The sequence below is a fragment of the Python bivittatus genome, unplaced genomic scaffold (assembly GCF_059951505.1).
Source record: "Python bivittatus isolate LINGU-HERP-01145 unplaced genomic scaffold, Pbiv_v1 ctg000080_np1212, whole genome shotgun sequence".
Classification (NCBI taxonomy): Eukaryota; Metazoa; Chordata; class Lepidosauria; order Squamata; family Pythonidae; genus Python; species Python bivittatus.
Window position 1 is genome coordinate 19,239,808 of NW_028277035.1, and position 1,153,433 is coordinate 20,393,240.

Consider the following 1,153,433-nt stretch of genomic DNA (forward strand, 5'->3'; position numbering starts at 1 on the left):
ACAGAAATATTTGTTTTGGAAATCAGATTTTTTTTTTTTTTAGTTCTGTCCAGCCTGTATGATCAGGCTGATTTGGCATATTCCAGATTCCTTTCAATAAGCAGTGTCACCTGATGAGACCTAGGAAGCATGACTTCTCTGTTGTAGCACCTCTGTAATAATCTCACCTGAGACTGCAGATGTGGGCTTATGTGCTCTAGCCAACATTCTGTATAGATTTTTTTTTTTTAATAAAACTTTTCCCTACAATTTAAGCCCATGCACTGGAGTGACAGAGGCTGCTATCAACAGGTCTGTTTGACTTGTGTTTTGGATTCCCATAAAAAGTAGCATGTAGCTGAGATATATCTTGCTGTAACAGAAAAGAAGCAGTTTAGTCTGGTGGTAGTAAGACTAACTTGCAGCAACTACCAGAATCCAGTGATCTCTATACTCCCTCTGCTGGTTTGCTTAGTTCACATATTCCCATGTCTCTATTCTATCTCTCTTCCTTCCCATGTTTTTTTCTGTGGTGGAACTCACGGTGGGTCAGGTAGAGTCCCCAAGAAATTTGTCATCTAGGCAACAAACTGAGCTTATCCTGATTAGCTTAGTGATGGGCTTCACCATTTATTGTCAGAGACCAAGGGTTGCCTTGAAGACATGGTAAATGCTCAGAGATATCACACCTGCAAGCACCTCGCTGGTGGCTCTCCAACTCCCTATCCCACCTCACTTAGCTTTTAAAAGATTCCTGTCATTAAAAGAAATGTATTGGAAGCTGATACATACAGAGCAAAGCCCTAGCATCTAGCATCTTTATCTGAAATCATTATTTCGTCATTGGTGGTAGTGGGGATGATGAAACGAGCATTGCCCATTGTGATGCAAGGCGTGCCGCTTCTGTATGTGGGTCATGAGATCACACATATGTATGTTAGGGGCACAGCTTGCATCATGATATTGCAACGTTTATTTAGTCATTTCAGCAACATTGTTGGATTCTGCAGATGTCTCTGCTTCTGTGCTCCACATGGTTCCCATAGGCATACTTAGAAAATAAATGTAGTAGGTAGCTGTTTGGAAGTAACCCGGCCAGGAGAAAAAGCAAAAGTAAGGAGAAGTGGTTGAAAACGCTGGAAAGTCAAGGAGGTGGAGCACCTTTATCAATTTGCCATCTGATAAATACAACTGGCTATGGTGCTATGACAGCCATATTGCTAATAGGTAAGTTTCTACTCATGATTATCAAGAAAAGGGGGTAGAAAGTAATTTCCTATTAATAAGATGAGGTGGCCAAGAGTAAAAAACAGAGGAAAGCATCCAGATGACACATGTCTGGACCTCTGTAGATCAGGACAGATGTACAGTCTGATTATCTTGATTGCCTCCCATAATGTAGAGGAGAAATTCCCTGGGTTGAAGCAGAGCAATATGAATTTCGTTTTTTTTCTTTTTTTCCCAGCAATCTGAGCAGGAGACTTACATTAGAAGGCTTCCAGTCACAGGTAAATGAGCATTGTCCTAAAAGCTCAGAAATTTTGAATTCAGCAGAGCGAAAATTACCTTCTCCAAATGTCTGTCATTATTCATTTATGTTATACTGTGCACATTTAAGTGAAAAACAAACATATGTTATAATAGAGCATCTTTATAAAGCTACATGTGTTTTCAGTTAGTAAGGAAAATACTACAAAGAACCAGAATGTGTATGAGACATGAGCAGGACCAATTTACAGATAGAAGTTGCTTCTATTATGTTACCTAGAGCAGTTTACTAACAGTTTTAGCAAACTGTTTGGTTTAAATGTCAGATTCTTTCAAAAACGTCCTTTGTAAGGACACAAGGACAAGGGGAAGCTATTTTTAATTTTGGGAATCTCTTTATATTACCATTATAAAACACCAGTAGGATGCATACTAATGAGCGACATCGTTTTTCTAAGTATGGTAGCAAACATAGGTGCTGCTTACTTAAATTTTATGTTGCAACTCTATTTTCATTAACTCCCATACAGTTCACTTTGAAACCAGTGGGACTTCTTTCTAAGAATGTTTGCATGAGAATAGAAAGCGCATTTGTTTAATTATCAGTGGCAGCATTAAAACTCTGCAGCATCTCTTCCACCAAGGTGTTGCTAGGAGGTGGGAGATCCAGCCCTCACTCCCTGCTTTGCAGGGTGCCACAGGGCTCAGCTCGGTGTCCACTCCTTTGTAATATCTACGTGAACTGCTGGGCAAGGTTATCCACCGTTTCCATCAGTATGCTGATGGTAATTAGTTTGACAGCTCTGTCCTGGGCCACCCAGGTGATGCTGTCAAGATGCTTCCTCAGACTGAGTGGCTGTGGGTTTTAGGGTTCCCTGTATCTACTATAATTGGCTCTGAATAGGGTAATTGTGCCGAATTAATGCCCAATCTGGGGGTTCTTCTGGCCTCGCGGCTCATGTTTGAGAAGCAGATGACAAGCATGGCCAGAAGGACCTTTGCATGATTACATGTTTTTTTCCTTTTTTTAAAAAAATATTTATCTTAGCAAGTTTTACAGAAAGGAAGGGGAAAAAAAAGAAAAAAAGAAAATAGAATACACCAACCCGCCAAAAAAAGAAAAAAAAAAAAAAAGGTATGAAAAACTATGCAGATGGCTTGGCCACTGGAAACGTGAGAGAATATCTCCCCCTGCAAGAGTCCCACTGCCTACTAAATCATTAAGAAAGTTATACCAGAATAAAGATACAAAAAAAAAAAGAAAGAAAGAAAGAAAAGAAAGAAAAGAAAAGAAGAAGAAGAAGAAAAGAAAAGAAAAAAGAAAAAGAAAAAGAAAAAGAAAAAGAAAACGAAAAAGAAAAAGAAAAAGAAAAAGAAAAAGAAAAAGAAAAAGAAAAAGAAAAAGAAAAAAATACCATTAAAGCAATCTAAGAAAATACAAGATCGGGAGACCAAAGTTGGAGAATACTCAGCAATGGCAAAATTAACAGTATAAATCCATAACAGAAGTCTAACCATATTTAAGCAGGAATGGCTCCCTCATATACTTACATTCATCACAAAGCAACAAGTTTTATTTCCCTCATCACTAAAATAAGCCCCTTCTTTTGCAACTACCTTATCTCCATTGTCTTTCTCATGATGCCCCCCCCCCACTTTTTTTTCTTTTCTTTTTGGTTCCTTTGAGCCAGCATTGACTCCTGGCGGCAGCCTGGACCGGTCCCTGCAGTTTTCTTGGCAAGGTTTTTCGGAAGTGGTTTGCCCTTGCCTCCTTCCCAGGGCTGAGACAAAGAGGGACTGGCCCAAGGTCACCCAGCCTGGACTCACCATCTCCTGGCTTCTAGCCTGGTGCCTTAAGCACTACACCAAGCTGGCTCTCTATGATGCCCTATTCATATTCAGAAGCAATACAGGAAAATTTGAGAATTTCCCTGTTCAATGAGAGTTTCACTTAACAAATCTAACCCACGTGTGCTCTTCTTTGATTTAGAATCCATGCCCATTGAGCTAATTTTACATTGCTTTCATCTCAGGCAAGATACATTTAAAAAGAAAATGATCAGTCTAAAAAAAATATTTGCCATTCCAATACAGTATATGCTGTTAAAGCATTTCTTGCAGCTAGGCACTCTTTTTCCCAGTTTGCTTTATCTTTTTTTTTCCAGATTCAGACCTCATTCTACTATCAGAAACCCCGCCGGGGGCGGGGGGGGGAGGTTCTATTTCACTGACTAGTAAAGCAATACTATACACCCAAAGCATCCTTACTGTAACTAGGTCTGATATCAAACATTGGCGTTAGATCAGGTTATTGCAATGCAGGGGTTTTACAATTGATGTCAGTGGCTATAAGCTGGTTCTTGAGATTCCCCATTCTTCCTGCTAGCATATTTTCTGCTAGAATTGTTTGCTTGCTTGAGAGAAATGTGGATTATTTTTGTGGACTGAGTATAAATGGGGTGAGAAAGGAACCTCCTTCCAATTATGTTCTTAATTTTTTCAGATGAGCAAAGGCCCTTATCTTTGCCTGTTGCTTTCTCTTTTTATCCTCTCCTTTTTCCCACGTTCCATCTTTGGGACACCAGGTCCTTCCTGCATCTTTTGCTTTTCCTCCATCTTGCTCCATATGGAGGGCAAAATTAAGGTGACCAAGAGGAGTTGAAAACCACAAACCCTTCTTCACTTTTAAATATATTCATACCAGTAAACGAGCCTGCATAATTCTGTGTCAGTCAAAATCTGTGCCATAATTTATATGGTTTTTGTGCCATACAAAATAGTCACTGTTATTCTTTCCCTTAGGATCTTTCCAATAATACAAAAGGGGGGGAAACCCCTCCCCTTCACTTCTATTGGCTCTTCAGGCAAGAGGAAGAAAGAAAATATGTGTCTGTGCATGATGGACTTTCAGATATTTCTTCTGATCTCACCTCTCCCTGTGCAAAGCATACATTTCTTCTTTCAGCATCTCTGCTCACAGTAACCTTGTGAATATCTTTCTCCTGGCAGTTTTCTGCTTCCCTGCAGTGTCATTTTGCCGACTGGGGATGGGCAGGGAGTGGGAAACACTTGACTATGCAGATGACATTTGGTGGCTCTCACTTTGCACATTTCTAATTGTGGTAATAACAAAGCCATCTCTCCCACTGGACTTTCCTGACAGGACCTTTCAAAGGTTGGCAACTTGTCCTCATCAAATAGGTCCGCGTGCCAGTCGTAAACAACTCCAACCTGCTTGGTATCCGAGCCCTGGAATCCTTGATAGGAAATGGCATTTGCACAGCTGCTGTCCTCCATTCTTCCCAGTCCAGGGGATCAGAATAGCATGTCCCCCCAGCTGTAGCTATCCAGGTAAAATGACCTCATTCAGTTGTTGGTTCAGCACAGAGAAATTTCAGTGCCTCCAATAACTTCAAGAGCACTCTGTTACTCTGTGAGCTAATCCAGTTTCTGTGAAATCTTGGATGATTCTTGTATGTTGTTAATAGGATATGGGTCAAGGGGTACTTCCCCAAGCCCCTTCCCCAGAATTTTCTTCGACGCCGATCCATCCCTTTAAGGACAAAGCAGGAACAGTTTTTCCCTACTAGATGGATTTCATCAAGGGGCCTCACAAAGCCACTTACTCCCCCTTATTACCTTTTTCTTCCCATTTTGTTTTCACTAGCCAGATAGTGGTGGACAGCATCTTTTCTTTGTCCTGATCATTGTAATGCTAGGAAGCAATCAGGTTTTTTGCAGCAGACTTGACTGCTGTCTAGCTGTGATTAACTCGTCTTGCAAATCTTTCACCTTTGACAGAGCTGCTGGAGCCATTCATATGCATTCCTGAATGCCTTGAGAAGCACTCACCCAATGGCCTTGACAGCTTTCCAGACTTCAGAGAACTTCCAACCTCCTGAGCATCTTACAAACTTCATTCTTACTTCACAGCATCACGGTATTCTTCAAACTCTTGCTCCATTTCTTTTAAGCTAAGGACATAATGGTTTCTCAGATTGAGACTGCAAGGCACACACCTTTTTTTCCCCCCACTCTAAGACATTCATACTAGAAGCATTTATTGGCTGTGTCCCGGAGTCTTTCCCACACTCTTTGGAGTGTTTCCTAATTGCTGCAGAGGTTTACCCAGTTCCCATTCCCATAATTTTCTCACTTCTTAGCTTGTTTTAGTGCCTCATCTTGGATCCTGCTGATTTCACCAAGGCCCAGAAAACACCTGCAATGCTACTTGTTCTTTTTTATCCAGAGACTCAGACACATTGAAACAAACACAGGTTTGCAATTTTTTTTATTGTTCACTTTCCTATTTTTTTTTTTTAAGACCCTCCATTCATACATATTCATCCACCATGTATACCTTCCCAACTTAAAGTCTAGCTGACCAGGCTAGATTTGAGTTTCAGGAAAATTGAGGCAGAATGCCTACACAGAATGCTTGTTCTGTGTAAAGGTTCCCAAAGCCTACAGTTCCTCTACATTAATATACTTTCCAACAAGGTTTGACAGTCCATCAAAGCTTAGCCTGACCACCTTGGTACTTTTATTATATCCCTTCCAGTTCCCAAACATTTTTCTACTTTTCAGCAATTTTCATCAATCTTTCCACTGAGGGTTATGGTGCAAGAAGAGAGAGAGAGAGAGAAAAGGATCTTAGAAATCAACAATTAATTACATAGTTGTTGCCAAAAAGTGTCTGGATTCTTTGCAACCTTCACAAAGGCTCCTGGAAAGAGATGGGCTACATCTTACAAAGTTTGGGAAGGACATGTTTGGTAGGTGTTTCTCTGGAGGGTATTAAATTAGCACAGAAATTGTGGTACTTTTCCATATGATCATAGGCTGAAATCTATTTCAGCAAATAATTTTGCCTTTTTCCCTTGTTTTGGATTGGTCTCTTTCGTACATGTCCATTCACACAAATGCATGGCAAGAAACCACACGTTATTTCAATCCCATGGCATTACGATACATTGTTCATTATTTAATATGGCTATACATGGTTAGCATATTCTAAGAGAAGAACGATAAAATAAAATAATTCTTTCTGTGCTTGAAAGTTTAAAGGATATATAAGATTGGGTTTGTAAATGGGTTTGCTTGGAGATGATAATACCGTATCTGTCCACCATCTACTTGAATATGTCCAGTAAATGGAAGCATGCTACCCTCTGAACAATTGGTAAGGTCTGTGAGATGAGTCATTTTGAAGAAGGTTTGAATGAAGCACTCTCTTGTGAAGCAATGTGACCACCTTAATTCTAAGAACAAAGCAATCATATTGCTTCATCCGGCTCTGCTTCACAGCTTCTCTGGCAGCACTCTCAAAGATTTGGCAAGTACTGCCAGAGGAATCAATGTTTAGTCTTCCACAAAAGTTTTGGTAAGGACAATGGAAAAAGCTTTGCTTGCCAAAGCTTTTGGTGAGTGTGGCAGAAAAGGCAGGCAGTGAGCTACTAGTGTTGAGTAGCACAGAGGTACAGAATAGTGTCTCTTCTTCCTCTGCACTCTCTAAAACTTTTCTGTTATTTGAAAAATCTCACCAACATTAAGAAAAATGATGATGAGTATAGGACCCATGTCAACCTTGTCGTATCCCATTCAGTGCCCCATTCATGAAGAACCATGAATGAAGACTGTTTTAATACAGTTCTTAAGCCATCTATTTATCAATTTAATTGTCATGGCATCCAGCCCATACCTAACTAGCTTGCTAAGCAAAATGCCATTGGGTATTTGCTCAAATGTTTTGCTGAAGTTAAGATATAATATATCCAATATACTTAGGAAGTTATCCAATCAAAAAATGAGGTATGTTTTGTCTGGCAAGACTTCTTAAGAAATCCATGCTGACCTGTGGTAATTGCATCTTTCTCAAGATGGTTAGAGATTGCTTTGTAGTCTCCAACACAATCTTCCTAGGAACTGATGTCAGACTGACAAGTCTATAGACCCTTGGATTCTCTCCACCTCACCACCACTTTTTTGAAGATAAAGATAATATTTGTGTTCCTTCTGTCATCTAGTACTTTACCAGTTCTCCAGGATTTCTCAGAGATAATGCATATCGAGTTGCCCACCCCATCAGTGAGTTCCTTCAGTATCCTAGGATGTAGTTCATCTAATTCCCTGATCATGTTCCTATTACAGGCTTCAATCCTATCATGTCATCTTCTCTTCCCAAGTGCCTAATGGAGCACGTAGGTGCTCTTCAAGAGAATGAGCCAAGATAAGAATTGTGTGTAATTATTTTTCTGTTAATTTTGCTACCTATTAGTATTCTGCTATCTGTACTTTGCAGCAAGTTGTGTGGGTGCTAATAAATATGAACCACTGCTTTTGTTAGTTTCTCCCACTTATTTTTATGCATATATTCTCTTCAGGATTGCCAAGTTTATTCACTTGGGCTCTTGATAAGATCTAGACTAGCTTCACTTTAAAAATAATTCTACTGAGTGAAAAGTGATATAGTCCTCATAACATATGACATTACTAGAATGCCACCACATCAGTATGGAATGAGCCCTAAGTGCAAAGTGAAAACTTAATGTTATGTTGCTAGATTTGTAGCAACATACTGTCTTTCTGGAATGCATGATGTTTCATCTCCTATTTTATTACCCTACGTTCAACTAAAAGCACTGTGAAATGAAATCCTTTTCTATTGATTAGGCTGCTAATTGCTTTGATAACTCACTTCTGCTTAACCCATTGACCAATATTTGAATCATGAAAGATTCCAGAAGAATGTTTGCAGTTTTGCAACTGGTTCTTGAGAGGATAATGTGTTCTTCCCAGGTAATGTGCTGAATGAGATTTTACGGAAGGCGCTTAACTGCCTAAGGGATAAAATAAGTATGATAGAACCCTCTGAAAAGTAAAAGTGGTTAATAAGCAGTCCTTCCTGGGAGTAAAATGAAGGTAATGATGATGAGAAGAATTACAGTGGTAACTATTCTTTTACTAAAAAAAGAAAGAACAAAGAAAAAAAGGGGGGTGGGATTCATTCTTCCTAATGAAAGGGGGAATCTGAGATGTAGTCTCCCATTTTATGCCATTTTGTTCCTTTACTGCAAGTAACTTTGTTTTGGTCTTGCTGACTTCTACTATTGAGACAACCTGATACAAAAGGAATTTGTGGCAATTGATTACACAGAGAGAAGGCAGAGAATAGAAGGGTCATTTTCCCATATACTATTTTGTGTTGGAATTGTTTATTTTCCACCTACCACCAGATGTGTGAATTGATGAAATAACTAACATGACTGCCCTGAGTAAACAAGAAAGCTTTCTTTATTCTGGACTGTCAGAAGGTCTCATAATTGCTTTAGTTCATAAGAGGGGTCTCAAATCTTTTTGTCCAGATATAAGGACCATAAGTTGGCTAAATAAAATAAAATAAATGTGAGCATGGGGTTGGCAATAATAATAGTGGAGGCTGATGTGAAATAATTAAATTTAAATCATTAGAAAAATATAGTAACATAAGCCAATCTTAAGTTTAATGCATTTTAATGCTGACATAATTTTCAGAAAGATGTTTGCATAAGTTTTCTACAATTATTTAAAGATTGTGTTTCAGGGATAGCAAATGTAAATACATGTGATTGTGTTGGCTGTATGTTTGTGAAAAAGTGTGATATCTGGACGTCCTATTTAAATCTTTTGTAGTATACTCTGGGCTCTTTTAAGGAGAAGAGTGGTATACAGAAAAAATCATTATCCTGACTGGGGCAAAATAATAAAAGTTACAATATATAGCTATCCTTGGTAGAGAGGAACCTTTATTTGTACATCAGAGCTAATTGCATATGCCTACTGTTGGTCTTCTTTTGTAGTCCACCTTTTCTTAACTATAACCATTACAGGACCATTCTCTTCAGTTTGCAGTTATACCCAATCTGTATAACATCCATTCATATTTCAAAAAGTTCAGATGACATCAGTCGAAAGAGGAAGAAAATCACCCAAGTCCCACAGTTCCAGCACACAGAGGGACAGTTTTGCATATATCCATCTTCTCATGCTTGTTTGTTAAAGACAAAATCCACATGACCTAAGATAGGCATACTTAGGTTAATGTTTAACCTATATGCATCTTTTGAACTTGTTCCTTTTGACCAAAAAAAAAAAAAAAAAGTAGTTTCTTATGGTTTATTGAAAATAGTAACTTAAAACATCCATCTCTATACCTTGGGCCAGATGTCCACATTTGCCTTAAATCTAACATGATTTTCATTTACAGCCCAATTACACTGAAATGGTATATAAATTTTATAAATAAATAAACCTTGTAAATACATTAAAAGCGATCAATTAAAAATATATTAAAGATTTTCTTCTGCTCAGTGTTTTAATAGCTCAGATTGTTTCCACTTGTGGTTCACCTGCATGAGATCAGAAATTAACTAACTATATAAAAGTCTCCTGTCAGTTGACAGAGTAATCAGTTTTTAGGGGTCATTGCACCTCTTAAATTATACACGTTCTCCTGTGTGGCCCTAGCCCAAGAGATGGCTAACAGGTTCAAGAATGTCTGGAATGTGTTCTTAGTCAATCAAAGCACGTGGATATGTGCCCAACTGACAGAAAAATAGCAACACAGGACAAGGTACAATTATCCGTAACCCAACAATTTACTTAAATTTATTACATCACAATAGGACAATCCGGTAAAATACACAAAATTCATACTAATCCACAACAACAATTTTCTTTATATTAATTTTAAAAAGTAGGCTACTGCATTCCACGTACAATAGCTGAAACGCACTGTCATTTTGACAGCTTAGAGAGATCTAATTAACACTTTTTAAACTAACTTCATAGATCTTTTGGCACTTAAAAAAAACAGAGACCAAGAAATTAGATTCCGTATCATCAATTGAAACACAATACAGCATGAACTATCTAATGGCGGCAAGCAAATAAAGTGTCTATTCTTCTAAGTCTTCTAATCCAAATATATATCGATGGAAGGCAGCGAGTTTTACTCCACTGTGGTTGATTCTTGTTCAGCTTGGAAGTTCTGTATACATTTTTGGGATTATTTCACAAGATGCTGATGGCTTTTTTTTTTTTTTTTGAACTTATCAAAGATGTCATTTTGCTAAAAGAAGACAATGAATTGTATAGACTGTACCTTCTTTGTTACTATCTTAATACAGAATTTTTTCGTTTCCTTTTTAGGAGTATACATTCTTTAGTAGCATTTCAACTCTAAGATCTGCCTATTTTGGCTGAATTATCATACTCTGCAACAGGGGCAGTAGCTTTTCGGGTAACAGATGCCGTGCAAAAGAAGAAAGCATTAGGGAAAGGGTGCCTTGTGTCGAAGTCTTATTCACACAAAAGAACGTTGCTGCATTTGTTTTTGCAAACTTTTGGTCTCTGCAGACAGTGGTGCATTTCTGTGTTATAAATTCCAGCTGCTTCCAGATCACATATTGTGCTCAAAATAACAAATCCCACTCTCCACTGCAACCCTTTTCTCCCCTGCCAGCTCCTGAACTGTATTATTTCAATCACTATTTGGCAAAGTAACTAGTGATTGTTTTACGTTACACTGATTGCAGGCTCCATGTATTACCATTTATTCTGAAAGGCAACCATTGTATCAGTTATTTCCCTCCTGCCTAAAATTATCCTGAGAATCCATAAGGAAATCTGAACAAACTATTGTGGCTTTCAAAAGACTGTAATAGAATAAAGACTCTTAAATGTTTTCAGACTTCTGAAATGTGAATGCATGAAGTGTGATAAGAAAACGAAAATCTGTTCTTAGTAGAATAGACACCAAGAGCATTCATTCTCTTGGCTGTTTCAAAGGCAAATGTATTAGACTGTTGCTCCTGATGAATGTGGCTATGGCCTATTGGTCCCAAACTGAGGAATTCTGCTACAATTGCAGGGCGTTATTGGGACGTGGGGAGCTCTGTTTCCCATTCTCCCTTTTTCCAGCCCTTCTGAAAATTATCTCACCCTCATCCATGGCTCCTTGGAAAGGGAGGCTTTCCCATTACTACTACAATGCCAAGCAAAAGGAAAGCAATCTGAGAAAAGAAGCCAGACGCAGTTGTGCAAAATGCGAAGGGCATTTACGGTGCTGAAGAAGTACAGCTTTCTTAGATGTCTCCTTCTGTTAACATTCCCCTTTCCAAAGCTCTTTTTTTAAGACGCGATGATAGAATGCTGAGGGCTAAGTGAAACAGCTTTGGTAACATGGCTCTCTCATGTGGAAAGCGTAACATGCGCTATATTGCTATCACTTAAGAACTCCCCATGTCATAGCTAGCAGTCCAGCCACAGGTGGAGACAAGGCTGATGGGAAGACTTATACATGCTGGGAGTCAGAAACTATTTCAGGTAATTGCCATATGTGGCTTCAACCCATATCTGGAGGGGGTGAAAAAAAAAACACACCTCTTACAACTTGCAAAATCATAGCCACCTCAACATATGCAGTGGTCATTTGCAAAGAGCTGATATTTAGGTAATAATTACACAAACCACACCCTTGGATTAAGTAAAATATATCTCTGTAAATACTTTTTAAATGGATTGTCATGATCAGGTAAGGCAGTGTTTCAGTGCATTCTTTACCATTCTGCCTTGTAACTAGAAGCCCAAAAAACTAAATCACATGGAATGGCAAATGAGAAGCTCACCACCACAGGAAATTATCTTCTCACCCTTTCTTTGCTTGTGGATGCATGCAAGACGCTCTGCCTATGCAGATACAGGGGGTCAGCAAGAGAGGGCTAGTTCACAGGCTGGAAGGACAAGGAACTATGTGCCAGGTAACTGGATAATTCCCTCTGGTATTCATTATGAGTTTCACAAAACTTTCAGTTTGTTACTCTAAAAAATCATAAAGAATACATTTTCAAAATTTACTATGTATGAGTGATTGTGCTAGGTCCCCAACATATGATAAATGTAATTGTGTGAGAATCAATCATATACAGAAGACAAAATACATTACTATTACCATTGCATTAATGTGTGGATAACAACATCTATGCATAAGGCCCAAGCTACGGCAGTGTTGTAACAGTGTGTGTGTGTGCGTGCGTGCGCGCGCTCAGCAATGGTATCAAGCAAATCACAACAGTGACAAATATAACTAGCACTCTCATTTTCAAGAGAGAGGGATATTAACTGAGTATTCCTGGACAAAAATGATGACAGAATGCTATAGCTCTTACTGTGTATCTATCCAGACCATTTCAACTCCTGTTTCATTAATTCTGTGGCAAACAGTTTGAATTCCTTTCACATCTGGCCACTGTGCAAAGCTTATCAACTATACTCTTTTTTTTAATCCCTGTGTTTAGGTTTGGAATATTTTTCCCATTTTTTTTACCAACTGTAAAAAAAAAAAAATCCATAGTAAAAATAACTCATATATGATACATATACCCAGAATGGTCAGATTTTATATAATAAAAGATGAAAATAGTCACTTTTTATAATAAAAATAACTTTTTTTGCTTATTTTACAATATACTTAATATTCTCTTCTTCACTTAAAAGTAAATAGGTCCTGTTTTTGAAAGCAGATTTGATACAAAGGGCAAAGAGGCCGATCGTATGCTTATAAACACTTTGCACAGCCACACTCCACGTGTCTCTCTAGCTCTTCTGTAAAGGAGGAGCCATCCACACACTGGAAGCTGTATTTCCGCCTTTTGCTGCGGAGGACGACACAACACTGATTGTTCCCACACGTGCCATGACATTCCACACGCGGTATCTTTACCATGGAGACACAAGAGATGGAGCCTTGCTGCTTCCGAATGAATTCACGAATAATCTCTGCTTGACACACATTTTCTGTTAAAACAAAAGCATGACTCAAGAAGGTGATCTTTTTGATCAAAAGTCTGAAGATCAAGAACATAGCTACATTGCAATCAATCAGTAAATAATATCAATTAGACTTTGTGGACAACCCTTTAATAAGATGCCACATGACTTAAACTACTTACAGAAAAGACTACTATAAATGATCTTTTTCCTGGATATTTTCATGATGTTAGTACTAGGGAGCTACAATATAATATCAGTGAAGCCACAATAATGCTTTCTAAGTTGGTAAAATTGCAACATCACACCTATTTTTGGGGGTGACCAGGAGGCATTCCTATCTATCTATCTATCTATCTATCTATCTATCTATCTATCTATCTATCTATCTATCTATCTATCTATCTATCTATCTATCCATCCATCCATCCATCCATCCATCCATCCATCCATCCATCCATCCAGTCAGTTTCAAGGCCATCTGACTCCTTAGTGGCTCTGGGTGGCTTAGAAATAAAAAAGAAAAGCAGTGCTTATAAAAAGATCATAGCCAACCAGAAGAATGAAAAAGCCAACTATAAAACTGAACTTGACTAATGAGGGCTCCAAAACCACCCTACCCCAAGGCCTGGGATGACAACCATTCTTTAGTGATTTCATGAATGTTATTAGGGTGGGAGCTGTATTGGAGGGATGTTATTCCAGAGGACAGATGCTGAAAGAGAAAAGGCGTAATTCCTGGGTCCTGTAAGATGACACTGTTTAATTGACAGGACCTGGAGCACATCCATCTTGATTAACTGTACCAGACAGACAAAAACAATTAGAGATAGGTGTCTCAGATGGCCAGGCCCTATTCTATGAAGGGTTTTAAAGATGATAGCAAGAATAGTACTTGGCTACATTGTAAACAGTCAGTGAATAATATCAATTAGAGTTTGTGGACAACCCTTTAATGTTATGATTGTCAATGTTGATGCTCCAATCACCGATGCAGAAGAAGAGAAGTTGATGAGTATTATGAACACATTGAATTTGAAATTGACAGAACATGCAAGCAAGATGTGCTGCTTTTGTTGGAGACTGGAACACCAAAGTTGGAAATATTAAAGAGTAAAATGCAGTTGGACTGCATGGCTTAGGAAAACAAAATTAAGCAGAACAACTTATCAATTTCTGCCACTCCAATGATTTTTTTCATCACTGTTAGACTTCAAACAACCAAAACAAAACTTATATGCATGGACATCACCAGATGGAGTACAGAAACATCAAACTGACAATGCTATTGTAGAAGGAGGTGGAAGAGTTCAATTATAACAGCAAAGACATGGCCAGGGGCTGACTGTGGAATAAGTCACAAATTGCTCATGTGCAACTTCTACATTAAGCTAAAGTGGAAGAAAGCCAAGCAGCTTCCACAATATGATCTTGAGCATATACCCACTATTTTCAAGGAGAACCTCAGGAATTGCTTTGAAGTCCTGAATCTCATTAATCAGCAATCAGAGGATCTGTGGAATGAACTTAAAGAAATTGTTAGGGATGAATGTGAAAAGAGACTGCCAAAGATCAAGGAACAGAAGAAAGCAAATTGTATGTGAGAACAAATCATGGAAATTGACATGAACAGAAGCCAAAGCCCAGAAAGGCAATAATCTCAGGAAGGAACTTAACGAAGAGTTTCAGAGAGCTGTTAGAAGAGACAAGAAGCAATACTACAGCAACATCTGTAAAGACATTGGAGATGGAAACAGACATGGAAAAACAAGGAAAGTCTTCCAAAAGATCTCTGAACTCAGAAAGAGGCTCCAACCTCAAATTGTTATGTCAAAGGACTCCAATGAACAGGTAGTAACTGATTCAAAGGAGATCAAAAAAGGCAGAAGGAATATACTGACATTCTGTACACTAGATATGTCGACATCCAAGATATCTTAGAAGATAATCCCTACTTACAGTAACTTCTAGCACTAGAAGATGAACTTAGAGCAGCAGTCTGGTCATTACCAAGTCAGAAGGCTACAGGAATTGATGTCTACAGAAATATGGCAAGCAACAGAAGAAGAGTCAGTAAAGATTCTAACCAAGCTATGCCAGTAAAATTGGAGAATGATTCAATGGCCAATAGATTGGAAGAGGTCAATCTACATACCAATACCAAAGAAAGTAGACTTAACAGATTATACAAACTATTGTACAGTATCCTTAATTTCACATGCTAGCAAAATAATCCAACACAGACTAGAGCCCTACATGGAAAGAGAGATATCAGATGTTCAAACTGGATTTAGAAAAGGCTGAGGAACACAAAACATTATTGCTGATGCATACTGGATAATTGACAAAGTCAAAGAACAGCAAAAAGAGATGTGCTTCATTGATTATAGAAAGGTCTTTGACGGTGTTGATCATGTTAAGCTCTGCAATGTATTTAAAAAATGGGAATATCAGAACATTTTATTGTTCTCATGCAAAACCTATACACAGGTGAGGAAGCCACAGTACAGACAGAACATGGAGAAACAGACTGACTTCAGGTTAGCAAAGGAGCATGTAATGGTATGTGGAAATGAGCTTGGGAGACAGGTGGAAGAGCCTCAGTAGACAACAGTCAGAGAAGAGGCAGCTGAAGGAATGTGGACATAGCAAACATCTCAGAATGGACCCTTCTTAGTTTCTTGGATTGTAAAGATGAGGTGGGGGGAGAGATGTACTTTCAGACTTGCAAGATTCTGTTAATATAACCTTACAGTAAAGTTAGAGCTAATACTTCTGGGTGTGCTTCTTATATGAACTACCTCACAAGGCTGAAAGAGTGAGACAAGGTTGTATACTCTCCCTTTATTTATTCAACCTCTATGTGAAAAATATATTGAGGGAAGCTAGATTGGAAGAAGATGAGCGTGGTTTTAAAACTGGAGGAAACATCAATAACCTGTGTTATGCTGATATCACTACTGTAATAGCTGAAAATCTAAATGATCTGCACACTCCAGTAATGAAAGTCAAGGAGCACGTTGAAGAAAATGGGACTAAGTTGAAATATAAGGAAGACCAAGCTAATGACAACCTCCCTTAGAATTAACAGTGAAGATATTGAAATGAGGATAGCTTGTGCCTTTTAGGATAAACAATCAATAGTAAAGGAACCAGCAATCAAGGAATATTCTGCAGGTAGAGTAGCCATTAAGGCTTTGGAAAAAGATATTTATATGCTGGGATGTGTCTATATCTACAAAGATCAGAATTAGAATTATGAGGCAATGGTTCTTTCCATGACACTATATGGAAGTGAACGTTGGACTATGAAGAAGCAGGATAGGAAGAGTATTGATGCTTTTAAATTCTGGTGTTGGAGAAGACTCCTGAGAATACCATGGATAGCTAAGAAAACAAACAAATGGATCATCAAACAAATCAACCCAGCATTCTCACTTAAGGCAGAAATTACCAGGCTCAAATGATCATACTTTGGACACATGATGTGATTAACTAGCTCTCTGGGAATCTGGGAAAAAGTGGAAGGAAAGAGAAGAATAGGATGACTAGCAGCAATGTGGACCTGATGGACCAAGTTAGGGACAAATCCTGCTGGAGAAAATCTGTCTATATAATCATTAAGAATTAACACTGACTTGATGGCACATACAGTAATTAATCAATCAATCAAATGGCTACTGATAATGGCATTTGCTCATGGCACTATGATTTCTTTTACTCTGGAGGATTTGTTTTGGTGTCTTTTACTAAAAAGTTGCTTTTCCTTGGTATGCATAATGTGGCTGGTGACAGAACCCACTAGCGAGCTCTGTGCTATGAAGCCTCCACTGGCGTTGAAGATAGGCACCATCAAATACTGATAAAAGACCGTGAGTGGCATCACAGAATAACACCCACAGTTACTACAACAATGGACTTCCAGTTCCCCCCATTGCGCTAGACTCTGCTCTTCCAGACTGGGACTGCAGAACCACCTCCATGTCCACAGATGAACTACACAACAGCATGTCTTCTTCGAACCCAAAGGACTACCATATATAATGGAATATGATGACATCATCTGGTTACCTGCTGTCACTGTGTATTGATTGGTTCCTCTGTGAAAAGTTATTCTTATGTCAATGCCCACATACAGTACTCTATATTCTGGATAATGGTAGCGCTGTCATTGGTATAGGTTACAGCCTACTTTGCTAAGTGTATTTCAAATGTATTGTGCTAATATTTCACTGGGGCTAATGGCAACTACCATAATGTGACCAATTTACTTACATAATTATTGTATGCTCATTTCAGAGAAAGCATATTTAAATAATACCAGGATTTAGGGGAAGTTGCTCAGTTAATTACAAACTGAACAATCTGTGTATATTGGCAACAGTAGGACTTATCTGACTGGTTGCTTAGAGCAGAAGGACTATAAGATTATTTACTGATCTCTAGATACAAAGGTGCTGCTTACTGGAACGTGATGTCTGTGTCTGGCTTTATTTCCCAGTCCAAGTAATGTCCTTTAGTATAATCAGTATCAAGTTGTAACACTGGGAAAATTTCCTGACTTAATTTTGCTGATAAACTGTGAGAAAATAATTGATTATAGGGCTATAATCCTGTTAAAAATGCATCCCATTAATATTAACATGCATCTCCTTTTTGTTAATAGAGGTTAACTAAAACACCGATTGAAATATTAACACAATTTTAACATGAAAGTTATTTTTAAAAAAAGGACCAAAGGCACAGCATAACATTCTTTTTCAAAAGATTCATCCTCTGCAGTGTATAGTTTGGTGGAGATGATATCTTACTGATATGACATTTCATTTGGACATTTATTTTCTGCACAAAAAATTATTTTCCATATATTCAGTTTGTAGAATTTCCAGGTAGGACTGGGAAAAGTCACTTCTAAAGCCCTGATGAGGTGTTGCTAGTGAGAGTACACAATACCTAGTTAGACAGTCTAAGGTATAAGGAGGTTTGCAGATCCCAGCTGATAGGGAGAAAAAAGAGAAATTCTTCATGCTGTTGGCATCTGTTGAGGTTCTTCAGATATGGGAAATAAGTAGATATGTTTTTGTGCCACATGGAGCATAGAACCCCAATTCTCAGGTAAAAGGAAGATGGGCCATATCTTTTCTAAAAGCATCTGTAAATGTATGGTACACAAATAGAAATTTTCTTTGAAATGGAAACACATCAGCAGAGCTTTTGCACTGTATTTGCATTGTAAATGGGTAAAAGTGACAGAGCAGAGTGTATATTGCATATTATAATTACACCAACCTCTATCACAACGCTCTCCACTGTAGCTTGGATCACATTCGCAGTAGGGTTCCCCTTGTGCAGAGATCTTACACTGCCCATGGTTACACTTTAGAAGTCTGCAGGAGTTGGAGGAATCATTCTTTCGATCACAGTTCATACCTGTGTAACCTTCTGTACACTTACATGTGTAAGCAGAGTTGGTGGGGATGCATTTTCCATGAAGGCATCTTATAGAAAAAAAGAGAGAGAAAGAGAAAACATTGTCTGCTGGATTTCAGATTGTTTCATCCTACATTTGTCACACATTCATTTCATTTGTAAGGAAACGTACGGTGAAGGAAACTTACTTGTTACCAAGGCAGGGATCGTTAACTTCTTGATCACATAGTGAACCTGTCCAGCCTGGATGGCACTCACAGACCACACTTGTCTTTTCAAGAGAGCGGCAAATTCCATGCTTACAGATGTTACAGGATTTGCAACCAGGAAGGACTCCTACTGACTGATGTGGTAGTTCTTTGAAATCCTGGAGCTCATTATTAATTCGGACATCATGAATGCACCCATGAAAACCACTTGGTGTCCTCTCTGTACCCTGCCGTAGTGAAGACAGCCCTGTAGATGTGGGAATTCCTGCAAAGAAAGTCACAAAATGCTTTATGTAATATTTTAGCAACTCCATGACATTTCACTTGAAAGTAATGACATGGTGGCAAAAGATTAGATAAGCAGATAGCAGCAGTTTATCAATGCACAATATGCTCAGGGAATGTTTCTCTTCCATGCCATCATTTACTACATCCTAGTTTTTCATCTTATTCCCTGGCCCATAGCACTTCAAAAATGTTTGCCAAAACAAAAGCAGTAATTTGCACCAGATTTCTAAACCCACACAAAGATATAAGTCTAAAAAATAATAACATCAACTCACTATTTTGCTGTGGGATAGCATCACCTTTCAGGCAAAAGGGTTGGAATCTTCTTTTGCAATTATCTCACCCCTCATCTAACCGTCTTCTATTGCACAGATGTAGAGGTCTTGAGATTATTATCTAGTCTGACCCTCAGTTGAAATTCTGTAGAAAGCAGAACTCACCTCCAATGTAGAGTGGAGTGTCCTGACCAACCACGGGCTGTTTCTGAAGTTTGCCAAGGCTTTTGGGAGTGCCTTTATCTACTACTAAGTTCAAGGTCTGGTTCATCATTACCAGCTCCACACTGTGAAACTGTCCATCGTTTACTGTTTCCACACTTTCAGAAAAAACAAAAGAAGGGTATTAGAACCTATGATAAACAGCTTTTGCAATTATCTGATCTCAACATAATTGCCATAAGAAAAATAGAAATGTAAGAGTTAATATACGCAGTTAGAATAAAAGAATTAGAAAAATAGCAGTAAAGAAGAATAAACTGTCCTCTCCTATGCCAAACTCAATCCAATTTTAACACCAAAATACAAATTCACAAATTGTTTATTACTTGCAATTGTACCCCTAGTTATAAGTGCTCATGGAAACCATGTTTTTCATGTTCTGCTTTATAACCATTAGGATTAGAAAACTAATTTTTACTTGACATATCCTTAAATGGTCTTCTCCGACTAAGTGCCCTTATCATGTTTTGTAACACAACTCTCAGAATTCCCAGCCAGACTTGGAACTAGGGGCAGAAATTATAACCCTCATGGCTTTAAATATCCAGGGCAATTTGAATCCTTCTGTCTTACTCCCCCCTTATTTTTGTTAACTTCTGCCTGAAGAAGCATTCTGGAGAATTTGAAAGCTTACATCCACTTCTATCTTAATTTGAATGGTCCTAACAGAGGTAGCATCTAGCTAATTGTGTATAGATTTTATGCATTGTTCCCCTATTACCAGTTCAGCTATGATTACTTTATACTTAGTTTAGAATCATATTTGTCTCCCACTGCCCCTTTGGAATTGGAATAGATTTCTTGGGTGGAGAGAAGGATAAAGTCTGAGAATATTTTAGTGGGATTGTAGCAATACATATAAAAATGAATTGAAGAATTTGCTGTGTTACGCAGTATATGGTTGCAAACTGTTGTGGGAAAGGCTGAAACAAACTGACTTCTTTTAACTAAGGGCATTCTGCTTTATGCTTGGCTACGTAGATACTCACTGACTGCCAAATGTACTGGCTACACACACACTACCATCTCCAGAGCATTTAAGATTTCTAGAGAGGAACCTGTAAGAACAGCTGCTTCCTTAGGGGTGATTTTAACACAGCTACCTAAACCTGAAATGGAAATTGCACTTTCTTGAAGTGAAGAAAGCAATATGAGTGACCTCTGAAGTATGAGTAAAATCAGTTCTGAAACCAAAACAATCTCCCTGTACTTCTCCTCTTATCTAAAGAACTCCCATCCATAGTCATTTGTCAGAAGATAACACCGGCATTCAGCAGTTGTTGTTTTTTTTTCAGGCAAAAGCAAATAAGCATAAATCATCAGTTCTCTACCTAATATGGCATTTTCAGATCAATGTTTAAATGTTCTGATTTTAGCAGAAGATTTGTATGCCTTGACAAAATAGGTAAACAAGCAGAACTAAATCTCCCATATTTTTAAGATCTTTGAGAAAGCCTACACATTTGTTAACATTAAAATTGACAATCGTTAGATTTCTTTTTTAGGGGAAAAAAAAGAATTCCAATAAAACTGATTTTTCTAACTTTTAGGAACAAAAAGTCCTTTTTCCTTCCTTCCTGTTTAACTCAATACCTTTCATCTTTAATTAGAATGCAAATTGGAAGACAGAACCAGGCTTATTCTTTTTTTTAAAAAAAGCTTTGACTAATTGCTACACAGTTTACTGAGTTTATTAAATTCTGAAGATCAAACTGGTTTGCCTGTCCAACAAAGGACTTGCTGAAAAGGCCCTAGCTCAAATTTCTGTACAGAGGCCCTCGTCTGAATCAAGGAAAGGTGCTGCCTTTAAGGAAGGCTATTGTCAATTATTTCTGTCCAGAATGACAGGAGGACATCTTTTGAAGGGCATTTACTTAATAAAAGATCTTAAGGGCATACTCCAACTAAGGGACAGTATCTCAGGAAGTTAAACACTGATTCTGATATGAATCAGGAAGTTAAACACATGCTTATAACTCTGTCATTTTCAACAAATGGGACACATAACTGGAACATTGGCTGGCTTGTGCATCAGTACTGTCAGGGTGCTAATGCTTCAAGAGAAGCCTGGAAATCTGCGTTTTGTCCAATCAGCAACTGCTGTCCCCTTGAAAAGACAACACTGGATTCAAAGAAAGCATTTCCTTTCAAGAAGATAAATGCTTATGTGTTTCTTTCTAGAGGTTCTGGTTTGATGATGCTGCAGGAGAATCTACAATAATCAGAGACAGTCAGAGACAGTGGCTTGGCGAGAGATTAATGGAAGAAAGCCACAGACACTGAACAGTGCACCACAGCTGAGTCAGCAGCACACAGAGGCTGTGATTTTGGGAGAGAAAAAGGCTATTCCCTACAACAAGAAGGTTGTGTTAAACTTGGAGCTGATCTAGGAATCAGGTGTCCTCAAACTGATCCTTCAAATACAGTGCCACAGATGAAAACATCCAGTTCACCATCAAGACTTAATTACAAAAGATTACAGTCAACTAGATATGCACATTACTTAAAACACAGGACAGCAATTTCTTAGAGTTCCTACACCAGTGGCAATATGATTATAGATAACACTTTCAGTAGTAGTTACAGATAGTTATAACTTTATATATAAGAGACAAGTACATGAGCTTGTGAAGTACAGCTAGAGTACTTAGGTGCAATCTGACACTTCATTTCTAGATGGCAGTAGAGCATCACAAAAATATAATTTTAGACTGAAAAAGCAAAACAAAACTGTACTGCTTGCATATTACCCAATGAACTACACAATTACTTCAAATCGGAATGTAAACAGCATGCCAGAAGAACTGAAGTTAGGGCAGGATGAACTACCACCCAAATTAAAGCTTTCTAAGAAGGGAGAAGAATGAGGCTGATCCCGACAATTGACAAAGTAACATCTGATCAATTGTAAATGGTTTAGGATTGCAAACATACCTAGCACTCCTTCAAAAGTTATTTTGGTAAGAAATTAAGTAAGAAATAGCAATATGAGGATGTGCGTGTGAGAGAAAAAGAGAGAAAAATTAAAATGGGAATTGGATTGGTTCCAATTTTTGTGTTTGGATTCATAAAGCCAAAGCTTGTCTTAACAACTGTTTGCCAACCAATTAGAGACAGTGCTCTAGTTTTCACTTTGGGCTAAATTCCAACAAACCTATTAAAATGCTGTACGCTAAGTAGAATCGGCCTTGTTTAGAATCATTCTTCTGGAATTCACAATATATACTTTTTAAAACTTATTGAAATATAAACACTTTTCAAGATAGCCAGCTGTATTTTATTTGACATTTCCAAGAAAATAAAATAGCCTTTATTCCATCTATATTCAAAGGGAGGAAAAACACCCATAAAAACCAAATGACAATATATGGAAAATAGCTGTCAGCAGCACTTACCAAAGAGAGGACTAGAGAATACAATATAGGTCCTATACTAAGCCACTTTGATAACTCTCACCAAGTTCTCAGAGAGAAATCAAATTAAATGACAGATTATAATTATGACTCATGACAGTGTTGTTGAGAGAACAGAACTGACTATCCAGGAAGATAATAGAAGAATAATAAGATTATTTATCATTGTATTACCATTATGGCTTTATTCACTCGTATGCTTATTCACAAATTGTTCTTGCATTTGTGTACCATGGGCTTATTCTCCTAATAAACTCATAATAATACATTCTCACAATAGTAGTGTTATTCTTATTAAAATACATTCTAAAAGACATATAGTAAAAAGATTGTTCCTAAGAGCAAAAACTGGAAATATTGATTGGCTAATATTGGTCATTCATAATATTTGCTTTCAACAACCACAAATCTTTATTATGGCCTTTAGGCCTGAAAACAGTACACAGAAGTATATAAAACTAAAATTATTAATAAGACTAAAAAGGGGGTATTAATGTAATAAAATTACAAAACAATAAAATTAGTATAATAGTAATATTAAAAAGCAAAAAAAAAAAAAAAAAGCAGAGACATCACCTTGCCGACAAAGATCCGCATAGTCAAAGCTATGGTTTTTCCAGTAGTAATGTATGGCTGTGAGAGCTGGACCATAAAGAAGGCTGAGCGCCGAAGAATTGATGCCTTTGAACTGTGGTGCTGGAGAAGACTCTTAAGAGTCCCCTGGACTGCTAGGAGGTCAAACCAGTCAATCTTAAAGGAAATCAACCCTGATTGCTCATTGGAAGGACTGATAATGAAGCTCAAGCTCAGATACTTTGGTCACCTAATGCGAAGAGAGGAGTCTTTGGAAAAGACCCTGATGCTGGGAAAGATTGAAGGCAAAAGGAGAAGAGGACGGCAGAGGATGAGATGGTTAGATAGCATCACTGAAGCAATGACCATGAAACTGAGCAAACTCAGGGAGGCAGTGAAGGACAGGAAGGCCTGGCGCAATATGGTTCATGGGGTCATGAAGAGTCGGACACGACTTAACGACTGAACAACAACAACAATACAAATGCAAATAATGTAAGCGACAGTCTCCAAGATGAGTGCTAATCTTGTCATAGGTAAGACATATGGAACAAACAGAGGATGTAAATTGGGCAACCTGAAAAGATACCTCAGAGTCCTGATTGGACAGAAGAAGTGGCAGATGAGCACTGTGCTCTCTCCCAGGGTATTTTTTAACATGGGATAGGATTGGCTTTCTTGATTTTCTTTACAGACCCTGCTCATTTCACCACTTTTCTTTATGAATATATCAGATTCAGCAAAATAGGTGTTACCCAGTTTCAAGGTTAATAGTTTAGACTGAATGAGCTGGATTATCACAGCATTTAACCTATTTGCATCTACCTACTTTTTTTCTCCTTAGATATGTAATTCATAATCCTTCTGTGTGATTAGGAGAATGCATACATCTTCCAAACATGGTCTTGAGTGAATGAACTCCCAGTTCCTAGATCAGCACAAATATTAGTTTCAGTCTGCTTTTCTCAGAAGATATTCTCTTGACCTTAATCCACGTTAATGTTTTATAGGTCCCAGCCAGATGGCAGCATTAAATACTATCCACCTGTCCTCAAACTAACAGAAAAATATGCTAACATAACATTTGCTGCTTTGATTGCCAAGCGTTATTCTGCCACAGTAACAAGGCTAGCGATTGGCACTGTCCTTATGGTTCTAATGCTGGGCAAGTGAAGAAAAGTGATTAATAGATTCTCCTGTCTTCATTTCTTCTCCCACCAAGTATGGTCTGCTGGCAGGAAAATACCCACCAGTCACCTTCCCTAATATGAGGTAGGATAGGTTAGGTAAATGCAGGCAAAATAGTACTGTAATTCCTAAGTAATAAAAGTAGTACACAAAGTACAGCTATAAGAAATCCATCTTTGGAAGAAGCAATGGAAAACCAGTAATATATCCAATGGCGAAAGAACTAGCCCCAAACAAATGGCAGAACCAGGCTTGCTTTCCCTCTTTAAATGGACTTAAAGACTGACATTAAATACAGATCTAGTACTCTTTCAAAAGAATTCTAAACTCACGTGTAAGAACCAGTCTAGATCTAAACCAGTGTTTATAAGGAGTCTACATAAGACCTGAGAACTACTTCAGAAGGCCAGCTCAAATATTAGGCCGACTGATGCCTCTAAAAATGCCAAGTATCCAGTCTCTCCTGCACTCCAAGCCAAAATGGTTGTGGAGGGCATTTCCCAGTGACTGGAAATGAGGAATTATGCCCAAAGCAACCTACAGGAAGCCAAAAGGAGCTGTGTAGATCCCACTCCTGACTGTGTCAGTAATGACACTGTTGATGATGCATCCTAAATTGTATCCACAGCAAAAATTGCATTGGGAGAAGAGAGAAAATATTGCTTTAAACTTGGGACAGCTAAAGGCAATTTTAAGCTGCCTCAGCTGAACATAAGGTAATGGTTAATTGGAAGGCTGGAAGAATGAGAATCAGAAAGTCTCTGTTGGAATGTAGATGGGGATCTAATGCTTTTGAACAGAAATTCGTACAGTTGTTGACACTCTGGTACCTCCATCCTCATCTCAGTCAATCTTGCCAAAGAGAATTCTATGAAAATCATGCTGGGGGAAGGGGGAAATGACAGTTTAGGTTTAGACAACTGCCAAAGAGTGTGAAAGGCTTCATCCAAGCATTGTTATATTAAAGTAACAGGAATGAGGAGAGACTTTGTACCAGCCAAAATGGCAGGGTGATGCGATGAAGATGCTGTAAGTCACAAGTAGGATGGAGTCCTAAAGTTACAAATAGCCATGGGTAATGTTTACCGTACTTAACTGTGTCCTTCAATAACAAACTGACTAAAAATAACTGTTATTTATTATGTATAATCAGATATTCATATATTCCTAATCCCCAAAGGCTAAAAAAGAGCCTTCCTATAAGAAGCAAATACACTAGTATCACCCATACCTATAATTTGTATAAAAATCATGATAGCACACATACACACACACATCCTTTGATGTGAGCTGAACTTCTGGTTTCATGGACATGTCCATACAGTTGTCTTGGCAACAGCACAGAAATGGTTTGCCATTGCCTTCTTCCTAGATTTTTTTTGGGGGGGGGGGGACTAGTTTATATAGTCTTTGAATTTTTTGCAGGTGTCCTACCAAGTAATAACCAGATCCAACTCAGCTTAGCTTTATTTGAGATCTGCTAGTGCTGCCCTTAATTCTCCATATGTATGTGTGTACAGATTAACATATCTGACATTTAAGAGGTTTCAGTAAGCATATTGATTTTATGGTAGAACAATAATGAGGTCTTACTCATCAACCTGTTACAAACTTTTTAAAATGCTCTATAGAAACAACCCTGGCTCAGCAGCTACAGGCCAAAATAATTTTAATTTTATTTGAGTCACACAGGAGACTTCACTGAACTTTGCACTCAGTGCATATCAGGCTAACATTTCAGAAGAGAATCAGAAGTAGAACTAAAGCCAAATCATTGGTGGATGGTCAATTATGAGGGGTTTCTGAAAATCTGATGACATTAAGCCCTATGTGGACAAAGACAAGTTAATGAGTAATAATATATAATGAAGAAATGAATAATGAGTACTGGGGAAGTCACAACCAATAGATCTAATCCATCAAGCTACAACAGAGGAGATGCGCAACTTAGCATTCCACAAAGGGGAAAAGTGTGTTCTGTTTCTGATTTCTGAAGCCCAAGAATCCCTGGAGAGTTTGGAATTTAGAAGAGAGCTGACAGCGGTGTTGTATTCCATTGGATCCAGTCTTAGATTTTTTTAAAAAAAAATAAGCATCACTAGAATAGTGCTACTTACGTGCTACTTTTATAAAGTAGCAATACATACTTTTTCTGTGCTTTATCTAATGGTTTTGTCTTGTCTACTAAAAAAGACGTTTCATTTCATTTTATTTAAAGCTGGGCTTCTACTATCCTGTATAAAAGGAAAGAGGGCCACACAGATGTGATTTCAAACAACAGAACTTATGGGATGGTGATTTGGATGGCTGTCCTGAACAAGCAAAATCAGGCTTATCTTTCCCCAAATATCTCTCCTACATTAACTCTTGATTTGAATACCTGATTAAGACTGCAGGTTCACTCAGCTGCTTTCCATTAAATACCACAAAACCGAAAAAAGCACCAGGGTTCTTTTGTTTCCAAACAATCTTACATAAAATGTGTAAGATTTTTCTAAATTTTACATTCAGGATCGAAACTAAGTACGGAGCAGCAATACTAGGTCCTGTGTTTACGTTATACTGATTAGAAATAATGGTTGGAAAGCGCATATTCAAAAGGATGTGGTTGATTCAGAAATGGTATGTATCACCTTTATTCCTCTGAAAAGATTTGCAATGGTTTCAATTTGCTTGCAGTTGCTCTACTGACAGTGCCTAGAGTGGAAGGTAATTAAAAATGTTCCCAGCTTGTGTAGAAGACAAAAAATAAAGCTATATAGCTGAAACTGAAAGCTGAACACTCTGAAAAATACACACACACACACACACACACACACACACACACACACATATATATCCTGCTGTCTCTTTAGAAACCAGATAGCTAACCAGGAAATTAAATTGCTTCCACTTTATTAGTTGGGTTGCAACATGTACTCATAAATTCAAAATTTCTAGTGCAACTATAAGAAACCAGGGAAAATAAAAAGATTGTCTACTTGTCTGGAGATTTAGAGGGCAAAGTATGCCACAGAATAATAGCAATAATGATAACTACCAGTACTACTATTACTAGGCAGGTACACTCAACACTCTGGTTTTAGAAATAATGAAACCTGCTTAAGCATTCTTTAAACAAGTGGAAAAACACTAAGCAAAATAGTATGATTTAACCTTCCCAAAATATTTCCAAATCCAAGCTATGATGTGTATTTCCACAGGAAAATGGGGCAGAAATGAATTTATTAAACCATATTTGCAGTCCTACCCAAGATTAGAACTTCATCAATTATCCTCCCAGACTTCAAGATAGGTAATAATGATCTTAAGTTAAAGAACCATAGTTTTTGTTTAAATAGTAAGAAATCTGTCCTAGCACTAACAGCAGTTATGACCATGTGCACATGACATGGCCAATACAGTCATTCCCATCCCCAGGCAATTGAATCACCTCAATGTGCCAGTAGCATACAATCTGGGATAATAAGGCCAGTCATTTCATGTCCATTTTTCAGCCCTCCTAGTCACTGCAAAAGTGGTTGGAGAATGTCACTGTCTTTTTGGGTCAAAACAATTAAAAAAATTATGTGGTAGTTTGAAGGCAATTGGTACTTTTGGGAACAAAAATAGGAGAAGGCTTTCTGTACCTTTTTACCCCATGTGGCTACAAGGTGGGGCAGGGGAGAAAATAAAAAGCTAGCAGACAAGGTGCCTTCAGAGGAACCCTTTAGGACTTTCTCTGTCTTGAAAGGTAGCAATCAACCTTCTGTCTGTCATCTGGATGACATGGCTAGTGGGGTAAGTTAATTTAGACCCAACCAATTCTGGGCTATTTGGAGATAAAGCTAATTCCTTCTGGGCTATTTGTTTGGGTTAGCATTTTGTACAACATGTGATTCCTTCCATGTCTCAGTTAAGTGCATTACACAAAAAGGGCTTTTGACAGTTTCCCTAGAGAAACTGTGAAATCCCCAGCATTGGATATGTTCAAAAAGAGGCTGCCAGGATCAGATAATCTGAATTCTTGACTTTAAACATCAGTTGTGTGGGAATGATAACTTTATTAACTTGCTTTTCATCTTGTTTTAACTACGTAACATTCAGTTAAGGTTTTAAGTATTGCAGGAAATACAATTCTAAAAATTTCAGAACTTGCACTCAAGCTTGCTAATACTGATGATAGACAAGGTCTCCAGGGAAATGGCAAATGGTACCATTAATTGGCCAAATTACATTATTTTAAATTGACAATGGATATTTTTTAGAGAATGGAGGGCTTTTCTAAAGTAACATTTAAAATGTTTAACATTCCAATAACAGTGAAGAACAAAACTATCCAGTGGGGAAAAGAAGTCCTTTCCTGCAAATGTCAGATATAATGAGAACTGTTATCCTTACTTTTCTTACAAAGCAGAAACTAGAGTGCTAAAAATGAACTCTTCAAACATGAATAGTTAACAGAGATTAAAAATGAAGTAGGAAAAGTTCTGCTGTACCTGAAAGTTTTACATATAAACTGAGAAAATATTAACGCAGAGACATAAGTACTGATGTTCTAAAGTTTCCAGTTTTAAAATTCCCATCAACTACCCCATATCTATAGCAAAAAAAAAAAAAAAAAAAATTCTGATGAGACAGTCCTGATTTGATTAAAGGCTTTTCTAGAGCTATTTTCCCACTTTTGAAGTCAGTGATAGACAGTACTTTTCATAATCTGACAAAAATATTAACTGACTTCCACCTGACATACCTAAATACTCAGGAAAACATTAATGCAAACTTTGATCTTTCTATTCTAGGGCACAAGGCTGAAGAAATCTGATTAAACCTGGGAAAAAAGCCTCAGATTCATTTATAAATTCAGTAGAGATTTCAACAAAAATAAAAGAATATGAACCTGGGAGGGATTCTTTTTCATTTTAGATACTGTATCATATAACTGGAATATATATTCTGCCCTATAATGGAGGGCAGAATATCAAATGCAATGGCAGTGAAGAAATCCAAGACTGGCCACTTTAGGACATTTTGAGTTTCTATGTAAGATACAAGAATAAACTAAGTAAGAATTACGAGACAAAATGGGGATTTTTATTATTGGAAATGGGGCTGAGATTAGAGCAACAGATATTAAGGGAGATTTGGAAGCTCATCTACATGGCTTGCTTTTTGTTCCTTATATCATAGAAAGAAAGAAAGAAAGAAAGAAAGAAAGAAAGAAAGAAAGAAAGAAAGAAAGAAAGGAAGGAAGGAAGGAAGGAAGGAAGGAAGGAAGGAAGAGGAAGAGAGAGAGAGAGAGAGAGAGAGAGAAAGAGAGAAAGAGAGAAAGAGAGAAAGAGAGAAAGAGAGAGAGAAAGAAAGAAAGAAAGAAAGAAAGAAAGAAAGAAAGAAAGAAAGAAAGAAAGAAAAAGAAGAAAAGAGGGAGGGAGGGAGGGAGTGAGTCTGCAGTCATTTGCCAGCCTCTAGTATTATAGTCTAAATTGTATAAATATATTTTCTAGAATTTCTGGAACTTGTTAATGACTTGGCAAAATTTCTGAATATATTTGTTTCAGATGTAGCTTTTCCTGCTTTTTGCTATGTGCAGTTTTAATCTGTATTAGGTTAATAATAAGTGTATATGTTAATGCTTAGTGCACAGGACTCAAGATAGTGCTACACCTTAGATCTGGGGTAAAAAACCAAGGGTCTTCCACATGTTTTGGACTGCAACTCCCATCAGCCCTAACTAGCATAGTTAGTTAGTTGACTTATTTATTTATTCACTTAAATGCTGCCTGACTTCAATTACCCCTGGATGGCTCACAGATAAAAAACAAAACAGCAAACATGCAATCAAAAGAATAAAACATATAACTACAAGCAACATGATGAATCCCATCAGCAATAAACATAGGCACCCAACAAGGGGCTTCAACACTCCTAGCCCAAAGTCTGGAAGAAGAGCCAGGTCTTTAAAGCCCTTCCGAATCTCATTCCAGAGGGCAGGTGCTATCCCAGAGAAGGCATGTTTCTGGGGTCCCATACATGGCACTGTTTAACTAAAGAATCTGGAGTGTGCCAACTCTGTCGGATCAGACCATCCAGGTTAATTCTATAGGAGATAGACCATCCCTCAAGTTATCAGGCTCTTTGCCATGTAGGGCTTTATAGGTCATAACCACACCTTGAATCGTACCTGGAAGCAAATTGGCAGCCCTTGCAGCTCATGAAGCAGGGGTGTCACATGGGCATACTGTAGCATGTCCATCACTGTTGCTGCATTCTGGACCAGTTGAAGCTTCTGAGTGATCTTCAAGGGTAGCTCCACGTAGAATGCATTATAATAATTGAGCCATGAGTTGACTAGGACATGAGAGACCATCTAGATCTAGGAAACAGTGCAACTGGCATACCAGATGAAGCTCTGCAAAGGCCATCCTGTCCATATCTGCCATTTGCTCATCAAGCATGAGCTGTGAGCCTTGGAAGACCCATAGATTGCACACTACTCTTGAATGGGGAAGTGCTATCTCATCCAAGTTAGAGATGGAATATCCCCAGATCTAGATGGTCCAACAGTCACAACCAACTGGTCTTGGTAGGATTAAGTCACAGATAGTTTCTCCCAATCCAGACCCACATAGCCTCCAGGCATGGGACAGGACTTGGACAATCTCATTTGGCTGGCCTGGGGTCAAAAAATGTGATTGGGTATTACCAGCATACTGATGATACCAGACCTCAAATGGTGAATGATTTCATCCAGCAGTTTCATGTAGATGTTCAATGGGGGTGGGGTGGGGTGGGGTGGGGGGAGAGTCAAGGCCTGCAGTACCCAGCAAAAGAACGGTCTAGGGAGTAAGGCATTATGGAAATTATAGTCAAAAAATATCAAGAGACACCAGCTTATCTAGTGTTACCTTAGATGAATTCGTACTTTCTGGCCAGTGCCTCCTAACATGTCAGTCTGCTTCCAATAGTGGGAGTAGCTCAGCAGAAGTGGGATTTTTTAACTTACTTTGGAAAGGTGCATTAAAAGTCTTATGCCAGCTGCCAATCTACAGTTCTCTGTGTCCTAACAGCACAATTATGACCCATATCATTTAATACTACTTTAGAGATACTGCTAAGAAAAAGAAATGTTGATTTACCAAATAGAAAGGAAAAGGAATTGCATTCCCATTCTGAATCTCAGTCACTAAATAGATCTAATCCACTTAAGGAGCTCCCTGTCTCCGATCTGCCGACATTATTTGGCTGCAGTTTTTCTCCCTGAGCACAATCTTTTCCTTTTGAGGTTGATGCTAATCCTCATTCTGCTATAGTCCTTAAACTAATAAAAGATTAGAGTGACATTTCCAAAAGGGCATCACATTAGCAGCAGCTTTCACCATCTCAACAGATCACATGGTGCAACAGACCATTAGTGAGCAAGCCATTAATCTTATGGTAATGAAGGGTACAGGAATAATGAGGACACTGATTCTTAGTGCCACAGGTAACTTTGCCAGGCAGGAGAGGCTGAATATAACGCTGTGATATCAGAAACAGCCCCTTGTCACTACAGCATTCTTCAAGCAACAATAGAGAACAGGCACCTACTCTGATCTGTCACCGTATGTGTTGTCTGCAACTAATGAGCCTTCTCCTATGTTCTAATTAGTGGCATAAAACTGCTTTAACTACTCTGCCTATGCTATAACGTGGAATCAATTAGGATTAGCTGCAAAATAAAGAGTCTGTTTTCATGGCTTTCCCACTAGGCTATAATCACTGGTGAAAGTAACCAACAAAAACCCTTATGATGGTTAGACATACTTGCTCAGATCTAATGACAGCCCTTTCAGTTATACTACAGAGTTTGCTGAAGCCAATGTACTGCCTAATTAGTCAATACACCATCTAGCATTGAAAGAAGCTTCCTGAATTTGATTCTATTCTCTTGCATATCATGCAGCTCTAAAAGAAACAGATGGCAGCGCCAAACTGAGCTAATTACCCATCCTTCCTGATTTCTTGTGTATTAATACTTTTCACATGAAAATCTGAGACTCTATAAGCAGTTTCCTGTTTCTCCCTACTTAAACCACGATCCTTTTAAATATTATGATGTAGGGCAGGGGGTTCCCTTTTGAAAAGAAGGTGCTTTTGTAAGTTTCTATAGGGCACCATATATTGCCAGAACCTTGGGTACTGAAAAAGAAGGCCCACTGGATCAGTTTCTTAACTTTCAGAGTGTCTTCACTGATATTATGGGGTGCTTTCAAATAAGACTATTATTGTGCAGTGTCCTGCTACATTCATGAAATGTTATGGGAAAACTCCACTGTCATCTTCTATTTGTAGCCCAGAAAGGTCTTCTTGCACTTTCAGACTTTCTTCTTAGCATTTTTAAAACTATGTTAAAGAGGGAAAGTCAGAATAGCTGCAAAAGACCTCTGGATTAGGCAGTGCTAGGAACCATTCATTAAAATGTATTCACTGTGTTGCTGAGAGTTTGCCACAGGTACACAGTTAAGCTCCCCAGAGAAACAATTGTAAACAGTTGGATATGACATAGAGTTTTATTATTTGCTTTTCACTGCTGATTCCTTCTCTCCTTGGATGACTGCTATGCAATGTATTCTATATTTTTTTGTGGAGTGAGCCACTCTGGGCTTCTTTGAGAACACAGATGGCACATTGTGCATTTGTACCAGAAGAGTGGGATAAACTTGTTTCAAATGAAAACAGAAATGAAACAAACCACACACCAGCCTGAATTGAGCTTTTCTCCATGAACATAATACACAGAAGTTTGAGAATGTGCATAACTCAGTCACGTGTGTGTAAGGAAGCAATCAATTTGTTTTGGTGAGTAGGACTGATATGAAAAGTGCTTGTTTGTAGGATCTGATGACCACCAAGTGCTTCAAGAAAAACAGTTTTTTAATTGCACCAAGTAATAGCTTTGTTGCTTTTTAAAAGGCATTCACTCTGGATGTGGCTTGGCTTCCTTGTGAAGTCATTTACTACAATTTGCTCTACGGTCATCTTCTGCAGTGCACATGCTGTTTACGACAGTAGCAGCGGGCAATCTGGGGAAGAAGCCAGGTGGTGAATTCAGGATTTATCAACTGTCTCTTGGCCCCAAAGGAAAGACAATTCAGACTCCCAATAATAATAATAAAAAAACCTAGACAATGTGGTGTACAATTAAATGTGTCATATCTTCTCCAGTTTCAAACATGACCTACATGAACTGATCTACTTCTCCACAGGAAAGTAGATTTGGATTAGCTATTCAGAAGAATTTCTTATAAGAACTGTCAATTGAGGGGTATAGGCTGCCTCATGGTGTTATCTTTTCCTTTGCTGTAGGCTGTCAAACAAATGCTGGAGAGCCATCTGTCCAAAGTGCTTTAGCAGATCATGTATCAAGTGGTGAGCTGGGTTAGATGACTTCTGAGGTCTTTCCAACTGTATGATTCTTGGAGTCTTTGAATTCAACTGAAAACAATTAGTTTCTAACACTTTCTTTGAAAATGATGAAGAAGAAAGAATCAAAATGTACCCTTAGGACAGAATTGAGCTTTTACAGTAGTATGATATTGGCAAAATAATGAAATGAAGGTCTTTTATTTATTTTTCCCCTTGATTAGTGAGGGTGAGGATTGCTTCCCTTGCTAATTTTTCCACTGCCTCTTGTTCTAGAACCTGGTAAGGAAAGTGACATCCAAAGCAGAAAACATATAGTCTAAAAATGGTAAGTAATATTATTATTAAGATGGTGCTACTTTCTGACTAATTCAGACTTACCTGTATATAGTTGTGGGTGGAGCATTCAATGTGTCATAGATAAGCCTCACGTGACCTTGATACAATTCTAAAGCCAGGGGATCATTGTCCCCTTTGTATAATAAGATGCCATTGTCTTTATCTGTTGCGACCTTTGAATGTCAAAGGAAAGAAGATTAATAGTGATAGAAAAACAGGCAAAGATGTATATTCCGGTACTGTAATGTTAACTATGCATAATTTTAAAAAAAGAGATAACCAAGGATTTCTCCCAAATTCACTACATTGTCATTCAGTAAGGAAAATGGGTCTATGACACCCATAGAAATTCCAATAGGAACTTCTGTGTACAATGAATTTATTTATTTATTTATTTATTTATTTATTTATTTATTTATAACATTTATATAGCCACCCATCTTATATAAAATTCTGGGCAGCTCCCAGTATTAGGATGTATGTAGGTTACGCTACTGTGATATAAATCATAACTTTCTCCATAGAGCTTTCCTTGTACAAGTGCTCACATTTAATAAATGGAATAGTGACATTATTAGTCATATCAGAAAGATAGCTGGTATACTGGATTATGGGAGTGACTGTCTGTGTCAGAGAGATACCCCTCAAGTCAGTTTTGAAGAGAGAAGGTTGTGACCATATGGAGCTTGTCATGTTGAATGACTGCAGTGCGTCCAAGGCTAAGCTGGAAATTCTGAACGTGTTTGTTCTTAGTTTTATAGTCCACCTTCTTGCTTAAAAAGCTCACATGCTAGCTATCAGAAGTGTTTTAAAGATATAACTCAAACATATTTTTCAAAAATATATCCCATAACTTTTATAAATCCTCAGTGTTACTTAAGAACTTTCTTCCCCAGCTACAAGTGATTTAGATGTAACATAATACTTTTCTAGAAACTTTATTGAAACATGGACTCCTTATAAACACAGCAGCCTTCAAGTGAAAGAATTTAGTAATTTTACAGTTTTTATAATCTGCCCAAATGGAAAGACTTAGGTGTGCGAGTGTGATGAGTTACAACACATTAAAACGTATATAAAATAACAATAATAAAGCAACCCTCCACCAAGATAGGTTTTTTTGTGTATGTGCTTTCAAGTCAGTCTTGACTCCTGGTGACTACCTGGACAAGTCCCCACAGTTTTCTTAACAAGATTTTGGAAGTGATTTGCTCTTGCCTGCTTCCTAGGGCTGAGAGAGTGACTGGCCCAAGATCACACAGCTGGTGAGTCTAGAATTCAGTTTTCTGGTTTCTAGCCTGGTGCTGTAACCATTACACCAAACTGGCTCTAAGACAGACATTAGTAATATTTAAATAGGGTTGAGGGCTCAGTGAAAGAAAGCTACTTTCAGAGGCCTTTTACAGTAAATGCCATGAGTTTGGGGCTTTAAGATCCTCTGGGTTAGGGTTAGTAATCAGAATTCCTTGTGATTCCTGAACTTGGGAGAATTATTGTCCATTCAAACTATGCTTTATCGTTTGTTCTCAAGCCATATTTGATGCACTATTTTTTAAAATTGTTTTATATATATTCTCTCATTCTCTCTCTCTCTCTCCATATATATATGTATATATATATATAAAACTAAGCACCATTTTGCTGATGTAGTAGAAAACTTTAGCTAGTTTAAGAACAGAAGCCAAAGTTTCAAGTCACATCCACTGTATTTCTACTAAGAAAGAAACACTAGGAATAGTAACATCTGACCCGGAAGTTGTATTAAGCATGCTAAATCAGGACTTCCTATTTTTCACTTTGGAGAAACGAAGCAGTTGGTGAGGCCTAAATGGCCATCCTTCAGAAATTATCCCTCATTCAGCTGACTTTGGCCCTCAGAGATGCTATTTGTTGCAAATAGTCCCAATAAAGGCAAGAAGCTGAGGGAGGATGTAATTTCTGATATGGAAACTGCCAGATTGGGGTTCTGTGTAGTCTGTTTTCCTTCAATATAAAATAAGCTTTATTACTCAAACTACATTATTAGACCTAATAGCTGTATACAGACAGTGGCATATCTGCAGGGCTGAAAGAGACTGAAGGACATAGATGTGGACTAGCGCTGTGCATGTTTTGAAAATGATTCATAAGAAATGGTTTGGACATTGTAGGAACACAGAACCTCTCTGCTATTTTTTAAAGCAGCCTTTTTTGAAATCTTCTGGGTGAGGCTAAGCACAGATGCTTCTACTTTAAGGAATCAACTTATTAAAGTTAATGTGGCTTTTAAAATAACCTTTTTTTTTTCTTTAAGGGCCTGAAAAAAGAGTCCCTTTAATGAAAAGTGGAGGGATGCTAAGATGCTCTTTATGCTCATATGAGGTTCAAACTACTTTATACAAATCATTTTCAAAGCCTGTACACTCTTTTGGTGGACATCTGTTCTGTTTGCTACATCTTCAGGGATCTGATGGGAGATTGAGCACTTTCACCCAGGCTTAGATTCATCTTCTTTGAGACCTTCCCACTAATGTGCAAAGATAATTTCAGTGCCTTGGTATTCAATGAAGGCAAGGAATCTCTGAATCCATTTTAGATGTAAGGCAGGAGTACCCAACCTCCATCAGCTTAAGGACAGCCTTCTCCCCAAGCTTTGTGTGGCAAAGCAAAGGCCATGCTCACAAAGTGAGTAAAGCCAGGACTTATTTTTTGTGGGGACTCTGGAGTTTTAAATCATGAATTAAACCATCCTGTTAAGCATCTGCAAAACAGAAGGCTGCCATTTTGGCCCTTAATAACCCCAAAATTCCAGAAAAAACATGGGCTGGGTTTTTTGATTCCACACAATATGGAGGCCCTCTGGGAGGTCAAAAGGATGCTGGCATGCTGCACATGGCTCTGGGCCACACTTTCTCCATCCTTGTCCTAAGAGTACAAGTGACCAATGAAGTCTCACACACACACAGTACTTGTGACTAATTAAGTTAAACACACATACTTAAGGATCTGCATAATCTCTTTTAAGCTTTTTGTACAACCCCCTTACAAGCTTATATCTAATTACACCCACTTGCTTTTGAAGAAAGGTCCTGAAATTAGACCCAATAGTTCTACCAACAATAAATACTAGTTCCAATTATATCTGTCCTCTATATACTATGGCTGTTTTAAAACTGCAAAATAAATAATACTATATATACTGTATGTTATAAAAAATCATATTTTAAAAAAAAGTTTTTCCAGGCTTGTAAACTGCAAGTAACTTTTTATTTGTCAGATTTCCTTTCATTAGGAAAGATTTCTGAATCCTGTTTCAAGAGATGCTTACTTAAAACTAATTTTTTTTACATGAGTGGCAATTAACTAGCAGATGGAGAAGCAATGTTTTATCTGGAAAATAAGCTTTGAGAACACCATCTGTGTGAAATTCATGTAGTAAACAAGTCTGGCTTTCATATTATCATCCAAAATGCATTTTTATCATAATCCTTTTCTGAAATAAGCCTAAAATGTGACCTATGTAAACTGTGCCCTGAGCTCATAACTCATGTGACATATTTTACTATTTTATACATGCAGAACCAAAGAAAAATGCAGAGAAAGGGCTTTAAAAAAGCAAAATAAAATATTTTGTCTACTTTTTGTATTTCGGAGGATTGTGTGAAGAGACAAATCATAGATCTTTTACACTAAGAGTTGTATACACTGCATTGTAAAATGGAGCAGATTTATTTAATAAGCTGCTAAAAAGATCAGGTATTGCAGGTGATTTCTCAAATGAGTTTTTTTTCAGCAAAGTGATGTATGTAATTGTCCTTTAATCAGGGACTGCATGTGGCTTTGAATGGCATACCAGAGGCTGTACTTCCAACAGTAGAACAATAAATAATTTTATACAGTTAATATAGTTATTTCCAACATATTTAATAATGTTACCTTTTGGTTATGTTAAAAGATACAATCACAGACAATTTGAGAACAGGATTTGGGGGACTGCATGAAACCCTGGGGCTTTAGGTTGTGCACATCTTCTAACACAATCTATTTGGGTAGCACACTAGCGGTGAATGTAATGCTTTCATTGACATTTGCTTAAGTTCTTTGCAATAACCAGGTTGAGAAAAGTTTATAATATTATCTGCATAACTTACTTGAAGCGAGATGTTTGCTTGAGGGCGGATTTTGGCTGGTGGAAGCTCAACGTAGGAATCCTTCCCAACAAAATTGACGGTAATGAGTTTCTCACACTTCTGGCCAGCAAAACCTGCCAGGCAACGGCAGACTGGTTCCTGCTGCACGACAATGCACTGCGCTCCATTTTGGCATTCATAATAATCACAAGGACTGGTCTGGAGGAGAACCATGGGTGGTGGATTTTCACAGAAGAGTCCACTTTAAAAATAGAAAATGGTCAATGCCAATTTGAAACTCAAAAGCATTAGGCAGGAGTTTAACGATATGTGGTTCATATGGATCTCTTTAGCTGTTGTAGGATACTTAAAGGTGACAAATATTGGTCCAAATGTGAACATTTCCAATGTTCATATCAGTGCTTTAAGGGATTCCAAGAGGATATACATATGGAACAGCTATATCACAATGGACACCACCTGATTTTGAAGAAAAGATTTCACATTGATGAAGAAATGTTCTAAGGAAAATTGTGTGGCTAACACATTCATTTTATATGAAAGCAATAATAAAAATCATAACAACGTATAAGGAAATGTTACATATTAATAATTTCTTATATACTAACAGCCCTCTAATTCTCCTGTTTTCCTTGCAGTGGAAAACTTTCCATTCAGTTACATGACTTGACCAAACCAGTAAAGATAAAAAATAGTTCTTTAAAATAATAGTTACATCAAAAGATGCATCTTGATTATTTGACTGTGAAACATTCAGTTAAGATACAGCAGCTTCCTACTCCTTGTTGTTTCCAGATATATTGGGACTGTAACTCTTTAGACCATACAAATTGCCCATTATTCCCACTGTATCTGGAAGGCACCAGTTTAGAGAAGGTTTGAATGAATGTGATCTTTATAAGAAAAACAAAGGCAAAATTAAACTAATATTTCAAAATTAAACTAATTTTCAAAACTAAACTATGTATTTCAAATAGTTTCTTTAAAAATAAGGTAGTCCTGAAATAAAGTAAAATAAAATCCTATTTGGAATATTTTAAGTTTTCAATGGTTTCAAGTTTTCACTGTTAAGAAAGCATACAGCTCTTTCTTAACAGTGTTTCTTAAGCATGGGCTTTGCCATTACCACTCTTGTGTAGTTTAAAAATGCAACTTAATTTTTTATTTCTCTTTCCTGTAGCCATATTTTGCTTTTACTCTGATCAAAAACTGAAACCAGTGTCAAACATGAATTCGAGTCTTATTTTTTTCAGTGACATTTGCACTTTTTTTTTTAGGTGAGTACCAAACCAGATTTGCCATGTACCTTGTGCTGACAATGTTGATATTTAAGAATAAATGGCTAGAGCAAGAGGTCTGAGTTAGGTCAGAAATGTTGCATGGGATGAGAGGGCCTTAAGCTGTTGGTGTTGCCACCAATCCAAAGGGATTCCCTAGATTATAACTGCAAGAGAAGGAAAGTTCTAATTTTAACCTTCAAGAAAAGGTATGATATATGTATGCCCCCACTGTGTTTGTGTGTGTGTTGGAAGAATTCCAGTGGAGACCACAGAGAGGTCATAGACTTTAAGCCCTTTCCCTTACTTCACCTTCCTGATCTGTCTTGTCTCCCTCATTTGTATTTTTTAAAAATTAACAATTCAATGGCAGCAGCAAACTATGGGTTAATGCCTCTACCTGCATTGTTGAATTAAGGTGTCATTTACCCATTACTGAGTTGGCAGAAAAGTACAACAGTGTAAAACTTGCTGCTACCTTGTCTTTTCCCTCTCCTGCCTCAATTTTCTTTGTTCCAAGTCACCATCAAATAGTGCTTCCTAATTATTCATGCATAGCACATGATAAACAAAGCAAGTAATTGAGTCCTCTGGCTTTGCTTTCTCTCTCTTTAGCATGTCATCAGCTGGCAGGGAAACAATCCACCAGTCATGGCACCAGAGCGGGAATGGACGGATCTACTTGAACTACTTTTCCCACCATCTCTAGGCTTGTACTTGTACTTCTTCAATGCCAAAGAATCTAGCACTATTACACAAATCTGGTAGACCACTGGCATAGCACTGCTGTATCTAGCTCTTTAGGGACACAGCAACCAAATGGGGACTGTCATGGCCAGCTTAGATTCAGAGGATTCTTACACTGAGGAGCCTACTCTGGATGTACAACATGAGTGTCAGCCTCAGGAACAAGTACACAATTTAGCACCTGAGGCTCACCTCATCAGCAATCATCAAGAACAGCTGCACCTCAGTCAGATGACTAGGCTCAGGATCCGAGGCAACTGCCCAGCCTTGGGCATGCCGTGCTCTGCACTGGGCAGAACAAAGGTGCTTTATGTGCCATCTTGCCAGGAAGGACTTTCACCTGGTGGAGGCTCTACTTATGAGCTGCCATTAGCTGACAAGACTCCGCTGAGAGCAACTGTTCTATCTGGATTTCATGAGCTCAAGCCTTGAATGTCTTGCATCCTGAAATTCTGTTTCTCTGAACCCGGACAGGCTGATGGTTTACCCACAACACATAGAACTTTGGACCATGATCTGTCAGTTCTTTCATTTGCTGCTTTTGACTCATCTTGCTTTGAACTTGTTTGCAGGCAAGTTCTTGTGTGGTAACATTGGGACTTTGCTGAGATGTGCATATGTTTGCACACATGCTGTGCTTACTGCTGCCTGTACTTGCTTTATCAGAGGTAAAGCTGTAGCAACCTAACTTCTCTGTGTGTGTGTGTGCATGTAATTGGCCTGGAACAGGACAGGGCAAGACCAAGAACCAGGGAGGAAAGTTTTTGTGTGGTAACACTGGGACTTTGTTGAGATGTGACATTCTTCTCTTATGGCAGAACTACCTTGTTCATCTCATCATGTACAAAATAACTTTGGTGCTGCTGTTTATCACTAATATTGAGATAGATTTTGCAGTTTTTGCTGCTTCGTGGAATTGAGCAACATAGCAAGACAATTGCTATATGGCACATTGCCTTCAAACTCTAACTGAATGCTTTAACTAATGGATCCATTAACAAGAATGAGTCAAAGGCTTGATCTCCACATGATACTAAGCCAAGTTTGTTTAACTGCAGTTCAGTAAAGCAAAATTGGATGGATTCACACTAAGTCATAATACAAAGCTCTCCACATTTTGAACTAGTGGTCACAATAACACATTAGGGTTGTTCTTGCAAAATGTCTGCCGTGAAAAAAACACAGTTACAGAAACTTACTTGTCACTCTTCTTTAACTGCCCCAACTTCATGACACTCTCTGTTACCCTTGTTTACCTTTGCTCTTTTCCTAGACAGATGGGCACAATTCTAAACAGCACTGGACTGAAACCATCCATAGTTTTAATTTTTTTGACAAAGCTTCTTGGACCTGTTTAGTTCAATGAGAATTTTTGGAAATAAAGGTGCTATTGGAAGCTAGCACACCTCTTTGAAGCATTTCAACTTCCTATTTGTAAAATGTGGTAAATCCAGGTCTAGCAAGAAACGTGGAGGGAACTAAGGGGAATCTCTGTAGGCAAAGTGATGTGTCCTAGGTGCCATACTTAGAATGCATATCATCAGCCAGGATTCACAAAGTAAAATGGCTGAGGTCATCCAATATACTATATGAAAATAAAAAACAAAAAACAAAACAAAGATCACATTATGGCTTAATGCAGTATGTCACTCTAAGAAGAATGTGATAATGTACTACTAGAGGAGACTTTGGAATAATATTGACACTGTTTCATTCTCCTTTGCCTTAATGCTGTCACTTCTCTGAATTGCTTTCCCAGGCAGTTTTCCAGGCACTGATAGGCCAGTGGTGAACACTTCAATTAAAAAATGCACAATTACTAGATGAAATAAGTGCAAAGAACAACTGTGATCTTTTACAAAGAGGTTACTTGATTGTTCTTACTGTAAAATAATATTCTGAGCTGCTATGCTGATCCAATTTTTAAATCCTCCAACTGGGGCACATTAAACAGACAGTGGTGAAGTTGAGAAGAGAAGGACATTTATTTTTTCCCCTCCTTTTGTAGAGAAATCTATTAGTACACGTGGTCTTTGTTCCTAAATTCCTTTTTACAAAAACGTTCCAAAATTAGCAAATCAATTTGCATAGCATAATGAGCATTTCATTAACATATTCTGATCATTTAGAGCCATTACAATTTGGGAATGATTAATGCAATGAAAGTCACACCATTTCACTTGAAAGGTATAACACATATGTGTTTGCCAGTGATTCTATTATTTGTTGTAGTAAAGCCCCTTTTGACAAATTTGAAGCAATGTATGTGAATTTCAGTTGAGAATAGAAAATGTTTATGAAGGTTATCCAGGAAACCACTTTAAATTAAAAGGCAACACAAAATCAGGAGGAAACCTCTTCATATTCTGCAGAATTTATTTCCAGAACACTTAGAAATTCCTAAAGATTCCTGAACAGAATTCAGGAACACAGCCTAAATTATCTAGTCTATGGTTACTCAGATTTAGAAGAAACAATTGTCTGCTATGCCAGTGTGCCATATAAAAGAAAATAAAATGCATAGATGTCAGCCTAGAGAGATGCATTTTATTGCAAAAAGAAAATATAAACTAACTACCGGCAGCTGGGAGTAGGTACTCATGAGGCAACAAGTCATGGATAATTATAGCCAGATCTGAGGAGCACAAATTTTATCAGCCTATAATCTTTAATATTCTCTCCATACAATATTGTGAAACTGCACAGTATTGCTAATGCCAAAATGCAAAAAATAATCAGAACTACCAACCCTCAATAGCTGAAGGGCTTTGGTCCGAGACCATACTTTCCTGCGATCCACTGCAAACATATATCAAATGAATAAAGGACTCCTCTATCTGTATCAAATACATTCTGTATCAAAAGCCAGGCCTTTTAACAGTACAGGCAAAGGTGGATAGAGACAAGCTGAAATAAATCCCAAGATTCCCCATACCAATTTTAGTATGTTTAATGCTGTCATGGATTGATCTACCATTCTCTTCAAAGCCTATGTAAAATAAAAATTCAAAACTGTTTTTCAACATTCCTTACCCTTTGAAACCCAGCTATCTTCTCTTCTTGTATAAAACACATTTTAACACTTTTTGAAATGTATTAGCAACATTTTTTCATCTATGTCATGTTAGCCTGCCTGCATTGGATAGACTTGCTCCATCTGTCTACAGAAAAGCTGCTTGAGACAGTTTACAGCAAGGAGTTCCAACATAAAGTGCAACTAATGCTAATTGGGGCCTATTCCTGCCCAGGTTTTGGATAGCCTGTTTTTCAAAGCTTTGTTTACTGCCAGCTTTTCAATCCTGTCAGATTCCCTGAGTGGATACAATTAACAGTTTTCAATAGCACAACTCCAAGTGCATGTAGAAAGACAATGGGGCTTCAAGAGTTTGCATTTAAACTACTGATTAAGCATTAGTCAATCTATAAAGAACATTCTGAAAAGTGAGGGCAATCTGACTGCTGATTCCAAAACTTAATACCAATAGTGAAAATAATTTTTAACAGTGACCTAAAAGGTAATGCAACCTTCTCCAACTTGGTAACTTCTGGATATCTTGGACTTCAACTCCTCGAATCATGGGAAGTCATCAAGTTGGGAAAAGCTGAGATGTGAAATGTGAGAAAATTCTTCTTCCCAGTTTTTGATGTGGGTGGTTGTGTAGCTTGTTATATCTGCTGGATTTTGTGGTGGGCAATATGGACTTTGTGGAGGGCAAACATGGTAGGATTCTTGTTAGCTAGCAGAGTTCTTGGTATCAGGAGTATTCTTGCAGGAAGCAGCAGCAAAGATTAGGTTTAAGCTATCTATTCTGTTTATTTGATTTTGTTTTTAATATACCATTAAATCATTGACTTTAAATCTTATTACATTTATTTATTTATTTATTTATTTAATTCCATTTCTATAGCCGCCCATCTCAGACAAGTGACTCTGGACGGGGAACAATCATAAAAACAGTTAAAACCAACACAAACATAATTGTATCTTCGTCTCCATCTCTACCTGAAATATAACAATAAACTTGTTATCTGGTTTGTCCACCCAGGAAACATCATTCACTACCAATCAATAGACTTACAGTTTATTTACTATTATAGTACATGCTGCTTTGAGTGCTTTTCTTTTCTTTTCTTTTTTTTCAGGCCAAAAAGGAAGGCTTTAAATTTCCCAAATGAATAGATACTTGTTTGTAACAGCCCAATCCTGGACATGTAAATAAATGAATAAATAAATTGCTGATTTCAATGTGACCTGCTCCTTAGAAATATATATAGAATTGTGATTCACACATTTACAGAGCAACCCAAAGAAACTGCTACAGTAAATATGGGCCCAGTTACAGATTGCTATAGTTCCAGCAAGCCCACATCCCCCCCCCTCCCTCCAAGTCCTGTTGTGCTGCCCTATCATAATGGGGAGGAGGTGTTCCTGTGAGGGATGAGTGAAGAATGTTGGGAGTGTATGCCAGGAGTATATATTCCCAGCAGGGTCACCCAAAGCATGAAGGTCATTCCAGCTGCCCAGCTAAAGCAAACAGGCACCTATATTGTGCAGCAGCAATATAGGAAGATGCTTGGAGGCAGCTGATCACTTTAGTGACAATGGCAAATGCATCAGTTCATATTAAGTGAGAAAGGAAATGGTAAACCACTCCTGTATTTTTACTAAGAAAACTACATGGTCAGAAAATATAAAATGACTGATAACATAGTGCCGGATGATGGGCCCCACAGGTCGAATGGCACTCAACATGCTACTGAGGACGAGCTGAGGATCTTTCAGAGTACTGATGGTGTTTATAACATGGCTAGATTAAAGTCTTTGGTATGTGTAATTGTTGATGTTAACATACAAGAAAAGAAAATCCGAAGCTGCAAAGACAGAATTACAGTGGGAACATTGACAGTAAGAGGCATGAACACAGGAAAGCTTGACATGGTGAAAGACGAAATAACTACAAATTTACATCTTAGGCATCAGTGAATTGAAATGTACTGGGATTGGACAGTTTCACTCTGAAGACCACACTGTTTATTATTCAGGACATGAAAAGCAAAAAAGGAGCAATATTGATTTTATAGTTAGGAAGGGTATAGCAAGAATAGCACTTGGCTACAGTGCAATCAATGACTGAATAATATCAATTAGACTTTGTGGACAACCTTTTAATATCATCCACATTTACAATCATCCAAGTTTATGCTCCAACCATTGATGTAGAAGAGAAGAGGTTGATGAGAAATGAAGTGGGAGGACAACTTATTAAATTCTACCACTCCAAGTATTCCTTCATAACTAACACTGTCTTCAAGTAACCAAAAGGATGCCTGTATGCATGGACATTACTAGATGGAGTACATAGAAATCAAATTTACTATATTATTGCTTAAAAGAGGTGGACAGCTCAGTTATGGCATCAAGGACATAGCCAGGTGCTGACGGTGGAAAAGTTCACAAACTACTCATGTGCAAGTTCCAGGTTAAGCTAAAGAAGAAGAAAGCCAACCAGTTTCCATGATATGATCTTGAGCATATACCTATCAGTTTCAGGGAGAACATCAGGAATCGCTTTGAAGTCCTAAACCTCATTGATAGAGAACTAGAGGAACTATGGAATGAACTTAAAGAAGTTGTGAAGAATGCATGTGAAAAGAGACTGTCAGAGAAAGCAAACTGGATGTCACAATAAACTGTGGAAATTACCAAGAAGAGAAGACAAGCCAAACCGAAGAAACCGAAGAAATACAAAAATCTCAGGAAGGAACTTAATAAAGAGTTTCAGAAGAGAGAAGTAGTAGTATTACAACAACATCTGTAAAGACATTGAAGATGGAAACAGACATGGAAAAACAAGAAAAGTTTTTCAAAAGATCTCTGAACTCAGGAGGTTCCAGTCTTGAATTGGTATGCTAAAGGATGCCAATGGACAGATTCAAAGGTAACTGATTCAAGGTAGATCAAATAGACGGAAGGAATATACTGAAATATTGTGCCAACATCCAAGATATTTTAGAAGATATTCCCAAGTTACAATAATCTGTAATACTAGAAATTGAACTTAGATCAGCACTCCAGTCATTACTGCACTACATTAGTAAATTGGAAGGCTACAAGAACTGATGGAATACCCAGAGAAATATGGCAAACGACAGAAGAAGAGTCAGTAAGGGTTCTAACCAAGCTGTGCCAGCAAATCTGGACAAGGACACAGTGGCCAACAGATTGGAAAAGGTCAATCTAAATTCCAATACCCGCCCCCCCCCAAAGAGGACTTAACAGAGTGTGCAAAAAATTGTATTATATCCTTAATTTTGCAAACTAGCAAAGGATCATCCAGACTAATGCCCTACATGGAATAGAATTGCCAGCTGGTTTTAGAAAAAGCTGAGGAGCACAAGATATTATCATTAATGCACACTGGATAATTGAGAAAGCCAAAGAATACCAAAATGAAGTAAGTATGTGTTTCACTGATTATAGAAAGGCCTTTGATTATGTTGATCATATCAAGCTATGGAATGTGCTTAGAAATATGGGAATCCCAGAACATCTCATTGTCCACATAAGAAACCTATATACAGGTCAGGAAGCCCCAGTCCAGACAGAATATGGAGAAACAGATTGTATCCAGTTTGGCAAAGGAATGAGGCAATGGTATATATTTTCCCTTTATTTGTTCAATCTATATGAATGTAGGTTCTGCTGAATGCTGAATATATATTAACATATTAAGGAAACAGGATTGGAAGAAGTTGAGCATGGTTTAAAATTGGAGGAAGAAATCTCAATAACCTGCACTATACTGACAAAACTATTCTGATAGCTGAAAATGCAAAGGATCTGCAAGTGCTAGTAAAAAAAAGTCAAGAGCACAGTGAAAAAAATGGGACTAAAATTAAATATAAAGAAGACCAAATTAATGGCAACAGGTACAACAATCAGCCTTAGAATTGACAATTAAGATATTGAAGTGATAGATACCTTCTGCCTTTTAGGATTAACCACTAACAGTAAAGGAACAAGCAGTCAAGAAAAATGCTACAGACAAGAAAAATGCTACAGACCAGTACTCGGAACAGCAGCCATTAAGGCCTTGGAAAAGATATTCAGATACCGGGATGTATCTAAACCTATAAAAATCATAATAGTGCAAGCCATGGTATTCCCTGTGACACTCTATGAAAGTGAAAATTGGACTAAGAAACAGGATAGGAAGAATATTAATACTTGTAAACATTGGTGCTGGAGAAGACTTCTGAAAATACCATGGATAGCCAAGAAAACAAACAAATGGATCATCAAACAAATTAATCCAGAATTTTCACTTGAGCCACAAATGACCAGGCTCAAATTTTCCTACTAATGGGCATAGTATGCAAAGACCTAGCTCTGTAGAAAAAGCTCTTATGATGGGAAAGGCAGAAAGAAAGAGAATAGGATAACCTGCAGCAAGAACTCAGTTACAGTAGTGATAGCAATGAGTGCACCAGTGGAAGATCTGAAAGACCAGGTTAGGGACAAATCATCATGGAGCAAATCTATCTATGTGGTCACTAAGAGTTGACACATAGTCAATCAGTCAACTCCACATGATGATGATGGTATTGTTAATCTCACCCAATGAGAAGGCTGGCTTTACAGATGTAGCTGTTCATTTACACGCATCACAAAAATTTGTCAGAGACATTTTTTGTACTTCACACAAGAGGAATTTCAATCTGACATCTGTTGCCAGCTTGACTGGAATGCTTATAGCTGCAAGTTTGAGTTATATAGTGTGGAATGTTCTGTGTTTACTTAAATGATTGCTGCTGAGATTCCTTGTTTGCTGCTCAATATCACAATGGGGGAACTTTTGAAATAGCTACACAAGAAAGAAATAAAACAAAATATCATGAGAGTTCAGCATTTATAATGTATGATTTTTGCCGGTGACATCTATCACCAAAAACAGTGGATTGCTAAAGAAAAAGGCATGGTTCCCAGGGGTTCCTGAATTTCAGAGAGTTCATTTAACACACACACACCCACACTAAGAGAGAGAGAGAATAAATGTTTGGAAGGGAGAGAACAAAGATAATAATTATCTGAAAAAGTGTCTAGACTAATAAAATAAGTTATCCCTAAGTTGTCTGCGCAGTAGCTATCAATAACAAATGAATGTACTACTGCTCTATGGAGCATAAACTGAGATCTACTAAAGTGTGATTTAAGTGAAAATATAGTAATATTTTTGTGTGACAGTTCTATAAACCTAGCTCTCAATTCCTTAATCTTCACTTTTCTTTAAGGCCAGGAAATTTCCATACTGAGGATGATCCAAATTAGAAGGAACATTAGACAGAATTCTATTTTCCCCCCCTTCTTCTGAGGATTGCAGCAAGAGAAAAAAAGTTCAAAGTAATTCTGATAATTATAAATTCTTCTAACTGATGCTGTATGCAAAAATATGCAACATATAGTTTTCCAGATGCTGCTGAGACCAGCTCCTAGCTAGCAAGGGATTCTGGGCAGTTCAGCATATCTGGAAGTATGTTGTAGGGAGTCATGGATATGACCTTGGAGCAACTGTGCAGAAACTGCTAACACAAGTACATTAGGATGCTTTGAACCCAGGGCAAAGGAAATGTATTAGAAAGAGACTCAGACTAGCTCCCCCCTGATTCCCTGAGGTATAAGAGAGTGGGAAGAGAAAATGTGGTCAGACTTGCACGATTCTGTTACTGTAGCCTTTCTTAATAAAGTATGGTTCTAGGCTTCTTATGGAATCTGTTTCCTGATCTGGACAACCTTGTAGGGCTGACAGATGTATACTGGGCAATATACATACATCCCTGCTATATGACTTGGGTGGGAGAGGGGGGAAAACCAGGTTAAACATGATGAATTTAATGTCAAACTTAGTTTGGTCCACAGCTGTAGAAGGACTCACGATAGACCTATAAGTGTACGCCTAGCCCCTATGACAAAATGTGTGGCATAATTACTGTACAAGATCCAGCCTTTTAGACACAATGACTCATACAAGTATGTAATGGTGTGAGTTTGCATCATACCACAACACACTAGCTCTCTGTCCCTGCGGATGCCTATGTCTATAAGTGTTGCTGAGGTTAGGAGAAGCAATGAAGGTTTTAAGGCCACATCTCCCTTCCTTTAAAGTGGCACAAATAACTACAGTATTCTGGCCTGAATCTGAAGTAGTTTGTTGAAGGTACAAAAGATTCACTGTCATCAGTTTAGAAGCAATTGTTAGGCGTGACCAATAGGCAAGAAGCTGTCTTATTACTCATTGCCCCCAAACTCTATTTTTTTAAAGTAGGTTAGTATAAATGCAGTCTACACTTCTGAATATGGCACTAGTTTTTCACTCTCAGAGTGACTGCTGTAGTATATAAAAAATATGGAAACAGCATTGGGGAAGTTAAAAACATTAAGAATTAAAAACATACATGCGGTAACATGTGAGCAAACCAGACCTGGCTATTTCTTACTAGAAATACAGTATAGAAGTAGGCCAGCACTGATTACTCTGTAGTTCTTTAGACTTTAGCTAAACGTACTGCCATTGATTTCAAATTATAAATCATTTCAGTTTCCATTCCCATGCCAACCAATCCCTCTCTTTCACTGACATTTAGACTTTCAAATAGTGCCCAAGGTACCATATCACCACCATATCACCACAGCCTTTTACAAATGACTTACAATTGATTTTATATGTACAGATGCCATTGAACTCAACTCTGTGCTACAAGAGGTGACAATCTGCCAATAAAATATAGAAGGCCAACTTTATAAAAAGCATAGTAAGTGGAAGCATTGTATTAGTAGGATTTTAATCTTTGGTTCAAACATCTATTCCTAAGGAGTAATTAATTGCTCACTGCTATAGCTCACATACTATCTATCACTTTCCCAAGAAACTCATAACTGCATAACCAAGTTTATCCTATGTTATGCTCAACATAGCTTTTCCCTGAGCTACATGAAGCTGAAACACTACATTTTGTCTAAGGTACCAGGTATATGAATCTAGGTCTTTCCCCATGCATGTCTTCACATATTAACTTCTGTTCTTATGAGAATCTGTCTGTCTGTCTGTCTATCAATCGATTGATCAATCGATCGCAATGGCAGAAACATTCTAGGTGAATTTGGAGTCAAAGAACAGTGTACAAATAGGAAGCAGGCAATTTCAAACCTCACTGCATACAAAATAATAAGTATGCAGGCTGGGGGAGCATATAAAAATTAAAGCTATTAAGCATTATTTTTTACAATGCCATATTTGTGTTATATATCAATTCTGTAGATTAAATCTAAACCATACTGTTACGTTGCTTTTGTTTCCGATGTATTTTGGGAGGATCATATTTCATTTCTGCATTTCTAACTCAAGGATGGCTGCAGACAATCCTAAAAACAAATGTTTACCATGCCAGAGTGCCTGTTTTTGATATATATTATGCTCCCACTACTGTACAAGGAAACTTTGTTCTTAAAACATCTGTTACTGGCAGATTATTTTTAAGAATGACACATTTTCCAGGAACAAAACAATATGCCACCAACAAACAGGAATTTTTAGGAACACTGGCAAGTCACACAAATATATATATATATATATATATATATATATATATATATGTATGTATGTATGTATGTATGTATGTATTTTTTTTCTGTGCAATCAGTATAAATTTGAGAGAAGATAGGAGAAAGCAGAATAGGCAGGACAGACAAAAAGTCTAGTTCCTTTCTTATATTTTGTAATAATCAAACCTTTAAAATCAAGCCTTATATCACTGTAAGGATCAATATTTGTTCTTCAAAATGCTAAATGCACTAACTGTAATAGAAGTATACCATAAGAACAAATGAACAGAAAAGAAGAAAAAAATCTGAGGAAACAATAAATTACTATGGATTCAATGCTTAAGACAAAGATCCCAAATGCTTCTATGCTTTTTCGGGATCTTTTTTTCTTTCTTTCCCTGAGATGCTATTGCCCTCTTGCTGTGTGAGCCTGCCCTGAGTACAGAAAATATCTTCCTAAAAAAAAAAAAAAAAGCAACAACTAACTCCTGAAGCAGTGATTAATGAATCCATTTGGCAGAATAGCTTATCTTTGACATTCAATGAGATTTTCCACATAGTGGGTCGATTGGCAGCTGTCAGAGTTAAGCTTCAGAGTATTAAGTAGCACCAAGAAATTGCATATATCAAAAGCAAAACATCATTATGACAATCAGAATCTCATCCAGGATACTGAGTGAGGCAAAATCTCTCATATTCCTTATAAATTCAGTTTAAGGGGTGGAAATTTTTTTAAAGGTAGTTAGTATGGGAGACACAACGACTGTTTGGAAATAACAATGTATATTTGAATGGTGATTTTGCTGGAGGAGTATCCGCATCAGGTGCTGAGCTACTGTATCACTGAATCTTCTTCCATACACAGAATATCTGACAGGTATACTTCTGTCCTGCAGCAGAAGAGGCTGAGCATACACAGCCCTGATTAGCAATCCTGTGGTAATTATATAGTTCCTCTTTCCCCCTCTTTAAGTTAAAAACATTGAATAAAGTAACAGCACAAAAATGTTTAACTATAGGGGCTTCTGGGGGAGGTATGGTGAACTGAAGACGGCTGTGTGAAAGTGGAGCTGACAACCACGGCAAGACCAAAGAACTAGTGAGTAGACCAGTTCCTTGGAACATCTCTGGATAAGGAGAGGATGGGAGATTACCCACATGTGCTTTGGATGGCTGCTCTTCATGAAGAGACAGCAGTTTCCTGTGGGTTTGAGTGCCAGGAGACAATGGGATTAGCCACCTTGCTTGCAACCATGGCAGAGATTTTAAAGGACACTAAGTTCACAAACCTCACTTTCTAATCACTTTTGGAAATTGCTTATTAACTATTCTAAAGCTATAAGAGACCTTTTGAATGACAGGTTTGAAAAGTCTTCATTGGGTGAGTTATCTTCAACTGTGAACAAAGGAAAAATTAATTACAAGCTTAAGAACTTAAGAATTTGAAATAAACAGCAAAAGTTAAATAAGATTTTGACCTAAGAAAGTTATAAATGGATTAAGGGTCCAGATAAATTTGGAATATTGACTTTTCCTATAAGATTTTGGAATTAACTATAAAAAATTGACAGCTTCTCATGGGAAACAGACTTATTTTGGTTATCCTGGCAATTGCAAGTCATAACAAAAGATAAGTGAAGGTTTTAGAGGGGACTAAAGATTTTAAGCAGAAGAAAAAAGAATACAAGCCTGATGTCAATTAATACTGGGACTTACAGAATGATACAAATGTTAGAACATTGGAAATATTAAAGGAGATTTTTGAAGAATGGAACCAGAAGTTAATAACTACAATATCAACACTGTCAGTAATGATGTCTGCTTCTAGGTAGACTATGTCTAAAATATGTTAATGAAAGAATGACAGGTGTGGAACAAATTTTATCTGATAATATAAAGTTTAGAATGTGGAACTACAAATGACAGGCCAAGAGAATGATTTTGAAAAGGATGCTTTACTGGATATACAAAAGAAACTGGGTGAAGTTTTAAAAATTAAAAGGGAAATACAAATGACTTGAAAAATGATCTCCAAAAGAGGCTTGTTAAAGCCTTGATGAAATCTGTGTGATGCAATAAAGAAGAACTGAAGAGAAATCAAATCCTACAACAATATTTGACTGAATAAAGATTAAGACCTAACAGTCTTAACAATCTTAAAGGAAAGAATGTAAGGTTGGTTTATTTGATCAAGATTAAAATAAGACTTTTTTGCAATGTTCTGGCAACAGTTTATAGACTTTTTGCTGACACCACAATTGAAAAGTGAATGTACAGAGAGAGAGAGAGAGGGAGAGATGGGGGGGGGGGGAGAGGGAGAGAGAGAGGTTTAAAACTTTTGACCTTGTCCCTTCTGTGTCAGTGATGGCTTCCTACAGCTCTTCAACAGGTCAGGAAGATGATAGCCCCCAACCTTTTAGAAGCTGTCTACCTCTGATGAAGTACTATGGATGTAGGGAGCATCTTCAAAAAATGAGAATGTAAGTCTGTCTCCCAGGGCAAGGGAGAAAAAAGGAGAAAGGAAATGGGGGAAGAGGTAGAGAATGGAAGAATATACAACTTCAGTAATATCTACAAATTCTTTACCATATTCTATTTCTATGCCCATTCCTAGATCATAGGGACATATGGTCACTTATGCCCTGGTCACCTCCCAGTTAGATTAGTGCTATGCACTTTCCATGGGGCCGTCCCTGGAGAGTATCTGGAAGCTTCAGCTGGTGCAAAATGCAGCGACGCAGGCAGTTATATGTGTTTTTTTTACTAGAACACATGTTACACCTCTGCTTCGCAAGCTGCATTGGTTAACAGTTTGTTTCTGGGTCCAGTTCAAGGTGCTGGTGTTGACCTTTAAAGCCCTTCATGGCATGGGGCCGTGCTATCTCAGGACCACCTCTCCCCAGTTTCATCTGCCTATCTTACCAGATCCAGCAGAGAGGACGTGTTGCGGGTTCCATCACCTAGGGAAATACATTTGGCAGAAATACAGTGCAGGCCCCAGGCAGTGGGCCTTTTCTGCTGTGGCGCCTGCACTGTGGAATCTTCTCCCCTGAGGTGAAGCTGGCCTCATCATTGTTGAGCTTCCAGGGGTCCCTTAAGACTTGGTTATACCAGCAGGCCTGGGGACTCCAGGGGATGAGGGAATTAGTGAGGTGGCTCCCTTATTTTTAACTTCCTTTTATTCCCTGTTTTATTTTGTTTTATATATATTTAATGTATTTTACTGTTTTTAGCTTTTTTGTATGCCGCCCAGTGTCACCTGTGGTGAGATGGGTGGCTATATACATTGATTAAATAAATAAATATTAATTGGTATAGTGCTCCTCGATTGTGTTATAGGAACTCAATCATTGTCTTGGCTTAAGAAACTTAACTTAAATTGTAACTCTTATGAGACTACTGAATAACTCCATAATTCTAGTTTAAAGTCTTCAGCACAAGGCTGCACGTATTCATCAAGCAGACCACATTCTGCCTTTTGGAATGTGCTTTAAGGCTTCCATTTATACGAATGACATCTTTCTCTTGGCATCCAAATACATCAGAAGACAGGCAGGCACGACTCTGCCTTCTTTAGAGCTATAATTAAGCCTGCCAACAATTAAGGTGCCTTCAATTGTTTAATTACTTATTTTGTGCCTGCCTTACCAAAAGTCATAAAAGAATACATAAAAGAACATTCCTGCAAAAATGACCATCTCAGTCAATGGTGATTAGACGCTGTCAAAAGGGCTGCTGAATGATGAAAAGTATCCCCTTCATCCTGAAGTCGCATGCTGTGGTTTCAGAGATCATAAATACTTCAGAGTAGACCAAGACATTATTCTTACCTAAATCCTTGAGGACAAATGCAGGTGTATCCGTTTACAGCATCTACACACATCGCACCATGGCGGCATTTGTGTCCCACACAGTCATCATCATCTGTTTCACACTGCTTTCCACTGTAGCCGGGTAAGCATTCACACCTGCAACAAGACCATCAATGACTCCATCAGTGCAAAGCTGCATGCTAGATTATATCTCCAAAATGTGTTTATGATGTGTGTGCATATGAAACAGTTATCAGTTATACAACCCAAAACAAAATGGCACTCCAAGTCTTACAAATGAGACATGAATTGCATTAATTAGTATTTCTTTTGTTCTTTCTAACAAGAGGAAAAAGGGTTTCTAGTTTATTTCCACATGTGCATAACTTTGAAAGATGGCTGATAAAGCATAGAGGCTGGGTCATTATCTGACCCACTGAGAACCAGCTGGAAATCTTGTCCCTCTCCAGTCTCTTCAGACCAAATCATTTTATGTGCAGAGAGAGGGGCTGGAGTTTACAGAGTATCTGTAGTTTATTTTTACATGCTGCTTCCAAGGTTAAGGGTAAGCATTCCCTTGAACTGAGCACGATTCCTGTGACTATATGGGTATGTCCTTACCAAAGTCTTGGAAACAATATTGAAACTGATTGCTACTGTCTCCTTGCATGATTTTTTTTAAACTTCCTGTCTAGCCTACAGACTTGGGATTTCCTGCACCTCTCTCTTTCAAATGTTTTAAAAATATAGCTCAAATATTTTAATGACAATTTAAAGATTGATTAAAAATAGGATCACAAGGAAATATCCATATCCCAATTGGATTACTGCAACGTGCTGTATGTGGGACTGCCCTAGAACAGTATTCAGAAGGCTGGTGTGGGTCTTCCGGGCTGTGTGGCCGTGTTCTTGAAGTTTTATTTCCTAACGTTTCGCCAGCACCTGTGACCGGCATCTTCAGAGTGCAGGAGCACAGACAGGAGCAGTTCTCTCTGTGCCCAGGGTGATGTGACCCTTGAAGCCATTGAGATTCACTAACACCAGCACAGTTTCAACAAAAAAGAGGAGAGTCTAAAAATCAACAAAACCTGGCTACCAATCCTGAAAAATACAGCCTGCAAAAGGTCAACGAACTCAGCTCAACCACCAGGACATGTGAACAGTTCACACAATGAACTTGCTAATTGCCCCCAGCAGCCCCTTGTTAACAATTCAATAGAAGAAAAAACCCTGCCTAATCCCCAGGAAGATACACACAGATGCTGACACCAAAACAAGCAGCCACTCAGTAACCCAACCCCCCCTTCCCCCCCCCCCAGATCTCTATAAATACCCACAAAAGGGTCACATCACCCTGGGCACAGAGAGAACTGCTCCTGTCTGTGCTCCTGTACTCTGAAGATGCCGGTCACAGGTGCTGGCGAAACGTTAGGAAACAAAACTTCAAGAACATGGCCACCCAGCCCGGAAGACCCACACCAGCCATCGTATGGCGGCTGTGAAAGCCTTCGACAATACACAGTATTCAGAAGCTTCAGCTGGTGCAACATGTGATGGCGCAGGCAGTTATGGGTGCCAGTCATTCAGTATATGAGACTACTGCACTGGTTACTGGTATGCTGCATTGGTTATCAGTATGCTCCCAGGTACAATTCAAGGTGCTGGTGGTCACCTTTAAAGACCTTCATGGCTTGGGCCTAGGTTACTTATGGGACTGTGTCTCTCCAGTGGTATCTACCCATCCTGTTAGATCTGGCAGGAGAGGCATGCCCTGGGTCCTATCCGCAGGACAGTGCCATCTGGTGGACCAAGGAGGAGGAGGAGGGCCTTTTCTACCATAGTGCCTGCCATTTCGAACATCATCCTCCACCCGCCCCCTGAGATCAGACTTGCCCTGACCCTGCTGGCCTTTCACAAGGCATTAAAAATTTGGTTCTGCCATGAAGCCAAGGGCCCTGATAAGGTGGGTGAGCCCGGTTCCTGATTATATTAATTGTGGGATATTGTGATTGTTCTCAGCTGCTGTTTTATGTTATTTATGTTTTTCATTATTGGTTGTATTTTTAATCTGGTTTTATTTTAATTATTATCTGCCCAGAGTCATGTATATCACATGGGTGGTTATAAAAAATTATTAAATAAATAAATACAAAACCCAAGGACTAATACATGTGTGTGATTGTGATTAGTTTACTTTTCTACTACATTGTTGTTCGTGCAAAATTCTATTCTTTAAGAAAAATGGGCTACTCAAACAATATTACACTTTCCCATTCAGGGCTAGTGTACAACTTGAGGTTCCTCCTGAACTGGCAAGAGCAGGCGACAGCTGTGGACAGGAGGGCCTTTGCACAGGTTCATCTTGTGCATCAGTTGCAACCTCTCCTCAACGGGGAGGCCCTTCAGGTGGTCACTCACACCCTGGTCACCTCACCATTGGACTATTGCAATGTGCTGTACATGGGGCTGCCTTTGAAGACCATCCAGAAGCTACAGTGGTACAAATGCAGTGGTGCAAACAGTAATGGACACTTCTTAGTATGCTCAAGTGTCACCTCTGCTCCACAAGCTGCATTCTGGGTGCAATTCAAGGTGCTGGTCATCATCTTTAAAGCCCTTATAGCTTAGGGTCTGGTTATCTGGGAGACTGCCTATCTCCAATTCTCTCTCCTGCCTGGTATGTTTGCCCGGAGTGGGTATGCTCCAGGTCCCCTCTATGAAATGTTGCCATCTGGATCACTGAGGAACAGTGCCTTCTCTGCTGCTGCCGCTGGCCTCTGGAACAGCATCCCCCCAGAGATATGAATGGCAACCACTCAGCTGAACTTCCAGAAAGCTCTTAAAAGCTGGTTGTATTCCCAGGCCTGGGGTTAATGTATTTATTGATGTATTTGTGGAGGCCCTGTGGTATGGTTTATTTTTTCAGTTGTTTTAGTCTGGGCTCCATGTTTATGTGTGTTTAACTGTTTTTATTATTGTTGGTTGCACAGTCAGCCAGATGTTTAGACTGGATTTGGCAATTTTATCCACCTTATTATTGTTGTTGTTGTTGTTGTTGTTGTTGCCAATTTGGTGTAGTGGTTTAAGTCATCAGGTTAGAAATTGGGAAACTGTGAGTGCTAGTCCTGCCTTAGGCATAAAGCCAGCTGGGTGACCTTAGCCCTAGGAATCAGGCAATGGCAAACCACTTTTGAAATCTTGCCAAGAAATTCCAGGAAGGTCTAGGAAGTCACCAGGAGTCAAGGCTGATTTGAAGGCGATAGATAGATAGATAGATAGATAGATAGATAGATAGATAGATAGATAGATAATTATTAATCTGTTTTGAATAGACAACTTCAATTTTAATGAAAAAATTACTTTCTTTTTTTCCCCTTTTTTAAAAAATTTAAAACAAAGGTATATTTAATTGAAGGTATACAATTAAAGCTCAATATAACATTAGTGAAAGATACCAAGCAGAGTGCACGGAGTTGTTTTCATGACATAAAAAAGAAGTATAAATTTTTTAGCTTAACCTCCACTATATTATTATTTATAAATGTTAAAAAAAAGAAAAATACCCCTAAATATAATATTGTATAGGTAAATATTTAGTTTCTGATTTCTCCCTTCTTTGTACTCCAACTGATTTGCAGTACCTATTGGCATAAATTTTAGAAACCATGCTCTGTGTTTGTATTTACTTGCTGCATAATATATATGGAAGCCATTATTGCTTAAATTTAATTAAACTGCTATATAGTCAGTTAGTTAGTTTTTGCAATTGCTGCAAGTTTAAGTTCCTAATCAGATGTTGTTGGAGCTATGTACTTTTTCCACTGTTGTGCAAAGTCTGTCCTCACGGATGTCAGCATGTATCTTAATAAATTATGGTATTTTTTTTAATTAATATGAACTACAATTATAGTATAGTTTATTAGAACTAGTAAAAAAAAAGTGGTTTCATTTTGAATTTAATCACCAAAATTTTATGAATGATGCTGTGTATATCTTTCCAATACTTTTGTTGTTGTTTTTTCATATGTCTACCATATATGGTGGAATGTTCCTTCTGTCTCATAAAAAAAAAAAAAAAAAAGATTGACTTTCTGTGGTTGAAGAATGGGAGGAAGAAACACAGTGAAAATGAAGAAGAACAATAATGAGATGATGCAGAAGTATCCAGAGACATTGTTTAGAATAACTAGTTCTAAGGCTGCCAAGTAGAGAACACTGTATAATGCTATACAAAGTATTCAAAGTACTTTAGACTCTCCTGATAAGTGGATCGAATGAATCAAAAGCATAGATATCTGAAAATGGTTTCTTATCATTCAAAGCAGTCTCCCAGATGGGGAAAACTTACAGATAAAAGACCTTTAATAATTCCTTCAAGGTATGTTCTTGTGGAATGATTTTATGGGGACAGGATCACTTCTATTTTGTTAATACAGCTGCTTTTAGATGGCAACTATTATAAAAAGAAACTAATCAGTTTACTAGACATTAAGATGTAAAAAATAATGGGATGATCCATTTTCCAACATTTAGAATAACAGCTAATTTCCAGAATATGAACTGGAGAAATCCAAATGACAGCAAACACTGGTTATAATACTTTTATATTGCCATTCTTACGTTAGATGTATTAAGATTGCATCAGCATTTCTCTTATAAACACTATTTTCAGTGGTTTATTACTGGACTATAAAAAATGTGCTCTTGGCTGAAACTTGGCATTCAAAGTCACAGGCCAGAGAAAGCAGATCTCTCTGGAAAACTGGGCAGTCTCTCAAATCTTCAACATGTTTTGGAGTGGCCTGAATGTATAAACCACATTTCAAATTTCCCTGGATATTACTCCTCAGCTGGAAAATAATGAACATACTGTATCATTCAGACCAGAGCAAAAGTAGTACAGCTCCTAGATTAAAGTTTTACATATTTGGGAAAGGTGCTTTGATATACCTTTGGATTGTAGTTGTTAACAGCTTACTTCATTCTAATTTTTAGCCTACTTGCTTAGCATGAAAGACTGGAATAGAAAATGTGTGTGCAAGACAGAAGCGTATCAAAGTCAAGAGGTAGAAATAAGTAGTAGAGATTATCACTTAAGGTCACTTTATTCTCCAGCAGAGATGCAAACTGATTATGTTTCATGGACCTGAGCGCATTACGTAAGTAGAAAAAGACTTCTAGGACCTGTTCAAGCATTACCAAAATATGGATGGCTAGAAGTGTGTATGTGTGTGAATGCAGCCGTAGTAATAGAAATTTTATTTAGTGTATATCCCTAACTAATTACAGTAAAGGTAAATCAAAACCTATAACTAATATCACAATAAAACACTGTAATAATCAGTGCAAGGCATTTTCTAATATACTATAATAATATAAACATTTCCTCATACTAGCACAAGCTTAGTATAACTCTGTAGTGAATAATGGAAAGCTTTTTTCTGACTCTATAAAATCTTGTAAAAAAAGGACATTTTTAAAGGACATTTTTAAACTTTAAGAGATCAAACACCATACATAATTCAAAGGGGAGTCAATTCCAGAGAGCAGGAACTATATGAGAAAAAGCTCTAAAATGTGAAGAGGCCATTTTAACACACGGAAAAGCTAATTGACCTTGATTGTACAATTTAGCTGAGCTCACCGGAACATTAATTGTAATCTAGTTATTCAAATAACCAAGAATTTAAATGGATAATGTTCCAGAAGACTCAACCATTGTAAGGATTGGCAGAAAGCAGAGATTTATTATATTAGGAGAGATCTAGGGCCTCCCAACTTGCACTACTGTAGATATGAACAAGTGGTGGAGAGCAGAGTCAGGAAGATCTGCCAACAAACTATAAATCCAGGCAGGACATCACCAAGGCATGCACTAAGCCCTTTCTGAAGTTTGATATGAACAAATGCTCCAGATATTTATAAAGTAAAAATTACAAGTTTTGTGGTTTTATAAGGAAAGTCTTGACAGTAACTTTCTCATTAATAAGAACTCCCAGATTACATGCCACTGAAGATGCCTGCAGCTGACAATCCGGAGGAGCAAAAGAAACAAGATAAGATGCGAGAGAGAGAGATGTCTTATTTAAATTTAAGACAGTAAGAATTCATCCAACTTGAAATCCAAGTCAGGCTGTTATAGAAGGAAAACTTCACCATATTATCCAGGACTAAGGCAGAAGAATAAACTTAGCCATTGTTGGCATAGATATGATGGTAAAAATGAAAGGAGGAAGTCAAAAAACCTTACAACAGTATATACAATGTAAACAAGAGTGGACCTAAGCCTGAACCCTGAGGAATCTCCAGAAATAACTGAAAGCAGAGACTCTGCCACCTACCCAAAAATGTGTGATGAGACATATATAACTGAAACCACTGAGAAACTTTATCATAATACCTAATAAACTCAGAGGAAAACAGAATTTTATTATCAAAGGTGAATGCCGCAGACAAATCTAATGTGCTGATTGGTGACTTGTCTTAGCCACAAGCAAATCTATGACAATCTGAACCAATGCCAATTCAGTAGAATGATCCATACAAAACCTTGAATGAAACAGGTCAATAAAGTTGTTTGCTGACAAATAAGTGACTAGATTAGAACAATTTGTTCAATAATCTTGGACAAAAAATTAAAGAAAAGACACTGGGCAAAGCCTAGAAACAAGCTGAAGCCTCCAATTATTTATTGGGAAGAGATCAAGAGAAGCACTTTGGGGGGGGGGTCTGAAAAAAATATCTGCCATAAAGAAACAATTAACCAACCTTGTCAACAACATCACCAAAAAAAAAAAAAAAAGGAAGAATAGATGCATAGAAGGTCTGAAGGGTATGTTGTACAGGAAGCTTTTGAGTCTATTTTAGCTACCACTTATTTAGTAAATAGAGAAAATGAAAAATTAGAAGAATTCAGACTAATGAAAATGGTATTCAAGCCCTAAGTAGGAAAAGAAGCCTGGAATATATCAATTTTGGCCAAGAGATATCTTTTAAAATGTTCAGAAAAACATAACTTTCAACAGCAATCTGTGGCAAAGATGGAGGTAAGAGAGATTGGAACACAGCCAAAAGCTGTCTTAGGGCTTTGCCTGAACAGAAATTAAATCAGGAAAATAGTACTACTATCAGGGCTTTATGAAAAGTATCTCTGTTGTTGTCAGATGAAATCTTTCTGTACTTCCATTCTAGTTGATGGACATAAATACAAACCTTCTATAGGTCCAGAGTCAACCATGGACAATAGTTCCTTTTTAAAACCTTTGGAAACTCAACTTCAAATGAGGTCAACTGAGAGAAAAGGAGGACCAAGGCTATATCAGAGAATGAACCAGTAGGCACAGAATTGTATTGGTCTAGTCAGGACTTTTTGTTGAGTTAGAACTGGAGGGGCATACTTAGAGAAAGAGAGATAGAGAAGGAAGGAGGGAAAGATACATTGGATCTGTTGGGTTTCTTTAAATAAATCACTAAATATGGATTTCAAATTCTTAGTCCAAATTAAACTGAAGGTTTTACTGTAAGAATGAACATATATTAAACCTATTCTTATTTCCCTGTTAATTACTCTACATGATCTAAGCCCAGTTAGTTTTGAAGCAATTCAGTTGAATATGCATTCAGGCCCTTGTCAGATTTTGGTGCTAAACACATTGGGGAGATCAAGCTTTGGCTTGCCTCTCAATCTAACAATGTCATGCTCTCTGATGAGAACATTCATGGTTGGTCACCCCTCTTCTGGAATTCATCCACACTGAATTTCTTGCCCAAGCTACAAATGGATCATCTCAGTTTGCATGAAATCTACTCACGCTGAATTTCTGAATAGTTGCTTCTAAGTATCAACTGATATTATGATAGTTGCTGTTATTTTGTACAACACCTCAAATCAGATGCAGTTATTCCTCTATACTTTTGAATTGAAAAATGGGAGATTGCCTCTTATTAAGTTCAGAGATTACTCTTTTTCAGACTTTTGAAAAGGCATAGCACTGATTCTAGCAACGCTTCAGGCATACTCGCAAGCAAATGGTATTCATCATAATCTGCTGTGGGAGGAAATGGCAGCATTTAATCCTGTTGCTTTATTGATCCCTGTTGTCCTAAATAAAGTGATGTAATAACAAATGATGCACAGATCCTTATTCAAAGCTGCCATGGATCACATTTTTGACATATATTGGCTATTGCAGTAATGACAGAACCACTACTTTTCTTGGAAGGCAGCATTAAATCAGTGCTTTAACTTTTGTCAGTAATTCCATGCTACAGAATAATAAAGTTTATTTATAACTGTGCTCTAACACACTGGGCAATTGGAACAATAGCTTCCTTTCCTGGAGAGATACATTAAATTTATGTATATATCTCACTGGAAGATTTCATGAAGAATTGTATGGAAATAAGTTAGCTACATAATTGAGACTCTTAAATGTTAGAGCAACAGGGAATTGTGCTAAATATTGCCTCTGTTGAAGGATCACAGACCTGAGGCCAAAACCAATTTAAGTGGTTTGAAATGAAGGTAACCAGAAAATAGTGTTACTGCAATCAAATACTTTAAATTCTTTCACTTACATTTTCTTCTCTTTTTGAATTTGTCATCCCTGTATTTATGTGCTCCCTCCTCCCCCAAAGCATTGGTGATCATGAATTTCAGACTCCCTACACCCCTGGAAGTGAAAAATCACAGGGCATTTGGTAGCATCTTTTCCAAAGGCACAAGCATTTGTGAGCTGCAGCTGACTTCATGACATACATAGACAGATATAAGATTTAAACTGGAAGCTCCATTTGGCTTCTATCAATGCCTTACTGCTTAATTGAGATGGAAGTTTTTATTAATGCTGTAATTCTAGTTCTAACAGCTGCTGTATGAAATCCCCAAATTTGTTACCATGGGGCACCCTTTGGATCTAACCCAAATATCTAAGCCAAAGAAATTAAAGGCACAAGATAAAAAAAGAAAATACAGTTAAATCTAATTTATATCAGCACCTTTTACTATACCTCTTTATAGTTTTATATCCTTGCAAACCATCCTTGCTTCCACTATTTCCATATACCAATTCATACAAGGTCTTTTGTTCTTAATTCTTCTCAACACTTTGTTCCTAAGGCACTCCTTAACACCATCCAACCACAACTTTCTTGGTCTTTCTTTTTTGTTCTTCATTCCTACATTTGTTTTGTGGTTTAATCCACATTTGTTCTCTCTATATGACCAGATCACATCAACATGCTTTCTTCATAATTGGTCAGTCACTTATTCAGTACATACTCATTCAACACTCATTCATTCTTGATCCTATCTCTTCTTGTTTCACTGTACAAACTTCTTAAGTTACCCATTTACACAGCAGCCTGTATGTTTCTCCTGACGTATTCTACTTTCATTTCCTTACTATATAACAGAAACACATGCTTCAATGTATATTTTGCTCTCTTGACTAACATTCATTCCTTGCAAGAGACCACATACTAACTTTCTACCAGCATTATATATAACAATACTAAGCACGTTATAAGGGATTGTAAGCATTCTTTATACAGTTACCCCAAAATAAATTAAATGCCCAAGGGGACAATATATGTCTTGTCTTATTCCCTGCTGAAAGTTGAATCTTTTACTAAACATTTCATTTGCTGTCAGAGATGCTTTTCATCAATCATATATTATTACATTCAGCAGCAAACTTTCTACTGTATATATGTCACATATATATATATATATATATATATATATATATATACATACATACATACATACACACACACACACACACATACACACTGTATATAAAATGACACCAAGGCAGTATGGAATTATGTATATTGCAGTGGGTTGGCAAATGTTGTGGGACTGAGAAAGACTTAAAGGACCATCACTTGCCTTTTCAAGTGCAGGTTGATGTTGTGGGACTTTGCAGCAGTGGCAGGAGATGAGGTGTGTAGTAGTTGGAGCATTCTCTTGTTGAATCCAAAGCACTAGGGAAAAGGATGGACTAGAAAGTTGACTGTAGGAGTCCAGATACCATCTAGAGGTTTGATGGCAGAGCTGTGGGGCTACCACCAATCAACCGATCAGCAGCAGTTGGTGGTGGGCTAGAGATGCTGCCAGACAGCTGCTGAAGATCAGGAGGCATGACAGTGTTGATGGAGCCAACAACAACTTTTAGAAGCAGAGGCATTCTTTTTGCCAGATGTATCCCAGCTTGGAGGAGACAGAGCTGTCCACCAGGTGATGCCTATATCCAATGTTTTGGAATATCCAGGCACCTAGATGTTAATGGTGAGTGGCAGTGGGAGCAGACTCAGAGTAGTGGATGTGTTGGAGAACAGGCCTGAATCTGGTGGCTGCTACAGGATCCATCCTGCAGTGCAAAGGCCATCATGTATCCTTTGTGTGGAAGTAGGGTTCAGTGAGTTAAGAGCATGTACCATCTGTTCCTCTTTTGGCACTTCAGTTTTGCCATTTTCCATCCATGGCTTCTGAAGGACTTGACTGAGAAAGGGAAAGTGCTTTCCATCTATGGATTTGAAGGGAGGCTGATATGGTGGATGGTGATGTCAGACGTAATGGTGCCTGTTTCCTCTCTGGGTGAGAGGCAAGAGGGGGAGGAAGGGCACTCCTCTCACTGCTTTAATTCAAAGGTTAGGTGTGTTTTTACACCCTGGTTATACTAGTAGGAGTAGTGAGAACCAAAGTAGTGGTGTGTGAGGGGACTGACAAGCCGGGTGACAGGATCACTGAGTGCTTTGCAGAAATGGCCCCAAGAACCAGTTTGATCAGCTATTAGGTGGATGTGCCATGTGTGTGAGATCCGGTGGAGGAATCTCATGGGTTGCAGAATGTTGGCACGGTGGAAGGGAGGTAGGCCATAACATGTTCGTGGTAACTGGCAGATAGTGGGAGAAAGGGGAGGGCTGTTCTTGGGGAATATGGTCTCAGTTGTTTTATATTGATTCCATGTTCCAACCCATGGCTTTACATTAATGCCTGATCATTAGAACCTCAGTGGCCTGGGTTTTTGGCTATTGCTGCTGAATGCCAGGTCATCTTGTAATAAAGATCCTATCCAGGAGATAATACTGAACAGAGAGCTGTCCTGCTATATATTATGGAGACCTGGATGGGTTTACGAGGGGAGTTTCCCCTCTCATAAATATGCCCATCTGTATTTGGGTGTGGCATCAGCTGCAAACCTTGGGCACAAGTGATTATCATCATCTAGGAGACCCTGGTGGCTTTTAGAGGTGCCGCCTTGTAGATAACTGGATGTAAGATCCTGTTTGTGAAACTGAGCTCAGGGGATCAGATGGGATTGCTGCTACTATAGCAGCCTCCCAGCTGCAGAGCAACTTCCCTGCCTGGATTCCTTGAAGCTGTGGTTGGGCTGGCGGTGGAACACCCTAGACTTATATTCTTGGGAGATTTCAACCTGTCTTTTCTTGGCTCAGAGTCAGAGGTAGCTCATAAGTTTATGGCAGCCCATGGACCTGAACCAAGTCAACTGAGGGCCTTACACACAAAAGAGGTCATGGGTTAGATCTAATTTTTGTCTCAAAGTTTTGGCAATGTAATCTGGGTATGGGGGATGTTAAAATTAGTCCCTTGCCACGGTCCAATTACTGACTGGTTGTCTTGAAGTTTTTTGTAGCTGCCCCTTGCTGCAGAAAGGTTGGACATGTTTAATTGGTCTCTTTCAGGCACCTGATGGTCCCTACTGGGATTCAGGGGGAGTTGAGGATTATTCCTGATACTCCTGAGACCTTAGTTGTACTTGGAATAAGGGGGTGACTATGGCCTTAATGTGGCTATGTAGCCCCTCCCTGTACACAGATCCTGGAGTGCCCCCTGGTTTTCAGAGGAACTCTAGGAGATGAAGTGGGAGAAGAGGTGCCAGGGACACTGCTGGGAGAAAACAAGGAGTGAATCAGAGTGACAAAGGTAAGAACCTCTATTAGGAACTGCCTTGTGGCAATAAAAGTGGCAAAATGTAATTATTTTCCCACTTGTATTGCATCTGCACATAGCTAGTTGGTGACCCTGTTTAGGGTGACCTGGACCTCTTGGGGAGGGACCACCCCGAGAACCACTTGCACGGTTGCTGTGAGGAGTATTTTAGGTATCTGATGGATAAAGCCACTCAGATGTGGTCTGAGTTAGATTCTAGCTGTGCAGATCCTATGGAGTTGGCTGAGGCAGGATCTGTATGTACTATCTGGGTAGAGTTTGAGCTTGTTGGTTCTAACCAAGTGGATAAAGTCCTCAGAGTTGTGAGCTTGGCCATTTCCATATTAGGTCTATATCCCTCCTGTCTGGTCAGTGTTATCCAGGAGGTGACATGTGGCTGGGTCCAGGCCATGGTTAATGCATGAGGGGGTGGTTCTGCCTGCAAGAGGTAATGGTTGTCTCCTCCTCAATAAACCACAGTTGCAACTGGTGGTACTAGACAATTTTCATGCAGTTGACAACTTTATATTTTGGGAGAAGGTTGTGGAGAAGATAGTTGGGCTGCAGCTTCAAAGGGCTATAGAGAACACAGATCATATGGACCCTTTTCTGTCAGGATTCAGCCTGGGCATAGTACTTCAGCATTGCCAGTACTGTATTTGTGGATGAGCTCTGGAGGGCTCTGGCTGGTGGTAAGGCATCCATCCTGATCTCCCTGATCTCTCAGCAGGTTTTGATACCATCTATCATGGTATCCTTCTGCACTGGCTTAGGGGGATGGAGTGGGGGGCACAGTGTTGCAATAGTTCTTCTTTCTCTGAGGTTGGTTCCAGTTGGTGTTGATAGGGGGAAAGCAATCAAGACCTAGGCCTGTGCTCTGTGGAGTCCCTCTCCTCACTCCTGTGTAACATATACATGAAACCTCTGGGTGAGGTCATCCACTGGCATAGGGTAACATATCATCAGTGAAACTCAGTTATACATCTCTGCTTCTGGTCAATCAAATGATGCCTTCAAGGTTTTGTTTCGGTGTATGTAGGTTGTGGGGGACTGGATGGGAAGGAATAGGCTTCAGTTCAACCCTAGAAACACCAAGGGGCTCTAGGTTATAGGTTCCTCCAGTGCTGGGGATTTTCTATCTTTAGTTCTAAATGGGGTGACATTCCCCCAGGTAGAATGGGTAAATAATTTGGGGTTCTGCTAGACTTTTGGCTGCTGTTTTTGGTTACTCCACTGTCTTGTAAGCTGCACTGGTTTCTGTATGTTTCCATATGTAATTCAAAGTGCTGGGTATTATCTATAAAGCTCTTCAGGGCACAAGGCTGGGTTATTTGCATGACTGCCTGTTTCCCATTAGTTCTGCTCATCCCACCATGCTCTGTCAATGCAATGCTATCTGATGGAATCAGGAAGTGCACCTTCTCTGTCATGGCAATTGCCACGTGAGATTGGGATGGTCCTGATCTTATTGGCCTCTTGTAAGGTTCTAAAAGGCTCCGGCTTTTCTCACAGGCATTGGGCCAGAATGTTGAGTAAATTCATCTCTAGGGAGCGTATTGACTGATAACCTCAGTTGCTCATTTGTTTATCTTTGATATGCACTGTTTTTATGACAGTTTTTGTGATGGAATGTATCTACGAAGGGGAGGGTGATGTGCTGGATTGCAGCAGAGAGCAAGGCTATCAGGAAGGTGGGGCTGCATTCCAGGAAGGGAAAGGAGACAAAAGACAACACAGTCCAGAGGTGGAGTGTGGGAAGCATAAGAGGTTTAGGGTAGCCACTCCCTAAAATCTCCCAGGGTATAACCACTAGTTGCAGTAGTATAGATTTAATCTGGCAAGATTTTGTCTATAAGGTGTAAGCAAATAAAGGAACTGAACTCAGCTGGACTGTTTCACCATCGTTCTTGGGATGGGCCTGACAGTTTTTATTTGTTTGTAAGTGGTCCAGAGTCTTTAGTGAGTTGGGCAGCTGTACAAATTGAATCAATTTGCTCAAAATATTGAATAATTCAAGTCTATTCACTTTATCATACACTTTCCAAAATGAACAAATGTACAATAATCTTTCTCACATTCATAGATTTCTCAATTACTGGCTGAAGAGCAACAATTTGGTCTGCATATCTCTTGCTCAGCCTAAAGCTACACTGCATTTTCCCAACTTTGCTCATTGACACTTTTCCTATCCTTGCAGTCAGAATTCTGCCAAATACCTTTCCAGGCACACTCACACTAATCCCTCTGTAGATTTTGCACGCATTCTTCTTCTGCCCCTTTGTATAAGTAAGCAATAAAATAATTCTTCCCATTCTCAGGCACAGATACCACCCTTGCATATAATTTAAACCAGTTGCACAGCCATTCCACTGGCAAACTATATCCAGATTTTAACATTTTCCCAGTTATACCATCTATGCCTGCCACTTTATCGCTTTTCAACATGGTCACAGCATCTTTGAATTCCTTTTTATAATTTCTTTTCCTGGATACATTTATAGCACTAGTTTCACTTTTACTTTTCAACATATCCCAATAATTATCACACAAATCTCTAATGTTCATCCTAATGTTACCTCATTTCTGTTTCATCCCAAATCAATTTAACACTTTTATTTTTTATTCAAACCACTCTGCTGGTGGGTTCTTGTTTAGCCCTCTTCACCCACTTTCCATCAAATCACTGCATTTTGTTTGCCTCTTTTAATGTTAACTATTTCTTGTTTCCTTTGGTTGCGTTTCTTAGAAGTAACTTTTTCTCTATATGCAATATCGTTTTCTCATTCTGATTTTGCAGTGACCATTCCCCCGTATGCCTTTTTCATTATTCATTCTGGAATTTTCTTTTGCAATGAATTAATTAAAAGAGAGACCCTGAAGAAATGTCAGAGACTAAACAAGAGTCAGGGTTTGTTTCTGTTCCTCCTCAGAAAAGATCATTTCCAGCATTCAGTTAAATAATTCAACTGTTTTGTTTCACCTTAAGAATAAAGTGTGGCTTCATCCTATTTCTTTTGGTTGGCAGCAAATCTGAGTCATTATATATGCATTTTGGTTTCAGTAGGAAAGAATGACTATAAATTGGCATAAAGGGAACAATCCTTTTCACTCTTTGTAAATTGCATTAAACTGAAAGATGAGGAATCCAAAACTATTATTTGAACAACAAATTCAGAAATGTCCACTTGCAAATAAAATGGCTATATTTGAACAATCACTATTAATGAGTGGGTGTGCGTAGTATTTTACTTTCTCCCCGGGCTTGCTTAAAATACAGTGTGCAGTGGGGAGAAATAATATGCTTGTTAGCTTAGTCTGGAATGAGAACACAGCTTACCTACTGGACTATCCAATCAGTTAACTATAGTTGCAGTGGTATGATACCTGGAGAACTTCTTAGAGATCATAAGAGATCTTGTATTTTCCTCTTTAAAGACATTTTTTTTTTCTCAGAAAGAAATCCAGTATTAGCATTTCTCTTTCCATTCTCAGTGAACCTCTGAAGCTAGTTCTTTCTAATGTTAAAGAAAGGGAGGTATGTTGATTGAAAAGCATGCTGAAAAAGGAATGATTCCCTGGAACAATTCCTTCCTAATTTCCCAGCATGTCCCCAAATTGATGTTCAGTAACATCAACCTAGCATTTGTGCAAGTTCATTCCTTCTCCTTGGTTTCAATGGCAGTATATTAATTTTTTAAGAGTCCAGAGAAAGGGAATGTATGTCTCTGTGTATAAACCAAACATTCATCCTCATTCCACTTTGTCAGAAAGACCATATCAAGATCTTGAATCTGTAGGAGGTTTTCAGCACAGAATTCTCCATAACAATAAGTAGAACTGCTCTGCTGGGAAGTAAATGGAAGTAAAGTTTCTTTTCTTCTTCCACAGCCTTCTATGCCTGCTGAAAGGCCACAGAATCTCCTACAGCGGGGCACATTATTCAAAATTGGGCAAATGACAGGAAACCTTCCTTCAATAGACCTCCTTAGATTAACTTACCTTTGGAATCATGATAAAGTCCAATATAAAATCAATTCTGTTTGAAAAGAGATCTCAAAGAATTTTCCAAATCATTAAAAAAAATGTTAACTTTTATTAGAAAAGGATACTGTGTAGGAGCTTATTTGTTTATGCTACCCTATAAAGTGGTGTCTATATCAGGCTATGCCATTTCTATTATGCTTAGAAGACCATACTTCATGATGGAATTGGATTAAATCATTCTGTCAGTTTTTTTCCCTACTATCCAAGACTTTTTCATTTCCTCCCTATATCTTATCATCTCTCTGTATTATTCTCTCCTTTGTTTCTGACTATTCTCTTGTCCTTTTGGGGTTAAGAAGATAAGAAAACATAACATACGAGATTTAGTACCCACATGCTTGGCTTTATTTTCTTTATGTTACACACTTTTGTTTTAGGGTAATAGCATAAATAGGACAGATGTCCCATTTCCAGTTCAAAGAATGGGGGTTTCTGGGTGAATAAAGATGAGGAAGACAAGAGAAAATTGTTGAGTGAGAATTTAAAAATACAGGGTGGAAAGTGCTGGACTAAACAAGAGATTCCTTTTTTTAAACTTCAGCTTCATGAAATGTCATTAAAATTTCTTTAAAATGATACCACACATAGAAAGATACTGAAATGTGGAAACTAGTTAATAAAGTAACTCATTAGGCTTATGGCTTAACATACAGTATTTCAACATATCAATATGTGCTTACTTACCTGTATCCTCTATCAAGAGAAATACATTTGGATTCATGCTTGCAAGGGTTCAGTTCAGGCACACAATGGTTGATTACTTCATCACAGAGTTCTCCTGAAATAAGAAAAATTAGGAGAGCTTTTAATATAAATTTATTATGGGAAATTTATTGAGTTGTCTGAATTATGTCAGACATAAGACTAAGGAATAAAGAGTGCTTAAGAAGAAGCTATTAAGGGCAATAATATACAGTAAAACCCCCCTTTTTAAAAAAATTAATGGCCCACACATACATAAAACTTTTATTGTGGTCTAAGACTAGTCAATGCAACAAAGAGAAATAAAGAGACAATATCCAAACAATGTACAGTATATAAAACATGTTATAACACTAGAAGATGTGAGGTCTTTATGAATGATATGAAATATATCACCTAGCCGAAGCCTGAAGTCAAATTGTTAATGTTGTCATAAAACAAAACAAAATAAATTTTAAAAAACCTAATATTCCTTATCATCAGGAACACATTTAGAGATGCCTACATAACCCCAAATGAATAAACTTATCTTTGGCTGTTACAAAGACCGCAAGAACAGGAAATTTGACAGCCTAGAGATGTTATAAATTGGGTAAGCAGCAATGTGTCAGACGATAACTGAGAGTGAATTTTGTAGCTGCTGAGCAAAATTTGGCTACAGAGTGGGTAACAGAGGTCCAGAGGTGTAACAAAAGAAATGACAATGTGTACCCCATCTTCTCTATCTGGTAGATCCTTTAGGAGATGAGAGAAAGTAGGGTGGCACATAGGTATCTATAAAAATTATAGTATACTGAAACACAGCTCATGTCCACAATTGCCTGGATCCACAGGGGCACAGATGTTCCAGATACAGGATTTTGCAACATTTGTTATCAGTAACGGCCAAGAGAAGGGCCTCTAGGTGGGGACAGCACATCAGAAATTGGTAGTAATTGGCTGGGTTGGTACTATTGCACAGGGAAGTCACAAGTTTAGGTCGCCTATGGTAAAGGCTGGTTGTAGGTGCCACATTGTACCCAGAATACTATGTTTTATAGTCTTGTTAGTTTGATCGTAACTCAGTGACTACAGAGCTTCCAAGAAAACCCTTTAAGGCCAGTTTATCTCTAATGTTTGACTTCCAGTGAACAAAAGCCATCTCTAATTATTACAGAAACCAGCCCAGTTGGGCTGTACATCAGTTTCAACCAGTATCTGAGAATAACAATCCAGATCTTGACCTCCCTGCTAGTGACTCCCAGTGAGGTCTTATGTAAGCACTGGAGATATAGTTAGGAATCTGCAGAATTTATCTTAAGCACTGGGATTTATCCTCTCCATCAGCACAGTTGATACAGGGACCCCATTACACATTTATTGTCAACCACACTTTTATGGGCAAGCTGAGTCTGATGATGTGGAAACTGGCTATAAAATATATGCCAGTTTTTAAAGTACCAGAAAACTATTGTTTTTGTTTCAAACAACTATTATTACCATCCTCTGGAATTTAGAACACTGCATCATCTCAGCACAGCAACACCAATTTCACAGGAGAATAAAATAATATCACATGGACACACATTCACACTTCTAGCTTGTGTGCAATCTTATCACTGGTGCAAAGAGAGCAACTCATTTATTATTATGCTGAGTAACACTGATGGTATAAAAAGTTTTGAAATATATAGTGATTTTTTCCCCCCCACAATAATATAATAATGTGATTCAAAACCTTAATGTTAAACAGATTTAACACCAAATGAAACACCCACTTAAAGAGCAAATAATTGTCTAGACCCAAAAGATATGCTGTATTCTCAAATAAAACGGTCTCAAGTATAAGGAACCCTGCAGCTGATTTTAGTTATTACCTATTCAAGAGCTTGTTTTGTATTTCTAGTTTCTAATAATGAACAAATTCATAATAATCAAAGCCCGCAATCTTCTGAGTACTATTGCTATTATGATGAAGTTGAACTCCCTTTCTTGTAAGTAATATCCAAACCTTTTCCCTAATCTGATTATAACATCTCCTGAGCAGTGTCAGCTGCACTGAAGTTTCATATCATATGATTTCTGCACAGGGAGTCCAATATGCATTTTGTTTACAATCTTGCACATATGGACACACACATGCAGATACACACACTAATAGCACAACTCTTAACGGCCAAAATTAAACAGTACAATATGTTCTCAGAGTAGAGTCAGGTAGTAGTAGTAGTAGTAGTAATGATAATGATGATGATGATAATGATATTGATGATAATACTCATTTACAGATTCCTAGTAACAAAATCAAGTAATAAGACCTTGCATTATTGCCAGATTGCCATGATCACTGCAGTTCCAAAGTCGGGCTAAGTATTAGCTGTAAAAGATTTCCCCAAGAACTTTACAAAGTCAGAAATACATGGAGCTTCTCTACTAAATTACTTATGGCTCTCATCGTCCTAGTACAGAGGCAGCATTAACAAATGGCCCAGTGAGTATTCAGAAAACACAGAGCTGTGTGTTACTACAATATGACCCTCAGCGACTTTCAGTTTGGTTCATAGCTTGTTGCCCATTTGCTGAAGGCATCCCAAAGTGTTATAGGTCTATCATATACCAACCTGGGACTTTCTTATAAAACAAAGAAAAATCCATCTGAGCAGTCCTGAAACCGTTATAAATCCAGCTGATGCCTGTTCCGTTTATGCCAACAATGCAAAGCCAGAGTTTGATTATTATCTTTTTTAATTAGAGACTCAGTCAAAATGGAATGCCATGGAGTTAAGCCTTAGTAATTGTTAAGTATTTCTGCTAACTGACAGAAAATAAAAGCTGGCATTTTAGATATTATCAGCAACGTATACAAATACTAGTACACATTTTTGGAGATTACAGCGTACCCTATAAGGTATAATCTGTAAAAACCTAATGCAAATTGCACAATAATGGTCTTAAAATTATGCATCGGAATTTTTTTTTAATATCCACAATTTACTTTAAACACACACACACACACACACACACTACATATTGTGTGTGTGGGGGTGTGTGTGCATGAGTTTGCTTGTTCTTTAAAATGAAGCTAAAGTAACACAATGAGGAATTCAGATTTGCAAACATCATGGCAATCCTTTTCATGGAGGACATAGACAAAGTGTATATTATATATACCTAAAGTCAGATAATAGGATGGAACTGGGATTTTTGTTTTTTGAGCAATTGCAATTTAAATGTCATCTTCCAAAAAACACACAGTGGCAATATATGCGGCTATTCTGATGTTTAGATATGGGCCCTACAGCCATAAGTGCCATCACCCCCGCTCTAGCATTTAAAGGTATAATACTTTCTTTACAATATAATGCATGACCACAGTAAGAACTGTAAAATTCGTTGTTAAGCGGGGCAGCTGTTAAGCCAATCGCACCCGATTTTATGACCTTCTTCGCAGCGGTCATTAAGCGAATCACTGCAGCCGTTAAGTGAATCACATGGTTGTTAAGCAAATCATGCAGCTCCCTATTGATTTTGCTTGCTGGAAGCTGGCTGGGAAAGTCACAAATGGTGATTATGTGACCGTAGGACGCCACAACCGTCATAAGTGCAAGCTGGTTGCCAAGCACCCGGATCATGATCATGTGACTGCGGGGATGCTGCAACAGTTGTAAGTGCAAGGATCAGTTGTAAATCCCTTTGTTCAGCACTGAACAACTCTGAGTAACTCTGAATGGTCACTAAACTAATGGTTGTTAAGTGAGGACTACCTGTAAGCATATAATAGCTGAATGAACTAAATTAGATGTTTAAGAGTATAGGAAAGTAAAGAATAAAGAATCAGAATGTCTGATACATTATCATCAACAGAAGTCACTGTGGCATCATGTAACTTTCCTATACATTTAAAATTAATTCTACAAAAAGTAGTATTTTACATGTATTGGACACCTAAGTGTGTCTTCAGGAAGAAACTGATGGGTTCAGCTAATTGTCTGGAGATGTACTGCTTAACATTAACATGGTTTCATATGATATAGTCGTATGCTATAATGGCTATTATTTTACATATTCATTTTGTTGAGAAGATTCAGTTTATTTTTTGCAAGCTCATATTCTCTTGAATTATATGCTAATGGTTTGAATTCGACAAGAGGGAAATGGAAATAGATACTGTATGCTCTTATGATAGAAAAATAAAGATATTAAAAGGATGGATCTCTATTAATTATACAATGATGTGAAGAACCTACTACATACAAATATTTCTTATAAATATTTTAATGCCAAGATCCCCAACTAGAAGACTAATTAGAAATTTGGACTATGTATATGAGTTTATATGTTTCATTTTTCATGTTTTCATATTGTTCATAAACTGACTTAAATATTAATTTTAAGGATAATATATGTTCAAAGCAAGGCTAGTTTTGACTACTGTATGATCATTTTCTTGCACGTAAATTGAGATACTTTTTCTTTCTGAAATTAAATATATTTTATATCGGCCAAACGTATATTGCTTATTATGAGTTATACTCGTAAATAGGCTTCCTCAACCCATTACCATTGAGATGCAAAAATGGATGACTTTGGGCCACTTGCTCTTTCTCAGTCCAAGGAAGAAGGCAAAGGCAAATCATTTCTTAAAATTTTGTAATTTGTTCTAGTCTAATTTATTGCATTTTGCCATTTTTATGTTGTTCTTTATTCTGTGAGCTGCCCAGAACAATAACTGGGAAGAGAAGAAGAGGAAAAGAAGAGGTAGAACAATCTGTTATATCATCCCAGTGAGGTGGATAAGTAAAACAGAGCTTCTTTTTTAATAATGAAGGAAAAGAGGAAGAAGAGAATAATGAGCCTGGTAGAAGGACCACAGATTCAATCCAGCCTTCCCCAAACTGGCATTCATTCAATCAATCTATCAATCAAGCTGCAAAGAAAACTTCATGGACTCGTTCAACAATTGCCAGGAGTCGAAACTGACTTGAAGGCACAAAAGAGAGAGAAAGAGAAAGTAGGGAAAAAAGGAAGATGATGCATGATGATCCAGTTCCTCATTGGGGGCTTGTGTGCTTCTTTGTAAGGAACAAATCATGGGAAGGACCTGTATGATGGCATAACTAATTTAATATGTTGTTTGATCTAAAGTAATCCTTCTTTTGTTTTCTATTTGTTTAAAACTTAATGGCAGTTCCTTGTTCTTCCCATTATTTTCCTTACTTATTGAATAAGGATAAGAGAAATATTAAATCTGATTGAAATCCTTCTAATAAACTCTCCTGGCTACCAGCTCTCCTTCTCTTGCTCGCTTGCTCACTTTGTGTCCCTTAATTATATCCTGATTTATTTTTTTTCCCCAGATTGAAATTCAGAAAGGCAAGGCAGAAAATTCCAAGTTGTTATACAGCTACACTTGGTAAGGAAATCAGGTTTCAAAGTAGTATTGTTTCATATAAAATAGGTAATTTGTTTAAAATTTAAAGAAAAGACAGCATCATAATATAGAGAAGGCACTGAACAGTCATGAGTGGGATTGTACAAAAAAGGCTATACAGTAAATTCTTGATTTAAGCCCCCCCCCCCCCCCCATTTAGCAGAATTCAGATTTAACAGACAAAACCGCTGAACAGGGATGCTGAGTTGAGACATCAGCAGTAGAAGAAGCAGTGGCAAAGGAAGGATGGGAGGGAAGGTACTTGGAAGATTGTGGAGTCCTTGGTGCTCTCTGAGCTTGGCTGTTTGCTTGGAGATGTTTCATTACCCAATTAGGTAACATCATCAGTGATGTTACCTAGTCAGGTAATGAAACATCTCCAAGCAAACAACCAAGCTCAGAGAGCACCAAGGACTCCACAGTTCAGCCCTGAGCTACACAGATTCTCTTCTGTGGAACTTGGAAGATTGCTGGGTGGGATGCTTGGGCCAGTGGGATATGCCACTTGGGCATCTGCTGAGGGGAGCAAAGTTGAGAGGGAGCAACATGCACTGGACTTGCCATATCTTGTTGACAGGATTAAGAACTCCTTAATTTAAGAGACATTTCACTTTGTTAACAGACCCAGTTGTCCTATGAATCTATTAAACTGAAGTTCTACTTTTAATAAAATACTAGACAACCTGTGACCCATTGGGTCATCGTTTCAGAGATATTTCCTAAGCAGAATGACCAAGGGCAAAAAAGCAGTGGGCGTGGGAGTGGGAGTGACTTGCGACTTGCTGCCAGCTTCCCCATTGACTTTGCTTGTGGGAAGCTGGCAGGGAGTGTAAGAAATCATCTTCCCTCCCTCCTCCTTCCCTCCCAGGACAGCTATTGGTATGGAACCATAGACTGAGAATAGCCAAATTCCTGCTGATGTCTATTAGGTAATCAGGTCACCAGACTTAACCTTGCCATATATCTCAATCAAATTACTGCATCAAAATTTCAAAGAGCTCTGCCACCTGCACTCTGCAATGCCTTGCAAACTGTTGTTTTGGAAGGGAAATTCCAGAAAATCCTATACAACGAAGGCCTTTGTTACTGTAAATCAAGAGCAACTGAAGCAACACCCCACCTACTTATTATCAATTTTACCATGAACTTTGACATGAAGTTATTGGGCCTTTATTATCTCAATATTCATGTTGCATTGACTTCTTTTACCTCAATTATCTTTTAGCTAATCAGAGTGGTATACCCTCTAACAATGTTGCTAAATTTTGATAAATAGCTGGCAAAATTTGTCAGGACCTTACTAGGGACAGTTTGAAGTGACTACATGGTTATATTTAGCTCATTTTCCTTTTTAACACTATTTTCTTTTATCAGTCTTCTTTAATTAATGTTATTCTGTTATGTTATTCAAGACTTCTCACTGACTGAAATAAAGTACTTTGGGTTTGCAGCCATGGTGAATGTGGCTACTCAAAAAACAACCATTGGCCAATTGGTGAAGATGCTGTCTTCCCCTTCCCAGAACACCTCATGCCATATAACATTCAGCTTACCTTTTTCTTTTTTTCAAGTATGGAGCACATTTTAGAACAGGGTGGTGTGTTGTAATAGTTATATTTACAAGTACATGTCCCATCTATATGGGCCTCAGAAACATTTCTGTAAATACAAATAATACTAGAGGCCGATTCTTTGGCAGAATAGCAGCCTCCATTTTTTAAATTAAGAAATATTCATTAGAAGAATCATTTAAACATTAAAAGAATCAAACGAAATTGATGTCAGGTGGGGCACAGGACTTTGCAGGTAACAAGAGAGAGATCCATAGGATATACTGTTGCTTGCACTCACCAGAGTACCTACCTCTCAGTAGCTAAATCCTTCTGACCTTAACAAAATGAAGAAGAAACAATATTTTGGGTTTATATACTAGAAGTCATAACTGGTATGTATTCTGTTATGATGATTCCATGTGGAAAACATAATAATTAAATGAAGCCAAATGCATGCAAATACTTTCTAGTCTGTTGGCTGGCTTTTGTTTTGTAGTCATTAGAGGCCATAATGAGTCAGGATTAACATATGTTTCTAGCAGTTAATCCTAAATGGGTTAAAGGCCTGGAGGCAGTATCTATCTCCAGGTTCCAATGTCTCATTTGTGCAAGAACAGTGCATTTCCCACTAAGGAAAATTTCCTTTCTAAAACTGTCTTCTGCCAAAAACATGTCCAGCCATATAAGTTATTTCAGGAATCAAACAGAGACACAATGAAAAGAACATGCACACATCTATCACAGATTAAAGATTAATGCTGGTACAACTACTCACTTAGGTTAAAAAACAAACAAACAAACCCTACTGAATTCTGTGGAATTCATTTCTGAGTAGCCATGCTTACAATTGTACTATAAGTAGCAAAAGTCCTACTTGTGTCAAAACCACTTCTTGATATTTTAACAGGTTTCTATTTAATAGCTAGGATAAACTTTTGACAATTTCCAAAACATGGTATTTTCCTCCAATGAAATTTTATATATAATTTTTATTAAAGACATTTTTAAAAGAATAAAAGCAAAACAACTTTTGAAAGAGAAAAGTGAGGAAAGTAAAGCAAAGTAATAAGTAAGTGAAAAAAAAGTACAAAGAAAGAAATAGAGAAAGGGAAGGGAAGGGAAGGGGAAGTTATAAAGAAGTGGCTTCTGGTTTTCTTAACAGCAGTTACAAATACATTTACCTTTTACCCTCGCTCTCTAGGGTTACTCCTCCAGTGAAATTTTAGATAAATTTTAGTATCTGTCTATCAAACATATATACTGCAGGAGAAATGAATAAACACCCAAGCCATTCTTACATTTTAGTCATGAGAGACCACTCATATTTGATCCTTGCAATGATCACACAATTCTCTGGGAACAGAAATAAAATTTCTTCTTCCTAGCTGGCAATATTACAGTTACTACAAATAGGAGTGGTTAGAGTCTTCTACTTTAATATTTTGAACTAGATAAAAGCAGAACTTGGCATTTTTTTTTAGAGCAAGACAACTATCTGCAAGGGGGGGAAATCCTCCCTAGAACTTGTACAGATTTAATCTACATTCTACTTCAAAACAATGTAGATCTGTATTTCATTAGACTATACTTTCTTTGGCATTTCTGTTTTGTAAGCTTAATTATTTAATTCAAAGATAGACTTCCAAGACATCTCTACAAACAGGCTTGGTACTCTTCCTGGAAAAAAATCAGTTTCAGGTGAATCCAAAACTCTTCTCAAATGTAGCTGGGGGAATGGTTCAAAGCTATACCTAACTAACAAAGCAATAAAATTAGATGTCAGCAACTTTATCAAGAAAGGCTTTCTTGAACTATAAAGCAATGATCTATGTACCATAAATGAAAATCTGAGTCCTGCAACTGAAATTTTGAAGGGAAACATTCTACATGTAAACCAACCTCACAAAGTTTGCAAGTGAGCATTGCTATGGAACTAAGAGGCAATGCTTATTATGGAACTAATAAGCAATCTTCCTTCTAGGATGTTTTTTTTTATATTAAGTCCTTTACATTTGAGCTATTCTGATCAAAGACAATACAGGTAGTCTGTAGTCTGCAGTCTTAATGACTGCAATAGGGACTGTAAAATTGGTTGTTAAGTGGGGTAGTCATTATGCGAGTCACCATGTGACTGGACCCGATTTTACTATCATTTTTATAATGGTTAAGCGAATCACTGCGGCTGTTAAGCAAATCACATGGTCATTAAGTGAATCCAGCTTCCCCAATGGACTTTTTTTTGCTGGAATTAACTTAATGACCATGTGATTCACTTAACAACATGGTGATTTGCTTCACAACCAATGTAAAAAGGTTGCAAATCGGCATTATGTGACCGCGGGGGTGGTGCAACAGTTTGCAACATTCGTTAAGTGCAAGTACAGGTTGTAAAGCACTTTTTCCAAGGCCATCATAACTTTGAACTGTTGTTAAACCAACGGTTGTTAAATGAGGACTACCTGTAATATTCACTAGAAGCCATTATCAGCACTGAAATCAAAATCCAAGCTCTGGAAAACTGCTATTGCTTTGTTCAAGGTAATCCTTGGTGAATTTGTTTGATTTAAGGCTTAAACTCCAGATGGTAGCCTGGGGCAGTGTTTCTAAACATGCTATCAGTTTTATTTCATTGCATATTTCCTCTTTTACCAAAGAAAGAAGAGTTAACAGAGTGTGCAAACTATTACACAATGTCATTAATTTCACATGCTAGCAAAATAATTCATAAGGTCATCTAATGCAGATTAAAGCCCTGTATGGAAAGGGAGATGCCAGATGTTTATGCTGGTTTTAGAAGAGGCCAAAGGGCAAAAGACATTACTGCTGATGCATATTGGATAACTGAGAAAGCCAAATAATCCAAAAAAGAAGTCAATAGATGCTTTATTGATTACAGAAAGGCTTTAGATTGTGTCAGCTATGTGGAACATGCTTAGGAAAATGGAAATCCCAGAACATCTCGTCTTCATGTGAAACCTATACAGACCAAACTAATGACAACAGGTACAGCAACCAGCCTTAGAATGAAGAGATTGGCATGGTGGATAGCTTCTTTCAGGATTGATATCAACAGTAAAGGAAAAAGCAAGAAATTTGCCACAGACCTGGTTTGATAAAAGAGCAATGGAGGCCTTTGAAGCTATATTCAGATGCTGTGATGTGTGTAACTTACAAAGATCAAAATCATGCAGGCAATGGTTTTCCCTGGGACATTCAATGGGAGTGAAAGTTGGACTTTAAGAAGGAGGATAGAAAAAATATTGATGTTTTTTTAGCTTTGGTGTTGGAGAAGACTCCTGAGAATATCATGGATAGCCAGGAAAACAAAGAAATGGACCATTGAACAAATGAACCCAGAGTTCTCACTTGAGGCACAAATGATCAGGCTCAAATTATTATACTCTGGATATATTATGTGAAGACTGAGCTCTCTGGAAAAGTCCAGAATCCCGGGAAAGGTGGAAGGAAGGAGAAAAAAAGAATGACCAGCAACAAGGTGGATGGACTTGTTACAGCAGCGATGGCTTCCCCATTGGAAGACCTAAAAGACCAGGTTGGAGACAGATCATCCTGGAGAAAATCTATGTGGTTGTTAAGAATCAACACAAATCTGATGGCACATAATCAATACACAAAAGGTTCTATTTGCATGTTTTTTCTCCACACAAATGTGATTAATGGTCATCCCACTTACATTTCCAACCCCAGTGTAATATGAAGTTAGGGTTTCTCAGTCTGAAATGACACAAAAATGGAAGAAAGCTACACACACACGCATACATATACATACATACTTGGGGTTAGTAAACACATAATCTTTCATATTTCACTAGTTGTACAGCTTGAACAACGTAGGCTTTATAGCCTCAGTGTATTTATTTTTATACTAGCTGTACATTTTCAATTTTAGTAAATGAAAAGTAAGAAGTCATTATTTTAATCTCTTAGAAAACAGTGCCACCCAGGAAGGTTCTTCTCTGATTTAAGTGATTTTAAAAGGTGATGACCCGACGTCTACTAAATGATCAAACTGGGATACACATTGGAAAGAGAGTTGAAGTAGTTTTAAAGAATTGTAAAAATCTTCTCTTTTTCATTCTGAATTTCACTTTTTAGTTCCTTTTCCCTTCCACAATCTCATTTTTCTGGATTCTTTATAGCTGGAGACACTAGAACTGAACCTTCAAAGGGCAGAGTATATGGCCTACTAAAAAGCTTTTTTTTTTTTTTTCCCCCAAACAGGAGGCCCTTTTCATTCCAGTTCTTGGAATGGAGGGGGAATGTTAGGTAACTCCAAATCTCCAAATCTTAATCTACCACTCTCTGAATAAGCAGGCAATGATTCTCTAAATTACTGACATGGCTGAACAATCAGATTGTTGCCAGGTTGCTGCTATGGTTGGACACATTCTGGGTCTTTCATTAGAGTGAAATTGTGCCCAATTTGAGCACGAGCACATGTTTTCTCAAACCACATTTCAACAGATACAACCTCTTCTATTCCATGGCTGCCTTCTTTTTCACCACTATGGGAATAAAAATAATTTAGTCACTGCTGATTTAGGGAAGTTTGCTTTTATTGACAATACATTCTGTGTCTTATGTCTCGCCTTCTAAACAATAGTGCCTCGTGTGGTTTACAACACAATCAGAACCTATAAAGCAAGATTAAACAAATTACGGGCAAAAGAGAAAAAAAGGCACTGAGGTCAGAAATAGAGAATACTAATATGAGTCATTTGCTCCTGCCATGTTCCAGTCATAAATCAGAGCAACACAGAATTGGAAAGAAGATGTAATCTAGATCAGTTAAGCTCAAGTAGTTCCTGAGGATATTCTGACCCATATTGGAGAGAAATTTGATTATAAAACATGGTTAGGACTACTGTGATGCTTAAAATATACAAAGGTGATAAGGAAAGAGTGTTCAAGGCTGCCATACTTGTATGAATACAAGGCCTAATCTGAAAGATTGTTTTGCTAAAATGATAACTTTTGGAATAAGGATCATTTCTACAAGATGTAGGCCTGGCTCTAGCCCCTGATACTTAAGCACTATTTTGTAAGAGAAACAATTTATATTCAGTTTTGTAGCCTGATTATTACATAAAAGGCTATTTATTAAGGGAAACTATTTGTATGCTGCTTATAGTTATGATGTGGTCTGTAATATTTTATTTGGAGATCTGCTTGTTTCATTTGCTTTATTTTCCTAAGAAACATATGTTTGTTTAATATAAGATAGATAAACTATTGAAAATCCAGCATTAAATAGTACTTTATGTCTTATGCTTATTTAGCTTTAACTGTTTCTTTTAGGATAATCCTTTTCTATAATTTAGAATTTTTGGCATCATTAAGATAGTATGTGTAATAAAATATGTTCTGTTTACAGACAAATAATTGATACAGTGAAAGAAAGAAAAAAGAAATGGAAGAAAACATGTATTTATTTATTCATTGAAATAAGCCTGTACTTTATTTTTATCTGTTAAGAAAGAGATGTAACAAAGCTGCAAAATAAATGAATGATTAATATATAGAGATTACACTGTGAGAACCATTGGCTCAAAGTCTTAGTTTCTAAATTCTCTTCTTGGGCCAGATTCAACCATTATAAACATTTCTGGCAGAAATATGGTTAAGTGCAGCAGTTAGTTTTCATTCAGGATGAAGGGTTTTCTAAGCCAACTATTTACATAAGCATCCCAAAAGGGCCCAACAAAACATTTAAGTTTGAGAAATTTTAGATTTTCTTACCAAGTCATTCAAACGTGACACTGATTGAATCCCATGTTATGCAATACTCTTTAGCTTACAAGGGGCCTTTCGCTAATTGTCTAAAGCTCAGAGAGTAACAAGGCCAGTTCACATTTTCACATTTTAAAAGAACATAGAACTTTCTTCATTACTGTACTGTGGATGTAGCAGCTTATCATTTGGTGGCTTATATTCTTAAATTGTTGGACTAATGCAATTCCTGTTCCTAAAATCAGGGAACAAGGTTGCAGAGGTGGGTGGAGGAATAAAAATGAGGAGACATCTTCAAAGTTTGGTGCTTATGCCTTGGGTGAATCAGGCCATGACTGTTAAAAATACCACGTGTCAGAGTAAAGGTGAAAACTAAGCAGTTTTCACTTAAGCATAGGCATACACTTTACCATTTATTGTTCTTTGTTTTCTTATGAACATTTGAACAAAATGCTTTAATGTTCCCTGTAGTTTTCAAACGGGTATGGATGTTAATGTGAAGGCATAAAATGAATAAATGTAGAGTTGCTTGCTGAGATAATTGGCATGACCAATGCTTCTCTGTTCTTGAACGGGAACCACTTTCCCAGTATTATTATGTGTGAAATAGGAACTTCTTTTTTCTCCAAACCTTAGAATAAACTGACATTACATTAAGGTACAAATTTAGAACATAAAAGCTGGGGAAAAAAGCCCCAATGGATAAGACTAAAGGCCCATCAAATCCTGTATAAATACATAAAATACATTCTTTATTACGATCAATGATCCATACAAATCCTGTATCCTGTTCTCCGAGTGGACTTAGCCGCACCCCAAAACAGAGGAAAAAGTTACAATTATATACCCCTACTGTTGTTTTGCAGTATCTGCCCATATTGGTAGTGCTGAATTAATGTAGTTACAGCTGACTTATTTGTGCAAGACAGAGAGAGATAAATGCCGTTATGGAAAGAGCACAATTTACAAAAATAGCTCTAGGAATGTGTGTGTGTGTGTGTGTGTGTGTGCACGCGTGTGTGTGTGGATGAAGTCCCATGCTTTTTATTACTCAGCGGTCCCAGAATGCTGAGATTGAGAGGAAGGACAGAAAATGGATGAATCTCTCAGAAGTTTGTAATGATGGCAGAAACCCTAAGCCAAAGGAGCCACACTGTAATGTTTTGTAGCGGGGAGCATAGCTCTTAAGTAATAACCACTGAAAGAGTGATCCTCTATGAGCATGCTCCGAACTCTACATCATCGAATAGCAATCAATGCAGAATAAAAATGCTTGAGCAGGGCAACTAAGCGTTTCCAGCACTGCACTGGATGGTGTGCAGGGCACAAAGCTATGCCCAGTTCTTTAACTGCCATTAGCATTATAGTTTATTGTGCTGAGCTTTATATATAGCTCAATATTTAATCATGATTTATTTTCTATGATGCCATAAGGGAATGTGCATCTTTGTAAGTTCAGCATCCCTTTTCCATACCACAAGTTCTCCTCTGGCATTCGACTGAGGAAAAGAGAGACACTGCTGCCCATGAGTGGGCGCAAATGGACTAACGTTTGACACCCGTCCGTGAAGCTTGATGGGCAGTGGGGATGCTGACACAATCCAGACTTGAAATATGCCAGAAATAGAAAGTGGGAAGAACATGTAAGCAGATACCTCCAGATGACACATACAGGATAGCAAGCTATCTGTTAAATAAATGTAATGCAAACATTCCTTATACTGTATGTATGTATCATGTAGAAGATGATGTTCTCTTTCTAAGCACCACCCAAGTTATAAAGGATGACCCAAAATCTGGCAGTGAATGTATGACATATGTAGTAAAGCAATGCCTCTCATCACACGCAAAGTGTCTTTCTCTTGCGATGAAAAATCAAAGCTGCATCTCATACTTAGCATATACAGATATGATTGTATAACACCCACTTAGAGTTAATATCCCCTAATTCTTCAGACATTAGGCCAATTCATTCTCCAAATGGTCATCAAGCTAAAATCAGAGAATATTACACACTTTTCCCGGCCATAAAACCATTCATTTCTTTGCTTTTTCTCTTCCAGGACCTTTTCACAAGAACAGGTAGTCCCTGGGTTAAGAACGCCCAGTTTAAGGATGACCCATAGTTAAGAATGGAGCCTACTGTAGCAAAACTTGAGTTAAATACACAATGGTTCGAGTTCATTACACAAAATCACTTATACAGTATTATACAATGTACTGTTCTGGCTTACATACAAATTCGACTTAAGGACAGACCTTGGGAATGGAACTCGTTCTTAAACTGGGGACTACCTATACTGACTTTTTTTGTTTGTTTTCTACAAATCATAACCTTGTTTAAATTACAAACCATTGGCAACTTCAGACATGGAAAATCATAGTTTTCTGCTGCATGAACAAGACTGCATGATCTTTGGGCTTGGATGGTCTCCCTCCTTTCTTCAAGGAGATCAAAAGCTTTGATTCCCCTTTTAATCTTCTTTAGAATTTAAACAATGATTGGATTTTGATTTACTAAAACCATGCTCTTGGGTTTGGGTGTAATGGGGAATTATGGAATATTAAAAGCCAAAGGGAAAACTTTCAATCTCTTCTTTGTTACCATCCAGGGAAAGGAGGGGGTAGAAGGATTTGGAAGCCTGAATTTTGTTCACAGATTAGTTAACCCTGGTGTACTGTTATGTCTGAAACAGTAATGGGAGCCAAGATGTCACCAGGACTCAGCTTGGAGCTCTGTTTTTAACATCATGATGGAACCTTGAAATGTGGGAAGTACCTCTAAGCATGCACAGAGTGCCTTTCCCCCCACATTGAATAACTGAAGTCTCTTACCTCCTCATCCATTTTAGAATTCAGAACAGTAGCTTGGAGTGTCTCTTACATGACTTAGATCAAACAATAGTATCAACGTTTTAGATACACAAATACATACACATATAAACCGAACTTTCCTGGGTACTTTATTTTGATACCTGTATTACAGGTGGTGGTATGTATAGCACTAAGAAAAGAAATTGCTCTGCAAATACCATAAATACATGCCTGATGATCTGAAACCAACTGTTTTTAAAAAGCATAACCTCCACTTCCTTTGCTAGGCTCTGAGACAGGTAGAATCCTTTCTTTTCCATGCCACAGATGTCCAGTCCATTTTTTCTAGATCACCACTGATGGAAAATATTCCTAACTCGCTTCCCCTTCCAATGTATTATTCACATCAATTGCTGCAGTTGTTCAGCTTGGGGACCACATTCCCAAAACTGAAATTGCTCTACCTAAAGTAAAATTAAACTATGTGAATTAACATAATTATTCCCCTTGCATTTTGCTGCCTTTCCTGTGGGTAGATGCAGGCAGTTCAGACTGTGGCATTCCTATAAGAGTCTGCCCCACCCCAGCAGCAGTCACAGAAGTCCTCCTGGTGTGAAAAAAATCAATTAAGCTACATCAGACTTCACATGTCATCTGGAGGCTTCAAATGGAAACTTTCAGGAGGCGTTTCTAAAATCTCTGAGAATGATATGCTAACCTGTATAGTTGGGAAGACAAAGGCAGGCATAATTGTTTATCCCATCCATACAAGTTGAGTTGTTCTCACAATCGTTATCTTCACAGTCATCTGGATTCAGTTCACATTTCTTCCCTTCAAATCCAATAGAGCAGGAACAACTTTTAACAAAGGAATAAAGGAGAGATGGGCATTAATTGACATTTCAGGCAGAAATGAGTTAGAAATAGGAACTGCATATACAAACACACACACAAACATGGGGGGGGGGGAGGTGTTGCCCTCTGAAGATCGAGGGATACTAAATTAGAAAGTTAATACAGATTCCAACTTCAGCACATAGCCAAAGTATCTCAGGCTGTGGTAATATTTCACAATTTAACATTTACATTTTGTCACAGAAATTAGATATACATCTCAGTAGCAAAAAAGCAATAAGACATCATTAAAGGAGAATAGTGTACCATTTAATTAAGACACATAGCTATATCCTGGGATTGCTTAGATCTTTTCAATTCTGCCATATGATACAGTTTTGCAATTCAATGGCCAGATGACAGATCTGGATGCATACAGATGGCAGATCAGCTTCAGTGAGATTTGTAGTTTGTTCCAGATTCATGCTTCGCAATTCTGGCAATGCACATATTTGCAGATATATCCAATTGTTTTTCTGGATACCCAATAAGAGGGCCAGTTAATGCCTTAGCAGTAAATCTTTTCCTGGATTATGTAATCTTAGGCATCAAGGGTACATGTGTGTGCTTCTATTGCATTTTTCATGTAACAGAATTTACATACAAACGTACACACACACACACACACACACACAGAGCCATAGAGTTTAGAAGTAAACATTATGTATGCAACAGAAATAGCAGGAATACTTTTTTTCTAGGTCAAAACTAAATGGGAGAATGCAGCTAAGGGATGATAAGACCACTTCACCAAAGCTATATTCATAAATCTTAACAATCTAGCATGACTTATGTAATAATGGCAGTAGTGCTGAACATTACAGATGAACTTAAAGGTCCTAGTTATCCTCTGATGATAACTATTTTTGGAAACACCAATCTCCCTTTTATTATTTTATTTTGAAAACATGTATACCGCAGAATGAAGAAGAAATATAATACCACAAATGTAATCATAAAACATTGTAAGGCCTGAGTGAAAAACTACGTTTTAGTTCATCCTATACCATAACAAGGAGGGAATTTGCTTCAGCTTCGGTGGCCATTTCTTCCATAATATGGGACCATCACAGAAAAAAGAAATTAGCTATTAAGATGATGGACCAGGGGGATAGCTCAGCAAATGAGGATGAATCTATCACAATGAATGATCCCTGTTACCAGTCTTTGCCAAAGACCCTGCAGTAGATGTTGAAACTGCAACAGCTGCAGCCTTCCAACTCAGTTTCCTTTCCTCAAAATATGGGAATCTGACCAAATTTACTGTCTTCTTCACTCAATGTGAACTATACTTCTTCCTGAGATCAAATGATTTCCTCACCAGCTGAACCACCATGGGATTTATAATTAGCCTAACGACTGAAGAACCTATAAAATGAAAAACCCAGACTAGCTCAGTTTTAGCTGGTGCAACTGTGAAAATTTCATGGGACACCTGAGAGCTACCTTTAAAGACCCTGTCAAGCAAGTGACTTGAGACTGTGAAAACCAGTACCTATGACAGATGAAGCATTTAGGGAGGACATATGCTGATGCGTTGTAGCTATTAGTTCAGGATATGAGCTAGAATGAAAGAGATTGAACTGACCAGTTCATTGAGAGACTATCAGATGAAATAGAGGACAAAGTCATTCATCAAGGCACATGATTAACTTTGACAGTATTAATCCAGGTCTACTTGAACATCAACAGAAGACTCAAGGAATTGCAGCAGGTTATGGGAATGGGAAGGGTAGACACCATTATTCTCTTTCACTCCCTGGACCTCCACATCAGACACTTCAGAAATTGAACCCATGCAGCTAGGAACACACAAAGCCTAAGCTTAGCAGGATACTCATAGATCAAATGGCCAGGTTGTTAGGAATAAAAGCCTCCCCCTTGCCAATTAGTAATGGACTAGCTACAGACTCACAATGTATATATTCATTGGTATCACAATGACATCATGGTTAATTTTCCAGGATTCTGCTGGTCCTTAAATCTCCACCACTCACCCCCAACACATATGCAACCCTATATGCATTCTATGAGTACCACCCCCAGAACTCTGTAACCATTAGATATCACTACTCTCCTTCATTTATTAACTCTTAGAATGGTTGTGGAAGGCATGCATTTTTACCAAACTGGATCTCAGAGAGCTTTATAGTCTATTTTGCATGAAAGAGGAACATTAATATTTAACTGCCTTTGACTCTTACTATGGGAATTCAGAATATAAGATAATGTTGTTCAGATTGGTGTGCAGCCTCTTGGTCTTTCAGAGATTTATGAATAATATTTTCCATGATCTTTGAACAAGTTTTTGACTGCTTATTTAGATGAGTTGCTGATTTATTCTGCCAGTGTGCCCACACCTTTACGGTTAAGTCACTTTTGTAATTTAGCCTCATGTTAAGATAGAGAAAAGTTTCCTTGATCTGTCTTCATTAGACTATTGGGGTTATATCAATTAAGGTAGGATTCATCATCTCTTGGAGTAATGCCCCAACTGTATAGCATTTTGCCAATATTCACCATAAATTAATTCCTAATCTTACTGCAATTTTTACACCCTTAACTCATTTCGCTGAAACTGGGATTCCACTTAAGAGGGATTTTGAAGCCCCCAAAGCCTTTCTTCAACTTGAATGTGTGTTCACTTTTCAGCCCAACCTTTATCCTCCATATCCTGCCCTTTTATTATACAGACTGCTTCCGATTTTTGCCTGGGAGCAGTGCTTCTACAATCCATACCAGAATTTGAGAACAGCATACTTCTCTGTGTGTTCCTTTCCAGGCAACTCCTGGAACTGAAGGGATAAAACAAGTACCTGAATAATTACCAAACCATGGTCTTCGAACGACCAAGGCCCCTGAACTCAAGTAAGCCTCCCTAATAGCTTGCTTAGCTGACTCATGCCACCTCTGCTTTACTGTGTATTCTCACTGTAAGAAGAAAATCTAATCCATTTATCAGAAATAAGATGATTGACATTTGACATCATTACTGATCAGTATTTGTTATACAAGTATGTAAAGGTTGTCTGTATGCTCCTTAAGTGGGCAGAACCTTGTTTTCTGTCCCCAGTGCTGTTAAGATAAACTTGGCTCAAGTAGGTTGCGTGGTCTCTACTTGTTTCTACTCATCCATTGGGTAATGGGGAATTTTCCCCTTCAGAACCAGTACCACAGACTTACAGAGAAAAAAGGGAGGAAGTTAGCCCTCTGAATAATCAATATACCAAAATAAAAAGAGCAAGCAATGTATGGAAGATGCTACTGCTGAGTCAAGCAAGTTTGATTATCTCTTATTATTGAGCTAGTAAGGCAATCCACTTTCCTCCTTAGCAAAAGGAACAAGTCACTTTTTCCCTCTTTCTTTTTTTAGGAGGATAAGTTCAAAAAGGTGGATAGCTGTCCAGCAGAACAAAGCAATATTTTACTGAAGTATTAATTTTTTTTTAAGTGCCATAAAATGATCTGAAAAGATTATACAGAAGAACTCCTTGCACTATTAATCTTATAGTGATTGCTCATAAGCCATAATATTGGAAGGAATGGGGACATAACTTTAGAAGGGATGAAGGAAAACAAACTGCTTGAATCAATTCTATTTAAAGTGCACTCCATCTGTATGAAATATTTTCTTTGCCTGTCGGCTACCTCATTAGAACCCATAAAAAAAAGTCTCCTGTCTGACCTGGTGGTGATTCAAGAGATCACAAGAGGCAGATAGAGAAGTAAAGAAGAGCTGGCACAGCATCTTTTTTGCCAAGAAAAAAAAAAGTAAGAGGATAAAAGAACTCTAATTAAATAAAGTGATCCATTTATCATGTCTTCCGTTTCCATTACAAAACCCTCTTTTTCAGGGGCTTATAACTCAGCCATAAAACTGTGCTTTAGACGACAACTTGGCATATAAGGTCTCAGTTTAGGAGGGCAGATTATTTCTTTCAGTTTAGAAGATAAATGAGGTGACCCAGCTGGTTATTTTTACTTTCTGTTTCTGTGTGCCACCTGACCGAACACAGATATGCAGATAATTAAAAGCATATCATTAAAAAGACTGGCAATCACCCCAAACCCTTGTGATGGAGTCTTTCACACAATATGTGTATGCACTGAAATTTTTTATTGCTTTGATTTTAACTACAGGTAGTCCTTAGTTAACAATGGTAACTGGGACCAGAATTTCCATCGTTATGCGATGCAGTTGTAAAGCGTGATGTCACGTGACCTCTTCACTTAGTGACAGCTATCCCAGCACTCCTGTTGTCGTCATTAAGCAAGGATATCAGGTCATTAAATGAGGACCTCCTTGCAACTTCCTGCTGGCTGCCAACAAGCAAAGTCAGTGGAGATGCCGGCAGGAAGTTGCAAGTCCCAGGTGGCTTGCAAGCAGGCCGGTGGGCAGGTAAGTGGCTGCTGCCAGGTGCGGGAGGGTGTACAAGGGACTGGTGTGGCATGGTGCAAGCATGATGAGGCTTGGGGTGGCTACTGCAGGGTGTGGGAAGGTACAGAAGGGTGAGGGAGGGGCTGGCATGGCATAATTTGGGGTGGCTGCTGCAGGGTGTGCAAGGATGCGTGAGGGGCCGGCAAGCCGTGGTGGGGCTTGGGGTGGCTGCTGCAAGGTGCAAAAGGGGCCAGCAAGGTGCAGCATGAGCACAGCAGGGCTGGGGTTGGCTGCTGCAGGGTATGGGAGACTTACCCTAGTGACTTGTGACCTTCCATGCTGGCTTCCCCACTGACTTTGCTTGTGGGAAGCCAGCAGGGAAGGTCACAAATGGCAATCATGTGACCGCAAGACACTGCAACCATTGTTGCAAGCTGGTTGCCAAGTGCCCAGTTTGCAATCACATGACCATGGGGGTGTTGGAACAGCTAGAACTTTGAGGCCCAGTCATAAGTACCATTTGTTCAGTGCTGTTGTAACTTTGGTCACTGAAGGAGTGGTCATTAACCGAGGACTACCTGTACTGATCTCAATATCACTGAGAAAGAAAGAACACCAAAGAGAATTCTCCACACAGTTTAGATACCATACATACATTTTTTGTTGATGTGATATTGGTTCAGAGGACCAATCAGCCTTGAAACGTCTTGAAGAAAAAATCTGCAAAAGTATGTGAATTCTCTCATGCATTTCCATCATGGGCATGGCATTCCATGAAATGCAAAATATATTTGCTTGTCACACCAAGGCTTTAATAAGCAAATGTGATCAACTGAAAGGTAGATTTCCAGGCATCATGATGTGACTCCAAATATGGGAAAGAAGCAATCAAGATGTCTGAGCTCTGGAGTTCTGAAGATGAAAATATCTTTGGTCATAGAGAGTCACTAAGTAAACAAGTTATGTATCTGAAGCCATAGATTTGCCAAGAAGCTAGTAAAGGTATACCCTTCCCCCCTCCACAACATACATACATACATACAGTATATATATAAACTATACAGTACTGCTACAGCATTCTTTTTTTAAAATACATTTCTGGATGTGTCTATTTGTATTATTGTAACTGGCCAATTCTGTTCTGTAGCTTCCCAACTAAACTGTGCTTCTTTGTGTTGAAGCAGTATCAATGCCATCATCAAGAAGACCATTTGGTCCTGCCTCTAAGATAACAAATACATGTTTCCTTTTCACTCAGAAACTACGCTTCAACATAAGGCCACAAATAAACTGTACAGAATGTAATGCTATTTTTAAGGACAGCTCTTTTGGTAAATTTTGAGATGGCTACATATATTGGAAGTACTTAATTATATTAGCTTACTCTGATCAAGTAATTTAGTCTTTGGATGCTGTATATGCTGGCCAGATGTATTGTGGTCTACAAATCAGCTGTTGTATTCAAATACATTTTTTCTGCAGCAAATGTTTAAGGCCCTTTGGCTAAATAACTACGCACACCTGCATATCAATTGGACAGATTCAATAGTCCATAAACACTGAACTTATCCATCAACTATGGAACATTAACGCTGTAAAAATCTATCAGCCTAGGTTTTTTCCCCCAAAGAAGTTCTTAAGTGAGTTTTGTGTTACTGAAAGTAAAAGACAGAATTTAACATCCTGCAAATTGATATGCTCCAGCTACAAAAACAAAATTGCCAGTTAACACAGGAGCTAAAAGGGCTTCTCTGCAATGGGCATGACTAAGCCAGAATGAAATATTCCTGAATTCTATTTCCTGCAACAAAAAATACTATTAAAATTTCAGCAGTAATTAAATGGTCTGAAAGTGTGATTCCCTTGCTAATCATTCTCAGTTGAGACAACTAGAAGGGATAAGCAAATACTAACATGGAGAATGCATATTTTTGCTATTATTTGCCTTAGTCTTAAACAGAAATTATATCAAAAGCTATTTTTATATCCAATTTTATTGTATTCTGTATCTCAAGATGAAAGGCGAATATCAAACTCGACTATTTTGAAAAAATATAATTACTAAAATATGCCTTAATAAATTCCGGATGTTAGCAATAGCATCCATGACGTGCTTACTCCGAGAGGATGGAAAGAGAAGCTGCAAAATGGGCACAAGTAATGTTTATTACCAACATTATTTTATGCAAAATAAAAATAAGAACAATTATGGTCACAACATTTGAGACCAAATTGTTTATCATTAAATGAATTACAGAATCATATAGTTAGAAGAGTACATTAGCCCAATGAATCCAACCTCTGGCTGAGCATAGGAATTCAAATTAAAGCCTCTTCTTAAACACATCCAGAGAAAGTGAGCTCACCATCTCTCTGGCTAATTGGTTCCAGAGCTGACTTGTTCTTATTCTGAGAACATTTTACTAACATTCAGTTAGATTCTGCCTTCCTGTTGCTTAACTCCTTTATTCCATGTCCTGAACTCTGAAATGATGGAGAACAGGTCTGAAATTTGTCTTCTTTGAGTTCCTTCCAGGTATTTGAAAGCTGCTACAGCCTTCTCTTCTCCAGGCTGAACGTTCCTCGCTTCTTTAGTCTCCTCATAAGAACTTCTAATTCCCTAATCATCACTGCTGTCTTTCTTTGAACCTGTTCCAAATTCTCTGAGCTTGTTCTACTTTTTTCTGAATTCTTCTTAAAGTATGGTGCCCAAAATTAGGTATCATATCAAGGTGTGATCTGATCATAGCAGACTATAGTAGATTTCCTGTGATTTGGAAATTATATTTCTGGTGATGCAGCCTACAACTATAATGCCCCCCCTTTTTTTTGAGGCCAACACCACAGTGCTGTCTTCTTTTCCATTTGCAATCAATTATTTTTCCAAGATATTTTGTATCCTATAGAACTAGTAGATTCGCCTGTACTAAATTTTATTATACTACTTCCAGCAAATTTCTCTAACCTATCAAAATTATTTTCAAATTTATTTCTGCCTTCCAGGACAATAGCTTTTCCACCCAATTTTGTATCATATGCAAATGTAGTCAGCATTCTTTCACCCTCTTCATATTATTATTATTATACTATTGAAGTTTATTGGCTCAGTACTGAACCTTACGGCATACTTGTCAGGTTCAGCCCAAGAATAACAACGAGACAGTCCAGAATGGTTTAGTTCCTTTATTAGCTTACACCTAATAGACAGAATCTCGCCAGACTAAATCTATACCACAACAGAGGCCCCTAGGGAGGGGCCAGTCTTATTCTCTTGGCTTTCCCACGCTCCGGCTGAGGACTGAGGAGGTGCTTCCCCTGGAACGTCTCTCCCCACTCCTGGCAATCTTGAAGCTCCATTCCAGAACCTTCCCTGCTCATGCCTTCCATCACAATACTACTTGATACCTCTCAGGGTGATTTTATCTTAATGTTCCTCCTACTTTGAATTCACCAACTAAGTCTTTTCTATTAGTTACTATCAAGTTAAGAACAGTTGATCCTCTTGTGTCTTCCTCCATCCTTTAAATAAAAATGGCATCATCAAATCAAGTTAAACATTTCCTGGAAGATTCATGCTTGTTTCCCAAATTTCCTGATCATTACTCCTTCATGCTTCTTGCAGTTTGCTTTTGGATGGCATCACCCACATGGTAGCAGGCACCAATAACAGTATTGTTTTAATTCATTCCTCCAGAGCACTGCCAAATTGATTCATTTGGATTTCTGAGTAGGAGTGGATACTTTTAACATATAGAGCAGCTCCTCCTCCCTTTTTCTTGCTTCTGCTCCTTTGAACAAATTATAACCTTCAGCTGCTCTCTTCTAATCATGAGATTCATCCCATCAAGTGTCCATTACACATATGAAATCAAATCTGCCTTCCTGTCATAAAACTTTTAGCACTTCTTGTTTGTTACCCATATTCTGAGCATTACTATATAGTCAACGAAGGCTAAGAATTTTATGAGCTAATGCTTTTTAATTTTTTTTTAATTAAGTGGCTTAATAGGCCCCATAAGTAACACTCCCATTTCTTTCTGGAGCAATCATCTTTATCTAAGGTCAAAGAAAGACATTTTGTTTAAGACTTCCACCTGATCCCATGCCCTTTACTGACACTGTTGTGGCAGCATGTTACAGCAACAAATATGAAAAGCAGAATCACCTGCTGTTTGGGCCCTTTATGCAACCTAAGCACAGCATGAACAGGAAGGGTATCAGAATGGAGTTCCAGTCAAAACAGAGTGAATTTCCTGGCTTATGTCACTACTCTACTATTATTTAGAAGATAATTTTTCTTGCCTGTGACTACAGAATCCTTCGAGTTAAATCACTTGGCATTTCATATGGAAGAATGCTTTGGCTTAAATTTATAAAAGCAAAGATTTGACAAGTTTGGCAGCTGAGCATGTGTATTAATATGTTTCACTGGGAGAGAAAAAGATATGTAGAAAATATAATTTCTTTCACAGACCATAACAACAGAACATTCCGAAGCGGGCTTCCATATAACATTTCATACACATCAATATTACTTATGGTTTATCCCCCAAGATTTTATTCATTTTGAAGCACAATGGAAAAAGAAATGAACTACATGAGAAGTAGACCACCAGCATTCCCTGTAACTGAAGGATGAGAATAAGACCACCCCTTGGGCCAGACTGATATCAAGAGAGACAGAAAGTATTCCTTCCAATCTCTATTTGCCTAGCTCATTAGCTGCTTGCTTATGTGTGAAAAACCTCTTTCTTACAGGATCAACCACAAGATTATGTACTCCTGACACAGGCATCTACCCAAGATTTGTTATCTTCCTGGGCTTGGAGCTTAAGAAGAGAGCTATCCTATGGAGTTGGTATCACTGCCAAAGGTAGTGTCCAATCAGAAGCAGCTTATGGAGACATGGGATTGAAGGCAGCACTCTTTTATTTTTGTCTACTTATATGACTTCCAGGAGAGGGCAAATGGAGAAATGGAAACTGTATTACTGCTTGGCTTGATCTTGTGTTAATTGATAACGGGCATGGAAAATAGTCTGGGAACAATGCTGAAGTAAGATGAAAATATAGTAGGAAATATGGTGGGATGGTGTAACCTGGATATTTCAGGAAAAGGAGGGCAGGCCAATTGCTAGTCTCAGTTCCTTTTGGGTTGCAGCATGACCAAAGAAATCAAACTGACAGCAATGGTGGACCTGCAATGCCAGATCAGTTGTTGGTAAAACATTGATTATTCTGGATTTAATTCTGGATGAAAGCACTGACTTGTCACATATCACAAAGACATGGCAGACAACTCTCATCTCTCCCAGCAATGTCCATGGTATGGCAGCCACTGGTTGAAGAGCCGGAAAAGTGGAGGGAATTTACCAATGTTGAGTTCATGTTGTTGCATTTGGCAGCCCAGGATAGTTTTGGGTTACTGTTAGTGTGCTGACCAACCTGCTACCAAGGAATCTGTTCTCTTGAGCTAGCTGTAGTATTACCGTAGACTCCTTGTCTTAGGGGATTATCATTTCCACACAAATTGAGTTTGCCCAGTCTGTTTTAACGATCAACTTGTCCCTATGAATATCAGGATACTATCAGACAGCAGGCCAAGTGTTGGGTTTGGTGTTCTGTTTAGGTGAAGTTGGTGATCTGAACCTGGAGAAGCTCTGTGTAATGGGCAGATCACCACCAGTGGACAAATCTCTGGAAGGGTGAAGGACTGGTTAAAGTGGCCTGAGATAGGAGCCTATTGAATCTGGATGTCTGCGGGAATCACATGTCAATAAGAGAGGCCCTTTTAAAGAAGCCCCCACTCTCACAGCCTTGTCTTTATGAGATATATTAGAGGAGCTTCTTCTGCATTACTTCTATTCATGTGAATGCACTCCTTTGTGATTTTTGAAGCATTTATGTGTGTGGGCATGTGTGTGTATGCCAACTACCATGTCATTGATTAACTACAAATTTAAAATGGAGACACTAAAAGTTTAAACAGCAATTAAAGCAAACAGGTAAAACAACTAGAATAAATAATTAAAATTAACAGTTAAAGCCCCATACAAAGTGATGCCTTTTAAAGGGCTTTTTAAAAGCTAATAAAAGAGGCCCAACCAGTTGAAGTTTCTGCACTAGATCCCAAGGTAAACTTGTACAAAATGCATTACTGTAGTCACCCTTGGAGGTTATCAGTTCATGGACCACAGTTTTAAGGTCACTATATTTAGAAAGGTTACAGTTGGCACACCAGCTGAAGCTGATAAAAGGTGTCATTTCTTCAATCTGGGAAACCAAAGAGAGATTTGTATCCAAAAGCCTTCTTCATGGAGGATTAAATCCTATTCAGAACAGCTGATCTATCATCTCCCCTGAATTATAGTCCCTTACACTAAGCTTCTTTGCCCTGTCTGGATTCAATTTCAATTTTTCTCTCATTACACTTATTACTGTTTGCAGACAGGCATTCAAAGGAGCCACATCAGTTCCTGAAAAATAGATCTTGATGTCATCAGTTTACTGATAGCACCCAGCTCCAAATCTTCTGATCCCCTTCTGTGGTTTCATGTAGGTAATTAAAGTATTGGCGACTGAATAATGGAACCATTACAAAGTGTTGCCCTTCTTCTGAGGCAATGATATTAAAAAAAAGCTGAGTGTTCAAGAAGAACCAACAGGGCTGTGCTCCTTCTGTCAATCCCCAGACAAAAATAATCCATCAAACTAATCAAGGCAATCTCAATCCTGCAGCCCAATCTGAAGTTACTTTAAAATGGTCAAAATAATCTGCTTCCTCCAGGTTGAGAGGCACCCTTCTATCAGCCACCCTGTCTAACCATGAGAGGCTATAGACTGGCTTATAATTGCCCATCTTGAGGGATCCAGGCAGGTTTCTTAAGAAGAGCCCTAACAACTGCCTCCGTTAAACAAAGATACATTCTGCTATTTCTTAGAGTGTTATTGTAATGGGCTGTAAGAGTAACCTTGAGGAACAGGAGGAAGAGCTGTAACCAAGACAATGGTCAGACAAAAGAAATTTGAATTCGAGGCAGAAATGTAGTTTGAGAAAGCATCTCAAGCTTGACCCTCCCTAGTTTTCTCAAAGATAAAAGGGAGGGGGGCACATTCAGACTTGCAAGATTCTGTTACTGTAATTTTATAATAAAAGTAGTATTAGCATTCCTAACTTTGATTTCCTAGTCTGGACTACCTCAAAGGGTTAGGGTTAGGGTTAATGATATGATGTTAACTATGGCATCTTTAATATCCTGCTGTCTAGAAGTTATGAGCCCATTTGGAAAGAGATCCAATGGTGGATCATATTGTTCCAAGAAGCCTGTCCACATTCCAAGATATCACATATTTAAATGTATCCTCTTTAATTGTGCAAGAGGAGTTAGTAAATACACCCACAGTTGACTCTTTATCAAAGGTGGCATCAAGATTGGTACCCCAGAGATATTTTCCTCAAAAAACTCACAGAAGGTGTTATAGCAAGTCTCTGAGGTTTTATAATATAATTCTGGGAGGAGGAGACAGAAGTACAAGTCAGCCTGCTTATAACCCAAAACTATTCAGCAGGCCTTGAGCTTGTTGGTGCAATACAACCAGAGGCAAAGCTGCTGTTTTGATGCACATGTTAATATAGCATAAGCCTTCACATGCACATGATGCTGTGCCTTATCAGACTCATGTCAGGTCTTTCTGTACTGAAGAAAGCCTTCTACCTTGCTGCTTCAGTTTCTGCAGTTCTTTCATGTACTATAGGACCACCTCTGAAGTGTGCTGAAAAGCCTGTTTAGAGAAATCCTGCCAACCGTCCTAGTCCAGGTATGAAACAGACACTGACAGAATCATTGGCAGAACCAGCCCAAACACTTGCAGAAGTGAGGTATAGCCATTAATCCAACCTTATTCAGATAGTGATCTGTCCATCATAATGAACAACACCTCCCTGATCAGAACCAGATACCAAATTGAGCATGTGACCTGCATCAAGTGTTGAGCTTATGACCATTATGGATAGGCTGATAGATGTTAGGGCTGTTACAAACTCCTGAGCTGCTCCAGACAAGCTGGCCACAAAGTACATATTTAAATCATCCAACATGATAAGCTTAGGTGTCTTCAATATAATTCCAAAATCAGATCTAGCAGCTAAGTCAGGGATTCTATTAGGTAGAATCCCTAATATCTTAGTTTGCAGTCCCAAGACTAAGGTATGCATAGTATGAACCAATGCTCTCACAGATTTCCTAGTAAGGGAGATATTGTTCTTATAGATCACAGCCACGCTACTTCTCTGCTCACTTCCTTTGACTTTCTATACTACAGTGTACACAGCTGGGAGAAGTTGTGCCAAAACCAACCCACTTATACAAGCCGGTTTCTTCCTCTACAATCAAATAATGGATGATCTGTTTTATCTTGGATTGACCAGAAAGGGCACAGCCCTTATATTTCTAATCCTCTGTAATAGCCTGCAAGCCAGCCAATACCAAATCTTCTATTCCCCACCACTACTGTGATTACTGCCCCAGGATCCATAGATGCAGATCCCACTCTCTCTCCCAATATTTTAATAGGTCAGTTAACTATTTAAAAAGAAATACCCTACATCTATCCATCCGTCCATCCTTCTGTCGGTCTGTCTCTATATCTATATCTATATCTATATCTATATCTATATCTATATCTATATCTATATCTATATCTATATCTATATCTATATCTATATCTATATCTATATCTATATCTATATCTATATCAAGGGAATCTCTCAACCCAGTATCAAAGTAAGGAGAACTATTAAGAACCTGTAACTCACCACCCACCAGGCAGACAAGGCATATTCCCTGAAATGGCAATGATGCATATTTTGGATACCAGTTCTCAGAACTCCCTCTCACCAGAAGATCAAGTGGGCATAAACCTCTCTCCTAACTGCTCATTGCTGTCACAAAGGAGCAGCCTTCATCACTCCACCTACACATACACACATTCATATAAAACCAATACTGTAGGAGAAATGACCTTTGCTTCATGTCACTTCCAATGGGACAATCTTCTCTAGGTTGCTGCTGCAAAGTCAGCACCTCCTAGGGAACCTGGCCTTAAATCCAACCATACCTAAGAGACTGCCAATAGCTAGGAGGGAGAGAAGGGTCCCGGGCTAGCAAGCGAAAAGACCACTACTTCAGGGCCAAGTAAGTTGCAGTCCTAGTAGTAAAGGAGCATGGAGTGGATGTAAAATCCCATACATATTCCTCTCTAATGTTTCCGACTGCATCTCCTGAATCTTGGGATGCACAATGGTAATCCCACAGTGTCTATGGGAGATGATCAGCCTAAATCTCCATGGCATGTATGATGGACGTAGTGTTCCCTCAGCACATGACTAAGGTATTTGGGGCTGGGAGTCTCCAGTGTGTAAAACAACACTTTTGCAGACATCTCTTATGCTTGTTGTCTGTCCTTGGAAGGCCTTTAAAAAAAATTACAAGGAACCAATGGATGCTTTGAACTTGGCAATTGCAGGAATTTAATAAGAGAAATGGCAGTAGATGAAGAATATATTAACAGCATAATATAGCACCTGCCTGCAAACCTTGGAAGCTGTTGCTTAGTCCTCAGAAAAGATTTGACTGCTTTTAAGAAATGTAAAGAAGTGCTACATCATGCTCCCATATGCTCCAAAGCACATCTTTAGAATCAAAATGGGATGACAGCGCACATACAGCACCCCCACCCGAAATATAATTCTCTGTTTCAGATGAAAGTCTTGGTCCAGTCAAAGTTAAATACTTTTAAGTCCTCCTGTTTTAAATAGGAAAGATGCAAGTATATCTATAGATTTCCCATTCAAAGCAATTGGGTCAATGATTAGCTTTGCCTATCTAGATCATTCAGTTTAATTTCTCTGGGATGTTTTTGTATGGAAACCTTTTATGCATCAAAGTAATGAAAACAAGTTGCTTTATCCATTGCTTTGGTTTTAATCACAGTTTGTTTTCGGTTACCTGAATCCATCTTGATTTGTGTCAGTGAGATGGCAAGTTCCCCCATTCTGGCATGGATTCTGAATGCAAGCATTAATAGGCGTGCTGCAATCTCGACCCTATCAGTAAAAGTTAAACAGGAGACATTAGTCATTTTCTATCACTGACAGTGAAGCTCACTCTGTTTTCCTAACCTTGTCTTCACAGCACAAAGAATGTATCCTTCAGAATCATATTACCTGTTCTCATTCAGTGAAGCTATTTTTTTTTTTTCCTATTAAAACACGGCTTTGAGAAGAAAATAATACATGAGTGCTTGGAACTGGATGGTGGAAGGCATTTTATCATGCAGTTTTTGAATATGTGGTCCATGCTATGTCCTTGTAAAGTATTCAATATAAGCAATAATACATGAATATGAAAAGAGACCTGCAGCAACTTACTGGGTATTTATGCTGTTGAGTTAATCAACAACCCTTCCAAAGTATACTTGTTAAAAAAAACCCTGCAGCAGTGACTTTTATTTTTATTGTAGATTTAACTCATCAGCATTCTTTTCCAAGAACAGTATTATTTCTTTCTAAAAGAGATTCTCATAATGAGCTGCTATGCTTGTGGAACATATTATCCACAGACTGATTGTTTGCATGTAATACAGGAAGAGACTCTGCTAGTTAATGCTCATACTCAGAAGTCAAATTAAGTGTGGTATGAAACTGCTATAAATGAAGGTATTAAATAAAATAAATCCATTGTATTTCAGAATATTCAAATCCATTCAGACAAACAGCGTTGGTTACTCATGTCTTTCCATATAATATAGACAAGAACTTTATTGTCAGAAGTTCTTTCTTCAAATGACTTACTGTGTATTAAAAGACAACTTTATACAAGTCTTCTTAGAAGGCTTAGTCCTCTTTAGCTGAATTGGATTTACTCCAGGATGACTGTGTATACTATAGTATATACAATATAACACTGTAGCTTGAAGTACAAGCCTATTTATATCTTTGTTATTAGATTTACTTCCTTTATGGTAAAACCATGTTAAATTATATACGCTACTTTACAATCAATAAAAGTCCATAAACAAAGGTATTGTTCTCTATGAATTCCCCAATAAGCATTGTCATTGCTAAGAACTCTGGAAGTCAACGTCCATATATGTAAAGGCATCCTGGTTAGAGAAGTCTATTGTTTGTTTGTTTATTTGTTCATCCATCCCTGCCTTTTGTTCAGGAACACAAGGCAGCAGACACAGAATCCTCTCTCCCCATTTTCCCCCACAACAAAAACCTGTTTAGGAAGGCTGGGCTAAGAAAGCGTGACTGGTCCAAAGTCACCCAGTCAGCAAGCACTGCTGAGGGCAGAGTAGGATCGGGGCCTCCCTCGTGCCAGTCCAACACTAAAATGATGGGATTCCATGCAAAGCTCCCAAATCACGAGGGCCCTGCTCACTTCTCGCCTTGCTTACCGCAAAGCAGTAAGGCAACAGATGAGGCCGCTGTTCTGCCAGACTTTCCCTTCCTCAGCAAGGTGCTCTTTATCGACGTATGCCTATCCAACCCATCCGTCACCGGCATTATTTATGTGTTTATTGAACTTATTCAATAATATAAATTGAATAAATGTAATATAATAATAAATAAGGAATATTATTTAATAACATAACATAATATACAATGTATTATTTATTTAATATATCATCATTTTTTTCCCTTTTAACATACCTGAATATGTTTTGCTATATTAGAACAAAAACAGTACAATCTACCTGTGGATTTGTTCTTATGCATATGGAGAACTTTTTAAAAAATTCCCTCCATTCCTTCAGGGGCATCGGAGGGGTTCAAAAAAGTCAAGATGGCACCTGAAACTGAGTGACCAAAGAGCTACTCTTTTTAGGTGTGTTGGGCACACAGTGCATGTAAAAAGAAGGTGGGTCTTTGATCCTGCAGTGGCAGCGGATATCTTGACTTTTTTGACCCATCCCCCCTGAAGGCACCCCTACATTTCTTATTGGAATGAGTTACAACACGTTTAAGAGAAGTTGAAGTGTTTCTGAAATGCAGCCTTTGGGAGACAGGGAAAGTAAAACAACCACATCTAATAGTACATCAACCAAGATATTTCCCTGCAAGTTTAAGATGACTAAACTTAATAAATGATTTTTATTAAAAAAGCTCAATTCTTCCCTGCCTTGTCTAGCAAAACCATCTTCAAAGTGTTTCTAGAAGTCAGTTCTTTTGCAATGCCCTGGTTGGAGAGGTTCATGGCTAAAATTGGAAAGAAGCAGTGCTAGATTGTGTGTTATACCATGTACTAACATTAAAACAAAAGAAGGAGAAGGAGAAGGGGAAGGAGAAGGAGAAGAAGGAGAAGGAGAAGGAAGAATCTGGCTAACATCATTTAGAGAGCCAGTTCGGTGTAGTAGTTAAGGCACCCAGCTAGAAACAGGGAGACCATGAGTCTAGTCCCGCCTGAGGCATGAAGCCAGCTGGGTGACCTTGGGCCAGTCCCTCTCTCTCAGCCCTAGGAAGGAGGCAATAGCAAACCACTTCCAAAACCTTGCCAAGAAAGCTGCAGGGATTAGTCCAGGCAGTCGCCAGAAGTCAAGACTGATTCAAAAGCACAAAAACAACATCATTTACAGGTGCCTATTTGGCCAATGTTATAGCATGCTTAATTTAAAACTCTTTTTCAGTTCAACAAATTATTTTTATAACTGTTTTCAATGCATATCAATATTCTCTAAGATAGATGAAAAAAGCCACATGAATAAGGAAAATTCTTCTGATCTATAATCGAAGAGTGCTCCAGGATGTACTGATAAGGAAAGGGATTGAAAGAAGAAATGGAAAGTAAAAGAAAAAGAAAAAGAAAAAGAGGTAATAGTAGAGATGTTTTAGTAGCTCTATGCACACTTTGAAAATTATTTGGAAAAAAGTAATTTGGATCTCATGCAAACATAGCACTTCTCTGCTATTCATTAAAATAGTCTGATTCTTTTCAGGCTTCAAAGTCAGCCTGGGGGGAAAAAAAAAGGTGGCTAGGGGAGAGATAGCTTTAATAATCACATTAATTTTAAGAGTGGAGTTCTTAAGAACTTCTTCCAAATATTTTTGAATCAAGCACAGCTTCCATTTTGTTGGAAGATGTTGTTTAGGTGGTCTGCTTCCTTTTTCTGCTGTTCTGGGTTACTGCAGCATGTTTGTACCTGTCTGAATAATGTTCTTACCCAGCTCCTCTTGTGGGGGGTTGGGTTGTTACTTTGGTAATGGAGCACTTGGTTAGGGTGGGTTGTTTTTCTATAGACTTGCATTTCTAATTTGCTGTCATTTCCTCTGCTGATGAGGATATCCAGGAAAGGTAGTGTGTTGTTTTCTTCTTCCCTTGTGAATTATATTCCTTTGAAAATGTTGTTGATTGTTTCATGTGTCTTCTCTAATTGTTCCTTTTTTATTATGATGAAAATGTTGTCTACATACCGGATCCTTACTTTTGGTTTTATGTGTGGGAGTGCTATAGTTTCTAGATGCTGCATTATGGTCTCTGTTATGAGTCCTGAGATTGGGGTTCCCATGGATATTTGTTGGTATATTTGTTGGTATATTTGTCCATCAAACTGAAAGTAGGTAGTGAGGCAGAGATTGATGACATCCAAGATTCTGGGTATTTCAATCTTAGTGTATTTGGCTAGGCACTAGTACTATAAAACACACCCGACCTAGCCAAATACACTAAGATCAAAATATCCTTGCTTACCCTTAAAATAGGCTTTCAGTAAGGTCACTGAGAGTTTGTTCATGTAGGTTTAATGTAGATGGATGGATAAAATATTTCTTTGTCATTACTACTGTGGTGCAGGACTTCCCATGTAAATTTGCTATGTACAACTGGCACCAGTTGGTGTTACCAGTTGGAATCCCTATTTCCAGGTTTATGACTTTATCTAGCACATCCTTCTGAATTATATCATCTCTCTAGTTTCAATCATATCAGTTTCTAGTTTCCTCTCTAGTAATACATGGGTCTGAAGACCTGCTATGATTATCAAATCATATGTTCCAGAAAAAGATAAAATGTTTGAATTGCCTTGCCACTAAGTATTCAATAAAACTCACTTGGCTTTCTTGCCCAATCATATTTAATTAAAGTTCCCACAGCCTACTGATGTAGCTGTGCACTCCTCCACAGAAAGTTTACTCCATATCTACATCAAACAAGGAATAACAATGCTGAGAGGGCAGGCTTGGGATAATTTATCAAGGTAATAGATTCCAGATGAACAGCCATGTTTGATGCTGACGGGTGAGAGGAAGAAAGGCATTGTTACCAAATTAGCATGAGACTTTAGTGGGGAACAGCTTGGTATAAAAAGAATGCTTTTTTCATAATGTTTACATCTGAACTTGTCAAAAGTCATTTTTGTTCAATAATGTGTAGCAGTCGTAGAGGTGTTTTTCAGAGGTTGAGGCAAGCTTACTTGGCTTCATACAATGTCCCTTGTATTTGTTGCTCATGGGTTTGGATACTGTTTTTTTCTCCTACTTTTTCAGCCCTCACAATCTGCAAGCATTCCACTTCTCAATCATATACTATCTTTAGGCACACATTATACAAATGCGTGAGAACTACTTGTTCTCCTGTGCAACATCTCTATACTCACTTCAGAAAAACAAGTGTTTGCAATGCAGGACTGCATCCACTATCACTGTCTGCTGTGTAGCTCGAACAAAACTCATTTCCCTTCAGTGCAATCTCCTCCTTTGTGTTGTGTTATTTAAGTAATCAACAGGCAGGTTTGGATAACATTCAGTGCTGCAGCCCAGCTGTCATTGGTTATCCTACCTTGTAGCCAAATGGGCAGGTACATCGGTAAAAATCCACTGGATCATTGTTGCAAGTCCCATTATTTTTACAGGGCCTGGATAGGCAAGGGTTACATTTGGACAAAATACTGATGTCGACAACTCCTGCAATAAAACAAGAATACATCTGAAAAAGTGTGTCGACAATTTAAAACATTTTCAAGAGGTTGCCTTGTATACAAGAATATACTTCCCACTCAGAGTCTTTGGTGTGTGGTGCTATATAAACATGTTTATATAAATACATAAAAGAAATAAGTAATTTTCTCTTGCAATTTAAAGTGCTGCTACTGTATTATGTATCAGTGACTCTGGTTAGTGCACTCCAATACAAAGGATGTATTGAAACAATGCTAACTTGCAAAAAATACTATCTGAAGATGGATTCATTTCATCATGCAATAAAAGCAAAATGAATGAAAGAACCAAATGTCAGCCCTTTGAGGTAGCCTGGGTCAAGAAACAGACCTTAATAAGAAATTCTAGAAACCCCAGTTTCCTGTTTTAGGAAAATGCTAAGAGCTAAGCTATATTTGCCACATTTTCTTCAAGGCCATCTCTGTACTATCTTTTAGAGCATTCTGTCAAAATCAAGCTGTGTCATGAGATAGTTATTTTATCTCACAATGGGGAAGTGGGAACTATGTATATCACTTTTTGCTCCTTAAATAAATAAATAAGCAAGCAAGCAAGCGATAGATGAATAAACTGAAAATCAGTCAACCAGAGAAAATAAATCCCACATATTTCAAACATGACTGTCACTGAACCTGTACGGTAAACTTTGTTCACTTTGGATATGTATATTTTTTTAATCCACAAATTTCAAAATGACAATTTTGATGTAAGTTTGATATAAATTTCAGTAAAGCTCTGAGCTGAAGATATAAGCTTGTCAACCTCTCCAACCCCCACAAATCTGCTCTTACAGATCACCTGGAACCTTAATATAATTCTCTTTGACAGGTATGTGAGTAGCTCTGTAATGATCAGTGGGGCAGAAAATGGAACACCACAAACACTGGAAAGGAAGGAGAAACCCTTAATATACAGTGAAATACTAGATTTAAAATGATTAGAGGGCAATGGAAATGCACAATTAAAAGAAAGCAGTATGTGTATATTGCAGTAATGTTTGTGGAAGCAGGGGGTTCTTAGACTGCAGAGAAATATACAGTTTCTGTTTAGCCTAGAGAATATGAGGGGAAACTAGGGCTGGAAGATGTCATGGCATGCACTCATCACCAAATTTCAGTTCTTTATCTTTACCAAATTTCAATTCTTTGTACTCAAAAGTAAAGCCATTCTCAAGCTGTGTCCAACCTGTCCATGTCCCCCCCCTCCCCCCCGGCAGTAGTAGAAAAGTTGGTTGCAATTGCTTTCTTGCAGGATTTTTTAAAATAAAAAATCCACTACTTTTCTACTACAGGCCTATCCTATAATCCTGCTATTTCCTGGTGGTCTCTTGTTCAAGTGGAAAGGACAAAGAGTTATACCTACCTTTGCATTGGAAGTGCTGAGTTGGTGTTGTTAGCAAAAGCCTATCTGTCATGTCATCTGGACTACTACACCGTGCAATGCCTGGCTCTTTGTAGCCTGCTTTTACCCACTCAGAAAGCCAGCGCAGGTTGCAGTCGCAGTGTAAAGGATTTGTACCAAGTGCCCTAAATTGGGTTAAAAGGAAAGAGAGAGAAAGACAGACATTTATCCAATTACATGATTCCTTTCTTTATGCTGGTACAATTAAAATAAAATTCCTCAATTATAAATCCAAGTTCTTGATATCAGTTGCCGGTCTCAAGAACTGCCAGCATTTATACCATGATTACATTCTTTTTCTGCCTATGGTTATGCAAGGATTTCAGTACAAATCCTCGCCTTAATGCTTGGAAAGGGTATAGAGCAGTGTTTCTCAACCTCGGCAACTTTAAGATGTGTGGACTTCAACTCCCAGAATTCCCCAGCCAGCCATGTGTGGACTTCAACTCCCAGAATTCCCCAGCCACATCTTAAAGTTGCCGAGGTTGAGAAACACTGGTATAGAGGATCAGTCATCTCCTAAAACTAAAAAGGTAACTGCAGTTGAAAGTACACAGCCACAGAAGGAGAACCAGTCCAGACATAGGGAGATAAGGTTTCTCCTAGAGTTGTTCAATCTTCATTCCTTAAGGCAGCATGGAACAAGATCTAATGTGTGGTATAGCTCCTGATCAAACAAGGTTACAGCTAATTTGAATGCAAGTAAGGTAGAATCCCCATCCACTCCTGTAACTTCAAGAACTCATCAAACTTCTCTCATAAGCTCTAGGTGACCCTGGATCAGTATCCCATTCAATTTCTGGTTGGAAGTCATTACACCTTACATAAAAAGCAAACAAATTTTCTCCCTTTGGTGAAAAGACAATTTTTTTCTGTGGTGATCTGATCATTGATTCCAAAAATGCAAGGAAGGACAATGAGAAAATCGCTACACATCAGAACACATTAATCCTTTCTCAATTTCTGCTTATTTCTCCTCTACTCCACAGTCTCTACAATCTAGCTGGTCACCCATCTCTTCATCTTAGAAAGCATTAAATTAAAATTTAATTAAAATTAAAATTAAATTAAATTAAAAAGTAATTAAATTGAATTGATTTCTTTAAAAATAATTTTTAAAGAACAGATGTTTAATATAATGAGTAGAAATAATTTTATTTACAATGCAATATTATATACTTCTACTGAGAAATAAACACTACTGAACAATGGACAGGAGAATACAGAATGAAACCAAAACATTGTATTTCTTTCACTTTTTTATTAAAGCACTTTTAATAAATAAATAAATAAATAAATAAATAAATAAATAAATAAATAAATAAATACATGAATGCAATAAGACTTCTTACCAAGTGAGTCAACCTTATCTCTATGATTTTCTTCAGATCAGTGCAATTATTCCAGCAGTTGTTGAGAACCATCATGGAGTAATGGTTAGAGTATTGAACTGGAACTGCAGAAACTCAGATTTATACCCACACTCAATCACAGAATTAACTGGGTGATTTTGGCTGGGAGAAAGTGAATAACCCACCCTAACTCATTTGTTGTTGTGAGTATAAAATGAGGGGTGACCCCTTCTTGAGATGTTTAAAGGAAAGGTGGGATATAAGTGAAAGAAATAAATACTAGGTGTTATATTGGATTGACTGGCATATTCAATATGATGGTCCCTATGTTCCCCTTTGACTTTTTAGAAAAAAATCTAATAACAGGTAATGGTTGCAAATTATTAGAGAGAAGTTGAAATGTTTAATGAATGTCCATTTCAATGGCCTTTGAACACATTTTCATATCCATCTTTCAGTAAAGATTCTGTTTTAACTTAACTGTAGGTTTATGAGTTCAGAAACCCTTGAAGTTCAAGAATAAATTTTTAGGATAATGATCTAAAGGTTAAGGACAATTATCTCAGTGGTCATAAACTGCTTTTGACATTAAGTTTTTACTTAAAGCTTAGAAATTGTTCCTGTGGAGAAGAAAATATTAGTTGGATTCAGCCCCTAGAGAGAAAGTTATAAAATTATTTACAAAAAGAATGATCAAAAGATAATTTTGGATGTTAAGTTTTTCTTTACAGATAACATAAATATATTTTAGAAATGGAGTTGATACTAAAAAATGATTTATTGAGGGGAAAAAAAGCAGATGGAATACTGATGGATAAATTTCCACTAAAGTTGTTGATATAATATCGCAGACATGACTGATTAAACAACTCTGCCCTAGACAAACTCATGCTGAGAGTTCATGAGTTGAATTACTGGCAGGAGTTCATACATTAAAATTAAATAAGTAGAAGAACAAAGTTTCCTTAAAGGGACCCAATTTATATCTTATCTGTATTTTCACACAGACTAAAATTATTTGGATCTACTATATATGAGCTAATGCTCATGTACATACAATGTTCAAGCACATACACTTAAGTTATGTCTAGTTCACAGTACCTATGTCTTTGAACAGATGTTTTGAACCAATCAAAAATCCAACTGATCAAGCAATCTGTTCCCCCAATGAATGCAATAATTTACTCTTCCCACCTCCCCAAAAACAGGGCAAAGCAACAAATAGAAAGAGGGACGTCAGTTCCACCATTTTAATCTCATGATCTTCCTCCCACAGCTAGCAGCTTTATTTTGATTTACAATGTGATTGCATTATTTGTTTGCTCTTCCACTTGTTTTAAACTTTGTGGGTTTAAATGTTATTGTAAACTGCCAAGAGAATGTCAGTTATTGGGGAGCATACAAACACTGATAATAAATTATGTTTATTTTCTCAGCTTGTCCCAAAGATGATACTGGAAATAAGGAAATAAAGACTTTTTCCAGGGTATCCTGGATTTTACATAACATAAACTTTTTAAGGTATGAAAACAATCTTAAAAATACTTGAATGAGAACAGGAAATGGAAATGAGCCAGAACACAGAAAGTAATGAAGGACAACCCATGTCTTGCTTCAACACAAAAATTCTCTTTAGCTATTGCGTGCATCTTGCCATTGTTGCAAGCTTTTTAAACAGAATTGTAAGATACCATTTAAAACATGCAAATATCATTTTCACTGGTCATTGCAAAATATCTAGAGATTGTTAATAGCTACAAGTTTACAAACACTGTCTACATCCAAAAGCTATCATCAATAGTACAAAATGACTTTGAATCCTATTTTGCAAATAAATTATCTGTATTTAGTTCAATTGGTATGCATATTTCCTAACTATATTAACTGTAATGACAGAATGTTTGAAGAAAACAATCTATAAGTTGAATTCATGTTCATCTAAATTTGTGAAACTGCACTGTAGAGTTAGAGCTTTCTACTGGCCAAGAAAATTGACTGCTATAACATACTTTGATGATAGATATGCAGTTCAACTTTTGTTTGGGTAGAATATATTAGCTATATAGCTAGGAATATATATGGAAATACAATATGAAGGGTCTCTTAAAATTAATTCAGTTTAAAGGCCAGAGATTAGGAAATTTAAAGGTAGGATGAATTTGGGTTTATTAACCATAATCAGTCTCGATCTACCCTAAAACTTAATGGTAGTGTTTTTCAAATACAACCAAACATAAATAAATACATTTGAACTGAGGACAGGTTGCCTCCATCTTGTAGGGCTCCAGTTTCTGTATTATAAATACTACATACTAAATATTACATACTACTTTTTAAAGATAAGTAGGTAGCAATGAGGTAATAATATTCAACCATAAGGAAATATAATATGTATTTTGCATATCTTCTAAATAATTCTAAATACGTACATGATTTAAGCCCTTATTTGTCACTCTATTCTGTAAACAAAATATGTGATTGCTGTTTGAAGCCAAGATAATTGGCCCAGAATTTATTATTTCAGAAGAAAATATCATAGTTTTACATTTACTGTATGCAGTGATGCAGAATTAATAAAGAAGGATGAATGACTGTCAAGTGGCTTATTAATGACTGAGGTTACAGAAACCTTGTGAAAATGGGGGGAAAAAAAATCCTGAAAGACTATTTCTCTCTGTTCCTGACTTCTCCATTGGACAACTCTTTCTTTTCTGCAGAATAGCTTCTTGGAGATCATTTATAGCTGATAACTGACATTATAATGATAATTATGATAATAATTACATAATCCCCTCACATAGAACAGGGTATTTATCCAATAGGATTTCCCCACAAAATCCTATTTATAGTAGGTCGAGATGTTACTTTTGCTGATAAGAATAAAATAAGCTGTTGAAAATCAAAGAAAAAGTAAGAAAGGCAAATTGTAGCCACAAAGGCTAGGTCTCTTCCCTGTTCTGTCCTGTCCTGTTACTTGTGTCCCTCATCTCATTTTTATCCAGTGCTGTTTCCCTTTCTTCTACCTTCCCACTGCTTCCTCTTACTATGTCTCCATCCTGGTTTTTTTCTTTTTTCTTTTTGCAGCTACTGCAAAAAGCAGGGATAAGAGTAAATGTGTGTGGCACTTTTGTGTTCCATAAGTGGTAGTTTTTTGTGTATGAGAGAGAATGGTGGATATGCAGATTGGGATAAATTAATTTTGTAAACAGGATGTCTTTTTTCACAGGCTATTACTTTTATTCATTAGTTACCAATTCAGCTGGTAGAGAGATATAGATACATAACTTAAATTCAGGATTGCCTTTATTTAAATGAATATGGTAAATTATGTTTATTTGAGTAGAATTTAAACCTGACTGGAAATAGTTTCAACTTTAACAATAGTGTTACCATGACTTTTGATAAAACATTATCATGTTGTTCATTAATATTGTGAGTACTTCACAATTCACAATGTTATTATCAATATCAATATTTTTTCAAAGTGAAACTGAACAGTTTTATTGAAAGATAGATGCTAATTGAGCAATGAACACAAGTTTAAAAAAGGTTGAAGTGTTTATAAATTTAAACATACATTTTAATTCCTTTGTTCACTACAGGGTTAAAAGTGATGTATATAGAATATACTAACAGCAATTCCTTGCTGGGCTTACAACAGTATTTGGAAAACTGCTACAGAATGCCATTCTTCCCAAAATACCCTGATCCGGCAAATGGGAAATAGAGGAATCTAAATGGGGTGTGAAGGAACTATAACATAACATGGTTCATAAAGCATAATCGTGGTGGTATCTTTCCAGCAATTGTATGTCCCCATGTGGCTTTTAACTTGTCCTTTTTTTTTTTTTTATAGCAATGTCAGTTCCATTCCCCTTCCTGGAAGGAGATAAGAAGTGGAGATCGATCCTATTTAATAAGTGAAAAATAATTTGGAAACTTATGAACCAATAGTACTACTACTGGGCAAGTTAAGAACCAATAGCCATGAAACTGGTCAATAATTTATCCAAACAGATATTTTTAACCATATAGGTCAAAATACGTTTCTCATATTTTGCTGAAAATTTGCATTTGAGTCTAACTTTGATGTAAGGACGCTTAACAAATGTAAAATATTAGTTGAACTACTTTTTCTCCAATGATTAAGGTTTCCAAAGTTATGGTTTTCTTCACATTTGCTTGGAAAATACAGTTTGTCTAAATATAATACATATAAGTGCAATTGTGGCATAAGTTAGATACACAAATCCTTCAGAGCAAATTATTGGTACAGCTTAATAATCTCTTGAGGATAACAATACTTACAGATGGGAAAGTGACACAAGATCATTAAAAGACCCTTCAGGGACACTGGATATATCGTTGCCATGAAGAGTCCTAGAAGAGGAGAAAATAACATTATATTTGACTAAAGTTAAGATACAGAAAGAGTTTAAGCTAGCTTTCAATACCTACTGGTTAAATGACTTAGGAAGCAACATATTTCATGTCCTCCATTATTTTGCCTAAGAAAGATTTTATAAGCAAGCACTGCATAAAATTAGAGTTAAAGGAAGGGGTACTATCAGAGACTATTTGATACCTTTCTTTAATAAAGAGGTTTTTTTGGGGGGGGTGCCTTTCAGTCAAGGGTTAACTCCTGGCAACTGCTTGGACTATCCCCTGCAGTTTTCTTGGTAAGGTTTTGGAAGGGGTTTGGCCTTGCCTCCTTCCTAGGGCTGAGAGAGGGACTGGCCCAAGGTCACCCAGCTGGCTTCATGCCTAAGGCAGGACTAGAACTCATGGTCTCCCAGTTTCTAGCCTGGTGCCTTAACTACTACCCCATACTGGCTCTCTTAATAAAGAGTACCAGTGACTTTTTCAAAGAAAAAAAAATGACAATACTGGAACCTGAATAAACAATTTAGAATAGAATAGAATAAAACAGAAAAAATAGAATAAACAATTCCCACCGGTCAGGGAATTTCGATTGGTGGGGTCTAGGCAGAGAGCCTTTTCTGCTGCAGCGCCCGCCCTATGGAACATCCTGCCTCCTGAGGTCCGGTGTGCCCCCTCCCTCATGGCCTTCAGGAAAGGTATTAAATCCTGGCTTTGCCAGAAGGCCTGGGGGCCAGAGGGGGGCCCGCACCTGTGGAGATGGCTGGTGGGATGATGGGTTGCCTCCCCCCAGCATCTTACAGGTTTCTATAGGGCCAAAATTAGAGGAGGTTTTTTAGGGCATTTTTAATATGTTTTTTAATTATTTATAGTTTTTAGCCATCTTGGAGAGAATTGTGTTTTTTCTTTTTTATTGTGAGCCGCCCAGAGTCACCCATGGGGGAGATGGGCGGCATACAAGCCGAATAAATAAATAAATAAATAAATAAATAAATACATAAATAAATAGTTAGACAACAAGAGAACAGTTGTCTTGGGAGTCATAATAGTGATAATATTCTGGAAAGTTATTCAGTCCTTGGATCTAGATAAGTAGGAAATATTCGTCTTTTTTGTTTTCTTTTCTTCTTTTTTTCCCTGAAACAAATGTCATAGAGAAAATCATTGGTGACACCATTTTGCCAATATCTACAACTCTTTCTGATAAATACAGTGCTGCGTAGAGCTGCCGTTACCAAATTTATTGGAACTATATTTTCCAGAATTTCCATACAGTTTTTATCATCATGCTGAATGGAACTTGCCCTAACCAATAGTCAGTGCAAATCCTGGCTTTAATATCTTTAAATGTCACTAAGAAAAGTTACAGTGAAAATTGCAATGCTTCATTGCTTTTCAACCATATCCTTTCTTGCATGCTTACATGACTTTGGATCTCTAGAGGAGATTAATTTTTAATATTTTTATTTCTTGTGTCTGCATATACTGCTGGATTCAACATAAATGGTTCCTGAGGGCTTAGAACATCATAAACAATAGAATAGTAACTTTCTTACTAATACTGTATTAACTTCCTAATTGTTGAACTACAGTCCTATTGACATTAATAGCAATATATTGATATACTGTACTGACTTCAATGGAACTAAATGCAATTAACTTAGTTGGGATTACATAATAAATGGGTAAGGCCAGTGGCAGGCCAAATGTTTCAAATTAGAATGGTGTTGAATGCAAAATGCCCTATTTTAATTTCAAAGCAGCTGGTATACAATTGAAATTAGCTGTTTTAACCATTTTGATGAAATCACCCAGTTTTGAAACTGAAACAGCTATTCTGAATTCAAAGCAAGGGGTTTCCAATTTGGAACTCTTTGAATCTGAAATATTTTACAATTGCCTATTTTACAATATGACATGAGCAAGTCAAAATCAAAGAACGGAAGCAAACTCTACACTTTCTTAGTGTAGCGTGCTGAAGTGTGCTTTGAAAGTTTTATGAAATCCTAAAGTAAATAGTAAAATCCTTGAAAAACTTGGGAAGGCCACTTGAACCACTTCCATATAGAAAGGGAATCAAAAGTTAATCTGCAAGATAACTTCACACACTGAATCATGAGTATGTATTTAATAGGGACATAGAAGTAATTTTAATATTTTTTATAATTATGTATATTTCACATGTGTTTTCTGATAGTTTTTTGTTATTCGCATACCTTTTGGTGCGTGCTTGACAAAACCTAATCTATGCTTTGAAAGATCAGCTTCAAACACGAGGTATGAAGATATGATAAGAGAAATTAAGACTTTGAGCTACTGAAACAAGGCATATGTTATGACTCTTATTATTAAGTTTGGTATCCAGAGACACATTCTGACTGATAAGATAATTTTCCTATTTAATATCAATAAGGCAAATTTCCCAGGAAAAAAAAGCAATTAGAGAAGTGGCTCATGCGTAAAAGAGATCTGTTAACTGCACATCAAACCTAGCCAGATTTCAAGCTATGCGTCCTTTCAAAAAAGAAATCCAAAAACTTGGATATGCTTTTGCTGATTATTTCTAACTGAGGTCTCTTGGGAATTCTGATAATAAATAAATGACAGTAACAGATTGCATGCTGTCGCTTGGAACCACTTCCTCCCCCAGGAGAATTGATTTTTAATAACAACGTAGATGACATGTGGCAAGGGTTGTCGCTGACACTAGAGTTTTGTAGACCATAATAAATCAAATGAAACTGGAGGCTTCCAAATACACAGAACCCAGAAAGAGAGACTCTCATTCATGCTTCATTTCACTTTTGCACAGAAATAGAAATGCCATGTTATTTTTCTCAGAGCAAACCACCTATTCCAATATACGATTAAGTAGATCATCTAAATAAACAGAGCTAGCAAATGGATTTATAAAATTGATCTTTAGCATTGCATTGATGCCCTTGGAAATATAAGTAATTTTGGTTTGCTTGCAACTTAAACAAAAAATTCATACTGATCGGTCACTAAATAAGAAAATGAATGCTTCCTAGTAGTTCTCAAACGATGGGGTAAAATTTACTGTGAAATTAACATCTGTGCATTATTTCAAATTGTATAATCAACTGGAAGATTATGGACTATGTTCAGCTACAAACAAATTGGCCTGCCACTTAACTACTCTTTTCTAAATACTCCATATAATATATATCTATAATTATGCATACAGTGGTGCTTAAAGGTTTATTAACCATTTGAACTTTCAGTATTTCTGCATAAATATGACCTAAAACTTGTTCCCCCCATAAGTCCTAAAACTAAATAAAGAGAACCCAATAAAACAAATGAGTCAAAAACATTATACTTGTTCATTTATTTATTGAGGAAAATGTTCCAAAGCTACATATTTGTGTGTGATAAAATATGTGAACTTTTCCTTTCAGTAACTGATGTGGAGCAGTAACTGCAACAAAATGTTTCAGTTTAGTTGGGCAGCAATAACTGCAACTAAACTTTCCTGGTAACTGTTGATCAGTCTTGCACATCAGCTTGGAGGAATTTTAGCTCATTCCTCCTTACAGAACAGCTTCAACTTAGGGATGTTGGTGGACTTCCTTGAATGAACTGCCTACTTCAGGTCCTTCCATAACATAACAAGGTCAGGATTTTGACTTGGCCATTCCAAAATATTAACCTTCTTCTGCTTTAACCATTCTTTGTTCGTATGACTTGTGTGTTTTGGGTTGTTGTCTTGCTGCATGACCTCCTTTCTCTTGAGCTTCAGTTCACAGGCATACAATATACCCTGACATTTTCCTTTAGGATTTGGTGGCATAGTTCAGAATTTATAGTTCCGTCAGTTATGACAAGCTGTCCTGGCCTTCCCCCTTCACTCCCTTCTGGGCTTATCAAGAGAGAGTAAAAGGAAAGGAATGTGCTGGATTTACAATTGAGTGTGCTTAGCACTGGTCATTTACTTTTCTTGGATTTGCTCAACTGATCACCATCTACATCTCTGTATTGGGGGAGGAACCTCTCTTGGGGTCTTCTGCCCAATCCTTCCCTGAATACCTGGGTTTTGCCATAGACAGCCAACACCCTCCTTCCCATCTTGGGTCTTGGGTGAAGATGTCATCTCTCTGGGACTTGACTTATCTTCCTCAAGGGAACCTATCCATGGACTTTTCTTTTCCTTCTCTGACCAGGAACTAACATTTGTGCCACACACTCACAATACTGTACTCTCCAACTTTTCTATCCAGCCATTCCATTTTACACAGTCTTTTTCTCTCCTAGCTTTTTGCCCTGATTCTCTCTCCTCTCTGCTCCTCTCCTCTCCTCTCTCTGTCTCTCTTTTATTTTTAGTCAGACTGGCAGCATGTCTCCCAGAACTGAGGAGGTGGGTGTCCTGTGAAGGTTTTAGTCCCCAACACCAATATACAAGGCTGGACCAATGGAAATGCTGTCTACCTCTCCCCAAAACAGCCCTGGCTAGCAGCCAGGTGTCAGCCTTCCCAGGTAGACCAGACAGGAAACACGACTAGATGAGCTAATTCTACTTTATTGTAAGGGTACTTTAACGATCTTGTAAGTCTGAAAGTACAAATCTCCTGCTGCCTCTTTTACAGCCTGATAAGTTAGGGAGGTTCCTTTCCCAGTTTCTTTCTCTTTCTGTTATGCAGCTGTGGGCTATGCCCCCTCTTATCCGATCATTCCCTAGGGAGCATCTCTTCTGGTCCACTCCCCCACCCATCTCCCAAGGTCATTCCTACATACCAGTACAACAGGTCAACTCATCAGCCCTTGTGACACCACAGCTGCACTTCAGGGCTAGAACTGTACTTCTTATCTCTCTTCTCTCTCCATTTGCTGACCCATGTCAGTATAACTGCAGCCATAACAGGCCACTAAAAACCATATGCCACATCCTTAAAGGGCTAATCAAGGAGATACAGTGATGAAGCAACCATGGATTTAATCCTAAGTAATGCTTACAATTTTGCACAAAAAGTAAGTATTACTGAATCACTGGAAAGAATTATCAAATATCATTACATTCAATATGCTCAGAAGGAAACATTTGGCAAAATGTCTCCTATAGTCACATTTGATTATAAAAGAACAAATGTTCATAAATGGGAAAAGTATAAAAAGGAATGGAAAAGATCAAACTTCTCCTGAATTCTTGGATATGATTAAAAACATGCAATAATAGAATCTCAATTAGAATTTTAGCTCAAATTATAGACCTTTTGCATGAAACAGAAAAAATGTGCTTATGATTTGTGGTTTTGCTAATTAGAAAAAAATGAATAATAGAAAAAAGTGAGCTTTTTTTGTAATCATAGAGTAAGATAATTTTGCAATTGTACTTATATTTTCTGCAAAAGAAATTGAAAGCGTCTTTCTATTTTTTATTTTTTTATTTTTTCTGTACTTTTTCTTTTTCTCTCTCTTCTTTCTTCTTTACTGTTTCTGCTCTTTATTAGTTTGTGTTAGTCTTTACATGCTTTGTAAAACTTTTAATAAAAACATATTAAAGAAAAAATTTAGCTCAAATTATGGAATGATCCATCAAATCCAAGAGTATGTCAGTGTGTTTAGTGAGCAAGTTCAGATCAAGAAAGCTTCCTTCAAAAATATGTCTTAGTCAAATGGGGAAGCCTATTTTTTAACAGCAGCCTATTATTATTATTTAAAAAAAAACAACAACTCCAAAATGAAAAATCATCTTTAGGCATCAAATCACTCACAAAATGTTGATCTTCATCTGAACACATACTTATAGGCTATTTTACATCTTAATACAAATGGAAAAGTGCTAATGTCTAGAAATGGTTGTGATACAGAGAATCAGAGGAAAGCACCTACTCCTTAGAAATTTTGCTGTCACCTGTTAAGATTTAACCCCAGAACAGTGAATGAGCAATACTTACAACACTCGGAGAGATTTAAGGCCATTAAATGCATGAACTGGAATACACCGTAGCCTATTGTAGCTTAGGATCCTAGGGGAATAGAAGACCACAGCTTATATTACTTTGTACTAAGTAATTGAAGCAGGAATGGAGTAGAATACATTAACACAGAAAAATGGAATACTTGCTACTTAATGGAACCAACTTTATAATAAATAGCAATTGGAGCTTATGTCAGAATCACTGGGTACTCACAGTGTTGATAGCTGTGTCATATTACTGAAGGTGTAATTGGCCAACATGCTGATGCTGTTGTTGCTCAAGTCACTGAAGAAAAATACACAAAACAAAATTAATTGATGCAATGAAAACAGAACTTTTTTCAAATTTAGGACAAAACTGAAAAGCAAAAGCAAGTTCCTTCAAAGCAAACTACCAACTAAGACGATTCTCTGGGATTGTAATTATAGATTTATTAATTACCCTAAGGCAAGTAGCTTTCAGGATAATTCATAAAAAAACACAAATAAAATCTGAAAGATTCATTTAAGAAAAAAATAAAAGGGGAGTTTAAAATACAATAAACACCAACCATTTGACAATCGAAAAATACCAAGGCATAAAACCAGAAATAACAGTGGACAAAAGTAAGAATTATGTAGAGTGGACACTTCACAAGGTTCTCCAGGGAAGGCACTAAACATTTGAGATGTTATTTCTGCTTGTAGGTAGACAATATTGGGCCACATTGTACAAGCTCCTTGTAGTTGCTGTAGACTTCTATCAATTAAGTTTGTAATATATTCCTCCTTGTATCTTGATTATATCAAGACACAAGAAGAACTATTGTGAAAAACATATGCTCCTTCACATACGATGATCCCCTAGAACTGAAAACTAAATACATGAAGGTATTTCTATATTAAAGCTGGCACACTGACTTGGGCTAGGTAGGGTAGTCTTCCAGCTATAAAATAATAAAATACCATCATATGAAACATTTTTTAATTAATGAGAGTGATACCTTAGTATTAAAATCCTATGCTTGATGAAATTAATGAAATATTTTAAGGAATTTTCTTATTTTTATAAAATTTAAGTCTAGATTGGAATTTAAGATATACCCGATAAAGGTATGACTAAACAAACTATATATATATGAATGAATGAATGAATGAATGAATGAATGAATGAATGAATGAATGAATCACAACATTGAACTCTAAAAGTAAGCAAAATCTGCCAATGATTGTTTGTGTGAAAATTGAGGTGTTATGTCTTGCTCTTACTTGTGTGTAATAAATAGAGGACTGGGCTGAAACATTGAATTGTAATCAAAGATCTCAAAGTGATAATTTACTGATGATCTCTTTTAAAAGGATATGTTTGTATGTGTGTGTATTTGTATTTCCAGAAAAAAATAAATCTCACAATATAAACAATGTTTCCACATTCCCTCAAACTGCACTGCAACACCCAATGCCTCAACATTTTTGTGTTATAGTACTGCTGCTGATAGGAAATGTTGGTATACTTACATTAATGTTAAGTGTCGGAACACAGAAAGTTCCTTTGGCACAGCAGATAAATGGTTTCCTTCCAGGTATCTGAAAATCAGTTCATATTTGATAAAACGGTTAAGAATATTCATTGGTTCTTTGCACAAATATAAAAACAATATGAAGTATTGCAGTTGGCATCAAACAATTTGGGCAGATTTAATTGCAAACTACAATATTAATTCCATCTATAAAAATGCGTAGGTGAGAAAAAATAGACTAGGTATTTAAGGGTTTGGACTAGGACTTTCAGCCATGGAACTTCACAGGGTCTCTTTGGGCCAGTCACCATCATTCTGCACAACCTATCTACAAGCCTGTTGTTGAAAAAATTGCAGTTTGATAGTGGAATAAACTATTCAAAAGATGAGAGGTTCTCAAGCCCCATGTAGCTGGGCAGGGCCAAAGGAGCAAAAATCAGACAGATTTTAGTAAATTATCTTTAATGCTTGTCTTGGAAAATAACAGGAATTTTCCAGTCTCGTTTATAGTGAGTTAATGAAGGTGGAGCCTTTTTTAAGATATTGAGATGCTTTTTCCCAGATTTCTTCCCACCTAGACTGTGTTATGATTTATCAAATTAGATCAAATCTTTATTACAATTAAAGACCAGCAAAGCTATTTATTTATGAGATAAACTGTCCACTGACTTGCCTGCTGCTATCTCTTCCATTCCCATCCCAGCCTTGCCACAACCTCTCACATAAGAGGTCCTTCACGGGATATACTGAGATAGAGGCCAGACAGCCATCTCTTGGGGATGCTTGGATTTGGAACATGGGGTTGAATTTGATCTCCCAAGTGCTTCCTTCCAACTAGATGGTTCTTCCCGTGGCCTTTTGGTGGAACTGGTGATTAAATCAATTTGTTAAAGTCTTGGCAGGGTTCCTCCCCCCCCCCCCATTTATTCTGTGAAAATATCTGGAAGCAAAATGGAGCATAAAAAAAAAATAAAAAAAAAGAAATATAGAAGTACATAAATGTACACACACACACATATATATATACACACACAGAGAGCTGAACACACAATACACCTCCTTTCCAAAGCAGGGCCTTAGACCAAATATCTTCAAGAGTTTAAGAAAAGAGACAAGACTGAAAATGCATCAACTTGAATTGACATTAATATGGTTTTGCATATGTCAGTTTGATGCCATGGTCTCCTGACCCTCCTTCTGCCTTTTTTGTAAATGTGTGGGCTCACAGGAAAATGCTGTTTTGGTCTTTTGTTATGCTCTTTGTTTCAGAGAGCAGGAGATGCATCTTTTATAAAACAACTGAAAAAGAAAAAAACCTCACTCTGGTCGTTTTCCTGGGGATCATATTAACAAAGAGACAGGGGAGGGAAAATCACACATGTCCTTGCTGTAAGGTTGTGCTTAATTAAAGCTACTAAAAAGAACTCCAAATGCTAATTGACCTCATTAGAATTATTCTTGCCCTCTGACTGCAAATTGCTCAGGCAAGCAATATTTCAATAACACATCGGAAGCTGACTCGCTCTAGCTGCACTAATCCATACAACCATTTACTTTAACTGCTTAGTGAAAACATAAAATGAATATGCAGCATCTGATATAACGGAGGCAGCATTATTTAAGATGTAAATGCTAAGTCAGAGCTTACTGAGGCTGTGTATTCATTCCACAAAATGAATTATCGCAAAAGGCTCCCGCAAAGGCATATGAAGGAAGAGACAATTTACATTTTCATGTGACCGTACACTAGATCCAACAACGCTGAATTCTGACCCTCTAAGATATTTGAGAAATGCCAAAACCGTGCACAGAACTCTTCCACTGTTGAGCTTGTTCATGCTGATCTACTGCCTCTTCAGTAACATTTTAAAATTTGAATATGGCTTCTTTTGCTCTCATGACCACAATTAGTAATTATGGAAGGGAGAAATGATGCTTGCGAGCCTCCCAGATTTGGCTCCGTGATGGTATTTCTGAGCCAATGCCCTGATTTGAAAGTTATGATCTAACTGTTAGTTATGCCAGAATGCATACTGGAAAGTACATTAATGCATATCCCATTAAGAGCACTATAATTCAGATCTGCATCCAGATATATACCTTCTAGTATCTCCTAATTTACTGCATGGAACTGAGAATGTTTCTTTAAAACACAGCGGTACAGAAAAGTAGGAAATAATGTCTTGGAAGTTTTTGGATGATGGGGTTGATTGTTGTTGTGTTTTGCTCTCTTTCATTTTTTTAATTGACTGGTATTTGCATTTCATTTTTAGAGGGCACCTGGATAAGCGTTTCACTTTTAAAGGTGTCTATAACTCTTTTAGAAAAATGAATAAACGTAGGTTACCAAGTTAAAGTAACAATGTATCTTCTTTCCCTGGTAAAACAGATGCTTTTGAAAAAACATATTTATTTACTTATTTGTAAGACTTTTATATTACTTTGGTCCAACAGGTTCCTAAGCACTGTCTAGCATTGTTTACCTTGAACGGGAATACAGGCGATCCTTGTTTAATGAGCGCTTGTTCAGAGACCGTTCGAACTTGCGATGGTGCTGAACGAGTACTACTTACAACCAGTCCTCAAACTGCTGGCTGTCACAGTGTCCTGCGGTCACGTGATTGCAATTTGTGACCTTCTTTCCTGGCTTCCTACAAGCAAAGTCAACTGGGAAGCTGGTCACACTTAACAATGGTGCGGGATATCCTATCTAAAGGACTATGTTTTGACCAGTTTTATTATTTCTGGCATGGTGGTCCTATGTTTATTAGACTGTGTAGAGTCGCTAGGATTGGCATGTGAAATAGAATTATACAGTTAAACAGTGTAAGGAACAGGTGGATGGATACCTTTTTTGAAAATGCAAAACATGTGCTTCTCCCCATATAAAGTTGACATAGAAATGATCTGGGAGATTTTCATGAAATGGATAAATAGGCTTGTTTTGAATTATTTTCTCCCCAGTTGTCCTCAGCAGAATACATATTTTATATCAAATATGGTTTTATGGACATTCAGCTTCTTTACTACCCTTCCTTTCCCTCTCACAGCATATGCTTCCTATAACCATCTGGTCAACTAGGTAGATTGAATTTTAAAAGAATTAGGAAGGGCAAACGAAGTTGGGAATTACAGAGAGAAAAGCTAGTATATCCTGTATCTGTAATCTTTTCTGTGAGACTTACTTGCAAAATTCATAGCTAAGTCTAAATCAGGAAGTTCGCCATAATTTCTACCAAATACAAACACAAACAAGAAGCAAACTCTAGAATGATCAGGGAAAAGATTCTAATTCCATTCAGTATCTAATATTCTAGTTCCAACCTTCCTTGAAGTCATTTTTTAAATGTTATTTTATTTAATGAACGGTCACTGAAAGATGAAAATTTGAACAACACAGAACAAGCTATTAGGCAGAATGAAGCAGCAAATGCCAGGGATATCTAGCAAGACACTAGTGAACAGAGCTATGTATGCCACATGAGCTGCTCTATACCACACAGTATGCATGCAATTAATTAATTAATTAATTAACTAACTAATTAAGATTTGATGTTGCCTAACTCCGAATCTTTGGGTGGCTCACAATACACCAAAAAAACAAAAACAAAAACCCAACAACTAACAACAAAATCAAATTAGGAGAAAAAAAAAAAGGGGGGGGGACATGGTGATGAACCCAGCAGACACTCAGAAGATCCCACCTAACATCTAACATCCAGTGAAGGGGGCTCCAGCCACCTTAGCCCAAGGCCTGTGAGAATAGCCAGGTCTTTATAGCCCTCTGGAAAGCCAACAGGGTGGGAACCATCTGGATCTCAGTCCCCACGGATGTGGCAGAAGATTTGACCCCATTGCCAGAATTATCTATTAGTGTCATCTTCTGTATGTGGAATAGGAAAGGGAAGATGTTCTTCTTTGTTTCAGATATCAAATAACTTGGATTCATTCAATTTCAATTCCTGCATCATATGTTACAATAGACAGCTTTCATGGTCAGTGGAGAATTATTAAATGTTCAGTAATCAACCGGTGTTCATCATTGTTTTACCTAATTATCTCTCTTTTGGAGGTGAAAGTGAAACAGCACTTTAAATAATAGGATTCGTAGACGATGTTGCAAATCTATCATAGATTATAGTTATGGTATATTATTTTTAATTAAAACATTTAAAATCCCCAATTACGTTTATTCTAATCTACTAATTGTTAACAGTGTGGCTTCAATGTCTGTATTTATAATAACTAAATAAATAGAAAAATCTCATGATGTTGAGGCTAAACAATTGTAATTCAAGGTTAAGGAGAAAAAAGTACAATGGGTTTAACTGTGGATTTGAATCTAAACATATGTTTAAATCTTTAATATTATGAAATAAAAAAATACTTGGATTACATTATAAACTGTGTCAACCTCAGTGTGATTAAAGTTAAAACATTTACTTTTAAATCAAACATATAGAGCAGCTGTAGAGAGATCCTTAAGAAAACTGGGGTTCCACTGCATATTTCAATCATAGGTGTTGCTTGTCTTTTTTTCTTGAAACCTATTAAGAATTTATTATGGAAATTATTATTTGACCCTGCTGATTATTTGATATCATTATTCTAGATGTGAGAATTATGAGGTTTTTTTCCCAATGAAAAAAAGGTATTACAAATGATATATCCTTTGAGAAAATACAGAAGTGGAAGATTTTCATCTATGGTGTGTTAAACAAAGCTGCACTTTTGTTTAAATGAATCTTGGCTTATGTGGGATTAGGTTTTCTGTTAAATCATTTGGCTCCTTTCAGTATTAAAGGGGAAATTCCCTCAATTTCAAATTACCAGGTAGCATATAAACAGTAACTGTTACCAGAGAACAGAGGTATTAAAATCTACAAGCAGTTTCTCCATTAAACATTCTACTTCATAATTACCACTTTAATCAGCAGCAATTATGGAATATAACAACAATGTCAGTCAGCATTCAATTTCGTAGTAATTTGTAAGCATTTCAATTTTCTCTTTTAAATATGCCAGATCTAACTATAAGGATCCAATAAAGATCTGAAGAACATGTTATTGCTGAATAAAAATGAAGGCAAAAATAATTGCTATCTTTTCTTTATGTGCACTGTGGCAAAATAGAGGCACTGTCTGCTTTTTCTCTTTCATTATGTGTACCAACTGAAGTGACTGGAACATCTATTTCGTTGCGGAAAAAGTTCTGAGCATGAAAGAACAAATCATCTCTCTTCTTCAGACAACAACAAGTTTTGTAATTATAATGATTCTCTGAAAATGGTCACTATACTTATCACTAATGACAAATGTATGATTTTTACAGGCACTGGTGAAGCATCATATTGTGTTACACAGGGTCTAAGTCACTTAATACCTCAAAGTCATAGAAAAGTATTTATAAATATATTTTAGTTGGGTGCCATCAAACTGGGTTAGACTTTTGATGACTACATGGACAAAGGTTTTTTCCTCTAGATCTGTCTTCAATAGTAACTTGTAGCACTTCTAAGGATATTCTCATACATTCTTTGATCCTATCCATCTATCTTATCTATAATGTATTTCTCTACTTCTAGCACATTTTTTTTCTGGTTCATCCTTTATTTGTATCACATGCCTAAATAATGTGAGTACCTTTCAGATCTTAATAATTATCAAGTGTTACTGAGAAGCTATGCTGTTCCAGCTTCATCTTGTTATTTGTAAGCACCACTGCTTCACTCTTTTTTTTATGTATATAATTTTATTAAGAATTTTGATTACAATAGTAAAACCTAATATAAACTAAACTTAAAGAAAGAAAAGAGAATAGAAATAAATAAGTGCAAGAAAAAAGAAAAAGAAAAAAAGAATATAATAAAGAAAAAGAAAAGAAATATATAAAGAAGTGTCTTCCAACTTTCATTACAAGTAGAGACAAATTTAGTAACTCTTCACCCCTTATATGGTTACAAACAGATATCTCTTCATCCTATATCCAATCCCTTATCTATAAACAAATCCATAAAACATCAACTTTTCAATCCTGGTGTCAGCAAAAAGTCTGTAAAGGGTTGCCAGAACTTTGCAAAAAATGCCTTTTTTTAACCTTTATCAAATAAACCAACATTATATTCCTTCCTTTTACTTCTAACAGTCTTAAGCTTTAGTTCACTGAAATATTGTTGTAGGATTTGATCTCTTCAATTCTTCTTTATCCCTTCACAAAGACTTCTTCAAGGGTTTAACAAGCCTCTTTTGTAGATCCAATAATAAAACATTTTCCAGGTCATTCTCTTGGTTTGCCATTTGTATTTTCTCTTTAATTTTTAAAACTTCAGCCAGTTTCTTTTGTATATCCAATAAAGTGTCCTTTTCCAAATCATTTTCTTGGCCTGTCATTTGTAGTTCCACTTTCGGTACTTTCTCTGTCTTGTCAGACAAAATTTGCTCCACATCTGTCATTCCCTCATTAACATCTTTTGGACACAGTCTATCCATAGAGTCAGACATCATTACTGACACTGTTGATATTGTAGCTACTAATTTCTGGCTCCATTCTTCAAAAATCTCCTTTAATATTTCCAATGTTATGATGTTTTGTGTCATTTTGTAAGTCCCAGTACTAATCAACACCAAAAGCAGGTTTGTAATTTTTTTTTTCCTTCTACATAGAAGGTCCCCTCTAGTGTCCAGTTTCTCAAACCATAAATTTGCTTATCCTTGTTATGACTTACAATAGCCAAGATAACCAAAATAAATCTGGTCCCCATGAGAATCTATCTATCTATCTATCTATCTATCTATCTATCTATCTATCTATCTATCTATCTATCTATCTATCCATCCATCCATCCATCCATCCATCTATTATTTTATAGTTAATTCCAAAATCTCATAGTAAAAGTCAAGATTCCAAATTTATCTGAACTCTTAATCCATTTATAACTTTCTTAGATCAAAATCTTATTTAGCTTTTTGCTGTTTATTTCAAATTCTTTAAGTTATTAAGCATATAATTAATTTTTCATTCATCCAGAATGAAAAGAGTTGAAGCTAAACCCACCCAGTGACTTTTCAAACTTCTTGTTCTGAAGGCTTCTCATAGCTTTAAGATGATTAATAGGCAATTTCTGAAAGTGATTAGAAAGTGAGGCTTGCAAAGTTAGTGTCTTCAAAAGACTCTGCCGTGTCTGCGAGTAAGATGGCTAATCCCTTTGTCGACTGGTGCTCAAAACCATATCACTGTCCTGTGGCCTCCTTGTGAGGAGCAGCCATCTGGAGCACATGTGGGTAATCTCTCATCCTCTCCTTATCCAGAGTGGTTCCAAAGAATTGGCCTTTGGAAAAGCCTCTTCAGTCTTTGCCATGGTTGTTGACTTTCGCGGAGATGTCTTCAGTTTGCCATGCCTCCCCTGGAACTATGCCACTCTTGATAAAATATATATACTATTTCTTTTCTTTAAAGTATTTTATCTTATATCTTTATTGGAAAAGGCTTTTCAGAGTGCCTTATGAAGTGCAACTTGTTCCAGCCAGGAGCAAGATTCCAAATTGTATTATTAATCCATTGGCACTAGATAGAATTAAAGCTCATAATCAATGTTTCCTTTATAGTTACTGAATTAACAAAATCTATCCTATTGTGGATATGCCAAGTATGACAACTCCAAATATATGCAAATGCTTTAAATACTAAACTAAATTTACCTGCTAGATTAAGCTACAAAAAAAGGTAACTTTAATTAATCTGAAGTATTGCTTGTATCCTATTTTTACTGCTTATCATGGGGTCCTTCCTGTCCTCTGATGAAAGTAAAGTTTGTTTAAAAAAATATTGCCTTTGTGGCCTACTTTTAAGCTTTCCAGAAATTTCTGATTAGCCACTGGTAGAGGAAGAGTGCTGCTGAGATGCGGTGCTACAAAAGCTGCAATGTGCAAAAATAGGTAAACAAACAAACAAACAAACTGATAGCTGAGAGATGATGAACAAAAGAGATATCTATGGAATTGGCAGCCAAGAGAAATAAAGGAGAGTAAATGAGAGATGAACTTTTCGGGGTTGGGGGGAGAGAGAAATGAGTGGACAATGGGAAAGCAAATGGAGAGAACTTGTAAATTCATCAAAACAAAATGGAATAATAACAGAAATGGGTTTGCAGGCAGTGAAGAAAATACATGGTGTAGGACCAAAGGAGAAAAAAAAAAAGGTAAAAACACAGAATGCCTTTTTAAAAAAGTAATGGGTTGGTGACAATTAATCAGAATGTAAAAATGAACCTCACAGTCCTTTCTACAGAGCACTGATGATCTGTTCCCAGTGTTGGGAGGTAAGCAGCTTTAATTCATAATTAAAAAAGAAATATATGAATGTGGGTAAGGATGCTTACCTTTTTGAACGAAATGAACTATATACATACCATAAATGAAATGGTATGAGATAAAGGTAAAATATCTTTGGTTCAAGATGTAAACTGAATCAATAATAGGATCAATATTTTGGGACACATTTAAAGTGCTCAAAGGAAAGGAACAAAATCACTTCCTTATCGATTAGTACAGTAATTCCAGCATATGGGCTTAATATGGTGCAGTTAAGTTCATGGTAGTCTAGACACTGTTAAGATGACAAGGAACTGATTTATCCATAGTCTTATCCCCAACTGTCACCCAGTGTTGTGGGTATGATGCATCTGGCAGTAATTACTATGGCTGGTGCTCTACAGCATCAGCTGAAGGTATAACATGCTAGTTCAGCAATTGTGACAGTGCATTGTCAACAGTTGCTAGGTCGTATCATAAGCTGAGATGCTGGATCCTGACTACGCATGGCAAAGTTGCCCAGTATATACCAGTCAAGTAATCAAAGAGTATTTGATGGGAGGAATCTGGTAAAACCTGAATCTCGAAGATGTGTTTTAGTTTCAGGTTCTCCAGGGCCAAGTACTTGAAGCCCAGCATGCAGAAAATATACAGCATGCAGAAAATATTGCTCTGTTACTTAGCTAAAGCTGAAGACCTAGATTTCCTACCTGGTTAATAAAGAACTTGCTTGTCAACTGCAAGAAGTGATGTTGCATCATGTCTCTGGGACATTACCCACAATAGCTCTATACACCAAGGCTCTCAAACTTTCCTGATTCATGGATCCCTTAGGGTCTCATTTTTCCACATTGCTCCTAGCAATTCCCAAACTGTGTGCTGTGGCGCCCTGGGGTACCACAGCAAATTCACTAACAGTTCTGTTTATCAAGTAGTAAAATATCCCATGGTGCCCTGTGAGTTCTATATGGCATACCAGGACACTGTAGCGCACAGTTTGGGATCCTTGGCTAGAGACTATATTTCAAATCATAAGTCCCTGATACTTATCTTCATGACTAATAAACTTGACCAATGACCCCAAGGAAGAAGTAAATTAACATTTTTAGAATATATAATTCAGGATACAAAACAAAGATATGATTATAGGGAATGGGTCTTCTATATTGCTTTATGGGACAGAAATTTATTTTCAGTTCACTACTACTGGAAAATTAGAAATATATTCAGCATTTCTCTATGTTGAAATTCTGCCTCCTGGGGAATGAAATTTTCCATCTGTCTGTATATCCATTTCAGTATAATGTTATTTAGGACCTGTTACAGTAAAAGATTTCCTGTTATATGGATATTTTGGAACTCTCTCAATAGTTCTAATTTACTAAATTTTTTGTTAGATGTATGGCAGGTTTTGTTTTTAATTAAAATGAAATCTATAACTGTGGATGATTATGGTTTAATAAAAAGCATTTTAACTGAACATGATTGTCACACAACGGATGTGATTTTCCCATGGCAAGTGGGAGTTTATAAATGTAAGTCTCCATAACATTAATTAGAATGCTACTAAAGAAATCCTCCCCTTTATTACTGGAACTTTATCAGAACACCAGAGTAAACAAGTTAGGGAGAAAGACTTGTAAGACGCCTAAGAAAATCTCCAGAATCTTGTCTCAGATATCAGCCTTTGAGCATCTCAACAGTTATTACGATAAATAAGAGTAGAAAAGACCAGATTAACAGTATTCTATATAAGACAGTAAATGTAGAAGTGCTATTTATGGAATGAAGCATGAACAACATGCCCAACTCTTCATCCCTCATGACAGGTGTTGCTGGCAAGATTTGGTTTGAGCATTACTAGGGAATCATAACAGTCTTTAAAACCTGTAGATAAATGAAATGTGGGTGCATTATTTTGGACAGAGGTGCCTTTAAAGCAACCTCACAGAAACATCGCTGAGAGTTGGAGCATCTTGGTGACATCGGTACCAGCATTATCTTTGGACATACTCTTTATTCATTTAAAATATCAGTATGAGAACAGGCTTGTGCTGTAAAAATAAATGCAGGAAGTAGCTATGAATTATTTCAATTTAATACTGATTTCCTTAGTGCCACTCTTTGATAACTGCAAATTCAAGCACAAAAATAGAGGCATCTGTTCTACAGAATCAAAAATATATGAAAGTCTTTTTCTGCAGTATTCATTCCTACACCATTTTGAATCTGTGTATTCAAAAATTCCAGCACTTTTTATGATTCTTAAGAGTAGGCTGTTTCCAGAAATTAACAAAAGGGCAGTTAGGTTACAAGGACATAACTGTGAGGTCATGATGATCTGCAGTGCCAAACAAAGGCTACCTGACAGCACTGAGAAAAATACTCAAAAGTCAATTTCTTAATAAATTAATCACTGTAGTCTTGAAACAGAAGTGCTCCAATGGAGAAATAAATACTGAGTGTTATGTTTGATATGCATAGATCAATGAAACAAACTGAGTACTAAAGAAAAAAGTTTAAATGTATTGGTTCTATGCACAATTCTCACCATGAAGAAAAAGAAAATATGCCTTAAATTTAGGCTTCTGATCTTTAGGCTTCATCCAAAACTACTCATGGCAAGAGGCCTTCTTGCTCATCACCATGTAACCTCAGTACCCCCAAATCTTCTCTAGGAAATTCTGCAACCACTCAATCACCAATTGCAACACTGGGGCTGCAGTGGAAGGGAGAGAGAAAAATTCATTCCAGCACTGGTTCATTTGCAAATAGACACCATCAGATACAGTCTTTATATCTGGCTGATAAAATAAATAAAGCAAGAGAATATAAATGCTAAGAGTAATAGCAACAGAAAGCCAGGCACTCAAGTTTCTTTACAAATTAAAGTTTCTACAGATGACAGATGACAAAGCAACACCAGATGTCAAAACCACCCACTCTTGGCTCTTTTAAGAACAACAGAATAGATCTGGGGAAAGTTATGGGGAGGATAAGCTCTAAGCTCATATTCTGAAGACTTTGTGATGCTTTATGAATATTTAACTGCAGTCATCTCCCTGATGTAATTCTTGAAGGATATGATAATATTGCCTCATTTTCTTAACTACATTCATTGACGTAAATGGCCTGATAGTTGTCTACATTTCGTTTCCAAAAGGAACAACAGGGAGAACAATGAACTACCCTAACAGACAATACTGGTTTTGGATTTTTGCTCATATGCACTCCAAAACAATGATCAAACCAAAACTATGATTTTCTCACTAGCGGATTCCTTTATTTTTGGAATCTGCTAGAGTAAATCAACCACATACTATATCCTGTTATCTTTGCATGTTTACGCATTCACATTTACTTAACCACTCTATACTGCTTTTCACATTTCTTTTGGCTTTTAACTTACCATTTAGATAACCAAGCCTACCATTTAGATAACCAACCACCATGGTTGCAAGCAACCTAAAATACCCAACCCTATTTACAGGAAACCATATCACAGAGATGAATGTTATTATGTAGCTGAGGAATAGGGTTCCTCTACTTCACATCTTTATAAATGAAAGGCACGGGTGGGAGTGGGAAATGCAACAGAGCTTTAGTAGGCTTTAAAAAATCCTTTAAAAAATGCACATTTTTTTGTGCACAGTTTTTTAAACAGGAAAAACATTTAATAAAATCTGTGAAGACCAGTGTTAACAAGGATTGAGACTTAAAGAGGACATAAGAAAAAAAATGAAGAAACAAATGGGCAATTATAAAGGAATTATGATTAAATTTTGCATTCTTTGTATTTAGCATTTTGGTTAATTTACCAAGGGAACTTTATTAGGTAGACTTAAAATATTATAATGAATTGGCACAAGGGCTGCCTCACTGATCTTCCATATCACTACTTTTGTGTATTATTTTTTATTGACAAAACATATTTTCTGATTGTTACAAGGCATTTTGTTCCTGCCTACCAATTAATCTAATATGGGAAATCTAATTTCTTCAGTGGAGAAAGGAATAGTGGTGTTGTTTCCTTCTTTCTCTTATTTTACTACTGAGAAGGAAAACCAGTTTGAGATGCCTGCTGTAGCTCTGACAGTCTTTGGAATGAAACTACAGAGGTGTCCTCCCCCAAAGCACAAAAATAATGTTCTATATAGACTACAGATGAAGCACCATTCAATATACACCACATTTCACGGTGAAAATCAATTAAAGTCATGTATGACGAAGATCAGAGTCATATTTTCGAACAATTTCTAATGATATATACCACATTTACATGAAGAAGCTGGATGTGATAAACTCCAACTCTTATGGCCAGTTTTCCCTAGATGAGTGTCTAGAGCTTCAGAAAGATCCAAACATATGACTACAAATTAGTGTTTGGGTAACACAGTGTTAGTGCTGTGTGGCAGACACCACTGGGCAACAAAGAGTTGGAGCTATTTGCCTCTTTGCTCCCATTAATGATTGTAGAGATTAATGCAGTTTGCATTAGTCTCCTTATTAGTCTCCTTATTAATTATTACTATCACTATTAATTACTATTATTAATGCAGCCCAGATATGCATTAGTCTCCTTATTAGTTTCCTTATATAGAAAATAACACTATAACATTAAAAGTAAATGAGAAGCCATCCTTTCCTCATGCACAGGTTCTTCACAATTTAATCTGATTAATATCTATTATTTTAGCCCTTTTAAATATGTTGTGAAAATAATCCCATGTTAGCACTGTTTTTTTTTTTCTTTTTCTTTTTAAGAATGTAAACTGATGAGGATAATTTAAGAATGTAGACTGGTGGGGATAATTAGCTTAGCTAATAATTATGCTAAGAATACATTTTCAATAGCTTATTCAGGTAGCCCACTATGAAAACACTAGCATTACAAAGCAATCAGCACTGAGTGTTAATTTGATTTCATAATTAGAATAAATAAATAAATAAATAAATATTAAAAAGCAGCCTGGAAGTCAATATAACCCCATTCTAAATACTTTACAGTTTAGTGAAGCAGATAACAAACTGTACTAAAAACACAAAAAATGAAAAAGCTATGCTCTACAGATGTTAGAAAGGCAAAATACACCCGGTTTTACTAAAATCCAATCATTAACTACTTCTGAAACTAAAAAGTGCCACTGTTTTGTATGTATATTAATCTTTGCACTCACATGGGGCTTCCTAGATTGCAACAAGATAATCCATCCTTCACAAAATGGAAGGAACTGAGAATATAAAGGCCTGGTGGACCAGATCAAAGGCTTATCTACTCCAGCTTTCTATTCCAACCAGATGCCAATGGAAAACCCACAAACAGGAGTTCATTCCCACTCATGTTCTCCAGTTGGTGATCACATATGGTGGTAAATCCACAAGTTAACTATTCACAGCATGAACAGCATCTCTGAATCTCTCAACATTAGGTTTGTTAGATGACTATATGGTTTAATGTTTTGAAAGAAAAAAAGTTTATGTCTTCTACCATGCTCTCTCCCCACAACCTTAATCTTTTTTCTAGGCCAAAGAGTCCATTTTTATCAAATGGGGATTAATCCTGCCCATTGGTCTTTTTTTTTGTCCTTTTCTGCATTTTACTGTTTTACCACACTGTGATCAGAATTATAAACAATATTTTAAACATGGTCCCACCATAGATGTTTATAAAATACTGGTGATTTTATTGTCAATGTTGTATATAATGAGAGTAATGTTCTGGGGATACTCAATCTCTTTGGTTCTCATTGGGTTTGGGGGCTGGGATATTTTTCTCCTATTTTCTTCCCCTTATTATGACTTATCTTTTGAACTATGCAAAACTTCAAAACAAAAAAAATTCCCTCAAGGTTGCTACTTCCTGCCCCTAGAGAGCAGAGGTATACAGGCAACATATCTCTGGGCTGAAATACTGAGGCAATGCCTTTTTCTCCCTCCAGGATGAAAACAGAAGCTTTGTATGTTATCCTATGCCACTGCTTCATGAACTGACTCAGTCCTGCCATTAGTTCATATTTGGTTTAGATTGGTGAACCTCAGTATTCCAATTTGTGTGTGTGTGTGTGTGGGGAATCATTAGTAGACCAGTAATATTGAAACTGACAATGTCTTACTTATAAATACAAGTTGTGAAAATATGACTTACAGTTCAGTCACATCTTTGGGGACACCTTTTGGGAGGAACCGCAACCCTTTATTACTACAGCGAACTACAGAGTCCACACAGGTACACTGGTCTGGACAACGGGGAGAGAAATGACAGCTGTTTTCAGTGTTGCCTACAAAGAAGCAGAGAAAGTGCATGAAAATAATGTTAAATACAGATGGGATAAACCTGACAGAGTTCAATTCTAACACACTAGCTCACCTCATATAAATCTATAATAACAACTATCTACAAATCACCATTATCAGGCTACATTATTAGGTTTCATTTTTTAGTTGTCATTTCAACCTCATATATTATGTTGCTAGCTTGCCCTTTGGTTTGCACTGTTTAATTCCTGTGCCAATATTGACTGTATGTATCCAGTTAGAAGAATTTTAATTTGCAGTAAACTTTGGTGGGTTTGTCTGTGTGCTTATATATTGTTTGCATGTCAAGAAGAAGGGGAGATAGACCAATGTCCTTAGGACACAAAAATTGCTTCCAGTGAGAGAAATGTATATGAAAATACAATTAATTAAATGTTCTGATCATAGGAGTACTGTTTCAGAAACCAGCAGAATCTCTTTGTATTGCTATTATTATTTATATTATTGGCAGGGATATTTTGCCTGGTTTTGCACTTATTGCGAAAGTGCGATAATCGCACTTATCGCAACAAGGTGCCCATGAGCCTCCCAAAATTGCACCCACTGAACCCCTCTGAATTTGTATTTTTTTAAAAAAATAAATATTTTTAAATTAAATAATAAAAATCTCAAAATAAAAAATCTCACCTTTTGTGTTCCTGCATGAAATCTTGTGAAGTTTGGGTCATTTCAATTTTCAGCATTTACTTACTTACTTACACCTATGAAATCATAGGCACAATTGCTGTCATCTTGTGACTGACAGCAAAATATGTGACTCTGCTGGAAAAAAATACTGCATTGAAGCTGACCAAAGGAAAAATCCATTTGTGATGGATCATTTGGTTGGTGCTGTAATACACTGATTAATATGCAGATCTGAATTATTCTGAAACATTTACCCTGTTTATCCTTTTTGTGAAAAAGAACTTGAAAAATATCCATTTGTTTCCTGACATAGTGAACAATGTATTCAACATGCCAGACTTTCAATATTAATGTGATACATTGCTTAATTTTTTAAATGATGAGTCTTGTTGTTTTTAACAAGCATAATGAGCATCAAACAACAAGATCAGTGATGCTTTCACCAAGAGCTGGAGAACCACGTGCATCTGCATAAAAATACCTAATGGTTCCAACATGGGTGTTCATTTGCACAAAACAGATTTTATAAAACAAATTAAACCTCACAGTTGGAGAGCAAGAGAGTTCCTGCTACAAACGTAAGCCTTTCAGTTAAGACTATTAAGGCATGGATTTCTCCCAAAATTAGCATGTGGGTTCACAAAGCACTAGATACAGGCAAATGGTGGTATCTAAACATATCTAGAAACATTTTGTAAAATAATTTTTAAAGGCAGCCAATTTAAAAAAAAAAAAAACAACTTAAATGTTTCACAATCCAGAGAAGCATCTACCTGCCATTTGGTGATTATTCTTAAAATCATTTTCATTGTTTCAATTGAATAGGACTTGCAATGCTGTAAGGCCACTGCTATGGCTTAAGTTTGGAACAGTGACTTCAATGCTTGACAGGGCCTAGTAAAATGAACAGACTATAGCATTTTGAAAAGTAATTAAAATAAACAACAACAAAAGTGATATTGCAGAAATCAAAGTCTGTGTTTTGTACTCTTATGTGCAGGAGTTTGGAACGTTGGTTGCAATTTTTTCATCTGGAAATTGTTAAAGCTCTTCACTAGAAGATGACGTTAAGATTAGTACTCAGATCATTACCAAGTTGGAAGGCTACAGGAATTGATGGATTCTGTACAGAAAGACAGCAAGCAAGAGAAGAAGAATCAGTGAGGTTCTAACTAAACTATGCCAGCAAATCTAGAGAACAATACAGTAGCCAACAGACTCTAAGAGGTCAGTCCTAATGCCAATTCCAAAGAAAGGAGACTTAACAGAGTGTGAAGACTATTGTACAATATCCTTAATATCAAAATAACGCTTAGGATAATCCAGTGCAGATGAGAATCCTACATGGAAAGAGCCAGATGTTCAAGGAGGTGTTAGAAGAAGCTGAAGAAACAGAGACATTATTGCTGATACACACTGGTTATCTGAGGAAACCAAAGAATACTAAAAAGAAGTCAGTTGATAATCAATGTATCAATATACATTGAAGTAATCAATGATTATACAAAGGCCTTCAATTGTGTCAACCATGTCAAGTTGTGAAATGTTCTTAGAAAAATGAAAATCCTAGAACATCTCATTATCCTCATGCAAAACCTACAGCTAGAACAGGAAGCCATAATGTGGACAGAACATGATGAAACAGATTTGCTCTAGGTTGGCAAATGAGTGAGACAAGGCTGTATACACTCTCATTCTTCATACAAACTCTATGCTGAATATATATTGAGGGAGGCTGGATTGGAAGTTGAGTGTGGCTTTAAATTGGAGAAACAAACATCAGTAATATGCACTATGCTGATGGCAACTGAAAATGTTAAAGATTTGCAAGCTCTAGCAATAAAAGTCAAGGACCACAGTGAAAAAATGGGATTAAGATTAAATCTAAAGACAATTGAAAAATGACAACAGGTGCAATAATCTGCTTTAGAACCAACAATAAAGATACTGAAGTGGAGGATAATTCTACCTTTTCAGATTGATTCAGAGCCTGTTGGAATTGGGTGACTATAATAAATTTGAATAAGTAAATAAAATAATTAATCAACAATTATCAAAGTAACCCCAGTCAAGGAATACACCACAGAGTTTCATTTGACAGCGTAGCACTGAAGGCCTTGGAAAAGAAGTTCGAATGTGGGATGTGTCTATAACTGTAAAGTTCAGAATTGTGAGGTTAATGATTTCCCCCATGACACTTTATGGAAGTGAAAGTTGGATGTTGAAGAAGCAGGCTAGAAAGGGTATTGGTGTTTTTGAATGTTAGTGTTGTAGAAGACTCCTAGGAATATCAAGGATAGCCAAGAAAACAGATGTATCCTAGAATAAATCAATCGACATTTCATGCTGGAAGCACTAATGATCAGTGACTTGAAGGCACAAAATCAATTAATCACTCATAGGCTATTCCCCAAGGGTGGGATTTGAATGCAGGCGAATGGTTAAAATCTCCCCCCAAATTTCTAGAATTCCAGATGATGTCAAGGAGAGAAATCCTCACCTAAATCCCTATTTCCTACTATCCTAGGCCATTTTTCCTTGCTGAGACCTAATGGAGGAAAGCAGTCCTTGTCTCCACGCAGAAAGAAGGAGGACACCATTTATTTCAGCCTGCATATGGAGAAAAGTTTTGTCTCTGTGTCTGTGCAGGCAGGAAGAGATCACTCACCTTCTCATATATAAAAATGGCATGCTTTTTCTCTGCCCAGAGTGAAAGAGGAACTTCTCTCAGGGCTGGGAAATGGAAAATAAAATCTTGTTTCACTCTGTAGCAGAACAGAGATACATCTTACCCTGCTACAAAAATAAGCAAAGCAGCATTTTTCAGCTTTGGGAGAAGTGCACCTCAGGCTGGGGTAGGGAAAAAGGTGATTTCCAAAGTACTGTCGATCATAGCTAATGATCTCCAGGTTAATGTGGTTTAGAGATAAGAACTTTCCTGGGACATGGGAAAAGGTTGCACCTCCTGAAGCAGCGTGATGGGTTGCATGGGCAAGCGTCATGAACTATATGCCTGCTTTTTACATTTTTCAGAGGAATGATATATCTAATTTTCAAGTTTTTTTTAATGTAATGATGAATATTACAAGCAGTGAAATCTAGCGATGCATTCATGATTTTTCTTATTTCTAGATGCTTTATTGTGCTGCCAAATAGCCAGAGAGATGAAACACTTCAGAAATTTCACAGAAGATGCTCAAAAAAGAAGATATTAGACTATGTATTACATAATAAAGGAAATTAAGGACGATTAGGGAAAATTAGGCTATGTATCAATATACCGTGGACATCCAATCAAAGAATCAGTTTGAGGGGGGGGGGACAATTTGGTAAATGTAGATGCCCAGCGTAGAAGAATTTTAAAATATATTGTGAAAGAAAAAATATTTTTGGATCCAGATGGCGCTGAACTAGTAATGCTACTTTTGAGACTGCTCATGTCTGCTATTTCAGTTTTAATAGTCATTCTATGGAAAGTTCTGATACAGGTAGTCCTCGACTTATGACAGTAATTGGGACTGGAATTTCCATCACTAAGCAATGCAGTCTTAAAGTGTAATGTTATGTAACTTCATTGCTTAGTGACAGCAATCCTGGCACTCCCTGTTGCCATCATTAACCGAATTCCACCAGTTGTTAGCTGAGGACTCACCCCATCCAAGGCATTACGGGCTTGGTTTCTCCCAGCCCCAAGTCTCAGTAAGGTAAGGGACTGCCTCCTCTTCAACTCTCCCCACCAGCCTATCTCCCCCCGCATCTCTGCCCTTTTGGCTACCCTGCACCCTGCCTCATGGCTCTGGGGCTGCTTGCCACGTTGTGGTTTAAGGGCTTCTTGACTGCCACAGCTCTGGGGCTGCAAGAAGCCCCTGAGCCACAGCACAACATAAAACTGCAGCCATCCCTGAAAGCCTCAGCCATCCCAGCTGGACCCAGCAGCACAGCGTGAAGTCACAGTGACCCAGGGAGCCCCGCAGCGCAGCACAAAGCTGCAGCCTGGGAAGCCAAGCTGCCCCTGCAGCCTGGAAGCCCCAGTCAACCTAGCCCAGACCCAGCCACAATCACCTTGCCACCTTGTACTCCGAGAACCCTGCCACCCTGCACTCCACCAGCCCAGCTGACCTTGGTCATCTTCTAGCTCCTGCTGCTGACAAGGTGTGCCTGCCCTGGCCCTTCATAAGGCAGCTGCTGGCCAGATGAGGCCATCTTCCCCAGGTCTCATGAGGAAACTGCTGTGTGTGACCTTGGGAAGAAAGCCTTGTGTGGATAGCAGCTGCCTTGCAAAGGCCAGGCTCAGCATGCTTGGTCAGCAGCAGGAGCCAGAAGGCGGCAAAGGTCAGCTGGGGTGGAAGGAGCTGCAGAGTGCTGGGGGCCAAAATGACATAGATGGGGGGAGATAGGTGGGTGGGGGAGTTGAAGCACCCCTGCAGTTGTGTCAGCAGGCTGCCAAGTGCCTGAATTTTGATCACATGACCACAGGGGTCGCTGCAATGGCTGTAACTTTGGGGACCAGTCGTAAGTCCCTTTGTTCAGAATGGTTGTAAGACGAGGACTACCTGTACGGATCTCATTATCGTGTTCTAGAAATATGCTTACCATCGCATGTGAAATCCTGTGTAGCCACATCTTGAATTGGAATCTCCTTTAAGAAGAAGGGTTTCTGGCAACGTGGATTTCCACTGACAATTCTTCTCTTCCTTAACCATTTCCCCAACCATGCCAAGTGGCAGTTACAGTTAAATGGATTAGACAGCAAATTACTAGATAAAAAATGAGAAAAAATGCAGGTATTTTCAGGTATTGAAGAAGTCAAGGTATGGATTTTTCAAAAGCTAACTGACGTTCAAGTAGGTAACTTCTGGTAATTAATTTCACAATGGAAGGTGCATGCCCAGCAGTGTTTCTTCTTTTTCTCAGAAACAAGACATAAAAAAGAAAGGACTGCCCCTGACTAAAGTTCTGCTGTCATTAGGCTTCTTATCAGGTACTTAGTCAATCTGTAATATATTTAAAAATGGCATTACTTACCTGTAGCTGAATAATGTAATCCTGTGAATGGGACTTCTTGCTTGTGTGTGTGTGTGTGTCTGTGTGTGTGTGTGTGTGTGTGATGGAATGAAATTGTGAAGGCCAAGATCAGGGAGACAAACATTTCCTTAGCTCGCCAGAACTGTGTGGGAGGAACAAGAGGATGAGACTGGCACCTCCCTGAGGAATTCACACTGTTGTGGCTGGAGGACTTTGGGAACTGGGGTTTTAGTCTGGGAAGATTCTTGCTAAAGGTTGTAGCTAATAAACATAGCTGAACTGAATTAGCATTGTCTCTTGGAGATCCTTGGGCTAGGCCTGACGGGGGGGAGTGAATGAAAAAAGAAGCAAGGTTGTTCATTTTGGACTAGTGCAGCAGAGAAGGAGTGGCTTAATTTTTACTTCCCCATTACCCCAATTTAAACTCTCCCAAAGTTACTTTTGGAATGCAATGTTGCTGCCTATTTATTCATTAATATGTATGTTACATAATTACTTCAATCGCATTAAGAAAGGATGGTGTCCTTTAGATCCTTTTTGGCTGGAACCGGGTTTTGTTGCTAAAATTGGTAATACATTTCATATATCGAAAGCTGAAGAGTAATGTATCATGAAGTAGTTTAGAGACATTTACGGGAGGAACAGACTTCCCAAGTGAAACTCCCCTTAACAGAGTCCAAGACCAGCTTATGCAGCATATTTTCAAAGACATTTTATTGCCAATGATGGCATGGAAGAAATCAAGAAACACCCATCCTAAGATGCCAGGATCTAATGGTTATGCAAAGAGAAGTCCAAATACCTTATATCAGAGCTCTCTGCAGGATCCAATGCTTTTGTCAAAATGATTAAGGCAGCATCTTACTGTAAGCTCCACCCCTTTCATACATCTGTGCAACATCACAATGCCCATATAAAGGGGGCAGAGCTTGAGTTGCATTGGTGTGACACTGCTTTCACCATCTGCCCTCCCCACAGATGCCCCTGCATCATATGAGGGGAGTATGACTGTCAGTCTCAGAAGCTTCAAAGAATACAAATTAATCTGATATCTGAATGTGAGTGCTCTGTTATTTTTATGTCCATATCATTTTAAAGATAATATTTTTAACATCTGGAGTCTGTCCTTATGACAGACAATAGTCTAGGAGGGGATGAGAACTGTGTGCCCCTTCAGGTATTACTGAATTATAATTACAAACAGTCACAAGAACATGTTCAATGGAGAGGAATGCTGGGAACTGTAATTCAGCAACCTCTGGTGAGTCATGGGCTCCTTACCTCTGGTTCAGTGTTACAAATTGTAGGTTACTCAACCAGCATTTTTTCCCCCTTTACTACCTTTGTATAATCTTTGTATTTTTTTTTTTTTAAAGACCAAGATAACCTATAACAGATGACTGTTACACACTATATGCTGGGACTTTTTTCTCAGAGACTCAGTTGTATTAAAGGGAAAGATTACTGTCAAAATTATGATCAAGGAAGGAAGAATTAAACCAGAGAGCAACAGTTTAAACTGTGTGTGTGGGAAGGGAGGTAGGGGTAGTTGCTCATAACATGTTTAAAGTAATGTGCAGTTTGGTTTGATTATTTTGAAATGTATATAGCAGTTTCTGAAATATGAACTAAAAATGGATGAGGCATACGACTTGATATATTTTAGTCAATTTAGCTCCAGAGGCTCAAATAGATAACTTCAGTTAAAATAATAGCTTAAGATGAGCTGGGAATTTGGGCTGCATATAAATAAATAGTTATTGAAGTTTATTGACATTAAGGCAAAGCTAAGCCTGTTTTCGGAGCAAGATTATTGATCTTCCTGCTACTGGAATACCTAACAGCCAAAGTGATTTAAAAGAACAGAGAATAATAAACTTTATTGTGCAAAACTCAAAGGAACGATTAGATGCAGCATTATTAAAGAATATCTTATATCTAAGCATGTAGAACAGTGACTGTGGAAATGTATACTCTTTGGATGATCAGATGTTTCTCTAATAATAGTCACAGAATTATCACATGACAGTAGAGAAATAGAGTTTTCTGAAAAGCAGCTAATTAATTGTAATTAGATTTGAGGTAACAGGAACCTTCCCCTCTCCCCCCCGCAAAAAAAAATCAGAGGTTACATATTGCAATCCAGCTGGACTACAATTCTTTGCTACAAATGGCATGCTTGCTTTCATATCTGTGGCCAAGCTCATTAAATTTGGGGAAAATAAACCTAATATGATTCAGAAGTGAAACAATATTCACACTACAATTTTCAGTGACTTTGTACTCCTTTTATGTGCAGTATAAAGCACACAGAAATAGATTTGCATATGGTTTGGCATGAAAAAAATGCCATGAACATCTCAAAACTGAGCCATCACTATCCGCTCTACTTTATTCTAACCAAACCAAGAAAAGGGGTTAAAGATGTCTACTCTTCCTTCTGCAAATGTTATTGTTAGGATTGTAATCACTTAACTGTTGTTAATGATTATGGCATAGCACACAAAGTCTGTCTAAAACCCTAGTGAAAGGAGTAACTTTAAAAGTCCAGGGAAGCAGGGAAAATAAATACATGTTCTGCCAAGTTAAAAATTGGAAAGAAATGTGAGCATTTTTAAGTGGCAATTAAAGTAAAGAATGATAAGGCATACAAAGGGAACACTTCAAAAACTCTTAATACACACAGAAAAAGTAAACCAGAACAAAAGCTGTTCGATCTGTGGTAGAGAGATTAGTGAAAGGCCTGAAGGATCTGAGTCATGAAATTAAAATTCAAATGATGCTTGTAATGGAACAGTTATACTATTGCTATGAGCCAGGAAAACTGCTTTGGCCCATAAAACAACTTTGCTCAATCATCATAGATCAGGCCTCAGTGAATCTTCTTCAGCTACACCAAAGACCAAGTGCAAAGCTCTTATAGTAGGCTTTTGCCACTAGCATAAGCACCTGCTGGATTGTAACAGTAATTCCTATTATATCTGTTAAGGGGAAAGGGGAATGTTGAACATGGTGATGACCATATACTTTTGGCCATCTTGGGGGGGGGGGAACCCTTCCCAAGCACAAATGTGGGCATTTGTTCATCCTTTCATAAACCAGGACCTTTAAGCTTAATTCCAAGAGACTATGCACCAACAGGTGTAGTAGATAATAATACCTGAATTAGGAAGTCCTTACCCTCTCATCCAGTTTGGACATTGCCTCTGCTATGATACCCTTTAAAATAGTGTTTTTCAAACTTGGCAACTTTAAGATATGTGGACTTCAACTCCCAGATTCATGCTGGCTAGGAAATACTGGGAGTTCAAGCCCACACATCTTGAAGTTGCAAGTTTGAAAAATATTGCTTTAAAAACTTCTGCTTCTCACTATTAGGCCTGATAGCTGCAACATGAGAACAAGAATACTAATCTCCCTTTAAAATCTCCTTTTATTGTGAAAATTATTAAGGCAACATGCATGAAGCTCTGGGATATTCTCCAGCATTGAATTATTATTCCAATGTGGGGTTTTTTTGGGGGGGGGGTCACATAATTTAATTAAAGCAGTGACAGTAAAGTAAATGCAATATTTTAAGTGATAAAAGATTACTTACATTGTAGATAAAGAAACAAGTGTATTGAAGGCTCCTGGGGTTATTGTAGTAATGCGATTGTCATACAGAGAGAGTAATCTTACTGAGCTCAGTCCCATGAATGTGTCATTGTTTACACAACTGATCATGTTGCTTCTGAGCATCCTGAAAGGATTCAAACCTAAAATTAGAGTTACTTAATTGAAGTAGGAGAGGGGGCAAGGAAAAACACAAAAAGGGAAGTAATATATGGAACAAGGCAATCAAAAGAAGCACGTGCTACTTAAGAGTTGGCCAGTGTATCCAGATGTCCTTGAAATGTAAAATAGGTTGGCTTGGAAATACGAGCTTCTATTTTTCACTCAAATATAAGGTGACTTTAGCCATTTCAGGAATTATTAAGTTATGAGTAAACAACACATGAATGCTTCCTTTAAGTTCCCTCACCCCAACCCACATTGCTTAAATGAGGTTGGTCTGCAGAAGAAAAGCTTTCATGTGCACTCTTTGGTATCTACCCTGACTTCCACGCAACTGACTGCTCTCATCTTTCCTTCCAATGCTGTGGAGATATGATTTCCATGCAACAGATATCCTAGCTGCTAGAAACAATTCATCAACAGATTTAAAACACCATAAATTATGTCTACATATGACCCAGCTCATATGTAAAAAAGAAAAAGAAAAGAAAAATTCATTCATGTAATTTTCTTAGCAGCAATATGGAAGTGGTCTTCCACTGATGCCTTCAGGAATGACTTCCCAGTCTAGCCTACAGCCCTGTGATTTCTGGTGATCTCTGATCCAAGTACTAACCAGATCTGACTGCTTTGCTTTCCAAGATCAGAAAGTTTAGCTAGGTACTCCCACCTAGTTCAATTCATATGTGAATATGAACTATTCTTAATATATACCTTCATGTTAAAGATGTGCTTTATTTTTTGTATTTGTTGGTTTTTACTTTTTTTTTTCTTTCTTTCTTTGTCACCAAAAATCACATTGTCTGAGTTGGGCAGCCTCAATCAATCAATCAAAGCTATTTTCTATTTAATGTACTGAACACTTGATCCAGGATGAAAAAAAAAATTCTTACTTCTGAAGAAAAGGGCACTCTGAACACAAACAGAGATAGTTTCATTTGTGCTGATAGGTGATATTCAAGATTGTCAGAAATTCAGCTCAGGAAATAATTACAGAGGATCTTTTAATAATCCATTCAAATAATCTGGAGAAGTAGATGATATGTAAAACTTCCTTCTTCATCCCCAATTATTTCCATGTCACTGCATCTGTTATTAAACACCCACAACAGGCAGTGTTCCTTCTCTTCTCTCTCCCCCACATCTAAAGAAGTAAACAGGCTTTATACATACAGTGTCTTGAGCCCTGTGAGACCTCTAAACATTCGTCCATGCACAGATTCCAGCTGATTCCCTGTCAACATCAGTTCCTGCACTCCCGCTGCCCCATCAAAAGTGCCTTCACGGATCTCTTTGATCTTGTTATTACTTAAATTGCTGAAAGAGGAAACAGATTCACAGGCAGCATTATTTAACATATGTTTTCTGTAAGATGTTTGCACTGGCAACAAAGGGGTGAACAATAGCTGAAACGAAGCTAAAAGAGTGGAACCAATTTAATTTCCAGGACTATTCTGAAATCTGAATTGCAATATTTCACTCTCCTTCCCCCAGGAAAGAGGTTTTTGTGATCTATTTTTGTTTTCTCAGGGAATTTCTTTTTTCTTTGAGAATTTCTTTTCAATTTCTCTTGGTGGTATTTTTGAGCCTCTTTTATTGACGGAAGTGGCAGGAGGTGCTACCATATTGCTGCTAGTGTTAGTTACACAACTTTCCATCACTCTGCAGCCTGCATGTCTGCCCACACCTCTTAATCTGAAAAGCCCCATGGGTGGGGTTTCCTTATAACATCTTCTTTGGGATTTAAGTGAAGGGTAGAAAACAAAGCAGTGCTATAATTTGTTGAAGAAAAGATTGTACAGGAATAAGATGAGGCATTTGAATTGTTTAGACAGAAATTTGGAAGCAGTGAGTTAAATTGTTATTACTGATACTGTGGAAGTAAAAGTCATTAAAAAAATCACATAATACTTCCACACATTCTATTTGCCTACACACAAAAATGCCATACTATGAGAATTTCTTTGAAATTTTCTTCTTTGAAAGAAATTCCAAAGTACATTTTCACTCATTAAATTAAATAAGAATTGGTAGACCAAAAAAAAAAAAAAAAAACACCCCACCAAAAAGGGTTTTTTATTTTTATTTTGGCATGGCAATAGCCTTTTCTGCTTCAAAATTGTCATTCATGCTGAATTCCTGCCACGCTTCTGAACATTTCATTTTTTGAAAATAACCACATTGCTGTCCATTCTGCCTATGATTTCTGGCATATCAGCTTCAGGACAACTGCAGTACGAGGCATCCCTGTGCCAGCAGAGCATCCAACCTGTTCTCATTTAAAAAAAATTAGGACATCTGCTTTTATTTTAAAATGCCATATAGTTGCAGTAGGATACCTGAAATTTGATTGCAGATAGGAAACCCATAAAATCCATTAACATTTAACCCCAATTTTATCTGCTATTCAGTAAATTATGCTTAGGATCCTCGTGTTGTATTTGCTTTGTTTTTGCATACCCACTACATTCTATTCCAATAGCAGGCTCCTAGTCATTCCACATTCAAAGAAATGAGCTTGTGTTACTTTATTTGTGAAGCAATCCTACTAAAGAGGACATTATATTATCATGATTAAGGGAGAGACTTCCACCGTTTAAAGATGGATTAGCTGCATCAACAACCTCCTCCTCCTCCTCCTCCTCCTCCTCCTCCTCCTCCTCCTCCTTTATTAACAAAAATAAATTCTATTATTATTTATATGTAAAACACAATTGTGTTTTAAATGTTTTATTATATTCTAGACATTTTTACTATATTTTAGCCTGTTGTGAGCCAACACAAGTCTTGAAGATTTGCCAGCCCAGAAATTTGATAAAGTAAATACATTTTGATAGCAACACTTTAAAAGATTATTTTTTATTGTTTCACAGACTGAGATAAACCAACATATACTAGAACTTATGCAACAATAAAAATACGTTAATAAAAATGCCATAAAACCATGTATCAAGGAGAGTGGTTTTAGCCTATAGAAACCAACTGGTGTCTCCCTCACAGTTCTGGCTTTGTGTCATTTTCACTAAAGCCTGGTCTTGTCTATAACATAATAAAATCATCATCAACTTTAAAATATTTCTGCCACCCCAGTGCAGCTTTAAAAAAAAATGCTATGCTAAAACAGATCTTGCCACATAACCTAAACCTTAAGAGACAGAAAAGAAAGGATGGGAATATTTCAGAAAGAAAACTGTACTAAGAAAGCTTCCTGGCAACTATGTGAGAGAAGACTCGTGACATTTAAAGTATGAGACTGCAAGCTGAAGAAAGAACCATTTGGCAGCAGGATAGCTCTGGTTTACATGCCATATAAAATCTATACACAGCAATGGTCATCACTGGGCAAAATTAATTTGGAAGACTAGGTTAGGCTTGTATGAATAACTGGTAGCCTGTTCTGTGTTTCCTGAGCAGCAGAGGCAGCTTGACTGTACAGCTTGTGACCCGTCACCTTTCTTGCCGTCTGAGTCAATAACAGAGTAAAGCAGCGGCAACAATAAAGCACAAAACCAACCACAATCATATGAGCTCTTTTAAAGTGACTTCACACATTTCATTGGTAACCATAATATAAGATTTTCCCTTTATGTTTAGTGTCAGGAACAGCTCAGGAAGAATTTCACAACAGAAGATTTTCATTTGGTGCTGAACTGTGGTCTGATGAAAAATAAAGTTAAGCATCTCTCTGAATCCTAAGATTATAAGAGTTGCTTTGGTAATTATTCTGCCTTTTTGTCTAATAATGAGCGTCCCCAAAGGCTATTCCTATCTTAGCCTTTTGAAGACATAGGCGGGTTCTCTGAATCACTTTCCAAGAACAAGATGTGTGCAAATATACAGTATGAATTGTCATATTTACTTTAAAGGAAGAAGATTCTTAATTTAAAACAACCAGTTACTACACCCATAGCAAAAAAGTAGCCAAAGGAAAAAAAAAAAACCACAAAAAAATCCTAATTGGCTTCTATTACTGTATTCTGAGGAAAAAACAAAAAAAACTTCCTTTCAGATTGATTGATTGATTGATTGATTGATTGATTTAGTGGACTTGTCCCTGCCCATCTCCCCACAATGGGGGACTCTGGGCGGCTTAAGTATACCCTGGGAAATCCATAGACTGGTGAACTTCAAAATTACTTCAAATTCATGCACCTTTGCCCATATATACTACAAGGCTATTTTCTAAACAAGCCTACAAAATTTGTTTGCCTGTAAAAACAAACAAGCAAACAAACAAACAAAAAAACAAATCCCCCCCACCAAAAAAAAAAAACCCCAAGAAAAAGAAAAAAAAACACTTTATACCAACTGGACTGAAAGCAATGTATCATTAGCAGAATAATGTATTTTTGTGAAGCTTTCCTTGGAAGCATTCAGTCTCTTGTCTGCCAATTCACTCTCTTGTGTGAATGTCATTCTGTGTACTTATCAGGTCCTGAGAAGGGCACGTGCAATGTTTTAGCCAAGAGCTTATGCAAAGAGAAGAACACTTATGTATTATATTTCTCATCCAGTAGTACTTATGTAAAAAGTTCCAAATCAATCATATAAACGTAATTGCTGCCATACCATACTGAACTCAAACTAGCTTTAGATGAACTGGAATGTCAAAAGCTAATAGCAGATTGAATCTAGCAGTAACACAAAAACAGATTAATGTATTTAATGGCTACAACAGGTTGAGATGCATAATACTGACAGCCTTCTGTTGAGTGGCTTTGATGTTGATAACTTAAGGAGAAAAATTTCCTCCAAACAGCCACAAATAGTTTTGCATCAATATACCAGTTTCAGTATGTGACAACATGCAAACTTTTAATTGGTCCTAATTGTGAGTTCTGCCAATGTTTTTTGACATGGAAGATTTTTGCCCCTAAATTCATGAAATATTTCTCATATGCTAGCAAGCACCATGGGAGTTTAGCACTGAGATATTCTTTTCTTCCTAAATATGTGCAATTCACATTCATTACAGGCAAGCATCTAATGGCTTTTCAGTATTCATGATGAGCTATCATGTAAATTTGTACCGAGGGACTTCTTAAAAGGAGACACAGTTGACCCTGAAATCAATTGTGTCAATGAATCCTTTGGTGCTGCTTAAACACACAATTTATTGACAGAACAGACAAAGGCTCTAAATGAATGCTACCTGGCAATATATACTTTTGAAGCACATATATTTTAAGGTGCTGTATTTAATTTTCACAAACACTGGTAAGTTCATATGTTGCCATAGTAAAAAAAAAAAAAAGACTAATTTTGGCTCAGGAACATCAGCACTCAAAACTGCATAGAACAGAGAAGTCCATGATGGCACACTTAATATGGTACTTCCCTCTCCAGAAAACTGCAGCTTTAGTCTTTCTCTTTGCCAGCTGTAACAAGAGCTGGTTGGCTGAGTTGGGAATGCCTCAAGCATAGCACTGTCTTCCTTAAAATGGAAAGATATGAGGTGAATAAGATTGAGGACAGTCAACCTTGTATGTGTTCTTCCTGAACTACCTGCCCTGATTATTGTCTCTCTTAATGCCATTCTGGACAAAGTTGGAAGTGCTGGTTTCATCTTGCATAAGCAGCCTTCATCCATATGGTATAAGGAGAGCAGCCAACACTTGAATGGAAGTGTTCTCTTGGGCACATGCCTTCTCCTGCAGAGAAAGGCACACAATGGATGGACCCATCCAGGAACTGTCTGCGCAGTATGGTGAGATGTAGATTGATAGCTCCCTGCCTTATCCTGCATCTGTGCTTCTATAGATGATGTCAGTCCTTCCCTTCCTTAAGCATTGCCTCCTATTATCATCTAGTCCATCCAGGCAAACAAGGAATGGAATTGGTCTCTGGACTAGGTCCAGTTCCCCACTCTTTGTCCACAGAATATTTACTTATTTACTATAGTTTTATACTGTTTTATTTCCCAAGGGTTCATGGCAGTCTTTAAAATCAGAACACATTAAAATAACTCAATAAACTGCATGATCAATTAACTAATCACATATAAAGTCATATATCAGTAATACAATTAAAATGAATATAAATAGGTATCCAATGAGCAAATGTTAACTCACCAATGCCATTCTGAAAAATTATGTTTTCAAAATATTCCTGGAGGTTAGGAGTCAAAGCATCATCCATATATCAGTGAGAGGCTGTTTCAGAAGATGGATGCTACCACAGAAAAACACTCATTTCTTACTCTCCCCTCAGACACTAGCAGGGGAGGAACACATAGCATGCCTACTCAAAAGGAGCATATAGGGTGGGTAGTATTCCTTGGAAGTAGACAGACCTGCAGCTATCTGTCCAAAATCCATGTAGGGTCTTGTAAATCAACACCAGCCCACTGAAATCTATTGGCATTCAATGCAGCATGCAACAACACAACTGTTACATGAGTAGCAGCTCTTACCCACCAATATGTGACTTGCAAATTTTAGACCAACGACAGCTTCCAAGTAGTCTTCAGAGGCTGCACCATGTAAAGTGTATTGCCACAACCTTGCTGGAAGGTGACAAAAGCATGAGTAACTCTGGCCAGGGGCTCTTTCTCCAGGGAGCACCAGAATGGATTCACCAACCAAAGCTGGACAAAGGTTTCTCTAGCCAAGACCTTCATATGGTAGCTGCAAGTCTAGGAGAACCCCCAAGTCACAGGCCTGCTCCTTTGGGGGAATGCTATCCCATCTGAGTTATCACTGGAATAGTTAGAGTGCCAGATGACTTCTGGACAAACATAATCTCAGTCTTGTTGGGATTCAACTTCAACCTGCTACACTCCAACCAGATCAGTACAGATATCGGGTCAGAACTTCCCTTGTAACACTTTCCTGGCCTAGGGTAGCAATGTTGATCTGAGAATCATTAGGGTAATGGCATTATCTCAAACTAGTGGATGACCTTACCCAATGGCTTCATGTACATCTTAAACAGCAGAGAGGAAAGAAAAGGAACCTGCAGCACCCCACACTGGAGTAGTCAATGTGTGATCCCTACTACCACTGATTGAAACTGTATACTTAGGAAGAAGCAGAAACCTTTGCCAACATCCCAAGAAGATATCACAATAAATAGTTTGAATGCTGTTGAAAAATCTAATGGGAAAACAGGAGGCACATTCCCCTCATTCATGTTGTTGATCATCCAACAGTGTGACTAATGCAGTCTGTCACATGCTCAGGCCTGAAACCTAAAGAAAAGGTATCCATATAATCTGCTTCTGTTAGGGCACTATGCAATTGAAGGCTCACCGTTCTCTTTTCAATGTTCGTCCAAAAGTAAGATTGGTGATTAAGTGGTATTTATCTAACATAGCTAAAACCAGGCTCTTCAGGAGAGAGTGCAGCACAGCCACTTTTCATATACCTAAAATAGTATATCAATATATAATAGTATATCATTTTATATAAAATATGATCATGTTCAGCATAGCATTAATAGATTTTACATAACATTTGAATTTCCGTATGGAGGTGGTTCAAATCCCAAACAGTTTGGGCCCAGTGGATGCATGAAATTTTGAGAAAAATCATGGATATTCAGGCTAGTGGCTGTCCTGGAGACGTGACCTGCCATTTCAAAAAAAGCTGCCATGATAGATGTGGCCAGGCTGAAAAAAACAAAATGGTAAGGTTGCTCTCTGCTACCCCATCAGTCTTCTAGGATGCTCCCTCCACCCAAGATTATCTTTGTCTTTTTTCCCAGGTGGTGGGGTATTTCCAAACCTAGCAACCACTTACCATTTTCATTTTGGAAGAATGTCAATGTGGCTTGTGTGACACACATGTGCTGTTTTGTAAATAAAATACATTTTTTTCAGGTTTGCTTTTGCTTTGCAGAATGCCAGCATTCCATTTACCTTGCTTCAAAATAACGTTTAACATTTATGGGATCAAAGATGTCCATGGGATGGCTGGTGTGGGTCTTCCAGGCTGTGTGGCCGTGTTCTGGAAGTTTTGTTTCCTAACGTTTCGCCAGCATCTGTGACCAGCATCTTCAGAGAGCAGGAGCACAGACAGGAGCAGTTCTCTCTGTGCCCAGGATGATGTGACCCTTTTGTGGGTATTTATAGAGATCTGAAGGGGAGGGGATTGGGGGTGTGTGGTGGGGGGGTTAGGGGGGTAGGGGGTGTGTGGGGGTGTGTGGGGTTTGGGTTAAGGAGTGGCTGCTTGTTTTGGTGTCAAAATATGTGTGTATCTTCCTGGGGATTAGGCAGGGTTTTTTCTTCTATTGAGTTGTTAACGAGTGGCTGCTGGGGGTGATTAGTATGTTCATTGTGTGAACTGTTCACACGTCCTGGTGGTTGACCTGAGTTCGTTGACCTTTTGCAGGCACCAAAACAAGCAGCCACTCATTAACCCAAACCCCACACCCCCCCTAAGCCCCACCACCACACACCTCCAATCCCCCCCCCACACTTTAGATCTCTATAAATACCCAGAAAAGGGTCACATCATCCTGGGCACAGAGAGAACTGCTCCTGTCTGTGCTCCTGCTCTCTGAAGATGCCGGTCACAGATGCTGGTGAAACATTAGGAAACAAAACTTCCAGAACACGGCCACACAGCCCGGAAGACCCACACCAGCCATCGTATTCCGGCTGTGAAAGCCTTCGACAATACAATGTCCATGGGATGTTAGTGCCCACAAGATAACTTTGGTGACTTCAATTTTAGCTACTGAATTGGAGACATTAACCTGATTTGTTCTTTTACTTCAATTATACTCTGTTTTGGTACCACTCGTATTATCACTTTTGTATGTGAAAAAGAGTCTTTCTATTATAGTATTACACTGTTAGGACTATTTCAGAATGAGAGCCCTGTGATGGCTCTATGTTGTACTGGTAACTTGTAAGACCTTTTTTTTTTTCATTTACTTCTATATTATTTATTTTTAGAGAATTCTAAACTGCTTCCAAGGGATTCCATAGCAGTATACATCCAATTATAGAAACATATACAATACAATCAGGGGGGAAAAAAACCCAACCCTGAGAGTCAAAACAATTCTTCGTATATACACACATACTTGCATATATACATGATTTCCCTTTTGGGATAAGCAACATTATGAAAAGAGCATAGAGGGAATAATAAATAATAAACCAAAACCAACAGGGATAAGTAAGAAAAGAAAGGGAAACATTTGGCTAATACCATTCCCTATACTTGCCATAGCTTTCTATCCTTGCAAACGATCCTTGCTTTTGTCATTTCTATATGCTGCTTTGTACATTGCCTTTGTTCTTTAAACTTCTCACCTATCGCTTTATAAAAATCACATTAACTGTATTCAACCACAACTTTATTAGCTGTCCCCTTTCTTCCTCTTCACCTCTTCCTTCATATATTTGTTTTGTGATTTACTTCTCATTCATTCTTTCTGTGAACAAACCACCTGAACATACTCCTTTCATACCTGCCACTCACTCTTGTATCCAGATTCATTCAGCACCCATTCATTTTTGACCCTCACTCTTCTTGTTCAGCCATGCACACTGCTTAATTTTAACCCATTCCGATTGCATCCAACTTACTCTGATGTTTCTCTTGCAATATCCAATTCAAACTTCCATAGTATGAGCAGCAGTATGTTTTTATATGTAGCCATTTTTGCTTCTTTTGACATTCACTCCTTACAACTGACCACATACTATCCTCTACTTTTCCCCCAGCTTTTGCCTGTCTGAACAATTTCTTTGTCCATTTTCTCATATTTAGTAAACATTCTACTACTAAGGCACAAAAATTAATCAACTTGCTCTAGTTTTTGACATTTATGTAAGAATTGCAATTGTTAGCTCCATTTTCTCTGGAAAACAACAATCTTGGTACTTGATACATTAATTTTCAGATCTACACTTCTCATGGTGGTATATAATTATCTAACATCTGCTGAAAATAATTTAGGTTCTCAGGCTTCAACATGGCATTCTTTGCATACAAAATTACATGTACCTTGATGTACTTATATAAGCAACCCACTTATATTGTCACCACAAGCATTTCTTCTACATTTATCCATAAATACATTAAAGAACTAAATGGACACCTGACATCCTTATTCTCTTCCCTGCTCAACATTTAATCATATTCAGCAACCAACCTTCAACTCCATGCTCTCACAAAACATTCCATAATTCAAGCCTGCCCATTTTATCTGATGCTTTCACTGAATCAACAATGTATAATGAACCTTCTTTCTTATACTCATATATTTCTTAGTGACCTGTTAAAGAGCAAAATCTGATCTATGTACCCTCTGCTCAAAATAAAGCCACAATGTACTTCCCAAATTATTCTCATGCTCATATCCTTTTCATCAGAAATCTCCAAACACTTTTGTAGGCACACTAAACAAATAAAGGCCCCTGTAATTTTTGTGTTCACACTTGCTACTATTCCTTTTGTACAGGGGAACTTTTTTTTTTTTGTTAATAATCATCAGGAACAGATGCAGTTTTTGCATATACATCAAACAGGTTGCATAGCTCCAATCCAAAAGCAAACCAGAACTGTATTTTATATTTGTCCAGTTATGCCATCTAAATCTGTGGTCTTATAATTTTTTTTAACATTCTTAACAGCATTTAACATTTCCTTTTCATCTTTTTTTTTCTACACACATGTATAGCATTTGTTTCAGTCCTACTTTTTGATATATCACTACCATTCTAATATAAATCTCCCAAATTCCTGCAATCCCTCACTTCAGTTTATCACTTTCATTTGCTTGATTTATGCACCCTACTGCAGTTTCCTTGTTTAAACCTCTTAATCTACTTCTAAAACAGTTTTTACTTCCATCAAAATTGCTCTTTATTTTCTCTGCCTTTTTAAATCTTAACCACTTCTTTGTTCTCTTTGACTACATTCTTTGCATTTATATTTTTATCTCTGAATATTATGCTTTAATTTTTATTGTCTTCTATAAATGTTATTTTATTGACAATATTGTTTGCTTATACTGTTAAGCCATTGCAAGTTTGGTTGTCTGAGAGTATGGTTATAAATTAGATAAATTAAAAACAAATATACACCTACAACAATCTAGATGATATACCATACATATACCATACTTTATGAAAGACATTTTAGCCCTTTTATTCATAAATAATCTTCCCTGCATATATCTATCAACTCCAGTTCACCAGATCAGACCACCTTCATTCAAATCTATTACATCCTTTCCCTTTGTCTTAGTTTCACAGATACACATTATATCTAATTTTCTTTCCTTCTTGCTGATCATTCATTTCACTAGTTAATTCATATTCTTTTACCATTTTCTCATCTTATATTCCAAATAGCTATCTTCCAGATGCAATTATTGTACCAGATGAGCCCACAGATGTGACTTTTGCCACCCATCATGTCTTTGATCAATTAAGACATTTACACAACACACAGTAATATAGAGAAGATGTAGATTGGACAGCAGCCTTAGTCATACCAGTACCATATGCTGCATTCCTTAGATAATGATAAGAATAGTACTTATCAGTTTTGGCACATCATAATTGGTATCCCATAAGTACAATCAGAGGCTTTTATCTCAAGCATAGTCCTGCTACTCTATGATATAGAATTTCTTGTCTATATCCCATTAACTCAGAGGAACATGCAGTGACAGAGTCAACATGCAAATAAACAAAGGATCAACTGGTATAAAGTCAATTCAGAATAGATGTAAAAGTTTACATTTTAAGTTTTAGAATTCTGGGGAAACAAAAACAAATTTAGCCTGAAGTTGAAGAGAAAGCCAAATTGACACCAATTATTTATCCCCCAGAGACCATTCTAAGGTTGGGGAGCCATCAAAGAAGAGTAAATACAAAAGTATTTCCCCCAGTGATGTCACCTGGAAAGTAAACTCATCTGGGCAAGAAAATGGAAGAGGCTTTCTTTAAGATATTTTGATTCTAAACTTTTTAGGACTTCCAATGTTCATAAGTTTTCATAGAAAAAAGGAAGTCAGTGTAATGATTTGGTGCAATATGAATCCATGTTGAGTTCCTCCAAAAGTTGCCTGCAAATTATAATTTTTAATGTGGCACAAGAAGGAACCTATGAAAACATGCAGAGTAATGAAACCTGATGACCTGTAATCAAAATAAATCATCCAGAATTCTTGAAGTTACATTCCCTACAATCAAAAACTTCCAAATATTTCCCAATTTTCCCCTATATGTATGGAGCCTTGATCACTGAAGCAGGACTATCCCTATCCAGGACAGGCTTCTCTGCAGACGTCCAATACTCAGAGTCCATTATAAAATTCAGATTATTTATAAACAAATGTTTCATTTGGTGTTAATTATTTCTTCCTCATGTCAGCGAATAAAGTTTTGTTTGCATGTGCCTTTTCATTCTATGTTCACTGTGTGCTTGAATCTTAAAATAGCTAGATTTCATTGCTTGACATGCGTTGTTGATTAATTTTATGCTATTTCTAATTTTAATGTATAAGTTTGTCTGAAAAGGAGCTAACAAATATTCCAAAATAAACAATTCAATCAATTACCAGTTGTTCTACGGTATGGATTAGAAACCTAATCACTTTTTTCAAATACATGAGAAAGCAAAGACAAATTCAGTACATACAATGATTTATTCAAAATGTGTGTTCTACTTCCTTTGGGCTTTCAATTCCATTTCATATAAAATGGGAAGAAAATGTTGCAAATATAAGACAGATTTGTTATTGTTAAGAAAATATAAGCAAGAAGCAAATCTAGCTTTAATACAACAGTACTGCGTATAGGCCAGACCTTTTACAATAGGACTAAATCGCATACAAATAAAGGAGGATAAAAATAATTTCAATTATTTCAAAACATATTCTGCTTGGATTCATCTATGACAAATCTGATTGAGACAACTTTTGTGGTCAACTGCACAACACTAATAACTCTTGCTGCTTCAGTTATTTATTTAGTATTTCAATTTATATATATGCCTGAACTGTACCTGTACTCTTACATTCTTGTCGTCTGACAAGAATAGAACAGAGTATTTACAGCTTCATAAAAGTAAAAAAAAGTAAATGAGAACATAGGAGTTGCACACTATGGTTATTGAACAATAACATTACTTTGTTCAATTATCCCTGCTCCTTAAAAATTTACATGCTGGAAAGGTACCATAACATACAGAGCTACTGAATTTTTTCCTGAAATAAATTAGTGAAATGAACCTTAATTATCAAAGATACTTCCATTATTTAAAAGAGTAAAGGTCTGTTAGATAACCTGATATATATTCTACGATGCAATTTAGTGGAATATGCAAAGTAATGGAACAACCCATAGGGGTTTGTAAATCTGCAGTTCTACATACTGTATTCTTAAATTGACAACTTACATGAGCCATGAGAACAGTTTCATTACTTTGCAGACTTCACTAAACTGTATCAGATACAATAGCTAAACTAGAGTTTAGAAGAGGGATCCAAGCTAGCCTTGGAACTCAGGCCTTCTGTAACCTGAAATTAATACTGAGTGCCAGATGTTTAGCTGTTTGTGGACATGGAAAAAGAGCAGAAGATGCATCAATACATAAACATACCAGCAATATAGTTTCCTCTACATTTAACATTTGGCAGCAGGCACAGGTAACTCAATATCAGCACACTATAAATTCATTTCAGATGTGAATGTAGCCTACCAGGTATAAGAGAAAGGGCAGACATGAACCAATTTCTTGCAGACCTAAATTTCATTTATCCTTAAAAACATCCACCAGGTTTTGTGGAGTAGTATCTCTTACAATGATACATATCTGCTAAGCTATAGCTAAGAAGCAACTGTTAAATGATTACACCAGCCATTAAATGTTTTCTTACACTGAAGTACTGTGGATATGGGAATAGGGCATATGTCACATTGCTCAGAGAGTGATTGGATGTGTCCTGAGAAAACGGAATGGGTAACTAAAAGAACAATAGATGGTTAATCAGAGACCTTCCAGAAATCTACTATCTATCCTGCTTTCACCCTGTTCCAAACCTACCCAACTTGTACAGGCCAAATCTAAAGGTTCCAGATTTACATACCAGAATCTTAAATGAGGTTGGGCCATGCAGTGTAAAGCATACTGAAACAGAAATGCAAGTTACATATGTATATTTAAATAAATAAGCAATATTTTATAGCTCATTTTTGTCTGAATCCTATGATACTTCAAAGTCCCTCTGTTGTGACTAGTGAAGCCAGATGGCTGGTTCAATGAATTTATACTATGATCTAAATATCCGTATGCCTAGTAGCCAAATCCTGGCTCAGTTCATAGATCATACTAAGCCATGGTTTGTTTAACTAAGAATTTATTAAATAAACCACAGTAGGCTGCATCCATAAAATAATCCATGCTCTATAAAACATAGTGGTTGGGCTAAAAAAAAGCAATATAAATCAAAATGTGTTTGAATGGGACTTTTTTTCAATTAAATATGCATAAGTATGCAGCCTGAATCTTTCACATTTGGGCCAGAGGATTCTATTAACAAATAAAAGAAACATGACTTACATTTTTCGTAGACTAGGGAGCTTCTTGAATATTCCAGTAGCTTCCAGAATTGAAATATCATTATCATGTAGACGACTTATGAAAAAATAAAAATAAAAGTATTAAAACATATTTGGCTCCAAATGCACCAGTACCTACATATATATTCATCACAGAAGTATTGACAAAGAGAAAGCTATATAGTGGTGATTGTATTGGACAAGATTGGAGGAACACAGGTTCAGATCCCCACAGTTATGAAGTTCCCTGGTCACTCCCTTTCTCTGTTTAACCTACCTTGAAGAGTTTTTATAAGAACAAAATGGGATGAAAATCAGATACCCTGATTCTCAAGGCAGGAGACATCATGAACACATCCATGCAGTTTTCTTGGCAACAATATTGAAGTTGTTTGCCATTGCCTTCTACCAGGATGTTTTACCAATTTCCTAATCCAGCCCACAGCTGGGGGATTTCATACTACTTTCTTAATACTTTTCCATCCGTGTACTAACCAATTCAAAATCAGTTTAGGTTTTCAATATTGGCTAGGTGCTATCACCTAGCTAGGTCCCAAAATAATTACATTAAACAGTAAATATAAACAGATGAATCTGACACATAGAAAATTGTCTAGATGGGCATTCTTGGGCATGTAAAAAGAAAACAGCCTAGCTGGGCTCCCTTTCAATACCTTATCTGGAGGTTTTATGCTTTCTTCCTAGCTTGGTGAGCCAAGCAGCATCAGGTCACTGGGCTGAGCTGTTACTTTAATATCCTACTAAAAATTGGACCTTTATCTGTCTGGTGTTGCCTGATCCTTCTCTTCATTGGGTCTGCTAACAGAGAAGGCAACTCACCAGAAAGACTTGAAAGTGGATCACCCTTATTTAAAGGAAATACTTCGTTTAGAGGAATCTTGCAATCAAATAACTGTATGGATACAGCTCTAAAATAAAATTAAGTAAATATGTTTTCATTTTACTCCAAAGATGTACAGATGACATCAGAGACAGTACAGGATTTGTATTAGAAGACTGAATATCGTCTCTTGATGTATTTGTTAACATCTGATTGTGGCCATGAAAATTAATGATTTTTATAGTGAAGAATTCTATATTCCTCCTCACAAAAATGTTACACTTACAGATCTGTGGTATATTCTGGGAGGTGGCTGGGGAGGCGAGTAAGCTTTTGGTTGGAACAGTCCACAAATGTTCCCTCACAGCGGCATTTTTCAGGACAGATGAGATCCATAAAACACTCCCCACTGAATCTACTCCTGTAGTCCTCTGAACCTGTAAAATTGAAAGATTTCTAGGTAAATAGGTGCATTGTAAAATACTACTACTAATAAAATTAATATCCCAAATTACAATTGAAGAGAACACTTCCATTTATTGTGGAAGTTCAGAAGAATGAATTGAACTTATTAACTATTCTCTGCATTATGCTCTAAAAAAATCTGAAAAGTTCACTTTAATGTGAATCTATAGGAAGGAGATCTGTCTCCTTTCCAAAAAGACCATTAGGAAAATATATATATTTTTCTTGGTATTATTAACCATCAACTGGCAAATGGCACATTAGAATGAAGGTAGATTGAAATGCAAACACAGTGTATGAGACCAGTGAGTCTGCTTTCTCAGGATAAATATTTTAACAATATAAGAACACCACAACTGAAAGTAATATGAATTTCAAGAAATTCTACTTTATTTACAATAGGCCTCTGAATAGTTAGTAAGAACTATAACTTAGCATGCTATTGTAATACATCTGTCAGATCTTTCAAATGTGCTTAATGAAATGCTTTTTCAGTTTCTTTCTCTAACATTTTCAGAAGAATTAATAAGAACTTTATTAATAAGAACTGTTATTAATAAGAACTGTAAATGGGATACTTGAGCTTATGGCTGCCAAATTATCAATTGATATGAAATCAAAGGTTTGTGGAAACAGATCCTATCAGGCAGATACTTACATAGTTACTTTATAGTTTATTAGGGGAACCACTAGATATTTTGCTGAAATCATTTATTACATCCAACCATTCTAACAAACCTTAGTATGTCCAACTTTTTCAAAAACTTTATAAATTAGTTGCAATTCCAACATCTAACTGTCAATGCCAAATCCATTTATCTAAAAAACATCTTCTGAAAAGGATTTGAAGAAAGTGAGTGAAGGGAAACTGATCAGCAAAAGGATTCTGAAAATATTTTCAATAGAAATTTGCTCAAGCTAATCTTAGCACAGACATTTTTGTACATATGTATATTTTGCATACAGAATACATTTTTGGACATACATTCCTGTATAAAAATAGCAATGCAGAAAACTTCCCATTAACAAATGCATGAAACAACAAACAAGGCTGCAAATGAAGGGCAGACGCGAAATCACTGGGAGAACCCAGTAATGGAAAGACACATATCACAGATGGATTGTAACTGAAGTATAAGCTTCAAATTCAGGTAAAGCTAAATGTTCTTATTTAAAAGTTAACTTCATGAAAATCATTAGGACTTGTTTCCAAGAAAATATATTTAGAACAAAAACATTAATAGGATATATTCTATCATTTTTCTTTAAGTATTTCATCCATAAAGTTTATCCTCACTCTATAAATACACTTTCCTGTTCTCTTCCCTCAGTGTTGTTGCATGGTCTTATTTTTTAATATTGTTTATTGTTTATTTCAGGAGGGATGCACAATGCTGAAATCCTGAAAGTATATTCATCTTTTTAAAAACATAATTAATAAAGAAGAAATTACTGTGTACTGTATGATATTGTAAGTTCAGGCCTGTTTTCTTTTACTTTTACTCTAAAGAAACAAAGGAGTAAAAAAAATAATAATCACCCAGTGAGGATATTCACCCTCAAGCTTGGTTCAGGTGAAATAGCAACAGCAGGAATAGGAAATGTTTTCTTATTAGCTACAAATATATATGTACATTAAAATTTTAACTGTGAATCATCAAGAGGACTATCGAATGTAAGGTGATAAACACACATACCATCATCAAGTACTCCAAGTTACCCATCAACCTACAAGACCGCAGCAATCAGCTGCCAACAGGAGGAAATTTACTATTTAACTTGAGCCTCGAGATCACTTGGACAGGTGGCAGTTCTGTCATGTTATTCCCATTAGGGAAAGTAATGTGAAAGTCAGCCATCTGGCTGCAGAGCCAGTTGTATGTGTCCAACCGTCTCTATATACATCACTTTATCAGACATGCTCCCCCTGGCTTTAAAAGGATATGTTGCAAGTGAAGAGGCATAACACTAAGGATGATGTACAATCATTCTTTTCCATTAAAAAAATCAAGATGGGTGTATGTGTGTCTACAGTGGAAACCTATGGAGTAGCGTGAAACCTATGGAATAATATTATCTGTAGAAATTTAAGAATGAAAACATTACATTTGCAAAGTAACTTTTTTTAAAAAAAATATTTGGATGAAAACCATAAGAACTACAAAATCAGTGTTAAAGTCCATATTGGTACATTATTTACCTCTATATTAGCTTCCATTATTATTTTACTCAAAATGTCTATTATGAAAAGAATTCATTTCACTTGAGAAAAGGCTATGTTATGCAACTCAGTAAAACTAGAGTAATACTTTTTGGGGGCAAATATTTTGTTTTTCATGAGGAAAAGCTGACAGCATGCTCAAGAAAACCAGCTTCTCTATTCACTTTTCAGATAGAAGCATTAAATATAAGAGACAAACTAAGAACTGAATTATTGATAAAAAGTCACAGCAGAATTAAACCCACTTCATGCTTTAGAACCAGAGATGAGTATAATGACTATTTACCAAATGACATACAGTATTATTATAATATAATGGGATGATTTCTCTCACCCCCTAGGACATTGATGATCTGCAACATCCTATCAAATAGTTAGAAGAATTTTGTATATTCCACCACGTGTCAGAAATCTACAGAGCAATAGAAAACATGGCCAAATTATACAGACCAGAAGATGTGAACTATGTTTCAAGGAATCCAGGGAGGGTTCAGAAGTGAAGGTTGCCTTGCAGTTCTTGCAGTCTATGTAAGATCTGAACTCAGAGAGATTGGTTGGTGGTTGGAGGTTTTCTGGATGGTATCAATTAATTGATGTCCTTGATGTGGACCAATGAAAATAGAGATTATACCATTCCCAGCAATGAATTAATCGATACCTCCCAGGAAACCTCCAATCATCAACCAACCCCCAACCCTAAGATAAAATTTAACACAGACTACAAACACCACAAATTACCCCAACTTTTGAATCACTGCAGTGAGGAAATCTCACTGGGTTGTAAGTTGAAATGTCTACAAAAACAAACAAACAAACAAACAAACAAATAAAAAATAAAAATAAAATAAAATAAAATAAAATAAAATAAAAACTTGATCTCCTGAAGATTGGAGAACAACTGCTAAGTATGTACTACCCACCTTCTAACCTTCTCCTATAATATATATCCACAGGGAAGTGTATGCATTTAGCCTATGATTTTAGTTTGTGGGTAGCAATGGCATGGTCACTGCAGTTGGTAAATGGGATGCATACCCTATGTTGTAAGTTTTAGAAAGATTTTCTATTGGCTCCATAGCAGATGCATAGGTTTCTTTGGAAGATAAGATGACAGAGACAGTGCTCTCAGAAGGCAGGTGTTATAGAGATGAATAAGACATTAGATGGTTAGATGGATATTACAGTGAATTTTGTAACAACTATTTATATTCACCAAGCACAGAGTGTGGAAGTATGTCAAAAGTGTGTCTTTATTCCAGGCCAAGAATACAGTAGTTTCTACTATTCTACTTACTTGACTGGAATTTTTTAATAATGGGAAGCATCCTGCACAGTATCATATTATTGTGCCCAGCTTACAATACAAGGTAATAAAGCTGACATCATTCATGAAACCATCACTGAAGCTGAAACAAAATTTAATATCTCTAGATACTCAATTTGTACACTTTAAAGGAATAATGCAACTTGCCTCAGTTATTTCACATGCAAGCTATTTTCAAAATCACTATCTGAACGCTTGATTGATTTGTGGGCTTATGGTGAGATCTGCTTTAAGCTATGTAGTTGTATGAAACATTATGAAACTGTAATGTTACAGTTTTCTTTACCATATGTCTCTTGTTATTCCTTTTCCTGTCACAATGAGGACATCTCTCACCTTTTGATGCTTCTGAAAACAGAAGAAGAATTCCAGCATGCCATGCTGCAGGAAAGCATGGAGCCTTCCATGGTGCTTGACAGAACCATGTTCAATTTGTATTGTTCTACCACATGGTTAGATCAAGCACAAAGGAAAATCCCATTAACAGGCAGAGTCAGTGTTAAGCAGCCGCCAAAGAGAGAAGAGTGTTGAGAGGAAGTAGCATGGAGAAGCACAAGCTGGAGATTTCATTGTGAGCTGCTGTCCACTCCTCCCATGCATAAAGGAGCTGAGGTTCAAGAAGTCAAATTTATTGCTACAAATGCAAAAATAAACTTCTATAGTACAGACAGTTAGTGTAGAAGAACAACTACCAGACACTTCTGAAGGTGTAACTATTACAAATTATATTTAAAGGCTTACCACTGACAGTTAATGCTGAAGGTTCAACAGAGTATATATAGAGAATATGTACAGATTTAAACATCATCCATACTACCATTAACCAGACTATCTTACATGTAGAGTATTCATGAAATAGTGTTATTTTTTTAAGTGAACTTTCTTTCATTTTGGTTGCCATGTTTTGAAACAACCTCCCTCTAATAAAACCAAGATTTTTAAAACAAAGGTATTATTTTATTAGGACTATTTTGATAGTCAGCATTTGGTAGTGCTTATTCCACTCCCACCCTTCAAAAGTTTCAGCTCTTTTATAGGAGCTAATATATTAGGAATACTTTTTTTGAACAGTTAAAGTATTTGCAGGTATGTACACTGCCTATTTGACTTTTAGTACTTCGTTATTTTGCCTACAAGATAGTAAAGGCTATGAGCTTGATCACAAGCTTTGTGCTCTAGATACTAGAGCAGGAATCTGAATATTCTGTTCTCCACCTTTGACAAACCACATTGTTGACAAATACAATTGCTGCTGAAAAAAACTGTTTTGCGATACGGTCTCCAAATACTGTAGTTTGCTGTGATTTACACAGTGGCATTAACACTGAGACTTCCACAGTTATACTGCACTGGAATCCAGATGACTGTATCCAGACACCATGGTGAAAAGTAACATTTATTATAGCATCACTACATCTCTCTCTGCCCCATCCCCAAGTAGGGGGAGCCTCCATCTTAAATAAGGGGGAGCCTCCATCTTAAATAAGGAATGTATTCAATTTAAAGAAATCTCTTACTAGAAGCAGTAGCAGGAAACGATAAGAACTGTTGTCTAAAGAAGGTTCCAATTACTTTATGTGAATCTGAACAGTGATGCTGTTTGCTTTTCATCTAGAGCAGTGTTGTCCAAACTTGGCCACTTTAAGATGAGTGGACTTCAACTCCCAGAATTCCCCAGCCAGCCATGAGTTGAAGTCCACTCATCTTAAAGTGGCCAAGTTTGGACAACACTGATCTAGAGTGTTCTAGATGGCAGCAGCTTTCTACCACAAGCACATACAGCAAACTAAGAATGCATGCATTTGACACAAGGGACAGGGGCCTAACAGAGAAGTATTGTAAACCCAAGTGACTACATGTGAACTGTAACTCTGAGCTAGTTTCCTCAAGTTGAAAAGTAGTAATTGCACTACAGTAATCCCAAAGTAGTAATTAAGCCACCCTATGGAAAGCTTGGTGATTGGAGCTCTAGCAATCTTTAAAAGCAATGGCAACTTAACTAATATCAAACCAATATAATTTTGCAAAATATGTGTATCCCAGATTTAAAAAATCTTGATTTCATGATGCACAGAGAAAACACTACAACATAAATTGAATGAATATTTGGAACAAAATGCTAGATGTGTATTTTTTAAAAGAAATGTATTGTTTTTATTTATGAATTAGTAGTGTTCTAAGGAGGTGAGTTTATCTTTTATTGAATTTTGCATGGTAGTTTTGGAAGTTTGAAAAGCTTGTAGGGAATCAGGAAAGCACTACTCTGTGTGTGTGTATGTGTACAGTATGTGTGTGTACACACACACACATGCGTGTATGTATATATATTGCTGCCCATCTCACATACATGACTCTGGGTGGCTAATAGTTAAAAACAGAATAAAAACATAGTTAAAAAAAACAAGTTTAAAAACAACAAAAATAACATAAAATCACATAGCACCCATGAATCTCAGTTAACACAACCAATACCAAGAAATGGGCTCACCCATACTCTCAGGGCTGCTGGCTTGATGGCAAAGCCAAGTTTTCAATGCCTTGTGAAAGGTAGAATTGTTTGTTATACTAGAGGCTTCTGAATTAAATACATCTTTTCTTATTGTCTTCTTCAATTAGGCAACAATTACACAAGAAGGTTTTATTCCATGGAGAAGGAAGTGCATAACAGCCTATGCATTTGACACCACATTGGATCTGTAGCCTAGAGTATTTGCGTAGTTATCACCACTCTGCAAAGCAATGCTCAGAATTCAAGTAGAGATGCAACATACTTTACAGACCTGCTCTTCTGTAAAAATATTGATGATAGTTGCTTACATGAAAGCGTTCCCAGATTTATATCACTGCTATCTACAACTGTTAATTATTGCAAAGTAGCATCTGACAAGAGATTACTGGCAGATGGCTCATTGTCCTCCTTCCATTGTTTGCTGCATTAGTGGTGTGCATGACAACTCTCTGACATTGGAACAGCTAAATGAATCAGTTAAATGGAACAAGAAGCAAATGCTGAAATACTAAGGAAATAGATTTAGTTATCAGAACTTCAAAGGAGAAACAAATTCTTATTGTTACAGGAGGAGAAAGGAAAGCCCCAATGACTCTGTTTCCTTTAAACATCCTTTCATTAAGCAGGAAAATCACAGAAGTGGACAGATCAATACATTGTTAGCCAAATGGGACAGAAAGAGAGGAAAAGAAAGGAAGTTCTAAGAAGTAACAGAATTCTCAGGATGGACGAAAAATGTTCATAACGTTTGTGGCATCACTGTAGAACTGGGCACCAATCAAGGAACAGTGACAATTCCAAGGCAACGCGAGGCTATCATTGGACAAGTAAATCGGCTGCTGAATTCCTTTTGATAATCCCTTAGAAAACAAAGCTGTATGGCAGTTACCTTAATGAAAAGGTACCATGCAGACAGGCCTGCTAAGGAGATAAGTCAGTGGTGAAATAGAACTGTCATGTTGCACTAAATGCTAGGCTGCTATTGGGCAAGTACAGGTGATGGAGAAGACATCCATATCCTTTTACAACGCCTACTGAAAATGGTAGAATTCTTTCTTTGACTTGAAAGCGCAGGAAAAGCCATTCATCTGAAATTCTACAGGAACGCTGTAAGTCCTATAATTGCCCAAGCATAGAGATTTAAATCCATCCTACTAAACAATAATTTGCAGATAAAGGCAAATGGGTAGCTTCAGTTTCCAACACAGTGTCAGGCAATATGATCATTTTACTTCACACTTTATCATTTGAGTACTAGATTCACTTTAAATTGAGTAATCATTAAAATGTGTAGTCTTCTTACCTCGCAACTTCTCTTACCTCACAACTTCTCCTCCCCCCCTGCTAAATATGCATAAAACAAGCCTTTGATAACATTAATTCTAAGTGTAAGTTTAATGTATTATGTGTTTAAGCATAGAGCTAACACTTTTGGAAGTTATTCATGAATGCTGAGAGAGCAACATGTACAATTTAACCTCAAAAGTAAATCTTGGCATACCAATGAATAAGAACAGTCTGCTCTCATTATCTACATTTTTTTTTTTTTTGCAACCAGTTATGTCTGTTGAGGACAAAACAACACTTTTCATCTTTGTTCAGGATCAGACTGAAACAAATCAAAGCTGAACTGTGCTCATCTAACATAAGAGAAACATATCAGAAAATGGAATTCTCATTTTCTCTTACCCAATTCACTTTTTTACTCATTCCCAACCATGAGAAGCCATGAGGAACAAGCATATAAATCCAAGTTATTTTAAAAATTAAACTCAACAGAACTTTTCTTAAAAATAATGTATGGCTTCTAAGCATGACTTTAAAAGTTTGCTCTCAGATATTACACTCATGGTTATCTAAAGAAATGGAAAGAAATCAGTATCACTAAAAGACTTCTCTTCTGCAACTTTGAACTCCAGCTGAGCTCAATACTATAATTTCTTCTCAAACCCTGGAACTAAGGGTAGCATAAGCAATTAAAATTACAGTAAATTAGCTTATTAAAATTTTTCTCAGCATACTGATTTTAGATTTAAATATATAGAAAACCATGAATGTATTCCTGTTGCTTTCTATAAATTAAGATTTTTTTTCAAAACAAAGTTTAGCAACCAACCATGCTTTTCACCAATAGAGGGAGGTATTTTTCCACTGTGGTGAGAACTATGAATTTTAATTTAGAAGTTGATTCTTGGAAACCAAAGCAAAACAAAATCCCCCAGCCACCCACCCCCTCCCCCTTATTTAGTTTCTCTAAAGTGTTCTTGGTAAATAGGTAGGAAGGCAGGATACAGTTTAAATAGTGGCAATAATGATACTAGCAACAAGTATAATATAGATTATAAAATATTTATATACAAACTGCAATTAAATACAATATTCCACCAGTGAATTTCTGTTCATGCTACAGCACTTTCATTTCCTTGCTTTCCTTACAGTTTTGTTCTTTTCCCAACTACTCCCAACTACTCAAAAAACATCAGAACAGATTTTGATGGTATGTGAGAGTTTATAGACAAAAGGAGGAATTATCTCCATTATTAGTTTGCTGCTTGAAGTCTTTCCAGTGCTATTTAAACTGAGACTGAATACTCTCAGGATACAGATCTTGAGGGTGGGTGATTTTCAGGTACAGAAACTCTGAGTTTTGCCTGCATTTCTGTACCTGAAACTCAATCTGGGTTTGTTCTCAGGTTGTACACATCAGAAACTAAAAGTATGCTGTTGGAGAACATTCCTAGCTTTATCACTCTCACTGGAGACCAAAGGGACTTCTGTGTCCAGGAGTACTGACTATCAGCTTTCAATGGTAGATCAACTATGCCCCTTTCTGAATAGAGACAGTCTAGCTCACATATGGGAACTTCATCCTTAGTTGACTGTTATGCAATCTATGTGGGATTACAGTTACACTTTATTCAGAAGCTGCAGCTGGGACAAAATGTAGTGGCTGTGTAGCTGAGTAGGTTATCTGGCCTTAGATATGTTATATCTCTCTTGAAGGAACTCTTTGGCTGCCAACTGATCAGGTTCTAGATGTTTCTTGTAATGTCTAAGGCCTTAAAACAATTCAGATCAGAGTATCTACTGTGTGTGCCAAGGGCTGCGGACTGATATATGTCAGTAATTTACTGGGAGATATTTTCCTTGGTCTGGCACACTCTCTTCTGAAAATCAAGAGGGCCCAACTATTAGCAGTTTTGCTGACATGAATGTTGGGTTAATTGATCTTTTGTTTTTATTTCCAATCCCATATTTTTGGTAATATAGTTTCATTTCCTTTTATTATTTTTATTATACCATTCTATAGTTTGTAAATCACTTAATGATGCATTTGCATAATTTAAATAACTATGTTTAGTCCAAGGGATCTTTTTTTTTTTTTAGAATAATCTTGATGTACTAACAGTCCAGATCACAGAAAATATATTAATAGTTGACATAGCTAATAGCCCATAATTAATTTGAAAAAAATCCAGGTATATTTTATTTTATTTTATTTTATTTTATTTTATTTTATTTTATTTTATTTTATTTTATTTTATTTTTTTATTTTATTTTATTTTTTTATCTTATTTTTTTATTTTATTTATATTTTTGTGAGTGCAGCAGTTTCTCAGGTCCACAACTCTTTCCATATATATTTAAGAACTGACTTAGACCTGTTAAGTTTAGCCTAGAGTTCTATACAGATACATAACCCTGAATTGATACAATGAACATATAAACAAAGCCACAGAAAAAAAATATTATTCTTTATTCCTGCATACTATAAAGTTCACTCTCATAATGCTGAGAAGAATCCTATTAAATGGCAGAACTCAGAACATAATTCCATGCATGTTTCTTCTCAGCTCATGGGAGGGATGTACAGTGATCCTCAGTTGGATCAAAGATCTTTTCATGAACAGATCACCACTAGAAACAATCCCACATGAACACTGCAACCACAATTCTAATTTCCTGACTTATAATATATTGATAAAGGGCAATTTATGAATTATTGAGGAGAGGTAGCACACAAGTAATGTTCTTTTGCATAGTGACAATTGTGTCAGGAAATTTGGTTGTCAGGAAAGCAATACATCATAGTCCCTTTTTTTAGAATGAAAAAAAGCAACTGTATTCATTTTTATATTCAACTATATCAAGATACTCCATCAACAATAGTATATTTTTTTCTACAGTCCCATTAATGAATTTCCATCATCTAAAATGCTGTCTATATTTTAAGCTTGCTTGAAATAAGTAACATATTGTATCACCACTAAAATTATAAATCACATATCTGATTGGACCTTAGAATATGAACAAGCCAAAATTTATAAGGAGGCAAGGTTGGATAAAGAAATACTTCAGCTGTAGGACTCTGGATATGATTAACAGTTTGAGTCCATATAAAATCATCACACCACACATAATATTATGGAGATACACTTCTTGTCACACAATAAAATTTCTTTGCTTCCCTCCCCTTGTATTTCTTTCACATCCTCCCACATCTACTTTGAAGAATCCCTCAACTCTTTACAGCAGATTGGTGGGGGAGCAGGGTTGTCAACAATTTTAAAAATCTGCTTTACTGTCAACTTCTAGTGGAATGACTCCAATGGATCAAACCCATAAAATTTTAAGCCCTTTGTGCATATGTGTGTGCGTGTGTGTTTTTCTCTACAGAGAAAGTATCATCTGATTCAGCTACTTTTGCAGTATTAGAACTAATAGATTAAAGTTATGGCTGATCATGCTATTTTTACTGCAGATACTTTATTCAAATTTATCATAGCATGGAATGGGATTATCAGGCAACTGATGGAAGTATTTTTTAATAACACTGCCTTCCTACACATTTAACAGTTTATGAACCTAGGTCTGCAAGGGTTGTAGTCCACTAAATCCGTATAAGCTCTACCCATTTTACTTCTGCAGATCAAAAGTAAAAAACCAGAGGTGTTATCGAAACTCAAGTGGGCTATCACCCTACCTTTAATCTGCTTTTAAAAGTTTTAAAATTTCAAAAGTTTTCTTCTTTTGAAATCATAATTTAATTTTTTTTGCCATATTTTAATTTGTTGTTGTTGGGTTTTATTTTTATTATACTATGGAAGTTGTGGGTTCCCATCCTATCTTTTTTAAACATACACTATTGCAATAAACTCCTCTGCTCTCCAAAGAGTTATATTGATTCTTGTTCCAAAGTCACCCTTTGAGTGATTGGCAGAATAGCATCCCTGACAAAGCTTTCATTTGGACAGCAAGATTAAAAGAAGAAGAAGTAAGCAAATGTCTCTGAATTTGATCAAAACATATCTGAATGATTTCACTTTTTTTTTTTTTAATGGATACCTGGGATCATTTGTATCACCTTTCTTTGAAGGCAGTGTACAAGGCTGCATTCTTTTAAAACAGAAGCCTAGTTTTTAACCAAATAGCCAAATAAACCAAAAGGAAAGCTAGAGGTTTCTCTCTCTTTTAATGCATAAGGTAAATAGATTTTCTGAAGGACTAATCCAATTTCTAAAATTTAATTTTAGAAAGATGCTACATAATATCCATTATACCAAACACTGTCCCACAGATTGGATTAGCAGACTCTCTGGACCTGCTTATTTCTGAACTAAAAGTGCAGCACAGCCTGGATAAATGAATTACCTGAGCAACGGAACTTCTTGCTCTTGATCTGGCTGATTCGTTTGTTGGCAAGACGACGCGGACTGCTGCATCGAGCTCCGCTGGTTTCTATTGGATTATCCTGCAGGTAATCAGCCAGCCACTTCAAATGGCAGTCGCACACAAATGGATTTTGAGCTAAATGCCTGCAAGAGGGATGGGATGTTTAACCAGAAATGACCTGTGACACTGTACTCCATCATTGTTTTTACAAATACAAAACCGAAGAGCAGAGTAATTGAATCAGCTTCCAATACACTGGGTCTGGCAGAAGCTGGATGGAGCTAGACCTGAATGGAGATATCCTGTGAGCCGTCTTCTTTTTTTAGCTTGTTAAGTCAGCAGCGAGCCTTCTCAAGAAGGAAACACAAATTAATAAAACAAAGTCTGTTTTTAAAGGGCGTAGACCTTCTGTCTACAAAAACTGGTCATGACACATTGCAGTCAATTCATCCTTTTAGAAGTAACAGATTTAAACTTTTTTTTTTTTTTGGCCACAAAATTAAGGCTTTCTAGAGACTGTATTGTAAACTGGTATACCTCAGACCAGTAGAAAGTATGTAGAAGAATCAAAGGTTTCTATCAACAGAGAAATTAAGTTCTAATGTATCTCATCTTTAGATTATCTAAAACTTCAACAAGTCATTATATTCCATTCATTTTTTAATTATTATTATTTCACTGTTTGGCCCAGACAAAATTTCTGAATTATTTATCAATACAGAAATGTGTTTGTGGCAATTCTAAATCTACAGTATTTTTTTTTATATAGACAAGGCTATTGTTAAGATGGATGTTAATTATTTGCAGGAACTTTGGAAGTGTTAGAAGAGCTAATACTGGCAAATTAATAATTAAGGATCTTAAAGAATACAAAGTTTCTTATAAGCTGAAAATGAGACTAATTTAATGGAAGATTATTGGACATCTTAGAGATTTTTTAAAAGTTTGACTGACAAGTTTATTACACTGAAAATGTGAATTAATGGATGGATTTACACATATGGTATTGTCAGCCCTTCAAGGTAGACTTGGTCAGGAAACAGACATCACAAGAAATAGTAGAAATCTACTTTATCTATAACAACAGAATATTGAAAGCCTGGCAACATTTCCCCTTCTCTTTCTTTTATACCACAGAGAGTTAAGGAGGGACAACCTTTAGTTTTTTCTCATGCTTTCTTGTTTTTCCAGGCTAAGCTTATGTTTCACTAATGGCCACCGCATAACTTCTCCAAGATCTTATCTGTGCTACTCTACAGGTATGAGTTTGCCCCACTATTATTCTGCTTTAGTTTAGTTTAAGTCTGGGAAGTGTCATATGGTTTAAATATGTGAAAATGATTTTGAATTATAGACCAAATATGAGGAATATATCACCATATGGAGAACTGTGGATTTACTATGCATGGGATATAACAAAACAGATTATTTGTTTAGAGTGGAAAGACATTGTTGCCCCAGATTTACAATCTTAGATTAATGACATGCTGTCTATTTATGAATTTTTTATTTATTAATGTAATGGAAAGACTAATAAATGTTACTTTGTCTAACCAAGGTTTAATGTTGTATTTCATATATATTGTTTCTCTTTTGGTTTCTGTCTTCTTTTTTTCATATGAAAGCAATATAATAAAAACAGGATATAAACACAAACACAATTGTTTCAGAAAAAAACTCTTCTGTTTGATGATAGCTATTAATCAAACAACTAGCTATAAACATTTAGCAATTATTATGTTCCTCACCTTGAACTGTGTGGCTTATTTCCATGCTGGGGTATTTAATGGAAAGATGCCACTCTATAAACCGTGAGTTATTATGGCAAGCTGGTACACATAAAATGGCTCATTGCTTAAAGCAGGCATTATTTTGAGGAAATTTCAAATGATAGCCACTGATACAACTATTTTGTGTGAAGATGTTATAAGGCTATATTGCTTTGGATACTAATTAAGAGAAGGCACAACTATATTATAAAATTTCAACAATTTAAATTGATGAGAAATAGAGTGGAAACTAACAAATAATCCTAAAGACTTAACCTAGCTAGTAATATTTTACCAAAACACTCTGATGGAGCCAAGCAGCCTAGCTTTTTTTTTTTTCATTGTTTAAAAAAATCTCAAACTCTTTCAGTGAATCCAAGAAACTGTCAAGAGGTGATGTACATAACATGTAAAAATAAAACAATTTTGATCCTCTCTTAATCCTTGCATCTTGATACTGTCCTTCAGCATAAGACATAATGAAAACAAAAATGTATCAAAATGAAAAAAAAATTAACAGATGCATAAAAAATGTATGATAATATGGTAGCATTTTTTAAAAAAAATCCATTCAGTTATGTCTGATTCTTGGAGACTGCCTGCAGCTTTCTTGGCAAGGTTTTTCAGAAGTGGTTTGCCATTGCCTGCTTCCTAGGGCTGAGAGAGAGTGACTGGCCCAAGATCACCCAGCTGGCTTTGTGCCTAAGCGGGACTAGAACTCACAGTCTCCCAGTTTCTAGCCTGGTGCCTTAACCATTACACCATACTGGCTCTCAAGTAATGGTAGCATTACTTAGGGAGAATTATTAAAATGAAATTAGATTATCTCTGAGAGACACTGTTTTTGTTAGAGAATGATTCTGAATATTTTACTTGCATAAAGCCATTGAGGGAATATTTCTAAGGAGATATATTTTAAGAGCAAGGCACAAGGAAGCTGGAAATCCACTTCTGTGATGGTATGGCTAGCAGGAGAACTGGAGCAAGGAATCAAGGAACAAAGGTTTGACAAGATGTATCTTGTCTGCATGCTCCTATTTGCTTGCTGCATACAGTTCATTTGTAGCTCATGCTACAATTCTCTGTGAAACAGGAATGTACCACACATACAGCAGTATAATCCAATTAAATCTAACTAAATTAATCTGCTGCAGGATCTACTTCTGTCAGTGGAATATGGATGGTGAATCTCCTTACTACTGAATTCTCTTTTGCCATATGACATCAACATTATCTCTAGAGACAACTGGAGAATTGAAGAGACTTGGAAAGGCACGCAGGAAGAGCAGAGAGGAAAAGGGTCTCTTCAAGTAAGTGGACTCTGCAATATTGGATTTTGCCTAAAATAGGAAGATGTTATTAGACACCCCATGCAGCTGCCTGAAATGGAACCAGACTCCACAACAGCAGCCACCACACTACCACTGATACAACATAGAAAGCTTGCTAGGTTCATCAGTATCTTAAAGCAAGATAATACAGCTAGGAAAGCCAACAGCAGCAGCAGCAGCACTACAACAATCTAATAACATGAAGAAGCAGATTTGCCATCATTAGCAACACCTGAAAGAAAAGCAAACATTCACACTTATATGATGGTGTAATTAAAAAAAAGCTAGGGAAAGCAGGGCTTCTGTCCATTCCTTTACCAGCAATAGCCACAGGAGGCATCTGTATTTTATTTTGTGTAACGATGTAAAGTGTGGCATCAATGTGGCTTGTAGTATATGTGCACTGGGAAGTCCAGGGCAGGCTGTGTAAAGTCTGCTCTGGGTTATGTGACCAGGCTGGAGGGAAAGGAGAAGTGTTCAAGAATGGAGCAGTCAGCAGCATTCCCGGTTGCCACCCGATGGCCTCTTCCATAGCATCGTTTCTTTTCAACATTCCTTTGGGTTGGAAAGAATAGCAAGGGAACTTTTTTTTTATTAGATTGTGCTTTTTGGCACCTGCCAAAACATAAATCTATAAATCTGTTCTCAAGTTCTCTGATTATCTTAAACCAGGGGTGAAAGTGGAATAGAAAATGAGATCCTTGTTTTCAAATTAAATAAAGAACATAGAACGAAATACAGATTTTAAAATAATGCCAGAAATTTTGCCATTATTCTATTTCACTCTTATCCTCTTTCTGTTATGTCATTTGCCTCGTTTTTTATTGTTCAGACTCCTATAACTCAAGTCCTTCATTTGTGGAATAAATTATTTATGTGTTTGGTTTCTGCCTCTAATACCCCAATCTACTATGTCCCAAAGTTAGCAGTCTGAGACACCATCAAGGGTTCTATAAGATGCATTGCATGGGGAACAGGGAAGAATATAGATACAATATTATTGGATACTCACAAAGTTTGAATTGACTGGAGAGGAACAAAAAGTCCTTTGCTGATAGTCTGCAGTTTATTATCATAGAGAGATAACAAATTAAGATTATGCAGATCTTGAAATGTGTTTACTCTCAGGCAGTTGATCTTATTTGCATTGAGAAGCCTGTAAACAAACAGAAGGGTTTTTTTTTTTAAAATACATACAAGCTTGAAACCAAATCAAGTAAGACTGAACTAAGACATTAGCCTCAGACAAAATGCTACCCATGGTGGGGAATTATTAAAATCCTCAGCACTATTTATTTATTAGATTATTAACTAATTGCTTTGTAGCCCAAATGTTTCCAAAATGACTTGCAAGGTAAACATATGCAACAATTTTATGAACATAATACACCACCCATAAGAATGCAATGTTATTTAAAATATACAATCATAGGCAGACTAAAGAACTTTTAATGGTCTGCTTAAAACCAAACAAAGTAGGAGCCACTTTAATGTACCTAGAAAGGAAGTACCACAGTCTAGATTCTGTCACTGAAATAGTGTTGTCTGATGTTTCCACCAATTGCCCTACTCGTGGTAGTGGAACATGGATGTGAACATGAACTTTAAATTACATGCAGAACTGTATAAAACTCAATAATACTGTTAGATATCATATTCCCAAATCACTTAGGGCGTAACAGAGAAGCACCATCATGACCAATGCCCAGAAATAATTTGGTAATAAGGGCAGCTGGTATAAGGCTAAAGTAATGTGGTAAGTAAAATACATGCTAAAAAGCCATCTGACTGCATAGTACATCTCAGGCTTAATGAGAAGCAATTAAAGCATCGATCTCTGAGTCCAGATCAAACTTTACAGATGGGTAAATTGGTACACCAGCCAAATGGGGCAAGGTCATTTCTGGCCATAGGGGCCATAATGTTCTCTGTGCACAATGCCTGATCCAGAAATCTCCCAACTTTCTGGAGGGAGTGCCATATCATCCAGAATGGTCATTACCAGATCAGTTTCTCTGTTAAGGACCTCCATAGCAGCCGCTGAAAAAGCCAGATTGAGCTACGTAACTTCAGCTTAATTTCTTACATAGGTTATGGATCAAAGTCACTACTACACCAGACTAGCTCTCAAACTTATATTAGGTTACAAAATCCCCAAAATGGAATACTCTTGCTTTTAGGACCAATTTTATTTCTGAGTACTTTAGAGTGGGGTTTTCTCCATTCTCTGGGTAGCAACTCTTTGATCAACAGAAGAGCTAGTAATCATTTTCCAGAGAATGGAGGAACTTACACTATGTTCCAAACTGTCCTCTTTTCCAGGCACTGAGAAGAACATGACAATTGAGTTAGAGCTATGTTTTAGAACAGAAGTTCATACAATTTTGGGGCATAACTTTTTATGCACTCTGGCATACTTTTAAAAACTGAACCCCTCAATGGAGGCATCATACAGTGCAGGGATTCAGCACTGCCTGATGCCTCCATTGAGGGGCTCAGTTTTTGAAAGTATTTTAAAAGAGGCAATGTCATCATGTTTCAGATAAAAGTTGCATTTTAAAATTTATTGCCTATTAGACTCCTTAAGAACCAGTTAACCATATTCTATGTAACAAAGCCACGAAGAATCTTCCTTGCACTTTCTATTAAGATAATGTTATTCAAATTGTGATCAAGAAAAAGTGGGCAAACATGGTTATCCTTTTTCCCTAGAATCTCCACAGTACAAACAAAAGCACTCTCTTATCACTTAGTGCATTAATTTGTGTAAAATGCTCAATATACTGACTTAGTTCCAGGTTAATTCAGCACTGTTTCTAAAAATCCCAGCAGCTATCAAGCACTGGTAATCCAATTTAATCTGGGAGGCTTAGAAATTTCTCAGAACTACCCAATTGGAGGGAGATTAATATTAAACAGCTGAAAGTTGTTTGATTGCATTGGGATATAAATGCAATAAATGAATAAGTGGAAGTAACCTGTAGAAAGATGAAAGTTGCAACAGACCTATACAACAAATAACTGGATGAATATTTTGCATGTGCATCTAGAAATCTTCACCTGTGTTCTAAAGGCACAATTTAAAAAGCAAAATAGAATATTTAATAATCCTCTAGGGACCTGAAATTCCAAGCAGACATGCAAGTGGATGAGTGGGGGAATGTCATATATAACTAAATTTCAGGCTCACATACTCCCCTCTCCCTCTCTTTTGTGTGCAAGAAAACTTCAGTTACATCTCAAGTTAGGCAATTCTGATTTGTTTAAAGATTAGATTGTGGTTGCTGAATCAAATATTTAAATACTGTAACTAGAATTTAAACTAATTACAGTTCTCTGAATTCAGATGTATTCCTACTAGTATAAAGCTGAAAACAGATGTACTAATTTCTACTATTGGTATATACCCAAAAAGGGAATCTATAAATCTGGGGACTATGGTTGCTCATGGATTTGGAATAAATTGAGATTTGGCAAATTAGACAAAAGATTCCTTTAAGTTAAGAGAGTGAACATTCTTGCATTCCAATATCAAGTACATTATGCTATATCCTAATGGAACCATCCCCCTTCATGGATCACTGCCTTGTCGTGGCGAAGGGGCTTGCGTAACTCAGTGAAGCCATGAGCTATACCGTGCAGGGCCACCCAAGACGGACAGGTCATGACAGAGAGTTCTGACAAAATGTGGTCCACTGGAGAAGGAAATGGCAACCCACTCCAGTATCCTTGCCAAGAAAACCCCATGGACAATGTTAAAAGGCTAAAAGATATGACGCCGGAAGATGAGCCCCTCAGGTCGGAAGGTGTCCAATATGCTACTGGGGAAGAGCGGAGGACATTTCCAAGTAGCTCCAGAAAGAGTGAAGCGGCTGGGCCAAAGCCGAAAGGACGTTCAGCTGTGGATGTATCTGGAAGCGAAAAGAAGGTCCGATGCTGTAAAGAACAATATTGTATAGGTACCTGGAATGTAAGATCTATGAACCAAGGCAAACTGGATGTGGTCAAACATGAGATGACAAGATTGAACATCAACATCTTGGGAATCAGCGAACTGAAATGGACGGGAATGGGTGAATTTAATTCGGGTGACCATTATATCTACTACTGTGGGCAAGAAACCCTTAGAAGAAATGGAGTTGCACTCATAGTGAATAAGAGAGTGGGAAAGGCAGTAATGGGGTACAACCTCAAAAACGACAGAATGATCTCAGTGCGTATCCAAGGCAAACCATTCAATATCACAGTCATCCAAGTCTATGCCCCAACCACTGATGCTGAAGAAGCTGAAGTTGACCGCTTCTATGAAGACCTACAACACCTTCTAGAACTAGCACCAAAAAAAGATGTCCTTTTCATCATAGGGGATTGGAATGCTAAAGTAGGAAGTCAAGGAGTAATCGGAATAACAGGCAAGTTTGGCCTTGGAGTACAAAATGAAGCAGGGCAAAGGCTAATAGAGTTCTGTCAAGAGAACAAGCTAGTCATAGCAAACACTCTTTTCCAACAACACAAGAGACGACTCTACACATGGACATCACCAGATGGTCAATACCGAAACCAGATTGATTATATACTTTGCAGCCAAAGATGGAGAAGCTCTATACAGACAGCAAAAACAAGACCAGGAGCTGACTGTGGCTCAGATCATGAGCTTCTTACTGCAAAATTTAGGCTTAAATTGAAGAATGTAGGGAAAACCACTAGACCACTCAGGTATGACTTAGATCATATTCCTTGTGAGTACACAGTGAAGGTGATGAATAGATTTAGAGGATTAGATTTGGTAGACAGAGTGCCTGAAGAACTATGGACGGAGGTCCGTAACATTGTACAGGAGGCAGCAACTAAAACCATCCCAAAGAAAAAGAAATGCAAGAAAGCAAAATGGCTGTCTGATGAGGCTTTACAAATAGCTGTGGAAAGAAGGAATGCGAAAAGCAAGGGTGAAAGGGAAAGATATAAGCAACTGAATGCAGATTTCCAGAGAATAGCCAGGAGAGATAAGAAGGCCTTCTTAAATGAACAATGCAAAGAAATCGAGGAAAACAATAGAATGGGGAAGACTAGAGATCTCTACAAGAAAATTGGAGATATGAAAGGAACGTTTAGTGCAAAGATGGGCATGATAAAGGACAAAAAAGGCAGGGACCTAACAGAAGCAGAAGAGATTAAGAAGAGGTGGCAAGAATACACAGAAGAACTATACAAGAAAGATCTTAATGTCCCTGATGTCCACGCTGGTGTGATCACTGACCTTGAGCCAGACATCCTAGAGAGTGAAGTCAAGTGGGCCTTAGGAAGCATTGCTAACAACAAAGCTAGTGGAGATGACAGTATTCCAGCTGAGTTATTTAAAATACTAAAAGATGATGGTGTTAAAGTGCTGCACTCAATATGCCAGCAAGTTTGGAAAACGCAACAGTGGCCACGGGATTGGAAAAGGTCAGTTTACGTTCCAATTCCAAAGAAGGGCAACGCCAAAGAATGCTCAAACTATCGCACAATTGCACTCATTTCACATGCTAGCAAGGTTATGCTCAAAATCCTACAAGCTAGGTTTCAGCAATACATGAACCGAGAACTACCGGATGTACAAGCTGGGTTTCGAAGAGGCAGAGGAACTAGAGATCAAATTGCCAACATTCGCTGGATCATGGAGAAAGCACGAGAGTTCCAGAAAAACGTCTACTTCTGCTTCATTGACTATGCAAAAGCCTCTGATTGTGTGGATCACAACAAACTGTGGCAAATTCTTAAAGAGATGGGAGTACCAGACCACCTTACCTGTCTCCTGAGAAATCTGTATGCGGGCCAAGAAGCAACAGTTAGAACTGGTCATGGAACAACCGATTGGTTCAAAATAGGGAAAGGTGTACGACAAGGCTGTATACTGTCACCCTGCTTATTTAACCTATATACAGAGTACATCATGAGAAATGCCAGGCTGGAAGAATCACAAGCCGGAATCAAGATTGCAGGGAGAATCATCAACAACCTCAGATATGCAGACGATACCACCCTAATGGCAGAAAGTGAAGAAGAACTAAAGAGCCTCTTGATGAGGGTGAAAGAGGAGAATGCGAAAGCTGGCTTGAAACTCAACTTTAAAAAAACTAAGATCATGGCATCTAGACCCATTGATTCCTGGCAAATAGAAGGGGTAGAAATGGAAGCAGTAACAGACTTCATTTATTTGGGCTCCAAGATCACCACAGACGGAGACTGCAGCCATGAAATTAAAAGACGCTTGCTCCTTGGGAGGAAAGCTATGGCAAGCCTAGATAGCATATCAAAAAGCAGAGAGGTCACCTTGCCGACAAAGATCTGCATAGTCAAAGCTATGGTTTTTCCAGTAGTAATGTATGGCTGTGAGAGCTGGACCATAAAGAAGGCTGAGCGCCGAAGAATTGATGCCTTTGAACTGTGGTGCTGGAGAAGACTCTTGAGAGTCCCCTGGACCGCTAGGAGGTCAAACCAGTCAATCTTAAAGGAAATCAACCCTGATTGCTCATTGGAAGGATCGATAATGAAGCTCAAGCTCAGATACTTTGGTCACCTAATGCAAAGAGAGATCTCTTTGGAGAAGACCCTGATGCTGGGAAAGATTGAAGGCAAAAGGAGAAGAGGACGGCAGAGGATGAGATGGTTAGATAGCATCACTGAAGCAATGAGCATGAAACTGAAGAAACTCAGGGAGGCAGTGAAGGACAGGAAGGTCTGGCGCAATATGGTTCATGGGGTCACGAAGAGTCGGACACGACTTAACGACTAAACAACAACAACAATGGAACCATCATCTCTCTGTAAAATTAAAATAATTATAAATATTATGAACCACACAAATATGCATGATAGCACTACATCACAACATTAATACATTTGTCGTTAAAAAAAAAGGTCCTGCTACAACTTTTGCAAGAAATATATTCTTCAGTTAAACCCTTTTCAAGACATGACAAAGAAATAGATGAGATAATCAGCAGCCTTTCTGCACATTATTATGTTCATGATTGATTTATTAATGTGAATATTACTTCATCTTTGCATTTCAGAAAAATGGGATAATTGAAAATATCATTAATTGATAATTAGTTCCCTAATGTGAATGATAAAAATAAGTGTTCTGAAGGACAAAGGAACTGTATTGCTATGGCATTTGCCCTCACCAACACTTCTGATCTAACATGACAAGCAAACAGTTTAAAAATAGGAGGACTACTATTAGATGGAATTACTGCCTAGCAGCCTTAGTACAAGAATAAAAATTTCAGCCATTAACGTGGAGACTACAAATCATTTTAAGGTCATTAATAATCTGAAACTATGAGAGAAAGATTAACATATTACCTATACAAAGAGATTGTTCTTTTCTCATGTCTGACGTTTCATCAGATATCATTAACATGGTAAAAAGTCTATTTTATTATATTTTGTATATATTTTGTCTCAGTGGATAGACAAATGGATTGGCGAAGGATGAGCAGAAGAATATGATAAGGAATTCAAATGATGCACTGACAGAATGTGGAGACACTCTCGGAAGTATCAGGCAATGTTTGAGATCTAGAGCTAATACCAACTCATTGAAATCATCTCAGACATTCACTTCTTGGCCATAGACTGGTCACTCAGCCTAGCCTACCTCACTGGATATTATGAAAATAAGTAAGTAAGTATATATGTTGAGTTTTTGAAAGAAAGGTGAAAAATATATAATAAAATAAACAAGCAAGGTAGCAAGATTAGGCATGAATTGAGAAAAACATGGGGGCTTTGTGTAAATGAATATTTAGAGGAAATATATTTATAGTCTATTTTCTTTTCATTACAATAGTATTTAAGCTTACTATTTTCCAACATTTGCCAATGTATTTAGATAGAAAGGCCACCATCAGGCTGAAAAATCAACCTGGTAAATGGTACTCAGTTCCTCCCTTTGTCCACATTAGAATTAGGCCAAGCTAAATTTCAAAGTCAGATATCTGAGTGCTTAATTTGGGATAAACTTGAATCAGTGGTGGAAACAAAAATATTATCACCATATACCTCATTTGTTGTGTTCAATGGGAGACGCTACAATGCATTTCTAAAAACAAAAAGCAGTAAAGGATAATTCTGGACAATCTTAGGCTAAGCAAAAATGCTTGTATACAACTAAAAGTGTACATTGGACTTAGAAAATTATATTCAATTTATCTTTACCAATGTTTACATTTCTGTTAACACTGATTCTCTCATTTGGCAGCTTGTGAAAACCCAAGCTACAATAAAATATAAAAATTAAAAGCAATATATAGTTGAAAGCACCAAAGATAATTTAAAAATTATGAAACTGTTGATGAATAGCAATGCCTCCTCCTTTTTGTTACAACTGCTTTGAGATTTTTTTAAAGGGAAATGGTATACAACGTTTTTAAATAAATAAATCCATAAATTCCGGTTTAGACATTTAAATGTCTGAACCAGGTTTGACAGTGGCTGTCACAGAGTGCATACCACCATGACTAATCCAATTTACTATCATTAAGTGCTATCATTAGCAGTAATTATAGGTATGGTGTAGAGCTCAGTGTTTTCATATTAGCAGCTAGAAGGCAGAAAAGGCTATATAGGAGAGCTTTGTGAAATAACTATTCAAACAGTGTGAATTTATTTTCAAGAATAATTTGAAAAGATTTCTGGGAATTTACTACATAATTAGAATGTATGCATATAAATTAACATTCCTGGTAATGTTCTATAATCTCTTCTACTTTTGTTTTGTAGTCACAGAACTATAATTCTTCAGTTTACTAGTTAAGAAGTATATTATTCGCTAGTCAGCACCCTATTAGTGTTCATCTCTTACAACGAGTGATATTTATACTGTACCTTTGTGATTCAAATAATTTTTATTACTTGGATCACAAATACATACTTTTGATTTATTCCATCAAGTAAAAAAAAGTTAGATATCTAAGCTTACGAAACCCCAAACAATTAAAAATTATTTCTTGAAATGATTGCTACTGAACATGTAAAAATGCATATTCTCCAGTGACATTTACAAAAGTGAATGACCATGGCACACTATCATTACTGAATTACAAGAACTATTTATAATGTTTGTATCTCAGTTAAATCAAGCAAGTATTTAAATTAGCTTATATATGCTGTTTAATATGACATTGCATAACAGATGATGCCTTCCTTACCCAGCTACAGCTTCTACTAACAGTGCTAGGATGTTTTGGTAATGCTTGTGTAGCCATTAGTACACAACTGACATCTCTTCCATCTTTTCTGCCTAATATTTAATTCCATCCTATCTTGATATCTATTAAATGGTCACAGAGAAGTTTGGAAAACCTGTCAAGTAATAATGGAAAAAAAATCACAGCTCAGATCATTAAAAGATCTTAGTTTGCAAAGAGCTATCTTGAGGGCAACCTGTGTTCAATAGAATTAAGATAAGGATCAAGGTTTAATAAATGTTTATTCCTTGGTGAAGCTAGTTAAGAATTTTCATGTTGTTTTTTAAAATAAAACCAAGAGAGGATTTAATATCAAGAAAGACATGTATGTCAATGGTTTTCATAGGTACAACTTGTAGAAAAATTTAAAGTTGATAAAAAGATATATGATTTTGAATGAAATAAAACTGTTTTTGAAACTGAATTGTGCACTAATGATGAACATCTTATTGCTAAAATATATAAGCTTTTGTTGAGATTTGAAACAAGATGAACAAGTTAAAGATTGTATGATAAAAAGGGCTAAAATTTTTGAATATAGTATACAAATGGAACAATGGGAAAATATGTGGATGAAAGGGTTAAAATTTACATTGTGTTACAATGTGAAAGAGAATTTTTATAAAATGATGTATCGATGGTATTTGTCACCAGAAAGATTATCAAAAATGTATAAAGAGACTTCAAATATACGTTGGAAATGCGAACAAGAAGGGACTTTCTATCATCTTTGGTGCACATGTAATTAAGCTAAAAAGTTTTGGACTCAAATACATACAGTATATTAATTCAGAAGATTTTGAAGGTGCTGTTACAACTGAATACTGTAATTCAAGACAACTGAAAGCAGAGACATTTCTTTTGGGACTGATGGATAAACAATTGGAAAAAGCTCATGGAGTTGTTTTTATACATGATAACCACAGCTAGACTTTTATACACTCAAAGGTGGAAAGATTCAACACTACCTACAATGGAAGAATGGAAAGAATGGAAGGTGAAGCTGATGGAGAAATTGACAGTTTTACTTAGAGAAAAAACATTGACTAACTTTAATGATAATTGGAAGCCCCTTTTGGACTTTTTGCGGCAAACAAAAAATGAAATTATGATACATGGATATGATGATTAGACAAATTAACAGACTATGCAAAACATGTATGTTGAGATGTAGTTTCAGAGTAAGAGGTTATTTTATGTTTCATTTATATCTGTTGTATAAGTAGTTGGAATCATGCTTTTTCTATTTCTGTTTTTCTTCTTTTTTTCTGTTTTCCAGTACTTTTGCTGTCTTTCTTTATCTCTGGCTTTCTTTCTATTCTCTTTTTTGATTATTAGTTTGTGTTAGTTTCATCTTTCTGCTTTTTAAAATTTAATAATTATTTTTAAAAAATCATGTTGTTTGTTGCCAGATCCTTTTTTACACATGAGAAATTATACCCTTTAAGTCCTAGGGAAAAACTTGTGAGAATTGAATATAGTGGGAGAACTCTGAAAAGAACTCTTAAAACATTTTTAACACTTATCACTTTGGTGAATAATGAACAACCCCCCCTAATAAAAGATATTTCTCAATCAGTAAGTGTACTCTTTGGTTGAAGCACGCAAGATATAGTTCAGTGGCTCTATTTATGACTGGGTAAGCAGCTACTATCCACTTTAATTAGAATGGATTTAGTTTGCTAATGCTCAGAATGTAAAAGTCTATCAAGCTCAGGAAAAAACTGCCTGCTTGCCACAATGGTCAGAAACACTCCATTTTTCCTTAATGAAGACTAGTATATATACTCAAATCACCAGAACTGTTTCTTTCAGATAGATATTTTGTGAGTTATACCTAAGTTTTATTTGTAGCCTGTTGATTGTATTGCATTTTTTTTATATTCATTTTTTTTCTTCAAAACATGTATTTTTCAAGAGAAGTCCTTATCACATTATCAAGAAAATCCTCTAGAGCCCTCTGCAATCAAATGGAATTAATTAGCCTTTGGAGATCCATCACATCTGCAGTGAGGAATAGTTATTACAAGCATAAGTTTTTTAAAAAATAGTCTGATCATTACAAAGGAATGGTAAAATCTTGAACCATCAGACTAACATCCTCCTTCCCAATAGAGGAAAAAAAATCCAAAAACTGACCAGCTACATGCAATGGTGTGATAACAAATTGGAAGAATCATGGTTGTGGCCATGAAGTCTTAGCTGCTCCACTATGATGAACTTCATGTGGATATTGTTTCACAGAACCAGCATTCTGAGAGTCTTCAAATCAAAAAGGAATCTAGACTACATAACCTAATTAATGGGTTACAGATTTTAACATGAGGAAAAGACTTTGAGATGATCTAAAACACGTAAAACATGATATGATTTAAATTTTGCTGCCTGTGTGTAGCAACAAATGCTACCAAAGGGCAAATATTTCATTTTGGGGCCAAAGGTGGAAAAATTCACATTTTTTCCTCTTCTTAATGATATAATAATAATAATAATAATAATAATAATAATAATAATAATAATAATAATAAAAAAAAAATAGCAATTGGGTGAGATACCATAAAACTCCAAATCATAATGCTTTGTATAACTACTTTCACTGTAAAGACTACCAATTAATATAAAATATTGTGGCACACAGTTTTAACATCAGTTATACTAATGTTCATATGATATGTGTGTTTGTGTGTGTGTAAGACACAGAGAGAGAGAGAGTCAGTCACATGGGCAGTGTTGACTTTTTTTGTTCTGCTTATTACTGTAAACTGCAAATGAATCCAGCAGGGAATAAGAATATAATGTCCTTCAATATGCCTGTTGCATTAACAGTAGATCTCATTATGTTCATTTTGAAACAGCACACAAGTAGATCCAAAATCATACAACAATAACAATAACAACAAAAATGTTATGTTGGACAGCTATAGCAAATTAGTATGTTATTTTTTTTCTATATAGTAGATCATATACTGTATGCTTTCTCTACATTTAGAGACAAACAACTTTATGCTCTAAGGTGAAAAATTAATTCAAAACAGTAATATATGGGTTATAACATCTGCATGCAATTATTTTATTTATTATTCAGTGAGAAAATACATTGGGATTTTTACTTGTATGTATTATATTTGGATGGAGTTTTTTTCTTTCATTTATTTTTTTGAAATAGAATTTACCATCTTTTGTAAGAAGGCAAGGTGAAGCACTCCAAAGTAGTAAAGTTCAAAAAGAGACAGGTATCATCTACCTGTAATTCCATATTAAAAGTACCACAACCATTCATGTATTGCTATGTGAATACTACATGTCATAGAATTATTTATTGATTGATTTACTGTATATTTCAAATTTGTCACCACCCATCTCACTGCATTGTCTAATCCATGCTCCTTCATGAATATTGTTTAATATTTCACAGCTACAATATACTTTGGAGTTTATTAGGGAAATTCCTGAAATAGTACTAGTTATCTTAACCAAATTTGTGGAATTAGCAACGCATAAAAGTGTTGTATATAAGTAATAACAGAAACACTACATTTTATACCTCTTTCTGAATACTGTGCTTACTTGAAAAAGCCTTAAAGGTCATGAGAAAGCTTATAAATTAAATTGGCTTCCAGTTAGACTTTTTTTATCCTTTTGTCTAGACTAATAAGAAAAAAAAAATCCAATTATACCTTATTAAGTACTAAATTAGATATAATCAGAAAAAACTTTCTTAACTGTCCAACAGTGGGTTCTTGTCATGCAAAGATCTAGCAAATAAAAAAAGTAAACACTTGCAAAACCTTAAGGACATATTAAAAGTTACACTTATACCACTGAGGTATTTAAATGCATTTTAACAACATGAACAAGTCCAATCACACTGCTTAAAAAAATAAATAACAAAGAGTAGGGATATAATCCTAACCAAAAAATTAGAATAGAAAACCTTAGCATAATGGTGGGGTAGAGAGGAGGATTTCCAGTAATAATATACAACCACCTTCCAATCCTACTCCAGAACAATTCATAAAAAAGATCAACATGCAATCAGAAATTACAAGTTATTTCATTAAAAACCTTTTACACCCAATTCAATTACATCTAATGAACAAAGCTGTACAGCCACAAGGGGCAAATCTAAGTTTGAAGGCATTTAAAAGTGCATTAATCATGTGGCTTGTAATATATCCTTGGCTCTAATTATTCTGGTATTCAGATCATGCCAATTATTGGTGTATATCCATCTCTGTATATGCATCCTAAAAGCCACTTTAATAGTATTTTATTTCTACTTTCATACTAGCCAGAACAGCACATGAGTGAAGCTTTTGTTTTGCTTCTCATTGGGAATGTCATCATGTATAATATGCATTCACAGTCTTTGAAGAAGGTTTTAGCTGCATGCTTTCTACTCAATCATTAGACAAATTCAAAGGTTTCCTAAGGTTCCATTTTTCAGATAAGTTTTATTTGAGATTCAGGATATCAAATTCTTTTAAAATAATCATTTCATAGTGGTGAGCTATCACAGATAGATCTATTTTTATGAAAGGAAGCAAAACACATCAACAGGAAGAGAAGCTATATATAATGAACTGTTCATCACTAGAATAAAATTGGAATTGTCAACTATCTTTGCAAGGTATTTGTCCATATCCTAATTCAAAAATAAATCTCTGTGACATAAATTCTATATCTCAGTCTGTAAACTTACAATAGCAGCCTATTTTGCAATGGTTTCAAAGACTGTAGCCATAATATACAATGGGAAACAAGAACACAATTACATCAGATACCAGCAAAAACAGTATACAATTTCAGAGAGTTCTTCAGCATGTCTTGAATAAAACTGAAACTGCAAATGTGATTATAGAAAATTATCAGGTATCAGAAACAATTCTTACTTAAAATTCCTTTACAAAAATTAAAATTAAGTATTACAAAGGGGTCAACCATATCTGGTTGGAGCCACACAGTATATCCGTTTCAGAGGACTTTGAATTTATTGTTTACCAAAATAGTAATCTGTTCAAGGCCAGTATCTTTTCATAACTTTGTGGATGCTCAAGATACCATGATTTAATAAGGTTCTGCAAGATTATTTCAAGCTAGACATATCCATCAACAAACTGATCTATATATTACCAAACATCAATTTTTCTTAAGACTACCTTGCCAATACAATCATGACTTTTGATATTTTGTTGGATTTATATGCCAGTCTTCTCAACTAACAATGAACACATTATTGGAGTTTCAGTGTACTTTCTGTTACAACAAAAGAAAATAGCATAATACTCACAGTAACTGCAAGGATACAAGCCCATCAAAAAGGCTCTTGGGAATCTCTGTGATCTTATTTCCATAGAGCACTCTGAAAAAAAATGAAAGGACAAAATAAACAGTATTCTCAGATCCAGTGCTTATGAAGAATCCGCTCTTTAGGCAAACTTTCCTTCTCTCCACATAAGAGGTAGTTTACTTGAACAATCTAAGCATGATTAAAATAAGACTTTCAAATAAATAAGATGTTTAAAACAGCCTTTTGGGTTCAGAAGTTGTTATGCTTCTTTTCACATATTGCATGATATTTGAAAGTTTGAATGTGATACAATTCAAAAGGGTTGAAATTTGTTATTGAATTGCCATGTGAAATTTCCAGTGATCTGAAAAAAAGACATTCACTATTACAGCCTTACAGGATTATATTTGCTCAGGATTATGGCTTATCAATTGGATTATGTGGGACTGTTAAATTCAGTTGCAAGTCTCATTTATGTATCCCATTTTACTTGTCTTCAACTATCCATCAGAGGAAATTAAGTGATGTCATGTTAGTTCATAATGAATTATAAAATGGAAGAAATGTGTGCAATGCTGAAATATCACTTACTTTGGGGTTATTTAAAAAGGCACACCCTTAAAATCTAATAGCAAATGAATGCACATACCACCTTCCCTAATTTGAGTCAGCATTGGAAGGAACATCTTTTCATAATTGCACCATTTCAAAATAAGCAGCAGCATTATGTTTCTGTTTCATGAAGTGCCAATCCTAGGTCTATTTATTCAGAAATAATCCCATTAGGTTTAGCTGGGTTTAGAATTGCACTATTTTAGAGTAAGTCACAGTTTTGCCAAAACACATATTAGGATTAAAAAGTCAAGTAGAGGATGAATACAGTTGAGAAACTTTCTTTTGACATGAAAATCCCAGAATGAGTCTTGCTGAAATAACACTTCCAAGCCAAGAAAGGATTGCTCTTCCCCTTTCAGCATTGCACATATCCACCACTGAACAACTGGCTGGCAGAGCTATATGCTCCCCAGAACATTTTTAATGCATCAGAGTTAGACAACAGTGATAATAAACACTCACCAACTACTCTACATATGTTGATGTATTTATGCATTGTACCAGTTATTCGAGCCTAAAATTCAATTTTTTTGATCCATCAGTTTTTCAAGATCCATCAGCTAACTTTATTTCATTATTTGGAGGCATTTATAAGTATCTTTAAAAGTTGATTAGTATATTCCCAAACCATCTATTCAGGCCTTTAAAGATCCATAAATGATATTCAAGGAAATGTGGAGGAAGTAGTAAAACCTTTCCAGGCATGCACATTCTGATGTAAGCAAAAGCCTGTAGGAATGTTGGATAGCAGCTTGTGGATATTAGTGAAGTCCAAGAATAAAAGTTATATTTATAGCATAAGGGGGGAAAAAAATTCAGCCAAGTCATTCAAGGTAGAAATGATGGCTGCAATAGGCTATCATTGCATTCATTCAACAGTATCATTGTTCATCATTGGCAATCCCCCAAATGATAATATTCCCTCATTCATTCAGTGATAATGTAAACGTGAATGACACACTCAATACTAAGCATTTGGAGCCAACCTAATCTAAATTTTAAAAATTGGCTAAGAGCTTGAATCAGAAGAATTATATATTTTACACAGATCTGAAATAAATTATCTCATCTTTGAATAACTAAGGTCTGGCTGAGTTACTAAGGACATCACAAACAATGATTCCAAATAGTCTGGAAAAGGTCTTCACTGACAAAAGTGAGACCCAAAAGATAATGATATGTTTGCATTTGATAAAATTGCTATAACGTATCCTGAATCTACAGTATGAGGAGGACTATAAATACAAATAAATAAGAAGCAGATGGTAATATCTTATGCAGTGCTAACTGAAGTTAAGCTAAAGACCTGTCCTGTTACCTGAAAATCTATTTCAGTTTTGTTTTCACAGGCAAGGTTACAGAGAACTGTTCTATATATGAACCTATGTTTTACCATTAAATGAATGAGCTGGAGTAAGGCAGAGTGGGGAATTGAGCTGAGAGGCTGGAATAATGGGTTTGTTGAGTGAAATTTCCACTGAAGTATCTTATTATATATAAATCATATAATAATAATAATAATAATAACAACAACAACAACAACAACAACAACAACAATAATAATAATAATATATAAATTAGAGATTGCACCAATTAGTTGACATAAGACAACTTCAAATGATTTACATTTTCTTTAATTCAGATATACATAATATAGAGAATAAAGTGTTAATTCAGAAGATATCAGAACTACCAAATTATATACATGAATAATGCTTGGACAGAAAAAAATATATAAATGGCTACTGAAATTAAAAAAAAAAAGTTGGAACGGTCACTGATTGGATTTCAGAGAAATATTCAGTATTTTGACCATTTACATCTTTAAGAACTGTACTACATTATCACTGAAGTTGGGAGGTGTCCAGTTACTGTCTTCAGTGATCACAGGATTATATACAACACATTTAATCATAAAGGCACAAAGAAATAAGCAGTTAGTTATTTTTATTTTAATGTAAATGCCCTGGGGACTTAATACCCTAGATGCATCTATCTGTACCCCACCCCCCTCCATAAGAGACCACAAAAGGTACCAATTTTCCATGGATGGTTAAAGCATCTAGACAATAGGAGGGATGGTTTGGAAATCAGCAATCCCCCGTGTGAAGGTAAATGATTTCCAGTCTATTCTACTCTGTTCCAAAGAGAAATGGGCAGCACTAACAATAAGCATTGTTGTTATAAACTATTACAGTAAGACTGACTGGAAGTTGAAAAACAAGTTATGTGCTGTGGAGAAAAAGGTCATGTATTTCCCCATCAACTTGGTTATGTAATTGTAATTCAATTTTACTGTTGCAGTTTTAAATATCAAGTAGGTTGGAGATAAAAGAAATTTTTAAATGGCTGACAACTAAAACTACACTTTACATTAAAAAAACGGAATTTATTAAGACACACACACACACACACGAAGTACTGAGTAAAAACACAAATTGAATTTGGAAGCTGAGCTTGCTAATAATTTATGTTATACTTTCTATTGTCAGTTGAGTCCCTGAAAAGTTTAACAAAAAGCTTTGGGTTTTACCATGACCCAAACATAACTTAAAAGATTGCTTTCTTACTTAATCTGTAGTCTCTGTAGCTTTCGATTCCAAATGAAATCTCAGAATATAATATTATTAGGCAACTCCTCCTATAGTGCTTTTTCATATTAGAAACTGTGGGCTGCCATGTATAAAGGAAAAAAAAAATCCTGCAACAATATAGGAAGCTCATAAACACTATTAAAAGTATTAAACAGAAATGTATCCCCCCACCCTCACTTCTTCAAATGAAGAAGGAAAAACCGTAGCTTGTTTCACAGGGAAGAAAGTTTTTGGAAAAGTGAAGGATAGATCCCAGCAGAGTATTAATTCAGATATGCACATGCAATCTGATGGCTGAGTTTAGGAATAATTTTATCACATAATTTACTGTTTGTATACATTAGCTAAAAATGAAGAGCTTAATATGGAGCCAAAGCAATATAATAGGAGTTATTGGATGCAATTCAGATGTGCTACCAGGTGCTTTTATTTACTTCTGCATGGAAGCAAGCCCCACTGCTAAATTGTAAAATTGTGCCTTAAACATTCAAAATGTAAAAATGAAAATGCTCTATTCATTAGAGAGGGACTATGAAAATGCAAATGAAAGGAAAAACATTCAGATGCAAATGTGGCAATCTCTAGCATGCATAATAGGATTTTACAACATCAAGGTCCTTATGTTGGCATTTCAGAGACAGATGCATTGGCATAAATATTTAGGATTGGAGTGCCAATGTACTGAGCTTTAGGACTGCTGCCATATTATAATTTTGTGTTTATTTACAGCAAAAGTTTTGTGGCATTTAAATTAAACATTTTTCCAAGTAACTGTACACTAAAGACTATAATCTACTTTTTTTGCTTTTACTGAAAATATAGTAACGGTTTAATGTTCAGAAGCTCTCTTACATAAACTTCCTATTGTTATTTGGCCGACTGCTGATAATAGGACAATTCCACTGTGTTGTAAGAAAGCAAATTGTATTATTTACATCATCATATTACACATTGTCTTTCAATAGCGTGTAATAACATAAAACAAAAACATAAGGATTTATAACATAAAACAGTAAAGCTAATTTTATGCAAATCCTTAAAAACCCAGCAAAATAAGATAGCAAGAATTCCATAGGATAGGGAGGGAATTTTGCATTTGTTTCCAAAAGAGGCAAGAAAAGGACGTAAATAAACTACAAGGAGGAGGAGGAGGAGGCAGAAGCAGAAGCAGCAAAAGAAGCAGAAGCAGAGGAGGAGGAGGAGGAAGAGGAAGAAAACTTTTTAACATCACTTATTACTCCTTGCAAAGAATAGATGTCCATAAAAGACAGATATAGAATAAGATCTTGTTGGATAACCTATATGTAATGATGGCCTCAGTGCTTCTTAACCAAGTTAATTCGAAACTGATTTTGAAAATATACCTAATTAACACTAATTTAAGCTCAAGAAGTATTTCTTCCAGGTTCAGTTTGTGAATGGATCTATGGCCATTCAGGAAAGGATATCCTGGTTACATTGAGTCATGCATTATGAACATCAAGTCTGAATTACTGCAATGCACTGTGTGTGGGTTTTCCCTTGCAGTAGATCTAGGAGTTGTGGCTAGTACAAAATGCTGCAGCTTGGTTTCTGAAGCAGGCAACTTCTCACAAACATATTATATCTATTCTAAAGGAGCTGCCAGTTTGTGATAGAGTTAAATTCAAGGTACTTGCTATGACACGGCTAACATGGCTTAAACTTGGATTTCTAAAGGAGTGTTTTCCTTCTTATGCATCTGCCTGTCAGATAAGACTGGCATCAGCTTAAGAACTTTCTGTTCACCCATTCATTTCTTTAAGCTGGTTCTGCTATATATTCTGAACCATTTTGATAACAACAAATCAACCAAATCTTAGTTTTTAAACTTTTTATGATTTAAGTATTTTATTATTTTAAGGTCGTTTTAATTTGAATTGTTTTAATTGTTTATAATACTTAAATTGTTTATAAGGTTCCCTGCTTTGGATTGGCTTTTTAAAACTGAAAAGTGTGTTAAAAATGACAAACAAATAACTAAATAACCAATAAATTACTTGGATTGCATTCTTTGATATTAGCTGATTAAAAGGTTATAGGATAGTTTTAAATCTTAACCATAGAGCTGTTTATTATGTGTAGATGAGCTAAAATACTGCTTTAAGATCTCATATTATCTGATGGTGCTTGCAGTGGTAGTTATTATGGAATACTGCAGCCCAATCACCTTTTTGAGAAAGTAATAATACATATAGTGGTTCCCATGAACTATGCATATCATTATCAAATTAAATCTCCATTTATTTTCTCAAAAAAAAATTAGGGTTTAGGTTTCATTCAGTAACATGCAGTAGACTGCTGTATGTTTGGTTGTCCCTAACAATATGATCTTCAATATCTAAGGAAATAAAAATACAAGTGTGCCCTGATGTTATAGTGGCCTAATAATTAACCTTCATACTGTGTTCATCTATAAAAGGAATCTAAATTTGCACAAACAATGGCACCTTCAGCTCAGATCAATTTCAATTAAATAAAGGTTAGATCTTCTTACAAGGAGACAATTACACACGGAAAATGAAAGCATAACAGACCGATACTTAATCTACTTATTTTTAAGACTTTTTAAAAATCTCCCACTCAAGGTTATTCTGTACTTACAGAGAGGTGAGTGATTTCAATCCATGAAAAGCATCTGGTGCGATATCCGATATCTGATTCTTACTGATATCACTGCAAGAAGATATAAGAGAAGATACAGATTTTTTTTTTTAAACTTACTAATGCTCCTAAGCTTCTAAAAACTATTTATCTTTAAATAACTTTGGCACCCACTTTAGCTCCATTTAAATTCTTGAATCTTATTCAAAAAATATGTTATTCACAAAGATAATGAATCGTGGAAGGTAGTTTGGGTTCACTTCAATGATGCAACAAGTCTCACTGAGGTGAAGTGAATTTCTTCAAAAATGGTTCTTTGCTTGAACTTTTGGTGATGCAAAGAATCCCTTTGAAACTTGGTGCAGCCCTAGTGAATAGAAGTAGTATACTGTAGTCACTTTCTGAAGGTAGCAACACCTTACCAAAAGCCCATATAATTATACCAAACTTTTTGTGTGGTTTTGTATTGTCATTTTATACACAAGTAATATATCTTACTGTATCAAAGCAACTGTGGTCAAGCAGTACAGCTATTTATTATCACTCAAAATACCTATGGCTATTCCAACCTGACATTTCACTCTCATATTTTTCTTCCTCTTCTAACCTAATATTTTTGTTGCGGTCTCCACTTGCACCGTACTATTGACAGAAGCCCCAGCATCTCTGATTAGTCTCAGCTTCCCCTTTGGGATTTAAATGATTGAACTTTCCTTCTGCTTTATGTAGAAGAGTTTTACAAGAAAGTGTTGCTCTGCTGAAGGCAAAAGAAAAGAAACGGCACTGGCTGCCTCGCAGGATTTAATTACTTAATGTGAACACTGAAAATGTCAAACTGATTCTCAGGGATAGGAGAAATTCTTTGAAGCTAGATGTGCACAAAATATATATTGAACTATAATATAAGAAGCAAACTCATTCTTAAACAATTGGGATTCTCCAAGTTAAAATATCACATACTGGAACTTTGGGAGTTCTGGACTGTACCAACTGAATCATGCTCTCATTCACAGACCTCACAAACCTGGCTCTTTTGAGACAACTGGCTGTGGGAATGGTGAATACATTTTTGCATAATGAAGTGGAGGCAGTGTATGCTCATTCTTGGACAATCCCTCCCTGGATCCAGAAGATTATGCCAACTACTGCTCAGTCACAAATGTCCCTTTTTGAAGCAAGATGCATAATACAATAGTTGTCCATACAACTACACCTATTCTTGGAACGCACTGATTATTTCAAACTTTTTCAGTCTGGCTTCAGTTATGGGTTTGCAATAAAATCAGCTTTCATTACCCTGATAGGTGACCTGCAGGAGACAGGTACCTGAATTCAAGATTCTGCTTGAATTCTTAGCTTTTGTTATCATCATCCACATATTCTGTTTGAGCATTTCAGTGAGGTAGGGAGTAGGGAATTCTGATTCAATGGTTCTCTCCTACTTTTTTGGACAACTTCAGAGAGTAATAATACAAGGGATAAAATAGAAGGGATAAAATAATACAAGGGATAAAACAGTAATGTTTTATCCCCAGTACTGTTCATATGAAGCCACTGGGGAAGATATAAGTAGTTTAGCAGCAATATACTGATGACACTCAGCTCTAAAGCAGACACAATATGTTCATGTTCTGAACCAGTGTATAGATGCAGTAATGGAATAGATGAGTACAAATAAATCTAGGTTAAATCTGACAAGATGGCAATTTTGAGAGTGGGTAGTTCCAAGCCATAAGAATTGGGAAGTTTGTCTGTTCTCAGTTGGGCTGCATTCCCTTAGAAAAAACAGTGACAGGAAGGAATGCCTATTACCACCTTCATCTAGTATACAACTGTACCCTTTCATGGATAGACACAGCTTTTCACTGTGGTTCATATATTTAAGTGCACTCTGTTTAGGCTACCATTGGGTTTGGTCTAGGAACTGTGACTGGTGCAGAATGCAGCAGCCAGAAAACTGAGTTTAACACCTGACTGTGCATACATTATACCAGTATTAATGCAGCTACATACATGGACCTTCTCTATGCCCTATAGAATACTCTTCATTCTGATATCCATGTAATATCCACTGAAGATGTCTTGCTTCATCATGGCCTTCCTGTATAAATGTATGGATAAATGTGCAGTCCTATGCATTTTGCCACCATGTTAACTGAGACTCATTTTCAAAGAAGTGACTATAGTATTGGCTATATTTTCTTCATTTAAAAAAGAAAGGGTACCTCTATAACTTTTTGAATATTTTTCATGACCATCAGCTATACATTTTAGCTTCCAAATCAAATATCAGCAGACCTGTAATGACACTCTTATGCTCTGCTTTTTTTTTTACTACCAACATAAATTTAGAGTAATTATACTGAAATTGTTGAGTGTTTCCAAGACCAACATTGGCATCAGCATTAAAAAGCATCCCTAGCTTACTATGTTTATTCGTGTAATAATATTTAAGAATATTATTACCACAAGTAAATTGCATTTACCTGAATTGTCTCTCCAAGTCCAAGCAACTTACTTAAGTAAATTTATTAAATGACTAGAAATAAATACCTAAATCAGTTTGTGGACAGTACATAAACAACAGAGTAGCTGTTTATGGTTATGGATAATGGTTTAATTGTCATGTATTATTAGACACATTGCCTCCATTACACTACGAAGTCCATGTTGGACTAAAGTTATGGGGTCAAATAAGAATGCATTAACTGGATTTAGTTTTTGCATGAACAGTCTTCCTTCACTTTTTGTCTCAACAGTTCTACTGTTTGATACTAGCTCATATCAAAGAGTGAACTTCTAGCAATAAAACTGACACTACCAAAAAAAGTTTGTCCTCTTCCTATATTTCCCCAAACCTGCTTCATGAGATGGAAGACACTCTGGACAGATCTGAATGCATGTGGGCATTACAGGGGATAACAGGGAAGGGTGATGATGTGTTCAGCCCATTTTTAATCACCTAGGAAATCAGCTTACCTGCAGAAAGTAAAAGCTAGAAGAATATGCACAAGAATTGGTGTCAAATTCAAGAACTACACACCCCTGCTGTTTAATCTGTACAAAAATCCCCTGTGGCTTAATCTGTACATAAATCCACTCATGACCAAAATAAATCAATTAGAACATCAGCCCCAAAACTAGCAAACAGACATATTTCAACTTTGTTATACACATGTGACATAGTACTTCTATCACAAACATTAAGTGGACGTAAACGAACTCTCAATGCTCTGGCCAATTACTGCTCTGAGGAAGCCCTTGAAATCAGCTATAGTAAAACTAAGATCCTGATCTTTGCAAAGAGACCTAAACTGCATGCCTGAAGGATTAAATGTCCACAGTACTGAACAAGTGAAATCTTTTAAATATTTGGTGTGGTTTTCCTTTGCTCCACCAAATGCAGTGCACACCAAAATTATGTCATACAAAATGCTCAAAAAACAGGGCTGCAATTCAATCTTTTCACTTCACCAGAGGAGCACAGAATATCCCAGCAGCACTGAAGGTATATTCCGCTAAGGTTTGTGTACAATTATTTTCTGGTGTCCAGCTAGGACCTTATACTTCCTTTACTTCTCTTGAAAGAGTCCAATCTAAATTCCTAAGGCCTATATCCCAGGTAGCCCCTTGAGTTCCAAATGTAATATTAAGGTGGGAGGCAGTGCTATCAAAAGTTGAAACAGGTGCATGGACCTGTATCATAGCACATTGGTTGAAGTTACTGTTCTCTCCCACAGGTTTGAGTTTTTTCTCATTGAGGACAATTGTAAATCAGTATGGCTCAGGACAATCTCACAAAACTTCAATGTCTTGGCTTTTCCAGGGAGGCATTCCTAATGATGGGTTATGAACATGCACTCAGCACATTTAAGCAACGTATCAAAGACCTAGAAGCCCGACAGGACTAGTCTGCTCTACCTAAGAAAGTTTTTCTGAGCAGTTGAGCCCTTTTTTACAAACCAGAGAGATACTTACACCACATAACTGTTTCCAAATTCCAAAGAGCACTAACTTTAGCACGATTCAGCATTCTCCCCACAGCAGTTTTGGAGGACCGATACAAAAAAGTCCCCTATGAGCAGAGACTGTACCCCTGTGGGCTGCTGAAACTACAGCTCATGACTTGCTACATTGTACCCTCTATAAGGACTCAAGGACTTACCTGGTAAAACACCCGGGAAATTCTGATATTTTTTAATGTACAGTTGTTGTTATCAGATCAGTATGATTCAGTCTCCTTGAACATAGCTAAATTTTGTTATACTGCCGGTAAAATTAGGCAGACTTTGATTATCCACTGACAAACCCACTGCTAATTGTAATACTTTATCTTATTTTTATTTTTAATGTGTTTTTGTTTGTAATTCTGGTCAGTGACCATAATAAAAAACATTCATATATTCAAGAACTACACATGTAATTTTGTATGCATGGAACTCAGGAGGCCCTTCTGGCAGAATTAGTAATTTGCCTACCTGACTGCCTCATGGGATAGCAAAATATACTGAAAATATTAAGCATCCCAGACCATTTAACATACTTACATTCTTTTAAGTTTCTTGTATTGAGAAAAGGCTCCAGGAGGAATGGCTTTGATGGAGTTCTGCTCTAAACGGCTGAAAAGAGAATCAGAAATATTAATGCCCAAATTGTAAAGGTACAGGTACAATCCTTGATATTTAATTTTAATTATTTATATAATCGCCAAGACAAAGCTTCTTTTGAAAATGATATTTAAGCAAAACACACAATCTTAGGTAAAAGTAGAGAATCACAAAAATGGATAACAGCAGAATAACAAACATTCATAAGGAGCAGCAGTAACATGTGGTAAATTGCACCATATGCTTTCTATAAATGGCAATAGTAGCGTCATAGTTTTTCTCAGCAAAATCCAAGGAAATTTTGTGACCTTCCAGAGCAGATCTAGGGGGAGCAGTGGATATATCAGAGAAACACAGGAAACGAAGGTCACGCTGCATGAAGAAATTTCCACTTGTTCAGTATTAGAGTTTAGAAGGCTAAATAGAATATTTAGATAGAATATTGGATTCTGTGATCTCAAGGTCCTTTCCAGCCCTTACATTCTATGATTCTAAGGTTATTATAAAAGTGAAAATGATAGCCTTTAATATATTCTATAACACTTTGTAAGCAACTTTAAATAGTTTTTGAGAACAGTGAATTGTGCAAGAGAGTTCTGAAAAGATATCCTTGAAAATATCTTACAGCCCTAGAGTTCTATGATCTGTTTTGGTATACTAAGAATCAGTTTTCTTTAAGCTTTGGGAGTTTTATTTTTAAGGCTTCAACAACTGTTTAGGTCAAAGGACGAGAACAATTTCCTTTACTTGCTCGAATAAAATTGAAAAGACTGCAGAGAACACACAGCAGCCTGATAAATTCAGAGATATTCTGAACATGATGTAAGAGCAAGTCCTTTTATATTCTGGCTTTATTATTATCTTTTAAATAACTTTTGCTATCCAGACCAGACTTTCAACAAAGCAGTCAAAAATAGCAAGAAAGAAAAAGGCTCTACTAAAAGTGAATCAATGATATTCTAGCAATAACAACCACAATATATCCTGTCCTACTCTGTTTCAAGGTTCAGCATTTTTTGGTACCTCTCCATGAGTACTGGAATACTACATCAAAACAATGAGACAGCATTACCTTATTCCATATAGGAATAACAGTATGGATACAGATATATTAATAAATACATGCCTGCTATAATGATATCAGAATAAGAAAATATGTTCCTTTTGATGAACTATTTCCCAGCAAAAGTCTGGCAGTTTCAGATTTTAAATACTTATTTGATTTCACAGAGTGGTCACTCATAAAGCCACCTGAGCTGATAACTGCCATATCAGTGGACACGCTGCATGAGTGAATACAAGAATGAGTGCCTATAAAGAATAAAAATTCACCACTGGAACAATCCATCTCTGATATATTGAGGAGTTTGTTGAGCAGAGATATGAAGTTACTTTTAATAAATGATTGAGGAAATCAGATATGAAATTCAAGGTATGGATAAGTCACCAATGTCCACTGATAACTTTTTCATAATTTAAAATGTTCATAGTTGTATAGAATCCCATCATTTTACAGAAGTAGTAGTTGATTTACAATGGATAATTTACATAATACTGGAATCAAGCCAGTTGAGCCTCTCCTTCTAGTTCAATGTTTATATATTCATCAAATAAGAAATAACAAGTTGCCAAGTAAATATATTTGTTAGTGGATTAATGGAAGGTGGTTAATCAGTCAACAGTTACTAAGTTGTAAAAAAGAACAGCTTATTGGTAGGCTGATGATGTGGGGGCACAGTAAATCCTTTGACTGAACAACAACTGAGCATGCTCGGTATCCATGGAATGTTGATTATTAGGCAGAAAAGAAAACATCTGGGGTGGAGTACAAAGAATGATTTATTTGAGTTCCTTTTAGCTTCTACTGCTTGACTTCTACATGCCTGACTGGCTGGCTAGAACCTTGAGCAGCATTTTCTTTTACATCTTGCTTAGACTTGAAAAGAAGCATTGGATGGGTTCATACATCATGCTAAACTGTATAAACCCAACTATTATGGTTCATAAATTACACTTTATGGCTTGGTATGATGGGTGAGCCCATGAACTGCATTTTTTCATTGCAGGCGATACTTCTTTCTTCATGTTTCCCAAAAGAATAAAAGTGTCAATTTAAGATTTTGTTAAAATTGGAATCCTAAATTTGTATTTTAATACTGTTAGTACAATCTAGCAGTCTCCCACAAAAAGGATATTTTTGAGAAAGTGACAAGTTGATTAGCATAATATTATTCAATGTTGATAAATATAAAATGCTATTCAGTGGTATTTTTGATCTTTTTTTTTTTTTACTTTTTATTTCTTGCACACTGATAGCTAATGAAGCAGAGTCAACTGGTGGCAGAGTCCAGTGCAAGTCTCTTATGGGAAGTTCCGTTTTTTCTTAGAGCAAATGTTGGTCTGATGACAACATTATCTTTCCACAGCAAGTGCATCCCAAAACACAACATTTCCACTAAGGTTTAAAGGAACTTTACTTAAATGTGTGGTATGCACTATCTATAAAACATTACTTTATAGACTAAATGCCAGTGGATCTTAAACTGTACTTACTATACTTTAGCACTTTAGTGAAAATTCTTTTCTTTTCTTTTTTAAAGCTGGTTTAGTTCCTAGTATCAGAATCCTTTCTAAAACTCATACCATTGTTATAATGAATAGTATTTTGTTTTCTTGTAATCTGTTTTACAGAAATTTAAGGCTCGAAAACAGTTTTCTACCTAATATTCTCTATATTCACTCATGTGAAATAGATACATACCATACTAAGAACCTTTCGGTAAGAACCTGTACTTACTGAGATAGGTGATGTTAAAGATATGATACTGTTTAGCTATCACCTTCAAGTAAATGAAGGTATGAAGAAGGGAAAACAGTGGTTGTGAAAATGTTACTATATGACCTGTGAAATAAATAGTAGTAATTTAAACTGCTTGTACAAAGAACAAAAAAAGTAGGCCACAGTACAAGTTATGAGTTTCAGAAACTTGGTATGGCTTCAGACTTGAGCTCAGAATCAGGAAGTTATCTGAAATGATTTTATTGTACTACTAACTGAAAAAAAAAGTGACTAAGTTTCTGAGGATTTCTGGGTGAGGAAAATGGTGAATTAGACGTCTCCAAATGAGCAGAGACAATGCCACGGTGATGACTGATGGACCAGCGGCAAGTTGGGTCCAATGGAGCTTCTCAGGACAAAGAGAAGATGAGAAATCACCCACTTGTGCTCCAGACAGCTGCTTCTCGTGAGAAGACTACAGGACAGCAGTTCTCCCACAGCTTTGAATACCAGGAGACGAGAGAAGCCATCAGACCTTTACCATTTATTCCTCTTATATTTCAGGTTGCAATTTTCTATATGCCATGATTGTTACCAGTTTGGCTGAGAGATATCGACCTTTAATAGCCAACATAGCTTTGGTCAATTGAGGTGTTCACATTGTGCTTATTAGTAAGATGGAGAAGGTGTAGACTAGATTACCAGTCTTAGTTACATCCATGCTACATGCAGCACTCTCTGCTAATAATAAGGATTTATCACTGATTTTATTCACCGGTGAGGGACTCACACATATTTATTTAACATTTTAGGGGGTCATTATTGAAAATAGCTTGAAAATTCCTTATTTAGCTGGTCACAAGAGAGATACATGAACCAGGACCTGCTTTCAACTCCACAAAGGACAAAATCAACATAACTGAATTGTTCCATTTCATTATAAAAGCATACAGCATAATAGATGAAAACAATCCAAAGAGATAGCTCTTAGTGTTCTGGAGCAAAACCTACAAATCTTTATTACTTTTAAGATAAAAAGAATAATGAGAGGCACAGAAATCCATATATTTTAAGAGATGAAACACACACACACATTATACAGATATTCCAATTAATGCTAGTTATTTTGACAGACCTGTCTCTCTCTTTTGCCTTTCTCTCAGAAAGCAGAATAATCTTGTTTGGAACAGTGTTATACTTCCCACTACAGAGATAATCAAGAAACTGAAAAACAGGCTGAAGAACTAGTATAAATTAAATATTGAATTCTTTTATCCCTAATCCAACCAAACAAAATTGAGTAAAAATACTAAAAATGCATGTGAATGCATTTTTAGTATTTAAACTACAATATTTTGCCTTTTTTTGAAAATCTCAAGGCAGTTAATAAGCAAGTAACATATAATTAGTCTCTGGATCGTACACTTTCACACAATTTTTTATCAGCTCATTAAAACTGGCAAGTGATTAAAAAACCAGTATTAAAAATCATCCAGAATTTTTAAATAATTAATGTTACCCATTTAACTAAGCAACTGCTGTGTTATTTGTACCGAAAAGCTACATTTTTAAATGGGAAAGGAGCAGATTGTTTTCCTCTTGCAACCACATTTTTGTTGCTTTTGTATGATAAAGTTTGACTGCTAGAATGTGGAAGAGAATATGTATTAGGAATTAATTAAGTTGAAAATGTCCTCTGATTCTATTGTTTTAATGTAAAATTTCAGCATAAATTCTTTATTTTTTTAAATTTCCTAAGCTTGAATTTGTGAGTCCTTACTTGACTGATTACTGTACTCTTTATAAAGATTACGGATAGATGAAAGAAGAAAAAAAATAGGAAAAAAGTTTCACTAATTGATTTGTTAAGATCTATTTTTTTTTCAAATTCATGTTGACTATATATAGTATTAAAAGTAATATTTAAAATTAAGTATAACTTCTGGGAAATTAATACTGCCTCTACCACAAAGCCTTCAAGAACATGATGTACATGAGGTTTCTGTCTTGGACTGAATTACAGCATCAGAGAAAAGGATTCAAAGGAAGGAGTTCCTAACTTTTTTTTGAGATGGTTGTTTAAGAAAATGTTATAGGATACACTTCCGGTTTGGGATGGTGCTATAACTACACATCTCTCACTTCTCTCCTGATTAAAATGTTTTCAAATTTCTGAATTATTGGACTGTGTGGACAAAGACTTTGATCATTGAGTAAATAAAACTTTTCATTACATATTACTTTCTTTTTAATGAGCTATTGGGATGGCAACTAGATCTAAATGATCAATAGCCACCTTGATTTCAACTGTACCACAATCTGCTGAGCCAGGCAAAATGGTGGAGGAGGATTCTTCCACTAATTTGTTGAAAGAGATCCTGTCTCAGGTACAAGTTTTGAAGCCAATTCAATGAGATTTGGCAGAGCTTAAAAATGATTTAAAACAAATGCAAGAGAAATTGGCTCACTATGAAGATCGGCTGACTGCCCACAAGGCTATTGCTCAAGCTAGTTATAATAATTTGGATAAACGAGTTACTTAGAGTCACAATTGATCAGGAAAAATGTACATGTGATTGGCATTGAAAACCCTCCAAGTCAATCAAATCTGGCTGAATTTATGGAAGACTTTTTTTTTTTTTTTCAGAAAGCTCCTCTCCTTGGGAATGGACTTTCCAGTCAAGATTGACCATGTCATTAAAATTCCTTTAATGAGATGGAAGACTAGAACTACTTCCAATATCATTATTGTGCAATTCCTTCATGTTACTACAAAATATGAGATTTTACGTATGTTTTGCCAGGAATCAGTGTAGTCTCCGTTAAAGTGGGATTCCAGTCAAAATAAGATATCAATTTATCGTGATTTTACTAAAGAAGTCTCTGAAAAGAGAAGGCTTTTCACAGAAGCATGAAGTTTTGCAAGGTCAGCACAACTTCAATGTTTCATGCGCTTTCCAGCTACATTCTGCATTAATTATTAAGACCAGATTCACAGATTTGATAATCCTTTCAATGCAGAGGCTTTTATTTGGAATCTGCTGATAGACAAGCCTGATTGTGTCCCACTCCATGGAATCTGTTGAGGGAGAAGTTTGAATTTGCCTAAAGATGTGCTACAAATGCCTCATTTTAAAAGGTTCTATGTTTCTGTTTTTATTTTTCTGTACTGCTCTTTGTTATGGTTAACCTCAAGATAAAAAGTCTGGGCATATTGCCAACTTTTGTGTCTATCTCTAGATACAACATATTTGCCAGAGTAATGCGTTTTAAACTTCTGTGTATTTCATCTATAATAAGAGAGATGAAACCATAATACTCTCTCATTGGGAAGCCGTGCATTTCTTTATTTTATTTTATTTATTTTATTTTTATGGTTCTTTTTAGTCTTTTTAATGTTATTTGCTTGTTGTTCTATTTTCTTGCATGTGATCACGTTTTTCTCTCTTTTTTCCAAGTATATTTACTGCATAAGAAATGCATTCTATATATATATGTAATTGAATGGTATTTAAGTGTTAATCTGAGTTTTTATGGAGGTTCTACATCTGTGAGCAATACTAGAAAAAATCATAAATATTCAAACATAGAAAAGTTAATTACTAAATATTTGTAAAAGGTACAGGTCATAAAATGAATTGCCATTGGGAGAAAATGGATAGGTAGGCCAAAATAAAATTAATGGATAAAGTTAGTCTTAATATAAAAGGGTTGTGAGAATCTAAAAAACAAAATGTAATCTTAGCATATTTAAAATAGTTAAGGGCAGACATTGCTTATCTATAGGAGATTCATTTAATGGAACAAGATAAATTTTTATTAATGAAGGATTGGATGGGACAGGTTTACCTCACAGATACAGTGGGGCAAAAAAGTATTTAGTCAGCCACCAATTGTGCAAGTTCTCCCACTTAAAAAGATGAGAGAGGCCTGTAATTTTCATCATAGGTATACCTCAACTATGAGAGACAAAATGGGGAAAAAAATCCAGAAAATCACATTGTCTGATTTTTAAAGAATTTATTTGCAAATCATGGTGGAAAATAAGTATTTGGTCAATATCAAAAGTTCATCTCAATACTTTGTTATATATCCTTTGTTGGCAATGACAGAGGTCAAACATTTTCTGTAAGTCTTCACAAGGTTTTCACACACTGTTGCTGGTATTTTGGCCCATTCCTCCATGCAGATCTCCTCTAGAGCAGTGATGTTTTGGTGCTGTCACTGGGCAACATGGACTTTCAACTCCCTCCAAAGGTTTTCCATGGGGTTGAGATCTGGAGACTGGCTAGGCCACTCCAGGACCTTGAAATGCTTCTTACGAAGCCACTCCTTCATTGCCCAGGCGGTGTGTTTGGGATCATTGTCATGCTGAAAGACCCAGCCACGCTTCATCTTCAATGCCCTTGCTGATGGAAGGAGGTGTTCACTCAAAATCTCACAATACATGGCCCCATTCATTCTTTCCTTTACACGGATCAGTCATCCTGGTCCCCAAAGCATGATGTTTCCACTCCCATGCTTCACAGTAGGTATGGTGTTCTTTGGATGCAACTCAGCATTCTCTCTCCTCCAAACACAACGAGTTGAGTTTAGACCAAAACGTTCTACTTTGGTTTCATCTGACCATATGACATTCTCCCAATCCTCTTTTGGATCATCCAAATGCTCTCTAGCAAACTTCAGATGGGCCCGGACATGTACTGGCTTAAACAGGGGGATACATCTGGCACTGCAGGATTTGAGTCCCTGGCAGCATAGTGTGCTACTGATGGTAGCCTTTGTTACTTTGGTCCCAGCTCTCTGCAGGTCGTTCACTAGGTCCCCCTGGGTGGTTCTGGGATTTTTGCTCACTGTTCTTGTGATCATTTTGACCCCACGGGGTGAGATCTTGCATGGAGCCCCAGATCAAGGGAGATTATCAGTGGTCTTGTATGTCTTCCATTTTCTAATTATTGCTCCCACAGTTGATTTCTTCACACCAAGCTGCTTGCCTATTGCAGATTCAGTCTTCCCAGCCTGGTGCAGGTCTACAATTTTGTTTCTGGTGTCCTTCAACAGCTCTTTGGTCTTGGCCACAGTGGAGTTTGGAGTGTGACTGTTTGAGGTTGTGGACAGGTGTCTTTTATACTGATAACAAGGTCAAACAGGTGCCATTACTACAGGTAACGAGTGGGGAACAGAGGAGCCTCTTAAAGAAGTAGTTACAGGTCTGTGAGAGCCAGACATCTTGCTTGTTTGTAGGTGACCAAATACTTATTTTCCACCATGATTTGCAAATAAATTCTTTAAAAATCAGACAATGTGATTTTCTGGATTTTTTCCCCATTTTGTCTCTCATAGTTGAGGTATACCTATGATGAAAATTACAGGCCTCTCTCATCTTTTTAAGTGGGAGAACTTGCACAATTGGTGGCTGACTAAATACTTCTTTGCCCCACTGTACTTCAATGCAAGCTAAAAGTGTGGCCATTCTGGTTTCAAAAGGATTTTCAATTCAGGCACAAGAAGTTATTATTGATCTAAATGGGAGATATTTAATTTATGTGCTAAAATAGAGGGGATTGTAATAGCTATAGTTAATGTTATGGACCTAATTTAGATACTCCTGTTATGTTTTACGAATGTTTTTGGCATTTGAATGAGTATATGTATAATAAAGTAGTAATAGGAGATTTTAATGAAATATTGGATCTTGAACTTGATAGAAATACACTGGTACCAAAAAAACAAAACAAAACAAAACATACAGACACACATTAGTGATGGAAACAATTAAGGGTTATATGGAAGAAATGAATGTAATAGTCCCCTGGCATTTGATGTATCCAACTAAAAGAGAATATACATTTTATTCAAATGTGCACAAAATTTTTTTTAGGCTTGATTATTTTTTAATATCATCAACCTTATATCATCAAATTCAAGAATGTAAAATTGATGTTTGTTATGTATCAGACCATAGTGCAATTACTTTGAAATGTGCATTTCACAAACTGGTCAAGATGTCAAGAAATTGGTATTTCAGTGTTTCCTTATTGAATGATAAAGAATTTGTACAACAAATATAGGTGGAAACTTTACAATATTTTGATTTGAACTCAGAGACATCAAGTGCCTGAATTAATGAATGGGAAACACATAAATCATATATTCGAGGACAAATTATTGCTTATGCATCATACAAAAATAAAATTAAAAATAAAAAGAGGAAACAATTTGAAAGATGAACTGAAACATTTATGGGCTCAGATGGCTAGATGCCCATCTACTACTCGGTACAGAGAATTACAGAAAAAGAAATAGGTAGTAAATACTATAATATCACAGCAGACAGAATTCATGCTAACATGTTTATGACAGAGATACTGGGAGAATGTGAAAGACCTGACAAGATTTTGGCTAGTTGCTTAGGAAAAAGAAAGTAAAAGAAAGATAGGGCAGTGATTCCAATTATTAGAGGTGAAAGAGATGAAATATATAAAACTTCAATGGATACAGGATTTTTAAAATTCTACTGAGAATTTTATATCAAACCAGAGAATGCATTGAATGAAGATATAGAAGCCTTTCTAAATAAAATTAACCTACCTTATTTAAATGATACACAAAAACAACTTTTATGTCCTCCACTATCTGAGGTAGAGATTAAACAAATAATCTTAAAAATGGCAGGTGGTAAAACACCAGCCATTGGATGACTTCCCTATAGGGTGGTATAAAACATTGATAGATCTTTTGGTGCCAAAACTTTGTCAATTGTATGATGAGATATTTGATAAGGACATCTTATCAGCAACATTTAATCAGGCATATATTACAGTTATACCAAAAGAAGATAAAGATCACATTCAATATGCTAATTATTGTTCAATCTCATTGATCAATGTTGATACAAAATTTTAACAGCAGTGTTAGCAAATAGATTACAGCAGGTGATATCGTTCATTATTAAGAATGACCAAGCAGGGTTTATAAAAACTAGCCAAGCAGCAGACAACATTAGATTAGTTGTAGATTTAATAGACTTGAGTAAAAACAAAGATCAATTTGTAATTTTATCATTAGATGCTGAAAAAGCCTTTGACAAAATATATAAACAGTACATGTTTGCCGTACTAAACAGGTTCAGATTTCCTTTAGAATTCATAAAATGGATTAAGATAGTATACGAGTCACCCACATCCAAAGTAAAGGTTAATGGCATGTTCTCTACTACTTTCTCACTATTTAGAGGAATTGGACAAGGATGTCCACTTTCACCTTTTCTTTTTAATATCTGTGTGGAGCCCTTGGCTTGTGCTATTAGACAACATAGGGAGATCTACGGAGTAGTACATAATTCAGTTGAATATAAATTGGTTTTATTTGCAGATAACATTCTTTTGCTTATTTTTAAACCTCAAACTACTATTCCAGTGCTGATGCAAATAATAGTTGCCTTTAGTAAAACATCAGGATACTTTATTAACTGGTCCAAATCAGAATTGATGCCAATAGGTGAAAATTTGGTTACCCATCCAGTTAAGAAATATCAATTCCATATTTTTACTGAATCCATTAAATGCCTTGGCATGTGCATACCAAAAGATATAACTCAGTATCATGCAATATAAATAAAATATATAGAGAGGTTTCTTCAGATATCGATAGATGAGAGTCATTAAACCTTACCCTTTGGGGAAAGGTGAACACTCTCAAAATGAACATTATTCCCAGATTAATTTATATTCTGAGAGGAATCCCAGTTCATATATCTGGAAAATATTTTCAGAAAAAAAAAATTGCTTTGTTTAGAAAATTTCAATGGGGTTCTTCGATTCTGAGAATATCTTTACAGAAAAGTTAAGGATGGAAGATATGGTATTCCAAATCTGGAGCTATATCTTCATGCTTACCTATTGTCAAGTATTATATACTGGAAACCAACAGTTGGTGTTAAGTTTCCAATTTGGGGAACTTTGGAATATATGTATATAGCACCTTTGGTTGAATATATAGTATAAGGATCCACATACACTACAACTGTAGTATCTCTGGCAACAATTGTGTCAGCTAGAAAGTTATGGAATATAATGTCTAATAAAAGAAGATTTGCCCCCTTTTCCCATGCCAAAAATAAAATAAAATAACAATATATTTGACTTTATGGGGAAACCCAACTTTAAAAATTGGGAAAAAGATGGTGATATGGAAAAATAGGATGGAGGTGGGGATACTAACTTTGGACCAACTAACAGATGATGAAGATAGATAAATTCTTAACATATGCTATGTTAAGAGATACATATTATCTATCAGATGTAACCCAATGGCAATATTTACACTACAACATTTATTAACAACTTTCTTTGGACCAGCAGCATTTTCGGCTCTGGAGACACCTGAGATACTAGACTTGTTAAACCCTTTAAAACTAAAAAAAACCTACTATTAGTTTTCATAGATAGTTGTTATCAATAAATCAATTTGATATTCAGATGCTAAGAAATGAGTGGAATAAAGCATTAGAGATTCCTATATTGTCTAGACAATGGGAAAGTGTCTTCTTCTATACCAAGAGTGTCAATGGACCTTAAACTATAACTTATAGAACAAAAAAATAATATTTAGAATTTATTGGACTCCACTACATTTGAATACAAAAGGTCTATCTAAGACAGCATTTTGTTGGAGATGTAACAAGGATAACGTTCTTTAAAACATGTTTTTAAAATGTCCTATACTTACTGAATTTTGGGAGAAAGTAGTGGATTATATAAATATGACTGTGTGACAAAAACTAAAATTTTCAGAGGGTAATATTTCTCTGAATTACATATCTATTACATGGAATTTGACAACTGGACAATGTAAATTGATTCCCCATGTCTTTACTATGGCCAAAAGACTGATATTGCAGCATTGGAAAGATAAATGTATGGCCCCATTCACTCAATGAACTGATGACCTAGTCTAGCTTTGTTTCTAATTGGAAACCACTCTTGGACTTTTTGTTTGACACTCAAAAAAACGCAATTTTGATTTTGGGATTTGACGATTGATATTATAGAAATATCTTGTACAAATCATATGTATTGTTGAAATAGATTGATTCTATGAATTTTTTTGAATGTTAGACTAAAAATTATTTTCTATTCTGTAAATTTTTAGATACTAGAGTAAAAGGTGAATATATTTTACATTTATACCTGTACCAAGGAAAGTCAGCTCTTTTTCTATGCCTTTTCTTTATTGATTTTCTTTTCTTTCTTTCTTTCTTTCTTTCTTTCTTTCTTTCTTTCTTTCTTTCTTTCTTTCTTTCTTTCTTTCTTTCTTTCTTTTTTGACCTTATATTTTAACCTTTTGGAAATTAAATAACATTTATTTTTAAAAAATGGATTGATGACCTGATTACACTTGCCACCTATGAACGGATTGCCTATAGACGTAGACTTTGTATGGACAAATATAATGAAATATGGAACTCATTTATACAAAATATAGTAGATTAAAGACGACTGATAGTTATACAAATAGATTAGAAGTACATATAGACGATGCTGAAGGCTGATGTTTTTCTTTGCAGCATGCCAGCTGCACATTTTTATTTTGATTGTTTTAATGGAAACAGGTCAGATTAAAAGCTGGTAGTATCTGTGGTTATTTTGGACCCCCTGAACTTTATATTGGAGGCACTAGAGTTAAGGTGATACTTACATTTCCACAATATTCTCTGGTAGGTTGGCTGGAAGTTCAGTTAAGCCCTTTCCCCGACAGTCCACAATATTATTACTACAAGTGCAAGCAGATGGGCAGCTGATGGAATTGGCATTGCAGGATGGTGGTTCAGCATGTGAACCTGAGAAGGAAAAGAAAGCATAATACAGAAGATATTTGATTAGATAATTTGGACACAAGATAAAAATGTGATATTTATATTTCATCTGGAAATGAACTAGAATCCAATGCGGCTTATACTAACTGAAGTTTACAGACTAAATACAAAGGTAGCCTCACACAGACTCACATAGACAGACTTGGAGGAACTAGCATATGCATCAGTGTCTTAGTCATTTTAAGCCATAGCTCCTGAATGAATGCTTCCACCTTTACCTGGAAATACTATTCAGAAATAGAATCTGAGGGTCATTGGGATACCGATAATATCCAGCTCCAAATTTTCTTTTAAATACAATCTGTGTTATGACTTTAGTTTCAAGTTAGAACGTTCCTGTATCCTATTTCTTAATTTATGTTTTAACATATTTAGACACTACCTAAGACAATCATATTTCTAAGTAATACATATTTATAATAAAAATACAACCACACATAAAATAAGCACACATATTAAACTTTCTTACAAGGTTTTTTTATCTACCTGTTTGTCAAAGCATTTGCTTATTGCTGGGTCACATTTTTTTTTTTCTGTATTGAGAATAAGTACTTTTGTGTATAGCATTTTAGCTTTTTAATACTAAGGCAATGCTGATTTTCATATCACATTCAGGAAATCTCTCCCCCACACAAACCTATCATTTACCCAAAATATGCATATATTAATGGAAGATATATCACTTATGTTGAAAAAATTAAAATGCATTGAAAAACAAAAGTTTGATGTATCATTAACAGGTATCACTGAATAATACTCTGAAAAAGAGCAATAATACTCTGGATCAGGAAATACATTTTGATATACATACGTGATTATGAATGCCATCAACTGAAATACAGCCTCAATTCCCTAAAGACACAAAACCTGAAATTTCTACAACCTTGCCTTATATATCAACAGTCTATTTGTCTCTTGATAAAAAGAAGAGAATTATTGGGAACTTTTTACTGTATGTTTCTGAAATGCCAAAGTTTCTACTGAGAATTCACGGTCTTGACACTTGAGATATTGTTAGCAAAAGCATGATTGAAAAAAATGGTCATCTCTTTTGATCTTTCAACATGTCTTAGAATGTATTGGAAAAGAAATGGATGCAGGCACAGAAGTATGAGCAATTCCAGTGCATCAGTTATTAAAAAGGTTTACTTAACAAAGAATGTTAAAAGGAGAGAACTGCTAGAGAGAAGTTCTGTGGTCATCAATTTTTTTTGTAGTTCCTGGAAATATCAGAATCCTGTACACTTTGTATACTTTGTACATCCTTGTGTAACATGAAATTCTTCATATCTGCATAGTAAACTAGTCCTGAACTTCAGCATGATTTCAAAAGCAGTTTAAAATAATTTAAATATCACAGCTGGTGGGTGGGGAGGATTATATTCTTCCTTCTTTCTTTTGTCACAATATGTATTCACTGTGCATTAAATTGATTATCAGAACTTTATATATATTTGTTAATTTATTCCATTTGTATGCAGGTCAGATATAAAGCTCAGAAGGCATTCTCCTGAAAAATACAATTATACTATTTGCTAATTAGCCTTTCGCATTAATATGATCTGAGTACACTTGGGGGAAAAAACAACAACAACCTAAGTATAGAATCATTAACACAGTCCAACAGTTCAGAAAGCCCAAGAACAAATCACAGTAATTTAAAATATTATTACTCTATTTAACTGGGGAGTGACTGAATTGGAATTGGCAGAGAGTGACATTTAAAAGAATCAACATTAGAGTACAGGTAGTCCCCAGGTTAAGAATGCCCAGTTTATGAACGGCCCATAGTTAAGAATGGCACCTACTGTAACAAAATTTGAGTTAAATACACAATGATTCAAGTTAAATAGGCAATGGTTTAAGTTAATTACACAATGCTACTTACACTGTCCCAGCTTATATACAAATTCATTTTAAGGTCAGACTTTGGGAATGGAACTCATTCTTAAACTTCACATGTTAATGTGAAGACCAGTACAAAATGAGAGAAGAAAGTGAAATAATAAGGTATTACCTGCACAGACATATTCTTTTTTCAGAACATCAGCTACGTTGAATCCTCTCAGATGAACAGGTGCCATGCAGAAGGTGAATTGTCCAACCGATCGCCTCTGACGCAGCCAATCCGAAAGCCAGGCCAGGTGGCAGTCACAGTATAAATAATTGGAATGAAGCCGCCTACAAAAGGATAGAGCAGGATGAAGGTCAGGCCTGCATTCCTCCTTATGAAGAAGTGAGACAATGCCATTAAGAGCTTTTAAAAAAATTAATCATGCTATGTTTTGGACTGCTTTTGTGAATCAAAAAATTGGCTATAGACCATCTGGAAAGTGTAAATATACCGTATGGCACAAAGCAAAGTTTATGTATTCCTTATGACTGAACTTTGATAACAAGGGGTTTTTTTTTTTTTTCTTCCTTGGTTAAAAAAGAAATTAATGGGTGAATCAAGGCAGCAAAAATAAGTTCTTAAAAGGTGACAAAGATGTTCTCCTTGTAGTGAAATGAGAAGTGGAGGCAAACTTTTGGATTCCCCCTTTGCCTTGCACTCTTTATCCAACCCCTGGATCTGTTCTTAGAGGCCTTGGGACCTTTTGAATCCGTATGGGAAGCGTGCAAAGGGTTGCACAGAAATTGTCCAAAATATCCTTTCCTCCTTGTCATTAACCACTGGACACCAACTAAATGCCACCCAGATTGAATAAGTCACTTCCTTTTTGTATGCAAATGAAACAGTACCAATACTGTATACTTGCCTCATAGAATTAAACAGGAACAAGGATGGCTCTTATGTTTTAACAACTCCCTACTTACAGAATATAAATGACATTTTGATATTTTAGCCCTTTTGTCTTGTAAAGTTGCACTCCTTTTGTCACATTATCTAGAAAAAAGTTCTGTCAGAAAAAACGAAGTAGCCTGAAAGTGCAAATAAACTATCAAATATTTCATCTCTTCTCTATGAGTCATGACAGGCAGGCATTAAAAGCACAGTTCCCATGACAATGCTGCCATTTCTGTTGGACAGGGTTAAACAAAGCCATCATTCTGACAGACTAACATTACATAGAACACTGACAAATATAAAGTGCTGTAAAACACAGCCTGATCCATCCACGAAATAAATTAATCATTTCAAAAATCTTTATGCTAGGCAGTTGCCATTGAGTTCAGCCGTGGTGCCTAAACTGACAGTCCCTAGATTTGTATGTTTGCTGATGGCCTGCAGGCATATTTTTTTTCTGGGAAGTTTCCAAAATTTATGTCCTTGCTAGGCTCAATAAACTTGAGTCTCCTGACTGGCAGGGCAAAGTATGCCAGTTATCTGGGCTATAAAAAAAATGAAGTTAGAATTTTCTATATCTCTTCACTGTCATCTAGTGGTTGTCCATATTACTGAAGCTCAGACATAGTACTCCCACTATAAAAAGCATACATATCTCTTTATCAAAGACTAGACAAGGTCTAGAGAGAACGGGAAAAGACTAGTCCATGACATTCCCATCAAACATAAAGTTTTAAAAAATATTTAATAGCTACTGAACCAATTAATGGTGCAAGCCTATGAATATTTATTTGCAATAAGTCTGCTTAAAATAATGGGATTTATTACTCAGACCACAGTTATTATATTTGTCAATTACAGAACACTGAACACATTTATCATAAACCTGGCACTTCTCTAGATGTCTCAAAGTAGTTCAACATTTTAAAATTTTACTATTTTTATTTTTCTGTCCTAGGTGCCCAGGCTGAATTTTGGGTTTTAAGCTATAGCTATATTATTTCTGCTGGAATTCTACAGCGTACTGAGTGAATTCAGAAATTTTCCCTTGAGAGAAGCCAGTGGAAAACAATCTCTCAGGCTTTAACCATCTTATGGAAATATAAGACTATAGCAAGCAGCAACTGGAAAAGAAGTTTCCTGTACATTGGACGTGTACTTGAATTGTTTGGGTTTCTTTTAATCATCACAAGAACACAAACAAATATCTCTGCAGACATTCATTGTTGTAAGTACAACAGGGAAGTCAATATCAAGAAAATGAGGCAAAGTGAATGCAGGTTAATAAATTCTATAAATATAGCCTTCTCATGAAACTGAAAGCAGAGCAATACACACCAATTCTTATTAGTTCTAAATGAGGATTTTTAAACAAATCCATAAAACAGAACAAAAGAAAATGAATTAGAAAAGCCATAGAATAATAGATTAATCATAGCAAGACGTATGTACAGTATTAAGTGCTACAATGTTATTGTACGGTTTTTCTTAATTTCAAGTCAGCTTGAATTTAAACAAAGTATTCAATCTTCCAGCCGTAATTATTTATTTCTTGAAACCTGAAAAGGTTGAAATTCACAGTAAAGGGTGACATTAAATGGAAATATTATTAGCCAAATGTTTTTGTTTGTTAATTTTTGTTTTGGTCTGATGACCATTGAAATCAGTAACAAAATAAATGAAACATAAAATGAAAAATCTAACCTTTTTATTATCATTCAGGTCCTACAATTTTCATTAAGAGCAAGATTGCTTAGAAGCTTCACAAATTATTGGCAGAACACATGTATTCAAAGATCCCACTTAAAACGAATGTAAGTGTATTTATAGCACACAAAAGATGAATGAATATACTTTTTAATTTTTAAAGATATACATTTAGTTACAGCCTACATTATATTTTCAGAATATTCTTTTGGGTCAGCGTTCACATTTTATAAAATGTAATTGTTAAAATTCAATATAAAAACTTTCTTTGAAATCCCATTTATGATTTCTTTCCTTGTTTTCTCCTTTAATTACAGCAAAAGGGAATGTCAATATAAGTCTCCAAGGAAATACATACAAAGCCATCTTTTAAATTAAACTAAAAGGAAAATGGCAGAAGACCTTTCAGTCAGCTTATCACATAGATTGATCGATTTGAAATAGCTAAGATACAAGCTTAGGATGTTTCCATGAAAATTCACAAAAATATAAACATCTTTTGATTAATAAAAGATCATATGGTGCCAATATCTGTCCTCCAATTTCCTGAAAGTTTTCTCCTCTGGAAAAAGAGAATTTTGTTTTTTTCCTATCTCCTTCTAAGTCTGTGTTGACATTTCTTTTTAATTTTTTTTTGGGGGGGGGTGTTGTAGAACTTAATTTATTTCTATAAGGGAGGTGGGGTGGAGTGCTATCACCTCTGCTTCTCAACCTGACAAAACCCAGTGAGAACAATTCTCTCTGGATAGCTTTCCCGTGGGATTTAATTCAAGTATGGGCATCCAGGGGCTCTGTAGATCACTGTCTCATTGTAAAATGGAAGGCAGGACATCTCTCTCTCTGCCATCTAGTATTTAGCGTAAATTCAAAAATCTCTCATCCACCTATGAGAGTTTCACTGTATTTTTTCCCTTTCGGCATAGTGCTAATTAATTCATACAACTCTAAACCCATAATCAAAGTCAGAGACTACAATTATGGAGAATAAGAGCCAATGATATCTCACATATATTACTAATACTACTATATCTACAAGAAGATTAGACCTGTACAATTTGTAATACACTAAACTGGAAAATCCATTAGCAAAAATATGCATCCTGTGTTGTAATATTTTTGCTTTTTTTGCCCTTAGGGACAGGCTACAAAAAGCAGCCCCTTATTGATCTCTTAGTGGACTGAAGTATGTGCCAACAGATCGTATTCAACGTCAGGCTTCACAAACCTGTAGTAGAAGAATTCATAGTTAAATGTGTTGGGAAGAAATAGGCTAAAACTATGGTTGCTGATAATATGTGACTGAACTACAGAGGAGATTTTCATGCTTTTAAAATTAAAGGGCACCAGTGTTTAATTCCAAATATAATTTACAAGCAATAAAAATGAAAGGCATTCAGATATGAAACATGAATGTATTCAAAGGAATAAGAAAATGGCTTTCCTCTGGAGGGAATCCTGGCCTCTTCTACTGTATGTATGTTCAAACAGTGGAGGGAACCCTCAAAGCAGCCATGCCATATCTCTGAAGGAGAAGATACTTAGAACAAAAGGTCCAAAAGTGCCTCATTTGTTTCACAAAGCACCCTTCCAAATAGTTTGTGCAGACCTAGTTATTCTCAGCTTTGTGCTCAGTATTCGTGTTGGGATAAGTTGCAGAATTAGTCTGTATGGCTAACAAGGATATCTGGAAGTTATGCATCTGGTGGGTGCCAGGTTAAGAAAGATTCAATTTTTCTGAGTACTGATAGGTCAGTATTTCTTTGTTTAGTATGAATTCTACCTGATTTTCCCAGAGAATCACATTAAGCCACAATGCGGTTTCTTTGGTTTGTGCTTAATGCTATTGGTAAAGCAGCCCACAATTCATTACACTTCAAATAAACCATGTCTTTCTGAAGTGTGGACCTAGCCAATCCAACAACAATAAGAGCAATAACAACAAATACAGATTTAAGTGTTGATTCATCTTATCTTTTCTTATCATACTTATCTATGAATTCCCCATACTCCATCATCAACATGGCAATAATATTGATCTATCTTACAGCTATTTTTGTTTATTTAGTGCCTTCAATTCAGTGTGGACTATTGCCCAGACTACTCCCTGCAGTTTTCTTGGCAAGATTTTCAGAAGGGGTTTGCCACTGTTTGCTTCATAGCGCTGAGTGTGTGTGATTGGCCCAAGGCCACCTAGCTGGTTTTCTACCTAAGGTGGGACTAGAACTCACGGTTTCCCAGTTTCTAATCAGGTGCCTTACCCATTCCAGCAAACTGGCTTCCATATTATGGCTACAGCTAGCTACATATAAAGATTGTAAAGGCGGCTGAAAATAATGCAGTGCCTGTTAGCATTGAAAACCCTGTGGCTGGGATCTCAACTTTCCTGGAAGATTAATCTTTTGAGCAGAGTTCCTCTCAGGGGATACTGCCAGCAAAAAAAGAAGGAAGGCAGAAAATTTCATCAATCCTTACCTTGCAGCCTTCTGCACTATCTGAAACTCCTCTTTGAAGGTTTGAGAGGCTCCATATCATATCTGGGCTGCAAAAATCCATGCAACCATTAGATAGTAGCAAAAAGCTAGTTTTTTCCTGTATCTCTTTGCTGTGATTTTGTGGTTGTGCAGATTTTTGAAGCCAAGATATAGTCCTACTTTCTGGAACAGTGCTGGAAGACCTGAAGGAGGAAAAGGATGCACAATAATTGCCTTTCCCCCTTCTGCTGTTTTTACAACCCTTTCACCTAATTTGTTCAGTGTGGCTTCTTCCAAACAAGAGTTCAACTGATGAAAACACTGGACTTATACAAAACAGCACATATCTATATACTGAGCCCTCTACATTCTGACATGACATCTTGGCTTCTCTGGAAAAAAGAAAATGTTGAGTGACATCTAGCTAAAATGGTAGATCCAGTTCTCTCCCATTGATCTCTCCCACCTCCAGTTAGGCTGCTTCATGCAATCTGATGCTGAAATAAAGGAGAAACAAAAGAAGGACACTTTTCTTAGAAGCGGCTGTTACACTGCCTTTGTTTTAATCAATCAATCAAGACACAAAGACTACAGTGCCCATGTATGTCAGTCGAAGCCCTGAGTGATTCACCACAGAGTACTTACAGGGTCCTGATCTTTGGCATATGGTTGAAGCTGGTGAGAGGGATGCGTGAGATGTTGTTGTTATTGAGGGTACTATAAAGAAAGGAAAACAAACACAGATGGCATCAGTATTTTGATAGTGCTATTTATGGAATCAGCCATAAACTGTTAAAAGAAAGCCACATATGAACAACTGAAGCAGATTTAGAAAGGCATTTCTCTTGTAAATAACAATAACTACATACAGATACGTGCAACAAAAAAGCTCAGAATATCTCAAGCACAACATCCAAAGACTAACCTTTGATTAAAATGAAATACTCTTCATTTGGAAGCGTGAGAGTGACTGTAATGTGTGGGATGCAAATTCAATGTACTACTACTCACAAAAATGAATTGTAAAGAAGGAAAACAGAATCAGTATATATTCTCTCTATATACTAAACTTATGACCAAAGGAGACATAATTTGAGAATTTCCCCCATCCCCACTTCTGTACTCAGTTTCTAGTTATAAGCAAATTATTTGCCTTCCTTTATTGGAGTCTGTATGTTTTGGAATATCAGTTGCTGAAGAACACAAGCAGGAGGGTTGCATTGTGCTCATGATTTGCAAGTGGACTTTTCAAAGGCATCTGGTCGACCACTGTGGACAGTATTCTGGACAAAGATCATTAGCCTGAATAAACAGCACTCTTGTTATATTCTTATGAATACTGACTACTGTAATAACAAATCAGAAAAGCCAAGTGGAGTAGGCTAGTATTTGAACAGAAACATTATAATTAAGACACAAATTATATAGTTATCCTTGTGTAAAGGCTAAAGGTGTGCTACTGTGGTTCCAATTAGGAGAAGTCTATCCTCATATAATTTGCATTGCCAACAAATGTTCAGTTTGTGGCCCTGGAACATCAATTTTCTTCCAAGAGTAACCAGCAAAACCATAAGTATGAGAAGTTTGTTCCAGTATCCAAGATATAATATTTAGGGGCAGACTACATCTGAATAGGAGATTCTGTCTGAAAGTTGGTATGAAACTAACTTTCATACCAAGTATAGTTCAACAGCATGCTGGGAGAATGTAATGTATGAGAATAATTATGTGCACTGTAATACGTAGACTTCGTATTTAGGAAAACACTATAGGAAAATAATTAAGGCCAACTATCAACTGAAGACTTGTTCTGTGCTGAACCCCAAATTAACTAATTACGATACCCTATATTAATTAACTCTAAAGTGGAAATCTCTAAAACAAGAGATTTCCACTCCAATCACATTTATTTAATAAGTTTCCTGGTAGTGGTAAGCTGAAAAGGGGGGAATTTTATCCTAAACACCATGTTTGTAAATGAGTATGAAAGTGTCAGCAAGCTGGGCAACACAGTAGAAATGTTCCTATATTAATTCAATCGCATATAGTTGATTAGTGGAAGCAGAGTCATCCACTTGACATAAATGATTTAATGTTAATAGCCACCACCAAAATGTAAGTATGATTTTCGTTAATAATCCTTATTTATGACTCATATACAAGAGTTCAATGAGGTTCCAAGTTCACCCTTTAGCATTGCCAGTTATAAGGCTTTCAGATAAGTTGGGGGGGGGGGAACATGCTTGAGATATGGCAGAACCATTGGGCTAGAGAGATCCATAGTGTTTATAATTCAGTGTAAGGAAGCTTAGTATATTAATGGTTCTTCCATTCCCTTGTCAATACAGACATCTTTATTTCACCAGACTGAAATAAATTGACAGTTGAGATTGCCAGTACTAGCAATCTCAACTGATCTCAAAATAGCTAACGAAGATTAGGCCCATTATAAAACAAATACAATAAGACTTTGAAGATTTTTTTTCTTTTTTTTTTTAAAAAAATAACAATATAAAGAAGTAAATTTGAGAAAAAAAAAATAGAAGTTTTGAGCACATAGGAAAGATGACCTATACCAGAATTACATAAAGGTTTTATGAGTGCTAAATAGAACCAAAATAACTTCTATGCAACTGTAACAGAGTATTGAATAAAACAAAGGCACCCAGCACAAGGTGAAAATCCTGTTAAATTACTACCCTCCTGGCTAATGTAATATTACTGTATCTCCATTATTAAAGATGCCCAAAGTAAACTTTAGAATAATTTTGAGTCAATAAATCAATAAATTTTTATTTTTATTTTTGATTGTATAATATGCTATTATTATAAAGTAAGTACTATAAATGCAACCAAGGAAGAAATCAATCAATATTTATTTAAAGTAGATCTTTGTAAGTTTACACATGATGAAACAGCCTATTGGCTGTCCCTTTATCTAAAAAAAAAAAAACCCCCCCCCCAAAAAAAACCCCAGATAATATTAAATCAATGAAAGTGGGAAAAGTTCCTGGTCCAGATGATTATCCCATTGTGTGGTATAAGATAGAAGTCAATATGTGAGATTTTACCCCAATATTATTGGAGATCTATAATGGTGCCCTTTAAAGTTTTTCCTATCTCTTTCCATGATACGTATATAACTGTGATTATGGAGACTGGTAACAATCCTCCTAATTTTCTTGTTTGATCCCAAAGCTTTGGCAGGACCCTTTGACTCATGCCTTAGTTGCCTCCCAATTGGAGGACTGGAATGTGCTCTACATGAAGCTGCCTTGAAGACCATTCGGAATCTGCAACTGCTCAGAATGGAGCCACATGCACAATTCTGGGTGTCCCATGGTTCGCCCAAGTTACACTGCTGTTGTGTGAACTGCAACATACCATCAAGAATATCTGCCCACTCCACTAAGTCAGATAGGATGGGCACACTCCAAATCCCTTCCTTTAAATGCTGCCACCTGATGGGACCTTGGAGGCATGCCTTCTCTGTAGCTGCCCCAGCCCTTTAGAATACCTCCCACCTGAGAGTCAAGCGGCCACCATGCCAAGTATGGTTTCCTCTACTTCTCTCAACCTTGCCAAAAGTAATAAAAATATTACATTTTGATGATAAAATTACTAATTGTGAAAGATTGAAAGACAAGTATATTTATGTATAAATGCCAGTGAAAACATCAGGGCTGATTGCCAGTGAGTGAATAAACTGCCAAGATTGCTCCACTAAAAGTAATTAAAAGGAACATGACATCTTGCATGACAATTCCATTGCTCCTAGATGGATAAGGCAACATGAACAAGGCTAAGCATCCAGGGGTAATATAGTTGAATCTTACAGCTTTCTAATTATAAACATGCTACGACATTTTACAGTCCCTGATAATTGTTCTGTATCAGCAATTAATGGTCAAGAATTATATTTTTCAGCAGTGATATGAGGGAAATTGTGATATAAAGGTAACATTATTTTCATTGCCTGTATTAAATTGTGTGACAGCTGACAATACAAGAATGATATTGTGTTGAGTGAAACAGGTTTACAATGACTTTGTGTTATCATGGAAAGATCTGTTAATAATGATCACACATTCTTCCCAAGCCACAGTTGTTATGATGCAAATAGGTCTCTTTCCTCTTGAAGAAATGATACATTCCAAGTCCCTTGAGTATAAGGGATGTCTATGCATGAATAAAATATGCAAGATGGACTTTTCTTACACTGGTTTTGAACAGAAAGATATTTTATAACTCCTTCACCTCCAAAGTGTTGTGTCAGAGTTAAAGACATTTTTGTGAACATAACATAGAATCAGATTTTCTGTTACATTTGATTTCTGACACCGATTATCCCAAACAACTAATCAAATTGACAAATGATATGGTAGATTAAATTTTTGATTAGTGGTTGTTCAGCACTAATGAGCATCTAGCATAATTACCAAAGAGCTGTTATCCATTCAAGCCCCTGGATAATAAGTACTCGGACTCTTTGTGTATATGGCATTTGGCTCTACTACAACCATCAGCAAAATTTTAATCTGTAAAGAAGTCCTGAAACCCAAGTGCTAGGCAGAACAGAGATAATACACAACCTACCGATTTTTATTTCCTTTCTAATAAGCCATTTGTAAATGTGAGAATGTGTGTGTACCCACTTATTACCTGTCATATTTAGAAATGGGTCTAATGTAAACTACTGCCATTCTTTAAGGGAAAAAAAAGTGATGGATTGTATTTGTTTTGGTTAGATGAAAGGAAACATTTCTGTACCATTTGTTAAAAGCTAACAATAATCAGTCCATTCTTTATGCTTGTGTTGATGCTGCTTTGTCTTTTGTTTAGCTTAACAGAGTGCCACATTTAACATATGTTTAAACTTAAGCAGTCAAAGGAGAACAACTTCTAACTGATTTTAATGTGATTATATTACTTGTGTGTCCACAAGTTTAAAACTTTATAACTTGCTCTGTATGCCTCTTCCCACTGACTGTGACCAAAGAAGGAACAGAATTCTTCTCTCCAATACATACTGAAAATACCTGAACACTTTTATTTGACAATTCACCCAGCTTTTATATTATAAAGGGGAATGATTTAAAATGAGTTTGACTACCTGACAGCCAATCACTGCCTTATGAGCCAAATAAATCCACAATAATAATCAGTGTAATTTTATTACATTAGAATTTAATTCCTTAAGAGGATAGGAAACAAGGGATTTCACTGCTTATAAAACTTTATTTCCTACCTACGTCACATATAGAACCTGGAGCCCCACACCGGAGTCTATATAGTTCTTCATGGAAGAGGTATGTCATGGAATTCAACCAACTCATCCAATTTTGCTAGGCCTAAATTCTAAACGTATGAGAATATGCTTCCTAAAAAATGTTTCAAAGCTGTGGAATATATTTTATCATTTATTCTTCTTTGTAATGAATCTTTAAAACAAATTGTTCTCAGTGCAATGAAACCAACGTGGCTTTGATAACTATAAAAGATTGGAATAAATCTGCTCTAGTGTAATAAATTTGAAATACAAACTGCTTCTGTATAGTTGGTAAGAAAATTTCAGAGACATATCCACGAAACTCAAAGATGTTACTTTTATCTCAATATTGTCATATTTACCTGAGAAGACGACCCTGAATTTAACTTCCCCCAAAAGAGTAAACAACAGTTATAAACAAAATATAGACAAAATCCTCACTACTGCCCAGATTTTCTATCTGTCAACCTGCAACTGAAACCAATTTCAGCTGATTTCCTCACCCACCCAGTAGATTGACTGGGATTATTTGTATGCATATATGTACATGTGCATATATTCCTTCCAGAAAAGGATTCCAAGGACAAGACAGACAGAGAGACAGAGAAAGAATGACAGAGTTATTATTATCAGCCTGAATCAATGAATGAAGGCTTCTTCACTGAATGATCATAATCTAACATGTTGATCCAGCATGGGTTGGTAGATAGTTGTTTTTCAATGTCCCAATCTAGAATTGAAAGAGAATGATCCAACTGTCTTCGGTGTCTAGGGGAGGTCTAGAACCAGGATCTCCACACACCTAGTTCAGCACCTTAACTACTACATCATGGTGGCTTTCTTACATACATACACCCACATTTTTAATATTGATTACCATTGTCTTTTTCACACACACACATACAAACCATGTAATTATACCTATGCTCCTATTCCCCTCCCTCCTTCCAACACAAGTAGGGAAAAAAACTAAGAAAAAGATATGATGGAGATTGGGTTAACTACACTGGTAAGGGGAAGGGGGGGAGGGAAGGAAACAAAAGGGGAGGGAAAGGGGATAAAAACTGGGTGAGAATGAGGGCAGGAGAAAGAGGTAACTGGACGGAGAAGGAAAAAAATGAAGAACAAAGTCCTGTTCAGATGTTACAAAAACAATTTATTTGACCAGGCTAATCTTCAAAGGTATCCAGCCTTTGCAGCATTGATATATGTAGTTAAGCATATTTGTTTCTTTTTCATTTCTTTGTTTGCAATAGCTTCTTATACTCTATCAATGAATAGAAGGCAACCTGTTCCCCCAATGATTCAGATAATAGTTTTGAGGAAAAATTTTCTTCTATCAGTACAAATTGTGATTTAAAAACTTTTTATTGTTATTATTTTTGCCAATTTATTTATTTATTTTATGCACACACAATTAACAAAACAATCTTTAATGTTAAAAAAAATAAAAATATTTTAAAATATTTTATTCCATGATTAGGCCACCTCAACTATTAGCAGAACAAGGCTGTCACCTTAGATAGCAGAATTTAAGTATTAGAAAAGGCAGCAAATTGTTGTAGACACCAACCAAAATAGTAGTGTTGAAAAAAAGTCAGGAAATCAAGACCTAACAATAGACTGGAAGATGAGCAAAGCTAAAGGTGGGAATGTGAGATGAGAAAAACCAAAACATGATATACAATTTACAAACTAGCAAAAGGCAAATGGAGAAAAAGAAAAAGAAATAGTGTATCCCAAATTTTAATGAAGTAGTAAAGTAGCAATAGCAAGATTTTTGTCTCAGTATTTGTTCAAATTGCTATATCAAGTTGACAGAATCTTAGCACTTGTCTTAAATAATATTAGTATTAAAACGTATCTAGATATATCTTAAACAAAAATAAAATAAAAGCATTAACTTGTTTTTGCTGGCAATTTAATATCTACCTTTCCTCAAGTAACAACATTTTGTTTGTAAAAGAATGTTGCCAAAATAGTAAACATTTTGTCATCCTTTTAGAATTATATGAGAAGGAAGGAAGGAAGGAAGGAAGGAAGGAAGGAAGGAAGGAAGGAAGGAAGGAAGGAAGGAAGGAAGGAAGGAAGGAAGGAAGGAAGGAAGGAGAAAAGAGAGTTGTATGATAAGCTTATATTTTTTAAAAATCATAATTTCAGTGTTTTTGAAAGTTTGAATTAAAATGCAAATGATCAAATGCCTCTGGATACCCAACTAACATTCATTACAACAACAAAATCCAAGTTTCTTCAATTAGGTCAAAATAAATCTAATTTAAATGCATTCATTTAATGATACACATTCTTCTGAAATCATGGAACAATCATTTTATGAAATATATTGCATTACGATACCAGTCATGGTAACAAAACTTTACTACCAGGTTGTATCCTTACAAACAATGTACATTTCACACATAGAGTTTGTTGAATGAATATGGTTCAAGCACAGCAATATTTTTCCCTCAAATATTTCAGTATCAGTTTTTATATATAAGAGTGTTCATTGCACTTGATGGTTAACATAGAAGCTTTCCTCTGACACATCTAATAACTAAGGATGGGAGGTTTATCGTAATCTTAGCACTGGGGAGAAAGACAGATAACACTGTCGCTCAAGTGATCCTCTCTTTTTAAATAATGCAAGTGCAAACCTATGATTCATTGAGCACATATTTTAGACCTTAGTTTACTACCATTATAACAAAATTGGACATACAATTTTCTTTCTCTATCGGGTTTTTGAGAATTAAGTACAAAAGAAATGCAAATGTACCTGCTTCTTTTAGTTGAACATTTTCAAAGCTGACATTTTCTTAGCTTGCACCAAAATATCAATTGCTTTTTGGTGATCTAAGTCCTTTGATCCTTCAAGCGCAATGGAAATTCCATTAAGAACATCCAAGCTATGTTTCCCATGCAATCTCAATGCCTTATTTTTTTGTGTGAAAATGCAATAAAGGATATAGTGAGGCATGTAGACGTTTCGTTAACTTTCCTTTTAATAAATGCAAGTAGATTGAGACATATAAAAAACAGCAATTAGAAATAATTGCTTTTATTTATTAGAAATAAAAGACTTTGAAGTCATTTGTGGTTGTCTAATAATTTTTTTTTTAGTCAGAAAACTATGTGAAATTCTGTTTACCAATATTTATCCACATCTCTTGAGAGAAACAATGCATACAATTTTACTAATTATGTAATCCTATACAAATCAGTTAAAAAATAAGCTTATAGGACTTATGGATCTCCTTAGTAGCACAGAATTAAAACCTGGAATGTATCAATTATCACTACTTGAAGAATATGTATTTATAGGCAACTTGTTAATGGAATCAAATTAGTTTAAATTAAGAACATATTCTTTAGTTCTTCAATACAACTTTTTTGCAGCTTAAGCTCAAACCAGTATAGGAAGAAGAAACTTAGATCCACTAGATATTGTTTCAAACGCAGTCAGACAGATGGGGATTGGAACTGAGTATCAGAAAAGTCTACCTGGGACTACAGAATTTAAATTACCTTAAATTAAGATGAAGTAATTCATAGAAGAAGAAAGCAAACTATCTCCTGCTTGAGAGAGCTGTCAAAGCATACTTACCTCTTACTTCTCTTAAAATAATAAGAATGGAGGGCAATGCATGGAGTTGTTGGGAACTGGACAGGGTAAAAATGTAATGAAATAAAATAAAAAAGTTATTGGGTCACCCAAATGAATAAGCTATACAAAATATATTAGTTTATATGCAGACAGTTAAAATGTATATTTTATACTTGTAGACAGATCAAAACACTCATAAAAAGATATTTTAAGTATACCGGCTTTACCTCGACCATATCATTAGTCTAATTTTGTACATTGCTGATGGAAAATTCCAGAAAGAAATTGGTTCCTGTTCACGTCTGGCAAAAGAAAACAAATGTGGTTTGAAGACCTGTTCAGTACTATTCTGACCACAGCAGTGAAAATATTAATCCCCTTCCAAGGCTGGCATTGTTCCAGCTACTGTCTTAATCAAGTGCCGCATTGCGGCATATAACCTACTCCTGATATTATCTCTACCACCTGAGTATGACCACTAGGGGTCTTGAATGGCAAAGAATGAAGTTCTAAAACGTGTGTAGTAGCTGTAGTAATAGAATGTGAAGACAGGGAAAATACCTTTCAATAGTTTCTTTTTCTTGTTACAACTACCAGAAGAGGTCCACTCCAGAGAAGTGCTGCAAGATGTCAGGAGACCAGCGCTTATTTACTCTCCCAAAGAAAGAAAGGAAATACCCACATAACCAAACATGTTAGAAATGAAGGTTACTTCTTCAAATCCTTGCCATTTGTTAGGGTATTAATCTAATAAGGAAGAAAGAGTGAACATAAACCAAACCTCAGCATTTGAAAATGTTTCCAGGTTCAGAGTAAGGAGATAAAGAATGGACATACATCTGGTAAGCCTCTGTTAAAATGCCAGTGATTTTAAGGAAAAAAAAACCACTTTGTATTGAAAAATATTTTTTAGGAGCAAACTTCCATGAGTCCTGGAATACACACACACTTCACAAGTTGCTAACTAATGGTGGTTACAATATTTCAAATATTAAAGAAGTTAACTCAAATGTATCTATATTATCAAAATTCTGTATATCACTGCTATTTATATAGTCTCAAAAAGTGACATTTAAAGAAGGAAAAAATATTTTAGTCCCCATTATTTTATCATACTTCCAGTACATGTAAAATATTGTTTTGTACCTCCAGAACAAAACATCATAAAGCTTCTTGCAAAAATTGAACCAATCAAATTAGTTGAGCTCAACATGGCATCTGAGCATGGATCCTCACATAGTCAACCTTATCCACAGCAGGTTACTTTGGGTTTGACCCTCTTAAGAACAATTTTTTTTTCATAATAGATTACTAAATCTACTAATATGTAAAAAATAACATTAAGGTCAAAATGTAGTTCAGTTCGTTTCCAAAAATACAGTTTTTAAATTTACTTTGCCTTAAGTTTTCAACTTTGGTAGAAGACTTTCCCAGATCTTTATCTGGCAATAGTTAGTCTACATTTTTAACCACTAAATAATATATCACAAAACTGAAAAATGGAAATATAAATACTGAATACTTACTGTGTTCCATTTGTGTTACGTCCCCCAAAAAAAGATGTAGAGAAAAGCATAAATAAATTAGAGTTAATTTAACAATACTTTTCCCTCTCTATTAATACTCCCAAAATATGAAAATAAGCTAAATATGATTTGTCATGAATTTGATAAACATAGCTGGTTTGGCTTTAGCATTCACACTCATTCATAATGGATACAAAATTACTAAAGGAACTCTGTCCCATAAACTCAAAACTAAAAGTGATAAGTGCCTCACCTGAGCGCTTGCAATGCCAATGCAGGAGAGGTGGCAAGAGATGGATCTTAAGATAACACAAACCCACCTGGATTACACCAAGACGCAAATAGGCAGTCTCCGGAGTTGGTGAAGAGATAAAATAAGCTCCCCTCCTCTAACCCCGCCCAGCAGGCTGGCAAACTCATTTTGGTTTGGCAGAAGCTGAGTGGTCTTCAAAGATGGTGTCATAGGGACCGCATTGCGGCAGTTCATGCACTACCGCATGGCCAAATGCAAATATGAAACTGATTAATGCAAGTACTTTACCAAAAATGATGAGAAGCAGGCCTGGTAAATAATGCCATGCATGTCCTAAGAGACTAGAAGGCAGAAACACTTCTAGTTGGGAACTCTAAGACATGGCAGGATAACCTCCTCTATGAAAGGTCTTCCATTATAGTCTTGTTTCTACTAGCTTAAATACTGAAACTATATAATTTATTTATTCACATCCCAATTCCTTTTTGAAGGCAAACAAATGATCCAGATATTTAAACCTGAATAAAATAATAGTATTAAATACTTATTACAAATCAAATTGCAGGGCAAAATATAAAATAAGCACTATGCAACCTACAGAAGCTAGTATTCTTTTGCATAAATTAACTCCAGATGTCCAGACAATGAATATGATCATGGAAATCACTAGCCATTTCTAGAAATGTGTCTATGCCCCTCTAAAAGTCCCCCCCCCCTTTTTAAGGTGGTCTTTCCCATTTTCATTGAATATAAGATCATTTCATTTCAAATAAGGAAGGAAAAGCTCATGCAGAAGGTATGGATTTCTGACAGAATAAGAAAAGAACATTTTCATCTAGGAATTTGGATACCTCTTGATAGATATCTGGTACTGCAATATACAGTTATCTAGAAGCCAAAAGATCAGCCCATAATATTTCATGCCAGCTACAGTGTGCTGCATATTTTATAAAATATAACAATAAAATAATCCTTATTATACTGAGGGCACTTTACATGACAATGTTTTCAATTCCCAGTAGGGTAAAGGATTTCACTGTATCTACCTTTCCTTGCACATTTTAAAATGAATTTTTAAAAGACCACATGGGATTTTGAAAACAAAAGCTGATATGGCTGCTGACTGAAAGTCCAACCATTAGCTCAGAAGAAGCAGACAGGCTCACTAAGGGTCTGCAAATTAAATTACTTAATTTATTATTATATTTTAACAATTGAAATATTAGATTTTTTTTCATGTATCAAAATGCACTGGCCTTTGCCTATGTTGATTCTTAAATATAATCTATAATCTAAATATAATCTATTTTTTAAAATGAATGATTAATGTTCAGTAAATGTAATGGTCATATCTAAAAATCACTATATAAAGACATTGTGATCACAATCAGTAAAACTGTTATATTTCCCATTGAGGTCACTTGATTGCCACATTTTACAATGGCAATTTAAAGTAGAGGAGAATACTCTACAGATCAGATATTGTAGGAACAAGAGATAATTCCTAATAATTTGAGGCACTTTACATAAAATATCAAAGTAAATCGAAAGAATTTTAAAGCAAAAAAGTTAAAGTACTATTATTTGTTCCATTGAAGTCAGAATTTGACATATGAATCATCACATGAATTTACCCAACTCCTTCAATAGCTTTTTTAAAGTCTTAGACTAGAAATGAAGAAAAAATGAAGGAGGTGGGTATATCTAGTCTCCAGAAAAAAAATGCTTGGGGTAGGATGCGACAAAACTTTTCAAATACCCAAAGGGATGCAATATAGAAGAAGGTCAAGACCTTCTTGTCTGTCATTCCACAATACGGGTCACAGAATAACGGATTAAAATTACAGGAAGGCTGATTCCAATTAAATGCTAGAGAACACATCCTAATAATAAGCAGAGTTGAGAGTGGAACATTTACGCCGAAGGCGGTGAAATTTCTTCACTACATATGCTTAAGCAGCCCAGGCAGGGGTTGGATTGCAAGGCCCAAATAGCCCATTCCAACTCTATGGTTCTATGAATAGTGTATTTCATCTGTTTATCTATCTATCTGTCTGTCTGTCCTATGCTAAGGAATCTAAATTCTCAATGCTTGCTGAATTCTTGTATATTGGTATCAGAGTTTTTTTCAAAAGGCTCATCAATATAATTTTGAAAGACACATAGCATACTAAATCATTTATAACATAATGATCTGCTAATCAAGAAAGTGATGGATACTCTTTTGTGGGAGGCGGGGAGCAACTACTTTTAGGGCCTTAAGGGATGTAGACATTAAGCCTAAATTAAGCCAGCCTCTCATATTTTGTTGTCATTATTGCTAGCCAATCTAAAATCTATCATCTTGATAATATCTGGCCTTTACCTTTTTGCTGTTATATTTCTAGCATATGCAATGGTCAGGAAAGAATTTCTGTAAGCCTGGACAAAACTGGATCTTACTAAATTACAATAAGACAGAGTTCCTGGATATTTATAAGGGTATGGGCACTTTTCCATCGGGTTTCTATGTATATTTAGAGCACCTCTTTCTTCTGAACTGATCTTCTGACTTTACTGTGGTTTCTCATATGTCTAATCTGATTCCGAAAAAGGAAATTGAAGCTGCTAGCTGGATGTTTTTCCAGCACATCACTCCTTTGCTACAATGATCTACAATAGGACAGGGACTGATAAGGAAAATTAGTGGGTATGTTGATGCTGATTTCTCCTGGAACATCTCCAGATTGTTAGCGAGGTAAAGGAAAAAGGAACTAGCCATCTCCCCACAAATCTCTCAGAACACGTCTTCAAAACAATCTGCCAAAAGCAGGTGTGAGTTCTGATCTGCTTCCAAGTGAAAAAATCGAGTGGGAGAAGAGGAAATCTGATTTTTCTTCATTTGTCCTGATTTTAAATGAAACAAATCACAACTGCTACTGTAATTTATTTTCACCTGAACAAGGTAAAAATTCAATATACAACAGTGAACTAATTATACATAAAATTATGCCAAATATGCATTATGTCCCAAACATACATATTCCTCACTACATTCATGCTAAATATTATTTATATCTAAACAGCAAATTAAAAAAAAAACCCTCTATGTCCAATATAAATTCTATATAAACTCTAAAGTCTTATATAAACAGAGAAGTTCTTCATTAAATATTCTGCTTACATAGTGACAGTTATGAATGCAACTCACACAATCCACATTTAATTCTAATTGCCTAAACTGATGATACTTGTTGGCAAAATAGAACAACAAATCACATCCTTTTGCCATTCACTGATATTCATTAAGCAATGACACCTCATTTATTTAGAATTATGTCATGATTTTAAACACTGCATCTAATTAGATACAAATAAATACATAACTCACAAAACAACAGGTTGTTAAGTAAAATAATTTAAGGCCCTGTTCTTGGTAATGAAGAAAATATTTTTAATTAACAAATAGAAGTAACGTATATTATGCCTGACAATTCATCTTACAGGTGCAAAAGTAATTTGAAAGGTTGCTGTGCCAGTACTATTTCTACTAATGAATGTCAAAGGTCACAAAATGAGAAGTGGTACTTCTTAAAGAGGAACAAGCAGAGGAAATATATTACCATCTATAATGCCAAGTCATTTCATTTCTTAATTTTAATTTTAGAGTAGGGGATACTTCATGCCTACCAACCAAATTTCATGTGCAGAACCTAATGTATAAAATATGCTATTCATGGGAACAGAACAATGCATATGTCCTTATGGATTTTCATAATGGTAACAAAATGCACTGATATTTATAAATATGATACTTTTATAAGATGCTAGCTAAAATACAAGCCAATTCACAGAAAGAATGAAATCACATTTTTTCCCCTTAAATAAGGGGATGGCTTTTAACATATGATAACTGCCCATATTTAATTTCACAGAAAGGATCGAGGGAAATCGTATTAAGGCATTATCTGGGACTGAAAAGCTATAATGCCATGAAACTGCCAATTCTTCATATTTTATTTCAAATGTGTTATCTTACCCCTGATTTTGATGAAGATAATCCATGGAATGCCACCCATTATGTAATTATCCCTAACTGATAGGTGCTGAGCTAATCATACACATATTCCAAATTATAACTGGACTTGTAACAGCTAGAGTTCAAAGGAGTTTAATAAACAAGAGGAATGCCTTGAGATGGGTGTGCTTGAGTGTACGAAGACATAGACAAACACAAATAGCTACATTCTGACTTGGTTATAGGAGATATTCCCCACCCCCCACCCCCTTAATAGCAGCCACCTTCCTTACATATTCTGGGTAAAGCACTATGTTCTAGGCAGTATCAAATTCCCACCATAGCAGTCTAACAAAACAGAAGGGGCTGCTGCTGAAAAGAATATTGTCCTTCTATACACATGCACCTGTGTCCTGAATAAATTATGTTTTTTTAAAAAAAATTAAAATTAAAAAATTAAAATTAAAATACGCAAGATTTGAACTATTTCCCATCTTTGGGACTACTGACTACTGACATCTGCATGTTCTACTTCTTCACCTCCCCTCAAAAATAGTTTGCATAAAATAATTCTAATAAAATTAAACATGATTTCAGTCCAATTCCATTTCTTGGAATGTTATTGAGCTTTATTTCCTGTATAAAGTGAACTTGCTGATTCCAGAAGGAAGGCACAACAATAATAATATAATCCAGAATTATCTAACATATGAAGTAGAGACAACAAATCTGAACCCAATTCATTTATGAGAACAAGGTTAATGAATAATCTAAAGTCTGAAACACTGTTCAGAAAGCTACTTAATTTTAGTCCAGTTCTTTTTCCCTGGGTCAGGCATGCTTGATAATGGCAAATAATGAACATGTTCATTGAAAAAATTGGAAATCCATATACAGATTCTATATTAATAAAAAAAATTGATGTTTGTCAACTATAAATGAATGATGTGGACTAAGATATTAATTTTTCTCAATAAATCCTAAATATTGGATGGAAACTGCTCCAGTGGTATTACAACTGTGTATTTGATAAAAGGAAAGTCTTATAACTGAAATTATAGGAAGGTAATCTATTTTACACAAAGTTGTTATGTGAATTATTCAGAGAGTTTGACAATCAGTTTCCGATCACTCTTATCAATGGACATTACTCACGTGAATATAGAACTATCACACGAATGTAGAAAATGGTTAGTAAGTACAAAGTTCATACTTTTGAACATTTTTACAGAAAGTTTAAGTGCAAGTAATTCAGACTTTTATTATTTAAGCAGAAATCAGGGTGCAAAATCTTTAAACGTATATGCAGTTAAAGTTCTTTTGTGACCACCTTCAAGTTTTCTTTTTTTGTTTTTCTGTTTTGCCTATTCTAAGACTAATGAGTGACATTCCTTTTTCCATTTTTAAACTTCTCTTTATGAAGTTTTGTAATGCATATCAATGCAGCATGCAAATCTTATTAAAACTGATGTTTATTTAATGGTATTCATTTTTATGTGTGTGTGTATATGTGTGTGTGTGTGTGTGTGTATGTGGGTGTGTATACATAAAACATGTACACATTTTATCCATATACATATTTCCAAAAACTGTATGTACTTCAAAAGCCAAAATCAAACAGTATATGGTTAGTAAATTTTATACACTAAAAAAGCTGATGCAACTGTTGGATGTCAAGAGAATTCAAAATGTTGACGGTAATGAAATATATTTGATACTTCATATCTTGCAATGCAAAAGAAAAAAATCCTAATTAAATAGCCAAAATAAATAAATAAAAATAAAGCACGAGAGCCGAACGGACCTTTCAAAAAGTGGTTAATTTCTTAACTAAATGAAAACATTAATTTTCCATGGAAACTGGCTGTTCTACCAATATCAAATGGCAAAGGATTAAACCATGGCCCTTTGGGGAGATACAACACTATGGATTAGTTTTGTTAAAAGTTGTGCCATGCCCTCCACCTCATAAAGAAATACATAAAGAAATCAGCACATCCCTAATTTAAACTCAGGTTGTCAGCAGGTGGCAGCACTTGGCTGGCCTTGTCTAGAGTCAGAAGCTTAGTAGAGTCAGGCCTAGCACGCACTTCAAGGGGAGACCTCCATGGAGTACCAGCGCATGACCTGTGCCGGGAAGGAAAGCATGCTGGAAAGTATGCCAGAAGCAGGCAGTGGCAAAGCACTTCCATATTGCTGCCAACAGAACTGCATGGTTGTGTCTATGTGGTCACCAGCAACTGAGGTCAACTTGAGAAAGTCTTGACTTTTTCTTACAGTAAATAGCAGCATGTTATACGCACTCCCTTATTCCCCCTCATTCTTTTCTTCTGTTAGATCCAAAGGCAGGAGAAAGGAAATGGGCATGACTTTCTGATAAGGGGGAGTGAAATAAATTCATCACAAACAGTTCCAGATGTTAAGGCTACTTGTTTAAATGTAAAACCAACTTGCAAGCCAATGTTACAAACATTTACCATCAACACCTATTGGTAGCCGCAACTTCCATCATGACCCTTACCTTGGTAAGGCCTAACTTCACTTACTCCCTGCGCTATTTGAAACAGAGAATGCTTTAAGAAGTAAAAAAGTTTAGAGAGCATTCACTGGCATACCTAATAAAGTTACATATCTTCCGAATATAACTGTTTGAGAGCTTAACTCAACACATCAGAAAAGGAAGGTTTTCTCCAGAACACCTTAAAACTTCTACTTTATGCCAATTACATGCAGTAGCTTTCAGCATCAAACCCTTTTGATTGTTTTAAAAATAGTTAGGAACATGTTAGTAGCAAGCCCAAACAATGTTTGCTGAAAGAGCCCATCTATGGAAAGCACCACTATCTTTTTTTTTTTTTTTAAACGGCATTATTCCCTTTGTAAAAAAGATTTTCTGAATTAGAATGTTGAAAAGCCTTCCACAAAGTAGCTCTGATTTATAACTTAGGCAAGTAACAATTTGATCCATTGCAAATAAATTTTTTGAGGATACCAAGCCTCTAACTTAAACTACAGATGTTTAAACAGAGGTATGAAGTTGCTAATGTACTCACAGTCTTCGCAATAGGATGTTCTCCTAGCTATTGTGCTGCACTTTCATGCCTTTCTCTATGTTGGGCAATTATGTTCTCTCCTAAGTCAACTGTAAAATGTCTCTAATATTATGCCAGTCAAACCTGTTAGCCATCCTTTGCCCTTTAAAATTACAGGTTCTAGCTGTTAGTACAGAAAACACCAGGTCCTGTAGAATCATTAAATCCCATCTGTTCAGCATAAAAAGCTGTGTAGCTTTCATCTCTGCTCTTTAGGACCATAAGAACCCAAATCTTCTTTTATGGTTTAATTAACAATAACCTGAAATCAGTAACAAATTTATGTTGGCTGGCTGCGCACTTTAGCCAAAAGGCACAGGGGGGGGGGGGGGGAGGCAACCCAGAGACAAAACAAAAAAATAAAAGCACTGCAACGCATGCACACACAAACATGCATGGGTGTGCGTGTGTGTGCACGTGCACATGCACACGCACATCCAGAGACAAGCAGAAAGTCAACTCACAGAATCTCCAAGTCACGCAGGGCTCGGAACGCTCCATCTTCGATGCAGCTGATCTGATTGTTGTCCAGTTGCCTGCAGGAAGGAAGGAAGGGAAAGGATGAAGAAGGCTCGCCTGGTAGCCACGCTGCCTTGGAGCACCATGTCCTCAGCTTTCCTGTCACCAAGGTGTCCCTCCACCCCTCTGCAGTCGTTGCTTGTCACCAGGCGAAAGCTTGCTGGTAGCCTGCCACGCAGCTCTGTCTCTTCTCACTGACTCTCTAACAGAGCTGCATACTACACAGCACACTGAAGCCTGTCAGGTCTCAGTAAATATTAATTGTGCTTTTCCCCCCCTCTAAGGCAGAAGGGAATAATTTCATTACATTAGGGCATCCAATCCATTATGAGCTTTTACCGTCATGTCACTGAAACAATTTCATTAAGCTAAAGGCCTGTAAATCATTGGAGGTCACCGTGCTGCCCCCCCATGACCTCCCAGAATGCTGCTTTTCTCCTTTTACTGGAAGTTGTAGTTCCCCATCCTAAGAGTACTAAATCTCAAGCCTTTATCTGCCCAGGAGGTTCCAGGGTGCACAGGGAATATACCCATTCCAAATTAGCCTTGGCTAATCTAATTGTATGGTCTTTTTATTATTCCAAGCATCAAATGTCTGTGGTGGTTCGATGGCTTGCATTGTTGCTGGCCCCATCTGGAAGGCCTCACTATTGACACATTTCTGACCAGCACAAGCAGGAGAGATCTAATCATCAAATCAAATGTCAAAGTATACACACTTGGAGCTAATCAGTTACTTTGGGCATAACGGAGTAGGCCTGTCCAAATACAAGTACGGCCAAATAACAGAAGACAGGCGAGCACTCAAATCACTTGTTTCAGAATCAGACCAGGTATTTTGGAAAAGCTATTGTACACAAAAGAAAGCAGCGGTTGGGCCTAGATTTAGACCATGCACAGCCATTTCTGATCAGAAATTTTCATTGTCCCTTGCAGAATTATTCATATTTATACTGACCTTTCATACATTGCTTCAGGATATATTTAACTGAAACAAAATCATCTTATTGAGAAATATATTTTTAAAACACTGCATTTTATTTCTATAGCTATTTTAATTCTTTAATTTGCTTATGCATATTTTGTCATCTGATTTGTGGAGTCAAAACCTGATATCCCCCCCAGGAAAAAAAAATAACTGGGAATACACTCTTCAGGTACTACTGAAGTTAAAACGGCTTAATATGCCATTTTTATAACCAGACACGCAATAAAACGTTGCAGCATGGAGTCTGCCTGCTCAGGATTCTGCAAAGCATGCAATTTCTCCATGCATAGTTTTGCTGGTTTCTGCATGGATGCTGTCATTTTGGCTATAGAAGAATCAGTGCATGTAGAAATGACTTAGTAAATATGACTACAGTGCCATTGGAATACTTTGAATACAATGGAGTCAAGAAGTTTGCTATGACTATGAAACAAACATAAAATAGATCTTATTACCAAAATTAACTATTTGATATAAATTTTTCATAAACTAAACTAGATTAGAGATGATACAGCCTAAAAAATCCAAAGTAGGTTCCTGAACAGTTTTAAGCTTTATATCAGAATACACTGAGTTTGCAAAATAATAGAATATGCTTAAACTTCATTCAAATCAGATCAACATACCTTTCTAGAATTTACAGGTGCAACTGGGGGGTCTTTGGTTTTAAGTTAGACAAAAACACTGAAGAAACCCCAAAACTGACTTTTTATACATCCTTTGGAATTCTGACAAAGTCAAACCATTGTGGAAGGAAGTTCTGAACAATATGGGGGGGGGGGGGGAGGTAGTTATAGGGATAAGTTCAGTGCCTTTATTCAGCTTTTAAAGATGCCGAAACTTCATTGTTGGTAGTAGAATTGCTAACACGTCTTTCAGTCCCTGGTCAAATCTTTATTTCCATTTCTTTTTTCTACCCTTGGTGGTTCAGTTTTTTGGGAATACAGGATCACTACTTAAATGAATATAATATGGCTCAGAGATGGTCTGTTAATTAAATATCCTTCCGTAGCCAGTAAATCCTGATTTTTAAGTTACATTTGCAATGCAGTTTTAATCTTGCCATCGCTTGAGGCCCCCTATTCACCATGCACTGCAGTTTGCTGGTAGCTCTTCTCAACCTAGTGGAGCTAAACACTTAACAACTCATGACTGATTTCACAACCCTTCTCCTACAATAACCCCAATTTAGTAATATACTTGGGAGAGTATGAGGGCTTGTGAAATAAAAGCAAAACCTTGGCACTTTAGTGCCACTTACACGTGAGCTGCTTTTGTTTTCTGTGCTGTTTTTGTTGTTTTCCTGATAAGCAATTGCTGCTTAGTGCCCATACATTTAATAATACAACATTCTTTATATTTACAATATGATCATCAGTATTGTAAATTACAAGTATAGTGCTTCAAATAGTGTTGCACATGTTATTTTGCTACTTTATGCGTTCGCACTGTGCTACTTTGTGGGAATGCAATTTTTAAAATAATAAGCTAATTCACACTTCCATAGCTTAACAGTCATAGAAAGAAAATGAAGCACCAACAGAAACAAACAAATACATCTTGCAAACTATGCCTATCATCAAATGAGAAGAAATGGATTTACGACCTTAAAATTTCACAAGTATCTTCCTGGTCACTTCCCCTCCCTGCCTCTCTGAAGACAAATGTCGCAGATCTGGTTCTACGGCATTACTTTCCCTTCAGTGCAAATTAACAATAATACCACTAGACTGGAATATACGTAATACAGTTACACAAGAAAAACCTACACAGCCACAAAAGAAACCTGGAAAAAAAAAAGAGAGAGAAATAACATCAGGAGAATAGATTAAGAAGTATAGCAGGTGCCATGCAAGTAAGCAAATCGTTGCAACGAAGAGGGGAAAATCTAGTTCAGATTCCTCCTACAGTGTCCACATGTATGAATGTACAGTAACATACCCAGATACATGCAGATACTGTACCTGCCATGCCACCCATCCACAACAAATACATCCAGGAAATTATTTTTGAAGATAGACAAAATGCTCACATTAATGTACTCTTTCAAAAATCTGTATCAAAGGAAAAAAAGATATAGGAAGTATGATTTTGTAAGAACAGAAAATAGTAGTGTTGGAGCATATATAACTGACAACAGTATTATTCTTAATCCTTGGAAACAGAGCTTTTTAATTTAGAGTTAACAAGTGAATCTTATCTTTAGAAGGTGAAGGGAAAATTGGAAGAAATGGATAGGCCTCAATTTTTTTCTCAGTATAAATACATACATACATACAAACTCTGAAGACTAAACGGCTACAAGGTGACCTTGACTTTTGACTTAACATATATATTTAACTGACCCTATATGAAAACAAAAGTTCAACCACCCAGCCCAACTTATTTATGGACACAGCCTGTGCTGGAGGATCAATATACAGTATTGTCCTAGGAGAATGCTTAACAAAATTTAAGGCATGGGACTTCAGAAATAGTGTACTTAAAACAAAAACCTACACATACATCATCTGTCTTAGGGTCAGTTAAAAAGAAAAAAGAAAGCATGGACTGTATGATGCCATACAGATTTCTTTGAGTGTTCACTTTTGAATGAAGCACATGTAGGGTCTTTATGTTATTTTGAAATCATCTCTGAAACTGTCCTTTCTTGTGATGATGGAAGAGTCAAAGAATTGTGTCAATTTATTTTGTAGTATATGTGAAGGCCCAGAAAATTTTATCTTTTTTTCTTGAAGCATAGTAGAGTTCTTGGCACTTTGTTTTCCCACTGGTAGGAATGCTTGCCTCAACATTCTTTAATATCCCTTTGCTTCACTTCCTGAAGCCTCAAGCATTGCTCTCTAGATGTTGAGATCAGTGGCCATAAAAACAATCCACTTTATGAGAGACTAGGGAGTGGAAATTGTGGTCCCCTTTAACTGTCATGAACATCAGCCCTAAAAATGGAGAGGTATGGTCCAAATTTCAGGTAGGCCTACAGACAAGCTGATCCAGTCAGAAGGTACAAAAGGTAGGTAAGAGGGCTAGGGGACTCAGAAGGCTGGAAGGAAATGGAATCACTATGGACATTTTCTCCTAGCTATCTGTACAGATCACCAAATGGAAGGGTGATATGAAAGAGAGAGATTGGAATTATATGAAAATATGGTTGGGGTGAGAGAGGGGTGAAGACGGGGAATGTTTTTAGGCTAAACATTATTTTCCTTTCCGACTTCCTCCTCCCAGAAAGCATTCCCATTTTCTCTTTGCCATGCAGGGGAAAAGTGAAAAGGGCAGATTCTCAAGGGCAGGAAACTCAGCTCAGTGTTCAGCTCTTTTTCAACACAGAGGCACAAACAACAGAGGGAAAGCATTTCCTGCATGTCCTGCTTCTAAACAGATCACCATAGACAGATTACTTTTTTCATCCAGTTCTTTTTAGCCATTCTTCATAATAGCAGCCTGACACTATGAAAAAGAAAATGCTGGACTGAATGGATCCTTAGTCTGATATAGCTGATATATTTTAACATTCTTCAGTGACAGTTGGCCTGAAGCTGAATCACAAACTGCTGGAGATGTTCTTGAGTTTTTCTCCTTTGCTCTACTTTCTTTTGTTCTCATTGACTTACCCAGGATTCATCATCCTGGAGTAGTTAAACAGTTTATCTGACCAAATAATAGGTTCCAAAGTATAGAAAGCCAGCATAAGGGGCACAAGATTGGGACAGAAGGGGGGGAAAGGAAATTCTTTCAAATCCATTTCTTTTGTTTCCTATTTTCCTTTCCAGTGCAGAACATTGGTAAAGGGTAGAAAAGAAAATCAAGTGACAGAGACAATTAGAGTTGGATAGAAAGAGGAAAAGCTGTTCTCTAGTGGTAAAATATCTGCTTTCCAGAAAGATGATGTTGGAGTCCCTGGTTTCTTGAGGTACGGGTGAGAAACTGGATAGCTGACACCAGTCAGTGGAGATAATACCAAGCTGGATGGGCCCATGTTCTGCCTACAACCCCCATGTTTTAGCAGGGAAACGATGACATCCCATTTTAATCTTGGAAATTGGAAGGAAAAATATAAATGTGTTTCCGTAACTTGAGGGAAACAGGTAGTCCTCGCTTACCAACTGTTTGTTCAGTGACTCCTCGAAATTTCAACAGTGCTGAATAAGGAGACTTGCAACTGATCCTCAAAATTGTGGCCGTCACAGCACCCCCATGGTCACGTTATTGCAATTCAGGTGCTTGGCAACTAGCATGGATTTATGATGGTCGCAGCATCCTGTAGTCATGTGATCGCCATTTATGGGTTTCACAGCCGGCTTCTGACAAGCAAAGTCAATGGGAAAACTGGCAGGAAGTCACAGGTCGCAATCACATGATGTTGTGCTTAACAACCTGTGGTGATTCGCTTACCGACCACAGCTGGAACTGATAAATTCTAAAATATACAGAGGGTTTTTAGGATATTTTTAATGTATGTTTGTATTTTAATTATTTATGGATTTTAGCCACTGTTGGAGGGATTGCTATGTTTTTTCTTTTTTATTGTGAGCCGCCCAGCATCACCCGTTGGGGGAGATGGGCGGCATACAAGTTTAATAATAAATAAATAAATAAAATAAATAAACTGCCATCATAAGTCGGGCGGTCATGTGCTTTTTCACCTTTGACTGTATCACTTAGTGACGGAGTTGCTGGTCCCAATTGTGGTTGGTAGTGAGAACTACCTGTACTACTTCATCCCCCAATATGGTATGTGCCATCATCTGTCAGCAACGCTCCACTTCTGTGGTCAGGCAGCATGCAAAGAATTCATAGACATAAATCTGACATTAGAAATAGTAATTTCCGATAAAGGGCAGGGGAGGTGCATTTTAATTCCTCCAGATTATTCTGTCACTGATCTCAAGGTGGTCATCACTGACAAAAGAAGTGCAAAGTCCAATTCCATGTTGGACTTGTTGAGCTAAAATTCACTAAGATATTTAACAGTATTTCTCAGAAATTAATCAAAGACCAAGGCTTCTTATCAATTCCAGAAAATTATTAATGCAAGAACCTTTAGATCACATGCAACTACAGTCACTCTTTCTAGTTATTTCTACCTCTCATTTTTTCATTTGCATTCCTCCTTCCTTTCTCTCCCCCAAACACAATATGTATGTGTGCATATATTACTCCTTTCTTAGCACTTTAAGGAGTGTATCTGATGCTTTTGCAATAACAAATTTGATGATTTTTAAACTGCAACAAGACTGTTTTTGTTACAACAAACTAAATATGGTTACCCCTCTAGAAAGACATTAAAGCTGATGTGTCTTATGTCATTAAGACTTTCAAAAAGAATACAACAAAATTTTGGAGCAAAATCCCTTATGTTTGGAAATATAAATATAAAAAAGAAACCTAAGCAAATAACACAATCAATCTTCTCTTAATGATTATTAATACTGTCATCTTAAAAAAAAATCTGTATGTCTTAGTAGTGCTCTTTCAGTATTTTCAAGGGTTATTGTGCATGTGTGTGTATCTGTAATTGGTACTGTACACTGAGAAGACTTTTCAGTGCTCATATAATAAATAATAATCAAATAGAAAAAACACTTAAGTACTGATATTATTAATGCCAAGTATTGACATCAACAGTTGACATGGATGGCCATAACTGAACACATGAAATAGTGAGTTACCATTGATGATAATATTGATATACTACTAGCTAACCTATAAAGAGAACTGAATAAGGTAAGCCATTCTGATTCTAATAAACATAGTGAAGGCAAAACAAAAACATCTTCTTGGCTTCCAAAATATGAAAATTACTTTATGGGAAGCTAATGTGTCCTGAATATGTGTCAGTACACTGCATGTACCTGCCAATTGATAGGGGTGCGGGCTTGCAAGATAGTTGCTAAATTAGGAATCCCATGTGCATGCTTGGAATAAAACTGAGTTTTGGTTTCATTTATGTCATACTTGCCAAAATGTGCCCAGTAATGTCCATATCTTTAGCAGGGCATGTTGCATGTTGCATGGGTACTATGAAGCATTATTGAATGCTTTGGCCTTCATTGACCAAAGCCATAATTGGTGGCAAAGGACAAAACAGATAAGCCCATCTGGTGATGACAGTGGCATTATGTGACTTGGAACATAATATAAGAAGAGTAAATTATAAAGACTATTAAATTAATTAATGAAAGGAAAGAAAAACAATGGTATGTGAAATTAAGTGAAAGGGGAAAGATCTAAGAGATCTGAATGAAGGTGGGCTGATCCAATCATAAATTGCCGAATTACAAGAGTCTCATTTGAAAAAGAGTACTTGCTCAAATTCTTCTGTTATACCTTTACCTTGCTTCTAATAAATAATATTAATCAGAATTGTTGAATTCTTGCTCCTTTTTCCAGTTGAATACCAAGGAGGGAAATTGGACAATACCAAATCTTGCTGCAGAAAACTGGATAACCACTAGAAAGCAGTGAAGAGTTAAAATTGGCTGTTATCCCTTTGCCGTCATCCACATTTTTGTAGCCTGTATATAGTAATCCTTGGTACCACTGCATATGGGTGTTCAGGTTGTTCACTACACAAGAGTTTCACATCTGACTGCAGTACCAACAAAGCTCAGGGAAACATTGGTGCCTCCCTTTCTGGGAAAAACAACAGAAAGCAACCATCTGCCAATGGAAGGAAGGATGCTTGGTTGCCTCAAGAACCAGGTATGGCCGCCTAGCCTATGAGGACATTTCTTACTTGGTGAGCAGGGTAGCAGATGCAGTGGTCCACCATTCCAGAGACACTTTTTTTTTTTTTTTTAATTTGCACAAAGGTGCCATATTAACTACTCGTGGCCCTGGTATTCCTAATACATGATGCTGTTTACCTATTCATCCATCTATCTAACAATGAACTTAAAAAAGGATTTATACATTGGCTTCCATAACAAAGTGTCCCATTAAAAAAGGCATGCATTAAAAGCAATAAAATTAAAATTAATTAGAATATTATCTTGTAGAACCACTACAAAGAATTAAAATTAAGAATAAAATTTAAAGATCTGAGAGGGAAGAAAAAGAATTTGCCTGGTGCGAAAAAGTCAACAAAGTATTATCCAAAGTATCTTTTTTTATTCCTAAATTGTATAGAATACTACTGAATAGGCATGCTTCTGAAAAGGTACTTGCCATACTTCAATATTCCTAATTGTGGATTTTTTTCCCTCAAACATTTATCTACTTTCAAGTCTAGTGAATGTGAATAAAATTTAAATTTCAGTATTTATATATTCACCAATTACAAGTTCTATCTATTGTTAAAACTGAAGTTAATTAGCTTTTCACAGAGCGTTATATTTGAACAGTATATGGAATTCCAACATGTTGTCTAGTTCTGTAATGGTATGTGGGAAGGACCGTGGGAGACTGGGCCCAGAAATGCTGCCTAGGAAATAGTCAGATAAGGGACAGCATAGCCCGTAGCTGGATAGTGGGTGGGGTAAGAGGCTCAGAAGAGACCCTTCCATACTGGTGAATGGGGAGGAAGAGTACAAGATGGAAGTGGTGCTACTCTAGATGAGAGGGAAGTGGTGCTACTCTAGATGAGAGGGAAGTGGATTGAATATTTGATACACTGGAAAGGCTACCCAGAGTTGGAAAGGTCATGGAAGGCAGCAACAGACATGCATGCCTAACAAAGCCTGTCCTCAACAACTACCAGCCTTGCAGGAGTTAGGTGCTGACCAAGATAATTAGGAGTTCTTCTATGGAGTGGAGCGTACCTTGGGGATAGCAAGAAACCAAGTAGGGGGCATGGGAAATGACCCAGCTCCTTCCACATCAGGCATACAGGACATGAGAGGGGGAGACCAACAGATTCCCGATGGAGGGGTAGCTATCACGTCTACAAGTGCAGCTGATTTATGGGACATCTCATGTGATTTTGAGGAGTTACTGGCAGAAGAGGAGAGCAACACAGCTACATTTGGTTCTCACAGCCCACAAGCTGTTTTCCCTAGGAAATTGGGAATGGGGGGAATAAGTCTCAAGGGGAGGGTGATGTAATAGTATGTGGGAAAGGCCTTGGGAGATTGGGCCCAGAGATGCTGCCTAGGTCAGATAAGAGACAGCATAGCTTGTAGTTGGATAGTGCGGCAAGAGGCTCAGAAGAGACCCTTCCTAATTTCTTGGGCTATAAAGGAGACAGGGGAGAATTGTACTTTCAGACTTGCAAGATTCTGTTAATGTAGCCTTATAATAAAGTAGAATTAGCTCATCTGGTCATGTTTCCTGTCTGGTCTACCTAGTAAAGTTGACGAGTTCAGTCTGAACCATTTCTTGCTTTCATGTCACCAAGGTGAGATTTACAAATGAGGCAGGCTGTGGTATAATAGTTAAATTATCCATGCATGTGTCATACTTCCCTACAGAACAAAGTTTTCCATGACAGCAAATTAGTTGCTAGATAAAATGAACAAGTTCAAAGATGAAAGGTAGGATATGTGTGTGTGTGTGTGTGTGTGTGTGTGTGTGTGTGTGAAGAGACAAGAAAATCCTGAAGTGCTCAGATCAGAATTTCTTAGCTAAAAACATTATGGAAGAACAATAACGAAAAAGGAAAATATCCTGGAGTTTCAGTACCAAACACCTAAATTCCACTGAGTACATGGGGATTACTTCGGAATAAATACACTGTATGTAGGGCTATAACCAGCATTTGCTCATATAACAAAATTTCCTCATCCTCTCTTCCTTTGCACTCTAACATTTATTCCAAAGATTTTCCAAAGGATGTTTATGGGTGAAACTCGGAAGAGACAGACGCTGGGGAATTCATCCCACTAGTGGATGTTCTATATCCCAGCAGACACATAGAATTCCATTTCCCTCTTAAAATAGGGGTAGGGAGATACAGTATATTGTAGTATTATGGCTGAAAGAGAGTGCTATAAATTGACACGTCCCTGGTTTGAATCTTGCCTCTGTAAAGTATTCACTAGGTAGATTTAATAAAATCATTCCCTCTCAGTACCTTCTCCCGTCTGCAGTATGGTAATGTTCTTTACAGAATGTTTGTGTGCACAAGGAAATATATCAGAAATGCTTAGAACATTCTAAAATGCAATATACATCTTAAATGTTAACTTTATTAGCAGAGGGCTCCATAATTAGTTTACCACAAAAATTCTTCAGAGTCTTTCCTATTCTTACAATCTTTGTAGTTTTTAAACCTGCAAATAAACTATTTAATTTTTAGTTATTATTCTTTTGGATTTAAAGTACTCTAGAAATAAGTATAATGCACTACTACTGTATGAATAAAACCATGTGACCTACATCCAATGCTGTTCTTGTTTCTTAAAAAACAGTCACACTTATTTCAAGAGTTATCTCTCGTCAGAATGACAAGGTAAGAATTGAGTTATTAAGAAATAAATTATATATTAAGAAATATATAAATAAGGTAAAAGCAGGGATTGCAGCATTAGCTTCACTGGCTTCAAAGAACAAATGGTTTTCCAGGCCTAATACATATATTTGAAGGAGAAAATGATCACTGGATTACATGTCTGATCAACTATTTAAGCTGTAATTTTGAATAGCCTTATAAGCTATACCAATACTGAAGTTAACCACAAATTAACTAATTATATTTCTATTATGTATTTATGAGAGCTTAAAGTGTCATATTTTGATTACCAAATGCTGACCATTTAAATAACAATGGTGTACATTTAAATAATTGTAATAGAATTTCAAATATTGAGGGGACGGGAGACACAACTTTCTAAAAACTTTTATAAAATCAGTATTCTGTAACCTTATATGTGCCTACTTAAAGTGAGTCTCAGTGAACCTAAAGGAATTGCAACTTAAACAAACAAATGAAGTTCTTCAACCAGTAGAATGTTTAAAGCGATTTGATACTGAACAAATAACAATTTTTGTAACAGTTGGTCACCACACAGGTATAGTTGAAAATTTGACTTTCCAGCACTGATACCTTATTCACGAACTGGCTTTTTTGGAAAACACAACATGGCTAGACGTTTTCCTCCTGCCCTACTAACTGAACAGGTCATTTTCGTGGTAGCCTTGTAAGGCAACTGATCTGTGTTAACATAACAATTTTCTCTAGCCTGAGGACTGCTAATTCTTGTCTTACCAGCTTTATCACTTACCCCCACTAACTCAAGAATTTTTAAGAAAGAATGCAATAGTACCATGCTAATTTCTTGTAAATTACACTTTGATGTGTAAACTAATTGGTTTATTGTTTTTCATTTTTAAGATATTAAATACTTCTAAGAAATGAAATAAGGGTATATAGCTGGACCTTTAACCTTTAAGAAATACAGTACTTCCCACAAAGCTGAGGAGTATGGATTTATGAAGCTTTATTCTGTAATCTGTATACTGTAAATCTCTTGTAGAAATCATTCTAGGGTTCAAAATGCAGTGTTTTCAAAAAAGGAAGGCTTCCATATTCTGTTGGTTGATCTGCCTCTGCTTCTTCCTGCTTTACATATTTAAGAACATTGTGATACACAGAAATTATACAGGTATCACTTTTCCCATCATGGAGATGAAACAGTAGGCTAATTGTGAAAATGTCCTGCTGAATGCAAAAGTAAAAGAAAGAAGTAACCACTGTTTTCTCCATATGGAAGAAATATATATATATATATATATATGAATTGCTGCATTTTTTTCAGGACTCACATTACTTTTAAAAGTTTTATTTCTTCTCTCTTTGCGAATAAAGGTCTGCTAACTCCAGTTGTAATCATAATATGACTCAAACTGAATAAAAAGCTAAGAAGAAAAAACTAAACTGACGACAAAAGAGATAGATAGCTAAATTACACTAGAAATGTATTTGAATAATAGTATATTATATTGAAAAGGATTCATTTTAAAAAAAAAAAGACCCTCAGAGAATTAGGATGAATAGAACCAATGCATCTTCATACCTGCCAGTTTGGCCAAGACACCCTGGTAACCTGCCCCTCTCCCCACTTCTGTCTTTTCGATCCTGGTTGGTAGCCACATATTAGCAGCAGAAGGAACAGGTGTAGTTTTCCCTGCTAAAACTGCTGCTTTAAATCCAGCGTCTTTACTTGAACAGTTTTGTGTTAATTAAAATAACAACAGGTTGTTTTAATTGTATCGTTGCTCCCCACATTTCACCCCCAGTCCTACAACTGCCGTTTTCCGTAGCACACCTTAATGGAAATAAAATGCCTGCATTAAACTGCTAGATACATAGGAGAATTGGTTCTTGCACCTTTAAAATCTATGGGGAAGAAGGGATTTCAGCAAGTATAGCTGGCTACTCTTTATATGTGGTATAGGACTCCACAAAAGTGGAAGCACGTGGAAATTGTTTTCATGGAATTTTACCCCAGATTGCAAACTCAGCAGTTATGTGACAAACTCTTTCCAAGAATACACATACTAACGTTATGTATACATTTAAATGCAAGTATGCTAACACGTGCATACATCTTTTGAGTGCAAGAGTGGTTTAGAATTTGGAAGAAACTTCTTGGGTAGAATAGTTTCATATTACTTCTGAGAAGATGAATTCAAATGTTATGATCATGTTAAATTGAAACTGTCCTTTTTCCGTTCTCCCACCCCCCACCCCCAGCTTTCAATTTCAGGATTTTTTACACTGTCCTCATTTTATTGTGCCTAATATCTAATGTAATGAACACTGCATACCAAACACATAAATGGCTATCACCATAGCAATTGGTGAAAATTTTATGTTTCCTTAGTTACTCTTGCTTTATAACCATCTGTTGTTCTCCACTTCTAGGGCGGGGAGGGAGAAAAGAAGAGGGAGTAGAAGAAAAGAGAGGAGAATTTATCTGGGGAGTATTCATCATAGCTTTTCTCAAAGTGGTGTGAAGGTGTGCCCGCATTTTTGCTTTTGAGAGACAATCCTACAAGTTATAAATCCATTGTTGTCAATCTCCCCTCTCCTGTTCTTCCTGCCTATAAACATTTAGATCCTCAGACCACTGGGACTGAGAACAGAGTCCTTACTTATAAAATGGCATTTTGGGGATCTCTCTCTCTCTCTCTCTCTCTCATACACAAACATAAACACACACAATAACAAGAGTGGTACAACATCTAACGTCAAGAAATCAAGCTCTGGGAACATTTCGCCATTGCTTATACTGTAGTAATACACACTTATAATTTGAAACATGTTCTTAAATTTGATGCTGCTGCTCCAAAATGTATATTTGTAGAGGAACTGAGTAAAAAAAATGTGTATTAGAGTAGAAACATGTAAAATCTAATTGAGTTTTTCATGCATTTTTTAAAATTAGTAGCGGACACAGATGAAATTGCCTCCGAACAGAAATACAGTACATGTAGCTCTTGTTATCTGCAGTGAAGGATCCACATTTTGCATATCCACAGTTGGTAGATACAAACCAGATCTTGTTATCTGCAATAAAGGTTTTAGCTATCTGTAATTTCTGGCATATGGTTTGGATCCATATTGTATTTTGCACATACATAAAAGTGCATATCATGCCTCACCATGCCATCTTCCCAGTCATTTGCCATGATCTTCCCATCAGTTCAGCACACTCAGTCCTGAACTTCCCACCAACCTCAGGGCTTTCCTCCCTCCTTTCCATCAGCCTATCCAGTCACAATTTTCCTGCCATACAGCTACCAATCTTTGCAGTACCCTTCTGGTCAATTTCTTAGAACATAACCAATCCCCCAGTTCCCATGGACTAATTATCCCTGGTTGTGGGCTGGAATGGAACTCCCTGTGAATAATAAGAGCCCCCAGTAATGATTTGTTTATCCATGTAAATCCTAAATTGAGTGGGAGTGGAATATCTGAATGGGTATATGGGAAGCAGTGATGTGTTACCCATTGTGAGAAATGGGTGCTGGGAAAAGAGATAAAGAGGAAAGAGGAGTCCAACAACTGTATAACTATACAAATTTGGTGTATTTTGGGGGTGGCTAGAGAGCCAATTTAGACAAGTGGCTAAAGGTGTTAGGTTAGAATCTGGGAGGTCATGAGTTGGAATCCTGTGTTAGGCACAAAGCCATCTGGGTAACCTTGGGCCAGTCAGTTTCTCTCAGCTGCAGGAAGAAGGCAATGGCAACCCAAAAATGTTTCCAAAAAAATGGCAAGACTTACTTGAAGGCAAGCGTGCACACACACATACACACAGCACTAAATCTTTAGATGGCAGTACAGAGACCTGGGGAAGGTCAAGCAACAAAACATATAGCCTTGATACAGACCAAGGAAGGTTCCCTCCCCCAAGGATACTTGAAAGCTCCACAGCAGAGGTCAATCAATCAATGGGATTAGCTCCTGGGACAGGACTTGGGCTGCCATGCAAAATCATGGAGGCCAAGGCCTACAGCCTTTTTATGTCATAGTCCTCCCTCTGCCATGCACAACCTTTTCCCTTAATAGGTGGACAGAGGCTATTGAACCCATCCCTCCAAATGAAACCATGTTCCAGTCTCACTACCGCAATCACCTGATACAACAGGGTTAACTTTGTTAACAGGAAGCTGTTTTTTTTTGTTTGTTTGTTTTAGTTTTCCAGTTGCACAATCTCTGATGTAAATTTTTCACCTATTATGGTATTACTACATAATATATTCTGTGCTGTACACTAGTCATAAATACAGATTTAACTTATTCTAAATTTGAAGTGATTTCATACCTAAGTACCAATAAAAACTGGGAAAGCAGCTCAGGTGATGCATGTGACAAGAAAAACGATAAATTTAAAATTAATGCCCTGATGACAAGTAACCTTGCTTCTGTAAGCAAAATATTTCATTATTAACTATTTTCTTTTTTTCATGAATGCCTATCTAAGGCAATGTGCCAATTAGTTAAGACTTTTCAGTTGTTCCAGATGGAATACCTTTAAGCCAATAATGGTAAATGCTTTACCATTAGCCATCTGAAAATCTCACTAATTCTATCATTTTTAGTACACCAGTACACTTCATCATTAATCCACAAGGAAGAGGAAAACCTTAGCCAGATACATGTGTAGGGGCAGAGGAAAAGTAACAATAATTGTTACACACACACACCCTATTCAAAGCAGCAAAGGTGAACTTCTGCAGGTGATTTTTTTATTAGGTGGGCTCCCAAACATACAATCCAAGAACCTGCATGGATAGAAATGGCTCCCCACTACAGAAGATAACCTTCAGGCATGACTACCAAACTTGCCCTTACAATCCCCCCAAACCTAAGTAGACATAGTGATTAACTTCTGAAGCCAATACCCAATTAAAGTTATAAATGCAACTCAAACCTTAAAAAATGTAATGAATCATATCCAACGTTGTTTCTTCTTACACTTAATCATTTCTGAACATGCTTTATGCACGCAGATGCATTTAGCCACAAGTACATCCCTACGTGGCTGGGTAACCTATGATTTTTTCACAATATTATGCACCTTGGAGAATGTTACATTAAAAACATGAGAAAAAGAAGAGAGAGATAATTGTGTGTGTCTATGTGTGTGTGTGCAGGGGGGAGGGAGCCAAGGTTTATTTAGTTACGAGTTTTAACTTCTAACAAATAAAGGCCAATTGCAAACGAAAGGAACTTCTGTAATTGGCTGTCCTGATACTACCATTTTCCTTAAAGTTTGTCCCAGGTTCCTAAACTCTCCTTAGCTTTACCCTCCATTGATTTACTGATTCAAACTGTGCCTCCCCAGTAGCTATTCACTGCAGAGGGAAAAAGCTAAGATACTTTTATTTTATCTATAAGATCTTGGTTTCATGGAGATAGACAAGCAGGAAAAAGTGTCAAAAGTCTACCATCTTACAGTAGGTATTTTTTTATCATGAGGCAAACGCTCCAGCTAACCACAAATTCAAAGCATCGGCTTTTGAGAAACAAAAAGATCCTGGCAGACTTTGTGGTGGATTGCATTACATCATATACAGTTTGGTTCTTTGACTGTCAGGTCTCAAGACAAACTACATAAGAAAAGAAGTTAAAGGCAACAGAAGTGTTCTTCTGCATCAAATCAAAGGTCATCTAGTCCTACCTTGGTGAGGAATCATATGTCCATGAGAAACTTTTAGCAGGAACTGAGCACCTGAGAATCCTCCCACATACAATGCACACAAACACACATACATACCATATCTAATCTCAATCTCCCCCTCCCTCTCTTTCTATCTCTGAGATTACTAGAAATAATATATGACTCCTGCTGTCCAGAGTTTTGATAGTTTTATCAACGCCCACTCTAAAGCCATGGAAAGGTGGAATTCTTCAGTCCAATTAAAGTAATGAATTCCATATTTTAACTATATGCTGCATGAAGAAGTACTTTTTTTCACCTGTCCTGAAATGGTTTATATCTTACAATTATATCCATCTTTCTCTAACAACTGAAGGTGGTATATGTGATTCTCCCCCTATTCCATTTTAGCCTTATAACAGCTTTGTGAAGTAGGCAAGGTTGCGAGATAGTGACTATTCCAGTGTCACCCAGTGAACTTTATGACTGAGTGACAATTGAAGCTGGGTTCCCCAGTCTTAATCCAAGCCTTTAACTTTACACTATATTTGCTCCTGTCATTACATTTCATTGGATAAGTGGGATTCACATATGAGGATACGAAGAAAAAACTCTTGTCAACTTTCTTTACTTTACACTTTACCCATGTACTTTCATCCATCATTAAGTCCCCATTTATCCATGTTTAAGAAACCATTTTGTATGATTTCAGTGAGATCTCACACATGTACCCTAAAATCTCAAAAGATTTTGAGTTCTCACATGACTGGGAGGGCAAGGACATTTCCTGGAATTAGAAGGGTACCTTGTTTCTGTGGGCACTGCTGTCTCCTGTGCTACTGATTTCTCTCTTTTAATATATGTGTCTGCTACAGTAAATCAAGCCACATAGTCTTTGAAGGTAAATTTGAAAGTAGTATTTTTCCCAGTTCAAAATAACTCTCCTCCCCCCAAGTTTAAATGGGGAGCATAGATCTGCTGTGTGCTTATCATATCCCTAATATAATATCCTTTGCTTATCATGACAGTTTTGACACATGTGCAAATGCATATCCCTGGGAACACTGAGGTGCATTCCTACATTTTTCCTGAATGTTTAGATCAGCTTTGAGTCTGGCACATATGGACCAGATGTTTTACATATTTTTCATTGCTTCAATGGGAAAAGAAAGCTGGTGTTAAATTACTATTTTTGCTGTATATTTACCAAAAATATGTCACAGGACAAAAATAAAATATTGCTAAAATAATGTAATCTCTATAGAAAACAGGATACGGAGCTAGGACCAATACTGCTTGAAAAGCCTGTCTTTGCCACTGAGTTTAAGTGAACAGTTCAAACTGGCATATTTCTGCAACATCCTGCTAAATGGTATTTACTGTTCTTCATGATTGGTTCAGTCTCTGATAAAATTATATGTGTTGTGCTGTTTTGGCCAAGACACTATGTCTTGATCCTTCCCTTGCAGTCCCCAGAGAACAGAGTAACTCAGTACAAAAGGTTTGCATTAAATGTAATGAAACAGATGACAAAATCAATAAACCAGGATCTATGAGGCTATCATAAAAATGATGTAAACCTAGAGTTCACAATGGTTATAGAGCTATTTAAAATTGTAATTAAAACCAGCACAATTTTTTTCCAGGATAAAAGCTTCTCTGACAGCCCCAAATATATGCTACAGGAAATCTTCAACAAATATATCCAAAGTTGGCATGAAGTCAGCATAAATTAGTCAAGGATAACCTCTAAATGTACACTTTCCTATTTAAAGGAAGTTAAAAGTGAAAATGTTGACTTTACATTGGATTTTTGAATTATACTGCCCTCAGTTTAACAATGTCACACAGGAAAGGATACTGAGCATCCGGCCCAACCCAAATTAAAGTCATCATTCATTCGAATCAGCTGCTATCAAGGAGCTTTTGTTTAATATCAGTGGCAATCAATTCTGCTAATGATTAATTGTTAACTGCTCAAATTTCTCAAAGCTACCAGGTCCTGAGGTAAGACTCACTACTGTGGGAAAGTTGGGGACTACTAAAATAAAATAATAAGAGAAGTATCTTCTAGTACTTAGGGGAATAGACTTTATATCCTGTCAGTGTCAGAATTTGTGACTGTATTTTCTCCTGCTGCTCCTGCTTTTTTAAAACCAGTTTTGGTGCCAAACTTGCAAGATTCTGTTAATGTAACCTTACAGTAAAGTAGAATTAGCTCATCTGGTTGTGTTTCCTGTCTGGTCTACCTCATAAGGCTGACACCAATCTTGTAAGACTCAAAGTATTTCTCTCCTGCTGTTCCCTTTACAGCCCAAAAACTGGGGAGGGACTCTTCTGAGCCTCTTGACCACATTCCTGCTGCAGTCTAAGCTGCCTGTTATCTGACTGTTCCTTTAGTTGCATCTCCTTGCCCTGTCTTCCAAAGTCATTCCCACATACCATGACAGTATACATGCAGCGGATGAAAAAGAACATTAGCATTTCCAGCTGTCCATTAGGAGAGATTACCTTTGGATGAAATGCTATTCTTACAAGTTACCTTAATAAATATATTCTAAGAGAAATATGTTTAAATTACCCTTATTCAACTTTCTCTTCAAAATTATTCACTATCAATCTCACAACTATAACTTTTCCTGACAGTTTTACATATAATATGCGTGAGAATAATCAGTATAAAAGCTCCCGGAAAAATAGTAGTGAGAAAAATGATCTCTTAGATGTGCTTCACTGGCCCAGATAGGAGATTTCTTATCTTGGAAGGCTGGACACCAAGTCACAGCAACTCCTAAGTGCATTAAGAAGACATGGATGTAGATATGAAGATGGACCTGCAAGTTTGCCAAGCCAACAAGCAGCATGGCAACACATACACCCAGTTTGGGAATAAGGAAGTGAAGGGGGCCCAACATGCATCTTTACCAGCAGGCACTGTAACTGATCAGAGGGGTGGGAGGGAGGGGGAGAGAGAGAGAGAGAGAAAGAGAGAGAGAGAGAGAGACATAAACAGAGACAGAGAAAGAAAGAGAAAAGGAGGGGGGCAGAGGAAGGGGTAAAGTACATCCATTACCAGGCAGACTCCTCAAAGCATGGTAGAGCATCACTCTTCAGCAGTGTGTTTGTTTCACTTTGAGATGCTGCACAGAAAATAAATAAATAAACAAACAAATGGAAAGATATTGACAGTGCAGATAAGGACAATGCTGGATATCCAACATAATATTCAAGAAGTCCATAAAGCAACAAGAGTAGGCAAAGTGAAGCAGCCTCCATCTTGGTGTGAGACAGGAAGTGCAAACTAAGACACAGTGGCCATTCTTGCAGCACTCTGCTTAGCAAAATAACTATTCCAATGGTCAGAACTGAGGTAATAAGTTGAAGATAGGCATTTTGGAGCAAGAGGAGTGAAATAGAGATCCTATGTAGGAAGATGCAGGTTAGTGCCCTAGGGGTTTAACAGTAGGACCACAGCACCACCTTCTGGACAGGGCCAGGCAGGAAGAAACTGAATTTCTTCAAAACGGTGGCCCTAAGATCCAGTCCTGACAGATGGTCTAATATCATTGTCAAAATAATGAATAATTATAAATAAGTCATATTGAAAGTCACTACAGGACTTTCCAGGACATACTACCCATTCATTTTCTAACATACATCGTTTAGCCAAAGCAACCCAAGCAGTCTTAGTTTCATGTCCCAGTTACAGGTCTGCCTGAAGTGGATTTTCTAGATGTAAAGTAATAGCTGTCATTTATTTGCACACTTTTAAGACCTATATGCTGAAAATAATTCCAAGGAGAAGCAATGGCAAAGGTGTTTCACTATGACCTGCCCCAGCACTGGAGTCTAACTACATAACCACAGTGCAGACTTAAGCTGTTTCTATCCTTTGCTCATGATGGCTTGACTTTAAGCTGGCTTCAGAAAAATTCTGTCCTTGACAACATCTTACAAGACATTCAGTTCAGACCGCCCTAACTACCACTGGACAATATATTAGTTACTGTACCCTCCCATCTTTCCATCCAGGAATGCAATTATCAATCACTTTCCTTCCTGTGGACACATGTACACATACACACAAAGTTAAATTAAATTTATATGTCTATGATTCCATCATCAAAATGTACATACATGCAGACATAACAACCAGCGTAAAAATAAAAATAACTTAAAAAACCCCTTTCTTACTGATCGGTTGGATTCTAATCTCTTCTATAGCCACTTTTACCATTGAAGCTACAAGAGTGAAGTGCTATAACACTTGCCTTGTGAACAGAAGGTTGCTGGTTTGAAACCTGGCAAAAATGTGTGTGTGTGTGTGTTTTAATTGCTATTTTTATTTTCCCTCAGCTTAAAAAAAAGTCCAGCAGTGTACAGTTTCCTTATTTTTCTAGTCAACTGAGTAAAGTAAAAGGTTTTTATACTCAGCAGGGTGAAATCCAGATTGGTTAAAACCTTTTACTCAAGTGACTAGTGACTGGAGAAAAGATGAAGTGATGCACCATTGGAAATATTTTAAAAATAAAAAGCCTAAGGACAAATAGGTAGCTCAGAGAAAGAAACGCCGTGATAATCATTTAGAAAATCACTCTTCTGCTGGGTTTTGAACTAGCAAGTTCAATTTTACAAGCCAGTGTTGTAACCATTATGCTATTTTAGTATTACTGGTAAACTTCTCTGTACAAGACATTACAAACCATAGTAATCATCGAATCAACTGGAGGTTGTTCCTGCCTCTGCAAAGTAGCCAATGAACTGCTGAGATTAGTTTGTAACAAGACAAAGTTCACCAGCCAGCACAGGAGCACTCAAGGCAATGAAACAGGGGAAACACTACTTTAAAACCACAGCAGGAAAACCCACCTGGAGGTCTCATTCACAGTGGGAGGGAGTGAATGCAGAGCTGTATCATCCATTCCTGCTCTCCTACAGGTTGCTAGTTCATTCTGATGACAAGGCAATTGGGCAGTGAGGATGAGCTTTCAGGTAAAGAAGATCCACTTGACTCTTTCAACAAAAAAAATATGCAAATTGCTCAGAATGAGCACCCAATATCTCATCTCCCTCCCTACTCCACAGTGCTTTAGTGAATGTTGCACAGTGTAGATGCAATAGAGGTTTGTCTATTCACTGCAGATGAAATGGAGGCAGAGAAGTAAGCTATTAATCACTGCCTCCATTGCCAGAGTATGACTCCAAATGAACCTTAATCCATGCATGATCTGATTTGTTCCAATTTCTCTCACTTGCACTTCAAATGCCATTCTGTGTGCTGCATGGTTCTCACTAAAACAGAAGGGTGATATTAGCTCTGAAAGAGGAAACAGACATCTAGAGCAAAAGTGTGCCTTTATTCCAAAGCATAAATCCATTTGGAATCTGGCTTAAACCATTTATCTGGTCTTCTACTTCCATGGAGATTTGTGTCTGCTATCCTTTCAAACTGGCCATACAATGTACAGCCTAGTCACACACAGCATTCATATCATCATATCACCAGCTCCACTAAGTGTGGAATAGTGGCTATGCAAGTACGCTACATATTGGTGGGCAACTGGGACAAGTCATGGTTGTCATGGCAGGAATGGAAACTTTGAAACACTCCCGACTGTGTAAGCCAGCATAGATGGAGACATTTCCCAGGACAAGAAACCTAGGGTAATCCAACTCCTTGCCTGGGAATGAGATTGCTAGGCAGAAGAATTCCTATAAAGTTCCAGGCATTTAAGTGGAACAACATGAACTCAAAAGTAACAGATTGTTAGGCAGAACATTTCATTTGTAAGATGGAATTTAAGTCAACCTGTGGGCTATCAGGAGACAAAATATGGAAGGATAAATAGAACCTCCTAAACCTGAGATCATCCATGTTTGAGCAAAAAGTTTGTGAACATTTTGTAAACATATTCAATGCATGGGTAGTGATCAGCTTAATGGAAAGTCATGTCAAAATGATTCATTCATTTGCAAACATGACTAGTGAAAGCAGCCATACCATAATGAACAGGAAGACAGTCCATTTCAGACCAGCACTGCTGTGTGAGAGATGGGTAGAGAACAACCAGGAGTGCATCAGAAATGAGTCCAAGTAATCAATAGCCAAATTGCCTACTCTGATGGATGGTGTTGTAAAAGACCACTATCTGAAGATAATGTTTCTGAGAACAGAATAAAACAACATGTTCCAATGTTTCCCTTCCAAAATAAGGAATAAAAACTGTAATAATGTCTAAAATTTGGCTAAATGAAAATTGTGGTTAGAGTTGAATACTTTGCTTTAATTAGTAATATAAAAAGAGAGAAAAAAAGGCCAGTTAATTTATTCTTCATTCAGCTGACTCTCCAACAGCATATCCTAGCTCCTAACATCTTCCTGTTGGCTTTTATTTTGATACTTTCACCACGGAGTAAATGGGTAACTAGTTTTATAGGCTCTGATACGTTAGTCATTTCTGAGTAGGAAAAAATAGGCAAATTATAAGTCTCTTTTTTCTTTATGAACAAATGTTGTGTAAGTAAGTAAAAGAAACTCTTATAAATTGTGTCCTGTTGGCTTCAGTGATGAACATAATGTATACATGAGTGCTGGAAAATGGGTTGGGAATCATAGTCCTTATACGATTTCAGCATAAACTGAGCATGAAGAAAAATTGAGCATGGGGGCACAAAGGCATAATTCATGCCAGAGGATCTATCACAGTTCTGTTCAGATATCAATCGTTGAGTGGTCTTATGTCCCATCCCTCCAGTGGTATATCTACTGAAGCATCATGTGGGGAGAGGGTTGAATGAATGAAGACTGGATAATTAAATAATTCTGTTCCATTTGCTATTCTGGTTTTTCTCCATTATTAACCTTTACTAAAATGAACATGCAGATTGCATAGAATGGGAGGATAATAGAACATATTTCTTGTAGCATCAGTTGATACACAGATACCTCCCTGTTCACATCAATGAGAAGACAGTGTTGACTCTATTAATACTGGAATTGTGAAGTATGCTGGAACTCTGAATCAATAAACCTAATCAAGTTTTGTTGAAAGAGACTCTGCTACCTTTGGTGGCTGGTGTTCCCACTGGAACAAAGTTCCTATATTGCTTAAGGTTAGCCAGCCAATGAAGCTTTGGCCACCCCACATCCTTACCCTCTGATTCCACTGTGCTGCACCAATGGAGAGGGCTGGGAGATTTGAACTTCTCTTCTACCAGCTCTTTGTCATATACCCAGGTCAGCTTTCATGGGACATTAAATTCTGGATAATAGATTCTTTATCCAGCAAGCTATCTGGCTTGAAAAATGAAACTTGAAATTGGAGGGTCCACTTGAACTTCAAGCACTTTAATTAGGCTCTAACTTAAAGGAAAGCTAGTACAACCAGTGGGCTATCCTTTTGCAGCATTGGTCTGATGAAATCTCCTATCTGGTTATTCCTTCAGTGCTCATCCCCAAGACATTTTCTGTTCTACAATTTCTCTGTCTTCCAGGAACATTTCTTAATACTACACCTAGTGAAACTAGCACCTCACATTGCTAACATGTAAAAAAAAAAAAAAACCCACTTCCTAAGCATACTCCTACACAATCAAGAACAGAGTGAGAAACTTCAGCATTCTAAAAGAGCAATTCATAAAATAGTTGTTATGATGAAGTGAAAAAATAGCATACGGTATATGAAAAAAAAAAAGACTTTTAAATCTTCTTGTCTTCCACCCTATTATGTGTTTTAGAATAATACTCATCATTTATAAGACCAAACTTCAATCATGGAATTGTCAGTGAAAGTTAATATAGACAGAAAATGCTATTGAAGGTATGTACCATTACAGTCTTCATCTTCTTCTCTGAATATTATCCTTTACAATGGTTTGTGGTTCGGTTTTGTTTTTGGTGCCTTCAAGTCAATGTTGACTCCTGGCAACTATCTGGACAAATCCCTGCAGTTTTTTTGGCAAGATTTCAGAAGTGGTTTGCCATTGCCTCCTTCCTAGGGCTGAGAGAGAGTGACTGGCCCAAGGCTGCTTTGTGCCTAAGGGGGACTAGAACTCACAGTCTCCTGGTTTCTAGCTTGGTGCTTTACTGAGTACACCAAACTGACTCTGGAGTCAACTAGTATTGTCTACTATATTATAATTTGCATATACATTATACACTGACCTGAAATTTTATCTGATGAAAGATATTTTACAATTCTTTTAAATAAATGAGCATTCTGCAGAGCATTAACCAGTAATTTTTGCATGGAACCTGCCAACCCCATAGCTAAAGGGCAAGCCATCAAGCTGCTCTAATGAAGGGCTCTCCATTTCACATAAAGAATGTCCTTTCACCCTTTAGCCTGGCTTGGAATTTTTAAAACTTATTTTCAACATTTTCAAACCTAACCCATCTTTAGTACAAAAGAGCCTTTGAAAACTCACACCTTCCTTATATGTAAAATCATATTGTGGGGCAATAATAACACTGCTGATCCAACCCACCATAGCTAAAGTTAAAACACAGCAGCAAACTCCAAACCATTAGGTGAAGAACAGGGTCTAAAGAAAACAAGGTGTCCACCATTATCTGGATGATATGAAGCTCTGGAGCAGATAAGTTACAATTCTAAGTTAATTAAATTAAGTTTTATTCACAACTCCCTGACTTTTGTAGCTATCTCTCTGAAATTTGGCAGGCTCTGTCCCCTCAGAGAGCTGTTATGCTTGGAAAATATAATTTGGCCAAAAAAGAAAAGAGAGAGAGAGAGAGAGAGAGAGAGAGAGAGAGAGAGAGAGAGAGAGAGAGAAGGGGGGGGAGAAAAAAGAAGAAAAATATACCATGTCAAATTTAAAACTTTGTTGAAAAAGAAAAAAGAGAAAAAAACCATCCGGCACAAATATCACATGTATTTTGCTAAAATTTGGCAGGTTATCCCCAAGCAGGGGCAATAATTCACTTGTGATCCTTTTGAAAAAAATATGTAAGTTACAGTCAGTTATTCATTTTATAGATAATAAAGAAATCATCTAAGGTTTAGAAAATCTGGTGAGGCAGGACTAGGATCTGAAGCAAGACTGACCAACTCTCTGGGATTAGGCGGTTTGAATAGAAGGGTCAAAGGGTAATTTTGTTGCTTTCATCAGCTATATCAGATAACAGGTTTGAAAGCATGTGAATTTTAGGTATGCCACAAGATTATTACCCATGATTCCTAAAACCATATGACAAAAAGCTTTCTAATTCTGAGATGGATTCTGAAAATATGTGTGGTGAGACTGATCTTGAAGTATGAATTTCTTTAAGACTACATTAATCTTTTATACTACGTTCATCAAAAGGAAGCTAAAATATGAAATGTATTGCACATATTTGCCCTCGCTGAAAAAGATGAATCAGTTGAATGTGTAATTTAGTTTTTATTAGTTCAACAATACTGCCAAATAAGGAAATACAATTTCCCATAAAAACTATGCAGTTGGGCTTCATCTTAAAAAATTATTTTGAAGTGATTGCATACTCTCCAACTATTTTGCATAAAATGAAAATGGAGCAGTTGCTGCAAACAGTCACTGTGAATGTTGTTAATGCTAGAAAAGGAAGTTGTGGGGTTAGGTGTTATCCATAACAATACTGTACTGTATTGTACTTTTTCCTGATAGCTGGAAAATTATACTGTATAATATGCATTTGACATGCCAAGTTTCTTCCTTACGTAAAATCTGAAATGCTTTATTCCATGCATATTATATACATTTTTTAACCTCTCTTGCTATGAATACTCTTTTATAGATTGTGTATCTTTACTAAACATATTGAATGTGTGGAACCGAATCTGAGCCAAAAATGTGAAAGAATTTTATTTTAAATGTGTCCTATAAGAACATGCAGAAAATTTTATGAAGAATTTTCAGTCAGGGCCCAGAAGATAATGGTTTAAGGGGGAAAATTTGTTAACTTTATGTAGCTACCAAGATTTTGTCACAGAATTAATTTTGTTAATTTTAAGGAGAAAAAAAAGTCTCATGCTGTATTCTATTCAGCCTTTGAAATTTTTTGGTCTGCTTCATTAATATATCTGAAAGAACTATTAAATCTAGTCATGCAACATTTAGTCATATGGATTATATTTACTTGTGGAAACTATTCCTCTGAACTAAAGTGACATTTTTTTGGCATGATTCCATTATAAATATTGGATTCTAGCATGAAACAAGTATAAAACATAAGATTGTCCAGTTCAAGGCTTTCCTTGAAAAAATGAATATTGCTAATAATGATATGCCAGCAAGAGTGTATGAGCTCATCAGGCTGCCCCTCCTCATTCTCCAAATATTAATCTAATATAGTGAGTAAACAAAGAATGGATTAGAGATTGCTGAAAGACATTCATCTCTTCCAGTACCCCTTCAGATATTTGATGTAGCAGCAGAACAGGTCACAAGTTAGAAGAAGTATTCTTTATAGGCATGGCTCACTTTACAATCCAGTTTATACCAAACATTTAAATGTGTATATCTGTGTATGGAATTATATTCCTCTTAGTTGTTTCACTGTATGCAATGCTATTAGAAAATATTTTTACAATGAGAAAAAGTATAAAATTACAAAAATGATTCTATTTTCTATTTTGATAGTGGACAATACCTAAGAAAGAGTTTTCTTTTAAAATCAGGCAACAAAATGAGGCACGGATTAATTATGAACCAACAAACATCTATACCATTAGCTAAGATTTTGTTTAATTTCTATTTGACCCTGATAGGATGAGAATGCTGAGAGTAATGGGGGAAGTCCTAAGGGGAAGTTCATCATTCAAGGATGGCAAGTGGGGCTTTTAAGTGATCCCTTTTGACTAGCCAAGCCTCCTCTATTGAATATTCCAATGCAATCTTTTAAGTGGACTTTTATAGATTTCACTCACTCTTGAGTAGCATAATTTTAATTACAATATAGAGGCCAAAATGCAAAGGCCAGAATTCTCGCCACTACTAGTACCGGGTATTAAAATATAAATCTAAATGAAAAGCTGTACCACCTCTCAGTAATTTAGCCCATAAATTAAAATACATAATCCAGTTCAGTCCTCTCTGGGGTGGCCCAAGCTGTATTCCACGCAGTCGCTCTAATTAGGCCAACGGAAGTGCAACATTGTTTTTTTAATTAGAAAATCACTTGGGAAATTGTCTCTAACATAAAGTGTACAAATGCGCAGGGCTCAATCCATCAATGTCAATTATTTCCTCCCTTTGCATTTTTTGCTATCAGTGCTCAGCTGCAGACAGGCCACAGGCCACAAGTGCTGAAGCCAATCTGAACTAGACAATAGGTGAAGGAGACAGATAATAGGCTGAGTCTAAGTCAGTCTGTATCTTCATCAAGAAGCTGTAATACCTTGGTAATAAGCAATGCAGCAGAGCTGGACTTGAACCAAGTTCATTAATTGGAGAGCAAAACTTCCTTATTCAGCTGTGTAACAGCTGCAAGACCATTCTTGAACCCAAGGTATTCCATTACTGTACAGTCTTCTCTTTTCCTCCCAAGCACAGACTGACAATCTCCCTGAGATGGATCTGAGATGACATGGGCAGAGCAAGTAAACTTTGGCAGCAACAGAAATGGGGAAGTGACACAGAATGTTGTGTGCAGCAGAATGCCCCAGACAATGGCAGTGGAGCCTCTCCAAATGGCCTGACCTTAGTGACATAATTTTAACAGTATATTAAATTTAGCTACCAAACCTCCACAGAAGTTAGTGATAGTCAAAAGACCACCCACTGCACATAATAGTATTAACTGTCAATTATATAAAATCATAAATGTAAAAATCTTCACAAACCCTCAGAACTGAACCCAAAGGCTTCTATCATGGAAAACAGTCCCCACAGGTGGAATTATAACAATTCACTTAACTCCTAAAATAAGGCTTTATTATCCCTGTAACTCAGGTTATATAGAATACTTGGCTAGCCTTCTCTCTGGTCTTCAGAAGAGACGCATGGAAGTCATATTCAACTCCATACATGGAGGCATGACATAATGTAACACCTGTGCCTCTCTTTTCTGAGAGCTGAAGGGAAGGTGGACTGTAAATACCATTCAGATAGTGTTTACAAATGCTGTGGAAATCTAGCTGATCTCCTGAGGAAGAAGAGTAAGATTCTGCACAAGATCTCATTCCCATGAAAAGTCTGGAGATATTTTAATAAATCAACAACCATAGCACAGTTTCATTGCAGTGAGGTCTCACCTGGGTCCTCAATAATCCTTTCAGTTCCACCCTGACTCTGCCAAACCCCCCGGAATATGGCTGCCTATGGTGCTGATGGCAAAACTAGGATTGCCTAGCTAATTGAATAGTATCACGAGAGAAGAGAAGAGAAGAGAAGAGAAGAGAAGAGAAGAGAAGAGAAGAGAAGAGAAGAGAAGAGAAGAGAAGAGAAGAGAAGAGAAGAGAAGAGAAGAGAAGAGAAGACGCAACTGTGATCAAGGAGCAAAGAGAGGAGGCCACAGGTATTCTATGCATGTGTTTGTGTGCATCGTTCATGCATGTATGCCTGTGTTAGTGTATATATGAACACACAGAGGTACAGTATGCACACAGAGACATATGTATGCATATACAGAAAGCCACCTGTGCAGGAACACATATATTCTCAGCCCTTAGTCTCATCTCAGTTTCTACTGGGCTATTGGCTTCCTATGTCTGATACACCTCATGGACCAAGTGGTATGCTTTGCACTGAGTATCTGGATGTCTATCAGCACTTAGTGAACTATCATTCATTCCTACTTTTGCTACTGCAATAATTTACTTTGGCTTTATTTGCAATTTTTGTCAACAGATACTAGTTTCTTAAGAAGCCATCAAAGTGTCTCTTTTGTACAAGAGCCAGTTTGGTGAAGCTGCTAGCCTAGAAACCAGGAGACTATGAATTCTAGGCCTCCCTTAGGCATAAAGCTAGCTGGGTGACTTTGGGCCAGTCACTCTCTCTCAGCCTGACCCACCTCACAGGTTGTTGTTGTGGGGAAAATAGGAGGCAGAAGTATTAGGTATGTTTGTCACCTTGAGTTACATATAAAAATGATAGGATAAAATGATAATAAGAATAAGAACAGTACAAAAACAACAGAATAAGGTTGCCTTCATTGAAGCTTGTTACAAAGAAACAGCTAGCACAAGTATTAAATGATGCCAATACTGTAATATCAAATAAAAGCACCAGCTCACTGTAAGAAACAACCCAACTAATGTACAGCACGGCTGCAGTTATAACTGAATACCTTGGATGCAAAATCAACAAACAAGAAAAAAAGCCAAACAGTGAACCACCAAAATGGAAGATCAGGTTGGAAAATAAGATCAGCGTGCTAAGATCAGAGGCAAGCAAGCTAGAACAGATGAAAGGAAAGAAGCTGAAGAACAAAAAGACTAAAGAATACCTAATGAAGAAATATTACCTAGAAACAAGGAAGATCAAGGAAGTACTGGAAATAATAAAGCAGCAAATAACAGCCATAGCCAAGAAGATAGCAGATACAAAGCCTGAATTGCACACTACAGGCAGAATCTCCAATTTCTGCCTAATCAGAATGTTTCTCCCAATCCATCAATGGAGAGACTGCAATGAACCAGTCAACACCTGACAAAGAAGAAACAGTGCAGTCCTGGGTGCAGCTATGGGACAACCCAAAGAAATACAACCAGAATGTAGCTTGTATAAAGGAGGTAGATAAGAATAAAAAAGAAGCTGAAATGAAAGAACTTGTAATAACAGAAATGGTGGAGAAAAGGGCAAGGAAGATCAAGAATTGGTCAGCACCAGGTGAAGATGAACTGCATGGTTTTTGGTTGAAACATCTGACTGGTCTACACCCACTCATTGCCAAGCAGTTTAACAAGATACTGCAAGGAGATGAAATTGAAGATTGGTTAACATCTGGCAAAACCTACATGATAATGAAAGATCCAACAAAAGGGGGAGCACCAGGCAACTATAGGCCAATTATCTTACCAACAACTTTCAAATTGCTGACTGGTGTTATAGCTGATGCAGTCTAACGGCACCTAGTTGAAAACAAGTTCTTTCCATCTGAGCAGAAAGGAAACTGCCCAAACAGCAGAGAGACAAAAGATCAACTCCTAATTGACAAGATGATTTTGGAAAACTGGAAGAGAAGGAAGACCAACTTGAATGTAGCTTGGATTGATTACAAGAAGGCAATCGACGCCCTGCCACATGACTGGATAATCAAGTGCCTAGAAGTAACAGGAGTCAGTAGAAATATCAGAAGCTTTGCGCAAAGATCAATGGCACAATGGAAGAACACAGTTGCTGGTCAATGGTGATAGACTGGGAGAGGTTAACATCAAGAGAGGAATCTTTCGAGGAGACTCACCACTACAGTTTGTCATTGTACTGATTCCTCTGTTAACAATACTGAACAAGTCAGTCCATGGCTATCAAACATCAGAAACATCTGCCAGGCTATCCTACCTCCTTTGCACGGGCAACCTGAAGCTGTATGGAAAAATGCCATCTGAGATGGAATTGCTGCTTAACACTGTCCAAATATACAGCCAAGATATTGCATTGGAGTTTGGACTGGACAAATGTGCCACCCTTACCATCAACAGGGGAAAAATAGTGAAAACTGAAGGAATCAAGATGCCCTATAGAAATAACGTCAAGATTCTGGATGAAGAAGATCACTACAAATACCTGGGAATCCTTCATCCTGACAACATCAAGCATACTGGTCAAGAAGAAGGTTAGTAGTGAATACATTATGAGAGTGAAGAAGATCTTAAAGTCCAAACTTGTGGAGGAAATACCATCAAGGCAATTAAGACCTGGGCAATTCCAGTTACTAGATATACTGCTAGAATAGTGGACTGGACTCAAGCTGAACTAAAAGCCCTCGATAGGAAGACCAGAAAAATAATGACAATGAATCATGCTCTTCATCCACGCAGTGAGGTTGACAGACTCTACTTACCAAGGAGCATAGGTGGGTGTGGAATGTTGCAAATATACCAGACAGTTGAAGAAGAAAAAAGGGCATTGGAAGAATATCTGGACAGTGAAGAAGGTGCACTGAAGCTAGTACACCCTGAAGGCTTACTGAATATTGAAGAGACCAAACTGGCCTACAAGAAAGATCAAATGAAGAATAGAAAAAAGACATGACAAGATAAAGTATTACATGGCCAGTACACACACATACACATACACACACACACACACAAACTAGCAGGCAAAGCAGATAACAACGAGGTTAGGTCTTCCAGATTTAAAATTATACTTTGATGCCTGTTGTCTGGTATGGATAAAAGAATGGATGACTTTACAAAACAAGAGGTTATTGGAATTAGAAGGACATGAGTTAAGATTTGAATGGCGTGGATATTTACAGTATAACAAAGTAAAAGCTAATATTGATTTTAAGAATCACTTTATCGGACGTTCTGTACTAAGAATCTGGAATAGATATAAGGCAAGATTGTCTCCAAAAGTTCCTTTGTAGTTGTCACCCCAGGAAGCTTTTTATAGAAGAGAAATGACAGTTAAGCAACCATGGCTGATGTATACAACTTTGTTATTGTTTTCTGAAGGAGAACCTAAGTTGAAGAAGAGAAAAGAATTAGAATTGGAAGGTTTTGTTTGCCAATGGTTTACATATGCACAGTTGCTGGAAAGGTATAAACTAGACAAGAAAAGCTATGAATTTACCACTGACAACACTGAGTTTGAATATGTTTTGTGTACTAATGATGAACATCTTATTGCTAAAATGTATAATTTTTTGTTAAAGATGAATTTGGAAGATGAAAATGTTAAAGATTGTATGGTTAAATGGGGAAAAAACTTTGGATATAACATAATGTTAGACCAGTGGGAAAATATGTGAAATAAAGAGTTAAAGTTTACTCTTAATTATACATCGAAAGAAAATTTCTATAAAATGATGTACTGTTGATATTTGACACCAGATAAATTGTCAAAGATGTATAAAGGAACCTCAAATGTATGTTGGAAATGTAATCAATGTGAAGGTACATTCTATCACTTATGGTGGACTTGTAAAAAGGCTAAGAAATATTGGAATATGATATGTATTTTGATTCAAAGGATTTTGAAAATAGACTTGCAATTGAAACCACAGACTTTTCTTTTAGGTATGATGGATAAACAAATGGAAAGACAACACAGACATTTATTTCTTTATATGATAACTGCGGCAAGACTCCTATATGCATAAAAATGGAAGGACTTACAAATACGTACTGCTGAAGAATGGATATTGAAATTAATGGAATTGGCGAACATGGCAAAACTCACTGCTTTCCTCAAAGACAGGGCACTGTTTGTTTCTAATTGGAAACCACTCTTAGACTTTTTGCTTGATACTCAAAAAAATCCAACTTTGATTTTGGGATATGCTGATTGATGTTATAGAAATATCTTGTACAAATTATATGTATTATCCAAATAGATTGATTTTAGGAATCTTCTTGAATCCTAGACTAAAAACTATTTTTTACTATGTAAACTTTTAGATATTACAGTAAGAGGCGAATATATTCCTGTACCAAGGAAAGTCCGAAGCTCTCTTTCTTTCTTATGCCCCCTCCTTCCCTTCCCTTCCCTTCCCCCTTTTTTTCTTTTTCTCTTTTTCCATTCCTTTTTACTGATTTTTCTGTATTTTAACTTTTTTTGAAAAGATAATAAAATTTATAATTAAACAACAAGACCTGGCAATGGCTAAGAGCTGGAAAGTTGAAGAAAGAGACAGAGGGGCTAATTCTGACTGCACAAGACCAGGCCTTAAGAACAAATGCATATCAAGACAGAATTGAGAAGACAGAAACAGAGAGCAAATGCCGCCTCTGCAAAGAAGCTGAAGAAAGAGTGGACCACCTAGTTAGTTGCTGCAAGAAGATTGCACAGACTGACTACAAAAAACGGCATGACAAAATAGCAACAATGGTGCATTGGAATATCTGCAAGAAATACCATTTGCCTGCAAGCAAGAATTGGTGGGACCACAAAACAGACAAAGTAATAGAAAATGAAGAAGCTAAAGTGCTCTGGGACTTTAGAATTCAAACAGACAAGCACCTGCCACACAACACCCCAGACTTAACAATTGTTGATAAGAAAGACACTAAAGTCTGGATAGTGGATATTGCCAATGCCTGGAGAGAGCAGAATAGAAGAAAAAGAACTGGAGAAAATCACAAAATATAAAGACCTGCAAATAGAAGTAGAATGATTGTGGCAAAAGAAAGCCAAGATAGTACCAATAGTAATAGGTGCCTTGAGTGGAATCCCAAAACATCTGGAGCACCACTTGAACACCATTGGCATTGACAAAATTACCATCAGTCAATTGCAAAAGGCAGCTTTACTTGGAACAGCTTATATCCTGTGACGATACCTCTAACACCATCAAACAACATCTGCCTATCCCAGGTCCTTGGGGAGGACTCCATAGGTGGAAAATGCCAAATCCAATCTGAACATCTGGCTGACTGTGCGACTGATGATGATGATGATGATATATAAAATAGTGATCATAATATTTAATGCTTTTGTCACTATAATGATCTTTGAACATTAGTATGAGACTAGACAAGTCTACATAGAAGCAAAAATTTGATTAAAAGTGGAATTAAAGGGGAAAAAAGTGAAACTATTCTATCCAACTGAAGATTTTTCAATTAATTCAATAGAATTACCTTGAAGTAAATTTCATCTACCATTAAATTTGATGATGTTTCTGATTCAGGCTGTACTATTCCCCCCCCCCTCTGCCCCCGTGCATTCTTTTAAACCTTTCTGTCTTCTTATGAATATTGGCTGATTTTTTTCTTAGAATGATTCTTCTTTTTCCCGCTAATCAAATATAAGAAAAAGTAGTCTTAAAATAGTTATTTAAAAATTAACCAAAGGGGTTTGGGGAGCACTATTTAAAACTAGAGTAAAAGGGCTTGATGGAAAAACCATCCAGCTCCCTCTGTAAAATGGTACTTCGGTGAGCACAGAACATTTTTTCTTATGGAAAGAAGCCTTTTTCAATACCCAACCTTCCAAAAGTACTTCCGAGCAGGTATTTCTAAGTGAAAGAAATCGTTTGCTGATTGATTCTCTTTTCCCCAGGTGAATTTTTACTCCCTCACTTCTGAAATACAGCTGAAGCTAAGCAGTAGGGTTGTGCAGTGATCTGAATTTGAAAGGTCAGATGTGATTTTGAGTGTGAATGGGCACACATATTGCACCTGTCAGGAACACTAGAAACCAAATGTTTTTCCTGACCGCACATCAGCTGCAGAAGGCAGCCAAACCAGCCCAGGAAAAGATTAGTATAAGTATTCACTTCAGGTATACAATAAATGTAAGGAAGAATATTTATTCCCTTTCTTCAACCATCCCCTATATAAGAACCACATGCATCAATTATTGCAGAGTTACAATATAAAGATGCCTTCACCAAACACCTTTTTTAAAATTAATTCCTACACTTTGTTTCATCTTGTGAAGACTGATTCAAAGACCTTTGTTCTCTTCATAACCTAATTGTATATGTTAATTATATCTTACTGCTAATGTAAAGCTGGACATCTTATGAAACAAAATTAATTAATCCAAATCATTAGAAATTAGCATGACATTCATATACATAATGCTTGCTAGCCACATAAAAAAGAAATACTACTTCAGCAAATGACTAAAGAAAAATAATTAAATGCATAGCTCCCTTTAGATATGGTAGTTTTGCAATTAAGAGCATGAGGTTGAATTCTCCAGTTGAAACTTCAGTCCAACCAATCATGGACACTGTCAGGGAAGTTTTTATTGCTCAGTTTCATATCTACTGTACTTTTAAAATAAAGAAAAATAATATTGGTGTACTGTACAGAATTCTTGAAAAACTACTGATATAATGCATCTGAACAGTTTTACAGTCTTAGGGAAAAGAAATAAATACAAATTACTCTAATACTAATAGAGCAAAATACTAATTGAACAAGATAGGATTCAACCGTGATGAATGTATAAATCCATGAAACTTCCAGTTTCCATTATAGGAGACTTAGATTTCTTCATATATCATAGCATGTGATAATCCAGTACATCTTTCTGAAGCCACAAGAAGAGACTGTACAAGACCTAATTGTTGCTTGGATAGAAAATCCCTGAAGGTGTCCCCATTGTATTATATACAGTATTTATTATTGTTAATTACAAGTATTCCTGGTTTAATGACCATTCATTCCGTGACTGTTCAAAGTTACGACGGTGCTGAATAAGTGGTACTTATAACTGATCCTCAAAGTTCTGGCCATCCCAGTACCCCCATGGTCATGTGATTGTGATCTGAGAGCTTGGCAACTGGCTTGCACTTATGATGGTTTCAGTGTCCCATGATCATGGAAGTGCCATTTGCAACCTTCCTTGATGGCTTCCCACAAGCAAAGTCAATGGAAAAGCCAGTAAGGAAGATCACAAGTTGTTCTGGTAAGTTGCTTGCAACCTCCCCCACCTAGCAAGCAGCCACCCCAGGCCCAGCTGCACCCACACTGTGCCTTATGGGACAACCCCACCCAGCAGCACCCCCACTGCATTCACACTGCATCTCGCAGTACACCTGCACACCCTTCCCCTCCCAGCAGCAATCCCTTACCTGCCTGCTGGCCTGCCTGCAAGCTACCTGCGTCTTGCTTAACAACCCACGATCTGCACTTAATGATGGCAATGGGGAGAGCCAGGATTGCCACTGCTAAATGATGCAGTCACATGACATTGGGCTTTATGACCACATTGCCTAGCAATGGAAATTTCAGACCAGTTACCATTGTTAATTGAGGACTACCCATATAGTACAAAGCTAAGTTATCAATTTGTTCCAACTAATGTATTCCAAGTTCTCTTCAACAGTCACTGAAGATTGTAAAGGGGAAAAAAGTATCTTGAAAGACTGTACTTATATTTAATCAAGATGTGAATGGATGTCAAAGGTGACCAGCTATTTCTAAGCAAGAAAACTATTTCTGTACACCACAAAGTACTCGATGCATATCTAGTCCTGAAAAACATAAAATAGCATAATACAATGAATTTAGCTTCAGCTCAGATTCTATTTACAGACAATACTTACAAATTCTTTACATCAGTAATTCCTCGAAAAGCCTTCCTTGGGATGCCTTGAATCTGGTTTTCACTTAAGTCCCTAAAAATAAGCAAACAAATAAATAAATACTATGCACTCATTGAGAATGAATTAATTAAAAAAAAAATTGGCATAAAGATGGGCTCACAACTCCAAACTCCTTTGACATGGATAGGAAGAATAATGAAAATGTTAAAATACCCTTAAGAGGTGATGAACTGAAATTACAGCTATGTAGAATTTTACATTTCCATAAACCACAAAAAATGTGTTGGACTGTTAGTAGCTACAATAGCTTCCTGCTACTATGCATTTCAAATTAAATATTGCACCAAATTGCAGGTTTTAAGTATATGTTTTAAAATCTGTGTTTTTAAACAGTCCATTTCTTCATTAGTCTATGAAACTAGGCAATAACCACTGGAAACTGAAAATAAGAGAGGGAATGAGCAACTAAAATATTGTAGGAAAGATAGAATAAGAAATAATAGTATATAGATTGTAATGCAATCCTATACAGGTTAGTTCAAAACCACTTCAGGTAGTTGTATATACTACTTGCTATAAGTGCAGACTTATTTATTAAAGGAAGGAATTTCATAATAGTTCCCATATCCCATCCCATCTTTGTTGTATGTCAAAGAAATAACTAAGCATCATAATTTTTCAATTTCTCTTTTATTTTGCTTGGTTTATTTTGTTTTATATCTATATCAACTTGTGGCTGCAAGAAGAGATTTTCACAAAAGAATTATATTCATTTCATTCTAATTTACTTCCATTTCTGAAAGTAGTTTGTCTAATTTTTGTACTTGGTTTTCTCTACCATAGACATTTTATATAAGTTCTTTTCCATAGTATAACTTTTGTATGTTTTCCAAGAATCTACACATTTTTGTAGTTACGTTTCCAGAATTCTTTCATTTGTTGAACTCCATTAGAGAATGCAAATATAATGGAAAGTTGTATTCTGATTTGGCAATTGTGAACTTTCCAATCAGATTGTGAACCTGACAAAATAGTCCCCATTCTTGATGTAATTAATATTGACTAAAGCAGAATCAATATGTTCACAAATATTTCATGGCCATGAACAGAAGAATAATAAGAATTTCAGTAAGTCCTAAATAAGATGAGCAAATGATTAAGGAATTTTTTCACATATTCTTCCATTTAAAAAAGATAATATGCTTTATATTATTTTCTCTATCCTTTGTGGACTACTATAGTCACAAGCAATAGCTTAGAAAAGCACAAAATAATTATTCAAATATATCACAAAATGAGGAAAATTGCATCACTATTATTAACAAGCATTGGAAAAGCTCAATTTTATAAAATTGCTGGATATTGCATTAATGCTAAGGACAATAGATACTATCCAAACTTAATATGCTTTTTTAGAGATATATACAATGTTCAGACTTTTCAGATAAATAACATCCATTAGAATGCACTCTGTGGAATTTCTCCCCCCTTGAAAGTGAATTCTCTATTGTACTATGAACCTCAATCAAATTGATTTTATTGAATAATAAGCATTTTGGCTCTGAATGAGAGTACCACACAGAAAACCCACATTGACATCCTAGGTCAACTGGGTCACCAAGGGCTTTCTTCTGTTTTCCATCAGGCTGATGGTCCATTCAGCCCCCACCCCAAATGTCCTTGTCAAACTAATTCAATTTATACTAGTCATCTAGTCTACACCAATTCCTCTTGGTAGCTGTAATTGTTTTCTCAGACAGAGAGACAGGCACACAAATGGCACACATAACAATGGTATATTGTTTTCAAAATGATGGTTCCAAACATATGTAAGTACTTCAGGACTTCCCGTAGTAATGAAATACTCACTAGGAAGATATTCCAACTCTGTAATCATGTTCATCACTAGTGACACTGAAATATTAAATGCTTTATGATAGGCCTTTGATCTCAGTGATTCTGATCAGTATCATGATCTACTAAAAGTAATGCAAAGGAGCAAAAAGTTAAGTATTACAAAAATAATGTCTGGAACATTAAAAGCTAATACAATCAAAATGAGCAGCAAGAGGGAAACAACTGGGCTTGAAACAGGAAGACATACATTCAAAACAAATACAAATTAAAATTAAAAGCTATCATTTAAATAAATTCCTTATTGCTTCAAGTAGAGCAGAAAGGCATTTAAAGCAATGTTTGAGAGATTCTAGCATAATAAGATACTTTATAATTATTACTATTGCTGTGTCTCTTATGGCTGCCTTCTGTTTTCCTATTTGCAAGAAAAGAATCTTTTTCAATAATAAATAAATACATCTGCTTGTAAGTTGCATTTGTTTTATCTTCTCTTGAAATACTCTTCTCAGGCTAATACCAAAGCCACTCCAAATTTCCAATATTTATTTCATACATGTTTCTCATATTCTGATAACCTGACAGCTTTAACAATGGTATTGCAGCAGTATGTGTTTATATCTGGCAGGTCGTTCAGTACAAGCACACCATTACAAAGCATGTTGATTTTTTCATGATGTTTGCAATAAAATTATAAAACACATTATTGGAAAGTCTTATAAAATAAGGTAAGGTGTAATTTGTCCATATGAACATTTTATGATGTGCCTACATCAGTGTTATCAGCTTCTCAAAGACCATCAACTTTCTCCTAGGGATTTATTCAACTATTTGAGATTAAGAAGTTGTGATGAAAGCCACTTCATACTTAAATATTCATGAACATGCAGTATTTTACAAAAACTGTTTATCAAAACCAAAAGAGAGAGAGAGAGAGAGAGAGAGAGAGAGATCAATAAGGGGTACTAAAAAGGTGTGCTAAAGGTAATTTAACCTGTTTTATTTTAGGAAGCATCTATGCATAAAGTAGAAACAGACACTAGAGAGGAAACCATATTAGCTCTGTATTGGGCACAATTCTAAAACCAACAAAGGACTTCTTTAAAGACATTAACACTCTAACCTATTGCAAGCAGATTATCCCTTTAAAAAACACCATTTCTCAGTTCTCCCTCCTTGATCTTTTCACTACAACATCATAGAATGCTGTAAAACTTGCATAAAAGCCAGCCATGGATTGGGTCCAGGTACAGTGTTCTGTTCAGTGAAGAGTCTTTGAACTAGGAGGAAGATAACTTTCCTCTGAGCCCTTTTTGTATGGGGGGAATGGGTGGTGGTGAAAAGAAGTTCAGATAAAGATAGGACTGGCAAAACATCCTTTTTCCTGTTCATGGAAATCTCTCATGGAACCTTCAGTGAATGGGAAGATGTGGGATGCTGCTTTAATCCTGAACAAAAATTGTATTAAAGACACAGATTCCAGCCATTCTTACACTGACTGACTTAGTCATTATGGCTAAATTTTCAGACCTAGGACTTCTGAATATAACATTCTCAATCTTGTTGGAGTCAGATGTAGATCTACTAAATGTATAAACATCTTCTAAATATGATTAGATTTTAGATCAGATTTAGATTTTTTTTAGATTTTTTTAAAAATTCCACCTTTATTATTTTTATAAATAACTCAAGGCAGCAAGCATACATAATATGAGTTGGGCTGAGAAAGACTGACTGGCCCAGAGTCACCCAGCCACTTTTCATGCCTAAGGTGGGAATAGAACTCACAATCTCCTGCTTTCCAGCCTGGTGCCTTAACCACTTGACCAAAGATTATAGACTTAAAAAAAAAAAAAAAAACTTTTTTCCAAAATTAAAAAAAAAATCCTATTCTTCTATCAACATCCAGACCATAACTTAATGAAGATCAACTGGGTTAGTTCACAGTGATTAGTATGATGGTCCGGGAATTGTGGTTTTCTGCATTTTTGGGGAGTGGGGTGGAAGATACTGTAAATTGAATAGAATACTATGGTACTTTTTAAAAATTTAGGAAATATAGCTGCCTTCACAAAAAATCAGAAAGTGATCTATTCCATTCCTGAACTAAACAAATCTAAAACAAAACCCTAAATTTTCAATAGAAGCCCAATATTGCAACAGAATGTTAAAATCATAATATTAATGTTCTTGAATATTTATAAACTACTCCTATTGCAAAAGGTTTTCTTCCCCCTCCCCCCACATTTTCTGTGGACTGTATAATTTTTGGCTTCTCTGTAACTTTAGCATGAACAATAATTATATAACAAAATGCACAGATCATATTACTCAATATCTCTCTGTCTTCCCTCTGTAACTGTTCTGTATAATATGAGCCAATCTACTAATATGTCAATTGCATTAATATGAGTCCATTTCTGAGTCCATTTCATAAAGTACAATTGAGAACGGAAAGTTAAACTGTTCATACATGAGAAACATTACAATTTCTCCAAAGCACAGCACTAAGATTATGAAAGCATGAAATGGAATCTCCCCTTTCCTGCCTGCCTTCCTTGTTTATATTATAACAATTTAATAACTAGTTTTATTGTCAGAAAAGCAACGTTATTTCCTTCCACTCACCATGTAGTTATCTTAATCTACAGTATTTTCTTCCACTACTTGATCTCTATAAATAGTAGTACTTCTATCATTATAAGCATGCAATGCAACAGCTAGAACAGGTTGTGGAGATTATTTATGACAACTACTCTCTTAATGCCCTGCTTTCACCCTAAAGTACACTAATTAAAATTTAGCCATATCCTCTCTGTTAGAATCTTGATACACTCTCATTCATTATCAGCAAAATGGATACTATTTAACAACTTTCTTTTTTGTGAGACAGGGGATTAACACCTGGAAATGCAAAAGATATAGCCTATTCAAACAGTGGTGAAGAAACAATGATCTACTAAAAGAAAAAAAAATGAAATACCTTACTTGATAAGAAAAAGCAAGTCTTGATGGATATTTGGCCCTACTGCATACCACAAAGATTGTATAGTGTGATTAGATTCAGAATTTTCACTTACTGGTGGACCAAAAAAAAAAAAAAAAAGTGTGGGTGTGTTCTTGCTATTTAAAAGCATTAAAGTACCTCCTGACATTTCAAGGTTTATTCGTGCAGAAGACAAGGGCAAAACTCTGATTAATCAGCAAATGTCTTGGCTCAGCGCTCCGCAAGAATATTTATTTACATAACAGCACTTCCAAAAATTAACTAGACTCTCTTCTGAGTAGCCATCAAACATGTTATTGGATTGTAGATTGACAATGTCAGCTCACCCAATCAAATTAAGTATAAAAATGAAGCTGATGGTTTGTAAGGGGAAGTGGGGAAATCAGATTAATTTTGGGCTTATATAAAAGTATTCATAAAAGTTTACATGTTTCAGTTACTGTTTACTTACTACAAATCATATATGGGAGAAAAATAGCCCCTAGAGAATTAACTGTTCTCACTTCTAGAAAGATTAAATTGTACTTCTAGGATTAATCTGTCTTAAGCCTATTCTGCATGTCAAAGACTTACTTACAAAGAATTACCCTTCTCAGGTAACATATATTTAGTGAAATCATATGCATAAAATTCTTGCTAAATAAAGAGGAAATACATTCTGGAACTTTGGAATATTAATCATAGAAGGAAGAAGGTTTCCAGCAGCCCCTTAAAGTATGTGCTATACTTAATAAATCTCAACAGAGGGCAGTGAATGGCCATCCGTGTCTGGCTTGGAAAGCAGGGAAGGTCAGGAATGGAAGCCATCAGGAGATATTGTGGCTACAGGCTAGATTAGGAAGGCAATGGCAAGCCGCTTCAGTACTGCTGCCAAGAAAACCACATGCCTGAGGCCATGAAGGTATGCTGTCTGGGTGTCAGCAGGGAGGGAGTCAAAAAGGTCAAGAAGGGATCAACCATGTGATCTCAACCCATGTAAAAAAGGGCAGGGCTTCAATAGTATGGGTGCGGCTGCCAGCTCCACATTTTTGACCCTCCCATAGAGCCCCCTGCCTGCTGCATGTTGAATCAAGCTTGGGGACTATTTGTTTTCCCCCTACTCTAAGACAACTTTCAAATGGAGGTTTACATTACAGATATCTTTATATTCATTATCATGCCATTCTGAAAAACACTCAACCCTGACCAAAACAAATAAATGAACAGTAGGAAATTTGTCATAAACTGCTGCAATGAAAATAAATTATTATTCATTCTTATTCTTCTCAGATTACAATGTACTGACAAATTTCAGTGCAAAGCATGTGTGCTTATTAATCTTCTAAAAATTTTATCCTAGAACATTGATGTAATATCTATTAATATGTTTTTAAAAGGAAGACATTTTCTGACATCTAACCAAAGACCAAGCTCACTTAGTGATAGTATTCTATCAAAACATGGCTAAGGAAAACTTCATTATGATTTATCCTCATACAACAACATGAACAGACACAGGTGGGATGTACTGTGATGTATCATTTGTGTGTGATCCTTGTGTTACCATTGTGACATCATTGTGATGTCACAATGGTATTGCAACAGACACCTATGATATGCACTCCAGAGGGCTCAGCTGACTGCTGCCAGGAGGAGCAAGAGAAGGAGAAGGAGAAAGGAGAAATACCTGGAGATGGTCCCCAGGCACAGGGAAAGCTAATTATTCCTATAGCCTCTGACTCTAAATAGAATATTCTGGGTGAGGAGGCACTACCCTGAAAACTGAAGTGGGTTCTTTTTTGCACCCACATCTGCCATTATATGTCTGGAGGCTGGAGGTTTGGACAATACAAGGCATACTAGCTAAAACAATCTAGAGTTTCAGGTTGTGGTTAATCACAGTCTTGACCATGGTCCTATCACTGATCTAATCAACTAGGATTTGCAATCAGCAGAAGACCATAATGAGAAATCAAAGTTTGAAATGATTTGTAAACTATGTTCGAGCTATCATTTGCTGTGATGTCTAAATTAACAAACCATATATACGATTTGTACAACATATTTACATATGATTAGTTTAGCCAAGGTACACTCAAATTTCTGAGCTCACACAACACAATGAACCACAAACTAATTGAATCACATTATATGTAATTGGCAAATTTGTGGTTCAATGTGTTGTACAAACCCAGTCAATAGTTCTTTTTAGGATCAGTATCATGATCTGCAGTTGTACACAGTGACTTGAGCTCATGCACTGCACTAAAAAATAATGTGGTTTGCTTGTTTTTGGCCTAGCATTATGTATAAATGCAGCCACTGTGGTATATACATTTGTGATTTATTTCTTGTTTATTCAATAAACCACAGATTAATAAACCACAGCTTAATGTGATATATGATCCAGGCCAAGAATTCTTCTCTAGGTTATTTTTTCTTTGTTAAACTTCTCTGTCAACCAGAATCCACTTTTCAACAGATGAAAGACAATTATTCCTTGCCCTGAATTTTGGGATGATAAAGAACTATGATTTCATGATGATTCCTAGCTTTTAGGAATAAAGTTGCTGAAACAGGAACCATCAGATCCTAGGCTCAAGAGACCCTTTCTATCACCACATCCCAGTAGGCTCCCTTGACCTTGAAAATAATGGCAAATTATCTGTGACTTGGAAGAATGGGAAGGAAAATAGACCAATCACTGTAAAGGCTTTAACTGCTGTATATTACAGTAGGCACTACAGGAAGTCCTAGTTTAGCAACCACCTTGTACAGAGACCATCTGTAGTTACAATGATGATGAAAAAGTAACTTTGTGGCCAATCCTTGCATTTACTACCTTTGCAGGTCTGTAAAGCAAAGCTAAGCTGAAGTAAGATCATAAGTCCTACAAGGTGCAAGGCTTGACAGCAAGATCTGCCTACCTGTATTCCCATCAGTATGGGAGAAGAGTAGATGTGTACCTAGGGATCCAGAATAACCTATGGCTACAGTGCCATTTGCAACCCTGTGAATCATTAATCAACTTAGCGTTGCTTTGTTCCAGTATCAGAACCAAGTTGCAGACTACAGTAACTGGACTAAGAAATTAAGACAATGGACCAGCTGATGGGTGAGAGAAAATCCCACAACTTGCAGTTACCATACCAATCCTGACCCAAAACCTGGTAGCCATTTTAGCAGCAGCAGCAGCAGCAGCAGCAGCAGCAGCAGCAGCAGCAGCTTCAGCTTCAGCTTCAGCTTCAGCTTCAGCTTCAGCTTCTGCTCTCCTCTGATGCTGAGTAGCCACCTCCTTGCCTGATTAAAATGACAGGAAGCCAAATACATTTGCTACCTTCCTCACTCAATGTGAACCACAGTATATATTTCCTGAAACCTGAACCTGAGTAGGGTTTATAATTGGCCTAGTGAAAGAGGGAACTGCAAAGTGGGCAACACCCCTTCCAATGTAAAACCTGGACAAGTAATTTTATGACATGTCAGAGGGCTAACTTTGATGACTAAATCAAGAAAGTGACTGCTAGCCATGAAATCTGTCACTTCCAACATAGTTAATGCCTAGTGTGGGAGTATGTTGCTGACTTTGAACTGGATCAGGATATGGGCTGGGATGAAAGAAGATAAATCAACCAGTATAAAGTTTATTAAATCTGAGTATCTGATGAAATATGAAATGAATGTTTGTTAAGAGACCTCATATAATTTATTTGCATTAAACCAAGTCTGCTTGGTTATCAAAGGAAGAATGGAGGATCCAGGGACATCTGTGGGGATGGGAGGTGGGTCAAAAAAAGTAAGATGGCAGTCACAAATGTATGATCATGCAACCTCAGTGGATATACAAAGGGATGGGCCTTTCATCACATGGTTCCAAACACTATTTTGACCTTTTTTTGATCCCTGTGCCCCACAGACCCTTCTGAGTACAGACAGGAGAAGACACCACTATTGTCTTTCATTTAATTCCCTCTCTCACACCCCATCCCACCCCACCCCCACATACACACATACTTCAGGGAGTTCACAAGTTGAATTCATACTGTTCAGAATCCTGCTATCTACCTAAGAAGTTGCAATGATGCACAAAAGTTTGCTTGTTTATTTGTACATAATGGATTCTGAGTAGGGTACACCAAAGCCTCCCCCCCCCCAAAAAAAGATGCATTAAAAACAGATATAAAAATACTGTGAAGAACTAGGCCAACCATACACTGGGACTGAAAAACTTTGTCCTCTGCTCCCAACATATAGCTGGCTTTTTGAAAACTTAAGCCAGAAGCAGGCAAGACTCCTTTCTTAGCCAATCAAATCCATATCCTTAAGAACAGTAACTATATATGTGGGTTCAGACAGATGATCTTCAGGATCTCTGTTGTCTTGTCCCACACACTTTTCTTGGGAATGAAGAAAAATATGCCACAACAACCTGTTATATATCTCTCTTTGAGAGGAAGGGCTGCAGCTCTGTCACAAGAGCTGGGTAGCTCAGCCTTTTAAAGTATCTAAAGAGACCCATCTCTTTCTCCATGACTTTCAATGGCCTGACCTTTGTCAAGCCCTATTTCTATCTATTTGCCTATCTGTCTCTATCTACCATATTTATATGCTGCCTACAAAATGTGACTCTATGCTTCTTGCCGCAAGTCTTTAACCAGCAAACTGTCAGGACTGTTGCATTCCCCTTTCCTTGCCACAGGGGCCTTGGAAAAGTGTCCTTGGACTTTATAATTGATCTATCAAAGCCTTGATGCCATTCAACTGGCGGTTGATCTCTTTTCTAAGATGGTGCATTTCATTTCCTGTCATGGGCTCTCCTCTGCCCCAAAACAGCTTGTCTGTTCATCCACCAAGTTTTCAGAAACCATCATTTGCCCAATCAACTAATTTCTGACAGAGGCCCACAATTCACAGCATGTTCTAGGGAAAATCTTTTTCAACTGTTCATTATAAATATCTACCTGATTATCTCTGCCTATCTCCCAGAGTTGGATAGGGAAACAGAGAGGGCAAATTCCACATTAAAGCAATTCCTTTATTCCTACGTAAACTATTAGCAAGCCAACTGGCTTATCTATAAATCTGTCTTAGTTTGCTTATAATGATTCAGTTCATGCTACCAATAGAAGGGAATATATGTAGCTCAGGGTTGCATAGTGGAGTCCTTCAGGTTCTCTGAGCTTGGTTAACCAAGCTCAGAGAACCCCAAGGACTCCTCAGTTCATGCTTCCAGTAAAATGTCACCATTTTAGTCCATCAAGATCTACCGCCCCTGCCTGCTTCTGAATGCATCCAGGAACTTCCCTGTGCCAGAGGGATCTAATTTTCTCCAAGAACTTCAAACTGCTCACCACCTCCTCAAGTTCAAATGGATCAGGCTAAGACTTCCTCTAAGTACTCTGTTTGCATTCCCTGTGTTTTTGTTTTCTATTATAGCTACTGATTAAACCCTTTGCTAACCAGTGCAGGCTTGCCAGAATCACATAATATATAAATTTGACAATTTATTTGTAAATAAATAAAAATAAAATTGCCTGGACCCCCTCCCCATTGTTGTTAGAACCACATTTAGCTTTCAACAGATTTTCCCCTCTACACATAATTTAAGAATCTGGTTGCCAAATTTATTAGATCATTCCATGTAATTGCACAAATCATTCCTATTGATTTTTACAAGGAGCTTCTAGATACACTGAAAGTACCTCCAGTTCCCTGTGGAGTTGTGTTTCCTCCTGGTCCTGCAATGTCTTTCTTGAACTGATGCACCTCAGTCCTACCATCACCATTTAACTCATTGAGAATTTGAGATGGAACTATGTTGGACTTTCAACATAGGAGAGGCAGACTGGATATTTGATTCTTTGAAAAAATTAACCAGACACTGAACATACATGGGGAAAAACAATAGATACTTGTGCCATGTCTTCTTCAATAGCTGAATTTGCAAAAGTTTATGAGCCCAAGCCACTAGGTGTCATGCTCATTGGCAGATGTCTTAAACCATAAGTTATTCTTTCCAAACAAGATTCTTATAGAGTCTGCTACTGGGGAAGAGCGGAGGGCATTTCCAAGTAGCTCCAGAAAGAGTGAAGCGGCTGGGCCAAAGCCGAAAGGACGTTCAGCTGTGGATGTATCTGGAAGCGAAAAGAAGGTCCGATGCTGTAAAGAACAATATTGTATAGGTACCTGGAATGTAAGATCTATGAACCAAGGCAAGCTGGATGTGGTCAAACATGAGATGACAAGATTGAACGTCGATATCTTGGGAATCAGCGAACTGAAATGGATGGGAATGGGTGAATTTAATTCGGGTGACCATTATATCTACTACTGTGGGCAAGAAACCCTTAGAAGAAATGGAGTTGCACTCATAGTGAATAAGAGAGTGGGAAAGGCAGTAATGGGGTACAACCTCAAAAACGACAGAATGATCTCAGTGCGTATCCAAGGCAAACCATTCAATATCAGAGTCATCCAAGTCTATGCCCCAAACGCTGATGCTGAAGAAGCTGAAGTTGACCGCTTCTATGAAGACCTACAACACCTTCTAGAACTAGCACCAAAAAAAGATGTCCTTTTCATCATAGGGGATTGGAATGCTAAAGTAGGAAGTCAAGGAGTAATCGGAATAACAGGCAAATTTGGCCTTGGAGTACAAAATGAAGCAGGGAAAAGGCTAATAGAGTTCTGTCAAGAGAACAAGCTAGTCATAGCAAACACTCTTTTCCAACAACACAAGAGATGACTCTACACATGGACATCACCAGATGGTCAATACCGAAACCAGACTGATTATATACTTTACAGCCAAAGATGGAGAAGCTCTATACAGACAGCAAAAACAAGACCAGGAGCTGACTGTGGCTCAGATCATGAGCTTCTTACTGCAAAATTTAGGCTTAAATTGAAGAATGTAGGGAAAACCACTCAGGTATGACTTAGATCATATTCCTTGTGAGTACACAGTGAAGGTGATGAATAGATTTAGAGGATTAGATTTGGTAGACAGAGTGCCTGAAGAACTATGGACGGAGGTCCGTAACATTGTACAGGAGGCAGCAACTAAAACCATCCCAAAGAAAAAGAAATGCAAGAAAGCAAAATGGCTGTCTGATGAGGCTTTACAAATAGCTGTGGAAAGAAGGAATGCGAAAAGCAAGGGTGAAAGGGAAAGATATAAGCAACTGAATGCAGATTTCCAGAGAATAGCAAGGAGAGATAAGAAGGCCTTCTTAAATGAACAATGCAAAGAAATTGAGGAAAACAATAGAATGGGGAAGACTAGAGATCTCTACAAGAAAATTGGAGATATGAAAGGAACGTTTAGTGCAAAGATGGGCATGATAAAGGACAAAAAAGGCAGGGACCTAACAGAAGCAGAAGAGATTAAGAAGAGGTGGCAAGAATACACAGAAGAACTATACAAGAAAGATCTTAATGTCCCTGATGTCCACACTGGTGTGATCACTGACCTTGAGCCAGACATCCTAGAGAGTGAAGTCAAGTGGGCCTTAGGAAGCATTGCTAACAACAAAGCTAGTGGAGATGACAGTATTCCAGCTGAGTTATTTAAAATACTAAAAGATGATGGTGTTAAAGTGCTGCACTCAATATGCCAGCAAGTTTGGAAAACGCAACAGTGGCCACGGGATTGGAAAAGGTCAGTTTACGTTCCAATTCCAAAGAAGGGCAACGCCAAAGAATGCTCAAACTATCGCACAATTGCACTCATTTCACATGCTAGCAAGGTTATGCTCAAAATCCTACAAGCTAGGCTTCAGCAATACATGAACCGAGAACTACCGGATGTACAAGCTGGGTTTCGAAGAGGCAGAGGAACTAGAGATCAAATCGCCAACATTCGCTGGATCATGGAGAAAGCACGAGAGTTCCAGAAAAATATCTACTTCTGCTTCATTGACTATGCAAAAGCCTTTGATTGTGTGGATCACAACAAACTGTGGCAAATTCTTAAAGAGATGGGAATACCAGACCACCTTACCTATCTCCTGAGAAATCTGTATGCGGGCCAAGAAGCAACAGTTAGAACCGGTCATGGAACAACTGATTGGTTCAAAATAGGGAAAGGTGTACGACAAGGCTGTATACTGTCACCCTGCTTATTTAACCTATATGCAGAGTACATCATGAGAAATGCCAGGCTGGAAGAATCACAAGCCGGAATTAAGATTGCAGGGAGAATCATCAACAACCTCAGATATGCGGACGATACCACCCTAATGGCAGAAAGTGAAGAAGAACTAAAGAGCCTCTTGATGAGGGTGAAAGAGGAGAGTGCAAAAGCTGGCTTGAAACTCAACATTAAAAAAACTAAGATCATGGCATCTGGACCCATCAATTCCTGGCAAATAGAAGGGGTAGAAATGGAAGCAGTAACAGACTTCATTTATTTGGGCTCCAAGATCACCGCAGACGGAGACTGCAGCCATGAAATTAAAAGACGCTTGCTCCTTGGGAGGAAAGCTATGGCAAGCCTAGATAGCATATTAAAAAGCAGAGACGTCACCTTGCCGACAAAGATCCGCATAGTCAAAGCTATGGTTTTTCCAGTAGTAATGTATGGCTGTGAGAGCTGGACCATAAAGAAGGCCGAGCGCCGAAGAATTGATGCCTTTGAACTGTGGTGCTGGAGAAGACTCTTGAGAGTCCCCTGGACTGCTAGGAGGTCAAACCAGTCAATCTTAAAGGAAATCAACCCTGATTGCTCATTGGAAGGATTGATAATGAAGCTCAAGCTCAGATATTTTGGTCACCTAATGCGAAGAGAGATCTCTTTGGAGAAGACCCTGATGCTGGGAAAGATTGAAGGCAAAAGGAGAAGAGGACGGCAGAGGATGAGATGGTTAGATAGCATCACTGAAGCAATGAGCATGAAATTGAGCAAACTCAGGGAGGCAGTGAAGAACAGGAAGGCCTGGCGCAATATGGTTCATGGGGTCACGAAGAGTCGGACACGACTTAACGACTGAACAACAACAACAATCAAGATGACATGCAAGGGCATGGAATATGAGGAACTGAATGACTTCCCATTTAGAAGTAATTTATCCCCCAATATATTGGGGTGAAAATTTTTGGGGTTTCTTTCGAACAGCCTCCCTGTGATTCAATGTCAAGAAGGATCTTTCCACTGATAATGGAAAAGCTTGTAGCTGGTTGTTTCCATAACCACCTTCTGAATTAAGTCTAGGAATTCATATTTTATCAGGTTGGCTCTGTAATCAGACATCTGCATCTGCTAGCAGTTCTGACTCTGAGGAATCTTGGCTGGAGAAGGGAGGAAGACTTTGGTCAGACTAAGGAGAGAAACAGAGACTACCTCATGTTATGATGAGAGGGGAAGCTTTAGAATAGGTGGACTTTTTGATGGAGAGGCAGAAGAGCATAGAAGTCTCCCCTTTTCTGCCATCTGGTGTTGGGAAGAGAGGGGAATAGATAGGCCTGAAGCGAGGGATATCATGTCAGCTCCAACATTAAGAGACTGAAATGGATAGTGGGAAATTATGTCCTCCAGATACATATGACTAAAAGGAGAAAAGGGCTAAATGGCTCATAGTTCTAGTCTCAGAGGGTGAGGGAAAAGAGAAAATAGGAAGATGGTACTTGAATGAAGTTGGCAAGACAGGATCCAGAAGTTCCCAGTTTGTTTGAGAGAATGATTAAGTTAATAAATCCCAACAGTCTTCCATGGTTTAAAGAGAATAGCAAATATCCACTAATTTGGAAAAATGAGGGGGAAAAGCCCAGAATTTAAACCCTAGGGCTGTATATAGACTTTAAGTGCTGCGTATCGCAAGAGGCAGATCATCTATTGCTTATAGTTTCATTCTTATTTAATCTAATTGAATCATGTCAGTGGGTCTTCTGTCAAGAAGTTAAATCCTAAATAAGATATTATGGTTCTTGAGAATCTAGACTACAACCATGCTAAGTTTCAGGGCTTAATTGGACAGGCTTTGGCCTGATATATATTAGCTAGGTTCAAGCATCATGCTAAGCTAAAATGGGTTTCATTTAGTTTTGGCCATTGTGTGAATCTAGCCATTAAGATTTATAAGCTATGGTTGATGGTTTCACATATTCTGCAAACCTAGTAAGTTTAACATAGTATGAAAACCCAAATGCTAATTTAATAAATTTCAATAAAAGAGAAATAAATGTGAATCTTTATAATTAAACTTTTGAAATGAAACTTGCAATCTGCATAAAAACTGATATCACATCACTGATGATCTAGTACTTAAACTTGATGCAATATACCCAAATTCAGGTTGCAGCTCAACAATGACAGGAATGCTAAAATTATTTATTTTTCGAAATACTAAATATTTTATTTAAGTAAAGTCAGTAGACAAATAGTAGTCTGCCATATACAGCATGTAGTGGTTAAAGTACTGAACTGGAGAGAGCCATGTTCAAACCTACCCATCTAAGCTTGTTAAGCCACTCTCTCAGCTCAACATACTTCACTTGATTGATGGATTGATTGAGTGATTGATTCAATTTGTATAGCTGCCCATCTCAAATTTGTGACTCACAGGGTTGCTGTTCGAAAAATTGGAGGAGGGACCATTATGTATCCTGCCTTGAACTCCTGAAGGACAAGCAGGATATAAATTAATCAAATAAATAATTATGGGTCTGTTTTCAACACACAAATGCTGAATCTAAATAATAGACACATATTAAACTTACGAATACACTACTGAAAATTAATTATACACACAGGACAGGGTTTTAAACAAAAATTCTAGCATTTGTGAACAAAAAAATAGTATACCTAATAAACTAGAACATGGGCCAAATTTTAGAGTTAATTGTATATTAATTTTTCTTCACCCCATGGAACATTATAGAGAAAGACACTCTTGGAAAAATGTTTATTAAGGTTCTTATAGGATAAAGAACCCCAGCATATATCTATATTAAAGACTAGGAATAAATTATATATCCTTCTATATTAAAGACTAGGAATAAATAATGAAGAAAGGTGTTAAAGGCATAGAACAGAAGACAGGTATCATTGAACAAGGAAGCACGTACATAAAAGTCTTCTGTGGTGGTGAACTCTTGCAAGACTCCCCTTAAAAACTGCAAGCATCTTTGAAACGCACGAATAAAATTTCCAAGCACATAGTTAATGTTCAAATGGCAGGATATATTGATTCACTTCTCATCTCCAAGTATCTTAAGTTTACCCAGAAGACTATTTTATTTAATTAAGTTGGTACTTTATTAATATATATATATATATATATATATATATATATATATATATATATATATTCATTCCTCTATTGATCATAAGAGAAGCTGACACATATTTGAGTCAGACATACATCAGCTCCATTTAATGGACCTCCACTTAGGAGAGTGGTTGGCTCTAAATCAAGGTAAATGAGAGCAAGTACTCCTCTGGGATGGCAGGACTTAGCCAAATCTATAACATTTTACAGTTTCTATTTTTTCTTTTTTTACTTTTAAACTAGAAAGCATATGGAAATTAGATAGGAAAATGTTCTCTCCTTGCACGTTTCAATTAAGAATGTCAATACCTTAATTAAATTGCTCAATCTAATGAGATTTATACCAATGAGTGTGTTTTATACTTATAATAGCTTTTTTGGCTACTGTTCAGAATGTCAAATAAATTGTGAGAACTGGGATTAAAAAGTAGAAATTGACATTCTGAACCAAAGCCAGTAATCCTTCAAGATTCGTTTTTCCATTTCATTCATGTGATTTTGAAGAATTAATGAACCTTGTAATAACTTTGTGTTTTTTTAAAGTAAGTTTATTCTCCAGTTCATCTACATTATCTATTTCTCCACTAAAGTAGCATTATTACTAGAAGGTATATTTATACAATAATAGGCATGTTCCTTTTTATGTCCTGTATTTTTTTTCTTTTTGAGGATTTATTTCCTAATGAACAGTAAACTTCGCTGTTCTTACCTTGCCTTTCAGAATATCACTACTCAAGCCTTAAAACAAAACTAGAATGTATTAAAGAAAAAACTACTTCAAAGCATTTTAAATAATATGCTTTATTTTCTTTATATTCTTACAGAGTTTTCAGATTTCTACAGCAATAATATACTTCCCTTACAAAGGAAGTAACAGACACAACTTGGTTTTAAAGATTCATTCTCAGTAAAGAAGAGAAAAATACATACTGTACAATACTATCTTTGTGACTTGACCATCCTGTTTCTCATTCCAATGGCTTGTACTTGCTACATTGTCAAGAACATTTTGATCAAAAGTCTGCATCAGAATACAGTTTCATATCTTAGATGCTGTTTAGCCCTTTATCATGTAAAAATAACAATGTAAAAATAACAATTTTTAAAAGAAAATTAAGAATGGCTGTATGTAGCACATTCCATTTTATAATTATCCACTTACTCCAGATTGTTATCAGTTATTATCATTTTCATTGTTTCAGACTGTATTTATATGATAAAAGGGGCTTTGTGATGCATTATCTACCATTAAAAAAGGGGGGTAGTGGGGGAAGAAAATGGAAAAGAAAGAGAGAGGCTTATTCCTTTGAAAAAGAGAGGGAGAGAGAGATTGGTGAAAAATTATTTTTCTGCCTTACATTTTTTCTTCCCTCCCCCCAAAAAAACCCTTTGATATAGACTTGGATTATTTATTTGTAATTCAGTTATTATTGAATAATTTGACTTCATTAAAGGGAAGATTCTCCATTCTAGCCTCAGGCTCAGTATTAATCCGGTGGAAGTAGAGACATGAATGGCAATGTAGGGGAATGAAAGTTGCCACAGCTGGGTGTTGAGTTACCTGTATGGCAAGCTATATTTCATTCCTGCATGGCAAGACATATTGCTTCCATTAAACAAACTGGGCTTTTTGCTTTTTGTTGCTTCACAAATGAAAAAGCAATGGGGATATCTTCTCTTAATAATGGCATTACACCACACATACTTCATAGCTGACAATACAGATGGAGAAAGTCTCCAAAAAGAATAATTCATATTCGAGACTATTTAATTTTTTTGCCATCATCCATAGATACAGAATGCTGTTGGCAATGGTACTGTGAAGCCTACACTATGATAGAGATAGAAGGTGCAGTCCTACCAATTTGTCACTAATAAGGGACCTTTCTGAAGGAGAACTGGGCACTTCATCCCTACTCTGAGCATCAGGCTGAAGGAGATGTCAAGCAGACTGAGAAGGGATCAGAAGCACGTTCGTCATGTCAGAGAGAGCAGCCCTACTATGGGATGGCTAGAGAAGGCCCTGAGGGTCAGCGGCAGTGGACAAAATTTGAATCAGGAGATGTAGGCCTAACTTACTGAGGGGAAGACAGTGATCATTGGGGGAAAGGAAGGAAATATTCCAATTCTCTTCTTCCAGGACTAACTCCTGTATTTGAAGAAAAGCTGATGGGAACTAGACAGTATGAACTGGAGAGTTAATCAATGAGATAAGTAGCAGAAGGGTTAGAGAAAACCACTGTGGAGAGGAACTTGGGGCTCTCTTTTTCTTTTTGCCATAGTTGGAACTGAGAGGAACAGGCTTCCTAGAAGGCTTTGAGTTGAGAATGCTATAATATTGTAAAATTTGGCATTTTTTGCAGCATGAATAATAGGACCTAGGATTGTTTGTACTTTACACCTCTTTCTGACCATGTTCCTGGTGATGTTTGTGTGTTGATCTATTTGTGAGGACAATAAACAGGTATCTTGCAGAAGCAGCAGTGCTGCTGCTGCTGCTGTTGTTGTTGTTGTTGTTGTTGTTGTTATTATTATTATTTTATATGCTGTCCAACTCCCAGAAACTCTGTCAGGTTTACAATTGTTATAACATTTTTTAAAAAAGAATAATACAGAAAACATAAAAATAGCACAAGGCAAAGGGACAATGATGGCAGAGGGGACAGAAAGGAAGAAAGGGGCATCAATCGTCCTCTCCAAAGGCCTGGGTGAAGAGCCAGGTCTTTAAGGCCCTTCAAAATCCCAGTAGGGTGGGAACCATTTGAATTTCAGGGGGAGCCTCATTCCAGAGGGCAGGCGTTGTTACAGAGAAGGCATGCTTCTGGGGTCCTGATAGATAGCATTATTTAATCAAAGGAACTCGGAGCATGCCAACCTTGCCAGATCGAACTGGTCAGGCAGATACTATGGGAGACAGGCAGTCCCTCAAGTAACCAGGCCATAAGCCACGTAGGGCTTTATAGGTAGTGACCAGCACCTTAAATTGCACCCAGAAGCAACCTGGCAACCAGTGCAGCTCGTGAAGCAGAGGTGTTAATGGGCATACAAAACATGCCCATTACTGCCTGTGCTGCTGCATTCTGGACCAGCTGAAGCTTCTGGGTAGTCTTCAGGGGCAGCCCCATATAGAATGTGTTGCAGTAATCAAGCTGTGAGGTGACCAGGGCATGGGTGACTGTCTGAAGGCCCTCCCTGATCTAGGAAAGGATGCTACTGGTGCACTGGATGAAGCTGAGCAAAAACCTTCCTGGACACAGCTGTCACTTGCTCATTGAGCAGGAGCTATGAGTCCAGAAAGGACCCCAAATTGCACACCATCCTTAAATGGGGAAGTGCAACCCCAGCCAAGGTCAAAGTTGGAATATCCCCATATCTCGGCAGTCCAAACACCCACAGCCACTCAGTCTTGGTAAGATTGAGTCGGAGACAGTTCCTCCCCATCCAAACCTGCCCAGCTTCCAAGCACTGGGACAGAACCTCAACAGCCTCACTGGGCCAGCCCGGAGTTGAAAGATATAATTGGGTATCATCAGTGTACTGATGATACCAAACTCCAAACCGGCAGATAAGTGCTCCCAGCAGTTTCATGTAAATGTTGAAAAGGAGGGGAGAAAGAATAGAACCCTGAAGCACCCCACAAGTGAGGGGATTAGGGGATGATCTCTTCCTACCAACCAACACCGACTGAAACCAACCCCAGAGAGAGGAAGAGAACCACTGTAAAACGGTGCCCCCAATCCCTAATCCATGGAGCTGGCTCAGAAGGATACTGTAATAATCAACCAGCTTTAACAAAATTAATATTTATGCACAATTATTTATATCACAATGATACCTACCCCACCCCAATACTCTTCAGAACCATTACAAAAAATAGTTAATGTGAAAAAATCCTCAACCATGCAGTAGCTTTTTCTAGAAAAAATAATTCTTAGCTTATAATTATTATACTGCTGAAAAATGAAAGAAAACACTACTGTATGAATGCTCCACCAAAATAAAATTTCCCATTTTTCAATATATAGATATCTCTGAATTGTGTTTCCATAAAGGACATTTAATGATCCAGTTCTGATTTACCAACAGATTATAGTTTAGCTTTATAAAAATAAGTCTGAATGCAGTTTGATATCCCTTCTCAGTCATGCATATGAAGAAGCAATGATAAGCTTCTGCTTTTGAGCTATACACTGTCCATCTTTATGTCCAAATACAGAGAACTACACTTTGCTCTAGATGCAATTAGTAAATCAGGGTGTATATATTTTGTCTCAGATTTGTTTGAACTATACATGTATGGGTTGAGGCTGGTGAGGCAAGAGCTAGCAGTTCCCAGACTAGAGATGGCCATTATATAAACATTCAACAATATTTGGTTTCCAGGCCACCAACCATTGTAAAGCATTGCTTAATTTAAAAGGGCAGGAGAAAAATGTTCAAATGTAAGAATAAATAAAGTCCCTGACATCTTTGCACTGCAGGGGGCAATCCACTGTTATATGTGGCTTCAGTCTTATCTGTAGTAAAGATTTTAATCTTCCCAAGCTGTTTCTGAGAAAAGTTTTTTGCCAAGTCAAGGTGAAAAGTTATGCCAAGCTATGAAGTGTCAGGAAAACTGTGACTCATTCCTGAGCTTATTACAGGATGGTTCACCCCTATTCCTATCAATAAGAGAGGAGACCCATCGCCTAATGATCAAGGATTAACATCATGGTCTCTGAATCTCTAGCAACTCCACTAATGTCGACCAAGTTGCCAATATCTTGCTTAGGTATTTGAACTGAGTAGCAACCTAGGTGCATCAGTCTAGAATATGAATCAACTGGGTAAGGAGATATGACAGCATGAACCATAATAGGCAAGTCTCTGACTGAGACAGCCCCTGGGTAACCATGCAACCATTGCTGTGTAATTGCATCTGCTGCAGGCATCTTATTTTGAGTATCTACTTCTCTACAAGACCATTATGAGTGTAGCTTATCTTCCTTGCTTAATGTGAACCATACATCTTCTTGAGATCAGATGGCACCCTTACCTATCAAGCCTGCATAGAATTTATAATTAACTTAATGTCTGAGAGATGTATGTTGGGTATATCATCCCCATCCACCAAACTGTTTCATTGTGCAGAATAGAGGAGGGTATCTATATATCTTATTTTCCATATCTTTCTGCTGCTGTAAGTAAATAAAAACATTAAAACTAGAATAACCAACAATGATTTGGGATTGCCAGAGTGTTATTTCCAGTGACTCTGGAAAGTTCTAGGATGGATGGATGGATGGATGGATGGACGGACGGACAGACAGACAAAGATTATTGTTACCAAGTCCTCTGCTCTTTTATCTCTTACCTTATATTCATGTTTCCATGATTTTGCCTGCCTTTTACCCATTTAGCCAATAAACTGTTTTTGACATTTGTGGATGTTTAACAAATAAACATCAAACTATATTTTTTGCTAGCTGAACTGAGTGGAGTGTGTACATATTCTGATCAGGATATAGGAATTGACTGGGAGTGTGCTAAATGCAAATTAAACTGGAAATTAACTACCAAAATTTTCTAGCACTGTAAAATGGGCAACACCCCTTCTGATTTAGAACAAACTGGATTTGAACACTTTGAATTTGATGGATATGAATAATGTTACCCTAGGCCTTTTACTATGCATCCTTTATACAGGAACGTAACATTGGGTTGTATCTTAAGTTTCTGCAAGAAAGCTCTATCCATAGAAAGGGCGCTCCCAAATCAGCTGAAAGAAGACAAAGACATTTTTATTGCATCTTTGCATGGCAAGTCTTCCCACACCATTTAGAAATGAATTCAGGATGAGGGGCTCCTGAACACAGCATGGAAAGGTAAGTCTTCCATTAGCCAAAACTTCTACTGATCGAAAGGATATTCTGTGATCCTCCAGTCCATCACTTGTTCATGTATGGATTGGATGTGCATGCTAAATACATAGTCTCAAAATGAAAAGGCAACTATAAAGTAAAGGTAATAAAGCATGGAAAATGTGTGAAAACCATATACACATTTCATGTTCCCAGGAAATCAGACTGAGACTGCATTTACTTAACAATTTTTAAACCCAAGATATGAGACAGTCTAGACAAGATGAAGATTATAAAGCATTTAATTCAGAGTACCACAAATAATAAAGACATACTATATGTGATTATACTGACACCACTGGCCATTCTTACCTAACCAAGGAATGAATAAATGTAAGCAATGCTAGCAGTAATAAAAAGTTAAACAAGTTTGGAAATGCCTTCTTTTCTGAGATATTTATTAATTAGAAAAATAAGAATTTAAATCCTGACACTGACATTGTCAGACATTGCTACATTTATAAGCCAGATTTTATTAAAAAGATTCAACATGATATCATAACCTGTGGAGTTTCACTGCATGTTCAGGTCCAGATATCCAGCCAGGACAAAAGTTCTGTTGGGACTATTTAAAAAACAGCCTGGTCTCCATTAGGATGACAGTATGGAACTTTTTCTATAAGGTCAAAAATAGAACAGATTTTTGCAAGCTTGGGCCATAATAATGTCTTTCCCCACCATCTTATGCCAATCATATTTTTCAACTGTTGAATGATATAAAATATACCGGGGCAGTTCAACAAGGTAGTTCAACTTAGGAGGGAGGTTCAGAACACAATCATTTGCACATGTCATTCTGAGGTCATGTTTTCGTATGCATCTGCAGAAAAATACTAAGGGTTCTTACTTAAACCCTACAATTTGATTCCCCCCACTCCTAAAATGAAGTCTGGTTTTCATTTCCTTCCATGATTGAATTCTCTCATAACACTCTGGCAAAGGGAAATTGTGTATGCCATTTTTCTATAGACCTAAAGCAGGGGTGATTGAATTATACACACACTCAGTATGGATTGCTCAGACTTGAAATGCATTGTATTTTAAATCTCTCTCCACAGAACACCATATTGTGTGCATTTGACTTACATGGCAGAAAATGAAATGCTGACATTCTGCAAACCAGAGCCTGCTCCATGAGGAAAGATGAAAGAGGTACTTAAAACCTCTGTGTCAAACATGATGCTTTGATAAAATTTATGCTACTTTTCAGCATTCAGGTAGGCCAACATTATATTCTCAGAAGAAAACTAAATAAAAAAATAGGATCTTGGTCTCACAGGATCTTGGCCTCTGAAGAGGAGATAAACTCCTACAAGAGAGATTGTTGAATGCATCTATTTCTAGAGAAAAATATTCACAGTTGCAGAAATCACAAGTACTAAAATATAACTGCTCTAAGGGCAGAGACCATACAATATCTGCAGAGTTGAAAGTAAAGGAACATTATTATCATAGCTAGCTTGGACAACTATTATAAAATTCTTAATGTATGTTCAGTGAGGACCAAATTAGTAAAGACAAGTTTCCCTCAAGTTGACCTTGACTACTGATCACTTCATGATTAAATCCATCTAGTTTTCTTAGTGACAGTACATTAGCGATTTGCCCTGTTCCCTCTGGGATTTTTTTTTTTTTTAAATTTCCCTACAGTCCTGGGGTTTTTCTGAACATCTCCCATTCAAGTGTTAACCAGGAGCAAGTTATGGGTTAAATTAAGAAAATGTGCATTTAAACATGTAATTAGGATATGCCACTTTTTTTTCTTTACAAAAGGAGAGTATGTGTATGTGTGGGAGGGAGGGTGGGTATTCAGAACAGGGATCATGCTATGTAGATCTGGTTATTTGTTACTGTAACTTGCTTCTTAAAAATGCTGTGTTAAAAGTATTTTGTTAATAGAGATGTGCTGACCTTTGCCTTTCACACATTCCCCAACTTGGAGTCCTGCAGGTGTATTGGGACTGGAATTTCCAAAAAGTATGGCCTTTAACTTGGAATTGGATACAGTGAAGGACTTATTGTTGGGAAAGGCTGTCTTCTATAATATTAAGATAGGCTAATATTATAGCCTATCTTAATAATATTAAGATAGGCTATAATATTAAGACAGCCTAATTTCTTTCCTTATTTTCTTTGATGAAAAACCACCAAATGTATAGTCCATTTGCCATAAAACTGTTTCTTGCATCCATTCCTGACATTTGATGGTACTCTTCTCCATCCTTTTCATGTGAGTCAAGGGGACAATGCTGTGTTTCTGATTAGATACTTGGTAAATTAACTAATATTAAAAATAAAAAGATTACAGAAGCTTCAGTATTTACTAACTAGTTAGGAGTTGCTACGATCAAGACTGGTGTTTTGTTTTCTTCACACCCGTCAATCGTTTTGCACTAAAAGTGCCGTTTCATCTCATTTTGTTGAAGCAACTGATGCAAATATTGTTCTGCACCATCCTTGCACAGCGTGGAACAGGAAATGTTCTATGATCCGGGGGTATGCATCATTTGCTGCACGCTGCGTAACAAACCTCGACTGCTGCCCTTCATTATCTCTAATGGAATTTCAAGGTCAATGGCCAGTCATAAATGTCCACTTTAAATAAAATATTAGATGTTCCCTGTTCACTGCCTTTTTATCCTGGTTTCTAGGGAGACTAGAAAAAGGATTTTTTTAAAAAAAAAAATCATCATACATTTTAGAACTGAACAAAAAAAAAAAAAAAAATCCACTAAGATTGATTTTCATTTCACATCAAGCAGTAGAATAAATTCTTGGCACAAAATTTCAAGGGCATAATACATTCACATCCCACCTAATGTAATAAAAATGTACATGCACACATGTGCGCAGCTGCGCACATACACACACCCCTAATTTGATTTTTCAAGCCTGACTTTGCCAATTCCATTTCAGCAAGCCAATTTATAGACAGACAGAATTATAGGACTGAGTGCAAGGCGACTATGGGACTATGGGCACAGACCACTTAGACGAAGACAACTTTTCATCTGGAAAACATACTTGTCCTATTACTCTCTTCCGGGCCTGCACAAACGTCAACCATACATACATCTTTTCTGATATACCCATGATGTGCAGGAAGATCATGTGGAAAAGAAGCTTTAGACTCTACCCGTTACTTACCCAACTTTCAGCAATAAGGCACATTATTACCCCCTGATAATAGCAGTGAGCATCACTGATCTTGATCAAGATCTCTGAAATGTTAACTCTGCCTCCCACTGGCAATAATCCCAAAGCATCTAAAAGTACAAGGAGGGGTGAGAAGATTAAAGCCTTCTCTGAGCTGAGAGATTGCTCTTTCTCCATTGTTCTACCAAATGGGGAAATAGCTCGTTTCCCTGCAATGAGCTATTAGCATCAAAGAAACGGCAATATCGATCAGGATTTTTTGAGAAGCAGAGGTGCTTTAACCAGATAATTCCCTAGCAAACTGCTGAAAACAGTGACTCTTCTCACAAGCCCTCTTCCCAAGCTCAACTGCAGCAACAATGTACATGGGGCTCAGGAGAGAATTGACAATACCCCACACTGGAGGCATCAGAGCATTGTGTGAAGCCTCCCTTGTCCGCATTGTTCTGGCTCTTCTAAATGCTGCTTGACTCAGATGTGTTCTGTCCTTCCAGCAGCGAAAGTTCATGGCATGCAATGAAGAAATATTCTTTGGCAGGGTGCTCAGAATCCTCTTTACTTATTTTTTTACTACGTTACTTATTTTTTTACTACTTACTTATTTTTCTACATGAAAAATAGCCCACCTATTAATTAATGACTACTGACTGAGACCCATGCCTCCCAACTATGCATGTACCACTGATCGCTTCTGAATTTGCTGTGGAAAGCAACCCCAAGGAGCTGTCGCCACGTCTTCATGCCATTTTAGCTACTTTAAGTGCAGCTGCAGATCTCACACTGGCAGTTTCCCTTCGCAGCGCAACCCTTCTCTAAATGCACTTTACAAGCATATAGGGAATTTTTTAACAAGGAAGCCTCTCCACCACTGTCACAGTCTCACAGTCTCTTTTCTTTCAGGCTGACTGCTAAGAGAACCACTGCTTAATGCTATGCTTTGGCTATCAGATCATTAGATACCCTTCAAGCCTGGCCTGATACAGAACATATTTAATAGCTAAATGAGTTTACAAGTTAAACGAGATGCCCTAAGTATTTATTTGCAGTGACACCTATATTTGGCCAAGGCCAGGACCTTTATTTCTACATCTTATTTGTATGAAAATATCACCAATGCATTCTGTGGGCTAACTATTCAGAAGCTGCCTAATTAAAGCAATTACAGTTCTTGCTCTCTTGAAAAGAACCGGGAATGATTAAGGCAAGCCTTAGCAATTCTTGATCTTTCCACCAGCAAAGTCCCTGGGAAGTGTCCTCTTAGGCCATCAGATGGTTTATTACTAGCTTTCTAGATTGTTCTACCCTATTTTCTTGTTTTCCCTCTTATTTGGATCCATATATATTTCTTCCTAATGTTACACTCTTGTGTATATTTCATTTTCTCAAAAGTGTGTTGCAATAATTAGTGGGAGAGTTTCAGTGTCCTGTAATGATAGATAAGCTGATGTCTTCAGATCTTTAGGAATTCAACTCCCATCAGCATTAGCTGGCATGGTCAAAGACAAATGGTTACAGGATTCATAATTCAACTCATTTTCAGTATGCCCGCCATTTACAGGTTATAGTGTAACACATTCTTGTGCTTTCCTTTGGAATATGTCCCCAGTGCTTATAAAAATCACTGTGAACAATAAAAAGTCATTGTTTCTTTTTATGTAAACAATAGGAAATATATTTTGATGATCCATCTAGTATATCTCACTTATTACACTACTGCTGGTAGAATGCAAATAAAAATCCTTTAGTCAACAGAGCAATAGCACATATGAGTTGTTCTCTAACTTTATCCGTATGCTCTAACACAAAGTAAATCATGCTGTATTTTTGCATGTTACTAATTGTTGTTGTTGTTTAGTCGTTAAGTCGTGTACGACTCTTCGTGACCCCATGAACCATATTGCGCCAGGCCTTCCTGTCCTTCACTGCCTCCCTGAGTTTGCTCAGTTTCATGCTCATTGCTTCAGTGATGCTATCTAACCATCTCATCCTCTGCCGTCCTCTTCTCCTTTTGCCTTCAATCTTTCCCAGCATCAGGGTCTTCTCCAAAGAGATCTGTCTTCACATTAGGTGACCAAAGTATCTGAGCTTGAGCTTCATTATCGATCCTTCCAATGAGCAATCAGGGTTGATTTCCTTTAAGATTGACTGGTTTGACCTCCTAGCAGTCCAGGGGACTCTCAAGGGTCTTCTCCAGCACCACAGTTCAAAGGCATCAATTCTTCGGCGCTCGGCCTTTTTTATGGTCCAGCTCTCACAGCCATACATTACTACTGGAAAAACCATAGCTTTGACTATGCAGATCTTTGTCGGCAAGGTGACCTCTCTGCTTTTTAATATGCTATCTAGGCTTGCCATAGCTTTCCTCCCAAGGAGCAAGCGTCTTTTAATTTCATGGCTGCAGTCTCCGTCTGTGGTGATCTTGGAGCCCAAATAAATGAAGTCTGTTACTGCTTCCATTTCTACCCCTTCTATTTGCCAGGAATTGATGGGTCCAGATGCCATGATCTTAGTTTTTTTAATGTTGAGTTTCAAGCCAGCTTTTGCACTCTCCTCTTTCACCCTCATCAAGAGGCTCTTTAGTTCTTCTTCACTTTCTGCCATTAGGGTGGTATCGTCCGCATATCTGAGGTTGTTGATGATTCTCCCTGCAATCTTAATTCCGGCTTGTGATTCTTCCAGCCTGGCATTTCTCATGATGTACTCTGCATATAGGTTAAATAAGCAGGGTGACAGTATACAGCCTTGTCGTACACCTTTCCCTATTTTGAACCAATCGGTTATTCCATGACCGGTTCTAACTGTTGCTTCTTGGCCCGCATACAGATTTCTCAGGAGACAGGTAAGGTGATCTGGTACTCCCACCTCTTTAAGAATTTGCCACAGTTTGTTGTGATCCACACAATCAAAGGCTTTTGCATAGTCAATGAAGCAGAAGTAGATATTTTTCTGGAACTCTCATGCTTTCTCCATGATCCAGCGAATGTTGGCTATTTGATCTCTAGTTCCTCTGCCTCTTCGAAACCCAGCTTGTACATCCGGTAGTTCTCGGTTCATGTATTGCTGAAACCTAGCTTGTAGGATTTTGAGCATAACCTTGCTAGCATGTGAAATGAGTGCAGTTGTGCGATAATTTGAGCATTCTTTGGCATTGCCCTTCTTTGGAATTGGAACATAAACTGACCTTTTCCAATCCCGTGGCCACTGTTGTGTTTTCCAAACTTGCTGGCATATTGAGTGCAGCACTTTAACACCATCATCTTTTAGTATTTTAAATAACTCAGCTGGAATACTGTCATCTCCACTAGCTTTGTTGTTAGTAATGCTTCCTAAGGCCCACTTGACTTCGCTCTCTTGAATGTCTGGCTCAAGGTCAGTGATCACACCAGCATGGACATCAGGGACATTAAGATCTTTCTTGTATAGTTCTTCTGTGTATTCTTGCCACCTCTTCTTAATCTCTTTTGCTTCTGTTAGGTCCCTGCCTTTTTTGTCCTTTATCATGCCCATCTTTGCATTAAACATTCCTTTGATATCTCCAATTTTCTTGAAGAGATCTCTAGTCTTCCCCATTCTATTGTTTTCCTCAATTTCTTTGCATTGTTCATTTAAGAAGGCCTTCTTATCTCTCCTTGCTATTCTCTGGAAATCTGCATTCAGTTGCTTATATCTTTCCCTTTCACCCTTGCTTTTCACATTCCTTCTTTTCACAGCTATTTGTAAAGCCTCATCAGACAGCCATTTTGCTTTCTTGCATTTCTTTTTCTTTGGGATGGTTTTAGCTGCTGCCTCCTGTACAATGTTATGGACCTCCATCCATAGTTCTTCAGACACTCCGTCTACCAAATCTAATCCCCTAAATCTATTCAACACCTTCACTGTGTACTCACAAGGAATATGATCTAAGTCATACCTGAGTGGTCTAGTGGTTTTCCCTACGTTCTTTAATTTAAGCCTAAATTTTGCAGTAAGCAGGTCATGATCTGAGCTACAGTCAGCTCCTGGTCTTGTTTTTGCTGTCTGTATAGAGCTTCTCCATCTTTGGCTGTAAAGTATATAATCAGTCTGGTTTCGGTATTGACCATCTGGTGATGTCCATGTGTAGAGTCATCTCTTGTGTTGTTGGAAAAGAGTGTTTGCTATGAACAGCTTGTTCTCTTGACAGAACTCTATTAGCCTTTGCCCTGCTTCATTTTGTACTCCAAGGCGAAACTTGCCTGTTATTCCGATTACTCCTTGACTTCCTACTTTAGCATTCCAATCCCCTATGATGAAAAGGACATCTTTTTTTGGTGCTAGTTCTAGAAGGTGTTGTAGGTCTTCATAGAAGCGGTCAACTTCAGCTTCTTCAGCATCAGTGGTTGGGGCATAGACTTGGATGACTGTGATATTGAATGGTTTGCCTTGGATACGCACTGAGATCATTCTGTCGTTTTTGAGGTTGTACCCCATTACTGCCTTTCCCACTCTCTTATTGACTATGAGTGCAACTCCATTTCTTCTAAGGGTTTCTTGCCCACAGTAGTAGATATAATGGTCACCCGAATTAAATTCACCCATTTCCATCCATTTCAGTTCGCTGATTCCCAAGATGTCGATGTTCAATCTTGTCATCTCATGTTTGACCACATCCAGCTTGCCTTGGTTCATAGATCTTACATTCCAGGTAACTATACAATATTGTTCTTTACAGCATCGGACCTTCTTTTCGCTTCCAGATACATCCACAGCTGAACGTCCTTTTGGCTTTGGCCCAGCCGCTTCACTCTTTCTGGAGCTACTTGGAATTGCCCTCCGCTCTTCCCCAGTAGCATGTTGGACACCTTCCGACCTGAGGGGCTCATCTTCCGGCGTCATATCTTTTAGCCTTTTAACATTGTCCATGGGGTTTTCTTGGCAAGGATACTGGAGTGGGTTGCCATTTCCTTCTCCAGTGGACCACATTTTGTCAGAACTCTCTGTCATGACCTGTCCATCTTGGGTGGCCCTGCACGGTATAGCTCATGGCTTCACTGAGTTACGCAAGCCCCTTTGCCACGACAAGGCAGTGATCCATGAAGGGAATGTTACTAATAAATGTAATTAAACTGGAAGGAAAAAAATGAAGGGTAAAGGAAAATAATTGTACAGCATACACTTGACAAAAAAAGTAATAGAAACTGATATGAATAGTATAAGAAAGGGAGGAATTGTTATAGGAGTGCAACCATTTTACTCCACAGATCACAGTCCATTGTATTAAAACTTTTCCACTGTGTTACATTATCATTAAATATGCAACTGGCCCTTCCTTTTTGCTAAGCATCAGTTGCTTGAGGGTCCAATTTGAATTCAATATGGTGGAGGGAGGCTATAATACTTTCCCTCCAGTATGGTCCCAATCCAGGTTATGGGTGTGATTTACTTCAAGGTCAAATACTGAACTCCAGCAAAGAGCCATGTTTTTAAATTAATCTTTGACTCCCACATGGATGTCATTTAGTAACTGAAAAGAAAAAGAAAAAAAAATTAAAACCAAGCACACAAGGGAAATAACAAAATCAACCTTCCATCTCATGGGGAAAGCCAGTTCTGAGAAAATATAGGTCGATTCCCATTCATGAAAAGTTAATGGAGGGCCTTAATTCCCTTACATAGAAGCCACTGCACACCCAGTGAAGCTGAAACACAGTATGCTCATGAATAAAATGAATGAGATCATGCAAGTAAGACAGAATTAGGAGAAAATAAAGCCCTTCTTTTATTGTGAGTAAATGACTATTCCTGTGATGGAAATATTCAGGGGCAGTTGAGACCTTCCACATTCTCCCTTATCTGTTGTCACAAACAAGCAAGCATTAGAATTCCATACAAGCAGAATAGGCTGCATGGCCCCAAACACAGTAAATTAAGTCTGAGTTATTGCCTGTAATGGTAAATAAGACTTATACCCTTTGAAGTATTCATTTTATATTTGCTGGCTTTGACTCTGTTACAATATTTGGGTAGCAACCTAACTGCTTTAAAATGACAGGTTGTTCTGTACAATTATAGTAATTAGTAAGGTAAGATTAATATACTTAGAGACATCCAAAATTCCCCAAGTTAAGTAAGTGCAAAATATAATTACTGAAATAGCTATGTCAGTCTAGAACACAGTATTTTATGTGTGTTAATTATATTTTTAGTAGGTTGAATGATTAAAAGACTAGGAAAAAAAATAAATAAAAGCAAAGTGCCAGAGTATTATCAAGTGTTTGACAGTTATTCTTGCTTCAAAAGGCAACAAAAGGTTTTGTGTATCAATAGTCAGCACAGCACATTAAGAACAGTGTTACAGTTTGAATCTAAAACTTTATTTTTGTCTAGAAGGAATTTTAGAACAAAGTGATGAAGTCATTTCAATATGGAATAGAAGCACACAGCTAAGTAGCAATTTGGTAGGTAAGATAAAGAAATGCCCAGTCTCTGCTGCAGCTCCTCAGTTAAATCTATCTAGGACTGGGCATTAAACAACACACAATTTTTTAAGTTACTGAGTCATTGTGGTGCCTTAGCTGCCCTTCCGTACCTCAACTGTGTGGCCCAATGAGGAAAGACATCTATCTCCAAAGTGTAGAGGACACCAAGAAGCACTTCTGATTCCTGTATTAACTTTAACTTCTAGAACTGAACAGAACAAAGTCCAATGGAAGGTTACTTGACCCTTCCACTTTTAAATATTCCCATTTCTATTCCCATATTTTCTCAATTTTGTTTAATTAAAAAGAAAGGAGAGCATTGTCTCAGTTTCAAATGGTTGTTTAACCAGATTTTTGGGGACATTCTGAAGGGGGAATACAATGGTTACCACCATGGGATAATAATTACTTTTGCTCCAGAATGATCCACTGCGACACTGTGTCATATTTCAGAAATATGGCCAAGCATCCAAACTATTGTTTGTCATATCAGTGCATTTTTTAAAAAGAAACAAACAGGAGGAAGCTGGGCTAACGTAAAGGTAAGGCTGCATTCCAAAAATCATTGAAATGTGTCCATGAGACCAAAATTAACTCACCCCTGGAGAGATATTTTTGCCACTTTCCTTTTAATTGAATACTACATTGCATGGACTAAACAATTAGTTTATTTACTCCATTAAATTCATTTACTCAGTTAAAGCACCTAAAGCCTATATGTAAAGTTAGATTATTTTAAAATGGAAGGATACAAAGAGGATCATAAATAGTTACTGCTACACCTTAAGTACATAATAATATCTATTAATTAGATACTAAAATTATGCCAAATAACCATTCATTTAATGGTGGGATAGAATAATCAACATGGGAGTTAAATAACTAAAGGTGTGCAGATTTAAATATCAGGTTCTAAACCATATCAGCTTTCAGGTATACGGGCATAATTTCAGTCTGAAAGCAGCTAAGGTTCCAAGTGACATTGCTTTATTCCAAACTTGTTTACCACAAGAGTTACAATGGATCTGTAGTTTGTTGAGCATCACTTAAATAATAATTTAAGTAAATTTACTTATTTTATTTATTATGCAAATTTACTGATTACATTTATATTTTGTCTTCTCAAATCAAAAATAACCTAGAAAACATGTACAAAAAGTTGCTCACAGATGTAGAAAAATTCAATTCATCCATAGATATAATCTCACCCCATATATTAATTTTTGCATACTGATTACAATGTAAATGCACATTATTAATTAGATATTAAAATTATGCCAAATAACCATTCATTTAATGGTGGGATAGAATAACAGCAAACCCCTTTTCTATTAAATGGATCAATATGTGGTACTCCAGTTCTTATCTAGGGTTATTACAAATGGCATTATCTCTTCATCTATCATTATCAGTGGCACCCTTTGTCTTCTCTTATTATTAATTTGCTTTTGGAACCACTTGCCTTCCTTAGTAGAAAAACAAACGATATCTGGGGTATAACAGTGACTGAAACTGAAGACAAACTGTTGCTATATGCCAATTATATCTTTAATAAATTATGCTTTTTCCATACAAAAAAGAAAACTTATATTGTTCATCAGGTGGGTAATATATCAAGCTATTCAACTAATCTTACATGCTTCCTATGGAAATTTGTAAAAATTGAAGTTTCACTTGTTGCATGACTTCTGTTAAATATCCAGGAATAATTATTCCAAGGAAAGTTTCTTGATGTGTGGATGCAAATGATATAAATATATCACAGTTTCTCTTAGATAAAAAGCAACATAAATAGATGGCTAGAAATCTTATTGAGTCTATGGGAAAAGCTGGATGCTATAAAATGATAATTTTAAGACTGATATATTTACAGTACTTAGGCACACTCCTAAGCTAATATATTCATTTTAAGAAACTGGTAAAATATTAAGTAATATTCTATGGAAAGAATAACTTCCTAGGTTCTTTTCATCTAAATTCTATCACATGATGATAGGAGTCATGACTTTTATATCTTTCAGCTTTATAAATGGGCATATATTTTAATTATAATTTTTCTATGGAATGCAAGTAGCCAAGTTTTTTTTTAAAAAAAATCAGTATAAGAATCAGAATGTTATTACGTGACCTCACTGACATCTTAGCAAAGGCTTGCCTCTATTTTTAGCAATAGCTTTACTGTATTTTCTGCATTTAGCCTGCAAGGCATATTTGGAAGATATTGGGACAAAACTATAACTTGGGTCCTTATATAAACTCTAGGACAATCCCAGTTGGAAAGCTGTAGTGAGCGTTCTTTCATATGAATTGGATAGCCCAGAGAATGTTTTAAAAGGATTGGTTATTAACCTCACTATGTTAGAAGCATAAAATTGAAGCGGGGACATTTACACATATGATATGTGCTTGTTCCCATTATTGCCCCATTTTTGCTTAATATTCATAACTTTGTTAGTATAGTATTATAAAGATCAATATAATGTGAAGATGTGAATGTACTCTTGAATTGCATACCAAGGATTGGAACTTATCATTGTATCAAGAATTACAGACTTACGAAGCTGGGGGCTAGCAAAAAAGGCAACCATTCAGTGTGGAAAAGAGAGTGAGATTGCAGATATACAATCTTAGATCACTGGTTGGTGTTCACTTTCTGTTTATGTACTAGTATTCTATTGAATTAATGGGGAAAAAATCACTATTCTTTCATATCACGAAGGTTTAATTATGTGTTTTTTTTAAGTTGAATTATTTTTATATGTAATATATTATGTTTTCCATTGCTTTTTCCTCCTCTTCCTTCTCCTCCTCCTCTTCTTCAGTATATTAAAGCAATAGAAAAATTAAAAAGTGAAAAAGCACACAACAGCAAATGCAATTAACATTAAATATGAAGTTAAACACCAGTGTTCTACATAGTGTCCTATGTAATTTTGATTTTATTTTTAAAAAATCTTTACAAAGTTCAAGGAGCACATTGGTCTCCAAGCATTTAGGGGCATTTGGTGCTTATAGGCGCCATGTCTGGAAATCCAACTATACCTAGGGGAGTTTGAAAAACAGCTCTTAGGCAAATAAACTGCTTATCAATAATACGTCAAAAATCAAACACTGATTTCTTTTTGCTCCTGCTCAAGAACAGTTTGGTACGAGGAGTATGTTTATTAATTATACAGTTTTCTTTAAGCAAGAGGCAATCAGTGAGGAGTACAGTGAGCCACAAAGGATATCCATGTCCTTTTGGAAACCACTGCTATACAAGACTACTGCTATTTCTCAGTGGGCACCACTTGAGTTGATTTATGGACAATTATTTTTCACTTAGTAATGGCAAATAGTCTAGAGACACACAAAAACAAACAATACCAAGCAATCTTTTGGAACCAGTAAAGTAATATTGTCGTCCCCCCCCCCCCGGCCAAACAAGTACGTATTGAAGTATTTTGACTAGATCGTAAAATGTCTATTGTTTAGTCAAGGTCAGGAAGAAAAGCTAAAGGATAAGAACAATTGTTGGCTAATGGAATAGCCTTGCTTTTCAGTAAAGAACAGTTGCATTCAGCCTAGCCCCACAGACATGTAAGTATAGAACTGATACTTAAACAATAGGCAGACTATAGGTTTCTTTTATTATATATATATAAATAATGTGATTGAAAGTTTTAAAAACAAAGGTAAAAACTAATACAAACTAATATGAAGTAAGGAAGAAAAAAGAAAAAGAAAGAAATCAAGACAGAGCTAAAAGTGCTAAAAGAAAAATAAAAATAGAAAAGAAAGAAAAATGATATGAAGAAGTAGCTTCCAATTTACAGTAGTTGGCTTCCAATTTACAGTAGTTATAGGTACAATTATAAATTTACCTCTTTCTCTAAAAGTACATCATGACTCTCTTCTTTCTATAATCTATTCTGTCTAATCATCAAAATCATAAATCATAAGTTCATTTTTTTTCTGTTTTATGCAAAAAGTCCATAAGGGGTTTCCAATCAGCAATAAACATAGATACTGTCTTTTCTCTAATCAAAGAAGTCAGTTTGGCCATCTCAGCAAGTCATATCATCTTCACCCAGACTATGGGTTTTCTGAAATATTAATGCCAGTTGATATGTTTAGCAGATCCTTGCAGTCCATACACTTTTAAAAAATGCACGCTTCAGCTGAAATTTTTCTCTTTAATAATTTCATTTTCGTTTACCATTTGGACAAGGCAAACAAGAGAAAGAAAGACTTCAAAACTACTTCATACTGCATTTGAATTATTGCAAACTATCATTTATAAATGCATTTTATTCTCTCCATGCTCAAACCTTTACGCTGCCCTGAGCATACCTTTAGAGTTCTTGCTCCTAGCTGTTGCTTTATTCATTGTCTTGGGCTGAATACTTACCGTATTTTCTACTTACTGTATTGATGAAGGGAACCCTATCTAGCCTGTTTTGCTTTGCATGGTTACGGTGCAAGAGTGCAGTATGCTGAGGTATGAAATACATGTTACAGTTCTTTCCAGAGCTTTGGAAAAACTTCTGTTCTGCTTTGTGCACATCATAGGAAAAAAAAGGAGCAAGCTTATTTTCTCTTGAATGTATTGTAGGATTCTGCCTTTAAATAAAGATTTAATTGGGGTAGCAATAGTTGAAGTATAGTGATCCCTATCTCTGTCAAGGTCAGCAAATATATTGCATAACCCGTGTCCTCAAAATAATATTTATTTCCCTATGTTTGATTTAAACAATTTACGTCCCCCTCTTCTTTTGCAAAATCACACTATAAAAACTAAAATGATACATTAAATTATATATGGCAGAACTACAGCAAAGACAGCGATAAAGGAACAGAAGAAGGAGAAATATATTTACTTTTCTGATAAGCTTGGGATAGTAAAATGGTTTTCAACTAGAATCCAGAAATATGACAAATTGGAGCCAGCCAAGTACATCCAAAGGAGAGAATTCTACAATTAGAATACCAACTCAAGAAACCAGAAGGAACCCAGAAAGCCTTCCTACTGTATATTAACTTAAATTGTTTGACCTTCTAGTTCACTGTCTACACTGAACTGGCAGCAGCTTTCCAAGATTTCAGCAGGGTTGACTAAAGTCTCATATTCCTCTAGTAGTACTTGCAAGAAAAGAGCTTTGAAGTTAAGGAATGAGCATGTATCAGTAGTAGCATTTCCCAGGAGTTTGGATCTGTTCTCTTAAATGGCAAGTTTAGGACTCTGGTTACAGGTAGTCCTCATTTAGCAATTGCCTCATTTGGAGACTGTTGCAGTTACAACGGTGATGAAAAAGTAACTCTACAATCAATCTTCCCATTTATGACCTTTGCAGGTCTGTAAAGCAAAGGAAAACTAAAGTAAGATCGTAAGCATAGTTGCGGTTACACTTAGTGAGTGCTTTGCTTAACGACCAAGTTGCCGGTCCTAGTGGTCATCACTAAACAAGAACTACCTGTAAAATCAAATGAAAAATTAAACGAACTGTATAGTTACTTACAAATGTACAGAATTTCAAATTAGTTTAAAATTCTACATTAAGTAACACTAGTAAAGATATGATTTCTTCATGCACAATAAAAAGGTAGGTGAGTCTTCATGATATATAATCAAACTGATTAAGCATGTTTAATTGACAAGAAGGTTTAGTGTTTCAATTGTTATTATTATTGTTATTGTTATTATTGGTATAATTGATTTTCATTATACCCTATCTTTAAAGTAGTACTATGCTAAAAATATTAAAGACAATACAAGCAAAGCCTAATTGATACATTCATTTTATTTCCTGTTCCATAGTTGAAATACATTTGTATCAGTTTATTTATTTGTTTTTTGCTATTTTTTTAAACTACTGTCACATATGTACTTATCAGCCCAGTACTGTTTTTCCATACTGTGCAATCCCTACTTACAACTTGTAAGGTTTACCCCGTTCATCTAGAGAAACTCTCGTGACACGTGTGTTCAACAAAGAAGTTTACTCAAGCGTAACGTACATAATTACAGACAAAGGCAGAACTGGCTCAGCACATCTTGTGATACAATTTATAGTTCTCCCCTTCCCACGCTTTGCCCCGTTGCTATGTTACAAATCTCTTGGTGTAATCCCCCCTTCCACTGAAATGGCAGATTCAGTTCAGTTATTTTTGTCTCTTGATTGTTCTGCCCCGCTGGCGTGGTTGTGGTTCCTCTTGGTTCTTTCAGTTGCGCGCAAAGCCGGGGTTTTCCAATCACGCGCTGATCGCTTTTCTGTGAGCCGCTGCTCAAGCCTTTGTCCATGGCGCTCGCAGCTAATCAGTGTCGATACAAAATATCTGCTTCTGCATTTTTTTGTTAAGCGGTCTCAGATGGCTCATTAATCAGCTGCGGTTTTCACTTCCCCTTTTTCCCGGCTCGCATGCGGGCGGTAGAACTGACTCAGTGCGGCTGGGCAAAAACTAGCCATGCCACGCTGGCTGAATCTGACACAACTGACAAATTCGAGCTTTAACATTTGAATAAATTTAGTCAGATCCAACTTGATTGGGCTCCAATGTTTGGGCATTTATTCTTGACAACTGCTTGTCCCACTTTTTTCAGATTCTGTTTGTCTTGTAGATCTTCAGCAAGTGGGCAGAATATCTTCTGAGGCAAGGCTACATATCACTCATTTGCTTGAACTTTGCCTTCCAGGTTGATTATAACAGCAAAGTCAGGAATGTCTACATGTTTTGCAGGAGGGCCATGTTTTCATATGTTTATCTTCTCTGATCCAGTAGACTAGTGACAGACTCAGATATATTAAGTCAACATGACCATTACATGGAAGCTGCCATTGATCCAAAATGCAGCAGCCCACTTTTTGAGTATGGCAGGTACTATACAAACACAACACTGGTGCTGAAGACTCGACATTGGTTACTAGTAAATGCCCAGATGGAAGTCAAATGGATGGGTTTGACCTTTAAAAGCCTGCATGGCTTGGTATCTGTACCAATCAACAATCTCCTTCAAGTTGATTTTACCCATGGCTGCACATGACTCAGGTAGGGAAACTCAGGATTCCAAACCCACATGAGATTGAAGGAAACTCAAGGAAGTCCCAATCTGCATCAGTAGCCCCACCCTATGGAATAGCCTCTGACCAGAAATCCAGTTGCCTCTCTTGCTACTGGCCTTTAGACCAAAAGGTTTTTAGAGGTATTCAAAATGGCATTTATTGACCAATTATTATTTGCAATATTCATTTATGACATGTTTTGATGATTTTAAAGATGATTATTTCTGTATCATTTCTACATTACTGTTATTTTCATTTGGGCTTATGGAATACCACCACATGTGATACAATAAAATTTAAACTATGGGTTTAAAATTAAAATGGTGATCTTCCAGATCATAAGGGGCTCTAGCTCCCTGAAGCCCCAACCTGGATGGCTAATGATCAAGGCCAGCTTAGTTGATAGGAACTGAGTCTAGCAATATTTAATGAGCCACATGCTTACTCTGAATAGTCAATGAATGAATGCTTATTATTCTCTAAAAGAAAATTACTAATTTATTTATTTATTTATTTTAAAAATCAGTATTAGCATTGAGTATCATCTGGATTTTTCAAAAAGTTTATTGTTTTACAGAATCACAGATTTTTCCATTAACATGATCCTTTTGAATTTACCAGAAACATATTAAATAATGACATCACTGAATTACAAACTAAATTGTTATATCAAGTTTACAACTCCATAAACCAGTAACAAAGTTATTTCAAGACATTTTTTTCATATGTCAGTACACCTTCACGTAAAAATAATCAGTACACCTTATTTGGAAATATGCAACCATTTTTATAGCAGAACTCTTTTCTAGCATCTAATTAGTTCAGGGTATGAAAAAACAACAGATATTTTCTGGAAAAAATAATAAGCCTGAATCCAACAACTATGAAGGCATGCCATAATATATGATCTCTTCTAATCCACTGCTATTTTTACAGAAATATTAATTAGCTTGCCATAGCCATCTAACCTCTAAGCATCTTTAAACAACAACAAACTTCAATATTTCTGTGCAATTGCCTGGACTTTAAAATGTTTGGAAAAATTCTTAGCTAGCGGTATCCAGGGAGATGAAAAAATGTTGAGATGGTGGTCAAATCAATCAATCAATCAATCAATCAATCAATCAAAGCCCCATCATTTTTGTACATGTGTCAGAGTTGCATGCATATACAAAAGCCAGAGGATTTGACTTTTTTGACCCCACCACTGCAGATGCTGATGTTCTCAACAAATGTTAACAGATGAGTTAAGTTTAATGAATGAGATCAGAAATCCTACATTTTATCTTCAAGTTCTTTATAATTACATTCCTTTTTATAGTCTCTTTTGCCCTCTCTTCCCTTCTCCATCCTTGTCTGGGATAAGATAGAGACAAAGTCAGTAGGGAAAGTGGAAGAGAATGTGTAAATCTGAGGAGAGTGCAGTACAATGCTAGCTAAAATACATTTTAAAAATATTGATTTTAATCTGCTTGAAAGCAATTAACTAGTACATCAAGGAATGCTAATATTCTAAGAAGCTGTTGACTGAGGAATAATTTTAATCAAGGTAATATATCCTCAAGGCAACTTTTACCCATCACTTTGTATAATGAATAACTCATCTGACTATTTCCCTTTCCCCTAAAAGTTATCTGAACTGTAGTAAATCTCATATACAACTTCTTTTAGGTCCATTTGGAAGAAACGTCTACTGTGAGAAAATTATAGTGACAAACCTAATTTATATTATTTAAAAAATATATTATGATTTTTATTCCCGTTCTCTTAAATAGCCTTTACTATCATCTTTGGTAAATCACTCAAACCTTCCTGCACTTTAGCAGATTCATTCAATAAAGTGCTTTAAAATTGATGATTTTAGTTGTGCTAAATGCAAGTGCCACAATATATCATTAATTATAAAGCTAAAGTTATAAAACTCTTTCTATATGACAAAAGTGCTATTACAATAAGCAATATTCCCATGAGTATATGAATTATTATGTTCCACATGATTAAGACTCCTTTTAGGATTAGAAAGCTTTTGCTATGTATTTATTTAGCTATTTGTTTTAGGAAAGATGTTACTAAAGTTTTGATTTTTACCTGTTGCAAGAGGCAAATTACAGGTTTAATTTAAAAGCTAAGTATTTAACTAAACATGAATTTCTTAGTTAATACTTGGCTCTAATGTAAAAAGAGCTATTCATACGTACAAAGCATAATTTATTATATGATGCTAAAATAGAATACTTAATATATGGTACAAAATAAAAACGTATCATATCTTGATTTGATTCAGCATCCAGTAAATGCGAGAGCATATCCCTACCGATGCTAGAGAACAGAAGTCTTATAAACAGCAATCCACCATCATCCTGGAACATAGTCCTGTGTACTGTAGCTGAAAACAATAAACTTTTGGAAGAAAATGATACATCAACTGAAAAACAATGCAAAATGAAATTAAATGGTTCTTAAACCTATCTATCTTCAGATTTTAGGTACCCAAAAGCAACCACTGAGATTAGAACTCTGCAGGCTTCAAAAATTATGCAGAAGAAAGGCTTCAGATCTCAAGAGAACACCTCACCTCTGCTACACAAGCCTAAAAATGGAAGTGGCTACTGTAAGGAGTAGCTGCAACCATCAGGGCTGGCCAGAAGTTTAAAAAAAAAAAAAAAAGAATGGCTACTTTAACAAACAGCAGAGGTGCTATGCTCAGATGAGGTCTCAAGCAGTTCTTCCTCATAATTTTCAGAGCATGGACTGCCCTCATGGAGAGCATTAACAATGGATCTATCCATAATGAAATATCTTTTAAAAAATACACAGTTAAGAAAGTTCAGAAAGAGAATAGTTAAAAGGGAGCTCGGTTCTGAACAAATAAGAGACAGATTATGGTTTGTTAACTGATCTTGTCAGAAGAGAAGTCTTTTGAAATAATGTGCCTAAATGTGTGCATGAATGTGTGTGTGAGAGAGCATGTGTGTTTATGTCTACAAAGTATCTATGTCATAGAAGGACATAAATAGGGACACATAACATTGTGTGTGTTTTCTCATTTATAGCATGTTAATCCACACAGAACTCTATTTCAGGTTATGCTTTTCTTATAGAAATAAGATACTTTGATACAGTGAAATTTAATGCATATTTACCACTTTCAAAGTATTAGTAACACCTTTTGATTATGGGTGTTAAAGTTTCTTCCCTACTTAGGAACATTTAATTAGGTGAGTGGGAATTTTGTGGACAATTGTTCCTATTTTTCCCTTCTATTTTCTACTGGTATTTCTGAGAGATTATGAGCTAATTTATGGATCACATTTTAAAAGGTGTGATGTATTAGCAGGAAAGCACATATATTTCATGTAGACATCAAAATATGCCATAGTTGCCATAATGTCATTTGTGCCTATTCATTAAAAATAGATGAAATACCATTTGAACATATGATGGTTGATCACAGATGAGTTCCTGGACTTATTACAGCATGTTAATCATGCATAACCACTGCAAGCAATGAACCATGCATCAATCTGTTAATGCCACTGTATTATCATTAGGAAGAGCAGCACTATGTATCTGAGGCTCAAATGGCACTTTGTAGTGGGTATGAGTGTGAGTGTCACCTGTCAGCATCTCCTTAGAGAAGTGTGTCTTTTGTTAGGCTCGCATGGTAGCCATGCAGTTCCAATAAAATATATGGTTGAATTAAGGGGAGTGGGATAAGGCGTGGGTCCGCTGTTGAGGATTCCTTAACTCAAACCCATACTTCTCTAGAATTGTGCAGCTACTGCATGAACCCAGAGGGAAAATGAAACCTTTTAAAGGAGATGCCAACAGATGTGGCATCTGGATTTTCTCCTTCCACAAAGCACCATTTTGGCTTTGAATCTAAAGCATAGCGCTTCTCTAATTCTCATTAACGACAACTGGTGATTATAAGTCATTTATGACATATCTTTGGGTGAATGCATATGGAAGATAGAATACATGAGATCCACTTAAGGCAGGCTATGAAGACAGAAAGGGCTGCTCAGGAAAGGTTTTAAGTTATACAACTCCACTAATTTGGAGAGTTAATTAGATGGTGGACAGGGAGGAAGATTTCCTGAGTCCGTTTAAAAAAATATTTTCAACATTCCATTGGGTTAGAAAGAATCAACAAGATTTCTAAACTAATGGAGGCATCAACAAGACATACAAAACAACAGGAAAAAATGGGTGGGGGGATGGAGGGACAACAAACTAAAGAAGTCTAGTACGTAAAGAAAAATGTCGCTATGTGAGATGGGCACTAAACAAATGGAGTTAAATAAATAAATAAATATTCCGCTGCTGCAAAAAACATTTTTTAAAAGATCAAAATTTGCGGTATTTTAGAATTGTGAAGAAACAGCTAACATATGGACTTGCACATTTTTGTATACAGTTGATTAGGAACAACAACAAAAAAATACTCCTTAATTTACAGAGCGCAAAGTTCTGGGAATGCAAGGGAAACATTTGTGTCTTTATCTGTAATTCACACAAGTCTTTACACATATTAATAAGATGATGAACTTTTATAACTGCAATGACAACTTATGGTCCCATCCATTACAGGATAATCCTCACCTGGGTTGAAACTCCATGTGCTATACAAGTAACCCCCCCCCCCACACACACACAAAGGGTATATAACACATACACTTTGCCACATTCAGAGTGATTTTTACTGGCTATAGAACCATCTAAAGGATATACCAATAGGCAGATAATTTAAACTATCTCCCTCCTGGTTTCCCGGCATTTTTCTGGCCTCAATGTAATGGTAGAAAAGCTGTGAAATGGAAGCAATCCATTTTGCTAGATGGGAGTGCTTGTGGTAGAATCAAGTCTATCATCATCCTCAGAGCACCAATAGCTTCTGAGCCAATGCTCTGTCTGGAATGATTCATTCGTAAAATACTAGTACCGGTATTTAAGCCTGTTGACAAGCCATGCGCTCTGACCTAACGCTTCTTACCCTGAATTCAAAGTCCTATGAGGACTAACTGTGGTTACTCAAGGATCATGGAAAGACACACCATAAATTCTCTTTATATAATTGCTTCACATCTTGCCAGGCTGAGCCTTGACAAGCAGTGGTTCAAATGCAGACTCAAGCACCCAAGCCGAGGGGCAAAATACTAAACATCCCACACTTCAAAATGAGTATCTATGATAAAAGTCTATGACAGTTAAGGGGAAAAAACCCTCATCCTATAATTATAGTCAACCAACAGATTTCATGAACTGAGCAAATGAATCAGTCATGGGGTTGCAATTGTCCTTTTGGCAAAACTCTTTAATAATTGTTCAGAGGTATAAACACATTGGGGCTTTTTCCCAAAGTGAAGTTCCAACTACTAAGCAATCAGAACCTTGTACTACAGCACTAACACAGTAACAAAACATATTTCTCAAGGGAATGAACAAAGAAAAATAGGTTGTGATTTCAAGAATCAAATGCAACTTGTCTACCTCCAGAGTGACACACACAATGGTAGAAGGCCTGTAAGCTTTACAAGATTGCAAGGCAAAATCTTCCCCTGTTATGCCCAGCTCTTATTCTCTATTTAATCTCTTTATAATGAACTTAATCCCATTAGCTGCAAAGAACAGCTAAATGTCAAAGTAATTGGATAACAGCCTTAGTTTTTGTCATTATTAAATTATATCAGTAGACTCTCGGTACAGCAAAAAGCCAACTGGTTGGTATCATGCTTAAAGCTGGTAACTCAACTTTTGTAAGATGCTACTAATCCAGTACCCATCAACCCAACACTGGAACTACACAAATGACAACCAACTGTTATTTTCTGGAGATCCTCAAATGTTGTAGATTCCTGAATTATAGGTACATTCCTCAGTCAAATATCAGATACTGCACTATGTTTCCAGTATGTAAGAGTTGAAAGAATACAGTTGTTTAGCCCTCTCAGTGCTTTTGGTCTGTAGTAGCCATTCTGATTTTGCTGCTGAAAGTTCACTTTTGATTTGGGCTAAGCAATATTGTCTTAGCAAGTACAGACGTTCAGCTAGGAACGTAGAGATCCAGGTTCTAGTTCACACTCAGCTGTGGAAGCTTCCAGGGTGACTTTGGACCAGTCACTGTCTCCCAGCTAAACCATCCTTACAGAGTTGCTTGGGGGGAATGGGAGGAGGTTGGGCTCTGTATGCCACCTTGAGCTCTCAAAGGTAAAGAAAGATCTAGACATACCATATCAACAGTCTGGATGACAAGTAGAGTGGAGTGAAGAGATACAGAAAGGTTAAAGTTTCTGCTGCTGTCTAGCAGTTATCTGGATTTTTGCAGCTCAATCTAATATAATCTAAAATTTCAAAGTGCATCTCTGTGTTATTTTTCCTCCAATGATACTGTACAGAACCTAAGATGACTATTGAATTGAATGTTAAATAAAAAATGTATCCTCTATAAAGTACAACTCTTCTTTCCAATTCCTCTGAAATACAACACACTACCCCCTCCCCCCCCCAAAAAGGCACTTCTGCTCATGTGCAATCTTACAATCCCTTAAAGCTGCTAAAGAATCACTGTGAGGAATTTTAAATGTTAAGCATGCATCAGACAAACACCTGGGAAAGAAAAGGAAAGAGTTCACATACAAAATTCATGATCTAGTTAGATGAATGCAATTTTCCTTCTTTTATGTGGAGCAACAGTGACATCCAGGGGAAAGAGAGTATGCTCACAGGTGAACTATTCCACTGACATCTGTGTTATCCAGCTGGACTGCAAAAACTTTGCTGCCAATGCTGACTCCTTTTTGGTTTTCATCTATCCCACCTAAGGCAGTAGAAAAGGCTTCTCACTATGTCTCAGTAGTGGGTTGTCTCCATGTGAACAGGGCACATCCATATAATGAGGCTGGTTTCCCTCAGCAGTGGCACAGCCATCTTCAACTAAGCAAAATCCTCTCTTGGACTATGCTAATTAAAATCTAAGGATTCAAAGCAGCAAGGACCATATTGTTCAATGCTACAAAAGCCGAGTTATCTTACTTTCTGTTCTTTCAATGGTATGGACCATTGATTATATTTCCTTCTGCCTTTCCCATAAAAAAAGTGTCTGGATTTTGGATTTAGGGATATAAGCTTTAAATACCGGACAGAGTCAGATTCTAAACACTGTGATTTCTGATTAAAAAACAGTATTGTGATTTTCCACATTTGATTTTTAAAATGTTGGAATTGCCTACTTCATGTTGACAAAATGATCATATTGTACTCATATTTTTTGTGCCATTGAGTGTACATGAGAAACATGAAAATGTTAAAAAGCCCTTTTTAGACATAGTACCGAACCACAGACTGGTCATATCTGAGCTGTAAAACTCCAGATCATCACTAGGTGGCAGCAAAGGGTTAGTGTTACCTGCATTTCTTTGTTGGAATCTAGCAGTTGCCTGGATTTAGGCCTAGACATTGTAGGCCTAGAACTAGGATGCAGAATTGTATTTAAAATTCATTACTAGGAAGCTTTGAATCTAGTCAAAGTGTCATTTGGAAAGAAAAAAGTTGAGAAAAATGGTTGCTAATTCGTCTAACAAATTCTGTATTTGTAAAGACTGATCACTCCAATATTCCAGAGGACTCATGATTCTAAAGCAGAAAATGTTAATCCCTCCAAACATTCAACTAGAAATGTGGAAATAAATTAGGATGGGAATTATTTTGCAAAATGGATTGCAAAACATGAAACCAAGAAATATGCATATCTTTTTTCTCCCATATCAGTCATATCAAATATTACACTCCAGAGATACAGAAACAATAATCTCTTGATCAGTTAAATCCCCATCCAGGAGATTACACAATGCAATGGCTCATGGGAGGTTAAATACTGTATATTGTTAATTAGTCTCCCAAAGTTTTAACATGTGATGGTGGGAACCATTTGTTGATGTTATCCTGTGATGCATGACGGGCAAGGCATAAGTAACACTTTAGCACTAGTTAAATGAAGAAGTAGCCTTTACTTAATCACCTCTTCTTTTTACTCTATGGTGGGCTTTCTGCCATAATTTAAAGAAATACTACCACTGCACTGGTGGGAATAGAACCTCCAGTTTTACTCATCTCATAAAGAACTCCTCTGCTGTGTATCAAGCTTGGTAGAAAAGTACATGATTGAATTTACGGTTCTTGTGGGAACAGAGAATCCAAAGAAAGAGAGAAAGAAAAGAAATGGCTCTCCGTAGTTGATTGAACAATATGTCCTTTTGCCAAAACTGTCTTTCCTTACCTATTACTAAATTAAGCCTCTCTTATCACATAAAATTATTCCATTTTAGTTTTTGTATTTGAAAAATGTAAGTGAGGATTTATTTTATTCCCTTTGCTCATAGCGGGAAATTTTGCAGCTGGCACTAATACTTCTGGGTTCTGTGTGCAAGAGTTCTTCTATTCTTGGTGCTATAAGAATAAATTATATCATTATATAAATATAATTTAGTAGGAATATTAAATTATTAGTCATACCACAACTAGTATGACTGCTAAATTATAGTTATATGTACTTGCTGATATGTAAAGCAAACTTTTAAGGATGTTGTTCTATGTTTCAATTTTGTTAATAGTCTTTGATGCTAATATTGTTCTCTTTTTTTATGGTTTTAAATATTTGGGTAATTGTTATTTTAATTTAAATGGTTTGGGGGCTCCTTAAGGGGTGAAAAGTAGGATAAAATTTGAATATGAGAGGGAGGGAGGGAGGGAGGGAGGGAGGAAGAAAGAAGAAAGGAAGGAAGGAAGGAAGGAAGGAAGGAAGGAAGGAAGGAAGGAAGGAAGGAAGGAAGGAAGGAAGGAAGGAAGAAAGAAAGAAAGAAAGAAAGAAAGAAAGAAAGAAAGAAAGAAAGAAAGAAAGAAAGAAAGAAAGAAAGAAAGAAAATTTACTAGATGTTCTAAAAGAAGGATTTAGGCAGAAAGGCTGGAATAGCTTCTGCAACCTGGTGCCCCCAGATGGGACTACAGTCGCCAGAATTCCCAGTCAGTATGGCCAATGTTTAGAGGGGAATTCTGGGAATTGTATTCCTATCCCTTCTCAAGGACATTAGCTAGGGGAATGCTGGACTAGAGAAATGTGTCCTGAAGGAAGTCCCTGCAGGAAGCCCCATAGAAAGAAAATTGGGAGGAAGAGATGGCCTGCTTCAATATCTGACCATGAACTGAGCAACAGGAAGACAAGCTTTGAGATTCTAATCATCCTGACTCATCTATCTCCATACTTTGAACTTTCCTTGAAAGGATTCCCTTCTCTACCTCCTTCCCTCCTCCACCTTTAACTGCCCTTTTCATAAACAAACAAATAAACAAACCCAACAACTTCAACAGCCAGAATGCTTTGAGTCTGTTTTTGAAATAAAAATCACTACGTGTATCCAAACTTCTAGTTTTATGCTTTGTTCCATATACAAACAGAAATTCAAAGGAAATTCACTTTTTCTTATAGGCAGACTAATCCATAGAAAATGTAGCTTTTTATACATGAGAAGAAATCTGGTAGGACCTTTTCTGACTAACTAATTTTACTAAGATTAACATTTTATTAAGTTGCATCTGATGAAATGAGCTACAGCTCATGAAAACTGTTACCTCTTACTAAAATTTGTTAGTCAGAAAATGCAGTACCAGACTCTTGATTTTTCACTACCATGGTTAACACAGCTCTCCTCCTACAATGTCTAGCTTTTTATACGTTAATGAAGTTATACATTGCTTTTTTACAACATAGCAGATCTGGGCAATACTGATGCAACAGAATTCTATGTATTTAATTGCTATTGAACAGGCATTCCTGAAACATAACACTTTTGAAAAATAAGGGCATTCATCACAAGTAAAAACCTGTGACAATGATCACTTCACTTGTCTTTTTTATTTATATTAGCTGTTGAGAGAGAGAGATTATTTAAGTTATATGGAATATTGCATGCAAAGATGGAAAAGACCCAAATTTCCATGTGAATCAGATTCTGATTTATTTCTAGCTAAATAATTTTAAAAGTCCTCATTTTTTTCTTTCTGATGTCAAGTATTACAGCTGTAACTACTCTGTTACTGACTCTTTAGATGTTTACATTTTTAGCTGATCACTGGCATTGCAGCTACATCTAGTACCATTTCTCTTAACTTGCCTTATTATTCCTTTCACCACCCTCCCCTAGTGAGTAACTTAAGGATCTCTAAAAGGCCAGGAAGTTTCATTTACCCTTAATCTCCCACCCTCACCATCATTTTACATGTCTCACACTTTGATAACCTTTCATGAAACACCTAAAAAGCCTTTTGCTCTTCCCACCACACATCTGTTTTGAAAGATGCTGATTCTGCATTTTGCAGAATTCTCTTATGTTCCAACTGCAAACCTTGTTTTGGTACACGGCTCATATTGGCCTCATTAACCCTTTTGTACATTTAGATAATCCATGGTCTTCCTTATTAAGTTAAACTTTTCCTAGCTTTCCCAACTGCAAACCTGCTATTTCAAATCTACTGAAATCACAAGAACATTTTGCTTACTGTAATGGATCTAGGGATATAATTAAAACACTAATTCATGTTATTAATTCACAGACATATTTACCAATTGATCAAACTCTTCCTTCCCCTCACCCACAATATAATGTTAACATGGTCTGGATGAGTGCCTGTCGGTATACTCCTATGCTGCAAATACAATATAAGCAACAGCAGCAGGTACAAAATATCCAGAGGAACGCTCATTCATTATGTTAAGGAACATCCTCCAGAGTTAGTCAACTAATCAAGATTTTCATGATCGATTTGGATGGATCAGTCAGAGAGCAGCCAAAGACAGTTTTGTTTTGTTTTTAAAGATCATTTACATGTATTTTCAGTTTGCAAAGCAGCCCAGGGGCTCTATTTTGATCTGAAGCTCTGAGAACATGCCAGTCATTGATAGAAACTGTCCCTGGATTCTGTAGCCAGACACACTTCTGAACACATCTGATAGAATGCATTTCACAACAATGAGGGAGACACCAGATGGAGATTTGGGTATTATTAGGGAGCCTGCAGCCACACAGCAATTGGTTATAGAAACAGAATTAAAGATTTTTAAATGGTTGTGTTGGGCAAAGCTCTTTGCTAGCTGCTTTCTAAATGCTTTAATGTTACTACCTGATGGAAAAACATAACAAAAACCGAAACCCCAACCCCCCACATTATCCTCAAAGAGAAATACTTTGTCCCATACTTAGGACATAGCTCCACTAAATATTCGGAAAGTTGTAAAAGTCTTTGAAGAATGCCAAATATTACAATAAGATTTGGACCACGGGTAAAGCTTTCTGCTGGTGTATCTAAAACAAATGTGGCAAGAGGGAAAAATGACCCAAGAATCACGGTCTGTGAACCAAAGTCAGTACTAGGCAAGGATGATGAAAATCAAGCAATTCCTGGGTCTTATCTCAATGCTTATCAAACATCTTGTATGCCCAGTGGCAATTACTAGATTCAAAACACAGATTGCACAAAACAAAGTAGGTAAGACTTAGTGGTTCTGAAGATGTGATCAGTACATAGACAGGACTAAAAAAATAGTTTCATGACAAGAAAGCATAGAATCTTCAATTGCTGCTTAACAAAAGCCACATAATATGCAGCAAAAAGGTTTTTGGCATCCAAAAAAAAAAGGCACCTTCATATAGCATAAAATCTGGTAGATTACAAACTTTGACCATAATAAAGATTTGAGAATCTACTTCACTGGTATGTAAAATGGAAGATATTCAAAGTACACATTTGAACTATCTTGTAATAAAATGTTTCCCGGAGAATGGTGTTCTATTTAACTGTAAGTCTAGGGTTTTGTTTTTGTTGTTGTTGTTCCCCTACTTTGCTTTTAAAATAAGACAATTCTCTTGCATTCATTGGCAACAGGAACGTATGAGAGTAAATTAAATTAAGAGTCATCTTGAAGCAAATGAGTTTAAATTAAATTAAGGTCATCTTGAATTTGGGGGCTTTGTACCAGCAAAGCTCTAGAATGAGTCTTTCACTTACAGTATATGAGTGGGTTAGCTCTCTGGGTGGTAACCCGGAGTACAGAAAGGCATTTGCAGGGACCAACAGTTTTCTGAGAACAACTCTTTTATATCAAATCAGCTGGGGAAACACTGTTAGGACATCTGAGCTTCTCTGAGTGCATCTTTTTGGAAAACTCAGTAGGGTACAAATTTCAGTACACAATTCTTATGATTTATGGATTAGGATAGGCTTTAATGGAGAATTGGAGTATTAATCCTTGTATTTAAAGAAATCATTAATTTTCATATTCTCCTCCTTGTCCTCCCTTAAAGATGAGAATTATTATCCCATCTGGTGATACATAATTTACAAAGCAGATATACAGGCAGTATCTCTCTCACACACACAGGCTTACGTTTTCTGAGTCCTACCAGTTTGTTGTACACACAGCATTTGAAAGAACAAGTCATGAATATCCAGATGTTTTCTACTGATGTCTCCCTTGAAGGCTAGATCTTAACTAGACTGGCTTATTTGTGTAACATTTTTAATTGCTGTCCCTATTATTTCTCATGATAATAATATGTTGATAAACTAGCTCAGAAATCAAACAGGAAAGAATATGGGAAGGTATTAATAAATGGAACAACTGTGGTCAATGAGAGCATTCACTAAACAATACTTCACTAAAACAGGTTCAGCTTTGTAAAGGAAAGTATTCTTGCAAAATACAATGTCTGTTTGCAAAGCAAACAGCAACATCTTTGATTGTGCATCTAACCCAAGTAAGAAGACACAAAATAAAGGCAGAGATTTAATCCAAAAAATTGCAATGAATGGATGGTTATATTTGGATTTGTGAAACTGAAGTTCAGAATGTTGTTGTCAGGCCTAGCCCAAGGAACTCCAAGAGACAATGCAAAATCAGTTCAGCTATGTTTATTAGCTACAACCTCTAGCAAGAATCTTCCCAGACTGAAACCCCAGCTCCTAAGTCAGCCAGCCACAACAGTGTGAATTCCTCAGGGAGGTGCCAGTCTCATCCTCTTGTAGTTCCCACGCTCTTGTGATGAGCTAAGAAAATGCTTAGCTCCCCAAGCCTGGCCTTCATAATTCCATTCCATCACAGTTGTACAGCTATGAAATGTATTGGATGGTCACGGGCAAATGACTTTCTCTCACAGATATTCATGGGATTATTGTTGAGATAAAATATGACTTTAGACTTTGGAAAGAAAAAGAATAAAATTCTAATCATAATAATGAAGAGTCAAAAGTTAAAACATGACTCTGCAGTGTTTGTTCTGAATGGCTTGCTTGAATTCAAAGGGATGAGGTAAGAACTGAAATCTGAAGCACTGGAGAGAAAGAAAACTAGGCCTAGGACAAAACAAAGCTTCACTGTAACTTTCAAATGACATAATTTTTTTACAAAAGGTGGATGTTCAAGAATATAACTACATCTATTGTCTGCAATTCACTCTTAAGACAGGATGAAGGAAGTCCTTGTAGATTTAATTTAAAAAGCTGAGAATTAGTTGATTCACAGTGGCAGATCATGAAAGGTTCCTGGTTAAAAGTGACTTTTCTGTACAAAATTAGGAGAGGCGTGCATGCATGCGTGTGCACTTGATTGATTGATTGATTGATTTAAGGAGTGCCCAGAAATCTGTCCTGATAGTTCATGGCTTTTCTATGTAAAGGAAGGTGTTTAAAATAAATTCTATACATCCAGTACATGTACACAAATAGCCTTCCACAGCAACGTTAGTCTTAGCAGCCTAATATAATATCTGGAATCCATTCTGAACATGTTCAAATAGGATGATATCATGAGCATCTTAAAATGTTCAACATATGGTAACAGTTTTCTACATTCCTCACCCAGGGTGCATGAAACTTTATAGAATCTTGATAATTTCAGTAAAGGAACTAAAGAAAGATTTAAAACCTAGATTAAGAAGCCTTCGAAAATGAGCATCCATTAACTTCGGATTTATTTCCCTCTAAGATCATTAAAGAAATGCACTAAAGATGTAGTAAAAATTTATACCTAAAATGTTTTGAAGATAACATGCTGTTGGGTAGAAATGTAGACCAAAGCCCTACAATTAGTCGTTACAATGACAATCCTTTTTAAACAAACACTTCCATGAACATGGAAAAAATAGCATGAAGATTATGTGAACAGATGCAAGTAGCTCCAAATCCTTCTAGTACTTTTTCATGTTGAGTAAAGTCATTTCTTTGGAGTAGCTGGAGCACTGCCTCCTCTCTGTAGCAGTTCCTCTGGGCATGTTGAAAAAATTACTCATCTTCCTTTTCTTATTACTTTTGAGCAGTTTATCTCATTTCTTTTATAACTCTGACACCATTTAGTATATAACTCAGATGCTCTTAGGAAATCAGGTAATACATATATAGAGAAAAATAGAGAGAAAAATAATGCATAAACACAAGAAAAGTTCAGGGTTTATTTTTTTTCCCCCCTATCAAGTTTTTGTTATCTCTTGACACCTTCCTGATAAGTGCCTTTTAGGCTTATCTGATTTATTCCACAACCTACTCCAAACATAATATTCTCTTTTGTTTCTTTCTTTTTTCTGCTCTAAGAAACAATCTTGTCATTGGATAACAAGATGCCTCCCTACTTACTAATATAAAATGTAGTTTAACCTTCATCTCCAGCAAGTGGGTTCTTCTCATATCCAATATCCACCTCAGGCTGTTCCCAGGACAGGCAGTTGGGTGTATCTGGAATCCAGTGGGGATTCCCAAAATTCATTTAGACTGCTCTTGACTAACAATGGATACAAAGAAAAAAACTGACATGACAGAAGAGACCCTGGAAGATATAATGGGATATATTCTTTGGACTAATTTTCTGACTGAGATGTAAGTAAAACCACGTGCAACATTTCACCTGATACTTTAAAATAAATACTTTGTAGTCCTCATCAGCTGATAAAGCATGGGAAATAATCTGCCAACTCAGCCCTTGGGTGGTAATCTTCCACCACAGTCCCAGATTGTAAACATAAAAGCCACAGCTTCAAGGAGCCACAAGTTTTACAACCTCAATGGACTCTTCCATATAATTCAAGTGTGATCTCATTCCAAAAACACCAAGTATCCAATATATAAGGGATGCACACTTGAATTGCTTTCAATTTCCCAACTGCAATTACTTTCAAATTTTGTTAGAAATTTACCAGCCAGCATAATTGAGAGTTTGCTTAGCTCAGCATGTTGCACATTCAAAGGTACCTGGGATAGGGTGTCCTGATTGGGATGTGATGGGGAAAAAATGAAGTGGAACCTCATCACTTTCAGCTGGAACAGACAGCCTTCCCTTCCCTTCCCTTCCCTTCCCTTCCCTTCCCTTCCCTTCCCTTCCCTTCCCTTCCCTTCCCTTCCCTTCCCTTCCCTTCCCTTCCCTTCCCTTCCCTTCCCTTCCCTTCCCTGCAAGCATTGAAGTGTTCCAATTTGTTTCACTGGGACAAAAAAATGTCTATGGCAATCTGAGAAGACTTGATGAGAATTGGAAACAGCAGATCTATAGCTGTCCCCATCCCATTTCAGGAGCTTCCACAGATAACAACTACCTGGGATACTAGCAGCAGTAAACTGATCTCTTCTCCCCTTATGGAGAAGAAATAAATTCCATCTAACCTCTTGCTCTCACTAAAAATATATATATATATTGATACGATTCCAATGTATTTCTGCTGCACAGCCAGATCTGTTTCAGCAGCCCTTATAATCTTTTGGCTAAGAGTTTCTATCTTCTGTATGTAATATACAGTTTTCTGGTCAACATGTGCATGTTCCAAATTAGAGCCTTTATAGACATATGTTAGTCAGATCCTGTATTATTTGTTCTTGCAGCCAGGCCATTGTAAGAAAAAGCACTATTCCTCATTCTGCCGCACAAGCTCCAGAAAAGAATTATACTTCATTTTTCTATATCCCAGTTCAGATATTTCCTCCAAATTAAAATATTGCATCAGATCATTTATAATAACTTGGGGTGAAAGAATGAAGAATGAAAGGATAATTAACAGTAACAAAAAGATTTTGAAAAATGGCTTGTTAAAATCTTGAGAACTTAATCTTCAATGGTTAAACAATTATTCCTATAAAATTTCTGTATGTGATGCTCCTTAAGACAATGGGTGACAGTGTTAACTGGACTTATCTGAATAGGAGCAGGAATGCAGAAAATGTAAACAAGCATCAACCAGTGGACACAATGGGGCTAGAGATAAAGGAAATCTATTTCTCCTGCTTAACTGGGGCAGTGCTGAAAGAGACCATGAAAGATTTGATCAAGTATATATTCTAAGCTACAATTTCTGTTTGCTCAATAAATGGTCAATTATTTATTATGGTTACCATTTTCTAGGACACTATATAGTTTCTAGCTGAGTTGCTCTTGTCTCTGTAGGAGTCTAATAGTGGTCTATGCACTAGAAGAGAAAAATATTATTGCTAAAGCTAACAAGAAGTCTTGATGGCTTTGCAATATCTGCAGTTCCAATCAGCAAAGCCAGAAAATAAAATAATAATAAAAAATCTGGTTATTGGATATAAGGAACAAATCCATGGACAAACCGACCATAGCAAAGTTTATTTTTAATGGAATGTTCACATTGTCATAGCAGGAATGGAATTTAGAAGCTATTGTAAAACAAACAAACAAACAGCAAAGCTCTATAGGGCATTCAAGCAATCTCAACAAGAGTGATATCAAAGATAACTTTTTAATATAAGCATACAAACAGATTTGTGTATCTCTTCAATTTTAGAAACATATCATTATGAGTGTTTTTTGAAAACCAAGAAACTGCATAAGCATTCAGTAAGCTTGGGAAAACATTCTGTATTGCTATTTTCAGTGAAATGAATTTTCAAAAGTGTGCTATCAAGATAATGTGCATCTAATGCTTCAACACAATGTCCCGGGCACTTTGAAGGAAGTAGCAATGCACTCCTGAAAGAAAGTTTTCTGGATCAAACAATTGTACATCTAACAAAAATCACAGATCTTATTTTTCTGTGCAATATTTTGAACAAGTTGTGACAGTTTCCAGGGCAAGACTGAAAGGACAGGAAGGCAGATTACAATGATAACATGATAATATTTTTTGTATGCATATGTGTAAAATAGTAAAGGACCTGGGGATTTTGCTCCATTTAAAAGACAATTTAATTTTCCATTGATTTGAGTTATTCCATCTGTCAGTTAAGAGTTATAGCACACTGCCTCCTGTCATTCCAAATTCTCACAAGAAAGAAGGTTTGCAAAGCTAGAAAACAGAAACAAATAATCAAGTCTCTGGTAGAATCTGCTGTATTAAGTATGTTAATACATAAAGCCTGTAAGAAGGTTAGACCCAGGATTTCAATATTTGTTCCCTAAAGAAAGCAACTGAAAATTTTAAATCAAGGTTTATCTAATGATAAGGAAAGAAGAAAAACCTATCATATCATACACATCTTCTGCCTAGAACAAACAATCCAAGCAAGTATACCAGACTACGTACAAATTTTATACTGGCACTTCTATGATCTTGCTATAGAATGTGATAGCAACCATTTGGATTTATGTTATATTGCAGAAATGGACAGAGGGCTGGCCCAGTAAAGCCTAAGATACAGGTCTTAGACTCCAAATAGTTACCAAACTTGTCATGGGACAAAAATGTAGAATAGTAATTTTTGTTAAGCTGCAAAGCAGATACAACTGTAAATATTGGCTCTCCAGGCATTTAACACCTTATTCAGGACTTGGATTACTTAACAAAAGGCTCACACACAGGGCTGAGCAAGATTTTACAGCATACAAGAATGAATGCATGTACAGCATAGATGAACACATGCTCCAGGGTTTAAATTCTAGATTTTTTCCTCTGACCTTTCCAGGTCAATGAATATTGGCTGTTCTGTTGGCAACACCTGATTTATATTGATATAATGATTCTTTCTAACCTGAGAGCTTCATTCCATACAAATAAATGTCTGGAAAGTAAACATATCTACTATATTTAATGTTAATTTAAATATAAACACAATAAAATAAAATTTAGCATTTGCCCTGGCTCCACTTATTTTTGGGAATGTAGGTTGAATTCAGATAGGTTAAAACATAACTTCTGAAGAAGAGACGGGATGATGGAATAACATCCTGTCAGACTTCAGGCTACTATCCTGACCATTCATTATCTTAGTTTTATGGAAAACTCCTCTCCCACAATCCTGCAGCTGCTGCTGACCTCTGGAGAACCTCAACAGGATTATCCATTGATAAAGAAGCCATAGTTTACTGAACTAATTCAGTTGTTTGAATTTATACATTACATTGAGTTAGCTAACTCAGCTAGCCAACTACATTTCAGTCTAATATATTGTCAGAACCCCCTGGATTCTATCCGAAATCATGTGAGCGCAATGGGGTTGGAAGATAGATTTCCCGCGGCCCCAAAGCAGGCCTACACACAGAGAGTCAGGGCACGTGGCTGAATCAAGTTGGTGATGGTGTGGGAAGCTGCAGTGAGAGTTGGATCCCTGAAAATCAGTCAGAAGTTTCATAAACAGAGGACTGGAAAAAGGAATACCCACTTAAGTTTTGAAGATAACATTTAAACCTCCACCCTGCAACCCTGCAGAAGGGTCAGCCTCCTGAACAGGCTGCCAGTAGTATGTGGGATTTAGTTTGTTTCTGTTATCCTTTCTGCTAAAGAGATCCACATCTAAATATGGATCTGTAGCATTAGCAAAAAAGGCCTCCTTTGCCAAGAGTTGAGAACTGAAGGGATAATAAAGTTCCTGTTCAAGAGCAGACCACACCAAGTAACTGGGTAGACAAAACAGAGAAAGCTGTAAACTAGCAAGGAAAAAAAGGTGCACACAAAAGTGGAGAGGGAATCGGAGACCTCCATTTTTTTCCCTTTTTCTTATTATTGATTGATTACGTGCTATCAGCTTTTAAACCTTGCCTGCTCCTATTAAGACAGCAGAAGATGGTCTAACAACTGTTTATACTTACCTTATTTTTCATTCTTCAAACTCAGTATGCATATTAATCACATTCTTCAATATGAGTGGCATTTTTCTTTACTTCCTTTGATGTAATTTATTCTTCAAAAAGGATTTAAATGCATCTTGTGAAATATTCAGTAACCTTCAAATGTGAAACAAATGATGTGTTCTTACCAGAGAAGTATCAGAACCTTATCGGGAAAAGGTGTGTGCTGGATCTTGAGTTTTATAACCGTTTAAGGATTAAAATAAACTTATATGAAATAGGGATATTGGCACCCAGAGAGGTTTAACCTTGTGATAGCTGGTTAGCATTGGAAACATGTGCTCTGATTATAAAAAGTATGTATGGCATGGCAGGCAAGTCTTTAATTCTATTTCTAATTTCAATCAAAATTTTAAATTCCATTCTTTTCAATATGGCATTGATAAACTTTGAATTGACCAATGTTGGTTCTCCACATTTAAGGGAGAAATAGTCTGCTTGCCTCCCAGTCTACTTATATACAGTCTATAGATCTTTTGACTATATCTCCTGAATTAAACTGGGGGAAAACTGGAAGCTGCCTTGATTGACTTATGCTTGTTACTTCTTATTCAAACCCTCCATGATCAGCCATCACTGAAATTAAGATACAACCCTCTAGTATTTTATCAAGTGCTGTGCAAAGGGTAATTAAACAAAATTGTATATTAGCTCTGTTTTTGTAAAACAAGTTGGTGGGTTATTTAAATACCTTCCATTCTCCTAAGCTGATGGAGAAATGTATATCTATCTTGATGTATGCAGACAATGCAGTACTATTACCTCAGTACCCTATAGGAATAGTAGAAACTTTGGGGTCCCTTGCACAATACAGTAAGGAGATTTTTGAGGAGAAAATAAATGATCAAAAAACTAAACTTTTTTGCCAGGAGACTAAAAATATACTGGCTCAGGCAACTACTGAATAGGTATCACGGGGTATCTTCTCTCTCTCTGGCAGCAGGAAGGGCCATGGCACTCAAAATGTCTATGCTTTTATGACGCTGTGTAGTATCACTGTTTTGTAATGTACTATATTGCTAAATTTTGTGCAGCAGGCTGCAAAATTCATGACGAACTCACCATTTGTAAGACCTGACAAAACGTGCACTTATACATAACTTATGTACAACTTATATTGTTTTCTAATTTCTTTGGATATTTTTAGCTATTAGTCTCATTATCGTTGTAGCTTATTATGCTTTTAGTATGAAATGTTAATATTTTATTTTATTAGATTTTTACATAGCTTATTTTATTATTTTTATTAGGGTATACTTAACATATATTTGTATTCATCTTATATAATATATAAGATTAACAATAACTCATCATGTAATGCTTCATTGATTTTAGCCTTACATTGATTTTTTAAGTTTTGTGTTAATCAGTTTGAATCGAGTTATATTTTCATTATCAATAAGCATGGGTTTGTTTTGTATTAGGAGGTTTTGATGTTACTTATGCTGATCAATGACTGAAATAAAATAAATAAAAATTACAGGCTTGATGAATGAGTGTGTGTGTGTGTGTGTGTGTGTGTGAGAGAGAGAGAGAGAGAGAGAGAGAAAGAGGGAGGGAGGGAGGGAGGGAGGAAGTCAGTCAGTGGGGGAGGCTGAGAAAATAGAATCAGGTGGGGTTTGTACCCTCGCTCAGCTTCATAAGACAATTACTGCATTCAGGGGGAAAAGAAGATAGAGACTGCACTGGACAGAATGTCAAGATTACAGTGTTTTTCCACATGATTAAGAAAGCACGGTAAATATTCACACAGTTTATAATGTGCTGAATAAATAACATAGAGCTTTAATGGAAGGATATATCTACATTACCTCAGTTCTAAAGAAAGGTATGTAGTTCACAAGAATAAAAATATTTTATTGCTATTAACTTTCTCCATCTGCTTAAATCTATTTATCTGACTTTAGTATCTGCATTTCCCACTATTTGTTTTTTGTTGTTTTCACAAGTTTGTAAGCGAAAACTAGAGTCCAAAGTGGCTTGCCAAAGCCAATTTCCAAACATCCTGTTTTTATTCAAATTAATTTAAGAAGACAAAAATAAAAATAAGGTATTTTCTATTTATATTGCAGATGCAGTTTTCATTAAGTGCAAAATAACTAAAATGTCTTTAAAAAGATGGAAATATTCCCTTTTATTTATAACCCTAAAAGCAGTTTTAGAGAAAGTTAAAAAAACAAAAAAAACATCAGTATCGTAAAATTCACCTGTCAGTTTCATATCAGATCATAGCAATAATTGTTATGATTTGATCCAAGGGATGTGATCATTTGATTAGGTAGAGCTAAAGATCTGGGCTTGGCCATCCCAGCCCTTGACGTATCAAATGTTAGGATGCAAGTATGTAAGGACTGGTTTGCATGCTGACCTCACTGCATACATGTCACCATGTTTCCATTCTTGTGGTTAGCGGTGGACACGTGTGACTAACAGAGAAAAAAATTACAGAAAAATCTATTGTGAAGTAAAAGTTAGGATGAGGCAGGATTACAAGTAACCCATGCAATACACACCATAGAAATGTGCAAAATATTTCAGTTCAAATGGTTTCATTTCTGAAACTCAAGAAATATCCCATTTTACGTGCCAAACTGCTGTTTCAGAAGCCAAGTGGGTTGTTCTGAGCCTGACAACAGGTCTTCTGAAACTTGAAACACTTGAAGCCTTGCTTCATATATCCCTAAACAGTCACTGAAAATATGACAAAAAATTCACATCACTTCAGCCAGACATTTCAGAAGAATGGAAAGAAAACCAGGTGTTGATAAAAAATGCTCACCAAAACAAACAACCCCCCCAAAAAATCCTCTTTTTTGCTTCCCCTTATTTTATATGTCAATATTTAAATATCTATCTTACACATCAAAAACTGGAGCCACCTTTGATGGCATCTCTACCACCTTAACACTATCATTTGATTTAGGATTATATCCAGCAAACACAAAGCAAGGCACAGAGTGGGAGTGGGAGATGACTGAAACGAATTCTGAAAACTTCTTGTGTTTCAGAGTTTTCCATTCATGCTGAGGTTTGAGCTGAGGACTTCATGTGGTAATCCTAACTCCTAGTTTATGTAGTTTTTTTAAAAAAATAATTAAATGTCATCACTACGCCAGGCATCTTTCTAGTCAAGTGAAACTAACCGCATTCATTTCATGACCATATTCCCTGTTGCCAAAATGCGCTGGCTGGGACCAGAACAGCCATGCTAAAGATTCTGTAAGCCACACGGAATCACAGAAATGTGGAAGTGGAAGAACAAACACACTGGTCAGCACTGCCTTGCTGTGGATATTACCACAGAGAGTAATTTTTGTGGATTGTTCCTCTGATCTTTTCCCAGTTTCATATTCCATTGAGAAGTGCACAATTAGCATATTATAGCTTTGGAATTAGTTTCAGGAATTAGTTTCAGGAAAGACTGGCCCACTTATTTGAACAATCCCATTGATCAAATTTTAGAACTTGTTTGCTCTGACTCTCTACACGAATTATTCCAGCTTTGTCACCATTTTACACCTTTCCCTGAATTTGATACTAGTACGGTTCTAGTGGGAGGATAATGATTATTGCCTTCCCACCCACCCACCCCACATACATACACACAAAACAGAGTAGAAAAGACTTGGAAAAAAATCTGCAAAGTTGCTCTTTTTTCTTGGAAGAGGATAACACGAATAGCCTCAGAAAACTGAGTCTAAAATAATCTCCGAAAATTTCTCAGACCCAAAGTTCTCTCCCAACTTTGGCTCAGCTATAGCCTGTGTAGCCTCTATGCCAGTGGTTCCTAAATCTTTTTGCCATCATACCTGCCTTTAGTGTAATCTTAATGTACACACCTCCCTTAAAAATCTGAACACCAAAATGAATGCAACCGAATAATGAAAACAATACTGTGAAACTTTGAGAGAGGTGGACGTATTGTAGCAATGCACTATTAAAATGTTCTTCACACTTCTGGACTCTGTCTGCAGCCCCCACCCACCCTCACCCCCACCACCATGGAAAATACACCTGACAATTTGGGAAACCCTGATCTGTGGGGAGATTCCCAGACCCAGCCTGTTTGGAACTGCTTGGAACCCCCTCCTTCCCCCCCCCCAAAGTAACACTGTGTGGCTCTTTCCACAGCTCTAAAGAGTAAATAGCGTTCTTACCATTTGGATGTGAAAAATATAGCAATACCAAAGGGGTATAGGAAACACAGGGAAAGATTTTTTTTTCTCCAATGTTAACAAACCTGAGGCAATTTCAGCCCAGATTTATTTATCATATTTTTAGTCAGCTTTAATATTCTCCTGCTGCAATAGTTAAACATGTGAATGCATCAGAAAAATTTTCAAAAGCATATCCAGACTGTGAAATCATTGTCAAGGCAGCTTTCTTTTTTCAAAATTAATGTCTCCTCATTTAATCAATCTTTGTTTCAATTTTTTCTCCATTATTCATTCCCCCAAAGGCTATAGTCTACCACTGTCATCCACACAGAATCCAAATACAGAAAAATTAGACAAACAAGTAGTGAGGTGATGGTGAAATATCACATGAATGGTATTTATTCAAGGCTGTAATTGGAAGTAGAATACTATCAAAGTTAATTTCAACAGATCAGTAAGCAGAGTTTTAAATCAGTGTTTTTCAAACTTGGCAACTTTAAGATGTGTGGACTTGAACTCCTAGAATTCCCCAGCCAGCATGTTTTAAATGAATCAAGGAAAAGAATGCTCATCAATTGTGTTGCCCTCTGCTGGTGTACACTGGGATTTTATTTTTTTAAAATCTTTATTCTTTTTAAATCACATACATACATATTACAATAAATTAGTCAAAGAGGATTTGTAATTGTCTGGAATTATTTTAATTCACTAAGTAATGGAAAACTTTTACAAGCAATGTGACCAAATCTGAACATTTGCATAAAAAGAACAAGAGCTCATTTGATGGAAATGTAAAGTGACATAAATAATTTGTTTTGCATGAAGAGAACAGGCATGAAAGAGGAAAGGCCCATAGCTCTATATGCAAAGAAAGTTAATTTACACCTGAAGTAGAGTTAAGACAACACAGTGACCAACAAACACCTGTTTCAGATGCTGCAGCATCTAAGATGGGACTGTTATGTTCTCAAGCAGCATTGAGACTTGCAGCTTTCTGATCAACACATTACTCTGTTTTGAAGCTCCATATTATCTTAGATCCAAAGCAATGGATTGCCACTTGCAGAGGGAGACTTTGTACTTTCCTCTCTAGCTACAGTTCTCCACTCTGTCCCTACTTCAATACTGAGTAGACCTAATAAACAGCTGTTAATGTGAGAGAAGGAATAGAGATAGAAGAATCATCATTATCACGTGTCTGCAAAAGAATGTTCTGCTGATGTACACAAGGAAAAGACTGGTCAAAGCCTCTGTGCAAAGAAATTGTACATGAATGGAACAACATTTCTAAGGTGCACGCAACAGCATTTCTAGATGATGATGGTGATGAGGATGATGATCTCAAATCAATTCACTCCAGCTGGCTCCCATGCCTAAGGGAGGACTAGAACTTGGGTCTCCTCACTCCTAGTCCAGCACCACCTTAAGCACAATGTTGCATTGGCTCTTTCACATATATATGAGATTTCAATAGCAACGGTATTGTAGAGTATGATTTGCTGCATACTCTCCATCCAACAAAGGAATGGGTCATAGTTAACTGCAGGTGTTACAGTAAAAACAGAGGCATTGCTGTACGATGTACCAACAGTCTTTCTGATAAATAAAGGCTTTTACCTTATGTATGATCTTTCAGAACCTTCTCCATGAACATAAAACAAAATACAGGATTAGTTTAAAATCTGCTCTGTGTATCTTACTACAAAGTGTCTTCTGTGATCTTTTTTTTCCCCCCAGAGGTAAATCCACAATATCCAGATGTCCCCACTTCTATTTAACATTTCCATGAAACCATGGTCATCTGTTGGTACAGGGTTAAGTACCATCAATATGCTAATGATACTCAGCTATACATCTCTGGCCTGGCTGCCCAAGTGATGCTATTGAGGTACTTTCCCAATGCCTGGAAGCTGTGTGGAGTTGACTTCAACCAACCCTGATAAGATGGAGTGGCTATGGATTCTAGGTTCCTTTGTGTCTTGTGATTTTCCATCGCTGATTCTGAATGGGGTAACATTCCCCCAGGCAGAGTTGGTGAACAATCTGGGGAATCTCCTGGGCTCACAGCTCCTGCTCAAAGAGCAGGTGGCAGCCATGGCTAGGAGGGCCTTTGCCCAATTGCATCTTTGCACCAGTTGTGCCAATTCCTAAATTGGGAGGCACTGCTCACAATTACTCATGCTTTAGACACTCTTGGCCAGACTATTGCAATGCACTCTACATGGTGCTGTCCTTGAAGAGTGTTTGGAAGCTTTAGCTGGTCCAGAATGCAGCAGAATGGGCATACATGGTGCATCCTCATAACACCATTGCTTCATGAGCTGCACTGGCTCACAGTAGACTACACTGGCTCACAGGTGCTGGTTGTCACCTTTAAAAACCTACATGGCATGGGCCCAGTTATTTGAAGGACCACCCCTCCCCAGTGTTTCTGCTCATCCCACTAGTTCAGAATGGATATGCTCCAAGTCCCATTGATGAAACAAAGCTACTTGATGGATCCTCAAAAACACGCCTTCTCTGTCATGGTGCCTGTTTTGTGGAACAGCCTCCTCAAGATACAGTTGGCCAAAAAATTATTCTCACTGCTGTAAGCATATATTTCATTAAATTGTGATGTTCCTTGCTGATTTTTTCTGGGATTATTCCTAGTAAGAAAAGTTGTGGTTTCATTTTAAATTTAAATTCCAAAATGTTCTGCACTGTACTATGTATGTCTTTCCAGTATTTTTATTTTTTGTTTTGCTTTGTTTTTTACATGTCCACCACATGTCACAAAACCTTCCTTCTGTTTCATGACATTTTCAACATCTATTAATATATGATATATCTATCTTAGATATTATTGATGTAGTTGTATACATTTTCTCCCAATTTTCCTGTAGGCTATAGCTTGGTGTAAATCTTGTAGATTTAATCTACAGTTCTTCCTGTGGTTGTGTTGCAACTATTTAAAATTTTGCACCCATTTTATTAGATAGGTTTTTTTTGTTTGTTCTTTCTCTGTGTCATATCTAAGTAAAAGTTTATATACCTGCTAAATCAAGGGTCCACAATGAATTAAATTTAAGAAATCTTTAGAAGAATGTGAAACATTAATGAGGGTTTTCACAATTATTTCAGATATGGCACTTTCTAACAGGTTAGCAATAGTACCATGTGGTGATACTGCTGTGAAATCATGTGCAAAAGGAAATTAATGAGACAAAATCATGCTTTACGTAATGGAGTTATAGTAAGGACAGATCCATCCTTACAGAGAATAGCACCGAAAAGAACAAAATGCTTATTGAAGTTACATCATATTTGAAGAGTCACCATCATCTGTTTTAATTAATTAGCAAAGTATAATGCTCATATTCTGATGTCCTAAAAGAACAAGATTCATAGATTTTACTTGCAAAGAAAGGTCCTTTGTGGCCACATGAACTATTAACAGACATTCCCCCTGGAAAGACTCACTTTCTTCTAAGATAGAAAAAGACAAGTATTATCAGGAAATGGAAAACACTGCCGCTACTCCTATGGATACCCAAGATATATCTTTCAATAAGTGGCAGGTTTGAAGTTGGTAGGTTCAATATATATATATATATATACACACACACAAACACATACACATATATATATATACACATACATACACGTACACACATACACACATACACACACACAGACTATGCTATTCTGTGCCAGAAGCTTCAATCATGTCTAGGCAATAAGAAATTCCAAATGTTTGGTGACTCCCATAGCATGTCTTAGCTGATGAGTAATTCTTTTCCATGGCAGAGTAGATTGCTGGATGAGTAAACTCAGAGTGGCTGAACACAATGCAGGACTGGTAAACTCATCATTATGATCCCAACTATCTTGATAATGTTTAGCAGTATAACAAAACAAAAGAATGAGTAATTGCTTCATTTTGATTATTTAAATACCTGTAATCAACCAAGTTGCAATATGTACCACAAATATAGGCTGGATTTTTTCCCGCTTGTATACCACAAATACACACTGAAAATAACAGGCTAACTATAAGCCCACACAGCATATTTTTGTAATGAGACTTAGATGTGTGTTATCATGCTTCCCTACAGTGAGATGGACATGTTACTCTCCTTAAATGCTACGTGATCCTATTTGTCTCAAAGCAGTTTTGATTTTATTCTTGACTAGAAATGAAGTAGGCTAGAAATTCCTACATACATTGTTGGTTCATAAAATCCTCTTCCTCCTCCTCCTCCTCCTCCTCCTCCTCCTCCTCCTCCTCCTCCTCTCTTCTTTAGTGACAGATTTCTTTTGAGAAGTCACATGAAATGGCAGGTAAAACAAGAAAACTGACAGATCCTGCCATCAAGATTGGTAATTCCACTGCGGTATTAGTACTTACGTTTTCATGATTATGAGTGAAATCTAGGGATCAGATATCAGTTCTTCATTATACCTCAATATTCTGATATTCTCATATAGGACTTTCATTATACTACAATAGCAGGCTCCTGGTTAGCTGGTGAGGGCTTAGTATACACAGAGATTTAAGTTAGGTGCGATCAGCAGGCTATAATTAAAAGAAAGAGTATTCCTTTTTTCTGTTACATTATATATCCTTTTTCTTTAATGAAATCATTATGCCACAAGCTTTTAAAATACAAACAAGCGTGAACAATGTTTATTTTTATTTTGTATGTTGACTGGGCTCATGCATCAAAAACTTTCTCTCTCTTCTCTCTCTCTCTCTCTCTCTCTCACACACACACACACACACACACACAATTACTCTAAATCTATGCAAGTTTTTGAAGTACAGTAGCTTCCCATTGCTTTCTTGCAGAATTTTTTTTTCTTTTTTCAGCTTCCCAGTTTAGCCAACATCTCTGGAACTCCCTGGTGGTCCCAAACAGGTCACATCCTGGTCAACCTTGCTTAGCTACTTAGTTGGTTGAATTGGCTAATACTGGCATAACCTGAAATTCTACATCTTACCCACCTCCCATTGGAAGTTAGCCTTCAGGAACAGATAGAACCCAATCAAGGTATCTGATATTATCAACCAACATCAGATATGATATTAACTTGGAAATTTCCTCTCAGATAGGCTCAAGATCATTAATATTTCTTGTATTATCTAGTAAAGAGCAAAACATTGCCTTAGAACTTGAGAGCTATGGTGCTGGTGTGTAGAAGACTAATGAAGCAGTGGGCATTAATTCTACCATTTCTGTTCTATCTGTTACAGGGAGAAAAAGATCAAGAAGGTGGGCTTCATTTTCACCTTGCTATTCAGATATATCCCAACAGAAGTCACAGTTTATAATTTAAGAGTAATGACATTTTTCTACATAAGTTCATTGAGTAACAGAACTGCCCTTCTCTCTTCCTTTTACTGATTGGCATCTTGCAATTATGGAACTGAATACACAAAGTTCCAAATTAGCTGAGAGAAACATGTAGCTGTTATAGGCACCTTTAGGCACAAAAAGAAGTCAGTCTAATGAAACTATGTACAATCACATATTAAGAATTGGGCTCTCTGCTCTTTGACTCCAAACTCACACTCTAGCCTAAATCCTGGCTTCATAAAATTTCATAATACCAACCATTTCAATCTCTCTAATCCAACAGAAGCAAAAATTAGAAGAGTACATCTGAGCCTAACTTTTCACAAGGAATGGGGAAAAGAAAAAAAAAACTTTTCATTCAATTACAGCTAATACTGAAGCCTCACATTCATGAGAACACTTAGAACTGAATACGCTTTATATACCTAAGAACATTTCTATCACACTGTACTTAAGTGGAAAAATCCTTGCTATATTTCTCAAGACAGCCCAGGCAAGTAATCTAATTACAAATACTTAACAAGATAAGAAATAATTATCATAATCAAATTATATAGAAAAGGGTCAAAGATTTAAATCCTCTGCTCTCATTATTAGGCTGCAGATGACAGATTCATTCCAGAACACAGAAGGAAAAATATCATCCAAAAACAGGATATGAAATTTGGTCCCAGTAGAATATTTTCTGCTAAGTAAATTTACCGTCTAATCTTTTAAATGTCTCCCTTACAGCCCTTCCAAGAGTTTTCTATGATCTTTAAACCCTCTCTGTCTTCTGGGCCAAGCATTATCAGAGCACTGATGGAGGATGAACCCAACTGAAAATCAAGAAGAAGGGCCGGTGTGGGAATTGAAAAGTCACAGCTGTAATCAAGCTGCTAATGAAGACAATATGCATGGATTGTCCTAAGGGAAAAAGACAGAAAGAACAAGTAGAATGGAGTAAGTTTTTGTGATGACAGAAGCATTACTAGCAACTGTTTTAGAACAGCTGGCTTGGATTAGATCGACAAACACTATTAAGTGAGCACCATTAAAAGAGCCATTCAGCTGGTAAAAAATATGCTTTATGTGCCATTTTTCATAAGTACCATACTTTCAGATAATGACAAAGCATCACATAGCTGTAGCCAATATTACCACTGGCTCTTTAGTCATTCCTTCCTGACCTGGAGACAGGGACATTATCACACTTTTGGTTTCATAAATGACTGGGTCAAGTCTCCCAAAATTTGGCTTGCATTGCATGCTGAGCCCCCTGTGAAGATGGGTTGGAAATTGCAATTTAATCAAAAATTCAGTAATGAGCCAGTTTTGGAGCAGATCCTGTAATTCCTTTTAGACTGGGGTAAATCAGTCAGGTTGGGACTGGCCTCACTGAGCATGGAATGTGTTCATGCATGCTTAGAGAAGGCAGTTGTAAGAAAAAGCCCTCCCTTGAATTAGAAGATATCTCTGGTTATAGCCAATCTCAAATATTCTATTCAAAGTGATAGAGAAAGTGGTGGTCTTGCAGATACAAATACATCTGAATAAAACTAATTTTCTAGACTCGTTTCAGTTGGGGCTTCCTCTGGTTAATGCTGCTGAGTCTGCTTTGATTGCCTTGGTAGATGAGTTATACCAGAAGCTGGATGTGGGAAGACAGACCTTGATAGTTTGCTTGGACCTCTGAGTGACTTTCAGCTGCACTGAACATGATATCCTTCTGGGCCATCTGGCAGGGTTGAGCTTTTTTTTTTTTTTTTTTTGCAAGGCTTTAACATTAGTTATGTTAATGATAAATTTTAATTTTGGTTTTGAGTTTAATGGTATTAATTTTGTTACATTTTATTCTCTGTAAAGTTGTATTGTTGTAAGCTGCCTTCATTGTTGGAATTAAGAGAAAAGCAGAGTATAAATTAAATAAATGCTTACTTTGACAAATAGTTTTTCCACAAGCCTACATAGCCCTAGACTGGATGGGCCCAAGAGCACAGATGTTTAGAGATATTTTTTATTAGATGTTTAGAGATATTATTTATTGCAGCAACTAGCATGTATGTACTCACTAGGTGATCTCAATCTGAAGCATATGTGGAACTCAAACTATTCAACAAAGACAAATAAATTTGAGTTGCAGGACAATGGTTTTCAAATGGTTATCGCATGTTCCCATGACAATAAAAATGACACTCAGCAAATTAGACAGTTGAACATGAAGTAGGATATTTGTCTCTTAATTTGTACACTATCAACCAATGCAACCCATTGCTTACTTAAAATGGATATCACAGTTGTGAGATCTAATTTATTTATGTATTTGTCACATATCTACCCTGCCACAATCAAAATAACTCTCAGTGTCAGCTGTGTGGACAAGTCTCTGCAGTTTGCTTGGCAAGATTTTCAGAAGTGGTTTGCCACTGCCTTCTTCCTAGGACTGAGAGAGAGTGACTTGCCCAGGGTCATCCAGCTGATTTTGTGCCTAAATTGGGATTAGAACTCATCATCTCCAAGTTTCTAGTCTGGTACCTTTAACTACAACCAGTACACCAAATTGGTTCTCAATAATAACAATAGCTGCATTAAACCTCACATAAAAACACAACAGAGCAAGATGCCATCAGGTGTAAACTTAAGAAAAGGCCTTCTGAAGCAATTTTGTTTTTTAACATTTTCCAGAAAACCAACAAGAGGGCCAGCCTGATCTCTGTTGGAAGTGCCTTCTAACTTCAGCCCCCCGAACCTCTAGAAACTGTGGGATTGTAAATAGTTTGTTCCCTAGCTGTTTAATAGGTTGGGCCCATAACTAGGTGGAAATGAGAGTATGAGTAGGCACAGCCAATTCCTTCTGTTACAGGAACATCCACAACTGGCACACGGCCAGACCTGGGCTTAGGACCCTCTGGGCTCAGCTTCCACCTTCTGATCAAGCAAGAGCTGTGAGTGCAAAAGAGCCCCAGATCTAAGAGTAGCAAGAGTTCATCATGCAACTGTTAGAAGTCCTTTAATGATGTAGTGTTCACTGTTCAAGTAGATCAGGATATTGTTATTTATTATGTATTCATATCCTAACATTAAGTGGTAAATTCTCTCAAAACAGACTGCCAAAAATACAAACAATTATAAATAAAAATATAATAAATAAATAAGGAATAAATAAGGCCCAGGAGGAGAGCCTTCTCTGCCATTGCCCCCATCCTTTGGAATATTCTCCCCCCAGAGGTGTGGTGGACCCCTATCCTCCCAGCTTTCTGGAAAGGAGTAAAGTTCTGGCTAAGCCAGCTTGCATGGGGCAACAAGAATTTTAATCAACCCTGGAGATGGCTGATACCCTGATGACTCTCTGTGAGCTATTTCCCAATTAATATCAACTCTTGGACTATATTTATTTCTTATTTATTTAGGTCTATTTTATATTGTATTTTTAACTGATTAGGTTCTCTGTAAACCACCCAGAGTGGTTGTTTTTTTTTAATGAGATGGGCGGTGACAAATTTGATATGTAAATAAATAAAAATAATAAAAATAATAAATCACATTTCACAAGTAACTAGCTAATACAGAAAGAATCTGTCCTACAGGGCCATTGACGATAATGGTCTTAGGTTAATGGGGGAGGGCCTGGGGTAGCTGAACAGGTTTCTGTGGTAGTTCCTACCTGCCTTCCTCCTTTCTGTAAGAAGACCAATATGTTTATGCATTGTGCCCCAAAGTGCATATTAAAAACAACCCTTTTCTCCCTCCCTCTCTCCCTCACACACACACAGAATCATGGAGAAATTCTTTCTGTAGAATGCACTAATCCATCCATACAGAAATAATTGATACTACAATACTGTGAATAAGTCCTTTACCTTTTTTTAAAGCAGAAAGAAAACAAATGCACAAAACCAAGAACAAACTATAACTACCAACTCTTTAAAGAAGTGTGGTGGCAGTTCATAAAACTGCTGACATCTTCTGTTAGGTTACCTTTAAATATGGCTTCCTCCTTTCTTGTGCTTAACCTCTGGATACCCTTTCTAGGATTTCCCTTATTCAAGTTGCTTTGTACTTTTTTAATCTGACACTCTCAAAATTATAATTGGTGTGCTTTTTAGCCAGGGAGTGCAATGTGAATATTAAATTTAGGGGAACAATCCTCAGGAGTATGTCTCTTGTTTCTTCAGCTGGAACTCTTTTAATTCAAGTGTTCGTAACTAAAAGTTTCCCTACAATTGAGCCTCCATGGGATCTTTTATAGGACATAACTCAGAGGTTCAGAAGGGCTGGGCAAGACAGTTTCTTTTTATGGGAGATCTGTGTGGTCTTGCACAAGATTATGTTCCCTCTTCGTCATCCTTCACAAACAGCTTAACCCATGGGGATTTGAACAAACAATATTAACATGTTTCTAAATTTGCCACAGCTGCATTTCCCAATTTACTTGTAGAAGTACCCATATATTTTCATGTTAGGGATTTACCCAGATTAAGAGACCATGACAGAGAACTTCTCACTTATTTTAGCTGACCACGTCCTATATTTAGTGCCCATTATCAATGCATATTAAAAATGAAAAAGTAACCCAATTCCTTCTTACTTTTTCATTTGACTTGATCTGACCCTGTTATACTTTATATTGACATTCCAAACACTTAAGATCTCAAGAACATCAAGTTAAAACTTCACATAGGTTTCAATTATGGTGATGCGAAACATCTTCCAAGTCGCAGCATTGGCAGTGCTATTACAGTATATTACAATAATGTAATATACAGTATTGGCAGTGTATTACAATAACTAGTAATGGCTTTCTTCCAAAATGTCAAGTCTTCTGTAGCCCACCACCAGATACTTTTACTCAAAATGCTAGAGACCGAGCAAGAAATATTAGCCTGTAGGTGGACTAGTACTACTTATGTATGAATACGGTTGATCATACTACATTCTTTGTTAACTCAAAATTTCTCCAAGTTTTGATAATTTAATGTGAAAAAATATATTCACAAAAACAGTAGAATATACTTTTGATTGGTTATTATATGACATCACATATACAAATATGCAGACACTTTTCATTGTTACATGTCTCCCTACCAAGGAAGATGTACAGACAAAACCCCTTCTCTGTATACCATATTCCCACCTACCTCACTCCTTCTATCCATGGTAAATTTTTGCCTTATCCCTTCTGCATTCAGCCATGGTTCCCATTTTCTCAGACTTCATTTCATTATTGAAAAATTTTCTGCAGAGTTGTACTTAAGAAAGACTGGAAAATAGAAATGGGCCCTGCTTACTTGAGGGGCCACCTGTCTCCTATTACATCTGCCTGGCTGATTCGATCCTGGAGGGTTGGCGCGTTCTGGGTTCCTTCAAATCAGTGTTGTCCAAACTTGGCCACTTTAAGATGAGTGGACTTCAACGCCATGGCTGGCTGGGGAATTCTGGGAGTTGAAGTCCACTCATCTTAAAGTGGCCAAGTTTGGACAACACTGCTTCAAATAAACAATGTCATCTCTCAGGATCCCAAAAGTGCACCTTCTCTGTTGCAGCACCTGCCCTCTGGAATGAGGTTTCCCCTGATATCTGAATGGCCCCTGGTTCTTCACCCAGGCCTTTGGCAATGGAGAGCGAGACCGCTCGCTTCATTGTGCTTGCCGTCTTTTACGTTTATTTATTTCATGTTTTATTGATCTTATTGTCATTTCTTTGATCGATTGTTGGGGGACATACAACTTAAATAAATGATTCAATTTAATAAAATAAATAACATTTTTTTAAAAAAATAAATAATTAAATAATTTGGTTGTTGTTGTTGTTACCTTATCTGGAGTTTGGTGTACAAAACTCAAAACTACCCATTCTCTGTGGTCTTTGTTCTGAGATTTGATTCAAATTGAAGTGCTGACATTTGCCCCGAACAGGCATACTTTAAAGTCCCAACTCCTCTGTGAACTGCCCAAACTTCCATATCTGTCTCTGAAGCCTTCTGATAATATGTTCCTCATCAGTGGAGGCTGGGTTTGCATGAGAAAAACAGCTTTCTTAGTTGCAATATTCAGGCTGCAGAATAGCCTCACTGCTGCCATTTGCCTCTCTCTCTGTTGATCTGTTTAGACACACACATGAAATGTATTCCACTTGTACAACACACTCTTAAATATTTCCCAAACCTCTGTAGTGGATTTGTTTTCAGGAGAAGAAAATCTAAACTACCATCTGGTGGCAAAACAGTGGGATACTCTTTCTGGTTAAATCTATATTTTAGTTGGAGTGAAATGGGCAAGTCAGCTGCTACTTGGATCTCTAACAAATGGCTGGACTGATAATTAGTTATAATTTTAGTTGTCTCTTTTACAGTTTCAAATTTGTTTTATCTCTTATCTTTAAGGAAGTAAATGTTTCTGATTTTTGTTTTTTCCTACAAAAGGGTACGTATATGTTTTCTAAAACAAATACTTCCTCTCTTCCTACCACCTCCCATATGTAATTTAAAACCAGCAACTGGCAGCAATTTGTCCTTATTTAGTTAAACATAAGTTACCATTGGGTCCTGTCCAATAAAGAACAGGGATAGTGAATCTATCAAGTTCAATTTTATTGAATTGCTCAATTTTCTATCCTAAAGTTCATTCCACCCCATTTCTGGAACAGTTCATAATTTTTTTAAAAAACTGCTTGAACTTCACCACACTCCTTCTAATGCACTTTATTAATAGTTTGTCACCTCCCCCTTCCTCTCCTTCTCCCTCTCCCTCCCTCCCTCCCTCTCTCTATATATATTCATACATACATCTTCGTAAGAATCCTTCTTGACTGAATGTAATGCTTCTTCGGATGTGCTTTCTCAGATATGTACATTTATGTATACATTTGGGGGGAATCCACAAGGGATCCACAAGCTGCATGAGAACACTTAGAAAAGTGCAGATATAGGATATAACTATATTTTACTTTGGAGTACACCAATTGTAAAACCATGTTAGAAAATGAACCAAATGAATTCATTTCCCCACCCCCATAGCTAATAAATAATAGTCTAACAGATGCTGATATGGCAGGAAAACAATGCCATGGCTTAGATTCAACAGAAAGTGTAAAGTTCGTGAGCAAACCTATTATTTATAAAAAGCCAATTATCTGTGGATGCTGCACAGATCCATCAATTTTATGTTCCTATTGTGGAAAGGACAACCAGACAACTACATACAATCCACAAGGAATTAATATGTGCATATCTGACATACTTATCTAAAGAATTGTTAGAAAAGGAAATCAAATCAGCTACATACAAACCTCAAGGAACCAAATAAATCTGATTTGTAAAATAACTGTATGAGGAGTATGTTTGCTATCTTATCAGTTGTGGGAAATGGATACCAGCTGTTAGAGGATAAACTGGGGCTTAGGAAGACTACACTTAGGACAAAATACGTTGCATAGCACTGAGATACTAACCATTGTAACTTCACTAGGGAACATGTTCCTCTTATGCAACAAGAGATTATATTATGTTATTTATGTTCTATGATTAATTACATAAAGCTGCTAGGTTCAATGAGTCTTATACTGGCCTCAGCAAAATCTAACATCAGAGACTGAAGAGAAATCTTAATGAATGGCACCAATCTAAAAAGGCATATCCTGTAAATGAAATCTACAGAGCGCTATACAGTATATCCTAGGAAATCTTAACTTTTTAAAATATAGATATATACATCCCATCTTTCTCTTTATCTTATATTCTCAAGGTGGCTTACCATTTTTTTTTTAAATAATACAGCAATAACTGCAGACTAGCGAAAGAAAGAGAGACCACTGAATAAAGCCAGTGTTAAGTGCCCTTAACATAGGTTTTAAATTATGGTAATAATGGTACTTAGCTAAGTAATTCAAAAGTTAGTTTGCCACTATTGAAAAGGTCCTCTTTCCAGCATCTGATCCCTGACTAGTTTGAAGTTCTTCAAAAGCTGAAAAAGTTCATATGGGCAATGACAGTCCTTCAGACCAAAACACTTCCTTTCTAGCAGGGATGTGCACTTTTTTTCACATTCAGGGCCACAATTAGCCTTGGAATAGCACACCAAGTGGGATACACCAAGTAGTCAAAACCTAAATTTGATTTAAGGTAAATATAATTACTTAAAGTTAATAGAACAACACCTCATGTGTTTAAAACTTTCCCCTTCAACTACTTCAAGAATTGCAATTGTGAGATCAGGGGGCTCCATCCAAGGTTTTTAGGTCTGTGTAATTCTTGCATCTCAAATTATACATTGCTGCTTTTCAAGACATCCATATTATATATTCAAAATTAGCCTATTTGTTCATTACAAAATCTTGAGTGTTCATCGTATGAGTGCTGCAGTGACATTTCTTTCCTGGAGATGTTTATGCATTGAGCTATCCTCACACTGGTCATGACACTACCTGTTCAGAATCTTGGTTCTCATGAAGATCAGCAAAAACACAATCATACATACAAAGGCTCCATTCCAGCAGATATTTGTGCTCCATGTGTGAATGTTTCCGGGAGAAAGACATCAGCAGGAAGCAGGGATTATTCTGAGTGCCCCAGATTTTGTATCAAATGAAGAGCTTGAAATCCAAACTTTAAAGATGTACAAGTGTTCACATTATTGTTGTGGCTGCGGCAGTATGTGCCCTAGCCTTCCATCAGCCTGAAGGAAGACTGAGACACCTTCAGATTTCATACTGGGTTTTGGAGAGGCTCAGAAAATATGAGTTATCTTCCACCTTCCAAGCATCTCAGAAGTCAACATATCTGATCCATTTTCTGTCCTTCTATAGGCTCAGAAAAGGAATAGAGGAATTGTCACAATTGTAGTCTGAGACTCAAGGAGTCTCACTTGTAAAGAGCTGCATTGCTACAGTAGAAAAGTAGGGTATAAATCAAATTAATACTGTAAATATTTGATTTGTATCCTATCTTTCTACTCCAGCAAGTATTCGTGGTAGCTAATAAAATTTAAAAACAAAAATGGAATATCAAAACTTGATGCCTGGTTAAGCCATCAGGCCTGGGGGCCCCAGGGGACTGGCGAGGTACTGAGGTGTCTCCATCACTGTTGACATTTACTTCCCTCTCTTAGTTGCCATTTTTAAAACATTTTCTGAAGACTTTTTTTTACATGTTAACTATTTTATAGTTTTATTATATGCTGCCCAGAGTCACTTTTTTGTGAGATGGGCAACCATATAAATTTGATGAATGAATAAATAAATACATAGAAACAGATTAAAATTAAAACTAAGTTTTTATTAGCTCTTAACAGCCAGACAATTTTGTAACAGGCAAGGCAAACCCTGAACCATTTAGGGTTTTAAAGATCAATAAAGAAAACTTAAATTGTGATCACTCAGCAAGTGGCACCCAGTGCAGATCTTTCAATATATAAATCGTATCGATGTTATGCACTGTATCCTTTAGCAGAAGAGAGTTTGTATCAACTGCAACTTTTAAGGGTGGTCCCATGTTGAATCAAGGCAAGATACAACCAAGATGTGGATAACTGCCAGCAAATCCTACCAACTCAGGTAGTGTAACAGGTGTGTTTGTACTAAAGCACTTCTACAGCCATTGCCTGAAAATCAAATGGAAATTGAAGATTCAAAACCATGCCCAAGCCTTCTTTTTCTGGGGAGTATAAACTTGTCTAAAACAGACCAAACCTCACTCCCCTTATCCAGGTTCCTATATATCAACACTACCTTTATCTTGTTTTGGTTTAATTTCCATGGGCTCTCCCATATCCACAAGCAGACCTAGGCAATGTTGGATGAGTCACATTCTCTCCTTAGACTTGGATACCAATACCACTGCAGTAATACATGGGGCTGCCCTTGGAGAACTTTCAGAAGCTTCAGCTGGTACAGGATGCAACTGCATGGGTAGTAAATAGTGTTGGTTATTTGTTCCAAGTAACAACACTAATCTGTGAGCTGCATTGGTTGCCAGTGTGCTTCCAGGTGTAATTCAAGGTGCTGATTGTTACCTTTAAAGCCCTTCATGGCTTGGGACCGAGTTACTTGAGGGACCGTTTTTTGCCAGTTGCTTCTACCGTCCAATCCAGTCCAGCATGATTGGCATGCTCTGGGTCCCATCGGCCAGGAAATGTCAGCTGGTGGGGCCCAGGAGGCATGCCTTTGGCTGTAGTGCTCACCCTATGGAACATCCTCCCTTCAGAGATCAGGATGGCCCCGACCTGCTGGCCTTTCATAAGCCCCTAAAGACCTGGGTCTGTGCCCTGGGTCTGGGACCCCAATTGTGTGAAGAGTCCCATGTCCTGCTTGTATTAACATCCATGGATCATATTTTCCTCTGCTGCTATGTGCATTTTAATTTTTGTATTGTGATGGAAATTTTGTTTTTAATTGATTTTATGACTGTTCACCACCCAGAGTTACTTGTTGAGATGGACAGCCATACAAACTGAATAAGTAAATAAATAAACAAATAACACTGGGTGTCATCACCAAACTGAAGACATCCAAGTCTGAAAGTCTGTGTGACTCCTAGCAATTCCCCATAAATCTTTAAAAGAATAGAAAATAAGGTGGAACTTATTTATTATTGCCAGACTCTAAGCTGGAGGACAGCAAAGGTTAAGAGCCAAGGCACTGAATAGTGATCTCCCAGCACCACCTTCTGGGCATGCCCAATTAGTAAAGACTGTGAGAGATTATGGAGAGGCTGGAAAAGGAAGAGGACACAGACATTGACCATCATGAGATAGTGGGAAGTCAGCTGACAGCTTCTCTCATTAACAGCAATTTATCCAGGTGAAGAAAAATCTGGGAAGAAGAGTTTCAAAGCATGCAAGGAGACTCTGCCTTAATTAACTCAGAAAAACTGTCTGAGAAATTCCTGCTATTGTTTCCAAGATTCTGAATTTACTTCACAGCATTAAAGAAACTTTTCTGAAATCTTTGTAGCTCTTGCTTCCTTGATCTTGCCCAGCTATGCGGGGCTTAACAAACCCTGCCCCAAATTGTGTCCTGTCAGATGATGAAGAAGGGCACCATGGTCAATGGTATTAAAAGCTGCTGAGAAGTCTGGGAGACCAAGCAGAGCTATGTACCTCTCAGGGAGTTTCTGGTGCAGATCATTCACTAAGGTGGCCAAAGCAATTTCAATTCCATATCCTGGTTGAAATCCCAAATGAATTGGGTCCATAAAAGTAACAGCCACATTAGGAAGAAGGAATATGAGAAGCTAGAGAAGTACCAGGGCCTGAAGGAAGAACTAGAGAGAATGTGGAAAGTAAAGGCCAAAGTGGTCCCAGTGGTGACAGGAGCACTTGGGGCTGTGACTCCTAAGCTGGGAGAGTGGCTCCAACAGATCCTAGGAACAACATCAGAGCTCTTTCAAACTCCCAGGCCTTTGGTAGACCCAAGATTGAGGAAGACACATACCACCCATAGGGTGAGAGGGGATAGATAAAGATATACTGTAGATATAGATATAGATATAGATTCATTCATGTCTTTTCTGTTTGATGTTTTTTATGCATTTGATATTTCAATTTAAAAAAAAATCCCCAAATTTATGTAGATAAGCCTGTCATTCCAAGAACATAAGGAAGCATTTACTACAATTCCATGTGATAAACCACAATAAGTGAGGTTTGAACTTGGCTTTCCAACATTCAAAACCATATCCAACCAGTCCTGCTCTTTTGTATATCTCAGAACTGAAAAGAGGGAGAAGGGGGAAAAAAGAGATATAAATGATTATCACAGTCTGGTAATGGAAATGACTGTAGCTTCCTAAGAGTGATAGAAGTCCTCTTGGACATTACCCAGAGGTGGTGGGCTCTTCATGTTTGAACAGATGCTTTAATGTGTGTTCCTGAACTGAGCAGCAATTGCAGCTGATGGCCTCAATGGCCCCTTTCAACAACTACTGTCTTATCATCATCATCATCATCATCATCATCATCATCATCATCATCATCACCTCCACCATCACCATCATCCAAAGTATACTATAAATAGAATATAAAGTGATTCCTACGCTTTTCAAGCCCGTGTGCTGATATAAATGCTACATACCCTTGCCTTCAGTGTACTACACAAAACATTCAACATTTTGGCAGGGCCATTACTACCTCAGCCATGCATGAAGCATCTTGATGCAGAGCCAGCTGTCATCAGGGAGTGTCAGCGCTGGCCAGGAGACGTTGCACATTAGTGAACTGCTGACACACGCAGCAACAGCTTAGCCAGGGTATGAATGCCAGGCCCTGAATATGACAGATTTATTTAGCAGTTTTCATACAGAGACTAGAGTGTGGCTTATTTAATTTCGATTGTTACAACATCTGCTTTCTTGTGACATTTTAAGATATTGCAAAACAAGATCACATTTGCTACCTTAAAACATTATCCCACAGGAATCAGAAAAATTGAAACATGTTGAAAAGAGTAGAATAATTAATGCAATAAGACAGCATGTTCATACATTGCTGTCATTTATTCTCCCCCAAATGTTTTCTATTAACTTGCAATAGGAAGCCTCTGATCTACAGCATCAGAGCACTACATTCCTACACGCAGAGGACAAGCAAAGCAGTACACTTCCCAAGTATAGAAGCAAATGTATGCTTGGTTGTGGCCCTGCCTAGAGGGTGCAAGGGCAGTACTGTGATTCTCTCCACAGAAGGAAGGAGGACTCAGGACTAGATTTACTTCTGGGTTTCTGTCTTGTGAACTTTCAGGGGCATCTGCTTTGACTAGGTCTTTGTATAGGAATGAAGAGATAACCTTGAAAAACCTATGCAGGAGCCATTCAGGCAAAATACAGTAAAAGAGGAATCAGTCTGGGAAAAGGGAAGCACTGGGAAAGAAACTGAAAATAACCCCATCTTGATTCTCTTTGATATAAGAGGGGGCAGAAGGGAACTCTGGCAGGCTTTCAAGATTCTGTTATTATACCCTACAACAATAAAGTAGCATTCTTGGAATCCTTATAATGTCTGTTTCCTGATCTGTCTTACCTTGATAATAAAACATCACTCTTGTTAATATCATGTTGATAGTTTCTTCAGTCTTCAGCCTCATTTTTTTTTCCTACATGTCAAACTAACAAAATTGAGAGGTCTAAAATTTCTTAGAGTTCTGCACTTATAAGCTCATTTATAATAAATTTAAAACATTTCACAGTGAATTGAATTTGTAAATGTAATAATTGACAAATTTATTCATTCAGTGTTGGTATAGCAAGTATCATGACTGCATGAGTATGCCAAGTTCTACATATTGTATTGTATGTTCTTAAAATAGCAAAATGAATGTTGATGTTTAATAAAGGATAGCAGAAATATGAATACTGTAGATATTTCAGTTTTTATCAAATCCTCCCCCCCCCCCCAAAAAGGATGTTGTAACTCCAAGTATGATTTGGAAATCCTTCAGAAGTTCTTAAAAAGTAAGAAGTATGCTTATAAGAACCAAAGCTTTCAAGGCATCATTAAGCTGAGTTCAGTAGATGTGATAGTAGATGAGTGTCTTTCACAGTATTCTGAGCTGGATCATCTTCCTCACTTCCAGATTTTAAGAACTCATACAAACCTTAGTTGGCATGTTATTTAGTTCATCTGAGAAAAATATATATATTATAAGGACCCATTCTAATAGCCCAGAGACGGATGGTTTTATAACTTTCCAGCCACCCAACATTTACACATCAACAATATAATTCTACATCAATAAGCAAGAAAACAGTTCTTTTCACCTCACCCTAAGAAACATATTGTGATGCCCTTAAAAACTCTCTTCAATGTGACTGCCTTTTGCAAAACCAGTGTACATCAATATTAGAGCATCCGCTTGTTGCAACTTAAATTTGTAGAAATGTTCCTGGCTAAGATTCCTAAAATTTTGTTTTCCAGGTAGGTGAACAGAACTCAGGAAAAAAAAATTAGATCCATATTTTATTTCCTTATTTATTTATTTATTAAATTTATATGCTGCCCATCCCCCCCAGATTGTGAGCTTTGGGGTGGTCACAATTAAAATCAAACAGTAAAACAGTAAAAATATAAATATCCATATTAAATTAGCTAAGAAATAATACTATATAAAAAGGCTATATACATAAAAAGACTATAAAATTCCCTTCCCTTTACAAATCCAATGATTATATAAAACATACACCTAAAAGCCAACGGTAATCCTATTGAGAACTAAATTATATAGTTATGTTACTAGGTAATTAGCTTTGTGGAATAATACATTATTAAAAACTGAATCAGAACAAAACACGTAATAAGGATGTACAGAGTAAGTTTACCATTATAAACAAATTCCCCAATATAGCAAAAGATAAATTAGATAAGCATAATCATTAAATATTAAAAATACTGTAATGAAATCCAGACACAAAGATATGCATTTAAGTCAGACATGTTGAATATCATGTGGTATCCAACGCCAGTTCATTATACCATTGCATGACAACTAACAAATAATTGACTATCCCTACAAAAAAACAATAGAAAGAGAGGACAATTGATCCATAAGACAATTTTTATAAATACCCAGCTGTCAAGGGGCAGAGAAAAACAGGAAGGCAACGTACCTAGCTATTTTACCATATTCCAGGCATTGCAGTACAATTACACTGATTGTCAAACTTGGTTTTTAATTGTGAAGATGGGAACTGGATGGAAGGATTTTTTTTTCATTAGAGAGACAATCAGGCCAGCTCTCCCAGCAGTTCTTGCACTGCTTGAGGGTCCAAACATTCCTATTCTAGTCCACTACTAGTACTTGGAAATAGTTGGTGAATGCAATTTTCATCAAAATGTAAATAGGCATCCCCATACCTAGAAACGGATGTACAGTATCTATCCTCATAACATTATTTTTGATAAACACTCAAGTCTGTATCCTCACCACTATTTGATCATACCCACATAGATCAAGGCAATATGAAAATTACCTCAAATCCCTTGAAAACTTAAATTTTCTTTTTCCAAAACCAGCCCTATGGCCAACTATTCACATCTTCAGAAGTTTTGAAGGAATTATTCAAGCTTCCTAAGCTGGGCTACAAGTCTCCTGGCCTTTTGGAGGAGACAATCTTGGACTTTCTCCTCAGCACACAGGAGATCGCCTACAATCTTGGAAAGGAAGCTGAAGCACTACCCAGTCTTATGAAGCATGGACAGAAGAGGGTGCAGAATTACATGCTTGGGCTTTGGACTTTATGATAATCATTACAACCTAGACTGCATTTGTGCTAGTCTCTTGCTTCTCAACTGTCTGCTCTGATTTCCTTGCAGCTCCAGCAGAGATTAAGACTGCCTCAAAGCAAGATGCAACTTTTCCATAAATAGGTCTGAAAAAACCCATAAAGCCAAAAGGAGGAATTCAAAAACCAAGAGAGTGCTATTATTGCTACTTCTTGCAAAAGCCAAGAAACACCTAAACTCCTGATACATGGGCCTCCTTATTTCATAAGTTATGGTATCCAACCTTATATGACATATCCTCATGTATAATGTTTTTGGAGACCCCTTAGGGAAGGGAAAGTCATGTTAGAAGGCTGAACAAGTATAGAATTGTTCTATTCTGCTGATGTGGTAATATAATCTATGACATTAGCAACCAATTTTTAAATCCTTTTATCAACCTTCCAAAAACAAAATTGAAGGCAGAGAAGAGAGCAAGAGCCAGACAGAAAAGGATTAGAAGTAATCATTATACCTCTTCTACAGGTTATCACATTGCAGGCCATGTCTATGACTACTTCATCATACATTTCTGAGTACTTTCAAAATTCTTTCCCATACAATGTCTTCAAGGACTCATATACACAATATTACAAATTTGTGTGGCAAATAATTCATAAGCAGACGCAAGCCATTTTATCACAAGGCAAAGAATGATTTTAGAAGCTGAATATTTGGCAGACATCAATTTTTTCACTAGTGCAAATTAATTAAGCTAGGATAAGAATAGTTATTTTAACTTAAACAAGAACCAAAATCCTTATCTTGTAGTGTTCATCCTGGCTGGCAAGTGCATTGGAATTAATCCACACTTGATAGGTTAGGCCTATCATATATGGACTGCAAAAATCAGATAATCACTAGCTAGCAGCAAAACAACATAGAAAATGCCGACTATTTCCTACCATCTACTGGTTGTCCATATTTTTTGCATCCTATATATAGTAGGCTTTGCCTAGGGTAGCTTATGCTACTGGGTAACAGTCTGGCAAAAGTATATGGCAAAAAAAATGTTACAAACCCATTCACACATTGCACTAAACGTGACACAACTGATTCCATTCTCTCAAGTATGTACATGTATGTATGTATGCATGTATGTATCATATTTTATTTACTTTGGATTGGTAGGAAATCTAGAGATTTGCCACTGGAAGTAGGAACTGGTCTGAAATTGTAATTAACTGATTTTTGGAAGATACCATTCAGTAGTTATTCAAAGGATCCAGCCAGTATTTCTTTGCTTAGTTTTCAATTTATACAAGATCGAAAGATTTCGGGGACCAAAAAACCTTTATTTATTTATTATTTATACATAGACTTATCCCCGCCCATCTCCCCACAATGGGGGACTCTGGGTGGTTTACATCAAGTTAAAACAATAAATACATGATTAAAATTTATAAAAAGACAAACACATCTACACAGATGGAAAGAAGAGAAAAAAATCCAAGAGGTTGATGGAAGCCACATTAGTTCTCTAGGGGGCTAGCCAACCCCATTTCTGACAACCTCCCTCCCCGGCCCAGGCCAGATGGCAGAGCCAGGTCTTCAAATCCCTCCGAAAGGCTGGGAGTGAGGGGGCCTGTCTCACCTCCGAGGGCAAGATGTTCCAAAGGGCGGGGGCTACAGCAGAGAAGGCCCACCTTCTGGACCCCGCTAGTCGGAGTTCTTTTGCCGAGGGGGTCCAGAGCATGCCCCCTCTGTGAGATCGGGTGGGACGGGTTGAAATCATGGGGGCGAGGCGGTCCCTCAGGTAGCCTGGCCCCATGCCATGTAGGGCTTTAAAGGTGATAACCAACACCTTGAATTGGACCCGGAAGCAAACTGGTACCCAATGCAGCTCATGGAGCAAAAGTGTTATATGGGTCCTTCTTCGGACCCCAAAAATAGCTTGCGCGGCTGCATTCTGGACCAGCTGAAGCTTCCGGATACTCTTCAAGGGTAGCTCCATGTAGAGTGCATTGCAGTAGCCTATCTGGGAGATAACAAGGGCATGAGTGACCGTTCGAAGGGCAATTTACTAATTTCAACAGTCCACGGCAACTCTTCAAGCATTTTGGGAGGGATGTGGTAGTGGTAGTTTTGATGTTTGCTTCTTTTTGTTTTTTTGGGGGGGATGTTACACTGATGTGTAACAATGGCAGCTACAGTAGCTGTGCTCTTAAATTAAGAGCAAAGGAGTTTATAATAAGAAACGTGTGAAGCTGTTGAATGTGGTATTAATTACAAAATTTAGGGCTACAGTCCTAAAGACCTCTATCTGACCACAATTGAGCTTATGTCTGAATAAAAAAAGAATAAGTTTGCATTTGATTTTAAAATTGCCCTTTGTAAGAGTTCTAGTTATACATTTATAATGTGTTTATCTTTTAGAAGACCAAGTGGACACTGCAGATAATCTTAACTTCCCACCCATGTGTAATTTAAAATTAGTCTTATTTCAAATGGAAGTTTCAACTGCTTGCATGCATGCTTGTTTACATTACAATAAACGTGGGATTACTTATTAATAAATCAGAACAAGATTGAACTGTCAATATTAAGTTATGGAAGGGATAGGAAACCAGTGGCTCCCCAGATATTTCTAAACCCAAAGTCCCAGCATCTCTTGCCATTAGCTATGCTAGCTAGGTTTGCTGGGAGTTGTAGTTCAGAAATGCTTGGAAGGTCATCAATCTCCAAGACTTGAGATAAAGCTTATTTCCCAGTTTTATTATCTTATTTATTGGTTGTATTTATATCCTACAAGAGCTCAAGGTAGCTCTCCCTTCACATTGTTTCTCACAGCAACTACCTTGTGTGGTGGGTTCAGGTGGGAGAGAGTAACTGACTAAAATCATCCAGTAAGCCCCCATGAGGTTGGGTTTGAATAGGGAGTCTCCCACATCCTACTCTAAGGCTATAAATATTCCATTACACTGGCTGTCCATCTTAAGCATATAACGCCTCACAATCTTCCAGGTTTTCCAGTTTTGGCATATAATCTAAAGCATGAAAATAGTTCATTTCCTATGTAACAAATTCTCAAGAGATCATAGAGTGATTTGCTTTATGGGATTGTTAAAGTCACTATGAACAGTATTCAGCTGACAAGATGGATTTACAGAACCACTTTTCTTCTCATAAGTAAGTTTAAAAAAACAGGTTACCAAAAATATTCTGACCTAAAATTAAAAACTAAAACATAATTCAAGTTTTAAGCAGTTTCCATAAGCATTCTTACCACATGAAATCAGAGAAAAACAGGCCGACTTCAACTAAATATTGTTTTCTATGGTTTTTCTTCAGAAAATGACCCATTTAAAAACTTGTAGAATTGTAGAATTCAGGAATTAGTTTACAGAACAGTTTCTTTGGCTTTTCTTAATCATTTATAAGTTATATGTAGTCTCATGATGTTTAAAAGTTTCAGAGAGTTTAGAAAAGACTAAAAAAGCAGCCTAACTTTCGGCACACAGATAATTCAGTATTGTAATTTCTGAATAAAAAACATTTTTTTAAAATAAAAATGACATGGATGGGATCAAGAATTTCATGATGAGATAATTCTGTTGGCCAACACTGTAAAATCTACATAGCTGTTTGCAAAGGTCTTGCTATTCAGTACAGAGACTGTAGCTCAGTATGAACAACTATCTACAAAGGGCTGGTCCTTTTTCCCAAATAAATGAGAAAACTCTTACACATTAAAAAAAAACAAGCAATGTGCATAAAAACCAGCCAAGTATCTCATGAACCAAAAGATACAACTATAAATATCTCCCAAGTGTTTTAATTGATTAATCAGCTAGCTTAATCAGTTATAAGTATTTGTGCCATCTGAAAAGATGCCCCAATTCATCATGCAGCATATAAAAAGAGATAAGGGAAAAAATAGAAGTACTTATAAAAATTGTGGGTGGTAAACACAGTCTTAAGGGAGTTACGCATTTTTCCCTTCCATCTGTAGGCAGCCACTCTTAAAACAGAAACAACTTGCCGTAACCCAGGGGTGTTATCTAAAAATGAATCACATTTCTCTTTAATAGCAATTATTTTTTCTCATATGAAAATATACTTATTTTATCTAACACATTTCTATACAATTAAACAGATGTTATATTTTTAACTGGACAGTATCTTAGTAGTTAGAAAAATGCACATGCTATGCTTTACACTTGCTCTATTTATAGTAATCCAACTCCATCTACCATAACAAGATCTGCAAGGCTTCAGCCCTCCTAGTACAGATTGAAACCGGCACTCTCTGCATGAGGAATTCTCATACTATGCAGTACTGAGGTCCCCCTAACATGATAAATGAATCTATGTGACCCTATTGAATAAAAATAAATAATAAATAATAAAAAAATAATAGAGCAGCAGTGATGGTTTTGAGAGATAGTTAGACCCTTATACTTAGCCATCTCTCAAAATTCCTTCCAAGTTTTGCTCCCCATTTTGCAATCCTGCAAAAAGTCCAGGAGTGACTTTTGACAGTACTCTTGCAGAAGCCTAATCAGCTTAAAAAAAAAATGGTGTTCCTTCCCCTCTAAACTGCTTGCCACACACATAGACCCCAAGGTTGCGATCCATATTTTAAGAACTGCTACTCAATGTGGTAAGGTTACAAGACTTAGTCAATATTAAATAAACACAATTATCATAATGCATACGTTTAACCTGCATAGTATTTCAACAGTTCTACCTTTTTATTCATGCAGGCATGTGATGACCTTTCTGGAAAAGGTATAACTCATAATAACTTTCCTTACAAATATAACATACAGCACCAACTACCTATAGCCAGCAGGTGGCTCTATATTACACAACCCAGATTAACCATCCATATTAAGAGCAATTCTTTGGGGAAAATCTGCAAAGATTTTAAAAAAAAAAAATGACAAAACCAAGTCTGTTAAAGAGGTTAAAGTAAATTTCTCACCAGATATACAGTAATATCCCTTACTCTTCTAGTAAGTCTCCTGTGTTTATATATACAAATACACTGTTAAAGAAACACCATCACCCCATGTATATAGTTAACAGTGTTACAAAGAGAAAATAAATCTAAAGTAAGTAAATAGCTAAAGAAAAGAATAAAGAGCAAATTGTGTTCCCACCAGCATAAAGAGCAAGTCCTTATGGTGTTCTAGGGAAGGAAAATCAATGGATTTAGGGTTTGTTTGTTTTTTTAAAAAAAAGAGAGGTCTGCTGTTAATCAATTACTCTGCCCAAGCAGACATTAATTCTCAAAACTGCTACTGGAATCTACATTCTTCTGTAGCGAGGGCCTTCAGCAGGTATTCTCTTGGCAATACTTAAGAGAAGATGACTTTAATGGAGTCTCAGAGATGTGTGTACTCATTCAGCTTTATTTAACACTTTGGCACCAATCCACTTACCGCAAACATTTCAAAATCGGCAGCCAGGGATAACTGAAAATAATGCAGATGGATAGTTAAGGGCACAGCTGTCTTAAACACCTTAATGACACGCAAGAGGATCAGGTAATTTTTCAAGTGATATGATAGCACTATGATTTTCATTTGTAGCACAGACACTGAAAGAATACTTTCCCAAAGGGGAGGGTGTCTCCAGCCCTTTTTCTGCCTGCTTTTACATTTATTTAATGTTACAAATGAGTTCTTAAGAGTCCCACACTATGCAGAGTTATTCAGAAGGAAATTCCACTTTGCCCCCACTATGGGCTCAGACACTTCCTATGGTCTCTGTGCACCTGCAATCCGCAAAGGAAAACAGACTTCTCTTGAAAAAACATTTGTGACATTTAACTCAGTGTGATGGAGATCGACTTCCCTCATTGTTTCACATACTCTCCCTCAAATGAAGCTCCCCCATATTAAAACATATTGGAAGACAAGGTACAACTATTTAGGCAGATTTCTTCACTTTCTAGAGTCCATTGGAATTGGGCAGTCAATAAATTCCAATAAATAAATAAATAAACAAACAAACAAAGTTTATTAAAGTTGCATGTTGTTTCCTTTTTTTAACGGACCTTTCTGGAAAATATCTGATCTTGTTCATACTCTTCCCCCCAGTATATTATGAATAGGTCTGTATGGTGCTTAAACTCTGCATAACCTTATTACAAAGGTGCTCAGTTAACCAGATTTCAGCTCAGCATCTTCCAGGCTATATCATTATGTACTTGAAAAATGAGCCACCAATCTGTGAAAAAGTATTTTGTTCCCTTTTGATTTTCTCAATTTTCACAAATCCAGGACACTGAATATTATCAGAGCTTCATGAAGGTCCTACTGCTATATAAAGAAAGTGAGCCTTCCTGAATATATACCTACTTGAGCTGGGAGGCCCTAGACATGGTGACTCTTGCACTTATCATCACCTGCCTGATTTCCTGCAATTGCTCTACAATGGGCAATTTGAAGGCCTGGAGAATCCAACTGGTACAAAATGAGGAGGCTTGTATATTAGCAAATCACAGTCTCTACAATCATATAACACCTGTTTCACAGTTGTATGCATTGGTTACCAGAAGATTTCTAGGTTTAATCTATAAATCCCTGTAGGGCTTGGTGACAAGGTATGAGAGTTGAATGAGAAATAATGCCTCCAGCACCATAACATAAATAGGAGCATTTTAATAAACAAAACAGGAAAAGAATCCTGGATATGTGTTCTTTTGTTATTTGTATTTATGTCTCCACGTCATCTGTATCTGTAATGGTATACGGAAATGAGCCTGTCACCTTTATAGCCCAAGAAATTAGGGAGGGTCCCTTCCAAGACATTGGCCACATTAACCTTCCTTCTGCGGGCTAAGCTGACTCTTATCCAACCATTCTCCTGGCTGTGGCTTTTCCACCTGTCTCCCAAGGTCATTCCCACACACCATTAAAGTATCCCAGAAAATTGAAACCATGAATTTTCCTGCCAAAGCCCATGTTTTCTATTTTTTTTCCCACAGGTAAAGCTTTGTGATGATATTCCTTGGATTGATACTTCATTTCTTGGTCATGATGAGCCATGATTTGTTGGCTATCGTAATGATGTGAAGAAATTCCTCATCTTCATTCTCATAGGGTGATAACAATAGGTGGCAAATTTTAACTCCTGAAGCTTTCATCTCTGCCATCAGCAGGTGAGGAACCCAATCCTGCACAATCTTCCAATATTGAAGAATATCAATAATGATCTACATGTTTCAGTGAAATGCCAAGCTAGCCATAAATTTCCCTTTGACTGATCCACAAATTCTCCTTAATCAATTCATCAACCTTTCTCATGTGAAATCCATCAGTTACTGTCACAGGTCACCCAATTCATTCTTGATCATACAAATGAACTCTTTTGAGTTCACTGTCTTTAGATTTTTTGGCTCAGTGATGCACAGTATTCATGTCAACACAGTTATTGCCATAAACAATCTGCATTCAGCAGTGAATTTCAATTGGAACAACACCTTCAGCGGTTAAAATTTCAATCAAAGCATGTTGCGTAAAGCACACTGACAAGTACTTAACTGCAGGATTCCATTTCATGAATGATAGCAATGCAACCTTTTCTTACAGCAACTTCCCACAAACTGCAGTGAAAGAACAGATGTTCTAGCACATCAGTACTGCCATCCATTGATGATTTATGAGATTGGAAGCATTACTTTTCATTAATATCTCATACTTACAGGACTACCTTCTCCATGTAGAAGTTCACCCAATCCATCCACCATGTACATGTTGCCATCCCCCAGGTAAATGGGTCAGGTGATATCAGGGAATGTACTTAAGTTGTAGCCTCATATTATGGAATTACCTCCTTTGGAAATTAGACTACTGCACTTATTGTTAACTTTCCAGAAATTACAAAAGACTGAGCTGTTCAAAAGGCCTTTGGGGAGTGAATGGCTACCACTGCCTCAACTATATTATAGCACATTTGCTTTGTATATTGATGTTTCTACCATATAAGCCACAGGGAGTTGTTTTGGAGTCTTGCAGTATAAAACCATAGTAAATAAAGAAATAACACCAAAGTTATCATGCCTTGCCTCTAATCCATTGGTTCTTTTCTCTGCCCATCAGCATTCTGTCTCTGAGCAGTATATTACTAAGCACAGAGACTTATGTACAGGATGGCAATTTTACATTATATTTTGATATAAGTTTTGTTATATTAGTTCATCTGAAATGAAAGTCTATGGAACAGTGTATGTGGAAGCAAGTGCTAATTAATCCATAGTCTATAGCAAGAATAACAGATCAAGTGGCAGAATTGGAAGGAACAAGGGCAATTTCTTTTCCTCAAGCTGTTGTCCTAATGAAATCAGTTACTAGCATTAGCTTCAGGTCTTACGTTTCTGCCCAAAAAAATCAATTAAAAAAAATATTCATGTGAAAAAACAGGGAATGCTAATAGGGAAATTTGGAGGTATTTTGCCAGATGTAACAAGAAGATATACTGAGCTTCCTCTCATTTCAAATATCTATTTATTTAGTTATATATCTATATATTTACACACATTTTCACTGATTAACACAAACCCAAAATTTGAAACTTCATCAAGTTTCTATCTTAGGAAATAAGCATCCTGAAACAAATGTGCCCATCAACAGGATGAGGTAAATCAAAATCATTACTTTCTTGACTATGAATAGTATTAAACTTCATCCCTTGCTTCCCCCTCCGCCCCTTTCTCTGTCTCTAATGTTGGCTATAGCTATCTGATTATATTAAAATAATCTCAGTTGGAAAGAGTTACCAACATGGAAACATGCCTGGAATTCTAACTATATACACTGTCTGGAGTAGCAAATGAATCACTGTGGATATTTGTTTTCCAAAATCCTCACATAAATTTCTCAGTTCTTTGTTAATTTCTGGTGAGTGTCTCAAGATATTTGCCTACTGGCAGTCTGTTCTTTATTGCCTTCTTGCATTTAAGATGGATTCTGATAATGCATTGTTAGCTTTTTCTTGCAATGAAAAATAAACATAATACATCTTCCTTAAAAGGCAGGATAGGTCCATAAAAAATAACTGTACTGCACGATAATGACAATTCCTTCTCTACTATATTTTTCAAATTCTGAAAACAGAGTGAAAAACTGATCTAAAGATTTCACAGAATTTAATAGTGCTTAAGCATAATCAGGAAATAATGCAGGTCCCTCTTACTATCAGGACAGGCTGTCTAGAAATCATTTCCTCTTCTGCTTTGCGTACATGTACAAATGTGAAACATAAAGAGGGGACATGATGTCAAATAAAGAAAAAGAACTATTCAACCCCACAAGACTAAAAACTAAGTATTGTTTCTGACTCAACCTATCATTAACCGTGACCCAACTGACTTTTCCCAACAGTCAACAGCACTATCTAGAATAAACCAAAGTTCACCTTATATAAATTTTACACCACTGGAATTATTAACAAGTTGTTGGAATTATTTAGACTTGCTGCATTGAGCATTTGATTGAATGGAAAAGCAGGATAAAATGCCACTAGTTTAATCGAGATCTTGTGTATGCATAAATTTTGTAGCTACTATTAAGTACATTATATAGGTATTATTTCCAGTTTCACTGAGGTAAAGATTTTTTTTTAAATCTAACTCCATGAGTAACATGCAATATTTACAAGGCTTTAAAGTCATGAACAGTTTAAGTTTTAATCATGAGAACTTTTGCAAAAAGATGGGACTAATGGATAGGCAATTACAAAAGATCTATGGAACATTGTTTTTGTACCTGATAACTGCTACAAGACTATTATATGCACAAAAATGGAAAGATTCTGAAATACCCACCATGGAGGAATGGCCGGTGAAGATGACAGATTAACCAGAGATGGCAAAATTGACTTGTCTGAGTATGGAAAGGACAATAACCTCATTTATTAGTGACTGGAAACCCGTTACAGATTTTTTTGTCGAAGAAAGAAAAAAAATGAACTTGTGATTTATGGGCTTGACTATTAGAAAGGGTAAATTGCAGAAAGAAGGAAATTATGATGTAACCTTAGAGAGAGAGGGTAAAATATAAATGCATTTATAACCGCTATTAAAAAGATTGGAAGCCGCTTCTTTATAATCTTTTCTTTCTCTTTTCTTTCTTTCTCGTATTTTCTTTCTTATCTATTCACTATTTTTTCTTTATTTTCCTTAATTTTTCTCTAGAATTTGTATAGTTTTTATCTGGTTAAAATTTTATTTAATACAAATTAAATATATTGTATATATAAAAAGAAAAATTTTCCCTAACTATAGGGATTGAAAAAAAAATTACTTTTCAACTAGCTCCATAAATCAAGGAGGCATTTTCAAGGAAAATTGAGCAATTAGCAATTAAATGTGGAAAACTGCACCTTCTATCACTCTACCTACTGCAATACAGTTTAGATCTACTACCATGAAAAATTTCAATCCCCACCAAGTGAGTCATCAACAGAATGTGACATGCATGAATAATATCTGCCACACCCAGTAACTTCTAGCCCTGGACACAAAAGAAAGAAAAATACAACTATATTTTTCACAAGATTTTTTTTTAAAGAATAGAACATATTCACCAGTTCTATGGTATATAAAAGACACTTTTTTCAAAATAATGACCAGAAAAAAATGTCCAGAAAATTTCTCCAGAAATATACCTCCTAACAGTTTCTCCTAGTAAATTAAAAATATTCTGCTGGATCTCACTGATTCCTGGTGATGCCACAAATCAACCGAACCAAATAATTTGGGCTTTACATTCCCCTAGAAATTCCTTTAGAACCTCATTTTATCTCAAGGGATTTAAACTCTCCTGGAAAGGTGCTTAGCCTAAATAAACTCATCTATATCTAATTAATTCCCAGATGGGAATTCCTCTCCACCCACTAACTCTTGGCTGAGAGTAAACCTAGAAAGCCTCTAGCAATTTGCTGCCTTCCCCAGATACCTCTATAAGTCTGCACTGAGATCTCAAAAGCACAAAGTAAATCATCTAGAAACCTGCCTGAGCCAATTGTGGGGAGACACAGATTGTTCTGTTTTGAAGTTAAGCTAGTCAGTTATAAATTTCACAAGTCGGCATCTGGCACATTTCAAGAGGGGGGGAAAAAGATGGTTAGCTGGTATTATTATTATTCTGCTACGAGAGAATACTTTACAGAAACAGATACATAAATTCTCACCTCGAAATAGTATTGTGAAATCATAAACAAACTCAGTCACATTTTCTTTCTAAACTTGGAAACAGCTGTAAAAAGGAGGTAAATATCAATGTTACTGAAAGCATTTCCCCTGCTAGTTGTTTTATTTCCCATTCTTAAATATGGAAAGAAAAGCAGTAACAGAAATGTAGTAGACTTTGGAGTTGTTTTTTTTCCAACCAAAGAGAAGCACAGTGACATGCAACCCTATTGCCCTCTGAGGATGCACCCTGAATCTAAATTAATCAGAACATTCTGATCACACAAGACTCCTTGCCTAGGCAAAATGCAACTGTTTCAATGCATGCTGCATGTTGCATTTAGTCGTGATATGTGTGCATATAAAGTGGTGTTTATATTATATCATTAGTTCTAATTGCTAAGATCCTAACGTAGCAAAGTGCACTCTCAGTTTATGAGAACGAATGAGCTAAGAATCAGATAAACTACAAAACAAACCTCTCTAGTTTCTTGGCAGTGATACCTGGAAGGTGTAACATGTCAATTATGCCAAAAGTTGTGCCAGACATTATCTAGCATCATTATGGCAGGCAAAGCTAAAATGAACAGAGAAAGAGGATGAAGGAAGATCAGACTGGGATGGGCATGATCAGGTCCCCAACTGCTACGCCATTTCTGTGCTTTATAAGCAGAAAGGTGGAGTATTAACTGAGTAATATAAAACAGGTAGAACTGTGATAACAAGCAAATGGGGACAGGAATAAAAATGAAGAAAACCTCAATCTTTCAAAAGCTCCTTCCAGGTCCTGACCCAGGGGATCATCAGAGACAATGGGAAAGTCTTCTCCACTGCAGCTTCTCTTCTTTGGAACAATAAACCCCAGAGGTTAGAGCAATCCCAACCCTGCTTGCATCCTAAAAGGCCATTAGGACCCAGATCTTCCAGAGGGTCTTTGGGGGAGGAGCCTGACTGTGGCTCCTCCTGGAGATGCAGTGCCTACTGAATTTTGGAACAGTTAGTTTTGTACTATACGAGGTTTTTAGCCCTGTTACTGTATATGGAGCAATTGTAGTGGCATATAAGCCTCAATAAATAAGAAAAATCAAATCACATCCTTATGGTTCTATCTCTCTGTCCAAAAACACTGTATGGTGGTGGTTGTTGTTGTTTAAATCCCAATCAATGAATTGCCACTAAAATTCAGAATGCGTCATCAAATTTTGAGGTGCATTGAAGGCACCCCCCTGAATTAACAGTAATCAGCATCCTGTCCACTATCTAGGGCCAGTTACTCTCAGAGGAACCTAACTTATCAGAACATTGAACTCTCTTCCATGAGTTTCTGGGATAAATAGATATAAATGTAAAATACAGATATACAGTGGTACCTCGGTTTACAAACGCTTCTGTTCACGAACAATTCAGTTCGCGACCAGCACCGTTTGCAAAATTTTGCTTCCGTTCATGAACTCCGCATTGGGTGACGAACATGACCTGTGGCCATTTTCCCTGCTGTGACACGTGGTCGTGGCTTCCTGTAGGGAGGGGGACTCTCCCTCCAAACAATACCCGCCTCCCCACCCGCCTTCCTGTCCTTCACGCCAGAAGTCGCCTCGAGCAAGGTTAGTGTTCTCTCTCTTCATACTGTACTGTACTGTACTTTGTTTCATATTTTTGTGGTTTAAAAAAAGAATACATATGGTTCACAACGGATTAACCGTATTTACATTGAAGCTTATGGGAAAATTTGATTCGGTTCGTGACCAATTTGGTTCGCGACCAGAGTCACGGAACGAATTAAGTTTGTGAACCGAGGTACCACTGTAAATGTAAAATCACTAAGCTCATATTTTTTTGTAAACCCTGTGGTGGTAATATTTGTCATGGTGGATTGGATACATGACTGAACTTAAATTTAGCAGATCTTTTTCTCCTTTAATTCACTTAGGCTGCAATCTTAAATATTCTCACCAGAAAGTGAATCCCCTTGAATAGCTTATTACATCTGTGAAGATGTGCATAAAGTTGTATTTGCATTCATGCAAATGTCTTATTTTCTGAATATACTAACACTTGCCTACTTAGAGAGGATCCATGTTACAAGTATACTGATTTCATCTTGCTTCTCCTACTTATAGCCAGGGCTTTATTATAACACCTTGCTCCACCTGATTATATAATTGACTTCTTCAGTGCAGGCAATATCACACAATTCCTAAAGTCAGATTGAAAAGTTCACTGAAATTTGACCAGCACTCTTAGCTACCTGCAATACTTTCCAAGCATCATATAACAGAGTTCTTTTCATAGTGGACTGCAAAGAAATGAACACATGGAGCCTTATTCCAGCAGGGAGCAGAGAATTCCCTTATTTTTTTTTTAAAAAAAAATACTATATACAAACCTTTTCATGTGGTCTGAACAGGAGACACTCACTACAAAAGCACTGCAAAAGCTTCATGTCTCATTACACTTGAAGTTGCTCACCTGAGACCAGAGGGCACGACTGGCTTGGGACACCACAGGGGCCCATTTTTGCAATCTTCAGCCAAAATGAGAATGTAAACATGAGGGTAAACCTGTAAGCATTCACTTGTGGGAGGCAATGTAGGAACGTACAGCAGCTTGGTGTCATGGCACAAAAGAACATGTAGATTAACTGGAGTTTTGCCACATTTCCCAATAGAGTCATGCTGCTCAACTGTTCCACTCCAAAAGGACTTCAGTTTCAAACTATTCCCATAACTGCGGTTTAGGGAGCAATATTCAGTGTAGCTGTGGTAGACATGACCACAATGTTGATCATTGTGGCATCTGTTCAGGAAGGGAAACCTTAACTGGACAACCATATTAGTACTCCAGAGGCTAGCTCTCTTCCACACAACATGTCCTGATATCTTGCCTGCCTCTTTGAGTTTATTCATTTTCCACAGAGAAATAAACTGCCAAATGCATTCCACATTTCATGCAGTTACAACCACTGTAAATGCATTTAAAAATGTATTTGGTTTGAGCGCTAATCATTTTTCTTCTGCTGGATTTTTCGTTAATTTCTCCTCTCTGCAGCCCTCTGTCACCACTCACATTATTCTGAAGGATCCTCTAATCCCCTGGAGAAGGAAAAATTGAGAAAATTGCCTATGATGGAAGCAGAATGGAAGTAGATCAGTAGATCAGTGCTTCCAGCAGCAGGGAGACATCACTGGATATTAATCAAAGAATAAAAACATTAGACTGACATGAACAAACAAGGAAAGTGCTGGCAAATATCAACATTACTTTTTATAAAGCATTTATGACAGAAATGGATTTCAAAGCAACTTCCTATGAATGTGCCATGAAAACAAAAGGCTTGTTGATAATTAATCCTATGATCTAAACACCATTTTAATTTAGACCTTCTCTCAGTTTAAATCCAACTCTCTGGACACACATATATGGGCACCCTTATACTGATATTGTCATCTTAAGTGAAAAAGCTTTGGGATATTTATGTTCATCAACAGACTAAAGTATATTTACAGTATAGTGAACTAGAGCCTTTTCTGATTAAACTATTCAGAAAGCTTAGCCAAGAACAAACAAACTGCAGAATATGTAGTGCTGATTTACTGAAAAAGGTATACATTTTAGTCATAATGGATAAAAATAGGAGTTAAACTATGGATAGTGACCTCCTATGCACTTTGCTTCTGTCTTATACTAAAGAACTGGGGGAAGGGAGTGATATCCATATGTAAATTTCTTTCTTTCTTCTGTATTTGACTGAGAATTAATTATAGAAAATTTCCTTTTTGTGGTCTATACCAATATCCACTGAAGACTCATAGAAAAAAATGATCATCAGGCTGACTATTAGAAAGCAGATAACTTAGTAGAAAGGCAGAAGTAAGCATAAGGTCAGGTAGGACTAACATTAGGTTATCCCAATGCATTTTTTTAAAGACCACAATAACAAATAGGTATCTAATAGGAAATACAGTTTGCAGCATGTAAGGAAGCCAGGTGATTTTGAAGTGTTTATAGCACAAAGTTATACAAGTAGTGGAAGTTCTCTTTGGAGTTCTTGAACTGGAACTGGAGAGACATAGGTCCTAGATTATTTTAATGATGTGCAGCTGCATGTTGCATATATATGCTCCCATGGTCTGCATCTCCCTGTACATTCTTCTATACAAGAATGAACAAATATGGTTGTTAAAAATGTCCAAGTATAGGGAAGAAAATAGTGATGCTCAGAGACCAGAAGCAATGAGGTCAAGAAGGGCTGCAGAGGAATGATAATAATTTATTAAACTTGGATATGACCAACAGTCAACTCTGGCAGTAATACTAGAAGGAAGGAACTTAGAGAATAAAGCAAGAAGGTAGAGTAGACAGGAAACAGAGAAGTTCTGAAAATGAAATATTACTTATTAGAACACTTTGTACACTATTAGGGACAGGAAGAAAGCATGTAAAATAGATAAACAAATAGGATGGGTAAGGAAATTGACATTAGCTGGCAGTGGGTAAAAGCAAAAATCCAATGGCGCATTAAATATGTGGTATAAAACTATAGTTTGATAAGAGAAGAACATTAGCCTGGGGCAAAACTTCAGCATACTCTGGGTCTTGACAAAATTAGGGCTCAGCACAATGAATGCTTGGACTGTGTAAAAACAAATAGCTTATCACTCACTGAGAATGGTGAATGCGCCAAGCCCTCTCATTCATCTGAAATAAATCTCAGATGTAATACAACTGAAATTATAATGAAAAAAGTTCTGTGTATATACAAAATTCCGATTTCCTTCTTAATACATACATAGCAAATTCATGGATTACTGTTTTTAAAATATAGCAGTCTACATCTAACTTTTCCAATTCAACATACTTCACATGTTTGACTACAGCTTGTAACATCCCCATCCAATGGCCATGATGAGTGGGAATCATGGGAATTGAAGTCTAACACACCTGTAGGATTAAGGAGTACTAGGGTATAGGAATCTATTCCAGTTTACAGAAGGTGAAGACACGCTACACAATCCAGTGAAGATATGAAGGATCCCAACCCTCTACATAGGCGATTTGCCATAACTGGTGAAGACAGTACAAATTCTATTCAGTTGGTCAATAGATGAAATGAAGGAAAATATCAAGGATATATTATATTCCTTGTTTTCATTATTTCCCTTATTTGGGCAGATCAGTTAAAGAGTAGCAGCCTGGAATGTGGCAGTAAACTTGCTTTAAAAAACAACAACAATCTTGTGTGATATTGTTTGTAATTTATATGGACATTGGTCTAGAATAGTAAGAACCAAAATACACTTAAAAACAAGCAAGCAAGCAAACAGACAAACAAACAATTAAGACCATCCACTGCTTAATGTTGAAGACAAGCACAGGTATTCAGAAAACACAGGTATACCAGAGCCCTGGGTTTTTTTTACCACCATATACTAACATGGCTCTCCTCCAGAATCTTGTAATAACTTTATATAGCAACCAAATCATTGCAAGCTTGTTGTACTCAATCATATTTACAAGGGACTATTCAACACAGTTAGACTTACTCTCAGATAAAACCACCCCATGTACTACTAAAGCAGAAAACATTTAAAATGTTTAAGCTTCCTGCTTGTTAGTTATTGACTTTACCCAAAAACTGACACTAGATACAGTAAGAGTTATGCTAATTCTCTGAACTTCCCTTGTTCATTTCACTAACAGAAGACTTACCTCTGCCACACATGTGTTCAGTACACTGGAGAAAGCATTTGCCAGGCAGGAAGAAGGAGAGTAGAGTTTTATTTTATATGAGTTTTAACTATAATAGTCATTTAAGATAAGCCCTCTATTTCCAGAAATAGGACCTAATCTAAGAAGTTAAAGAAAGAGAACACACCAGGATTCCTAATCATGTGCTTATAGAATGCAGCTATGAAAGACGGCAAAATAATATTAATTTAGGAGGGTTGTCCACCTTTAATCTGATTAAAAAAAAAACATTTAGAACAGAACAATGTCCTTTCCATATTTTCAGTATTCATGGTTCTTTTTCTCTCTGTGTAGTATACTTAAACCTTTAAAAGCCATCAGCTATCTTCTATCCAAATATGAAGTTAATTACATTAGGTAATTTGTTGAAAGAAACTGGTAAAATAATTTAATTCGTCTAAGTAAATTAAAAAGCTTTTGAAGTTCGCCTTATTTCTTAGCCAACATTTAGAAATGACTTTTGCTGATTTATGTTAGTTTAAAGATATGCTCTTAAAAGCTATTCTTATCTTAACAAAATAGATAAAGCTTTAAACCAAGTGCTGTTTTTGCCAAAAACAGTTTCAAGCCCATCCTCCAGAAATGGCCAATGTTCCAGCACTTAGCATTTATTTCTTTATTTTTTTTTCCTTCTACACTCTTCGAAGTGCAACATTTCTGGAAACGCTGCAATTCCAACCCAATGCACATCTCTTACACAGATAGCCTTCTCGCATCCGGTATTTTAATTCAAACCAAGCAGTCCTTGGTTGTTCAATAGCTAAGAATATCTAACATCAGAATAATTAAAATATAATCTGTCCTGACAATATAGCTTTTTAAATTATTTCAAAACCAAAAAGGGGGGGGGGGAGGGGGAAAGAAAGGTGCTAAAAAGAAACCAAAGAGATTGGTAACATAGAAGATGGTTCTCAGCCATAGACTGGACTATGGCAATTTAATCAACACTGGACTGCCCTTGAGGACATTCATGAATAACGGCTGGTCCAGAATGCAGAGATCTGTGACATCTTATACCTCAATTGTGAGAGATGCACTGGCTGCCAGTTGGCTTCTGGGTGCAATTCAAGGTGGTGGTCATTATCTTTAGTCCTTTATGTATGAGACAACCTTCTCCAAGTGGGGTCTGGCTGTCCAGTGAGATCTAGTAAGGAGAGCTTGCTGATAGTCCAAACCCCTCAGGGGCCCTAAGGGCAAGCTTTCTCTGTGGCAGTCCCCCTTCTCTGCAACAGTAAACCCTCAAGAGATAGCAGTAGCCTTATCCTTGCTGCTATTCCAAAAGGCAACCAGACATGAATTATTCTGGAGCGACTTTGGAGATGAATTAACATTCATTTGTACCTGAAGAAATAGCAACATTCAACTGTTGCATTATTATTTTATTAGTGTCCAATTTCTGGTTTGGTGTTTGATTTAATTATATTTTAAACTTAATATTACAATGAGAAGTGAAAGTTGCACAGATCAGGGGTTTTTTTTAATCACTTTTTTTTAATACTAAAGATCACTTTAGTAAAATAAATAAATTATTCAGCTCTTGGGGAATATAATTAAATAATAATGTTAATTAGATGCTAATTCTAGTATAATATGCAGTAATAGCTGCATTAGCTGTATCTATTCATATAAATTTTTAGCTACTTCAACAGCATAAGTATAAATTGAAAGAACAATTTAAATCAGCTAAACCTAGCCAACAATTAAATATATATATATATATAAACCACACTCATCAGGGAAACAACAACATGCACCAAGATCACAAAACATCTTTCCCAGAGTCTATTGAAAAAGTCAGATCTTCCCGAAGGACAACAGGGTTGGGGCCATATGGATCTAGATACAATCTATCTATATTTAATATCAATGTTCCACCAAATCCATTAGCTTCTATTAGCCAGGCATGGTATTTGTAAGTTTTATCCCACCTGCATATCTAGTAACCATGGACCTACATGACATATCATTTTACCAGGTGCTACATGCTGATTCAGCCTCAGCAGATGGCAGCATATTGCTAACCTTGATTAATCTTGGAAATTAAGCAGGGCTGGTCCTGTTAACATTTAAATGAGGCACCATCTGAGAATTCCAGGGTTGTTAGCTACATTTGAGAGTTTCTAAGAGGGAGGGAGGGAGGAAACTACATCAATAGCACTGCCAAGAAACAAATACGGGCACAATCATTGGGAACTTGACGTGAGAGTATCTTAATATTTACATATTGATGCATACTGGATGGATATACTGTAAATTAAGGCTACCAGATCTGGGCTGGAAAAATCCAGAAAATCAATAAATGGCTTCAAAGGGGATACCAAAAACTCTTAACAATCTGTGGCCCTCTAGTGGTCATCTGGACCACTTTTGCAGCTCAGATATGAATGGTAGCACTATTTACAGCAGCTACATCCTTTAGAAAGTTCACAAGGCTACTTCAAAGGTTGTGGTGACGATGCATGCATAGACACAGAAGTTAAACTGGTGTTCCCAGCAGAATAATTTCTGCATATACACAAGCACTTGCAGACAATTCAAGAATCCTCTGAAGCAGCTCTGAGAGCCTTGCAGAGGTTATAGCTCTATGTAGCTTATGCTTAAATTATTAGAAGGATGGCTTTCTCCAATACAACCCTGCCAGGACAAGAGGAGAGTTTTTTTCCTCTGTTTTGCCAAATCAAGGTAGATTTGCAACCATTCAAGAAGGCTCTCTGTGTTATATCAGAGAGAAAGATAGAGCAAGGGGGTTTATTCACTAGATTATAAATGATATGTATTATACAAAGTTATATTAGTTATATCATTAATTGTACCAAAAATCAGGCCCAAGAGGCCAATCACAGTATGTTTTATTAATCTTGGTGTACCGAGTATATATAAAAAACTATCTATCTATCTATCTATCTATCTATCTATCTATCTATCTATCTATCTATCTATCTATCAATTTTATTCATATACATATACATATACATATACATACATACATACATACATACATATATATATATATATATATATATATATATATATATGATACTGCAGTATATAATGAAAGACTGCTTGCAAATGAATCAAGCCAATAACCAAATTATGGGTGAATATGAATTTCTGTTGCCAGAATTTGAATGCTTTTTCTTCACTGATGATAACAGTTTTTACGATGAAGGAATTCTGAAAGAATAAAAGTCAAACTGCATACACATATCAGGATTTGGAGGGAATGCAGTTACTTTTCTTCTCAGTTTTATGGAAGACTTAAAATGCTGCTTCACCTTCTCTAGAATTTCCTAGGAGCAACTTCTCATCATGATCCTATGAATTATTTCTAGGTTCTAGGTTAGGAAGAAATGGAACTTATTCTTCACACTCATTGCTTATCAATATCCAGGTTAAGAAGATAAACCTCAAAGGCAGGCAGCCTCCTCTGATACATTAGTTTTAACACAAACATTTAAAAGCAGAAATGAACTGCAGACCTTTTACCCTGGAATTAAGTCAGCCAGGCCTTTCCAACTCAAAAGAAGTTTTATATTTTTTGTGGACTGCCAAGTATTGCCTCCCAGAAAACCACACACACTTCAACATAATAAGCAGCCTCTGCACAACATCTTTTCTTTGAGACTGAATTACACACCTCACCCACTGGCAGGGTGGTCCATTTGCAAAAATGCTGAAGTCTTTTTGGCAATGCAGTCAGTGTGGTTGAATGCCTGGTGTGTAGATAAATATTAGGAATTCAAGAGCAATTCAAACCTTGAATAGCCAGAAGCTGAAAAAATTGGCTGAAAAATGAGTGAAGATAAACAAACAACCTTCCTTACTTGCTGCTAAACATTTGCACAATTCCCCACCCATAGCACTGTCCGTATCTCAACACAGACTCACCCCAAGAAATGTCTTATCTTATACAAAAAGTGGGATTTAGTCTAAGGCAAGAAAATCTGTATCAGACTCCCAGAGATACAAACAGAGCAAGGGTGAATTGTGTTACCAGTGCTGAACCCACTCATTAATAAGGCTATCTTTTTCCATACAGTTATGAATTTGAAATTGGAAGAAGTTGAGCTAATAGAATCAGAAGAGATTTCACATCTGATCAGAAGAGATTCACAATAATATTTTCCTTTTTCAAAAACAAGTAGAAGATAATGTTACTTGTCAGAACAAGAGTCTATCAACATTATGACATTCTTTTTCCATAACACCTCGAAGCAACCCTTCTCCACCCTATATTGATATTTTTTCCGGTCAAGGAGATTTCATTGAAATGGCAAGGCTAATACTATGCAACTGATTCTCTGTGAAATTGTCAATTCTTTTAAGTAATCCTAAACCATAGACACTTTCTAGAAAATAAGGCACAAGTAGTTACATTTGGCCAAACATTAAATAGATACTGTTTTGCATAGATTGCCATATATTAATTGTAGAATGACCACTGAAAAGGTAAATCTTCTGAATGGGTTCACAACTATTGTTATAGCTGTTTATTCAAGGCCATCTGACACTGATTTGAAACAGAAGAACAGCATAATCTTACACCATACAAACCCATGCAAAATCCAATTCAGAGCGTGTTTAAAAAGGTAAAAATGTTCTTGACTTGAGCATGACTTCTGGTGACTGTTCTACTAATATTCTTGAGAGTGGTACAGAAGAGATTGCATGGTTTTTTTTCCCCACTTCCTAATCCAGTAAACAACTCTGAAATTTCCAAGCAGTCCCCAATCTCAAAACTGACTCTCTTCAGTTTTGAAGATCAGCCAAGATCAGATGGGTATCATCTGAATTCAGTGAAACTTTTAGTGAGACTGAATTCAAACAACATAGAATGGTAGTCTAACAACATACTGGGGCTACCTCCCCAAAATCTAATTACCAAGCTCTCTGGGAAGCAAAAATGGAGGGGGGGGATCAATACTCAAGCTCTGCCAGCTCATGTGGGGCTCGAGGAGGGGTAACCCACCCTGGGGGTGGTTAGCACCCTGAAGACACTCTTGGAGGTCAATAATTTATTTATACCAGCTATCCCTTGGATTATGTTGTTTATTTCTGTTTACAGTTTTTATTGTATTTTAAATGGTTTTTATTCTTATTTTATTGTAAACCGCCCAGAGTCACTCGCTGAGCGAGATGGGTGGTGACTAAATTTGAAATATAAATAAATAAATAAATTCTATGCCATTTGCATAAGTCTGTTTTCTGTGTTCCCCAACTTGCTCAACTATGAAATAGTAAGGTTAATTTAGAACAAACCAAAATGGAACCAAGCTGTTAAGTAGTATCTTTAGGAAGGCAGATCCAGTCTTTGAGCTCACTAAACACATGACACTTATTAAGTTGAAGATCTGTAATTAAAAAGATAGACACAAATGCTGTCTTTGATTTTTATGCCAAAGAAAGCATATTAAACAGTCATCATAGCATTATCCTGGCTAGCACATTCTGCTATTGGCTAAGAGATCAATTTGTCACAGTAGGCTTTGAAGGTTTAGCACACTTCTTTTCATTATTTTAAAAAATTTACTTGGATGCCATCAACCCAGTGAAAAAGTCCTCAGCTGCCTCATCGTAGTGCTAAGAAATTGCAGGATCCACTCCCCAAAGCAGAGTGAAAGACTTTAAAAATGGTATCTATTATTTTATATCCAATTATTTTTATATGGTAGTCCTTCAGGTTTGAATGAGACATGCTACTGTGTAGTTCATCTGTGGACACAGAGGTGGCTCTGCAGTCCCAGTCTGGAAACACAGAGTATATAGCACAATGGGGGCACTGGAAGTCCATTGTTGTAGTAACTGTGGGTGTTCTTCTGGGATGCCACTCACGGTTTTCTATCAGTTTTTGGTGGCGCCTATCTTCAAAGCTGTGGAGGCTTCATAGCCTAGGACTCACCAGTGGGTTCTGTCAGCAGGTGCAGTTGCCTTGGCTGGATGTCACAGTAGCATAGGGTTTCTTTCACAGCATCTTTGACAATTTCACAGAGAATCAGTTGCATAGTATTAGCCTTGCCATTTCAATGAAATCTCCTTGATTGGATAAAATATCAATATAGGCTTGGCTTGGCTTCTAGTTGTCTTGGCTGGATGTCACAGTAGCATGGGGTTTCTTTCACAGCATCTTTGTAGCATTTGCATGGTTAACCTTGAGGTCTCTTCCCAGACTCCAGTACACTATAGAGCAACTGGCGAGGTATACAGTGGTCATCCATTCTGATGACGTGTTCCACCCACTGCATCTGGGCTCTGTTAATCAGAGACTCAGTGCTGATGGACTCCACGTGATCCAAGACCTCCAGGTTGGAGACATGGTCCTGCCAATGAATGCCAAGGATGGAGTGGGAAGCACACATGTGAAATTTCTCCAGTTGTCTAATGTGCCTTTGGTACAGAGTCCAGAACTCACATTCATATAGAAGAGAAGGGATAACCACAGCTCTGTAGACTTTCAGGTTTGTGGAGATATGGATGTTGTGTTAATTGAACAGTCTAGTATGCAGCCACCTCAGAGCCTGGCTGGCCTTGCTGATCGTAGAGTCAATTTCTTTGTCCAAAGACCCATCACTCAAGATAATGCTTCCCAAGTATTTGAAGCTGTTTACATTTGTCAGCTGGATGTTGTCAACAGTGATTTTTGGTTCTACTGGGTTGCTATTTGGCATAGACTGGTAAACCACTTCAGTCTTGTTCAAGCTGATAGAGCAATATCTGAGAATTTGTTCAGCATCAACTGTAGATCTTTGCGTGTAAAGAGGGTTTCTTGGATGACTGTATGGGGGCACTTTGTGCATTCAAGCGGTAAAGGTCAAAGAGAGACCCATTCAATTGGTACCTGATGTACACTCCCTCCTTCCGACCCTGGACAGCACATGACAACATGCAAGCAAAGAACAGATTGAACAGGACTGGGGCTAGCACACAACCCTGTTTTACCCCATTGGAAATGGCAAATGCAACTGATGTATCACCATTTTAAAGAACCTGCCCTGTCATTCCATTGTGGAGTAGCTGAATCAACTTCATGAATTTCCTTGGACATCCATAACATCTCAGGATGCTCCAGAGAGCCTCCCTGTTTACAGTGTCAAATGCCTTTGTGAGGTCAATGAAGAAAGAGTAAAGAGGCTTGTGTTGTTCGATGCACTTCTCCTGGACTTGTCTCATGGCAAATATCATGTCTGCTGCAGTTCATTCTGGCTGAAAGCCACACTGCACTTCTGGGAGGTTCCTTTCCAAAACAGTGACAAGTCTGTTCAGGAGAAAGTGGGCAAAGTTCTTGCCTACAATGGACAGCACTAAGATACCCCTGTAATTTCTGCAGTCTGATTTGCTTCCCTCATTTTTGTAGAAAGCCATAATGAGTGCATCGCAGAAGTCATCAGGCATCTTCTCTGTGGACCAAATGTCTTCCAAGATTCTTAAAATGCCTGTTAGGCATTTGGGTCTAGTGCTCCGTAGATCTCAGTTTTTTCAGTTCTTCCTGGTCTTTGATCAAGCTTGACCCATCAGATGACAGCAGGGGGAAGCATCCTGATTTAGAAGGACCATAAACTAACTTTATGGTGCTGAAGAACTCTCTGGTGGTGTGATAGAATGCATCTACGATGGAATGCAGTAGAGATCCAGGTTCTCAGGGAGCACATTCCAGGAAAGAAAAGGGGGAGAAAAGTGGCAACATAGTCCAGAGCAGGAGTGTGGGAAGAAGAAGAGACTTAAGATAGCCACTCCCTAGATTCTCCCAGACTATATCTATTAGGTTAGCATAGTATTAATTTAGTCTGGCAAGATTCTCTCTATATGGTGTAAGCAATAAAGAACTGAACTTGGCTGGATTGCTTCCCTGTTGTTCTTGGGTTGGGCCTGACAGGTGGCATGCATGTCTCCATAGCATTCCACCTCCTCAGCCTTTCTCTGCCACCACTCATCCTGCATGTCTTGCAGTTCCACCTGTACTTTGGACTGCAGGTGCTTAAACTTTTCTTTATTTGAGATGGATGATGGTTGATGGATCATTCTGCCAGTCTGCATAGGCCTTGTTCTTGGGCTGGAGAACTGCTGAAATGGTCTTATGGTCTTTACCAAACCAGTCTTGATGAACCTGGGTTTTCAGTCTGAGTACACTTGTTGCAGTCTGCATGATGACATCTTTAAACTGTGTCCACTTTTCAGAACAGGTTCCTACAAGTGGTAAATTGCCAGAAAGTTTTTCATTAAGAACATCTTGGAAAAGTTGGACTTGGCCTGAGTCTGCCAATGTTGAATGACTTTCTTGGTTGCTTACAATGTAAAGGGATTGTGTGTAGGCTGAGGACCAACAAGACCAGCCTGTGATCTGTCCAGCACTCAGCACTTTGCATGGCTTGGGTGATGGTGACATCTTTAAGGTCACGCTGACATACTATGAAATAGTCAAGTAGATGTCACCTTTTGGACCTGGGATGCATCCAGGTAGTTTTGTACTTGTTTGCAAGTCTGAACATCATGCTAGTGAAGCACAGGTTGTGCTTGGTACATTTGCTCAGAAGCAGCAGGCCATTGCTATTTAGTTTCTCCCCCTCACCCCAAGTCTCCCAAGGACTCCATCCCAGTTGTCATTGTCTTTCCCCACTCTAGAATTGAAGATGCTCAGAATGAGTTTGTCACTGGAGGAGGATGTTCAAATAATCTGGTCCAGGTCCTCATAGAAACTTTCCTTGTCTTTGTCTGGACTCATGAGTGTTGGTGCATAGGCACTGACAATGGTGATACACCAGAACTTGCTGAGTTGAAAGCAGAACTTCATGCTTTCAAATGCCACATTCATTTATTCCAGTGGGTAGAGTAGAGTTGTTCTTCAGCAAAGCAGTTTTGATTGCAAAATCAGCAATAAGTAAGAAATCTCCCTAGAATACTTATAGTGGCTTGAAGGTATGATGCTGACTCACATCCATTTCAAGCCTATTAGCATGGGAAGGGAGAGAAAGTGGTTTCAAAAAGTGACCCTCACCAGCACTGGCAAGGCATGTCATAGTATATAAATAGAGAGCAAACCCCATCCCATTTTAGCACTGAAGATGTTACCTAGCCGGGTAATGAAATGTTTGCAAGAAAAGAACCAAGCTCAGAGAACCCCAAGGACTCCACAAAAAGTGACCTAACCAAGGAAGATGCAACAAGCCAACTGGCAACTTATTTGGGATGCTTTCAAGAAAATAAGATATAATAGTATCTAGTAACTTGCTCCTATTATTGCATGCATTTCCAATCCAAAACCAACATGTATAGAATGTCCTGTTTATATCATTGCTTCATTCAAACAGTATAGTCACTTATTAGAATCATATTATGGTAAAAAAGAAAAATTCATGCAAAGTGTATGTGTGAGTTGAACAGGATCTTTGTCCTGGGAATTATGCTGGAGAACACCTTTACATTGCTTTTATTAAATAGAATGGCTTTTGGATTAAAAAATTCTACATATTCAAATACACATGCCTGAAATCATCTTTAAATGTTGTATAGATAGTTGTGGTTTCTCAAGAAAACATTAGCATTAATTAGCATTACAAAGTCAGATATTAACAGTTATGTATTTAATAAAGAAAAGCCATATTAAAATCATCAAAATAATTAAGCTTTCATTACAAGTTGCTGCACAGGAATGGATTTGACTTATTTTTTTCTGAAGCTGTACATTATCCTTAAACTAACATTGATACTGCTATTATACAATTGCTAGGGTTATTTGAATATCTTTACAACTTGAGCAAATATATTTTGTAATAGGTCAGTGCCAACAAATGGACTCAGTCTAAATCAAACACCATTAATTGAGTTGTATTCAATCTGTTGTATTATTTGTGTAATTCGGGACATTCAAATGACCTATATCTTTGGCTGTTCCTTTTCCTGGTTTAACTTGATATGTTATTTATCCTTCTACCTGTTCAAGGTAACTTTGTTTTGATAATCCATGGCTTTAGTTTAATGAAAGTCTACAATTTTCAGCTGGTACAGAAGAATGCTACATTGCTTTTATTTATTTATTTATTTATTTAGTTAGTTAGTTAGTTAGTTAGTTAGTTAGTAGACTTGTCCCCACCCATGTCCCCACAATGGGGGACTCTGGGCAGTTTACATCAAATTAAAACCATAAATACTGTACATAATTAAAAGTTATAAAAAAGAACCACACTTACACAGATAGAAAAAAGATAAAAAATCCAAGAGACCGATGGAGGCCACACCAGGCCACTAAGGGGCTAGCCAACCCCATTTCTGACAACCTCCTTCCCCGCCCCAGGCCAGATGGCAGAGCCAAGTTTTCAAATCCCTCCAAAAGGCTGGGAGTGAGGGGGCCTGTCTCACCTCTGGGGGCAAGATGTTCCAAAGGGCGGGGGCTATTCTATTCTAGGTATCTTCCATCTTCATTGGTTTCCAATCTATTTTTGCCTCCAATTCAAGGTGTTTTGAGATGTAATGGTTAAGGATTTTAGTAACTGAGGAGTTACCTTTTCCTACATTAACCCTTCCAGATCCCAGGATGAGGGATAACTCTTTTCAGAATGGTTCTACCAAGAGAGATCATTTCCTAATTCAGAAAATGTAGCTAATTGAAAATTATTGTTATCCAAAAGTCTTCTAAACTGTCCACTAACAATCAAAATAGGCATGTTATGGCTGCTACTGAATGATTCCACATGCTACAATTTATAAATACTAGAAGTAAACATGGAAAATTTGGCCATCTTCTGACTTATGAAAATTTCCATAGCTGCTTTTTCCTGGGGTGCTAATTTAATAATGTTACTGGGTTCCCAATTTGCTTTTCATATGAGACTCCTAAAGTGGAGATTCCTAAAATGACAAAAAATAATCTAAAATTCCTTTATGGAAGGCAGTAAATGGCCTTTTAGTATCAAGTGTTAATCTTGGAACTGGAACAAATAAAAACATATACAATTAGACTACAAGGTATCATTTCCCAGTTGACATCCAGCCCTCATTCAACATATGTAGTGATTGATTACAAAATTCTCCATCTATTAAGAAGAATCCATTCAACTTTCTTTGCTAGCCAATCTTACAACTAATTAGTATTGTTAAGGTCAGTTTTTTTTTTAAAGTACATGCAGAACATCTGTTACTATTCACCATGCACGATGGTAATTTTTACAAAGGCCATGGTTTAAAACATCTCTATCATGTCTTGTTTAAAACCAATTAGGAGCCTACAGAAATGATTAAAAAAGCTGGCAAGAGATGGAAGGGGAGTCTAGTTTTAAATTGAAAAAAAAAAAAAGTATCTATTAAATTTTATTGCTTGAAGAGGAAGTGTGAAAACAGAAGCAATTTAAGCAAGAGCAAACATCACAAAATTACTTAATTGGTTTGTCTTGTGTCACCAAAGAATACACAAAGACTTTCCATTTCTCAGTAAGCCATGGGCTTGTAAAATTAAATGTTAAGCACAAAAGGTTAAAGCTGTGTGCTTGCAATTAAATGCAGAGTAAGCAAATGGCATAACTAAACTTGTTATCATTATTTCTTCTGTATTGAGGTTCTTTAAACACAATTCACTAGCTTTAAACTAAAAGTCTTGTAGTTGGAAATCATCTATTTGTTGTGTTCTTAATGTTTTAGTGGTTAAATCCTCAGAAATCAACTCATATAGCAATTCACATATAAATTGTTCCCTTTAGTTAAAGTACTTCGTACAAATCCTCCTTGAATTTAGAGGTTTGTGACCATCCAGTCATAACTATCCCTCATAGTCAGGGTTCTTGAGCAGCTTAATGCCCCGAGAATTTTGGGAAACACTGGATTCTCTTGATCTATAATGTACTGCATATCCTTCATACAGATTGACCACATTAGCTAATGCCTTATTGCACAGCCAGAACTTAAAAAAAAAAAAAAAAGAAGAAAGAATAATTGCTTAAGAGAAGACTGAGCAGTTTGTGGATGAATTGTATGCAAAGACATCTGGAACAAAGCAGGCTGGGGAAGGCTGGAACACATAGACTACTTCATATATTATATGCAAAGGATCACCATACTATTTTGCTTGGAAAACTGGAACTATTGCGTGATAGATTGGCTTATGCAGCCAAACCGCTATTTTTTTTTCCCTCCATACTTCTACAGAAATACTCTATCTGAGTTCAACAAAAGGAGGAGGAGCTGATCAACATGATTGTCAGGAGTGTTGTTTTGTTTAGTCCCAAATTCCACTGGCTTATCACGCTGTATCAACAACCAATCTTCTTCGAAATGTTCCAAAGCACTAATATGATCAATTAATTGGAGCTGAATGCTTATAAAGTGCTATGAAAACACACACACACCTTGAAACAAACAGGACATCGCTTAGCCCTTTGATCCCATTGAACACCCAGATTCTAAGCCCGCAGGTGTGCATTTCCTTTGCTCTGTAAATTCCCACTTTGCTTGATAACGTCATTTCCTGCTCTCTTCAACAATCCAGACAGATAAGTATTTAATGTGCAATATGATTGTGATTAAACTTTCAAAGGCATTCTTCATCTGGATCCCAGCTGGTACAGCATTTCACTTTCAGCAGCCACATTCCATCAGAGTCCATTATTGACATGGTAGACAAAGGTGCCAGATTAAAAATCTCCAGACAGCTATCAAATCAAACCAAGATCATTTTTTTTTTCTTAACCAAAAAAAGAAAGTATCTATTTTAGGGAAAACCTTAATTGGGCAGTTAATGTGGTCCACAAAATAACATTTGACTTTGACATTTTATTTACATGTTAGGGATTATTATAAGAGAAAGCCAAGACTTGGTATGATGGACAATGTCCAGCCACATCATCCACTGATTAACAAGGGGGGTTCAGTTTATTTCCTATGAAAAGATAAGAATTTTCTAAAGAATCTTATAAAATTGAAAAACTGCTAGACACTTTCATAAAAGTTAACCTAGATATCATTTTTAATCCATCTAATTACCAAGACTGGAAGTTATAGAACTCAATGTTGCAGGTCCAATAAATGCTACCCTCAGTGGCTGCCAGCAACAAGCAGGCTCCCAATTAATAGCCCCTGTATCATTTGCACACCCAGATAGTAACTTTTGTGCACCAGGAGCTTCTTTCTACCATCTCAGCTTGCTTCATTTCCTTACTTGGTGGCAGCAGCAACACCATTCCTGGCCCTCTCAAAGTGCCATCACTGGGAAGCCCACAAATAAGTGCATAAACACAAAGGTCATGTGAACTAAGTTACATTGGCTTTCAGGCTTTCCTACTAGAAACTGCTCCCTAGTGAGCATGAACTTGGGAGGTGTAAGTGGTAGAAGATGAGTAAGAGGATGCCAAATGTATCAATATTAATATCCCCTTTTGGGAAAAAAAAAAAATCCTCATTTCAGAACAATTGTATAAATGACCAAAAGGAACCAAAAGGTGCAATTCCACAACGTGTAAATAGATATTCTAGGTTTCCACAAAATATTGTTATAGTAGGAGGAAGCCCAGTATGATGTCATCTATTGATTAGAACAGCAGCTTCATTTACTTCCTAGGAAGACCTGAAGCCACTTCTGTTAACACCCATGGCCATTTCCATTTGCTTAATTGTTTTTTGGGGGGTGGGGGGTGGGGGTGGGAAGCTGGTATCCTATTATTAGCTATTCTTTTCTTTAAATCATGCCAATTTAATGCAGTTAAGAATACAACAGCATATAGAGCGTAATGATCAGTGCACAGGACTAGTCATCCATTCTTACAGCCTAAGGAAGCCCATGTTCTGTTGTCTTAATGTAGAAGTAGCTGCATTCAATCTTTAATTTATTAAATATAAATGGGCAGTAGAAGAAAATGGTTAAAACAGTCAGTGGCTAGTCCTTTACCACCTACCATTCCTTCTCTCTTTTTCAAGGAGAAAAAGAACTTTACTTTGAGGAAGGGACAGTTGGTAAAGGACACTGTTGTGACAAGGAGAGATCAGGTCTTCTCACCAGTCCTTATTTATTAATATAATTTGTTTTAATGTTGCTGCTTTAATGCACGTGCATCACTGAGAGTCCCTTATATCATTTAAAATCAATGCCAGGAAAAGGTAAGGTCTCTCTCAGGTCATTCTCAACCCTTGGTGGGTTCAGGGATACATTCATTTAGTTTTCTTGGCAGTAGTACGGGAGTGGTTTACCACTGCATTATTCTGGGATGTTTTTCTGACTTCCCAGTCCAGTCTGGTATTCCCTGGAATTCTCCCATACAAGTACAAACAAGCTTGGCCATGCTTATTTTCCACAGTCAGACAAGATGTTCCTACATGCTGAGATTCATAATTAATACTACATTTGACATTTTCAAAAGGAAACAAAGAAAACATTTAAAAACAATTCCATATATGCAAATATGTACATATATGTAAATACGCACACGCGCACGCACACACACACACACCCAAAACACTACAAAGCAGGTAGAGACTCCTGAAATGCATGCTTCTTGTGGAAAAAATGCTTTCCTGAAAAAGGGCTTGATCCATCAGAGGAATACAGTTGATCCTCATTATTTATTTGTAACCCTGAATTTATTTGTAATCCCAAAATCAATACTTGTGGTGCTTTTGCAGTCATTTGTAGTTTGAGTCACCCGATGTGTACATTTCAGTATTTGCTAAGTCAGTGTTTGCAGCAACTTTATAGAACAGAACTACCATGAATAACAAGAATCAGCTGCATCTCCAGAGAAAAAGTGTGGCATAGTTTAGGTGTATGCATCTACTGAGAAGGCCTTTTCTTTTATCCCTTGCTGAACAATAACTCTGGTAAGGCTGAACAATAAATCTCATGTTCCCTCATGAGACATCAGGTCAAAATGTAATTTCCATACAATCAGAGCCTACAGACAAAGATGAAAGAGTTGTAGATCAGCATAAGATCCCTGAGCATAAGAAAGGCACAGCATGCATCTGTTCCAGTCAGAAGAAAGATCACGTCTCTTTTGTCCAAGGAAGCTTCCATCTACTTCAGTGTTGTCCAAACTTGGCCACTTTAAGATGAGTGGACTTCAACTCCCATGCTGGCTGGGGAATTCTGGGAGTTGAAGTCCACTCATCTTAAAGTAGCCAAGTTTGGACAACACTGATCTACTTGCTATCATTTCCCTTTTTCCCAAGGTGAGGTTTCTTCTCACTGGCAAAGACATTGTTGAAGGCAGAAGATTGGAATAATGCCAGTCAAGATGACAGCCTACTTGTATGGCTTGCCTTGATTCAAAATGGGTTGAGCTCAGTTGATTCCACTTTGTTTAATTGTAGAAGGCAAGCTTACATTTAGGAGCATTCATGCAGCAGACATTTGGCCCTGTTTGTACTTAGATATTTATGACTCGTTCTATTCACTGATTATTCATCTCTTTCCTAAATTGACAAGAATGTATTGGATTTACTGGAAACATTATTTCTAAGTACCAAGTCTTTCACAACCTTTTACTCAAGGATCGGGGTGTAATTTAAGACTGATGGGAGAAATAAAGTTCTATTCCTGCCATCAAGCATAACAGTAAAATATTTTAATTGCCATGCTTATCATCAGCACTTGTGTTATCAGCATTATGTAAATATTTTCATGACCTTCCTGTAAGAGCAGAGTAGGAGGCAAGTGGTGAAATCATTATGATACCAGCTATGTACAGATATTAATATGAGCTCTCTGGTGATATTCTTTTTCCCAATATTTCTCCCCTTAATCCCCAACATAACAAAAGAATGGCTGCATTCAAACTTAACAATAAATGCTATTAACATTATGCTAATGAGCCTAGGAGATATTTCACTTCACACACACACACACACACACACCACCACAGGCATGGCCCCAAGGAAGATACTGAAAGATTTGATCTAATAGTTTTCAATACAATGCAAACATTTTTTATGAAACAGTGTAAAGTTATGTCCAAATTTAAACTGTGACTAACTTTTTACTATTTATTTATTATATTTACCCTCTGCCTTTCCTTCATTAACTCAAGACAACCAACATGTCACTACTTTTTTGCATTTTCCCCTACAACAGCAATTCTGTGAAGTAAGTTGGGTGGAGAGAGAGAGACTGATTGAAAGTCAGGCATGGGTGAAAGTTCACATGGATTTGAGCCTGATTCCCCATTCCTAATTCATATCTTAACCACTATACTACCCTGGCTCTTTATTGGAATAATACAGTTTCATGGTTTGAAGTTGCCTTGTTTCCATAAATCATGGTTAACAATAGTTTGTGTAGGTTAGATATGACACTCAACTGTAATTTGAAGCAAGAGTCAAGCAAGGGCAAAGAATTAAATGCATAATAAGTCCAGCTTGTAACTGACAACATGTTGAACAAAGTCAGAAGGAAAAATAAATCTCACTGTTAAATTTTCTGGATTATACAACAATTCTTCTTCCTAACATCATTACTCCACCATTACTCCAGTAGTGTTTTCAATATTGTTTTTAGCCATGTTTGCCTTCTGGTATAGGGAAGAAACTATTTTATTTGCCTTGCAAAGTGTATGTTCTGCAAGTTACTTTACACTGGAAGATGGGCAATGGTTGGGAAACCAAAATTAGATTCTCAGCCTTCTTCTAAAGCACTCTAGGAGAGCTCTGAAAGTCTTCCAACTCTGAACACTTTATTTCTAAATCCACTGCACATTTTAAAGTAATCATCTTATCTAGAGTTCCAAAGCATTCCATATTTCTTATTCAATCAGTCAAACTTTATTGTGGATCACTGACCTGACCCAGACTTCATAGAGAAAGGAGAAAGGAGGAAGGAAGAAGGCAGGTAGGGAGGCAGGCAGGCAGGCTACAGTATGCATATAAAGTACAGTGTAACATTAATCATCATCATCATCATCATCCTGCAGTTGCAGATAGCCTACTTTTCTGTCAACAGTGCACAAATTCTATAAGCTACAAATATACATTTTGGAACAGCAAGAATTTTCTTGGGATCTTTATCTGCCAAAGGAAGCTGCACATAGAATTTTTTTGCCCAAGCTGGAAATGGGCAAAGAAGAGGTGTTAGTGGTTCTTTGTGGTACAGTACAGCAGGATATGATCCTATCATTCAGTGCTCCCATCTTTACAAGAACAAAGCGTTCCAAATGTGGTATTTACTTCCAATATTGTTGCTGGTAAGATATTAAATTCTAATAGTGTAAAGGCTCTCTGAAATGTATTATTTGTAAGTTGGGGCAGACATAATGCTGATTTAAAATGAAATCTGCTGTGCCCAATTGAGCTCTAAGTGATATTGTGGTATATTCTGTTTGTAATTCTACATCAAGAATTCTTTGTTTAAGAGCTACCATGGCCCAATCTTATCCCAGGTACATCAGCATCTAACTGGAGAACCCCAATTTATGTCATTTGCCATTTATTTGAAGTTTCCAAGAGGAATATTATTTATCTGGCAGGATAAGGTGCACAAGATTCATTTTCAGCCAATATCTAAGTGCACACAGCCTTGCCTTTGTTTTGATTGTTATAAACCCTGCCTCCAAATGTAGAACAGCATTAGGCACATATGTCGCTACCTGAAATAACTTCCTTAGGAAGCCAGTTTGAATTCTCTCCAGTTTCTCATAATTGACACCTCGCTTTTACCGCACTCCATACAGGAGAGGTGCCAGCATTTCAGCTTCAAAAAGCTTCAAAGCAGCTGGCATCTACCGGGCTCCTCTAGAGAAAAAGGAAAAGAGGATTGCTGCTGAACTCCTCTGAGCATTCAAAGCAACCTGAGAAACATGAATAATGTAGAATAGATCACAGGTCCTTAAAACAAGGGACTTGCTCAATGCAGTATTTTTCGAGGGTCCAGTGGAGTTTTTTGAAGCCCCTTGCAAAATGCATGACCTTTGTTTCCTCATAGTTAAGTTGTAATGAGTGTTCCCTCCAGAAATGGCCCAGTGGCCCCATGAGTTTTCTAAGACAAGTCCCTGCAGCAGTATGACAGTATTGTCTGCATAAAGTAACATAGATATAGGTCTGTTAGCCATTTTTAGGGGGTGAAACTCTTCCTTGCTTAATGCATTGCTCTGTCCTCAGCCCAGTAGGGTTGAGTCACAGGCACTCTTGGATTTGGAAGCAATGACCACACAGTATGAGTACTCTGAGCTTTATTCCAAGGCAGTGTAAGAAAATGATGTAACATGAGATAGCAATCAAAGAATATCCAAGAATGCTGAAGAATGCAATAACACAAAGAAAGAAAGACCTTATGTCCCTTTTGTCAATCAGGGAACCCCAAAGAGATTATGACTGGTGGACCCCTTCAAAGACAGCAAACATGCAGCACCCTCCTGGTTCCATCCCATTTGCACTACCATTACTCACACCTGTTTTCAGTGGTCTCATCACATCGGAGTTTGCCAAGGACAAGTTTGTCTTATCTTGGGCTCAGAACGCATTGTCTAATTCTGCCAAAGTTAAGGAATATTTATTTATATCAGGTGGGGATGAGACCATTTCAAAGTTAAGGAGAATCTGTTTCCCAAGGTTTTTGAATTGACAATAAGAAAGATCATCCCACTGTACACAGATGTCCTACCAAGGAGAGGATTAAACAAAATATAACCAAAGTATAATCCTTTAGTGATGAAAATAAATGTTTTCTTAGTTCCATATTGCATGCTCAACCATTAAATAGGAATATAAAGTTCTGTGTGCCATGCACCTAAGAGAAAGGAGTACACAAAACTCTTCAATTCCTCCTTGCCAATTGTCTGGTAAAACCACCAGTGCTTATAATTAAGGCATATACCATTGCATTAATATAGTGGGTTCAAAATATACTCTTGTTTAAACCCTTTGCTAGTTGATACTAAGTTTGAGAGATTCCCAACTATAATGTGTCCCACTCTCAAATTGGTGTTCTTCTGAAGTGCATGTAATAGGGTGAGTAATGCTGTCAAGTTGTGGATACTTTTGAGTTTCTTCCAAAGAGTTGCTCTAGAGATGGAGGCAAAGGCCTGCTCTACAAACAAGGCAAAAAGGGCTGACTTAGATGGCCAGGGTTCCTCAAACTCAGCAACTTTAAGATGGGTGGACTTCATGGCTGGCTGGGGAATTCTGGGAGTTGAAGTCCACCCATCTTAAAGTTGCTGAGGTTGAGGAACCCTGTAGAGGCTGAACGTATTTTTCAACCAAATGGAAGAGTATCAGTCCTTGACCTAACACAGCGCAGTCTGTCTGAAACCCTACCTGTTCCTCCCCTGATAGGCTCTCTTCTTCTACCCAATCCAGGAACTTCCAATAAAGATATCTAACACAGATCTTATTAATTATGCTAAGCAAACTCACTGGGCAATAATTGGCTGGGTATTTGTTTAAGGATTTGAAAGAGTTAACTAAAGTTCCCAAGCTAATAACTTATGTTTATAGTAAATTGAAAGAAATAGATGAAATTATTAATATAACTTTGGGAATAATAAGCTTGGTAAATTGGTCAGCATTTTAATTGGCCTTGTTTTGACCAAGGAGAGGAAGAGGACTTTTGACTAATCTACTTGAATTACCTGGAATTGTCATGTTCACAATAAAAGTTTCTGGGCTTTTAATTTTATATATATAAAATCACATATACATTTTCCATATGCTATTTTATATTAATGTATACATATATTTTCTGTTGTTTTTTAGTTAAAAATACACAAAACTCATTTCCAATTATTTATTCTAATATTGTACTAAATAACATATTATTTGCACAAATGGATAGATATGAAAACAAAATAGATCAAAAGTGTTATATAAATCAATTTACAGCCTCAAGTTTTAGAGCACCATATTGCTCCAAAAATTAAGGCCACACTCACATACAACATTTTGTTTAGGACAATTGGATCACACCACTATCTGTATATTCCTGTGGTAACCTGATTAAGGGGATTCTAATGTATTTGTATTATATGACTATATTTAGTAACTGAAGAAGATGGGAGTCTTTATCATGTAATAATAAAAACTTCAGAATGGCATTACCAGTACCATGTTTTCAAGTATAATTTGATGTTACTGCTAACAGAATTCTGATCCTATAGGAATCTTTTTTAAAAATGACAGAGGAATAACTTGAGCAGGCGTAAGACACTTCTAAAGAACTGGAAACTAGAGACATATGGAGGTCTGCTATCTTTTTCCAGTGATAAACAACTGCAGAAATCCAAAGGCAATAAAACACTTATCCTTTGCTTCTTAACAGTATTTTTTCAAGAGAAAAAAAAATCTTCTTTTTGTGTCAAGATTCCCTACCTCTTCAACAGTTAGAATACCATGAATACTTCACATTACTTCTTTTGTCAAACAATACTTCCTCTTTATGACTGCACTCTAACTACTCTCCCTTCTGAACACAAGCCCAGTTATAAGAACTGTCAGACAGAAAGAAGCATTAAAAGGATCAAGACCTTCATATTAGAATGGAAGTACAAAGTGCATTAGGAACTGGCAGTAGGATGTTCCACGTGCTTTAGACTACAACTTCCATAGTCCCTCGCCATTAATCATATTAGGACAGATGGGAGATGAAGTCCAGAAACAACTGAGCACTATGCCTGCCACTGGTATTATCAGTTATTATCATGAAATCACATTTTGTAAACATTATTGTTCCTCTCTCTCAATCTTATCTATCCATACCTTAAGACACTTAAATCAGTATGCCAGTTTGTTCTCTATGCATTTCCCAAGTTTGTGAAGTATCAGTGCAGAATTTTGATATGTGCATATTATGTCTCTATAAAAAATACTCTACACAAATGGAGTGGAGAATAGTGCCAATAGTGTTTGAACTGAACATTTATTTATTTATTTATTTATTTATTTATTTATTTATTTATTTATAACATTATTATTTATTCTGGAGCCCAAACAGCAGCTGCTTACCTGTCCCCTACAACATCTCTTCTGAACTCTTATTAATGAAAATCATGGTTGGGTATTATGTTCATCTGCATTAGTATATCTTCTCCCATATTATAGGTATAATATAAAAGCAATATTCAGAATAATTTTGCATTTATTCAAATGTCTGTAATTAATAAAATGCAAAGTTTCCATTCATGATTCCTAATCTAATATGGGAGTCAAACTGATTACCCCTTTTCTCTCTTCCTGACACCACTAGATCTTCTTTGTCCAGGGGACTCTTAAAGAAGGAACAAATGATTCCAATAGATGTCTGAACTGGCTGCCCTAAGTGTATACTGTCCTAGGGCTTTAGACTTCCTCTTTTTGAGCCAAAATATGTCACTGTAACAATACTACAGTTCAGATTAAGGATGGGCAGTCTACTGAAAAAGGCTGCAATATAGTAAATTCTATTGCTTTCTATAAAATAGAAAGCTATTCTGAAAAAAAATGTAATAAGATTAAACAGAAATCAATTGAATCCTAAAAGTAACACATGAATCAGCTAATATAGACACTAAAAAATCATGCAATTCATAATACCTAAAACTCAACCCAGTAAGGATAATATTTTCTGAATATTTTCAGTTGCAGTAGTTCACTTAGGAAGAGCCAAACAGTCAGAGATAATGTAGGCAGGAATGGAACAATAGCACAGTATCTGTATTACTGCTTAAGACTATATACAGCTAAATCATACCAGGTTATGACATGAAGTTGAGTGCTCATAGACAAATGATTATTCACTGTCTCATCTCCTGTGTCTGGAAAATTCAGCAAAAAATACCAGCCCTGTGGGAAGCTAAGACATCTGTACTGTGGCTTCTCCAAGCAACTCTTCTTATTACACTTGAGTGAGTTAATCAAGGCCAAGTGTTTCAAACCCAATTGGTTGAAAGAGAATAAAGCTGGAACCAAAGTTACTGTAATTCCATACCTACATCTTTCAAGATGAGCTGGCTCAACACAGAGACTCTCTTTCTCATCTTTACGTACTATTCTAAAACTGGGGAACACTAAAGGTCACAATGCACCCCTATATATTGCCCTTGGTACTGAGTGTCCTAACCTATTTGATTTGTCTTTATGGTTCTTTTAACAGAATAAATAAAATAGGAATCCTGAATGCTACAAACCAAAGCACCAACCTCCAGCATTGGAGTGATTTGCTGGAATGTTTTTAGAGCAACCGAATTCTCACTAGGAAGCCCATGAAGCCAGGGAAGGGAGAGGGCTAGTTCACCTCCTGATAAATGGGTGTTTTGTGACTGGCCATCTCCACTGATAGCTATTTCATAAACAAGCAAGACTCCTTGGCAGGCATTTTGTGAACAAGCCCATTACATGCCCTAATATTCCTAATGCACCGCTTGCTCCAAACGTTCCCTACTGTAGACCATACCATTTTGTGAAGTATACAACTCTGATCAATTCAATCTGGTAACAAGCAGTCTGCATTCTCTAATGTGAAGGAAAGCAACTTCTGTTATATGAAAAATGGCACTATGTCAAATATTTACATTACTATAGCTGTTCACTGATTTACACATGCTGCTGATCAGAAAGTCTATCTTGCATAGTGTATGTAATCTTGGCTCTTTCTCTGTATACAAACAGATTTATTTAGGAAAGGTTAATCAACCTTTCTTTCTTCCTTTAGTTATTTGATATCCATATTTCCCTAAGCTGCTCTTGCTATTTTTATTCCTCCTCCATGCTAAATAATGGAGGGCTTGTTCACACACTGGAAATCTAGATCTTTTACCTAGGTCTCTGTTCTGGATATACTACTAGTTTTGCATACAGATAATTAACTCAAGAAGCTGAGAATCTGGAAGTCCTTCATTCAAATATCATCTTTAGCCATCCTTTTCTTCATGATGTAACTGTCTTTCATCTTCCTTCTGTAGTTTAAATGTTACTCAGACATAATTAGTGGATTATTGTATATTTAGCACTATGAATACTTCTAATGTAAGATAATGAGGGAGTAAATTTCACTGAAATTAGTAGGGATTCCTTTGGAACCAAGTAAATATACCTGGAGACTTTTGATATTGTAGTAGTTGCACCTAAATATTATATTCAGCTGTACATTATATGTTTGTCCTTAATTTACATTAAGGAAACAAAAGAACAATTTATACCTCCATCTGTTTTAAACTGTCTGTTGATTGAAATAAGAGAAACTAAAAAGGCAATGAATTCATAGAGGGTCTCTTTGGTTTGATTAACTTCATCTATGAATGAGAATCCTATTTAATGAATACATTGAGCAAGTCCCAAGACAATTAGGCATGATAGTTAAAACTTTTTGTATTATTTATTAATAATACTGTAAAATATTAATAATTAGTGACACATGAAGAAAAAAGTCTAATGAACCGTGCTTCTACCTTAAATTGACCAGAGAGGATTGTAAACTAGTAAGTGCAATTAAAGAAAATCTATTTTTAATCTGTATTATCTTGTTCACTTTGGGAAATGTCTCCTTATCAGGAAAGCAAGCATTTGTAATAACTGCTTTTGCATTTCTTCGAAAAAATACCAGATTCCAAATTCTTGAGTAAAAATTTCTTGTTCCTGTGTAATGTTCCCTCTGGCTTCATCTCCCCCCCCCCCCCCAAATACATTTTCTTCTTTGGTTTACACTTCATTTACCTTAGATCTCAAGCTTGCTTCACTTCTTCACTGGATTCCTTATTTTCTGTGTAAGCTTTTTTGTTTGTTTCCTGTTCTCCAATTATTGTAGGAACTAAAATTTATTACACATGGAACTAACCCCACCTTTAATCTATTCTCTTTCAATCCCTTGTCTTTTGTCTTCCCATTTCTCCTCCTGTGGCATCATAAAACTCAATCAATAGTTAAGCAGTTATCAGACCAGGACAAGTCAGAGCTATTTTGCCTCTAATTTTATCATTTTTGATAAATTCTCTGGATAAGATTGTTGGGAAAACCTATGACACCAATTACAGGGCACATATTAGTATTCAAAGGCCAAAGAGATTGTACAATCAAAATGGGAATTACTACATAGTATAGTATAGTATAGATGCATGTGTGTATGTATGTGTGTATGTGTGTGTGCATGTATGTGTGTATACAGATATATATACACACACATATACACATACATATATATATATAATATACTCCTAATATATGTGCTTTATTTTTTCCTTAGACACTGTACAAAATTTGCTTTATTTTCAGGGGCTATCACTTTGCAACCAAATTTTGCAGGAATTTCACTGTCAACATATAGTAATATCAGGATTTTCAGAAACATTTTAAGTACTTACTTTTCAACTTTCTGTATCATTTTTCAAATATGAGGTGCAAAATGTTTGTCTGATAATGGGAAGCAAGAAGATTAAGAAGCAACTGTCTAAAGGGCTAATAAAGTACAGGCTTCAACTGTGTCTTTGCACCAACATTAAAAAGATTAAATATATGAAGTTTATCACTTGCCACATTTAATAGAACATTTTGCTGGACAGGAATATGTTTTTAAATATGCAGATTGTACTCAATTTTTGAAAAAAGTAACATAATTTTCAAACTTCAAAACAATTCCAACTTAAGACAATATTCTCTCTCTAAAAAAAAGGGGGGGGGAGACAGAACCATATGGCAATATGAAACAGCAGTAAATGAAATCCTGGCCAAAAGACTTTTGATTCCTCCTTTCCTCCCTGTGGAAAAGCAATGAATGCCAGATGTTCCAGTGAAATGTCTTCATATCTTTCACTGTAGTCGATCTGTCTCAGACAGCCACAATGCATTTTATTTATTATTACACAGGGGTCAAAAGGTGTTCAGCAGATTTATATGAAAGCTGAAGACTTTTCAGGCTTTTCCCATTTAATTCAGAAAGGCCAATTAAACAAGCATTAAGAAGGGGACCTTGTTTCCTCTTAAAGTCTTACACTCTGAGCTCCTCAAGAGCAGCAAAGGATTTCGTTTTCTGGTTGAATGTCAGAACCCCCCAACTGAAGGAAGAACAGAACAAATGTCTAATGCTGTCAGTCCTGAGATGAAGAAAGCTGACCAAGGATCATGAACGTGAGAAGTGCACCAGTGGGCACTCAGGGATTGTGGGGACAGAATCTGGGTCAACAATCAGAGGATACTGTGAAATTATCTACACAGGTCCTTTGCATTGTTTTCTCCATGCCCTAATCACCAGTCTTAACAGTGATCATGCCATGGAAGGACAGATGTTAAATGAAATAGTGTTGAGTCAAGAAGAGGTTCCTTATCAGCATTATTAGACCAGCTTTCTGTGTTTTCTCACAACTTCCCATCCAATTGACTAGCATGTTATGTTATTTAAGGACAGGTAATAGTTCTCCTTATTTAATAAATATCCAAAGCAAACACCAGACAAATCTTCTGCACCAGGTGCTTCAGAAGGTGAAGAATTTAAACTGCTCAGTACTCTAAAAGAGAAGCATACTCTATCCATACAGCAGTTGTTCCTCCTATTCTGTTGAAACATACCTTTGTTCTGATTGTGAACATCTTACTGATGCAAAACTATGTTCTTTATATGGCAAACATAGCTTCATCATTTTCTACTAACCTCATCATGGGCATTAAAAAAGAAAGTAAGATTTTAAAAGCAATAGCAAAAGCGTGAAACGTCACTGACATTACATGCTATGTGTCCTGAAAACACAGGACAGGCTTAGATCAAAAAGATAAAATTAAAGCAGAATGGAACCATTTTTTAGTAATCTTAATTAAAATCTAGAGCATATACTAAGTGATACATTCTTTCACAAGAAGAATCAAGTAAGAGACTTATTTGAATAGGTTTCATGATAAACTGAATACCTTTCATAACTTACTACACAGTGCTGAGTTTCCAAGTATGTACCACACACAGTGGATTTCTGGATATTTCCCAGGAACTCCTGTTAAATATTGGCATGATTTTAAATATAAATGATGCTTGCATTGACTTCAGTACTTAATTGATTCCAGGGACAAATCAAAACTTGGAGCACATTGGTGTCTTGGCTCTCAAAGCTGTTTATTTCATGAGCTTAGTTTCATGAAGGGTTGGAGGGGGGATTGACAAGTAGTTGATGGATTGATTGCTTGGCAAATTGGAAAATCTGCATTCTACATAGCCAGCTTCCACAACAATGTGAGGAGAGAAATCAGTTTCTTTAGTCTTGTATGTTTGGTAATTTCATTAGCTTATATTGGCTTGGAGGAGAGTCTATCTAGCTTATAATAAAAGGGAAATTTCCTCATAAGCCACTATCTATCTATCTATCTATCTATCTATCTATCTATCTATCTATCTATTATATTTATATCCCATGTTTTCTTCATGAGTTCAATGTGACATATAGCATGTTCCCTCCTTCTGTTTTCCCTGTAACAGCAACAAAACAGTGAGGTAGGTTAGGTTGAGAATAATTGGCCCCAAATCACCTACTGGGCTTTCATGGGTGAAGGAGAATGAGAATCTAGATCTCCTGGTTCCTAATCCATTCCCCATGATAATATCTGCTATTCAAAGGTAATCTTGGTAAAGGCTTGGCATGACACACAAAGCAACCATGGCTCCAACATTATCCTCTCTGTAGCATTGAGTTCTGAGTCCCCAGTGCAATTGCATGGCACTACTGAAGCGAAGTCACATATGATTTATGGAACTGATACTCCAAAGTGCTATTGGGTTCCATAGGGTAAGTTAAGAGATGAGACTATGCAATCCACAAATTCCTTTTAGAGGTGCATTTAACAACTAACTTATCTCCCAAGTTTTATTTCTTCAGTCTTCCTTCCTATCTACATATCTGTCATTTTTCTTCAAGACTAAATGTTATTTTATTACTTGCCATTCTAAAATTTATTTCTGAACCATATTCTGCTACCTGACCTCTGGTGACCTTTGCCCTCCTGGGAGCAAAACCTGCAGTGTGCACAATAATTTCCAATCACAATAATTATCCCATTTTTAATTCATAAACCAGAAGTCCTAAGATTCTTGAATAGCCATTATAGGTTACAGTGACTATGACCAAGTAGAAACTAGAAATTCAATAAATGTGTGCTATTACTAGGAATATATTGCTAGCTTAGTGCCAGCTGTTTGTATAGTCATCTATGTTTTCCTCTTGCTCAACATTTTATGGTAAAATAACTCTTAAGTGTTTTAATCGGAGTTCTTGTTAAGGACCTAATTCCCCTTTGTCTAAGCACTGTGCATAATTTTTTTATAGGAAAAACACATCTGCAAAAGATCCCAATACTTTTTAATGTCCTCAGGGTAAACATTTATACTTGTAACTTTGCGTACACATGTGAATAAGATGGATCTTTCCAACCAACTTTTCTTATATTCTCATATGACAATAATATGATTAACGAACACAGCTCTAGATTCTAGAACTACAGTGAATCACTCTTCCCCTTAAAAGTTATAAGACAATGGATTCTGGTAAACACTTTCAATTTCTAACATTTTATCTAATTTCTTTAAATTCCAAGTAGGAAATACAAAATATGAGGGTATTGTTCCCCACATCCTCCTTTTTTTATTTAACCAAAGAGGCACATTTCCTTTCAGGATCAAGGGCCATCTGAAAGTGCCTCACTCGGGAAACCCAAAGGACTCATGTTGAAATAAACCTGACTCCAGAAATAGCATGAAGAGCTGTAGGAGCCAAAGCACGAGCAGGCTATGGTGCTCCTTAGCCAAAACCACAGAAATTTCAGGTTTTGCATGAATAAGGACTTAAAGAAAGGGGGGGAAATGAAATTATTCTCAAGTTACCAAAACATTCAACCAGGTTTTTCATTTTAACGTGTTTTGGTATAGGAATGGTTTAAGAGTAAAAACCTCAGCTTTCAGGTTTGTTTAAAATGATTGTAACTGTTTAAAACTATCATTGCTCTAAACAGGTCCTCCCAAAATGCCTGTCTTCAAAAGAGGGATGTCCTTGCAATGTGTTTTATATTTTATGGCCCTTCTGAAAATTGATGTGAGGATCAAGTTAAGATTTATACCCAGAAAGGTGTCTGGAATGTGCAAATCAAATTTTCTTTCTTATGTCTTCATCTTCAAGAAGATGTGACATTGTGTTGTACTTGGTGATGTTATTGAATTTGTAATTTCCTGATTTGGAATACAATCCTCGCAACTAAAGTCTGTAAGATGAGGTGAGGACTACAGGCAACATACATTCCTCTCTTCCTCACACCTCTTTACCGACTCTCTATTTCTACTTGCTTATCTTCTTTCTAGCCAAATGAAGCTACTGGTAGTAAGTGAGTCCTTATTCTCTCCTTTCTTGACACTGAAATAATGTTATAACAATGACCTAGCCACCAGCAGCTTTTGAAAATATAGGAATTTAAGCCTCCACAGCTAAGTAACTGGACAAGGGAAAAAATTAAATAAGTAAGGGGCTTCTTTTGGGTTTACCTCCACAAAAAGATGTGAACTCAAGGAGGTGGATAAGAACTTAAGTTCCACTGCATGCCAATGGGATCAAGGAATGAAGGTTTATGAAAGCACCCAAGCTAATATAAGAAACTGAATCAGAGAGAAAGGTTTGCCCATTACTAGCTGGATTTTACTATAATGTAATCACAATGTAACAATCCCTTATTTAGTGGATTTCTGTTTGTCCAGACATCTCCCAGGAAAGTTGGGCATGTCTGTTGCATATAAAGTATAGAGCTCTTAAAAATAGCCCCAGATCCATTAAATTTACCTCATTTGCAGCATTTCACACTATGTGCAGCATGACATCATGATGGAAATGAAATCCTTTGCATCAATTTATGTCTATCGCACAAATTATGTAAATTGATGTGAATGGGTTGAGTTGTACAGTTTGTGTCATAATGCAAAATATATATATATACATTGCCACAATGAGATGCTTTTGCATTTAATGGACAGGTAAGAATAACAGGCAGCCCTCCCTAAACCTAATCCATTTAAAATTATAGTCCTAAATTCTAAAAGCACTAGGAATTCCTTTGGGGACTGGGTTGCATTTAAATGGTATTAGTAAGGTAATAAAGACAGAATACATTGTATAGTGCAATAATATTGTTAAGCAAAATTACCATAAATCAATCAGGCAACATATAACAGTTCCACAAAAGCAAAACCATAAAACCAGCAATCTCTCCTTTAGCCTCACCCTCTAATGCCTTTTCTTCTGGAGACAATTATTATAAGAAAAGTATAATTACATCTGCGGATATGGTACATCCAGACTCTAGAAATAAAAACCCAGGAAAAGTATTTGGCAAAGGCCAAAATTTACCATTTACAGATTATTGGAAGAATAAAAAATGACCTCAAGAAAGAAGTAGGGTTATTAAGATAGAATGTGAAACACCAAGACCACCTATTAGGACCTATATATAAATTGCTATTAAAATATGACATGGACACAGAAAAGTAAGAGATTGCATGATAAAATTGAGGCAAACATTTAAAGAAACAATGGCATTTACAATCATGGGAGAACTTACGGAAAATGCAATAAAAGTTACTCCAGGCTATAATTTAAGTGAAAATTGGTACAAAATGTTTTACATATGGTACATAACTCTGTCCATAATGGCAAAAAATAGATAAATCATATACTAATAAACAGCAGAAATGTTGTGATACAGAAGGAATATTTGATCATATGTGATGGTCATGCAAAACAATGCAAAAGTACTGGAAAGGAATACACACATTATTCAAAAATAAAATAAAATAAAATAAAAAACAAAAACAAAGCTTGAATTGAAACTTCAGTTTCTCCTACTAGGAAACTTTCCAGAACCAATCAATTAAAAAAAAAATCACAATTTATTAAAATATATGCTGCCAGCCACAAGGACAAATTTGGCCCAGCAAGAGAAGAGACTCAGAACACTAAACTTGAGGAACATGCAGCAATGGCAAAATTAACAGTATACGTCCAGAACAGAAGTTTGGCTACATTTAAGCAAGAATGACTTCTCTATCTATGATATGTCAAACAAGGCAAATTCAGATGCTTAGAATATATATTTTTTAAGGAGCAAATATTTGATGTAAAGACAAGAACCAGAAGCAGTTTTAATGTTTATAAATAATTTGATGTCATCATCAGCCAGGTACAATGGGAAGGAATCTAGAACTCAATTGCAATTTTACTGATTGTTTTTAGTGTGTGTGTGTGTATAAATAAAATAAGATCATGTGCATTTATTTCAGATAGTAGATAGTGGTAATATTAATGTTTAGAGTTGCATGGATTTAAAATTCTTTCTCAAGATGATATAAGTATTTAATCAACGGACTAATCAATTTTAAATTTTATAACAATTGTAAATTCTGTTTATTTACTGATATTTTATTTTCCATCCACTATGTCCTTTCTCTTTTTTTCCTTTATGTAGTCACATATTTTATTCTTTAAATGTTTTAAAATAAAGAAATAAGAAATCTAATTTTACTTCTTATCCTAAACGTTCAGAGCTTCATTTCTTGATTGGAAAGGCTCCACTGTTTAAATAGCCCTCTCTCATCAATCTTCCATAGAAAGCTGCTTGACACATTCCACAGTTTTAACCAGCCCTGAGTGACTAATTGTAGAGCAATCATAAGTGTTTGGACCTTTGCAAGACCTTTCAACAAATGTTCATTTTCCAAAGATTAACCATGATTCTTGAAAATTAAAACAAATAGGTTAACCTGAAAGCTATTAAAACTGTTTTTACCCCATGTAAAAAATATCAGGAGAGCATTTCAAGATATTTTTCAAATTCACCTGGCATGGAGCTTCACATTAGCAAGAGCATACAGATGAATCCAAGCCAAAGGATTGTTCAAGGGGCTCAAAAGAACTGGTGAAAACCGATGCTCTTGAAGTTTGCTCTTGAATACTGCTGAGGACTGGGTATGAATTATCCAATCATGAGTGCATCGTAGCAATTGTAAAAACATGTTGTTTTATCCTTTTACGTTACTGTACATTTAACACCACTGGTGATGCTTGTAAAGGACATGGTTAGTGACATATCTCACCCTATAGTCTTTGTGTGCTGATATAAACTTGTGTACTGGTGATTTCAGTTTATAAGAATATCAGTTGATGGATTAGTGATGAGATGAGATGAGATGGGAAAGATAAGAACTGTCACATAGCAGTGAAAAGCTTCTTGAGTATTCAAACTAGGGCCTTAAGATATACTAGTTTATCACCTCGGAGTACTTCTTTCTCTGTGACTTTTCCTTAACCTTGCAGCCTTCTTGCCTTAGGCAATGGTGAGAGATGGAATAGTAGCAGCATTGCAGAAGGTGCCATTATTCTCTGTAGCTGGGACTTACTTACTCCTGCTGCCAACTTTTCTGTCTGGAGCCATGAAACCGGAAAATATGGAGTTTCCCAATAGCACTACCTTTCCAGACTGTCTCAGTGGAGACAAACCATCATGCTGGGAAGGTCTGAGGTCTTCTCAGCTTTCTTCCAGGCTTCATCCTTGTCAATCGCATGTTCTTTACAGCTTTAGGAATGCCTTGGAGTTGAATGATTTATTTATGTTACTGATGGTTAAGTGTTAGAGCAAAGTTCTCTACTTTTATATTCTAAATGAAAGAAAATCAAATGAATACACGCGTGCACACGCACACAAACACACACACACTATATTAGGCTGAATTTGATCTATTTGACAGGTAGCACATAAAAAACATTTTTTAAAAAATCCAGTTTCTAGCTTTCACAGTTGCAGAAGTACATTTCAAAAATAGTTATATTTAGTTGCTAAAGGGTTTGGTATTCTTATTTTGTGATACCTAATCATTTTTCTGTATTTCAGTAGGTAGTATTCTGCAGTACTGGAACCACCATACTAAAGATCCTGTTTTAAAAACATCACAATAATCACAATATCAGTTTTTGTTTAAGGTGTACCTTAAGAATTTTGTTTTGTAAATGGATAGGCAGGCATATAAAGGCAAACACACTGTCCTGACCAGATAGTTGAACTGCATTCCAGAATGGATAATGGGGACAAAGTGTGAAGTTTTAGATTCTCAAGAAAAAGAATCTTTGATTTTCTATCGAGACCAGGTCTATGTCATTACTTCCTGCAAAAGATGCTGAAATTCATTAACTAATAGCATGAGAATGGGAAACAGACAAATACATGGAAAGCCATCCAAAATGTATCACATAATCCATTATCTTGAGCCTTATGTTAGATTTTTTAGAAATATTAGTCCTCAATATTTTATGCTTTAAATTCTCTAAATAATAAATAACCAGAAACATGCAGTGGTTGTCAAAATAAATTGGCTATTTATTTCTGATTCCAAAACTAGTTAAATGACCAATTGTAAAAGAAAATAGTTGTGTGTCAGTGAAATTTAACTAAATGGTTTCCACATGCTCTAGGAATGGACTGACCCTCAGAATTTTTAATTGCCACATTAGCTGTGTTTCCTGAATTTTTCACAATGCTACTAATGAAAATACTCCAAGATAACCAGTGATTCTATTTCTTAATGAGAAGAGCTTCCTTGACTAAAAGTATTGTAAGAGAAAAGGAGAAATACTTTTATAAAATTTTCATGTAATACCTGTTACAGAGAAAATCTCAGAATTATCTAATATTCAACAAAACAATTGTGGATTATGGAAAAGAATATCTCTTTTTTCTATATTAAGCAGAAGAGTTCTGAAATCCTCACACTTTCAGAATCACTGTATCTATCCATCTTTACAGTTCTGCTCTGATTATTACTATACATTTGATATGCCTAATGTTCAAGCATCCATTCTGTACAAACTTCTCCTATTCATTGATTTGCAGTACAGCTAGTCCTCTACTTATGATAGCAATTGGGACTGGAATTGCCATTGCCAAGGGATGTGGTCATAAAGCATAACATAATGTGACTGTGTCACTTAGCAACAGCAGTTCTGGCAGTCCCAGTTGCCATTGTTAACTGAGGACCACACAGGTCTTTAAGCAAGGACCTCACGTGACCATGACTTCTGACTTCCTGCTGGCTTTCCCATTGACTTTGTTTGTGGGAAGCCAGTATGGGATGTCAGAAATCGCAATCATATGACCCTGACTTGCTGCAACATTGTAATCACAAGCCGGGCACTGAGATCACATGACCATGTGGACTCTGTGAAGGCTGGAACTCCAAGGAGTGGTTGTAAGTCCTCCTCATTCAGCACCATTGTAACTTTGAACAGCCGCTGAATGAATGGACATAACCCAAGGACTATCTGTAGAATATTCATTAATGGTTAATATTGACTTTCAATTATTCAGGAAACAAAAATGTATAAATTAAGATCTTACTAAGAAACTTACACCTAACTAACAATTTTACAACAATTGAACAGCTCTGAAGTCACAGTTATGAACTCAGAATTTATAGATTGTGCATCTGTGAGCTTGGCAATCAAACGTGTCTATTTCCTATATGTTTATCTCTCCATAAAAATTAGTTATGGAGCAGTTCTTATCTGCGTATATAATCTGAACTGAAATTGAGATTTATATTAAACAAAATTGTTATCCATACCTTCTGTAGCTGCCGTGAAAGATCTATCCCTAACTGCAAGGTGTTGGCAGTATGGCTTTGTGTTTGCATGAGTAGCTCAAATGATGCGTCTTATCCTATAGCATTCCTTTTGAGACTGAGCTGATTATATTTGTTAGCCTTGTTCTAGAGGCAATTCTAAAATTTGCAGATACATTATATTCCTAAATTACTTTCCTGTGCTGTAAAGTCTACTTAATAGATGATATAGATAAGGACGATGAAGTTTGTAATGTCCCTGGTATCTGCCTCCAATGGACTGAGAAGTGTGCTCTCTCCCAGTACTTTAATGTGAAGTCTATTTTCGTAACATCAGTGGACACTTATGTGAACATTTGGATTGCTTATGTTAATTTTGGACTTATTCTCTTTTCTAACTTCTGTGTCCTACAGATTAGCTTCCAATTTAAGCTACCATCAATATTCTCTTCTTCTTCAAACTCCAGCCTCCCTTTTCCCTTTATCTGCTCTTCCTTCCCGTATTATTTGACCATCATGTTGTTTAACCAGAAATGGAAAAGAACCATTCACACAATTAAAGTTTCCTGGCATAAGCAAGGTTCCTAAACCTACAAGTGTTCACCTGCAGAGTTCTGAGATTCCACAAGATTGGAAACTGCAAAGGAAATGCACTCAGATTGGATCTAGAGGAAGACTGTTTAATTACTTCTCAGGTATGTAAAACTAAGCTGATCTGTGCTGGTCCTTAATTATATAATTATATATAATTAACAGCCAGTTTAAGTATGAGGTATCTCCAGGCTAAACTACAACCACAACAAAGGTGTAGCTTCTCAAATGTCCCAATGCACTCCAAGTCTGGACTTTCATGTTTTGCAGGCCTAGGTTTTTCAGGGCATTCTGCTACATACAGTATATACTGAAATTGTTTTACACCATAATTTGGTCAGTCAAGAGTGAGAATCAGAGTATTTTGTGTTAAGCTAAATATCTTCGCTGTGAAAGAAGGAGCAAACCCCTCCCTCCAAAGCAACTGAAAGCTAATCACAGATGGTCAAAGTAATGTTTAAGTAGTCCACAAAAATAGACTGCATGCAATTTACAATCCAGTTGTGAGCTTCTGTGAAAGAATGCTACCATAGTACAGCCAGCAAAATGTTTATCCCTGGACACGTATTCATCTCTTCCCAAGAAGAATGTATGCCCAGAGGACTAGCTTCATTGTGAATCTGGAAGGCCAATTTGGAAAAGGGAAAGGGGAAGCAGGAGGCCCTCTTCTCTTGTGATCAGGGTGGGTGGGCCTCTTTACAGCCAGGATGTCTCTGAATAGAAAGCTAGCCAGCATGAGGATTAGCGAATGCCAGGCCGTACAAGGAGAAAGACACATCCACGTAGTCCTGCATGGGACAGTCTTCCTTTGGCAGTCACTCAGCCTCTAAAGAAACAAGACAGACACTAACAGAGGAAGATCTGCCAGCAAGAGAATTGTGGGGCTACAACCCACTGTAAGTACTATACATTGTAAGCATGAGGCTAGATGTAGTTATTCAAGATGTACTTTCTGCAGATTCTGGCTTTATGCTTGTATCTATAGAGATAAAACACTTTTTATTATGTATGCAAAAAGGAAATTTCTAGCTCATGTTGAGCTGCCCAGATCTGGTAGACCAACATGAGAGAGAAATACCAGGCTGCCAAAATCCAAACAGCCACTGACGGCAAGAAAATCTGTTCTTCTTTGCTGTCTTCTAGTGATTTTCCAGATTTGTAAAAAGGTAATTTCTCACTCATGTTGGTCTACCAGATCTGGGCAACCCAACATGAGCTAGAAATTACCTTTTTGCATACATAATAAAAAGTGTTTTATCTCTATAGATACAAGCATAAAGCCAGAATCTGCAGAAAGTACATCTTGAATAACTACATCTTCATAATATTATATTTTTAAAAAATACTTTGACCAACTTCCCAAGCTGTCACTTTATACTTAGACTCAGAAAACAAAGTAATATAAAATGTACAGTAGGTACCCATACCAAAGAGATCAAAATGCATTGGTTTTACAAAACGGATATGTAAGTCATTATTTTATCCAAATACCCTGCAAACTGAATTCTGTGGCATGGCTCTGCCTTAAATTCCTGATCTGCTCCTTTGGGATGAAGAGTAATGTCAGCCCTCTGTGCTATTTCTCATTCTTACATCTGTGAAAAACTTCTAAGCAGTCTTAAATCATTGTAAGGCTTCTCCATTTCTTCTGTTCAGTCTGCTTCCATGGGATCCTGGAGACACTGGGGCATCCCGGGAAGCAGTTGTTTTGGATCCTTCAGAATTCTCCACGTGTTTAAAAATATGGCTCTCCAATGAGTTCATGCCCTTTCGTGCTATGATCTTTAGCATACATTTATTTATGGGATGTTTTAATGAAGTTATCAGTGCTATTTTCAGGGATCTGTAATAGCTGGAATGAATTCTGTTACATACAAGTTAGAGCACACAAGACAAGCAAGATATTTTTAGAACAGTATCTGTTTTAATATGATGACGCTCAGTTCGGCACTGCATTTTAAATGGACCTCAGTTCTAGAATGCAGATCATCCTAGGCTTTCCTTCAAATGTAGAATGATATAGTTCCCAATGTGTGCGTGGATCACCCTTGGCCATTCTAAATACATTCAGGAGTGTTATGTTCACCCTCAAGATACCACTATCTAATTTAAATTCCTATCTGCAACTCATGAAGAAAGAACAAGTTGAAAATAAAAGGCCTGTCCCTAAAAATCCACTCCATAATGCAGAACAACAGATCTAACCTCATACACAGAATATTAGTTGTCATGTTCCAATCAACTTCCAGGAATGTGGGCTGGAAGTTCTCCCTATCTAGCATAAATAAATAGGAATGTTCTGCAGACCACTGCTCTGATTTTTACCTACCTTGGAAAGGGCCCTTCTCTATTTGTAAAAATCCAGGATATACTATATTCAAAGAGGAAAACAAAAGTATCAAACCAATATGGCCATAAGTATTTGCCAACTTTCTCCCGACTCACCAAGCCCTTATTTTTATCTTACAGGAATATAAATTGCATATATTTGCTTATTTGATAGCCATTGAACATTATGTACATTGAAATTAAGTTCTCAGTTCAAGTCCAGTTAGGGATAAGGAAAAAGAAAGAAATGAGCATAGTGGTATGGAAAGAAAGAGAACAGTTAGATTATTTAATCTAATGATTTGATTATTTCCAACCTAATTTCCAACCTCTAAATTAGACTAAAGTATTATTATTACTAAGTGTAATTAAAAAACAAGCACTCTAAAGTACTAAAACTGTGGGTCTGATTGACCAAAACACATATCCTCAGTTAAATTAATTTGTTTTCCTTTGCCCTTCAACATTTCTATAGAAGTGCACCTGAAAAGTCCCAAGCCAGAGGAACAACGGTTATTACACTTCTCTCATCGGTTACAAATTGGAATAGATTTTTGGTTTTAAAAAAGTTTTGTGTGTGTGTGTCTGCATGTACCTTTGAGTCAGTCTTGACTCCTGGTGACTATATGAACAACTCTATACAATTTTCTTGGCAACATTGTTTGTTAGAGGTTTGCCATTCCTTCATCCTAGGGCTGAAAGAGAGGGACTGCCCAAGGTCACCCAGCTGGCTTTGTGCTTAAGGCAGGACTAGAATCCATGGTCTCCTGGTATCTAGCCTAATGCCTTAACTACTACATCAAACTAGTTCCCTTGACAAGTTTAGGTACTTTGTTTTGGAATATTAAAGAGATAAACATTAATAACACAGTGTATGGTCTGTAAATGGCTACTGGAGTAAAGATAACAGGTACCTCCCAAACCTTCTGGGAAAAGAGACTGAATCACAATACAGAAAGCAAATCGAGAGATCTTTTGTTAATAATGCAAATAATCTGATCATTTTTCTGAATGGTTAAAATGTTCAGAATTAAAGCCCCATAAATGTAACTTTTGCAGCCTTAAGATGGCAGTATGATATGTAGCAACCATCCATGCTCCATGTACAAATACAGGCATGTCTGGGCATGGTGTAAAGATGCACATGCTTACATGCACACACTTTTATCTTGGTAAATTCCATCCTAACCTTTCCACCACACTGAAAATTTTCAGACTTTGCACTCAATGCAGGATACATAGATTTCTTCTTCTTAAGACAGAAGTGAACTACTCTATTTCTCAGTTGCATTAAAGGAATGAATATATAGGTCCATTTAGAAAACAGGCCTCTAAGAAAGAAAAGTAGTGGGATCTGAGAAGTGTTTTGTCGAAATATACTTACAAAATATTTTATTGTAACTATTTCCATAACTGGGCAAAAAAAATAGTTCACTTGAACAACTTTTTTTTTTTTAAGCCACTTTTTATGTACCATTTAACGTATCTTTGAAAATCTCTGGTAATTGTTTCATTAATACTTCTCCACTACAAAAGGCTGTAATTGTAGACTATCCCAGACATATAACACCTGTTCTAGCTGGTAATGCTTGTCATCTGTACCTTCCATTGGATGTAACAAGAATTTTCTGTTGAGTATCTGGAGTTAAGGTGACTTGCCTTGGACTGCACAAAGAGAGCAATTCACATTCCAACTGCCTTATCACCCATTCCCCATATTTGGGGTGGGGGGGATCAGTTGTTTTGCATTTTATGCACACTGTGATCCAGTTGGTCTGCTAAAGCAGTGATATTTCAGAGATATGGAACATACCAAACTACTTCAGTAAAGGTGAGCTTCCTGGGTACTGCTAGATAACAATATTTAATAGAAGAGAAACAGCCTCTGTTAAATATGGTGCTTCCATGAAATTGCTGACTTGTTTTGCTGACAACTTCCTTCTTTAGAGAGTGGAAGAAGACCCATGGGTTTCATCTGTGAAGTAAACATTGCAAAAAGGTATTGCAATAAGGACAAAATAAAGGAAAAAGAATTAGTATACCATCTATTCAATGCAGCGTGCAACATTTATGATCAAAGCCTTCAGTGTGAAACTGATTAACGTTTGGTCAGTTTCAGGTAGTGACACTAGCTGATTGGAGGGCTCTAATCAACTAATTAAGGTCACAGAGCTGAGCTTATTAACTTGCGGTTAGCACTTTTTTGGGCCACACTGAGTGAAAAGCAGCTCAGGAAGAGTTAGCTTGTTTAATCAATCTCTCCACCCTCGAGGGGCAAAAAAAGGGGGAAAAATGGGTCAGCCAAAGGACACTGTACAATGCAATTTAATCGATGGAGTCCTTGGTGCTCTCTGAGCTTGGTTGTTTGGTTGCAGACGTTTCATTACCCAACTAGGTAACATCATCACTGCTAGTGGGTGTGGGATTTGCTCCCTGTTTGTATACAACAGCTTGCCCTGCCAGTCTTGGTAAGGGTGTGGTTTTCTTCTTGATAGTTCCTTAATTAGGGTGTTGTTTTCTGCTTGATTGTTTGTCTCCTTGGTAGTTCCTTGAGTAGAGTATTGTTTTCTGCTTGATTGTTTGTCTGGTGTTAATCCCTGCTTATCTGGGCATAGGCTGCTGGAGAGGATGTGTTCTGGTCTTTCTGTTTTCTTCTTAGCTTTCTTGTTGTCTCTTTTGAATGAAGTGTAAATGTGGTTTATTTCTATGGGTCTACTGATGGCTGATATGTCTGAGTGCCAAGCTTCCAGGAATTCCCTAGTGTTTTTGGATTTAACTTGGTCTAGGATGCTCACAGTTTTCCAGTTGAAACTATGGTTGAGTCTGTAGAGTCCTTGGGGTTCTTTGAGCTTGGTCCTTTTCTTGCAGATGTTTCATTACCTGGCTAGGTATCATCTTCAGAGCTAGAAGGGCATGGGGTTTGCTTTCTTTTTATATATAGTAGCTTCCCCTGTTAGTATTGGTGGGAGTATTGTTTTTTCTTTGGTAGTTCCTAGATTAGGCTGTTGTTTACTGCTTGATTGTTTGCCTGAGTGGGTAGCTCCTTGATTAGAGTATTGTTTACTGCTTGATTGTTTGTTTGGTGTTAATCCTGGTGTTAATCCCTGCTTATCTGGGTGTTCACTGCTGGCAAGGTGGTGTTCTGGTCTTTTAGTTTTCTTTTTATTATCTCTTTTGAATGGTGTGTACATGTTTATCTCTATGTGCCTGTTGATGACTGAATTATCTGAATATCAGGCTTCCAGGAATTCCCTCGCATTTTTGGATTTAGCCTGGTCTAAGATGCTTACAGTTTCCCAGTTGAAACTATGGTTGAATCTGTCCATGTGTTGTGAGATTACAGAGTTTTCATTGTGTCTTCTGATTGTTAGTTGGTGTTCATGGATGCACTCTGCTAGCCTTCTGCCTGTCTGACCTACGTAGTGGCTGTTACAGTCCTTACACTGTATGTTGTAGATGACTCCTGTTTTTTTCTTCTTGCACTACTGAGTCTTTTGGTTTACTTAAGATATTTTCCAGTTGGATTAGTTGGTTTGTGTGCTATGGTGATGCCATGTGATTGTAATAATCTGTTGGCTGTTTCTGAGATGTTTCGGATGTATGGCAGTGTTATCCTTTTCATAGCTTGTGTTGGTTGTGCTGTAGTGGGTTGAGTGGTCAGGCACTTTTTGATAAAGTTGCATGGTTATCCATTCTGTTGGAAGATGTTGTACAGGTGGTCTGTTTCCTTTTTCTGCTGTTCTGGGTTGCTGAGTGTGTTTGTGCTCATTTGAATAATGTTCTTACTTAGCTCCTCTTGAGGGAGGTTGGGTTGTTACTTTGGTAATGGGGCATTTGGTTAGTGTGGATTATTTTTCGATAGACTTGTGTTTCTAATTTCCCATCATTTCCTTTACTGATGAGGATATCCAGGAAGGGAAGTGTGTTGCTGTTTTCTTCTTCTCTTGTGAATGTTGTTCCTTTGAAGATGTTGTTGATTGTTTCATGTGTCTTCTCTAGTTGTTCCTTTTTTATTATGATGAAGATGTCGTCTACATACAGGATCCATACTTTTGGTTGTATCACCTTATCTAAATGAAATGGCACCAACCAGCAATCTTTGCAACATTTCTCTCTCTTTCTCAGTCATGTGTTTGTTTAGCCACCTTTTTGCTTCCAATTTAAGAAATGGATTGTATTTGCAAAACGAGGAGAGGGTCTATTAGCAAAGAATATAAAGACTTTAAAATCTAGAGCAAGTGATCCAAGGGTGGCTCAGCCATGATTTCCCAGTATCTACAAAACCTCTTATTAAATTTAATCTTCATTATTCTCAATAAGCGCCCCTTCAGTTTCTCCCCAGACTACATGAAACTTGCTCCCCTTCCTCTCTCACCCCCACCTTTCGTATGCAATATTTTCTCTTGATTCTGCCATTTAAAAAAACAACATTCTAGAGGAACATTGCATCATGCTCCTAAAAAAAGAGCTGCTGGTTGCAAGGAGGCTGAAAAGAGGAAAACTCCAACAAATACATTAATCCTTCTTTCAGAGGAATGATGGGTTGGTCCACAGCCTCAGTTCATTGGGCAGCATTGGTAAAAAACAACAGAGAGAGAGGGAGGGAGGGAGGGAGGGAGGGAGAGAAAGACAATAAAAGGCAAAATAAGGAAATTGTATAAGTTAAAGCTGTAAAATGCAGGTAGGCAGGGGAAAGATCCATGAGGGCAAGCAAACATGGTATACTAGTGAGGTGAGAACAACCCCTGAAAGGAAATGCAGGCACAGGGAGACCTACCCAGACTATGGACAACCGATAACACCTGACCTCCTATACAGATGGACAGAAGAAGATGCAGGGGAAGGACCACTTAGGTCCTGTGTTGGTCCTAATCTGGACTGAGCTCCAGCCTGATCCCACTGGCAACCCACAGCAATCTAGATTGGATTAAAATCAGCTTTAAAAAACCAGGAGCAGCACAGGAGACAGCAGCATAAACTGCCATGTGGAAATGCCCTAAGAAAGATACCCATATATATTGGAACAATTCATCAAAAGGCTATGAGAATGATCAGGGGTCTAGAAACTAAGTTCTGTGAAGAAAGATTGAAGGAAAGGGGAATGTTTAGCCTTGAGAAGAGAAAACTGAGGGGAGATATTATAGCATTTTTCAGATTCCTGAAAAGATGTCACACGGGGGTAAAAAAAAATCAGTGCCTGTTCTCTATCAACCCAAAGGGCAGGACTCAGAATAATGGATTTACATGTACAAAGGAAGACTCATGAAGGTGCATTAGGAAACATTAAATAATAAGAGCATGTTAAACCGTGGAACTAATTACAGAGAGGTAATGGTCTCGCCCCCCCTCCACTGGGTGCACTCAGTCGGAGGCTGGGCAGCCATCTGTTGTGGATGCAGTCGATGCTGCAATTTAGTTTCCTACATGGCTATTCTTCTATGACTTTCTGAAGAAATCTAACACAGCAAGGAAGGATATAGGCCTCTACCATAGCTGCTATCAAGCTCAATAATTGCCCTTGAAATTATAACAGAATGTGTTAGCAACATTCTACACCTCTGCCCAGCTGCATCTCCCATACAGATGCACTGGAGGAATGGGATGGGGTGTGTGTGGATTTTTTTCTCCAGAGCAACCAGTTTGATCTGGCCCATTTTTAAATTCAATCTTCCTTTTCCTGGCTTCTCCCCCATCATTTTCAGAGTTACCAGGCTGAAGCCAGGCAGCCAGAGTTTTAAATCTGTTGATACAATTTCTTTCCAGCATTCAGTTGGGCTGGAAAGAATGTTTTAAAAAAAACAAAACTGTGAAATAATTAATTTAATACAGAAAATTACCTTGTTCATTTTTAAAGAAAACATGCTCCATATCACTACTATGCTTATACAGTTCACCAGATTTCTAAAGCAACAGCATAAGCTTGCTTCTTTTTAACTCAAATGTATATTTCAAATAAACCAGCATGATTTGTGTCATATTTCCAAGTCATCAGATAAAATGTTCCCACAGAATTCCTTGTATTGAATAAAAAAAAACTTTCCTTTTTTTTAATTTAAAAAAAGGACAAAATTACATATAGTTATGGGAAAAGAATTCTACGAGCTATGAACTCCATAGCTGAAGGAATCTATACTATAATCAAGTAATGATTAAAACTAATTGTGTTGTTTTTAAACAGTAAAAGTCAGGAATTCAAAGAGTAATAATTTTGGAGTTTTGCATAATGTAATATGGACTCCATGCACATGGAGGGGGAGAAATTAGATCTAAAATACAAGCGATATCACAACTGCTAATTTGAAATGCCATTTGTGCTCTTATTCGGGGGGAGGGGTTCCTTTATGAACTCCTCTCCTCAGCCCCAACTTGGCACACAATCTTGGCTACCTCACAGCTATAAAGTGCTGAAGCAAAGTGAGCAGAGGGTGGGAAAGAAGGCGGAAATATGTAGCACTGGAAATTTTCAAAGAACAGCTTTGAAGAAGGATCGTAATAATTCGGTGCTGTGTGGGCTTCAGGAATTTCAGGAATGGTGCTGAATTTACAGTACATAACCATGCAAGATTGGCTTTTAAAGCTGATAAATCTTCCATATGCTTAGTGTCCATATTTGACCATATTTGGATCACTAACATGTAAGATCAGCAAGGCTACACCAGGTTTATTGTTTGCAGTTTTCATTATTAATGCATATTTTATTGCTTATTTTCAATAAGCTTTTTAGGCAAATAAAATTCCAAAGGACAGAAATGAATGCTTCATCAGTCTTACTGCTGAGCCAAATGTTACCTAATTCCATGTTTTTCAACAGGACGTGTGAAATACTGGTAACTTCCCAATACACTGAGAATCTGCTCACAGAGTGATTTAGAAATGATTCTTTCAAGTGACAGTGCAAAAGTAGCATTCTTTATATTCTTATTCTGAATGCTATGGGGTATGAGTATGTGTAAAACAAGCTGACTCTGACCTTCTCTGGAGTGTTCACTGAAACAGTGAAATTTGTATCTCACATTTTAACTGCAGTGAGATGTTCCATGTCAAGTACCACCTCATGTATGTTATCACAAACTCAGATTAATATATAAGAGTTTAGGCTTTCCCTTTTATTATTATTGCTGTTAGCTTATTACTTTAAGATAGTATAGAAATGTTTAAAACAAGCAACACCCAAGTGTCAAAGCCATAAAAGAAATAATGTAGTGTAGATCAAATTTAAACAAAAAGTCTTGTAGGGCTAGTTTTATTAGGTTCTTTTGTTCCACAAGAGTCGGTCATTCCTGCTGCAACAGACTAATATGGCTACTTTCCCAAAAACTGTTTAAATAGACATTTGTGTGCATTCACTAACCAAACCCTGTTTGTGCTAAAGCAGTAACTCTAAGCTGCAATTCTATACACAGGTAGTCCCCAGTTTAAGAACAAGTTCCATTCCCAAGGTCTGTCCTTAAGTTGAATTTGTATGTAAGCCGGAACAGTACTATTGTATAATACTGTATAAGTAGTATTGTGTAATTAACTCAAACCATTCTGAATTTAACTCGAATTTTGCTACAATAGGCTCCATTCTTAACTATGGGTCACCTTAAACTGGGCATTCTTAACCTGGGGACTACCTGTATATGCTTCCATACTGGATATAAGAGCCAGTGAACTTGGTAGGACTTTATCCAACCAGATAGATATAAGATTGCACTGCTGGGATTCATTCTACATTCTGTTTTCCATATTTCACCCAAGTGCCAAAATTTGCATGCATTCATGAATGTATGTTTCTATGTAGTATATATAAAGATTTTTGTGTCCAATCACTGATGGAGGCATCTTATGTTAAAATGGTCCACACATCAATCAAGTCGTCCAGACTGCTAGTAAAAAAGGGAGGAAAAAAAACTATTTTCCTCTCTTAACAACTACTTTGCCTTATAAGATCATCAACATTCCAAGTTCTACTTACAATAGAATGCAAGAATGTGGGCCATTTTTCCAAGACAGGGACAAGTTCTAGTCATAGAGGTTTATCCTTAAAGAGCATGTCCTATTTAACATAAATTATTTTTCCCTATTTAAGTCTGATTTTCATTCTGGATTTCATTTTGTATATGCAGTCTATCCTCAGTGACTTGCTCCATATCCAGCACGGAAGCAGATCACAGAATGTGTGAATTGAAGGAACAAAAAGGTCATCTCATCTAACTCCCTCTTCAAGACAAAAGTCCCTAAATCGTCCCCAATAGGTGACCATCCAGTTCCTATTTGCAAACCTCCACCAAAAACAGCTCTCCTTATCAGGAAATTCTTAGTATTCAGCCTGGATTTCCTTTCTTTTAATTTCAACCCATTGGTCCTTATCCTACCCTTATTTTTCAGCAGTGAATACATCTGCTCCCTCTTGCACCTGGCAGCCTATTAGATATTTGTAGATTGTGATTATATATGGTGTACCAAAAGTCAAATCCCATAGTCCAATTACAATATATTTTATAAATTAATTTTTTTTCATAGAAAATGTTACTGTACTTAGGAAAGTTCAAAGGTCATGCATTAAATGAGTAAAGAAGTGCTTAAAAGAAATGGCAACCAATTCAAACATTTGATGTAATTTATATAATACAGGCTGTCTATGCAGACTGACTTGTATATCTGTATATATTCTTTTCTGCAAACTAAAAATGCTCAGCTCTTGTAACCATTCTTCACAGGACTCAGTTTGCAGATTCCTTATTTTCCTAGTAACTCTCCTCTGAACCTCCTCCAGCTTTTTGCAGACGGTAAGTTGAAGTTACTGATACTATTCCTATTTCCAGAAGAATAGCTTTCAATTCGTAACGTCAAAAATTCTAGCAATACTTTTTCTTAAGCTTCAGTGACAACTCCAAGGTATGCCACCCCAAAAACACTGCATCTATGTAAATTAATCCAGAAACAGTTTCAAAACCACAAAAATATTTTCACTTAAGTACAGTATCATTAATTACAAAAGTCTGTATCCAAAGATACTATTCCACAAACACAAGATAGAGTTCTACTTTTCACTGATCTTCCTTTTTGTTGCTGTTCTCTCATGGACCAGCTCAGCCGCAGAATCACCTTTCAAGAAACATTAGGTGATGGGGGATCTCTGAAACTTGGGAGTCATATTCTACTCCTCTATATTTAAATCAAAGGCTCAACAAATATAAGGTATTTTTTTCACTGGAAGAGATTTATTGTTGGAAATATGACGCTCAAACTGCAATATTGGCTGATATGATGTGGTCATGGTCTACAGTGGCTCTCAGGGATACAGAAAGCTATTTAACATGTTAATTTTGCTCCAGAAGATGACTGTTTTTTTGTAGATGTTTATGTTATTTTGAATGTATTGCAATGATTTGGAAGCTAAACTAAAGTAAAATAAAATATATGGCACAAGCCTGGAAGGACATCCATTCTCCTTCAATTATACAATTACCACCATAGACTTTCTGATGACTGAAACCATCCCACAGACTGATCGTAATCTGTATAATCAGTAAAGATTATTAACCTGATGTAATGTCCCCTCTTGTCAGCCCTTCAAGATAGATCAGACTAGGAAACCAATGCCAGTACTACTTTTATTGTAAACCCATAGTAACAGAATCTTGTAAGTCTGAGCACACTTCCCCCTTCCCTCCCTTTATTTTCTTGTGAACTAGGAAGGGGCTTGTCTGAGATGTTTACTCACATTAACCATCTTTAATGTTTAAAGATGTTTAAACACATTTTTGCCCCAGACTCAGGCCCCCTTTATGTGACTGTTGCCTTGGTAGTAACTCTATCTCCTGTCCCTCAAGGCCATTCTCTCTTCCTTCTATACCTCTGTAAGACACATGTGTACCCCTGGATGTGCTAAAGGGCCCAATTACCTTAAAATGTGAGACAGAGCTATGTAAAATCATACTGGAGAGAAAAGCTAAAACCCTGCCAAGCCCAGGAAATATCAGTATTTGTAGGCAAAAGTCCAGTGGTACAATCCACATCTAAAGAAGAGGTCTCTTACAGAGTAGAGCTCTATTCCCAAGAAGGATTTTCTTCTCATGGGTCAATGGCTGTCAGCTGAAATATAAGTGGGAACTCGATGACACTAGTTCTAGAAGTCTTTAATTTTGGACAATCAGTGCTAGAAGTAATAATTTGTTATTGGCACCTGACTTCATTGTCCTCTGTGATTTATTCCTGTTACATAGATCCAGAATCTTGACTCACAGACTGATGCTGGTGTTGCTTATCTATTTACTTAACCTTAGGAATATTTGCTAAGGTGCTTTAAGTTATACATTTTTAGTATTCCTGGCTTGATTAGCATAGCAGCTGTATTCAAGACAGAACTTCCATATTCTGATTATAGGTGATCAATGTCCTTTACTACCTATTTACACAGAAGTGATAGTCATCATTTACAGTCTTTTTGAGAGATCTAGAGAGGGAAATACAAGCCAAGAAAAATATGATAGTTATGATGAGCTTGCCTCTAAAAACTTCAATTCCCACACCTCTACTTGTAAACAGAACTTTAAAATTAATGGGATGGGGTTAAAAAAGCAGCTAAAACTGGTAGAAATCAAAAGTATTTAAAGAAGATGGAACTCTAATATATCATTCTCATACAAAATCAACAGATGTTTTATTAAAATAAGGAGGACTACATTAGGTTATATTTTAATAGCAGAAAATATATTTATCTTCTGGTGTGCTGTTACTTGTTTCTAATTAGTGTCAGAGAAACATTCTCTCAAAGCATTCCCATAATCGAAACTGACTTTTGGAGTAAGATCACAGATATTTAAATCTATTTTCCACTGATACCATTTCTGCTGATTATGAAGAAATATAGAGACAGCTAGGCGTGTCCCAGTACATATCCACCCTCCTCATTTCCTACAGCAGAAACTATGTTATTATTATTTTTTTAAAGAAAGGTGTTCACATTTCCTAAATACTGATGATACAGCACTAAAGACAAATTAAACAAAAACTGCAACTGTTAAACCCTTCCGTTAATTAAAATCAAATTAATGTTGACAGATTAAATGATGTATAATTGCTAATTAATATTTCACTTCAGATTCTAAAAGAGTTTTCCATTCTAAAGAAGTTTTGCAACAATTCTAACATTACTTATTCCGTTCTAGTTTCAACTTCACACACTGATGTACCCATAATATATCCAGGGAAAAATCATGCATCATAATACACATACTTTCAAACTGACACAAATTCTAACTTGATCTGTAAGACTCACAAGGAATGTAAGATAGCTTACATTTCACCATATTTTACAGATGTTGATTACAGTATTTTTAGCCACCACACAATGGCTCCATGTTTGTCTTTCACTGGTTTCCAGTAGCAAAACCGAAGAACATTGTTTGGATAGCTAGAAGAAAAAACACACACATCACTTATCCACTTGTTCTCATGCTTCAGAGAGTAACCTCAAGGCTGGTGTCGACTTGTTAATTGCCTCTAAGTAACTGCGCCTACAGGCCACAATGAAATTGTAGGGAATGTCCAAGCAACATTAAGATAAGTGAAGGTTAACTTAGTGTCACTCAGAAGAAAGCAATTTGCTACTATTGACATTGTCTTTTGCTCCTTTCTACAAAAATCTGTAAAAAATATAGCCTACCACTCAAAGGAATGTTTGTTAACTTGTACATTAATCCAATAATCTCATCTTTAATATTATTATAATTTACCGATTTGTTCAGAAAGCATACATTAGTGTTTTGACTCAATATTTATGTATCTATTTTATTTAAATATTCTTATTCCCTCCAATGCTCTCTATTTAAAAAGTATTCTATATAAATTCTGGTCATTGGTATCATTATTACTTATACCTATCAAGTATACCAATCTGGATGGTGTAAGATGGTTTTAGTAATTGAATCTCATAAACTTGGAGATGTTAATTGAATTTTTATTAGTTGGAGTTGTTTAAACTAGGGAGAAGAAGCTGCCATATTGTCGCCCTGCACCCCAAGATTATGCTGCCAAGATGAACAATTCAGCAGTTTATTCCCTGCCTCCCATGGGAATTAAAACAGGAGGTGTCTGGGATACCATGGTTTAAGCCAACATCTCTTCAGTGTAAATCACTGAGCGGGTCCTTTGTGCTACATCACATCCTATGTCTGTAACTCTTCTCAAGTTTCAAAAGCAGCTTTCATGCAGCACTTGGGAAGCTAAAAGAACAAAATCATACATTTCCTTGCACACCCAGAATTAGCTGTGTGATACTTTGGCTCCTGATCCAATGATCTGGTTGGCAATAACATTAAACCACTGTTTACTTAACCAAGTTTTCTTGAATAAACCCAAATTAGCTGGTTCACATATTGTGCTAAGCTCTAAAACATGATTTGCAGTTCAGATTTGCTGGCCTCTGAAAATCTTTTGAAGACCAAGCTGTTCAGAGAGCTTTCCCCGATTGGATTTGTTGCTGCCATCTTTTTACTCTGCTTGTATTATTGTAGAGCTGCTGTGTTTTTATTTTTGAATTGAATATGTTTTATATGGCATTTTTTCTATGTGAGCCACCAAGAGTCATTTTAATCATGGTGGCATAAAAATATGCTTAATAAATAAACAAACAAAGGCTGTATTGAGTCACCTTGTTGGCTTAGCTCAGTGTGAAAAGCAGCTCCATATTATTACATTTGAGTACATGTACAGCTTCACTCAGTATGTCATGTGGACATCTATGTTCTTCTCAAATGTTAATTTATTTACATATGCCAAAATACATTAAATTAGGCCTATCCTATAATGGCTGCAAAAAATCCAGATAATCATTAGGTATTTTTAAATAATGCCAATGGGCTTTCAAAGTAGGATATATAATTTAGGTATAAGAACTCTACTGAATTAACCTCCATGCATAAGTGTCTGCAGTGGAAGACAAGGGGAGGGCACATGACAAAAATGTGCTGTAACGTTGCCACACAAACTCATGGCTAACACATGAAAGGGCAGATCTTGCATCACAACATAACAATGCACATTTCATCATTTTGGCATCATCACATTTAAGAACGGCTACCTACCCTTCCATGTATTCATATTTATTAAGAGAAGATGTGCTATAAAAATGCAATATGATAAAGTAGAGAAGAAACTCTCACCATTTTGGAAGAAACATTTTATTGCCATTTACAATAAACTAACATTTTTCTTTTTTTTCCCAGATAAAGGAAGTGTGTTCACAAACAAGAGACAGCAGAGTTTGGGGTCCTGGTTTGCAAACAAACTATCATTCTGGAAGTCAGATTTGTCTCAGATTGCCTGAGTGAGAAAAGGCAAAGGGAAATTTGAAGTCTCCTTTGACTTCTTTTAGCCTTTCGCTGTTCCTCAGCCCAACTTGCATTTGACTTTTGCTCTCTTATATTCCATACCAGAAAGAAAGGAAAAGACTTTTTGTTTTGACCTCTGGAAATTGATCAAGATAAGAAACAAAACAATAGTAGATGGGATTGTGTAAAGGGTCAGCTGCGGGGAATGGCGGGGGGGGGGAGAGAAAAATCTGTCAGATTTCTTTGGAGAGAAAGACTGTCTCCAAGCATTTTTAATCCTGGCTTTGAAATGGATGCTATCAGTTCTGAGATGGTTGGGGAAGTATGGACAAATGCTTAATTTTCAGGAAGATTTTAAAAGGACTCAAATATATGGACAGCAGCACCATCTACACCTTTCCTATGGCTTTTTAATGCTTGGGAGGTAGGGCAACATTGCCATTTTTTCCAGATATTAGTTGGCTGATAGAAAGATTAGCTAGGGGAGACACTAATAATTCCAGATACAAGAAGTGGAATCTTATAGGGGAAAGGGGGAAAGAGAACAGAATAGTCATGTTAATGGTTTGTAGCTACCACTGAGTTTCCTACTTATCCCCTGCTAAGTTCTTATTTTGTCCTATTTTAGCTTCTATCACTATGTGGGCAGTTGGGGATGGAAAGGGAGGGTAGGAGAGAGAGGAATACACTGTTATAAAAATAAACTTTCAGATTCCTTCATGTTATTATAGGATATATTAAGTGCAAAACTGTATTTAAAAAGCAGGTGGCTATTCTATCTTTTAACATAAATAATTATTTTAAATGTGACACGTCTGGCAGTATGCAAGGGATTAGATTCAGCTGCTTCACATTTCAAATATGTACATCTAACCTATCTGTTGTGTCAAAGTAAATGTTATTTATTGCCCTGCATCCAGGATGGACAAATACATTTATGGAAAATGAAATAATTTCTCGTCCTTTCTAACCTATCATTCCCCCATCAGAAAACTTAACTACTGTTGCAAAATGTGGGAACTCTGTTGAAAATGAATAGCATCCAGAGCTGAAGAGCTAACCTACTGAGCTTTAACTGACACTAACCAAAGAACAGGATATGGTTCTTGTGATCTTCTTGTCTTCAAAGTGATGGCTTCTCATACCTATTTACTGATTCAAAGTTTAATTAGCCATCTATACGGACTCAGTCTGTGCACAGCAGGGAAGACCAAATGCTGTCACGACTGGTCTAATAGATCACACTCTATTGGAGAGCACAAAGCCTGTCTTTACTGCTTTCAGTCTTTATTGGCAGGCTGGCATTCCTGAAGCATACCACAGATAATTAGTCTCTCTGATCCAGATAGACAATCTCTCTGCACCACACCTCCATCTGTTTCCTATGGCTGCTGAAAATGGAATGTTATGCAAAAAAAAAAAAAAATTAAAAAGCCTCTCTTTGCAAAACAGAGAACAAGGAGGGTCGAGCATAATTTCTTACTTTCACACTAGGGCAGGTGTTCATTAATTTATCCATACAAGGCAGTTAAGAATAAAGTTTATATACAGAACTCAACATGTATCTTCTTTCTTGCTTTCAAGAGACCAATACATTCATCTGCCCCTCTTTTTTTCTGTCATGTATATGCTAATAATCCAAATCTTTCTTCTAGCTTTGAAGCCCTGCTTTTTCTAACTAGGAAGAGAAGACTTATTAGTCTGTCTACCTACAGAATATTTCAACATGTGTTACCCTGGCATGATTAGGACAGTAGTATAAAGGACCCCATTGGTATATCTATAATATTTCTGTACCATCCAGTACAGAGTGCCAGAGTTTCTTCCAGAAGCAATTTTATGCTTGGATATAAAAACTAGGTATTATTAATTAGTAGCCAATGGTCAGTAAACCAGCACTTAATTAATTAATGTAGACAGTCTATTTCATCCAGAAATGCCTGGAGTCAAACCACCAATATCATGTTCTAACAGGCAGTATCAGCAACAAAGCAATAGTTTTAGAAATACAATCCGGTGGGAGAGCCAGCATCTCCTTGCAAATATCACCAATGCAGATAGTATGAGCATTGGAAGCTGCTTTGTATATGGTACTGAGTGAGTTCTGGCCTTTCCAGAACTTCACTGTATGAACTCCCTTGTGGGGGAGTTGTGGGGGCGGTGACATAAATTAGATAGATAGATAGATAGATAGATAGATAGATAGATAGATAGATAGATAGATAGATAGATAGATAGAAGTTCTAACCTCCCTGGATCCAAAAGAATATAAAGGGAAGCATACCTGCTTCAAGGTGACTAGTACAAAGCTCTTGTGGGACATGCACATGCAATTTATTTCACCTTGTTGGGTGGTCGGATGGACTCTTTTAAACAAACTTTCAGCATCCTCATGCTACAACTGCGACTGGCCCCATCAGTCAAAGGTGCTTTGAACTCTATCAATAATGGCTGATGATCCAGCTTTGTATGCCCATGAGCTGGACAGGTGGCCTTTCCAGAACTTCACTTTATGAACTCACAACGGCAATATTTGCAAGGAGATACTGGCTCTCCCACTGGATTGTATTTCTAAAACATAAAACAAATGTACAATTTATTCATAATCTAAGTCTGATAATTTCTTATATCAAAAGTTAGATGGGAAGCAATGGAGGGGAAAGAAAGTTAGAGACATGCATAAAAATGTAACTACCTAACTTCTTGAACAGTGGCTTATTTTATGTACTTTATGGCTTATTAAATTGTATTCTTTAAGGAAGGATTAAGTTAATTTTTCCTAATATAGGATAGAGCGGTCTTTATTTTATGTAAACAGTAAGCATTATAATTCACTGTTGCCTTATACACTGAATATGTTAATTGTGTGTATTTGGATAATACCTTCAATTTGCTTTGTTTGGATTAAAAGGCCAAATCAGTTCCCTTGGTGACGAAACACTAAAGCCACTAAAGTTGTTCTTGCTTAATGTAACATTTAACAGTATCTGTACTTATGATAAAATCTTTGAACATACAGCAGCTCTGGTGGTTACTATATAAGCCTCACACTAAGCTACTAGGATAACACTGGGAGAAAATATGCTCACTGAGCCAAAATTCTTTATATTTAAACCAGCCAAACAGATCAGTCCTCTACAATAAAAAACCAGGACAAACTACAGTGTTGTCTGTCAATACATGTCAAATGAAAAAGGATACAGTTCAAGCTTTCTCACAGAGCTCCCAGTACTATCCTGGACTCTGCCACTCAAAGATGTGTTTCTTGCTTTTTCATGATTCCATCCATGCAGAAAAGGTGGCATCTTCACACCTTAATTTGTCTAGAGCCACACAGCATGAAGGGCCAATTGCTGAAAGATGATTACCGTATTTTTCCGACTATAAGACGATACTTTTTTCTAAAATCCTTACCCTAAAAATTGAAGGGCATCTTATTCAAGGAAGTCAGCCGAGAATCTCGTGGTTGCAAAACTGCCCATACTTTGTTTCTGCAGAGAGGCTTCCTCCTATTGCTAGCCTCCAATCACGAGTGAAATAGCTTGTCTCCCAAACAGACTTCCTCCAATCACGAGCCTGATGTAACTGACGTCAGCTGATGCTGAACAAACCAATTAGAGGAAGGCTGTTTGCAGAGACAAGCTATCGGCAGTTTCACTTGTGCTTGAATGTAATCAGTTATGCAAAAGAGCCTGGAAATAGAGCTGCAGAGAGACGGTTTAGACCTCCTCCCACCAAGTGTATCAGGTAAATGTTAACTAATTACTAAATAAAAATGTGTTCTACACTATCTCTAAAATATTGATTTCTTAATTTTGGGTTGGAAAAGTGGGGGTCATCTTGTACATGGGGGCGTCTTATTGTTGGAAAAATACGGTAGCTCCTCTCATAATTCACCTTTGCAAGAGGGAGGAATCTTTGAACTGGACATTTTCATCCCTGGCTCTGTCTTGCTCTCTGGCCCTACTTTTCATTATGGTAGTTATACTTTGTATTTTTGAGCGCAGGATTCCTATGGTTGAGGGAGGAGACAGAATATCTGAAGTGTGCTCCCTTCTTATATCATGGGATTGTAAAACTGGTGGCCATGGGCTGCTGAAGTTCTGCAGGCAGCTTTGCTGCATTAAGCCCTTTGCCCTACGTGCTCTTATAGATGATGGAAAGAAATACCAAAGGCTTTTCTGAGGTAATCATAGAATCAAAGAATCAGAAGGGGGGCATTTTGACCATCTAGACCAGTGTTGTCCAAACTTGGCCACTTTAAGATGAATGGACTTCAACTCCCAGAATTCCCCAGCCAGCATGGCTGGCTGGGGAATTCTGGGAGTTGAAGTCCACTCATCTTAAAGTGGCCAAGTTTGGACAACACTGGTCTAGACCAACCTACTAGTCAGCTTACTTGAACACTTCCAGTGAAGCAAAATCCACTATTTCTCTACACAATTGACAGTGTGCCTGGGTAACAGCAAAGCAAGCATTCTATGGAACAAACTTCAACTGTTCACCTCAATCTGTGATTTATTCTGAATTTTCTTGTCCTTTAAGGGCAGTCTTCTCCACTACTTCTGAAGGTCAATCACTGTAGCATATGTAAATCTCTATTAAGTCAGAAAGTTAATTCCTATAACTGGGAAAAGTTGTGCAGCTATTCTTTCTCTAACAGCCTCCCCAAATTTTATATGGTTTGAAATGTTCTCCAGTTTGACTGCTGGCTGTTCAGCATCATGGATCATTCTGACACTATTATGCCTCTTGTGAAACCCCTATCTTGGGCCTCAATGTTATCTGCCATATTATAATCATATCAACCAGTCACAGCTAATAATCTGGCAGTCAGTTTTAACAAATGTAGCTTTCCAAAACATTTTCAAAGATAGGTTCAAATACAACATTTTGTACTTAGGAGGTTACCAGAGCATGGATACTAGCCCGTCTCTGTTAAAATGTGCTCAGTAAAATATGCTGTTATCCACTGAGGTCACCTGTGCCTTCAGAGATTGATCCACAGCTCTCAGACTGAATCTTCAATGGGAGCAAAATTCTTCAGTGCCAGAAAAATTTCAACCAAAACAGACTGGACATCACTCAGTTGGACATGTGATGTACTCAGTAACAGTATATCCATCTTATCTAGTCTGAACTTCAATTAATCAGCTCCCATCCGGTGCATTACTCTGCTCAGGCACCAAGTCAAGATATCCACAGCCTCATTTAGGTTAGGTTGGAAAAAAGAGTTCAAATCATTTGCATAGCAATAACATAGATATCTCTGTAGTGCTATCTACTTACCTACCTACCTACCTACCTATTGTACATATAATTCACTCCAGACCCAAAGAATTCTGGGTGGCGTACAATATCAACAAAATAACCCATTACAATAAAACATAACACTAAGTATCAATATCAAAAGACCCCACCCCCCAAAAAACCATAAAAGGAACCCAGGATAAATGGCTGCAATCAGTCAGTTGGAATAAAAGGCACATTGAAATAAAATAGTTTTAATTTGCTTGAGGAATTGCAGTAAGATGAGATCCACATAATAATCCAATAATCTTCAAAAACAGCTTCTGGAAATGGCCAGCTAAGTACTAAAATAGAATCCACCAAGTCCATACAGGTATCATGGATGAAAACTGCTGAAAGATTTAAAATATCCAACATGGTCATGCTCACTGTATAGTATTACTGTCCTCTGTTTGCAAAATTCAACCTTCAGAAACACCAAAGCATCTTTTCCACAAAGCAAGCCTAAAGTTGTGAAGAAACTGATCTGGAAAATAAACTTCATTCATGAATGTCTAGAGTTGGTTGGCAACTCTATTTTCTTAAATATTTTATCCAAGAAAGATCCATTTACAAATGCCTGATATTTGCCTCTATTTCTCAGATCATTTTAATTGATACTGATATTGTTTTCCCTCTATCCAGGGAGGGAGGGAGGGAGGGAGGGAGGGAGGGAGGGAGGGAGGGAGGAAGGAAGGAAGGAAGGAAGGAAGGAAGGAAGGAAGGAAGGAAGGAAGGAAGGAAGGAAGGTTCATATAAGTGGTATGTCAAATTTGTTCTTCAATTTCTAGGTATTTTGAAGCAATCTTGGTTCATTGATGCTTCATATGAGCATTTATCTAGGTTTAAACTGAAGCCCAGAGCGTGGATGCCTGCAGGATCTTGCTGCTTCTGTCACAATGATGAAAGCAGTGTTCTACCACAAGTTCTGATGTTACAACACATACAAAACACATACAGGAACTTGTGCCACTTCCATCATTCAGCCCCTCCTTGTGCCCCCCCCCCCCCCCCGGTAGATGCTGCTAGTCTAGGGTATGATAGATTTGGCTCAGTTGAATAGGCAAAAGAAGAGAATACCTTCTGCTATAACTAAACATCGCCACATTTCCCACCCTATTTATCCTTCCTATCTCTGTGTTGTTGCCCATCATTTATTTTAGGTAAAACATTCCTCAAGTTTTACCTACCCAATTTTGTAGAGTACTATACATAATAGGGCTGTCAGACGGGGGCGTGGAAATACAGCCTACGTTAGCATCAGGTTTCTTATAGGTTGAGTATGAGTATATGACTCATACTCATATGAGTATATGACTCATGTCAAGTACATCTGGTCTGCATCATTTTCACTGAAAAACTCTGGGTAATCTGTCTTAGGGGAGTATATAGCTTTGAAGAGAAACAAATTTATTTTCTTACCCAGATGCAAAAGTGGGAAGGGGAAACAACAACCTAGTAAATCAGACCTCTTACTGATCCTTTAGGGTGGAGCCCGTTGTGTCCTTATCTCTTTTATTCCACCATACTAGTTCATTCCCATTCATGAAAAAAGTTCCACATATCATGTCAAATGAAATTATTGGCTAATCTCCAAAGTATTAACTATGTACATATGCTCAAATTAAAATGTATAATATAGCTAATACCTGTACATAACCTAGTATGTGGAGAAGAATTAAGATGCAACCCCTTAAATTCCATGCATTAAATTGGTTCCAGATGTGAGAATTTTGACTCCCCAAATAAAAAAATATTACCCCAAACCAGGTTACTACTAGGAAGTAGTAACAAAGAGTAGCCAGTCACATTCAGAAACACAGCTTTATTATTTAGATTATATTTAGCAGTTAATGGTTTTAAAATGATCATTCTAATGATAAAAGTTTAACATTTTTCTTCATTAATTACCATTCCACCAACAAGCACAATAGGAAACACTGTAAATTCAAACTGTCATCCTGTCAATAATGAATACCCTGTATGTACAGAATTTGTATAAGAACTCAACTGTAGTACAGTACAAGTTAATTCATTTCTTTCATTTCATTTTTTGTGCCTTCAAGTCAGGCTTGACCCCTAGAGATTACATGGACCATTTTTGGTCCTCTCCGTCTTCTTCCTAGGGTAGAGAGTGAGTCACTGGGCCAAAGTCACCCAGCTGGGTTCCCTTCCTAAAGCAGATCTAGAACTCAGTCTCCCAGCTTCTAATCCACTGCCTTTAACCCCTAGACCAAACTGGTTCTATATTATATTTTAGAGTGTGTCAATTAAAGATATCCCCCATCTATCCCTAAATAGAAAGAAATCCTGTTCAAAAGTTATTCACATTTTCCCAACACCTGAATAGGACATATAAAATAGCCACTCATCTGATACTACATACATCAACCAGCCCCACCTCCTGGCATCCTTGTGAATAGCATAAATGTAAACTGAGTCCGTTTTGTAAATATTCATATTCCACAAATAGACCGCAAAGAAGCAGGGGTAATCACTTATTTAATCAGAAGATTTTGGACAGGACACAAAATGGTGAGGTGGTGAGAAGATGGTATGTACTGCAATTGGTGATAGTGAGAAGATGGTATGTACTGCAAATGGTAAGAAGATGGAATGTACTGCAGTTTTTTGTAAAATTACTACTGGGCCCATCAATTCAGTAAGAGAATATTAACTTTTAAAGCAATATAAAAAAATAACACAAACACTACAGAATGTTGGTAGATAAAACTCTACCAACTTCTGTATATACCATATAATTTGCTGTGTACTCTGGATGATTTTTGCCTACTTGTTTGTTTCTGCTATTTGTATGAAAATGGTTTATCATGGATATGTTCACAGGACAGAAACAGTCATAGGATGGAAACATCAAATGTCCTCCACTAGAACTTTTGTTTCAAGGAGAAAGAATGAATACAGAGCAATGAACAACTAAAACAGGCCTGTTTTAACATTTTGCCCCAGAGCTTGGGCTGAAAGATCCTAATAAAACCATTCACTATTAGAACATTTGAAAGCATCCTCTTCCTATCGTAGAGGTAACATTGAGTCTGTAATATTAATATCCTTTAATAAACCTGTCCTCCATAAATATATCCAATCCACATTAAAACCATCCATTTTAGTGACCATCACCACATCTTATAATAAAGAATTCCACATTATTCAAAGTCATAGAATAGTGTCCTCTCCCTCCTTTACTCATCCCACACTGCTGTTTTTATTTGAAAGTTTGGGGGAAATACATCAGTATTTCAAACAGACTGACAATGTATTTCTGTCCCTCCAAATGGCTAACCAATCTTTGGGAGTAGTTTTGCCTATATTAATTATGTTGACTTTGATTCAGATATAATCCAAGTTTGGTTCCGGATTTGGGGAAATCCAATGATTTTATCTACTAAATGGAGCAAAGAATGAGTTTTGGTGTCTTCGTGACTAGTTTGTGGCTTTCTGAAAGAATGTTAGTCATTTTACAGCCAAGATAATGGTTTTATTCATTACTGCTCCAATGGTGTTAATAGATAATATTTGTCCTGACCTTTCAGAATACAGGTAAAATCGTATATGCTTCTCCTTCTATTATGATAAAAAAAAAAAAAACCCTCCTATATTGAAAGAATTACCAAGTCACCACGGATTTAATCTAGATTACTTCTTAAAGCTGTTTTTATGCACTACTAACTTCATAAATTGTATTCAAAGTGGTACATTTCACTTTTCATGGTTTGGTTGGAAAGTAGAATCAAATCATTAGATTTCTATCGTTATTCAATTTTGTGCCTTTAACATCAAATATTTATATCATCCCATATACTGAACAAAATTATAGCAACTTGCCATTCTATCTAGCTAACAGAAAAGGATAAGAATCTAGCAGGACTATTTACAGGCTAGTTAAGACAGTACATTATATTCTAATTTTTCTAACCTTGGTTAACAGGAGTAGGAAATGTGCTTCAGTCTTGTGATTCTCTCTTTCTCCATCCTCTTCTCTTATGCCTTGATTGCCTCAACCCGACCTGACCTCCAACCTTCAGAGTATTCAGTGTATATAAAGAGATTTTGATGAATGAGGCTAAGGTTGTTTCCTAAGCAAAAGAGCAACCTCATATTCAGGGACTTCTTAACCAAATGACATAGCCTTGACATCATCTCTGCTTCAGAGAATGAATTCTGCAGAGCCCTCACTCCTTCAATTTCACAAAAGTCCAAGATTACAAAATCTGGTGAAGCCCTTGAATAGTCTAGACAGCTCTTTCAGGGAGTGGTGAATATAGACTGTAGGTAGTAAGAACTGCAGGAAAGGAAGGGAAGACAATCTATAAGAAATAAAGACAACTACAAAGAAGTCTGAATATATCTATTATAATTGTAACAGAACTGATGCGTAGATGCTATGCTATAGCACTTCAAGAAATATAAAATGAGAAAGTTGTAATATAATGCAAAAAGATCTTGAATGGATACAGTGAAGTAGGAAAGTCATACTCCCAATCTTCAACACTATAATTTCAATTGGTATATCAGATAGCTAATGTACAAAATGGCCAATAATTATATATTTGTCACATTAAAGCTCTCTAGTGATTTTTTTCTTGACTTACTATATTAATAAAGTTTAACTTTTAACATGAAATCTACCATCAGTGTATGAAGCCTCCAAGACATTTTTGTATTATCAACAGACTTAAGATTCGAGCCTGTTTTTTTATACTGATTGGGCCAAATAACAGATGACACTGAATGCTGTCAGTAAATGGATGAGATGGTGATGTAGGACAAATCTCTTAGAGACTATAAAGTTTTAGAACAAATAGGACAAAAAACCTGAGCTCCAGATGAACAAGAACAGAATGAGAAAAACAAACAGAAATTGGAAAATCTCTAGTTAATCAGCCTTAAGGAAAAAGAATGAAAATGCTTCTGATCATCCAAACTGGGATGCAGTGGAAATAGGTTACAACTACAAATGACTGGACTATGGCTAGAATATGCTATGAAGAAATGTACTCATAAAATCAACTTCCATCACTAAAAGGAGAAGAATCAAATCCATGAAGATTAAAACAATTCATCTCTATCAGACATGATGGCTGAATATTACACCTCCAGTACTAGAGGCAATATGCTTTTCAATGCCAGTTGCTGGCAAACATGAACATAATGTTGCTTGTGAATTATTATAGACTATCCCTAGGCATTTGGTTGGCCATTGTAATAACAGAATTCAGGATTCAATAAGGCTTTGCTAAATCCAGTAGAATGCCTAAGTCCTACAATGCTATTTCACAAATTATAACAGAGTTCCCCTTTTCCAATTTATGCAATCAAAAAGTTAACAGGTCACAAGCCAACAGCAGATTATCCTTTTTTTTTCTTCATTAAAAATCAAAACCAGAAGCTATTGACTAACTTGGCAAAAAACGGATAGATCTTATTGTGTAGATTACATAAGTTATATACAAATGTGGCAGCATATTATTCATGACATATCCATTCTTTGTGGTCCAGTGCATTGAACAAATTGCCACGTAACTAGCAAAAAAATACCTGATCACAAATATCATGGATTGGTAAACTAAATGTAATTATAAATAAAAAGTCACAGAAAGTGCATGACTGTTTCATAGACACTATGGAAATAGATAAATGTTACTTTGTGTCAAATAACTTATCTAATCCAACTGTCATTAATTCTTTTGGCACCTCTAATGTTTTTACAGTGAAGTAAAATGCATAGTTTTAGTTTTAAGTAAATGATTTAATAGTTTGAACCCCTTCCTCCCCCCACCCCTCAAAATTCCACAGCAGCTTGAAGAAAAGCTAGACAACCAGATCGACTTTTGGATTTGTTCCTGATCTGGATTAGTACTTAAATCTCATGTATGATAAATAGCCACACTTTGCCTCCATGTATATTTTAGACAGCTATGATGGGTAATATATATCAGCTACCATGAAATTATATCTTTGTTGAAAAGACCAAAGCATGAAGACCCACAAACAATAATTTTGAAAGCTATTGGCCAAGCTGCGTTAAACAGTACTTTGAGAGAGAGAGTGCAAGAGAGAGAGGAAGGCTGGAATGATTTTGCTCATTGGATCCATTCCATTTGTAGATCTTCTTTTTAAGCAGTACTTAGAACATGCCTAGAACATACCTTGGTTCATAAGAGAACTACACTAGAGGAATATTACAGCATTCTCCCAGCCTTCCCTGTATTTCTTTCATCTTGCCAAACAAGGAATTGGAATTAGGCATTTGCCAATATAAGTTCTAATTCCATCCTTAGAGTCATTAGGGTTTTTTTTTTATTTTAAACAATGCTGGCAAAGCACATCTATATGACTGTGCAGGCTTAGAATCTAAAACTGTTATCCTTTAAAAATCTAGACTTACTCTGTGTAACCCCGGTGCAATATTTAGTACAAATACACACACACACACACACACACACAATGTTTTCAGCATCTTATTTACTTAAACAATAATCTCTGTTGTGTAGTAGGCTTTTTTTATTATGGTCCAATCAAATCATGGACATTCATTATTATTTTTATAATGGCTGGCTGGCTGGCTTTCTCAGATGATCATTTTCCAAGAATTGATTCCACTGGAATTGTACCCTTAGAAACTCTAAGCTATGTTACATTACAATAATATAAAAAGCAAAGAACAAATAATAAGAAATTTGGACTTTTCTACCACAACCATAAATTTGGCTTAGCTACAGTGGAGTGTAACTGCTCAACTCTATTCTACAATGTTTGGTGGCATTTGGGAACTGTTGGATTTCTCTGTACATTAACATCAGAGCAGAGAACAGAATCCACGTTGCACATTTTTTTTTTCAGCAAACTATGCACACACACACACACACACACACAGAACACATGGTACCTCTAGTGTTGAAATCATTCTGGTAACAAGGCTTTTACTAGAGATGTATGTGGACTTTTTATTTAAATTGTTGGAGAGTCAGAAAAAAAAATCCCTTATATAGCATAATACACAGCATAAAACTTACAGTATGAAATGGGAAAACATCAAACCTCAGTATTTTACTCCCTTTTACAAAATAGTGTAATGTTGTAAAGCCAAAAACCATTGACATTTAAATCACTTTAGGCCTTATCAATAATGACTATTGTGGTATAGAGATTAGAGTATTCCCTCTTCTCCCGCCAGAATCTGATGGTCTCCATATGTTTTGGATTTCAATTCCCATCATTTCCAGACAGCAAAGTCTATTCCAGTTTGGTGAAGGCTAGATCAGAATGTTGTACTGTACGATGAAATGAAATGAAAGAATATAAGGAGAAAAAAAAAACTAAGATCAGTAGCTTCAGCAACATTGGCCTGTCTGTGCTACACAGGAAAATTCACTCCAGATCTTCAAAAGATGAATGACCAACTCTAGTGACAGATTTAAGAATGAGGTAGGTAGGGTTGTTGAGAATATGAATCTGACTAAATGCTCTGCCTCTTTTGCATTATTTTACCATTTGCAAAGGGACACGCTTTGTTCTCACTACTTCAGCGACAATGATCAATAATACAAGATTCAAAGAAGTAAATATCCGTTTAAGCATCTCCTCCTCCTCCTCAATGATCCATTATATGGGGAGGGGGTGAGAGGAATGTAAATATACATTCTAACTACATTTAATCTGTTGCTATCCTCTACAGGATGATTGTGTTACTTGCTCTTCATTTCTTTTCTTTTTTTAAATTAATTTTTCTACAGCATATCCATTAAAGGGCAGATAACTAAAGCTGTCTTTAAAAAAACAAAACCATCTTGTCTTTGTTGAGAACACAAAACAAACTTGACTGTTAACAGCTCTTCATAAATTCCTCTTAGACATTCGAAAACTGGATTCCATTTCATTCTACAACATGCTCAATTATAGACTACTAAAAATAATTATAGGCTAACAGGTTGCCCCTGAGCTCAGGTACCCCATATACTTATAAACCCAAGTAAAAAAAAAAAAAAGCTTTCACTTTGCCTGTGGTAGCATGTGAATATCTCAAATAATAAAATAATATGAATTATTTTGTAATAATAAAAGTAAACTTAACAATAAATTATATCTACAGCCTACAGAAACCATATGGTTGCCTTGGGTACTGTTATTATATCATCCCTATCATGAACACAACACATAAGCTCGTAAAAGAAATGGGTGTTCTTTCCATTCAGTCACTCAGGGAGGGATGTGCCAGATGTTTTGCCCTAAAAACATTCTGATCTCATAACAAGCTTTTCCAGTGGTTCAAGTATGGAACAAAACCCATATATGCCAAGAGCCAAGCAAAACTAGTCTGTTTCAAGCAGTGTCATTTTGGGTGTTCTGACTGCTTTGAGTGCTGTGCTTTATTGTTTTATTTTGTTATTAGTTAGATAGTTAAATTTACATCCCACCTCTCTTCAAAGAGCTCAAAGTGGCATTCACAGCACCAACCACATGTTTTCCCAACAATAATGACACCACATTGTTAGGGTAAGAAAGAATGACTGGCCAAAGTCATCTGGTGAGCTTCTATAGCTTGAGGCAGGACTTGAACCTGAGTCTCCCCATCCTAGCTCAGCACCCTTACAACTATACCACACGAGCTTCTTATGGATGGGACACTCAAAATGTTTCAAGTTTGGTCTTACTGAGCTCAAAACAGATTTTCTGTTTTGTGGACACAGGTTGGTATCTTCATTCTCTAATACACTGAAATAAATAAATAAATAAATAAATAAATAAATAAATAAATAAATAAATAAATAAATGGTCTTTAAAAAGAAAATACAAACTAATACAAACTAATGTAAAGTAAGTAAAGGAAAAGAAAGATATAGAAATCAAAGAGAACGCTGAAAGCGCAAGAAAGGGGGGAAAAGTAAAGGAAAAATAGAAAAGAAAGAAAAAAGATACAAAGGAGTAGCTTCCAATTTTCTTTATAGCAGTTATAAGTACATTTATAAGTTTACCTCTTACTCTATGGTTACAATGTACCTCTTTTCTTTCTATGGTCTATTCTGTCTAATCATCAAAACCATAAATCATAAGTTCATTTTTTTCTGTTTCACACAAAAAGTTTATAAGGGGTTTCCAGGCAGCAATAAATAGATATTGTCTTTTCTCTGATGAAAGAAGTCAATTTAGAGATCTCAGCAAGTTCCATCATTTTCACCACCCATTCCTCCATTGGAACTATATTTTTGTGTGTTTTATTTTTAAGGCATATATTCAGTCATAAAAAAATTACATTTGGCAGGCACACACATACACACACACAAACTCATTTACAGATAAAAATAGTAATACAAAACACAACATTTTAACTAGCGATTGCATGTAAATGTTAGAAGCTGTTCAATGTCACATTGGATTCTCAAGTCTCCTATCTAATTTTATGGGGCTTTTTTTCACTAGATGAAAAAGGTGACTTAACATTGTCCAGGTAGTGTAGTTTATTTACAGGCCCTCACAAAATACAAGTCTTACAATAAAGTTAGAATTCAAGACTCCAAATAATATTTTGAAGAATCAGAAATAAGACAGAATCTTAATCACTCCCTTTTCTCTTCTTTGACATGCATGTCTTGATCAATTACTTCTTCATTTCATCAAATTATTTTTTTTAAAATATCTGACCTGGCAAATTATAATTGCCCTTCAAATCACAATTGCAAACTCACTCAAATTCCACTGTGCCAATTTGGTTTGATCAAGGGAGGAAATAGCTGATTAAGCTGCACAGATGAGGAACAAAGAGGTGGGGCAGTGTAGGAAAAAGAACTCAACCCCTTGCCTTTGTTCTTGGTTTTGAACACAATCTTAGCTTGGAGAATGTGTTAACTGCACCACGTGCTATCAAGTCATAGAAAACTTTCTTCCCAGTCTTTCCCATCTGACAGGATGATAGCATCTGTTGCCTTCCCACATGCTGCCTACAGTTTCAGCAAAAAGAGTGACTATGGCAAACTTATCATGGACCTGATAATGTCATCACAAACAAAAAACAGAAGCGCTGTCTTACATAAAGCCATTCCCAACAGCACTGGATGATATCCAAACTGTCAAGAAAGCACTAGCAAGAGCAAATCATTGCTGGTATTATTCAATCCACTTCATTTTATGGAGTAAAAGAAGAACCAGATAAAACATAAATTGTGTATCCTACAAGAAGGTAATGTGGTAGATACTGTACGGAAGTCCTGAGGATTTCATGGATACACCCATGTGATTTTCTTGGCAACATTATGGAAGTGATTTGCAACAGTCTTCTTGCAGAATTTTTTTTTTTATCTTTGCCGTCTAGCCTACCATCCATTCATGTCATCCATGTTCTAATTTGACCAGACCTGCTTAGCTTTCTGAAATCAGCCAAGGCTACATGCTGCCAAATATCTGGCAGATGAAATACATCCTCTACAAAAGAAGGTTGAATCAGGACTTGAAAAAAAGCTTCCATATCAAAGGTTTGCTAAAATAAACTTGTAAAGATAAAAATGTTACTTAAGAGGTAAATGAAGTCTGAAAGCATTAGACTCTAAAAGAGTATGTCCCAAATCAATTAATTATAGGAAAGGAACAAGTGTTTCTTGAAAAATAGAAAGTAGTTTCCTTCCTTCTCCCTGTGTGAGAGAGATTCAATTATTTTGGTCACTGAAATACATCACAGCCTGATCTCCTTCACTCCATGCATTCTTATTGAAATCCTCGCAAGCCTGTTTCTACTTCTCATAAAATGCCTGATATTTTGAACAAGAATCATAACGGACATTGCATGATGGGATGAAAATGTGACAGTGAGCTGCATGCTAGGCAGATTTGTGAAGAAATCCTACTTGCTCAGTCAGAGAAGTGTGATTTTTATTTAACTCCTTTTGTTAAATTATCTCAGGAATAACACTCAGATCCAAAAATCTCTTGTAAGAGTTTGTAATGACCAGTGTTTAAACCTTCAATTCTATAGGGTTGAGATAGAATGCAATACCAATACAATGATATTAACACTAGGTGAATACTACTATATGCCAAGACTCAAAACCTCATGCTATATTTAAGGGGAATGCCTAGTTCTGCATCAAAGCAGGCAAAAGCTCAGAGTAGCAGATGAACTTTAGAAATTACAGCCCAAACAATCCAGAAATAGGCTTTTTCCTTTCCCAGGCTTGTTGACTAGACACAGTATAGGGAACAAATTATTCAAGTTTATAACTCAAAGAATGTTCTCATGGTTTCTAAGCATAAGAGGATTTTGGTTAGCCTAGCCAACTTACAGGAGAAGAAAAAAAAGAAAAAAAATCGGTCAGAGGCCAACTTCCAGAAGCTTTAAGTCACAGGCAGAGCAAGTGTATGCTCTAATTTGGCTCAGGAAGGAAAATATGCGGTGGAACAACCACCATATCCTCTGCATGTTGAGAGAAGGGTGAAAAACAATTAGCTGAGAACTAAATGTACCTTTACTATAAAATAAGAACCCTCACCCACCCTAATTTTTCTGATATAATTCTACTGATGCAAAGAAGGCTTGGGCCTAGTTTACACATGTTTAATTTCTCTACTCTCCATTGCTATACATTTCATGAATAGCAGCTAACAGTGAACAGGTACTACTGAGAATACTACCTTTTAAGCGATAACAGGTATAATTTAAGTGCATTCCATAGCATTCCAAAGACAACAGTTCATACATGAGATGTGGTGCTAGCTACCAGCCTGGCTGGCTTCAAAAAAGAGTTGGGCCAATTCATGGAAGTCATGGGGATCAATAGCTATTAGCCTTGACAGCAGTGTGACTGCCTCTGAAGGCCATCTGCTGGGAGACTAGTAGACTTCCTTGTGCAGTTGGCTGGCCACTGTGAGAACAGACTGCTGGACTAGATGGGCCAGGGGTCCAATCCAGCAGGGCACTGCTTATGTTCTTATGTTCATTCAGTTCTATACATCATCACTAATCTGTTCTATCATAGGTCCCTGTACATTCCTAGTCCCTAGAAACACCTGAAAAGAGCTACGAATGTTAAGCATTTCTTCTCTGTTTCTCGCTAGGCCTGTTCAGGAAATATCTTTGTTATTGCTCAAAACATGTAAGAAACGGTAAGCAGCCCCTCCTGTCAGCCGTGCTAGGACATTAGTGGCAGTAAGCAGGACCGTCTGCATGAGGAGCCTGACTTTGCATGCAGACAGTCATGATGTACCTTTCCAGGGGGATCTAGGATGGGGGTCTTCTCTGCCATTTGTATGTTAAGAGCTCCACGCAAAGGTTTTGCCTGAATGAGGCTTGTACCACCACAGAAATTAATGACATGAAAGCCTTGCCAGTTGCATTTCATTTATAGCTTTGAAATGGAAACTAGGGTTTCATAGCCAGATATTACTGGCTATTTCAATCAGTGTTTTGTTCATACAAGGATATTGTTTCCAAAGTTATCACAAAGGGAAAATCAGAATGAGGCCCCAAAATATGACACATTCCATTGCAGAGCAAAGATGACACATTTTATCAGAGCGAAAAATCACTCAAATTGCTAGGAAGTATTCAAGTGCTGACTTCTTTTTAAAATGACCAAGGGTAGCACTGCTACATACAAACGCATGAATAGATGCTGGATGCAGTGTTGCCTCAAAGCCTGCTTTATCTAACACCCATCTTCTAGCTTAAAAGACCTGAATGCTCAAAGCCAGCTGCATATGCATATTTCATGTTTTGTCACCATGCTCTGTTTCTGATGTTCAGGCACAAATGTCAAGGATTCTGTGGCCACACAACCCCAGCAATACACAAGATTACCAGAGAACAGGATCCAAGTAGGGCCAAAGCTTCTCAATGTATAAAAATAAGCTTTTAAATAAAACCTACAAAGCCATAACTCCTCAAACCAACCTAATGAGGATGGAGCACACTTGGCAGGGCTGTCCAATTTCACCCAACAGGCTGGATTGCAATCACTTAGGCAAGTTCATAATAAATCCAACGTCCATAGGAAGCTGTAACCAAAGAATTTTGGCAATGCTATGATTCAAGAATAAGCATTATATACAGAAAAATGTTCAAATTCTCTTGCATTCCTTTTGTCTTCCTGCCCTATGAAATGGACTGCTTGGTCCCCTCTTTTGAGAGGGGGGCATTTTTCCTTATTTCTGTTTCTCAACAAGGACTAAAAATTGTGATTGAACTGTTTTGGGGTAACAGACCCACTTTAATATGACTAGAGCTTTAGTTTTGATTGCAAACCCATTACCGTGATTTTAAAAAAGTAAGGTAAATTGTCTAATACATTTGAGAATACTTAGGAAAGCTCATTTCTATAAATCGATATGCTTTTCAAACTCTTCTACTGTTTTATAGGGCTTAGCACATTTCTAAAATGATCTGAACAAAGTTTCCAAAGCTCACATGAACGTAGCATCTCTTTGCTACTTATCAAAGTAGCCCTGTCTTTTTTTCAAAATTCTGAAAAATCTAATTCAGAGAAAAATATGCAATTGCTTAAGAGTCATATTTAAAGACATGGCTGCTTTAGTAAATCAGCTCATTAAAGCAGCTTACATAGAAGCCTGAAAAAAAGACATGACCGTTTTAATGTAGCAAGTTACATTAAGTTCCAAATCACTTCTTCTAAATCAGTTTGAAGCATGAACAGGCTTACTATTTAATGGAGTCAATTAGAAGCAGAGATGGAATAAATCAAGCAACATTCTAATATCTTCAGTCTTTCCTCAGGGGAAAGTATGCTTATATTCTTTTTCTTTCTTGGGAAAAGGATAGGGTAATGCTATTATTTGGGAGACAAATACCAAACCTGGGTAGATATTGATTGATTGATTGATTGATTGATTGATTGATTTGATTTGTATGCCACCCATCTCCCCTTCTAAATTATTAGAAATAATTTGGGATAGATTTTTACTCATCTGAAGCAAAGCATTAAGGCATGCTAGCCTTTCACAAGGCATTAAAAATGTGGCTTTGCCATGAAGCCTGAGGCCCTGATAGTGTGGGTGAGCCCATTGTCTGGTGATATTGATTGTGCAGTGTTTGATTATTCTTGGATGCTGTTTTATACTGTCTTATTTTATTTATGTTTTTAATCACTGCTTGTGTATTACTTTGTTCTTATTTTGTTTTAATGGTTAGCTGCCCAAAACCATGTACATGTGAGATGGGTGGCCATATATATTATTAAAAAAATGCATACATACATAAAAGCAGATTGTTCTAATCTATCCTATGCCAATTCAAAATCACAAAGCTCTGGTCCCTATTAGTTGTTTTGGAGCTCCACCATAAAGCAAATAGTCACTTTAGCTTTACCACAAAGTGGAAAAAAATAAACTTTTTTACACTTGCTTGTGAAAATGACACAGTGGGGAGAGAAGGTATTGGATTCAATGACTGACATGTGACTGCATGTCAGTAGGATCATACCACCACCACCATCACCACCACCACTACCCCAATCACAACCTTTAGACTGATAGGCAAAATCATAGGGACAGGGTCTTCTAAGTTCTGAATGGGTCTGACAAGAAAGACAAAGGGTAAACAGGGTAGAAATAGGTCAAATTGCATTCACTTAGGGCAACTGGTAGGTTTAGGAACACAGAAAACTGGTCCAAGCAGAGAGTTGTTAAAGTTTAAAGATAAAAATAAAAAGAGAATACAAGTTGTCTGTAAGAGGATTTGTTGGACCAAAGTTGTAGTCTAGCTTTGGAAACACCAGTTGCTATGGCTAAAAAGTATCAGGAGAATATCAACATGTGAGATGTTTGGGATAAGAATGTTAACTTCCCTCCCTGCTTACAGATAATCAACCTACACTATTTCTGTCTACAAGTTTGAAGTAGGAACTGCATGATTGTTGTTGAAAGCAGTTTGTATAGTCTCAGGCTTGAAATTTTGAGCAGAGATTTTCTAAAAAACTTTAGGTACTTTCTTGGAGAAATGAATTAAGAAAGAGAAGGGTTACATCAAGGTGGCTCTGCTCTGAATACTTTTTTAGTTAAGGATGAGAGAAATACATTCCTGGAGCTCCATTCTTCCAAATCATGTTCCAGCTCCAGAAACAAGTTGCAACAGTCTACTCCTGGATTAATCTGAGGCAGTCTATTTCCACAACTTTGAGTTTTTGCAGCCATCACAACATCTTGGGCCTGAGTCGTGTGCTGAATGGGTATCTATATAAATCAGTTAAATAAATAGATTGATAGATCTGTTTGCTATGTGTGAACTGCATATGATAACACATTCTAAGATTTATCACAAAATTGTTTCTTGGCTCTGAACTGAATTTTCCATCTCACAACTTCACTCAATAAACGTGGATTCTACAATTTTCTCCATATATTTATAAATTCTGCTTTCATCTCTTGCCTTTATTATCTTTATCTTGTCAGCTCTACAATTGGATTGTGGCATGAACTTCACCAACTATTTCCAGACTAGAGATTTTGAAAAACACTGTACAAAATGCATCCCAAGGGCTGGCTACATGTGACATGACTTACTCTTTGGCAGTACCCAGAAACAGTTCCAAATAAGTTCAGCGAGGATTATAGAGGTTAATTGAATGAAAGAACTGGAGTAAAAGCAGAGGGACGTGGGTTTTCATGTCAGTAAAAAAGATGATCTTGTGGGTAATCTTAAGCAAATCACATTCTCTCAGCCTCCATATTCATAATGAGACTAACAACATCTTAGGGGTGATTCCAAGGGCAAACAAGATAAGGATTGTAAAGTACTTTGCACTTAAAAATGCTATATAAATGAGTAAGTACTATCCATCAAGATGCAATTTCATACAGAGGAGAGTAAACTTAGATAAATCTTTCTAGGAACAGTTTACTGCATACAGCTGTATCCAACAAATGTGCCTAGACATGGAGGTCAAAGGATAATATGAAATAATGGTCCCTGCATACTTAGGAGCTTTTTAAGTATCAATAATGTGTAATGCTAGTACTGTAATGACATGGTAAAGAACAAGTAATATTAATTGGCAGCAAAGCTGATGTTTATGTAGAACCAGTATACAAATTTAAATACAACCTTCTCAGTTAGCATCCTATAAAGGTTTACTGATAAGATAGTTTTCATAATTCTGTCCGGTTGACCCTATAACTGGGAAATAAAATAAAGGTCTCTAGAAATTAGTGTGGGGGTGGCGGATCCTTTCCTCTGTCCTTCTGATCCTATCAACGGTATGGGCTTTGCCACTGGGAAGCAGAAAACACACAAAAACTTTGACACCAAAAAAGAAAGCTGATAAATCCTCACTTGAAGAACATACATGGCAGTGCAACACCCATTTTGCCTCACTGCCCCACTCCTTGCAATCCTTGACCTTTGAAGAAATGTTATGCCCCAGCTATCAAAAGGCAACTCAACCATTTTTTGGAAAACAGCCCTGTAGTTACAGGTGTCTTTTATAACTGTTGCTGCAGAAAATGGAATTATTCTCAGTATTGCTTGTCCAATTGAACAACTGGATATCCAGTCAAAGAACTAGTGAATTTCACATTCTGAGAACAGATTAAAGTATAGCAGCTTTAAGGGCCTGTATGAGGAACAATTCTTCTATTTTTTGTGTGCAGTGGCAATATTACACCGAAATAGTATTAGTTTTATTCCTTTTATTCTCCTCCACATGTGGATTTGATTACATTTAAATGATAGTTTACAGACATGTAAATCACTGGATAACACAATTCACTACTTGGCAATTTATGATAGAATCTGTATCTCCATAGTTATTTGGGATTACACAAAACTTCTTTTAATGGTGTAAAAAACTTCTTTTGGTGGTATAAAATCTGCAGCTTTCTTTGCAGGGAGGCAGGGATAACTGCAAAGAGACTATAATGTATGTGCAATCAGCATTCAGAGTAGTAATGTGGACAATATCCTTTTACACATATCTTGGAAAAAGAGGAGTGTACAAAACTCCCAAAGCCTAAGCAAGCAATGAGTCTGCTGCAACAGTTCTATCAGATGCCATTACTTAGAAAACAGATTAATTACAGATATTTATTTAAAAAATAAAACAAGAACTCTCCGATAAGTAGAAGCTAAAGTATTAAGAACCTTTCTAGAAATCCCTTCTTTGCCAGGTTGGCATATAGTTCCCAGCAGTTACTATGACTGGTTTCCCTATATGTCATTGGGTTATAGACATCATTGTTTTCCAGGAAAGGTGGAGATGGAAGTGGATTTCAGCACATAATTCTGATTAAAAACAACTACAGATGTGAGCAGTCCTAAGATCCTTTTTGTGTGAGAGAGGGATTTGAAAATCATAAACTATAACAGTGCAAATGAATACATATACTGTATGTGCAGGCTAATCCAAAATTAAAAGAAGCAAGATTATAGTATAGATGGCATGAACTTCTGCTTCTTGTTAATTAATTCCTGAATGTGACAGTTCTGCTGAATGCCATCATCACTTTTTCAAAACAGATCATCCTCTAAGGACTATTCCCTTCTTTCCATTCTGATGTAGAAATGGTTAACTTATCTTTAGTTCTATTAGGAATTGAGCCAGTATTTCCATGGCCTTTCTGAAAGTGTTCCCAGCAATGGAGAATAAGAAGTTAGTATTAAACAAGCTGTACATATGTGAAAAGGAGCTCACTTTATGAATGTGCATATGGAGAATTTCATTTAACATTCTGAATCAAAGAACTCTGGAGTGGAGAAAAACAATGTTCAAGTCATAATGCACCAAACGTTACAAGACAGACCAATTCCTGTACCAAATCAGATAATTACTGAATTCAGTGCCACTCCTTGGATCTTATACGGTGAACATAAATGCTTTAGGCAACTTGTGATATCTAAACCAAAGCAAAGCAAAACAAAAAACATGCAGTGAAGATTGAGAGTTTTAAAACTAGAACATAAAATGGATGTCTAATTTTGTGCTCAGATTGTATTACTCGTTTAGAATTACAAAAACAGAAGGCTCAAGCCATCATCCTGCATTCTGAACATAGACTGCCTATTTGGTTGCTCCTTCAACTATCATTATTTCAACCACTGAAATTAAAACAAGGCACTACAAGCCCGAAGGAGTATTTCTGGAGGTTTTCGACTTTCCATCTGTGAAGGGTTGGGTATACATGTCCTTTTTTTAAAGCGCTATTCACTTCTGAATGGAGGAATCTGTGCTACTACATACACTGCATAAAGTAAACATTATTTTCTTGCTAGGGGTATACAAATCTTTCCCCTATCCACATCCAAGCACAAAGGAACAAAATGATTTTACTGAGATTTGTCTTCCACGTTACCCTCTCTCTCTTTCGCACTCATCATACAGAACTGTGCAATTGGATCTTTCAGGTTCTATTTTCATCTTAAACAACAATGGAACACAGTGTATTGATTGGACTTACTGAAACTGTAGTGAATGCTGTGGGTTTTTGTTTTTTTTTAAAGAAACCATGGAAACAAACATCTATTCAGGCAAGACGGGAGCATCAAGGTACGTTGGCTTCTCAGTTGAGAGCTGAAGCAAGCTGACAGTTATCAATCTAAATCTTAGCGTGCCCTTTTGAAATACACCATTAGATATACATCTGGCTTTAATGATGAAGTACCACGTTTAGGAGTAAAGAAACAGGACTGCTATTCAAAATCAACACTCTGATGATGATTATACTGTCTGTTACCTGCCATCTCCTTGCAAAAGACAACTTGACTTCCGCTGGATTTCCAGGCTGGAAATTTCTGCCAGGTGCATTCCTTCCATACCAATCAATCAAGTGAAAAAATTAAACCGGTAGACCAGGTTTTGAAATATACGGAACATAACCAGTTTGTATTTCCACCAGGGACTGCAGCTTAGCCAGCATCCAAAGAAATTCGAATGCTTTTGATAAATTGACTTTTTTCCTTAAGGGGTCAGGATTGTTGAAAATAATTAATAAATCTGTTACTTTTACTTTAATCTCTCACCAAGGATAGGTTTTCCCTTGCCTTTTTGGAGCTCTAAATTGAAACTCCATTAGCACATGCTCTGGAGTGCCTTAAAGTTGCTACAGAAATTGCACACAGGAAAGTTAGTTTACAGCGATTTGCCTTCTGACTTGTGTACATTCCACAAGCCTACTGAAGCCTGGAAAATGGGGTAATTTGGACTGATGCTTGTCCAGCATCATGAGCAAGGTCAGGAATTCAAGTTTAATATGACTTAAACATAAGGATTAATCTTGCTTGCCTGTCTCTCTATCATTTAGTAGAACACCAAAGAACCAATCTCAGAATCAGTTTATGCCAGCAGATACTGGTGTTTATTTGTTAATCTCCCAGGATAATAATCCTATTCTCAAATTTTGTAGGGTAATGTATATCCACCAAGATTACACAATCCAGTCCTTGTAACTTTCTACAAACAACCACACAAAATGGATTGTTTTCTCTTGTGTCCTCTTCTACAAACACAATATATAGGAAATTTCTTCTCTTTCCTGAAAGGATTTGTCAAATACTGTACATATAGTCAACTCAGCCTAGAACAAGAGATGGAAAGCTCCCAGAACCAGGGGACCTAAAACCCAAAGCCACTCAGTCTTGCTAGGGTTGAGCTGAAGCTTGTTGTTCCCTGCCCAAACTTCCACAACCTCCAAACACCAAGACAGGACCTCCATAGTATCACTTAGTTCCCAGAGGTGGAGATGTAAAGCTGGATATCGTCAGTATACTAATGGCACCTCACCCCGTGCCACCACATGACCACATCCAGTGACTTCATGTAGATGTTATACAAGAATGGGGAGTATTAAACCTTGCAGAAACCTGCAAAGCAGAGCCAAGAGTGGGATATCTCCCTTACCCCCCACCCCCAATCAACACTGACTGAAACCAAGCCTGGAAGAAGGAAGAAAATCAGCACAACACAGTGTCACCCACTCACAACCACTGGAACCAAACCAGAAGGATATCATGGTTGATGGTATCAAAAGCCACTATGAGGTCAAGAAGAACAAGGATGGATGCACTACCCCATCCTGTTCTTGCCACAGGTCATCCAAAAATACAACCAATACCATTTTGGTTCCATGCTGTGATGGAATGGAATTATGAAGGCCAGGTTCAGGGAGATAAACATTTTCTTAGCTCCCCAGAAGAGCGTGGGAGGAACAAGAGGATGAGACTGGCACCTCCCTGAGGAATTCACACTGTTGTGGCTGGCTGACTTTGGGAGCTGGGGTTTCAGTCTGGGAAAATTCTTGCTAGAGGTTGTATCTAATAAACATAGCTGGACTGAATTTGCATTGTCACTTGGAGTTCCTTGGGCTAGGCCTGACACATGCCATGCCTGAATGTAGACTGAAAGGGGTCCAGATAATCTTCTTCCAGGATTCTCTGGCACTGCTGTGCAACCACCTTTCAACCACCTTCCCTATTTAAAATGCCTGCCACCTATATTCTTGCAGGAATAGAGCAGCTGCACACTGCTATTTCTGTAGCAGAAAACATTAGATTGTAGATAATAGGTCAGTTAGTATATTTAGACCATACAATGAAATGTTGGAGATTCCCCAAACCCTAATTATCATGCTTTTGGATTTACATGCTTTATTTCCTGATCAAGCACACAGTGCAACGTTGATCTGTAGTTTTTCTATCAATGACTTACTCACTGGCTTTGATTTAATTTAGGCTCATTAATAAAAGCTAACTATGAAATAGTCATTAAAAACTGTTGGTTTTGCACATGTCTCTAGTTTTTATTTTCTGCCTCTAGCACATTATTCTAGTCAGGGTTAGGGTAGGTTGATACCAAATCATTTCTACAGAATAATTAATGCTTATATAACCTATCTAGTTTTCAGAGCACAATTATAGATTTTTTTTCTCTTTTGTCACTCTCCCCTTGGACTAGAAAAGGTGCTTTCTGAAATTTGAAACTTCCTCTCTATTTTTCCTTTGCTTCATTTTCTAAAGCCTGATAAGAAAGTTGAAAGAAGTCAGAACATTAATTTTGCAACTTTTCTCCAAGTTCATGACTCATCTTTTCCCTCACTGCTGCCCATTATAGTTAGAAAAGCAGCATTTTGAAAACTGTTGGACTATCTTTATAAATAATGTTAACTTTCCTTGACACTCTCACATTAACCTCAGAGTTTTGAATGTTGCAGAAGAACACATATTTCTGCCATCATCTTACTAGATGCTGAATGCTCAATGGAATTGCACACGCCAGCCTTGAAGTTTCTTACAAAAGATCCCTCCAACATTACATTCTTTGCTGCACAGATGAATTGCAGAAATGTTGCCTAGTTCATTACTAAGCATAAATACTGCATGGGATTATCAAATTAAACAGTTTGATAACAGTTTGTCAAAGATTTTTATTATTTCAATTCATGACATACGGGCCAATGTTAACAGATCAGGATCTGTAAGATCTTCTGTGAAATGAGAATCAACTTTCTCCATGAGCATCAGTCCTCTTTTCCCCACAGCAAAATATCTGAGAGAAGCTACTTCTGCAAGTGTAATTATAATCCATCTCAAACTACAGCATCAAAGAATTGTGGTCATGTGAGCCCACACTAAACCTTTTGTTACAGAATGGAAGGCTTTTATTTAGAGCCATCAGTTAGAGGCAAAACATTCCAAGTTCAGTCACAGTTGGCTTCTATTTTTTAAAAAAAATAGATATCAGGTAATATAATTTGCTAAAATACAACTAATCCACTAATTATAGCTTTTGACATAGTCTATTCAAACCAATATGCATGTTGAAACTGCATACTTCTATATCAAGAAAAATATTTGCATTAATATGTACAACCTCTATAGAGCTTCTTCACTTATATCTACCAATTTACAAGGTACATTTTTAAAATAATAAACAGCAAAAAGCCAGTTTAGTGCAGTGGTTAAGGTGTTGACCTGGAAAGCAGGAGACTGGGAGTTCTAGGCCTGCCTCTGGCATGAAAGCCGGCAGGGTGACTTTGGGCCAGTCACTCCCTCTCAGCCCAACTCACCTCACAGGGTTGTTGTTGTTGTGGGGAAAATAGGAATAAGAAGGAATGTTCAGTATGTTTGCCATCTTGAGTTATTTATAAAATAATAAAAGCCCTATTAAAAAATCTAAAAAAAAACCCGAACAGCTATAACATTAAAATGAGCATTAATTATTTTCTCATATCACGTTGGGACATCTGAGGTTAAAAGCCCATTTGAAAAGTCAGGGAAGGATTACCTTTAATTACCTATTAAAGCATATTTTATATGTATTTATTATTTATATTCCAAATTTGGTCACCGCCCATCTCACTAGGAAGTGACTCTGGGCGGTTTACAGTAAAAACAAAAATAAATATTAATTAAAATACAATTACAATAAAATAAAATACAGTTAAAACCATATTCATACATAAATAATGATATCTTCCAAGGTGCTGGAGGTAAAAAGGATATTAAGATACAGGAGCATCTTCAAGGTGCTAACCACCCCTAGGGTTGGTTGTCCCTTTTCTCACTCCATGCAAGTTGGCAGAGCCAGGTCTTAATCCTTTCCGGAAGGTTGAGAGAGTAGGGGCCTGCCTCACCTCTGGGGGGAGGGTATTCCATAGGGCAGGGGCCATGACAGAGAAGGCTCTCCTTCTGGGCCCCACCAGTCGACATTCTTTCATTGATGGGGTCCGTAACATACCCTCTCTGCTTGACCGGGTGGGATGGGTCAATATAATGGAGGTGAGACAGTCCCTTAGGTTAACCCAGTCCCATGCCATGATTGATCCTATATGTTATTTAAATCTTCTAAGTTTCTAAAAAATGGATTCTCATTTTCTTTTGTTTGCTGCTTATTTAAGACCAATTACTCACTTCTTGTGATGGATAGCATGAGCAGGGAAGATTCTGGAATGGAGCTTCAAGGTTGTCAGGAGGGGGGAGAGACATTCCAGGGCAAGCGCCTCCTCAGCCCACAACAGGACTGTGGGAAAACGAAGAGGATGAGGCTGGCAACTCTATAGAGCCTCACGGAGTATATTCTATAATAGCTGTAGATAGGATTAGTCTGGCGAGATTCTGTCTATTAGGTACAAGCTAATAAAGTATCTGAGCTGTACTAGACCTCGTCGTAGTTCTTGGACTGAACCTGACATTTCTGCTTGTGCAAAACTATGTTATTTATTAGCAAAATTAAAACTTTCAGCTTTTGGACTTTGAAGAAGCCAGATAGGAAAAGTATTGACACCTTTGAATTTTGGTGTTGGAGAAGACACCTGAGAATACTGTGGACAGCCAAGAAAACAAATGAACATTGAACAAATCAACCCAGAGTTCTCACTCAAGGCACAAATAACCAGGCTCAAATTATCCTACTTTGGACATATTATGTGAAGACCTAGCTCTCTAGAGAAGACTGTAATGCTGGGAAAGGTGGAAGGAAAGAGGAGAAGAGGACGACCAGCAGCAAGGTGGATGGACTTGGTTACACTGGCAATGAGTGCACCTTTGGGAGACCTGAAGGAACAAGTTAGGGATAGACTGTCATGGAGAAAATCTATTTATGTGGTTGCTAGGAGTTGAAAACGACTTGATGGCACATGTAATCAATCAGTTTCACCTTTAGAAGGAAGTTAAATTCAATGTCAACAAAAGCAGAAGTCAGAAGGATGACCTAAATTTTACCCTCAGCTTGGAAACGGAAGGCACATTCTAGCATCCAAAGTGTAGCCTAAGCTTCTTCCTTGGTCCAAGGATTCCTGTTTATCTATAAGGTCTATAGATGCATCATCAACCCTTCCCTTATAAAGTAAGAAAAAGAGAGAGAGAGAGAGAGAGAGAGAGAGAGAGGAGTGAGCAAAATAAATTAAAAACATGAGATAGAAGAAATTCATTTGCAAGTCCATATCGCTGGTTACATCAAACAATCTAACTTTTGCCCCAAATAATTCAGGTTTTCAGCCAATAATATGGCATTATCTACATACAAAAGTTGACAGATTTCCCAAACAACAAACCTCTAATGTTACCACAAGTGTTCCATACATTTTAACTATAAATATATTAAAATATATATTTATATAAATGCAAAAATACTGAACAATCAAGGACACATGATACATACTTCTCTTTCTCCCCATTCAGTGTTGAACCATTCCCTAAGCATTCCATTTATTCTCATGTATGCTTTATTTCCAGGATATATTGCTTTTTGACATTTCACAACCAACCTTCAACTCCATATTTGTGCAAAAGCTTCCATAATTTAACCCTCTTCACTTAATAGTACTTTACCTTCTTTTGGTGTGGTCTCCTACTAGAAGTTAGTAGCCATCAATGTTATTTATTCTCTTGATTTTACTGTTTGAAATAAGGACATTTTATTTTTGCCCAACATTCTCACAGCATTTATGACTTTTTTTTTTCCATTATTCTTTTTCTTGGCCACTAGCATTTACACCTTTATTTCAATTCTACTCTTTGACATTTCACTATCATTCTCCTTACAAATCTCTGAAATAGTCCTTGTGTAATGAGCTGCCACCTGTTGATCCCAAATCCAGCAACTTTCCTTGCAACCAATATTGATTCAAAAGAAAGTTCATTTATTGAGAATAAGTGTACAGATCCAAAGCATTGCTAAGACTGATCAAAAGCGCGCCAAAAGCTGTTTTTCTTACCTTCCCCCCCCCCCCTACATCGCCCTTAGTTCTTGGTTCTCTGATTCTCTTGCTGGTATAACCTTGAGCATGCCAGAGCTTGTGATAAGGAGCCATCTGCTTTTTAACGGTTTCTCATCCCTACTTCCCCCCCCCCCTTTTACAATGGCAGAACCGCAGCATGTAAAAAACCATTTTTTTTTCTTTTTAAACTAGCCATCTAATAATCTATTATAAAATCTTGCGAGGATTCTGACACCTTGTAGCATTCATCCCAAATAATTTCATCATTTTTATTTTAAATTCCATTCTCTCCGGTGGATGTACCCTTTTTAACTCTTTTTATCTTAAATCATTCTTTGCTCTCTCTGACTTGATTCTTTGCTACGTTCTCTCTCTATATATATTATATAATGTATAATGTGTAATGTATAATGTATAACCTCTCTCTCTCGCTCGCTCTCTCTCTCTCTCTCTCTCTATATATATATATACAGGTGAAACTCGAAAAATTAGAATATCGTGCAAATGTTCATTTATGTCAGTACGGCAACTCAAAAGGTGAAACCAATATATGAGATAGACGCATTACATGCAAAGCGAGATATGTCAAGCCTTACTTTGGTATAATTGTGATGATTATGGCGTACAGCTTATGAAAACCCCAAATTCACAATCTCAGAAAATTAGAATAATGTGAAAAGGTTCAATATTCTAGGCTCAAAGTGTCCCACTCTAATCAGCTACTGAATCCATAACACCTGCAAAGAGTTCCTGAGCCTTTAAATGGTCTCCCAGGCTGGTTCAGTAGGAATCACAAGCATGGGAAAGACTGCTGACCTGACAGTTGTGCAGAAAACCATCACTGACACCCTCCATAAGGAGGGAAAGCCCCAAAAGGTAATTGCAAAAGAAGTTGGATGTTCCCAAAGTGCTGCATCAAAGCACATCAATAGAAGGTTATGTGGAAGGGAAAAGTGTGGTAGAAAAAGGTGCACAAGCAGCAGGGATGACCGCAGCCTGGAGAGGATTGTCAGGAAAAGGCCATTCAAAAGTGTTGGGGACTTTCACAAGGAGTGGACTGAGGCTGGAGTTAGTGCATCAAGAGCCACCACACACAGACGGATCCTGGACATGGGCTTCAAATGTCGTATTCCTCTTGTCAACCCGCTCCTGAACAACAAACAACGTCAGAAGCGTCTTACCTGGACTACAGAAAAAAAGAACTGGTCTGTTGCCCAGTGGTCCAAAGTCCTCTTTTCTGATGAGAGCAACTTTTGCATCTCATTTGGAAACCAAGGACCCAGAGTCTGGAGGAAGAATGGAGAGGCACACAATGCACGATGCTTGAAGTCCAGCGTGAAGTTTCCACAGTCTGTGTTGATTTGGGGAGCCATGTCATCTGCTGGTGTTGGTCCACTGTGCTTCATTAAGTCCAGGGTCAACGCAGCCGTCTACCAGGAGATTTTGGAGCACTTCATGCTTCCTTCCACAGACGAGCTTTATGGGGATGCTGACTTCATTTTCCAGCAGGACCTGGCACCTGCCCACACTGCCAAAAGTACCAAAACCTGGTTCAATGACCATGGGATTACTGTGCTTGATTGGCCAGCAAACTCGCCTGACCTGAACCCCATAGAGAATATATGGGGCATTGCCAAGAGAAAGATGAGGGACATGAGACCGAACAATGCAGCAGAGCTGAAGGCCGCTATTGAAGCATCCTGGTCTTCCATAACACCTCAGCAGTGCCACAGGCTGATAGCATCTATGCCACGCCGCATTGCGGCAGTCATTGCTGCAAAAGGGGCCCAAACCAAGTACTGAGTACATATGCATGCTTATACTTTGCAGAGGTCCGATATTGTTCTATTTCCAATCCTTGTGTTATTGATGTCATGTAATATTCTAATTTTCTGAGATTGTGAATTTGGGGTTTTCATAAGCTGTACGCCATAATCATCACAATTATACCAAAGTAAGGCTTGACATATCTCGCTTTGCATGTAATGCGTCTATCTCATATATTGGTTTCACCCTTTGAGTTGCTGTACTGACATAAATGAACATTTGCACAATATTCTAATTTTTTGAGTTTCACCTGTATATATATATACACACAATATGCATGTATTCACACACACACACACACTATATTATATTTTATTATGATAAATAATATCTCATACTCAGATATTGTTTGTTGCAATAATTGTTATATGCATTTTTGCCTCATCCACAGCCAATTTCACTTTATCATTCCACCAAGTATCCTTTTTCAAACATCCCATTTATATACTGTAATTCCACACACTTCTATGGCACTTCATAACATATTCCTTTTCACTGTAATCCAAACAGTTCAGTGTCATCTTCCCTTATACCCAGTTTCCTTTCATTTAATCAACTTCTAATTATTTATACATGATTTATACTTTTTCTTCTGCAATTCTTTGTCTTTTTTTTCCTTCTTTCCTTCCATTCTTCTCCAAAATCTGCTCCTGACACTACCCCCAAAAATGGTCTGTCCTACATTAATAACTTTTCATCATCTTTGCATTCATTACTCTCTCAATCTTTCATTGTAAAGAATCAAATAAATTATGCTTTTAGATGTGTTTGTATTAAATTATTTATGCGTAAATCACATACTCAAAAAATAGACCTTTTCCCAAGTAGAAACATACCAAGCATTTACCTTTCACATTCATTCTTCTGTCTCCAAATGGTCCAATCACTTTTTCTGCACTCTCTCATGTCATTCCCACTCATCAATTCATGTCACCAAGGAGATTTTTTTTTTCCTCTCCAGATCACATTCATTAACAATATGGCACATTTCATTTTTCCCCAAAATTTGTATCTGGTTTTTCATTATCACTATCAGCTTAATATAAAGTGCAACTATCATTAACCAAGGATTGCTATTTCCATATGCAGCCACAACCACTCATACTTTCAGAGATATACATTAGCCTCTTCAGTTATAATTAAATATATGCCTTCACTTTCATGAATGTATTCATCTATATTCTTTGCCTCACAAGATCAGATCACTTCATTCAGATCTATTACATCCTTCACCTTTCTCTTAGTTTCATAGACACACAATATCAGGTTTATCAGAGCATGCGGAAGTATAACTACACTACACTTTTCTACAACCCTTTAAAACAGCTACAATTTATCCTAAGATTTCAAAGCAACTACAGAGGACAACTATGAAATCTCAAAGACATAGCTGCTTTCAAGTGCTACAGATGGATGATGGTTCCTCTATGTGCTTCAAAACACTTTTTGGAATCAAATCTGAAGTGTTGCACAGCCCTAATTTATATACTTAATTTTCCATTTTTAAAATTAAGTAAATTAACTTAAATGTCAATAATTAAACTGTATAACATGGCATGAATATATATACAAAACTAGATTTGTTTAGTGCATCAGAAAGGTTTTTGTGGATTAGTTTTATTTTCATCTATTGGCTGCATATAATAAAAATATTTAAACATTGAAAATAAACCCTCACCACAATATAAGTAGAGGGAATATTATCTTAATTAAATTAGAAAAAGAAAAGACCTTCTTTCAAATATATATGAATGTATCATAAAAGTAATTATATTAATTTTACTAAAGTTTTATTTGTAACAGCTTTTGATAAATGGTTATTTATTTGTAATGATTATTTTAAAAGGCTGCATAGAAGACTGCTCAGTTTTAAACCATGATCAAATTGTCAGAAGTAAACATTAAAAACTATTGAACACAGCTCCTAAAATTGTAGCTAACGTAAGTTCCCACAGAATTTTACATATCTGGGAAAATGACAATTAATCACGCACATGGATATTGAATTTCTCTAGCCTGTACAGTAAGATTATGGACCAACTGCCTAAGAGGAAGAACACAGAAGAACACAGAACTCAAATTTAATTGGAGTACAAATTAACTGATCAAGATAAACTACACACAATGGGAAGAGGGAATAGACATACAGTGGTACCTCGGGTCACGAACGCTTCTGTTCATGACCAATTCGGGTCACGAACAGCACCGTTCGCAAAATTTTGCTTCCGTTCACGAACTCCGCATCAGGTGACGAACAGGATCCGCGGCCATTTTCCCTGCCATGACATGTGGTCGTGGCTTCCTGTAGGGAGGGGGACTCTCCCTCCAAACAATAACCGCCTCCCCACCCACCTTCCTGTCTTCCACGCCTCAAGCAAGGTTAGCATTCTCTCTCTTCATAGTGTACCATACTGTACTTTGTGTCATATTTTTGTGGTTTAAAAAAAAAAATACATATGGTTCAGAACGGATTAACCGTATTTACATTGAACCTTATGGGAAAATTTGATTCGGTTGGCAACCAAAATCAGTTGACGACCAAATTCATAGGAGTCAGAACGGATTAACCGTATTTACATTGAACCTTATGGGACAATTTGATCCGGGTCGCGGAATGAATTAAGTTCGTCACCCGAGGTACCACTGTATTAAGATAAAATGGGCCAAGGTTGACCTGATCAACTTCAGAATTTTTGGATAAAAGTCAGATGCAAACAAAATTGTAATGTAATATTAACCTTGATGACCGATACATTAGAGTGAAACTTGGTGAAAACTGTTATTGACATAATTCTACATATCATATTCTTCAAACACAAGGTTTACTATCCTTTTGCATGTGTGTGTGTTTAGGGGGGAGGGTTTGAAAAAAGAAAAGCACAATATACATCGCTATGCAATTAACCAGAACTATAATCACAAAATGCAATTCTTGCATTATAATGTGTGTCAATAGTAAATGTGGTAATTGTGTTGCTATGGAGAAACTGACAACGCAGTGTGGATGAAAACTGACAAAATCCATATCAAAAGCTCTTTCATAGAAATAATGAAATAAAAGTCAGAAGAAAACAGGATATATTCGTTGTTTGGGGTGTTGTTTTTCTGAACCTTGAAAGGCATTTTGAGAAAAACAGCCACAGAAGTATGTATTAATTACAGACAAGTTGTCAAAAAAGAACACAGATGAATAATCAGAAAAAAGCTACTTTCCCTGCTGTCATTAGAGAAGGAAAACTATGCAATCTAGCTGCAACATTTAAATGTCAAAATAATTTGTACAGTACAATTACCATTCCGTTGAAGGATTACATCAACACTAAATAATAGCTGTCTGAAATGAACTCACAAGCTGTTTCAGACTTGAGTATGGAACAGCCTTGTTCTGAGGGCTTGAGGACGACGGCCTTTCAGGTGCTTTGAATGGGGACAAAACGCTACCGAGTTAGGAAGAGAAGCTGCATTGTCCATTCTTAGTTGCAGGTGCAGGGTAAAGTAACGCAACGAGAGAGTTGCTTTCCTGTAGGTCCCCCTTAATGAGCTACTATGACATTTAAATAAAGGCCCACAACTTGTACAACTCAGTTTTACCTGTACGATCAGCATCGTTATCAGAAAAGTGGCTTCCTGGAAGAGACCTGCTCTCATGACTTGGTATGGCCAACGACTGCTTTTTAATCCTGGGCTACTATCTTGTGTTAATTTGAATATACTGGATGTTTGCCTTGCACTAGCAGTCTGACCAGTGAATCAGTTTAGCAATTCAACGTAAGGAATTAATAGACTATCTTCTCAGGCTTCTTTGAAATTAACTTTAGGCACACCAGCAAGGTTTAGAAATGACAGTCCATTAATATTATTACGTTCTGGGAAACTGGCTTTTAATTCACATTACTTTTAGCTCTGAAGGAAATGGGGCTAAATCATGTTTGAATATTTTGCTCTTAAATCCCCACTGCAGAAATACTGCCCTTTTCTTGAAGGATCCCTATTTTTGTCTTAAAATGTCTGGGGCCTAGTATAGCCTTTGCTATACAGTAGATTGCATATGTTTAAATATGATAGGCAGGTATAAGTAATTCAAGAGCAGGGACTCTCCCTGAGTAATGCTACTCAGACTACAAAGACACAATGGCCATAGTTATATGTTTATTTTATTTACAGTATGTTTGAATGTTTTTAGATTGTTATGGAGTTTTTAATTGTTGTGATGTTGTATGCTGCCCAAAGTCACATTTGGTGAGATGGATGGCTATATAAATATGACTGACTGACTGACTGACTGACTGACTGACTGACTGACTGACTGACTGACTGACAGACAGACAGACAGACAGACAGACAGACAGACAGACAGACAGACAGACAGACAGACAGACAGATAGATAGATAGATAGATAGATAGATAGATAGATAGATAGATAGATAGATAGTTGGGTTACTCTCATCAGCTTCACAGAACTGGAACTTTACTGGATCTCTTTTCTGATGCCTGAGCCTTGCTGAGTTATATTTTGCCATCAGCAGGAATATGGACTGGCGACATCTAGTGACACAATGCTACCTAAAGGTTGCTGACCCTGATTTAACAAGTGGTACCAGAGTGTACTAAAGTTCAGAGCAGCAGCTCTTTTCTCTGACAAGATGCCACAGCAACACAGGAAGGAGCATCTGAATGTTGCTCCTCGGAAATGCCAACCCTTGGGCACAAATGCATATTTGCATATGATGCCCTGCATTACTTTAGATGCTTCTTCTTAAGCTAGAGTTCTGCAAGGCAATCTCTTCTATGTTGATTAGCTTTTACTTCCTCAGTGACTTTTATACCATGATGAAAAACTCCTAAAACTCATGGTTCCAGACCATTGCCTTATATTTCACAAGTAAATCTCCTTTTTAGTTAGGTCATCTTCATAGATTGAATCAGAATGTGACTCTTAAAGCTTTAATAATTTAAGTAAGTATTACCTTTCTTTGACCCTTAAACATGATGTAAATTGTTTTGATTAATTATGTGAATTGTACATATTATTTTAATGTTATTTCCTGAACTAAGAAAAGTCCTACAGTTTGAATGTTCCAAACTTAATACTATACTTATCAGTAAATATTACTATTAAAGATAACTTACCATAAGTTATTCTGAGAAACCTTTGGATTTATATATGTAGTCCATTTTGTGAATAGTAATAGTAAAAAAAAAAAAAAAATCAGAGACTCTAATCATCTACAATTGGAAAAGATGGATAAAAATTCACCTTTGTTACATGCTAGAATCTCCACAGACCAATCATATCAGGCATTTATAGCAGCAAAATTTAATATGAATTGCATCAAAGAATATTAATCAAGTGGATAGTAGTGCAAGTTAGTGGTCAAATATCCACAAATTTACAGTTAATTATATAACAACGTTCTGGAGCAACTTTACTATTACTTTCAGATCCATCCAATTCAGTTTCCCAGTTTAGTTACAACTTTAATCTGTAGAATCTCTCTCTAGTGTCCATACCAGATGTCAAATTTTTAAATTAAAAAAAAAAATTAAACAATTCTTCACAAATATACAGATCTACAGAAACACAGTCTGCTTAAAACCAGTTGGAAAGCGTAGAACCCAGGTTATAATATAGTAAGTCCTTGTTTAATGTCCACTCATTCAGCAACTGTTCGAAGTTACAATGGCGCTGAATGAGTGGTACTTACAATGGGTCCTTGTAGTTGTGATCATTGCATCCCCATGGTCACGTGATTGCAGTTTGGGCGCTCAACAACTGGCTCACAATTATGACATTGCAGCATCCCGTCGTCACGTGATTGCCATTTGCGACATTCACTGCTGGCTTCTGACAAGCAAAGTCAGTGAGGAAGCCAGCAGGAGGTCACAAATGGCAATCACGTGACCGCATGACACTTGAACCACACGGGATTCACCTAACGATGGCAACTGGGACTGCTGGAACTGCTGTCATAAGTCAGTGCAGTTACATGATGTTGCATCTTATGACTGCATTGCTTAGTGACAGAGTTCCCAGTCCACTTATCATTAGTAAGCAAGGACTACCTGTATGCAGGACATTCAAGCTTTAGGTAATTTGCTCTTTGATTTGCTTTATTACTAATTAACATCCTCAAATGGTTTTCTGCAAGTGGAAAAAGGGTTCTTTTGGAGAAACCCTTTAACCCTTTTCATTCATTCCAGGCTATTTTTGTGATATAATTAGATACTCCTCAATTTCTCCAGAAACAGGTGTTGTTCAATTTATCCCTGAAGAATTAAGAATGTCAGGAGTGCAAATTAGTTTGGAAAAACTGCACAGGTAAGATGTGTGAATTGTATTATACCCAGCCTATGCCTTCACACGTATACACATGCATGCACATCACTGCCTTTCCTAACAAGCCATCTAAGGCTATAAATCAGTAGAAAACATAAATGCAAAATTCACATATCCCATTGACATTACTTCTCCAGTCCTCAAGTATGGATAGAACAATGTTTCATGAAGATAACGCTTCACAGTACAACAGCATGAAAACCAAATTCAAATACACAGGCAGCCATGAAGCAAATAGTTTCTATGTCATTCTTTTCATGGATTTGAAATTGTCCATGCAAACAGTTCACCCAACGCATGGTTTATTTGCCCATCTGCCACTGCTTCTACTTTATGCAGGAACTTCCTCAGTACTAAATATGAATGGGAGATGTCAAATTTCACTAGTATGCTATTCTGTTGTTGTATAATTTGAAGTAGATCAAATCATTAAACAGGAAAATGTCTATGAGCATTGTTTTTAATATTTAAGAACTGAGAAACAACAAAGCAGTTGTAGATGACCTCAGCCTAAAACTGCAAAGATGAAGTAACAACTATATGCAACAATAAGCAACAATGCGGAGAAGACAGGCTATCCTAAATTAAACTAACCACAGTTGTGGAAAAGGTAGCTAAAACAAAAGAAAGACCTAGTATTTAAATGAAAACAGATTTTTCCTCATAACAACAGCATGCTAGTTCTGGCACAGTATTTGCACAGTCTGGTGTGCCAGCTAAGGGGCACTTGATATATGACAATTTTCCTCTAAAAAAAGCATTTCCATGGAGGAAAAGACTTTTTACTGTACATACCCAGATACGTATGAGGAATGCAGATGTGACAGTGTACATGTGGTATACAAGCTTTTTCCTACATGGAAGTGCATTTTCTACTTCAAAGACAGACCACAGAGAAAAGTAGAACGCTGTTCTACATTCCATACAACATCTGTTTAAATGCAGAATGCCATACACCATTGAACTGTTCAGTCATTTGTGAGCAGATCATCACTGATCATGAAGTTACTTGATTAAGCAAATGTCTATTCATAGTCCAAAGTAAGCTAATTAAGTGGGGTTATGTATTATTGGTTTGGTCCTTAGTCTTCCTACTGCCAACACACTTACAGATAATTCTGACAAACAGCTGCTATCAAATTAGCTAAGCAAATATATACACTGACATCCCAAAAGTGTCTTGAGGTGACAAAAAAGCATAGCACTGTATTTTTACTTTTTACTAAAATGGTTGAAGATCTAAATAAAAATTGATGGGGGGGGGGATGGAATAGTTAAGGATGTTGTTCTTCAATTAATCATACCAAGCTGAGGATAAGAAAAATCCAGTACAAAAAAAGATGACTATGGAGGAGAGAAAAAAGCTAATGTCCATAGAGTTAAACCAAGTGCAAGTTAACTCTACTTTTATTCAAATGTTATAAATCAATGGAACTGTACAAAAAATTCTAACCTTTAAGTGAACATTTTTGATAGCACTGTCTTTCTATGATTTTTAGTGACTTCTTCAAAATCATTCATTTTTCCAGCAAAGTTCTCTTCTCAACCCAAACTGTAGTGACTACACACACACACATTCATACAGACACACACACACACACACAGAGAGAGAGAGAGAGAGAGAGAGAGAGAGATGTAACTGAATATTCCATTCATCAACTCTCTGTGATCATCGATTTGATAAAGAAAACACTGCCTTGTTTGCCTTTAATGATACTTCCAAATACTCAGATTGGTAAAAGCATTATGGCATCATATAGGAATGCAGGAAAGAGTAATTAGGACAAAAATGGTCCAGTCATCAGATAGATCAGATAGGAGAAAGCTGGCAAACAGCATCAGGGGAAAGGAATTAAAGGATTCTCAGGAATTTTACTGCCTCTCCCCTCATCCCCAATCTCACCAAAATCGACATGTAGTAAAAAAAAAAATTGCATGCAGCTCTAAACCTTTGATCTGCCTACTAGCTTAAAACACCCAATGAGAGTACATACTAATTTCATCTGCAGAACAACTGAAAAGGGTTTCCTCTCCTCTCTGTCTGTCCAGCCTCCATTTGCCATACCAGCCTTTGGCCTAATAATAACAGTGCCCCCTTTCCATTATTTCCACCCATCCAGCTTTCCTCCTGGACACATATATTTGGTTCAAAAACACCTTACAAGAACATCCTAACCTCTTTACCACTGGACTGAGGACAGACTAACTGGTTCAATTTCCTGTCTACTCTACCCCAATCTGTTCTTACTCTTAGTATTTCTTCTTCTATGAGCATCTGAACAAACAAGACTAAAATCCATCATACCTCCCCTTTTCCTAAATGACACTTTCCTCTCCCTCAAAACTCAATTTAGAATTGGTAGGCTCTTGCCCTCCTCCTGATCTGAAGTAATAATCCAAAGTGGGGGAGTCCTTTGGCTGTCTCCTCCTGCAGCAGCCTGCATCAAGCCTGCAGGTATAATCACACATCTGCAAAATGAACCAATTTGCTCTGGAACAATACAAAAATGTTAGTCTTACCTTCAAATCTCCAAAATGTTTGCATCAAGCCTTTAGCTTCTTCCCAGAGACCTCCCGTCACCTGGCTTTTTTCTATGACTAATTAGAATTCAATTCTATTTCAGAATTCAATTCTATTTTAATTCTAATCCTCTGAGATTGTGTTTTAAATCTACATATTGTAGTATGGCTGTGGGTGTGGTTTCCCTTAGTTTTAGATGGACATTGTTTTAATGTATTTTTATTGGCCATGCTGAGTACTTCTTAGTAGAATGGAGGAATAAATATATTTTAAATAAAATAAAATAAACTTAAATTAGTCCCACAGGCACACTTGTTGAACACTAAAGAAGCGTTATATAACAAATTTATAGGAGACATCTTTTGACGATTACCTTTCTCAGTTCTATCTCCAGAAATTTCTGTGGATTCTTTTGGTCAGCTGTAGGCAAAGAGGAAGCTCGCCTTCTGGAGAAAGGTTTACAAATAAATACTTACACATATAAGTATATTAGCCACAACGTATTTGCTTAATTGATCCTCTTGTTTGATTTTAGTTATTCTGATTAATGTTTTACATTACCCTAAACTGTTTTACAACTTTATTGTCTAGTGCTTTGTATTCTCTTGAAAAGTGTGGTAAACATCATATAGATTAATCAAATGGTCTGTCTATTTTATATGTTGGCTTGTAATCTTTCAAACCATTATATTACACTGTTCATCTTTTATATTAATTTCCAATTCTATAATGCCATTAATCAATAATTCTAAAAAAGAGGAAAAAAAACTATATTGTTCTGTCTCCTCTGACCTCAAGCTTTTAACCCAGAATTACAACTCTTTCTGGCGTACTATTTATGCTCATCTTCTTCTCACTGCTATAAAATTCTAAGTAATGCCCAATAAAACTATCTTTAAATAAAGTAAAAGCAAGGTTATTATTTCTTACTGTCAAACAGAAATGTTGCCATTTGCTCAGAGCTCTCAAGTAATTTCTGCAAATGTTTTTTTAAAGCACCATAAATGATTGCATGCCCCTAACATCAATAAACTCTAATCAAATAGTCAACCTGCCTCTTTTTCCCCTTGGAATGAAATATGGCAGCAATTTGACATCCCAGCAGTTCTTTGCTCTCCTGAACCCTAGCAATGACCCAAGAGATTTGCACTCCACTGCTAATCAGAGAGCTCGCGAAGGCCATTTCCCACGACATAGCTGAAATTCTCCTGCTGCTTACCTTGTCTGCTTCAGTTTCCAAGCCACACTAAAGCTGTTTGCTCTCTATTCCCAGACTGTCAATCACAGCACTTTTTCACTAGACACTCCCTCTCCTGCAGTCCTGCAGTCCTCTAACACTGTAAGAAATGCCACGGGGAGGATATGGTCCTTTCTCCTAAAGGACATCTGTTTGAGAGACTCTACTTCCATCTGAATATACCACTACTAGCTGAAGATGAAACTTTTTACTTAAGGATGTCTACATGCCACAGGTACAGTGTCCACAGTGATAACCTGCTGCCCCCATCCTGTATTGCTCATTCATTTTCATTGGTCAATTTCTACTACATGACCATAGGCTTGGCTCCAACAATAAAAAAAAAATACCACAAAGAAAAAAAAATGGAAGGCATCAAAGTTTAGCTAGCAGTTAAATTGGAAGACAGAGGACCTGAATCAAATCTGATTGTAATCAAAGGAAGAAACAAAGGGAGGGCAGCCAGAAAAGAACCAGTCACAATTTTCTGATTCCTATAAATGCTTCAACATTAGGCTGGCCTGTTGTCTGGGGGAAATGTCTGGACTCCCCTTCTGGACCTGGCTTACAAACACATACTCCATCCACATCTCAGTGCAGCCTCTATCCTTGCTTAAATAGAACCAAGTCTGAGAACCAGGAGATCTTAGTCTGATTCTATGCCACTGGAGAAGCTAATGTCTATTCTATACAGGTAAGTTCACTTATTAGTAACTCAGAAGCATCATCCAGGTGAGGGGGAGAGGGAGAGGGAGAGAGGGAGAGAGAAGGAAAGAAGGAAAGAAAGAGTTTGTTTAATGGAACAGTGCACAAGCATTGCAACAAATAAGTTAGAAGTAACATTCTAGCAATACACAATAGTGTAGCACAGCATATCATGTAACCCTTTTGCATTATATGAAGAGAGTTCAAAGCCGTGCTGGTATGAAAATTCACACTGGAAGAGGCCCATGGGATAAGAGATAGTAAATACTGCAGCCTCCAAGTGAAACAGTCATCACAAAAGCCAGCGTTCAAATGTCTTTTTATTTGATTAGAAACTTTAGACTAGCTTAAGGATTTTCTGATAGTAATGATTCCAAAAGGAAATTGGTAATATACATTAATCCATTGTCAAATAATTAAATGAGCATGTGTAATTGTGCCCAAACCAATTCTTTGCCATTCTCTTAATTAAAGTAAAAAAACACTGTTGCTCATCCCATTAACACTTTTTTGTTGTTTGTTTGTCTTTTAGATTTGCGCTCCACTTCTTAATGCAAATCCCACAATCTCAACATTCAGAAAATACAATTCCCCATTAAAAATCTAACACTTAAAATCAGCAAGTAGCAAAACTTTATAAAACCTTCCCCATATGATAACATCCTCTATAGCTCAACCCAAAACCAGGTATTTTACAGTTCAGTTTTTGCCTTAGCAAAGAACTCAGTTCAAAAAAGTTTAAAGCACACACAAAAAACTTCTATTTCTCTGGATTAGTTAAATTAGGATTATCAGATCAAAGTGTCGCATGAAAAGAATGCTGTCTGTTCCATTTAAGTACCACTCAGATCACATGCCAGAAATGCCACTTCACCTTCTGAAATAATGTATTCCCTTAATGTAGTTTTATATAACAATTCATACATTGTAGAGAAGAGAAACTTCAAAAATGAAACCCTTAAAATGCATCTATGTGAGAGGAAAATATGGTGACCCACACAAATACATCCATGACTGGGTCCAAGCACATCAAGACACAAGGATATTTAGGTAATTAGGTCATTGTACATTGAAACAGCATCTATTTACCTATCTAATTCTGTCAACAGCTGATCAATAGGAGGTATGTATGGAATTTGCAATCTGCTGCACTGAAAATACTTATTATGAAAAATCCCTTAATCCTATAGTTTACTAGTAAATCAGCATATCAACCAGTTTTTGGGGGATTTTTGCATTGTTTCACAAAGCAATTTCCAATTAGTTTCCCAAAAGCCAATCAGAAAACCACAGGATGTACTAATTCTATCATTAGAAGTTTCTACAGAAGTACCAAGGAATGAGAGAAGGAGTAATTAAAAATAGTTGTTTATACACAGGCACAGAAAGGTGAGTTTATTAGGAAAGGAAGCAATGATGGGTATTTTAACAGTGTATTCTGCTGCTTACTCTTTGGAACTGTATTTGCTACTTTTCATATCAAATTATTAACCGCCAGGGCTTTCTGTTCCAACCAATTATTTAATGACCTACAAACCAGGGTGCAACTGCTTAAATATATCTTCAACTATAAGCACATTTTCTTCTCAACTACATACCGTTACTCCCTAATTTGTGTTGGTGGTGACTTAACTGTGTAGGATTTTATTTCTGCTTGGCCAAGTAAAATATGACCTTGGGTTTAATTCAATCATTTGGAACTCTGTTGATAATTCAGTAATTTCATTAATATTAAAGGTATCAAAATTAAATTTGATACCAATATTTCTGATGCAATGAAGGACAAATGCCCCATGCAGATATAATCTTGAATTATGGTTACTTTTCTTAAGTATATTTATGAACTGTATCCCAAAACAATTAAGATATAATTCCATAACTTCAGTATGTAACCTATAATCAACAACTGGGGCAATATGACATCATCAAGCATTGTATTTGTTCTGGTTTAACTAAAAATGTTGTAAAATCTGAACATCTCCCTTCTTTAAATTTTTGAGTTAAGAAGTTAGTAAGCATGTCAGTTTAAAATTATCTCACTTTCTAATGCTGTAGTAGTATTGGTAATAATAGTTTCTTTTGTTAAACTGGGTAACACTGTGCAAATAGCTCATTTTATTAAATTAGGATTTCCCAGATCCTTGTACATGCTATAATAGGATGAAAATTAAACAGTAATCTCTTGCTAACAGGTCTTTTCTGTATCTTCAGAAATTATATCCTAGATGCATCTGCTCTCAAGTCTTTGTTTGTTATGAAGAAATCCATCATCAGACAACAGTATGAGATTGTGTTTTCAGCTGGTTCAAGTCACAGTGATGGATGTCTCTATCATGGCTTACGTTGGATTGGGCCACAAAGTTCATTCACATGCCACAGGCAATATATTGCCAATAAATACAGCCATATTAAATTAAATATACCACAGGTTTGCTTAGCCACTTCACCCTTAACTATTTTCAGAAAATGTATCTATTCTGATCTCATAGGCATATAGAAGCAGGCCATTCAGGAAAAAAACCCTATTCATTTGTCATCACAATGAATCTGGCTTCATGGAGTTAAATCAGCTTCCAACAGAAGAGAATATGGTGCACTGATGATGCTACCTAGTTGGGTAATGAAACATCTGCAAGCAAACAACCAAGCTCAGAGAGCACCAAGGACCCCATAGTTACTGTATATCAGCTGCTTTAGTGTATGTATGATTTCAGGTTCCACTCCCCTCCCATGCATTTTGGACCACCTATCTGTAGAATACACCAGAACTAGCAATCTAGCTATTTCATCTCTTTCCCCCTCCCCTGCAGTACCCAATACATACCAGATGTTCAACATTTTGGAAGAATCACAGCAATGGGCATTTTGGATTTCAGAGCAAGAGAGAAACCTAAAAATTATCAATTGACATACCTTTGGGATATGTCCTCCAGAAAAATCCTGCTTCCTGCCCCCCACCTCCTTTTATTCTGAAGTTTGAACTGGAGTCATCTGATGCCAAACAGAATGATTGGTTTGAATAAGAATAGTTCCCTGGCACAGTTTATTTATTTTTTCACACAAACTGCACAGATGTTACCAGTGAAAAATGCAAATGCAAATGTAGCCACAGGATCCTAGAAAGCACAAAGCAATTTTCTTTTTTCTTTCTTTCTTTCTTTCTTTCTTTCTTTCTTTCTTTCTTTCTTTCTTTCTTTCTTTCTTTCTTTCTTCCCTGCAACAGTTTTGAAGACTCTCTTGGGAATAGTGCACACACGCGCACACACACACACACTTAAGGCCTAAAAGGTTTCCAAGTATCACTCAGGGCTACATATTCTTTGAGTGTGTTTATCCTATCGATAAGAATGTTTGCATCCCACTGATTTTGTGACAACTGTAGAAACTTTATAAATGCATAATTGGGCAATGCTTCTCCAGATTAGAGGTATTAGTGATATACTGTGCTTTATAAAATTGAAGCCTGAAATATTTAATTACCATCAGCTAAATAGGGAAAAATTGTTTGTTTGTTTTTTAATCCTATCATCTAAATCTATTTTAGGCAAGGCTAGGACTACAATGACTAAATCCCTATAGCCATGGACCATGGGCCTGTCACTGTTTCTTAGCCCAGTCATTCTTACATGGTTGTTAATATATGGAAACCAGAAAAAAAGGAGAGCTGTGAATGCTGTCGTAAGTCTTTGAAGAAAATGTAAAATATAAATTTAACAAATAAAGAACATGAGTGAGTAACAGAACTTATCTTATGTTCTGATATCTGTGAACATTAAAACAAACCATAATTGCCAGACCCATAACTTTCCTAAAATCAACCCTGCAAGGATTATCTTCAGAACACATTGATAAGATAAGCTAAACAAATATATTGTGACTTATTCAAAGCTATACAAGGAATGTTCAGAGCTAGCTCACCATTACTGTTGGGTGAGGATAAGTGCAAAAGCCCCAGCTCTTTTTCAGAGAACTGAGGTGGGCAAGAGGTCTCCTGACTTGACAATGAATTATATCATTTTTTGAGCCTCTCTAGAATCAACGCACATTCAGAAAAAAGACATGGGTCTCCAAGGAAATGTGAAGGACCACTTGGTCCCAATCCTGTTCAGTCCCAGAAAGGGGAGGAGAAGGGACTCATCAGAGGGGGCATTTAAGCTCCTTGAATGTTTAGAGCTAAGACCAATCCTTGGAAAGCTAAGTCACGAAAAAGACATATTTGCTGGCTGCAATAGAGCAAGAAGTAGCTAGCAGTTCCTGCAGCTGACCCTTTCTAACTTTGTGACTCTATCTATGACTCCCGTTCATGTTTCAAGGCCACTTCAGGGACCTCTACTGCAATCTTTTATTTTATCTTATTTTAATGGGGATGGTTGGGATTCATTTTATTTTATTATCTTTCAGAGGGTTACTCTGGATGTTTCAATGTATTGTTTTCATTTTTTAAAATTATTATTATTGTAACACATACATTTTAGTGCATTTGACAACCGTACTATAAGCTGGTAAGGGTCTTTACACTGCAGAGGATAGGAATCCAATAAATAAATAAACAAATAAAATTTGCACGTGAAGTCAGAAAATAAAATTCTAGCTAAATAAAACTGGAAAAAATATGCAGGCAGCTGTATGCTCTCTGGAAAACCTAGGGTTGCTTTTGTATATTTTGTAAAGTGTGTCCTAACAGAGGCATAAATCAAGTCCCCTCTCCAAGCTACCTTGAAAGCTTCCAGAGAAGTGAGCAAACTGAGTAAAAATACTAGAAAAAAAGAAAGCCCCTTTTAAATCTGTTAAGAGAATTATAATTTGGTGCATTATAAAGGCACTTCCTAAGCAACAAAATCTTTGCAGGAATCAGCATAAAATGATACCAAACCTACTAATAATCATGCCTTTATACTCACTGCCACTTCTCTTTCTCTTTCGCTGTATTAAAAAAAGGTGGGGAAAACATCTGTCCATATTAGTTTTGAGTTGCTAACTTCACACTGGGGAGACTGGAAATCCAAGATGAAACCTCAATTGTTCACTTTCTGACATCCCCTCATTTGTTTTCTGCTCAGCTCAGATGATTTGTTAACGTTCCTTTCATACTTGAAGAAAATAAGCAGAGCCCTTGGCCTTACACTGGAAACAGAAAGATGCCACAAGGGCTTGCAACCAGAGTCACTTTTCCAGACATGATTTTGCTCAAATTATGCCATTTAGAGACAAAGCACAGTGAAAGCAATAAAAATAGCTTCAGCTTGATAAATGGTACAAGAGCCTCTCGACAGTCTGTAGTTGTCACCTCTGACCTAGAGAACATCCTTTCAAACCTGAAGTGCCCTCTGGAGACCTGGCGTTCCTTGTAATTATTTACCATCTTCTGAACAGACCTGCTGGGATCTGTACACAGTAAAGCCTCAATTCCTGAATGAACTAAAACCATAGCAACCCTTTATTTCCTTTGGACATGTTTCGTTTGCCCTCGCAGGGCTTAATAACTTGAGCTCATGTAAAAGGTGAGTTACTAGCACCTGCTCTCACATGAGATGAGTCTTTTAATTTAAGGGCACATTCTGACAAGGCACTTGCCTCTCAAGATTAGCTATCATCCTCCAACTAACTGCAAAAGACACCCCGAGTAATTGAAAGACACTTTTCAAACTGTTGGACTAAGGCAGAGAGGCCCGGGGATTAGAAGCAGTCCTATCCCACACATCCACTAAAGACACACAACAAATTACAGCACAGCGGCTTTGAGCAGTAAAGGTTTTGGTCTAACCATAAGCTAAAAACATTACTGAAGAGAACAGTGAGGCCAACTTCAGTTTCTCTGAGGTTGTTAAGAAAACCTCTAAGCATTGTACCATCATTCATAGTTTTTTGGATTAAGCAAAAATGCCTTTAACTGTATTTAGCATGCCCCAAATCTGGGTAGCAATCAGACTTGGAGATAACAGTATAAAGGGATTAAAAAAACAAACAAACTGTGTGTCTATGAGCATTTATATAGCACTTTGTTTGTTTGTTTTTAAATAAGCAAGTAAGTTCTCATGTATATTAATAATTTTAACAGACCAATAAAAATGGTCACAGCTACAGTATGTGAAACTTTACTGTTCAGTATAGGATCCTTCAAATCTTAGAATCAAGTTCTTTATACAAGTAGTCTGTCCAATGTCAGAAGGTAGGAAAGCCTATCTTGATCTACCTTCACCCAATTAGTCTAAGCTTCTCTGACAGTGACAATACTAAAAACAACGCAACCAGAACTGGATTCAGAACTTCCATTAATTTGATACAGTAATTAAGAAAGGATGAAATAACTTGTAGTAAGGTTAAACTGATGCATGATGCTTGTCTTCCACTTATTAATAAGAAGAAAACAAAGAGCAACCCATGAGTGCGTTGGGAGTTTCTGAAAGAGAAAATATGTCTAGCGAGAAAAATACCAGAACTGACTATTTCTGCAAGGTCCATATGCTCATGGTGCAATTTTTACTTTTTTAAAAATACGTGAAGCGTGTTTTCTCTGAGACCTTGATTTGTCACGGCTGAAAGTAAAGGGCCTAAGAGCAAACAGGACAATTATGAAAATGGAGCACTGGTAGATCCATAACCAAGGCCAGGAGATAAGAGCAGAGAAGTCCATTATCATGTAAAGATGAGAGAAAAAACTCTGGAGCAGTTTTTTTATATATAGAGAAGGCTTGATCGCTATATTCGGCAGTAGTTGATCTTCTTTGTTATTAGGGCACCTTGCATCTGCAATAAAAACATCGGATCTATCTGAGTCATGTCCCTGACTCTTCCACAATTAGCTCTGGAAGACTGGTTGAGTTTCCACAGCAAGATTGATGGCTATATCCCGGGTGAAGTTCTGACATTCTTCATTTGCAAAACATGAAATGCCAATTTTGGTTTGATCTGATGGTTAAACATTGAATGCTAACTAGTCATTTCTTATTACTTCATCCTTTACTACTTAAATGCCTTTATTACTCAAGTATGAATCCAATGACTGGAATGCCTATTTTAAGACATTTAAATTCTCCAGAGAATGACTTCCAGAAAATTTGGCCTTGTTTCCTGAAAGTCTATGATTTAAGTCAAATACTTGGGATGGGAACTGAATATAAACATTATTCAAATATGTCAGAAACTTTTTTTCTCTTTTAACATCACAGACAGGGAAGATACCGTTCTATAAATAATGCACGGCAAAGCTTCAACAAAATGACCTTGGAAGAAAATGCAAACATACAACGCATAATTTCTGGACTTCTCCTCCTAGTAATGTATGAATCAAACTAATTTAACAGGATTCTTTGCATTCCTTTTTAAGGTTGATTTTCCTGTATAATCCCACCCATAATGTCAAACAGATGTCACCAAAGGACCTTGTAAATAATGATAGAAGCTGCAGACCTATTCTATAATTGAAAGGTAGTGCAACTGGTCCTTTTGTTTTAATTGCCCAGTCAAAGGATAAAACCGTTCTTCATAGTTTTGCAAGTGTAGCTAAATAGCTGGTCAACAGCTTGTTTTCATTCCACTTCCTACAAAATGCAGGAAACCTTACTTAAACTACTATTGACAATATACAGTAAATTGTGATTGGAAATCCAGGAAAGACAATCCCAATAAAACGGCACTTTGTAACTTTCAAGCTTTCATTCTTGTATGATAGATACAGTTGGAAATTTTGTGGAAAAGAACGTATTGCTAAAAGAACATTGTTAGCTTTTCTAGACAAACCTTTCTAATAATCACATTTGCTAGAGTTATTCTGGCTGGAAAAACTATCCACTAGAAACAGAGATGGGAAATTTGAGGATGCTAGCTTGATCCTATTAATGTATTGGGAGTCATTCATATACTGAGGCTGTCAAGTTGTCAACAGTATATATCTATTTGATAGATAGATAGATAGATAGATAGATAGATAGATAGATAGATAGATAGATAGATAGATAGATAGATAGAATAGATATATAATATTAATGTATCCAGGATACAGATGCATATCTGCACAGATTCTTATGTAGATGAACCTTTTATGAATCAGAATAAAATACTGTTAAGAAATACAATAAATGGCCTTTAAAACAAAAGTCTTTTGTTGCTGAGGTCATATCATTATGACCCACAAATATTACAATTCCTTTATATAATAATGATTTGTACTGTAATGCAAATTATGATTAGATCTTTGGTCTAGAGATGCTGAGAATAGAAAGGCATGACCTTGTTTACTTCAAGTACATACTGAACAAATACAGCAAGGTTCATGAGAGATGATAATAATCACAGCTGTCCTACTGCTATGGCAAAGCCATTACTGGTATCAAAATCAATGTCTTTATGGACATCAATTTCCTAAACTCCTACATCCAAAACTAATTTGTTTCTTCAGACTTCATCACCAACCATAGCTCTTCATAACAGGAGTGAAGGTGCTCCCCAGGTGCTCACATTCTTTTTTTCTCTCCTTCCTCAGCATGTGAAAAATCAGACTTTGGTAGCGCCTTTTCCAAGTAATTAATTTTATTAAAAGATGTAAGCTTTCATGCGCTGCAGCTCACTTCATCAGACTTTTCACCACCATAGACTAATATGGCTCTCCTACAAGGTGCCAGCATGTGAGGAAATTAAGAAACTTCAAATCCACTTTTATTATTAATCACAGTTTGACAAACAGTAATTAATTTTAAGAATGCTTTGTTTGAGGAAAGCCAACTTTTGTGAGACTTATGAACCTATCTCGTACCACACAAACGTAGTTAAGATTAACCCCCAGTTTCACAGTGTGTTAATCTAAACTGGAAGTGGAAGTTTGTGATCTACTCGTAGCCACATTAGAGAAGGTAAGAGAAGCAGAAATATATCCAAAGGCAGCTTCTACTTCACAATTAATCTACAGAGTAGTAAAAAGACAAGTAAATGTTTCCCAGCAAAAGGTTTTATATAATAAACCAAGACACATTTCAAAATCCACTTCAAGAAGTCATCATACGAAAACCTCATGGCCAAAATTGCTGACTTAAGAACCAAAGCACATATAGGATGCCAAAAATAAAAACTATACTTACAGTCTGGTTAGCTTCAGTGTGTTCTGAAAAAGCAGTTCTGGAAGAACTTGCAGTTTATTTCTGTTCAGGCGTCTAAAGAAAGAAACTCAGCATTAATACAGGTTCTGTGAACATTACAGAAGGCAATCTCCATTAACACTATTGTCACAATGGATATTGTAGACACAGTTTTTCAGGCTGTTTTCTTTCCTTTCACACAGATTGCTTTTCTAAAAAAATTGTTAAAGAAATAGTTGAAATAAAGAAATCAAATGCTAAAACACTCATTACAGTTTATTTGATACTTCTCTGCTTTTCCCTTCCTCACGCACATATATACATATGCACAGTTCTTACATGCTTTATTTTTAATGAGTTGGTAACATATATGCATGTTATTCTAATAATGGTCTGTAATGTCACATTGGCCCATCAGGGAAATTATGCTAGAAAACTGAATTACATGATAAAACTCTCAGTAGAAGTTTCAGACATACCCAACAGTGCATTTCAAGTTATTAACAGAGGCCCAATCTTCCAAGTGAAGAAATCAATAGAATAGGTGGTTGATTGTGGTTTCCCTTCTTATAAACCATGCAGAAGTATTCACCTACTTTTGATTAGAAGAAATGTTGGGATCAGCGCTGTATTAGCTGCACTGGGTGACAGTTGCTTTCCAAAGTGTTGTACAGTATTACCAGGGAGGCACACAGGCCTCTTCAGCCATTCGATTTAAAACTTGGTCTATTATCATGTGCAAAGAAACCAGGGAATTATAAGTGTAACAGTTACTTTGCCTTGCTCTCCTCTTCAACGTGCCAGTATCACAGGAGCACAGTGTTACAAACTTAATGCTGCTGCAGGACTGGATATGGCAAGACAAACTCCAAATCCAGTTCTTGACTTTTTCATGATGGAGACAGCATACAGCAGCAGACAGTACATCTATCCCTATTTAGGCCTATAGAATAGCAGGACGAAAGGAAAAGAATTCAAGCTTCTCAAACAGAAACTTAATTCTTTCTGCTATGGTACCTGAGTAAATGACCCCATCTTCTTTTTTCTGAAAGAACTAGAACATTGACAATAATTGTTATAAGGATGAAATAGATCCAAAATACTTTTGCTCAATGTTATTCTTGGATGATCAGATCTCACTGTAGCTTTACATGCATTGCCATATAAGTGGGGCTACATCTGAAAAGCCCTCAGAAACTTCTACTAGTGTAGTATACTGCTGCTAAATTTTCAGCTAAGAGAAAAGACTCAGATCTGCAGTCTGTCAGCTGTGCTAGCTGATAGCTGTTTTTAGAGTGCATAGAGGTGTGAGGTTGAATGTAGCATCTGTCTGCAATTATTTAAAGCAGTCTTTTCCAGGGATCATGCAACTGCCCTTAGCAACAGCTGTGCAATCCCAAGAAAAATGTGGATAAGGAATCACTATATTCATGCCCCACATGTGATGAAACACCTTTTTGCTGTACCGATTATCCTCTTTCAAGTCCAAAGAGGAATGGATTCTGGTTGCAATTCCCATCTGAACCTGACCATCTTCTAAAATTAGCTCATGTGCTCCCCTTGTGTATGTGTGTGTACCACTGGTTTCACAACATGACCTGTGGCAACATACATAAAGGGTTTTTGCTCTTGCGTGCATATTGTGCTCAGGCACAAAGATCTAACTCTCTTTCTACTGTCAACAGAAAAGATTCATTTTGGGACAAGCATTTAACTCTGCTATTGCATACTCTGATTTATTGACTACTGATCTGAGGTTGGTAACTTGTTGCTACTGCTGTTGCATTGTTCGTGTGTTTTTATTCTCTTTAGAAAGACATGAATTACTCTTTTGTTGTACGTTACTTTAAGCAACGTCCTTCTCTGAAACTAAAAAATGGGATAAAACAAATCTAAAATAAATAACAATTCTTGTTTTAGAAAAATAGAAGACCCCTTCAGTTTTGGATCTGGTTCCAAATGAATCACTTCACCACTTTGGCTAGCCAGCACTGCCAGCCCACCAACCCCTTGCCACCTCACAAGCAAAAAGTTGCAACTTTGCTAAAGGAGTAAAATTACCCAGTGGCTAAGAAGAATTATTAGATCCAGGAGTGGCTTTTGGTGGTCTGTTCTTAGCTGGAAATGAGACTCCTGAACATCCCCAAGAGTGTCATGTCCTGCCAGAGCTCATGAACTTTGTGGTTTTTATGTTTCCTCTATAAAAGGAAGAAATAGAAAAAAGTACCAGTCTCATCCTTTTAACCATAATTATCTGTTAGGAGCGTGGGACAGTAGTTTCTGCTTTCTAATCCTATTTCATGAGTTTGCATGAAATGCTGGAGCAGAAGACTTCTGTGAATTTAAAATATGTGCTTCTTAAATATAAAGTTGTTCATCAAAAAGTATTTAGACAACACCGATTAGTGTGTACCTGTCTTTTTTATTTTATTTTTTTAAAAATTTTTAGAGAAAGTACAAGCCCATGGATAGGGGTTTATTTTTTTCTGCCATAGAGATCAGTTCAAAAGACAGAGAAAATGACCAAACCATCCTGTACTAAGGACAGGAAAAGAGAACTGGTGGCCTTCCACATGGTGCTCGACTATCACTTCCACCATCCCTTGTTACTGCCTATGCTGAGTGATGCTACAAGATTTATTCATTTGCTTGAATTATACCTGCCTTTCTTCCAAGAGCATGAGACAGCATATATAGGGATTTTCTTTCAATTCTGTGAAGTAAACTGAGCTGAGTGAGAGTGACTAGCCCCCCAATCCCCCAGTGAGTTTCCATGGCTACAGGTGGATTTGAACCTGCATCTCCTCATTCTTAGTCCAACACCTTACCTGCTACATCTCACTAGCTCCATCCCCAGGAGCTACAGGAAGGCTGTAGATCTCAGTATCCCTAGTTCAGGAGCCTTCCTTGCCCCTGCCCATTAAATCTTTTAAACTTTAAGGTAAGCTTCTTCCATTCAGGATAGAAAAGAGTGATCTGACAACAGAGAAGGATTCTGTTGAACACCTAAAAGATTGATCATGCATTCATCAGGAGCATTGGGGGGATGAAATGGTTTTTGAAACACCTGCCAGATGAAGTCACCCATCTCTAACTGTGGTATGTTTCCATTTGTGTATGGCAACACTTAAAAAAAAATTATTATCCCATAACCAAGTACTGTAGATAAATGTTTCTAATTTTGAAATAGGTTTCACTATTTATAGATAATTATATCTACCCCTGAAATGTACACTGAATCTTCTACAATTACATGATAATGCTCTATTAGTCCAAATACTTTTTTTTTTTCCTGTCTCCTTGGAATTGTAGCAGTACTGGGCCCTACTGGGCAAGTTAGTCAAAGCCTACAGAGAAGATAATACAGAATGTATCAACAAACATACCAAATTCCACTAATCATCTGGGTTCTGACCTATGCCTATGATCAGTGTTCTGGCTCCTTTGGTTTAAATTACCAGATTCTCCTTTTGATGTCCTATCTTATAGTTATTTAAATGTATTTAAAAATAATAACAATCCTTTGGTTTATTAGTCACAGTTGAATTTTTTAAAATTCTTCATTGGATATAAGATATTAAACTATTCTTCATTAGATGTAAAACTATTCAATACAAATTCCTAAAATTCCTTCTTACTGATCCGAGTTTTATGAAAATCATTCGTATGATAGTATTAGATGACTGATGAAATAGCAGAATTACACCTTTCTTACCTCATCCCAATTTTCTCCCTGCTTGAAAGTTTTCAAAATATACATTCTGTGTTGGACAATTCATCTAAAATGGCATATCACAACTGCAGCCTTTCTATCATATGACCGAAGGAAGCAAGTTAAATTAACATTTCAGGACAAACTTTGGCACTGGAGTGTGACTGAACGAGGGTGGGCTAATGTTTACACTAACGCAGTGTTGTCCAAACTTGGCCACTTTAAGATGAGTGGACTTCAACTCCCAGAATTCCCCAGCCAACATGGCTGGCTGGGGAATTCTGGGAGTTGAAGTCCACTCATCTTAAAGTGGCCAAGTTTGGACAACACTGCACTAACGTGTTTAAAAGTAACAAAACAAAAGCAAAATACCTTGTTCTTTAGCTTCTAATCCATTTGCTTTTCAACAGAGGTGTGGAATTTAGTATTTGACACAGCAGAGCTTTCTTTAGAAATGAAATAAATGTAATTACAGGGAACACTTGGGTGTAACCTTGTCATTGTTTAGAAGGTTTCATCAGGTAATAAGAACTAGCCCATAGCTGTATTTTATTTATACATAACCTAGCAGTTAACATATGACATTCATTTAATTTCTACGGGGTTTTTTGAAAAGCAAACTGTCAACAAATATAAGTGAAACCAAACATCAAACTCCAAGTGGTTTGTACTTTAACAAATTATTTCATATAATCTCTACTTGTTGTACAGAGAAACTGTTGGAGTCCAATTAATGTTTATGAGAGAAAAACAATATGCCAGCACTGACAAAGTGAATTTGTTACAATTGCAATTCTTTGTTTAAAATGGTACAGAGACTTTTAAAAGAATATTTTCGGAGACAATTTGGAGCAATGAAAAATGTACACAGAGAGAATGGATGCTGGAAAGAAACATGCAGAACTGTGAAGGGGTTCACAATCTACAGGGGAAGGTATATCCCAAGACTGAAAGAAGAAGATTGGGAGCAACCTGTTCTTCTCCTCCCCCAATGCCTGAAATAGAACCGAGTCAGGGAAACAGGTGAAATTGCACATTGTAGATTTATTTTTCCTTTTCTTGTCCTTGGCAGCCATGGTGTGTGTCTTGGTATCTACAACTCCCAAAGTAGGTGCGACAGTAGACTATTTTTAGGATGTAAATTTCACAGACAAATTGAGAGTTAATTCACATGTTTATGGAAATGACAAAAGGATAACTGCACCAGTTTTTAAAAATATTTTCTATCCAGACACAAACTAATTTCTACTTATTTTTCTGCTCCTATCGGGTCTGCAGATAGCCATCCTATGTGGGTGACTCATTCTTTGTGGAGTCCTTGGGGCTCTCTGGGCTTGGTTCTTTTCTTGCAAACATTTCAGTACCCGGCTAGGTAACATCTTCAGTGCTAAAATGGGATGAGGTTTGCTCCCTATTTATCTGCTGTGGCCTGCTTTGCCAGTGCTGGTGGGGGTGGAGGTTCTGTTTTGCTCTTCTGGTAGTTCATTGATTAGCATGTGTTGACTGCTTGATTGTGTGCCTGGTGGTGACCTTCGCTTATCTGGGTGATGATTGCTGGAGATGATTGCTGGTGATTGAATGCTGGTGAGGCAATCTTCTGATCTTTTAACTCTTTTGAATAGTATGTAGATGCTGTTAATCTCTATGTGTCTGTTAATTGCTGCCTTGTCTGAATACCAGGCTTCCAAGAATTCTCATGCATATTTGGATTTGGCTTGGTCTAAAATGCTGACAGTTTCCCAGTTAAAACTATGGTTAAGTCTGTCCATGTGTTGTGAGATTAAGGAGCTTTCATCATGTCTTCTGACTGCTAGTTGGTGTCCATGGATGCACTCTGCCAGCCTTCTGCCTGTCTGTCCTACACAGTGCTTGTTACAGTCCTTACATTGTATGTTGTAGATGACTCCTGTTTTTTCTTTTTGGGCAACTGGGTATTTTGGTTTACTTAGGATATTTTGGAGTGATTGTGTTGGTTTGTGTGCTACAGAGATGCCATATGGTTGTAATAATCTGTTGGTGGTTTCTGAGATGTTTCTGATGTATGGCAGTGTGATCCTTTTCATGGCTTGTGTTGTAGTAGGTTGAGTGGTCAGGCACTTTTTGATAAAGTTACGTGGGTATCCATTTTGTTGGAAGATGTTGTATAGGTGGTCTTTTTCCTTTTTCTGCTGTTCTGGGTTGCTGCAATGCGTTTGAGCTCACTTGAATAATGTTCTTACACAGCTCCTCTTGTGGGAGGTCGGGTTGTTGGTTTGGTAATGGAGTACTTGGTTAGTGTGGGCTGTCTTCCGATAAACTTGAGTTTCTAATTAGCTGTCATTTCCTCTGCTAATGAGGATATCCAGGAAGGGTAGTGTGTTGTTGTTTTCTTCTTCTCTGGTGAATTTTATTCCTTTGAAGATGTTGTTAATGGTTTCATGTGTTGTCTATGGGATAGATGTAGTTTAGGCATGAGACACCATGAGTATTTAGACTCGTTCTTTGCTTGGGAGGGATGAGCTGCAGGATCATCTGCAGGGCCACTATGAGGAACATTTTATTATAACAGTTTATCTGATGGATAAACTCACTTGGAGGTAGACTCCAACTGGGCAAGTCCTGTCAAGGTGCCTTAGGCACGATCTTGCAGGTTTAGCTGGTATGAGTTTCAGCATGTGTTAGTTTCCTTGAAGGACAGGGTAGTTCTGCTAACCTTAAAGGAGGCAATGGTACATCCCCTCCTCTATAAACAATTGCTCGACCCAACAGTCCTGGCCAATTTCCAATTTTTAGGAAGTTATCAGGATGCAGCTCCAGAAGGCCTGGGAGGAAATGGACTAATTTCAGTCAGGTTTCAGACTGGGGCATAGTACTGAGATAGCTTTGATCACACTTGTTCATGACTTCTGGTGGAGCCAGAATACAGATGGTGTTACTGCCCTGTTTCTCCTTGATCTCTCAGTAGCTTTCAATTCTCCTGTCTCTGCAGGTGGTTTCAACTGGTGGGGTTTTTTTGGGGGGGGGGAGTCTGAGATCCCTACTGACTGTTTTAAAAAGACCTGAAAACTTGTTTTTTTTTTTCCCACAGGCATTGAGTTAGGATGAGTGGTGAGCTTTTTACAGAATTCTATATATTCTCAATGTTTTCTCTTCTGGACATACATTGTTCTTTTGTTTGTTTTATTGTTCCCCCTGTTTTTAGTCTTTTACATCAGCCAGACTCTTTATGGAGTTGGACAGCCTGCTAAATTTGACAAATAAATGACAAATAAATAAACTGTCCCTTATTCACATTGATTTTATGCCTAAACACTCATGGTTTCTCATGCCTAAACTACATCTATCCCATCGACAACAGTATTGCTAGGACATGAAATCTTTTGCAATGCTGCTTATCAAACTAACACCAAAGTTCATCAAACTAACACAAACCAGGGCCAATTTGATCAAAGACTGAGTATTAACAACAATTTTCATTTCTCCTGTACCATATATTTAGCCCCACACTAGACATTACTATTATTATTTGAGTGTATACATGTAACTAGCAGTTATCTGATAAGTCTAACTGTCTTTGGGACATAGAGGGATTGGGGGGGGGGGGGTCTCTGACCGTTATCTTTACATCTCAAAAGAAATTCCAGCTAGTACAAATGAATGCTTCCCTATATAGGTAGTCCTCAACTTATGACCACAACTGGGACCAGAACTTCTGTCACTAAGCAATACAGTCATTGAGTCACACCAAATTTTACGACCTTTTTTGCCATGGGCGTTAAGTGAATCACCACAGTTGTTAAGCGAATCACATGATTGTTAAGAGAATCCGGCTTCCCCCATTGACTTTGCTTGTTGGAAGCCCCCTGGGAAGGTCGCAAATGCCAATCATATGACCCTGGGACAATGTAACTGTCATAAATACATGCCAGTTGCCAAACACCCAAATTTTGATCACATGACCATGGAGATGCTGCAACAGTCATAAGTGCAAGGACCAGTTTTAAGTCATTTTTTCAGCACTGTCGTAACTTTGAATGGTTATTAAATGAATGGTCGTAAATTGAGGACTTCCTGTAATAGGAATAGCAGCTTGAAAAAAAAAACATTGTGGGGGGAAGTCATGGCAAGAGGAGAAAAAAATGATATACCCCACCCCCTGCTAGTCAGGTTTCCTGGCTATGGATTATTTTTCTTGTGGTGGGTTTACACAACCCCACCAGTTGAAACCACCTGCAGAGACAGCAGAATTGAAAGCTACTGAGAGATCAAGGAGAAACAGGGCAGTAACATATTATGAATTAGCAATAATATGTAGACCAGGTCAAAATGCCATTTACTTGGCAGATTAGTATAGCTGCACCAGGAGAAAAGTTCTAATATTCTTTATCTCTTTATCCTACAAATAACTTCTAAATTTACCATACTACTTTCATCATAGTCTTATATCTGAGCTACAGATATATTTTTTAATGTTTTAGTTTATTTGCTTGCTGCCTGTAATTCATGTATATGCCAAAGAGAGAATGGCTTGTTTTACTCAGTTCAGTGCAAGAAACTTCATAGAGGGTCTAAATCTAAGGAACAGCTAAAATTTGAGGACTGTCTCTCCTCTGAATATTATTAAGTATCCAAACAGCAAAAACATTTAATGAGGCCTTATACCATCCTGGCTTCAGTTTACCAAATTACTCATTTTACATTTTTCTCCATTCTATATATCAGAAGTTATATGAGCACATAAAGCTGCAAAACATATAACTTATTCCATAGAAATAGAAATAGAAACTGGCTTATTACGGTTATAAGTACAAAATGAGAGCTTTGTACAAAACATGACTGCTTTCATCTTTTTGCCACTTAATCCCCCTTTGGAAGTGTCTTTTGTCACATTTATGATTCCCAGTCCTTGTTTATTTCTAAAGCATAATCCACTTTTAGTATAAAATCTGAAGGTTGTTCATTTTAGATCTTTTCCTTTCATTTTAAAATAATGTTTAAATTGGTTCAAATAAAATAGACTGATTACATCACAACTCAGTTTTAACCTTCAACTACATGACAAATCTTCACTTAGAACAATAATAAATTGACCAATAATAAATTGACTAACCTATCAATTATACAGATTTATTTTTGCTAGCTGTTTTGTTAACAATTCTATAAAAACATTATCTGTTCCTTTTTTAATTCAACCACTGCACTCCTCAAAACTATGAGAAAATTCAAAATAGTTTCTATATGGACTGCAAGTTAACTTGAAAGTTGAGTTCACCAGAAGTGAGACAAGTTTGTTTTAGCCAGAAAATGAAGAAGCAGGAGTCTGAAGTAAACAAGAACAATACTCTGTTCTGATACCCAGTCAAAGGCAGAGGTCCAGCTTGTCCAAAGCAAAAGTTTCATACCAGGCTGGTTTAGAAAGGACTGAGCTTTGAGAAACAGTAAAGTCTTGTTCTTCATCATTTTCCCTTCTCTTTCTTCCTCCCATTTATAATAATTCTGCCTCTGTCTCTCTGTCAGCTGTTTTACTCTGGGGAATAAAAACATAATTTGAAAACCTGCCAGTTTCCTTCTGCCTCGTCTTATACCAAAGAGAATCAAGGCAGGGTTGTTTTGAGTCTCTTTCTCATTCCTTCTTTTCCCAGAGCTGAGATGCTGTATAACCTTTCTTTTAGCTGCTATCAGTTCTTGCATATCTTTGGCAACTTTGTTCTTCTCTACACCCTTCAATGCTGTCTGAATTGACAGTAAAAAAAAAATTTACTGAGAGTATAATTATGGTCTCCACTTGTACACAGACCACGTCTAGAGTCCACAGTTTGATCATGATTTCTATCTGCAAGCTGCTGCTTATAACAGTTGTAATGAGAAAATGATGGCATATGAGACAAGGAAGGGCAGTGATGGTGGATCCAAACCCACCTCTTCTTTATGTACAGCCTAGCTTGGTGCAGGGGTGCAGCATCCAGGACAGTTCATGGTCTCAAAAGACCACAGATCCTGACAGTGTAGCTCATAACTGCACTTGGGTGAACAAGTACATCTGCATTCCATCCTAGCCTTACCTGTTCAGCTCCAGCAAATGCTTCAGAGTTCAGACAGTATTGGAGGAATGAATGAGCGTGAAGAACCCAATGTTCAATACTGACAAAAAATCAGCAAGTAATGAGAACATAATAGGCTCATTGTTGATGGAGTTTGTCCATCAAATTATATATACATATATTTTAGATATGAAGTGTTGTGCTGGTGGATGAATGCATATTTTCACCTAGAAAGTAGCTTAACAAATTCCCTTTTGAGAATCGAAGGATTTGTTACTTATTGTGTGTTTCATATGTGGTCGCATGCATATACTGATTCTGGGGAAATCTATTTGGCACATTTGCTAACGCAATTTGGACATCATCTCTTTCAACCTGAGTGAGCACTCTTTTTTTTTTTTTTTGGTGCCTTCGAGTCAGTTTAGTGCTTTGCCATTGCCTTCTTCCTAGGGCTGAAAGAAAGTGACTGGCCCAAAGTTACCCAGCTGGCTTTGTGCCTAAAGCCGGACTAGAATTCACAGTCTCCCGGTTTCTAGCCTGGTGCCTTAAGCATTATACCAAACTGGCACTCTTCTACCAAAATTGGAGAAGAATGTAGTGAACATCTGGGCAATTCATAATGAGCTGCTAGTTGGAAGGAAGTCTTAAATGGATTATCCTATTCTGCAGCGAAAGAATAAATTTAAAAAATAAAAAGATCTAATCCATTCAGTGGTCACCTATTGAAAGAAAGTGAAGAATATATTTGTTATTGAATAAATAAATCAAACCATGAACTTTTTTCAGTCCATCGTGAAAGCTTCTGATGTTAACTTCCTTAAGTAAAACTAGCAGAGAACATTGAATGTACAAATATTTTTATGAAGTGCCTTCAAAGCTAAGGAATTGTAGAGAATAAAGAGGATGGCCTTGAGGGAGACAAGAGAGAACCTAGATTAAGTTGCAGACATGTAGAAAGTGTATGCAAATGTCTCAGGAATTTAATCCAGTATTCTTTAAAGTTAACATAAAAATCTGTTAGAAAGATAGGGGGTACATTCTGAAAATTGACTAATTTTCTTTTAGAAGAACAAGAACCAGCAGCATTATGACTATGGTTTAATTTATGGGCATGGATATTGTCTGTGGATATGGTATATTGCTTGTGAGTCTGAGGAAGTGGATATGCTCTCTGTAGGGTCAGCTCCAACACTGCCCATTTGGAACCCCACCTCTCATGATTGGCTAGGACCTCCTGTGAAGTGACATAAAGTTGGATTCCTACAGTAATCAATGCTTCTTTAAGTGAGGTAACAGTGTACCCCTTGCTCAAGAGTCTTACCTCTATCTCACTGCTAATTTTAAACCTGTCTCTAAGTTACCTTTTTTAGGAAATGGTTGTGGGGAGAGAGGTGGCCCTGAGAATGGAGTGGGAGAGGAAGATCAGTTACTCAGCTCTGGGAAAGTAGAAAGCCTGAGAAAGAAACTCAGAACAGGCCCACTTCAACCTTCTGGGCCTTAAAGAAATATCTGAAAGTTTTGGACAGGCTTCAGGATTTTTTAATTTATTGAAATGGCTGCCTATATCACAATTGCAATTCTATTAAGAATCTGTCAATATATCCTACAACAATAAAATAGCGTTCCTGGAGTTCCCACAGTGTCTGAACCTTGATTGGCCTATTCAGCTTGAGGAAGCAGATTATTTGGACCCTTGCCAGTCAAGTTGCAGGCCAGGGCATAGCACGGAAACAGCATTGGTCATGCTTGTGGGTCACCTACCAAGAGACCAGAATGGGGGAAGTGCTCCTCTTTGATCTTTCAGCAGCTTTTGATTCATCTCTGAGAGACTGGAATGGATGGCAATGTTTTGCAGTGGTTCTCATCCTTCCAATCAGTGACAGTGGAGAAGGAGTGCTCTGCCTGGAGACCTCTATTATGGAATGCTTCAGGACTCTCTTGTCTTCCCACTTCTTTTTAATATTTATATGAAGCACTGGGACAGGTCATCTGTCAGCCCTGGGTTCATTATTGTTAATATGCTAATCATATTCAGATATGCATCTTGGCCCTGGGTTGAACAGGTGAATGGCAGAGCGCTGACCCAATGCCTGAAGGCTGTCAGGTCTGGATGGGGATGAACAGATTCAGACTGAATCCCTCCAAGATGGATTGACTTTAGGTTTGTGGGCCTAACAATTCCAGAGAAATACCATCTTTGACTCTGGACAGATTTGTATTTCCCCAATCCAGAGGTAGTTCACGCTTGGGGAACTTCCTAGATTCACAGCCCCTACTTCTGGCAGCTGTGGCTAGAAAAGCTTTTGGACAGTTATATCTGTCAATGCCAATTGCACCCATTCCTGGATCATAAAGTCTTTCTCAAAGCCTTCATGCCCCAGTCATCTCCTACTTGGACTACTGTAATGTTGTCTACATGAGACTGCCTTGAAGAACATTCGGAAGCTACAGGTGGCATCCAGCTGCTCAGGCAGTGATGGGATGCTAGTATACCTGGGTGACCCCACTACTTAGGAAGCTGAACTAGTTGTTGGTTGGCTTCTGGGCATGATTCAAGATGCTAGTTATCATCTTCAAAGGCCTACACGCCTCTGAACCTGGTTAAACTGAGGAGCTGCCTTCTCCTATATTCATCTGCCTTTCTGACCAGACTGAATAGGTCAATTCTCTCCAGATCTCATTCCTTTGGGACTGCCATCCTACAGGGCCTCAGAAGCAGGCTTTTTCAACAGCGGCCCCATACTCTGCTGCTCTCTTCCTGTGGAGTATTCAGGTAGCTCCATTCCTCCTGGGCTTTAGGAAAGCCATTAAGATCCACTAGCACAGGAGGGGATGCTTTGATTGGTAATAGAGTTGCAAGTGCACAATTGTATTTTGTTGGTTTCATTTTATGATTCTGATTAGTCTTTATATGTATTTTTGCTTCTTTCCCTTCTTTTTTATTGATCTTTTTATTTTATGATGAGATTGTTGGCTGCATAGAAGCTTTCTTGTATATACATAAAATGGAGTGGAATAAACAGAATTAAAATAAATAAAATAAAAGTGATATCCTTTCTGTAGAATAAAACTTACTATAGATACACATTTACTTACATTTTGATTTTTTAAAATGTATACATTCCCTTTACTTTTTTATAATAGGAAAAATGCTTCTTTTGTGATGGAGAAAAACCATTACATTGTTTGCATGAATATTCATATATGTCTCCATACAAAGGGTCATTCATTTGCATCTAAACAGAAATGGCTTCATTTATAAGATCATGACCTTCCACTTTTCATTCCAAGTGGATCAGGTCTCTCTGAGTATGACAACTTGCCAATGTGCACAGTTTGTACCCTCTCTCATCACCCAGGAACTGATAGGCACAAGAGAAACTGGAATGTCAGTCCTGATGGCTGCTCTGTATCTGATAGAAATAGTCCTATCTTTACTCTAGCATGTGCTGTCAGATACTCATGTATGTAGTTCCCAAGGCCACATTCACAAGCCTTTGCAAACTGCTAATGAGCAGGCTTAGAACAAAGTGCTCTCACAAAATCTCTGTCTCTATCAGCTTTGCTCCTCTTTGTTTCTCCACTCCTTTTGCAGCTGAACATTTCCTGTGTATGGGCTCTGGAAGTCTCTAGCAAAACAGATTAGGTGTAATCTTTCTAGCAGTGACTTTGCTTTGTCTCAAGACAAGTTATAACTGACCTAGCAGGAAACTTTACTTGGCATCTCCAATCTCTCCACTTCCAAATACCCATTTTGTTAGGATTCTTTTTTGCACTTTCCATAAACACATCAGTGCCCCAGCACCCCCAATTTGACTTGAAACCAGCCTCTTTAGCAATGCTTTCACCAGCTGTTGACAATCCAGCCAGTCTTATGTAATCATTCCCCAACTTCTCAGACCCTCCTCTGCTCTATTCTGATGTGACTTGCGTTCTATTTGTTGCTATGATTTATATTGTTGCATTTAATCATGTGCCTCGTTCTTCCATCTTACAATCTAATCTTTGTCCTACATGAACTAAATTAACCCTTTGCTAGAATCTGTTTCTAAATTGCCCCCAAAGCAGTCATTTCAGTCCTCTGATTCTTGTGTACTTTTGTGTGCATCTAAATAAACTGCTTGTTTTGTTTTCAAAGAACGTCCGTGCATAGTCATGGAATATACAGTAGTTCTTCCGTTATGTTTGTTCATCAGAATGTGGAATGGGTTTCAAGCTTAGCAGATATGCTACTAAACCCCTCTCCCCAAATCCTTTTCTTCCCCATAGTTTCTTTAGCCCAACTCCATCATTTTTGTTCTCCTGTTACATCTAGCACCCAAAAAGCAGCCACACAATCTTTTCCATTCTCAGTTCCTCAAGCTATTGTTGTTATTGAAATCTGGGTTTGCTTCTCTGAGAGAACCGTTATTATCACTCTCTGCCTCAGGGGACTTTTGCTGACTCCATTCATTCTGAAAGCTCTGGCAACAGTATTGGCCTCCTTTTCAAATTCTGTAAAGGTTCAGCATCTATCCATCTGCCCACTTCATTTATTCTCCTCTCCTTTTGCTGCTTGATATGCCTTCTATCTTGCATCCTTCCTTATTTTTTAATGATCTTTTCTCCACCTATGCTTTACCTTGGGTACTCTCTGATCTTGTCTTCAGTGAGAAGAAGGGAGTGAAAGGAACCACTGACTTCCCCAGCAAAGTTGTAGAAATTTCAGAACTCTGAATAATACTCTAAAAAGAGTTACAATTGTCCCAAATCTCAATAATTTAATGTGCCATGGGCATATTACAATCCACATGATGTATGTATGATGTTTAAAACAGAAGAGGCTGCAAACTGACAGTATTTTGTATATACTAATACTTCATTAATATACTGGTACCATTTAGCATTTCACAAATGCATATAGAGATCTATAGTCTAAATGCACATGTCATAGTACTAAGAATATTTCAGGAAAGAATAAATAGGAACATACTAAAGCTACTACTTCAGTAGTATTATTTCTGTACTGCTTCTGAAGTCTTCCTTCACTACTATAATTCTTGCTTCTTTTGGAAGCACAGGAATTGTGGTTTTAAACCCTCTGGACTATTTAAACGTGACCCATATTTGTTTTTCCTTGAGTTCTTATGGGTCAGTGACCTACTACACAAATGTTTTTGATGAAATCAGGATGGCTTATTATTCTATTAGTTAAAATAAGCTTCTGTGCTTTTCTGGCCTGTACAGATGCACCCATGCGGACCAAAATAATTTCTTAGACTATGCCTGTGGTCTTCCTAGCTGCCCTTTTCCTGAGTTTAGCTTCCTCCTGCAAAGACCTGTTGACAGAACTGCTAATGGCTTCCTCTGCTGAAGAGGCATCATTTTTTTAAATGTTTAGTAAGGAGCAAAGTCCACTCTCATCAACGGAGAGAGATCAAAAAGGTTGCAAGGTTGTAGTTATTGCTTGCTGAAGACAGACATGCAATATTATGAATGGAACTCTGTATTATTGTCCTGCCAATCATATTAGCACACCAGTAATGATGGACAGAAAATACTGGCTGAAAAGTCTACTCCAGTTCTAAAAGCACAGAATCCAACCAATAATGGAAGCTACAAAGATAGAACTGCTAGACATTCCATTATATCCAACTTATAAGATTTCTCAGTTTAACATGCTACCATGCATTAATAAACTATTCCTAAAAGTTAGCAGCTCAAACTAGTTAGGGTAAAACCTTTAAAATTTAAACAAGGAAAGGGCTTCCAGATGTTGTTAAACTACAGTACCTAAATTGGAATGTCTGAGAGCTAGTTTGGTGTAGTGATTTAAGGCATCAGGCTAGAAACCGGGAGACTGTGAGTTCTAGTCCCGCCTTAGGCACAAACCCAGCTGGGTGATCATGGGCCAGTCACTCTCTCCCAAAGAAGAAGGCAATGCCAAAATGCTTCTGAAATCTTACCAAGAAAACTGCAGGGACCTGTCCAGGCAGTCACCAGGAGTCAACACTGACTCGAAAGGTCCAATAATAATAATAAAAAAAGGAATGTTGGGAGTTATACTTCAGCAACATTTGTAGGGTCAATGGTGTCTCACTCCTGGATTAAACAAGTGACAAGAATCTTGGCTTCCCTTCTCTTCCTCCTCATCTGATTTTTTTTTTTAACTATTAATACTGGTAACATAAAGCATGCAATTTTATTAAGGTGCAACTACATCTAATTTTACATAAAACATTTGGGCTTAAAGCTGCCTGTTTACATCTTCAGTGTACTCAGACTCCTTACCACAGAATTCTCATTCGCTACAGTATAATAAGAGAAGCATATAAGGTCTGGATTTCAGTGGATAACATTAAATTTTTATTCACCAGTACTTTTAGCACTACTCTTTCATAACAAAGGCATCCCAATTCAAGATTTCTAAATAGTGCTCTGTGTATAGCGTGGAAATCTAAGGGAATATTCAAAGCTAAACTGATACGCTCCTATTGAATTAAAAGTCTCTTGTAATATTATGGAAGACAAAAATATGCCTTCTATGAGGACAAATTATTGGTCTTTCTAACTGGTATTATTAGCCCTGTATTATTGAAACTCAGATGGGTGAAGAGTGGGATCTCCCCAAATATGAGATGTGTCCATCTGGTTTTCAAGTTGACCTCAGGCCAGGACAGCCCAGGACAGAGGAGAAGGTGTGAGAATTATCCTCTGGAAAACTATGATGACATCTGAAAGTACTACTCCATAAATAACTGGATGAAAGGCTTTCTTTGTAAAGTTGGGCTCTAGGGACAAGTAGGGATTGCTGCAGCAAACCTGCCCCAGGCTGCTTGACTTCATTGTCAGGCCAGCAGCAAATTTCTTCAGGGTTATAACACTTCAAACTTCAACCTGCTTTTCTTAGCAGAGGAGTCAGAGATGTCCTAGACATTTATGGCTATCATGACAACTGTGGGCCTGTCTCAAGTCACTGTGGGCCTAGAAGGCTCACATTAGATCTGGTTTTTGTCTCAGGGCAGATGGAGCTGGATCAGAAGGTGGGGGGACATTATTATCAGTATTTTGTCATGGCTGAATCACTCAGCCATGGCTGAATACCATCAACCTCCACAGAGAGGGTACTTGGGGAGCTTCTTGGGGCTCTGGTGAAGAGTTCTGCTGAGGCTTTTGTTGTCTGCTGAAACAGGGAAGTAATGATGGTCTTGGATAGGAGTGTACCTGAGTAGCCACCTCCTGTTCACCTATCCAGTAGAGCCAATTGGCTTACTGAGGTGCAAGAAAAGAAGCAAATGAAGACACACCTAGAGCAAGTCACAGAGGAAACAGGTAAGAACTCACATTCAAGCCTACACCATGGTGATAATAGTGGCTGAAGAGCTGCATCCCAGTGCCTGAAGGCTATTAGGGTTTGGATGCAGTGGGTCAGACATAGTCACAATCCCAGCAAGATAGAGTGGGTTGGATTCAGAAGCCATCCAGTTCCAGGGAGATTTTAACTTTAGCTCAGGACAGGATTGCACTTCTTCATATGCAACTGGCTTATAATCTAGGCCTCCTACTTAATTCACAGCTTCTGCTCAAGAAGTAGGCTTTTTTACAACCTCATCCTGTGTGCCAGTTACAATCCCTCCTAGAGTGGGAAATTTCCATAGTCACTCATGCTTAGATTATTGCAACACATTCTTCATGGGGCTACCTCTGAAGTCCACTAAGAAGCTACAACAGGTCGAGAATGCAGCAGCTTGAGTAATTACAGGTGCATTATCAATTTGCCCATATAACGCAACTACTCTGAGAGTTGTGCTGTTTACTAGTTGACTTCTGGCTACAATTTATGATGCTGGTTGCCACTCTTAAAGTTCCTCATGGCTCAGGATCTGGGTATCTTCAGTACTGCCTACTGCCAAATGGAACTGCTCATTCAGTGAGAATAAGAAGAATGGATTGTGTCCATTTCTCTCAAGGAGCATCTTCAGCAGGAATCACAGAAGCAGGCCTTCTCACTGGCTGTCCCCTTCTGCAGAAGATCATTCCCCCAGAGCTTCTAATGGCTCCAATCCTACTGGAATTTAGGTAAGCCACAAAGTTCTGGCTCCAGCAGTCCATGGGAGCTGAGTTGCTGCAATGCTGTTCCTCTCATATTGAGGTCTCTGTTTGTTTAACATGGCTTATCTTCCCTGGTGCATAAGCATAAAGTTGGTGTTATTGTATTTTATATCATTGGGTTATCATAATTACTCTTATTACTTTAACTTGATTTACAGCTGTATGTAGTTCAGAGGTGAAAACAATTAGAGTGGCATATAAGCACCAGTAAAACATATGAATAAAAATACATTTATATCAGCATTTCCCAAGCTGGTACTCTCCAGAACTTTTAAAAGCATACTTTTTGTTGCTTTCTTTTTTTAAGCAATTTGATGCAAAAATGGGAAAAACAAACTTGTGGTTGAAAAAAAAAATAGAAACCTAGTAAAATTAAAATAGCTAGAACTACTATGCGTATCTCATAAAGAGCAGCCTTCATAAGCAATATGGTCTTATTAGAAAAATATTAAAATGATAAAAGAGTGGTTATTTTCAAATAAAACTTGAATATGACCTAAGTGAAGATTAACATAAAACATGAGCTGAACACTCATTTTCCCCAGTTCATCAACTCTCTTGTTAGTGACTAAACAGAAAACTATTTGCAGAGAAATTCATAACATTCCTTTCAAGGAATGAAAATATACTTTGATGCAGCCCAGAGTGCTATCTCCCTCTAAAGATGAGCTACTCATATGTCATTCTTTCCCTGCTAATGGCTGCTTCCTCACTGCTGGTAAAATTCAAGCCGAAACAATCAAATCATGTTCAAAACAATGAAGAGAATAGGACTGAAATATATAAATCAGGTGCCTGCATCTGTATCTTTTTCAGAATATCGAATTAGCATGCCCTGGCATAATGCTTTTGGAAAATTGAGGAGAGAATTCTCAAAAAACGAGTTAAGCCATCTATAATACATGCACTGCCAATCTATGGACCAAGGTTGTATAACAACTTAAACAAAACCAGGGAAACCACATGATGTCTTAGAGTGTTGCCTGAATGCAGCCAATTATGATTTATTTGGTAAGCCATTTCTAAATAAATCGTAATTTAGTACAACGCATAAGCCTTGTTCCATGGACACTTCTTTTAACCTAGCCATTCTAATAAGGACAGTACTTAATAAGAATTCTGAAGTGTTCATACCTTTACTAATGTTGAGATACATCATTTAGCCTTTATAATGCTAGACACAATTCACTCTAGCAGAACCAACAGCACCACTAGCTGAACATCAGTTTTCTAAGATGGAACCCGTTCCAAGTTTACATTTTATTCACCCTTACTACTTCAACTACTGCAGCATTTCTGTCTCTTAAACTAAATCACTGCAGTATGTTTTGAAAATTTATTTGCATCCAATTGCTTAATTTAAGTTACATTTTTTAGGACACATAAATCTTCAAAGCAAAAACACTTGAAAACTGTCTACAAGTGGGCTTTTGGCCTGGACACAATCTATAGGCCTTTTCATATATTGAACATTTGCATGCAGGAACCATATCAAGTCATACATTTCAAAGAAAAATGTCCATATTTTTAGTTTGTAGTTTTAGCTTCACTTTGAAGTGTTGGCAAGTGAGATTCCATTCAAACTACACTCATTTGGTATTTAAGTTTTTGTGCTGTTTGAATAACCACAAATGAAGCAAGTATTATTCCCAGTGATATTTTATTGCAATATTAATAACTATTTGGCTTGAGAAAGTCTAGCAGTCATAACAGCTACTTTATTAAACTGAACTCATAATACATTTTTTTCAACTAACATACCAAATCAAAATATAATTAAACATTTTCAACAGGAGTAAAAGAGGAAATTGTGCAAATAATATCTAATTTAAAACCGTATCCTAACTTTCACTTTTTCACTATAAAAAAATTAACCTAAGGAATTACCATTCATCTTATGACACATTATATCACATTTTCCACAAGACATAAATGCTTGCAGTGATTGTATATTTCTTCTTAATGCTGATTTAAGCAACTCTTCGAGACTCAATTTTACCAAATGGAATCAAGTTTGTATTTGCCATAGGCCAGGCTGAATCTTTTGGTACTCAGCTACAACTGTACATTTATACTTAAGGGCAATCCAGTTTCAGCAAACAGCAGGTGACAGCAGTTTCGTTCAGGTAAAGTGATTTGTTGTTTGTGACACCATGGGCAAATTCAGTATTAACTGACAAAGAGCCACAGCAGTCAAGATTCAACTGGCTGTTTGGAATTTGACAAGTTTCTCCATGCCCTTATTATGGCTAAAAGACTTCTACTGCAGCACTGGAAAGATAAATGCATGGCCCCGTTTATTCAATGAATTGAAGACACGATCGTACTTGCCACTTATGAGTGGATTGCCTATAGATGTAGGCTTTGTATGGATAAGTACAGTGAAATATGGGACTCATTTATGCAAAATACAGTAGGTTGAAAAAAAAAGCATGACAGTTATATAAATGTATAATACGCATACACACACACACTTCCATAATGTCTGTATTAGAAAATGATATATAGAATTGTAAATGTTTATTGTTGTAATGATATATTATATTTATATACTTTTTCTGCTTTATTTTTTTCACTTATTTCTTTTTAAGCATTTGTTATGTATTTGTATTAATCAATGTATTTATTTTTGTGTTTTGTTCCTTTTTTCCCCCTTTTTCTCTAATTTTAAAAGCAGTGAATGAATGAATGAATGAATGAATGAATGAATGAATGAATGAATGAATGAATGGATTCAACTGGCTGTGAAAATGAGCTTTAGTAAGAGGTGGGCAGGGAGGGACCTTATGAATCACTGCAAGCATTTCAACATCAACGGGTAAATATAAGTTCCTTTGTTCACTATATTTAAGTACTGCCCAAGTTGAGTTGTGTTTATTTTTGCCATAAGATAGAGTCCTTATTTTCTGTCTTGTTAGCATAATTTTGTCCCATCCCTTTCCAGCTCCACCCAAATTACTGCAATTCTCTCCTCTTTGATCATCCAGCATTTTTATGCCAAAACAGGTATCCTCTATTGTGACCTTGCTCCTAAATCACTTATTACTTCCTGGATTCAGTATAAATTCTTGACTTTTTATAGCTTCCTATGTCTTCCCCCCATTTCTACAGTTCTCTCTAGTACGTCCCTACTGATCATCTCTGTCAGCTCAACTGCCTCCTTATGCCCTAACATTCCATGTGGGCCCGCCTTATGGAATCTTCTCCCCCCAGAAGTGAGATTGGCCCCATCCCTCTTCACATTCCACAAGTCCCTCAAGACCTGGCTATATGATCAGGCCTGGGGCTTCCAGGGGACTGGTGAGATTTTATGATGATCCCTTATTAATTTTATCCTCTCCTGTTTTGTGTGTTTTTACAGTTTTTTTTAATGTGTAATTGTTTTTATGCATTTATTTTTTAATTATTGTATGCCACCCAGAGTCACCTTGTGTGAGATGGGTGGCTATATGAATATGATAAACAAACAAACAAACATTTACCTCCAGTTCAAAAGATACTTTGAAAGTACATCCCAGAATCCAAGGCCGCTTCTCTTAACATTATGAAATCTTGTTTCATAAGATATTTCAATAATGAAAATAACTCATTATTTTTCTACATAGCCATTAGCAGAATACAGTAGTTCCTGTGTCTTATTGAAATTTAGCTTGTAACTATACTCTAAGCATAACAACTACAGATTGCTATCCTGTTTACTTCTGCCACTACTTTCATCCTCTTCTTTTCCTGTATCCTCATCAAATTTTAGATTTGGGGTATGGCCCATCCTCTGGTGCCCTGTAAAGTACTATATATACTGACAAGCATACATTGAATAGCTAAGCTTTTAACAGAACACAATGCACACCTTTTCATATAATTTTAACAACCTGAATATGAATATTCCCCAAGCTACATTTTTTCCAACAATGGAATATAATTCATCACCCAACCCCCATTTCAAACACACCTGTGTAATGTTACCACCTCTTAATTAAAAATGGGTTTAATTAAAGATAAAACTTACAGTCGTTCTAGTTGTTTTAGATCTTGAAATGTTCCACGTTCTATCACGCTAATTAGATTCTCTTCCAAATGCCTATAAGAAAGAATTTCAGTAGCATTAAAAGAATAACCAGACTTCAGAGTTGGACATGTAAAATATTCTCCTTCCCTAAAAGTCAGTCTGTCACTTCTTCTCCAGAATGCAGATAGAGGCAGTGTCTTTTCAAGATTTATTTTTTCTTTTATATCTATTGACTATTATTTGTCTCATAACGCTCTATGACATGACCAGACTGGAGGTTATTAAATAGGGGATTATCCTATAACAAGTTACTTGGAAGTAACTCTGCCAATCATAGTGAAATTTACTTCTGAGTAGCATATATAGGTTTGTACTACACAGCACTACTCATTTAGCTTTGATATACCATATGTGGGCTCCAGAAATTCAGACAACCACCCAACCTAGCTATTATTCAGATTTTTGCAACCTACATAGTAATTTATCTGCATTTGCTACTTTAAAACAACTGGGCAGCCTTCAAAAACTTGCATCTAAATACGGAAACCATTTTCATTAAAAAAAAAAAAGCATTATCTTATGATACAAAATCCCTGGCAATTCATCAAGAAATTACTATAGAAATAATTCACAGACAACTCCATTTCAGATGGCATTATATGAATCAATATCCTTCTAGATTGCTGGACACATTGTAATAAAATTGTTACAAATTACCATCTCTGGTGGCAATGTACATTTAATTACTCATTTTGGTTGAAAAGTGTTTCAGGAAACTGCAAAATGCTACACAGCATTTTAATAATTAATCATGCTGTAGCTTTATTATTCATTTTTTTCCAGAACATATAAAATTATGCACATAAACATTCATTCCATTTTTCTTGTTAGTTGCTTGATGTACTATAACAAAATAGTGGAAAACTAAAGTATAGCTTTCTTTGCATCAGTAGCTTTTAAAAATATGGAAAATAGCACTGCCTGAAAAATTAACATACTGTAGCAGCAAAGAACCTTGAAGAATCCTTTAATTAAAGGTTGCATTATTCAAATTTTACTTCCACTTTTATCTATATAAACAAAATTATTTTAATAGATTATTTGGAGAGAAGTACTGAATATGGAGATTTAATATTATGTAGCCCTCCTTAGCTATACAAATATATTTATATATGCTCCCAAACTAGGCATGTATGTATGTGTGTGGTTTCTGTACAGCTTCCATTTCTTAGCTTTTTTTTTTTTTTTATGCTGCCTTGTTGATCACTCCATAAATACAAAATATTTAAAAAGCCCTGTGTTTTAGTAACATCACCTGAGTGTTATCTTTTTAGGGGTACTACCCTAACCTGATAATAGCTTTCTCATGTATACAAATTATTCCTTGTTGCTGCCCGTCTGGCTTCACACCTGGATTTCCAGACACTTAACCCTTAATTCTGCTCTTAGGGAGACTTGGCAGAAGATTCCCAGACATGCCTCAGCTACATAGAATCTTTAATGCCGACAGAATGAAGCTATAACACAACACTTGATTGCTCACTGTAACACAAAATTTCAAAGCTTTCACATATCAGTGCTCCAACACTTACATTATTAAGTTGCTTCCTTCTGCCTTTCTGAGTTAACCAATACTTGGTGGTTCACTTGATGATCTTGGGCATCTGAAATATGTTTACCTCTCTAGCCTAGAAACCTCTCATTTCTGCCCTACCAGCTTCCCATCTTTACACTTCTATCTTTGTCTAGTCTGAAATTCTAAGCATATTTATTTGGTATCCAAACAAAACTACTGATCCAATATAACTTACATTAAATAAACTTACTTTGGGTAGAAGTGTTTCTGCATTTCCTTAGTGAACCTTCATCAGTGTGCCAAACCATTACTACACAATCACTTCTACCATAATGTTACTTTGGTATATCACAGCATTGTCTAGATTGTTTTCCTTCCAATGAGGTCTTGTTATGAATAATCAGTTATGCTTCTTTAATAGACAATGGTACTGAGATGAAGTGAACCTCATTCTGTCAAGATATCCAGGCAACATTATGGAAAAGTAAACAGGTATTTATCAAAATCAGGTGAAATAGTTATCAATAGTGTCTGAAATGAACCACTAGGATATAGGTATAATTCAGTATATGCTGCATAGTTAGCCATGTGTTAAAGACAAGCAAATCAAAGTTTTGCAAACCGACAACACAGAGAAATGGCTTTAGGGGAACATTTCTTCATACTCACAGAACACGAAGATTCTTAAGCCCAGCAAAGTCCACCTTTGTAATCCTTGTAATATTGTTTCTGTCTAAGTCACTGCAAAAACAGAAATTCAAAATTGGCACATGTATTTGCCAGGCACTACAATCATTTAAAAAATATCACAACAAGAGTATCAACTAGCGAATACCCACTCTGCGTAGGAAATGACAGACAAGACTGAAGACACTTGAGTAACATTGCAACTTGGAGTAAGAAGTGCCCCCACGACTTACTGCATTTTCCTTTTTGCAGCTCTAGCATTTGCTCTATCTAGTGACAAGCATACGGCAACTTCTTAACTTTTAGTTAAAGGTGCAGAGCCAGAACAGGACAAGAATTAAAATCTCACCATGGTACAGAACTCTCTATAGCACATTCTACCATTATGATTTTTAAGGTACCAGATCAGAGAGATCATACCTTGCTGCCTCTTCATGGAGATGGTTAGATTTTTCTAATTAGTGGCAGAATCTGGAAAACATTCACACGCCTACATACAAACAAGCCTACATACAAACTTTCAAACAATACTAATAGCCTTATGCTTGATTTTCAGAGCAAAGGTTTGAACTACCACAGTTTCAAATATGTGTAGAAGTAACCTGCAAAATCATCAGGAAAAAAAATCTGAAACTACTGAACATGGCCACATGACTACATCCCACTCCCCATTGAGTCTACTAATTCCTGCTTATTCTCGTATTATATTTTGCAACCGGAATACTAATCACATGCCACATACATTTCTTGCTTTTACCTTCATACTTCTGGAGATATTAAATTAGGAATAAAGCTTGAAAAACAAACCATATGTATATGAGCATTATTTTATTTGCAGACAGCAACATTATTTGCATTTTTAAGAACCTTTGGGGAGTTTCTTCTCTACATTCTTTTCAAAATTGAAGCAAAAAAGGTATTGGCGTAATGTAGTATGAGTAGCTTTTGCTAACAAATATTGTATCTATATAAAATTTTAAGAACTAATGCTGCAAAGTCATACAAATTCTCTTGTGAAATCATATTCCTAACAGTCACACAAGGAGAAAAAAGACAAAAATGTCAACCCATGGATGCTTTCCCAGATATACATCCCACTAAATTTGTAGGTGTTCATTCTAGGATTTTGGTCTTAATATACAGGATATCTGCAAGCCTTCTATCCTAATTGGCAAAATATATCATGTATGACTGTGATCAAATACAGAACTTGAAGATGTAGTATTCTAGGCCCTTTTACTTGATTTTAGCTAGTTTCCTTTTAAAATCATGATGGATGGAGTTTCCCTTGAAATCAGAGTGAATTTTTAAGCAGGGTCTATGAGAGAAGGATTTAGATCTCAGAGGGAAAATCCAGAAGCGCTTCCACACTCTTTCTATAAGACCCATCCTATAACTTCAAGCATCTTTTCCTTGGCATATTATTCCCATCCATTTTTTTTTTAATTTGTGGGAGGATGTGAGACAGATACCCATCAAGTATAACAAAAATAATGTGAAAGCAGATAGGAACACAAACCACTAAACTAAGCTGGAGATTCTGTAATAGAAATTTAAGATACTAAATAAATGAAATAAATCAACCTATATGATTACTCTCTATTCCCTACTTCAACAGGAATTGGCCTTGAACTGCCTGGCTCTTCCTCTCCTTTCATGACTAAATTTGACATCTGACAACTGACAAGCCAACATGTGAAAAGCCAGTCATAAACATCCAGTAGGACATTTTCTCTTGTTTATCACATTTCATATGGCTTAATAAAAAAAACCAGTGTAAGCCATACATCTTTGAGAGACTTCAATTAGCCTCGTTCAGTCTTCTTTTACATTTGGGTCTGGCTGTATTAGAGAGAAAAAGAGAACCTTTCATGTGCTGTTAGATCTTCATCAACCCAGTTACATCTGAAGAACGTTATTTAATCAGTCATCATGTCTTGCCATGCATGAGCAAAGAGCTGAATTAGCTTTGGTGGTGGCTGAATAGTATACCACCACCAGGACCTAGTAAGAAAACCACAGAATTTTGAAAGTCTCTGACTAGGAACCACTGTCTTCTTCCATAAATATTCCTCTTCACCTTTGCTACATATTATTTAATTCCATCAAAGTGAATTTCAAATCCTGTCCATCTTTGATACATCATCACTTCCCTGCATTTAAAACCCATTTACTGCCTCCAGGGTGGTTCTCCTTCCACCAGACAGTTATCTTATAGACTAAACTATTTCCCCCAGAATTTCTTACAAACTTAGGAATCCTGCTGAATGCCTCTTTCCTAGATCTACACATTCCCGCATTCTTCACTATCAAAACATGAGTCCCAGGCTGCATATGGTCAAAAGAACAGTTCTAAAAGCTCCATAATAATCTGAAATAATCTACGTTTCCCACTTTTCCTCAGACACTTGACAAAAGAGATGGAAAAGGGAGCAACTGGAATGGATTAGGACCCCATTCCCTTCAGTCCACTCACTTGGATAACACTGAAAAAAAGGAGGCAACTCATTCATAGGATGAAATGAAGCCATATGAAGAAGAAACCCAGCACAGCTTGATGTGGTCCTGAGTTTCAAATACTTGCCCATTTGCTGTAACAAGCTTGATGTTTCTAGTCTCTGCATTTAAAGGCTAGTTATCTCTGCTAGCTTTAACCTGAAGACAAAATGTATTTTGTCTCTCCTGTGTACTGGCACTCTCTCAAACAAGGGCCTCCCAGATCCTTAAGGCTTCAGATATTTGATCACCTTTTCTAGAGAAAATATTCCTTTCACCTCTCCAAGCTAATAACACTTCTCTGGGACTTGGTGTGCACCATCTGCTTTTGGTTTCCTGAGATTCCAAGACTGGAAGAAGGACCTTTGAAAGACACATATGAAAATAATCACAAGAATATCAGTGAACACACAACTCTTTGATTATATATTTATTATTGGTTTTAATATTTGTGTAGAGTTGTATCCTTTCATTTCCAAAAGAACTATGAGCAGTTATGTATGGCACTCTGGTTGTTCCCTCTCCTGACCCAATTAACTTTTATAGTTGGTTTGAATAATATGATTTGAATGATTCCATTGATGTACAACAGTCCATAGGCTCTATCTGGTCAGATTAATACTCCACCCAACAAAAAAAATGATCTTCATACATGAGCTGAAATCATATGTCACCTGACAATCATTTGTTCCAGCCTCATCAGAGAATCTGTCCTGCAGACCATCCTAGGACTAGAGAATGCTGAACAGTGCCCTCTGCTGGGTAGTCTGTTCAAAAACACATTTTAAGCATCCAAAGCTGTTTGAGCTCATGAACCTGAAATAACCTACCTGAGAATTCATGATTTGCAGTCAGTTGTATATGGTGCATTTTAATCCTGTTCTTGATAAAGTATTCAATTTGCAAAATTAGCTGGACTTTTGGTGAAAACAGTTGGTGTTCTCTGATTTGCAGAACTGGATATTACCAAGTAATTGTGTGATGACAACAAAAAAATGAAAACTTTTCAGTGACAGATTCATTGACATGTACAATGTGTTATGTCACAATTTTGACAGCTATTTTTTTTTTAAATGATACCAAACCAGATTTTTTTTAAAAAATCCATTCAATCGTGTCTGAATCTCAGAGACTGCCTGGACTATCCCTGCAGTTTCCTTGGCAAGGTTTTTCAGAAGTGGTTTGCCGTTGCCTGCTTCCTAGGGCTGAGAAAGTGACTGGCCCAGGGTCACCCAGCTGGCTTCGTGCCTAGGCAGGACTAGAACTCACAGTCTCCAAGGTTTCTAGCCTGGTGCCTTAACCACTACACCAAACTGGCTCTCAAAACAGAATATAGAACTTGGTTAAAACTATAAAGAAAAGAGTTTCTTCTTGGGGGAAGGAATTGTATTCCAAGCCAATTATTTATGTATGTATGTATTCATTCAATTATTCATTTGGACCTGACACTACAGTGGCTGGATATCATAGACATCATTATCAGCATTTCCAAATGTCTTCAAAAGTATGCAAATTGTGATTCTCTGACAGTAGTTATGCAAGATGAAGCAACAAGAGTTCATAGACTTCTTTTGGCTATGTTTGTGGGGAATCTGATCACCCTTATTGGGAAAATTTAAAACTAAAACAGAATTGTTGGTGAAAGGATTACATAACATTAGTTACATAGGCCAGGACTAATGAGAAGAAGGCAGAGGAGGAGGAGGAGGAGGAAGGCAGCTGGCTAAATTGTGAAGGAGAAAAAACAGAGTAAGATTTTGAAGGCACTGCAGAAAGTTAGAATTACCAATGTTAATAGTTAATGGTGAATTAGAAAACAAAGACGTTTGTACTGGTTGCATTGCTTATCAAAATGAGTATTAAAACAAAAAATTGTCTATCCAGATAGAAATTTAAAATCAGAGTCCATATGTTTCAAACACATCGCGTTAACTTTGACTTGTAACTATTAATCGAAATAAGCCACAGGTAGTCATTAGCACTTTGTCTAGCATATCATCTCTAAAGGTGTTTGAAGGAAGAAGCTTTTAAATGTGAAAAATATATTTTGTAACTGTTGAAAGATATAACATCATCACCAATGGCTTTAAAACCAGATCATTTTGATTTACTTCACAGTAAATCAAATAGTAGACAGGCAGCTTTCTAGTAAGATCAGATTGCTCTGTAAACTGAGCCTTGGTCATGGTAGCAATAGAGAAAATGAGAGCCTTTTATAATCAGGTTCAGGGGGCAACTGAAGAACATTCTTAGTAACAGAAATACTTGGTGTTTTATACACTGACTGGTGTATTCAAGGCAAAGTGTTTATTTGATAATATATCTGATAGCGACTGCTAATGGGAAAGCTGATCAAGAAGTAGTAATGTCGGTCTCCAGATGTGAATGAACAGCAATTCCCAGCATCCCTCAGGTTGGTCATGTTGATTAAGGACCTTCAAGGACCTGAAATTCAATTTCTACAGGGCCCCCGGTTGCTCATTTCATTTGAATGTAATGGCTTTTTAACAAGTTAGCACTGTTTTATGCATCTGTAGGGTTTCCTAATTCCAGCAACACTATAACCAGCAAAAGACTGGTGATAACACTTGTATTTGTTTAGCCATCTGTTCAGCAACTAGGAAATTCACAAGTGGAGATACTGTAGCCATTGCAGGCTGCTTCTAATATATGAAGCAGAGTTATATGGCTGATTAACATCAGTATTCTAGAAACAAATGAGATTGGTTACATTTAAATCCCAAAATCCCACTTCCCAAAGCAAATTATTTTTCCCTTTTCTACTTTTACTAAACAATATACACCAAACTGTGATTAAGTTATTTGAACAGTATGGCTATGCCACTGAAAACGAGTGTAAAAGAAAACAAGCAGAAATCGTTAAAAAGGAGTGGTTACATTGCCATCTATTTATTGGCTGGTTCAAGCATCATATTAAGGCACCATGTGGTGTGATTTTGGTTTAACATATTAGGAAAGCCAAGTCAATTGTTGTTTATTCAACGAATCATGGTTAAACAAATAGGCAACCCATAAGCCTTGTGTATCTCCCAATGTCCATTTTCTATGCCTCCAGTTCCCAAAATCACACAGTTGAAATTTGGTGACAGCTTTATTTCTTAAAAATAACAAACAAACATCCCCACTACAGCAATTTTATTTCATGCCTTGTTTCACACCTTTTAAGGTGGGGATAGATTCCATTAAGTTTCCTTTACAATTTACCTTGACTTGCATGATTGTGTGAAGATGTAGTGATATTATCAGTTTCAAAAGGCAACAATCAATTGATAATGTGGCTAGTTTTCTTTAAAGTTTCCCACATGGTCTGTTATCAAAGGCTACCTTTAGGTCTATGAAAACAATACTGAGAGCCCCTTTGGGGAGGCTACAATATTTCTCAGCTCAGTGGTATAATATTGTATATTGGTCCACAGTTGAATGGCCAGATCTAAACCTTACATGTTCTGAGGCCAAGATGCTCTCAGAAAACATCCAATTCAAAAGTTTATACTATAAACATCTGGCATATAATTTACTAATTACAGATAAAAGGCTGATAGTGGGATAATTGGCAGGATCTGATTTCTCCCCCCCCTTTTTTTTTTTGTTGTATATAGGAAGAATGATGGAATTAAGCCATTCTTTGGATATCTGTAAGGAATTTTTTATGGCAATAAAAAGGAGAGCTAGCAAGGTATCCATCAAGGATGGGTTAGATTTTAGAAGTTCTGATAACTGATGACTTTACCTGGGGCTTTGCTATTTTTCAATTGGGAAATTAATTTTTGAACTTCTGAATGTGAGACTGAAGGCCATTCTGGAAGGGGATAATCTGTTGGCAAAACATAAGAATCACCACCTGAAGATATACTAAATAAGCCACAGAAGTATCCATTCCAAGACTCAGAAGATGTCAAATTGCTTTTGTTAGCCAGGTTAGATTTTACTGAGGATTGGGAAATGAGGTGCCAGAATCTTTATTTGTTACAGCCTATTGAATCTTAGATCAATTAATTCTTTAATTTAGAGAATTCTTTAAAGAATTAATTCTTTAATTCTGTGTTTCTTCTTCTAACTCCATTATTGTCCATTATGGTTTAACAATATTGTTGATGGTTTTGCTAAAGTAGGATTTCATTCACCATCTCTTGTCTATTGCTCTGTTCCTGTTTTTCTCTATGCTGACAATGCAGCTCTTCTCTCTATAACCCAAGTAGACCAGTGGAGATGCCTTGAAGTGTTATTTTCTTACTGCCTTAGGGAACATCTTGAGAATAATTACTGTAAAATAAAGGTCTTAATATTTTCCAGAAAGTACTTCAAGTCTCTGATTAGCTGGAAAATCAATGGAAGATTTACTGAGCAGGTCACAACTTTTAAGTACTTAGAAATTCACTTTCTATCGTCTACTTGTTGGACTAATCAATTATAAAGAAGCTTCTCATAAGAGCTCAAAAAGCATATTTTGCAATTATTAGAGATGCAAGTCAACAGGGCTACAGCTATGTATCAGCAGCTATTAAACTATTCAAAGCTAAAGTTTTAGGTTCAGTTTTATATAGCATGCAGACGTGTATCTATAGGTATGTTTCTGACTTAGAAATTATTCAGTCTAAAATGTTAAATGCAATAACCCACATTCCTCTCTGCACCCTTAACTCTCTCATTTAGTTAGAATTAGGCTGCATCTCCTTCAGGACCCCTCTGAGGCTATGCATTCTTTGGGGAACATCATTTATTCACCTTACATTATTAGATAGGCTTGAGTCTTCCTTAAGAAGGCAAATCAGTCTTGATCTGACTCATTGTAGCTTTTCTTTTCCAGAACTAGCTGCTTCTGGCCCTGACAAACCCATGGTTAATCTCAAGTAGAGGATTTGGGATCTAGATCTTCAAACTGTCAGGCCTAGCCCAAAGAACTCCTGGAGACCATGCAGGTTCAATCAGCAAGGTTTATTAGCCAGTGCCTGTTTACAGAAATCTTTTCAGACTGACCACTAGGTCCCAGGCACAGCTATTCACTATCTTCTGGAATTTTTAAGGATGCGCCAGTTTCCTCCACTTATCTCCAGAGCATTGCTCTGGAGACGAGAGCGCCGTTTTCACCCCCCTTCCTCCATTCCAGTCCATCACACAAACAGAGAGTATCATATTTTCCCACTTGCATTATTTCTCAATAATCATCACTCCTTGGTCCATTCCAAACTGTTAGAAATTTTAATTGTTATTCTGAACAGGAGACCATTGCTTTCCTCCTACAAGATCAAATCTCAGCTGTTTCCAAAAAGGTTGCCAATTTTCTAACAATAGCTATTGCTTTTAAAAAGCCACCTGGTACTTCTTTCACACTACTAATTGTTTCAGGCTTTCCTGTACAAGTTTATTGTTGTTTTGTATTTGATAGCTGATATATTGTCATACTTGGTCATTTAAAAATTGATCTTGGACCATAGATAGATAGATAGATAGATAGATAGATAGATAGATAGATAGATAGATAGATAGATAGATAGATAGATAGATAGATAATTTGGCACCTTGACTTGTTCTGTTCTGTAAATCTCACAAGATCTTGACAGTCTGCACAGATAGATGGTAACAGAATGTATATATCCTCTAGTATAATTTACAGTTTGCCATTTTTCCTTGATTTCAATAAAGCATTTAACAAATGCAAAGTCCTTCATTAGATAGGAAAACATTAAAGGTACAAATCCTGAATGGAGAGACCACCCTGGGCAACAGTCCATGAGATCCAAGTATCTTGATAGATTGCAAATTGAATATAAGCCAAAAATGTCATGCAGCTGCAATACAAGTAAATGCAAACCCCATTTTAGGAAGGATATTGACCAAAGAGAGCATCCAAATTGATAAGAGACATGGAAGAAAAAAAATATGAGGAAAAGTTGGAAGTATTGGGCATATTTGGGGCTACCTGAGGGACTGCCACTCCCCCACGATTTCAACCCATCCCACCCGATCACACAGAGGGGGCATGCTCCAGAACCCCTCAGCAAAAGAACTCCAACTAGCAGGGTCCAGAAGGTGGGCTTTCTCTGCTGTGGCCCCCGCCCTTTGGTACATCTTGCCCCCAGAGGTGAGACAGGCCCCCTCACTCCCGGCCTTTCAGAGGGACTTGAAGACCTGGCTCTGCCATCTGGCCTGGGGTGGGGAGGGAGGTCATCAGATATGGGGTTGGCTAGCCCCCTAGAGGCCTGGTGTTGCTTCCATCGGCCTCCTGGATTTTTCCTCTTCCCTTTATTCTGTGTAAATGTGTTTTCTTATAAATGTTAACTATATATTTATTGTTTTAATCTGTTGTAAGCTGCCCAGAGTCCCCCATTGGGGGGAGATGGGTGGGGATAAGTTTGATAAATAAATAAAATAAATATTTAGCCTAGAGAAAGAAAGACTGCAGGGAAGCAGAATGAGAGGACAGAATTGTTCAGAGTTATTCCAGAAGACAGGAGAAGAAACAATGTCTTTAAATTACAAAGAAATATATTTCAGCTGGACATCAGGAAGGCTGCCCTAATGGTAAGAATTGTTCAGTTACAGATCAGACTCCCTTGGGACTGATACACTGATAGTTCTGAGGCAGGAGAAAGAAAACACATGGAGTAGATGGTGCAAAAAGCAGGAACAGATACACCTATTGGCTGCCCCAATTCATACATTATTGATTGACTGATTGATTGATTGATTATGTGCCATAAAATCTATGTTGACTCTTAGCAACCACGCAGATAGATTTTCTTCACAACAATCTACTCCTAACCTGGTCTTTCAGGTCTTCCAACGGTGCACCCTTCACCCTTACACCCTTGTAACCGACTCCATCCACCTTGCTGCTAGTCATCCGTTTCTCTTTCCTTCCACCTTCCCCAGCATTACAGCCTTCTCCAGAGAGCTAGGTCTTCGCATAATGTGTCTGAAGGAGGATAATTTGGGCCTGGTCATTGTGCCTTGAGCGAGGACTCTGGGTTAATTTGTTTGATGATCCATTTGTTTGTTTTCTCGGCTGTCCATGGTATTCTCAGGAGTCTTCTCCAACACCAAAGTACAAAAGTATCAATACTCTGCCTACCCTTCTTCAAAGTCCTTTTGCTTCCATATAATGTCACAGGAAATACATTTACTTGCACTGTTATGATCTTTATTGGTATAGACACATCATGGCATCTAAATATCTTTCTCAATGTCTTCATAGTTCCTCTACCAAGTGCTAGTCCTCAGCATATTTCTTGACTGCTAGTTCTTTTAGTGTTTATTGTTGATCCTAAAAGGGAGAAACTATCCACCACTTCGATATCTTCATTATCAATTCTAAGGCTGGTGGTTTTACCTGTTGTTGTTAGTCTGGTCTTCTTTATATTTAATTTTAGTCCCATTTTTTTTCCCCTATGCTCCTTGACTTTTATTACTAGACCTTGCAGATCCTTTGGATTTTTAGCTGTTAGTGTCATCAGCATCACGCAGGTTATTGATGTTTCTTCCTCCAGTTTTAAAACCACACTCATCTTCTTCCAATCCAGCTTCCCTTAAAATATATAGCCAGCATATAGGTTGAATAAATAAAGGGAAAGTATATAGACTTGTCTCTTGAACCAGCCTGTTTCACCATGTTCTGTCTGTACTGTGGCTTCCTACCTGTATATAGGTTTCTCTTAAGACAATGAGATGTTCTGGGATTCCTATTTTTCTAGGCATATTCCACATTTTGACCTGATCAACACAATCAAATCCTTTCTATAATCAATGAAGCATATAGTGACTTCTCTTTGGTATTCTTTGATTTCTCAATTACTTAGCATGCATCAACAATGATGTCTCATGTCTTTCAGCCTTTTCTAAAACCAACTTGAACATCTGGCATCTTTTTTTCCATGTAGGGCTCTAATCTGTAGAGGATAATGCTAACCATTATTTTGCTAGCATGTGAAATTAAGGATATAGTACAATAGCTTGCACACTCTGTTAAGTCTCTTTCTTTTTTGGTATTCGAATGTACTAACCTTTTCAATTGGTTGGCCATTGTGTTATTCTCCAGATTTTCTGGCATAGCTTAGTTAGAACTTTTACTATACTTGCCATATTTCTCTGGGTATTCCATTAATTTCTGTAGTGTTCCAACTTGGTAATGACCAGATTTCTGATCTAACTTCAACTACTACTACTAGAGATTCTTGTAAGTAGGGAATATCTTCTAAGGTATCTTGGATGTTGACATCTCTACTGTACAGAATTTCAGTACACTCCTTCCATCTTTGTTTGATCTCCTTTTAATCAGTTACTATCTGTCCATTAGTGTCCTTTAGCATACCAATTTGAGGTTGGAACTCCTTCTGAGTTCAGAGATTTTTTGAAAGACTTTCTTGTTTTTCTATGACTGTTTCCATCTGCAATGTCTTTACAGATGTTGTTGTAATACTGCTTCTTGTTTCTTCTAACAGCTCTCTGGATGGTTTGTTAAAGAAAACTCTTTGTTAAATTTCTTCCTGATATTTTTGTCTTTCTTGGCTTTGGCTTTTCTCCTCTTCTTGGCAATTTTCATGGTTTGTTCTGTTATCCAGTTTGCGTTCTTCTGTTTCTTCATCTTTGGAAGTCTCTTTTCACATTCATCTTTAATGACTTCTCAAGTTCATTCCATAATTCCTCTAGTTCTCTGACAATGAGATTCAGGGTTCAAAGTGATTTCTGATGTTCCCCTTGAAAATGGTGGGTATATGCTCAAGATCATATTGTGGAATTGGCTGGCTTTCTTCTTCTTCTTTAGCTTAACTTAGAACTTGCATATAAATTGTTTGTGATCTGTTCCACAGTCAGCACTTGGCTATGTCTTTGATGCTATAATTGAGCTTCTCCCCCTCCTTTTATCAATAATATAGTCAATCTGATTTCTATAAATTCCACCTGATAATGTCCACAAATAGAGTTGACATTTTGGTTGCTTGAAGATACTGTTGGCTATGAAGAAATTATTACAATGCCAGAAATTGATAAGTCAGTCTCCTGCTTCATTTTAGTTTCCTAAGCCATGCAATCCAACTGCATTTTACTCTTTAATGTTTCCATCTTTGGCATTCCAGTGTCCAATCACAAACAGCACACCTTGCTTGAATGTTCTGTCAATTTCAAATTGAACTTGATCATAAAACTCATCAACCTCCACTCTTCTGCATCAATAGTTGGAGCAGAAACTTGGATGATTGTCATATTAAAGGGTTGTCCACAAATTCTAATTGATATCATTCAGTCATATTATTATTATTATTATTATTATTATTATTATTATTATTATTATTATTATTATTATTTAAATGTATATGCTGCCTGACTCCCAGCGACTCTGGGATTGCACTGTAGCCAAGTTGTATTCTTGCTTTTCCCTTCCTAACTCTAAAAGCAGTATCATTTTTTCTTTTGTTTTTTTATGTCTTGAGTAATAAACTGTGTGATCTTCTGACTGAAAGTGTCCAATCCCAGTCCATCTCAATTCACTGATGCCTAAGACATCAATTTGTAGTTGTTTCATTTCATCTTTTACTATGTTGAGCTTTCCCACATTCGTGCTTCTTATGTTCAGTGATTCTACTGTAATTCTGTCTGCTTCAGATTTTCTTTCCCTATATGGCAGCATCAGCAACTAGACATCCAAGGGCTTTAATCCAGCCATGTCATAAATACCATTAGTACTCCAAAAGATCCTCAACTCTTCCTAAGTAGCATGTTGAGTGCCATCCAACTGAGGGATCCATCATCCAGCACTATATTGTCAATCATTTTATATTTTCTACCCATGTGGTTTTCTTGGTAAAAATACAGGAGTGGTTTACAACTGCCTTCTCCTGCACAGTATGATTTGATACTTTTGCCATTGTCACTGAGGTGATCATCCACCTCTGGCATCTTCCTGTATAGTTGCAGCCCAATATAGGTGCCTGCTTGCTTTAGCTGGGCACCTGGGATGACCTTCACACCTTGGGTGGCCCTACTGGGAATATATACTGTGGCATACACTCCTAACGTTCTTCGCTCACCCCTCCCAGGCAAACCACCATCACCACCACCATGATGAGGTGGCACAGCAGGATTTGGGGAGTCAAACTTTATACTAACCCATATTTTGTGGTTTAAATCAGTTTGCTGGGTCACTCACCAAACTTGCCCAGTTATCTCTGTCAAGAAATCTCTGCAGGGCCACACACCAACACTCACATTTTCAAGTGACTGGTTTATCATGTCATTTGAAAACTGAACAAATTCCCAAAGTACAGCACTGACATGATGAGAGTAGCTTTGTCTGTACAACACATTTATCCATTCTTAATTTCATCACTATTAACTTCATCCATTTACAGTAAACCATAAACCTACCTCACATGCTGGCTTCATACTATATAATAGGCTCAAGCATGGCCCCCAGTTTGGGGCTTAATGTGTCATGCATGCACAAGTGTCCGTATGTAATGCAGTTCAGGATCTCAGTTCTTTCTCTTAAAAAAGTGTCAGAGTGGTGCTGAGAATAAGATGTCATCTGATGACATGTAACTGTTCATTTGCATCAACTGTTGATTTGCAAGGAAAGATTAGTGACAGAAGACCAGACCTAGAGAGTCTTTCAAAAGGCTGGATCAACTTGCTTTTTCCCTGTTACTGCTTGTCTGGGGGCGGGCAGGGGGAGAAGAATGTGGAGTTCCTGGTACACTCTGAGCTTGGTGGTTTGGCTTGGTCAACTGGATACCATTAGTATCTTAGACTGAGCCAAATCCAAAAACACGAGGAAATTCCTGGAAGCTTGGCATTCAAACAATTCTGCCATCAATAGACACACAGAGATAAACCACATTTACACACCATTCAAAAGACAATAAAAAAAAACCTAGGAAGGAAATAAAAATACTAGAACACATTCCCTTCAGCAGCAAACACTCAGATAAGCAGGGATCAACAGCAGACAATAAATCGGGCAGAAAACAATACTGATCAAGGAACCACCAAGGAGGAAACCACACCCCCACTAAAACTGGCAGGGCAAGCTACTACGTATAAACAGGCAGCGAACCCCACACCACTCACACTGATGATATTACCTAGTTGGGTAGTGAAATGTCTGCAAGCAAACAACCAAGCTCGGAGAGCACCAAGAACTCCATGGTTCAACCCTAAGCCCTACATATAATTTCTTCTATAAAACAAACAAAACAAAAACAATACTTTCTGGTACAAACGAAGTTGAAGCTACATATGCAGCAGCCACCAATCACTAAGGAACACAAGTGATATCCTGAAGGAAACATTTGGTTGTGTTTGCCCCACTATACACTGAGTCACAAACATGATAACTATATTTAAGCCTAATTATTGTATATGCCCAGCCTGTATGGCTAGTTCATTGCATGGGTAACCACAACAAACTGAGATTACATCCCAATATCTGATACAAGCACACTAGTTGTGGGAGTTGCATCATGATGTTTCATCACTTTCCTACCCTTGGGAACATCTGTGATTCAGTGGATTAACTCAGTTGGATTAACTGAGAAAAACACAATTCAATGAATTGGTATAAATGCATAAGGCAAACATAGCCATTATTTTCAAATTTTAGTTGGAAATTATCAAGTCCATCCCTTCCACAGCCATGCAAGTAGAGCGATGAATAACATGTCAGAGCATTTGCTGTATCTTGTCCTTTCTTACGCCATGTTGCCACTAGTGATTTACAATCTCTTATACCATCTTCCAACCATCACTGTGCTGATGCTGAATGTTAGCGTAATTTCTCACAGTGATAAGAAATCTACTAAATAATCAACAGATGCAAATTGCCCTGCCTTCACATTAGAGACAAACCTCTTCCTCTTTGCACTGAAAAAGCATAAGAAAAGAAACCAGTGTTGCTACCTTAAATGGCCTAAAGGACTTGGGAATTCTTGTGTTGTAATCTTAACCTTCTTTCTAATATACATTACTAATCAAAGGTCTGAGAGATTTGTTCTTTGGATTAACTGCTTCTAATCCAAACTGGTACAATAAGAGTAATAAAACCAGGCTTTTAATTGCCACAAATAGGGGCTGCGTGACCCTCTAACTCACTAATGAGGAAATAGCCTTAACTTTGAATTATATACAATGCAGTGATATCCAGCAAATCCTAAAAGCTGGAGTTTTTGGAGCTTTGATTTGCCTGACAGTAATAATAATTTTAAAATGCTATCTCCCTTTCTGTGAAGGAAACCTATCACCAGTAATCTTTCCCTATAGAATGATCTTGCAGAACCCATGTTTGTCATCTAGTTGGAAAAAGTATGAGTTTTGTCCAATATTCCTGAAAAGAAGATTCCTTAAAGATATTTAGGACTTCTTAACCCTTCCCTTTTGGAGGACATATACAACAATACACAATTTCTTTGCCATTGTTCTCTTCCAGGATGGTAACTTCCAAGTTCACCTGAGACCTCTATAATTTTTTGATGGTCTTCCATCTCAGTGCTATCTTGGTCTGACCCTGCTTAGTAGATCAGCTAAGATCAACTAGGCACTACTATACACCGGGGGGTGGGGGGGATCAGTGGAATGCAATTATTTTAGCCAGAAAGATAAACACAGAGTCCAGTGGCAGAGAATGCCTACTTAAGATAAACCCCAATCATGTGACTTCAGAGTGAGTCTGTGACTTTGGGGGAAATCTTGGCTATAAACATGCTCCAAAATTCATTCATTCTGAAGCATATTTAGTTAAAAACATAGTCTATTCATTTTGTTAATAATGTAGTACAATTTTTTTTTTCCCAAACAGGAATGTTATAGGCATGTGAGCCAATCCTGATAGAAAAACAGGCCTGTATTTGCTTAAGCACTCCATTCTTCTGTAAGAGTAATTACATCAACCAGTGCCAATCACTGGAACGCAGTTGATCTTTCTCTGTTCCAACACCAGTCTTAACAAAGGCTTAATAATAGCATGGATTATTTGGGGGAAGGGTTAACATGGCAAAATAAATTGCTTTCATCCTTACTGATTCTGAACTATTCAAAAACTTCAAAATCAATTTTATCTCCCTCATTTCCTCCTATTGTTTAATGATTTCACATATCAAGACGGCTGTGTTTCATCATACTTCATTTATTTATTTTTTCTCTTGTGCTGCTTTAAAATTACTTCTTGCATTCATTTTCAAATAAATTGCCTGCTGTCTTCATTCTCCAAGAGAAAGGAAAACATCCAGCCAAACTTTCCCACTGGCCAAGAGGATTAACAATTGCCAACAATTCAGATTCCTGATTCTAGAGATCTCATCACTTATCTCCAGGATATTATCCTAACATAATAACCCTTCTGTATAATTAATTAATTGTGGGGTATTCCACCATACACTGTTAAAGTGTTTTAGGACAGGCTCTATACATTGCTCGGTTTCCCTCTGAAAATGAAGCACACCCATGATCCTTTCTGCTTTTAATCTTCTGCACATTACATGTCTTGATATATAAGCAGCATATGGCTATAACTTTAAAGAAAAATATTGTTGTTTGAATTCTTCTCTTGCCTTGATCTGTCCATCTTCCCTCTAAATGAACTTCTGTACCCTAGAGTTCTCAAGTGGAGCTTCTTAATTTCATGGCCTGGTCTTTGTGGCATCCATGGAGTCATCAAGTTCTTTCAAGCACAGCTTCAGGATTTCATGTTGTTTTATAATATTTAAAACCTTGAGTACAAATTTGCAGGATACCTTAACAATAAAATCACTCAAATGTTGCCCTGGATACAGGTCAAAATGCATTGTCTTATCCAATTTTGTGGGATCAGTTTCAGCAAAATGCTTGTGGTGATCCATCCTACTGCTTGTTCTACCTTGTTTACTAGGGCTTACTAGAGCTTGTTATGGTTAAAAAGGATTGATGAGGTAGATCCAGGGAGTGGTGAATGGATCATTGTGGAAGGAAGAAGTTCTACTGAAAAAAAATAAACCCACTCTGGAAGCAAAGGATTAAAGTAACTATTATCCAACAAGTAATGATTCCTTTTTGATCAAGGTGATTGAAAGGATGGTAGCAATCAGCAACTAGAATGCTTACAGGAAATGTAACATCAGTTCAGTTTAATTTCTCATCACAGATTTGTAGTAATGTCAGTGAATTTGGAAAATAACCAAATTAGCATGACATGGTGTTTTAATACTTCCTTGCTGGAAAATTTCAAGTCTGTGGAACAACGACGAAAAAGATACAGGTTTTTTTTCTAAATAAAGGTTTTATTTATTAGCAAATTGTTTGGGATATATTTAAAGCATTTATTCATGGTAAGATAATAACCTATGCCACTTGGTGAAATTACTTGAATTAGTAGTAAAAGAAACATTGAAGGTATAATCTGCCACAAAACAGATTAAAGAAACATATCACGCTTTCAGATCTGCTACTCTGGAGTTGGACTTTATATGCTTTGAATACATAATATTTTTTAAAACAAATGAAACAGAAGGATTTGGAATAGAGAAAAAAACCTGAATAATTGTTCTCCTCTCAAATGAAACTTTCTTTCAGTAATTTCGGACATACTCTCAGGTAAACTAGCTGCATCCTTTACCGTACCCTAAACCTATGATACCATCAATTTGACAGAAATTGGAAAGGCTCCTGGAACAGATGGAATAACTATCAAATAGTATAAACCACCCCCCCCCCAATATCTACACTTCTGAAAATATTACAGACATCTTATAAAAATAAAGCCCTGCCAGCTTCATACTATGAATCTTATATCACTGTAATTTGAAAGGCTGGAAGGGTCTTACCCAGTACACAAATTATCGCCCAATGTATCTGTTAAAATGTGGATTGCTAAGATTTTAATATCTTCATTGGGAAGATTACAGAAGGCATTACCCACAATGATTCATCCTTCACAATCTGGTTTCATGAAAGGACATCAGCTTCAGATAATATAACAGTCCTGGTCAATATAATAACCCTGTAAACTGATACCTGTGTATCTGCGGAATTAGCATCATAGAATGCAGAAAGGAACATATGGTTCAACTCAAGCTTTTAGTTCATATGTTACAGAAATTTAGATTTCCTATAGAATTTATTACTTCATTTATAATTTATTATTTTAATTCTCCTGTTAAATAAATTACTAATGGGATTATTTCACCTGTTATTAAAACATAATGTGGAAATCATCAAGCATGTCCCTTATTGCTTTTAATTTTAAATTGGTGCTGGAACCGCTGGCATGCCTAATAAGACAATTCCATTAAATCAAAATAATTTCTTTAGCTGAATTTCCTAAATTATATGTTGGGGTTTTTTAATCTATCAATTTTTACCTAAATTTGTAGACATTGCACGGTTATATGATAACCATTCTGAGTAGTATAGAATATATTGGAATAAGATAGATGTTATCCCAACTGGCAAGAAAAGATGTAGAAAAAAATAGGTTTGATGTACCATCCAGAAGTTAGTAAATACCTGGGGATAATCATCAGTTCCCCTTCATGGATCACTGCCTTCTCGTGGTGAAGAGGCTTGTGTAACTCAGTGAAGCCATGAGCTATACCATGCAGGGCCGCCCAAGACGGACAGGTATGACAGAGAGTTCTGACAAAATGTGGTCCACTGGAGAAGGAAATGGCAACCCACTCCAGTATCCTTGCCAAGAAAACCCCATGGACAATGTCAAAAGGCTAAAAGATATGATGCCAGAAAATGAGCCCCTCAGGTCGGAAGGTGTCCAACATGCTACTGGGGAAGAGCGGAGGGCAATTCCAAGTAGCTCCAGAAAGAGTGAAGCGGCTGGGCCAAAGCTGAAAGGACGTTCAGCTATGGATGTATCTGGAAGCGAAAAGAAGGTCCGATGCTATAAAGAACAATATTGTATAGTTACCTGGAATGTAAGATCTATGAACCAAGGCAAGCTGGATGTGGTCAAACATGAGATGACAAGATTGAACATCGACATCTTGGGAGTCAGCGAATTAAAATGGATGGGAATAGGTGAATTTAATTCAGGTGACCATTATATTGATTACTGTGGGCAAGAAACCCTTAGAAGAAATGGAGTCGCACTCATAGTCAATAAGAGAGTAGGAAAGGCAGTAATGGGGTACAACCTCAAAAAGACAGAATGATCTCAGGGCGAATCCAAGGCAAACCATTCATCATCACAGTAACCCAAGTTTATGCCCCAACCACTGATGCTGAAGAAGCTGAAGTTGACTGGTTCTATGAAGACCTACAACACCTTCTAGAACTAGCACCAAAAAAATATGTCCTTTTCATCATAGGGAATTGGAATACTAAAGTAGGAAGTCAAGGAATAATCAAAATAACAGGCACATTTGGCCTTGGAGTACAAAATGAAGCAGGACAAAGGCTAATAGAGTTCTGTCAAGAGAACAAGCTAGTCATAGCAAACACTCTTTTCCAACAACACAAGAGATGACTCTACACATGGACATCACCAGATGGTCAATACCGAAACCAGACTGATTATATACTTTACAGCCAAAGATGGAGAAACTCTATACAGACAACAAAAACAAGACCAGGAGCTGACTGTAGCTCAGATCATGACCTGCTTACTGCAAAATTTAGGCTTAAATTAAAGAACGTAGGGAAAACCACTAGACCACTCAGGTATGACTTAGATCATATTCCTTGTGAGTACACAGTGAAGGTGTTGAATAGATTTAGGGGATTAGATTTGGTAGACGGAGTGTCTGAAGAACTATGGATGGAGGTCCGTAACATTGTACAGGAGGCAGCAACTAAAACCATCCCAAAGAAAAAGAAATGCAAGAAAGCAAAATGGCTGTCTGATGAGGCTTTACAAATAGCTGTGAAAAGAAGGAATGTGAAAAGCAAGGGTGAAAGGGAAAGATATAAGCAACTGAATGCAGATTTCCATAGAATAGCAAGGAGAGATAAGAAGGCCTTCTTAAATGAAGAATGCAAAGAAATTGAGGAAAACAATAGAATGGGGAAGACTAGAGATCTCTTCAAGAAAATTGGAGATATCAAAGGAATGTTTAATGCAAAGATGGGCATGATGAAGGACAAAAAAGGCAGGGACCTAACAGAAGCAGAAGAGATTAAGAAGAGGTGGCAAGAATATACAGAAGAACTATACAAGAAAGATCTTAATGTCCCTGATGTCCATGCTGGTGTGATCACTGACCTTGAGCCAGACATTCTAGAGAGCGAAGTCAAGTGGGCCTTAGGAAGCATTACTAACAACAAAGCTAGTGGAGATGACAGTATTCCAGCTGAGTTATTTAAAATACTAAAAGATGATGGTGTTAAAGTGCTGCACTCAATATGCCAGCAAGTTTGGAAAATGCAACAGTGGCCACGGGATTGGAAAAGGTCAGTTTACGTTCCAATTCCAAAGAAGGGCAATGGCAAAGAATGCTCAAACTATCGCACAATTGCACTCATTTCACATGCTAGCAAGGTTATGCTCAAAATCCTACAAGCTAGGCTTCATCAGTATATGAACTGAGGATGTACTAGCTGGGTTTTGAAGAGGCAGAGGAACTAGAGATCAAATTGCCAACATTCGCTGGATCATGGAGAAAGCACGAGAGTTCCAGAAAAACATCTACTTCTGCTTCATTGACTATGCAAAAGCCTTCAATTGTGTGGATCACAACAAACTGTGGCAAATTCTTAAAGAGATGGGGGTACCAGACCACCTTACCTGTCTCCTGAGAAATCTGTATGCGGGCCAAGAAGCAACATTTAGAACCAGTCACAGAACAACCAATTGGTTCAAAATAGGGAAAGGAGTACGACAAGGCTGTATACTGTCACCCTGCTTATTTAACCTATATGCAGAGTACATCATGAGAAATGCCAGGCTGGAAGAATCACAAGCTGGAATTAAGATTGCAGGGAGAATCATCAACAACCTCAGATATGCAGACGATACCACCCTAATGGCAGAAAGTGAAGAAGAACTAAAGAGCCTCTTGATGAGGGTGAAAGAGGAGAGTGCAAAAGCTGGCTTGAAACTCAACATTAAAAAAACTAAGATCATGGCATCTGGACCCATCAGTTCCTGGCAAATAGAAGGGGTAGAAATGGAAGCAGTAACAGACTTCATTTATTGGGCTCCAAGATCACTGTAGATGGAAACTGCAGCCATGAAATTAAAAGACGCTTGCTCCTTGGGAGGAAAGCTATGGCAAACCTAGATAGCATATCAAAAAGCAGAGACGTCACCTTGCCGACAAAGATCCACATAGTCAAAGCTATGGTTTTTCCAGTAGTAATGTATGGCTGTGAGAGCTGGACCATAAAGAAGGCTGAGCACCAAAGAATTGATGCCTTTGAACTGTGGTGCTGGAGAAGACTCTTAAGAGTCCCCTGGACTGCTAGGAGGTCAAACCAGTCAATCTTAAAGAAAATCAACCCTAACTGCTCATTGGAAGGATTGATAATGAAGCTCAACCTCAGATACTTTGGTTACCTAATGCGAAGAGAGGACTCTTTGGAAAAGACCCTGATGCTGGGAAAGATTGAAGGCAAAAGGAGAAGGGGACGGCAGAGGATGAGATGGTTAGATAACACCACTGAAGCAATGAGCATGAAACTGAGCAAACTCAGGGAGGCAGTGAAGGACAGGAAGGCCTGGCGCGATATGGTTCATGGGGTCATGAAAAGTCAGACACAACTTAACGACTGAACAATAACAACAACAACAATCATCAGTTTAACTAATAACATTTAAAATGGATCACTCAGATGAAAGAGGATTACTAAGTGGTGGGTGAAAATACATTTATGTTTTGTGGGTCTCAGCCCACTAGGCTGATCAGACCATGAAATCAACTCCACAGGAAGGCTAAAACTACTTTTACTGAGATTGGCTATAATAGAATCTTTCAAGTCTGATTGTGTTGAACCTCCTCCTCCTGGTTATGTTGGTTCCACTTAAATATTTTAAACAGATTGGTAAGTAAATAGTTACATTTTATGGAAGGAGCAAATACTCAAGAGATATGTTAAATATTTTTAACAATGATAGTAGTTTTAATTTTTCTGATTTTAAACAATGTAATTTGGCTTATTTGTTAATCACAGTCATGTATTGGTATGGAAACATTGAGTATGTGGGTTCAGCCAGAGAGTTAATATCTAGTACCCTTGCAATGTTGACAAGTTCTTAGCATTAAGTATGATAGAAATTTGATTACTTTTCCAACACTGAAAGTGGTTAGACATATCTGGGCCTAACCGGTAAAAACAATTTGATTTTTTTTTTCTCATGAGAAATTGAACCTTTGGAGTAATTCTTATTTTAAAAGTGCTGGTAATACATAATTTTGGAAAGCAGCTGCTCATAAGGGAATCATTACACTCAATAAACTTTTAAGTAAAGAAACTTTTGAGATCATAAAAAGGGAATATAATTTACCTAGAAAGGCTGAATGTCAATGCATACAGTTAAAACATTTGTTAATTATATTGTTTGGCCCTGATGCCCTTGCAGACTCTAAAACATCAGACACATTGAGTTTGCTAGAGAAGGCTTTTATTGAAACCAAATTGACAATTTATTATTGCTAGTTTTAAAAAATTCAAAAATAAACTTGGACAATGTACAAGAAATTTGGAATGGAGAATAGAAAACATTGCCCAATCAATGGCTTCAAGACTAAAGAATATTGGATAGGCTTCTTATGACTTAAAAACTCAGTTCAGCAAAAATTCTCCTTAGGTTCTATTGGACCCTTCAGAGAATGTTTAGAAAAGGTTGGCTGTCATTGTTTCTATAATGGAGATGTAATAAATTAGAAGGAACGTTGGTATATATGTTACGAGCATTTCCACTTCTAATTTCTTACTGGTTAGATATTACTGCTAAGATGAATAAGATTCTTTGACTGTAGTTAAGCATTAAAGATGTTGATTTATTAAAACATCATATTCCCCAAATTTGGGATCATTCAGTCTATGAAGAACTTTCGATACATTGTGTTTAGACTGTGGTGAAAAACTAGGGGAACACCCTTGATGGAGTTGCACTCCTCTTGAAGGAACAGTTTCAGTTTATGAGTGTACCAGGAACCATCCTTTTCACAGGAAACCCAGGTGACTTTGCTGACTAATAGCACCTATTTACAGTTGTGCCCATTCATGGAGAGTGTCAGCTTGGCTACACACTGATTAATCAATAATATCAAGAATTAGAAAAATAGACCACCTAAGACTTCATTAGCTAAACTGAGATGATCTTTTGAGGGTGGTAGTTTTAATTTCCAGATTTTCAAAAATATCATTGATCTTATATTTTATTTGCTATATCTAAGTGGAATGAAAATTCTGTAGAATATCTTCCTTTCTGGGCTTTGTTGGAAAGTTTTTATGTATTTTTTCATTAAGATCCTGGCAATTGCTGAGATCAACTTTAAAAAATAAGGGGCAAAATGTTGTATTGGAAATTGGTGGGATACATATTTGAAATCAATTACTTTGCAATGATTATTTTAAGAATATTTCTTAACTTCTCACCTTTGTTTTGTTTCATTTGTTAAATTTGTCATTGGTGTGGTTTTTGTTGCTGTTCTTTGTTTTCCTTTTTTTCTCCATTTTTGTGTATTTCTTCTTGTTTAGATAGATAGATAGATAGATAGATAGATAGATAGATAGATAGATAGATAGATAGATAGATAGATAGATAGATAGATAGATGTTTAAAAATTAATAACATCCAGAATGGATTATTGTAACATGCTTTATGCAGGGCTGTTCTTTCCATTGTTCTGGAAGCTACAAAGAAGGCAGAATGCAGTGGTTGGACTATTGACAGAGTTGCCATGCCATGCACATATTAAACCTGTTCTGAAAGATCTGCCCTAACTGAGCAGCTTAGGACCAGGCTACTTTAAAGAATGTATCTACTGCTCTTTACACCCCACTTACAGACTGACAGGCCTTCCCAGTATGATATGTGTAGGATTACCTCATCTCTGTGGTATTCCAGATTCCAACACTGATTCATTTTACTAGAATTTAAAAATCTTTTTTTTTAAGTTGGTATTTCCCAGATTTTTACTTTCTCAAATATTTGGATTTTTTTTTAATTATTCTGTCTTTAATTTTTAATTGGATTTCTAAAGTTCTTAGGATTCTTTGTGTATAAAAATATTTTAAATAAAGAAATAACATTACAGGTAGTCCTCATTTAGCAACCACAATTGGGATTGGCAACTAGGTCGTTAAGCGAAGCAGTTGCTAAGTGAAACTGCAACTATGTTTTTGATCTTACTTCAGCTTTCCTTTGCTTTACAGACCTGTGAAGGTTGTAAGTGCAAGAATTGGTTATAAAGTTATCTTTTTCATCACCATCGTAACTGTGAACAGTAGCTAAATGAGGCAGTCAGTAAATGAGGACTATCTATACCTCTTCCCATCACAAGTCAAGTATCACTGTTTTGTATTCTCCCTTTGAGGCATAAATCAAGAATTGAATCTTATACATGAAAATGGACCAACTGGACAAGTTTCATCTGACTAGACTGATCCAGAGAAAGACTTCCTATTCCTGCAGAAGACTGTAAAACCCACTGCTGATAATCATTTCTTTTTCTATTCAGTAATCATTTAGGCCTACAACTTTTTTTTTAAATGGTGAGTGTTCTGAACATGCTGAACATTCAAGATAATTTTTTCCAAGCTCAAACAAGCTCCTGATTATGTAGCAAGGAACTGCTATAGGAAGAGGATGAAAAATTATGAAAAGCTTCTTAATTAAGGTCAGCAGTTTGTTGACTTCCAAATTGTTCTAATAAGAACCAGAACCACTATTGTGGCTGCCAGGAGAATATGAGGACACTTAAATTCCCACCCATCCATCCAGATGCATTCTCATGTTAATATTTTCCCATCAGCTTTTCAAATCCCACTTGCACTGTTTTTATTATACTGCTGTTTCGACATATTTGTGCCATTAAGCGATATTAAGAGTTCAGCTTTCAACCATTTTTCTTGAGGGCTTGGCACTGGGTGACAGTGCATTTTTTGTTTCAAATAATAGCTGTTTCCTGAAACTTGCATGGTGGGCCTATGCAAGCATCAGTCAGCATTAGAAGTATTCTTCAAGGATATTTAGACTTCTTTCAGAACTGAGTTAATAGGTTAGAAAGCAACGGTTTAAATGTTAGTCACCACATCCACATCAAACTGCAGTAAACATCTTGATAAAAATACTTCATCATGAGCAGATATAGGTTTCTTTGTTTTTCATAGAAAATTTTCTAGGACGTTGATGTTACTATAACAGAGCTTTAGACAGTAACAACCCTGAGCTGACGAAAAAAAAATGTATTATGATAATCTCAAATGAAAGGCCCCTACAAGAGGGTTATACTAGGTGTACCCACTGGAGCTATTAGCATCAATATGACTTGCAAACTGTGCAATGTCATCTCCAACAAAATACTTTAGGAAAGAATCATGATTTTAGCCACTGTTTGGTAGCTGTTCAGCAAAGTTTTCCAAAGTGTCCCACTCCCTTGATGGCATCTCATTGGACAGCAAGGGGGAAAAGTATAAACTGCCTCATTTGACAACTCTGTAAGAAATTGAAACTCAGAGAGAAGTCTCTAGGCTGTCAACCTGAACACCCCATATAGTGGTTCTAAAGAAAAAGGCCCCACATTAATTGGAACTCCCTGTTACCTGTTGATCCTACATTTTGTTTTAGAGTTCAAACAGCTCTGCCCAATTTTATTCTGCTGGCAAACCCAAACACTGCATGTATGAGTAGAGATTTAACTTAGCCTCCAACATACTAAAACTTATGATAAATTATTTATATATAATATTTATTTATATTTATCATTTACATTTCTAGGGGTGTCCACTTGTCAATGATTCAGTAACAATTAAGAAACAACCATGCCTTAACATCTCTAGTAAAAGACTATCATGTCCAGGGAAGAGAAACTCTAAAATGTAAATATAACAGACACCTTGATCAACAGATGCACACTCTGTCCTAACTAAGGCCTGGGGGAAAAAACAGGATTTCAAGGTTCTGTTGAAGGTCAACAGGGTCAATGCCAATGGGATCTCAGGAAGAATGCTGTTTCAGAGGGAAGATACTGCAATAGGGAAAGTACAGTGCCTGGGTCCATCAGATGGCAGTGCTTAATAGATGGAACCCTAGACATGCCAATCCTGTTATATCTCCTTTCCCATCTGTAGTAGATGAGGTCATACCCAGAAGAATCTGTGTTTTATGGTAATGACTGTTAAGCTCTGTGTAAGTTTTACTGTATTTTAAAAGTGCCAGAGTAGTCCTGGAGCTAACATATCTATATTAGCAAATGTTCACATCCCATTTAACCTGTTTTTCATATACTGTTAGTTGCAGTTTAACAATAGTGTGGCATGGTAACCAACATCTAGTGGTAGCATTACTCTCTCATTTCAGCCAAGATGCTGTAACAGTGTTTTGATCACAAGATTCAGCAGGACCTCACTGGGAACAGCCTGATTTGATTAAATTTGCTCAAAGTTGTTGTTGTTGATGATGATGATGATGATGATGATTCCTGTGCTGGCAGTATTTATTTTATCTAATTTTATTTGATTTTTATTTCTATCTTATTTTCATGTTATTTAAGATTACTTAAACTGGTAAGTGACCAAAATAAAATCATTTCATTTTATTCCAACATTCTATCAAATCCTAGGAAGATTGCAAGCAAGCAGGTTGAGGCATTCCCAAGATAGCGGAAGCATTTTGAAGACTGGTGTAACTCCAGCAGAAGTTACCATGGAAAAGAATTGCATAATATTTTATTTTGCATTAGCCAAGGTCCACAGAAAGAAAGAAAAAATGTAATCCAAAAATCTCTTCACTGAACCTATCTGCCAGCTTGGCTATTGAAACTAGCAAAAGTGAAAATGCTGGAGACTACTGTGGTGGATCATTATAGGCAGAAGAAAGGTTTTTCAAAGTTTTAGTTGCTAAAATGAAAAAGAAAACCCACAATTATCTGCCCATCCTTAGGTTTTCTTCCTACTTGGAAGCTATCTCATGCCCACAGAGGAAATAACCCTTGGCATAAATTGTGTCAATATTTCTAGCTCTAACCAGATTTCTTCTAAACCAATTATTTGTCCACTATGTTAAGCAACAGCCAGATAAATGATACCATCCTCTGTAAAGACTTAATAGCAGACTGGCTGAGGTTATCCATGTTTAGCTTGAGTTGTACATCTGCAGTGATTTATCTCCCACAAGCTTGCACGCTGTTATCATATATTTTCAGAATAGCCTCCATAGGTTGTGTGTAGATCCTACGGTAGGGAAAAGGGCAGCATTCTTACATAAGAGGGATATTTCAGCAAGTTCAGATTTACAGAGGTACAAAATAGTTTTTGGGAAGAAAATGTAAGGAGGAGAACCCTCCAAACATCTCATTAGGAAGAAGTATGCTGAGCAGGCACAGAATACTCATAATTGTTGAGGAAACAACATAAAATTATGGAATAGCAGCCCAAACTGGCTCATTTTCTTATGTGACACTAAGCCTTAGGCAAACAAAATTAGGTTCTGCACAGCTACAGGTAAAATAGGACATATAATAACTAAAAGTAGCTGAACCTGTTTGATTATGGTCTGCTAGATATGGCTTACTCCTAGCACTAAATTCAGGACTGACTTTTCTTCTTCTTCTTCATCATCATCATCATCAGAATAAAGGAAAGATAGTACAAATGCAAGTTTAAAAGAATATAAAATGGATGGATGGATGGATGGATGGATGGATGGATGGATGGATGGATGGATGGATGGACGGACAGACGGACATCCATACAGAGTAAAATACAGGCAGATAGCCAACAAATCTAAAATATTACTAGTATATACAGTACTAATACATCATTAGAAATGTATAACACTTTAAGATATTTCATATCCATTTTCTAAATAAAACGTGTCTTTTAAACTTTAAAGATACTTAATTAACACAATTGAAGTCATTGAAAAAAGGAGAGACAAAAACTATAGGTGATAATATAGTATATTAAGGCAATACTGTAAATTATATGCTGATTATATGTCAAGTTAGAATATAAAACTTTCAAACCCAAATTTTGTGGCAAAACTCCATGTATAAAATTGAAGTCTAAAAATGCTTTCCAAATAGAACTGAATTCTACAACAGATTCACTTTTTAAATATGAAGTTATTCTAGACATTGAACCATACATCCACAATTTGATTAGCCATTCTTCCATACTGGAGATTAAAGATATTTTCCAATAAAAAGCATATAAAATCTTTGCAGCTATAAACATATATAATGCCAATTCAGGATATTCTTTCATTTATTTAATGTCCTTTGTTAATTCATACATGTTATCATTTACTCCTTTATATTTCAAGTCTTTCATATGCCATGGTCTTCAACAATAGACCCACTGATACACACTTCTGCTAGCTATCATGGCTTTGGGCAACTGAAACTTTCAGGTAACTTTCTTTAGTAAGATAAAGAAGTTGTAGACTAGATTACCAGCCTTAAGTCATATCTGTATGAAATTCAGTATTCCTTGCTAAAACTAGCAGTCAATATCAATTTCAGCATATTCTGGCCAGTATGCCATGAGCAGACCCAAAGCCCAATTTTGTCCCAAGAACGTTTGTGCTATTTTTTGCAACCTAGGGGCTATAATCTAATGGCTATAATGCTAGCCATCATTACTATTGCCATTATTCCACCATCCTGAAGGTACATGCAGTCCTTTGACCCACTATGGATACCTGATCATATGCAAGCAATAAATAAATAAATAAATGCAGCAATTCCTGAATACTGAGTCCATTGGAATTGGGCAGTTAATAAGATGATGATGATGATGATGATGATGATGATGATAATGATGATGATGATGATGATATCTGAAAGAAAGCAAAGATAGTACCAATAGTTATAGGTGCTTTAGGTGCATCCCAAAACATCTGGAGCACCACTTGAAGACCATCAGTATTGACAAAATCACCATCAATCCATTGCAAAAGGCAGCTTTACTTGGAACGGCTTACGTCCTGTGACGATACCTCTAACACCATCAAACAACAACATCTGCCTATATCAGATCCTTGGAAAGGACTCGATATGTGGATATAAATGCCAAATCCCATCTAAACATCTGGCTGACTGTGCAACCAACAATAATAGGAGAGTATCGTGTTATCCTTTTTATTGGAGGGATATACAATGGTACCTCGGGTTACAAACTTAATCCGTTCCGTGACTCTGGTCGCAACCCGAATTGGTCGCAACCCGAAGCAAATTTCCCCATAAGGTTCAATGTCTGAACCTTATGACAAGCACACCAAAAACCTTCCAAAACGCCACAAAACACACCACAGGCCTCACTGAACGTCTCCTTGCTACCGCGATCTCGTCCACAGGAAGCCGCGACCACGTGGCAGCAGGGAAAATGGCCGCGGATCCGGTTCGTAACCCGAGGCGGAGTTTGCAAACCGAGGTAAATTTTTGCAGCCGGAGCTGGTCGTAACCTGAAAAGTTCGTTAACGGAGGCGTTCATAACCCGAGGTACCACTGTACATATAAATCACCAACCAACACCTTTTGTTTTGTTCCCAAGAATAAAGAATCACAGCTTCCTTCTTAACAATTTAAGAAGAGAAAAGCAGCATCAAAATCCTACTTATGCCAATATTCTGTTCCTGATATAGCCAATCAGTGGACATCCCATAAGCAAAACTTCATTACATTTAAAAATCATATCACCTCTCACTCATATTTATGAGCAACTGAAAGTCGGGAGCGTACTTCCTGCAATACTGGCATCACTATGAGTAAAATGCACTGGCCTTTCTCTCCCTGTCTTTCAACAATATTTCCTACACTAGTTTAATTCTACCCTGTACAAAAAAGCATTTTCTTTGGTTTGTTATGAACCTTCCACTATTTAGCTTTGCAGGATGATATCAGATTCTAATATTAAAGCAATAGGAATGTTTCCCTATCTCTTTTCCAGAAACAACTGAGTTAGATGTAGTGGACATTCAAATAAGTACCAATTTCAGCTCTTCCAGGAGCACAGGAAGGAAGGACTGAGATTCCTGATAGGAATAATCTGTGGAAATCAATCACTGATTACCCCCTGGTTGGGTTATCAGACCTGGGGGTCTTTGGGAACTGGAAACATTCTTAGATGGCTCCGCTCTAATTGATACTCTGCTCTCTCCATGGAGTTTGTATATTTCAAAATTTATTTTTTCAAATGTGTGATAATGCTTTTATTTTAATAATACCTTTTATCTTTTTATAATGCCTGTTTTTATTCACTTGTTATTTTATTTTAATTGTTGTACCCTGCCCAGCATCACTTTGTGTGAGATGGACAACTATATAAATGTGATGTATGTATGTATGTATGTATGTCTAAATAAATAAATAAATTACTGCTCTCCTGAGTTCAAATTGCCCATTATTAGTAACCTAGAATATTGGATTAGGCTTGGTAAGAAGGTTGGAATAGAAATGTTGGATTAAAACTAACTTGGCTGGAGGTAACTTGAAGGTAAATTAAAAGTAACTTGCCCTTGAAATGGCACAGCTAGTAAGGAATCCATATTGTACATTGGGGCTGAAGTCATTTCTGCAGTCTGCTGCCCACATCATATACCTATCTGAGTTTAAACTCAGTGCCTCTTCCCACCTTTTGCTTGCAGGAAAAGGATGAAAAACATGATTCTCTGCACTAAATGCCTGTGCAAGATTTCTGATTGTACAGAAGATTGCAATTCCCTTCAATCAAACATGGTTACAATCTCTCTTCATTCTTGTCTCATCAATACTGGAGATATCAGAGGTAGTAAAGTCAGGATGCATGTCCCATATCTCAATCAAATCTCTGTCACAGTCATAGACCAGCATATGTGTCCCACATCTTCTCTATGCTTTTTATTTCACAATGTCTAAGAAGGACTTCAGTCACGGAGCTTATTTGTTGGTCTCAAGCAGCCATAGGCCAAGTTTTGATATACTGTATGTATCTCAATCTGTTAAACTAAGATATGCTTGAATCTTGTTCCTGCCCATTCCATCAACTTTAAAACCCAAAACAATGCACATTTATAAAAACAATATATTGGTCTGGTATCTTCTGGAGCCTAAGAAGTGGGATTTGGAAAACTTCTCATTGCCTTTTGGGTCAGAAAAAAAGAAAAGAAAAAGGTCATTGTCCCCCCCCCCCGTTTTTTTTTAGGAAAGTGTTAATTAAATTGGAGATGATTTGTGCTACCAACTGATTTCATTAAATGGTTTCTTGTGTGGAAAATGGGAAAGCCTTTGTGAAAATGTGTGCCAATCCAGAAGATTACATACAACTGATAGTTTTCTTAGGCAAGGATGCCTGTGGTTTTAACCAATACAAGCAACTCTGTGTCACAGTTCCAATATGATAGCAATTTTTTCCAGTTTGAATGTAAAAGGAAATTTTGATTAATTAACCCTTCATTTGTGGTACACCAAGATTGCAAGAAGGAAGGGCAACAACAGAAGGATGGGCACACTGGCACAAGGCTTTGGTGTATCTCGGTTTAATAAATGTAGATACATCTGAAATGAATCTATCTTGCAGACTAACTTACACAATTGTTGGTGAATAACACTGGGGGCGATTGAGAACCATGTGTGCTACCTTCAGCTCCTTGGAGGAATAGTGGACTATAATGGTAAATAATAATCATAAATGTACCATGTACAGCCTGTTGAATTCATTGAATTTTAATGATGGAGAACAACAAAAGCCCATATAAACCCTTAAGCATCTGCAGATCTGTTCCACTACTGCAGAAAACACTCTTAAGTATATTAGAATGCCATATCTATAGTACTGATTACATCCATATGCATTTTCTATGTTTTAAAATTGTTACCAAGCCAAAGATGACTGTATTCTTGCTTAACTGTCAAAATGAAAACCAGGAGTTTCCTTACATTTTTTAATAACAACACTAGGCATTTTTAGAAGGATAACAGTTTATGCAAAAGCAAAAAATTCTATTGAATTTTAACTAAAAAGCTGTCAGGGAACAAGAGTGTCAGCAACAGCCTGAGATGACCCACAAATGATTAACATCAACCTCCATCTATAGCAACCCTTAATTTTTAATTTGCCTAATAATAAAATCTGACACTGTCACACTTTCAAACAAGCAGATAAAAAGTCTCCCAATTTACCACAGTATAAACACTTCAATTACTAGATTACCAGGTTGCTCTCTATAAAGAGACTGTCCATAGAAGATTTTAGCAATCAAGTAGTTTGAACAGTAGATAAAGGAAGACCACAGACTGTTCAAGCACACCATGTTTTTATCATTGTGGTGACTCTGCTTTTTGTATCATGGGAAAAAATGACCAACTTCAGCTTATTTTAACTGACAACACTAGGAATAACCAACAGAGTGGGAAAAAAGTACAGTAATACCTAGCTAACTTACAACCATTTTTGGTTCCATCCATTATTGGATGGGTATGGGGTTCCAAGGACCCCCAGAAGAGGCTTCTATTGACTGAAGAAGCTTCTCCCTACTAGTTCCCCAAAGGTCCTGCCACATGACTATCAAAACCTCAAGGAAGACCTACAGCAGAAACAAATCAATAACAAAATCTCCAGCCGTGTCTATTCTGGGCACTTTCTCTTAAATAGACCATGTACACTACCCACACAAAGACAAGCTATGTATATGGTTCAACTGGAAGCAGAAAGCTATATACACAGTTGTGCCAAATATTTATTCTGCATTTCTTATCATCCTCACTGTATTTGATAAAAAAGAAATTGCTACTTTAATCATTTTTAAAGGAGAAGGCATTTCTTGTGAAATTCTCATAGTTAGGATGTAGAATTGGTACCTTTACAATAAATACAAGAGGAGCAAGCAAGAGCAGAGAATGCACTGTCTTTCACTTTTTAATCATTTCTCCAGCAGTCTTCAGCCTTCTTGGCTTCCCACACTTGATTTAAATCCCAAGGAAAGACATTATGACTTCAGTCGTTCATTCATGAGAAAACTCTTTCCATGTGATTTCTTCAGTCCAGAAGCAAAGGCAGCCAGACAGACTTCAGAGTGATAAAAAAGCATTTAATGAAGAGGTGTGTGTGGGGGGGCATAATCAACAGACTCCTCCAGTCACAACAGTAAGATAAGCTCTACATTTTAATTGGAAAAATTCAAAATGAATTTGAAAAACACTCCAGGGATGAGGTGGGGGGGGGGGAGGGAGTAGAAGCTTCTGTCACAGGTAAAGAAAACTTTCAAGAAACTGGAAATATCCGATTACCTGAATATAATGATGGTGGTACAAAGGGCTATTCTACTTCTGACTAATGCGCTCTTCTGTGTCTGGCACAACTATCTCATGGCAGGAAAGTTCTCTTCACAGGACCAGTCCTCAGGGGCTAAATACAGGTATCAGTAGCATATATTTGCTACTCAGTCCACTGAATTTTTGTTCAGCGCTTAGCCCCAGATCTTACAGCACATGATTTGTTTGTTCTGCACAGCACAATTCATTAAATAATTTCTCATCTTCTTCTTCTTCAATACTACTTTACAAAGTGTATGAATACATGTATAACTTCATGGGTTAGCTAGCACTTCTCAGCAAATACACATCCAACTCACCATCAAGGTTCTGATCCAGCATTGGTAACGAAATGAAACAAATCAGTCTGAAACATGACATTTTCCCAAAGAGTCAAGAGAACTTCATTCATTCGATCCAAGAATGCATTTCAGTATTTATGTAACCTAACACTCCAAACCATATAAAAACTTCATAGTCAGCATGCCTGAATCCAACTGTTCAAAACTTATAGGTTCAGAATCTAAGTTAAGAGAGAGGTTCTCTAACAATGCAGCACATGGAATAATCCTTCAGTTGTAAAAACATTATTTCCATGTTCAAACCTACACCATTTTAAAAGCAAATATCACATGTGCATGCTATTATGGATGTTAGGAAATTCATATAAGGAAAGTTAAAGAAAGATAAAAAGGTTAAAAATCCAGAAATTTCAGACAGAAATATCTCTTTATAGAATTAAAAGGAATGCATAAGCATTTTGCAACATTCACTAAGGTTATCTATTCCACTGTAACTATAATCAAACTACAGTGCTGTTTGAGATCATTGAAAATTCTGGACACTAGATAAAATGATACATTTCTTCACTGGTCAATAGAAGCAAGCAAAATGGAATAATACATTTATGTCTCCCTTATGACTACAGTTAGTCCCTGGGTTAAGAATGCCCCGTTTAAGGATGACCCATAGTTAAGAATGGAGCTTACTGTAGCAAAATTCCAGTTAAATACACAATGATTGGAGTTAAATTCACAATGGTTCGAATCAATTATACAATACTACTTATACAGTATTATACAATAATACTGTTCTGGCTTACATACAAATTTGACTTAAGGACAGACCTTGGGAAAGGAACTCATTCTTAAACTGGGGAATGTACTCCTTTTAGGCCATCTGTTACAGTTACAGGCCATCACCACTTCAGGTTAGCCTGGTTAAGAGACGAGGACTACAGACTGCTATTTTTATTTCGGGGAAGTGGCATCTTCCTAAATGACATGGTATGGAACCCACTTTCCCATGCTGCAAATGTACTTTACAGACTGTCTGCTGCCAATTTGTTTGCCTGAGTATTAAGATCAGAGGATTCCCCTCCTATATCCACCACAACTTCAAAGATCTGCACCAGTCAGGTTGGCACTACAATTCCATTTGAAGACCTAAAAGCTCTACAGATCAATGTTTATGAAGCTGAGACTACAGATACACAATACACGGGAAGGTAGTATATTTGACAACAAGAATATCTTTAATAACCTAAAAAACATATAATAGAAATTCTGCAAAAAACACATTCTTGAAGAGTCTATATCAAAATAGCCACTCCATCTGCTTGCTCAGGGAAACAAACATTGTTCACATTCAACCAGAAATGTCTAGAATTCTGGCTTCTTGTAAAAAAGCTGCATATTGATCCAAATAGCCTCCTTGTTTCTACTTCATTCTTCAAACGAATTGAGAAAGGTCTGTTTAGCATGTCATCCAAAATGGGAATCACAACTGATCAATCTCTTCACAAGTCAGAACTTCTTCTTCTTCTTCTTCTTCTTCTTCTTCTTCTTCTTCTTCTTCTTCTTCTTCTTCTTCTTCTTCTTCTTATTATTATTATTATTATTATTATTATTATTATTATTATTATTATTATTATTATTCAGGTTTGTCTTTCTTTAGAATCAAGAATAAACAGATTAGACTTCTACTGTCATCTTTTCTTTTTTGGAAGAGTGTGTGAAATGAGATCAGAAAAAGCAGCAGCAATAGCAGCACACATTGAAGTGGCAGAAATAGCAGGGAAAACTACTGAAAATTTATGTTTAAGTATGAATCCTTCCACACTTCAACAGCATAGGTTGTTTCCCTGGGGAAGGGGAGGGAGAATGAACCAACAAAACCCAGTAGAACAGTCATGTTTCACAATCATAAAGAAGGGGGTAACTTTATTCCCATATATTCATAATTGCTTAATTTGCACATGGAAACCCTAAATGAGCTCACTTCATAGTTATCCTATAGCTACAGTCCTATACCCTAACTCTAACCCTAACCCCTAGTATGATACAGCAAACCAGTTCTTCATGTCAGAGGACAGAAAATAAGTTTTCCCTTAAAAAGAAGCAATGTGACTGTCTTCTCCAAGACTTGTAGAAACTTCCACAGCTCTGGAGTTGGAGAAAAGAGATGGATTGAGGGATAGCGCTTAGTTCTTGATCAACAGGATGTTAAACTTTTTGAGGCCTCTGACATGTCCACCAATTCTCTTTTAATCTATGCCAGAGCAGGAGTTGGCATGGATTTTTTTTCTATTGGTTTTAATAGAAGAAAAGGTGCTGACCCAAAATAGGGAGGGACAAAAACATAACTGCACTTCTCCTGCTTTTGCCTTGCCATTCTGCTGTCACCCGGACTTTGGCTTCATAAGAAACTACAAGATTGGAGCTGTGTGCAGTTCAAGGAAGAATTATCCTGCCAGAACAGAAAATACAGAACAGAAATGTGTTAAAGAGATAAAAGAAATCAGACTTTTAAAATCTGACTCTTCTATCAAAGTGTGGAACAAAGTCAGGTATAATGCTGTTTTTTCTGCTCTAACTGAAATGGGTAGTTAAAAGAACAGATCCTGGGCCCTTTCTGTTTTAAGATTATTGAGAAAAAAGAATAGAGAGTAGACATTATTTTATGAAGACTACTGTAATTGTTTCAGTTTTACCAGGAGCTCAGCTAGAGGTAGCACACTTGCATTGTGCCAAAATTCAAGGAGATCTGTCTATAATTTTGTGAGAGAAGAAAAAGTCAGGTGTATTATTCTGGCACTAATATGAGAGAGAGCTGGTGTGGTGTAGTGGTTAAGGCACCAGGCTAGGAAGTGGGAGACCGTGAATTCTAGTCCCACCTTAGGCACCAAACTAGCTAAGTGACCTTGGGCCAGTCATTGCCAATGGAAGAGGCAATGCTAAACCACTTCTGAAAAATCTAATAATGTATATATTATTATAATAATCAGAACAACTCATGGTATAAAAATAAAAGGGTCATTCGATTTCAAGCAAGTTTAGCAGCTCCTGGCTAACGTTTGGATTTGGAAGCTGGGACTGGTTAATACTTTGATGGAAGATTATCAGGGAATACAAGGTCTATACACTACACTAAGAAGTTGAAACATATCCTTGAAGAAGACAGTGGGAAATCACTTCCCTAAATTCACCAGAACTGGAGCTCAAATAAAAGGAAATTTTGTTTTCTATACGTCTTTATTCTTCTATTTTTTTTATTAACAGCACTTCCTGTTTAAATTTACTTTAACAGACTGTAGGAGCAAGCAGCTCCCCATTCTTACAGATGCTTTTAAAGTTGCCACACTCTGTGAGCAGGAAGTATCAAACGAATTATAACTTTTAGCAGCACATCTTAATCCAACTAAGAAAATGAACACCATACATGTGGCAGTAGGCAACAGCAGAACCTGGTCATGTGCGAGATATTTGTGAACATCCTAGTGGGTGGGGTAGTGGACAGAGAGGCCAGGAAGCTAAATTCTTTATTAATTGAACTTTCTTTCTTTCTTTCTTTCTTTCTTTCTTTCTTTCTTTCTTTCTTTCTTTCTTTCTTTCTTTCTTTCTGTTGGGAAAGAAAATAGTTTTGTGGGTTTGTAAAATGCAAAGAATAGATCCTCTGTGTGTGTTCACAATATGAATCATCATAAGGGTTTTTTCTTTCGTTCTTGTTGTTTTAACCATCATTTATGCCCTCTGTATTTAGTCTCCCCTAATGCTAGAGGGATGCATCATTGAGGAATTTCTACATTGTTTATTTAGGCTTATGTGTGACATTGCGACCATCCCCATCATTCTGGACGAATTATGACCGACATTTAATGGCAAGCTTATAGTAGGTCATGTAATGCATGGGGCAGAACTCCCTTTCTGCCAATGACTTTGCTTTATAATAATTACTAGCAGATTTCATTCCTGGGGAACCCACACCACTTACTACATGCATGGCAAGCATTTTACATCAGTAGAGTTGATTATCCTACATTTAGGGTGAAATGTGCAGGGTATAAATATGCGAATAAAGAAACAAGATAAATGTTCTGTTTCTTCCTGGGTCACGTTTCTGCTGAACAATGAGCAGGAAGTTCCATCCGCAGACCAAAATCTTTGCTACTTGGTACATCTGCCATCTTTAACTTGCCAGGACCAGCCCTGCTCACATAAGCAAACTACCCCAGAATACAAGACTGTCTGAATGATGCAGAAGGTTTTTTAAAGAGTTGGCTTTGAAGGTGGAGGAATATTCAGTTGGATTTCAGGCCACAAAATTTCTCAGGCCAACACTGCAGTTTAGAGCCTGGGGGTCAAACCTCATTGATGTACTGTAGGAAATACCACCATACCTTTCCCTGTTTTTCCCCTCCCCCATTCCTTTATCCATACCTCCTTCATCCACTGTATATTCCAAACTTGTCAGAAAGCAGGTGAATGGAGCACAAAGAACAAGAGCAAGGAGGCAGTAAATAAGCAAAAACTCCAACAGCTTCTTTTCACTCAACACTGAGATATTTAAGGGTAAGCATCTGGTGTCCAGATTGCAAGGTAGCAACCTACCCACAATTTATAATGATTTCACTTTTTATCTTGCTCATAATTTCTCTGAAGCAGCTAACCAGGATACTGATTTGCATCTTTAGATATACTGCATGCATTCACTTGCATTCCCATTTTGCAGTTTGGAAAAGAGAGGTAGTCATTTGTAACCACAGAATGGTCTACAGCTTTCTAAAAACCACTTAGAATCTGTGTTTCCAATAGAAGTTGGATAATAAAATAACTCTCTCTCTCTCTTTCTCTCTCTCTCTACAAACACACACACACACACAGATATAGATATAGATGTAAAATTTATATGCCACTCAGAAATAATGTGTGGACCTCTGGCTACTACATTACAGAATTTCAGCTGGCTCTATCTGATTAAAGAGGAAATTCTTTGTCTGATTTATTGAATATTTAACCACTAGTCCCAAGTACGGTTTTTTAAGGCACAGCTGTGGCTACTCTGTCAGTGCAAAAACTTCTCATACTGGAAGAAAAAATAGGAAGCTGACCTCATTTTTTCCCCCAATAATGCTTTCCATACCACTCCTAAGATTCTTTATTGAGAAGCAAATGCCACTAAACTCAATGGGCAAAACCCTTAGTGAATGGATTTTGGATTTTAAATGCCAATCAGAAAAAAATAACCACTTTGCAACAAATCACCATGAGCGCTGATTAGGAATGTATGTAGTGTCCAATCCAACTTTAAGTGCTTAGCAATCATTAACTGCATTTCAAAAGAAAAGCCTTGGAATGGAGACCTCACGTCTCAGCTCTGATAGAAGCTTTCAAGCTCTCCCAGCATTTGTTCCTGCCCAAGGAAAGGGCAAGGAGGATCCAAGTGACAAAAGCAGTGTTTGGATGAAGCCCGCCCCTTTTCTACATGGGTCACAAGACCACGCCCATGCTCAAATGGGCGGAGCTTGTGGCATGATGCTACACGGCTGCTTTCATCATTCTGACAAAAGCCACAAGAACTTGCAGTTGCCGCTATTTTTGCCACAATTCATATTCCATAAGCAGAAAAACTCAAAGGATAAATCTCATATGTTGGCATTACAAAACATTTTGACTACAAATAAGTATTTATTTCATCTTTTAAAAATGGCAAAACATCATATCAAGTGTGTGTATGTACACATGTACACATGCATATTACACACATTCTGTATTTCAGTGACTGTGTTCACACAATTCAATTAAACTTTGTAATGAATTAACCCAATGGGGGAATTATAAAGTAACCAAAAGGGATATATTTGCACAACACAGGAGCCTATAGAAGCCTAACTAAGATTTATACTAACCAAATTTATCAAGCTGGGCTAATGCATCTCCTAGTCTGTAATTGACCTGGTTAAAAAGTCATGAACACAGTCATTGTTCAGAAAGGTTAAAAAAAAATGAAAATAAAAGATCAGCCATAATGGATATGCAGTTTATTCTACTAAATATAAATATATCCTAAATGACATTTGAGGATATATCTGAGAATTACTATGGTTATGATTTCCAGATTCCTTTCCAGCATGCTGGAAATCTGTAGGCAAAGAACATCTGTCTCACACTACATGCAATAAGAAACTGGCCTTTTGCATTGTTTATTTCGAAGTTAAGTTCTACTCAGTTTGGTAAGACTGATTCAAAAGTCAGCCTGCAAAAGATTGTAGCCTAATACAGGTTTATTTCTAAGCATAAATTAGTTTCTTCAACCATAAGCAGTAAGCTAAATTGTAGGTCTCGGCACAATCATACATAGCACTTAACTTAGTTCAGACAAGCCTAAATCTGAAATATATTTATATTTCTTGCTTCAGCTAAAGAAAAGCAGAATCATAATGATACTTGGAGGGTTTGAATGCAATTTCCAAAACACAAGCTTATATACATTAACAGAAGGAGCAGTAAAAACCTGGCTCATATTAAGTTCTTCCAATAAAAATCCTTCCCATTTTGTTACTGAAAGCTATGGGCCATGTAAAAATTTTCACATGATATGCTGACACAAAACATTATCAGGTTTGTTTTCACATGTCTGAGACTGGTAAAATGTTGATTGCTGTAAAGTGATTGCACACAAAGGAGCCTATGGGTGATTGAAAATCCGTAGACGTGATTTTTCCATCGGCAGTACCTTAAGCTATTTACAAACCAAACCTACGCATGTACTTAGAAGCAACACACAACAGAACCTACTTCCATGTATGGGTTTGTTGGATTTCCTGAATTAGGTACAACACTGTCACAGGACCACTCAACTCCCACTTCAATTAGTATTTCAACAGTTTTGTGTACAAAATTGTATACCAAGTCAATAGACAATTCTGTTATTTTAAGAAATCTCTCCTCAGATCACCTAAAGGTCACTGTCCATTAGCAGAGAGCTTAGCAGTATAAGTTACAGAATTTGCACAAATATTAAGGGTAATTCCATGGCTCCCAATAAATTAGTACTCTATAAATGCATTAAGTTTTCCCTAGCCTCTACAACAGTGTTTCTCAACCTCGGCAACTTGAAGATGTGTGGACTTCAGCTCCCAGAATTCCCTAGCCAGCAATGATGGCTGGGGAATTCTGGGAGTTGAAGTCCACACGTCTCCAAGTTGCCGAGGTTGAGAAACACTGCTGTACAATCTGAGAATGGCCATTCTTTCATACAAATCATCCAAAGCCATGAGTATGAAAAAAAAAAGGCTTGCCATGCCACTGAGTTTTATTCAATCCTTAGTTTATTAATAGACTCCCAGTGTTCCCATAAGAGAGCCAGTTTGATGCAGTGGTTACGACATCATGCTCAAAACCAGGAGATTGTGGGTTCTAGTCCTGCCTTAGGCACAAAACCAGCTGGTGACCATGGGCCAGTCACTCTCTCAACCATAGGAAGAAGGCAAAGACAAACCACTTCCGAAAAACGTGCCAAGAAAACTGCAGGGACTAATCCAAGCAGTCACCAAAAGCCAACACTGACTCAAAGACAATAAATGAAAAAAGTGTTCCCATAGCATCACCAGAATTTTTTTAAAAACAGGGAGAATTAAGAAAATAGATAAATTACCTATTTCTATTTAGCTTTGGATGGAAGTTTGGAATTAAAGAGAAAAGTTTGCCAAGTGCAGCTAAGTATTCAAAACACTTCTTAATTGATCTTTTATAAGATAAGGAGCAACATGAACAAATGCTTTCAGAAGATGTTTCTTCCTTCATATCTAAGCGTATTAGGAACCGTGAGTTGGATGAATGCCATAGTAACAACAGATCCAAACTCTAAAATGAGAATAGTGCGGGGTGCTAAGCTAAAGTGTGGTCAGTCACTTAGTGACCTGTGTGTAATTGGGTGAATTCAGGAAATCATGGTTTAAATAACTATGGGTGAGCATGTTGTATAAACACACCCATCCCCATTATTATTTAACTGTCAAATTTATATGCAAAAACTATTATTTTACATTCTGATTCAGATTTTTAAGTATGAACATTGAGTGGACAATCATAAAATTACTATCCACATGGAACTATAATTTTCTACTTTAGCCATCTTGGCAACAGCATTTTGAACCTACAGAGTGATGCCCTTAAGTGAACTTTAACATTACACCAAAAATGCCTTGCACTGAAAGAAACATTTTGACTTGCATTTAAATTATTTGGAGGCAGGGAAGGGAGTTAAGGGCCACAGCACAGTTATTATGGAATTAAACCATCTGCTAGCCTCTCTTTTCCTTAGACAACAGTTGTGCATTCAGTATAAGCTTTTAAAATCTCTGCCACTTCCTTATAAATAAGAACTTTTTGATTCATACTTCAGTTGCAGTTGGCCCTGTGAAACACTAGGAAAGTGGTCTCAAGTGTTCAGCTATGTGCATTTCTAGCTGCAAAGTGAACTGAGTTCAGCATTTTAGATTACATGATTGGAGCATGTAATTATGGCTATACCTATTGTGGTAATTGACACCTCGGTCATAAGGATGTATTGGAAGTAAATCCATGTAATTCCCAATGGACCTTATTTAGATGGATTGGACAAGATCAGTTACAGAATACCTTTCCTAGAACCAACCAGTTCATCAGAGAAGCAAGAACTTGGGCTTATCTTAATAAAGGCAGAAGCAGATACAGTATTTTACTGACACGACAGATTTAGTTATAATGGATCAACATGGCAGTTAAACTTGGAACACAATAGAGCTATACCAGGAATATATACAAACTTCATGTTAGTCTATTAAAACATGTCAAAGGAACGCATTACAGACTGTAATATATCCTACTTCATTGGAAGTATGAAGATTTACTTTCAGTCAGCAGAGTATATATACTCACACATATATAAATACAAAGGAAGACATACTTTGTAAATTGTGTATAGCTAACATTCTACATACTGACCAATAAGTAAATCACAGAACTGAGACTTACTTATAAGTGCTCCTATATTCATAGCATAAGTCCTTTTTGTAAATAGAAGTATATATCCTTCTTTTTGAAAACTTTTGGCACTTTTTTGTTTTAAACGTATACCTCTATACACTTCAAAAATCAGATAGAGCCTTTGACAGTCTATGCCACAATGGCTTTGTTAAGCCTTTACAGTGCCAAGCATCTCTTCTGTTTACAAAACATATATTCCTAGAGGAAACCAGTCATTTTGATTTCTAATATTATTCGCTCATTAAATTCTAAAGGAATGGTGATCCCAGGTTAGACATAAAGGGAAGAGAAGACCATTTCCTTTTTTTTTTTTTTTTCCCCCCTGATGTCCTACTCAGCCACAGGAAGGGCGAAGGACCAGCTTCCTAGCACAACCCATTACCCACTACCAGTAGCTTACTGGACCTTTCTCTCCTGAAATCCACAGGACCTTTTGTTAGGGGTGTGTGCATGGATAAATGCACACACATACAGAGTAATACAGAGCTCATGGAAAGCCAGCTGTGGAGACCAGAAAGGTTGAACTAGTCCCAGAGTGTTCCTGTTAATCATGCAAGCTAGCAGAAAGCAGCCCGGACTTGAAGTATCCCTTCGCAATCGCTGTGGCCAGCTCATCTAGATGACCCTGCAAATGGCTTGTCTTCCCCAGCTGCAGTTCCCTGGATGCGCCTTAAGAGGTTGTGGAGTGTTGAGGTGGAAATGCAAATAAACTAGCACAGGGTCCTAGTGAGAGATTCCAGGGAGCATCATGTGGAAAAATGCCAAGCATACTTGTTGCATGTGCTCCACTGCCCCAGCTTTTTCCTTTCCCTTAACATTTACCCACAATGGCTAAGCGATTAAAACAAAAACGCACAGATATAAACACAACAAAGGCTCTTTATAAGGCACTCTCTTCCTTGCCAGGAAGCTGATGAGCAGCCCTAAATCTTCTACGGTTCACCATCCCAGGATATAGTTCAGGGCCATTATGCTGGCTCGATCCGGGAAAACACGGGATCAAGCGAAGAATAACCCCAAATCTCCGCTTTCTTCAGTTTTATCGGCGGTGTCAAATGCCCACTGGGGAAAGTCTTTTCAGGCAACCTGCCGGCGCTTTACCCGCCGCTTCCTGCTCTTCCTCCTCCCCACCTCCGACTGGTACTCACAGTCTCTCCGCATTCCTGGGAATGCCTCGGGGCACCGTTTTAAGTCCCAATCCGTGACAATCCACATTGGATCCAGAGCAGGTACATTTACTGGGACACGCTTCCATACTAGGCAGCCAAAGCGCGACGCTCCAGAGACCCCAAAGCATCCAGAGGCGCCCCGAACTCTCGCTCCCTGCGCCCAGCATGATCGTCGCCTCTTCGGACAGAAATGGGCAGAACCGAATTAAGAAACTCGAATCCGATCCGGAACCGGCGCGGGAGCCCCACGGCAAGCTCAGCACAGCCGGGGAAAAGGGGATGCTGCGGAAGACATCTCTTTCAAACTCGCGGACGGGTCTCCGCTTTGCGCCTACAGACTAGGCGAAGCGCGCTCAGGAGAAGCGGCACGAGCCGTCCCCGTCCCCGTCCCCCTCTTCGAGACCGAAGGCACAACCTGCCCTGCTCTGTTCTGTTCTGTTCTGTCTTCCTTTGCTAGTCCAGGTAATCGGCCGGTGGAAAAGGCGGGGGAGCTCAACAGCCCAGGCGCTCACTCGACCAGCCAAACCCGCCGTGCGCAGCCCAGCATGGCCCCTGGAACCAATGGCGGCCGCAGCAGGATCCGAATCCCAAGAACGGAGCCTGCCGAGCTGGAGAAGACCCAGGGGCGCTCGCAACCGGCCGCCTCTTCATGGACTGGGCACGGCAAAACAGGCGGACCTCGGCGCCGCGGGAGCCGCCCCCTCCCCTCCCCAAAATAATACCTTCGGCGCTGATTGGAGGCCGCGCTGCTGACGTCATCCAACTTCGGAACTTTGGCAGGGAAGGTAGGGCAAAAGTTTTGAGAGCGGTGGTGGCTGCCGAGGCGAGAGGCGACGCGCGATCGTAGGCTTCTACGCGAAGTGGCTGAGTTTCACTGAGCCTGATCGGGCTTAAACAAGAGAGAGGCTAGTGGAATCTGAAAAAGTAACAAATGGGTTATAACAGATCCCTAGTGGTTAAAAACTGTCTTGAGTATGCGCAAAGTACCTTTTTCCTTATGACAGCAAGACGTAACTGCGATCACCAATCACCTATCTATTGATTTCCTGCCGATTTGGGCCCCTTGATTTCTCATTTTGGAAATGAATGCTGGTGAACGCTGCCTTCTTTCATAGTGCTACGGTACCAGATCTGGGCTGCCAAAGTCCCGACCACCACTAGAGCGCAGCAAGGAGACACAGGAAACATTGATTGTCACTGCCTGGTCATCCAGGTGTTTGCAAACCAGGTCTGGTAGCCCTATTCTTCTGTAAAAGCTACCATTCCTTCATAAGGCTATAATTATTGCTTTCTCTGAGACAGGATTCAGACACCAGGTACTTTTCACTTCCCAAACTGTGACTCAAGCCTTGCCATCTTTAGGTAGCATTTACTGGATCCTTATCAGACCTGTGCACATTGCCATCCATGTTCTAAGTGGCAAGATCATTACCATAGCCAGAAACACTGAAGCTTATTCTGTTAGAAACTACAGTTACTTGCCAATGAATATGCCTCTGCATTTATCCATTTTAGTTTGCAGGATTAATGTAGGACATTCATTCATTCATTCATTCATTTAGGCTTGTACATGACCTAATGTAAGACATTTATTTATTTATTTATTTATTTATTTATTTACTTAGTTATCTACTTACTTACTTACTATGGCTTGTATGCCACCTAATTTTAAATGGCTTTGAGTGGCTTACATCAAAGTCCCTGGTTCAAATTTCAACCAAACCCTAATCAGAGGTACACTTTGATTCCAAGTGTTTTATTTCAAAACTGATACTGAAGCTTCACGGCCTGAAAGTTGGACTCTCCCCCTGGAAATGCCTGAGAGTGTACTCTAATCCTAGGCGGCCTCTGCCAGGCCATATGATATGCATGTGCACACACAAAATGGTCTTTCTATACCTTGCTTCTGCTCCTCATTACTTGCACCTGCTGTTTAAAACTGTCATCCATGTTACCTTTTGAGAAACCCTACTAGGTAGTGACTGTTTTCACATGACATGCTTACCTACAGTTTAGAACATGGTTTGCTCAACTAAAGCAATTTTCTGGGTTTGTATAATAAACTAATCATACAGGTGGAGTTTTCACAACACATTAGGCTGAAATGTAATTGGCTTGTTTGTGGTTCACATTGTCATGTCAATACAGCCAGTATATCCCAATGAATTCTACAGAGAACACACTTCCAGACAAGGATGTATAGGATTAAGAGATGCTGAAGAGATCTAATAAGAGTTTAGACATCTGAACTATTTGTTGTTGTTGTTGTTTTTGCTGAACCTAGATTCCCCTAAACAGTTTGTTAATAGACAAGCTGTAGTACCTCCAGCATATTGCTTTATCTGTAATATAAATAATAATATTGATCTATTGCAGCAGTTAATAGGATCTAGCCAACTCTTATTTGGAAAAGCTAAGTAGGGTTGGCCCTGGTTACCTCTTGGATGGAGAACTACCAGGAAATCCCTGGACTGTCAGCTAGACTAGGAAGTTGTACCGATACAGTATTGTAGAAGAAGGAAGGGCAAACCACTTTTGTATTGTTGCCAAGAAAACTGAAACTAAGACTGAACGTGGTCATCTGGAGTTGAGTTCATCTCAAAGGGAACCTTATCTTTATCAGTACTGACCACCTGAACAAACTTAGCATAAGGATAAACTGGGATAATATTCTTGAAGTGATTATGTTCATAGAAAAAAGAACTATACTGGTGGGCATCATATGGCCCTTTCCATGTTAAACTCATCAATTCATCAGATGATGAAGTTATAGTAACAACATGTGGAGGACCATTCATTGTGCTTCCATGAATTAGATTAAAATAATCAACATTCCTTCTGTTCTTAAATTCTTAAAGAATTGTTGATGTATCTTAAATACCGACCAACCCATGTTGTAAGATCAGCAATTGTGGCCCAACTGGTAAGTTCAGCTTCCATTGCTGTGGTTAGGAACTGAGAAGCATGATGGACAGATATAACAATTGGACATGCCTGTTCAGGGTAACAAGTGCTCCAGAATGAAACTGCCTTTTAGACTCCTTTTTTAAAATAAACTTTATTTTAATTCTTGTACTTTTATTACCTTGTTTTAAGATGGAGAGAGAGAGAGATTGTTGTTGTATTTGTTTTATTGTTCATTTAGTACACCCTTGTGGACCCTTCAGGTGGGATCAATATCATAGCCCTCACATGGAGTAGAGCATTTGAGGACTGAGCAGGCAATCACAGTCAAAATCAAACTTTGCACTTATAAGTGAGGAATGAAGAATCCAGGTTTTATTTCCAAAACACCCATTTCTGATGTTATGAAAAGCTTCAATAAATGATTATTCTAATTGCAGGGAACAGAGGAGCAACTTAACCCTGAAATGGCATCCCTCTACATATTTTGATTACTAAATAAGATCTATGCTGCACACCACCACTCAAATTTCATCTGCAATAAAACTACTGCATTTTACAAGGCATGCATGGTTGGTTTTGTCCTCACAACTTCATATGAAAAGCCAAACAACTGAGGGTAAAAGAAACTGAAAGCAGAGACCATAATAGATTTATTGATAAACCTAAAATGTAGATTTTTTTTGTATTGGATAAAAAGGAAATGGATGACTTTAACCGTTGTTTCTCTCCACATTCATTGTTCTTTTTATTATTTGTTTATATAACACCATCATGGGTCCAAGAGTTTGCAATATCTTTGTTCTGTCCAAACTTTCATAATGTTCTTGGAGTGAAGTACACAAAGTCTCAAAATTTAACTCTAAAATTCTGGAAGAAGTGAGTCCCACGTCCAGCACACAGAATTAAATAGAAGTCAATAGCTGGCTTGTGCTGTGGAGTGCAAAAGCTTTAGCCCAAGTTTCCCCTGCCGGGGTGCATATTTTCTCAAACACTACCAGGCTTTTCAGACACACGTTTATAGTTAACAGCGCTGAGGGAAACCACCCAACATGTTAGCATTCTATAGAATTCTCAGGTTTCAGGACTTTCATGGAAATCACATTTTGGATATTTTTCCCCACTCTTGCACTACCCTCTGGTGGTAGAAATGCTTTACTTTTTTAACCAGATGTAACTTTCCCAGTTGGTAGTCAAGTCTCCAAGACAAGCACAGTGGCTCCCAACTCATCTTATATAATTTTCTTTTTTCCTGCCCCATTGCTTGGAGCTATATCAAGACAAGCTACATTTCAGATCATGTAATTCATGCCTTTAGGTTTGTATTGATGGATACATTTATACAGTCTCCCTGGGGATAACTCTATTAATCTGGAACAGCAAAAACAGTGCTGACTTTTCACAGAAAATGCTGCCCACCTACAGTATTAAATACACAACAAGGGTGTGAAATCCTTGTTGACACGGCATATTTCCAGATAGGATGTTGGAGAAATACACTAAGGCTCAAATGGCTTAAAGAAGCATAGTTCTCTGTAGAATAAAAGAGAAATTATAAAGCAAACCGTTTCAGGAATAGTGCTTCCAGGTATATCCTGAAAGTTTACTTACTGAAAAAAAAATATGCTGCAGTGATGGAGCATCTAAAGATCTATAGATATCTAAAGAGATATCTTTAGATTCCATTATTTAAAGGACTGCCTAAACATAAGAACCTTTCTTCCTCATAGGAGTTACAGTGGAAGATGCCACTGCTTGCTGAAAGCTTCCTTCCTCCTTCTTAGGGCCAAACGAGAAATGTGCTTCCTTGATACACGGCTGCTTGCTTCAGTTTCAAGCATGGGTTTAAGAAAGGAATCTTAATGGTGACTTCAGCACTAAGGGCGCATACATTCATCCCTTCCCTTCCCTTCCCTTCCCTTCCCTTCCCTTCCCTTCCCTTCCCTTCCCTTCCCTTCCCTTCCCTTCCCTTCCCTTCCCTTCCCTTCTCACCAGGGCCATTTTAAGACTCTACAGTCATTTCCACTCTAGCAATTTACAGCATCTTCTACAGTCATCTACATTGTGCCAGACTAATAGTATGGTGGACAAGCTTTATATTGCTTCAACAAAGAGTGGACAATGCTATCAAGATCCTTTCGGTCACCAGTGTGGAAATGACCTAAGAAGACAGGGGTATCTGAACAGTCCTCACTCCACCCTTTCTTGTGGCTTCCTAGAGCAATGCAATTTTTTTCTTCCCTGCTTTTTGTCCCTAGCCCAATAACCAAACAGGACTGTGGAGAAAAATCTGAAATAACTCTTGGCACTATATTTTAATTGATAATCCTACTCTCTTGAATGAAAAATGTGGATTCATTGGATCATTTCAAGTACAGGTAGTCCTCGCTTAACGACCATCCATTTAGTGACAGTTCAAAGTTATGATAGCCTCAGAAAAAGTGCTTTACAACCTGTACTCACACTTATGTCCATCACAAACTGTCGCACCACCCCCGCAGTCACATGATCACGATTTGCGACCTTTTTTACGACAGTCGTTAAGCGAGTCACTGCAGTCATGAAGCAAATCACATGGTCATTAAGTGAATTCCAGCAAAAACAGGCCATTGGATAAGCTGGATTCATTTAATGACCACATGACTCACTTAACAACCCCCCCACTTAAAAACCAATTTTCCTGTCTCTATTGTGGTTGTTAAGTGAGAACTACCTGTACTGCATTATATATTTGGATGTTCCACCTCTATATGTGGAGACTGGGCAATTGGCCATACAGCCTCTTTTTTAAAAACACCCTGCATGCAAATGTATAGACAGGATGCTTGTGATGTCCATTAGTATCGCCATCATTTCAGCTCTTCTGATTTGTTTGGAAGGGAAGAGATAAGCTTCCCCTTCCATGCCTGTATTTCCAGTTAAGACCCAACCATGTCTGTATCAGTAAGACTGGTTAAAATCAAAACTGAAGTATGGCTGCATGCTACATAGTAACTTGACAATCCTGGTAGTGCAGCTCAGGATTTCATTGATATTATCCCTGTACTGTTATTGTGCATTGCACATACTGCTTTACAGCATAGTGTAAACTACAAGCAAAAAAAAAAAAAAAGTCCTTTCAGCTTAAATTTAAAGAGGTCTTCCCCAGCTGGTACTCTTCACATGTGTGGAACAACAACAGCCAGCATGGGATTATGGGAGTTGATGCTAGAAGGGAAAGCTAGTTAGAAGACAGAATTTGGAGAAATAGCAGTAGATCAGATTAGAGTATTACAGAGACAAGAGTAAAAAGAGATGAATAATAGTAAATGCAGTTTTACATACTTTAGTTATGTTGAGGTTGAGAAATGTTCTGGATAATGGCAGTATGAGGGATATGTTTTTTCATATCTTGAAATTATGCCATTATTCTGTTGCACTTATTCTAAATTTGTACAGCTAAACTGTACAAGTCCTGTATTTAATACATGTCCTATATTTAAGAGTTAATGGTACACAGCATCTAAATAGACAACATAAATTAATTTTTTTAAAAAAATGAAATGCTTTAAGTGGAAATGAAGAAAAGTGACTCATTAAGCAAAATTTTGGGGAAAAAATATGAAGTTTGACAAAAATTGGACTACAGGTATATAATTCAACATCTTCCAGCCACCACTGGCCAATTTTGGAAGCTAAAAAAGGTTAGACCTTTTTTGGTTGTGACACTGGGAAATCCCAGGCCTGTAGCTATAATGGGAAATTGATTAAAAACAACAGCTGAAAAGGCAACGACAAAACATTTTTGTACTGTTATTAAGAAAAAAATATACAGACATATTCACATAGTCATCAAGAGTTGAGCTCAAACCTGAAGGAAACTTTACATTGAACTCTCTATATGGACATTCAGTGGTAACTGTTTGATTTTTCCCCACATTATCTCTTGTATCCATATTATCCAAATAGTACAACATGAATTTTGAGTACTTTTACCATGAAATTCTGTTACCTGGATACTGATATTTTCTATCCAACTCAACACTATATATCTCTCATAGCAAATGTGAAAGCCACATCTAAGTAGAATGAACTAGACAAGTGTTTCTTTAAAAAAATTTGAAACACAAGTGGGAAAAATTCTTGCTGCCATGTCTGAAGTTTTTAATTGTGGCGACATGCTTTATTCTACATTAGTGGCTCAAATTTAAACTAATTTCATTTCATTTAATATGATTTAATGACATAAACATAAGAGAAAGGGGGAGGGATATAGGGCAAAGTCATATCAGAAAGCAAATGGATCAGACACTCATTAGTCTACTTTGCTGTGCCTTATGAAACTATTAAGTAACCACGGAGATTATTGTAGCACAGTCTTGTCCAGTTATATGGGCTGAGTTCAATATGGTTAATCCCAAGGAAATGGTTAGGGTCTTTGGGATGTTGAGTTTTGCCACCTGTCAGATCCACAGCTGGTCCAGAATATAGCAGCATGTGAGTATATCATGTTACGTCCCTATAACACTGCTGCTGTGTGAGATGCATGGGCTCCCAGTAAGCTTCAGGGTGCAATTCAAGAGACTGGTTGTCACCTTTAAAGACCTACATGGTGCAGGGCCAGGTTACTTGTGGAATTGCCTACCCCTGGTGGCTTGCACCCTCCTCACCAGATCTGTCAGACTGACAATGCTCTGGGTTCCCTTGGTGAGCAGTATCATCTACTGGGTCTTAGGAAGAATACCTTCTCTGTCATGGTGCCTGCCCTGTGGAACAGCCTTCTCCAGGAGATATGGACAGCCCTGATCCTGTTTCAGAGAACTTTGAAGATCTGGCTGTTTCCCCAAGCACTGGGGCCAGGTTGTTAATTTATTAGACCTCTGGCATGGGTGTGTATCAGATGCTGGAAATGAGATTTTGAACGGAGCCTTGACTTCTTTTTCTTCTTCTAATGGATTGGATATGTGTTTATGCTTTTCATCACCCAGAATTCTACTGGTTAGATGGGCAGCCACATAAATTTGATTAATAAATAAAATAAATAAGCCATCACCAAATCCCTGAGAGAAGAAAGGACAACCACACTTTTCATTCCCCTTCTCTTCCCCACTCCAATGCTTTTACCATCAACAGATGTGTAGGAAAGATCCTATATGGGTATGTTTGGTTTTAAATACCATTGTTTTATTTCTATTTATAATCATGAATTTGTTGGTAGGTTATTTTGGGATGATTTTTATTCAAATGTGATATAATATTTGTAATGCCTAAATAAATAATATATATCAACAACTTTAAAACTTTCTCTTAATCAATAAGTAAAATAAACATTCTTCTCATATTGTGATGTTCACAGCAAAAAGGTTATGCTTTTGCCATGTTAGTATAAGGTGCATAATGATTGGTCCTTGCTTTTAAATTACCAATATAGCTTTTTCTTTTGTAACCATTTATTTAAAGATTTGGACTTTCTAAAAAACAATAATGCATGTTCTAAATTAGCCCCTACAATTTTCATTCTTTATGTTAAGAATGTAGCATGAGCCAAGAGCTAGCTACCTGTTTAGGTCTTCAGAGAAGATTTATTTATTTATTTATTTATTTACTTACTTATTTAATAAGATTTGCATGGCTGCCAAAGTTTCCCCAAAATGCTGCGTGAAATCTCAGGAGACAGGTAATTCTCATGAGGTTTCAGTGATAGGGATTTCTTGCTGAGATCTGATGTGAGAACACCAGAATTTCATGAAATCTCATTTACAGAAACTTTGTGAGACTTGGCAATATTGCCAAACATTGGCCATTTTAAATTTAATTTGGAGAGCACAGATGATGTTTTAGTGGGGTGACAGATTCACTCTCTATGTTGAATTTTAGCTTGTAAATGAAGCTATTGAATATCCCATATTATCATGAAGAAAAGGTAGTAACATTTCTCCTTGTAGATGTATCCCTTAGGCAAGTAGCATTTGAAAATCATTTCGGTCCATGTCATGTTTGCATTGGCCAGCACTGGGCATTGTGAAGAAATAATGTGCTTTAAATTTCATCTGAGAAAGCTACTTTTTCATAGATTATACGGTAATATCAGGACAGAGTCTTTTGAAACCCAGCCTGTTTTTCATGAAATCAAGTTTGCTATTCCAGCATGGTTTTAACTACAAAGGCTAGGCTCAGGAATTGCTCCACATTCTTATAGCATCTCCTCTGACCTTGCAAGCTTATGAATAGATCCAATATAACTGAAAACAAAAGGGAGCATGGATAGAGCAGAGCCCCCAGCAGGCAGTTTGTATCAGTTAACTAACAGTGCTTGATCTCTGAAACATGGGACTTCCTTTGGACCTTCAGTATTCCCTTCCCCTTTCAGGAAAATCTGGCTTTAGACCTGGAGAGAGAATAGGTTTGGATGTTATTCCAAGTGGGTCATGCCCTCAGCAATAATAAGAAGCATTAGAGGATCAGTTAACTGCTTTTAAAAACTAGTTTGGGGTAGTTGCCCACTAATGGTCTTTCAAAACGAAGCATTTTCTTTTATTTGTCCCTCACAGGCAGTAAGCTTCTTAATGTAAGATGGCCGTGAGTCACACTGAACATTATGTTCTGCAGATAGCCAAAGGCTTGTGCCAGGAAATAGGTTTTTTCTTGGTTTTAAATATAGTTGTCTTTAAGCTCACCTTAGGAGCATTCATGTTTCATTTATCTAAGTGCAACTTGAGACATTTTTCGGAAGCAATTAAACTGCATTCAACAGGTACCATTGAATCACTCAGTGGCTTATTGTCTTTGAGTCCAAATCTTGACCATTTATTAGTACATGTAAGATTTTTCCTGTATTTTCCTGTTCATTTAATTGCATTTCAGTAGCTTTAAAGCTGAGGCGATGAACTGGGAAACGAAAGTTAAGCAAACACGTAAAATATTAAAGACTAATCACATCTTCCTGTTTAAATCTAACTTAAATCAGTTTCCATCTGTGTATTTAAGGATAAAGATAATACACCTGGGTTCATCTGGTCTGCAAGTTAGATTTACATTACTTACACTCTGGGTATTTACATAGTTGGAAGCAGTGAAGTACCTGTAAGTTAATAATGTGAGTTTTCAGCCCCAGGATGTGATAAGCACAAGTGGTGCTTCATTTCTGAAATAACCAGGACCACTGAACTGAAGCTATTTCTGGTCAAAGATCCATACACAGGAAACCTTATTTGTCAGAGATGTGTCAGGAAAATAACATAGGTTTCTGCAAGTTATATACAAAAAGAGGTAGTTCATTTTTAAAAGGAGCTATGTTGGAGAAATGTATTCTAAAAGTTTGTATTAAAAATTATGCAACAAAACAATGAGATAAGTTTGCATTTCAAACAAGTTCTTTAGGAATTTATGCTACAAATATTTTATATTATTTTATGTACAAAAAGCTCCATATAGAAAATATCAAATGAAAATAGGGGCAGCTTTTAAAACTGAACTAGACAACCCATGACCCATTGGGTCATTGTTTCAGAGATATGTTCAGAGAAACAGAATGACCAAGGGCAAAAAAGCAGTGAGAGCTTGCTAATGGGAAGACGGCAAAAGTCTTCCTTCCTTCCTTCCTTCCTTCCTTCCTTCCTTCCTTCCTTCCTTCCTTCCTTCCTTCCTTCCTTCCTTCCTTCCTTCCTTCCTTCCTTCCTTCCTTCCCACCCATTGACCACCAGCAGCCCCCAGCCAGCCCTACCTCACCAGCAGGCATCCAAGTCACTCCCTCATCCTTCCCTCAACTCCAACTGCCGTTAAGAGATTTCAAATTTCTGCCTCACTTCCAAAGCAGCCAATCACCACTAGCCTGTGGGGCCTTGCTGCTAGCCAATTGGGTGCAGGGGACAGAGGAAGGCAGGACCACAGCAGCACAGTAGTGCTGAACCAGCCACAAACTTCCCAAATTTCAATTCCATGGGAGTCATGGGTCCTCGATTTTGGACACATTCTGTAAGTTAGCCCATTTGAAGTACTTGGTTCAGAAATTGTTACCCTATGATGCACTGTTTTGCCCAGTTAATATTACAGACATGAGAGTTTTCGTAGTATATAGAAGATTGAAGAAAGACCATAAGAAAATCCAGACGGGCTTTCTAACATGAAAATGAATTGGAGTTTCTCTGATTTATGCTTTCCTGGTTGTGTTCATACAAAAGAGGGAGCAAAGCATTCTTCTCCCATCAAATCTTATGCATTTCTGATTATAGTATTTAAGGAATTATACTAAAGGCCTTTGAACCCTCATGCAAAATTTTGTGAACGTAAGTATGCGTGTTTGTGTATGTGGGGGGGGGGAGAGAGAGAGAGAGGAAAGAAAGAGATACAGTAGAAGAGTGGTGGTTGTGGAGATTTGACTGTAAACCAGGTAACTAAAGGAAACATATTTAAGGAAATGTATTAGATCATAAGGATAGCGAAGATACCATGCTGATATTGATGGTACCATACAAGAGAAATAATTCAATGATGTTTTTGTTGCCATGATGTCTCAGTCTGGCCATGACTTTTGTAGATGAATGGGTAGTCTCATTTCACCATTCATGTTCAATCTGCTGCCTTTGACCATATTCCCCGCACTCCTGTATAAGACTGCCCAGCAAAGCCAGGCCTTAGGGCATGAGGAAATGTTGCACTTGGGTTCTGATGTGATGTAATGTTTCCCTTCCTTTCAGTGGCTCAACAAGAAGATTGACTGGATATATTTTGGACACACATTTCTCATACTTTCCCTTGACATATTCTTTTTCAAAAGACTCTTGCTTTTTCAAGATCGATTGTCAAGATACCAACTGAACCTTTCATACAATTATGTATGGCAATTCTACTTTTAATAAGTACCTTTCCTTCTTTCCCTGATAACCTCTATTGGACCCCATGTTTCTTGCACTGCTTGTCACGTCTGATTGTGTATGTTTTAACCCTCGGGTATAGCTGTGTGTATGTGTGTGTGTGTATGTATGTTTGTACAGCAGATAGGAGTAGCTTTTTTGGGTTGATATGGAAAAAAACATTTATTTCTCTTATATTAAAAAAAAAATGAAATCATTTCTTATTCTCAGTGCATTAGTTCCAGTCCTTAAAGCTTCAAAAGTTTTACTACCTAAAAAATTCATTTTCTCATAATGGAATGGTTTGGGACATTGACCATAAGTTCAAATACCAAAAGTATGCATGAATCATACACCACAGACAGTGTAGTGGGTCAATGTTTAAAGAAGAAACAGGACAAAATAGGCCATAGAATTTGTCTGTTAATGTTTACCTTCCAATGCACCATTCTAATTATAATCTGAGAGAAACCTTTTCTGAAGGAAAAACTGTAGTTTTTAGAAATACGTCTTTAGCGTACTTGATCGTTAGTAGTTAACTTGCACAAAACAAGCTTATTTGGGTATTCCATCCCCAGCATTTCAAGGACCTGAACATTAGTTCAAATGAAATGCAGACCTGACTTGAGGCAAGACAGCCTTACCTTGGTTTTTAGTAGAACCACATTTGTCTCTCATTCACACTGGGTATTTTTGCTTTTATGCTTGAAAAACAAAAAGAGATCCGATTTAAATCATTCCTGGGCCCATGGTGATGTTTGAATCTTTATTTGTACGGGGTCCCATAGATTGAGAAAATATTTTCTTTGGCTTGCAGAGCTGACCTGAGTTATACTTCTGGACCTGCACTTGGCTTGCAAACCTGCACTGAGTTATATTCCCATTAACAGAGCGGCAGTGTGCTCAACTGGATAGAGACAGCATCTACTGTCCTTTTCTGTGGGCTAATTTCTATTTATGGGCTTGCATACCCCTGTGTTTCATTTCAGATTTCTGCAGAGGTGATAATTCTTTTGTGATATCACTAGCAGCAAATTCATGTAAGCTGATGCCCTGCTTGTGCAACTGATATTTGATTACATCATTTATTCACATTTTAGAGTTAAAATTAGTTCATAATTAACAACATAAACAATAATCTAGTAGTGGGTAGTAATAAAATAATGATTAAAAGCATAATTTAGCAGTTCTCAACATTCCTGCCAGAATGTGAAGAGCTTAAGCCAACTCCTGAAAGCAGAACTGCTGAAGCTTTGAACAGAAAGATGTTGCAGAGAATGTGATGCTACTAAGAACATCTCATCATTAATCTGATTAACTTTCCATTGGAAAATAATAGCACAACTTTACTTATTTATTAAATGTATATTCTACTTTTCCTCCCAACAGCCCTTCTCCCTCTGTGTTATTTTCACAAGAATTTTATGAAGTTGAGAGAAAGTAGCTATATTTGCATGGCACACTAAATCACAAACTAGCCAACAACATTTTAACTTTGTTTATTGTGCAAATCCTATCTGTGTGATTTACGATTTATTGTGTACTGCAAACCTAAAAAACCAAGCTATTTATTTATTTATTAAAATGTATACAGGAAAAATAAAAAGGGAGAAAGGAAAAAAGCCCCATAAATGTGTTGTTTTTGTGTTCAAAATAAAAAGATATGTTTATATTATGTTATATAATTGAACTGACATTTAAATTAGTTAACAATAGGGGAAAAGGGTAGTAATGTATTATCAGTTAGTATATGTGTTCAGATTTCTAAATAGTCCTCTAACTGGTGTAAGGAAGTTGGTATTTACCAACAGTTGAATCAACCCATATGGGGAATAATGTTGTGTTTTTTTGTTAAATTTTATTCCAGAGCAGAAATGAGTCAAAATTGATCTTAATAAATGTGGTTGGTTCATTTGTTGTGTATTGACTTCTCATAAAACAACAACACAAATGGGACTGCTGGTCAAGAAAATGCTTGTTCAAACATAGAAAAAGGGGTTGTATGCAGCTCTTCAGGACTTTCTAAGAGCCTGCATCTCATTGACACAGCAGGAGAATGGTGGCTGGAAACAGGGCATCAGTTTGCTGATCTTCTCTTAAATTAAGAAAGTACAGGTGGCAGATGGCCAACTCCTAACCCTATGTTGAGGCACTGTCACACCTTGGGCCAAAGCCCCTTAGCTTGCCATTGGCAGGCAGGAGCTACAGCAGAGGCAGTGTGGGGTATGGGGGAGCAGGCATTCCTAGTTGCCTGCTGCCTGCCACCCTTCATATTTCCTCCTTCCCTCCCAAAGGGCCTGGAGGACAACAGAATGGGTGAAGTGAGGCCGGTATTGTTCAGAGCCTCCTTGCACTCTATACCTATTTATCAGGAAGAATGGCAGGAAAGGAGACCTGAAGAGGGAAGCAACAATGGTGTGACATCTCTCAGCAAACCATAGCAAATTTGGCTGGGAGGGGAGGACACCTCCTGATGCAACCCAAACAGCAAGAACAAGAAGGGACTCCTGATACCACTTTTGTCAGCTTTACTCTGCTGCTTGGGGTTGAGGTGAAGAGATTGTTGTCTTGTCCACAGAACTCTCTTAGCAGGGCTCTTACTAGTCCACAGCACAGCAGCTGCACCTAGACGGGAGCTCCAGTGCAGTACTGGTTGACCCTCTTCCTGGCACTAAGTAACCCTCAAAGTGGATGGTCTCATTTTCTACTCCAGGCTGGCCACTTTCCACCCATGGCAAACCTATGAGATGGGGGAGGCTTAGGCTCAAATCTTAAAGTTGATTTGAAACCCTAAAGTTGATTTGAAACCCATTTCCCCATTAATTAAAAATAAATGACAATTGCTTTTTTTCCCTGTAGAACAGAACATATGTAATCAATGTTTAGCCTGCTTTCCATTAAAGGTGATTTGAAGTAGAAGTAAATTTGCAGGAATCATAGCCTCTTATGTATGCATTCCTTCAAGTCAGTGTTGACTCCTGGCAACTGCTTGGACTAGTCCCTGCAGTTTTGCTGGCAAAGCTTTTGGAAGTGGTTTGCCATTCGTCTTCCTAGGGATGAGAGAGAGTGACTGGCCCAAGGTCACCCAGCTGGCTTCATGAATAAGGCAGGACTACAACTCAGTTTCCTGGTTTCTAGCCTGATGTCTCTAGCCTCTTATGACAGGGTAATATATACCAAATTGAAGTCAAAATATGATCTCCCCCCCCCCCCCGCACCTTCAAAGAGAACTAGCAATATCATTTTTATTTCTTGTCAGAACTGGAAATAATTTTCAGACATTGTTGTCACTTCTGAGGTGCAAGGATTTTAGGTTGTTACTCAGTGACAATGAAATAAACAAAAATTGGGGTCCGGATTAATGAAAAGCACTGGCAGATAGGTAGCCAAAGTGAAATGGTGAAAAAGTAGCTGTGTTTCTGTACTGGCAAGGTTGATATACAGGGTGAAAGTTGGTTGGCCTCAATCCTTCCTTCCCAGAAGACCTCAGCATCTACACACACTGACTTGGTAAGTGACTTGATAGTTCTTGCTGCCATCAGCCACCTTCTAGTGAGTTCATCACTTATCATCCTACCCAGGGCCAGCTCTAGGCTAAGGCCAAGTAGGCACCAGCCTAGGGGCTCCAAATTTTAGGGGCCGCCAAAATGGAAGACTTCCAAAAAACCCAATAAAAGAGTAGAAAATAGTAACAGCACACTCCATAAGGCAGTATACCCACTCAAGGGTTAAATATAATTTCACAGTGTAAATAAACCACCTTTCCCTGATTACATCTACCCATCCCATCAGATTTGACAGGAAAGGCATGTTGCAGGTCCAACCTGCTAAGAAGTTCCATCTGACAGGACCTAGGAGACAAGCCTTTTCAGCCATGGCACCCACCTTCTGGAACATCATCCCGCCCCCCCCCGCCCCCGAGGTGAGATTGGCCCCAACCCATATGGGCTTCTGGAAATCCCTCAAAATGTGTGTTGGTGTTGGTGTTTTTTCATCAGGCCTGGGGATACCCTAGCAGCAAGGAGCCCACACATTGGCTGCATCGTGTGTAACATTCTGATTTTGACCCTTTCGCAATCTGGTTCTTATTTATGTTTAATTATTTGTGTTTTTTTATAATGTTTATGTTTTAATTGTTAGTTTTATTGTACTCCGTCCAGAGTCACCTTGTGTGAGATAGTCAGCCATATAAATTTTATAAATAAATAAACAAATAAATAGGGTGAAAATGTCCAAGAAAAGAAAAAAATCCAGGGCTGAAAATCATAAAGGTAAGGCTCAAAAACAAGAGAAGGAAGGAAGGAAGGAAGGAAGGAAGGAAGGAAGGAAGGAAGGAAGGAAGGAAGGAAGGGAGGGAGGGAGGGAGGGAGGGAGGGAGGGAGGGAGGGAGGGAGGGAGGGAGGGATGAGGACACCTTTTTGAAATTCCTAACAAAATTGGAAGATGAGGCAAAGCATAGGGAGCACCAGAATATGACTTTGCCTAGGGTGCCAAAATGTCTAGACCCAGCCCTGATCCTATCCTCTACTTCTAGTGTACAAGACAGGCATAGACATCTGTGCCAGGTCCATGTGTCAAAAAGGGCAAGTTGGTAGAAGGAACATCACAAAGCAAGCCCCACTCCTTTGTATGTACATCAATGTGACACACATGTGCAAAAAGGCAGAGCTTACATCATGATGCTTCATTTATCATCTTGTTGATTCTGACATCCCCCACCCTGCAGATGCCCACGCCATGGTATTATTTTCTGGAAATGTAAACGGTAAAGCATGAGAAACAAAAACGGAATAAATTCTACCCCTGTAGTACTGCAAGAGGTAGCTAGGAAATGTGTCCCTTCTATCTTCTCCCCTTTTTGGGAGATAGACTAATCCCACAAGATTCTTTTTCTCTGATCATCTGTAAAACAATCAGTTCTAGAGGAGATAAAAATTGAGAGGTTTTAAAATCCTAGACAATATTAAAAAAAAATAAAACCTCCAATAGAAATTGGAGATTGGGTAGTCTTCAAGATGATGCTGGTCTGCTGTAGGCAGCAACTGTGCTGCAAAGAGGTTCAAAGCTGTGTAAAAAACACAGAATTACTAAGCTCACACAGCTGTGTGAACACTGGAGATATCCACCGTTCTCACTTCCATGGACGTTTTTCAGCTTCTTGTAGATTGCAATATTTTTTTAGAGGTTCAGGAATGTTGTTCCTTACCCCTGGTACTCAGCTTCTTACTTCTCTCATCTCTCAGAGACCTGGTTACAAAGAAGAAGGAACAAAAGCCTTTTTACCTACAGAGGCGAAGTTGTGGGGGAATCTCTTATTCTGCTGTATGCTAAAGTGAACATCTCTCCTGAATCAACTGACTTGTTGGTATCACAGCAGTCTTGCAATAAAGTTTTTTAAAAATTATTTAATAAATGCATGTTTAATGGTATACCATGAAAATCTTCATTTTGTTCATTTTTATCTTTCCAGAGAATGAAGGACTTCAGTGTTATCACTTGGAGTTAATGAACTAATCTTCATGCAGTTTTTATAACAATTTGTATTTGACATCCCTGATATAACTGAATGAGAATGAATGTCCTTCCAACATTGCAGCATCAACCACTTTGTAATTATTAGACCATGAAATATCTGCTTCACTTGGTCTCTTATTAATTTCCAGATCAGTGATATATAATTCAAAAGAATATGAGCATCTATAAAAACCAATTAGGCATTCAGAATATATCTGAAATAACATTTGTCTAAAAGGGACCCATTATGACACATGATTACATGGAAAAAAAAACCCTAGTATTTTAGCCACCATATTTCTATAAATTACCTGGATCCACCAATTTATTCTTTAAAAGAAACATACGTCCAATCCAAACAAAACATTTTTTTTCTAATTGTAATAATAAATCTACAGAAATATGCCACATTGTTCTCTATACACCATATTGATGTAAAGCAAGAAACAGAATAAGAGAAAGTCTGTGATGTGGGAATGATAAAAGAAAAGATGTTGGGCAAAGGCACCACTGGATAGTTTCTCTTCACACTATAGCAGTCTTTCTCAATCTTAGTGACTTTAAGATGTGTCATGTGGGGAATTCTGGGACTTGATCATTAAATGGGCTTTCTGAAGATGAATGCTTCCTCACTGTTACCTGAGAATGTGGTTGCCTTTTACTCATACTGGGAGTGTCCCAAGCACTGGAATGTTGGGAGGGGGGGTGGCCGGGAGGACAGCAGGACTGAGATTTGTATACCCCTAGCAACTTCTCTTTCTTCCCAACATGCCAATCCACTTGGTAGCATGTTATGCTATGTGTGAATTTAAGGCATTCTACCCATACTATGACAACTTACATTAACTGTGTTAAGAACAGATTTGTTGATGTATGAATGGAAGAATGAGAGAAAAGTTTGAAATTAAGTCAAGCAAGCCAGAGTGAGGCTGGGGAAGGGCTGAAAGCATACGTAGACAAGGACAATAAACAAACAAAAAGCAAGAGAAATGAGGAAGTAATGATCTGGAATGTCTACAGCAGTGTATGGCCTGCTGACACAAACATCAGCTCATGGACCCAAACACCAGCTCATGAACAAACAGAGGAAACTAATTGAGGCAAGAAAGTCTGCATGACCTCATAGTAAATTACCAGACTATGCAATGGGAAAGATGGTACTATCACTACATGGGGGAACCCAGACAAAGAATTACCTTCAAATTTTATGGGGGAAATGATGGTAAAATAATAAGATGGCAAAATATTGAGAAGAGTATGCTGGCCTGGACAGCTTGGAGAACTAATAAAGATAGAGTATGACATCTTTGCCCCTTCATGGATCACTGCCTTGTCGTGGCGAAGGGGCTTGCGTAACTCAGTGAAGCCATGAGCTATACCGTGCATGGCCACCCAAGACGGACAGGTCATGATAGAGAGTTCTGACAAAATGTGGTCCACTGGAGAAGGAAATGGCAACCCACTCCAGTATCCTTGCCAAGAAAACCCCATGGACAATGTTAAAAGGCTAAAAGATATGACGCCGGAAGATGAGCCCCTCAGGTCGGAAGGTGTCCAATATGCTACTGGGGAAGAGCGGAGGGCAATTCCAAGTAGCTCCAGAAAGAGTGAAGCGGCTGGGCCAAAGCCGAAAGGACGTTCAGCTGTGGATGTATCTGGAAGCGAAAAGAAGGTCCGATGCTGTAAAGAACAATATTGTATAGGTACCTGGAATGTAAGATCTATGAACCAAGACAACCTGGATGCGGTCAAACATGAGATGACAAGATTGAACATTGACATCTTGGGAATCAGCGAACTGAAATGGACGGGAATAGGTGAATTTAATTCGGGTGACCATTATATCTACTACTGTGGGCAAGAAACCCTTAGAAGAAATGGAGTTGCACTCATAGTCAATAAGAGAGCGGGAAAGGCAGTAATGGGGTACAACCTCAAAAACGACAGAATGATCTCAGTGCATATCCAAGGCAAACCATTCAATATCACAGTAATCCAAGTCTATGCCCCAACCACTGATGCCGAAGAAGCTGAAGTTGACCGCTTCTATCAAGACCTACAACACCTTCTAGAACTAGCACCAAAAAAAGATGTCCTTTTCATCATAGGGGATTGGAATGCTAAAGTAGGAAGTCAAGGAGTAATCGGAATAACAGGCAAGTTTGGCCTTGGAGTACAAAATGAAGCAGGGCAAAGGCTAATAGAGTTCTGTCAAGAGAACAAGCTAGTCATAGCAAACACTCTTTTCCAACAACACAAGAGACGACTCTACACATGGACATCACCAGATGGTCAATACCGAAACCAGATTGATTATATACTTTGCAGCCAAAGATGGAGAAGCTCTATACAGACAGCATGAACAAGACCAGGAGCTGACTGTGGCTCAGATCATGAGCTTCTTACTGCAAAATTTAGGCTTAAATTGAAGAATGTAGGGAAAACCACTAGACCACTCAGGTATGACTTAGATCATATTCCTTGTGAGTACACAGTGAAGGTGATGAATAGATTTAGAGGATTAGATTTGGTAGACAGAGTGCCTGAAGAACTATGGACGGAGGTCCGTAACATTGTACAGGAGGCAGCAACTAAAACCATCCCAAAGAAAAAGAAATGCAAGGAAGCAAAATGGCTGTCTGATGAGGCTTTACAAATAGCTGTGGAAAGAAGGAATGCGAAAAGCAAGGGTGAAAGGGAAAGATATAAGCAACTGAATGCAGATTTCCAGAGAATAGCAAGGAGAGATAAGAAGGCCTTCTTAAATGAACAATGCAAAGAAATTGAGGAAAACAATAGAATGGGGAAGACTAGAGATCTCTACAAGAAAATTGGAGATATGAAAGGAACGTTTAGTGCAAAGATGGGCATGATAAAGGACAAAAAAGGCAGGGACCTAACAGAAGCAGAAGAGATTAAGAAGAGGTGGCAAGAATACACAGAAGAACTATACAAGAAAGATCTTAATGTCCCTGATGTCCACGCTGGTGTGATCACTGACCTTGAGCCAGACATCCTAGAGAGTGAAGTCAAGTGGGCCTTAGGAAGCATTGCTAACAACAAAGCTAGTGGAGATGACAGTATTCCAGCTGAGTTATTTAAAATACTAAAAGATGATGGTGTTAAAGTGCTGCACTCAATATGCCAGCAAGTTTGGAAAACGCAACAGTGGCCACGGGATTGGAAAAGGTCAGTTTATGTTCCAATTCCAAAGAAGGGCAACGCCAAAGAATGCTCAAGCTATCGCACAATTGCACTCATTTCACATACTAGCAAGGTTATGCTCAAAATCCTACAAGCTAGGCTTCAGCAATACATGAACTGAGAACTACCGGATGTACAAGCTGGGTTTCGAAGAGGCAGAGGAACTAGAGATCAAATCGCCAACATTCGCTGGATCATGGAGAAAGCACGAGAGTTCCAGAAAAATATCTACTTCTGCTTCATTGACTATGCAAAAGCCTTTGATTGTGTGGATCACAACAAACTGTGGCAAATTCTTAAAGAGATGGGAGTACCAGACCACCTTACCTGTCTCCTGAGAAATCTGTATGCTGGCCAAGAAGCAACAGTCAGAACCGGTCATGGAACAACCGATTGGTTCAAAATAGGGAAAGGTGTACGACAAGGCTGTATACTGTCACCCTGCTTATTTAACCTATATGCAGAGTACATCATGAGAAATGCCAGGCTGGAAGAATCACAAGCCGGAATTAAGATTGCAGGGAGAATCATCAACAACCTCAGATATGCGGACGATACCACTCTAATGGCAGAAAGTGAAGAAGAACTAAAGAGCCTCTTGATGAGGGTGAAAGAGGAGAGTGCAAAAGCTGGCTTGAAACTCAACATTAAAAAAACTAAGATCATGGCATCTGGACCCATCAATTCCTGGCAAATAGAAGGGGTAGAAATGGAAGCAGTAACAGACTTCATTTATTTGGGCTCCAAGATCACCGCAGACGGGGACTGCAGCCATGAAATTAAAAGACGTTTGCTCCTTGGGAGGAAAGCTATGGCAAGCCTAGATAGCATATTAAAAAGCAGAGACGTCACCTTGCCGACAAAGATCCGCATAGTCAAAGCTATGGTTTTTCCAGTAGTAATGTATGGCTGTGAGAGCTGGACCATAAAAAAGGCCGAGCGCCGAAGAATTGATGCCTTTGAACTGTGGTGCTGGAGAAGACTCTTGAGAGTCCCCTGGACTGCTAGGAGGTCAAACCAGTCAATCTTAAAGGAAATCAACCCTGATTGCTCATTGGAAGGATCGATAATGAAGCTCAAGCTCAGATATTTTGGTCACCTAATGCGAAGACAGATCTCTTTGGAGAAGACCCTGATGCTGGGAAAGATTGAAGGCAAAAGGAGAAGAGGACGGCAGAGGATGAGATGGTTAGATAGCATCACTGAAGCAATGAGCATGAAACTGAGCAAACTCAGGGAGGCAGTGAAGGACAGGAAGGCCTGGCGCAATATGGTTCATGGGGTCACGAAGAGTCGGACACGACTTAACGACTAAACAACACAACATGACATCTTTGTAGGTGAGCAATCATTTAGCATAGAATGGGATTTTCTTTCCAAGCATGAGAGCATATCAGAAGGATAGATACTGATTAAAAAATAAGCATTTAGGAGCCAAACAAACCAGGAGAGAAGAAAGGGCTATCAGCAACCATGGGACAGCTTGTGTATTACTCTATTCTTCTCTATCCTGCCTCATTTTCACTTTTGCCTAGCTACCCAACTGTGTTGATATAAGCAAGATTGGTTGAATGAATGAGGATTGATTACCATTTAAGATTAAACTTTATTCATGGTCCACACGCTGATCTACTGATTTTTCTATATATGTCTATTCTGTACCAATAAAAGTGTTTTATTACATTCAGTAATTGGTCCACTACCCAGCTTGTCCATTATTCTCTCCAAATGATCTTGCAAAACAGACTTGATTGTTCTGCTTTGTTTTGGGAATACAGTTAAATAAAGTTGTGTCCCTCTTCACAGGGCCCTATCAGAAGAATTAAAGAGGACTCTTTCAAAAAAAAGTTGGGGGATGCCACTTTTATATCTATGCTGCATTGTATACCAGCAAGGGATTTGTTTATCTAGGCTACCCAGATGAATATCCTGAAACACTAGAACGTGGAGAGATGCAGCCTATCCTACCTCTCATTTCTATCTGGCTCGGAAGGTTAGGACTGACCTTTGGGATTGGTAGCCCTATAGCCCATAGAGCACTGCCTGATATAGATGGGCTGGAAATGGCTGAGGCTTGTTTTTATATAAAAAGCAGCCCTCATGAACTAGATTGAATCAATAATCTCTGCTATTGTAATTCATCCTTCAGGCCAAAGGTTCTGTTCTCAATTAATGCGGTCCCCATTTGTTTTATCACAAGAAAGTTTGCCTAGTATCCAAGGCAGAGATCTGGAATATATTTTCTGTCCATGACCTATCACTCAGGACAATCTGTTTTTAGAAAAACTAAAGAGAATATCTCCACTTGCCTTCTTTTAAAATACAGTAAGGAAACAGGGTAAGTGGTATACTATGGTTCTCCATTTCATTCTCCGCTCATTATCTTTATCATTTCATTCTCCTACTAATTCAGATGTTAGCATTTAATCAAATTGGATTCAACATTCCAGTATTCCCAAATTGATTTCTGTGGCTCTAATTTGTCAATCATCATTTTCTAACTTTAATTTATAGTGACATGAATATACTGTCTGATTATTTTCCTAGTACTGTACAAAATTAAGCACTTTTTATACTATAAAAATAATAATTTTACCCAAGTGAAAATAAAACACATAGTTACACATTATCAGTCCATTTTTTATTCTGAAGTTATCTTTTTATATACAGTATATATATATAAAACTTATCTATTGATGTTCCTTCCTTAGTATATTTATGGTGTGAACAATTTGGGGGGAAAAATAGTCCAAAGTGCATTAGTCTCTTACCTTTTATTCCAGTTGCATGTAGTTGTTCAATGTGATTATTTCCATGATGAAGGAATATAGTATATCACAGTTTAAATAAGCAAGCCATAAATTCTGATTTTTTTTCAGAGATATCTAGGATATTTCCAATGTAGCATTTTTGAAACTGTCTTTGTTTTATAGCCAGTTATTCTTTTCAGGATTACTTGCCAAAACTTCTTTATAACTTTGTATAACTGATAAAGTCCAAGACATGTTAGAGTAGATTTTTGTATCCCCAAAAATGTATTTGATATGAAAAACAAATTCAACAACAGCAAAATAAATTTAAAGAGAAATATAGATTTAACTGGATAGTCACTGCTAAAACAGTGACTGTTTTATCTTCTCTATTTTTATAATGATTGTTTCTACCCCCATCTCTAGAGGTAACTTGAGAAAAACAAAATTGTTGTGTCAATCTTAAGCCTCAATAAGGCCTGACAGTTTCCCTCAGCATATCTAAAGGCTTTTTTAAAAAGAGGAACAGTCTCTTCTTTTAGAAAATTCATACCCACTGATGTGTCTTTCTTCTTGTTGTCTCTTGTTCTTATTCATATTTCACAGTTTTCCTTGTTCTTTCTCAAATAATGTATTTATTTTCATACTGCTTCTCATGCAACCATCTTGAAGCAATATAATTACATACATTAAAACAGTACCATAACATGCATTAAAAAGTAGGTGGAAAGGAGAGGGCAGGAATTTGTGTATAACATTCACGCAGAGAAACACTGGGTGAAGAGATAAGGCTAAACCCTAATTCAAAAGAAGCCTAAAATGGGTTCCTTGTGGATAGCGGCTAAGAAAGCAATCTAGAAAACACACAAATCACCATAGATGAGGCCCACTCATAAGTGACCAAGAGATAATGTTCTGTAAGTCAAGGCACAGGCAACAGGAACTCCATTGGCAATCTTGGAGTTTTTGGATGGAAATGCAGTTCCAACCATGGGAAAAGTTGATAACCACTCCCCTTGGTGATCATACAACATTGGTGCTCAATCACTGGTGTTTGAAATATCTCGGCAGTCTTAGGGTTTCCAACAAATGCAGAGTTATGTTTGTCACTGCAAAAGCAGAAGTGTTTTGGCACATTGTCCTGCACAGAGTGGCCTAAGTGGTCATTAGTGGGTTACTTACTTTGTTCAGGCTTCCATTTCCTTTTCTTCCAATGTGGTGGCTGGCACCAGGACAGAGGAAAAGGGCTGAATATGTAGCTTGACAGCTTGCCACCATCACAAATACACTACATGTTTGTTTGTCACTCTTTTTACAGGGGGATGTAATGTATGCCAGAGGTTGTTGTTTTGTTAGATAATGCTTTTTGGTCTAATGCAGCTCAGTAGTTTAGACAGCTGTAGGTATTGGATGGGACTTCTCCAGCTTCAATTTGAATGATCCCTCCATTTTTCCTTCACTCAATATAGCAAGGACATATTTTTTTTCTGCTGAAAAACTAAGGGGATAGGACCAGGCACTGCTTACCAGACAGTAATGAACATTGGCAGGAGAGTCTAATGCTCTCGACAACTCCTACTTTTTTTCTGAGCAGATGGGTGCATTTCCAAACAGGGCACTGAGCTACAGCAGTTTTATTTTCAAAGAAAGCTTATGAGCCCCACTAGGGTCCAGAAATATTTTTAGATATAAGATGCTAGAGATTGAACCTTTGCTTTGCCTCATAACAGCTTTCTCTTTCTTAACTGAAATATTATTTTGTAAAAGCTGTACATAGGTAGGTGGGACAGGGTTACTAACGTGGTGTCCGTGGACACATTTGCATCCTTTGGTACCAAGTTGGACATCCCAGCCCAGGTAACCTGCTTCCTTCTCCTGTCGTCTTCAATATCTGTCTTCTAGTAATCTGTCCAATTACATAAACATCCTCCCTTTGAATGAGATATGTCCCACTTTACATATGTACAACAAAGCGAGCAACCTTGTATCCTCTAAGCACCTATGTACTCACTGGGATTTGCCTGTGGAACTGTAAGAGACATTCAATTTTAAATTTGTAGCAGGAATGTCCATTGCTTGACAGCAGCATCCACACAAGGGGTTCAGAAGAAGCAAGACAACTCATACCGCATTGTGATCCTAACCCCACCCCACATACAAAAAGGGTGGGGCTTCGGTCATGATGCTGCATCTGCCATCAGGACAGGAGCAGCATCACTAATATTGGTAGAGCAAACCATAATCCAGGATCTCTCTAAAGCCTTTCTCTAGTAATCATGGTGTTGATAATTGCTAGACCAGGTAGACCAGAAGCACTGAGTATTGTTAATATTTTTCTATTCATCCGGTTTCTTTTGCTATCATCTAAAAGGGCAAAGTCTACCTCATTTTATAGATCCATGAGACACACTGTCAGTTTTTCTTTCTGAAACCCAGGATATAAATGTTTTAAATAAATTCAGTTCAGTAAACAATATGTTTGAGAGTTAAGGCACCCCTACTTCTGTGTAAGTATGTGTAATGTTGGGTTGTCTATTTGTAGCAACTGAAATCTGTTGCCTCTCCTGGCAATAGGTGATCATTGTTCTTTATAGGGTATTTACAGTAAGGGTGTTGACTAAATTAGCCAACAACTAAGTCTAATTCCAGTTCATCCCATTAGCCCTTCAAAATATGAAATAACAAAGCACTTAATAATCAGGGTGTAGCAATGCAAAAAAAAAAAAACAAATCTCTATTTCAACAACAATAAAAAATGCAGCAAAGTCACAACAATGTCATTTGGATAGGGGTTCTCACATGTTGCAGCACCAGGAACTACTAAAATTTCAAATCAGGTTGACTTTTCTCACCACCTTGATGATACTGATTCAGTGTTCTCTAAAAAAATACAATCTAAATAAGGTCAAATCAAAATCCTTTAAAAATTCAGTGGTTTTGGAATGCAACTCTGAAAGGCAAAACTCTTTCTTACAAAGGGTTTCCTTCAAGTTGGATGACTTTTCTTGACAATAACATGTCAGAAAATTTAATCCTGGTTGCTTTGCTTAGTGAACTAACTATTAAAAAGAAATGGTTCTATATCCTTCTGAAGTGTGTACAGTGAGTGCTTCTAAAGATTTTTTTTCCTTTATTGAAATTTCCCCTCTCTTTGTAATATTACTGATATGATACAAAGTTAAATACTTAAAACACTTAAAAGGCTTTACTAGTTAAGAGGCAGCAGGTGTGTTCCTAAACTCAGTGGCCACACATTTGGTTAGATCCAGGCGGGGTCATCCCATTATACTACAAACTCCACCCCTTTGGGACATGCATGTGATGTCACAATGCATATACAAATGGGGCAGAGTTTGCAATGCAATGGCACAATGCTTCTTTCATCAGCCTGATTAGTTTAGCCCCCGTGCAGACACCTCGGGGCTTGGATTAATGCAATACAATTATGTACTCAGAATCCCACAGAACCAAATAAACATATGTATGTATAAAAATTGGGAAGAAATGTTGATCCATAAACCACAGCAATACATGTACATTTCTATGAAAAAGAAGCTGGTTGTCCTCAGGAATTCAGTTACATTCTTCCTAAGGTTCTTAAGTCTCAGTATTTTCAAAGCAATTCGAACTAAGATAAAAATTCACAGTTTCCCTACCTCTGCCTGGAGAAGCTGGTTGATTACAAAGCTCAGAGTACAATCCTTCAGGGCTCTGGTTCCCCCTGTTATACAATGCCTGGGCTTTACTTCCACAGGAAAGAGAGTTTTGCTCAGCTGTAAAGTGTGTATCAGTTTAACAACCGGTTCCCAGATATGGACCAAGTGGGCAGACAGCATCCCTGATTTACCGATTGCTAACACCCCTCTTCCCCCATGTATTTCTTTAAGGGCAGTAGCCTATCTTCTCACAGGTTGCATTCCCATGACATGGCTGATCTAGTGTGCATATTCAGCAGATTGAGGCCAGACAATCTAGAGAATTGATGGTTGCCGCAGTTATATTGGGAACAATCAACTTGGACATCATCCCAGTCATTTTTGCAGGGATTGGCTGGCTGTTCTTTTTAATAAAAACAGTTGTTGTTTTTAAAAAGGAGACCTTATGTGAGCAGGGGAAAAGTTTAGCAACCTTACTGTTTCCATTCTTGCAGGCAAGGGAGTATGAACAGAAAATAAGCTGTAGAGTCAGCATGATTGGAGGAATCTCAGTTTACAGAGCTACCCTAGCCTATTGTTTCCATGTCTCTGCAACCTGAAGCTGGAAGGGAAGCTTAACCTCATGTTCAAGGCCTTCAGGTCAGGTGAATATCACCAACCAATGTGGGGTACTCGGAATTAGTTTGTATTTGATTCTAACCCATAAATGCCAGACTGCAGGATTGATAAACTACACTAATCTTAATTGACCTAGTTGAATGTGTCTTGTTAATATGGCCACAATCTGAATCAAAGATAAATAGATACCTATTCTGATTTTACCCTACTTTTTTCCTCCTCAGTTTTTACTAGCTATTTTCCCACTTAGTTGTTACTTAGCGTTTTTCAGAATGAAAAAGAAACGATATTATGTTTTAGTTTCCCATAATGTACGGAAGCAAAATTATATCTATAATATCTTCAGGACTTATTCTTAATTTTAAAATTATGGTAAGAATCAATGCATCCAATTAAAAGAGCCATGCAGTTCAAACCTAAGGTATTAACTTTGAAATAAGTCCCACTGAGTTCAGCTGAACTTTACACATTAGTTAAGTGTGTAGTTTTAATCTATATTCCATTAAAATTTAAGAAATTACCATATGTAGTATCTTCTTCTGCAGCCAGGTCTTTTGAATTGGATTAAAATTATTTTAGGCATTTTTAAAAGTGGGTTGTACTTCTTGTTGGGTGTGTATATCTATCTATCTATCTATCTATCTATCTATCTATCTATCTATCTATCTATCTATCTATCTATCTATCTCTTATATCTTGTTTTCGATGATCACCATGTTGAAATACATAAATAGATAAGTAAACAAATGAACAAGATTAAGCTATTTTTCTATTATGGTAGCAACTTTTCAGGCTGTGTCAAGCAGAGGGTTTTTACCATCAATGGGACATGGTGCCTTTAACTTGAGATACCTGGAATTGGGATATTTTGCATGGGCATCCTGGGCTCTGTCACTGAGCTATGGAATCAAAATTTAGGCTAATGTATTGTATGAATCTAGCTCACATGTTTAGTTCAAAATTCAACATATCCTATTCATGCTAAAACTGAGTTAAAGTACCATAGTCAAGGGAACCCCAATGAGCATGCCATAAGAACAGAGCCATTTTCTCTTCCCATAAAGAACTGTGAGCCTGTTTTCTGTAGTAAGGAAGTGAATCTGCAGCCCTGCAAATATCAGACCAAACCTCCGAACAATTCTGACCAGCCTGGTAGTCATGGTTTAGCAACTTATAGAGCTCATTCATACAACACCTTTATTTAAAGATCCAGTGTCTTGTGCAAATCCAGAAACTATGTTCATTTCTGGGACAGAATTGGTCCAAATACCCCCCAGGAACCAGGAGGTAATTGCTGGATACCTATCTGAATCAGGCCCTGTAGTATGGACTTGGAAGAAAACCTTCAGGCATACCAGATTGGGTTTTTTTGTTTGTGTTTTACTTTTTACTCTTCCCTGACAGAAGCACAGTGGATGACATGGGCAGAAGTGGCATGGACTGGCCAAGCCTCCCCCACCCCATTCCTGATTGGGCCACTGGGGCTTTTCAAATAATGTTCATCAGGTATTTTTAAAAAGGACTGGAATAATCAGCTGCAAAGGAGATTGAGAAACCAATTAAGGTAGTTGTTCCCAGTGTAACTGGAGTAGCTTCAGATTTTTGTTTTGGTATGTCTTCTCCTGATCAGTTTACCTGGGACTAGCAGCAGATTTACTCAGATATATTGTGAGAATGCAGCTGTAGGGGGCTGCTAGGTGTCTATCTCAACTGTACAGAATTTTTTTCTTCCCACTCCTTACAAAAACAGGTGCTATTCGTTTTGCATTCTTAAAGATAATGGCTGAATTCCATGTGTTACAGTCTGCCCACTTCAGATGTTTACACTGCCATCAATAACCATTTTGTTTGACACAAAAATGGTTCATCATCCAGAACCTAATTGTGAGTTTTGTAAGTTCTGAAGTAATACTGATGTAATGGATACAAAGCAGAAAGCTGGAAGCTGTCCAGAAAGAGTCCCGTGAAACAGATGGAAAATGAACACTGATATGATGTCACTGATATGATATCCCTGACCACAGGGATACCATTTATCAGATATTTTTTATTATTGCACCTTGTGCTACAACTAGTCCTTGTACTTTCCTGGGAGTAGAATGAGACATCTGGCTAGCATTATAATATTTCTTAAACCTTCTGAGCTTGCCAAAGAGATTCTGCCATGCAGATTTCTTTCCTCAATGCCAGTTATCCGTTTGGTGAGTGGGTGAGTGCATGGCTGTTTAGCATGAAAATTCTCCCTCCATCTACATATTAGTCTGTGAGCATAAAAAGAGACAGGTCTTGTGTTCTTGAGCCAACATGAAGCAACTTTTCACAATATTAAAGTAGTAAATAGCCCTGCTGTAGATTTATTTTAATGTTTTGAATTCACTATTTTCAGTAAAAGGTAGAAACTCCATTTCCTAAAATGTCCATTCTTAAAATAATTCATCGCCTCTATATTTTTTTTCTTAAGCAAAGAAAGCATTGTAATTTGAAATGCGCCTGCTAAGTTTAATTGATTTTTGAAGTAGACATGTAATCAGAAAGGAGAATTGCTTCTAAATCAGTCTTCCCCAATTTGGCATCTTCCATCCAAGGCTGGCTGAGAACTCTGGGAATTGCAATTCCAATGTATCTGAAGGGACTAGTGGGGAGGCTGTTCCAAGTTGATGGAATTACTTCACCTTCAAGTTATTCTTTCAGTACACAAGATTACAAGCCTATTTGTTCAGTCCTTCTGGACACTCATGGTGGAAGCAATGTAATGACTCTTAAACTCTGGCTTTCTTCCCAGATGCCATATAAGATACTTGCCATGAGTTTTATGTTAACCCAATCTCAAATGACAGCTTGCTTTTAGAAACCAATTGTTCTTATCTGATTTGAAAAGAGGAATCACACTTTAATTACAGCACATATACTCTCGCACAACAGCATTATTTGTTACACTCAATAAAGGACAAGCAGGGATAGGAATCCCAAGAATTTGTATGCTTTGGGCTCATCCTTGCATCCCTCTGACAAAGGTGCCACCATTTTTAGATGGCAGGAGTCCATGAGGTTTGTTTTCATGTTATCCTCAGCCCACACCTGAGGCAGCTTAAAGTCATCTTTAACTGTTCCAGGTTTAAAGCAGTGTTTTCCCTCTTCTCCCAACACAAACTTTGGTTTATACATGATCTACTATGCTATCTACTATACTATACTATACTATACTATACTATACTATACTATACACCATCTACTATCAGTGATGGTGGTGAGACACAGGCAAGGGTTGGGGTCTGCCCAGATCCTATTGGCCACTAGGTGCTGTTCAGACATGGCCCCTCCTCCAGTCACTGGGGCCTGCCCTCCATAGCCATTTTGTTTGGGGCTGTAGGAGAGACTGACGATCTGGATGCTGCAGAGAGCTGCCCATTTAATGCTGACAATCACTTTTTGAAGCACTTGTGAGATATTACATAGGTTCCATCTTACATTTTGATGAGCTTAACACTCTTTTGAAAAAGAAAGAGCATGCTAGTCCTGTTGTGCATGGAAGGTCTATTTAAACTGAGACAGACAGCTAAGTTCTGACAGGGATATGCAGCTGGTTCTGTCACCCACAATGCATTACAGGTTCTCTGTTGCTTCTGCTGACAAGGCATTGCATGACTATATATTTTATTATCCTTAATTCTCTTATGGACAGTTTTATCTTTCCTACACCAATTTGCATATTTCACAGGCTCCCTTTGCCATGGCCATATGCTTACTAGACAACCCAGGACCCATAGAGATATTCCCTTACGTAAACAGAGAAACAAAATTACCAAGATCAAAAAAGCAGTGGGAGTGTGATTGACTTATGACTTGCTCAAAGCTTCCCCATTGACCTTGCTTGTGGGAAGCTGGCAGGGAGCATCAGAAATCTTCCTCCCTCCCTCTCATTTCCTTCCTTTCTTCTTTCCTCCCTCCCTCCCTCCCTCCCTCCCTCCCTCCTTTCCTTCCTCTTCCTCTTCCCCTTCCTTCCTTCCTTCCTTCCTTCCTTCCTTCCTTCCTTCCTTCCTTCCTTCCTTCCTTCCTTCCTTCCTTCCAAAAGCATTTTCCCATGGGAAGGATTCTTCATAATTAATTCTAAAATCTTATTTCAAATTTATCTGGACCCCTAGTCCATCTGTAACTCTCTAAAATCAAAATTTTAATCACTCTTTTGCTGTTTATTTCAGAAAAAAAATTAAGTCCTTAAACTTGTAGTTAAAACTTTCTGTTGCTAAGGACTGAAGGAAATTCACCTGCCAAACTTGTCTATCAGAAGGTTTTTAATGGCTGAGAAGCAGTTAACAAGACATTTATGAAAGTGATTAGAAAAGGAAGTATGCGAACTTAGTGTCCTTTCAAAGGTGCTGACCAGGGTTTGAGCTAGATGGCTATTCCCTCGTCTCTCAGAGCTCTAAATGCACTGGAGACTGCTGTCTTGTGGCCTCCTCATGAGGAGCAGCTGTCTGGAGCAGTTGTGGGCGATCTCAAGTCCTCTCCTTCTCCTTTTCGCAGAACCATCTTCAGTTTGCCATTTCTTCCCTGGAAGTCATTCCAGAAAGTGATTTCAATGTAATGGTCAACATGACAGAAAATGAAGTCACGGGAATCTAGTAATCATTTTCCTTAACTTGATTTGTTTTAAAACTTTAAAATGAGCACCTTTTGCTGGTCTTATTACTGAAGCAGTGGAGGGTTTGGTCATCAAATCAGCAAATACAGGGCATCCCAAAAGTCTTACTGCAATGTTAAGCTAAAACTATTGGGACATCCTGTATTATGCCAATATACTTATCTGCCAATGCAAGGATTGATAGTTTGCATTTTAACACAGCTACCTGGCTGTGCCCTTTGCATGTTCAGGGCATTTTTAAAAATTGCAAAAAGAAACAGATGCTATTTTCCCTCCAGGCAGCAATTTATACTTGAGAAAATAAATTCAAACAATATCCAGAAAGATAATCATTGTTTGTTATGCCAGTCTTCTGGGAATTAGAGTGATCTATAATCAATCAACCTTTAAAACAAAATACCTCAATTTTTACACTCTTCATCTTATGTAAAGAATTGTCAAGTATGTTGGCCACTGTCAACTACATAAATGTTGTTTGGTTAGTTGTGGCTTTCAGATTTATGAGCTTCACAAGTTTGGAAGACTATATGAAAATTAACTTTTCCATAAAACCCTTGCCCCCCCCCATGTGTGTGTGTGTGTGTGTGTATGAACTGCAGTTACGCATATTCATAATCTTGTCTCTTCTGTTCATAATCTTGTCTCTTCTGTTGCCTCTTCTGTTGCCTAAAAAAAAAGTGAACTTGTGACAGGGGTTGTTTTGCTTATGTTAGCAAAATGCAAGCATATTATTAGTAGAGTATGCATATATTTATATACAAATAAAGGTTGCCTTGGCAACAATCCCATGAAGATGATTATTTTTAAAGTCATCTTGCCACTGCTTCATTTCATTTTAGCAAGAAATATATCAACCCATGAATCAGGATCAAACCTTTTTCTTGTAGAATACAGATTAGATCTGATTTTCACTGTCCAGCTGCATTAGATTGAAACTATAAGCCTCAGTTGGGAAACTGATGGCAAAATTACAGGGGAAAACTATATATAATTTCAAAGTCATACATTTGAATTCACGGGGAGGATATAGTTGTACTATCCATGATGTGATGATTTTCCACATGTACAAGTCAACACCATCATGCATTTCAAAGAAGGAAGGGAGAAGTGAGAACGGCTGAATGTGCTGCTATTTCAATATTGTTGTCTCTGGTCTCCCTGATGGCCCTGCTATCCTGGTCTCTGCATATTGCACAGAAGATCTGAAGGTTGTCCACACTTCTATTTCATTACTTGAAGTTATTGTGCAGGAGTTTGCTTAGTTCTAGCTTACATACAGCTATTTCCTTCACCACATATTCTTGAATCCTGGAAGCAAACATTGGAAAAGGTTTTGAATGTTATCCTCAAAAGACAAACCTGTACTGGCAATTGCTGTTTTAACTGTTGTCATTGTGCAGTATGATTCTACCTTGATGTTCTGGATTACATATGTGCAAGCATCACAACAATTAGTAAAATAGGAAACTTTATATTTTAAGTAAGCATAGACATAAAAAGCTGGAGTTCTTTTCCTTTTACTATGGAATGAAATTATTTTGCAATGGAACTTATAAATGGACTGCTATCATGTTTGATGGCCTTGACCCTTTCAGCTGATAAGATGTCCTAAATGAATCATCTCCAACTTCCTTTCCCAAGTCCTTTCAAATCAGAAAGCATGGCTTTATCTACCTTATCAGAGTCACAGGACTGTTTTCTGGGTCAGCCCTATCACTTCCTTCTCTTAGCAGCTAATAGTTAAAATCTCAGATCATTTCCCACTGTAGGCAAGACTACCAGGCTGGCAAACCTTTTAAACTCTGAAAGACTTCAAAACCCTGCTGAAGCTTTCTTTATTATAAGTCTGGTCTTCTGCTGGGCTTTTGCCAGTCTCTTAAACCATTTGTTCTGTTTGAACCAAGACTGGACATTATTGATAATTTAATCACTTATGATTCTGTCTCCTTCAAGATGTCCTTTGCTTTACCTCTTGGAGCCAACCTGACAACTGCCACACTATCAACTATTTATAAATGAGGTACTATAACCATGATTCATTTTCCTGGGAGTTTAGTGTTTAATTCTGGAAACTGAGGACAAGTTCAAAACATGTTTGTCTTCTTATCATTTAAATCTTACAAATTTAGCTTTTCTATTACTCTGTAGGAGGATATGATTAACTCATCTAGACAACCAGGTTCCATAAATATATTTCCATTACAAAAGTTCCTGCAGGAAATATTGCAACAAAGGTAAACACAAGTGATAATGGTATGTGAAATACACAAAGAAAAACTTACTCAAGTAGCAGAATTGAACTTTTCTTTATATTAGACTTGGAGCAATCTGCTGGTAGCCATTCTGTTTTCCAGCAACTGCTAACATCTATGATTTGTGCCCAAGTCATTAGGATGTATTATGTGGTTAGGTATGATGTTTCTGGTGACTGCTATATTACTCATTTATGACCTACATTTATATGGCTAAAACCACCTTTATTTGTTACTGCTGCTATTGTTTTATGGACAGGTTTTTAAAATCATTAGCTACTCCTAGAGTTCTTCTGATATAACCTGTAGGATACAAATGAAAAATACATAAAACAAATAAAATAAAACATGAAAGTATGTTGCAAGTCTATCTTAATGGAAGTTGTAGAAGATTGTGTGCAGTTTTGGTGATGCACACAACTAACTTATAGAATATAAATTAATTCTGGGTAAGGGATCTTCCAAAGCAGTTTCATAAGGTCTAATCATGCTCAATGGCTGGGAATCCTCAGCAGATGGCAATCCCTGATGGATGTTGGCTAGGCTCAAAAGCTAAGTCCAGAGGCCTGGTTAGTATTTTGATGGTTTACTAGGAAGTTGGAAAATATTCTAGGGGAAAACAATGCCAAGAAAAGTTGTTCCCAAGAAAAATGCATGAACATGTCCATGACATCATCATGAGCCAGCCTAAACTAAAGGGAGACCCTGAATGTGGGACAAATCATTCTCAAGTATAGATATTGGAAAATCTATGGATTTTGTGGAAAATGAACATAGAAGAAAAGGAAAAAGTGAAAGAAATTAAAGTAAAGGTAGGATGACTGCAGGAAGAGAAAGTACAAGTACTTGTATGAAAAGGTATTAGAAAATAGACAAATCCCCCAATAGAATGGTAGAAAGATGACATAATAAAAGAGAATGCTGAAGTTGGGTTGAACAGTGTATGTATGTATGTATATGTGTGCGTGTGCGTGTGCATGTGTGTGTGTGTGTGTATGTATGGTGTTGGTTTTATATATATATTTTATATATATATCAAATGAACACCATGTTACAGGTTATCATAGAAGTGTGTTGGATGCATAGTGGAAAGGTGAAGTAACAAACATTTTGGATGAAGAAAAATGTATATAAGGGAATGATTCTTGAAGGTGAAAGAAAGATATTGTATAATGCACATGGAGGGAATGTAATCAAAGAGAGCAAGTAATTTTGATGGAAGTGGATGAAAAGGGCTAAAACAAGATGGTGCCAGGAGAGTGAATGGAATTAAAAATAAAAGTAATGATGTTATTTTAGTTGAAACTCGAGTAAGGAAATGCTAGAATAAGTATTTTATAGATTTGCAAGGAGAATGATATTGAAATACTGAAGAACAGAAAAGAAATAAATGCTAGTGTTAGTGTCCCAGGAAAAAAAAATCATGAAAAAGAAATTATTTCCCCAGTTTGAGATTGGAAGACCCCTGTTTTAATGTTTATAGAATGGTTCTGTCTGGTCTCAGCAGCACTAATTCCTGCCTTGCCAGCTTCAACCCTCACAAGGCCTTTAATTTCATGGGTTTATTATTTCATACTCTGTTTCTGTACTTTACATAATGTTGCTTACCTTGAAAGGGAGAAGTGTGGAGTATAGGTGTAAACAGTGTTGACTGTCAGGATGATTTCTATCAGAAATGGCTAAAGTCCACTGAAAACGCTGACGTGCTGTAAATCTAATGCAGATAGATTTACTGATTCACACAACCTTAAAAGTAATCAACATATCAAAACTTCCAGCCCATCTGCTATGACTGATGCTGAGTTCCCCCCTGCTCATATTAAGTGATTGCCCCAAGGGGAACAGCAGGTTGCCAAAATCTTAATTTTAGAGGCTGCCAAATCTGTTCTGCAAATGCTGATGGTGAGTATTATAGAAAATTACACGAAACTTATTTAAGCTATGGAACTAGTACTAACTAGTTAGCATTAGTATATACATTTATTTGCAACCATAGGTTTTAGCAAAATTTGTATAAAATTACAACAGTTCATATCAGCTCAATACAACCCCTCTAATATTAACAGCACTATTTGTCAACATCTGCTTTCATACCTTCCTTGCGGCCATTGCAAATAATGCAACTTGTTTTGTTACATGTTCAACTACATCAGTCAACAGAAAATAGATTTTTTTCTTCTAAACTAGACTGATTCAGTTGGATTAACAAAGGCATGATGAATCTAGCTCTAGGTTCCTGATATAATTTGCAATTTAATAAGTAATGGATCTGATCTTCCACCTGTGAGTTATTACAAATGCATAAACAGTGTGTAGTTGGTAATCCTTTATATCTTCCATCCAGATAGGCTGTTGGCATTGTTTGAAAACACAGTTCTGTGAAAGCTTGTCTCAGGGAATAGGATGTAAGAGACTGTAAATAATATGACATTCCTATCCATCTTTAAAAGATCAATACCACTTTGCCAACTTAAGCTTGCATGGCTGCTCTCTATCTTGTCTTAAATCTTTAAAAAATAAGTAGCCCCTCAATAGTGTATGATAATTTATGTCATTCAACAGTTCCTGATCTAGTGATAATTGTGAGAATAGTTTTAGACACAAATTCACCCATCTGTTACTGTTAAATTGTTCGTGAAGGCATTGTTTTCCCAAATAACTATTGGGCGTGAAGACTAGTTTCCTATAATATAAGATTATTGCTTTCTTTACCCTTATATTAATTGATGGAAGGCCCACTTCTAATCTCAACATTGCTACTTGTATACATGGTGGTAAGGCTAAGATTGATCTCATGAATTTATTCTGGACCACTTCTAATTCTTCTAATTTACTGAAACCCCAAATTGGGACCCCATATATCAACTGTGAGATTATTTTCCCCTGGAAGATGTTAAGCGCAGGCTGTACTAACTGTCCTCCTTTTAAGTAGAAGAAGGAGCAAATGGCTCTCATTGATCTCATGACCATTGCTCTTGTTGATGCTATATGTTTTCCATGATAGTGTTTCAGTAAACTGGATACCCCAATACTTAAATCACTTCACTTGTTCTATCTCCTTACCATCCTGTGTCCATCTATGTCACTTTGGTCTTTTAGCAAATACTACTACCTTGGTTTTGGAATAATTTATCTATAAGTATTCTTTCCTAGAATAAGTGCCAAATTCTGTCAGGATTCTTCTCATTCCAATTAATGTTGTCAACATGAGTACCATATCATCTGCATACAGTAAAATAGGGACCTTCCTACTTCCAACTAATGGGGCATAAAAGGAAGGATTATTAAGCTCTTCTACAATGTTGTTTATATAAAAATTAAAGAGGAAGGGAGCCAGTATACAGCCCTGGTGGACACCTTTTGTGGTTTTAATCTGTTTTGGTAGAGAGCCACTCTGGTTTATCCATACTTGCATGTAAGTATCTTCATATAATTTATATATTAGGTAAATTCTATCTATATCAGTTGCTAAAAACTTTTCCCATAATTTATTTTATTTTATATTATATTATATTATATTATATTATATTATATTATATTATAATTTTATATTATATTACAAATTTAATAAATAAACAAATAAAAATAATTTTTCTCTATTTATTGTATCAAAAGCAGATGGTAAGTCAATAAATGCTGCATACAGGCATTTTGAGGGGCCATTCATTGATTTGTGAATCAGATGTTGTAAACTGAAACATTGATCTGTAGTACTCTGTCCCTTTCTGAAGCCTGCCTGCTCTTCTGCTATAATCTGGCTAGTATCTACCCAATCAATCAATCTGTTTAAAGTTACCTTGTATATAATTTATACCTTATGTCAATGAGGCTTACAGGGAGAAAGTTAGTGAGGTTTGTAGAATCTCCCTTTTTAAATATTAGAATTACTACACTGTTTTTCCACACTACAGGGATTCACCCAGTGGCATTGATATAAGTAAACAAGGAGGTGTGATGGAAGGCATGAGCGAGGAGGATCCTGGAATGGAGCTTCAAGGTTACAGGGAGGGGGAGAGACATTCCAAGCATCTCCTCAGCCCCCAGCTGGAGCATGTGAAAGTGAAGAAAAGGAGACTGGCCCCTCCCTAAGGGATTCAGGATTATAGTTGCTGTTGTTGGGGGTTCGAGTTAGTCTGGCAAGATTCTGTCTAGTAGATATAAGCTAAATAAAGTAACTGAGCTGTTCCTGGACTGTCTTGTTGTGGTTCTAGGGCTGAACCTGACAGGAAGTGAGCATAGGAGCCTACCAATCAGGAAATGCCTTATAAATTTCTGGTGGTAATATATCCTCTCCCAGGGCTTTGCCAGCTGTCTATTGTGAAATTATTCTTTTAACTTCTGCAACAGTTACTGGGGGCCATTTTAATGATGTTTTTAATATACCTGTACCCATTATCTGTCGATTTGATATTCTAATATTCTCAAATCTATTTTTAAAATAAGCTATCCAAACTTCAGGCGAAATCTGTGCTTCTATTATTACTTTTATTTCTCTCTGGCCTTGGGAAACTAGTTCCCAGAATTTTGTGTCATTATTTTTAAACATGGCAGTTTTAATTCTTGCCACTGGCTTTTATAGTAATCTTATTAACTCCTCCTTATCAGTGCTTGATATTTTCAGTGTTTATCCCTCACTGCATCTACCCTGTCAAATCATTTATCCTTCTTAATTTGTCTGACTAGTCTAGCCAGTTCCTTTCTTTCACGTCTACATTTGTGGTTAAACCACGAAATTCCGGTTTCAGTCATTTTCCCTTGCCATGATTTACACACCAGAGGTTTAAGATTGCCAGCCACATCCTCATATATGATATTTGCATTTTCTGGGGTTTGAATAAGTGTGACCCTCTGCTGTAGCATTGTTGGACTGTATAGCACTGATCTTACAGCTTCAGCCAAGGGAGAAGCCCACTTTAATTGTTTTTGATTCTTTATAATGCCTTATATTGTGACTCTCTTGTGCTACACTATTTCTACATATCCACATTAGGTCCAAGCCAAGTGGTAAGTAATCACTCTCTGGCCTATCTATAATATCAAAACACTGTACTAATGGGATCAGTGAGGACGGTATGAATATACAGTCAATGACAGCTCCCCCTCTGTGGCTGACTGATGTGTAAGAAACCCCATATTGATCCCATTGTGATCCATGTAAACTGACCATCTGTAATTTATACATTCATTTAAGTAGTTCTAGTCCGCATTTTTTCTGGATCTTATCGTGTGACGCATGACCCAGAGGAATAATGGCCTCCATTTCCAAAAAGCCTTTATCCTTTAAGTTCAATAGTTTATATCTGAATTGTCTAATCTTAGAGGCAAGGTGTTTGTTTGTTTGTCTGTTTGTTTGTTTTTTCCCCTCCATGTCTTGGTTTGCAGAGTGATAAATAGAATGCTGGGCAGGTATTTTAAAATGAATAAAGATTCAATTTTATATTATACGAAGGGAAGGAAGGAAGGAAGGAAGGAAGGAAGGAAGGAAGGAAGGAAGGAAGGAAGGAAGGAAGGAAGGAAGGAAGGAAGGAAGGAAGGAAGGAAGGAAGGAAGGAAGGAAGGGTAGGGGGGAGGAGAGGGGAGGAGGGGGGAGGAGGGGGGAGGAGAGGAGGGGGGAGGAGGGGGAAGAGGGAAGGGGGAAGGAGAATAGCTCTGATATCCAGTTTGATTTTGAGCTTCTCCCACAGAGGGCACGTGTAACACCTGCAGAACTTACTTCCCAGGCCAAACAGCTTAAATCTGGTAAAGTTCTGGGCAATGACTTTGTCACAGGAGAAATTATTTGCATTAACCTAGAGTGGCAGCCTCCTGCACAAGCCTCTCTTTTTACTTGCACAGATTGCACTGCAACTATTGCAGGGAACTGAGGCATGGTTATCATAATATTTTAAAAAGATACAAAATACATGCCTGCCAATTATTGCCACAGCAGCCTCCTGAGTATAGTCAATAAGATGCACGCTAAACACCTAAATGGTGAAGTGTTGGCTTATAAATTGGTGGACGAGCAGGATGGCCACCTCCCTTTGGGTCAATATCTTATTGTGCAGCACTTAGTAAAAAAAATATATATACATCCTAAGTTGGCTTTTCCCCGTACACTGCCTTAGTAAAATTTAGGCTTCTTACTAAGATTTATAACATTGGGGAAAATGCTTAAGAACTCTATCTGCTTCTTTTATTATACAAAACTCCCATCTGAAATTCTGTTGCAACATGCAGATCTACCTTAACAAAAGAAATTTCAACCTGGAGGGCTGATAGACAAGGTTGTATCTTGGCACCATTATTATTTAATGTTTCTATTAATCCCATTTGGATAACTTGGCCCACCATCCTACAAAGCTGGCAAAAAGTATATTGCCATCCTATCTGTGGATGACACAGTTTTACTGTTCCAGTTTCCACTTGGCTTGAGATGAGGGTTGTACTCTCTGGATTTATATTGCAATGAAAAAGCTCTAGTACCAAGAGCAGGAACCTTACTTCTGCCAAACACCCCAAAATCTGGTTGTTGAATGGCCAGGGGCTTAAAGAATGCTGGATGTAGTTATCCAAGCCTCCAGTAAGCTGAATTCTCAGTTAGAGTACATTCTGCAAAATGCCTAGAAATCAGCATCAGCCAAAGAATTTTTCTGCTGCTCTGATGAAGCTTTATTTATTCCTGTGGTGATAAAATAATTTCTTGTTAAAGCATGCAAACTTTGAAGTGTATGGAATTTTGCTCAGTTGGAGCTGGTAAAATCAGAAACATTTTCTAAGTAATCTGATGCATCTCCAACATGGTTCTCTGCGTGGAATCAAACATAACCAAGGTGGAGACATACTTATGAATAAGCACCTTTGCTTATTGGATAAGGCAGGGTTTCTCGAGCTTGGCAACTTTAAGATGTGTGGACTTCGACTCCCAGAATTCCTCAGCCAGCCTTGCTGGCTGGGGAATTCTGGGAGTCGAAGTCCACACATCTTAAAGTTGCCAAGCTTAAGAAACACTGGGATAAGGTATCTTCTTCCCTTTAGGGATAACCCATTGCCATTCATTTACAGCTTTGACACAAGATAGAAAAAATCCCACCAACAGAAGATGTGATGGGCTTTGAGCAGGTTTAGCTCATACTTAAGCAATTGACATAGAAGGACAATTCAAGCAATCCTGCCTTCCAAAAATGCAATTTTGGGAAGACAATCTTTTAATTTTAGGCCAACGCAATACTCATATTAACTCATGGTGTCAAAATATAGAAATGATTTAATGTTACATGTTTAATGTTTCAATATTTTGGCCACAGCTAGACTGGAGGGAAAGCTCAAGAAAATTCTATATGCAGTGATATTGTCCATGTGATAGAGGCATAACTGAATCAGCAGCTCATTTTCCCTTATACATTGTGCTTTCTTCTAAGCTGTCCATTATAAATGTCCTCCAAGTTAATTTTCCAGGGCACACAGATTCATTTTTTCACTTCTCACCATCCAAGCAGAATAATTTAATTCCTTTACAGTAAATGTTGCAAAATTTTGTTTTATTGCATGCAGAACTCAGCATACATACTATTTCATCTTAACTTTTTATTTTTATTTTACTGTTACTTTGCCTTACTCTTATCTTTTATTGCTTTTATTACTTTATAATGTCATTAATTGTTATACAGGCACTTTCTGGTCACTATTTATATTAAGGGTTCATTTATTCATTCACATCAACCACATTAGAAGTTTGGTTGCAGAAAGTTATTTTATCAATAGTCAAATGCACTTTCATAGAAAGAAGTGTACCTCTGATCACCATATAGAATTTGATCAATCTTTGGTGACTTATGTTAGTATAAAAATATTCAAGATTCAAGACTGGTCTAATCTATTAGATATTAGACTAATATAGTTCTCAACTTGCCTTTTCAATTAATATATTTCCCAGCTATGTATTGTACAGCCTTTTCAAGGATTCAGTAATTCAAGTTAAAGAATACTGGGTATACTATAGCACAGAAATGTTTGCTTCATATATTTACCCACTAGATGGCCTTCTCCAGGCCAAAGCATAAGCTTCAACCCTGACAGGGAATTCAAAGGCTGGATACTGTAGCTAAATAGACCAAATCAAGCCAAAAGGATTGCTTGGAGCAAGAAATATGGCTTTGAACTTGAATAGGATTCTCTCAAAAAGGATTCCAGATGCCTTATAAAATAGGTAAAATACTGTATGTCAAACTGAATTTTGACAATGCCAAAAAGCTGAGGCTTGCTAGGTGGTGTGCTAAGGGAAAGTGACAGACCATTTAGGAGGCCCAAAAATACTTAATGAGCTTACAGGCAGGGATGCTTTTAAGCCTTCATGGTTTACTCCATGCGGAGGTGTCAACACGCTCTGATACATTTTTACACATTGATCATGTGTGGTTTCTCCAGTTATTTGGCAAAACAACAACAAAAACCAGAATGGATGCCTTATAGCTAAATGTTTTCCTAGAAGTTAGTTGTCACATCCTAAGCAGCACAGAGCTGAGAATGAGGAAAACAAACCAATTCCTAGTGATTTTTTCCATCTCTCACTTGAACTGTATGGAGAATCTTTATACTATGTCTGATTTTCCTCCATCAGTTGGATTCTGTCTCAATAACTTGCCATTCATTCCATTTTATACTGTTAAAACGATCGTTCAATTTTTAGTTTGCTTATCTTGATTACTGGAGTATTTCACTTTTAGGAAGCACTTTTTTCTTTCTTTTTCATCTTCTACTCTCAGTTACGTGTCCTATGAACTTGCTCATGGTCAGGTTGATTACAGTTACTATATTCTATTTTGTTCCTTCATTAGTTCAACTTTCATCTCTAACTTAAGATCTTATTTAAAAAAGGCAGCAACCATTTAAAAAAAAATTCGGACCAATAATTTCATTAAAAGTTCAGTGGACTAGCCAGGACTTAACATTTATTTAAAACTCAGTTAGGAATGAGCTATTGTAGCTGTGCATCCTCTGGAGAAAAAAGATCCTTGGGAATCATCAGCAAATAGTGTCAGCTACTGGCAGGGACATGATCAGAGCTTTCATAACCAATTTCAGGAATAAAAGAGATTCATGTATGTCAGGGTTGTCCATCCACATCCTGTGGATTATATGTAGTTTGGCAGCTCCCTGAACACGCTAGAATCATATGCTAACATGTATCAGCTAACTCATAAGTTATGGTGGTGCAATTTCTTGCCAATCTTCTTCCATAACTATAAGGAAAAAAGTGTCTTATGCCTCTGATAGGAGAAGCCCATTTGTTACTAGGGCTGTGCTTTGGGTTCAGTTCCAAAAGGTGCTTTGGAGTGCAAATCTAATACTTGTCTGCAACTCTTTAGAGGAATCAAAGGGAAGCTCCACAATTCTGGGAAAAAGATGCAAGCAACTGCTTTCCACCAAAAATAAGGCTGAAAATGGCAGTCTTACCCCCTCCAGGACTGTTTTTATATCTATATCTACATCATCATCATCATCATCTCCTCCCCTTCAGCCCTTGGCTACCAAAACTAAGTTTTGTTTTGTTTTGTTTTAATGCAGTCCCTAACTACAGGTAGGGTTCTCTAGACAACCTAGCCCCAAAATATTTTGGACTTTAACTGAAGTCTGAACTAAAACTAAAAATATACTTAAAACTGTGTTTCCATATAATGCATAAAGGTGTCCAAACGACACCTTTAAAAATAGCCCTGTGCAAAGTGCTTTATATTAGTCTAATCAGGGTGTAACTACCAAAGGAATGATTGAGGCCAGGGTTGTCAGCTTCTCCTCTTCTAGGACATATTAATGATTCTGCCTGTAAAAAAATATCCTCAAAAAATAGGTTTTTATTCTTTGTTCCTTCTCGATATTTCTCTCCCAAGTACTCAAAATAACTCATCTTGCAGATGCTTAAGGCATCCGTTTTAACCCTTTAAATCCCTGAATTCTCTTTCAAAATCAGACCTGGCCCCATTCACATTTGGAATATGACTTTCAACATACCACATAAAATGGGATGCGGCCCCTGAGCTGACAGAAGTTGCGTATTCCTGCACTAAACTACCATTTGTTTAATCAGTCATCACTCCTGGGTTGATACATTGCGCTAAGCCATGTTAAGTTTACTAACCACAATAGCTGGGTTAATGAAGTACTCTATGCCAAAACCAAACCCCACAATGATTTAGTTCAATGTTTGAACCCAGTCAGACTCTGAGAGCTTAGTAAAGGTCTTCAGCTAATATTGCAGGATAAGAAAACTGAAGAAAAATTGCATAGAGACAGGTAGACAGATTGGAGAATAATTCAGAGTACAGTATAGACCAGTGTTTCTCAATCTTGGCAGCTTGAAGATGTGTGGACTTCATCTCCCAGAATTCCCCAGCCAGCAAGGCTGCCTGGGGAATTCTGGGAGATGAAGTCCACACATCTTCAAATTGCCAAGGTTGAGAAACACTGGTATAGACTCTTAGTAGTTCCTTCAGTAATAAATACTTAACTGGTATTCTGCAGCAGACCTTGGAAATGTCAGCATGGAAGGATATGGAGCTTGTGAGTTGCATCGTGGCCTGTTCTATTTTGGCAGGAATCACCTGCCTTTGTTCTGATTGATTTGCTATATATGCCCTGCTAAACCATTTACCACCACTTAGCCATCTTAATACGTTTGCTGTGGAGCTAAACACATAGCATAACAGTGTAATCCTCCTAGTTGAATCTTGTCCAATTTTAACTGACTGAAAGTAAACAAGAATTTATGTATGATATTTGTATTCTCTCTCCAAATGTTGCTGTGGCAACTCTTCTTTTGGAGTTGGATCTAAGAGGCTTCTCACTTGGGCTGAAAGCTCTCACATTGTGTGCATGCCACACAAACCTTGCTGAGCTTATTAGACTGTTTACTTGGGAAAAATTCCAAGGTCTCTAAATGGACTCTATCTAAGATCTGGTATGCATCAAGGGGCGTCCGTTACTTCAATGAAGCTAATGTATGTCATGAACATAAAACTTCCTTGAATAATGACATGCAACCCACCTCATTACCATTGTCTATCCTGATTGAATAATATAACATACACTTGCACTTGCTCTCACACACCCACACTCATCCCATAAACTTGTTTCTCCCACACAAATCACTATAAAGGATACAATACTTGTCTGTTATATAAAATATTACAGGTTATAGTTCATGCATCATCACACACATTGGTTTAAAGTTTTGCAGGTGGCCACCATGAAACTAAAGGTATAATCCTACATGCAGCTATCAGGGAATAAGTTCAATTTAATTCTGGAGAACTTAGTTCTGAGTTAAGGATCACATTGCTTTTAAAAGCATGGCACTATTTATTTATACTTTGTAAAGTTAATTATCATGAACCTTACAGGAGCGGAAGTCTAATTCCACACCACGGGGGAAATGGGATTGCGTTCCTCCTCTCCAACTTTCCCTTGAGTCCAATGTCTGGGACTAATTACCCTGAGAACTAAAGCTGACTCCTGTTGTGGTTATCTGACCACTGGCAAGCAGACTGGTGGCACTATTAAACAGCCAAAGTTGTAGTGACTATGACCAGGGTGGATGAGAGACTTTTTCCCATATGCAGCCTCTCCAAGAGGACTAATTGCACTCCACCATAATTAGGGACTGGCTAATTCAATGCAACTGTGTACAAAGGGGTGGTATCCTCCTGGTGTTTTGAAATGTGGGAGGATGTTTACACAGGATCAGCACAGACATGAAGCTAAAAGGTTTCAGTGGGCAAGCCACAATGAGGAACCAAGTATTTTTCATCATTCATAGTTTGGTTCATTTGCATTGGGGTAATAGACCTTGAACTATGCAACCAGCTTAGTTAGAGATCCCACATAGTCAAAGTTACAGGCTCTTTTAAAGACAAAATATACTCCCATCCAAGCCAAACCTATTCTGAATGTGATGCTACCTGGAGAAGGATTCCTGTGCTCAAGGCAAGAGTATAATTGGCTAGGAGATAGCAGACTCCTTTAGATGATGATTTCCCACACTCCTGATTAGGTGATGAGACACAACACTGGGATGTGAACTTTCCCCAGGGAAAGGTAGGTAACCATTCATGTAATGAGCAATAGATCACACCCTGCATCCTGGTCCAACTAAACTAAAACTGGACCAGTAATTTCATATTTCCTTTTTACTTGGATGCTGTTGGTTGGTTGTTTCTTCTTTCCTTGGCCTTCTTCGGATATGCAAATTAGTAATTTCCTGTTACATGAACAAGCTTGCACAAATCACAAGCTTATACATTTCCTCTTGTCTTCTCTTTGAAAGACTGCACTTACTCAGAAGCCCATGCTTCCACTTTAAAACAAACCAAAGTTTGTCATTGTGTCCAAACTCACAGAACCATGATTTGTTAGAATAAGCCAGAATCATTAAGGTGATTTAAGTTCCTAGCTTATTTTGAAACCACAATTTAAACAAGCAATATTCCAGAATATCAGCAAAATAGCAAACCGATTTGCTTTAAAAAATGAGTGAGTCAAATCATTATGTCTGAATCATTTTTTTAAATCTTGTGTTGGAATTCAGACTCTGTTTAACATTGTTTTTGTCATCTTTCTGTTTATTTTTATTTAGTTAGTTATACAATTTAAAGGCTGACCAACTACTAACAATTCTGGGTGGCTTACAATTAAAAGTAAGAACCAAAAAGTATAAAACCAACATTTTTGGGCTTTTTACATGTTCACCGATGGTGGTCTGTCCTCTTCATGTCTTCTGCAGATCTTCAGTTGTGTTGAACTTACTGCTTATTTTAAAGGGTGTTTTTTAAGCTCTTGTCACTGAGAACAAGTTCATTTTCTGTTTCTGCTTTGTCAATCTCTTTCTCAACCCTTCTGAGGTTCAGTCAATATATGTATTTACTTGTTAACTGCATTTACATCCCTCTTCACAAGTCTTCCAATCTGCTGCTGTGAAATAGATTGGGTTGATAGATAATCAACTGGCCAAATTCCCACATTGCCTTAGAATAGTAGCCTATGACTTTTCAGACTTCTACTATTTTCTTTGGCCTCTAAGATGTTCAGCAATCCTGTCATCTATTTCAGAACTAAGGTTAATCCAGGATCAGAGGCAGGGACCTTTTGCACTAACCTCTGTATCTAGACACTTCACTTGAGTTTCTAGTTAAGCAGACATTTGTGACTATTTTATTTTACCAGTCTTCTGTTGACTTTGTTGCTGTTCCTTATGCTGTTTTGATGAATTGCTCTTCCTCCCATTATAATATTCTTCAAACTGTTCTATTGTAAAGTGTCTTGTGGGATTTACCTTAAAAGACAGCACCAAAATAACAATCAAGGATGCTTTGGATGGCAGCTGACTGGCACTGGCACAAAGTATTATACTTTCTTTAATAAGAAAGAAAGAAAACACTTCTGTTATCTGTTTTTACTCTAGGATGAACTTTGTTACTATTTGTCACAAAACTCTGCTTGAATATATATTGGCATGCTACAGTTTAATGCTTTATAAAATGATATATTTGCCAGAATCTTGGAAGGGAGCGAATATTACTGTAATTCCGAAACCAGATCGAGACTTAACATTAGTGAAAAATTATAGACCGATCTCTTTGTTGAACTGTGATTATAAACTATTTGCTGCAATTCTGGCAAGAAGATTAAAAAATCAGTTAAAAAATTACATACATGTAGATCAATCAGGATTTTTGCCTAATAGACATATAGCTGATAATGTAAGAACGGTATTAAATGTTATTGAGTATTATGAATATCATCATCAACAAAAATTGGCTTTGCTCTTCCTTGATGCTGAAAAAGCATTTGACAACATATCTTGGAGTTTTATGAAATTAGTTATGAAAAAAAGAGGAGTAGGAGCTAAGTTTGAAAGAGCGTTGGAAACAATTTATAGTGAACAAACTGCAAAACTAATTATAAATGGACAATTGACTCAGAATATAGTTATACAAAAAGGAACCAGACAAGGTTGCCCTTTATCTCCATTAATTTTTATTACAGTTTTGGAAATTTTATGTCAAAAAATTAGAGATAATGAAAATATAAAAGGATTGAAAATTGGGAAACAAGAATATAAATTGAGAGCATATGCTGATGATATGGTATGTATTTTGGACAACCCAGTAGATACTGCTAAAAACTTACTGGAAGAAATTAAGAAATTTGGTCAAGTGGCAGGTTTTGTTATTAATAAAGATAAAACGGATGTAATTACAAAGAACATCTCAAAAGAAGAAATAGAGGAATTGGAAGAAATACTGAAGATTAAAGTAGTTAAGAAAACAAAATACTTAGGAATAAATTTAACCTCCACAAATAAATCTCTTTTTGAAGAAAATTATATGAAAAAGTGGAGGGAAATAAAACAGGATATTATTAAATGGAGTAGACTGAAATTAAGTTTATTAGGAAGAATGGCATTAGTGAAGATGAACTTATTGCCTAAAATGAATTTTTTATTTCAAACAATACCAATTATAAGGAATGAAAAAATTTTTATGGAATGGAAAAGAGATATTTTGAAGTTCATATGGGATAATAAAAAACCAAGAATTAGTTATATAAATTTGATTGATTTAAAAGAAAGAGGAGGATTTGGTCTCCCAGATTTACAAGTGTATTATGAATCAGGCTGTCTTACTTGGATTAAAGATTGGATTTTACTGAAGGATGCAAGGAAATTAGATTTGGAGGGCTTTAATAAAATTTATCGTTGGCATGCATACCTTTGGTACGGAAAAGAAAAAAAACACCAAATATTTTTAAAGAATATCCCAAGACAGAGTATTTTTAGAGTCTGGAAAAAATACAAAGATAGACTAGAAGTTAAAACATCGATGTGGCTGTCCCCCAAAGAAATTCAATCTAGTTATATGAAAAATTTAGATACCACATGTTTGAAATATAGAGATATTTTGATTAAATATAATGGGAATTATAAAATGAAAACACAGGGGGAATTACAAATAGATTGGTTTAAATACCATCAATGGAATGCAGTCTTTCAGCAAGATTTAAAAGAAGAATTTCAAAAAGAGGAATCGGAATTTGAAAAAGTTGTTAAAAGTGAGGAGAAAATTATGTCGAAAATATATAGAATTTTGCTGTTATGGAAAACAGAGGAAGAAAATGTAAAACATTGTATGATTAAATGGGCACAGGATTTAGGACATAATATTATGATGGAAAGGTGGGAAAGATGGTGGGGAAAAGATATAAAATTTACAGTATGTCAAGATATAAGAGAAAATAGTTACAAAATGATGTACAGGTGGTACCTGACCCCAAATAAATTGGAAAAAATGTTTTAAAAAATAGAGGTTAAATGTTGGAAATGTGGGGAGAAGGGTGCCTCCTTTTTTCACATGTGGTGGAGCTGTAAGGAAGTGAAAAAATTATGGGATATTATACATAAACATATAGAAAAGATGATTGGAATGAACTTTGTTAAAAAGCCAGAATATTATTTGTTGGGGATGCTTGATGAAAAAATTAAGAAAAAGTCATGGAATTGTATTATGTATGCAACCGCAGCTGCAAGAATGACTATTGCTCAACATTGGAAGTCTGAGAAGATTGAGAATTGGGAACTACAATGGAAAAAGAAATTGAACCACTTCAAGCAAATGGCAAAGATAACAGCATGGATTAAAGATAAGACTTTGGAGAAATATAAAGAAGATTGGATGGAATATGAACACTGGATGAGAAAACAGAACTGAACCCTAGATAAATTCCCCAAAGAATGCTAATTAAAAAATTACTTTGGTGTTTAATAATTTAAGAAGTAGAATAGAAATAGCAGCTTATTTACGTATATATTTGTTTTTACTGTTAGGATACTGGAAGTCAAATCTGTCTATTATGTAATAATAAAAATTTATACCAAATAAATAAATAAATAAAATGATATATTTAATAGTTTCTGGTTAAAATTTTTTGATTTCTGTAGCATAATCAGCACATTAATGCCTGAAAAGGAACTTCTGTGAAAGCAAAGTTGTCCCATGCAGTTGGCATGTTCTGATACTATCTATCTATCTATCTATCTATCTATCTATCTATCTATCTATCTATCTATCTATCTATCTATCTATGAGAGTCACCTGATCAGGGCTGCAAAGATCTAGATGACCAATAAATGGCAGCAGACAGTTGGGGTATCTGTATTTCTTTGCTACCATCTGGTGATCATTTAAATTTTTGCAGTCTAGATCTGATAGCCCTAATGTATGGAATCCTTCAGGTTCATAGTTTGTGAAACAGGCTTTGATCACAAAGAAGCAAATCATGGTGATTAAGATATAAATACAAGACTTTTACATGATAAGCAACAGTCATGACACCGTAAAGCTATCATTGTGGGGTGCTTGTCCTCCAGGTTTGCTCAAAATATGCTTCCAAAAAGTATGTTTCAGTCCTGTGGAAGGATTCAAACTGGAGGAAGGAGAAACATGAAGGTGAGAGGTGAGAGAGAGAAGAGTTAGGGCAGGCCTAGAAAAGTTAATAGACTGCAGAGATGGAGAAAAGCTGCCTCTACTATTAGATAGTGAGCAGTGTGCCCTGGCCATTCATTCTGGCCTCTTCCTGCTGTCCTTTTACCTCTTGGTAGAGACAGCTGGGTATCGCATGTGGCCTATTCTCCAACTGTTCCTGTTTTAAATTAGCTTGCTGTTCCTGAATATGATAAAAGATAGCATCCAACTGCATACAGTCTATTTATATGAGGCTGGCAGCAAGCTTGGGGGGGTGTCAAAAAGGGATCACTATGGCTTCCAAAATCCAAATGCCTATTCTATAGCATAGAGTAGGCAGAGTGACAATTCAATTCTCATCTCCCTCCTGTGTTGAACTAAGATCCAGCAGTCTTCTGTACTTGAACTGGAGAAAAGATACCATCTTGTGCTAGGTCTTAAAATATCTTGAGCCAATCCTTGGACAGAAGAGAAAGAATCTGAGAAAGGACTAAACAAGTTTGAGGAATTCATGGTACCTCAGAAGTTTCTAAACTATACCTCCCAATATTCTTCAACATTGATCATTCTGACTATGGCCAGCAATATTTGGAGGATCACAGTTTCCTCCAAAGAAGAACCAAAAGAAGACACCCCACAGTAAAGGAGGAACATCTTGCAGCTATTTTTTCTTGCTTTGAAAGGGGAAAAAAAAAAGATTCCCATGGAAATACAGAACAGTTCAAATGCAAATCAAATGCACATTCTTGTCTGAATACCCCACCCCCAGAAATGTTAATGAATAAGTCATCAACTTTGGAGGCACTGGATGTGTTTAGCCTGAAGAGAAGATTGCAGAAAGATACAACTACTGTCTTCAGGTACCTGAAGGGTTGTCATGTAGAAGACAGGGTAGAGTTTGTTTAGATTTGTTCCAAAGACAGGTCAAGAACCAACTAGCTTTCTCTTGAATTTAGGGGGAAAAAAATCCTAACAATAAGGGTTATTCAACAACGGCACAAACTTCCTTGGGAGGTGGTAAGCTCATCTTTGCAGGAGGTGTTTAAATAGAGGCTAGTTATCAGAGATGCTGTGTGGTGAATTCCACATTGGGAGAAGGTTAGACTAAAGTATCTCCAGGGTCACTTTACCACTTACATTCGACCATTGCCTCACCCAAACCTTTTCAGAAGTACTCAGAGAAGAGATGGGTGTTAAAAAAAGGCACTGGATAATCAAAGAGAAGACAATGTATGTTAGGGTGATGTGAAGTTCTTGAGTGACACTTACCATCCTGCAGTAAGTCAAAGACATCCTAGGGAGATTTACTGTAGCTTGTTACACAGAGGCCACTCTTCTCCCCATCTTCCCCTGTTTAGGAAGCTCAAACCTGCTGCCTTTTACCAGTTTCATCAAACAATCCAGAAACACAAGTTGATGTGGCAGAAAAGTAGCTATTCTTATCTCAAGCTTCCATTAGAATATTCCTACCTGGTTTGATAGTGAAACTCTAGATTTATCATCAAAGGTTAATTGTCTGAGTCTAAGAAGTCTCAACATGTGTATTGCATTATGGAGATGATGAAGCACATGGAAAATTTTAAGTCCTATGTCCTCCACTATCACTATTTAACACTAACCCTTTTTAGAAAGTGTTTCAACTGAACAATGTAGCTCAATTAGAAACATTTGGGACCATAATAACATAGCCTAAAATCTGGACACATTCAGTAGCACTAGATTGCATTACACACTGATGTCTTGACATGACTAACTTGTCTCAGAGTTGCCAGAACCTGACCATGATTCATTGCTTGTTTTTAAACAGTTCCAAAACAATTTGACCATTAATTGTAAATAGTATGACAGCCCATCTTCTTGTCCTCTTTCTCAGCTTCCTGTGGCAAGTGGAATGAACTTTACATCAATAGATAATCAGAAAGACAAGAAACTGGATTATTGCAGCAGACATAGATCAGAAAATCCTAGACTAAGAAGATTTAGCCAGGGAGTCTGACCTCCTACATAGTGCAGGAAACACAATTACATTTTTATGCTATAGACTTTAAAACAATATAAGTTCCAATTGTTGTTTTATTAAACTGCTTTTTAATTATAGATTAGAACTGAACAACAAACTTGAAGCTTATCAGCTGAGGATGTAACTGTGTTCAACAAGACAGACTGAACTGTAATATTGGTATTATATTTCATTTATTGAAACTTTAGACTGTCCCATAAAATGGCATTTAAATAGATTAAAATAATAAAATTCAAAGCAAAATTCAAATAGATAAAATAATAAAATCCAAAGCATCAAATACCTGTAATAAAAAGACACTTTAAAAAAAGACTGAAGTAAAACCAGTGATGTTAGCGGTGTTGTGTGCAAGGGGGAAATGAAAGTGGCAAAAACAAAACAGTCTGAAGATCTAAAATCAGGGAAACTAGTTCTTCAGATGTCTAGGAACACTGAAACATCTTCATTCCTACAGAGATAATGTTGGCACCAGGTGGGTTTCTTTGGGGATGGCCATTTTACAGATGGGATGTCACTATTGGCATGCAACCGCTCATCTAGCCTCATTTGACCAGTGTGTATCTGCTTGTAAAGAAACCTAGAAATTGATGACCATGTAATTGAGAGAAATATGGAAGGAGACTGACTTTCAGCTAATTTGGCCCCAAAGTTTTTAGAGCTATCAAGCAGAGAGAGGCAACTTGAGACCCTAGAACAGCCTGAGAATACTAGAGTTGTACGAGACATTTAGGCCATTGAATCTACCCTTTTGCTCAAAACAGGAATCCATATTAAAGCAATCTAGCCTCCACTTGAACGTATCCAGTGAAAGGGAGTCCAAGCATCTCTGGGCAATCAGCTTCAGTTTCATACTGTTCTTATTGTTATGAATTTTTTTCTATCATTCAGTTGGAATCCACTTTCCTGTGACTTTTTAGCCTGTATCGTACATTTTAGAATGAGAGAAAAACAGGTGTTGATCTTCTATGTGATCTTCTGTCAGGTGTTTGAAGAGCACTATCATATCTCCCCTCGGTTGTTAGCAGATAATGTAAGAGGAATATAAGGCAGTCAGATTCCAGGAAGCAAGCTCAGGAGTGAGAAAACAGGAATAATTAACAGGATTTTATCTGGGAGTTTGATAGAGAATCCCTAACAATATTTCCCTCTAAGTTAAGAGTACATAGCTAGTCTGAGAACCTGAGAAGGGAACAAGAATAAATAAAAGATGCAGAAGATATTCTGCACCATTTAAATTCAGAAGCAGTTCTTATAAATGTAATATAAGATATAATGTAGATATTGCATAGATTATTTTTCCTCAAGTGATGTATAGTGGCTTCTAGAGTCATCCAACCATAATTGTACCAAAATAACAGTAATCAGAACAGGTTTTATATCATTTCAACCAGGGCTGTGGAGTCGGAGTCATGGAGTTGGAGTCAGAAGCAATACTTGGGTTACTGGAGTCAGAGTTGGTAAAAATATACCAACTCCAACTCCTAATACATTTAAATTGTATATAATATAAATAATATAATACGTTAAAATTTCCTATTTCATAGATAATAATTTGATTAGCCTATTTTTTTCAGGCCATATTTTAATTTCAAGTTCTCTGTAAATTTCAAAATATATATTTTGATAAAAATATAACCTCATTGTTTTTATTTTTTAGCTTTTATCCTTTGTTTAAACTATAAGGTTACTGACTGTTTGTAATTTCTTTAATAAATAAAATTAAAAAACCAAAATGTTTTGCTATAGCCTTTAGACCCAAGCTTTAACAGGTTAGCGTTTTAAAAAGTTGCCTGCTGAGTCATGTTGGCAGTGATGAAATGCCTTGTATGTTGCATGCTTGCAGTTGATATAAGAAATACATAACTAGTATATTTATAATTTATTTCCTATATTGATATATATATAAAGGAGTTGGAGTCAAAGGTTTTATGTGCCGATTCCACAGCCCTGCTGGCTGAGTAATGTTATCAAGACAGTATAAGTCATTAGTGGTAAAATAGCCATCATTAAAAAAAAACAATTAAAAATCCCAATCTATGCACACAACACCGCTAACATCACTACCACCCCCAAATCTCAGAAAATCTTAGCTTTACCACCATGTGCGGTACAGCCACAGCCACTTTGCACATTTACCTATCCCTTGTGGCTCTCTCCCTTCTAATAACAGCAAATGCAGCCCTGGCCACAAAAAGTTGTCCATCCTTACTTTTATTGAAAAAAAAACAGTGGCATCATATTATATCAGCTAGCCCTGATATAACCCAGGTTCCATTCCTGGTCTAAAAAGATCAAGCTAAAAGAGCATCACCTGTGTGAATGTCTCTGAAAACACATTAGAAGAATCTCACTGTAAAAAGTATTTGTCAAATACTATAGCACAGAAAAGAATTTGCAGAATGTGAGGGATTGTAACATAGTATTGAACACAAAATGAGATTTCTGGTACTGTATGTGTGCAGCAATATGGTTTCAATACATATTAATGCCAACCTCATGATCACCACTGAGAACATCCCACAGAAATTACAAACAAGTAGAATATTCCAAATTCCGGCACTGTATATTTAGTCAGAATTTTTAGCAAAGATGGAAATAACAGCAGAGCAGATGTAAATTTCAGTTTGGAACTGAAAGCTATGAACATCAATATGTTTTAGAAAGAAATATGTTACAATTTAAGGGGCTAAAGTAATTCACTGAGAAAAAGGATACATCACAAATAGCACAGCAGTAAGATTTACCATTAAGAGGCCGAAAATTGTTGTCAACAGTCCAAATTTGAAACTTCCAAAATTTTGGGTTGTTAATCCCCTGGATACCCTGCACATGGGAGGTGGAGTCATGAATCCTGCTGCTGAAGACTGGTGTATATTCTTTCAAGATGAAAAGAAAATAGCAATGGGAAGAGATGTGCCCACAAGAAGAGATGTAACATAAGAGTGAGGGATTGGAATAGAACCTGTTGAAGGCAATTAGTAATATCAAAGAGGCTTCTTGGCACAATACTGGATGCAAGTTGAGTGTGTGTGAGAGTGTGCAAGAAAGGGAAAAAACATTCTATAAAGTTTGCTTCCCATACTGTGCTAAGCCATGATGTGGTTTACTTAGTATTGACATAGCATGTGCCATGTCCAGCAGCAAAATAAAGGCTCTTTCCCCCAGTGCTAAGTCAAAATGCTCTCCTCCCATCCTTGAATTGGTGGAAAACCATGCCGGCATGACATTTTCTGTTCCCACTGCTTATCCACATACTGTTTTTATTGCCTCTGTTCCCAGTCACTGCCCATTACCTGACTTCCTTCCAAAGTGGTTGACTCAGCCTAGTAGATTTTATACGCTTTAAGGCTAGCCTTGGACAGTGTCAATAAAGTGTGTGTGTGTGTGTGCGGGGGGGGGATCCCAGTTTAACACAAGTTCAGGACAACTTAAACCTGTCCTACTTATGGGCTATGACGATGATGAAGGCAGTAGTCATAGAGACATAGCAGAAACACACAGAAGGGCATATCCATGTGTGCTGTGGTTAGGTGCAAGTTGGAACATGGCCATCACTAGGCACATAAGATAAGATTAGCAGTGGGAACAACAGCAAGAAGAGTCCAGTCAATATCAGTCACAAATAGTTGCTGGAGAGCAAGACAAGAGGTACAAGTCAGGTGAGCAGAGCTGAGGTACAACTCTGGCAACACAAGCACACAAAAAAGAGAGGATGCAACAGATTTCTTCTTAGCAGCCTATTTAGCCTTGGTGTGATCTCTTAAACTCTAAGCAGCTAGGTCTCCTCAAGCTCAACCAGTATTCAGCATTGTTTCTGAATGACTTCTTAAGTATTCCCTAACATGGTGGCAACGTCACTGTATTCAGCTTAGAGTCCGCAGTCTTGTTTCAGGTTTTGTTGCACAGTTACAGGAATCATAGATATGGAAGGGTCTGAATTCAGTCTGGATTCCATGCTACATTCTGAGTCCTTAGACAAAATAAGAAGCACAGTCTGGGGGCATTCATCATCTGCTATTGTGTTCTCTAAGGAGATGTCCATAGTGGCAATACTAGATTATGCTGTAAACCCAACCACTATGGGTGTATTCCCACAATGTTCCTTCATCCATTCTTCACCTGTACTTGAGGCTGATTTTTTAAAAAGCTAATATAACTATATTGTTGAAGAGTTTGTTATAACTAATAGTACTACTGTATGTGCAATCCTGTATTGGTTAATCCTTGCAAACAATGGTAGTCAAAGTAAGGCACTACATTCTGATCTATACATGCAGCAGAATGAAGTGGTAGAGTCTTCTGTAGTAAATTAGGGATCGTTTTCTTTAATGTTTTCCCCTGAGATAAAACCTCCATGTAAGTAGAGAGTCAGGACTGCAGGGAACAGCCACATCCAATCACCTTGATATGGCTAATATTATTTATGTATTATCAGATTTATATCCCACCTTTATTTTGTACAACTCAAGGTGGTGTACATCATGCTCCTGCCTCCTATTTTCCCCACAACAACTATCCCGTGAGGTGGGTTGGGCTGAAAGTGAATGTCTGGCCCAAAGTCACCCAGCTGGCTTTTGTGCCTAAGAGAGGACTAGAACTCACGATCTCCTGGTTTCTAGTGCAGCATCTTAATCACTGCACCCAACTGGCCATGGTTAATATAAGCATATCTTTTATAAGGATGGGGAATGACATTAAAAACTGCCACCTCTCCTGTAGCTGAAACCAGAACAGACCCTTTGTTACATCAGGATTTGATTGCACTCTACTGCAGGCCTACAATGAGATCAAACTCGCCTCCTCGGATGGGGACCTTTATGACATATTATTTGTCTGTTGAAGAAAAAAGGGACAATCTCAAGTGAGTCTCTATTTCTAACCCTGAAGCTATCTTGTGTATTTCAAAAGGCTAGAAATAAATTCTCAGACAATGACAAAAAAGGCCATTCTTTATCATTGTCCCTCTGGCATTCAGTCAAATTTCATTTCTTCATTTCTTTCATTGTTCCTTTCGTCTGACTCAGCTTTTTGCCCTCCTTTGTTGAACAAATGCATTCTTTGCCTATGATTTGTTGCACAGCTCTTTAATTCTGTTGGTTATGGTTTTGACTGTGGAGGGGTTTTAATTCAGGTTGCTGTTCGCCTCAGGGAAATGCAGCATTGTACTGGTGAAGGGCTAGGCAAGCCAAATTCTTCTAGTGGTTTTAGACTACAGTGTCCAGAATACTTTGCCATTGGCCAAACTGGCTATGGGTCATGGGAACTGAAATCTAAAACACCTGGAAGGCACCATATGCCTATTCCTGCTGCAGTATTCAAATGTCCATCTCCAGGTGGCAACTACAAATACCTCTTGAGCTAGATACTTTTTAGGCCAGTGTAAGCATTTGCCAAGTTCAGGAATTCTCAGTATATCAGGTGACATTATATGATTTTGCATAATGGCACAAGCCAATAGATAGATAGATTCAAACAGCTTAAATGTCATTAGTTTGCCTCTATGTCCTTACCTAAAATCTCATAAGATTTCAGTATTTTTCTCTAATTCATAGATGAGAAAAATGAATGTACATCATTGGAAATATCAAGAGCAACAGGGTTGGTGTGCCACTGAATTGCTGATCCCACGTTGAACCCAAACCAAACAAACCACATTATGGCATAGTGCAATGTGTGAACTCAGCCATTACCTTTCAGCCTAGTCTGTCCTATAGGGTTTTTGGGGATATTAAATATATGCTAACTTAAGTTTCTTGGAGGAAAAATGAGCTGTAAATGAAATCAATTAAGCAAGGAAGATTCCTGAGTGACCATAACAACATCTGGACACAAATTTTCAGCTGGAGTCTGAAATACATCTCAGATAAACTAGTATTTCTTTTCACTGTTTTTTTTTTTTAAAAGAATCAAGCAATCAATGATTCCAAAGAGCCATCTCAGGATCATTGTGGTAGGTAGAACAACATAAAGTCTTTATTCAAAAATTACGTTAAAAGGTTTCTGTGTGTAATGGAATTTGGACAAAATGGAACAGGTTTAATTGTGATCCACTTTTAAGAAACTCAATGCGGAGAAGGGTTGCATAAGAGCTGTAGGCAAAACTAGGCAACTCGTACTGGCATGAATAGCTGCACTTGGCAAAGCATGGGACTAGACAAGTTTACTTAAAAAAAATAAACAAAACCACTTTTGTTTATAGGAGGATAACATAAAGCTTTAAATGAAAAGTTTTTAAAGACTGCTTCAGCAATTGGAAAACCACTTCCTGCTTTCAAGCTGAGAACAAGCCAATGTAGCTATTTCTGTACTATTTCAATCACACATAGATTGATACTGTCACAGCTGCAAGTAAGAAGTTTGCTTTGAAGAAATGTCCTTTCCTATTGAAAAACTTGTGTGCAGGAAAAAAAAGTGATGGAAAACAGGAAGGGTGGATTGTAGAAATCCTTTCGGGTGTAATCCTACACTGATGCTTTTCTGGCTGTGGGTGAATAGGATTTGGCAGAAGCTTTGCTATGCTGGCCATACACCAGCGATTCCATAGCCATTACAGATAAGCTAGTGGAACACTCCAGAGGCACCAGCCAAATAGCTAGATAGTGAGTGGGACATGGAGGCACATCCTCTGATGCTCTAATCTAGCCTCTTCAATCTACTGCCATACTTCCATCTCCTGTGTATCTTTATATCATTCTAGATCTGGCTCAATAGCTAGTGTAGTGGTACACAGAGTCAGGGCAGGCTAGGTCATAAGTGCTGGTTCTGGCACAGAGGAGTAATAGAATCAAAGGATTGGAAGAGAGCATTTAAGCCAGCAGATCTAACCCTTTGCTCAGTGCAGGAATCCAAATTAAAGGTTCCCCAGCAAACATTTATCTGGACTTGGTTTGAACATGTACAGTGGGGCACCTGGTACCTTAAACTGCTCTTCATTTTCTCTAGTCTTCCCTGGCAAACATAAACTGGGCTTCCAGGCTGAGAGCCACAGCAATTGATTATTTCCAGTTGTTTGCTCTCTAACTTGAGTTTACATATTATGCTATGGCTTGCTGTGTGTGCAGGATTAGCATAATGTGTTGTGTGAATGCAACTACTGAGGATTCACAAACTATGATTTATGGCTTAGCACACTGTGTACTTAGTGCTTATGGCTTATTCAGTAACTATGGTTAGACAAACCAAAATTTAGCCCATTGGATGAAGACAGTCACTGTGTCTTACGTTGCTTTCCAGAGGCAAGTTTTCTGTTGATACAAGATTTATTCCGTATCCTTCAGGAGGCCCACCGAAGACACCAACAGTGACCAGAATGCTTCAGGCTGTTTTTTTTTTTCTTGGACTTGTTAGCCTAATTGATCTAGCCAGTCTCTTATGCCTTTACTTGCTCTACGCAATAAATATTAATAATAAATTGCAGTAATTTTATTTAGTCTTTATTTATTGCTACAGGTGGATTAATCAAATATAAACCAATGCAATGATAAAACATTTAAATAATCAATACAAGACATTTCTGATACCTGAAAAACCTAAGATACAGGTAGTCCTGGTTTAGTGACTACAGTTGGGACTGGCAACTCAGTCATTAAGTGAAATGGTTGTTAAACGAATCTGTGGCTGTGCTTACAATCTTATTTCAGCTTTTCTTTGCTTTACAGACTTGCGAAGGTCATAAATGTGAGGATTGGTCACTGAATGAGGACTACCTATAAATCCATATTGAATAATGACAATGAAAGTTAAAAAACCTTCTATCATTAGGTTTGTATGCATTACTTTGTTGCCTGAAGAATCATAATCCAAGACAGAGGTACTGAGTTCAGTTGATTGGCTGACAGCTCCACTCTTTGTTTTTCCTTTCAGAATCCTCTCTATCTGCTTTCATGTGGCCACCTGCATGCTGTTGTCATCATTGATGCTAGGACATGGTTGATAGGGATCACTATCCTATGCTCCAGAAGGATAGTATTTGCAAAGCGAGGGAGAGAATTTAAGAAGCTCAAAGCACGTTCTGACTTTTCTCGGCATATTCAAGGTCCCCAAGAAGATAGAAGAACGTAGATGGGGAAGGAATAAATGGACTGGATTGCTCACAGGAGTCTGTTTATTATTACATTTACATCTCATCTTTATTTTGTACAACTCATGGGCGGCCTACATAATGTTCCCTCCTCCTATTTTTCCCCCAACAACAACCCTGTGAGAATTGTTTGCCATCTCAAAGAGCAACTGGTTTTAATACAAGTGAGATGCTCTGGTGATTGACCTAATAGTTTACTGTTACTTTTTTCCAGCCAATAACCCTGAAATTCCCACCAGTTTCTAATATTCTATTTATGTATTTCCTCCCTTTAAAAGGAGAGCCCCAGTTTGGAGTCAATAGGAGCATGAATTTAATCTAGGCAGAGTACTCCAGCTATGATTATTAAAATAACACTGAAAGCATGATGGTTCCTTTTCAGATAATACTACTGGCATTTAAAACTATTAAGAAATTCTGTAAATATGTCAAGCATCAAATAAGGTGGCCCTCAATGAAAGATTTCAATGTGTTGTTCCTTTTACTCTGTGGAGTGTTATGCTGGCTTGGATATGAAAATGCAGAAAGATAGAATATCAATTACAGTAATAGATATTTAAAACCATTTAAGATTGTGGTAAGTTGTGTAGGCATATATCAGCAGGGTTATAGATGATATAAACAAGCATGCAGTGAAGTGCTAATTACCTATATTTACAATAGCACTGGAATCCTAGTCATTCCTGCAATTCTGGAGATCTATCCAGAAAAAGGCACCATTTGATAGTAAACCCCACCAGACTTAGGTAATGCTGCTATCTGAAGCTCTATCATTATCTGTGCCCAAAGCAATGACTTTGGGCTACTCATTCTTTGAGATGGCAAACAATCCTCACAGGGTTGTTGTTGGGGGAAAAATAGGAGGAAGGAACATTACGTAGGGTGCCCATGAGTTGTACAGAATAAAGATGGGAAGTGTCAGCTTGCCATTGGCCATGTATTAAAGCCCAGGTCCAACTTATTTTAAAAGACCTATTTCTTAAGGCTCTTTCTGTTTTGTGACAAGAGGAAGGAAGAAGGGAATCTCCACTATCAGCCAAAACATATGCTACTGTAGTTGGTCAGAGACAAAAGTATAACTAGGAACAAGCCAGATGTGCAAGTGTGGAAGTAAGACACTGATATAAACATCTGGGAGCGCACACTGATGTTAGTATAGGAATACAATCAAGAGCCTTTAAGAAATAACATCCACTGCCATCCAGTGGATAGCACACACCTTTTCTGATCCTGCAGTATCCTGATTGTTTTATTTCACTGTAAAGTTCTACTCCTGGATTTCTCTGCTCCTGCCTCTTAAATCTGTTCTATTGCCCCCTGTGTTGCATCCTTGTGGTCTAATATCCTATGAACAATTTTGATTTATCCTGACTTATGATCCCGAGGTCATGAGAGTTTTGCTGTGAGATGACCTTCAATGAAGATGTAGAGTAGCTTGGTCTGTTACCTATAAGGTGCAATATTTGACTCTGTATAGACTTGGTTTATGCAACCTGTGCAAAGCCCTAATATGCTTGTTTGGCTTCATCTTAGTATATGGTGTCAAACTAGTCAATTATGCCTTCTGTTTTCTTTGCAAATCATAGGTAAGCAAACTACAGGTTAGTGTGATATGGAAGCCCAGCCATTAGTGAAGCACATCCCTGTATAAATTGAAGTGCAATGAAAATACAAAATGTCTAGAGGCCTTACTTCAAGTTTCTAAACATGTTATTACACAAATATAATTAAGTAAATAAAATTAGGTTTAATACATGAAGTGAATACTAAAACTCACATGAGATATTTATTTCATCCTTCATACATATATATATTCATTACATTTATCTCCTGATCTCCTACAAGAAATACTGTATATAGAGAGAATATAGAAATATATATTCTCTCTTTTTTCCCAATGATGCAAGTAGGGTTAGATGAGCCTGGACTTTATTCAGGATCTTCCCTATTCTAGTCCAGCCCCTGAGCCACTTCAAATTCAACTAGAGACTGAACCCTTTAAACAAACTTTTCCATATTATAAAGCTCAACCTTGAAAATTAGGGGAAAAAAAATTAGGAAGGAGCATACTTCATTTATAGGAATGCCATTGCTTGAGAACACATTGTCCTGAAGGGGAAAATGTGTCTGTCAACACAATGCTGTTTTTAAGCAAGCAAAGTAAAATGATCGCTAAAGCTATAAATTACTCAAATGACATAATAGGCCACAGGCAGATGAGAAGAGATATTCTCAGATTAAGTAATACTCATTTTCAATAAAAGTTGTTTTGTGGTTGTTTTTTTTTAAGCAGTCAACTGCTCTAAGCCAAGACAATTGAAAAGCCACCATCTGCTGCTAATCCAATTAGACAGTTCAAAGCCATTTTCACAAAGCACACTGTTACTGATTTATTCCATAAACGTATTTTTCAATTAAGCAACATGGAGGTCTAAATTCCTTCTAATTATGCTTTACTTAGAAATTATAATGATCCATGGATCAAGAAGAAATTGGAGTACTACAAGAAACAAACAAATATAAAATGGATTTGCAGTAACATCCCCCCAGACGTGCATCCAATCACTTATCACCATACCCACCCATTGTGCTCTGTATCTTGGTAATTTATCAGCTATGCCATGTTTTCCATGAGAGGAAAAGGCCTTTCTTGGAGATATGAATACAATCACTAGAGAGACATATCTATGCCAGGAATGGCTAACATTTTGGAATGAGGAGAGTGCAACTCACCCACCAATAGGTGAAACAGAAAAGGTTTTCTGGGGACACGGTCTAAAAATTTGGGCCAATTTTAAAATGGATTCTGTGGGATGGGAGGGGAATATGGGAGCAGCTCACTTCCTAGAGGCCTTTTGCTCCCACACTATTCTTTAACATGGTGGGGCAGGGGAGAGGAAAAAATTATTTTTCTCCCCTCCCCCATCAAATTTCATTAGTCCATTGCAAACTCAGGGTGCTTCAAGACTACAAATGTAGCTGAGGTCATACGAAGCCCATGAAATGTGGGTTGTCTATGCCTGATCTGCATCCTTGTTTTCAAAGGGGAGAATGTATGTAAATCAGGGATCCCCAACATTTTTAATTAAGGTGGGAATATTCGGAATTTTGAAAGCATGTTTTGGGCATCCTCACAAAATGGTGGCAAGTGATCTCAGCGTGCAGCCATTGGCTGATGCCTATAATAACTGATTCCCCCCACCCCCCCCCAGCAGGCAGACTGGTGGGTCGCATGCTTTCCAACTTTCTTCTGTCTTCCCTGCCATCCTTCTTGTTCTCTACCATTTCAGCTTGCTGGTGTTATTTTTCTGTCCAAGTGAGCATCCTTCCAAACAGAGAACTGGACTGCAGCTATCCATCCTTTCCTCTCATTAAGAATCTAGTCTATGTGGGGCACAGAGACATTACCGGAAATATAAATTATGCTTGAGGTCGATGCTTTCCCTTTACACCATGACAGATTCTTATTTTGCTGAATGAAAGCATTCTTAAAACAATAACATCAGGTGGGTTAAGGAGCCTGGCAAGTGCCAAGAGAGATATCCATGAGTACATTAGCAACTGCAGGTGTTACATTAAAGATTTAGGTTATAAAATCCTCCCATGGAATACATGCATACAGCATTGGTCAGTGCACCGGAATTTAAGTTATTCACCATCATTACACTTAGTATGCTACTGCACATTGGGCCTTGGTTTTGTTAAGTAGCCTTCTTAACAATGCTTTATTTCAAATATACTTCTAGTTTTTTCCCAGGTCAGCGCAGCCTACTGAGTGAATCCAGCATAAGGGAAGAACTATATCCACCAATGAAGCCTTTTGATCAAATCGGGGAAAAGTGTGGGCAGAACTGGAGGGGACTGCTTTGACAATTCTTGGATCATTCTGCCATTCTTTGTAACCTTCCTCTCCACTACATCTGCCCATGTACCCTTATGCATTGGGAGCCCTACATTTCTCCCATCCATCTGTGGAAAATCTCTGACCCAACGGGAGAGTCTATCTTTCAAAATCCCTTGTTCTTCCTGAAGTTCAGTATTCCCTATCCCAAATCCATTCCAGAGTGTCCTGTTAAAGTCTGGAGTGAATTAGCTCTTTCATTCTAACTGCTTTAATTAGTTTAACCGTAAATCAGTTCAGTACATAAACAGAGATAACACACAGGCTGATGCCTGTAAATCAGACAGAAGCTTACATACAATGCAAGATTCATGAAAGAGTCCTTGCCTGTAGACTGGAGCATAGCACAAGTCAGTTGGTGACAGTAGCTGAAGGAAAGAAGGCCATAGTCATTTAGAGTGAAGTCCAGAGCCAGAAAAGCCCACAGGATCCAATCCAGGGTTTGAAAGCTGAAGATCAATCCACAGGGCAAGGAGCTGGTAGGAATTAACCTCCAGCCAAAGAAATGTCAGGAAGTCAGGAAGTGGGAAAGCTGTTTCCAACAGGGAGGAGGTTTGAAAGATGATCGTACTGTATATAGCAAGTAACTGGCTAAATAAATAGGGGAGCTGACACCATTTCTTCTCTAGGAGTTGCACAGATTTCTATTGCTCAGCTCTTTTTTACCCCTTTTTTATTTTAGGGATTGGCATTTATCCATGGGTGGAATCTAACTCCCTATTATCAGGCTCAGCATCCATCTGCGCAGAGACTAAGCCAGTGTCCCCAGAAACAATCTCAGATGGTTGACAATCCAAGGCTAAGATTCCATCAGTTCTTCTCTCTGTTTCCTAGTCTAAGGAGTTTATAACACCAAGGGTTGGGGGACCCTCCAGAAAAGTGGGGGAAATAGCACGGTAGTTTCAGAGGAAGAAAGTCAGATAAGGCTACTGAAGATTATCTTCCTCTTCTACCACTGGGAGCACTGAGTAGAACTCCACTCAGATTTTTCCTTTTGTGTGGAAGAAAGGCTGAGGCAAGGAGAGTTTCATCTAGGCAGATGGCTTTGCAGGCACAGAGGAAGAACCCCATCCCCACTGCTTCATTTTCCAGGATCATGTTTTTTCCAAGAGGTGGTGTATCAAGAATGAAAATATGTTTAGTGAGGGAAGGGTGGCCACTTTTTAAAATGAGAGGCCCCTCTGTACTTTTGTCCACCTGTGCAAGGATTATGACTGATGCAGAGGCAGTATATTTTGAAGGTGCCATCAGTTTCTCTAGCAGATGGAAATATATGTTGTCATTTGCTAGCATTTTGCTCTTGGTGATTCCAGAGAGACCATTTCAAGCATCTTGGGGCTAAAGTTGTATTTTATCATGAATATGCAGTTTCATTTATTTTGGTGGATGGAAACTCTGGTTGTTAATAGCTTTGTCTGTCCAACATTCTGAGTTGAATATGCTCTGGCTGTAATCCTACAAAATGTAAGGCATAACAGCATAATTTCAATTATTTTGAAATTATTTCAGATTGTTTTGCAGATACTGAGATGAGAAAAATCCTTCTGTTAAAAAAAAGTTAGGATAGGATCGTGCAAACAGATACTTGTATATCCATAAGAAACACTTTTAAATTAACTCTCCATAGAAAATGCACGCTGAATCTTGTTACTGGGAAATTAAAGGGCAAACGCTGAAAGAGGAAGAGAGTAGAGGTGATGTTAACTTAATATTTTTCTCAGGATGAACATAGAGAAAGAGAAATGGAATTCTGATAATCTAATGGGTTGTAGTCTAAGCTATGTGCAGAATTCAGCTATAATCTTTTCAGTAAGATATTTGTTTGCTCTGGGAGAAAACGTCCTTAGGGAAATGGAAGCAAACTTTATAGATACTAGGTGACGGTGGATAGAGCTGTCACAAGAGTGTGTAATCTGCAGTTTAAAATTTTATAAAGTGAGCTCCATTAGCTTGTGCGTGTGTGTGCCTGCTTAACATCAGGGAAGTGGATGAGAGAGTTCAGGAATCCTGGCTCAGAAAAGAGGAATACAAGTTATGTTGGCAATGCTTCACATGGTATTGCATAAAAGTGTGAAAAAATTGGATCAGGCTCCTGGCATCAAAGAACAATGAAGCAACCCACAGTGACAAGAATGTGCTGTAGCATCCTGTTCCAATAAGATGCATGGATGTCTTCCAAGATCCTGTGCTTTTGATCAGAAAGGGATTTACAGAAATGATACCCAAGCAGAAAGGATGATGAGATGGGACAAATGTGAATAGCAGCAATGCTCTCTTGTGGCTGAGAGCTGCCAGAGCCTCCATCACAGGCTTACAACTACAATACACTAAATAGAATTTCTGATCTGGCTGTTGATACCTCATCCCCTCCCCCCCCCCATCTTAGTTTTCAAGTGAGTTAGCCTTAACCTCTGAGTCATGTAATAGTGTTCCTATTGTTCAGCCTTACAGTTGTGTGAAAAAGAAAGTACACCCTCTTTGAGTTCTATGGTTTTACGGATCAGGACATAATAAAAATCATCTGGTCCTTAGCAGTTCTCAAAAGTAGGTAAATACAACCTCAGATGAACAACACATGACATATTACACCATGTCATCACTTATTTTACATAAAGAAAGCCAAAATGGAGAAGCCATGTATGAAAAACTAAGTACACCTTATAATTCAATAGCTTGTAGAACCACCTTTAGCAGCAATAACTTGAAGTAATCATTTTCTGTATGACTTTATCAGTCTCTCAAATTGTTGTGGAGGAATTTTGGCCCACTCTTCTTTACAACATTGCTTCAGTTCACTGAGGTTTGTGGGCATTTGTTTATGCACAGCTCTCTTGAAGTCCCGCCACAGCATTTCAATCAGGTTGAGGTCTGGACTTTGACTGGGCCATTGCAACACCTTGATTCTTTTCTTTTTGAGCCATTCTGTTTTAGATTTGTTGTGTGCTTGGGATCATTGTCCTGTTGCATGATCCAATGTCGGCCAAGCTTTAGCTGTTGGACAGATGGCCTCACATCTGACTCTAGAATACTTTGGTATACAGAGGAGTTCATGGTCGACTCAATGACTGCAAGGTGCCCAGGTCCTGTGGCTGCAAAACAAGCCCAAATCCTCACCCCTCCACCACCATGCTTGATGGTTGGTATGAGATGTTTGTGCTGATATGCTGTGTTTAGTTTTTGCCAAACATGGCGCTGTGTGTTATGGCCAAACATCTCTTTAGTCTCATCTGTCCAAAGGACGGTGTTCCAGAAGTCTTGTGATTTGTTCAGATGCAACTTTGCAAACCTAAACTGTGCTGCCATGTTCTTTTTAGAGAGAAGAGGCTTTCTCCTGGTAACCCTTCCAAACAAACCATACTTGTTCAGTCTTTTTCTAATTGTACAGTCATGAACTTTAACATTTCACCTGCTAACTGAGGCCTGTAGAGTCTGAGATGTAACTCTTGGATTTTTTGCAATTTCTCTGAGCATTGCATGGCCTGACCTTGAGGTGAATTTGCTGGGACGTCCATTCCTGGGAAGATTGGCAATTGTCTGAAATGTTTTCCACTTGTGAATAATCTTCCTCACTGTGGAATAATGGACAGCATTTCAATCAGGTTGAGGTATTTGGAAATGGCCTTATAACCCTTCCCAGATTGATGAGCAGCAACAATTGCTTCTCTAAGATCATTGCTGATGTCTTTACTCTTTGGTATTGTGTTAACACACACCTCAATGCTCAAGACCAGCAAACTCCTAAAACTTCAGCTTTTATAGAGGTAGTCACACTTGCTGATGATCAATTGATCAAGGGCATTTGATTAGCAGCACCTGGCTGCTACTTAGCCTCATCATACCTATGGCAGCAGTAAGGGTGTACTTACTTTTTCACACATCACTTCTCCATTTTGGCTTTCTTTTTGTAAAATAAATGATGTCATGGTGTAATATGTCATGTGTTGTTGTTCATCTGAGGTTGTATTTACCTACTTTTGAGAACTGCTAAGGACCAGATGATTTTTATTATGTCCTGATATGTAAAACCATAGAACTCAAAGAGAGTGTATTTTCTTTTTCATACAACTATAAGTGCAAAAGGATTTCAAAGAAATAGTGAATTTCTCTTTTGATAAATGTGTCCAGAACCCAGAAAGTCTGTAAGGATCTGGATCATTCAACAACAAGTTAAGCAATATTGGCTAGTTTCACATGACACACTAAACCAGATAAGTTAAGGAAGTAGCATTGTATTCAAGCCTGGAATACGGGACAAAATGCAGTTGAGTGGTACACCTGTCTGACCCTCTGGTCTAGTCCAGCATTCTTTATTTGCAGTAGCTAACTAGAGTGGACTCAGGTATCAAGGCTGTGTGCATTGTTCTGACAAAATGCTATAGATGTGGTAACAGATCAGGGAGAATTCTAGTCAAGCTCTATGCAGCAATCACACGCTTCAACTGATATGATGGCTAGAGAATGGAGACAGCAGCAGCTTGCCAATTTTCAGGCACCTCCACATCCAGCAGTTTTTGGCTGATCTGATCTCACAAGGTCAGCTGATTGGTGAAGTAAGTCTATTTATGGCTCTTCACCAGTTCATTTGAAAACAGAACAAAGCTGGGTTTTCTACTTGCAATGCTCTATTTCTGTAGAGTTATTGGTCAGTGTGATGAGTTCCTGTCTTACCTCCTGCCCTCAGTTCCTGAATTCATGACAACTTATTTTGGTGCTTGTCGATAGGCATTATTTAGAATGTACCTTCACACTTATGATTCCAGCTCTGAGGAAAGTATCCGGTTGCCAAACTAATGCCACACTATCTTCATTATTTGCAAGAGGTTTTTTAATGTGAAAGAGGAATAGTGACTTTGCAGCCAGGAAGCTATTTCAGATAGCAATCAATCAGGTAATATTTTTGTTGGTGCCCAAGTAAACACAACATGTTATATGTATATGTATATGTATATGTATATGTATGTATGGTGATGTTGCTATGTAAATACTCTTTAATACTCAGTCCTTTAATACTTAGTTCAAGCAAAAGTCTCAAAGTCTGCAAGGTGGCATACATCTTTTGCCTCCTCCCAAAAATTCTTACACTAGTTGGGTTGAGGTGTTGTCTCAGTGTGGTAGTTCTTCTAGTTGCTACCAAGCTCCTGGCAAAGCTCCAAGCAGGACTCCCACCAGGATATGCTGCTCACCGTAACTTGTGGTCCTGGCAGCTGAATGATAGTTCTCTTGCCTGCTTATAATAGCTGCCAATGTTCAGACATCACCTCCACTTCCTCATTTGTATGCCATTTACTTATCACCTGTCCTCCTATACACACTTCCCCACTCTGTCTTAGCATTTGCTTTTGTAAGTTAGGGGCCTGGGTGGGGTGAGGCTGCCTCTGAACATTGGCAAGTCCTTGAAAACACCAGGGTGTGGCTCCATTATCACAGGCAGCTGGAACACTGGCTTGGATGCTTGTGAATAAAGTTTGAGTTAATGAATGAGGGAAAAGGGGTGAGAAGCATTTCTGCCTGGCTGCAGCTACTTTTTCCAACTTTAATCCTTCACAGCAGAAGCTAGCAGTTTCTTTTGTTTCCCTTTTACATGGAGTTGTTTCCTTCCTGTGGTGGGGATTTCTCATTTTTTTTAGGACTTCTAGTAACTTGGGGCTGGCACTGACTGACTTTTTTTGCATTCTTCTATTAGTCAGCTGGAGAGACAGCACTGTTGGTGTTATGATGCTCTCACCATTTCCACATAAGCAGAAAGGAAGATAACGACAAGTCAGTTTCAAACCCTCCTCCTATTTGACAAGCTCCAATAAATATGAAATCTCCACATGAACAGATGTGCATATGCAAAATAAGAATTATGATATATTCACTGGCAGTCTTAATATCTCTGCTTAGCTTACAAGGCCCAACAAGATCAGCTGGGTCCTGCCATCTGCTGAGATACAAGTTTATATATTTAATCAGCAAGATTAAGGTTTGATTTCAGCCAAAGTAACTTCTTAGTTGTCTCTGAGAAGACTGCCTTCAGTAACTTGGAACTCAGTTAAGAAGAGGGGGACACATGAATATGGTCCCCTTCCACTGCATTATGGTTTATGTACTCTTTTTATGGATAGAGATGATCATCTACACCCACAAAGGCAAATACAATTTTTAACATTTAAATTCAAACATTCCCTTATGAAAATTGAACTGTAGCTCACCTTTAAAATATATATACACATTTGTAGTAAATTCTTTAATAAACAATATTGGTTTCACTTTGGGTTTTATAAAGAGTGACTGGACTCATGCATATTGGTTTTCAGACTATAAAAATATGCCATATTTTGAAGCCATTAAATCAGAGGTGTACAGCCTTATGGTTGCCAGGGTGCATATGGGAAGCCAAAAGGATATAGTTGCTGTGGCAATGCTATTTTCTCAGGGTTTAGGGGAAGTTTGTATGTTCAGCCTATTTTAGAATGTAGACTGCAGTTTTGTATGTTTACTGATGATTGATTATGTACCATCAAGTTGGCAAGTCTTAGCAATCACATAGATAGCTTTTCTCCATGACGATCTACCCCTCCCTTTCAGTTCTTCGAAAGGTACACTCATCACCACTGTAATTGAGTCCATCCACCTTGCTAATGGTCATCTTCATCTTCTCTTTCCTTAGAGAGATTGAGAGAGATAGGTCTTCACATAATGTGTCCAAAAGAGGATAATTTGAGCTGGTCATTTGTGCCTTGATTGAAAATTCCAGGTTGATTTGTTTGATGATCCTTTTTTTTTTCTTGGCTAGCCATGATATTCTAAGGGTCTTCTCCAACACCAAAGTTCAAAAGCGTCAATACTCTTCCTATTCTGCTTCTTCAAAGTCCAACTTTCATTTCCATAGAGTGTCACAGGGAAAACCATGGCTTGCACAACTGCTTCTTCTAAATGGCTGGAAGTGCTGATGTTGAGTGAGCTCTGGGAGATGTAAAATAATGGCTCAGGAGATCCATGTTACTTTTTATCAGTAGTTCTGAAGAGCTTGAAGTTGGATCACATGTTCAGTCCATGCTCTCACAATGCACCCCTTTATCTTTCAGCTTCATCCTGTAAAAGAACATTCCCTTTCTAGACCTCCATATGTGTATAATATATCTCCCATACCTTCACAGTTTTACAAAATCTCTGTTTTATAAAAGCTCATACTGCAATAAATTAGTTTGACTTTCAAATTCCATACAGCTCTTTTCTCTGTTGGAATTAACAAGTTTTCAAAACACCCCTTTTGTTTTTTGATTATACAGCATAACACGCCATTTGTCAATATGCATTAGCATAAACCTTAAAATAAATTACGAACAGACACATTTCAATATATCTTGGTTCCAAATACAATTGAAAGATTAAAAACAACAACAGTGTGCAGCTAAAACCAAGAAACTGCACTCTAGAAAAATCAATTTAAAATAAACAAATCTCTGTTTCATCACAGTCTAGTCTATGATCTGTTTCCATGCTTACATTGTAAATCACATGAGAGTCGCTGCGTGTTACCACTCTCATTTGGGCTAACAACTGCTTTCGTGTCTTGATGGACTGAAGACTTCCATTCTTTTGCAAGCTCTCTCTTGGCAAGCTCTGAGAATGTAGACTTGCTGCCAGGAATGCCTCTCGCAGTTCCAAGCTTGCTTTCATGACTCACGCTTGTCACATGCAAGCACTGCTCTGTGGGTGTTCATACTGGAGGGCAAAATGCTGTGTGTTCCAAAAGAATTCCTTCACTTCCTCTGCAGCAAGACTGTAGTGCAAGTGGTGATGAAGGCCCACACCAAACCATTTGTGAGACCCCAGGGCTGTAGTGGGTAAACAGGGTTGCACTGGACAGACAGTGAGGCTGGAGATTCAGATTTTTGGAAGGAATCAAGGAGGCTTTCCTTCATTTTCTGAAACAATAGGAGGGCAGGAAGTTGAAATTTAGCAGTGCAGTTGGAGGGATTTGGGGACCTGCAGTAAAGAGGTTTGGAGGCTGTAGTGGCTAGAGTAATTAAAGACACTTGCTCCAGTATTTAAATGGTATAAGTTATGGTGTCAAGAACCATGAATGTATGTACTGAGAATTTGGAGCTTTCTCTGTTACCCCAAGGGGCACATCACCAGGATTATCTTTGCATGAATGGGGATTTAGAGCAGCTCCCACTCCAGGACCCCAAAAGCTTCTCTTGCCTCAAAAGATCAGTCTAAGAATTTAGGATAGATGGACTTTACCTGGATAACATAATGGTAATCATCATTTATCCTGCCTAGTCCTTGTAGCTCACCAGTGAAGATACAGAGTTCAATCCATTCACAGCCTTTTAAATCTCCCTGATCTTCTATTTTTTTTTCTTTTCTTTCTGCAGACATATCATTTGACCTCCTTCCCATCTTGCTGGATAAAAGGAGAAAAGATGACCACAAAACCAAGGAACACACAGGAAGAAATTGGTTTGGCATTGTATTTCACTGCAAAACTTGATTTACATGATACATATAGAACCTGCAGTAAAAAACTGACCAGCTTTTTACTTTGTGTTAAGTGACAGTTTGCTTAAATATGGTTTGTTGAGGGAGGCTTAATTGGCTATGTTTGCATAACACAAGGAGTGGTGATGGGCATAGCTCCAGACTGATAAAAATATAAGAATCCTACTTGCTTTCATAGGGCAAGACAAATTAAATCCCAGAGTATTGAAAGAACTGATAGAAGTGACCTGCTTGATATGATTTTGAAAACTCCTAGAGAAATGGCAAGCTGCTGGAAGACTTGAGTAGAATAATTCCAATATTCAAATAGAGGGAAAGGAAAGTATGAGGCAGAGCCACCACCCATTAATTTATCCAAACCTGTTTAAAAGCCATCCAAGTTCGTGGTTATTAACATGTTCTTGTGGTAATGAATTCCACATATTAATTATGCTCTGTTGAAAAAGTGCTTTCTATTCTAAATTTCCTTCAAATCATCTCTCTTCAGTCTGCTTTAACCAGAATCTCATCAGGAATGCTTATCAGATTGAGGAGACCTGGTCTAACAGGACTGTGTGCTAGAAGGATTTCTTCTAGGGGTTCTAGTGGCTACCACTGAACATGAGTAAGTAGTGTGATGCAGTAACTTAACAACTGCATTAACAGAAGCACTGCATCCCAATCTTTGGAGGTTTCATTGCACTAATTATACTGTACTTGGAGTACTGTGTCCAGTTCTGGGCATCACACTTTAAAAGAAACATGGAGAAAAGGAGTTGGTTACGAAGATGAGAAAGAGTCTGGAAACCAAGCCCTATGAGTAAAGTTTAAAGGAGTTGGGCACAGTTACTGTAGCTTGAAAAACAGAAGAATGAGAGGGATCACAGTGACTGACAAATATTTAAAAATATTTTGATCTCATGAAATATAAATTTGAAATCTGAAATCACATTTATCAAACAGCATTGAACTCATGTCATTCTGGTGTTTTGTTTTTACAGTCCACAATAAATGTATTGTTTATAGCAAGGACTCGTGGTACAATAGAAATGTAAATGAAGAATGTTTTAATTCAGAGAAGACGCTGGCTGCTGAGATAGATGAGATGATAAGAAAGATGATAAGATAGGTAGATTGTAAGGAATGTTTAGGTTAAAAATGGTAGCTTAGCTGGTATACAGAGTTTTTGATGTATGATGATCACATCTTAATAACGGAGGATTCCCTGGATGTCTGGTCCCTGCAAAGCACCCTAGGATCTCTCTGGATCAGGCTGCACCCAGATTTGACTAATATCCTGAACATTTTAGGATTTAAGTGGCTTGGACTAAATGGTTACAGTTATTAACATGAACTGGGCAGCTGAGGGGAGAATAGATTAAAAGAATTGGACTGATGCAGAATAACACAAGACGCCGGCTGGATGTGAAATTAAACAAAAGAAATTCAGAGTATCTTAGGAGGAATTTCATGACAGTAGGAATGATTAAACAGTGGAACACTCTGACTAGAAAAGTGAGAAACTTCCTTTTGCTGGAGTTTTTCTAATGGAGACTGATTTAGCTAATTCTTTCACTGAGCAGCAGGTTCACCTATGTTTCTTTCAACTCATATATTCTATAATTCTATGATTCTGAAATTCTTACAGGCTGGGTTCCCGCCTTGCACAACACCATAGTTTACTTTACTTGGGAATCCAGCCCTGGAGAGTAGTAAACCTTGTATTATGGTGTAGTGTGTTTCATGAATCCAGTTGTTTGCAGTTTATTCAGTAAGCCATGGTTAAGCAAACCATGGCTTAGTACATAACATGAACCCAATCATAATAAGAAAAATGAAGTAGAAGAATCCACAGGGAACTCTGGGCCATTGTTCCTGGACTAGATGCCTCTCTTTCTGTAAACAAAAAAGAAAAGGTGGTAGGTAGACAGCAAGTACTGGTTAGTCAAGGCCTCCAGGGAGGGGGGCATATGGGTGGATTCATGCGATAGTAAATGCCTATTTGAGAGAGGGGGTGGTCCACCAGCTCTGAAAGAGGTGGTGCTGTGCCCACTCCTCAACAGACCATCACTGAATCCAGCCGATCTGGACATCTCAAGTTCAGACTCAACCTTCCCCCCCCCCTTTTTTTTTTAATCTGCGCTCAGTCGTTATCGACTCTGCAATGACTGCTTTTGGACGAGTCCTTGCAGTTTTCAAGGCAAGGTGTTTCAGAAGTGGTTTGCCAGAGCCTCCTTCCTAGAGCAGAGCCCAGCTGGCGAGCGCAGGAGGCGGAGTTTCCGTTGCTTTGCGCCCTTTTCGGGCGAGCATGGTTTCACGCTTACCGGCAACTGCTCCTGACTCCTTTTGCAAGGCGCCGCCAGCATTTTTCCTCCCACCGGAGTGAGAGTACCCATTTATCTACTCACGTGAGTTTTCGAACTGTTGGGTTGACAGGAACTGGGGAGGAAACAGGAGCTCAACCCTGTTAACGCAAAGGCTGGACTTGAACCACTGAAGCGTCGACCATTTCTGGCCGGCAACTTTCAGCGTCATTAAGCCGCTGTGCCACTGCGTCCCCTTCCTTCCCTTTTTAGGGAAGATTATTCAGAAGGTGGTTGGCCTCCAGTTTCAGAGGGCCTTGGAAGAAGCAGATTATTTGGACCCTTTCCAGGTGGGATTCAGACCTGGGTATAGCACTAAGACTGCACCTGCCCTATGGAACATCGTTTTCCTTGAGGTCGGGCTGGCCCTGACCTTGATGGCCTACCGGAAGGGCCTGAAGACCTGGCTTTGCCATCTGACCTGGAGATCAGAGAGTGGTGTGCTGCCCATAAAATGGCTGTACAGTATTGTTCTTGAACTACTGTGCTCTCCCAGTGACTGCTTTGTTTGGTTTTTAATTGTTTTAACATTTCGTATTGTTTGTATGGTTGTTTCATTTTTGGGTTTTTTTTAATTATGTTTTAATTGTAAGCCCCCCAGAATCACCCAGAATGTGAGATGGGTGGCTATATAAATTGAATGAATGAATGAATGACTAAGATGTTGGTTGTTCACCTGTGGCAAGCTCAGTATGGTACTGTATGCCCATCCTGGCTCTCTTTGATCTTTCTGTAGCCTTCGATACCATTAACCATGGCATCCTTCTGGACTGGCTCAGGGAGTTGGGAGGGGAGGGCACCATGTTAAGGTAGTTCTCCTTCTTCCAGGGCTAGTTCCAGTCAAGTGTTGCTTTGCAGGGTGCTTCAGGGCTCTATCCAACCCCCCCCCCCTTTTAATATCTCCATCAAGCTGCTGGGTGAGGTCATCCATCACTATGAGGTAAGGTATTATCAATTTACTGTTGATATCCAGTTATACTTTGCCCCAGCCATCCAAGTGAAGTTCTGTCCCAGTGTCTGCAGGCTTTGAGGGTATGGATGGGGAAGAACAAGTTATGACTGAACCTTGTCAGGACTAAGTGGCTGTGGTTTTTAGGTCCCCTGGGGTGTTTCCATCCTTGGATGTGGACAGGGTGGCACTGCCGTGTTAGATTTGATCCACAACCTGGGAGTCTTCCTGGCCTCACAGCTCAGGGTTTCTCATTGCCACATCTTTCAACAAGAACAACAAAAACCAACAACAAAACTGTCAAGGAAAGTTATCCACTGGATTTTGCTCAAAGAATTCTAATTGTAATGCTCATTGCAAGTGGCACTTCTCAATCCAACAAAGCAATAAAAAAATGACATATCCAGTCTGATTTCAAGATATCTGTCCAAACCAATATGCTTTTAGAAGAGGATGTGTGTAGCTCAGGGTTGAACTGTGGAGTCCTTGCGGTTCTCTGAGCTTGGTTGTTTCCTTGCAAACTGAAGATGTTGCCTAGCCGGGTAACAAAACGTTTGCAAGAAAATAACCAAGCTCAGAGAACCCCAAGGACTCTACAATATGCCTTTAGAGAAAAATTATATGCACTTTATTTTTTTTGGGGGGGGAGGTATAAAATACAACTAGATAGAAGATGTGCCAAAAGTGTTCATTATTTGCATGCAGATGCCATTCCTTTGTTTTTGCTGAAAATGGCCCACACAAAAAATAATTAAATATAGTAGTAATTCCATCAATGTTTGCTTTTAAAACTCATTTAATAGCTCTAAAATACTTTATTTAAGAAGTTAGTGCTGGTCCATTTGATTATGGTTTTTTTTCCTTTATGTAAACTATTTTTTGAAAATGGGCAAATATACTCAAATGCTTCTGGGGTGGGAATGAAAAGTATATGGAGAAAACAGTATTATACTAATGACAGCAAGCTTAGGATTTGCACCCTTAACCTTTAGCTTCAGTGTTGTATGTCAAGATATGGAGACCAATTGCCACAAGGTGGAGCTAGTGGCATGATACTTGAATAGAGGATCTTATTCAAAAATACTTACAGCATTCCAGATTTGCAAATGAAAATGGTAATACAATTTGACTGGATGTTTGAGATAGGGCCAGAGTATACAAATCTATCCGGTAGCCGGCTCTGTTCTAATGCTATGTTGAGAAGTTCATCCCATGATCAAGAAACAATTTGCTGTTTAGGCTTCACCAATGTAGGGAAGACAAGATGCAGCTTTAATAAGAGCAAGATCCCATGCAAGTTTGTCTGGGCAGTTTAAACATGAGTAAGAAACCAAAATCCTAAATTTGTATAACTATGTTGCACTTGACACATGCAGGGATATTGCTACCTTCTTCAGGAACTCAAGGCTCCTTACATGGGCCATTTTTATTACATTTTATTCCCCACAACCATCTGTGGGGAGACTTGGCTGAAAGAGAGGGACTAACCCAAAGTCACCCAGTGAGATTCCATGGCTGACACAGGCTGCCTCCACCTGAATGGCACCGGAGGGCTTAAAGGATAAGCTGCTGTGGTGAAAAACTGTGGATCCCGAGCCTTGATTTTTAAGATTTTATATGAAATCATATGAAATAACCCAGTATTCTTTTCTTAAACTTCTTTCCCTCAGGACCCCTTCCCACTTTTAAAAATTATGGAGGCTTTTGTTTGTGTGGATTGTATTTATCGATACTTATATTAAAAATTAAAATTGATGCATTCACTACTGCCACCACGTCTTCCAATTGTTTGGTGAGATTTTAATATTGTATTATTTTTCAACATAGGCTGGCAAATCATTCTGATTTCACAGACCCCTGAGAGGGTCTTAGGCGACCCCCAGGGGCCCTAGGACCCCACTTTAAGAAACACTGAAATAACCACAGACCACTGTCTAGAGGGATGTGTTCTGTAATGTCACTGCTGTATGATGAAATGTGGATCCAGAGCATCAATTATAAGGATGCATGTTTTTGATACCATGTCGGCCCCTCAGCTCTTTGGATCTCACTGGTTATAATAGCTCTTTCTGTGCACACGGATGTAATCATTATTTTGAACTGTCATTTCAGGTAGATCCTATGAACAAGTACAAGGATCTGACTTCTACTTTCTTCCTTGCAGCAAAGCTGTTTGCAAAATCGGCAACTGAGCCCACGGTCTTTACCAGTTTTGTTTCTCCCCTCCGAAATCCCGTTGTTATGCTGGTGAGGCTTACAAAATACGCTGTAGCATTGCCTCCCAAAAGGTAGCGAAACAGTACAGCTTCCACCTCGCCCGCGGTCAGCGGCGCGTTCTCTAGTGGGCATGCGCAGCCGCTGTCTAAGACGGAGTCATAAATATCGCGAGACTGAACCCGTCGGGCGCGGGTTGCGAGACTAAAATTCAAATGCAGGCTTGCAGAGGTTGTTGCGCCTTTAGGTAAAGGCGAAGCGGGTAAGTGCCAGCCGGCTTTCCGGCAAAAATCCTCGCATAACGGGGGCACCCCTTAAAAAGTAAGAGCCAGAATAAGCAGCAATAACTACAAAAGAAGAGGAGCCCTCTTTTATTTTTTTGACTCCAGATTTTTCTTGGTTACCGGTACCCAGTACGTGAAAACAAACTTTACCTGTCGTTAAATGCCAATTTTTAAAGAGCGGAATTTATTTTCCTGGCTGTATCTCTGCTGGAGAAAGTCCCACAGCTGCGTTTATATCCTAGCAAGTTTCCTCCCGAAAGCGAAGTTCCTCTCGTTTATGTATTCTCACCCCCCGCCAGCCCCCAGTTCCTGTCCTCGCAGTTAGTTGCTCTCAACTTGAGCCGTTCTTTGCTTCCTCTTTCCGTCTCTTCCTGTCCGAGGGCTGTTTTCGCTCCGTGTGGCTAAAGGCGGGCTCCCTCTGCCTTCTAGGGAATCGTGAATAGCGGCAGCTGCGGCCTGCTGGATCTGGAGGGCAGCGCGGAGAAAGGAGAAAACCTGGGGGAGAGGCTTCTCGGTGCTTTGGGGCAGTGATTCAGCCTTTCCTAAATAAATTCTAATTCCTGAACCCTGCGCTCACCTAGATTATTTCATGGTCCACTGGTTTAGGGCAAGAAACAGAAAAGGGGATATTATTATATCACCTGTTCTGTGCTGGCATACAGTCAGGGTTAACCCCACCCTTGAAACAAATGTCCTGCTCATTCTGATCAGTTTTTACTCTCAGCCGTGATTCCCTTACCCTAAAGGTAGCTAAATTCTGCTACTTCATATGCAAAATGCACGGCGTGTCAATTGATAAGCCAAATTAATTTTAGGATTTATTCTTTTTTATGTGTAACCTGTTTTTTTTACTACTGAGTTTTATTTTGTACTGGTCTTTGACCACAATAAAGATACTTATACTAAAAAAAAAAAAGGAGAATTGGAATGACCTTGGCGAAACCAGTACACAAGGGAGAGGTATGCTACAGGAATGGTATTTCCAGATAGCTTCAGCATCCTCAGTGTCCCCCCTCCCCCCCGGCAAAAAAATCTGTACATATTTAGAATTGTATAGACGTATAGAATTATACAACTATAGAAATTTATACAATTCCATATATGTATAATTATACATAGAATTTTATATGAAAAATTCTATGTATGATTGTTATAATGTATATAGAAAAATTCTGTACATACAAACATTCTAAAGATGACTTGGTTTGGGGCAATGTCTGTAAATGTTTCATTTCCTTTTGGCTTGCATAATCTGTTTCCCACAATCCTAACTGGTAACCTTTTTCACTTTTTCTTCCTGTCCTGTTGCCATTTGCCATTATCCATAGCCTATTGAAGAAGCAATATCAAATGAGAAATGTTTGAAAAACTTAGTGAGGTTTGGTAGAACTTTAAGGGGTTTGTTTACAAAACTTATTGATGTACTGCTTTAGTGTGAATGTGTATTTGTTGCAGTGTTTCCTGTGACTTGTTAGATACATTAGGCTGGTTGTGCATCTTGCTTGTGGAGGAAGGGAAACTGCTGGCATCTCTCAGAACAATCATGTTTTAGGTTTTATAGTTCTGCACTTCTTAACTACTGAACCTGAAATAAAATAATTGTTCATAATTGTTTTTTTCCCTTTCCTTTTAGAGTTTATATGCATTTTGTAGAAAAAAGAAAAACCATGTGTTCATTTATATTTCTGTCACATTTTCTCATCAAGGCAATTCTATTGTGCCATGTTTACTTGATATTCTTAGTAGCTTTGACTGGGTTTGGTTTTTACTGGGTGACCTGTTGTAGTACTTTCCATTAAATGCAAAATTTTATATAGAGACACATTATTAGCTGTTGGAAGAAATTGCAAGAACAAAAGCAGCCTTGTAAAAGATAGCAATATTGCTGAGAGTCAGGCATTGTTCCATCTACTGTTTTTCCTCATAATGTGGTTTGTTTGACCTCAGGTTACTATGCTGTGTGAATCCAGCCATTTTAATTGCTTTAATTATAGTTTAGGGTTTAACTGCAGGACTGAGCAACCTTTTTTGGCCTAGAACTTGCAGTGGTGGGGTTTTTAAAAGTGCTACATAAGTGTGTTGATTTACAGAGGCATGTTATACCTATTTAATATATTTATAAAGCAAAAAAAAAAAAGTAAAAAAAAAATCACTGTTCACTGAAGGTCAATAAATAGGAACTAAAGATTCAGATGTAGGGCGTACGTTGCCAGCCCCTGTCTTGGGTATGGTGTAAATTTAGCCAATGATAGCTTAGTAGTCTAGGAAATGGAAAGTTGTGTTTCAAGTCAGTTTTGACTCCTGGTGACTGCCTGGACAGGTTCCTGCCATTTTCTTGGCAACATTTTCAAAAGTGTGTTGCCTGTTCCTTCTTCCTAGGGCTGACCAAAGTTACCCAGCTGGCTTTGTGCCTAAGGCAGGACTAGAACCCACAGTCTCCTGGTTTCTAGCCTGATACATTAACCACTATACCAAACTGACATTCTAAGTAACATATGTCTTAATGTGATATCTATGCCCAACCATTGGTTCTGCTAAGTCTTATGTCAGTTATATTTTCTACCCTGCAAGATCTCAGAGAGATTTTACAGGATACTGCTCAAGTTTCTCTTGAATTGGAGATGCAGATTTAGATCTTGATTCTTTTGTACTAAAGCACATACTCAGCTACTGAGCTCTTGCCACTGTATTTTTTAATGTTTTAAAAATGCTTAACCTTGAAATCATTGGTTGCAGACATTGAGGCCTATACTGCTTTTGCTGGTCTAACTTGTTTTCATCTCTTCTAGTTTTTGTAGGACAGTATAAATATATACTCTAGTTCCTGAGTGCTGGAGTACCAGATGGTTGGAGAGGAGAATTGCACTCCTTCAGTTTGTTGCTAAAATAATTAGAGAAAGGAAATGGAACTGAGGAGATTATTTCACTGGCAAGAGTGACTAGCTTTAACCTTTTCCCCAGCCTTGGAGATAGAGAGGGATAAATGAACATAAACACAATTGTGCTGCATTTCAGGACTGAGTGTCTTCATAGTTCTACCATACAGAAGATCTCTGCCTGTTTCCTTGCTCCAAAGTTCAAATAAACATTGATGCTTGGTTTGTATCAGATATATCAGGCCAAACAAGCTTTACATACTTCCCTGTTTGGTACTAAAGAGGCAGGCAGGAAGTAGCTTTGCAATAGCTTTAGCTGTCCAAAACTTCTAGGGCTTTCTGCAGCATGGTTGCTTCGAATGGAGCCTTCTTCAGATACTGGGTGAACTGGGCTGGACATATTTAGAAAAATAAGTATAAGGGCAGGGATAGAACCTTTGCCTTTTACGAAAAGGTCCTAGTAACCTAGCCACCACAATTTTAGATTTGTTAACAAAGTTCCCTATAAATTTGTGGATTCCATTGTTGTTTTGCTACACAGAATATGTGCATGAGTGTGATATAGTTATATAAAATCTTGTGTGGCGACAAGATGTTTTTAGATGCCTTGATGGTAGCTTGAAGAAGATGTCATAAATACAGCATGCTTGTAACTTAAATCAGTTTTCAGGTGAAAAATGATTATCCAAAATTGCACAATCGGCTATCTAGAGAGTTCTCTAACTTTTATATTTAATCCAAGTTAGTCTGAACTATGACTTACAAAGGAAGTATGACTTGCCTGCCAATGTGGTGATATAGAGAAACATGACAATTGTGGGTTGTCATTGTGTTTCTGCTCTGCATTTGTTCTTTTAAGGTGTAATAAAGAGTTGGTGAATTACACAACAGGGATCAAACACAAATGTAGTATGTCACGTAGTAAGCAAATAATTGTGTGGTTTTTTTTCTTCTGTATGATGTTTTAAGGAATACACCATAAATACTTATAAAAAGAGAATAATTAGACTAAGATGCTATAATAGAAGTGGGAAATAGGGTGGTAATATTGGAGTGAAAAATATCATTTTTCACGATAACTATTATAATAGAAAGTGTGTAACTTTAAGAACCCTTACAGGATGGTCATTTTACCAAGGACAGTGAATAAATCTAACTAGAGGAAGCCATAACTTTGCATTGAAGTAGGAAGCTGTTTCAGGTTTGAGGTCACATTAGGAGTTCTGAGAAATGATTGGGGGATTCATCTTCAAAATGGCTGCAATGAAGGTGTTACTCATAGACTAGGCTCAGAACAAGTTAAAATAGATTAAATTTCATAAATGCTAGTATATAAGGAATTATGAAATACAGGTGTACTTGTAAAATACATTCTTCTCCCCAACCTCATAAAAAATTGAATTCTTAATCTGACAGTAATAATAGGAATAGCTTATTTCCTTCACCTAGCTGTAAAATGAAATTATTTTCAATCTCTACTTATAAAATAAATCAACTTTAACCACCTATAATTCACTAAACTCAATTAACATAAATATTATTTTCCTAGTCCTCCCTCCTTACTGAGACGAGGGGGAAAGTAATTTGAGTGGAGAAAGATTTTTTTGGCTGGTGTGGGTCTTCCGGGCTGTGTGGCCGTGTTCTGGAAGTTTTGTTTCCTAACGTTTCGCCAGCATCTGTGACCAGCACCTTCAGAGAGCAGGAGCACAGACAGGAACAGTTCTCTCTGTGCCCAGGATGATGTGACCCTGTTGTGGGTATTTATAGAGATCTGAGGGGGGGGATTGTGTGTGTGGGGGGGGGTTAGGGTGTGTGTGGGGGGTGTTGGGTTTGGGTTAATGAATGGCTGCTTGTTTTGGTGTCAGATCCCTCCTGCATTGTCATCAATTTGACGGAACGCCAGCTCACGCCAGAAGAAACCACCATCCTAGCCAAGGGAGGAAACTTCTCAATCATACACACATATTCTGACACCAAAACAAGCAGCCACTCGTTAACCCAAACCCCACACCCCCCCAACCCTCCCACCACACACCCCCATCCTCCCCCCCATCGATCTCTATAAATACCCACAACAGGGTCACATCATCCTGGGCACAAGTGGGGAACCCAGGCAGTGACAGTAAATGTTAAGGAAGCTGCTGCTTGCCTGCATGAACTGGGTTGTCCCTCCTCCTGACCTGCTTGGAGAAGCCTGTTGCTTCTCTTCAAGAACTGGAAGGAAGCAAGGAGGGTGATAAGAGAACAGGAAAAATGTTTTTGGCAGTGGCTTGCAAAGTAGCAAAAAGCCAAGAAAGTGAATGGAGGGTGCTACAATTACACGGGGGGGGGGGGGGGGGGGAAGGATAACCATTTTTCAGCACTTGTCCTGGTGAATTATTACTGCCTTTTCTCATCTCTTCCTTAGTGAGATCTTCACTCACTTTTGATAATATTGTAGAAACAAGGAAGATAGCAGTGGCAGTAAAGGAAGCTAAGGAGATAAGCTGTTTCTTGCTTCTTGCAAAGCAATAAAGGTCTCTCAGACTGGGTTTGCCCAGCCAAGTAAACCCAATCTGCTACTACTTAAGCTACTACTTAACTGGTATGGTGGCAGACAACTAAAGAAATAATGGTTTGCCCCAGCTAAGTAGATACAGTTTGGAGTGTATCTCAGTATGTTTTGTTGCTGAGAGATCCTGGATTTTTGTTTTCTTTTATTGTACCAAAAAAAAGTATATAGAATTAGCATGGAGGATGAAAAATCAAACAAAAACCATAGAGTTGGGGTGCCTGTTTTTGTGAAGTCCAACACCACTTTTGAAAATTCCAAGGCCACAATCTTCTTCTAGGTTTGGTCATCATAATTTGATCAGTTAGGATAAGTAGCTAATAAAAATCTAAATAAATAAATTGGAGCCAAGAAATTATCGTGTTTCTGGATGGAGACAACATTTTAGACCTTAAGATGATTCAATTTAAATGTTTATTGTAAATAGGTGCACAAATCAGTAGAGGAGGCTAAAGGATAATCAAGCAACTGAGAAACTGAAGATGAGGGAATGATGCTTGGGAAGAATTATGGGCAAAAATGCCCCACTAGTGAAGAGGTTGAGGCTATGATGGGGCATTTCTTCCACTACTGAACTCTGCTTGGCTCAGAAGGCTGCTTTAGAATGCCTTTCAAATAAATGAACATATGGAAGAAAGAAAGGTTTCATCACCCCAAGTTAGAATAGTTTCTTGCCCATTTCCAAGGGACCACTGGAAGGGGGGGCAAAGAATGGAGTAGTGGATGAGGATACAGTGCTGCCCGTGGGTGCCATCTTGTTGACCTAAGACCTGGAGCTACGTAAAACCTCATTGCTATAAGTTTTAGTACCATGTACTAACTTTAAAAGAGGTCCGCAGGCAAGTCTTATTCATGTCTGCATGAATTAAGGGGTTCTTACTGTCTGGTAAAGGGGTATACGATTATAGCCTTAGGGTTCTTTGATCCGTCTTTAAAATATCCTTAGTAAATTTCTATGCAAATTCAAGTGTTGTGATATTCTAGTTGTGTATGATTTTTTATATCTGATTTTCCTTAATAGGATTAGTGTAATTGATTTAATATACTAGGCCCTAAAGTTTGTTAAAACTGAGCAAAAAGTAACTATTAAAAGTTAAGTATAATGGTGTTGTCTTGATAAGTATTGGAAAGAAATGAGACTGGAATTGTTTGGCCTTAGTTACAGAGAATCACTGTTCTTTGGCAACCTTATAGGGTTTGGCAACCATGGAAATAGTGAACAAATAGATTGAAAAGGATTTGCATTTCAATTATCTCCCCATGTGGTTTAAGAAAAGCTATTCTAAAAGCCAGTAGTGATGGTGACAGAATCAACCGAAGATCTTCAAGATAAAAATAAAAAGATTTCCTAGTTAAAAGGCTTTATTTGGTTTAAATTTGTACTTTCATAAAATGGAATGCACTTGAAGGTGAGTTTCTAGTTTTTTCTTCACAAAATATTATTGGACTGAGAAGATTTGTTTTTTTTTTCCCCCCAGCATTCTTTGGAATATGGTAATGCTTACTTATTGCCAAGTGCATTTGCATTTAACTTTCAAATATTTTCTGTTTTAAGCATCCTGCGATAAATAGTTGTATTATGTGAAGTTGTAAAATGTTGTAAGAGTTCTTATTGGATATTAAACTCTTACTTAGTTTACTACCTGACTCAATATTATTTGACTGCTAGTTTAAAATGTTTGTACATTACTGATGGCTCTAAAAGATACTGCATAATGTAGTTATTATGCAGACTGAAGCTACATAGCTTAATCACGAGAAAGAAATGATAAAGACCCTTGCATTCATTGCCATTATTTAAGTACAGCTAATATTGATTAGCTTTCATTATAATAATATTGTTGACAATAAAAATTTCGGAGTCTTAAAGTTCATAAAGCCATCAATCACATTTATGATATAAATATTCATTTGCAGTTTTAATGGATAGAGATAGTGATGAAAGATAAATTCATGATTGTTAATGTGGCAGGATAAATGTGGATTTTTTTGTTTTACCAGATCATGCCTCTGCTAATTGAGTGGGTGGATTCTTTTGGAATTAAGGTCTGCAGAGTCTGATCCCTTGTGGTGTCAGCCTAGAATCAAATTTATTATGAACGTAACATAGATCTAGAGGATACTTGCATCCTTTACATATTAAATGTTTTAAGAGAAGAACTTGAAGAATTTGCAGGAATGCTTAAACTAGCATGGCCTAGGTTACTAACATAAACATATGGGTTGTATCCTATTGCTCTGGAAATCCAATACTACATTTCAGGATAAAAGTTATTTGTTTTCTGTTAACGTACTCTGAGTTTGGATTAGTTTTGCAATTTACTTGGTACTTTCTTTGGGAAGTTACTGTTATAAACTTTCTAACTGTGCTTTTCAAAGCTTCTAGGAAGGTGTGACTCAAATTAGTTACAATCAGCAGTACTGTTTGGGCAATTTAATTATATGGTGATCTAACCTCTGTTCTGTATGGATTTGTCTAAAGTTTTGTTTCCCTTTCTTTCTCCTACCTTTCCACTATCTTGTTTTTAAACATTTGATATCTGTTGGTAGTTTAGCAACTAGAGTAAGCATTCACCTTGCCTTTCATTTTGTTAAAAGTCCAGGAATCTTTTAATGTGAACTAGACAACCTGCAACCTGTTGGGTCGTGGTTTCAGAGATATTTCCTTACCTAAACAGAGAAACAGAATGAGCAAGGGCAAAAAAGCAGTGGGAGTGTGAGCAACTTGTGAGAAGCTGGCAGGGAACGTCAGAAATCTCCCTCCCTCATATAATATAGGTTGGCACCATTTGCCCTCCCTTCACAACCCTCAGGAGAACCCTGGTGAAGCCGCCTCTTCCTTGGCTGACCTGAGAAACTGCCTGCCACTTTGCTGGGGAAGATGGAACAAAGGGAGCCACAGAAAGGAAAACTGCACCCCCTCTCCTCATTCTGTCCCCCCAAGGCCTCCCTCCCTCGAGGGAGGAAGTGGGCTCATCCATTGACTGCCAGCCCTACCTTGCCAGCAGGCATCCCAGTCCTTCCCTCAACACCCACCACTGTTAAGAGATTTCAGATTTCTGCCTCGTTTACAAAGCAGCCAATCACTGCTTGCCTGTCGGGCCTTGCCACCAACCAATTAGGCGCAGGGGACATGGTTGGGGATACACCCATGATGATCACATGACCTGGGCTGACCACGGCGCAGCAATGCTGAAGTGGCTACAAATTTCTCAAATTTCAATTCCACTGGAGTCATGGGTCCTGGAGTTTGGACACATTCTATAAGTTAGCCCATTTGAGATACCTTGGTTCAAAAATCGTTGCCCTATGATGCCCTGTTTTACCCAGTTAAAGGTTATAGACATGAGAGATTTATTAGCATATGGATTGATGAGACAGGATTCCAACTGCACCCTAAGCCATAAAGTATTTGGCTTTGCATGTAATGTGAGCCCAACTGATAGTAAACTGTGGTTAAGTAAACCATAGCACAGTTTGTAAACCCAATCTTAATGCAATTTAGTATCAGGCTAAGAGTGCTAAGACCACTGTGTTCTTCTCACTCAATTATTATATTTGTGTCCCCAAATATAAGAAACCCTTTGCCTTCATGCTGATGATGGAAGAACTGCAATACTTATATATGATACATTAATGGATTGGCTATTTATTTAGCATAAAATTATTTTAAAACTGTAGATGTCCTGTATTTTAAAGACCTAGTCAAACACAGCCTACATGTCTTGATTAAATATGGCACTGAGGTTAATAAATTGTTTGAGGAAGGGCTATGGGAGTTGTTGGTTAGTGGATGTTGCAGTTGGTTTATGAAAGTATAGTTAGTCTGCATTTGAAGAAGAAGGTTTTTAGAAGACTGCTGACCTCTTGGATGGCACAATAAGCCACAATGCCTTGAACCAATGAATGGAGTCTGCAGAACAATGTCCTATCAGTTGAGGATGTGGTGTGATTCTTGGTCTAGGAAGCTTCTAAGCATGGGATTTCTGTGTGGTTGCAGAAGTGGTGGACAAGCTGAATGAGTTGGCAGTGCTACAGATGAGTGGCTTTGAAGCTGCCAATAATCTGGCTGTCACAGAGCAGCCCAAAGTTGAACACATCTCTGCTTAATCTTTTAGGGGAAATTGTTAAGAAAGTGGTTGGATTGCAGGTTCAGAGGGTCTTGGAGGAAACAGATTATCTGGACCCTTTTTACTATGGCTTCAAACTGGGATACAGCACTGAGACAGCATTGGTCACACTTTTTAATGACCTGTGGCAGGCTGGAGATGGGGGAAGTACCTCTCTCCTGACCCTCCTTGATCTCTCAGCAGTCTTTGATATCATCAGCCGTGGTATTCTTTTGGACCAGCTCAGGGGGTTGTGAGTGGGAGGCATGGTGTTATGGTGGTTCTCCTTTCTCCCAGGCTGGCTCCAGTCAGTGTTGGTGGGGGTCCTTTGCTTTGTGGGTCATCCATAGGATTAAGTTTCAGTATATAAATTATGAATGGGGGGGGGTGTCTTATAAATCCCATATTTAAGTAGATATGTGGATTTTACCCATAGTAGCTTGATTTTTTTAAAAAAAAATTGTATATCACATATAGTTTCAGTGTTAAAAGAAAATGGAGACGGATGGAGACATAATTTCACATCTTCGGTGTCAACTGAAAGAAGCTGAAGAGGAAAGAAGAAAAGCGGCAGAGTATGGTTTAAAGCTGGTGGAAAGCGAAAACTTGCTGCAGAATCGGCTAGATGAAATGCAAAATGAAATGGTCACCATAACAGAGGTGAAATTTTAAGCACTGTAGAAGAGGTTGTTTTTTACCTTGATAAGTTGTACTCCCTGACAAGCCTAAATGTTATTGCTGTGGAAAGAAATAGTTAACATTAAGAAATACAGTTTTTCTGCATAGTTTCCTAGACCAGATTGGTAATAATTTTAAAGGTTTTGAAATGGAATATTGTAATTGTCTTGCATAAATTAAGACTGAGGTTAATGGTTGTTACTATCACACAGAAAGCATTCTGCATATTCTTCTTTAGCTGTAAACTGAGTTTTCTCTTCTTCCAATGCCTGTGTACCAATAATTAAATTTACAATTAGGATATACCATTATGAAGAAAAACATTGCTATCCTATATGGCCAACATTCCTAAATATAAACTGTGCGTGTTTTCCCAACTATTAGTATAACTAACTATCCCATTAATATGATTCATTATATGAATAATTGAATATTTATTTAATTTCCCCCATGAGCAAGGGGAGTGGAACTTATGCTTTCCCCTTGTTCCAGTCTAGCAGCTTTTGCGTCTAAATCTTCTTTGATGCATGTAAGAAATGTGCACAAAAGAAATGTGCAGCCTTTTAGTCTTTGCCAAGGTGAGCACATTCGCTTACCACTGTGCTTCCATAACGGGTGTCTTTCTTTGTTATAACTCCATGATGCTTCTTTTTCAGAATTTTGAACAAGAAAAATATACTCTCCAGAGAGAAGTAGAATTGAAGAACCGAATGTTGGGAAGTTTAAATCTTGAATGTGAGGCTCTTAAGCAGCAGCAAAATGTACAGCTGGATGCACTGTGTAGGCAACTGGAAACATTACATGGGCGAGAAATAAATGAGCTTAAAAATAAGGTGCATTATACAAAGAATAAGATGAATGTGCTATTTACAATAATTTCTCCTTTCTAATAATGATCAACTCCCATCTTTAGAATGTTCTGGAGATAATACACCTGTTGACAAATCTATTCTGAATTGGAGTATCTTTCTGGTTATTATAATACTAATTTATTGCTATTTATTAATTTTGATTACATACTGCATGATAGGATTGCAGGAAAGCTTTTTGAGGTATCTGAGCTATATCGTACAGCCTGTGTTTTGATAGTGTAGTGGTTAGAGCGCCGCTCTTTGACGTGGGAGACCAGGTTCGAATCCTGCCTAGTACCTACCCTACCAGTAGGGGTCTTTGGGCAATATCTCCTAATGCTTCAGCTGCTATTATCAGACTCCCACCCAGACAGGCTAACACAAGGAAGGACAGTGCTGATCATGAAAGACCCCCATAAGGGAACAGCACCATCCAACTACCGGCCAATAACCTGTTTCCCCACAACATGTAAAGTCCTATCAGGCATCATAACTGCCAAGCTACAGGTTCATATGGGCCAGTACATGAGCACAGGTAAGAAGGGCATTGGGCAAAACACTAGTTGCTCATAGAGTAGTCGCCCAACGTTCAAGGTCTAGACAGACCAATCTCAGCACAGCCTGAATTGACTACAGGAAAGCCTATGACTCAGTGCCACACACATGGATCTGTGAATGCCTGGCGCTATACAAAGTCAACAGGACACTAAGGACCTTCCTCAAGAACTCAATGGGACTGTGGAAGACAACACTGGAAGTCAACCCAAGACAGCTCGCACAAGTGGCCATCAAGTGCGGCATGTACCAAGGTGATGCACTCTCCCTGCTGCTGTTCTACATAAGCTTGAGCCCCCTCAGCCAGATTACAAGGACTGGATATGGATACAAGTTCAAGAGTGGAACTACCATCAGCCGCCACCTCTACATGGATGACATCAACCTGTATACTAAGAGTGAACGAGACATCAACTTGCTGATCCACCTGACACGGATCTACAGGGAGGACATTGGGATGTCATTTGGACTGGTGAAGTGTGGCCAGATGGTGGCAAAGAGAGGAAAGGTAGTTAAGACTGATGGGGTGGAACTACCAGTGGGCCACATAGGAGACATACAAACCAGCTATAAGTACCTTGGTATCCCACAGTCACATGGGAACCACAATAAGGAGACAAGGAAGACCGCAACATTCAAGTACCACCAAAGGATAAGATAAGAGAGCCAGCTTAATGGGAAGAACAAGATTCATGACATCAACACACACACACCCTGCCTGTCGTCATATACCTGCCGGTATAATGAGCTGGCCAAAGGAGGGCATGGAGGCTGCCAATGTGAAGACCTGGAAGCTCCTCACAATGTATGGAGGTTTCCACCCCAAGTCCAGCACCCAGAGACTGTACACCATCTGGAAAGAGGGCAGGTGGGGTCTGGTGAGTGTCAAAGGCACTGTCCTGGATAAAACCCAGAGCATCAGGAGTACATCAGTAAGATGGCACCCAAAGATGAGCTGCTGAGAGAATGCCTGAGACAGCAGCAGACATGATAGGAAAGTCAAATAGAAGAAGTGCCATGGCAAGACAAGACCCTACATGGGATGTACCATCGACAGATAGCTGAGGTAGCTAACATTGGGAAATCCTATCAGTGGCTGGAAAGGGCTGGACTAAAAGATAGCACTGAGGCACTGATCAAGGTAGCACAAGAACAGGCATTAAGCACCAGATCCATAGAAGCAGTGGTCTACCACACTAGACAGGGCCCAAGATGCAGACTGTGCAGAGAGGTGTCAGAGACAGTTCAACACATAACGGTGTAAGATGCAGAGACAGCATGCCAAGTGTAAGATGCAGAGGCACAACCAAGTTGCTTGCATTGTCCAGATGGGAGATTCTACAGAAGGTTGTGGATAATAACAGGGCTAAGATTCTATGGATCTTAGACCAGAGATCCAGATGGACAGGCAGGTACTGGGCAATCAGCCAGACATTGTGGTAGTAGACAAGGACCAGAAGACAGCAGTGGTGATAGATGTCATGGTGCCAAATGACAGCAACATCAGGAAGAAGGAATATGAGAAGCTGGAGAAGTACCAAGGTCTGAAGGAAGAACTAGAGAGGATGTGGAAAGTCAAGGCCAAAGTGGTCCCAGTCATGGTAGGAGCACTTGAGGCTGTGACTCCTAAGCTGGGAGAGTAGCTCCAACAGATCCCAGGAACAACATCAGAGCTCTCTGTCCAGAAGAGTGCAGTCCTAGGAACAGCTAAGAGGCTGTGCAGAACCCTCAAACTCCCAGGCCTCTGGTAGAGGACCTGAGAACAAGGAAGACACAAACCACCCTTAGGGGTGAGAGGGATTTTTTTTTTTTTTTAAACATACAGCCTATGTCCTCCATTTTTAAAATCCTGCTTTAGAGCAGAAAGGGTGGGATAGGGTAGAAAAGACGATACTACTTCAAATTACATGGTATCTTTAAAAAGGGCCACCCAACTGCATGTTTGTCTCTCTAGACTTCTTCCTTAGGGAATATGGTATAAAATTCTGGCAAGTACAATGTTGTCTTTTTAAAAATGCTAGTTTATTTAATAAACAGTGATTTGATCAACAAAGCTAGTAAAAAATTGTTGACCCTGCTTATGCATGCTTTCTTAAGTTTTAGAATGGAATAATGATGAGTTATACAGTAAATGCAATAGATAAAGGATTTCTAAGTCTGTATCAGGGCAAGGATATGTTGGTAAATGTGAAGAGGGATGTATATAAGGAAAGTGAAATCTAAAAGTTATTTCCCCCTTTGAAAAATACATTGTTTTATAGGTGGAAAAGCTAAAAGCAGAGCTAGATGAAGCATTACTTAGTGAGAAACAACTGAAGCATAAAGTGGACCATCTGAAAGATGTGATTGCTTCAAAATCAGAAGAACTACGCATAATGTCAGAACGTGTACAAGAAACTATGTCTTCAGAAGTGCTCAGTCTTCAACTTGAGCTGCTGTCCCTTGAAGAAGGAAAGGTATACATCAGATTCATCCTGAAACTCTTAGGTGTCCTGTGAATTTATAGATAATTTGCAGATGGCTAATCTTCCTGTTGGCTTCTAATCTATAGTTGATCATGTTTAAATATAGAAAGTAATTGAAATTAAATGTTGTATATTGGGCTGTTGTTCCTATAATTGTTTATACGTCAGAAAATAGAACTGCCAGTTAAATGATTCACATGGTGATTGATTTTGTGACAGGCAGACCTGGAAGACAAGTTACATGATCTGCAATATAGTAAAGAACAGCTGGAACTTGGAAATAGCAATTTAATGAATCGAGTAGCACGGCTTGAAGAAGAGAAAGAAGAGAAAGAAAAAGATCTTGTTTCTTTTTGCAATGCATTAGAGGTGATGTATTATATTGGTATTTATAGTGACAAAAGGATCGTGGGCTAAATAGAGAACAATATAATAAAGATTGATTTGTTTAAATAGAGTTGACTTATTGAAATAACTTTTTCCGTGTTTAGGGTTCTACAATATAAATGTTTTTAGCAGTGAGAAGCCAGTTGGCTTGCTATGGCAAACTTGCATGATGCTTTGCTGATCAAGTTGCTGGATTTGTTTCTTATGGACTTTACCTGAGGGGACGTGTTGTTAGCTACTACTTATTTTGTTAGGGATATACTTGTTTGAATCTGTAGAGAGGATAAATTGAGCCAATCATCTGTCAACTTGATTCTTGTTCTTCCAGGATTGTTTAAATATCAAAAGCTATTCTTTAGATCTGCCACTCCAATTACCAGACTGGCTTAATTTTTTTCCCCAAAACTAGTTAGTGATAAAACTTGTGCTTTGTCTTATACAATGTTAGTGATATATATGTTGCAGTGATCATAAGAGTAGCAAACCTCCCCCCGCCCCAAAAAAAGTTTAGCACAATCAGATATGATTAACACTTAGATGGAAAACCATTAGGAAATCTCAAGGCTGTAAGCTAGATGGAAAAAGAACCTTAGAAAAGGGCACTGGCAAACCACTTTCATATTCCTGCAAGGAAAACTAGAGGGATGTACCTGTGTAGTTACTAGGAGCTGAGCAAAATTTGAGGGAGATTTTTTTTTCTTAAAAAAACAAATCTAGGATGCTTAGTAGGAAGCTTATAACGTTATAAAAACGTTACCAAGATGTTCATAGTCGTATCCTTAGGTCCTACCTAGGTTTCATGCCCCATCTAGTATTTTACTTGGACTCTTTTAGTTTTAAAAAAAACAGTATAAGTTTGCTAGTATAGGACAAAGCAAAATGACAACCTGGAGGATTACATTCTTTTTATAAGAATGTTTCTGCACCTGCCTATACCCTGGTGTAGGCATAGAAGATAAAATGATAGGTAGCTGCAGTCTAGCACTCTACTTAGAACTGTGGCTCCCTGCTGTGAAAAAGGATTAAAATAAGTTAAAGCATAAAAGAGCATCCTGGGAAGCTATCAGGGAGCAATCTCAGCAGTTTGATTCTAGAAGTTGATGTTTTGCGACATATAATGCCACCATCATGTGTTCTCAAAATTCTGAATATCCCCAAGCCCCAAAAGGTTGGAGGGCTCTGTGCTGTATATATAGTATGTATTTCGTTTGGGTAAATTAACCATTTTTGACTGAAATTCAGAAAGCACGTGAGGTGAACCGAGATCTTCAAGTTCAGCTTGACCACGCACTACAGCAGGCCCTGGATTTTCCCAATCAAGGCAATTCTCTATTTGCTGAGGTACTAATCTTCATAAAAGTATATATTATTTCTAACAAAGCCATTGTTAGTTTCAAAGCCTTCTTTTATTTAGTCACTTCTCAATACCAATTCTCTTGAATTACAGTATTTCTTCATTTGAAACACATGCCAGATATTTTGAACAAATATTTTAACTGAAGTCTTAATATAGATTCTTTCAAACTTGTGTTGTGGAAACAATTGTGTTCGGCAGTTATTTTTAAAATGAGCTGGCAAATACCTAGAACCTACATGGCTTTGATTTGGTAAATAATATGGCAAAGTTGTTAACTGTCATTACTTACCTTTCTAAGCAACTTATATGATCATGTCTATACACTGTCATTTCTCTTATACCAGCTTTCCTGGGAAACTGTATGACTTGCTATAAATATTACATGCATTAGAATGTGAACCAATTTAAGTTGTGGGGTTTTTTTTTGTCATTATAGGTAGAGGACCGTAGAGTAGAAATGGAGCGTCAACTAATTAGCATGAAAGTAAAATATCAGTTGCTACAAAAACAGCATACTTTCACTAGAGAACAATTGCAAAGAATCAAGGTATTGTTAATTTAAAATTTGTTTGGTTATAGGAAAAAAATCTTTAGTTCATTTATGCTAGAATTTTATACTTCCTAATAGCTAAGCATTTCTGTTTCACATACAAAACAGTTATGGAATTAAGATGTGATATAGTTATGGAATTAAGAAAGCAACCATGTTTAAATAACAACGCTGTTTCATCTGTGTAGCATATATGTCACTTGATATGTAAAAGCTGCTTTTCTAGAAACAAGTTGCATTCAAAGAAGCTAAGAACAAATGCTATCTCAAATTACTTTTCACTTCCAATACTGTAACAAAAAACAATGGTACATGGCACATTCTTTAATCATGACTCAGCAAAACTGTGTCATTATCTTCCTGACACAAATATCTACACTAGTGTTTCTCAACCTTGACAATTTTAAGATGTGTGGACTTCAGCTCCCTGCTGGCAGGGGAATTCTGGGAGCTGAAGTCTGTACATCTTAAAGTTGCCAAGGTTGAGAAACACTGATCCATACTGTTTCTGATGTAGTAAACCAAGCCATGTTGTTACGAAATATTAGGAGGGTGTTAGCTTTGGTTGATGTGCAAACTTAACTACTCTTAGGAAGAGCTTGCCACAGTACCCATGATTGATGTTTACAGCTGGTACAAAACAGATACTTACAAGGACTGCTGTTAAATCTCATAGCACTGACTGGTTGCCTGAATATATTTTAGAACAGAATGTTTGTTTAAAAAAAATTTGAGCAAAATCTGGTTTGGTTTGTAGCTACAGATGGCTACTCTCCTAAGAATGAAAGGTTCGCAAGGGAAGCATGATCAGCTGGAACGTTTACAAAGCATGCTTCAACAAAAGAATGGTGAAATAGAAGAACTTCTCATGAAAGTGAAACAATTAGAAAAATCTATGGTAGGTACATGACTAAATTATCAAATCTTTATTGGCAGTTGGCCAAGGAATGGTATAGAATTAGACTGGAAAACGTTACACAGAGTAAGCATACGCAGCAAACATGGAACCATGTAATGGTAGTGAGTGACTTGACCATAAATACATAGGATGTGCTACTGAAGAGAATAGATTTCCTGGATAAGAATTTATGCAGAAAGTAACATGGGGTGGGGGCCCTTTCTCTTTTACACACTGGGATTAGTGGGAAGGATTCCAAGTGAGGGACCCGCTGGCAGGTAGGTGGTGGCAGCAAGAACTATCAAGTCACACCCCCAGGAAGGAAGTAGAAGTAGGGTGTTTAAACCCAGAGGGTTTCAGGAAAGTGGGTGGAGGTGAGATCCTAAGATTTCATCACTAATATTCAGTGGCAAAATGACTAAATTACAACAGTGCAATTTCTGTTTTTCAGCTTATAGTGTGATCTTAAGAATGGAATAGGAGCAATTTGCTTTAGAGAAGCCCAAAAGTGGGGTAAAAATGAAATTTGGCTACACATCTTCCAGTGATATCACAGAACGACTTTTGGTGGCTTTCACCTCTATCCCTATCCCAAACACTGTTCACCCCTGTTATAGATCATACTGAAGGACTTGGGAAATTCCATTACTGATGGACAGTACACACAATAGTCTGCTCTGTCAATCTCAGTTCCAGGAAGTACAATAAAGAAGAGACAGAACTGGTGCTACAACTTTGCATTTGATGTAAAGCCAAGCTTTGATATTCAATGAGCAAGCCATTTTGGGATAAGAACCCGAGATAGCTATTTTTCCCTGGCTGTGCTTTCTAGACTGATTTCAAGAAACACAAAAGCAACAAAATAGATTTGGTATTATTTGGTATGTAAGTTGTTCATTTCTTTAATAGGTTGATAATGTTCCTCTGAGATGGCTGTATCTATACATTCTCTTTTACATTCATATGTTTTGCCTCAAAGCATACAGCATAATTTTTATTACATTTGAATGGGATACTTTTTCCTTTAATAATATTATCTGTTGCCATAACTTTTTGTCATTAGCAGATAACTAAAATTACCAAAGGCCAATATTTAGCTTTAATTTTTATTATAATTGTTTACCCAGAAGGTATCTGAGAACTCAAGAGAACTGAAACCGTCTAATGCCTCAGAATATGCAGAATTTGAAGGTGGCTATTATGTTGATTTGCTTCAAATGAAACTTGAGAATTCAGAGTAAGTCTTGTGAGGTCTAATTGTGGAAATTGACAGCCTGATTGAGCCATGGCATATTAATTTGGATTAGAGTATTAGCTCAGTCTTTTCTAAATGCTAAGTTGTTAGATTTTCTTGAGTTTTGTTACTGTCTTGATTAAAATAGCCATTGCTAAAATGCTATCTTCTTTTACTACTTGAGTAAAATCTTGGTTATGTGGTACATGGAAACAATAGCAGAGTTTAAGTAACACATTAAGTTGAAACTAAATAATACTATGGAGCATGTGTGTGAAATCAGCCACCATGTCTTGTAAACAGTGATTTATGGCATAGCATATTGTATGAATTTAGCCACAACATAATACATTACCTATTCAGACTTAGTATCTTGAATGAATCAGCCAAGGGTCACACATTAAGCCATAGTTTATTGAATAAGCTACAATGGCTGGGCACAGTATGGGTTGCAAAACAGAAGAGCTGAGTTCATATAATATGCTAAACTAAACAAATCATAATTTGCTTAGCCTGATGTATATGAACCCAATGACCATGTGCAAGCATTCTACCTGAAAGAGTACACTAGGAAGCTACAGATAGCATGAAAAATAATTTTCTCTTCTTTATCCTGCCACTAATTCAACTTCCAGAGGATGAAAAAATAAATAAGGAAAAACAATTTACTTGCATGCAACAAAAAGGACGGCACTTTGAAGATTAGTAGTGATTTTAAAAACTAAAAAACCTATTTTCTTTAGAATATTAATATGAACTGTTGAAGAGTTCAGAATTCTGGATGTTTCTTATCTGCTTTCTTCTCTTCCTCTACCTTACACAGTAGACTTAAGCTGAGAGATAGTGTCTATCTCAAAGGTATTTACTGGGTTTCCATAGCTGAGAGTGGACCCAAGGCTGGGCCTCCCTAGTCTTAGGGAGACTAACACCTTAATCATACTTTACACTGGCCATTTTCAGAATTCTTGATGTTAGTTTATCAGCCAGACTCAAACTTTCATAATATTTTTAGTGGGTGCAGCAGATGAAGCTGTGCTCTTCCTTCAATTTTGCCCCAATTTTTCCTGTACTCTAGCTCTATCCTGTAAGTGACAGATTGCCACTGGCTCAAAAAGCCATTACTGTTTGTATTGAGAGCAGTATATATCTTCTTGAATGGTTTTGGATGCTAATTTTGCTTTGTATTCTACACATTTTTACTACAAGTTAATCCTTATGCTGTGTGTTCAGTTGTGGGTTAAGTGAAAAAGATGGAATGAATTGAGACCTGCAATAAGGATACTGGAGTTTATGCAATTGTATGTTTTCTAATACTCACTTTTTCTTTTTTCTTTTCTTTTTTTTTTGGGTAGTAAGGAGAAAGAAAATTTGAAGAATGAATTGTCTTTACAGAGGATGAAAGCTTTATTTGAAAGTCAGCGAGTCTTAGAGATGGAGCGAAAGCTTTTTGTAAATGAAAAGCAACTTGAAGCTTGTCAAAGTGAGAACATAAATTTGCGTGTGCTTCTAGATGAACTGAAAATCAAATATGAACCAGAAGGTAATTATCCCTGTTCCCTAGTAAATCACCTCTTTCATCTGTATTCTGCCTTTTAGTGTGGGAACTGGCCGAGGTTCTTAAAGGCTTTTAGAGTTATACATTCACTGCATAGTCTCAACTGGGAATTGCTTAGTATTGTTTGGGCATAGCTGAGGATTCAGAAGCCTGGGAGAAACCTTGGAACAATATAGGTTATTCATTGCAGCAAATAGAGCAGGCTGCACAAACTCTTCTGTTTTCTTACAATGGAGGAATGTATCTTGAAAATGTGTTACTTCTCCCTCTTGCTTAAGGGGTTAAAGATGCATAGCAGTCTCTCTTTTCCAGTTATCAGTTTAGCTCCAGTTTGTGAAGTGTTGCTGAGAGCTGTGCTGCTTTCTCATTCTTTTTTTCTCTTTTATTACTTTCCCCCACAACTGGAAAGCATGTAGTCAGCCCAGTGTTGTCATCCCACACTTTAAAGGATCTCTCTGACACATAGGAGGAATGTGATTGTGGTTCAGACCACTAGCAGTCTTAGAAAGTGCAGCCCCCTGCCAAGGTGGATTCCTTCTTTTTCCCCAGGAGCTATCCGCTTCATTTGTATAGGGAGTGCCATCTGTGAATCATGCACCAGATAGAGCTGCAGTTGGACTTACCTTGTTTTCTTCAGAGTAATAGACAATACAGATCCTAGCATGAGCGGGATCACCCATCACTGAAGGCATTTTATTGCATCTGGAGTTCTGGATGTGGACACCATACTTGTTACCTAGCTTCTTTCATTCACTGCCTCTTGTTCTTCCAGCCACCTGAAGAAGAACACATGTTTGATCCATGTGGTACTACTGTACCTAGAACAATATTCCATTTTGGCCAACATTGATCAGTATAGGAGCAAGGAACACAAGAAGGACTGTTCTTCTAATTCTTCTTATTGATGGACCTTTGCTGCCCCATCAAAGGGTCCATCACAGAGGGATAGTCAACAGTCTGTCAGCGTAAGTGGTGCAAATTGTAATCTTCACTTGAGGTTCTGTTCTTTAGGAGGAAAGAAGAGGAAATGTCAATGGCTGAGGAAGCAAACCCATTTATACATGAGCCAGAATGTTGCAAAAGCAGATTTTCCTCAGATTACGGGTAGTCCTCACTTAACCATTCATTTAGTGACCACTTAAAGTTACAGCAGTGCTGAACAAAGGTATTTACAACCAGTCCTCACACTTACAACTGTTGCAGCACCCCCACAGTCACGTGATCATGATCTGGGCGCTTGGCAACCAGCTCGCACTTATGATGGTTGCAGTGTCCCAGGGTTACATGGTTGTCATTTGCGACCTTTCCAGCCACCTTACAGCAAGCAAAATCAATGGGGAACTGTGTGATTTGCTTAACGACCATGTGATTCACTTAATGGCTGTGGTGATTCACTTAATGACCACTGCAAAAAAGGTCATAAAATCGTGTGTGTCTTGCTTAACAACTGCCCCGCTTAACAATGAATTTTCTGGTCCCTATTTTGGTTGTTAAGTGAGGACTACCTGTAAAATTTATAAGACTTTTTCAACACTCACAAGCTAAGGAAGAACTAGTTTTCTTGATAACATGAAATCTATCCTCATTAAGAAATCATAAAACCTGGTGCAGAGGACTGACAAAGACTCTGCATACCTCAATTTGTGGTGATTTCCCCTTGGTAAATTGAGAGGCTAACTATTGCCGGTCCCTCCTGCATGAAAACAGAACTATTTATTTATTTTATTAGATTTAAAGGCAGCTTGACTTCAGAGTGACTCTAGACAGCTTACACTTTAAAAGAGTAAAAGCTAAGAGTAAAAGTTATGAGCACTGAGGAATGCAAGGAAGGCAATAAATTCTCACTGTGGAGAATTTTCAGTCTTTCCAGCCAAGGTCTGAGGGATCTGATGGGATTACTAACTCACAGCTTTTCCCATGGAGATCTTCACATACCCTCCCAACAGTAAGAGGCCTGCACAGAGACGGAGAGCTCCATCATTCAGAAGGATTTTTCCTTGTTTCTGTCTCTGAACCTCAGGAGTGGCCTGTTAAGGTTTAATCCTAGAACTGCTCCTGCCTTCCTCCCAGGCCTGCGGGCAGTAGCAGAAAAGCCTGCCAGGTCCTGTAGTTGGCTGCAGTGAAAAAGCTAATAAATCACCAAGGAGAAGGCCTCATTTCCTTCATTATTCTTTCCAACCCAGTAGAATGTTGGAGTTGCATAAATGGGCTTAGAACTTGGTCTGTCTGTCCATACAATTCTCCGAAAACAGAATGGACTGGCATCAAACTAGATGTTGGGGGAAGAGTTGGCAAAAGAAAGATCAAGGTCAAAAATGGTCTGGATCCAGTTGGGGGCTATAGCGGGGGAAAATTCTCCAGTTTATCACTGTGGGACAGACAAACTGGCAGCAGCTGAAAATGTTGGCAGCTGCTCCATTCTAAGCCTGTCTTCCCCCTTTTTCCCAGAGAGGGACTGTTATTAAGGGTTGCAAAGAATTCCAGAAGCCATGCTGTGCATGCTTTCCCTACCTTGTTAATCTTTCCAACTCAATGGAATATTGGAAAGAAATCACATAAATGAGATTGAGATTCTGCTTGTCTATCAGAGGGATAATGCTCTGAAAACTGAACAGAATGGGGGCAAATTTTCTGTATGAAGATGAGAGAGAAAAAGAAAGATCAAGTTATAATTTTTACTAACAAGTAAACACATGAAGAATTTTAAGATGTGAAATGCTAGTAAAAAGATAACACGTGGTATGTTGTGAGGAATGATTGTATGTTGAAAGAAGTGAAAATGATTGTGTATAAGAGTATGGTTCAGCCCACTTTGTTACATGGAAGTGAGAGTTGAATGTTGACAAGGAAAATGTTGGACATTTGTATTCAGCAGGCGCTCTTGTCAGAGGATATGCTTTTGGAACATAAGCAGAGTGCTGAAAGAATAGAGAATAACTTGAGTTGTACAATGCCCATTAAAAAAGAATAACATGCTCATATATAGTTGTCTTGGAAGCAGAATATGGGCACAGCTTAGCTGTCAGTGAATACTAACAGACATTCATTGTATTTGAAGTAAAAAGTAGATTTATTAAGAGAGACATGAGCTTCACTTCTACCTAAACTACATCTTGAAGAGAGGAAAACACAACAGAGGAAGAGAAAATGGAGACTGTTAAACATCGAGAACTACTTAACTAACAATAGGACAGGTGAGGAGATTCAGTCAGAAATAAATAGGATTGAATCACAAAACAAATATATGAAGGAGGAGTGAATAAGTTGCGAAGACTGAGAAAGTGGTGGTTGGATGGAATTGATGAGGAGTGAGAAATTAAAGAACAAGAAGCAATATATCATTGTGTGGGTGTGGTAGAAATAAGGATGGTTAGCCGGGATAGAAAGACACGATAAGATGTAGTGAATGGAGTTCATGGAAACTATTTAGTTAGATTTCCTTTTTTTTTCAAGCTTCTAACTTTAAAGTCTTTCCCTACTTCTGCCTCTTTTTCCACAAACTGCTCATCCTAGCATTGTTTATCCTAAAAGGGAATATGATGGGTGTGTGTCTCTGAATGAATGAATGAATGAATGAACAAACAAACAAACAAAAACAAACGAATGAGCTCTTGTAAATGTCAACATCTTAGGGAATGCTATAGTGAGATGAATGTTGAAATGTTCTTTCCTCTTGTTGCTCTGAATGAATGAAGCAAATTGTGGCTCATCGTGAAAACTGTATTTTAATAAGAACTTTTGTGTGCAATTTTGTCCCCATTAATTGTTAAGTTTGTGAGTCGGTGTATCACTACAAAAGTATATGTATATGCTAAAAAACACCCCTATATGAATTGTGTTCTAAAGAATTAATCTGGTTTAATTTTGTGTTCTCTTTCCTAGAGTTAATGGGAGACCTGATCAGCCTCAAGAAGGTTGCAAGGGATGGGCCTTCAGACAGCTTAAATATCAGAAATTCTGTGTGTGAATCTTCTTGTTCGCCATCTCAAAACAAGAAAGTGACAAAAGAGACCAAGGCTGCTCTAAAAACTTCACTTCAAGTTATGTCAGTGAATGTTGTTCCCCTTCCACCAATAGAACAAAGTGATCAGCCTGGAAAGAAGACAGTGAAAATTGAGGAGAAAGACTTTGACCAAACAGCTATAAATAAGAAAACTGGGAATGATACAGGATTGCTTCAGACCACCAGGTCAGTGTCTACTAATATGTATGTGCAAGACAATCAGCACAGACCTGCATCTCTCTTTTTTCGCTGCATGCATTATGCTATCCACTTCTTCATCTACTTTCTCAGTGTTGCATGCAGTGTACTACCCCAGCTCCAGCTACCTAGTTTGAAACTCTCAACATTCTTTAAAAAGTCAAAATAATAGAGAATGGAAAGGACTCCTATCTTGTGGACTTCAGTCTTCCTTACTGCTTTTAAACGTTTTTTTTTAAATCACTGTAATCTAGTGTCCATGTTAGATTTCATTTGTATTAGCAATTGTACCATCCTGCCATTCCAAAGTTAATTTGTATTCTAGTTCAGGATGGATACCTGACCCACAGTTATTTCATATTGATTTGATAACATCAGCCTCTAAGAATTTTTTCTTTATGAATGAATGAATGAATGAACTAAATGCATTCGGGCTATAAAAATGTATGCAATATGTGGAAGTAGAGACATGATTAAAGTAGTGGTGGAACATGATAGCTATCTGAACTTCTGGATGTAATGAGAGTTTTTGTATGAACTGACAAACATTTAACTTTTTCTTAGGGCTGTAAAAAGCTTTCAAAAGAGGTTTCCAAACATTTGAGCAATAACAAGGCACCTCCTTTTGAACTATTAAAGCAACTGTGCCTCTTTCCAGGTTCACATGATTATTCCTAGTTATTCCTATGGGTATGCAGTCATGTGAGTTTGGGAAAAGGCTAGGCTGCTTTAAAGGCTTGTAAAGAGGTATTTCATATATGCTCCCATGGATTCTAAAGCACTTCTTTTAAAGGGTTAGGGTTATGAGCAATTAAGCATATGTTCATTTGCTCTGCTCCCAGATTAGCTTCATACCCTCAAGATCATGCAATAGCTTTTTGGCCAATGGGCTTTCTTAGCTTCTGGCTCTGCTGTACATATTTGAAAATACTATGGAGAATTGTGCAGTGTGAATGCAAGAGCTTCATGGTGGACAGTTTCCACTGGCTGGCATTTTCACTTTGTCCTGGCTCCTTGGCTCTTTCCCCATATTGTTGAGATTATGGTACTGCAGTGATGATAGTCTTTAAAAGTGGTCATAATAACCAGACTAATTGCTCTGATGTCATCAAGGAAACCAAGAATGCTAATTGAGTGATCACCACCACATGATAGTCTTTAAAACTGGTCATAATAACCAGACTAATTGCTCTGATGTCATCAAGGAAACCAAGAATGCTAATTGAGTGATCCCATATTGGCCAGCTGGAGTGCCCTTTAGCTCATTTGACTTCTTCATTTGGAGGAGGGTAGTAGTAAGAACAATTGCAAGGTGTTTTGAAAATATTTGAGCAGGATATCATCATCAGGTGGCGAGTTGAAATCCCCAAGCACCAACAGCCAATCTAGCAATGGAATCCAGCAGCTCAGGCAGGGAAACCACTGGGCAGCAGGGAGGGTGATACACCAGCAGCAATGGTGTATCCCTGAAGTCCACCTTCAACCAGAATGCCTCACAGTTGAAGACAAGTAAGTGCAGGCAGCAGCACAAAATAGACGTCTTGTTCAGTTGTTCTGTCACTTCTAAACTTTACTTAGATATTCTTCTTGGGACTAATGGATAGACAATTTTTATTAAATAAATATTTAAAAGAATAAAAACAATACAAATTTTGAAAGAGAAAAGTAAGGAAAGGAAAGTTTTAAAAAAGGTACAAAGAAAGAAATAGAGAAAAGAAAGAAAGGAAAGAAAAAGTTATAAAGAAGCGGCTTCCGGACTTCTTCACAGCAGTTACAAGTCCATTTGTATTTTACCTTCTCTCGCTAAGGTTACAACATAATTTCCTTCTTTCCATAGTCTATCCTTTCTAGTAATCAAACCCATAAATCACAAGTTCATTTTTTTCCATTTTCAGCAAAAAGTCCATAAAGAGTTTCCAGTCACTAATAAATCCAGTTCTTGTCCTTTCTCTAATCAAACAAGTCAATTTTGCCATCTCTGCTAATTCTGTCATCTTCACCATTTATTCCTCCATTGTGGGTATTTCAGAGTCTTTCCATTTTTGAGCATATAATAGTCTTGCAGCAGTTATCATATATAAAAACAATCTTCCATAACTCTTTTCTAACTGTCTATCCATTAGTCCCAACAAGAAGAGTTCTGGTTTCAACTGAATGTTATTCTTTAAAATTCTTTGTATCACTGTATGTATTTGAACCCAAAAATTTCTGGCTTTTTTACAAGTTCACCAGGCCCTTCATGTTTTCCACATTTCCAACATAAATTTGAAGTATCTTTATATATTCTAGATATTTTTTTGGAGTCATGTACCAATGGTACATCATCTTATAAAAGTTCTCTTTTAAATTATAACATAATGTAAATTTCAGTCCTTTCAGCCACATGTTTTCCCATTGTTCCATCAGTATATTATGTCCAAAGTTCTTAGCCCATTTTATCATACACTTCGTTTCACTTGTTCTTCCATTTCAAATTTCAACAAAAGTTTATACATTTTAGCAATTGCATGTTCATCATTTGTCCATAGTTCAATTACAAATTCTGTCTTGTGCTGTTCAATTCCAAATGTTATCTAACTGTGCATACAATAACCATTGAAAACTAAATCCCTCTTCAGTCAATTGACCTTGATTTCATCTTACAGTTGTTCTGTCACTTCTAAATTTTACTGAGTAGACATCCTTTTACCAGGATTGTCTGTCAGTAACTGCTTCTTTGAGTTCTTCTAAGTTCACATTGTGTCATCACTGATAGCATCTATCCATGTTGTTTTTGTCACCTCTTTTGTAGTTTCCAAGCAGCAGGGTATTCTTCAATGACTATAGATTTCACTTTATGTGACCAAAATATTTAAAATAGCTTCATTATTAGTGCTTCCAGTGAGCATTCTATTTTTTACTTCATCTATTGATGAAATATGTGTTTTTTCAGTCCAAAGTATTCTTAGCAATTTTCTCCAACATTACCATGCAAAGGCATTGATTTTTCTTCAGCTTTTTGAGTGTTCCAATTTTCAAAGCCATTTGTTACAACTGGGAAAATAATAATCTTGACAATATATACCTTTGTTGCCATTGTGATGTCTCTGCACCTCAGTATTTTGTGTAAATTTGTCATAGATTTTCTCTCAAGTAACAGGCATCTTTGTTTCATGGCCACATCACCACAGCTGTGAATGCTTGTCTGGAAATATGAAGTCTGTTACTATTTCAGCTGTTAAACAGCTTCTTATCCATCTGTTTGTGTGGTTTGGCATTGCCTTTTAACATAATATATATATATTTAAAATAAATAGTAGCAGAAACCCGTTTGCACTCTCACCATTAACAAGAAATTCCTTAACTTTTCCTTGCTTCCAGCCACTAAAATTTGCATATCTGAGGCTGTTGATGTTTCTCCCAACAGTTTGAATTCCAGTTTCCAGTTCTAGTCTAGCATTTCTCTGCTTATATGTTAAAGAAGGTAGCACTGTGCAAAATTAATTTTGAACAATTTAATTGTACCATATTCCATTGTAACTGTTGCTTCCTAGTCATCATGCAAATTATTCAGAAAGCAGAATTGATGGCCTGGGTAAAATTATTAAGGGCTATCATGAATTTGTTGTGGCCTACACAGTCAAAAGGCTTGGTATAACCAATAAAGCAAAGCTTTTACATTTTTTGGAGCTAACTTTGCCCTTTCCATTATCCACTGGATGTTAGTAATGTGATCTTGGGAGCCTTTGCCTTTTTGAATCTAGCTTATACATCTGGCGCTTCCTGTTCATATAATCTTGAAGACTGGATTGTGAAATCTTAAATGTCTCTTACTATCGTGTAAGATAAGTGCAATTGCGTAGTAGTTTGAACATTCTTTAGCAGTGCTCATTTGGTTTTTGGAGTATAAATTAATCTTTTCCAGTCCTTGGCTACTGCTGTATTTTCCATATCTGTATATTAACAAGTAGAATTTTAAAATTGTTTTGGAAGGTTTTAAACAGTATGTCTTTTATTTCATCAAATCCTGCACCTTTGTTGTTAGCAATAGGGCCCATTTAACTTCATTTGCCAGAACGTCTGGCTTAGTTCACTGATCAAGTCTTCATATGTATCAGCAAATTTTGGAACTTTTTTGTATAGTGCTACTGTATATTTATGCCATTTCTCTTTATATTTTCTTTTCCAGCAGAACTTTTCTTTTATCATGCTCATCCCTTTATTAAAGGTTCTCTTGATTTTTTAATTTTTAAAAAATAAATATTCTCCTATGCTGCTACATTATTCTCTATTTCTTTGCATTGCTTATTTAGACATTTTTTTTGTCTTTGCTCTTCTCTGGAACTCAGCATTTAATTGGCCAACTTTTTCCCTGTTTTTGTGGCCTTTTGCTTTCTGCCTTTCTTCAGCTATTTTTAACAGCAGACAGCTATTTTGTCTTTTTCTTTTTTGCATTTCAAGGTTGTTGTTTTTTTACTTCATCTTTAATTATGTCCTAAAAATCTGTCCAGAGTTCTTCAAGCATTCTGTTGATTAAATCTAATCCACTAAAAGTATTTTTTCTTTCACTCCATAATCATATAGAGATTTACTGAGGATTATACACATTAAACTGTTCGTACAATAAGGAATACATAATAAACAAATAAGAATATAAAAGTACAATAGAGTCTCGTTTAACCGACCTTCGCTTATCCAACATTCCGTCTTATCTGACGCCCCTAAAAAAAACACAACACACATAAATCAGTGACGAGAAAAGTGTGCCGCTTGTTTGCAAGCGTGAGTATACTCTTGTTGCTCCTGATGGTGCGGCGCTGCAACGCAAAAATCGATTGCAACAGGCACGGCGGATCGGTGGTTTTTTTTTTACCACGCTCAATCGTTACTGTGTGTTATCCGACGTTTTCACTTATCCGACATTCTCCCGGCCCGTTTATGTCGGATAAGCAAGACTCTACTGTAGTAGGAAATTATTTGCTGAAACTATTGAGACACTTGGATTACTAGTTTTGCTGATGATCGCTTATCAGTTGCTACACCCTACATGCCACTGCCCCAAATTTTGCTATTGTATAGTCTGCAGTGGGCTGTCTGTCTGCAAGTAAGAAGATAAGCAAGAATTCATTTGTGTGGCCTGGAAAGTTTTCCAACAGGGCATAATAAGTTTATTCCATAGATTCACAATATAACATTTATTTACTTTATTAAATGTATATGCTGTCAAATCAAAAGACCTCCAGCAGCTAACCACAATCATGATCATACAAATATCAACATATAATGAAACATTAAAGCATCCACAGTAAGAAATATAAAAAAAAAAAATACTTGAAGTACTATCCACAGCATAGCATAACAATGACTCTGTTGTTGTTGTTCAGTCGTTAAGTCATGTCCGACTCTTCATGACCCCATGAACCATATTGCGCCAGGCCTTCCTGTCCTTCACTGCCTCCCTGAGTTTGCTCAGTTTCATGCTCATTGCTTCAGTGATGCTATCTAACCATCTCATCCTCTGCCGTCCTCTTCTCCTTTTGCCTTCAATCTTTCTCAGCATCAGGTCTTTTCCAAAGAGTCCTCTCTTCGGATTAGGTGACCAAAATATCTGAGCTTGAGCTTCATTATCAATCCTTCCAATGAGCAGTCAGGTTTGATTTCCTTTAAGATTGACTGGTTTGACCTCCTAGCAGTCCAGGGAACTCTTAAGAGTCTTTTCCAGCACCACAGTTCAAAGGCATCAATTCTTCGGCGCTCAGCCTTCCTTATGGTCCAGCTCTCACAGCCATACATTACTACTGGAAAAACCATAGCTTTGATTATGCGGATCTTTGTTGGCAAGGTGATGTCTCTGCTTTTAATATACTATCTAGGTTTGCCATAGCTTTCCTCCCAAGGAGCAAGCGTCTTTTAATTTCATGGCTGCAGTCTCCGTCTGCAGTGATCTTGGAGCCCAAATAAATGAAGTCTGTTACTGCTTCCATTTCTACCCCTTCTATTTGCCAGGAATTGATGGGTCCAGATGCCATGATCTTAGTTTTTTTAATGTTGAGTTTCAAGCCAGATTACGCACTCTCCTCTTTCACCCTCATCAAGAGGCTCTTTAGTTCTTCTTCACTTTCTGCCATTAGGGTGGTATCATCTGCATATCTGAGGTTGTTGATGTTTCTCCCTGCAATCTTAATTCCGGCTTGTGATTCTTCCAGCCTGGCATTTCTCATGATGTACTCTGCATATAGGTTAAATAAGCAGGGTGAAAGTATACAGCCTTGTCATACTCCTTTCCCTATTTGAACCAATCGATTGTTCCATGACCGGTTCTAACTGTAGCTTCTTGGCCCGCATACAGATTTCTCAGGAGACTTCACTCTCTAGGGTGACAATGACTCTACCAGTCCTTAAAAGTCCTGTTGATGGTGGTCACAGAAGTGGCTATTATTCCTGTGACCAAGAATACTTGCTAGCTTTATACCCCTTTAACACCTGAAAATGAAAGATCACCAGTAATTTCTCCCAGGAGGAATGCCTTGGTCAGATTGGCACTGGTTAGAGAAAGATCCTGCAAGTATCCAAGTGCCAATCCAACCCGGAAGCCTATTGGAACCAGTACAGGATCCGTAAAGTTGGTGTTCATGGTGCTGAGCATCAGTCAGCAAGCCGGATGCTATATTTTGTACTAATGCCAGTTAGGTGGTTTTCAAAGTCAATCCCTTATAGAGTCCATTGTGTTGATGAGGATGTATGTCACTGTACTGAGTTCCTTCAGTTCCATTTAGGCTGCAACTAGCACGGCAGCTGCAAATACGAAAAGGCCTTCCTGTTCACAGTCTCCATGTATGAATCCAGCAGTATTCATGTGTCCAAAAGGATCTCTGCCTACTTTCAGTTTGCCAGCTTCTAGTGGTGGCCAGCATACAGTCTGAAACAGCCTCCCAGTTGCAAGACCAGGAATTCACTTTCTCTGCTATACTGTCGAACAACTTCTGTCTCTGGAAAGATGGAACTTTTCCTAATCAATGTCTCATCAATTTTGTGCGCTAATAGTTTCCTTTCAATTCAGTCTTCCACAGTATTTCCCAGTTCTCAATCTCTCAACTGCCACCGTCTTTCTTCAGTCTGTCAATAAGCACTGTTTCCACTGTATATCTCATTTTACTCCTACTATCCCCAGGGTACAAAGAATCACTCACCACAATCAAAACTGTGTCATACGTCTAACAATCCACTCAACACTAACATAATATGCCCAACTATTTCTACTACTCCTGATCCACAAGAGTTGGTGTACTCCTTATAGAGAGTCCTTTAAACCTGCCTTCCTTAGGAGCAGATGGAAAAATCCTGAACGTGAAGAAGGCTCTGAAATAGGCTGTTTCAAGGTGGTACAATAATTTGTTGGCCGCAGACTCTGATTCAGAATCTAACGGTTAAGGACAGTATTCATCTCATTTTGCAGTTCAGTGTTTAGGACTTTGTTTTAAAAGTATCCTGATTTAGTCATAACCCACAGACAGCAAAATCTCAGGTGACAACATGTAGGTCCACAGTTTATCAGGGAGGGCCAACTTCCAGACTGAACTGAGATAATCAGAGATTTTAAAGGGGACAAAAGTCAAGCTTAACCAGGGTTTATACATTGGCCAAGAATGAGTTTCTAACTTGAGTAGGCCAGGCTCCAGGCACATTTGGAACATGCTTGAGGTTCTGATGTATTGCCCTCAGAAATTTGGACTGAATAATTTGCCCAAGGTAATTGGAGTATAGTCCTAACTGGGTTGAGCCACTGACTTAGCCTCACATGATTTAATGCAGGCAAGCAGAAAACATCCTTCTTTTGCACGGAGGAATCAGAAATAACCTGTAGCACTTGTCTGTGCTGTGCATTACATTTCCAACTTGGCTTTTCTTCTTATTCAAGGTATGGAATACTACCTCAAGATATATAAAGCACTGTGACAACTGCCCTTGGGGCTGGTACATCTCTCTCTCGGTTCTTTCCGTTGCTGGTTGTGTGCAATGCCAAAACAACTCAAGAAACAAATGAATACTTTCCAAATGAGGCTTTTTACTCACTGCTCAAAAAAGGATTGAATACAAAAAATTAAGCTGCAGATTAAAACTTGCTCAATGAAAGCAAACAGTCCCATAAAAGTAAAAAGCAGGTAGATAAATCCTTTTCCACCTGAGCAGCCTCACGTGAAGTAGCCTTCCAAGCGAGCCTAGATTAAGGCTTGAGGTTCGCAGCTTCCTTGAGGAAAGTTGATTCCGCAGACCAACAAAGATACAAAGCCGATGTCTCTTCCAAAGCTCCCTCCGTCCTCTCTCTATAGCTCCGGGGCTTATCTTAAGTACTCTTTCCAGGCTGGCCTCCACCCCTCTTCACCAGTGACAACAATTAAGGATACTGCTTTGATTTTAATTAACAAAGGTTTCAAAAGTTACAAATCAACATACAACTGGGGTTTCTCCACAAGATCTTATCTGGTTACAACAATTTATAGCTTACTAACTTCTAAAGCTTGTCTTTTTTCTCCCCTGATAAAAGCCTTATTCCCATCACTTCAAAGTAGATAGAGGAAGCTTCTCCATCTACTAATTTGGACAAGGAAATATACATAAAAACAAGTTAGTTCCCACAATCCCGGACCTCCGTTACAAGCACTTAGGCTGATTAATGATATTGCCCTGGATGTTCTAGCTGATTATCTCAGGGCTTTGGGGAAATACTACAACCTTTGCCTTCTTATAATTAATCAAAAGATGGTTACTGGGTAAAAGTCCTACTTTAAACTCTACTTGTCTCTGGGCAAGACTATTATTATTTATTCTATTTCAGGTTTGTTTGTTTTACTTCAGAAGCATTATTTGTGTTGTTTCTTACGTTTCATTATTTTTGTTTTTTAAAAATATCATCACCTTAGCCAACTTTTCTACTGGTTGAAAGGTAGATAACAATTATCATGGACTACTGTTCCACCTATTTGGGGCTCAGTTTTGGCTTTTCTTTTTTAGATTGCCTGCAAAAAAACCCCACTTGGTGTGTTGCTCTTCACTGCATGTTTGTACGTACAGTATTTGTAATAAGTTAGGCTTAAGTGCAGTTGCTTAACTCTTGCATGAAATTGAATCATGTTTAAAGCAACCCTCCACAAAATCAGCCTATTGCCATGGCATTTAATAAGCTTTACAAACCAGCATTCACAATGAAGATTGAGTTTTTAACAACAGCTTTTAAGAGTCTGGTTCTGAGGGCAGTATAGTATGGGATGACTTAAAAGCTTTATATGGAGATCCATGCTAAGCTGCCTATACTCATTAGAAGATGCTGGTCATCAAGGACATAAAATAATATTTCAGTCTAGAAAGCATCATCCATCCATCCTTGTCACTGCTGGAAAGCCATGCTGCTAACTAATGACAAGCTACCTGCTCCAAAGCAGAACAAGATGGCAGTGTAGTGGGTAAAGCAGCTGTCACCCTGCTAACAGCAAGGTAGTCCAAAGGTGTCAGATGTGACTTATCACACCAGTGATGGTTTGGATGAGAGTTCTTCAGCATAGTAGAAAATTCCAGCTTCCATCATCTCCCTTAGTTCTTGTCTCTGGCCTCATGCTCTCCCTGTGCAGCATTTTCAACCAGGATGTGGTAATCTTCTTGTATCACTAATGCAGGGAGAAATACTGAGACTCCAGCGAGCAGGAGCTCTATCTGATGGTTTGGACAGAGTAGAACTGGTTCTGAATGAATGACAGAAATCCTTTGGTTTTGGGCAGTCAAGGTCAGGTCTAGCCGTATCTGGCAGTTATTTCTTGTGGTGATGCACATTGTTCGCACATGAATGCTGATTTGGTGAAGCAGCCTGCTTTTCTTAAAATGGGCCTCCTGCTCCTTGACAATCCTGACCTGTCTCATTCCTTCAGAGGTGACTACTAGCTACCTGGACACCCACACTTGGCTGATGAAGATGAGTGAGTGATGTTCCTCAGACACCATTTTTATCTGAGTCCTGTACAGCTACTCAGTGACTCATTTGAGATTTCTAGGCCCTGCCTTACATACTGGGAGGTGCATTAGGCTCTCTAATCACTGCCTTACCTGAGTTGCAGTAGGATTCAGCCACTACTCTGTTTTGGTGTTGCTGAGTGACCAGTGGTGGGCATAGATTCAGGTAAAAGCAGCTTCTCCTCCTTGTGACTCCAGCCTGTGGATTACTAACAGAGGGAAGTGGGCTAATTGGGGTCAGAAGTCAGCACCACCACTTCCTCTGTGCTTAGGGAAGAACCTTCTCTCAGCACTGTGCCTTCCTCAGCTTTATCCTTTATATCTCCTGGTGGCACCACTGCTACTACGAAGGGAGAAGCTTAGATAAAGCAATATTTCTATGCGGCTGTTTCCTTTAAGCTGTTTACTTATTTTATTTTTTGTACAAAACTTGCAGCTTTGCTTCATTCTGTAAACTTTCCTTTTTACCCAAAGAAGTGATGCCTGTAAGATATTCTTGCAACTAGTCACCAAGACAGTTGATGGATTCAGTATGAAAACAGAAGAACCTGCATACTAGTCAATTTTACCATCTTTAGATACTGCTGCTGCTTCTAGCCCTCTGCCCAAATTCCCAGTTACAAAAGTATACAGCAGATAAAGACCCATGACTGACAGGAAGGAGTAAAATCATAGAGTTACTGGGCAGTATAGAGCAGCTTATTTTCATTAAATGAAATGATTTTTTTTATTTGGTTAAATATAAATATTTGTATTTTGAGACATAAATTAACCAGTAGTTCTATATAGAAAATTATCTTAATGTGTTGTAGAAGCCCTGGTTCTGTTTGGAGATCTACTCTAGAATTAACATACATTTAAGATTATTGAATGTTTTTATTAACATGGCTATAATTATGAAAAGATTTAGGGTTTTTTTTTTTTTAAACGTAAAAACCATCTATTTTGCTATGTAAGTGGAAATGTGGGGTTAAGAAAATACTATGCTGAAGATCATTTTAAAGAATTTGGTGCTGTTTAAAAAAATCTGAACCAGATGGGCAGCAGTGTCCATATGAGTGGTCAAAACAGGCAAAATGGCACACACATGCAAAGAGACAGGATGTCAATTATGACATCATGACTTCTTGCCTGTTTTGATGCACACGTATGCTGCCACCACTACCACCCTGGACATTGCTGCAAGTAGGTACAGGTTGAGGACATAATAGAATGTGAACTGAATGCATATACGTGATATGTGAAGTGGGTATATAGGAATGGAAAGCTTGATCTGTGAAATAGAAAGACCTTCAGTGGTTAGAGAGGACAGAATAGATAGTGGGATTACAAAGGAAGGATTTCAATTTTAGAGGAGGACTATGGAATGGTATTTAATGTTTTATGGAAAAAGTTAATCCTAGGTGTTGAGGTTAATGTGCCTCCCAAATATGAGGCCAAATCTCCTTGCAGTGATTGTGCATAGCTTTTCTTTTTCAATGGAAAGTTGAATTTTGTGCATGCTTTAATCTCTTAATGTTAGTTGGGAGTTAAAAATTTATCATACTTTAATGGTAGTTTGTATGGGCTCCCACTAGCTGTGCTAGCTGGGAATTTTGGGAATTGTAGCACCACAAAGAAGATACTTTGGTGGGGGAAGCTGAGATGAGAAAAGGTACAAAATAATAGTAATTAAATTTCACTGAGTTAAGAATGGATAGGCTTAATATAAATTTAATCAATGAAATTCCTACCTGATAGAATTAAATTTGTATAATAACCACTCTCTGATTTTGTCTTCCCTTCTTTTTCTTTTCCACTGCTTTGCCTATATTTTCTGAAAACTAGAAGATCAGTTAAATTTAGACAATCTACATTCTTTTCTAGGGAAGGAGAAGAATCTCACCTTAATTTTTGCTCTAGGAATTTTAGGGCAGAAGATCTAGTGCTTCCTTTATATTAACTAATGTCGTGATTTTATAATATCACTGTGACCATTTTTTAAAACTTATGTGGGATAAGCTGTTTGCCCAATAGGGACTGAAATTAATAGGGCAGAATTCAGATGTGACTGTACTTTAAAAAGTCAGGACAGAAATATGGGTGGATTAAAGTTAGCTGGAAGACATATGAGTTCTCACTTAGCTGCAAGCCATCTTTTTGGCCACATTCCATACATGCATTCACTAATTATTAGAATTTTGCTTACAACTTTACAGTATTACATCAGTGTAAATTGCAAAATGATAGTATTGATTTTCTTCTTTTAATTTATTTATTTATAGTTTTATAGAAAGAAATAGAAAAAATTAAAAAATAGGAAAATACATGAAAAACTACAAAAATATGGCTACCCAACTTAACCAAAATAAAACAAAACGAAAGGGGGAAATCATTTATATATGTCACATATTAATCAAATGTCAAACAGATTTCTAAATCTACCTTAGGGTGTTTTTTTTTAATCAATATTCTCATAAAATATCGTAAAATATATGCCACATAAAAAGATACTGAGTCATTTTTTGATTAGTAAATTAAATTGCCTTCTCAAAAATGGACAATTCACACATCTCTTGAATTCAATCCTTAATATATATCAGGAATATTACTACTTTTCCAATAAGTCTCTTAGCAACACCCAGGTCCAATGCAACCATAACTCCTCAAAAATAGTCAAATTCCAAGGTTTTGGGACATAATTTAACTTAACATTAATATTTTTAACACCAAAAAAAATCCTCATAAAATATTATTTGAAAAAAGTATCAGTGATTCACAGAACCAAATCATATGGTGTAGTGGTGAAGGTGCTGACCTAGAAACCAGGGGACTGTGAATTGTAGGCCTCCCTTAGGCATGAAAGCCGGCTGGGTGACTTTGGGCCAGTCATACTCTCTCAGCCCGACCCACCTCAAAGGATGGTTGTTGTGGGGAAAATAGGAGGCAGGAGATATGTTTGCTGCCTTGAGTTGACCTAATTAAAAAAATAAAATGGGATAATAATAATTATAATAATAACAACCCCTTCAATTTTTTACATTGCCAATAAACAAAATCTGACATCCATCCTTTTGAATGCATTCTTCAGGTTGTCTGGTAAACTTGAAATAGCTAAACTTGAAATCCATCTTTTGATAAATCAGATTTAATTTTAAATCCACTGAAGCACATTTAACATTTTTTAAGCCTTGCAACCACTGTTTTCTTTATACTTATTGAAATGTCCTGTGGTTCCTGATCACAGTAAAAGCTACTGTAAGGAGTCTTGTAACAGTAACATGTAACATTAACAGTATCTCAAGATCATGGATAACTAATTTGAATCCATATTGCAAAACTGCAAAGATAAATTTATATGTTTAGTATGAAATGTACTCAGTTTGGCATATGAAGTTATAATTGTCCTTTGCATGGTATAGTGATCCATATATAAGCTGCTTTAATAGGATATAATCTCATGTCACAAAGGAGCACATGTGAATTTCTGCTTAATCATGATTCACTGAGTAGAGGACAGTTGGTTGGGAATCACACAATGTGCCAAACTGGAAAAAGTGAAAATATTTTGTAGCTTAAAACAATGTTGAAAATCATATCTATTTAGCCCTTGTCAATCATTTATAGTAGCATTACTGTATATTATTTTCTCCTGCATATCCATAATTGTCTAAAAATATCAATGGACTGAAAAAAAACCCCACAGTTGCTTTCATTTGCTAAAAGATTTTCTGCCTATTTTTTTTAGTTCTTGTTGTAAAAGGCACATGGTTGTTCAAAAAGTAGTTTAACTTATGCAGCACAAATTTCTCTGGTATCCTGTTTGAAATAATATAAGCTTAGTCTTTGGTGCACTTTGGTAACACTTACTAGCCAAGTTAAAACAGATCTCAGATATATCCACCAAATGTTAATTTGATATTAAACATAGCCCAATAAATCTGATGTACTAACTATTAAGCTTCCAACTGTACCTGTATGTAATATAATTTCTCAGCTAAATGTTTTGCTTTGTTTGTTTTTAGTATCTGCTTTTTTGCTTCTTATATCCACTTTTTGCTTTTTTTGGCATGAATTTTGAATAGCGTTCAAAAACTAAGTAATATGGGAACTAGGAACTAATGGCATGCTTAATGTAGTTTGAATACAAGTTAATGTTTATATTTAATATGAAACTAGAGTGGTTGCTTTACTTATAGGTTAACCTCCGACCCTGGTTTAAAGACGGAAGAAAATCATCCTGGTGCAGCTGAAGATATATCCAAGTGCAAGAAGAAAGCCAAAAAGAATCCTTATCCCATAACATATGTATCTTCCAAGCAAAACCTTGAAACTCAATGCACTCAACAATGAATATTTTTTGCACTTATGGGGGACCTTCCAAATGTATCTGAAGTAGCCTACCCCAATCTGGAGTGCTCCAGATGTGTGGGCTACAACTCTCATCATCTCCAGTCAGCATGACCAATAGCTGTATTGACTGGGCATGATAAAAACCCTGGTCCAATTCATCTAGCGGATTCCAGACTGGGGAAAGCTGTTGCAGAATGCATGAGTGGAACAAATAAATGATTTTGTTCAGTGCCTTTTAATGGCATCAGCTGAACATCACGCCTGAACAATTTGTTTGAAGCTGTTGCTTCAGTTGTGAGACTTGTGCAATGTATCTTGAAGGCTGCAATTCTGTAAGAAAAAACAGTATGCCTACCAGCAGTATATTCATGCTAATATACAGTCCACTCTTGTCCGTGTGATACCCAAGTGAACATGTAAGGCTAGACATAAATAAATGGTTGTAATATGTAGTAATGGAAATGTAACTTAACAGTATTTTCGCTTTTCTTGAATGTATTATTTCAAATTTTATCAACATTTCAAGTTAAATAAAATTTTCAAATTACTTTACTCAAATGTAATACTTAATAAATATTGAAGAAATCAGAGGTGAAATGCATTACATCCTTCTGGTGGTTTCTCTCTTAGCAAAATTGTAGTTTACTGCTAAAAAGAGTATCCATACACCATTATCTCAAGTTGAAACGTTCTTAATTTGACAACTATTTGAACTGTATAAATCAGCATTTCTCAAGCTTGACGACTTTGAGATCTGTGGACTTCAATTCCTAGAATTCCCCAGCCAGCAAGGCTGGCTGAGGAATTCTGGAAGCTGAAGTCCACACATCTCAAAGTTGCCAAGCTTGAGAAACAATGGTATAAATGTTTGAAGACATAATTCACTTTGAATGAAAGTTTGTGGAAGTGATGCTGCAAAGCCGTGCTCTTTCTAAAGTCTAAGTGGAGTATCTGCTCTGCCTTATGCAGATAAAATTCAAGGGCTAAGACTGGCAGGGCAAGAACCAACAAGTTCCCAGGCTAGAGAGAATTATATAAACATAACCTAGTTGTCTCTTGGGGACATTAAGAGACCAGCCAAGCATCTGTTAACTTGGAAGTGCAGGAGGAAAAAGCCTAGAGATTCTAACTTAGTTGTCTCAGGTAATTTTTATGTCAAGTAATGCCAGGTGCTGAATAAGGGACTGGGTGTCTGGAGAGCTGTGATATCCTTCCAAGTTTTTATGTGGTTTTTGTATACACTGCTCTTACCAAATTGAGATACCCAATCAAGGTGGGAGTAGCCATACGACTATGCTTTATGGAGGCAAAATGTATCATCTCTATAAGGCAAAGGTACTCCATTACGATGTTAGAGTATAATCAGGGATATCCATGTCATGGAAACAATGGTGCACGTATAGAGATCGGATTTTATTGCACCTAGTCACACCACCATCTGGCATTTTTGATATTTGATTGAATGTCCAAATCTTTTGGGTAGAATATTGATTTCAAAGCATTGCATTACTGAGAATTTTACCTGTTTAGATAAATTAGATTGTAGTCCATCTGTAATAGTATAAAAGAAAAACAACAGCGTGAGCAGAATACTGTACAGTGCAATAACATTAAACCTCTAAAAGAACATTCTACAAAAAATGTGAGATCTAGTGTATAAATCAAGCATGAGCTATGATGATTACAGAATAGTAGGTATGCATAATTTAATGGGAAACTTGGAATTGCTTGAATTTGGAATTAAGGTGAGAATCCAAACCAATCCTATTCTGTCGTCACAATCACAAATTGTAAGTTAGGCAGTGAAGTACTAGGAATACAGTATGTATAATTAAAGTGTGTTTTTTCCCTCTAACCAAAAATTTGCCAAGTACAATCAAAGATTGTATTCCTTTGAAAGAGATGGAATCTGAAACAAAATGCAGAGTTCACAAAACTTACCAAGTGGTGTTGTTTTCATTCAGGATATTCTGTTTTCTGTTCCCTTTCAGCAGTCAGTATTCTATCCTGATGCATTCTGAGCAAGTTTTGTCTTCAATCAGCTAATTGTGGGGGAGTTGGGCGGTGATATAAATTTGATTTATAAATAAATGAATAAATAAATTTTATGGCAAGTTTATTTTTCTTGCCCATTCATATTCTGGGCAATTTTTAAAATAAACACTGCTCTTTCAAATATATACTGGTTATATTTAAGTTAAACCCTTGATCCTGGGTCAAGGAAATAAGTTTTGACTGAGAAGAAAAGGCCCTATCCTTGACTTTTTTTTCCCCCTTCCAGGCTTCCTTTGGTATATATGGAAAATCGATGATGAATAAATGTACAGTATAAGGAATGTTTGTGGTGACATTAGAGGTGTGTTTCTTGGGTATGAGAATGTGTGTGTACTTCTGTTTGCAGAAGATTGCTTACCTGAAAGGGAATGGATGTGTATGCATATATGGTAAACCAATGAGAAATGAGCTGTAATCTATTTGCTGCAAAAAATTGAAATAGCACACTGACAGCCCCACTAGGTAGACCAGACCATGAAATCAACTCCAAGGGAAGGCTAAAACTGTTTTTATTGATTGGCTGTAATAATAGAATTGTGCAACTCTGATTGTGCTGTAGCTCCTCCTCATAGTTCAGTGAATTAGGGAGTTGTCTGCTTGAGCTGCTTCCACATGTTATCTGGTTCTTCTAGACCTTAAAAATACTTTAGACCCTTTTGTCCAGGCAACAGCTACTGCTTATCTTTGCCAAGATCATCTTCCTTACTCTACATACAACAGTAGCATATCAGAAAGTTACTTAAGCTGCAGTATGTGAAACATCTGAAAGTATATCACATAGAAGACCTTTCTGTTCCAGAGTGCAAAGCACAGACTAACAGGAAAATAGATTCCAGTTGAACGTTAATAAAAACTTCCTAAAAACAAGAGCAGTTCTACAGTAGAACCAATTGCCCAGAGATGTTGCACTTCTTTATTGAATGTATTCAAGCACATACTTCATTGATTTAATTTAAGCCATATATGTTTTAATTTGGGTTCCTGCACTGAGCGGGAATGGCCTAAATAGCCCTTCCAACACTAGGATTCCATGATTTTATCTTATATCCTCAGGATATTATGAATAGAAAAGTCAAAGAGTGTTTCATTTTCTGTTGTAGTTTATTTTGTTTGAGGTTGACCTTATTCCATGACGTGAGCAAGCGAAATCTCACTGATTGTATTTCCCTAAGGATGCTGATAATCTCCCTCTTCAGTGGCCTCCTTTTGTCTCTACTTGACTATGCATTCATCCTCTGAGGGTAGTAGTATTAACCTCAGAGTGGTAACCAACCTCACTCGATTAAATTTAGGGAAGTGTAAGAAAATATTCAAAATAAACATCCTTGATATACATTGGAATCTGGGTGGTAGTGGGGCTACACCTTCTTCCATGATCAGCAGGACCTCTGCCCCAGTGCCAGCCCTCCAGGAATTCCTACTGGTAATATACCCTTTGTACTTTCTCTTCTCCCACATACTTCTTACCTGAGATGGAAGGAACAGAATTCCCACTGAATTCTCAGGTCCAGATCTCCTGCAAGTTCAATGCAATCTATTGCCCCTTTCCATATATCCTGTTAACCTAAAACTAGTAGTGTAAATCCAATTGACCAGCCTTTGAGTGCCCTGGGAATCCAGATCACCCCTGGAATTTAATTACTTAAAAGTATAGTTTGGGAAAAATATAAAAAGGGAAAGCAAGGGAATGGCAATGAATTGTAGTAGAAAACCAAAATAAAATGCTAAACCAGACTACTGGATTGCCCATTTGATATATATATAATAAGCCTTGACATCAAGCTTACTCTATTGGACTCTAGTTTCTTGAAATAATGGAAAGGTAAGAAACAAATCATACAGGGGATTATGCTATGTTTAATGCTGTTTATTCTGGCTAATGGTGATTGGCAGCCAAGGGACAATAATCCAAAAAAGGAAAGTGTATGGAAAAGGAAAAGTCCGTTAATGTTAGCAATCACCAACTGAATGTGAGAAGTAGGATAGAAATGACTAGTATTGCCTTGCCAAAGAATCATATGAAGTAAAAGAGGTGTTGACTTGATATATGATTGTTGACCAATTAGGAAATAGAGAGTATCTGATATTCTGGTCAATTAAATGGAAGATATCACAAGTTTTCTAAAAGCAGTGCTCCGACACTGTTAATGTTTCTAATATTCATGTGACATGTTAATATCTTAAGTTAGATTTTGAGGAAATGCCAGTGTGCTGTTTTGGAAACCCAAGTAAACAAGGAATCTATGCTCTGTATTGTAAGATAAACAGATTTAAAGAGATGTTAGCCGTATTTCACAAGACACCCATGGTTCCCTTAACCATGGTTTACTCAGTTGCCTTCATTTGCACAACACTTTGAACTATCATCTTAACTATTCTGGTTGGGTTCACAAAATATGAACCACAAAGTAACTAATTGCACTTTAGCCTTTTTGTTTTGAAGGGCATGGAAAAATAACCCTTAAAGCCAGATTCAGATGATGCATTTACCATGGTAATGAATTTACTTGAAACAAACCATGGGTACAAACTGGATTTAAGTATCTTAACTTATAATGTCAGTACATGCATTATCCAAAGCCATGGCTTAGCATGTGGCAAGACTCTGCTATCTATCAAAAGGAATGTTAATTTCACGACAGTCCTGAGTTATATGAAGTCCAATCTGATTGTGGCAACACAGCTTCTCCTTCGTTGCTCTCTTTAATTATAACATCAGCTCTGTTTCTGAGGGAAGATATAGATGGTGGGCTGAATTTGTGCAGTAATCCATGATACCTATTGATTATATCAGTTAAGGTATGCTGGTAGAAAGCTAAGTCACTATTGCAACCACTTAAAGCAATCCATGCATAATTCTTCCATAGCATTTGAAAGTTGTCTATATAATGGAGCAGTGTTTGGAAGATTTAGGTGAAGCTGTATAGTTTCCATGGCAGAGGAAGCATCTTCTTGTGTGAGCTGCTGGCTTACATCACAGTCTCTAGATTATTAGATACTCATGTAAGTTATTTAAAGCAGAAGTTGACTGTCATAGCATGATCTGACAGAGTTGCCATTTCCAGATAGAATTATTGTGATGCCCACAAATGATTAATTGTAGAATGTATCTCTGATAGGCTTTGTACTGGCTATAAAGCTGCATGATTGGCTTAGTCTGGAACATGACTTGGACAGACTTTTCTGGTGCCCCCGTCATTCTTTTCTCAAGCAAGGCATGCACATCTAAGTATCACTTTCATTTAGTGTAAGAACCTTTGAGGAGAGTGCGCAGACAAAAAGAGGAAGGAAGAAGAGGAACAGTGAGAAGGACACAGCCCGAACCTGCCATTGCAGCAGCCAAAGTTGCCTTGTGATTCATTTGTTTTAATCTGGGAACGCTCCATTCCAGCTAGCCATTCTGAATCACAGCTTCCAGCTGGACTCATTAGGAATGACTCGTTGGCAGAAAAGTGAAAAGACGACTGGAGTGGGTATGTATCCTGCAGCCTCTTCTCTAAGCATGTCTTTCTCCAGAGGGTAGGTAAAAATGCCAAAATGGCTGAAAAACACTTCTTTAAAAACAGAAGCGAGCAGGTTTTCCTAACTGGGCACCTTCCAGATGCATTGAATTAAAATTCTCAGAATTTCCTTTCAGAATGGCCATTGGTAGCTGAGACTTCTGGGATTGTAGTCCAGAAGGCTTCAGAAAGACTGGGAGAAGTGTTTTGTGGTGATTGATAAAGTTCAAATATGCATATTTAGAAATAAGGTTGTTTCCAAACACTCTTCAGTTTGAGCTGTTCTTTGAGCCTCCCAAAGACCTTTTTGTGGAAATCATTCAATTGACATTAGCTTTCAAATTTAAGCTATCAAAATGAAATGGAAGAGTTGGCTAACTTTTTCTGAAGTTTCAGCTTAACCATATAGGCAGGAAATAATAAACTTTTTTTTTTAGAAACAAGTTATGTGTATTGGTACAGAGACTTCTTTAAAAAAACAACTGCAGTCTACTGTTTCTAGTAGATTTGACTCTACTTAAGTGGCAGTTATTTAGAAGAGTTAGTCTACCTTCTACAAATTCTCCTTATTGGCTGATATTGTTTGTGCATTTTCTAGTGGTGGTGTAATTACATTCCATGCCAATCTGGTAGCAGCGTTAAGAGGATTTGCATCTGAGAAAGCAGGAAAAGAACACAGCTGTATGTTGAACATTTTGTTTTGAAACCCAGCTCAGTGTCTGCAAAGGATCCGAGTTTCATTCTCCAGCACTGCCATGTTGAAATTCTAGAGAGTTGCTGAAAGTCAGGGAGCTGATTTTTGTGGTAGATCTCCATAAATCAGAGATGGAGAATCACTTCATTCAGACGGGACATGACCATAGCTCAGTGTTCCAGGGTGGCTTTCCCACAGATAGATCAGTAGAAGGTAGACTTGAAAATGGACTCAGTAGCAGAGGTTATTTCAAAACCATTGTTGGGTGGGGTTTATTTTGTGAGCCCAGCAATGATATTTTCTAACATTCTACCCTGCAACACCAGAAACAAGTTCTCTTTCAAGTTAGGTGCATCAAATACAGGGGCAAGTGTCAGTCTGTGAGTAAAGGGTCTCTTATTCTGGGAAGCATCTCAGGCCCATTATCTGAGTTTTTCAATCCACACAAGATCTTCCCCAGCTCCACTTTATTCTCATGGCTGAGATAACATGGAGAACCTAGAGCCATTCAAACCTAGCCTCATCCTGGGTAGTCTGGATCTTTATGCCTTGCTCCTAGAGAACAGGAAGGGAAGAGTGTCACCATAGGAGCCTTGAGAAACTTGTGTCCATAATAGTGGACTGGACCTTTCAAAATGTTATACACCATAATATTTGTTAAGATATATATTAAAGCATGAAGAAAAATATATTTTATTCAAGGAAACAATGGGGTACTTTGTATTGTGTATCACTGCTTTGACTTTTGTAAAACCTAAATTATATAATCCAGTTAAATTCAGTACTTGGAAAAATAATCAGTCCTTTTTAGCTCTAGTGAAAAACTAATGACATTTAAAGCATGTAAATTTAAAATTAGCTGTCTTGAACATCTTCACCTGTAATAGTAGCAGGGGTAGTAGTTATTATTATGGTTATTATTATTATTTATGGTTGTATCAACTCAGTTTTCAAAGGTCAATTTGAAAAAGGGCCAAGACTCTGTAATTTTAATAACTAGTCAATCACATATTAGCTGAAAATATTGTGCAAACCTTCCCCACGTAGTTAGGCTATGGCTCCCGTGGTTGTGCAAACCAGGAAAAAGTGATGATGGTGATGATGATAATGATGATAATGGTGATGATGAAGAAGCAGCAGCAGCAGCAGCAGCAGCAGTTCATTTAATGAAAGATAAGCGAGTTGTGTGAACACAGCTTTAGTCTGTCATCCTTATCAGCATCTCTGACCTCAGGCATTTAGAACTTGATGATGAAGCAATGATAGATCAGTAGTAAGCACCACAAACGGAAGTTGTGGGACCTTTGCTGCAGTCTAGGGTGGCAATGAGAACTTTCTAGCCTCCTTCCTTCAGTACACTGATGGCTTTTATTAAGACTTTGTCTAGTGGTCCCTGCATCCCATTCCTAGGCCATCAATTATCTGAACAGGGAAGACAAGAGAGGGTTCAGCTTGTAAGGAAGGCCATCTGCTCAGCAAAGAAAATTTGTGTTGCTTCTTCACCAACCTTTTTTAGCACATCCCTGACTAAGTGCATGAACTAGGGCTGAATATTGAAAGGAGTGACTCAGGAGACTACAGCACTTAATATATGATGCTCCTTTTGTGAATTGAATCCCTGCTTTTGAGTAAGCAAATGGATAAATATTAATCAAGGTTTCAAGACATATAGGAATGTGTGGCAGGTAACCATTCTGTCTAGCTAAATTGAATCCTTCTTCCACAGCATGGAATGCAACACACTTTATTTAGTTCAGTCAATAGTGTAGATCCAAAATGTCCAGTGTAGTTGAATTCAGTTAATTCTTCCTTGCTGCCCTCCTTCTCCTTCCAGTATTTACTCCTACACCATTTCCAAAAACCCCTTGCTGAGAAAAAGAATTGCATAGAGCTCCTATTTCCATGGATATAGCCAGATATAAATTGCTAGTAAGCCAACATTGAAACTGGGATCAATATATTTGATTCAAGCTAAGAACAAAAACCACAGCACACAATGATATTGACAATAGGAATAGCAACTCCAAGCATCAGTTATTGGTTAGAATTCAATTTGCGCTTTATGTATTGCCAGCACCTTGGATTTTCACAGGTACTGCTGGGCATCATTGCTATGTTTGTAATTTATTTACATACTTATATGGCCGCCTATCTCATATATTAATTCTAGGTGCCTCACAACAATCAATAAAAGCAAAACTACCCTTTCCCAAGGTGCCAGACCAAACAGCTTCCCAACTCAACCCCCATCCTAACCCAATGCCTGGGAGAAGACCCAGTTCTTCCGCATCTCTGTGCCATGCTGCAGGTTTCCTTCCTCCTTAGCATATATAAAAATGCCTGTAATAAGGAATTATTTTGAGAAATAGGCTGCACCTAGCACAGTAAAGTTCCGCTGTCAAGATGGGAAAGATTTGTATAAGCAGGAACATTTCATAATGTCTACTATCTGATTCCTGTGCATGGGACTGTGGTTTGTTGTAAGGTCATCTATAGCCAATGTCTTGAATTTCATAAAGGGAGCCTGGAATAATGATAATGACCATCAGTAGGAATTAACAGAGAATATGTATTCACTCTGGAATGGTAAAGTAAGGGAAATCAATTAGAAAACTAGCATACTCAGTCTTTACATACTGTAGCAAGAAATAATAAAATAAGCTCAGGAGTAGAAAACATCAGCAGTTATACAGAGAACTATGAGCTTAACTTGGGGGGATCCTAAACTACTGGGGGGATCCTAAACTACAGATACTGGGGATGCAGGGATTTCTTTCTGCAAATCAAAGTGCAGTGCTTAAAACATGTTGGAGTGACTAATATTTGGCCAGCATCATTTATGCATAACCTTTATGTCTGAAAATGAACTATAGTGCCCACACTTGTCTCTTCTTCCAAAGTAAATCAAGGAAGGACACATTCTGTGCTCTGGAGTCTGTGCTCTGTTTCACTCATTTAATAGTAATGCCCATGATGAGTGCTGTATCATCTTAGGTTAATGCGTAAAGCTTATTGGTTTAAAAAACCTCTGTTCCATTTGTTAGAAGAAGAGTTGGATTTACATAAGCAGATAAGAAGAACATTAACTGATAGATTTTAAAGATCATCTTTTTTCATTTGGCTTTCTGTATTCATACATAGCAATTCACAGTGTAGGTTTCAAACAGCATGAATCTCTTTCTTCTCTGTCCTTTATCATTTTTAAAAATCAGATTCACAGTAGTATCAAATGACTTGGAAGGACTTCAACTGTCAGTTTCCACTTACTCAAAACACATCAAGGCAGCAAAACCACTTCCTTTGTCAGTTGTTTGGATGTCATCATGGTAAGGCACTTTGCTAAGGTGCCATCAGCAAGCAAAGAAGTGTTATTCTATTAAGGCAAAATTGCTAAATTTTGAATATGAAGTTCTACACTGCTCTCTTCCTGAAACAAACAAAACCCATCCTGGTGATTACAGGATAGAAGGTATGCTTACTTCCTCATACCTACTTCATGAAATTGTTTTCTTTAAGAACAAAAATGGAAAAGAAATAGACAAAGAAAGATGAGTGTAAGGTTAAGGAGGAGACCGTCTTCAACACTGGTTGGAAGACTGAATTCTATACAATAAATGAGCACTATGCAGTTATCTGTGTGCCAGCTTTCTCCACCTGGTGCCTTGCAACTACATTAACCAGCCAACTGGGAAAGTCTGTGATATATTTTTTGACGCTATAATGTGATCCGATCATTTAAGTATGTTCTCCCTATTCCTTTAAATGAGTTGACAAATCAAGTGTTTATGGCTGCAATTGAATTTAACATTGAACTATTCAAATCATTACAAAAGGCTTTCCGTTCTATGCCACTTCATATTTTGTCTACAAGAAAGGGACAAAGTCTCTGGGCTTTGGTTACCTGATTCCAACCATCCAATCTTTGATTTTTAAGTATAAAAACTGCAAAAATTTGAAGGGCCCTAGTATGTTTATTTATTTTTAAATTTTATTTATTTATTTTAAAATTTTATTTACTTATTTATCAAATTTATATAGCCGCCCATCTCACCGTAAGTGACTCTGGGAGATGTACAACAATAAAATAAAACAATAATATCAAAACGGTCTTTATAAAAACAGTCATTATAAAATATGATTAAAATTAAAATACTATTAAAAAGTAAAGTATACAAACCACAAAAGGAGAGAATAAGAATATCAACTACATCTACCACAATAGGGGAGCCACCTTAAAATGTTGCCGATTCCCTGAGATCCCCAAACCTGGTGACATAACCAGATCTTGAGGGACTTCAACAGGGATGGAGCTAACTTGACTTTGGGAGGGGGGGGGGGGATGTTCCATAGCTCTAGTAAAAGCAATAGAAACTATACACTAGAGATGGGCCCTGTGCAGTTACGCTGCTTGATTCTATGATCCACTGAGCTGCTGATTTTCAGTGGTGTGATTTTCCATCTTAATTTGCCCCCAAAAGTTCTTTTAAAAGTTTTGTCCCTACCCTGTCATGATGTCAAACACATCCTTTTGGCCCTTGAAGTTTCATTTAAAATAAATAAAATACAATCACCTTCCCCTTGCAATAATATGATATAATAGAAATATAATACAAACAGTCCCCAAAATACCTTCAAGGCTTTTAGGGTGTTGTTGACCTTGAAATTGATTAGGTCCTAGCATATGAAGGCTTTTATTTATTCATTCAATGTACTGTATTCATTCAATTTGATTAATGCTACTGTTTAAAGACTAATAAGCAGATAGTCAGTCTTTTCCTCTCTAACAGATAATTTTCTTGAAAAAAAATAAAGTTAAAAAAAAAAAAGACACAGGAAGCTTAAAAATGAAAGATGATGCTGTCTGGACCCAGAGATGTAATACTGTGAATAAGGCAAGGCAACTGTGAAATAAAAGTCTAATCAAAAACATCCTAATCATTGAACAGTTACTATTTTAATGTAAGAACAGTGAAAATGATTCCCATCATGCTGTAGGAAACAGCTTGATGCAACATGGCTGTAAATAAGTTTTGTTCAATACTCTGTCTGGGAAGCTGACCAACAAAGAGAGCCAAATCTGAGAACAAAATGTACTAACACGATGACCCTAACTGTTGTTACAAGGTGATTATTGTCAATGAATTGTCTTGACTATCTCCTGAAACTGCTTTCTATGGCTTTCTTTCCATATTGGCTAGTGCACTGGAAAGAATGCCAAGACACATATCTGAATGAAATAGGTAGCAAAGAGGAGAATGTGGAACACATTGAATCCATTAAATATGTGACTTGACTCTTTTGGAGAGTTCAGCACAAGTCCACTTATTTCAGACTGAAAGCCCAATTTTCACTTGGGAATGAATCTAAGTCTTGCTTTTGCCCTTGGCTGGTTTAATAGAACTTGTGGAGGTTTTGTTTCACAAGTGGTACAGTTATGCCCCAAACTTAGTATGTCATCTTTTTGGCTCATGTTAAAGTGTTTTGTACTAGCTGAAAACACTTTTGTTCATGAAATGTGGATGCCTGATTTCTGATGACACATTTTTCCTTATCGAAGTGCAGATTTTATTCCCCAAATAGCTCTCTAATTATACCTTTCTGAGCCCAGAGACTCCTTACTTGTATTTGCCATTTAGCACATGTATTTCTTCTTTACATTTCAGGGGTAGCTTTCCAACTGCAGGACAACCAAATAAACCTTTTCATGCAGCTTTGGTTCCTTTTCATATAGAGTTGACCTAATTTGACTGAAAATGGTGACTTTAAAGTGACTTCTGTATCCCGCATTGGCCTGTTTCAGGTGTAATACTAAACTAGGGTTTCATATCAGTGTCACAGTTTCTCTTTTTCCTCTGTTCTTTGACACTATCGTGAGGACAGCAAAAGTTTTTTTTTTTTTCCTTCCATGTGAAGCTGAGGGTAATACTTGTTATGTCCAAATCCAAAGAAGTCAACCCATCATTCATCATAATTCAAGGCATGGTTTGTTTCCCTCAGCCAGGTGCAGGCAGGTTTTGCCTTTATTTTCAGGAGATGAAGAAGGTGGTGGTGATGATGGTGGTGGTGATGATGATGATGATGATGATGATGTTGATGATTTGTCCTGTGGAGAATGTGGCTAGTGAAACAATGACATCTCCAAAGGATGCAGTGCCAAACTTTTTGTTGCTTTTGAGAGATGGCTGAAGGATTACTCATTGTCCTATTCAAGCATTAGGGAAAAAGTGCATTTAAAAGTTATTGAGCGGTTGCTCAATCTGAAGGCGAGACCTTGGAGAATTCTAAGTGGCTTATACCAGATGCAGTTTGTCTACTCCTCCCCAAAGTGATTAGTTAACACTAATCATCATTTTCAGTTGGATAAAACAACTAAGGGGTTTGGAAACAGAAGTGAGCTCTTGCAAGCTCTTTCTTACAGTTAATTCAGAGAAGAGAGGAGAGGGTGCAAGCAAGCCTGTGGCTTATTCAAGCTCTTTTTCATAGTATTAAATGGAATACTACCATTTGAAAGTAATCCATTTAAAATATAAACTTGTTTGAATTCATGACATTTTATTCTGTATTTTCACAGCAATATACAATTTCAAAGCTACACAAGTGCCCCAGATATCACTACAGATTGGGGATGTGGTCCATATATTGGAAGACTATGAAGGTAAAAAGAAATCTATCTATCTATCTATCTATCTATCTATCTATCTATCTATCTATCTATCTATCTATCTATCTAGTACAGTACTTTTCATATTGTTATGGCTTTGCTTCATTACCTTGAGTTTGGTGCAGATTTCCTGGGACAATGTGCTTATGACTTCTTTTCCTCAAACCATGGCTTTCTTGCTTTTAAGTACTGTACATCTGAGGTGAATTAACATGGTCTCACTATTGTTTAAGCCAAAATTGTGATATGACTATTTGAATGTGGAGTACAAGTAAAGCTAATTCTTATAAGGAGTAACTATTTAATGGAGATTGCTTGGAATTGCAAATGTATATGCCACTCTCACAGGATTTTGAATGGGGTGCACACTAGTCCAGTGTATTTCTGCTTCTCCCCAAAATCCATGGTGGGGAAGAATATGACTTACATTAACATCTATAGGATGTGACTTTTCTTTCACATTAATATATACCAGCCACATTTTATTAAAAAAAAAAATCAAAAGTCCTTTCCAATCCAGCAGTATTTTAGAAAGGAATTATCTAAACAGGGTCAGGACTCTGTCTATCCATCAGCAGAATTGCTCTCTGAAAACATGACATACTGGGACCAAATCTGAAGTGGTAGGGGGAGGGAGAAACCAGGAAAAAAAAGAAGAGTTTGGGAGCATTATATATACTGCCTTGAAATGCACAAATAAAGATGAGATATAAATCTAATTGTATAATAATAAATAATAACGACAACAATAATGCATCGCTATAGAAAAAGCGATGGGCAATTCCATTCTATCTCTGCTTTCTTCTTGGTCTGTTCTGTGCTTCCTAGTTCATATAAACATACAAACCCACACATATGCAACACGAGTAGATATTTATCTATCTACACACACATGTAAGTGCAATATTTATTTCTTTAATTTATTTATCTATCACATTTATACCTTGCAGCAATCATACACTGTTACTTTAATACACAGAAGAAGATGCTGATGCTTTCTATGGCCTATGATTGTAAAGGGGTTGAAAGAATTCCAGAAGCTATGTTCTGCATGCTTTCCCTTTTTTGTTTGTGAATGTATTACAGAAGTAACAGTAATACTATAAATAGAAATGAATTCTCAATATTTGTATCCACAAAGCATGCTTTGTAACTTTTGTAACGCATCATATTGTATAAAACTGTATCAATACGTAAACATTATACCTGTTATTTTGATTATATATATATATTTTTATATAACCAACCAGCAAAACATACTGATGGTTCATATATGCATATTTAAATAGCTGGTAACATAAAGTCAAGAAAGTCCAGTGTCTTATCTTGATTCCTCAATGACTTCTCCAGTAGCGTTTTTGAGTTTTTAAAATAAAGCACCTTTTTTTCAGAGTGCTCCTAATCTATTTGCTTTTATAAAATATATTCTAATAATCTGTCTTGTGAAAACCACCACAAGCATTCTGAACTTTCATATTACATAAGTGTAATGTTACAATGTGATAATTACAGATTCAGAACTGGAACTCAAAAGAAAAGTTCTGGAACAGTGTCACTACTCGAAGATTATCAAAATAGCACAGGATGGATGGATGGATGGATGGATGGATGGATGGATGGATAGATAGATAGATAGATAGATAGATAGATAGATAGATAGATAGATAGATAGATAGAAAAAATGAAGAAAGTGCCTTATATATTTCTTGCCAGAAGAGGTCTCTCTTGAACTACAACATCGATCTAGATCATTAGAAAGTTAAATTCTTACAAATGATTGAGTATCTTAGTAAGTCCAAAATTACTGTCCACAGGCACCATTAACATATCTGTATCTGTATCTCTAACTGTATATGTATCTGAACCCATATCTATACCTCTTTGTCTCTCTATCCCTTGTAGTATGTGTGTGATATAAGCTGGAGAAGAGCACAGATCTTTCATTTAAGCAAAGATACCATTTTCTCATCTGCTACAGAAATTATTTCAACCTGTCCTAATTTAATATTCCTTTCCTATATTATCCAAAATCTTGACAGGCCTCAATTACAAAAATATGTTTAGTTCCTGCTTTTGATTATATCATCTCTATTGTGATGAGTGTGCATCTGAATCTCAGGGTCAAGATTAGGAAAAGACAAAGAACTGGATGCTGAGAACCAGGTTGAATGGGCTGAAGGCTGCAATTATTCCCAACTACACAACAACTTCTTAGCATATAATGTTTGTTATTAACATTTGAACATTTTCAGATATCAATTATTAACACCCCTCATTGTAACAACCCAGCCATGGAGCAACTGGGGTGCTGTAGCTTAGAGTCCTTGAGATCTAAGTAAGTGCCTGTCCTTGGCTTACCCTCCATGTAGGCATATGGACATAAATGGACTCAATCCATAAAACTGATATCTGAAGGAACTGTGTTAGTGCTTTCTGACAACAGAGATGACCTAGCTGTGCTATAACATGGCTATACAGTAGAACTTCAGCCAGTCTCCTATGCCCGGGCTGCTGTTAGTGAAACTCTTCTTAGCTCAGGAGGCTTTTCCCTCTAGGAGATGAAAGTCAAAGCATTTTTTGCTCCTACTGGTAGATTATAGTCCAATCTGACAGGCCTAGGAGGCAAACAAGCATTTGGAAAGGATGCTATGGCACCTCTTGAGTGGCAGATTCAAATAGACATGGGAGCTTTTATTTTGACCAGAGAAAAAAACAAAAACATAAACTAGAAGAGAAATAACCTTGTTACCCTCAGCCCCTAATGTCAGATGATTTTGGATCTCCATCAGGTATACATGAAGCTTATTATCAATATACATCAAGTGACACATTATTATTTTAGGGCGAGGCACTTAAGAAACCAAGTCAGAAGCTTTAAAAATTACATAGTTCAAAAGTAGTTAGAAGGTTTTCCTTCCCTTCATCTGAACAGTGGGAATTCAAGTCAGCTATAAATAAAGGTTCTTGCAGCACATAGGTGAACAATGGAATTGACATTCATAAAATGCAGCAGCAGCCACAAACTTAAATCTCTTTGGAAGGTAAGAGTCATGGAAGCCAGGGTTATCGTAACTAATGAGAAAGATTATGATGGATCAGGACATCTAGGATCAGCAATACCAAGCCTCTCATTACTAGTGGAGGAGAGAGAGAATGAGTTATTGTCTTCATGTTTCCCATCTGGGCTTCTGCTAGGCATCTGGCTGACCATGAGGGTTGGGGAGGGGGAAAAGATGTAGGATTACATAGCTTTTGATTTCATGCAACTTTGGCGCTCTTCTGATCATTTTATGTGTCAAGAAATCACATACCAGTCTTGTTCAAGTGGACACCCTCCAGATGTACTGGATTGCAACTCCCAGAACTTCCAGCTATCAGGTTCAGGTGTATACGAATTTCTGGAGGTGACAGTCCCATGAGACATTTGGATTATTTTTGGATTGTAACTCACCATGAATTTTCCATAGGTCTGGAACAAGGACAATTTATGTAGTAACTTAGTGTCAGTATATTTGAAAAAAAGCAAAAACAAACAAACAAACTCTTGTAGCAGGAAATCCACATTTGGTTCAGAATTGGCTTTATGGGTAGTCCAGTTCAAAGATAACTGGGGAACATGGCTTCTAGAAACATGAACAACTTGTGCTGGTTCTTGAATTCTATTGAATGCCAGAGGTAAAATCAAACACTGATTTCTAGTTTTCAACAAACCCAAGCTTCCATGTGACATCCAATCTTGGAGAATTACTACTCGTTTAAATTCAGGGTAGTGCATACAAGCCAGGTCTGTTTTCAGATGTAACTATAGATCATTGCAATCTTTCCCACTTTCCTGCAAATTTTCTAGGAAAGCAATGTTAAGGGAAATATACAAGTTAAAAGATTCGGTTGGTCCAGAATGCAGTGGCACAGGCAGTTATGGGTGCATTTCACTTTACCCATATTACACCTTTGCTCTGCAGGCTATACTGGCTTCCTGTTTGCTTCTGGGTACAATTCAAGTTAATATGAAAGTAATAAAGCTCTACATGGCATGGAGCCAGAGTATTTGAGGGACAGCCTTACTCCCATTGTTCCTACCCATCCCATTATGTTGGGCAGAAGGGGCATTCTTCAGTCCCATCTATTAGGGATTGTCATTGAGTGGGACCTAGGAAGCGTGCCTTTTCTGTAGCTGCACCTGCCCTCTGGAATACCATACTGCCTGTGGTCAGCTGGGCCTGATTCTGCTCACCTTTTGGAAGACCTTAAATACCTGGATGGGTTTTTTTTACAGGCATGGGGGCCAGGGGAATAATTGAGCCTATGCTATTGGTATATGGTGTCTTTGGGAGCCATTTTGTGTTGATCAGTTGGGAAAGGTGTTTTCATTTTTTTAAAATATAGATGTATTTCTATTGTATATTAATTCTCATTAGCCACCCAAGGTTGAGTTGGTGAGATGAGCGGCCATATGAATGAATGAATGAACAAACAAACCAACAAATAAATTTGCAGCCATAGCAAGGAGGAATCAACAAGCACTTTAATGGACAGGCCAGATTTTGTCTCAGCTATATTGTGGAAATATGCTGTGTTCAGTGAGACTTAGTCCCATGGAAGTGTTTGTGGGATAACTGTTATATAGCAGAAACTATGTGAGGGGACACAATCTAATACAGTGACATGGTTCTGCTTTGACTTATAGATTGGTACAGGGGATACCTTGTCAGACATAAAGAAACTGAGGTGAGTTTATCCTATCATCATCGTCGTCATCGTTGTTATTACTGAAGTGTTACTGTAGTAACTTTTTTTCCCCTTTTGTACAGAGGTAAATATTAAGGAGAGGAATCATCTATAAAATAATGCTATATGTAGACTCTAAAACAAACCCCACTGATTTAATCCCATGTAGGCATGAAGAGGATTACAGTCTGAATCTGTTTTGAGTGGGCAATATTTAAATGAGCAATTTCTTTTATGTATTTGACTTATTTTTTAGCTTTCCTTCAGAAAGCTTCAGTTTCTCAATATTAACAACACTTAATTTATTAATTAAATTAAATTTAAACCATGATTATATACTTAATATTAATTTAGGAGCTCTTTATGCTTTTTATATAGAATTGTATATACATTGTATATATTCCATTTGACTCTCTTAGCTGTTGTGAAATACCATCTAAATGGATATTTGATCTAATGCTTAATTTCAGAATTACTTTCTGAAGTAGGAAAGAATAAAGAAAGGCAAAAAAACTTCAGCTATATTACTCTTCATAACTTCAACAACCTTTGTAAGATCAATCCTTGAATGTTAGATATCAACTAAATGCTGAAAAGAATGAACCTATTTCAAATCCTAGTAAGGTTCCATTACACTATGGTAAACTTAGTAAAACTTAATATAGTATACCTAGTATAGTAAACTTAGAAAAAGAGATGGTGTTATTTACCATAACTGGCAAAAAAACAAAACAAAAAAACCTCTCTTGTCATATCCTTGATTTTTTCAATGGGAGAAGTCAGAAAATGCATGAGTTGTGGGGGAGGGACTGCTGCAACATTTGACCAGGCATGGTCAAATATCAGTGGCAAAAGAAGATAGATGGTACGGGCAGTGCTTAGTGGGTAGTGCTCTTCTGTAAACCTGGCAAAATGTGGAATATTATAATAATAATACAACTGTATCTTGTAGTTCAGTTATTACAGTATCATAACTTCACCAGAACTGGCTTCTAAACCTCTACTTGCATAGCTTTTGCCATTCAACTGCTCAAGGAAGATATATTTTGGGAGATATAACAGCTGCGGTTTTTTCCCCCCCAACTCCAACAGGGAATATTTCCAAAATCTTTTATCCACATCAAAGAAATTGCTGCTGAGAAGAAAAGGTATTACAGACACATATATTTGCTAGATATCTTAACTTATTTTGGGAAAATAAGAACATAGTATATTAGAAATACATCTCAAGAAGGAAGAACATGTTGCAACCAAACTAAACCAAATGCCCCTTCTTGTTCCATTCTGGTTATAATCAATTTGATATACAATTTGGAATCAGATCATGACAATGATGGACAGTAATACTTTAGGGAATTTGTTCTTATAAAAAGGGGTGATAAAGTAACACTTTCTTTTAAAGCTACTAGATTGGTATATAAATATGTGATGTCTTTCAGTTGTTGTAAAGCAAGGTAGCAAAACTGAAACAAGATTAGAGTCTGTCTATTTTTCAAACTGTATGTTCAGATTAAAGCTATCAGGGAAGGTTGTTGTCTCTGAAAGACCACAGAGGCATCTGAAGAGTAGTTGGGGTAGTGCTGTATTACATGAACCTTCTATCTGACCCAAATACAGAGTTCTTATATGAATTCTACCTTTAGATGTAAATAAAATCTCACGCCTTACTTGTGCTAAAAACCCCACATACATTTAAAAATGAACCTCAGTGAAACAGATTTTTATCATGAAATAGAAGATGTACCTGTGGTTAGCAAGCCACATACCATGTAGCTAACTTCACTCAATATGTAAAGTGAAAACAAGTAATGTTATTGCCTAGCATGATGGCTTGGTTCATACAACTTGCTAAGTCATAAGTGAATGGAACCTGTATTTGCAGACCAGTAATTGATAGGCATACACTTGGGAGCATCTATTCTGACCCTATTTGGAAGTCCAAAAAGCATGAGAAGGTATATGAAAATCATGTGGTTAGGTAAACAGTAGTCTAGAATTGCAGTATTTCCATTTAAGCAAGGCCTGTAACACAGTTCACCAGGCTATCTCTCCAAATTCTATCTCTTTTCTGATTACCTGAAGGTAATTTCATTTCTTCATCTCCTTTAGTTCCCGCTCAGCAATGCACTTACAAGCAAATATCCATGGGAAGTATGGGATTTCTAATGTAGAATGGTCTAGTAACCAGAGGAGCCTCTCTGTGGGTCAGTTCAGCATTGTCTAGCTCAAAGTACCTGTCCATGAGGTGTTAGCTATGGATCCAGGATGCATAGCTGACAGTTCCACTTCTGGCTCTCAGTCCAGATGGTTGATTGAATGTAGAATGTTATATACAGTATAATACAGTATTTATCCTTTGGTTCAGAAATGCAGAAAATGTAATACCTGCTGAGATTCCATTGGTACAGGAGGTTACCAGCACACTATGGGAATGGGGTAACATCTGGAAACAACTGTATGTGGTGAGTAATTCTTCCTTTCTTGCAGAAAATTTTATGACTGGCTAGGATGAAGCTTTAGCTGTATTAAGTGCCACATCAGTAGGCTTAGTTATCCACTAGGCCAATGTATTTTGCATTTAATTTTATGAATATATAACTGCTCTGAAAGTGCTAGTAAAGAAGAAATCCCTTCATTGCAGAATTTAGCTTCAATTATTAAAAGGCTGTTGTGTAGCTCCACTTTTGAGTGTTATGTGATTTCAACCTTTGAATGAACTTTAATGCGCCATGCACAAATGCACTGCTAGGAAAAAGTGAAAGCACTGGTGATTTAGAACCTATGACTTTTGCTTATGCAGAAAAACTGCTCTTATATTATTTCTAAACAGTTGGCCTGCTTTTTAATGCATTGCATAACTTGTCCAATTTAATGAATTTTGTGCACCAAAGGATCACACAAGTATAAAGTTTATTTTAAATAAAGGAGGCATCATTTTAAAAAAAAGAAGACAAATTCTAGTATGTTTGCTATTTAGCTTCCATTCTCAATATATTGATAAGAATAGTGAGATTCAATTAATGTTTGGCCACAGTAAACTGCAGTTAAGCCACAAAGCAAAAACCTAGAATATATCTCTTGAACTCATCCTGAAAGATCAGGTTGGGTCCAAAACATTTTGGCAAACCCTTCTGTTTCCTGAATACAAGCAACTGGATTGGCAATTGATTATACTTCAACAAAAAGTTCCTGAAGCAGTAGATTAATTTAAAAAGCATAGGACCAGCTTTTTAGCACACTCAGCTGTCCTCCAAGGGAGCAGAAGGGCCAGGTAGATCAGAAGGAATGAACGATTGGAAAGCTGTCACGACTTTGAATGGTTGTTTCATTTTCTCCAAGGTAGTGCTGGAGGCACGCAAACAATTTTTAGTCAGGAAAAAGTGTCATTATTGTGAAAGGAAAGTTATTCTAGAGTTCCTAGAGAGTTTGATTCCCAGGTCATGTTAAGAAACTATAATCCTTTCACTAGAGTACTGAAGTTTGATTTATGCCAGCTTTTTCTATTATGCAATCATGCTTGTCATCTTACTTCTGTTTTGCATTGGTCCACCTTACCTGCAGTCACAATAAAGCACTGAACATTTTGAATATATACTGAAGTTTATGTTTTTATATTTATTGTATTTTGACCCCCAGGGTTGTTGCAGATTTGGGAAACAGGATTACTTTCACTTACAGAAAATATACTTATTCTGCTGCCATACAGTGGCTGCTTAACCTCAGTGACAAAGGGCATTTGAAATTCTAAATAGCTGAAGTTCAACCTGTTTTCTTTTTCAGGCAAACAAAAAGGAACACTTCCGGCAGGTACAAGCAATGATGTGCGAGTTAATGGAGTGGAGGTCACAGCTCCTCTCAGGGACATTGCCCAAAGATGAGCTCAAAGAACTAAAACAAAAGGTCACTTCCAAAATTGATTATGGCAACAAGTAAGTTCTCATGAGTTGACATGTTACTACCAATCTGTTCCAGACTAGGAATTACCTTGGGCATATTCTAAGCTGAGATTCCTTAGTTTTGCTTACATTAACATTGCTTTTAAGAACACTGTAATAAAATATATGTTACTATTTTCCAGCCAGGAATATTAGTAGAATACTAACAAGACATTCTAAATGTCCTATTATCATAACTGCCACTTACATTTGTTATGCACCTAACACAAAGTCTCCGTCAGGTCAAGCTTACTCTTGGTGACCTTATGAACATGTTCATGTAGTTTTCTTCACAAAAGTACAAAAGTAATTTGTCACTGCCTTCTGGGATGTTTTTTTTTTTTCAATTTTCCAGTCTAGTCTAGTTTTGGGATCTTCTGGTGACCTCCCAATCATGTACTAATCAACTCTACCTAGCTTGCAGATATATGGTGCTGCTGCTATATATTGTGCACCTAAGAAACCACTATTTTCTTCTGCCCTTCTAAGACAAGCTGCTTAAAAAAGAGTTATGAAAGTGCTCAGTGGAAAAACTGATTTTATGATTATATGTTGCTTATATCTTGGGTCTCCTCCTCCTCCTCCTCCTCCACCTCCTCCTCCTCCTCCTCCTCTTTTTTCCTTCTTATTTTGGCTTTGTAGAGTACTTATTTTTATTTTTCTGCCTTGGATCTTGATTTTCTTTTCTTTTTCTTTTTATTATTCTATGCCACCCTGGATCACAGATTGTGAGTGGGATACAATATTTATATAGTAAAAATGTTACACCTGATATACTGCATTTCAAAACAACCATGGAGAAGAAGATAATGTGGATGATAAATATTTCATATCAAAACTTGCCTATACAAGCAGCAAAATGAAGTGCTTGGGTTTGGACACGCTAGAATAAGATGGACTATTACACAGAATGGGGATCTCAGATATTTAACTGGCACCTCATCTAAGGAAAAAAAAAAACCAAGCAGAATGCACATGAGTGTCCTTCATTTATTAGGCAAACTTGGAATAATTTTCAAAAAGTATTTTAAGGCATCTTGAAAGTGGCTTTTGCAAGATGCAGTTGTTTTGCATCTATCACTTCAGATTTCTGCATGTCTAAGTATCTGTGGACTAAAAGATGAACAATGTTTGAAGCAGTAAGTGGTATAAAAAGTAGGAAGGATGTGAGGTGCACAGAGAACAGGCAGATTCTTAAGGGATCTTGGAGAATAAAAGCACTATCCTAATTCACCAGATGGAAGCAGTTAATACAAATATAGAAAGGCAAAGAAACTTGATCAAAAAGCTCACACCTCCTTCAGCCCCTAGGAACTCCTGACAACACTTAAACGGCTCAGGAGCAAGGAGGACTCCATGCAGTTATGCACTGTATCTTTCTAGGCTTGGTCTTCCCAGCAGTTCTTCTAATCCTTTGTACCTTACAGAGCATGCTGTCCTGTTGTCATTCCACATGTTCATGTGCAAAGTAAAGAGTATAAACAAAGATGAGGCAAATAGAAGGGAAGAAAATGTCATCCGGACCCTCATTATGCTGGCCCTTTACCAGGTCAGAGTGATGCCAGTCAGAAACTAATATCTAAGTAAAAAATAGCCATTTGAAAATGGGGAGAATTTGAAGGGAAGCAGGCTAGATTATAAAAGGAAGAAAAAGGAAATAAAACAGCCAGCCAACAAATGTTTCCTGGAACAACTACCTCCTTGAAAAATGATTTTTCTACCACCTCTCTCAGGCTTAAATATTTTTTTCTGTAGACCAGAGCAATTACCATAGATTATATTCATTCCTTCATTTCAGTCTGAATGTGTAAGTAGACTACAGGCTTTGCATTCAGAAAGCCCAAATTAAATCCTGGCACATTCAAGAAGGAAAGAAAAAATCCTGCCTGAAATCATGGGAAATTGCTGCCAGTGGCAGGCAAAATGGATGATGGCTTCATTCAATGTGACATCTTCTGAGGTCTTACATGATGTGAAAGAGAGAGAAAAGTGCTGTAACAGTCATCTGAAGCTTCTGTATTACCATTTCCAAGCATACTTGGAACTTCAGTCTTCATTTCAGATGGTCTGCCTTAAGTTTGAAAACTGGGCACCAAAAGAAAGGGAACTTCAGCTGACTTCAGTCAGAATAGTGCAAATTACTGTTCCTGCATTTGGTTATGTAATTACTTGCCTCTGAAAAGCCTGGGCAGCCACAAGACTAGAGGGGAATGGGGGGGGGAAAAGTGTAATTGTTTTGATCTCTGGCACTGTTCCAACAAAAACCCATCACTTGACTGTTTTGTCTTGTTTTGTTTTGTTTTAATTTCCAGGGAAACGCCTATAGGTACAAGTTGTAGCTTCTCTTCCGATGCAAATAGTAGCTTCATAGAAGTAGGAAGGGAAAGGTTTACCAATCCAGTTTTGGAGTTTCCATGACACATTTCACCATAAGTAACAATGTTGGCTGGGTTCACCCATAACAAAATGGGGTTGGCTAGTTTGTGACTCAGTATATTGTGTACACTCAGCCAAAGGGCTAGAAGTTCTTCTTTTCATCCCTGCAGGCTATAATTACTCTGGCTTCCCAGAGATTGTTGCTTTCATTGCAAAATCATGCATGTTAATTGCACTCAGGGACATACCATTCACCATGTTGATTTTGTTTTCAAAGGAGATTGCACCCTCATGAGCATTATATGGTCTGTTAACCCAAAACTTTTGTTATGTACCTGAAGTGCTGTTTCATTTTGTGTGAAGGTATTAATTTTTAAATCACATCTCAGAGAGAAACAAACATCAACAAGGCCTTTCAAGAGTGGAAGTGCCAAACAACTTGAAATGAAACCTAAGATATTTGTAGTGTGATGTCCATTTGAATCTCAAAGATGGCCTTTAATGTTGTAGATGACAGTTTCCATTTATATCTACAGGATTCTTGAGCTGGACCTGATTGTTAGAGATGAAGATGGCAATATTTTGGATCCAGACAAAACCAGTGTCATCAGCCTCTTCCATGCGCATACCGAAGCTACAAAAAAAATCACAGAAAGAATTAAAGAAGAAATGGTATGGGGTTTGCATCTCATCGTTCTACTTTCAAACAGAGGTCTCCTTGTTTATACCTACTGAGGAAAAATCTGTATAAATATCAGGAACAGCTTAGTAATTGTTTCTGTCTTTAGCCAGTAAAAACTCTCCTTCTTCATTGTGTATATTGAAAATATTTCCTTACATCAAGTATTCATTCTGGATTCCCAGCTTTTTAAAAAATTTTGAATGCAGTCAATCAATCAGTGACATGACCTAGCCTTCCAATTGGTGCATGTATTAGTGCAGACCAAAGGGCCTGTAGCAAGCTTATCTGGTCTTTTTAAACAATGTGCAATGGCCAATCTTTGTTAAAAAAAAAAAAATGGGGAAATAAAATTTAGGAGGCAGGACAAGCCCTTCCTCATTATCCATTATCTGTAGGCTTGAACTCAAACCATATTTGTATGAGGAAAAGTGAGCAGTTTTCTAAAAGCTAGTAACTTATGTTTCCACCAAGCACATTCTGTGTTAGCCAAGTAGTTGTTCTTCAAGTCTGTAGGTTATCTAGATGTTCAAGTAAGTCTCTTTCTACTGAACCAACAGTCAAAGGTTATCATGATGGTAATAGCAATTGTACATTGTGAGCAATGGCAGACCTTCTCCAGAGAACCAGGTCTGCTGGGATGCGGCATGCTTAGGCATAGGATTTCCTGTACAGGCCTTTTTTTTTGTGAGATCTAATTTCTGGCTGGTAGAAAACACTTCCTTTGTGAAGTGTTAACTTTCCCTTAAAATTAATGCTTAATTTGCTTGAGCTTATTATAACAAACAAAACTATGCTAAATATCATTTAAAAATCAGTAGCATATTAACAGCTACAATGACAGCATGTCATAATTATTGCATGACTAATATCTACCGTACAAAGTATGGAAAGAGAAGAGCAGTTTATACCAGAGGTTCCTAAACTTTTTGCCATCACACCTCCTTTTAGTATAAACGTTATGTACACATTTCCCCTAAAAATCTAAATACCAAAATGAACAATGGAAACAATACAATGAAACTTTATTTTTTAATAAAGGCATAAAAAATAAAAAAGTAAAGTTTGTGCCTCCTCCATCACCCTGTTATTCACTTGAAACTAATATTTGGGAAAGATGGATTTATTGTAACAATGAACAACTAAAAGGTTCTTCACGCCTGGACTCTGTCTGCACTTCCCCAAGTGAGGTACACCTTATAGCTTGGGAAAGCTTGCTTTATATATATATAGAAAGATGTCTGACTTGAGAAGTATAGAGGACTTCGTAGATATTCTCAACAGCAGTTTATTTAATCTTGTATCTCAGGCATTTAAACTGACTGAATATTATGGGAATTATGTTTCAACACATCTGGGCAGGAAAGGTTGGGAAAAGTGTGATAAATGTTATGGTTCAGATGGTTCCTGTCCACAAACAAGTGACATAGCATTCACATGAAATAAAATTTAAAAAAAAGAAAAGAAAAGCATACCTGTTTTATCAAGTGTTTCTGCTGTTTTTCTAATAACATCTGTTTCTCTTACCTATTGTTGGCGCACAGTCAAACGATGAGCCTGTTTATGGAACCTTCTGCCGAAATACTTCATCCCCCACTCACAGCCTTTATGTCTTTGTAAGGAATTTTGTCTGTAAAATAGGAGAAGATGCTGAACTTTTCATGTCCCTCTATGATCCCCATAAGCATATGGTGATAAGGTATGCCGATTTTCTTTCACTGATATAAAGTGGTCATCTTCCTGACAAATTAAAGTGTGTGCGTGTGTTTCATAAATGTGGGCTTATGATAATCCCTTGGAGTTTGGGTGAATTTCGGTATAATTAACCATATACAGTTTGTGAACAGATATATCTACATTAGTGAATTCTTTGGCAAGAGATCAGAAAGACTTATAGGTAGCCCAGGTTTGTATCAAAGCCTAAGCCATTTTAATAGGTTAATGGAGCTGCTTGTATCATAACATAATTCTTTAACCATTGTCTCAGGCTTTCACCATTGCCCTAGGTTTAGGTGAGGCATTGTCTGAATGTGCAGGAACTGAAATTTGAAACTAAGATCAGTTGTTGGTGGGATTTTAAAAGATGCATTTCATATAATTTAATGTTGCTTGCCAATACCTTATACAGTGGCATTTCAGTATGATAATCTGAGTTTATATAACATAATGCTTATTTTTCCATAGTGAAAATTACTTGGTGAGATGGGGGAGCAAAGGTTTTGTCAAAGAAATTGACAATTTCAACAATCTGAAAGTGGTTTTCACTGTGAGTAGATTTTTTTTTTAAATAAAACACTGTCCTTCCATCCCCACAACCCATACTCAATATGTTTTCTGGAAAGCTTATTGGATGAAATATTTCACATCTATTAAATTTCTTGAACATTCTCTCTTTTGCTAAAGTTCCTCTGTTTTCAAGAAATAAATGCTTAGCTTAATTCTGCTAGGTGACCTCACTTCATTCATCCTCTCTATGGCTAGCTTTGCACATAATGCAGAGCCATTATGTGTTGTTGACTTATTGTGTGAACTCAGCTATTATGGCTTGTCTAACTAACCATGGTTATACAAACAATGGGACTGCATGATATGTGAACAGGGCTATGTAACTTATTCTTGCATAGGATTTTTTTTTTTTTTTAGCTTATTGAGTAGCATTGTGAAATAAACTTGGTTCCTCTTTTTGAAAAATTACTGAGTGAATCATAAAACTAACGTTTTCAAATAAATGATATGGAGGGGAAACATTTGCATGCAACTAAGACCTTAACGGAAAGGCTAAATCTTGCATTAAACTATAGAAAATTTATTTTGCTGTTTCATTTCTTTCAAGATTAAGAATGCGAAGGCTCATTTTGCTTCTGGTTAGACTGAGGTAATTCTGAAACACTGAGGATAGATGGTTCTTGTCATCTTGAGATAATTGATCCATATGGTTATAGCTTGTTCATCTAGTTATATCTGGCAGACGTTTGTATTGTAGTACAGAGAAAAAAAATGATCATATTGTAGACAGATGTTATGCTAAATACAAGAGATGACTAAATCACTGAAACATACAAATGATATCCTAATTACCTGAGGACTTCTGGGGAGAAATGGCAAACTGAAGATGGCTCCACTAAAAGCAGAGTCAACAACTGTGGCGGAATGAAGACCCAGTGAGTGGACCAGCTCTTTGGGATTGCTCTCCAGACAAGGAGAGGACTTGAGATTGCCCACAAGTGCTCCATACAGTTGCTCCTCATAAGACACCACAACACAGTGGTCTTCAGCAGGTTTAGATCTCTGGGAAATGAGGGAATAGCCATCTTGCTTAAACCACTGTTGGTGCCTTTAAAAGAATACTGGGTTCACATACTTCCTTTTCTAATCACTTTCAGAAATTTCTTGTTAACTGCTTTTCAGCTATTAAGAACCTTTGGATCAACAAGTTTTATAGCACCAGCTCAGTTTCTTTCAAACTTTAGCAAAAGAAGTTTTAAATACAAATTTAAGGACTTAAAACAAATTTTCTTTTGGAATAAACAGAAAAAGGGTGATTAGGACTTTGATTTTAGAAAATTACAAACAGACTAAGGGTCCAGAAAAATTTGAAATAAGATTATGGAATTAATTTTTAAAAATCCTTCCCATGGGAAAATGCTTTTGTTTTGATTAAAAAAAAAAGATAGGATTTTAAACATTGGACACTAGAGGGAACTAGCAGGAACTAAAGATTACAATTAAAGGAGAAGAATACTTAAATTTGACTTACTAATACAGAATGAAGTGAGATATTTTAAAATTGGACATACTGAAGGATATATTTGGGCAATGGACCTAGAAGTTAATTTTAAGAGGGTCTGCCTCTATAGGTAGACTGTGTTTAAAAGATGTTATGGAAGAGGAACACATTTTTCTGGACAAGACTGAGACTGAACTGAAAGTGGATTTACAAATGACAGACTACAAGAATGATATGGACAAAGATGCTACACTGGGCATACAAAAGAAACTGGCTGATGTCTTATAAATTAAAAGGGATATACAAATAACAAACCAAAAGAGCAACTTGGATAACTTTCCTATATTGGATTTGCAAAAGAGACTTGTTAAAGCTTTGAAGAATTTGTGAAAAGGGACATAGAAAAAATGAAAAGAAATCAAGTTCTAGGATATTATTTGAAGGGACTTAAGATCAAGATAGTTAAAAGTAAAAAGAAGAATATAAAGTTGGTTGATCAAAGTTAAAATAAATATGTTGTTATCTCTGGTAACCCTTAATGGAATTTTGCTGATTAGGACTGAGGAACGAGGCTTTAAGGATTTCTTTATAGATAAGAGATAGGATATGGGAAGAAGAGATCATCTGTTGTATTTTAAGAGAAGGTGATAAGTTACTAAAATTGTTTATACTTGTAATGAAAGGGAAGTAATTTCTTTATATATTTTTCTTTTTCTTTACTACATTCTTATTTTTTCTTTTGTTTCTATTTGTTTCTTTTTTTCTTTTCTGCACTTTCTATTTTCTTTTTTTATTCTTTTATTTTTGTTTGTATTCATTTTTATCTTATTAATTGTAATTTTTAATAAATTTACTATTAAAAAATTATATACTAATTACCCAAGGACATCAGTAAATTATTGCTCATGAAGGAGTGAAAAAAGCATTCTTAATCAAGGGACTAAGAAGATTTATTAATTTCTTTTGTATTTTTGCATTACATACATAAAATTATTCTGATTAATCAGATCATATTTATTATTTTTAAAAAGCAAGTTGTACTTAAGTAACTTAAAGCCACACAGTACAAAAATACCTATGAAGAGTCTTTAATCACTTCAGAGACTTTCTCTCCCAGTAGTGCTTCCCCTACAAAACCTCATGATGACTTTTTGAACTCCATCCTACTCCAGTTTAACAAGGAGATGAAGGATGAAGTCTGTGAGCCTTTTTCTGCAATTGCTTAATAATTTATTTCTGTGCTTAAAGCTCTTGAGCCAGATTCTCTGATTTCATTGTAATTGTGGATGAGTTCAAAAATCAGTTTGTAGAGTGGATGTTATTGAGACAAAGATTATTTATAAGCATCTAAATGAGGAAGACATTGGCAGTTTTTTGGAATGATAATTCTAATGTGCTTGCAAAACAGGATATGAAAATTCATATATAGCTAATTTTGAAGATTCAACTAAATTTTTAGCACTCTAAGAGTTCACTATAGTTGGATCACTTCTGATGTTATCTCCAAATGGATTCTAATGTGGTTGGTTGGTTACTTCAGTGGATCTGAATACACCTTAAAAGATTTTAGCTCAAGAGGGATAAAAGTTTCTTTGAGAGTGACTTATTTCTCAAAATAATTTCCTGTTCTTACTTGGCTTTGTGACAATTTTTTTCTTTCTGACACAAATTCTAAATACAGATTTCATGTTGTTCAAGCCCAGTTGGTGCTGAAGTAGCATTTGCTTTTTCTATCGTTATTGCTATATTCTTGTTCTAGTAATAGCTCCAGGAAATGTTGATGTTTAGATGCCATAGATTTTTACTGTCAGTCTGTCAATTGGACTTTGCTGTCATTTATCTCAGGATCTTGGAAACAAAGATCTTGGAAGAGACAGAATTTATTTGATTTGTCAGATCGTACGGATTGGAAAAATGGATCTCAAAGACACTAACACCAAAAAATATACTCAGGGCATAAGACGGCCTTTTGGAGTGGCAGGTAAGGCAAAAAATGGACAGGATCCAAAAAAGCCTTTCATAGTCTTTAATACACTTCCACCTCTGTGTGTGTTTTTAGCCGCTCCTTGCTTACTGAAGCCCCGCCACCCCCCATACTCCCATTGTCCCTGAATACTGAGGTTTCACTCAATGCAAGCTAATGTACCCAATGTACAGATTTACCAAGATCATGGCATTTATAACATTTTTACTGCCAGCAAACATATAAGGATAAGCTTCGGCACTGGATAAATAGGATTCTGATTGTGTAATTGGACCTGGCCTTCTGTCCACTCACCTTCAGAACTAGTGTCCTTTTGTGTGTTGATATATCCATAGAGATTTTATGAAGCTATACTGGTATTTTTTCTGTTTAATGATGTAAGTTAGACATTAGTGAAACAATTCTGAAGAAAACGTTGAACATGTAGCTTAAAAGCGTTCTTTGTATTGTGTGATCACAAGAGAAATCAAGATATGAAAGTGACTGCCAGACCAAAGATCCCTTCCTAAATTTGCTCCAAATGATGTTACTAAGTGAAGTGTTCTTTAAAGTGTGCTTGGGAAAAAAAAAATCCATGAAAAAAAGGTGGCTGGTCAAAGAATGGTGGATTTTATCTTATTTTATTAGCATGAGAGAACAAGACACAGTATTTCATGCAATGCAGAATTTATATAATAATGTCTTTTTTCCCAGCAATCTCCAGATGTGTTGAATTAAAAAGTTCAATAATTATAGCCAGCAATTTCTAATGATCATTCTGGCTGGGGGTTGAGGAAATTTGTAATCCAATTCATTTGGAGAGCACCAGGTTAAGGAAGAATGGTAGGACAAGATAGGAGCTCCAAATGATCTGCTCACCTTTGCGTTATCTCATTAATATTTTATACAGGGAATAAAATAATAATAATACCAGAGCACAGGCAAGCAAAATTTGAATGCTAATGCATTATTAAGCAAGCATATCAAATCAGCTGTGTCAGCTCCGTCTCTAAATTAATTGCTATTTACTTAGGGCCTTCATAGTTATCGGCAGTTTTTCACTGATGTGTAAATAAGTAATGGATGATGCAGGAAGTGGGAGCAAATCATTAAGTTTTTTGCTTTGTAAATTCTCTTTATTGAGATTCCATATAACGTTTTCTCTGGCAGATACTGGTTTTCTCGTAGCAGCAACAGCTTCTTCACATATATCCTATGCACAACAGCAAAATATGTTGCATTGTATTTATGGGCCTTTATTTCAATCACTATATTATTGTAATAAATATTAGGTTTACAATGTGTTTTAAAGAAAAACAAAACAAAACAAAACAAAAAGTTTGCAATATGTAGCACAGTTAGAGGTACTAATGCACTTCTATATAGTTTATGAGGTATATGATTCTAACTGAGAGAAGATAGTTATACCTGTTATTTTCTTTCAAATCTTGATATATTTTTCCTCCTGCTAGTAATGGACATCACAGACATCATAAAAGGAAAAGCAGAAAGTGATGAAGAGAAACAATATTTCATTCCCTTTCATCCGTAAGCAAATTTTGCTGTTTAATACTTTTAGTTTGAAAAAGGAATTATTCTAGTAAATTGCAGTCATTATGACTTGTAAAAAATAAATCAAAATGGGCTGTATCTAAAGGTACTTTCACATAGGTGGCAGGAATCTTCTGTTTACTGAAAGCACAAGGAGAAATACTCTAAATCCAAAAATGTTCTTTCTGTCACATTCTTATCATAGCGCAGACGAAATTATTGTGCAGGTATCTGTAGATCAGCCTTAGAAGCTCTTGTCCTGAATCTCCCCGACAATCTATAATACATCTGCTCTTCCTTTGACATCTGTTGATTCCCCTTGCCGTTTGTTGGTTTCTGGGTTTGCCACTGTTTATCAAAGTTGGGAGCATTTGTTGCTTCACTATTAAGAATTCTTACTTTATCACACATTCGACAACTCTTTTATATTTTAAATATAAATTTATAAATATATTTTAATTTAATTGAATATAATATTTAACATAAATATATTTTAAATATAAACAAGCCAGTAGATTTAAATATACTGCTTCAAATTCAAGTACTGATGAAACAGTTTGTTCCAGCTGTCTCTAACTGACTTTGGGATTCATTATAATGCCTTCAGTTTGCACTAATATTTTTCTTCTTCTTTTAGAGTGCCAGAGAATGAGTTTTTGCATAACCTCTTAAGCAAGGTCACCACATTCAAAAGTGATAGTGGTGGACAAGGTGAAGTACATTCCTGTTCTTATTCCCCCTCCTATACCTATATCCTTAATATGGTGGCATGATTGGAGGCCCTTAAGATCAGTTTATATCACATCCAGAACCAAGTTAGAAGATGTGAGGCACAAGTACTAGGAATCAGCAATATTATTTAGAGACAGATGTGCACTTTCTAATATGTTTGGTTATATCAGCCTTAAATGGAACCCCTGATTCATACAAAGAAAACTTCAGTGGTGTGGAGTTTGAGCCCACTGTTGGCACATGAGCTACTTGCAATGAGGCACATTGTGAATGTGACTTAGATATGGAACTTGTCAATTAGGCTCCTTTAACTATATATTTCCTTTAAGTATTAGTTCACATTTAATGATAAGTATTCTTCATCTTTGCATGTCTTACAGGATTATGGGTAACAATGAAAATGCTTGTTGGAGACATTACTCATATTAGAAAGGACTACCCTCACCTTGTTGACAGGACAACAGTTGTTTCTAGGAAACTTGGCTTCCCTGAAATAATCATGCCAGGTACAAATTGGTCCTTTTTCCTTTGAAGCTGAAAGGCCATCTTCCTTCCTTCCTTCCTTCCTTCCTTCCTTCCTTCCTTCCTTCCTTCCTTCCTTCCTTCCTTCCTTCCCTCCCTCCCCCACTCCCTCCCTCCCCCACTTTCTCCAAGACATCAGGGGGAAAGTGAAAAGCATCATTACTGGGATTTACATTTTCTTATAGCTCTTCATTACGTCAAAATTAAATTAATCCAAACATATCTAAATCAATTAATATATCGTTTTTAATTTCCGAAGGTCCATTCAATTATGCATAAAATGACCAAATTGCAATATAGCTTTTCTTTAAATACACTTCCTTATCTCTGCTTAAATCCTTCTGGCTCTTAATTATTATATTTTTATGGCTTTGTCATGTCTAGAATTTATGTAAAAAGAACAGATCTATGAGTCACCACTCTTCAAATAATATTTCCATCTCTAGTGGAGAATTAATGGCACCCAAATAATTTGGATCCTACTGACTGAAGGAAATGATGCCAGCCAGCTGCAGGATTTGCAGGAACATGAGTACTGCCTTGAGGCCCATAAAAACAAGAAGCACTTCTGAAAAGTGGTTACCCTCTAAGGATTTTGAGCCCAACAGCTAAATGCTGTTTTTCCTTTCCTTTCCTTTCCTTTCCTTTCCTTTCCTTTCCTTTCCTTTCCTTTCCTTTCCTTTCCTTTCCTTTCCTTTCCTTTCCTTTCCTTTCCTTTCCTTTCCTTTCCTTTCCTTTCCTTTCCTTTCCTTTTTTACATTAGCAGCTCTTTATCAAAAGCTGGTTTCCAGTCTTCAGTTTGCTACAGTTTTCTGCATATTAGTGTATAGGCATGTTTTTATGGGGGTGGGGGTGGGATGTTACTCTTGTTCTATTTGCCTACTTATATTCTTACCCTCTTACTTGACATAAAATAGCTTACAATTTAAAGAAACTTTCACACAGGAAAAAACAATACAAAGAGTTTTTCAAAAGTAAATTAAAATCATTGACTACTCAAGGTCTGGTGGAAGAGATGTGTCTTCCATAGTTTCAAAGCCAAGTAAGAAAAACCTTTTCCTATAAGGAGGGAGTAGAATCTGTCTGCTCTTCCTTATGTTTGTCCAAAGTGTTTTAAGCGAAGATGAAAGAGTCTTGTTTGCAAGCAGTGAAATTTGCCCTTCCCAGTCTTTGTCTCCCTACCCTCACCTCTATTTTTGCTCAGTCACTGCATGGCCCTCATTGCCCCGTTCTTTGAATGCTGTGTTATCCTTTGCCACTTTCTCAGTCAGCTGATGTGACCAAAGTTCACCAGAAGGTGTCACTGCAGAATGAGGATTATGCATTGATGAAGGAAGTACTGTACAATCAGACTTTTCCTGAAGAGACAATGAAGTCAACATCAGGATTAACTTTATTTTCCCCTTGAATGTTCCATATATCTCTGGGTATGGAAGAAATAGCTTTTAATGTGTTTTGTCACCATAACTACTTGCTTCTAACTTTTTGCATTTCTTTCACAGGTGATGTAAGAAATGACATCTATATTACCTTGCTATGTGGAGATTTGGATAAATTTAATAAAACTACTCAGAGAAATGTAGAAGTCAACATGTGTGTCTGTGATGAAGATGGAAAAGTCATACCTGTAAGTGCTGCTCTACTGTTAATGTATATTTTCAAAAATGGCTAAAGACTAATGCCATCTTCCTCTATAGAGTTTCTGCTCTGTCATATTAATCTACTGGCTTTGGTTCAGAATTTCTGCTTGCAGAAATGTGCATCCATAAGCTGATTTTTACAGTTACCTTATCCAAATCATAAAACAAAGACTGGATTCACAAAATGTGAGAACCCATAGCATGGTTGGTTTGCTTTTAGTGTAGAATCTTAACCCAGTCTTTTTGATTCTACAACCTAGTTTATGCCTTAGTATGTGGTATGTAAAAGGTATGTGGTATATATCACCAAGGTATGCCAAGAGTGAACTGAAATGGAAAAAGAAAAAAAAAAGGATCTTTTAAAACTTGAGATGTTTGTTTGGTAATGGAAGAGGAAAGCAAATTGCTAGCAAATTGCAAGCACTCCTTTAAAATGGCCAGTGTTTGTTTTTTGGTCCATTTTGTATCCTTTGTTCCACACTTCAACATGCAAATTTGTATGAGAGTGTGAGCTTATTCAACTTCCATGTATAGCCACAGGAACACAGGTGCAAGAAATGGGAATCCAACCTGGCAATTAAACAGTGGTGAACAACAGATTTTTCTTTGTTAATAAACACTTCTGTAACAGCTTGTTGGAAATTCTAGAAGAACAACAACCTGGAATATTGGGAAACTAATTATTGCTTTGTTACTAACATCAGGGAAAGTATTAAAAATAAAATCTTGACATACGATGCTCTAAGTTCTTTTAATTTCTCTGACTATTTTCAGATGTTGTTAGCAAATGTTCTCTATAGCACGCAATTCTATAAAATGGTTACTTAAGCAATATTCTGTTTTAAAATACAAATATTTAATACTTGGGTAATTCAGAATTCCCTTGGCTCTATGATGAAGGAATGTGAACTTTGAACATGAATAAAAGTAAAATATTTCAGTTCAGTGCTGTTACATGAAGAGGTAAGGTCTCCTATGAGTTGAGTTTGACTGTTGGTGACTTCATGGATGTGTTGATACTTCTCTGGAAACAACATGAAAGCAATTTCTCTTTGCTTTCTTCTGGGATTTTTTTTTTTCCTTTTTAACTTTCCAGTCTAACTTACAGATTTAGTATTTCATGCTAATTTCCCATGTTTGGTTAGGCACTGTCCATTAGCTGGATGGTTATATATAGATATTCTTCCAGACTACTCACCTCCTTTGGCTAGCTGTCTGGAGGAAGTGTACAATGTTTAATGTACAATGTTCACCATAGAAGGAGGTGAATAGTCCACAGGAGCAACCCAAGAAGATATAGCTGAACAACAGATGGACAGTAGAAGCGACAAATAGAATAGTGCTCTCTGCCAGGGAATTTCTTCAGGATAAGATGGATAAAAATAATCCAGGGTTCCCTCTAGAGAGAGCAATGAAAGAATATAAGGCTGAAAGGCTCTACTGATCCATCCCCACAAGTACATGTACATTGATTGTATGTGTGTGTAAGAGTATTTTTGTAAGACCCCAAAAGAACAGCAGAAGGCAATGCATCCAGTCTGGCCAAAGTGGAGGTCAGGTGCAATTTCAGGACTGTGGAGAGGAGAGATAGGTGGCTGGCACATACCCCTTTGAAAAGACCCAACTTGCTGCATGGCTGGGAACAGACTTAGATTGATCTGAAAATAAGTGCTCCAGATACACTATTAAGGATGCTTAAGGTGTTGCCAAACCCTAATGGGCAAAGGCTCTCCAATGAGAGTCCTAGAGTGAAGCTTGACAATTACTTTTTTTTTAACTGGGACAATTTAAAGGGTCTCTAAGAACCAATGGGACCAGATCAATTGGAATAAAGGTTAACATTAGCATATTTAAAATGATGATACCGAGCTCTAGCATCCACAGAGACCAAGCCTGTTGCTAAATGTAGTGCAGCATTCTTAATGCATCTTGGGACTGCAAGGATAGTTCTAATCTAAGTTTAGTTTCAAGGCTGTCAAGGTTTCTAAAAGTATTGCCTTGAACACCATAGAGAAGTTGGGAAATGATTTTGGCTATAAAGACTTTGAAAGCTGCAGAGATAAGGGGGCTCCTTTCAAATGGAAAAAATCTCAGGATAGCTGAGGAAATACACTGAAACTTTGTGCAAATACTAGGACTTTAGTTTTCTGATAGTTTATTACTACAGTTTTCTATGAGGAGAAAGACGCCAAAGCCCTCAGTGTCTTTCTCATTCCCATGTGAGAAACAGGCATGACACACTTTCAAAGTGGTGTTGGAATGAAGGGACTGAATGGGAAGAAGCAACCTTTTATTACTGATGATCCCCTTAGTTTTTGCCACAGCCTCTCCCTTGGAAGTAAATCAAAGGCTGATTTAAAATCAGCAAAGGCTGTGAAAAGGTCACCTCTGGACTGGGAAAATATTTCTCAGCTAAATAGAGAAGAACCAGACAATAGCTCAAAGTTGATCACTCTCCTCTGAAGCTTACCTGCTCCTCAGTGCGATGTTTTCACTTTCAATCCAGACTAATAGTAGAGACATTTAGCATACAGCTTGCTGATTGTATTAAGCAAGCTGATGGGTCCTTCATTGGCAGGGTGTAATCTATTTCTGTTGTTTTTATAGAATAGGATAACAAAGACATGGCTCCAGTCAGTAGGAAGACATGCTGAGCTGTTAATATGAGTGAATAAGACAGCCAGCATTGGAGCCCCAATCCTTGTTCTCCCTTAATAATTCCAGGGGGAATAGAATCTCCTCTCAGGGCTTTCCCAGTTTTCAGTTGTAAAATTAAGTTTTTGAGTCAGATGTGGACATGGGAAGCCAGTCAGGAAGAATATTTCAAGAATAAATCACAGCTAGATTGGCTAATGATTCCATTGTGAAAATATTCTGGAAATAGTTCTCCCAGGAGTCTGAAAATATTTGACAGACTGAACTGAAACCTCTATCATTAAAGGAGTTGTTAAGTAAACACCAGAAGATAATAAACTTTGTTTAGATATTTACTTAAACAATTTATATGGCCACCCATCTCACTGAGGGGGAATTGACTGATTATGTGCCATCAAATCAATGTTGATTCTTAGTGACCACATAGATAGATTTTCTTCCATGATAATCTCGCCCTGACCTGGTCCTTCAGGTCTTCCAATGGTGCACCCACCATCACTGTAACTGAGTCCATCCATCTTGCTGTTATTTGCCCTCTTCTTCTCTTTCCTTCCACCTTTCCTTTCTGGGTGGCATACAAAGAATTAAAACCAAAACAATATAATTAAACCAGCAATCTACATAACAAATGTCTGAGGTTGAAAAAAAAATTGCTCCCAATTTACCACAGAGAAAAACAGCAATAAAATCAATCAACTAGTAGATCTCTCTTAACTTTCTGGCCCAGATGGCTAAGGGAACAGCCAGTCTTTAGTACCTTATGAAAACTAACAGGGTCAAGACCAGCTGGATCTCTAGTGGGATGCTGTTTCACAGGGCAAGCACTGCAACAGAGAAGGCATGACTTTTGGGCCCAACAAGATAAGATTGCTTGATAGAAGAGACCCCAGAGCAACCCCTCCCTATCAGTTCTGGTGAGACAAACAGAGACAATAGGAGACAGGAGGTCCTACAAATAGCTTGGTCCTATGGCATATTGGGTTTTACAGGTAATAACTAGCATCTTGAATTGTGCCCAGAAGCCTACTGGGAGCCAGTGCAGCTCATGGATCAGCTATGTTATATGAGTGTGTTGTAAAATGCCAAAAGCTGCCAGCATTGCTGTATTCTGAACCAGGTGTTGCTTCCTAATGCTCTTCAAGGGCAGACCCATGTACAGTGCATTAGATTAATCCAAAGAGAAGATTACTTAGAACATAATTCTCTGTGCCTAAGGTTCCCCTAATCCTGAAAGAGTTGGTCCAAAAGATTAATCTGGGTGAAGGTCCTCCTAGGCACAATCACCACCTGCTCTTTCAGCAAGAGCTGTGAGTCTACGAGGACACTTGGATTTCATATCATCAGCTCTGACTGGGGGAGTGCAGCCCCATTCAGGGTTAAAAATGGAAAATCTCCAGATCTGGGTCCTTGAGTTTAGCAGTTGCAATTAAGCTCCTCCATTTCTCCATTATTGCTTTCCTTTCCTTTGATTTTAGAAGGGCTTTGTAGCTCTTCCTTTCCTCTAGGAGTATTTATAACATACCTGGAGAGTTGTTAACATAGAAAACATCTACTGCCATGAACAGGACCTTTTTTGCTTTGATACAATCAGTGTTGAACTGGGGTTTGGATCTAATATGAGGGAGACTATGACAGTCTGAAAGTAATCTTGACAAAACAGTTCAAAGAGTGATAAAAATAGACTGATAGTGCACCTGCTGGGAGTAGTCTGCTAAGCAGATTTGAGAGTGAAGCTGAAGAACAGGATCTGAATTCCAGAGAGCTAGCAGGTCTTTTGCCCTCTTGAAGGTCATTTATACCGAACCTCCCCCTTTGTTATTGAACCAAGAGGATGGTGGGCTTTTTCTAGGAATTTAGTACTGGCTTTAGGATTAAGCAGGCAAGAGAAGTGATTACTGTCAAAGCAATTTCTAATACAAAAATGTGTTAAGTGAACACAGTTGTGTGAAACCAAGATAGAATTTATCACACTGGCCTCTTTAGAGCCCCAGAAGGTGAGTTCCCTGTTGGAATCTTCCCTAGTAGTGCCACTAAGAATGACAAGGTCCAAATTATCTCCAAACTAACTGGGCCAATCAAAAGCCTGCCACATTACTATGCTTCTTCTTAGATTGTTTGACATGGGAATAATAAGTTCCCTCTTTGGGGGGAGGAGACCAATTAAAATGAGCTTGTAAAATGGTGCCATTACCTCCACTGCCGGCAATTACTACTGCAGCATCTGTGTCTAAATGTAGTACATTTGTAATATAACTGTCAAGAAGGTCCCATAGATGTCCCTATGTCTGCAAAGTGGAGGGAGGTAACTCTTAATAAACAGAATATTGCAGGGCCTATATTGGAGGAGACCATGCTGGCACTTCACTCTAGTAATCACATGAATATTGAACCGAGAGGAAACTTTTACAAAGCAGCTTTGAGGGGATGTTTTGTTGAAACCTTTGTCAAAGTGAAGCATCTCTTTGAAGTTTTGCTCAGGTCTAATAGACAATAACTTTCATGTTCCATTATTAGTTTGAAAGGCTTCCACATCAGATGATACTTTGGCTTTTCTATTCCTCCCTACATATTAATGGAAAGAAGCTCATGCCTTCCTCTTTGCCCACTGGGGACATTCAGACTAAAGGGGCTGGGCCCTATGGAGTGGTTTCCATGAGGTGAAAAGTGATGAAAAATTGTTGAAGGATAGAGCTGTATCATTTTTTGTTATTTACTTACTGGGGTATACCTTGGCTTTCCTTCCTTCCTTCCTTCCTTCCTTCCTTCCTTCCTTCCTTCCTTCCTTCCTTCCTTCCTTCCTTCCTTCCTTCCTTCCTTCCTTTCTTTTTCTTGATGTGTGAGGTTTAAAATGTATAAACACGTTTTAAAATTCTTGCTTTTGCTTAACTAGCAACCACTTTACAGACAGAAAGACAACTAGACTAAAGCAACCGCTTTGCACCAAAAGGGCACACTAAAATGATTAAACTGTATGCATAGGCGATATGTCCATTTATTTATTTGTATGTTTATTAAAGAGATTTATATGGCTGCCCATCTACCAGAATGAATTCTGAGCAGTGAAGAAGAATAAAAACACAATGGAATTATAAAAAACAATTAAAGAAAACAAAAATCTTGAGGGCCCAACAAGACTCACATCTACAGATCAAACACACCATGTCCATAATGCATATTCTTATTGAGATACTAGTTTTCATATTGTTTGCTGAATGTTTTTTTTATTGTTACTTGTTTTTTTTTTTTTGCAAATTGCTTAAATCTGTTTAAAAAACTTAGACCATGTAAGATGGCAGAAGAATGTATATAAATTGAAAGACTCCTTTTGAAAGATCAGTAAAGATTCATGACTGTATCTCAAATCTAATACTTGGTCTAAAGTATAAAATACTATTTTAAGGCTTATTTATTTATTAAGTGCAATGTATTTATTTCTTCTTTTGCTCTTTCTGCAAATTAACATAAATATTCTACAGTTTGGTCTAGTAAGCAGGAGACCATGAGTTCTAGTCTTACCTTGGGCATGAAAGCCAGTTGGGTGATTTTGGACCAGTCACTGTCTCTCAGCCCATGATGTCAGGCTCTGGTGACAAGCCGTTTGGTCAATTCTTGTCACAACCAATGGATCAACATTTGGGTGATCTGAAAAAAAGCAGGAAAAATGCTTGGAAGAAAAAAAAAATCTACATGTAATTTCTGTGTGCAGTGTTGGCTCAGTTCTATAGATGCTTTTGATGTGATAAAAAATGTAATTTAACAGAAAATTGTAAAGTGAGAAGAGAGGGAAAAATAACACGTAATTAGCCAACAATCCTTTCCACAGGAAAGTTTCAAACTAATTATCTGTTTCCATTGTCAAATTTCCAGGGAATTTCCTATGGAATGAATACAATTGATTGAAATGAGAAGGAAGAAGGGAATTTGAAAGAAAGAATAGCTACATGATACAAAAATATAAAAGAAATACAGTTTATTTATCTAACAATGCTATCCCCACAAGTTTTCCACAAATATAAAATCCTGCTCAATTGAAAGTATATCCATCCATCCATCCATCCATCCATCCATCCATCATCTATCCATACACACACACACACACACACACACATATACACATAGAAACATGCATACATGCATACCTACCTACCTACCTACCTACCTACACACACACACACACACACACACACATTTTGAAGAACTGTTAAAAGAGGAAGAAAGAATAGGAAGTTAGTTCTGTAACTATCAAGATCCTCAAACATTACTGTGCCAAATTTTTCCTTCCTCTTAATATCCTCCTTGGCTGCATGCCCATGAATGCTGACACCATTATGGCCATTACCATTATCATTGAATGAGTCTGGTGCCAGGTTTGAGAGGATTTTGGAAAAATATAGCTTTTTTTCTCCCTTAGCTATGATAATGTAGTTACCCTTCCAAGGAAGAAAGAGAGGTAGGCCCATTTTACTAGAAAGCAGGAATAGAATGAATGGGCTTCTATTCATAGAATTCACCTACTGGCTCCAACTTGGATTCAACATGACTGACACCTTGTGAAAGGTTATTCATTCTTTTCTTTCCCTGGACACCATTCTTCAACTTCATGTTTATTTTTATTTATCTGCAGGGCTGGCACATGAGTTACTTTTTGTTCTCCAAGCCAAACATTCCCAAGTCCTTCCATTTCTTTTCACAGGATTTAGTTTCTAGTCCCTAATCATCCTAGTGGTCCTTCTCTGAACATGTTCTAATTTCTCTCCGCCCTTCGTAAAGCATCATATCTAAATCAGGACCCAATGCTCAAGGAGGTGGAGAGGCAGCAGGTGGACCAGATAGAATAAAGTGGGATTATTATTCCCTGTGATTTAGTAACCGTACTTGGGTTTGCATAGCCTAAAATTGCAGCTGCATTATGCTGCTGACTCATATTTATTTTATACTCAAAACCTATTCCTCAGTTCCCCCCCCCCAAGCATTATAGCCTAGCCAGGTATTCCCCATTCTAAACCTGTTTGTTTGATGTCTGTTTTTCAACTGAAGAATTCTGCAATTGCCTTGTTAAATGCCATTGTATTATTTTCAGTCCATTTCTCTAACTTATTATGATAGTTTATAATTTTATTTCTATCTTTTGGTGTTACTTATCTCACCCACTGTCATACCATTTGCCATTAATTAATTAATTAATTAATATGTTGAAGTATACAGGAAGCAGCAGTGTACCTTGTAGCACCTCCCTCAGTATTTCCCTCCAGGATGATAAGAAACTCTTAAAGAGTCATTAGTAAGCTGGTGACATCCAACTGTACATCTCAACTTTGGTCTGAACAGATGATGTGGCTGAGGTACTATTATGGTGCCTGGAGACTGTTAAAGTCTGGCTGGGAAGAAACAGGCTTAGACAAAATCCCAGGACAACAGAGTGGCTGTGGATATAGTAGCCCTTGAATTCTGGAGATAATCCACCTCTAGCTGTGGACAAGGTCATGCTTCCACATGTACTTTTGGTCTGTAATCTGGGAGACTTCCTGGACTCACGGCTCCTGCTAAAAAAGCAAATGGCAACTGTGGCTAGGAGGATCTTCACACAGCTTTATTTTATGTACTACTTCTGATATTTCCTGCAGCAGGAGACCTTACTCTAAGTCCCCTGTGCCTTGGTCGCCTCTCATTTGGATTATTGCAATGTGCTGTACATGGGGCTGTTTTGGAAGACCAGTTGGAAGCTACAACTGGTCAAGAATGCAGTGGCTGAAATAGTTATATAGTTCACCCATATAGCGCCTCTGCTTCAAGAACGACATTTGTTACCACTTGGCTTCTGGGTGCAATTCAAACTCCTAGTTGTCATCTTTAAAGCTTTATATAGTGTTCAAGACCTGGGTATCATTAGGATCACCTAATTCCAGTGGTATTTACCAATCTGATAAGATCAGAAGAATGGGCTCCCTTGAGGTATCTTCTGTCAAGGAATGAATGTCATCAGCAGAGACCACAGACGCAGACCTTCTCCATCATTGCTCACCTTTTGGGATTTACAGTGGAAAAGCCATTTAAACTTGGTTGTTCCACCAGGCTTTGGGCATGATATGGTATGAGGTTAATTCTTCTCCATTTTAAGTGTTCCTTGATGCATAGAGAGGATGTTGATATTATGTGGTTGTGATTATTTTATTATTTCTATGGTTTTAATCTTGTTTGCAGATTACATGAGTGTAAGATGCTCAGAGTCATATCTAAGTGTGTGTCTATATACATATACATATACACAAACAAATAAGTGAAAGTATGCATGTTGCATAGGAATTACTGTAAAATTTAAACTTTTCAGTTTTAAGCAGTTAGGGTAACTGTAGTTGTTCCCTTATCAAGTATCAAGATAGGCCAGCTTTGATGAGATCTCTAGCACCCAATTCTATGCCCAGGAATGGGAAGGAGCAATTCTGGCTTTTAATTGGCCATCTTTTTAAACTTTCCCCACATATCAGATGACATAGCATCTGAAACACTAGAGAACTGACAAATGAATTACAATCACCCACTAACAAATAAAAACTAGACTAGGAGATCAAAGGCAAGTAGATGGCCCTATAAAATTCCATGTGCAATAGGTTCTAAGTATTAATGTTGACCCTGAATAATTTTACTTAATCTTATAATTTTCAGCTATCTGCCCTCTAGACCAGTTTTTCCAACCTTGGTAACTTCTGGGTGTGTGGACCAACTCCTAGAATTTTCATCAATGGCCAACTGGAAGTTGCCATGGTTGGGAAATAATGCTGTAGACTGTACATTTTTAGATCATACATTTCTCCCTTTCTGGAATAAGAAACTAATTCCAAGGACCAGAATAGGTGGGAATAGAAAAATATATTTGTGATGAAAAAGTCATAAGAACTAGGAAGCAGCATCTTTCCCTTCTATTTTTCTGTTTTGGACAGAATGTGATTTGCTTAGGGGCTGGAGACAAACCTGTGAATGAATACAAGTCAGTTGTCTACTATCAAGTCAAACAACCCCGTTGGATGGAGACATTAAAGGTACGACAAGGAGAAGTGGTCTCTCCATTTAAAATCTTAAGACAAACTATTAATATTGCTGATTATGCTAAATGATGGCCTCTGAGAAACAGAGCTAAGGAATCCAAGCTTCAGAATGTTTATGTATGCATTAAAAGATGTTTTAAAGCTATTCAATTAACTTCTTTCAATCCTGCAAGACAGACTACATGGAAATGAAAACAATAATTATAATTATATAGTTGTGCTGTGTATATGCTTTATTTCAGTAGGGCAGTATAAATACATAATTGAAAAAGTTGAGGAAATTAATAAAATGCAGAACAAATGGAACGGATATATAAATTTGTCCTAATTGCAGGTGAATAAATTAGTAGCTATTACTGTAGTTTGTATATAATGGGCAATAAACAAATTCTAGGGAACATGTGATGGAAATAATTACAGATGGCTGTAAACTAAGAAAGTTTATTGCAAATCTGTTTCTGTTAAAGACAGAACACTATAGAGGACAGACATATTAAAATATCTTCTAGAGGAGTAAAGCAAATTAATTTCCCATGACTTCAAAGACTTCTGTGACCAAAGTAGGAATCATTTTGTAAATGATGCAATATAATAGAATCCAAGTTAAATTTATAATAAAATATGTATATGTTCCTTAAACAGCTTTTGGATCATCTAATTCCAAAGTCTGTTCCAGTTTTCAGCACAGCCCAAACACACGTGGTCTGATACAAATATAATATATGTATTAGAAGATGTCATATGGTGTTGGGACATCAAAGCAAAATATGTTAGTTATATGATTGTGTTCAGTGGCAAATCTGAGATAGAGATATATAATGGTGAATGCAATAGTAGTTATATCCAAGATATGAGTTGGCAGTGAAATGCAAAAGTCCTTCCAAGTCATATATCCAGGTGTGTAATGATTTATACTTGCTAAGAATTCTAAGGTGGTGTATGATAAAATACAGAGCTTAAAAATCGTTGTACATAAGAGTTGTCTCTGATGAGAATAGCTGATCTCTTTCTATGGATAGATTTTGACAGTCCTGTTTCAAAATTGTAAGACTTTTCTCCAGCCTTCTTGCATGCATTGCTTTTATTATTTAATCCAAGTTGCTGTTTATTTCAAATGCTGTTTCTTTCAATAGGTAGCCTTACCCATTGAGGATATGCAAAGAATTCATTTGCGTTTTATGTTTAGGCATCGGTCATCTTTGGAGTGTAAGTAACCTCCTTTGTTCCTTGGTTTCAATATGCAAAATTAAATAAGTTGACCAAAACAATTAATACCAAATTCTGGGTTGTTCAGCTAAAGACAAAGGAGAAAAGAACTTTGCAATGGCCTACGTAAAATTAATGAAGGAAGATGGGACAACTCTGCTTGATGGCATTCATGAACTGACAGTTTTAAAGGTACACTGTCTTACCTTACTGCATTGATTTGGTTTTGCTGAATCCAGTGGCAACTTCCTATTGGGCTATCAAAATATCATAATACACTCTAAGGAAGGTTGCTCTGGCATAATATACTTTGTCTGAATTTGGTTTGTTGTGTTGTATGATGTCAAACAATGTGCAATGTGTAAACATATTTTTACTCTCAAAGCTCTTTAGACTTCTCTGGCTTATACTCAGAGGACTAGAATGTTCTATTATGCAGGTATTACAAGTCTTCTCCAAAACTCAGTGGCTTACTGTGTTTGAAATGATGTTCTCTTAAGTTAGCAGAACAGCTGATTTTTAATATTAAAGATGCTGAGAGCTGAAAAAACCATGGTTTTAAGTCTCAGCATGTTGTACAAATCAATAAACAAACCATGGTTCATCTTGGGGAAATCCAGACAGTAGATCACAGATGGGCAACAAATGGTGAAAAATTTCTGTTAACTCCTGAAGCTGATGTTGACCCTCATATGGGCTACATCTTCAGCTGATTGATATATTTGGAAAGGTCATACAGAAATATGAAAGAAATGTTCATCTTTGTGGCTGAAAGTAAATCAATTTACTTATCTCATCCTCTTCCTTCTCCTTTTAATAATACTCCCTGTTTTAAAGCAACATAGCTTGTAGAAGCAACTTACAGAGGAAGCATATACATGGACTTGTATGTTTGCACACAAGATTTATTTATTTGTTTTTAAAATATTATATGCAGAGTTCACGAAAACCAATGTCCTTTTATATAGGAGAAAAAAACCCTCACCCAAATCATATTATTTATTTATTTACTTAAAATACTTGCATGAATGCCCAACTCAAAACCAGAACTCTGGGCGACTCACGACCACAGTATAAAAACAACATCATACAAAATTAAAAATAAAAAGCAATAAGAACAGAAACAGCAAAAACCTGGTGCCACACCCAAATTCCCTTGATGCAACACACAGCACTGTCTTCCAACTCCAGCTTCACCCTATCCCAATGCTTGGGGGAAAAGCCAAGTCTTCATGGCTTTCCAGAAGGTTAAAAGGGTAGGGGCCAACCGGATATCAAGGGGAAGCGTGTTCCATAGGGTGTTACGTTACACGGTGTTCCATTACGACTTCAATTATTATAGGAATAGGAAATCTATTTTTATTTTGAAAAGTATAATGGCAAAACAGTCTCAGTCTGTGGAAGCTGACAATAAAAGGCTAATCATTTATCACTGAGAGTCTTATGATAAATAAAGAAATAAAATAAAATACTGACCAGCAGAAAGGATGGAAGAGTTAGTGCTAGCTGAGCGTATTAGGGAATATTCCATAATTTGCATACAATTGATGGAAAGGCCTCTTTAACGTCCATTCTCTGTCTAAACTCTGGAGATGGGGATTCCAGAGGACAATCACTGACTTTGATTTCTCCATCAATGAGAATATATGTCAGAGTGCAAAACTGTGTCCAGTGGCTTGGTATGACAGATTGAATGTATTTGGCTGTAAAAGTCAAGCATTTACAGCAAGTGCAAGTGCTGCAGCTGACATTTACTCTGAAAAAAATCCAACTATCCTCAAACACTTCTAGCAACTAGCTCAATTTTTTGACTTTTGCAACTTTCATCCCTTCAGAGGTAATAACAACTACTATGCCTATGGTTTCAGTGGTTTTGGCACAGTGGTTCTACAGCATACCCTTGACACACACGTAAAAAAGGAAAGGAGAAGTGTTTCACTTTGAGCAAAGTGGTGTCCAGTTTCTGAGTGTCACAATGAGGCTGCTATGCTGCGCTGAATCAGCTGCTTGCTTTTGACTGACTTTTCTTTGAAGCAAAATGCCCTGTCTTGATGTTTTCAATAGGGGGTGTAAAGGCAGAACACCCTGAGGCACTGATTTGAAGTAGATTACTCCAGCAGTTGGAGTGGAGTCAACCATACTAAGTGAAGCATTGCTGCTCCACATAGTCCTAGAGTCTAAATGACTGGTCACAAGCCTGAATGCAAGCAGAGTGGTTTCATTTCAGAAATAATCTATTAATGGGTATTCTCAAAGTTTCCTTGAAGAGAAGGAAATTTACCTGGAGAAAGCAGATCTCACAACAATGATATATCTTTTGTTATGACCAGATTGGATTATTGCATTGAGCTATGGTTAAAGAGGTGTCAAAAAAGGTAAAGATGCTAATATAATGAGTAATTCTGTACTACTTACATTTGCTGTCTATTGATTCTCTTACCCAATTTAAAGTGTGATACTGGCATTAAAGGGCAGTTTGGGCATTTTAAAAGAAAGTGATAGCCTAGATTAATTAACTGCTTCTCCTTAATCTACACAGTGTGACTTTATTCTATTTTATGATTAGTTAATGCCTGTTCTGTGGCAGGGTGGCTTGGGGCCAGCAGTGGAATGGATCTGCCAGTGAAATGGTTTAATGCAAGTATCGCTATGGTCTTTCAGTTAACCCAGCTGCAATTCCTTTAGGCCTTTAATAGTTAATAACCTTGTGGTTTCTCACTTTTTTACAGTACTTTTGTTTTAATATAGCAAAACATTTGAAAATGTATTCATTACAGCAAAGCCCCTTTAACTGTGTAAGCATAACTTAAATATGCTAAACTATGTAATTTATTTAAATTTATTTATTTAAATAATTTATGTGGTAGCCCATCTTTCAACAGTGATCATGGGCAGCATACAAAGATCCCAACAATTAAAACAATAACCCATGGCACCCTGGGTAAATGACACTTTCTAATGATAAAAAACACATCAACAACAGGGATAGCTTAATCTCCTAGTCCAAATGCCTGGGAAATAGCCAGGTCTTCAGAGCCTTATGAATGGAAAATAGGGTCAGGACCCTCTGGATCTCTCTCTCTCTCTCTCTCTCTCTCTCTCATAATAACTTTATTAAATTAAAAAAAAAACCAGAAAGATAAAAACTAACAAGAACTAATTAATCGAGAAAAAGAATAGAAGAAAAGAAAGAATAAAGAAAAAGAAGGAAAGCAGAAGTGCAGAAAAATAAAGAAGAAACACAACTAAAAAAAAAGGACTTCTGACTTTTTTTACAGCAGATATAAGTAAAACATACATTGAACTCTTACTCTAAGATTATAACTTAACATCTATCTTTCTATAATCTATTGATTTTACTAATCATCAAATCCATATATCATAATTTCATTTTTTTCTGTTTCCCACAAAAAGTCCAAAAGGGGCTTCCAATTAGCATTAAAATTAGTCAGTTTTTTTCTCTAAGCAAAGCTGTCAATTTCGCCATCTCAGCTAATTCCATCAACTTCACCCTCCATTCTTCCATTGTAAGTAATATCAAGTCTTTCCAGCTTTGAGCATATAAAAGTCTTGCTGCAGTTATCATATATAAAAACAGAGGGCCCTCCAGATCTCTGGGGGGAAGCTGTTCCACGAGCAGGTGCTGTCACAGAGAAGGCATGACTCCTGGGTCCAACAGAATGACATTATTTAATAGAAGGAACACAGACCATGCCCTCTCTGCTCAATCTGGTGGGTTGAGCAAAAACAATGGGAGAAAGGCAGTACCACAATTAGCTTGGTCCTATGCCATTCAGGGCTTTATAAGTGACAGCCAGAACCTTGAATTGCACCCAGAAGCCTACTGAGAAACAGTCCAGCTCTTGGAGCAGCAGTGTTACATGGGCATAGCAAAAGATGTCAAAAATTGCCCACCCTGCTGCATTCTCAACAGCTGCAGCTTCTGAATGCTCTTCAAGGGCAGCTTCTTTAGAATGCATCGCAGTAATCCAAATGGAAGGTCACATGAGTTACCATGAGCAAGTCCTCCCAATCCAGAAAGAGGCGTAATTGGTGCATAAACTGAACCTGCCCGAAACTCCTCCTAGCCACAGCTGCCACCTGCTCTTCAAGCAGGAGCTGTAAGTCCAGAAGGATCCCTAATTTGCACACCAATTCTGACTTGGGAAGTGCATGCCCAGGCAGAGTTAGAGATAGAACCAGAGGCGGGGAGTTAAAACTCACAGCTACTAGGTTTTGCCAGGGTTGAGTCAAAGGCTGTTCTTCCCCACCCAGATCCTCATAGCATCCAGGCACTGGGAGAGGACCTGGGTGGCACTGCTTGATTAGCCCAGGTGGAGAAGTACAACTGGGTATCATCAGCATACTGTTCCAATATGTGCAAGGACTTATGTGCTTTCAGTGGTGTCTTTCTTCTTTATCAACTGCAGACCTCTGCTTCCTCATGTCTCATTACATATTTTTTCAAATGTGGCTTGTCATGTAAGAGTGTGTGTGGTATTGTGGAGGCAGGAGTTTGTAGTGGAAGAGTGTTGCAAAATCATAGCAGTTCTGCTTAATCTGATATCAGTGAATCTCATTCATGCATTGTTTTCAAGGGTGATAGTAAGAAAATGGAAGATGTCAACATGTACCTGAGCCTCCCTTCAACCCGCAGTCAAACAGAGCCTAAAATCTCAACCTTAAGTCGGAGCGCAAGCATTGTCGGAGGGCTCTCTGTAAGCTCAAGAGATTCCTTTGCCATTTCAACTCTCATTTGCTCAACTAAGCTAACCCAAAATGGTAAAAATGTAACTTCAAACTAAATATTTTATGTTGTGCTTGAAAGGTAATCTCTATCTTTTTGTACCTGAATATATTCCTGCTTTTTTCTGTAGTGGGTTTACTGGGCCTTTTGAAGTGGCGAATGAAACCTGAGCTCTTGAAGGAGAACTTAGAAAAATTGAAGATTGTGGATGGCGAAGAAATTGTGAAGGTATATCTTCTTCAGTATGAGTTCCTTCAGGGCTTTCTAAAAGTGTGAAACAGATGCTATGAATGAGCAGAAATGTTTTATGCCTTTCGTGATTGTAACTCTAGTTCTTTAGGATTGTCATTTTCATGCAGCATCTGAGGTATTGCTCTCCTTCAAATGTTTGTGTGTATTTATTTTTTGTCTGTAGGTGCAAGCAAAGGATTTTCAGGGGTGACCTCACTGTTAGGCTGAGTAACAAGGCTACTCAGGCAACAGTAACAGGCAGCAGATGATGAAAATGTGGAATAGGTTGAATTATATGTGCTCCCTGCCCTGCCCTGCCCTCCCCTAACCTCCACTTTCAAGTTTAGTGGAGAGCACATCTTTTCATCAGTGTTGGATTTAAGATTTAAAGCCATGTTTTGTATGTGCCATGAAGAGGCTGTGGAGAAAGTACCATTTCTTCTTAGTCTTGTTGGATACATTATCCCCGTCCATCAAACTGTTTCCTTCATGGTGCAGAATTAGAGGAGCAGTCCTACTTTCCATTTCTCTTCTGCTGCTGTTCTGTACCTAAAAGGCTTAAAGCTGGAATACCTAAGAGCCCCTTCCTTTGGGACTGCCTGTGCTAATTGTCCATAGTGTTGTTTCCAGGGGCTCTGGGAAATTCTGTACCTTTTGATAGACATAGATAGATATAGATAGATTATGTACATTCTTGCTTGTGCTCATGTCTTTCTCTCTCCTTGTTTTTGCCTGTCTTTTGTCCTATTTTGGGCAGTTAACTTTTTAAAGGTTTGCTGACGTTTAATAAGTAAACCTCCAGCTATACTTTTGCTAGCTGTATTGAGTGGTATATGTGCTCACTCCAATCTGGATGTAGGGATTGATGGGGAGTGTGCTGAATGCAAACTAAAGTGGAAATTACAGTAATTTTCCAACAAGTCTGAGGTAGCAAAATATTATTTCCTGGACTTGAGGATTTGTATTTTTCACATATCACACTAGACCATGGTTTTTAAAATATGGTTTATTCAATATACTGTAACTACCTGGTTCTCACAATATTTTAAGCCATGATCATCAAATCTCCATCACTGTATTCCAACAACATTCTATAAAAAAAAAAAAAAAAAAAAAGCACATTGTGGAGTAACGTTGTGTAAACCTAACCACTGTGTAGTCTCTTGCTTCCTCACTGAATAAAAAAGTTACATTCCCCAAATTCTTTCCAAAACTCATGTAAGAAATGCTAGAAATGTCACTTAGAAATTTTTGTCAACTGTTTACCTTTCTTGTTATACAGATTGGGAGTAGTTAGTCCTTGGAGGATGATTCAGGAAACAGCACAAGTTTGCCCCCATGGGGGGAGGGGATTTGGGAGACAGAGAGAGAGAGAGAGAGAGAAAGAGAGAATGAATCACAGCCCTCTATGTCCCATAATGAAGGCTAGGTTCCTATTTCCTTTTTCCAGGAAAGTGTCCTGTTTGTCATTGACTTTAGGAAGTCATGGTTAATCAAACTGTGATGAATGAATCCAAGCAGGCTTGTTTTCTTTTTCAAGACATGCATTCTTGATAGCTCTGGAGAGGCTGAGTGTCTCTAACTAGTTCTGCTCTGGTCCCCAGGAAATTACAGTGTTTATTTCAGGGCCTATCCTTCCCTAGAAATGATAGTTATAATGTGCAGATATTCAAAATTATGGGTTTGACATGCTGCCTATAATGTAACATAGAAATGCTAGCCTGAAACATTTTCAAGAGAGTTCTTGAAGGTGGGCAGTATATTTCACCAGGCCTAATGAAGGCCCTATAGCATCTGAAGAGGCAACAGACCAAATTGTGAGGGGAAAGGTAATCAGTAATGCCAGAAAAGCTGCTATTAATTCCACTAGATTCTCCCACCATGGTTTCAATCAGGCAAAGAAAATCACTGAAAAGGTATCTGCCTGCCACCTTATGAAATTTCTTTACCAAAACCAAGAACAGCAAGGGGCATATATTCATAGGTATAGTTTGAAATTTTTTGAAAGAGTAGAAGGGTCTTACTCAATGGGTGAAGGATTCCAATAATAATAATAATAGTAGTAGTAGTAGTAGTACCACCTTGATGTGGTTGTGTGGCTTGAGTGCTCCAAGGAGGATGAGAGCTATGCCAGAGGTTCAACCATACTGGACAGGTCTCATCAGAGGAGTTAGATGAAGAGTGTCTCTCCCATAAACAATATGGTGAGACGTAATTTACAGGAACTCATACCAGGTCACCTGGCAACCCAGTCAACAAGGACTGTGCTAGGTGTTCTAGTTCCTGGACATCTGGTGACAAGTGACCTACAGGACTCAGGACTGTTGGCTGAACAACCAGGGCCAGCAGCTGCAGGACTACAGAAGAAAAGTTGTTTACCCATCACAAATATACGAAGACTGAAAACAAAGAAATAATTATTTGCTATTACAAATCAAGTCCAACAAGAAGAGGATATCTCGAAAGAATGCACCAGTTCTGGAAAGAACAACATCCAGAATCAGAAGTAACGGAACAGAGGCTAGCAGATCAACACTGATTTATAATACAAAATAAAGTATTCACAGAAGTAGAATTGGAATAACTGCAAAGGTCTACCCAGGGCAAAGAAACCAAAGCCCTCCCAGAAGTACAGCATGACTGCAGTTATAACTGAATACCTTGGATGCAAAATCAACAAACAAGAAAAAAAGCCAAGCAGTGCACCACCAAAATAGAAGATCAGGTTGGCAAATAAGACTGGCATGCTAAGATCAGATGCAAGCAAGTTAGAACAGATGAAAGAAAAGAAACTGAAGAACAAGAAGACCAAAGATTACCTGATCAAGAAATATCACCTAGAAACAAGGAAAATCAAAGAAGTACTGGAAATAATAAAGCAGCAAATAACAGCCATCAGCCATCAGCAGATATGAAGCTCAGATTGAACACTACAGGCAGAATATCCAATTTCAGTCAAATCAGAAACATTTCTACCAATTCATCAGTGGAAAGACTGCAATGAACCAGTTGATACCTGACAAAGAAGAAACAGTGCAGTTCTGGGTGTAGGTATGGGACAACCCAAAGAAATACAAGAAGAATGCAGCTTGGATAAAGGAGGTAGATAAGAATAGAAAAGAAGCTGAAATGAAAGAACTTGTAATAACAGCAGAAAAGGGCAAGGAAGATCAAGAACTGGTCAGCACCAAGTGAAGATGAACTGCATGTTTTTTGGTTGAAACATCTGACTGGTCTGTGCCCACTCATTGCCAAGCAGTTTAACAAGATACTACAAGGAGTTGAAATTGAAATTTGCTTAATGTCTTGCAAAACCTACATGATAATGAAAGATCCAGCAAAAGGGGCAGCACAAGGCAATTACATGCCAATTACCTGCTTGCCAACAACTTTCAAATTGCTAACTGGAGTGGTAGCTGATGCAGTCCAACAGAATCTAGTTGAAAACAAACTCTTTCCACCTGAGCAGAAAGTAAACTACTCAAACAGCAGAGGGACAAAAGATCAGCTCTTAATTTACAAGATGTTTTTAGAAAACTGCAAGGGAAGGAAGACCAACTTGAATGTAGCTTAGATTGATTACAAGAAGGCATTCAACTCCTTGCCACATGATTGGATAATCAAGTGCATAGAAATAACAGGAGTCAGTAGAAACATCAGAAGCTTTGCACAAAGATCAATGGCACAATGGAAGACATAGTTGCTGGTCAACAGTGATAGACTGGGAGAGGTTAATATCAAGAAAGGAATCTTTCAAGGAAACTCACTATTACCACTACTGTTTGTCATTGCACTGATTCCTTTGTCAACAATACTGAACAAATCAGGCCATGACTATCAAACATCGAAAACTTCTGCCAGGCTATCTCACCTCCTTTACATGGGTGATCTGAAGCTGTATGGAATAACACCATCTGAAATGGAATCACTGCTCATCACTGTCTGAATATAAAGCCAAGATACTGCAATGAAGTTTGGACTGGACAAATGTGCCACCCTTATCATCAACAAGGGAAAAATAGTGAAAACTGAAGGAATCAAGATGGCCTATAAAAATAACATGAAGAGTCTGGTTGAAGAAGATCATTACAAATACCTGGGGATCCTTCAAGCTGACAACATCAAGTGCATTGAAGTCAAGAAGGTTAGTAGTGAATACATTATGAGAGCGAAGAAGATCTTAAAGTCCAAATTCAGTGGAGGAAATACCATCAAAGCAATTAACACCTGGGCAATTCCAGTCATTAGATACACAGCTGGAATAGTGGACTGGACTCAAGCTGAATTAAGAGCCCTGGATAGGAAGACCAGAAAAATAATGACAATTAATCATGGCCTTTACCCACGCAGTGATGTTGACAGACTCTACTTACCAAGGAACTTTGGTGGGCATGGAATGTTGCAAGTACACCAGACAATTGAAGAAGAAAAAAGGGCACTAGAAGAATATCTGAAGGACAGTGAAGAAGATGCACTGAAGCCAGTACACCATGAAGGCTTACTGAATACTAAAGAGACCAAACTGGCCTACAAGAAAGACCAAATGAAGAATAGAAAAGAGACATGGCAAAGCAAAGTATTACATGGCTAGTACACACACACACACATGCACGCACACACAAACTGGCAGGCAAGGCAGATAACAAGACCTGGCAATGGCTAAGAGTAGGAAAGCTGAAGAAAGAGACAGAGCGACTAATTCTGGCTGTACATGACAAGCCTTAAGAACAAATGCACACAAAGCCAGAACCGAGGAGACAGCAACAATCAGCAAATGCTGCTCTGCAAAGAAGCTGAAGAAACAGTGGACCACCTAGTTAGCTGCTGCAAGAAGATTGCACAGACTGATTACAAACAACGGCATGACAAAGTAGCGACAATGGTGCAAAAATATCTGTAAGAAATACCATTTGCCTGCAAGCAAGAACTGATGGGACCACAAAACAGATAAAGTAATAGAAAATGAAGAAGCTAAAGTGCTCTGGGACTTTAGAATTCAAACAGACAAGCACCTGCTACACAACACCCCAGACTTAACAATTGTGGATAAGAAAGACAAAAAAGTCTGGATAGTGGACATTGTAATACCTGGAGACTGCAGAATAGAAGAGAAGGAACTGGAGAAAATCAGAAAACACAAAGACCTGCAAATAGAAATAGAATGACTGTGGCAAAAGAAAGCAAAGATAGTACCAGTAGTAATAGGTGCCTTGGGTGTAATCCTCAAACATTTGGAGCACCACTTGAGGACCATCAGCATTGACAAAATCACCATCAGCCAATTGCAAAAGGCAGCTTAACTTGGAACATCCTGCAACAATACCTTTAGCACCATCAAACAACAACATCTGTGTATCCCAGGTCCTTGATAGGTGGATAAAAATGCCAGATCTGATCTAAACTTCTGGTTGACTGTGAAATCAGCAGTAATAATAATAGGAAAATGATTGTAAATATATTCGTGCATTTTATGTGATCTTCAGTTTTAGTTCTTAGCTCTGATTCTGTCTTTCAATATGGAATGCTTGAATCTAAGAATATTAATTTGCATTTTAACAACTGGAATGCACTGTGAACAATTATACCTCAAAGCACTTTAGCTGTTAGTTCCTGTCTCTCTTCGCTGAATAAAGATATGCTTAGAAATATGTATTTATAAGATGGGAAGGTGGGAGAAAGAGAGCAGTGCATCTGTATTAGTTCAGGTTAAGGAATATATGATGGATGATGGGATTAGGGCTTAGATAGGTGAACTGCCCCTCTGTTGTCCCATCGTTTGCTCCAATCTCAATGTCCTGTGACTCCCTCCTGCCCATCCCCTGCCATTCCTGCCTTATAAAGTTCCAGAGCTGAGCATTTATATTTTATGTTGGGCAGTAGAACAGCAACTATCCTGATGCATTCTTCAGTGAGGCATATATTAAAGGAATGGATAATTCTGCTGTTTTCCTACTTCAACATTTTGCTCCTCCATGCTAAATATTGCTTTCCAAAGCCTTCATTCTGACTTGGGCCTTCCAATTATCACTAGTGAAAGTTACATGCTCAAACTTGATTTATTAGACTGGAAAGGGAGCCATACTTTACATCAAAAGGGCCACCTGTGTGAGGGGCTTAATTTTCCTTGTGCTCCTCATGTTGAGCACCCTTCTCCCAGTATTTCAGTGCTGGAGTAAAGAGGGCAGCATGTGTGTGTAAAATACTCTTGGGAGAGCCAGTAGCACTAATGCAATAAAGCAAGTATAATGCATTTTCTCTTGAATAGAAGCTTCACACAAGTATTCTTTTGGGACATTCACCTTGATTAAAGTAGAATCAGTGAGCTGCTGCTTTGGCATTCCCAAACTTATAAAAATGCTGGGCATGCCCATTTGTAACATTCACAGATCCTTTGATTCAAGACTTTAGTCTTTAATGCATGATTAACTCATAGTAAGCACATTATCAAGGCCAGTTGGAAAGACAGCTTGCCTTTGTCAGTACAAATAAAACACCAAAACAAAGAAAATGTTTACATAGTTGCAAGGATAATAAAAGCCATTCAGTGATTATCCCCTTCTCTGTTACATGAATATCATCGCTTTGTTTGGAAAATATTTCCAAATATATTGGTAATGGTATAGTGGTAAAATCTGAAGTTCTCATGGTTGAGTTCTTTATTTGAAACTGAGCACAAATTGTCCTGCTGCAAAGAATTAAGATTTACAGGCTCTGAACAGAATGCATAGTTCCCTACGAAGAAGAGGAACTAGAGGAAATGCATGATCACCAAGGAACAGAACAAGATGATAAATCTCTGCTCTTCTTCATGCAGTCTGCCAGTTGACAACAAACTGAATTGGGCCAGATTATTCTCTTATATTTGTGCACTTGAAACGCTTATTTCTGACCCTTAAAAATTAATATTTTTAACATTAACATTTAATTAATGTTTAGTGATATTATGTAATGATAAGTGCTTTGGCTTGGGCAGCAAGTCTGGACTTCATGGATTACCCACAATTTCTTATTTGAAACAAGCATCAGTTTCTCTCTTAATCATCATCACATGTCAAGGCCTTTTTGAGAGTGACAATGGACAATTGCCTGAGATACATAGACTCAACAGAATCATGGAATTGGAAGGGATCTTAGAGGCCACCTATTTCAACCCCCTGCTCAGTGCAGAATCCACAAGAAAATTTTGGACAGATGATAATCCAGCCTCTGAGGATTTCCACAAAGGAAAGTTTAACTACTTTGTGGCAGCTGTTCCAGTGGCTGAAAGCTCTTATACTCAGGAATTTCCTCTGATGTCTATCCTAAACATGCTTCCTTGTATTAACCCATTGGTTTTGGTCCTGTCCTCAGGTAATGGAGAATAAATCCATTTGTTCTTTTGTGTGAGAGCTTTACAGAAATTTGAAGACTGCTTTCATATCTCCCCTAATCCTTTTTGTAGGCTAAACATATCACATCTTTTACTGTTGCTAATAGGGTTTGATTTCCAGGCCCCTCTTGATTGTTCTCCAAATGTAGTTGACCCCTTCTTTATATTGTGGAACAACTTTTTATTTAAGTTTTAAGTAACCTCCACCCTCTATATATTGGGATGACTTTTTCTCAAGCTAGTGCTGACCAGATAAATATTCTTCAACTGCCATAAGCCATGCTTCCTGGGAATTTTGAAAATAATAATAATAATAATAATAATAATAATAATAATAATAATAATAATGTTTAATCTTAATTCCATAGGTTGTCCGTGACAGATTGATCCTCCATGACTTTCTCCTTTTCTTTTAAAAAACACCTACTGTAAATGGACAACCATTTTGTTCTCCTCGGAATTTGGTCCAGTTTGTCACTGTCCTTTTTGAACAATGGACCTGGAAGTTAGACACAGTATTCCAAATGGGTGTGACTCCACACATTGGAGCCTTATTTGTTTATTTGTTTATTTATTGCTTTTATACCACCAGAGTGCCAGATGATTCCAATCCAAACAATAATTGAATATGAGCGGTATTTTTTTTAAGTTATGGAATTAAAATTAATCAGTTAAAATATAAATCCAATAGTTCTTTTGAGTTTTCCCAATCACTCCTACTTATTTGATCATTGATTTCAATGGGGGAAAAAAATGGAGGAAACCATCCAATGATATGGGTTGCAGTGAGATGGAATTGGTGAAGGGGGAGGAAAGACAAGCAAACATTCTGCTTGGGCCACTCATGAACTTTGAAAAAGGCAATAGGAATATTAGAGTTCCTAAGGAGTACTTATGACACCTGTTTTTCCACGCAGCATATTCAAGTATACCCAGTATGTATATTAGTGCCCTTTAGAATAATGCAGCTGTTCCCCATCTTAGGTTCCCAGATATTATTGGATTTAAACTTTCATGATCTCCAGCAGGACTGCCAGTGTGGAGATATTATGGAAATTACAATCAAACACTATTGAGGGACCCAAGGAAAGAGGAAGGATATGACAGATTGAGACAATGGTGCCAACCAAATTAGTCCCTTCCATTGAAGCTTCTTAAAACCAGATGAAGAAAATAACTGAATTGATGGGGGCAGATAGGGTTTCTCGTTTCTTCCCCCATTTGGCTAGGATATGGATAATGGTGAAGAAGACAGATAGTGAGATGAGAGAGTGACTTATCATCTCCTATTGTTGTGTTTTAAGGGGCAAAATAGTTGGTTATGAAATCAATTCACTTTGGACAGGGAACAGTATTACTCAACATTCACAGTTACTTGCTGAAAAAAACAACTGCTGAAGGCTTTAGAAATGTTAAGGAGCCATGCTGTAGTCCCCTTTTGATAATTCACAGCTAAGATGCTAAACTTAGCATTAAATACAATGTAATAATCTCTGCTGTGCTTGTTGGACTTAAATGTGCTCTGATGAAAATAAATCTTCAAAGATGTTGTGAAGCTCCAGTGACAGGGCTATCAGGATGAATTCTTTGAGGTGTGAAACACTGTCCCTGGGGCTAGGTGGGATGTTTTCCGCTTAGACAAATCAAAATATTTTTCAAAGAATTTTTATCCCGTCACGGTGCCAAACCAATTAACATATTTGCTTGTTCTTTTCATTCCCTCTTTCCCTTTCTCTAGTTCCTCCAGGATACCTTAGATGCCCTATTTAATATCATGATGGAACATTCTCATAGTGACTCATATGACATTCTTGTCTTTGATGCTCTGGTAAGGATTACTGTATCAACTCCTTCAATCAAGTAAGCTCTCCTCTAGCATTCTGCATTTTTCTTAGAAACAAGACGCAAGAGAGAATGATGCCATCAGAGTGAGCATGCTGGCTTCATTTCTCATCCATGCTCTAATTAGCCTCCTTGTATTGAGGGTAAACTATCTAGGGAGCCTCACTGCATGATATGGAACCAGAAACTGATGATTGTGATGAATTATGTGTTTCAAGATATGGGGATATAGTCCATATTGGAGTCTCACATGTTCAGATATTAATCCATTTGTCAGATAGAATCTCACATATTCTTTTTCTCCATGTTCTAATTTCTTTCCATGTGCTAATAAAAATAATCCCTGAAAAATCCACATCTGTTTGTTGTTTCCAGCTTCCCCAAATATTTGGAATTTTGAAATACAACTTTCCCCAATATGCACACTTCATATACATTTCCATAATACACTTTTAAACATAAACTGAATACATGGGCATTTTTCCCTTAATTATTTTTTTCTAATATACACTTTTAAAAATGCAAATACTACTATATGATATAGTTTGTATGCTTGCTTCTCAAATGAAGGTTCAGTTTTAGACTGATCATTAGCAAGTCAATATATTTTTGTGTGGATTTTGGACTGGGAACTGAAAAATACCGGCATATTTAATTTGCTGCAACATGCAGGCTTTTGCCATATCTGTTTTGGCAATTGCATTTATCCATTTCCTCTGCAGGCTGGGGTAGATTTCTTTTACATCCCTATCTATTGAGGTGGAGACCCTCAACTGACAGAATTAGCTTCCCCCCTCATAGCTGTCTGCATTGTATGGTCCAAAAATCAAGGTGGCAGCCACAAGAGTGTAGTCAAAGTTCCACCGGTTTTTAATGTGTGATACAGCAGAGCTAACAGGCTCTTGTTTCTTTCTTTATTTCTTGTGTGAAAATATCTGCAGTTCTTCTCTCCAAGAGCTTTGCCAAAGCAAGCAACCTATAATAGGAATGAATAATTTCTTATGCACTAAAATGGCTTCAATATTCTGAATTCAGAGATGTGGAATCCATAAAGAAGGAACCACTCCTCCACTCTTTCTTTTTTCTTTAAGTTTCCAAATGATCTTTTACATATGAAAACTCTCATTCTGTTAATCTGTTACAGATTTATGTAATAGGACTTATTGCAGATAGAAAATTTCAGCATTTCAATACTGTACTGGAGGCTTATATACAGCAACATTTCAGTGCAACTTTAGCCTACAAGTAAGTTTATAATAATCCTGATGGGGAAGGCAATATGGGAAACACCTAAATCATCTTCTGGTCTCCTGTTTGAAGAGTGTAGAAGAGAAAGGAAGACATGCATGGGTCTCATCTCTTCTACACTGAATTGCCATGGATCATTCTAATCCTCACAAAAATGTTCTCCATGCAACAGAAACCTAGAAGTATATTTTTAGTGGTCCTATGCAGATTGGCTCAAAGAATTCCCAACCCTATCCTGTACTTCTAATATATATTATTCTGTGCAATGGTTATGGCCACCATCCAGGATCATCTTGTATGATAGATAGAAATAATAATGTTGAATAGTCATTCTGTGGCTTTTCTTGGGTGAATTGTTTTAATATTTGTATTTGAATTACAAAGCAATAAAATCAAATCTGCCACGTTACAGCATGTACTACATATATTTGCCACTTCACAGTACTTAGAAATCTAATTTGACAAAGATAGTTTTCCTTTGTGTAACATGTTTTCCTGATTTCAGGAAATTAATGGCAGTTCTGAAGACTTACTTGGATACTTCAAGCAGAGGAGAACAGTGTGAACCTATATTAAGAACCCTAAAAGCTCTCGAATATGTATTCAAGTTCATAGTTCGATCAAGGACTTTGTTCTCTCAGTAAGTATTTGATTTTAATTTCTTTTGGGGTGCAAAAGCTTCACTCAAATGTAGCATAGTTTTCTTCAATTTAGTGTCCTCCAGATTACAATACTTAAGGTTCCCAGACAACATTTTTTTTTTTTTTGGCCAGTCTTTGGTGTATAAAGCAATCTGATGGCCATGCTGGCTTAGAGGTTTGGGAATTGTAGAGCCAGAGTAGTTTCTGCTAAGAGTTTGGCCAAGTATGTTATCAATGAGAAGGATAAGTATAATCTTCCTTGAGGTGGGCTGTAATCCTGGCAACTTCATGGACACATTCATGTAGTTTTCTTGGCAGTAATATGAAAGTGGGGTTGCCTCCTTCATGGATCATTTTTTTCCCCAATTTTTCAGTGTAGCCTAGAGCATCGGGATTTTCTGGTAGTCTCCCATCCAAGTCCAAGCCAAGTCTACCCTACTTAATTTTTTTTAAGATTAGCCTTTCTTGGTTAGGGGCTGCCACTTAACTAGGCAGGAATGTTATGATTGATAAATTAAATTTCTATGTACAGGGTTAGGGAGCTTCTAATTTTCAAAGCAACTCTACAGACAGACATGAGTTGGTTGTAGGTGTGATTGGACAACCACACACAGAAAACCAAAATATATCTGGCAGCAGCTTCCTCAGAGGCTGTCACTTTTTTTTTATTATGCCTGTGCAAAGCTTTGAAGGGCTACTTCAGTCTGACAATGTTTTATGTGAAGCACCTATCTGAAGCTGTTCCATGAAACAATGCAACACACAGACTTGTAAAAAGCAAACTAAAACTACCACAATGCCTTGCTTTGCACCCTTTGGATGACCATCTCCTTTTTTTCCCAAGAGTCAGAAGAGGCTTCAGTGCATGTGTTGCTCATGCCTAAAAATCTTTTCTGGTACTTCCAATGAACTACTGGAGGTGAGGGAAGAGGTTTCAGCCATGAGCAACACGTGCATAGATGCCTCTTTCAGGAGACTGTACGAGAAACAATATGAGACAAATGGCATCTAGTCAAAGCCAATGGTGATCACCTGCACTCACCTACTGGCCACTGTTTTTGGAGTTTCATTATTCAGTGTCATCATGCCTTCAGGTGTTTTTGTTATAACTTCCAGAAATCTTTGTCCATGGTGGTTTATGGCAGTTGTAATCTAACACCTTTGGAAGACACCAGATAGTCTGCAATTGGCATAGGCTAATTAATTAGGAGAGCTTAGCATGTTAGCTCAGAATTATGTCCCACTGTGTCCAATGGTACTTACTGCCAAGTTAGTGCCCAAGCATGCAATTCTTTACCCACTGGACCAAGTGGGGCTTACTGTGTTGGACTGAACTGTTACAATAAATTGGGCAGAACAGATTTGTTTGGCCACAACATAAATCCAAAATGACAACTACTTTTGTCTAGTGACATACTTTCTACCTTGCTGCTTCCAGACTTCTTCCCTTTCTAGGTCTTTTATAGGATCATATTTTCCAGGTAGCTGTATGCACTGGGTAACCATGAATTCTCTGAAAATAACAGCTAGTCTCTTAGCTGTGCAGTCCTGTTTATCGATAGCAGTTTCAGCCAGTGATCTTGATGGGTGATGAAACTAATGGGTGGAAACTCTGCTAAGATGTATAGATTTTAGAATATTACTTTAAAATTGAGATAATTGAATTGAAATATGTTAGGCCAGAAAGAGGAAGGTACAATTGTATATTGAACTTGCTGTGTACTTGAAATGCATTTGGTGGGGAACATTAACCTTCTTTCTTGATGTGTTCCAAGATATATTTTTCTTTGAAGATTCTGTTCAGTGCTCTGCTCTTTAAAGTATCTAACCCTTACATCATTAGAAAAGTAGATGAATGTAAATGGCAAGGCAGAATAGTACTTATCAGAAAATAGCTCAAAGACCATGAATAAAGTACATTTATTAGGGTATGAAGTTTGGTGAGCAAGATCTCACATTGATCAGAATGTAGTTTTAACAAAGCAATATTTCTGGGAGGCAGCCCATAGAGCAAGCCAAACAGTCTTTTCAGGCAATAGGTACCCTTTTGCAATCTGATGTGATTGCACAGGCACCAAAAAAAAATTTTTTTTTTTCAAAAACTGGTTTAAATCTTGAAAGATCCCATGTCAAATCTCATTTATTTATTTATTTATTTATTTATTTATTTATTTATTTATTTCCATTTTTATTTAATGTTGGGATTCCATAGGGCCAATCTTGGAAGTTGCAGGCACCAAAATATAGTCTTCTAATTTGTACAATTAGATGATGAAAAAAGGGGCTCAACGTCTTTCCTTAAACACATTGTTTTTGACTCGCCCCATATTGCACACTGCTTCTGGCCATCTGCTGATTTTCAAATGCCTGCAGATTCTCTCTTGAGGTGAGAGGACAAAACAAAGGGCAGCTTACAGTGTTGGCCACACAATTCTCTGATTTTGAGTCATACTGATATGAGGTATTTCAGAGAACCAAATCAGTTAACTGTTGAATGTGTTTTGAAATCTTTAGAGAATGTATTATCTAGGACTAAGGTACTTTCAATATCTGATTGATGAAACAGACTAATTGGATGGATACTGTATTTACTATGATAAATACGTTCAGTTGTGTTATACTGGAAATGCTTAGAAAAGGACATACAGCCCATTTCTAAGCTGTATAAAAATTTGGAAGCAAGGTCAGGGGACACGGAGATGGTACACAAGGAGCACCAGACTAACCATCGATTCTGATGGAGAGGCACAATTTTCTGCCTGGACAGAAGTTTCAGTCCCTATAAAATCCACAGAGGGGCAAGAGAGAAATTCAGCACACCATTTTAATGCTGAATAGCAATCTCTCCTTACTTTAATTGTGTTCCTCTGAATTAACACATTACAGTTGTCAATGGGCCCAGAGAGGAGAAAGGATCTGAAGAATCCAATCAAATGTGCAATCAACTTGTACATTTCATTTCAAGCCCTAGTCTTTGAATTGGGATAGTGGAAGCCTTTAGATACATACTTTCTAAGTATTACTTTTTTCAGAGCAATGGGAGAACGTGAGACTCCCCGTTTCAGCAGAGATTCTTTTTTTGAACCTGGACTTTTATAAATAATTCCACTGAGTTTTAGCATATGCAGCACTCTTCAACTTCACTGTATTCTCTATGAAATCACACAATTAGATTCTGTGCCTTTGGAGAGCTTTATTTGGAGTATTCCAGAGTGAAGGTTTCTGGCATGAACCCATTTTGTTGGGCTGTGAGTTCCCCATACAGACATGGTTTCTGACATATCCTTCCACTTCTTTTCATCTGCCATAGTGTGAAAATCTTGAAATAGCTTCTCCAGAGGTTTGCATTATAATTTCTGTAAATATCTTCTTTCTTGTATTTTTTTTTATCTCATAGTATTTTCTTCCTCTCCTTTTTACATTTTTCTTTCCTTCCCTTAGCATGCACTTTCTGGAAAGGCAGCTTTTTTATAGTGATTGGTTCAGCTAAAAGAGCTAATTAAGTGGCTCATCCCCACACAGACCTGATTTTCCACATGGAAAGGTAGTTTTGCAGCCAGACATTTCATTCATACCAAAATCAGTTTCTGCCTTCCATCCGAACCATCTGAACTTATGCTTCTGACCCTTTTTCAGCATCCATCTATCTCCTTAGAAATCAAGTTGCGCATACAGTATTTAATACCTAAAAAGTGGTGACTTGCTTAATATGAGCTTCTTTTTGACAGTCAGTTTCTCTTTGCCACTTAGGAGGCCCAAAGAAAGATCATCTGGCCTCAACTCAATGCCCCTTCAAAGAATCATGTCAGCAATCAGCCTGACCTCTGCAAAGCAGTTAAGTTTGAAATTGATCAAAGAATACTCCAGTAGGGCAATGCCCATTTCTTGAGTGGTCCTATAAAATATCACACCTGAAGTCATGCAGGGTAACCATGAAGGCTTAGCCTTCCACTTTCATCAGACACTATTGTATCAACTTTCAGTCCTGACAAAATACTTCTTTTTGGGTAGATATGAGCTTCAGTACCTTCTGACTCTTCACCAAGGAAGCTAGCTTGCTTTCTAGTTATATCTGAATGATTTCAAAGAGACCATCATGATTCTGATTGTGGTCCTAAGACTGGTCAGCTGTAAATTCATAAACCTCATCTCTCTCCTCTCTCAGAAGTATTATTTTCTCTCTGAGGGTTATCTACTTCAGCCACCAGACCTCCTAAAAAATGGGGGAACTCTACAGAAGGTTCTTTGGGGCAGAAGCCAAGTGACTATCAACAACTTTAGCTCTGCAACGTTCAGAAACAAGCTCTGTGCAGGCACAGATTATCACACAAGGAACGTAATTAGAGGTAAATAGTTCCTTGTCTCTTTTACAATAAAGGGTTGTCTCTTACAGTAAGAAGTAAAACAAGAGCATCAGCTTCATTGTACAGTGGAACTCTCTTCATGTCAGCAGTACAAAACTGCAAAATAAAAACTATTCTGCAAACATGAATATAACCTGCCATGCAATGATGAGGCAGTAGCATAGGAAACAAATTAGACAAGATATAATAACTGGGTACGCACATAAAGGTAAGCCCGTATGTGCTTTATATGGAGTATAATGTGTAAACTTTCCATTGCGTTTTGTAAATCATGTCTTGGTGTTATGTGAACTATGTCACTCTGACTGGTTTATGGCTTCATGTGATATATGAACCTGATGTCTTATAATTTGATAAGTGGCAAGGCTATTTTCTTCTTGTTAGCTTTCCCTAGATTATCAGATTTATTTTAAGGCTTTTGTCCTATTCTGTTGCTACTTTAGTATTTTCCTTTTCCTAACAAAAAATGGGCAGGGCAACATTTGGTTTGCGTAAACGATTTTACACTCTCTTTGTCTGACAATTGCTTTAGTTTTGCAGTATCTTTTGACAAGATCCTGACGTATTTACTCTTTTTAATTTTTTCTTTCATCCAGAGTTTTGGCTTTGTAATACATACACACATCCATGGGGAAAAAAAAATCCTACTCCTTTGCAAAGTGGGAAATCACTTCACAGCCCCTCTAGGAAACCTCATTTAATGCAGTGGCATTGTTACTTGTGACTGAAGCCTTCTTCAGCTCTTCACACTTCTGGCCTGATCTCTAAAATAGGGCATATGGTTATCTCTGAACATTAGGCAATAATTACAGAGGGGCATCTTTGTGATACAATATGTGTGTTAAGGCAATGCTTTGCAATAGTTGTAGCAAATATATTTAAGCTAAACGAGTAGGGCTGGAAGTGGGTAGGGGCAACAGACTAATTGGGTTCCATGCCTTTAGGCAGCTCTTCCCAACCTGTTTCTCAGATATAAAGGAGCCACGAGTTGCAGAAAAATAGTTGCACCCTATAAGAGAGTGACATGTTAGAAAGCAAATATAAAATAAAGTGGCTGGTGTGGGTCTTCCGGGCTGTGTGGCCGTGTTCTGGAAGTTTTGTTTCCTAAAGTTTCGCCAGCACCTGTGACTGGCATCTTCAGAGTGCAGGAGCACAGACAGGAGCAGTTCTGTCTGTGCCCAGGATGATGTGACCCTCTTGTGGGTATTTATAGAGATCTGAGGGTGGGGGGAAAGGGAGGGTGGGGGTGGGGGTTGGGTTACTGAGTGGCTGCTTGTTTTGGTGTCAGAATCTGTGTGTATCTTCCTGGGGATTAGGCAGGGTTTTTTCTTCTATTGAATTGTTAACGAGGGGCTGCTGGGGGTGATTAGCAAGTTCATTGTGTGAACTGTTCAGAAGTCCTGGTGGTTGAGCTGAGTTCATTGACCTTTTGCAGGCTGTATTTTTCAGGATTGGTAGCCAGGTTTTGTTGATTTTTAGACTCTCCTCTTTTTTATTGAAACTGTGCTGATGTTTGTGAATCTCAATGGCTTCCCGGTATAGCCTGGTATAGTGGCTGTTGGTGTTGTCCAGTATCTCTGTGTTTTTAAATAGGATTTTGTGTCCAGTGTGCTTGAGAACATGTTCAGCTACTGCAGATTTTTCTGGTTGCTGTAGTCTGCAGTGTCTTTCATGTTCTTTTATCCTGGTATGGATGCTGCATTTTGTGGTCCCGATGTATACTTGCCTGCAACTGCATGGTATGCGGTATACTCCTGCGGCAGTGAGGGGATCCCTTTTGTCTTTTGCTGATTTTAGCACTTCTTGTACTTTTCTGGTGGGTCTGAAGATTGTTTGGAAATTGTGTTTTTCCATCAGTTTTCCCATGCGATTTGTGACCCCTTTGATGTAGGGCAGAAATACTTGGTGGGTGGCTGTTTTTCTTCTTCAGTCGCATGTTGTTTTCTTGGTTTGATGGCTCTTTTTATTTCATTCTTGGAGTAGCCATTCGCTTGTAGGACCCAATTAAGGTGGTTAAGTTCAGAGTTTAGGAATTGGGTTTCGCAGATCCGATTGGCACGATCCATGAGGGTTTTGATAATGCCTCTTTTCTGACGTGGGTGGTGGTTAGAGTTTTTGTGTAGGTACCAGTCTGTGTGGGTGGGTTTTCTGTAGACTTTGTGTCCTAATTTGAGGTCTGGTTTGCGTATGACTAACAACTGCATATGACTAACAACTTGCACTGTCTAACAACCAGTTACTTCCTATGGGATAATGAGTACTACGAACAGATGGACGGTGGTCTGGTTTGCGTATGACCAATGTGTCTAGAAATGGAAGTTGGCTGTCCACTTCTTTTTCCATGGTGAATTGTATATTGGGGTGGATGCTGTTTAGGTGGTTCAGGAACTTCTCTAGGTCTTCTTCATCCTGACTCCAAATTGCGAAGATGTCATCCACAAATCGGAACCAGGCTGTTGGGGTAACGGGTGCGGTTTCTAAAGCCTGTTTTTTGAAATGTTCCATGTAGAAATTTGCTACGACTGGGCTCAGGGGGCTTCCCATGGTGACACCGTCCATCTGTTCGTAGTACTCATTATCCCATAGGAAGTAACTGGTGCATGTTACCATCGTGGGGAGCCTATATATATAGAGAGAGAGTAGCAGCTGATCAGACTTGTCTGGGCTCAGAAGCAATGGTGTACAAACAGTCTAGATAGGGGAGATAGCTATCTTGGAGCCCCCTGCCCCAGCTTGCCCACTCTGCATATGGGTTAACATAGGAATATGGAAGCTGGATTTTCTTCTGACCCAGGAAGTATTGTAGGAACTGTAGTCCAAAAGACTTGGAGGGCATTAGCTTTCCTGTACATGAGTTAACTGAGACTTCCTATCAGAATATTCCATCCCTGAAATCTCTTCCATTTATTTGGCTTGCTTTGTTTCATGATCGTGGTATCTCACCTGCTTTATTTTAATTGGGGAGGGGGGGGTAGAATCTGCAGAAATAATAATGATGGGCTGCAGGTCACCATGGCTGTCTTTCCAGCCTGCTCCATTCCTCCTTGTAATCTGTCCTTTCTTGCCTTGCCAAAGAGCCAGCAGCCATCTTTGCCCAGACCCCAAGGCTGCCTAAGCCTTCACCTGTTGCAGTCATGGCCAAAAGAGAGACAGGCTCATACCTTACTCGGATAGTACCTATATTCCCAAGGTATTGAATGAGTTAATTTTTTATTGCATTGTTATATGACTAACTCTATCTTAGGAGGCTTCATCTGAGAAGTTTGCCTGGAGGCCCACAGAACTCTACACACGCCACTGCTGGAAGGCTAAGCCTGGCTGGGGCTGGTTAGTATTTAGATGGGAGACTGTCAAGGGGTATTAACTCTGTAGGCTTGAAAGGGAAACATCCTGGAAGAAAGCAATGGCTCCTACTTCTGAACTGTTGCCAAAAAGAGGCCTGCATGGTTGTATCCAGGTAGTCACCAGGTCCTGAACTCAACTTAAGGGTGACTTTACCTTTATAGCTGAAATAATCAATCACACACAGAGAGACACACAGTGAATGGCTTTTCAAAAAGTCATTCACAATTTTTTTTAACCCCCCCCCCCCAGAAAAAGGTTTTCCTAAGAATGGGTTGGGTTCAGCTTTTCTCCATGACAATTCTCAGAATGTCCTAGAGGCAGAAGTACTTCCTTGCTGATTCTATCCTCACTTTGCAGTCCTTGCATCACCTCCATGAGCATCTGCAACTCTTTTCTGGGTGGGGGCTATAAGGGACAGCAAGAAGAAGGGGCAAAGAAAATGATAAGCAATAAAATGAACATTTTTGCATACATTCCAGATAAACTGCACTATTTATAACTTATTTTATTAAATGTCTGGAGTACTTTGACATATACTTGATTTATTATACAAAGGTAGGTTTCCAATGTGTGGTTGAGTTGCTCCCCTTCTCTAAATAGAAGTTCTGGACAAGATAGCCCTTGCCTGTCAAAGTACAGTAAAATTACAGATATTTCCCTTTTTGCTTCAGCCTCCCTGCATCATTAGATTTATTTGCTAATAAAGAAGATTAAATCATGTTTAATGACCGTTGATAAAATGAATATAATGAAGGCCACAGTACTATTATTACATAATGTGGATCTGGAATAGCCTTAATATTGCTTTTAATTAGCAAGCTTTGAATGTTACTTTTTCTCTGCAAAAAAAAAAAAAGAAGAAGAAGAAGAAGAAGATATTTGATTCAATAAAATTATGCAAGCAAAGCATGCATTTTTAACATTCTGTTTTGGAAATTCTGTGGAGATACAATATTCAGACTGGTTGGTAACCCAATTCACATTTGATGTCTGTGATCTAGGTCATACAATTTGGGCTTGTTAGGGCTCATTCACACCCTCTTCTTGTCCCAGGAAAACCTAACCTCAGGAAGGAAAGCAATTGACACTTTCCCGGAAGAGTAAGGTGGGAGTGCGTAGCAGCAGGGGAATTGCCCAGTGGGAGGACGGACCCGCTGGCCTGCTGTCACCAAGGTGTTTCAGCCTGGAGAGGATTTAGAATCAAGCTGTCATGAGCACAGGACAGAAGCAGCTTAAATGGATAGTGCATAGGCACCCAGAGCTTCAGTGATCCTTTTTGAATAATAATTTAACAAACTATTAGGAGATGCAACCATACTTGCAGCCTGAGAAATTCCTTCTTTGTAACAGTGTAGACATTTCCCTAGATATTCAGAGAAGACAGTTTAATGTGACATGTTTTAATTAAATTTTACACTGATGGGAACTTTTAGGCATGAAGAAAATTGTCTTTGTGATGCTAGCTTGTTTGTGTGTTTGTTTACATTTATTGGCCACCCAACTCCAGTGGACTCTGGGTGGTGTATAGCTTTATTTGGGTTATGCCTTTATTGCTTACAGGCTTTGACTATAGGCCACCAGGTATATTTATACTGAAAGGTAACAGATCCTAAAGATAGATTAAAAAACTGGCTTGGCCCCAATTTGACTAAATGCCCTGTTTTAAGTTGTTTTAGAAATAGATTTTTTTTTATATTTCATCATCAGACACTGGATGGTTCAATCCTATACACACACATACACACACTGAGAAGCAAGTCTCACTGGATTTGATAGGGCTTATTTCTAGACCACTATATAAATAATCTTGCTAATTTTCTTCAGTTACAGATGATTTTTAGGTGGTGCTTTAGTTTTATCACCAGGTGGCTTACATGAAAGTTTGAGTAATACACCACATTTTTCAAATTTGTGAATGATTCAGAATAGACAAAATCTGCACTCAGGCTGAGATGCATTTAATTTTAACACAGTAAATCAGAAAGTGAGCTATAAGGTTGATAAATAGTTTAGATGATGAATTATATAAAGAAAAGGCTAAAGAATATTTAGCTTAAGTAAAAGAACATTAACAAGACAAAGTCAAACAATCTGTAATAAGGATAGGTAAGAAACTGTGGGTACTATGTGTGGCCAGTTTTGAAGCAAGCCAACTTGAAACTAGGGCTTTTTAACCATGTTAACAGAATCCATGACCCCTAATTCAGATAACAAACTGTGTTTAAGTGAAGTTAACAGGAAAAGCATTCAGAAACACAAAAGGAAGAGAGGAGAGGAGTATAGCTTGTTACAGTTGCCCTATAAAGCACAGGATAACGTGACCTGCAAACTTGACCAATGCTTTTAAAGGAGAATGAGATGGGCTTTGATTAGGCAGTTGGAAGAATGTCCTAAATAATAGAGTACTTATCTACTGAAGCAAACTGCCTATTGAAGTTGTGGAATCTGGGAGTTTTTAAGAATTCTATTTGTCCAGATAGCTTCAGGATATAATAATGTACCTCTTCCATGTGGCTTTTGGTCCTAAGTTTTAAACAGCCCTTAGGACAAAATGCTTTCACTGGGTTCTGTCTCAGAATATTACATCTGCATCTCCCTGTAGGTTTTGCATAGATGCATCTCCCTCCTTTGGCTTGCCATTCGGGCTTGTAATGTGCCTCTAACTTTCTTATGAAGGAGAAGAGATTGAGAGGCATTTCTGTATCAACAGTTCTCATCATAGGTCTTTTAATCCAAGTCTCTGCCCAGGATAGAATTTCTCATATCATCCCAGGCAAATGGCTGTCCAACCATTGCTTGAAAATCTCCAGTGCTGGAGCATCCTTGATTCCATGAGATGAATAGCTTTCACAATCAGGAAATTTCTCCTTAGTTTGAATTTGGATCTCCCTTTTAAAGCTTCCACCCATTCTTGTCCTACCTCAGGAGCTATGGAGAATAAAACCATACTCTTTCCCCTGCAACTGCTCTTCTAGCATTGCAAGATACTATCATGTGTCCCTTTAGCCTTCCCTTATACTAAATTCACCCAGTTCCTTTAACTGTTATTTGGAGGATTTAGCTCCAAGCCCCTGGCCATTTTTGCTATTCTTCTCTGCACTGTTTCCATCTTTCTTGCATTGTGGTGGCCACAACTGGACACCATATTCTAGATGCAGTCTGAGTTATCACTTTTATTTGTTAGTTTAAAATACTTATATACATAAATATTATCATTAATCTAATTTTGGATTTGTGGAATCCAAACCTGCAGGATTTTTGAGGGGCCCTCAAAAGTATGAACTTTTGGCAGGAGAGCTCCTTATTGTGGAATCCTTGGGGTTCTTTGAGCTTGGTTATTTTCTTGCAAATATTTTGCTCCCTGGCTAGGTAACATCTTCAGGGCTCCAGTGTTAACTAGCCAGGTAACAAAATGTTTGCAGGAAAACAACCAAGCTCAGAGAATCCCAAGGACTCCACAGTTCAACCCTGAGCTACACATATTCCCTTCTATTGGAGCTCTTTATTATTTTCAAGTAAAGCTCATTAGTCAACTTAACGGCAATAATTCAAGCTTTTATTACAGGATTTAGTTCTTTATTAAATTGGATGAGTAGGAAAAAATGGAACTTGTATAAATAGGACAATTTTCAACTAATCTTGTATATATGCCAATTAAAAACAAAAATATTCTTTAGTTGCATACTGAATTACTGATAAATTGAAGTAAGCAAGCCATGTTTGATCTAACTTGTTTTATGGTATTTTCCAGAAGGTGCCATGATTGATAGGGAGGGATTGATAGGCAGGCAACTGAGGAGAATCCCCTTCTGGGTGTTTTTGTCAGATGGGATTAATTTTAAAGGAGACTATCCTCTAATATATTTGGGTATGAGTCAGAGACCTGCCTGCTTGACTTTCGCTTCAATAATGCCAGAAAAAATATCCTTGGCCAGAAAGGGATTTTAAAGAGGCAGATGGATAGGGTGATGCCTTGTCACAGTGCATGATCTCCTCTTTATTTATCTCCTCTTTACAAGAATGCAGAAGTTTGCTTCTCAGAGCTGAATAGTCAGCAACATCCATTTAGAACAGTGTTTCTCAACCTTGCCAACTTCAAGATGTGTGGACTTCAGCTTTCAGAATTCCCCAGCCAGCATGCTAGAAGTTCTAAAATTGTAGAAGTTGAAGTCCACATATCTTAAATTTGCTAAGGCTGAGAAACAGTGATTTAGAGAGCAGTCCTTCTGTGAGATGGGTTTTGGCAATGTCTGATGCCATCTGTGTTCCAGGCAGGAAGTTGCATTAGATGACCCAATTAGATTGTGGGATAATTCCTTGAAAGCATTAACAGGAAGGAAAAAGAAAAAAAAAAAAAGGAATGCTAGATCCATGAATGGATCTAGAAGTATTTTTTAGGTACACACACATATATCTAGTGCAGACAAAGTCAGTGCCTTCTGTTGTTTGACTGAAGCTCAGATTTGAAATGCTATTCTGTTTTTTCCCCCTTTTCAGATTATATGAAGGCAAAGAACTGGCAGAATTTGAAGAAGCCATGAGGAGCCTTTTTGAGTCAATCAACAACCTGATGAGAAGTCAACTTAAAACAACTATTTTATTACAGGTTTGCCTATTTTTTCTTCCTTCAATACTTTAGATCAGTGTTTCTTAAACTTGGCAACTTTAAGATGTGTGGAATTCCCCAGCCAGCCATCTAACTGCTTTAGATAAAAATGCATAGAAGAAGAAGTGTAAATAGGGTGGGGTTTGTTAACTTCCATAACCTGAGATGAAGTTCAGGTTATATATTTAATTCAGAAACATACAGTGGTACTTAAAAGTTTGTGAACCTTTTTGAATGTTCAATATTTCTGCATAAAGATGACCCAAAACCTGATCTGTTCTTCACACAAGTCCTAAAACTAGATAAAGAGAACCCAATTAAACAAATGAGTCCAAAACATTACACATGTTCATTTATTGATAGGAAAATGATCCAAGCTACATATTTGTGTGTGGCAAAAGTATGTGAACCTTTGCTTCCAGTAACTGATGTGTCCTTCTTGGGCAGCAATAACTGCAACTAAATGTTTCTGATAACTATTGTTCAGTCCTGCACATCGGCTTGAAGGAGTTTTAGCCCATTCCTCTCCTCACAGAACAGCCAGTGAACTACTGGCTTCAGGTCCTTCCACAGCATTTCTATAAGAATAGTCAGCACTGGCCATTCCAAAACATGAACTTCCTTCTGCTTTAACCATTCTTTGGTCATACAACTTGTGTGATTTGGATCATTGTCTTGCTGCCTGACCCACTTTCTCTTGAGCTTCAGTTTCATAGACAGATATCCTAAACTTTTCCTGTAGAATTTGTTGGCACAATACACATACCAATTAAATTTTGCTTCCTGGTCTCCTTTTAGCTTTCCATGCCTCTCTCTCTGTTTCCTTGGAGTAGTCAGGATCCAGCGAGTTAGTCTGCTCCTAATCCTTCATTCCAAATGTTAGTTCTGAACTTTATGCTACATTCAGAATAGGTGGAGCACTGGGGTTTCTTCTAATGGGTCAGCCAGCAATTCAGTCAGCCCATTGGTGTCTTGATCAAGGCGGCTGAAGAGGGTGGTACAGGAAATGAAAAGCTAGCTTTCTCTGAAACAAGGTAAATATACGTACTTTGGCATTATATGTCCTTTTGTGCTCTATAACTGCTCAAAATTTGTTCTGCCTTTCAGAGTCTACCACTTGTCCCTGAAAAAGGATTGTTTTGCCTATGTATGTGAAAATACATGCTCAAGTACCAAGCAGGTTAAGCAGAGACTGATTTATCTCTTTGGACACCCTGTGTGTCATTTTGTTTTTTGAGGTAGCATTGTGGGATCCTATAACCCAAGTAATCCCATTGCTCAGCTCTGGACAATCAATCAGCCTGCAGTGTAACATAATTGAGCACCATAGTTAAAAAAAAAAATCCACCTTTGAATCCCACCTTTCCAGTTTAGTGTTAAAGATCAGCAGGTTGGAATATGTGGTGATAAAACAGGGAATAACAAGGCTAAAAATGGATGAAGAAGCTTGCTTTTTGATGTCTTTATTTTTAAAAGCTATTCAAGTACCATGTAACAGTGTTTGCTTGCTTTAAGCTGCAATCCAGAGACTATTGTTGACTCTAGCAAAAAAAAAAAAAAAGGTATCTAAGAAATCTTTTTGTAGAATTAATGTCCTTATCTTCTACACCAGTGAGAATGGAAACAGTTTTGGTTTTGCAACCGAAAACCTTTGTTTTCAGTTGGGTTTTATAGCTTTAGACAGTAATTGATAGCTGTCACACAGATGATTTTAAAGGTATAGGTATTTAGAAATCAGAGGTATTGTCAGCATGCCCAAATACAATAAATTACAGTTTATGGATGAATATTTTAGGATTGTTGTGGTAGGATGGGGAGAGGTTGATACTAAAAGGAAAGGAAATGCCTTTTTTATATCAGCTTTCAGCAGTGGGAAAAGATAAGGTGCCAAATATATTTGAAAAGGTAGACACAAAAATGGAAATACCACAGCAGCGTGTACATGAACTGGGTATAAATGAGATGGAAGAACCACTTCAATCATAACGTTAAGCTTAGCAAATGACGCAGAGTGAAGCTGCAGAAATAATCTTAGTTCTGTGACTAAGAACTAAAATTTCCCCCTCCCTTAAGATTTTTTAGAAACTTCTGGCTGGCATATTTTTGTTAAAGGAATCTAGCAATGCCATGAAAAGTCACTTACGTATTTCTCCCCCTCTCTAAAGAATTGTAATTATTTTATGTTCTTGATCTGAAGAGAACGCTGTCACTGTCAGGCACATAAAGTAAAAGTAACTCAAGGTGGAGAACGGAGGGTAAAATTATTTTTTAAAATAAATAAATAAATAAATATTAACTTTATTTATTTTAATATGCTTTAATATGCTTTAAAAAGGCATATTTTGGAAGTAATAATGAAAATGAATATGTTCATGTTCATGTCTCAAGTTCATATTCATACCACATTGTATTAATTATTCTTTGGGAAATTTGAACTTCTGGATTCTTTAGCCATTGTTCTTTCTTAGGGCCAGGTTACACAAGATAAAAATGATTTAGGTCACAATTTTTGAAGGACTATCTGAATCCACATGAGCTTGTTTAAGTCTTGAGACCAACCTTGGAGGCTTGTCTATAAAATCAGTAGATTGGGAGCTTTTTATGTGTTAGGGTTTCCTGTTAAACTTCCTTACTCCTTTTGCCCCATTACTACAGGATTTTAAATGGATTTTAAACACCCTTCTCTCTGAGGTAGCATTTTACTGAGAAGGCGATTTGATTAAATTTAATGTTCTATACTATTTCTAGTTTTAAATAGCCTGACTTCTCACTTGTGAAATAATTTAAACTTTTATTGTAAATGGCTGCATTTTATTACAATACCATTTTGGAGGTTTATATTTCTAGCTGTTTTGTAGTTAAAACAAACAACCTCCAGAATTATTGTCTGCAAAAGGTTAAGACCAGCATAAGGATAACATAGTGGAAGGTATGCATAACGTACACCACCCTAAGTTTCTTGAAAGATACATGGGATAAAAATATACAACACATTTTAATTCATCCGGCTCTTTTACCCCAGCTCCATACGCATATGTGAAGCAGTACTGTAAAAACAACTTTTTATGTTAGCTCTTTTAATCAAATGGAATGAAGGTGCATAATATTATGCCTTGAAAATGGAGTTGAAATGGAATCAAATGTGGCTTCTATTATGTCTATGGTTAGAACATAAGAAGAGCCTACTGGATGAAGCCATGGGGCATCTCAGTCCAGCATTTTGGTGCTCAGAAGCAGGAGATGGAGACATATCTCTTTCCTGCTGCTCTTCCCCTGCAACTGGTGTTCAGAAACATCTGGTAATCCTGGAAGGAAAACTCATTGTCAACTGCTGTTTATTGCATACATATTCTCCTTTGCAAATCATAGCAGTGTAATACTTGGTGGGTCATTAACACTTGTTAATATATATAGGCTATGGAAGTCACAGGAAATACACAACTTCCAATGCTTCTCTGCTGGACAGCATTATTGGGCAATATATTCTTGGGAAAAAAAAAACTGAAAAGAACTTTTTATTTCTTTTGTGCCATGGTTTCAGTTCTGCTGGCATGACAATAAAAGAACACAAAGACTTGTTTTCTTGTTACCAAACTTGAGAGTCTTAATTTTCATCACATATCCTTTACAGTCATAAATTTGTTGTGATGGAACCAGCTAAAATATTAAAGCTGTAGAGGGAGTAGTGAAATGTCCCCTCATAAATATGCAACAGCCATGAGCATGGCTAATATTCTGAGTGGCTTTGCTTATTAGGAGAATTTTTTTTTTTCAGGCTAAAGCATCAAAGTAGGCAGAGGCAAATACAATTGGTATATTTCAGGTTCATTCCATTAAAATGTATCCTGATGCTAGGGTTGTTATTTTCTACTACCATAGTACAAATATAATAGAGACTGGCTTTATTTTTTTTCTTTGCTTTTATTTAGTTCGTTTTTTTAAACATTCATCAGATTATGACTGGCTTTGAATGCCAGTTCACTCTGTTGACATCACAGCTGTGGGAATTTAAACCCAACCAAATTCCAACGTTCAACCTGGTATTCTTCAGTGTTTCCCTGATGTTTGGGGCAGAAGACAATCCATATTAGGCTTGTATAAAGCATCCTTTTCCTCATTTCCCAGGAATGATTACATCTATCCATTCAATTTTTACACTGCACCCTGCAATAACTGTGTTTTGGTAGGTGGAATTGGGGGAGAAAAAAAGGGCAGTTGAACGTTGGTATATTATGACCTTCTTTGAATGTGTAACATAGTTTCCTATAGTTAAAAAAGTCTCTGAAAGACAAGGAGGCTTTCTCACAGTTTTGTGGAATTTATTTAACAGTCAAAGAGACCTATGGAAAGCAAGAGATTCCTCTTAGAAAAGTTCCCTAAGTCAGACCCCAATTGATATTGCTCTCTAATGGTAAACATTTAGCCATACAGGTGAAAAGAAAAGGTTACATACATGATTTGCCTAATCTTGCAGTTCTGTTATGAACATGGGCTTCCTGAAGCTGCTTCAGTATTAGAGTGATCTAATTTGGCCTTCAGACTCTAGAAATCAGGATAGGAAGTGATTCCCAGGACTGCTGCTGTCCCTATGTGCCCTCTAAGAGTTTTTTTTTCAGAAGGAAGCTCCTTAAAATGGGAACCTTCCCAAAGGTAGAAAATGTATGGCCTGTTCCACACAGTAGAAACCATTTCTAGCAAATCTAGATTGTTAAGAACATATGGAAGATCACTTCATCATATAAGAATTGTCTCTAAATGACTTGGCAGTGAAGTTTGATAAAGGTTTAAGTCTGCATATACAGTAGTTGTCATAGGTATGAGTCAATAGCAGGAGATCTAGGGAAATGTTATAGGCTTGTAATATTAGTAAGTGAAAAGTTAGTGAAAGGCATTTCTCAGTAAAAAACAGTCTGGAAGATATTGTTGGTTCCTCCATATTCTCCAGAGTCCAGTTTATTAAAGACATGTGGACATTTTCAGACATAGGTCCCATTTTTGTTTTTAGTGAAGCCTAGTTCTAAATTATGTAAGTTTATTTGGGTTTTTGAAACACAGAAATGATGATCACATATGTTGTTTTTCTTTCAGATGGCTGCCTTGAAGTATATTCCATCTGTTCTCCAAGATGTAGAAACAGTGTTTGATGTCAGATTGCTCAGGTGAGCTGACATTTGGAGTTCAGAAACATCTGGCCATTTAGATACCAGTATCTTTGGCATGTATCTTAAGATAGTCACATTGTAGGTTGCAGTACACCCCTAGCAGAAATTTGGATTCTGCTGGTTCAGTCTTACGTAATTTCAGGCATAAAGTAAGCAATACAATTTGCATAAGAAACTTGCCCAGAAAGCATGACGTTCTTGCAACTAGATATAGAGCCTTTAATTGTTTATTCATTAAGTTTTTTCCAATTACCTAGCTGTGCACAAGGGACATTATATAGTTTCTTATCTGTATTAACTGTTTAATATTACCTTTTCTCAGATATCTCCTCGCACTGTTTGCATGGCTATCTTAAGTCTTAGCAATTTCCTTACCAAACATTCTGATCTATCTTATCCTTTTTATCTGCAGCCAGCTCTTACGTGAATTTTTCACCTGCATTCCAGCAAAGCTACAGAAGCAAAAAGTTCAATCCATGACAGAAATTGTATGCAGCAGCCTCTTTAAAAAACAAGGTAAATAATAGTTAGGATCACTTTATGTGTGCATAAAGGCCTCTTCGAAGGTCATGGGTATGGCTTCTTCTTCTGAAGCTGGAGCAGCAAACATACCCACCCCAACAGACTATACTTTCTGGGTTTGAAAAGCATTGCTTAAATACTAAAAAGAGCATGGACTGCATTGGCTGGGTTCTCACACAATATGGATTGTTTGGCTTTGGCTTTGTGCATAGGTGGGCAACTTTCTACAGGGCTGCATGTTAATTTGTTCAGCCTCCCAGTGTCCACAAGGGGCATAACTATGATGTCATGGCATTATGAGAAAGGGTTGAGCCAAACTAGTCTAAGAATTAGAGGCTCATAGAGCACACTATGCTGGGGTTTGTTATGAAGCAGACTACTTTTTTTCCATTTCATTTTGGCCACTTCTCTGGCAGCATTTATTATTAACCAGAACAAGAATATTTGGTTTGATTCTGGTTGAATAACAACATAAAACCCTTAAAACTATTCATCTGAAATTTGGCAGGATTTATTCCCTCACAACAGGCAACTTTCATGAACAATTATTTCCATTCTGCCAAGAAATAAAAATGGCATTAGCAATGCTCTTGTTTTGTTTTCTGCAAAGTTAGCCCAATTCCAGATTATTTTTAATGGAAAGCAGGCTGAAACGTGAATATAGTTTCAATACTATATATTGAATACTATATGTTTGTGTGTGTGTGTACGTACAATATATGTTATATAGTATAAGTCACACAGGAAAAAAAAATGCTATTTGATGTTTTCCAGTTACAGTATAATTTATGGAGAAGCATGGAAGTTTGGAATCCCAAATCAAGTTTAAGATGTGAACCTAAGCTTCCCCTTCCTCACACTGCTGCCATGGGTGGAAAATGGCTAGCCTGGGGAAGAGACTGGGACCATGGGGATAATAAGTGCATAACAGTGCCAGGAGGGGATAAGCCAGTGCTGAACTAGGGTTCCCCATCCAGGGGCATCTCCTGGGCAATGGAGGATGAAGAGTCCAGAGAGATTGCTCTGCAGAGAATGTAGCAGCTCCTTTGCCTGGCCTGGATGGTGAACTTGGCCAAGAGGACAGCAGGCCTCTTGACATGGTGGAGAGAATGCTATTCCTGCCAAAGCAACAGCAACAGGGATGTACTCTTGGTGCAACTGCTGCCAGCCCAAGCTTGACAGCACCTTGATTCAGGGAAAAAGCCAGACAAAATGATCTGAGATGTTTTGAGATGTTTGAGATTCCAAAGCTAATGTCAGTAAAAGTATCAGTAACCCCCGCTCCACCTCCACTCATGGTAATTGGAGTCAGACAGAATATTTGGTTTAGGTATGCCATTTAATTGGACAATATGTATTTTGGAACTGGATAAATTTATCTCATTTAACAGGATGGACTCCTGGTCATAGTTACAAGTATTTCTCACTGGCTCCATAAGGCCAAGAGAGGCAACCGGTTTTATTCCCCAAAATGCCTTTTGGAAGATGGCATTATTCCTTTTGGACTGTCATCAGTGAGGAATGATAGCAAGGTTGCCACTTGAATTGGCAAAAAGGTTTTGTGCCTATATATTTATGTGATTTATATACCACCTTTCTCTTCAGTCAAGTACTCAGAAGGTTATGAAAAAGAGAAAAGCAGAGTACAATATAAGGAAAAAGAGGCATACTTTACAACTAATGCAAGAATTATTTGATGTAGCCTCAGGATCCCTCTTCACTGCTGAGTACTGACAGCCCAATTTCCTACCATTTTGAGACTGAAAATACATGAACACTGTAGTATAGGCCCTAATACGGAAGTAACACAGTAAGAGACTTCTAATCAATGCTGCTCACCTGTGTGATATGGTTCTGTGCACTTTGTGGCCCTGAGTACACCCCAAAGGCAGCCTTGTGCACCCAAAGTTATCTAGCTTTGAGACAGAGCAGTCAGTAAATATAGGAACCTGAGTGGGTTTGGTCATTGGATTAAGTCATAATATAATTTGAGTTCACCTTAGTGTATATACCCAGCCATTGTAGTCTGTAAACCAAGGGTGTCTGGCTCAGCACTCTCTGTGAATCCAGCTTTGTGTTTAATTCTTCAAATCATGGCTTAACATGACATGAGAATCAGATCTTTCATTTTCAGGAGAAGCGACCTCACCCCACCTCATAGAATAGTGTCATGATATATTTATTTATATTATAATTTATGCTCAAAGTATTAACAAAGCCTTTTAAAATGCAATTCATCATACATATAGAATATTTCATGCATCATATTAAGCTACCGTTTTCAAAATCAAAATTTAATCAGGTTGCCTGACTTCTCAGAAGAAAACTAGATACCAGGTAGTTTAACATTTGATCTAAGTAATTTTGCAGAAATTTTTATTATACCTAAAATGTGCTGAGTAATTAGAAGAACAGGTATAAAATGTATCTGGTCTGCTTCTATCTTGTCGCATGCATATACACCTTTTGCAAAAAAACTGATCGGGCTCACACTAAGCCGTCACTTGCTTTTTTATGGTTTAGGGCAATAGGTAAATTTCTGCAAAATTACTTAGATCAAATGTTAAACTACCTGGCATCTAGTTTTCTTCTGAGATTCCTCCTCCCATTAGTTACTTTGAAAGTAAGATATATTAAAATCCTTTAAAGGTAATCCATTATTTAATAACAATATAGAAAGGCTATTCAGAATTTTCCTAATTATTCATGAAAAAGTGTTTGCAAAACAGTCAGGTCCCTTTCATTTCTGACTGTAAGGAAGGGATTCAAGTTTAATTTGTGCCTGGAGGAAGCATCCATGATTGGCTCAAAATATAATGAAAAAAATAAATCAACCAACTCTTTTCACATTGCAATGCTGTCTTTTCATCTTCAAACTATAAGATTTAAACCAGACAAAATAAACAATTTACATTTTAATAACTTAAATGTTATATAAAAATGATTTTGCAATTAATGAATATGAATATGATGGGATCTGATGCTTTTACTCCCTTTCTCTCTGTCACTTTTGGCCCTTATATCTTAAAAGCAACACAAATATATGAGTGGTAAAGTTGAAGTTTAATACCAATATTCTTTCAAAGATATTAGAGGTTTTTAATTAGAATGATGGTGAGTTATGTTTTGGAATGGTAGCATAAAATTTGAAATCTGTCTGGGAACTTTTGAAGTCAGATATCTCCATTAAAGGATACAAATTAAACAGCAAATTTTGCTGGGGGAGACATTTTTTCCTTTAAGTGACTGCTCAATTACTTGATAAATCTGTCAAGTGAACCTTTCTTACATGCCAAATAATTTATGATGCCCACAGTTTCTGCATTTTAAAAACTGTAGCTGCCGAACTCTTAAAAAGCACTGTTAGTTTTAGCAAGACAGTGTGAAGTTGTTAATTCAGGTCAGTGGCTAACTCCATGGCTGAGTTCACCTGAGATACCAAGCCAGTCAACCACAAGTTAGCCAAGCAAATTGTGCAAACCTAGTCTGCATGGTTGGTGTATGGTTTAGCACACAGATTCAGAAAACTGGGATTAATTGAGTAAATTATGGATCAGTAATTCATGGGTAGATGAATCTGTATGAACTCATTGGTACATTAGATAGGCTAAAATCCTGAACAAACATACTTGGAAGTAAGTCCCATTAAACTGGTTAGTGCTTGCTACTTTTGAGTAGGCCTGTGTAGGATCGCAGAGTTAGAATCTTGTTTACCTTGCCCTGTGTAAGGAAGGAGCAAAGCATGTAGCAAAAAAAAGTAATAAAATGCATAATGTGACTATTAAAATAAAATAAAAACACATTTAAAATTAGAAAAGAACTATGATGATGACATAGTGCGCTTGGCAAATGATCTAGAGCCCAGGCGTATTGATGGAGGAGTCAATGGTATAGAAACGTGTTGAACTAGAGAGATGCTGCAAGGAATCTACTCATTCAGCAATAGCATTAGTTCATTCTTTAAAGTGGGTGGTTATTATTATCATTGATGATGATGATGGTGATGATGATGTATTTAAAAGTGTTTTGGCCACCTGCCCCAGCAGACTCAGCTGAATTGTACAAAGTGATGAGATATGGTCTAGGGGATGACCCAGAAAATTTTCCAAAATGTATGATGAACTTTTAAATTATGGTACACATCTATGAAGTTGCTTCATAAAGAATCCCTGCAGATTTCTCTCTCTGTATATAGGGAGGCAAGACCTTCTCGGATGATTTTCTGTCACAGTGCCTGCTCAGGCAGCAGTTCCCTCTCATCAACAAGAGCAATGATGGATGTGTCCTTTGCTTGTTTTAAAAATTAAATGTTAAATTTACTGGATTGATCATAATCAAGATTTTACGATGGCTCCCTTATTAATTTTATCCCCTCCTGTTTTGTGTGTTTTTACTGTTTTTTATATGTAGCTGTTTTTATGTATTTATTTTTTTAATTGGTGTATGCCACCCAGAGTTACCTTATGTGAAATGGGCAGCTATATAAATATGATAGATAGATAGATAGATAGATAGATAGATAGATAGATAGATAGATAGATAGATAGATAGATAGATAGATAAAGTATGACAGGACAAATCTGACATAACTCAGCATGCTGGGTCCTGTAAAGTAAGGATGGCAGGATGTATACAATTTTAACATTCTTCAGAAGTAGATGGAAAGGATGTACTGATTCCTCTTTCCCATGATTCTCCTCTTCCCTTTCAACTCCTTTTTCCAATTTTTCTTTGGATGTGAGTTATTTATACATCTAAAATCAGCTAAAAGAGAAAACAGTTGATGAGAAAACATTTCAAGGGGAAATGGCAAACGAAGTCCCACTGCCACTTCCATGCTTTTTATCAGCTGTAAAGCAAGCTATCTGTTAAATAAAGTTCAACTCCTAGTGAGGTCATAAATGCATTACATAATTTTTAGACACAGTAAAGAGGTGGTTTGCTACTGCCTTTTTCAGGATTTTTATTCTAATTTCCCAGTGCCTAGTGCTCTCCTATCCTAGTACTGATCAAAATTGACTCTGCTTTTTTTCAAGCTCAGTCAAGATTAGCCAGATACTACTACTTAGCTAGGCATACATGATCCATAATATTAAAATGTATAATGATTTGGTGGTAGCAAATTTCTGGCATAAGGGCTTCTTACTCTTAGAAATTGCTTGGCTTTCATTGTTGGGATCAAATGAAAATCTGATATAAGCAAACACTGATAATGAGAACTGAATCATTTGGTAATATAATATTCTACCTAGGGTTCTTCTATTTTTAATCAAAATAAATTAATGTTAAAACCAGTTTTAAGATCTTGCATAGTAAATGGCAAGTTTTACTGCTGCCCTAAATATTGTAATTTAATATTTAATAATTTAGAGTTCATATATTTTATAAATTGTGTAAAAATATGTTACTTACTGTTTTTTCCCCCCAAAACTAACATTTTCTGATACCTTACACATACCTTAGGCATTGTATACCATGGAGAATATAGAGTTTAACCAACACATAATATGGTTTAAAATCTGCCATTTCAGTTACAGCAACTATCTAAAAATATTTGATTGATTGATTGATTGATTGATTATGTGCCATCAAGTCATTTTTAACTCTTAGCAACCACATAGATTTTCTCCATGATGATCTATCCCTGACCTCTTTTTACAAGTCTCCCAATGGTGCACTCATTACCACTGTAACTGAGTCCATCTACCTTGGTGCTGGTCATCCTCTTTTTCTCTTTCCTTCCACCTTTCCCAGTATTAGAGCCTTTTCCAGAGAGCTGGGTCTTTGCATAATGTGTCCAAAGTAGGATAATTGACATCCATTATGAAAATGGTATACCATACTGTAGACAAGTCTAAAGCATTCCCTATAGTAAGAATTCATATTTTTGGAATTGAACAAGTATGTATATTTTTTAAAGGACATTCTGTTAATTACAGGCACACTGCAACATGGAGTGTATATACTGCAATAATCTTAGATGCAGTTTGCTTCTCCAAATTACTTAGTCAAGAAATCTCTTGAGTTATATAATTTGTTCTAGCCTTGAAAGCTATTCTGTACTCAAATTGCAGCTAAAGTCCTGCTGTTCTGTTTTCTTAAGGTCAAAACGGAGAGTTTTTTGTTTGGATAATCCAACTTTTTCAGTTTAAAAAGTTTAAAAGTGGGAAGATTGAAAAAGTGCTAGTGGGATCAGAAAACTAGTTATGCAATGAAGATACCCATTTTATTATCTCTATCTCTATCTCTATCTCTATCTCTATCTCTATCTCTATCTCTATCTCTATCTCTATCTCTATCTCTATCTCTATCTCTATCTCTATCTCTATCTCTATCTCTACAGCAAGTACAATTCAGTCCTAGGTAAAATCATCCCAGAAGAAAGCAGTGTCAAACCATTTAGGTACAGTTGCCAAAAAACCACTGAATGGATGGGTCTGTGTTGAGCTGAGCTTGAACTGAGAGAATCTTTCATTCTGTTTGGCACCATGGTAGTAAAAGTATACTCTAAACTAGTCAGCAAAATACTACTATGTTTTAAATGAATTTAAAACTACATATTTTCATAATACTATTTTTAGTTCAAAGTTGCTTCCCCTATTTCCTACAGAGAATTTCCAGGGATGTAGCAATTAACCAGGATTGGATTATTTTGGAAGATCACTGAGGCAGGGACAAGGTTGAATTATGCTTGATCAGGATACAGTCTTAAGCCACTTTGGAACCTGTCTCTAGAATATAATTCCATATATACATTTAAACAGTTCCTTTAGATTGTAGCTGAGATCCTTATAGTCTGCATAAGATAGTCACATGAAGTGGTGATTCTGAGGGGCTGATCTTACAGAAATATAACATGTCCTACAGGATAAGAACTTCTGTACGAGCTATTAAAGAAACAGCTAACTTGTGTAGTCAAAATAGTTTGCCACCAGTACAGGTAAAATTAATTCAGATATAACTTTTTTTTTTTTTTTTAGAAGATGGGAATTAAGATTTGATTAAGTCTACTGGATTTAAAGATTTCTGAAATGGAATAGGAATAAATAGCTATATAAATTTCTATTAGCACTAATAAAAAGCCTACATGGCTAAATTAAAAGCTAGAAAGATAATGATTATGTTATTTTAATAGCAAAGATTAGCATGCTAAACTGGTTATTAGTTAATTCATGTGCATGATGAATGGAAATATGTATAAAATTGTTTGCAATATTTCATAAATAGCAAGCAGCCCATCTTGCATGGTTAGCATATTTTCTCCTACTTTATGGCAGTTAGTATATGTTCCAATTTTCTCTTACACAGAACACTTAAGTTTATGATTATGTACAATAAACAGCAACAAGAACAGATTATCCTTTTCTGATATATATGCACAGAATATTGTTTTCCCAGAGCAAGAGATGTTTAAAATCTGTATGACACAGATTCTGAAACTAACTGTATATAGAATATTATGGGATGGGAAAAAATCAGGTCCTAAGTGATGGCCTCTGTTTCACATTCAGAAAGAGAATGAGAGAAAATGCCCTTCTCAGTCAGCTGAATCTGAATCCTGCTTTTATAGACATATTACAAGATCTTTGTACTGCAGTGCTTTGATTTAGGATGGCATTAACAGAGTCAGAGGAAATTCCACGTGACTGACCACATCTACATGGCGTCATTCAGACAGCTCTCCAACCATGTTTGTCTCCTATAAAACTGTGAGCTCTCCAAATATTATAGGATGTCTGCTCACAGTTTTAACACATCTGGGGAATAATAGGTGGGCAAGACTGTCTTAATTATCCACTCTTGAGTTGTCCTACTGCCTAGGCAGCTTCCCATCCCTTTTGAATGTAGGCATTTTAATTGTCCTGTCTCAGTTAATTTACACCTGCTGTTTCAGCTCTCCTTTTCACTCAATAACTTTTTCAGTTCCATAATGGCATAAGCATTTAGTGCTCTGGCTGCATAATTGTACCCAATTCATCTCCTCTTACTTTCTTTTAAGAGTTGCAAGCATTAAAATAACTGAGAATTTGGATAGCTACCAAGAAATTTCTATTTATTGGGTCATAGAATAAATGCACCTTACTTCTGGCATAGATACGCTTTGCTCAGAGATGCACTGTACATGCTGTTTTAATATATTTTGTAATCACAAGTCTATCTAGATAATAAATTTTATATATATATATATAATAAATTTATGTATATATATTTAAGTATATGTATATATGTGTATGTATGTATGTGTATGTATGTATGTATGTATATATATATCCCTCCCTCCACCCCTAGAACTATTCATATAGATTAGAGTTGAAACAATAAAGTGTATTTAAAATGAAAATGGTCAAAAATAAGAGTTTGGGTTGTGTACTAAACTGATTTTGCTAAATGTACCTCAATTATTAATGTCAGTGGCTAGGATTTATGAATAGCAGGCTGTTAAAAGCTTCCAAGGATCTACCATTCATTCTAGACCAGTGGTTGCCATGGCAATCAGTTCTTCCATATTCTACCCTGAAAATGTTCCAGAAGACCTTGACAACCTGGCTTTGGGGTAGAGTGGATAGAACTCCCCTGTTTGTGATGCTTTATGTCTGCTTTATTGTTTGAATTGCCCTCACATAGTTATTTTGTTCATGGAGAAAATCTATCTATCTATATGGTTGCTAGGTGTCAACAATGTCTTGTTGGCACATAATCAATCAAGCAATTATTTTGTAGTTACTTTTATACTGTTCTTTTTAAAAAAACAATTGTACTTTGGTGTTTTTATTGTTATTCTATGCTTGTGAGCTGCCCAAAGTTGATTGGAGTTGGGCAGCATCCAAATTGAATAAATAAATAAAAAATTTAAAATAACAATTCCTTGAATTCCCTTCAATAACATCCGGAGGTCCTATTTCATATTACTTCAATAAATCCCCAAACCTTCAAGAATAGACTATTTATGGGTGCAGGAACCAATCCTTGTTGCATGAAGTGCTGTTGCATTTTCTTCTCCAAATCTTTTTTCAAAACCTGTTCATTCCTTGTAATTCTGATTTCTTCCTTCCAATACTACATCCTTGGCAGAACTTTCTGGCATTCATTCATTCATTCATTCATTCATTCATTCATTCATTCATTCATCCATCCATCCATTCATTCATTCATTCATTCATTCATTCATTCATTCATTAATTCATATTTTTGCTTCCCAGGGGAACATTTCTATATCTCTCTGTCTCACTCAACAGTATCTCCCTACCATCACCACCACCACCACCACACACATTCACATGCACAAATTCATCATAATAATTCTGAAGAGTGAACAAAGGGAAGAAATATTTTCATAGAAGCAAATGATTTGTGGAAACATCACTGAGCACAAGAAAACTGGAGAGATTCTGCTGAAGTTTTCCATTAACATGGGAAGAATAGTAGCATACTATACTCCTGTCATAAACCACTTTCGGTGAGGGAATGTTTTGCTTGTGCACTAGCTGGGTCATGCTAAAAGATTTGGAAATCATAAATTGTTTGTAGGCAAAGAATTTCTTCCGCTTCAACACCATAATTTTTTCACCACATCTTTTCATAGCACTTTATATTTTCTTCTACTGTATTGCTTACTCCATCAGAAAAGGAAATATTTAGATCAGTGAGTTTTTTTTCTTTTTAATGCTATATGTGGCATATATTGAAATACAGTGAAAACAGGAAGAGAAGGGTGATAGATGATATCCTCCTCTGCATTTTAGATGCATACTGCCATATTTGATAAAATTTGACTCTCTAGCATAAATGCTGATTTAATGTGGGTTTTGTTTGTTTGTGTGTGTGTTTATTTTTTTATCAGAATATGAACGATCAGGCAGATACAAATTGTGGCGGACAATGTCATTCCAGAGTTTATCTGTGGACAATATGAACTGAATATAACTGAATCAAGGCAAAATATAACTCAGCTTACATTGCTATGCATCTTTTATTGCCCTTTGTAGCTGTTCATCATATTTTTAATCTTCTCCTCCAGGCAATTATGGGAGAACATGACAAATTTTAGAATATTAACTTTGAAAGAAGACATACAATGCCTACAGATTCACTTCACCAGCACTTAGTGGTACTGTTCCTCTTTGCTGAAGTGCACTTATGATTCGACAGATTCATTTCTCCAGGATTAATACCTTTATTCACAATTGCAAACGTAAAATGTTAGTTTCCTCAGATTGCAATTAAGAACAATTGTGGCAGGGAGAGCTACGCTGTATACCTTCCAAAAGGGCAAATATGAAAACATCTGTGGTTTGATTCCCCTTCTAATTTTCAGAATGCAGAGACATTCTCCTCCCTGTCATTACCAAAGAACTGAAGGAATTATTGGATCCAAAGGAAGAAATGCAGAACAATGTACAACAGGAGAAAAAATATTGCATTGAATTACTCAACAGCATCCTAGAAGTTCTCAGCTGTCAAGATGCAGTGAGTACCAAGAAGCATCATGATTATATAGCTGATTCCAGTTTATTAATTTTGTGCTGATTAACTTGTTCCAGTTAATTACAACCCAAAGAATCAATCTAGATTCACATAAACCATGGTTTGGAAAGCAGGAATATATTGCAGACATGCTACATCCTTTTGGCTAACGTTAAAAATAATCTCTAGCATTAGAAACATAACAACTGCCCTGTTTTTCTTTTATGTCAGCTGTTGGCTGAACTTGGCAGTGGAGGCAAATCTGAATTATAGTCACTTCCATGTTTTCAGAAATAGGGAACGTGGTGCCAGAGGTGTCTGTAGGGGTTCAAGAGGGGCAAATAATAAAACAGCATTGTGCTGAATGAATGTAAGCTCCTTCCCTTTTGTTTATGCATCTGATGTCTCGTGCATGAATGGAAGGGGCAGGGCTTGTATCATGCAACACTGTTTTTGTCAGTTTGATGAAAGTGCTGGATCCTAAAGATGTCTCCAGCCATTACTTTCATTTGACATGATGCTAGATATAATCTGATGCATGCAACATGTATTGGATAGTAATTCATTCAGACTGCAGACTCCATCTTGCAGTCTCCATGGTGACATGTCAGCCATTTTGCAACATTTTTCTTTTGAAGACTGCAGCATGGAACACATGCAACATCTACTGTATTAGTGATCCACTGGCCAGAGATTTTATATTCACTAAAATAGGATCTTAATTTTATTATTTGAAAGACATTTCAATGCATTAGCTATAGCTTTATCTTTTAATCAGCACTTCTTCTGAGATTATCTCAGTATCTTCCATAAGACTTATTCATTTTCATTTTTTGTGCTGAGCAGATGAGTGGTTGAGTTTTGTATCACTTTGAATCAAGTCAGACCATGTTAAAGGACATGATTTATTCATTATGTATATACCCTGCTGCAAGCCTGCAGGATTCTTGGCAGCTTTAGGGACTTTGCAAATCATTAGAACATATAAAAGTAATGGAAACTATCAACTAAAAAAAATTTCCTAACCAGGTGTCACTTTTTGTATTGCTAAACGTGTGGCACTAAACGAGATAGTCACTTGGCTGAAGTGTTAAGCATGGCCTTAGTCAAATAGAAATATGGGCCTCTTCAATATTCATGGACCTAGTAAGAGGAGCATTCACACAGAGTAGTAAACCAAAGGTTGGTGCCATGCACATGAGCAGAAAGGACCCTGAGTAAAGACTCTAATTTGCACTCCTTTACCACTCTTAGTACCACATGGCTAGAGAAAGTAAACAAAGATTCAGTTCCATTTTTGCATGATTCCTGGGGTGCTGTTACATATCAAAGGCTTGTCATTTAAAATAAATGTTAGTCAATTGCAAAGCAAGCCAATTTTATGCTATGATTTTTGAGGCTGGCTTGTTCACTTAACTGGAATTTATTTTAAACAATGATCTGGAATTTATTTTAAACAATCTCACATGACCAATCCAGAATCAGCAAAGATGTAATAGAATCTTGATTTATAACTCATCCTGGTCAAGGAGAAAAGAAGGTTAAGCAGAACACACTGCATGGAAAGGAAAGGAATACTATAGAACTGTGAGCAAAATGTTCATTCCCAGTTTTCAATCACATTTTGAGGTTAATTAACTCACATGTTTAATGTAATTAATGACTGCAAATATTTAACATATTTTATGATTCCCCTCCTCCCCCCCATAATGTAACTGCTTTGTTAGTACAGTTTGATTAAATGCTTTGTCACAATTAGTACTATGCCTTTATAAAATAGGAGAGAGATATCCTACTCACGGTCTAGCCCTGCAAAGGTTTAATTTGACAGTCTCACTGTATTCCCAGAAGACAGTTCCCAAAGAAGTGTGAATGGATTGTAGTCATTCGCTTTGGGCCTTAGCTATTCAACCAGATGACATGCCTATCACCTTTGAGAAAAATAATAAGAATACTTGATTTTACATGGCCCTTTTCTCTTTCTACCACCCACCATAAATTTCTGCAGCTGGGTTTATTATCTAGGGTTATAAATTAATCTGTTACAATAGCAGCAAACTTTATTTGAACTGTGTGGCTGTCACACCCCCTTGACACTTCAAGTACAGTTCTTGAAGATAATTACAGAGTAAAAATGGTATAGATCCTATAATGCACTTTGATGTTTTGTCTCTTATCTATTATATAGATTTTACCACACAGGATTCTGACAATGTTTGTTTGTGCTAATCCTTGGTTGGCTATAGGTTTGCTTTCAGTGAGGAAAAAGTTACATTAAAGCTTATTCTATTTTCCTTTTACCTTTTTAAGTCTTAAATTTACTTATTGTCCTCAGCTGCTTTGAAAAGACACTGTTTCCTCTAAAATAAACCACACACTGTAGCAAATTGCAAATGCTAAATTCTAAAAGTCAGTTTTACAATTTATTTAAATGTGTTCTTCCTTCCTTTCAGCAATTTCTTTTTTTCATATTTTCAAAAAAAAAAAAAAAAGTACATGTGACCTCTAATCCTTTCCATAGTACAAATACCAACTAACTTCATTCTTCATAAAGCAAAAAGTAGATGCACAGCTATTTCTACATTTTGCAGAACTTTTGTCCTGGAAGCAAAATACTCTGTCTCTTCCACTAGAAAAAGGATTATATCCATTTTCAGGCAGACATCTTGCAACAGTAAACTGAAATTATATATATATATATATATATATATATATATATATATATATATATGTGTGTGTGTGTGTGTGTGTGTGTGTGTATGCACATACACATACATACAAACATACATACTTCCACATTGTTTTTGTTTAAGCAGGGTGGTGAAAGAGGACTTGTTTCATTTTCATTTTAGGGGTAAACAAGTATAATTGAACATCTCAGTGCCACTATCCCTAAATAATACATTTGATATTTCTACTCCTATTATATCTTCTCCAGGGAGTGTGCATATCTTAGATGTGTGTGTATTTTATACATATATTACTTATCTTCCTTTCCTTTCCTTTCCTTTCCTTTCCTTTCCTTTCCTTTCCTTTCCTTTCCTTTCCTTTCCTTTCCTTTCCTTTCCTTTCCTTTCCTTTCCTTTCCTTTCCTTTCCTTTCCTTTCCTTTCCTTTCCCTCTTTTTACTCTTCCAATTGCCAACTACCTCTTTTCTCTGATACCGTCTCCTATCCATTCCCTCCCTCCATTCTGTTACAGCTTTCTGGCTGTTGTGGACACCTATATCTTTACTTGTGTTAGTAGAATGCAAGTAATGTATCATTTCATCATAAGAAGTATGCAAGATTATGGTTTAATAGACATAATGAAAAAGGAAGGAGGTAACAAGAATAAAAATAAATTTAACACAACATTAAGTAGCAATAGAATGGATGGTTTGGACACAGTGGAGCCCGATGACAATTAGCCCAGTCCATTAAGGCTGATGGAGGAGGCCTTTTTGTCTTATCTTCCCCTGTGATACAGCCAATGAAAGATTAGCAACAGAAACAGTTTGGTTAGTCACCTTAACAGATATAGCCAGATGGAAGGATAGGATAGGATAGGATAGGATAGGATAGGATAGGATAGGATAGGATAGGATAGGATAGGATAGGATAGGATATATAGATTAGATAGATAGATAGATAGATAGATAGATAGATAGATAGATAGATAGATAGATAGTCATTGATGAAGCTATCACTGTGAGAAGAAGATCTAAATAAGAATTGTGGATTACTAAATTTGGGCTGCACAAATCCAGTTAACCACTAGACGTCAGGAAAGATACATCTCTTTGCTGCCCTCTAGCAGCCATCTCTTTTTTGTTTTTTGTTTGCTGTCCAAAATGAAGTCCAAAATAATCCCTAGAATTAATTTCATTTCAGCTGAAAGAAGGTGACTTACTGCCTCACTTTTCCACTAGTGGCAACCAAGTGAAAAAGGTACTGAATGTAGCAGTGTCAGGAGGGTTAGTGACAAATGGCAACTGATTCCACACAGGCCAATTAAATATTTGCTAAGTGTGATGTGTCAAGATATAGTTATGAAGAGGTCTGATGTGGATACAGAGACCTGCCTAATAGGCTGCAGCACTTTTTTAAATGTCAAGAGAAGCAACATGTTCATATCATAATTGCAAATGAGCTCCCTTGTGACTTTTTCGTGAAGCTCGGTCTGTATAGAAGAACCAATATATCATTGCTCATATGTTTAATGTTACTTAAATTCTAGATTCCTAAATCTGAAAGCCTTTTCATCCTGATTAAGATGGGCTGTGTTTCATTAGAAATTCTCCCAGGGACGTGTATTTACTTCTGTATGGATCATCTCTAAAGGGAAAGAAGTTCACCCATTCCTTACTCTGTTCTGTTCTATGAAGCATAGAATAGTGCTATGTTGTGCTAGCTCTGTGTGGCTCCATTCCAAAACTAAAAATCTGGACCTGAAATCCATATCTTTATTTTATTTTGTTTTGTTCTTTAAAAGCTGACTTGTAAATACTTCAAGCTGGGCCTTTTTTGAAAAAACATAAACTTTAACCTAATTATCCAGCAACTACTTTGAGGAGTTCTTTGGGGAAGAGTGTGGCATCTAATTAGAGAGCTCTCAAGAGGCCTTGGACTTGGAGTTATTTGTTAGATTTATCAAGGCAGAGGGAGTGGATGGGAGGGAGAGAGGAGGACAACCTCTGAGGAAAACTCTGTCAGAACCCAGCAGCAATACATGACATGCCCTCTGAAAATGCCAGATCTGCCAAGAGGAACTGGGAAATCTGCCAAACAGCCAGATGCTGCTTTTGGAAAGAGCTGTGCCCTACTGTGGCATCTGGCACTATAACAGTTGATGAAAGAAAGAAGATGAAGTTTAGAAGGCTTAGGGAAATAAAAGTAGGTGCAAGGCCATTCTCTGTAAGTTTTAATATCCTCATGAAAGTGCAAGTGTCAAGAGTATTATGTATTTATGCTTAATTAAGCTAGGCAAAGCATTTGTTCAAGATTTTAAGTTGCACTGAAGCCGGAAAGCCCATATTTAACGCAGGCTGGGTTTATGAAGGGTCTGCAACACAAAGACCACTGCTGTCAAGGTACTTATTGCAACTTAAATCAACATTCTCTCAAACCCAAACATTCCCGCAAAATTAGATGTTTAAAAAAGTGGTCCAAGCTTTATAAAATGTACTGCTGCTATGTAAGATTTTATGAGGATGCTTAACATTTATAGGATATTGGCAATTAAGGGGAAAATGGGGACCCTTGCAAAATTGTGTGATGGTTCCTACAGGCTAAACAGCTGCTCATCCCATACTAACCTATGTCCTATTTTTGTGATTTTGGCTTTCTGAGTAGTGTGGACCCAGTCACCATAGTTTATGGCATAGCACAATGTACAATTCTGGACACTGTACTTTATAAACAGTTAAAATGAGCCAACATTTAGTATATGAGTGAGTGCAGCCAGAGGGAAGAATCTAAGCATCACTTAATTGGATTTGACTGTAAATGTATCCCTACTAATTAGCTTAGAAGGTGAGAGTAACAAAGTCGTGGCCATACAGTTTCAGAAGCAATGGTTTAATTAGAGAAGCAAGGAATGGTCCTGTGGTCTGAAGTAAACTGAGGCATAAACCCAGTAAAACAAGCTTAGATATTATTTTCACCAAGACATTCAGAGAATCATATCCATTCCTTAGCACAGAAGAAAGGGGCTGTCTAACTTGGGAGATCCCATAATTCTTGGCATGTAAGATCACCTTTTCCAGCAAGACAATGACCTCCTAAGCTGCTCTAAGAGAGGGTGCAGCATCAGCAATGAAAAGTTGGGAGGCTATTGCTCAACTCCCATAATGCTTAGAGAGTCCTATTTCCAGAAGTATAAGTAGAAGCACCAATCACTTCTGCTTCCACTCTAGTTACTTACTTAACCCACTTGAAGCCACTCTAAACCAGAGTGCAATGAAAAGGATTCCATGCAGATAACACAGACTAATGAATTATGAAGGTACCGTAATCCATAAAAGAGACTTTAAGCACAAATGCGAAAGAACCAATTGTGCGTTAAATATGAACCCAATCTATAATAACATACAAAAGAGTTATTCAGATGCTGAATATGGTAGCCATTAACAATTATTTTAATTCTGCAGCTTTTTGTTCTTACTGCATCCTAGTCTTCCATCTTAATTACTGTGACTTTAATACAGATGGAGTATCCATGGAGATAGAGATGCACTTTTGCTAAGACTTTTGCCAATTCTTGAAGATAAAAATTACATGTGCTTTTGATGTAACACCCAAGATGAGGGCTAATATCCCTCACTCGTGGTGTGATATTTCAGTTCTAATTTGGACTCAACATCTGAAGCAGATATTTGGCATTTGAGTCACAGACATTTCTGTCAGCTCCAAATCTGGGAGGGCTTGAATCATTCTTCAGATTGCCAGAAATGTTCCAGATTGGGTGGCAGATTAGAATCAGTATCTATGGGTTTTTAAAACACTGAGATATGACCAGTTTCATTATGACTAATAGGTGGCAGTGAAATTGCTGGGAGTCTATCATCAGATTCACACATTGTGCCAAACCATAGCTTATTTAATCATGGTCTGTAAAGCTATTCACCTTGGTTTATGAATCACACTGGATAGATTCATGCCACACGCAAACTAAACACATAATATTATACACTTAGTGCAGTGTGCAAACGCAGCCTAAGTTTGGTTATTTACAGTATTTAAGAAAGTATGCACTGCCTTTCGAAACATGTTTTCTCAGGGCAAGGTAAAATCAATATAATAAAAGTATTTTAAAGCCAGTACCTTAAAAGTTTAAACTGGGAACAGCAGGATAAATGAACTCTAAAAAATTCAAACCAAATGAAAAGAACAAAACAAAGCTAAAAAGAATCCCTACCCCTAAGGATATTCAAACAGTCATTAAAGTAACAGCTCCTAGTCAGCTGAAATTCCTACTAGGAATACCTATGATTTCATCACATCATGACACTGGAAAGCCACAGAATCATCCTTTCAGGAATCTTTAAATACCTGTGATGAGGAAAATATTAATTTTTGAACTGTGCTTTCCCCTCATGAAAGACTGAGTTGTCAGTTCTTTTTTAAAATCAACATCTCCTGTAGAACAAACACAGTGAGCGAGCAGCTGAAGCCGAAAGTGACATTAGAATAAATGGGAGGAAAGGCATGAGAAAGCATACAACCTAGCAGTGTGTCTGAAGAGATTGAACAATTGGCAATTTTCTACCAGCAGTGCTATCAAATGGTAAAAAAGAAGCCAATGAGGCATTGTTTAATAGTAAAAAAGACTGCTGTATAAAATTAAGAAGGGGAATTTCCCTTATTGAACATGTAACATTTTTGCAAGGCCACTAGTTATTTGAGTGCAATCTTGGGGATAATCCTGGGGCTATGACTCTTGCCAGAATTCAATGGCATTGTCAAGTCTGCTATGTTCAAAACCCAATGAAGAAAAATCTCTTGAAACTCGTGTTAAGTTAGTTGATTAATATTTTGATTGCTGCAGGTTCTGACAGGCATGTATTGTACTAGGACCGTGCAGGGCTGCATGTAGATGATATGGGAGGATGTGTTGCATCTCTGAATACTGTTCTGTTGAAATCTGTTACAAATCTATCTATCTATCTATCTATCTATCTATCTATCTATCTATCTATCTATCTATCTATCTATCATCTATCTATCATCTATCTATCATTTCTCTGTCTCTCTCTAGAATATGTCAAGGACATGATTATGTTGTCCCATTCTTCTTTTGAATGAGGCAAGCATGAATCTTCTGTCTTTGGAGATTTTTCTAGCTATCTTAAGGGCCAATCTGCATTACTATGTAAGGTAGCAGTGATTGGATGATTAGTTTTCTCTCATGGTGCTAGGCACTATGTTCATATGATTAGGATTAAGTCTGCCCATTTATTTTATTTGTAGATTATTCTTTATTATCTTGAAAATAATTGTCTTTTTTTACAGGCATCAACCTATCAGCACATACAAAAAATAATGATCCAGTTGCTGCGCACTATTAACAGGACTGTCATTAGAATGGGAAGAGATGACACTTTAATCGTGAGTCATTCATTTTGTAAATATACTTTACTACCAGGGTTTGGGGTACAGAAGAGAGATGTAAAGCAGTCAGGCAGAGAAAAGTTCAACTTCCAAGGCAGGGCCTTTTGGTGGCTATCCACCATACACTGGAAGAGGAGGCCGTGAAAAGAAAGTTTCCTTATTTTGGCATTTGGAAATTTGTCCCAAGCTGACTTTCTCCCTCCAAAGCTAGCATTATGTATGGTGGTCCTTCAGGTTTGAAGAAGACACACTGTTGTGCAGTTCATCTGTGGACATGGAGGTGGCTCTGCAGTCCCAGTCTGGAACTGCAGAGTCTAGCACAATGGGGGCACTGGACATCCATTGTTGTAGTAACTGTGTGTGTTATTCTGTGACGCCACTCATGGTTTTCTATCAGTTTTTGGGGGCACCTATCTTCAAAGCTGGTGGAGGCTTCATAGCCCAAGGCTCGCCAGCAGGTTCTGTCAGCAGCCACAGCTTCTAGTTCCTTTGGCTAGATGTCATAGTAGCATAGGGTTTCTTTCATAGTGTCATTATAGCACTGTGTGGTCAACCTCTAGGTTTCTTCCCAGACTCCAGTACACTACAGAGCAACTGGCGAGGCATACGGTGGTCATCCATTCTGATGACGTGTCCCACCCACTGCATCTGGCTCTGATAATCAGGGACTCAGTGCTTGTGGACTCTGTGTGATCCAAGATCTCCACGTTGGAGACATGGTCTTGCCAATGAATGCTGAGGATGCAGCAGAGAATGCACATGTGAAATTTCTCCAGTTGTTCAGAGTCCAGGATTCACATGCATACAGTGGTAACTCGGGATACGAACACTTCGACTAACGAACTTTTCGGGTTACGACCAGCTCCAGCCGCAAAAATTTACCTCGATGTGCGAACTCCCCCTCGGGGTACGGTCATTTTTCCACCCTGACATGTGGTCCGCGGCCATTTTTCTGCCCCTGACACGTGGTCCGCGGCCGTTTTCCCGCCGCGCTGCACCCAGCCGTTCTCCCGCCGCGCCGCACCGCGGCCGGCCGTTCTCCCGCTGCGCCGCGGCTGGCCGTTCTCCTGCCGCGCCACGCCGCGCCGCGCCTGGCCGTTCTCCCAGCCCTGATGCGTGGTCCACAGACGCCAGAATGGATTAATGGTAATTACATTGAACCTTATGGGAAAATTTGCTTCGGGGTGCGACCAAATTCGGAGGGTGGAATGGATTAACCGAATTTACATTGAACCCTATGGGGAAATTTGCGTCAGGTTACGACCAACTTGGGATACGCCCAGAGTCACGGAACGCATTAAGTTCATATCCCAAGGTACCACTGTATAGGAGACAAGGGATAACCACAGCTCTGTAGACTGTCAGCTTTGTGGAGATACGGATGTTGTGTTAATTGAGCAGTCTAGTACGCAGCCACCTCAGAGCCTGGCTGGCCTTGCTGATCCTAGAGTCAATTTCTCTGTCCAAAGACCCACCACACAAGATGATGCTTCCCATCATCTGTTTATATTTGTCAGCTGGGTATTGTCAACAGTGACCTTTGGTATTCTGGAACAGGCTAGTAAAGTACTTCAGTCTTGTTCAGGCTGATAGGCCAAAGAGCATAGCAGTGTCTGAAAATTTGTTCAGCATCAACTGTAGATCACTGTTTTTGTGTGCCAGGAGCACACAGTCATCAGCAAAGAGGGTTTCTTGAATGACTATATGGAGGCACTTTGTCCCAGCATTCAAGTGGCAAAAGTCAAAGAGAGAGCCATCCAGTTGGTACCTGATGTACACTCCCTCCTTCAGACTCTAGACAGCATGTGACAACAAGTAAGTGAACAACAGATTGAACAGGACTGGGGCTAGCACACAACCCTGTTTTACCCCACTGGAAATGGCAAATGCAGCTGATGTAATATCACCATTGTAAAGAACCTGTCCTGTCATTCCATCATGGAGTAGCTAAATCAGCTTCACATAAGGATTCCTTGGGTATCCATAACATCTCAGGATGATCCAGGAAGCCTCTCTGTTTACAGTGTCAAATGCCTTTATCAGGTCAATAAAGACAGAATCAAGAGGCTTATTTTGCTTGATGTACTTCTCCTAGACTTGCCTCACAGAAAGTATCATGTCTGCTGTACTCCATTCTAGCCAAAAGCCACACTGTGCCTCTGGAGGTTGCTTTCCGAGACAGTGACAAGTCTGTTCAGAAGAATGCGGGCAAAGATTTTGCCTGCAATGGACAGCAGCGAGATACCCCTGTAGTTTCCGCAGTCTGATTGGCTTCCCTTATTTTTGTAGAGAGCCACAATGAGGGCATTGTGGAAGTCATTAGGCATCTCCTCTGTGGACCAAATGTCTTCCAAGATGTCTTGGAACATCTGTAAGGTGTTTGGGTCTAGTGCTTTGTATATTTCAGCAGGAATTCCATCCTGTCCTGTTGCTTTATTTGAGTTCATCTGCAAGATCGCTTTCTTGATCTCATCACTAATGGAAGCAGGTCTAGGTCATCCAAAATTGGCAGCTGAGGACCTGCTGTAAGGCATCAAGATCAAGCTAGCATTACTGCAGGTAGAAAAAGGGAGGGAAGAGACAGGGAGTCTGTTTTATCCCCCGGTTGCAGTTTATGATTTGATTTGGTTCATCTCCCCTGTTTGTCTTTTACAGAATGAAAGTTACAAAATAAAGAATAGCCAGTGTTATCTGGATGAGGAAAGCAATTTAAATCAGTTTAACAAATCCATCTCCAAAGTATCTACTGGTTCCAATACCTAGATGATTTCATCTGTTTTACAATATAAGAAATAGTTGTGGGGCCAAGAATCAGTGTTGAGATAGCTATGTCAAAAGAAGACCTCAGGATCTGGGTAGATCCTTATTCTTGGTTTCGTCACCTGTCAGAAAGCAGAAACCAATCCTAACTGCACAGTGTAGCTGACAAACCAGGAACCACTTGGATAAGTTGTCATCAAGTGTTGACAACCAATCATTTTATGGAAGCAGAAGATACCAAATTTTGAAGATTAAGTAATTTTCAGTAAGCTTGGTACTTTGAAACACAAAAGTATCACTGGAACAAAATATATTCAATTTTTTTTCCTCCACTTTCTCTGCAGCATCTCTAGAGATAACTGCAGCACCAAAATCTTCAAGTATAGAAAATAACCAGTCTGACAGTTTAAAAGACCGTGTACTTTCAGGTTGTCAGTTTGTAAATATAGACACTTTAAAATGTATTTGCTATAAACAAGATCTCAGATGATATTGACTTATCTCTGAATATTATTTTTCACAAGAGCTATTTTGTGTTCATATTTGTTCTGAATACAATTCCACTTACATACCCCCTGTATTTATTTTTGGCAGCCCATTGTGACCATGGCTACCAAACTATTATCTTTGTCTTGTGGCATCACCATGATGTCAGTGTGATTCCAACTGAGTTAATGTCTGCTTTTCATTGTGTGTTAGATTTCAAGCAGTGCATAACATGTATTATTAATGTAATAACATGTATTATTAATGTAATCTGTGAATGTTTTGGTAAAAAGGGTCTTTGAATAGAAACTGTCAAAGCTCAGCTTTGTTTTCCTTCACTGGGTTATTAAATTGCCTTAATGTCTACTGTACATAGTTTCATGCAAGTTGATTAAATCTCTGAAGAACAATTCAGTTGGTCTCTTTAGTAATGCCATTTCTCCTCCTTTAAAAAAAAATGTGCAAATGCTACTCTCATACATTTTAGTTATCTACCACTGAAAGCTATTTAAGGTGTGAAACAAGGAAATATCCTCTTTTAAGAAACAAATAATCAGAGAGCAATGTATTATCTAGACTATTATATGCAGGAAAAACCTTTCTGGCTATGGTATAAAAACTGCAGAATGTCTGACCTTGAAAAATGTTCCAGATGGTGGCCAAGTCTTTCTAAAATGCCACTTGTTTGGCTACCTGTGGAGAATAAGAAATTCCTCTGGATGGCTTGGCAATATTCCATATTAAAGTGGAAAATAATCTCATCCTCCATCTTTCATACCTTTGATATGCAGGTAGTTGGTGTGCAAGCAGGCAAGTTAGCAAAATGTTTGATAATCTATTAATTTTATGGATTTATTTCAAGTTCAGGGTTGCAGTCTTCATTAGTAACAATAATACCATACTGCTAATATTTCAATATCAAGTATAGAGCCATAGTTATTTGCAAAGCACAAGTCTGCTAACCAAAGAGACAGAGTTGGGCTCGAGACAAGTAGCTAATATTTGATGGGAGACTCAGGAGAACTGTGAAGATGATTTGTTGAAATCTGGCCAAAGCTATTACATCTTGAATAATGTCCACAGCTGCACTTTAGAGATCAGTTTCAGACCTCCCCTTCTTTTCACTGGAGGTGTCTGTGCCTTCATGAAATAAAAGAGGTACTATAAATAAATAAACGATGCTCATACAAGGTGTCCAGCGGTTGCTTCTTGTAGATCCGATGGTCCAGGCAGCTTGCTTTTCTAGGTCATGATATTCTTGGCTTAGGCGCATTTTGTTCTCATTTGCAGTTTTGAGTTGTCAGCACCACTTAGCATTCCACTAGTACTAGGAAAGGTGTCATGCATAATCAACATTGTATTGGATATACTTTCCATGAATATAATTTTTCATCTTTGTGCACATTTGCTTACATGTTCTTTTAATGGAATCTTTTCCAACTTGGTGCCTCTGCATTTAACTACTAGTTCCATCATATCTCAAACTAGGATAGCCCCAAAGTCCTATTGCTTGTGATAATGGGAGTTGTAATTTAATGAATCTGGAGACCACTAAATCAGAGACAACTGTCTTAAACTATTCATTAGGTATGTAACATTGTGCTTAATGCTTCTTTTAGTAATCTTTATCTACTTTCAGTTGCTTCTGTTTGTATAATTTTTAGAATCTCAATCATATGACATCTTATCTGTGTGACATTCAGGGCCTTCTGCTTAAATATGGTCTTACAAATTGGATAATGCTTCACCTTTCCCATTTATCCAAGGTGAAAATGCCTAACCTAGATTAATTGATCTCATTTCTTTATATCATATTTATAATATGAAGATTAACTTTGGTGCCTTTTTCCATAGCCTCAGTTGTCTTAGATCAAATTTATTACCTGCATGTAGTATTTCTGCCTTTTAGAATGATGCATTGACCTGTACACATCCAACCACAATGGCTCATCTGTGTGTCAGAGAAATGCAAATGCTTTCTGAAGAGATCCTGGCCCTTTGCAGGCTAGACAAATCTCCTGCCAGCCAATGTTTGGTACATGTGAGTTGTCATTGCCAGGTGATAAAAACTGCCCATGAAAAGAATCCTATGACAATTAGCATGCAGCGTGGTGGGAGGACATGGCACCAGGATAGTGCAATATGTTCTTTGAGTACATAGGGGAATTACTGTAATGGTATTTGGGAATGACTTGGGAGACTGGGCAAAGAGATGATGCCTAGGGATGGTCAGATAAGAGGGAGCATAGCCCACAGCTGCATAGTGGGTGGAGCAAAAGGCTCAGAAGGGACCCTCCGTAAGTTATCAGGCTGTAAATTAGACGGGGGGGAATTTGTACTTTCAGACTTGCAAAATTCTGTTAATGTAGCCTTGCAATAAAGGAGAATTAGCTCATCTGGTTGTGTTTCCTGTCTGGTCTACCTGGGAAGGCTGACAATTACTTATACATTAATTTATTATTATTCATGTAAACAATATAAGTTAGTATTGCTGTTTGAGAAATGTATAATAATAATATCAGAAATAGCAAAAAGGTACAAATGCAGAATTAGGGCAGGTTAGCTGTTAGAAGCTTAACAAGTGAAGAAAAATTTCTTGTCCAGTTGGGATCATCTGTTGGCTGGATAGCGGAGTCAAGAACTTGCAACGGCATTTTCTGAGTACATTGCCATGGCTGGTCACCTGGCTGGTCTGTCCCTAATTTTGGCCATGCCTGGAAGTATCTAGGGTTGACTGGAAAGAGATAAATTCAGGAATGAAAATCTGCAAGTTGTGTGACTCTTTCTAAAATACATTGTTTTGATATGAAGACAGTGCTAATGGAACTCACAGGATTTGCTAAGCAAGGACATTAAATAAGGAATCTTGTTGGGTTACTTCATTGCTTTATGCCAATGGTAATTGTGCCTCAGAGGCTCACAGATAAACTCTGTTGAGTAATAGGCTTCCACTTTTATGCACTGAAATTTCATGGGTTAGCCAACAATGTGCAAATTATCTAAGGAAAACAAATATGCCCCAACTGCTTATCAGTTTTAGTAAATAATGAAAATAAAACATCTGTGGCTATAATTCTCTGAGACGTGAAGCTGGTAGCATAAGAAAACAGTTGTAGTTCCTTTCTTTTGTGTAAGTCTGCTCACTTGCCATTTGTACTATATTTTTTTTCCCCAAAGAGTATGCACACTCTTCATACTTTTTAAGGAAACTCTTAAAACAAATGCAGCAATAAAAGGATTTCCATTCTTTCTGTCTAATGTCGTGCATGGGAAGCAGCAGCTTTATATTTTTAACTTTTTTACAAAGGATCTTAAGTGTATATTTGTGACTGTGTGTATGCTCCTTTTTTAATACTCAAAGATAAGTGATACGTGCTTGGGTTGGGAGGTGAACACTTCAATAAAATTGTATTTGGACAGTTTGGTTAGATACTCCTACATGGACAGCAGAGTATTGGAATCTGCCTTACAAGAATCACAATTTTAAAAGACTTTAAAGCGCTTTGCAATTTTTAAACACTATGGCATGGAAAGCATTTCCATGAAACTGTAAATTTGACTAATCATATCATATTTTAAACTAAAGGGACTTTTCAAAATCTACTTGTGTTCATCATAAGTATCATTGTGCAGCAGAAGACAGGGCAGTCCTAACTATGCCTTCTTAAATGCAGCCCCACAGAATTCAATGGTATTTACTCTCAGATAAATGTTCACATTTGTCTGGAGTTTTTCTTTGCTGTTGATCATGCTCTGCTTTCTGATCTGAGTTCCTTTTTCTTTAACAAAAAGCTGTTTGAGCCTGTTTATTTGCTGCTGCTCCTTCAAGAAAAAAACAAGCAAAGGAACTAGGATTAAAAACAAACTCTCATCACAGCTGCTTGGTCCAGATGGTCATGGAACAGCAGGAGGACTGACTCTTGATGCAGATCTGTTGTCAGGTGGTCACGCTCTAGAACAGTGTTTCTCAACCTTGGCAATTTTAAGGTAGATGGACTTCATCTCCCAAAATCCTGGGAGTTGAAGTGCACCCATCTTAAAGTTGTCAAGGTTGAGAAACACTGCACTAGTGCTTCAGTTTCTTGCATGAGGATTTCCAAAGCTATGGAATAAAAAGGGAATTTCTGAAAACCTTAGCACCCTTGCACCTAAAGGTGCTATCCTGAAACTGAATTTTTATCATGGTTTGTAAAACTGGCTTTAGGTTTCAGGAAATTGCTGAAGAGGTAAGGAGAAAGACTTGTTAGGAAAACAGCTGTTTAATTATTCTCCCTGGTTTGAATAATTGCCTTAACTTCAGTCACCATAAACATAGCTGTTAAATTATTGAGTCCTGAGACAGAAGAAAATATGTCAATTTATTGCAAAAGAGATTATGCCAGTAAAAGAATCTAGAAATATACAAAACATTATATTTGATTAGTACAGTTCATCAGGAAAGTAATTTATATTAGAGACTGTTGCCTATTTACCAAGAGTTGTGGCTGTGGGTAAAAGGAATAGGTATTTATTGTACCGTGGGAATACATAATCATTTTATTGAAGATGTGGTTCCACGAAGACCATATGATTTATTCTTATAGTTTTCTTGCTAAAAAAATCATTTTCTCTGCAGAGCAAAGTAATTTCAAGTACAATAATTTCAGAATATGTAATATGTGCTATACAATATTTTACAAATGTTTCTTGCCTCGTTACTTTTTTTCCTATGTTTTCATAGCACACCATATATTTGTTGTATGCAGCTAGTGTTATTGAAAGGTATTCCTGGGTAGTAGGTTTATGCAGCCCTACTATTAAGGTCTTCTGGATGTGGACTGACATCATCCTCAGCATTGCCTTCTTTGCTAAGAGTGCTTTTTAAAATAAAACATCCCTATATGAACCTACTTTTCAATGCTGAGAGGTAAACCTGATGTGAATGGCTCTTAAACTGTGTTTATCAAAGAGCCTCATCTTTTTCCTTCCTAAGATTTCTTCCTACAGCCTGCCCACACTAATGTACTTAGGAATTGCCCTGCTGGATCAAATTAGATCAGTCTTTTCAAGCATTTTATTTTCAGTTTTAACAGCAAGGTGTTTTTAGAAATGCCTAAGCAAGGTATGTATGAAGCGTTGGGTCCAGCTCATTAACAGCTGGTTTTCATGCCCATCTTTCCAAATGTTGATCAAAGGAAAGAAAGAGGTAGACTTTTCTCTCCCACTACTGAAAGAGATGGCTGTTTCAAAACTGACTGCATCAAACAAAAAAACTGCACCCATTTCTTTCTTTCTTTCTTTTTCTTTTTGCCCTACATCTGTTGGACCGGCAGGATAAAACTAGATCCAGCAAAGAAATCCAAATTCAGATGATATGGTTGCCTCATCTCGGTTAGGATGCCAGTATTCACTTTTATGGACAGTAAGAACTGGTCATTCATGGGTTGTAATTTGCAGCAGTCATGATAACATAGACTGTTGAAAATTACAGGATTTATTTCATCTAGTTCCTCAATTATTAGGATTTGGGCCTGTGAAAAATGGCCCCTTGTTACAGTTGTGGTAAAATGCTGGAAAGCATGCCCTTGGGTAATGTTTGACATCTATAGGCTATGTTTATGGATGCACAGGTGGGTTAACTAGAGGCACATCAATAACTTGAGTCTCATGGCTGCAGTAATTACAGTATTTTGCAGCTTGTATTTAATATTACTTAATATCTTTTAAAAATATTATTCTCATTTCACAGAATTATGCACAGTATTTTCGTGATAAGCAGGTAAAAATAATGGATTAAATGATGAAATTGTTTAGTCCAACTATATGGGAACAATGTTTTGATTTAAACTCTTGGTGTGAGCTAAGAAATACATTTCATAAAACTAGGGGGTTTTTTTCTCTTTTTTGTCTCATTTAAAATTGTTAGCAGTTGTTGATAATCTGTTATATCATAAATATTCAGAATTTGAACTTTCCCTTTTTTTGGCTCTCAGATGGTCATATATACACTATATTGCCTAACTAGCTATAATAATAAAGTGAAGCTATTTTTCAATTTACATAGAAATATGTAATGACCCATTCCTTCCCTTATTCTTAGCATTTTTGCTTTTCATGCTGTTTTCAAAAACAAAACAAAACCCCAAAATGCTTCCATGTTTTCACTTATTGGATTAAATGTAGCCAAAAAAAAAAAAAAAAAACATTGTAGAAGGAACCCCTTTCTAAGAACTGGAGATTTTGACCTCACTGATTTTTCAACTGGATGAAAAGATAAGGAGCCATATTTGCAATTCTACCCTCCTTCCAGATCATAATTTCTGAAGAAGGCTCTCCTGGAGGACTCAGGAATCTTTGAGGAGGTAAGAGAGGTCCTGTGTAGCTTAGAACAGAAAGGTCATTTTAAAAAAGGAACACCAGCCTTCTGCTAAGAGGTGAGTTCTGGGTAGAATGCTTTGGGATACTCTAATCAGCAGAACAAATTTCTGAATAGAAACCAAGGTTTCTGGATTCAGTAGGTTGACCCAAACACGTGAAAGGCCTCCCTGGCCATTCCAGCACCTCTTCATGATATAGGAACACCCTTACAAAGGAAAAAGTCAGAATATGTCTATCGCTGTGTTTTTTCTTTTAACAGACTGTAATAGCCACTCTGTATTGCCATATATTTAATGAATGGATCAAAATCAATACTAGATTATTTGGTGCCTGTTGATTTCAGTTTTTGATTTCTGCTCGAAGTACTGACTTTTATTTGACTATAATTCATGAGTTTAGAATGCAAGACCTCTAAGCAGGAAACAAATCCAAGGCTTGGATTCTCTGATGTTAAGAAAGTTTGCAAAACCTGTTCTTCTGTAGTGGCTGTGCTCTTTGTTGTATGGGAAATTACCTCAAATCAAAGAGATTTTCCCTTGAGGAAATGTTTTTCTCCAAGAATCTCCCTCAAAATTTCATATGGTCTGGGATAGTCCCTCTTAAAAATGAACTTTATTTTATAATTCATGCATATCTTTTGTTGTTGTTGTCATTCTTCCTAGTAAGATATAAGTACACTTATTTCAGAGTAAGGTTTTTTTTTAAAAAAAATTCATAAGTATTAATTGTTCAAACCTTTTTGTTTTAAAAGGAGTGCTATGACTCAGATGGATTCCTATAGTTATATAGGATTTTACCCCAAAGCCATGTTTGCTCTAATAAAATTTTGTACTTACAGCTGGGGAAAAAAAGGTTATTTCTCAACATATTTGCTGTCTCAACACTTTTGCTGACTGCTAGCTTTGATTATTTAAAACAACTACATTATGAAAAAATGTTAGGTGCACTTTGGTACAATCGATACAGAATTGCTATAAAGCAATTTGTCAGGGAACAAAGCTATTAAAAATAACTGTAACCAGAAACCTGTTAGCTCCACAAAATCCTGAATCAAGTTAGCAAAACAAGCTCCTATTTCCATCATACTCATGTTATGTTCAGATGACAGCATTGCTAAGTAGGGAAGTTAGGGAGAGAAGGAAAGGTAGGGTTTCTTTTTACTGGCCTGCTTGCCCTACATTTCAGAACAGTTTAATCTGAATACTAAGTGAGTTGGTTTTCTCAACACCTTGTCTGAGTTTAACTTTTTAGGTTGAGCTCTATATGCATTTTAGAAAAGGCGTATTTCTGACCACAATATCCCCCCGATTATACTTTACACCTGATTCATATTGCATCCAAATTATGTTTTATTTTCCTGAATGGACTTCATGTTCTAATATTTCCCTTACTTCCTAGCTGCCATTATGTTTGTATCCCAACATTAGTAATAATGGCAGATAGAGTTTCTGCAGATCAATAAATGAAGAGAATCAGAGCATCTGAGAAGATGAGGATCATACATGTAAAGTCTATTCATGATGGGCCAACAGTGATTTAGACTAAATCTTAGAGTTGGATACCCTCTTTTAAGGTTTTCAAATCCACCAGAAGCATTTCTTTTTCTTTGTCTTTCTTCTTATTTCCGGTTTCTCAGGGACTGGATGATCAGATGGTTGTCTTTGCAGTGTCACCATAACAGGACTCTCTTCCACTTGATCCAATGTTTTCAAAACTTGGTGAAACCTATCTTCTTGTTGCCTGAAGTCATATTCTACACTATATAATGAAACCAGGAAGAAAAAAAATGTTAGGCAGTTTGAAGCATGAGTGTTCAGAAACAATTAATTTGATGATTGGAAAATGATACTGCAATTCATATTGTATGTAATTCTAAAAATGGAAAGTAGAATTGCTCTTCCTTCTGAGAAGAAATAATAGCAGTTCATTTTATACCAATCCACTCATAATGAATGCAGAATTGGGGGATTTGCCCTATGTTCCAGTACATCTGACAGATTAAAATGAAAGCTGTAGTAAAATCTTTTAGAAAAATGTAAAAATAAACATTTTAAGATTAATCTTCTATATGCTTTATTTCATGTTAATCAGTAGTATCAAGATTGCTAACCATTTTTTTAAAAAAAAAGATCAAGAAAGGAAACGGTTAAATAAAGTCCATTTCTTTTTTAGAAGCAATGTGATTTTCTTAGAATATATTTTGTTTTTACTGACTGATCATTTTCCATGCTGAGATTATATTTTATTTTTAACTAGCACTCTCTCCAAGCATTTTATGCAGCTGTAAAACAAATTGGTAATGTAATCAACAGGTCTTCATTCCAATTAAACTAATTTTAATTGATTAAATCATAATGGGTTTGGGCAGACTATCAAATTTATTTCTTTTAAAATATTTTTGAAGCTACATTCTTCTTTCATGAACGCTGTATGCTTACCTCTTATGAAAGATATTCTCTGCTGGATAATTTTAAAAAAGATAGAATATACTTACTTCTGTTAGGCTTTTATATAATTGTATTTTAAAATGGCTTTTTAAACAATCTGTTTCAGATTACAGTAATCAGAAACATCTACTTAGTTGATTAATATTGCAATATGCACCTAAAAGATATAGTTCCATTGATTCAGTAGGCTCTTCCCCAAGCCAGTACAGGATTGTAGTATTCTGACTTAATTAATCTAACATATTCATTACTTAAACCCTGTACTCCTACTTAATAACACCTAAAACATACAAATGCTAGAAACATTCAGTTCAGAGAGAAGAGTCTCAAAGGCAGGATGCCTCTCATTATCAGTTGCTAGGAAGTGCAACCCATGGAAGTTGGAGACTCATGATCTGTTTGTGAGTTTCCCAAGAGATACTTGACTGGCTATTATAAAAACAGGATAGTAAGGTTAGGTAGATACTTTGATCTATAAAGATCTTCTTGCATTCTAAACCTCAGCAAATATACGTTGCATTTCTTCTTGAAAAACAAGATAAAAGACACAGTTCATGCTTGGAGGACAACCATTATAAAGACTATGATACTTCTTTCCTGTATACTGTACAGGGTCCAGCAGAAAGATTTCACAAGTTACCCTGAAAGACTTCAAAGGCTGTTTTCCTTCCTTGTGACTGATAATTCAGTTATGAGACTATTATGGAGTTTTGTGTACTTTCTATTATTATATGATGGCTTAGATATGACAATGTGCAGAATGCTGTTTATACAACAGAACATTCCCTTAGTCCAAAATGTTACTCATGGTGTTTGAGAGGCTCTCCAAATGGATGAAGATGAGATGTAGAGAGAAATAGTTGTGGAGGGAATGTGAGATGCCTGGAAAATGGAAACTCTGAGCAAACCTTCCTTATGGTAGGGCTTAAGCCCTTTAATATCCATATCTAAAAAAATTAAGGAAAAAACAGAAGTCTAACATATATAATTGAACAATAACTAAGCAAGTAAGTTAAACAATCAGTCGACTGCAAAAATAAGATTAATTAAAAAGCACTGTTGTGGTATAAATAAAGAGTTAACATTAAAAAGCTTGAGAGATGAGAAACAACTGTGCCTCACCCCAGAAAGGCAATAAAGAAGAAGCATTAATATGAGATTGGCACCCTGAAGTTCTGCAGAAGGCATTGATTAGGTATCCTGAGTTCTATGAATTATTAGGAGAGCTAATCTAGGCAGCCTCCAGATTTCTTTAGACTTCCAATTGCTGGGGAACAGCAAGGAGGGCTAGTCACTTCATATTCTGCTTCTGGGCTTTCTGGAGTCATCCTGCAACCCATCATGTACAACACAGTATAACATTAGGACTTCTTTCATAACCCTTTAAAATTGTGTCATGCCATGTAGAAAGATGTTCTACAATTTTTTGCTCATTTTTGGTTAAGTCAAGGCTTGTTTTAACATACAATGAAAGTGAAAACTATTGTATTGCATAGTTTAGCTCTGTTCCCCCAGGTTTTCTCTTTATCCAAAGAGCATTCTGTACATCTTATAAGGCACTAAGTTAAAATGATGTACAATTGTAGAAATATAAGGTGCAAGGTTTAATTAGGAAATTAATCAATTAATGCTATAGCAGATTAATTGGTAAGGGACAGTTTTAAATGCTGAGGGCAAATGTAATCAGCAGCACTATGATTTAAGGATCTATTTGTTTATTTCTGAGGTTCTTTGGCAGTGGTGGCTTGTTTTTAATAAGAAATGAAATAGAAAATAAGAAAGCTAACCTTTCCTTGAATGATGTAACATTTGTCCATTAAATTAAATTAGAAGTTATTTTAACTTCCCACAACATCCCCAAACCTCAGCTACATTGAGGCTTTGTTTATATGCAAATGTTATTGATCAGTGAACCAGTTTAAAACATATGAACAACTAAGAATTGTTTAATTATTTGACAACTCTAGTAGAAATAAATTGGATGGGATTGTAGATCTGCTATTTCTCCTCTTTTGTACATTAGTTTAACTATGATTAGTAGTTTTATTATAAAGGCAATGAGTATGCACAAAATCCTTTAACAAAGCAAAACTTTCTAGACCAGAGTTGAACAGAAAACTGGAAGATCTATGTTTTGTGTCTCGGGTTATCAGCAAGGCTACTCTTATAAAGTCTGGTATAAATGATGAAGCTATTTTAAAGGCTAAGAGACGGATTCACTAATGCCAGCTATACAGCACCTACCCACCTCATTTAAATTTGAAATAGATCCAGGAGTATGAAGAGGATGTAATGTGCCATTTATTTTATTTATTCATTAATCACATTTATATAGCTGCCCATCTCACAGTAAAGTGACTAGGCGGTTTACAATATTTGATTGCATTTGTAACAAATAGCAAAAGATTGAACATGAATGAGGATGACTGTTGCTTCTTCTGGCCAATCGGGATGGCCCAGATGAGGTAATGTCAGTTGGTTTATATGTGAACAATTTTGGGGGTCAAACTTTGGCTTATGGGAAGTAGATATTACATGGTGAGGAGTTGTGTGCTGAAGGGAAATGTTCATGGACCTAGAGAATACTGGTAAAGGGATTTTGGTAAGCAGGAAGCTAATGATGGGATGAGGACCAGGTCGTCCAGAGCTTACCATTTATCATTGGTCTCTTCATCACAGCATCAGGGGTGTCTGTCAAGATGGATGGCTTACATTGTAGGTAATATAACAAAATTATATGATTAAAATGCTGACAAACAACATCACAAAATCTCCCAGCTCAAAGAACACAAACAACAAGTGAAAAACAAAGATAAAGAAGTAAAATATGGCACAGTGCTTAAATGTAAAAGCATATCCTCTGTTTTTTATCATTTTCTGAAGACCAACAAAGAAGGATGCCCATCAAGAGACTACTCCACAGTTTAAATAAATGAGTGTGATAATTCAAGAATGGTGGTGGTGGTGGTGGTGAAGTGTTGGCATGAGTTTTAATAAGGAATTACGATGAAGAACAAAAGCAGTGGAATGGATGTTTTGTTGAGGGACAGAATACGTCTTGTGTTCCTAGTTACTTTCTTATTGCCATTTTACTGTGTGAAAGCACAATAAAAATGCTGTAGCTCAAATACCTTTGAGTTCTGTCTGCTTGAGTTTTTTTCTTATTCATAGAACAGTAACACTGTTGAGGGTCCCATTCCATTTAATGGAGCACTTTAGAATAAATAAGTTTAAGATTGCATTTGGGAGTCAACAATCCTGTATCTGCTGGGAATAAACTTCAAGGGATCTAAGCCCCATTGAACTTAATGAGATTTACTTTTGAATCGATAGGTATAGAATTGCACTGTAAGTGTATCTGGAGCCAAGGAACTCTTGCCTCAAAGAGGCAGAACAATTGTAGGAATCTAATGTTCAAACACACACTGTAAATATGTTATACAGGTGCTCCATGGTGTCTATAGCCTTGCCAGTAAGTGAGAATTTGGATTGGCCCAGCTACTTGGCTTAACCGTTTTTGTTGCTTATTAACTAAAAAAGGTGCTGATACTTCTGATTAAAAATTTATCACTAGGACTTTATAATAAATTAAGTTGTATATTCCAGGGTTGTCCTAAAGATAACCCACTACCGTATGACTGTAAAATGCAAAAACAAAACAAAACACCAAGTTATCTGTATGAAACGCTTCCATTTTAAGAGGTAGCCTTGCATTCCTTGTGGGGCAGATTTGTCCATGTATAAGAAAAGTTTTTATTGAGACTGTTGTTATTTTGTTGCTTTTATTGAATGATGGATTAACTTTTTGGATACGTTTTGTAAATTGCCCTGGTACTGAGAGATGAAGGGAGATCCAAGGCTAGTTGCTGTTAACTGCTATGTATGTTGGACTTATTGCGTGCTTTGTGTTTGATAAAATTTTAATTTGGTGCTACCAGAACCATAATATACAGTAATTAGTAACTTTGGTTGTTTTTGTAGAAGACTCTTTAGATTATACAATATACACTCACAATAGTTCTCTTTAAAATATATATTTCCATTTGGAACCTTTAAGCATTAATATTTTATCTGTTAGAACAATAAAATCTAAGGTTACTGCTCATACTGCTATTCTGACATGTTAATTAGCACAAAAAAATCCCAAATAAGAACAGGAACAGGCCTTTCATTGGATATAATAACAATGTCCGATGCTGAGCTAGAATGATGCAGTTGGAAAGTCAGAGCAGCATAAACAGCATGATACAATACTTTGGAATTCTGATTTTGAGAGCCTCCTAAAATTACCCACCAAATTCTGATTTTTAATGTGATAGGACATTATTAACTATAGGGAAAGTAATAGTTTTAGCATGTTTAATTATTTAATGCAGATCAAATCAAATTCTGTTTTGTCCTTGTTCCTGGCAAACCCTCTGCCTAAGAAATTTTACACATCCCTGATGTACAAGAAGCTACAGAACAGTATGTCTCTATGAATCAACTGAGTATGTTATCCATTGTGCATTAGGTGTGCTGTGAAATTCATCCCACGAGACTGTTAAACTACTAATCTAATATGGGACTTTCTGAATATATATGAACATTATATACAAGTGCAATATACATTAGAATTCAGAAAGCTGATTCCCAGAAATTCATACAGAAATTGTGAAGTTATGAACTACTATGGACCAGAGTATATATATTAGGCAAAGGTAGGCACAAAACTGCATTTTATTATGGAAAAACTACCTGCAGAAATACCTAAGAATGAATATATATACACGCATCTATGTATGTATGTATGTATGTATGTATGTATGTATGTATGTATGTATCTCTCTCTCTCTCCAAGATAATGCACAGATATGCTCTGGAATATCTTTGTAAAATTATTCTATCAAGCTCATAAACACTGAAGCTGAATTCATTATACATGTGCGTGTGTGTGTGTGTGTGTATCGCTATATATTGGTACCCTCAACCAATCCAAACTCTTTAGATACGTGTTTGGTTACTATTGTATAAACTATGAAATAAATCAGTTTGTGCAGCACTTACTAGGATTTTTTTTTTTTTTTAATTTAAAGAGTACCATGTTTTACAAGGCTTAGTAGCTGGAATCTTGGACCTGATTCATTCAACTCAAACTTTTTTTTACATATACTTCTGGTATACTTGAGGAACAGAGAGGGAGGAAGGGAGGGAGAGAGTTTTAGCTATATTCATAGATTGCTTCTGAAGTAGGTCAGGGGGAAGCTTAGGTGTATAGATAAATGACATCCCAGTGCATCTCTCTCTCTCTCTCTCTCTCTCTCTCTCTCTCTCTCTCTCTCTCTCTTTCTGTCAATTTCATTTCACATGATCTTTTTTTCAAAATGCTCCTCAAGGCATTTTGTATTTTGCTTATTGATCTGAATTGTTCAGTCAGGGTCCAGATCACTACACAAAAGGAACATTTGGAAAAAATCTTGCAGATTCACCAGCTGGAATGAGAAGAGCTGCCAGTGTGAGCTAAAATGGGGAAAGTCCAGCAGCAAACTGTATTTTTCTCAGAGAAAGCTGGTTGGCCAATATGGAGAACAGAACCCTGGCTCTTAAGGATCTTGAGTGTAGTAAGCTATGTTCTTACACTACACACCCTTAAATTTTATTACAGTGGTGGGAATCTTGGGGGGGGAGGGTTCAGGGACCACACTTAACATAATCAAGGGGAGGACTATAATGAGTTGGGTTATGGTGTGCACATGGGGACAGCCAGGAGTTTTGGTTTTTTCCCTCAGGTTTTGGAGAGGTCTTTGTCCTTTGAAACTATTTTAGAGAGTATACAGTATTTTTTTTCTTTAGTTATTGCCTGAAAAATGGCAGGATAGCATGCCACTAATTTTTATCTGTGGGGCTCTGGGTATTGCAAAGGGGGTGGGTGGGTTGCATGTGGCTGTGGAGGTCAGGTTGGCACTCCTGTTTTCCTGTTAAAAAAGCAATGTGAATCCTTAATTTAATTCAGGACCCAGAAATCTGGGAAATGCTGAACTGAGTTTTCACTTTGAGGTCATTAAAAACTTGTAAACTTCAGGAAAATGATCTCTTTTTGTATTTGCATTTGCTTTAATCTTAACTAGTCATGCCTTTAATCTGTATGTTTATTGGGTTAATGTAGTCTGAATACTGTTGGCTATAAAATATACACAGAAACACACACATACACAAACACAGAGTACAATCTCTTAATTATAAATATGCCCAAGCCAACTTTTCTGCTTCCTACAAATCTTACATTTAGCATCCTTAACAATTCTTACTTGCTGCCCCTCTGAAGCTAATTAGATGGCAAATTCTCCCTTATGTTTATAGTAAGCATAATTGCAACTCTTAAGGGTATTTTCTTTCCCTTCTCATTAATGTGATTCAACAGAAAACTATGTGCTGGTTTTGTTCCTATGGAAACATTGACCTTGTAATTCCAAAATGGTAGAGAGAGAATTTAACTCTATGAATCATGTTAACATCAATCAAAGTAAAATAATAAAGAGATAATTAATTATTTCTCTAGGATTTGGTGTCTGTTAGGTAACTTAGGATGAAACCCTGGGCATGTTTACTCATTACTAAGCCTTGCTCCCTGCTCCCAAATTTGCCTCCTTAATCTACAAAATACATGTGGAGCGCAGCAGCTTCCTGTTCTGAAGCTTTTTTTTTTTTTTAGTTTTTGAAAAATAATACCTACAATTGTTCTTTTAGTTGGCATCTTTTGGGACTATTGTTGTAGTAATTTAACAACCAAGATTCATTACAGGGGTGTCCACAATGTGTGGACCAAAACGTCAAGGTGTCAGTTGCAACAGTGCAATGGAAGCTCTGCCTTTTCTTACGTGCATTGCACAGGCGATACATGTGAGAAACAGATGAAGTTTTGATTGCACTGCCATGACAGCTGCCTGTTGATTTCTTTGGGCATACCCTGCAGACCTCCTCGGATGACTGTATTTGAATGATGCAGTTCTTTCTCTTGAACTATAAATATGCCATCATATATCTTTGGCCAGTTTTGGTGTTTGATCAACTTGTTTGTGTGCTGAATGAATGAGGTCACCAACGCTTTAAGGTTGGAGAAGGAGAAAGGAGGTTGATTAAATTCTCTGAGGCATTTTCCATGAGTGGAGCATCCCTTAATATGCCTTTCATCTGCAGCCCAAACTCAGATAATTAAGTCTGCAGACTTATCAGGGTATCCTTTCTGTATGGCAGTTTGGCCTAGCCTCTGTTAACTAGGATTATACTGTTGTTACACAAATTTTTAGTTATGTCTGCTTATTTTAAGTATATTTTGTAAACAAACAAGTGTAAGTAATCAGTAACTATTCTTGATTTCTGCCTTTCAAGAATTCCCCAGTTGATTATCTGCATTTTGAAGCATTTACCTCCAGAGGAAAGAGTTAAATCTACATTTACTTATTATTTGCAGACTGAAGCCTGGAGCTTCACCTTTTCGGTTGCTAAATAACTGCTGTCACAACATAACTTGAATTCCCCCAGTAGTCATTAAACATATGATTTAAAATTGACCTAAATGGTAGTAAGCTGTCTGGGTGACCTGTAGCCTAATGAGGAGAAGCAATATAAATGGTTTGGGACAATAAAGAAGATAATTAAAATCACAGGGAGTCTCGGATGGGAAGGGACCAATCACTTTAATGAAAGTTGGTTTTTGCTCTAGAATATTTTCCATGCTATATATGGGAGATCAAATGAACCAGGAAAAGCCTTGGGCTAATTTCCAGGGTTGAAGGGTATTGAAGCAGTATTGTTTTTCCAATACAGATTTTATTTTAAGGAGAACAGCATCAAATGAAAATATAGAGCTGAGGGTGGAGCTGGCGTCGCGGCGATACGGCGGGCGATCCTGGGCTCCCAGGATGGCAGCCGATATCTCCTCCCCCGGACGGTCCCGATGGACCTAAGCCGTCCCGTAGAGATGGCGATCGCAAAGGGCACGTCCCGCGGATCTCAGGGACGCCGCAAGTCCCAGATTGATCCGGGGAGAAGCTCTTGAAGCCGGCGGAGGAGAGCCAGCCAAAATGGCTGCGAAAGCCGGGGCAGCTCCAAAGGAAGAAGGAAGAGAAGGGTGTCAACTGGGTGAGATGGACTCTTACTATTTAACTATTCTTAGAGAACACCTTAAGTAACTTAAAGAGATTTTTAAAAGTGAAGAAAAGTGGATTAAGCGGCGAGATCGAGCCTTATAAAAAAAGGGGAAATTTTTTTTTCTTTTCAACTTTCCCTTTTTAGTGGAATTGGCAAGATGTTTTTTTCTTAAAAAAAAATATATTTTTAACTGGATTGGCTTTTTCTTTTTAATACTCAATAATTCTTTATCTTAAGCCTTTTTTTTGACTAAGATTTCTTTATTGTTGTAAGAAATTTATACTTTTTGATTTTGAAATGGGGAAAGTGGAGTTAAGAGAAAGTAAATGAAAGAAAGTTACACTACCATCTAGAGGCTCAACATAGTGCTCTTTTTCTTCTATTGTGACGCATGCTCAAGGACCCTGTGCTTTCTAAAAAGATAGTGGGATGTGCATGTTTATACAGGTGCCATCCGTAACTATAAACAAGAAAGTGGAGTTGAAAGCGATTTTGAAAATATCAAGATGGAAAGTTTGAGCTAGTCACAAGAGCCCTGATTAGTGGCAGTAGCTCTTCTTTCTGCTAGAAGCTCTGCTTTGCTCTCCATTCCCCCCTCAGTTGGATTTTTTTTAAAGAGACTTAGTCTTTTCCCTCCTCTTCTTTTTTTTTTTCTCTCCTTTTGTTTTGTTTTTTTTATTTTTTATTTATTTTTTATTTTTGGCAAGAACAAAGATAAAGAATCCTTTGACTCAATGAAGGTTTATCAAGATAATAAACTATACGAGAAACACAATGCAGAAAAAGATCTTTAAACTATTGAGGATGACTATAAAAAACTGGAAGAAGAGCTGCAGAAATTCCCGCAAAAAAAAAAAAAAAGAAAAAAGATACTAAAGCTAAAATGGACTTAATTAAACATAAAACGGGATCAATGGAAAAGGAAGAAATAGTACAAGAAATCAGAAACATTAAATAGAATTATTGTGAGGCTTATAAATTGAGAATTAAAAGGGTTAATCAACTGATAAATGAAGAGGGACAGACCTGTTCTTGGCACTGAGGGTGAGAAAAAGATTATACAAGATTATAATGGAAAATCGTACTAAAAGAATGCACAAAAAGAAGAAGTAAAACAATATTGAAAGAAACTACTTCAGATGTTTAAAGAAAAAACGAGGGGAATACAACAATGATGGAACTGACAGAAGCTTCAAAAGGCAGAATGTTTGAAAGGACATTTATTATTGCTTTCTCTTATCCAATAATATAGAAAAAGGAATAAACAGCTAGATATTTTGGGATATTGAATGAAAAGGGTGAACTCAAAATTATGCAAGCGCTGGAATAAAGTATAAATCTGAGATATATAGTTAAAAATTGTATTTGATTCTAAATGTTTTAAGAGATTAGACATTTACATATGGTTGAATATAGTAACATATAGATTTTAAACTAGAGATATTTTTGTTGAAATATGTAGTGAAGAATCTGGTTAGAACTGTAACCCGGTTAGAACTGTAACTGATATTGTAACTGATACTGGTTAGAACTGTAACTTTTAAGAATTGGAAAAATTAAAAATTACTTATGCAGGAGGAAGTTATTGAAAATTATGAAATGTGCAGAGATGAGTTAAACAGATTTGAAATTAGAATAAGAAGATAAGTAACTTGTTTTTATTAATGATTGGATGAGAAAATATAGTAATGTAATGGATTAGGAAACTTTATAATAGAAATTTGATATTAATTATTATATATATACACATATAATCGATAGATGAAAATGTATTACTAATCCTATTGAAAGTTAAAATTTCTTGTAATAAATGATTTTATAGATTAGCTATGAATGATTAATAATTGTTAATTGATAAGTATACAAGTATATTTTGAATAGATGATATGAGAATTTAAGATTATGAAAGGGGCACCAACGAGTTGGTAACTGGTTGACACACGCTATAAAATGGAAGATGCTCTTTTTTTTATGCCTTTTTATGGTTTTGTTTGTCCATGTATGTTTTGTGTTTGTTGTAAAAATAAAAAAATATTAAAAAAAAAAAAAAGAAAATATAGAGCTCTCTCACATGATGTTAACTTTGTCAGAGTAAGGCAACTAAGGCAAAGTTGAGTAGGGATAAAATACCAGGGCTATCGATCAATCACCAAAATACTTCCCCAATTCTGCAGACAGAAATATACATGTTATAAGATAGGAATATAATGATTTCTTTTCAATGCAACTTACAGAACGATTGTTGAAGGGGGATAATACGTAACCTATAGATGTTAAGAGGGTGATGGCAAACCATAACAAAGCAAGTCAAGAAGGCAAAATGGCTAAAAGAATATCAGGTATCTTTGTGACTACCACAAGAACAAGGAACCTTTTCCATGGAGATGTGGCCTCTGCACAGCAGATTTAGCAATGTTTCACTGATTTGGGAATAGCTATTTTTAACTGATAAACAGGGAGCAATTAGCTCAAATTCTCACTCAAAATTGCATGCAATGGGGAATTGTTAGCTCAAATAAGTATTCATGTTCAAAAACTACATAGATTTATTTTACCCAAATAGGCAAGGAAAAGTGGTACTCATACTGCAGAAAAGAAGAAACCTCAATTAGCCTATCTGCCTCAGCAGAGAAAATAACATATTAATGCTAATAATCATTTAAAGTTAAAAATGAAGAGTGGGGAAGTAAAATAAAGAATAGAAGGAGATGCCATGGAATCGGGATGTAACTGATAGGTGGATAAGGAGAAGGTTAAGTGGACCATGGGGACAATTTTGATAGACTTAGAACAGAGCAAGACTTATTTTAATTATCTGTTCCAAGGAAAAGGGAGGGCCGCCTTCACTTTGTAGAAAATTAAAAAGATATACTTCACATTGATTGCCCTCTACCTTAATCAAAATAAAAATTCCTCCAGCCTTTGTTTAGATACAGTCTAATAATATGGTGGACACTAGAAATTAAAAAAGGCTAATTCGGATAGCAATTTTATGCTTCATCTTCAGAGCCATTAGTCCAGCAAATATATGGTTATGCGTGTATGCAGAACTACTATTCTGATAAGGAATGTTCTGGAAAACTCTGGAATGTTCTTTTTCTCCTTTGTGCCCTGCCAGTCTAAGCAGTAGACTAGTAGAAATCCAGCAGTTTTACAGAAATTAGTTCTCTGAACTGGAAGAAATGTGTGGTGGTGATTATGTGCTCTAGCCCTGAAACAGATGTATTTCATCTAGGATGCAGAATAACTTCTGCCATAGTCTTATTCACTTCAGTTCAGTCTCAAAGCGGAGCAAAACCTACACATGTGCAGGATGCTCTAGTCTAAAGACAACCAATTAATGCAGTTACAAAGTAGGAGAAAAATCATAAGACCTAGAAGATTCTGAGTGGATAATTAGGCATTTACAACAAATTTCAGGCAGCCAGAGATAAAATAAAGTTATTATGAATACTCTGAATTGCTTGATCCATGCTTGCCTTACAACTTCTGGTGGGCCTGAAACAGCTGAAACAACTCCACAGTAAAATTCAGCACTGGTCCCTTGATCCTGGTTAGCTGCAGTAATGGCCATGATGACACCTTCCTATTGTAGTTGCTACATTTCTGCAAGAGAACAGTAGCAGTATTACTCAGCTCCTGCCTGCCCTGATTGGTGACATCACAGCTCACTCTGGTGTCAACCAAAGCATAGCAACCAACATAAACTGGAGTAGTCAGCAGGATATATTACAAAGATACTGGCTATGAAAAGCTAGAAGGTGTGGTGCAGTCCAGGGTATGTGTAGTAAATAATGGTAGAAGAATGAAGTCAAGGAACTTTCTTTTCAAACTGCAGACTGAAGCCTGAAGATTAGAGCTCCAGGTCAGGACACCATACAGTGGTTGGGGGGAATTTCCATCACTTGTACTTTCTCATCTGGACAATTCCCATTCCAGAACCCTCCACTTCAACTTTCATTTCAACTCCACTTCAATCTCCCTCTCCCTCTCATGGGCATAAAAATTTGCCCCTTCCCTTTTCCAAACTAGTCCCTCTGTCCCTCAACATCAGACCTGCTAGCAAGTGTGAAAGCTAGAGCCAGTTTAGTACTTTGGGCCTATAAAGGAATGGCAAATGTTTTCCATCATTTTTCTCTTTTCTGGGTAGCCATTCAAATGAATCAAATATTTCTACCTGCCCATCAGTGCTGGAAGACTAAAATACAAATTCTCAAATTCTTCTTCCCCAGCACTGTGATGGGAGATAGTGGGCAAAGGACAGTGAGCTATTTGGGGATCAGGAGGGAACGGTGGAAGACCAGATGTATCTTCAATGTGGATGGAGCCTGCAGTTGAAAGTCTACAGAATTGAACTGTTCAAGTTAAAATTCAAATGGGGGAAAAAATCTAGACAATAATTCTTTTCCTTATGTTTGATTATTCAGAAAAGTTGGGTACAGTAGAAATGAGTGGGGTCAAAAAAATATATGTTGGCTCTTCTGAACATCAAAGCTTAAGAGCCCTTGATGACTGGAAAGCTCACAATGCATGTGTGCATGGATAATAAGGCAAGGGTGTAATCTTTATCTAACACAGATGTCATTGTGTAGAATGAAGGTTAAGAACCAGAGGCTCCAAGGTCACATGTGTCTCTCATAAATGTGGGATATGGCCTCAAGAGATAAGTTGTAGCTAAACTGTGATTTTTAATGACACAGAGGGGGAAAATGATTACATCCATAACTAGAAATTAATCAACTGACTATATTTAAATGGCTATGGAATCCTCATGTATATCACTTAAAGGCCAAGTGGCTTGAAAAAAGTTCTGTATGATTACATGAAGCAGTTGTTGGTTCTGTTAATTCTGTACATGTAATCTGCCATGCATAGATAAACTTTAAAAATAAAAACATAACTTTTGCCATGTGTTTTTAATTTTTGAGCCACAAATTCAAGAATTTTGCAAAGAAATTTATCAAGAAAATTAGGCATAATTAGTTTCACATTTGATTATTACAAAGTATGCCATAGTGCAGACAATTATTTCTTGACATTCAAGGCCAATGGATTTTTTAAGAAGTATAATTTCAAACAGAACATAATTACATTCATTTTGTGCCTCTGGATTTTAATTAAGCTATATTTCTTCGTCCAATGTGCAACACATGAGTAAGAAATATCTCCCAATTTTTTATTAGACATAAAGACATTAATAATGAATTTATTAAAATCATATTAGACTTCCAGGGAAGAAATAGTGAACTGAAGACGGCTCCACTAAAAGCGGAGCTCATGATGATGGCAGAATGAAGAGCCAGTAAGTAGACCGGCTCTTCATAATTCCTCTCTGGACAAGGAGAGGACTTGAGATTGCCCTCAAGTGCTCTAGACAGTTGCTCCTCATGAGGAGACCACAAGACAGCAGTCTCCAGTGGGTTTAGAACTCTGGGAGATGAGGGAATAGCCATCTTGCTCAAGCCACAGATGGCACATTTGAAAGGACACTGGGTTCACATACTTCCTTTTCTAATCACTTTTGGAAATTTTTTGTTAACTGCTTTTCAGCTATTAAGAACCTTTGGATCAACATGTTTTCTACCACAGAGTGAGTTTCCTTCAATCCCCAGTGAAAGAAGTTTTAAATACAAGTTTAAGGATTTTTTTTTTAATAAATAACAAAGGGTGATTACAAGTTTGATTTTGGAAAGTTACAAATGGACTAAGGGTCCAGATGGATTTGAAATAAGATATTGGAATTAATTATAAGAATCCCTCCCATGGGAAAATGCTTTTGTTTTGAATCCTTTAAAAAAAAAAAACATGATAGGATGGGACTTTGAAGGTTGGATACTAGAGGTAACTAGAATGAACTAAAGATTCCAAGGAGAAGAACATTTAAATTCAACTTACAAATACAGAATGAAGCAAATATTTTAACATGGGGCACATTGAAGGATATTTTTGAGCAATGGACCCAGAAGTTAATTTTAAGAGTGTCTGCCTCCATAGATAGACTGTGTTTAAAAGATGTTATGGAAGAAGAACAAGTTTTATCCCACCAGATTGAGACTGATTTGAAAGTGGATTTAAAAATGACAGGCTACAAAAATGACATGGAAAAAGATGCTACACTGGACATACAAAAGAAACCGCCTGATGTCTTAATAAATAAAAGGGATATACAAACAACAAACCAAGAGAGTGACCTAGATAATTTTCCCATATTGGATTTACAAAAGAGGCTTGTTAAAGTTTTGATGAATTTTGTGAGGAGGGACAAAGAAAAAAATGAAAAGAAGTTCTAGGACATTATTTGATGGGACTAAAGATCAAGATTATTAAAAATAAAAGGAAGGAATATAAAGTTGGTTGATCAAGGTTAAAATAGATATATTGTTATCTCTGGTAACCCTTAATGGACTTTTGCTGATCAGGACTGAACAACGAGGCTTTAAGGATTTGTTTATAGATAAGAGATAAGATATGGGAAGACGAGAACTTTTGTTGTATTTTAAGAGAAGGTGATACCTTACTAAAATTGTTTATACTTGTGATGAAAGGGGAAGACATTTCTTTGTATATTTCTTTTCTTTTTCTTTATTATATTCTTATTTTTCTTTCTTTTCTTTTTTCTTTTTTTTTCTTTTCTGCACCTTCTATTTTTTCCTTTTTATTATTATTATTTTTTTAATTTGTATTAGTTTTTATTGTTGTAACTGTAATTTTAATAAAACTACTATTTAAGCAATAGTATTAGGCTGGATCCAAATATTGCATGAGCTACTCATTTGCATAGTCAATCTTTTCTGACTTCCTTTCCTTTGTGATTCTTGTGCTTTCCAAAATATCTCACGGGAATATTAGGGGCTGGTTGAACTCAATTGGGAGGGGGCTGGCAGCCTTGGCAATCAGTACTAATTCAGTATCAAACTTGAATCATTTTTCACTCATCTTTATAGGGCTGTTTTCTCTATGTATGCATTAATCTATCCATTGTTCACAATCTGCTAAAAACAGGATACAAATGTGATATTTTGTTCTCTTTGGGTGAAGAACAAGGTGGCAGGCCCTTTTTTTAAATTTTTCTTTTTCTGAAAGGGCTTACTTACAGATGGTTCCTCTACAAGGCCTAGTTGGTGAGACACAAAGACTCATGCATGAACACAGATACATTTTTTTAAAATTATTTATTTATAATCCAAAACCAAAGTCATTGCAAGATAAAAATAAATAACATAAAATAAATGTGAGATACAATGCACACATGCGGATCCCTGTCATTTCCTTTCCTCCTGAGTTTCAGCTTTATTTTCCCTACAGCTTTCACCAACTGTTTGTAGCTGATTTGGGGAAGAGCTGTTTGCCATTTTTTTTTTAATTAATAATCATCTCAAATCAGCTGTCATTTCCCCAATGCTACTATTATTGTCTTGATTGTTGTTCAAAGTTTCTTGTCATTATTTTTCTTTCTGGACATTTCTACATTGTTTCTTTCTCTAAACTCACGCTACCATTCATTTATCACTGAGTTTTCAGAAATACAGATTTCTAGATCATTTTCCCAGTTCTCTCACTTTCATGTCACATTTGCAAACTCTTCAGGTTATGTTAGTTGAAAGCCTGAGTCATGTAACACCAAAGGCAGGGCATCTTCCCTTTATGGCCATGCATAAATATTATCAGATATATTATTATTGATGAATTACTAAACTCTGCATTACTGATATATCTGCATTAGTGTGTGTGCTCTACTAAATGTAAGAATGTAAAATGGAAGCCAGTAGAAAGTAGACTTGTTTCAAAAGTAATTTTAATTATTAATGAAACACATCTCTCATTAATATGAAGAGCAGCTATATAAAACTAATTATATAAGCAGATACCGACTTACCTTGACTGGAGACTGTAAATATAAAGGTAAGAACTGTATAATAATGTAATGATATCATCTCTTGGACTTCGATACTGGATTTTTAAACATTCATCTTTAAAATTCTTATATTGAATAACTTGTAGGGAAAACATTGGTTTTGATGTAAAGCTTAATAATGATCTAGCATTACAGAAATCAGTTTACTTATCTTTAGATTCAAATACTCCTTTGCCTCTGTAGCACATACTACAGGAAGAGATTTTAAGCATCCACCTGTAGGTTGAAGTGAACTGCAATTTGATATTGCACCCAAAAAGGACAAATTGTGCAGTTTAAACTGTGTTTATTGCAACAAGCCAATATAGAAATTGTTGTTTCTGATTGTCTTTTTCAATAAAACACAATTTAAGCTATGTCTACTTCTTATTCAGATGTAAGAGGAAAACTGTGGCCAGATTAATCCACAAATTGATACATTAAAAACTCTTCTACAGATATGTCCCAAAGGAAGATTGGGTGGGGTGGTATCTTTAAGACTCAAGTTCAAAAAGTCTCATTACCGTAAAGCTAAATTTAGGTTTAAGCAGGCTATTACATTTAAAACTGCATATGTTACATATAGTAGCACATACAGGTGAAACTCAAAAAATTAGAATATCGTGCAAATGTTCAGTTATGTCAGTAAGACAACTCAAAAGGTGAAACCAATATATGAGATAGACGCATTACATGCAAAGCGAGATATGTCAAGCCTTACTTTGGTATAATTGTGATGATTATGGCATACAGCTTATGAAAACCCCAAATTCACAATCTCAGAAAATTAGAATAGTGTGAAAAGGTTCAATATTCTAGGCTCAAAGTGTCCCACTCTAATCAGCTAATGAATCCATAACACCTGCAAAGGGTTCCTGAGCCTTTAAATGGTCTCTCAGGCTGGTTCAGTAGGAATCACAAGCATGGGAAAGACTGCTGACCTGACAGTTGTGCAGAAAACCATCATTGACACCCTCCATAAGGAGGGAAAGCCCCAAAAGGTAATTGCAAAAGAAGTTGGATGTTCCCAAAGTGCTGTATCAAAGCACATCAATAGAAGGTTATGTGGAAGGGAAAAGTGTGGAAGAAAAAGGTGCACAAGCAGCAGGGATGACCGCAGCCTGGAGAGGATTGTCAGGAAAAGGCCATTCAAAAGTATTGGGGACTTTCACAAGGAGTGGACTGAGGCTGGAGTTAGTGCATCATGAGCCACCACACAGACGGATCCTGGACATGGGCTTCAAATGTCGTATTCCTCTTGTCAAGCCGCTCCTGAACAACAAACAATGTCAGAAGCGTCTTACCTGGGCTACAGAAAAAAAGAACTGGTCTGTTGCCCAGTGGTCCAAAGTCCTCTTTTCTGATGAGAGCAACTTTTGCATCTCATTTGGGAACCAAGGACCCAGAGTCTGGAGGAAGAATGCAGAGGCACACAATGCACAATGCTTGAAGTCCAGTGTGAAGTTTCCACAGTCTGTGTTGATTTGGGGAGCCATGTCATCTGCTGGTGTTGGTCCACTGTGCTTCATTAAGTCCAGAACAACGCAACTGTCTACCAGGAGATTTTGGAGCACTTCATGCTTCCTTCCGCAGATGAGCTTTATGGGGATGCTGACTTCATTTTCCAGCAGGACTTGGCACCTGCCCACACTGCCAAAAGTACCAAAACCTGGTTCAGTGACCATGGGATTACTGTGCTTGATTGGCCAGCAAACTCACCTGACTTGAACCCCATAGAGAATCTATGGAGCATTGCCAAGAGAAAGATGAGGGACATGAGACCGAACAATGCAGCGGAGCTGAAGGCCGCTATTGAAGCATCCTGGTCTTCCATAACACCTCAGTAGTGCCACAGGCTGAAAGCATCCATGCCACGCCGCATTGCAGCAGTCATTGCTGCAAAAGGGGCCCAAACCAAGTACTGAGTACATATGCATGCTTATACTTTGCAGAGGTCCGATATTGTTCTATTTCCAATCCTTGTGTTATTGATGTCATGTAATATTCTAATTTTCTGAGATTGTGAATTTGGGGTTTTCATAAGCTGTACGCCATAATCATCACAATTATACCAAAGTAAGGCTTGACATATCTTGCTTTGCATGTAATGTGTCTATCTCATATATTGGTTTCACCTTTTGAGTTGCCTTACTGACATAAATGAACATTTGCACGATATTCTAATTTTTCGAGTTTCACCTGTATATGAAATCTATCCATATTATTTTGTTTTACAGATTATGAGAAACTATTACTCATTTACAGATTATGAGAAACTATTGCTTATTGAGGCTTGGTAGAATTAACACTATAAGACACCTGGTATTGTAACTGTCATATGAACTGATTGGGGGGAAAAAAAAACTTCTAGCCAGTTCAGTCAATTAAGGTCAACCAAAGATGAAAAGGAAGCTTCTAGAAGTTGACATTTACTGAATAACATTGCTTGGATCTGCTTGGACCTAGACTCTGGCTGGGCAGATCCTATGCGATTGCTTGAAGGACAGTCTCACTTAGTTAGCTGAGAAGAGTTTCAACCTGTTGGTTATGAGGAAATGGACAAGGTCATTGGGCTGTGAGTTCTGTCATCTGTGTTTTAGCTCCATGTTCCTCCTGGTTGATTAATGCCTCCCAGGAGGTGACATGTGATTGGATCCAAGCTGTGGTGAATGCTTCTTTTTGGAAAGGAAAGAGGCAGTGGGCTGTCACCTCCTCAAAAAGCCATGCTTGGTTCCAATAGTACTGGACAATTTTTGCCCAAATCCCAACTTCCCTTTTTGGGGGAAGGTTGTTGAGAGGGTGATCAGCTCTCAGCTTCAAAGGCCCCTTTGCAATCTGGATTCAGATCAGGTTATAGCACTGAAAAAGCATTGCTTGTGGTTGTGGAAGGCTTGGGATGGCCTTCCTGGAACTCTCACTGGCATTTAATACCACTGGATTGTGGTATCCTTCTGGACCAGTTTATAGGTTTGGGAGTGGGAGGCACAGATTTACAAGTGGTTTTCCTCTTTCCTCCAAGGCCAATTCTGGTTGGTGTTGCAGGGCAGGGGGGGAAAGGTCTGGCTCTTGGCCACTGCTTTGTGTGTGGGGGGGGGGGAGGTGGATTCAGGGTTCATCTTTCTTGTCACTCCTATTTAGCATTTACATGAAGCTGCTGTGTGAAGTCATCATTGGCACAGGGTGAAGTATGATCATCAGTATGCTGATGGTATCCAGTTGTACATGTCTGCCCCAGGTTGTACAAGTGATGCTGTACAGTTGCTTATCTGGTGCTTGGAGACTGTAAGGGTCTGTATGGGGATGCGCAGTTGCAAATTAACCCTAACAAGACTGAGTGCCTCTGGGGTTTGGGGCCCACTAGTTCTGGAGCAATTGCTTTGATAACTCTGGATAGGGTGACACTCCCCCAGATGCCGCAATCTGGAAACATGATTCCTGCTCAGGGAGTAAGGGACAACCATGGCTAGGTGGGACAATTTGTGTATCAATTATACCTGTTAGTCACCTCCTGTTGGGATTATTGCAATGCATTTTACATAGGGCTGCCCTTGAAAAGTGAGCACACTTGTGTGGGCTGTATGAAAATGTTTCTGAAGCCTTTGTGGGGGAATGAAACCGGTGATTGTGTAGATATGCCTCTTAAATAAGTGACTCTCATCAGTCTGTGGCAGTAAATTCATAAATTAATTACTCTATAATGAAGTGCTTTCACTGTCCTGAAACTGGATCAAATTTTACATGGCTTAGAATCTGCAATTTATGGCTAAAAATTATTTTGCTTCAAAAGAGCCTAGCTACTTCCATGCTTGCTGGCAGTTTTACATCCACATGTAATGTAAATGTGAGATTGAAGAGAAAACGCTTTAATATATAATAATTTAATATAATTTCACCATTCGTGAAAGAACTGGGCTGGGAGCAGGCAAAGTTTCCACTAAAGTGAGTGTTAACCAGGCAGAGGTTAGTCTTTGCCCCACAAATATTGGCAACCATGTTATTTCAATCTAGCAAAGTACTTTGAGCAGCACACTTTCCCTAAATATCTCAGGGTGTTTACGCTCACCCAATTTAATTTTCTTCCTTCAGGGGTATGGAGAGACAGATTCAAGAATATCCCTTACAGTGATGGAAGCTGTCCTTGTGACTTAGATAGCAATGAAATACTCCATCCTTATGCTTTTTATAAAGATAATCATGACAATATATTGTCCCTGATTAGGAAAGCTCTTGATGCCCTGAAGAAATCTATGTTAGTACTGTACTTCTGAACAACTAAGACTGAAATATTATACCCCAAATATGCTATTCTGCCTATAAGTCTGGCTGCCAATTTATAGTCAGGCAGTTTGTGTTTGTGCTTATGTTAGATATTATGCTAAATCTCCTGCTCAGGGTCTCTTTTATTGTAAATTATGCGTTTCCATGTATTTTGGTTTGTGAATGTAACAAGTTATGTCTATTTATCTGCCTGTGAATTCCTTCTGTGAATATATGGAGTATCTAAATGTGAGGAACATTTAATCTGGCACACTATGAAATTATACAGCATGTGTGTGTGTGTGTGTGTGTGTGTGTACACACAACTAAATAAAATTAGCTGTATCTTATTCTTCCTGCCAACAATGGAAGGGAATGATTTCACCATCCCTTTCAGCCTCCTATGTGCCCTGAGGTATAAATCTATTTTGATTCATGAATTCCTTTGGAAATTGCATATCTGATACATTTGCATTAAAATATAAACTAAATTTACTCCAAGTTAGTGTATGCATTTGTCCAATATCGGTTCATAAACAGACTGTCCAACTCTTACGGCAGGTAGGTCTGCGCTTCAAGGTTATGAAAAGAAAAAGCTTCAGACTTGAAGGAATATAAAACATGCACGAGATTCTTATTCTTATTTATTTCATTTCTATATTGATCTTTTTCTCCTAAAGGAAATGTGAGGTTAGCATAATAAGGTAGGAGATCAGGTTATGCTTGTTGCCTTAGAAGAGCGATGATCAATGCAGTCACTTTGGAAAAAGGATGACTGGTTCTAAAGATTTAATCTGAAATTCACTGCATAGCTAGATCAAACATTTGGATTCGTTGCACTGATTTAAACTAGCTTTCTGTCCTCAGTAAGAGATATACTGCAATTGCAAATATATATTTGCTGTTTATATTCTTCAATAAACTGGCAAAGAAACCACTAGAAGGAGTTGGTCTTATCAGATATATTAATTCATGACTCCAGAATGAATTTCAACATGCAAGGTGATGGATCTCTCTTTCCTAATACAGAACATTTTCTGTCAAAAATGGTTTCACTTATCAACTTGATTTTTGCTTGTCAGTGAATTATTTGCTCAAGTAGCTTGTTCCTGCATTCACATTCAGCAACACTAAAGTAGTAATTTAAGAATCAGATAATTAAATAAAATTTAACCATGCTATGAATAAGTAGCAGTTTCACTACATGCATGTTTCCCTAATAATTTTTAATTCTTAAAATGCGTTGTAGTGTATCGTATCTATCTATCTATCTATCTATCTATCTATCTATCTATCTATCTATCTATCTATCTATCTATCAAATTTGTCACCGCCCAGAGGTGAAATGACTTTGGGTGGTTTACAACAAGATAATATTGTTGTAAACAATATTATCTTGGGGAATTATATTGCAATTACAGTATTAACTTACTGTAGATAAATAACAAAGTAAAGCATGATTTCTATTGTGATGGTGGGACATTTTTAGAATGTCCCATTTGAGAAGCAAGTGAAGGAGCATCTCATGGTGGTGTTACTGTGCAAGCTCTACCATAAGGTAGCACTTATGGCCCAAGGGGGGAGGATCTTGCAGCACAATGATGAGCTCAATCCTGTATGTGCTGCTACTTAGCTGAAATACATGGGACTGCAATCCTGTCATGTGGAGAATTCAAATATATTTACCCAAACACACTGATATCATTCTTCCTTATGAATATTTCTTGTCAGGGCAGACGGGATGGAGCAGGGTTACAGCGTGTACCCTTAAACCCATAGGGCATTTTTATCACTTGAAGGACATTCAGGAGAAGAACAATAAAAGTTTGACTACATCTTAGTATTTCTCTTGTGTGGCCATTAATTTGTAAGAGTAGAAATATTATTTAGAATACAGATTCTTATTTATACATTCTATTTCTATACTTCTAAACACTGTTAGAAGATTAAAAAATTGTCATCTTTGAACTTCAACTTTCCGCTAACTGACTGGTGACAGAGAGAATTTTGTGGGTTCTTCTGTTTGTTAAATATTGGCATGATGCTGGCTAATTGCCAGTCCTGTCATACCAAAATTAGTATACAATATGCTTTTCAAGAATTTCCCATTTTATTTCTTTAAGAACCATCATAATTCCAGAATGTACTAATAAGACCTCAGGCATGTTTAACTGTGGTGGGAAAATCTTATGCCAAGATTATATGACCTGAGCCTAGATGAAGAAGAGAAAAACAGCAGAGACAAGGTTCTCTCTAGTCTAGGAAATATTCCAGTCAGACAGCCTTCACCTGTGCATTTCCTGATACTATACAGAACAAAACAGAAGCGTTTGATACATGAGATGCACAGAGATTTAAATCACTAAGATTTAAGGCTGGGTTCTTAGAGCATGAACAAACTGAATGTTGCTTGGTTATTACTTAGTGCAGCCAAGCTAACTGTCTTTGTCAACTAGCCCATAATTAAGGAAACACAGATTAATAAGACATGTGAACCCTGTCCTTGACTCACTAAGGAAGAAGCAAACAGGTCAGTAGTGGAACTTAACTAATTCTACACTATTATTTAGTTCTACCAATGGTAGCTCAAAAATATTATGTTTATGAAATGATCTGAATGTTTCTCTTAATATTTTAAATCAGCAACTCCTTCTTAAAGATCTTGTAAAAAGGGTTCCCCCCTATTTTCTCCTAAGTTTTGTCCACACTATAATTACGTAAAATCAATGGTACTTAATAATTGGCTTCAGCCACAACCAGATTGCATCATTTGCTCCATTTAAGATTGTAGCACAATACCTGTGAACGGAATACTTAATGATATAGCATCTTGAGACAGATACATACAATTACCCATTGATAGGAGGTACCTGTAAATGATACATGCGGTGTTCTGGCAAGTGCTGCAATTGTTGAGATCTTGGCCAGTGCGATAGAAGTTCCGTCTGCAATAAACAATAGCTGCTATGATTTATTTATAAAATCAGCGACTCTACAGTTATCTCCTCGACTTTCTGTGGTCACTTTCTTCTGTATCTCTTTAAATATTGTTTACTATAAGAAATTTAGTTTTAACTTGGCTGATGTTGACTGCAATTCTAATGTTGGTGGGAATAAGCCTACAAAAGTGGTAGGGGATATTCCTTCTGAGAAAGCCTGCATAGAATTGCATTGTTATTTGTCAGTGGGGTGGATTCAAATGGTCTCTTTCGCTGACATGGGAGAAATCTTCATCCAGTCTTAAAATACAACTGACAGGGACCAAACTAGGCGTGAACCAATGGTACATTTTTTTTTATATAGTAATTGCTGGAAAAAAGTGCTGCTAATGTTATGAAAAATCACCAATTGTTATCCACTGGTAACTTCATTTGTTAGGTTTTTATAGGGACACTTCAGATGCCTCAAGCATAAATGCAATTATTTACTAATTTGTCTATTATTCATTCATGCTCATCAAATGATTTAGAGTGGCTGCTTTGCCTTGAAAAGTGGCTGGTTCTCTGAACGTATATTTGTTTAACACAGCTCTCAGTGGACGTTGTCACTGTGAACGTTTGCATACATGTCAGGCTAAAAACAAGCCCTTGAAATTTATATGCAGCACAGATTAATAGTGACAGTCCCAAAAAAATTAAATGGATGTTAAAGGTCCACAGGTTTCTTCTGCTTCTGCATTTACTGCCTCATTTTCTGCATCATAATCTTCCTAATTCATACAATTTTTGTTTTGGAACATGAATAAATATCTTAAACTTTTCCAAGAAGGCACATAGCTACCAAATATTTTCATTTTAATAATATATTTGCTGCCAGTTGTCCAGATTGTTACAATCCAGTTCTAGTAGACCTAATATCAGGGAATAATCAAGGCTGAGCTTGGCAAACATCTAACAAGATCAAGAATCACTGAGGGAGAAAGGCAATAACTTGTACCTGTTTACAAAGAAATGGCCTCCATGTAAGATTTTACTGAGATTTTTGTCCTGAAGAATAATAATCAACCAGGAGTTTTTGATATATTGGACTGAAAAGTGGGTAAGGGATTGTTCAGCCCCAAATGAATCCCTGACTGCTCTCAGAGGACCTAGCCTCTCTTTTCTAACAGAATGATACTGTGCTACCATAAAAAGTTCTCAGGAAACAGCAGAGTTGAGCTTGACTCTTTGTGACTACATGGCTATACAGTATATATGTCATTTTCCTGGCAACAAAAAATAAGTCCTTTGCCATTGCCTTCTGAGTATTATTTATTTACTAGACTAAGTTATAGCCCTGGGATTCCCTGATGAACTCCTGTCCATGTACTACCTAGATTTGATCTTGCATCATTTTGGGGACATTGGCCAAGGTATGCTGGGTCCTCTTGTAATGCTTCTGGATTATGCTCCTGTAATACTGTTAAAAAGACTCCAGGGGAATATTTGTGTGTGTGTGTGTGCCTTTGAATCAGTGTTGACTCCTGGTGACTGCCTGGACTAGTCCCTGCAGTTTTCTGGGCAAGGTTTTTCAGAAGTGGTTTGCACTGCTCCCTCCTAGGGCTGAGAGAGTGACTGGCCCAAGGTCACCCAGCTGGGTCCGTGCCTAAGGTGGGACTAGAACTCATGGTCTCATGGTCTTCCTAGCCTGATGCCTTAACCACTACACCAAACTGGCTCTTGAATACTAAATTATGGAACAGAAATCTATAGCACAATCAGATAAACTGTCATCTATGCTGGAGACATATATATTGAAAAATGTATTTGTGGTATATCTTGGTGAGTTTCTCCCTTATTGTGGAGGAAGAACACAATTGTGTTGTTCTACAATTATTGTGTACATGCAGATAAACAAAAATGCATATACACACATTCAACCCTAAGGGAGAGCCTAGTTTGGTAAATAAATGAATATTCTCTTATTCATAAAACAGCAGATGAGAGTTCCAAGAATACATCAGGGACAAAGCATTAATTCTTAAAGAATGAGTATATTATCTATGAGACCAAGTTAGCTTTCAACCATTGTTGAGCTATTTCATCTTCCTGTTTTGTTTGGGCTGGTTTCTAGCTGAGTGAAATAAATATGTTAATTACAGTAGCATGAGCTTATGATAATATAAGAATGTTTTTTGTACTTTTCCTTTGCAGAGGACTGTTTTCACTTAAGGAATCTAAAAACTGCTAACATTATAATTGCATCAGTGAAGATTAGAGTTGGTAAATACATTTTAGAGCTATTTTGGAATTTCACTGGCTGTTGAAGACTACTGAAGGATCTCTGGTCCTGAACTTATGCAATTAGAATGGCAGTAAACCTTGCCTTTCACACTAATGAATCATTTTATGACTATTAAGTTCCTTTGATCAATACAGAAATTGGAACTGATATTGTGTGTGCCTTTCAGCAGATAAAATTCAGAGCAAATACCATGCTTCCACACCTTGTGGTTCATGTGCATCCAAATATAGATTACCTAAATGTGATGAAGTCAGAGAAATTCATATTATGAAAGTAGACCCATAGCCAAAAACATTGGGGTGAATGAAATTAAGACAGACTTGGAGACTAGGCAACAATTACCTAGAAGCAAAATATAGATTGCTTAATAAAAGTGTTTTTTTCAGTTGTTTTAAATACTGGAAATGCTTCAGTTTTATTAAAAATGAGAAACCCATTGTTTGTACTTGTAGGAAATCATAGAGCTTTGCTGCTGATTGGTCAGGAAAGTAGAAAATGGAACCAATTTTGCACATTGTGGAATAAGTAGGCCATGTTTTATTTTTATTTTTCATGTCCCTATAATGAAAGGGTTAGCACAAATGTTTCTAGCTGAGTGGAACAAATATGTTAATTGTAGTAGCATGAGCTTATTATAATATAAGGATTCTGAAATTTAGGGGTACCATGACACCCACAATAATTAATTAATTTCTATAATATTCCCCTCCAATGAATAAAACTCCCTTTGTTAAACAGGGCTCTTGCTCTGCCTGGACAAGTTGACTGTTAGCTTGTCCAAGCAGAAGAAGAAACAGTCTGGCAATGATCCAGCTGTGGGTAAGCCAGGACTGCACACTCAAAACTGGATCACTGTTAAAACTCATTGTAACAGTGAAGGACTCTCTCTCTCGCTTACAACAGCTCCAGGCAACCTGAATGTTGTGCCTCTTCTACTTTTTGCACAAAGGATGCAACTCACTCAGGTTGTCTAGAGTGGACATGGGAACTCAATACTAGGATCCTAAGGATGAAACCCAGGAAGGACTGCCTTTAGAAGACTGGAAAGGGGAAACTGGACAAGAACACTTCATGGCTGGTGCTCATGAGCAGGTTGGGGCTGTTAAGGAGCCACTGCTATGAAAGTACAACCAAGTGAAGCCCCCCTCAGATTTTCTCACTACTCCACTCCCCAGTTTGAGATGTGAATTATTTTCATTTTTAGTTTTACCCCTTTCTCTTTCATGTGATTCGATTCATTGTTTTATTTTTACCCTTTTTATTTGATATATTTTATTTGATACAGCATTTTATTATATTTTGGGGTATGTGATAAATCATTCACAGTTATTAAAAGAATTTCTGTTCCATTTGTTGTGCAGCAATCAATGTTCCCCAAATATTGAGGGGTTCTTTGAAAGAAAACCTTTAAAGATTGGTAATATGAGTTCCATCCATTTAAGGTGATAATGATATCATCTGCTTCAGTGGAAGTTTCTGGAAGTTCTATGAATAAAAAGCTGGCACCTCTAAGGTGCTTAGTATTACTGGTCCATCAGTATGCATTCTTAAGAAAAGTAAACCAATTTAAACATTTGCAGAACTGGCCAATTTTCCTGAGATTCCATTTAACATTCCAGTGTTAGCATTTTCTCCGGTAAATTGGGGGATTTTGTGCATGTTTTGGATCTGAAGTTTAACAAATGGAATGATGTGATTATGAAGTTTAACACTCCAGAGACTGGAAATTCTCATCAGGGTGGTGTAGTCCAGTTTCAGAACTGAGGCAGAATCAAAATCCATAAATTAATCGTTGATTTAACTTACTAAAATTTCTGTTTATACTTATGTTGAATAAATATAATGTTGAAGCATTGTTTTCCTATATTAAAGTCTATGGCAAGTTCCTGTATATAAATTCTTATTGTGAATGTATGAAAAGATAGATTTCATGAATTCTCAGAACAAAGTGTTGACCTTTAAGCCAACTCCTTCCAGTATATTTCCGGTGTTTAAGGAATTGCCTGCTGATGGTTGTGAAGCACTTACTCCAAAAAGTAAGCTTTTGCAACAACCCCATTGGAAACCCACGTATTTAATCTCATAGTTCATTACTGAGATTTTGGAAGCAACAGGAGTTTCCCGAGATAGCAGCAAATACTGTTATCTGAGAGAGAGATAGAGTCTTTACATATTATATTAATGATATGCTATCTTCAAATGATTTCTTCCTTGTTATTATACAAGAACTAAGACCCCTAACCAAATCTAGTTACTTTTTCATAAGAAAAGAGGTGGGAAACATATTCTTTTTTAGTAATAAATGGAGTAGTTTTGTAAGTGGATGATAATCAACATGATAGTACTTTTTGCAAGGCAAAGGTTTCATGGAGTTCTGTGCCCCAGCATAAGAGCGCCCTACTTGAAGTTGTCAGTGCTTATAATTGGTAGGACTGAATAACATGTTGCCTATCTTTCACCATGCATGCCGAGTAAAATGAATATAAGGCAGAAAAGCAATACTTATATTTCAAATCACTTCTAATTTAAACTCCTAGATACAGATTGAATTAGATAGGTATATATGGAATCATGGTTATATGCATGGCTGTCTGAGTTAAGACAAGGTCTGATTCAGACACTATAATTGCTATGTAACTTACATGATGATCTTGAGAGCACCCTTCTTTGTATTTTACTTTACCAGGATTTAGCAGCTGAGGAAACAATTTCTTAAAATAGTGTGTTGGGGGGGGGGGTGATTGGCCAATTTCAGTGTTTTTAATATGTTTTTGCCAATAAATCTGGTTCATGCTAGTCCCATATACTGTATAATTTAACACTACCTGAATCAGAATGAAAGAAACCAGGAGAACAAAACCTTTTTAGACTAGCATAATTTTAGCATCCCAGTTGGACTTTAACATTGATAAACCTTACCAAAAATGTTGCATAAAATTCATGCTGAAGAATCAGTTGAAAGGATTATTTACTGAATTTAAAATGGAAAAAAAAAGCAGCATAGAAATAGCATAGAAAATGTGATTTTTCAACCAGTTGTTTCCTAAGAGTATACATGAGAGCCAAATGTAAAGCAAATAATGTTCTCTATAGTTAATTTGAATAAAGTAATTGTAAATATAAGAACACAACGTACCCTTCATTGAGGGCTCTGGCCTTTTCCATGTCTTGAATTACATTCAAGAGGACTTTAATCTTCTCCTGATTCGACAGCAAAGATTCCTCCACGGACTGAAGCCTGTCTTGTAGGGCACATAATTCACTGTGTGCCAAATGAATCTGATTAATTTCTTTAATCTCTTTCTTCTCTGATTTTATTTCAGCCCCTGAAAGATAGGCATTTATGTGAAAGCCTTCTAAGCAGTTGTCATACTGTGGCACTTCGGTATTGGTAGAAATGTTTTCTGTTACAGTTTGACACAAGGGAATAAGAGGTGACGTGCTGTTGATAGTGAATAATGTTGTTTGGTTGTCATTCATCTTTATCTTAGGGCCAGCATCTACTTGCAGTGGTACTGCCTGCTGAGGGTCTTGGAGAGAGCAGGGTAATGGTGTGTGGTGAAACTGAGACAATGGGAGAAGGTTTTCCTTAGCACTAATATCATTCTTAGATGGTAGCTCAGTAGAGCTTTTCTCTTCACATGAATTCTGACCCATTTGAGCATCATTACAGTTCCGACTGATGCAAGCTAGGTTTTCGGAGTCCACAAGCATGGAACAGATCTCCTTGGATTCCCTCCTAGTGAGAGAAAGATCAGTGGGGTGCCTTAAATCCACTTGTGTGGTGTCTGGATAAATGGAAAAATTGTCTTGTGCAGAACCCAGGTGTGTGTATTCAGGGACCTGGGTAGAAACGGTGGCTGTTTCCAATATTGCAAGTTTATCTGAACCCAAATGGACAGGCCCATTGCTTTGTGCTTTAGGTACCCTTTGGAATAGAGTATTTGCAGTTGCTTTTGGCCCATCATTTAAATGCTGGGCGATACTTAAGTAAGAGAGACTAGAAGAGATTATGTCCTGTTGAGAAAGATTGCCGTTGACTTGAAAGGTATATTCAGACTCCTTTGGCATTTCTGTTAGAGACTTGCTTGTTGTAATTCTTTTCTTTTTAAACACTGGAAAATGCTTCCTGAGGCTTGGAGAAGTCTGTATGGCAATATTTTGTAATCCTTTGCAAGACGGAAAACAGAGGGAATCATTTACAAAGTTATGGGGTTGGGAGGTTTGTATTTTATCCAGTACACACGGGTCTTGAGCATCTCCTGCCTCCAGCTCTGATTCTGCAACTGTTGGGTTATCTGTTCCATCCTCTTTAAATCGGACTTGTTGCGATTTGCTCCTGCGATGGTGTGGATGCCTCCTAAAATCAACTGAATCCAGGCTGTTCCGTTTCAGCAGGACAGGTCTCACTTTGATGCCTTGCTGAGCCATTGAGTCGCAATTTAACATGTGCAGATAATGGGTTTCTTTGCGACCCATTTCATTTGGTCATTTGAACAACACTGGGCCTGAAGCCACCCAATCAAAACAAATATGCTGTTATTGGGTGAATAAATTTTTTGTTTGGTCTTAATTGTGAATGTTTTAGATAGAAGTTTCTCTGCTTCCTATTTTTATTACTCTTTTAGAATATTATTTATCACTTAAATAGTAAACATAGATATCTGATATCTCCTATTTTGTGTTTGCATAGAGTGTAAACAACAAGCATAAAAACAGTTTGTGGTACTTGCCTCCCTGATGCATAGATTTGTGAGAAAAATAGATCCATCAATAGTAAACCATTCTTTTTCTTTTAAGGTTTTTTCCCCTTCCTGTCCCATCTTCTCGCTTTTACAAATAAGTTTATTCTTAAATGTCTGAATGGAAGCCGGTGAGTTGGGCCCAAATGAAAACAAAGCATCCAACAGGATTAACTGGAGGAAATGTATTGAAGTATGTTCCTTGATTTTATTTATGCAGATATGAGCTTAAATATGTCTGAATGGTTAAGATCCAAACAAAATATTTTTGGTCATTGAAGATCAGCTTTTATGGCGAAATATACACATACGGTCTGGAAGAAGAAGAAGAAGAAGAAAAAATATAGTCACCAGTTCAGAGTCATATAAAGAATGTATGTTTTTAATGTACAGTAATTAAAAGTAAGATCCTGTTTTTTTCCTGCATGCCCTTATGTCCCTGCCCTGAATTTAATTGGATAACTGGAATTAGATTTAGGAATTAAATTGTTATTTCTTTCTAGGGAAAAGGAGAATGACAATCTTTTAATAATAAATAACAGTCTGCTTGTATAACATTGGGTTTATCCTTTACTTTCACAATTCATTGGATTCTCAAACTGTAGAAAATACAGCAGCAAGTGGGAAGAAGAAAGAAACTGCTTCTTATCTACATATGTAGATGTATTCAGTGTTCTGGGAATCCATTCATATCTCCATTAAATGATTTTAGTCCTTCTAATATTCTATGTCCACTTGGCTTTTTATTCTCAAGTGCACTTATGATAGTAGCTAAATTATTACCTAGGCAGTTATGGAATTAGTTTAATTGTGTAATGTACAAGTGAAGCCTCTATATTATGCTAGAACAACTTCTATTTTTTTTTCATCTCTTTCCCTCTCTTTTTCCTTCCTTCCTCAAAATAGATGTTTTCCTAATAAAATGTCACAATTTCTTCCTTTTTAGGGTGAATAGCAGGAGTTAAATTTTGCTGGTCTGAATTTTGCTGCAAATTGTTTTATAAGAGATAGATAGATAGATAGATAGATAGATAGATAGATAGATAGATAGATAGATAGATAGATCTCATATCTTTTCAGTCACCTTTTTTTTCTTTTATGAGATGTAAATACTGAAACATTTATGCTAACAAGATGCTAATGCAGCATAATACCAAAGTTTTCCCATAGAATTCAAGGATGTTAGAAGTGAAATAAAAGAGAATTGTTACTGCTTGGGGAATGAAAAGACACATACATAGATGTATTCTTCTCTCTTTCTTTCCTCCACACCCCCCAGAAAAAAATAAAAACAGAACATTCTGGTCATGGAGTATGAAGAAAATATGGTTTATGACAGGTGCAAGAGAACATTGCTATCAGGGTCCCTCCACCCAATACTCTTGAAATACATTCACTGCAAGACCACTTTGCTAAACCATCCTAGGACAGATTACAAGCCATTTCTAGACCTGTTTTGTGCAAAGGTTCAAATTTAGAACCAGGAATGTCTTATGGGTGGATGAGCTCCAGTACATCTTGATTGTTAATAGTTTTACACGAGAGTTTATTTTATAGAATATTTTAATATCAAACACCTTTCTACTTTTGCCCAATTCCCTCATTCAATCAGGGAGGAACTAAAGGAAGGCAGAGCTCAGAAGGAAATGGGATAAGTCCTTGCAGCCTCTGTAAATTAACATTTGAACATCTAAATATGGTACCCTCCTTCTCCAAGAGTAATATCTGAAATTTACTGAATTTCATGCATGTTATTCAGTACTTTCCCCCTTCCTTTTCTTTACTAAGTTTAAAAAATAAAGGAAGTCTCTTTGTATAAATATACACATTGGCTATCGAAACATCAAAATATGCAATGAAATGGTCCTGATTTCTTAGTTCTAATCATTTCAGATTGTAGCTTGTTCAGAAGCAATAATATCTGTGAAAGAAGTCACAATCTTGCCTTTCATGTAATTTTTGTAACAATTTCTTTTCTTTCTTTTTTTAAATGTAAAACAGTGTAATAATGTAAAACAAAGATGTTTGTGCTAGCACAGTGAGAGCTAGTATGGGGTAGTGGTTAAGGTGCTGGCCTAAAAACCAGGAGACTGTGAGTTCTAGCCCCATTTTAGGCATGAAAAAGCAGCTGGGTGACTTTGGGCCAGTCACTCTCTCTCAGCCCAACTCATCTCACTGGTGGTTGTTGTAGGGAAAATAGGAAGAGGAAAGAGTATTGGTATGTTTGCTGCCTTGAGTTGTATACGAAAAAAAAAGGCAGGATAAAAATCTAAGCAAGCAAACAAACAAACCTCTGATTGGGCACAAACAGACTGTATTGATTAATTAAAGGTAGACAGGCAAAATTTATCATGTACATCGTGTGATCGTGTTTTTACACCAGTTGGTCCATCTCCTATGCTTTATGCATGCGTCTGTGAATTTCTGATTGGATATTTTTTCATTTTGGCATTAAATATGAAAATAATAGCCTTTGGCTGTCAGGAATTGTCCGAATTAATATAAACTAAAATAGTAACAACATAGAGACCAAAGCAATTTTACTGTCTGACAGTCAATTGAGGGCATAATACTGCTAACTTCAAAAATTATACCCAAGATTAAGACAAAGACATTTAAGATGTTGTGCCTCAGAATATCTTATACTGTCTTCAGAGTCAGCAGTTTGATCATACAATGTACAAATATACTGTGCTGCTTCAGAAAACATATGTATTTCATGCCTTGTTTTTGTCTTGACAACATTATCTTTGCTACTATTTATAAAACTTTTCTTTTTAAGTATGTGTTCATTTAGAATTGGCCAAACAGGCAATGATATAGGCTTAACTATGAACTTTAAAGAGATACCTCTGTTTACAAGTTTTCCCTAATTATATAATTGGCATGATTTGTAAGCTAAAATTTGGCATGTATCCTGAAATGTGGCATGTATACTAAGATTTGTATGGTAAAATTTGGCATGTATGCTAAAAATTGGCATGATTTGTCTGCTAAAATTTCTAATAATCAGATTTACAAGTGCCAGATGCTATGGGTGGTACAATGAGTGATGTAACAATTACTGGATTTCTGCCTCAACTTCTGTATTTGAGCAGACACCTACATGATTGCTCTTTGGGAGACTAGTATACTTGCATATAGTCTCCATAATATATAGTGTGTCAATTTGAGCCAAGGTAAAAAAAAAATCCCAGTGTATGTGAAATATGTAGGATGTATTAGAGGTAGCTAGGAATTGTACAGGGGGAATCTGCAATTGTGCCATACTAAAAATGGATGATTTTAGCCCTGTCATTCTTCCTGATCCATATCAAGTTCTCTCTTCTTACTATTAAAGAAGTACTACTCTTAAAAATATGCATCTGCTAGCTGAATATTTAACATGCAGTATGGGGATAGCCAACCAGCATCTTGAAGCTACTTGTGATCCAATGGCCATTTGTCTAATTTCAATAACTTGCAAGAAATTAGTTCAAGCCTTTTGTAAGAGAATAGTAAGAAAGAGTCAGAAAGAGACTGAGAGAGAGCGTCAGAATAGGCTTCACAGATGGAATAGGTGTTCCCATCAACATTTAATTCTGTGCTACCCACTGCTTATTTTAACTATGCTTAACATCTGGCTAAAGTAGATTGTCCATGATGGAATGTAGTCTTTGATAGAAAACAAAAGTGTTGCCATTCCCTGGTGTTCTGTGACTGAGGAAATAAGGCCAGGGAAGTGAAGAAACCATCAGAAGGACAGACCCCTCCTTTTAGCAATCATGATAAAGGAACTGGATGGGTGAGAGAGATAAGGCAGGAAGATAAGAACAGCTTCATGTTAGGGCTGTACAAAACATTTGAAGGGCAACGGCATGAGCAAAATGCCTATCCCCAGAGCCTTAAAGCAGGCATGTCCTCCTGAAGGTTTGGCATGATACTTCAACATTTTCCCAGATCATCTCCACAGGCATGCTTCCCTGGAAATAAAAATGTTCACTTATTGATAAAAACATTTGATACTGTTTTTGGACTCTACTGGGGGTAAGGGAAAATACTCCTAAGATTTTAAAATCCAAAGGACAGAAACATTAAAATAGTTTGCACATTAAAACTTCCAAAGGTTTTACTGCCCACCTAAATGCCATCAAGGATAGGACCAGTTTCACCTCCTCCAAGATACAATTTCCTTATTGACATGCCACAGAAACGGCTTTTAGGAATAGAATTTGTGTTTTGCTAGGTTATAGTACTGTCAAGATTTTACACATTTTATTGACATAATCTTCTTAACATTTGCTGCATTAGATTTGCTTGACATAGTGGACTAGGTTACTTGTTCCAATAGATGGAAATCCAGACAGCCATCAGTTCACTCAGCAAACCAATACGTGGCAGCTCTGATACACTGTCCTCTGCAGAAACATCAACTTGACAAACTAGATTTACTATTCTCCCAATTTATTCAGGATACAGCTGATCTTTCTGGAAAATCCTGTACTTGTGTGATGGAAAATCTTTACAGAATGTCTTTTGCAGGATTGGTGAAATAGCTGTCTCAGGATTATGAAGGCACAGCTGGGCATTTTTACTTAGGAAATATTTTAAAGCAAGAATGCTTCCACTGTGCACACAGCCTAATTGTTTCCTTCACCTTCAGAGCTCAGCTGTGAATGGCTTTATTCTCATATTATACTAAGCCAAAATGTGACTTGTTTTGTTTTGGTTTAGCCTGTCATACAAATCTAACATATATACTGTTTCCCAAGGACTCCAGCAAGGTTTTAGCATTGCTATTATATGATTTGTTTCACAGAAGTGATTTATTGGCCATTGTGTTATGGTGCAATCTCTTAAACTGCAATCCTATGTGCAAATTCCCATAAAAAGAGTAAGATAGTATTTGCTTCTGAGTCATAGGCTTCCACAGTAATCAATTAAGGCTGAAGTAGTATTTATGCTAATTTCTGGGAAAAGTAAAGTTGTTTTCTAATCAAGCTTCATTCCTAGTGACCTACATGGAAACATCCATGCCGGTTTTTTTTTTTTAGCAAGTTGCAGAAATGTTTGCTGTTGCTTTATTGCAGCAATGGGGGTGGGAGCAGATGGGATGACTGAACCTGCTCCCTCCCCACTCCCTCCGCAGAGCCATCTTGTTTTTTTAGTTAGCTTGCCCTTTTCTCTGATTGGTCGGATGAGTAATCTTCTCCCAGTTTTGCCTGTTTTTCTTTTTCTTTTTTTTGGTGTTATTTCCCCAGAAAAAAAGTGTTCCTGATAATTTTGCTTCCATCGAAGGAGGTTCATAGTAGCATAAATATGTCATATTGAAAGAGAGTCTAAACTTCCTCAATATTATTTTAGAGGAAAGGATGGAGGAAAAATCTCCAGCGGATAAAAGTGTCAAGGAGGACATTCACCAAAATGCATTTTTCATGGCATAATTTTTAATGAATAGTTTTATTCCAAAGTGGTCAGTCAAGCTTATGCCATCAAAATAGTGCTCAGTTCAGTCAAAATGACCTTCACTACATGTTTTGCATGAAATATAGGTGTAACAGAATATAAAGGACTATGTCAGCCCTGGGTGCTTTTGAATTTTTTATTAACACCTTGTTTTCATGCAAGGAGATCACAGTTCCTGACTTTTTATCATACTGGCTACAGGTAACACTTTAAGAATGGGTCCTACCTGGTTGAATCACAATAGATACAATGGCAATTGTGAGAATATAAATCAAACTTTTATAAGGGCAAGCCACGTGAATTTAAATTACACAGATTAGCTGAGAACTGTGGAATACATGGGGAATTTGAAAAAGTTTCCTGGAACAAAGCAATGACAAACTACTTCAGGACTACGCTCAGAAAATTACTGGGAAGTATTCATGAAATCATCTGGAATTCAACTCAACTCCAGACCATCTTTATGTGTGTGTTTAGTATGCGAGGGAGGGAGGAAGAGAGAGAGAGAGAAAGAAAGAGCAGTGCAGTATTGCATTCAAGGTCTGGGTATTTGAAAATAAGAAACTTTGTGAAGATTTAGCTTAACAGAAGTAGAATTTAATATTATGAGTCCTCTTTGCATACAGCCACAAATAAAGCTCTTTTTTTGTCTTCCAGAATTTGTTTTGTCCTTTTAGTCTAATGTAAGTTTTGGATTGAGTTACCCTATACTTCATCCAGAGCATTTGGCAACATTGACCTAAATTCAGGAATCAGTGTGCTACAAACATTTCATAGAAAAATGCAAATCTCAGTGTTACTCAGAAGGATTATTAGAAGTTGCTCTGAAGGTCCTAAGGAAAAACTATTTTTCTTTGTGTTAAAAGGCAGACAAAATTAAGATCGAGTATAAGTTTCATTCCTCAAATTCAGTGCAAGTGCAGTTGCACTAGGATTCTCCCATAGGAACATGGAGATTCTGCCAGCCCCTAACAGAAGATTAAGCCTGAGTAGAACTCTAAAGGCAGGGATCAGAGTCTGTATGTTGGCTTTGGGTCCTTTTCTCAAAGGTATGTATTATTAGATCTGATGTTTGAATTGTTACTAGAATGATTAGATTTAGTGCTTGATTATTCCCTGCTTAACTCCCACCTCTACCCCAACCCACTTCAATACATGGCTTAGCTCTTGGTCTGACACTAGTCTTATTAGCCAGGGAATGATTCAGTGTCTCCCTTGGCCCTAGCACTGCAGTTTGCTACCTGGGGAATGACTACTTAAGACATAACCACTCCTAGAGCAGGATAGTGGCAGTGAACAAGGGGTGAGTGTATGTGTGATTGAGGCAATGTCTACTTCCCCAGCAAAGCAGAAGGTACATGGCAATTCTGAGAAGGTTGTTTTTCCCCATGCTGGTATTTTATTGCAACTTTAAAATAATAATAATAATAATAATTATTATTATTATTATTATTATTATTACTGTTAAAAATATAGTATTTGCCTACTATGTAGGAAAAATATAATACAAATGCAAGTACAAGTTTCAAAGAATGGAGTGATGAGTTAACTGCTTTCACAGCCAGATGTGCCCAGAGACAGCTGTTCCTTTCTGCCATAGGTTATGGGAATGCCCACATTTGAGAATAGTCAGTTGCTGCAGACATTATTAAATGATGACTGTGACCTTTGTCTTTCTAGGAAAGAAGCAACCTATGTCACTCCAGATGTTGCTAGCTACAATAGGGCTCATGGTGAGGGATGCTGGGTATTATTTTCAACAATGTCTGGAGTGCCAGCTGTTGCCTACTCTTGTTCTAGACGCTTGTTGCTTGATTGATCTCTTGGTTTTTCATTCTCTCTGTGCCCTCCATGGTATTAGTTACAGGGGCTTAGCATCTGCTTCATGAACAATCCTCATGGTTTCAGTAGAATTAACATTTGGTGTTAATTCTATTCTGAAATAAACCAACCTGGAAAAACACATAATCATTTGTTTTGGCCTGTTTTCAACTATAGCACCCTGATTTAATCTAACCTTAATTTAAATGGTAGATCTGCCTGAAGTTAAGTAAAGTAAATCTAAGGAGGCAAACATTGCTATGCAGTAAGAAACAGTATTTTTTCATCCTTGCTTTGAAATAAAATTTGAGGCTACTACCTTAAGTGCTAGTCAAATCAATACATTTGAGCAGTTCTCTAGAAATTTATATTAGTTTTCTAAGAAATGTAATTAGCTATTTAATTTGTTTTCATAATTTGGCCTAAATTTTATTAATAATTTGATGGCATTTCTCCTTGATAACATATACTTCTAAATGGACTTTCTATTATTTACAGCTTTGGGCATAATAAAAATTGCTGCTCATAAAAATGTGCAAGACAACCAGACAATTGCTTAAGTCGAGTACTTAGCTGAAATTTTTGTTTTAAAGGATGTTTTTCTGAAGCTACAGAAAGTGCATTAAAGTATTATTACTGATACAAACTTTTGAACCTTAGTAATTTTCTTCTGCAATTGTCAATATTTGTTGTGCCTCATATGGTGAAAGTCTCTCATATAGATACAACTAATGTTAGGAAGTTAGAAACTACAGTTATCCAATTACTTATAACCTCCTTAAGAATGAAATAAATCCCATCATCCCTTTTCAAATCAATAGCTAAGTTTTGATGTAAATATATCACTTCATTATGTGGAAAAATGTCTGGAGCTCACACAATCTGTCTTCATACCGTCACTTCCTTCCTCCATTCTTGGTGGACTAAAATTCAGTAACTATTGTTGCCTGTTATATTCTGGATACTGAATGGGATACTACAGTTACCAGACTTAAAACAGACAGGATCTACAACCACAGCTCAAAGGTCCTCCTTGCTAATGCCAATCCTAATAACATAGTTTCTTGCCTAGATATAATGGAAAAGTATGATTAATTGACCTTGGGAATGTGGAATTGTGTGATCCCATGAAGGGAGAAGGAACCCATTTGGTACATAAGCACTGGCAGGAGATTCATGCACATCTGACCTTGATCAATGTGTAGGTTTCTCCACCCCAATATATTCTTTTTTTTGGTGGGGGGGGGGACTTTACCGCCTGCCTGGTGTTGTCAAGTCACAATGCTGCAGTGAAAGGATAAATGACATACAGCGGAATTTCTCAGTCAAGGTTGTAAAACTAGCAACTCCTTAATTTAGCTATTTTAATGCTTCCTTGTCATCATCATAGGAACCCTTTCCTGACTTTGAGTGTTGTGAAGCTTATTTAGATCTCACCCTCATCTATTTCCTTCTTCTAGAATCATCTCCCTGTCTTCTCTGACTTAAACCACCAACCCTTTGTTTAGGATCTTCCCTTTTCTTCCCCTTTCTCTTCTCTTGCTGTATCCTTCAAGTAAGCTGGCAGATAAAGATGCATTTAGCACTTTCTAGTCCATTGGTGTTGGAACTGCTTTTGAGCACAAGTTACATATTTTTCTTAGATGACAGGCAATTTCACATCTGATTTCTTTAAGATCTCTCCAGCGATTATCAGCTGGATCAAGTAATCTATTTTACTCTGTAGATAAGTCATAGAATTTGAATTTCCATTACCAATATTTGATTGTTCTTCAAATTTCCTCTCTGAAAAAAAGTAATTCAGAACTAAGTATCAGTTTTACAACAGCAAAGACAAATATAACTTAGCTCCTCAATTTTCTTTTACTGTCTTATATCTAATGTTTCACTCACCACTCTCATCAATTCCTTATTTCTGATAAATATTTATATTGTATTCTAATCTATATTTGTTAACTCTGAAGTTACTAGGAATACATTCTCTTTCTCTGTCAAATTTCTTTCTTCATTTACATTTGCTGTGCCAAAGTTTAGTTTGAGACTGAGACCAGGGAGATTTGCTGGGACATCTGGGAGGGCCTTTTCTTATGGGGCTTCATTGAGATCTATCTTTTGGACACAGCTGGTTCAGGGTTTGTGACCCTCTGTGACATTTCAGTACTGGAGTCTGGAAGATATGACATTTATCTACATTAAGCATTACTGGGTTTATCTTATCCAATGTAAAATAAATCAAACTAATTTTTTTGACCTACTGTCAAAAGCAAGATATTGGTTCTCCTCCAATTTCTATTTGCTCCTTATGCTCCTTTATTGTAAGGATCCTATGACTGTTTTCTTTGTGTGAACTTGTATGTTTGAAAACATGAGTGAAAGGTGAAGGATACTGACACTGAGCCAGCTTGGCCTAGTGGTTAAGGCTCCAGGCTAGAATCCAGGAGACTGTGAGTTCTAGTCCCACCTTAGGCTTGAAAGCCAGCTGGGTGACTCTGGGCCAATCACTCTCATCCCAACTCACCTCACAGGGTTGTTGTTATTGTGGGGAAAACAGGAGGAAGGAAGAGTACTAGGTTTGTTTGCTGCTTTGAGTTATCTGTAAAAAATAATAAAGGTGGGATTAAAAAATCTTTTTAAAAAACCTGATTCATTGGGTTACTAAAGCCTCCTTTATTTCATGGACAGCTCAGATGATGTTTCACTCTGCAATTTCCTTGGCTGACAGTGACCCACAGCTTGAAGACTTTCATGTTTCTCCACTTCTATATTAAAAATGGTTTCACCGCAGTCCTCAGTGCTTTGTGCCATCAATTTTGCTTTGATTTTGCTTGGGTGTTAGTAGCACCGCTATGCTTTGAGAACTGAAGCCTATTAATATGCTAATGCTGCCTTTGCTTTTCCTGCCTTAAAGAGACACTTTTGATGCTGGATTAAAATATCTTTATGTCTTACAAACTCCTAAAATATGAAAGAATAAAATATATACTATGACATTTTCATTATGTGTGTGTGTGTGTGTAACTTTTTATATGTTTTAAGCTGGTCCTTAAAAATGGTTCACTGAGGACAGAAAAGCCTTTACTACCATGTTATGTTTTCAGATAACAAGTATATGCTTTAGTAGTAAGTTGCAAAGCAATAAACCTTCCTGTACCTGGAGGAGCTGTTTCAAGAGGGTGGTTTTTTTTTCCTTTCCTTTTCTTTTTTTGCTGCTCTCAACTTTTCTTGTGCCTCAACAGCTTTAATTCAGATGAAAACAAAGTAAGGGAGATAGAGGTTTCTTCCATTTTTCCTTAAGTATTATAACATTCGTATGAATGTGGCAGAGGAGAACGGAATCTGTAGCAGAAAATAGCCTCCTGAGACCCCTCTGCAGATTGTAGTAGGATATCGTGTATCCTAAGACATTCCCATTATGCCCATCACCCCTCCCACCTGTTTGCCTACTATGGATCACAGCGTGATTATGTCTGGGTACAGGCTACCATCCTCAGTCAAAATTTTTAAAAACCCTCCTAACAGCAGAATAATAAAAGCATGCATGCAGTGGCAGAAAACTCGATGCCCCAATATCTGTTAGCTGTTTCTGAAAAGCATGCTTCTGAGCAGTTGGTGATCATTAACTCCCAAGTGAACTGTATAGGGTCAATTCTGGACTGTAGCTGCAGAGGTTTCAGCATGCGTTTTATGTAACCGTGGAAAAGAGATTCAGCAGCACTCAAGAGAAGTAGCACTGGAAGACCCTCTTGATGCATCAGAAGTTGGTTAGTGTGGATCTGATAGCACATCTTTTAATTGAGCAGTAAGTTCCCTTGGTGGAGGTTAGAATCCTCTCTTGTTCTTCTGGAAGTGGGATGCTGTTCTCTCATTCCCCATAGTTTTAAACAATCACTATGCAAGGATTCCTTCTTTGAATATCAGTGTTCAAAGGAACTTAATATGCTCTCTCTGGGAAAGGATCTTTTTAAGATGAAGGAGCCTGGGGCAGGTTGTTCTGACCAGCAGGCCTGCAAGTGTTTTTCTTTGGGGATGACAGAAGAATATCCTTTGAATCATGAAAAGTGCTTCATAGTCCTTGACATGAGCTGTATTGATCACCCTCCCTCCTACCTTCCTCCTAATAACTATTGCCATCCTTTGTATATAAATTAACCTTGTAGGCATGACAAACAGCACTTGAATTAGGCTTTAGCAGTATGAAACAAGTCACAGGCACTGAAATGTTATTGTACATTCAAAATAGCCAATCAACTGTTTGATTAGGACTAGATTAATTAGTGGTACATTTCTGGCCCTGGCCATAGGGAAGCATTTAATTTTTGCATTAATCTCCATCTCTTTTTAAAAAGAGTGAACATGAGCATTATATTTAATGTATATTTAAGTATAAATGTCTAAGTGTATTTTCTCTCTGCTGGGCATTTCTAATTTCTCAAAGTACACATTTTAAAACCTTTTCTTTCCCAAATATGCATTTTTAAAGGATCTCCCTATAAAGGACAGAAGATGTACAAGTAGTTTAAAACTTCTTTGAATTAAGAACTGCATTAGAACAGTATGAGTGCTGGTACACAATTTCCAATATGTACATTGATCAGAAAATGCAGTTCATTTACTATCAGAATTCATAAAGTTCTAATTCATGAAGCTTACTGTTTGTCTCTTTGCAGTATGTACATCTACATGGAAGTTCCCATTCAATGTTATAATATTAGGCAAAAGTACTGGAGAGTATTTGTAATATCTGTTCAGTATAGAACTAGAGCATATAAAAAGCAAATGAGCTTACATTCAGGCACACACAATACAGATATAGCAGGCCAGCCCTAGAAAGTCCTTTGAAAGACGTGCCAGGAATTTCTTAACAACTGCCTCATCAGCTCCAGATCTCCAAATATTTTTTCTAGCCTAATTGAAAACGACATACATTTTTTTCCCCAGTGTCCACCTTTTAAGTAGGTGAAACACAGAGATACTTTCCACAGTAGGGTCATGATAAGCCATGAAGAGACAAAGAAACACAAGTCCTGCTGTTTGTCATTTAATGTACAAGAAGCTGGAGGAGAATGCTACTTACTCACTCTGCAGAAGAGAATATAGTCAACAGCAAATAATAATAACTGGTCTGTCATTGTTCTCATCTTTTAATGGTATTAAAAATCTGCAACTTCAGGCAGGTGCCTAGAACAAAATCCCAATATTGTGTGAATGGATTTTTGTTCAACAGAATTCCTCTTTTCTTCCAGAGCCACCTATATACCTTCAGATTCTCTTCCAGAAAACTGCAGAAATCCTGGAAGCATCTTTTGATAGCAGGAACTGAAAAGCAGACAGAAATCACTCAGTTCCCCATTCCACCAATGGATATGCTTCATTGATCTATCCATAGAGTGGAACCATACATTGGATTTTGCCACGCAATCTGCCTCTTGGTTCTTGGATTATAATGACAAAGCAGTAGTTCCAAATTTGATACCCTCAGATACCAACTAGAAGTCTGGATGTATACCTCTAGCACATGTAGAAGGAACTAAATTGGGCAGAACTTCAACAATGAATGTCAGAATTCCTGCAACTACAGGTATCAGAATATACAGGTATCAGAAGTATTATCTTATAATTTATGTTGAATAACCATATTTAACATAAGCATATGGCTCTATCTGATAATAGGAACTACATTTACATGATCTATATGAATGGTTTTAAATTATTTTAATTGTCAGAACAATTGTTCAGAAATTTACTAATCATTATACCAGTGTCTTTGCTTTTTTTGTAAGAAAACAGTCAGCCTGCCCTTTCAAAAAGGCTTCGGGTTTTAAGTATATTAAAATGTGATCACTTTCAAAAGCTGGCTCAACCTGGAGGAAACTGGCAGCTGTCAGTCATGTGCATGTTAAATGAAGGCAGACTTTGTGTGTACATATTGTTACCCCCCAGTTGTCATTGCTGAATTAAATACTGTGGGTTTATTAATTGGGTGGGTCATTTCTAAAATACTGAGCGGTCTTTCCTCTAACTAGCCCATTAACCAACCTGAGTTGCATTTTGCAAAAGTGCATACTGTATACAGATTTCAAATGCCCCCAGGATTGTCAAAAATTTTTCCACTTAACAGTAAGCCTTTAGAACTGAAATTCTGAAGCTGGTGATGGTACAGAAACTTTTTTATTATAGAAACAGAGACACAGATGGAGAAATAACCCATAAAAATGTCACTTCTGAGGTTTTATGGATTGTAGCCGAACCCTTCTTCCACCTCCTTTTTAGCAGAGGCTATTCATAAGACAAGATAAATTAGATCAAAGACACATTTAGTTTAATACCTTTTTTTCCCATCATAGCAAACTAGATTTGCTGAATATGTAGTATGCAGATGCTCTTGTGTAAGTGCCCAATTTGTACTGAGACCATGATGCATGAGGGAGGAAGATTAATTCTTCTCCTTGGGCCCATCATTTCAAAAGATTCACCCTTTTGTGTACACATTTAAAAGGGAAATCATTGGTGTCAACTGGGACTATTTTAACTCCCTGCTTCCCCCTCATACAAGAGGGGTTTGTTTGTATGAAAAATAAAAAGGTAAGAGTAGCTGTATATTATGAATTTAACCTATTATGTACTTGGGAGCAGAATATCTCACAAAGAGGGCATATGGAAAATGGCATGTCTGGAGCTTCTCCCAGTGTTTGACTCTGAAGGGCACGCTAAACATTGTACATATTTCAAAACTTAGATCAGAATGTCAAAAGCATAGGTTTCTAGAGTTCCACGATATCTTTGGAGTGAATTGCATGGAATATGTTTCTGCATTACTTTTATATTTTCTATTGTGGAGCCAAGCCAGCTTTATGTAAGACTGATAGATCAGTTTGGGATTTGTACAAATATTAGTGAAGACATACTATTTAAATTTAGAGCAATTCTGTTCATTTCATCAATATATGAAGCATCAGACAGATAATCAGATACTCTACACTTCAGAATGGATTATTTGGTTTGGGACTTTTTTCAAAAGTATATGTAAGAACTCAAAATAAGCATTTTAGCTGTATTATCCATTATGCCATAATACATAGAAATTGACTTGAATGCCTTTAAGCACTGAATCTGAATTAAAATTTGAAACCACATTTTTTTGGCATATGTAATAGCAGATCATAGTTTCAGGAAACAAATATTCATCTCTTTTGTAAATATCTATAGACCCCCTCAGTAAAAGAACTCCAATTAGCGGGGTCCAGAAGGCAGGCCTTTTCTGCTGTAGCCCCCGCCCTTTGGAACATCTTGCCCCCGGGGGTGAGACAGGCCCCCTCACTCCAGGCCTTTCGGAGGGATTTGAAGACTTGGCTCTGCCATCTGGCCTGGGATGGGGAGGGAGGATGTCAGAAATGGGGTTGGCTAGTCCCTTAGAGGCCTGGTGTGGCCTCTATCAGCCTCTTGGATCTTTTAATCTCTTTTTATCTCTGTAAGTGTGGTTTTTTTATATAACTTTTAATCATGCATTTATGATTTTAATTTGATGTAAGCTGCCCAGAGTCCCCCATTGGGAGGAGATGGGCAGGGACAAGTCAAATCAATCAATCAATCAATCAATCTTAAAACAATCAAGTCTTCATTTACAGATAGTATCTGTCCTGGTGAAAGTTCTAAGGCACCACAACTATGTTTTATCAATGTCTTCATTGGTCCCCTGGCAACTTCTTCTCTCACTTATTAGAGCAAACTAGGCTCCTATTTGCTATACTTAGTAAGGAAGATGAAAGGACAGCTAAGGAAGGAGGCTATACTGTCTTAGTGCCATGAACCTTCTGAAAGATTAGACATCATCCATGGGATAAGACATTGCAACTTTATGGCAAATGGCAAAAAGGATTACCTTAGTTTCTCATGCTAATAAAATCAAACTTGGATAATTAAATTTAGGAAGAAACAATAATTCTAGTTAAAATACATCTATATCTGGAAAAGGAAAGGAAGGAGCAATTGCTAGTGAACTGGTCCATTTTGAGAACTCTCCCCAAGCCAACATGGATTGAATGTTTGAAGCTCTTCTGCTATCTTCTTATTCCAACTACTGAAACCAAGGGAAGTGAAGCATATTACATAGGCACAAGAGGTTCATGGACAGTTAGCACCGTTGGTCAAAGCTGGAGCCTTCCATCAATTCTTCCTTCTGGGTGATACCAAATGGCAAAGAGATTCTGTAGTCTGTGCCTTTGCCACTGGAAGCCATTGAGGAATTCTTAAATAAACTGTTCCTCTTAAGACTCTTCCAAGAAGGCTATATGCCTCTTAGGAAATGAAGATTTTCCACGATTACATCAATCTGTGGTCATTGTGATAGATAACCTATTAGCAAATTATATCTTCAGTCTTCTGAATGCCAAAGTACAGACATTGAGACTTAGGTAATAAGTAAAGAACAATAAACTTAGTACCCTGTATGTAGTCCCACTTGCAAATTTTTGTGCTAGCAACTTATCTGATCCACAGGGCAGTCTCATACCACCTCAGGAAGACAGGAACATTTCCTCAACAGATCATGGTTGCCTCAATCAGCCTTGTCCAGTCTGTTCAGCAAAAATTGGATTCTAAGCTTAAGAAATTTCACTAACAATGATAGCATAGCAGATGTGCAGATTATGACAGCAATTAGATGGATGATTTTATGGGTCTTGTGGCCACTGGAGAGGGACTTAGAAATGGATCATAGCACTTCTTGACTCCTGTGAACAAATTCAGCATCTTGACTTAACTTTTCCAAAACTGAGCAAATGCTTTCCAAGCTGCAATATCTCATTCTGAGAAAGGGAGCACTCTTTGCAGTATCAGATGTTGCTCAGCTTCCAGCACTCCCATGAGGCATTTAATTTGCTTTCCCTATACATTCCCAGAGTGGTGGTTGCCCTTCACAAGAAAACCTCTAATTCTTCATCAGGCTGCATCAGGCTGAACTCATCCACTGCATCTTCTTTTTCTCAGGATTCCCAGACCTCTACGAATTCTGGTGGAAGCACTAAATGTTCTCCCAGTTCAAAAACGATGATTTGCTGAGGCGTAATGCTTTGATTTTTCAGGAAAAAAACAAAACAGAACAGTTTTTATCCTTGACTGGCTTCCAAATTTGAAACCCAGAAAACCAAGCTTTATTTATGGCTTTGCACTTCAGATGCAAAATTTAGGTGCTGAATTTAGCTGAGAACAACTCCAGCCTTTGATGGCAAAGTTAATGGATGATCTGCCTCCAGACAGTTGGCAGCTTGCCATTTCACCTGAAAAGCTTTGGGAGGCTTCATGGCCTGACTTCCTGGTTTACTTGAAGAGCCCAACAGGATTGCTCTGAATACTTAAAGTACCTGCCCAAATCAGCTTCAGAATGTTCAGATTTTTTATATGAAACTAACAAACTCAGACACAGGGTTGATTGTGACAATAAATATGTAATAAGTCCTTAGTAATGACAAGATCCTTACCAAGTTATATAAAAATAACACTTGTTTGCCCAAAGAAATACAGACAGAAAGACGAGAAATACTTAACTATTGTATTCCTGAGAAAAACAATGCACGCGTCCAGAAACGCTACCTTTTTTTGGAAGGAAAAAGGCAAGTCAAACATTACTAGGAGTTTTCTTCAGACTCTTTCTGAATCTGCACATCTCTAGCTTTTGAACTGGGAGGTGGGAGTGCAATTTTGCTGTATTTGCTTTCTGGAAGCACTTCTAAGAGTTAACATGGGATAATGCTGCTAAGAATTCTAATTAAAACAAAGTAGCCGTGTTCCAATAAGCACTTTCCTGTAACTTCTTTTCCCTGCACCGTCATCAAATTTAAGATGGAATTGATTTTTAAAACAGAATTACCTTGGCAAGACCACCATCTTTCTTGATTTCCTATACTGCACTTCACCTGACATTTTGGTGGTTCCCAATAATAACCTTTTAATGGTTTTTGTTTGCATAATTGCTGAAGTCCTGCATGTTTGCAGTGTTATAGATGCAAATAAGATGCTTGAGTTGAGCAAAACAGTACTAAATATATGGCTATGACAAAGGTGTTGGAGGCTGTTTTGTCTTGTTCCCTTACACACATTTTCCTAACTAATGTTGGTCCTGAATCTTACAGCAGGCATTTTAATAGGTTTGATAAACTGTGCTGAATTATTAGCTTCTAGATGATTGTTTTTAGATGTGAAAGAAACAGTGTGGCAATCCAGCAATTTTTAGTAACCCGGCAATGTCAGACTCTGGATTTAAACAGCCATATGCATTACTTGGGGATAAGCACCATTTATATATAAGCTGTGTAAAAGTGACAGAATAAAATGGGCGCCTCTAATTATCTTTTGATCTAAGATCTTATTTTCAGGTATATAGGTAAACTTAGGTATTCAGGCAGAGCCTAGTTTTTCCTATTACATCATCTCCTGCAGGATAATTGCAGGAGAGTGGGGGTAGCTTCAGACTTGGCTACAAAATAAAGCACCAGCTGCTGTCCTAAAAAGAAACGGCTGAGGCCTAGTTATTTTGTGCCCTGGACAATCAGAAGCATTTTCTATTAGACTCCCCAGACACTTCTTTTAAAACTTAATATAGAGAGAGTACACTTCAGAATAAGAGCCAGTTTAGTGGAGTGCTTAAAGACCCCAAGCCAGAAACCGGGAGACTATTTTAGGCACTAAGGTCACCTGGGTGACCTTGGGCCAGTCCTTCTCTCTCAGCCCTAGGAAGGAAGCAGGCCATGGCAAACCACTTCTGAAAATCCTTGCCAGGAAAATCGTGTGGACCAATCCAGTCAGTTGCTAGAGGTCAAGATGGATTCAAAGACACAAAACTAAATAAAACCCCAAAATCAAAACAACCCCCCTACACATGCATGTATGTATTGCACACATGGACAGAAATCAATAATTAGGGCCGTAGTTTCTTTCTGCAAATTTAAATCCAGTAAATAATCATCCCAAAGCAACGTATGACTAATCAAGTTAAGTTTCAGTTCTGAATGGCAAAGTAAATGAAAAATTTGCCTGGATCTGCTATAAAACAATCAAATACAACTAAACAACTAAAGGTTGTTCAATCCTGGTTTTTAAATTGTTATCGGGATTGTTGTGCCTATATAATCTCAATCTCTTTCTCAGTCTCACTGTCAAAAAAAGTATTTCCAAAAACCTTTCTTGGGATTCTGCCTGTGAAGTGAAACTCAAAATGCATATTCTTCCCCTCCCTCCCATTTAAAAGCGTGCTCAATAAGATTGGAAGGATCATCATTTGCAAATGCTAGTTATATTTATTTTTGTTAATAGTAGATATTGGAAATTTCAATTATTTAGGATATTGCTTAATGTTTATATTAGCATGGATCAGAGAAAATATCTATATTTTGGCACAGTGTATACCACAGCAGAGAATGAGAGCGAGAGAGAAAATTTATGACTTTTTTTTCCCCTAGCCTGGGGAGGTTAGAGAAATTCTAGGTTCATGAGTGAAAGACATGCTGACAAAGTGCTGATAGCTGTGATCGTGGGTTTTGTTGTTCTTCCCTTAAATATTTTTATTCTGTCGACACATACAACAACATTCCTACTGGCAGCCTAACATACATCATTTCGCTACCTACACACCCACAGACCCATTGCTCTCTTGAAATACTATTACATTATATTTATATGGATTTAAATAGGAGACATGGAGTTCTCAGAAGCCAGTCAAGGCCACCAAGCTCATCTCAAGGAATTACAGATGCTATCAACACTTTAATGGAACTCAAAACAAGATTTATCTTCCTAATAAAAATATGAATTCTAACATTTTCACTAACAGGACGAAAGCCTCAACAGATAGATATTAGCCTCTGATATTGCAGGAATGAGGCTGGTTTCAGAGTAGACAAACTCCTCTAGATTTTTATTATTTTTCCTTTACAAGCTGCATCCAGGTTACAAAATAATATGAAAAAGTCAGAAGGCAAGCCAAAAATAATAATTTTTTTTTGTTCTTCAAGACAAAGTATATACATGGACATGTCTATAGATAAGAATATTAACATCTGTCTATACTACTGTCAATGTCTTTATTCTTTGCAGTCAATATTCTGTGGTTGCCATCTGTTCTTTGGTTTCAAAATTTCTTCTGGACATATGTTTTGACATGGAATCTTGGATTCTGTATGTCTGCAAAGGGTAATTGTCTATGTCTGATTCATAGAATAAGTAGGTCATAAAGCAGAACTGTATGTTCTGTAGAAATAGATGACAATCACCAATTATTTTCTAAGATAAAGAGAATTACAGGAAGTTGTAATATGATATAAAGGGAGCAACTAAACTGTAAATTAAGAAGCAGTTCTTTGAGATTTTTTTTTAAAAATGGAAATCTGCACAGCAAGTGGCAGCATCCATCTGACCTTGTCTGGGCTTGGTTGGGATACCTCCCTCTTCAGCAGCTTTTCTGGAGTCTAATGCTATCCTCTATATGCTCTAGGCTAGACTGAATGCTAATAAATAAGTAATTACATCCCATAAAAAGGCAACAACTACTTCCAAGAAAACTTCCGCGTTACCATGAAGCCACTAGGAGCCAAGCCCAACTCCAGGGAGATTTGACTTTTTTTCAGGTTATTGAGACCACCTTAATAAATCTGCCACAAAATCCCATTGCACATAATTTAGTCCATCAACAGCAATATGGCTCTCCAAATATTACACTATAGAAGAAGAGTAAAGAAAAATATTTGTAGCTGAGAATTTTTTTAAAAAGGCAACCTAGGCTCTGCATCATTTGATACTAGAAATGAATAATGTGCATTGCACACCATAAATACTGTAGGGTGCGAGATGTCTGTGCTGCAGAGTGGTGATTCCTTGAGAGCTCTGCATGCAGTAATGGGGGGTGGGATTCTTCAGAAGCAGCCTTTGTGAAGCTTGGGATCACACTTTCTCTCTAATGCTTCCAAATATATGCAGTTTACTCTAGTTACAGGCAGCTCCATCTTTGCTTTCATGCTGAGCAATCACCTAACAGAGGATATACTGATTTCCCCCTATAAAATATTAACCCTTATTTTGACATTTTAATTATACATACCTTGTAATGGCAGAATTAAGATCCAAGGATGGAAATGAAAAGGCCTTGAAATATGTGACATTTTCTCTGGCAGCTTTATTAACTTACACTCTCCCCTTCAGCTTCTCTTGCTTTTTAGTATCCTGCCTTGATACATAGTGCTTGCTTCAAGAGTGCATTGAACTATGCTGCCTTACTAGTACTTACTGTGACTAATATTTTCCATTTATGTATGTAATTTAAAACAGAATGCAAAATACTGAATACAACACCAGTTTTGGTGTGCCCACTTTTTTAGAGTTTAAAATGTTTTCAGTTTTGTGTTGTTTTAAATCAATTTCACCAGCCCTAGCCTCTTCTGAAATGTACATCTCACCACCAAATCAGTACTTTTACCAGTAAATACTATAATAATTCCCCCAAATTAATGAACAGAACCATTCATTATTATAAATACTATACTAATTCCCAAAAAATATAGTTAATGAACAGAACCATTCATCCTCATCATAGAAAGGATAATCTCTGAACATTGTATTTTGCATTAACATAGCCTAAACAATTTATTATTAAAGTCTAAACTAGTGGCAATTTCTTGCCTAAAGTAAAATGTTGAGTTGAAACTCCATAGAGATTCAATGAGCATAATATTCCTGAAAGTTGAATAAGAGGAGGCTGTCAGCAGTAAACCCTAGACAACCTATATTCAGCTTGATCTCTTCCATAATCATTCTCTTAGTATTTTGAGAAGCCAGTCTTCCCCCAGAAGTCATGGAAGAAAAACACATGAGAGCAATTTTGGTTAAAAAATAATCTACTTATTTTTGTCTTATTGGAAAATAATCTCTTGTTAATATGTTTTGCTTGATGGCAAATAGACTTCTGATCTCAGAAAATGTGAAGAAAAGGAAAATGTATATGCAAGAAGATTAGTAATCTGATTCTGCCAGTATATATTTGCATATCTGAACTGGACATTGGTAGCTATTGTTATAAAAAATAAGCATTGATGTAATCTTCCTATCCATTATTTCCATTGTACTTTCTTTGTTCTCTCTTCTTCTTAAGGAAGTTAAATAATCAAAACTGACAACATTGTTGCTGACAAATGAGAAGTCATGTTTTGAAAGGAGAGCCAAAGAGGGTTTTTTTTTATAATCAATGCATATATCAAGCCATGGTGACAAAAACTAATAGCAACATCTTACCCAACCCAGACTTTCCACTCAATCACAACAGGTCCAAATTACATGCCACTGCTTATGGTTATCTTGGTCCATTAAGGACTATTTTGTCTTTCTGGAGTGATGATATAGCCAACAGTGACCAGCAAGAGGCAGCCAAAACCACAGCAGGGCCAGGGCAAAGAAGGCTATCCAGTTCCAGCTGGTATTGCAAATACCCAACATGAAACACTGGGTTCAGGACCATGGAGAGTAACCCCATGGCTGGAATGCAGAGAAACTACTCCAGCAATGAGCTGGAATAGGACAGGGTTTGATGACAAATCCATGATAGTCTTGCTAGAAATTTCAATTGCTCATAAGCTGTACTGGTTCAAAATGCCCCTTTTTCTGCAGTGCTGGCTTCTTCTGGGTGATCAATGTTGGGAACGAGTCATGACAATTGGAGTATGAGGCCATCCAGTTTACTAAAGAGCCTGAGGTTCACTCTTTTGAATTAGAGATTAGATCCAAGACATAATCCAGACTGTGAGATTTAAAGGCGGGGTGGGTAGGTGGGTTGAAACCAGAGAGATTTTGGAATGATTTAGATATTTCTTCAGAGCTGTTATCACTAGAAATCTCAGAGAGCTATAACTGGACCATGACAGAAATTGGTTTGAAATTGAATTTCTCAGGCACAGTTTATGCTAAGTGTCATTTGGTTTAAAGTTATAGTTATTCCTCTACCTCTGATGCCATTTCATCTAATGATGAAACTGGTGATTAAATAAAAACCAAATCAGGAAAGCTGCTCTAATCAATATTTTGCATGTAGGTTTGGATAGAAGCTCAAGCTTTTCTTTTAAACAATAAAATGCTACTTCAATTTGCAATAAGGTATAAAGCAAGTCTAAAAGTACACATGTAATATGTTTTTCATGCCTCAGCATCCCTTTTTCCAGCTATCAGAAATATGGGAGTTAATGCTATTTCAAGTTTGACTTCTTACATATACAAATTATTATCAAAACAGGCTCAGTTTTTTTTTTAATTTAAGTTCCAGTAAACAAAGATCCCATTTTCCTCATGCTTGCTTAGTTCTGTCTAACAATCTATAATGAATTATTCAATCATTCCCCAGATGACTCCTAAAAGCTCCAAGGAAATGTTTAACTTCTGCTGATTTTTAGTTATGCTGAGAGTAATTTTATTATTTTCAATAGCTTCTGAAAAATCAGGAAAAACTTATTTTTTGGAGGAATATTTATAATTCTTAACTCAAAAATGTGTATTACTTTTCCTAATCCATTCCCCAAGATCACAGCATTTCCTTTGCAGTTATGAAAAAATAAACTCTAGTTCTTAGAACAGATGCCAGAACCATTTTTAACTGCCAAACATGTGCTGCTGTTATAATATTTTATCCACAAGATATTCCTTTTCTGTGAACATTGCACTGATTTAGTGATCCTTGGAGTTTTGGTGATGCAGGTATGAACTTTTTCGTGCATATACAGCCCATATAAAAAATGCTTATCCAGGCTTCATGCAAAGGAGTCCCAAGTCAAGAACTCTTCTTCTTCTCTCTCATTCTCTCCCTCAAAACATACAGAGATAGATTAAAAGAGTATGCTCCTTTTTCCCCATCATATCACCAATATCTTTCCCAGTTGCTGGTGAGGTTGGAGAAAGTTTCTTCAGAATGGCATAAGCTGGGACATCCAGGTCTGCAGTAAGACTGGGGAATCAGTAGAATTGATAGGAAATGCCTTGTCCAAAGACTTCTTTTATTTCTCTTGTACAACACATCTAATGAGCTAAATCCAAATAATACAAATCCAAATAATAATGTATTAATGATAACAAAGATATTTTATCAGATTGCTTCTATGCAGGCTGTGAATTGATTAATCATGTGCAATCTTTAAAGCCACTTCTTTGGTTAGCAATATTTTTATACAAAAATGACTTTTTGTATATCAATTATCAATCTAATATATGCTGATAATGGGAACCAGCAAAATACAGATCTAACATGCAGTTTTACTGGGTACTTGTGTGATAATGCTAGCAGTTGAACAAGAAGTTGACATTCTTCTTGCTTTCCTGGCAGGACATCCGAGGTGAAGAAAACAAACCACTACTTGGTGTACCTATGCCTTAAAATGGTGGCTATTTTCTGAGGAAATGGAGTGAACAGAGGTGTTGGGGAGAGATAAAGATGGGTAGTATTGAGGACTGCAGAATGGGAAGGACTCACGGCCAGACATTTGGCTTGTTTCATCTAGACAATGATACATCTCTTTGGTGAAAATAACCTTGTTGTCACATGCTTGAATTGTAACCTTTTAGCTCAATGTTATTGGTTCTTTGGCTTCAGTCTGCTTTGCAGCAGCACTTCTTTCTTCCTCTAGTTCACGTTGAATTCATTTTTCTCATAAGCACAGTTACTCCATTAATGTAGGAGCACCATCTTCAGAAAGTAGCTTAGGATGCAGGATAGAATGAGTGTTTTTAACAATATGGGTTTCAAGTCGGTGTCCCTACACTTAGTTTGAAATATTTATCTAAAGAAAATCCAGCACTAGTCAAATTATGTAATGAGGGAGCAGCTATAGACTGAGATCTGAAAATACCTTATGAGTAGTTCTAATGAAGCTTTAGGGCAATTCCAGATAAAACTCTTGTTTCTTCATTGGCTCTTTCCCCTAAAGGCAGGGACTTTTGAGGACCATAAATGGAATTCCAAGAGGGCCAGGAAAAAAGTGTATATTTTTATATGTTCAGTGAACTCAAAGCTACATTTTTTACTCCTGTTCATATCCTCCGCACATTTTCATATTCAGTAGTTTAAACCATATATTGAATTCCAAAATGCTATTAAAATCACTGGATTTTTCTGCACCAAGGCTTTTGAAATCCATCTCAATTGTACATAAATAAGCTTCCATTTTGAACATTCACATTTACAATTTTGTGGCTAGCATATATTGCCATATTCAAATAATGAACAATTAAAATATAGCTTGCTGTTCAATTTAATTAGCTCCTGGAAATTAAGCCATGTATTTGTCTTAGTAAGAGAACTGTCACCATCATTATTTAGGAGTTCTGTTCCATGAGCAAAAGAGACTAGCAGCTTGCTTGTTTCATATAACCTTTCAGATTTAATTCTCTCTTTTTATCTATAGTAAAGAAAGCCTGATAAGGGAAAGTATAGTGGAATTAAAAATGTAGATGAAAAAGAAGCTATAGAATGTTTATTTATGGTGAAGAATATGTGAAAGTAACTGATAATACTAGTTATTTGAATTAAGCTGAATAGCTAGATTCCTTTTTTTCAGTGAACTCAGTGAAATCATTGAGGAAATTAAGATGCCATTTTAGTCCAATTACCAGCAGATTTTCTCTTCCTACACTGAGAACTCTCTTGTTTCTAATTTTAAACATAGTAACTTACATTGATATCACAAATGCACTTCATTCACTTTTTCCCATTTCCCACTTTTGTAATTCAAATTAGGATACAATTCACATTGGCCAATTTTACCTCTAGTTTAAAGTGTACCATTTCTTGAAGCATTCATATCTTGCTAAATTATTGTTTAAACAAATCAGTTGTGAAAATAAGTAATGTAAGTAAAATCTCCAAGGCAAATTTAACTTGTGATGACTTCATAGACATAATCATGTAGTTTTCTTGAAAGCAGTATAGAAGTGATTTGTCATTGCCACCTTGTATTCTTTTTTCCCACTGTGCAGTCTGGTTTATAGCCTTTTTTGTTTATATTTTATTTAAAAATTTAATTTATAAGGCCAACCCAACTCAGATCTGATTCTTTGTAGCATACAATTAAAATCAGTACAATGCTGAAAAAAACAACATCCACACACATGTGGAGGAGAGATATAACATTACCAAAACCAACAAAATGAATCAAATGGGCACACCACTAACTTATCCCAGAACTTGGGAAACAAGCCACATGTTTAAAAAATGTTTAAAGGCATGCAAAGATAGTTCAGTCTGAACCTCCAAGAGGATGTTATTAGAGAGGAAAGGCACCACAAAAGAGACAGCATGCTTTTTAGGTCCCATCAGATGACATTTCTTAATAGAAGGGACATAATACCAGCTGGAGACTAGGAACGTTGAGAATCTGGTGACCGGGCAAGTGGTGTGAATATTGGATGTGAGAAGGTGTAATCAGTATCAAATACAGACCTTCTCTGTGTGTGGCCAACTCCCAGATTCCTGCCATATAACCACTCAGATAGTACTTCCTGTTTTATCTCCTTCATCAATCCCCCCCAGCCCCTGCTTCCTCTCCTCCAATTCCCAGGAACCACCTAACACAACCATTTTCAGCCCACCATCAATCTACCCCCGCCCCCACATCTGCCCTAGTGCATTCAAAAGATACTGGGAAAACCAAGTTGTTGAAAGCCTGTCCAAACACAACACACTCCCACCCCACACATTATTTGCACCTCTTGTTTGTCCCAATCACAATGACCTCAGTTGAGATTCTGTCAATGTAGCTTTACAATACAGTGGAATTAGATCATTTGGTTGTGATTCCTATTTGGTTTACCTGGTGAGGTCGACATCAATCTTGCAAGTCTGAAAGTACAATTCTCCTCCCATTTCCTTTACAGTTCAAGAAACTAGGGAGGGTCTCTTTTGAGCATTTTGCCCTGCCCACTATCCATCTGTCTCTTATCTGACCATTCCCTTGGCACCATTTCTTCACCCAGTGTCCCAAGGTCTTTCCCACCTTTCATTACATTTGATGAGTCCAATATACACATCCCACCCAACCCAGCTCCCAATACCTTGATTCTTCACTGCACCATCACCAAAGTCCCTACCTGTAGAGGGGTTTGGAGATAACTTTGAAGAATTATGTAAACATCAACTTAGCCCCAAAAGAGAGGAAAGAATTAAAAAAACCTCAAGACTGTCCTCCCTTGATTCTGTTTAGTATAATTGGTGCAGAAAGAATCTCTGTCAGGCTTTCAAGATTCTGCTATTATGCCCTATAACAACAGAGCTCCAAAATGTCATGCAGTGTGTGGTCCTTGGCCTGGTCTACCTTCAAGGCTGACACTACCTGCCAGAGGACTGGTCTGCTCTGAACATAAGCTTTATCCTTATATATTATAAGAACACAAGTCTTATCCTGGTTGGCTGCACAGCCCAGAACAGCAAGGCTTTGAATAGGACCCCATTGCTGAGACAGATCAGGCCTCCCTGACACTAATGGAAACGTGCCAAACATGGGTAGAATGCCTATGGGAGGGCTGGTATCTCCACTGCTGGAGATTCATTCTTCTCACTCTTTAGCTGCATGCCAACTTGCCCTGCTCTGTGCTGCTCCACTCCTTTTGCTTCTAAGCAGAACACAATCCAATACTCCAATATACATAGGTTTTCCAAAACTCATCCACCCCAAACAAAAGTCTCCAAACCCCAACATTCAACTACCAGCCCCCTCCCCCATCACCTTCCGGGGGAAAAAAAATCCATTCAAGTATTAACCGGACTTGATCTTGTTTAGCTTCCAAGGTCAGCCAAGGGTAAGAGTAAATCAATATTTTCCATTTGGTGTTATGGCTTATTTAATAGTGTATATGATACCTTTTCACATAGCCACACCTAACAGCATTATCCTGTGTCTGTCTAATCAGAAGTAATTCCACTGAGTTGAATAAGGAGTGATCCCAGGTGAGTACACTAGATAAAAGTATACTACAATCTAGATAGTGGGACTCCCTTTGAAGGATGTTATAATCAGGAGCCACAGGCCCTTTTCACAACTACTTTGGAACACTGCTTTCTCAAGGTTAGATCAGCATTAATTCTGACAGGGTAATTTAGAAAAGCTGTTCAGACTTGGCTATCTCAGAAAACTTTTGAGCTCTGATATGAGATGTGGAGCTTTCTAACCTACAGTAAATCATTGATTATGTATTCCTTGGTGTGGTAAGACCAAATTATTCTGTTGTACTATAGTAATGATGGCGAACCTTTTGGGCTCGGCATGTCAAAAATTCAGAAAATGCCTAACTTGACTCTGCTGGAAAATGCTCCCACCACAAACAAAAGAGAAACAATTCTTTACCTATTCATTTATTTTTTAAAAATTCTGTCCAATCACGTGTGTTACTATGTATTATATAAAGAAACGTCAAATAATTACAAAAATGAAATATGAGTAAAACTCAGTTTCTTTGGTAACTCAAACAGGGAGAATAGTTGCTGGGTGTTGGTGAACACTGGTGTGTCACCCAAAACATTGTGGCATGTCACCTTTGACACACATGTCACAGGTTTGCCATCACTGTACTATATCATTGTTATCATTATTTTCTTTTAATGTTTTTACTGAATTTGAGTGATCACCACTTAAAGTTATTTATTTGTTTTGCTATTACATTTATAAGGCTATCCAACTCTACAACACCTCTGGACAGTTTGCAATAAAACCACTAACAGAGTATACATAATAATACAAATGGAGGAAACCCCAGATGTCCAGAAGAAGCAACCATCCTAGTTTTCAAGCTCTTTAACACAGTCAATGTAGGAGGCAGACAAATCTCAGGAAGGATGATGTTTCAAAGGGTATTGTTGTCGCTCTGCACCTTTCTGCACTCATTTGCAATTGAAGCAGGTGATAGGAAAATAGAGAGGGAGGGAGGGACGGAGGGACTGGGCTGTTGAAAATAGAGACAGTGAGGACCTATTTGCAACTGCTTTTTGACTACACATCAGCTGACTGAATATCTGCATATAGTTTTCTGTGTTGGACAACAATGTTGTTTAGTACAGATTGATTTTGTTTGCAAGACTAAATATCTGTGATAATGCTAACTTTCTACAGCATACATTTTAACTGCAGCATACAGTTTAATTACAATAAATCTCCATTCATTGATTACCAAGGGGGTAATATTAAGCTGATGAATATAAAATCTTTTGTAAAAGCGCTATGCTGGCAGGAGAGATTGAGGATGCAGAAATAATTATTTTTAACTTGAGCTTTTTGTGAAGGGTAGCATAGGGATATGTACAGTATGTATTCATAAGTAAGAATAATTTGGTTCTATATTGAATCGGAGGGTTAATTCTCACATTACATAAAAATTGTAGCTCAAGCTAACATTTTCTGGTGATTGCAACATGAAGTATGTGATATCATCCACAATGAGATTCAGGAGTTCCAGAAATAAACTGTGGCTTACAAACTTCACCTGTATGTAGAATTTAGGAATCTCCATACATTATAGCAAAATGTTTTTATTGCTGCTTATAAGCTTGTTTTTTAAAATAATAAATAAATAAATAAATAAATAAATAAATGTACTATGTGTGAATTATACTATGTTTATTTAATCTATCATAACATTAAACTAAATGCAGTGTTCCATGACTTTAAACATACACTTTCACAAGATAAATGTATGTCATGCATATGTTACAAATAAGGCTTTCTCTTCCTCTGTTCTTTCTAAAACTTCCAGTATACTCTTCAATCTATTCTGGGGGGTCCCTTGGTCTTTTGGAGAAGATTAGGGGACCTACACTGGGTCTGCAAGGAGCAGATAGAATTTGATCTGGCCAAAGATACAGTTAGATCTAATGTGTATTATAGACCCCTTGTCTAATCAGAGTTTTCAGAGTTTGTACATGTTTAAAAATAAACACATCTCAACTGTACATTACAAGCTTTTTAAAAAGTGTAATGGCAATATAAAGTAGGAATGTGAATGCTGTTTAGAAAGGATGAAATAAATGAAAAGCAATTCTGTCAGAATAAATAGCTCTACTTGTGACTAGTGCACACATTTGTTCTCTGCTTTATTTTAACATTAATTAGGTAGAAATTACTTGAAAATACAAGAGGAGAAAAGGAGGATGACACTGTGAAATAATTCTTGCATTATTGTGGCTTGAGATTTGATCAAAACAAATGAGATTAATTAAACATCATTCAGTGGTATATCACATTGATTACTGGTTTAAATCATGTTGTGGTATCTTGCAAACAGGAAAACTAATGAAAATTCAAGCTACCAGTAAAATGATTTTCACTTATCACTTCTGGTTACACATTTTGGGTTTAAAAACTGTCAATTCATGCTGCCAACAGTTGCTGATTTGCGTAGGTTAAAAAACCCACAAGTTTTCTAAAAATATATAGAAGCCAGCTATTTCTAACCAGTATTTTTATTAAAATTCAAAAGTGTTCCAGATACACAGGATAGCAATTAGGAATGGCATTTGCTTAGCATTAAAAAGCAAAAGATTGCTGTCTTTGGTGTATCCATTCTGTGAGTCTAAATTCAACTAACAAATGATCAAAAAAGACAGTAATTGTGCTTTCTGCACATTGCAATAACAGCAGTTTTCTGCAGGAACTTTCTTTAAATGGCTTCAGTAAATAGACTTTAAAAACCCATTGTGCTTTATCTTTCATTGTATGTTGCTATATTCAAAAGGTTGGCAGAAAGCAGACACAAACAAGTATGTCTGAATTCAAAGCTTTCAAATCAATTTAGACTAGAAATGATGAAGACATGAAGAAGCGTCTGTCCCAATGCAGTTGCCCACACAAGTTCTGAGCATTCCATACCTGGAAGAAAGGTGTTATGTTGTGATGTAGAAACCTTCTCAGACATGACCCATGGCTTTGGAAAGCCAGGCTAGTGTTAAGATTTTCAGTACCAAGAATCTTTTACTTTTCAGGTCGTAACTACCATAGTCTGACCATGCCCTTTGGTCCCTTTCAGAAAGCTTTGCTTTCTGTTCTTGTATTATGCTCATTGTTCTTTAATCTTACAATGTATTATTTATTTTTACTGCTTTATTTGATACATTTGGTGGGCTGCAACCATCAATAAAATCAGCAATAAGCATTTATCACTTATTTTTTCATATTTCAACATTTATATACTACCCTAATCTGAATGAAACTGGGTGGTGTGCAAGAAGAACACACCCCACATCAGAATATCTTAAAACAATCTACAACAATAATTAATAATGATGATAAATAACAATAGAGTGTTCACAATTACCCAAGGATCCCAAAGCCCACTGAAATGAGATGGTTTTAAGGGCAGCATCTTCCAGAGTGTGAAGGTTACTACCAAGAAGTCCTGCTTTCTAAGATGAGTCTCCTTAATTTTATGTGAACTGGGATCCTTAGCAGGCTGTCTGCTAAATATTTGATCAGATGGACAAATCAGGTTTGACAAGGCAGTCCCTGATACATTCTATTGCTTCAGAATGCAGAATAGTGGATGGGCTATAAATATTTTAATAAATAAATAGGAATATGCTCCAGCATGAGGTTTGAATGGCAAATAGATTTAGGATAGGCCTTGAAATGGTGAGACGTTTTGCTTTTAAAAAATTTTTTTGGTGGAACAACAAGCTATAAAAGAAAATTCCAGTAGCTTGATACTGAAGTGATAGCAGAAGTAGCTCTTTTGCAGATGTGAGGGAGAGAGATAAAAAGAGAGAGAGAGAGATTGAGATTTTAGGGACAATTCATTCATTTCAATGTTTCTTTTATTGCTCAGTATTGGCAAATCATTGAGATATATTGTTCCGCTAGATAGGTAAATACTGCTTATAAGGCAAGGAGAAGAGCTCCCTAATAAATTTTTGATTAAAAAAAGTGACACGTGTAAAACAGCAGCTTCATCCACATGGTTATGACCCCCACCTTGCTTTTTTTTTTTGGGACCCCCTTCTTCTGGACACCCTAGCTTCACTGCTTTTTTGATAAATTAAAACTAATTTATACAATTAGTATCAAATATGTGTCTCTTAATATATTAATTCAATTATTAGTGACAGATGGAATGCAGATAGAGGGCAAAGGCAGCTGAGAAGGGTCATATTAATGTACTTAGAGACCCCAAGCATATTTAATTAGAAATATGTCCAACTGAAATGGATAAAACTTTTATATAAATATAAGGCCAGAGTACGGAGATTATACAGAAATTCAGAAGAACTGAAATCTAATTCTAAGGGAAAAATTACTATTATGTTCTCTCATTCTGACATTTCACCGTATCTATTATTATCCAAATCTTTGGAGATTTACTGAAACCAACTCACAGCAATACTGGTACAAAATAAAAATAATAACAATATCAAAATAGTAGATTTATAAATTTACAAAAACCACCTTCCTGGACACATGCTTCCTGGACACATTGCCTTTAATAAGCAGAGGTTACCACCAGGCACCCAATCAAGCAGTAAACATATGCTAATCAAGGAACTACCAGAGGAGCAAAACAAAACCCCCACCCCCACCAGCACTGGCAAGGCAGGCCACAGCATATAAATAGAGAGCAAACCTCATCCCATTTTAGCATTGAAGATGTTACCTAGCCAGGTAATGAAACGTTTGCAAGAAAAGAACCAAGCTCAGAGAACCCCAAGGACTCCACAGTTCAACCTTGAGCTACACATATTTGTCTTTATGGTTTCTCCAGTTATGCCTTCTTAACCTTAGAGTCAAACCAAGCTAGATCAATGTTAAGGCAAAGGATTTCTGATATAGAAGGCCAAACAGAAACTGCTGCATTTTCTCATAATATAATTGCTAATAACCAAATTTAGTGCCTAAACCAGCTTCGTATTTACAGTATATCATATTATCACAGTCCCCAAATTCAGGGGAGACTTATCTCTAGCCCGATTTAATGTCCTCCCCACAGCTGTTTTGGAAGAGAAATATAGGAAAACCCCTTATGAAACCTGATATTGTCCCTGCGACACAGGTGCCAAAGAAACCACAGCCCATGTTCTCTTGTATTGTCAGCTCTACAGGGACATCCACCACCAATTGATTATACCCCCTTTTATTTAAATTCCCAGGGAACTCTGATAATTTTTATTTGCATTATCTGTTAAACAACCAAGATAAACTTATTTCTCTAAAAGTAGCAAAATTCTGCTACATTATGTGTAAGCTTTGCCCACAAATGGTTGTCAACAGTTATTGGAGTTAGAGGATAATTTTGCTTTCTTTGTTTTATGGAATGCATTTTTATTGGCCAATGACCAAAATAAAGTTTCTGTCTGTCTGTCTATGTTTCTGTAGGTATTTAAAATCTTTGTAAAATCTTCTTTTAATAAAAATTACTGATAGACATTTCAACCCCCCCCCCAAAAAAAAAGATACTTGTACCCATGGCCTGTTCAAAAAGCCAGGTTTTCAATGTTTTTCTAAAGCAAAGTAGGGATGGGGCGAGAATAAGGTTGGGAACAAAATGAGCAATGCTTTGAGCACTTTAGGAGGGGAAGAAGAAGCTTATCATTTGAAAGACAGAAACATTATCCAGTTGTTCTAAATCTTAACAATAACTGATAATGAGGAAGAATAAGAATGGGCATGTTAGTTCACTGTTATCCTAACTCACGTTCAAGATAAAGTTCCTAGTTCTGCATCATGTAGGTCTCCTCCATAAGATCCCTGAACTGCCCCTGCAGAAGTTCTGCTTGACCATGAGGAGTAATGGTGAGATGAGGAGTAACAGAACAAGGTTGTCTTTCTGATTTTTCCTTCCTAGCTTGTTAGGATAAATTAGATTTAGTATAGCTAGAAGATGCTAACCAATGTTATCTGTTCTTTCAAGTAATCTAAGATCCAGAAAATTTTAGTTCCTGCATTTGTTTAGTTCTTTAGTTCCTTCTTAGGAGCATCTGGGGCAGTGGTGTGTGTGTCTGTGTGTGTGTGTAACAGATCTGAAGGCATGATGAGCTGGCCTCTCTCAGTAAAGTTTGGTTATGTTTTATGTAAATATATATATACATTTTCCATACATATAAACACAACTAGTTGGAAGTATAAGAACCTAAAAGCAAATTGTTCAGATTAATTCTCCAATTTTTCAGCAAAGTCTAAATGGATGTGTCTGAGAGAAAAATGTCTGTTACGAATTTGTACTATGCCAATCCTAATTATATTTGGGCACTGAATCAGTATAATTAGGATTGGCATGTAAAAATAAGTAAAACAAAATCCATTTCATTTGTCCTTGGGATCTAGTTCACTGGAATTATTTACATACATTACTGCCTTTAAATTAAGACTTGGTTTTAGTTTTATAGCAAAAGCTGATGGATGTACAGAATTTGAATGTACGTTTTATATTGCTATTATTTCACACAAGAACTTTTGAAATTATCAATATAAATTTATGCTAAAGAAATAATATATGAAAGCAACTGAGAGAGAACTATTATTTTATTGACCCAATATTTCCTTTCTGATGTCAAGTGAATTAAATTTATTGAGAAAATTCCTATTGCTGAAAAAGTCACTTACACTGTAAATCCCGCCTTTTTGTCAGAGAGTTAAGCTTTTATGTATTCTGCTATCACGGAAGCTTATACACAGTTTCATTTTTCAAGAAATGAAATGCAAATTACTTCTAATGTAATTAAAACAGTGTATTACTATATACTGGGTAAATAGTATTCAATGTTGCAATATACGTAACTGCTCATTTCACACTTGTACGGCTTGCACATGTCAAGGCGAGCACTATAAGTCAAATGAAAATTCATATGCTGAGAAAACTTCAAAACACAGATATGCTTTGCACAGAACACTTTGAAATCTCAGAATTTTTCTCTTTGCCTGGACCTCTGTATATCTAAATTCCAATCTTGGGTTGCAGGGCTTGTTAGAAGTGATTTTATATCTCGATGTGCTCTGTTGGATGTTATTTAATACCCTCTGTGAGCATCCCAAACAAAGAGTTTTTAAGTGCATTGCTTTTCCAAGAAATGATGTCATTTTATGAAATAATTATGTTGTGATAAAAATCCATTTGTTCTTCCTTCTACTTCTGAACTAAGTGAACAGTTAGAATCTTCACCAAATGCCAGACCACAGAACCATCTCTCTCAAGCAATGCCTGCTAATCTCTGCTTTAATAATCCTCTGTCCCTGCTTATAAGAAGGGGGATAAATTTATTCTGTGTAGAGGATATTATTAACATTTCGAAGTTATATTAAAGGTTAGAAATATATTAAGAAATGCTGGTGCAATGCCCAATGCAGATTTACTTATATATTTATGTATGTTTTAGATTTATAACCTTGGTTTTATTTTAAATTATTGCTACTCTTTGTTGTGGCCCAAACCTGGCTCACCTAAAGCAACGGAAGCACTTTGAAGATGCAATATAAATTTATTAAATATGCAAACAACTGTGTACACTGAGCTCCCAGCAAAGCATTTGCAGCTTGCTGAGCAGCCCTAAACAAAAGCAGAACCACAGCTTATATGCCTTTGGCCTACTATATTTCATACAAGATGAAGAAAAAGGCAGACATAGGGTAAATTATAGCATGACGTTGGAATATTTTAGATAAACCCATCTGCGTGATCTGGCTATACTATCTTTAAGTTATGATCAATGAATATAAATAATTTGAGTTACTGGGCCACTGGGCCCTGTCCAATTCCTCCCCCTGTCACCACTCAGGGTCAGTTCAGCTTGCTGTGAATGTTTTATTGCGAGGCACTTTAAGCAGTTCACATGAATGGGAGGGGGACATCTCATATTTGTTAGTGAATGCAGCTTTCATGTGTATGGGGGGGAGGTATCTTTTACCACCTCGCTGCCTTTCAAGATAAAAATCCTTTCAAAGGAGCTTACAAGCAGCATAAACAATAATAGGTAACAATATTGTAAAGATTATTTAAAAGCTTGTTGTGATTTGTGTACAGTGCAGGAATTAGACAAATCTGTAGTTCTGTTATGGAGGCTCTTAGTACTATGCATATTTACAGTTGTCTGACATAATAGCTCCACCAGTAATTTTAACCATACAGAGGTAGAGTTGACCTGTCATGCTCACCCATGAGTTCTTTCTTTATGACTTGTTGAGTAATTTATTCAACTGAGATTTTCTTTGAATGTAATAATGCATACCGAGCTGTAACAGAGTTGAAAGGGAGCCAACAATCTACTCAAACGTGTTGAGTAAGCCACAACTTCCCACAGCAAGCCTAGCCATTTATTACTTCATGGATTTATTCATTTATTAAAAATTATAAGTTCTAGGTGTTTTATGAATATTCATATGCAGTAAATAAATAAAAATTATTCAAACCCTTCATGGTCTCTAAGGATCCTACCAGGCATATAAACCTGAAATCCAGCCTCTGAAATTAGCAACAACACTGTCACCATTAGTTTGTTCTCCTACTGCTAATTCTTTATAGTCTGGAGACATGTATCTCTGAGCTGTCAAGAAAGAGAAAGTTCATCTGGGATTTATCTTCTACTGGTGACAATTAGCTTTATGTCCATACAGAATCCATTTAATATGATAAGTATGAAATAATATAGAAGGTGACTGGAACCTTATGGGATTGCCATAAAAATTGACCAGACTTGTCCTTATACCACTGGGCTTAGCCAAAAAGATTGGAAAAAAACTATCAAAAGCAAAACCTCCCAAGCATTTCAAAAAGTGGCTTTCACAAGCACTTCAAAGAATATTATGGTTAAGAAAAGATCCAGAAATATCAGCTTATTTTCTTTTATCTCTCTCTTCGTATAGATCATCCATCAGAACAAACAAGTCAATCTCAAGGGCAATCAAAATTGGGTGTGCATCCAGAGTGGAAAAGATCTAGATAATTCTTGCATTTGTATAGTTCCCATAGGTCAGTTCCACTGACAGGTTCCTAAGCAAAGGTTGTTCCACATACGGTGGTAGGAAACTCAGAAATCATTGGCAGGAAAGAGTTCTTGGAGATCTGTCAAAGCAAAGCTAGGAAGTGGCTGTAATAAACAAGCACTGCAGCAAACCTTATTTATTTCATTGAGGGAGAAACAATGCAACTGATCAAATACATGTTAAGAGACAATGTGCTGGACACCTCATGTATGATAATGCCCAATATAGCAATTATTCCAACATGGATCTAAGTAACTTATCTGCAAAGAATCATGAAAACTGTGTATAGTGGCTGATGTAATGTATCATACTAACCAAAAGCAATATATAAATTTTGCCAGAATTGAAGTTTCTTCTAACAAGGAAAAGTATCAAATCCATACATCTGAATATCAGAACCTTGAAAACTGGAACATGAGAATATAAGAACTAAAACCAGATTTTAAACTGATAGGCAACTATGTGGACTAATATCTTAGGCACAATTGATGTAGAACCAGGTTAAAGCCTCAGCATATGGACAGCATCTATTATTTCTGTTAAACCATTTCAGTCTCTGAAATCTTCTGCTATTCATGTATTCTGAATTTCCATATACCACATATGAAAGGTCTATCAGTTCCAGCCATTTATATTTCAGATCTGTTCATCCTGAATGGATTTGTACTCGAGAATTCAGCACTTCAATATAATTATACTACTAAGATCTATTCTCAAAACATAGGTAAGAAAATCCCACTTTATGAATATATTTATGAACAGAACTGGAAAGTACCTCATCATATTGAATTTAGGAAGCTTCCAAATTTGCTACTCACTACAATAATGAGTACTTTTTTTTAAAGTAGTAATTGGCTTGAATAAATTGCAATAAAATCAGAAAGCAGGCAAGCAGATTCTTGATCTGTAAATTTGTTTCCTCTACCACATAGCAGCAATTCCCTTCTTGTAAAACCGTCAAGATACCTCTAAAGTATACCATAATTCAAGTGAAAAAAAAAATCCTGGGTAGTTTTATCTTAAAAAGGGTTGAAGTATGCAGTGAATTTATGGTATCCGCTGCTATTACCTTTCTAAAGTCAGTCTCAAAATCTAGGATGCCATCTGCCCTACCCTGAAAAAAGTGATATAAATTTTAGCTAATAACTGTGGTTTTCTAAAATCATTTTGTTCATTATATAAGAAAATGGAAGAAAGAATCCAATCTTGGTTCCTGTCATGTTCTATATGCGTGAAGTGGAGGAAGAGGTAGAAATATTATAATTACTTATGGCAGCTTGTGTAAGTAGTCCAGATAATTACTTAATTTTAATAAATACGCTATGGACAGAAAGTTCCTAGTAATGCTAAAATGACTCAACACGTTTACTAATTTGTGCGTCTGCTCATCTTTTCCCTGTTAGCTTAGAATTTGGGTGATAAATAATATAGCTTCTCTATTATAGCATGATAAAGCTGGTACTATGGCAAATGCTGCATTTGACACTAATAGTTAAAAAACAGTGTGATTGTGTAACAATAAAAGGAAGAAAGATACATTGTGTGTCCATGTGCCATGAGAGAAAAGGGCATGTCTTCAAACAATAATTCACCACATTATTTAATTCATAATGAATCATGAGAGGAAAGCAAGGCAAAGGGGCTTTCTGATAGCTAACTTCCCTGTATGGTCTCTCTTCAGACAAAATAGCTGTCCCCAAGTCTGGGTACGAAAAACACTGTGTTCCTCATTTTATCAGGTGGACTTCTGTTTCCATAGGGCTTAGACTCTCAAGCAAGTTAAGGCTATAGATTTCCTTTAAGGAGATGCGGTAAGCAGAATGAATGGTCAAAATTTGAAGGCTATTGAAAAGGAGTATGAAATGGCATATCAGCAATACCACTTTCTCAGAGCACCCTTTTTAGCTGCTCTGCATGAATGCCTCACTTCTCTGTCTTTAAATCATGCTATATATACTGTCTCAACTTTGAGAAAGAAAAAGAAAATGCTACTGCAACCATTAAAATGATAACTGATGGTTGCTTCTGAAATCCTTATGTTATAATGTGAGTATATACTGCAGTTTAACATCTTCAGGGTTCTACTGCCCTTAAGTCAACTTTAATTGGGTGACTTGCTATTTAAGAAAAGCTGGCAAGTTCAGTTAGCCATGGGCTAACCAAATTTCAGAATGAAAAAATGGAGTGGCTGGTGTGGGTCTTCCGGGCTGTGTGGCCGTGTTCTGGAAGTTTTGTTTCCTAACGTTTCGCCAGCATCTGTGACCGGCATCTTCAGAGGGCAGGAGCACAGACAGGATCAGTTCTCTCTGTGCCCAGAACTGCTCCTGTCTGTGCTCCTGCCCTCTGAAGATGCCAGTCACAGATTCTGGTGAAACGTTAGGAAACAAAACTTCCAGAACATGGCCACACAGCCCGGAAGACCCACACCAGCCATCATATTCTGGCCGTGAAAGCCTTCAACAATACAAAAAATGGAGTGCTCAGCTGAAACTCGGGGACTAAGAGAAGTCCCTGAGTGGGACACTTCAACATGTCCCACCTTTCCCCCCACACTACTGAAAAGCAGCCGGCCCACTTGCCAACTTAATTCCTCTTGCCATCAGCTAACAAAGGAATGGGCTTATACTGGGAGGGAAGCTATGGTGGAGAAAGGCAATGACAGTGACATAGCAACTTGGTTGCAAATCTTTTATGGAGATTTGTCAAACATGGTTTACATTTTTTGTTTGTTTGTTTGTTTTTGGCATCCTGAGGAGGATTCCTTTTTGCCCCATGGTAATGATAATTTGAATGATCTTTCAGAAATAAAAGATGGCGTTGTTATTTACCTTACATTTGCAGTAAGCTGTTTAAATAAGATTTATATATTGGTCCTTTTTAAAACAGCTAATTATTTTTGCTATGTAGTTCAATATCCCCAGGGATATTTTTTAAGTACATAATACAGCCTTTGTGAGACAAATTCAGAATCTGGTTGGAAGATTACGTGAGACAGTGCTTCTCTTTGTCAGGCCCGTGAAAAGCTGGCTGAATCACCCCGTCTTTATCTTGAATTAAATGCTGGATGTGATATCTTGGTTTTCAGTATCATGCATTGAAGATAATGTTTTTCCATTGCTTTGCTTCTGATGGAGGGCTGAGCAGTGAAATACCAGTGCCAACTAAGATATCTTGTGTGCCTAGTCCTAGCAACATTCCTCATGGACATCCTACCATAATGAAAGTCTGTCTTCTACATGAAGTTCAAAAGCAGATCAATCCTGAGGAAAACCTAAAAGAAAGTGTCTCTAATTATTTGGTCTCTGAAAGCAATAGTTTAAGATCCAGGATGCTAGGTTCTGTCTTTTCTGCCTATTCAGCTAATGATTTGTTCTTCCTTAAGGAATTGGTTTTCCACAAATGCTAGACTGGCCATTGCTGTGGTGATCATAATCTCCCTTCATATACATCTTGTCTCTGAAAGGCATTCTCTTTGACTAAGGCACTGAATTATGATATCAGGAGGACTGTGTTAAAAATAAAACGGTATGAAAATAACTCCTTAAGAATTACAATAATAACCTAATTGCCTCACATAGCAAATATATGTAAAATGACTTTGGATAACTACACAGTAGCAAAAAGAGGCATGAATTCCTGATTTTGACTGGAATCAAAAGTGAATTAGTATAGGGCCATACATAAAAATTGATTGTGGAGTTGTGGGTGGACAAGGATTTGACTGGGTTCAACCTGTACTGTTCTGCTTTTCTTTGGTGTCTTGTTCTCTTCCTTAAAATAGGAAAAATCATTGTTGGTTGACAAAACAAAAACATTATAAGATATATTCCTTTTTTTAAAGGCATAAAAGCAATCCTTTATGTTTCTGGACTCAAATTCTTTTAACCCACAGTGGCCTGTAACTATGGTTTGCTATGCTATCTAATATATATTTAATTCTCTTTCCTGTTTTAATTCAGAGCTGGAGTTTGGAGGGCTACAATTGGTTTAAATCTTTACATTCATTAAAGACTTGTTCTTTTTATAGAACAAGAGTAACCACTGCAGACAGTCTTAAGCTTTGCAGTATGTAATATTGTAATATTGCCCAGTGATGGGCAGAGGTGAACTCTGTGATATTATAGAAAATATTCTACTTATGATTTTTTTAAAAAATCACCAAAGGCCAGTTTAATATGCTATTCATTATGTAGCTTTCTTTATGTTGGTTGCTTCTTAGCTAACAAATAAACATGCAAATTATAATAAGCATTAAGTTCCTTTCCCCCATAACTTTTATTAAACTTATGTGCACTCCAGAAGTATTATCCATTTGAAGGTAATTCAGATTATTTGATTTTTTTTACAGTGTAAATGTACAGCAGTGTTCTGCATTTTTAATGTCATGTACCAGTTTAAATCAAAATGTAACTGCTATGACATTTTTAGCATACTTTTCAGTTCATAGATACCCTCTTCTATTTTAAATCCCTTATGCTCCAATCAAATAACATTGTTGGTGGCTTGGACATTTACTTAGAAAATTAGCTCTGAATTTTGTTACAGGCAGCTGGTTAACAGAACACCAGAGCACGTTTTCCCAACTCAAAAAATTCTGAAACTACATTCTGGCCACAAGAGCAGGAAACTGCTGGCCACTTTTATTCAGTTTGGGTTTATATTTGCTATGTTGGCATAAATATACAGGCATAGTTTAGAGCAATGTTTCTCAGCCTTGGAAACTTGGAGATGTGTGGACTTCAACTCCCAGAATTTCTCAGCCAGCATCCACACATCTTCAAACTGCAAAGGTTGAGATACACTGGTTTAGACTGTCTTTTGTAATAATTCTGCCTGCAAACTAACTTAATTACTTGAGAATAGAGCCATGATTTTTATTCAGCCCATGCCAATATATTTACATCTGCACTCCATCTAAAATTCTAGAATTCCTTAGGACTGAGGCAGCCAATAAATCAATATATCTTCAATTTATTTGAGAAACAGTTTACTTTTTCCCCAAAGGAAACTCCACTGATCTATGTTATCAACCTTGAAATAGAGAGAACACCCTCTCCCCACTCTGCCCCCAACCTTTAAATAGGTAGTACCCTACATTGATGCTTTAAAAAAAAAAAATCTCTGGCTCATGGAATTTGCACAGACCCTAGCATATGGAGTTTTGTGTTGGTGCTGGAAACAAAAATGACAGTACCTCCAAAAGAGGTACATAGAAAACATCATCTGGACAAGTAGCTCATCTACAATAAATAATCATTAAAGTTATTTCCATTCCTAAAACAAATGGATTGTATAAACTATTTATTTAATTCAATTTACATGGTGTCTTGCATAAACTATTTATTTAATTCAGTTTACATGGTGTCAGGCCCAGACCAAAAACAAAGGGAAACAATCCAACCAAGTTCAGTTCTTTTACTGCCTACACTGTATAGACAGAGTCTTGCCAGACTAAATCTGTACTACACTAACCTAAAAGATATAGTCTGGAAGATTCTAGGAAGTGGCTATTCTAAGTCTCTTCCTCTTCCCACACTCCTGCTCTGGACTGTGTTGCCTCTTGTCTCTCCCACTTTCCTCCTGGAATGCACTCCCTCTTTCCTGAGAACTTGATGCTCTACTGCATTCCATCACATCAACTCCCTCTTCATAGATACATTCCATCACACATGGTCACCTATCTCAATATCATGATTCTGGATGACTAACAACAGTTAAAAAACACAATATCCCAACACCACCACAATAAATACAAATTGTCAGCCAAGGTTAAAAAAAAACAACTCCACAACTATCAGCACAACTATCCCACAGGCTCTGCTGTACATTAAAATCCTCATACTTGATGACAAAATCAGGTCTTCAAGACCTTATGAAAGTCCACCAGGGTTGGGGCTAAACTGATCTCCAAGGGGATGATGTTCCAAAGAACAGATGCCATGACAAAATAAGCTTTCTTTGTGGGTCACACCAGATGGCATTCTTTAAGCTGGACCCATAGCTTTTCTTGTGCTGGAATTGATGGGATGGGTAGACAATAAATGATGTAAACTATGCTTCTCTACCTCTTTCCATACACACACACAAAGATTTTATATGTAAACTATGCTACAATCCTAGAATATATAAGATACCAGAATTATGGGATCTGTGTTTATAAATTGTTTCTGCTAAAGGTACTACAGGAGAGCCAGTTTGGTGTAGTGATTAAGGCATCAGGCTAGAAACCGGGAGATGTGAGTTCTAGTCCCACCTTAGGCACAAAGCTTTCTGGGTGACCTTGGACCAGTCAGTCTCTCTAAGCCTGAGGAAAGAGGAACTTCTGAAATATTGCCAAGAAAACTTCAGGGACTAGTCTAGGTAGTCACCAGGAGTCAACACTGACTCGAAGACACAAAAGCAAAAACAAAAAAACAAAAGAAAAACAAAACCCAAGCATGCTACAGTGAAATTCCTCCTTCTTTTCCATGTTTCTTTGTTTGTTGTGCATGCTTGGTTTCTACGATCTTAGTTCCAGCTGAAAATGTTTATTAGCTTACAGTGCAGATCCAAATTCAAAGATAATTTGATAGTGAGGTATATTTTGGGTACCTTCCTTGCACCAAAAGAACAATGAACTCTAATGACTTTTTAAAAAGTTGAATAAATGGAGAATGACCAGACCTACCATCTGACTTATATTTTCTGCCTTGTAAATGATGCCTTGATAGCTGCATAGGGAATACGTATGTCAGCTTATTCTCTGTCTCTCACACAGAGAATATTCGTGGGTAATTTGTTTGAAAGCATTTGTCTTAAAAATATAATGATAAATGGCATGATGAATTCCACACTGAATTCCAAACCAGTGATAACTGAATATATTTTTTGCCCTCTGATTACAGCTCAGGATCCAATAATGGTTGAGCTTTAATAAAATATAGCGTCTCAAGCAAGATTATAAAATCAATAAGATTTTTAAAGAGAAGCCAATGTATAATTAGTGACATACAGATCTAGCACTCTTTTTGTATAAGAAGTCTGAGGAGGATGAATTTAAAAAATCAATAAAATTTGGTGACTTTCATCTCCTGGACAATGCCCAAAAGGGGTATTGAAATAATCTGGTACAGTAAAAAAGATCACAAAAAGCAAAGAAAAGAATGTTGTTCTCTTCTTTGGAAAGGCAACACTATAACCTTATGTTGCACTCAAATTGATAAGGACATCAGTGAAGTGGGATGTTCATTAAAAATGAAATTAAAATCCATGAATCACATCAAGGGTTTGATCCCTGCCAAGAAAATGAACAGCATATAATATCATTTATCCAGTGGAAGTTACAGTTTTATCCCAATAATTCTGCTAGCCACCTGTCTGGGTTGCAATCCAAGGGCACAACTGTAATATGAATCATGTAATGATAACCAAGTAAACCTACTTTTCTAAATGTTGGTACCATTTATTTATGTGTTCAAAAGTAATTATTAGAGAATGAGACTTCCAAAACAAACTACAAACAATACCAGTTTTGCACACAAGGACACAAATATAAAAAGCCAATGCATCTAGCTCTGTGGAAATAAAGCCAGATATTAGTTATTGAGATATGTATTCATTACAGTCCTTAGGAAAGGCTGGTTTGAACAAGTAAGTTAAAATGGTTTATTATACATTTGCACCAAAAGTATAAGGTGCACAATAGCAGAAAGTAAGTTCTGACAAATGGTGGTTAACCATGAAGAGTGTTCTTTCCTTTCTATATACAGTAGTAGTCTAATAGTTCAAACCAGAAGCCATATGAATAGAATTTCTAAGGGTGACTCAGTATTCAAAAAGTGTGCCTTATCCAAATTAAATTCATCTTTGGATGTAATTAAAACCAGGGACAATCTATTCACATTCAGTAGAAGTAGAGATCATACTAATCTCATCCCCTTCATATCCCTTTCTACATATAAAGGAAAAATGTTTTTGGTGGAAATTTTCCTTTATCTCTGGAGATTCTCCTGCCATTGAGGACCCTGTGTTGCAAACTTAAGTTTCAGCTTAATGTCTCTCATCTGTTTCAAACCAGCATCCAACCTCTCTTGTAGGACATTTGCACTCTTTTCCATAGGTGGAAAAGAGGTGGACATTCATACCATCAGTATCCAAGAGCAGTGCAGGCAAAGCAGCTTCATACAAATAGGCAAGATAACACAGGGGCCAAGACTTAGCCCAGCACTGCATTCTGTGATCAGACAACCTGATAAGACTGAGATCACTGCAAAATTACTCCTTCTGATCTACAAATTAGCTAATCAAGAAAGGGGATACTAACAATCAGCTGAGTTCAACTATTCAGAAGCTATAAAGCAGTCTTATTTTATTAAACTGAAATGTGAATCTATGTTTAACTGAAGCTCCCATTTGTTCAAAGGGTGGAACAAAATGAAGACTATTTATGCTATGATGTGCTAGCAAGCTACTCAGACACATCATGGTTTATTAATGGCTGACTGTGATGTCTTGATATGGCTAGAGTTGGTTCAGCTAATTTAAGATCATTTCTCTAAGTGACATTTCAGTGCTGTACATGATGACTTAAAAGTAATTGGAGTTGAAATCACTGAGGCTCAAATGTTTAGTCCAAATTAGAGGGTTGTTTAAGATAAAAATTTTTCTAAGGTCGAGTAAATAGAACACAAAGCTGCATTCTGACATTTTACGTGGCCCTCAAGGATAAAGATCCTCCTAACATAGTTTCCAATAGATAATATGTATAAAAATAAGATTAACAGTTAAAATATTCTGCCATAATAAATAGTACCCAGAAATAGCAATATTTGAAAAAATCCCAATCTAAGATGTGGGAAGCCACATAAAGTAAGACTTTGCAACCAAGAAAGTTATCATCTGGGTTTATCATGCATTAACACTGATTAAGCTTGAGGACAACGATGCCTTAAACTTTTAATAAATGTCTTATCTACATTCTATGCTGAATGATATCCAAAATGCATAAACCGAGCTTTCTAAAGATAATATTTTCCATTAAGGGTAGTTTTTCTGACTCTACACTTGATAAAGAACTGTTGCTTATACTGGCTTTCCAATTAAATTGCTCCATGGAACATATAGGGCCTATTTACTTTTCCCACCCTTTTAATTTTTATTCCTTTAGTATACAGGAAAAAAAGAAAGAAAAAAGATACAAAAAGGAACAAAAACAAACACAAATGAAAAAAGTATAAAATAAAAACAGCTCAGGATTTAAGCAGAGCATTAAACCTTGACCACATGGAATATTGATCAGTCTTTCTACAGCATTAATAAACAGCCCATTCATAAGCAGAGACCGAACACATGTCATCAATAAAAGGTTTTAAATCTGGGTTGTCATTACCTTTCCATCATAACAAAATAATATTTTTTGCTACACTCCATGCCCAATAAATCCATAGTTCTTCAAAAAGTGATATATTACGGATTTTTAGTATATAATTCAACATCGCAGCCACTTTTTGAACATATTCAGCAAGTATTGGACTTAATGTGTTTTATAAAGTCTAGTATTACTTATGTCCTTTATAGTTATCTATTCTAGTTATTTGTAGCATTTAGATTATTCATTGTAAAATTAATTGTATAGGATTCTGTTGTGAATTAACTCCTGTACTCTGTAATTTTATGTTAATATTTTTATCTTTACCTTATTTTATCAATATGACTTTTTATTTTTATCTCTATTTTAGCATAATTGCTAAGTTATTAGTTCTGTGCTGGTCTATGTTGAAATAAAATTGATTGATAAACCGTATTACTCTTCCCAAAATTACATTAACAGACTTAAGGATTGTGGAGTCCTTGGGGCTCTCTGAGCTTGGTTGTTTTCTTGCAAAAGTTTCATTACCCAGCTAGGTAACATCTTCAGTGCTAGAAGGGAGTGGGGTTTGCTCTCTATTTATATATAGTGGCTTGTCCTGCCAGTGTTGGGTGTGTCTGTTTTTCCTGGTAGTTCCTTGATTAGGGTATTGTTTACTGCTTCATCATGTGTCTGGTGATAATTAAATAAATAAATAGATGTTAAGTAGATGTTACCTAGCCAGATAACAAAATGTTTGCAAGAAAACAACCAAAGTCAGAGAACGCCAAGGACTCCACAGTTCAACCCTGAGCTACATATATTCTCTTCTATTAGACTTAAGGATATTAAGCCAAAATGAAACTATAATGGAGAAGCCCAAATGTGTCATCTTGAGGTGGACAATCAGTCCTTTTAAAACAGTGATCTGAGCAGCATTTCAACAATGGGCTCATTTTTTGGAGGGAGCAACCCACCCTGTGCAGGATGCACAAATCATGAGAATGTAGAGCATCTTGAAAAGGCACAAACCCTAACTCAAAAGCAGATCAAGTGGGCACAATTTGTCTACCCTATAGCAATAAAGAGAATTCCTAAAGGCTCTGCTGCTTCTGTTCCCTGACTTTGCCAATCTTGAAGGACTGACATTATGCAAAATTTACTTAACTGAGTAGTCTGATAGTTTACCAAATTGCTATATTATATCAATAAATTAAATGACTGAAACAACCAGGTGATATAATTTTATGAGGAGCAGACTCTATTCCATTCAGACTGTCCTAACTCCAACAATATTTTTGAGGGTTAGAAATGAGCTACAAATTTCTAATCCTTTGCATGTCTATGACTTCAGTTTCAGACTCTGTTTAATCTTAACCATAGTTTTCGGTGTACTGTTTTGGCAATTGTAGTTTGTGCTTGGTCTGTCAACTAGTTTCTATTTACAGAACAAGCAGAAACCATGTTTTGCTATTTTGTAAAAAATATTGCCATTGCTTAGTGAGATTACAATCTCTCCCTACCCATTCATTCATTCATTCATTCATTCATTCATTCATTCATTCATCACATTTATATAGCCATCCAACTCACATATGTGACTAATCTTGATTCCTGATCCTGATTAGTCGGGGGAGGGGGTGGAAACAGACTTTAAACTTACTATACAAACCTTACAATTTGAGAAGAATTTAGTTTTCCTCCCTCCCTTCCCACCCATATCCCTAGCGATCTGATCAAGCCAGGGGCATCCATCAAAATGATGGATGTTTTGACAACATCAAAATGACAAGAGCAACCAGGCAATTGAAACCATGACCCTTTTCACATGTGTGTGATGCATGCAACACATGTTAAAAGGAGGCAGAGCTTTGATGCCTGCCATTTTGATGCTGTTGACACTCCTTCTCCCACTCCCTTTGACACCCCTGAATCAAAAAAGAGTGATTTTCCTGCTTGAAGTGTGGAAGTACAACTAAGGAGTGAAGCTTTAGTGCCACTCCTTTGACTTTTTTTTTCTTTTTTTCTTTTTTTTGGTGCTTTTGAATCAGTCTTTACTCCTGGCGACTGCCTGGACAAGTCCCTGCAGCTTTCTTGGCAAGATTTCAGAAGTGGTTTGCCATTGCCTCCTTCCTAGAGCTGAGAGAGAGTGACTGGCCAAAGGCTGCTTTGTGCCTAAAGTAGGACTAGAACTCAGTTTCTTACCTGGTGCCTTATCAACTACACCAAACTGACCCTTTGACAAGAATAGTGATGAATGTCTCTATTCCTGCTCATGTCATAATTTGCAGAAGTCTGACTTGCTGAGAAAAAGGAGATGGAGCTCTGTAGGATTTTGCTATGACATACATGGCCTGCAGGCTGTCCATAAAGATTGTATCATCTCCCAAGAGATTTTACAATGCAAGATCTTGTGAGCTGGTCCTTAGAATTATATTTTAAAAAGGATTTAATATAAAACTCACATTCAGGATTAGTTAGAATCAGTGTCTATTATGCTGTAATTTAAAGCAAGTGAACCTCTTTCCTTAAAAGATAAAAAGTGAATTGCAACTTCTGTCGAACTTTCTATAAAGTACTTGTTTTACAAAGAGCATCCTCCAAAACCCCAGAAAACCTTTAAAGGAACTCAGCTCAATAAATTTAATTTAAATCCCTATATAATGCTTCTGTAAAGCCCAGACACTTTTCAAAACATTGAAAGCAAAAGGATGCTCTGCCAATTCCATTTATGCATATGCCATGCCAGAGTATATGTTACTGTTTTAAACATTGTTTCTACTTTCCCTGCATAATATTATTTTCTTCAGTCAAATTATAGTGATTCTCCTGTTTCATTACTGTACATGTCAGCTGAAATACTCTAACTGATAAGCTGTTTTGTCTCAGTGACAATAACAGTTAATCAAAATTTAGAAAAACAAATGCATTAGCATACATTCTGGTGCAGCTACATGCAAGATTAAGACCTGGACTACAAACACTTTAAGCCATAATGTGGTTTGTGTAGTGCGTTGTGAGTCTTACGCAACACACTACACAACTTTGGTAGGTTACGAGTTTGTATATTCTTTGCAAACCAGCTGTGTCCATTGTGACAGTCAACCAATCAATGTTCAACAAATTTACGGTTCGGTTCACCCATCCTATTTGCTTTTGGCTTACCTGACTCTGAATTGAATAAACAAAGGTTTGTTTCAATTTAGTAAACTATAATTTGAAATAATAGTTTATTCATAGCTTTTTAACTGCATTTGGGGCTTACCATGGTGTAGAGACAGGGGAGCATAGTTTTCGTTTTCTGGTTTATTTCTGTTTCAGTTTTTATTATGAGTAATTTATATGAGTAGAATATACTCATACCCTGGTTTATATGCATTTTCATGCAAAATGAACAATTTAATATATTGCTGTTCCTTGAAATAAAAATGTTCCTAAACATTATGAGTAAAAAAGTAGGAAATTCTCTAAAATTAAAAATGTCATATTAGTAATGTCAACCTGATATAGAAATTACCTTCAGGTATTGCCTAAAATAGACTTTCTTAATTATAGTATCACATTTTGATAGTCCCTGATGCAACAGGAATATATTTATCAGTATTCATACTGCATGTTATTTGATTCCTGAATGAAATTTAACGGTGAACTCAGACACTTCAAAGTCAATAAGGCAGTGTTTGCAAGATTGTCATAATTACAAACCATTATTATTACAGTGAGGGGACGCGGTGGTGCAGCGGCTTAATGACGCTGAAAGTTGCCGGCCAGAAATGGCTGACGCTTCGGCGGTTCGCGTCCAGCCTTCGCGCTAAACAGGGTGAGCTCCTGTTTCTTCCCCAGTTCCTGTCAACCCAACAGGTCGAAAACTCACGTGAGTAGATAAATGGGGACTCTCACTCCAGTGGGAGGAAAAATGCTGGCAGCGCTTGCACAGGAGTCGGGAGCAGTTGCCGGTAAGCGCGAAACCGTGCTCACCCGAAAAGGGCACGAAGCAACGGAAACCCCGCCTCCTGCGCTCGCCAGCTGGGCTCTGCTCTAGGAAGGAGGCTCTGGCAAACCACTTCCGAAACAATTGCCTTGAAAACTGCAAGGACTCGTCCAAGCAGTCACTGCAGGGTCAGTAATGACTGAGCGCAGACAAAAAAAAAAAAATTATTACAGTAGTGAATTTATTAAGAACATCATGCTACTGTTTTGCTTTGGATTTTTGGCCTTGGATTGATTTATTTTTCTTAGCACAAACTACCCAAAAGATCTGTTTCATTTGCTTAATTCTGTCTTGCATTAACATCTAGCCCCCACTGCACAAATCTGTAGGGACAGATGGCGCATCAGGAAAAAAGCAGCATTAATGATGTGACTAGACACCCTCCTTCCAGCCAGGTACAACTTTGAGTCTCCTGCTGTTGTTTGTCTGATTGAATTCAAAGCTTTCCAGCCTCTGGCTCCTTCCATCTCTCCAGAAAAAGAAAACAAAAGACCACTCTTTTAAGGTCTGAAGGTTGAACTCAGTTATATGATTGTTTAAGTGTTGATGCTAGTCTATCAGAGAGATTTTGGGAAGCAGCAAAAAACAAAACAAAACCTAACAACTTCAGGTTTTAACCAGTCCTGGAACTGCGAGTTGTGCATTCCTGCCAAATCACATTGACATCAATGAATTTATATTTTAAAAATGTATGAGACATCCCTCTCAGTGTTTAATAGTACCATTCAAATAACATATTAATTTTAAAAATGCCTAAAATAAAGATGCATAAATGATCCAGAAAAGGATCAAAAGATGGAAAAGAAGGAATACTAAGAAATTCTTCAAGGCAGATGTAGACAGGCTTAGGGCCACCAAAGACCCCAGAGAGCTTTGAGGATGGCTCACAAAACTCATCCAAAAGTTGCCACCATATTTAATGCTTAATGTGATAGAAAGGGGAATGTGATGAAATACATAGGAATCATATTAAGTCATAGGAGGTGACAGCAGTTACTGTAGCTGAGTTTGGCTATCCTGAACCAGCTGAACAGGGTTAAAATCCCAGTGCTGTGGACTAGACTGGAAGTCAAAAAAAGCATTCTGGAAAAAGGTAGTGGCAAACCACTTCCATACTGTTGCCATGATGGATGCATCCATGACATCACCAGGAGTTGAGCACAACTCGAAGGGGACATTACTATTTAAATATTTTAAGTATAATTAATTAATTAATTTAAACTCAAATCCAATTAAATCACATTTCATTTTTTTTTCTGACCCTGCCCATTTTTTGGTCTAGATCCCACCTACTCTTTTTAGAGTGGCCTCCAACACACTACTCAAATGCCATGTGTAAAAAAACATAGCTATTTTAAGTGTGTTTCTCAATTATCATTTGATTTTATCCTCTTCCTAGTATGCAATTCCACCTCCGCTATTAAATGAATTAAACTTGTGGATTCTCATAATGAATTTAAAGTAAGGAGCCACGCAAATAAAATATATCAAAACAAATTTGTCTAGTTGGGTTTGGCATTTCAATTTATAATGGGTCCTGCTTTGACTAGATACAGTAGAAAATAAATGAATTCTGGATTTAAATTCTTATTGATCTTTGACATTGAAAAAAAAACCTATTCAATCAGATAGTTTTGTTTGGCAATCATTATTTCGTAATTGCTATCTAATTTGGGGAAAACTTTTTCCAAATGAGAGCATTTATCTAACATTATGAGAACACACATTTTTTAAAAAATCATGGTGCATTGCTGATTGTCCACAGTGATTTTTCCAGTAATTTCTAGTTGATTTGTATATGCAATTTATGGAAAGAGATATACACCTTAATAATAACATTACAATAAATAGATGGGGAAATGAGTTATATCTTGTGATATAAACAGAGCAAAGAAATCATCTGGCAAAGAAATAAGCAATTCTGGCTGCAATAGGAACTAGGCCCATTGTGCTTAATGAGGTTAGTTATAATTATAATTATATATTTGCACTATAATAATCCTATGCACACTTATCTAGGATTAAGACTATAATTCTCTTTGAAGTAAGACCCAATTATACCAATGTATGCATAATCTCATATAAACTATCCATGAGTAAACATAGAGAAAATAGCTTTTTACATAATTTATCCTAATGATTTTACTCCTGGAAAACAGTGAATCTGAATATTAATAGTGTGGTTAATGTAATAAATGAAAAACAATAGGCCACAGAGGTCAAAAGGATTATTTGTCTACTGTCTGCCTCAATGTCATCTATCCATGCCAAAGCTCACAGAGGCAGTCCTTGTAGAATCTAAAGATGAATCTAAAGATTCATTATGTTCAGTTTACCCACTTAAATCTTTTCAATTGATTTCTTTCACTAGGATAGAAGTGAACTGGTGATAGGTGAAGTGAGAATACTGTCATGGCCATAGTCAGATCTTTTCCTGGTGAAATGTGAGGTGACTATGGATCTCTTTCCCCAGAAAGAGAGGGACTAATTAAAATAGTCTATCCATGGAGACTATAGAATGTTCCTGAATGCTTTAGGTGCTTTTCCAGGTAATATGGTTTGTAGTTCTTGTCTGCCTGTGGAATAACAAGATGGGAAGGCTATTTTTCCTGAATACCCACTGTGGATAAAGGGGGTCTGGAAAGCTCCTTGGTTTACTGATGAATTCTGGTCAATGAAGTATACTGATAGACAATTAGTATGCATGATTTCATTTGCTGACTGATGGCAGTAGCCACAAAAAAGACTTATTCTTCTACCATCACTGATTCCTCATTGAACTGACCTTTCTCGGGTTGTGGGTAGGCTGCTGATGACAAATGAGAAAAGTTCTTTCAGGGGAAGAAGAATAACATAAAAATAAATAATTAGCTTATAAAGTACTTTTTAATTACACAGTGGGAAACTCAGTTTGGTTAGTTGTATCTTAAATTTATAATGCACTAAATTAGAAATTAAAGACTGGATTCAGAATTTTTAATTTAGAGATTATGCCCTTTCTGAAGTATTATTTCCCTCTGAAGCAAATTCAAAAATTCATTCATTCATTCATTCATTCATTCATTCATTCATTCATTCATTCATTCATTTATGAAAGGGAAGTCACCAGAATGATTTTTACTTCCATTTGAGACTTGAGAGCTAGTTCTAGGCTGGGGATTGAGCCAACTGCTTGCTCCAATTTTGAGGGATTATCACTTATTTAATTTTTAGACCTCCTATCACAGGAGTACCTGGGTGGAACACAAAGTGGCAAAAACACTGCAACAAGTTAAAACACATAAAACATAGAAATTATACAATCATATGTTAAAATAAAATAAAATAATTATTTTGCCACAGTTACAAAAATTAGAATAAAGCAATTTAACACTGTGGGTTAGATACAAAAGTATTTTAAAATGTCCTTAAAAGGCACTGTGGATGGGAGGCAATGCATTGAAAGGATATGAGTTTTTCCATGTAAAACCTACCAGAAGAAGACAATGTTTTAGGAGTAAAGCCAACCATTTGTCAGGTACAGCCTCACCTTCATATCTAAAAAAGCTTCCAAAGGAGAGTTGACCAACTAGGTGGTAGCAGCTATAAATGGAAAGTTAGATCACATCCTGGGGAAGTTAGGTCACATCCTCCTAGATTATTGTTCCATGGTCTCCAACATTCTTTTTCTGAGCAAGGTCCTAGATCAAGTGGTTGGCTTTATTCCTCCAAGCAACTGGTCTACTGCTTGAAAATGCTTCTAGAGGCTTCACTGTTCTGGAAGAATCGTGTACCTGCCATGGCTGGGAACAATTTTGTCCAATTAGAGAAGGATGATCTAACCATACTGATCTATCCTTAAATTAAATTATGTTCTATTCAGATTACTACTGTGCTTTCATGACCAAGCAGTTCTTAACACGTTTTCTGAATTTGCTGCTAGTAAAAAATGCTTAATATAAAATGTTTTGTGTTGTATATTTTGTGAGCCAAAATTATCCAATTTGTAACTAGAACCATTTATATTGCTGGTAGTTACCCATAAAGCCTATGGTAATAAATCTGTTTTGGTGCCATTCTATATGTCTCAACATTAGGATAAAGTGATGCAAAAATGGAATAGGGTACTGTCTTTAGTAGCACTCTAATTGTGACATTCTCTCCATAAGTGGCTTTTTCTTTGTTAGGGTTAAGGGCACAGCATTTAAAAGACTTTTTAAATCTTAAAAAAAAAAAATTTTTAATATATTTGTCTTTCTTTTGACTTCTCATTTTTCTCCTGATTTTCTGTGCATCTCAAGTTTAAAATTCTAAACTGTCTAAAAGTTTAAAATTATAAGTCACATTGGCTGAAAATTGATTCAGAAATGCTTCTAAAAAGAAGGGGTAAATCTTTAAATGCAGTTATGAGGCATTTATATCAAGATCTGCATCACGAAATTAGGAGAAATGCAAAAAATAAGAGAGCTAATTTCTGATCTTTGAGCATTCAAAGAGAATCAACATCCTAGTGAAACTCAGAATGAACTTTTTGTACTGCATCATAAAATTCAAACTGAACAACAACAAACCCTTCTGTACCATTCAGTAACAACTGAGTGTCAAATACCAGTTTGAGTCCAACGCAGAAGTTAGTCTTGGCTGACTTGAAACAACAGGATAGAAGAGAATTGATGTGGACAGGTTTCAACGAAAAGCAGAAGTTAACGGCCTATCAAATCTCTTTAAGTTCTCCAATCAACGTTCTTTTCTGCCTTGGTCCTCTTGACTCTGGCAGGACAAACAAACAAATCAATAGCTCTATAGAAGTGGAAGGCTTAAAAGATGCTTCCCATTTTTAATTGCCTTTTCTAACAAGAGTCATACAGATAGTAGGGTTGTGCAAAGAGTTCACCCAAGCAACATCAAGTGTCTGGAGCAGCTTTTGAAGCAACCACAGAAGTTTTGCAAAAGTCACAACTGTTTTAATTATTTGAAAAGAGGTGGTTTGTTTGCACTCCTCCACACTGTGAAACACCTCCTCTGAATGCATTCCACAGGTACATGTACCAACTACGTGAGAGCAACAAAGAATTCATATTTTATTCCAGCTGCCCTCTGGGAAGAATCCCTGAAGGGAGAGGGAGGGGGGTAGGGGACAGCCCCATTCTCAGGACTCTTTCCTCTTTGCTCCACTGGCTCTTACCTCTAACTAAGAGAGGTTTTATTGGTTTCGTATCATGGATTTTAATTCTGTAAACCCTCCAGAGTCATTGTGTGTGACTTGGATGGCCATATAAATTTGTTTAATAAACAATTAATTAATTAATTAATTAACAAACTAGGATCCTAGAAATGTACAGTACATGTTTTAAAATCATGTGCCACTGTCCCACAAGGTTGCATAGGATGGGAGCGTTCCACGTCCCTTCTTTGCAGCAGTGTTATCTAATGGGACATGGGAGATGTGCCTTCTCTGTTGCTGTTCCTATTACCACCTGATCCTATTAACCTTTTGTATAATGGCAAAGACCTGACTTTTCTCCCATGCGTTGGGCCAAGATGGTAGAGGAGCCTGTTCTGTTGTGGACTATTTGTTATATCCAGTCTTGGCTATGTGCTGATCATGCTTTGTTGTGTTAGTTTTGTACTGTATCTTTTTTACTTTGATTTCTTTCTTTTTATATATATATATATATATATATATTGATGTACTCCAGAGTCAGAAATTACATTTCTATTTATAGGTGTTTTTTTTTTTATCTTGCATGTAAGCTGTTACCCTGAAAAACAGGGTATGAATATTGTATGAAAGGAATAAAAAATATCCATAACTGCTTTCTTTCTACACATGAAACTCTTCTCTAACAAATATTTCTGTGACTAGTTTAAAGAATTCCACATAGGCCAAGCAGTAGGATTAATTAATTAATTCTATTTATATCCTGCCTTTCTACCCAGAAGGCACTCAAACTGGGGAGAGGATTAATTTGTGATAATACATTCAAAGAATCACCCAAGGACCGAGGGAGTAGAATTCATTGTAATGCTGGAACTGACACCTAACAATGGTTTGGCCCCAACAAAAATAATAATTCAAAGGCAACCACTATCTCTATTTTAGTTATTAGGGAGATACAGCATTCAAGGGGAAAAAAATCATACTTTTGTAATCCCTAGCAGCTTTTTTAAACAGAACACAACTGCTACTACTCCCTGTTGGTATTTGTTTTAAATTATATATCTTACATTTTCCATTAACTAAATCTAGCAGGTGGATATTATCCTTTTATATTCTGCTAAAACCAAGATGTCCCTAGATAGCATAGCAAAAAAGAGAAAAATTGCTGGTGTAAAGGAATTTAGCTTTGGGCTCAGGAAGGTGGTAGGAGAGGTGAAATGATTTCTCAGTCCTAAGAAAGTAAAAACAATGAGATTCAGAAGAGTCCCAGTTTGACCACGTTGTCTTTAGAGATGGGCAGTGAAAGTTTTAAGAATTTGTTAATATACCCTAACAATAAAATAGTAGTCCTGGAATTCCTGAAGGGTCTATTTCTTCTGCCTTGCAGGGCTGATGGTGGATGACTTTTTCAATCAAAAATTAGAATCCGTGAAATATATAAATGGGACAACCTGGGCTACTTTGTACTCATTTATAGAAGACACCCTAGCAAACTATAAAATAAAGAGAGAGAAGAGAGAGAGAGAAAGAGAACGAGTGAGCAATAATTTATGATTATGGAATGAAAGCCACAACCTAGAGTAAAATGGCTTATCTCTTGCTTTTTGGGAACCAAGTTTTTGCCATAGTTACACTGCTTCCTAGTTTCTCTAACTGGATGATCGCATAGACAAAGAGATCCACTGTATTCAGTAGAATCAATGCAAATTAAATTAGATATATCTGGCCCCCATTGAAAGAAACCCAGTGTAGTATAGGGGTTAGGGTGCTGGACTAGGACAGGGGAAATCCTGGTTCTAGTCCTCTCTTAGGCATGGAAGCCAGCTCCCTCTCAGCCCAAGACAGTGTCAGGCTGTGAGAAGGTGGCTGAAAAACAAGACCCCTCATCACATCATGCATTGATAAACTTCACTGTAAGAAATAGGTGAGCATAGTGCAAAAACAAGTGGACACTGCAACTAAACAGGACAAATGCTAAAAACAGCAATGTGCCTAGTTCTCATTGAAAGCAATGAGACTTTGTTAATTTCTGATTGACAGCATACTCTTATAGATATATTACTCAGGAATAGGCTTCTCCATATTCACTGAAAAAGTATATTGAATGACATCGTTCTGTGAATTGTGCAATAGGCTGTAACCCTAACACCTATGGATACTTTGGGGAAAATTAAGTGTGACTAATTTCCATAGGGATATTTCTGAATAGACATGTATAGAAATGTGTAACAGGTATCAATTTATTTTTATTTGGCAATAAAGATGGATACTTAAGGGATTAAGGAGCACACAAAATTGTGATGATCAATGTTGCATAAATGTATATTAAATTGGGAATTAATCTATTTACTTCCTGTTTTTCAGTTCTCTTACCTTTCAAATACTGGTACACTTAGTTACTTGATAACATTTGATAAGGTTTTAACAGTGTTCGATGAGAAATACTCAGAGCTAATTTATACAGGACTTTCTAAAGAGTGGAAACTAATTATACTGCATAAACAACAATTAGAAGATAAAAGTTTTCATCAAATACAATCTCAAAATTGTATGCTGAATTGAAGAACTTTGACTCAAGCTCTCTTAACCCTTAAAGCACTTGCACATTTAAATTTACTACCTGGGCGGTATAGAGGGTGTATACAGGTCCTTCTAAATATGATGGTTGGTAAAGAAGTAAGCTGGGGGTGGATGCTGGCATCTTTCCTACCCAGGGGTGTGCTTGTAGGCTGTTTTGAACTAGTTGCAGTGCATATTGAAAAGGCCTATTGAACTTTGGGAGCTGTGCCCAGCTGTGGGAGGTGGTGGTCTTAGAGATCACTGCTGTGGATTGGGATCTGGTGATCTGAGGAGCCTCAGCTGTGATAATCTAAAATACTACCAAGGGAGGGGTAGAGGTGGGGGCTATCCAGAATACTGGTGTTGACCAGAATGTTGTTTTGACTAAGAGATAGGGAAGCTGGGAGGAAAACCTTCCCTGCAGTGAAAGAGCAGGTAGGGAGGCCCTTGGTTTTTACACGGCCAATTTGCACAACACTATGCTGATAAAGTCATTAGGATTGACCAAACTGAGATTTGGCATGCAGTTTGATGTGGTGACAAGACTGATATCTGGACAATATATAAAAGCCAGGATTTAAATATAACAACAGCAGCAGCAGCAGCAGCAGCAGCAGCAGCAACAGCAACTCTTCAAAGAAGGTGAAGAAACAGTGGACCACCTAGTTAGCCGCTGCAAGAAGGTCATACAGACTGACTACAAACAATGGCATGACAGAGCAGCAACAACGGTGCATTGGAATATCTGCAAGAGATACCATTTGCCTGCAAGCAAGACCTGGCGGGACCACAAAACAAAGTAATAGAAAATGAAGAAGCTAACATGCTCTGGGACTTTAGAATTCAAACAGACAAGCACCTGCCACACAACACCCTAGATTTAACAATTGTGGATAAGAAAGACAAAAAAGTCTGGATAGTGGACATTGCAATACCTGGAGACAGCAGAAGAGAAGAGAAGGAACTGGAGAAAATCACAAAATATAAAGACCTGCAAGTAAAAGTAGAACAACTACAGCAAAAGAAAGTATAGATAGCATCAATAGTAACAGGCATCTTGGATGCAATCCCAAAACATCTGGAGCACCACTTGAACACCATCGACATTGACAAAATCACTCTCAGTCAATTGCAAAAGGCAACTTTACTTGGAACAGCTTACATCCTGCAACGATACCTTTAACACCATCAAACAACATCTGCCTATCCCATGTCCTTGAGAAGGACTTAATAGGTGGATAAAAATGCCAAATCCAGTCTAAACAACTCACTGACTGTGCAACCAACAACAACAATAATAATACCCAAAACTCACTTTGGCCAGTGGACTCTGAGGAAGTGAATACAGTGTACTTTGGGTTGAACTTTGCCACTTGTGGGCTAGGCCTAAGTTGTCCTGGCAACTGTGTGGAGCCAGGGGATGCACAGTGAGTTGGATCCACAAAATGATCAACACCTCACTTTTGGAGGTGGGTGATACCAGCACCTCCCTTATATGAAGGTGTGGCACGCCCTCTTCTTAGGAACTGATTACTTGGTATATCTACTGCAATCTCTAACCTTCTTTTTTAAACAAGGTTTCTTGAGATAATGGTAAAAGAGTGCCCAAGAACAAATAGATTATTTGGACCTCTTTCAGTCAGACTACAAGGGACTTGGGCATGGAGTAGAGATAGCACTGAGCACTCTAACTGATTGGGACCTGGATGAGGACCTCTTAACTACCTTTGATACCATTAATCAGGATAACCTTCTTGATCAGTTGCAAGGGCTGGGAATTGGAGACAGTGTCTTCTCAAAGGCCCTCCTATTTCCTTAGTGAATGGTTCCAGATGTTTGTAAGGGGGGAAAAAAAGGAACCCTTGGTGGTAGTTCCCAGTGGAGTACCACAAGGCCCAGGGTTCACACCTATACTTTTTAATGATGCTGCTGGGTCATCCACCAGTTCAGGGTGTGGTATCATCAATGTTGCAGTGATACTCCGCTTTATTATCACCAGCTCATGCTGCTCTGGAGATGCTGCTGATATCTTATCCCAGTGCCTAAAGGCTGTAGGGATCTGCAGGGAAACATGACAGAGTTCTTTTTCATGAATCAAGGTGCCCGGCAGGTGTCACTGTTGTTTCTTAACAGGGAGACACTATTCCTGAGGGAACAGGTCTGTGGTTTGGTGGACTTCCTGGACACATGGCTACTGTTGAATGGGCAGGTAGAAGTTGTGGATAGGAAGGCCTTTGCCCAGCTCCACCTGTTATATCAATAGTGATGATGGTAATTCATGTTTCAGCACTGATGGGTTGGACTACTGCAATGGGGCTGCCTTTGAAAACCACTCAGAAGCTTCAGTTTGTGCAGTTCTGTGTGGTGAAGGGGGCTGAGAACTGGTGATTCTACTGTTTCTCTGGTTTTCTGAAATACCTTTCTGTTACAGACTGAACTCACACTATTGTTAATTTCCTTCTGGAAGTCACTGAAAACCACGCTCTTCCAAAGAACATTTTTAAAAAAATTAGTGTCCATGATCTGGGTCTATTTTTAGATTAATTTTTTTATTAGATTTATATCCTGCCTTGTTCTGCACCACTCAAGTCTGGGCAGCCTACAATAAAACAACCAGTTAAAAACAAATCTAAAATAACAATTAAAAACATATTATTATTACCACTATGTTATTTCTTCTTTTTTGCTTTTTGTTTTTAATGTGATTTTCTTATTTTTATCATTATTTATTACAAGTACATAGTATTATTACTCTTCTTACTTTGGACATTTTAGATTTTATTGGGGATGTTTTTAAATATTGTATGCTACTATTGTAAACCATCAAGATTCTGGACAGATTCATTAGCATTCAAATTTCTCTCCCCCAGCAAAGTAATAAATAATAATAATAATAATAATAATAATAATAATAATAATAATAATAATAGAACAAATTCCTCCCCTGCCTCTACCTCCCCAAATTGTTATGGAAAGTTGCTTGATAATTTTTCATAGGTAATTTCTGTATGTGCATAGACATTCTCAGTCTGAAGGGCTGATCTTGCACAATACCCTTAACCAGGTCAACTGATTTCCGCAACCTGCCAAGTACAGTCACTTTAACCTTAACTATCAACTAAGCAGTTTACAGTTCTTGTTGCTGGCCTACCATGTTTTGTGCAGCTTTGGTTACTAATGATTCAATGTATTATGCAAATCCTAACTTGGGTTGATTCAGTTATCCAATAAAGCCTGTTACATGAATGCAGGTGGGAATCTGTAGAAAGACAGATATTGAATATCTGAGATTGGCTCTATTCCACATTCCCAGTTGTGTGAACTTACATTTACACTTAGAGAACTACCTTTGCTATTCCTAGTCTCCTGTTGGGAAAGTAGGACACCTTTTCTCCCTTTCTGCTAGGTAAGGTATTAAGCATTGGGTGTACAGTAGGAGGATGCAGAAGAGAAGCATTGTACTTTGAGTGCCCAACTGTCTAAGGGTATCAAAGGTTAACCTTGTTAATGTGCAAATAGTATTGGATGAATGTTAATAAATGGCTTCACTTTTCACACCCTGTCCTCTTTCCCCCTTTCTGTTAGGGTTTCTTTTTTATTTATGTAGCTTGTGGCTGTTATTTGAAGTTACTACGGCAACCTGTCACCATCTGGTGTTATAAAGTATGATGAGATTTTGGTTGCTAGGTGCTGAAGTTTGCCATCTCTTTTTGTAGACTGGTATTCTTCTTCTCCCACATATTAGAACTGCATATAAAATTCCAAGGGATTGTAAATTTACTCAACTCTGTATATAATCAAGCTATGTTATTTTTTTTTCATATGGATAATTCTTTACTTCCTATGTCTTATATTTTAAATTATAAAGAATGTTATTTTTAGCTAATGCTTCATAATATAGGTATGCAAGGCTAGCCAGTTCAGTAATACAATTTTTTTTAAAATACTAATCAATCATCTCATCATAATTTCTTTGCTGTCAAAGGGTTTGAATAGTAACTGAAAGAGTATCTCATTTGTCTTTGACATGCTGTTTGACTTTTATGTGCTGCTGATAGATATAAATTCAGTAACATCTACCTTGTCATCCCGCCTAACATCCCCTCCTCCCAAAAAAATCTGGCAGTATCCCATATTTCCAAATAGTGGCAGCCAATTTTGTTAATGGACATTGTTTTTCTTTCAGTTTATAGTCTCTGTCCAATGATGAGAGGTTATTGGGTATTCTATCATTACATTTATGTATATTATTGATTGCATCAACTGATAATAGCTTCATGTTTCTAAACAGGCTTCTTTCCCTTAATATTCTGTTAAACATTTCCCTCCCCAGCCTAATGTTTGCTATGATTATACTTATTTTTACACATATTTGACCTAGTTTCAATCATGCATATTTGTACAGTGACACAGTCTTCAAGAAGTCTAAGTATGGCTGAACTGCCATGTCAAAATTCTGCTTAAACAACTTCATTTCCTCAACTGCTAGGTATTTTGGTATTGGCGTCAAAGTTCTCATCCTTATGTTACACACATACCAGAGTGCATATTACCATCTTTGTGTGGCTGTTTGGGAAAAGCATCTTCACCCTAGGTTCTAGACATCAAATAAAAACTTAAAAAATAGAGGGTTGCTTTAGCTGGATGCTCCTGCACACCTTGAATCTACTATTTTTACTCACTGTAGATTCACTTTCATCCATTTCTTAGTTTGCTGGTTGACTTGTTCAATCCTCTACATTTGATGCTTTGACAACAGTTCCTGGGTAACTCCAAAACAAGAAAGATTACCTGGAAGTCTGTGTTCATGTAGCTTGATTGGATGAAGATGAGAACAGGAGATGTAGATTACAGAACTAAGTGCAAGACCGTTAATGGCAGTATTAAGGGTCAGTTGCTTATAAAGTGAAGTTACTGAACTGTATTGCTATGATAAAAGGTTTCAGCAAGAAAATGTACCACTAATTTGTATTTTGAGCACTCAGTCATCAGTGACTCAAAACTGGGTAGCAGAACCATAATTTTAACCCTCCTGCGAGCTGAACTGTTTTAATAAAACAAAGCATGTCATCAGTTCACACTGTTCCCATTTGCAGTTAGTAAATCTGCACACACATGCAGGACAACAGTGCATTAACAATGCTGCAGTACACAGCGAGCCAGAATTTGAGAGTTAGCTTTTTCAGAGAGATTTACATTTTTAAAATAGTTTTGATTTTGCTGAATGGTATCTTTCTGAAGATGCTGCTTAAGCCACAAGGGATTAGTGAAAATAATTTTGGGAAGGATCAGCAGGAACATTTTGAAAAGCTTTCAAACATGATCAAACAGCTCAAAATCAAATAAAAAGAGCAGTCTTAAATATATAAGATTTTACTGTTTATGTTTATGAGACTTCCTTCTGGTTTATAAAGGCAATACAATCAGTACATTTGAATAGCAAAGCTTATCTTCAAACAATTACAATTTTTAACTCTGTTTTTGCAAGTAGCTGACATCTCCCCACAGATCCAGGAATGTCTACTCCTTAAAAGTAAAACATAATGTTTGCTTCTTAAAAGTAAAACATAAGCTTTTCCTAAGGAGAAGAGCATTTAGTAACAAAAGCTTCAGAAATCCTTACCTGAAAGATCTGGGATTACCTGCTGCAAATCTCTCCTTTTAGACTTCCACAGATAACCAAAGCTCTGAGTAGCAAAAGGGTTACTCCAAAAGCTGGAATAAGTTATCATTTATGTAGTAATTTGCACGGTTTATATGCCAGAACTATACTGGTCTGCTCACGTAGGAATAAATAAAAAAAAGCAGCGCCAACTGAACAGAAGCTACCATATGAAAGTAAAAAAGACCTCTAGTGGCTACAACCTGAAGTTAAAGAAGCTTTATTTCTAGCTTTAAGTACTGTAGTAGACAAAATGGTTGGATATATCAAACTGCAGACAGTTGACACCGACGGGCGACCTTGTATTTGTAATTAAAGCACACGCACACAAATCAAAGTCATACATTTAGGGAGGGGGAATCAGATTTCCCAGGTTAGTTGAATATATAAAATAAAAGTCTAATTAGAATAGCTGAGGAATCGCTGGGTAGCTTGATATGGAGCCAGTCTGATGGGCAGATATCTATCACTTGAATTTTCTTGTATGTAATCTACATGCATAATGTGTTGCTTTTTAGAATTTTCAATTTTAATTTTTTTTTTCCCAGTGGAATTCTGGCAGAACGAAGTTTGGATTAGTATTAAATCCCAGCCATTTCCAGCCTGGGAAAACATGAACCTACCCCTATTCATTAGAGTTTAATACATTAAGAACTGGTCTATCTATAAATGAGAAAAGTAACAGTACATGTATCAGCTTGTGAGTTAAATTTGCTTAGGACTGCATTTAAAAAAACTTAAACATCTCAAGCAGACAGATGACACTTAAATGGATGTAACTGACAGCTCACCTAGGATATGTTACAAATGCAAATCATGTTTTGGGGGGAGAATTGTTAAGCGATCTGTAAAAATGAACTTGCAAGAAATGTATGAATCTTCTCAGAGGGTCCCCCCCCCCCTTGTTCTACTTCTGAATCCACTTTTTGAAAGGGTGACATTTTTATCACCTTTGCGGCTAATTTTAAGATGGTTTTATTTCTTCTCTCTCTCCAATCCTTTTTACACAGCTTTGTTTGCCCAGTGAAATCAGCATTAGGATTTCACAAATAGGATTCCTGTCCTTTTAATGAATACACACGTAATATTTTAAGAGTATTCAAGCATTCTCTAAAAACATACTTTTCTTTTCAAATAATTCTACATTTCTTTAAAATGCATTGTCTCTTTAATTTTTTAAAAATAATATCACATTTCACTGTATCGGACTATGAAATTGTACCTGAGTAGCAAAGCACTGCCCATTTTTATGTCCAAGGCTACTTATTTCAAGAAGTGCAAAGTTTTGAAAATTGCACTTCATGCCGCATAACCAGAAAGAGTTCTTCTTCTTCCATCACATTCTTGGCATGTGTTGATGTTAAGGGTTTCTTGACTGAGCATAATATGAATGTGATATTTTATGTCTTAACGTAGTTAACCTAGATGTATCATCATTGTTAATCTGTTTCTTTTGCAGAGTCATTTTGTGGCCTGCATGACAGCAATCCTGAACCAAATGAGTGATCAACATTATTCTTCATACATTGAAACTTTTCAGACAAGCTCAGAGTTAGTGGTAAGTTGTCACGGGAAACATTCTCAAGAGCATTCATGCCATCTCAAAGTGGGTTGGGTTTTTTTTTTTTTTGGTATATACAGTAATGAACGTTAGTTTATGTAACAGGATTGCCTTTGAAGTTTCAGTCTTAAAAAGAGTAGTGGGAAATCATGTGGATGAATCAGTATTTTGAGTCAATGCTTTTTTTTTTTTTCCAGTGAGGTACTTTCCAGTTTTAGTAAATGTGGTTGTTGTTTTGAATTCCTTTTCCATGCCACGGCAGTGCAACATCATGCAAAAATGGGGCGGGGGGCGGTGGTACAGAATGCTACCACTGATCTGTCTTACTTTTTTATTCTGTTGCTTGATTGCTGCATTCATTGCTAGGCATTTTACGTAATTGGGCCAGGAATATATACAAGCTACATGCAAGATGATTATTGTGAAGTTGAGCAACTGTCTTTTCTGGGAACAAGATTTCTTTTCTGGGTTTGAGAAATGTATGATATTTCAATATAAAGGATAAATATCCCTATTTTATCCCACTAGGACTTTTTGATGGAAACGTTCATAATGTTTAAAGATCTGATTGGAAAAAATGTCTACCCCTTGGACTGGATGGCAATGAGCATGGTGCAGAACAGGTAATACAAACCTATAGAAGGCTGTAGCATTTGCAGCCTTCTAGACAATTTTAAACATAGGTAGCCAGGAAACTCTGAAAACCAACTGAGGCTAAATAAATGTCAGTTGGGAGTGATAAATGAATGGCTGCATTACCTGGCAGGTAAAGCTGTACACTGTTGGCTCTCGAGTTGTGTATGCCTGCTATTAAAAATCACAAGCTTATTCATTATATCTATCTATCTATCTATCTATCTATCTATCTATCTATCTATCTATCTATCTATCTATCTATCTATCTATCTATCTATCTAGATAGATAGATAGATAGATAGATAGATAGATAGATAGATAGATAGATAGATAGATAGATAGATAGATAGATAGATTCTTATCTGCTGTTACAGTTCATCAACTATCCTGCAGTCCTAGGAAGGCTGAATTAAAAAAAAAAAAAATGAAAGTTTTACTAATTACTGATGTGCAGATCTGGTTAGCTCTTCCCCATTAAACTGTTACAGAAGGTGACCTCTGTTTGGAAGTTTTTCTAATTATGTAAGTCAGTAGGAAAAAGGTCAGTAGGAACTGGACCATTTAAGAATCTGCATAAGAGAAACATTACGCATTGAATTAGGTGATCCTTTAAAATATCCTGGTGTCACAAGAACACGGGGCTCTTTGCTATGGAAGAGGAGTCATCTCTGTGTGCAGCCAAATGAGGCCCCTGGTACTTATGAGCCCCAGAATGAACCCTCGCTCATATGCCAAATTAACACAAAATGCTGACCTTTGGTCCCACGATTTTCAGCTAAAAACGTGAAAATAAAGGTCAGAAAGGCAATGTGAAGCCTGAGGTACTTAAAGACTCCTATTCTCAGCATAACCCCCCCCCCCAACTTTATAGGTATGAAAAAATGGACCCACATAATCCAAGGACCTCTTCTAATTTGTCAACCTTTTGGCTATGTTCTGGCATCCAGCATAGAAAAAGTTGTCCATCTGTAATCTGATATGCAATTCCATAGCTAGTGTTTGCATCCATACGGATTTCTAAGAGGAGAGGTGTATCACACAAGATGGATTTTGTTTGTGATTAATTTTTAAGAATCTGTGAACAAAATGCCCAAATTTTCTCCCAGTAGGATCTGTAATGGAATTCTTTTCTCCCTCTATTGGTAATGATGTTTTTAATCTATTTGAATTTATTTCTTCCTCTTTTTTCATTACTATGCTTCAGCTTATCTATTGAGCCATGGAACTTTTATGTATCTTTCAGGTATATTTAATGTGTATCTCAGATCTTGTTTAATATCAGAATCTGGTATTGCTGCATATGATTGAATCTACTGGTATCCTTGCCAAGTTCCTCTTTGATGTATTCTGAATGGAATAGGAAGATGCATACTAATGTGTAAACCTGTTTTCCACATTCCCCCTTGCATTTGGGATCAAACATAATTGCAAATAGAGACAGCTAGTTTTGAAAAAGTAAATGAATGTCCAAGGGCTAGAATACAATACATTTGCATTAGCTTTAAAAGCCTGGAGTTGAAGGAAGATTTGTGGGCTGGGCTTAATAAAAGCAGATTGTCTGGGTCAAATCATCAAGGCTCAGAGGCTTAATTGGAGGGAAAAAGCAGATTTTATACTAATTTGATGAATCCAGGACCGACTGAGGATTACGTTTAACAGTTTTCATTACATTTAGGTATATGCATTTACTTAACATATTTATTACCCATCCTCTGTCTGGAGAATCTTATTGTAATTATGATCCATGTCCCCCTCAAGTATCAGGGTGCTAAACTGTTACAGGTTTATATATATATAAATGATTTGTAATAAATCACTTGTTTTTTGGGGGGGGGGGTGTTTTTTGTATGAGAGAGGCAAAATGAGTATGTGAGACCTGACAATAAAGAGTTTGGGCTAGTTTATGAGTTTTTAACCAACAGCTCTTTGAATTTACATGCTTAATTCCATACAATTTATGTGACTTGTACAAAGATTGAATGAAAAGTAATACCTCCAATTTATAAGGCACCAACAGATGGCAGGACTGACATGCTAGAAACTCTGATGTGTTTTTTAGCTTTGGCTTTTTTACTTCAGTTGGTGGGAAATTGCTGTGAGAAAAGGTTACATTGATGTTTGTGAAGTGAAAGCTTGCAGTAAGTGCTCATCAGGGTGCTTAAGCAGTGTGCCATTACTGAATTTTTGACTACAGGTAGCCTTTGGTTTCTGTCCATTCATTCAGTGACCATTCAAAGATGTGGCAGCACTGAAAAAAATGGACGTACAACTGGTCCTCAAAGTTCCAGCCATTGCAGCATCCCTGCAGTCACATGATCGTGATCCAGGCTCGCGATTACAACATTGCAGGGAGCTGCGGTCATATGATCACCATTTGTAACCTTCCCTGCCAGCTTCCCACAAGCAAAGTCAATGGGGAAGCCAGCCCCAATTGCTGAAGGAGTCCCTCCAAATGAAATTCAATGCTGAATGCAGGTTGTTTATGGTGATGACTCTATGCAGTACTGTGCATTTCTGGGCCAAAAAATATGTAAAAATTGTATACCAGGAAGGGCTAATTTGTGTGATCAGGAATGAAGTACATGACCTTTGAGAGCAATCAACAAGATTCACATGAGAAAGGTTGACAAACTGATTAAAAACAATTGGTGGGTCAAAGACAAATTGCTGTCAAGCTTGGTATTTCAAAGGAACATGGATCACATTATTGATATTCTTCAATATTAGAAGGTTTGTGCAAGATAACTTCCTCACATGCTGACAGCAGAGATGAAAGCTTTCAGAATTGAAATTTGCCAGCAATTGTCATGCTATGAGAATAGATATTTCTTCACAGCATTGTGACAGCCAGTAAAATATGACCCAGAAACTAAACATCACTCCATGGAATATCATCACAAAGCTTTACCTGCAAGGGAGGAGAGATTCAAAATTCATGGTTACAGGTTTTTGGGGTGCAGTTGGTGTTATTCACATGGATTTCCTGGCATCCGTATCAACTCAGAGTATTACACTGCAACACCCAAAATTTTGAAACAATGATAAGGCAGAATTTGGAAGCACAAAAAGGTTATTTTGCTGCAAAATGACAATACTAGGCCTCATACCTCTGTTGAAGGAAGATTTTCAAGTGAGGCCTCAGACACAACTTGTCTCCCATTTTTCATGCTGCTCTTTCATCAGTCCCCAGGAAGATTAAGACCACTTCACAAGTTCACCAAGGAGACAGCACTTAACAACCCACTTGGAGATGAGTGAAGGATTAGGAGCAAGACATCCACATCCCCAAGACTCTACTAATCACATTTCCTATTGTCCTTTCAAGGAGCCCATCATGTTAGTGAGAAACGCAGCCACCCTGGAAGACATTTATGGGGTCCCCCTAACCAACTTTCTAGACTGAAGAAGCTGCTTGGACAAGCAGCGAAACGTATCAAACCAAAAGAAAAGAAGTCCAGGTGCCATGACTCAACCTCCAGACTTTTGAAGGCATCTGTTTCATTAAATGAAGAGGTGGAAAGATTGTCAAAACTTGGTTGAAGATTAAGGACAATTAGTGGATCCCTCAAAGGAAAATTGCTGTCAAGCTTGGCATTTACAGGAATATGTGGGTCACATTGATGTTTTTCAACATCATAAGAGTTTGTGCAAGAAAATCTCTCACAAAGTAGAACAGCTTCAAAATATGGAGTTCTTTCATATCTGACAGCTTTAAAAAGCTTATCCATTGTTGGCAAAAATGTGGTGATTATATGGAGAAGTAAATACAGGTAACAAAAAAGATAATTTAAAGGATTATTTTCCTGTTTCATTTATTAAAATAGCCTTATTTAAACTAAAATTATGGAGGTGGAGGCATTACTTTTTATTTAGCCCTCATAATTTATTATACCTCTTGACTGCTATGGTATTTTATTTTGTCCACACTCAGTTCTCTGTCAGTGTTCAACTACTGTCCTTAGATTGAATTTTAGATATTAGTATTCATTTCATTTTCTAATGCAGGTAAGTTAAAAAAAAAAAAACTTTAATTTATTCCCTGATAATATGCAACATATATGCATATTAAATGTGCTGTAATTTGTTTCTACTCTAGATGATATAATGAGCTCTAGTTATTCTCTCCACACATATTTCTAAGGTCCCCCCCCCCCCGCCCTTACAGGCATGTAATACTTAGCCTGTAAATTGATAGTGAGTAGTGGTTTCATGTCATCTGTAGGGACTGGATTTTTCTCCTTACACTGCTGTTGTTACTTTGTGCACCAATTCTTTTAGACAGCAGTGACTCTGGAAAACATATTTTATGATGGAGATTTCTTTGGAGATCTTTGTAATTTGCCATTTTGAGAGATAAACTATGTCTCTACCAATGTTTCTGTTGTACTGAGTTTACTGAATTTCTAAAAACATTCAGTATTATGGAAATGCCTTACATTTCCTGTGATCTGTTATTCCAAAGGAAGTGAAACCAGTTAAATGTTGAACCCTTAGAACTTCCACATGGATGAGGAACCTGACGTATATAAGAGCAAACTAAGAACCAACTACCACATAGTAGTTGCTATAATAACCACTTAAAGAATTCCAGGGTTCCCACTTTTCTGCAGTGATTTTATTTATTTGTTTAGATTTAGGCACTACTCAACTCCAAAATGTCTCTATGATAGTGTGGAAACAAGTGTTTTTACATTACATCCAGCCATTATATACTGAATGAATATTTTTTTAGCATTGTCATTTACATTCTGTATTCACTGCAATAGCGAATTTTGAGCAAATCTTGCAGTAATAAACTGTTCCAGGAAATACGTGGCACAAACAACAATAATAATTGTACCTAACCATTCCTTATATAGCTAATTGCAATTATTTTCACCATGGAACTGAAAATTCTCATTAAATTCAAGATACATCTGCTGACCACTCAGTGATATAACTCCTACAAAACTATAAGCATTCAGAGATGCATTTCTACAACATCAGTTGTAGGAAGGAAGCTATAGGAACTGGGGCTTTCTAATCAATGAGAGAGACAAGGCAGGAAAAGAAAAATTTAGCAAGTGCAAAACTGGTTACCAAAATGACAAAGGGGAAACTTTGGTTTCTAGAGCCATAGCATATTGCCTGGGTGTTAGACTGAATCTGAGAGAAATATAGTCAGGGAATACCTTCTGACCTGGAATGACTTCATATCTCTGATCCACTGCATCCTAGGATACTGGAGGAGGTTGCTGGTGGTCTGGAACTTGTATTTATTACATTTTTAAAAACCTACTAAAGAATGAAGTACCAGATGATTGGAATATGGCAATATTTCCTCATTTTCAAAAAAGGAGGACTTGGTAACTATGTGAGGTGTTCTTGACATGAATACCTGGGAAGATTTTTAGATTATATCATAAAATATCATAAAACCATCCCAAAACAATGTGGTGATGAACAGAAATCAACATGGATTTGTCAAGAACTGGTCAGAGTAATCATATTTTCTTTTTTAATCATGCAATTTTCTTAATAGATCATGGAAATGCTATGGACATAATATATCTTGACACTACCAAAACATTGTTTGGCTGTACATAACACAGCTGACTTTAAAACAGTACTCAAAGAATGCTTATTACTGGTTCCATCTCAAACTGAGCAAATTTTCATCTGAAATGCTACAGAATTTCATCACATATTCAGTACTTTCATTAAGGACTTGGGTAAAACAGTGAAAGGAATGCTAATAAAATTGCAGAAGATGCAAAATGGAGTGGGACAGCTTACATTTATCTATTTACATAAATTTTTAAAATGCCTGACTACCAGTAATTCCAGGTGCTTTACACCATTAAATGGCAGAGCAATCAAGTTATACTGTAGAAGACAGAATTGAAATTCAAAACAATTTTAGGTTAGATTAGAGAAGTGGACTGAAAATAAGACTTAAATTTAATAGACACAAATGTGAAGTTCTTCAATTAAGAATTAGGTATATCTGATCTGGTAGTAGCACCTAATATTGTTGATCACAAGCTGAATATGAATCAGTGCTCTGATGCTGCTGCTAAAAAGGCTAATGTAATTTTAGGCTGCATCAATAGAAGTATAGTTTCCAAATGATGGGAAGTAACAGTTCTACTATATTCTACATTGGTCAAACCCACCATGAGTATTCTGTCAGTTCTGGCTATCATATTTTAAGAAACATTCAGAGAAACTAAAAGAGCAATGGGGATATTTTTTTGTACTGTCTGAAAAGATATCAACCAAAAATAGGTCAATTTTTTTTTCATCCCAGAATTCAGGAATAATTATTTTAAGTTATACGAAGGCATATTTGGGTTGAATGTTAGGGAGAAGGTTCCTAACAGAACAGTTTTATATGAATACAACCACCAGAGGCAATGGCGATTTCACTCAGTGTGTTCAAGTCAAGAGATTGGATAACCATGTATCATGGATATTTAAATTTTGATTCCTACATTGAACAGGAAGTTAGGCTTGAACATCAATGGATCCCTTCCAACTCTATGATCTATTCATGAACCAACAGTCATCTCTTCTGTCCAAATATGCCTCATGTGTGTTGAACAACTCAGGTGTCAGTTTGATCCTAAGCTGCTCACTTGGATTCTAAGTGCAAAATATGTAAGGTTTAATAAGTAGTCAGGGAAGTTCAAATGATCATTCTTAAAATTATTATCTCATGGTAGACCAGATTTGGTAGTTTCAAAATCTGAGTATAGGGATTTAGTAAAGGGCACTGAGAAGGAGCTGAGATTATGCTGATATACTGCCCTGCTGTCTACAGTTTCTTCAAGCTGGTAATAATATCTTCCTGGGTTGTTAAATATTCAGGGAACTTCAACATTTATCTGAAACTTTCTCATTAGAAGTGCGATGGAATGGAATTATGAAGGCCGAGCTCAGGGAGACAAACATTTTCTTGATGTGATGGAATAGAATTATGAAGGCTGAGTTTTGATGTCAGGCCTAGCCCAAGATTGATGTCAGGCCTAGCCCAAGGAACTCCAAGAAACCATGCAAATTCAGTCCAGCTATGTTTATTAGCTACAACCTCTAGCAAGAATCTTCCCAGACTAAAACCCCAGTTCCCAAAGTCCTCCAGCCACAACAGTGTGAATTCCTCAGGGAGGTGCCAGTCTCATCCTCTTGATCCTCCCACGTGGTTCTGGCGAGCTAAGAAAATGTTTGTCTCCCTGAGCTCGGCCTCCATAATTCCAGTCATTCAAAATATCATACTTCCATGTCAGTTATTTGTTAATTTCAATATCTGTTGCACACGTGTATCAATGTATAGTCTTGACCTGTGGAATAAGAAGATAACCCAAGTAGTTGATATTATTGGTCCTGAATATCATTTCCTATCACAAGAACTGTTTGCTTTCTGAAGACCTTTGCAAAATGAGATGTTTATTAATATGCTGGATCATCATTTTAAGGCCTTTTCCATGATTGTTCATTCCTACCACAATTGGATCAGCCCAGTATTGTCCAGTAGAATCTTTTCAAATTGTAAGGAGGCTGACACATTCCTAGTGAAATTTGTTGTTGTTGTTTTGCCATCCACTGTGATGAGTTTGCAGAAAACTTTGCTGATAAAATTGCTCATATCTGTTCCAGCGTAGCCTGTTCATTGAGAACTGGCTCTGGGATAGCAGTTGAGATAGTCACTTGTCTAAGTTTGATGGATGAGTTTCATCTTCTTCAACTTGAAGATGTGGATAAGTGGCTTTGAAGACTAAGCAAGCCACTTGTTTGTTGGATACTTTCCCATCCTGTTTAATACAGCTGCCACAGAAGAATTAGACAGCTGAGAGATGGAACCAAAAGTTGTTTCTTGGGAGAAAAGTTGTATTTAAGTTCATTTAAAATAAGGGAATATATCACTTCAGGAAATATATGGAGATCTCACCATCCTAGATAACTGCTGTAAATTGTAGTTCCCAGCATCTCCCACCACTGACCATGTTAATGTTTGACATCTCTGTTCTAGAACAAGAGAATTCAATTCAATTCAAGGCTTCCTTGGAGGATGCCTATTATTTGCAAACATTCCAGTGCTGCTTCAGTCCATTTTCTGCAGCAGAAAGAGACAACAGGTGGCTGCTGCATCCAGGGACGCTGTTCTTCAGCAAAAACTGCAGCCAGTTGTACCTTTCTTGCTAATGACCTTCTGTTTAGATTTTTGCAATGCACTTTGCTTAGGGATGGCTGGATGCTTAAGTGTGTTTGGAATGTGCAACTAATACAATATATGACAACCAGATTGCTTTATAGTATCCACTATTTTGTTGGTGTAGCCCCAGTTTTGCATTAACCAGAATAGTTTCATTTATGGGCAATTAAAACTTCTAATTTTCATCTGTAAAGCCCTACATAGTTTGAGGCTTTGTAGGATCATTTCCTCTCTTAAGAACCTTTCTGCATTTCCCACTATGAAGAGAGACTGGGTTGAGGGACAGGATTTTCTAGGTGGTGTTGGGTCACAACTATAATTTTGATTTTTTGCCCACAAAAAGTTTACAGTATAGGATAATCTGAGTTTTAAAATGGTCTGGAATTCAGTTTTGGGCAAATAATCTTATTTAGAATGTTTTTTGACAGTTTTTTGAAATCAAGCAGTTGTCACCTGGCCTTATTTAGTCCATGTGCTATTACTACTTTTGAAGTTCTACAATAGTTGGAAATAATGGAAGAGTGACTGTGCCTCCTTAACCAGTAGCTTCTGTTTTACATGAAGTTTATTAATTGTAAATATTAGTTATTTACACAACCTTAGTTGTGTAGTATTGGTTATTTACACAATCTTAGCAATAATGAGCTTGAATGTCCTACCCTAGTAAACCACTGGGAATTTGCTTAAGATGAAATTAGTTTCCTGTGAAATTAATATGATCTTAAAATAAGGTTAATACAACAAAATGTGTTCTATGTATTTTGGATACTTCAGAGAGTATTTAATAAAGATTAGTTGAAATCACTGGAGCTGCAACTCAGAAGTTGGAAGATTATCTCTTATGGTTTGAATTTGTCCTATTATTGCTACATTTTGTATTGAAACCAACAGGATTGTTCATATGTCTTTGGATCAACTGATATGTGTAGAGACTATATATTCTTATGGCTGTATCCCTATCCAGAATCTCAGATATCAAGAATTATAGATTTTGAGGGGCAAGGGGTTTGATCCATTTTTATTCACAAATCAATTCCCCATTAGTTTTGTTTGAGAAATCCCTTACACACCAACTATTACCCACTTGATTTACTTTAAGGGAAAAATACAATAAAGAGAATTCCATGAAGAAATTTCTCTTACATGCTGATGCTTATGACAATTTGTACCGACTGTTAATCAAAATAATGTCTTTGTAATACCTTGTCACTTCACAAATCTCACTTCTGAATTGCTCTGCACAGCAGCTCAAACATGTCAACATCTGCATTATTCATGGGTACAGTGTTTCTAATTCTACAGAGCAATGACAATACATTGACCTCAGCTTGCTTTTTACTCCTTTGGGAATATCTTATATTTATATTACCAGTTTATATGTGAGATGTTTATATCTTAGTTCCCTCCGTCCTGTTTTTTTGGGGGGAGAGTTGGGAGGAGGGGTTGGGGGGGGTTGGTCAGTTTAATATAAGCATCCATAAAGTTTCTTATAATTAAAAAGTTTACATTTTAAAATGCAAGGGTCTCTTCAAAATAGTTATTTAAAGACTTTTGTTGTTCTTAAATATTTAAACACCTAGGACAGAGACTCAATTTGATCTGTAACTCTTTTTCAAAAAGTGGCACCTTCCACATCAAATATCATTTTGTTCTGACTTTGTTAAACAAGAATTGCTAGTTTTATATTCTCAGAAATGAAGAACAATCATTGTTTCTTTGTACAAGAAACCTTAAATTTGATTGTACCTTGACAAAAACTAATCTAATAAACAGCACAATAACACCTATACCAATTCCAAAATAAATCCCTCTAAGATCAAAAAGTAAAAACCTGATTGAATGTCTGAGAAAATATACATAACATTTTGCCAGTGGTCTTCTGGATATTTACTGTATTCCATTTTTATCTGTTGTGAACTGTACACTTTGGGGCTTCAGCATCATAACAGCCTTTCTTCTAGACTGAAAGAAAAAATGTAGATTTCAATTGGCTTGCAATTTTCTTCAGTATTTTTGTTATCTTAATATAGCTACTACTTTACCTTTACCACCTTACAGTTTGAAAGCTGTTTTCCCCCCACTAATGGATCAGCAAAGCTACTTGTATTCAGTACTACATATTTCAGTGCTGAATATTTTTTTGTAAGAAAACCAGCACAGTGCATCCCCCAAAGCAGCAGATATTTTCTAGGGGAGAACATTCTAAAAACACCTTTCTAAAGGAGAGTTTTCTTGCTTCTGTAATTGAGATTCTTTATATATAAAGTATACCAATTTTATAAATTGTTGCTAACTTTCAGTGCAATTTGTACAGTGTGTATTCACAAAAAACATAATAGGGTTCCCATATGACCTCTGAGCTTTTTAAAATATTTATGTTTATGTACCTTAGTAAGACATTGAATGATGAGAAGCAATTTGTTGTAATTTCCTGCATTGCTTATACATCTTGAAGCAAAGGATAGGTTTGAGCATATGTTGGTCTTCTTCAGATATAAAAATAAACTGTGTTTTACATTTAAAAACACTAGTGTCTGTCAGTTCTTCTAAAGCAACATATAAAATACAACAGCAGTAAAATTTTAAGCTTGTAGAAAAACATTTGCTGTTCAGAATATCAGCCACTTGGTGCCTTCCTGCCATAATTTCCTTATCCTCTTTCACAACATTTAGTCAGCTACTAATACAGCAGGTATTTCACTGGTATATTTTTCTAAAGATATGCTGATCTAGTGTACTTATGTACTTATGCCCCTTCCCCCAAATTTGCTGATACTTCCTGCTCATGTTTGATAGTACTGTTTCAGCCGCTCAAGCAATAGGACTCATGACCAGAATGTCAAAATAAAAGGAAAAAAAAAATTAGAATTAACTTTTAAGCAAGAATGTAACCATTAATAGCTTGGGGGGCGGGGAGAACCTCCCCATGTAACCCCAACAGGGAAAAAGTACATTCAGTGGAAAGGTTCTTGCCAATATTTTGCACGTTGTGTTGTTTTTCCATTTTCAGGCAGTGCTTAAGACATTTAAAAATATGATCCTCCCACTTCTTGTCTGCGAAGCAGTTTATTCTTCTACCTTATTGTGCTGTTTATGTAGAATAGAAGGTAGATCAGTGTTCATTATCTCTGATTAATATTAATTCTGGTGCTATTGTACAGATATATTTACAAAGTAAATAGATGAAGGCTAGCTCAGCCCTTAGTCAGATTGGTGGATTGCTCAGCTGCTTCCTTCCCATTTCTTTTGTGGTTACACTACCTATGGAGAAATAGCACTGAAGGGCTTTCTGCAGTCCTATCTCTTTGGTACCTTGAATATAGCAGTTCAACCAGCATCCCTGTCATTGCAACTTCCGTTCCCCATTTACCTTGAGCAGGCAGTGGAGACACCTCTGGCAAAGACATTGTCTCAGGAATTAGGGCCCTGAGAAGAACAGTTCATGTCTTAAGGCTCCTTGTGTCTGGGGAGCTGGGATGTTCAGTCTTTAACAGCAACAACAAAAAATGTTCTTCCTCATTCCTGTTTATTGTGTTTATGGCAGTTTAAGAAAGAATTATATTCTCCCAGGTATAGGTGCTAAGCAGTATATCCTGTGATCTATAGAATGTTATTGCTACAAGATTTGTAAACTAAACAAATATTTATTGCTCCCACTTCTCAAAGCTCATGCAGCAATCTCAGTAAATACTTGCAGAAACTGGACAAAAGCTGCCATAAACAGTATTTTTGGCTGTTTTCATGTCATGGCTCTGGATCAATACTCACCAGGTGTAGCAGTGCTAGACAAGGACCTTATACCACAAACTTCAGCATTTCCATACCTTTGGTGACATCAGAATAGCTAAACTAATTAAGGTTGCCAGCTTTGCCTACAGGCTTTGGGGGATTATTTTTAGGTTAAGAAAGGAAAGCAACATGAATAAAAGCAGACCTTGCTGCTGCTTTCTGCTGCACTGAGTAAAGAACATAGGCCAAAGGAACTCAGGAGTGAAGTACTGGCCAGGAATGGAATAAAAAAAAAATCCTTTTTGCTGTTGCACCAAAGGGACAAAGGAGAATTCTGTGAGCAATCATGAGAGTAGGAGAGCAGATAGTAAAAGATCCCCCTTCCTTAATTAAACATTTGCACATCTTTAACTCTCAGCCTCTGGCTTTAGTCATGCTAGTTGAAAAGAAGGGACACTCTGTCTGGACCTTAAGACTATTGAACATAAAAATCCTTAGATGTGCTTAGAAGTTATGATCTTAGCAATATTCATTCTGTATTTGGGGACCAGGAGTATTTTTCAGTGACCTTGACCATCAGCGGTCATTGTCTCTGTCTTCTCCCATCAAAGGGGATATGTTGGTGGTAATGCAGCATATTGTTTCCATGGCAGAAACTCTTTCAGAGCATTCTTAACTTCATGTTTTATGGTTTTGAATCTCCCTAGCTTTTAATGGTTTTCAAACAGCTCTTAATCTTTTTTTTTTTCCTTGGTGCTTTTTAAAAAGTGATTGTTGCAAGTTATTTATTGCTCCCCTATTCTATAGGACCAAAAAAGTGCTGTGTAATTTTTTTTAATCTATTAGTCAATATATTTTTTATCTCTCATCTTTTATTTATCAATGAGTTACTTTCACTCTCATGCTTAGGAGTGGGGGTGGGGGCTTAGTAATTTATAGAACAATTTATTTTAAGCAAATAGAATGCAGAATTCTACATCCTTTGTAAAATATACAGTATTGTACTTATAAAATATAAAAATGAATGATAGGAGTACATTCCCATGATGAGAGAACATTATTTTATCTTTATTGTAACAAGGATGTTTTGGTTAACATAAAATTGATTGTTCAAAAACTAGGGTTTTTTTTAATGTAATCATAAGTGTATATAAAAATAAAACAAACAAAACAAAGTGAATGCTTTGAAGATGATATATACTATAGTCTGCACTGAATTTATTTAAAAATCAAAGTAGATTTATGATAAATTATTTGAACTGAAAAAAGAGAGATGTAGTTTCAAAATGATGCTTAAAGTAAAAAATAGTTGTCTGATGTTTCATTCAAGGACAAAAACAATATAAACCCCCCCCCCCCAATATTATTTCTTTATAGATTTGCATCTGTTCACTCAAAATAAACTAATTCATGTATTTGTCCCAAACAGATCCCAAAATGCTATTCAGAATTTGTAAACCACTAGCTTCTGTATGTCAGTAAACAAAGTTCTGAGTATGCTTGATATGTCAATTTGTATGGCCAAGAATTATTCCTAGGCTGTTCATTGACTCATGTTTTTTTATATTTATGAGAAGAAACATGCTGAAGTATTTCTTCCTTTTGGGATCAAACAGTTTCTGATCTAGTACATACTATTGGTACAGTTTGTCTAAGAGAGTGCTTTTGTGGAGCCATTTGGATATACAACATAGTTTGCCAATTGTATTACCAAGGAGAAACAAGACATGGCAGATGGCCTCTATTGGAGATTGTCCAGGCCAGAAAGTAACTTGAAAGAGCTCTGAAAGAGTTGCCATGACAGTGAAATCTTTCCATCATTATAGAATGGAATGGAATTAACTCATGTGCTGGTCAAGGTGACTTTTGCCATGAAAACTTACAACAGTTGCCAAGGAGATTCACATTTAGGAAGCAGAAGTGTTGAAAACGGTGATTGCCACCAATTCACCTATTTCTTTTGTGGGTTCTCCTTGTTCTCATAGCCTTTGTCTTAAGTATAACCATTCAGTTTCATAGAGGGAATTGATCTGGGTAGCTTTCTGAATGGCAATATGGCTAGTGAGAAGCAAGAGGGCACAGGTAATTGGTCAATTAAAAAGAAATTTCAGTTATATTTATTTACCACTGTGAGCAGATCCTTCATTTATCCCTATGAACAACTTGATATTCTATTGCAGTTCAGGAAATAACTCTGAAATTATATTTTTGTTCCTGTTTTTTATGGTTTTATGATATTTTATTCTTATTATTTTGTTTGTAAGCCACCTAAAGCCACTGGGATTGGCTGGCATATACAATTTTGAATAAATAAAATAAAACCTAATGCACTGTTCAGCATGAGGCAGTTTCACATGACTGAATGTAAATGATACCTCATCTGACAAACTCTGAGCATAAAGCTTTCCTTTCCAAATCAAAAGTTGCAATTCTCAAGATAGGATCTTGCCTACAAACTCTACCTACCAGCATTAGAAAGTTTTGAAAGAGGTAATAAACCTAGAAGGTCTGTTCAGTTTTGTTTTTGAATGAAACATTGTTCTCATTTTATTCCTAGAGGAGGCCTTCATTTTCAAAGAATGCAACCTCAGGAAGAAAATAGTTCAACCTATTATGCATCTGACTTTGAGGGGGAATCTGCTGATTCACTGCAAACCTCTTTTGTATTATTCCAGCAGTTGCTTTGAGGTAGCAAGCTTATTGCCTTCCTCTGCACAACTCACTCTCCTGTGGCCAGTCTCTCTTTCGCTGCCTCTGGGCCTCAAGGTGAAAAATTAAAGTCAGCGCTGCAAGCTCAGCACTTTCTTTATCTCTTTCAGTATGTTCTCCATAGCAGAGTCAACTGTAAGGCCGCATCCTCTTGCATTTACCAAATCTGAACAAAGCCCGGGGAAGATGAAAGGGAAAAGCATTTGTACCAGCTTGTAATCCTTTATGCTCTTGTCGTAGTGGATTCTTTGCCCAAAGGAAAAGAGATGTGTCATGCGCTGTCATATTTTGGAGGAGGGAGTAGAATGGAATGGAGGACGACAAATAGTGCAATTCAGAGAAAGCGTTTGTCATCGGATACACACCCATACATAATCGGTCCTGTTCTCCGTTTCAAAAGGGATGTGTAGAGCTCTGGTTAGAGGTGTCATTTGTGATACTGCGTGTTAGAAAGCAGGGGCAGAATTTGAAATATCAGGGATGTAGTTCTGAGTGCCCAAAGGAGATGTGTGTGTGTGTGTGTGTGTGTGTGTGTTTTAAATGGCATGCTACTCTATGTGTCATAATTCAGAGCTTTTAACATACACTGCTCCAAAACTGGAAGAGAGGGGATTAAAAGTTCAGCTACTATAATGTAAGGCTGCATCCCTTAACACACTTCCCCGAGAATAAATCTTATTGAATTATATGGTGCTTACGTCTATATCTCTATCTCTGTCTCGCTATTGCTATTGCTATCTCTAGCTATATCCATAGATAGATAGATAGATAGATAGATAGATAGATAGATAGATAGATAGATAGATAGATAGATAGATAGATAGATAGATATAGATTTACATGTGCGCTGCAATTTAACAAGTCTTTTTTTTTTTAGCTAAAATATTTATTTTTTAAAAAACCATCAAACAAGACAACAGGATTTTTTTCTAAGTAAATGAGTGCAGAGATTTTAAACTAGATCAGTCTGACAGCCTGGTGTCCTTAAGATTCTATGTTGGGATTCCAATTCTCAGTCAACATAGTGCCTGGGAATTCTGGAAATTGTGGTCACGCCTGGGGACATCAAATGGGAAAGTTTAGCTTACATGAAAATTAGCAAGCAGAAGTTGGGATCCACGGAGCTGTACTAAAAAGGGGTAGAAACGGATGTTTGTCAAACACTGTTTTTTTTTCCTGTGTGACAAATTAGCATTTCAGCTGGAAAATGAAAGTAAAATAAGATGGATTAACAATACTAATTCCTTCTTGAACCTAAGCAGATGTTGGATTTAGGAGTGCATAAAACATTCTGAGTGTTTTTATCAACATTTTGAATGAACTCATTGAATAAAACTCATATATTCCAATAGATTTGTTCTGAAGCCAGAACAAAGCATGTTCTTGCCTAGGAAAAACCTGGCTATTTTGAGTGGTGCCATTTCAAGTGTTCTATTTGTAGAAAACAACCTGAAAATAGGACTTTCCTATCTCAAAATGGGCCTTTCCAGTTGTTACAAGCTTGAAACAAAAAGTGCAAGTTGGAACAAAGCACTCAAGCCACTTTGAGTTTTGTTTTGACATAACCCAGCCAATATTGAATTGCAATGATGGAATGTTTCAAATGCGGATGGTGCATTCTGAGCTCAGAACAAACATTTCCCATCTGTGTAATAGATGAAAAAAAAAATTGCCCCACTTTTTGAAGGCCACTGAAGAAGGATAAATAAGATAAAATATATAGATTAATTCATACAAATATAAATTAATCTATGAAGAGAGAAGAGATGATCTTGGACATATTTATCATCTTCAAGATGTTTTTCATCCTATCCATGTACAGGAAAATGCTTAGTTTCTATAGTGTTTTTAGAAAATCTTGAATAGCATTATTACAGTATAAGCATTAGGACCAGAAATTGTTATTACTGACATATCTAGCAATATTCACTGAGTAAAGCTTGCAAAGCCATAATAAACATGGCACCCATAATATTAGTACTAAACCATAACTGTATTGTTCTTGGTAGAAACTACAAATCTTGCCTACTGGAAAAGGCAGACTTCTCTCCCAGAGATTCACAGCCTGGAAGCAAGATGGTGGACTGTGTATCAAGATGGGTTGGTGCATTTACCTACCTAAAACTGCTTAATGGGATGTTCATTGGATTATTAACAAACAATGACTAATAAAGCTTTTACTGGAGGCTTTCAGAACTAGGGGAGAAGAAACTGTTTTTGTTGAGAACAAATAACTGAAGAGAAACAGAGTACTATTTTCCATTTCATTTCTCACCTTAGGTAGGCTTCTATGTTCCAACTAAACTGAACTGATTTGGATTATGTTTCTCAATTTATTACTTCAAAGGACACCTAGTTGGCTAGCTAAGCCATGCTAATATGATGCACTTTATCATTTTATCCCTGCCTAGAGTAATGAACCTGAGCATAGAATGAATCGGTCAGGCCACTAAACCCAAACCTGAGCTGAATAAATTTGTGAAAGATGCATAATATTTTGTATGGCATCAATTATCAATACATTTTATAGAAGCTAAGGTTACACTGGAAACCTTTTAGAGTGAATTTGAATATTAACATTTCATCACAGCAGTACTAAAGACAGGAGAGCCATTCTCAATTTAATTCAGAATTGCCTCAATATTTAACTGTTTTTTTGGCAAGCCTTCCAACAAAATCCTAGCTTTTGCATTGGAAGTGATGGTGGTAGTGATGATCATTCTGAATTTCATCATAAGACAATCTAGCACTTGTTCAGAAGGAGTCTTTCCCAGGGCGACTGGAGATGTAAGAGATTGAATGCATGGAAAGTGAGTTTTGTACCACTAACCTTCAGTCTACCTCCTTTGGCAAATAAAATAATTCTGGCAGGAATAATGTCACTCTATACAGTTGAATCTAGGAGTCAAAAATTCAGTGATTCACATCATTTTTATCTTATCTCAGCACTTTTTGCTGTCAGTAAATCATTTTCTCTATTGATCTGCTATATCGCTGTACTGAGCAGGTCAACATATCCTACATTTCTAATTGGGCAAGATACAGCTGGGAATTCCCCTGAGACATCTCTTTCTAATATCAATGCTATTTAGCCATAAAGAGAGTGTTACTGTATGCATAGTTTTCTTAAAAGAATAGACTTAGGATGGCTAGATTAAAAGAAACAGAAATCTTTCACTTCCAATACTTGTTTCAAAGAGAGAATTTTACTAGGTATTAGCCACCCTACCAAAAATCCTTCTGTATAATTATTAAAGGCGAGGCCATCTTCATACTGTTTAGGAATGCAGGTGGTCATCTGTTTTGAATTGACCGTTTCATAATTTTGAATATACCATTTCATAATGTTGGAAAATCCACAAAGAAGTCTAGCACAATTTCAAAGTGGCAACCTTTCCTCTTTTAAATATTGTTACATAAATCTCCATGATGCCTTAAAGTAAAAAAGTTGAATTAAAGCGATTTTTGAAAAATTCAACAGTTTGGGGGGGGGGGTATGTCTCAAAAAATGGAAGGACTTTCTTTTGGATTGCAGCGTATCTGAATTGTTTGAGGTTTTTTGCTGGTGAATTGGAAGATGCTTAAGGGATATACTAAAAACTTAACCAATGAATAGCTCCTAATCTAAAAAAAAAAAATCATGTAAGTAAATCACTATATGAAGATGGGATGGAAGGATAGATAATTGAAGAGGCAGGATAGCATGATTTCAGTGTGCAATTTTTTCAGCACAAATATTTAAATGAGTACCTATTTGTAATGGGTATGTCATCACAGAAGGAAGCATTTTACCCTACAAAGAAAATCCATTCAAATTAAATCACCTTATCACTCCAGTGACTACCTGACAAATCTTACCAAAGTTTATGTATCAGACATCTGTGCCTCTGAAAAATTTCATATTTGAAGTAGGTTGACATACTGAGGGTCTATTCCGTCTTGCAGTACTTTCTCATTGTGGATTGTTTTCCTGTTGTTAAACTACAGCGGTCAGAAGTTGACACCTTTACTGGTTTAGCAATTTAGTGGCAACTCCATTGTATTCTAAATGTAGAAGCAAATGCCCACTATAATACCTCCTCCATTGTACTGGTCATTTATTTTATCTATAGTGGCCATTTCAATTTTTTTGAAAAAAACTAACACTAATTTATAGTTTCATTTTAGATTCTCTATATGATGAATATTGGCTGATGCAGATTTAAACTCTGAGAATATCCAAGTATTTTGCCCTGGTGGGCTTATTTGAAATTTTGAGAGTATACTATGGACAATATTACAAAAATTGTTATTATGGTCATAAAACAGCCATTTACCCACTGGCAAATGTGGGAGGTTGCTCCCCACCATTTTTTTCTAACTTTGAACAAACCTCTCTACTTCATCAGCTCATCTTTGTCATTTTTCTGTGCAGGTGGGTACACTTCTAAACCAATCCCTGGGCTGCAAACCTTTGCTATTTTTATTTTCTAAAAAAATGTTTCTGGGGCAAACATTGGGCTTAGAAGAGAGAATAAAGATTGTGCTTGGGAATGAAGATTGTGCTTTAAGCTGGTTTCCTGCTTTGTAGTATGTTAGCTTCTATTTTATTTTATTTTATTTTATTTTATTTTATTTTATTTTATTTTATTAAGAAGAATCTCAGGGGAAAAAATCATATAGGGAATAGAGCCTGGTGGGTACCAAGTGAGACTCATGAAACAGAAAGTTTCATCTAAACATTCTGATGGGTGGTTTATTTAGATCAAACTGTGTGACTGAAATGATGTTAAAACAGCATAGCTCTGCCAAATTTGAGGGCAGAGTTCATTAAACGTATTGTCAGCTTTTTTCAAGTGATCAAGGATGCTTTCAAATTTAATTGTTCCTACTTTTAACAGACATTTTCTGGCTTAACAAAAGCGATCTCTGCGATGCATATGAGCCTGCAACTTCTAATTAGCTCGCTGTGTGCTTGCAATTGCATGGAAATGTTTAATTATGCTGTTTTCCCCCCAATATTTTATTAAAAAAAAAAGAATTAGAAAATTTCATGCAAAACACTATGAATTAAATGATACAATGTTTTAAACAAAGTTAAAATATTCAGGATTCTTAAATCGTCACTATTAACTTGCACAACTTGTCTTCCAAACTAGAAATGTGTGGACCTGGAATGTCATTATTTCATAATCATAGATATCAAGAAAATTATGCAGAATGTAAGAGGAAGTTGTACAGCTCTTTATAAAACATTTTAGTCATGTGATAATATTGATTTTCTTATTCTTCTTGGTTGTAAGTTCTTAGTATTTTATTATTTTGATTGGCTGTATCCTACCTTGTGATCCTTTAATGTAGAAGACGTTATTAATATTGAAATAAATAATCAGGAATACGATTAGTATTTTGAAGATGTGCTAGAAAGTGTCTGGGAGGGGGAGCACTTTAGGAGAAGTTTCTTTACCCTGGAACATAAATTCACAGTCTCCCAATAGTCATGGTCCACTATGGACCAGTTTTATTATTTTATTTGGCATTAGCTGCTGGTTAAAGGTTTATGGAGGAATTTAATCCATGTGCTTAACACAACTTCTCATGAGGGGTTTTCAACTTGATTTTTTTTTTCTTGATGTTTCATTGCTGTCATTTGTTTTCTTTCTGGTTATAACATTAGTCACACACAACGTATTTCTCTGATACTAGGCAACTTATTTCTTTGATATTGAGTATCCATTTTCAGGATAAGCAGGTATAAACAGATACCTGCAACTCAGAAATAAGGATCCATATAAGACACAGACGATGCTATGGCTGGGGTTGTGTTTAACATTTGGAGGCTAAGGGCAGTGATGTGACTAAATGAACCAATGTTGCACGTTGGAATAAGGCCATGACTTTTTCCTGAGTTTCTTTGGGGAAAGGGACTAGTATCTGCAACCTTGACCAAAAGTTTATAACCAAGATTAAAAGGGGGGGGGGGGGACTCTTCCATGTTTTTCTTATTCCATACCTTAGCACCAAGATATTTTCCAAATTTTCAAAGTTCAACAGCAACTTGCTGAATAGTGGTTTGTCAGCTTTTGCTTTTATGGATTAATCCGGGACAGACTTCGCTATGACAGTGTCTTCATTCCACCTGTCAGACTTCACCAAATAGGCAGGATTGCAACCAATTTGACAAGCTCACAAGGATCTAGGAACTCCTCATAAGTAATTCTTCATGAAGAAAGGTTAGAAAGCCCTAACCAAAGAATTCTAGCAATTGCTGTATTTCAAAGGCAAGATCTATATACAGAAATAATAGTCACACGCTTGTGGGTTTCTTTCTCATTCCTGCCTTATGTAGCGGGCTACCTGTCGTCTTCCTTTGGGATGGCTAGCTTGTTTCCATCTGCCCATTGTTTTTTGCAGTGGCCAGAATTGTCACCCTATTGCTATTCCCTGACTGTGTGAGAACTATTACAGTCTAGGAATAAAATAAATGTAGAAATGTATTCCCCTTCATGGATCACTGCCTTGTTGTGGCGAAGGGGCTTGCGTAACTCAGTGAAGCCATGAGCTATACCGTGCAGGGCCACCCAAGACGGACAGGTCATGACAGAGAGTTCTGACAAAATGTGGTCCACTGGAGAAGGAAATGGCAACCCACTCCAGTATCCTTGCCAAGAAAACCCCATGGACAATGTTAAAAGGCTAAAAGATATGACGCCGGAAGATGAGCCCCTCAGGTCGGAAGGTGTCCAATATGCTACTGGGGAAGAGCGGAGGACATTTCCAAGTAGCTCCAGAAAGAGTGAAGCGGCTGGGCCAAAGCCGAAAGGACGTTCAGCTGTGGATGTATCTGGAAGCGAAAAGAAGGTCCGATGCTGTAAAGAACAATATTGTATAGGTACCTGGAATGTAAGATCTATGAACCAAGGCAAGCTGGATGTGGTCAAACATGAGATGACAAGATTGAACGTCGACATCTTGGGAATCAGCGAACTGAAATGGACGGGAATGGGTGAATTTAATTCGGGTGACCATTATATCTACTACTGTGGGCAAGAAACCCTTAGAAGAAATGGAGTTGCACTCATAGTGAATAAGAGAGTGGGAAAGGCAGTAATGGGGTACAACCTCAAAAACGACAGAATGATCTCAGTGCGTATCCAAGGCAAACCATTCAATATCACAGTCATCCAAGTCTATGCCCCAACCATTGATGCTGAAGAAGCTGAAGTTGACCGCTTCTATGAAGACCTACAACACCTTCTAGAACTAGCACCAAAAAAAGATGTCCTTTTCATCATAGGGGATTGGAATGCTAAAGTAGGAAGTCAAGGAGTAATCGGAATAACAGGCAAGTTTGGCCTTGGAGTACAAAATGAAGCAGGGCAAAGGCTAATAGAGTTCTGTCAAGAGAACAAGCTAGTCATAGCAAACACTCTTTTCCAACAACACAAGAGACGACTCTACACATGGACATCACCAGATGGTCAATACCGAAACCAGATTGATTATATACTTTGCAGCCAAAGATGGAGAAGCTCTATACAGACAGCAAAAACAAGACCAGGAGCTGACTGTGGCTCAGATCATGAGCTTCTTACTGCAAAATTTAGGCTTAAATTGAAGAATGTAGGGAAAACCACTAGACCACTCAGGTATGACTTAGATCATATTCCTTGTGAGTACACAGTGAAGGTGATGAATAGATTTAGAGGATTAGATTTGGTAGACAGAGTGCCTGAAGAACTATGGACGGAGGTCCGTAACATTGTACAGGAGGCAGCAACTAAAACCATCCCAAAGAAAAAGAAATGCAAGAAAGCAAAATGGCTGTCTGATGAGGCTTTACAAATAGCTGTGGAAAGAAGGAATGCGAAAAGCAAGGGTGAAAGGGAAAGATATAAGCAACTGAATGCAGATTTCCAGAGAATAGCCAGGAGAGATAAGAAGGCCTTCTTAAATGAACAATGCAAAGAAATCGAGGAAAACAATAGAATGGGGAAGACTAGAGATCTCTACAAGAAAATTGGAGATATGAAAGGAACGTTTAGTGCAAAGATGGGCATGATAAAGGACAAAAAAGGCAGGGACCTAACAGAAGCAGAAGAGATTAAGAAGAGGTGGCAAGAATACACAGAAGAACTATACAAGAAAGATCTTAATGTCCCTGATGTCCACGCTGGTGTGATCACTGACCTTGAGCCAGACATCCTAGAGAGTGAAGTCAAGTGGGCCTTAGGAAGCATTGCTAACAACAAAGCTAGTGGAGATGACAGTATTCCAGCTGAGTTATTTAAAATACTAAAAGATGATGGTGTTAAAGTGCTGCACTCAATATGCCAGCAAGTTTGGAAAACGCAACAGTGGCCACGGGATTGGAAAAGGTCAGTTTACGTTCCAATTCCAAAGAAGGGCAACGCCAAAGAATGCTCAAACTATCGCACAATTGCACTCATTTCACATGCTAGCAAGGTTATGCTCAAAATCCTACAAGCTAGGCTTCAGCAATACATGAACCGAGAACTACCGTACCTATGTACAAGCTGGGTTTCGAAGAGGCAGAGGAACTAGAGATCAAATCGCCAACATTCGCTGGATCATGGAGAAAGCACGAGAGTTCCAGAAAAATATCTACTTCTGCTTCATTGACTATGCAAAAGCCTTTGATTGTGTGGATCACAACAAACTGTGGCAAATTCTTAAAGAGATGGGAGTACCAGACCACCTTACCTGTCTCCTGAGAAATCTGTATGCGGGCCAAGAAGCAACAGTCAGAACCGGTCATGGAACAACCGATTGGTTCAAAATAGGGAAAGGTGTACGACAAGGCTGTATACTGTCACCCTGCTTATTTAACCTATATGCAGAGTACATCATGAGAAATGCCAGGCTGGAAGAATCACAAGCCGGAATTAAGATTGCAGGGAGAATCATCAACAACCTCAGATATGCGGACGATACCAGCCTAATGGCAGAAAGTGAAGAAGAACTAAAGAGCCTCTTGATGAGGGTGAAAGAGGAGAGTGCAAAAGCTGGCTTGAAACTCAACATTAAAAAAACTAAGATCATGGCATCTGGACCCATCAATTCCTGGCAAATAGAAGGGGTAGAAATGGAAGCAGTAACAGACTTCATTTATTTGGGCTCCAAGATCACCGCAGACGGAGACAGCAGCCATGAAATTAAAAGACGCTTGCTCCTTGGGAGGAAAGCTATGGCAAGCCTAGATAGCATATTAAAAAGCAGAGACGTCACCTTGCCGACAAAGATCCGCATAGTCAAAGCTATGGTTTTTCCAGTAGTAATGTATGGCTGTGAGAGCTGGACCATAAAAAAGGCTGAGCGCCGAAGAATTGATGCCTTTGAACTGTGGTGCTGGAGAAGACTCTTGAGAGTCCCCTGGACTGCTAGGAGGTCAAACCAGTCAATCTTAAAGGAAATCAACCCTGATTGCTCATTGGAAGGATCGATAATGAAGCTCAAGCTCAGATATTTTGGTCACCTAATGCGAAGAGAGATCTCTTTGGAGAAGACCCTGATGCTGGGAAAGATTGAAGGCAAAAGGAGAAGAGGACGGCAGAGGATGAGATGGTTAGATAGCATCACTGAAGCAATGAGCATGAAACTGAGCAAACTCAGGGAGGCAGTGAAGGACAGGAAGGCCTGGCGCAATATGGTTCATGGGGTCACGAAGAGTCGGACACGACTTAACGACTAAACAACAACAGAAATGTATTGCCTTAATGTCAGGAAGAACAGGACATTAGAAAGATTTGCCTCTGGTTCTTATTCTCATCTGCCTTTTTGTTTAATTATGGGAAACAGTGTTACTTACTTGTTAGTTCTTGAACCAAGAGTGGTTTTGTTAATTCAAATCATATCCTGTATAGCTAATGGAAAATAATTGGCAAATAAATATAATTTAATAGCTGTGGGTTTTTCATATTGCTAGGCACTACGTAGGAGGCTAATTCTAATGAGCTGAGACTCAATCTAAATAATTAAAGAAGTTAATACTTCTGTTTGGCTGATCAATTAAAAAAAGCCCTTAGTCTTTTAAAAGTAAGCATATAACTATGTCATGGGAAGCATGTGAAAGATTTATTATGCTATATTCACAAGAACAAACTGTAGTTATGCAGCACACCAAAAGACAGCCTATTTGCTGTGGTGAATATTAATTAGAATATATTTCAAATCAGAAATTGAAAGGAATATGTCCTTGTATAAAATGTACCATTTATTATAGACTGTTGAGAGCAATTTGTATTCTAAGTCTGAGTCTCTAGCACATCACCTGCCCTTTGGAATAGCATATTCCCCAAGATTTGGATGGGTGCAACCATGTTGGCTTCCTATAATACCTTGAAAACCTGGCTTTTTCCTGGGCGTTGGGCCAGGAAGTTGGATAAGCCTGTCCTGCCATGGCTTTGGAAGTGAAATATGTGGTGGCTTGGCCTCAGTTATGCCATACTGTGGTGTGCTATTGTGTGCTTTGTATTGGTTATTCTGTTTTTTATCTTTTTAACACTAGTTAGGTCTCCCAGAGCCACTATTTCCAATGTGGGTGTCCATACACGTAATTTGTATAAACAAAAAAAGTTATCATTCATCATTTAGTTTTGCTTTGATGCCAGCTAATGGGATAAAATTCAGAAATACTGGACCTGAATTTCATCTTGTTTTTCTTTAGAGTATTTCTGAGAGCCATCAACAAGTTTTCTGAGACTATGAACCACAAGTTTCTGGAAAACATGAATTTTGAAGAACAAGTAAGTGGTTTATTTATCATTTATAAAAATTCAGAATTTACTTGTTTTGCAGCTACTTGTTTCAGTATTTTTCCAAACTGGTTGGAAAAGGGGATGAAGTACATCTGGAGGCCACCTGGTTCGGCAGCACCACTTTTTCCCCACTTTTTGATCTTTTGATTATTATAAGGTTCTCTGTCTGCTGCTTTTACCAATTTGACTGATTTGGGAATAGACTTGTAGAATAAATAATGATGCAATAATAGGGCATCACATCTAGATAGATTTTCATTAGAATATCAGAACATGCTTGTTTTGAGCAGATACCTTTAATATCAAGAGCTCATTTTGCTTTTGCTATGGAGGGCCTATTCTTGGAACAATTTCCAGCTGAAGTTGAGTGTGGCCCTGTAATGGTATGTGGGAAAGACCTTGGGAGACGGGGTAAAGAGATGCTGCCTAGGAAATGGTCAAGTAAGAGAGGGCACACCCCATAGCTGTATAGTGGGCAGAGCAAGAGGCTCAGAAGGAACCCTCCCTGTAAGATTTCTGTCAGCCTTCCCAGTAGACCAGACAGAAAACACAACCAGATAAGCTTACTCTACTTTATTGTAAGGTTACATGAACAGAATCTTGCAAGTCTGAACGTACAAATCTCCCACCGTCTTCTTTACAGCCTCTTGCTCTTCCCACTATGCAGCTGTGGGCTGTGCCCGCTCTTATTTGACCATTTCCTAGGCAGCATCTCTTCGCTCCATCTCCCAAGGTCTTTCCCACATACCATTACAGGCCATTACACATTCCCACATACCATTACATAACTTATTACAGTTTAGGGGGTGAGTTAAAACATACTTTTTACCCAAGCCTGTTTATGTTGATGGTTTTTTAAATAGTTTTAATTGTTATGCCAAAAGTTAAAATGAACTCTAAATGTCTCTAAGCTGCCTAGAGCCACAAAATGAGAATGGACAGCAGATATATTTCAATTAATTAATTGAAATAATGAAACAATTATTGAGGAAATTACCCAACATATAGAAACGAGTGTTATTTATAGTAAGGCCTCAAGAAGATGAAGACTTACTTTTTCAGATTGAATTCCCACATAATTAAATATTTTAACATAGTGCTTATAGATCTGAGCAACAAGCAAAGTACCAGAAACTTAAATTATCAGACAGAATTTGTTATTGTCAGGTAATTTGAAGCACTCAGTATAAAATCAAAATAAGATTTCAAAAGAGGCCACAGAAAGGACCTTAAGCTTCCTTTTTTACTTGTCCCAGAATGGGACAAGTCAAAATGTGGGCTACAAAATTTATATTGTAAATGTCAATAATATTAATGTAAATGCATGTATAATGAATAATAGCTGTTTTCAAGCCACAGCATGAATGATAAAGCATCATTTTCTTTGCCCTCTTAGATTTAACATACTGTATGCCACTGAGCATGCTGAAAATGCAACGGAACAAAATAATTCCATTTTTCCCCCCCCCCCCATTATTATTTCAATTTTGAGGATGCCTGACTCCATAGCAAGTCTGTGCATCTTATAGATAAAAGTTAAAATAAAACAAAATATAACAAGAAGAAAAAAAAGATAGCTGATGAAGCCAACCCCTCCCCCAAAGCCAGGCAGCCAATAAGCTGCTCAGATTTCATCACTCTATCCAATAGGTGGATATGATTCATCAGTATTTGTATACATGTAAAAGAGCACTGGGTTTTCTTCCAAGTATTATTTTATATTTGAGGGAAGGACTATAGCTGTGCTTATTGGGGGAATCTGCAATGAGCAAAAAGCATATAGAACTGGCAAGCAAAGTGCATGCCCATTTCTTTTTTAGGGGCAGCGCCTAGTTATCTTTATTGCAAACCTGCATCAGAAATTAAATAACATTGCCCATTGTGATTAAACAGTTACAAGTAGTCCTCGAATTACAACCATTCATTTTGTGACCATTCAAAAGTTACAATGGTACTGAAAAAAGTGACTTACGACTGGTCCTTGCTCTTAACAACCATTGCAGTATCCCCACAGTCATGTGATCAAAATTCAGGCACTTGGCAACTGGCATGCAACAATGGCTGCAGCATCCCAAGGTCACACGATCGCCATTTGCGACCTTCCCAGGCTTTCAGGCTTCCAACAAGCAAAGTCAATGGGGGAAGCTGGATTCACTTAACAGCTGCATGATTTGCTTAATGACGCCAGCAAAAAAGGTTGTAAAATCAGGTGCGATCATGTGATGCCTCACTTAATGACTGCACTGCTTAGTGATGAATTGTGGTCATAAGTTGAGGATGACCTATACTGAGTTCTTTGGTTTGGAACTTTCTATATGTTGGTGTTAGAGAAAAAAATTGCTGTAGAAGTGGTTGGCATAAATGCTTCACCAATCTTACAAGAAATATTTGTTTTGGGGCTTTTATTTCCTTTGAAACTTACAAGCAGCAGCCAATGCATATTTATTGATTTTTCATTTACTTATTTATGATCTACCAGCTGGTGTTTCAAAAATTATGAAATGTCATTCAAAGCATTTTTTTTTTTTTTTGCCCAAACCGCCACAATGAAAATTCAGACATCTGTTGCACCAATATCCACTATTTAACAATAGATGGATATCACACATTCCACTGCACAGTTCTAATTTTTCCTTACAAAAAAGACAGGGCATGGCTTTGTATGGATTTCTATATGTGTGTGTTTGAATTGTGAGTGAATTCAGTCATGGGGACAGAATAGGGAAATTTATGACTTTGATCTGGCCCTGAATTTAGATTGATCCTTTCTCTTTAAGAATTGCACAGAAAATGGGATTCTATCAAGTGAGATTTATTCTCCTCATGTAGCAATGGAAAACTTCACACATCAATTTGCAGGAGCGGCCATGTCTCTTTCTCCCTCTATCTTTTCCTCCTCTGTCCCTGCCTTCAGCTCCCCCTTGTGTGTTTGGGCACATTTTTTCGCACATGAGGGCTTGAATATCTCTATAGGGGAAAGAAATATTTCAATAGTTTCTGAAAGTTCCACTTTATTGAATAGCTTAGAAGCAACATGAACTTTGAGATGCTTCCCATTCCTTCTCTAAACATCCCACACTGGCAATTTTTTTGAGGATAAATGCAGTCTTTGTAAATGATAGAATATATGATATAAGAGATGGTTTGGACTGTTTATAGATGCCTTTTTAACAGTGCTATTAGATACATGTAGTACATTGGGTTATACAAAATCATAATACTGTTTATTTGGTCAGTGACCAACAAAATTTGAAAAAAATAGAACAGAAAGGTAAAATCAAATAGATGAAACAAAATATTAGCATAACAAAGATAAAATAACAAATAAAAATGTAACATACGCTACTATAATAGTGTGTTAATTACCTGTGCAAATGTAAATCTAAAATATTACAATCTATGGAGTAAACATACATATCACCTAAAACACTATAATCTAAATCTAAATTACATATTAAATCTGAAGTGATGAATAAAACAGAAGTGGTTATTTTGTGACCAGTTATGCTTATTTTCATCGTGGCAACACAGCATTTGGCTATTGCACAAGTAATAATGGGTTTTTAATCTTCTAGAAGATGGTTGACGCAGAAATTGTCTGGTCTTCCTGTAAATTTACATATTAGGGTTATAAGAGATCCATTTGTCCCCAATTCTCTTAGCCTTCTATAAGCATTTGAATCTGTAACATTGATTAATTTTTCATCCTAGCAAATTATAGTAGTAAATTAAGTGACCCTACTTTTTGATAGATGGCTTCTGTTTTGGTCCTTCTGCAAACTTATTTAATTAATGGTGTTTGGAGGACGAATGTGGGACAGTTTACACTGTGGATATAACTGACTTCTGATGTAAATGCAAGTGAGATATTGCAAGGAAGGTAAATTTGCTAATTTTATAAATGAGAAAAGAACAAATGGCACAGACTGTAATCCTCTTCCTTCTGGTGGTTGATATACAGTGTATGTAGGAAACAAGAATAGGAGATCTTCAGAGATTGGTGGCCTGCTGGGTTCCAATTGGCCCATTTCAGGACAGTTCCCTTCCATCCATCTACTGGGCTCTGTCCCTCAGTGGCCATTTTTCCTTTGGCTGAACATCACCCAGCAACTATTGCCTTCAGGGGAAGAGTTGTGGTGAGAGAAATATTGACTTCATAGAAGAATGAATACAGATCTTACACAAGATTGATATTTCCCTTGGAGTCTTAGAAGAATATCAGCAACACAGGTTCACCTTCTAGTAGGGAGATTTCTTTGAAAGGGCTGCACAAGTACATGGTCAGCAAGGATGCACAGCTGTTTGGGTTTGAAGCAAAACATGTCTTTCAATATTCAGGGGATATTGACATGCTCATTGATACCTATTGACATCTTCTTAAAGAAGTGACAACTCTTCCTGGGCTCACATGGTTGCCCCACAGTCCCAGGATAATGGATGTTTTATTCATTCATTCATTCATTCATTCATTCATTCATTCATTCATTCATTCATTCATTATTCATTTATTTATTTATTAGCAGCACCCAGCTCCAAAGCAACTTGGGATACAGTGCCTCCTTAATTCAAACATATGTTTTTTCCGAGACTACGTAACTACTATGCAAGGCCAGAAAAAGGCACAGGATGTTTTTTAAGGAGGTACAGAAGGAGCACACACACTCTCTCCAAACACCTTTTCCACTTCTGATCCAAACAGCTCCATATTACTACCAGACCAAGTTCATCTGGATGATATGTCTTTAGAAGTGCTTGAGCAGCATAAATAAGGCAGAATACCATTATTTCAACAACTGTCCAATCTCCAGGTCCCCGTATAGTCCATTGGCTATGATGGAACTGGGCCCCACCCTCCAGGTCTCTAATAGCTGTAGCTGTACAAAAGTTCATCAGCCATAAAATTCATACCCCAAGACTCCTATCATACCCCTAATGTTAGAATGATTTGGGTTTTAGCAAAGTCTAGTACCTCACGTTGTCATACATTTGACTGTGTTCTTTATAGTATACCTCTCTGAAGTTTATTAAGAGACAGTTAATATGAATATACAGTATCAGCTCTTTCAACTGATGGAGGTGCAATATGTGGAAATAAATATCACCCACACTTTATACTTTGCTGAACTATTATAAAAATATTATCAGATGGGAATATCTTCCTTGTATGGGAAAACAAGGAACCATTTTGATTATGCTGTTGCAGGTTTTTATATGCAAATTTTGCTATAGGTCAATTTTGCTGTAAAGATACTGCTGTACTGATATTTGTAAACTAGGGACAAAATATATTCCAAGAACATGGAGTTATGTATTTCTGTTTCTCATCATCATGGAATGCGGTCAAAATGTCATCAGTTAGTTATGATGAAAATGAAGTTGATGAAAATCCAGAACTCTTCATAGCCTCATAGTACAATTCTTGAGCTTAGAATAATAGATGATCTTTGACCATATTTTATGTGCATCTTTTAGAATTTAATTTTGTTGAAGTAAGAAGGTTCCCGCCCCCCCCATAGCATTTATTAACTTATGATACCATAATCCTTTAAATCTGCACTCCTTGGTTGGATATGGGGAATTGTTATTAACCTGGTGTATGCAGAAGTTCTCAGGGTATGCTGTAACTTGTAGTTTATTGTTTATTAGCTAATGGACCCCATGCGAATCTCCAGATGCTACTCAGGGAATGCGGGCCAGCGGGTATAAAAACCACACTCTTGCCTTTTTATTCTAATTGCAATGTAATCATAGCATACAACTTTGCATCATATTAAATCCTTTCTGCTGGCTGCCTTCATAAATTATTTAGGTTTCACACAGCTTAATACCACCTTCCATTTCAAGGGAAATGCATTACAACAATTCAGTGTCCTGTCTTCTGCTCAATTTACAGCTCTGGAACAACTATTTTCATCTTGCGGTGGCTTTTATCACCCAGGACACCTTGCAGCTAGAGCAATTCTCCCATGGTAAATGCATTAAGATCCTGAACAAGTAGGTCTTGTTTTTAATCATTTAAAAGTGATTTTTGCTTCTCATTTAGACAAGAAAGCTGGGATGAAGATAATGACTTCTGTTTTCTCTTTTAGATATGGAGACATGAGACGTTTAATTGGTTTTGCTATCCGTGACATGTGGTACAAACTTGGTAAGTTAGAGTATTTGAAAGCAAAGATGTGCCTCTTCGGGTTCTAATGGGGATCGTTTCTAATAAGAAATTCCACTTGGTTAAAAAATTTTTTATTATATTTATTTTGTCTTATGAAATACCTGCATCCTTATTTACAAAGTATTGTTTGCCTGAATGCCTGGAAGATAGCAACATGCCTAACATAGAAACTTGTACACATGCAACATTACTCAGTATTTTTACAGAACTGGAACAAGGAGACAAAATGAAAATAATATCTTCAGGGTACAAAGAGGAATAAGAGGAGAGCTTTCATTTATATCAAAAAGCATTGTGATCACCTTGAGGACTAGTAACTTCAACAGTTATAGAAAGCTGCCATTAACATGGATTACTCCAGGTAAAGGGAATAACATCCCTGAATGTCAGTGTTAGAGAAAGTTCTCCTTTTTTTTGAGTGTCAGTTTAGAAAATGAGCTCCTGTTCAGAGACAAGAGTATATGTTTTAGATTTGGTTATAGAAATGTAGAGCTGCTCCTACTCCTGTTCTTTCAATTGAAACGTTTATAACTTTTATTGCATTAACAGCACTTTTTGCTTTATTTATATGTATGCAATTCAAAATGACCAACGTGTTCTGTTCAGTAGCATTTGGGATTCCCAGTTTCTAAGCAAATACATAGTACCTGTCCAAGCCTATGGAAATAATGTGTATGGAGGGGACAAGGAAGTACAGTTGAATAAGCTGAGCTTGGACTTGATTAACTTACTGCCAAGTCAGCAGGGATCAAATTGGAGCTGGTCCATCCTATAATTGTAATTCATGGCAGTTTTGCAGCTTGAACGGAAGCTCCTATGCAAGAAAATGGAATGTCTAGCCACCAGGGTTTATCTCATACTTAGCAAGTGTGTCTGTTTGCTTCCATGCAAAGGGAGAATCCATTTATTTAGGTTTCAATATATCAGCATGAATTATATTTTTTATTGCTATCTGTGGTTGTTACTTCAGAACAGGCATAGCTGCATGAGACTATGTTTTTATTTCAGCATAGTAATGCAAAAGATATTTGGATACAACTATCATTATATCCAACACTGTATTGCACTAACATTTTCTCTTGAGATTAGAAAAACACAGCAAAAGCAATGAAAGCAGCTGCTTAATATCGGATTGATACAGAAAAAGATGGAACTTCTGTTACAGCCACACATATTTAAAATTACTAAATGTAACTTGGAAAAAAAGCCCTTTGATTATAAACAGACAATACCATGTTCAATGATGTTATACAGGTTTTCTCCTGAAAAAAAGTATTTGTTTTTCTTTCTTTCACTATTCATCTAACCACCACATTGAACAATTATAATTCATCAGAGAATTTTAAGAAATTGAATTTTTTTCTTAAATTAAAAAGTTGAGAAGTGGTCTTTAGGATTATAGACAAATGGAGACTACAACTCCTGAATTTCCAGTCCACATAGGGTTAGCCATTCTATCTTGTAATCCAGCAAGAATGAAATAGCTCAGTTAGAACAAGAGATTAAAATGATTCGTAGACAACTAGATCCAAAATTTAGACAGAATAAATTATATGCAATAGTGGGAATTGCAAAGGAAGAAAAATATTAAATTTACAGTGAATATCACATTTAGAGGTTAGCTTTACCAAAGTTATATTACTCCAATATTGATTTCTAAAACCGATAATTTATTTTCTAACAACTGATGGAAATGTAATGATCATAATGCCTAGCTGTATCAGTTCAGATCATTTTTTTCATGTTTGGTGGCAATGTTGTAATGCTCAACAATTTTGGAAAATGATTTATAATGGAATAAGACAAATTCTAAAAGTTGGCTTTCCTTCCCAACCTGCCATCTTTCTATTAACTTCTATTAGTATTACTAAACATATTCCAACAAAGTACCCTGAGTTAACTAACATGGTAATAGTTATGAGGATACTGAATTCTTCTCATTGGAGAAGTTATAATCTCATATTTGAAAAAAGAAATCTGATACCGAGTTTAATTTGTCATGCAAATTTTTTAGGATTATAATTCTACACAAGGGCTTGTACTGCAGCTGAAATTTATCTTAATGTAACACTTTAACATGTAAGCCTTGTATCATGTGCGAAATAAGGATAGATTTACATGGCATGAATGGTATGTCTTTTTTTCTTATTTCTTTCTACTTTCAGGCTAGAGAGTTATAGCTGTTAATTTGTCCTCATACCTCAAGGATAGATTTCTTATTTAGTAGGTGGAAATTACTGTAATTTTTCACTTTAATTTATGATTCATATTGTGCTGATCACTGTTATTGATACTTGCATACTAATTTGATTTTAACAATGACCTGTAGTTTTAAAATGATATAAGATATTTAAGTATGTAACAGTAGATTAACATTACCCTTACTCAATTGTTTTAAGTTTTATGATGCTTGTAAATCTCTTGGGAAGGAAGGAAGGAAGGAAGGAAGGAAGGAAGGAAGGAAGGAAGGAAGGAAGGAAGGAAGGAAGGAAGGAAGGAAGGAAGGAAGGAAGGAAGGAAGGAAGGAAGGTCCTGAAAGCTGTACTTAACATCATTTTGAAGCATCCATCAATTTTCTGAATGTCACACAGCCAAGTAAATAGAGGTTTTTTGAAAGATCAGGAGTTTAGTGGCAGGGATCTGCACAGCCAAGCTGTCTCTTCGTCTGTTGTTCTGCAACTAGAAAAGTATAGATTCCCAAGCTTTAGTAATGTGGGAAAGTTTGGAATAAAATTGAGGGACAAAATTACCAACTACCCTTTCCACTTAATCAAAGGTGAATATCTCTAGATGATGCCTGTCAAATTGGGAAATTAGACTTTGCAAAGTAGGTGTAATGTTTACCACCATGCAATTTGTTGCTTGTTGGACGAGGTGCCTTGTCCACACTGTAATGCAGCAAATCAAACCTATACCTGCTGCTGCATATTCGAAGTCTGGTTTTCTTGTTAGAGGTGACATTTACAAGCTTGTTTCTCCTTTTTTCATCATCTGTCATAATTGCAAATGCTTCCTAAGGCAGACGCCTATGGCTCTCTATTTCATGTGGCTTTAAGTCACTGTGCAGCCAATCTATAATAGAGTTACCAGGACATTGTTTCTATTCTGAGCTTTCTAATGGTTGACATTATTCATCCAGGAATGAAAGCAGATGTGTTTTGTCCATTGTGACAGAGACAAGAGAACACGTCAGAGGCTAGTGTAATGTTTTCTCTGATAGATTGGTTTTGATGGGAAGGGATGAGGAAATAGAATTAGTTTCTCTTCCAAGAACATTCAGCGATTAAATGTTTGGAATGCTAACAATTAAGAGAAGTCTGCCAACTCATATGGATTATCTTATATGCAGTACAATATACTTTATATGTAATATTAAACAGACACATAATATTGCAATCTTGAATTGTTCATGGACTGCAACAGCAATGGAGGTTTAAGGTTTTGCAAAAATAATGCAATACTGCCATAGAGAGGACATTTTACTTGCATGCCATACAGCAGCTTTCCCCAACTTAGTGCCCTTCAGATATCTTGGGAATGCAGCTGTCAGAAAAAAATCATATCAAAGCACCAAGTTGTGAAAGATTGATATCTATCATCTCTCTCTCTCTCTCTCTCTCTCTCTCTCTCTCTCTCTCTCTCTCTCTCTCATTATTCAAATTGTGTCATGTACAAAAGAGCCCTTTCTCATGAAGATGTGGGGTTGTAGCTTATGGTTGAATGATTGAGATGAAAACATCCTGGTTGCAATTTATTCATTTACCCATAGTAGAATAACTAAGTGAAGCTGGAGACAGAGAATCAAATTGTAACTAGCAAAAGAACCAAAAACTGATTTGCTATTAGCAGTAACTAGTATTATTCCATTCTGCATTACATGTTTATCTCCTAGTCATTGCTTCTCCCATACTGGAAATCATCACAAATATTTTAGTAACTTATAGAAGATACAAGAGCTACAAAATTGATGTGAGACAATTTTGACATTTGTTGCTGTTTTGTAAATAGTTTGTTTTTCACCTACAAATGTTGTATCAGCAATCTTTTAAAAATATTCTCTCTAAAATCCAGAAGGAAAGTTACAAAATCATTGAATAGATATGTTATAATGTTATTGAAATAATGGTGTACCATTGGCTGATATTGTTAATGTTCTCTTCTGCACATTGTTCCAGGACAGAATAAAATTCGCTTTATTCCAGGAATGGTTGGACCAATCTTAGAAATGACCCTTATCCCTGAAGCTGAGCTACGGAAAGCCACCATCCCAATATTCTTTGACATGATGTTATGTGAATATAAACATACTGGTGAATTCAAAAAGGTATTATAATCTTTGTGTATCATTTGATAGTGTACCTGCCATTATTCTTAATTATCAGATAAATGCATACATTTTATTGTGTGATTCTTCACTACTTCTATATAAAATGAAGGGAAAGAGAAGGTTTGCAGTTCTGTGGGAACTTAGAATTTGAGAGCCCACACTTACAGAATCATAAAATCATAAATAAACCAGTTACAAATCAAATGTATCTCAAGCTTTTGAAATGAATTGGCCACATTATGTAAAGAAGCAAAATATGTGGTTGAATGAAAAAATATAAAACTGGATCTCAGCTAGAAGTCTGCTGCACAGAGGAAATGTATAGATACCCAAGTTTCAGTAATGTGGGAAAGTTTGGAATAAAACTGAGTAACAAAATAGCCCTTTCCACTTAATCAGAGGTGAATCTCTCTAGATGGTGCCTGTCAAGTCTAATGCGGGGTCAAAGGGATTGTGGAAGGGGCTTCTGAGTTTTCACTCTTCATTTTAAAAAAGCAAGGCTCTAGCTTTTGTGCATGCATGTGAATAAAAGCAGAAGAAAAAAAAAACTTACTAAGAAACAAGAAAATTAAATACAAATAAACATACTGGATTTCTGTTCCTCTTGTTCTGTAATTTCCCTGGCTGGTTAGTGCCCTCCTCCCATATGCGCACACATACCCCACCCCACAAAAAAATCTTATAATGAGCCTATGGATTGATAGGTTATTTCCTCATCCCTTGAGTTTTTCTTGCAACTTTTTATATAATTTATTTGTGTAAAACAAAGCCATTAAATCCATCTAGCTTGTGTGGCTGAAGTATTTCATATGTTGGTCTCTGCTGTATTGGCTATTTTGCTGCATCTGCTGCATTTGCTGCTTATGCACTGCAATGTAAAAGATTTAACATCTTTTATCTGGTACTACAGTAAATATTGAGTTACAACTGAAAATTCAAAGGTAATTGACAGTAATGCTTTAGTAAATCCATGATGATATCTGCTTTTGATATCAGATGGAAACTAAGTCAATCTCAATTTAATAAAATCCCTGTGCAGGAGACCACCAAAAATCAAGACTGTAAGCTTCACTAGAAACTTTTCCAGAGATGACAGTGGGAAACCATTTCTGGATAGGTTGCCATTATAGTAAATGTCTACCATATAGTGTAGTCATCAAGAATCCAACTCTAATTGAGGGAATCCTTACCTTGCTTTTTGATGTGTCATAACTTCTCTCTCAGATGAAAGGACTCAGCAATATCTTCAGCTAGGATATATGTGAACTTCATCTTTTTTAAGGCATCATGGTTATATCAGCCAGAACAAGCTGGTAGGTGAGGTGTTGTTGATACCTAAGCACATCACTTTTGATCTAAATCCAGGACTGAAGTTCCTCTTGCTTTTCTATGTTTGTTCTCCTCTTGACTTCATAGTCCTTTATTTCTAATTTTAATTACTGTTCCTTATTCTTGGCTTATAACTGTTTTCTTTGGGGATCTTTGCAAGGAAACAGGGTCAAATAATAATAATAATAATAATAATAATAATAATAATAATAATGAAGAAGAAGAAGAAGAAGAAGAAGAAGAAGAAGAAGAAGAAGAAGAAGAAGAAGAAGAAGAAGAAGAAGAAGAAGAAGAAGAAGAAGAAATATGGATCCTCTACTAATTATTGAAGAGGCACTGAGGTACAACTCAGTCACTAAAGAGATTTATATGGTGCATGCTTTGATTTCCTTCAGATTAAGAATATAGATCAGAAGATGCCAAAAGCTGCACCCTGGGATAGGCTGTAATTGGGTGAATCTTCTTAAAAACTCAAAGGTAATCCGGTTGAGGAATACTCTTCCCTAATGGACAATTGCGACTCTGGGCAGCACACATAGGGTTAAAACCAGTCAAACATACATGATAAGAAATATAAGAAAAGTAATGGTGGCTGAAAACAAACCCAACTCCAATAATAATAACAACAACAACAACAACTCATAGTGATGGGCTCACTTGACCTCAAGACCCCATGCCCAAGACTGTTTTCCTACAGACATTTTGTTACCAGCATAGGTAACAACATCAGTGCATGAGAGATTGGAATTTGCTCACTGTTTATATATAACAGCTTCTCCTGCCAGTCTTGGTTGGGGCGTGGTTTCTTCTTTGATGGCTCCTTGATTGGAACATTGTTTCTTCCTTGGTTATTTATCTGGTGCCATTGTCTGCTTATCTGGGTTTTGCCTGCTAGGAGTGATGTTTGTTTCCTTTCTTGGCTTTTGGTTGTATATTTTAAATGGTATGTAGAGGGGGTTTGTCAGTCTGACTGGGCTGATTTGTCTACTCTCAGGCTTCCAGGAATTCCCTGGCATTTTTGGATTTGGCTTGAATTAAAATGTTAAGTTTCTCAGTTGAAACAGTAGATGATTCAGTCTATGTGTTGCAAGATTAAGGAGCTTTGTCATGTCTTCTGATTGCCAATTGATGTTTGTGGATGTATTCTTCTATCTGTCTGTCCTACATAGTGGCTATTATAGTCCTTACATTGTAAGTTGTAGAAGAACCCTGTTTTTTCTTCTTTGGTAACTGGGTCTTCAGGTGTGCTTTAGATGTTTTTGGATGGATTTTTGTGGTTTGTAGCAATGACCAATATGGGATGCATGATTCCATTACCAGATCGAGTGCAGCTGTTGAACACCCATACCCAACATGTGGTCCTTAATGAATCTATGTTTATTTGGAGAGAGATATGAACGGGGTAGTGTCGTGGGTTGTATCTTTGGCCCAGTGCTCTTTAACGTTTTAATAAATGACTTAGACATGGGTATTGGATGGGATGCTCATTAAGTCTGCAGGCAATACAAAATTGGGGGAAAGATTAATAATACTTAGGAAGAAGACTAAAGGTTCAAAGGGGTCTTGATAGACTTGAATATTGGAGTCTATGCACCAGTATGCAGTTCAGTGGCAAGAAATTTAAGGTTTTGCACTTAGCAGGAAAAACCAGATGTACAGGTACAAGATAGGTGGTACCAGTCTTGGCAGTAGTGCTTGTGAGAATAATATGAGTATCCTCGTAGACCACAGATTAAGCATGAGCCAGCAGTGTGTGGCAGCTGCCAAAAGAGCCAGTGCAATTTTGCGTTACATCCACAGAGGTATAATATCAGATCATGGAAAATGATAGTTCCACTCTATGCTGCACTGATTAGAACATACCTGGAATATTGTGTCCAGTTCTGATTGCTATATTACAAGAAGGATACTAAAGAACTGGAAAGAGTGCAATGATGAGTAAGGGCTTGGAGGCTAAATCCTATAAGAATGGTTAAAGGAACTAAGTGTGTTTAGCCTGAAGAAGAGATGTTTAAGGGAAGACTTAATAGCAACCCTTCCAATACTTGAAGGACTGTCATAAAGGCATGGATTTATTGTCCATGATAAGACAAGAACCAATGGGTGGAAACTTCACAGAGGAAGGAAAAAGGAATTACCTCACCATGAGAACTATTAAGCAGTGGAACAGCCTGCCTCCTGGAGTCATGGGGGCTCTATCTTTGAAGGTTTTCAAGCAGAGGTTGGACAGCCATTTGTCTGAGATGATCTGAGGATTCCTGCCCTGGGCAGGGGGCTGGACTAGAAGACCTCCAAGTCCCTTCCCATCCTAGGGGTCTATGACTCAGTGATTCTAAGATTCACATTTGCTTTTCAAAAAAAAATTGTGGGGGGCACTCAGGAATGGGGAATAATTATAAACAGGTTTAGCAACTAATCTACTAGAAGGTATCATTCAGATCAAGCACAATTTTTAGATACTAAATATTTTTCCTTTCATGTTTCAAGATGAATTATCAATTCAAACCCTTCTGAAAAGCAATGTCTTGAATGTTGCTGCACCCCTCCAGTGCTCACGTACAGTTTTAATTGATATTGATAGAAATTATGTATGCATAAGTCTAGGTAATTTGGATCCATCCATACAATTCAAGGTATAGTGGGAGCTTTGAAATCAAACACTATACGGAAACGTGTTCATTATAATGCCCCAGCTAAAAGAATACTTCTGAGTGATCTACCATTGGTTGCATTTGCTGATCTGATGAATATCTGCCAAAAGAGAAGTAAAAAGAAAACAGCTTGAAATCAAAAGTTATTTTTAGGAATAAAATATTCTGAATACATTGCATTATAAATTAAAATTCTGTTTAAACAAGTGGGGGATTATGATTAATTTTTTTTCAGATGTGCTTTTTTTTAGAAAAGTTTAAGTCATATGCATAACACTGTTTTGATCCTGCAAGCAACATGTATTTATATTTGGGGTTCCCTGTTTAAATTCCTTTAACTTCCATTTCCATCCCTGGATGTGAGCATTTTAAACGTCACTTTTCCTTTCCAAGAGTTAAAATATTAGACAGGTGCCTATAGCAATTCTGATGCTAAATACTTGCTGGTAGGATGTGGATTCACTGTGAACTTTGCTTCCCATGGTCCTTCCAAAGAGACAGGTGGTCCCTTGAAAAATGACATACTGAAGTTATCCTTAAACTGAAATGTAATATTGAAAAGAAGATACAATACCAATATCTATTTGAGAAGAAAAATATTAAGCAGTTGGATGATATTTTGAAGGAGACATGTGTCTTGCCTTTTTGACAGTGTGTTTCTCACTGTAATTTTATAAATATTTTAGGCCCAAGGGAAGAAGATGTTCACATCTCTCCCATCACACTTTAGCTTTAATCCCTTGGCTCCCATCATTTGTCAGTCTGGAGGCAGGACAAGCACAGAGACTGCTCTGTTTTATGGCAACCTCTGGCAATGCAAGTAATACTTTACTTCTGTGCCAGGCAATGATGTGACAGCAACATTGCGCCATTAGACAGAGAAGTCATTCCTTCTGCTCATTTACTGTGGATAGAATGGGTTCTGCAATGAGCTGTCATTGTGTTGAAGGGCCAAATTATGTTACACCACATGTGTTGTGACTTTCTTTTAATGTGTTACACAACCTGAGAAAAGGCACTACTAATGGACACCCACCATGTGCAGAAAACAGATTTAGGCTTTCTCTAGCCATGATCAGGATGGAAATCCTCACTTGTTCCCAGGTTGCAAGACATAAGGGAAACGTTTTCATTGATACTAGAGGAAGCATATTCTCCAAGCCACACAGAAGGAAGAAGAGCCATTTTCGTTTTTTTTTTTATTTTATTATACGTCTTTATTATAAAATGCTATGTACAAGCTACATTAAGTACAACAAATAATATAGAAAATTAAGATCTACAAACATAAATCTGACAAGGACATATAAAAGAAAGGAAAGAAAGAAAGGAAGGAAGGAAGGAAGGAAGGAAGGAAGGAAGGAAGGAAGGAAGGAAGGAAGGAAGAAGAGGGGAAAAAAAGAAAAACCAAAAAAAACCCACCAAAAGAACCATTTAAAATGTGGTTTCCAACTATCAAACATTGTAAATATAAAAGTAAATTATATTACTTTTAATCTCTTGTCTTTGTTTTATCTATTTTACTATCATTTCTATTAAAACAATTCTTTAATATACAAAACCAGTAATCAATACATCATTTTTTCCCACTAACATCAGATAATCAAAAAATGGTTGCCATATCTTCTTAAAGTCCACCATATTTTTATCTTTCATCAAATCCATTAATTTGGCCATTTGTGCTAAATCCATTATTTTAACTGTCCATTCTTCTATCGTTGGTATCCTTTGATCATATATAGTAATAATTGTCTGTGTCTCTTCTCTAACTCTTCATCTATCCTTCCCAATAAGAATAATTCTGGCTTTTTTGTTATAGTCATTTTTAGAATATTTTGTAAAGTCTTATGTATCTGGTTCCAGAAAGTCTTGGCTTTTTTGCAGGTCCACCAAATATAGTTAAACATTCCTACCTCTTGTAGACATTTCCAGTTAGGTTTTGTTTTGTTTTCCTAAGGACACATTTTCCAATATTGTTGATAAGAGACTAAGCAGGTTAACTAACAACATCAAGGGCGTCTAAAGAGCTGAGCAGACCTTACATATGTGATGCTTCCCGCCTAGTAATTGTAAAGTCTAAGTAGCAAAGGACAAATGTAAAAGGAGAAGCCAAAAAGAAACAGAGGAATAACAGAAATCAGAGGATACCAGCAAGAAGTTTTTAACTGGTGGATGAAATGAGTTTGTAGTCATTTCTAAAAAAAAAAAAAAGACAACTTTGTGGAAATATGAGGTTGAGAGAAGATGCAGAGGAGCAGAAAACTGCATCATGATGGGTAGAAGAGGTGAAGTTCTTCTAATAAGAACTGGTAGAGATGAATCTATACATAAGAAAACAAAAGCAAAAAAAGAAATAGAAATGAACAAAAAATACATCCAGGTAGGTGCATTAAGGCAGGAAGCATTAAATGCCTGCAAATATGAAGATAAAGTAATGGGCATAAAAAATGAACTGGGAGCAAACTCTCCATTCCATACATTGTAAAGCAAAGAATATCAGTACTGATACACCTTTGGTATCTTTGACTTGTATTAATTATTATTACAATCAGATAAACATCTCTGGCCCATATTTACTTTGCAGATGTTAATGCTGGGTCAGGTCTTGACACCTGATTTAGCATTAAATGCAAATGATTTTTATTCAGTGCCAGAAAAAAATAAGGTGATTGGCTCAGTGAGTTTGCATTTTTATTTATTTATAGGATGTCCTTCAAAACAGCACTTTTTGAGGGCAGTTTACAGCCCATGAAAATCAAAATAGTCAGATCAGTTCTCTGATGCCACCCCCCTCTGCAAGGATGCTGGGCCTATTAGATCAGCCCACCCCAGACGACTCATGTACCTGACTGGGTTCCAGAGGGAGTTTGGGGTTGTTCCAGAAGGTTTGCTTCGGAGAAGCCATGGTGGTGCCTGGAATGAGAGAGCGGCTGGAGCTTTGTACCGGATCATGCCTGAGCAGCTTCTCCGCACCCATGGATCCCAGAAGTCTCTCTGGTTTATGGAGGAATTAAGGGAGTTGAAGAGGGCAAAGAGATGCCTACAGTGCTTCTGACAAAGAGCAAAGATGATTGAACTTGAGCTAGAGCTGCTATTAGGACCTACCTTGTGGCAGTAAGGGCAGGGAAATGTAATTATTTATCTGCCCTTATTGCATTTGCAGGTTGCCATCCAGCAGCCCTATTTTGGGTGGCCCAGACCCTACCTGAAGGAAGCAATTCTGGGATTCACTTACAGGGCTGCTGTGAGGTATATGCTAGACATCTAGTGGATAAAGTTGCTTGGATTCACTCTGCATTGGAGTCCAGCCTTGGGGCAGGGCCAGTGGAGGTTATGGGGCAGGAGTTTAATCCTATTGAACCTAAGGAATTCTTTTAGCTGTTAGTTCAGCCACTTCCCTGTTAGATCCATGCCTCTCCTGGCTGGTCAAGGCCACCCAGGAGAGGACATGTGATTGGGTCTGGGTGGTGGTTAATTCTTCCTTGAGGGAGGGGGTGGTCCTGCCAGCTCTTAAGGAGGTGGTGGTATGTCCCCTCCTCAAAGGACCATCGCTTGACCCAACTAATCTGGACAGCTTTCATCCAGTCTGCATTTGTGGAGAAAGTGGTCACATGGCAGCTTCAAAAGACTCTGGATAAAGAGGATTATCTGGACTACTTTCAGTCAGGATTCAGGTGGGGTGATGGGACTGAGATGGCATTGACTGCACTCTTGGATGACTTCTGATGAGAGTAGGATGGGAGTAGTGCATCCATCCTTGTTCTTTTTGACCTCTCAGCAGCTTTCAATACCATCGATTTTGGTATCCTTTTGGGCCGGCTTCGGGAGTTGGGGGTGGGTGGCACTGTGTTGTGCTGGTTCTCCTCCTTCCTCCAGGGTCAGTTCCAGCTGGTGTTGATGGGGGGAGAGGTCCAGCCACAGCACCTACTTTGTGGGTTGCCACAGAACTCAGTCCTCTCTCCCCTCTTATTTAACATCTACACGAGGCCACTGGGTGAGGTGATCCAACAATTTGGGGTGAGGTATCACCAACATTCTGATGACGCCCAGCTTCATATTTCCACCCCAGGCTGCCTGAGTGATGCTGTGGATGTCCTGTCCCAGTGCCTGGAGGCTGTAGGGGCCTGGATGGGGTGCAACGGGCTTCGGTTCAACCCAAGCAAGTGGCTATGGGTAGTTGGGCCTTCCAGGTTTTTCTACTTTGGTCCTGGATAGGGTGGCACGGCCTCAGACAGACTCAGTGCACAATCTGGGGATCCTCTTCAACTTACAGCTCCTGCTGGAAAAGCAGGTGATACCCGTGGCTAAGAGGACCTTTGCACACCTTTGGATTGTGTGCCAGTTGCACCCATTCCTGGACCAGGAGCTCAGCTCACAGTCACTCATACCTTTGTGACCTCCCATCTGGATTATTGCAATATGCTGTACATGGGGCTGCCCTTGAAGAGTATTCGGTAGCTTCAGCTGGTGCAGAATGCAGCTGCACTGGTAGTAAATGGTGTCAGTTACTCAGCATGTGTAACACCACTGCTTTGTGAGCTGCATTGGTTGCCACTGTGCTTCTGGATGCAATTCAAGGTGCTGGTTGTCATGTTTAAAGTCCTTCATGGCTTGGGACACAGTTACATGAGGAACTGTCTTCTCCCAGTTGTTTCTATCCATCCAATCCAGTCTGGCAGGTTGGGCATTCTATGGGTCCTGCTACCTAAGGAATGTTGGCTGGCAGAGACAAGGAGGCACTATGTGCCTTTTCGTCCATAGTGCCTGCCCTTTGGAACATTCTCCCTCCAGAGATTAGGATGTCCCCAAGCCTGTTGGCTTTTTGTAAGGCCTTGAAGACCTGGTTATGTGCCCGGGCCTGGGGCCCCAAGTGTGTGAAGGGCCCTGTTTCTTGGTTATTTTAACCTCTATGGGTTATAATATTTTCTTAGCTGCTGTATGTATGTATTTATTTATTTTTATATTGTGATGGTGTTTTGGTTTTAATTGATTTTATGATTGTTCACTGCCCAGAATCACTCGTTTAAGGTGGGTGGCCATACAAATTGAATGAATGAATGAATGACTGACTGACTGACTGACTGACTGACTGACTGACTGAATAAATAAATAAATAAAAGCTATTTTTAAGTAAAAAGATAAAAGATAAAAATAAAAGTCAGAGCAGAAAAAGCAGATAGATTAGTTCAAAAACTTTTTTGCAATATGCATTTTTTTTTAAATGCTAAATTTTAAAATGCCTGGGAGAATGGACATTCTGGTTTCTGCTTGGGATCAGAAAGTATCCGGTAGGCATGTACTGTAGTTACTCCAAGGCAGTGTGTTGCTGATGGGTTGGGGAACAGGAAAAAAATTATATATATTAGATGCCTCTAGAGAAAATTCTTCTGTTTAGTCCACATTTCAGTTGTAGATTTGTATAAGTATTAAACCCATGGGTTTCTTTCCCCTTCTATTACTAATAATAAGAGTCTCAGATACATACCTGAATACATAGTCCTTTATTCTATTACAGAGACCCTTTTTTGCCAAACAGGCAATCACATTCCTCTAATTTTCTAATAATAAGTTTTGCTTTCCCTTTCATTGCAGGACTGAAATTTGTTATTATTTGTTATCCATTGACCCTGATACATCAACATATTCCTAGTCCTGGCCTAAGACCAAACCGAGAATTATTTTGACATTTTTTATGAAATGGAGTTTATATTTTATTAGCACATTAGGAAACATTTATCTTTTAAGATTGCTAACTTACTGCTCTGTTCATCAGCTTGTGCTTCCGGCTCTGTTTCACAAACATTTCCTCATAAACAGCAACATTAGTTTACCATTTACAAATATAATGGCCTGTGTAAATCTGGCATTGTTCTAGGGTTGAGTTTGTTCTTCTAAATTTTTATGTTGTTGTTTTTACACATTTTTACAGTAATTCTAATCCATTCCACTTGAATATTCCTCTCCTCTATCCCATTCACCCAGCGTGATATAAGCATATTTCTGCTTGCATAAAGAAACTTTTTTCCCCCCTTGTCTTCTCCTAGATATTCAACTCCCTAGAGCAGATTTAGAGAAGAATAAAACTCTGTTCCATCAGATGTGTATGTCCTGATGATGGAAAGACATCATTGGATATAATTCTGTTAGGTGTATCTATACATCAGTGCACCAAACATGCCGGATTCCTTACATTATTTTTTAAAGTTTTGAGCAATACTGTGCTTATGGAAGCTATCATGTGGAGGACAGGCCTCTGCTATTCGCACATGTAGCTGCCAGATGCTTCTTAAATACAGCCTAGGTTTATCACCTGAATATTATGAGACACAGAATTAGGTGGTGTCTTGTCAATCTTTGAACTTTCAAGCTTCAATGAAATTTGATTTGGGCAAAAATTGCTGGAAGCAAAATAGCTTCACATGCACCTTGCTTGGATTCATTGGCGCATCAAATAGCATTGACAGAAAGGGCAAATCTCCAGAAGAAAACAATTCATTTAATTTTTCATCAAATTGGCTTCGTCAATGTAACTGTATAACAAATGCTGCTAGTCACTGGATCAATGACCTCTAAACACATAAAGTCACCAGCCTTTAAAAACCAACAATTAAAAGCAATGACTCATCACCCAAGTGAAATTTGCCCAAAAAGAGTTACACAATACTATGGTCATTACCATTTAGTGCTTCAGCAGTTTAAAGCAAAACCCTTTTTATCCAGATGTCATTCTGACTTACTCTCTCCAAAAAATTTTCAGCTCTTTGTTTTCAGAGTAGTTTTTGAGATACCTATGTTCTCTTCTTCACAGGAAATGCCTATATTTTTCATTCTTATAACAACATGGATTTTAAATTCAGAAACTGACTTCTCCATAATGGTAGAAGAGTGAGGTTAATTTGCAAAGAATGTTAGCATTTTCATGGTAATGTTGCTTCATGCTCACCAAACATTTGTTAGCAAACTGTATGCTGAATGCATTAGAATTTATCATGTTATACTGAACTGATTTTTTTCTTACTTTTTGAATTCTCCTTTACACACAGTATTGTTTGGGTGTCTCATCTGAGAAATATTAGTAGTATGTGAAAGTCAGGGCAAGTCATATTAATTTCATTTTATTTTGAAAAATTGATTGAACCATCCATTTTCCTTTCCCTCACTTAAATGAAGTGCATCCACCATAAGTTCGGTATTTCAGAACGGAGGTCCAGTGCAATTCAAGTGAAGTCTTAAACTTTAGGAGTTGCAAACATGATTATCACAGCTACTGTAGGATGAATACAGTTAATTTCTGAATTGACTGAACAAATATAAAAGAGTTAGTGTTTACAACGTGAATTGTCTTTACTGAGTCACATGTCAGTACAGATATGCACCAAAAATTTAAGCAAATCGGCCTTTGGCTTAAAGATCTCAATATAAGAATATCCAAAGAAGCAAAATATTTTCTAATCCACACTATTTTGTACTCTCATTTTAAAATGGCTATTTTTATCATTCTATTTAATAAATAGATGTTAATATTGGAATCACCCTCATGTACTAGTTACTTCTCAAATATATAACAAGTGTTATGACTTTTCAAGAATGGGAAAGATTTTATATTAAATTTCATGGTTAACTTTTAAAATTAAGATAATTAAGGTACTTAAGGTATACTGTGTTAGTATTATTATTGCTCAAGCTTTGCTGCTAATTATTATTGTTAGAATTAGTGCTAATGAATGCTAATTCATATTTTAGGGCTTAACCTGATTATTAGTAGTAATAAACAAAATAATATCAGATCATTGGTATTACATAATTAGATATATCTGAATAGATGTCCAAAGTTTTATAGTAATATTGATATATTCAAAAAATGACATTACTTTTTTAAAAAGCTGATTTTCGGGGGTGGGGGTGCCTTTGAGTCAGTGATGACTCCTGGCACTTGTCTGGATTAGTCCCTGCAGTTTTCTTGGCAAGATTTCAGAAGTGGCTTACCATTGCCTGCTTCCTAGGGCTGACAGAGAGTAACTGACCCAGAGTCACCCAAGCTGGCTCTGTGCCTAAGGTAAGAGTAGAATTCATGGTCTCCCAGTTTCTAGCCTGGTGCCTTAACCACTATTCCAAACTGGCTGTTATAAATGCATGGCATTTAGACTTTCCTCAAGGATTTGATCAGGCACCAGCTTATATTTCAAAAGAGCTCCAATAACCTTTTGATTCAAAATTAGTATTCTAATGTGAACCTATACAGAACTGGCTATCTTAAGACTTTGAAACAACCATATACAGGGTATATCCGTGATGCAACCAGCCAGTGTATTGGTGCCCATAGTGTTGCTGAACAATAACAGGAATGCCTGTTTCTTTTTCTTTTGCAGTTCTTTAAGCCACCAGAAATTGTGATGATAAGCATCAACAGCAAAATGCTTAGCAACAGCAGCTTAATTTCTCATAGCCCAGAATCCAATATATACCACCAGCTTGCCCAGTGTAGCTTGCCCTTGATATAATATCATTTGTACTTGTGTGTGTGTGCATGTAGTTTACAGAGTATTTGTTTTCTGTAATGTTAAAAAAAAAGTTGGTAAGGCTTAAATCTTCCCAATTCATAGAATAATAAATCATAGAACTGTTGAGTCGGAAGAGACCACGAGCATTATCTAATCCAACCCTCTGTAGAGTGGAGGATAACCGTTCATGAGAGATGGCTTTTCAGTCTCTTCTTTAAAACTTCCAGAGATAGAAACCCATAACCTCTCTAAGTAAACTTTTCTAGTGATCTTACTAGAAATATATATATATATATATATATATATATATATATATATGTATGTATGTATGTATGTATGTATGTATGTATCTATGAATGAATGAATGAACGAATGAATGAATGAATGAATGAATGAATGAATGAATGAATGAATGAAATCTTGACAGGCACAACTTATACCCATTATTTCTGGTCCTAATTTCTGTGCTCATGGGAAAATAGATCTTTGCCAACTTCCCTGTATCTTCCCTTTATGACAGCTTTCATGTCTCCCTTAAGTGTTACTGAACATCTCAAATTCCTTCAACATGTCCCCATAGGGCATGTCCTCAATTTCCTGTATCATCTTTGTTGCCATTCTCTGAATGCTGGAGTCCTTGGGGTTCTCTGTGTTGGCTTGTTTTCTTGCAAATGTTTCATTACCCAGCTAGGTAACATCTTCAATACAAGAATGGGATGGAGTTTGCTCTCTGTTTATATACTGTGGCATGCCCTACCAGTGTTGGTGGGGGTGGGGGTGGGGGTTTTGTTTTGTTTTATTTTTTCCCTCTGGTAGTTCCTTGATTAGGGTATTGTTTACTGCTTGATTGTATGTCTGGTGATCATCTTGGTGTTAATCTCTGCTTATCTGGGTGATGATTGCTGGTGAGATGTCCTGGTCTTTTGTTTTCCTTTCTATTGTCTCTTTTGAATAGTGTGTAGATGTTGTTTATCTCTATGTGCCTGTTGATGGCTGCGTTGTCTGAATACCAAGCTTCCAAAAATTCCCTCACAGTTTTGGATTTAGCTTGGTCTAAGATGCTGCGGTTCCCCAGTTGAAACTATGGTTAAGTCTGTCTATGTGTTGTTAAGGAGCTTTCATCATGTCTTCTGACTGCTAGTTGGTTTCATGGATGTGTGCATGCCTTCTGCCTGTCTGTCCTACATGGTGGTTGTTGCAGTCCTTACACTGTATGTTGTAGATGACTCCTGTTTTTTTTTTCTTGGGCTAGTGGGCCTTTTGGCTTGCTTAAGATGTTTTGGAGAGTTTTAGCTGGTTTGTGTGCTATGGAGATGCCATGTGGTTGTAATAGTCTGTTGGTAGTTTCTGAGATGTTTCTGATGTATGGCAGTGTTATCCTAAACAACATCTACACACTATTCAAAAGAGACAATAGAAAGGAAAACAAAAGACTAAAACATCTCCTCACCAGCAATCATCACCCAGATAAGCAGAGATTAACACCAAGATGATCACCAGACATACAATCAAGCAGTAAACAATACCCTAATCAAGGAACTACCAGAAGGAAAAAATAAAACAAAACAAAACCCCCACCCCCACCCCCACCAACACTGGCAGGGCATGCCACTGTATATAAACAGAGAGCAAACCCCATCCCATTCTAGCACTGAAGATGTTACCTAGCTGGGTAACAAAATGTTTGCAAGAAAACAACCAATCTCAGAGAACCCCAAGGACTCCACAGTTCAACCTTGAGCTACACATATTTCCTTCTATTGGTCTCTGAACTCTCTCTGACCTGGAAATGTGATGCCCAGGATCATATACAGTACTCTAGGTATGCTAAGTAGACCACTATAGTCACTTCACATGCTTCACATGCCTTTAATCCTGTGCTTCTTCTGATGCAGCCCAGAACTGTGTTAGCCCTTGTAGAGTGCGGTTCGCAATTTGAAATGGCTGAGCCTATATAAACAAACTTTTCAAACTGCCAACTACTTAAAGACACAAATGCCGAAACACCTTAGGAAGGTATTTACCTGAGCGAGATTTGACCAGCTTGATACAATGGTTAGATATGGGAGGTTCCATTGTATCCCTTATAATGAATGCACTTGTATCTGTGGAGCATCAGAGATAGAAGACTTAGCACATATATTATTTGATTGTAACTTGTTAGAAGGAGAGAGATATGTACCTTGGATCATACATTAACCGAATGACCCATTGGGAACCACATATTAAAACAACATATCTTATGTGTGGTCAGAATTTGAAAATAACATATAATACAGCTCAGTATCTGAGTAAAACAATACAGTTAAGATCTGTATACATGGGGTTGATTGGGGTAAATTGTAGGAGTGACATGGAAATATGATTTGTACTCTTACTTATCTGTATACTTAACTGTTGTATTTTACTTCCACTTTACCTAATTTGTTATTACATTGGGTTTTATTAACACTTTGTGTTTGAAATTTTGAATTTTGATATGGCCAATTAATAAACTTTGATTGATTGATTGATTGATTGATTGATTGATTGATTGATTAGCCCTTGTAGCAGCTGCCTCACATCATTGACTTGTGTTCAGCTTGTCAGTGGACCACTCCCAAGTCCTTCTCTGATGTAATACTTCTAAGCCGTGAATCCCCCTTCCTCTATGTTGTGTCCTACATTTTTCCCTAAATGTAATATCTTACACTTCTCTCTGTTAATGGACATATTATTCCTGTCACCCCAGTCTTCCAATCTGTCCAGATTAGACTGCAAATTCAGTCATCTTCAGTGTTGGCCAGAGCTCTGAATTTTATGTCAACAATCCCGTCATCCAGATCATTCACACACATTTCATTTTGGAATTCGCTTCCTACACATTTAAAAAAGTTAAAAGAAATATCAGTATAGACAGACATCCAAAAACTGTTTTTCAAACACCTTAGAATATTTTTATGCTGTTCCTAATTCAAATACATACATGCAATGTATGATACCTTATTGTACCTGGAATATTGTGAACTCATTCTTCTCACAAGATCTAATTGTTTAGGAAGACATAGAAAATAAGGTTCCACAGATAAAAAATTTCTGTATGTTGTTATGAAATCATATATTCCTTTTAATGCCATTACAACCCTAGTGATAATTAGAAGAATAGTCCTTTTTTTAAAATCAAACTTACTTGACTTTTATGTGCTACAGTTGGGAGATATACATATGAGTACCATAAAAGCTATCAATTTTATAAGAATTAGTTCCAAAAAGGAATTGTGTGCTCTGCTTAATGATTTTGCTTCCTTCTTCTGAACAGTTTGAAAATGAAATAATTTTAAAATTGGATCATGAGGTAGAAGGAGGCCGTGGAGATGAGCAATATCTGCATTTGTTTGAGGCGATGTAAGTACAACAATGGAATACATCATTCAAATGTTTTATATTTTAAATTGTATATTTGTTTTAAAAGTGTGTACTACTGAAAATGTCTCTCTCTCTCTCTCTCTCTCTCTCTCTCTCTCTCTTCAATCCTTCTGTTACTCAGATATTTCTAGGGCCTACTAGGATTTATTAACCAAGTCCTATATACACTTTGTATCAGTAATGTAACCACACCTAGTACTGCAGATCATTCTCTGTGCAGAACATGGTCTGTTTTTAAAGTCCCTTCAGAAATAACAGCATATATTTCTTCTCTAGCCTTTCCAGTTGTGCCATTTATCCCTAATCAAACAGTAGCAAGTATAGCATTTGCCTATGCTCTGCACACCAAGAGATGCTGAAAGACAGCAAATCATTAAAAAACGTTGCACCTGAAAAATTCCAAACATATAGCAAATCTCAGGTACTTCCAGACATCACCATTCCAGAAAGAAAGGGGGAAAGGCACATCACAGCAATGAAACTTATTAGTATGGGTGGATTGCACCTCACTCTCTGGTTTAGTGTAATAAATCCTGTGCTTGCTACTGTGTTCAGAAGACTGTCAGCCACTACCATGGAGATTAATCCAACCTTTGCGCTGAACAGAAATGAGAACATGAGACAAGCTCTCCTTGAAGAAACCCAAGATATATCTCCTTCTGTTTCCCTCTGTAGCCAACCAGATGCCAATGGGAAACCCACCCACAAAACATGTTGATATTCATGCTTGTACTTCCCAACAACTGGTGGTCAGAGATATGTCGCTTCCAATTCTGGAAATAATATATAGCCATCATTAATTGTAGTCATGGATAGTCATCCTCCGTGAAAATTGTGTCTTTCTCTTTGAAAGCCATCCAAATAGGTGTCATTACTGTGTGCTCTCATGGCTGCAAATTCCTTTGTTTCAATTGTGTGCTATGTGAAGATTACCTTGTTTTTTCTGAATCTCCCATAATTCAGCTGGGTCATCCATAGTAAGGGACTGGTCATTGGACAACATCCTATTGAATAAACAATTGTGAAGGAGTATTGTTTTTAGAGTACACAGAATTGAGGTGAAATGAAAATAATAAAAGCTCCACCAGTTCAACAGTTCCATTTGCCCAGCCTTTGGGGACATATTAGGAAAGCACTAAAATCTGGTCTTCCTTCCAAGAAATAACATTTTGTAAGGGAGCATTTTGATCTCAGAGGTACATTTTGGCAGGGAAAAAACATTTTTATGAAATATGTAAAGCTGCATCAATTGTCTTTTGTTTTCTAACTGTGATTAGTTGGGTGGCTATTTCCATACCAGCAATTTCTACTCCTAAGACTTGATTGCAGACTAAATTATCTCTGTCTGTTACTTCTTAATTTATAATACTTGTAAATATAAATTAAAATATTTGCAAATTACTTTGAACTTGAGGGTTATACTATGCACCACTTGGCAAACAACCAAAAGCAGAAGAGCTTTTATCCAAATATATCAGTCAGCCAGGAGAATAAAACGTGGTACTGGAACAGTTTTATCTTGTATCCTACACTACAGATCTCCTCAGGAGAACTGAACTATTCTCTGAAACAGATTTAGGCTGTTTTTGAAGGGGAAGGTATGGGGTAAGAGGAAGCCATCTTGTACAAATGATTGGCTGTTTATGTAACACTAAATATAACCCAAATAGATTCATTCCAAGAATATTAAAGTCACATAACAACTGTTAGTTATCATATTGAAATATATTGATGTTTAATTTTTCCTAAAGAATGGAACAGCTGTTTCAAAACTACACTGACTACATGTATTAGAAACTACAATGTTCAGATAAAAGGAGTCTTTTAATGGGAGAGATTAGTACAAGAATCAAACACAAACCTCTACAGTGGAAGAGTTCTTTTCAGATACAAAAATTTTAGAGAAGATGTTAAATGCATCTGTGGAAAAATATTGTCTTGGAATGTATAAAATGATGATCATCTGCACTTTCAAAATTATAGAGGTGCCTAGAAAATGCCGCAGAAAGCTTTGCAGTATTTCACCTTGACACTTCTCAGTGCTGCTCAATTGAATTGCTACGTGAGATGGCAGAATCTAATGAAATTCAACACATTATAGATTCTCATCTATATTTTTTATCCCTGATTGGGAATAGCCAGAGTGAATAATTGGGGACATGACTCCTGTTTTCTTCCCAAATATCCCAGAAGTACTGGGCTTTCTGAAGAGAAGGTATTTTAGAGCATGGATAAAAAGTGTTAGGGTCATGCAGCAATGGGAATTCAAGTGGGGAAGAGTAATTCACAACACATGACAGCATTCATGGCGCACCTGTTGCCACATCCTAAAGACTCTGCATCTTTTCCTGGGCTTGCATGGGTGCAGTCTCGGGCAAAAGCATGTGTGATTGAAGGAGGTACCAACAGGTACAACCTGTGTGCCCCACATGTGCTCAGAGTCCCCTTTTCTCCTTTGAATCAGATTACTGCACAGCCCTAAATCGTATCTGGCTTGCCATTTAAATGAAAATCCAGAACATATGCTTAGGTAATTAAGATACACACACACACATTCGTTCATTCGCCATCTCGTCTCCCCTTTTCCTTCATTCGATCACAAATTTGTACTAACATGTCATGCAGATTCTCGTTGTTTTCCTTTTACATTTTCAGACTCATTGAGTGTTCTTCAAGCTATCCTAAGATCGCAAAGTCAGTTGAAATGTTTGTAAGCCTGATAAAAGGTCTTTTGGAAAAACTACTGGATTACCGTGCTGTGATGAACGATGAAAGCAAGGACAATCGTATGAGCTGCACTGTGAATTTATTGGTATGTGGTACCTTAAAGTTGCATAAAGTTCTGAAGTTTTGAATCTGAAGCAGTTTACAAAGTCTACAAACCCTTACTGTAATTTAAAGATGGATAATGGTAACAACCATTATAATGACATGACATTATTATAGATTATACAGCAGGGAAATGGAAGCTGGGCTGTTGCCATTTATTTGGGAGGGAAACTCCAACGGTCTAGTCCAAATTTTATAATTTAAAATAGAAACTTTCTTTCATCCACTAAACAATGACATAACTATGCAGAATACACATAGAGAGATGTAACATTTGACACCACGCTATAGGTCTTGGTACGTATTCTCTTCTCCTTTCTGGGTTGCTGTTTTTCATGCTGTTTTCTGCCAGGAGTTGCAGGCAGAATTTCAAGTGCATAGCCATATGAATTGAATTAATTAAGTAATTAAATGTATGTAGCGCTTTTTGAATGTTGAGATTGCTCTGGGTAAATTCTATTAATTTGCAAGAACTATAAGATAGATGAAAATGACTGTCCTTATGTTGTGAATGGAGGGCTAAGACTAAGGGGAAGGCAGGATACCTAATGAGTACATGGATGAGCTAAGTACTTCATTGAGCAATGTACTTCACGACTCACTGTTTATATTAATAGACTATTCTACATCTCTCTGGGGCATAATAATCCTTATTTAATCCACAATCCAAAGGGAAATTGACCTCCCTCCAAGTCATTCTCAGCTGATCACCATCTTCTCCACTATCTTTTCTGTTGCCAAGTATAGTTTGTAATATATGGATTTGAGTGGAGATGGGGATATAGTCCCATACAAAAATATGCCTGTTTCAAATACAGTGTACTCAATATATCCATGCTATAAAGGAAAAAGTATGCAGCAGGAGAGTATATGCAGCTTTACTGTAGTTCTCAGAATCTAAGTGATTTATCTTTCCTCATTTTTTGCAAGCAAAAACATTTTAATAACAATTGCTGTGATGAAAGTCAGTTCTTTCCATAGTTTGCATCTATGCAAGTCAGAGTATCCTTTAAAATCCTCATGATTGCTCTCAGATACTAACTTACTGCTCTATCTTATGACTTTGATGATCATGAATTCTATCCACGCTGGTTTCAGTGGGCAGTAATGTATAAATAATGCATATTTATGTTAACCTTAATTGAAAGCTTTGAGATTTTAGAAATGAAACAAAGCAAAATTATTCCCTGAATAAGGAATTATGCATGTTTGAAGAATATTATAAAATGAACCATCCCAATTGTGCGCAGAAGTAATCACGTTTCATTCATTTTTCCTCCCAGAATTTCTACAAGGAGATTAATCGTGAAGAGATGTATATAAGGTATAGTAATTGCCCTTTTGATTACAGTTGTCACTGAAGAGATCAGTGTTGTTTTTATTCACATAATCTTCAGGTTTATACATGGATTTATAGTAAATATCTGGTTATACATTATTCAGTTCAAATATATATTATACCAGATATATTATTAGTTGTTCTGCAAACGCTCAACACATATTTTGTCTGAGTTGCTCAGTCATATACCTGCCTTATTTAGTTTTGGAAAGAAGAGGGTATGTAATTTAAACAAAGAGGATGATAATTTAAAATTGGTAGATAAAGTACATTTTGACTGTGTTGAATTGAATAAAATCCGTCTGTCACAAATTTTGCAACAACTGTAGTCTTTGTTTTGGAATTAGATAGAAATCAATTATCTGTTTGTAGAAACAATATTTTTTAATCTGTTCAATTAAATGAGATTCTATGACAGGAGTTGTTTTTGCTGGGCAGCATAAAGCTATTCAGATAGAGAAATAGAAACCTTTGCAGCACAAAGCTTTTAAGTAAGTTGTATAAAACCACAGACTGAGATCAGGATCTTTGATTTATGTAACATAAGCAAATTTGATTTTTCAGTTTTCACTTTATATTCAACGTCTTTTGAACAAGTACATTAGAAGAGGCAGGATTGTTAAGGTGGACTATATCGAGAGGGGGTGTCTTCAGAACATCTTACTCCACCAAATTAACCATAGTTTCAGTTTTGATTTTCACAGTCTTTCTTTTGGAACGATAAAAGAATTCAAACCCTTGAGAATACAAGCTGTGTTTTAAATTGGTCTTCCTTTAAAAACTCTAAATTCAGTATATTATCTCAGCCTGTTGATATGTTTGTGTGTCTATGACATTTGTCTGTCTCAGTTACATACACACTCACATTTCATTTTACATAATATATAATACTACATTGTATTATTTACTATACTATATAATACAAACTATATGTGTATGTATACTACAGAATATATATTCTATCTTATTGTATCATATCATCTTATTTTAATCATCTTATTTTTAATTGGGCAGCTATCCGGATATGTATATGTATATGAATATGTGCATGTATGTATGTTATTTTCAGCTTGGAAGAAGAAGGCTTCAGCTTTCACCACACAAAAGCCTTTTTTCAAGAGGTAGTATATAAAGTGCTGAGATTTGAAAACCCCAGGATGTAAATCCTTTTTTATGAGGCAGGACAAGTTAATACATTTTAAGCCTGATTTCCATATAACCAAGTTTTCAAACTTAACTTCAAAATGATAGAAGTTTGAAATATAATGACTGAGCCAACCAATGTAAAACATGATTAAGACCTATTCATATGAATGACACTTCAGCGCCTTATTGCAGGTCTCAAATTTAAATGTTGGCAGTGGTTCTCATCATTTTATGGTGATAGGTCAATATTTTATGAATTCAAAATAATGCTGATCTCAGGACCTCTCTGTTTTCCTTGCTGCTTCTATTTATAGGTATCTGTATAAACTTCGGGATCTTCACTTAGATTCTGAGAACTACACTGAAGCTGCGTACACCCTTCTGTTGCATGCTTCACTTCTGAAAGTAAGTCGTTTATCTGCAATCGAGGACAAGTACTAAAATCTCAAGAGATGGAGGAAATTGCCTGTCCTAACCCAGAACTGTGTTATAGGAAATGACAAGTGATTCAATGGTTATGTACGGTTGTATTGATGGCCTCGGATGAACCTGGATTTGTACTAGTCTCCTATATGCAAATAATAGACTCTCTTTTACAACTAGTAACTATAGTTACTATAAATAGAAGAGTAGGAGGAAATCCAGATTGATCCCACTCATCCATATCTATACACTCAATGCCTAATCCAATGAGAACAGAATCTTGACATTTGGAGCAATCAACAAATAAGGGGAGCTTCTTTAAGGGACACATGTTGTGTGCCTGGGAGGAGAGAAATGAGAAGCAGGGGGAGGGGAATGCAATGGAGTAACCTGAAATAAACCCCAGGTGACTGGTTGGATGCCGAACAGGAGCAGTCTGCCTTCAGTGACATGTTGTATGTATTTCCTGAGTAATAGGTGAAAATCCCATAGATATTCAGTTCAGAGGTACTATTTTAATGAGTCATGTAAATCACAGTTCCTCAGCCTTGGCAACTTTAAGACGGGTGGACTTCAACTCCCAGAATTCTGCAGCCAGCCTTGCTGGCTGGGAAATTCTGGGAGTTGAAGTCCACCCATCTTAAAGTTGCCAAGGTTGAGGAACCCTGATGTAAATATTTTAATTATAATTTGGAAATACATGTGTGTGTGTGTGTGTGTGTGTGTCTGTGTAGAATATTATATGGCAGTGATTTTTTTTAAATCTTTGGTGTGAGTAGTAAGAAGAGTTGGTCAAGCAGTGATGAGCTTTCAGGCAGAACAGCCACGGTCTAGTTTTCTGTTGCCTGATGTTTCACCAGCAGCTGTGGCTGGTATCTTCAGAGGTCGAGTGGGCTGCTTTGTAGTGTATCTCTCAGCATCTCCCAGGCAAGAAGGGTTGGCCTTACTCAGAAACTGTGGCGAGTTTATGGAACAGTATCAAGTTCATTTTTCTTAAAACTTACTTTAATCTGGTCTCTGAGAACCTGCTGCTTCATTAACTCTTCAAATTAAAATTCACATTTCTGTGCATATAAAGCTACTGACATTTCCAAACTTTTACCTGCACATTTGGCACCAATGCATTTGTTCAAGCCCTAATGCTTTTAAGAGCAAAGGAAGGGAAAAGCTGTTGTTGTATGCTGTTACAGATATATTGGCTCTCTGTATGTGTGTATTTTAAAGCCTCCTAGTTTTCTTGGTATTACGAAGTGACCTTGACTCAGGATTTCAATTTCAATTCCATGTTATTCTGGGAAAGCTGCAGAGCTGAAAAAAGCTGGAGAGATGCCAGGATTTCAACTCAACAGGCACTTTCCCCAGGAATAAAGTCTTCTCTCTGGGAGTACAAGGGAGAGAGATCTTTCTTAGTGAATAAAGCAACAAAATGGCTCAAGAAAACCAAAGTCATGACTGGGAAATGGAGTTGAGACACCAATAAAGACCAGAAAGAGTGTTAGATAAAGTATCTGATTGGCAGATTAAGTCAATCTTCTTTATGGAACAAAATGGATTTTTGAGCACAGCATTAAGGAAAAATACAAGATACCTACGTGAGAACTGGACACCCAGCACAACTGAGCTGTGCCATATCAGTGGAAACAACTATTCTTTACTTCTGTTTGCCATTCCAAATGGTGTCCCACTTTTTCCATTATAAATTTAATATAGTTCATGTGAGTTGAATTTAAGGTCCAAAAGTCTTTATACTGATGAGAAGACTAGGACTGTAAGATCTTCAGGCAAAAAGCTGGATGACCACTAGTTTGGCACCAATGAGATATACTGTAGAAAGTTCAAACTCTTTACTGCTCTTGGTGGACAACCAAACTTTTGGAAGCCAGATTTGATAGCCCAAATGGAGATGAATGATGCCCATTTCAAACCCATGTATTTCAGTAGTCAAGGTCTTTCAGATAAATGCAACTCTTACATTTTGTGGTGCTTGGAACAATATTCCAAAATTAAAATCATATGTACTGCATATCAATGCAATGTGTGTGGTGTGTGATAGTTTGGTGGTTCTTACATGTAAATTTGGGCAAGGAGTGATATGTCAAGGAATGAATGCCTGTATGTGTATTTAAAGAGAGGAGTTTTAATGATGCAACTGTCTATGCAGGTTCAAAAAATAGAAGAACTATGCTTGGATCTAATTAAGGATATGTAAAAAATGCCAGAAAGGAAGAAATCTAAGAAGCTGACTTGCATGTTTATATTGCAGCTGACATGAAGTGCATGTATTTTGTACCCAGTTAGGATACCAATCTTTGGTAACCTTTAAAGAAAAAACAGCTAAGAACTTACTTGCAAATTTATTATGAGTTTTTTCTTCTCAGTGGTCTGATGAACAGTGCACTCCTCAAGTCATGCAAACAGAATTTCAGAGTTCACAAACACACCGTCATCTGAAAGAGCACCTATATGAGATGATAATAGAATATTTTGACAAAGGAAAGGTAATTTTATCTTCTTTCTAATTCCTGCTGAGTAGCTTTGTGCTGTGGGTTATAAACTCATTTGATTCATCCAAAGCATTAATGTCTAATGTAGAGAAAGAAATGTCTGTCCAGTAAATCGCCAGTTGGGAAGAATTGTTGGTTTGGACCTCATGTTACGCTACAGCATAGGATTTATGGAAGAATGTTATTGTATGTAGTCTATGACATTTATTAAGGCATTGCTGTGATTCAGACAGTACAGAAATTGTGTGGCATGAGGTGGCTAATGTGTTAATGTGTTACCGTCTTGTGTATTTTACTTTGTAAAGAAGAAAGGCATGCAGTGTTTCAAATTAGGCTGAAATCACTAGCTAACTTAATAGCTGCTTTTAGAAAATGTTTGTATTCCCAGGTAGGCTCTAGTACTTAGTAACACTTTTGTTCTGTGCCTCTGTTGTCATCTCTGTTTAACTGTGGAAGCAGTGCAAAAGGATTTGTGTTTTGGTCAGGCATTGTGAAAGCTTGGTCTCTAGAATGTTTCCTATATATTTGTGACATGAAGTGAGTTTATAATGTCAGTGACTATCATGAAATGAACAGAAGCCCAAGCTTTGCAGATATTATCTGGGAGAAAAAGAATGGTCTCAGTCTTAGAACAGGGCAGGGGATCTCAGACTGCTTGCCTCTTGGATGGGTAACCTCCAGGGAATCCCAGAGCTATGGGGTAAACTGGGAAGCTGAAAAAACATCCAAGAAGACAATATCAAATCATTTCCTCTGTTGCCAAAAAACCACACTGACGTGTCTGTGAGGTCATCAAAATTGAATTGAACTTGAAAGAGACTTTAGATTTATAACTCTGTATAAAGTTAATGTAAATTAGTAGAGCGTTGGTTCATTGAACCATTCAAGACTGAGAAAGCAGGTATCTGAGGCAGTCATATTTCAATAAGTTGGTATAAAATATGAGATGTATGGGTAAATTTTTTACATATTAAAATTAACTGTAACAGGATGATCTGTTCCACAAATTATGTAGAAATCTGAAAAACGGTGAAAATATCACAAAATAGGGCTGTGCAAAATATTCAGAAGAAGCACGTCACAAAGCACATTGGTATAAGCAAAGCATTCCTGAAAGAGTTTAAGTGACAGTGCAAGTCTTCTAAAAGGCACCACTGCTTTCATGCTTAGAGGAGAAGTGCTTTCTTCTCAACAACATGCTTTGCAAGGCCCTTTCACACAGTTTGTCTGGACATATGTTCTTAAAGAGGTGTGCATGAAATAAATCAGGGTTCTTCAATTGTTCTTTCAAGAACCTAATATTGTTGCAAAGGTAACTACAAGCTCTTAAATGCATTGACTCAATGTAGATATTTCTGATTACACAAATGCTATTCTTCTGGAGTTCTAATGTGATATTTCAAAGCATATTGCATAATGAATAAAGATTTCAATAAACTTCTCTAAGGTTATGTGATTATATGTTTGAATGTCCTATTACATTGCAGATGTGGGAAGAAGCAATCGGCTTGTGCAAAGAACTAGCAGAACAATATGAAATGGAAATTTTTGATTATGAACTTCTAAGCCAAAACTTGGTAAGAATGGAATTTTGCAAAAATGTTGTAGATTTTTAGTTGTCTGTAGTTTCAGATTTCTTTCTGAAACCTTTTTGTAATTCAGGTCTAGATTTTTTTTATAAGGTCAAGAACAAGTTTTGTGTAGTGGTTAAGGCTAGACATCAGGAGACCATGTATTCTAGTCCTGCCTTCAGCATGAAGCCAGCTGGGTGGCCTTGGGCCAATCACTCTCTCTCAGCCCCAGGAAGCAGGTAATGGCAAACCACTTCCAACCTTGCCAAGAAAATTGCAGGGACTTGTCCAGCAGTCTCCAGGAGTCAATGCTGGCTCAGAGGCATCTATCTATCTATCTATCTATCTATCTATCTATCTATCTATCTATCTATCTATCTATCATCTATCCAGTTTATCATTATTTCAGTACAATTGAGTAAATAGTTTTAAAACACTTAAGAAAAGTAAATCCAGAACAATAAAATAGATATTTGCCTTCTTTGCCTTGACAAAGAAAAATGGAGGATGTTCTGTAAATCATGGCTTTGTACATTTGGCTGTGACATAGCTAGAAATTCAAAATAGAGTTGAGAAGCTTAATGCCTCCAGAATCTCTGTTTTCCCAGGCTGTGAAGGACTGTAGGGGGAATAAGCTGAAACTAAATCCAGGCAAGATAAACATGTTACTGACTCTGAGGGCTGAATGGCAGGAGATAGTCTAGAATGGGATCTCTTTAAAGAACAGATTTACAGTCTGGGGTCTTCCTGGATCCAGCCCTGATGTAGATAGCCTCATAGCAGCAGTGGCCAGGAAACTCTTATATTCAGTGTCAGCTGATAACTGGGAGGCATACCTACTTGGTTTTTGAGACTTATGCTGCAGTAATTTAATGCTGGATTACTGCAATCGTTCATGGGATAATCTAGAAGACAGTCCAGAAATTGCAGCTGGCTGAGCTGTAACTGCTTTCCAAGCCCAATTCAAGATACTCATGATGATCTATGAAGCCTTACAAAGCTTAGGCCCATGATATTTGCAGCACTACTATTCTCATCACACCTTCTTAGATCATCAGTAGGATTACAGCTTTGGAGGTGAGAGGCTCAAAACATATTTATTTTCCAAGAACATTTATATTGTTGTTTTTATAGATTTTTTTACAGAAATCTGTAAGTTGCCCAGAGCTATTAAGGGAGTTAATTTTCCGGACACATTTTAAAAAAATGTCCAAAATTAGAACCATTGAATTGAGGTGGGAAGGTCAAGGTTTCCAAACTTGTTTCATAATTAGTTGAATTTAGTGTTATGTTACTATTTTTTTTTTCCAGAAGAACAAGGAATGCTAATTCTTTAAACTCCTTCATTGTTCTGAACCACAGACATAAATAAAAATGATCTGACCTCATGATATAAAAATTCATGTGTTTCATTTTAAATTAAAGTTGCCATTTATTTTATAGACTTTTAAAATACATTTTAGATTTGAACCATCGTACTGGCATTTAATTCATTGCCATTTGGAAAATACCACATTGCATCTACATCCTCAATGGCCACTTTAGACAATTATTTCCCGTGGTTAGCTTTCCATCAAGCTATACGGTTTAGGATTGCAACCTGAAATGGGCCAAAGTGTCATCACTTTGTATAAGGTAGCCTGGCTTTGATAACTCATCTTTTTTAAAACTCATTTGCAACTCTAGCCCAATGATACTAAATCATTGCAAATGATATAATTTCAGATTTAATGGACATTTGAGTGTAATGATACCCGCTGTCCCAGAATTATCTGTTAAACTGAGGTTTTGCTGTAGTAATAGATTTACAAAAGGTTATGAAAACAGGGAAAATCAGAATTACATATTTTAAATTTTGGAAAGGTAGCACCAATGTCTGAAGAACTGGTTGTGGGTAATATAATCCCAGAGAGGCCTCTGATATCTCTCTTTCCTTTCAGATTCAGCAAGCCAAATTCTATGAAAACATCATGAAAATTCTGAGGCCTAAGCCAGACTATTTTGCTGTTGGATATTATGGTCAAGGGTTCCCCACATTCCTAAGGGTAAAGTACCTACTCTGTGTACTTCGTCTTTAACAAATTGCAGATTTGTAGTAGCCTTATAGAACACCAATATTCTACAAGTGGAAATGGAGTTATTCACAAAGGGAGAGATTTATCTTTGTGAGGTTCTGCTGGGCAAAGGGTTTCTGTCTCGCAGCTACCTGAAATGCCATTTGTAACAATAGCGAGTGTCACATTTTCAGAAAGGGATTTTATTTATTGTGGGTTTTTTCCCATTGCTTTCAAGGTTAGGAGAAGGTTTATAGTGGGGGTAATGGAGTGATAAGGGAGCATTTAGGATTCTTACAAGACAGTCATAATTAAAGGATGGTTTATAGCTGAAGGGAATTTAATGAACAATAAAATCAACAATATGAATAGCCAAGACAATGAAGCAGGAAATCTAATGAATATTATATCTGGTGTATATTCCTTTGTAATTGTCAATTTCACAGGTGAAATTTCATATAAAAGGTTCTCACATTTATACCTTGACTATTCTCAGAAGTCTTCTTATCATTGGTAATTTGAACATACAAATCTTGCAGAAGTAAACTTACAATTTTCCTCCCTTTAACACCAATACACTTTTAAAGGCACAGTAAGAAGCAGAGAACTCTAGGATCAAATTTCCCTACTGAGATATATTAGATACCTTCAAACAATCAACCCAGAGTCAAGAAAAATGCATTGAGCAATTACATACACATCTTGGTCTTGTTGATATTTTAGAAAGTAACAGGCCTCTCTTCCCTTCCTCAGGCAGGTCTTCATAGACAATCCAGTTGATTACTATGGTCTTGATCTATTGAATGTCATATTCAACTGGCCTTTGTTGCTTTTAAGAAGAATAGTGTAAAAATGGTTGTAATGTGTAACAATGATTTTTTTTCCCAGCAAGCTCACACCCAGGTTTGTAGTCACATAAAGTATTTATCTTTTTTTTTTTTTAACAGAACAAAATGTTCATTTATCGAGGCAAGGAATATGAGCGGAGAGAAGATTTTCAAGCACAACTGATGAGTCATTTTCCAAATGCTGAAAAAATGAATACCACTACACCACCTGATGAGAAACAAAAGAACAGTGCTGTTCAATGTATCCTTAGGAGTAGGGGATATTATTATATAAGCAGAAGTAATTTGAAGTAAAAAATCCTTATTCAAAGTTTATGGAAATATAGAAAATCCTGGTTATTTAAGCCATTTCACATGTTTCCTTTTTAAGGTATAAATTGTTTTACATAATGTATAGAACAAATCCATAATTATATTTCACAAATTTGTCAAGAAACAAGGCTTTGCTATGCATTCAGTAATCAGAAATTAACTGCAATGAAACATAGGACATTCTACTTTGTTTTGGAATTAGAAGCATGTAATCTAAAAGGCTATATGAGCATTCTTGCTTCTTGTAACCAGTAGACTTCTCCTGCCCCTCTTCAGTTGGCCACTGTGGCCCACACTCTACTTCCTTTCTTTAGCAATTCCATAGCTATTAAAACACTTGAGTTAGCCAATACCATAAAGATAATACTTTTATAATATCCTAAAAAAAGTTGCGGATACCTGTATCCTGTATCATGATAGATTCATGTAAATGGTGAAATACATATTCAATCAACCCTCCCAAGAAATTAAAACTTCAACTTTAAATCATTAAATAGCCAACTCCTTGGAGTCAGGTCTGATCATACTATGTCATAAGGCAGCTTTTATCCCTGAATTTACAAATACCTTTGTCCGCCTCTTGTCTATTTTTTAAACACCATTATGTATAAGTGGCATTTCAAGTATTAGCTTCAAGACTAATTGGGGTTTTTCCTCCATTATGCTGGAATGTTCAGGTTCACTTAAGTACAGTATATCTTGAATGTGCAGCAGATACAGAAAAATTGCCACCAAAGTATGATTTATCCTGCTCAGTTTTTTTACTTGAAACATCAGATGTTGGGACTTGATTTTCTGTTTCAAACAATAGACATCTATAAAAAGATGCTCCTGCATCTCTGAAATAAGAAATCTATAATCTTAGTGTGTAATTTAAAGCAGTAAATTTCCTTTTTTCCTTTTTACATGCAGACACAGAATATGATCCAGTGCAAATATTAACAAACACACCCTGGGTCAGAATGTGTATTCTGCTTCAGAAGGAGGAAAATCCACATCACCAACACCTTGCAACATCACTAAATTATGCATCATTACATCTTTTTGCTGACCAGTCAAACTCAAAAACAGTTTGTGGAATGCTGTGTTACAGGACTATGTTGCTAAACCTTGGGACCTCTAGCCCAAATTTTGGCTTTAGAACAGAATACTTCTGCATTGCAACTCATCCTTGAGGACACAATGGTGGTAATATATAGGAACACCTGTTTTCTTAGAATTTCCACTAGCTTAATTTAGGTAGCACGTTTCTTAGTCTCCTACTTAGCGAATCATGGCATGATGTAGCTTGGAAGGTAGATAGAGACTGGCAGCGTGAAAGCCCACTGCATGTACTAATTGAAGTTGGATGAATTCTGAGTCTCTGAGTTAAATGCTTGTCGGTTCTCTTATTGAAATTCAATAAAGGCAGAAGGCATTTATTCTTCATTTCCCTACAGTAATTATACACGACTATAGCTCAAATAGAAATGCTGGAGAAAGGCCATAGTTTCTAAGAGATTTGAAAATGGTATGATAGAGATGTTTCTGTTCTCATTGTATATCCTCATTGCTTGAAGACCTGGTTTATTCTGTTGTAATTCTTTAATCTCAAGTACTCATCAGAATAATAGTCCAATGTTATCTAAAAGCGATTGGTAGGAATGATCATCATCACCTGCCTCCGATTCTCTATGTGGACCTGATGGGGAATTGAATCAAGGTCTTCTGCATATACCCCATCTAAGCAGCTATTGAGACCTGGCCCAATAAGACAAGCATGGCCACCACAGGCAGTGATTCCTCTCTTATGCATTTTTGATCCTCTGAAAAGCTGCTATTCATCTCACACATCATACAGGAAGGCTTCTGAAGGAATGATAAAGAGTTACTGCTTAAAAACATAAATGGAACAACTATACATGAACCCTTTACCTTGAGAACACTGTCTTCTTCTAATGTGATATTCAGTACTTCAGAGTGAACAAGACAACTGCAAACTCCTTTTCTCTATCACAACATAAACAACTCTTATTAACAATATATTCCCATGTCCATCTCACAGAAATATAGTACTGTATACCAAACTCTACAGTGTTAGCTGAAGTCTTTGCACCATATAATTTTAGTGTACTGCTTTGTAAATCTGCAATAATGCATCTGAAGAATAAGATGCCTTAAAGTAGAAGCATAAGTTAAACCACTCAGACATTTCCATGTGAGGACTGTGCCCCAGGTCAAACCAACTCATGATGAGAGTTAAGCTTATTTATTTCCAGCTTTGCTGTAATATATTTGAAATCACACTTAAAGCACCTTTCTTTTTGCTATTCTGAAGCTTTGGAGAGTATGTGGATAGGCCAGATTCCTATCGGCAGAAACTCTTACATTGTCTCTTCCTGATTCCTGGGCTCAACCTATTGTCCCAGCTCCCCAAAGAGGATTCACATGTATAACATATTGCTGAATGCTATTATTTCACAGCTCCTTAAATGTAACAAAGGAATAGTGCTTTGTTGGTTCTACAGCTTCCTCTTTATAGCTCCTGACTAGGGTTTTTTCGACATTACCAGATATCATGCACAAAACATGAAATAAAATCCTGAATGGGATAGCACTGGTCAAAGGCAGTGTTTTACACTTTCCAGGTGATCAGCTAAACATAGTATTGATTGGCTTGCTGTAGGTTGTTCAGTCTGTCAGTGATTGGTGGTAGTGAAGACAAGTGTGGGTCAGCTTCAAACTACTCTTGAGGAATTGGGTTGGAATTCAGTGGCAGTGTAGTAATGCCCCTTGGAGAAGGAAGGAAGGAAGGAAGGAAGGAAGGAAGGAAGGAAGGAAGGAAGGAAGGAAGGAAGGAAGGAAGGAAGGAAGGAAGGAAGGCCGGCTGGCCAATATAAAAGCAGCAGAATTAAGCTAAAAAGTGTTTATCTGAAAATGTGACTAATTGATATCAGTAAAACTAGCAAACACATTTCTCTATTAAATACCCAAGTAATATACTGAAAAGTATGCATACTATAATTCCAACAGGGAGATAGAACAAGATTTCTTCCATGATTGAGGGAGCAGGATGGAATAAGTATGTGGAAAGGGATTTTTTTAAGTCTTCATGCTGCAAGACTCAGGATGTTTTGTGGCTTTCTTAATGTAAATAACGCTTTAGCTTTACAGTAGTTTCTTATTATCTTACAATATTGTTTGCTTTTTTTTTTTTTTTTTTGCTTTTCAGTTAAGATTTTGAAGTGAAAGAACAGAATATTTCTAAGCATTATAGTGTTTATTCAATAGGATGGATTTTTAAAGGCCAATAATATATTGTAAAATGGACACAGAACATCTTCAAAACCTTAAGCCTATCTTTTATAGCCGTGATTTGTAACAGCTTGTCAAAATATCATCTCTGCTTCCACTTCTCAATACTCAACACTCTGCAACACTCAAGCTAAAAGCATTTAAGGATCAAGCTCTTTTTGTTCTTAATTCACCCTTCAATTTCCTTTTCTTCTGAGAAAGAAGACTTGTATACAGATGCATGATACCCCTTCCTTTGAAACCAGATTTTTTTTCCCCCTTATCTCTAAGCTACAAACTTGAAACACTGTTTTGGCAACCAAAACTAAGATCCTCACTTGATTTAGACAGTAGCAAATTCAGTATCCAGATAATGAAGGCAATTGGAATTCCCTAAGTTCCTTCTGACACTATAAGATTTGACTTGCATTAAGGTTTAATCAACATACTTCTGTGCACACGTACTTTTTAAGCTGTATCATAAAATTTACCAAGTTAATTATGTAACATTTTATGTAAGAAATTTCTTGAACAATTGTGGAGGAGATTTTTTTGTTGCCAGATTACTGATTGTGTCCACTAATGGTATAACAGAAGTTGCTATCCTTAGCCCTTGTGGTTTTAGATATACAGTGCTTCACAGTGCAGCCAGTTTTGGAAGAACATCCTCAATTCAAAAATAAGCCAGTGCCTGATCAAGTTATCAAGTAAGTCTTGATTGTCTTATTGACCATATAAAAATTCTTATAACACTAAGGTAGTTTCCATGCATGGTGGAAACTTTAATTTGCATTATGTAGTTCAAGTCAAGCCAGCCTTCCCTCTGGAATAGCGTACCATCTGAGATTAGATTGGCCTTGACCCTGCTGGCCTTTCGCAAAGTGCTGAAGACATGGATGTGCTCCAGAGCATGAGGGTCAGGAGGTTAGATGACCTGTGAGATGTTATTGTTACTGTTGAGTGTTTATTGGATTTGCTCTCTGATACCATTGGAGGTTTTTATGCTTTTGCTGATACTGCTTTTTGTATTGTTTTTAACATGTTGTTAACCATCCAGAGTTGCATTTATAAGATGAGTGGCCATTATCAAATAAATTAATAAATTAAACCCACATTTGAGAGGAATGATCACATATAGGAAATCATTCTCCAGACTTGGAAGAAAAAATATTTCCCATAGCAGCCAGCAATTCTAGAAGAAAGGGAAGAAGCAACACACCACCCGAATGAAACTTTGAAACTTCTTCCTCATAAACTTTCACATTCCCCAGATTTTTTTTTTTTTTTTTAATTTACTGGGTACAATCACTGACAATCTGTTTGCCATGCACGTGTTAAACTAGCAGGGAAATAATAGAACAGGTTGACAGATCTAATGAGTTAAAACATAATTTTGATGATGTTCTCAAGAATGGATTATCAAACCAGGGGGTTCCGTCATGTGAAGAAATGAAAGGCCCTAGAGTCTATTTGCCTTGAGGAAAAAAAAATTGTTTGACTGTTGGTAGATGTTAGTCAATATTAATTGAGCTTTTTTATTTCAATGATAATGTGAGAGCAACTCCCTTCCTCTGGTTCTTCTACAAGGCCACTGAGGGCTTCAGCTTTCCTTGTTTTCTTAATCAAAGTTTAATATATTTAAGAGGATCAGCAGAAATCATCCTCTTCTTTCTGCCTGTTAACATTTCCAGATGAAACGGAGTCTGAAAGGCAGAATAATTGTATTTGAAGAATAAAGGGAAAGGAGAGAGAAATAAGAAATAACGATGTCCTTTGATAATACTGGGGACTCTGGACCATACCTTTGTCATGTAGCTCAAATGTTTTAAATTTATTTGGGGGCTTAATTTGTAGAAGATAATAAAGATTTACTCAAGCTGAGTTTGATTCCTGGTCCATGTACTTTTCTTTGACAATTAAATGGAAGTGATTTGCCATTGTATTCTTTTGGGATTTTATTTTACTTCCCAGAGTAGCTGAGAGCTACTGGCTTTCCTGGTGTTGTCCCATTTAAGTGGTAACCATGCCTAACCCTACATGGCTCTTTCAAGACCAGCCATGGTTGGAATACCCTATCCCCTGCTGTGACTTGTAAGAGATCACAGTTTTTAAATATTGTTCTTAACAGCAGCGTGCTTGGATTACAGTCAATTCTGATTTATCAACTTGGGACGGATGGCTGAAATTTACTTCAAATGTAACTTTAGATACTGGACAATCAATAAGTAACATCTTTAGTTCCCCCTAAGTTTTCTTTTTAATATCCCTCTTCTGGAAGTAACTTTTAAAATTGGCAGCATAAAGCATTTTCCCAGCTGCATCTGATAGCTAATGAAAAGGCCCTTCTACCATGAGACACACAAATTACTGTCCTAATAGGGGACACCTTGAAAGCACACACTGTTCATGTCTTTGTAACTGTCCTTCCATTTGTCATGTTGTCACTACTTAAATTTATTTTTTCCCCATCATTAAGGGAAAATCCTGTTGGTGTACCACCAATCTAACTAATGTTGCCAAATGTAGCTGATTGAAGGGAATGATAATTCAGATGTAATGCAATAGCTGTCATCTATTAGATGAGACTTTCTGAGTTTTAGTTTCTTCAGTCATTTGTGTGAAAATGGGAAGATGGCAAGCCTGCCACAATGTTAACTGTGAAGAAGCATTTGTTAACAATAAAGCCAGGAGGATCGTGGGATCATTTCTTCCCTCTTTGGAGGAGTTCCAACTGTGCCTTTCCTTTTTGACATACTGCTGCCACTATATAATTTGGGTTTTTGTCTCCTTTCTTCTTGCCATGTAATCTTGAATAATCATTGACCTGCTCATTTCTGTCTTCTGCTACATTAAGCCTATTGCCTTTCTGCAATGTTTTTAAGAGAGTTTATTTTCTGTTGATCAGACAGTGAAAGCCAAAACTGAATATATATCAAGGTATCAAAAATAGATATAAAATATCCAGTAGGAAGAAGAAGACTAGCTCCTTATTTCAAGTGTGTGTCAGCATACGCACAGCTGCACCCCAGCAGTCTCGTCATCTTTTTATTCCTTAATTTTTGTTCTTTAAAACATGTTGAGTGTGTCATTACATTATACATGCTCCACAGTTGGAGGGATGCAGGGCATGCATAGGAATTTCTAGATTAGAAGTCCTAATCTGCAAAGCATAGTATGAGCAGGCATCAAGGACAACCAGGTTTTGGCATTTGCAACATATTGGTCAAAATATGCCAATAGTGATCAGACCTGCCCTTATCATTTGCAGGGAATGCTGCATGTGGCACAGATATGACTAAATTAGCATACACTTACTACTAGACTACCTTATTAAGAAGTGTCATGTGAAAACTCCAAGTGTTGTTTGGGCTTTATAGTAGCTAAGGACTATTTGTGTTGTTATGCATGCCATGGAAAACAGGTACTTGCCATTACTTCCCATTAGATTCTTTTTCAAGAATCTTTTCTTACTCTTCACAAAATGCAGGTATTTTATGGCTTTGTGCTTTTTTGAATCTATAGATTGCTGTACTGTAAATGGAGTTGTCACAATAACAGCTGATCTTATTAGGTCTGCAAAGTAGTTGAAATATTACATGTATCAGCATGGAAACTATCATCTGCTTCAAGTCATTTATAGCTTGCTGTAAAACAAAGTGCTTTATGTGGGCCCATAGAAAATGAAAAGGGTGAGAGTTGATAAATTAGCAACAGTAAGAAACAGCATCTGTAGAATTAGATTTCTATGGATTGTTATTTAGAATGCTTGGATGGGCTTCCATGTTCTTTTGACCTTTGAAAATAATGGCAGCTGCCATTGATTTTCATAAAATACTTTGACAAGTGTCACCCTTTATTTTTCCCATTTTTAAACCATTAAAAGTTTTAGCATAAAAACAATAGCTTGACCATGCATTTGAGACAACAGGGCCTACATGCCACCTCTTCCTATTAACTGTAGGTTTGGAAGCAGTCTTCCATGTTCTGCATGTAAGAGAGATATGAGATGGTAACAGGCCAGGAATTAGACTCATCCTCTATGGCTGGTGGCAGAGAAGTAGTTTCAGAGAATCTTCACCTCCCTTTTATACTCTACTATCACTCTCTGGCTAACCAGAGTTTACATACGGGTAGTCCCCATTTAGCGACTGCAATTGGGACTGGCAACTCAGTTGTTAAGCAAAGCAGTCACTAAGTGATCTTACTTCAGCTTTCCTTTGCTTTACAGATCTGCAAAGGTTGTAAATGTAAGAATTGGTCACAAAGTTACTTTTTCGTCACTGTCATAACTGCAAAAGGTTGCTAAGTGAGGCAGCCACTAAAAGAAGATTACCTGTGTATACTTTTTAAACATAAGCCTACTATTTCTTGGTAGTATAAAGAGTGAATTTTGGGGAAAAATAGACATGGAACAAAAAGAAGAAAGTTAAAGAAACAAGAGTAAAGGTAGATAAATTGGAGGGAAAGTATGAGTCCTGAATGAAAATATGTAAAATAATTTTCCTACAAAATGAATATAAAGTGAACATAATGCAATATGTTGTAAAATGTACATCATAAAAATGAAAAGAAGTGCCACAGAACTGGAAGTATGAAAAAGGAAGCTTAGTGAAAAGATGACATGAAAGATTTGTGACATTGTACAAGAGAACAATGGCTAAGAATGAGAGAAAAATATGGGTATAGAAAAGAAAAGATAGCTGCAAAGCATGTAGCCAAAGAGAATAAGGAATGGTTAAGATTGAAAGATTTGTTGCAAAAAAAGAATGATTGTTTAAAAAAATGAAAATGGCTGTGTATAAGAGGATTCTTTTGCCCACTTTATTATATGGAATAAGATTTTGGTATAGCAAGAAAAACATAAAAGTATATTGGATGCAGTGATAATGGAATACTTAAGAAGAGTGCATTGTAAAATAGGAAACTATAGGGTTGGTAATGAGTAGGCGATTAATGAATATCGATTGACCTCCTGTCTGAATTACTACGATGTGTCTTACACAGGTCTGCCCTTGAAGACTTTTCAGAAGTTGTAGATGATGCAAGAAATGGTAGCAAGATTATTACTTAGACCACTCTTCAGTTATTTTTACATGATTTTAGTGTTTTTTTATTGCTTTTTAATGGATTATAACCTGTCATGAGATCTTCTAGACAGATCTCATAAATATTTAAAGTAAATAAATTAAGTAAACATGGGACAAACTGGAAGATAAGCCTGTATCCAAAGCATACCTGCTATCTCCTGTATTCTGTTGTAGTTCTTCAAACTAAGCCTCTTCTTTTTTGAGCTTTCCCTGAACGGAAACGTCCTTTTCTCCATTTTGCACAGACAACGATTAGTGTCTAAAACCCCAGTGGCAACTATGCATGTGCTAGCCTCAACTATGTGTACACTACCCTCCCCTCGCATTAACTGAATTTTGGCTCGGATTAAATGCAACCTGGTATCAATTAATAATTTGCACTAAATCGAATATTGCACTATTCAAACTCGCATTAATTGGGACCTATCCATAGTCACAACCAAGTCAAGGCCCATTGCTAAGTCTTCATAATCAACCTCTGAAAGTCATAGTTCCATTAACATTATAGCTTGAAGGATATGGAAGATATTCCTGCTTATATGTTGGATATTTCTCTCCATTTCTTGTTTACTTTGTGGACCGTAGAAATGTCCTGAGCAATCAACATGATCAAAGTTAGCACCACTTCTATTTACCTATGCAACTGTCTGGAATATGGCTGCATTGTGATAATTTGCTGAGACCATTAGGTACTCATGATAGCCTGAAAAGGCAGACTTTCCAATCTAGGTTTAGACATACCTACAAAGTACAATATAGTACTTTGAGTACAATGTAGACATCTGAGTTAAAAGTGGTTATGGTATATTTAAATTACATAAAGTTAAATTATATTTTCACAGGGAAGTTTGTGGAGAGAAAGTTTTTTAATGTTTCTTTTCTTTTAGTTTTTATAAGTCTAACTATGTGCAAAGATTCCACTATTCAAGACCAATCAGAAAAGGATCAGTTGACCCTGAAAATGAATTTGCTGTAAGTATCTGTTTATGTTTTGAACATGGCCATGTTATCTGTCACTCAGAGGTGACACATGGCATTGGCTCAGGCTAGGCTATGTGCTTCCTTAGTAGGCAGAAGAGTTACAAAATGCCACAGTAGCATCATTGGGCTGGATGAACAGGGTGTAAAATTACTCAGGCCTTCCCTTAGCCTGCGTTTCATCTGTTATCAGCAGGAAGATTTCTGTCAGGGCTGGCTCTAAGGAATTTAAAGCATGCCACAAGTTCTCCTGGCTTTGTAGAATACTATCATCAGAAATAAGATACAGAAGTTGAACACTTTATTCTTTGCTTCCTTAGCCCATCAATTTCCCTTTAAAGAAATTCCAGCAAATTCAAGCCTGAGGATAGAGTCTGCATAGCTAGTGCTCCCAAGGAGTGCTGAATAATTATTACGAAGTCTTGCTATACCCCTATAACCATTCTGAAAGATTCTTCCCATTGCTGATTTGCTGTCGGGGGTGTTGAGACCTTGGGGGAATTTCCTGAAGCATTTTATTCATCTCTATACTTAATTAGGCCAGAGCTAGTATGTATTCTAGAGAGATCCTTGTTGTTTAATAAGCATACAATATCCTACTTGACATGCAACAACATCCTACCATGTCAAATATTACATTATTCAATAAGATTACAGTCTAACTAATATTAGGCTAGCTCATCAACCAACTGGCAAACTGGTACACTCCAGAAACAAGATGAATGCCATCTAAGACAAGATCCTGAAATGACTGGCAATGGTAATATAATGAGAGATGGTACCTTTAGGATGTTAATTATGATCAGACATGAAATAAGATTTTAAATTGCATCAGCTATTTATTCTCAAATGATGTCTATTTTATTATCAAATACAATACAATGTTTTAGAATAGCATATATTTTGTAAATTGTATATTTATTCTACAGAATCATGTGAGATGTTTGGGGTTATACTTACATAATAAGTAAGTCAGATGGAATAATAAACAATAGGTTGGTTATATCGAACAACACTTTTTAAAACATTTCAGATCACTCTAGTTTAAATCAAGTTATTGGCACTCTCTGCCATACCTTTCTTCAGTATCTGGGTCTTGTCCCTCTCCTCTCACTGCTTCTTTTCTTTTCTTTTCTTTTCTTTTCTTTTCTTTTCTTTTCTTTTCTTTTCTTTTCTTTTCTTTTCTTTTAGATAGTATTAAAGTATTCTGGTTTGTAACTGAAATTATGAAATCATCTCTCTCTCCCTCCCTCCCTCCCTCCCTCTCTCTCTCTCCCTCATAATGTTGATGCCAGAAAAGAAATTCCCTGTTGTTTAAATTTTACTTCCAGTAAGCTCTTAACATTCTAACAATATGATTTAACTGGTGTAATGTTTCCTCTCTGTATCTTTTAATAGTCTATGTGGATTGAGAGAACATCCTTTATTACGGCTTATAAACTCCCTGGAATCTTGCGTTGGTTTGAGGTTGTCTCTATGTCACAGGTGCGTATTAGAATTCTGATAAATGTTAATATTTAGCTTAATCTACAGAAATAGAAAGGAAAAACCAGTGCTGCTTTATGAGAAACAAAACAAAGCATTATGTTACCAGGGAATTCATTCTCCTGCTAAGCAAGATGGTTCAATATGCATTTGATTTTTTTGAGATTGGGAAATTCTAATGAAATGCTACCTGCTTTTTGAGTTCCTTCTGAATAATGAATGCAAGATTCTCCCAAGTTTTCCAGTGCATCCTGCTGGGCCATAAAGTTGCAGATGGGACTGATGATGCTCTTGCTGTCTCCTCCATAGACTACAATTAGCCCCCTGGAGAATGCCATTGAAACAATGTCCATGACAAATGAGAAGATTCTGGCGATGATCAATCAGTACCAAAGTGATGAGAACCTTCCCATTAACCCTCTGTCCATGCTTCTGAATGGAATTGTTGATCCAGCAGTCATGGGAGGGTTTGCTAAGTATGAGAAGGTAAGGATTTTAATTACTGTATTTGAAATAAAATAATCCTTCAGTATATCAGATCTTCAATACAACCCATCAATGTCATGTTAGGATGAAAAAAACTGAACAACCTCTTTTCTACTTGCAGGCTTTCTTCATAGATGAGTACACTAGGGATCACCCAGAGGATCAGGAGAAACTAAGCAGGCTCAAAGATCTGATTGCTTGGCAGGTATTACAATGCTGGGCACAATTCTCTCGTTTTTAAAACAATTATTATTCATTTCTCCTCATTCCTGTGCTGATTGATCTCATTTCCAGAGAAGAAGCACATAGATACATAATACATGTATGTTTTCCTTCTGTTTTCCTTTGTTTGTTTGTTTGAAGGGGAATACTTGTCTGAAATGTGATTGGAAATATCACATAAAGGTATGGCATAAAAGTTCTTCATTTATATTTAATGAGTCTCATTTCCCAAACAAAAACATCAGGAACCCCGTGGTGATTATGTTGAATACATACTCTCTAAAAATGCTTATGCAATTTTAAGGGGGAAAAAAAACCCTGACACCATATATTTCTATTGTTTTCAAATAAAGAGATACCAAGTGAAAACACTGATTTTGCATAGGCTTTGAATGATGTTTAATTCTCTGCTATTAACTGTTTCATCAGGATGGGGTAAGAAAATCTATTAACACTCAGGTCTCCTGAAAATATCACTTCTATTTTTATGTTCTTGCTAAAATATCAAATATAGCAACTTTATGAGGGATGTAGCATAATGGTAACACTTTTTATATTTTTTCAGAGACTAAATTATTTTTTGCTTCTAGTCTTTTCTGGGTAAATCACCAACAGTTGTCAGTATCTTCCTTCTGACAGCTGAATCAACAAAAAAATTACTGTTTGCTGTGGAAAAAGCTACTGAGAATGTATGCAAGAAAATACTTAATCTTGGCATTATGAAGTAGGTCTTTCATTTATATGTTTGCATATATTTTATATCAAATTTGTAGTTGTTTCCACAAACACCCCCATAACTTTCCTTATCAGGCATTTTCAAATAGGAGCTCCATATGAAAGGAAAGGAATGGAAAAGCATACTACAATATGTGCTTCTGTCACATTCTCACAGCTCACTATGTTTAAATTGTTTTCAGAAGAATTCCCTATTAATGGAGGCTTCCAACATGATTTAGAATACTAGAAAGTTAGAACTTTAAATTGTTCTGATAATCCTAAATTATTAGTAAATAATAAAGTTATCTGGTGCAGACAACCAACCTCTAAACATGAAGAATAGATCTGTCCATGGTTTCCTTCTCAAGTGTAGTCCCATTGCCTAAAGAGGACTTACACGAGAAACATGAAGATTCACAGTCTTTCTGGATAGAGCAGGTGAGGTATTATGATGGGGAAGCATCTGCATTGTGCCAGTCCCTTGAAAAGCAGGAGACAAAATGATTTGTTAGTAAGAGACCAATTAGAACAGGTAGACAATCTCTGGCTTTTTAAAAAACTGTGTAATGAAGAACACAATTTTGGTGTGAGGGGATGCCTCAAAATGGTGTATCCCAAAATGATGAGAAATTTATACTTCCAATTTTTAACAGCTGAGCACAGAGAGGTTCAATAGCTCTAAGTTCTTGAGAACTGTGTGTAGGCCTGAGGCCATGGATTGTTACCCATGGGTTTAGAGGACATAGCTATCATGTTGATTGCTGATTGAATGGTTACTGGTATGCTCCATCAAGTCGGTGTTGACTGTTAGCAGTGACACAGATAAACCTTCTCCAGGATAATCTGTCTTCAACCTGGCCCTTCAAGTCTTCCAAAGGTGCATCTATCACTGCTCCAATCAAGTCCTTGTTGCTGGTAATCTACTGTTTCCTTCCACCTCCCCCACCATTATGGATTTCTCAAGAGAACTGGGTCTTCACATAAAACATCTAAAATGTGATAATTTGAGTCTGGTTATTTTGGGCCTCGCATGACAACTCTGGATTGATTTGTTGTAGTAATTTCTCTGTTTTCTTGGCTATCTATGGTATTCTCAGGAGTCACCTCTAACACCAGAGTTCAGAAGTGCTAATATTCTTCCTAACTTGTTTCTTCAAAGTGCAACTTTTGCTTCCCTAGAGTGTCACAGGGAAAACCACTGACTGCACAGTTCTAATATTTGTAGGTATAGACACATTATGGCATCTGAATATTTTTTCCAAGTCTTTCACTGCTACTCAACCAAGTGTGAGTCTGTAGTATGTTTCTTGACTGCTGTTTCCTTTACTGTTATTAGGTGATCCTAAAAAGCAGAAACTATCTACCACCTGAATGTCTATATTATAAATTCTAAGGCTGTTTGCTGTACCTCTTGTCATTAGTTTAGCCTTCTTTATATTTAATCTTAAACCCATTTTTTTGCACTGTACTCCTTGACTTTTATTACTAGAGCTTGCAGATCATTTGCATTTTCAGCTGTCAGAGTAGTGTCATCAGCATAGTGCAGGTTATTGATGTTTCTTCCTCCAACTTTAAAAACCCACTCATCTTCTTCCAATCCAGCCTCTCTCAGTATATATTCAACATATAGGTTGAATAAACAAGGGGAGGGTATACAGCCTTGTTTCACTCCTTTGCCAACCTGAAGCCAGTCGTTTTGCTCTAATCTAGCTACATCATAAACATTATTACTACTCTGAAAGATTCTCAGATCTTCATCTGTGGCACATTGAATGCTATCTGACCTGAGGACCATCCTCTAGCATTATACTGTCAATTACTTATTATTATTTATGTGGACAGGTGGGGGGGATTGGTAAAGTACAGGAGTGGTTTACCATTAACCTTCTCCCACACAGTATGAAACGATGCCTTTTCCATAGTCACTAAAGTGATCATCTGCTTTCAGCATCTTCTTATACTGCTACTACCAAATATAGGTGCCTGCTTGCTTTGGCCGTACAGCTGGGATAACCTTCATAACCTTGGGTGATCCTTCTGGAAATAGATACTGTTCTCTTGGCATACGTTCCTGCCGTTCTTTGCTCATCCCTTTCAGGAAGACACACTCTCACACGCACACACACGCACACACACACCACAGTGAGGCAACAACCATGCTACTGAGGGTGGAATTTCAGTTCAACTGACTTTGCTTCTGAGCTTACTGATGATTTCATCAGTTAGCAAAATGCTTCCAATGTAACCTTTGCAACACAGTGAAAATATCCACTATGTATCCATAATCAAGTAAATTGTTGGCTTGTAGCACATGTCACCAATCATACTAATCTGGCCTGGTCTGGATTTTCTCTCATTCTTCACCTTAAGAATATATGAAGTATCATAAATCATCCATCTATTTAAACCTTTATTATATATGATTATTCTTAGGAAACAAAAAAATGCAGTTATATTTTTTCTAGGAAGGATTGTACTTCTCCCTTCCGTAATTATTTTCTTGCAGTTCACAGTATGCCATATTGCCACCTGTTTGAAAGGAAAGAAGGAAATGTTGGCTGGCAAATGTATTACAGATCAAATCTTATTACTCCAGTCAGTTGAACATATTCTGGAGAGATGGGGGGTACAGAATACCATGACTCGAAATATTCTTGTTCCTTTTTAGGTTCCTTTTCTTGCAGCTGGAATTAAGATTCATGAAAGAAGGGTATCAGATAGCCTTCGTCCTTTCCACAAACGTATGGAAGAATGTTTCAGGCACTTAAAGGTTAAAGTAGAGAAACAGTATGGAGTCAGAGAATTGGTAAGATATTGTTTCTTTTAATTCTATATGGGTTTTTTTTTTTTTTTATCTTAACAAGAAAAAAATCATGAATTTGGCCTGTGATGTAATGGCATCACAGCTGTTTCACCCAGTATCTATTTGTGATTTAGCTATCGCTTTGTTTGCTCCTTCAAGCAATAGACTTTGTCTCAAAGATTGCTAGGAAATGTCCTTAACTGTTGAAATGTATTTATTTTCCCCACTTCATTAAGAAAATAGAAATAAACCTTATGAGAGCGTGTCATCTAGAGCTTAGAAATCATCATTCTCTTTAAGCCACTGGTCTAATTTTAATGGCTAAGACTTTTGAATAAGAATGAATAATCAGGAATCCTCCACTCTTTTTTTTTTTTCCTGAAGGATTCAAACTGTTTGGGTAATCTGCTTCTGAAACATCACATAGTTTAGCATAATAAAACATAAATATGAGTGGAAGCTGCAGCATAGTTTCAACTAGGAAACTGAGCATCCTAGACCAAGCTAAATCCAAAAACACTAGGGAATTCCTGGAAGCTTGGCACTCAGACACATCAGCCATCAACAGACACATAGGGATAAACCACATTTACACACCATTCAAAAGAGACAATAAGAAAGCTAAGAAGGAAACAAAGAGACCAGAACACATCCTCTCCAGCAGCCTACACCCAGATAAGCAGGGATTAACACCAGACAAACAATCAAGCAGAAAACAATACTCTAATCAAGGAACTACTAAGAAGAAAACCATACCCCCATCACAATTGGTAGGGCAAGCTACTGTATATAGACAGGGAGCAAACCCCACATTCACTAGCACTGATGATGTTACCTAGTCAGGTAATGAAATATCTGCAATCAAACAACCAAGCTCAGAGAGCACCAAGAATTCCATAGGTTATCTATCCTGAACAGGCTATGTCCTTTTCAGTTCAACTGAAATGCAATTATGCCATCTTTGACTATCAGCCGAAATAGAGATGTATTAGATTAGAGGTTGGCAATTGTGTTAGGTCCAAGGGACCATATAGTGGCCAGATGTCTCCTAGCCTGCCTAAAATCTTGCCAGGTTGCTAAATCTTATGTGATGTTTGCAATCTTATCTCAAATTCTTATGTGGGAATGGCAAATTATATAAGAATTTCAAATTCAGAAGTAGGGCTTTGCAAGGATTTTGAATTCTTGTGAAAAATCTCATGAGTGTTGACAACCTGGATTAATTTCAGTCCTTCTGTATGATTTTAATGTGAATATGGTGAGTTATAGATGCTGTTTTTGATAGCATCAGACTTGGGTTAAGAGTTACCACGTAAAGCTTGGTATAAATAAATCATAAAGAGCTGATTATATCAAACTGGAAAATTAATTTAATCTGGTCAACCATAAACCATGGGAAAATTTCCAGAGCCTGATAGTATATTACAATCTGATGAGAGGCCAAGCAAATAGAGACCAGCAGATGGATTTCAGTATTGTTACATGCAGATTATATGGTTTCTGTGCCTTTTTTTATGTATACACTTTTCAGGTACTTCCTAGACTCTATTTTGGACTGAAATTCTCCACCTGTATCATAGCATGTGGATAAGAAATCATCTGTTTTAGACAGATAGGAAAAAATAAATTACTTCACTCAGGAAGAAGTTTCTTATAAATTAATAAGCTCAGGGGATGACAGTATTTAATGTATCAGCCAATACATATGAAAACCACTTAATTTGACCAGTCAAATTCCTCTGGTTTTATCATTTTTCTCGGGGTCTCTGGCATATGCCCTTCCCTGTGAAAGGCAGTTGTGCCAATTGTGTCTTCTCCCTGCATTTGGGATTCACAGGAGAAGCAATTCCAACTGCAAATAAAATTTAAAATGTATCTGAAAATAATGTTGGAAACTCTAAATGGCTTTCCTGCATCTCTTGCCAGGACTGAGTGAAATGAGTCAGGGTGAGAATGGAACCCTAAAGTATGAGATTACATACCATTTCCATATGAGCATTGTAATAACTCTGCAATATTTTAAGCCTAAATTTTCAGGTTTTAAAATAGGGAAGTGGCAGGTTTTTCAACACACACACACACACACACACACACACACACTGAGAGAGAGAGAGAGGGGAACATATTCCATCCAAATAATAACATGTAAAAAAGCTGAACCTCTGGAAAGAAAGCAGTTGATCTATGCTCAAAATATAGTTCAATAATGCCTTTCCTTTTTTTTTTTTGAAAGGAAAACAATTATATTATATAGAGAGCATGTCAAAAAAGAAAAATATTGAATAATCATGGAGACGTGATTTTATCTCAACATCCTGAATCATTAGCACTAGCCACCTTTTTTCAACCTAATGGTTGGAATGATGAAAAAATTTCTCAGCCAATATGAAATTATGTACATGTTTGTGAACATACTTACAAACAAAACAAACCTGTACTTGCTATCTAACTCACTATTCAGCAATAGTAGGATTAACTTATAGTTCATTATGAAGCAACATTGCAGGGATATTTAGTTTAGTATTACAGAATCATCTTGAGTCCCATGTTGTTCAACAAATTGTGATTTTTTTTTGTACTGCTGTGGCTTAAATTTCTTTTTTTTAACCATCTTATCACACACAAACACACATACAAGGAGACACACGCACACATATCTTCCTTTTAATTTTCCAAAAGGAAAGAAAAGATTGACAAACTTCTCCTAGATGTGTGGGGAGTTCTTGAGCTTTCTGTACATACAAATGACCATGAGGGATAAGTTTATAAATATATAGGTGTATAAGTGAAAATAGTTTGTCTTTACATGCAACCAGTTTTGGTGGTGTACACCTTGTCTGGTTTAATTATGTTCCAGTGGAAGGGAAGTCCTTTCAAAGCATGGATATCCAGAATGACTGCAGAATCATGAGGAGATAAATAGCGGGGGGATGAACATAAATATTATTTACTTCCTCATAGTAATTGGAATGATAAAGATTCAAGAGATATTTATATAAACAACTAACTGCAAGTTCCTTCATTATCAGTGAAAGGATCTGTCACTTTCAAGATTCACAGAAAGAAAATAAGATAACAACAACAACAACAATAATAATATAATAAATTAAATAATAAATAAAAATAAGAAAATAAGAAAATAAAGGAACTGTGTGAGAATCACACTTGGAGAAGAATCTTTTTTCAGTTTGAGGCAAATGTCAAGCAATCTGACAATAAAAGAGAAAGATGGAAACAAGAAGAAATTTTAAAGCATACTGGAATGTAACAGGGGAATTAGATGGCAGGTTTTGGCCAAGTGTGATGCATTTTATAACTAAGGTTAAATAAAAGCAAAGTAAAATTCACTGTATTCATCCCTGTAGAGAAAGCTTCTGCTTTGCCCAACTCTGTTGTATTCTTTCCCCACCCAGCCAGCCAGTGAAAAGCAGTAATCAATTTTGCTGTACTCAAAGCTTTTCATGTTGTGTTTTCTCTAAGCCGGATTTTGATGACAGGCGGTTAGGCCGACCAACTTCTATGCTGAGATCGTATCGCCAGATGTCCATTATTTCATTGTCCTCCTTGAATTCTGACTGCACTACGCCAAGCAAGATTCCTGCCGAAAGGTTAGTAATGTGCCATCTTCCTGCCATGAGTTCTCTGCAAGATACAGACCAGGAGGGAACTGTCTACAGAACAGAACAAATTATATTAAGAAAATACAGCACACCACGACTGAACAGAGATAGTAAGAATCTAATCTTGCTTCGTCTAAAATAAAAACTATTACAAAAGTAAATGCTGCTTCTAAAATTAGCAGTGGCAGGCTGACAGGCCTGAAAATTGAAACTGTATTGAAGATTTATTTGCCGTCACTCCAGCACCCATACACATGTTGATTAAAACTCTATATTAAGCATATAGGTAATATTTTTGACTGTTTCCAAAAGACACAACAGCTTTAGAGTATGCAGCTTCCCAAATATTGATGTCACCTTCTTGGATTACCTTTCTGCATAGTTGAACCTGATATGTAACTTCCAGTTGTTCACTGTTGTCTTATAGCATCAACCAGGAAAGTTTTCCTATATTTTGGAGCTAAGTTTTGGAGCCACTCCCTAACCAATAATCATTGAATAAATAAAATGTAGAATTTCTAAATTAAAAAAAATGTTTTTCTAATATAATCAGTATCAGTTTTCCTTTGTTTTCTTATTTATCCCATTCCAAGCCTATTGTAATCATGTCCTCAAGTGAAATCTTTGAAAGTTCTCCAGTACCTTCAGCAAACGGTTAGGACTTTCTCAGGTCACCCGCCTCTGATTTGTTGTCAATTCCTGTTTCATCTCTTTTCTGGCAGAGGAATGAATGCCACTACCAAAAAGAAAAGGCTGCGTAGCTGAAATGTTTTCCCTAACTAGTTTCTGACTGCTATGACTTCCAATTCCTGCTTTCCCTCTGGAACTGCCTTATGTCATTGGATTGCCATATTGGAAAGAACCTTTGCAAGGGAATGGCAGTGCTGTGGGCAGATTAATTAAGTTAATTAATTTGTTTCCATTTACATCTGCAGCTTTGAACTGGAAGTCATGTCACCAAAGGCAACAGAATCTGTGTCAGATGAAAATGGGCGTCTGATAGGCAGCCAGCCTGAAGTGAAAATGAGGAAATGCCGGAAGAGAGAAAAGAGAAGCAGTGTAGTACTTGCAGACAAAAAACCTTCTGAACTTCCTGATGTGAAATGTGTAAGTTACTGTAACAGGGTAACTTTTGTCCGTTTCATATTAGACACATTTTAACCAACCTGTGGCCTTTAAAGTGACATTAAAAACAAAAACGAAACCCCACCAACTTGGATTATTTCAAGATGTAACAGCCAGTTTGGTCAGGTGGCAACATAACATGTTGTGAAGATGCATCACCATGTTTAACAATCTCAGAGAAAGGGAATCTGCCTTGAAATTGACTTTCTCTAGGTGAATCTGCTGGCTGATACAAAGGCAGATGTTGGGTGGGTGTTTGCACAGGCAGTCTGGAGGGGAATAGCTGGCTGCACATCTGTGGCCTCCAGTTCCAACTGAGGTTCCTTCAAGATAAATAGATGCTCACTTTGAATCTTGTTAAAGGAATAAAACATCTTGTTACGACACCACAGCTTTGCAAACTATGCTATAAACAAAGCAAAGCTGAAGACTACCTCACTGGCACCTTTTTGGGCCATTTATCATCTGAGCACTTTGATCACACTAATATATCATCATCCTGAATTTATATAACTTGCACTGCACAATTTTATAATAACCCTGGGAGGGGGGAGAGTTTTGAGTATCAAAAATGCAATATCATTAAAGAAAAATAAATAAAAATCCACATCGGTTCAGCAAAGAAGCTTCATTCAATTTTGTTTGCTGTCAAGAAGTACAACTAAATGAAGATCAGGCTAGATCACAGATCCTTTAGAAGAATTATAGCAAAGTATGCAAAGTTATGTCTGGGCATAAACTGCTTATCAGAAGACCATCACCTAATCTATTTTTTTTTTTACCCCAGGAGTAAATTGGGTCTCTTTTGTGATTGCCTAAAATACAAAGACAAAACATTCAAAGTTTTGTGCTATTCTAAATTCTTGTTTCTAATTTCTACTGAGATTAGAATTTAATTTTCTGTTTTTCAAAATTATGGTGGAATAAACTGGTAATGCTTAGTATGTGCTGGCCTGAGGTTTTTGAAAAGAGTTCATTGTGGGCCCTTATGCCACTTCTTCACTAAATAAGGAAATATAGAATTCAGAAATTGGAAAAATCAACTATCTGATATGAAAAGCTTTTCAAGTATATTTATGTATACATCTTCCATGACCACTCTTCAGATTTTTCAGTTATTGTCACAATGGAACAATATTTAGAATGAATATTATATTTCATTTTAGGATCTGTATTATTTTTGAAAAATGTAAACCTGGTTTCCTATCACATTCTGGCTAAACACACATATGCCAAACCATGACAGATGCTTCTGAAATTGGATATGTGTGTGTGTGTGTGTGTGTGTGTGTATGTATGTATGTGACAAAAACTGGAAGTTTACAGGTAATCAAAGAAAAATATTTTTTTTCCTAAGCTGATCACATCTCATAATCTTTTCTTTATATCCAATCAGCAAGTGGCAACTGAACTAATTCATTCTGAATTACATTCATACCATGATCTTATTCATGTCTATTTTTAAAAAAAAATGAACCTGTATTTAATAGCTTTTACACCTAGGCAAATCTAGTTGTAGATATAGACCTAAAGTATTAAAAGATGCTGCAGTTTGTGGAGAGAGAGAGAGAGAGAGAGAGAGAGAGAGAGAGAGAGAAGATATAGGCATCCTGGTGTTATGAAGATATTTTGGACTTCAATTTCCATGAGCTCCAGCAAGTGCAGCCAGTGGCAGATAGTGTGATAATTATAGTCCAAAACAACTGGACAACAGTAAGTTATGTCTATCTAGTATAGATTGAATTTACTTTCCTTTTTTTCCTCTGTGCCCTTGGGCAAGTCTTGAGCAGAAGGTCCAAGCTGATTATGCTCTTAGAGGACAATTCAAATTCTACTGACTTTAACAGAGCAATTCCAACTGAATTCAACAGCCCTGAATGGCATCCTTAGGTCAATAAATGGCAGCTATTGTGTTTGCTTAATACATTACTGAGTTTATATTTTCTTGAGTTATCCAGGAACAGTTTCTTTTGTGACAGTCTACAATTCAGGAACTGTCCCTTCATACAACTGGGAAAAAAAAATGTTCTTCAATATTACTGAAGGATGCAATCAGATTGTAACTATTTTGTCCCATATATTTAAAAAAGCAACCTATTAAAACTAAACGATTTACTTTCTTGAGTTGTATACTTTGGCTTTTTTTCTTGTTGTTATGACTGTGCAGCTGTCAAGAAAATACGAATTTATGAGTGACACCAACCTTTCTGAACATCTGGATGTACCTCACAAAACATCTGTTCTTAAGCAAATGAGTTTTGCCAGCCGTTCGATGCCAACCATACCAGGTAAGCTAATTAAGACAAGAGAATGAAACCTCTGCAGTTTTAGGCTGTCATTAATTTTTAAAAAAACAATAAAATTCACTCCTGTTCATTTAAAAAATAACAATGCTGTTATGTTATATAATTGTGCCAGATATGAAACAGTGTACAAGCAGTTTCAATTTCTTTTGAATCTAGACAATATATTTTCATGTAGGCAAAACCTACATTACATACTATTATTCAGATATTTTAAAATCCTTCTTGTCCTTGAGAACAGTTTTTTTTTTTTTTGAAGCATCAGCATGTATCTTGGGGAATGTTCTTTCTCTTTCACTCACGTAGACCCACAATCCCACTACTGAAGACTATACAAAGACTATATAAAGTGACTATATGTCACTTTATTCATACAAATATTTCTGTTCCATAATATAGGCATCTGGAATAGAGAGAAAAATAAAATGTAGTGAGCTTGTGGTAAAGGCAACAATTAAATATAGTGTTTAAAAGACAGGAAAGTAGTCAGTGTATATTTGAGGGGTAATCTCATAACTAGTAAATGTCAGAATTCAGCCATATACCTGCATTTCGCATTTATTTGTTTTTTTTATCATTTGTATGAGTGATCCCGGCAATTCCCCTCCTAAAAGTTCAGCATTCACATCTCAAATAAATGGTTGATCTTGCTGAATTTGTGAACATGTTCCAACAAACTGGGAGACATCCTAATCCTTTTCTTGTGTCCAAACTCTAGATGACTAGACTTCTTTTGGAATGAACATTTCCATAACAATAGTCAACTGATTAGCTATCCTGATCTTTGAATGTGTGTTTGAAATAGTTCCCATGTCTGCATATAGCCCCAAAGAAGGCTAATTGAAAAACAGTTTTCTTCAAGGCCAGAAAGAGGAATTGTTCCTCCATGCTGGTGCAGAAATGGCACCACAGCAGTCTTATTTTACAGAAAGAGATGCAAAGAGGATGGTTGGATCACTGGAAATGGATGCTCACTTCCCAATGCTCAAGGAGGCAAGGGGAAGCAGGATGATGAAATCAAATATTTTACAAGTTGCCATAGAATGGCTCTGAATTTTCTTTTTAACTTTATATATTAAATATATTATTTTTGTCACTACTTAAAGATGTTAGGGACAATGCAAAAGTAGGAGAATATTTCTCCTGATGTTTCAGTCTTCTGTGAGGGAGATTTTTGAAGAAAGATAGTGCATTCCATTAGTACACTCTAGTCACAGTTGACCATTTGGGTGAAAATTTAGTCTTCAGCCTTATTTGCAACACACACACACACACACACAATGCAATACACATGGAGAGAGAGAGAGAGATAACCCACTGATGTAAATACTAAGATATATATACGCCATTAATATGAATATACATTATAACACTTCTGAAATGTTCTCTATGATTACCAAGATCCAGACACATCGAAACGGGTCTTTCTGAATGTAAATATTCAGATTTATTTTTGCAATTTACTGATGTGGATTCCACTTTGCAACCGTATTGTGACTATGTGCACTGCACTGTTTTAAAGCTTTAACTCTATCAGTGTGCTGCCCAGCACTTGAAGAAACAAATGTGTCACAGAGAATGAGCCAGACAAGTATCCCACCCATCTTGGAAACAGATAAGAAAACTCTAAAAAGGAAGAAAATGAACCAGATCTTCAAAACAATAGTAAGTGCTAGTGTTTCTGTTCAAAATTTAGTCATTCAAACTTGCTAATATTCTGAAGAGACCTGCCCAATTTAGTTTATGTTGGATTACAGCATGCATCTACTTAAAATGATAAAAATCAGAGCTTTCCAAATCTATACTATAACAATCCCTCACTTTGCATATGTTTTTTGCTTAATTATTTTATTTGATAGCTCATCTCCAAAGAAAAATTAGCTAGAAATGGAAGGGTTACTGACGTTTTTAATGATACAAAATATGCTACTTAATACATGCCGTCTGACCAAAATGCTGGAAATTTTTTGGCTATAGATTGTTGTTATTGGAAAAGGCTATATTTCATTTTTTTTAAAAAAATTCATAGATGATGACTGCATCATCATTTTAAAGCACTTCCAATAGATTGTTGCAATTATTGCAACAATGTTGTAATACTGTAATGAGCACCATCAGCTGATTAACTGGCACAGTTGGGGCATTTATTTAATGCCATCATGTTAAATTAACCAATGATGATTCAGGTCACCTTCATACCTAATATATCCCTCAGAAATCTAGTGACTTGTTAAAAACGTACACATTGAACATTGACCACAAAAAATGTTTTTATGTTAGTTCTCCAGAGACAGAATTTCAGAGTATCAGCATTTTGATTCGTCAAGGGTTAATTCAAAAATAAATTGCACCAAATTTAATAGATTTTAAGTCTGCAGTCCTATGTCCTCTGGGACAATATTGCAGGACCATCAGATTAGGCAACTTTTCTTTATAAGGGCAGCAATACGATTCTGACCTCAGTAAGAGAAACTAGCATCTGATGCCCCCCACAACCTTCCATAAGCCTTTGCCAGTAGCTTTTTCAAGTGTCAGGAAAGTCCGATGTCAGGAAGGACAAGGAGTCATGTGGCAGGGATCATGCTGGAAGGGGCCAAGCATCCAAAAGATTTTTACTAATCCAAGCCCCAAAGTGACCTGGTCCAAAGTGGCTGAAATTATATGCTATCTTGAAAGCTTGTTTAAATTATTTCCACCGTATAATATAGAGAAAAATGAGCAGGAAACTGGGAGGCACAAGCTGTTGCTCAATTCTTCCTTGCCAATCTTATAGACAATTTTAGAGTGAGCTGAGGTGGGACTGTTCTCATAAATATATAGGATTGCTCCATTCATATAGAATCCAGAACCTGAGATTATTTTTGAGACTTGCCAAGAACAGCTCTTTCACAGAGCCAAATAATAGGTTTCATTTGATATGTTGCCTATAGCTATCTATCTTGTTTCTCTTGTTAGATTTACATTTTCCGATCTAATATTCAGAGATGTGAACCAAAACACAGTTCTCTTTCTGAATTTGCATTTTTCAAATGTTGCTATAGATAGCTTTCATTAGTGCTGGAGGAATAAATATTTTTTAGGAAGGTCATCTAACTTTGCACTGGGGAAACACTTCTCTTCTGGTTGTGCTGGGGAAATAAGTATTACAGCTCCCCTCTCCAGATGTTGCATTCCAAGTAAGATTCCTGATAATTAATCAGGGAAAATAAATTATTTAACTGCATATGATGCATCACATATGTGGGTATATATTTCCAGCACTGGAGCAGTATATTAAGTCATATCAAAACTGGACATCTTGCAGGAAGAGGGTGAACAAATCTCTCTTCTTAAATCACTTCTTTCCCTGATAGGAATCACACAACAACTGAAGTTTAAATACATCAGTCACTTAATTGGGCGCGCATAATTTGAGTTCATTCGGGCTTTTTACAATAATGTAGTTCTTGCAAGAAAAGAAGCCATTGAAACTGCTGATTGCCTCCAGGCCCAAGGGATTTACTATGGCATTTGTTCAATTACCTCCCAGAAATTAGTAGGGTAGCCAAAAGATCCTTTTAGCTTCCCATTCCTGGTGGGATATCAGTGGATGTCAGATGCATCTCTGGGGCAACAGTCAGCAGATCTCCAAAATTATCAAAGTATACTTGTTTTATCCAAGTCAGCCTGTTCTTTTAGACTTCAGTGGGTACTTCTTGTGCTTCTGCCACATATCAGTTAGCTAAGCTTCCTGTGTTCTTGGACAGAAGGAGACATTAAAGGCTATCCCTCCAAGTTTGTGATTTCTTCATTGGTTTCCATATGTTATTTGAAAAGCCAGCTATCGTGAGAATTGTCAGAAAAACTTAGGAAATGTTACCATATGATGTTCTGGCTTCACAATAACTGGGGGATTTTAATAGCAGTTCAGGATTAGGAGTTTAACATACAACCCAACCCCTTCTTCTTTGTGCTTAGAATAAGATCACTGAGAAATCCAAACGGTTAAGATCCTAACTTTTCCTTCTCTTCTATATAGTACAAGCCCAAGCAACCTGAAGATGGAAAGTGTACGGGTGAACAGCAATCTGATGTCTCAGAGCTGTGAATAAATTCCACTGTTTGGAAGAAAAGTAATTACTAGCAAGTAAAAAAACCAACAACAACCAAGATTCTAAATTGGAGATGAAGGCTGGCTTAGAATGTTGATAATGTATATACAAATCATTTATACAATCCAGTGTTTTAATCAAGACATAATGTTGTTACATTCCTAAATCCACAACATTGTGTGATATACAACATTTGTTAATCTGTGGGCCAGTTCTTAGGCTCAATATGCTGGGAATCAAGGGACATGAAGTGGTCATTGGAGAAAGCATGGATCTCTCACTGTGCATAGAAAATAGTAACACTGGACTTGATGCTTGTAATTCTTCTGCATTTTATTTGGACTTTATATTATGCATATGGCAGCAAATATATGTTTATAGCTATAATCCATTGCACATGTGTGCTTGATACCACATATTGCAATCCTGGTATACTAACACTGTAAACTGGATCTTAGTTGACCCCACTGAACTGGAAAATGTTTAATGAGGTTTAATGATTTGCTAAAATCATAATTTTATTCAAGCATAGTCTTACTTAATTCCATGGGAGCCATCATTATATATTTATCTACCATTGCCAAAATATTTCCTATGACCTCTCTTCTATATTTGATTTCTTTTTCCTGGAAAAACAAAACAAAGCAAAAGGATGGCTTAGTAACACATTTGTCTCATATTAGGAGGCAGTCTAACTTTCTTGGCTTAAGCAGTTTTGTTCCAAAATTGATCATGCCACTTTTCTCTACTACTACTGTCACTAAAGCCTCAAATTGTGATAGTCCAGCCTGGAGTGTGCCCACAAGTTTATAATTTTTGTTGTTTTTAAAATACTGTTTCATAAATTGTATCTTCTTTCTTTTAGGAAGTCATTTCAAAAATGTATATCTTTACTGGATCATTATGCAAAAATGATGTCAAAATATTCATTAGTTTCTGTAATTTCTAGCTGAAGCATGCAGTACAACTGCTTTGATCTAATAAACATATGATCAAAGGGACTTTTTAAAAAAGTGTTCAACTTCTTTGATTCAAGATGAAGCTGAAAGTTTCTTTGGAATTGCTAAACAAATTGGGGGTGTGGTATCAACTTAATCTTGATAACTGATATTCTGCTGTAATGGAACTTTAAAATGGGGAGCCTAGCATCACTTACTGTTTGTTTCCTCTTACCTGAAACATTTGCTAGCACAAGAAACAATCCAGTCTGAGTTAGGATACAGCTGTCATGGATAGAGGACTTTTCTTTGGAGTCTGCAATAGCTATCTCAGCTCTATATTACATAGGATTAGAGTATTGGAAAATATAAATACACCCATTCAAGTTCTCCTTTTGGTCCTATTACCATGAGAGGTGAGTTTGGTAGGACTATAAGCTTTCCAGGAGATCTGGAATTCCAGAAGAAGTCAATCTAGCCCCCTCTGTGTTATTCCTCCATCAAGAGGCAAAAACATATTTGTTTCAGCAGAAATATAACATACAAGCTGGTTTCACTGATGAATTGTGTAGGTTCTATCTTTTATTGATATTTATTTCATTATGTTTTGATTGTGTCCTTATTTTTTTACTATTGGTATCGTTTCTAATAGCCGATCAAAATTTTAACAGAACATGCACTATCAGATGTGCAGTCTATTCTTCATTCTGAGTGATGTCCTAGATGTAGGCGTTCCTTCCAGAAAGGTTAGCTGAAAACATTTATATGCCATTGACCAAGATTCAGTTACTGTGTGGTGCTCATCATGAGGCAAGATATAAGTTGATCACTGGAAAAAGACAGGAAAAGGGCTTGTATCCAGCCTCAGAGTAGGAAACTCGATTTGCTATTTTGAACTGGCAAGTTTGTTTCTTATATTTGCTTTTCCAGTCCATGTGAAACTCTTTGCAAGGGTAGTTCTGCACAAACGATTGATCGGGTACTGTTCCATTCTTCCAATGTAATTATTAAAAATCAAAAAGAATGACAACGTTCATTTATAAAATTGCTTCATTCCCTTCATTTAGAAAGGACTGCTTCCAGTGGGTAATCCTAATAAAATAATACTTATCATAGTGTTTATAATCTATCAGAAGTCTTTCATTATAGATTGCCTTTAGATCAAGTCTTCAAGTGCTCACTGAGTAGCAATAGAAAGAAATATCTCTACAATCTCTGTTTCTAAATATCACTTTTCCCATTTGCGTGATCTCATACTTACAGCTTAGTAGAACAAAAATCAGATGCCGCAACACGTACAGTTTTCACACAGGAAGTGAATCATGCTGACACCGTGAAGTGTTGAATGAATAAGTTATTATTTTTTCTTTTTTCTATCATCACATTTGGAGAGTGCTGCTCATTGCTTAATATTCATTTTGTAATATACAGGTTTTCCGCTAACATGAAGCTCATTGTTTAGCATACTTGTTAAAATATTTGTATTGAAACAAGGCATGTCAAGTTGAAAGGAGTTAATTTCATTTCTAATTGAAAATACAATATGTCATTTAGGCTCCATTTCTTTCTTCTGTTGCTTGGAAATAGACGATAATGAACCTTGCTTGAAAATGATAACATTGTATGTGACCATGCATACTTAACTTTTAATAGAAATGTGAAAAATCTATTTGATTTTCCTTTTTAATAAAACAAACAAAACCAAACTTGAAATATACATTTGGGAGGCCAGGTAAGTATAATTTGTGCATCAGTGAAACTAAGACTACTTAATCAACATATGGTCATAATTGGATGAGCTACTATTGCATGGTGGCTTACTAACAGTGGAATTCTGCTCACTTTATTGAGAAGTAGCTTTCCACTACACTTAAGGAGCATGTCCCCCCCCCCCATTCATGGGTTAGGGTGAGTAGGGCCCCCGAATGGATGAAGCTTTTGTATATGTTTGTATGCAGTGATTTTAAAAAAGGCTCTTTTTTCTATTTGAATTGTTTCGGAGTCAGGTGGCAATAAACCCAATAAATAAATAAATACAATAAATGCACAGTTAGCCCATCAAGTTCAACATTATCTACTATAGTGACTGGCAGAGATTCTTTAGGATTCTGGATCAGGCTTTTCCAGCCATACTTGACAATAGTAAGGATTTATTTTCCATGCAAAGCATACAGAAGTACTAAAGAGCAATCCTTGCCCAATCTTAGAACTTTCTTAAATTTCATTGAACATTCACTGGTACACCTTATTTGAGTGGTTGAAGGCCATAATGCAGCCCCTTAATCTTCCAGGGGCCCCCCAAAAGGTTCTCTAGTGATATGGTAACACCACCAGGAGAAATGAGGCTGATTCTGTTCTTCCTGATTAGATGTTATAATGGTGAGAATTGGAGCAGAAGGCCTTAGACAGGCAAAGTGTTCCATCCTCAACCCTTATATTCCATTACCAGCACCACTTTTTTTGTAGAGAACCATTTTAAAAATGCATTAAATAATACGATTTTTGGGGGGGGGGGAGAGAGATTCCCTCCGCTCATTAATATAAATATACACCCCACATTAAAAAAGACTGATGAATAGGACAATGAGCTGCAATGTCTTAAGGAATATTAAGGGTCATATGTGCTCCAGCTTTTGCCCATTCTTAGAACTTTCTTAAATGTCACGAAACATTCTTCAGTACACCTTATTCAAAAAATAATCCAAAATGACAGTGGTACTGCTACAGAAAGCTAACATTTCATACATAATCAAAAAGACAATATTACTAGAAAAGTCTAAAAATAGGGCTACTTTTAACTAGGCATTCATAACATGGACTGAACAATGACATATTTTCCCCCAAATCAGGATTAGTTTAATAATAAATATAGCATTGGGATTTGATATTTCCATCACCAGTTCAGGCAGACATTTAAGGAAGCAGTTAATTCCAGTAGTAGCTTGAAAAAGACAATTGGGCTAGGCAAATTCATGTTTCCATCACTTGTATATATTAATATATACTAACAAACCTAACTATATGCCAAAAGGTTTGTCCTGTTACTCTTCTATTTATTCTAAAGAAATTAAAGCCAATTAAGGCTGCAGTTGACCTTTCAGTGCCCATACGTATGTGTAGACACATACACCCATCTTCCTAGATAAGGATAAGGAAATACAACTAAATGTAGTTTACAGCAACACCATTCTTTATATCTTGCCATATCTTTCTATTTTTGCACACCGCCCTCTCTCCTAGCACATCCTGCATTGTCTTTGCTCTTTGAACTGGAAGTTCTCAAACTTTTTTTTTTTCTTTTGCTTATGGCCCCCTTCTGAGCCTCATTCACCTTTTTGACCCACCTCCTAGTCACTATTAGCTGTAAAAAAGGTACTTTATCATCTGCACTGTTTACTAATCTAAACTGTATCATTATAACATAACTGTTTTTATACTACAAAGACAAAGTATTTGTAGTAGCTAATAAAAATAATTCTATGCAGACATAACTGTGTAATAGAAAGCAACATTCTTAAAGTCATAAGATGTCTAGCAGCAGAATAAGGCCCCCTAGAAATATGGCATGGCCCCCTGGAGGAACATATGACCCACATTGGGAATCACTGCTTTAAACTTCTCATCTCTTTCTTTTTCAGATTTCTTCAGCTGCACCCAACCATGCAGTCTTCTCCCTCCCAACCTATTCATTGTTCTTTCATGTATTTGTTTTGCAATTGGATCCTTATTCAGTCTCTTCGTTTGAACAACAACCCCCTGTACTTCTTTCAGTCCACCTCTTTTTTGCACCCATGCATTCATGACTTTACCTCATTTTGTTTTGCCACACACATTTCTATTTCTTAAATAACATATTTTTATAATTCTTCTGACATACCTATTATTGGGGGAAGTGCACTGTTATACATAGACTTTGTCACTTCTGACAAATCTTCATTCATGACCTCATACTACCCATACCTTTCTACCAGCGACTTGCAAATCTTAAAAGTTCTCAGTTTTCCCAGTTTGGTATACATTTTATCACTGTACACAAATGATTCTACCTACTTTAATTTTTCACTATTTATTTATAACTTGCAATTGTTGAGTCCATTTTTCTTGCTAAACACAGCTATCTTGATCATTGATAGATTAATTTTCATAGTCATACTACTTATTGCATCTTAAGGTCTATCTAACATTAGATAGATTCTAACAATCTAATTATTTGGTTTTTCAATCAGCAACATGGCATACAAAAATACACAAACTTCCACATCTCCCATGTACGCATGTCTACCATCACCACAAATATTACTTATACATTTATCTGTAAATACAATAAATAACCAATCATCTTTGTCTGACTCTCTGCTTCTTCCTCAACACTGCACCATTCATTAAGCATTCTATGCATTCCCTTTATCATCCACGCTCTTATTACATTCAGCAACAAACCTTTGATTCCATACTCATGCAGCAATTCATAATTCATCCTATTCATTTTATCATATGCTTCTTCTTCAAATGAAGAAGCCATACATTTTCTTTCTCATGTTCATACATTTCTCAGCGGCCTGCTAAAGAGCCAAACACATCCTCTGCCCATCACAAAGCTTCAGTGCACTTCCTAAATTTTGCTCATTTTACTTCTTGTAGCCTTTCAGTGAATATCCTTCCAAACATCTGCTTAGGCACACTTAATATTTTTTTTCTTTTTCTTTTTGGTATTCACTCTTGCTACCTTTCCCTGTTACCTGTATGGGAAAAAAACAAAACAAAACAAAACTTTATAGAGCAATAGCATTCTTCTAATCACCAGGCACACCAAACTCCAGACACTAAATTTGATATATATTGCATTAATAAAACATAGTTGATATTATTATTCCCCAAGTAGTTAATGGTTTCCCCTTTAGCAGCCCCTTAGAAAGAGTTTTCAGTCCTCAAAGGTTTGGCAGTCCCAGGACTGTGGGGCATGTGGATGACAAAAACAAGGCTTAATACATTATTTTACTGCATGTGGGAAATAAAATATACACAGGTAGGTAAAGTTAAGTTCAACCAAGTTTTTTTAAAAAACAATGCTAGGTGCTTAAGCTTTGGAAGTGTCTCCAAACAGCCATGGAATGAACTGTGGAAAGGCACAGTTACAGAGATAAACCTGTAAAATCCTTTGAAGTTTTGTCAAATATCTGCCTGTATTCAAAGAATACATTGCATTTTATCTTGAGTTCACACTTTCTGTACAGTGAACAGCTATTTGACTATACTAAACAGGATTGCTAAAGCAGTCAGCCTTCTCAGATGCAGTCTAACATTAACACCAGCTAAACAGCATTGAAATTAGTGAAACTCAGTAATAATTAAATATTTGCAGGTATTTATTGAGACTACCTGTTGTTGGACTGTTCTGTTGCAAATGTTTAAATGTAATTTATTTTCTACTTATGAATTGTTATGTTTGCTTAATGCATTTGTTAAAGTCATAGCACCTGCCCTCTGGAACAGCATCTACTCAGAGATTTGTCGAGTCTCCATCCTGACCTTAATTAGTGTAGTAGCCCTTACGATCTATTCTATTCCCAGGCCTTGGGCTAAAGTGAGTGATGAATCCTTTGTGGAGTCTGTAAGGTAGTAGTCATTTCTCCAGACATTTTATTTTGAATTGTGTAGATTATATTGTTTTAAATGTTGTATATTATATGTATATAGTATATGTATATAGTATATGCTCAGAGTAGCAAAGGACTTGGGTGGCTTATCAATTAATTAATTAATTAGGCTCTTAAAGCCATCTTGAGATATTTGACATGGTATCAAAAATGAAACTGTTCACTAAGCTAAAGAGCTAAAGCTGAAAAGTAAAAGACTAATAATCAACTTCTGTATATAAAAGAGTTTGATGCATTTGATAAAACAACTAAAGCTTAAAAATAAAAGGCTAATCATTAGTTTCTATATACACATTTTGTTTTAAGGGAGCAAGTTGCCCTTCCATCCTGTCTGCAAACTTAAGTTGGTGATTAGACAAACTGGTCTTTTCTTAGGAAGTAAGAAAATGAGCTGTGCTAAAAGAGTTGCGAAAAGCTGCATCCTTTCCCATTGTGTATTGTAGTTTCTGCAGAGCAATGGACTGTGGAAATTCTAAATAAAAATAATAAATGATATAAAAGAAAACCAAGCTTAATTCATATGAGTGGAGAGTTGGTATGAATATACTGTATTCTGTATGCACTCTGTGTGGTCTCTGTGTAGCCTCTGTGTCTTGGATATTGCCCAAGTGAGGAAGGGCTATAGAAGGTCACCTACTGTGCTCACAACAGGATTGCCAGATTATAACTTCTAGAAATTGGCAGAAGCACCAGCAGATGATAAGCACTCTTAGTTTTCCCCATCTACTGCCTTAGTAGTGCTATATAAACTGGTTGGATGAATGACAAGTTCAAGTAAGGAATGGGGAGTATAAATCATGGATAGTTTATCTCCTGTTTTGTTATGGCATTTCAAAGAACATTATGAATTCCGAGATACAGTAAAGCAAGGTACTGACAGAGTCAGTTTCTGAACACACAGTTCCATACTGTGCATCTTATTTTTAGAGGTTGTAATGGAATTTACAGGGCCATCTGTCCTGACAAGATTCAACCATTCCACACATTCTTGCAGAGAAGGTCTGCTGAAGGTCCCCACTTTAAATGAGGGGGTCAGGGACACAACAGTATGTTGACAACTATTCCTCTTACAGCATCAAATGTCCCTAACTTCCCAGCCTTTAGGAAGAGCTGTAAGAACCAGCTGTCCTGCCCAGCAATGAGTGCTAATGGTTTGAGGACTGTTATAGGTAAGTAGGTAGGTTTATATTAAAATTAACTCAGGCATATAGACAATTGCAGAAATGGTTCAGTTCATTTCATCAGCTTTTTACATTCTGATCAGTCAGTTTCAGATTCTTAAGTTGGGACCTGTGAGTCACTGCCAGGATTCATGACTTGGTGTGAAGCAGGGTGAACAAGAAGCATCTGCTTCCATAGCTTTCATTCCAACATCTCAGTTCAATAGAGTCTAAGCCACTATACATCAAGGTTAGCATTCTGGTGCTATACCAAGTCTACAGAATTCTGGTAAGCTAAATGTTCATGCATTGACTAAGTTTTGCATCACATTTAAATTGGGATGTAATTTAAAGAGTCACCCAGAGTCACTTGTTTTGTGAGATGGGCTGCTGTATAAATTTGGAAAATAAATAAATAAATAAAATGTAGACAGAATAAGAGTTGCTACACCAAACAAATAATGATGTATCAACAAAGGAAGTAAGCATTCTCCTTCTCAATGTTTTGCTCCAAGAAAGGTGGGGAGGGGACATCTCAGCAACAATAAACGTACTAAAGAAGTGCTGTGGTTTCAAATCCATTCTTTCATTGCAGCTAAATCATATCTTCCCTCTCTCTAGAGAAATATTTCTAGAGACCTCATTAGTTACATAAGTTGAACAGTCCTTTCTCACTGCAGATCATAATTCATGCAACTATGGAAATGAATGTTTAAATATTCACTCATAGTAACGTAAAGTTGAGCTCAGTGACTTCTTGTTACATCTGTGTGGTTTTCTAAGTGGCATTATAGCTCTAGCTTACAATTACTGTATTGCATTTTCCAGTCTAGGCTACAGCTCTGGTATTTCTGGATGGTTTCCCATCCAAATATTAACCAGCTGTGACCTGCTTAATTTCAGCAGTCAGTCAGAGTATAGGGCATTAGTTAACTATTCCAGGTTAAGTTCCTGTGATAACCCTCCAGGAAGATTAAACTGCAAACGTTCATCTAGTTCCTTTACTGTATTATTAGTGAATCTACAAAGATCCTCCTTTGGGGAACATGGAGCTAAAGTCTAATTTTCCTTCTAAGTAAATAGAATATGTTTTTTTTTTTTAAATGTGCTTTTAATTGTTTGGTGTAATTAGAGTTCACACTTTTTTGGGCAGTAAACGCCCTACTGAGTCATGTCTGAAAACCAGTCAGCAATATAAAAGAATACTTTCCCCACATTTCAGCTCCATATATATTTAGATATGGGCTGCATATGTCGTCCTTGCAAAAAAAAAAAAAAAAGTTCTGATGTAGACTTCATAGCAGTTATAATTTTCATATCTACTGTGGCTTCTTCAAATCCATCACATTTTATCTTTGCACGCAAGGGAATTATCTGGATGAATAATGGGCTTGCTCTTCTTGATTAATTAAAATCAAATTAACCTTCCTGATTAATTAAAATTAAAAGCCGCATTCAGGAACAATCTGTTAATTTGGGGGCCATCTAAGTTTTTTTTTATTATTATTATTATTATATTTAAAAAACTTCTTTTTTATGATGTCTGCAGTTCTAGTGACAAACTGACATTGCCTAGGATGGTTTTACTGTCTTTTGCTTCCATTTCTATCATGCATTAATGACATGTGCTATATTTTATTCCAGACTAAAAAAAATGCATTCATTCCCAACAGTATCATTTAGGACATATTTTAAAGCGTACACATTGCTGATTTAGAAGTAGGTATCTGTTCATTTCTATAAATACCTGGATAATTTTGAGGAGCTTCTCCATTCCTAAAAAGGGTAAGGTACCATATCTGAACTAAAATAATAATAACCCAACACTAGATGGCAGTGTCAGAGTGTTCTATATCGTCTGCTGCCATCTAGTGATGTTCCGGTTGTTTGCATTCAAAAATGGTAGCCCTAAAGTTAGCATACAATATAAGTTGTTTGATGATGTAAAGGTTTGGGTAGCAATCTTTAGCAGCCCTGAATATGAGACCACATTTTTTTCAATGTACTCCCAGTAGTGTTCACCAGAGGGGGCTAGTTACCTATATTATTCAAAACTGAACCAGACAAGTAACTGAACAAGGAAAGTACAAGCAAGTAAAATAGACTCCATGTAAGAAAGGGGGTGTTTATCTGTATATTAGGCTCTTTAGAATTGCACTGGAAATTTTAGGCATTTTGAGTACAAACACAAAGAGCCCTTCATTGTAATGGCATTAACGTTCAGGATAAAAGAGTTTCCACAGCTGCAAATTTGCATCCACTTATTGGGGAGGAAGTCTCATTGTGCTTGAACTAACTCCTGAGAAAACCTAAGTAGGTTTGTCCTCTAGGAAAAGTGAATGTTTTTGATTGGAACAATGTTCATCATATAATATTTCTAGACATTTCTAATCCTAAAACATGCTGTTTCTACATGCTGTGCAATAACATGTGTTCAAACTATTATTGTAAATATTGCAGGATACCAGGAAACAGAGAAAATCAAATTACTTTCATGGCAAACTTGACTTAACAGTTGCACTTGTTCTTGCTAAGTTTCAAGGACTTGTCCTGGGGTTAAGAAGTTTACTTCATTTACCAAACAAAAGGGAGAACTTTTGTATGAGAAAGCAATAGCTGTTAAGCCAAAGTGATATCTTAGTGTAGCTCATAGAGAGTCAAACTCTCACAACGTTGAATGAAATAAAAGATTCTTTCTAAAGATATGCATTTTGACATTTATATGTGGATTACCACACAGAATAAAAAGTGTTCAATTATGAAAGCAGGTTTCAGCATGCATAGAAAAAAGTTGGCAATTATTTGTTTTCTTTTCTCTTTCTTTGCTAAAGTGTAAGGAACATTTCGATGAATACTTCCCTACCTCTTGGATGTCCATGTTCAGACCATTACTACCAACTCAATACTAATTCATTAAAGCGATTGCCTTGCCAGTTTTAGAAGTGAGGGTTTCGTATGTGTGTGTGTGTGTGTGTGTTTGTGTGTGTGTCCAATCGTTTATGATGTAGCCCTACATCAGCTTTCTCAAACCTAATATCTCTAGATTTACTGGAATGGCAACTTTAAACATTTGCAGCCAACATGACTGCCACACTGCCAAAAAGAACTGGCTGCTTGGAGTTGATCTTCTTGGAGTTACAAAACTTTAGAAAAGTTAGAGTCTTTGCCTCTTCTCTTCCTTTGCCTTCCTTCCGGCTTTTGTGCTAAGAGTCTGGATGGAAAACACCCTGACTGGGCATCTTAAATTTGATAAGAATGTGCTGCCCAAGAAGAAAACAATTTAGAAGCTAATCATCAAAGCCTACATTTGGTTGAATTTTTACTTATTTGACCATTTGCCTTTCAAAGTATAATATTTAAGAATTGGGAAGATTTCCCTAGCATTTTCCAGATTTTGACAATGAGAAATGCCAATCGTGTGGCTGGACAGATGAATTTGTGGATCTGGCGCTCCTTAAACAGTTTTATATATAACATATATAATATTCTGAATGTCCAAATAACAATGTTTGGATTACTCTTGACAGTTGGAGTTAAACAAATGGTCTGATTAACTGGAAACCTGCACAGTATTTTTTCAAAGGGTCTCAATGATTGATATTCACCTTCCAAAGAATAATATATATGTATGTATGTATGTATGTATGAATGTATGTATGTATGTATGTATGTATGTATGTATGTATGTATTTATATATCAAATTTGTCACCGCCCATCTCATTGAATCAACTGCGACTAGTGCAGACCACTTCAGGTCATAGGTGAGAAATCATGACACTGAATGTCCCTACGCTAAGGTCCAAGTACCCTCCGAAACAACAGACTAGAGAGACTGAAATCCAAGACAAATGAGTGCCTTTTGAGATTGTACATGGGAATAGTTCATGTCAATTCCATATACCTTATGAAGTAATATAATGTTTCCATGTGTGCATGTGTAGGGAGTTGCATGGTAAAATGGGGACCAGTTTCCCCATTTTCTAGCTACCACACCCATTTTCCATGGTGACTGGGGATTATGGGATCTGTTGTCCCAAACCATTTCGGGCAGGGCTTCAGCTAAGAAAAGCTGCCTTCAGGTCTAACAGCCTTCAAGTCTAACCATTATATTCCAATTTCTATTTCACGATATTCTTTGTATTATATTACAAAGAATTGTGGAGTCCTTGGGGTTCTCTGAGCTTGGTTGTTTTCTTGCAGACATTTCGTTACCCGACTGGGTCACATCTTCACTCATCTTGGATTCCACAGTTCAACCCTGAACTACATATATTCTTTTCTGTTGATGTTACAAAGAACGTTGGCACCGTAAAGAACAAAAAATTAATTATTGCTTATGCTTTTGATTTAAAAAAAATCTCTTAAGTCTTCCTTACAATTGCTGCACAAAGCTAATCTTAGTGAAATACTGTTGCTTAAACAGCATGTCACACTTCTATGTTCTTTCTGGATAGATTCTTTCTGCTTTTAACCTAGGCTGTGCAACCTGAAATCCAAAACTGGGGTGGGGGGTGGGATGGGAAAAATGGGTGTGGGGTAAGACGTAGGTTACCTATGAATCAATTTAAATGTAATTAAATACAAAGAAAATAATTGAGTAATTCCCCTTCTGATCTCACTGAAATTGCAATTTTGTAGTGGGACACTTTGGAAGGGGCTGTAAGTTATGTAGCTCTACCATCGGGAGGAAGCTACCTGTGATAGAAAAGCAGCACCTCTTGCATTTGGAGGAATCTTCTGTGATATATTTTCCTAAACAGCAGTGCACTGTGTGATTTTTATTAAACACTCACAGTTAGTTTCCACTGTGCCAGGCATAATTTTCTGCAAAACAAGGGTTGCTCTGTATGTATTACCTCTTTCCTGCAATAATATAGGTTATTATATTTAAGACCCCCAAATTATTTCCCAGATTAAAACATGAACTTGCTTTAAAAAAATCTGAACAGGTAATAAAAATGTAAGTTTGATGGGAAAGCCATCCATTCTTTTTAATGACATTATTCTAGCATGTCCTACCATGTCAGAGTTGCCTGTATTGCGGCATCTCTGGGCAGTCTGTATGTTTTTGGAGTGTGATGGACACTTTTAGCACCTTGTTCTGCCTAAGTGACTTTTCAGGTACATCTGGGCTCTGCCTGTGGTCTTCATACATGTTTCTGCATATAGACATCTTTAGAAGAACCTAGTAAAATACACCTGCAACCTTAAATGGGTTGAGGGTATGGCAATTTGGAACAACACTTTAAAGTAGGTGGAAAGGAAAGGTATGATTACTCCTGATGAAAGATTTATATTGTGGTGCAGCCTCTGAGACACATTTATGTAACTTTGATCTTTAGGTAACTATTTTTTCCCAGTGATTTATATGGATTGTGAACTAATGGATGGATTACCCTGACTGATTTTTTAAAAAATAATGTAATAAGCAACAGCACTTTTTTTTTCCCCTTTCAACATTGTGAAAGAACATTTTCATTGGAGTATTCATTTATTCATCATACGTTTTTATGATCCCTCAAGAATGTAGCTACCAGACACGGGGAAGGTTTATAGAGAGGCAGAAACTCAGCAAGGAGCACTTATCTCAGCATTAAATAAAATGAAAAGAAAAGGCTTCACCTACTGAATTTGTGTTTGCTGCACAGTGGTGAGCAACTTGGGACCTCAGGATCCTTCTTAGTCATATTCAGTAAAAATCTACTGCCTGTTTTCTTGACATTTTGTAGTGGTGAACATGTTGACATTATAATGGAAGGCTTAACAGAGGCTTAATGTGTTTAAAACAAACACAGAAAATCCTACTTCCACCATGAGTGTGACGTAGCCCAGCCCCCTTTGCATTATTTCCTGACTTCCTCCCCCTGTTGTTAAGCATAGCCCGCAGCTCTTCCTGAAAATTTAATCCATTCTAGCATCCCTTTCCTTAAGTGCTGAAAAAGTTTAGGAAAGAGTAAGAGAAAGGCAGTGGACATTTTATGCATAATGCAAGAGTTATGCAGAATTATAGTACAGCTGCTGATTTTTTTTACCATTAATTTAGAACATTAAGCCACACATGAAATTGTACATTCTGTAGACACAATTGCCTACAGAATTGTATATTTGCTCCTCTAGTCCTCTGTTTTGTGTAGAAAGCTGTCTTTTTCCTGTAGGAAATCTGTGCTATGTGGCTTTCCTTATCGTTTATATCTTCATGTTGAAAAAACAGCACTCGAGACATTTCTGGGAGTCATGTATCTGATGAAGACATAGGCAGCGTGCCCATTAAAAGGCGGCAACTCTAAATATGCAATAGTCTGATTTGACATTTGTTTTTTAAAAGTCAATTTTCTTACATCTTTAAAAGTACCTGACATAGGTTTTGTTTGTCTGATCCCAGTGTAGAACTTCAAGATCTGGCCATTTCCTCTGACTGCTAGGGCCAGGTTAAGATGACATAAAAATTAACAAAAAAGTGACTTACATCCCAATCTGGCGCACTCTCACTGGGCAGTAAGTCTTCTTGAACACAGTGGGATTCTCTTCTGAGCAAACACCCATCAGATATGTTATTTCAGAGAACAGCTTCTAAGCAAGTAGCACTTAACTTGTTCCCTAGTTAATGCACAGATAATAGTTTTGATAGCATAAAATATGAAAACTCCTGAACAGGGAAATAATAATTAAAAAAAAAAAGTTCCTCAACTGCCTTTGCAATTCTAAAATTGAAAAATATTAACAAGTTCCTAAACTGCCTTTGTCTTTACTGCTGTAGTCTAGTTGAATTTGAGGAAGAAGATCTTATTTACCTCATCAATTTTACATGCAAGTAATTTTCAGCTGTCTTACTGTCCATCATACTAGTGGAAAATTCCTCCATTCATTTAGAAAAGATAAAGAGTTGTAACTTTCAAATTTGGTTAATGTGACATCTATTACTGGCTTGAGCTGTCAGCATTCCAAAAAAGGGATATCACCCCGATCTCCAGCCTATCAGGATGCATGAGGCTGAGTCTTGGAAAGTAAACCTAAACATTTACAGGTGTATAAGTACTGGAGCTAGCTAGCACAGATGATGCACCTGTCTCAGGGAAAGGACTAACACAGGTGTGTTGGAACTTGGGCTACTGCCAGAGCTAGATTATGAGCTCATTTGATCCACAGATACACTCACCACCACGCTGCAGCCCACAATTTCCAAACATCGGCCAGGAACCACCTGAAATGAACATCTACTATGAAAACTTCTTCCACCCCCAGAATGTTCCTAGTCCGCAAAGGCCCACAAACTTTGAAACAGGGGACTACTCTGCTGCACCCAATCCTTACTTGTGGTTGAATGGACCTGCCATTAATTCTTCACCGTACCTGCCAGGATCCAACGGTAGCCCATACATCCCACCATCCTATGGAATGCAAAGGCAACTCTTGCCCAACATGCACGGCTTGACGGGGAACGAAATGGGCTGGCTCCCTATGCCTTCTCAGGAGGAGCTGATGAAGCTGGTCAGGCCACCGTATTCCTATTCTGCCCTGATTGCCATGGCTATCCATGGGGCACCAGACAAGAGGCTGACACTCAGTCAGATCTACCAGTACGTGGCAGACAACTTCCCCTTCTACAATAAAAGCAAGGCTGGTTGGCAGAACTCCATTCGCCACAATCTGTCCCTCAACGACTGCTTCAAGAAGGTGTCCCGGGATGAAGATGACCCAGGTAAGAAGTTTTCTTAATACCAACTTTGCTCTCCAGTCTACCCTGATTTTGGCCATAAGATTTTCTGAGCCAGATTCTGATTCTGATTCTGTTTTGCTAACACTAAAGACAGGCAGGATCTCTATGAGAGGCTTTCAATATCTTTGGACTTATCTAACCATAATTGCACCACAGTGACAGTAATAAGGGTAGGCTTTACATCATTGCAGCAAAGGCTGGGTGATGCTAAAAGACACTACGGTATTGCTCACTGGGGGAAAATGGCTTGAGACCACTAAACTGTGGGGATGCTTCTTCCTTTACCAAATTCACATGACTTGATATTCACAAATATAATTCCTTAAGCCAGAGTTTGCCAGCCTTTGCTCCTATGCCTTTAACAGTTATGTGATCAGCAAAGGTTGGCAATTGATAATTCCATGCTCTGAGAAACATTACCTGTTGATTAAAGACACAAGAGCATTTTTCCTCTGGTCAGTTGGTTTTTTTCTTGGCTGTGAAATCAGCCGGGTCTTCCTTGTAATTTGTTGGTGGGTGAAACAATTGTTGGGAGACACTTCCAAACACCCCCCATTCCCACCTGCAATCTTGCCCAAGGTCAAATCCTGCTTTGTTTCAGTAAATTCTGCTGATGTTAATTAGGGGTCTGTCAAGTATTTTGTTGGAGAAGTCGTTTTTGTGTGTGTGTGTGTCTGATAAGCACAAACGGTGAAAATAAAAGTTCAGTTTTACCTCAAGGCAACCTGGACAAGGCCTGGCTAGAGTTATTTGAATACAAGCAGCCTCTCCTCCCTCCCTCCCTCGTTTTTTTTTTTTTTTTTTTTAAGGGTGTTGCCCAATCTGCTGCTTTTTCTGAATCCCAGCCAAGCTAAGCCTTGAGAACCAGCTCTTTGTTGGCTATGATTATATTTATGTTTTCTCGCTCTTGTTCTAACAGGGAAAGGCAATTACTGGACTCTGGATCCAAACTGTGAGAAGATGTTTGACAATGGAAACTTTCGGCGGAAAAGGAAGAAGAAATCTGATTGTACTGCCAGCACGGTGTCTTTGGCTTCTGACAAATCAGAGGACAGTGCCTTAAGTGGCAGTCCCAAGGCTCCAGAACACCCAGATATGTTGGAAAGCTCATCGGGGACAGATAGCTCCCCAGAAAAGAGGTCTCCGCCACCACCATCCACAACTCCCTGCCTCAACAATTTCCTCTCCAGCATGACAGCTTACATGAACGGGTCTAATTCGGTGAGCCGCTCAATGCCTCTGGGACTTGGCACTGATGCTGGGGACAAAATGGGACAGAATATGGTAGGCTTCAATTCCTACTCTCCTCTTCCCAGCCACGGGGGTGGAGAGTGGTCCAATTCCATGTCCTCTGGTCATCTTGGCTATAGTGGTTCAGTTCTCAACCAGTTCAATACCAGTTTCTACAACAGCCTTGCTGTCAATAATACTCTGTATGCAAGAGAGGGAACTGAAGTGTAAACAAACAGAGGCCTTGCGACAGGAGGAGGATTGTGTAAGAAGTCAGAAAGAGAAAATATGTCAGGGAAAAGGGCTTCACATGAGCTCCCCTCTTCCCAATTTTTCTTAGACAAACCAAAGATTCTCTATTAACATGTTTCCAGACAGTGATGTTCATAGAATTCAGCGGCTTCAAATCATACAAAGACTTCTACTCAACATAAAAATTGTGAAGAAAAGCACATCCTTTTAACTTGCACATTAGTCAATCAGAAATAATTGGTTCCAGACTTTTTGACATTAAAGCAGAACAGAGTGATCACCTTAAACATAAACCTGCCTTGGAAAATCCACCCTCTTTTTGCTTTCTATGCATTCCATTTAATTAGTTGGATTGAATAGGCTCTCTTCCTTAACTGAAAACATGGCATGATCCAGCTGATACCAAGTATGTTTAATATCTCACTTATTCAATGGGAGAATGCTTACGCTTCTCATCCACTGAAAAATACTTATCCTGGGCTGGAGTCACTAAATGAAATCTACTTTTTCATCAATGTATAGTGATATGCAAAGAAGGTAACCAAGGTTTGGGAGTAAACTTCCATCACCCTTTTCTTAATATCCAGAACATACATAAAAACTTGAGTTTCTATCATCCTATTTTTTTGTTTACAGATATGACTTTTTTAAAATTTACGGAAGTCAGTTTAATTTGCAGACAGGTGAATATAGTCAAACATGTCCTAATTGCGAAAAGCAATGTTGTATGATGTATATGATGTTACATGTTAGTTGAAGAACAAACTGTAGACTTTCTGCACTGTGCAAGACAAAAGAACCTGCTTCTAAAACAAGGTTTGATTTGGTTTTGTTTGGTTTTTGTGTGGGCAGAATGCTATTGTTGTGAAGTCTAATCGAAAAACCTCTCTTGGAAGTTATAAAAGATAAGATACTCACCAAAGTTCTAAACACACATACAGATATATTTTATCAACACCTAACACCTCATGGGAAAATTGCTATTAAATCTGCCTTTTTCTTTTATAAGCCTTAATATATTTCCACTGTATCTGAAATGCTTGTATTTAAAAACCTACGCTTAATTTATATGTTCTTTCCTTATACATTATGTAATAGTGGTTAAAGTTAGGGTGGGAAGTCCTGTTTCTATCAAGAGCTGCAATCGTTTGATGCAAATCTGTGGCAGACTGCCATTCTGCTGGCCACAGCAAGAGTCAAAGCTGTATGGGTTTCCTCCTCTGACTGTTTAATGCCTTCTTTTGTTCTCCCTTTTCCTCCCACCCAGGGGTCTGCATAGATCATGTTTTTCAGCGTTTGATCTTGAAGTCTTAGAAAGGGCCTTTGAAATTAGATTGAGAGGCATTAAGTTGCACACCCCTGGCAAAAATGTGTAGCCGTTGCACACCACGACCCTTGTAAGCCTACTTATTTCCGTGGGGCTTATACTTGATCTAGTAAAAGCCCAAATGCCCTCGGGCAAGGGTGCCAAAACCAAACAAACTCACTGCTCCTTGAAATTCTTATTCTGCCTGTTTTTGGTTCTGATGTCATTATGGGGGGATGCAGGGAAGCCTTTTTTAATAAAATATTTGTATACCAATGTGTGTGTGTGTGTGTGTACTAAGCTGGAAGCATACCATGAGTGCCAAACCAAATAAGATAAAAATGGATGATTGTGACATTCTTTTGACAACTGCTCCTTTTTATGATGGTTTAACTTGCAATTTTCTGCTGGGTCAATCCAGTATAAGGTATTATCATTTGACAGAATGAACAATGCAATGTCTGTCTGCATGCCTGATCTTTTGACTTCAATCCCTCTGAGCAACACACATGAATAGCAAAGGAACACTTGAAGCAATGGGACAAAAATACCATCTGTGGCTGCTCCTGTCTTCCCACATGCTCTTCTTTGATTGCAAAAGTTCTTGGAGGCTGGGTATTAAACAAGGGACAAATCATCTGGCATATCAAAATCAAAAGGACATGATCCGGTCCTTCTGTTCTATAGTGCAGCCACATTAAGTCAGTGCATGGCTCTTTCAATGAAATCAGTAGGATTTGGTGATCTTACTCCCAATTCCTCTTTCAAGGCAAAGGATGTCAGAAGGAGATAGAATGGCTGTGTTTCTAATGTGCAAGTATATTGTGCTATGCCTGGTTCTAACCAACACTGTTTTTAAAAACTGCCTACTCTACAAAAAGTTGAGATTTATTGCAGCCCTATTTGGGGGTGGGGCAAGGGCAAATGGGGAGACCAACAACCATACACATTTGGAGGTGTGAGGATCTAATTAAAATCCATATGATTACAAAATAAAAGGATGCAGGAAACAAAATGCCTATTCCTGCAGTGTAACAGTTGAGATTTTTTTCTCAAGATCTTAGATAAAGATCTTGAAGGTTGGGGCCCTATAAAGCCTCAATTTAAGGCTTTCCGTTCTGCTACTGCAAAGGACTTCTGCCACAAATGACTAGAGACAGACTCAGGAGAACGGGAATCTTACCCCCATACTTCTTGTCTGAGATGCTCCATCTGAATCAAGCAGTCTCAGTGTCCACCCACCCCTGTCATATGGACAGGCAGCACATTTTAGCTGAATTCTGTGATGTGGCTTTGGCTGGTTTTAGTATTTTATGCAAAAGCAAAAGAGAAGCTTTGGTGGGAAGAAAGTGATTGAACTTCACACTGTGGACTGAACCTGGATTGTACTGATGCTAGACTCAGACCAGTGAAGGAGCTCTTCCCATTTGCTCCAAACTTACAAAGTCCAAGGCATTAAATATTGAAAAAAGGTGGAAGGAAAAGGAACTAATACCTAACCAAGAGAGGGTCAATAAATAGCCAAAGCATCTTTGCTTTTCAAAGGACCCTTCTGGGCAGTGAGCAAATGTTCTCACCACAAATCCTGGGATTAGGGAGATATTAGGTACTGGCCCACAAATTCCTCTGAGTTGTCCCTGAAAGCAGCAGGTTCAGTGTGTTAAGGGGCTAAATTGTCCCTGCTCATGATGCTGGCAAGAGATTTTTTTAAAACACAAAGACCACCTTGGGGGTTTGCCACTGCTGTTTTGACTTCCCAGTCTAGCTGCCAGCTGTGGGGTTTCCTGGTCATCTTCCATCCAAGGACTTATCAAGTTTGACACTTCATAGAACTGAACTCCTGCCTCAAAATTCAAGTGCAGCTTGTTATCAACTGGGACATTTTACCATTTTTTTCCCTTAATAAAAAAGTGCCACCCTTTTAAGGTAAATATATGTTTAAAATTTATTAGCCTAGTTTGACGGTTTCCAGAGGTGTTAGATTTTCACTCCCATAATCTGCCAGCCAGCCAAGGCCTAGCTTGCTGGGGGGATTAGCTTTGGTTAACCCTTCATGTGATATGATTTAATTGATGCTTGGTCAAGAAGAAAAAAAATCACATGGAGGATTATAAAGCTTCCTCTGAGCTTCTCTGTTGCTCACCAAGACTGATGCCAATCCCACATCTTTGTTTAACTTGCCCCTTTCCAGCTTTAGCAAACCCACTTTCATACACACAGGTGTCTGTGTTGGCACACTCACTTTTCCTATCCTTTAATCTCTCACTCAGACTGATGGGGAGAAGGTCTTTAAGCTGCAAGACATAGCCAGAGAAGCCATTTCATCACAGAGAGAAAAATTTGGGAGGAGGAAGGATGGAATATTTTATGTTTCACTTTTCACTTGAATATGTGCCCTGAACAAATTGATGCTTTGTCTTCCCCACTAATCTAAGCAACTCTGAGAATGTGTCCTGTATGCAGAAGGTATATATATTTATTCTTTGTTAAGGTCTCAAACAAATTTTAGAGTTAGTGGTTTCTGTGCTGGTAGCAACAGTTAGGATGGATTTTATTTGACTCATGAAGCAGGAAATGCTTTTTCCTATGCAGGAACTTCTGTGCTCAGGAGATAGGCCACCAATAAGCCATGCAGATCTGGGTTTGGATATAGCAGAACGGACATGCAAAGGATATTAAAGAATGAAAGAGGAGCACAATCATTTAATCTGAAAGCCAGTTCTGACAGTAACATTACTGATCTTGAGAGGAAGTGCCCATAGTGACTTGGGAATTCTGGGAATTGAAATCCACACATCTTAGAGTTGCTGAGGTTGGGAAACACTGACTTAGATTCTTTGGAGAGAAAGGCCAGAGCATAGTTGTAGAATGTACTGTATGTATTGAATTCCTAGCACTCTCAGCTGAAGAAAACAATAAAGCAGGGCTGACTATGAAATCCTTGGCCATCAGTGTTGTCAAGTAAGTTAGAACAACCAGTGGCCTCATCCTCTAAAGATGCTCCAAGCTCCAAATGGGGAGGATTTGTTGTGTTAGACTGTTCTCTAGCTCTGGTGGTCAATTTTGGTAGCCTGTTCTGTGCTTTTAAATAAATCTGGAATATATACATATACATATACATATAGATACACACATTGATAGGATGGTGTGAATCCTTCCAGAGAGTTGCTTTGGAATAGGTGGGGGAGTTTCAAATCTCTTTCCAATACATTTAGGTAGTCACATCTTTGTCCTGGCTCACACAGCTGCTTTACAAGCTGCTCCCAGCTGTCTTCACCTACATGTTGCATGGACAGACACTTTGCTTGGTTTTTTTTTTTTTTCTTTTTAATCTCCCAGCAAAGGAGAACAGCTGCACATACCTTCTGAAGCACCTCTTGGAAGGATTTGCACAACCTTCATGTCTATCTCAACCTTTCTTAATTTACTGCTCTCCAGATACATTAAGGCTACAGTTCCAAGAATTTCTCAGCAAACTGCCCATTCTGAAATGTGCAGTCCAAACTCATCTGGAAATGTATGTAATGTATGTATGTATGTATTTAAATTTATGGGCTGCCCAACACCAGTGGACTCTGGGTGGCATACAAAACTAAAGAAAACAAAAACAGCTAAAAACATTAAATCAGACAGCCCAGACTAAGACAATCTAACAGACAGCAAAATCAACCAAACAAAACAGGGGCCATTGAGCAAATAATAAACATCTCTTTGGGGGGATCTGATCTGGCTTTTATCTGAGAGTTTACTTTGTTTTAAAATTATGACAATTCCAAGATGTTTATATTTGCAATACATATTGATTTATGCAATGACAGCATTGGGATTGATGAACAATTCTACTTATTCATATATGGATACAAGAACTGCAGGTGTGAAGTCCTTGACAAAAATATGGATTCCATCAATATTCATATTACATGTACCTCAAAGCAACAAGACAGTTACATATTTGGTTGTCCAAATTAAGTTAAACACCTACTTGTTCTCTCTTTTTGGGGGGAGGGGGACTCTTTAGAGTTCCACGGTTTTACCAGTTACTTAGTTGTTCATCTTTAATTGTATTTCATATAGCCCTGTGATGCAAATACAGGCTTTTTATATCCTATAGATTCACATGCACTTAATGAAATTCATAGTCAACCGATTTATGGGTACCTTAATAACAACTGGATGAATATATACTGTAGGAATGCAGAAACAATTCTATCCTTGACAATGAAGGCAAAACCCTGTGATGGTGTGCTGTGCTTTTTTGTCTTCAAAATATTTGGAGAAGCTTCTCAGGAACAGAGAGAATGTCACGCACAGGATAAGTGCAAAGGCAAATTAATGGGATCCAGCCCTCAATAGAGGAATTGGAGAATAACTGGGATGTGCAATACCTTGCACACCATCAGGAGTTTTGACACTTTTCTTTGAACTTAAACAGCTTATCGTTGGCTGTCACATTCCAAGCTCTGTATATGCAAAAGCCATGCAAATCAGACTTAATTCACCATATTTGCCTCTATAAGGAAGGGAAAGAAAGAAAAATCTGATTTGTGTTCTGGTTGCACCATTAGGCCTATGGAAGGAATTCTAAGAATGCTTTGGGAGTATTCCACTTGCCCTATTTTGCTGTGGCCTGCTCAGTTTTGCATGAGTTTCTTCATAATTTGGTCAATATACTCAGTGTCTGCAAGACAGACATTAGTATGTAATTCCTACTGATTATGAAGATGCATAATTTCAGTAGGATGCCACATATTTGAACAAATATAGCCTTATAGGTTTCATATTTCTTTCCACAAAACCATGGAATGACCTATAATAGTAATTGAATTCTCTCTTTAATTATATGTAACCTTTCTAGATGTCATATGTGAAATATTTCAATTGCCCTTGCTCAGATGCAAGAGAATATTCTGTGTACCACTGTGTGGCAGTGCTGAAAGAAATCTGTCCAGAAATTAGTACCTGGACCTTTAATCTGCCTCTTGCCACTGTAGCAATCTATACAAACTATTGGGACAGTGATGCTACTTAACGGGCTTTTTGGGATCAGGAGTTGGGAAAATGAACCCAGCATCCTTATACAGTATCCTGAAGATCAGCAGACTGGAGTATCCTGCTAGTACTAATGCAATGCCTTCACTCAGTAACAAAGAACTGAGTGAATCCCTCCTGAATCAAAGCAAAGGTTAATCAGAACTTGTAGTCAATGATCAGGAATTATGTGAGTTGTCTTTGGTGGTATGTGAATAGCAGTAGAACACCCATACAAGTGATTTAAAGTATCACCCAGCCATCACTATGGAGATAGAAAGCCTGTCCACATTAATGATATATCACCAGAGCAATCGTTGGAAGGTACTATAAATTGCTATAGTGGAAATTCTGGTTTCTGACAGAGATTGTCCAGATGCTACTGGAAAACATCAAAACAAAATACAAAGCAATAGCCTTCTCATGTTGCTGCTGCTGGTCTCCACACCCACCTTCTGTCCCTACATATTTGGAGGCACGTTGCCTCTGAATCTGGATGTTCTATGTAGCACAATTATTAAAAACTATCACTCCTTTTTATTTAGCATATTGCTTTTTCTCCAGGGAACTCAAGGTGGTACATGTGGCCTTCTTTTGGATTATCCACAGAAGAATCCTGTGACATAAATTAAGACCTTGCTGCTTTTATCAAAATGACAAAAACAATGATATCATACACATTGACTCCACTTCTTTTGTATGTGATATCATTCAACCCTTCACCCTGTTTTCATCATTCTGCCCCCTTTTGCAGGCACCACTGTTTATCTCCTGTTACTTTGAAGGTAAGTTCAGTTCACCTTCTGTAGGTATAAGTAGAGTGTTTGGGAAGTGTGGGTAGGTGTGGATACACTTCCCACTAGCCAGCTTCTACTCGAGATGTTTCTCTCCCAGCAGTTGCCTTCTTCATTAGCACATTCTTTTCTTGATTTCCTTATATACTGTCACTTCTGCCCTTCCTACCCATTTTAGATACCAATTTCTCCCCAGGCTTCCTAAGGAGAGCAGAACAATGCTCCAGTACTTTATCTGGAGAAGATAATCATGTTCTGAAATGTATCTTCTCATTTAATACAGCAACCCTGTTTTTCCTTACTGCAGTGCTTAGAAAATAAGAGATGTTGAACTGAATTTTTGTTGCTAGTTTCTCTACATTGTCAGTTTCAATCCTTCTCCCCTTCTTCTCCATGAAATAAGAGACCTGGTTGCTTAGCAGCTAGTCAGTTTCAGTTAGTCTTTTCTACAGAATTTATCATGGTTGAACTTGTTCAACTTATCATCAGTTGAACAATCATGGTAGCAGCTGCCTCCCTCTTCACTGGAGATATTTATGCCCTGCTGTCTTTCATATAATTTATGTCATTTTCTTCTGCATTGAGAAGATGGGCAAATGGGATGTGGAAGGAGGTACAGACAAAGCAGCCAAGAGAAGTCAAGACAGAATCCTGCAGTCAGGCTCACTCCATCTCAGTCATGGTGCCTGATCAACAAGTGTTTTCTTTATTGGGTGGCAATGTGCTGAAAGGAATTGGCAGCAAAGCCAGAGGAGACAACCAATCATCTTGCTAAAAATGCATGGCATACTCACAGATCAGGATAGCCTGATAGGGATTGGCAATAGACACAGCAAATGTTATGGTGGGATTGTTTTTTGCTGGCTCAGGAAGTAGTGGGGGAAAGGCCTTCCCATAACCTGGAATCCACAGAGATGAAACTGATTTGAGCTAGAGCTTGGTTCAAATGGTCTTGTGAAATCTTCCACCAAATGTATGGGTGGAGAAATCAGAGGGATGACTTCTCTAGAGGTTGCAGGCATGTGAGACTTTAAAGTAAAAGCCAGCACCTTCGCAGTGACCCTTGCCACACTCCTGAAAAAAGCTCAAGCAGAGTTCCCTTTGGGATGTAATGGAAGCCTAGGAAGACTGCATCCTGCTGGAGACATGACCCTAGAGCGAAATACCGAACATTTGCATATAGCCCTTGGCTCCCTTACAGCTAAATATGTGCCAAACACATCACCCATGAACATTTTTTTCTGAAATTCTCTTCACCTTTGAAACAAGTTCTAAAGGAAGTTTTTCTATGTCACACTGAAAAAAAAAACTGGTCAGAGGGGGAAAAAAAAGCAAATGTATTTGCTCAGCTGTAGTGTGAACAACACCTTTTATGTTGGGTGAACCCAGACTTCTCTGTTATTTGGATTTAGAACCCTGATTATTCCTAACCACTGGTCATGCTTGTAGGGATGTGTTCAAAAATATCTGGAAGGTCCAAATAAGCATTACAGAAGCTGCGGTGACAGAGTTAGCTTAAAGGACAAAAGTCTACTTTAAAACTGTTATACCTCATCACTGGAGTTGGGTGGCCAATAAATTTAAATAAATAAATAAATAATAATGACTGAAAGCCGTTTCACTCATGGGTTGGGCATAGTAAAACCAAGGGGAATGACTGGCATGGCTGAGGCATGACTTGTTTGGTTTTTTTTTTAATAGTAATTTTATTAAATTTTATTAAATAATAAAATTACTGGGGCATGACTATGCCATTTTAAAGTGGAGATGGGGACAGGACCTGACTTTCTTTCTCTCTGTGGTAAGGGAAACATTGGAAGTTGGAAGGGGAATGCCTATAGAGAGGGTGTTTGGCCAGACAATGCTGTGTCCTTCATGGGCTAATCTGACGGAGCATGCACCTAAGAGAAAAAGGGACAGCGCAACTCTAAGACAAGAGTCCTTCCCCTGTGAAAGAAAGTTACGTGCTATAGGGTATATTTCAGTAGAATTGGTTGATCTGTATATTGGTTTATTACAATTATTTATATGTTGCCCACTTGAATGATTCTACTGCTGATGGGAAAATCCTAATTGTCTTCCACTTTCCTTTCTCAGAACTTTAATGAAGCAAATACCCATTCACCTTATACGGTTATTGTGTCAAATAGCACCATCCCTAACCTCCTAATTAACTAGGATCCTAGCTTGGATTTGCTTTAAGAAGTGACTTTGATGCCATAGAAAGAGGATTTCTTTTTTGACTTGAAATTAACAAAGTAATCTCTAAAGATGATACAGAAATTGGAAAAGTTGTGTGTATAGTGGTAAGGGGTTGCTTTTGGTTTGTTTTGTGGGAAGAACAACTAGGTAACTCAAAGTAATATGTCATTCTAAATGGGACAGGTATTAAACCTATAAAGGCTCTTTGTTGACATATCTGACAGGAAATTGTCTCTACTGGTACAAGCTCATTGTGTTTTTTAGGCTGTAAGCCACATATCTAGCATCCTGATTAATAGTTAGTAACCAGAACTTGAAAAAGAAGTTCCTGCCAGTTTATGGCTCAACATTTCTGTGCTTTGAAAACAAAACTCCAAACTCTGAGAGGAGGGATTTCTTGAACTGCTATTACTCACACCATTCTTTTGTGAGACACTGATGCGGAATAGCACTCAAATCTATTAGAATGCTATAGTGGATATAAGAGAAACAATGATTAAAGAAATCAATTTTCTTAAATCATCACACATAACTTTCCACAAACATGGCCAAGCTTCCATATTCTTAACCAGGGAAAACCAACCCAAAGAACAGAAACCCAAAGAGTTTTAGCTGGAGAAAAACAAATTATATATTACTATCTACTGACTGGAACTAAGACAGGCATTATCAATATAATGTTCATTAAACTGGTGGTTCAGCAGGGTTAGATGCTTATCTAACCTAGAGATTGATTCTCTTTTCCTTACTGTGAAACAGTTAAACAACAGTGCCTAGTTTCTCAACTCACAGCTCAGAACAGAAGTTCTGGGGTAAATCCATTCTACTTATTTTTGGATTTATTCAGATGTTAGCTTCCTGCAGCTTGTATATTCAGCTGGGTACACAAGCCAGAAGTATCTTAAAAAAAACTGCCACATGGGGGAAACAAACTTACTTGGACTTCCCTTAGCTTTAAGTACCCAATCATTTTAAAAAGGCATTCTAAGTTCAATTTATCTTGCAAATGAATTCTATAAATAGCTACAATAGAAACACACTTCTGCTGTTTATAGAACTGAGCTAATGGACCACTGGTTTTACTCAGTTTAAGTAATCCTATGTGTTTCTGGGCAGAGTTCTTTACAGACGCTCACCTCATCACACTTCCAACTTAGTCATATCAACATGCATTATTTTTCCAGAGGAGAATCTGGAGCTCAATTATAAAGCAGCATATGGATTGCAAACAAAAAGTTGAAATTCCATCCCCTGTGGGGCTGAAACAGACTCCTGAGTAAAATCCTGAAGTGGTCTAGCCACTTTCAAGACAGAGGACTAGATGGATCAATGATAGGATTTGGGATAAGGAGGATACGTAATAGATGTGTCAAAAAAGGAACAGGAATCATACCGGTTGGTCATCCTGTATATGCATTCATTGCTCACCTATCTATTGGGTGGATAGTTTTAAGATCTTCCAGGTAAGACATAGGTTTTCAAACAATGTACATAAAAGTTCAGCATTGTGAGAGTAGTGGTTGTCTTTTAAAAATTCAGGATTCTTTTGATGAAGTTTGAGCAGGTTATAAAAACACGTATTAAAGAGTAAATATTGTAAACCTGAACATCACACTTAGGAAGGATTAATGTTTGAATAGCGTATTGGTGTATTTGAGTTTCACTACGATGAAAGGTACTTAAATTGAACATAACATTTGCATAACTTGGGGAGGGTAGTGAGTTTCCACTGAGCGACAGAATGCTAAGGCACAACTGTGCAAGATAATTATGCCATGCAAAGTTCTCTTTTTTTAAAAAAATGGTTGAACTGGAAGGAGTTTATGAAGAAAATGGTGAAGTTAAAACAACTCATCAGTTGAGTAACCTGATTAATTTGCCTGTAATAGTCTGGCACTATTAGCTTATGTTCTGTTAACTACCAGAATCAATTTAAAAAATTTATATGCTAAGAACAGTAACATTCGCTCCCACAGCCTTAACTGGGACAGACTATACAAGAAATATACAAAGTTTATCAAAGGTATGTGCCTCAAGCACCTTTGATGAAGGTATTTCCTTCAACCACTGTTGCTTTTTATACCACCTATTTTAAAAGCCTCATTGCCTTTTCTTGAAACTTTTTATGAAAATGATGCTTTCAAACATTGGTTTCATGCAGATGTTCTCTTTCTCTACAATAGTTTTGCTCTTCCATTTGGTCCATTTAGCTTCTTCTTCTTTCAAAGAACTCCTTGCCTTCTCCTCATGAATAATAATTACATCCCAGCCCCTCATGATAGGTTAGGCTAAAAGAGACTGGATGCTCCCAAAACCTGGGAAATTCCTCATCTACCATTTTCATGTCTAAATCCTAGTGTGTATCAGAGACATTCCTCCTGAGTTTTCTTTGGCATCTGCAACATTCAGTGATACTATTCCCAAACAAAACGGAACATGATATGGCTGCCCCTTTCCTATTTATGCTCCATGAATGGGGGGACTGTAAGTTCTTGAGAGAACCATGTTGCCTACAAAGTTATCTTGTCTCTTAAAGTTCTGGCATAATGACACAAACACACTTTCGCTATTCTAGGCCAGCAGCCTATTCTTCCAACATGTTGCATGTTTTGCTCTAATATTGTGTGTGATCTTATTGGATCCACAAAGTTCATGAATTCTGCACAATAGGAACCTACATACAGAAAAGTTACCAAAATGTTTTGGAGCATGATCTATAATTTAGTAGAAATCTTTTTGCCATAGTAATGTTGCACCACTGGATCTTTGGACCTGGTAAAGTTCCCCTTGACCACTTCTCATATTTGGGGCTGGTAGGGAGGAGGGGAGACAAGAAAGGCAGAGAGAGAGAGAGAGGGAGAGGAACATGCTTTGCTTACTAAGTAGTGGAAGAAATGTGAGTTAGAACTTGGGGTACAGATGTTGGTGCCACCATATGCCAAAGGCTTAGGGTGGGTGACACCATTTAAAGCCCCAGTAGTGATATAGCTTTCACATCAGTGTAAATTAGATTAGAATTGGGCCCTGGTTCTTCAGTGAAGCATGCAAGAGCTAGCCATAAAATTTACAGGCTTGTTATCTATGACCAACTGAAAACAAACACTCATACAGGTGGAGTGTGCCATCTGTTTACATATAAACAAGTGGCCTAATTCAGCCTTAAGGCAATTGCCATAAAGGGAAGAAGGGAGGGGACGCTTCTTCGAGCAAACCAATCCCCTCGGGCAAAAGTTAATTTGTTCAGACCATCTGCAGGCAAGAGAAGGCCAAGGGAGAAAAGTCAGCCAAACTGCAAGAGCTGGATGTTGCCTTGGCAGGGACCTATGAGTGGAAACACAAAATAGAAATCTGCTTGAGCTACAGGTTGAACAGACCTCTGTATTATGGTAACAAGATGGCCCTGAGTCATGTCCCAAGGTTAAACTTGGAGTCTTTAACTGGGTGCTTTTTCTGGGAAAAGGGGGAGATCGCTCCCTTCAGTATTTGCTGGCAAAGGCTACTGGTCCAGAACAAGGCTTGACAGGGTTACCATATTGATGCTTGCTGAAAATAGGACGCTCTGAAGAAGGGTTTGCTTTATTCCACTTGCTGTGCGATGTGCAGCATGCAAAATGTATCCGCTGCTTTATTTCTGCTTTTTTCCCTTCTCTCTCCAGCATTCTGACTTTTGAGGGGTCAAGGGACAAATCCAGTAAAACAAGCCATTAGTAACTGGGGCTGAAGCAGCATTTGCCTTGGTGGAATAGTCTTCTCCTAAACTCAGACAAAAAAGGACCTCCAAATAACAAATGAAGAGTAAGCTACAGGAATCTTTAGTTAGTGCCGGTCAACATAATAGTCTAAAAATAATTGTGTAGTTTGTGGTTCAAGGTGCCATGTGAACATGGCCACAGGGCTGCCAGAATATATAAAAAAGACTGTGCTGTTTCTTTCCATTCCATCTTGCAGTAAAAACTGTTCATTTAAAATTTCCTCCCAGCCCCCCTCCTTCCCCCCCTCCACAGTTCATAACAGGGGTGGGAGAGCTGCCATTGCCTTATTTCTCACTGTAAGGTATAAATAAGTCATGGATTCCTTTGTGTAGGGATGTGTAAAAAGCTTTTGTGCATGGAAGAGGTAGTTCTGGGTGGTGTATGCCTAAACTGAAATATGAGTATTTCATCTGGATGTGAACTGGGTACACACCTGGGAACAGGTGGGAACAGGTGTGTTTGGAGACGCAAAACATGTGTTTGGGCAGAGGCGTTGTGGGGTTGGGGAGAATGGGAAGAAGGAAAGGTCACTGGAAGTGATGATGCGGAGCAGCACACTGCTGAGGACAGGTAGTGGAAAGCAAGGGGCCTGAGTATTGGGGAGAGGCAGGTGAGTGAGAAGGGTAAGGGAAGCAAAGGTGTAGAAAGATTGGTGGGAAAAGCAAGCCAGCCAATTTGGTATGTGCTGCAGGCCTGACAGAGCCATGCAGCTAAAGAGAAATCAAATAAAGGAAAATGTGGAAAAGCGTGTGTGTGTCTGTGTGTGATTTATATGCCAGACCTGAATTCACTACCCACACATTACACTTGATCTTAGAGAAGCGGCTGAGAAGCAGTGACTTACATTCAAGCATGGCAGGGGCATCATTGGCACCCAGCCAAGTGAGGGTGGGGGAAAGGGAAAGGAAGGAGCAAGAACGCTGGGGAAGGAGCAGACATACAGGCCTTGTGGAGGAGGAGGACAACACACCAGCCTTGCCTTATTTGCTCAGCTCTGTAAGATCCCTCTGGATTTGTTCTGTTTTCAAAATCTAGAGCACTCTGGGGTTGGGTTCATCCAAACCAGGACCCCCAGGATGATTCTGCCAAACTGCTAAGCCACAAAGTGATTGGTCAGTGTGCAGGCTTTAGCGAGTTTGAATCTACTGAACAAAGATATACAGTATACCTATCCTAACAGATGTAGTTCTGTGGTCAGGCTTACTTAAAAAAATTATAATGAAGAGTTGTTAACAACTCTTTGATGGACTGGAGAGATGGTTATCCATTTTTCTCAGCAGCGGAAGAATGCAATATTCCAAGGTTGTAATGTTTTCCAAACCACCATCCTCTTTCCCAGTCTTTGAGAAGATCATTACCTTGGACATGTGTTACAGAGAATTGGCTGAGAGAGGAGGTGGGAGTCAATTATTCCCAAATCTATCTGCTGGGATATTCTGTGATTCCTCCCCCCACCCCACTCTCAATTGGTGAGAATCCATGTGACTGCTGGTAAATTCTCATTCAACAACAACAAATACAGTAAAATCTTACTTTAATAGGCCCACATTTAACAGACTTAGGGTTCATTGTCCACCTAGACACCCCCACAAATAATAAACAAGCCCATAGAATCCCAAGTACTCTGGATGAGGCAGTTACATTACTTTTATTTTAAAGTTGTGACATCTTCAATGATTTCCATCATTTGAATAACGATGCAATTACTGCAATTAATGAAAATCACCATAATGATGTATTTTTTATTCAACAGTTTTTTGGGATTAACAGACAGCCTCTAACCCCAAATATCTGTTAAAGTAAGGTATCTCTGTACTTACCTTCCTTTTTAAAAAATATCTACAAGCAGGTTTATTGAATTTTTTTTTTTTAAAAAGATACAATTTTTGCTGTTAAGATTTAAATACATTAGGATCTTTAACAGTTACAGTCCCTGACAAGTCTGCTCATAATTAAGGTCTACTGAGTTAAATGGGGCTTTCTTCTTGGCATGCAGTATAGAAATGTGTTGAAAGTAGAGGTATCCTTGGGGGTGCCAGGGAAGTCAAGATGGTGACTGCACTATTAAAATCCTGCCCCTTTTTTATGCACATCATGGGATTTTATCCATTTGACCTTTAGCAAAAAAGTTTCCCAAGGTACATTCAATCAGTGAAAGAAAGACGATATCTGCACACTGTCTTATAATGTACAATCTGCATTACTTTATCTTTGTCTCTTTCTACATTACAGTTCTTTAAACTAGAGTTAAAAGGTACAGAAGTGACCAACATCCTCTAACTTGGCAGTCTGTTATGAGATGCAGTGTCCTACTACATTACTTTGTCTTCATCATTCAATTGCCTTTGGCTAATAGCAAAACAAAAGTAGGTTCAATCAGCAGTTTTTATACATTTATTCATTCATTTATTTATTCATTTATTTATTTATTAAATTTATATGGCTACCCAACTCACACACAGTGACTCCAGGCAGTTTACAAAGTAAAATCCCCAATGCAAAAACCCATCAACACCCACCCCCTGCAGCATCCAAAAACACAATCAACACAACCACTTGATCAGCTCCTTTTCAGTTTGGGGTCCCCAGGCTCGCCGGCAAAACCATGTCTTCAGGGCCTTCCATAACAACATCAAGGTGAGGGCCAATCTTAATTCATAAGGAATAATACTCCACTGAGAGGGGGCCACCATGGAAAAAGCCCTTCTTCATGGTCCCATCAGATGTACTTCCCTCAGTGATGGGACCTGCAACATACCCAACCTCCCCACTCTGGTGGGCCAGGTAGATGTAACTTTAAGTTATCCCATCCTGGTTTTGCCTCTTGTCTTGTCATATAGTATCTCTTGTCCTGGAGACATACTATATGATTTGTAAAGTTTCTGATACAAGACTGGGAAAATAAAATGAGTTAATGGTAATTGTGTCTGGAAACAGCAGTGAGTTATTCCAGGGACTCCATGGTTGATCCACATTTAACCTGTTTATTGTTCTGAGAATTGTTTGAAGTATGACTTAATCTTGGACCTTTTTGAGCAATTTCTGATTGGACAGAGGCAAAACAAGCAACACGGACAGTATCCAGTTCTGTCTGGCTTTCTGTGGAATAGCATCACTGGCAGAATGATATCCCTTTTCCCAGTGCAACAACCTGAGCCCCCAAGTCTGCTGAGAAGGGATGACACTAACAGACAAATACATGCTTCAACCACTGCTGCAGAAGAAAAGGAGGTTGATGAGCTTTATGGTCAAGCTCAATCTGAAATCCACAGAACATGTGAGCAAGATGTACAGCTTTCCTACACAGGTAAGGAAGAAAACATAGTAAGACTGTATAGTCTAGGAAACATAAATGAAGCAGGAGAATGAATTGTCAGTTTCAGTGATTTCTTCATTGCTAACACATTGTTAACCAAACAATACCTCTATGCATGCAAATCACCAGAAGGAGCACACAGAAATCAAATTGACCATATTATTGGTGCAAGGAGGTGGAAGAGCTCCATTCTAACAGCAAAAATGTGAGCAGAAACTGACTGCAGATCAGATCGTGAGCTGCTCATGTGCAAAGCTAAAGCAGGACGAAGGCAACGATATGATCACATAACCACCATTTGCCCCTACTTCTTTTCCTTTTATTGTAATATTTTAAAGCACAATACATTGTATTATTTCAATGCAGATTTCAATGCAGTAATGTTTCAATAACATGATTAAGGGTGATTAACATTCTATTATTTAAAAAGCTTAAAGTATTGAGAGTAAAAAGAAAAAATGATAACTCTATCAGTATTAATTGCTATTGAGAATGTCAGTGTTATAAGCATAAGATTATTCATCTAAAGCTGAATATATGATAAAAGAGAAAGAACCACTGCAATTAACATTGAAGTATTAGTTATGTGATAATAGTTTCAGTCTTTGATTACTTAATATTAAGATCTCCATTTTACTGTTACTTAGTGTATATATATATATATCTATCTCTATGCTTATATGTTGGAAAAAAGAAATAAAGAATAGATGAAGCAAATTTAACAAAAGGTAAAATACATGAAAGTTAAAATACCTTAAAACTAGGAAAAACAGAAAAGGTAATAATAATTAAAGAAAAAAAGAAAGAAGAAAAAAAGACTATTAATTTATATCTACCCTCTTTTTATACATTTGCTAATTTGCAATATTTGTTAGCATTCAGAGGCCCCCTTAAAAGTCAGGCTGTAGGTGATTATATTTACCATGCTGTGAGATGTGTTGTGTGTATGGGAACCATTCTTGCTTAAATTTAGTTAAACTTCTATTGTGTATATATACTGTTGGTTTTGGCATAGCTGTGTATTCTCCAAGTTTAAGTTCCCGGTCAGATAGTGTTGGGATTGTGTTATTCTTCCTATCTGAGCATACCTACCATTTTCAAGGAGAACATTAGGAATTGCTTTAAGGCCTTGAACCTCATTGATATGGAACCAGAGGAAATATGGAATGAAATCAAAGAAATTGTTAAGGATGAATGTGAAAAGAAACTGCCAAAGACCAGGAAATAGAAGAAGTCAAACTGGATGTCAGAACAGATGGTGGAAATTGCCAAGGAGAGAAGAGAAGTTAAAGGCAAGAAAGACAAAGATCTCAGAAAGGAGTTTAATGAAGAATTTCAGACAGCTGTTAGAAAAGTCAAGTAGCAAGCAGTATTACAACAACAAGTATAAAGATATAAACAGACATAGAAAAATAAGGACAGTTTTTCAAAACATTTCTGAACTCAGAAGGAGGTCTCAGTATGCTAAAGGATTCCACTGAACAGATAATAACCAATTCAAAGAAATTCAAACAAAGTGGAAGGAGTATGCTGAAACTCTGACCAGGAGGGATGTCAACATCCAAAATACCTTGGATGATATTCCCTATTTACAGGAATCTCTAGTACTGTACTAGAAGATAAAGTTAGATTAGCATTCCAATCATTACTAAGTTGGAAGGCTACAGGAATTGATGGAACATCTACAGAAATGTGATACTCAACAGAAGAAGAATCAGTAGTTTCTAACCAAACTCTGTCAGCAAACCTGGAGAATGACATAGTGGCAAAGATATTGGAAGGGGTCAGTGTAAATACTAATATCAAAGAAAGGAGACTTAACAGAATGTGATATTGCACATCAACCCTAATTTCATATGTTAGCAAATAATTATTTGGATTATCCAACACAGATTAGAGCCCCAGATGGAAAGAGAGATGCCAAGTGTTTGATCTGATTTTAGAAATGGCTAAGGAGTAAGACACATTATTGCTAATACATACTGGATATATGAGAAAGCTAAAGAATAACAAAAAGAAATCAGTACAGTGCTTCACTGATTAAAGAAGACCTTTGATTGAGTTAGCCAGGTAAAGCTGTGGAATATTTTAGGAAAATGGGAATCCCAGAATATCTCATTGTCCCCATGTGAAACCAATATGCAGAACAGGAAGCCATAATCTGGACTAAACATGGCAGAACAGGCTGGCTCCAGGCTGACATATGAGTGAGGTAAGGCTTACACTCTCCCCTTATTTATTCAACCTATATATTGAATATACACTGTATCACTGTATTGGGGGAGGCTAGATTAGAAGAAGATGAGTGTGGTTTAAAGTTGCAGGAAGAAAAATCAATAACCTGACTACGCTGATGACACTAAGAGCTAAGAATGGCTTGTAGGCTCTGGTAATGAAAGTCAAGGAGCATAGTGAAAAAAATGGGACCATGATCCTTTGATGGCCAATTAGTTTGGTCTGAAAAATACCGAATTAATTACAACAGGTATAGCAACCAGCTTTAAGAATTTACAATGAAGAAATTCAAGTAGTGATAGTTTCTGCCTTTTCAGATCAACTATCAACAGTGAAGGAACCAGCAGTCAAGGAATATGCCCCAGACATTTGGAAGAGAAGCAATAAAGACCTAGGAAAAGACATTCAGATGCTATGATGTGTCTATACCCACAAAAATCAGTATTGTGTAGGCAGTGGTTTTTCCTCTGACACTCTTTGAAAGTGAAAGTTATACTTTGAAGAAGCAGAACAGAATAGTTCTGAAGACTGTCTTGTTTTTGTTGTTCTCCTCCCAGTTCACTTCTCTCATTGCTTTTATTAATACTGCTGACATTTGTTTTACCCATTTATATTGGGTTTGGATTTTGTTGATGATTGCTGTGTAATATGTTTTCATTTTGCTTTATATTTGATTTTAATATCATTGAGATTTCCAAGCACTTAGTTGCCTAGCTGCCTGGTGGTGAACTGGATTAATATGCAGGTGACTTTTAGAAATAAATATATATATCTATAAGAATGGTTTATTTCTTCCTGCCAGATTAGGTGCTGGGAATTTAGCTTTTCCTGGCTGTCATGTGTGATGAATTAATTACAACACCGTTGCCATGGTGGTCTTGCCTCTAGTTTCCAAAATTGCTCAGGCAAAACAAGATCCCAGTCACAGGGCCATTCATTCATAAAGAGTTTAGAGATCAAATAATTATTGAGATCTGTTTAAAATGACAGTAGTTTGGCCCTGGCAGGAAAGAGATGTCCTCTTTAAAATAAGCCTGTCTTGCTCCAAGCCAAGGATACAACACTGGCGGGATTGTTATGAAATGTCCTGAAGCTGCTGTTGCCTCCCGGTGACGTTTGTGGAGGGTGAGTGTTTGCCATGAATGAAACCTATTTCTCAAGCGACATGCTCATCCAATTGCACAACCCCTTCCAGTCTGGGCAGCAGCAAATGCTCATTCTTCCAAAAACAACAAAAGAAGGAAAGAGGTGAAGCAAATGCCTGGGTTCCAATCCAAATCCAATTAGCATTGGGTTTTGTGGCTATTCTATGGTTAATCTACCCAAGTCTTGAACCAGTCCATCATGGGATAGGCCGTGTACAAAAAACAAAAGTCCCATGCACCATAAGAATGCCCTGTGTCCCTCTTCCCTTTGTAGTGCCTATAATCATGGACAACCAGCATGCTAGGATATCAGAACCAATGAGATGTGCATGTGTCTCTGCACATAACGTATGTTATATTTTATGGAGAATAACAATTTTGGAAACCAGGTTTGAGTTAAATATTTTTTTAAATTATTAATTGTCAGTCTATAATAGGAGCACTATATGAGCAACTGTCCATTTATGTCTTGTTCAGCTCCCTACTCAACCTATATGCAAGTCTGAATCTGGAGTAGCTTGAAACAGGTTAAATGACACTTGGAGAAAAGGCGCCTGTGTAGCCTGGATAGATGTTGCAGGTAGATTCTTTTTGCCCCTCTCTATGAAGTGGATGCTTCTATAATGTACATCTTGCACCTTTATGATTCTTCCCAAAGGAGCATCCTTGTAAGGTTCACACCGCATTCATGCAGGTCCTCTTACTTCTGTTTGGTTCATTGCTTGTCCATGAGCTGGCTATATCATTTTTCTCTTAACAGAATATACTTTGGTGGCTGGTGTGGGTCTTCCAGGCTGTGTGGCCGTGTTCTGGAAGTTTTGTTTCCTAACGTTTCACCAGCACCTGTGACCGGCATCTTCAGAGTACAGGAGCACAGACAGGAGCAGTTCTCTCTGTGCCCAGGGTGATGTGGCCCTTTGTGGGTATTTATAGAGGTCTGGGGGAAGGGGGACTTGGGGTGGGGGGCTCGAGTTACTGAGTGGCTGCTTGTTTTGGTGTCAGAATTTGTGTGTATCTTCCTGGGGATTAGGCAGGGTTTTTTCTTCTATTGAATTGCTAACAAGGGGCTGCTGGGGGTGATTAGCAAGTTCATTGTGTGAACTGTTCACACGTGTTCACACTGTTCACAATGAACTTGCTAATCACCCCCAGCAGCCCCTCGTTAGCAATTCAATAGAAGAAAAAACCCTGCCTAATCCCCCAGGAAGATACACACAGATGCTGACACCAAAACAAGCAGCCACTCAGTAACCCAAGCCCCCCTCAGATCTCTATAAATACCCACAAAGGGCCACATCACCCTGGGCACAGAGAGAACTGTTCCTGTCTGTGCTCCTGCACTCTGAAGATGCTGGTCACAGGTGCTGGTGAAACGTTAGGAAACAAAACTTCCAGAACACAGCCCGGAAGACCCACACCAGCCATCGTATGCCGGCCGTGAAAGCCTTCAAGAATATACTTTGCCTCAAACTACTTAGTTACCAAATGAGACATATTTTATTGAATGCTTTTTCAGACCTGTAAGCCATCATTGTCTGGAAGCTATAATTGTGCTTCCTGATTGACAAATCATTGAATAGGTCACAGCAGGTATGTCAAGATGTCCCTAAACAATACATGAAAAACTGGAGCAACCATTACAGTGAGAAACCTGGGACCCTGGTTTCTTTTCTCCCGTTATTTCTGAAACTTTCAGGAAATTAAAAGAACTGGGAATGTGTCAGTCCTTTTACTGTCTCTTATTCCTCGGAGCAGATAAAATGTAAGTGTCCCAATATCCTGCACACAATTGATTTATGGGCTTCCTTATGACACTGAAAATTTACCTGGGAAGTTGGATGTATCTTGCATCCAACTGCAGCAAACAGCAAGAAGAAAAAACTACAAATGATTGGTAGATTTTCTGCTTTTCTGCCTTTCTCGTTGCCTGAAGTTAAAAAAAAAAATCTGCCAGAAACCTAGCATGGGTCAAGGTAAAGCTACATATTGCATTAAATGCACAGCATATAACTCTGTGTATCTGCTTAAAGAATGTAAACATAGGCCTGTAAAGCTGAGAGAGATCCAAACTGGAACTCTGACATGATCAAACAAAGTAACACCCTCTGAGCAACCGTAAGTAGAAAAAACAAAGATTCTTATTAGGGCATGATTGGGCTCTCCTGCATATAAAGCTAGATGCTATGCATTTAAGGTTGAAGGGAATAACATGTCAAGGAGACAACAGATTGTAAAGCCATATTCACTCTACTCTGTGCAATTTTTCATTCTTAATATTGTCTTTCAGCTCCTAGCAGGACTCTACCTATGGCTTAAGTAAAAGGTAAGATAATAAATCAAGACATTTAGAATTATTCATCAATATTAACATATCTTAATTCACTGTTACTGTTAAAGCAATAGTGTAGGTTAAAAAATTTGGTTTGGATTACAAGCTCACAGATGTCCTGTGAAATAGGCAATTGTTTTTCAAGCACTTGATGGTCTTCAGAAGACCTGCAGAAGGAAGAATCAGTATCTACTGCTTAAAACTGAGATCCATGCAAGTGGATTACAGGAAAATAAGGTAGAACAGATGATAATTCTGGGCCTCTGCTATATCCTGCTATTCTGCAGGACTGGCAGTAGATCAACAGACTTTCTGCTTTGGAATTATTTGACAGCAGCACAATTGTTTCACTTTGTCCTAAAATGAAGAAAGTTTGGGGCAGCAGACTTTTTGCACAGAAATAACATGAACTGTGCATAGTTCTAGTACCTAAAATAAATTCTTTTATTGTAGGATGTGCCTTTTGCATCAGGTTTTGCTCCAGGATTCTAGTAAAAAAAAAAAAAAAAGATTCTGCAAGTCAAATGACTAATCAGCCATGCTACCAGATATACAGCTGGAGGCAACAGCATAGGTGTGATGATAAGCAATTGTCAGTTGGCATCTTCCTCCAAGGAACCAATTCTCTATAGGTTTTTTTTTTTCCTTTTAAAGCATTCCTCTTTCCGACGGCTTCTATATCTGGGCTGCAAACATCTATATGGCCACTAGAGGGAGCAAAGTGCTTTTGTTTTTCTATCTCCTTGCTGCCACTTAGTGGCCCTCTGGATTTTTGCCACCCACCTATATGTAGTAGCTCTACTCTTTGGACAAGAAGGTGTCTCAGATTTGAGCCTGGCTTTTATTTGATGAAATATGTTGCTACATTTGGAGCAACCTCTATTTCTGCCAATAATTGACCAGCCAATTCTACTAAAGGAAATGAATGGGCAACATTCACAAGTCTTGGTAATCATGCTTTTAAAGCCCCAAACTGAAGCATAAAAGCTATGAAAGAAAATATTTACCATGAAAATAGACCTTGGTATTAAAATGATGACAGGCCTGCCACTCTAAAATCAGACAATGAAAGGAGAAGGGCAAATGTTTGCTACTTTCCCATTTTGAAACTTTAGCCATTTCTTCAGTATTGCTTTGAAATCCATTCAGCAGCAGATTCCCCCCTTAATGACTGGGCTGGACATCTTAGTGAATGATCTTCTTTACATTTGTTAAAAGTGTAGAATACAAAAGATACTTATTTAAAAGTTGATTATATGTTAAAATTCCTCTGAGACTAAAATATGTCTCAGAAGACTTGGTTCACATTCCCAAATTGAGGCCTGAAGGGTTCATTTTGGCAATTTTGTTTGCAATGAGATGCATAAGGCAATTTTATGTTTGCAACAATGCAGCCATTCAGTAAGGAGGCCATCAGCCAATATCACAGACTGTTCTGTTATAAGGTCAGCATACAGTAAGCTTTGAGGGAATATTGGCTGACTTTGAAAAACTAAGCAGGATCAGATTGGGTTAATACTTGGATGGGAGACCACTAGGAAACCCCAGGTCTATAAGCTAGACTGGGAAGTCAAAAATATATGCAGAAACAATGGCCACTTCTCTATTGCTAGCTAGAAAACGATATGGCCAAGAAGTAATTGAGATTTTATGTTTTATTATAAAGTTATTTTAACAGATATTTTACTGAAAGCAGGCAATGGCAAACCAGTTCCAAAAGCCTTGCCAAGAAAACTGCAGGGACTTGCCAGGAGGCAAGACTGACTTGAAGGCGCGCACACAGACACAAAACTGCAGGCTGAAAAGCTGATCCTCAAAGAGAAGACAGTCCACAAGATTTTTTTTCTTTTTTTCTTTTTTCTGCTGTGGTTATGGTGTTGGTGTTGGTAAGGGAGGCCTTTATCACCATTCTTGTTTACGTGAATCAGACTTGTTAGTCTTGCTATACTGACTCCTTGCAAGCTGTATTTCCATCACTGTCTGTATTGGTCAGTGCTTACAACTAAACTGGCATGTGGTGCGGTATGCACTGGAATCAGCAGCTTCCAGAATTTCACCCAGTTCAAACCCCTTTTGCAAAGCTGTCCTAAGTCAGCAGCAATGCAGTGACCCACAACTGAGTGCATAACCAAACCGGGAGGACGCCCAGACAAGCTACTGTCTGCCTAGCCGCTGTTCTGATTTTGCAGCTTTAGGAACGTAAAGAGGCATGGCAACCTGGCAAATTCATCTGCTCCCTGCACTGTCTCAAAGGGTCTCTCTAAAATGGGAATGGAGTTACAGCTGTCAAGATTGCCTACTCAAGCAGTAGCTTTTCAAGCATTAACAGAAAGTAGTGAGAAGGCTCCGTTCAGTTTTGCTCTCCCTTCTTCACCAAAGTCCTATGACTAACAGGAGGGCTTTAAAAAGTCCCAAAGAATGGCTGTGAAAGCTATCCAGAGTTATTCCCAGATGCTGCCATGTTTGGATGCAATGCCAAATTATAGTTAAGTGTTAAATACACTCGAGCCATTGGCTTGTAGTTGTCTTCCTTTCTTTCTCCTCTAGCAGGGCTGCACAATGGAGCCGGAGCATTGCCTTCTGGGACTAATCGAATGCCTGAAGTGGGTCAAACAATGTAAATAAGGCCCCCTTAGGGGCCTTCCTTCTTGGACGCAACCTACGTAAAACAAGGGGCACCTCTTCAGATAAAACAGCCCATTGCCAATACTTGAAAAGAGAAATTGACATATCCAAACTCCCTGTTTGCAATCATGCTGACAGAGGAAAGAGGTTTACATTGTTAGCCCTACCGTAAATGATGTTTCAGGGTTCGATCGGTAGCTTTAAGTCAACTTCCGTGATTTTTCTATATATAATTTGTGCCAAAACAGCTTTACGTTTCTTTAGGAGGAGAAGGGTTGAAACATTGTTCTCCTGTTTCTGATCATAGTGTCTTAGGAATTAAGCTTGAAAGAAAGATTCAAATATTAGTCTGACATAAATAAATCATCCTTGAAGAGCATTAACCCTGAAGCTAAAGAACAAGGTGTGTCCTTCTTTTTTTGTAATTCAAATATGGATATAATTCAAATGCACTGTTAACAGATTCATTTGAGCAAATGAATAAGACAATGTCTCTTCAAAACCCTAACAGAAAGCTATTTCATATTTGCATATGTTTTGAATGAAGATTGCCAGAGTCATGCAAACTAGAGACTGGAAAAGGAATGTTCCTTTTAGATAGTTATCTTAAAATACAAGATAAAAACTAATAAATACAGCACTTGGATGGTCTTCCATCTCCTTTAGGCTGATAAGCAATTGCATTTGCATATTTCTTAGGTTGTTTTTTTTTCTTTCTGTCAGTGAACCTAATCACAAAATCTCCCTTTCACTTTATTTGGAATTGTAATGGTCTATAACAATATAGGAGTCTTACTTGGGATTGAAAAGTTGCAAGTCACATAAAATTAGCAGGTGTCCTAAAACTACAGGCTTCCTATCATTCATCAATAGTATTGTTTTTCTGCACAAAAATAATTGAATAATGTTTGAAAGTTGTTTTTTTTAAAATCCCATCTATTAACAAAATTGGATCTCATTTCCTCTCTGGATACCCACATTCTCTCTCTCTCTTTCTCTTCCCCCCCCCCACCTCTCTTTTCTGGCTGTCTGTATATAAGAAAAACAATATGTGAACCAGATGAACATAATGAAAGAGATTAGAAATCAACATTTTCTCTTATTCTTGTGACGGACTCATTGCTTTCATTTGTTTATTTTAATACATGCCTGCATATCTTCAGTTTTACTAATGATTAAGGGATAAAAATATTAAACAAGGTGAGGGAGAAAAAGAGAAATTGCTTGGGATTACTTATTTTATTACACTTTAAAAATGCAGATGACTATAGATAGACTATTTTACCTCGCTAGATAAAATATAGATTTTGTACTCTACTTGATTATGTGTGATGGTTAAGTATGATAATGGCAATATGATTGGAGAGAAGATCTGTGAATGACGATATATTTCCAGACCTTCCATTTTCATGGTTTCTTTTATTTATTTTTCTTTTATTCTTTTACTTAGTTGTGTATAATGTGACACTAATGCATTCTGCAGGTCCTTTTGCATTCTGATATCCATATTATGTTGGCTAGTTCTATGCAATTACAGGGCTGGAAGAGGCATGAATGAAAAGGAGTGTGAATTGTCTCTTCTTGCATGACACCACTGTGCTGAATATAAGGAGTTGCCTTTTTCCAAGTCAGATAAATGATATTCTTAACCCAGTAGTATCTCTTGATTGTGTGTCTCCAAGATCACAGCTCTGCCACTTGAAATCCTTTGACTAGAGATAGCAGAGGCAGAACTTGCTTTGCAGAGTTGTGGCCCTCTGAAGGTCAGATGGTCAAATCATATATGATGTGAAGATGGAAAACAGTTCTGTTTATCTGCTCCATAATTATACCATCCTGCTTGTGCAGACCTGTCTGATTTAAAGCTGCAAGACTACCTGTGGTATTCTAAGATACAGATTGGCTTTGAAAGGCTGAGTTGGGGACGAAAAGAGTTTAGATTCAATGTCATCATTATTAAATGTTGATGTTAATTGTCTCTTCAAAAAACAGTGCAAGTCATCATTGAAGCACATCATTTTTGAAGGAGCCAGTTTTTATGAAATAAGATGAAACAACATTTTGAGATATACATATCTGTGTGTGTGTGTGTATACATACATACTCTGTGTGTGTATGTGTGTGTATATATATAAACCAAATGGACACTGCAGACTTCATAGTTGTTTGGAATGCTTTTAAGGTATATATATATTTGTGGTTGTATTATTTCATGTGCTGCATGAAAAAATATAGTGTTTACTAGAAAATTTGGCTAACAAAAGTAGGGAACTTTAGAGGAAATAATAGATTATTAAATCTAAAAAAACAAACAAGCACACCAGTCTTGATAGCTATCTTATAGAGTAACATAAAGCATATATTGTTTTGTTTTGATTTGCTCCTGTAATTTTGGAGGTTTATGATGCTTTTTTTAATAAAGGTATTCTAACCTCTTTAAATAAAGCTTACACAACAGTGATTCTGAAGAGAAATCACAATTCTGCTGATTGGGCAATCTGTTGCCCAGTTTTCTTGTTAAATGCTAATGCCAAATTTTGGCAGCAACTCTGGCACATAGACTTCAGATAATGTAACCTGTGATTGTCCCTCCTGCACAAAGCAGTGACAAGCCTCAGGTCATATTAAGTGATAGCATCTCCTAAGTTGTTTCATAGGATTGTCAGTTTCCTGGGAGATTGACACTCCCGTTAGAGGAAGCATGCCAAGAATAATAAAATTAAGGCTAAATAATGAAAATTGAGGCTCAAACCTCCAATCTCCCTTCACAGTATATTCAAGAGAGCAATTGGAAGTTGGCACATTAACAAGTCCCATGCCCTCATGATGATGCCAAAGTGATAAAACATTTGTTGTGACATCATGATGCAACCTTCACCCTCTCACACTTGCATTGTAAGCATGTAAGAGTGAAGGTTGTCCTGCAACCTTGTGATGCACGTTCCATCACTCGATCCTGCGGTGAAACTTATGGTTTATGGAAAGGGTAACCCTCTACATTTTCTTTACCTACATTACATTACCGTACACTGATAGGGGGTTGACTTTCAGCTTTATCACTGGGCATACATTTTAACTGTTTTTTCTGTGTAGAATACAAGTGATCAAATCTGGGAACTATCGTGAGCACAACTAGAAAGCTCTTCTGGGACCTCCTGATACAATGGCAGGTGACTGGTTTCTCTTTTAATAAAAATTCTAAACTATTTCCATCATCACGGATCAAAGGCATATTTGGAGCATTTGGAGACAGAAGCATAATTTTGACCTTTATTCATCCTCAGAGTCGGTACATCTTTTGGGGGCTGATAAGGGTGTTAATACTTTAAGTTAGCTTACTTCTAGTCAAGTATTTTTCATTTATTGCAAGAGGAATTTGGATTGTTTGAGAAATGGGAGAATATTCATTTAAAACATTTTGATTTCAGAGTTTGATCTAAATGCATTAGCCTTAAATGGTTTTTTAGATTTAATATCTACCATTCTGAAATTATCATCAACGCCGAAATATATTTTGGATTATTACAAATCGGGGTTTTTTTAAATATACAATTTAGGAGTATTGTTAAGTTATATATTAGTTTTCCACATATTTATTAATATGGTTTTGAAACAAGACATCATTTAAAGAAATGATTTTGAATTATATAGCAATAATTTGAAATAGATCATTATTTCAAGAACTGTAAATGTAGTGAATATGGGCTGTAGCAAAGATCACCCTTTATGATATTAAGATAATAATTTTCAATGATGGATCAATAATGAGTGCTCATTCCCTGCTCATGAACAGGCTCATCTTTCTATATATTAAAGCATGAAAAAGGGAAAGAGAAAAAAGATAATTAGGTAATACTTCAAAAGTGTTCAGCAAAGATCAGTGAAGATAAATGGTTATTAGATGCTAATACAAATTGGAATATCAGTGGTGTTAGTTTTGAATATGTCTCTCCGGATTGACCCTGGACCTGACAATCTGCAGGAGAGAGATACAGTCTGCAATTATGGTATTATCTATAGAGAACTATAAAGTTTTCTTTCAGGACTGTGTCTAAATGAACAACTTTCAATAATTTAACAGTTTAATTGTCCTTATGTCTGAGGTGGCTTAAAAATTATTCTGCTTACTAAGGAGATTCTAGTTTAGGTATGACAATTCTCCTGAGGAAATGTTTAATGACATTATCAAAAAGAGGTGAGATTTTCTTTTCAATAGTTAGTGTTCAGCATATGTCTCTCAGTTTATGTTAAATAGTGTTTTGGTTAAGATTAAGTGAGATCAGCCACTCAGCACTGTGATGTTATTTGCTGTGAAGTGATTTAACAAATGTTTGAACAGCTGTTACCGAACAAATGCTGTTGATGTAAGTGAAGTAATCTTTGCTGTTGTTTCTCCTGTTTAAAGAAGGATATGATAAATCAAGGGGAGAAGACTATAGGTAGAGACCATGTGCTCATAGAGAAGTATTGCATTTCCTGCATTTGAGGATAAGTTAAAGAAAGATGTACGTCATATGCCCAGATATGCCAAGGCTTAGCTGAAGAGCTTGTCCAATCTTTTGCTAGATAAGTACAAAGGAATCAGGGATTACAGCTCCCAGAATCTCCAACCATCAAGGCCATCAGTTTGCAATCTGGATAAATGAGGTGGAGGAAGTTCTGCCAGGAAAAATATTCAAAGTTTATTAAATACTTGAGCTTAATTATCCTTAGACAAAAAATATACCATAGCACTATGTTTGTACATTTTGGCCATCCTAGGGACTTTGGTGTTGGCATCACCTACTGGTCACCTCTGACTTCACTATAAATAACTTGAAAAATGGTATTCCCAATTGCAAATTGTTGGAGATTGTACTGATTGACATCTTCCATTGCAATAACAGTTCTTTTATTTTCATTTTTTGTTTATAAGATCTCTCTCTCTCTCCCATGACTGTTAGGTTAATGGACTAGTCTAAAACCTTTTTAAGGTCCAAGTGTCTATCAGATTATTATCCTCAGTAGTCGGCATTCTTAAAGAATTCTGAATGCTGACTACTGAGGATAATAATCTGATAGATACTTACTTGGACCTTAAAAAGATTTTAGACTAGTAGTTCCCAGTTTAAGAATAAGCTCTGTTCCCAAGGTCTATCCTTAAGTCAAATTTGTATTGAGACAGGATTTATGTTTTACCCAGGAAGTTCTTCCATTAGGGATAATTTTACCTAAAATTTTACCTTTATTAGTTGTTAAGTGAGCTGTCTGCACAGGCAAATTTTTGCCATCTCAACCTGTATCCAGTAATAAGCCATAGCATTTCCAAGGGCAGTCTAGTGATTTGTTTGGTCCTGCCACCCACCTTATCCATCCTCTCCTCCTTTTGCTTCCCTCAATCTTGCCAAACATTTTGTCTAGTCCATTATCACTCAAATGATGTAAGTTTCTGATCATGTTCTCAATGAAGTAGTCAGTGGTTCAAAATGGATTGGATCATTCTTCTTGCAGTCCATTGTATTTACTGTCTCCATAACCATAATTCAAAAGTGTTCATGCTCTTGCTGTTCAAGAAATACTCTTCAAGAGTATGTTCATGCTCTTGCTGTTTCTCAATGTCTAGTTGCTTTAACTACTCTGATATTTGCTGTCCCAGAAATATCCATATCCTTCATGATCTTGTCTAAGTTTGTTGTTGCCTTTCTCCCTAGAATTAATCTCTTTATTTCTTCAACACTCTGTCCATCTTTATCTAGTCTTAAGCCCCAAAAAAACAAAACTCTACCTCTTTCACTTCTTTGCTGTCAAATGTAAGGTCACTAAGCATACCGGTTGACATTACTTCCTAATATTTACCTTTAATCTAGATGACAATTTCCTTTTTAGTTTTTACATAATGAACTTTTTTAAGTCTTCCTTATTTTCAGCTAACAGAATGTCCTAGTATTTTGAATGTTAGTGTATTTTTATTGCAGCTGTCATTTTTTTTTTTTCCAGTCCTGGTGTTGGAAAATATATTTGTTGTATAAGTTAAACAGATATGACTTGCCTTTGCCTTTCTGGTGTAATTTTGGAGTTCTTCCTCCTTGGTGAATTGATTCTCTCACACCTGCAGAACCCACCTGTCCTCAGTATGTATTGTGTACTACTCTGAGCCTCAGCCCTCCCATTTTGACCCTAGCAGGTTCCCTGTTCCTGGTGGCATTGCTCTCAAGATCACTGGAACTCCTGTGGTTCCAACCATGTCAAGATGATAATCTGGTAGGGAATTTATTGTTTTCCATCAGTTTACTTATAAAAGATTTTAAACTTCCCAGAGAAAGAAAGAAAGAAAGAAAGAAAGAAAGAAAGAAAGAAAGAAAGAAAGAAAGAAAGAAAGAAAGAAAGAAAGAAAGAAAGGACGGACACATTGGTTATTTTTTTAATCCTCTGCTATGAAAGCTGATCTTAAATATGTGTTCTATATTTTTCTTGAGGATACAATGTTTATTCTTTTAAGAAATGTCAGATTCATATCATTTAGAACTGGTTATTTAGCTTGTTTTCAATTTGTGAGTTAGGCTTAGAACTTTATCTCTTACAATATCTGGCTGCCTCAGATTTCCTTTTTGAAATACCATGATTATACAGCTTCTCTGAAATCTTATTCTCCTAAAATGCTACTTTAAGTTCTTTTGTCACCACTTGTCCTGCTGTCTCTGTAGATGGTTCTCTGCTTTTGATGTGTTTAACTTTTTTTTTAATTCACATTTTCATGTTAATTAGCAACATGTTCCTCAACCTCTTTCCTGAATTTTTTATTTCCTTCTTGCATTGTTTTTGTTTAAGTTTTTTTTTCTTTGAGCTTCTTTTTATTTTTCTTTCTTGGATACTACTTTCATTTTCTGTGAAAAAATGGTGGTGATGTCATCAGCATGAATCCCAACAATCAAGGAACCATGAGATGTGCTTTTGGGTGAAGATGTCTTACAAATACTTTTCAGTATTTAATAAACCCATATCTTTGAGGGTGCTAATCACAGTCCAACTGATTGTAAAATTTAATGACAGCAGGATCAGAATAGTTAAAGCAGTTGTATTTTTGGTGGTCATACAGAATTGTGAAAACTGGATAATGAAGAAGAAAGAGAAAGAAAGTTGAAATTATGGATTTGGAGATATTTCCTATCATGGACTGCAAGAAAAACCAATTAATCAGTTCTGGAATAAATAAAGGCTAACAACTCTCTTGATAAGCAAAAACACATGTATTTGGATCATGTGATGTGAGTAAATGATGTTGTAGAAACAATGACTCTGCTTGGCAAGGTTGAAAAATGTAGGAAAGATAAAGTAGATGGGTGGGATCAGAAAGAATACTGAAGTGTCCTTGAAAAAATAGTAAATTACTGTTAAAGACAAGCCAAGATGGCAAGCGTTTGTCCATAGAATCATCATAAACCCTGCTGAGTGGCACCTAACTGTCTAAGATTAATTGGAAAAACACGCTCTACTGTTCTCCAAAATAGCCTGTTATGCATCTGAAAATTAGGTTCTGTTTCTTTAATGTTTTCTTTTGAAAAACAAATCCCAATTACAAAGACCAATATTCTGAATAACACTCATAGAAATGGGGTAAGATTGGCTGGTTAATACAATCAGTCAAAGTTAGTCATGTTTTAGGGCCAATATCAGGGAAGTACTTGTATTTAATATAGCTTTTCCTTACAAGATAGCCTTATTATCAAACACACTTCAGGGTTTTTCTTTTAAATCCGTGGCTGTAATTTGACAAACATGGTTTTACTGCTGGGAATGTGTAATCATTGTAAAACATATATTTAAATTTATATTATCACTAAAACTTCTGGGTGCGGAAGATGAAACAAAGCAGATCAACCAATCCATGAATAAGTTTTGGGCCCTGCTGAACTATAGGAAGACTTTTAACAGTGTGGTTTTTTTTGCAAGGGAAGGTAAGAACTGTTGCATCCTTCACGGGTAGCTATGTACTTACATGATGAATGTCCTGCTCCCACCTTCATTTAAACATATGTCTCATTTATTCTGATGGAATTTACTTCTAAATAGGTCTCTATAAGATTGTAGCTTTACTTGAGTGTTTCAGGTAAGAGCGTTGCCTCTTAAGAGAGACAACCTTGAAGGGTGTGGAGGTTTGGGGATGTGGTGACTTGTAATAAGATTGCCTTATTTATCATTCTGTCAAGCAAGACCACTCCCTTCTGTGTACATTTTGTACCTATTTTGTATGTATTGGAAGACAAATCATACTAAAAGAAAATATGATCCTGCTGCAATACAGAGTGTACAAGTTGGTCGTTGAGCAAGCCAGACCTGACGAGGTAAATCACACTGACTTATACCTAGGCATAGCCTAATTCTCACTGAAATGGTAGACCTGCGCCTGGGTTGTATCACTTTAGATCTCAACTGCAGCTTACAGGACAGAATGCTTCTCCATATAAGATACACCCAAAGACTAGAAGTTAAGAAGTAGCAGAGATTTTGTTTGTTTAATATGGCAGCTCACCTCATGAATAGAAACTCTGAGCAGTGAACATAGGATTAAAAGCACAAACAAAATAATGATTAAAGAATCACCACAGTACCTCATGGCCCAGCATCCCATCATGTAAGCATGCCCGTTCAGTATAAAGGGGTACAACTCTGGCATACAGTCCTGTGTTAGTAAGAATTAGGGCTATCTCCCTGTTTAAAGTCAAGTCATGCAGGATGAGAATGAGAGGGGTTGAAATCCAAGATTTCTTGAGAGCATTAGCTGCAGGGAGAATGTTCTAGGGCACTTTTAGTCAGATTCATTGATCAGTATCTTTATGCACCCCTCTAACAATGGAGGCGTATTGAGGATTATTGCTTAGAAGCCTAGCTTTTCAGGAAATAGACGGGGGGAGTTGCTATAACATAATCAGGCAGATGATGCCATCTCTCTAATCAATGCTAATCCACATAAACTAGGATGACAAGTAATCCTCTTCAGGGAAGATTGAAGGTAATTCAACATTTGAGCAGCAAGAAATTTCTCTTTATTGAGGAGATCATTCTTTTTGCTACCATCTCTCTTGATCTTGTTGTCCAAAGGCTGCCCCAAGGGATGATGACATGGAGCCATTAACTTCATATATTGGAACAATGTTGCTATTTGTGTAGTGAAAATATATTTATATCAATATATTTGGTATAAATGCTTACATGAAGTTTAAAAGAACTGTTAAAATATTCTTAGATATAAATCTTGGCCTCTTAACTATACATTTTCCCTACCATGATTAGAAACATGTATTTATATGCAATGTTGTTTTTGAATGTAACTGGCATTATTAATCTTTTCTGTAAGACTGTCAGTTGTGACTTTGTTTCAGGAAAATCTTTTTTATACATTACCCAATTATTATAGCATAATGATTGTGTCTTTAAAAAAAAAATTGAATGGTGGTAGCAAAGAAGGAATCTATCATGTGTGAGCTGGATATTGTACCTTTGTTAATGGATTAGATCTATTGGCAAACCTATATGAAATCCATGGATTCCTTTCATCAGTGGGAAGCTTCTGATCTAGCTATGTTTTAACTAGGGAAAAAAGTGAACTTTATCTAATCCTTCCTCCTCCTCCTCCTCCAATTTCCTAAACTTGAAAAGTCTAGTCTGAAATGAGAGAAGATCCTCTGAAACAAGTTAGGAAATGGGGCTGGTGGCTTCAGAAGAAGTAAGTGATTAGAATTAGCCAACTTTGTCTTTCCCTCTTCCCACTCAGAGGGTTCCAACTAATGGGACTGGGGAGCAGATTTAAAAGGCAATATCTCCAAAGATAAAGTCAGAGAACCAGTATGTTGTTGGGTTAAAGTGTTGGATTAAAACCATGGAGACCTAGCTTCAAATCCATGTTCACCACACAAGCACATTGGATTCTTTTGGGCATGTCACTTTCTTTCTTGGACCGATTTATCTCTTAGGACTATTATACTGTAGAATGGAATCCTAATAATCAGGATTATTATACAATGGAGGAAAAAGTTCATGTATGCCACCTTGAGTTCCTGAAGGAAGGCAACATATAATCTGATGAGCAAATAAAGTATAATAAGGTCAATACAATACAGATAAACTAGTAGTGAAATATTTATTTGTTCAATATAAATGTAGCAAAGTAAAACCTGAAGCAAAACAGGGTTTTTGTCATGATGCAGTTTGGATCTTACAACCTGAACCAATACTGTAATGTCTTCCTATAATTTTCCCTATATAAATCATGCTACCCTAAGTATACTATAAATAGAACAAGGAGTTTTTGGCCTCCTGTTATTAGTTGTTAACAAGTTATGGGATGCCTGAATATGTGCAAACAACACATATTAAAATTATGGAGCTAAATATCTACCATACAATGTTTATAAAGTAACATAAAATGAAGTGTTTCTTGTCTTTTCAATCAGCCATTTCAGTGACAAGATAAGAAAAATCAACCATTCCCTTTTACTTTGTTAATAACTATCTGTATTGAAGGTCATCCTTATAATACATGTTAGGAAGGAAGGAAGGAGAAAGAAAGAAAGAAAGAAAGAGAGAAAGAGAAAGCAAGCAAGCAGCTGGAGCAACTATAAAATGAGAGGAATGAAATATCTGCACAAAATTACGTATCCTGAATGGGTCTGGTTCAGTCCAGATTTCTACCCAGAGGAGTTAACTTCCTGAAAGCCTTATGACCAGCTCACCAGCATCTTTCAAATCCACTGCTAGCAGTAGTCACATGTACCTGTTTTACGTTGCAGCTGGATAGCCACTGATCATTTGTTGATTGCTTAACAATTCATTTTCACTAGCAATTAAAAGTGGACTTGTATCCAAAGCATTTCCCTTCAGGCAGGCCTGAGAATGTAAAGGTGGAGGAGTGTATGTCCTACTCATGCCAACTGTTGAATCACATGCATAGACCAAATTCATCTTAACAAGAGAAGAATATGAGAATTAAGGGATCTACTCTATATTCTATTGTCATATAAGAATTACTATTTTTTGAGAAATCAGAACATTTTCCTATATGGTCATTCATTGCCTCTGTTTACACAATTTAAGCATTAAGGTGGGTAGACTCATCAGCTGAGATTTAGGTTGTAGTTCCCATGTTATATCTATAGGCTTTTCTTGGTAGAAGTGGAAGTTTCTTGTATCTATGTCAGGCCCAGCCCAAGAACAATGAAACAGTCCAGTCCAGTCCCTTTATTGGCTTATACCTTATAGACAGAATCTTGCCAAACTAAATCTATACTACAGCAACTAGTGGATATACCCTGTGAGATTCTAGGGAGTAGCTATGCTGAACCTTTTTTGCTTCCCACGCTCCTTGCGGGCTCAGCTGCCTCTTGCTTCCTCCTCTCTCCTGGAATGCACCCCCTCCTTCCTGATAGCCTTGATCTCCCACATCACTCTCCTCCTCCTAGATACATTCCATCACAGTCTACCTAATCCATAGAGGTTCAGGAAGCTGTGTCCATTACAGGATCAGATTACATGCTAAAGATATAACTAGCAATGGTGTCCTTAATTGTAGCAAACAGTGATGTCCTCACTTAGAAGGTGAGATTGGCCCCATCTCTTCCAACCTTCCAGAAGTCCTTTAAAACTTGGTTGTGTCAACAGGACTGGGGGTCGCAAGGTAATGGTAATCTGATATGGTGGCTGCATTGTTCATAATCTGATGCTCTCTCTTGGCCTTTTCATAATATTAATTTTTGTACTTTTTGTATGCTTTTAAAATTGCTTTTTATGGTCTGTTTGTATGCCACCCAGAGTCACATCACATGAGATGGCTGGCCATATAAATATGATAAATAAATAAACAGAAGTAAATTTGCAGTAGGCTCTAGCATGACATTTAAGGGATTATACTCCACTGACCTGTTGGGATAGTAATTTATGGTATTGCCTTTCCTGTACCTGCAATTTATATGTTCAAATGTTCTCATGCCATTACTTTTCAGCTAGATTACATATGGCCCTCTTCCATTTCACTAAAAGAGAAAAATGATATAGCCACTAACAGTAAAATTCAACATACGAGGGGACCTCCTCCTCTGATTCATCTTGGAGACACCCCCGAAACCCTCATGGCACTGGTTACAATTTTGCAGTAGCACATGTTTGCAGAAAAAAATGCAGTTCCTGGTCACATCAGTGAAGATTTGATTACCAACTGCTCAAGACAAAGTTTTCATAGTTTATAAATAACTAACAGCACTTGCACAAATATTTCTAGATGATTTTCAGTTATTATTTAAGTCTCAGTAGATTAACATTCTCTGTGGTTGCCCCTGTGTGTGTGTGGAAAGAGTGAGACAGAGTCATAATCTAGATTAGTCTTCCCTAGTGTGCCTAGCCTTTGGAGCTGGAGCCCTAATACATTTCAGGAGGCTCTGCTCACAGTCACTCATGCCCTTGTGACCACCTGTCTGGATTACTGCAATGCGCTCTACACGGGGCTGCCCTTGAAGAACATTTGGAAGCTTCAGCTGGTGCAGAATGCAGCTGCATGGGTAGTAAATGGTGTTGAATATTTGACACATGTAACACCACTGCTTCATGAGCTGCATTGGTTGCCAGTATGTTTCCAGGTACAATTCCAAGTGCTGGTTGTCACCTTTAAAGCCCTTCAAGGCTTGGGACTGGGTTACCTGAGGGACCATCTCCTCCCAGTTGTTTCTACCCATCCAATTAGATCTGGCAGGTTAGGCATACCACAGGTCCCATTAGCTAAGGAATGTTGGCTGGCAGGGACCAGGACGCCCTGCCCTGTGGAACATTCTCCCTCCAGAGATTAGGATGTCCTTGACCCCGATGGCCTTTTGTAAGGCCTTGAAGACCTGGATATGTGCCCAGGCCTGGGGCCCAAGTATGTTAAGGGCCTATGCCTACACACACACACATATGCTTGTATTGGTTTTAACTAATATACATGTGTGCACGTGTGTGTGTGTGTGTGTGTGTGTATATATATACACCCACACATACATACATGCTTGCATTGGTTTTAACTGTTTGCTCACCACCCAGAGTCACTTGTCTGAGATGGGTGGCTATAGAAATCTAAATAAATAAATAAATAAATAGATTCCAGAATAGACAGAATGATGTGATAGCTATAGTACCACAACACATGTTTTCTTTCCATTAGAGGACGGATTCATTCTGTAACTAACCACCAGCTTGATTAGCTCTTTAATAACCACCTTGTGCAGGATGGCCATGATGCCTTTAACAGAATAACAGCTGTTAACAAATGTAATGACTACTTTTGAGAGTGCAAACTGACCATAAGGCCTGAGTCCTGTCATCATTTCACAAAGCAATGCTTGTTCCAGGAGAGCCAGCAGTTTTCTTGAGAGTTCACCTTTAATTAAAATCCCCCAGGACAAACTGGCCCATTCAGTTGTTCAAAGTAAAACACATCCAGTCTTTGCATATTCTGGCTTTATATTAGAATTCAGAGAATCAAGGCAAGGATATTCAACACAGAGCTTGCTATTTTTGGAAACCTGAATTTCATACAATGTTATGCAAGTTTATTGATTTTTCTAAAAAAGCAAGCATGGAAGGGAAAGTTACTTAAGTCTGGGTACAATATGTGCATGGGGTAAGGAGGTTAAAAGTTTCCATCTTGGGATTCCCAGTGGCTTTAGGGTGGGATAATTTTTGTTATGACTGCAACAGGGGGAAAAATAGTTCATTTCTCAACCTGTTTCCCAATGTCAGGATCATCTGGGACTCCTGCTGTTTAGAGTTTAAAAGATCATGGAGTTTGTAAGGACATGGTAAGTACAATGTTCACTGTTGTCCACAATGGGGGTCAAAAAAGCCAAGATGGCAGTCAGGGCAGTGCAGTCAAAGACCCATCCTTTTGTATATGCATGCAAAATCCACATATGTATCAAAGGAGTGGGGCTTTAGTTGTGCTGCCACAACCGCCATCTTGATTTTTTGAAACTTTCCCTGGAGACCCTGGTAGCTATGTGTAATTTAGCCAGCAAATAAACAAGTGGGTTGTTTGCTGGTTATGATTGGGTCTTCCTTTTTTGTCTGCAGGTTTTTGTATGTGCAAATAAAACACTCTAGATAGGCTGTGACCTAGACAGATTATCATTGCTTCTGAGAGGTACAGAATGGTAGTAATAGCAGGATGGAAGGATCCTGGGAGTCCATGGAATTTCCATGCCATTTTCAAATCTGGCTACCCAGACATTCCTAGGAAGACACTGGCACGCCACTTGGAACCCCAGCTTGCATTGCTGAAATTTGGCTGCAAAATTTTGCCAGCATAAATTTAACTTTTTTTTTTTTTTTTTAAATTTGGGGTAGTTGATGAGATGTAAATGGCAGCAATTTATATCTGGAAGGCCTGCCTTTTCCATCTCTGGCTCCAGAACCTGCCAAGGAACCCAAAATGGGTCAAAATATTTTGTCCTTCCCCCATCACTGCCTTCATAGTTTTACCTGGTGGCCCCTAGCAGTGCTCAAGAAGATTGGGCAGCTGAGTTGTGGTCTCTGGCCCTTCAAATGTTGCTCATTTCTGACACTGTAAATTAATCTAAGTGCCAGAAAAGATAAAGGAAGTAGCTACTGTATATCTTTTGCAGATAGCTCATAGTTTTGATTTACCTGGACGATGTTCTTCTTACATATATAATTCTATCTTCATTTTATCCTAGTTTTTTAAAAAATCAAGATCATATGTTTAGGCTTTTTCAAAACAAGTCATTTATCTCCTTCCCTTCATATTCTAACCAGGAACTACAAAGTCAGCTAAGAGGAGGCAGCTGGGCTGAGTGAACCAGCAGCAGGTTACCTCTCATTGCACTAGATGGCTTCCAAATATCCTTCAGGCGACTCTGTGCTTTCTACTTATTCATAAAGCAGCACCTGTTGCCCATCTTCTAGCTACTACTACTTCCAATCCATTCCCTGGGCCAAGAGTATCACTGACTAGGGTCTACAACAAACACTGAGAACATCCCTAACTTCTGCAGCCACCGTTGTTCATTCCTGGTCATCCAGAAACAACACAACAAAGAACAGAAGTTGGGGAGATCTGTCTTCCTATTACTGTAAAATTCAAAGAATATCTTATGCTGTCTGGGTATTATTTTAATTGGTTGTCAGCTATAGGTTTATCTCCAATGTTATACTGTTGAAGGCTTCAGAAGCCAGAGTGTTCCAATTAACAATTGTTAATAAATCTCCAGTGCAGGGAACACTTCCCAAAAATCTAAGGTAAGTTAGCTCTCTGTAATGGGAAGACTTGCAAAGATCTAAAATCTCCAACTCATGTCTAGGGAGGTGGTGACTTTCCCAGTGTTCCTGAATTACCATCTATTATCATCAACTATTTATCATGCTGGTTGAAATTGTTGATGTAATTCAGCCACATATGGATGATAGCTGATCTTCTTCCTCTGCTGTAATCAACAGAGCAAATGTGATATTTCTATAATAATTATATTTCTATAATAATCTTTGATTTGGGCAATATGGTAATAGGAATTCTGAAGTGCTTTTCAAAGCGAGTGTTTTCCCATTCTTCTACAAGCATTGATGTTCTCTTACTGCACAGCATTTTTCTCTGGACGACTTTCTCCTCCCTTTTAGTCCTCTTTAGTTTGGGCAGCAGTTGGAACCAAGTTGGCATGCCAGGTGGAGAATCTCTTTGAGTTTATGTCTGTGATGCAATGTATCTACGAAGGGGGAGGTGATGTGAGGGACTGCAATAGTGCAGCAGGTTCTTAAGAAGGAGGGAGCAAGAAGTGGGACAAGACAAGAGACAGTACAGTCCAGAGCAGGAGTGTGGGAAAAGGAAGAGATTTAGGATAGCCACTTCCTAGAATCTCCCAGGATATATCCACAAGGTTAGAGTAGTACAGATTTAATCTGGCAAGATTCTGTCTATCTGGTGTAAGAATAAAAGAACTGAAACTTGGCTGGATTGTTTCCCTGTTGTTCTTGGGCTGGGCCTGACAATGCCTTACATATTACCAATATGTATGAATTTAGATCTAACCAGAGGGATGAACATTCATCAGGGATGTTCTGAATTGTATTCCAGACTTGCACACATGTCTGACCCATCAGGAACACTATTCTGCCAGCACTCTATATTGATGGAACATAGATACAAATTCACAAGAAAAGCTTAAGAAGGAACTTTTGCTACATAACAGCAATAAGGAAATTGTTCTCCGTTTAGTTTGGACTACAACCTTCCATGAGCATGCCTGTGGTAAGGGATTATGGGAATAGTCCCTAAACACACCTGAAATGAATGGTTGCCTTATTCTGCAATACTGCAACCACATCCTACCCTTAGCTAAGTCTCCTACCACTACGGGGAGGATAAATGTGGATCTATACCCAGCCCCTAGAAAGAGGTGAGGTCTGTCAGGACTTCACCTCCATTGTCATTACATTCTTGGGGCACTGCTGAGGATACAGAAGGTCAGGGAGAGAGGAATTGATTAAGTAATAGCATGGTTGGAGTAGGGGAGACTATCATGTGAATCAGGAGATTGCCACCTTAGCTTTTCAGACTTTTAGTACATTTTAATTGTACTTTCTATTGTATTTTCAAGATCCCTGCTCCTCTTTAGAGGTTTCTTCTGAGGTGGTGTTGTTCTACTTGTTTTCATTGTTTTAACAATTTTCAAATGTCCACTGGAAAAACAAATTATTCATAAATGTGTTCAGTGAATGAAAGAATGGAGCTTGGTGTAAGGACTAGGATAGGTTGAGCTAAGTTTATAATATTGATGATGAATATTGTCATCCCATATTCTCGGGCCTGGTTGTGTTTCCAGGGCCCCTGGTTTGGTTTGATTTGTAATGGATTATTTTAGTCTAGGCTCCATATGGGGATGTATGTTATTAATGGTTTTTAATGTTTTGGATTTGGATTTTTAAGCTGCCCAGAATCAAAAATTACAAAATATAAAGACCTACAAATAGAAATAGAATGATTATAGCAAAAGAAAGCAAAGATAGTACCAATAGTTATAAGTGCCTTAGGTCCAAAACATCTGGAGTACCACTTGAAGACCATCAGCATTGACAAAATCACCATCAGTCAGTTGCAAAAGGCAGCTTTACTTGGAACAGCTTACATCCTACGATGTTACTTTTAACACCATCAAACAGCATCTGCCTATCCCAGGTCCTTGGGAAGGACCTGATAGGTGGATAAAAATGCCAAATCCAGTCTAAACATCTGGCTGACTGGGCAACCAATCATAATAATAAATAAAAAGCAAACATTTTCCTTGATGGAATATTCAGATAGCTTGGAACATTTACAATGCTCTGTTAATGTATCTGCTCTGGAAAAATATTTGTACTGCACTTCCTAAAGCCTGACACAAACATCACATTGCATCTCACTCTGCTCTAATTAGGATAGTGCAAAGCATTTGAAATGGGCACTGTCCAAAAGCATGTTAGCATGAGTGAAGTGCATCTTCTTGAATTTTCAAATTAGTCATTTTCTCCAGAGGGTTTATAAGGCTGCTTGGAAGACCTTCCCTAACTGTGCATGTGTGTGTGTGCTCACATATAGACAACACACTGCTACTGCCAGTGAAACAAAGTGGCTGTTCATACACACACGCAGGCATCTGCCTGTGGAGGGAATCAGGGAGAGCTTTTGAAGCAGCTGCCCCAAGGTTTTCGGGGGACATGGCTGCTTTGATGCTTCATGGAATGGTGCTTTGTTCATGATAACATTCTTTATGAAGACCCTCTTTCGAGTGCTCTGTGGAGCCCTAGTTTTAACCATTGCCTTTTTCTTTTGCTCCTGGCAAAGGAAAACTCTCTTCTTCTCAGTTCACCATTTTGAACAAGTATAACATTGAGATTCAAACAAAATACTGAGAATTCATTTCCCTTGTGTTGTGAAGGTGATAAAATCTTGGCTGGGAAGCTGAGAGAACATTTATTTTGTACTGTTGTCACCCTAACACTATTAAATCTCGAGTCTCTTAATCTCTCCCATTTATTCACTTTAGAGTTTATGACATAATGAATTAAAACCACATCAGATTAACATCTTCTTTAAACTCAGGGATCTTTAAAAACACACACACACACACACACACACACACACCTCTCCCCCCACTACCACCCCAAAAAAACTGCAAAAGAAGGAAGGAAGTTTTAAAAGTTATTTTTTGAATGCCAAGGTTATATTATACTTGGGAACTTGGCTCATTGTTGTTTGCTTATATTATCATTGCCCAGAGTTTATAGATTTTACTTCTAATTTTATCCCTGTATGATTTTTATTATTTTTGGCTTGGTATTGCATGGCTGGGTAAGTCATATGCCTTTTTCCCCCTGTTTTAAATAATAGTATTTAATGGCAGTCTCCTTTTAAACATGGTCTCCATCGAAGAATAGACAAGTGTGGGGGAGGTTTATGTAAGTGGTAAGTTTGAACATTCAAGAAGAGTTCCAATTTAACTAGTAGATTTTTTAAGCTGAATGTTGAAGAATATATATTAGATAGAAATGTTAAGCTTTTCATACTTAATGTCAGCTTGGGTGATCAATGTCTGCCATTCCTGATTTTATATGGTCCAACCCCAAATTCTGCAGACCAAAACAACTTTTTTTTTTTTTAATATGTATATATTAACACAATGGGCCTTACAATAGTTGGAGCTAATTTGAATCAAACCTCTGTACAGGTAGTCCTCAATTTACAACCACAATTGGGACTGGAACATCCACTGCTAAGCAATACAGTCGTTAAGTGAATTATGCTCCATTTTATTACCTTTTTGCCACAGTCGTTAAGTGAATCACGTGGCTGTTAAGTGAATCCAGATTCCCCCATTGACTTTGCTTGTTGGAAGCCCCCTGGGAAGGTCGCAAATGGCAATTATGTGATCCTGGGATGCTACAACTGTCATAAATACATGCCAGTTGCCAAGTGCCCGAATTTTGATCATGTGTCCACAGGGACACTGCAATGGTCATAAGTGTGAGGATCAGTTGTAAGTCACTTTTTTTCAGTGTCACTGTAACTTCAGATTATATTCTTGGATTCATAATATTTGGCATGATTAGAATTGATTGATTGATTATGTGCCATCAAGTCTATGTTGATTATTAGTGATCACATAGATAGCTTTTCTCCAGTAGGACCTATCCTCAATCTTCCAATGGTGCACTCATCATGGTTGTAATTGAGTCCATGTACCTTACTGCTGGTCATCGTCTTCTCTTTCCTTCCATTCTTCCTAGCATTATAGACTTCTCCAGAGGGCTAGGTCTTTGCAGAATGTGTCCAGAGTATTATAAATTGAATCTGGTCATTTATGCCTCAAGTGAGAACTCTGAACTGATTTGTTTGTTGTTCTATAGAATTCTCAGGAGTCTTCTCCAACACCAAACTTCAAAAGCATCAATACTTTTCCTACCCTGCTTCTTCAAGTCCAACTTTCATTTCCATGGAATGTCACAGGAAAAACTGTTGCATGCATGATTCTGATATTTGTAGATATAGGCACATCACAGCATCTAAATATCTTTTCCCATGCTTTCATGGATATTTTACTGACTGCTTTTCTGTGGCTTATTTCTTGACTGCTGGTTCCTTTACTGTAGATGATCCTGAAAAGCAGAAGAATCCTTGCCATTTAGTTTAATGAGGCAAATATTTATTTATTGGTCTGTTGAGTTATTTATGTTACAATATTTGTAGCTGACCCCAGTCCAAATGGACTCTGGGTGGACTACAACTACACCAGAAACAACAATGCATTTATACAGAGAAGCAAGCTTTTGATAATATCAGATTTGTAATCAGTGTTGTTGCTCTAACTCAAAATAGACAGAACTCAGCAGTTATAATTTCTATGGATGCTGGGAAAGCTTTTAATGTGGCTTCTGGAAAGCTTTTTCTTATTTTGGGTTCCTTCAGTTTTAAATTTTGGATTGGGTATGAGATTGTCGATCTTTAAATCACAGGGAATTGTTAATGGTATGCCCTCTTCTGGATTAAATTTATGTCACGGTAAACATCAAAGATCCTTTCCATCTTCCTTTCTTTTTTAAATTTGGTTTTATAACCTCTTACCTGAATAATTAGAAATTCTGAAAACATGAATGAATTTACAGTAGAGGGCCAGGGCATAAGATTCTACCACAGAGATGATAAGTTTTAGAGACAGACCAGAGATTTATATTTCTAATTGATTTCATTAATGTAGTTTGGAATTTTGTCTGGTTACTATAGAAATTGATACCCCTGGTTCATAGCAATAATTTAGACAAGTATAAAGATTGGGATTTAAGTTTCTGGTTCTGACTCCTTCATTTATCTTGATAAGAATTCCCAGGAAGCTTTCTAAAGTAGCAAATTTTCCCCTATTTTTATATAAATGAAAGAAGATTTAGATTTGGATTCATTTAGAAATAATTAAGATGAATTTAGCCTCAAGGGTAATTTACATTTTTAGAGATTTCTATGTTTATTCCATAACATTATTTCAAACACATTTTCAAAGTATTGAATACATTTGTTTGGGAAGGCCACCTTGCAAGACTTCCATTACACAAATTACAATTATCTATTTGGTAAGGTGGATTAAACTTTCCATGGTTTCGTTATCATTAGGAATTCATTCTCTCTTCAGTCTGGCTAGAAAAGAGAACTTCAGAATTCAGCTTCTCTGGGGTCAAATTAAGAATTAATATTTTTCCTAATTGAAAGTATTGGGATCCCTGTTTTTTGGGATCAGTTTCAATATGCGCACTAAACACTGCAAGGAATTTATGGAAGATACTGAGTTGGAAATATAATTTGGACATGTTTCATGAACAGTTTACATTATGGGATAATTGTAGATTTCAAATAGCAGGTAAACCCATTTGGGGGTAAACTGGGACTCTGTATGCTTTGGATTAATTTAGTTCTGTGGAAGCAGTTTTTAAAACTTTTGCCAATTTTTTTTTAAATGATTTTCCTCAGAGTGTTTATTCTGAGTTTATTCAACTCAAGCATATGTTATTCAATCTATTTGGTCCAGACTACTGCTTTCGAAATTCCACAATGGTTGGAGATTTTGGTGATTAATATGGTTGTATGTATTTATATGTTTTCTTACATTAATTGTTCACTGATGATGATTTTACATGAATAACTTTTTTGGCTATTTCTTAGGTTAATTACATTGGGGGACATCAAATATAGAAAATGCCATTCTAAGGACATTATCAAATTGGTCATTTATGGCCCCTGCTTGGGCTTTTCTGGGATATCCTCAAATTTAGCAGATTCATAGCCTACTGTTTTTGGTTTGAAAAAAATGAGACCATATTAATGCAATACTTGTTTCTAATAGATGTGATGTCTAGTTTGCTCTATCGTTTCTCTTCCATGAGTTCAAAGTGCTCATATGGGGACAAAATGACCTTGTTTGTGTGTAGGATACATCAATGTGGAATCTTATGTCATGACACCTAGAAAAAATGTGGGAATTGTTCTTGGTTATTTTCCCAAAGTACTACGCCGTTTCCTGAATAATATGGATTGAACAATCTGTTCTAAAGAACTAAATCTATTACAACTCATTGTGAAGAGATTTAATAAAGGACAATACATTTAATTATAGCAATAACTCAGGATCATTTTTTTAAAACCGAAAACAATTTCATTTAAAAACACAGCATTTCCAAACTTACAAGCAGGTGTCACTTTGGGAATGACATCAGCAGTACAAGTATAACCAGTTTAACCGCCAAACATAAATGTCTATAAACAATTCTTTTCATGGGCTCATGTTTAGGCTGGATTTCAAGTTCTTTTCCCCCCCAAAATAAATTCCATTGTATGTAATGTTTGGCAGGCTAAACAGCTGGCCTTGAACATAGCAGGAAGCCTTGTTTTCATAGTTAATCTCAAAGTTTCATGATTGGTCTTCTCAACTATGTTTCCATAAAAAACTAGAATCCTTTGAATGGATACAGTTCAGATTGCTTCCAGCTGTTCTAATATCCTGGATTAGAGTGTAATTCTCTCCTCCATTCCCTTTTGCCATATCCAGATTTCACATTTCAATTTTGACTGCTTTCCAGTATATTTTTGTATTTAGAAAACAAGTTGGATTCCACCCCCAACCCCCAATATTGTTAAGATCTCCAAATGTCTGAAAGCCTTTTTATGCATATATACATCCTATTCCTGATACCAAATGTATTACTAGTATCTCATCTCATGACCCCAGTGTCCTAATTTTGCTATTTCTCACCTTCTAAATAAGCAAAAATGAGATAAACTAAGCATTTATATAAAATAGAGATGAATGGCTTATGCTTTTCCCATGAATGAAGAGATTTTATTATCCTTACCTGAAAAATAAGAGCTGGTTCCTAAGACACCTAGTCAAGTTTCTTATCTAGATCTGAAAGCAACGTTCTGCAAAGCACTTTTTCACTTGTACCATCAGCAGTGTCTGGGGTGGGGTGGGGGCAAGTAGGACAGAATGCAAAAACAGCTTCACACACATACAAGGGGATGGAGCTTCGGTATGATGAGAGAAGCAAGCTCCTGAAGACAACTATATGTATAATGGCTTACTATCTGGACTAGTATTGTTAGTGATATTAATACTATTAATTGAGAAATGATGGAGTGAATTGTTCTGGAAACAGAACTTAATGGAGTCTTTTTGGTACCATTATGATTCAGTGGCTAACACTGGTGATTTACAAATCAGTCTGTTTCATGTCAGTATTACATGGGTTTTATCTGTGACTGTTAAAAACCTTATGAAAATGTATATTTAAGTTAAATGCACTTTTCTCCTCTCCCCCCCACCAAAATGCATTTTTCTATTAATTTCTCCCTTGCATTTCTGTAGCCATAGTTTGGGGCTAGGAACTGCATTGCAAAATTCAAAAACATGGACAGTCCAAAGGAGATAAATTTTTTGATCTGTGAATTACTTCAGAACTAGTGCTACATCCAAAATGCTAAATTGGTCAAGGTAGTGGTAAGAAGAAGAGAAAAGAGAAGCCAGAGCATGTGAAGATAGGAAAGAGAAGACAGCTTATTCACAGAGCTGATTGGTATAGCACCACAATATGGTTTAATGCTGGGGTCCCCAAACTCTTCAGCTCATTGACCCTTTCTTGAAGTTTCAGATTGTTCATTGACACTAAACATTTATTGTATGAAAATAATTTAATAAATACTACTTCAACTAATAGTACTATGAATAAATATAACAATAGAGACAACTCAAGGCCACTCTCGTTGGCAGCCAACCATCCAGCCCTGGGTAACACTGTCTTGCTGCTAGCAACCTCATCTTCAGGACTAGAAACTGGCATCTACAGAGATCCCAAAAGATTAATTGACCCCAATTGGCCTTCCATCACTTATCAACTACCTATTGACCCCCAGGCATTTATCAACCCCTTAGATAGTCCCATCGACCCTTGAGTTCGATATTGTCCACTTTGGAGAACCTTGGTTTAGTATTACAGTGCACTTGAATCAACTCCAACCTTTTCATGTGTTTCTATATAACATGTTCTGTTCAACAACATGCACAGAACAGATGAAGCGTGTTTCAGGCATTACATGTTTGCTGTATATGCATTACATGGGGACCTCCTCAGAACTCACATTAAGTGCATTTTTTGAGCTTAATTTCAATGTATTCAAATAATTCCATTGACTTTGAGGCATCCCCTCACTGAGAAGACTGGAGTAAACAAACATTTGCAAGATTAAGGAATTGACTTAAACAAAACCAGTGATTGGATGTCATCTTTAGCTTTCATAACATGAAAAGCTTTACTTTAAAAGGATAATATTAAGTATTAAATGTTCCCTTCCAAGGGAGAGAAAGGCAACCATATTGCTTATAGGCATTTTGGAGCTCTAAAGCTGAATTGCTCACAAAACAGATGCTATTAAATCCTTAGACAGAATGTGTAAGGGTATTAACTGACGTCTGATTTGCTTTTTAAGCATAACGTGATATCTACACAAGGGAGAACCACAAAATTAATGCATGTTTGGCATGTATGCTTGAGTGACTTTACTAAGCACCCAGGAAATCTACATGACACATTTGAAATCAGCAACAGCTGGTGCAGGGCAGACAACCACAGTGAAGACACATGCTACAGCAATTAGGGTATTAACCTTGCTCAGTCCAACAATTAGAATGATAATATGCAAATGCACTAAAGAGAAAAATGTAGTCTATCAAAATGCTGGCTTAATTTTCAGGCCCCACTGAGTCTTTTAGTATTCACAGCACTCTGAAAGGCTAGGAGCATGATTGCAGCTAGATGGCTAAGCATATGCTTCTTGCTTCTGGCATCTAATGAGCTTAGCAATTGATTTGTTGGTCAATAAGGAATTATCTGATTCTTTATGGATTATCCAGATATGTAGCAGCTAACAATCAATTAGGAGATTTTGTACATTGATTTAATCATGGTTTGTTGTAACTATAGTTTATTGACTAAGCCATAATGGCTTGGCTTATACAACACAGTAACTCATACAGTATGATTTAAAAAATGTGATGGATTCCTACAACACACAAGCCCCAAGTCAAGCAAAGCATGTTATCATTTAAGACAATGTGGGAATCTAGTCAATGACTAATTCACAACTAGGTAACATCTTCAGTGCTAGAAGGGAATGGGGTTTGCTTAAAACCATAGGACTTACCACAGAGACCCAAGAAAAGGCAGGCAATCATACCACAGATCAGAAGAACACAGAATCAGAACCAACTCAAAGCAGAGGACAGAGCAGCCCTCAATAGCCTAAGGAAGGACCAAACCATCATCATCCTCCTAGCAGACAAAGGCCAAACCACAGTTAGCATGGATATATCACAACACATACAAAAAGCCAAAGAATTATTGGAGGACAAAGAAACCTACAGCCCAGTAAACACTAACCTCATACAGAAACTAGACAATCTGATCAAGCGAGCCCTTAACAACCTAACCAAGAAAGGCCAAATCACAAAATAAGAAGAGTGGCGGATGAAAAGCAGTTGGACCCATCCTTCCACACTTCTATGGACACCCAAAATTATACAAATCTGACATACCTATCTGAGCACGTTACAAGGAACCCCAACATACAACACAGAGAAAGAACTTGCAAAAAAGCTTGGACATCTTACAGAGGGGAACAAATATTCTTTCAACTCCCCGCTAAAGTACCTCCAGAAAAATCAAAGATCTAAAAATAGATAAAGATGAAATTATGGTTTCATTCAATGTCACAGCAGTCCTTACATCCATAGACCCAGAACTAGCAAAAGAATCCATCGCAGCAGTACTACACAGTGCACCCAACCTAACCAAATATACTAAGATTGAAATGCCCAGAATCATGGACCTCATCAACCTCTGCCTCACTACCTACTTTCAGTTCGATGGACAAATATACCAACAAATCAGAGGAACACTCATGGGATCACCACTCTCAGGACTCATAGCAGAGATTGTAATGCAGCGTCTAGAAACTATAGCACTTCCACGCATACAACCAAAGTATGGATCCGGTTTGTAGATAACACCATCATAATAAAAAAGGAACAACTAGAGAAGACACATGAAACTATCAACAGCTTCAAAGGAATAAAATTCACAAGGAAAGAAGAAAACATATTACCCTTCCTGGATATCCACATCAGCAGAGGAAATGACAGCAAATTAGAAACACAAGTCTATTGAAAAACAACTCACACTAACCAAGTGTTCCATTATCAAAGTAACAACCCAACCTCTCACAAGAGGAGCTGTGTAAGAGCATTATTCAGATGAGCACGAATGTACTGCAGCAACCCAGAACAGCAGAAAAAGGAAACAGACCACCAACTAAAGCCCTCCAAAGCATCTCAAGTAAACCAAAGGACCCAGTAGCCCAAGAAGAAAAAACAGGAGTCATCTACAACATACACTGTAAGGACTGTAACAGCCACTATGTAGGACAGACAGGCGGAAGACTTGCAGAGCGCATCCATGAACACCAACTAGCAGTCAGAAGACACACTGAAAATTCCTTAATCTCACAACACATGGACAGACTCAACCATAGTTTCAACTGGGAAACTGTCAGCATCTTAGATCAAGCTAAATCCAAAAATGCAAGGGAATTCCTGGAAGCTTGGTATTCAGACAGGTCAGCCATTAACAGGCAAATAGAGATAAACAACATCTACACACTATTCAAAAGAGACAATGAAAAGGAAACAAAAAGAGCAGAACACCTCCTTGCCAGCAATCAACACCCAGATAAGCAGGGATTAACACCAGGATTAACACCAAACAATCAACCAGTAAATGATGCCCTAATCAAGGAACTACCAACTCAGACAATCAAGCAGTAAACAACAGCCTAATGAAGGAAATACCAAGGCGAAAACAACACCCCCACCCCCACTGACAAGGCAAGCTACTGTATATAAACAATGATGAGCAAACCCCACTCTCTTCTAGCACTTAACACATTACCTAGTCAGTTAACGAAATGTCTACAAGAAAACAACCAAGCTCGGACAACCCCAAGCACTCCACAGGATAAGAATGGCTATACTAGTTATGATCATCTCATCCCTTTATGCTAAAAGATGGGATATTGAGAATAAGGAGGCATAGCCCATATACAATAATTTAAAATGATATTTAAAATATATTCAATAAAGTCATGGAGGAGAATGGCTATACTAGTTATGATGGCAATATTCAATAATCTTGGAATATTCTTTACTGACAAACAATAAGGGGAGGATTCTATTGTCCACATGTCTTCCACTAGACCTTCAGGAGGCACCTGATTAACTAATGTGAGAAACAGGAACCTGAACTAGATGGAAGCCTCAGTTTGATTCAGCAGAATTCTTACTATATTCATACTATTTACCTATTAAATAAAAAACAAAACCACCTAGATGAACCTTCACCGAATTATGCCTTGGCTACACACATGCCAGTACCACAGATCTGTGTACTTTTGGTTTAAAACACTGAGTCAGTCAAGCTGCTTTTATAATAAAATGAACAGCTTGTAAAATATCCTGGCAGTTTTTACAGTAGGTGACATGGCTAAACAAACAACAGACAAAGATCTTACAATTTCATTAAAATAATTTACTTCTCACTCAGCCAGAATACTGAGGTGTGAATTGTCCTTTTTCAGTTATTCATTCACAGGCCTATCATTAATCATAAAGAATGCAGAACTCCTGACTTCCCCTATTATGTAAGGTCCTACCTCTTATCACTCTTTATTTCTTCAAGTTACTTTGTTTCACCTGCCTCTTCTTTTGTGCTTTTTCTGATGCTAATTTTTGGGCAACTGACTCCAGAGGCCTGTTTTTAATAAGGAGAGGGGGAGCAGAGGTTTCATCTTCATGGAAGTTCATCCATATTCTTCATTTTTAAGAGCAACATCTGCAATTTAACAGGCTGTGTTGTTGTTGTTGTTAAACTGACCAGGAATTATTTACAATGTAAGAACAAATACCCCTTCATGGATCACTGCCTTGTCGTGGCGAAGGGGCTTGCATAACTCAGTGAAGCCATGAGCTATACCGTGCAGGGCCACCCAAGACGGACAGGTCATGACAGAGAGTTCTGACAAAATGTGGTCCACTGGAGAAGGAAATGGCAACCCACTCCAGTATCCTTGCCAAGAAAACCCCATGGACAATGTTAAAAGGCTAAAAGATATGACGCCGGAAGATGAGCCCCTCAGGTCGGAAGGTGTCCAATATGCTACTGGGGAAGAGCGGAGGGCAATTCCAAGTAGCTCCAGAAAGAGTGAAGCGGCTGGGCCAAAGCCGAAAGGACGTTCAGCTGTGGATGTATCTGGAAGCGAAAAGAAGGTCCGATGCTGTAAAGAACAATATTGTATAGGTACCTGGAATGTAAGATCTATGAACCAAGGCAAGCTGGATGTGGTCAAACATGAGATGACAAGATTGAACGTCGACATCTTGGGAATCAGCGAACTGAAATGGACGGGAATGGGTGAATTTAATTCGGGTGACCATTATATCTACTACTGTGGGCAAGAAACCCTTAGAAGAAATGGAGTTGCACTCATAGTGAATAAGAGAGTGGGAAAGGCAGTAATGGGGTACAACCTCAAAAACGACAGAATGATCTCAGTGCGTATCCAAGGCAAACCATTCAATATCACAGTCATCCAAGTCTATGCCCCAACCACTGATGCTGAAGAAGCTGAAGTTGATCGCTTCTATGAAGACCTACAACACCTTCTAGAACTAGCACCAAAAGATGTCCTTTTCATCATAGGGGATTGGAATGCTAAAGTAGGAAGTCAAGGAGTAATCGGAATAACAGGCAAATTTGGCCTTGGAGTACAAAATGAAGCAGGGCAAAGGCTAATAGAGTTCTGTCAAGAGAACAAGCTAGTCATAGCAAACACTCTTTTCCAACAACACAAGAGACGACTCTACACATGGACATCACCAGATGGTCAATACCGAAACCAGATTGATTATATACTTTGCAGCCAAAGATGGAGAAGCTCTATACAGACAGCAAAAACAAGACCAGGAGCTGACTGTGGCTCAGATCATGAGCTTCTTACTGCAAAATTTAGGCTTAAATTGAAGAATGTAGGGAAAACCACTAGACCACTCAGGTATGACTTAGATCATATTCCTTGTGAGTACACAGTGAAGGTGATGAATAGATTTAGAGGATTAGATTTGGTAGACAGAGTGCCTGAAGAACTATGGACGGAGGTCCGTAACATTGTACAGGAGGCAGCAACTAAAACCATCCCAAAGAAAAAGAAATGCAAGAAAGCAAAATGGCTGTCTGATGAGGCTTTACAAATAGCTGTGGAAAGAAGGAATGCGAAAAGCAAGGGTGAAAGGGAAAGATATAAGCAACTGAATGCAGATTTCCAGAGAATAGCAAGGAGAGATAAGAAGGCCTTCTTAAATGAACAATGCAAAGAAATTGAGGAAAACAATAGAATGGGGAAGACTAGAGATCTCTACAAGAAAATTGGAGATATGAAAGGAACGTTTAGTGCAAAGATGGGCATGATAAAGGACAAAAAAGGCAGGGACCTAACAGAAGCAGAAGAGATTAAGAAGAGGTGGCAAGAATACACAGAAGAACTATACAAGAAAGATCTTAATGTCCCTGATGTCCACGCTGGTGTGATCACTGACCTTGAGCCAGACATCCTAGAGAGTGAAGTCAAGTGGGCCTTAGGAAGCATTGCTAACAACAAAGCTAGCGGAGATGACAGTATTCCAGCTGAGTTATTTAAAATACTAAAAGATGATGGTGTTAAAGTGCTGCACTCAATATGCCAGCAAGTTTGGAAAACGCAACAGTGGCCACGGGATTGGAAAAGGTCAGTTTACGTTCCAATTCCAAAGAAGGGCAACGCCAAAGAATGCTCAAACTATCGCACAATTGCACTCATTTCACATGCTAGCAAGGTTATGCTCAAAATCCTACAAGCTAGGCTTCAGCAATACATGAACCGAGAACTACCGGATGTACAAGCTGGGTTTCGAAGAGGCAGAGGAACTAGAGATCAAATCGCCAACATTCGCTGGATCATGGAGAAAGCACGAGAGTTCCAGAAAAATATCTACTTCTGCTTCATTGACTATGCAAAAGCCTTTGATTGTGTGGATCACAACAAACTGTGGCAAATTCTTAAAAAGATGGGAATACCAGACCACCTTACCTGTCTCCTGAGAAATCTGTATGCGGGCCAAGAAGCAACAGTTAGAACCGGTCATGGAACAACCGATTGGTTCAAAATAGGGAAAGGTGTACGACAAGGCTGTATACTGTCACCCTGCTTATTTAACCTATATGCAGAGTACATCATGAGAAATGCCAGGCTGGAAGAATCACAAGCCGGAATTAAGATTGCAGGGAGAATCATCAACAACCTCAGATATGCGGACGATACCACCCTAATGGCAGAAAGTGAAGAAGAACTAAAGAGCCTCTTGATGAGGGTGAAAGAGGAGAGTGCAAAAGCTGGCTTGAAACTCAACATTAAAAAAACTAAGATCATGGCATCTGGACCCATCAATTCCTGGCAAATAGAAGGGGTAGAAATGGAAGCAGTAACAGACTTCATTTATTTGGGCTTCAAGATCACCGCAGACGGAGACTGCAGCCATGAAATTAAAAGACGCTTGCTCCTTGGGAGGAAAGCTATGGCAAGCCTAGATAGCATATTAAAAAGCAGAGATGTCACCTTGCCGACAAAGATCCGCATAGTCAAAGCTATGGTTTTTCCAGTAGTAATGTATGGCTGTGAGAGCTGGACCATAAAAAGGCCGAGCGCCGAAGAATTGATGCCTTTGAACTGTGGTGCTGGAGAAGACTCTTGAGAGTCCCCTGGACTGCTAGGAGGTCAAACCAGTCAATCTTAAAGGAAATCAACCCTGATTGCTCATTGGAAGGATTGATAATGAAGCTCAAGCTCAGATACTTTGGTCACCTAATGCGAAGAGAGATCTCTTTGGAGAAGACCCTGATGCTGGGAAAGATTGAAGGCAAAAGGAGAAGAGGACGGCAGAGGATGAGATGGTTAGATAGCATCACTGAAGCAATGAGCATGAAACTGAGCAAACTCAGGGAGGCAGTGAAGGACAGGAAGGCCTGGCGCAATATGGTTCATGGGGTCACGAAGAGTCGGACACGACTTAACGACTAAACAACAACAAAGAACAAATAATTTTATTCTGGTAAAATATAAAGGCATTTTAGATTATAGCTCGGACATTTTCACAGGAAAAAATGGGGGGGGGGGAGGTACCAGTTTCAGAAAAGAATTTTAGATCCTTCCTGTTAACTTTATGCTTTTTGGCAGTGTCACCTAAAAATAGATATTTGCTCTTACATTTCTTAGATGATAGAGATGATGATGATGATGATAATGATGATAGAGAACATAGATAGATAGATAGATAGATAGATAGATAGATAGATAGATAGATAGATAGATAGATAGATAGATATTCAGAGTTATGTGGGGTGAGCCAGAGTTGCACTGTGTATCATTATTATTAGATTTATACCTTGTCTTTTTGGAGGAGTCAACTCAAGAAGGCAAACATACTAATATTCTTGCCTCCTATTTTCCCACAACAACAACCCTGAGGTAAGTTGGGCTGAGAGTCATCCCAAAGTCATCAGCTGGCTTTCATGTCTAACAGAGGCCTAGAACTCATGGTCTCCTGGTTTCTAGGCCAGCACTTTATTTGCTACACCAAACTGGCTTTCATACTTCAGAGATGAACTTATAATGGAGGAAATCCATGGTGAGACTTGCAATGCATTCTCTCTTCTCAGAGGGACCACAGAGGCTACATTTCTGTAATTGCCATGTTTTTAGAAAGAAAGCTGGCTGCTATCTGATAAAGTCCTCCATCTCCTGTGTAACACTTTGCAGAGGCAGGTGTAGATCATGTTTGGAATTTGCTAAAACATCTTTAAAATACATACCATTCTTGCTTTAGAGGATGCATTCTGTATAATGCACAGCATAACTATGAACATCACATGAAGATCTCAAGCAAATCCCTGCTAAGCTGTCCCTTGAATAAGCATTTTTCCATGGTGTTTTTAGGTAGTTGGACCCAGCTGGAAAAGAAAGCTCTACAGATAATGGCAATTTATTATTTTTAGGAGGTTCTTTAGATATGAATAGAAAATGCTAGCCCAACTGGGAAAAGAATCCCTTATATAATGCTAGTAATAACTGTGTAGGTTAACATATATCTGACATTAAAAAGCTACATATTAATTTTATCTTGAAATGCAGAAAGAGTAATGAATTCTGCTTTTTCTTTCCCCCTGTCCAAAGGAAAAGCTTCAGTTTTTAATATGTCACAGCCTAGAGTAAACCAAACCATCTCCCTAGTGCTTTATGGCAATTTAGTCATTATGAATCACTCATCCTCTAATTTCATGGCTTCTTTATTTGAAACTAAATATCTCCTCTGAAAGTAAAGTCTGCACATACAATCACCCAAGTGCTAGGCAATCTGCAGTGATCTCACCAACTGTCTATAACATTGGCTTTATCTCATTAGGCTGTTGACAAAGTTAACCCAATGCTCTGATCTTTGCTTTCCAAGGATATAGATATAAATAAGAACAAAGCTATGAAAAATTTGCACGTGGTGTAACATCCAGATTCATACAGTGGTAATTACTAGCAGGGAAACATTTTATCTTTGAAGACCAGCTTTGCTGTAGGACTCTATGAAGAGCTGTATAATAGGGAGGGGAAAATCTTTAAGTGAGGGCCCTTCTCTCCTATGTTGATTCCTTAATGGCATTTAAAATGAAAAGAGGATGTGAAAATATTGGATTGCGTGCCCCTGTGTTTCATATGTGAGATCAGCACAGGCCAGTCATACAGTCCACTCTAAATGGGCCTCTGCTCGTTCCTTTCTGAATGGTTTGGCTCTGGGGTTTGTATGATGCATCTTTTCTTCTTCTTCTTCTTCTTCTTCTTCTTCTTCTTCTTCTTCTTCTTCTTCTTCTTCTTCTTCTTCTTCTTCTTCTTCTTCTTCTTCTTCTTCTTCTTCTTCTTCTTCTTCTCCTCCTCCTCCTCCTCCTCCTCCTCCTCCTCCTCCTCCTCCTCCTCCTCCTCCTCCTCCCCCCAAAGAACAGCATTAAGAATGTATACACTTCAGGAGATGGCAACAGACCTGGGAAATGTCCATGCTGTTCTTTATGGAATATGTGAAAAAACGTTTAATCTCTAAACCAGATTAGTTGCCAAAACAGGCCAAATAATTTGGGTTGAGATTGCTTACAAAGCCTATACAGAATCAGACCTTCTGGGGTTGCACACAATTCAGCTGTGCTCTTTCCTGGAACAGGAGATACTGTGAAAATATATAGCTGGTTTACAAAAAACCAAAATGTATTATTGCAAATGGGAAAAACTATGGTGATTATAACCAGTGGAGCACTGTTGCAGCTAGTTTGTACTAAGCTTTCCACTAAGCTGTTCTATCATTTTCTCTCTGCAGGTAGAGAGAAAATGATCCAGTCTATTGGACGAGCAACTACACATGTTTGATTCAGTATGTATTAGCAGCTATAGTATCACAAGAAATCGCCACCTGCTATTACTAACATATATCACCAGAAACTATTGAAATGTTATAAACTGCAAGCATTTCCATAAATCTTATCTACACCCTTTCCTCAAGAAGCCATCATTTGACCTATTGACTTAAACAATTATTGACTTGCCTCCAACCTGCCTTTCTTAGATCAGTTGCAAAGAAGGTAGTTGACTTCAACTAGAAAAGGCACTTGGGGGGGGGGGGGGACTGATCTTCAGGATCCTTCCAGCCAGAGTTTAAGCCTGAGTATGGTATGTAAACCACATTTAGTGCTCTTGTGGATGACCCATAGAGGAACCTGGATGGGGACAGTGCATTTCTCTGGTCTTGTTAGATCTTTCAACAGCTTTCAATACCATCAACTACGGAATATTTTGGGACTGCTATGAGAGTTGGGGATTAGAGGCACTGTTTTGCAGTGGTTCTGTTCCTTCCTGAGTGGGTGATTCCTGATGGTGTTATTGGAGGAGGAGAGGACAAGCCCTTGGATACTCCAATTTGGAGTGCCTCAGGGCTCAGTTCTTTTCCCCATTCTTTGTAGTTCCTTGATTAGGGCATTGTTTACTGCTTGAATGTTTGTCTGGTGTTAATCCTGGTGTTAATCCCTGCTTATTTGGGTGTTGATTGCTGGTGAGGAGGTGTTCTGGTCTTTTTGTTTCCTTTTCATTGTCTCTTTTGAATGGTAGATAAATGTTGTTTATCTCTATGTGCCTGCTGATGGCTGACCTGTCTGAATACCAAGCTTCCAGGAATCCCCTTGCATTTTTGGATTTAGCTTGATCTAAGATGCTGACAGTTTCCCAGTTGAAACTATGGTTGAGTCTGTCCATGAGTTGTGAGATTAAGGAGTTTTCATTGTGTCTTCTGACTGCTAGTTGGTGTTCATGGATGTGCTCTGCTAAGTCTTCTGTCTGTCCTATCTTATCTTATCTCTGTGTACCTGTTGATGGCTGACTTGTCTGAATACCAAGTTTCCAGGAATTCCCTCACATTTTTGGATTTAGCTTGTTTTCTGACTGCGAGTTGGTGTTCACGGGTGCACTCTGCTAGTCTTCTGCCTGTCTGTCCTACATAGTGGCTGTTACAGTCCTCATGGTGTATGTTGTAGATGACTCCTGTTTTTTCTTCTTGGGCTACTGGGTCCTTTGGTTTACTTAAGATGTTTTGGAGGGCTTTAGTTGGTTTCTGGGCTATGGTCATGTGGTTGGAATAGTCTGTTGGTTGTTTCTGAGAAGTTTCTGATGTATGACAGTGTTATCCTTTTCATAGCTTGTGTTGGTTATGCTATAATGGGCTGAGTGGTCAGGCACTTTTTGATAAAGTTGTGTGGGTATCCATTTTGTTGGAAGATATTGTATAGGCGCATTTGCAGTCATCTGAATAATGCAGTACATTTGCACTCATCTGAATAATGTTCTTACACAGCTCCTCTTGTGAGAAGTTGGGTTATTACTTTGGTAATGGAGTACTTGGTTAGCATGGGTTGTTTTCTGATAGACTTGTGTTTCTAATTTGCTGTTATTTCCTCTGTGGATGTGGCTATCCAGGAAGGGTAATATGTTTTCTTCTTCCCTTGTGAATTTTATTCCTTTGAAGATGTTGTTGATAGTTTTACGTGTCTTCTCTAGTTGTTCCTTTTTTATTATGATGAAAGTGCCAGGTATACATACTGGATCCATACTTTTGGTTATATGTGTAGAATTGATACAGTTTCTAGATGCTGCATTTTAATTTCTGCTATGAGTCCCGAGAGTAGTGATCCCATGAGTGTTCCTCTGATTTGCTGGTATATTTGTCCATCAAACTGAAAATAGGTAGTGAGGCAGAGGTTGATGAGGTCTGTGATTCTGGGTATTTCAATCTTGGTGTATTTGGTTAGATTGGGTGTTTGTGTAGTACTGCTGATATGTATTCTTTTGCTAGTTCTTGGTTTTCAATCATTCTTATCCTCCATGATTTTATTGAATATCTTTTCAATATCATATTTAATTATTTTATATGGGCTATGCTTCCTTCTATCTATTCTCAATATCTTATCTTTTAGCATAATGGGATATGATCATGAGTAGTACTGTTATGATAGAAGGAAAATGTTCGTTTTTTTCCAAATGTCTATCATGTCTTCCCTTTCTTGCCTTTTTCTCTAAAGCAAATCCTCCCTCCCCATATCATTGCATTCCCCTGCGCATTTTGGGTATCTTCTCTACAATATTCCAGGGGCCCAGAGTCATTGAGAGTCAGGCGGCATACAAGATGGTGATGATGATGATTGCATCACATATTTGTACAAAGGCATAGCAATATTAGCATAAGGTTCAACTTCATATTGGCTTGCATGGAAGTCTTCTAGGTTAGAGATCCTAACTTGCATAGAATAGTGTGAGCATGCTTGGAGTAAAACTAGGCTTTGGTTATACTCACTAATACTCTCTGTACTATTACTAGGGAATGGTTCCTGTGGGATGGGTGCTACTAAACCTAGTAACCTAATCTATAATATTTCTAACTGATTAAAATGCTTGATTGACCAAAACCATGAGAAGAGGCAAAAGTCAATATGTATGGGTCCATCTGGTAACAACCATGACATATGGAAGATTGTGACTTGGAATGTAAGAGGACCATGTGGTAAAAAACATAATTAATGAATGAAATGAAATTGATATTTTGTGTGTCTGTGAAATTAAGAGAAAGGAGAAGGGTGCAATAGATCTTAGTAAAGGGGCTTGATTTTGTGGAGTAAAATTTATGAATGCATGGAGGGAAGAAAAGATGTAGATTAAATTATGAGTTAAAGGGTTAAAGTATGTATCAAACATTTAGAATATTATTGATATTGTTGTGGGTGACTTGGAAGTAGGAATTCATAGGTTGGTGATCAATGCACATTATGCTTCATTAAAGTGATAATTTAAGATTCAAGGGTGGCACTGGGAAAAGTTTTCAATGTGCTGAATGAACACCAAACTAGGGGGAAAAGATACTATATTAGGTGACACAGTGATGAGACAAAATCATACCAGAAAAGTAATTGGGCCCTTTGGAGACTCAAGAAAGAAGAGAAAGGTAACCATTTAAAGAATACCTGCTTAGAAAAAATGCTGTTTTGAATATGTGGTTTGCAATGCTAGATGATTCGTATGTACTTAATAGTAAAGATATGAATAGAAATCTAAAAACAGAATTGTTTTGATTGTTTATGATCAAAGGTTGAGAGAATTAGAGAAGGATATAAGGACGATAAGTGGCTCATAATATGGGACAGACTGTTATTTAGTATGGTTAAGGATGAAAAATGGACATGGGAGAAAAACAGAGTGAAATAAACTAGAGTGAAAGTAGAATGATTGCAGGAAGAGAAAATAGGAATTCTATATGAAAGTATTAGAAAATAATCTCCTAACAGAATGAATAGAAAGTAGATGAGCCTCTGGCAGAGTGAATGAATTAAAAATTAAAGCAATGAAATGATTTCAGATGAAACTGACTTTGATGGATTATTGGGAGGTATATATTATGGATTTGTATGAGAATTACAAATGAAATTGAAACAAATGTTCCTGCCCAAGTAAAAATGAATGAAAGGAAGTCATAAATGCTGAGGGAATGTTGAAAATGGCATGTCTGCAGATGTAGACAGCGTGGTGAGAAAAATGTTAAAATATGGATGTGACGTTTGAAGACATTGTTGAGGACATACATATATGGATACTTTTTGTATGCAGACAATGCTGTGTTGTTGGCTGAGAACCTAAATGAGTTACAACAATGTTAGACTGTATGATGCAATGAAGAGTATGGATCTGAAAATTAATGTATCAAATACCAAGGTAGTTGCATTTGACAAGTTAATGGAGTGAACGACAGCAAATTGGGTAGAGAAAGTAGATGAGTTTGTGTACTTTGGCAGATGTTTTGTAAATATGAGAAATTTTAAGACATGAAATACTGGCAGAAAGGTAGTGGGGTGCATGTAGTGGGTTGTTAGTAATGATTGTTGAAAGGAATGAAAATGTCTACAAAAGTATGCTTCTACATACTTTATCATAAGAAAGTGAGAGCTGAATATATCACAAGAAATAAAAATGAATCAAATGCAGTAGGAGGAAGAATAGATGGATGCTGAATAAATGTGGATTGAATATAAAAGTGAAGTACATTGAGGTGGTATGAACATCAAGGTAGAATAAATGGAATCTAATTGCAAATATATGAGAGAGGATTGAATCACAAATACTGTATATAAAGGAAGAGTGAACTGGCCAAAAGGAAGGGGGAGACCCAAAAAGTTGGGATTAGATGGAGTTGATGAGATCCTTAAAAAAACTGACATTTAAAGAAATGCAAATTTATGAAGGAGTATATGGACATGATAAAAGCAAGGATGGTTTGCAAGGGTAGAAATGAATGGAGCTGCACAGTGAATAGTGTGACTATAAACTAGATTTAGCTCTATTTCCTTTTCTTTCCTTATCTCATGCCTTTAATCTCTTTCTTTTACTATTTCTTACTCTGTTTTTGCACTTTGCATCATGTGGCTTAACGTAAAGGAGGATACCTGAAAGGTATGAATACACACACACACACACACACACACACACACACACACTTCATTTTCTGGTTAAGTGATTCTCAACTCAGGCCCCATCAGTATATAAGTACAATTAAAACACTTCTGCTCATTGTATGCAGCACTTTGCATTTACTTACACTGAACTGCTTTTGTCATTTTATTGTCCAGTCTTCACATTTGTTAAGATACTTCTGAATCTTCTTGGAATTCTTTTTATCATGCTGAATAACTGTTCATATCTGAAAACTTGGTCACTTTACTGCTCACCTAACACTGAAAAGTACTGATCCCAGTAAAGCTTCTTTTCCTCCATTATTAGAAAGTCCAATTATCCCTACTCTGCTTATTCTTCTTTGTCTCTTTATATAATTAATACTAAGTTTATTTAAAAGTTGTATATAACCATTGTCAAAAGCTTACAGACGTTAAAGTTCTTTGAAAGGTTATCCATACGGATTCTTCTTCACCAAGCCTTGTCTTCTATATGCTTGATAATTTTATTTAGTAATGCTTCTTCTCAATTTGCCCCTTACAGATATTAGGATAGTCATTCTAATATTTCTTGAGCAAAATCAACTGAATCTGTTTTTAAAAATGGTGGTATATAATTGTTTTTCAGTTTTCTGGTTGAGATCAATCTTACAGTTAAGTTCCCTATTTTTGTTAGAAAATTAGAATTTCAGTTTTGTAATTTTCAGGAGCTCTCAGATGGGTGTCATTTAGGCTCTGGAAATTTCATTTATTTAAGGCTTGAAACTTACCTCTTATCACTTCTGTTTGCCTTAATTTTTCAGACTCCACTCTGATGTCAGTTCAGGCACACACAAATCTTCCCTGTGTCTTCCATATTGAAGGTTAACAGAAACATCCACTAAACAGAGTCACCTGCTGGGGGAGATAGGTGGCATAGAAATTAAATAAATAAATAAATAAATAAATAAGGAAGTAAATAAATGAATAAATAAATAAATAAATAAATAATACTGCAATCTCCTTACACTGACTTACATTCACTAACCTCCTTTGCCATCTAAGAGTCCCAATAGCTCTCTAGACAAATTCCAGTTTCTAATATTTTTTACAAATTGCTTTATTGTTGAGTTTCCTCTTCATTTTCCTTTTCCCTTTCTTTGATTCTGGTTTTAACTTCTGAACATATTGGTAACTCTTGAATTTGTTGCTATCCTTTTTTATCTGAGATATACATTCTATTGTATTTCTGTAAATTTTAAACTGTTTATTCTTTATGGCAATTGTAATTATACTGGGATATGTATAAATATAATTTATAAGTACAGACTTGCTATATATAAGCATATAAGCTGTTGTGTTGTTAGTTCATGATCAGTGATCAAGCATAAGCTTTCTTTCAACAGATTTCTTGAATATGCTTATTCTTCCAACACCGTAAAATGATGCATTTAGTGGCCTAGTGAGCATAACTAGTATATATCATCTCTACTAAGTTATGGTACTAGATCTCTAAGAGATCACTAATTAATGCTATTTCAGCCATGAATTTAGACCTGTTTTTAGAATTTGTTTTTTCTCTTCTGTGACTGACCAAATCCCATTACTTTTTCCCTAGATCTTGCATCAATGGAAGAGAAGGGTTTTTGCTATTATACTTCTAGGATGATATATTTCAAGATAATGTATGGTTTCAAGATTTCATAGGTTTCTTTCTATGTAGGAATAGACAATCCTTCAGAGAGAATAATGATTGGAGAGATAGTTCTGTTCTCATATATTTGGGGCCATCAACCATTCTACGTTACAGCAGTGTCTTTGGAACGCTTTTATTATAAGTTTCTAGTTTGGAACTTCTATATCCCAAACATCCAGATGAAGATAAGAACTGTCCAAGTTGACATTATAAATCATCTAGGTAGGCAGAAGCTTCTGAAATCACTTGCTGCATCCTTGCTGCAGATCATTTGATCACAGATATTTCTTCTGATCCAAAATTAAACTCAGAAGGCAATGGATATTTAATCAGGAAATGTTGTTTGTATTTGTAATTTGTCATGCTCTTTAAAATAATAGTTTATCTCCCTAATGGATTACTTAGAGACTCATGGAAAGTGCTGGCAACTTTCTTCAGTGGTAATAACTGGATCATCTTATCTGGGCTTGGAAGTTAAGAAGGATCAAATCTGACCAATAGTTGGATGGAAGACCTCTGAGGGATTCCAGAGTTGTAGGCTAGACTGAGAAGTTAAAAACAAAAGTCCCAGAAGAAGACAATGACAAACCATCCTGCTGTGTCCCTATAATCACAAGGAGTTGAGGTCATCTATACTACCACTATGGTTCCCTTGTATAGTCATGGTCTTCTAGGATAATTTTTTAAAATTGTTAGTAAGGAAATATGACTGAGTATAGTTAATAATACAATGTTTGGAATTTCACAAAAGCATGCATGGATTAACAGCTCAGGTTAAAACAGTTGCACGTGGTCAAAAAAAGCTTCTAGTTCTTTTTATTTTTTTTTATAATGTTTTTTTTATTTTTACAACAAACACAAAACAAACATGAACAAACAAAAACATAAAAAGGCATAAAAAAGCATCTTCCATTTTATACCGTGTGTCAACCAGTTAAACTCGTTGGTGCCCCTTTCATAATCTTAAATTCTCATATCATCTATTCAAAAATATACTTGTATACTTATCAATTAACAATTATTAATCATTCATAGCTAATCTATAAAATCATATATTACAAAAAATTTTAACTTTCAATAGGATTAGTAATACATCTCCATCTATCTATTATATGTGTATATATATAATAATTAATATCAAATTTCTATTATAAAATTTCCTAATCTATTACATTACTATATTTTCTCATCTAATCATTAATAAAAACAAATCCCGTGTCATATAAAATTGCTTATCTTCTTACTCTAATTTCAAATCTCAATTTAACTCATCTCTGCACATTCCATAATTTTGAATAACTTCCTCCTGCATAAGTACTTTTTAATTTTTCCAATTCTTAAGAGTTACAATTCTAACCAATATCAGTTACAGTATCAATTACAATTCTAACCAAGTTACAGTTCTAACCAGATTTCACTACATGTTATACAATTTTTAACTATATATCTCAGATTTATACTTTATTCCAGCGCTTGCATAATTTTGAGTTCACCCTTTTCATTCAATGTCCCAAAATATCTGGCTGTTCATTCCTTTTTTCTATATTATTGGATAAGAGAAAGCAATAATAAGTGTCCTTTTGAACATTCTGCTTTTGGAAGCTTCTGTCAGTTCCATCATTGTTGTATTCCCCTGATTTTCTCTTTAAACATCTGCAATAGTTTCTTTCAATATTGTTTTACTTCTTCTTTTTGTACATTCTCTTAGTACGATTTTCCATTATAATCTTGTATAATCTTTTTCTCACCCTCAGTGCCAAGAACAAATCTGTCTCTCTTCATTTATCAGTTGATTAACCCTTTTAATTCTCAGTTTATAGGCCTCACAATAATTCCGTTTAATGTTTCTGATTTCTTGTACTATTTCTTCCTTTTCCAATGATCCCGTTTTATGTTTAATTAAGTCCATTTTAGCTTTAATATCTTTTTTTTTTTTTTGAGAGTTTCTGCAGCTCTTCTTCCAATTTTTTATAGTCATCCTCAATAGTTTAAAGATCTTTTTCTGCATTGTGTTTCTCGTATAATCTATTATCTTGATAAACCTTCATTGAGTCAAAGGATTCTTTATCTTTGTTCTTGCCAAAAATAAGAGAAAAAAAGAAGCAAAAGGAGAGAAAAAAAAAAGAAGGAAAAATAAAAAGAAAAGAAAAAGAAGGAAAAGGCTAAGCCTCTTTAAAAAAAAAAATCCATCTGGGGGGGGAATAGAAAGCAAAGCAGAGCTTCTAGCAGAAAAAAGAGCTACTGCCACTAATCAAGGCTCTTGTGACTGGCTCAAACTTTCCATCTTAATGTTTTCAAAGTCGCTTTCAACTCCACTTTCTTGTTTATAGTTACGGATGGCACCTGTATAAACATGCACATCCCACTATCTTTTTAGAAAGCACAGGGTCTTTGAGCGTGCGTCACAATGAAAAGAAAAAGCACTAATTCGCGCCTCTAAATGGCAGTGCAACTTTCTTTCATTTACTTTCTCTTAACTCCACTTTCCCCATTTCAAAGTCAAAAAGATATAAATTTCTTATAACAATAAAAAAATCTTAGTAAAAAAAAAAGGCTTAAAATATAAAGTTATTGAGTATTAAAAAGAGAAAGCCAATCCAGTTAAAAATATATTTTTTTTAAAAGAAAAACATCTTGTCAATTCCACTAAAAAGGGAAAGTTGAAAAGAAAAATTTTCTCCCCCTTCTTTTTTTTAATAGGGTTCAATCTCGCCGCTTAATCCACTTTTCTTCACTTTTAAAAATCTCTTTAAGTTACTTAAGGTGTTCTCTAGGAATAGTTGAATAGTAAAAGTCCATCTCACCCAGTTGATACCCTTCTCTTCCATCTTCCTTTGGAGCTGTCCCGGCTTTCGCAGCCATTTTGGCTGCCTCTCCTCCACCGGCTTCAAGAGCTTCTCCCCGGATCGATCTGGGACTTGCGGCGTCCCTGAGATCCGCGGGACGCGCCCTTTGCGTTCGCCATCTCTACGGGACGGCTTAGGTCCATCGGGACCTCCTCCTACGGGAGGGCGGAGCTGGCGTCGCGGCGATACGGCGGGCGATCCTGGGCTCCCAGGATGGCAGCCGATATCTCCTCGCCCGGACGGTCCCGATGGACCTAAGCCGTCCCGTAGAGATGGCTTCTAGTTCTTTTTAGATGCATAATCTGAACTGGAGATGTCCTAGATCACAGTGCTGATCCAGTATATTGTGATAGTAAAACTGAATGTATTTGGGTTATGAACATATATTTTAATAAATTAACTAACAGTAAAAGTGAGCCTGAGTTGTACCTTTGCAGATTGCATGCAGGGTCCCTGTTGTCTAAATATTCCAGTTTTCTGTGGAATAACTATATATTTTAGTTTGTGCCTAACTAAATATTTAGTTAGGCACAAACTAAAATATATAATTATTCCACAGAAAACTGAATATCAGGGATGTGAGCAATGTACCAGGGATGTGAAAAGAACACTGAAGATAGTATAGGTATACTGGATGCTGTGAGCCAACAACTTAGTCTGATATGCAGGTTTATCAACCTAGTCTTAAAATCACTAGGTTGCAGTTGTGTTATTATAATGAAAGTCAAGGAACGAAGGCCACAGCCATTTCTCTGCAACCAGTGTGAGCCTTGGAGGAAGCTCTTCAGCAAGAACTGCTCATGTATACAAATCCCATTGGCACTGTGGTCACTTGAATGATACACCAGGATTCTGCCTAGTATGAAAGTCAACAGCTTCAAAAAAAAATCATTTAATTATATATATACAGCGTATATATTAAAAGCAACACATATTTAGTTTAATCTGTTTATGCCTTCAAAACCCAAAAGCTGATATGCCAGCACAGAAATACTTAAATGATATTGGATATTTATTAAGTTAGCTACCAAACCAGTTCATCAGTGTGAGGTTTGCAAAGACACACCCACCCACCATGGAAACACTGCAGGAATCCCCCCCGCTGCAAACCCCAAGAAAAGTATTCTGACAGAAGTTAAATCTGTGGTGGAAACTTTTACAAAAATCAAAAAGTTTTGTGTCCAATCTTTCTGCTAAGAAAGGGTTGCAAATCTAGTAGATTCTCCCACTGAAGCAATTTTATTGGTAACAAATAGCACAAGAGGGAACAACATTTTTTTACTGTTACTGGGGAGGAACCACACTATAAGCAAAAAAAGCTTTTTGGGCAAGTGGAAAGTGAAACCAGGTTGATTTCAAAAGCCTGCTAAATAGAACTCATTACTGTCAGATCTGAAAGATTATTAATTAATTTATTTTATTAGATTTATAAGGCCACCCATCTTGCCAAGCGACTCTTAATTCTAAAGGAAATTAAGTTTGAAACTGTCATATTTAATCATTCCTTTCTATGAAAGCAAACTGTGGAAAATTATATGACGTTTTCAAAACAGCAGTCAAGGCAAAGTGAAGGACACGGAATAAGTATTCACAGTTTCAGGAAACTGAAAAATAAATGGGAGATCGGGTCTAATTTCTTATAACACATGCAGTGTCATGATAACATCAGCCAGAAACCACTCTTGCCTTGCTAGAGAAAACTTGTATTTTGCAACAGAAGACAATATCTAACAGAGAGGGGGAGGAATGGCACACTTCAGGCATATACATCTAAGAAATAAACAAACAAACAAATCAACAACAACAACAACAGAATACTTCTCTGCTAGATAGCAACTATGGGGACATTTCAGGTAAACTGCCTGCATGTACAGGAAAGTCTCCTTGCAGCCAAATCAACACTAGGGGCTTATGGGCTTTTGTAGGCATTGCTGTTCTTTCTTCAGAGATGTTTTTCAGCTTCCCAGAATAGCACAGAGTCTGGGAGTTTTAGTGGTCTCCCATTGATGCTTTAATCAGATTTAACCCTGTTTAGCTTTTTTTGGGACCAGTCACAATGCTGTTTACATGCATACTCAAAATTAAAATTACTTAATCCAATGTTTCCAAAGTAGGACGAAAAATATCTTAGTTGATAAGATGTATTAATACTGGCCTGATACTGATTTTGCTCAGATTACAAGGAGTCTAAATTAGTAGATCAACTAAGCTTATTTGATTTATCTGCAAAGGTTAATAAGCAAAGGCACGATTTAATTAGTGATAACAAGGATCAAGTTTATTATTTTTCTTTGTAATTTTAATGTTTAATGCTGACTGAGAATGCAAATAGAACATATTTCAAAATGATATTCCTTCCAATAATAAATGGTTTTGGTTTATCAAATTATAATTTCTCTCACATTTCCTTTAACATGACAGACAGGCATTTATGTGGAGCTTATGATATTATGGAACTTCATCTAAATTTATCAGTAAAATATAGATATTTAGTATATTTACATTAATAGGTTCAGATGTCCCTACATAATTAACAACAGAGCATTCATTGATCTGAACCCAAAAAATCCTGAATTTTAGGAATTAATTACTTGGATATCAAGAGATACGGTCACACTTGATTTTGAGATTCCAACAAAATCAGACTTTCTAACTTTCACAAGAATCTAGAGTTCTATCACCTTGTACCATTAAAAATTTCAATTTATATTGCCGCATGTTATTAAAGTAATGATCTTGGTATGCTTCATTTGCTGAGTAGGGATATACATTTGTTAGGGAGAATATATATATATATATTTAAAAAAAAAACCTTGACGACATGCATTGATGGAATGTTTCCCCCCCCCTTCTTTCACATTGAGTGATATCCATGAAGATGTAGCATCTGCTGCCAGCTTGTACTAACAATTACAAAGAAAAACAAATACGCGTGGTAGGCAGCATGTCTTAGGATGGTTTGAACAGGACTGGTCTGCTTCAGGTTTCAGGTTTTGTGTGTGTGTTTTTTTTTTAGGATAACAGTGTGGAGCACTTTCTTGTTTATAGGATAAACACAAGGAATGGAGTGTATCTGTGTAGCATTAAGGAGTGGCTGCCAACCCATAACATTGTGCAGAATGCAAAAATTCCAGAGCGAACTCCCTCTGGAGAGCTACACTGCAATTTACTTGCATGGGTAAACAATATTTAAGTTGTCAGAGTAGACAAGATGCCAGGTATATTTGGAACAATATACCTGGTTAGACCATTTGCCTGTTCTCCAGCTGCAGGGACGTAACCTGAATGTATGGCATCTTTTCAAAAGCCAGCTTTTGTATTTTATCCACAAAGGCACAATGAAAAACCATGATCAAAATTTGCTGCACAGGCTTATTTTCAGTTAAAGCAGAAGTCTTCATTTTTTAAAGATCAAGTCACTTTTCTCCATCAAATTAAGAGTCAGAAAGTAGGAATAAAATGGTAGCCTGGGGAAGAGAGAGTCAGATTTGTCTAGAGGAAGGAGAACACATGGGACGTGCTCCTCCTGAAGGAGAACAGAATCAGATTTCAAGTACTAATTGTCCTAAAAGTGGCAAGAGAAATGTTATACTGACATCTGGTGAGAACTGACAGATAATGGGGAGCTTCTTGTTTCAGATGAATTATCCTTCTCTGGAATTTACATGGAAAGATCTTTGATTGTGCAATGGGAAATAGATCTCATCACATCTTTCTTTATTATAGTCTGAGATCAATACAACATAAGTTAAAACAACCCAAGTACAATCCAAAAAATATATTAACATTATCATAGTTTAATACATAATGTACCTCTATTTACACATCTGGATATGATGTAGCCTTCTGAAGGCACAAAGCTTAGCAATTAAAAAGGTGGTTTCAGGACACCTGACATTTAAGAAAGCGTCTGGGTAACACTGACTGGGGCAGCCAGATAGTCCTTCAAATTAAATTGAGAATGCAGTTCTGCATAGGATTTACACCTTAGAAAAACATGTTCTAAGGTTTTAAATTTATTTATTTATTCACTTATTTATTCATTCACTCATCATATTTATATAGCTGCCTATCTCACAAAATGTGATTCTAGGTGGCATACAATAAAAAACCATAAGACAGTGATATAAAAACAATTAACAAGTAAAAAAGATTAAAACTATGATTAAAAGATGAGGAGAGGGCAACAGATATTAATAGCAATGAAGCCACCTCAGCAACTCACTGTTCCCTGATGACATAACTACATTTTGAGGAACTTATGAAAAATTAACAGGGATGGAGCCAACCTCACCTCAGTGGGAAGATGTTCCATAAGGCACGTGCCATGGCACAAAAGGCCCATCTCCTGGGTCCCAGGTGTAGCCAGATGTAGCTGCTTAGCAGATGGAACTCAGACCCATAACATACCTCTTCTGCCAGATCTGATAGGATGGGCAGACATAATCAGGGAGAGGTGGTCCCTCAAATTTGACAGAAGCACAAGGACATGTGGTGTGCGGATCCCTTTATCTCTGCTACCTATTACTGCAGAAAGGAGGAATGGAGAGATATAGAAATAAACCATGGACATGTAGTGGAGCATGATTGGCAGTTAAAGAGGCCAAAGCATTATAGGGGGGAAAAAATGCACATCAGAGACAATTCAAAGGAACACCATATATAGGCTTTTACATGCCAATGCTAAAAACCTCTGAGTTAAGGTGAATTTGGGGGGCAGATTCCACCATGATCTCTTCCCCAAAGAATTAGGTCTTAAAATGTATTAGACCTGGGAACATTTTCTGGCCAAAATTCTCAGGGAGAACTAAAGATAGCAAATGAAATCTGCTCAAAGACATCTAGTGCTCAAAATGTTGGGATGATAGCTGATTTCATGATGTTCTCATAGACTGGGAAATTAAAAAGTAACATTGTTAGGGACTCTAAGCAATTAAGTGAAGGATAATAGATAATGGAACCAGCTGGAGGACAGATTACCCTGGGCTTAATCCAATATGCGCTCCCATGTATGCTCTGATATTTCTCACAGTCCACTCTGATGGACAACCTGTTATGGATGCAACCAACAGAGAACAGAACCAATCCATTCTTTGGGTTGATCTCCCTGGAGAGTTTTGAAAATCACTTGGAAGATAAGAGGTGGGCAGCCAGAGACAACTATCCCTCTAAATTATAGGCAAAAATGGGGAGCAGTGTGCCAGCAGATGTATAGTTTCTGGCTATGGGGCAAATGGATCTGATTCTTTGCCATGACTACTTATGAGGTTCCATGCCATGTTGCTCTTCTTCACTGCAGCCCTTGGGAGAGCTCTGTGGATAGCCAGTATGGTCTAGTGGTTATGTTGCAAGACAAGGACCAAGAAGATGATCAGTGGACTGTTTGATCAAAATACATGATGTACCAACCTTCATGTGCAACCTCACAGACAATAAGTATACATATATACCTGTATTTAATACAGCTTTGGACTGCAATATTTTATATGATACATTGAGCAACGGAGCATTGTGCCTAGCTCCATTATGCAGATTGCACAACATGCTTTTGAAACTGAGATGGGATCAGAATCTGTGATTTAAAGTAGAACACAAATGCTTAGTGCAAACCACTACATGGGAATGCACCTTCATGCTATTTTCCTTACCCAATTTGTAGAATTTCATCCCCCCCCCCAAAAAAAATCCTTATTCTGCTAACATTCTCATGTATTTGTAGAGTCTAAAAGATATTCCTAGCCTCCGTACAGTTTCATTCTTGGAAAATGTTAGAAAGCAATTCTTCTGTTACCACAACAGACATATCTCTTATATCTGAGCTTACTGTGGCTATTACTTTTCTTGTTATGTCAGTGTTTTTAAAAAGCAAGTTTAAAAAGTTTTAGAGGAATTTACTGGATAGGCAGCTCTCAGAAGGGGAAAAAAGCACTTGTTGGAACTCAGATTTCATGATGGCCTTAATTTACAGCTTACTTGACCTGCTGAAGAAAGTCAAGATACTCATCCATTTAGCTCCCTGTGGTCTAAACTAACCAACAGCACTTCTCCAAGGTTTGGGAAAGGGTCTTTCTCAGGCTTGCTTTGTGATGCCAGAAGCCATGCACAGCAGATTTTATAATAATGCAGTGGGGAATATTACCACGATAAATAATTTTGATAAATGACACACAAGATATTTTTATCAAAATGGTTGACAGAAGGCAAATGATTGAAAATTATACAAATGCCCTACTAATGGAACAGCAGAAGGTCAAGGAGACAAGGAGGTTGTGAAGAAAACCATAAGACAGGGCCTGAGAAGCTAAGCCTACCAGGGGAATGCTTCAGTAGCAAAGGTCAGGACACATGAAGGGCAAAATAGACTGATTTAAAATAGTGGTAGGAGGAAGAAGGAACAAAAATTGAGTTACAGAGTTATGCTTTTCTATTTCAGAAGAAGGGCGAGGGCTTTGTTCCTTAGTAGTCATTATCATTTGGAAACATAGAAATATCTCCATTTTTATGAGCCACCACTACCTCTCAGGCTATGCTGGTAAAGGTGTGGATAGGAAGATCAAATAGTTCCAACAGAGGTGAAGTATAGTTTTAACTGGGAAACTGTCAGCCTTTTAGACCAAGCTAAATCCAAAAATGCAATTTTTGGAATTCTTGGAAGCTTGGTATTCACACAAGGCAGCAATCAACAGACACATAGAGATAAACAGCATCTACATAGTATTCAAAAGAGACAAAACAAAAGACCAGAACATCTCCTCACCAGCAATCATCACCCACATAAGCAGAGGTTACCACCAGGCACACAATCAAGCAGTCAACATATGCTAATCAGTGAACTACCAGAAGAGCAAAACAGAACCTCCACCCCCACCAGCACTGGCAAAGCAGGCCACAGCAGATAAATAGAGAGCAAACCTCATCCCATTCTAGCACTGAAGATGTTACCGAGCTGGATAATGAAACGAGATTGCAAGAAAAGAACCAAGCTCAGAGAACCCCAAGGACTCCACAATCAAATAGTTCGCTTACTTTGTAATTCTGGAGCCTTCAAAGATTGTATAAAATGGAATTTAAAATAAAAAGCACTGAAACAAGTTTTTTTGAATCTAACCTGCTCAGAGAGGAATAATATACAGAATCAAGAGGACTCAGAGGAAGGTGGCAAAAAGCATCTCTGTTTCTTTGCACTCTACCACTTCAGTATGAAACACAGTTGCTTGACCAATTCAAACAGGATGCGATACTTAAGGCTACAGCCTTAAAAATGCAGCTGTTCATACAACTCTCAGGCTTAGGTATTACTGAAGCCATGCCTCTGCTGAGATCTGACCAGGTTGAATATTCCCATATAGATTGCCTGAATAGCATAATAACATGATCAGAAAGGTATCTGCATTGATACACATTCCTAAGGTTTGTCGATTTCCTTGGTTCAGTTACGTTAGGTTACATGTTAATCAAGTTCGGTTACAATGACAGCACATAGCCAGGCACACTAAAGCCAGCATCCTCATGCTGCTAGTTGCCATAGGATTTGCTCACCCAGCCTTTCACGATAGTCCCCGAGCTTGGGTATGTACAAAAAGCCATCAGGTCTGAAGGTCCAAGCAATAATTCTTAATATTATTTTTCCACCTAGTTCCTTATTTTCCCATATCACAGGTTTAGAGACATATCCCAGCTTTTGAAAACTGGTTGATGCACAACTAAACTTTGTGGCATTGTTTATTCTCCTCTCTAGCTGATTTGTGTCTGGCTATATCTTTTAAATTTTATGTCTACACTGTGGAAGAAATTCCCTTTGAAATTGTTTTGTTCAGTTTGGTTAATGCTTCCTTCTCTGCCCTGGGGCCTTCCAGATCTGCTGAGAATACAGATCCACAAACTCCACTCAGCCTTGGCCATACAGATTAGGAATTCCTCCCAGCAGACCTGGAAAACATCAGGTTGGAAACATTAATATCTCCTTCTCCAAAAAAATCCCACTACTTCTGAAGATACGTGCCAGTGGAGAAACACCAACTGTGATATGCTGAAGGTATACTCAGCATTCAGATGGGCTTTTCAGCCTCGAAGTACAGCTTATCTTACTCTTACCAGAGTTCATTCAATTATTAACTTGAGAAATGATACAAATCTTTGCATTCTTTGAGTAAGGGCACTTCTACCTCATTGCAGTCTCCTTCTGTGGCATTATGCTCGGCAACCCTCCTTTTGGAATACATTATTGTTAATCTTCCAGTTCTATCACTTCATTCACTGCTGAAAAATTCTAAGCCCTGAGAAAATCGTTGATAGTTTCCCAGCTGAGCTGAGAATAAGTCCAGTTCTTCTTTGCTGAACCCTATAGGTAATCTATAGTGTTTTCCTGGATAATCTCTGGCTCACTCACTTTGCACATGATGCATTCCCCTATCAGGTCTCCTGATACTGTGTATCCCCTAGTCCATCTTCTCAAAATACTTTTATGATTGTTTTTATGGCAATTGCAATTTTTCTGCATTAAGTACGTATGTGCATTTCATGGAGTCCTATTATAATAGTTACCAGTGGGAATGGTTTGAAAGCTGTACAACCTGTTTTGCAATACTGTCTCCCAAGTTCTCCTTTCACCTCGGGCAGAGAGAAGGGATTTGGAGGTAGTAAGTTCATTTTTTTTTTTTAAAGGCTACTTTTCATTGTGCAACTATGAATAACCAACCATTCTTTATTTTAAACCTGCACTCTTGCACAACCACAAAGGTGAACAAGCAGTTCCCAGACTCTCTCTCTCTCCCCCATCACTTTTTTTTTTTTTTAAAGTAACCAGTAACATCAATACAAAGGGAGGGGAACCTATGACTATATTTGAACGCTGCACTGTTTGGCGAAATAACCTTGCATTACCACCCAACTATGACCAGCCAGGCATTCACAAGATTATAATTACAGAAGAGCACTGTTATGCCATTAAATGACTATTAGGAATTAATAGAGCTATCGTTAATATATGTACCTAGTGTTTCTAAAGATTCATTTAAGGTAGTGCTCATCATTATATTATGCCTTCATGGATTCCATAAGTTAATGATGCATTGTTTGAATAAATGCTTCCTCCTCCCTTCTGCCAATTAATTTAATGGATAATCCCACACTTTGGTGCTGCATTTGTATTTGTTTGAGATAAATATTATCATTTCTACTTAGTGCACATTGTTAATAATTTTATTAGACTTTGGTTGCATTTTCTTTCCTTCTTTTTCCCCCCAATATAATATGAATAGAGTATGTATACTGCAATGTTTTTCAAACCTGGCAACTTTAAGATGTGTGAACTTCAATTCCCAGAATTCCCCAGCCAGCAGTATAGGAAGAAATGATAAAGACTTTTTAAAAAAAGACTGGAAGCCTTATATGGACTTTTTCTTCAAAGAGGAAAAGACTCAACTGATGATTTATGGATTTGGGGATTAAGAGGGGTTAAAGAGGAAGGGAATTACTTGATAGAAGGAAGGGTGGAAGCAATAATTCTATGTTTTCTTACTTTTCTCATTTTTTTCTTATTTTCTATCTTCTTTTTTTCTTTCATATTATTTCTTTAATTTCTATACTTTTATTCTATTGAACATTGTGTGTGCGTGTGTGTGTGTGTGTACACACACAGAAATTCCATATATATGAAAAACACTGGTATACAGTAAAGTTAATTGTTAAATTATACTGTATTTTTTCTCAACACTTGTATCACATTGAAATTTGGTATTTGTATTTTTTGCTTGCACCTAACATTGTTACTTTATACCTTTTTACTGTTATTCATGGCTTTATATTTAACTTTCCTTTCAGTGCTATCCTGCACACATTCAGAAATAAGTCTGCTGACTTCGATGCCATTTACTTCCAGGTAGCTGGATATAGGAATATAACCTTGGAAGCTTTATTATTCAATTATTTATTTATGAAGTAGATTTTTCAATGGCCTAACAATAATTATGGCCTGGGTGAATGATCAATTGATGTAGTAGTTAAGCATTCTGTGTCTGATAGTGGCCCATCAGATGTATTTAATAAACTCAGGTAGAAGATGTTGCTCCTAACACCTGGTATTTAAGACATGCTTTCTACCATTCCAGAGGTAGTAACCATCAAGACTAGTAACTATTGATCATCTATTCCTCCATGAATTTGTCCAGTCTAATTTGTGGCCATCACTCCATTTGATAGCAACAATTTAAACACAGCTTTATCATTCTTTTTATAGTTCCAGAGTCTCCCACATTCACTGTTAATGGATGACCTGAATCTAATGTGTTTCTGTTCATGTGTACCATTCCACACATGATTTCATATATTTTTGTCATGTTTCTTCTAACCCACCTTTGCCCCATTCTTAAGCCTCAGATTCTATTTTATCATCTTTCCTAAAAAAAAGGACCAATATTTTGGTTGCCTTTTTGCACCTTTTCCAATTTAACACTATCCTTTTTCAAGATTAGTAATCAGAACCTGTGTACAATACTGTAAGTGTAGAATTATATTGTCCATTTTATTTTCACATCACTTCCTGAATTATTTCAAGCATGGAAAAATCTGCCTTTTTTAAATGCAGCTGATCACTGTGTTGATACTTTCATTATCGACACAGTTAACATACTCACCATCCTCCCTTTTCTCATGAGACCCTGCCAGCTCAGATCCCATTAATAAGCATGTGAAGTCTGTTTTTGTTTTATTTTTGACATAGGTGTCTACAGCTAGTCATGATGGCATAACATTTACAACAGGCACATGCAGATGTCATGAGACAAACCCTGCACTCACATACTTGCATCCAGACATTGGACATAAATACATATGTTGTTGGTTTTATATTTTGATGTGGTGTGTTTTTTGCCCCTTGCTGTTCCTTGCCACCCTCACAACCTGGCAGACGCTTATGAACATGCATCAATTTGCTCTTGCTTATACTAAATTAAATGTGCCATCTTGATGTAATTTCACCCAGTTTGGAGAGAGATCTTTTTGGAGCTCTTTGTAATCTCTTTTTATTTTACCTGCCCAACCAGTTAGGCATCATCAACAAACCTGTCCACTTTTCATTCCTCACTCCAGATAGTTTATAAATAAGAAGTACCAGTCACAGTAAGTTCCAAGGAGATTCCATTTTGAATACCTTTTCAATTTGAGAATTTCTCTGATTTCTACTCTGTGCTTTTTGTTCTTTAAGCTACTTATCAATCTAAGAGAGCTCTTAACCTTTTACACCAAGGCTGCTGAGTTTGCACACAGTCTTTAAATGAGGGGTTTTGTCAAAGGCTTTTTAAAAATCCAAGTACAATATGTCTCTTCAATCACCCTGAGTTCTCCTGACGGAAGCCATCTTGGTTCTTTTTCAACAAGGCAGTTTTCTTTGTTTCTTTTCCCTTAATTATAAATTGTAGCATCTACTCCAAGCAGACATTAAGTTAGCTGGCTTATAATTTTCCCTGCCCCCTCCCTTGTTCCTTGTTCTAAAAATCAGATTTATATTGGCTCTCTTCCATCCCTCAGAACATGTCAGTTTTACAGAGAAGTTGCATATTTTTACCAAAAGATCAGCAACTTCACACTTCAGTTCTTTAAAAACTTTTGGGTAGATACCATTGGACCCAGAGATTTTTTTTTTTAATTGGCCAACTAGACTCTTAATCCTCTTTCTGTCTGTGTTCCTTGTCTCTCCCCTTCTGAAAATGGTAGTCAGATACAAGGATCAGATTTGCATCCTCAGTATGAAGACTAAGTAGGGTATTTGTTCATTTTTTCTACAATTTTCCCATCTTTGTATGTGTGTACGCCTTTGAGTCAGTGTTGGAGTAGTCCCTGCAGTTTTCTTGGCAAGATTTCAGAAATGTTTTGCTATTGCCTCTTTCCTAGGGCTGAGAGAGAAGGACTGGCCCAAGGTCACCCAGCTGGCTTCATGCCTAGGGTGAGACTAGAACTCATGGTCTCCCAGTTGCTAGCCTGGTGCCTTAAACAAAACACATCAGTCCCAAACTGGCTCTCTACTTTTAGCACACCTTTAATGCTCGTCATAGCTTTCTCAACCCATTTCCTGTTTAGAATATATTTAATGTTTTGTTGTTCCCTTTAAATTTCTTTGTCACATGTTCCTGAAAATAATTTCTAATACTGTTTATTTACTGTATGCATTTGTTTTTCCAAAACATGAAATTTTTTTTTCCTCTTAATTTGGCCAAGGCTTGCAATTTACGAAGGAAGCCTTCATATCTTTGACAGCCTCTCTGACCCTGCTTGTTAGCCACTCTGGTTTCTTCTTGAATTTGTGGCATTCTTCCTTGACCCAAGACAGTGGTTCTTAAACATTTGACCTGATTATCCTTTTTGCCTATCTTAAATTATGTCATTACCCCCACAAAAAAAAATAAAAAAAAATGGTGGTTTTACAGTGTCTTGGCCACATCAGTCCCAAACTGGATCCTCAGTTCACAAACAAGCAATTACAAATTGCTCCATTACCCCCAGGATATGCCCACATTATCTCCAATTTAAGAACAAATGATCTAAGATGACTTTCTAACTGAAAATCTATTATTATTATTTTTTTTTAAAAATCAAGCATTCTAGAGTGATTGGAGACTTTCATGTTTCCTTTCAGCTATCAATCCTTTTACATTTTGGAAGCCTGTTCTTTGAAATCAAATGTAATAGAGTTTGCTTGCATAACAATCCACTTATCTTCTTCCTAGCATTTTCCCGCAGTTGCAGGGTCTACTTTTCAGATCAATGAATGCCATTTCAGTGTCCTGCCACATCATTGTATATTGCAGTAGTGCAAGTTAAATGCAATACAATGGCATCTTTTACAATTGGTTCAATAACGTTTATGTCCCAGACGTGTTCCTGGCACTACTTGAGATTAAGAGCAGGATCATGTCCCCACTAATGGACTCGTCTAGCTGTTCTAAGGAACAATAATTTTAGATGGATTAATGGAACACATTTAACCAGATATATCAACCCTTCTAGGTAGACCAGAAATCAACTCCACAGGAAGGCTAAAACTACTTTTATTGAAATTGGCTATAATAACCAAATTTTGGAAGTCTGTTTATGTTGTACCTTCTCCTTCTACTTATAGTTCAGTGAATGAGGGAGGAACCTATTTGAGCTGCTTCCAAATGTTATTTGACTGTGGTGGACTTAGGATATGTTTTACCAAAGGTGATGTTATCCATTAATATAACTGGCTTTCTCCCAAATAACTTTTTAAATTTCATTTTCTATCCAAGATCAGTCTGAGTTTGACTCAGTGAAAGGAGTGATAATTTGATAACATTTGGAGATTGTGTACACACCTACAGTGAATTTATAAAAAAGTTTTCTGCATTTAAGAGCTCTAGCGTCCTTCCTTAGTATTGACCTAAACTAAACTGTACTAACTGCACTAACCAATAACTGCTCCCCAAGGCTGCACTGCTGATATTTGGTGGTTAAACACAGAAAAGTGATATGAAGAAACCATTAATTTTCCTTATAATTTCATAACCATCTGCCATTCCTTATTTCTTTTCACAACAGCTGAGATAGAATTTTTCTATATGAAGAATAGAAGTTGGAAATGTATTTACTGATATATGGCGGAATGCTAATATATGCAAAAAGTGAGCAGGAAGTTGATCCAGTGGAGACAGATATATGAATTTCCTTGTTTAAACAGATTTCTTTGAGGGTTAAATTTCATGGTCCTCAGGATAATGGGTAATAGGGAATCTTTTAATGGAAAAACTGAGTACTTGGTATGTATTTGATGCCTGGAGGGGCCATCTGAACATCAGCAGAGAAGTAAATGTTCTTGTAAACAGGAAGTCAATATCTGAATCAGTTCTATTGTTCCTGTAATGTGAAATCTGTGACATTAGGATGGAGAGTGGGATGATTCCTGTTAGCTTCTAAACGTCTACATTCTTGCCAGATTTTGGCATGGGACAGCATTTCTATCAGTAGCATCTTGGCCATGAGCCTGGGAGGTTTTCTTTCCTTCTCTCACATGGAACATGGCTTATCCAAACTACAGAAAATGCTCTGTTCCCAGAGTGATAAGTAGTATGGCACTGTCTACTGTAGGGCCTATAGTGGGGCCTGAGGGCATTGTCTGTTGACAACCACAAATCTACTTGATATTTCTTTTATTGTCTTTCTCTCCTTGTGACAAATTTCTCTCTCTGGAACTGTACTGTTGCAACAATCGTAAAGCATCAGTAAATGAACAAACATTAAACTGAAACATCCTGCCATCTATCTAGATCCCAGCACAATATCCTACTGGAGATGCCTTCAGCTGGCCACCATACAGAGCCAAAATGACAAGGATTAAGTTTGTGTTCATAGTTTTGGTCCCGTTCTACAAACAATGAAAAAGGTATATTTGAAAAGAAAACATACATATAATAGTGGAAATAGGCAGGAGTAAAATACCATTAGAGGTTTATGTTCAGATCCCATTCCCATTCATCCAAAAATAAAAAAATAAAAAGTCATTTTTTGAGCATAAGTCTCCCTGAGGTTGAGCTCAAGTCTTGGTGACTTCATAGACATCTTGTCTTCTTGAGAGACAATAGAAAGTAGTTTCCTATTTGCCTTCCTATTGGATTTTTTTTTTTAACTTCCAGACAGCTGTAGGGTTTCTTGGTGCCCTCCCATTCAAATGTAAGAAACTCCAAGTGTGTGGAGCCTTTTGAAGTCAGCCCAGCTAAATGCTATCACCTAATTGGACTTTTGGGCATATTGGTGCCCTTATCTAAATGCCTTGGGAAGTGGCTTTTCTATGCTTCCCTGTAATATAACAGTGACATGAGTGGAAAGCCTGGTAAATTGACCTTAGGAAAGGCAACTCACCCAAATGCAGAGCAGTTAGAGGGAGAAGGCCCTGGTTAGGTTTGCGTTGGAGAGAGGAGATGTACATGGAACCTGACTATCAGAAGCCAATTAACATGAGAGGAAAACTGAAACTAACGTTCAGCATACCATACTAAATAATATATTATGAAAATCCATTTCCTTACTTCTAGATCAACTGAATCCTTGAGAGATTGGCTCTTACTGAGTCAAGCTCAAGTCACATGGCCATGGCCATGGCCATGGCATTTTCTGAAAGTGATTCCTCTACATCCCCTTTCCAGGAAGTTTCAACTTCCCAATGTAAGCCACAAGTTTGGCATTCTCTGGCATTCAGAATCCCATCCAAGTACTAACCAAGCTTGATTCTGTTTAGCTTGCAAGATCAGACTGTGCTGACCATTATACCCTGCTTTCGTACAATGTTCTTCCTCTCCAGAAACATAGTAAAGCTACTAGTTTCAGTGGTGTAGCACTGCCTGAAGCACAGGTAGCACATTTAAAATTCCAGCAGTGAGGGAGCAGCAGGAAAAAAAGGCTATTGGCATTTTGACCTTGTTCTCAAACTCCCCCCATGCATCAGCTTTGCTACTGTGTGATGGAATCCTGCTCAAGCAGGCAGAGCTCTCAAGGTGCTCAGTCTTGGAGACTCTGTAAGGAGCATTATCAATGACCTTGGGAAGTTCACCCAGTTCAAGTGAAATAAAGTACTGATTGAGTGCTGCAAGCAGCTGCTCTTGGCTAAAAAATGAAATAAAAAAGTGAACAGGAAGCGGTAGAGAACTTGGACAGAGGTTGGAGAACTTTGCCTTTGCTTGTAAACTTATATAGGGATTCTTTCCCTTCCTTGTAAGAAAAAAAAAAGTTGTTGCTAGTAGACACACAATTCTACTTGCTTCTGGTCAAATATATTGTTCGTAATTATTGTTCATTGACAGGTCACCAAAACATTCAATTTTTGATCGAAGCCAAATACATTTCTTGCCAAGTGTCTTAGCCCAAGTTTGTAAATGAGTTCTCCATATCCCAGCCAAATCATACCCCAGAGTACTTGAATCCCTTCTTGGCATTTTATAACTGTCCAGTGAATATCCTTCTGTCCCTATCTCCCCTTCCCTCTCTCTTTCACACGCAGATCCTTTTTTTCACTTATTTGGAAGGGTGAAGTTCTTTTTAAATTTCCCTCCTGCAGCTGTATAAGCATTTGGCATAGATCGGACTGAAGGAAGGCCGAAGCTTCTCAGTGACACAGCAGAGGCAGATCTGTCTGACTTGGCCAAACATGTGCTACGCAAAGGGCAGTTTCTGCCTATTGCAAAGGAAATGTTTGTGCATGCATCTGGGTATGAGACAGAGAGAGCAAAGAAAGAGAGCTGTTTTCCTGTAACTGTTTTATCTCTCTGCAACATTGGAGCAATTCAGCCAGTGGCAGCCAGGCCAATGGTGACAATAGAGCAAATTGGCTACTCTCTGTGGTACATGGCAATATACAATTTTGTAAATTGTATACGATGTACAATTATACAACTCTCTAAATAAGACCTGATGTTAAACAAACACAGAGATCAATAGAGGATCCTTTATAGGAGTTCTGTTTTTTCTCTGCAGATATGAATGATACATATAATCCAGTTCATTAACATTATTAACTACTTAATTCTGCTGTTAACAGAATTCAGATAGGGAAATGAGAATTAGGGTATAATATGTGGATACAGGTTTATATATTCACCTCTTTGTGACTTGCTAGAAAAAGTGCTAGTTAACCCACCCATCTTCCTTCTACTAATGTGCATATACACACTTGGGAATCAGCACTTAGGAAAAGCACATAAAACTGGAATAATACAAGCTATCTAATTGCTTTGTGGCTTAGAGAAGGAGGAGAAGGAGACGGAGACGGAGAAGGAGAAGGAGAAGGAGAAGGAGAAGGAGAAGGAGGAGAAGAGAAGGAGAAGGAGCTACTGCTACTGTGATGGTTGGGTTTCTTTTTAAATATTTTTTCCTGAAAGAGCGTAGATGACCAAGTGCTTGCTTGTAGGTGGTAACATCTGTTTCCTAAAATGCTCCACTGCCCTCTACAGTTTAAATGACAGGGCGAGGGTGGAATATATTCTATATTGGCAAAGGATGAGGCTGTACACAGCACAGTCCTATTCAAGCAAGTGCAAAATATAGAGTGAGACTGAGTATTCATTGATTCACTCTATAGTGCAGTTATATATCTGGCTGGCAGTTTCTTCCAGAAATGCTGTCTTGGGAAAACAATGAGGATGTGCTGCATGGATTGAATGTGCCTAGTTTGGCTGAATGATGAGCAAAGGGGGATGAAATAGAGGGCTACAAATTCAGGAAGGCAAAAAACACAAAGGAGAGCAAACTATTTTTGGTGCTACATAGGATAGAATTATAATAAACAAGGGAAGGATTACAAGCATTACCTTTCTGCTGGATTCATTTCAATGCATTGCTGCTCTGGACTAAGGCCAGCAGACCTTGTTCTGATAGCACATGGCTGTTTTAGCTTTCAGGTGTTGCTCTTTTCTGTTTGCTGCAGTAATCTTGTGTCCATAGCTATACACAGCATTCTAAAGGAAGCTTCTCAAAAAAGCTACTTATGCAAGGGAAGGAGGAAAAAAATCATCCTGTCCAGAATACTTACTTATACAGAGGATTCATTTTTCACAACAGATCCTTTACTGATTTTAAATGAGGGCATGTAAATCTTGGATAAATGATGGTGGGTTCCTCCTCCCCCTTCTTGAAGATGAATAAATAAGTTTACAAATATGTAAAAATTATATAACACTTTTAAAAAGCCAAGCAAGCAAACAAACAACCCCCCCCCCCAAAAAAACAATAAATAGTTGCTTGTAGAAACTTCTGTTGCTGCAGGTTTTTTTCCTGTGTAACTCTGCATTACAGGAAATCAAAGCAGCACAAAACTGAACTAGCTTTTACTTGTTCATATGAATTCAGATTGAGCAGTTTCCTTATTAAACTTTACATATACACCAAAATAAGAACTAATTTATTATTTCTCATCATTGCCTAGTAACTGCCATTCTAGCCAAACAGTCACATAAATAGCAGCAGTAATACCCCACAAAATATGTCAAAATGTGTTCTGTTACATGGAATTTCTTCTCAAATGTTCTACTTTGTATGGACAAATGCCAGCCAACTGTGGCATTCTTGCAGACACCACTGGGTTCCATCTTTTAAAGAAAAGGTAAAAACCTGCAACCCTAGTCAGAAAACATGATTGGGAAGAGCAAAGCATGGATAGAGGAGTAGAACCATATCACAGTCACTGCCCTCTTAATCTGCGTGCTCACCTGAAACTGGAAGAGTGAATCAGAACCAGGATGGTGAGTTTAACCTCTCTTCCAAATAATGACAATCTCCTTCCCCAAGGAAGATAATCTTCCATGAAGTGATCTTTGGGATAGCTATTCTTAACCTGATGAGGCAGATAAAAGCTAAAACATGGTAAGAGCCCTCTCCCCCCACCCCACAAGGACAGAATACAATCCAAAATATGAACAGTAATTGTTTTATTAACTCTCACCTCCCTAAGTCCAAAGCATCATTGTGATCAGAAAAGAACAGGACGACAATGCTAACACTGCGAATGCACAATACTCTAGAAAATTTGCCTTTGGGTTTTCTATGTAACTAGGATAATCCCAAAGTTAAGCCTAAATGTAATAGTGAATCCAGAATCCAGAATCCAAGATTATGAGTCTGGTGATAAAAGTAATCCCTACTGGCCCAATAAAGTGCTTCAGCTTCTCTCTTGATGAGGCAGTGGGACTTAGAGCCATTAGTATTTCGGTTTTCCTTCAATTAAGTTGGCCTTTGGGGTTTATGGAAACTTCTGTCATGGGCAGATATGGAGTAAGGGCTAGGCTTTGAGAACTAGGTTTGGTATATTTAATGACATCCCTTTGGATACTTTGATGAGTAGCTTCATATGTGTGACAAAATAGAAGAAAGAACAAGACAGACCTCTGCAGGTGACTGCAGGGAAAGGTCCAGTGTAAATCATGTAGAGGTTCAACACAACTATTTGCAGTGGATTCAGCACATTTATGTGGAAGCTATCTTCACTATACGAATACACATAAATAAGATTTATGTCCTAATAAGTATGTTTAGAGCTACATTTTAATATGTGTTTGTTGAATTGAATGACTATGTGTGTACAGGCTGTAACAAATATATGTAAGATTACAATATAGTTTGAATGAAGTATCTACAGCTAAAACCAATACCAGATCTTGTTAAAAGTTCTGTATATTAAAAGTATGTTTAGAGACATGCTATGAAATATTTGATATTTTTAGATGGATGTGAAGATTGAGTATCCAAATCCATACTAATTAAGGAATATTTATCTTAAAGAAATCTATGACAGACACTAGCCTTGAATAGAATAGGAAAAGCTTAATGGGCTTTTATTAAAGATCAGTGGAGTTCAAAATTATTAAAGAAGCAAAGCTGTTTTTGGATAAATTGTTGCTCATGAAACTAGATCCTGCTAACCTTCTTCCCTGCACACTGAATTTGCATGTAGTTTATAAGCTATTGACTGCTTTCTTTATTGAACAACACTAGATCACATGAAAATCCCCTCTCACCGCAACAGCTGTCCAGAGAACCCCTTTCTTAATGGCCTACATCTTTTCAGTTTTAAAGGTTATTTAGACTGCAATTCCATGCACATGTGAGTTGAAATACTAAACTCAAACAGATTTCTGAGTAGAGTTGCACATAACCAAACTGTTAGTCCATTTTTTTTCTTTTGTTTTGTTTTTGATGCAAGCTGAAATCATGCTCCACTTATTTTGCTGTCTCATTCTACTGGCTTTGTTTTTTTTTTTTTTTTATTTGCACTCAATCGTTACTGATTCTACGGCGACTGCCTGGATGAGTCCCTGCAGTTTTCAAGGCAAGGTGCTTTGGAAGTGGTTTGCCATTGCCTCCTTCCTAGAGCAGAGCCCAGCTGGCGAGCGCAGGAGGCGGGGTTTCCGTTGCTTTGCGCCTTTTTCGGGCATGTGCGGTTTCCTTCATTGGTAAATACGTCAAACGTTATCCTCCAATGGTTATGGAAACATCCCATGTTATGAGGAACATATTGATTAGTGGTTTGTGCTAAATACAGGAACAGAGATATTTCTATTTCTAAATGTAGCTTGTACAGCATTATTTTTAATGCTGCAATTCTGTGCATTGCTTAAATCTCACTGATGGCCAAGGTAATCCAATAAGATACACGTTAGGGCTGCTTGTCTTTGATTCCCAGGGCACTGAATGTTTAATTGCTCATAGAGAATCCAGATGCCATAGCATTTACATTTTGTACTCCATGACTCTTAGGGTTTTAGCGTATTTGAATATTTTAAAATCTTTGATCTTAAAATCATGATACAGATTTCTATACAGGTATAAAGAAAGCTTGGAACGTTTGGTTCATTTATTTATTTCAAACAATTTCTTCCCATTGTCCCCCAAAGAGCTCCCAAATTGGTTTCACAATTAACTTCCCCCATCTAATTCAGGAAAGTGTTGGAGGGGAGGCTGCCAGCCTAAAGAGAAATACTGTAAAAAAAAAAAGTTTTACCCCTTCGATGAGATCTTTATCTGGGTTCTTTATATTGATAAAGTAAAAAAAAAAATCATTATAGATGAATACATCCTGAAAAAGGCATTCAAATTCTAGGTATATTATTCAAGGTGTTCTTTTAACAGGTTCCACTTTATCTTTGAATATTTTTGGCATCATTCATAGTACTGTATTATTAATTACTTTATTTATATATAACTTCTTTAAAAAAACGTCCAAGCTCAGCTTGACTCCCAGAGTCTATAATAGGGGCAGCTTATAAGTACTGTAAAATTAATAAAGGAATGTGTATGATCTGAAATCATTTCTGAGGCAGATAGGTATACAGATCCCTATTCTGAACATGTTTCATTTCAGATTCCTCCAACTGGATGTGCTGGGACTTCAATTTCAATTCCTAAGCAAATAAATAGAAATTACTTAACTGATTTAAAATTCTAAATCTACACCTGTGACAAGTATACTACATTCAGGAATTAAGAATTTATGGGTAAAATATAATTGAACAGGATCAGTAACTGTATATAAGCAATTAGAAAGGAAAAGAAAAGAGTGGGATATTTTAGAAAGTGACAAAATTTCAGCCCAACTTTAATTTTTAAAGCAAACATATTATGAATTTGATAATAAGAATTCAAGAATTTGTAAAATTTAAATATGTACACAAAGGCAACATCCAGCATATACGAAGAACGAAATCAGTATTTGCAAAGGGTGAAAGGCACTGTTGTATTGGTAGAATACAATCCACATTTTCCCCTTTCATATGTTGACATTTTCAAGATTCTTGTTCAGAATCATGAGAAGACTGGTAGGATCATTTGTAATCTGTCTCACTGGATTACAAAGGGAGAGGACACATCTTCAAATCTTAGGCTAATATCAAGGACCCTTCCTCCTCCCCTGCCTCCCACAGGGCCTAAGTTGTCACATGTTGTGTGGATTCCCCCAACACTCTAGAATGGTTTTAGGACAGGAAAGAAAAGAAAAATTCCACTGTCAGCTGACTCCTCAACAAGTGTTGAAGTTTACCCATCATCACCGGGACATCAACATAACCTTCATGATTGTTTTTTGAGTCAGCGTAATAAACTGAAGGATAATAATTGACATGACAGTACTGGAAAACTCATGATGAGTCTAACAACCTACCTTAGAGCCTATTTTAGATCCTACTATGTGGTAGTGAAGCTGACCCTTATTGGAGAACCATCTAATATAGCATTTCATAAAGTGTGGTCTGAGGGCCCCTGGGGTCTCCCAAGACTCTCTCAAGGATCTGTGAGCTCAAAATTATTTGACAGATACTGAAGATATTTGCAAAAATTAAAACAATGTCATTCTTCTCATTATTATTTTTACTTGTTAAATTTTTTTTTCATGAAAAATGTTTTATTTATGTTAATATCTAATGTGTTTAATATTGTTATTTTTACATATTCAATAAATAAATATTCTATGAACATGTCAGTTTTAACTCTTAATATGGTAGATATCAGTACATATAACCAATACAAACAAAAGCTCTTTTGGGGTCCTCCATAATTTTTAAAATAGGAAGGGGTCCTGAGAACAAAAAGGTTAAGAAACACTAATCTAATAGTTTTGGGTGGAGACATAGAATCTATGTGGAAAAGGTTCTTCTGATCAGTAGCAATAGTTTCTCCTTGTCTGCTTGGATCAGTTACACTTTCTTGATAGTTCAATAAAACTTTATAGTTTGGACATATCTTGAACTAATTCTCAGACCTGAGTTTTCCGAGGTCAGATTGGGCCAGCAAGAACTGCCCAACTGAAATTGGTGAACTGCCTGGGTTCTTTTTTGTAGCATTTTGTTTTGACTACCAGGCTACTTAAACAATCACCTTCTTCTATATGTATTTCTACCAATGAATGGAAATCTTACAAAGAGATCTGTTGTTTTACTAACCTTCTAGATATTCATAAGGTGACAACACATGCAAGGGCCTTCATCTGCTGAAACTCTTAACTCTGGTAGATCCATATGGTTCTTGTATTGCTTATAAGTAGGACACCTTTGTAATCCTTCTGGATATTCCAGCTGCCATGAATTTTCTTGTTTGCTATTGCTTATTTATTTTGTTATATGCCATTTTGGTCTCTTGATGGACATAATATCAGTATTCTACAAAGCACAAATGTTTTACAAAGTTTAAAAAAATAGAGTGCATTTCTAGTACTGTAAAATATTTCACAGCAACTTTTGAGATTCATCCTCCTTCTTAATGAAATTGGAATCTATATTTTCTAAATAAAAAGGTAGAAAATGCAAAATATTAATATAGTCATGCATGAAAAGCAAGATGTTATACACTGGTTTAGTATCCATGCAAGCCCAAGTTTGATTTAACTTTCAAACATCACTTTGATATGATCCTCTGAAAGTCAAGGTCAATAATGGCTATAATGGCATGTTTTGATAACAGTCATATCTCCAGTAACTAGAAAACAGAACACGACGAACTTTTGTAAACATTACATCAGATGTGTTGTTAGAGACAACATGCTTGCTAAAGTTTTCAGAATGGAATGAACCCACAAGTCATATATTTGTGACCTGTGGTAGGACTGTTTCCTGCTAAGACTAGCAAATGGATGGTATAGTACCACTGGTTGCAAGAACTGAAACAATGAAATGAGGCCATCCGTATTTTGTGTAAATAAGTACAAGCCTTCTACAGTTTGAAGGGCAAAAAAGGATATCAGAAAATGCAGGTAATGGAAAATTCCAGTGTGAGGCATTATGGAATATTGGCTGGATTGAAAGATTTCCTTTATGCATGATCAAGAATATACAGGTGCCAATAAAAATGTATATTCTGCCTTCTGGAACATATGCATCATTGAGGGTATTTTACAACAATGAAAATCATTAATAAATGCTATGAAATCCCCCCTTCCCCAAAGAGAATTGTAAGAAAAGTAGCAGCTAAAAGTAAAACATTGGATATTATTTATCTTAATACAAACAGTATGTGATAAACAAGGAGATTTTTGCCATATAGCAAATCATGACTAAGGTACCAGTCTAGTTTCCTACTCAAAAAGCTCCACAATTTAACTATGGACATTGACACTGTTTCTGTAATTCCTATCAACTGGGATATAGAAGAGAGCCCCTCCATCAGATCTGCTAGAATGGGAGAACAGGGCTTAATTTTCCAGGATATAATACAATTAATATAATATAATATAATAAATATAATATAATAAATATAATATAATATAATATAATATAATATAATAAATATAATATAATATAATATAATAAATATAATAGTTAGGACCAGCACTTTATTTCAGTTACCATGAATATAATTCTGTAGGGGAATGCCCATCAGCATTTTTAGTGTTGTGTTCTGGACCGTTTACAGCTCTTTCTTAAAGCATTCAAGTTAGATTCCAATACAGTGTTATCACAGCAAGCCATTTTAAATCAAACCAAAATATTTCTTTATTTTATATTTTATTAGGTGTATGTTCTTTCTTTATTCCAGGAGCCCAGCATGAAACCCATAACAATCTTCTTTCCAGAGCAATAACTTAGTTGAGTACATTGGGCTGAGAGTACTGACCCACGTCAACAGTGAAATTCCAGGTCTGATGGTGAAGTCGAACTTAGATCTCCTAGATCATAATCCAAATCCTTTACCATTATACCATGGTGGCTAACTATATTATAATACTATGATCAGGTCTGATTCAATCTTACAACCCATCTTAGCTGGCTTGCTTGCTTGCTTTATTTATTTATCTATTTATTTATAAATACAAAGAAACTGCACCGTAAATGAATGTTAACTATTCAGAAAACACAGGTTCAGAGCATGTTTGCAAAATGAAACATGATTCTTTAAATCCCAACCACTGGAAATGATATTCCTATATTTTCCCATGTGTCCACATAGTTTATCTATTTTCAGATTACAGTTTATATAATGCATGCTTGTATTAACTAGTGTTTTATATTAATTTCAAACATACCCTTGATAATATTTAAATGCAAACACTCATTTCTGAATGCGTTAACAGACATACACAATCCAACTGGCATTCTGTCTGTTTTCCATAATTCACTAAGAGCCTAAGCAGTCCCTGAAATGAATACTGTTCCTTTCACTGAAAACAGTGGGCTCTGACAACTCTTTAATTCGCTGGATTGCGCTTATGCATTTTTCCACGTAGGTCAAATTTTAATTGTTTTATTTTACTTGTGCAGTTTTTACAGATGAACAGATGGTCATAAAATGTGTTTCAATCCCATAATTCATAAAAACATTTGTTTACTAAAAATATATCAAAGAAAAGATTTTATCACGTATTTCCAATATAGCCCAGCACCAGGTGATTCCAATGTGTGTGTGTAGTGATAAACCATAGAAACTGCTTTGTTCATTCTGTTTTGGCCAAGGCTTTAAGCCTCCCACTGATCTAGAAAGTATCAATACATAGTATTTTCTTTTGGTATTAAAACTAGTAACAAGAAGTATAAATAGATTTAGACTATTTTTATCTAATGATTTTTTCCCCCTTTATTAATATCATAGTGCACCGACATCTGCATGACTGAACCTGGAATGGTTTCAGAGAAATAAATAAATACATAAAGCTCTACAAATGCACAATAAGGAAATGGAAAACTCACCTGTAAGCAAAAAGCCTCATAAATAGTAAAGCCTGCTTTGATTGGGATAAATGGAAACTGCATTTTGTGGAAGTAGACTTGGATTACTGAAGAAAGGTGAGATGGTAAAAGCTTAGCCTCTTTATTTTGTAAATAAGTCGAATATCAACCCATGATTGTACTATTTTAAAAATAGATTTTGTGACCTTTCGTACTGTTTTTGGAAGGGCCTACTGGACATAACTATGGAGAACTTGGGTTAAGATGAAAGTCTTGGAAGTTTGTGGATTTTATTAAGAAAATAATTTCTGTATCTCTTTCCCCTACCTCCCACACCCCTATGATTTGAGAGTGGAATATTAGAATGCTCCAAGAACAGGAGAAAAGATGTCCTATTGTCCTGTTTATTCTTTAATAAATGAAAAAAGTAAAGGTATCCCACCAGATATTCTCCTTTCACACATTTCAAAACAACTTACTTTTTTTTTTGGATCACCTGTTTTTCTGATTGTCCAAAGATGCTACCTTAAGTCCAGTTTTTCCTCAGATTCCAAGGGTCTTGAAAACAAGATTTTCACAATTGGCACATACTTCCAAGTTTTTCCAAGGTTGAATGTTCTCATGCTGTTATTTTATTAATCCTTACTTATGCAAATTCACCAGCAAGCACACACCATACTTTACAAAAGTAAACAAGCAAATATATCTATCCCTATCTCTATCTCTCTCTATATAGAGAGAGAGAGAGACAGAGAGAGAGACAGAGATGGAGAGGAACAGTTACTTATCCCCAAGAATCTTATTGTCATGAATTAGAAAAAATGTCAATGTCATGGCTTTAGATCATCATCCTTATAAAAAGATTTTACCTGATCATTTAAAACTTTATGAGTAAACATGAATCAAATATCTATCTGTCTGTCTGTCTATCTATCTTGGGAGAACCAGTGATATTTTTTTACCAAACACAGAGACTTGATCACTCCCTCTGTCACCTGCTGTACCTGGTAAATAATCTAGACACTTACCTATCTTGATATATTTTTGACTTTATTCCTGGATGTTCTGAATGCAAAATCATTTAAATCTTTTTAAAAAGTGTCTCAAATACTTCTTGAGGAGTTTAGGTAGCTAATTTCTAAAACCAGAGACATGCTGAACACAACTTCTTTCTGTTCTATGTGTTCTACATTGGTTCTTTGTAAACATTTTATTTTTTAGTCACCAAGCAGACATTACTCTAATCCACTGGAATAATACTTTCCAATAGTTTTTTTTAAAATTAAGCTATGTAGACAAAGCCATAATCTTCATGCCTATGGGTCTTCTTAAAGGACTGTAAATAAAAAGAGCAGGTGGCCAAAATCTTTTGGAAATACTCATCCCCCCAAATACTGTAGGATTAATTAAAGCAAATTTGTCTTCCTGTGCTTTGACAGCAAATATTTCAATAGTCTATTGATATTTCAACAACAAAGCTGTTTGTTAATATCAATAGACTATCTCCAAAGCTGGGTATTCCACATGTGATGTGATACACAAAACAATGGAGAAGGAAGAGAATGGAGTTTGACCTAAACGTTTCAGAACAGAATATAAGACAAGTTTACCTCAGAAGTGGAGAATGCAAAGCAGGAAAACAACACCTACAGTGGCTGCAAGATGTCTGTGGCAAACAAGTTTTCAAAAGGATTTTAAAAAATATGATCATGCTTGGTTAATAAAGATGTGACAAGTTTCCAGTAATGGGCAAAACCTATGGGATGGAAGCTGTAGAAGGAGGTATAGGAGAAAGAGAACACAGGAAGCAAACAGCAGAATGGTTTCTCTATAGGGTAACAGGTTGGTAAAAGGGAATATAATGAGAAAAGTGGTATTGTCAAGGACTATATGTCTTAGAGTAATTTACCACAAACATCTGCACTTCACCGTTCAGACATATGAAGGGTACTATGAAGGCAGCACCAACTAGAGCATTTTCAGTTATAACTACACTTATTCTAACAAGTCTCCATTCTAGATAACAGCTGTGGGACCCAAACAACCTGATCTCTAAAAATATCTAAAACTGATGGAAGTATGTTTTCCCCTTTAAAAATAATAATTGGAAGCCAACTAATAATTGTACATAGACAGTATTGAGAAAAAAATGAAAGGCAAGATTTTGCTGTAGTGAACCCAGCAGGGGTTGCAGGATGATTGCCTGCATCTCAACTCAGTTGAATGGGCATCCCCGTTTGCATCATCAGTTTGATGAAGCTGAAATATGGTATTCTAAGTATTAGTTCCCAAAGTGAACAGTTAACTTTTCTGCTTCTTCTATGTACAATGACCTAAGTGACAACTGCAGACCTCAAAGGAATTCCCCTATCAAATATATATATATATATATATTTCGTATCAGACAGTTAACCATTCATAACTTAGACTGTTCTTCCATAATGAAGCGTGTACATATCTATAGTAGTGTGCCATTAAAAGAAAAAATGTTTTCCATGCTTGAAAGGATATATATTTTGAAGCAAATTCTTTTCAAACAAGGTAGACCCAGTCCATATATATAAAGTGAAAGAAAATGTTGTATGATGAGCCATTAGCTGAAAAAGAAATAGCAAGAACAGCATCAAATTTGTGAAACTTTTAGAAAAGAAGCTGCATTTATCTGCTTTACCTTAAAGACAGTATATTTTTCATTAACTTTTAGATGTTAACCATAAATCCCATCTTCCAAAGCACAATATAAGGAAAATAAACAGCTGTATTCCTTGACGCTTCTCCTACTTCTCCCGAAAACATTACCAACATACTGTATTTTTAAATATATACATATCCAGAACTATGGTAAAGGCACATCATCACAGGAACATATATTTTTTATCCATAAAAGAAGTTATTCTTTTTATGATAGGCTCCACACTGTGATACCACAATATCTGGCAAAGCTGAAATATATACATTATTTCTGTCTCTATTTAAAAAGCACAAGTAACAGTAAACTTATATTGTACAACGTTCATTTAGGATGTCACCTTTTATGAAGCAGTGCAAGAAACAACGTTAAAAATCTTCTGGCCTGATTTCAGCTATGAATGCATGAGGTGCACCAAAAATGGTTTTCTTTTCATATCCTTTCCTTAAGCCATCCATAAGCATGGTGCAAAACTAAAATCCCGACCCTGTCCAGGGCACTTCTAAGAAATATGCTTCTTTCTTGAAATGAGTCCCTGCTGGGCAATTTATATAAAGCAATAAAAATCTGCAAGATACAAAGACAAAATATATTTTTGCATATAATATTAGCATTGTCAACACCACGGACTTTATCTACTGGTCGGAGAGGAAATATTCTGCATAGTGTCATTTGTTTGTGGGAATGCACAAAATAGTTTCAACAACTAACACTTGATGTTTCTTTGCAAAATAAGCCTTTGCTGGGTGCTGAAGTCAAATGTGTTTGTGCCCACTTGTATCTGTGCACCCTTGCAAACAACCCTGTAAAAAGAAGAGGAAGGTCATTAACTAAAAAAGTGCCTGCTACTTTTGGATGTGTTGATGTTAATTTTATAGCTCAAGCAACCAGAAAGCATCGGAAGCAGGAGACAGGAAGGGAAAGCTTCCATTTGGTCCTGGCCTGTTAACACGTTTAAGTGCAGTTTAACCCCATCTCGGTCACATAAGAGAAAGTAATAGAAAGCAACATACAGGAGCTTTCCCCCAAGTGCTCTTGTATCTTAGCAGAAGCACCTGGATATACGGAGCGCAGATATGTTGAGCTTTGTTCAAAATAAACAATATGTGGCATGCGTGCTCCAATTTTCAAACGTGTTACAACAGCTAGTAGCATGAAGTCAAGGATGCTGTTTTCTACTGGAAGTATTTTCACCATGAATAATCTGTATTTATGGGTTTTATGTGTATATGTATGTCTTTATACATTATCACTTTTTCACTTTTCTACCAGAAAAGAACAGAACTTCAAAAGACCATTAAAACAAATGGGCAGTTGAATAACTGAGAAAAAACAGGTATTAACATTCATTCATTTATTTATATTTCAGGATGCCACTGGGCAGATAACAATGATTAATACATATGATCATAATCAACACAATGATAAGTACATAATCAACAGCTGACATAAAGCCACAAACACCTATCCAACATAACCATCTCAAGGGCTCTGCCACACCTTCCCAGTAACACAGCCACATCTTCAAGCCCTTAAGAAAGCCCAACAGGGTCAGGGCCAATCTAATTTCCAGGAGGGTGATATTCCAAAGAGCAGGCATCAGTTCACACTCTTTAATAGATGAAACCCATAGCACGCCTCTTCTGCTGGATGCAACAGGGTGAGTAGACACAATCAGGGAGAGGCAGTCCCTCAAATTACCTGGCTGCATGCCATGAAGGGATTTATGGTTAACCACCATCACCTTGAATTAAACTGGAAAGCATACTCACAACCAATACAGCTAGCAGAGCACAGGTGTAACATGGGGGTAATGAGGCACACCCATAATTGAAACCTGCTGCAGCTTCTGGATGTTCTTCAAGGGTTGCCCCATGTAACAGACATTGCAGTACTCCATTCATTTAAAAATGCATATTTTACTTAAAACCTGCAAGCATCACAGACAATCAAGCTTTGGGCAACAAGATTTAAGGTTTTTGTGTTAAGTTTTAAAGCCTTTAACAGTTCAGAGCCTGGGTATTGATGGGACAATTTCTCCCTTCTGAACCTATCCAGCACAAAGATCTGCATGAAAGCCTTTTTTTAAAGATGCCCTTGCTTTCAGAAGTTTGTTTATCTAGCATGAGGAAAGAGTCTTCTATGTTAATCCCAAATTATGAAACAAACTCCTTCAGCAGGTGTTTTTGTTTTTTTTGGCTCAAGGGCCCCATCAATCTTTGTATGTTAAGGGCTTTACTCCCAAAGTGGGCAGGCCAGGACTCAAAGTTGGCAGGGGTACTTTTATGTTTTCAACTTACTATTTTTGTTTTATTAAAGTTTTATTTTGTTTTAAATGGCAAATTCCAAAAAATAAGGCTTCAGATGTTTTCTTCTTATTCAGTAGAGGATGAAAAGGCAATGATATTCTTCTTAGTGTTAGCACCTTCTGCTGACCCTGCAACTTCATTCATTCATTCACTCATTCATTCATTTTAGAATGGATAAAAGAAGCAACTGCTTTTCCTGCTCTTCCAGAAACAGCAAAATTTCAGTTTTGGAACATGGTATCTGGAAATATTTTTACAGCCAGGATGATGGACCAGGAAGCAGAAAATGGAGAAAACAATGTTAGATATAACAGAAGCTATGTGTAGAGAGGTGGAGATATTTGAGGAGATATGGAAGACTAAGGAGGGCAGGAAGCCCCATTAGATGGAAGTCAATGGAACAACCAACATGTGGTGCAGGGCAGATGGAGAAACCAGTGTTGGGTACAGCAGGAGTTCAGTCAGGATAGGAGGAAATGGTTGGGGGGATATGAAGAAGGTAAGAAAGCATCTCTGGCTGCATTTGACCTGCTACAAAACTGCACTTCTTGCACTACTGTCCTAGAAAGTTGCGTTTGGTTTCTTCTCTCTGTAGTTTTAGAGTTCCTTCAGTGTTTGACTGAAATAATTAAGATCATTCTTGCAAATAGTTAGCAGTAATAGACAAATTTACTTCAGCTATCAATAATTTCAAGAACATACATACAAATCAAAGAATGTAGTGGGTGGTGGCCTGATCTACAACAAGGTGTTTTCCTTGTTTAGCTTCCTGTAGTTGGATAATATACAGAAAAGACAAACTGGTATAAGTAACTTCAAGATGATGTCTACGAACTGGCAGAGTGGGAAATAGCATTTAATACTCTCTTGGGCACTCACATATATGCCATGATCATTTGAATCCTTAACGTTTTAAATGTAGAAGTGTTTTCACTAGGAGCCCCATAAATACCTGCACCCCAGTTCCTACTTATGCATATACATGAACCCATACAGACAAAACTTTCAACAGATGTACTTTAGTAATGTACTTTAATTACTGCTTTCTTCTGGCCCTTTCTAAAGAGCCCAATGAGGAGACACTGGAATAATTATTTAAAAAATAAGATATTATTTGTGGTCGCTTCCATGGATGTCCCATATTATGGGACTAAATACCTGAATCAAGGTAGGTCCTGGGGGAACCAACAGGACAAAATGTGTAAGTCTGGCAGAATGGTGCTCTCATATGCTCTGCCTGATGCTGCTTTACAAAAATTAATTAGATTTTTTTTTTCAAAATTACAGAAGAACAAAGAGATGAGGAGCAGACCAGTATATGCAACCAGCGTGGCTCTGCCCAACTCTGCCAACACTAATGGAGGTCAGGAACAGGGAAAAGCATGACACTTCAATATGGCAGCTTTCATTCTACTTGGACCCCCTCAATCCCTCAAAAACTAGTTTTAATCTTACTTTAATCATCACATCTGGTGACCTAAAAATCCCAGGGCTATGAACACCATATGCCAATTATTTCTTCCAACTGACCAACCAGAGAATTCAAAAACAAAGATGAACTAATCTAGTATGTCACAAGCACTATAGAACAGATATTCAACATTTTACTTCTAAGAACTCACTAACAAGCAACTGGAAGGTAGATAAAATAGGGAAGATGGTAAGTACAGTTATGAGTGTAGGCCTTCCCCAACACACACACACACACACACACATATATATACATATACACACATACACACGTGTACAGGTTGAAGCCCTAAAGTTAAATAATGAAACATGGACAATGCTACTCAAACACATAAACATAGGGTTCAATTTGCTACAGTGTATCACAATAGAAGCTTGACGGTTTCCCACTCATACTGTAATACACAACAGTTAAGGACTGGGTCATCTTGAAATGTGTAGAAAACAGTGCCAAAGTGGTGCCTTCAGAGTCCCAGTCAGTGTCCATATTTTTCTTTTTATAGAGACAATGCAATGAAAAAGTCTTTTCCTCTGTATCACAACATTATCAAGGAATAGTTTGGGATGGAAACCTCATCAAAATCACCAGAGGCTTGCACTATTACTCTTGCTATACTGAAGAATAAGCACATAATGTCTTAGAAAAACATAGTTGTCTTTGTTTCCCATAACAGTTTGATTGTTAGTGATATTTTGAAAGTTGGAACTCAGTGATATATCTGATAAGCAGTGCTTGTATCTGATTCTTGATCCCATTAGCCCCAGTATCACACTAATGAGAATATGGTAGCTGGAGTTAGTCTACCAGAAGGATCCCAGATGCATGTTTCTCTTAATATCTGTATTATGATGCATTATATTTTTATTCACTGTATTTTTGCATGAAATAAAAAGTTTTCTCAAAATCATTGCTGACATTTGAGAAAACAAGTCTTGGAAGAAAATTCTCTCTCATTTTAAAATAATCTTATTCTGAATCAAACTGCAGCAAAAATTGTAATGTGATCTCATATAAGCTTTGTGTTTACAAGAAACATTGGTTCATACTTTTACTTGCTTATAAATGTTAATGCATCACAGGCTATTTAAAAAAAAAAAAAGAACCAGAATATTTGAAGAATATCAAGCAGGATGACAATTTCATCCAAATCCTTCCAGATTTTGTAGCTGTTTTCTGTAAGATGAGTTCAGTAAATGCTATGTTCATAAGCAGTCAAGTAATTTGAGCCTTCAATTATTAAAAAGAATAGACCTAGACAAGAAAATATGATATTGATATTGTCATGATATGCCACAAAGTATTTTCTCTGTAAGTCTAGATTGTTTAATTTCTGTCTATATGGAAAATATTCAACAATGCAAAGCTCATTTCTTTTAAGAAACCAAAACATGTCATTTTTAGAAATGAAAATAATTATTAGTAATTCTCTGGTTTTTTTTTTTAAATTTCAACTGATATTTTGATATAATTTATCTGAATATGGAGGCTCTAATTTTGATATAATTTATCTGAACAGGCAACTATCCTGTTATGTCAATATATTTAAAGCTATCAATGGCAATGACCTGGATCTTATGGCATTGAGTTTCACAAATAAAATATGAAATAAGCAATGAAATATATTTTTTAGTCTGTGCTATTGGTTGAATTTCTCATTCAGTAATTCTTTCACACATTTTACCATCTAAGAGTTGAATCATGTCTTGGCTGATGTTTAAAGAATTAATCTTCAGCACCTTCTGTTCTTTGTTATTCCTTTTCATTTTCTCATTTTTGTCTCCTTATTAGCTTTTCTGATTCTATTAAGCACATTGACATTTTCTTGAACTTTGGTTCCTTTCCCAATCTGTGCTACAATATTTTGCCTTCTTATTACAGGGGTTCGAAAAGTTTTCAGAGATCCTAAAAGAGAGCCAGTTTGGTCTAGTGGTTAAGGCACCAGGCTAGAAACCAGGACAGTGACTTCTAGTCCCGCCTTAAGCACGAAAGCCGGCTGGATGACTGGGACACTCACTGTCTCTCAGCCCAACTCACCTCACAGAGTTATTGTTATGGGGAAAATAGGAAGAGAAAGGAGTATCAGATATGTTTGCCGCCTTGAGTTATTTATAAAAATAATAAAGGTGGGATAAAAAATGTAAAAAAAAAAAAAAGAGTTCTGAAATTTTTTTGCTTTACTTGTTCAACTTCTCTTTATTATCTGTAGTCACAGAGATTACCTTGGAGAGACTAGATAGAGATGACAGCTGGAAAAACATGTGTTAAGTCTGAAAAACAGAAAAAGCTTCAGTAGCTAAATAAAATATATTATCTGTTTTTATCCATCCAGCCACCCATTTGTCCACATGCAAATATCTTTTTCTAAGGCGCCATACCCCTATGAGATAAAATGCTTGGTAGTTCGATAAGATTACCCAAGTGATAGTAGGTTATAACAATTTTAAGATCTGAGAAGTAAACTTATTTTGTAGGAATAAATCCAGAAATAATTGGTTGCTCCATAGCCCTTCCGAACAACAGCAAATAAATAAGCCTCCTTTCTATCACAAACAAAACAGTATTACATAGCCTTTGTATATTGAGAATTGTCTCTGTGCAATCCTGTTAGTAAGTTTAGTGGGACTATAATGCATTCAGAAGCTATTTACGCATTCAATTAGTTGTCCAGCTATAGATAAGAATGAAGAAAACTACTGCTTGTGTATGACCTCTGATTAGATTAAAGTGTATAAATGTTCACTTTGTTCTGTGAATGTTTCAAAAACTAAGCATTATAAACTTTCTTTTCTACTGTCATAATTATTTAGGAACTGATACTAATAGTTAAATGTAAGCCATTTTCAGTCATCACGGAATATTGGTGGAGCCAAGTTCCATACAGCTCTGGATATATTCATATGGAAGCATTGCATGGCTGGATAGGACGACATGGGTACTTTCATAACATGTACAGTATTTCCATAAACTGAAGATCTAATACATCTAATATAATTGCTTTAGGGTTCTACAGTAGCTTTCTGCTATTCCTATATTATATACTGTTTCAATAGTGTCATATTTCATTTTGAACAAGTGCATTAGACATGATATATCATCTATAGTGTGCTTATTGCTGAAGAAATAAAAGTTATAAATATACAGCTCTTTCACAGTGGTTTATGCTTCTGCCAATTCAAAGTAGTTTCAATCATAATGTAATGCCAGTTCAAGCATGTATCACCACTAGTAAAGTTATCCTTGGTGCTTCACTCTCTAATAACAAATGACAGCTAATGTTATTTGCTAGCCAATTTATTTATATTAAACTTTAACAAAAAAGAGTGGAAAATAGAATATTAAAATAAGGGATGCTCTGATTCTAGCTGGGCATAGTGGGTAGTGTAGCATGTGCCAATACAATAATGTAAATTTGTCAAGTTGTGTCTTAGGGCAGCTAAAATCCTGTAAAAGTTGCAACCATATATTGGACTGGTGTTAATCTGCCTAGAGTTATTGAGAGTCAGACTGTGTACAAGTTTAATAAATTATTACTACAAATTATTATTAATGATTCTGCTAGAAAAAATACACACTTTTATGTATGTAAATAATCTTTGGACAAAATCTATCATGACTACTTCTTTGCAGATAGCAAATACATAACAAATAGAGTGAATATTGGTAGCTGGTACTGGTAAATGAACCCTGCCTGTTCAACCATTTATGTAGACTTTTAAAATGTAATTGGCAAAAAGATGTGCAAATTATACTATAATGCCTAACCAAAATGTCTTTAGATAGGTTTAACTAAAGTATAGTCTTATCATCTCCATGAGGTAATAAAACAAAGAACAGAAGGAATATACCTTTCTTAGGCAGTTTATCTTTTTATATAAATCCCTACATTAGAAAAGAATATATCAAAAGAAACAGAAACCCAATATCTTCATGCAAAACTAACTGCAATGTAAAACAGTAATCCACCTCTAAGGTAAAACTACAAGCAGGGAACTCTGAATAACATAAACTAGAACACAAATATTTGCACATGTAAAGTACATTTGAATTTCAGAGGTCATTTTGTTTATATAGATTTAGCTCTTACAGTTATCAGCATCAAAAAGCTACTATATTACCCACAAATTAGTAATTAACTTCAAAATGTTGTTACTGGTGCTGTTTGTTTTAGTTTAAAAATGGATTTAATTTAACTTCAGGAGCTTCGGGAGCAAGACTGATTTGAATGTTCCACAGAGTATTGGGAGAGAATAATTTGAGGAAAAATGAACTAATCCTGCTTTGTATTCTTTTCTGTCATGGTATGATTAAGGTAGTATAATGAGTACGAAAAGGGCTTAAGTACAGTACTGCTGTGTGTAAGTGTACACACACACTCTTACGTATTATCAAGTTGAATTAGATGCTATTAGAATGTGAAAGCACTTATTTTAAAAGGAGAAATATTATCATGCTTTCTTTAAGACAAGCTTAAATTTTATTATCTCCTTATATATGAAACCAAACAAACAAGACACCCAATAAAATATAATTATATCTCTGAATACATTATACAAATATGGTTGCTTTGATTTAATGTGAACTAACTTCTTTGATGCAGTTTTCTATGCACCGGAAATTCTTAATGAGAAATACAATGCCATGTTTCATGAAAGGATCAAGTTAATATTAGTGATTTTAAAAATGCATGGAATTTGTAATGTCTTTGCTCTATCATAACTTTGTTTTAAAACCATTGATGTGATTACTGTTAATTTACATTGGGGTCTCTTTGAAAACTATATAGACACTCCAGCTCATTCAGAACACAGCCACTTGGATGTCACTTGGTTATTAACTGGTGCCAGTATCATAAAGCATTGCATGTATTCTGTGCAACCACATTGGTTTCCATCTAGTTTCAAAGTGCAATTCACTCATCCCTGAACTTTGAAATTCTAATTGATTGAGTCTGGATATGTAGTGTTCCAATATAAAATTTTCTGTATGCCATGCTCTTTAAATTGTTCCATACTCTTATCTTTCCAACTAGGAAAGGTAAGAAATTCATTTAGTTTGCTTTTTATTTTTATTTCCTATTTTCAATACATATTCCCACATCTCAAATATTTAATATATAGGGAGATAACATTTCAGTTTTTTCAAATCAGAAAGGATGTATCAGCATGTTTGCTTGGGATAGGGACCCTGGTGTACATCTGCAAACTACTTTTAAGTATTCGGGGATGGGGATGGAGGGGTCTTTCTGGAATACAAAGAATGGAATGAGAAGTGAAAATTAAGCTCAAGTTCTGGGGAATTTTTCCCCAACCGTTACCTTAATGCAGTCTACTGAAAGAAATGAATTACAAGTCCAGTTGAACTGGCATTAAAAATGGGTATTTATGAAAATACTCTAGGATACAGAGTGTAAGTTTTGGGAGTAGTTTAATAAGGTTGTCAGAAGTAGCAAGTTAAAGTCAGAACTTTTCAAGAAACTTGATTTTTATTGAGAAGAAATTAAAACAAAACAAAAAGGTTACACACTTTTATAGAAGGTTAGGTTAAAAGAGACAGAATCAAAGCCACCAAAATCTGCAGAGACAATTGCAAATAGGGAGAGAGGAAGGATAAGTTTGAAATGATAGAGGTAAGAAAGCTGGTAAGACCAAAAAAGAAAGTATTTTTTTTGCGCTTGCCCAAATTATACAGAGAACTGCAAGGGGGTGGGGGTGGGTGGGGGGTGGGTGGGGGACAGATTAAAAACCTAAATAGACTTTATGATATGAATGTACCAGATGCTGAAAATACTTTTTTTTCCTGATTAGCAGAAGGTGGGAGTCTGGGATCTAAGAAGCATGTTCCAATGTATCTTTTAAAAATATTCAAGTTCAGGACTTCCATGAATAGTTTGCATGTTGTTTTGACTGTATGGTGAAAGTATTAACCATCAGTAGATATAAGCTGATTCCCGAGTACAAGTAAGTGGTACAAGTAAGTGGATACAGACTTGTACTGGAAACAGTAGTCAGAGAGCTCATCAGTGATTCCCCATAAAACCAGAAAAAGATACTGAAAGTGGTGCTACAAATTCAGTCCTTGGCCCTGTACTCTTCAATACTTTTGTTAATGGTTTAGATGAGGAAGTAGAGCAAATTCTTATCAAATTTGGGATGGCTACAACTTTAAAAGATATTAATTTAAAACTCATCACAAATGACATAGAAATTAATTCTGAAAATAACAGAACGACATTTAATCAAGACAATTAAATTTGTCATGTAGGAAACAGAAATCCAATGTACAGGTACGGAATGGGTGATATATCCCACATAACACAAATTAGTAATTAGTCCAAGGAAACTGCAGTGCTATAGCTAGCAACACCTGGAAGTATCCCAAGGATTACATAAAATGGTACTGGAATAATAATAATGATGATGCTGCCTGACTCCCAGCAACTCTAGGCCAAATGGAATGCCCCTCTCACTCCAAGTAATAAAAATTGTAAAAAGCATGAGAAATGTAGAAGCATAAGAAAGCCTCTAAGCACTCATTTGGGATAGAATCGGTAATACAGTTGTCAAAACTTGTAACGCTTTCCTGGCTTAAATCTACCTTCTATAAAGAGAGTGATCTCTCGTTTTTTAAGTACAGGTCTAGCCTTTTTTCAAAAGATCAGTAAGCACATGTTTAAGAAAGGAACTCTAACATTTGTCCAGAAGAACACGAGACCTTTGTATATAAGGGGCCCCATATAATGCCTGAATGGAGCTTTCCCGAGAGTAGTTCAGACATTCTACCAGGAGATGCCTCTCCGGAAGTCAGGTGCCCAAGCTGTCTGTGGTCCAAGCCAAAATGGCCATGGAAGGCATTGTCCAACAGTCAGAGGTAAGTGTGCTCCTCAAAAGTGACCAAGGGGAGCTGAGAAGATCCCAGTCTAGGATCTCATCATTGCCAAAATCTTCAGTGAGGCATCACAGAAAGTTAGGTCCTTGGCAAGGCCAGGCTGTGCTGCTCCCTGAATATCAGTGTCCCTCTCTCCCTTTCTGCAGATGCAGAGACAGAAGCCTGGATCTCCTTCTGTATCTCTGAGACTGGAAGGGAAAGGGCCAGGCCAGGCATGGCCATTGCATCCCTCAATATAGTCAATGTCTTCTGTAAGCATCTTCAGCAGGACAGTAACTGGTGCTCAACCAGGTGACTAGTTCCACCACCCCGTTACCTTTGGAGGATGCCTGGGCCTCTACCGCTCAACTCGCTTGCACCAGTTCCTTACTTGTCTGCCCCTGTAAATAACATTCAATTCAGGCTCCGGAATGTGGCGCTTTTCTGGTGCTGGCAAGAAGGCAGGTCTGCTCATTCCCAGGAGCCAGACAAGGAATGGAAATGGTGGCTGGTGGTTGAGTGTCCTTCCTGGCTTCACAGACTTCTGAAACCGGGTTCACTGGAGGGTCTCTGCTGTCAAGCTAATGTGAGGGGCAACCTTTGGAATTACTGAAACAAAAGTGTGTGGCCACTTCACTGGAGTCACAGGGGTCAAAAAAGGGGCCATTACTTCTTACTTTGCCATAGATCAGCGTTTCTCAACCTCAACAACTTCAAGAGCTGTGGACTTCAACTCCCAGAACTCCCATGCTGGCTGGGGAATTCTGGGAGTTGAAGTCCATACCTCTTAAAAATCATTGAGGTTGAGAAACACTGCCATAGATAAACACACCCACAAACATACAGATGAATATCTCCTGCTTTCCTCACACATTCTGCTCTTCCTGCTTTTTTCCTCCTCCCCCCCCCCCCCATTCGTGGTCTTTTTTCTTCGCGATCCGTCCTTCACCTCATCTCCCCTCCTCTCAATCCCTTCACCCTTCCGTCTGTCACTTCTCCTCCTTCCCCGTCGTCGTGGGTCACCGACTTCGCTCTCTTTGAGGCAGGCCCTGCCTTTCACCTTACGCCCATAACCTACTGGCCATTCCGAAAGTCATATTAAAAGTTATGTGCTTATTTATTTTAGACGCTCCAGCCCCTTTAGGCATTTGAGAGTCGTTTGGCTGCGGGTCCCATTTCACTTATACTCTTTCGATCTACGGTCCCCCGCGTGCACTCCGCATAAAACATCGGGGAACTCCTTTTCGGATAGGATAATGCTTTGTTTTATGTCCTGTGGTAATACCTGGATGTCTAACGAACGAATTAGGAGTACTCTTCAGAATCTTCAAAGATCGCGTTCTTAGAACGCAGCTCGCTCTTTCTCCTGTCGCAACCCGCGTTCGGCGTTCTTGAAAAAGGCGTCGTTTTTTACTTTTTTCCGTTTTTTCTTCCGTTTGTCTGGAACGACCCCGCGTGGCCAACGTTGGAATAAAGCGGGAGAAAGAAAAAGAGAGAAAAGCCATTTCGGAGCGGCCTACGCGGCTGAATTCCTACCACTCGTCTTTCTCCCCGCTGTCGCCTTTCAGTGTGCAAACAAGGAAGGGTTAAAATGCACCGGGATGGGCGATATATTTGCTTTCGCTTCCAAAGTGGATGGAAGACTTTTAAACATCTCTTCAGAATGTATTTCATGAATACTTCATCCTCCTCCACCTCTGAAGTCTCATCTCTCTGGTTTATCTCAAGAGTAGCAACAAATTACAAAGAGGAAATTTGGCGTGCCACTCTTATTCCTAATTTCTATTACATGCAGGTTCCTCAGAATTTACTTCACAGGATTCTCAGGGGGTCACTTTGTTCTAAATATATGTATTTTCTATCTAAACCATCACAACTTCAATGGACAATACAGACAGTGATCCGGATCATAACCCAACCTGGCACCAAACAAGCAAATAGAAATTTAGCCTTCTTAAAACGTAATACATAATTTAAAAGAGGAGTGCCTTTAATTTTCCACTATTTTTTTCAGATTAACACTGTATTGTTTACATCTGACTCATACAGAAGATAGCTCTATCTTTAACTATGTAATTTTTGTTAAATTGAATGCTCTTTCCTCTAAGCAGGGTCTGACCCAAAAAAACAGCTTTTGTGAGTTAAAATGTACAAGGGTGTTTATATGTTCACAACATGTTTATCACATGATTCATCTCTTAATAAAAAAAATGTATTTACATTTTATGAGTTCTCATGATGTAATAAAATTAAGCTAAAAGGATGAATATACTTTTAATATCTTAAAATACCAATGGCACCTTTGTGTGCTTAAGGGGATTAAAAACAGTTGCTGGAATTTTTGACATTATATATAATACACACATTTTATATATATGTATATACTGTGTGTATATATATATGTATGTATATACTCTGTGTGTGTGTATGTATGTATGTGTGTGTGTGTATATATATATAAACACACACACACATACATATGTATGTATATACTCACATATATACATGTATATACGTATATACATGTATATACGTATATACATGTATATACATACACATATACACACATATGTATGTATATACTCTGTGTGTGTGTATGTATGTATGTGTGTGTGTGTATATATATATACACACACACACATACATACACATACACACATACACATGCATACATATATATAAAATTCCCCTATCACCCCTATGGGTGGTATGTGTCTTCTTCAATCTCAGGTCCTCTACCAGAGGCCTGGGAGTTTGAGGGTTCTGCACAGTATCTTAGCTGTTCCTAGCACTGCACTCTTCTGGACAGAGAGCTCGGATGTTGTTCCTGGGATCTGTTGGAGCCACTCTCCCAACTTAGGAGTCATGGCCTCGAGTGCTCCTACCACCACTGAGGCCACTTTGGCCTTTACTTTGCACATCCTCTCTAGTTCCTCCTTCAGGCCCTGGTACTTCTCCAGCTTCTCATGCTCCTTCTTCCTGATGTTGCTGTCACTTGGCACTGCTACATCTATCACTACTGCTGTCTTCTGGTCTTTGTCTACTACCATGATGTCTGGTTGATTAGCCAGTACCTGCCTATCCGTCTGGATCTGGAAATCCCACAGGATCTTAGCCCTGTTATTCTCCACGACCTTCTGTGGAATCTCCCATCTGGACTTGGGGGGGTCTAGCCCATATGCTGTGCAGATGTTCCTGTACACAATGCCAGCTACTTGGTTGTGCCGTTCAGTGTATGCTGTTCCTTCCTGCATCTTACACTGTATATATATACATACAGTGCCCCACACAAAATGGGAGGTAGTTTTATTTGCATATATGGTAAAGGAAGTAGATAATCAACTGCCTGCTTTCAGTGACAGATGCTTTGTATGGAAACTGTAAGAGTGTATTTCATCATTCAGCTCTACTCATTGCTATTCAACTACCTCAGTTGTGATTGGAGATACTATAAAATCTTTCAGCCCATTTTCACACAAATAGGTTATTTCTGTTTGTTTAGCAAAATTATGTTAAGCAAGGAGGATCTAATCCATATTCGAATAAAAACACATCTGACTATGCTTTCAGATGCAAATAAAAATCTCCTCCCTGCATGTTTATCTTTGCTCAGAAATAAGCTTTCTGCAGACAAATATGGGACCAACTAAATCTTACCTACCGCACCTGTATTCCTGTATACTTTGCTAACTGTATTTGCAGCTGAATATTGTGTTACACCACTAGGTGGCAGAAATTAGCTGATTTTGACTGATCTTGAAAGAACTGAACAGGATTGAACCTGCTTAGTACTTGGATAGGATGCCAAGAATGTAGGCTAGACATGGGTTTTCAAACTTCTGTTTGAAACCTGTGGTTGTTATTATTATGATTATTATAATCCCAGAATCCCTGATAAAGAGACCTCTAATAATAAAAAATTGGCTACATTAAAGTGAAATTCTTTTTTCACCCTTAGTCTCTCACAGAACCCCATCAAGTTCTCATGGAACCCTAAGGTTCTGCAGAACATAATTTGAAAAACCCTGTTCTCAACTGGGAAGTGTAAAATCATACACTGTAAGAAAGCAATGGCAAACTGCTTCTACAGTTCCATTGCTAAGAAAATAATCAGGAGTCAAACTTAACCATCCTGAAGATCTTACCATTTTATTGTATGTGTGTGAGGTAGAAATAAACTACCATTGTTTGGGGTTTAAAGGAAGAGACTATTTCTCAGCTCTCATTTTAGCCTGGTTAATTCCTTTATAGTTACTACACTTACAGTCACTCAAAGAGTTTCCAGAAAGTTTGAAGAGTTTTGAGAAATTTGTTCTTCAGTCTGATTTTATCTGCATTTTCTTTTCAGATGTCCATGAATGATAAGGATCACCTGCTTGTTATTGACAATGCAATCCAAACTTTGGATAAAGTATCATCTGAAATGAATAAACTTATTGGTAATTTCTAATGCCACTGTTAGAATAAAGATATGATATGAAGAATGGTGTGAATATGAAAATGTTTCTCTCTCTAAATCAGGGATCTCCAAACTCTTCAGCTCATCAACCCCAAAATATTGATTATATGAAAATAATTTAATAAATACTACTTTAACTAATAAAACTATGAATAATAATAATAATCCTTAATAATTCTTAGGTCCTTGGTTAGGACCTGAATTATTAAGTTTCCACCAGTTTTTGACTGTGAATCTAATTGTAGATTACCCATATAACAACAACAAACAACAATAACAATACTTGGGGGTTAATACTGATCACTTTGGAGAACCCTGCTCTAAATGTATATTAATTTAAAAAAATCTTTTTTTCTAATGTATGATAGAGTAGAAGCTACAGATTAGATGTTCTGTTATTGAAACTGCATAATTTCTTAGAGATACAAGTTATCTGATAGTAATGCTACTGATTGTAATATTCCATTTTTTCTTAATATGTTTTTATGTTTTGGAAAAGAGAGGAAATTATGGGAAGGCTTGGAATAGTGTTGTATGGACTTTGTACTTCAATAGAGTTCTATCAATGAGGCAAAGCAATTGTACAACAAAAGTGTTTGTGATTCTTGGGCAAAAAAATGGTACTTCTAAGACTATACCTCTGAAAACATCTGTTTAGGAATAAGCCCCATTTCATTCACAATGCTTAGATATGAATACATATGGGCATTTAGAACTGAGAGATATGAACAGAATACCTTCAAAAGCAAGGTTGTGCTATTAAATCTTGCTAAGTCAGTATTTTTATGTAATGAACACCCATAAATACACATCCTGAAATAATTTTAATACAATTTATGATGGTACGTTGGCTCTAGACTAGGCCGAAAGATACCAATTTGCCAGAGGCTACTGAATTGCTTCTGTGGTTGAGCAAGGATTTGCATCTAGGTAGCCAGTGTCTAGAAAAAACTGCTATTGGAATTACTGCGTCTTGGTTGTGGTGCCAGGTAAGCATCAGAAAACATTACTTAATGCAAACACTGTTTATAGTGATACAGTTACGGAATGAGAGGTGGGCTGCTTATTTATAATTTGCCTTTAGCTGCTTCAGAGCATAAGTCAGGTCTGCTGTACTTATGAGCCCTTCCAGTCTATTTTGCACCATGGTGTCAGAAATTTCTACATCAGAGTCCCGTGCTGATGGCAATAAACCATGGCATTAGAGTGATTGAATATGTTATTACACATGTTTAATTGTGAAATAAAGAATACTGTATGTACTGTACCCAGAGTTTGTGTAAATCAGTAGGTGGTATATCTTACTGTAATACTGCACAGCCTTAAAATGACTGGAATATGCAAGCATGCATTTTAATTGTGATTTAAAAAAAAAAAGCTTCTGTAGTACTCACACAGGGGAAAGTCCCTAGTTTTCTCACAATGTATTCACCTGCATACCAAGAAAAACTTCCTTTCAAATTTCACACTTTTACCCCAGCTTTCCCTCCTACTTCAGTCATTTCCTAAAGATCCCCAACTAACAGGAGGGGGTTTCTGGCATGGAATAGAATTCTTGTTTGAGTACCCACCTCATGGGAAGCATTAAAAATAGCATGCAGAATTCAACAGATGCCTTTTCTTTTTTCTTGTATTCAGAATTCTATTATAAAATGTTGCCATGCATGCCCAATCACAATAGAATCTTAAAAACATTGCTTTTCCTTCTCAGCCTTTCTACCCAAATTGCATTGTGGAAACAATCATATTACTGTTCCTTAGAGCAACAGATACACATAAGATACTAGAAACAGTACAATGTACAGTTGTTGTTTTTTTAAACAATCAAATGTTGCTTTACAGTAAAAACTGAACTCCTGCTTTGTGAGCTCCTTCTGAACTTTAGTCATCCTGTCCAAGCAGATGCTTCAAGAGAAGATGAGGAAAAGAGTCAAGAAGAGTTTAAAAATAAAAACTGACTATTATCTTTGCTAGCATTTCTTCAGTAGTACTGCTTTCTAAAACATGAATATTTAAAATAGTTAAGAGAAAGGGAAAAGAACTTTACCTTGCTGACTTTCTTAATGTGCTCTTATCATAATGTACTTTGAAATACTTTTGCAAATATGTCTAAAGTTCAGTGTCAGAATTACAGATTTTTAAGCTTGGACGAGTTACTAAAATATTGATATGTAGATTGGCATCACTTAGGAGTGCTGTTGGTGTTTTCTTACTCTCTTTTCCAACGTTTTCCATGAAAGCAGTGGGTGTATATTGTGTAAGCACAGAGAGAGATTGAAAATTAAAAAAAAAAAAAAAGTTGAATCCTCTGTTTCTTTTAGGATAATATTTCTGTACTGTGAAAAAAAATCCAGCATACATTGTACTAAAATACTATTTTTTCTAGACACAAAAACCGTGCCTATTTTTTTCTGAATTAATTCATTTTCACGTTATGTAAAAAATTGTATGATAAGTGTTTTCATATTGGAACATCAGCATACATTTCTTGATATACTACAGCAGAATTTATTTAAGGAAATAATCCAATCAATGTTCAATGTTATATTGGTGCAGTAAGGATTATAAAATATTTTGATTTGTTATATTCTTAACTGAGAATGTTTAGTTGTTGAAACAACTGTGGATTAAATAAAATTGACCTGTATAAATGCAATTATTGACAGGTAAATGTTTCATAATTGTTTTCCTGAAGATTAAAGCAAACTTGCAGTAGATAACCAATTTTCTGGAAATGTTTTCTGTTGGGGGGAGGAGGGCCTCATTCATCGATCATTTGAAATATCATGTTACATCCTGCTTTAGCACAATGTGAACAAACCACTGGGGGCTTGCACTAATGCATTCCCCCTCCCCTCCCTTCCTGCTGTGCTCAGAAGTTTTTACTTCTTTTTTTTTAAATCATAGTTTGTCATGAGATTGGCATTAATCATGTTTAGTTTAAGAGAGAAAGCTTCAAACATGGTTTATTCCATAGTTAATTTTAATCACATTTAATAATTGATTCTTATTTCATCCAGATAAATAAACTGGAGGCAAATGCTTCCAAACACTGTATCCTAGACACATAGGAGGAAGGGGATCTTCAAAGTTGAGGTTCACTGTAATTTCTTGACACTATAGTATGCTTTGGTGTGATGTTCAAATGTTCTTTCTATTTCTGGATAAGGTAAGAATATACAAGCTTTACACTGCAACATGTAAATCAAATATCCAACAACTATATTATAATCTGACTTTAAAATATTAATATTCTGTTCCTATCCAAGAAGAATATAATGAATAGCTATTGACCAAATGGTTTAAGTCACTAAAATACTTTTTTCAGGAAATCTACCCCTTCCATCCACTCCTTCATCTTTGCATTTTGTAAGATACATTATGAGATGTCCTTATTAATATGATACATCTTTTGGGGTCATTTCAACTTTTTTTAGCAGTATAAAATAAATGAATAATTATTTGTTTAACTTGGGCACCAAAATATAATAAGTATGTTAATGACAAAAAATACAATCCAGCCAAATTGCAATGGCAATTTAATTGAAAATATACCTGCTAGTAGGTCAGAATGACAATTATCTAAAATTAAAGGCAAATGATATTGAATGATTCATACAGAATTTAATTTACATTCCATGGTTCCAAGAACAATAAGAATATTAATAGGGCTGTCATATGTATTATGAGAGTTCATAATATATAATAGCTTTGTTCAGAAGATACAAATGATAGTGCATGGAAGACTGCAAGAGAAACAATTAGTTCTCTGACAAATGTTTAAGTGGGAAAATGACTACCAAAAAAAAAAAAAAATCCTTTGACTTGATGATTTTGCAACTAACCAATGCCATCATATATGGAACACAATAAACAAATGTTTTCACTAAGAACAGACATTAGCATACATGCTGTTTGATAACATCAGAAAATATCTGTTAAGCTACTTTGAATGAATCTGTTATTATAACATTTATATGGAAAATGTATATAGAACTACTGTCTAGAAGCCATCTTTGTCCTTGAAGAAAAATGTTCAGTAATAATAAGACACAGTCTACTAAGTGTATTTCAGTTCCTGGATATTACACATATGAAATTTTTCACTGAAAGTGTGTACTTAATGACTCCCATACTAAAGGAAAAAAAGGGATAACACAACAATAACCTTCATAGTGTAACATGAAAATACAGATGAGAAATTATCTCAGTTCACCCAATACAAATCTGTTACTTCTTTAGCCTGAAAAGACTAAGTGGAATTTGAGCTTGATCTTCATGCATTTTCTCTTCTAAAGTGTTCCAGCAGCATACGTTAACATGCATTGCTTCCTTGAACATCGATCTTTTCCATCTATCAATAGAAGGGGCATTCGTCTGAAGTAATCAATGATGTCAGCCACTGAAGTGAAGTCCTGTATGATTTACAAAATACCTTTCAGTTATTCCCATCACAGAAATAGTTCAAGCAACTTCATTTTGCTGTCAGAACCTGCAGCAATCAAAATATTAATCAACTAGAGGCCTGCTTTATTAGAGTAGTAAATGTCTGTTTTAGAGTAGTAAATGTTTGTTCTTTTTGAACTTAACACGAGTTTCAAGAGATTTTTCTTCGTTGGGATTTGAACATAGCAGACCTGACATTTGCCTTCTCTGTAATAATTTCATTTTATGGAATTACTCGTTTGAGGACACATCAGTGGATCTTTAGTTACTAATATTTTTCCAGATTTGATTCTGCTCAGTTCATATATACAGATTTTGGAGAACATTTGAGGAAGAAGCAATGTGACTGTCTTAGAAAGTCCTATGTTTAATAAGCCTGCATAGTGGAAAGATTATGATGTTAGGAGAACGATGCCACAGCATACCTCATTTCCTTTCAAGCTAGTTCCTAAGAAGTAGACTTGATCCTCTTGTTGATAGCGTATCTGGATATTGTAAACTTTGTTGTGGTAAAGCACCATTAGAACAAATGGTTGCTGAACTGTTTTTCTGGAGCTGTCTCTTACTAAAAATGCACCATCCTAAAAAAGTAACATATTAAAATGTTTTTAAGAAAAAGTATTGTCACAACAGCCATATACATTCAATCAATCAATAAATAACTGGAACAGGTTTGATTGCATTTTTAAGTATTTAGCCATTATCTTATACACATATGTACCAGAGTTTCTCAACCTCAGCAATTTTAAGATGTGTGGATTTCAACGCCCCGAATGCCCCAGCCAACATGAAAACCATGTGTCTTAAAGTTGCTGAGGTTGAGAAATACTGATATATAATGACAATAACATTTAAATCTTTACCTGGTTTATATTCCTGAGGGCAACTTCTGCATCTGACCGGGTGATATCAGCAACATACCACTTTTGATTTTGTTGACCCTGATGATCAGTTAGCCAAATGAGAAGAGAAATGCAAAATGTGTTTATTACCATAAAAATGGATGTGAAATTTTGAAATATATTTAGGAAAGTATATATAACATTTAAGATGTGAAATGCTTTGCTGAAAAAAGATTCAACTTCTGGGAATTGATTTTGCTTATGTTGCTGTATATATATGTTTAATGTAAATAAACAAATTATACTACATTTTCTTTAAATATTTTTTTTCCTTCGTTCCTTTTTGAGGCCATTCTAAAATATTTTGCACCTTGCATGTATTTAGTTTAATAATGCTTCTATGCAATTGTCTAAATTCTATCTTAAGGCAGAATTACCAACTAATTACCATAACTGGAGCTTTCACCATACCCAGAAGCATTTTCTTCATCTCCTCTCCTCTCCCCACTACATTTTTTCTTTGCTTAAGAGTCTATCTGTAAAGAAGTTCTGCTAAAGATAAAAACTAGCTATTTTCTTCATAGTATATAATACAATTTTTAATACTACTGCCTTGTAAAGTGATATTATAGGGTTTTTAACAGCAAACAATGATGGAAGCAGAACAGCGGGAAAAATCTAAGTTTAAAAAGTTGTAGTTTAAACAAAGAAGGGCCTTAGTTTGATCTGAGTTTTGACTGTGTACTCTCTTGCGCAGCACAAACTTTGTTATCACATCCCTAGCCCATAATTAGACAGGGTCAAATCATTCTTAACTCAGTTAGCTTTTTCCTCTTTTCTGACACCAGTGGTACCTTGAGGTTTATAAAATCTGTTAGCTTGGACCGTTCCTCACTGGTAAGTTAAAATATTCAGTTATTTTTAAATTGCTATAATTCTATACCAGCATAGAATTTGTTGTCCCTATTGCTGATTCCTATTGTCTCTGTTTTAGTTTTCCACCAAATGGTGGTGTCCTGATCTCATATGGGCAGAGCATGTTAAGCAAAATGATTAGTTAAATCTGGTGGATTTGCTGCTCTTCCCTCTTCTGGATTAAGGAGCTGGCAGGAAACTATTCATAGCATAACAGTGAATGTGAGGATGGGGTGGCCATGTGCCTTGGGGAGGGGGCTAGTTTTGACATGTGGCTTAACTGGGGTACTCTTGCAGATATACTTCCCAACTCTGCAAGCCACAGCCATTCAATGGGCTTGGGGAAAGTGAAAAGTTTCAAAGATGTGATCTCCTGCTATCCTCCTCAGAATGTTGTGCTCTTTCAAAGTTTTGCATCTCTACAATTTTTGCAAGAAACCAACAGTCTTGTAGATGTGAAAATTTTGAAAGACCGCTAAAGAGCACACTAAAGAGTGCTGCTGTTCCAAAATCCATTATTGCCACAAGCCTGCTCCCCAACTCTTTCTGTGGAAGAGGGGAAAAAATGGTATTGGAGGAGAGTGCTTGGAAGGGAGCAGGTGTGCCAGTATTAAGTGGCCAATAAGTGCTGGACTGTACCCATATCCTAACTGATTGCACTATTATCTGCATAGGCAGCACGATATGTCAGATTTATCAGTCTTGGACTGACACTTGATGCTATCAACTTAAGGGGAAACACTACAGGTGGTCCTCGTTTAGTGACCACAATTGGGACAGGCAACTTCATCGTTAAGCAAAGCAGTCACTAAGTGAAACAGTGACTGCGCTTATGATCTTACTTCAGCTTTCCTTTGCTTTATAGATTTGCAAAGATCATAAATGTGAGGATTGGTTGTAAAGTTACTGTTTCATCACTGGTGTAACTGCAAACAGTCACTAAATGAGGCAGTCGCTAAAGAAGGACTACCTGTATTTCAGTGCTTGTACAGGTAAGGGCTACTTAAGGCTATCTCATCCATGGCCTGAGTACAAAATGGAAACAATGTCATGTTTCATGGAGACACAGTAGATTCAGCAGACCAAAGATATTGTTGCTATGGGAAGACTGTCCCATGATTAGATACAAATGAGGAAAGGCCTCTAGTCACCCATTACCTTGAAACAAAGTCAGGTGACTGGCAGTGATTGAAAACAGGCAGTTGAGACAGGATTCAGACTGGCAATGCAGATGGCAAATTTCATGCTGACCTAACTTTCTGCTAACTCGAAGATGGGTGGTGAGTACTTGAACTGAACGGTGGGGGAAAGTCCTTGTTCTGCCTTCTTTTTAATGAAAAATTTGCACTCTGATGTTTTATGTTTTTGTGGAATTTAGCTCTCACTGGCCCTTCATACTAAAGCCATAAAAGCAAGGAATAGCCAAAGGGGGGAAAACTGCATGGCTGAACCTATAAAAAGCCTCCACTTTATGTAGAGGAGATCATATGACAAGTTTCTTTATACATTTTCCTACAAAGCCTCTTTTTTTATTTAAATAGTAAAAGTACACATCTTTGTGCTGGTCTTTACTGTTGACTTCAACTTGCCTTACCTACCATCTTATCATGTCCACACACTGATCCTTTGATTTCACATGTATCAGCTGGGTCTGAGATTCTACTAAATAAATCACCTGCATGTTCCAATATGTATTTAACTTTTCTTGACGATATTTGAATACCTTATGACATTGTTCCACTCCTTCATTATCAGCTTTAGGAAATTCTGCATTTGGTCTACTGGGAATTGGTAATGGTGGTCTGCTATCTGCTGGGTTCTTGGAAAAGGTTCTGGAGAGATTGCCTTCAGAAACATTAAACATGTTTAGAAATTAAAGTTAGTTCACTGAACTGATATTGGGATATAGTTAAGGAATCTATTTCTTGGGAACCAGATGTACTTAACATTGACCCAAAGATTTAGATTAATACTGTTTTGCTGTAGCTTAAATCCAATATACAAATTGATTAAAAATAGACTGTATCATCCACAAACTTTCATAGGGGTGGAATGGGTTCCACACAAACACATTGGTAGCTTACTGGGGATGGGACAAATTCCAGAAATTTTCGATTTGCAAGATCCACCAGAGACATGCTTTTTCACGGTAATGTACACACAGGAGAGGTTACTCCTGTCTATCTGGTGTCAGCAGAGCAGAAGCAGCAAATAGACAAGTAGATGATGTTCACTGATCTTCTGTGATAAATGATGTACTAATTGGTTATAAGATACATAGCATGCCATCTGCTGATCTTTGCCTCCACAAGTAGATAGCCATGGCTATGATAGCTACCTTTCGCTATCCTGCCCTAAATAATGATTCCGTACTCCTTGTATATGTAAAATGACCACACACGCTCTTTAAAGGGCCATCTTAATTGCTCATAAATTTAATACCCATATTTATTGCCATGTAGCTATACATATCCCCACCATTTTGTAATTATATCACTAGTTCAAAATTAAAACAAAAGGCAGTATATGAAGTTGTATATGATCTGAAACTATAGGAAAATATGGAGAAGAATAGTGAATGGTGTTGGATAAATTAGCTTCATGTTTCTTTTTTATCTCATGTCTTTAATTTATTTGTCTTGCTATTTCTTATTCCTTCTCAGTGATACACAGGTCACTGGTGCTTTATACATTTGCATTAACACACATATGTTATGGTTGTCCAACTGAAAAGATTTAATGAGACATTAGGTTTCAATATCTGCAGATTATCTCAAAATACAAGCTCAACATTCATAAAGTATTTCTAAAATACATACTTGGCAGAAGCCGTGGTGGTAATGATACACTTGAGGAAATGCTGTAATAAAAACGAAGAATGATTAGGATATACAGATGAATTCTGATACACTGTTAATCTCCAGCTATAGAAACAGTAATGTTATCAAAAAGTTCAATTTTATTGTCACTTTTTGCAATCTTCATTAAATGTAAATCAGGGATTACCTTTATTCCAATTCTTTATTCTAGAATTCTTGAAAACCACTAATATTTAGCAATACTTTTATAAAAGTACTGTAGGCTAAGAATCATCTAAAGCAAATTCTAATACTGATAGTACTTTGGGAGCTTTAGATGCATCTGGATCAAGCCGGAAAGACATGTTTTAATGGAATATATTGCAATTTCAGCTTTAGACAATACACATTCCTGTTATAATAATTGAAACAATTTAAAGACTTGATTGGCAATCAGTTGGTTAAAAGTGTTTGTTTGTTTGTTTGTGTGTTTATTTATTCATTTGTTCACCTTATAAGGCTGCCTAATTCACTGTGCAATTGTGGGCTAACATCTCATTAAAAGCAAGAGAAAAAAATCAGAACAAAAGTAATCACATACACATGCATATACACGCACACACACACACAATTAAACAAGTTAAAAAAAACAAGTTCATCTAACCTATGCCCAATGGGAAAAACAGGTCTTCAACACCATATGAAAGGCCAGCAAGGTCAGAGCCATCTAGATCTTGTGGGGTAAGCTGTTCCACAGGACAGGCACAGCAAAAGAAAAGGCATACCTCTTGGGTCCTACCAGATGATATTGTTTAATAGAAGAGACCTGGAGCATTCCACTTATCAGATCTTATGTGATAAGCAGAAATTTTGGAGACAGGTGGTCCTGCAAATAACCTCATCTTGTGCCATGCAAAGCTTTGCAGGTAACAACTGGCACCTTGAAGTGTACCGAGATATTTACAGGGAGCCAGCGCAGTTTACAAGCACATACCATGGTATGCTGAAAACTGCCTGTGTTGCTGCATTTGAGCTAGTTGCAAGTTCTGAGTGGTCTTTAAGGGTACATAGCAGTAATTCAGATGGGAGATGACCAAGGTGTGATTGTGAGCATGGCCTTCCAATCTATGAATGAGCTCAATTGGTGCACAAGACTTGTGTAAAGGCCCTTCTGTCCACAACTGCCATTTGCTCTTCCAGCAGGAGATGAGAGTCCAGGAGGACCAAATAGCACACTAGTTCCATGTGGGGTAATGCTACCCAATATAGAGCTAATGATGGAAGGTACTCAAATCAGAAGGGCCTTAAAGCCCACAGCCACTTAGTGTTGCTAGGGTTAAAATTAAAGTATGTTCCTCCCTATAGCCCCCACAGCCTCCAGATACCAAGAAAGAATCTTAGTAGTATAACTTGGTTGGCCTGTGGCAGAGATGTATAATTGGGTATCATCAGCATAATGACGGTATCTAACCACATGCTGATGAGTGAATTCATCCAACAGCTTCATGTTAAGTAGGAGTGTGGAAAGAGTAGAGCCCTGAGGAACTGGGCAAAGCTAGGCACAGGACAAAGGCCTCTCACTCTACCAACATTGACTGGAACTGACCCCAGAAGGAGGAGAATCACTACAATATTGTGTCCCCACTCCTCCTGAGCCCGTCCAGAAAGATATCATGATTGATAGTATCAAAAGCCACTGAAAGATCAAGAAGGTCCAGGATAGATGTACCACAACCATGCTGTTCTCACCAGAGATCATCCACAAGTGCAATCAATTTCCCCTCAATACTATATCCAGATATGAAACCCAACTGAAAAGGATCCAGATAATCTACTTCCTTGAGGGCCCTCTGAAGCTGCATCCTGAACACTTTCTCAATGAACTTCCCTAAAATGGGAAGGTTGGAGACAGGACAAAAATTGCCCAATGTGGGGTCCAGAGATTGGGTCCAGCATTGGTTTCTTGAGGAGGGGATGAACCACTGCCACTTTCTTAAGCAGAGAGGGGAACATATTTTTATTGGGGGAGGGGCACTCTTGATTTCCAAAACGAGGATATAGCTACTACTTTCAAATTGGTATTGTCCCAGAGTGAAAGTTTATCATGTGAATAAAGAATAAAATTATACTTCCATTGGACAGCTTTCAAATGTGCCTTGAAACCTTTAATACAAGAAATATTGTAGATCTGTGGCTAAAACAAGAACCAAACCCTTGCCTCAATGACAAAGGAGTTACATACATATTTCCAATTGTGTCTATACTTTTTGGGGGGGTTGATCACTTATGTTCCATAAACAAACTGAAGCAAAAATGTAAGCTCAGTGATAAAAGCTGAAAGTCAAGAAGTTAAACCATATATCAGCGTTTCTGCACCCCTATATGAGGCTGTATCTTACTTTCCTGGCCCTATTCCATCCTCACTCCATCTTATTTATAGAAATAGGGAAATAGTTGGTAGTCTCAGACCAATGCTAAAACATTTTTATTTGTCTGTTAATTTTATAAATGTATATTAAATTATTATAAGCCTTAGCTGTTTGCCTATTGGATTTCCATTGCAGTAGACCATGCTTTTAGATTAAAAATCTTAAATATATTTTTATGCAAGTTTCTTGTTTCAGACTTCTTAATTATTAAAAGGATACTAGTCTAGCATTCTAACATACTACATCGTTATTAAAAGAATCTTATTTATATAATTAAATGATGAATAATAAGTTGCAGCATAAATTAATTGCTTACATTGAGTTGTCAGTTCATTCAACTAACCTTTCTGTGTATAGATCAGGCTTCGTCTTGGGTGGCAAAGGAACTAAATTAGACTGTGACTTAGTAGTTCGGCAAGGGAAGGTGTTAAAGGGCTGCGGTGATGGCTGTGGAACTGGCCTTTGGGGAATATCTACAGAGAACAACAAAAACAAACAATTGACAAAAAACATTTCACTGGGTGTGCAAAAAGCAAAGTTCATGCTAAGGATCATTCAAAAAGGGATTGAAAATAAAAATGCTAACACTGTAATGCTCTTATCAAATCTGTGATACATCTTCATCTAGAATCTGTTTATGCTGTGATACATTCTTCATCTAGAATGCTGGGCCTGGTAGCCATCTTTGGCTACTGAGAAGGGCAACCAAAATTATCTGAGGGCTCAAACACTTTCTCTACAAGAAAAGGCTAGAATATGTGGAACTCTTTAGCTTGGAAAACAGGCAACTGAGAGGAGACATGAGTTAGGGATATAAATTCAAGCATGGCGTGGAGAACATGGATACAGAAAGTTTTCTGACTAACTCAAAACACTTGTCCAAGAGCCATCCAATAAAGTTGATTGGAAGGAGATTTAAAACACACAAAATGAAGCACTTCTTCACATTAACTTGTGGAATTAATAACCACAAATGTAATAATAGCCATTAACGTGGATGGCTTTAAAAGAAATTGGATAAATTCTTGGAGGACAGCTTTATCAAGAGCGATTGGTCTTGAAGATTCAAAGTTTACTCTGACTTAGGGGCAGCATGCCTCCAGATAGAATTCGCAGGGGAGCAATGGTGAGAATGCGGAATCTATCTATCTCCTCTTTTGAGCACCCTAAAGGCATCAGGTTCACTACTGTGAGAAACAAAATGCTGGACTAAATTGGGCTTTGGCCTGATCCAGCAGGACTCTTCTTACATTCTTAAGCATTCACATGAGCTGTATTATATGCTATAGCAAAATAATTGAGCAAGGTCAACACATTAAAGTCCTATTCGTGTTTGTGTGATGTTATTGGACCATACTTTCTATATGAACATCTAAGAAGACTTCTAATAAGTTGAATCCATGTTGCATGGTCACTACTGGCTCCAAATTTGCTCACTAATTCCATATCAAGTACAGTTTGATAGCATTCTTAGCATACACTATTGTTAGCAATGCAGTGGAATAAGTAAGTGGTTCAATGCAAATTGAACTTAATCCCCATGGAAGTTCCTTCCTTCAACTTCTTCTCCAGAACTAATTTCTTCTGAGATATCTTTGGTCTCATTCCTTAGTATTAAGTTTTAACAGAAAGGAAGACTAAATAGGTTCACTGGGTATTATGATATTAAAGTAAGAATAATACATTACATACTGTCAGGTTCCATCTGAAAGAAACATAAAATAAATTAATATTAGTGTTGCCAGTTCTTTATTGATTAACTGCATGAGTTTCACTCAGTATATCAACATATAACTTGTACAAAGGTTAAAGAAATCAAAGGAAATATATCTTTCAGCTAATGCAGGAACATGCATGTACATGTCATAACAGGCATTATCTTAGAAGAGGTAAGAAATATTTTTAAGATAGCACGCTGCTATGTTTTCCTTCCTTCCTTCCTTCCTTCCTTCCTTCCTTCCTTCCTTCCTTCCTTCCTTCCTTCCTTCCTTCCTTCCTTCCTTCCTTCCTTCCTCCCTCCCTCCCTCCCTCCCTCCCTCCCTTGTAAATAATTTTCATAACAACTTACAATTTGCCTGATTCTGGACATCTATTCAATAAATCATCACATCTGTAATTATTTTATATAGTTTATAGTTTTAGATCTAATTAAGTTTTGCTAAAGATGATTTTTGAAAAGTTTTATTTATGGACTGGGGAAGAATTGATATCTAAGGTCAGCCTTCCTCTTTTTCGAATCCTTTTGGCAACAAATTGATTGGGGTCCTCATAGCTTTCAAAAGGTTAAGTGTGGAGAATGAACAAACATAATGACCCAAAATTATTTTTCCTAGAGACTATTTCTTTAGTCTCTAGGGAATTTAGGGAGGATACTTCCACACAGACACTCAGCTTTGCCCCAGTGCCCTCTGAAGCATTTCTGCACTACTTCGTCAAGGTTCCCCTGTTGCTCACCTTGTTGCCCTCCATCGTCCCATTGAACTAACCATCACTCCCTCCAACTAGCCCAGGTGGAAGTGTGAAGAATGGCAGCCAGACAACCATCTACTCCCATTCTCACTCTTCCATCATTGCATTTATTGTGGTAAGGAAACAAGAATATAGGAGCAGCAGAGTCATCCCCAGAAGTTTCGGGAACTTGGGAGAAAATCACCAAGGTGCCATGGAGCCTTGGCTGCAGAGGAGAGGGGCAATCCTGAGACGCAGGAAGATGGGAGTTCCTGCCAGTTAGAAGCCATCTGCTGTCAAGCCCCTGAAGAAACACTACAAAGCTGTCTCTATGGGACTTCCCTTTCTAGAGAGCCAGGGAGAGGGCCTTGATACAAATACAGTATTCAGAAGCCATTAATTAAACAAAGAGGACAGAAGTGTTTCTTAAATCTTGGGAGGAGAGATAGTATTAAGAAGAGACTCAGGATAATTCCTCTCTGACTGAGGAGAAGCACAATCAGACTTGCAAGACTCTGTGACTATCTCAGTAAAGTATAGCTCTAGTCTTCCTATGGAGTTGGTCTCCTGATCTGGTCTACTTCAAAGGGCTGACCCGCCTGCCTCAGCTTGCAACCACATAGGCACTTTCCCCATTGCTGGGGAGATAAGAGGAGTTTCTTCTACTCTATACTGTGCTGTTGGCAGCACAATGTTGGGAAGGTCTGTTTTAAAATCTTCCACAATTTGGGTAGGTAGCATGTAATAAACTTACTGTAAAAGAAACCAGAGTGTTAAAGGCTCAGCTTCTAATTTATCACTTAAATTAACCCTATTTGAACCCACTTTATTAAGGAAGCAAACAGATCCTGGAAACTAGTTCAAGGATTAGTGAGATTCAAATTGGAAGCTCTAAAAAAGATCAAATATAAGAAGTTAAATTGAGAACAGACTACAGTTGACGTTTTCAAAGAGAGATATTATATACAGATATACTTACTTCTGTCTGTCTTTCAGGCATCTGATTGTTCCTAGAAAACAAGTAAAATTAATAGTACTTTCTGCAAATACTATTTAATAAAATTGTTGATCTATTTAAGAAATAAAATACAAAATAAATCTCAGCAAGTAGAATTGCATTATCAGTAATTGAAATGGCATTTACTTTTCTAGGTAATTTGTTGTTCTAAACAAAGAAAAGTCATTTTGGGCAAAAAAAGGAAGGTAGTTGCTTTGCTCTTCCTGGATGAACTTAAACAGGAGAGTTGAAATACAAAACCTTTACTTAGTGCCTCTGTTTATGCAGTATGCTAAGCCAAAATCAACCACGGTTTAATATGCAGTATGAATTGGACATTGTGGTTTGCAAACCATGCTATATAGATGGTTCATTAAGTAGAATATGGTGAAGCAAACCATGCTTTAACATGTTAGGCAGATTCAACCTTTGCCTATATATCAGTGTGTATATAATTAGCCTGTCCAGCATTGCAAATTAACTTTTCAATATATACCAGAGGAAGTCCTATGCATTCTTCCTCTTGCCAAGTGAATTGCAGAGAAATCTAAACATTAGAGCAGTTTAGGGGGTAGCTGAATCCAAATTCTTTAAACGTGGGCAAGGGGGTTTAAAGAGCAGCACTGATTGCAAAGCCCTGCCACTGAACTTTTCCCCTGTCTCTGCTCCTCCCTAAACCACCTTCCTGGAGTTGTTTTAATCCTAGTAGTGTTCATAACTTATTTCAAAAAAGGAGAAATAAGGACTTAGAAGGCAGGACAGGTAGTCCTCATTTAGCGACTGCCTCATACAGCAACCATTCGCAGTTACAATGTCAATGAAAAAGTAGCTTGTGAATAATCCTTGCATTTACTTCAGGAAAGCTGAAGTAAGATCATAAGCACAGTTGCTGTTTCAGTTAGCGACTGCTACGCTTAATGCCTGAGTTGCCAGTCCCAGTTCTGGTCGCTAAACAAGGACTACCTGTATTATGGGGCAATCCTGACAGATGAGGAAAAATAGCTAAGGAAGGAATTTTCATGCGAAGCATTTATGTCCCCTTCTTTAGGTTAGCAGAACAGATATTAACACACAAAATGGGCTACTGACAATACCTATTTGCATTTCAGTTATGTGACATTCTGGTATATTTGTGTTAGAGCTTAAAAATGAAAATGTGGTTTTCAGAGCTCTTTCAAAAGAACACTAGAGGGCACTTTGCTAACAACAAGTACATAGAATTGTTTTCAAGAGACGTAGCCCACCAGTGCACAGCACCTGTCTAGGCTAATGCTGAATTATTTAAGTTTTACAGATATAGTTACTTTATGGGTGGCAGAACCCTCCTAGAGGAAGGACTGTTTTTTTCATATCTCTCAGTTGGTGGCAGAGGAGGCTTCTGTATCTTTGCTAAATCTTCTGCCAGAGACCTAAAAAGGGAGAGAGAGAGAACAGCATTTGAAGGAGAATTTCTTTGTATTGTGTCAGACTCTTTCGCTAATTCTGATGGTTTATATTACAGAAAATTAAACATTTACCTGAGTTTTGGTGTCAGAGCCTGGAAAGAAGGAAAGACAAGGATAAATAAAAAAGTTGAAAAATAAATTAAAATATTGTAGGAGTTTACTAGAATAAAGCCATCTCTTACCATTTCAGGAAAAGCTCGTTTGCCTTAATTAAAAAAAAAATGAAAAGAGGGAAGAACAATTAGTTATCCATCACTGGATTCAGAAATCTAGACAGCTGCATTGACTTTAAGAGAAAGTCATGATTGAAAGTCAGAGCATATTAACATACTATTATGAAGAAAAAAAATGTAGTAATGCCATCCTCTCATAGAACATGTTAAAATATTCATATTTTACGGAATCCTTGGTGTTCTCTGAGCTTGGTTGTTTTCTTGCAGATGTTTCATTACCCAACTAGGTAATGTTTTCCTTGCTAAAAGGGAGTGGGGTTTGCTCTCTGTTTATATATAGTAGCTTGCCCTGTCAGTGTTGGTGGGGGTGTTATTTTCTCCATGTTGGTTGTTTTCTCCTTGGTAGTAATCCATGGGAACAGTACTACACAACACATCCAACCTAACCAAATACACTAAGATTGAAATACGCAGAATCATGGACCTCATCAACCTTTGCCTCACTACCTACATTTAGTTTGATGAACAAATATCCCACAAGTTAGAAGAACACCCCAGGAATCAGGACTCATAGCAGAGATTGTAATGCAGCATCTAGAAACTATAGCACTTCCATGCATACAACCAAAGTATGGATCCGGTTTGTAGATGATACCTTCAACATGATAAAAAAGGAACTACTAGAGAAGATACTGTACATGAAACAATCAACAACCTCTTCAAAGGAATAAAATTCACAAGGGAATAAGAAGACAACTACACACTACCCTTCCTGGATATCCTCATCAGCCAAGGAAATGGTGGCAAATTAGAAACAGAAGTCTATCAAAAAACAATCCACACTAACCAAGTGCTCAGTTACCAAAGTAACAACCCAACCTCTCACAAGAGGAGCTGCGTAAGAACATTATTCAGATGAGCACAAACATACTGCAGCAACCCTGAACAGCAGAAGAAGGAAACAGACCACCTGTACAACATCTTCCAACAAAATGGATACCCATGCAACTTTATCAAAAAGTGCCAGACCACTCAACCCACTACAGTACAGCACAACCAACACAGGCTATGAAAAGGATAACACTGCCATTCATCAGAAACATCTCAGAAGCAACCAACAGACTATTACAACAACATGGCATCACTGTAGCACACAAACCAACTAAAGCCCTCCAAAACATCTTAAGTAAATCAAAAGACCCAATAACTCAAGAAGAAAAAAAAGGAGTCATACATACAACATACAGTGTAAGGACTGTAACAGCCACTATGTAGGACAGACAAGCAGAAGACTAGCAGAGTGGATCCATGAACACCAATTCACAGTCAGAAGACAAGCTAAATCCAAAAATGTGAGAGAATTCCTGGAAGCTTGGTATTCAGACAAGTCAGCCATCAACAAGCACATAGAGATAAACACACCATTCAAAAGAGACAATAAAAAGGAAACAAAAAGATCAGAACACCTCCTCACCAGCAATCAACACCCAGATAAACAGGGATTAACACCAGGATTAACACCAGACAAACAAGCAGTAAACTATACCCTAATCAAGGATTACCAACTCAGACAAACCATCAAGCAGTAAACAACAGCCTATTCTAGGATCTACCAAATTAAAAACAGCACCCCCACCAACACTGACAGGGCAAGCTACTGTATATAAACAGAGAGCAAACTCCACTCCATTCTAGCACTGAAGATGTTACCTAGTCGGGTAAACATCTGCAAGAGAACAACCAAGCTCAGAGAACGCCAAGGACTCCGCAGTTCAACCCTGAGCTACAGATATTCCCTTCTATTGGTATTCATGTTTTACTTGGAGGTAGAGCACACCCATGTTGCTGTGTGGACAGAACTTCAATGTAGCATCCCTAACTAGGCCTTAACAGGAGAGTCCCCTAAAGGAAATCCTTGTTGTGAGTAGCAGTTGCATGGTGGAGTTCTTTTTCAGACCTCTGTGCTTGATACATGAGGGCTTGGAATCAGGGTAGCTCATCAGGGACACAGTGTTGAGGATGGGACCATCAGTGTACTCTGCTGTTGCTGCAACCCACGACTGCCCTGCTCACATTTGGTTTTATGTGAATGGGGCTGTCACCCTGTACAATAACCCTGTAGAAATGTTTCACATCATAATACGTGATGACAACGTAGGAGTAAATAAATCCATAATTTGGCCAGTTTGATGACAAGAACATTATCTTAACACTGCCTGTTTCCTTTCTCCTGGGTGTATATGATGCAATATTCTCCAGGAAGACCGCAAGAACATTTCAAAGTCATGCTCTCAGATTTGCACTAACCTGGATTCATTTCTAAATGTAAAGGATGTTGAGGTTGAAATTAGAAATGTTCTCTTTCTGGAATGCCAAAAGAAATTACAATGCCCTTTGAGAAACTGCTTTAATGTTAAAGTCCATTAACCGTGCTGCCTTAAGCATGGTGTGTTCTTGTTCTTTTATTTGATAGATCAATCAACTAGCCTCTTTAGGGGAGCTCTCTCTTCCTTGTTGAAAACAAAAATTATGGAGTCCCATTTAAAATGTTCTTGCAAAGAAATAATAACACTTTTTATCTTCAGCTTTATACTTCTCTAAATTTATATTCTGACCTTTGTCCAATTTTTCTGTGGTTTGAAGCATACACTACAATAACTTCTGATATTTATAACAATCTTCCTCATCAGACTCATCAAAATTATATCTCGGTTGAAAAACCTCTTGCTAACACTTGCCCAGTGTGTTCTGAAACTATACTTTTCATCTCATCACCATCTATTTTGTAATAGCCTGCAACATATATTTGTCCACTGCCTTCTCTTTTTTCAGGCAATGAACAAAGCCCACAGTTAAAAAGTGATGGCCATAAATACATACTAACCAGCTCCAAGGCTTTCTCTCTCAAAGGGGGGCCCAGGTCGATCCAGTGGTGGTTTTTTGCTTCTGTCGACAAAAGGAGCTGGTGCTGGAGTGAAACCAAAACAGATATTGGATCAGATATTGTGTTAGTATCTCCATGTATCACTTCCACAACACAAAGTCATCTTACTCACTTTTAGAATTCTAATAACAACTTCGATTCAAGAATTGATTAAGCTTAAAGATTAGCTTTAACTGCCTGGATGTAATAGCACAATTTGGAGTGCTGTTGATACCCACATTTTTTTTTTTTACTCTATCAAAAACCCTTTACAAAATAAAATCATTTTAAAAAATCAACATGTATTCAAATTAGGATTGTGGAAAGGTTGGGAAGGCAGAAGGAATTTTTGCTTTGAATAGTGGAAATATGTTAAATGCAAGAAAGTAAACACACTTACGTTTAAAGAGATTTGCACTTTTGTCTCTGTAATTCTCATTATTGTTTGAAGGAGAACTGAAAGGTGGCTGCTGAAACACATTAACAATAAAATAATAAAACAGAGTGTATTTAACAGTATGGTACCTAACTTGATTTTAATTTGTTGAAATTATTTTAGGACACTCCAGAGGTGCCAACAAGGTATCAGAATGAGCAAGTAATATAGACCTGCCCCTTCTATCTTCCATAAATACCCTTTATATCTGAATGGATATCGAAGTAGGCTAAGATATAAATAAAAAGTTTCCTTCAAGTCATGCTTGAATCCTGGTGACTTCCTACACATGCCTATTTAGGGGTTTTGACAATAACATATAAATGATTTGCCTTTGCTTTCTTCCACACTGTTTTGTTTCTACGTCCCAGGCTAGACTATGGCCCTGCAGGTTGCTCATCCAAGTATCAGCCAGGCCTAACCCTGCTTTGTTTTTCAAGATCAGCCAAGGTTGGGGTGGGGTGGGGGTGCTGCTATTCATTTGACTGAGATACCTCTAAATTTATTTATACTTTAGAATCCTTATACTGAAGAAGGCCTCTTCAACTCTGAGATGCAGAGTATGGCCTGAAGACACTCTATAGAGAACAAAGCAAACACTTCAAGACAGTTTGGGTAAGTTATGCCAGGAAGATTATACAGAAATGCAGACATTGCTATACAGCAGTCCCTCATGAAACAGAAGTAGGTAGCTATGTTTTTAATCCTTAGGAGAAATAAATATAAAAATAAATTATTTGAACTTCCAGGAAACATACCCCAAGGCGTCTGCTTCGAGGTGCTCCTGGTACAGGGCTGGGGCCAGGCCTCTGTGGTGGAATGGGAGGCTGAAGAGACGTTTTGCCTCTCTCTGTTGCAGGTCTATCTAATAAAAGCAAGCACATTTACAAAACACACACAGCCCTTTTCATTGTGTGGGCTATTTATTTATTTAACATATTTCTATGTTGCCACAATCAAAACAGCTCTTGCAGCTTCCATAGGGGAAAATATACATAAAAGACACCCAATATAAAAATAAAAAGCGCCACAATTCAAAGAAGATAAAAATAAAAATAAATCAGGGAAGGTCTCTCCAAAACAGCATGGTCTTTAAGAGCTTCTGAAAGACCAGCCACAAAGAACCTAACCTGACCTCTACAAGGAGGCTGTTCTACAGTGTCAACACTGCAACAGAAAAGCAGTGCCTGAAACTCCCAAAATATGTTTTTGCACCAATTTCTTCCTGTTAGATCTAGTCAGTCAGGCTAAAACTGGCTGGAGAAGGTAGTATCCGTAGGTATCTGGATGCCAAGCCATGAAGGGCTTTATAGATCAAAAACAGGACCTTAAATTGGACCCTCAAAACTGGTGTTATATGCTCCAAATGTTGAGAGCCCCAAAGTATGCAGGCTGCTGCATTTTGGACCACCTGCAGTTTCTGAATATCCTTTAAGGTCAGCCCCAAGTAGAGTGCATTGCAGTAATCTAGACAGGTAGTGATGAGGGCACATCATTTTATATTTATAGACACTTCATTTATTTTTATATTTATATTTAAGGTGGCTTTTCAGAGACTATTAATGAATTCCATAATGCAGTTTGACAGAGCATACGAACATTCTAAAAATGGATTAGAAAGAATTATTTTAAGGGGTCAGAAAATTGTTGCTAGGCATTACTGCTAAATGGAAAAAGTTCTCCACATCTCTTCTGCAAAATAACACATTCCCCCTCTCAATGATTTGAATAATGAACTGCTTGAAATCAGATTTAAAATAGTTACCTATGTATTCTGAAGTGGCCGGAATTGGTTTGGGAGGAAATATAGCATTGCGGAGGATGTCCTCATCATTTGATGGAGGAGGTTCATAATCTGCATCATTTTCATTCTCAGCTTGATCATCAGGCGTTTCATAATCAACACCATCTCCAACTTGATCATCATCTGGACTTTCATAATCATCACTTTCATCCTGTCAGAACAGATGTGTCCTTTTGCTAAAACAATCTATCATATCAAGATTACCTTTCAGAGTACAGAATTAATTCTATCACAAGCCACAACAAAGAGCAATATTTAATACACACACACACTTCAGAAGCTAAGACTCCTATTTACAGAGATTACCCTGATAGGATGGTAGAACAGCTAACCATGTAGCCCTTAATTTTGGTAGTCTGTATAAAGCCTAAAACTCAATGCCTCTGAGATCTGCCCCAGTAAAACCCTCTACTGTTTTCCCCTTTGACCCACAGGTCCTAGTTTGAACTCAGTGGTCCCAGTTCAAGTCTCCTTCCTGTGGACTTCAAACAACTAGAGAATCTGAAACTAGCATAGGCTTATGCTAGTTCCTGTGGCACTGCATATTTTCAAAAATTATTTAATTGTGATATTTATATATTGCTGGCTCCCCAAGGACTGAATTGAAAGATCCCTCATTTAGTTTTGCCAGGGAAATACATTGCTCAGAGAATCCTTGACAATGGCAACTTGGCAACTTGAAATGTGGTATGTTTAATTCACTTGTGCCCTCTCCAAACATGTTTTATCTGTTCTTGAACCTGCATAATATGTATCATTAGAAAGCGGAATTCTCTCTGATATTTTGGCCTTTTTTTTAATAATGTTCTTGAGAAATCTGGATATATTTATAATTTCCATTTCTATGGCTGCTCACTCATGCACATCTTTGGATGGCTTACAAAGGTTAAAAACAATATAACCTTTATATATGTTGTCACATTTTAGTAGCAGCTTCAACCACAAACTCTTAATAAAGTAAAACAAAGAGTACAGTAGCAGTCTTGTCATCTTCACGATAATTCCATTTCTTTCAAAGTTATTTATTGTACTTTAAAACCAAGATTTAAGTGCACAATCTATGTCTAACTAGTGCTTCTTCAAAAATTGCCACTGAGAAATATCATCATTATTTTCATAGCCACAGAAATGGGTAAATTATTCTATATATGGGAGCAATCATACCAATTGCATTTGAAAGTTAAATTAAATTAATATACATTTTCAATCAACCAAATTTATTTTTTGCCTGGGTGTAACTTCCCATGATAACTCTTAAAGAATAAATGCAACCCTTGCCCCAAATCCCAAAATATACTTACAAAGGAGGACCAGCCATCACCATCCTCTTGTTTATATTCTGTGGAAAAACAGCAAAAATCATACATTTCTTAATACACAGAAGAATATAAATATCCAAGTTCGAGATAGTTCCCCATTTAACTGTTAATGCATAGGTAGCAGAGGATGGTGGGACAGCCAAGGCTATCATTTCAGTGGAATACATCCAAATGTTCAACTGAGACCGCCGAATAATATCATGGAGGGATTATCATGATCTATCACATAATATATACAAACCTGATTTTATGTGATAGATCATGATAATCTCTCCATGATATTATTCGGCGGTCTCAGTTGAACATTTGGATGTATTCCACTGAAATGATAAAGCATGAAATTTCAAGAGTCCTGTTTTGATGTTTCATGTATTCAGGTTATGGCCATTTCCCCACCAGTGACTTATAGCATCTTTTGGTATCAGCCTGTCTTGTTAAGGCAATGTCAAAGCTGTCCTCCTTAGTATTACATCAGCACAAGGATGGTTGGATGATACTAAAAAATGCTGTAAGTCACTAGTGGAGATCCTGCCTATATTGTGGATATTGAGTGATGAAAATGCATATCTGAACTCATCCATAGCTGAAGGAGAAATATGACCAAAAAGAGGATGCTAGGAAATGGTGAGATGACATAGGAATATAGCTTCAGATAATAAAAACCCAGTTGGTAGTTGTTATATTACTGTACAATTCGTACAACAGGAAGTACATAAATATGTGGTATTTATTTACTAGGATAGCAAGAAAACTTTGAGATAGGCAGTAGTTCCTATTCAGACATAACCATTAGCACAATAAGCTATGGTTTATCAGTTCAAGAATGAGTATTATTTTTATGTTGCCTACTTAATTCTGATCACGGCAATCTTACTACAACTCTTGGGAGAACATATACATTAAGAACATGCCTTAACAGAAACCCCCTTTCTCGTAAGCTATTTTAAAAAAAAAAACAGGCCATACCACCTCCAGCTCAATTTCAGTACCAGAAACAAGGTTCCAGACAGGGTATTTTATTAGCTGGTCCTGTCCAAACATCATATTATCATTGTGCCCAGAACTATCTTACCATTTCACAGAATGAAGGAAGTGCCTGAAGCAATAGACACTTCAGCGGGTGGGTTAGTGGTAATGAGGTGGAAAATCCAGTTGTGTCCCTCATGCTATATGGCCTCACCTCCTCATTAGTCTGCTGCCCTCATTGTCTAGTGGGAGACAGCAACAATGCTGTAGAAAGATTTAACTGCCAATTTGTTCATTGTACGTGGGACAGAGAGAATCCTATCTTGTCCTTCACTTCAAGCAGGAAAATGTCTTGAATCTGCCCTGTTTGTACCCTGTGCTTTGTCCTCCTGCTGTTCCTTGTCTCCCATCTTCTTAGAATGCTGCAGTTAATCCTGAAAGACTCTTTAAGATGCTATCTATCCACCTTTTATGCCAGAAAAAATGCTGGCATAAAATTTGCTACAATCCCTATCCTGCCTCTGTCTGTTTTGTGTCACCACTGAATAGTGCCGCCCTAACTTGTGAATGTTCCATTTGGTTTTCTCTTCTGTTTTGCTGGTCTTCCCTTTCAGCATGGCACCAGCCAGCCATAAAGATCATCATGAATTAGGACACTGGAGCAGGAATATGTTTAGTCAGGACTCTGCTTGGCTTTTCTAGGCTTCTAGAAGCTCCTCCTTCTATATTCTGTTTGAGCATCTCACTAGTTAAAATAATGTGAAACACACAGGAAGACCCCAGAAAGCCCCAGAAAGGAAGAAGACAAACCCTGCTGTGACTGTGTAACTTGCTAGGAGAACTAAAATTGATTAGCTGTTGGGTAACTACCTTCATTGCTCCCCCAGGACTGGGAGGAAGCAATTGAAATGGACTCATATATGGGAAATGACAAATAAGTAATGAAAATCCAGCTCAAATAATATCCTTCATTATTTTCTGGACACTGGAGTGAGGAAAAACAGAGCTGTTGCATCTTCAGGTAAACACAGTACATTTCAGAGTACTATTAAAGCAGAATAGTGCTAAAGTGGTCCCTTTTCTTCCTTAAATAAAATAGTGGAGCTCTGTTCTGCTCTCCTATCCCTAGTTGGACCCTGGAGAGAAGTTGTGGTTATAAACAGAAAGGTGGTGGATGAGGAAGTGATGAGTACAAAGGAACTTGGCAAACAAAATGCTAATGAAAAGGGTAAACATTGGGAGAGAGATGGTTAGAGTTGAGGCTAGTTAATTACCAGGAGGGAGGGAATATACAATATCTCCCAACACTTTGCAAACCAACTTCTTATCATACCCATTACTGGACACCTAACTCTGCCTCCAAGGAACAGGTGGCAAAGCATAACAGATTTTATACACCTTGATGCACACCCTGATTGTTGAATTATGTTCTCAAGGCAGAAGAATTTTTTTACTGATACAGCTAAAGACTTACAGTTGTCTCACTCATGGGTTTGTGGGAGGGATGACGTTAGAGCAAAATCACATGGTTAAGGGAGAAAGTTGATATTGTCAGGCAAGTGAAAACAGAGCCTATGATTAATCAGTATTGAAACAAGATATGATACCAAGCCTTTAAGCTTGTTTTAATTCTGGGTAACCATAGTTTCAAAAGATCAAATAACAAAAGCAGCACTGTGTTGTGAGTTCCACCCTTTCTTTATGCGTGTTGTGATATCACACACAAATATAAAGGGGTGGAGTTTGCATTGCAATGATACAATGTTCCTTTCATCATTTTGATGAAAGCCTTCAATCCTGGGAATGTCTCTGGGCCTGTCAGTAAGAATGGATGGAACAGAGATAGAAGTCTGAGGGACAAGCAAGATGCAAGTTTTGTAAACAGTCTGGCTTTATTTATTTGTTCAATTTACATGGCTTTGGTGGAAGCCCAAAATATGAGTGGGTTTATAGCTGCAAAATGGGAATCCAATTATTTCTTTTAGTATGTCAGCAGGAGTACAAGTAGGAAAAAGGGTTTTGTACTTGTGCTAAATTTTATTTAATGTTTCCACTCTTCAACTTTCATTGTTTTAAAAGCCATTATTATGTATAAAACTGTTGGCTCCAAGGTAAATTGATTATATTTACTTCTCATTGAAATCATTTGAATTTAACATACTGTGATTAACATTTCACATTGATTTCTGTAGCATTAAAGTACAACCAACGTAGCCTAGAGCCAAACCACAGAGTGGGAATATTTCAAAAGAAAATTGATTACCAGCATGAATATTGGTGCACACAGACAGGCATAATAAATGTTTTTACCTGTATTTTCAGGAGACTTCTGTATCTGTGTTCTGTAAAATTGGAGGAGAAAATAAGCAAATGAGTGTTTTAGATGACAAGATGACAACAAACATTTGGTTAATTTAAATTTCCTGATTGCCCTGGCTTACTGTTTATGGAAGACGTGAATATGTGACATTGTCCCTAATCCAGCCCTGGCCCTAGGGCAGCTTCCACCTCCCTTTTCTTGCATCAAAAGGGGTATGTCTTCCAACTTTTGCCAGCCCAAACAGTACTATGTTGTCTGCCTGCAATACTTCATTTCATTGTAACTAGTGCCTCCACTCCTTCTAGTATGCTATTGTGGATACACCCCCTCCCATTCAGTCACTGGTAGCTGTCCTCTACAGCCATTTCCTCTCTAGCTGCAGTGCTGCCTGCCCTCCTTCAGAAGGACCTTTGCATGTAAAGCCTGGAAGGGAAGTCTCAGGCCCCTATGTGAGCTCCTTATATACCTGAAAACATTGGTGTTTTGGAACACCAGTGCATACCAGTTCCTCTACGGACAAAGCACTGGTCTACCACTAAACGGTTTAGGAATTTCAGCTGGTGCTAGCGGACAATGTGATAGCTGCTCTCATGTTCCTGTCCCTCCCTGTCATCCTCCTGAGACATATCCTATGGGAATATCCCATTTTTAATGTTTTTTATTATTATGTTTGTGGTTATTTTGCTGTATAGTTTTTGTGTTTTTTAAACTATATGCCACTCAGAGTCATGTATGTGAGATGGGCGGCTATATAAATTTACCAAATAAATAAATAAAGGCTGTGCCTGTTGCCTATTCTACTGCAGTTTTACAAATTCCATGGGATACTTAGAGGTGCTGTGGCCACTGGCTGCCAAGATTCCCCTGTAACACCAGTTTGAGATATTTGGGAGCTGGACTGAAATTGACAACCGTTCTGCCAGTTTCCCTTTCTGAGCCAAATGACTAGAAGAACAGTAAGCCTTTTTTTAGAAGAACAGTAAACCTTCCCCCAGGTCTCCTGTTAAATGTCTGTCCAAAAGCAGCCCATCTGACAGATCAGTGGACTAGAGGATGGGTGGAAACTTCATCCCACATACCTCCTCCTCCCACAAACCTGTCAGGTTGCCAATTTTTGGATAGGGGTTTACCAATCTTACAGTAGACTGGTGGACTGATAAACAGATTTACTGTTCTTCCTATCAGTCGGGCTTTCAGAAGACTGGTAGACCTATGTTAGCCCAACTGACAGGTTACTAGTATAAGGCACACTTAGGCAACTTGATAAGTGGTTAAAGCCTCCATCCCAAGCACCCATCCTGACAAGCAGATCTTTTACTGCTTGTAGCTGGGACCAAGGAAATATTCGTCCCTCCCCCCCCCCCACTTCTTATGTGGACAGGACCCCTATTCTGCTTTTTGGCTGAGATTGAATAGATCAACCCTTCTGGAAGCTGGCATACTTTCTCAACTTGTGCCCTGGGTCATAGCACTTTAGCGTTGCCATGCAAATGAGCTCTGAATGTGGGCAGAACATATTAATATCTAGTTATTAGACACATAAAATGGGTGTTTTACTCCAGCTGAAATATGCAGAGTGTGCAAAAGTATATTGTTTAGATATAAATTCAAGTCTTTTAAAAATGCACGCCTATCTAACAGACAAACTGGAAGAATATTGGTAAAAAGTTAATAGGCTGACAAATTAGACCACTTTGCTTTGAAAACCACAGGAACTTCTACTTAGTCTGTGCACTTTTGGCTTCACCTGTATTTCATGACAGTTCTAATTCCCTTTCGTTTTTTTGAAAATAGGGCAAATCAATGAGGAAAACAGTATATCAGAGAACTTCAGTTATATTAATATCACTAATAGCAACTGGTATTGAATTAGTAATACCAGTTGGTATTATTGGCCAGCAGTGGTTTTCATAGGAAATGATATTTAATTCTATTCCAAAAGACAGAATTAACCACCTTCCCCTGAGAATTTTGCTGTTGTGTTGTGCAGATTGTTTGCCCCAGTGTACTTTTAACAACATTTCCTTTTATTGTTTATAGGCAAAGACCATGAAAACTCTAAGGCACAATTAATGAATTTTTCCCCACTGCTGCATTTATAGAGACTCTCATTACACAGAAATTCTAACAGTCTTCATGTCCCAAAACTAATGTGACTTGTTCCCATGCAAGGGGCAATTATGCCCACAGATAATATCAAATTCTTTCCTAAAACCAAAAAGTTATAGCACTTTTCTTAAAACAATAAAAGCAGAGAATTTAACAGAGCATCACTCTAAAAGCCTTGTACTTACTTCTCTAAAGGTGGGCACTTTTAATACCCTGAAAAGTATCTGCTGTCCCTAAACTATCCCCGGCCCCTGAGTAAAAGTGGACATACTCCACTATTTACAAAACATTGAATTCAGCCATTGTGGTGCTGGGGTGAAGTTGTGGGACTAAGAGCAGCAAAACCCAGGTTAAAGTCCACTCTTGGTCATGAAAGCTCCTGGGTGATTTTGGGCCAATCATGTTCTATCAACTCATTCTACTTGACAGATGGTTTTTCTGTGGTGGAACAAATGGAGGAGGGAGTCCCATGTATGTTTTACTGAGTTCTTGGAGGAAAGGTAGGATATAAATCTAAATTATCATAATGACCCTTTGAAATAAGCTGGACTGAGTACAGCAATTGCCCCAAAGTCATAAAATGAGCTTCCCTGGTTGGGGTGGACTTTAAGCTGGGCCTTCCCATTCCTAATCGAACACCTAATACTGTACCATTATATAGCTGGCCTACTCTATAGCAGTGAAAATGGGCAGGGAATGCTTTTTGCTCTTAGAGTCCCATTGTATGAAACAAGAAGTATGAATTAAACCATCCAGATTACAAAAGAATGGTGCTTGGGTCACAAACCTTTATTGGCAGTATTTGCTATTACTGCCACACAGTAATATCTTAGCTGAACAAAGCAGCTTTTACACTGGACCCAGTGTCAAAAGAAGATTACGGTATTTTTCTTTTTTGTAACTGTCTCTTCCAGACTAAATATTCAGATGCTTAAAAAAAAAAACAAGCTTAACTTTCTGTAAATAGTTTCATTGCTCAATTCACAGGCAAACCACTGGAGTCAGCTGTGAAGCTAATGAGACTAGAAACCCCAGGCACAGAAATTAATGACCCTTATTTCAAGAAATGTGCTCAACATTGCAGTCAGAATGGAGTTGCTGCAATGGAGAACCATGTTAACTCTGCCTTAATCCTTTGCCCTTGAAAGAAGATCTACTAATTAGCAATTGTGTTTAAAATATATGACATGGCACCATTGGCTTGTGAGACTCCCTAACACTTCATCCCACTCATTGGGTGCTGTTTGCAGAGGCAAAATGGCTCAGTAGCATCCTGAGTGTTGCATTACATTTTGCAAAGGAGCACCTGTCACTGAATTACAAGGGTCTACCTCCTGCTTCAGTATGAACAAGAACCCAAGTACTTTCTTTAAAATAAATTCACAAATAAAAACGGGGTCATGAGTGAGCCCTCTCAACTGCAGCTTCATAGCAGAAGCCTGGAAAGGAAGGACTTCCCCAATGAGGACGAAGGAATCGTTTTATGAGCTGGTTTTGAAATCTGTTGGTGAATCTGAAAATATTGCCCAACAAATGGCTTTCAGTTTAACTAACTTAATGTGCTAGCCAGGAATGAAGCTCTTGGCATTTTCTCCCTATCAGCTACAGTTGTGCAGCTGATGGGTGAATAAACCCAGTATTACTATTGAAGAGAATGTAAGTGCCACATCATACATTCATGAACATAATTCTTTATGCTGGTGTCTAATAAGAAGCACTCTGTTGCAATATGGTGATCCCATTCATATGGAGTTTTAAAATTCATGTTGATTCATGTTGGATGATTTGTGCCAGAGTAGCTTTGGTTTTGTTTTTGCTGTGGTTTGGTAACAAATACTGTCTCAGCTGAGCACATCTGAAAGCTGTTGTATTCATCCTAACAGCTGGAGGTACACCCTCTCCTGCCATCTAATGGCAGGAAGTCAGTCTCAAAGATTTTCATTTACTATTTTAACAAGAGAAAGATCCTAAACTCTTCCTACCTTTTTGGAAAGATGCTTTTTTTTTCTTCATGCCGATTTATTTCCTGACTTAGTTTGCTTAGAATGCTGAGATGAGAAAGGAAACAAGGGGTTATTAATAAAATAATCATTATATTAAACTGTATACAGTATGTAGAACTTGTTTATGGCTTAAATGGGAGAAAGAGTTCAATGTGCTCAACTTCAGCTGGATTTACTCCATTTTTTTAAAAAAAAATACAACTATTGAACAGAAAGATTACATGAGTTCTAGCAGGAGAGTGCAAGACAAAGTCAACATGCTGTTACATTTTCTTAGCTCCATGACAACTCCGTTTTTAAATGGAATTGTAGTGAAGGATTAGATCAATTTTAAAGCACACACATACTGCGCAATTACTGTACTCACTGAAAAACATAACAAACTTAATGTTTTAATGCAAAAAAAAGGAAAGAAAATAGACAAATAATAATAAATAATAAACAGGTAAAAGTTCCATATTATCATAAAATTTTTAGTGATATGTTTGAAGTAAGACACATTACATTGAGGTACAAATTATTTTATCAACAGTGCTGGAGACAAAGACAGGCCTAAAAAGAGGAGGGGTTATAGTCCCTCTTTATAGACTAATGCAAAGTAAAAATACAGGTAGCCCTTGCTTAGCGACTACCTCATTCAGGGACCATTCAAAGCTATGATGGTGCTGAAAAAATATCTTTACAACCATTGCCCACATTCATGACCTTTGCAGCATCCCTCAGTCACATGATTGCCATTACAATCAGTAAGCATTGGCCTGTGCCTGACCTGTTGTTCCCCCCACCCCTTTGAGGAGCAGAGAGACTGGAGAGGAAGGGATTACAAGAGAGTAGCTGACACACAATGGGGAATACACATTGAAAGGAATGCATGTGATTAGATATAGCAGCCAGGTGTTGCATTGGATATAACATATCAAATGCCTAGTGAGGTCAGTGAGACTATTAGGGTATAACTATGTGGTAATGAGGCAGGAATACAAGAACCATGGGGTTGTGAAAGAACAAAGAAGCAGCATTTCATGAACTAAGTTTCTTTCTAGGGAGTTACTTTCTTTTGCTTCCCCAGAACTCTGTATCTTGCATACCTTGGCCTTCTAAATGTTTAGCAGCTGAGCTAACAGGGTTCCCCCCCCCAAAAAAATTGTTTTACTGAATTATAAGATACAAATAATACATCATAGAATACAAATATTAGCAGGGAACAGTGGTATTTATGCAATATAAATTAGAAATTGTTAACACTATGATGATTTAGATAAGTTAAACCTTTAAAGATAAGGAGAAAAACATTTGTATCAATGTTAAATACGGTTTCTAAATAAACATAAGGTTGCTCAAATTGTATGCTTAAAGCTGAGTATAACACTGTTGGACAATTGCATTAAATTATTTTACAAATACAAAAAAGGTCTTCACTATATTGTTAGAGATATAGATATGAGAGAGAGGGAAAGGGAAGGGAAGGGAAGGAAGGAAGGAAGGAAGGAAGGAAGGAAGGAAGGAAGGAAGGAAGGAAGGAAGAAAGAAAGAAAGAAAGAAAGAAAGAAAGAAAGAAAGAAAGAAAGAAAGAAAGAAAGAAAGAAAGAAAGAAAGAAAGAAAGAAAGAAGCAAGCTACTTGGAAAAGTCAATATGTATTTGATTTGTGAGTTCCCCCTTCTTTATACTCCAAACAATATGAAGTATTTATAAACATTTAGACCCTCTTAGAAACCTTACTGTATGCATTTGATTTGCCTTGCTGCCTGATGTATTGGGCGTATGAAAACCATTCTTGCCTGAATTTGGTTAAACTGCTGTTATGGATATATGCTGTTAGTTTTGCCATTGCTGCGTATTCCCCAAGTTTAAGTTCCCAGATAACGTCACTGTTGAATCTTTCTTCCAATATTCAGCAAAGTTCATTCTCACAGCTGTGAACATGTATCTCAGTAAATGAGAAATTAAATTTGAAATGAAATCCCATTTTTTAAAAAATAGGTATATAATTCCAGAGTACATTAACAAGAAACATCGAAATTTACTGAGATAACAGTTTTAGTTTCCTTGGGAAAGTGTTTTTGGCTTATTGACCCCACGTAGACACGCCAGTGCTTTGCTTTCCCTAGGAAGACTATATTTGGATTAGAGGTTTTTAACTTGCCCCCCTCTCTCCAAATATCCTACAATATTTAGCCTCATAAACATAGGTGAATCATATTTAAATGCTACTATGAAAATGATTTTCATAAGTGCTTACTGCTTGAGTGGGCTTTGAAAAACTAACCAGGATTCTTTGGAGGATTGCAAACTAAAATTTGTGTTTGGATATAATCTTGGCTTGTAAAGAGAGTGACAAGCAAGTATCTGTAGTTGGAATTAGATGGTAAACTTTCAATCCTCAGTAAATTTTACGGTGTCAAATAAAAAGAGGCAGAGGCAGCTATGGTTTAAAGGTCAAACCGCCTACTTGTATCTCATTATCATTTTAAATCTATATATGCAACTGAGCATTTAGATGTTTCTTTTCCTGTCCATTAAACTAATTATTATTTCAAAAACCACTGTCACCTTTAAATAGAACGTAGTCTTTTTTTTTTTTTTTAAGATAAAAATAAACCAAAAACCTGAGAGGTTTTTTTTAAAAAAAACCTCTCAGGTTTTTGGTTTATTTTTATTTTTGCACAGGAAGGAGGTTAGTCAAAATGCATGTGTTAGGTTGATAATTTATAAAATAGTCATAAATGCAGAATTACGCATTTATGCGTGCACAGCAGTTGCATCATGAGGGGTAAAGAAATTATTCTTTGTATAGTTCAGTTATTACTACAATAGCAAATTTCAGACTTAAAAAAAAAAAAAACATTAAGGCTTAGAAGATGCACATGAAGAATGAACAACCGTTTGTTCCTGCCTTTCTCCTCACTGTTGCTCACTGCCCCCTCCCTATCTAAGCTTCTCCTGATGGTTGAGCTCTGGAAGATGGACTTGCCCAGATTCATGAAGAAATAGCCCAAGTAGGTGAACTTGAATCTGGATTAGTTTTTATTATGACAAGTGCTTGTGTTTTTCAACTCAATTATTGGCTTAAACTGAGTTTTATTGGGGATCCTTTAACTGATTTGATTCTGCAACCTGGAAGATGCAGCTTCGTAAAGATATAAGTTAGTGTGACTTTGCAAGCCAATTTTTGCTAGCACTGTAGATATAGACCTCTAAAAAAAGAAAGCAGGGACTTCTGTCAGACTTGATGGGTTAATAGAAAACTATTCATCCTGGCCAAGTATCCATATGACTGTATGGATTTAAACCACCACAGAGTTTTCTCCCAAGCTTGCTTTAATGCTCTACCATTGGCAGTACTACAGAGAAATGTACAATAATGCTCCCATCTCAGAACTTCATATGAACTTATGAAAACTGAATCTCTAACCCACACATCTCTTTATTGCCTTCTGATTCCACACTCTGATTTGTAACTCCCCTCGTATTTAATACACCTGGTAGAACATCTCTTGCTATTGAACGAGCATCCTGAGACCATTAGGAGAGTTTTAAACTTCCTGTCTATTGACACTGCATTGTATCAGAACTTATTAGAAGCAGCCAAGCTTACTGATATATAATATTTTTATTCCTTATTTTGACTGTTTTTAATCTTAATGTTTCTTTTTAATCTGGTTTTTCTGTATAATCTGATTTATGGTTCAGATAACTAAAACCTAATAGTTGTCCAGATTTTTACAATCCAGACATAGATGCCCTTAATTCATAATTCCCCCTTTGCTGAAATTCCTTTAGAGCACACCCCAGGATGAAAATTGGAATCTTAATTACCTAACTAAATGTGTGCCTTGAAGGTGATGATATGACTGCCCATTTCTTCTTCTAATCTAAACCGATATATTGGAAGTATGCCTGAAATTTAACTAGTTTCAGTGCAACTTGCTTCCGTGTTTGTCCAGCTAATGGGCACTTAGTAAGTTAGTTTTGTTTCCTTTTAGCAAATGGAGAGAGAAGGAGAGTGCAGTTTTGATCAAAGTTTCCATCATGTGTTGTATGAAATCTTGTACACTAAGATCATTTTTCATCTACCTGTTTATCTCGGTTAGTTGAGACAAAGCTCTTATGGTTAAAAACAGTAGTGGAAAAAATAGTAATGCACATTTACAGTTACTGCCACCAAATCCTCAAGGTGAGAGAAAATCCTCAGCCACAGATTGACACAACTACCGGGAAATTTGGGGGACTGCAAGAAGGAACCAGTCTTATCACTTGCTCTCTTCAACCCAGTCGGTGTTATCACATATATTCAAGATGCAAACTCAAGTCCTTTAAAATGTTGCATAATTTGCTCTTGATAAAGTAAACGCAGTTGCCCGTACCACACACACAAACGTCTTTTTCAATCATGTGAGACAACAATAGAGCTCAACATCCAAGGATTCAAAGGATTTTGGGGTGGGAGTGGGGGTACCAGATACAACAACCACCACCACCAATTCTAGAATTTTCAGGTAGGGAAATGAGCAATCCAGTTCAAAAGGCAGAGCAAAAATACAATACCAGTTAAATGGGGCATTATGAATGCGAAACACAAACAGCAAAAGGAGTTTTATGCTGAAGCTTGGCATGTACTGTATGGTGCAGCTGGCCTGTGTGAATAGTGTTTGATGCTTAAACTTTTAACTCCTGTTGGTATTTTTGGGATCATCAGCAATGGAGAGCTAGGTTTGTGCAAAATTTGGTACGCAGAAGGTTTGAGAACGAGATAAAGTGGGGGAAAAGGGGAACTCTGGGTCACTTATGGGTTCTAATTTGTTTTAGCAGCCTGAATGGCCACAGAATGACAAAACCATGGCTCGTCTTAGGTTCCCAATCCTGCAAACACAGAATATGCCTCTCAACATTCAGATACACAGACTGATTCAAGATACACATACCCTAACTCCTAGGGCTTTTGTAAAACTGGTTTTCAAATTTCATGTTTTGGTTAATTTCTAACCTTTCATGCAGAGTGTTTGGTTTAAATTTAACAAGGGGGTGTTCTAACATATAAAACCTCACATTTTATTTGAGTCTAGGGTTGAACGGATCCCCATTTGTCATTCCATTGGGTGCCAGTTTTGTTTTGTTTAACTTATTTTTTCCATCTTGATTTCTTAGGGCTCATCCTCATCCTCACCGTCCCATTGATGTCCTTTCCTCTCATACACAAGACCAAGGAAAAGTATGAAGGCCCCAAAACTGCTAGCCCCCACTGCTTTCCTTTTACTGTGCCTCAGGAATGAGATTGACAGGGTTCTTGCCATCACTAGTGGCCATGTCCTGAGACATGGGATATTGTCTGAGCTGTGACTGATTGCTTTCTGCATTTTCTGAGCTGTCTTGGCACTACTGCAGATGCTATTCCTGCCTCCATTCAACCTTTTCTACCCAGGTAGCTTTGGCTGATGGAGCACCCACAGTCTACTCAAGCTGTAGCCCAGCAAGCCTGGCTACAGAAATGGGCATATGGCTGGAACCCATCTCTGCTTGTTTCTCCCTCCTCCTCCCTTCCCAACAAGAAAATGATGATCTTGTTGATAAGGACCAGAACAATCAACCAAAAGAAAAAAGAAATAAAAGAAGTACAGTATATGATTGTAATTCTCAAAATTCACAGATAGTGTGTCTCATGGGAGTTGTGATCCATTTATCTGAGGGGTGAGAAGTGGAGTTCTTTGGGACTGCCACTTTTTATCTTGTTCAGAAATGTCATGACTTAGAAGTAAGCAGTGAGCTGGCCAGGTTTGGGGCAGGTAGCAAACTGTTCAAGGTAATAGAACCAAACATGGATTGTGAAAAGCCCCCAATCTCTTTAAATTGGGTAAATGCTCAAGCAAATGGCAGATATGGCACAATTTAAGTATGTGTAAAGTAATAGACATTGGGGCAATCCCCACCCCCATCCCGATCTTCACTTATGCACCAATGACATCTGGGCTGTCTGTAACTAACGTCTGTAAAATGATTTAGGGATAAGAGTTGTCTGCAGTTGACAGATTTGAAGGGTTCAGGTTTAACAGAAAACTATTCATCCTGGCCAGGTACCATTTGACTGTATGGATTTAAACCACCACAGAACTTCCTCCCAAGCTTGCTTTAATGCTCTACCCTTGGCAGTATTAAAAAGAAAAGTACAATAATGTTCCCATCTCAGAACTTCATATGAACTTCAAGACCACAAAACACATAAAATAATAAAAAATGAAGAAGCTAAAGTGCTCTGGGACATTAGAATTCAAACAGACAAGCACCTGCCACCTTATCACAATTGTTGATAAGAAAGACAAAAGTCTGGATAGTGGACATTGCAATACCTGGAGACAGCAGAATAGAGGAGAAAGACCTGGAGAAAATAAGATAGATAGATAGATAGATAGATAGATAGATAGATAGATAGATAGATAGATAGATAGATAGATATAAAAAGACCTGCAAATAGAAGTAGAATGACTATGGCAAAAGAAAGCAAAGATAGTACCAGTAGTAATAGGCTCCTTGGGTGCAATCCCCAAAACATCTGGAATACCATTTGAAGACCATCAGCATTGACAAAATCACCATCAGTCAATTGCAAAAGGCAGCTTTACTTGGAACAGCTTACATCCTGTGACAATACTTTTAACATCGTCAAGCAACAACATCTGCCTATTCCAGGTCCTTGGGAAGGACTTGATAGGTGGATAAAAATGCCAAATCCAGTCTAAACATCTGGCTGACTGTGTGACCAACAATAATAATAGATTTAGGTGTCCTCAGTTTCAGAACGACTCTTTGTAGCTCACAACATAGCAGAGAGAATAGAATACAATATGAGTAAGAAAAAAATATAAATAAAAAGCAAGTAAAAATAGATAACCAAATGGTGAATCTGACCAACACAGAAAACTTACAGAAACACATCCCACAAGCCACAGGCACCCTAACCTAAGGCCTGGGAAAACAGTCAGATCTTTTAAGCATTACATAATGGAATTTCCCTTTTTGTAACTGTAAATTACATCTCATACTGTTAATGGGACGGACGCTCTTTGTCTGGGTCCTCTGATGAGACCTGTCCAGTATGGTTGAACCTCTGGGATAGCTCTCATCCTCCTCAGAGCACGCAAGCCCCACAACCAAATCAAGGTAGTGCCTCATTGGGGGATTATTATTATGATTGGTTGCATAGTCAGCCAGAAGTTTAATGGTATCTTCGCAGGGTATAAGCTGTTCCAAGTAAAGCTACATCATCTTCATCATCAGCATCATCAGCATCATCATCAGCAGCAGCAGCAGCAGCACATGCTGAACTAAAATGGACCATCACTTGATGCAGTAGGGCTATTCTTATCTTCTTCTGTTGTGAAGAACCCAGTTTTGATGGCATCCAATTAATTATTTTGAGTTTTCAAACACAGTCTCTTTGATGTGAGTCATGATGCTGATAAATAATCAGTCCTATCCTGCAGTCATTCTGAGAAAGTTCTATCTGGAAAATCCCTTGAAGGGCTGGAACTCTCTCTATGCCCCACAATTTTATGTACCACTGTCATGTCACTCTTTTAGCTCCTTTATTTCAAGCTAAAATCTTTCTTCATAGTAGAGCTGCTCCAACTCCCAAGTGACTTTGCTTGTCCCTACTGTTCTATAAAATCCCTTTTTAAGGTACAGTAATCAGATTTTCACTAGATAAAGTGAGATGTGAAAGATGTCTGCACATGCACACAACACACAAACTAACAATCATTATGCTGAATTTAGAGTCCCTCTGCATTTTCCTTCTTATCTGTTCAATGCTTGTACCCATTATTTGACCAGGGCTAACTATTCCAAGTCCTAACCGCTATGCCAAGTGAATAGCATTAATTAATTCAGTTAAGAAGCATTAGAAGAAATGGCAGCTCTTGTGTAGCATTTTCCTCTGGAGTTTTTCAACCACTAGGCCCATAAATCTACAGCTAAGGAAGGAAGTATAAAAACCACACAGACTGCTTACGAAGAGGAGCTAAGCAATTGATCAAGGAGAAGACCAAGGAGTGATACTTTCTGGAAAGTGTTACTCATATTCTTGTCTCTTTCCTTCCAAGTGGACAGATCGGAGCGATGGTATTAAATGGAATATCCGACAATTTGATATCAGTCTCGGCTAAATACAGCAGAGGACCAAACAACAATTACTGTTGTAATGGTCATTGCCAGAGGATGTGATTTGACTCCATTTTATTACTAAACTATGTTTGTTCTCTATTTTTATATGGGAACCTGTTTTGACCTGGTAATTTCAAAATGTGGAAGTTTCATCTAATTAAAATTAAAAAGAACATTCTCAAGAATTATGAGATTATGAGAAGGAAGTTGAAAATGAAACTCATAGAGTCTGATGATGAAACACACTGCTAAAACTGCATATTCGAAATTAGGAAAGTTACCAGCAAGTCCAAATGGATTTCACTGCAATTAATGAGCGCAGTCAAGAAAATTGCAAACACAGGAAAATCTTTCAGAGATCACTCCATTGAAAACAAATAGAAAAACAGACTGAAGAAACAAATACAAGTTGGATAGGAGCAACAACTAAGTTGGGAATGAGTATTGCTAAAATCATCCAGAAAAAAACATGAAAACAATTATTTCAATGTGAGAAGCAAGAATCTGGCTAAGAAAATGATTGGGTTAGATCATCATTGCTTCTTTGTTGCCTGAAAGAGAAAGATGACTCCAAAAAAGCTGAATGAAGTCTTGAGGTCTGTCTTTAGCAGAGAAGATATGAAGAAAACACCCATGCCTTAATATTTTTATTTCAAGAAAGGCATCCAAAGACTTTGGTTAACAACATGTTTAGGCATTGTTTAATTAAAAATTCAAATAAATTGCTTGGCTAGAGTTCTTATATACTCCACAAATTGTGCAACTTCTTTTTTAAATTTGACTTCTATAAAAAAAGATTCAATAAAAATTCAATATGAATCTTATTTCTAAAAAGGATACTGAAGATGGATAAATGGACAGATTGTTTCCTCTCTTCTCTCATAATATTAAAAATCATATAATGAAATTGATTGAATAAAGATAAAATAAAATATTTTAGTTAATTCAGTATATAAATAATTGATATAATTCCTATGTATGGAATTATAGCTTTAAGCACTGACAGCTTTCACAAAGACTTTCTGAGTGCCAGGAGAATTAGCACAACTAGCTGGCAAGCTTGGATCTTCCCAAGAAGATGTCTTCCTCTCTGATTTTGGTGGGATGCCAAGCCAGGCAGGGCATATTTTCAAATTTGGTTTCTTCTGGTTAAACTCAGAGTAATACTGAATCACTTCTTGTCAGATGATGTACTTTTTCTGCTTTTTGTGAAATGCCAGGTTTGACACAGCTAGTTGGCAAGCTTGGACCTCCTTGTAAAGAACCTGTTCATCACAGGTCCTGGAATAAAATGAGGCTGGATAGGCATATTTACAAACTTCTGAGTAGAAGTAGTCAGGAGATTGTAGTTTATTGGCAATACTCTAAATAATTAACAGAGGCATCAGAAGGAAGCAGGCACAGTGAGGCATACTGGCACACTAGCCAAAAAAGAACAGGCTACCATTGAGAAAGTGGCATTTGATTCCCCTATTCTTAAAAGCATTTGTTAGCCTGTACTCACTTGCACATTGTCAAAAGACTTAAACTGGTCCAATCATGCAGAATTTAAAAGTTTGGACCACAAGTGTACATCAGGCTGATCACCATTGAGCCCCTTTTCAGAAAACCAAGTGGAGCTCCCAAATGTGTTGGCAGGAAGAGCACCAGAGGGCAACATTCCATTAGCACAAGAAAGTTCAAAGTTAAGGCCAGTGGCTGGCCATAATAAACAAGGTGAAAGCCAACAAAATAAATGAAACTTAAAGCTGTATTTGCTTCACCATGTTAAAATAGCTATGATTATTGTTTTGTCAGAGTTTAATGAGTTGATAAAACTCAGTGGCTGCCTGCTGATGTAATGTCAGAGAGCCCATTATACTACTCAACTCTCTGTCAATATTCTTCATGAGAGTGAAGTTGCAACCTCATAGTCATGTCCTCACTTGCATCTTAGCATGCCATAAATGTGGCCTGGCAACATTTATCTTCTGTTGTGACCCAATAGCAGCTAGTCAACATCTAGTTTCAGTCAACAACTCATGAGTGACATAGGTGTAAACCAACCTAAGCTGAATGGCTGTTAAAGTAGCATTTTCCCCCTTATTCTGACAACATCCAAAAGCAGAATCAAAGAGTTTAAAATTTGTTAGACTTTATCATCTATTACATCAAGGTGATAGTAAATCAGGCAAGGCTCCTCCTTAAAAACTCAGGCTTCACTACCTTCTGGAAGGCCATTGTAAGTATTCCAGTCTAGCTTCTAGAGGAAGCTATTCCAGATCATACAGAAGGTCCCATGGTTGACAATGCTTTCTGAACTCAGACCCTTGACCTGAGTTTGATAAACCTCCCCTTTAACACCTCAAATAACATATATCAATCAGGATAATTATTATGGTTTAGCTAAAATGAAATCTTTGAAAGCCTATAATCTTTATAGACTAATAGATTTTTATAGTAATTGGGAACATTTCAATCAAGATCAGATTGAATGATAAGCTACCATGACTCTTTTGGGCAATAGAAATATTAGATCTTCAGCAGCACGGCCCTATAACAATTTTGAGAATTCAATACTTCATTATTTAGAACAACCAAAAGGAACAATTTCAAAAATTTATAAGTTATTATTGCAATCAGAAATAGAAGATCCACCATATGGTTTAAAGGAAGCTTGAGATACTGATCTTGGCAATCCCATACCAGAGACAAATTGGCAGAAGTTATGGAAACTGGGGGGATTCACTTCACCTTCAATGCAAGAACTACAGTGGAAAATTATACATTGGCACTTGACTCCTGTTACTGTAGTTTGGCACATATATATCAAAATTATTCTTCCAAATGTTGGAGAGGTTGACAAAAAAAAAGGTCATTTTTGTTTGTTTGTTTGTGATGGTCATGTGATACAGTTATGCCCCTTTGGTGTAAAATCTTTGGGGAGATAAGTACTATCACTGATCAAAGAACTGCATACTTTCCAGAGCTAGGCTTACTGCACTTATTTACAGGACCAAATCATAAGCTTAAAAATAAAGAACTTATTATTTATTTAATTTTAGCAGCCAAAATAATAATTGTGCAACTTTGGAAAATTCTAAATAACATAACAATTGAGTTGTGGATTAACGAGGCCTCTTCAATTGCTACATGAGAAAAAATCACACAGTTAAATTAATAAGACATCAGAGGCAAGAACCACAATTTTATCAAATCTGGATGGATTGTATGGTTTATTTCAATAGCAATAGACTATAATCTGGTCTACTTTATATATATGACAAATTTTCATATGTATACTACCTGTCTCTTTATTCACGTTGCAGTAGATCTCTTTTGTATTTTTTATATTTTTTCTTTGTTTTTTTCTCCCTATATATATCTTGGAATTATGTTAATATAGTTACCTGATATTGTTTGTTAGAAACTAATAAATATATATTTTTAAAAAATAAAAGTGGGGCACCAAGAATAGCTTCTCCCAGGAAGACTCCCTCAAACAGGCTGACTCTGGTTGGAATGGGTGGATGTGCAGGTACCTTGATGCCAAGCCATTTACAACTTTATAAGTCAAAACTACTGCTTTGAATTACAGTCAGAAACCTACTGGTAACCATTGGAGGGCCTGTATGATGAGGATCATGCGATCATAGTAGAGATGGACAGAAAAGGTGGCAATGAAAAACAGTCTCCTACTATTATATTACCTACTCTCCGGTAAGCAAAGGCTGGATGAACTTTTGTTAGATTGCTAACAAACACATACAAGCCACAAAACAGCAGAGGGGGAGAGGGAATTAAAACAAAATCAAAAACCTACACACCCACTGCATCCTGTTCTTGCCAGGTTGGCAACCTGGCTATTTTCTGCTCTCACCTGAGAGAAAGCCACAATCCAACAACGTCTCAAACAACAGTCAGGTAATGTAGAATTCACACAATTGGGCCTTCACCCCCTCAGCATAACAATGTGGTTATGCAAAAGAAACCCCGTGTTGTTTCTACTTGCATTTCCTGCCGTGCAGAAGTCACTTGGCCTCAACGAGGCTAAAAAGGGAAAAGATGTTTGAGATCGGAGAGACTGCTGAGAAACAACAACTTTAGGAAGTTGCCTCTGTCAGGTTTACAAGAGCCTAGACATTTATAGACATGCGGGGAATCCAAACCAACGGTCTATATAAGAACGTCAAAGGCAGGATGTGCCTTTGATTCCCCTGGCCCTGAAAAACTGAAGATCAGCCAAGAAAAGTATCTCCCAGTGAGAGAGAAGCAATACAGTCTCTCCTCTAGCAAGATCAAGAGCGGCCACTTTCCTTTCCCTCTACCCTTCTCATCCCTTTCCTTTTGCATTGTGTCTCTCAGACTGTGAACTCGTGGCAGGATTGATTTTGTTTCTCAACATCTATACAGCACTGGGGGGGGGGCGGGAACTAGGAGATTTATAACATCATAGGTTTGATCATGCCCGGCTGCTATGTGTTTTTATTTTTGTTTTATATTATGTATTTTGTGTTTTTATTTGTTTTATTGTAAGCCACCTAGAGTCATGTAAAAGTGAGGTGGGTGGCTATATAAATTGAGTAAATAAATAAAAACATCACTATAATACAGTGTTTCTCAACTTTAGCAACTCTAAGATGTGTGGACTTCAACTCCCAGAATTCCCTAGCCAAGCATGCTGGCTGGGGAATTCTGGGAGCTGAAGTCCACACATCTTAGTGTTGCTGAGGTAGAGAAACACTGCTATAATATATGCAGTAAATAATAGGTTCAGTGGGTTTTTTTCCCAATAGGGGCCACTTTGTCAATCACTAGTAAAGGCAGACTTGATAGCACCACAGCAACAGCTGGATGATACTGTAAGTTGATATAAATCCCTAGTGAGGAAACAGCCAGGATCAGACCCATATATGAATCCAAGAAGAAGCTATCGGACTTTCTGGAGTGGCTGGATATGCTTCGGTGAACTAATGAGAGAGCTGACAATGCTTTTTGAACAGTTCAGTGAGCTTTCTCTCTGAGCTCTAATACCCAAACTTCAAAACTGCACACACAATATGGTTTCTTACAAACACTAATTAAGGGCATGATCTGGTAAAATTTTAGAATCAGCGGATTTAAGCTGGCGGCAACTCGCTTAACATTCTCACACTGAAACTGATAGACCTCCACAGAAATGCTCAATGGAGAAGTTTCTGCTCACTCACTCTGGTCCCTCTATTCCCTAGTTCCTTTCTTTTTGCTTGTATCCAGATTTTGGTATGGGGAAAAGGGGTGGGGATAAGGAAAAAAGTTTAAATGTTCACACCCTAACTATGATATCACCTTCAGCACTGCTGTAAGGGGAAGGGCCTTCCTTAGGGCACAGAAGTTTCAGATTCTACCTCAGATTAGTAGCTACTCAGTTCCTAGTTCTCCATGCCTCCAGACCCTGCAGTTATTTATTTATTTTCCTGTCCTCTGGATAGTCTGGCTCTGGACTTCCTTCCCTAAGAGAAGCTGAGAGAAAAATCAGCCAACCATCCAGCCATTCAATAGAGATTCTCAGTAGAGAAACCTTCAGGTCCTAAGTGAATATCAATATGCTCAATTGGGCTTGGGAGCTAAGTAGGAACAGTGATTAATACTTGAATAGGAGACCATTAGAGAACTCCAGAACTGGAGGAAAGACTATGAAGTTGAAAAAGATCCCAGAAGGAAATGGCAAACCAATTCTCTATTGCTGCAAGAAAACTACAAAGATGTGTCTATGAAGTCGAGAGGAGTTAAGCTCAACTAAATGAAGACCTTACTTTTTAACTCCAAGACTTCTTGTGTTATTGGGCACTAGCCACCACTACTTTTCAAGTATGAACTTTCCAGTTTTGAGTAGTTTCCTTATAGCAAATTGGATTTTTTTTTAACTTAAATCAATTTTTAGTTTCTGCCATTCTGATTGAAATAGAGAATGGTTTCTAATCTGTTTGTATGTGCAGGAACCAGCCTTAGAATTGATAATCAAGATAAGGAAATGGTGAATACTGTCTGCTTTTAGAATCAACTAAAACTAAAGGAACCAGCAGTCAAAAAATATGCAGATAAGCATTTGGTAGAATCAGGATGAAGGTCTTGGAAAAGATATGGGATGTGTTTATACCTACAAAGATCAGAATCATGCAAGCAGTGATTTTCCCTGTGAAACTCTATGGAAGTGAAAATTGGAGTTTGAAGAAACAAAATAGAAAGAGTACTGATTCTTTCTAACTTTGGTATTGGAGAAGACTCCTGAGAATACCATGGATAGCCAAGAAACCAAGCAAATAGATCATAGCACAAATCAATCCAGAGTTCTCATCTGACACCCAAAATGACCAGACTCAAATTATCATATGTTGGACACATTCTGCAAAGACCTAGCTCTCTGGAGAAGTCTATAATGCTAAGAAGGATGGAATGAAAAAGAAAAAGCATGTCTAGCAGCAAGGTGGATTGACTCCATTTCCCTGGTGATGGATGGTTGAATCTATTGGATGATCTGATGTCCCAGAGAAAATCCATCTGTGGGGTGACTAAGAGTCAACACTGACTTAATGGCACATAATCAGTATAGCATAAGTCTCCTGACAGATATGTGTGCATGTATATGTGTGAGAAAGGGAAGGAAGGATGCTGGCTCCACATGTAGCACTAAATCATGTTTTGTTTAAACCACGGTCTGTTAAATAAGCCACAAAAGCTGAGTTCTGAGCTCTGTGTCACAAGTTACACCTGATAAATTACAAGGATTATAAAACATCAAAACCAAACAAACCATATTATGGGCTTAATACAACGGATTAACTCAGCCAGTGTATATATAAGATGTGAATGAAAGAGTATTATAAATCAGGTCCATAATGTTTGATTGGAATTGTATATGACTGACATCCATTGCTTTTTATCTTTGTCTAGTTTTCTTGTGTTATATGGGTGACTTATACTCATTGGTCTTGACAAATATTTAAGTGGATGGACGGGTAGACAGATGTATAGTAATGCACATAAAGTGAAATATGACAATATTTTGAATGCTCTGTGCTCCAACAGAATAAAATGTAAAAACATTTTGAGAGCTCTGTCACTGGGAATTTAAAATTGATAGAGCAATAGGTCATAAGTAACTGCTGTGTATTAGCCAACACACACACACACACAAATGGCCAAGGGTCTAATAACATCAAACAAAAACATTTTTGAAAATCTCATAGCAAACAGTGAAAGCAGCCATTAAAGATGGTTTCTGAAATGTCTTCTTGCAGAAAAAGCAACAGAACTGAATCTAGCAGAGATGTCAATAGCAACAGATTCATTTCAACAGATCCCATGAATAGCAAAAATACACAACTCTGATGATTTGTTTGAGGCTTTTTTTTCTTTTTTCTTTTTTGCTGAAACAAATAAAGCAACATTTTTATAGATATATTTAGCAACCTGAATGAGCAACAGCTGTATCTGTAATGCCATACACAATGCACTCTTTTACATTTGTCAATCTGTCTGCAAACACAACAAAGCAGTGTATTTTCTACATTTGGCAATCTGCTGGAAAAAAGCAGAACACAATCACAGAACACACAGTGACCACATTATAATAATATAGAACATGAGTTCACATGATTTATGCCATGCCATGCCATGCCATGCCATGCCATGCCATGCCTGTACAGGGCTTCCAACCTCATGCAATGAACAGGCTTTTTACAGGTCTCCTGTCTTTATTATACGATGTAATGTTAATCAAATCCCCCAAAACCTTGGTAGCACAATTCTGACCCTCAGGTTCTGTGTTGTTCTGCTATGAGCAACACCAGCAAAGCTCTCCCAGAGCCTTTTTGATTATCTAAAACAAAATCAATCTGAGCCTCTGATTGGTCAGTCTGAATGACTGCTGAGTGAGGCCAAAGAAAAACAGTAATTCTTTCTCAATTACAGGACCACCATTCTTCCTCCTAGTGTTAACGTTGCCTTTGTCATGGTGGTTGACAAAAGAACAAAAGAACTATAAATGGGAAAAAACAAGAACTATCATGTGGGTGGTAATAAGGGAAGGTAATTTTGCGTGTGGCAAAACATGTGATCTTGAAGCTAATTCAGATGGTAAAGCTGATACAGGAAAGCACATGCTACTGAAGGGAAAAACCGTATCAAAATATTGCACAAAAGATCAAGCAACCATTCTTGTTCTACAGCACTCCACATCCTGGTGTTCTTGATACATATTGATACTACAAGTCTCAGAATTCCCAGCCAGAAGGGTTCTGCCCATGGTGCCTGAACAGATCTGGGATATTTGTGGAGCAGCCAGAAGCTGTTATTACATATTTCAGAAACTGGGATTATACCACCAGAGAGTTGCATTTGTACCAGAATACTATTTACACTCCCAAAATGTATTGGAACATCTTCAATAAATTGTTGAGTGAATTTGCAAGATCCCATAACAATAATATAGGTAAAATAAATTGCATGTAGCAGCACTACAGTCACAGCAGTTCTGAAGCAATTCATTGGGGACAATAAGAGTGGCTGAATGACTTGGATTAAAAAACAACAACACCTTAAGCCTATGAGTCAAAATATCAATGGATAATGTAATTTATATATTCATACTGGCTGCCTACAACAGAAGACAGGAATGAATGTTGCTTTGCTTGATAACAATTATGCTTTAGACATGCATATTTACAAACCCAACATGCTGTTCCTTTTTGGGGTAATCAGCAGCATTAAACATAGTACAGAAAAAAAGAAATAGTAACCGAAACGTATTAAAGGAATTAGTTACGAAAAGGAAACATAGCTAAATCTAGTTTATAGTGACACAATTCATGGCTCTCCATACATTTCTATCCTTCCCTGATGTGAAAAGTAAAAAACGTATTGTGAAATCTTTTGGATGTTCCTGACATTTCTTGTGATACAACTGAAATTGGAGCTTTGTGCCCAGCTTTGTGAAAGGAAGGGGAAAGGACACTATATTTTGCTAAGAAGTTGTTCTTGCATCTTATCATTGTTTCTTTTTCCTTTAACATTTAACACTAAAATAAATGTTAAAAAATTATAATGGCATCGATGCCATCTAAGTCAATGGCTTTAAGGTCCCACAGTATTTCGTACAGAAACTTAGTCATGACTTGATCTTGCTGATTTCACTGAGATCTGAATACGACTCAGTTTAGATTGTACCCAAGTTCTTTAAATTAGAAGAGGCTGTACTTGGCTATCTACAAGTAGGTTCCAGTAGTATTTCCTATTTGGGCCAACACTGGCTGTATCTTTCAGAAATAGGTCTCTGCCCTCATCTCTACACCTTCGCTGGTTCACCTAAAGGAAATCAATTTTGTCTGATCCAGGGCATGACAACCTGGGGGAAATAAAGCATCTAGTGAGCATGAGCAGAACTTGTGTTCAAGGAGTATATTTTCTTTTTCACATATTTAGCACCAACTTACTGATGACAGAATCAGATTTTAAAATGGATATGATTTACTTACGGAACTTTTAGCTTTGGAAACTTCTGAATATCATTTTCAGACATGCTCTGAAACAAAAACGCAGCATGCTATAATTAGGCTGTGCCATAGTTTTGGTTACTGGTGTTGCCTATCATAAAATAAAACTAGAATTGCAATGGTCACATGAGAGTGATATTTGCTTAAATGTAAGTTGTACTGCTTGATTGACCACATGCTCTTTCCTCATCCTTTAATTTTCTTCCCTAATGATTTACCAATACCTCTTCGTTTTTATTAGCTTATTTATTGTCCATCAATAATGATTGACTGATTAATTTGCATATCCAAAGGAAATGAGATCTTTTGAAATATTTTTCTGAAATTTGTAATAAGGTTTAAATGGTTTTCCTGAACATTCCAGAGATTGGATTAAATAACAAATTTAATTGTGTTCCCTTCCAATTCTACATTCTATGAGTCTATGAAAGTATTGATTCATTAAAAAACTTACCAGAAATCTTTGTCCAGTTATGTTATGCTTCCTAACAACTTTCTCACAGTCCTTGAAGTTTAACTGCAAATGAAAATAAGCATTGTTTTATGATAAGATACTTGTAAGAAACAAAGTTAGCCTGCCATCCTATACTCATATTTGGGGGAATAAATATCATCAAATTCAGAAGTTATGTATAGTTTTGAATTATTAGGATTGCACTGTTAATAATTAAAAGCATATTTGTAACCAGATTTCAAAGTGTCTGAATAAAGCATAATTGGCATGGCTGCAAATTAGACGTGTTTCTTCAGAAATAATGCTAACTTCAGTGGGACTTATGACCCCAGAATTGTTTCTATAATGATAGTAGTCAGCAATAGTTTTGAAGGCTGTTTCATCATCATGAACTGAAAGGCCAAGGTCACAATTTGTCAGAGCTTTCAAATTCTGATCTAACCTGCTAGAGTATGTTTTTTAAAAACCTTCAGTTTAATTGCAGAAAAGGTCATGTAATTATAGGCTCTTAGATCATAACAAAACACAGTGAGAACAGTACTACATTATTTTTTTTTCTTATTTATTGCCCTTTAAGTAGCAGTCCAGAGAAATATTTTACAGCTTCACAACTTATTTAGCCGTAGAAGCCCTCAGCCTTCTCCAGTCCTGGTTTCTTAACAGGAAACAAGATTGAGAATAAACCATCTTTCTGTGCAATCAAAGCTCTGCTCCTTATAGATGAAACAAGATCTTAAGATGAAGGACACTTACATCTGTTTTCACCATACTCATATCATTTCTGGTCAGTCTGCTGATCATGAATGCCCCAGGCCTCCACAAACATAGAGAACCAATTAAGATGGTCTACCCTAGGTACCTAATGGAATCAGAAGGTTTTCACAGGACTGTTGGGAACTTTCCCAAAAATTTGGTGGACAGTTGTGTCTCACACCTGGTTAACCTCTGGAACTTGGAAATGGGCAGAGTGTTAGATGAGATTGTTCCTGCAGGGCCTATGCCCAGTTGCCAGTCCAGTCTGAAAACATCCCTAGAGAGATGGTAGTGGAAAACTAAACGTAGATGAGAGCTCAAAGTCAAGTTTATATGGTGATGATAAGAGTGGCAAATGGCTAATTCTTCTCTGCATTTATTGCATCTGCATATTTCTGCCTAATGTCACTATTTGGATTACCCATCTAGGAAAGGATGAGTGGGACAAAATGCCTGCAGGCCATCAGGATGATTTTGTGGGTGTTCTTGTGGATAAAGTTGCTCATATCTGTTCTGGTTTGGATGTTGTTTGAGCAGATTCCACTGTGATCATTGAGGTGATGATTTGTGTCACGTTCTTTATGGTTGGAACTCTACTACCTGCAGGCTTAATCCATGACCCACTTTATTCCTTCAGGAAGAGAGGTGAGATGTGAGCAAGTAGATTTGGGAAGTGGTAACACATCTTTGAGGGATTTATTTATTTATTTATTGGATTTCTCCACCCCCTGTCTCCCCCACAATAGGGGACTCTGGGCGGCTTACAAAGACATTAAAACTATAAATATATATAAAATGCATAATACATATAGAATTAAAACAATACTAAAAAAGAACAATCCAAGAAGATGGAACATTGGGCCGGGGACAGCCGGCCACTATGGGGCTAGCCATCTCCCTGCTTGAGATATTCCCTCCCTGCCCCAGGCCAAGTGACAGAGCCAGGTCTTCAAGGTCCTTCAGAAGGCCAGGAGTGAGGGGGCCAATCGCACCTCCGGGGGCAGAATGTTCCAAAGAGCGGGGGCTACGGCAGAGCAGGCCTGCCTTCTGGACCCCGCTAGATGGAGTTCTTTTACTGAGGGGGTCCGAAGCATGCCATCTCTGTGTAAACAGGTGGGACGGGTTGAAGTCATAGGGGAGAGCCAGTCCCTTAGGTAGCCTGGCCCCATGCCATGTAGGGCTTTAAAGGTAATAACCAACACCTTGAATTGGACCCGGAACCAAACTGGTACCCAATGCAGCTCGCGGAGCAATGGTGTTACATGGGCCCTTCTCGGGGCTCCAAAAATAGCCTGCGCAGCCGCATTTTAGACCAGCTGTAGCTTCTGGATACTCTTCAAGGGTAGCCCCATGTAGAGCGCATTGCAGTAGTCTATCTGGGAGATAACAAGGGCATGAGTGACTGTTCGAAGGGCATCCCAATCCAGGAAAGGGCATAACCGATGCACAACCCGAAGTTGTGCAAAGGCCCTCCTTGCCATGGCTGCCACCTGCTCTTCAAGCAGGAGCCGTGAGTCTAGGAGGACCCCCAGATTACACACTGGGTCTGTCTGGGGTAGTGCCACCCCATCAAGCGCCAAAGATGAAAAAGTCCCGGATACAGAGGAGCCATTAACCCACAGCCACTCCATCTTACCAGGGTTCAGCCAAAGCCTGTTGCTCCCTATCCAGACCCTTATAGCCTCCAGGCATCGAGAAAGGGCAGTCACGGCATCACTTACAGTACTTCACCTGGGATGGAGATGTATAATTGTGTATCATCAGCGTACTGATGATACCTCATCCCATGGTGATGGATGATCTCATCCAGCGGCTTCATGTAGATGTTGAAAAGGAGTGGGGAGAGAACAGAACCCTGCGGCACCCCACACAGGAGGGGCCGAGGGTGGGACCTCTTGCTCCCTATCAACACCGATTGGGATTGGCCCTGAAGAAAGGAGGCAAACCAGCACAAGACTGTGCCGCCCACCCCCAATTCCCTGAGTCGTCCCAACAGGATACCGTGGTCGATAGTATCGAAAGCTGCTGAGAGATCAAGGAGAGCAAGGATGGTCGCACTTCCATTATCCCGCTCCCGCCAGAGATCATCCATAAGTGCGACCAATGCCATTTCCATACCATAACCGGGCCTGAAACCTGACTGGAAGGGGTCGAGATAATCCGTTTCCTCCAGGACCCTTTGGAGCTATGAAGCCACCACTTTCTCAACCACCTTCCCCAGAAAGGGGAGGTGGGAGATTGGACGAAAATTGTCCAGTACGGTGGGATCCAGGGAGAGTTTCTTGAGGAGGGGGCGCACCAACACCTCCTTAAAGGCAGCCAGAAACACTCCCTCCCGCAAGGATGTAGTAACCACCGCCTGGATCCAACCACATGTCACCTCCCGAGCTGCTTTCACCAGCCAGGAGGGGCATGGGTCAAGATGGCAAGTGGTGGCCCTCACAGTCCCCAGGACCCTGTTCACTTCCTCAGGAGCAACAGGATCAAACTGTTCCCAGATAATTGGATAAGAACGGTCCCCCGGTATCTCCCCAGACCCTGCCCCATGCTCAGAGTCTAACTTGGAATGTATCCGAGCGACTTTGACCTGCAGATGCCCTGAAAATTCCTCCGCACAGCCCTGCAAATGAACCCCCACATCCCCCTTACCAAGGAGGGACCTAGTGATCCTAAACAGGGCTGCCGGGTGGCATTCTGCGGATGCAATAAGGGCGGAGAAGTATTGACGCTTCTCCACCCTTATTGCCACAATGTAGGCCTTAACAGCAGCTCTAATCTGTGTTCAGTCGGATTCAGTCTTTGTCTTTCTCCAGTGGGATGGTATTATGTCACCTGCCTTGAAAGAGGCAGTGGTGCACCTTATCTTGAAAAACCTTCTTTCAGTCTAGCTACATTTGACAATTTTCTCTCAGTCTTCAGCCTTTCCTTTTTAGGGAACATTGTTAAGAAGGTCATAGAGAACCAGCTACAGAGGATCCTAGAAGAAATGGATTATCTACATCCCTTCCAGTCAGAATTCAGTTCCCTTCATGGGACAGAGATGTAATTGGTCACTCTGATAGATGACATTTGTCAGGACTTTGATGGGATAAGTGCACTCATTTCAGTTCAAATGCATCCCTCAGCATCCTTCAATATCCTCAACCATGGTATCTTCTGGATTGCCTACAGGGTTTTGGGGTGGGGACCATTTAATGGCAGTTTTGCTCCTACCTTAGTGGGCAGGTCCAACTGGTAGCATGAGTGCTCAAACCCTTGGATGCTCCAGTGTGGTGTTCTATAGGTCCCAGTGTTCTCCCTCATATTATTCAATAGCTATATGAAGCTGTTGGGAGAGGTCATCATCAGCTTAGGGTGATGTATTCAGCTTGCTAATAACACCCAGTTACCTATCGCCCAGTCAAGCCAGAGATGCCATAGAAATCCTGTTCTGATGTCTGAAGGGTGTTAGAGACTGGATGAGGCAAAACAAGCCCAGATGAAATCCCCAAAAGATGGAGTTGCTGTCTACTGTAAACAGTTCAGCTACTCAGTTATATCAATCTTGGATGGGATCACAATCTCCCTGAAAGATGTAGCCTATGACTTGGGAGTTCTGGATTAATGGATCTGGTTTTTTGTTTTGTTTAGTTGCTACTTTATTAATATCCATTAATACTGACAATATTTTATGTTGTACTCACTTTTTAATATAGTCTTACTATATAAGTCGGGCAGCATATACATTTAATAGCATCATCATCTGACACATTTTTAGTAATACCAATTTCTTAGATATCTTTTATACTCTGTTATCTCAATTGCTATAGCTACTGCCTGTAGTTTTTAGAGGTCTGTGTTATCATACTGCTGATCTATGATCAAAATAAATATTTGCTTGTCTATTTTATTTATTTATTTATTTATTTTAAAAGAGCAGGTGGAAGATGGCTTTTCCCCAGCTTCAGCTCATGCATCAGTCAGGATGTTCTGACAAAGATAACTTGCACCTTGATCACCACACAGCTGGATTTCTGCAATGCATCGTATGTGGATCTGCCTTTGGACATTGCCCAGAAGCCACAGCTAGTACATAATGCAACTACTAGACTGCTGGCTAGGCCAGCTTGTTACTACAGAATTATTAAAGTATCACCTATAAAGCTGCAAATGGCATAACACCCAGATGTATCAGGAACCACCTTGCCAGAATGACACTATCGATCAGGTCTGAACATCTAGTGAGGGCTTGCTGAGGTTCCCACCTCCTTGACAGGTACACACAGTGTGGACCAGGCAGGAGGCTCTTTCAGTAATGCTCTACTGCTCTAAAGCGGTGTTTTTCAAACTTGGCAACTCTAAGATGTGTAGACTTCAACTCCCAGAATTCCCCAGCCAGCATTTTGGCCCCATCCTTCCTGGTTCTCCCTAAGGCAATTAAAACAGTTCTATTCTGATGTGCCTTTGACTTTGAATAATAGTGGGCTCCCATTATGTTAATTATTACATTAACTCATATTCTTTTTTTTTTTTTTAGTTTTTGTTGTCTTGTTTGCCTTGTTGTATACTGCCCGGAGTCTGATTGGGAAAGTTTACAAATATTGATAATATTTTTTTAATGGTTTCTCCTGAGTATAGCCATTATCTGACTGCCCAAAAGCAAAACTGAGTCCAAAACAATCTAATTAGGCCTTTGATAGTGGTTGACATTTCAACCTGAGGAGGTGCGTTGCACCACAGAGGTAACATAATTCTTCTCACTGAACTAAGGAAGTAACTAGAGATACTTTGCATTGTCTCCATGCTTTCTCCAGCAATCCCACTAGCAAGAAGAGGGTTCTGCACATGCATAGAAATCACTTCCAGCAGCTGACATACATTCACAGAAGTTTCTTCCAACTGTGGGAACTGCTAGATGATGCTTTGAATTGAAGCAATGTGGCTACTTAAGTTTTTTCAAGAAAGGTAGTTCTCACAAATCATGCTGGAAGAAATCCCTCTCTTAAGCTTTGAAGAGCCCTCATTCTCATTGCATTAATTTGATATGTTGAGAGTGGAGGAGAAAATCAAACAAACTGTATATAAACCCAGGTGTGCAAAATATATTCTGTCTTTTCTAAATTTAAGTTCAGTTTACACTGAATTCAGTATATTCTTTACAGGTTACATTGCATTAATTACAGTTAACATTGAATTCATTAAAGATTTCAATCACTGACTGATATCTCTCTCTTCTTAAACTAAAACATAGAGCACCTCACTCATATCCTTGCTGAGATTCTTCCAAGCAGTATACATGTTAGCCAGAGGGATAAAATGGATCCCTACTTACTGCTCATAAATACATACAACAGTTCTCAATAAAAATCAGAGTCCTGCCCTCTAGCTAGATAGTAACTAAACCATAATAACACCCACACAATCTCATCCTGAAGGATGGCCCAGAAAGGTTATTGTGTCCTGAACACTGCTATAAAAATATTTTAACAGACCAAGAGAAGACCACCATGTCAGAAGTCACATATAGGACCAACAGAACTGACAGGATGGAGATGGACTTGTCCTGTCTAGCTGTCAGCATAGGTCATCAGTGAGACAATCAAGGAATTCCACTCCCAAAATTCTTTTAGAAACTAACAGGGAAAAAATACAAAACTAATAAATATCTTGATATTCCTGAACAATAATATCATTAAAGTAATGTTGATACTACCCACCAAAGGGACTCATCTATGACTGGTAAATTTGATACAGGCTGGTGGTTCAAAACAGTGTACTCCAAAGACAGCTTTTAAATTTTAATTTAAGGTAATTGGAAAACCAGCCTACTCCCGATGACTTTAATTAGCCAGGATTAGGCATGGGAAGCGATTGACCTCAGCTGGTGAGGAATGAGCATGTTGCCCAAGTTGAAAAATTCTGATAATAGCAAGAAAAGGACATCTAAGGAAACTTCCATTACAGTTACTCAAGAGGTGATCTAGCACTGGAGAAAACAGAAAACACAAGAAGAAAACTAAAACGGGCTTGCAGTGACTTTCTACATTGTTGATTGCACAATCAAGCACTAAATTGAAAGTGTGTCAAACAAAGCTGCAGGACAGACAAAAGTTGAATAGGACTTTGCACAGCAACCCATTGCTGATCAGCTGTGTTCAGAATTCTCTAATGCATTAAACATCAATGTAGTGAAAAGGTCAGTCCCTAATTTGCTAAATGTGTTCGTTTAGCATAGGCGACATCCAAGCAACCTGCTTTCAGAAGCATTTTAACTACAAGACTTACACCTCACCACAAACAACTTCTCTACTTCTAGCAATCCACTCTGCTATAAAGCAGTGCACCCACAGAAAGGCTTCCAGTTATATATTCCTAGTAGGAAAAGAGTGAGAATCATGAGGCCTAAAGTTACAGTTGTAAAAAGGGTTCCCACCTAGGCAGAGCCATTTGGGGTAATATTCAGATAGCAACTGGCCCAAGAGACATGAGAGGAAGGTTTTGTTTGCAAAGCGCAAGGCAAGCCCATAGTGCTGTCATAAAAGAAGTGCTCAATAGGGCTTTAAAGAGTGTTGCAACTCTGCACTAGAAATCAGATAGACAATGCTGATGTAATTTTGGTTTTGGTTTTGAAATCACATTTACAGTGTTTACTGACAGAAAGATGAAGCTCTTTCCTCAAATAATTACCTAGGAATTGGGGAGGGGAAGATGTTAAGATCATCCTACATTCTGCTGAAGAGAGTACTGTAGAAGAAAGCAAAAGAACAGACAAGTGCAAATGATAACAGAGCTTGCTGGTGAAAAACTGGAGGCCTTGAAAATTGAAGAATCACCAACTGCTTGCTTGATTAATTTAACCCTGTTTAAACACCTATATCGGGTTTCCTTCATCCAATTTTTTCTTTTTCTATTCCTTTCCCAGTAGAGATCTCCTTTCCCTTCACCCTATCCTGCCTTCCTCCTCCTTTACCATTTCTGTTGGAAGAGAGGATGAGAATATATGTGTGTGTGTGTATGGACACTTTTGGGCTTCTGTGTGTGGCAGCAATTTGTAGATACATATGACAAACAAGTTGGCAGATTGAGGATCAATTAAAATGTGGTATTTTACTATACAGGCAATTAATTTTAATTTGTATATACTAATTCAATGAATTAATACATATTGATCTGATGAGTGTCAAAGCCACTGTCCTGGACAAAACCCAGAGCATCCAGGAGTACATCAGTAAGATGGCACCCAAAGATGAGCTGCTGAGAGAATGCCTCAGGCAGCAGCAGATGTGGGAGGAAGTTCAAGTGGAGGAAGTACCATGGCAAGACAAGCCCCTACATGGGATGTACCATTGACAGATAGCTGAGGTGGCTGACATTGGGAAATCCTATCAGTGGATGGAAAGGGCTGGACTAAAAGACAGCACTGAGGCACTGATCACAGCAGCACAAGAACAGGCACTAAACACCAGATCCATAGAAGTAGGTCTATCACACTAGACAGGACCCAAGGTACGGATTGTGCAAAGAAGCCTCAGAGACAGTCCAACACACTGTGGTAGGGTGTAAGATGCAGGCAGGATCAGTGTACACTGAATGGCACAACCAAGTAGCTGGCATTGTCTACAGGAACATCTGTATAGTGTATGGGCTAGACCCTCCCAAGTCCAGATGGGAGATTCCACAGAAGGTCATGGAGAATAACAGGGCTAAGATCCAGTGGGATTTCCAGATCCAGATGGACAGGCAGGTACTGGCCAATCAACCAGACACCATGGTAATAGACAAGGACCAGAAGATAGCAGTGGTTATAGATACAAGTGACAGCAACATCAGAAAGAAGGAGTATGAGAAGCTAGAAAAGTACCAGGGCCTGAAGGAAGAACTAGAGAGGATATAGCAAGTAAAAGCTAAAGTGGTCCCAGTGGTGGTAGGGGCACTCGGGGTTGTGACTCCTAAGCTGGGAGAGTGGCTCCAACATATCCCAGGAACAACATCAGAGCTTTCTGTCCAGAAGAGTGCAGTGCTAGGAACAGCTAAGAGGCTGTGCAGAACCCTCAAACTCCCAGGCCTCTGGTAGAGGACCCGAGATTGAGGAAGACACGTACCACCCGTAGGGGTGAAAGAGTTTTGTTTTTTTGTTTTTTGTTTAATATTACATATTAGCCTTTCCCTTTTTTGGAGTGAGGCTTTTGACAGCTTTATACACTCGTACATATATCCATCCACATAGATAAAGAGTTTGTGTGGAAACATTTATTGTACGTTCCTTTGTGAAATTGAAATTGCTAAGATTTGTTTCAGCTGGAATGGTCAAGCTGGAGAAGTGTGGTACTGTATAAGATTTTTGTCTTTGTTAATATGTTTTTTTCTCATTTATTTATTTATTTATTCATGTCTATTTGTATAGCTGCCCATCTCAAATACATGACTTTGGGTGATTTACAGCAATTAAAAAAAAACAATATAAATAAACAGAATGTAATATAAAAACGTATAAAAAACCATATAACACAATCCAAGCCAAGGTATCTAATTTCCTTTTTGGTGGGATTGACTTAAATTGACAATCATATTCTTCTGCAGTCAATACAGAAGATTTTTTTATTGCTATTTTGAAAAGATCGCAACTTTTGTCTGAATCCTTGGATGTATTTTGGATACAGTGACAAGACCTCTTTTATTATAAAGGACAGTCCTTTATTTCAGAAAGCTGCCCTTTAGATTTAATTTAATTATCTATTTTCTTGATTTTGCTCTTGAATTTTCCTTTCTAAAGCAAAGTTATAAACATACATACATACATACTTATTTAATCCTTATGAACCTCTTTCAGATTTGCCCCTTTTTCAAGTTTGTCCTTTATTTTTTCCAAGAAAATATGGTCACTGTAATTTTGGAGGAAGCTAATGGAGCACATGTTGCATTCAGAAGATTCCAGGTTCAACCCCTACCATCTCCAGTTAAAAAAACAGGTAAGAGCTGGCAAGGAAGATAAGATCCAGCACCTATTAATATAGATGGCATTGGCCATCTATAACTCACAAGGGAGAACCTTGTGAAAGATGTTTGGCTTTTAAGATGCAAACAGCATGAAAATCAAGCTCTTTCAGCAAACAGTTACAATATTTTGTGCTTTTGTGCAATATTTTGTGCGTAATATTTTGTGCAAAACCAGAATGTGCAAAACCAAATATTTTGTACAAAACCAGATTGTGCAAAACCAGATTGTCTACTGACATTTTTCATACAATGAATACAGACCTCAACTCTGTAAAGGCAATGCAAGCTATACCTGGAATATGCAAAAGTAATCAGTAAAAAAAAGGACGAGAAACCCGTCCTCAGTTTTTACAAAGGCCCTAATCTGTGCATTCATTTGAACTACACAGAATTGCAGTCAGTTGCTGGGCCACTGCAAAGCTGTCACTCTAGCTTGATTTATTCTTGACTATTGCCTGGGGGTATAATAAAGCTGAAAGAGACTAATTGAATCTGTCACGGCTAGAAGACCTGTAAGTCCAAGGTAGGGTAATTGTCAGCTCCTGCTGTCTCCACTCCGGTCTAATGAAGTCTGCTGCTTGGTTTAACTTCTCTGAGACTGCTAACATGGTATTCATCTGTGAAAGTGCATTGCTATGAGTTGTAGGAAAAATAAATTAAGCTGTCGTAGCCACATAGGGCAGTCAAGGCAGGAAGTACTGTATCTCCTGAAAGGTACATCAAGCTAAGCCTGAAGTATTGATCCTAATACTGAGGGGATAGTACCTGGGGTACCCAGGCAGCACCTGATCACTTGTCATAGTTAACACAATATTAAAGAGACAGTGATTGACATAAAGGGGTGGAGGGGGAGAAGGAAATCTAGTGAGACCACAAGCTACTTCTGGAGTTAAATTGTTTTTAGTGCTTCCCATTGGCCCTAGAAGCCATGTTCAAAGCTCTGCAGTATGCTACACAACCTATGCACACTCTAATTCAATTTGAGGGATGGGGAGATGGCATTTTATGGGAAATGCAGGCAGCCTTCCACATTCACTACACAGAAATGAGAGCATCAGGGCATGATCGTGTGAGTGTTCTCTCCCTAGCACAGCAACACCTCTTTGCAGTTTGGTTCTCGTCCTTCTTCCAAGAGTTAAAAAGCTAGAAATACCAAACTATGCAGGAGTGCTATAAAAAGCAGAACCAGGTGCCTCTGTTTCTGGCCTGGCATTAATTCCCAGGGAGAATAGTGAGAAATGTGTCCTTTGCTTTATTTAAAGCCTTCAATTCTGGGCCTTCAAATAAAAAGTCAGCTAAGCTTCAAGCTTTGCTTTGAGGGAGAAATTCTACCTTCAAGGCCTAGATAGATTTGGATCATGATACAGGTTGGATCCAAATAATCTGGCTGCTTGTAGCTTTAGGTCTGGAATGGCAGTCATTCACTCACATTTTACAGAGAAACCAAATGACTTTATTGCCAACCAACAGAATTCCAGGCTCTTATTACCAATAAGCGGAATGAATGTAGAAGATAATACATCAATTTCTCCCTAGATGCAAGCTAAGATTTTAAATTTTCTTGGAAGGATCACTTTGGAGAGCTGCAGTTACATGAAAATATATATGAATAGGAAAATGTATTTTCTGGATATGAGGAAAATATACATTTTGCAGCTCAGGCTTTCCAACTGGGAAAATTGGGAATGGTAATTGGGAATGGTAAAGATGAAACTGTTCAATTTAAATGAAACTTACCCTCCTAAAGTAGTCTGCCAAGTCATTTGGCGACCAGCGAGCTACTTCAGAGCGATAGGGCGTGCTTCGTGAATCCATTTCTGTTCCTGGCTAGCCAGTGAGGAAGCAAAACATGTTAACCTTGGCTGTGATTCACCATAGGACTTCTCCCCAGCAACAACTGAGACAGGAAAAATACAGCAGATCCACTGAAATAATTTAAATTGAATTGAATTCCTAGGTTTGGGCTCTCCTTAGAAGTGTGCTGCAACTGAAGACAGCAAGGTTTCCGGTATGAGCTGAACGGTCTCTTTCTCAGAAAACCTGTCAGCAAGTTAGTCAGCCTCGCCACTTCCTTTTTTTGAATCTAAATATGTAAATAAGGAAACCCAGTGGCTCAACCCCATTATTGCAGAAGAAGGGTTTGAAAATAAAGAAATAATGTTACCTTCAAGAAAAGATATTATTTTGCTCAAATGCAACAAGCTAGGGATCAACACAATGGAGGGTCAATTGCCTTGTGCAAAAGAAGATAACATCTTGAGATGTTACCCAGTTGGCAGATTGAGATACTTTTTGAATTCACAATTAAAAAGAAAAAAAGAGGGGATGGAAAGGAAAATCCCAGAAATCATATACAACAGTAGGAGATAAATAAGCCTGCCTGCCTACCCGCCTCCTTCCTTCCTTCCTTCCTTCCTTCCTTCCCTCCCTCCCTCCCTCCCTCCCTCCGAATCATTTTAATGAAACTTACTGTATATGTGAAATAGCATTCCAAAATTTGACACTCATCTCTGAAACCTGGACAAATATAAACCTCCTGCTCTGGGGCGAAAAGATAGTTTGTAAATATCTGCAGTCCTGTTTAGCAAAGTCAAAAGATAGCCAAAGATCAAGCACAAAACGATAAAGTGCCAGAATGTGGAAAGTTTATGTCGATCCACTGAATGAAGCCTAAGCTTGTTTAATGAAGCTTTATTGAATAAACCACAATTATCCGGCTTCACAAATAACACTGAGTCAGAGACTGTGATTTATAAACCAAGATCCTGGATTCATACTACGTCCAGCTGCATTTTGATTCAGTACAATGGGTAAGTCCAATCAAAGATGCAGGCACAAGCAAGCCTGCCTCGCAGACACTGTTCTAGCATTATGCTATACAAAATGGAAGCCCTTGTGAGGGGTGTCTCCAAGTTAAAAAAAAAAAAAAAAAGGCAAGTTGGCAACCACAACTGTGCAACTGGAGCCCCATCTTCTAGTCTTTTTGGATTCATCCCCTATGGGTGCCTCTGGCAGTGCAACTTCAGCTGTTAGTCTTCCAATATCTTTCAAGTACTGTAGAACATGCTATCCAAAGGCAAAGTGAAGATGTGAAAATGATAAATAAACAAGTGAACAAACAAAGTAGGGGATCAATAAAGTCAGGACTATTCTTTGTATTTATTATTGGGTGACGTAAAAGTACATGAAAAGAACTTCATGTAGATCTCTTTTAGGTTTATGTTTTCCCAAGTACATTAACAACTGGGTTAGCGTCGGTTAGAAATGTGTGTAAATTATCTCATCCTATATTACAATGATGAATATTAAGATAGTATAATGATATTTAAAAATTATAATCACTGTGGTGATTTTTTTTTACTTCTCTTTCTTATCAAGAAATACAAAAACAGACAACATGTAGCTCTGTAAAGACAGAAATCATAGCAAACTCCCTGTGTCACCACAAGAGGGAAGCCAAACTCAATTCTTTTCATGCGCGTAGAGGATTTGTTCATAACTTGCATGAGGAGGATGTCAGCATTTAAACATGCAAAACAAATGCACTGTCATCAAGTAGAAACAAAGCAGTGCCCTCTAAAAATATAGAGTTCCCATGGTTCCTAGCCTGCAGAGGTATTTAGGGAATACCCTTTTACATGGCCTTGAGTTTTTCTTTTTTGAAAAATGGATGAAAACAAATCCATTAAAAATCTGCCTCCATTTTTCTTTTGTAGCTCTTTTGAATATTACAACTTTTGAACACAATGCCTTGATCTATGTAGTTCTTAAAGTAAATTACCTAAGTTTTTTTTTAAAAAATTGCAAAATTCTCTGATGTCACTCTTTGTTACATACATTTCCCAGTGTATATTTCTGAAATGCAATATTTAAAAACAAGTATTCTTTGTAGCAATCTGTCATGAACAAATACGTTTTGTGTGGGTTTGTTCAGAGAAAAGGGGATGGTAGGAACTTTGTCCAGTATTGTTGTCTGTTTTGCGGCGCAGTACTTTTCTTCTTCTTTTTTTCTTTTTGGTGGGTTTTACAAATCTGTGGATTCCACAGCAATCCATGATGTCACACACACACACACACACACACACACACACACACACACATACTGAATAGCAGATATGAAAGAGTGAACACCACTCATCTAATCCTTCTGTAGTCCTTCCGTCACTGAAGCAGTCTGAAGTGTTTTTGATAGGTCTTATTTCCAACTACAGGGTTTTGTGCTATGAAGAGAAGTTGCACTAACTCAGACATGGGATTACTACAGTGGGATCTGCAGTGGGATCCAAAAATGTCAAGATGGTTATCATGTTCAACACAAACCCCACCCCTTTTGTATATGTATCAACATCACACACATGTACAAAGGATGAGGATGGCCCCAACCCTGCTGACCTTTCGTAAGGCCCTAAAGACCTGGTTCTGTGCCCGGGCCTGTTGCCCTGAGTGTGTGAAGGGTCCCATCTCCTGGTTGTGCTAACAGCCATTGATTATGACATCTTCCTTAGCTGTTGTGTATTTTAACTTTTGTATTTATGATGGGGATTTGTTTTTAATTTATTTTAAGATTGTTCGCTGCCCAGAGTCAGTTGCTGAGATGGAGGGCATACAAATTGAATAAAATAAAATAAAGGGGTGGGGCTTCAGTTGCATAGCTGCAACTGCCATCTTGATTTTTTTGACCCCTCGTGCAGACCCTGCTGGGTTATTTTTCTTAAAGCCACTTAACTCTTAACCAATTTCAACAGCTTTGTTGCCAATCTAATGCTGCACTTTCTGAATAATTAAAACTTTTCCCCGACTTTACATAAAGGAAATAAGCGTAGCTAAAAAAACAGCAATGGGACAGTTTCAGCCAGTAAATCAATTTCTAAATAGAGAGTTAAACTCCTGTCTACAACCCACATCCTCTGCACTGGGCCACTCTTAAAGTGCAGTCCCTGAGAATTAAAAACACCAGAATAACTTTGATTTAGGCTCCAAGCCAAACTTCAACAGTACAAAAGCAAACCAACCAATAAGTGGAAGCTGTCTAAATCCAAAGACAATTCCCATTCCATATGTTGAACTGAGCCAATGCTTTGTGTGTGTGTGTGTGTGTGCCTTGGCGTCAGTTTTTGGACTGGACTGATCCCTGCAGTTTTCTTGGCAATATTTCAAAAATGGCTTGCCATTGCCTCCTTCCTAGGACTGAGAGTGTGTGACTGGCCCAAGGTCACCCAGCTGGCTTTGTGCCTAAGGCAGGACTAGAACTCACGGTCTCCCAGTTTCTAGCCTGGTGCCATAACCACTAGGCCAAACTGGCTCTCTTCAGATACTTTGCAGTGATCTAGATTTGTGCAACTGAGGTGTAGTGGCTGGATAAATGTTATTCAAGAGCTAAACTCTAAGAAATTATTTCATTGATTCTTCTGTCAAATCACAGCATATATACAATTTTGATCAGCCGAAAGGGCAGGAGAAGAAAAATATGGTTGGATGTAATCTGGTAACCTTCACCAGATTACATTCTATGATGGAATTCACTTGTTAGAAGAAGATTCTGTAAGAAGAGGAAATGAGAAGAAACAACTTCCCTGACAGCAGTGACCACCTGGAAGAAAATTTCCTGCTCTGGAGTTTACTGTAGCATACGGGCTCTGTCTTTTCAATTACTGCCTTTAAGCTAGGACAGGAAAGGTAATTTCAGGTTTTTGCACTTTCTAGACAAGGGGAAGAGAAAGGAAGGACCTGCAGAAGTTGGATTCCAGTCTCTTTGCAGCCAGAGCAGCACTGCAGCCTCACAGTAGACCTGCTGGTCCAATTGTAGCTAAGCAAATTGTTACTCCTGCCTGCATCATCTCCAGCTTCCTCCTCCATGCACCATGGACTGTCCAGATGGGATATCATCATCACCATCATCATCAATTAAATTTGTATGCCGACCAGTTCTTAACAACTCTGGGCAGCAAACAAGGTCTTCTTCTTCCATTTTTCCAGTTACTACTTTCATACCAGAACACTTGGATCCAGCTTCAATCTGCCTCAGCAGCAGGTTGGTGTGAAGATGGAATCTCTGTTGTGAGGACACATTGTCAGAGGCATATTTGTGCTGTGGCAAGCAAGCAATGGAGATGAGCCCTCAACTTAGAACTGGGGTAAAAACTGACCTGTTGTACTACAACTCCCAACAGCCTTAGCCAGTATGGTGAGTAAGAAGAATATTAAGAGATATAGCACAAGAGGGTTCCTATGCCAGTTTTATCTGTAGCCCAAAGCTCACAGCCACCTCTGAGTAATAGGCTTGCCAAAGGAAAGATTGAGAACATCACTTTAAAATACCAACTTTCATGCAGGCAAACAAGCCATGAAAATTCAGTACGTGTTATATTTTTTGTTTTTCTTGGGCACCTCTTATTCAGAGTGTCCTTTGACCCTGTTATTTTTATTTTTTATCTCGTCTTTATTATTTTTATAAATAACTCAAGGCGGCAAACGTATCTAATACTCCTTCTTCCTCCTATTTTCCCTACAATAACAACCCTGTAAGGGTGAGTTGGGCTGAGAGAGAGTGAGTGGCCCAAAGTCACCCAGCTTGCTTTCATGCCTAAGGTGGGACTAGAACTCAAAGTCTCCTGCTTTCTAGCTTAGTGCCACTAGACCAAACTGGCTCTATTATTGTTTGCATCAAGTTTATAATATGTTTATCCATGAAGTGGCCAAAAACCATCAATAGGGAGTAATGACTATGCTCCCTGAACAAAATGTTTTCCTCTTTGCAGGAGGAAGAAGTCAAAGAAGATCCATCTAGAAATGGCCAAGACAAGGAACCTTTGGCAAGAAGGATTAGCTAGAAATGGTCAAGATCACCCATTTGATTAGAATATCCAGTGCAGAGGTCTGAAATGGACTGATGGTCTAACCCAGATCAGACCAGAGATAGTGCAATTTTACTTCATGGCTTGATTTAGTGCCATCTCAAGCAGCCTAGCATGGCAGAGGATCACAAATAACTTTAAAGCTAGGTCTCCATGTATGGATAAAATGTAACACGTATCATAGAAACCAGAGCAGAGAATTTGAGCAAAAGGTAAATATGTAAAGAGGTAAAAATAAAGGTGTACTAATGATGTCCATGTAGTTCTCTTGGCAACAGAAGTAATTTGTTTTGCCTTTTCTAGAACTTTCATCTCCCTGTTAAATTCCTTTGTTCCGATAAGGTCTTGTGCAGCTCTGACACCCACTTTAGGTACTGGTGATGGACAGAAGACATTCTCATGAGATACAATCAGGTTTACCTTCCCACAATTTTTATGTAGCAGTTAAAAATGAGGGGCACAATCTATTCCATCCATAGGAATTGGGATTTGAAATCTCTGCTTGCATTTTACATTTGGAGATGGAAATTTGGTGAGGCAGTTTCAAAGATTTCATACGTTTTGCCTGTGAAAATGCAGAATTAGTAGATCACTAAAGACATCTATACTGTTTCCATTTACATTCCCATTTTCTTTCTGTTTCTGTTTTTGGTTTGATTTTTTGCAGAGACTATCTACTCCAATGTTCTCCCATCCAAAGGAAACTAAAACCTGTAATACTGCCTGGCATTCTCACTGCTTTGGGAAATTGGGACTAATTAACAAAGCAAAGGCAAGGTTGAAAAGAAGGCAAAAGTAATACATAGGACTGCAGTGTTAGCAACCAACTCACCGTTGAATAAGCTGCGCTACATTGTGAAATCATCAGGGTGTTGAGGCTTTTTTGACTAAATCCAAAAACCTGCCCTGTTTGTCCTATATGAGATAGAATGAAACGTTTGAAGCTACTTGCAAACCGCTTTTGAAGTATGATGCTCGAAGACATTCAGATGACCTCATTAGTCTGCATACAAGTTCACCTTCATGGAAAATGTTTCCAGAAAACCAAAGGTTATCCAATTGTGTTTAGTTTCCTATTGCCAAAAGAATATGAACATCAGCCTAAAATACTATAAACTGTGATTGTAAAGCATGAAGCTGGTGTGGGGGGAGTGGGGAATCAAATAATGTGGGGAGCTTAAGCATAGGAAAGACATTTCAAAGAAAGGAATTTTAGAACAAAACAAACTCTCCTAGAGAAAATGTACTTTCTGGCTAGTGGCATACCTTTCTTATTAGTATAATACATGATCATTTATGTAACTTTATTAGTGTTAAGCTTTATTTTATGGGAAGATCATTCAAGCAAGGCAAAGAGGGGGAGGTTGGGCTGATTTGCACACTGCCCTGTAATTAAATACCAACTGCAATCATGTCTCCCGCTACTTGCACTAGTAACCAAAAGAAGGCAGGGAGATTAAATCTTCCAGAAGCGAAGCCAAAAAGCAGAGTGGCAGAAACTTCTACCATGCATCCATGCTCTTAATGTTTCCAATTTGTGTTGCTATTTGTGGTCTCCTATATTAAGGCTGTAATCCTAAATATGTTCATTTTGCAAAAAGCTGTGATAAATACAGTGGGACTTATTTCCAAGTAAACATGTACAGACTGTGTTCAAAACTACTGTTTCTACGGAGTCAATAAAGAGGTCTTGGGGTTATGCTAGGTCTCCTATTAAATGTAAGGCCTCAACCTGATTTATTCTGTGTTGACCCCTCCTCAGCTTCTCTTGATTTCTTCAAACAAAAGAGGTACTGTGGATGGCTTCACCCAGGGTTGTGACTTCTAAAAAGGAACCAAGCCTTCCTGGGAAACTCAAACACAGTGAAAGTAAGACCACCTCATGATCTTGGGCATAAAATTGGCTTACTACTAACCTTTGACTATGTTACAAAAATTAAAAAGTTACAGTGGTGCTTAAAAGTTTGTGAACCCTTTTGAATTTTCAATATTTCTGCATAAATATGACCTAAAACATGATCAGTTCTCCACCGAAGTCCTAAAACTAGATAAAGAGAACCCAATTAAACAAATGAGTCAAAAACATTATACTTGTTCGTTTATTTACTGAAGAAAATGATGTCTTAAAACAAGTTCCCCAAAATTCCCTTTTTTCAATTTTCAACTTGCCCTCTGCCACAGATACTTCTGCAGCCTTGATGTTATTTAAGGAACAGTAAATAAATGGGAAGCTTCCATGCTTCCAAACATCTGTGTTTCCAACAATAATTCTGGGTCCCAAATAGAGAGGCATCCTTAGAAAATAAAATAGTGTTTTCCTTATAAGTGTGATACTGGTTCAGAAAACAGAAAAAAGGAATGTAAGCAGAAACAATAGACAGCCTCCTGAAAAGTTAGAGGGGATGGTTAGGAGCAAACCTACCCATTTTCTTTCTAGTTAGTATCTATTCTGTGACTGACATAGTGCCCACCCTGGGAGCCACTATGTAAGGGTGTCTATAATAGGTTCTCAAATTCCCAAATGAGTCCACCAGCAAAAAGAGGTGGGGGATCCCCGCTCTGAAGAATTTTTGCCAGTCTTTACAGAGTGGACCTTCTGAGCCAGATGGACCAACCGTCTAATTTTGCATAAGGCAGTTTTCCAATGAACATCTTTTCCTGGCATAATATGTACTTAAGGTACTAAATCAGAATGACAGCTGAAATTTCCAGATGCCTCTTAATATACTTGCTCAATACTGTTTTTGCAGCTGAGGTGAGTCATCATCACTTCTCTGCTTAAAGACAAGGTTCTGTTCAAGGACAACAATGAGAAAAAAATCAGTACCTTCTTCCACCCTGCAGCCTATCTTTGTATTTTAAAGGAAGAAAATGATTTTATAAAGGCTGTCAG

General features: G+C 37.2%; 6 protein-coding genes, 1 long non-coding RNA gene and 1 pseudogene across 10 annotated transcripts; 5 read left to right on the plus strand and 3 right to left on the minus strand.

Annotated features, from left to right (window-relative positions):
- Positions 1 to 10,084: 10,084 nt before the first annotated feature.
- On the minus strand, positions 10,085 to 544,834 carry SLIT3 (slit guidance ligand 3). 2 transcript variants are annotated; one of them, XM_088133616.1, is made up of 36 exons: positions 544,150 to 544,834; positions 500,788 to 500,859; positions 498,543 to 498,614; positions 476,714 to 476,785; positions 275,967 to 276,038; positions 239,731 to 239,802; positions 222,171 to 222,242; positions 216,577 to 216,740; positions 214,382 to 214,523; positions 201,844 to 201,915; positions 197,297 to 197,368; positions 191,466 to 191,537; positions 177,952 to 178,095; positions 173,819 to 173,982; positions 161,934 to 162,084; positions 160,808 to 160,882; positions 147,453 to 147,596; positions 146,101 to 146,244; positions 142,071 to 142,234; positions 136,681 to 136,813; positions 122,224 to 122,292; positions 120,941 to 121,012; positions 120,704 to 120,775; positions 114,717 to 114,788; positions 109,018 to 109,181; positions 107,498 to 107,622; positions 102,668 to 102,765; positions 88,108 to 88,247; positions 71,844 to 71,937; positions 55,178 to 55,315; positions 38,724 to 38,964; positions 34,636 to 34,766; positions 19,643 to 19,797; positions 18,894 to 19,179; positions 18,565 to 18,773; positions 10,085 to 13,302 (listed from the first exon to the last, which is right to left on the minus strand). In XM_088133616.1, exons 1-36 carry the CDS (start codon positions 544,335 to 544,337, stop codon positions 13,064 to 13,066), a joined length of 4,566 nt encoding a protein of 1,521 aa, XP_087989742.1. In that variant the 5' UTR covers positions 544,338 to 544,834; the 3' UTR covers positions 10,085 to 13,063. The 2 variants fall into 2 exon arrangements, with proteins under 2 accessions (XP_087989742.1, XP_087989743.1); XM_088133617.1 differs by lacking the exon at positions 500,788 to 500,859.
- On the plus strand, positions 410,247 to 428,139 carry LOC148216635 (uncharacterized). Its single transcript, XR_015795051.1, has 3 exons — positions 410,247 to 410,302; positions 420,437 to 420,505; positions 424,949 to 428,139. It is a non-coding gene; the product is annotated as an uncharacterized LOC148216635 (long non-coding RNA).
- A 78,392-nt stretch (positions 544,835 to 623,226) lies between the features above and the next one.
- Positions 623,227 to 662,582, plus strand: SPDL1 (spindle apparatus coiled-coil protein 1). 2 transcript variants are annotated; one of them, XM_088133618.1, is made up of 12 exons: positions 623,227 to 623,295; positions 633,331 to 633,513; positions 634,188 to 634,364; positions 637,199 to 637,393; positions 637,622 to 637,771; positions 639,032 to 639,130; positions 639,583 to 639,693; positions 640,454 to 640,594; positions 641,725 to 641,831; positions 643,181 to 643,368; positions 647,266 to 647,572; positions 661,744 to 662,582. In XM_088133618.1, exons 2-12 carry the CDS (start codon positions 633,349 to 633,351, stop codon positions 661,895 to 661,897), a joined length of 1,794 nt encoding a protein of 597 aa, XP_087989744.1. In that variant the 5' UTR covers positions 623,227 to 623,295; positions 633,331 to 633,348; the 3' UTR covers positions 661,898 to 662,582. The 2 variants fall into 2 exon arrangements, with proteins under 2 accessions (XP_087989744.1, XP_007434337.1); XM_007434275.4 differs by having other exon boundaries at positions 641,722 to 641,831; positions 661,744 to 662,578.
- Positions 662,583 to 667,227: 4,645 nt separating this feature from the next.
- Positions 667,228 to 959,573, plus strand: DOCK2 (dedicator of cytokinesis 2). The gene is made up of 52 exons (XM_088133619.1): positions 667,228 to 667,425; positions 674,718 to 674,801; positions 679,495 to 679,535; positions 680,628 to 680,683; positions 681,901 to 681,997; positions 683,316 to 683,464; positions 686,383 to 686,518; positions 688,070 to 688,224; positions 688,710 to 688,791; positions 692,098 to 692,233; positions 693,688 to 693,763; positions 694,404 to 694,477; positions 694,879 to 695,004; positions 696,523 to 696,647; positions 706,254 to 706,352; positions 707,492 to 707,564; positions 707,653 to 707,756; positions 712,163 to 712,346; positions 712,442 to 712,539; positions 721,650 to 721,739; positions 722,898 to 722,998; positions 723,507 to 723,641; positions 735,849 to 735,957; positions 741,046 to 741,116; positions 741,532 to 741,635; positions 751,957 to 752,108; positions 760,096 to 760,191; positions 866,857 to 866,955; positions 867,487 to 867,581; positions 892,890 to 892,968; positions 898,874 to 898,974; positions 899,070 to 899,128; positions 903,325 to 903,473; positions 919,256 to 919,341; positions 922,018 to 922,174; positions 923,475 to 923,515; positions 924,991 to 925,081; positions 927,478 to 927,597; positions 929,091 to 929,180; positions 931,115 to 931,219; positions 932,176 to 932,317; positions 936,287 to 936,368; positions 941,636 to 941,720; positions 943,125 to 943,211; positions 943,521 to 943,697; positions 943,819 to 943,902; positions 947,305 to 947,442; positions 950,920 to 951,047; positions 951,995 to 952,166; positions 954,352 to 954,472; positions 956,010 to 956,152; positions 958,506 to 959,573. Exons 1-52 carry the CDS (start codon positions 667,386 to 667,388, stop codon positions 958,572 to 958,574), a joined length of 5,493 nt encoding a protein of 1,830 aa, XP_087989745.1. The 5' UTR covers positions 667,228 to 667,385; the 3' UTR covers positions 958,575 to 959,573.
- INSYN2B (inhibitory synaptic factor family member 2B) lies at positions 769,574 to 802,556 on the minus strand. The gene is made up of 3 exons (XM_088133620.1): positions 800,885 to 802,556; positions 795,396 to 795,470; positions 769,574 to 771,555 (listed from the first exon to the last, which is right to left on the minus strand). The coding sequence occupies exons 1-3, from the start codon at positions 802,225 to 802,227 to the stop codon at positions 771,375 to 771,377; spliced, it is 1,599 nt and encodes a 532-aa protein (XP_087989746.1). The 5' UTR covers positions 802,228 to 802,556; the 3' UTR covers positions 769,574 to 771,374.
- Positions 809,545 to 819,214, plus strand: LOC148216636 (ubiquitin carboxyl-terminal hydrolase 35-like; annotated as a pseudogene).
- A 13,886-nt stretch (positions 959,574 to 973,459) lies between the features above and the next one.
- On the plus strand, positions 973,460 to 975,512 carry FOXI1 (forkhead box I1). Of its 2 annotated transcripts, none has more exons than XM_007439677.4 (2): positions 973,460 to 974,033; positions 974,971 to 975,512. In XM_007439677.4, the coding sequence occupies exons 1-2, from the start codon at positions 973,460 to 973,462 to the stop codon at positions 975,510 to 975,512; spliced, it is 1,116 nt and encodes a 371-aa protein (XP_007439739.2). The 2 variants fall into 2 exon arrangements, with proteins under 2 accessions (XP_007439739.2, XP_007439740.2); XM_007439678.4 differs by having other exon boundaries at positions 975,250 to 975,512.
- A 112,898-nt stretch (positions 975,513 to 1,088,410) lies between these two features.
- LCP2 (lymphocyte cytosolic protein 2) lies at positions 1,088,411 to 1,145,701 on the minus strand. The gene is made up of 21 exons (XM_088133621.1): positions 1,145,424 to 1,145,701; positions 1,133,958 to 1,134,020; positions 1,133,486 to 1,133,532; positions 1,115,816 to 1,115,881; positions 1,111,715 to 1,111,746; positions 1,108,421 to 1,108,458; positions 1,107,081 to 1,107,270; positions 1,106,074 to 1,106,180; positions 1,105,280 to 1,105,349; positions 1,104,841 to 1,104,924; positions 1,101,966 to 1,101,988; positions 1,101,856 to 1,101,875; positions 1,101,643 to 1,101,747; positions 1,100,321 to 1,100,351; positions 1,099,442 to 1,099,454; positions 1,097,237 to 1,097,366; positions 1,094,486 to 1,094,526; positions 1,093,390 to 1,093,511; positions 1,090,773 to 1,090,850; positions 1,090,335 to 1,090,490; positions 1,088,411 to 1,089,878 (listed from the first exon to the last, which is right to left on the minus strand). The coding sequence occupies exons 1-21, from the start codon at positions 1,145,499 to 1,145,501 to the stop codon at positions 1,089,756 to 1,089,758; spliced, it is 1,617 nt and encodes a 538-aa protein (XP_087989747.1). The 5' UTR covers positions 1,145,502 to 1,145,701; the 3' UTR covers positions 1,088,411 to 1,089,755.
- Positions 1,145,702 to 1,153,433: the final 7,732 nt, after the last annotated feature.

Coding starts and splice junctions, on each gene's coding strand:
- SLIT3 (XM_088133616.1), bottom strand. CDS start 544,337: ATGCTGGGCGCAGGGAGCGAGAGTTCGGGGCGCCTCTGGATGCTTTGG. Junction 197,369..201,843: donor TACAAGAAACTTAAAAGAAT/GTAAGTATGTTA, acceptor ATCTTCTTGCAG/TGATATCAGTAAGAATCAGA. Junction 55,316..71,843: donor TCTCTTGATAGAGGATACAG/GTAAGTAAGCAC, acceptor GTCTTGTTGCAG/GTGTGAATGCTTACCCGGCT.
- FOXI1 (XM_007439677.4), top strand. CDS start 973,460: ATGAGCTCATTTGATCCACAGATACACTCACCACCACGCTGCAGCCCA. Junction 974,034..974,970: donor CCGGGATGAAGATGACCCAG/GTAAGAAGTTTT, acceptor TTGTTCTAACAG/GGAAAGGCAATTACTGGACT.
- SPDL1 (XM_007434275.4), top strand. CDS start 633,349: ATGGAGACGGATGGAGACATAATTTCACATCTTCGGTGTCAACTGAAA. Junction 637,394..637,621: donor TGTCCCTTGAAGAAGGAAAG/GTATACATCAGA, acceptor ATTTTGTGACAG/GCAGACCTGGAAGACAAGTT. Junction 639,694..640,453: donor AACAATTGCAAAGAATCAAG/GTATTGTTAATT, acceptor TTTGGTTTGTAG/CTACAGATGGCTACTCTCCT.
- LCP2 (XM_088133621.1), bottom strand. CDS start 1,145,501: ATGGATTCACGAAGCACGCCCTATCGCTCTGAAGTAGCTCGCTGGTCG. Junction 1,105,350..1,106,073: donor CTCGAAGCAGACGCCTTGGG/GTATGTTTCCTG, acceptor AATGTGTTTCAG/CAGCCACCTTTCAGTTCTCC. Junction 1,101,989..1,104,840: donor GAGAGAAAGCCTTGGAGCTG/GTTAGTATGTAT, acceptor TTTTTAATTAAG/GCAAACGAGCTTTTCCTGAA.
- INSYN2B (XM_088133620.1), bottom strand. CDS start 802,227: ATGGGTCGCAAAGAAACCCATTATCTGCACATGTTAAATTGCGACTCA. Junction 795,471..800,884: donor GCCAGAGCCCTCAATGAAGG/GTACGTTGTGTT, acceptor TGTTTATTGCAG/ACGGAACTTCTATCGCACTG. Junction 771,556..795,395: donor ACCGCATGTATCATTTACAG/GTACCTCCTATC, acceptor TTCATTATATAG/TGTAGAATATGACTTCAGGC.
- DOCK2 (XM_088133619.1), top strand. CDS start 667,386: ATGACTCGTTGGCAGAAAAGTGAAAAGACGACTGGAGTGG. Junction 686,519..688,069: donor AAAGAATTAAAGAAGAAATG/GTATGGGGTTTG, acceptor GTTGGCGCACAG/TCAAACGATGAGCCTGTTTA. Junction 892,969..898,873: donor ACATGAATTTTGAAGAACAA/GTAAGTGGTTTA, acceptor CTCAATTTACAG/CTCTGGAACAACTATTTTCA.